The 1,058,403-nt window shown below is 41.8% G+C and overlaps 1 protein-coding gene and 1 pseudogene across 4 annotated transcripts; one reads left to right on the plus strand and one right to left on the minus strand.

The window, feature by feature from the left end:
* Positions 1-7,558: 7,558 nt before the first annotated feature.
* plcb1 (phospholipase C beta 1) lies at positions 7,559-962,403 on the minus strand. Of its 4 annotated transcripts, XM_072265526.1 has the most exons (34): positions 961,934-962,403; positions 958,885-958,962; positions 723,637-723,705; positions 330,672-330,812; positions 317,018-317,097; positions 305,844-305,897; positions 304,435-304,510; positions 258,424-258,524; positions 249,710-249,876; positions 204,093-204,239; positions 202,762-202,919; positions 193,594-193,676; positions 192,154-192,238; positions 188,256-188,433; positions 164,439-164,561; positions 161,575-161,645; positions 153,348-153,444; positions 132,937-133,021; positions 130,387-130,511; positions 120,422-120,576; positions 118,280-118,441; positions 114,358-114,457; positions 113,412-113,516; positions 113,049-113,158; positions 106,480-106,612; positions 106,322-106,375; positions 104,309-104,528; positions 86,069-86,249; positions 81,416-81,492; positions 81,233-81,322; positions 73,890-73,947; positions 63,288-63,374; positions 45,930-46,014; positions 9,905-9,993 (listed from the first exon to the last, which is right to left on the minus strand). In XM_072265526.1, exons 1-33 carry the CDS (start codon positions 962,030-962,032, stop codon positions 45,961-45,963), a joined length of 3,603 nt encoding a protein of 1,200 aa, XP_072121627.1. In that variant the 5' UTR covers positions 962,033-962,403; the 3' UTR covers positions 9,905-9,993; positions 45,930-45,960. The 4 variants fall into 4 exon arrangements, with proteins under 4 accessions (XP_072121625.1, XP_072121626.1, XP_072121628.1 ...); XM_072265524.1 differs by lacking the exon at positions 45,930-46,014 and having other exon boundaries at positions 7,559-9,993; XM_072265525.1 differs by lacking the exons at positions 45,930-46,014; positions 164,439-164,561 and having other exon boundaries at positions 7,559-9,993.
* Positions 30,106-30,588, plus strand: LOC140202222 (thioredoxin domain-containing protein 9 pseudogene; annotated as a pseudogene).
* Positions 962,404-1,058,403: the final 96,000 nt, after the last annotated feature.

A 1,058,403-nucleotide genomic window follows, 5' to 3' on the forward strand; every position in this document is an offset into this window, starting at 1 on the left:
AAGTTGGCATATCAGAATACCCAGCCTCTGTATCTGCTCCTTTTAGCCATTTATGTGGCTGATCCAGCTCTGTTTCAAGGAAACAATAAAGCCAGAGTGATAGTGATGGGGGACTTGACGGTGTTATTGCTGTTGAACATCAAGGGGAAATGGTTAAACATCTCTGCTGGAGGTGGTCGTTGACTCATACTTTTGATGTGTGAATGTTGTTCACCATCAATCACGCCATGTTTGTCATGTTGTCTTTGTTTTTCTTTGCATGTACCCATAAACTGTTAAATTTGTTTTGGAGATGAAATCATCAGCAAACATTTCACTTTACTGATCTAATTAAGATAATCAGGTAAAGCTAATGTGGTGTTATGAAGGGGAATTCTTTGAAGGACTTACTTCAGAGTTCAAAGTACATTTATTATCTAAGTATAAATTATACAGATGGAGTAATGATGGTGCTAAACGGCGACTCCTCTGCTTGCATCTTCGGAAACAGCTCTATTTCCATCTTTAATATTTTTATATTTCCCTTTCAGGGTTCTTTTGAAGACCCTGACCTGGAGTTATATGCTGACTATGGTTCTTTGTGGGAATGGGACCCACACTCGGGGTTTCATAACCGGCTGTTATTGTTTGGTACGCCAAGAACTCGACCTAAGAGTCCAGCTCAGATTTGGAAGCCAAAGATCTCGGGGCTCTGGAGACGGGCGGATTGAGGGTTGGCATCACTACAGGAGATCTGTGTGTTGTCGGGGGGAGTCGGAATACCTGTGGTTCTGGGCACAGAGCTCCATAAAAGCGACGTGGTGGACTTTTAACATCATAAACCAGCAAGTTGTTTGTTGTGTCTCCCCGCTCGCTGGGAAAACAGAGACACCTCTTTCTCCCTTATTAGGGAGAGAGAGAACCTGTGGTATGTTGAATACCGGGTGAAACATGAAGTCTTTGGGGTAACTGCAAGTCTGGGTCTTTGCTGTTGCTTTGCTCAGTGCTCAGTGGTGGGTGCCAATGCTTTTTTTTGCTGGTGGGGGGAGGGGGATTGTTGCTCGCTGCCGCTTACGCATGGGAGGGGGGAGCTGAGGGGACTTTGGGGTTCCAACATTTGACTGCCATTCATTCTTTGGGGCACTCCTCTGTTTTTGTGGATGGTTGCAAAGAGAATGCATTTCAGGATGTATATTGTATACATTTCTCTGACATTAAATTGTACTTTTGAAACCTTCGAATTATACAAGCTTGAGATTTGTCCGCTACAGGCAGACACAAAACAAGAAACCTGAAAGAACCCAATTTTAATAAAAGGCCAACACCTCATGTGCAGGGCAAGGGAAAAAAAACACACACACACACACACACCACACACATCATACACACACACACACACCACACACGCACACATCATACACACATACACATACACATCATACAAATAATTAAAGCAAGCAACAGCATTCAGAATGAAATTCAGTCTATAGACACAAAGCCATAGCCTCAGTCTCAGCTCTTAATACAGTGGAACAGATCACCATGAAGCCCGGAGCAGCCGAACAGTCCCACATACTCAGCACCACGGAGAGAGGAGTAAATGTCAAGGAAGAGCAGGCAGTATTGGCCTGACCCTTGCTTCCGGTCTGCACACCCTGCCTTTTCAGTCTATCTGGGGCGGCATTTAAACTGTCCAAACGCTGGGCCATCCCCCGCACTAGGACCCGGGCCCTGCCGCTGCAATATGCTCTGGGCCTGGACCCCGCCGTCACATTCTGTCCCGTACTCAACCTTTCCAAATTGGTTTGGTGCTTACATCGATCCAACCTCGCTCCCAGTTTAGAGAGACAAGCTCCAAAACTGCTCTGCTCCAACTCCTCTCCGATTTGCTCTATTTCGAACATACGTCAACCTCGGCTCGACTACTTCTTGATCGTGCCACACTCCAACTTTGCATTGCACCCACACGCCTTGACTCTCGAGTCAGCCTTGCTTTCGCTTGCCTCTTCATTGCTTGTGGTGATAGTTTACCACAATTTACCACAGAAGTGTTATTATGAAAGGATCAACTTTCTTCACCATATATACTTACATGTATTAAGAATTTGTTGTGCTGTGTTGGTTGGGGTGTGATATGCAAAAAAAAGCAACAACATTCAACAATTATAAAGCATTATAAATAAGCTAAGAAAGTTAGAGGTTAAAGGACAAATATGGAATAAAAATTGTGCATAAACAAATAAACACCAGCATGTATTTACATGTGTTATCAATAAAGAGAGTTGATTATACATTTATTATACATTTATTTCCGGAAGGTGTTTGTTAAGTGCTGCTTCAATGGTTATTACAGAAAATTAACACTAATGGTTTAAGTGGCAATATCCTGGTGGGGTGGAAGACTAAGTGCCCATCAGCAAATGGAAAGTAAGCTAAATGGGTCTTCTCTCTGGTTGGTAAGATATGTTGAGTGGTGTGTCTCAAAGGTCGTTGTAGGTGCCTCAACTCTTCACAATTTACATAAGTTATGTGGATGTAAGCACTGAAGATCTCATGGCTTAATTTGTTGATGAGATAGACAGGAGAACAATTGTGAAGAAGGAATAAGGAAGGTTTCAATGGATATGGTAGGTTAAGTGAATGAGTAAGTATCTGACAAGTAGAGTATATAATGGGAAATGCATTTAATTTTGGCAGTTAAAAGAGTTCGACAAGAATACAAGAAAGTAGGAACAGCAGTCTACTTCTTCTTTAAATATCCCAGTGATCTAACCTCCAGAGCCCTCTATGGCAGAGAATTCCAGAGTTTCTCTCAATCTTTAAGCACATCTGTTTTAAATTATTACCATCTGATCTTGTAAAATGTTCCCTCATTCAAGGCTCTTCCAATAATGGAAATGTTTCAACATCTACCTTGTCATTCCCTGCTTAGAATTGTCTGTGGTTCCATAAATCATTCCCTGTCTTTCTAAGTTCCAAACAGTATAGATCTAGCAGTCCTGGTGAAGTGTCGCGACCAGAAATGTCACTGTTTATTCCACTCCGTAGATACTGCCTGACTTGCTGAGTTCCTCCAGCATTTTGGGTTTGTTGCTCAAGATTTTTAGCATCTGCAGAACCTCTTGTGTTTGCAGTACAGATCTTTAGTTGGTCATGATAGAACAACACTCTAATCCAAATAGATCCATTTTGGACTGCCTCTAAAGTTGACCAAAATCATGCACAGTATGCCAGGTGTGACCCCACCAGTATCCTATTTCTGAACTCCAAACCTTTGCAACATCAATTAATATGCCATTTGCCTTCCGAACGATTTGTTGCAACTGCTTGCTAATTTCCTGTGATTTGTGCAAATGAGTACTTACCTTCGTACTTCACTCACTCATCTGTAGTCTTTCTCCATAATAGTCTGCTTTTGGATTTCTGCTGTCAAATTGCATGAATTCGCTTTTTCCTATATTAAACTCTATTTGCCAGGTTTTTGCCCACTGGAATTGGAACTGGTTTACTATTGCCACACATCCCAAGGTGAGTGAAAAGTTTGTCTTGCATTCTGTTCTTTTTGATCAATTCACTGCAGAGTGCATTGAGGTAGTACAAGGTAAAAGAGTAATAGAAGGAACACACACAAAAAGCTGGAGGAATTCAGCAGGTCATGCAGCATCTATGAAGAGGAATAAGCAGTTGACATTTTGGGCCAAGACACTTTATTGGTACTGAAAAGAAAGGAGGAAGAAGGTGGTGAAAGGGGAAATATTATAACCTAGCAGGTGACAGGAGATACCAGGTGAGGGGAAAGGTGGGAGAGGAAGGATGAAGTACGAAGCTGGGAGGCGATAGCTTGAAGAGGTAAGTAGCTGAAGAAGGAGGAATCTGATGGGAGAGGCCTGGAGATAATGGGAAAAGGAGAAGAGGAGGGGCACCAGTAGGAGGTGATGGACTGGTGAGGAAGGGGTAACAGGGGAATCAGAATGGAGATTTGAAGAAGAGGAAAGGTGAGGAATTACTGGAAATTTTAGAAATTGATGTTCACGCCATCATGTTGGAGGCTATCCAAACAGAGTATGAAGTGATGCTCTTTCAACCTGAGACTGGTCTCATTGTGACAATAAAGGAATAAAGTGTAATCAGTGCAGTGCAGTGCAAGATGTTAATGATGTAAGTTGAGGCCATGAGTCAATTTTATCGTACTAGGGAACCATTCAATAGCTTATAACAGCTGGGTCGAAGTTGTCCTTCAGATTGGTGGTAAGTGCTTTCAGGCTTTTGTACCTTCTGTCTGATGGGAGAGGGAAGAAGAGAAAATGTCCCAGGTGGGTAGGGACTTAATGTCTGCTGATTTACTGAGGCAGAGAGGAGTTCAGAGACTGTCCATGGAGGGGAGGTTAGTTCCCTTGATGTGGTAAGCTGTGTCTACAACCATCTGCAGTTTTTTTTGTGGTCACGGACAGAATAGTTGTTATACAAAGCCATTAAGCATCTGTATAGGATGTTTTCTATTGGACATTGACCAAATTTGTTTCAACTCCTGAAGAAGTTAGTGAGCTTTCTTGGTGTAGTGCCCATGTGTCTGAGGCAGGACAGACTAATAGTAATGTTCACTCCTTGGAACTTGAATTTCTCAACCACCTCTGCCGACTCATGCCCTTGGCAATCTTGAATACACTGTGCCCCCTCCTCCAGGTCAGTAATAGAAAACTAAATAATTCTGGGACACGAACTGATGCTTGAACACTTGACTAACTGAGTTAAATCATATTATCTAAATGGTGAGATGTTGGAGAACTCTGAGATTCAGTGGGATCTGACTGACATTGAGCAGGACCAAATAAGCAGGTACAAGTAATTAAGGAAGCTAACATAGCATTTTTGTTTATTGCATTTATTTGGCAGAAAAGTGGAGAATATGCTCTGTGATACAGGGCACTGAAGCATAATCAGAACGAACATTTCAGGTCAATGATACTGCATCAGAACCATCACAAAGGCTTTGAATGGAAATGCTAAGTTTGGTTCACTTTCCACAGCTGCTGCCTTACCTGCTGACTGTTTCCAGCATTTTCTGTTTTATTTTTAAAGAGGATTACAATTAGTTTCAGTGTAATTATGAGGAAGGATAGGACTGGACCTAGGATTGAGATTTTTGATTGGAGAAAGGCTAACTTTGAGGAGATGCGAAAGGATTTAGAAGGAATGAATTGGGAAAATTTGTTTTATGGTAAGGATGTAACAGAGAAATGGAGGTCATTTAAAGGTGAAATTTTGAGGGCTCAGAATCTTTATGTTCCCCTTAGGTTTAAAGGAAAGGTTAGAAGTTTGAGAGAGCCATGGTTTTCAAGAGATATTAGAAATTTGGTTCAGAAAAAGAGAGAGATTTTCAATAAATACAGGCAGCTTGGAGTTAATGAGGTACTCAAGGAATATAAAGAATGTAAAAAGAATCTTAAGAAAGAAATTAGAAAAGCTAAAAGAAGATACGAGGCTGCTTTGGCAAGTAAGGTGAAAATAAATCCAAAGGGTTTCTACTGTTATGTTAGTGGCAAAAGGATAGTGAGGGATAAAATTGGTCCCTTGGAGAATCAGAGTGGACAGCTATGTGCGGAGCCAAAAGAGATGGGGGAGATTTTGAACAATTTCTTTTCTTCGGTATTCACTAAAGAGAAGGATATTGAACTGTATAAGGTAAAGGAAACAAGAAGGGTAGTTATGGAAAGTATGACAATTAAAGAAGAGGAAGTACTGGCGCTTTTAAGGAATATAAAAGTGGATAAGTATCCAGGTCTGGACAAGATATTCCCTAGGACTTTGAGGGAAGTTAGTGTAGAAATATAACAGGGGCTCTGACAGAAATATTTCAAATGTCATTAGAAATGGAAATGGTGCCGGAGGATTGGCATATTGCTCATGTGGTTCCATTGTTTAAAAAGGGTTCTAAGAGTAAACCTGGCAATTATCGGCCTGAGTTTGACGTCAGTGGTGGGTAAATTGATGGAAAGTATTCTTAGAGATGGTATATATAATTTTCTGGATAGACAGGTTCTGATTAGGAACAGTCAACATGGATTTGTGCATGGAAGGTCATGTTTGACAAATCTTATTGAATTTTTTGATGAAGTTACTAAGAAAGTTGACGAGGGTAAGACGGTGGACGTTGTCTATATGGACTTCAGTAAGGCCTTTGACAAGGTTCCACATGGAAGGTTAGTTAGGAAGGTTCAATCATTAGGCATTAATATGGAAGTAGTAAAATAGATTCAGCAGTGGCTAGATGGGAGACGCCAGAGAGTAGTGGTGGATATCTGTGTGTCAGATTGGAGGACGGTGTGTAGCGGTGTGCCTCAAGGATCTGTACTGGGTCCAATGTTGTTTGTCATATATATTAATGATCTGGATGATGGGGTGGTAAATTGGATTTGTAAGTATGCAGATGATACTAAGATAGGTGGTGTTGTGGATGATGAGGCAGGTTTTCAAAACTTGCAGAGAGATTTAGGACAGTTAGAAGAGTGGGCTGAAAGATGGCAGATGGAGTTTAATGCTGAAAAATGTGAGGTGCTACATTTTGGTAGAACTAATCAAAATAGGACATACTTGGTAAATGGTAGGGCACTAAAGAATGCTTTAGAACAGAGGGATCGAGGAATAATGGTGCATAGTTCCCTGAAGATGGAATCTCATGTGGATAGGGTGGTGAAGAAAGCTTTTGGTTTGCTGGCCTTTATAAATCAGAGCATTGAGTATAGGAGTTGGGATGTAATGTTGAAATTGTATAAGGCATTGGTAAGGCCAAATTTGGAGTATTGTGTACAGTTCTGGTCACTGAATTATAGGAAGGATGTCAATAAAATTGAGAGAGTACAGAGGAAGTTTACTAAAATGTTGCCTGGGTTTCACCTCCTAAGTTACAGAGAAAGGTTGAACAAGTTAGGTCTTTATTCTTTGGAGCATAGAAGGTTGAGGAGAGACTTGATAGAGGTGTTTAAAATTATGAGAGGGATTGATAGAGTTGACGTGGTTAGACTTTTTCCATTGAGAGTGGGGAAGATTCAAACAAGAGGGCATGAGTTGAGAATTAGCGGACAAAAGTTTAGGGGTAACATGAGGGGGAACTTCTTTACTCAGAGAGTGGTAGCTGTGTGGAATGAGATTCCAGCAGAAGTGGTTGAGGCAGGTTCTATATTGCCGTTTAAAGTTACATTGGATAGATATATGGACAGAAAAGGAATGGAGGGTTATGGGCTGAGTGCAGGTCGGTGGGAATAGGGTAGGGTAAGAGTTCGGCACGGACTAGAAGGGCCGAAATGGCCTGTTTCTGTGCTGTAATTGTTATATGGTTTAATGGTTATATGACTCAGTATTATATTGAATGCTCTCTACCAGCCTGCAAACTCACAGCAATTATCTTAGCCATACATCAGCAGCTGCCAATTACGCTGTCAACTTCAAAAGTTGCAGTATGCAGTAATGTTTTGCTGGGTCTTTAACTGAATGGAATGTAGTTTTAATTAAGAAACTTTACAAAGCATTCTGTGATGCTAACACAGACATAATCATGATTAAAGAATTTTTATTTCTCTATTAGAACTGATGAATGCACATAAAATTACAAGTGGAAGAAACATCATGCCAGAAAATTGCATAGAATTCATACAAAATTTGAATATGCATTTCAAAACAAATTATTGTTAAAGACAAATATTATTTACATTCTTTTAATGTGAAGTATTCCCTTTAATCCATTAGTTATTTTACAGTCAACCTTAAATCAAAACAATCTACCTACAAAACACAAACAATCTACCTATTATGATTAATGAGATAAAGAGGATTCTGGTTCACTCACTACTAGGAACCATTTTGTAATCTGTCCAGATCTGACGTACCAGCTAAAGTTTGTGAAACATTAGAATGTTTAATCCAAAAATGACTGGCATTTAATGCTGAACACAAGCTATCATGTTTGGAGTTGCCACATGAAATACATGTACAATCTAGTTCAGGACAGAACAGTCAATAATAGAGTTCCACAATATTCTATTTAGACAGATACAGAACAAGGCAAACACTTGAAAGGCACAAGACTTTCACATCATATACAGAAGACCCCTTCTTAGATTTGTTAACTTCAACAAACTAATTCAAGTAACGTTAAACAACAAATAAAGCCTGTGGTTATGTATTTTGTATTATATACATTATATGTATACATATACATGTGAGTACACACATTCACACAGACAATCTTCTGTTAAAGTTGAAACAATAGGGTAATATTGAATAAACTAAACCATGAATTTCTATTTTTGCAATAATCTGTCACACTGTTAAAATCAACAAAAAGTTAAAATAAAATGAGAAATGCCCCATTGGGCATTTAATGGCTGGACCCAGCATTGATGGGTTTTCATTAAAATAGTAAGTTAAATCGTATAAAAATAAAGAGATGTTTAAAATGTTTTACTAAAACATCATATTAGACTAATACTGCAAATAACGGCAAAGAAATGTTTTCACTTAGTAATTGTATGCACTGAATGCAGTGGAAATCCAGAGCCTTTAGATTTATTCAATATATTGTTAAAACAACTACAATGAATTAAAATGGTTTTGCAGTAAAATACTTTCTGAAATCTTGGTTTATGTTTCTAGCTATATCAACTGTTGTAGTACATCCGTCCATCTTGTACTGGTTACACGGCCACAGAGTGAATAATGCCAAAGAGCTCAGGTTTCACAATCTGCTTAGCTGACTTATCATCATAAAAATGTTTGTATAGTTACCAGTGTTAATTAATCATCAGTAATACCGCATTTTCAGTGTTTAATTTTGAAATTAAAATTTCATTCACAAAGTGCATACGTACAGAACAATGACTTGCCTGTTATCCCTTCAAGTTATTTACAACCACTTGTACAAAAAAAAACTTAGATGTGTAACAAGTTACAATATTTTGATTGTGCAGTTAGATATCAGGACTTTCAGTTACATCACTTACATTAACATGTAATAGTAACATTAGAAAACTGTATCAATGTAACTGTACTTCATACACAGAAGGCAATTACACATTTTTAATCCTGCAAAGCTACCTCAAAATACAGTACATTACAGCACAAACTGCACAACAATACTGCTCCTTACAGCTATATTTTTAAAGTATCCACAGTGATAACCACATTATTTCCATCAAGCATGCATCCCTGAAACTTGTTTCCCTTTAATATACTTTGCAAAGCTATACAGAAAGTTTTAGAATCGCACAACCAAAACTTCCATTATATTAAGCAGCATTCTTAATTCAGCAATGCTGAAGTTAAAGTATGCAGCAACGTACAATTACTTGTGTAAATGTACTAGTGTGTACAGCACAGACAATGGCAAACCTGTGCTTGCAGCTTAATGCAAAGGTTCTTGCAACACAGTGCAAACATGCAATGTTAGGAATATGTGGCTGTTGAATTTTGCCAATTAAATACTATAAACCTCAAAAGTATTTTTGTTTCCAAATGAAGTGTGTAGCACTGTACAATTAGTTTTGCACTGGCACTTGAACAGAATACACACGCGCGCACACACACACGCGCGCACACACACACGCACGCACACACACGCACGCACACACACGCACGCACACACACACATACACACGATTCTGACTCTACTTTGAAGATTGTCCACGGCACAAACATGTGACCAAGTGGTTATTCTCCCGTCTACATCCTGTGTGTAGCAATTCTTAAAAAAAATGTAATAGATTAATGCAACTTAAAGATGGGATCTGCTTATTAAAGTGAAGTATCGAACACTTTATCTGACTTACTGTCTTCCACATCATCTTCATTTGGAGATTTGTGGTTAAGTTTACCATTATCTGGCGGTTGGGAGGAAGCTAGAGCACTGTGGTCTCCATCTTCGCTGAATTTTCCTTTTAATGTATCCTGTACAAATTCCTGTATTTCCAGAGGCAGCCTCTTAAACTTATCTTGGTATTCTTGGTCAAGGTCACTTTGTAGCTGCAAACAGTAGAAAAAGAAAATCTAATGTAATAAGTTCTCCAAACCAACAAATTTTGATTTAATTGCTGCAGGATAGGAACTCTGTTCTGTTTTATCTCACACAAGTACATTTAGAAATAAACAACACTCTTTGCTTTTGTAAGTCACATAAATCCTTTACCGTTTAAAATTTCACATTTTTTTAAACATTAGCCAGGTGGGAAGGAAGACCATATTGAAAATATGATTAAAGTATTTGCAAATGTTTATTTTCTTTGCCAATTACTTCCCCTTATTCTGGACCTTCGTTCCAAGGTCTCTTTCCAAACCTTGCTCATTTAATGGTCTTCGACCAAGAACATTATGCATCAAATCAGACCTCGCTGGGAAATATCATCTTTTCCAAATGGTACAGCTAATATTTAACCACTTGAACGACATTAATTCCTGGGTTTACAAATGTGAACTCTCAGCATGGAAATTTGTAATTTCCTATCAAACTCATAGCTGATTCAACCAAGGAACACATTTTCCCAGGTTCCTAATTCATTCTTGTCTAATCATCCACTATGCTTGCAAATAATTTTTTTTCATATTATCTGCAACATTTAGATGATCTATTCATTCTCCTGGGTTTGTTCTCTAGACTGCGCTGGGTTACCTGTGCAAAACAACTGAGTTTGGAACCACTAGGCTCATTCAAATTTCTGCTTCTGCTAATGATTGCCCTTGCCCTTGCTGAAAACTGGTTTGGTGGGCAGTGAAGTGTATAAGTGTGGAAAGAAGGATCAGGCTTGGTGATAACAGCTCTCAAGCCCCCCATTGTTAACAATGGAAATTGAAGTTCTTTGCCACGGCCCACCGACGTTCAGAAAGGAGTTACGGGTTAGACATCAGTCTGTGATTCAGTGCTGCGCACACAGAGCTTACCAATCCAGGGCAGATGCTTAAATCAAGCATTTGGGTTCTTAAACTTCATTACAGACCAAATGCCGATTTGCTAAAGTTAATCAGAAATTTCAGTAGGTGGCAGACACTGGAATCAGTTGGCTAGTTAGTTTAGTTTTAGAATCTTTAGATAATGTGATAAAAACCTTCCTGTGGATACAGGACAAGATTTTGCCAAATCCATATGAATAGCAATTACACCTACAAACACCTGTATACTCTGTCCCAACCCAACCCCTGGGACTTGGATGACATTGATGCCGATGTCAGCAGTTCACCTTGACTATGTTAACAAGGTCATTTTTCAACATTTATTGAATTTTCTGCCTCATGTTTAGTTGTCTTTTGCGGTTGTATTTGGGCCTGGGTGTGATTGCAGCAGCGCTTTTAGGTTAATGTGATTTAGATATTTCCACATGTCTTTATATTTTACTGAATTTCACCTGAAAAACTCAGTATTTAAACACAACATTATAGTACATTACTAATGGAAGAAAGTGGGCTTCAGGATGTGAATTATTTTTCATTGTTGACTTAAAGCTGGGAGGGAGAGAGCTAAATATGTTTTAAGTTGAGGAAGAGTATTTTTCTAAAACTGAAGTTCCCATAAAGAGGAAATGATTTGCAAATCTATGTGACTTGTATACTAGTTTTTGCAATAAATTGGATTTTTTATCTGTATATAGGATTATGAGCAGAAATGTGAAAATCTTAAATCTCAAAATAATTAAAAGGTTAATTATATTGTTAGTATCAATATTTAATGATGTTGCTTTGATTCCCATACTTTTCCCAGGAAAAATCAGGACAGCGGTGTAAACGTTTATGAATACCACATAAATCACAAAGCAACATGCCTAAATATGGTAAAACTTTCTGACAGAGAAACACACACACAAAAACTATTATCTTTCTAACTTGAGAAAGCACTGATATAACTTTACCTTTGGGAATACTAATAATTAAGAGCTGGTAATGTTACATGCAAGAATCTCTGAGGAAATGAAAAGCAAGAAATTCTGGTGATAATCAGCAGGTCAGAAAGATATGCTGGAGAGGTGCAATTAACATATGGTTTGGAACCCTTTGTCAAAACTTCAATATCTTCATTGGGGTTCTAGCAAAGAAATGTGACCTAAAATATTAATATAATCTTCCTTTTTTCTCCACAAATACATCCTGATCTACTAAGTGCATCTGCACTTTAAATTAATTCAATTTCAAAATACTGATGCTTTCAGCAAATGGCTTTATCCACAATGTCTTGTTTTTGCTGCAGCTGATATTCATGAACACGCACATATCACACCCATGTGCCTTGTAACCGAGTCAATAAATAATCACAAGGCACAAGTTGATCAAATTTCAAGGGAGTTAATTGTGTACTGTATGGAAAAATGGGAAAGTCATGTTGAGGCTGCGATTTTATTGAATGGTAGAGCAGGCTTGAGGTCGATTCCTGCTCCTGTTTCTTATGAATATTCTAACGTAATGATGCAATCCAAACATCAGTGTGAGGATGTAGGCACTGCTTAGAAATCAAGTAAGTGTCAACTGGTATATTTGCTTTCATATTCTTATTGGTAAATGCTCTAATGATTAATGACTGGTATACATGTTTGCAGCTCTCAGTATCCTATTCCTAGTAAGTGGCCAAATTTCAGATTTGATTCTGCCATCATCATCAATTGGAACTTTCCAATCAGTATTGATTAATCTCTCCCTTTGTTGCTCTGTTGAGGTGGATCAAGTTTATTTCCCTCGACTGGTAATTTACTCAGTCATCTGAGTATTATTGATGACATGATCTTAAGTCTCATTTTGATCCAACACAAATATGATTGACTGTATCAAATACAGTATTGAGGTAGTTTTTCCAAAGCAATTTTCTAGCATTGGACTACCTTGTTCTTAAACATGTTCTTAGAATCGAGGAAGACTGGTTTCCACTCCAATTATTAAGTGGCTTATGAGACAATTTAAGGGATTTCACAATCTGCTATTAACAGAGCCAAGGTGTTTGACAGGGTGAGTCATTGTGAGGTGGTGTGTTCTTTCTGCTACTCTTACAGAGCTCCTGTGTACTTTCCATTGATAGCTTCTGCTCTTGATGCCATCCTGAATGCACCCTCTCCAGTTTGAGTGGTCAGGGGCTACCGCTTTCCAGGAAATCCCTTTGTTCTGAGAAGACTTTGAGCCCAGATTTGGATAATTTTCTGTGCTTGGTAATCTCTTCCTGTGACACAGCTAGGAATGGAGTATCTGTTTCGGGAGCAACAGACAAGATGCTGGCGGAACAGAGCAGGTCAGGCCGCATTTGTGGATGGGAATGAACTGCTGATGTCTTGGGTTGAGGAGCTTCATCTGGACATAGCGTGAGGGAGTCTGGTGCATTGTGAGAATGATTTGGCTGACCCATCATATCCAGTTGGGCTCTGCTGGTGAGAATGTTAGCCTAGAAAGGACATTGATATGGATTACTTCCTGCAAAGCAAAACCCAACATCATGAATGCTTCACTACCAGATGAGTTTAATGCCCTCTATGCTCACTTTGGAAGGGAGAATAAAACCACAGCTGTGAGGATCTATGGTGATGAAATGCTTTGAGAGGTTGGTCATGGCTAGAATCAACACCTGTCTCACTAAGGACCCGAACCTACTGCAATTTGCCTTTTGCCAAAATTGGTCCACAGCAGATGTGATCTCAGTGGCTGTTCACGCAGCCTTGGATCATCTAAACAATGCAAACATCTATGCCAGGATGCTGTTTATAGACTATAGCTCAGCATTTAACACCATCATTCCTACAGTCCTGTTCAAAAAGCAACAGAACCTAGGCCTCTGTACCTCCCTCTGCAACTCTATCCTCGACTCCCTAACTGAATGACCACAATCTGTGTAGATTGGAAATAACACCTCCACCTCACCGACAATCAACACTGGCGCACGGCAGGGATATGTGCTTAGCCCACTGCTCAACTCTGTCTACATCCATCACTCTGGCTTGGTATAGTTCAAATCCCATCTATAAATTTGCTGATGATACAATGATTGTTGGCAGAATCTCAGATGGTGATGAAAAGGCGTTCAGGAGCAAGATATACCAGCTAGTTGAGTGGTTTAGCAGCAACAACCTTGCACTCAGCATCAGCAAGACCTAACAGCTGATTGTGGACTTCAGGAAGGGTAAGACGAGGGAACACAAAACAATCCTCATTGAGGATCTGAAGTGGAGAGAGTGAGCAAATTCAACTTCCTGGGTGTCAAGATCTCTGAGGATCTAACCTGGTCCCAACATATCCATGCAACTATAAAAAAAAGCAAATCAGCAGCTATATTTCATTAGGAGTTTGAGGAGATTTGGTTTGTCACCTAAGACACTTGAAAATTCTAGAAATGTACCGTGGAGAGCATTCTGACAGGCTGTATCACAGTCTGGTATGAGGGGGGGGGGGGATAATACACAGGATCGAAGTAAGCTGCAGGGAGCTGTAAAATTAGCCAGCTCCATCATGAGCACAAGCTTCGGTAGTTTGCAGGTCATCTTCAAGGAGCAGTGTCTCGGAAAGGTGGTGTCCATCATTAAGGACCTCCACCACCGAGGACATGCCCTCTTTTCATTGCTAACATCAGGAAGGAGGTACAGAAGCCTGAAGGCACACACTTAGTGATTCAGGAACAGCTTCTTCCCCTCTGCCATATGATTCCTAAATGCACATTAAATCCATGAACACTACTTCACTACTTAATATTTTTGCACTACTTAACTTTAACTCAACCATTTAATAGACATATATATACTTAATGTAATTCAGTATAATTATTCTGTTATTTTCTATTTATTTATCATGTATTTTATTGTACTGCTGCCATAAAACTAACATTACACCTGATTCTGATACTGATTTGCTTAGTCTTCCAGAAGACTTGGAGGATATTGCAGACAGTATTCATGATACCTTTCCAGTACCCTGAGGTGACCTTTGTAGGAAGTCCAGGTCTCAAAAGCACATAAGAGGGCAGGGATCACAGTTAACTGGTACATCATGGCTTTTGTGCAGGGATCTGGGGTTTTCATCTTCAGGCACCGTTTCCATTGGGCCACTGCATTGAAAGCAATGATGCATTTCATTACAGATGTCTGTCTCCACTAAATGGTGGCTTCCAGTTGGATGGCAATGTAAATTGGCACATCCAGGTTAGTAGCGGACCTTTAGTCTTCCAGATGTCGAGCTTAGGGCTGATTTTTGTGTTTGCCTCAGTCAGTAAGTCAACAGTGGCTTAGACCTCAGCTTTTGACTGGTCAAATACCAGCAACATCTGCACACTGTAGCACACGGTGTGGGTGACCTCCGTTCTAGTGTTCAGATGGAACATTGGAATTAATCTAATCTGTGAGACAATCACAAACTAAGAAGAAATCTGCAGATGCTGGAAATCCAAGCAACACATACAAAATGCTGGAGGAACCCAGCATCTACGGAAAAAGAGTACAGTTGACATTTCAGGCCAAGACCCTTCAATCTGTGGGAAATGTGTTGGAGGCGAGACACAACATTGTAGTGAGACAGACTGAGACAAGTGTTGGGGCAAGGACACAGCCTAATTTGACATTGTGATTGGCTCTGTCGTACACCCACTGCTCAGGATCATAGCTTGCGTGCCCTCATAAGACAAATATAAAATGGAGGTGGACTTCTGCAGGCAGCAGAATGTGAGATTTCTCCACAGTAACTCCTGATTGATGGGATCAAAAAGTTCAGTGAGATCAAGAAGGGCTAAAGGCCCATGCTATTCCCAACTTTATATGACCACTTTTAATATGTGCATAGACTGAGTTCATAGTATCTTTCAGTGCCGAAATAGGAGGCAAAACAACAAACACTAAACAGAAAAAAATGTTCCAGTTGCACACTGTGTATGCAGTGCTTCGGGACATTTTTGGGTGATGTGATAAAAGATTTCCACTTTTATTTTATGTTGTGAGTGAAATGGCAGAAGTATTTTAGAATGTACACTTAGTTTTTTAAGGAGAACCTGAAGAACAATAAATATTCCTGTGTTCCAGTCTTGGTGGAGCATTGCAAACTGACCGTTTCCTAACACTGAACTCTGCTATTGTAAACAAGGGAATACTTTGGGAGTGCAACCAAACCCTGCAACGGAATGACCTGATAGAACAGTTTACATCTATCTATCTATTCATCTTTATTTTACATCAATTGTTTGGTGGATAGTTGAGATTCTGTGACAGTTTATCAACTTGATCATTAACTCTAGGGTTTCCTCTCAGCAGATGCCACCAGTACTGTGTGATTCTAGCACTTTGTGCTATTTAGTTAATTAGTGTCACCATATGCAAAAAATGTGAATATCTTCCCCCATTATTGGCATTAGACTGATACAATTCCCTATGCTTTTGATTACTGGGACAAAATATAACCTATTAGTTCCCCAGGAAAGGTGTTTGTGCTGGCGAGGCTTGTCGTGAAATGTTTAAGGTTGTAGCTTGGAATGATGCATAGAACACTATAGCACAGAAACTGGCCCTTCAGCTCATTTAGTCCATTCCAAACCACTAATCTGTCCAGTCTTCCACTGCACAGGATTGGAAGAGCTGTAGGAAGTTGTAAACTCAGCCAATTCGATCATGGGCACTTGCCTCTCCAGCATCTAGGGCACCTTGAAAAGGTGACGTCTCAAAAAAGGTGGTATCCATCCTTAAGGACCCCCAACACCCAGGACATGACTTCTTCACATTGCTGTCTTCAAGGAGGAGGTACAGGACCTTGAAGACACAAACTCAACATTTCAGGAACAGCTTCTTCCCCTCCACCATCAGATTTCTGAATGGACATTGAATCCATTAATATTTCCTCTCTATATTTTCCTTCTCTCTTTTTCCACTACTTATTTAATTAAAATTTCTTTTATTAGGTATTGCAATGTCCTGCCGCCGCAAAACAACAAATTTCACAACATATGCTGGTGATATTAAACTGATTCTGATTCCCATTGACCTACACCTGGAACGTGGCCCTCCATACACCTCCCATCCATGTACCTATCCAAATTTCTCTTAAATGTTTAAATTGAATCTACATCTACCACTTCCGCTGGAAGCTCGTTCCAGACTCTCACCACCCTCTGAGTGAAGTTCCCCCTCAACATTTCACTTTTCACACTTAACCCATGACTTTTAGTTGTAGTCTTACATCACCTCAGTGAAAAAAGTCTGTGTGCATTACCCCATCTATATCCTACATAATTTTATATACCTCTATCAAATATATCTTCATTCTTCTACACTCTAGGGTATAAGATCCTACCTTCATCAACCTTGCCCTATAACTCAGGTGTTCAAGTCCTGGCAACATTCTTGTAAATTGTCTCTGCACTCTTTCAATCTTATTGACAGTTTAGGAGAATGATTGTACCTAACAGCAGCTGCTTTGCTTGCATCTTCGGAAACAGCTCTATTTCTATCTTTAATATCTCTATTTTTCGCTTTCAGGGTTCTTTTGAAGACCCTGACCTGGAATTACACGCTGACTTCGGTTCTTTGTGGGAATGGGATCCACTCTTGGAGTCTTACGACCAGCCGCTATTCGATATGCCAAGGACGCGGCCTGGAAGACTCGCGTGCTTTCAGGGTTCTGGGATTTTGTGGCTCTGGAGGTGGGAGGACTCGAGGTTGGTGCCGCTGCAGGAAACTGGTGTGTTGTAGGAGATGGAAGATTGAAAGCAGCAAGCTGGCTGCTGGCTGTGTGCCCAGAGACCTGAGTCAATTGAGCACAGAGCTCAGAAGAAGCGACACAACAGATTTTTAACATTGTAAATCAGTGAGTTGCTTGTTATGTCTCCCCTCTCGCTGTGAAACAGGGACATTTCTTTTTCTCTTATTAGAGAGAGAGAGCCTGTGGTATGTCAAATTCTTCGGTGAACGAGTAGTCTTTGGGGTACTGCAAGTCTGTGTCTTTATTGATGCTTTGCTGCACGCTTGAGTGCTCGGTGGGGGGGGGGAGCCAATGCTTTTTTTGCTGGTGGGGGAGGGGAGGTCGTTGGTTGTTGCTTTGCTGCTGCTTATACGTGGGTGGGGGGAGCTGGGGGGGCTTTGGGGTTCTAACATTTAACTGTCTTTCATTCTTTGGGGCACTCCTCTGTTTTCATGGATGTTTGTGAAGAAAAAGAATTTCAGGATGTATATTGTATACATTTCTTTGATATTAAATGTACCTATTGAAAATTTTGATCTTTCCTATAGATAGGTGACCAAAATTGTACACAATACTCCAAATTACACATCACCAATGTCTAATACAACTTCAACATAACATCCCAACTCCTGTACTCAATACTTAGATTAATGAAGGCCAATGTGCCAGAAGCTTTCTTTACGACCCTATCTTTCAAGGAATTATGGTGCTGTGTTCCCAGATCCCTCTGGTCTACAGCACTCCTCAGAGCCCTACCATTCACTGTGTAATTCCTACCCGTTTGTCCACCTGTCTGCAGTAATTTCCATCTGCTATTTTTCATCCCATTTTTCTAGCTGGTCCAGATCCCACTACAAGCTTTGAAAGTTTTCCTTGCTGTCCACTACATCCCCAATCTTGGTGTTATCTGCAAATTTGCTAATTCAGTTTATCATATTATCATCCAGATCATTGATACAGATGATAAACAACAAAAGACCCAGCAGCAAACCCTACAGCACACCACTAATCACAGGCCTCCAGCCAGAGAGGCAACCATCTACCATCACTTTCTGACTTCTCCTGCAAAGCCAATGTCTAATCCGATTTACTACATCATCTTGAATGCCAAGCCACTGAACCTTCTTAACCAACCTCCCATATATAACCTTGTTAAAGGCCTTGCCCAAGTCCATGCACACAATATCCATTGCCTTGTCTTCATCAGCTTTCCTGATAGCTTCCTCAAAAAGCTCTGTAAGATTGGTTAGACATGACTGACCACACACAAAGCCATATTGACTATCCATAATCAGTCCCTGTTTCTTTATATATCCAGTCCTTTTGAATACCTTCCAAAAACTTACATTATCCACTACTGCTGTCAGGCTTATTGGCCTCGAATTTCCTATATTATTTTTAGAGCCTTTCTTAAACAACAGAATAACATTAAATATCTTCCAGTCCTCCAGCACCTCACCAATGGTGTAGGGTGTTTTAAATATCTCTGCTCGGGCCCCTGCTATTTCTGTACTAACCTCCCCCAGGGTCCAAGGGAACACCTTATCAGGCCTTGGGTATTTATCCACAATAATTTTCCTCAAGACTGCAAACACCTCCTCCTCTGAAATCTGGATCCAGTCCACTAGTGTTTTGCTTCACTTCTATAGATTTTGTGTCTGTTGCCTGTGTAAATACTGATGCAAAAAAACCCATTTAAGATCTCCCTCATCTCATTCAGCTCTATGTATAGATGACCAGTCTGATCCTCAAGAGTAGCAATTTTGTCCCTTGCTATTCTTTTGCTCTTAATATATCTGTAAAAGCCCTTGGGATTCCCCTTCACCTTGTCTGCTCGAGCAACCTCATACCTCATGGCTCCCTTTAGCCCTCATAATTTCCTCCTCATGATCTCTTGCATTTCTCATCCTCAAGTACCTCAATTGCTCCTCCCTCCTGATACCTGCTGTGCACCTCCTTTTTCTTAACCAGGAAACCAAGGTTCCCTAAAGCTGTTAACCTTTCCTTTAATTCTGACAGGAACATGTAAACTCTCAACACTTCACTTTTAAAGGTCTCACTTTTAACACTTCACTTTTATAGTGTGTTTACAGCTCTTCCAGAAGTCAATCTGTCCCAGTTTATAATTGCCAGGTCCTTTCTGATATCATCAAAGTTGGCCTTTTTCCAAGACTTAGAATCTCAACCTGAGGACCACACATGTTCTTCCACATTCCTGCAGATATCACTGTCAGCTTTCTGATTTATTAGCTAGTACTAATGATACAGAGTTACCCTTTCTAGAAATGAAACCGCAGGTCAGGAAAGTTGCACTTTTTCCTTAATTTAGTATATTACCACATTAGACTTTTCCAGTTATTTATCCAGATTGCAGATTCATCGTGTAAAATAATAGGACTCTGCATTGTAGTGTACTGACATGGCTATTGTACAGATAGTGACCACTATAGTCATGAAATGCTAAAGTGAAAAGGCATATTTTACCTTTTGGGCAGTAGAGCAGGTGCAGGCAGCTTTTAAGGCAACAGTAACTTCCCTAAATGACTATTGTCCGGTGGCATTAACATCAACCATTATGAAATGCTTTGAGTGGCTGGTCACGGAGTGCATTAAAGCCTTTCTCCCGGCTACACTGGAACCTTTCCAGATCGCTTATCACTCAAATCAGTCCACCGATGATGCAATAGCCTCTGCCCTCCACCCTCTCCTGTCCCACCCAGAAAATGGGGTCTCAAATACCACACTGCTGTTTATAGACCTCAGTTCAGCGTGCAACACCATCATACCCCAGAAACTGGTGGGGAAACTATCCTTGCTGGGTCTCAATACCTCTCTCTGCAATCGATACTGGACTTCTCAACAGCAAACTTACAGTCTGTCCGTTTGGGCAGCAACGTCTCTAGTCCCATTAGGCCGAGCACTGGCACTCCCAAGGTCGTGTGTTCAGCCCACTGCTGACGCATGACTGTGTTGCAAAGATCCAGCTCAAACTGTGTCATCAAGTTTGCGGTTACCTCAACAGTGGTTGGCCTTATCAAGAACGAAGACAAGATGGAGCATAGTGATGAAGTGGAGTGGCTGGTGGATTTTTGTGAGAAGGAAAACCAAGCCTGAACATGGAGAAGACCAAGGAAATCATTGTGGACTTCAAGAAGATGCAGATAAACCATCCCCTCTGCGAATACATGGCTCCTCCATAGACAGTGTTTACAGGAGCGCAATTGAGAGTATCCTTAAAAGTTTCATCTCCACCTGGTATGGGAGCAGTCAAGCATTGGACCAGAAGTCCCTGCAAAGGACTGTAAAAACAGCTGAGAGGATCATAAGGGTCTTCCTACCATCCATGAGGGACATTTATCAGGAGGGTCTGAAGGATCAGAGAAAGTAGCTCTCAGATGTTTGCACTGAATCATCAGTAGATAGAAGCTCCTGTGGGAATGGAGGGTTGATGGTTAGAGGGATGGTTATGGTTAGACTCTAAGCTTGGTAGGTTGGAAAGCAGAGAGCCTGAGGGTTTAGCAAACAGGGTTGACAGCAGCCCAGCTGACCTGGGAACAAGAGCTGGCAATCGCAGAAATGATGCAATGGACTGAAGATTGTGGTTTCAGGGTTTTTGGGACATCAGCAGATTCCATGGCTGAATGAGAAGAGAGGTGAGATTAAAGGGGGCATGATTGAAATTCAGTACAATTATCAGGTTGGGGGTGAGGGGTGGTATACCTGAAGGATAGATGCTAACTTTGGGACTTGCTTCAGTGGGGTTTGAATTCAAGTACAGTTGCCCATAGGACTACAAGACATAGGAACATAATCTGGCCATTCAGCCCATCGTCCACTCCACCCAGACCAGATGAACTGCACCCTAGGGTTCTGAAAGAGGTGGCGTTAGAGATTGTGGTGGCATTAGAAATGATCTTTCAAAAATCATTGGACTCTGGTATGGTGCCAGAGGACTGGACAATTGCAAATGTCACTCCACTCTTTAAGAAAGGAGGAAGGCACCAGAAAGGAAATTATAGTTAGCCTGACCTCAGTGGTTGGAAAGATGTTAGAGTCAATTGTTAAGGATAAATGGAGTACTTGATGACACAGGACAAGATAGTACAAAGTCAGGATAGTTTCCTTCAGGGAAAATCCTGCCTGACAAACCTGTTGGAATTCTTTGAGGAGATTACAAGTAGGATAGATAAAGGGGATGCAGTGGATGTTGTACATTTGGACTTTCAGAAGGACTCTGATAAGGTTCCACACATGAGGCTGCTTACCAAGTTAAGAGCCCATGGTATTAAAGGAAAGTCACTGACATGATTAGAGCATTGACTGATTGGTAGGAGGCAGCGGGTGGGAATAAAAGGATGCTTTTCTGGTTGGCTGCCAGTGGCTGGTGGTATTCCACAGGAGTCGGTATTGGGACCACTTCTTTTTATGCTGTATATAAATGATTTAGATGATGGAATAGATGGCTTTGTTGCCAAGATTGCAGATGACATGAAGATTAGTGGAGTGGCAGGTAGTGTTGAGGAGACAGGTAGGATGCCGAAGGATTTAGACAGATTAGGAGAATGGGCAAGAGAATGGCAAATGAAATACAATGTTGGAAAATGCACTTTGGTAGTAGCAATAAATGTGCAGACTATTTTCTAAACGGGGAGAAAATCCAAATATCTGAGATGCAAAGGGACTTGTGCAGAATACCCTGAAAGTTAACTTGCAGGTAGAGTCAGTGGTGAGGAAGGCAAATGCCATGTTAGCATTCATTTCAAGAGGTCTAGAATACAAGAGCAAGGAGGTGATGCTGAGGCTTTATAAGGCACTGGTGAGGCCTCACCTTGGGTATTGTGAACAGATTTTGGCCCTTCATCTTAGAAAAGATGTGCTGGCATTGGAGAGGGTCCAGAGGAGGTTCACAAGGACGATTCCAGGAATAAAAGGGTGGAATATGAGGAATATGAGGAATGTTTGATTGCTTTGGGTCTGTACCTGCTGAAATTCAGAAGGATAAGAGGGGATCTCATTGAAGCCTTTTTTATGTTGAAAGGCCTAGACTGAGTAGATGTGGAAGGGATGTTTCCCATGGTTGGAGAGTCTAGGACAAGAGGGCACACCCTCAGGATAGAGGAGTGCCCTTTCAAAACAGAGATGCGGAGAAATTTGTTTAGCAAAAGGGTGGTGAATTTGTGGAATTTGTTGCCACATGCAGCTGTGGAGTCCAGGCCATTGGGTGTATTTAAGGCAGAGATTGATAGGTTTTTGATTGGACATGGCATCAAAGGTTATGGGGAGAACTGGGGTTGAGGAGGAGGGAAAAAAGGATCAGCCATGATTGAACGACGGAGCAGACTTGGTGGGCCAAATGGCCTAATTCTGCTCCTATATCTTATGGTCTTATCATTGTTGACTTATTATTGCTCTCAACCCTATTTTCTTGCCTTCTCCCAGAAACACTTGACACTTTGACTAATCAAGAACCTATCAACCTCTGTTTTAAATATACTCAATGATGTGGTCTCCGCAGCTGTCCGTTGCAGTGAATTCCGCCTATTCACCAACCTCTGGTTAAAGAAATACCTCTTCATCTTGCTTAGCAGCCTCATGTGTTGCACCTTGTCAAAGGCTTCTGAAAATTCAAGTAAACAACATCCATTGACTCTCTTTTCTCTATTCTGCCTGTTAATTCCTCAAAGAATTCCAACAGGTTTGTCAGGCATGATTTTCCCTTATGTTGACTTTGACTTCCTTTACCATGTGCCTCCAAATACGCTGTAAGCTCCTACATAATAATGGACTGCAGCATCTTTCCAACCACTGAAGTCAGATTAACTGGCCTATAATTTCCTTTCTTCTGCCTCCCTCCCTTCTTAAGGAGTGGAGTGACATTTGCAATTTTCCAATCCTCTGTAACTATTTCACAATACAGTTATTCTTGAAAGATCATTACTAATGTCTCCACAATCTCTTCAACTACCTCTTTCAGAACCCTGGGGTATGATGTATCTGGTCCAGGTGACTTATCTACCTTCAAACCTTTCAGCATCCTTAGTAATAGCAGCTACACTCACCTTTTCCCCCAACACACTCTGATTTCTGGCATATTGCTACAGTGAAAACTGATGCAAAATACTTACTAAGTTCGCCTGCCATTTCTTTGTACCCCAAAACTGCCTCAATAGAGACATTTACCCGTGATCCGATATTCACTCTCACCTCTCTTTTACTCTTTATATACTGTATCTGGAAAAAAACCTTTGGTATCCTCTTTGATATTATTGGCTTGCTTAATTCATATTTCATCTCTTCTCTTGAGGCTTTTTTTAAAATTGCCAACTGTTGGTTGTTAAAAGCTTCCCAATCCTCTAACTTCCCATTAATTTTTGTTATTTATATGCCCTCTCTTTTGCTTTTATGCTGTCTTTGACTTCCCTTCTCAGCTGCGGTTGCCTCATCCTCTCTTTAGAATACTACTTCTTCTTAGAGATGTATCTATCCTGCACCTTCCTAATTGCCCCAGAAATTATTCAGAAATTATTGTTCTGCTGTCATCTCTGCTAGTGTCCCCTTCCAATCAACTTCAGCCAGCTCCTCTCTCATGCCCCTGTAATTCTCTTTGTTCCACTATAATACTGATACATCTGACTTTCTCTTCTCCCTCTCAAACTGCAGGGTAAATTCTATCATATTATGATCACTGCCTCCTAAGGTTTTTTTTACCTTAATCTGCCTCATCAAATCTAATTCATTACGCAATGCCCAATGCAGAATTGCCTTTCCCTTAATGGGTTCAACCACATGCTGCTGTAAAAAGCCATTTCGTAGGCATTCTACAAAATTCCTTCTCTTGGGATCCAGCATCAACCTGATTTTCCCAATCTACCTGCATACTGAAATCCACAATGACTATCAAGACATTGCCCTTCTTATATGCCTTTTATATTTCATGTTGTAATTTATTTCCCACATCCTGTGTATTGTTTAGAAGTTTGTAAATAACTCCTATCAGTGTCTTTTTACCCTTGCGGTGTCTTAACTCTACCCAGAAGGATTCTACGTCTTCCGATCCTGTGCACCTCTTTCCAAGGATTTGATTTTTTTTAACCAACAGAGCCTCCCCACTCCCTCTACCTGCCCATACAAAACAATGTGTATCCTTGGAACACTCATCAAAGTTGCTGGTGAACGCAGCAGGTCAGGTAGCATCTTTAGGAAGAGGTACAGTCGACGTTTCAGGCCGAGACCCTTCAGGCCAGTCCTGACGAAGGGTCTCGGCCTGAAACGTCAACTGTACCTCTTCCTAGAGATGCTGCCTGGCCTGCTGCGTTCACCAGCAACTTTGATGTGTGTTGCTTGAATTTACAGCATCTGCAGAATTCTTCTTGTTTGTATCCTTGGAAGTTAAGCTCCTAATTATGATCTTATTTCAGCCACAACACAGAGATGCCCACTCCATCATACCTGCTTATCTTTAACTGTGCTACAAGGTTATCTACCTTATTCCATAAACTGCATGCATTCAAATATAACACCTTCAGTCCGGTTTTCATCACCCTTTTTGACTTTGCCCCCATATTACACTTCAACATCCCACAAATTTGCCCGATTATCTGCCTGTCCTTCCTCACAGTCTCACTACACACTGCATCTACTTTTATACCAACTGCCCCATCCTCAGCCCTATCATTCCACTTCCCACACCACCCCACTGCCAAATTAGTTTAAACCCTCCCCAACAGCTCTAGGAAACCTGCTCACAAGGAGAGCTGAGTATATAAAAATGTTCTTGTGTAATTTCCCCACACTGTAAATGTTTTGTGTATAATTGTCAGATATGAAATGCTTTACTTTCTGAAGAATAGCTTGTCCTGGGAATGGTCATTCCCCATGTTACATGGAGTAATTTGCCAATTACTACAGCTCTTATTCCTTTTTCAAATTTGTAAAATAATCAAATGATGCTTGGGTTGTTCCTTATAAAACTAGATTAACTATACCTCTTGACTTCTGGGTTACCTAGTTTTATTTCAGAATTAATATAAATATTCTGCTATAGGATCACTTGCAATTTTTAAAAACATTTCTGTTTGTTCTTCGTGTTAATTTGCCATCTTTATAAACTACCATTAAAAAGCAATTGTTGTCTTCAAATTGCTTTGGTCTAAATTCACACACACTAGTCTCTCAGCTATCCAGCATCCGTAGGGATTAATGAATGCTGGTTGCATTAGAATTACTTGGAAATTCACCACATCACAAACTGGTGTTCAACACATATAATGTTAAATAAATTGCAGAACCGTATGCTATCACCTCATCCTCATCGCAATATTTTACTTTGCAGTTCTTAATTTTAAGGTAAAACAGTGTTAATATAAAATCAGCTAAAATAAATAAATTAACTGTATTCACCATTCCATAAATCGTCAAATCTTCAAAGGACGTTGCTGCTAATTAGCTTACAATTACATTGCCCTTATGTATAAATAAACTAAAGATGTCTTTTCATACTTGTTCGCATAACACTTAAAAGAACGTTAAAACTTTTAAATAATATTCAATTTTTTGTCGTTTGCATGAAAACTCTGGATGCCAGATAAACAAAAGTTTACCATTATACCTTGAATTCATCAAAATTCTAAATGTATAAATACTCTATTTACTTCTGACTGTAACCAGTATTACATTGTTGTACTGTCTAGATTTGATGTTTCCCTTTCTAGCTGCAATTAAAAATACTGGGAAATTCATTGAAGTTTGCTTTTGAGATGTCTTTGGCTTTTGCTTTTATTCTGTCAGTGAAACTGGTGGATGCAGGTTTGATTTCAACATTTAAACAAATTTGGATGGATACGTGGATGGGTGGCGTATGGAGGGCGATGGTCTAGGTGATAGGACTGTGCAGAATAATAGGTTGGCATAGACTAGATGGCCCGAAGAGCCTGTTTCTGTGTTGTCGTGTTCTTTGACTCAGCAACTCTGTGTTGCTGTTTTCTAAATACAACTTGTCCTTAATAACAAAAAAGTCTGAAATAAAATTGATCTGCCTCAGTACCTTGTGAGAGTTCATTAAACTGACTTCAGTAAATTAATTATCATGCTTTACAGCAAAGTATATCAAAAAGTTCTTGCGTATTTTCCCCTGCACTCCTAATGTATTATGTAGAATTGTCAAATTCCTGTTGCTTTACTTTTCTGAAGAATAGCTTGTTCTAATAAAGTACTCAGGCAGCCCTTAAAATATTCTTGCAGGAGCAGAGAAACCTCTTGTGGTCTAAGCTCTCGCTGGGTGAGTGCACTTACCAAGGTCACCTTCTTTGCTATTATTTTCATACACCTGACATTGATGCATGATACCAGATGGCTAAGGACAAAGCAAAATTGCTCAACACAATGTGTGACCTACTTACAAAGCTAACAATCTGCTTGCTTAGTTCCCGGCAAAGCACATGAAGTCTTTGATTAAAATTTTAATTTTGCACATATTTGGTGCGCATGACTTGTTAAGGCTGAATATTTGACCCATCTGCTCCCAGCATGGCTCCTGAGATTAGAACAAAATGGACAGTCACAGAGGCAAACCAAAAATGACAGGTCTTTAGTACATATTGGCAAAGCACATTTAGTAATCTCAGAATTGATTAAAACTTACACTCATGTAGGTTTCATCCTTCCTGCAATGGGCCATTTCACCTGAACTCACAAATCTACACAGAGTAGATCGGAAGCTATCAGCAGCACATATCCGTACCATGCAGACCTGCTCCCCTTGACTTCCCAATTATTGGTGGGTATTTGTGGATGTTTGTAATTTGCTGATAATTGCTCTCAGCGGAGAAGGTTGAGATAGCCTATTTGTAAAGTTGGCTTTGTGAATATTTGGTTTAGGTGCAGGAACTGAATCGGGGATGTTGTGATTAAAAGATATGATAGCTATTTTGCCAAGGGTTTTGTTGATACTTTGTTCCTTTACAAAAAAGCTATTTTGAGAATGACAATATTTGATAATGTTTCATAATATTTAATAATAATTTTAAAGCAGCCAAAAAATACCAAATGACATAGCAACCTAACAAGCAATTCTATCGGCTGAATGGCTAATAAATAATGCAACACCTGCAGTTCCTTTGCGAGAACTACTGTCTATCTTAAATTAATAGAATATGCGTATTTTATGTTCAGTTTCATTTTTTTGTATCTAGTTTAATATCAGTCTCTATTATGCCCCCTCCCAGATATAAAAGCCTGATAGCCTGATATATAATGCTTTTTCTCTTGTTGTTTACTTCAATGTACTCGTGTTTATTTTGGAAAAAAATAATAAAAAGATACGAAAAGAAAGAAAGAAAAGCCTGATAGCATGCACCAGCAGGCCAAGGACAGCTTTCATCCCAGTGGTTCTCTAGTACCATAAAATGGACCATTGACTTCACAATCTACCTCAGTATGACCTTGCACCTTATTGTCCACCTGCAGTGTACTTACTCTGTTCTTGTACTACCTCAGGGCATTGTTGCAATGAATTGATCTGCATGAACAGTAGGCAAGACAGGTTTTTCGTTCTACCTCCATACATGTGATAGCAATAAACTAATTTTGGAAATAGTGACAAATGAAAGCATGAGGAAGGCTTATTTTCTGAGTACTTAATAATTGCTCTCTTCAGACACTGATGTGTAGAATGAACTACTGTATATAAGGATGTATTCAAAAATCAGTTAATCTGTAAGCTAGTCATATGGTCAACAAGCGGTACTACTGTCAATTAGATCACACATCTGATTAGATCACACAGATCTGATTGGCATGCTGAAAAAAATAGCAATATAAAAATATTGCTGCTGAAGCCCAAACAGTAATTGAAGAATAGAGATGATGGACTTCAATTGCCTCTTTAAAGTTAACAATCAATGCTAGAAATTGGTAACACTCCAAAAGCAGTGGTTATAGGCTTATTTTAATAATTGGTTGTTAGAATGCATTTTTAAGGGGTTTGCAGAGGTGACAAAGCTGAAAACAGGGGTTCTCAGCCTGGAGTTCACAGGCCCTTTGCTTTCATAGTATTGATAATGCATTAAAAGGCATAAGAAAGGTTGGAAGCCCCTGGCTTTGAGGGAGGTCATCCAGAGCTTGGAGCCGAGAAGGCAAAGCTACTATTAAGAGATGGAAAAGCAAAGATGCTGGAACGTAAGATTAGAAATGTGGAGGGTTGTTGGAGTTTATGAAGATGGAGAAAAATATGGCAAATGTTGTGGAACAATTTAAAGACATGAATTTGAAAATTACAATGAGGAGCCAACCGAGATGATGAAGGAACTGTGTTTGGTGTAAGTTAGGATGAATAAATCAGGTTTTTGGATGAACATAAGTTTCAGGGGAATTGGTGAGGAGAGCATTGGGACAGTCAAAACAAGAGATAAAAGATTGACAGCCGCTTTGCCAGGTGATTCACTGACACTGTGTTGCATTAAAATTGTATTTGTGAATGACAATTTTTTATGTTTTCCTTCACATCGTTATTGGAAATTGAATATCTTCCAACAGATGTGTTTAGATAGGAAGCAAGAAGGAAATGGAATCAGACAACCTTTATCATGGAGTGGATATGAACTTGGAAGTTTAACTTAATTTGCAAACTCAAGTCAATTTAACATTACCAGGTTTGGGTCAGAGTAAGCAATTAAGTAACACTAAAACAATGAAGACTGTTGTTTGCAAACCCTACCACGCCCCCACCCCACAATGCTGTCAGTCCTCCCAATAACTGAAGAAATTATAGTTCATGTAGCATCACAGGTTGATAATCGTATTACAGTACAGTGGCGTGAATAGAAATGGTGTAATCAAATTGGATCTAATGTCTTTGGATGCTATTCATAATGTTAACATTAAACGAATGAGGAAAACCAGAGTCAAAGGTGCAGAGTGAGAGGAAAAGATTTGACACAAAATTCCTTCTGGAAGCTGAGCCACTTCCCAGGAAGAATGAGAGAAATCTACGTACTTTGTTGAACACAGAACAGTAGAGTTCAGGAATAGACCCTTCAGCCACAATGTCTGTCCCAACCAGGATGCCAAATTAAACTCAACCTCCCTTGGGTATGGATCAGGTAGTAATCAAGGCTGTAGAAGCACAGAAAATCTGAACTAAAGAGTGACATCAACTGTAAAAAAACAAAAATACCATAGCGCATTATTTTTGAAGGCACACATCTTCTATTCATTCAAGACCACACCCAGAATATGGATTTAAGCAACACTGTCTTCAGGGGATAGATTTCTCTCAATTTCTGGCTAAATCATCTTTGTGACTTGGTTGCAGAGCATGCTGTGTGTCCAGGATGCTCTAAAGCAATTCAACTGTTTCACTAAAACACTGAATTGAAGTGGAAGGAAGGAAGACGGTTGTGCGAATGGAATAAAGCTGCCCTATTGTTTTCCTTCTGAGTTTTGTGAAGCAAATCCAAATTGGCAAAGATGGTAAGTAATCCCTCGGTGGCTATGCTTAGTAAAGTCATTGAACAGCAAATGCTGCAAACACAGAAATTGTTGAACAACATTTAGATACCGAGATTGAAAAATATGAAAAGGTGGATGGAGATGAACTGGAGAAACTCCGAGAAAGAAGACTTGAATCATTCAAGGAAGCACAACATCAGAAACAGGAATGGCTATCAAGAGGTCATGGTGAATACAGGGAGATTCCCAGTGAAAAAGATTTTTTTTTCCAAGAGGTTAAGGAGAGTAAAAATGTGGTTTGTCACTTTTATAGAGATACCACATTTAGGTAATTTCACTACAGGAACTTTGGAATAGAGACTGGGATGTGCTGCCATCATTAACTACAGTGGAAATTTGATGGACTCACCTTTCCAGATGCAAAAAAAATGTGGAAGCAACACAAAGATGGAGAAAAGGACAATTAGAGGAAAGAATAATGATTCTGATTCAGATGATTAGATTATTAAGCATATTTACTAATCCACACAATCTTTTATTCTTAGGTATTGTTAAATTTTAATTTCAGTAATTAATTTTCATAGCCTAATAAAAAATTATTGCAATGCAAAAAAAGAACAAAAAAACAAACACTGAATTTAGGAATCTGCTACCATGCAGTGAGAGGAAAATCTCAACTCTTAGATTTCTTCATGTAACCTAACATGATGATGAAATGCTTGCTATAAATCTACTGAAATTGGTGAACTTCAGACAAATATTCCACATACTTTGCAAGTTTCATTATAGTGATTGAATTTCTTCGGTTAGAATTTATAACGTCTGTGAATCTGTCAATTTAACATCACTGGAAACACTATTGATTCATTATTAATGAAGTTCCATGAGTATTAAATAAGAGTCAAAGGATTCCTATAAGGCAAATACCTGTAATGCACTCATTAGGACCCTTCAACAATATAAGAAAAGTGATGATTGTTTATAAGAAACTGATTTTAAGAAACTTCCTGTGGTCTCTTTTCAGACACACATTATCAGAATGTATGAAGATTGGAGCTATAAATTGGATAAAAGGAAATAGAAATTCATTTTTAGAAGTAATAGACATGGAGATGGTAGATTTGTTGAATATGATATTTCTGGTTCTGGGAAGTTCGAAGCAGATTGGAAACATCAAATATAATGTTATTATTCAAGAAAGGATAGAAAGAGAAACTGGGAAACACAAGGTCAATTAACTTAATATCCATTAACAGGAAAAAGATGAAGTTCACTCATAATTAGTTGTAACATGAAATTTAGCCAATCATAAGATGACTAGGCAGCGTTAACATGGTTTTATGAAAGGGAAGTTAAGTGAGACTCTTGGAGTTCCTTGTGGAATGAATAGGATGAATAAAAGGGCAACGAGTGAATTAAATAATTTGGATTTCTAAAAGTCACTTGATTAAAAAACATATGAACATGTTATTCCATAAGATGAAGGCCTTTAGTATTATTAGCATAGATGGAGAACTGATGATTGGTTAACTGGCACAAAAAGAGTAGGGATAAGGTGCCACACATGAGGCTGCTTAACAAGAAATGAGCCCATGGTATTACAGGAAAAATTCTAGCATAGATAAAACAGTGGTTGACTGTCAGGAGTTAAAGAGTTAGAATGAAGAGAGCCTTTTCCAGTTGGCTGCCGATGACTAGTGGTGTTCCACAGGGTTCTGTGTGGGACCAATTGTTTCTACATTAGATGTCAATGATTTGGATGACGGTATTGATGGCTTTTGTTGCAAAGTTTGCAGACAATATGAAGATAGGTGGAGGGGCAGTTAGCTTTAAGGAAGTAGAGAGGCTACAGAAGGAGTTGGACAGATTAGGAGAATGGCCAGACAAAATGGAAGATGGAATACAGTGCTGGGAAGTGCTTGGTCATGAACTTTGGTAGAAGAAATGAAAGTATTGACTATTTTCTAAATGGAGAGAAAATACAAAATCTCAGGCACAAAGGGATTTGGGATTCCTTGTGCAGGATTCCCTACAGGTTAATTTGCAGGTTGAGTCTGTGGTGAGGAAGGCAAAGGCAATGCTAGCATGCATTTCAAGAGGACTAGAATATAAAAGCCAGGATGTAATGTTGAGATTTTATAAAGCACAGGGTGAGGCCTCACTTGGAATATTGTGAGCAGTTTTTGGTCCCTCAGCTCGGAAAGGGTGTGCTGAAACTGGAGAGGGTTCAAAGGAGGTTCACGAAAATGATTTCAGATTGAAGAGTTTGTCATAGGAAGAGTGTTTGATGGTTCTGGGTCTGTATTCATTAGAACTCAGGACAATAAATAAGTGACCTAATTGAAACATGTTGAATGGTGAAAGGCCTTGATAGAGTGGATGTGGAGAGGATGTTTTCTATGGTGGGAGAGACTAAGACCAGAGGGCACAGCCTCAGAATAGTAGGGTGTCCTTTTAGAACAGAGATGAGGAGGAATTTCTTGAGCCAGAGAGTGGTAAATCTGTGGAATTCTTTGCTACAGGTAGCTGTGGAGGTAGAGTCTTTTAAATGTATGTTTAAAGCAGAGGTTGATAGATTCTTGATTGGTTGGGCAGGAAGGATATAGGGATGAGGCAGGAGATTGGGTCTGTGAGGAAAAATGGAGCAGCCAAAGATGAAATGGTGGAGCAGACTCAATGGGCCTAATTCTGCTCCTATATCTTCTGGTGTTATGGATAAAGTGATCATTTTTGTGTTGGCAAGCTGGAATTAGTGAGGTAAAATAATGACCTTAATCAGTGCAGATAGTAGAGCCACTGACCTCTGGTGTTGTCTACGTGGAGTTTGCATGTGACTCTGTGGGTTTCCTCCAGACACCCTGTTTTCCTCTCATATCCCAAAGATGAGCAACACACACAAAAGGCTGGAGGAACTCACCAGAGTAGGCAGCATCTATGGAAAAAAGTACAGTCGACATTTCGGGCCGAAATGTCAACTGCACTTTATTTCCATAGATGCTGCCTGGCTGCTGAGTTCCTCTAGCATTTAGTGCGTGTTGCTCAGATTTCCAGCATCTGCAGATTTTCTCATTTCCCAAGGATGAGCAGCTTGGTAGGTAAATTGCCTGAGTGCGCCGGTGATCGGTAGAGTCTGAGAGGCGTTGTTAGGAATGGGACAGAAGAGATTACACAGAATTGCTCTGTGAGCTGGCACAGACGTGATGGGCTGAAATGCCTGCTTTAAGTTGTAAGAAAACATGAATTGTGAATGATGATTGGTACAATCGATACAGGAGAATCGGTTTTTACCTTACACTAAATCTATGAAATAAAGTTATTTGATGGGCCAATTGCACCAAAGCTACCTGCACAGGCAGACTGCTTCAGACTATTCATACATCTGAACATTGCTCACACTTAACACTCACCCTTCCCAGAATCTCCAACAAAACCTGCCTTCCACTGCTGATTGTCTATAGCCAGGGCTCCTCTTCATGGATTAAAGCAGTATGCAGTGGAAGTCTCCCTGGTAGCACAGGCATCCAAATGATCCGAATCGAACAAGTTCTCATCCTCCAGGCCATGGGGCTATCCCAGTTTGAATCTGCTGTTATATTCCTCATTTCACAGTTGATTGATCAGTTACTCTAGGGAACTCAACAGTGCTTCACTTGATTGGGCTTCATCCACTTTACCATCAAACTACAGGAGCAGGCAGGATAGAACAGGACATCTTGCCTGCACACAAGCCTCCCTAGAATACAGGCATTGTTGTGTCTTTACAGATACTCCCTGGGAGCAAGTGGCTGTAGACCTGCAGGTTCTGTGTCAGGGTAGTCAATGGAAGTCCATATTTCATTGGAAAATTTCTTGTCCCTCCACGATGTATCCTGCCCATTTTAAAATTAGTGCTGCCAGCCCTGTTTGCAATTGGCCTCCTAAACAGAGGACCCTCCCACAGCTGATGTCCAAGTCAAAGCAAGTTTATTATCAAATATGCATATCTTAATATAAACTACCTTGAGATTAATTTTCTTGCAGACATTTGCAGGAAAATAAATATATGTTATGAAAACCTCTGCATGAAAACTGACAAACAAGCACTATGTAAAAGAAGACAAATTCTGAAAATACAAAAAAAACTGAGTACTTGATTTGTAAAGTCAATGAAAGTGAATCCATAGGTTGTGAAATCAGTTCAGAGTTGTGCTGAGTGAAATTATATCTTTTATCAGGAGTGATGTGATGCATCAATCTCTCAAGATACCTGTCATTAAACCAACAGCCTTGTCCCCGATATTTGAAATCAAAAGGGCAGATTTGATGAAGTGTCTAGCAAAACACCAACGACACTCTTCAGAGGGTGTATAGGTGTTGGCGGTATTGTGTGCCTCTGCCCTTAAACATTGGCGGACAAGCTCTTGGCTGTGCATCCAATTGACAGGCAGCAGTGAGAAATTTGACTATGGTTGCTGACTGTTGTTCTAACAGAAGATCATTATGTAAGGAGTCTGAAAATAATTATTTTTCAACTGGAGCGAACAGATTTTGCAGACTTTTAAGACTTCTTATAAGCAGCATTCCAGAACCTTTGTATTGACATATTTCTATTCTAGAAATATCACAGAAATATATCCAGGCCAAAGGCTCTCCAAAAGGTTAAATCATGGAGTGTAACATTATGAAATCCATTTTGTTTTGCAAGAGTGGGAAAACAGAATATTATTTAAACAGTGTATGACTAATAAATGTTGATATTCAAAGATATAAGTTTCATTATACTGGAAGCACAAATGGCTAATCTGGGAAGCAGATAAATGTTGGTCTTTGTTGCGAAAGGGAAGGAGTGCAGAGGTAGGAGAGTCTTATCTAAATTGAAGAGAGTTTTGGAAAGGACACATCTGCACCATTGTCTCCTCTTTGGTCCCCTTATTGAACCATGAGCATACTTGTACTGAAGGCAGTGCAGAGAGGGTTCATTGGATTAATCAAATCCTGAGAAATACTTAAATATTTAAGAGATTCCCAGGGAGAGATGGATAAACCTTTGTACTCTGGTAAAATCAAACATCACTGTGATAAAGCAGTAAGGAGGAGTTAAGGTCAACATTGAGATCTACTGTGGTCTTGTTGAATGGCAGAGTAGCCTCAAAGGGCTGAATGGATCAGTCAGAGCCATACTGCATACAGGCTCTTCAGCCCATTGAATCCATGCTGACTATCAAGCATCCATACATACTAATCCCATTTCATTCTCTCCATTTTGCCATTAGCTCCTCCCTCGACCCTCCTCTCCTCCTCACCTACATATGAGCAGCATCTTATACTGGTGAATCAGCCAACTAATCCTCTTGTCTTTTGGATGTGGGAACCCAGACAGTCACAGGAAGAAAGTACAAACTCCAACTGACTGTACTGGGGGGGTAAGGATTGAACTCTGGTCACTGGATTTGTGAAAGGCCTGATGCACCACCATCGCCCCAAATTTCTTGGAGTGTAGTACAGCACAAGAAGAAGCTTGTTGGCTCACAATGTTGTGTTGTACCAAATCCCTTCTACCACTTATTATATTGTGTTACTGTTAGTAACAAATAAATCTCTAATCAAGGATCTTGATCAGAGTTGTCCCTCAGAGATTAGGCCTGAAAGTGTTGTCAGTCATGTTTATGTCAGTAGTTCTACCAGCCACTGAGCATTCTACCCAAAGTACATGATGAGCAGGTGATCCCCATGTTTCCTCAGCACCCAGCGGCCTTTCACTTTCACATGCATAGCCTCAGAGTTAAATGGATCTAGGAAAAAGAATCTCTACTGACCACATTAGACTTCAATAAACCAGAGTTTGTGGAACCCTTCTCGGCCTAGTGAGGATTTGGAAAGAAAATTGTTCAAAACTAAATGAACTTCTCTACATTTATATAATTCAAGCATACAGTTAAATTAATAAGCATATCAACTTTAGTCTTTAACATCCAGTATTCTTGATTTCAACTTTTATTTTTAACTTGCAACATATCTCACCATCACCATGGTGATCCCACAGTGGAAACACTACCAAATACAGCTGAATTTGAGGCCTCAAGTATTATGTAGTCCAGGATTTGAAATTAGGTTGTTTATTAGTATGATGAACTCATTCCACTAATATGGCCAACAATTAAGGAAAAATTGTATCACCTCTGTCAGCTTCATAATTTCTGCACCCAGTACTGAAATTTGCTTCTGCAGTCTGCTAACCACAGTCTCTGACTGAGGTGCATTGCATTCACTCCCAAGACATTCTTCTAACAAGACACTGTCCTCTTGTGAAAACCCACTTTAAAAATAACATGAAAAGCTGGCAGCATTAGTTTCCAGTCCTTGTGAGTAACCTCAGCACTCTATGATCTGCATACATATTACAGGTGTGGGGGAAAAATCAGGCAGGACATCTTAGTGTGAAGGACATGGTGATTGCCCACTGAAAATATATAGAGCAAATAGATTGAGGCCAATCCAGGAGCAGTGCTGATTTAAAGGAGTGATTTATTTAAGATTTAAATGCTCCAGTTAAAACCAGTAAACAGCATTTCCTTCTCTCCCCATTGCTATTCAAGGGGATAACCCTTAACTATGGGTTAATAAATTTAGACCATAAGACATGGGAGCATTTGGCCCATTAAATTTGCTCCGACATTCCATCACGGCTGATTTATTATCCTTCTCAACCACAATCTACTGCCTCTTCCTGTAACCTCTGATGCCCTGACTAATCAAGAATCTATCAACTTCTGCTTTAGATATACCCAATGACTTGGTTACCACAGCCATCCGTGACAAGGAATTCCACAGATTCACCACCCTATGGCTAAAGAAATTCCTCTTCATCTCTGTTCTAAATGGACATTGCTCTATTTTGAGGCTGTGCCTTCTGGTCCAAGACTAACCCATGATAGAAAACATCCTCTCAACATCCACTCTATCTGGCCTTTTAATATTTGAGGTGTGAGCACGTAGCCAAGTGGTTAAGGCATTGGACTAGCTACCTGAAGGTCGTGAGTTGAACGTGTTGTGTCCTTGAGCAAGGCACTTAATCATACATTGCTCTGCGACGACACTGGTGCCAAGCTGTATGGGTCCTAATGCCCTTCCCTTGGACAACATTGGTGTCATGGAGAGGGGAGACTTGCAGCATGGGCAACTGCTGGTCTTCCATACAACCTTGCCCAGGCCTGCGTCCTGGAGAGTGAAGACTTTCCAGGTTCAGATCCATGGTCTTGCAAGACTAACGGATGCCTTTATTTACTAAAATGAGATCCCCCTCATTCTTCTAAGCTCCAGTGAGTACAGACTCAGAGCCATCATAGGTTAACCATTTCATTCCTGGGATCATTCTTGCAAACCTCTACTGGACACTCTCTAATGCCAGCACATCTTTTCTTAGATAATGGGTCCAAAACTGCTCACAATACACCAAGAGTGGTCTGTCCAATATCTTATAAAGCCTCAGCATTACATCCTTGCTTTTGTATTCTAGTCCTCTCAATATGAATTCCAACATTGAATTTACCTTCCTTACCACCGACTCAACTTGTAAGTTAACCTTTAGGGAATTCTGCACGAGGACACCAAAGTCCCTTTGCATCTCTGATTTTTGATTCTTCTCCCCATTTAGAAGCCAGTCTATACCTTTCTACCAAAATACATGACCATACACTTCCCTACATGATATTCCATCTGCTACTACTTTGTCCATTCTCCTAATCTGCCTTAGTCCTTCCACAGACTTCTTGCTTTCTCAACACTATTTGCCCCTTTGGCTATGTTCATATTGTTTGCAAAATTGGCCACAACACCATCAATTCTGTCATCCAAATCACTAACAAGTGATTTGAAAAGAGCCAGTCCCAACACTGACCCTTGCGAAACAAGGCCATCACCGGCAGCCAGCCAGAAAAATATCCTTTAGTTTCACTCTCTGCCTCCTGAGAATCAGTCAATCTTCTATCCGTGTTAGTCTCTTTCCTGTAACACCATGGTCTCTTATCTTGTTAAGCAGCCTCGTGTGTGCCACCTTGTCAAAGGCCTTCTGAAGATCCAAATAAACAACGTCCACTGATTCTCTTTTGTCTATCCCACTGTTATTTCCTTAAAGAATTCCAACCGATTTGTCAGGCAAGATTTCTCCTTAAGGAAACCATGCTGACTTGGGCCTATTTTATCATGTGCCTCCAGATATCTTGAAATTGCATCCTTAATAATGGACTCCAACATCTTCCCAACCACTGCAGTCAGGCTAACTGGCCTGTAGTTTCCTTTCTTCTGCCTCCCTCCCTTCTTAAAGAATGCAGCGACATTTGTAACTTTTCAATCTTCCAGAACCATTCTAGAATATCATTACTAGTGCCTCCACAATCTCTTCAGCTACCTCTTTCAAAACCCTGTGGTGTAGTCCATCGTGTCTAGGTGATTTACCTACCTTCAGATCTTTTAGCTTCCCCAGCACCTTCTCCTTAGTAATAGCAACTACACTCACTTCTGCCCCTTGACACTCTTGAATTTCTGGCATAGTGCTCGTGTCTTCCACAGTGAGGACTGATGAAAAATACTTTATTAAGTTTGCCTGCCATTTCTTTGTTCTCCTTTACTACCTCTCCAATGTCATTTTCCATCAGTCTAATATCCACTCTTGCTTCTGTTTTACTCTTTATATATCTGATTAAAAAAAACTTCTGGTATCCTCTTTGATATTATTGGCTAGCTTACCTTCATATTTCATCTTTTCTCTCCTTATGGATGTCTTAGTTGTCCTCTGTTGGCTTTTAAAAGCTTCCCAGTCTGTGTGTATTCAAATATAACCCTTTTAACAATGCAAATGAGATGAGGAATGAAGGTTGATGTGGACAAGGTGGGCCAGACATCCTGTTTCTGTGCTGTACCACTCTCAACTCCGTGATGATCCCAGTGCCTTCAGGGAAGGGTATATCTGCCCAGCTTGTTCAGGCAGCTGTTTCTTAACCAGCGCCACATTGAAGAATAGTTTTAAATGCCTGTGCTCCCCTAAGATGATCTCACCGAAAGCTGCTGTTTGCAGCAACCACTCAGCATGCAAGTCACTTGCCACTTATTGCTAATGGCAATTAACTTGTAAGTAACTGGCGCAAAGGAAGTCGCTGAGGCTTGATGTTCAAAGTGAGCTGAATACCTTTCATGCTTGCCACAGATCAGCAGGCTGACAGAACAAATAAAGCTCTTGTGTTGCAGCCTTTCTCTAACACAAGATGATGCTTTCTATGCACTGTATATAGAGGGATTGAAATATTCCACCTGCTCAACACCTAGCTGCTGTGCAAGAGCAAAAGCACAATAAAGACACTTAAGAAATGCTTGAAGGTAATTAATTGACTTTGGTGCAGACTGTGAGAGGTTTTATTTAGAGGTGTGTTCACAGAAAGTTTTGTTTTGTGATGGCACATACTGCAGCTGTATGGCCAAACAGACACTGTGACAAAATGGAAGGACAGATTTTGCTGGTGAGAAGGAATTTGGCCTTATATTTACAGTGTTTCTTCTCAGGATATTTAATCACCAATATCCAAAGGAGATGGGATCTCCAATGCCCCTCCTGCCATCTTATCCTGCTCCTCAAACTCCTCCTCCTTGGTTGCTTGCTAGATAGTTGGGGATCAAGAGGACATCATAAATCAAGTTACCCGCTCTACCAACTACAGCAAGACTTCTCGACATTTCGGCACGTCAGCAGTCTGCTCCAACAGGTTTGATGACTTGGCTTTTACTGTAAGCATCGGTTCCACACTTAGATCAGCAACCATGATGCCTTTGTAACCATGTATCTGCTCTCTTTAAAAGAGAGGGCTGTCAATGAGAATTGTGCCATCCATGTGGGTGATGTGGCAGTCACAGTTAAAGAGCTGCCACAGAACTACTCATGGCACTTATCAAAGGATAGACTTTGTATCAAAAGGACAGGCAGGAAGGTATAGGCGGTGGTGTGGCTCTGTTGGAATTACATCTTTAGAAAGAGGTGTCATAGGGTCAGAGAATGTTGAATCTTTGTGGGTGCAGTTAAGAAACTGCAAGGGTAATAAAAAACATTAAGGGAATCATATATAGGCCTCCAAATATGTGGGGTTGAGATTGCAAAGGGAGCTGGAAAAGGCATGTAATAAGGGTAATGCCACAATTGTAATGGGAGGCTTCAAGATGCAAGAGGATTGGGAAAAATAGATTGGTGTTGGATCACAAGAGAGGGAATGTGTTAAATGCCTGCGAGATGGCTTTTTAGAGAAACTTGTTCTTGAGCCTACTAGGAGAAAGGCTATCTTAGATTGGGTGTTATGTAATAACCCAGATCTTATTAGGGAGCTTAATGTAATGAAACCCTGAGGAGGCAGTGATCATAATATAATTGAATTCATACTGCAGTTTGAGAGGGAGAAGCATAAGTCAAATGTATCAGTATGCAATGGAATAAAGGGAATTATAGAGGAGCTTGCCCAGGTGGATTGGAGGAAGATACTGGTGAGGATGATAGCAGAGCAGAGAATGACTGAAATTTCAATCACAAGGTGCATGACAGATATGTCCTGCAGAAGAAGATCTCAAATGGCAGAGGTAGGTAACCATAGCTGACATGGAAGTTAAGGACTGCATAAAAGCCAAGGAAAAGGACGTATAATGTAGCAAAAGTGAATGGGAAGTTGGATGTTTGGAAAGCTTTTAAAATCCATCAAAAGACAATTAAAAAAAGCTATGAGAAGGGAAAGGATGAAATATGAGGGCAAACTAGCTGATGATAGAAAGCAGGATAGCAAAAGATTTTCCAGTTATATAAAGAGTAAAAGGGAGGTGAGAGTTGATATTGGACCACTGGAAAATGATCCTGGTAAGGTAGTAATGGGGGACAAAGAAATGGCAGATGGACTTAATGGGTACTTTGCATCTGTCTTCACTGTGGAAGACACTAGCAGTGTGCCAGAAGGCCGTGAGTGTCAGGAAGCAGGAGTGAGTGCCATTGCTATTACAAAGGAAAAAGTGCTAGGCAAGCTCAAAGGTCTTAGGTGGATGAGTCATCTGGATCAGATGGACTACATCCCAGAGTCCTGAGACAGGTTGCTGAAGAGATAATGGATGCATTGGTCATGATCTTTCAAGAATCACTTGATTCTGCTGTGGTACCAGAGGACTGAAAAATTGCAAATACCACTCCAAGAAGGCAAAAGAAAGGAAATTATAAGCCACTTAGCCTCTCCTCCGTGGTTGGGAAAGTGTTGGAGACTATTATTAAGGGTGAGGTTTTGGGACGCTTGGAGACTGATGATTAAAGAAAAGTCAAAGTCAGCATGGTTTCTGTAAAGGGAAATCTTGCTTGACGAATCTTTTGGAGTTCTTCAAGGAAATAACAAGTAGGGTGGACAAAGGAGAGGCAGTTGATGTCATTTACTTGGATTTTCAGAAGGCATTTGATAAGGTGCCTCACATGAGGCTGCTTAATAAGATAAAATCCTATGGCATTACAGGGAAGATGCCGGCATGGATAGAGGAATGGCTGACAGGCAGGAGGCAGCGAGTGGGAATAAAAGGGGCCTTTTCTGGTTGGCTGCCAGTGGCTAGTGGTGTTCCTCAGGTTCAGTACTTTTCACATTGTTTGTCAGTGATTTAGATAATGGAATTGATGGCTTTGTGGCAAAGTTTGCAGATGATACTAAGATAGGTGGAGGAAAGGTAGTGCTGAGGAAGCAATATGATTGCAGCAGGACTTAAGACATACTGGCAGATGGAATACAGTGTTAGGAAATATAAGTTAATGCATTTTGATAAAAGGAACAATGGTGCAGACTATTATCTAAATAGGAAGAAGACTCAAACATCAGAGGTGCAAAGGGAATTGGGAGTCGCACAAGAGTCCCAGAAGGTTAATTTACAGGTTGAGTCTGTGGTAAAGAAGGCAAATGCAATGTTAGCATTTATTTCAAGGGGAATAGAATATAAAAGCAAGGAGATAATGCTGAGCCTTTACAACACACTAGTCAGGCTGTACTTGGAGTATTGTTAACAGTTTTAGACCCCTATCTCAGGAACGATATGTTGTCATTAGAGAGTGCAGAGGAGGTTCACGAGTATGATTCCAGGATTGAAGGCGTTAACAGATGAGAAGCGTATGGCAATTTTGGGCCTGTACTCACAGGAATTTAGAAAAATCCGGGAGCAGATTTCATTGAAACCTACTAAATGTTGAAAGGACTGGATAGGGTGGATATGGAGAGGATGTTTCCTGTGGTGGGGGTATCCAGAACTAAAGTGAACAGCTTCAAAATTAAGAGGCGACCTTTTAGAACAGAGGTAAGGAGGAATTTTGTTAACCAGAGAGTAGTACATCTGTGGAATGCTCTGCTACAGACTGTGCTGGAGCCAAAACCATAGGTATATTTAAAGCAGAAGTTGCTAGTTTCCTGATTGGTCAGGGCATCAAAGGAAATGGTGAGAAGGCAGGTCTATGGGGTTGAGTAGGATCCTTGATCAGCCATGATGGAATGTTGGAGCAGACTCGATGGGCTGAATGGCCTAATTCTGCTCCCCTGTCTTATGGCACTACATCTTGGTCTGTGGAGCTCAATTATTGGCATTTATCTCTGCTCTTGTTACCTTAACTTGAGTGCAGAACATCTGGTTCTGTGTGGATAGTGACTATGCCTCATAGTTTGCATCCAATCTACGAAGGCCTCCAGTGGATTTAAAATTCTAAATGGTAGAAATGAGGTTAAATAGCACAGGCTCTGAAGATTCCCCTAGATATTTTAAAATTTTATTTTGAGTTACAGTGCGGAACAAGTCCTTCCGGTCCAACGAGCTGTGAGGAGCCGATGTTTCACGACATGCCAGTGATATGAAATCTGAGTCTGATTCTAATCCTGGAAAGCGTGGGAGCTTACAACATACACCATATGCCACGTGATGCTTTTTTGGTGTTTATCAGGTTATTGTTAAGGCTACTCATATCAATACTCCACCAGATGATTCAAAAGGTACCAACTCCCCATCAAACTCTGCAGGTTAGCTTGAACTGGAGATGGTTGCGCATGATATTGGCTCCTTACAGATGTACCCAGCCAATCTACAATATGGTTGGTGCGGCCCCTCTGCTGAAATCAACATTTGACTTGCCATTGCTCAAGTATATTTAATCACACTTTGTAATCTCCGTGCCTGTTTTCATTGGCTACTGAATTTAGTTTGGGCCTGAATGTTAGCAGGAGGCTTTCGTTATCTTAACATGAAAACCAGTGGGATTCAACTATATACACAAGAGGTTTTTCAGATACTGGGAATCTTGAGCAACACACACAAGATCCTGATGAAGGATCTCTGCTTGCAGCGTGACTTGTTTATTTTCCTCCATGGATCCTGCTTGTCTTGCTCAGTTCTCCCAGTATTTTGACCAGATTCCACTGTACTGGTAGCTGGAGTCTATTAACTGGGACACCATGGTAATGTAGCTGTTGACGTGACTCTGTTGGAGCTCGGGGCATCAGGGTTCGGCATTCAATTCCAGTGTTCTCTGTAAGCAAGTCCCTATGTTCCTCCCGTGTGCACGTGGCTTTCCTTTGGATGCTCTGGTTCTTCCCACAATCTAAAGATGTACCTGTTAGTAGGTTACTTGGTCATTGTAAATCATCCTGTGATTAGGTTGGGATTAAATAGGTGGATTGCTGGGTGGCGTGGCTTGTTGAGCCAGAAGGAAGTGCTCCACACTGTATCTAAACAAAATAAAAACTGCCTGAGGTACCTTCAGAGTCTGTGCTGTTTAACCTTGTTTCCACCATTTAGGATTTTATATATTTAGTAAGATTCTTTTGTACATGTGCACTAATTTTTGCTATTTTTCCATACAGATGAAAACGGTTTGCTTTTTGCTACATTCTTATTTGAAAGCCTTAATGACTTGCTCATCACATGAAAAGAATTTAAGACAGTTCCACAGATGTAGACATGAAGGCGCTCTGTACAAACTTGCTCACCGCCTCAGTCATCATTCTCTCCGCTACACTCTTTATACTTGTTGAATACTGTGATAATTGCCTCAGAGGTTTATCTGTCTGGATATATCCCCAAATCCAGCCCTAGCATTTCTGTTTATTCACGGCCCTTTACCATTTCCTCAGACGACCATATGTGCCCTGTTCCCCAATAAATTTCTTAGTAGATGTCACTTCTCTTGTATATACCTTATAAGTTAATTGGACCAAGAGCAAAAACAGTCATTTCACATGTGCTTTTACTAAATGAAAGGTGAGGATCTGTGCCCGACTGGATCATCTGACCATTTTAGGCCTACAACTAGGCGCAAAAGACTTTGTATTGTGCTTGTACGGGTGCAAGGCACCAGAGGCTCCATATCACGTCAGACACAACAGACACTTGATTGGATCTGCCTACACCAGAGTAAACATTTCATCACTGTGATTATAGAGTTCACCATCTACAAAACTGTCAGCTGCTCATCCAGCTTACTCTAACAGCATCTCCCGAACCAGAGCCTTTACCATCAAAAAGGACAAAGGAAGCAGGTGGTTGTGGATACCACCATATGCAGTGTACATCCAAATCAAACATTGTGACTTGTAAATATATTGCTGATCCTTCGTTATCATTAGGTCAAAACCCTGAAACTTTCTTCTTGGGTGCACCTTCACCAGGAGGTCACCAGCAATTCAACAAGGCAGCTAGCTTCCCACCACTTCCTCATCGACCTTCAGAGATGAGCAACAAGTGCAGCAACTTCCCTTAAAATGAATTTAGAAAAAAAATGTGCTCTAACATCTGTCAGATTATCAGTACAAGGAAAAGCATTATTTTAAAATCAATTATGAAAAATTACTTCCCCAATCTTTCATTAGAAATATTATACAATTTCTAAAGAATCTGTCAAGAGGATTTTAATACCTTTAGTCATGTAATAGGAGTGCTCTTTATAGTAGGCCCATAAATCATTAGGGTAATAGACATGAAGTGTTATACCCCTTCAAAATGTATGACAATAATTTAACATTCTCAATGGGTGCATGGATAAAAAGTTTGGTCAAGTTTAAGATACCATATGATCCTAGATAAGCATACAACCCTGACATAAAGTAGCAACAAACTACTTAAATTTCTGTAAACTAAAAATGCTTTATAATTTATTGCACAGCCATAACATTAAAAATATACTGCAATTTTAAGTACCTAGCTGATTATCAACTAAATTGTAACTCAAAGAAAATAAAACTCCACATTTAATTGCAGAATTAAAATAAAGGAAAATGTTGTAATAATTCCATCAGTGATACAACATTAACGTTCGCTAATATTTCCTTGTTTAGGCAGTCTGATTAATCCTTTGCCCAAGGCCAATCTCAGGCATATATCACACAAGTGCTATTTTAAAACAAGCTGCTTGTGAAACAACTAACTAGTCTTCACAATGCCAGGGGACAAGCAGTTACAGAGGGAACAAATTCATTTCTGTTGATAGCAATGCCAGATTACACTATTAGTAAGGCTGCACTTTAGCCAACAATGAATTATTACCGCTTTCTGTTGCTGGGCAGAGCCTAGGGTACTTCCTGGCTGAATGTAATGCTCTAATCAAGCTAATGGGGGTCAGTGATTGGCAATGAATTTTTTTAAATATTCCTCCGTTAAGTCATGGCAACAAATTTGGACGCATGCTAGCATATTAACATGATGATCTGACTGTTATTGTCACATGTGCTGGAGAAAACAGACACAATAATTCAGAAAAACAAACTGATGAACCAATAATTAAAATAAGGAATAACGATTGCATTTTGTGCACAATGATTGTCTTTGTCTGTACTTACAGGGAAAGTAACACAGAGTTCTGAGGGGGGATTACTCAAGAGCAACATTTTTTTCAGAGCATTCTGTCTCAATGTCTTGCAAATACTGCAGCAAAATGGGGAGAATGAAAATAATATTTATAAAGAAGCATCACAGAAATTGATCGAAAACACAACATGTATATTATTTTAAAATCTGCACAATTTTAAATACTTTTGCAAAACATAGTGATAAAATGGTCATTTCAAAGACTTACCTAAAGTCTATTACCAATTTTAATGATTTCAGAGTTCATTACTTTAAGATGCCAACTTCAAATATTTAACCACACCACCGTGAATAGCTTTGTCTGGCTCAGTAAGTAGCCCGACAGCTGCTTCATTGCCTCAGATAAAGCTCAGAGCCTATTAAACATTAACTACATGTGCGAGTGCACTTCAAGTTCAAACACAGTATGCAGACGACTTTTTTAAAAATCAAATGGAAATGAAGTTCAAGCCAATGCGAGGACCTGCTCAATTTCTGAAAAGAATGGCCCCAATATGTTTAAACGTTTGATTCTGAATCGCTCGAGTGCCATCTGTTGGCATGTCATGATTACTATGTTTCAATGGGTTCTGACAATGGAATAGGAATGGAGATATCAGAGGTTCTGCATGAGCATGTTGTACCTCTTTTAGTTTTTTAGTTATCAAAAAGCAGCTAATAAGGTAACCAATAGTTTGATTATTTATTAATGTCTCAATATTTATTTTTGAAATATTTATTTTGGGATATTTAGTCAGACATTTACTATCACGTTAGATTATTCATATAAGCTTTCCATTACAGTATAAAATAATGGACTTTCAATTATTTCTTTAAAAATCATTTGTTGGTGATATCCTCTCCTCGATTTTTCTGAATCAAGTCATCCTTTAATCATCTCCTTGATATCTTCACTGATGCATTCTACTTAATTCAGGTTGAGCACCCCTTATCCGAAATTCCAAAATCATCTGAAATCTGATTTGAGCACTGACATGAAGACACAAATGGAAAGTTTTGCAAGACGCTGTGTAAGTTCCCAGGTGACTGTTCGGGTCTCTGCGCAAGACAGACAGTTCTGAGGAGTGACCTCACATATATAATGAACAGAAGTTAATGAAAAATAGAAAACACTGTATAAAGTGAAAAATTAAGATCTCAATTGTGTTTTAGAAGTGTGGACTTGTCAGTGTTGGAGTGAACATATGCCGTTTTAACAGTATACTGATCATTAAACAATCTATCACGATGAACTGAAAATTGAAGGTAATTGTGAATATTCAGCAGGCTGGTTGCAGAAATTTAAGAAAAGGCATGGCATTAAATTTTTAAAGACTTGTGATGATAAAGTACCTGCTGATCATGAAGTAGCAGAGAAATACATTGATGAGTTTGCTAAAATCGTTGCTGACAAAATCTAACATGCTGAATGGCTGCATCAGTACAGGCGTGTGATGAATAAGAGTAAGACGAAGTTTGCTTACAGGTAACACATAAAGTCGGAGTTGAGAATCATGATGATGCCAAACAGTCACTGACTGTTCATCCGGGTGGCCAAGGTGATGACAGCTTACCTTTCTGATGGTTCAATGTCCACATTCGTGTTTCATGCACAAAGTTATTAAAAATATTATATAAAACTACCTTCATTTTGTGTTTAGACTTGGGTCCCAGTCCCAAGGTATCTCATTATGTAGATGCAAGTATTACAAAATCCCAATAATTCCAAAATCCAGAACACTTCCGGACCCAAGCATTTTGGATAAGGGGTGCTCAATCTGTATATAGATTTGCTCACAACAGATAAAAGATTTGACAATTATTCAAAAGAACAGAATTGGAAGTCAGGTCAAGTTAAATTATTGTTTATTTTGCATTTATTGATCGAATTATAAATTAGACCTTTATTTTGGTGATATTTTTTCAGTTAAAAGTACAATATTTTATGTGCATTCATAAACATTAAGTTTAAATGCTTCATGTTTTTGCCTCATGTCAAAAGCAAAGTTCAGTAAAATATAAAGTTCCTCTACCTATGTATTTTGTTTTGTCTTGGCTCTATATTAATTATGGAACTAATCTGTTTCTCCTACATTGCTCTTTTTTTAACCTCTTATCCACTATACTCTTTTGTAGTTTTGTGTCACAAAATATCCCTGAATCAATAGAACTAAAAATGCTCTATAACTATAGGGTGGGTTACACTGCCTTTGAAATCTATTTGATAACAATGTAAACACGAGGAAATCTGCAGATGCTAGAATTTCAAGCAACACACATAAAAGTTGCTGGTGAACGCAGCAGGCCAGGCAGCATCTATAGGAAGAGGTACAGTGACGTTTCAGGCCGAGACCCTTCGTCAGGACTAACTGAAAGAAGAGATAGTAAGAGATTTGAAAGTGGGAGGGGGAGGGGGAGATCCGAAATGATAGGAGAAGACAGGAGGGGGAGGGATGGAGCTAAGAGCTGGAAAATTGATTGGCAAAAGGGATATGAGAGGATCATGGGACACCCTTGGCAAAGAAGCCAAGTTGAGACAGAAGCACCAGAGAGGAATGGGTTTAAACCCTGAGGCAATTTAGGAAGAAATACAATGTGCTGATATTACCATATATTGTAAAACTCTGATAATCCCTTAACGGACTTTTCAGAATTCCTGATGGCTGGGTATCTGCCTCAATAGGTGATCCTTGCTGTGTTCCCTGTTTGCTTGCTGGGGCTCCGCTTCCTTGTCCATTCGCTGGACAATTTTCGTGCTCCACGTCCTTATTTTGTTTCTCACACTCTCTTTAAACTTACCAAGGCCTTGTTTCCCATGCTCCTTTCAAACTGGGAAATATATCACTCTATTATGTTACATTTATGGAAAAGATGAAGTAAATGTGTGCTGGAGGACAAGTAGAATCACTGATTGTCAAAAAACAAATCTGCAAGCCCATTGGAAGTCCTGAATGTGCCAGATTAATGTCCTTTCTCTGCTTAGTATCTCACACTACAGATCAGGGAATTCTAGGTATTATATCTCTGCAGATAACTTACAATATTTAAGTCGAAAGAAGATAACAAACCCCAGCAACTGTATTGAGTAGGCACCATCCTGGCACAGGATGACTCCTGCATACTCACCACAGCCATTATCTTCCCATTTCTCATAACCATACTCTCCCTTGGCAAAGAAGCCAAGTTGAAACAGAAGCACAAGAGAGGAATGGGTTTAAACCCTGAGGCTACTTAGGAAGAAAAAGTTTGGATAGTTCTTTTCCCTGTCTAGAAAGGATCAGGAAACACAAGATAAGCAAAGTGATGACATCTGATGATCCAGCTCCCATACAGCTGTGTATATGCAATTTTCTCTCTGAAATCTGCAAGATCTCATTGAGGAGCTTATCCGCTTAAACTGACTCTAACCTCTTCGATTATCCAAACCTTTAATTAAATCTCCCTTAAGTCTATGCTTCTCCAGTGTTTTAAAAGTCTCAACACTGAACCTGATTAAGATGGCATACAGGTGTGAATTTTCCTAACATTTTTTTCACAATTTTTGGCCGTGGTGGGGGAAGTAAATAGGTTTGATGTGCATTGCCAAAATTTTTAAAAAAGAAATAATGCTTTTAGATGTGCAGGGTTTGTTTTTTTTCTTTGCCGTTTGTGAATAGCTCTCATTATGCTTTTGTTCAAAACTGTGATAAAAATGGTGAAAGGTAGGGGTACCAAAACTGACACCTGTCAGACTCCACCCGAGTCTGAGTCCCACACAGAAAATTAAATATATCATTGTAATGGCATTAAAATGCTATGGCTGAATAATATTACAAGAAAATACTAGTCTACTAATGTTTGTTAATTTGTGTTTCCTACTAAATGTAAATAGAACAAGGTTTCTTTTCCAAATGTCAAAACTTGACTTACCTAAGCATATAGTGTCTCTAAAGCTGAAATATTTCTCTGATAGAATCCTTTGGAGGCTCAGGAGATTGTATTCACTAATTTTTTATTCTACACCTCTGCATATATTCGAAGGCAATTATTTTACTTTGCATAACAACTAGTTCACTCCCATATAGTGTCTGTTGATTGCAGAAAGGATTTGGGTAAATGACTAAGTTACTGCCGAAGGCTATTTTTTTCCTGAATCTTACTTCAATAATCTCTCTTAAAACCAAGCATGAAAGTGCCTCACTGCTTTGACAGAAAAGATTGTACAAACCTTCCAGCGTTTCCACGAAATGTGACATTTATTTGTATTTACTGGGTCTTATTTGAATGGTTGAGTTAGTGCTGATGCATTTATCAAAATACCAGTAAGTGTCTACTACACTTCTACATCTTTTAAGTTTTTCTAGTGGATTTTTTAGGAGTCCTGTGCAGAGATCCATGTTAAAATTTGATAAAAGCAACCAGTACTGGTGTTAACAGAAGGTTTTGCATCTTATAAATTGTAATCCATGTCTAGCTCATTCTCCTAATTGCTACATTACAGGATCAAAGAGAGCCTTGGATTCAATCCACTGAACAGAGGTCAGTAAATATTGGTGTATGATCATCCTTATAAGACATCTGCATAGTTCCTTCACTGTAGGTCAATGGATTATAGTGGGCAAGATTTTTTTTTTGCTTTTAAGTATTAATCTGTTGAAGAGGGCAGCCTCTCTCATTGAAGGAAAGTCATGTGGGTTCCGTTAAAGAAAAAGGCAACGCATGCAGATGCTTTTAGTAACTTTACAATGCTTTTAACAAACTGAAATTGCTAATGGTTATGATTTTTAAAAGTAGGCATAGCTAACTTCAGAAACTTTGCAACTACAAGATTTGATACCAAAAAAAAACTTGGGCTTGCCTCCTAATTTCCCAGTAACTTTAGTTAGATTCATCACACAGGTCCATTTTACACCCTTGTTCTATTACCCCTAAACAATGTGACAGACTTCCTTAACATATCATTCTATTAGAATGCCAGTATACTTGGGATTGATAAAGAGTTATTATCATGTGCCTGTAAAACAGTTATGAGACAATTGTTGCTGGTGTTCTATATAGTGCAAAAAATAACTTTCTAATGTTAAAAGTCTAAAAACAGAAAAGGACTCAACAGCTCAGGCTGCATCTGTGGGATGAGAAACAGAGCTTTACAGAAACATTTTAGATTCAAGACCCTTCAATAGAACAGGGAAGGAAACAAAAGAAGTGAGTTAAAGTGCAGGGGGAGTAGGGTACTGGGTAGCCTATGGACCTATTTTCAAAGACTCTACAACTGATGTTTTCAGTATTATTTTTATATTTATTTATTTTTATTTGCACACTTTGTCTTTTACACATTAGATGTTTGTCAGTCTTCATTTGTGTGTAATTTTTCATTGATTCTAATGTATTTCTTTGTTTCACTGTGAATGCCTGCAAGAAAATGAATCTCAAGGTAGTATATAGTGACATATGCACCCTTTAATAATAATTTACTTTGAACTTTGATGTTTCAAATATGGTTAAACCAGGGTGACCTTGGAAAATGACCTTGAGTCTGAAGCATGCAAATCCTGCACATTATCTTGTGTATGCAGATCATACCACCTATAGTCTTTGATTGAATGGATGCTCCTCCTTACAATGCATTTGAGATGTTTAAACAGCAACTCTATAAAATGGTTGCTCCTGCAGAGGATATTTTCTTTCAGTCTGTTCCTCGAAAGTATTGCAATCAATGCAGTTTCTCATCAACGGACTTGCCTAACAAAAAATGAAACAAAAAAAAATCCAGAAACAAAGGCTGTCACTCTTGTAGCACCCTTTCTGTTCATTCCTTCAAGTAAATTATTTGTCGATGTGTACATAGCAACGGTTTGAAGGAGATTTCATTACTGTCCAGCTAAAGACCTGCTGCAGGAAGGAAGTGGCAAAAAGATGCTAGAGAAGTGGATTTTAATGTTCCAGTTTTTCGTATGTTCACACCTGGCCGTGGTCTTGCGTCTCCATGTACCTGGAGAAACATACCAGGTACTGCTTCTTCAACCTGTTCCTTGATTACCAGAATGAGATGGAATTATCTCTGCCAGAGTAGTGTTTTTGATTATTTTCATTACCCATGTTGATTGGAGAGCATAACCCTTCACCATTCATTTCTCTAGAATTAACCTATGATATTTGGTGGTTTAACTTCTCTCCAACAAAAAGACATGGAGTTTAGGTGGTATGAAAAGTCTACATACTGGGATGCAGAAAACTTGGGGCCAAAGAATCCTTTCCTCTCAAAAGTTGTACAGTATATGATGACTGCCTCATTGTAAGAAACATGGCTGCCACTTGCAATTGCAAGTTCCTATGATTGATCGTGATCAATTAATCTCATATCAGAACATTGTCTAGGATGCTGAATGCTTATCTTTGAAATACTGCCAAGATGGTTTTATATTCACCTAGGTGTGCAACTAGGCCTTTGATTTAACATTTCATCTGAAATGTATCAGCCACAATGTTACACTCTTCCTTCAACAATAACAGTAGTTCACCATCTAGATTTTAGTGCTCAAAGCCAAAGCTTGAAATCACAACCTTCCAGAAAAGAGTATTAACAAATGAACAATAGGTGACAATATTAATTTAGTTTAATTTTTGAATACTGGTTGGAACTTGGTCAACCAAACACCAGTCAAACAACTCAGATCTAATCTGGGATGCAAATTCTATTTGAAGGAGCTCTCCTGAAATGGGTCATATTTTTACTCTGTGGTTTGGCCAAGTCAAAATGCAGAACTAGATAAACAGATATTGTAAATCTTAATGATAGATACTGTCAAATAATTCAGATTATAAAGCAGAGTCAAAGATTCCATGAAATGTTGATGTTGTGTTATCATGAACATTTTTTGGCATGATCAAAGATGTTTGGATATTCTGAGCTCAGTAGCTAAATAAGACATTGGAATGTCTGGGCCATAGCTTGTGTCACCCCTTAACTCCCGACTCATTTGTGCTCATTGCTTTCTCAAGCCTGTCTTCTTGGAAATGGTCCACAGATCTGAACTCAATATATCTGCACTGATGCTGCTGCTGAATGGAAGGTTGAGGTTGTACAATGAGTGAGTCTTACTTCAGTATTGGACAAGTTGTCAGGGAAGATCCTGCAAGGCAGGATTTATGAGCATTTGGAGAAACATAATCTGGTTAGGGATAGTCAGCATGGCTTTGTCAAGGGAAGGTCATGCATGTCTTACCAGCCTGACTAAATTCTTTGAGGATGTAACAAAATACATTGATGAAGGTAGAGCAGCGGCTGTAGTGTATATGGATTTCAGTACGGCATTTGATAAGGTTCACCATGCAAGGCTCATTCAGAAAGTAAAGAGGCATAGGATCCAAGGGGACATTTCTTTGTGGATCTAGAATTGGCTTGCCCACATAGGAGGATGAGAGGTGACTTGATAGAGGTGAATAAGATGATGAGAGGCAGTGATTGTGTGGATAGCCAAAGGCTTTATCCCCAGGGCTGAAATGGCTAACACAAAGGGGCATAGTTTTAAGGTGCTTGGAAGTAGGTACAAGGAGAAAGTCAGTGATAAGTTTTTCACACAGAGAGTGGTGGGTGTGTGGAATGCAGTGCCAGCGTTGGTGGTAGAGGCAGATACAATAGAGTCTTTTAAGAGACTCTTAGATAGGTACATGGAGCTTAGAAAAATAGAGGCTATGTGGTAGGAAAATCCTAGGCAGTTTTTAGAGTAGTTTACATGATTGGCACAACATTGTGCGCCAAAGGGCCTGTAATGTGCTGTAAATTTCTATGTTCTACGTAATTGTTCAATGGTGGGCATTTGGAAAACCAGAAGAACATGGCTGGAAACATATCTACACATGACAAAAAAGTGAGGTGTGTTGCCCTGAGGTGCAGTGTGTGAAGGAACGCATAAACAATTACTAGGAGGATATTAGAATTAAACTTGGGAACTTCTTTCCTCTCCCCCTATACCTTCACATACATTTCATTGACAGTCCTTCCCATGAATTCAAGTAGTGACTGCAAATTAAATGGAAAAAAACAAGCTAAGGGAACTGCCAGCACAGAAGTGAATGTGCAGCCTCAAGTGAACTTCCCCTGCCATGATGCTGGTGTGTGATCCATTGAATGCCTGGTAAGAAAACGATAACACAAGACCTGTGATGAAATTGTGAAAATCACACATGCTAGTGCACTCATGAAAATCTGGGTGTGGAATTGTTTTCTGCATTTCCCCTCAAGAACTGATGCACCAGAAGTGCAGAGAAGAGGATTAAAGGAGATGGTCCAGTTATCTTCAGTTGCTTCCTCAGAGAACTAACCTTCATTTCACGATTCAGAAAGGAGATGATTCCCTTTGATGTCGCTTGGCATGGGCAACAATCAGTGCCATTGCTCAGAAGCTTAACAGGAGCAGCCTCATCAAAGCTGTGACCATGAGAGCAGGTTGAAGGCTGGGTGTCGTGCTGCACAGCTCATCTCCCAATTCCCAAAGCAATTTACAAAGTGTACCAACAGCATGAAGAAGTATTTTTCACTCGCTTGGAAGAGTGCAGCGGCAAAAGGTCACCTCTGGCAGCTCTGCTCCCAAGCCATAGCCTGTATCACCCAAAAGATTAAGGCACAACCTCTATCTCCAAGATCTCATCTCAGTATGTTAGTATTCCATTATCATGACTGAAGAAAAAAAATTAAATCAGCAAGATCAAATTCATTTAGCTGAACAAACAGATGAAGATTGTATATCTTCAGAATTTGATCACAATTTAGTTTAACATTGAGGATGACAATAATCGCTAAGCAATGAAACTGAAAGCTTAAGAATAACCGAGAAGGTGAAATCAATAGATTCGGTACTGTTTGTCAGTCCTTCGATTCACAGTGTGTGATGTGCTGGGAATAGTCCAGGAATGAAAACTTCTATACCAGCAGCTCTTCGAGCGTAGTTTGTAAGGCAGCTGCCCAATTGTAGACACAAAGGCCACATACAAGAACCAGGCTTTGCAGATCATGCTTGAGGTGATGTCACAGCCAAAGGACAGTGGTTTAGGTAAGAAGCACCATCAAGTAGCATGGTAAAATGCTGGAGCAGATCGGCATAGGCACACCTTTGGATTGCTTCCAGGAACAGATGAAGCACTTGTTAGAATCTGCAAAGTCAGTGTGCATATACTTAGAACAGTTTAATAAGTAGCTGTTCGTTTGTTTGTTTGCACTGAGGATCAGCATTTATTGCCTACTTTACTAAGGAGTTGCTGGTAATGCTTTATTGAACTGCTCTAATTAGTATGAAAGTACTCCTTTAGTGCTGCTAAGTCGGAAGTTCCAAACATCACTTAACAGTTATGATCTTTAGATATGCTGAATGGTAGAAGGATTACCAACATACATTTAACAGTATGTCATAACTCTTGTATATCAGAAACAAACAGTAAATTAATTGGAGCAACACACATCAAAGTTGCTGGTGAACGCAGCAGGCCAGGCAGCATCTGTAGGAAGAGGTGCAGTCGACGTTTCAGGCCGAGACCCTTCGTCAGGACTAACTGAAGGAAGAGTGAGTAAGGGATTTGAAAGTTGGAAGGGGAGGGGGAGGGGGAGATCCAAAATGATAGGAGAAGACAGGAAGGGGAGGGATGGAGCCAAGAGCTGGACAGGTGATAGGCAAAAGGGATACGAGAGGATCATGGGACAGGAGGTCCGGGAAGAAAGACAAGGAGGGGGAGGGGGACCCAGAGGATGGGCAAGAGGTATATTCAGAGGGACAGAGGGAGAAAAAGGAGAGTGAGAGAAAGAATGTGTGCATAAAAATAAGTAACAGATGGGGTACGAGGGGGAGGTGGGACCTTAGCGGAAGTTAGAGAAGTCGATGTTCATGCTATCAGGTTGGAGGCTACCCAGACGGAATATAAGGTGTTGTTCCTCCAACCTGAGTGTGGCTTCATCTTTACAGTAGAGGAGGCCGTGGATAGACATGTCAGAATGGGAATGGGATGTGGAATTAAAATGTGTGGCCACTGGGAGATCCTCCTTTCTCTGGCGGACAGAGCGCAGATGTTCAGCAAAGCAGTCTCCCAGTCTGCGTCGGGTCTCGCCAATATATAAAAGGCCACATCGGGAGCACCGGACGCAGTATATCACCCCAGTCGACTCACAGGTGAAGTGTTGCCTGACCTGGAAGGACTGTTTGGGGCCCTGAATGGTGGTAAGGGAGGAAGTGTAAGGGCATGTGTAGCACTTGTTCCGCTTACACGGATAAGTGCCAGGAGGGAGATCAGTGGGGAGGGATGGGGGGGGGGAACGAATGGACAAGGGAGTTGTGTAGGGAGCGATCCCTGTGGAATGCAGAGAGAGGGGGGGAGGGAAAGATGTGCTTAGTGGTGGGATCCCGTTGGAGGTGGCGGAAGTTACGGAGAATAATATGTTGGACCCGGAGGCTGGTGGGGTGGTAGGTGAGGACCAGGGGAACCCTAATCCTAGTGGGGTGGCGGGAGGATGGAGTGAGAGCAGGTGTACGTGAAATGGGGGAGATGCGTTTAAGAGCAGAGTTGATAGTGGAGGAAGGGAAGCCCCTTTCTTTAAAAAATGAAGACATCTCCCTCGTCCTAGAATGAAAAGCCTCATCCTGAGAGCAGATGCAGCGGAGACGGAGGAATTGCGAGAAGGGGATGGCGTTTTTGCAAGAGACAGGGTGAGAAGAGGAATAGTCCAGATAGCTGTGAGAGTCAGTAGGCTTATAGTAGACATCAGTGGATAAGCTGTCTCCAGAGACAGAGACAGAAAGATCTAGAAAGGGGAGGGAGGTGTCGGAAATGGACCAGGTAAACTTGAGGGCAGGGTGAAAGTTGGAGGCAAAGTTAATAAAGTCAACGAGTTCTGCATGCGTGCAGGAAGCAGCACCAATGCAGTCGTCGATGTAGCGAAGGAAAAGTGGGGGACAGATACCAGAATAGGCACGGAACATAGATTGTTCCACAAAGCCAACAAAAAGGCAGGCATAGCTAGGACCCATACGGGTGCCCATAGCTACACCTTTAGTTTGGAGGAAGTGGGAGGAGCCAAAGGAGAAATTATTAAGGGTAAGGACTAATTCCGCTAGACGGAGTAGAGTGGTGGTAGAGGGGAACTGATTAGGTCTGGAATCCAAAAAGAAGCGTAGAGCTTTGAGACCTTCCTGATGGGGGATGGAAGTATATAAGGACTGGATATCCATGGTGAAAATAAAGCGGTGAGGGCCAGGGAACTTAAAATCATCGAAAAGTTTAAGAGCGTGAGAAGTGTCACGAACATAGGTCGAAAGGGATTGAACAAGGGGTGATAAAACAGTGTCGAGGTATGCAGAAATGAGTTCGGTGGGGCAGGAGCAAGCTGAGACAATAGGTTGGCCAGGACAGGCAGGTTTGTGGATCTTGGGTAGGAGGTAGAAACGGGAAGTGCGGGGTGTGGGAACTATAAGGTTGGTAGCAGTGGATGGGAGATCCCCTGAGCAGATAAAGTCGGTGATGGTGTGGGACTGAAACGTCGACTGCACCTCTTCCTACAGATGCTGCCTGGCCTGCTGCGTTCACCAGCAACTTTGATGTGTGTTGCTTGAATTTCCAGCATCTGCAGAATTCCTGTTGTTTGCGAGTAAATTAATTGGAATGGAATTGGATTTTATGAGACTGAATGTGAGCACTGTGGGCAGGTTTGGTCTCTACCAAAGGAGAAACTTTCAGCTGAGGGTGTCCCAACAAAGCCTGAGCAGACTGGTTCCTGAGATGCTGGCTGACAGACAGGGAGAGGTTTTGACAGCTAAGCTTATTTTCAATAAAACTGAGAAGAATATAATGACGTTGAAACAGAGAACATTTGGACTTTGATCCATGGACTAGCTGCAATGGGGATGTTTCCTGTAACTAGGGACGTAGAACCAGTAGCTTCTGTAACCAGGTTATGGGATGAGTCATTTAAGACTGAGAATGAGGGGAAATTTCTTCTCCCACAGAGAGGTGAAGCTGTAGAATTGTCTACCCCAGAATCCTGCGGCATCCGCGTCACTCTATACATTTAGGAAGGAGATGGAAAGGACAGACAAAAGATCTAGAAGTATAGAGAGAAAGCAGGAATGAAGTTATTGCATTAGAGGATCAGCCATGATGGTACTGAATGATAGAACAACCTTGGAATGGCCTACACTTGCTCTCAGTTTTCCATGTTTCTAAGAAACTACTAGCTTGTAAAAAGAATTTAGGATTGATTCAGGTTTTATTACTTCTTGCTTCCGCTCATGGAATGCAGACCGTTCCTGTGTTTTTGCCCGAGAACTTCACAATCATTCACACATTTTGTTGTTGTTCAATGCAGAGACCAGCCCTGTGACTGGCAAAAAAATGACAACTTCAGTAGAATCTGGCAGTTAAACCTCTTCACGTCAATTTTTAAAAAGTGGGAAACATTTCCCTATTAGATAATCTTTTCAGTGGACTATTGTAGGTTATCAAATAGGATCTAGATCATGGGTCCAAAGTACAGTACATTTACCCCTAAGTTCCACAGTCTTCCAGCTTAGTGCCCAGGAAAGTTTAAGGGGAGAACTGTCACTAACCATCTTGGAAACAGCGGGCAGAGATTGACATAAAAGAGAATGTGTTCCGTAGTTTATAAAGTAAGGTTGGATAGAATGAAGATATACTGTAAGTATTGTACACTGCGGAATGTAGGGACCATTGTGAATTGTGCCCAAAACCTGTTGTTGGAATACAATTCCCACTGTGTTATATGTTGCCAAGTAAACACACAATTTACTGTGAAACAGGAGACCACTAGGCTCATTAGCTCCATGCCTGCTCTCAAACGGAACAATCTCATTGGTTTTGTACTTCTCCTGTCCCTCTAGCCCAACAGTTTATTCTCTCACATGCCCAATGAATCCCCTACAGTTTTTTTTAATCATATACCTGCATTTTGGAGGTATTTTACAATAACAATTAGCTCACTAGCTCATCTTTCGGAGGGGTGAGGAAACTGAAGCACCCGACAGAAATCCCCAGGGAGAATGTGCGAACTCCACTAAGCAGCAGAGGTCAGAACTGAACCTGAACCCCTGGAGATGTGAGACAGCAGCACTAACTGCTGCACCACCACAGCAATTTAATAAAAGATGAAAAGCGTTCTATCAACATCCTTATGTTGAATTGTTTTAAAGGGACAAACATTGCAATTCAATACTACTTCCTAACGTTGTTGAACATTTTCTGATTTGGGATCATATCATCATATATAGAATGTTAATTCAGTGCACGTGTAATAATAGTTTCAGTCCGGTGACAAAATTAGAGGATACTGTTTTGCTTTATAGAGTGATTTGAAAGTGAATGGGTTAAACGCAATTAAAAATGAACTTTAATCTTGATTTCCTGGAACACTGGGTTGCTTTTATCTCCTGCACAACAATAACATTTCATTGTCGGACCCACTCAGCTTCAGAGAGGATCAAAAGGATCGTGTCATTTTCCACATCCCTCCCTCCGTGACTTTGATATTTTACAGCTGCATTAGTATTCGGTATTGGAAGTCTTTTCCCCTATCCTACCCACAAATGTGTCAGACTCAGTGAGTGTACGTAGGAAGCTACAGGCACAGCTCAAGTGAATTAAAAAAACAATAGTCACAATTAACATTGTGTGAAAAGTGCATGGCATTTTGTTGCTCAGTAAAATCATTTCATAATCCAGTCATTGCACTGTGTGATTGCATTTGACATTAAGTGTAGTACAGATGAGTACACAGCTTAGAGCACACAATTGCAGCTCAATTTTTTCAACTTTGAATATTGATATTAGAGCTATGGAAGGCAGCAAAGTGGTGAGTTGTTAACTTTTCATCTGTTTCCTCAACTTGTAGAACACTGGGAAATTTTTTTCTATGTTTTGTTCTATAATTTCATTTGCACAGCTTGAGAAACCAAATGACTACTGATTTATGAAATTAACTCGCTTCCATAAAAATGATTGCATTGGAGCAGGACACTGAGAGGCCTTGGAGAAAAAGATTAACATTATCATCATTACTGCATTAATCTTTAGCTGATGGGAGTTTTATTGAATTCAATTGCTGCGTGAAGTTTTCTCTGCAGCAAAACAAAGAAGGGCATTTGAACTTGAATAGGAAATTAGTTAAAGGGAAATCTGGCCAATAAAAATAGCAATTTATTAAAAGTGGTACAATCAAGCATTAAAGGCTGTGTTTTTATAGCCGCTGATATATGAAACTTTTATGGATAAATAATTTCAATTAGTGTTGTAAAAAATTACACGGCATCTTTACATGATATGCCTACTGATTAAGACAAGGTGTCATGTGATTTGAGTTAATCTGTCAGTTTATCTTTATATCTAGATGGAAATTATTGTTTCTTACCTGAAGGACTCTCACTCAAAAAAAAAGGAACTATTTTTCTTTACAAGTAACACTCGCAAAATTAAATCAGGATCTCTATTTACATCATTCTGAATAGTCATCAGCATGAAAGACCAAAATATATCTGAAGTATCTTTTAACGCAGAACCTAATCCAGGTTTAGTGAGTTACTCATGTCAGATACATGATTATCTTCTCTCCTACTTTTTTTTTGTCTCCAATTTCCTTCCTCCTAAATCCTCTCTTCAAAGAGGCAATTACTTCTTACTAATCCAATTCTGTTTCACTTCAGGGTGCACTCCTGTAGCTCATCCAAATGTCCGATGTTCATTTTGGCTTGAAAATGAGTATGAAAACTCTGCCAATCACTTAAACCTTGTCTCCCCTGATCTCCATGCCCAGTATGTGTTGCTTTATAAGCTTGAATGCAAGAACACAATCGGGGCAGGATTAGGCCACCTGGCCCTTCAAGCCTGTCCCTCAACATGAGCTCAACTCCTCCTCTCTGATATTTCCCCATAGCTCTCAACTTCCTGATCTACCTCCACTGGAAAAACTCTCATGATCGAGCTTCCACAACTGTTTAGGGGTAGACAATTCCCGAGATTAACGGCACAAATTTTCATCCCCATAGCTCAGTTTGGTAGTGTTCTACTCTACCAAACTCGGCTAACCTAGCTCATGATAAATGGCCAACCGTGGACATTTACAATCACTTAGCAATGAGGGCTCAGCTGCTACTGTGGTGTTGAAACTTGTCCACAACAGTGGATCATATTGTGCTGATGTAGTGCCGGTGTTTACCTGGAGAACCACCAACTAACATCCATGTGCAAGTCACCTTGTCTGGAACTCTACTGAAGTCAGGAACCCCCTGGTTGTCAGATGCTGTGACATCTAACCTCATGCTCTGTCACTGCAGAATTAGTCCCAGATCCTCCTAAATTAAGGAGCAGGGTACAATATATCTGGTTTATTTTTCCCATTTGTATTTGAATCAGTTTTAATTGTTTGAAAACAGTCATTAAGGACCTTGATAGCACAAGTAGTCAGCAAGCTACCACGATGATCTAAAGGTAGAGCCTTGGGTCTGGTTGTGGCTTGTGGACCACTCCACATCATTTTTGGCCTAAAGCAGTTCTCTGTCTGACCTGTGGCAGTGAGGATTGTATGGGGGGGTTACTGCTATGTACAAACTGGGTCAAGCACGTCCAGCTTGAAATATTCTGCTCCTGAAAATCAGTTCCATTGAAGTTAGTGGAATTGAATTTCAGACAGTCCACATCCAATAAAATTAAGTTATAAATCATAGATAAATTGGCATCACTATGATTATGGTCCTTGTGAACAGATTTATCAAGTTCTAAAGATTAAATATTTCAACATAAAAATGATATGTGCTGAATATTATCTTGGTTCACAGTGGAAATGTGGAAATAGCTTTCTTAACTGCTGAAGCTTGGAAGTCTGTTGCATGATGAACCTGTGGCATTACCATGGTAACATAATGCTCTTTGAAAGTGGTGGTGTCTCAGTCTTTGTAAGGTTTAACGAGGAAGTTTATTTTTAATTGACAAGGTTTGGGGATAAATAAGGAGCTTTTACTCAATGTAGTGAGCTGGTGAGAGGCTTTTTAAAAAGCAGTGGAAACATTAGCAGTAACTCTCAAAGGAAGGTTAGTTAAATACCGAAGAAAAGAAATAATTTGTAGAACTCTGGAGATATAGAAGACAGAGGGGTTATCTTGATTCCTTTACAGGATGAGTGCATGCATGATGAATTTATATAGGTGTTACAATGCCTCTATAAATTCATTGTAGGTAATGCTAAGTAAAGATGCTCCCATTTGCAGAAGGTACAAGCACAAACAGACAGAGATTTAAAGATACAGTGAGGAAGGACTACATTTGTGCAGTCAATGATAATAACTTGGAACTATCCTACTAGGAGTGCAGTAGTTGCAGAGATAATCAATGATTCCAGAAGGAATTTGAACAGTTGAGGGAAATAGTCTTGAAGGACTCCAGGGATAGAAGGGAGGAATGTGACTGAACAGATTGTTCTGCAGAGTTCACTCTAGAGTCCTCATAGACTGCATGGCTGTCCCTATGTCATAAACTGCATCGATCATCTCTGATCAAACTACAACTGGTTTGGGACTCTAATGTTATAAGGGTAGTCATGAATTGGCAGCTGTTTTTACAACTTCTCTTTTTTTATACTGAGACTTGTGGGGTGAAAAAAACTCCAACAATTTTCAATCATATCGTCATCACTGCCAAGGCTAATTTCACCTTGACTAAATTATGAATAATGTACTCAGAGAACTACTTTTCTGTAAACAGAATAATAGAAATAATTAGAGGTGTGAGGTATTTGCACTCTAATCCTTGTCATCAAACTCCTTTAAACTAGCCCTCTTCATATTCTTCCTTGATGTTATTATCTTTCAGAAAGCTATTGAACATGTAACTGAAAATGATACAACTTTCCCTTTAAGAAGACAAAATGTTCGGCAGATTACATATGACAGACATCAGAAATACACTGTGAGAGCTTGTTCAGTTATTTCCAGCAAAGTTATTAGCACACTAATTGAGCCTACATCTCTAATTCTGCACAAATATACTCACAGTTGCTATTTATAAATCCATGCAAATGCATTCAGTGTTGCAAAATGTACAAATTCTTATTCATACCAATTTATGTACAAATTTGCATAAAACAGGTTACCAGAAAGAGGAGAAAATAATAAAGATTGATTTAGTCCAAATAATTGATCGTAGTCAATCGTGAACATTCCTACTCTATTCCATGGTAAGCAAAGATATAAATAGTTAAAAAAACAAACTCCTGACACAGTATTTCCAATTTAAACTCGGTTTTGCTTTTCATTCGACACATTTTTTTCAGCCATTTCATCACTTATAAAGAAATTTATATATTTTTTTATCTTGTTTAAATGTACCTTTGGTTTCTCATCCAGAATTTGCAGACGTACTTCCTTGTGCTTATCGACCAGCTTCTCTTGCCTCTTGGATTGACCATCTTCCAACTGGAAAATTGACATCAATAAGAGCCATCAATAAAATGCAAAAATAAAGAGAAGCTCTCACTTATCCGATGCCCTTTAACAGCATCTGCATACCACTCAGAGTACCTTGCAACTAATTAAATATTTTTGAACTGTCGGCAGTGGTGTGCTGTAGTGAACACAGGCGTGCTTTATGTTTGGTAGTGGTGGATGTCATCTTGCACACGGAAATAAGCCAGGCTAGCAAGGATAAATCACTGGGAAGTGCCAGGTTGAGTCTCCCAGGACCTAAAAATCAGACTCATTTCTCCTCGCTCCAGGTGAAGTCAACTGAAAATAGCATAAAGTTAGGGACAAAAGTTGCAATCAAATTGAATTTCCATGTCGACTGCACATAACAAGTTTATTACTGAAACCACAGCCTGAAAACAAAGTGATGTGTTTTGCAAATTAATTTCTCTAAATCCTTTAATTCCCAAGGCTGACTTAAACATTAGGGACAACACTAAGGGAGTGATTCCCTCTTCAGCGATGTAGTTGAGTAAATGCAACCTTTACTGTTTTTCAGATTTCCATATTTTATTCAAAAGAATGTGAGCACTGCTTGCCCTTAGAAAGACAGTGATGAGGCGAGATGATATTCTGGGTGATGGAGATGTTCTCACAGTTTGTGGAGCATCCAGAGGATCTAAGTGGGCTGCTGAGCCAATACAGAGTCAGTCACATTGCTGTGGATTGTCAGCTGAACATTTCTTCATCAAATTGGTTTGGCACAATTCAGGAGGTTCATGGTCGCAGTTACTAATGCAGCTTCTTGCTTCACATTTACTTCATGAACAGCAATTAAGCTCCCCAGTACACTTGGTGGGAATTGAACTTGTGTTACAATTTCATTACTCCAGGCCTCTGGCCTACTAATACTGTAATTATCATTAAGATTCTGTACCTTTACAGTTGCAAATTTCTAATTAAATTCCTTTTTGAAAGGCATTCACACCATTAAGGTTAACACCTCAGGTAATGATGACTGACCAAAGTAGGCAGTGAATTTCTATGCTAGGCCATTAAGAATTAAAAGTTTTAGGCACATGGGGGAACTATAATTACAAAAAAAATTCTTCACACTGTTCTACTTTAGATGAAATGTTTCTAAGTACCATTAGCCTTACCTGGGAGCGAATAGTTTTCACTCATGGTGTTTGTTCTGTGCTCCACGTTCCATCAGCTGCCTATCTTGTGTGTCTTGTTTTCATGTAATCTCCATGTTTTTATGTTTAGTGCCTTTCTCCATTCCAACTGTCTTTGTTATTGACCAATAAGGAGATCATGCTCAGTATCTCTGTTCCCCACCCAGCCTGACAGTGATTACCAGCTGAATATGGAAATTGATAAAAAAAAGCCTTTTCATTTTCACAGAATACTTTACATTCTTATAAAAATAACAAACTGGACTCCACACTTTGTTGAAGCACAACCAAACACGCAAGAAAGCCACATCAGAAGAGTGCATCATCGCTCAGAATTAAATACGCTGCATTCTTCACTTTACCATTCATATTAGCAACAGTTGGTTTTAAATCAGTATTTGAGATGAGAAAGCGAGAGGCCCCTCTAACAGGTTTGGAGTCATGGCTAACATTCTAAGGTAAAAGATAATTACATCCATAACAGCCATCAGGTATGTTCTTATTAACACGCCCAAAACGCTGGAGGAACTCAGGAGGCCAGGCAGCTTCTATGGAAATGAGTACGCAGTTGATGTTTCGAGGTGAGACCCTTCATCAGGACTAGAAAGCAAGAGGAGAAGTCAGAGAAAGGAGGTGGGGGGAGGGAGAAAGAAGTACAAGGTGGTGGGTGACAGGTGAAACAAGGAGAGGGGAAGGGGGTGAAGTAAAGAGGTGGGAAGTTGGTTGGTGAAAGAGATAAAGGGCTGGAGAAGGGGCAATCTGACAGGAAAGGACTGAAGAGCATGAAAGAAAGGGAAGCGGGAGGGCACTAAAAGGAGGTTTTAGGCAGGTAAGGTGATAAGGTGAGAGAGGGAAACAGGAACAGGGAATAATGAAGGGGAAGGGGAGCAATTGCTGGAAGTCCGAGAAATCGATGTTCACGCCATCAGGTTGGAGGCTACCCAGACGAAATATAAGGTGTTGCTCCTCCAATCTGAGTGTGGCCTCATCCTGGCATTAGAGGAGGCCATGGACTGACATGTCAGAATGGGAAGTAGAATTGAAATGGGTGGCCACCGGGAGATCCTGTTTTTTAGATTAGATTAGATTACATTCAACTTTATTGTCATTGTGCCGAGTACAGATACAAAGCCAATGAAATGCAATTAGCATCTAACCAGAAGTGCAAAGAATAGCATTATTTACAAAATAACTGCGAATAAAAAAGTGCTACAGCACGCAAATATAAAAGTATTGAGACAGTACAATACGGATGCAATACTGCTTAGCGCTGTGATGCGAGGTTCAGCAGGGTCACAGCCTCAGGGAAGAAGCTCTTCCAGTGCCTGCTGGTGCGGAAGCGGAGGCTCCTGTAGCGCCTACCAGATGGGAGGGGAATAAAAAGTCCATGGTTAGGGTGAGATGCATCCTTGATAATGCTTTTCACCCTGCCCAGGCAGCGTTTATGGTGGATGTTCTCAATGGTGGGCAATTGGGTGCCGATAATCCGCTGGGCAGTTTTCACCACATGCTGGAGTGCTTTGCGGTCTGATACGGGACAATTGCCATACCACACTGAGATGCAGTTGGTGAGTATGCTCTCAATGGTACAGCGGTAAAAGTCCATCGGTATCCTGGGACAGAGGTGAGCTTTCTTCATACTCCGCAGGAAATAAAGGCGCTGTTGTGCCTTTTTGATCAGGATGGAGGAATTCGGGGACCAGGTGAGATCCTCGGAAACATGGACACCATGGAATTTGAAGCTTGATACACACTCCACTACAGTTCTGTTGATGTAGGTGGGGACATGTGTGGTTTCTAGCATGCCTGAAGTCCACAATGATCTCCTTGGCCTTCTGGGTGTTAAGGGCCAGGTTGTTGTCAGCACACCACGTGGCCGGGTGCTGGACCTCGTCCCTGTAGGCCGTCTTGTCATCCCCTCTGATCAGACCAACCACCGTGGTGTCGTCTGGGAACTTGATTATGGAGTTAGAACCATGTACAGGAATGCAGTCATAGGTGAAAAGGGAGTACAGAAGAGGGCTCAGCACACAGCCTTGAGGCACGCGGTGTTCAGGATGAGAGTGGAGGAGGAGAGGTTGACTAACTTAATTGATTGGGGTCTGTTAGTCAGAAAGTCCAAGGTCCAATGGCAGAAGGCTGAGCTGATACCAAGCTGGCGAAGTTTGGCGATCAGCTTGGAGGGGATCACAGTATTGAATGTCGAACTAAAGTCAATGAACAGCATTCTGACGTAAGAGTTGGGGCTGTCCAGGTGGGTCAGGGCAGAGTGAAGTGCTGTGGAGATGGCGTCCTCTGTTGACCTGTTGGTGCAATAGGCAAATTGATGGGGGTCCAGGGTAGAGGGCAGACAGGATTTCAGATGTGATAGAACCAGTCTCTCAAAGCACTTTGCAATGATGGGGGTGAGTGCAACTGGGCGGAAGTCATTCTGGCCCGTGGCAGAGGAATGCTTCAGCACTGGCACGATGGTGGCGATCTTGAAGCTTGTGGGGACAACTGCCTGGACCAGGGACTGATTAAATATGTGCATGAAGACCCCAGGCAACTGCCCTGCACAGACTCTGAGCACACGGCCAGGTATTCCATCTGGATCAGCTGCCTTCCGTACATTCACCCTGCTCAGGGTGGCGCAAACATTGGAGGTGGAATGTGAGAGAGGCAGTTCACCAGGTGGGAGATCCGCTTTGAGGGTGACCTCCTTGTTCTCGCGGTCAAAGCGAGTGTAGAAGTAATTGAGCTCATCAGGGAGGGAAGCAGTGCTGGAAGGGGGCACAGTACGTGGTGGTTTGAAGTCTGTAATGACCTGTATGCCATGCCACATGCACCGGGAGTCCGAGGAGTTGAAATGCTCCTCGATTCTCTGTTTGTATATGTGTTTAGCCTGAGAGATTCCCCTCCTCAGGTTGGCCCTGGCTGAGCTGTAAGCCTCCCAGTCTCCAGACCTGAAGGCTGAATCTCTGGCTTTGAGCAGGAGGTGAACTTCTCTGTTCATCCATGGTTTCTGATTGGGGAATACTTTTTCTGGCGACAGAGCAATGGTGTTCAGTGAAGTGGTCACCTAATCCAAGTTGGGTCTCACCGATATACAGGAGGCCATACTAGGAGCACTGGACATAGTAGATAACCCCAACAGACTCGCAAGCGAGTGGTATGAAGCTGATGGCATGAACATCGACTTCTTGAACTTCTGGTAATTGCCCCCCCTTCTCCTTCAACATTCCTTATTCTGGTTTTCCTCTTTCACATTATTTCCTTACCTGCCCATCATCTCCCTCTTGTGCTCCTTCCTCTTTCCTTTCTTCCATGGTCTTCTGTCCTCTCCTATCAGATTCCTCCTTCTCCAGCCCTTTATCTCTTTCACAAGCAAATTCCTATCTCTTTACTTAACACCCTCACCCTCTCCCAGTTTCACCCATCACCTTATACTTCTTCCTCCCCTCCCTACACCTTCTTACTCTGATTTCTCCTCTTTCTTTCCAGTCCCGATGAAGGCTCTCGGCCCAAAATGTTGACTGGTTACTCTTTTCCATAGATTCTGCCTGTTGAGTTCCTCCAGCACTTTGTGTGTGTTGCTTTGGATTTCCAGCATCTGCATATTTTCTCGTGTTTTAATTGTCTTCTTCCTTTCAAGATTATGAAGGTAGCTTCACTGTTCCAAGAGAAGGGAAGAATATGTCTTTCAAGTCATTTTGTTACATTAGAAGCATTTGTCAACTATTGCTCACTGATGTACAGGAGCAGTAAGAAGCAAAAACTGGCAAAAAACCTAAAGAGAGATTTATTAGAAAAGTGGAGAATGAAAGTTTTCAGTGGTGGTTGGTCCTGATGATTGGGGGTGAAAGATGAATTGTCAGGCTAAGGACCTAGACTGTTGAAATTAAGGCCTTAAACACTGTGAGCAAGAAAGTCCCGTGCATATATGGAATAGCCCTCAGCAAAATGTTTTATTTCTGTATTCCTGGATATGTTTTAGGTAAATCCTCTGAAATTAGTGCCAGTTATTTATTGCTATTTATTTATATTTATCTTTGCATTTGCATAGTTTGTTGTTTATTGATCCTGTTCTATAGATATGCTAAGTATACCTACAGAAAAAAACTCAGGGTTGTATGTAGTGACATTTATCTACTCTGACACTATTTTTTACTTTGAACTTTTAATCAACACTATTCACTTCAACTGGTTTTTGTAGTAATAAGCTCTTCCTTTTATATGACGATTTTACATTCAGCACATCCTGACTTCCAGTTTACAACACTTCACAGTTCTTTGTCACAGCTTAAACGCTCCCATTATCAACCTATCCCCATGGCAATCCTGATGGCAACCTTTACAGATATTGCTGTTGTACTATCTGTCCCTCTGCGCCCCCCTCCCCAACTTCATCTAATTTAAAACCAACATCTTCCCTTTTCCTGTTTTAACAAAGGTCTTTAACCCGAAAGGCTAACTCTGTTTCTTTTTCCACAGATACCACCTGATGTGCTGAATGTTTCCAGCATATTTTGTATTTGTTGCAATTAATGCTGTTGGACAGGGAGACCCAGTAGGGCAGATTACATACACCAACCCTCATCAAGAGGCCGCAGCGGAAAGGTGAGTAGTTTCATGTTCCTGAGTGTCAACATTGCTTAAGATCTACCTTGGGCTCAACACTTTGATATAATGACAAAGAAGGCATGACAGTGGCTATATTTCATTAAGAATTTGAGGAGACTTGGTGTGACACCAAGGATTTGGAAATTTCTGCAGGTGTACTGCGGAGAGCATTCTAAATGGTTGCATCAGCGTCTGGTATGGAGGGGGCCGCTGCACAAGATTGGAAAAAGCTGCAGAAAGTTGCACATTCAGCCAGTTCCATCATGGGCACTAGATGTCCCAACATGGAAGACATCTTCAAAAGGCAATGCCTCATAAAGGTGGTGTCCATCATTGAGGACTGCCATCAACCAGGACATGCCCTCTTCTCACTGTTACCATCAAGGAGGAGGAACAGGAGCCTGAAGGTACATATTCAACATTTCAGGAACAGCTTCTTCTCCTTTGCTATCAAGATATCTGAATGGACAATGAATCCATGAACACTACCACAATATTATCTTCTATTTTTTTTTGCACTACTTAGCTTTTAAAAAATATATTTCTTATTGTAATTTATCTCTTATATTTTATATTTGTCAACGTAGAGCGAAGAGCGAATTTGAAAATCTGGTGGGAGCAAAGGCTATTGGGAATGGCGAGGGTGGAGTGCCACAGATGGGAGTGGGCAGGCGGAAGAGAAGGAGTGCTGGGGCAGGGGTGGTGTGGGTGCAGACACACCCAGCCCTGAGTCACCAGGCAAGGCCATTTCATTCCAATCGATTGGCTTATTGACCACTACAGAATGTCTCTCTGGTGCTTCCTACTCCCTCAACTCTCCCTATACACTTCACACTCTCAGTCTACAACAGAGACCCATATTAGAAACAGGTTGATCATCACTCAATATATTATGGGTCTTTTTTGGGTGGCAGCAGTACAGCGCAGTGCATAAAATTACTAAAGTTCTGTGCAGAAGTCTCAGAGACACACACACACACACACACAATATATATCTGAGACTTCTGCACAGTACTGTATACTAGTGATATTAAATCTGATTCTGAGGTTGTTGGACAAGGAACTTGCATGCAATAGGATTTAGTAGGCATTGGAATCTTAATAAGAGCAAGAAGGTACTTTAAAATGCTGTGCCTGGCTGCTTAACGTACAGATTAAAGTTTCAAGGGTAGTGAACGGTACGTAAGAAGTTTTTCTTTGAAGAAGTGTATGCCTCGGAAGTTAATGGTGTTTTTCATAGCCAGAGGGTTTTGGGCACTGAGGTATATCTGCAATGGTGTGACTATTAAAACATGGCCAACCTTGCAATGTTTTTGAGGACATAATTTTGTAGAAAGGACCAAGGATTTTAATAAAAGATTAGGAAGCGGGGAAGGTAAATGATGGTGGATCTTGACTCCTAACAGAAAAGCACTACTCGGTGTATATTCAAGATTCAAGTTCATTGGACGTGACATTTTGTGCAAAGTAGAATACAAATCACAGGCAGTCACTTAACAAAAGTAGGGTATCCATTTTAATTCCAGGTGTGATGCCATTTCCGGCATCCAGGACTGTATCATGTGGAAAGAAGTCATTTCCTTCAGGACTTGCCTCCCTCTGCTGGGCAGCTGTCTAATAACAATTTTCAACTTGAGAATCAGTACATAAATGATTATTATGAGCACTGACAACTTCATTTACATTTAGGTAGAGTATTTCATTATTCATATATTCTGTGGAATTTGCATATTTGGTTTTATTTCATTTGCATTTCCATTCTGCAAAGCATCCTGCCCATGAAACTGATGCTTAATAATTGTAATTTAATTGTTATAACCAGCATTGTATGCAGTCATGCAATATTTCAGTTTAGATATTATGTACATAAACTAAACCTAAAAAAGTACAAAGTTTCGATCTTGGAAACTGTTTCTCAGATTTAAATAAGAGTAAGCAAAAAGTCCTTTCTCACATTTGAAGGGTTCATAAATTTTATAAAACATTTATATTATTTGGTCACCAGAACACCTTACAAGGTCTGATTCTTGGAATCAGATAAGTCCATGGACACAGTGCAGTTATAAAAGTCAATTTTGATTAAGTTTTATCTGCACATAAAGACTTAAAAAGACACTATAAATCAATCAACATTATGCAGAAAAGTAACTATATACAAAAGCTGTAGGATAACATATAGAGGTTGAAAGATATTTAAATACAAAAGGAAACAAGGAAATGAGGGGAAGTCACGATCATATTGAACAATTAGCACATAGGTGCGGATGGTTTATTCCTCATATCCTTGTGATCTGATGAACGAATACATGTGTATATAAGAATATGTCAGTTTACTGCCTCTTTATGCTTGGGGTTGGCCACCTACCAGTCTCATGACCTGCTTCTGTCCTCCAGTTATCAGACTCTTGAATGATCTCTTAAATGGGGAAAGATGGAATTCTTGATCTCCCTGAGGTTCAAGTCTACCTCATCACAGTCCTTGCACTTAATTTACCTTCGCTGCACTTTCTCTGCAACTGCAATGCTACATCCTGCATTCTGTTTCTCTTTTACAAGCTCAGTATAATTCTGCATGGCATGATATGCCAGAATGGCATGCAAAAATTGGTATAATAGGACAAAGATCTTTCAGCCCACAATGTTGTGCTCAACCAATCAAATTAATAATCAACACACATCAAAGTTGCTGGTGAACACAGCAGGCCAGGCAGCATCTCTAGGAAGAGGTGCAGTCGACGTTTCAGGCCGAGACCCTTCGTCAGGACTAGACGAAGGGTCTCGGCCTGAAACGTCGACTGCACCTCTTCCTAGAGATGCTGCCTGGCCTGCTGTGTTCACCAGCAACTTTGATGTGTGTTGCTTGAATTTCCAGCATCTGCAGAATTCCTGTTGTTTGCATTTTTAAAAATTAATAATCAAATGGCCATCTAAACTAGTCTCTTCTGCCTACATATCCTTCCATTTTGCTTACGTCCATGTGTCAATCTAAACATCTCTTAAAAGTCTCTGAAGTAGCTCCTTCTACCACTGATCCAAGCAGCGCATTCTAGTCACCCACCACTCTCTGTATGGAAAAATAAAACCTGCCCTTCACATCTCCTTTAGAATGATCCCGTCTTACCTTGAATGTATGCCCTCTTGTATCAAATATTTCACCCCCGGGAAAAAAATACTGTCTGTCTATCTATGCCTCTTGTAATCTTATAAAACTCTATCAGATCTCCTCTCAGCCTCTGGCTTTCCAGAGAAAACAACCCAACTTTTGTCCAATCTCTCGCTATAGCACATATTCTCTAATCCAGGCAGCATCCTGGTAAACCTTTTCTACACCCTCTCCAAAGCTTCAACATCCTCACTATAATGGAGCAACCAGAATTGTATGCAATACTCCAGATGTGACCAAAATTAAGGGTCTTGCCCTTAACAGCGTACTCCCTCCTTATATTTGACCTACCAGGGTGTACAAACCTCACATTTGGCTGGGTTAAACTCCATTTGCAATTTCTCCACCCTGATCTGCAATTGATCTCTATCCTACTGTATTCTTTACCAGACTTCTACACCCTGCACAACGCCATCAATCTTTGTATCACTGCAAGCTTACTAATGCATCCATCTACATTTTAGCTGAGGTCAATTACATACATCACAAATAGCAGAGTTCTCAGTACAGATCCCCACAGAACACCTCTCACCATAGACCTCCAGCTTGAATATGTCCCTTTGTCCACTACCCTCTGTTTTCTATGAGCAAGATGGTTCTGAATCCAAATAACTAATTCACCACGGATTCCATACATCTTAATCTTCTGGATGAGTCACCCATGAGGGACCTTGTCAAACGTTTTGTGAAGATTCATATGGACCATATCCACAGCTCTACCTTCATCAATCATCCTTGTCACCTCATCAAAAAATTCAATCAAGTTAGTAAGATGCAACTTTCCCTGCACAAAGCCATGCTGGCTCTCCCTAATTAGGCCATGATTTTCCAAATGCTCATAAATACGATCCCTAGGAATTCTCTCCAGTAACCTCCCTAATACTGATATGAGACTCACCTGTCTGTAGTTTCCTGGATTCTTCCTGATTCACTTCTTGAATAATGGAACAACACTAGCTGCTCACCAGTCCTCTGGGACCTCGCCCTTGGCTACAGAGGACACAATTTTGGTTGAAACCCCAGCAATCTCTTCTTGTGCCTCTCTTGATAACCTTGGGTACATTCCACCAGACCTTAGGGACTTTAATGCTCTTTAAGAAACCCAACACTAACTCCTCCTTTACTTTGAAAAGCCTTAACATATCAATACACTTGACACTCATCTCCCTGTCCTAACCACCATTCCCTTTGTCAAACACTGATGAAAAATACCTCACCAACATCCTCTCCAGCATTTGTTTCCCTCTTTATCCTTAAGTGGCCCTACCCTTCCCCTATTTATCTGTTGAATTAAACATGAAGAGAGAATGATTATCCCAGGACACAACTGAGGTGCATATCCTCATGGCATCACCCCTTCAACCAATAAAACTAGTCTGTGATCTTAATACATCCAGAGTGTGCAAATAGCACTTATCCTTACTTCTGACCACGGTATCTTTGACATGGATGAGTTATACAGAAATAAAAATAGATATAGGCTCTATCCCAAGCACGGGCTTCCGATAATAGCAAATATTCATTTAAAAAAAAAGGTCAATGTGACTCAGCTGGGGAAAGTGTATGAAAATACTTTGTACTTACCCTTTTGATAGACTGCACTACTTCATGGATGTAGGCTCTAATAATTTCGGTCTTTTCCCTGCAACAAGTCAGTAATTAGTCACACATTCCTAGTCAGTTACTTTGCTTTTATCAAACATCTTTTTTCACATGGTTCCATTAATCTCTAGCACAGCAATATGCAGATAAATTCAAGGATTTCCTCAAAAAACAATGAATTATTTGTGCTATCTGGATGTCCATATCCTGTAAGGAGGTCCTTCACTGATCCTATTATGGTTATTGGATGTATTGAGTATGCCTGCAAGAAAATGAATCTCAGGGTTGTATATGGTGACATATCTGTAGTTTTATAATAAAATTTACTTTGAAACTTTGAAATGATGTTAGTATAATGATCCAATCCAGGCCACTGAACTTGCAATTCAAGAAGTTTGCCATCATCCCCAAAAGAATAAAACAACATTAATCATTTATGACAAAATTACACACAAGAAACTAGCATCCTTAGAAAGAATAATTAATTCTTCCAAAATATTTCAGTTAGGAAATGGAGGGTGAGAATAGGATTAAATTTTACAGGGCAACACCCCCAAAATGCCAGAGGAACTCAGCTGGTCAGGCAGCATTTATGGAAAGGAATAAAGAGTTGACGTCCTGATGAAGGGTCTTGGCCTAAAATGTTGACTCTTTATTCCTTTACATAGTTGCTGCCTGATCTCCAGCACTTTGTGCGTGTTACTCCGGATTTCCTGCATCTACAGAATCTCTTGCGTTTTTGAATTTTACAGGGATAGGGATGGATTAAAACAATCAAAAATGGGACACGGGCAAATATCCCATGTAATAAAAGGTTTAGTTGGTCGATTCCCCCAACCTCCACCACTGAGTCCAAGCATCCCAAATGCCTCCCATTAACCATGTGGAACAATAGAGAAAACTTGAATAAAACATAAAACTGTACTCCGTGAGTTAAATAAATAGTCTTTCTTTGGTAAACTAATAAAGCCTGTATGCATATGAGCAATCTAAAATAAGAGCATCACTAGCTCCACATAGTACAGCATGGCAGCACATCTACTGTGCCTATATTGAGCTGTTATATTGCTAACTGAACAGATGTGTGTTGGGGTTAAAGTGCAATGAATGCATTCCAGAGACCGAGCAATGAAATTCACATCACAGTTCCCATAGAAACAGGCTAAGCAGAAAAAAAACTCATGCACAAATGAAAACGAAAAATCTCCCCCTTAAATGCACAGCAGTTTGTTTAGATGCTCAATATAAATTAGTTTTTCAACAATTAGCTTAAATTCAGAACTAAATTTATTGAATATGGAACAACCAATTTGAAAAGTCTTTGATTTCCATTAGCACAGTTGGAACCCAGGAAATCAAAACTTCTAAAGACTTTTATTTGTCAGTTATTTAAGTGGCTACATTCAGTTAGTTTACAGACCTGCAATCCCCAACAGAGAAAAAAATAAGTTGTTGCTATCGTTCTGCTCTGTTGGGTTGATGAATGCAGAATGTAGAACATTTCAAATTATTTTGCTTCCTTTAATTTCTGCTTCATAAAATAGCCGCAATTTTAAAATAGATTCCTGGGGGATTTTAAAAATTCTGCTTTGCGGTGGATTCTCCATTTCCTCCTTTGACCTCAGAAAGTTGCTCAGACACTTGGAAAGCACTATAAAAAGCCATTTATGGCATTTTTCCAGGGATTCTATGGTGTCATCACTTAAGTTGCGGCACACAGGAAGGAGAACCCTGCAGAAATGAAGCACAATCTAAGCAGAGTACTTTTATTAATGCAATATACGGCAATAATATGTAGAACATCGACCATCTGAAAGATGGCCAGCAAAATCTCATCCAGTAACTTAGAGGCAAAGAGTCAGGCCACATAGAAACATGCCCTCTGGCCCAACTGGTCTGAGACGACCAAAACACCGAGCCTAGCTAGTTCCAATTGCCCATTTTTGGACCATCATTTTTCTAACCCTTTCCTATGTATGAACAGTATCTATCTTTCAAAAGCTGTTATTGTACATGTTTCTACCACTTCCTTTGGCTTATTCCACAAACAAAACAAAACCAAAACTTCCTATTTAATCTTTCCCCTCCTGACATAAACCTTCTGGCTAAAGAAATTCCTTCTGATCTCTGTTCCAAAGGGACATCCTTCTATTCTGAGACTGTGCCCCCCCACCCTGTCCTCGATTCTCCCTTTATTGAAAATACCTTCCCCATGTTCACTATATCTCAGTTTTAATGATTTGTAAAATATCAGGATGTCAGAGACATTAAAGTTTTATTAAAAATCCCTCACAATCTTGGTGATGGGGCTCTACCAACTGTCAACACTTTTGGAGGCGTTTTGGGACAAGGCTTCCTCACTGTGCTGTTGAAGGCCCTGCTGCTGATCAGACCACACAGACAGAGTCTACCGGACCTCAGGCTGGAAAGGTGGGCCTCGACAAGGTTAGTTTGGGATGATGACTAAAGGAGATGTGGTTAGTGGGCCTATGCCAACAATACCTGGCAGCTCACAAATGACCTGACTTGGTCCAGCCAAGCAGAGTTCACTGCCATCAGCGCCTTTACTCCCTGAGCAAACTAAAGAAATTTGGCCTGTCCCCTAAAACCCTCACTAATTTTTATAGATACACTGTAGAAAGCATTCTTCTAGGGTGCATCACAACCTGGTAGGGAAGCTGTCCTGTCCAAGACCGAAAGAAGCTGCAGAAGATCGTGAACACGGCGCAGCACATGACACAAACCAATCCTCCATCCTTGGACTCACTTTACACCGCACACTGTCGGAGCAGTGCTGCCAGGATAATCAAGGACACGACCCACCCAGCCAACACACTTTTTGCCCCTCTTCCCTCCGGGAGAAGACTCAGGAGCTTGAAGACTTGTACGGCCAGATTTGGGAACAGCTTCTTTCCAACTGTGATAAAACTGCTGCACGGATCCTGACCCGGATCTGGGCTGTACCCTCCAAATATCCGGACCTGCATCTTGGTTTTTTTGCACTACCTTACTTTCCCTTTTCTATTTTCTATTTATGATCTATAATTTAAATTTTTAATATTTACTATCAATCTGTACTCCAGGGAACGCGAAGCGTAGAATCAAATATCGCTGTGATGATTGTACATTCTAGTATCAATTGTTTGGCGACAGTAAAGTATAAAGCTCATGTCAGTAAGGAATGGATAATGGAAAGATTGCAGATAGGACTCAATGCATAGAGTAAGGAGTTACCCTCTGATGGGTTTTGGCACCTCTTGTTGAATCTATAAAGTGTAACTTGAAAGCAAGCCATGTCCTCAGCTGTTTCGTTTCATCTTTTCTGAATTTTTTTTCATTGCTTCTCATTTGTACTTTCTCCAGACAAACCTTCACCTTCTTTCAGCCAGAAGCACCTCCATTTGTGTCTTTTTTGATTTCCACTATATCACATGTCTCTTTTCCTCTCCCCCTTTCTTGTAATATAAGATGTGTTTCCTTTTTAACTTTCTCCATTTCTGGTGAAAGGTGATTTGAGTAAACCTCCTCCCCAAGCTGCCTATAATTCTGTGTTTCTCTTCGAAGAAGCTATTATTCCTGCAGAGTGTTTTGAACATTTTGTTTTGATTTCCCATTGTTTTCTTCTCAGCATCGCCTTCTTAGCTTATTAAAAGAACGTGCTTTTATAATGTTCACTGAATTAGAACCACATCATGGTTAGATCTAAGTAATTCATCACCGTGTTTACTATTTAATCTCTCCTGTCTCCACCATCCAACCCCTCCATCACATCGACCTTCCCTTTAGTTTTGACCAACACCCCCAAGAGGCCGCAGGTGCTGGGATCTGGTGCATCACTGGAAGAACTCTGCGGGCCAGGGAGCACCTCCAGCGTCTGTTGTGTCCCCAGACACCCTTATCTGCAAGCTAAGGCTCCTTTTACCTTCAAATTTTTGCATTCAACTGAAGTCATCGATTGAAACATTAATCCTATTTCTGCCTTGCTGAATATCTCCAGCATATCCTGCTTTTTCTTTCTCAGATTTCCGACATCTACAATATACTGTTATTGGATGGCTAAAAGCAACTTGGTACACACAAAAGGGTCAATACTGTAGATCATAGCCAACAGTGACCATGCAAACATTTTCATGAAAAGGAAACATCTATGATGGTAACCTAAGGTTTTGCTCCCACCTGTTATACAGTGCCTGCATTTTTTGTGCCAGTGACTGATGAAAATAACTACATGGGAAAAAATTGGATGCTATCCTGGTGAAGTGAAAGAAAGACACTTCAAGACACTGATGAAAGGAACAGCTCACATTGCCTCAGGATCTCTTCTATGTCTACTTTCCCCCAAAATGGTGCTCCATCACAAGCGCAGGGTTCAGAATAATAAGGCTGTAAAATGGTACATGCAATTTTCATCAGGATTACGGCAAGCCCTCTGGCTCATTGTGAGAACACAATGATTAAAGAAGATAAGCTTGGGAGCTGTCAACAGGCAACCCTAAATCTATAGCTGTGCCCTGTATTGAAGAAAATGATTTCCATTTGTCTGAGGTGAATAAAGCATTAGAACTGTTCATGTCCATTTTAAATATTAGGGTCACTGATTGAGGTATTTAATTGAAGTGTGGGAGTTGCTTGCTGAGGACAATGTAGTGACTCATGGACACCAAACTAATGTGATTATTCAGAGACTGCATTAACCCCTGCATCAAAAAAACAAGTCTTTGAACATTGCTGAAGACATTCCTCTTTCTTTAAATATGACTGAAGAAGTATCAAATGTAATTTTAAAAAGTCTTCAAATTATGATTCAAATGGTAATTCTGCAAATTAAAAAGATTCATTTTGTTTTCTACTGTTTGGGATTTTGACCACCTTATCTTCATTAGCTTTGCAGCAACTGTAATTAAAAATGTTGCTTTCAAGTTGAATTAAAATCGCCTAGGAGTTTCATTCTCTGAGACAGGAAATGTTCAAACAAGATACTTAGTTCCACAGAAGTCACTCAAAAGTTGCCTTTTGCTGTCCAAAGGAATTAAACATTTGGAAAAGCAGTAGTTTTAGGTGGGGGACTTTTCTGACTTTCACAGAAATTTTGGCCATTGGGAAAAAAGAATAGTAGGCTGCTAAAAATGTTTTAACTCAAGTCCCTGGAGTGATTCAAATGGTGTATTATGAGGATGCAGGTGCTTAAGAATTCTTCCTGGCTTTATAGTATCAATACTATAAATCCAAACGAATTCATCTGTAAATTCCTAAACCTGGTACTCAACACTTCCCTTTGCAACTAGATTCTTGACTTCCCGATCAACAAACCATATTCAGTAAGGAGAGGGCAAAACCTCTGCCACAATTATTCTCAACACTAGCACCCCACAAGGCTGCATCCTCATCCCTTTACTCTACTCCCAGTACAGTTATATGTCTGCTTGGCCAGATTCTGCTCTAACTCCATCTACAAGTTTGCAGATGATATGGCTGTTGGCTGCATTTCAAATAATGATGAGTCAGAGTACAGGGATGAGATACAGTGCTTAGTGGCCTGGTGCCATGACAACAACCTTTCCTTCAATGTCAGCAAAACAAAAGAGGTGGTCATTGACTTCAGGGGTGGTGCAGATGCTTCTATTTACATCAATGGTGCTGGGGATGAATGCTTCCCTGGGTACAATAAGATGCACTCTTCACTTAATTGTGATCTTGCACCTCACTGTCTACCTGCCTTGTTCTTTCTTTGTACTGTAACAGTTTATTCTGCACTCTGCTATTGCTCTACCTTAACGCACCATTGTAATGAATAGATCTGTATGGACAGTAGGAAGGACACGTTTTTCACTGCACATGTTACGATAATCAACCAATTTACAATTACAAGTGCTACCCTTTTTTCTCAGGGCCTTCATCTCTGCTGCATTTGTTCCCAGGATGAGGTTTTACTTTCCAGGACATCAGAGATGCCCTCCTTCTTCAAAGAACGGGGTATCCCTTCCTCCACCATTGATGTTGCCCTTGCCTGCATCTTCTCTCTTTCCCAGACATCTGTGCTCATCCAGCCTGAACAGGGATAGAGTTCCACTTGTCCTAGCCTACCACCCCATGAGCTTCCACATCCAACACATCATTCTCCACAACTTTCACCATCTCTAAAGAGATCCAAGTTCCAAGGTTTAAGGTACATATATTATCAAAGTATGTATGCAGTATACAACTGTACCACTAAACACATCTTTACCTCTCCCCCATCTCTGCTTTCTGCAGGAATCCATCTCTCAGTAACACGCATCAAAGCTGCAGCAACGTTGATGTGTGTTGCTTGCATTTCCAGCATCTGCAGAATTCCTCGTGTTTGCATCCATCTCTCAGTGATTCCTTTGTTCATTTGTCCATCCCCACTAATCTTCCTGCTGGCAGATCCCTGCAAGCAGCCAAAGTGCTACACCTGCCCACTCATCTCCTCCCTCACCTCCACTTAGGGCCCCAAAATGACCTTCCAGGTGAGGCAACTCTTCACTTGCAAATCTGTTGAGGCTGTCTATTGTATCCGGTGCTCCCAATGCGGCCCCCTCTACATTAGTGAGACCTGTGATAAATTGGGGGACCGCTTTGTCAAGCACCTCTGCTCCAGCTGCCAAAAGTGGAATTTCCTGGTGGCCAACCATTTTAATTCTAATTCCCATTCCTATTCCAACATGCTGGTTTATTGCCTCCTCTCGTGCTACAGTGAGGCCGCTTTCAGGGTAGAGGAGCAACACCTGATATTCCATCTGGATAGCCTCCAACCCGATGGCATGAATAACCATTTCTCCTTCTGGCAAGTTTTTCCCCTCCCCATCCCCTCTTCTTCTATTCCCCACTCTGGCCTTTTGCTTCTTCTCACCTGCCTATCACATCTTCCTGGTGTCCCCTCCTTCTTCCCTTTCTCCTATGTTCAACTCTCCTCACCTATCAGATTCCTTCATCTCCAGCCCTTTATCTTTCCAATCCACATTGCTTCACCTATCACCTTATAGTTATCTTCCTTCCCTTCCCCCCACCTTTTTATTCTGGTGTCTTCCCCCTTACTCTCCAGTCCTGAAGAAGAATCTTGGCCCGAAACATCGACTGTGTATTCAGTTCCATAGATGCTGCCTGACCTGTTGAGTTCCTCCAGCATTTTGTGTGTGTTTATTTAGATTTCCAGCATCTTCAAAATTTCTCTGTGTTTACTATTTACAATTTCTTTTCTTTTATTAAGATATAGGTCTTTGCTGGCAATATTGCTGAGATCATAGACCTCCATGGAGTTTGCATTAATTATTACAACAATGCATATAAAAGATTGAAAGACTCACTCCTCCATTTGGTTTTTGTCTTTTGATTTCACCTCGCTGATCTTCTCCTGACGCTTTTTGTCCATTTTCTTCTTCAATTCTTTCTTTTCCCTGTAAATTAAACATGAGAAATTCTATTTACTTTGATTCTCTGGCTGAGATTTATAATAATAAAGATATCAGAGTATGGTGTAGGAGGCTCACTTTTCACAGAGTTCTTTTAACTTCTTTAACTGGTTGGTTTGGCATTCCTCAGCGACCTCTGTGAGCTTCTGTACCAGCTGTGAAAAAAACAAAATGTGCTTATCAATGGTGGGTGAACTTCACAGCTGTGTCACTTACAATGAAGAAAATTACTTCCAAAAATGTCCTTTATAACATTTTGCTTAACCTTATATTTCAGTAAAATGCAAGCACAATGGAACTGAGTTTACTGTCAAAATACTGGCAAGCGTGGTGAAATTCTTCAGCCTCAGTACACGAGCTGGTATATAAATGTCCAAACATTACAATCTGAAATATGGTACATTTCTGTTAACTTTGTGTAAACAGCATCTCACCTCCAACCTATTGAGCAGGTTTAAGAAAGTTGCTGCAGTTATTCAATAATTAATTATTAAACTTGACTGCATATAAAGTTTTGCCTGCTCATGTATGATTAACTTTATTATGTCATATTAAGTGTTAATAACTGTTTATCAGTCTCATTCACCCATAAATTGATTATTGGAAGTTTGGAATTACATTCAGCAATGTTTCAAACATACCAAATTTATTTTTCTTTTCCTTTCATTTTCTAGTTTCTCTTTATTCACTGTACCTTTATCTTTTTTTTCCAGTCATTATTTCCTTCATCTACCTGTATTGCCACTGGGTTTTCCCCATCCTCTCTGTCTTTACTTTTTTAATCCTTGAGACAGACTGGATGACTCCCTGGTTCCCTGATTTCTCTGTTACCAGCTCACATCTTCAGGGTTTCTGTGGACAAAAACTGAAGATTGGAGTTCAAGGCCACAGCAGTAATCTAACCAAGGGCAGATGCAGCTGGACTCTCTGCAACTGTAATATTTGGACTAATATTGCAGTAGTTCAAATCAAATTTCCATATTTTTATGAGGAGAAAAAGGAGAACACTCAAAATTGATCCACCAATAATGAATGGTTAATGTGAAGAGGAGGTGGGGGTGAACAACAGGCTTCGATGGAATTAAGGAGATTGAACTGAGAACAACTCATGGTGGAGATTAAGGAGTGAGGAGCAAGAGAAAGATAGATGTGATACCAGAGCCAGTATTGAAAAGATGAGGTCAATAGGATTTGAGAAGAAGCTTTTCGCTAGTAAAGAATTAATGGGAAGAAGTTATGACCAAAAGATTGGAGAAGGGACCGTGCAATTTTGGGAGCACGTAGCAACAGATGCCAAAAAGTGGTAAGGTAACTTTGTCGGTTCACAATTTCAATTGCTTTTAATTTCTCCAGAGGCCATAGAACCAAAAAATATTGTTCAGTAAAAAATATTCAGGAAACAGTGAGTTAAAGTACATTGGATGAATTGGTTTCAGTGCCATTTTCAGTTGTCCCACTGGAGAACAGACGTTGAGTTGTCATTCTGCACTGCCTTCAGAGGGAATGATTTTTGAGAAATTATCTTTGGGAAATTTGTCAGTCACAATGTGGCTCAGGCTGAAATGAAAGATACAGCTCACGAATCACATCTGTAACAATGCACAACAGTGGGAGTGGAGAGGAACTTAATGGGTGGTGGCAGTAGAAATACGTCTGGCGACAATAATGCCTATAGCTTGTATTCATCCCAGTCTAGTGGGAGTAAGTTTCCTTTCATGGACACTGCAAATTATTTAAATATCTGGGCTGGTATGATCTCAATATTATTCCTTGTGAGTATGAATATACAGCAGCTACTGTCATAATATAAAATTAACAAAAATTGAATGGAATTTCCAATCTCTTTTAAACCCTGAGGCCATATGAGAATGTGACACAACAGTCATGAGGAACATTCCTTTCAGTCTTAGCTTAAAGAGAGGTTGTTACTGCTTTGGAGAACAACCCATATAAGGACATCCATTGCAAGAGTAGGGACTGTATTGCTTGTGGTGACAAAGAGGGAATGTACTTAATATTATATAACAACTTTCATGATTACAAGATGCCCCGCAACCATGAGCCAGGATTACAAATACCTGGGGATACGAATTGACAATAAACTGGACTGGTCAAAGAACACTGAGGCTGTCTACAAGAAGGGTCAGAGCCGTCTCTATTTCCTGAGGACACTGAGGTCCTTTAACATCTGCCGGACGATGCTGGGGATGTTCTACGAGTCTGTGGTGGCCAGTGCGATCATGTTTGCTGTTGTGTGCTGGGGCAGCAAGCTGAGGGTAGCAGACACCAACAGAATCAACAAACCATTCGGAAGGCCAGTGATGTTGTGGGGATGGAACTGGACTCTCTCATGGTAGTGTCTGAAAAGAGGATGCTGTCTAAGTTGCATGCCATCTTGGTCAATGTCTCCCATCCACTACATAATGTACTGGGTGGGCACAGGAGTACATTCAGCTAGAGACTCATTCCACCGAGATGCAACACAGAGCATCATAGGAAGTCATTCCTGCCTGTGGCCATCAAACTTCACAATTCCCCCCTTGGAGGGTCAGACACCCTGTGCCAATAGGCTGGTCCTGGACTTATTTCATAATTTACCGGCATAATTTACATATTACTATTTAACTAGGTTCTATTACTATTTATTATTTATGGTGCAACTGTAACGAAAAGCAGTTTCCCCCGGGATCAATAAAGTATGACTACTACTACTACTACTAACAACAATGAACTTTCTTTTGAAGTACAGAAAAATATGCTGACTAGTTTGCACAAACTGAAATTTGATAAGGGAACAGAAAATCTGATTTAGTACTCCAAACTGATTGGTCAAGGACTGCTGTCTTCTTCAAATAATGCCATCCAACCAGGAGTATATAACATCTCACCTGAAGGGTGCCTCCTCTGAAAATGCAACATTTCTTTAGGTGTCCCTGCTATTTGAGATTGGGCCAACATTTACTTCAAGGTCTCAATACAAAGATCGCCCGGTTTAGATGTGTATTTATTTTGGTTCAGAGGGCAAAAAGGTAGTTTCTACCCTAGCTTTATTTCTTCAACACTTGCACCCATTGCAGATTTGGCATTGGGGTAAAGAGAGAAACTAACCATCTCCCGTTGGTGTTTAATTGAACTACCTACATTATATCTCCATCATCAATATTCTGGAGATCACCACTGACCAGAAACTCAACTTGACTTTCTTCATAAGCATCATGGCCACAAGATCAAGTTTTCTGTGGCAAGTGACTATCTCTCCAGCATCTACAAGGCACAAATCAGAAACACTCTCTACTTAACAGCTATCTAGAAGCTTGATACATACAGGACAAAACAGCCTGCCACTGCCCAAATAATTATTCCCTCCACCATGGCACGAGTTGGTGCTGAGAATACCAATACTAAATACACTGTAAGTACTCGTTCTCGTTAGATTGAGGGCATCCTTCAAGCTGGTAACCTCTTCCACCTTCTGTTGTGAATGTCTATGCAACAATAATTGCTCCAATTGAATATTAACTGCACATAAAGATCTTTGAGATAACTGAGAGAGCAAGGGGATAAGATACAAAGGAATGTAACTGTAATCCTTCAATTATTACCCTGGAAACCCATCACCAGTACTTCAGCTGTGCAAGGTCTAAATAATGAAGGACATGCATTTCAAGAAGGTAGCTAATCATTACTTCCTTGAAGACACTTATGGGTGGTGAGTAAATCAAAGTTCAAAGTAAATTTAACACCAAAATGCATATATGGCACAATATTCATTTTCTTGTAGGCATACTCAATCAATCTACAGAATAACAACCGTAACAAAATCAATGAAATACTGCCCAACCTGGGTGTTCAACCAGAGTGCAGAAGGCAACAAACTGTGCAAATACAAAAATGAAGAAATAATAATAATAATAACAGAAAATAAATAGACAATAAATATTGAGAACATGAGATGAAGAGTCTACGAAAGTGAGCTTGCGGGAACGTTTCAATGATGGGGCAAGTGAAGCTGAGTGAAGTTATCCCCTTTGATGGTTGAGGGGTGGTAACTGTTCCTAAACCTAGTGGTGTTCAAATGATGGACTGGTGGGCAATGTACAACAGTTAATTAAAAGAATGACTTTGATTCAGGCTAGCCTCAGGAATAGACCTAGATCTGATTTCAACATCTTATGCTCTCCTACATTGAATGAGCTTGGATACTACAAAAGTGGCAGTGTCAACTTTCTGGATGAAGCCAAACCTACACATGAACTGAATACATCTTCGTTTGTTTGGTGTCTAAACTGTTTGAACAGAAATCCAAGTCAAAGTCCAAGAACAACATGACCACTGTCCTCAAGCTATCCCTGCTCCCTGAACTACCACCCCCCCCCCCACACCACACCTTGTGCCACTGTTGAATGAAGGTCAGCTCCATGAACCCAGCCCTGTCTACAGGGCTGATTGTGGCATTAGCTGACCGAGGAGTTCGAACTTAACATTTTCAAGGATTAAAATGAGCAGCACCTGCTCATTTGTGACTGAGACTGAAGTGAATTTTAGTTCTAAGCAAACTGTAGTTTTCCATCACATTACCACCATCAGCACATCTGTTAACATGCATTACATTTATTAGTAACTGTCCACTTGAAAGATCTTCATTTGTAAAGAACAAGCAAAATGACTGCAAACAAAATCTGAACTTGCATACCTACGGGACACAAACTACTGAACAGCACTTGTCCCCACCTGCTTAACGTGTTCACGCTTCTGATATTTTTCACTGTAATACTGCTCCTGTCGTAGGTTCAGCAACTGCTGCTGTTGTTGTTCCTTGAGCTCGGCTAACTTTTGTGTCATTTCTGCATCAAGGGCAGAAAGTTCCTTCTCAATTGTTGAGCTTGCATGATCTGGACTTGCTGATTCAGGCCTGTCATGAAAGAAAAAAAATCAAGATGCACTTGTATTATTACAAAAGATAATGTTAAAAAATAAGATAAATTACTTCTCACTACAGAATCACCTGATACTGCATTACAAAAACTGATCTCACACATATATTGTATGTTCGCTTCAGAAGTGATATCTGAAAGAGGTAGAGTGGTTATGCTGTTGCTTATCAGGCATCATTAAACTAAGCTCTGATAAAGAATTCCAGCACTGTGCCTTCATTTTCTAAACGTAAAATATATTGAAGTAGGAATTTTGAGCTAATCTACAAAACATTGTGCATCATATCAAATCAAAAGAAAAATTTGAAAACCTGTTAAGAATTTTCTAAAAATTAAAAACTATAATTGTGAGACAGAAAAAGTATTCTTCCTCTTTGTAATTACTACTCCAACTTTCATTGGGTATAATACTATATATTACCTTACCAACACTCAATTTATTGATGTAGAAAATTGGAGGATCTCCTGTTTTCAATAAATTCCATAATATAAATATCACCTTTCTCTGTAAGGTCCAACATCATGGTAGATTTTCAACAAGCTAAACCAAATGAAGACAAAAGAGCATTCTAGACAAGTCTGGGAAATGGCAGTAGAGAAGTACAAATCTGGGGAACAGTACAAGACCATCTTAAAGGCACTGAATGTACCTCAGAGTTCAATGCAGTCCATCATTAAAAAGCAGGAAAAATATGAAACCACAGCCACACTGCCTGCATCAGGCTGTCTCTCTCAACTTAGTCACCAGAGAAGAATGGCACTTGTAAGAGAGGATACTGTGATGCCAACAGTCACTCTGTGTGAGCTGCAGAAGTCCGTGTCTGCAACTGGAGATGAAGTTCATGGTTCCACAATCTCTAAGGCCTTGCATGAAAAGAGTATTTATGGAAGAGTGGTAAGGAAAAAGACCCGGCTAAAAAAAAAATTATCTTTGCCCATAAAGACTTTGCAAAGTGTCATTTCGAAGATAATGTAAAGATGTGGAAGAAGGTCTTGTGGTCAGATGAGACTAAAATGGATCTTCTTGGCCTCAAAAGTAAGCAGTACGTGTGGCGTAAATGTAATATTGCTCATCAGCCAGGTAACACCATCCCTACTGTAAAGTAAGGTGGAGGTAGCATCATGCTACGTCGATGCTTTTCGGCAGCAGACTCTGGAAATCTGGTCAGGATTGATGGGAAGATGAATGCTGCTAAATACAGAGAGATTCTGGATAAAAACCTGCTAGCCTCTGCCAGAAATACACTGATTTCAAGGCACTGTACTGTTATTTGCATTTTGTAGTCCTGGTTCATTTTGACTCTCCCTAATTCTACATTCTCCTTCAGCTCTATAACATTGAAATATCTGTGTTCCTTCAATTAACCTCTATTTGCAGCCTCGATTTTAATTACTCCTCTTTTTAGTTTGTGTTTTCAGCTGCCTTGGCCCTAAGTAATACAATTCTCTCTCTGACTTTCTATGTTTCTCTTTCCTCCTCTAGTATTATTCTACAAACGTACCTTTTGGATCCTTATCCTAATATCTTCTCTGTGTGACCCCATGTCATTCTTTATTTAATTACAAAGCCCCACTGAAATGTCTTACTAAGTGAAAGTTTATTAATTAGCACAATGTCATCTTCAAAAAGATCTTACACTTTTCAATGAGGTAAATTATTTAAAAGCAGAAAAGACAAAACAGAGAGATGGAAGAAAACAAATCAAATGATGTTATTAAGAACATGTGCAACACGTGCGTACACACACACACACACACACACAATAAGACAAGTGAAATTGCTGCACATACACAGTAAGTCCATCAACATGTGGAAAGAGAGAGGAACAAATAGGAATGAAAATAGAGTAAGTGCAGAGTTATTTTACCACTGGGAAATACAAAAGAACAGGTTGTTAATTTTAATTTGCTCAGTGAAAATGAGCATCAGCGAGTTGGTAGTTCATCATAAATCTCGTCCAATTATTGTTTCATCCTGGTTTACAAAGTTAAAATTAGCTCTGGTCATTTTCTTTCGGGGAGCATTTATTTAAGCTAATTCTGGACAACTTTTGTGCGTCACAGTCCCGGGGAGACACCGGATTGCTTGGAGGTAGAGAGAGTTTAAAAGAAGCGAGTGGGGCAGTCAGCACATATTGCATGCCACGGTCCTGAGGAGACAGTGGACTGCTTGGTGGGAGAGAGAGTTTAAAAGCAGTGTGCAGGTCAGTTGGCACATTTTGCATACCACTGTCCTCAGGAGACATTGGATTGTGCATAATTAAGTGGAGTGGCCATTGTTGGAGTGGGGAGTTGAGGCTTTGGTTCATCAAGGCTTTGGAGAGGAGAGAGGCAAGGCCGCAGGTAGATTTTTTTTTGTTACATTCTTTCTTTATTTCTAATTGCACATTTCGAGCACTGAAGATGCCTGACAGGATACTGGAATGCTCCTTTTGAGGGATTTGAGAAGCTGGGGAGAACTCCAGTGTCCTTGTTGACTACACCTGCAAGAAGTGCATCCAGCCACAACTTCTAACGGACTGTGCTAAGCAGTTGGAGCTGGAACTGGATGAGCCTCAAATCACTCGGGAGGCTGAGGGTTAGATAGACAAGACACACAAGGAGGTAATTACATTCAAGGTGCAGCACACAGATTAACTGGGTGATTGACAGGAGGGGGCAGGGGATAGGCAGCCCGTGCCGAGTGCCCCTGTGACTGATCCCCTCATAATGGGCATACTGCTTTAGATACTGTTGGGGGGAATGATCCAGCAGAGGAAAGCTGCAGGGGACAATTCTCTGGCACTGAGTCTGGCTCTTTGGCTCAGAAGGGAAGCGGGGAGCTGTAATGATAGAGGATTCAGAGGTTATGGGAACGGAAAGGATGTTCTGTTGATAAAAATGAGATTCCCAGATGGTATGTTGTCTCCCAGGTGCCAGGGTCAGATTCAGTCCACAGCATTATTAAGTAGGAGGGTGAGCAGCCAGAGGTCATGGTCCAATGACATGGGTAGGAAGGGTGATGAGGTCCTGCAAAGTGACTTGAGGGAGTTGGGTGCTAAGTTAAAGGACAGGACCTCCAGTGTTGTGATCTCAGAATTGCTACCCGTGCCACAAGCTAGTGAGGCCAGAAATAGGAAGATCGTGCAGTTTAACACAGGGCTAAGGAGATGGTGCAGGAGGGAGGGCTTCAGATTTTCGGATCACTCTCTTACAGGGAAGGTGGGACCTGTACAGGAGGGATGGCTTGCATCTGAAGCGGAGGGAGAATTAACATCCCAGCAGGAACGTTTGCTAGTGCTGCACGGTGGGGTTTAAATTCGAGTTGCAGGGGGATGGGAAGAAGAATGCCAGAACAAAGAGTGGCGTGGTTGTGGAGAAGGATGTTGCTAAGCCTACATAAACGTCAGGAATTGGAAGGTTGAGCATAGTGGAACTATTGTTCTCAGTTGTGTATATTTCAATGCAAGGACATTGTAGGAAAGGTGGATGAACTTGGGACATGGATCACATGTGGAGTGTCCATTGTGTGAGTGGGCCAGTGTTGGAGTGACTTTGGCTCATCAGGCTTCCGCGAGGTAAGTATCTGGTAAATTTCTTCTTTATTCTGCATTTCTCGTCTGTTAGGGCACAGCTTGTGCAGTGAGAATGGCTCCAAGGGCTGTGTTTTATTCTGTGTATGTGGGACGTGGGAGATCTGGGAGACTTCTAGCTTCCAGGATAACTACATCTGCACCAGGTGCACCAAACTGCAGCTCCTCAGAGAACGTGTTAAGGAACTGGAGCTACAGCTGGGTGACCTTCGGCTCATATGGAAGAGTGAGGAGGTGATAGGTCGGAGCTATAGGGTGGTTGTCTCTCCTAGGTTGCAGGAGGCAGGTAACTGGGTGACTGTCAGGAGAAGGAAGGGAAGTGGATAGCCATCGCAGAGTACCCCTGTGGCCATTCCGTCAATAATAAGTATATCACCTTGGATACTGTTGGAGGGGATGACCTACTGGGGAGGAGCTGCAGTGACTGGGTCCCTGGCACTGAATCTGGTGCTGCGGCTCAGAAGAGAAGAGGGGTGAAGAGGACTGCAGTAGTGATAGGAGATACCTTCGAGGAACAGAGACAAGATTCTGTGGACACGGTAGAGATACCCAAATGGCATGTTGCCCCCCAGGTGCCAGGGTCAGGGATGTCTTAGTTCGGGTCCACGGCATTCTAAAGGGGGAGGGGGAGCAGCCAGAAGTCTTGGTACATATTGGAACCAATGACATAGGTAGGAAAAGTGATAAGGTCCTGAAGAGAGATTTTAAGGAGTTAAGTACAAAGCAGAAAAGTGGGACCTCCAGGGTAGTAATCTCTGGATTGCTGCCTGTGCCACGTGCCAGTAAGGGTAAGGACAGGATGATTTAATAATTTGACAGACTGGGCTGAGGAACTGAGGGGGCAGGGGTTCAGATTTCTGGATCATTGGAATCTCTTCTGGGGAAGGTACAACCTGCACAAGAGGTTTGGGTTATATCTGAACCCAAGGGGGACCAATATCTTTTCAGACAGGTTTGCTAGAGCTGTTGGGGAGGGTTTAAACTAATTTGACAGGGCAATGGGAACCAGAGTGATAAGGCTGAGGATGGTGTAGTTAGTTTACAAACAGAGGTGTGGTGAGATTACTAGCAAGGACAGGCAGATGATAGGACAAAATTGCAATCAATAGGATGATTTGCAATGTAAAAGGGATACAAAATCAAAAAGGGTGACGAATACAGGACAGAAGGTGTTATACTTGAATGCATGTAGTATATGGAACTTGAAGCACAGTAGCAGATTAGCAGGTATGATGTTGTGGGCATCAGTGAATTATGGCTGAAAGGAGATTTTAGCTGAGAGTTAAACATCCAAAGATGCACATTGTATTGAAAGGACAGGCAGGAAGGCAGAGGGGGCATGGAGGTTTTGTTAGTAAAAAATGAAATTAAATCATTAGAAAGAGGTGACAAGGGGTTTGAAGGTGTAGAATCATTGTGGGTAGAGCTAAGAAACTGCAAGGATAAAAAGACCCTAATGGGAGTTATATACAGACCTCAAATAGTAGAACGATGTGGTCTACAAATTACAACGGGAGATAGAAAATGCATGTCAAAAGGGTAATGTTACAAGAATCATGGGGGATTTCAATATGTAGGTAGATTGAGAAAATCAAGTTGGTGCTTGATCACAAGAGGGGGAATCAGATGGGTTTTTTTTAGAGCAGCTCGTGGTTGAGCCCACTAGGGGATCAGCTATCCTGGATTGCGTGTTGTGCAATGAACCAGAATTGATTAAAGAGCTTAAGGGAAAGGAACCAGTTGCGGCTAATGATCATAATATGATAGAATTCACCCTGCAATTTGAGAAGGAGAAGCTAAAGTCAGATGTATCAGTATTACAGTGGAGTAAAAGTAATTACAGAGGAATGAGATCGGAACTGGCCAAAATTGATTGAAAGAGAAGCAATTTGGAAGGCTTTATAAGCACTGGTGAGGCCTCAGTTAAAGTATCTTAAGTAGTTTTGGACCACTTACCTAAGAAAGGATGTGATCACATTGGAGAGGGTTGAAAGTAGGTTCACAAAAATAATTCCAGGATTGAAAAGAGTGTTTGATTGTTCTGGGCTTGTACTCACTGGAATTCAGAAGAATGGGGGAAGATCTCTTTGAAAGGCCTCAGTAGAGTGGCTGTTTCCTATGGTGAGGGAATCTAAGAATAGAGGGATGTCCATTTAGAATGGAGATGATGAGGAATTTCTTTAGCCAGTGAGTGGTGAATCTGTGGAATTTGCTGCCACAGGCAGTTGTGGAGGCTATGTCATTGGGTATATTTGAGGCAGAGGTTGACAGATTCTTGATTAGTCGGGACATGAAGGAAGACTGGGAGAAGGTAGGAAATTGGGGCTGAGCGATAATGGATCTGCTCCAATATCTTATGCTCTTATGGTTACGGTGGGGGGGGGGGGCAGGACCTACAGCTCAATGTTATGGGGTTCCATTGTTTTAGACATGATAGAACAGGAGGGATTAAAGGGGGATGGTGGCATTACTAGTCAGGAAAATTTCACGGCAATCCTCAGTCAGGAGAGACTGGAGAGCTTGTCTTGTGAGGATTTATGGATAGAACTGAGGAATAAGAAAGGCATGACCATATTAATGAGATTATATTATAGAATACCCACAGTCCGTGGGTTTCAGAGAAGCAAATTTGTGGAGAGATTACAAACTGTTGCAAGAAGCATAAGCAAACACGAGGAATTCTGCAGATGCTGGAAATTCAAGCAACACACATCAAAGTTGCTGGTGAACGCAGCAGGCCAGGCAGCATCTCTAGGAAGAGGTACAGTCAAGGTTGGGGTCTTGGCCCGAAACGTCCACTGTACCTCTTCCTAGAGATGCTGCCTGGCCTGCTGCGTTCACCAGCAACTTTGATGTGTGTTACAAGAAACATAAGGTTGTGAGAGTAGGTGATATTAACTTTCCACATATTGACAGGGACTTTCATACTGTAAAAGAGCTGGATGGGATAAAGTTTCTTAAATATGTTCAGGAAAATTTCCTTAATCAGTTCATAGAAGTCCCAACTGGACAGTGTGCGATACTAGATCTCCTATTAAGGAATGAGACAGGGCAGGTGTAGGGAAACAGTTGGCATCTGGTAATCATAATGCTATTAGTTTCAATGTAATTAAGGAAAAGGTAGGTCTGGTCCTCATGTTGAGATTATATGTTGGAGAAAGGCTAATTTTGATGATAACAGAAATGACTGGCAAGTGTGGATTGGGACAGGTTTTTTTCTGGTAAAGGTAAGTTGGTAAGTTGGAGGCCTTCAAAAGTGAAATTTTGGGAGTATAGAGTGTGTATGTTCCTATCAGAATAAAAAGCAAGGATTAAGGTTTGAGGATCTAATAAGAAAAAGAAGGAGGTGTGTAGCAGGTATAGGCAGGCAGGAACAAATGAGGTACTTGAGTATAAGAATGCAAGAAAATGCTTAAGGAGGAAACCATGAGGGATAAAAGAAGGCATGAGGTTACTTGAGCAGACAAGGTGAAGGAGAATCCTAAAGGCTTCTGCAGGTATATCAGGAGCAAAAGGATAGCAAGGGACCAAATAGATTCTCTTGAAGATCAGAGTGGTAATCTATGAATGGAGCCAAAAGAGATGAAGAGGCCTTAAATGGAATTTTTGCATCTGTATTTATTCGGGAGATGAATGCAGAGTCTGCAGACGTGAGGCAATGCAGCAGCGAGGTCATGGATTGTACAGATTCCAGAGGAGGAGGTGTTTCCTTTCTTGATGCAAATTAAGGTGGATAAATCCCCAGCTTCTGACAATATATTCCCTTGGACCCTGTGGGAGGTAAGTGCAGAAATTGCAGGGGCCTGAACAGAGATATTTATAATATCCTTAGCCATGTGTGAGCCACCAGAGGATTGGAGGACTGCTAGTGTTGTTTAAGAAAGGCCAGGAAATTATAGGCAGGAAAGCCTGGTATCAGTAGTGGGTAAGTTATTGGAAGGTACTCTAAGGGACCAGATATACAGTGTAAGTATTTGTTTAGACAGGGACTGATTATGGATAGTCACCATAGCCTTGTGCATAGTAAGTCGTGCCTAACCAATCTTACAAAGTTTGTCAATTAAGTTATCAGGAAAGGTTAGGCAAGGCTGTGCATGTTGCCTACATGAACTTTAGGAAGGCCTTTGACAAGGGCCCGCATAGGAAGTTGGTGAAGAAGGTTCAATTGCTTGGCATTCGAGATGAGGTAGTGGGTAAATTAGATTAGACATTGGCTGTGCAGTAGAAGCAGACAGTGGTAGTAGATGGTTGCCTCTCTGACTGAAGGTCTGTGACTAGTGGTGTGCCACACGCATTAGTGTTGGTCCATTGTTGTTTGTCATCTATATCAATGATTTGGATGATAATGTGGTGAATTGGATCAGCAAATTTGCAGATGGCATGGGTGTAGTAGACAGTGAAGAAGACTATCAACGTTTCCAGCAGGATATGGTCTAGCTGGTGAAATGGACTGAACAATGGCAGATGGAATTTCATGCAGAGAAGTGTGAGGTGTTGCACTTTGGGAGGACCAACCAGGGTGGGTCTTATACGGTGTGCAGCAGGGCATTGAAGAGCGTGGTAGAACAGAGGAATCTGGGACTACAGATCCATAATTCCTTGGAAGTGGCATCACAGTAGGTAGGGTTGTAAAGAAAGCTTTTGGCTCGTTGGCCTTCTTAAATCAATATTTTGAGTACAGGAGTTAGAATGTTATGTTGAAATTGTTTAAGATGTTGGTGAGGTCTAATTTGGAATATTGTGTCCAGTGGGTGACCAAAACTGGAGGGTGTATGGAAGGCTATGTTCTGGGTGTAGGCCAATGGACTAGGCAGATTAATGGTTCAGCACAGACTAGATGGGCCTAATGGCCTGTTTCAATGCTGCAGTGTTCTATGGCTCCAACATAAGTCAAGAAATACAACATCTTCCTGAACATCTTCTTGAATCAATCTGAAAAACCTCAACAATACCTCAGGGAATGTATTTTTCCTCTCTCTCAGTCTTGCACAGGTATTTTTATGTTTAGTGTGTTGTTCATTTTGCACACAAATACATTATGTTAATTTAAGATTGTTAACTTATATTCCTCCTTGTCCTGTAATGTACTGTGCTGTTGCTGCAAAAATCTGATTTTCCTGCATTTATAATCTTATGTATGACTGTGACAACAATAAACATGAAGTTGAATTTTCTTGCCATAACCAGATTTCAGTTGCAAGTAACTCCGGTGTTCCTCCAGGCTCCTCCATTATAAGGCAGAACCAATGCATTGCATTTGTGTCCGAGACTGCATGCAGCTGACAGTGACTTTGAAGAGCTGAGCAATTTGTATCAATTACCCTTCATTCTGAAAGTTCAAAAGTATGGGAAAAGTCCTGTGTGGTAAGTGGATTGTTGTTCAGCAGTGTAACCAGAGCAGATGAGTTATGCACATCAGGCTGGCATTCGAAAGACAGGGAGATGTGTTGACTGATTAATGTTTAAAGTCCACAATTACTAAAAACAGTGATATCCCTCATGACACTACAGTTGAGGTTCATTTTAAGCCAATACAATTGCAAGTTCATGATGACTTTCAATTGATGAAACTACAGAAGTGGGAACGTTGCATTTCGATCAGTTTGCAACAGCTGGATCTGATAACTCAGTGAGATGTTTTTCTGTCATCACATCACATGAGTTCTTCCTCATCCAAGTCTGACAATTTCAGTCCCTCATATAAAGTAATTTTCTGAGGTAAAGGCCAGTGTGAAGCAAATGTTTGATTTTTTTATGTGACCTCAACTTCTGTCCCTTTCATTGGGTTGTTTTGAGAGGTGTCTACAGTAACTATCGTAAGGGTCGAGTAAGCTAAGAATAATAATTGTGAGATTATTAATAATGAATTACACATATTAATAATTAGAGGCATTACACTACCATTGCCAGAAAACATTAGTTACACCACAACTCTAAATATTTCACAATTACATGGCCCAGTACAATGAGGATATACAGTAATTTTTAAGAATAAAATATCTTACGGTGACACCTCTTTCTCCCTTATTAGGGAGAGAGAGCGAGCCTGTGGTATGTCGAATACCGGGTGAACGTGTAGTCTTTGGAGTATTACAAGTCTGTGTCTTTGCTGTTGCTTTTGCTCATGCTTGAGTGCTTGGTGGTGGGTGCTGATTCTTTTTTTGCTGCTGGGGGGGATCGTTGTTCGCTGCTGCTTATGTGCGGGAGGGAGGGGAATTGGGGGGAACTTTGGGGTTCTAACATTTAACTGTCATTCATTCTTTGGGACACTCCTCTGTTTTCGTGGATGGTTGTGAAGAAAAAGCATTTCAGGATGTATATTGTATACATTTCTCGGACATTAAGTGTACCTTTGAAACCTTTGAATCTTACAATGTCTAGTCTTAATCAAGAATGGCCTTGACAACTTTTCTCAGAGAGGCATAGCATGATTCATTAGGTGACACCAGCGTGATTTATTTCTGCACTATGATGTATATCATTTGCCCAAAATGAAATTGCCTTTGAACACTGTTATGAAAAAGTAAAATAATACATAAATTGAAAACTATTACATCTTTGAGGTCTAAAAAGAATTTAAGAAACACAATGTTATTTTGTTATTTTACTATTTCCTCACAATATAAGGGCTGTCTGTTTGCGTCCAGTGGTGGACCAGCGTGTTGGTGAGATTTTTTTTAGCACTAACATTGGTGATCTGTATTCAGCTCTCTGCCAGATTGGACTTGGTACAGAAACCTCAAGCCTATTGACATGAATGACGGTTGTAGACCATGATAAAGAAATGGATAAATACTGTAAATCCCTCTTTGTAATTAATTACAATTAATTAATATATTAATTGTTTTAAAGTGCTTTGATTATTTTCAGCAATAATCTCATTTTTTGATTGTTTTAAATGCTTCTAAAACATAGCAAAGCCAGTGATTGGCAAGATTAGGGACATGGGAGGAGACAGGATATTAATAGGTGGCCCACCATTCAGCTCTAGGTAAAGGAAGACAAGCATTGGACTCCACTTAGGAATTCCCAGCTAATATCATCAAAGAGTGTTCAAACCGTGAAACCTCATGCTACAATTCCATACTTAGTCCAGATCTGTTCACTGGAGGATGCAGTGTTTAACCGAGCATATTCAAGCAAATCACAATCACTTTCGACAGTCTCTCTTCTCTAAAGTAATGCTTACTCTGTGATGTGTCCTCGGTCATACATGTAATACTGACTTAAATACACACCTTGTGTAATGGATAAACCTACAATGGCACACTAAAAAAAAAAGAGCAGATCCGATGTGATTATTTGGAATTTGTGAGCAATTAATGATGAGTTTGTCCTTTTCATTCCACGCGACAATGAGTATAGGAATAAAGTGAGGTGGAAGATAAATGCGTGGCTGAGGGATTGGAGCAGGGGGCAGGAATTTAGATTTCTGGATCATGGGGACCTCTTTTGGGACAGGCGTGACCTGTACAAAAAGGATGGGTTGCACTTGAATCCGAGGGGGACCAATATCCTGGCAGGGAGGTTTGCTAAGGCTATTGGGGACAGTTTAAACTAGAATTGCTGGGAGGTGGGAACCAAACTGAAGAGATAGAGGAAGGGGCGGTTGGCTCACAAATAGAGAAAACTTGGAGATTTTGTAAGAGGGAGGATTGGCAGGTGATAGAGAAGGGATATGCTCAGACTGATAGTTTGAGATGTGTCTATTTTAATGCAAAAAGCATCATGAACAAAGCAGATGAGCTTAGAGCGTGGATCAGTACTTGGAGCTATGATGTTGTGGCCATTACAGAGGGTTGGATGGCTTAGGGGCAGGAATGGTTACTTCGAGTGCCAGGCTTTAGATGTTTCAGAAAGTACAGGGAGGGAGACAAAAGAGGTGGGGGCATGGCACTGCTGATCAGAGATAGTGTCACGACTGCAGAAAAGGAGGAAGTCATGGAGAGATTGTCGACTGAGTCTCTGTGGGTGGAAGTTAGAAACAAGAAGGGGTCAATAACTCTTCTGGGTGTTTTTTATAGACTGCCCAACAGTAAAAGGGACATCGAGGAGCAGATAGGGAGACAGATTTTGGAAAGGTGTAATAATGACAGAAGTGTCATGGTGGAAGATTTTAATTTCCCAAATATTGATTGGCATCTCCCTAGAGTGAGGGGTTTAGATGGGGTGAAGTTTGTTAGGTGTGTTCAGGAAGGTTTCCTGACACAATATGTAGATAAGCCTACAAGCGGAGAGGCTGTACTTGATCTGGTACACCCTATCCTCGATATATGCGTCTTCAGACAGTGCGGATTCACAGTTATGCGAGGAACCTATTTCTACTAACGTCTCATTATATGCATCCAAAATTCACAGTTATGCGAGGAGCACTGCCTTCCCGCCAATACAAGTCACATACGCATTCTTCACAGACTCACTGTTGGGATGAGAAGCACCGCTTTCCCGCCAATACAAGTCAGGTGCGCGTGCCTCACAATTTCACTCCCGCCACTCTCGCATTGGTTTTGGCAAGGTGTGGATGCGCAATCTTAAACTTCTGTTGGTTTTACCTACAGTGCAGTGATTTTGCGCTTGAAATATTTAACTATGCCTCCTAAGTGTCCAATACCATGTCCTGGGCTGTCAGCCGAGCAGCAGAGAACTGCTTTAACACTTCAAAAAAAGTTGGAAATTATAAACAGCGCGGCATCAGCTGAAGGTAACATAGCTCTGGGACGCTACTGCTAGGAACAGAATCTTGCCTTTAAAGTTCTTTTGTTGCTTGACAATGCGCCAGCCCATCCTAAACATTTGGACAGCATTCATCCTAACATAACAGTGCGTTTCCTGCTGCTTAACACAACATCGCTGATCAACCACTCGACCAAGGTGTGATCCACATTCAAGGCGTACGTATTTTTTTACCGCAATCTATCTCTCAGATGCTGCAAGCAACAGACATTTTGAAAATCCCAGGAGTTTACCAACGGTGAGGGAATGGTGGAAGTCGGAACACTTGGCACAAATGGTGATGGACATGGACCCACTGTCAATCCTTCTTCCCTACAAGCATATTTATGCTGAAAAACAAAATGCTGCCAAGCAAACAACCCTCACCACTTTCTTCAGATCGGTTAAACTTTCTGCTGCCAGCAGTTCTAAGAGTTCTGTGAGTCTTCCTTCACCCCTTGCTGTGCTTGATATGATCCTGATGACCACAACCATCCACCTTATCTATGTAAAGCTGCCCGACACCACAACAACCACTTATCTCCCGGAGCGAACACACCTGCCACTGCTGGTGGGTACTGTACACCCTCGGATATTAACTTGCTATGATTTATTACATTGAATATTACCTTAAATTGATGAAATATAATACAAATGTTGTAGAAACATAGAAAATAGGTGCAGGAGTAGGTCATTTGGCCCTTCGAGCCTGCACCGCCATTCAGTATGATCATGGCTGATCATCCAACTCAGAACCCTGTACCAGCCTTCCCTCCATACCCCCGATCCCTTTAGCCACAAGGGCCATATCTAACTCCCTCTTAAATATAGCCAATGAACTGGCCTCAACTGTTTCCTGTGGCAGAGAATTCCACAGATTCACCACTCTCTGTGGGAAGAAGTTTTTCCTAATCTCGGTCCTAAAAGGCTTCCCCTTTATCCTCAAACTGTGACCCCTCATTCTGGACTTCCCCAACGTCGAGAACAATCATCCTGCATCTAGCCTGTCCAATCCCTTTAGGATTTTATATGTTTCAATAAGATCCCCCCTCAATCTTCTAAATTCCAACGAATTTGCCCACTCACCTAACCTATCCAAGTCCCCCTGCATCCTCTTAGCATCCTCCTCACAGCTAACACCGCCACCCAGCTTCGTGTCATCCGCAAACTTGGAGATGCTGCATTTAATTCCCTCATCTAAGTCATTTATATTGTGAACAACCGGGATCCCAGCACGGAGCCTTGCGGTACCCCACTAGTCACTGCCTGCCATTCTGAAAAGGTTCCGTTTATTCCCACTCTTTGCTTCCTGTCTGCCAACCAATTCTCTATCCACATCAATACCTTACCCCAATACCGTGTGCTTTAAGTTTGCACACTAATCTCCTGTGTGGGACCTTGTCAAAAGCCTTTTGAAAATCCAAATACACCACATCCACTGGTTCTCCCCTATCTACTCTACCAGTTACATCCTCAAAAAATTCTGAGATTCGTCAGACATGATTTGTAATTTTCCTTTCACAAATCCACGCTGACTTTGTCCAATGATTTCACTGCTTTCCAAATGTGCTGTTATCACATCTTTGATAACTGACCCTAGCATTTTCCCCACCACTGATGCAAGGCTAATCCGTCTATAATTCCCCAGTTTCTCTCTCCCTTCTTTTTTAAAAAGTGGGGTTACATTAGCCACCCTCCAATCCTCAGGAACTAGTCCGAATCTAAAGAGTTTTGAAAAATTATCACTGATGCATCCACTATTTCTTGGGCTACTTCCTTAAGCACTCTGGGATGCAGAGCATCTGGCCCTAGGGACTTATCTGCCTTTAATCCCTTCAATTTACCTAACACCACTTCCCTACTAAGATGTATTTCCCTCAGTTCCTCCATCTCACTGGACCCTCTGTCCTCTACTATTTCCGGAAGATTATTTATGTCCTCCTTAGTGAAGACAGAACCAAAGTAGTTATTCAATTGGTCTGCCATGTCCTTGCTCCCCATAATCAATTCACCTGTTTCTGTCTGTATGGGACCTACATTTGTCTTAACCAACCTTTTCTTTTCACATATCTATAAAAGCTTTTACAGTCAGTTTTTATGTTCCCTGCCAGTTTTTTCTCATAATCTTTTTTCCCCTTCCTAATTAAGCCCTTTGTCCTCCTCTGCTGGACTCTGAATTTCTCCCAGTCCTCAGGTGAGCCAATTTTTCTGGCTAATTTGTATGCTTCTTCTTTGGAATGGATACTATCCGTAATTTCCCTTGTTAGCCACGGGTGCACTATCTTCCTTGATTTATTCTTTTGCCAAACTGGGATGAACAATTGTTGTAGTTCATCCATGTGATCTTTAAATGCTTGCCATCGCATATCCACCGTCAACCCTTTAAGTGTCATTTGCCAGTCTATAGTACTTACCTTGTAGTACTGCTTTTGTTTCATATTGGTATGAAAATGTGAATACATTACAGATAAAACATATTTAGGAAGCCCTCTGGAATGCATCCCTATTTTCGCCATTTAAATAATTATTCACATTATGCGATTTCACATTATGCGTCAACTTCCAGGAACGTATCCCCCGCATATAACGAGGATAAAGTGTATAGGGAAATGAACCTGGTCAGGGGTCAGGTCTCTCAGTGGGAGAGCATTTTGGAGATAGTCATCACAATTCTATCTCCTTTACCATAGCATTGGAGAGGGATAAGAACAAAGAAGTTAGGAAAGTGTTTAATTGGAATAAGGGGAAATATGGAGCTATAGGACCAATCAAGTGTGACAGTGGAAAAGTGTGTATGGAACCAGAGGAGATAGCAGAGAGACTTAATGAATACATTGCTTCAGTGTTCACTATGGAAAAAGGACCTTGGTGATTGTAGGGATGACTTACAGCGGATTGAAAAGCTTGAGCATATAGACATTAAGAAAGAAGATGTGCTGAAGCTTTTGGAAAGAACAAGTTGGATAAGTCTCCGGGGCTGGATGAGATGTACCCCAGGCTACTGTGGGAGGCGAGGGAGGAGATTGCTGAGCCTCTGGCAACGATCTTTGCTTCATCAATGGGGATGGGAGAGGTCCGGAGGATTGGAGGGCTGCAGATGTTGTTTCCTGATTCAAGAAATGGAGTAGAGGTAGCCCAGGAAATTGTAGACCAGTGAGTCTTACTTCAATGGTTGGTAAGTTGATGGAAAAGATCCTGAGAGGCAGGATTTATAAACATTTGGAGAGGCATAATATGATTAGGAATAGTCAGCACGGCTTTGTCAAAGGCAGGTCGTGCCTTACAAGCCTGATTGAATTTTTTGAGGATGTGACTAAACACATTGATGAAGCTAGAGCAGTAGATGTAGTGCATATGGATTTCAGCAAGGCATTTGATAAGGTACCCCATGCAAGGCTTATTGAGAAAGTAAGGAGGCATGGGATCCAAGGAGACCTTGCTTTGTTGATCCAGAATTGGCTTGCCCACAGAAGGCAAAGAGTGGTTGTAGACAGGTCATATTCTGCATGGAGGTAAGTGACCAGTGCTGTGCCTCAGGGATCTGTTCTGGGACCTCTTCTCTTCGTGATTTTTATAAAGGAGGAAGTGGAGGGATGGGTGAATAAATTTGCTGATGATATAAAGGTTGGGGGTGTTGTGGATAATGTGGAGGGCTGTCAGAGGTTACAGTGGGACATTGATAGGATGCAAAACTGGGCTGAGAAGTGACAGATGGAGTTCAACCCATATATGTGTGAGGTGGTTCATTTTGATAGGTCAAATATGATGGCAGAATATAGTATTAATGGTAAGACTTGGCAGTGTGCAGGATTAGAGGGATCTTGGGGTCTGAGTCCATAGGACACTCAAAGCTGCTGCGCAGGTTGACTCTGTGGTTAAGAAGGCATACGATGCAATGGCCTCCATCAACCATGGAATTGAGTTTAAGGTCCGAGAGGTAATGTTACAGCTATATAGGACCCTGGTCAGACCCCACTAGGAGAACTGCGCTCAGTTCAGGTCACCTCACTACAGCAAGGATGTGGAAACTATAGAAAGGGTGCAGAGGAGATTTACAAGGATGTTGCCCGGATTTTGGGAGCATGCCTTATGAGAATAGGTTGAGTGAACTGGGCCTTTTCTCCTTGGAGTGGCGGAGGATGAGAGGTGACCTGATAGAGGTGTATAAGATGGTGAGAGGCATTGGTCGTGTGGATAGTCAGAGGCTTTTTCCCCAGGGCTAAATGACTAACATGAGAGGGCACAGTTTTAAGGTGCTCGGAATTAGGTACAAAGGAGATGTCAGGGATAAGTCTTTTTACGCAGGGAATGGTGAGTACCTGGAATGGGCTGCCAGCAACGGGCTGCCAGCAACTGTGGTGGAGGCGGATACAATAGAGTCTTTTAAGAGACTCCTGGATAGGAACATGGAGCTTAGAAAAATAGAGGGCTATGGGTAACCCTAGGTAATTTCTAAAGTAAGTACATGTTTGGCACAGCATTATGTGCTGAAGGGCGTATATTGTGCTGTAGGTTTTCTATGTTTCTACTGCATCCAAACATTCAAAATCTATTCCTTGCAGATCTTAAAGTTACAATTTGCACTGCAATTAGGCTATTTTTCTTGAAAAGAAATGTTAATGGGTTGGTTAGGAACTCATTTAATGGCACTGCAATATGGTTCTTAACAGAGTTTTATTCTTGTTGCATTTTGGCAGATGTAATACAGGATACCATATAATCTAAATGCCAATAGATTGACAGTTTGTTTCTGAGAGAATAGTTGAGTGAAATCGCTTTTAACAACGCAAGCAGTGACTCATTGGAAATGCCTGGAATTAAAGTAAATATCTTGCCATCCTTTATTATCAGAATCAGATTTAATATGACCAGCATTTGTCAACTTTACGGCAGCAGTACAATGAAATAGATGATAAATAAATACAGAGAAAAAACTGAGTTACATTAAGTATATATTTATATATGGCTATTAAATAGTTAAGTTAAAATAAGTAATGCAAAGAAATAGAAATAGAAAAGTAGTAAGGTAGTATTCATGGGGTTCGATGTCCATTTAGGAATCGGATGGCAGAGGGGAAGAAGCTGTTCCTGAATCACTGAGTGTGTGCCTTCAGGCTTCTGTACCTCCTGCCCGACAGTTAAAGTGTGAGGAGGGCATGTCCTGGTGGTGCAGATTCCTTATGACGGATGCTGCCTATGCAAGCTGTTAGAAATATAATGTTCCTGCTTCAGTAGTTTCATCACGTAAAACTCATCATGAACTTGCAATGGTGTGTTATTTTATTGGCTTATAATGAACCTCAACTGTAGTGTCATGAGGGTTATCACAGTTTTTAGAGATTGTTGACTTTAAATGTGAATCAGTCAACACATTTCCCTATATTTAGAATGCCAGCCTGACATGCATAACTCATCTGCTCTGGTTACACTGCTGATTATTGATGCTGAACAGCAATCCACTTGCCACACAGGACTTTTCCCATACTTTTATTCCTGAACTTTCCGAGTGAAGGGTAATTGATTGCAAATTGCACAGCTCTTCACCGTCACTGTAAGCTGCATGAACTCTCAGACACAAATGCAAAGCATTTGATAAACTATAATACAAGACCACAGAATTATTTTAACTTCAACTTGTAAGTGCCTCAGTGCTTGACTATTGTTGTGGAAGGAGGGGCTGGATAAGATATTTTAAAATCCCACATGGCTCCACTCCAGGAGCTCTCAAAAGCATTTCAGTATAGTTCACTTACCTTTTCTTGTTATCTCTCTTTGCAGATTTTTCCAGAACTACCCTGCGCCTTAAATAGTCATTCTGAAATTCACTGGATCTTGCAGTGTGTTCTTTAATTAAGTCAGTGGTTTTCTTGTGGTGTTTCTTCACCAACTCCTTCATTTCTTTGTAATGTTTCTTTTGAAGTTTCACAAATGCCTTCTGTTGTCTCAACTCTTCCACGGTCTGGGCTTCCACTTCTGCAGAGATTTATACAAAACCATTTTATCATGTTAAATGCTTTCCACCTCTATTAAGTGCATTAGTGCAAATTCTCAGTTTGCTGAATAAACCAATCACCACATTGCATCCCTGGAGAGAGCTTTGTAATAATGAGATTTACTTGGAGTGCGTGAACACATGAAAGTGAGATTCTTTGCAGGTCCAATTAGAAAGAGCAGGATTGTATGATTAATTGGGCAACTCTCTCAAAGCACAGTAGGCGTTAAGATGAGCTTCTTCTGTCCCAAATCATTCTTATGATGAAGAAAAAAATCATACATATTTGCATTCACTGAAGTAGCATTTTGAAGTTACTAACTTAAACATGTCCTTTGAAGTCTTGCACAGGAAGTTATTCATTGAACTGTATTCTTGCCATCACTGTGCAAAATGTCAACAGATTAAAGATATATAGTGATTGCAGTTCGCATGTGCTTTAACTTTGCCCTTATAGATTTTCTAAACCTCTATGCACGCAATATTTATTTGTGAATACTCTTCTCTCAAAACTGATTCAACATTGTGCTTACTGCTTGAGCATTTTGCAGAATGGATATGAATTAAACATGCACAATTTATACTGACAACAGAAAATTATTTTGCCTTCTAATCTCACAGTGCTTCAGTGGCACAGCTAGTCCAGCTGTACCTTCACAGCTCCGGAGATTCAGGTTCAATCCTGACATCCCCAGCCTGTCTGCATGGAGCTTGTATGATCGCCCAGTGATTGCATGAGTTTCCTCTGGGTGCTTGGGTTTCTCCCCACATCCTAAAGATGCAAAGATTTGTAGGTTAATTGGTAGGTAAATTGCTCATGGTATATGGGTGACTGGTGGAATTTTGGGGGAGAGGAAGAGAACGTAGGGAGAATAAAAAAAAAGATTAATGCAGGGTGAATATAAAATGGGTGGTTAATGGTTAGTGCATTCTTGATGGGGCAAAGGGAATGCTTTGGTGCTGTATCACTCCATGACTCCATCTGTCTTCCTATTCTTGGGTACTTAAAAAAAATCTAGAACCTTGAAAAGATATGGAGTGACAAGCGACTTTCCATTAAGATCCCTTGGAGTATTTTAACAGAGATGCCAAGTGAATTAACACATCTGTCAACACAATAAAACAGTGCCTTTGGATGCATTAAAATAGCTCTACAATTTTCTGCCTCAATATACATACACAGGTGATAATATTTTGAAGATGGATCCATAATCATTAAGTAAACTTTTTATGTATCACATTTTTTACTTGAAATGCCTATAGTTGATAGAAAAACCTTTTCTTATTCATTTTAAAATAAATAACTCAATAAAGTAAACTGGGTGAGTGGGCCACCAGCGTACAACTTCATTGTCACAGAACTGATACATAATCTGTCTCTTTTTGCCCACAACTAAAAAGATTGTATCTTTTTTTTAATCAGAGGGAAAATGTCCATTTATATAATACCATTATCATATACCATATGTAGATTTGGCAGCTTTCCACATGCATGTTTGTTAAATCGCCTTTTTATCTGCCATATGTCTGGTGCTGATTACTTTCTCATACAGCATGTAAACCTTTTTGTTGAATCTGCACTGTTCAATTTGTAAATATGTTAGTTTGAATACATACAATTCTTAATTCATTTAGAACATTTCCACCATGAATTTTAATATGCACTCAGTAAGTATTCGGTTTGTTATTCTGCCTCTAATTTCCTTTTCTTACTTTATCAGGAGGATTCTGGGATGAAACTTTTTAAATGCCACACAAAATTTTAATAACTTACCTGACAAGACACTTTGAACAAGATCTTCTGCTTTGCCAGTTGCCTTGACTGCGGCTAATACATGAAAAGAGACTTTTGATTAATAGATGCATCATAAATTGTTGGTAAAGGCTCACTTCCTTGTGGTTTTCAAATGTAAAAATCCATTAGATACTTACCCGGGGCTGGCTGAATCTGGGTGGCTTGTGGGGGGGGTTTGGATGTCAGACCAGGCGTGGGACTCACACCGTTCTCTGCTGGAGCAGGCTTCGGGTCAGCATTAGGTTCTGTAGGAATGTCACCAGGTTCGGCCTGGGGGAAAGATGCAGAAGGTTACCTATCTTTCAGAACAAAGGCATCCACCAATCACACTGAAAACATCCACTGCTTGAAAACAAGTCCATTTCACTTTGGTTTAGGAAAAACCTGCAGGATTCTGGAAAATCACCCCAAACTGGCAGAAGCTCGAAACACAAAATGATCATTACTATAATGCCAGATGACACAATGCTCAGTGGTAATGTTTTGCCCATGGGAAAAAACAAGTTGGTAAGATTCATCTCAAATAAAGCTGTCTGCATAGTTCAGGGTGATACGGCACCCCTGTCCTGCTGCAAAACCTGTAAGTGCGGGTGTGATATCCAAGTTTTTGAAACATGCTTCAATATTCTATATCCTGTAAATCTCTCCTTCACTGCTTCTTTTGGTAGCTTTACATTGGCGACAGCTGAAAGCTGGACGTGTTGCCAAATCTACAATAGCTCAACTACATCCACACATTCCACCGTCCTTGGAAAAAAAAATTTGCCGGCTCTCTATTGGCAGCACAGTTCCTGTGATGGCTAAACTCTGATGACCAGTTACCATGGCGCCTGACTGAGTGGTCCTGTGTGTTTGGACTTGTTCTTCAGGCAGCTTTCCCCTTGCTCCTCGATGGTAATTACAGGCAATGAGCAAGAAATAAAATAAAGCTCCTGCAAACTATTATCTAGTCCTTCAGTGCTGGGACTTCTGATTAAATTTCATAGACAGAAACAGCTCAGATAAATCTGTCATTTTATGATGCATGGCAGAATGATTAATTGTATATTTATCAGAGATTAACAGCAAAGCCATTTTATATACTTGCAGAAGAGAAAAGGTCAGCTCACGAACATTACATTGCTGTCCATGCTATGCTCTTCTCCCTGATACCTACCCTGATTTTTTTTAACAAACTTAATGTTCTGGAACAAAGGAGATATTGCTGAAATCTGCAACTTAACTTGGAAATGAAATAACAGTTGATGATTGAATATATAAAGTTATCTTTATTTAGGACAGCACTTAAACCCTTTAAATGCTTTCTACAGTTCAAGTAAATCAATTTCAGATTGGCATCAGCTTTTACTGCCTGAACAATTTGAAAACATTCTCCAAAATTAATGTTTTTTTTTGGGAATGGGAATTGGGAAACAGAGTTAAGATGTTGTGGCTTTACCCATGAGATGGTTTGATATTCTGCTTTTTATCTGATTTATTTTCCTCAGCGATACCAGGCCTCATACACTTTCACTGGTGGTGTTATAAAAATAAGCAGTGGCTACTTTACCCTGTGATAAAATGCCATGGAACAGTTACAGTTTCATAACGCCGCCAAAAAAAATTACAGTTTTTAACTTGAACCCAGATCTGAGATTTATATCTGAGATCCCAGTATCTTCAGATGTAAGGAGTGTGTTATGAAGAGGAATTGTATTGTACCCACCATTGAGCCAAACAGTACAGGAAGGACCTACAAACAGGCATACATGGAAAGATTGTGGTAAGGTTTTCAGAGGGTCTTCTGGCATCCTAGCAAGAGTTAGATGAGCTCAGAGAAGCATTTTAAAATTACGATATGATTTATATTAAAAAGTTGCTGTGAGTCATTATTTGGCAACACCCTGCCTGAGAGGATGAGGGAAGCCTATAAAACAGCAACTTCCATAGAAGAACTGGATACATATTTCAAAAGGGAATAATTCTAAAAGAAAGCAGTGGAAGGAGCACATGGGCACCTGTTCGCTGTTTGCAGTGGCCTGAAAGTTATGTCTGCACTGCACGGCGCTACCTCAGAACCTGTCTGGTGTGAAAAACCCTGAGACCACACCTCATCAGCCAGACCTGGACTTCAAACCAACACGTTTCAATGAGTGAAGTTTGCTATTTGGTAAAACAGCTGTGTATGTATGTAAGCTCATTGGTTGTATCACATTTGCACAGAGTACTACAAGCTTCACATTTATATAGTGGCTGGGAACAAACAAATTGCTGAAGGGATTCAGTGGGTCAGGCAGCATCGGTGGGGTGACTGAGCTGTCCGCATTTCAGGTCAAGACCTTCTATCAGGACCTGCAGATGCTGGAATCTGGAGCAACAGACAAAATGCTGGAGGGACTCAGCAGGTCGGGCAAAATCAGTGGACAAAAACAGTCAACATTTCAAGTTGAGACCCTTCATCAGAACAGTCAACCTTGGCTGTATAACATTACCAGCTCCATCTAGTCACCTATCCCCAGATTCCATTAACCTTAACCTGAATGTTCACTGTCACACTGTCTTATTCTCCCCTAACTAATTGAAATCCAGACTCTTCATTACAAAATGGGATGATTTCAGTCCATCAGTCAGACAGCCTTTTATGTTATCACTGATGTTAATGTAAAAACAGTGAGTTTTTTTTTGCTTTAAGTGCTCCATCAGTAATGTCCTGGTGACCAAGAGCAATCTTGGAGGAACTGCCAATCCAAACCGGCCTTCTGGAATTGGTGTTTGGAACACAACACTGCTTGTCACGCCACTTTGTGGCCTGCTTCATGGACAGGTGAATAAAACGTTTCACATCCAGTTTGGCATAAACGTACATAGCAAGTCACCAACCATGTCACAGTGCTTGAAAGGTCAGCAGGAAAACAGACTTCTATATGTTAAGTAGAGGATCAAAACAATTATTCAATGAATACAGATTTTCAAAAGCAACAGACTCCCCACACACCATAGAATAGGCTGGGATACTCACAATTCCAAGAGCTGATCTGCCTGCTGGTTGCTGGTTGTCACCCTGTTTCTGATCCAATTTAATGGTGGTCATTGTTTGAGGCATCTCATCATCCCCTGGCATTGCATGCATGGCCTTTATCAAAATGGGGGAATTCTGAAGTGTTTTTCCAGTCTCTTTTCAAAAGCTCTGAGTCACCAAAATTCTTCAGTTATCATTAGAGCTATTGAGTCATGTTTCCTGGCAACCACCAGAAGTAGTCCTTCTAGCCAATCACCTATCACAAATCATCTTCAAGAGGCTTTTTAACATACCTCACTGGTCTATGGAACAACTACAAAAGCAGGCGCAGCTAAACCTCCTCAAATAATAGGTAAATTTAACAAAACGAGTTGCAATGACACATTGTCTTTCACAGACTCTGAAGCCCCTAAGTGTGATACAGTGTATACAGCAATTCTGCAGCACTGTCACACTAAAGGCTACAGCAACCAATTTGCACACATCAAGCTCACCCATGCAGAATATTTGTACTATTGAGGAAGTTAAATTTTGAACAGGAAAACTCCACTACAATAATTTGAAATAGTTTCATGTGCTATTTTGCATCTGCCCCAGGAGAGGACAAGGACTCTGATTACTACCCTATCCAAATGAGGAGACTTGAGACAGTGCACTCATTGCCCATACTGCTGTACCGGAGTGCAAGTCTAGATCTTTGTGTTCAATTCTATAGAAGATGCTCAGGCCCTTCAAACTGGAATTGCACTGTACTGTAGCTCTAGCAAAAGCTACCCATTGATTAGAAACTCTGGAGGGGCTGCTGCTTATTTGCTTATTATGATTATTAATGATAATTGAGCATTGAGCTACGTTTTAAACAGTAATAAGAAATAAGGGTCCTGATTCTCCAACTGAATGGCTTGAGAACAACTGGCACACAGGCTTACTCACTTGCCCTGTGAAGGCAGTCAACGTAACACAATCAGAGGTAGCTATGCATGACATTTATATAGTATGCTTAATCTTTACTCAGCACCACACCGGCAACTAAAACATCGTGAGTGGAGTCATCATGTGATCCGTCCTACTAGTGGTAGATGTTGTGAAGGAACATAGCAAGATTATGACCTGCTGGATAGAGCTGGCTGGTGGTTGGTAGCCAGTGGTCCTTGCTTTGAGCCATGCACTGATGCTAGCAATGCAGTTTGGGCGGAGGAAAACTGACCTTGAGCGCTTTTGCAAGGTTATTAGTTCTACACTGGATCCGGGTTGGGCCTTTATTTGTGGCTTTCATTTCTTCCCAACTGATGGATTCCAGCAATCCAACTGGCAGGTGTTTCTGTTCCCCTCTAGTTCATTGACCATCTCAATATCTCAAAAACAGTTTAAACATGGACTCAGGCCATGCCACTGTTGATCTTACAGTCTGGTAACGAAGATGTGGATGACTTCCACCAACATTTTCAGCCGTCAGCCACCTCCCCTTTAAGTGTTGGCCAGGGTTCCATTTTTTTTTCTGCTTAGCTACCACTGCCAATTACACCTAAAAATAGCATCACCACTATGACCAGCAATAGCAGAGTTTCTGTAGCTCTGGCCAGCACTCCACAGTATTGAAGTTGCAGCAGGAACGTGACATCTCAGATAAATCTAGGACTTACAATGTTGGAGTCTTATTAACATCACCAGTTTTTACAAATTGTACACAAATTGCAACATCTAATAGAGTACACACGACCAGACTGCAAGACATCTTTTATCCCAGTGATATAAGCATCTTGCACGGTCTTCTTGCTTGATAAAGAGCCAGTCTAGCTTGTCATGGGCTTTGCAGTTTGTTTAACTACCTGCACTGCAATTCCACTGTAATTTTTTTTTACTATATTCTGTGATATACTAGATCAATATACTTATGTTTGTTTTGCATGCCATGTTGACAGATAATTTCAAAGTTTTTCACTGTGCCTTTTGTACATGTGATAATAACAAAACAATTGCCATCTCCTGTACACATCTTCATGTGTCCTCACACTTTGACGATTCCTTTAAGTCACGGTCACCTTCTCTTTCCAAGAATCCTCATCACACAATGTACACAGAGTCCCAACTGCACTACGGATGCATTTGGTTGGTCATGGTCCAGAACGCTGCACAAAAACTAGATTTTCTGACTGGTACTTCAGGCACTTTCCGAGGAGCAACCTTGCGCTGTAGAAATTAAACCATCTTCAGATGATTAATGGACCTTCCAGAATGACTCTGCATGAAAATGAATTGTCACCTTAGTGTTTGTGCAAGCTTGCCAACTACTGACTGCTTCAATTTATAGTCCCCTTCCAATAGAAGAGAGAGAATTTCAAAAGGCAATGAACTAAACTTGCTTCACTGGTCTTACTCATGTCAGTAAATGTCTCATGAAAATATGATCCTAAACAGCAATTATGAGTCTGAAGTGAGGATGTTGGTGCTGGCTGGCACAATGACTGGGAAGGAACATTTATGCCTCTGAGACCTGATGTTGAATTCAATTCAGGCAGTTATGAAAGCTTTCCTTTGCTTGACATGTTTCTTGTAAAATTCAAACATATTTAGAAGTACCAATCCCTTTTTTTAATGATACGTCCCTGCAGCACTCAACTTGATGCATTAATTAGCAACAGACCGGTAATCCTTCTTCCGGAGGTCTGGTGTGCAACAAATTTATTTTGTCTGTACTGCAATGAAAAAAGGAACTTGATGCAGATACTAAACCATTGATATTACAACTTGGCATATCAGGGAAAAAGCACAATTGCATTGCTCCAAAATCCCTTCATCATTTTCACAGCGGTGTTAGCCAGTTAAAATGTAGTTTAACTCCTTTGTTAAGATGTTATAGAGATAAACATGTGATGGGTGTTTGTGCTGTTACACTCTGAAATATCCCATCCTCTGCTTGTGACATCCAATTATAAACAGATCCCATCCTCCAGCAGCCCATCCACCTATTCACTTACTCAATTGCCTTCAGTTCCAAATATCAATTATATTGCACCAAAATCTACTCAGATGCAAGATTCAGCACACAACCATCTTGCCTCATTTCACAGGGGCTATGAAAATCTTGTCTCACTAAGTCTACTCAACTCACCCTGTATTCTGTCTGACCCCATAACTGTAGCCATTTCCCCAACCACTATCAATCATTTTGCAGTAACTGCTTCCTGACCACTATCCACTTCTTTGACCATCACTGGACACCCCCCAGACACTAACTCCTCCCCCCTTAACAGCATCAAATCCCCGCCCAACTGTCAAGACCCCTGACGGTTACTGGACTCTCCAATATCTGTGCAAATTGCATTCCTCCATAATCAGGTCTCTTCTGCAACGGCAATGCTCCCCTGAGCCAAAGAATGCTCTTTGATTAAGCCTGTCTCGGCCACACAATCCACCCTCCCCTCAACCTTCTCATGATCTCCTTTCCAATACGTTACTCCACTCTCACAAGCATCTGTCCTATGACGGAGGTTTCCAGTTGATGGATCTCCAAGTCTACAAGGCTGCTGGCCACACTTAAGGATTCCTGCATTAATCTTCTCTTAATATTACTGAAATCCATTGAGCTGACAACATGAGGTACCCATACAACTGCAAAGAACTCATCCCCCGGTTAAGATTCAAGTCATTGGTAGCTGCTACCCTTACCCTTTACCCTTTGTTAAACAAGATGAAAGTGTTCCTTACATCTTTCTTTTCTTCTTCCTCATCCTCTAAAGTTAGAGCCACAAGCTGCTGAGCTCTCTGTTCCATCAGATTCACATACCGAATTGGATTAGACAGGGCTTCAATCACATCTGTAACAGTAAACGAAATTGAACCATAAAAGTTTGCAGGAGTTATAGAAGCCTGGGTAAGAGGCGAGAAGTTTATTGAACTACAATTGCATAAAAAAAAACTTCTAAGTGGATGGCAACATATTCTAAAATACCTTCATATTAATTGCAATTAAAAATATAAATTAGATCTTATTTTGACCAGCAACAATGTTGTTAGGTTTATTCATCACTAGATTCAGCTGAATCAAAGAATAAAGCTGCTTGCTTTTACCTGCAAAGGTATCAGGGACATAATCTTTAACCTCAATATAGACAAAGATTGCAGGGAGCATCAGTGGCACATTCCGTTCATTCCTCAGGCAGATATAGCGGTAACCTAAAACATTTCAGACACTCAGCATCACAGAGAGGAATTGGTAAACTGGTAGCAGAAGAAACATAGAAACATAGAAAACCTACAGCACAATACAGGCCCTTCGGCCCACAATGCTGTGCTGAACATGTACTTACTTTAGAAATTACATAGGGTTACCCATAGCCCTTTATTTTTCTAAGCTCCATGTACCTATACAGGCATCTCTTAAAGACCCTCTCATATTAGCCTTCACCATCATTGCCGGCAGCCCATTCCACACACTCACCACCCTCTGCATAAAAACTTAGCCCTGACATCTCCATTGTACCTACTTCCAAGCACTTTAAAACTGTGCCCTCTCGTGTTAGCCATTTCATCCCTGGGAAAAAGCCTCTGACAATCTATATGATCAATGTCCCTCACTATCTTATACACCTCTATCAGATCACCTCTTATCCTCCGTCGCTCCAAGGAGAAAAGGCCAAGTTCACTCAACCTATTCTCATAAGGCATGCTCCCCAATTCAGGTAACACCCTTGTAAATCTCCTCTGCACCCTTTCTATGGTTTTCACATCCTTCTTGTAGTGAGGTGACCAGAACTGGGCACAGTACTCCAAGTGGGGTCTGACCAGGGTCCTATATAGCTGCAACATTACCTCTTGGCTCTTGAACTCAATCCCACTGTTGATGAAGGCCAATACACCGTATGCCTTCTTAACCACACAGTCAACCTGCACAGCAGCTTTGAGTGTCTTATGAACTCAGACCCCAAGATCCCTCTGATCCTTCACACCACCAACAGTATGGAGGATCACAGAAGTTAGCAATAAACACAGGAATGGAAACGTGCACTGTTCTTACCTGGACGAATAGCTTGTACGGGCAGTATTCTGTGCCCTATAAATTTACCTCCTTCTTCATAGACAGCAATTCTCAAGGAAGATAATGATGGCAGCACAACCTGAGGAAGTAAAAACACATGTCAGGACAGCATTGTAAATTAATAAGATATCTGAAACTATGTCAAATCAAATTTATAAAAGTTTGGTGTTTTTTGTTAAAAATATTTCCAAAAGCACGTTGGACTATATTCTAATTTATCCCTCAATATTCACACCATTACACCTCGTTTTCTAAAGAGGCCATGAATTTCCACAAGGTGAATGCCACAGCCATGGGGAGGACATACGAGCTGTTTACCTTTAAGCAGTACGCACTGCCAGGCATTTTCAGTGGGTGCCCAGCAAATGTGGAGACCTTGTCATCGTGTACTACTTGCTGCACAATCCTGTAAACTGAAGAGGAAGAGCAGGAAGGAAGCGTGGAGCCCGGGGGCAATGAGGCAGGGCTTGAAGAACAGAAGGAGCAAGAGACTAAGTGGAAGGGGACTTCCATCAAGAGAATGTGTCTGCAAACAGACAGATGAAGGAGAGAAGCTTTGCTGGAAATGTCCAAATACGATTCCCTGAGAAACAGCTACTTCTCCTAAGGAGCCTGGAAGTTCACAGTACCAATTTCAGTCAAGTGACCCTCTCACATTCTAGCTTCTACCACTGACAGTGAGGCAGTGGCGGCTCTACTCTCTGCACCACTGTGCTGCGCTGAATTAATTACACAAATTAAGACGGGGTGAGAGGGTAAAGGGCAGGAGTGGACAATGGGCAGCAGTCTTACTGCCCACTGAATAATTATCCAGCTTCCATTTTTACCAGAAGTATTAAATAACCTGTTAAAGAAATTAAACACATGCATGATAATTAGCAAACAATTCCACAGCAGCAGGTCTCTGTGGCACCAGGTGATGCAGTGAGGTTTATAAAATTGTGAGTGATATAGACAGAGTCTCTTTTTTTTTTGCCCATGCTGGGGTGTTGAGAACTAGCAGGGTCTAGTTGAAGGTGAGACCAGTGAAATTTAAAAGAAGTCTGAAGGGTAAGCTTTTCACACAGAGGGTGGTGGTGTTTACCTGGAGTGAGCTACCAGAGGAGGTGGTAAGGGCAGATACAATAACAATATTTAAAAGCCATCTGGCTGGGTATTTGGAAAGGCAGAGAGGGATGTGGGCCTAACACAGGCAAATAGGATTAGTGCACATAGCCATCATGGACAAAGTGGGAGGAAAAGGCTGTATTTTGTTTTATTTAGCAATACAGCACATTGACAGGCCCTCCCGGCTCAATGAGTTGGCACCATCCAATTACACCCAAGTGATAATCTAACCTGCTAGCCCCTTCATCTGGGGAATGTGGGAGGAAACCAGAGCAACTGGAGGAAATCCATGTAGTTACAGGAAGAAGATATAATCGCCTTGGAGACAGAGGAGGAATTGATCCTGGGTCGCTGGAGCTGTAAGCATATTATGCTAACCACTCTGCTACCCTGTTGCCTGTAGTCTTTTATCATGATCCTGTATGATCCCACAAATCTTTTATAAAAGCAAGCAAGTATCATAAGGCAATATTAAATGAAAAATTGACACTGAGACACACGGGAGATTTCTGGAGAGGCAACAAATATTTTGGATAGTTCTGAAAGAAGAAGGAAAAGGAACCAGGAACTACCAAGGGCTGGTGAAGGAATTGCTGAATTTATGGCAACATCCCCTCCAATTTTTTTTACGTCTGCGCAGACCACATTGCTCTGAGCAGGACGTTTTTACACAGCCTGAAAACTGTGGAGCACCTTAAATGTTTTTTTAATGAATACTATGAACATTTTGAATGAAAATCACATACTTTTCATTTTATTTATTAATTGGTGTATAATGAAAAGCAGTACAACAAAGAAAATCATTCGCATTCCGTAAACTTTTTTGAGCTGCACCCAATTCCAGTTGTGCAGCAACAAAGGCTATGAATGCGGGAGCGTTTCATTTACCGGAGCAGTTCAGGGACAACACAGCTGCAAGGACTGCATTTAAAATAGCAGGTGTAAGGAGGGGAGTGAAGAGATCTCGTTGGGGGTTTGGGAGATCACAGACAGAACAAAGGGGAAGAGGACATTGACTACTTTGAAATAATGATAAGAATCTTAAAATCTGGGCATTATTTAATTGACAGCTAATGGAGATGCAAAGCCATGAGAACAAGCTGATAGGGTGGATGGGATATGGTGCAAGTTCAATCTTGGACACCGAGTTTTGGATGATTTCAAGCTCATGGGGTGTGAAAGACAGTAAAACAGCCAAGACAGTTTTGGGAATAAAGAGTTACAGACATTGGCACACAAATTAATTGAAGTCGAGTCAATTGGTCAGCTATGTTCTGGCTCAACAGCCTGAAACAAATGCCTGCACAGCTCTTGTGCAATTGAACTCTCAATCAAGTCACTGAACTAACTTTGACAAAGTGCTGCATCCTTCTCTGGTCTATGGAGGACAGACAGAACTAATGTAAAACAGAAGCAGGAAGGTATGAAACTCCTCACAAGTTCCGATGAAAGGTTAATTCTGTTTTTTTTTTCCTCCATAATTATTGCCTTCACACTGTTTCTGTTTCAGATACCTGACTTCCGCCGATTAAACAATTCCAAGAAATTAGCACGGTGGATGACTGGGGCTAAAGTGCAAACCCAAAACAACCAAGCTCAAGTGATTGACCATTATGAGTATGATGTGCATTGCGAGTCTGTGTTTGGATCTTCAGTGCTTGGGCTCCTCGTATCACAAATTCCAGAAACACAAGTTTTTAGAAATCTTCCCCCAACCAGTTATGTCTGTAATATCACCAGTACATGGGAAGACGTTTATAAAAAGCTATCAGGAATTTAAATTATTTGCTTTTTGGCCTGCATCTTCTAGATTAATTTATACTTATTTTGTATAACTGGATGTTTGTTTTAGATTACAGACACTTTTTGCTTCCATTCTAAAACCTGGTACCAGTCTTTCTCAGTAGAAATTCCTTCATATTTCTTTATATTAGGGAGGAATTGGGGTTGTGAAGCTGCAGGAAAATAACTCTGATTACAACCCAGAAATGATATATACAGTACTTAGAGGCTTTCTCTCATTCAATACCATTCCCAAAACCTTCCACCTGATTTTCATGATCCAACAAGTCCTCTAACCTACTGTGTAATTCTCAGAAGGCTCTGCTGGCAATGCATTCAAATGTCTGCCTATGAGGTGCACTTACTGTACAAGCCAGACTTCAATTCCTGCCATGTCCAAACCATCAAGCTTTGTGGTTGACTAAAAGTAAAGCAGTATCGAACCCTGCAACTGGGCAGGAGAAAATAAAATGTGACCTTCCTGCCTTCATAGCGTTGGTGTTGCTCAGGAACAAAACTTTTTTCATAAAACCGAAAGAGTAAGTATTTGTCCCTGGCTGCATTTGCTAATTGTGCAGCATCAGAACGTACAGAACACCTAGTGCGCATGTATGTGTGTGTGTACATGTTCTGGAAATGGAAATGAACAATGAGAAATTACACAAGTAACATAATTCCCTCAAATGTACTCAGAAATGATGGCACCATAGCCAAGGTAAATATTAAAATAGGCCTGCAAGTTCCTGCCACTTATTACAATCATTCAGTTTATTGGCTTCATATTATTCTTGAATCCCCTCCATTTCCTAATAGCCCATATTGTAACTGTGGTATGCTACAAGGATTGCTACAATGATCCACTGATATGTAAGGGCTGAATTACTTCACACGCAATGAGTCAGATATTGAACGTGGAGGTGTATATGCTTTGGGTTGATGAATTCTGCTTTTGTCTCTGATCACAAAGAAAAAGACTGTAAAACTTACTTGCCTTGGATGCTAAAGTACAAACCTTTTTAAACACAATAGGGTCATCTTCCCAGACTGGATTCACTGCATTTTGTGAAGTTTTTGTTTTGAAAGCTTTTCGTCTTGTGTCCACAGGTAAACCAAACATATCAATCTCCACGTAAGTCCCAACTTTCTTATCAGAAAGAAACTGACCAGAGATAACCTGTAAAAAAATACATCAAACAAGTAGACTTGAGGCTTAGCTGAATGACCAAAGGGATTAACTTTAGGAGGGCTTCAAATATCTCAGTTAACATAAACACTACGACACTACAAGCCAAACAAAGAAAAAGAATGCTGCTTCTCTGCAAAAATCATCTCACTGTCAGTTACTTTAAGCAGGAAATTATTGCCACGAATAAAAAGATGAGCATTTCTAGAGTACCTTTTAGAACCCTAGGGCCTTATTCCCAATTGAAGACTTTTTTAGTCAGTTCTGTCAAAGAAACATGGCAGTAGATTTGGACAATGCTGGCTTGCACATACAGCAATGTCATAATAAGCAGTTAACAGCTTAAAACATTCCCAGTGAACCCTATAATGAGGGTGCTAATTGGAGGCAGGAGGCAAGCGCCAATGACGGTGCCACTCTTTTAAGAAGCTGAGGCTCAAGGCAATGGAATGAGCTTTGCAATTTTCCATGGTGGAAAATATGACGCATGGAATCAGATTAGAATCTGTGAAGAAAAGATGGCCTTTGGCTATCTGTTGGATTGGGTCATGAGGTCAACGTATTGAATAGATATGTGCTCTGGAAAGGGAAAAACTGTGTAAGATCTCAAAATCAGTGAAGAGTGGGTGGAAGAGGATTTCAGGTGGGCGTCAGCTTCTTTGTGTGCAGTGGTGGGGCTGGCCTTAAAGAATCATCGAGTCACAATTGTACAACAAAGTTCAGGCCCTTTGGCCCACCATAGCTAGACCGAATTTTTACCCATCTGCGTTCATCCCATTTGCCTGCATTCAGTCAGTATCTTTCTATGCTTTGCCGATTTAAGTGTCTGTCTAATGTCTCATGTACATAGCGATTGTATCTGAGTATACCACCTTATCTGGTAAAGAATTCCACATATCAACCACTCTTTGTGTAAAAAACACTTTCTCCTCAAATCTCCTTTAAAACTCCTTCCTTTCACTTTATTCTTAAGCCTTCTTATTTATGATATCCTAGCCATGGGAAGAAGACCCTTACTGTCTATCCGACCAATACTTCTTATAATTTATATACCTATATCAAGTTACCTCATCTTTTTTCATCCAGGGAAACTAAGTCCCCCTACTTCCCATAACCAGTGTCTCCAATCTTGACAACATCCTAACAAATCTCCTCTGTACTCTCTGCAGCACAATCATTTCTTCCTATAGTGTGACGACCAGACTGCACACTGTACTCCAAGTATAGTGAAACCAGTGTGTTGCTCATTTGCAACACGACTTCCAAACTCTTACATTTCAAGTTGCAGCCCATGAAGGCAAGTGTGTCATGCTCCTTATTCACCATCCTATCTATCCTCGTTGACACTTTCGGGAACTATGGACTTGAACCCTTAAGTCCTTTTGTTCATTAACCTTCCTTAGAGTTCTACCATTTATATCCTAACCTATTCAACTTCCCAAAATGCACCACCTCTACTTGGGTCAAGATTTCATCCTCTCAAGATTTGCTTCCTTCTCATGTGCAAACAGAAGGCACAAATTACAAGAGACTCGTTTAGTGATTGTTTCAAATAACTCTCCCCATGCTTTGAGGAAAAGGTACTTACAGGTGTTGAAAAACTTTAGGGTTAATTAATCAGAATGTTTGTTAGCTCACATTTATATGATTAAGCTAAACTGGAGTAAAACCCATACTAACGTAAATCTACGAACGATTTCAAGACAGATTGGTAGAATTAATGGCAGTATAATTGCAGAATGAAGTTTAGATTCATAAAATAAACAGTTGTACTCGGATACACAGAGTGTACAGATGGGCAGAGCAAGATCAAGTCTGTGATTCAGCAGTCTGTCCACCTACAGATCTTAAATGTGTAAAATGGACCAGCATTTCGCTGGCACCTATATGCCACTTGTCAAATGTTAATTACATTTACATTAACATTAAAAACACCTTTATAAATCACAGTCAGAGATTAGAGTTCCGCACCTTCACCGACAGGGTGTTGGCCACGATCCCGTCAACTGTTGTCTCAGTAAAAGGATCGAAGTGCTTGTCTGTTCGTCTCATGAATTCCGGCTTTAGGCGGAAGCCACTCTTCCCATTGTGTTCAAACATCCCCATGTTCAGTTGCATAGGCAGGTCTGCATAAATTATTCAGGATAAAAAAATCCATTGACACTTAATAACTTTATGATTTTCCCCTTCTGCATGTGCGTGGTACGCTATTCAATGCAAAAGTTAAAAAAAAAGCGAAAGAAAATTTAGCTTTGGACTTTCGTCATTGTAGGAGTTGTGACCCATTAAATTGTTGTTATGACAGAAAAAAGTATAATCAAGTTATAAGAACATAAAATAGAACCAACGATAGACCATTCAGCCCATCATGCCTGCTCTGGTATCCCATGGCTGAGCTTTTGTCTCAGTGCTACTGTCGCGCACATCCAGATCCCATTATTAATATCATATCTAAAATTATTATGACCCTATCATTTTTTCCATTCTTCTTCTGAACGTAGTGTTTCACTGGGTCAATTTCCAGAAGAAACAGCCTAAATAACCACCACGTGGTGGTCTTGATGGTTTTGATATCATCAAACAACAGTTCTCACTGCATGCATGTGTGTGTGTGCGCGCGCGCCTGTGTGTGTGTAGCACACTTCACAAAGATGGCAAATCAGTAACATTCAGAAATAGACCTGACATTATTTCAACCGTTTTGAATATAGATCTACAACCTCATCCCATTACTGATATCTTTGGATTACCAATGATTGATTAAAATCATTTAACCTCTTCAGCACGTGATGATTGCATTTCTTACTTTAGTGGCTAGAAGATCCATTTTGCTGAATTGGAAAGAGATTAACTCTCCTACTGTATTTCATTGGTTTTCACAAACTATGGTGTGTTTGAATTTGGAAAAAATTAGAAGTGCGGTTTATGACCCTTCCATTAAATTTGAAAAAACTTGGAGGCCATTCATTCAGCATTTTCATTTGATGTAATTTGACCATTTCCAAACTTATTTTACTTCTCTGTAATGTTGGTTGAGAGGAATGGAGTCGTCGACACTAAGGTTTTCTTCTTTCCCATTTTTAAGTTGTTAGAATTGCCCAAGTCTTTTAGTTTAGTTGACTAATTCTGTTTAGTTTAGTTTTTTTTTGGGATGGGGTTTGTTTTTTTTTTCTATTTTTTTTTCATGATTTTTCTTCAGTTTTTTTTTGCTTTGCATTATTCATTATTATCCTACACGATTGGGAGCTTTGTCAATTTATACTATTTGGTCTTACAATTACTTATTTTGAGTGTAACAATGTATCTCCTACTATTTGTATTATTGTTATGTTATGTTTTCATTCTATGAAATTAATAAAAAGATCGAAAAAGAAAGAAAGGAATAGACCATCCTGCTTCTAATCATCTTGCAGCACTAAGGCCTCCTCTGATGAGCTTAACTGTGGTCACCATAAAACAACACGGTTTGTGTGGAATCAATTGCCTGAAAGAATGGGGCAGCACAGTTTCAGCTTCAGTCAGCTGCGTTCAAACGTGACACACAGTGGTATTTGTACATTTCCCCCATTGTTTCCTGGGCTTCCCCTGCATGCTCCAGTTCCCTCTCACATCCCAAAAGTGTGCAGGTTGGTCGGATCACTGTTAATCACCCCTCGCGGGCAGGTGAGTGGTAGAATCAGAGGGGCATTGATGAGAAATGTGGGAAAATAAAAATAAATCAGTGTAAGAATTAGCCTAAATGGGAACGGTGTTGGCATGAACTTGAGGGGCTGAAGGATCTGCTGACACACCGTGTGAATCCAATGATGGTGAACTCCGATTCCCTAAAGAGAATATTTACAACACACAGGGAAAAATAGCAGCGTTAGAGCTAATTGGTTATATCCTTCTTTCAACCAGTACAATTATAATGAATTGCCCGTCCCCCTTTTGTGCAACTCCGTCACTGAAGCCGGCTCCACCACGGTAGCTCTGTGAAACATCAGTCTGTGTGATCAATCATCACCTGCAGAAAAATGAATAGCGAAGGCAATCCAGCAGTGATATACAAATCATGTTTAACAAATTCGACCAAATGTCTTGATGATGCTGCTGACAGTTGATGTGGTGTATACGGACTGCAGGAAGGCTCTTGGCAGGCTTATCCGCAATGTTGAAGTTCATGGCATAAGAGGGAGGGAGGGCCAGAGTGGATGCAATGGGCCAAATGACTTTCCACTGTGCTGCAGCCATTCTACAGCTTCTCTTTCACAGAGTCATGTTGCCTTCCCTGTTTTGACACTTCTCCATGAACATTTTCAAGTACTTTCCCAATACGACTGTTAAGCCAACTGGCCATTAGTTTCCTGCTTTCTGTCAGCATTTTAAAATAAAGGATTTAAATTGTCTATTTTTCAATCTAATGGAATCTACTCCAAATCTAATGATTTTTGCAAATTAAAGCCAGTACATCAATTAGCTCACCAGCCAGTTCCATTATGACCAGAGGATCAAGTCCATCAGCAACAATTTATTACTTAAGTTCCCTGTGCACAATTTATAACAATTTCTGGGATGTTACCTATTCCCTCTGTAATAGGGATGAGGACAACGTACCAGTTTAATTCATCTGTAATCTCTTTATTTACCATTTGTAATTCCCGAGACTCACTTCCTGTAGGATCATCATTCTGTCCTTATCTTAATTATCAATGGAAACTCTTACCATCTGTTTTTACCTTTTATTGATTTCCAGCCTCAGAAACAACTCCATCTCTGTTGTTTCATTTCTAAAGCACATCACTGGAGTCACTGAGTATTAGAAAAGCCTTTTGCCCATCTAGGCTGTGCCAAACCAATTAACCTGCCTACTCCAATCATCCTGCACTGGTACTTTAGCCCTCTATACCCCTACCATCCGTGTACCTACCCAGACTTCTCTTAAAAGTTGAAATCAAGCTTGTATGAACCACTTGTGCTGGCAGCTTATTCCATGCTCTCCTGATCCTCTGAATGAAGTTTCCCCTCATGTTCTCCTTAAACTTTTCACCTTTCACCCTTAACCCATGACCTCTAGTTGTCGCATCCAACTTCAGTGGAAAAACACTATTTGCATTTACCCTATCTATACCCTCATAATTTTCAATTCTTCCCTCAACCTTCTACGTTCCCAGGAATAAAATCCTAAGCTATTCAATCTTTCTGTATAACTCTGGTCTGCCAGTCCCAGCAACATACTTGTAAATTTTCTTTCAACCGTATTTACATCTTTCCTGTAGGTAGCTGACCAAAACTGCACACAATGCTTCAAATTAAGCCTAATCAATGTCTTGTACAACTTCAATGTAACATCCCATCTCCTGTACTCAATACTTTGATTTATGAAGGCCAATGAGCCAAAAGATTTCTTTATTGGTAGGATGATAGGATGCAAAACTGTGTTGAGAAGTGGCAGATGGAGTTCAACCCAGCTAAGTGTGAGGTGGGTCAAATATGATGGTAGAATATAGTATTAATGGTAAGACTCTTGGCAGAGTGGAGGATCAGAGGGATCTTGGGGTCTGAGTCCATAGGACACTCAAAGCTGCTACGCAGGTTGACTCTATGGTTAAGAAGGCATACGGTGCATTGGCCTTCATCAATCATGGGATTGAGTTTAAGAGCTGAGAGGTAATGTTACAGCTATATAGAACCCTGGTCAGACCCCACTTGGAGTACTGTGCTCAATTCTGGTCGCCTCACTACAGGAAGGATGTGGAAACCATAGAAAGGGTGTAGAGGAGATTTACAAGGACGTTGCCTGGATTGGGGAGCATGCCTTATGAGAATAGATTGAGTGAACTCTGCCTTTTCTCCTTGGAGCGATGGAGGATGAGAGGTGATCTGATAGGGATGTATACGATGATGAGAGGCATTGATTGTGTGGATAGTCAGAGGCTTTTTCCCCCTCTAGCATGAGAGAGCATAGTTTTAAGGTGCTTGGAAGTAGGTACAGAGGAGATGGCAGGGATAAGTTTTTTGTTTTACGCAGAGAGTGGTGAGTATGTGGAATGGGCTGACGGCAACAGTGGTGGAGGCAGATACGACAGGGTCTTTTAAGAGACTCCTGGATAGGTACATGGAGCTTAGAAAAATAGAGGGCTATGGGTAATCCGAGGTAATTTCTAAGGTAAGGACATGTTCAGCACAGCTTTGTGGACCGAAGGGCCTGTATTGTGTTGTTGGTTTTCTATGCTTCTATGTTTCTACGACCCTATCTATTTGTGACACCTCTTTCAATGAATTATGTACCTGTATTCCCAGATCCCTTCGTTCTACAGCATTCCTCAGTGTCCTACCATTAACCATGTAAGACCTATCCTGGTTGGTCCTATCGAAGTGCAACACCACCACTGTCTGCACTAAATCCCACCTGCCATTTTTCAGCCATTGTTCGAGTTGGTCCAGAACCCGCTGCAAGCTCTGATAGTCTTCCTTGCTGTCCACTACACTCCAATCTTGGTTTTATCCTCAAATTTGCTGATTCAGTTAAACACACCACTGATATAGATGATAAACAACAAAGGACCCAGCATCGATCCCTGCGGCACTTCACTAGTCACAGGCCTCCAGTCAGAGTGGCAACCATCTGCTACCACTCGCTGGCTTCTTCTGTGAAGCCAATGTTTAATCCTACTTACTCCCCATCCTGAATGCCAAGCAACTGAACCTTTTTGACTAACTTCCCATGCAGGACCTTGTCAAATGCCTTACTAAAGTCCATGTAGACAACCTCCACTACCTTGCTTTCATCAACTCTCCTGGTAATTTCCTCAAAAACCTCTGTAAGATTGGTTAGATGTGACCTACAACGCACAAAGTCATGCTGACTATCCCTAATCAGACCTTGTCTATCCAAAGACTCTGGTCCCTTAGAATATCTTCCAACAACCTTCCGGCAACTGATGTCAGGTTCTCCAGTCTATAATTTCCTGGTTTAATTTTAAACAGCAGAACAATATTAGCTATCATCCAGTCCTCCAGCACCTCACATATTGCAAAGGATGATTCACGTATCCCTGCTGGGGCCCAGCAATTTCTACACTTGCCTCCTGCAGGGTCTGAGGGAACACCTTGTCAGGCCCTGCGGATTTTTCCATCCTAATTTGCCTCAGGAGAGCAAACACCTCCTCCTCTGTAATCTGTACAGGGTCCATGAAGTTGATGCTGATTTGTCTGACTTGTATAGACTCTGTGTCCATCTCCTGAGTTAATACCGATGCAAGAAATCTATTTAAGATCTCCCCCATCTCTTTTGGCTCTACACATGGATTACCATTCTGATCTTCCAGAGGACCAATTTTATCCCTTGCAATCCTTTTCTTAACATTTCTGTAGGATCCCTTAGGATTCTCCTTCACCTTTTCTGCTAGGGCAACCTCTTGTCTTCTTTTAGCCCTCCTGAGCTCTTTCTTAAGTGTTCTCTTCCATAAGTACTTCTTAACTCCATAAGTACTTCATTTGCTCTTACCTGTCTCTACCTGCTATGCACCTTCTTTTTTCCTTAACCAGGACCTCAATACCTCTTGAAAACCAAGGCTCCCTAAACCTGTTATCTTTAACCTTGATTCCGACAGGCACAAACGAGTCTTGTACTCTCAAAATTTCACTTTTGAAGGTCTCCCACTTACCAAGTACACCTTGCCAGAAAACAGTCTGGCTGAGGAGATGGTGCAGGGGCCAGGGTTTCAAGTTCTTGGATCATTGGAACCTTTCCTGGGGAAGAGGTGACCTGTACAAGTGGGATGGGCTGTACCTGAACTGGAGGGGAACCAATATCGTGGGAGGAAGGTTTGCTGATGCTGTTGGGGAGGGTTTAAACTAGATTTGCAGGGTGGTGGGAACCGAAGTGAAGAGGCAGAGGATGGGGTAATTGGCGCACAAGTCGTGACAGCTTGTAGGGAGTTTATGAGGAAGGATAGGCAGATGATAGAGCAAAGAAGCACTCAGCCAGATGGTTCGAGATGTGTCTATCTTAATGCAAGGAATATCATAAGCAAGGTGGATGTAACTTAGAGCATGGATCAATACGTGAACTATGATGTTGTGACCATTACAGAGACTTGGATGACTCAGGAGCAGGAATGGCTGCTGATTGTGCTGGGCTTTAGATGTTTCAAAAGGATTGTCTACTGAGTCATTGTGGGTGGAAGTTAGAAACAGGAAGGGGACAATAACTCTACTGGGTGTTTTTAATAGACCCCCCGCCCCCCCAGTAGTAACACAGACATCCAGGAGCAGATTGGGAGGCAGATTCTGGAACGGTGCAATAATAACAGGGTTGTCGTGATGGATTGTCGTAATTTTCCTAATATTGAATGGCATCTCCTTAAGAGCAAGGGGTTTAGATGGGGTGGAGTTTGTTAGGTGTGTTCAGGAAGGCTTCCTGATGCAATTTGTAGATGAGCCAACTAGAGGAGAGGCTGTACTTGATCTAGTATTGGGAAATGAACCTGGTCAGGAGTCAGGTCTCTCGGTGGGAGAGCATTTTGGATGTAGTGATCACAACTCTATCTCCTTTACCATAGCACTGGAGAGGGATAGGAGCAGACAATTTGCGAAAACATTTAATGGGAATAGGGGGAAATATTGTGGGCCGAAGGGCCTGTACTGTGCTGTACTATTCTATGTTCTATGTTCTAAATATGATGCTATTAGTCAGGAATCAGGAACTTGGGAACATAAATTGGGAGCAGCTATTCTCATGGCAGAAATGTGGCAAATGTTCAAGGCACATTGCATGGCATTCTGCATAGGTATGTTCCATTGAGGCACGGAAAGGTGAAAGAACCATGGTGTACGAAGGATATAGAAAATCTAGTTAAGAGGAGGTAGTGGAGGTACTTAATGAATACCTTGTTTCGGTATTCACCAGTGAAAAGGAGCTTGGCAATTGTGGGGATGACTTACAACAGACTGAAATGCTTGAGTCTATAGACATTAAGAAAGAGGATGTGCTGGAGCTTTTGAAAGGTATTAAGTTAGATAAGTTGCGGGGACCGGACAAGATGTACTCCAGGCTACTGTGGAAGCGAGGCAGAAGATTGCTGAGCCTCTGGCGCTGATCTTTGCATCATCAATAGGGATGGGAGAGGTACCACGGGATAGAAAGGTTGCAAACGTTGCTTCCTTGTTCAAGAAAGGGAGTAGAGATAACCCAGGATATTACAGACCAGTGAGTCTTACTTCAGTGGTGGGCAAGATGTTGGAGAAGATCCTGAAAGGCAGGATTTATGAGCAGTTGGAGAGATATAATCTGATTAGGGATAGTCAGCATGGCTTTGTTAAGGGCAGGCCATGCCTTACGAACCTGATTTAATTACTTGAGGATGTAACAAAACACATTGATGAAGGTAGAGCACTGGATGTAGTACTGGAGGGGGGAGGAGAAGATTGCAGTGCGACGCAGCTCTCTGGTGAAATGATATCGTATTTGTAAGTAGGATGCCATGCACAATTCTGATTTGATGGAGACACGTGAGAAGGCACAGAGGAACATCTGGAGAAATTTCTGAAATGCCCAGTTCGCTGCCACTGCTACTGTGCGATTGAGAATCTCTGGAGGGAAGGCCCCAAAATCCCCGGCTTTGCCTGCTGCTGGCAACCGAGGCTGGGGTCGAAGCGTTCGGCAGAGATGGTGCTCGGTACTCGGTGTCGGAGGGCTGATCGGAGCTTGAAGTTTTCGGAGGACTTGGAGTCGGACTGTGGTCAGGCATGGCAGGGAGAGTTTTCTTCCTTCTCCTGTCTGCGTGAGATGTGTGACTTTCGAGAGACTTTGAACTCTTTTACTGTGCCCATGGCCTGTTCTTCATCAAGTTATGGTATTGTTGCACTGTTGTAACTATACGTTATAATTATGTGGTTTTTCTAAGTTTTTCAGTCTTGGCCTGTCCTGAGTTTCTGTGATATCACACCGGAGGAACATTGTATCATTTCTTAATGCATGCATTACTAAATGACAATAAAAGAGGACTGCGTATCCTCATAATCTAATCTAATATGGATTTCAATAAAGTATTTGATAAGGTTCCCCATGAGAGGCTCATTCAGAAATTAATGAGGCATGGGATCCAAGGACAGCTTGCTATGTGTATCAAGAGTTGGCTTGCCCACAGAAGGCAAAGGGTGGTTGTAGATGGTTCATATTTTGCATGTAGGACAGTGACCAGTGATGTTCCACAGGGATCTGTTCTAGGACCCCTCCTCTTTGTGATTTTTATAAATGACCTGGATGAGGAAGTAGAAGTGTGGATTAGTAAGTATGCTGATGACACAATAGTTGGGGGTGCTGTGGAGAGTCTGGAGGATTGTCAGAGGTTACAGCGGGACATTGATAGGATGCAGAACTGGGCTGAGAAGTGGCAGATGGACTTCAACCCAGATAAGTGTGAAGTGGTTCACTTAATGGTAAGACTCTTGGCAGTGTGAAGGATTAGCGAGATCTTGAGGTCTGTGTCCAAAGGACACTCAAAGCTGCTGCACAGGTTGACAGTGTTATTAGGAAGGCATGTGGTGTGTTGGCCTTCCTCAACCGTGGGATTGAGTTCAAGAGCCGTGAGGTAATGTTGCAGCTATATAAGACCTTAGTTAGACCCCACTTGGAGTACTGTGTTCAGTCCTAGTCACCTCACTACAGGAAGGATGTGGATTCTGTAGAGAGAGTGTAGAGATTTACAGGGATGTTGCCTGGATTGGAGAGCAGGCCTTATGAGACTAGGTTGAGTGAACTTGGCCTTTTCTCCTTGGAGTGACAGAAGATGAGGTATATTTTTCACACAGAGTGTGTGAAATGCACTGCCAGCAACGGTGGTAGAGGTGGATACAATAGGGTCTTTGAAGAGACTCTTAGATAGGTACATGGAGCTTAGAAAAAAAATGTTTCTGTGTCAAAAAAAAGTCTGTCCCAAACCACACTTGCCAGAACCTTTCTGATACCATCAAGAATTGGCCTTTCCCTTGACTGGTAATGTCACCCCTTCTCCTTTAATCCCTTCTGCTCTGTTACATCTAAAACAACAGAACCCTGGAACATTGAGCTGCCATTCCTGCTCCTCCTGCAATCAAGACTCATTAGTGCCTGCGATATCATAATTCCATATGTTGATCCATGCCCTGAGCTCACTTGCCTTTCCTAACAATATTTCTTGCATTGAAATATACACAGCTCAGGACATTAGGTGTACCATGCTCAACCTTTTGATTCCTAACTTTGTCTGAGATCTTAATAATATCTGTCTCAACAACCCCTCCACTATATGTCTGGCACACTGGTCCCCATCCCCCTGCAACTCTGTTTCAACTCTCCCTGCCCCCCTCCCCCCACTGTGCAGCACTAGCAAACCTTTCCACAAGGATTTTAGACCTCCTCTAATTCAGGAGCCACTGTCTACTTTGTATGATGCGACCTTCCCTGAAGCTCTCCCTCCTACACCAACTCATTAGTCACGTGTTCAACTGTATAATCTTCCTATTTCCAGTCTCACTAGTATGTGGCATGGGTCGCAATTCTGTGATCACAACCCAGGAGTTCCTGCCCTTTAGTTCTAAATGTCTTCACATTATTGTTAACACTGAACCTTCTACCTAGTACTACATGGAGCCACATGAAGTAGCAGGCCACATGGCTCCCTCAGCCTGTTCTGCAATAAGTTCATGGCTCCATTTCTTTCACATTCATAAACCTCAATTATGCTTAGACACCAACATCTGTCCAATTCAGCCGTGAATGTTCTCAGTACTTTGCACTCACAGCTTGCTGGATTTTAAAGATCCCTCTGTGATAAATCGCTGTTGGTCTGAAACAAGTAACTCACTGTCTCGAGTGTGTGACCTTCTAGTTCCCAGTGCAGGGAAACAAGCCGTGCAGGATTCCTCTTGTCGGAAGCCCTAATAGAAGTTGATACACTCATCATACTCACCGACAGTCTGGAAGTTCAGAGCCACCAAGTGACAGCCGGCATTCCAGAACACCTGAGGCATGTAGTTGGAGGAATCCACCCGGGTTCCCTTGGGATAAATGCGACTAAGCTGCCGCTTGTTGTATCTGCAGAGTATTTACTCAGGAAGAGTGAACAGAAAATGAAAGACATGTAGATGAAAGTCTAAACAATATTACAAATGTCATCACTATGTGGAGATCTAAGTGAAATCCTGACTGGTTTTTGCACAGGAGGAGGATGATAATATTCAATTGGGTTCCGGAATGATCTATGTCCCAAGTTCTTGCCACTTACTTTTTACTCCGTATGCCTTCGTATCTCCAGCGGTTTCTGCTAGTAACATGTGCTATTTTGGGAATTCTTTTGAGAAAATGTCTTAACATAAAAGGTAAAGTATCTAATTCTGATACCACCAGCACGTAGCTGATCCTGCTATTTTCCCACAGAAGCACTAAGAATGATCTTCCAAATGGAAAATCTTCTTCAAGAAGCATTCCAAGCCCTGCATACATAAAACCCTGACTGAGACCCTGTTGAAGCATCTCGGACTGAAACATTGATTGTTTATCTCCCTCCATACATGCTGTCTGACCTATTGAGTTGCTCCAGCATTTTGTGTGTGTTCCTGAAGATTTCCAGCATCTGAGGAATCTCTGTATGAACTTACTGGATTATAACTACCAATGAGTAACTAAAGTTAGCAATTTGAATCAGGTATGGTTATTGTTGTCAGTGTCAGTTGAAGCACAGCTCCACACAGTGGTCATAGTCAGGAAGTACAGTCTGATTTCAACCAATTCATCTGGGCTCGGAACAAAGTGCAGAACTGGTAAGGTGAGGCTGGCCAAGGCAGCTTTTGAAGTCTAGGCTCCCTCTGCGAAATTACATTGCAGGCAAGGTCCGAGGTGCCTTGTGTATTTATCTTGCAAGATTGCCTCATTTAGCTTGTCCTGCCATTGTGGAGCAAGTGGAGCATTGCAAGGCAGTGCTGGTTGTGTAAATCACAGCTCATTCGGGTTGGGGCTGTGAGGGGGGTGGAGGAGAAGACAGAGGTGAGAACAGTAAGTTAGGTCATTGTTCTCACCTCTGCTCATTGTGGGAGTTGGACATAGGCTGGGAGTTTGGAGCTGTGATGGTGGGGAGGACCTTGGGGACCCGATTTTTGTGAAAGCCGGCTTTCGTTTGTGTGTGCAATTTGCAATCCTTGTGCATTTTTTCTCAGATGAAATTCTATTGTACAGTGCACACAAACACCACTATACACATAAACTCTGTAACCCATTTTCTTGAAGATCAGGGTGTAAGCCACCGGTCACGGCAAAAGGCGAGATTTCAATTCAGAATAAGATTACTACATATAACCAGAAACACACTAAAATTCAATGTGAAGGTTTTGTTGGACTTTTATTTTTCCATGGGTGTCTGCTCCTTCTCTAAAATATCATTTCATGAGATGGCTTTGCTGAGAAAATTACACAGCAAAACTTATTAATGCTAGACTAAGCAACACACACAAAATGCTGGAGGAACCCAGTAAAAATATACACCTCATCTTTTTTTTCTCCAGTTCTGCCCAAGGGTCTTGGCCCGAAACGTAGATTGTACTTATACTCATAGATACTGCCTAGCCTGCTGAGTTCCTCCAGCATTTGCTGTGTGTTGCTTGTTTTTCCAGCATCTGCAGATTTTCTCGTTTGTAATATTGGACTACTTTGCAACACTCAATTAAATACCCTGAATGTGCCTGATACACATCATTTGGATTGAAATCGGGTTGTTTACTTTTGGACCATTAACATGTGTACTCAGTGTTCCTTTGTGCAATTTTAAAATCAACATCAAAGTATTTATTTTAAATGGCTTAGTATTTTTGATTCTATGATTATACACTCACTGGCCACTTTATTAGGTACATCTAGGAACCCATTGTGGTCCTCTGCTGATGCTGCAGTTCATCCACTTGAAGGTTCGTTATGTGCATTCAGAGATGCTTTTCTGCACACCACTGTTGCAACATGTGGTTATTTGAGTTACTGCCACTTTCCTGTCAGATTGAACCAGTCTGGCCATTCTTCTCTGACCTCTATCATGAACTAGGCATTTTTGAACACTTACTGGATTTTTTTTTTGTTTTTCACACCATTCTCTACAAGCTCTAGAAACTTATGCATGAAATTCCCAGAAGATCTCGTTCCTGAAATACTCCAGCCACCCCATCTGGCACCAACAATCATTCCACAGTCTAAGTCACTTAGATCACATTTCTCCCCCATTCTGATGTTTGGTCTGAACAACAACTAAATCCCTTGACCATGTACTTATACTTTGAGTTGCTGCCATATGATTGGTTGATTAAATATTTGCATAAAGGAGCAGGGGTACAGGTGTACCTAATAAAGTGGCCACTCAGTGTAACTTGAACCCCTGCAGATCGCATCCCTCTGTGGAACAGATTCCATTGAATGGTTTCCAACCAATGGTGACAGAGAAAAGATAGAGTCTGGCTGTACAATTGTTCTGAAAGGATACTCCACAAATTCCACTGGAGATTTTGTCAGCTGTTCCAGGGCCTTTGTCTCCACAAAAGATGACATTTCAAAACTCTTATTATTCTCTGCAAATAAAGCACAAAGAAAGTTATCATTGATTACAAGGCAAATGTGTTTAGTTAGGGAGGGGCAAATGGATTTTAACAAAGCAAAGTGTGAGGTGATGCCTTCTGTAAAGTCAAACCATGGTGGGACCCGAGCTATGAATGGTAGGCCAAGTGTGAGTGTGATGGAACAGAAAAGATTTAGGAGCACAAGTGCATAGTTAGTTGAAAGCAGTATCACAGTAGACAGGGTGGTGAAAAGACATTTAGTACACATCATTACCTTCATCAATCAGGCATTGAGTAAAGGTACTGGGACATTATATTGAAGTTGTACAAGTTGCCGGTGAGGTGGCACTTGGAGTACTGTGTAAGGACTTGGTTACCCTGTACATGGAAAGGACATGGTTAAACTGGAATGAGTGCAGATAAAATTCAGAAGGGTGTTGCCAGGACGAAAGGCCTGAATTATAGGAAAAGGTTGGCCAGGCTTGACTTTTTTCTTTTGTGGAATATAAGATTCTGTGGAATTTCGACCTTATAGAAATGTTTAAAATCATGAGATAAGGTGGACAGTAACAGTCTTTTCCTCAGGGTAGAGGAGTTCAAAACTAGGGTGCATAGTTTTAGGGTGTGAGGGGAAAGACTAAATAAGGACCTGAGGATTAACTTTTTCAGGCAGAGGGTGGTGAGAATATAGAATGAGCTGCCAGAGGAACTGGTTAAGACCATAAGATATAGGAGCAGAATTAGGCCATTTGGCCCATTGAGTCTGTTCTGCCATTTCATCATGGCTGATCCAATTTTCCTGTCAGCCCCAATCTCCTGTCTTCTCCCCATAACCCTTCATGCCCTGCCCATTCAAAAATCTATCAACTTCTTCCTTAAATATTCATAAAGATTTGGCCTCCAGAGCTGCCTGTGGCAAAGAATTCCACACATTCACCACCCTCTGGCTAAAGAAAATCCTCCTCATCTCCATTCTAAAGGAACACCCCTCTATTCTGAGGCTGTGTCCTCTGGTCTTAGACTCTCCCACCATAGGAAGCATTCCCTCCACATCCACTCTATCAAGGCCTTTCACCATTCATTTGGTTTCAACCAGGTCACCCCTCATTCTTCTGAATTCCAATGAATACAGGCCCAGCATCAGACGTTCTTCATTTACAGTTGTATCACTCAAGACGCACTTGGATGGACACATCGAGGAGTGGGGCTTAGGGAGACCTGACGTAGAAACTGGGGCCAGCTGGGTCAGCACTGTGGTCGATATGGACTCATTTAGCCAAAGGGCTTGTATCTAACCTGTTTTGCTCTGTGACTCTGTGACAGACACATTCAATAAACACCAGATTTTAATCACTTGCAAACAACCACAGATAGGTTTTAAGACTTGATCCAGATTGGCACCCACAGTGAAACAATTTGGGATTTATTTCAGGAATAATCCACTGCATACTTGGGAGTGATTTAATTTAGGAGAGGAATTCAAATCATATTATGAACTAAAGAAGAAAAACAAGCACAAGTATTTTAGAACTTTGAAATAGATGGGTGGTTTTACTTGCAGCCAACTATCTTCTCAGCTGCTTGCTGAGAGCATGATTCATGTGATGAGTGGGCCTGATAAAAGCATAATGCAGCATTGAGAGTCTGTGGAGAATGCAGGACCTCAAAATTTATTGCTTGGCAGAGTACCAAAGAGTAACATATTCATTCCTATACCAACAGAAACCAATGTAGAAACATGTACTACAAAAAACTAATTGCAAAACACTCTGCTGCATTGTGTCAGTATCTATGTGCAAGTATTTTTTCAAGTTTTCAAAGTAAACATGGCCCTTCGGTACACGGGGGTGCTAAGAATCTATTGGAGACTCCTGCTTCAGTGTAAATTTAATCAGCCTAAACTCCATCCAGACAAGGCAGATATTGTTTTATTCTTCATTCCCTTAAAACCTTGCAGGATTTTGAGAACCTTGGCTGAGAATGGAATGGAGAAAGTAGGTTCTCCAACTGTTGGAAAACTTTGATATGCTGGAGGCAGCACTATTCACTATTAGACTGTTCCCTGCAATAGCTAGAAACACAGAAACATAGAAAACCTACAGCACAATACAGGCCCTTCGGCCCACAATGCTGTGCTGAACATGTACTTACTTTAGAAATTACCGAGGATTACCCATACCCCTCTATTTTTCTAAGCTCCATGTACCGATCGAGGAGTCTCTTAAAAGACCCTATTGTATCTGCCTTTACCACTGCCCCAGCAGCTCATTCCACGCACTCACCACTCTCTGCGTGATAAACTTACCCCTGACATCTCCTCTGTACCTACTTCCAAGCGCCTTAAAACTGTGTCCTCTCATGTTAGTCATTTCAGCCCTGGGAAAAAGCCTCTGACTATTCACACGATCAATGCCTCTCATCACCTGATACACCTCTATCTGGTCACCTCTCATCCTCCGTTGCTCCAAGGAGAAAAGGCCAAGTTCACTTAACCTATTCTCATAAGGCATGCTCCCCAATCCAGGCAGCATCCTTTTAAATCTCCTCTGAACCCCTTCTACGGCTTCCACATCCTTCCTGTAGTGAGGTGACCAGAACTGAGCACAGTATTCCAAGTGAGGTCTGACCGGGGTCCTATATAGCTGTAACACTACCTCTCGGCTCTTGAACTCAATCCCATGGTTGATGAAGGCCAATACACCGTATGACTTCTTAACTGCACAGTCAACCTGCGCAGCAGCTTTGAGTGCCCTATGGACTCAGACCCCAAGATCCCTCTGATCCTCCACACTGTCAGGGGTCTTACCATTAATACTTGTTGAAATCCATATATGCTACATCTATTGCTCTACCTTCATCAGTGTCTAGTCACATCCTCAAAAAATTCAATTGGTCTCGTAAGACACGACTTGCCTTTGACAAAGCCATGCTGACCATTCCTAATCTTATTATGCCTCTCCGAATGATCATAAATCCTGCCTCTCAGGATGTTCTCCATCAACTTACCAGCCACTGAAGTAAGACTCACTGGTCTATAATTTCCTGGGCTATCTCTACTCCCTTTCTTGAATAAGGAAACAACATCTGCAACTCTCCAATCCTCCGGAACCTCTCCTGTCCCCACTGATGGTGCAAAGATCATTGCCAGAGGCTCAGCAATCTCCTCCCTTACTTCCCACAGTAGCCTGGGATATATCTCATCCGGTCCAGTGACTTATCCAACTTGATGTTTTCCAAAAGTTCCAGCACATCCTCTTTCTTAATGTCTATATGCTCAAGCTTTTCAGTCCACTGTAAGTCATCCCTACAATCACCAAGGTCCTTTTCCATAGTGAATACTGAAGCAAAGCATTCATTAAGTACCTCTACTACCTCCTCCGATTCCATACACACATTTCCACTGTCACACTTGATTGGTCCTTTTCTCTCATGTCTTACCCTCTTGCTCTTCACATACTTGTAGAAATTCTTGGGGTTTTCCTCAATCCTGCTCGCCAAGGCCTTCTCGTAATCCTTTCTGGCTCTCCTAACTGCATTCTTGAGCTCCTTCCTGCTAGCTTTATAATTTTCTAGACCTCTATCATTACATAGTTTTTTGAACCTTTCATAAGCTTTCCTTTTCTTCTTGACTAGATTTGGAGGAATTGTCTGCAGAGCTCTTCAGTGCAGTGGAACTACCTTCTGGTATCTTCCATCTCTTTGAAGGTCACTGGCAGACCAAGGTGTCCATGTACCATACCAGCAATGAGCTGGAAGGAAGGAGGAAGAAGATCTAAGGGCATCATTCAAGACCAAAAGGGATGTTGAGGAAAATAACTTAAGTCTTCAATGCTATAGACAAGGAACAAAAACAGAACAAGCACAGGCACAATGTTATGTGCACAGTTTCAGACCCCATAAATAATACAGGATATATCTATCCTGGAGTCAGTCCAGTGCATGGTCACCAGATTGATTCTTAGTTCAATAGACAATAGGTGCAGGAGTAGGCCATTCAGCCCTTCGAGCCAGCACTGCCATTCACTCTGATCATGGCTGATCATCCACAATCAGTACCCTGTTCCTGCCTTCTCCCCATATCCCTTGACTCTGCTATCTTTAAAAGCTCTATCTAACTCTTTCTTGAAAGAATCCAGAGAACTGGCCTCCACTGCCTTCTGAGGCAGAGCGTTCCACAGATCCACAACCCTCAAGAGTGATGTTCTGTGAAGAGGGACTGAAAACCACTGACCGAAACTCATTGGGGTTTAGAAGAATAAGAAGTGGTCAGATTGATTCTGAGAGAGTATTTTACTTGCTAAAATAATTCATTCTTAATGGTGGGGGGATTCCCAGAGTTAGTAATGAGTCATAATTCCTAGATAAAAGGTCAGCCAAATCTTTCATCCTGGAGTGAGTGAAATGGGAACCTTCTTAACACATTCATATCTCTCATGACATTTTATTTATTTGTAGATGCAGCACAGTGACAGACCCTTCCAACCCACGAAACTGTGCTGCACAAATACACTAATGTGACTAATTAACCTACTTACTCGTATATCTTTGGAATGTGGGAGGAAAGTGGAGCACCTAGAGGAAATCTATATGGTCACGGGGAGAATGTACAAATTTCTTACAGATGGTAGCAGAATTGAACCTGGTTGCTGGCTCTGTAATATCGTTATACCGATATGCTATGCAATTCAGTTACGCTATTGCGCCACCCCAAAATTAAAAAGGCCATTTGGGCCACTGACCCTATGCTGGTCTTCAGGACAATCTCAGTCTCATTCTCCCACTTACTTCTCTGTAACCTGGTCCCTCTCACATGCCCATCCACTCCAGCCCAATTCTCCTATCACCCATCTATACTAAAGGTACTACCAACCAGTTAACCTACCAACCAGTTCTCTTTTGGGATGAAGGAAAACCCAGAGCACCCCAGGAAAAATTATGCGAGCATGAGGAGAAAGTGTGCACCACAGCACTTAAGGACAGGGTTAAACCTAGTTCACTAGAGGTGTGATACAATGGTGACAACAGCCACCAGGCTGCCTGAGTGTTGTGGATCTCTGGAAGATAGTGGCTGCTCTGTTACTGAGGGCAATTGAAGTTGGTATCAACAGTGATTTGGACAAAGGGAATGAGAGGCTCTGGGGACTCAGTATGAAAGTGTGAATGAGGAACAGGGAATGTCACCGTCTTACTGAATGGCAGTGCGGGCTTAAGGTGCTTGGCAGCCAACTCCTGCTCCTACTTTGATCATTCTCAGATTATCCAAGTTATTTTTTTAGTTATTCATTATTGTTCCCATCCTCTGTCACCTTGCTCCACTATGACTTGTGTTGCTTAAACTCTCCTGGTCTCCAGTCTATCTACCCCTTTTCATCCTCTCCCCCATTTATCTACAACCTAAAGCTTATTTATCTCCAACTTTCTCAGTTTCAAGAAAAGGCCAATGCCTAAAATAATAACCCATTTCTCACCACAAAGTTGATGGCTGACCCGCTGAGTATCTCCAGCCTTTTAATACACACAAAGTGCTGGGGGAACTCAGCAGGCCAGGAAAAGGGTCCCAGCCTGAAAAGTCCACTGTTTACTCTTTTCCATAGATGCTGCCTGGCCTGCTGAGTTCCTCCAGCATTTTGTGTGTGTTACTTTGTTTTCCAGCATCTGCAGGTTTTCTGTTGTTTATAATCTAACATATTAAGTACTTTATTGATCTCGAGTGAGAAATTCTTTTGGTACAGCAGCAACATTTAAAAACAGAGCAGAGTGCAGACTTAAATAATAACAAAGTACAGAATAATAATATACACAATAATAATTTACCAATGTACACTAATGTGCAATAATAATGTATAGAGTAATAAAGCAGAGACTATTGTACTATCATGTGTGTTCTGTCGCACAGATGAACCGTTGTACATACTTATTGCATTTGGTAGAAAGTATTTTCTGTAACAATCCTTGTGACAGCGGAGCTGAATGAGTCTATTCCAAAAGGTGCTCTGCTGCTTATTCAGTAGGTCATGGAGCGGAGGTGCCAGATTGTCCATAATGGATAACAGTTTGTTTAGTGACCACTAACTCAAAAGTGTCCAGGTTGGGGCCAAGGATGGATCCTGCCATTTTGATGAGTTTATTTAGTCGTTTTGCATCACCAGCACCAATGTTGCTCCCCCAGAATAAAGTAAGAAGACTGCACTTGCTACAACAGCCTGGTAAAAGATCCCCAACATCCTGCTGCATACCTCAGTGATCTGGTTTGTCATCACCAGCCTTTTGTGTTTTAAGTTCAGATTTCGAGAATCTGTGAGCTTCAATATCTTGTGGTTTTATTAGAGTCATCAATAAATCTATGTTAACCCAAATGATGAACACAAATGCAAATTATTATGTTATTGTATTCATTGTTCATGTTCAAATCAAAAGAAACACAATTAGAAGTAATACTGTACCTGTAATGTTATTAGGTGTCTGCTTTTCAACAAAGTGGCCTCAGTGGACTTATGTATAAAAAACATTAGTGAAATTACTTTCCTCGAGGCATGCAAATATATGCATAATGAGGATATGAACTTTAAGTAGATCACATGAATCTACTTTAGCCTAAAAAGATTATGCAAAATGTTATTAGGTTAGAAACACCCGCAATCTTTGGAATTACATGATCAGGGAAACTTTGTAATAGTTGTTTAAGGAATGTGACAAATCAAACATTGAAGCTATTCAGTTAGCCAAGTTTATGGCAATAATAATAATGATACAATGTGGACTTTGTTCAAGAACAGCTGACTGAACCCACAAAAACATAATTAAACAATGGCAATGCATCCATGGGATCAGGAATAATTAGCTTAGTCCACAGATAACATGGAGACTTTTTAAACAAAGAATGATCCCGCTCAAAAATATGGGATTCGCTGTACCTCATGTAATAGCGTTATTTGCCAGTTGTGTTTAGCTAATAACATTCAGATTAGTTGAATTCTCAAATGAGATATTAACACATATATTAAGCATTCCATGAAAATAGCCAAATAATATAAAACTATGCTTTCAGCTCAATGTTATTAGATTCACTTTACGGCTGAATCATTCCTTGACCATGAACATAATCATGAGCCTGTAGCCAACTTGGGGTTTTAAGACTAACTTATCGTTTGATGAATATCCTAATGACTTCAAATCTAGATAATTGTGAGATCTGTCATAAGCTCAAGATATTCTATTCATTTTTAAAATAGTTATGACTTTGCACTTTAATGATTTTCTTAATTTTGCAAATAAACCTTCTCTTGACATAATAAGTGGCAGTAGAAAGTAAGATTTTAATTTTATAAAATAAAAACTGTTTGGTTGTCAGAAATCACTGCCTGGTGATGATATAATTTCCAAAATAACTTTTTTGCATCTTCTCTCGTAATAGACTTTTATCTGCCCATGAATCACATCTCTGTACCCTTCACAGTGAGGAATTTCAATTCTTTGTAGGTAGAGTCAGATCCTTATAATATCTGAGAATGTCACTATTCATCTAAATTTAAATAAACTAATTTAACCTGAGGAAGGTAACTGCTTGGGGTATTTACCCAACCTGAGGAAAAGGTAGATGAGACCTATAGCCTTTCGATAATGGGGATGGAAGAGCTGGAAAGGTTGGCGGGGGGGGGGGGGAGAGATAGGGATGGGAGTAGGGAGAGATAAAGAGTGGTGGAGGGAGGAACAGAGAAAATAGGGAGAGAGAGGAAAGATAAAGTGAGAGAAAGAGAGAAGGGGAAGGAAAGAAGGGGAAAAGAGGGCAAGGAAAGAAAATCCTGTCATCTCTATGTCAAAGGCTGATGTCCAAGAGGTTAAACCCTCATAAGATATTAGGCCCCGGTAGTGCCTCAGGGATTGAAAGCCTGCGCTGTCCCACCGGCCAGAACGTTCAAGGACATCTTCAGCCTCTTGCTGCTGTGGTCTGAAGTTGCCACCTGCCTCAAAAGAGCAGCAATTATACCCGTGCCTGGGAAGAGCTGCCTCAATAACCATCACATTCACATCTACCATGTTGGCCGGTGGTGTAGTGGTATTGGCACCGGACTTTAAGGCCTGTGGTTCCAGGTTCAATTCTGGCCGGCTCCTTGAACCCTTTCCACCCATGCTGGGACGAGCGTCGAGCTAGCAACTCAGCCTCGTGAAAAACAGACAAAAATGCTGAACGAACAGCAAGATTGCCGCCTGATGCGCCACAAGGCAAGGAAAGGAATAACAACAACATCTACCATAATGAAGAGCTGCCAGAGGTTGGTTATGGCTAAAAGTAACTTCAGCCTGAGCAAGGACCGGAACACACTGCAATCTGCCGACAGTGCAAGTGGATGCAATCTCGCTGGCTCTCTACTCTGCTTTGGAACACAATCGCAAGACGTATGTCAGATTCCTGTTTTATTGATTACAACTCAGCGCCCAACACCATCATCCCCTCAATAACCAAGATTCAAAACCTGGGCCTTTGAACCTCTCTCTGCTACTGGATCATCAACTTCCTATTGGGAGAACCACAGTCAGATCAGTAATAACATATCCTCTCTGATAACTGTAAGCACAGGCAATCCTCAAGGATACATGCTCAGCCCACTGCTCCACTCTCTCTACACCCAAGATTGAGTGTGCTAAGCACAGTTCAAATGTATTCTATCTACATATAAACACACTGATGACTCCAGTGTTTTTGGTAGAATCTCAAATGGTAATGAGGAAGTTTGACAGAAGTGAGATAGATCATTGGTTGAGTGGATTTGCAATAACAACCTCACCCTCAATGTCAGCAAGACCAAGGAACAGTTTGTGGATTTTAGGAAGGGGAAGCTAGGAGAACACATATCAGTCTTTGTTGAGGGGTCCGTGGTGGAAAGACTGAGCAATGTTAAGTTCCTAGGCATCAATATCTCAGAGGATCTGTCCTGGGCCTGACACACTGGTGCAATCACGAAGAAGGCACACCAGTGGCTCTACTTTGTTGGGAGTGTGAGAAGATTTAGTATGGTACCAAAGACAAATGCAAATTTCTGTAGCTGGATGGTGGAGACCATCCTGACTGGTTTCCTTACAGCCTGGCATCAATGCACAGGACAGCAAGAGGCTACGGAGGATTATAACTCAACCAGCTCCATCATGGGCACAACCTTCCCAACATCGAGGACACCTTCAGGAGGCAATGCTTCCAGAAGGTTGCGTCCATTACCATCTGGGACACATCCTCATCTTGTTACTACCATCGGGGAGGAAGTGCAGGAGCCTGAAGATCTACACCCAAAAATTTAGGAACAGTTTCTACTTTGCCACCAGACTTCTGAATGGACCACGATCCAATAAACACTACTTTATTATTCCTTTTTTTTCTTTATTTTATTTATTTTTGTAACTGAAAGATTTTTATGCCTTTGCATTGGATTACTGCTGAAAAACAACAACTTTAACATCAAATGTCAGTGATAAAAAAATCTGATTCTTTTCTATTCCAGAAGAGTGGGGCACTGAAGAACAGTGACAGTGCAGGAGGCATTGATGCTGGGTTACAGCAGTGTGAGGAGAGCAATGCATTTCTCCATTGTCCACTAAACCAGAATTGACATTCCGGCTTCAAATGATGATAGAGGCCGAGAGAATCCCTTTCGTTTTGAAGATCACAGAATTCGCTATTAAATGTATGTTATAAAAAAAACTCATTCATATCACCTGCAGTCAATGATAATATTAGCAGAGTAATTTACAGAGAGAATAATGTGTAAATTCCAAGCGGTAAAAATTATTCACCAGCATATCCTTGGAGTGAAATCACACAGTGTTGGAGGAGCTGTGAATCACTGTCAACAACTCTGGACTTCGATGCTCAGCCACATATTTATGGACTACAGGAAAATGTTGTCAGTTTTTTAATGCACTGTGAATATCAATGTTATCATAACAACCATAAAACTCTAAAGATGCCTGATTTATTGACACTGTGGGACTGAACTACCACTTGTCTCAAAACTTACTCAGTAGCTAACATGGTCCCTCTGCTGGACATGCTTGCAGTTACATCACCAAACACAATGGAACAAAGTGATAATTCCTGCAGCTTTACAGGTGTCCCCCGCTTTTCGAACGTTCGCTTTACGAAACCTCACTGTTACGAAAGACCTACATTAGTTCCCTGTTTTCGCTAACAGGTGTTTTCACTGATACGAAGAAAAGCAGTGTGAGATAAAAAAAAACTGCGCGTCCCAAGCAGCCGCTCTCCCCCGGATTCGGAACGGCATTCTAGCCAGCATTGCTTTAACACGTGCCTGTGAGCAGCCGTTAGCGAAATGAGTTCTAAGGTATCGGAAAAGCCAAAAAGAGCTCGTAAGGGTGTTACGCTTAGCGTAAAACTAGACATAATTAAGCGTTTCGATCGTGGTGAATGAAGTAAGGACAAAGTGAGTTTGGCTTGTGGAAGTTGACGAAGATGATATTGAAGAGGTTTTGGCATCCCATGACCAAGAACTGATAGATGAAGAGCTGATGCAATTGGAAGAGGAAAGGATAACAATCAAAACCGAATGAGTAATGATAAAGTATGACTTTAATTTTGAAAGGGTACATCGGTTTAGGGCATATCTGCAAGATGGTTTGAGTCCCTACAAAGAACTGTATGATAGAAAAATGCATGAGGCTCAGCAGTCAAGCAAGCCTTCCACATCAGCCACAGCAGACGACGAACCTCGATCTTCGACATCGAGGCAGGCAGAGATAACAGAAGATGACCTGCCTGCCCTGATCGACTATGAGATGACACCCCAGTGTCCCACCACCCCAGCCCCCAGGCCGTGGACAGATACCGATCTGTGAAGAATGCAGCGGTAGCTGGGAGGCACCCAGCACATCTTTAAGAAAAATGCCAAAATAAATATGCTAATTAATTAGGTGCCGCCCGGCACGTAATTGTCGGCCCAGATCAGAGGCAATGCAATCAGCAATCTCCTCTGATCTGGGTCAACATTTACGTGCCGGGCGGCACCTAATTAATTAGCTTGTTTATTTCGGCTTTTTTCTTAAAGATGTGCTATGTGCCTCCCGGCTACCGCTGCACCCCTGCATGCTTCGCGGATCGGTATCGGTTCGCTGCCCGGCGGGTGGGAGCCACTGCACCACCCCAACCTCCGACAACTCAGCCTAACACACCATCATCAGTGTGCTCGATGTCTTCGCGATTCCCGTAAGTGATACTACACTGTACATACATTATTTCTACTTTATATAGGCTGTGTATTTTTACGTGTTATTTGGTATGATTTGGCAGCTTCATAGCTTAAAGGTTACTGGAGAGCGCTTGCGCCGTGTTTTTGCTGACGGCGTTTGTGTGAGATTTCCGCTACGGAGAACAGTTCAGGCAATGATTGTGGAAAAGTATTTCTACTTTAAATAGGCTGTGTATTTATCATATCATTCCTGCTTTTACTATATGTTACTGTTATTTTAGGTTTTATGTGTTATTTGGCATGATTTGGTAGGCTATTTTTGGGTCTGCAAACGCTCACAAAATTCTCCCATATAAATAAATGGTAATTGCTTCTTCGCTTTACGCCATTCCGGCTTACGAACCGTTTCATAGGAATGCTCTACCTTCGGATGGTGGGGGAAACCTGTACTTGACGTGGGACCCCAACTTCCAGCTGTAATCTGCCTTCATTGTAGAACGATGGACATAGGTTTGGTGCCCAAACATCTCATCCTCTCCCTGGCTTCCAGTGTTGGATTAATGTTTTTAAAGAGATGCAGTATTTAGAAATACAGCCCTTCTGGCACAATGAGCCTGTGCAGGCCAATTACATCCATGTGATCAACTAACTTACTAACCTGTACACCTTTGGAATGTGGAGCACTGTAGAAATCCTCACAGTCACAAGGAGAATGTGCGAACTCCAGACAGACGGTGGTGGAATTAAACCTGGGTTGCTGGTGTTGTAGCAGCTTTGCATTAACTGTTACACTATTTTCCATAAGACCATAAGATCATAAGACATAGGGGCAGAATCAGGCCATTCGGCCCATCAAGCCTTGTCCACTATTTCATTATGGCTGAATATTTCCCCCTCAAACCCATTCTCCAACCCTCTTCCTGTAACCTTTCACATCCTGACTAACCTATCAACCTCTGCCTTAAGTACACCCAAAGGCCACAGGGGTCTTTGGTAATTTCACGGATTCACTACAACCTGGTTAAAGAAATTCCACTCTTCTCCATTCTAAATGGACGTCTCTTTATTCTGAAGCCGTGCCCCCTGGTTCTAGACTCCCCCACCATAGGAAACATCCTCTCCACATCAACTCTATTTAGGCCTTTCAACACTCGATAGGAGTAAAGGCCGAGAGTCATCAGTCACTCATCCTATGATAAGTCTTTCATCCCAGAATCATTCTCGGGACCCTCTTCTGAATCCTCTCCAACAACAGCACATCTATTCTTAAATAAAGTGCCCAAAACTGCCTCACAATACTCCAAGTGAGGGCCACACCAGTCCCTTAAAAAGCTTCGGTATTACATCCTTGCTTTTATATTCTGAACCTCTCAAAATGAATGCTAACATTACATTTGACTTTCTCACCACCAACTAGTCTGCAAATTAACTTTTAGGGAATCCTGCATGAGAACTCCTAACACCCCTTGCACCTCATATTTTTGAATTTTCTCCTTGTCTAGAAAATAGCCTGTGCCTTTATTCCTTCCACCAAAACGCATGACCATACACTTCCCGACACTGTGTTACATTTGCCACTACTTTGTCCATTGTCCTCATCTGTCTCAGTTCTTCTGCAGCCTCCGTGCTTCCTCAAAATCTACTTGCCCCTCCATTTATCTTTGTATCGTTTGCAAACTTAGCCACAAAGCCATCAATTCTGTCATCCAAATCATTGGCATACAACATAAAAAGCTATCCCAACACCAACCTTTGTGGAACACCACCAGTCACCGGCAGCCAACCTGAAAAGGCTCCCTTTATTCCCATTCTATGCCTCCTGCTAATCAGCCATTGCTTTACCAATGCTAGTATTTTTCATGTACACCATGTGCTCTTATTTTGTTAAGCAGTCTCATGTGTGGCACCTCGTCAAAGGCCTTCTGAAAATGCAATTACATAACAGCCACAGGTTCTCCTTGTCTATCCTGCTTGTTATTTCCTCAAAGAATTCCAAAAGATTCGTCAGGCAAGATTTTCCCTTTCGGAACTTGCTATCTTTGGTCTACTTTACCATGTGCTTTGAGGTACCTCAAAACCTCATCCTTAGCAATCAACTCCAACATGTTCCCAACCACAGAAGTCAGACTAACAGGCCTATAATTTCATTTCTTCTGCCTCCCTCCTTCCTTGAAGAAAGGAACAACATTTGCAATTTTCCAGTCTTCTGGAACCATTCCAGAATCCAGTGATTATTGAAAGATCATTACTAATGCCTCCACAATCTGTTCAGCTACCTCTTTCAGAACTGTGGTATGAAAGTCCATCTGGTCTAGGTGACTTATTTACCTTTAGACCTTTCAGTTTCCCAAACCGCTTTTCCCTAGTAATGGCAACTGCATTCACTTTTGCCTCCTGACACTCTCGAACTTTCGGTCCAACGTTAGTGTCTTTCACAGTGAAGACTGATGCAAAATACTTTGTCGGCCATTCCTTTGTCCCCCATTACTATCTCTCTAGTGTCATTTTCCAGCGGTTCAAAATCTACTCTCACCTCTTGTTTACTCTTTACAAAAAAAACTTCTGCTATCCTCTTTGATAATGTTGACTAGCTTACCCTAATGTTTCATCTTCCCCCCTCCCCAACCATGGCTCCTTTAGTTGCCTTCTGTTGGTTTTCAGAAACTTCCCAATCCTCCAACTTCCCACTATCAGTTGCTCTATTATGTGCCTTCTCTTTTGCTTTTATGTTGGCTTTGACTTTCTTTGTCAGCCATGGTTACATCATCCTGCCTTTATAATACTTCTCCTTTGTGGTGTGTCTAGCCTGTGCCTTCCAAATTGCTCTCAGAAACTCCAGCCATTGCAGCTCTGCCATCATCCCTGCTAGTGTTCCCTTCCAATCAACTTTGGGCAGATCCTCTCTCATGCTTTTATAATTCCCTCTACTCCACTGTAATACTGATCCATCTAACTTTAGCTTTTCCCTCGCAAATTGCACGGTAAATTCCACCATATTATGATCACTGTCTCCTAAGGGTTCCTTTATCTTAAGCTTCCTAATCAAATCCAGTTCATTACGCAAGACCCAATCCAGAATAGCTGATCCCCTGATGGGCTCAAACACAAGCTGCTCTAAAATCAGGCGAGATGCTTCACAACCTCATGGCACAATTTGGATCCACAACCCCTCAATGGTATGATGAAGCTTTGGGATCACTGACCCAGGAACACTGCCTCCTCTCCACTGACTCCGTCTACAGCAGCCAACATAACAAAAGAGCCCTCCTACCCTAGACGATCTCTTCACACCACTCCTATTGAGCAGAAGACACAAAAGCTTATAAACTCATACCACCAGGCTCAACGCCATCTTCTATCCCACTGTTATAAAACTCTGAAACAGACTGCTTGTTTAATAGAGGTGATTTCTTGATCTCATGAGTTACCTCCCAATAATCCTTGTGCCTTATCTATTTTTTTAAGAGATGCAGCATGGTGACAGCCCTTTCCAGCCTATTGAGCCAATGCTAGCCAATTACACTTGTGAGCAATTAACCAACTAATCTGTACACCTTTGGGTTGTGGGAGGAAACCAGAGCACCCGGAGGAAACCCACGTGGTCATGGGGAGAATATACAAACTCCTAACATACAGTAGTGAAATTGAACTTGGGTCAATGGCATTGTTAAGGTTGTGCTAATTACTACACTTCTGTGCTGCCCATGCAACTTTAACACTATATTCTGCATTCTGGTATCGTTTTCCTTTCAGACTGCCCTGATGTCCTTATGTGTGGGATGATCCAGCTAGATAGCATGCAGAACAAAGTTTCCCACTTTACGTGCCAATAATTAGCCCATTACTGATTGATTTCCAATTATTAAACCTCATTAATCAAAATAGAAAATGCTGGAAACACTCAGCAGGATAGACAGCATCTGTGGAGAGAGAAGCAGTGTGAATACTTCAGGTCAGACTCTTGTCATAACCTGAAAAGTGAACTCTGTTCCTCCTTCCAGAAAATTTGCCTTATCCGTTGTTTCCAGCATTTTCTGCTTCATTTCAGTTTTCTGGCACTTGCCGTATTATTTTTCATCATTAACTGGGCTGTACACCCAGTTTCTCAAACAAACCAGTGAAACTATCTGTGCAGCAGTAGTTACACAACATTACATCTAAGGTGGGCCAGATGCTGAGTATGAATTCAAGAGACAATTCTTTAAGACCATAAGCATAGGAGCAGAATTACATCATTTGGCTCATCGAATCTGCTCTGCCATTTCATCATGGCTGATCCAATTTTCCTCTCAGCCCCAATCCCTTGTCTTCTCCCTGTATCCCTTCCTGCTCTGACCAATCACAAATCTATCAACCTCTGCCTTAAATATACATAAAGACTAGACCTCCACAGCTGCCTGTGACAAAAAATTCCACAGATTCACCACTCTCTGGCTAAAGAAATTCCTCTTCATCTCCATTCTAAAAGGACGCCCCTCCATTCTGAGGCTGTGTCCTCTGGTTTTAGCAATTCCCTTATTCTGAATGAATGTACAATGAATCACAATCTTCTTTCACTTAATTACAAAAGCTGTTGGCCTCTCAATAGTCTTTATGTGAGATGCATCACTGTGCTACTCTCACAATAAGAAATGGGGAGAGAATTCTGAAATCAGAGGTGCAAAGAGACTTGGGAGTTTTAGTACAGAATTCCCTGATGGTTAACTTGTAGATTGAGTTGGTAGTAAGGAAGGCAATTGTAATGTTAGCATTCATTTCAAGAGGACTGGAATATAAAAGCAAAGGTGTAATGCTGAGGCTATATAAGCCATTGGCTTGACCACATTTGCAGGACTGTCAGCAGTTTAGGACCACATATCTAAGAAAGGATGTCCTAGTATTGGAGGGAGTCCAAAGGAGGTTTATGAGAATGATGAAAGAATTCACAAATGAGGAGAGTTTGAAGGCTCTGGGCTATACTCACTGAACAGGGGGTTGAGAAAAGTCTTATTGAAACTTACCAAATTCTGAAAGCATTGGATAGAGTGGATATGGAGAGGATGTTTCCAGTAGTGTACATGTCTTGGACCAGAAGGCATAACTTCAGAATGAATAGATTTTCCTTTAGAACAGAGATGAGGAGGAGTTTCTTTTACCAGAGAATGGCGAATCTGTGAAATTCATTGTCACAGGTAGCTGTGGAGATCAAATCATTGGATATGTTTGTTGTTGTTCGTCCATCGCTGACGTCGATGAAGACCTCGACACCATAATGATGGTGTCGAGACTAGCGCGTGATTTGGATTTAAGTGAGGGAGAGTTGCGCAGCGTCAGCCTCACTCTCTCTTCACAATTCCCATCTGGATCCAGTGGCAAGACAGAGTCTAGACGGCTGGAGATGGGACTACGCGCAGTGGATGACCAGGACGTCTTCTGTGTCTTGTCCTGCTCTACACGTTCCACGACGCTTGCAGAGACCGCCTTCTTGACCGTTGGACCTTCCATTGGTCTCATCCACTCAATCCGCCGGAGTCTGTCTTCACATGCTGGGATAGACAACTCCCTATCTCACCGAGGGTTTGAGACCCGTCGGCTACCCTCACCTGGTTTAGCCGGCTTGTCGAGCTGTTGCCCGGGGTGTGGCCGCTGTCACATGCAAACAGCTACGGGGAGCCACAGGTGAGAGCTGAGTGCCAGGTGGGGACCAAAGGTGGACAGGGAGGGGTAGCACCTCTGGTGGGGGGGTATATTTAAAGCTGAGGTCGATAGATTCTTCATTAGTAATGGTGTCAAAGGTTACGGGAAGAAGGCAGGATAATGGATTGAGAGGGTGAGAGGGAAAAATAAATCAGCCACAATCAGATGGAGGAGCAAATGTGATGGACCAAATGGCCTAATTCTGCTCCTATATCTACTGGTCTTAACAAGAAAATTAACTCAGCTCGAACATGTGAACTTTTGTTTGTCCCACAACTCATGTGTTTAAAGGGAAGATAAAATGTACTAATACCATGCTTCTGTCAACAAAGTACAACTGTCTTTTAAAATTGATTTTACTGCCTCATGCCAGAAGTCATATGTCTTTCATTTTACATACACTACAATAAGGTGAGGCTGCAAAGATTCAACATTAAAGGTATGTTTTTCTCAAACAATCAATGGATGGGGAGAAGGAGGAGAGTAAATTATTAAATTTAATTAACGGAAAAGGATTTCTACTAACAGAGCTGTTTGAAATATCCGACCATAGGCATATGCATATTCTAAATAATTGTGAAATATTGTTTTAATGATCTTGCAGCTACACTGAACATTGAATACACATGAAAATTATACTCAAAGCAACAGAAAATTACCCAGTAAGATGTATTTTCTGTGAAAGCTAGTCAGATGGGACTTACTGCAAAATGTATCTCAAAAGATAGGATAGCCCATTCATTCTAGGAAAATGCAAAAATTTCAACAAGCTAAAAATTACTAAATAATATTCAGCACTTTAACAAGAAAGCAGATTACTCGAAACTTTCCACTATCATGAGGCCATAGCAACAGCTGTCCGTGAGGTCTCTGAGGCAACTCTGCCTTGGGCACCGTATTGGCATTGCTCATTGACAGTCTCTCTCTGATACTCATAAATAATTAATATTTAAAGATTAAAAATATAGAAGTACTTTTATAAAAATGAAAGAATCAATTATGAACATAAAGCACAAATAAAAGCACCAAGCATGCAAAAAAAAGAATTTGCAGTTAAGCCCAACTCTGGAATCTATAATGGAGGCTGTACTAACATCAAGTGAGAGTGGTGTAAGATCAGATAGGTTATTTTCTCATGTTAATGATGGTGCTCACTCAAAGATGGTGCTGAGTCAGATAACTGGCAGCAGCTGAATACTGAAGTTACCCTTCTGAGCCACCAGGATCAGTAAGATACACTTCATTATCAGCTTGCCTTCAAAGCTAATATAACATGCGTCACACCCTCTCATCATATCTGCTGATGTTTTAGGGCCAGTTTAGCAGAGAATGTTCATCCAGAATGGACCTGATTGGTGCACTCAGTTATACTTTTCCACTGGAAAGGAAGGAAAGGTATGTCGCATCCGGAGTTTCTCCGGTTAGCGATTTCCCTCCATGCCTCTCTGACGTAGTGGGAACTGCGTACGAGGCAAGTTACAGCAGTGGTTTGCCATTGCCTTCTGCCGGGTGAGTTTCCAAAGAGATCACCAGCTCGTAACCCAGCATGGATGGAAAGCATGCAGGGGAGCCAGCTGACTCTTCGTCCCAAAGTCCAGCACTGATGCCACTACGCTACCAGCAAGTTGCCTAAAAGTTTGGCAAGATTTTTCCACCAAACCAAGGCTGGTATGAGGGGAGAGGCAAGCATTGCTTCTGAAGTCCTGATGTTCATTAAGGCCTAATTTTGCAGCCGCTGGACCAGAAAAGAGATGAACAAAGGGAAAGAGACTTTCTATGACTGCTGATTCAAACATCTCTGTTTCTAATCTCTCTGAAAGTGACAATCTCTTCTGCAAAGTATAAGAATTAAATTTCTCCTTTCAGTAAACATACATCTTAAACGCAAACATGATACTTGTCCAGTGTTAAATAAAATTAACTGTAAAAAACTTAAATTAATACTTTTTAAAAAAAATAACTGCATAAGTTTTGATTCAAATCGTCAAGTACCAAATAAGTCTCTCTATGGACAATACAACATCAGCTTTCAGAAGCAGTTTACCAAAGATACTTTCTTGCACTTCCTGGTGTCAATTACATGGGGGCAAAATTTGATGGAAGTACACCAGTTACATGAATCAGAGATAACCCTGAGTAGACATTAAAGGGAACTCGGACTTGTTTGGCATGATAATCAAGCATCTTATTCAATGTGTTCCAGAAGCTTACTCCACTTTTTGCCCCAAATTAGGTCGTAAATTAAAAGGAAAATTCCCATTATTCTCATATCTCCTGTGTTTTTTTATTCACGCCAGCAATTTACTTTCTCCTTCATTCAACTGACAGTCATTGCTTGCTCCCTGTTCTTCTCTCGCTATGTTGCACCTTCTCCAGATGCTCCAGTTCAACAAGAAAAGTGTTCTCTCCAGCCCATAGCAAGCTTCCTTCACCCTGACCAGTGCCATTCCTGACTGGTCCAACACCCATATAGAGCAAGCACCCTCTCCTGACACCTGACTGTGTCAAGCACAACTCTCAGCATAGCCCCTCCCTTCCATTCAAAGCACTACTGCCACCTGACCTGGTATCCATCCAATTTACCCTCAGTAACAGTGCTCTCCTTTCTCAGCAACATTGGTGCCATTTGATTGTGAGAGCCTTTTCCACCCTGCTTTCCTTTAACAAAACAGATATTAGGACCAAACAGCTGACATGTCACAAGAGAGCATAGATGGCTGACAAGCATGACAGAATGACTGATCAACTTTACTTAACTTCCAAAATATCATTTCAACAATTTCCAAAGTAAACAACCTTTCTCTCCATTAAGTAGTTAACGGCGCAATGAATTAATGCCGCTGAAGAAGAACTTCCTGGAGCAAATGCAACCAGAAGGATAGATGTTTCATTTACAACCTCTTTGAAGCTCAAATATGCGGCTTTTCACAGTGTCCTCAGTTTGGCTGTCAACAGAGCCCCATGAAAATAGTGGCTGTCACTAACCAAAACAGAACTAGCAAAGAAGATTTGATGACTCAGTAACAAATTGAAAGAGAGAAAGTTTGTGACGTGTAAGTAAATTCTAAAAGAAAAACGTGAATTTGACTTCTGTTGTCAATCTGCTGCAGAAGCTTTGAGTGCACTACAACATTCTGAATGATGCATCAGCTGGGAGCTCTACAGATGGTCACAGTCAGGAAATGTACAGACTTTTGTTGCATGGAGGATTCTGCAAGACAAGAGCAGGCTATTTATGCTCCAGGCAGGCTTAATTCCTTCCTCTGCATCAGCTGTACACACACATTCTTTCTCACTCTCATATTTATTTACCTTCCTCTTAAATTCACATCCTTTAACAGCACATTTTCCAGTGAAAGCCTTTGAATACCTACGGGCTACTTTTGGTTGCAGGATAAATCTTATAATGACAGCAAAAAGTTATCATATTCAGTACAGCGCAATGTGACAAATAAGAAGCCACTCACTCTTAGCCACTTCAAAGGATTCAAACTTTACAGGTTGAATGTAGGTAACCAGATTGGACATTTCCTCTGTGGCGTTTGCTTCACAGCCAGCAGTTCCCTACAATATAAAAGTTAGCAAAATGTTAGAACTCTGTAGCTGGAGTACGTGTGCAATAGAAATTTATTACTAATCATGACCCCAAATGCGCAATGTAGCAACAGGTGTGCATTAGACTCTGGCACAATTTTTTCTCCCTATTTAAGTCAATGCAACCATTCAAGTATCTAGGAAACTACTTGAATCGGCAAGGCATAGAACAATTGATCATGTATTTGGAATGAGAATAAATAGGTAATTCTTGGTTGGTGTAGACATGGTGGACCAAGGTCAGTGTTTACATCTCCATGATTCAAAGTTTTGAAATGGAATACAACATGCAAACATTGCAAGATTGGACAGTTTTCGCAACAAGGAACAAATTTTTACTGCACTGTGTTTTATTTCCAATGATATCAGTCTTGTGAAGGAACATTTTCTGAGGCAGCAGCAGATAAAGAAGTCATAGTCATACTTTATTGATCCCGGGGGAAATTGGAAATATTGCTAACTTCCAGTTGCTAGGTTTGACCAATCTCCACAAGTAAGGGGATGTGCAGTATAAATTTGTTCTCTATTTTCCTGCACTGAATAAGAACAGAGCAAAGGTCAAGCACATCTTCTTAAGCTGAAGGCACAGAGGAAGGAGCTTAAATTATTTTAGTACTTATCTCAGCAACAGAGTCAACATCATCCAGAATTGGTACCGTTCTGGTTTCACACTCAGAAGATTGTGTTCATGTTACACATCAGAATTAGAATAAATTCTTGGCTACACATACATGCAGTTCTGAGAAAGTTGTGCACTAATGAAAGTGCCATTTCCTGAATGAGATATTAATCCTGGGATTTGTCTGGGCTGGGTGTGCATGAGGTGGAAAATATCAAGGCAGTATTTTGAAAAAGAGCAAAAGAGGTATTACTAGTGTCTTGGCCAACATGGGGGTAGCTTGAAATGAACTTAACTATCTGTAACTAATTCTGTGGCCTCTGTCAACTGAACGTATATAGCATATTTCACAATGTCGTGGCATTCCAAAATACTTAACAGCTGATGAAGTGCATTTAAGTTGTACTCGTTGCTGTATTGTAGGAAATTTGGCAACATTCTAAAACAAGAATCTGTAGCAAAGCATGTGCTTATCTATTTCTTTATGATGTTGACTGAAGGGTAAATATCTTAAGATTGTCAAGACTCAAGATTGATCAATGTTATTCCCAGTAGAGAAGTGTAAGGGAGAACAAAATAATTATGACTGCGCGTCCAATGCAGCACATAGGAACACAATAACAATGAAAAATACAATAAATATAAATATATAAAGATAGGTTATATGCAGAGATTGATTGTGTGTCTATAAACTGATGCTAGGCACAGGAGTGCCTGCACATAAGGTGACTGACAGGAAATGATAAAGTAATGGCGGTTGGGGGTGTGGGGGAGTGGGGGGGGGGTTAGTGGGTGGAGGTGTTGATCAGCCTTACAAGTCAATGCGGATACCACTGCTGCTTTCCTAGACATAGTGCCGTGGAACCTTACATTTACCTGAGAGAATGAGATAGAGTTTGGTTTAAACATTTCACTTGATGAACAATGTGTTCAGCAATCATTCCCTTGATACAGTATTAGTCATAGTCATACTTTCTTGATCCCGGGGGAAATTGGTTTTCGTTACAGTTGCACCATAAATAATAAATAGTAATAAAACCATAAATAGTTAAATAGTAATATGTAAATTATGCCAGGAAATAAGTCCAGGACCAGCCTATTGGCTCAGGATGTCTGACCCTCCAAGGGAGGAGTTGTAAAGTTTGATGGCCACAGGCAGGAATGACTTCCTATGACGCTCTGTGCTGCATCTCGGTGGAATGAGTCTCTGGCTGAATGTACTCCTGTGCCCAACTAGTACATTATGTAGTGGATGGGAGACATTGTCCAAGATGGCATGCAACTTAGACAACATCCTCTTTTCAGACACCACCGTCAGAGAGTCCAGTTCCATCCCCACAACATCACTGGCCTTATGAATGAGTTTGTTGATTCTGTTGGTGTCTGCTACCCTCAGCCTGCTGCCCCAGCACACAGCAGCAAACATGATAGCACTGGCCACCACAGACTCGTAGAACATCCTCAGCATCGTCCGGCAGGTGTTAAAGGACCTCAGTCTCCTCAGGGAATAGGGGCGGCTCTGACCCTTCTTGTAGACAGCCTCAGTGTTCTTTGACCAGTCCAGTTTATTGTCAATTTGTATCCCCATATATCAGACAGATATTAGAGTATCTGTCCAGATTGTTCTGCTCTGGCATGGGACTAGAGCCCATTACCTCTGCCTTTTCAGAGCTGGCATGATAAGTTACTGGGATGTCAGGATCTGTGAATGTTGCTAAGAGACAAATTTCCCCTTTATTTTCTTTGCTTATCAGGAATATGTTTGCAGCAGCTGAAGAACACAAAAAGAATTCCAGTGACCCTCTTTTGGGACATAATATACCATGTTCCAGGTGAGAATAAATTTCACCATTTTTACCCTTTGGCCTCGACCTACATTGGTTGATGTTTTTTTTCCAAAATCTTGTTTAAAAATTTCTTCTGTGTTTAAGTACATTCACAATCTCTCCACGTCTCTTAATTTTGCCACTTTTAACTGGCTGCTCTTAAATGGCAAGCGTCTTGTTTGTTTTTCACCACTGGTGGTTCAGTTTCTTGAGTCCTGACCTCTTGAACTGTCTCCTCTACGTTTTCACCTGTTCATCTTCACCTTCGCTTACATGGCTCTGCATAAAATATGTTGATTTGTTTATTTTTCTTTGGTTTCAGAATTGTTCAGAAAAAAATCTATTTATAACCTGGTAGTTACAGTTATGACCAATATTTGCTTGTCTCATGTTTGCTAATTTTGCTTGCTAAACAGCAGTTGCCAATTCAAAAACAATATAAGTAAACTTCTAACAATATATTGTTAATTTCTGGTCATAAGTGGAAGTCAGTCATGAGTTGTTAAAATGTAAGTGGAAAGCAATAATCAGCCTGAAGTTAAAGCAAACAAGCTCTGTATTTTGTATATGCTCTGGCTGTGAAAGCAGATGCTAGCTCACTACACCTGCTTTATTATTGCTCAAGAGTAGAGTATACGACAATGAGTTGTTTCAAACAGACAAGCTTACTCTGAAGTTGTTTAGTTGAAGGAAGTATGCAGAAAAGATAGATAATATCAAAAACTGATATGTTTATAGTTGAGAGTTTTAAGTTAGCTTCACAGCATTATTTGTGAACTATGAACATTAAAATGTCTATGCCTCCAAAAATGCTTTTAAACTATTTGTGTTAAAAGTATATCTGATGAAATATCATATGCTTGTGAAGTCACTCAAGTGGGAGAAAAAGGCTATAAATAAAGAGAGCATTCAGGCTTATTAGGAATAGGGTAAAGAACATTAATAAACCTGAAAGAAATACAGGGTGAATGAGAATACATTTCTCCAGCTTTGGTTTCTGCGCTGGGTGATTCATTTGTCTGCATCATGGCACATCTTTTTAGCTTATAAGATTTGTGCCTGTGTTTTAGTATTCCTTTGTGTTTGAGAAATCCTTAATGCTTAAGAAACGCTTTGTGCTTTGTGTTTAAGAAATAGTTTGTAATTTGGAAATGTTTAAGATAGAACTCCTCTGTGAGTTTTAAATGTATTTTAAGAATGTTGTTTCGATTTAAATGTGTATCACTGAAAATAAATGAACTGTGTTTTGTTAGTTGGAACCATCTTCCTCTTGGTAGGGAGGGGTGACTCACCACTCAACTAGTGGGCATTGGCAGCTAACGTCATCATGGAGAATAAACAGGGAAGGTAACTAGTCTTTGAAGATTGGGTGGTTTCAGTATAATCTCCCTTTAGTGAGAGTGCTCATGGCTATTTATATCCAATAGGACTTGAGTTTAGAACTTTGTGGTCAGCAAACCCACTCACATCAAAAAGTGCAAATCCATGTAAGAAACTGAGAACAGCACCAGTCTAAACAAACAGTAAAACACATTCAATTCTCATTCACCTTATGGTGCACTATATTCTCACCAATAGTTATCAACATTCCTGTCAGTAAACTGAATATAGTATTTCTTAAAACCACTATTAATCTTTGGCACGTATTATCACATGTTGGAGGTAAAAAAAATCATCCCTGGGAGTTGTGATTTTATTTTATCAACCTATACAGAGGCATTCAGTGCATAATGTAATATATTTCTAGCATATTTTATGTTTCATATTCTGCAACAAGATGTGAAAATTCTATGCAAACTTTTATTAAAAATTACAGTTTGCATGAATTTGACTTCTTTGGACAACTTATTCCATTCTGAGTGTCTTTCCCTGTCCTGCTATCCATTCTCTGCCCAATTATATTTCTATGAAATGCTGAAATAGGTGATATAAATGGAATTTGTTTTCATTTTCATCAAACAATGCAAAGACAAAAGATCAGTTACTATATGAAAGAGTACTGTGCAGTTTTTTTATTTATAAGCTAAAGAACAGCATTATGTAAAACTTCATCAAATCTGTATCTGTATTAGACAAGCACTAAAGTTTATTCACTCTCCAAGCAAAGAAAATGAAAACCTAATACTTTTTGATAAGTGCCTTTTTTATTTAAATATTACATCTAATTTAAAAAGTATGGGACAAATGTTTGTCTCTGAATTTTGTAGCCCTATCTATTTTATTCTATGGATACTTTGCTCTCTGCACAGTTTGTGCTGTAACTACTAATGAAGGTTCATGTATATACCTCATGTCCTGCTGCAGACATAAAATATCAGACATGCCACAAATGTATTTAAATAATCCAATTAAGTCCCAATCATGATTTGGTTAAAGGTGATCTTAATTTTCTTTGATGTTTTTGTACAATCAGTATGCGATAATAAATTCCAAAGGAATAATGAATGATTTCCAGAAATACATTTATTTTAATTACTGTTAATTGCTTACACAGTAGGTGATAAATTTATAATCCATAAATTTGAGACTTAAAGTGAATTAGACTCAACATTTGCAAAACCCATTTAAGTGTTCTCAGTTTTATTTTTCAGAAAGTGCATTGTGACTCTCAAGTAATACTTACTTATTCTGAACAGTTCTGAAATTGAATATCAAATATATTACCTGCACCAGATAAAATGGAATATAAAATATGTTCAAACAGTTATGTGCCAAGGACAATTATACAGGGTGTTAGGAGAAAGCTTAGTGCGAACAGCCCCATGTTTTCCTGGAAATATATGAAGCCTTGGAAGCACTCTTCCTCTTACACTCTACCAATTCTGCACTCCCTTTTCCACAATTATTCACAAATTTTCTTTGGACGTAAAATAAAAGGGCATTTAGCCCATCAAATCTAAGCCAGCTCACCGAGGAATCACATTCTCATTGACTTCCCACAGAATCTACCACCCACCTATGCACTAGGGGCCATGTACTGGTCAATGAACCTACCTGCAGCTTTACACACATAGTGGTTGGTAGCTCAAACTCATTGCAAAAGGAGGCGGTGAAGTCAGTTACAATCACTATGTTTAAACAACAGACCTCCCAATTCCACCTGATTCTGATGTTTACACAGCCTCTTTCCAGACCCTGATCACAGTCCACTCATTAACTCCAACTTTACTGGTCTCCGTTCTGGTGTAAGTAAAGGCATCCATTAGTCTTGCGAGACCATGGATCTGCGCCTGGAAAGTCTTCGTTCTCCAGGGTGCAGGCCTGGGCAAGGTTGTATGGAAGACCAGCAGTTGCCCATACTGCAAGTCTCCCCTCTCCATGACACCAATGTTGTCCAAGGGAAGGGCATTAGGACCCATACAGCTTGGCACCAGTGTCGTCGCACAGCAATGTGTGATTAAGTGCCTTGCTCAAGGACACAACACACGTTGCCTCGGCTGGGGCTCGAACTCACGACCTTCAGGTCGCTAGTCCAATGCCTTAACCACTTGGCCACTTGTGTAAGACATCCCGGCAAAACTGACAAAAGTGAGACATTCTTATAACATTGAGCAAGCAGTTACCTGGAGAAATGAAGCAAACAAACATTGGACATACCAAGCAGATCAGCAAACATGTGTGGAGAGGGAAACAGAGTTAACATTTCAAGGTGATGATCTTTCACCAGAACTGGGGAAAAGTCATAGATAAAATAAGTCTTAGATTTCAGAGAAATAGGGAGGTGCAGAGAGAACAGAAGGTCAGTGGTTGGTTGGAGACAGGGAGAGACCATGGTGTCAGCAGACAGATGGTGGTGAAGGGCAAATGGTTTATCTGATGAACTTGTAAATAGGAGTTAAGTTTCACACGTGGCATTGTGCTTTTCTGAAGTGAGATATTCTTTGACTAAACATTATGTCTAGGTTCATCAGAATAATGTGGGAGCCCAAAGACATAGAGGTTAGAGTGGGACTGAGATGCAGAATTAAAATGGCAGGCAACTGTAAGTTAGCAAGCCCTTTCCCACATTCACCTCAGGCTTTTCCCTTCTCTTTCTCTGCTTCTTCCTCTGTTTCAGGACAAGTTGCTCACCAATATCTACTACAAATCAATGAACTCCCAGCACTATTTTGACCACATTCACACCTGCACCTTCTTCCTTTAAGGGATGATCCATTTCATTTTTCCAATTTGCCTATTTTCATTGCTCCTTTCAGATGGTGCCACCTTTCATATCAGTGCTTTTCCAAAATATCTCCCTTTTTTCCTCTGCTGAGGTTGACAGGGTATGTCAACCCTTTCTGTTCTATTTCTTGCAATACTGCATTTATTCTCTCTTGTCCCACTAAGAATCAGGAACGGGTTTACCATATCTTCACCGTTTAATTGCAACTCTCCATTTTGAAAAGATCACCCTCTGTAATATCCCACTCACCCAATACAATGATACCACCAGCCACAACTTCCCCATCCCTTTCTGCATTTAACGAGACCATTCCCTCCACAAAACTCTGGTTCACTTTCCCACTTCCACCAGGTCTTAAGCCCCTTCTTATGGCATCCTTCCATGCAACTTAGAAGATGCTAAGAGACACCTGCTCTCTTCCCATTGTCCAAAGACCCAAACATTTCTACCAGGTAAAGAAGTTGTTCATTTGCACTTCTTCCAATTCAACAAACTGCAATTGATAATCGTCATTTGGTCTCCTTTACATAGGGGAAGCCAATCAACCATGTTCCAACGAAACTCAAAGCAAGCTAGATGGACAACATTTCATGTTCCATGTAAACTAGATACATCCTTCCAAATTCCTCATTGAAATCAACAATTACAGATGACCTGCCTATTCCGTCCTGTACTTCAGATTGCATAGCATTCAGTTTTGCTTTCACATTCCTTCTCTGGAGCTTCAGATGTCTTCCCCTTATATACACCACCCCTTAACATAGCCTTGTCATTCATTATTCTACCAGCAGCATTATCTCTTATGTCATTCAATCTTTCTTCATTTCCACCCAACTACAGATCTTCCTTCTGATTTTTTTTCCATCCCTTTGCCTTTTCTATGCAAACTGTAAACTGTATTTTTTCTATATCCCAATGAATAGTAAATGACTTGAAATATTAACTCTGTTCCATTCTCACTGATGTTTCCTGTATGCATGAACTATTTCCAGCATTTCCCATTTTTATTGCAATACAAGCCCACATAAATAATAGAGACAACTAAGTGCTTTAATTCTAAATGATTTGGAATGAAAAAGAATAAAGGTCACACCAAGACTCTTACTTTTCTTCGATTGCTAAATGAAACCTTGGAAATTCACTTGGGAGATTAAACTTCTGGTTTAATGACCCATGCAAAAAGATAGTGCATTGAACACGGCTGCAGAGATCCAAAATATCAGGATAAATATATTTCTGAAGGCCTTAAGTGGTGGGCTCAGAGGTAGGGAATACACCACGGTGTTTTCAAAGTTGATTTCAAAGAACCTGTGTGGAAATGCCCCAGAGTCTTGCTTCAAGTAATATATTAAACTGGAAATGATTCCAAGCATTTGACTTGGACACCTTTCCAAAATAAGGATTCTAGAAACGATTTCATCTTTTAGCAGAATTTGCTTTACCAGAAATCAAGCACTGCACAGATACCACAAAGTAATACAGTTGCCTACCTCATCCATTGAAGATTTTTTGGAATCTTCATCATCATCATCTTCATCTTCACTCTCTGCATCTCCTTCTCCTGCAGTCATATAATAATAATCAACAGGATATTACTTCTGGTGAGGCAAAAACAAACTGAATTGTGTTAATATTTTTGGTTTGTTGATACACTAATTGAGAGTTAAGTTTAGGTTAAGCCTGCTCCATGGCTTCATCAGGTTGTGCAGTAATTACATAGATGCTTGTTTCAGGTGACAGACTGCATCAAACAGAGGTTACTTAAGCAAATATCCTTAGAAAGAACGTTAGCGAGACTTAGGAGTTCATGGGAGCGGTCAATTTCTTTTCCCTAAGATCTCCATATCCGTGCAGAAATTTTACTTTCAAGTCACCAGTTGAGCACTTCTTTCTTGGAGGAATGGCTGGTGAAGGGGTTAGGTCTACCTAAATTTTCAGGTTTGCTTTATTTTCCTTGGTGATATCCCGGCTATCTGTATCTCCCCTTAAATAAGGAAATTTAAGATAAAGGAGTCAATAGCTTGATAACTGGATATTTCAGGAGATGTGTCTCTTTGTTCTCACAAAAGCTGAGGGTTGTTTTTAGAGGGTATCTATTATTGTGCCTTGCTCAAAGAGCCAAACTTTGATACTTAGAAGTTGACTGTCCCATCTGCAGTCACCCAAAAGCCCTAATGTGTTCTATACTCCTAAGTGCTGTCCGTATTACCTAGAACTCCTTGACTGAATCCCTCCAATTTGGTTTCCATCCCTGCCACAGTTCTGAAAGAATCCTAATCAATGTCATGATGACACAACATAATAATGTGTGAGGTAATCTGGCCTCCTTGTCAAAATCAACCATATCATCCTCCTCAACACCCCACCACTGCTGCCTTGTTGGCTAGGTTTGAACCCTCCTTGTTCCATTCTCAATTATTTGAAAAAAAAGAGAATAATTTGCATGGGTTTCTCTTCTACCTCCTGCACTTTTACCTCAGGTTTCCATCAATAAATTCCATCAGTGACTCCCTGCATCATGCCTTTGATACCTTGAGGCTTGAATATTTCAAAAGATAGATGTCTTTTAAAGCTCTGCTGCCTATGTCGTAATTCAGATTGTCCTCTGGACCTATCAGCCCATGCTTGCTAACTTGTAACTATTCCAGTTGAAAATAATCAAATGTTTTCAAACCCCTATGTTTTTGTGTCCATTCCTCTAAGACCTTTGGAATTTCCTCCTGACCTTCTATCTGCGCTCCTCTAATTTGCTTACTGCCTCTCAATGTCTCCTTTATACAAGAAAGCCCTTAATTCTAGGAACTTCTTCACCGTGTTTCTTTCCACCTTAAAATTACTTCGTAAAACCTATCCAAAGCATTTGGGTAGCTGTGCTAATGCCTCTTTAAATCATGGGTTCCCAATCTGGGGTCCACGGAACCCTTGGTTATTGGTAGGGGTCTATGGCATAAAAAGGGCTGGGAATCCCTTCCTTAAGTAAAATTAAAATTGATGGAAATATTAAACAGGTAAGGCAGAACCTATGAAAAAAGAAATGTGGGTAATCTTTCAGTTTGATGATTTCTTGATCAAAAATGAACAGTACTGATTTAAGTCTTCAATTTAATATGCTGACACAGTTTCTTTCTTCACAAATGCTGCCTGACCTGCTACGTATTTACAGCATTTTTCTGCTGCTACTTCAGATTTCCAGCGTTTACAGTTGTTTTTTTTTTGCTTTTCTAACTTCTCCTTATTCAGCTAGAGGTCTTATTTTGATCAGTGTGAACTGCCTACATTTTTCTGCATTGAGGGTTCAATATAAACACATTGTTATTATTAAACATGATTGATAACAGGAAAAGGTAAGAAAACAGAGTGACTACTGGGAAGCACTAGCATGCTGCTAGGACTGTGACAGCAAACAATGTCTGAACAGACGTGTCATTTTGCTTCTCTTCAATAAATCATACTCAACCTCGAGCCCTTTCAGCCCTGGCTTCTGTGCACATCCATCTCTGCGAAGGAACTTACAGTTGATTTCAAAGATTATTGATGCCTCCTTTTTCTGATAGACCTCTTCAGTGTATCAAGGAGTGCTTATATTTCAGCCTGGAGACTGGATTGACAAATTCGTCATGGAACTCAAGTTGTTACTAATAATAAATTAATTCTTAATTAATTTCCTCAGCCTATCAGCTTGTCATGAAACAGTGGCACTTCAACCATGAGCTCTCACATAAGCCATGTTCACTTTGGTATGGAATCTTTGCATTACATTCCTCCCTCTGCTATTTTAATCAAATGGTCTATGTATTTAAAGCAAACAGATTAGTACCCATGAGATTCTAGGAAATATACCCCAGGAAGATACTCGGAGGAAAATGCAGAGCAAAACATAAAATTAGTCCAAGTTCATGATGTAGTTAATAGATCTTTGTTAGCCAACAGTGTTAAGGGCTGTGGAACCTCAGTGAATAGGTCAAAGGGCAATGTAAAGGAGGGGTGTGGGAGTTGTAAGTTTTACTGTGAGATGCCAATGTGTGCTTGGGCAGTTATGAATTGTTCTACCAAACTTCATTTTGGGCCTCAGCTGACTCCCTTCACGCTCTCACTGGTCAACTAGTGAGGCACACAGCATTAGAATACTGACCACCAAGGAACATATTCAAAGAGCTGTAAGATCTACTTCCATTCTGACAATTCCACAATGATTTCTGCGGTAATGCACTGTTACTTTCATTATAAGCCTGCTGGTAAGCAAATATGGTTTTGCATTTAACTACCTAACCTTCTCATTAGCAGCATGTTTATTCATCAAGTTCAAGATAATCTGTCCTAGGGCAAAGCTGAAAGTAAGTACATATTTTCTGACCTATTGATTTTCTGCCAACTGCCTTCTGCTCCGTCACCTCTTTCCCTAACTTTTCCACAGGTTTTTCTGCTCCATCTGCACTGGACTGTTGGGTTACGTCTGGTTCCTCGTGGTTGGATGAGGCTGTTGTACAGAGGATGGAGTAATTAAAGTTTTAAACATGCGCAAAATCAAAAAAAGAACATAACTTTTAATATTAGTTGGCCTCACAAGAAGTTAGCAAACTATAAGATACAAACTGTTACACATAGCATTTTACACAATGATACTTACTGGAGACCGAAATAGAATATGATAAACACTAAGTTGTCGAAGAAAATTCATTAGTCTGAAACTTTAGCACAGCTACTCTCTGCACAAGAGCACATGAGAAATCAAGAAACTAGCTGCCATTTAATATGATCATGGCTGATCCTCTCTGGTTTCTTCCGAACAAGCTCCCCACAGTCCTCAATTCCCCAATCTTCCAAAAATGTATCTGCGTACAGCTTGATGATCTATCCTCCAGAACTCTCTGGAGCACAGAAGTCCAAAGATTCACCATCGATTGCAAAAATGCAGTTCTAAACAACTCTATTTTAGAAGACTGGTCCCATATAGAGTCATAGAGCAGTACTGCATGAATACAAGCCCTTTAGCTCAGCAAGTACTTGCAGATCACAGAGTCCACCCGACTAGTCCCAATTTCCTGCTTTCAGCCCCTTTCACTCTTAGCCTCACCATCTACAGTTCAAGAGCAAAGACCTAAACTGGCCAACCTGTCCCTATAGTCCTAGCTACATCCTTGGAACTAAGATCAAGCATGACCTGCTCTCTGTTTCTTGATGTTTCTGTACTTTAACCACTAATAACTTGGTTTGCAGTAACAAGATCTGGAGGGTATTTCTTCGAAGTCTTGGAGGAATACAATCACAAAGGTCTCAAAGATAAGCTCCTGAAATAGTAATGTGTGAATGCGTCTATGTGCTCATTTGCTGTGTAAAAAGCCTTTAACACATTACAGATAAGACGATCAATGCTTCTTAATGAAAACCAAGTTATCAGTGATCGAAAAATAGAGAATGCTGTATTGACGACCTATTCAGATAGTGCTTGTGCCTGAGGTAACAGACACTGATCAATCATACTGTTCTGTCATGGGTATAGCATACAGAGAAGGAACAATGAATCATTCAAGGAGAGGCTGTAGTCAGATTTAATGCAGACAAATATAGTATTTTTGTGCTTATAATTAATATGACTGGATTAATTATCAATTTACTTGATAACAGAAGATGGAGGGTGATGATTTAGTGCTCTGAATGTGATCGTAAGCCTTTGACCAGTGATGTACCACAGGATTCTGTGCAGGGACCCTTGCTGTTTGTCATATAGATCAACAATTTGAATGTAAGTGTCTGAGTATGATTAATGAGTTTGAAGATGTCATGAAAGTTAGTGATACTGTTGATGACAGGGAGGATAATCTTCAGCTATCTTTCTTGCCATCAACAGTGTAACTAATTTTCAGTAATTGAACTGTGGTAAACTGGATAGAGCAATGGCAGACAAAACTTAATACCTATCAATGCAACATGATGCATTTTATGGAGGTTAAGTAAGGGTAGGACAGACACAATGAACGGCAGAATCCCAGGGAGTACTGAGGAAGTGAGAGACCTTGATGTACAAGTTTGAAGATCACTAGGGATGGCAACGCTGGTAGAAAAGGGTGGTTAAGAAAGCATATGGGATGCTTGCGTTCATTAAACAGGGCATAGAATACACAACCAATTGAAGACCATAGAGAAATACTGTTTACAGTTCTGGCCATGGCACTATAAGGAAACTGTGCAACAGTCAGTCATAACATAAATGAAGGGTAATGTTTTCCACGAAAGAGCAAATTGTTCATTGCAGAAAATTGACAGACGGAATGCTCTTATGAATATTCATTCACAATTACATTACAAATTAAGCCAGGCTGCTATTTCAGCACTTTTTTTGTGCAGTTCTGATATCCAAATATGGTGAAGCATTTTCTGGGGAATTGATCATGTGATATTTGAACAGAAAAGCCTACAAAAAGTAGCATCTATCATCAAGGACTCCCAACCATCCAGGCCATGCTCTCTTCTCACTGCTGCCATCAGGAAGGTGGTACAGGAGCCTCTGGACACAAACCACCAGCTTCAGGAACTTAGTGTTCAAGAAAGGGAGTAGAGATAGCCCAGGAAATTATAGACCAGTGAGCCTTACTTCAGTGGTTGGTAAGTTGATGAAAAAGATCCTGAGAGGCAGGACTTATGAACATTTGGAGAGGCATAATATGATTAGAAATAGTCAACTTGGCTTTGTCAAAGGCAGATCATGCCTTACGTGCCCGATTGAATTTTTTTGAGGATGTGACTAAACACATTGATGAAGGTAGAGCAGTAAATATAGCGTATATGGATTTCAGCAAGGCATATGACAAGGTATCCCATGCAAGGCTTATTGAGAAAGTAAGGAGGCATGGGATTCAAGGGGACCTTGCTTTGAAGATCCAGAATTGGCATGCTCACAGAAGGCAAAGAGTGGTTGTAGACAGGTCATGTTCTGCTTGGAGGTCGGTGACCAGTGGTGTGCCTCAGGGATCTGTTCTGGGACCCCTTCTCTTTGTGATTTTTATAAATGGATGAGGAAGTGGAGGGATGGGTTAGTAAATTTGCTGATGACACAAAGGTTGGGGATGTGTGGAGGCTGTCAGAGGTTATAGCGGGACATTGATAGGATGCAAAACTAAGCTGAGAAGTGGCAGATGAATTTCAACTCAGATAAGTGTGAGGTGGTTCATTTTGGTAGGTCAAATATGATGGCAGAATATAGTATTAATGGTAAGACTCTTGGCAGTGTGGAGGTTCAGAGGGATCTTGGGGTCTGAGTCCATAGGACACTCAAAGCTGCTGTGCAGGTTGACTCTGTGGTTAAGAACGCATACAGAGCATTGGCCTTCATCAATCATGGAATTGAGTTTAAGAGCGAGAGGTAATGTTGCAGCTATATAGGACCCTGGTCAGACCCCACTAGGAGTACTGTGCTCAGTTGGTCACCTCACTACGGGAAGCATGTGGAAACCATAGAAAGAGTGCAGAGGAGATTTACAAGGATGTTGCCTGGATTGAGGAGCATGTCTTATGAGAATAGGTTGAGTGAACTCAGCCTTTTCTCCTTGGAGTGATGCAGGATGAGAGGTGACCTGATAGGGATGTATAAGATGAGGAGAGGCATTGATCATGTAGCTAGTCAGAGGCTTTTTCCCAGGGCTGAAATGGCTAGCATGAGAGGGCACATTTTTAAGGTGTATGGAAGTAGGTACAGAGGAGATCTCAGGGGTGAGTTTTTTACGCAGAGAGTGGTGAGTACGTGGAATGGGCTGCCAGCAACATTGGTGGAGGCGGATACAATAGGGTCTTTTAAGAGACTCTTGGATAGGTATGTGGAGCTTAGAAAAATAGAGGGCTATGGGTAACCCTAGATAATTTCTAAGGTAGGGATATGTTCAGGACAGCTTTGTGGGCCGAAGGGCCTGTATTGTGCTGTAGGTTTTCTCTGTTTCTATGAACCGAAAATCCTACAAAAGGTAGTGGGAGTAAATCGCTCCCCACTGTTGAGCACACCTACATGAAGCATTGCTACAGGAAAGCAGCATCCATTATCAAAGATTCCCACCACACAGGACATGCTTTCATCTTGCTGCTGCCATCAGGAAGAAGGTGTAGGAGCCTCAGGACTCACACCACCAGGTTCAGGAACAGTTATTACCCTTCAGTCATCAGGCTCTTGAACTGAAGGGGATAACTTCACTTGCCCCATCTCTGAAATGTTCCCACAACCTATGGAGTCACTTTCAAGAACTCTTCATCTCTTGTTCTCAATATTTATTGCTTATTTATTATTACTGTACATTTGTTCTTATATTTGCACAGCTTGCTGCCCTTTACACACTCGTTGGTACCCAAGTTGGTACTGTCTTTCATTGATTCTATCATTCATTATGGATTTGTTGAGTATGCCTACAAGAAAATGAATCTTAGGACTGTACATTGTGACATAAATGTTCTTTGATAATAAATTTACTTTGAACTTTCAAACGCTTTCCTTCCTTGGTCTCCTTCTTGTTTGGAGTGTGGGGAGGGAACCATTGTGGAGATGTTACCAATTCTCCATGAGCTTCTCTGATCTGCCTTAAGTCAACTTTCTGAAATCTCTTGGATACTTCCTTTGAATTAAACATTGGCCGAGCATCATTATACAGTACTAACCTCAGTGCTATGTTCAAAGGGTTTATGAAAAGATCAGATCATGCACCCATGTGAAAGTCCAGAATACCTATCCCTCAAAATATAGAAGTGACTGAAATTAGTAACACTAGCTGATAAAATATCATATATTATCAAATACTCACAATTTTAAATAGCTGGTAAAGTAACCCGTATTGCTGCTTTGGCTGATATGACCGCTCCCTAGGCCTTGTGCAATCTCACAAGGTGCATGTGTCACTTCCAAGTCTGTGGCAAGACTAGTAATACTTGGTTCATGCCTTCGTTCTGGTAAAATAAGTCACTTTCATAGGCTTTATGCCCCGCTTCTCAGCTATTAGACTTGCAGAGTGCCAGAGGCTTGTCATAATATTGAATCGATTTCATTGGCATGTACAGAGTCCTGAACTCATTGCATCATAGATAACTGCAACTTTAGAACCTCCGATGAGAAATGCAGTCTTGGTTCTTGGCGAGACCCAGACCCTTGGTCTGGATAGTCCTGACCTGAGCTCCCTGACCTCACTTCCTGTTCGATTCCCCAATATTCTGAACTTACCCCAAATCATTGAACTGATATTACTTGAGGCCTCAAACAACGAACTGGCAGTGCAAAAGGGCTCTACCAACAAAACTCATCTGAAAACTAGTCTGGCTTTCCGTCTGTCAAAGGTTCTTATGTTTTGCCACTCTCCTGGACATACAGAATCTGTAAACTGCTGGGAATGTCATAAATCTTAAAACAATTAAAAATATTCATTTTTCAAATAAAAAAGAAAGCGATAAAACAAATTTAAATAACTTAAAACGTCAATGTAAGCACAAAAGAGTTTTAAAGAATGCAGTATTCTTTATCCCTGGACTGAATGGGCTGAATAACAAAGATCCTGCCTCTGCTCATCCAGGTTCAGTTAAGCTGCTGCTTTAGTCCTGCTAGATGTCAGTAAGTCATTCAAGCGTGTGCTTTTTACTGTTACTTCACACTGTGCTGATGTGCCAGAAAGTGGGGTCCTATGAATTCACAACATTCTGCTGATCCCAGGGCGTCTGCACAAACCCCCTTGGCTTCAGCTCCTTCCTCTATCAACTAGAGCACAGCGAGCTGAGGATGACGCACTGTGTGTCGCAAGTAAGAAGGGATGATTGGGAGGAGCACAGGAGCTCTCAGCAACAACGCCCCCGACAATATCCAGGAAACTGTATTCCAATCTGAACCTCAGCAACAACTCCTTGTCAGAATGCCATCAAAGGAGCTGAGTCTTTTCAGCAACCAACACTAAACCACACAGATTCCTCTCTGCATGGCTGTTGCAGTGGCTAACAACCTTTTATGCTTGTCTTTTTCCCAGGCTGGGATTAAGAGATATTTGCAACATCTCACCTTTTTTTACTTCCACCAATGCTCTCTCTTCAGGAACAGCCAACTAGATTTCATTCTCCCTTTCCAGAGGTAGGGAGATCACGTCTGTGCATTTAATGAGACACAGAACAGGCCTTTCCGGCTATTTGAGCCATGGCACCCAGCAACCCCCAATGTAACTCTAGCCTAATCATGGGTCAATCTGCAGTGGCCAATCAACCTCCCAATCAGTAGGTCCTTGGACTCTGGGAGGAAACCGGAGCACTCAGAGGAAACCCACGCGGTCACGGGGAGAACGTACAAACTCTTTACAGACAGTGGCGGGAACACGTGATTTTGCTATGATTGCAAATGCCACTAACTACATGGTGTGTTGGTGTGTGGCCAAGTGGTTAAGGCGTCAGCCTAGTGATCTGAAGGCCGCTAGTTCGAGCCTCAGCTGAGGCAGCGTGTTGTGTCCTTGAGCAAGGCACTTAACCACACATTGCTCTGCGACGACACCGGTGCCAAGCTGAATCAGGCCTACTGCCCTTCCCTTGGACAACATCGGTGGCGTGGAGAGGGGAGACTTGCAGCATGGGCAACTGCTGGCCTTCCATATAACCTCGCCCAGGCCTGCACCCTGGAAACCTCCCAAGGCGCAAATCCATGGTCTCACGAGACTAACGGATGCCTATTAACTACATGGTGTGCGGACAACATGTCCTCATCATGTAGTTCTCCTACTCACGTGCCACTTATCTCTCATCGTGCAATCTCCTCCCACTTAAACGCTTTAGATGCCAGGATTACATCCCTCACTTTTCCCCAAATGCCACCAAGCACAACCATAGCCATGTGATACCTTATCCTTTCAGATACTTTAGAAGTGTCACTTGGCCAGGTGAAAGTGGGAGATCGGTGATGTGGCGTCGCTGGCTGCCTTCACATTCACAGACATCTGTTCACTTGTCCACGTTGCGCCCGACTCTGAGGGAGGCCTGGAGCTCTGTGCACTGAACCAGGCAATGGCTGTACTGCAGCCAGGTGCATCTGACAAAGAACGCACAGCAGGATTGGCAAACCTTTCCACACAGACAGGAGAATATTTGAAATGAGATGCTCCAGGAGATAGTGGAGGCAATTGCAATCGCAGCATTTAAAAAGTATCTGTACAGATACGGAATACGAAAGGAAAAGAGGAAATGGGCCAAATGCAGGAAAATGGAATCAGTATTTATTGGCATCTACCACAGCATGGATGAGTTGGGCAGAAGGGCCTGTATCTATGCTATATGAGACTGTCCTCCTGGAATGCAGCATGCCCATTCCCGGAGCTTGCTTTAAGGAGCTAGAGGCAGGAGAGGGGAGAAAGCTACACTCAGCCAGAGGCTGCATACATCCAGGGGAATGATTTCCCAATCCCAAAGAATTCTCCTACCTTGTGGTCTGGAATTCACTGCGTGTAGAGATAGTGGAAATAGAATTGATCAGTAGTGTCAAGTGGGAGTTGGACAAGCACTTGGGGAAAAAATGTAGGTCTACACAGAAGGACAGGTGGAATGGTGCAGGCAAGAGTGAAATAGCAGAAGCTGGCACAAACTTGATGGGCTGAATAGCCTCCCAAACCATAACAATTCTCTAACTCTACGCGACTCGGTGACGATGAATACTCAAGTCTCCTGCTCCTCTCCAAGCACAACAGCTTTAAAATATGCCGAAAGCTTCAAGCAGAACTCTAATCTCAGAACAGGGCAGGAACTGAATTACCAGTGTCCTTCACACTGACAGCGTCTGTCAATGCATGTAACTGCCTCTTCAGTTGATGCTCCAAGTTAGATTCTTGGAGGGGCTAAAATTTTGAGGACACATTGAGTGTAAAACTTAAGGATGATCGAACCAGGGTTTTTTGAATGAGTAAAGAATTCGTCTGGTTACATTGTAGCCAAAGTTATTTCCATTATGGGAGGCTTCTGGTGCAAGTACATAACCTTACAGTTAGAATTATACTGTCCAAAGTTGGTGTCAGGAATTGGTAAATTAGCCAACTAGTTTATTTTTGCTTCATGCAGTAAGGTGCAGTGAAAATTTTGTTCTGCATGCCATCCATACAGATCACTTTAACACATCAGTGCACAGAAGTAGTACAAGGAAAACAATAATAAAGTGTTACATTTACATAGAAAGTGCAGTGGAGAGACAATAAGGTGCAAGGCTATAGTGAGAGAGATTGATAGGTCAAGCATTTGTACTAGGAGACTATTCAATGGTGTTTAACAGCAGGATAGAAGCTGTCCTTGAGGTTAGTGGGAAGCACATTCCAACACAAAGGGTAATGGGAAAATCAATCACTTGCTCTCAAAAAGCCAGGATGAATTGAAAATCTCAGAACTGAAATATTTTATTAGGCAAGAGACTATGGACCTGAGGCCGATAAGCGAGAGTGAAGTTAAACTACAGCACAACTCCAATTATGTGATATCTTACTGTTTGGCATTTGAGTCATCAGGGCCCTAGCTCCTGTGCTCCCTTTAAACTAACCAAGTCTTGCTTCTGGCACTTCCTTTAAAATCACCAGGGCCTTGAAACTTGGCAAGATCACTGGAAAAGTTATTATGCCATGGTATAATACTTAAAAAACAGCAAAATTAGATAAGTGTTGAAATATTAATAGGAATTACAAACAATGGACCGTAGTATCTGCCAGTCTAACAACACCTAAGTTGGGTTAGTTACTGGAGCCCTCTAGCCCCAAGGGTCAAACCAAACAAAAAAATATTATGAATAAAGAAAATGGCAATGTCTTAACAAATCAAAAAACTGAGACATGAAACTGATACTAAATGGAATAGATTAGGAATATGAAAAATGTCAGATATACAGTTGACAGTAACATCCTGAAGCTGGAAAGATATTCAAAGTGCTGGAGAAACACAATGGGACTGGCTGCAATGGGAAATGGACAGTCAATGCTCAGGTCGAGACACTTCAACAGGACTGGGAAAAAAGATCCAGTCCAGCTACTTCCCATTTCCACATCAATATATCTGACATTGTCTCCTCTACTGCCAAATGGAGATGAGACACAAACCACCACCACGTATTCTGCCTCAGTAACCTCCAATCTGATGGTATGAACACTGACTTCTCTGACTTCAGTAACCATTCCTCTCTATAACCCCCACTTTTGTTTTCCGTTATCTCACTGTCCCATCATCTTTTCTCTTATCCCTCCCCCACTGTCTCAGTCTGTCCATCAGCAAAGATACCTCTCTCTTTGGTACTCCATTTCCTCCCTTTCCTCCACGGTCCTCTTTCCTTTTCTGTCAGATTCTATCTCCTTTAGCTCTTTGTCACTTACACCTATCACCTTCCAACTTCTTACATCATTCCCACTCTCCCCTTCTCTCATTTGTCTATCTTCACTCTCTCATATGGATCTACTTGTTACCTGCCCATTCTTGCTCCATGCCTCCCTCCACCCTTTCAGAGAAGCCATCTCTCCACTTTCTTTCCCGTCCTGATGAAGGGTCTCTGCCCATAATGCCAACTGTCCATTTCTCTCCATAGATGCTGCCTGACCTGCTGAGTTCCTCCAGCGTTTTGTGTATTGCCCCAGATTACCAGCATCTGCAGTCTCTCTTGCGTCTCAAATGAAAATGTTGTTTTATTGTTGTTCTATTGCAGCTGACCACTTGGTGGTAGCACAGACTAAATAATGGCAATCACAATATAACAACATTCTGTAGTCTCCGACCTATTTTTATTGCACTGTTAAAGAAACCTAACAGTAGGAACACAATTAATAACCTTGCATTGATGATGCTTATTGCTGTTAATAAAAATCATCCACTGTGGTAAATGTTTTGTGAACTTGAAAAGAGCACAAGACTTGCCTTAATACAGTTTTCTAAAAAGTGTCATCCCAATGTTTTTCAGCCAATGCATTTTAATCTGACAGCTAATTTCACAACCTCCCACAAGCAACAACTAGAATTGCCTAGGGCTAAAAGGCTCAGGACCAAGTGCTAGCCAGAGTGATAGGCATGGACAGGTATATGATGGTTCGATGTACATGATGGGGTGAAAGGACTGTTTCTGCACTCTATGACTATATCACTATGGATTACTGAATGATCAGTTTTAGGGATATGGATTCAGGGATAAACGTTGGCCAAGATACTGTTCGGTGGTTTTTCTTCAGAAAAGTGCTACAAAACTGGGCCTCATGAGTTAATATACAGTAAAAGATTTGTTCTTCTTAATAGTTGATAATTTTGGTTTGGTATCACTTAAGTCAATGAAATATTGAGCACCAAGAAGCTTACAAGAGTCAATTCAGTGATCCACGAGCACACGGTGTGATCAGAGATGGGACAATGCAAGTGCAGAGATTCACAAGCTAAGCCCAGTGCAGTGATTTAGGCAAAGGCACAAGAATCATCTCAAACACTTGCCAAGAATGTACTCACGATTTTATTAAAATCGTCCAGTGGAGTCCATTCACCATGGAGTCACACAAAAGTGAAATGAGGAGCCCACTGACCCCCTCCCACAATCGCTTCCATGACAGAAACAGATCCCCATCTTTAGTAAGTAACCTGATAGTTTATAAGATACTGAGAAGGGAATCAAGAGACCAATTAAAGCCCTGTGGACCATGTAGCTGGTTGGGGTGAAGTGTGAAGGTGAAAACAGGTTCTGGCACAGAGGGATATACTGAGGGTAGATTGATATACAGAGGGATATACCAAGGGGAGATTGATATACAGAGGGATATACTGAGGGGAGATTGATATACAGAGGGAATTACTGAGGGGAGATTGATATACAGAGGGATGTACCGAGGGGAGATTGATATACAGAGGGATACACTGAGGGGAAATTGCTTTAAGAGAGAAATACAGAGGAGATTGATATACAGAAGGATCTTGGAGTCTAAATTCGTTGCTCCCTGAAAATGGCTGCATGAGGTGATAGGGTGATAAAGAAGGCTTATGACATATTTACCTTTATGGGTCGAGACACTGAGTTCAAGAGTCAGGAAGTTATACTGCAGCTTTATAAATCTCTGGTTAGACATCGTCTGGAGTATTGCGTTCAGTTCTGGTCACTCAGTTGTAGGGAGAATGTGGAGGCTTTGGAGAAGATGCAGAGGAGAAAACCACATCGTGATGCATATGCCTTCTAGAAGATGGGTTATCTCGGATTGTTTTCTCTGGAGCGCAGAGACTGAGGGGAGATCTGATAGAAATTTATAAAATTATGACAGGTATGAACAGAGCAGAAAGCCGGTATTCTTTTTTCCAGGGCTGGAAAGTCGAGTACCAGAGGGCATATATTTAAGGAAAAGCGACCAGTTCAAAAGAGATGTGCAGGGCAGGTGTAGTTTTTACACACACAGCGTGGGTACCTGTAATGGTGCGCATGAATATGCAGAGAACGGGAGGATATGGATCACGTGCAGGCAGAAGGGATTCATTAAATTAGACACACTCACTTAATTAGTTTGTCACAACGTTGTGCACCGAAGGGCCTGTTCTATATCCTACATACCGCGCAATGCAGAACATCGTTTGGGGAACAGGCGTGGATGTGCAGAAAGTACATTAAATTTTGGGAACAAGCATAAAAGTAAAGTGAAAATGAAGATGTGGAAGTGTATAACACACAAAATGCTGGAAGAACTCAGCACGTCAGGCTGCATCTATGGAGGGGAATAACCAATCCACGTTTCAGCCTGAGACCCATCACGAGGACTAGAAAGGAAGGAAGGAGGAAAGAAACCAGACTCAGAAGGTGGGAGGGGGCAGCGAAGGGGAAGGGGTACTTCTTCTCCCTTCTGTTCCAGTCCTGATGAAGGGTCTATGCCCAAAACGTCAACTGTTTATTCCCCTCCATCGATGCTGCCCGACCTGCTGGGTTCCTTCACCACTTTCTGTGCCTGGCTGAAGATCTCCAGCACCTGCAGTAACTCTTGTGTTTATGTGGAAGTGTACTGCTGAATCTGCAGCACCATGGGAAAGAGATGAGGCTGGTGATGAGAAATCACAATGACCAGCGTGTATTGTTTTGCTGTGGTTCAGAATGATTTGCTCAGCTCGTCAGAGAGGGAAATACATAAATGTAAATGTTTTGACAAGGAAACACTTCATTCATTACCACAGTATTCAAGGAGCTTTGATGACAACATTATTCATACTTCTCAGGCTGCAGTCTAAGGCTCCTTTCAGCATTATTTAACAGATGTAAAATACAAATTAAAAGCGAGGGTTAGACAACTCTGAACCTCTGATCATTTACTGCAGTCATGGCTGCTCTGGCTGTAACCAAAACACTGCAAAACATTCAATCCCCTAATTACTTTCTATTTCTGCATTAAAAATATTGGGCCTTACACAGTGAGGCGTAGGACACCATGGCGTGCGGTAGAACAAAGGAATCTGGGAATGCAAATCCAAAATTTCTTGAAATTTGTGTCACGAATAGATAGCCGCAAAGACAGCTTTTGGCACATTGGCCCTCATACATCAGATATTGAGTACAGGTGATGGGATGTTACGTCGACATTGTACGTAATGTCGTTGGTGAGGCCAAACTTGGAGTACTGTGTGCAGTTTTTTAATCACCTATCTATAAGAAATGATATCAATAAGATTGAAAGAGTACAGAGAAAATTTATAAGGATGTTGCCGGAACATGAGGACCTGAGCTATGGAGAAAGGTTGAATAGGTAAGGACTTTATTACCTAAAGCGAAGGGGATGACAGGAAATTTGATAGTATATAAAATTATGATGCGTATAGATAGGGTAAATGCAAGCAGGCTTTTTCCAGTGGTGTTGGATGAGACTAGAACTAGAAGCTATATAGGAGTTTAAGGGTGAAAGGTCAAATATTTAAGGGGAAACTGCTTCACTCAGGTGGTGGTACAAGTGTGGAACCAATTGTCAGCAGAACTTGTCGATGCAGGTTCAATTGCAACAGTTAAGGGGAGCTTGGATAAGTACATGGTTGGGAGGGGTATGGGGGGCTATGGTCCAGGTGCAGGCCAGTGGGAGTAGGCAGAGCAACAGATTGGCACTGACTTTGTGTGGGCACATGGCCAAGTGGTTAAGGCGTTCGTCTAGTGATCTCAAGATCACTAGTTCGAGCCTCGGCTGTGGCAGTGTGTTTGCGTCCTTGAGCAAGGCACTTAATCACACATTGCTCTAGTGTCTGTGTGAGGAGTGGCGCCCCACACAGACTTCCAATCTGTGCCTTGTAAAGCATGAAAATGCCTGATGCAGGCCTCTCATGGTCTGAGTCGACGTTCCCCCTCCCCACTGACTATAAATGGGCCAATTTCAGTGCTGTAGTGCTTTACGACTCTACGACTGTCCAGTTCCCCATGCAATAGACAATAACATTCTGTTAGCTTTCTTTATGACTTGCTACTTGCAGTCGGAGACTGAGACCAGGGAAACAGTAATGGGCATGAAGGAATGACAGAGGAATTAAACAGGTCTTTACAATAGGAGACCAAACGCTGAATACCACATAATAAAATGGAGGAATGAAAAACCACCACTTGAGAACATGTTGGTCCAGGCTGATAAATGTTCGTGGCCTGACTGTTAGAACTTGGGATCCTTAAAGAAGTGGCCTTCGGGATAATGCATGCAGTGTTGAAATTGCTCAAAATTCCTTTGAAAGATCACAACACTGTAAAAAGTAATGCAGGACTGAAAATGTACCCTCACTCAATTATGGTGGGAAGCAAAACTGGCCAACTATAGGTTGGCTAACCAAGCATGTTGGAAAAATGTTACAATTATTAAGATGATAAAGACAGAATATTTGGGAAGCCATAACCTTTCCTACAGAGTCTGCATGGCTTCACAAAGGAGAGTTCAAGCTCTGATAAATGCATTAGAGGTCTTTGAGAAACTATTAAGCAGAGAGAAACCAGATTTGCATTTTCAAAAGACTTTCAATACAATGCAACATAAAGGGCTGTTCTGCAAGACAGGAGCTGGAATTCACGTGTAAGCATGGTCAGAGGATTGAAGCAGCAGGAAGGGAAAGAAGAATCATTTTTAAGCCTGGTAACTTGTAGCCGGTGAAGTGCTTTGGGCATCAATGTGGGGACTGCAGTTGTGTACAATATACATCAATGAAATTAACATTCTGTATCCCAATGTGCAGTTGATACAAAGGTGGGAGGATGAGCTGCAGGAAGGATAAAGAGGTAATCATCGGTTACACGAGTGGCAATGGAATACAATGTGGGGAACACGTGAAGCAGACCACCTCACATCAAAGTAGGGTATCTTACCACAATTATGCAAAGCAGCAGTGAGAGCACATATAAAGTATTGTGTACAGTTCTGGACCCCAGACTTAATATATGTTGTCCTTGGAGCCAGTTCGAAGAAGATTCACTGGGACGACCCTGGAACAAAAGGACTGTGTTCAATGGAAGATTTGGCCTGTTACTGACAAGACTTTAGAAGATTGGGAGGTGACCTAACTGAATCAGAAAAGCAGCATGGGGGCTTGACAGCATCAATATTGAGACAGTATCTCGCCTTGCAAGGGAGTGTTAGACCAGAAGGCATGGTTGCAGAACAAGTGGGAGCCTGCTCACATGAAGATGAATGTCTTCTCTCTGTGTGTGGAATTCATTGCTCAGAAAATCGTGGAGGGTATATCCTTTCAAGGCTGAAGTCGATTTTGGATGAGTCATGAATCAAGAGTTGTGGGGGAGACAGCTGGGAAGAGGACTTAAAGAAAGCTGGATAAGTATATTCTTAATGAATGGCAGAGCAAACCCAAGCGACTATATAGACCACTTCCTTTTCTATTTCTTAGAGTCTCTAACAGTCTGTCCTGAATTCTAGCTCTTGATGAATTTCACATTTTCCGACATTAAACTCCATTTGTCAGATCTTTGCCCACACAATAATCTGCCTATAAGCCCTGGTGACTTCAAGAAAATCCTCAAGAGAAGATAATTCTTAGAATATTATCCCAAAGGATTAAATTACAAAAGATTAAGTATCCCATCAAGTGTTGCTCTGGAATTCTGGTGAAGAAGGGGGAGAGGGGATGATGCTGGGGGATTGCTTTTATCTTAAGCAAACAAATAAATTAAGCCTAGACAACCAGGAAGATAAAACATGCAGTTGCTCACGAGGCCTAAATGACAGAAAGAACAATATTTGAGATACTGCTTTGGCAATCAGAACTATTAGGATCTGAAAGAAAAAGCTCATTACTTCACAATATACAAACTCTGATGGGCAAACTATTGGGATACTGTGGCATCTCTAAGCTGCTAGTATTGTAAGTAACAGGACTAGCATATGTGACAGATGATCCATTATTGATGTGAGTAAGCCCTCCATGCCATATGGTATGGCCAGTCTGTAAAGATACAACTGCACTTAATATTTATGTAAATATCTTAAGCTTGATGGGACACCAAGTCAACATTCCCATCCAAGAATAAATGTGGAACATGGTACCTCCAAAATGAAGAGTTTTCTTGCAGACAGTCAACAGTACTATTGTAGTAAAAAGTTGCCCATAAAGTCATGGAAGAAACAAGTTCCATGAATTCCATGTTATTTATTAAATCTTTCATTAAATTGGGCATTAATCATGAGAGGTGAAGAGGACTACAGTGTTGATAGGAGATTCCTTAGTCAGAGGAACAGATACAAGATTCTGTAGTCACGCTAGAGATACCCGGATGATATGTTGCCTCCATGTCTTGGGTCACTTCCATGGCATTCTCAAGGGCGAGGGTGAGCAGTCAGAAGTCTTGGTACATACTGGCACCAATGACATAGATAGACAATGTGAGGAGGTCCTGAAGAGAATTTTTAGGGAGCTAAGTAGAAAGATGAGAAACAGAACCTCCAGGGTAGTAATCTCTGGATTGCTGCCTGTGCCATGTGCCAGTGACGGTAAGAAAAGGATAATTTGGCAACACACACAAGATGCTGGAGGAACCAGCAGACCAGGCAATATCTATGGAAAAAAGTACAGTTGACGTTTCAGGCCGATACCCTTCAGCAGGACTGGAGAGAAAAAAGGCTGAGGAGTAGATTTGAAAGGTGGGGGGAGGGGAGAGAGAAACGCCAGGTGATAGGTGAAACTTGGAGGGGGAGGGATGAAGCAAAGAGCTAGGAAGTTGATTGGTGACAGAAAGCGGACAAAGCGTAGATGCTCGGTGAAGCGGTCTCCCAATCTATGTCAGGTCTCACCAATTTCTCAAATTTCTAGTAAACGCGATTTCTCAAACTTCCAGTAATGCCTCCACACCCCCTCTTCACCATTTCCTATCCTCTTGTCCCTCTCTAATGTTATTTCCTTGCCTGCCCAACGCCTCCCTTGAAAGGTGTTCCCCCCACCTTCTTTCTTCCATGGCTCTTTCACCAATCACCTTCCTAGCTCTTTGCTTCATCCCTCCCCCTCCAAGTTTCACCTATCACCTGGCGTTTCTCTCTTCCCTCCCCCCACCTTTCAAATCTACTCCTCAGCGTTTTTTCTCCAGTCCTTCCGAAGGGTCTGGGTCCAAAACATCGACTGTACTTTTTTCCATAGATGCTGCCTGGGCTGCTGAGTTCCTCCAGCATTTTGTGTGTGTTGCTTGGATTTCCAGCATCTGCAGAAACAATTTTCTCTTGTTTCTGATTTGGCAGGTGAATACATAGTTGAGGAATGGGTGTAGGGTCAGGGTTTCAGATTTATGGATCATTGTGATCTCTTTAGGGTAAGATATGACCTGTACAAAAGGGACCGGTTACACTTAGAACCCAAGATGTCCAATATCCTCGAGGGCAGGTCAACTGGAGTTGTTCGGATGGATTTAAACTAATTTGGCAGTGGGATGGGAACTGGAGTGATAGTGCTGAAGATGAGGTTGTTGGTTTACAAACAGAGGCAATGCATAATGAGACCCCAGCAAGGAGAGGGTGATGATAGGGCAACGTAAAAGGTGGACAAAATCGAAAAGGGTGAATACGGGACCAAAGGTATCACATTAGAATGTTCACTGTATACAGAATAAGGTAGATGGATAAACAAAGAGTGGGAGGTGGAAAGTTTCTTAAATGTATCTATTTTAATGCTAGGAGCATTGTAAGAAAGGTGGATGAGCTTAGAGCATGGATTGATACCTGGAAATATGATGATGTAGCTATTAGTGAAATGTGGTTGCAGGAGGGGTGTGATTGACAACTAAATATTCCGGGATTTTGTTGCTTCAGGTGTGATAGAATAGGAGGGGCAAGCGGGAGAGGTGTTGCATTGCTTGTCAGAGAATATATAACAGCAGTGCTCTGGCAGGATAGATTAGTGGACTCGTCTAAGGAGGATACTTGGGTGGAACTGAGGAACTGAAGAATGCCGTAGAACAGAGGGATCTAGGAATAATGGTGCATAGTTCCCTGAAGGTGGAATCTCATGTGGATAGGGTGGTGAAGAGAGCTTTTGGTATGTTGGCCTTTATTAATCAGAGCATTGAGTACAGGAGTTGGGATGTAATGTTGAAATTGTACAAGGCATTGGTGAGGCCAAATTTGGAGTATTGTGTACAGTTCTGGTCACCGAATTATAGGAAAGATGTCAATAAAATTGAGAGAGTACAGAGGAGGTTTATTAAAATGTTGCTTGGGTTTCATCTCCTAAGTTACAGAGAAAGGTTGAACAAGTTAGGTCTTTATTCTTTGGAGCGTAGAAGGTTGAGGGGGGACTTGATAGAGGTGTTTAAAATTATGAGGGGGATTGATAAAGTTGACGTGGATAGGCTTTTTCCATTGAGAGTGGGGAAGATTCAAACAAGAGGACATGAGTTGAGAGTTAAAGGACAAAAGTTTAGGGGTAACATGAGGGGGAACTTCTTTACTCAGAGAGTGGTAGCTGTGTGGAAAGAGCTTCCAGCAGAAGTGGTTGAGCCAGGTACAATGTTGTCGTTTAAAGTTAAATTGGATAGATATATGGACAGGAAAGGAATGGAGGGTTATGGGCTGAGTGCAGGTTGGTGGGACTAGGTGAGATTAAGAGTTCGGCATGGACTAGAAGGGCTGAGATAGCCTGTTTCCGTGCTGTAATTGTTATATGGTTATATGCAGCACAGTTACAGATTGGCAAGTATGATGTTGTAGTCATTACTAAATCATGGCTGAAAGAAGATTATAGCTGGGAGCTTAATATCCAAGGATGCATATTGTATTGAAAGGACAGGAAGGAAGGCAGTGGGGGTGGCATGGTTTTGTTGGTAAAAAAAATAAAATTAAATCATTAGAAAGAGGTGACATAGGGTCGGAAGGTGTTGAATTGTCGTCAATAGAGCTAAGGAACAGCAAGGATAAAAATACCTTGATGGGAGTTACATACAGATCCCAAACAGTGGCAAGGATGTGGTCTTACAAGCTACAACAGGAGATAGAAAATGTATGCCAAAAGAGCAATGTTACAATATTCATGGGGGATTTCAGTATGCAGGTCGACTTGGAAAATCAAGTTGGTGCAGGATTCGAAGGGGGGGAATTTCCAGAATGTCTATGAGATGTTTTTTTTAGAGCAGCTTGTGGTTAAGCTCACTAGAGGATCAGCTATTCTAGAGTGGGTGTTGTGCAATAAACCAGAATTGATTAGAGAGCTCAAGGTAAAAGAACCCTTCAGAGCATGTGATCATAATATGATTGCATTCACTCTGAAGTCTGAGAAGGAGAAGCTAAAGTCAGATGTATCAGTATTAGTGTGGAGTAAAGAAAATTACAGCAGCATGAGAGAGGAGTTGGCCGGAATTGATTGGAAAAGAACACTATCAAGGATGATGACAGATCAGCAATGACTTGAGTTTCTGGAAGCAATTTGGAAGGCACAGGATATGTACATCCCAAAAAGGAAAAAATATTCTAAAGGCAAGATGACACAACCATGGCTAACAAGGGAAGTCAACACCAACATAAAAGCCAAAGAGTGGGCATATAATAGAGCAAAAATTAGGGGGAAGTTCGAGGATGGAGAAGATTTTAAAAACCAGCAGCAGACAACTAAAGAAGTTATTAAGGTAAAGATGGAATCCAAAAGTAAGCTAACCAATAATATTAAAGAGGATACCAAAAGTTTCTACACATATATAAAGTGTAAGAGAGGTGAGAGTGGATATCAAGCTGCTGGAACACGATGTTGGAGAGGTAGTAATGGGAGACAAGGAAATGGCAGATGAACTGAACAAGTATTTTGCATCAGTCTTCACTGTACGGTGGAATTCTAGATGTGGGTCATGGGTGTGTGAAGTTACTATTACCAGAGAGAAGGTTCTTGGGAAACTGGAAAGCCAATAGGTCACCTGGACAAGATGGTGTACACCCCAAGGTTCTGAAAGAGGTGGCTGAAGAGATTATGGAGGCATTGGTAATGATCTTTCAAGAACCACTAGATTCTGGAATGGTCCCAGAGCACTGGAAAATTGCAAATGTCACTCCACTCTTCAAGAAGCCAGAGAGGCACAAGAAAGGAAATTATAAGTCAGTTAGTCTGACCTCAGTGGTTGGGAAGATATTAGAGCCGATTGCTAAGGATGAAGTCTCAGGGTACTTAGAGGCACATGATAAAACAGGCCGGTCAGCATCGTTTCCTCAAGAAAAAAATCTTACCTGACAAATCTGTTGGAATTCTTTGAAGAACTAACAAGCAAGATTGACAAAGGAGAATTGGTTGATGTTCTGTACTTGGATTTTCAGAAGGCCTTCTGCAAGGAGCCACCCATGAGGCTGCTTAACAAGCTACAAACCCATGGTATTACAGGAAAGATTCTAGCGTGGATAAAGCAGTGGCTAATTGCTAGGCGCCAAAGAGTAGGAATAAAGGGAGCTTTTGCTGGTTGGCTGCCAGTAAGTAGTGGTGTTCCACAGGGGTCTGTGTTGGGACTGATACTTTTTACATTATATGTCAATGATTTCGATGAATGGATTGATGGCTTTGTTACAAAGTTTGCTAAGTATACAAAGATAGGCGGAGGGGCAGGTAGTTTTGAGGAAATAGGGAGGCTACAGAAGGCCTTAGACTGATTGGAAGAATGGGCAAAGAAATCTCTGATCAATCTCTGCTAAAACTTTGTAACAGCCCTCCAATATTCAAAAGTATGTTAAAAACGGGATTGATATAATAAAGAAAATAAAAATTATTGAATGCTTTAAAGAATTAAACACAATAATTCACAAAACACTAAAATAATTAAACAATATAGGTACAGAGATATCTTGGCGTCCCCATGCTTTCCTGGAAGTGTTAATGCAAGTCGATAGGATGGTAAGGAAGACATAGGGCACGCATGCCTTCTTCGCTGGGAAGATAAGAGCTGAAGAAATTGTGCGAAGCAGAGGAACTGTGGACAGCCAGAATCTTTCTCCTGGTGTAGGAATGTCAGATACTGGGAGGCAGAGCTTTAAGGTAAGGGAGGGGAAGGTGCAGGTTGAGTTTTTTTTGCACATGTACTTGGAATGTGTTGCCGGGGATGGTAGTGGAAGCAGATACAATAATTGCTTTTGGGAGGCTTTTATACAGGCACACGAATAAGCAGGTCAAGAAGGAACATGAATCACCCGCAGACGGTAGGGAGTAGTTTCATTTGGCATCATGCCCAGTACAGTCATTCTGGGCCAACGGGCCTTTTCCTGTGCTGTACTGTCTTATGGAAACTGACCAAACTTACCTACCTTTCTTCACTTTACCCACAAGGCTTGGAATTCCTATTTCGGGGGCTCTACACAAGTCCAGCACTCCTAACGGGGTGGCTCCTCGCTGTATGTCTGTTTTGGAAATGCTTACTATTGTCGGTTCATCTCAGCTACTCATTTCAATTTGCTCTCTCCCAGCGTAGCATTGGAGTCTCACTTTTTGCTCATGAAAAGCACTGCCTCAAGGAGTCCATTAGGTGAGTCAAATAAGTCCCTATCAAGGCAGCAGGTTACTGTTTCATTTACACCATCTGGTTGGAAGGCTTGGCTTCGAGAGGAACTCACCTCGATCTACGAGTGAGTGAAAATTCAACGTCAGTCTAAGTATGGGGCCATTCAGCCTCAAACATGACATTCTTAGCTAAAATACCAGGGCAGGGAGACTTGCTCCATAACTTTCTTCCAGCAATGCCTTTTTCTGTCATATTCCACAATAAAGTGACCACTCTGCCTTGCCTGCAGTTCCACAAAATACAGCATTCTGAGGATTTGAGATAATAACAAAAAAATTAAAATCTAATAAAAAGTGGAGGGAAGTTTATGAGTAAACCTTAGGGCGCAACATTAGGATGTGGTTAAATTTAAAACTATGCATATCCCAGTTGCACGTTTCAGAATCTGGATGAGCGGCTTGTTTTTCAAAGTTCTAAGTAAATTTTATTTTCGAAGTACATATCTGTCACCATATACAACCTTGAGATTCTTTTTCTTCTGGACATACTCAGCATATCTATAGCATTGTAACTATAACAGGATCAATGAAAGATCAACCGGCGAGCAGAAGGAAACAAACTGTGCAAATACAAATATAAATAAATAGCAATAAATATTGAGAACATGAGATAAAGTGTCCTTAAAATGAGATCATTGGTTGTTGGAACATTTCAATGATGGGGCCAAGTGAGTTTAGTTATCCCTGTTTATCCAAGAGCCTGATGGTTGAGGGGTAGTAGCTGTTCTTATGCTTGGTGATGCAAGTCCTGAGGCTCTTGTGCCTTCTACCCGATGGCATCTGTGAGAAAAGAGGATCTGGGTGGTGGGGATTGCTGATGATGGATTGCATCCCAAACCATGACCTAAACACTGATACTTTCCACCTCTGAGAATGCTCCCCTCTATAATGTTTGGGATGCAATGCTGGTTCACTGCTTCAATAACTTAACATGCCAAGCTACACACAGATGCAGGAGGAAAGGTAGTACCATTCTATTATTTTTTTACGTGCCTTCCAGCCCCCTTATGGTGGGCCAATGCGGCAGTTAATGGTTAACCTTACTTTTAATAGGAATGACTTGAAGGCGACCAGATGTAAAAGTAGAACGTATCTGTCATCTGTTTTATCCAATTACAAATCTGAGTGAGCCTAAGTTTTGGCTGACTCGATAAAGAGTTCTGCAGGCCAATATTTCTTGTAATGCAGCCAACCACAGAGCTGACTTGGCGTATTTGATCTCATGATATAACAGCTTGAGAAAGTGCAGCAGTCAAATCCACAAAGACAGTGTTCAATCTTACGTTGAGTAGAATGTGCGTCCAGCTGAAAGCCATCATCAATGAACATTAAGTGCTCTTGGTCTACACTCTCGATATTCATTTAAGAATACATATTTTTTGCACTGCCTCTGGCTCCTGCACTCTCCCTGTCCATATATCACCTCTAGATCAGAATTTTTCATACTTTGGCCGTGTGAAAATGAAAAAATTAGTCTCCAAATCGATCTCAAACTCAGGCAGTCTCCATTATTTTCACTTGAAATTAGAATTATTCTATTACTCAGTTGGTGCCTAACCCATCACTACATAACAGAGCTGATGTAGCTGGCATTAGTGCAGCAAATTATTTAGTTGTCACTTAATTTTCCTGTTTGGCCTGCTTGTGGCAGCTATGAATTCAGCCACCCAGAGACACAAAAATATTCCAGTGTTTTAGGCTTGCTCCTTCCTCCTTAACCCACCATCCCAACATCTTTTTCTCTCCTGCAACAAAGAATCTACTGGAGGAGCCCCGTCTGTTGAGCAGAATCTGTTGGAGGAAAGGAATTGTGGACATTTTGGTTCAAAACCCTGCATCAGACCCCTGAGCACGTCAATACAGCCTGTCTCCAAAGAACCACTCGATCCTGTGTCTTCTTAAGCTCATAAGGTGTTGCTTCATATTTTGCTTGATCTTGCATATGATTCAATCATTTGAGAGCATCTTTTCAGAATCAGAATAAAGTTTATTATCACTGACTTATATGACATATAATTCGTCGTTTTGTGGCACCGATATAATGCAATCAATCCTGAAGTTACCTATCATTAATTTTAACCAGGTCCTTTTTTTCATGCCCTGGTTTAGCAAAATGAAAGCCAAAAGTGCACTCGGAATGAGTTTCCCTTGTTATTCCCCAGTTACTCACTTTGGTTACTATGGCAATTCACTCCCAAATCCCTGACTTTGGCCAACAGGACAGTCAAGTGCAGAAGATGCATGGAAGCCCTAAGAAACGACAACTGTTGGATTCTGCTACTGATCGGATACAAATACTTGTCAAATATAAACCCTAGACAGATAGTAATTTTCTTTATTCCTATACTTTTTTTTGAGAGGTGTACAGCTTTGCTCTGGGCAGTATTCATCACCTATCTCTCTGTGCCATTGAGAAGATGGTGATGCGGTCCTTCTGCTGAAGAAGTGGCATAATGTTGTTGCAGAGGATAAAGTGGATCCAAGATTTAAATCTGATGATAATGCAGAGGATACTGAGATTTCTCAGTTAAGACGGAGTGGGGCCTGGAAGTGACAATGTTCCCATAAGTGTGCTACCCTGGTCTTTCTTGGTGACAGCAGTTGGGAATTTGGAAGGCAATTCTGGAGAAACTTTAACCAATAAATGCAGGATCACATAAGGAAACTCATTCCCAACACGAATTATATTGGAAGAATTCAACAAGTAAGGCAGCACCTGCGGAGGGAAATGTACAGTCAATATTTCAGATGGATAACTTTCACCCGCACCAGTTGAAGGGTCTCGACCTGAGACACTGGCTGCCTACCTCCCTCCAACAGCTGCCTAACATGCTGATTTCTGCATTTGACACTCTAAATTACAGCATCTGCAGTCTCCAGTGCCTTTATCCACAATACAGTTCAACTCTCAGTTGCCCATCTCATGTTAAACCAGAGCACGAGAAAAGAAATTGGGTTAAATTGGTGTACAACAAACTTTGTATTGGTGACAAGCAGACGTTTCTCAAATACTTGAATCTCAAATCACTTTTAAAAATGAAGCAACATCCATGGAGTTAAGGAAGAAACAAGAGAGAGATGGGGAAGAAAAGAACTAGCTCTCTTTAGTCAGACTTTCAAAGACAGATTGATTGGCTTCCTTGTCCAATGACCATTACAGAGACAAACCCCCATCCCGATGAGGAAATAGGAACCACACACTGCAAATATGAAGTTGGGTTTAACGTACCTGCTCCTGGAGAAGAGGGCTCAAAAACACTGGATGAGTCACTGTATGTATTTGATGCTTGCTCTGACAGCTTCTTTTTGGCACTACCATCGGAAGATTTGTGTGCTTTCTTCTTGTTTTTGATAAGAATCTTGCCCATCATCTCGTGTGGGCTTGGAAGAGGAACGCCTGACTCAAGCTAAAATATAAGAAGGAATGCTAAAACAACTTTTCATCCAAATTTGGTACAGGAGAAATGTCACAATCAAATATTTTATTAAACTCTATATTACTCAGTTATGAGTATGGATTTTTTTTCAGATGAAGTGTATAGGAGTTCCCAACCTCGGGTTCACAGACACCTTGCTTAATGGTATTGGTCCATGGCATAAAAATGGTTGGGAACCCCTGATTTAGTAATTATATAAATTCTTTTTTCACTTCACCTCACACTTTTTTTTGTTATGAACAACACAATGAAGCCTATAAAATATTAAAATGGTTGGTGAAAATGAAGCAGTAAGATTGCCAATTATTTCCTTCTCATCCAAGTCCCATCCCCCAATTTTCATTTTCACATTATTATACCTTCAAAGAGATGTTAATCACCAAAAAGGGTCACTGAGCTGAATAGTTAACTCTGATGCTGCTGTGTGTTTCCAGTGCTTTGTGTTTGTACTTTACAAAGATGAGCACATATGAGACAAATGAGAGGAAATCACATCCATAGACAGGAAAATAACTGGGCAATGAACAAAAGCTCCCTATACCCTTCACTTACTTTGTTGATAATGTCCTCCCAGAAAACAGTGTGCCCCTGCTTTGTGATGGTGTGCATTATAGAGTTTAGGATGTCAGATAGTGTTATGCAACACTGAGGAAGCACAGCTGACAGCCAGCTTCAGTACCAGCTCCTTTCAATCCTCAGACAGAAAGTTTGCTTTCTTTACACGATTGAGGAGGTGGAGCCATGTCTGAGGATTTAACTTTGATATCAGTGTTCGTTACAATGTTCTGCTGTCCATTCTTTTATCCATGAGGCAGAAAAGACACAGGGAAAATAAACTGTTACTTCGCCATCCTGCCTACATCGATTTAACAGACAGAATGGCTGTCTTTCCTTCACTAGCTTTGGTAATCGGGCGGAGGGCTATGTATCCAGAACACGCACACGGTTCATCTACTTGTGCATAGGGTGTGGATTCAAAGGGAAGCTGGATCTGTCTCCTATTGAGGCTGATATTACTTCATGGAAGGAGGTTGGGACAGAACCGAATTATTGAATGACCAGCACCTGGGTCATACCCTTCAGAGTTGGAAAGGAATTTCCTGGGTCTTCCTTCCCCATTGGAAAGGACCTTGATCAGGGTGAGGTTGAAATAGAACAGTCCTGTGTGCTGGACAATGTGGAGATTAAGGAAGAAGAAGTGTTGGATCTTCTTAAAGACATCAAGATTGATAAGCCCCCAGGGCCAGACGTGATATACTCTAGGTTGCTGTGGGAAGTGAGAGAAGGGATTGCTGGAGCAGTAGCTATGATCTCTGAATCCTCTTTGGCTGCAGGGAAGGTGCCGGAGGATTGGAGAATGGCAAATGTAGTTCCCTTGTTTAAAAAACTTAATAGGGAAAATCTTGGGAACTACAGACTGGTGAGTCTTACGTCGATGGTCTGCAAACTATTGGAAAGGATTCTTAAGAATAAGATCTACGAGCATTTGGAGAAGTACAGTCTACTCAAGGATAGTCAATATGGCTTTGTGAAGGGAGGGTCATGCCTCACTAGCCTAATTGAGTTTTTTGAAGAGGTAACAAAAGAAATTGACGAGGGTAGGGCGGTAGATGTGGTCTACATGGATTTTAGCAAGGCGTTTGACCAGGTCCCCCACAAGAGACTCAGCCAGAAAGTCATGAGGCATGGGATCAGTGGAACTTTGGCTGTTTGGATAAAAAATTGACTTCCAGGAAGAAAGCAGAGGGTAGTAGTGGAAGGAAAGTATTCTGCCTAGAGGTCAGTGACTCGTGGAGTGCCGCAAGGATCTGTCCTGGGACCCCTGCTCTTTGTGATTTTTATAAATGACCTGGATGAAGAGGTGGAAGAATAGGTAAGTTTGCGGATGACACGAAGATTGGAGGAGTTGTGGATGGAGCTGTAGGTTGTCGAAGGTTACAAGAGGATATAGACAGGATGCAGAGTTGGGCAGAAAAGTGGCAGATGGAGTTCAATCCGGATAAGTGTGAGGTGATGCATTTTGGAAGGACAAACCAGAAGGCTGAGTACAGGGCTAATGGTCGGTTACTTAAGAGTGTGGATGAACAGAGGGACCTTGGGGTTCAAATCCATACATCCCTCAAGGTCACTGCACAGGTTGATAGGATAGTTAAGAAGGCCTATGGGATGCTAGGCTTCATTAATAGGGAGATTGAGTTCAAGAGTAGAGAGGTCATGTTGCAACTCTACAAATCTCTGGTGAGACCACACTTAGAGTATTGCATTCAGTTCTGGTCACCTCATTATAGGAAGGATGTGGAAGCTATGGAGAGGGTGCAGAGGATATTTACCAGGATATTGCCTGGATTGGAAAACAAGTCTTATGAGGCAAGGTCAGCAGAGCTGGGACTTCTCCCTTTGGAGCGTACAAGGATGAGAGGGGACTACAAGATTATGAGAGCCATAGATAGGGTGGATAGCCAGTACCTGTTTCCCAGGGCACAAATAGCAAACACCAGAGGACATATGTACAAAGTTAAGGGAGGGAAGATTTAGGGGAGACATCATGGGTAAGTTTTTTTACACATTGAGGGTTGTGGGTGCCTGGAATGACTTGCCAGGGATGGTGGTGGAGGCTAAAACATGAGGGGTATTTAAGAGCCTCCTGGATGGGCACATGGATGAAAGAAAAATAGAGGGTTACAGGGTAGTGTGGATTTAGTACTTTCTTTTTTAGGAACATATGGGTTGGCACAACATCAAGGACCGAAGGGCCTGTACTATGCTGTAGTTTTCTAGTGTCTAGTGTCATCCTCCGATCACTTTGGCCTGGCCTATTACTTACTTCGCTTTGGAACTCCTAGGAAATCAGTGGCTTTTGGGTGGGTGGAAGAGTGTGGCTTTACTCATGGAATCACAATCACATGAAATAAACACGGAAAATGCTTGAAACACTCAGCATTTCAGGCAACATCTGTGGAAAGAGGAACATACTTAATGTTCAGAAGGATCTTTGACCTTACTCATTAACCCCGGTTCTCTTTCCTCAGACCTGCTAAATGTTCTCTGCATTTTCTGGTTTTGCTTCAGATTTGAAGCATCAGCAGGCAGTTTGATCTTTACAATTAGGAGGACAGGCTTGATTGCTGATAAAATTTGGTTGAAAATTCAAAGGAAAAATGGGCATGTGATGATGCAAGTGACATAAAAAGACACAAAGATGGGGACACAAAATTCAGAGTGTCCATAATATTAAGATTGGTGCAATATGTGCTTTAAAAGGTTACAGCAGATTCAATTTTTGACAGAGGCAAGCAGTTCATATTTGCGTCTAGGTTGGTTTAATGCCCTAATCCTAGATAAGGGCGTGTTCAGTAAGAGATGATGGACAGATTACTTTGGTAAATATAACATTAACAGAAGATTTTACACCACAAGTTTACCGTGTGAATCTGAGGAATCATGAGAGAAGCCTTTTCCCTTGACTTTGTAATGCAAATTGTAGTCTTTTAAGTGGTCAGCTACAAAGAAACACTTGCCTTTCATAAACTTTAATTACAGCGGAACAAAGTCATTGTCTCATATGTTGTTACGGAAAGATTAAACCTTCATTAATCCAAGAGTCAAAAAAGATGAAACAAAAAAGAATGAAAATCAATGATTTTATTAAGCACGTCATTAAAATGCAATGAAAAGGCATCATGTACCCACCGGATATTTTTCCAGGTCTTCTATTAGCAACGCATCTCCAAATATTGACCTGCAGTGCTCTGCCATTTTTCCCTGTTGTTTGGGACTAAAAGCACAGAAATACAAATTGTGATGAAGCAATACTAATCAGATCTGAAACATACATAACAAGTGCTCTCTTCTTTTTCAGTTTCTCCTCTTTTTGATGTTTTCAACGTCATCCAACTCTTGCAAACATAAGAAACCCTTAAGCCTCCTTATTGAGTTTTTTTCTCCCCATCTCAACAGTAAGGGAGGAAAGAAATTGACACAAGAAATTCTGCAGATGCTAGAATCTAGAGCAACACACACAAAGTGCTGAAGGAACTCAGCAGGTCAGGCAGCATCTATGGAAATGAATAAACAGTTGACATTTCGGGCTGAGTGACGATGTCTCAGGTTGAAACCCTATATTTGGACTGAGAATGCAGAGGTGTGAGATAGATGACCAGCATAAAGAGGGGAAGGGGGAGTGGCGAGAAAGGATTCTGAGCTGACTAGCAGACTGAAGAGGGGTGTGTCGGGCATGTGGCACCAGGTAGAGGAGGTACACAGGGGGTAGAGTTGGAAGCCTGTGGCAGGAGAATGATAGTTGGAAGCAGACAAAGAGGGGGAAAGAAAAAAACAACAGATGGAACAAAGTGGTGGAGCAGAGCGCGAAGATGGGAGAAAACTGCTGGAGGGAGATCAACAGGAACACAAAACACTACCAGAACCGGATTCCAATAAGTAAAGGTGAGAATGGGAACCATTAGAAGAGAATAACAGTTGTAACCAGATGGAGGATGGCTGGGAAAACTGTGAAGTGATGGAGCCAGCAGAGGGCGGGGTCAAAGATGGGTGACGGCGGGCTGGGGCTTGGGGACAAATGGGAGCATCAGAAGGAGAAGAAGGAGGCAAGGGGCTGGGAAAAGAGAAAATAGAAAAAGGTGTGGGAGTGTTCACCTTAAATTGGAAAACTCAATATTCATGCCAATGGGTTGCAGACTACACAGGTGGAATATAAGTTGTACTCCTCCAGTGTGGATTGGGTTTGACTCAGGCCTGTTTGCAGCTTTCTCAACCCAGCAACTGCAGTCTCCTGTGTCTCAGCAGTATATGAGCCAGTTGCTCACGGTTCAGTCTGAAAACTCAGAGGAGCGGGAAACGGTAAATACATCTTAGTACACCGTGTCTCCGCACAACAATACTCCAGCTATATATGCTTCAAGGCACTGTGAAGGTTCTATGTCACTTGCACATATGTCAAGAAATGCAAGTTGAAGATAAAATTGTATTGATTTATTTGCTTTTCTTTCATATAAATTCCATGAAAGTGAATTTTATTCCTTAGCTCAGATTTTTGGGTAGTAATTTATGAATTCTCTAAGGGAGCATTTTATTTAACCCAAACAGCATAAAGCAGGGGTTGCCTGCACTTACGAGTCAACATGGTTCTCAAAAGAAAGAATCACTGGATACGGGGATGTCTTGAAAGCACACTCAGCGATAGCTTCAATTACTTCCTACAAGACAAAGAAACAAATTTGTACATTTGCTGCAATCTGTGGAGATAATCTGATTCTCCATCCTACCTGCCAACTTTTCTCCACTCAATAGCTATAGTTGAGTGTCTGCAATATCTTACAAACTTTTTATAACCATTAATTACATCTTAAAATAAAAACAAAATCCTCTGGACTGGACACTTACAATCTGAATTCCTCACCAAATGATGCACATTGCTTTGAAAGCATGATAATTAATTGGTTTATCATTTCATATTTAGCCATAACTTCACACTAGATTTAAAAGTTTCAATATTCATGACTGAAAGTTGTGAAAGAAGAGAAGAAGCGCATTTCAAGTCAAAACTGAAGGAAAAAAACACAAAGCAGACTTTAAACTCATTCAATTAAGCCTGGCTGCATCAATATACAATGAAACATTCATCCATCTGACAGGGAAGTAGGAAAAACAAATTAAGTACATTCTGGACTTCCTCACTTGCAACTGTGAATTTGGTTCTCAAGAGAGCTGAGGTATCCTACACAAATTCTAAGGGCTTCACTGACAGGTTAATGAGATTTTTTTTTACATAATGCAGGACGTGATTTGGGTCTGGATTAGAGGAGGCAGATTCAATTGCAGAGACCTGGATAAGTACCTGAAAGGAAAAATTTACAGGAATATGGAAAGAGAGCAGCACTGGCTCAGACTGATCTGGTATACCGTGTTGGAGACAATGCAGCTGCATCTTCCATACACCCCCACCAACATCAAACTGTTTTTCAGATACTCCAATACAATAGTCTAGATCTTGTTATAATAATTGCCAGTACACTTGTAATTGTACATGGATAATCTAGTTTTCGGACTGTGAAGTCCTAGGAAACAATCCTTCAATGCTGCAATGAAATCAGCTGAAGATCAATGAGGATCAGTGCAAATGGTGCAATGAAACATGGTTTGTTCTCTGAAGGCAATAGACATATGACTGGGGTCTACTCTGTGCTTCAATGCTTGCAAGAAAATGGTTAACACTATGGTTAAAAGTGGGGAGATTAAAAATCCAAACTGATCTGAAGGTTTTATCTCACCAAAGTCCTGTAAATTACTTCCTTATACTTGTATTTCAACCTCCCCCCCCCCAAGTAATTAAAAGCCAGCACATAATTGGCCCTTTAAGAATGTTACATGTGTAAGTGAGATATTCTCTTATTTCTCTAAACATTGTGGAGCATTGATCCAGTTGGGTCAATCACATGGAACAAAATAATTTCCTCTTCCCAGATATCTTTGGTTGGGCAAGAAGAGTGAAAATGTACATAGAAATCCAAGCAATGATTCACTAAGGATCTATATGTCAATAGGAATTCTTTAAACTAATATTTAATATACCAATTTATGACTAATTAAACAAATTAGGGATAAAGATCAGGTGATGTGTTGTAGCTGCATGATATGGAAGGTGGTGGACCCCATTGTGGTTCCTGATCACCACACCTACAGCAAGTGTTAGTGGCTTGATGAACTCCAGACTCAGACGTGATGACCTCGAATCTGACGCATTAGGGAGGGGGGAGAGTTTCCCGGACACTGTTTCAGGAGGCAGTCACATCTTTTGGATTAACTATTTCAATTTCAGTCTATGGACAGGGACTGAGAGCTGCGAGTGAGGGAGGTAGAGGTTCAAAGAGCTGGAGGAGGCTCTGTCCCTGCGCTTGCACAACAGGCCTGAGATTGTTGCTCTGTGTGAGGACGAGAGGGTGGTCTATAGGAAGGGTGAGCAACCGAACCGTGGCACCATGGGGAAGCCATTCCAGAGAGGCGATGAGAAGACAAATGTATTGTAATTGAGGATCGTATAGTCAGGGGAATACACACAATTTTTTTTTGTCAGTAAGATCAAGTGTCCTGCAGGCTACACTGTCTACCTGGTGGCACTGAGGGAATTTAAGCAGCTGGGAACTAAATTAAACTGCAGAGCCAAAAAGGTAACAATGTTTAGACTGTTACCCGAGTCACGTGCAAATTAGCGCAGAGTGATTAAGATCAGAGAGTTAAACGTGTGGCTCAAAGACTGGTGTGGGAGAAGTGGGCTTGAATTTGTGGGACATTGGCACCAATATTGGGAAAGGAGACAGCTGTTCCAATGGGACATGCTCCACCTGAACCATAGTGGGACAAGGGTCCTGGCGAATCACATAACCAAGCCTGTAGATAGAGCTTCGAACTAAATAGTCTGGGGGTGGGTTCAACAGTATGGATAAAGTAAAAAGGAAGAAGAGTACAGGAGAGGTTACTGAAGGCTCCAGAAGAAAGATTAAGACATAAAGTTTATACAGAGTTAAGAATTTGATCAGTCAACATGGAGACAAAATTGAGAAGGGTAGTGAATACAGGATCGAAGGTGTTATATTTGAATGCATATTGTATTAGCTAGATGATTTTGTAATACAGTTAGAGACTGGCAGGCATGATGTTGTGGGCATCACTAAGTTATGGTTGAAAGAGGATCACAGCTGGGAGCTTAATATCCAAGAATACACATCATATCAAATGGATAGGCAGGTGGGCAGAGGGTTAGATTGGCAAAAAATTGAAATTAAAGCCTTAGAAAGAAGTGACATATGACCTGGAGTCCTTGTGGGTAGAGTTAGGAAACTGCAGGGCAGAAAAGGACCCTGATGAGAGATACATACAGGCCACCCGACAATAACCAGGGATACAAATCATAGCGGGAGATCGAAATAGCATGTAAAAAGATTAATGTTACAATGGACCTGGGGGAATCTCAATATAACAGATAGACTGGTTAAAGTCAGTTTGGTGCTGGATCCCAAGTGAATCAATGCCCACTATGGGAAAAGCAATTCTGATTAGGTTTTGTGTAATGAACCAGATTTGATTCAGGAGCTTTCGGTAAATGAACCCTTAGATGACAGTGATCATAATATGGTAGAATTCACCCTGCTGTTTGAGAAGGAGACATTAAGATCTGATGTATTAGTATTACAGTGGTGTAAGTGTAAATACACTTGAAAGATGAGCTGGCATGAAAGGTGAACTGGCTAAAGTTGACTAGAAGAGGACACTAGCAGGGATGGCAGTAGAATCAGAATCAAGTTTATTATCACCGGCATGTGCCATGAAATTTGCTAACGTAGCAGCAGCAGTTCAATGCAATACATGATAATATAGAAAGAAAAAAATAAGTAAATCAACTACAGTAAACAGATTAAAAGTAGTGCAAAAGCAGAAATAATATATCACAAAAAAGTGAGGCAGTGTTCATGGGTAATTCAGAAAATGCATGATCGGTTTATCCCAAAGAAGAAGCATTCGAGTGGGAGGATGAGTAACTGTGGCTGACAAGGAAAGAGAGGGCATACAATAGAGCAAAAATTAGTAGGAGACTAGAGGATTGGGAAGCTTTTAAACCAATAGATGGCAACTAAAAAAAAACAATAAGGCGAAAATACAAAATATGAAGCTGTTAGCTATTAAGATTAAAGAGGATACCAAAGATATTTTCAGATATATGGAATAAAAGGGAGATATGGACATTGGGCCACTGGAAAATTATGCTAGAGCGATAGTAATGGGAAATAAAGAAATGGCAGACAAACTAAATAAGTATTTTGTATCAGTCTTCAGCGTGGAAAGCAACAGCAATATGCCATAAATCCGAGAGTGTCGGGGGGCAGAAGTGAGTGCAGTTGCTATTACTAAAATTGCAAATTTCACTCCACTCTTTGAGATGGGAGGAAAACAAAAGACAGGCAATAACAGGTTGGTTAACCTGACTTCAGTGGTTGGCAAGTTGTTAAGTATTATTAAGCAATTAAGGATGAGGTTTCAGGGTACTTGGAGGCACACGTAACAAGTTAACAAAGGGAATTTCTAATCCACAGCATTTAACTTTTTTTACATTTACACTTATATTAACACTTGAGCAGTACTGGGCTCCAAGTCTAGGAAAGGATCTGCTGGCATTAGAGGGGGTCCGGAGATGGTTTACAAGAATGGTTCCAGGAATGAAAAGGTTAAAGTATGAAGAGCATCTGATACAGTAGCCCTGGGCCTGCACTCACTGGAATTTAGAAGAATGAGGGGGGGATCTCATTGAAACCTACCAAATATTGAAAGCCCAAGATAAAAAGGACAAAGAGGATGTTTCCAATAATGGGAGTGTCTAGGACCAGAGGGCATAGACTCAGAATAGAACAATATCCTTCAGAACAGAGACAAGGAGGACAGGCTGTGGTGAATCTGTGGAATTCATTGCCACATTCAGCTATGGAGGCCAAGTCATTGGTATATTTAAAGTGAAGGTTGATAGATTCTTGATTAGTAAGGGTGTCAATGGCTACGGGGAGAAGGCAGGAGAATACAGTTGGAAGGGATAATAAGTAAGCTATGATTGAATATTGGGGTAGACTTCATGGGCTGAATGGCCTCATTCTGTTTCTATGTCTTATGTTTTATAGTGTAATGTTCTACTCCAAAATTAGCTCAATTGCCAGCACTGTCAGTCAGAAGAATATCGGTTCAATCTCCACTCCAGTGACAAGGAAAAAATTCTGAGGGTGTACCACATGGACAGAGATACTGTCTTGTGCATATGACATTACAGCAACGGCCTGAGTTCTCCACTGAATGCAGAGGATCTAGCCACACTGACAAACATTTAGCTTTCAGGAGTGCACAAGCACTTTGCCTTGTTATTAAATTGTGGCTGTCAGCAGAATCTTGTGGGTTGCAATGTTGCCTATAATATTGCTCACACTTCAAAAGGAACTCCTTGCTATAATGTTTGTTGATACAAGCAGTGACAGGTGTTAATATTAACACAAATCTTCCTTTTAAAGGTTAAATGTCATGGATTAGAAATTCCCTTACATTAACTTGTTACACGAGCAGCCTACCTAGTTGTTCAGCTTCCCCCCAGCAAAGCTTGGAAGAGCCTGAGCCCCAGAATACTGTGAGCTTTGGAGTGTCTCACAAGTACATACAAAGGACTTCCCTTTGTCAGGAAAAACAAAGATGGCGAACTGTTATGGCAATAGCAGAAGAGTCAGATGTTATCAGAGGTTGGAGGTGGGGAGGGATAACAGTGTGAAGGGATGATATTGAGCGGCTTGCAACCAGGAGTTGGTTTACGGTTGCTCCAAGGTCCGATGCTGGCAGGTCCAAAGGCCAAATGCCAAAAAGGAACTGGATGCAGCAGGCAAATTGAAATCTGAATGGACATGATCCACAGTGATTTGGTCCTTTTTGCATTCAGAATTGGCTTGCCCATAGAAGATAGAGGGTAGTGGTCAGTAGGACTTATTCTGGTTGGAGGTCATGACTAGTGGTGTTCTGCAGAGATCCGTACAGGGATGGATATATATGAGTATATGACTGGGATGGAAATGTGAATGGTTGGGTTAGTAACTTTGTAGATGATACAAAGACTGGTGTCGTGGTTAGTGTAGAAGTCTGTAAAGGATACAGCTGATTTAGATCGGTTGTAAATATGGGTGGAGGAATAACAGATGGAGCTTAATGCAGTCAAGCGTGGAGTGCTGCATTTCAGGAGATCAAATGTAAAGGGACAGAACACTGTTAACGGCAAGATCCTTAACCGTGTTGATGCACGGAGGGATACTGGCATCCAAGTCCACCGCTCCATGAAAATGGCTGCACAGGTTGATAAGGCGGTAAGAACAGAGCAGGGCATGCTTGTTTTCATTTGTCGACAAATTGAGTTCGGGAGTCAGGAAGTTATACTGCAGATTTATAAAGCTTTGGTTAGGCTATATCTAAAATATTGCATTCATTTCTGGGTGCCCTATGATATGAAGGATGTGGAGGCTTTAGAAAGGGTGCAGAAATGGGGACACCTCTTTTTCCCTTATTAGGGAAAGAGAAAGCCTGTGGTACGTCGAATTACCGGGTGAACGAGTAGTCTTTGGGTTACTGCAAGTCTGTGTCTTTATTGATGCTTTGCTGCACGCATGAGTGCTCGGTGGAGGGCACTGATGCTTTTTTGCTGGTGGGGGGTGGGGGTATCATTGCCTTGCTCCTGTTGTGCGTGGAAGGGGAGGAACTGGGGGAGGGGACTTTGGGGTTCTAGCATTTAACTATCATTCATTCTTTGGGGCACTCTTCTGTTTTCATGGATGTTTGCAAAGGAAAAGAATTTCAGGAAATATATTGTATACATTTCTCTGACATTAAGTGTACCTACTGAACCTATTGAAAAAGTTTATCAGGATGTTGCCTTGATCAGAAGGCATGAGCAAAAAAGAGAGGTTGAACGAACCTGGGGTGTTTTCACTAGAGCAGCTGAGGAAACTGAGGGAAGACCTGATTAATGTTTATAAGATTATGAGATGCATAGATAGCATAGACAGCTGGTATATCCCACCCCACCCCTCCCCAGGGCTGACATGTCCAATGCTAAAAGTCAAAGATGAGAAGAGTTAAGGTCAAAGAAGATATTCAGGGCAAGTTGAGTTGCACAGGGAGCGGTGGGTGGGTGCCTGGAATGTGCCATTGGGGTGATAACGGAGGCTAATACGATAGAGGCATTTAAGCGGCTCCTAGATAGGCATGTGAACAGGCAGCGAATGAAGGGATATGGACCTTCTGTAGGCAGAAGGAATTATTTTAACTTGTCACAACATTGTGGGCTGAAGTGCCTGGCTCTGTGCTTTACGTACTGCTCCTTACCTTCAAGGAGATCAAATATCATGGTGAGACTCTAGATCAGCACTCCACCACTTTGAGCTGCTCAGAACCAGCCTCATGTTTCAGTTGCCCCACCCCAACACTATTTGTAGCAAATGCGTGTGCAACTTAATTTGGTAGAAATGCTGCCAAAGCAAGTATTACCCACAGTCTCTAGCTACTACTAATGTCCAGAAGCAATATAAAACCTCCATCAGGCTGACAGAATTAGTCTTCAGCTTTAATTTAATCACAAAGGGCCTGAAACTTTATATCCTACAGTAGAAGAATAAGGTGTAATCTAATTGAAACTTATTGAATCTAATTGAATGATGAAAGGCTTTGATAGAATGGATGTGGAGAGGATGTATCCTACGGTGGGGGAGTCTGAGACCAGAGGATACATCCTCAGAATAGAGGGGCATCCTTTTACAATGGAGATAAGGAGGTATTTCCTTAGCCAGAGAGTGGTGAATCTGTGGAATTCATTGTCACAGGCAGCTCTGGAGGCTAAGTCTTTATGTATATTTAAGGCAGAGGTTGATATATTCTTGATTAGTCAAGGCATGAAGGGATACAGGGGGAAAGCAGGAGACTGGGGCTGAGAGGAAAAGTAGATCAGCCCATGATGAAATGGCAGAGCAGGCTCGAGCCAATAGGCTGGTCCTGGACTTATTTCCTGGCATAACTTACATATTACTATTTAACTATTTATGGTTTTATTACTATTTATTATTTATGGTGCAACTGTAACGAAAACCAATTTCCCCCAGGATCAATAAATTATGACTACTACTATGGGCCAAATGGCCTAATCCTGCTCCTGTGTCTTTCTGGTGAATAATTTTGCTTCTCTTTGTATTACACTCTGGTACATTCTTGCCCAATCACTTAATGTATCCATATCCCTTTCTGCCTTCACTGGGTCCGCCTCACACTTTTCTCCCCTTTAATTTTCTGTTGATGGTAATTCATCAAATTACCACCTCACCTGTGGTAACAACACGGGCTTTTATTAGCTGTGCCCTAAGTGCTCATTGTTATATCTCAGTAGCTACATTATCAAAGTGAAAACATTTGGTATCTGTTAAGCAATCCTCAATTCAATGTAAAATAATTAACCGTGAGAGGGAAAGAGAAAACACAGACTGAAAGGAAACATAATTTAAAATGTTTGAAATAATAATCTGAATGAGTGTGATTCCATATTGTAAAAGTGAATTTCCTGGAGCAGTTGTTCTCCATTAATTCAAAATTACTTGAACTAAAAACCTAATCTTTTGTGAGTATTCAGGGGTCGTATGTTAAATCTCTCAACTAAGCCTCTGAAAGCACCTTCCACTGTCTATTTCTAACTGTAAATCTGTGGATGTTCGAACTTGCATACTGCAATGGTCAGCATTGATGACCACATTGCTATTTTTACTGTCTATTTTGGGCCACTGTGAATTTAAGTGTAGCGTCTGTGAAATCACAGGTTTAACCTACAGCCATTGTTAGTAGTCAGTCAAAATTGCAGGTCAAATCACTGGAGTGCTTGCACAAAAGTTTCCATTGACATGCATTATTAAAAACTCATTATTAATATTGTTGACATCTGCCTTTTTAATAAGACATATTGCTCTCTAATTATATTTTTAGATATTAGGAGTGTAGGCTTTGTGCATGAAACATGACAGTGAAGTAAAAGATATGTCATGATCTAAAATGAATGGCAGCTCAAGAATAAGTTGCCAAATGACCCAGCACTGCCTCATTTTCTTATCTTCTTCCCTGTTGTGCTGGGTACTTTGATTGCTATTTATATTGGGTGAATAGATATTCAGTGGTCACTTAATTCAGCCACCAAATTCTCAGTTCACAATGCCCTCAAAGTGATTACTTTTTTGCCACTTTTCCTCATGTGAGCCAGTTTGAGTAGGTACATGGATGGCAGGGCTATGGTCCCGGTGCAGGTCGATGGGAGTAGGCAGTTTAAATGGTTCAGTATGGACAAGAAGGGCTGAAGGGTCTATTTCTGTGCTGTACTTTTCTATAACTCTATATTTCTAAATTCTGAGACGAAGTTGTATCAAAGAAAATAATTAAGGTCTTCACAATTAAAATCATGCACCAAGTTTTCTCTTGACTTTTTGAATGTCCAACAACTAAAAACCAGTAACTTAGCAGCCTGTACTGGAATTGTGTATTCCAAACATGTACAACATATTTAATTAGCTGGGTTGCTGTGTGCAAGTACTGTATATCCCTATAATGAATTAAGTCCTGTCTGTAGCTCCCTTTACATCCATAGAACAAAAAGGCTCTCCTGTAATGAGCAGGTTTTTCATGCCACATGGATACATTCAACACATCAAGGGTAACTTTGCAAAATAAACGAAAGAAAATCACCTTGAATAATATTTCAGTTGTCATTGTAAATCCGTGAGTGATGACTGGCTCTTCTTCAGCTGAACGCCCCTTCCAGCAGTCCAGCTCGACGCACCGGCATCCTGCCAAGAGGACCTGGCGGTACATTTCAACGGAAGAGTTCCCAGCCAGCTGTCCGGCTGTGATAACACAACACAAAGTAAAAAGTAACTGCATTACAGTAACACATTGATGAGAAAGCCTGTATGGAGTTTGATATCACTTCCAGCCACAAACAGTGCACAGCAGACATTTAATTTATAATTTCAGAGAGAGAGAGAGAAGAAGCAATAAAAATCATTACAATTAACAACACAGCTTTTGATGCTTTGAAATTACCCTATTAAAGTTTTGCGATCATCATGGAATTCAATATTATAAAGAAGTATGACATTTCAAAAGGAAATCTGGTGGACGTATTCATGATGTTAACTTATTCCAAACCGCTGGAAGCAAAATATCATTGGTCAGGCATCTGCCACATTCCACAACGTACTAACATTATCAGAAAGTGTTTTCTCCAGCAATAAGTTCATTGGGGGTGCCTCAGTAGGGATAATTCTTAATAGCATTCCATTATTGGAGGCATCATTGTGGTCATGGTGAGCCAAGGACCTTGTAATAAGACGTGTGGAAGTCCACCTAATGTGTGATTTTGCTGAAGGCGCACCTCCCCAATCTTTTCTCCCACTAAAATTCACTTATTTTCCTCTCTTTCCCAGTCTTCGACCCTAAACGCCATCTGTTTCACCTTCCACAGATAATGCCTGACCTGTTGATTATTTTAAGGCATTTTCTGTTTTTGATGCTGAGTTTCAATCAGGAGACTGGTGATAAAAAGTTTAAAGTACTGGACCAATATTCTAGAAGTCTGAACTAAATATCTAGCAACACAAATTCAATGAATACCATAAAATTCCCACCTGTTTCATACTAGTACATACTTTTCCTATTTACAGATTTTTCTGCAAATTGCATCAAGAACAACTAGGCATCAACTGTGGGGGACCTTTTGCTGATTTTAATATTTAACAGCTGGCAGTATTTCTCGGATAAGAAGCAGTCAGCCAATGGTTGAAGATGTGCCCACAATCTCTCTGTTTTCCTCTATTCTGTGCTATTGCAATGAATGTGCAATTGTTCGGAAAGACCCCCTGATGAAATATTTACATCTGATGTGAAGAAACTTTGAGCAAAATGTGCAGTGACAATTTCTTACACAAACAACAGGAATTCTGCAGATGCTGGAAATTCAAGCAACACACATAACGGCTGCTGGTAAACGCAGCAGGCCAGGCAGCATCATTTCTTACCTGTGAGGTAGGTATTGTGTGAGGAGTTGATGAAATAGTGGGACAAAGGTTGAGTCATATCTTCACTCAGATCTAATTTCTCAAGTGGAATCACTCCATTCTCATCACCACTCAAATACTTCTTGAAGCCATCAATTGAAATCTGACCTGATAACAGACAAAGGAAAAAAATAAGTAAGTTCAATTTGCAAATAAAATCATATCAAAATGCACATTTTAATAAATGATTATGGAATTAGTCCTAGTTGGAGCAGATTAAGCCAATTACCTAGATATATTGAAATGTAGACAACATTACCCAGCTGGAAGGAAGGTAATTGGAGAAAGGGCTGAGGGTCAGGATTATTGACCACTTGGAACAACAGGGTTTAATTGGTTACAGCCAACACAGCTTTGTGAATGGCAAATCCTATTTGAACAATCTGAATGAATTTTTTTGAGTGTATTCAATGAGGGCAGAGTAGTATTTGAGGTTTACATGGATTCAGTCAGCTCTTTGACAGCGTCTCACATGGGGAACTGGTCCAAAAGGTTTGGTCCTCTGGGATCTAGAGCAAGTTAGCTAATGGGAAGACAGAGGATAATGGTATAATGGTAGAAGAAACACAAGAGACTGCAGATCCTGGAATGTGGAGCCACAAATGACCTGCTGGAGGAATTCAGCAGCGTCTGTGGGAGGTGATGGCTGAGAGTTGCTATTATTAGTGGTATTCCTCAGAACAGAGCAAGAACCTTTGCTGTTTGTGATATATATGAGAATGATTTGGATGTTGATGTAGGAGGCATGATCAGTTTGTTTGCAGGTAACACTAAGATTAGCAGAGTTCTGGATAACGTAGAGGGGAGCCTCAAGGTATTGAGCGATAGTGACATGTTGGTAAAATGGGCTGATAAGTAGCAGATCGAGATCCCTGAAGGTGGTGGCACAAGTGGATAATGTGGTTAAGAAGGTATATTGATGGACTTCTGGAAACTTATCCCAACATGGATTTAGGGAAGTGGGGAGAGATTTAAAGGGGATATGAGGGAGACCACTTCCACCTAGAGATTGATAAGCACCCAGAATCCACTGTCTGAGAGAGTGATGGAAGTAGGGTCACTGACAGTATTTAAGAAGGCTCTCGATGAGCACTTGAATCTCATAGATTTGTAGCGTATTAAATAACTGCTGGACGGTGGGATTAATGCGGGTGCCCAGTGGTGGCAGTGATATGCATGCTCTCTGTCTTTATAACTCTATGGAACAGCCTCTTCTGAAAATCTGGTTTCCATTTTTCCTGGGTTGAATTCACAGAATAAACTTTTGTTACAAAATGCTTCTCATTCAATGTGAATGTAATTGGATGTGGTCTCTTTAATTTGAGCTCCAGTTCCCTCCTAAATTCTCCTCCTCTCTATTCACAAGTTGCTCCCTAGAACTACCTTTCCAATGGACCCTTGAAGCATAGAGCTCCAAGTGTGCTCTGTCAACTTTTGTTTGGTTATACCTCTGTGAAGCTCTTTTGAGATGTTTCCCTCCAATTTAAGTAACTTTATAAATGCAGGTGGATTTGGTTTGCAGAAAAGCTGTCAACAAAGCTAAAGGACATAATCTGGGCATTGGGTTAATATTCAGTCATGGGTCAATTGTTCCATTCGATCACCAATACTGCTGGCAGAAAATCTGAGTGATTCTAATGACATATTGTGTTGCCCCTGTTACTGAATATTATCAAACTCACTGCTGGGAGTTTCTTCTTTCCTAAAGGGGAGTGTGTTTGTTTTATCAGTGGTATCCTGAGCCTTGATTTCTGGAGGAGCCGGAATCAGCCAGGGAACAGGGTCACCCTCAGTCAATGGTGTGGAGATTCATATTGAGTGAGTCAGATCTCTTCTGAGGTCTTGATCACTACAGATGGCTCAGCAGGCATGGAAAGATATTACTGAGCCATTCAGTGTCAGCAATATGAGAACATAAGAAATAGGAGCAGGAATAGGCCATCTGGCCTGTCGAGCCTGCTCCACCATTCAATAAGATCTTGGCTGACCTGGCCATTGGCTCATCTGTATTGACCTGTCTTTTCCCCATAACCCTTGATTCCCCTACTATGCAAAAATGTATCCAACCTTGTTTTAAATATATTTACTGAGGTAGCCTTCACTACTTTATTGAGCAGAGAATTCCACAGATTCACCACTTTCTGGATACAGCAGTTCCTCCTCATCTTTGTCCTAAATCTACTCCCCCAAATCTTGAGGCTATGTCCCCTAGTGGTAGTCTCACCTACCAGTGGAAACAACTTCCCTGCCTCTATCTTATCTATCCTTTTCATAATTTTGTATTAGGAAAGTCTGTGGTGGCCAGTGCTATCATGTTTGCTGTTGTGTGCTGGGCAGCAGGCTGAGGGTAGCAGACACCAATAGAATCAACAAACTCATTCGTAAGGCCAGTGACGTTGTGGGGATGGAACTGGACCCACTCACGGTGGTGTCTGAAAAGAGGATGCTGTCTAAGTTGCATGCCATCTTGGTCAATGTCTCTCATCCACTACATAATGTACTGGGTGGGCACAGGAGTACATTCAGCCAGAGACTCATTCCACCGAGATGCAGCACAGAGTGCCATAGGAAGTCATTCCTGCCTGTGGCCATCAAACTTTACAACTCCTCCCTTGGAGGTTCAGACACCCTGAGCCAATAGGCTGGTCCTGGACGTATTTCATAATTTAATTTATATATTACTGTTTAACTATTTATTACTATTTTCTATTACTATTTATTATTTCTATGACTATTACTATTTACTAATAGTAATATTACTATTACTATTTCTATTACTATTTATTATTTATGGTGCAACTGTAACAAAAACCAATTTCCCCCGGGATCAATAAAGTATGACTATGACTATGTATGTTTCTAATCATTCTATATCATTCCTAAGAGCTGGATACAGTGGTGGAGAAAAGTTTGACTGAATATCGACCACACTAGCCACTTGGGACAGCTTTCTGTCCTTCAGTCTCGCTGGAGGCTTCCAACAAATCAAAAAAACCACCACACTGCATTTATAAAGTCCACTTAATTGGAGGGAGACACCCAAAAGGGCTTCACAGAAATATAATTGAATAAAAGGTGACACAGGGCTCATTTGGAGCTCCGTCAGAAAGGTAGTTCCAGAGAGCGTTTTGAAGAGAGAGCGATAACTTTATCTAGGCCCGTCATTGGTCTCATCAGCTGAATTACCACCCTCTGACACTATCAGATTGTAACTGAAAGTGGGTTGTCAGCACTGCTCACACTAACCATTGGAAACACTGGCTGAGGCAATGCTGGACATCTGGCATTTCTAATGCCAGCTTTCAGAAGTGACAATCTTTGGAAGAGGGAGGGCAAGTTGACACAGAAGAAAGGAAACACTTCAAAGGACATGTGAGAGAAAACTTTTTTCCACAGAGAGTGATGGGTGCCTGGACTGTGCTGCCAGGTGGTGGTGGAAGCAGATACAATAGAGATGTTTAACAGGCATGTGAGTGTGCAGAGAAGGGAGGAATATGGACCTTGTGTAGGCAGAAGGGATTACTTTGGTTAGGCATTTAATTACTAGTTTAATTAGTTTGGCACAACAACGTGGGCTGAAGGCCGTGTTCCTGCGCTTTACTCCACTGAGGACTTAGATGTAAAGGTGGAATATCGGGAGGGGCATCCTCCACCAAAATTGGGAAGTCATCCAGCTATCAACAGGGGTAGATTGGAAAAGAAAGTGAATGCCTCATGTTTCATTCTTAGTCACGGCCACTAGAATAGTACAAGTTGAAAGATCTCACTGGAGTTGTCAAGGTTCCCTTAACTTCACAGCTCCAGCATCATTACGTACATCCCTCTGCAATAAGCCGATTCTATTCCAGCTGTCACTTCAGCAAAATTTGCACTCACCCCCACAGTCTGTTGTCAGACAGAGCGACCTTGGGGTAAGGTACATAGTTCCCTGAAAGTGTCAACACAGCTAGATAAGTTAATAAAGAGGACATCTGACAGACTTGTCTTCATCAGGCAGGAAAGAGTGCAGGAGTTGGGACACCATATGCAAATACAGAAGTTACTACTGGGCTGACTCTCAAAATGACTGTGTATTGCTCTGGTTGCCCAGATATACAAAGGACGTCAGTAAATTAGAAATTGTACAGAAAAGTTTCACGACAATGTTACTGGGACTGGAGGGCTTGAGGCATAAGGAGAGGCCAGACAGGCTGGAACTTCTTTCCCAGAGCTTAGCAGGCCAAGCAGGGGCATATAAAACCATGAAGAGCATAGCTTGATGGTAACAGTATTTTTCCCAGGGTAGGGAAGTCTAAAAATGGAAGTATGCAGATTTAAGATGAGAGAGGGGAAATTTAAAACAGAAACAAGGGTAAGTATTTTTTTAACAGAGGGTGATGGGTATATATAACGACCAGCCAAAGGTAGATACCATTATAATGTTTAAAATGCATTTAAACAAGTACATGATATGGGCCAAATTCAGGGAAATGGAACTAGCTTAGATGAACATCTTGGTTAGTGTGATCGAGTTGGGCTGAAAGGTTGGTTTTTATGCTGTGTAACTCTATGATTCTGTTTTACACACTGTGGTCCAAAGGATGAGCACATCCTCACAAGACAGTCACTCAACACATTCCCTCCATTATTCCAGGAGGAAATCACAGTGGTCCACCAGGACGAGCACAGTCTCTAGAGACCTCGCGAGACAGTCACCCAAAATATTCTCTCCCTTGTTCCAGGAGGAAATCACGGCGGTCCACCAGGACGAGCACATTCTTTACAGACCTTGCGAGACAGTCATCCAACTCATTGTCTTCCTTATTCCAGGAGGAAGTCGTGCCTAGTTCCGGGCTGGAAAGCTGCTCGTGGATTGGATGACGAGCAGTGACAGGAATTGTTAGTAATGGATGGAAGGGAATGACACGGAGGTGTGATGGGTCACGATAAAGGAAGACAACTTGGTAATATACAACGCAGCTGAAAAATCAGATGCTGCTGAGGGATTTTGTGTATACAGGCAGTCTGAGCTGGGGGTATCAACCACACTTCAGCTCTACAGTACCAGCTAAACTTACATGAGAACAAAGTTCCAGAAAAGAATGGTACAGAAGCTGATGCACAGTTCACTCATAAAATACAGCGTAAACTCAATTATCCATCCCGTAGGCAATTACTTAATTTCTTGTTTACTGCAAGAACACTCCTGAATTCTGCAAAACAGGTAGAAAATGGAACTTCCCACACAGATTTCCTTGCCGGAGAGCTCAGCTACTGACAGGGTTGATAAATGTTATGCTACTGATTCTAAGTGGGAGTACAGGAAAGAAAACAAAGTGCAGCACTAAGAGCTACGGCATTCTGAGGAGTGCTGGAGAGGTAGCTGGTTAAAGGGCAGTACACGTGGGGTAGAAATTAGAATGCGTGCAAGGGAGGGGAGAGCAGATACATTCCCTGACTGTTGAAACACAGGGTTGATGTCAAACAAGGAGCCCAACGGGGTTGACAAAATGGGCCACAATTACCAGCCCTGGGGTAAGTGAGGTCAACATCCTGGGATGAGAGAAGAGGAATGAAGATGAACTTGGGGAGCAGGTGATTTCAGAGGCTGCAGTAGTGACAGCGGTATCCATCGCAGACCAGGACACTAGTGACTAAACACTAAGGCCAATTTTACACTCAGCCTTTTGGTTGCAAATCAAAATTGGGTTTCACTGAGTCAACTGGTGATAGCCTCAGACCTTCTGTTGGGAAACAATTCACGCCTTCGCAGGGGCTTCAAACAAATGCACTTCTAGCACGTACGGATAACCTGGCCTGGTTTCCAAGTCCAATGGCTTTCCTTCCCAATATGGCAGGCAGCCCGTTTTGACTAGAAGTTTATAAATGCTTCCTGCTTGACATATCAAGGCAGAATAGAACTGAACATTATGACATAAGATTCTGAGCAGTGCCTCAGGAGAGACTGATCAGTTGATTACACAGTCAATTAATCGATTGGTTTAACTGCTGATGAATGCTATGGAGCAGTAAATTACATGGGACCCTAGGGTTGGTCAAATATAGTGCATGTTTGGATAACCATTTGAATTTCACAATCATACTCTGCATGGCTAGGAATCAAAATGATCTTTTAAGTCTTGTTGATGGCCATAAGATCTGTTGTTGGGTCCACAACATTGCAAACAATGCAAAAACTTAGAAGAAGTTTGCTGTGAGCACCTTTCAGATATTATCAACAGATAGTCAAATGCCTTCATAAAATGACTCCTGTGAAAAAGAAATGGCTGTCAAAACAAGTGAGAAATAGCATTACTCCGATCGAAGGATGAGTACTTACATTCAATCCTCAGGAATAAAATAGATATACAAATAATCAGCCTGTCTGATTTACTCATTAAATCTAACTGAAATTAACTTATCATTTTGAGCATCCAGGAAGATTCATTTATACAGTAACTTTCACCACCTCAATTTGTTCCAATATACTTTACAGTTGAGTATTTTTTTCAGAATAGATTTAATTGAGAAATGCACAAACTAATTTACACACAGAGACAGAAATAAAATAATGATCAGGCAATCTTTTTAAAGTGCTGGTTGAAAGATATGGCAATGGCACCAAGAAGGGGAATTTCTTTTCTCCCAAGAAGGACCGAGTAGTCCTTTATGCCCACCCGACGATGAGATGGTGCAGAAAGTTGTTCTAAGCTGGCGGCAGAATAACCAAGGAGCTGAACATCAACACAAGAAAGTCTGTAGATGCTGCAAGTCCAAAGCAACACAAACAAAATGCTGGAGGAGCTCAGCAGGTCAGGCAGAACCTATGGAAATGAATAGGTGGCTGGCATTTCGGGCCAAGACCCTTCTTCAGGACTGAGAAGGAAGGGGGAAGATGTCAGAATAAAAAGGTGGGAGGAGGGGAAAGAGGCTAGCTAGAAGGAGATAGATGATAGGTGGGTTGTAAAGGTCAAGGGCTGGAGAAGAAGGTATTTGACAGGAGGAGAGAGTGAACCATAGGAGAAGTTGAAGGAGGAGGGAACCCAGGGGGAAATAATAAGCAGGTGAGAAGATGTAAACGGTCAGAGTGGGGAACAGAGGAAAGAGGGGGAGGAGATTTGTTTACCGGAAGGAGAAATCAATATTCATGCCATCAAGTTGGAAGCAACCCAGACAGAATAGAAAGTGTTACTTCTCCGCCCTGAGGGTGGCCTCATCTTGGCGGAAGAGAAGGCCATAGACCAATAGGTCGGAATGGGAATAGGAATGGGAATTAAAATGTTTGGCTACCGGGAAATTCTGCTTGTGGCGGATGGTGTGGAGATGCTCGACAGACCCTTGAGGAGTTAAACAGACCCTTTGCCATTTCACCCTTTGTCAGTTCACTGGCTACATGACGTTATGTCAAAGAGCTATCAGATAAACAATCCAACAGACTATAAATCACCTGACAAATCTATTAACACTGAAAAGATATTTTAGCTGCCACAAAGACAAACTGCATATCAACTGTAATTACCGATGTTACTTGTCTTCTTTGGAATAAAACAGGAAGAAAAAAGAATCACAACATAGAAATAGATTCATCCAGCAAAAGTTAGAATACTGAACTATAACCTTAAAAGGATGATTTGCATTTTGATAATACCTCCAGTGGCCTCAGAAATACTTTAAAGGCACATTTGAAATACAGGGACTCTTGTAATACTGTAAACCAATCTTATCAAGTTACCACAAACAAACATAGACAGTCTGTACAGTCTGCTTTTGTAAAGCTGATAAATCCATGCCAGGACCTAATACTTTGGTCATCTGAAAACTGGTGCTATCAGATCTCTTACAGCCATGTGAGAAGGTAGATGGAGCCCGAGTTTAATGAATTATCTGAAAGACAGAATCTACCACAGGGTAACATTCATTCAGTGTCACACTCTCAAATATCTGCCTAATTTTTTGTGCAGTGGGACTTGAAGCCATAACCTTCTGATTCAGAGTTAAAATTGTTACTCTCTAAGTCATGCTGGTGCTCTAATAAGAAATTATCATAATCAATATTATTATTTCCTTTGGTTAGAATGAGGAAATGGACAAGACAAAGCCTGAACACCTACTGTATGCTTGGCATTGAATGAATAGTATTACCCTTGCCAAGACATCTTGGAACAGCACCAGCTGAATGAGGACCCTGGGCATGTCACTGGATATGTTTTAGTGAGTGCTTCATGCATCGAAACCCATTCACTGTCTATAAAGCACATGTTGATAGAGTGATGAAATACTTTCCACTTGTCTGGATTAGTGCAGCCCGCTCAGCATTATATGATGTAGTTTGAAAAAGGCTGCTTGTAAGAGGTACACACTGCAGACATCCTGTGTACAATCAGCCAAATGCTTCACACAGTTATTCACTCAGGTTGTACCAAAGGCACCTCTCAAACCCACACCTTTTTCCACCAGCAAGGAGAAAAGAGACAGGTGCAATGGAAAGGCCACCACCTGCAGGTTGCTTCCACCATCTTCCTGACCACAAAATACATCATGACATCTTTACTGCTGTTGAATCTAAATCTTAGAACGTTATTCTCAACAACATATTTGAAGCAGCTTCACAGCAGGACTATACTGCCATTGCCAATATTAAAATAAAGTAACTAAAATAATTGGGCCCAGAACACATGCACTCTTACAAGCATTCTTTTTTATTTTACTCGTGCACAAGGGGAACAGCATGGGCCCTTGTCGCCCACACTGTTCTGAAGTCTGAACAGAAAACTGCTATTTTTATACAGAATTTGCTTATCAGTTATGGTTATTGATCATTGTATTTTGTATATATTTGAATTCCTTACTTGCAAGATCAGTCGCCACTTATAATAGAGGTGTCAAAGTCAATCAAAACTTCAAGTGGACAGCCAATGATATTTCAAAGTTAGTAAAGACAACAGCGCCTTGGTTGTTGGGTATATTTCACATCCTCCCATTATTCTTATGTCGTCTGTCTCCAGCACCCCTATTGTGTAAGAGGATCCTATGTTTCAGGAAGATCCTTCTGGAAAAGTCTCACTATGAAGGCCTCGCTCATCTGGTTTGAGTGCACATTGCCACAGTGAACCCAGCCTGTCATGTCTGTAGTAAGCAGAAGTGTCTGCAGCAGTTTCACTTGACTACAACTGCCCAGGTTATCCTCACCTTACCACAACTGCCACAATATGATTGCAAAACTGACTTACCTGCACCTCTCTGGGGGCAATAATGGACGAGGAATAAATATTGTCCTCGTCAACAAAACTAATAACCCGCAAAATGAAAAAATCGGAACCAGCTCATTGTGTTTAAATGTCTCCAAGAGGAGTTGACCTGATACCATTGAAGTATTTGAGCAGGGCCCCAAGTGACCCTGACTTTGAGCATTACCATTTTGTTGGTTAAGGTTTAGGATAGGGACGAAATTAAATTAAACAAAAATACCTGGCAAAAGAATTGGTAAAAGCAAGGTTATGTAGACACCTCCAAAAATTGTAATTGGGGAAAATAGCTAAGTAAAATAGAGTGTTTCCAGTTAAATAAGACTGCATATTATCATTACACCCGTCTTAAGCTGTCAACATACAAATCCTCCCCAGGTTTTAAAGGCTTGACTTATGGTTAGCTCATATAGAAGAACGAGCAGGAGGTTTGCAGGATGGGTTTGCCAGCTGCTGAGAGGCTGCAGGCATCTTGCACTGGGTGGGACCAGAAGCGGGGAATTTCCGCCTGCCACTTGTCACTTCGCCTCATCTGAACTGCCATCACTGGGGAGGGGGAGAGATGGGCTGGGTCGAGCTGAGATCACTGAACAGACTCACTTGCTCACACACTGAGCCAGCGAGGCGGGCTGGCAGCGGCTTTACCCATGCCTGCTCACTCTGTCCCTGTTACTCTCTGCTACACACTGTTATTCGTAGGAACTGAAGCATGGTAGCCTGGGGAGAACCTGTGCAAGCTGGGGAAAGAGTAACACTGTCAGAAGCAATATCTATTTGAAAAGCACAGCAGTTATGAGTCAAGATCACTTTTGCCCCTCAGTTTGAATGAGACTACAACCAGAGGTCATAGCTTCAAAGAGAAAGGAGAAATATTTAAGGGGAATCTGAGGGGGAACGTCTTCACTCATAGGATGGTGAGAGTGTGGAACGAGCTGCCAGTGGAAGTGGCACATGTGGGTTCAATTATCATATTGAAACAAAGTACATGGATGAGAGAGGTATGGAGGACTATAGTATGGGTGCAGGTAAATGGGACTAGAGAGAAGACCAGGTCAGCACGGACTTGATGGGCCAAAGGCCTGTTTCTGTGCTGTGGCATCCTATGAATCTTGTACATATTTACTGCTAATTAAATTTATCCTTCCAAAGAGATTTAGGTTTGAAAAATTAGCCTTTCAACTACCAAAGAAACAAAAGTTCAATTTGAATTCCTTGCCTTCTTCAGAAAACCAAGGGCCGATTAACTCAGGTCAGTGAGGACTTATTTTGTCACAGAGACTTCTGAGATGATTAATAACTAAAAGTACATTCAAAAGTCACTGCAAAACAACCCACAGCTAGTTGAACAATGCAAGGAGAAAAGTGTCAAACTGGGAAAAGGATAAAAGAAAGAAACAAAAAAAAAACAAAAATCTGGAAGTTGATGCACCAAAGCACTACACTGGCCTGGAATACAGCAGAGATTAGTACAAGCAGTCATTTACCCAGTCAACTGAATAAAATCCAGAAAGAGTGGATGTGAAGAGGATGTTTCCTATTATGGAAGAGTCTAGGACCAGAGGGCACAGTCCCAGATTAGAAGAACGTCCCTTTAAAACAGAGATAATGAGGAATTCTTTAGCCAGAGGGTGGTGAATCTGTGGAATTTATTGCCACAATTATCTGTGGAGGCCATGTCCCTGGGTATATTTAAAACACAGATTGATAGGTTCTTGATTAGCAAGAGCATCAAAAGTTATGGGGAGAGCGCAAGAAATTGGGGTTGAGAAGGATAATAAATCGGCCAGGATGGAATGGCAAAGCAGTCTCGATGAGTCTAATTCTGCTTCTATGACTTATGTATAACCTGTTTAATATTGACTCGGTCGATATCAATTTTAGAGTTTCCAGTAATCATAAAATAACCTCAGATGCATAGTTAACCACGAAGAGGCATGAAATTAGTAACCTCACCATGGAATACCATGGTGGAAGATTCCTTCTTTCCAAGGGATAAATTGAACCCTTTTAAGCTAGTTCAGCTCGTGTGTCTTTCAAAGGAAACTGCAGGATCTTTATGCTGTTCATATTTGAATTCCAATGTATTTAACAGTGTTCATGCCTGTACTAGATGATAAATCTAATTTCCCCCAATGCAAATTTTCCTTTGATTGATACCTACAAAGTCTCACCAAAAATGAAAATGCTAAATAAAAACAATTTGTTCATCACCACCACTGTTAAAATTTAACTGTAGTTTCTTTTTATTAAGTGGTTTTTAAATAGAATACAAATTGGATCCATTTCCCCACAGTTTTCAAGCAATTTTACTAGACGTAGATCATGCCAGCACCCATTAAATGATACCTGTCAGGAATGTGATCTGGAGACTGATGTGCATTAGTAACCTTTGTGTGACTGAGGTCTCCCTAAGTGTTTTGTACACCAGATGATGTTGCTGGGCACACTCTGTATGAGATTCCTTGACTGCCAAATTGGGAGTTTCTTGATCTTTGTCCTCCATTAGATATCCACTCTTGCCACTCTTCTACTGAATAAACCTTTGGTATCCTCTTTTATATATTGCCCAGCTTACCTTCAGATTTCATCTTTTCTCTCCTTAGGTTTTTCAGTTACCTTCTGTTGGTTGTTAAGAACTTCCTAATCCTCTAACTTCCCACTAATTTTTTGCTATATTATAAGGCCTCTCTTTTGCTCTTGTGCTGTCTTTGCCTTTCCTTGTCAGCCATGGTTACCTTATCCTCCCTTTAGAATACATCTTCATCTTTGGGATGTATCTATCCTGCACCTTCTAAACTGCCCCCAGAAACTCCAGCCACTGCTGCTCTGTTGTCATCCCTGCTAGTGTCACCTTTATTCAACTTTGGCCAGCTCCTCTCTCCTGCTTCACTGTGATTCTGATCCAATTGACGTTAGCTTCTCCCTCTTAAATCACAGGGTGAATTCTATCATCGTATGTTACTGCCCCTAAGGGTTCGTTCAACCTAATCAAATCTAGTTCATTACATAACACCCAACTCAGAATTGCCTTTTCCCTAAAAAGCTCAAACACAAGCTGCTCTAAAAGATATCTTGTAGGCATTTGTCAAATCCCTTCTTTTGGGATTCAGCACCAACCTGATTTTCCGAATCTATGTGCATATTGAAATCCCCCCATAACTATTGTAACATTGCTCTTTTTACATGCCTTTTCTATCTCCCGTTGTAATTTGTATCCTACATCCTGGAACTGTTCAGGGGCTTGTATATAATGCCCATCTGGGTCTTCTTACCCTTGCAGTTTCTTAACTCTACGTTCAAGGATTCTACACCTTCAAACCCAATATCACCTCTTTCTAAAGATTTGATTTCACCTTTTTACCAACAGAGCCACTCCCCCCTCTTTGCCTACCTGCTTGTCCCTTTGATACAATGTATATCCTGCATACTTTTGCAAGTTCTGGCCTGTAGGTGGAAGCAAGGAATTAGATCCCTGTGGTGTGCCAGATTCAAACTCATCGTTTGTTGCTATTATGGTTGCCTTAACGGGCTACGCACTCAGGGAAGGCTTAGCTGCCAACAAAGAGCAGAAGGCATTTGTTGAACGTCCTTTCTTGCTAATAGGGGGGCTGAAAGCATTAGAGATCAGATCCTGATTGTCCATTTGCCAAGATGGGTACTTTATGAAGCATATTGGTGCTAGACGGAGAGGGGAGATGCTCTTCCTCTACTCTTCCCTTAATCTCAACATCCAACCATCCACCCCACGTTCTCACCCTCAGGACCAAATCTGCTGCCCAGCTACGTCCCAGTTCACTTTATTATACTTCCCACTGAGGCCCCTGATTGTAAGTTAACACCTGTGATTATCACAGACTATGCAGCACAGAAAGAGGTTCTTGTTCGCATTGGCCATGAAGAACCATGTCTATTAATCCTATTTTTTGTTCCGCCTCCCCATTAACAACCTTCTTTTCCTGATATCAAAAACAGCCAGTTAACCTACAAACCCGCACATCACAGGAGTGTGGGATGAAGCCAAAGTACACAGAAGAAACTCAGTGATTTTGGAAAAAAGACTAGGGTGTCAAGTGAAAGACCTGCCCTTGCCCTTCTTCTGGTGCAAGCACTAACTTCATGTAACTTGGAGTGTATGCTGATAAAGCTGTGAACTAGTAAATGCTTCACTGTGAATAACATCTTTCAAGCATGCAGCATTTCTCATTCCAAACAGCCCAAGGCAGCCACTTGGTGGGACAGTTACCTTATCTAAGAAATAGCAACGTTTCTTTTATCTTAAACAATGACAGTAACATGTTCCAATTCATCTCAAACAGAGAAAATGTGACAACACTCTTAAGTTTGGTGGTGCTGTCTGCACTGTCTAGGAAAGTTAATAACGCATTGAAATGTCTTCTCTAAAGTATGGCTTGTCTGTTCAAATTCAAAGAAATCTCCCACGGATAATGCCAGTGGGCTGATGCTTTTGGGATTGTGTGATGCATTTTCAACAAATCCAACAGTTTGCAGCCAAGACTGATTTGGCTCAAAACTTAAGTATAAAAATATTCATTTATTTTGATTTTTGATTAATGTGGCAAAGTCCTGAGAACAGCCCAATTTACTTGATAAGGCATTTAATATATTCAGAAATACAGTACACTCAGCTTAGGGGGCTGTTTGAGCCGTAACACATTAAATAATTCATGTCTCTAAAGTTATTTTGTAAGTTTTTCAAGCTGTTTTCTGAAGTATTACGAAGTAGTTTACTGAAGTACTCAACAACTTCAATGCTTCTCATTAAACTTCAACAAGATGCCAGAAAATAGGGACATACTTATCACCTGACACCAGTGCGTCTGTCATATCTCAAAGACATAGACCAATAGACACAAAGCAGGAACAGGCCTTTTGCACCATTCTACATTGATCCCATTTTTATTCTCTCCACATTCTTATCAACTTGCCCGGATACTACCATTCACCTACACAATCGGGGAAATGTGCAGTAACCAATTAAACCACCAACCTACAAACTTTTAGTATTTGAGGACAAACCGGAGCTCCAGAAGGAAATACATACAGTCATGCAACCTGCATGTGGACAGTACCAGAGATCATTTGTTTTGCCACAGTGTTTCCCTCTTTTGATGTGCTGCCACTCCTAGTTTTCATCCTCAGCCTTTCCCTATAGACCTCCACGTCTAAAACTATTGCCAATACTCTCTTCACCACTCAGATCTCCAGGTTCAAAGTTTCAAACTTTCCAATGCTCCTTCTCAAAACTCAACCTCAAAATTCCAGAACTCCTGAACTTTTCCTGTTTAATCCACAGATCCACAATAAAAGAACTGCCTGCAAGCTCAAAATGCCAATCATCTCCAATTTCCTTATGGTTGAGAAGGTCTTCCATCCTGCTACTAATGCCCCTTTTCCACCCAAAGGTGCAGGGGCCCAGTGTCCCCTTCTCTCTTTTTGGCATGTGGCTGACAAGCAGACAGACCCAGCCTTGGGAAGTTGAGGGAAAATATGCAAATACCCAATATGTTGCGAGGGCTTTAACAACAATAATGACTTATATGTTAGCTAATGCTTAATACTGTCAGTGGGGTCTTACGCTTGCAGTATTCCAGAGCATCCAGATAAAATTATGACTGTGTGCAGCAAAATTGTTGAGGCATCTGTAGTGATCTTTCAAGAATCACTGGATTCTAGAATGGTTCTGGAGGACTAGAAAATTGGAAATTTGACTCCACTCTTTAAGAAGGAAGGACACAGAAAAAAAGGAAATTATGGGCCTGTTAGGCTGAGATCAGTGGTTGACAAGATGTTAGAATCTCTTATTAAAGATTAAGCTTTGGAGATCTTGGAGGGGCATGATAAAATAGGCCGAAGTTCTTTAAGGGGAAATCTTGCCTGGCAAGTCTGTTGGAATTCTTTGAGGATAGACAAAGGTTGTCAGTGGAAGTTGTTTATCTGGACTTTCAGAAGAGCTTTGATAAGGGACCACACATGAGTCTGATTAAAAGCTCATGGTATTACAAAAAGATACTAGCATGGATAGGAGATCAGCGGACTGGCAGGAGGCAAAGATTGGGTATAAAGGGAATTTTTTCTGATTGACTGTCAGTGACTATTGGTGTTCTGCAGGGGTTGGTGTTAGGATTGCTTCTTTTCACATTATTTGTCAGTGATTTAGATGATGAAATTGATGGCTTGTGGCTAAGTTTGCGGAAGATAAGTGGAGGGGCAGATAGTGTTGAGGAAACAGGAAGTCTGCAGAAGAACTTGGGCATATTAGGAGGATGGGCAAAGAAGTGGCAGATGGAATACAGTGTGGGGCATGGTCATGCACCGTGGTGTAAGGAATAATGGTGTAGACCATTTTCTAAATCGGGAGAAAATTAAGAAATCAAAGGTACAAAGGGTCTTGGGAGTCCTTGTGCAGAATCCCCTAAAGGTTAACTTGCAGGCTGAGTTCATAGCATGGAAGGCAAATGCAATGTTAGCATTCATTTTGAGAGGACTAGAATATAAAAGTAAGGCTGAGGATTATAAGGCATTGATCAGACCACATTTGGAATATTGGGATCAATTGTGGGCACCTTATTTAAGAAAATATGTGCTGTCATTGGTGAGGGTTCAGAGGAGGTTCACGAGAATCATCCCTGGCATGGAAGGGTTAATGAGAGCATTTGATGGCTCTGAGCCTGTATTGACTGGAGATTAGAAGAATGAGGGGTGATCTCACTGACACCAATCAAATATCGAAAGGCGTTGATAGAGGAGACATAGAGAAGATGTTTCCTATATAGGGGTAGCCTATGACTAGAGAGCACAACCTCAGAATAGAGGTCCCTTTAGAACAGAGATGAGGAGGAATTTCTTTAGCTAGAAGGAAAAGATGGTGAATCTGTGGAATTCATTGCTGCAGACGACTATGGAAGCCTAGTCATTGGGTATATTTAAAGTGGAGGTTAATAGGTTCTTGATTATTAGAAGTGTTAACTATCACAGGGAGAATAGGTTTGAGAGAGATAATAAATCATCCAGGCCCAACTAGCAGAGCAGACTCAAATGGGCCAAATGGCCTAATTCTGCCCATATATCTTGTGGTCTTTGGACACTTTCCTCTAATCTGTTCTCATTGCAAAGACATGATGATCTCTATGGTGAGATTTTCCTCTTTTCCCACATCTATCCAAGAGGATATCTGGCATCCTCCAATTATGATTCAACATGCCAACCAGCCAATTTCTTGAGATGGCACAAAGAACAATTAATGTGAACCTTCTGAGCCTTTTATAGGCTGATAACTAAAGAATGAAGCACACAATATGATTGCCATATAAACTAAAATTAAAAGATAACAAACCCTGTTTTTTTAATTTTTTAATTCCTTTTCTGAAAGGAAAGTACTGACATTTCAGGGCCAAATAATTCACCAATGATCATCAGCAAATAAAGTTTTGTTTTCCCCATACAATTGAAAAGTCATGCAATATTTCATGCAATGGATCAAAAACCTTTAAGATGCTTAATAGCGCCACTGGTTTACAAGCAGTTTTAATTTCACATCAACTTAAGTGATTTCCCTTGATTGCAATAGAGAGGGCTACAGAAGTGCAATGCACAGAGGAGCCCTGAATTGCAAACAGGGCTGCATGAGCAGAAATCCTGAAGCTGCTGTTAGTTTTATTAAGGGAAGTAGTGACCCCTGAAAGCTTTGCAGTCATTACTGTTGCCAAATCTGAGCCACCTTCACTGTGCCTGTCCTATAAAACTTTTCTACAATCATAAAGACCTCTATATCAGTAATAATTCACACACTGCAAAAACAAAAAGCAAGGATGATAGGAGTAAGTGTGATGAAAATGAATAAAGCTGGGAATGGAGCTGGCAGTGCCATCTGGTCTATTTGCTATTTACTTATTGACATTATGTTACAGAAGAACACTAGCATCAGATTAAAACTGTCCACGGTAGGTTAGATTGAGGTGCTACCCGGAGCTGCATGTATAGAGACCTATTCATTCTCTGGCCATGACAAAACCATGAAGGAACATGGAAAATTGGACTGGGCCCTTTGGGACCAAACTTTCTGCTGACTTCATAAACAACTGCCTTTGGACTACAGTACTAGCACAACACTACTGGTTGCATCATGGTCTGGTATGGCAGTTCAAACATGCAGGAATGTAATAAGTGGACTCAGCTCCATACGTCATGGGCATATTCCCTCGAACACATATGTAGATAATGGTAGTATCATCCATCAATGAAGAATCCCACCATGCCATCTTCTTGCAGCTACCATTGGACAAGAACGCTGAAGTCTAACTCTACCAAGTTCAAGAACAGCCACTTCCATCCAACCACTCAGATCCTGACCCATCCAACACAACCCCAATCACCACAGCTATGGAAACACCATGATCACTTTGACGGGTTTGCAGTAAAATGGATGATTTTTGTTCTATTTATGTTCTTGTAAAAATCATGTATAATTGACATTTATGTTTTTCTTGTGAATACTGCTTATATAATGCTATGTGCCTGTGATGTTGCTGCAATTAAGTTTTTCACTGCACCAGGAATCCTGAACGAGGACTCCCAAGTTCCATTGCACCCTTGATTTTTGAATTTTTTCGCCATTTAGAAAATAGTCCATGCTTTTATTCCTTCCACCATTGTGCATGACCACACATGTTTCTACACTATATTTCATCCGCCACATTTTGCTCCCCCCCCCATTCTCCTAATCTGTCTAAATCCTTCTGCAGACTTCCTGCTTCCACAAAACTACCTGCCCCTCCACCGATCTTCATATTGTCCACAAACCTGGCCACAAAACCATTAATTCCGTCACCCAAATCATTAAGATACAACATGAAAATTTACAGCTGTATACCGAATCCTGCAGAACACCTCCTGTCACCGGCAGCCAACCAAATAAAGCCCCTTTATTCCCACTCTTTGCCTCCAAATGGTCAGCCAATCTTCTATCCATGCTAATATTTTTCTGGTAATACCATAGGCTCTTATCTTGTTAAGCAGCCTCATATGCAGCACCTTGTCAAAGGCCTTCTGATAATCCAAATAAGGATGCTGACATTGGCCTATTTTGTCATGTGCCTCCAAGTACCCTCAAACTTCATCCTTGATAGTGAACTCTAATATCTTGTCAACCAGTGACCTCAGACTAATTTCCTTTTCTTCTGTCTCCCTCTCTTCTTAAAGAATGGAGTGACATTTGTAATTTTCCAGTTCTCCGGAACCATTCCAGAACCTAGTGATTCTTGAAAGATCACTACTAATGCCTCCATAATCTCTTCGGCTATCTCTTTCAGAACACCAGGCGTAGTTCATCTGGTATTGGTGATTTGTATACCTTCAGACCTTTCAGCATTCCAAGCACCTTCTCCTTAATAATAGCAACTACAATCACTTCTGCCCCAACGCTCTCAAATTTCTGGCATATTGCTAGTGGCAAATCACTTGTTGAGTTTGTCTGCCTTTTCTTTGTCTCCAATTACAAACTCTCCAGTGTCATTCTCCAGTGGTTCAATATCCACTTTCACCTCTCTTTTCTTTGCTATGTATCTGAAAAATAATTTTGTATCCTCTTTTATATTAATGGCTAGTTGACCTTCGTATTTCACCTTCTCTATCATTTTGGCTTTTTTAGTTGCCTTCTATTGGTTTTTAAAAGCTTCCCAATCCTGTAACTTCCCACTAATTTTTGCTATATTATATGCCCTCTCTTTTGTTCTTATGCTGTCCTTCACTTCTCTTGTCAGCCACAGTTGCGTCATCCTCCCTTAAGAATACCTCTTCTTCGAGATAAATCTATCCTGCACTTTCTGAATTGCTCCCAGAAACTCCAGTTGTTGCTGTTCTCTAATACTTCCAATCAACTTTAGCCAGCTCCTCCCTCATGCCTCTGTCATTCCCTTTACTTCACTGTAATCATGATACATGACTTTAGATCCTCCCTCTCAAACTGCAGGGCGAATTCCATCATATTATGATTACTGTCTCCTAAGGGTTGCTTCACCTTAAGCTCCCTGATCAAATCTGGTTCATTACACAACATCCAATACAGAATTGTCTTTTCCCTTGTGGGTTCAACCACAAGCTGCTCCAAAAAGCATCTCGGAGGCATTCGACAAATTCCCTCTCTTGGGATCCAGCACCAACCTGATTTTCCCAATCTTTGTGCATATTGAAACCCACCGTGACTATCGATACATTACCCTTTTTACATGCCTTTCTATTTCCCTTTGTAATTTGTACTCTACATCCTGGCTACTGTTCAGGGGCCTATATTTAACCCATCAGGGTCTTTTTACCCTTCAGTTTCTTAACTTGATGCAGAACGATTCTACATCTTTCAACCCTATGTCAGCACTTTCCAAGGATTTTATTTCATTTTTTTACCAACAGAGCTAAACCACTCCTTCTGCGTATCTGCCTGTCCTTTCAATACAATGTGTGTCCTTGGATGTTAAGCTCCCAACTATCATCTTATTTCAGCCAGAACCCAGTGAGGCTCACAATATCATACTGTAAATCTCTAACTGTGCTACAAGATAATCTACCTTATTCTGTATGTATTCAAATATAACACCTTCAGTCCTGTTTTCATCACCCTTTTCAATCTTGCCCCAATGTTACACTTCAATTTTGCCATATCACCTGCTTGTGCTTCTTCATCGTCTTACTGCACTTTGCATCTACTTGTATACCATCTGCCCTATCCTCAGCCCTATCACTCCGGTTTCCATTCCCCTGCCAACTCATTTTAATTTCTCCCCAGTTACTCTAGTAAACCTGCCCACAAGGACATTGGTCCCTTTTGGGCTCAGCTGTAACGTGCCCTCTTTGTATAGATCATACTGCCCCAGAAGAGATCCCAATGAGCCAAAAATCCGAAGCCCTACAACCTGCACCAATTGCTCAGCCATGCATTAATTCGCCAAATCATCCTATTCTTATCATCACTGGTGCAAGGCACAGGCAGCAATCCAAACATTACTACCCTTGAGGTTCTGCTTTTCAGCTTTCTACCGCACTCCTTATATTCTCTCTTTAGTACCTCTTCCCCTTTCCTATCTATGTCATTCGTACCAACACGTACCACGGCGTCTGGCTGTTCACCCTCCCCCTTCAGGATCCTGTGGACGTGATCTGAGAGATCCCTGACCCTGGCAAGTGGGAGGCAACATACCATCCAGATATCTCTTTTACGTCGACAGAATCTGCTTTCTGCTCCTCTGAGCATGGAACCTACCATCACTACGGCATTCCTCTTCTTTTCTCTTCCCTCCTGAGCCACGGAGCCAGACTCAGTGCCAGAGATCCAGTCGCTGCGGCTCCCCCTTTTAAGATCGTCTCCCCCCCCAGAGGATCCAAAGCAGTATACTTATTATTGAGGGGAACAGCCACAGGGTTACTCTGTACTGGCTGCCTCTCCCTTTCCCTCTTCTGACAGTCACCCAGCTACCTGCCTCCTGCAACTTAGGGGTGACTACCTCCCTGTAGCTCCATCTATCTATTCTTATTCTCCCGTATGAGCTGAAAGTCATCCAGCTGTAGCTCCAGTTCCTTAATACGGTCTCTAAGGAGCTGCAGCTTGGCGCACTTCATGCAGATGTAGTAATCAGGAAGACTGGAGGTCTCCCCGAGTTCCCACATCTCACTTGAAAAATATACCACTAACTCTGGATTCACTCTCAATGCACTAGCTACGTAATATGAGACAAAGAAAGAGGGAAAAAAACTTACTAGAAACTTACTTAGAACCTCTGTCTGTTCATCTATCATCTCCTTGTCTCCCAGTATTATTTCTCCAGCCTCATTTTCTAGTGGTTCTATATCCACTCTCATCCCTCTTTTATTTTTTACATACTTGAAAAAGAATTTACTACCCACTTTGAGATTGTTTGCTAGCTTGCTTTCGTATATCATCTTTTCCCTTCTAATGATTCTTTTAGTTGCTCTTTATAGGCTTTTAAAAGCTTCCCAGTCCTCTATCTTCCTGCTAATTTTTGCTTTGTTGTATGGCCTCTCTTTTGCTCTTACGTTACCTTTGACTTCCCTTGTCAGCTACGGTTGTACTGTTTTGCCATTTGAGTATTTCTTCATTTTTGGAATCCTCATTCTTCCCAGAAACTCACACTATTGTTGTTCTAATGTCATCTCTGCCAGCAGCTCCTTCCAATTTACTTTGGGCAACTCCTCTCTCATACCACAGTAACTTCCTTTACTCTACAGAAATACTGCTATGTCAGACTTCACTTTCTCCCTATCATATTCCAAGTTGACCTCAATCATATTGTGATCACTGACTCCTGAGGGTTCTTTTACCTTAAGCTCCCTAATCACTTCCAATTCATTACATAACACCCAACCCAGTATAGCAGATCCCCTAGCAAGCTCAACGACAAACTGCTCTAAAAAGCCATCTCCTAAGCATTTACCAAAGTCACTCTCTTGAGATCTATTTCCAACCTGATTTTCCCAATAGACCTTCATGTTAAAATCTCCCATGGCTATCATAACATTGCCCTTTTGACATGCCTTTTCTACTTCCTGTTGTAATGTTGTAATCATCCCAGCTACTGTTGGGTGGCCTGTATATAACTGCCATCCGATACAATGTGTAACTTTGGAAGTTCAGCTCCCAACTACTGCCATCCTTCAGCCATGATGCACTGCTGGCCACAACATCATACTTGACAATACTTAACAGTACAACAAGATCATCCACCTTATTTCTTATACTCCGTCCACTGAGATATAATACCTTGAGTACTATATTTGCTACCCTCTCTGATTTTGCATCCCTAATGCACTGAAACTCACCCTGCTGGCTGCAATTTTGTCCTATCATCTGCCTGCCCTTCCTGACAGTCTGACTGCATGCCATCTTTGCTTTCTTACCATCCGTCCCATCTTGAGTCCCTTCATTCCAGTTCCCATTTCCCTGCCAAATTATTTTAAATCCTCCCCAAGAGCTCTAACAAACCTGCTTGCATGAATATTGGTCCCCCTTGGGTTCAGGTGCAACTTGTCCCTTTTGTACAGGTCATACTCCCCCAGAAGAGATCCCAATGATTGAAGAATCTGAAGTCCTGCCCACTGAACCGGCTTCTCAGCCACACATTTATCTGCCAAATCATCCTGTTTCTACCCTCACTAGCACGTGGCACAGGTAGCAATCCAGAAATTACTACCCTGGAGATCCTGCTTCTCAGCTTTCTACCTAACTCTCTAAATTCTCTCTTCAGGACCTCATTGCTTTTGCTTCCTATGTCATTGGTACCAATATGTACCAAAACATCTGGCTGCTCTCCCTCCCTCTCAAAAATGCTGTGGATGTGATCCGAGATGTCCCTGACCCGTGCACCTGGGAGGCAACATACCATCCAGGTGTCCCATTCACGTTCACAGTGTCCTGTCTTTCCCCTCACTATCGAGTCCCCTATCGCTACTGCTCCCTTCTTCTCTCCCTTTCCCTTCTGTACTACAGATCCATGCTCAATTTCAGAAACCCAGTCTCCATGGCATTCCCCTGGGAGGTCATCCAAAACTGTATACTTATTTTTTTACAACAGTATCCAAAACTGTGTGCTTATTTTTGTACAACAGTATCCAAACCTGTGTGCTTATTTTTGAGGGGAATGGCCACAGGGGTGCTCTGTGCTAACTGCCTATTCACATTTCCATTTCTCCTACTTAGTGGGTTCTGTGAAGTAAGGCGGGCAGGTTCGGTAAATGGATCTGAGGCCTTGTACTGCCAGATGCCCTGATTCAATCCTTAGCTCACATGCTTTCTATGTGGAGTTTGCATGTTCCTCCCATGATAATGTGGGCTTCTGCTGAGTGTTCCAGCTGGGATTTTGAACCTGGGGTCAGTTCTGTTATTTTGGTTTGGTGGGGTGGTGGGGGGTGGTGTTGGACGGTAAGGGTAATGGAATCCTGAGTTTGGATTTTGGGGAAGAGGGTTGGGAAGGATGGAGTTGTGAACTTGGGTAATCTGGGTGCAGAAGAAAGAACTGGCAATGTTTGAAGGATGGAGGCTGAGGATGAAAATGAGGAATGGCAACGCTTTAGGAGAGGGAGGCATGTGGTGCAGCAAGTAGAGGTGCTGCATCACAGCAGAGGTGACTGAGGTTCAATCCCAACCCCGGGAACTCTCTGTGTGGAACTTGCACATTGCTCCTGCGATGGCACAGATTTCCTCCAGGTATCGTTGTTTCGTCTCGCATCTCTAGATATGTGGTATGGTATGACAATGGCCACTGTAAGTTGTTCCTAGTGTTGAGTGAGTGTTGGAGTCTGATGAGAATATGGGGGAATAAAAATGCAAACAGTGTAGCACTGGTGTTGATGGCTCTATGCAGTATCAATGAAGTGTCGGCCAGGAGGAGAGCTGGATATCAGGGCTGCTGAGAGGTACTTTATTTAGAGATACAGCACAGATCAATGCAGGGGTCAGCAGGCTGTGAGCACTTTTAAGCAATACTATAAGAACTTAGCATTCAGAAAGCCATAAAATTTCAAGTGTGGGGATTAAGGTTAAAAAAATGAACTTAGGGAAACAAAGAAAAGTAGAAAAAGATATGAGCAAGAAAGTCAAAGTAATTCCCGATTGTTTTCTAATGATGTAAGAAGAAAACAAAGGAAAGAGGAGGAGAGCTAACGGGGTGAAAGAGTCGATTTCTAAACCGAGTCCAAGAATATGGCTAAGGTACATCATGAACAGTTCATGGTATTCTTCACTGAAGAACAGGGGGGGGGGCGGGCAGTGCCAACAGTGAAGGTGAGAAGTGGATGAGCTATTGAACTGAAGAAACAGCAAGAGACAAAGTATAAAGAGTTTGGCATCTTCGGAAGTGTATAAATCATTTAAGTTGAATGAAATATGTCAAAAAATAGTGAGGAATTTATGTATTTCAGTGACTTTGCCCCTCATTCTTCAATCCTTTAGCTGCAGGAACAATGCTAGAGGTCTGAGGGATTGTTAATGAGGGAGGAAGGAACAAACTGAGTAATTACAGACCATTAGTTTCACCTCAGTGGTGGGCAAATTATTTGAATCATGTCTCAGGAAAGGAGTAATACTGAGAACAAAAAGACAATCACTCAATGACAGTCAGCATGATTTTGTAATGTTTGAGTAACTTGTAGAGTGACACACTCTGCGGCCACTATTAAGTACCTCCTATCCCTAACAAAGTGGTCTTCTGCTGCTGTAGCCCATCCACTTCAAGGTCCCGTGCATTGTGCTTTAAGAGATGCTCCCCTGTGTGGTTTTTTGAGGTAAAATCACCTTCTTGTCAGCTTGAAGCAGTCTGGTCATTCTCCTCTGATCTCTCTTACTAACAAGGTGCTTTTGCCCACCGAACTGCCACTCACTGCTCCATTTGTTTATCACACCATTCTCTGTAAACTTTAGTGACTGTTATGTGTCTGTTTCTGAGATACTCAAACCACCCCGCCTGGCACCAAAGATCACTCCATGGTCAAAGTCACTTAGATGACATTTCTTCCCAATTCTGATGTTTGGTCTGAACAACAACTGAACCTCTGGACCATGTCTGCATACTTCTATGCATTGAGTTGCTGCCACATGATTGGTTGAATAGATATTTGCAATAACAAGCAGGTGATCAGGTAAACTTTATAAAGTGGCCAATGAGTGTAGTTATATAGCTTGAAACAGGCTCTTCAGCTCAATTTGTCCATGCTAACCAAGCTCTCTGCCTGAGCTGGTTCTATTCATTTGTCCCTATTTATCTAAAGTCTAAACCTTCCTTGTCAATTGTTGTTGTTCCTGTACGCGCCTTGTGGCGCATCAGGTGGTAATATTGCCGCTTCTTTAGCATTTGTCTGTTTTTCACATGGCTGAGTTGCTAGGTCGATGCTCACCCCAGCACGGTTGGAAAGCACGCAAACAGCAGGCTAGATTCGAACCTAGGACCACTCACCTCAGAGTCCAGTGCAGGTGCTACGATATCACCAGCTGGCCTATCCTTGTCGATGTACCTGTCCAAACGTCTTTTAAACATTATAATTGTACTCATTTCTACCACTTCCTCTGGTAGCTCATTCTACATATCCATCATCCTCCATGTGAAAATCTTGTCCCACAGATCTCTTTTAAATCTTTCCCCTCTCGTCTTAATCCTATGCCCTCTAGGCTTTGATTCTCTTTCCCTGGGGAAAAGTCTGTGACCATTCACCTTGTCCATGCCCCTCGTGACTTTATGAGCTTCTACTTGGACACTCCTCAGCCTCCTGTGCTTCAGGGAAAAGAGTCTCAGCTTATCCAGTCTCTTCTCATAGCTCTAGCCCTCTCGTTCCTGCAACATTCACATGAATCTTTTCAGCATCTTTTCCAGCTTAATGGCATCCTTCCTATAACTAGGCACTGAGAACTGCATTCTGTACTCCAAATGCAGTCTCACCAATGTATTGTACATCTGAATCACGACATCCCAACTCTTGCACTTAATACCCTGACTGATGGAAGTATGAGTGCCAATGCCTTCTTCCCTACCCTGTCTACCTATGTTTCCATTTTCACAGAACTGTGTACCTGTACCTCTGTTCTACGACACTTCCCAGGGTCCTTCCATTTCCTGTGCAAGTCTTGCCATGGTCGAACTTCCCAAAGTACAACACATCATACTTGCCCAAGTTAAATTCCATTTGCCATTCTCTGGTCCACTTCCCAAGTTGGTCTAGATCCCCTTAGGGAACTATCTTCACTCTCCATTACACAACCAATTTTGGTGTCATCTGTAATCTTAATAACTATGCTAACGACACTGTTATCCAAATAATATATCTACCAAACAACAATGGTTTCAGCAATAACCCCTGCAGCAGACCACTGATCACAAGCCTCCAGTCTGAGAAACCACCCTCCAGTCTGAGAAACCACCCTCTGCTACCAACCTTTGCCTCCTTCCACCAAGCAAACTTCAAAGGTTCAAAGGTCCAACTTAATATCAGAGAAATGTGTGGAATATACATCCTGAAATGCTTTTTCTTCACAAACATCCACGAAAACAGAACAGTGCCCAAAAGAATGAACGGCAGTTAAACATAAGAACCCCAAAGTCCTCCCTGGCTCCCCTTTCTCCTGCGCTTAAGTGGCAATGAGCAACAATCCCCCCTCCCCCCACGAGCAAAAAAAACGCATCAGCACCCACCACCGAGCACTCAAGCATGAACAAAACAAGAACAAAGACACAGACTTGCAGTTACCCCAAAGACTTTGCGTTTCACCCGGTATTTGACATGCCACAGGCTCTCTCTCTCTCCTCCTAATAAGGAGGTGTCTCTGTTTTTCTATTCAATTGGCCAGCTTACTCTGGATTACGTGTTATCCAAACTTCCAGATCAGCCTAACATGCAAGCCCTTGTCAAAGGGCTTGCTGAAGACCATATAGAATATTTGAAGGCATTTACAAGGAGTAACTATGATGGGAATGTGCTTGCTGTATTGTACATGGATTTTAGCAAGGCTGACATAACAAGCTGATTAAATAACACTGCACTTGATTCAGTCAGCCAACCTGTCCATTACTACCTTTGACTTTCTGATCTTTAAGCAATCCTCAGTTCAAGCTAGTACATTACTTACAAAGCAAGATGCCCCAGCATTGTTTGGCATCTTCTAAAAGTCCAAATACACCAGTTCCACTGATTCCCAATAGTGGTACAGGCAGAAATCTTCATTATATTCAGGATGCATGCATGAAGAGTTGGTCACTCCAAGGCAACCAATCAAATGCCAGAAGAGGAGATTGGTCTGAATATCTCTTATTTTTTTAAACCAGAATCACCACCTTCTTGTGGTAAGTTTCTACTATCTATACATGCCAGCCAACCCAGTTTGGTGCTGCAGTGTGGAAAAAAGATCACGTGAGGCTGTAAAATGAGCACTGTATAGGGAATGATATTTTCCTCTGCATCCCTGATGGAGAATTCCTGCCACAAAGGTGTTTTATTTAAAATACTTTTCCCTCAAAACTGTAAGCAATTGAACGAACCATAATTGAGGTAATTTACAGTTGAGAAAACAAAATAAAAATGATGTCAAAGTGTACTTTGTTATTGTTACTAATATGAGACTACTATCACTGAGTGATATGAAGATTGATGAATTGTGACAGGTTGCAATGAAACCATTTACTTAATATTTTAATTATAAACCTTATTCATTAGCTTTCTTTCTTCATAGCCCACGAGAAAGGATTTCAAACACAAGGAGCTCAAAATCGCCCGAATTCAATTTGTATGCAGCATGTGATGTAGTCAGTGTGTCATTTTGTCTGCAGGATACTGAATGACAGTGCAATGCCTATGAGAGCTGTCGAGGAGTATCAGAGTTGTTCGCAGCAAGTGATGACACACAGGGGATGTTGTGGGAAAGTTTGACAAGAGTCTGCTGTAAGCCCAGTCTGTGCCCTAGTTCTGTGTCCTTCCTTGACCACTGCAAACAGCGTGTTGGCATTCAAAGTGTGCTTACATTGTCAAGTTGCCAAGAGCATTGAGCAAGAATAAGTAGGGTACTCTCTGGATTTATGATTCAGTAAAAAAGTATTCAGTAAAAAAATGGCTTTATGACTCAGGTTCCTTTTCCTGTGACTATACTTGTATGTGCAAATAAACTGGATCTATTTGCACTCGTACAACAATTTAGTGCATGTCTGAATAAGACAGTGATTACTTCTGACGAAGAGTCTCAGACCTGAAACACTGGCCATTTTTCTTTCCACAGATGCTCCCTGACCTACTGAGCTTTTCCGGCATTTTCTGCATTTACTTCAGATTTGCTCCATCCACACATTGTTTCTTTTGATTTGCATTTCTGTTTGAAGCTATGCCCAACAGGATAGTGCACCAGGTGCCACTATCATCAAAACATAAGAAATAGGAGTAGAGAGGCCATCTGGCCCATCGAGCCTGCTCTGCCATGGCTGATCTGGCTGTCGACTTCTACATGTCTTTTTGGTGAGCTTGTGCTTTGCCATGATGGGAGGCTACTCACAGCACAGGAAACAATCTGCAAAGATGCAGGATAGTTAGAGGCTGGGCATTAATGTGTGGCCACGCACAAGGACCCCTCCCCCAACCTGCCCACATTCTCCAACTTCCATAGCAACCACTCGAGTTTTTTTTAGACTGTGACCTGTGATCATCTGGTCAATAGCAATACCTATGTTAGGCACTGTTTATTGATTCCAGCTCATCACTCAACACCATCATACCTTCAGTACAAACCAACAAGCTCCAGATCCTGGCCCTGCAACTGGAACTTTGACTCCCTTATCAGGAAACCACAGTCAGTGCAGACTGGAAATAACATCTCCACCTCGCTGACAGTCAGCACCGACACACCTCAAGGATGCGTGCTTAGCCCACTGCTCTACTCTCTTTACACACAACTATGTGGCTAGGCACAGCTCAAATGCCATCTATAAATTCATCGATGACACCACTACTGGTGGCAGAATTTCAGATGGTGACGAGGAGGCGTACAGGCGTGAAACAGATCTGCTGGTTGAGTGGTGTCGCAACAACAACCTTGCACTCAACGTCAGTAGGACCAAGGAATTGACTGTGCCTTTCAGGAAGGGGAAGTCAAGGGAACACACCCCAGTCTTCACTGGGAGATCAACAGTGGAAAAGGTGATCAGTTTTAAGTTCCTGGATATTAGCATCTCTGAAGATCTATCCTGGGTCCAACATACTGATTCTACCAAATCACCAAAGATAGATTCTCGCGAATTTCTACAGATATACCATGGACTGGTTGCATCACCATGACTGTACAGGATTGGAAAAAGTGGCAGAAAGATGCAAACTTAGCTCTATCGTGGGCACCAGCCTCCCCAGCCTTGAGGACTCTTCAAAAGGCAATGTCTCAAAAAGGAGTCATCTATCACTCAGGACCCACATCACTCAGGACGTGCCATCTTCTCTTTGTTACCATCAAAGAGGCAGACAGCAGCCTGAAGGCACCCACTCACCATTTTAGGAACAGCTTCTTTCCCTCTGCCATCAGATTTCTGGATGGTCAATGAACTCACTGTTTTATTCTTTCCTTTGCACCTTTTTGCCCGACTTACTTAATTTAATTTTATATATTTCTTAATGTATTTTGTAGTTTTTAAATTATGTATTACAATCTACTGTTGCTGTAAAACATATTTTACAACATATGCCAGTTAAATTAAACCTGCTTCTGATTTGCTTCCCACGACTTTTGTCCATATAGATAAAGCAACTGTGATCACTACAGTCTGCTCCTGTTGTGTATTTGCATAAATCACATTAGTCAATATGAAAACCCTTGTAAGGACTGTTTAAAGATTACATTTTCTCCATTTCATCATTTTCTGGGGGTGGGGGGGTCATCCAAAAGATAAAGTAATAAATACAGCAACCATTTAGTGCACCAAATAAGGGTAATCTCCAACTTCTATGGAAAGAGAACTGGCAATGTGACGTTCCCATGGAGCTGGTGTTTGGACTCAAAACTTCCACAGGACCTTCTACTTTACATTAGCTTTTCGTCAGTCAAATTATTAAAGTTCTGTGGGAATATGCAACTGTTTTAATTTGCCGTTGAACTTTCAATAGGCTCAAAAAATAATAAATGACACTTGGTTAAATACTAATCCTACTGAATCTACTTCAACATCTTTGATACAAATTTATTATGCATGAGGTTTTGTCTAAATGCCTTGGACCCTAAGATTTTTATCTCAAGCTCATTAAACTCAAACTATCTGAGGAAAAAAATGTTAACAGTTGCCAAACTGGATCACTATGGTAGTCTCATTAACCCCTCGCCTATATTCAACACAAATCTATACCACTTGATTCGCCTTTGTGATCCTTATTTAATTGAACTGACTAGAGAATGAAACAAGGTGAGAACAGAGGTTGCAAAAAGTCTTTGAATTAACTTGCTTATGTGCAGCCTGTTTGTAGTTGGAAGTCTTCAGAGATTCCTCTTCTGTCCCAATCCCAGAGAACAGAAAATGGAGGGCAGTCACAATCTGGAATGTATTGCCTGAGACTGTAGTGGAGGCAGATGGAACAGCACCGAAACAAACGCTTTGGCCCACTACGTCTATGCTGGCCATCAAGTACTAATCCCACTGACCAGCACTTTGTCCATAGTCTTTTATGCCCTAACAATTCAAACGTTGTAGACGCTTCTCAACCATTGCAGGAGTCTCTGTCTCTCAGAAAGTGCATTCTGGATTGTAACCACTTTCTGCGTGAAAGATTTCTGCCTCAGAGCTTCTCTAATTCTCTTATTCCTCATCATAAACCTATAAACCGCTGTAAACTGCCTCCTATGTGTGGATGAATGTGGGAGTTGATGGGCAATAAAATGGAATTGCTGTAAATGAGTGCTTGATAGTCAGTGTGGAACTGGTGGGACATGTGTGTCCTTGACTCTATGATCAAACAGCTGAGAACACGGGATACAGTAAAGGCTTACAGGACCAGACACTATCCCAGCCATAGCATGAAGCACTGCACACCAGATATGGCCATAAAGCTGTTCCAGTCTGGTTATAATTTGGCAGCCCTCAATGATGTGGAAAATTGCCAAGGTGCGACAAAAAGTTGGAAAAGCCTAATCTGGACAACCAGCCTTGTTGCAATCATTAACAAAGTGATGAAACTGTGATCAACAGTGCTGTCAAGTACTATACTGACATTCTTGTAGGCACTATTGACCATAAACTCAACTGGATATAGCCACATAAATACTATAATTACAAGAGTCTATCAAAATCTGGGTACCCAGACAACCCAAAGCCACATTTATTGAGTATGATGGAATCACTCTCCACTCGCATGGATATGTACAGATTCAACCAAATTCAAGAAGCTCCACATCACCTACAGCAATGCAGGCACCCCGTCCTCTATGCTAAACGCTCATTCCCCCAACCACTTGCGCACAGTGGTTGCAGTACATACCATCTACAAGTGCACTGCATTTACTCACCCCGGATACCCTAACAGTATCTGCAAAACCCTTAACCTCTATCAACAAGTAGAACACAGAGAGCCACATGGACAGTACCCATCCAAATGCACACAACCCTGCCTTGAACATTTATCAACACATGCATGCAAAATGCTGGAGAAACTCAGCAGGTCAGGTATCATCTCTGGAGGGGATTAAACTGTTGACATTTCCGGCTGAGACTCTTCATCAGGATGGATCACCAAAGCATCACAATTTTATCACCAATCTTTTATCGTCAAGATCCTGGAACTGTGAAACTACATACACCAGGAGGAGTGCAGTGATATGAGAAGGCAGCTCACCACCACTTTCTAGAGGGCAACTGGCAATGGGCAATAAATATTAGCTATGCCCAGATACCAGAAAAAAAAACTAAGCAATTACAGAACATTCCCTCTGCAAATGTGCATTCTTTTGACATTGGTTTCTCATTTATTCTTGCACCTCCTCAACCCTCCATGGTTAAAATGCCCTCTGGACAGACATTTAATCTCAATACACTCATAGTGGTTCCATTTTTCTTGCACCATTGTCAAACAATGGTACTCTATGACCAGACAAAGTAAACTTCGTGACTGTGGATACGCACACACGTGCAACCTGTATGCATTAAGCATGGGAATGTCTGTGAAAATGAAACCCCTTGTCCACACAACATATCCCCGTGTTTAAATTACTAGTCAAGCTCCCTAATACAGTGGAAAATTTTACTGCATTTTTTTGTGGTGCCAAGATTCAAAAACAAGAGTGGCTAAGAACTGTATATCAACTGGGGGATGGTAAAATGAAATCAATCTTTGTATGGTGTAATCAACAATACATAAAGTAGAAAACCGCCCATTTGATGGCCCATGATATAAACTGTCATTATATAAATTATACTAAAAATAATAAATGTAGAACACAAAACCAAAACCGGCGATCTCAGTCCAAGAGTACGGGAATGATTGGTGTGCAAGTAGGGGAGATTTCATTTGAAATTAGCCAGATAAAAATGGAGATCGAACTGCAGCTGATCTGAAAGTGGTGGGTGACAGAGCTGAGGAAAATATTGAGTGCTTTGGTCTGACAGTCTTGTCCAGACTGGCAATACCTTTATTGTGAAGAACTGAGAAACAGCTACAGCAAATGTAAATAGGAATGAAAAACTGACAGGAGGCACATCTAAAAAAGGGGGAGCTTGAAGGTAGCTGCAGTCATGTAGGGTGACTAACATATTTCCGCCCTCAATAAAAAAATGCACATTGCTCCTCTGTTTTTGGGCTGATGACTGTAAAGCAGCAGATGACATGGAAACCACGTTTCTCCTGATCAACCCCTCTCCACATGCCACCAAACCTCAACAGATAGAAACTGACTTTAAGTTACAGTTATTTCCTCGCACAGAGCTTCATTAAAAGTGCTGTTTGAGATATGGAGCAATGAGGAAATGGAACAGCAGCACCGATGTACATACTGCAAGTTAGACTGCATCAGAAGCAGTTAGGAAGAAAGAAAGTTTAGAGTATGGACTCAGAAAAAGAAAGATCAGCTCTTTGATGAAGGATGTCAGATATCAACTATTAACTGTTTCTATTTCCATAAGTGTTGCCTGGTTTATGGAGCATTTCCAGAAGTTTGTTGTTACTTCAGAATTTAAGCATCTGCTCTTATTTCAATTTGCATTACCACTTTACAAGCCTAACAAAATTGAAGGAGATGTGGGAGAGCAACGGTTATTCTATCATAAATGCTGCATGTCTTCCACCTTGTGAATACCTTTCCAAAAAGGACTGCAGAGATTCACAACGGTGGCTCACCACCTTCTCAATGGCAGTTAAGGAGGAGCAATAAATGCTGGTCTTGACGTGATGATCAAATCTAAAAAAAATGACTGAGTAACAACAAAACAAATACCTTAAAATGTTGATAGTTTTACATTCTATTCTGAAGAGCTGCCTGTTATGTTCAAAAAAATCTATAAAGTAATTTTCAGTTGTCAAAGAGAAAAATAAAAAGCACTCCGATTATTTTTTAGCTCTCAAGTCATGAGCCTGATTTGATGGAACCTGGAAGGTTTGTGCCCTCGTCCACATCTGGTTGTTTGTTTCAATCAAGCACAGTGCCCCCAAGACATGTGAAGAATTATTACTTGACAGGTTAAAAACTCATGGCACAAAAGACAATCTGTTTCTGGAAACTATGCGTTGTCACAAGGTTTAGCTATAGACACAAGAGATTCTGCAGACGCTGGAAATCCACAGCAACACATGCAAACGCTGGAGGATCTCAGCAGGGCAGGCAGCATCTATGGAAATGAAAAATCAGTTGCCATTTTGGGCCGAGATGTGTCATCAGGATTAGAAAGGAAGGGAGAAGATGCCAAAATGAGAAGGGGAGAGGGAAAGGAGGGTAAGCTAGAAGGTGATAGGTGAAGAGAGAGCGATGACAATCTAAGAAGCTGGGAAGTGATAGGTGAAAAGGACAAAGGGCTAGAGAAGAAGGAATCTGGTAGGACAGGAGAGGAGACCATGAGAGAAAGGAAAAGAGCCTCAGAGCAGGCCGCAGTTCCACTGACCTGGCTGTTGCTGCTGTGCCCTGATGGGTCATCACCCACTGCCCGCAGTATCCAAAGGGGTATACTTGTTGCTGGGGGAACTCTGCACTAACTGCTTACTCTCTTTATTTCTCCTGATGGTCACCCGTCTACTATCTGGAGACTGTTAGGTACCATGCAATCCCACATCTCACAGGAGGAGCATTCCACTGCCTACACTTGTCTATCTCTAACTTCTCAAGCTTAAGTTCTGGCCTGCGGCTGTGAAGAGTAAGAATTTCAGGGTGTATACTGTATACATTCTCTGATATTAAATTGAACCATTTGCCTGTTGAGCCAAAGCCTGGCTACTCCAACAATGGCAATTCCACTTACATGTAGCTTCTTTTTACTGGCCCCTGCCAAGTGCTGAAGAGTTTGTTATGACTGCAGCCAGCCAAGAAAAGTGAGGTGAGCATGGATGTCCAGCAATTTGAAGAGATGCAGGTGAGGGCAGCATCAATGGTGGAGGAAGGGAAACCCCACTTTGAAGGAGGAGGACATCTCTGATGTCTTGGAAAGGAAAGCCTCATCCTGGGAACAGATGTGACAGAGATGAAGGAACTGAGAAAAGGGAATGACATTTTTACAGGAGACAAGGTGGGAAAAGTTATAGTCAAGATAGCCACGGGAATCCGTGGGTTTATAAAAAATACCAGCAGACATTTTGTCTCCAGAGACGGAGACAAAGATTGAGAAAGTGGAGAGAGGTGTCAGAAATGAATCAAGTGAATGTAAGGACAGGGTTGAAGTTGGAGGCAAAGTTGATGAAATTGATGAGTTCAGCATGGCTGCATGAAGCAATGTAGCGCAGAAAGAGTTGGGGAGCATCACTGGGGAAGACTTAGATCACCGAGTGTTTTCATGTGGCCAATGAGAAGGTAGGCAAGGTTGAGGTATGACACCACCCATGATCACAAACCTTAGAACTCATTGTTCAGGCTTACCTAATGAGAATATTTGTGTGGATTATCAATAACCTTTTCTTTCTTAGCTGGAGTCAGTTTCTTCAAGAGAGGAAACGTGCAAGCAAAATTGAAAATGAGAGAAAATAAAATTCCTGTATTTTTTTCTTAAGTGGCTATGCAACATATTGGCATAAAAGCTGAAAATACTGAAAATGCTCAGCGGGTCGGAGAACATCAGAAGCAGAATTAAGAAGAAAGAGAAATTCAGGTAATGTCACAGTTCTAAGTAGATCTAAGACTCATAAACAGTACTTAAAGTCAGGGAATTGAATACCGAGTCGAGAAAGCTACAACACACCTGGACCTTAGGTGAGATACTTTTCCTTAAACTTGAGTTGAGCCATATTGTGACCATATTGTCTGTGATTCTCATTCTCCTTCCCTCCTTCCCTGTATACAGATTACTCATTTCTTCTTAGAAATATGAGAAACTTCTGATATTGAAATCAGGAGCAAAAAAAAACAAAGCCCTGATTCAGGGTCTTGAACCAAAACACTGTCAATCCCTTTTGTCTCCAGAGATGCTGCTTAATCTGCTGAGTTTCTCCAGTCTTTCTACCTGTCTGTATCAGATACGGCCATTTTTGCCTGTCAACCATTTGTGAGGTTGGCTGAGATTTTCTCTTTCAATTTGCATTCTCTGGCCTGCTGAAAATGTCTCATATTTCTGCTCTTAGTAACACTTATCACAAAAAAAGCATGATCAGTGCTACTTTTACTCATTTGGTTTCATCCTATCAGACACATTCCCTTTGTTGTGCCTACGTTCCTCCCTCACTGTTCTGCAATGGGAACTAACTTCTTTACTGTCTTTCCCATGTCTGACAGTCTCGGATTTGAAGCGTTAACTCAGTTTGTCCTTCTCCATATGCTGGCTGACCCAATGAGTTTTTTCCCGATAGCTTCAGTTGTTATTTCAGTTTTCCAATAAATGTTTTGATTTTCAGTCAAAAGACACTGGCACTCCAAACTACTTTTTATCCCAAAATTTTCATTTAGTCATCATGATTTAACATATTGTACTTCCTCCCTGGTTAGCTAAATTAATTCAATAACTTCACCTTTTTCTCCCCCTCAGCATATGAGACATGCAGTAGCCCTGCCAGCCTATGAGAACTTGGCAGCAGTGGCTACTCGTGACTTTGACTGAATATGCATGTCTTAACGGAATCAGGAAGAAATGGCCACACCTCAGCTATTCCTAATCTAAAATCAATTAGCTTCATACCAGACAGAGGATGAGCTATTTTATATATGTAGGAGCACCATACTGTAAAGTGCACAAAACAGAATTGTTATTAGTGCAAGTGTTCTGTTGCAGCTGATCTCCTGTACAAATCCTGTGAATCCCACTCTGGAACATGGCTTGATGGTAATGAATGACATATTTATTCTCAGCTGTGGTGCTCTGTGCTCTTTAACATGCTGAAGTATCCAAGAACTTTTCTAGTTCACTACTGTTGCAGTTGCCACATTCTAACAGTTTAATTCTCAATTCTATAGGGTTGAGAAGTTTCATGCATGCTAACTGTGCAGTTACCAGTCATTGATCTGAATATTTACATCTCTGCAGTTCATATCCTAATCTGCACAGTCACAGTCAGTTCATTTGACCTTGTGCCACATTTATGGAATGGCCCTCTCTGAGACCAACCAGAGGAACTCCAAATATCTCCTTTCCTCTGAATGTAAAACTGGATCTCCCTTTTGAAGCTGGGCCGAGCCAGAGTATGGATTTCTGGATGTTGTGATGGAACTTCTATTCATTGGTGAGCTGCCCAACCTCACCAGTCTCCTGCCCTTGGATCATAATTGGAGGAGAAGATGGTGGCGCGGTGCAGCGGCCACTCCGGTGAACGATATCTGTTATCTGTCAAGTAGGGTGCTGTGCACAATCCTGATTTGACAGAGACAGATGTGACAGCACCGAGGAACATCTGGAGAAACTTCTGAAATGCCTGCTTCGCTGCCGCTGCTACTGTGTGATCCAGAATCTCCAGAGGAGAAGGCCCCGAGTCCTCGGCTTTGCTTGTTGCTTGGCGGCCGGGGCGAGGTCAAAGTGCTTGGCAGAGGATGGTGCTTGGGACGCTGTATCAGAGGGGCTGGTCGGAGGCTCCAAGTTTCGGACGGACTCGGAGTCAGCTGTGGTCGGGTGCCTCCAATGCATCGGCAGTTGTCGGCGCCTGGAGGTTTATGGCAGGGAGAGTTTCTCCCTTTTGCCGCCTGCTATCAGGATTATCAGGAGTCGATCAGAACTTTGAGACTTTTTTTTACCGTGCCCATGGTCTGTTCTTTATCAAATTATGGTATTGCTTTGCACTGCTCTAACTATATGTTATAATTATGCGGTTTTGTCAGCGTTAGTCTTTGGTTTGTGCTTTTTTTTATGATATCACTCTGGAGGAACATTGTATCATTTCTTAATGCATGCATTTCTAAATTTCAATAAACGAGGACTGAGTGTCCTCATAATCTAATCTAATCTAATAATATTTCTTCAAGAACCTGTCTTCAGATGTTCAGAGAGTTGTAGTGCAGCTTTACAGGAATACAGGGTCCTTTCCCTATGAATGTGTCCAACAGTAATCCTTTGAAAGGCATTGACAGTGGGCAATGTCTCTCTGCTCTCAAGGTCAGTAAACTTCAAAATCTGAGAAGAAAAATGCTTCCTTTTCTTTGTTCCATTGTCCACCATCCTCTCCCATTAAATTCCTTTTTTGTCCACCTACTCACATCATTCACCGTCCCCTACCCACCTACCTTGCCGTTCACCTGTTCTCATCTATCACCTGCCAGCTTGTGCTCCAACCTCCTTCCTCCATTTTCTTATGCCGGCTTTCTTTCCAGAGCTGATGAAGGAAGAAAACTTTGCTTGCTTATTTCCCTCAACAGCTGCAGTCTAACCTGCTCAGTACATCTGGCAGTTTGTATTACTATTATTTTTTTCCCATTTTGCAGGGGTTAAGCTGTCAAAAAAACTAGGCACAATTACACATTAACTGAGATCTATTTACTGGTTTCTCATTAATTGTTTCTTCCCTTTTTCCTATTTACATCAATGGGTTGCACTGTCTGTGTTCTGTCATCTCAGTTCAGGTTTGGCAGATAGATTCCTAGCTTGAGAACAGCAGAAGTCAGCTCGAACCCACTGGACACCTTGAAGAGTGCACCAGCACATTGCAGGTATCCCATGGTCAGAGATTAATTGGTGTGAAATCCAAGTCACACACTTCGACACTGTTAAACGCCTAAGTGAAGCAAGTCCAAATGGTTCTGTCGCCTTTTAAACTGAGGGCCTGAATGATTATTAAAACAGCAACTGCTTTAGATATGCCAGATGCTTCAAAAAGTACTGACAGACTAAGTATTCATTACTGAAGAAATCACATGCGCATGGTAAATATACTAAATATACAGTCCTAGGTTAAATGAGGTGGCTGCATGGGACTAAAAAATGATCCTCAGTTGTGTCTTGGCTTGTTTATTGGTAGTTGTATGGTTGGCTGAGAGATTTATTGTAAAGCCTTTGAAGGAGCATTGTAGCAAATGGTTCATCTAAAGGTCAATGGGCAGGCACTTAGTCATTTCTGATTAGAAGCTAACATGCTCTGAGTGCTTTTGCCTGGCTCAAGGATCAAACACAAGCTCAGCAGCCATTCCAGCTGCAACATCCACTCCTGCCAAATACAATTGTAGCCTGTAGAGTAAAATACTGGAAAGAGGAAATGAGTAGCCCACGTAACCATTGACTCACCTAAACAGTTGTCCCATTAATGACACAGTACTACCAAAGTGTTTGAGAGGATCAGCACTAGTGCACCTGAGCCTCAACAACCAACCCCAAAAGTTGCAGAAAGGCATTTTACTTCTGGTTCATGCGAGCAATAAATTTGTCGGTGCATTATGGGAAGCAGTAGTTAAGAGTTAGTTGTTAACTACTGTTCAACACACACAAAATATTTGACGTTTCGTGTATGTGTTCCTCTGGATCTGCTTGAATCTTCAGTGAATTATTCAAAGTCAGTGGCCACAAATGGACAGGAATTTCTAATATTCAAAAGCATATAAAAAGATTTTGGAAATTAAATATTGAATTTCATGAAACCCTAAATACAAATAATTTTTAAAAGAACCTCTGTTCCTATCCTTTTCCATAATTGTGCGGATTAGTCTTAGATCCAGCCTGGCACAGGATATGAAAGCTGACAGCCAGCATAAACACTGGGAGTTTAACAACTTCCAGCTCTGCTGCTGAAATATATTGCAAAGAACAATGCCAGTGATGGATGAGTACCTGCGCTGCTTCCACTTAAGACCACACAAGGGCTTTGTCCTAGGCTTACTGGAATGTAATCCAGAGCAGCAAGATGATCCTGCTAAGATACCACAACTTGGCAGAAGTTAGATAGAAGAATAAATCTCACCACAAGATGAAACTCCCTCCAGCATTTCAGTGTAGAAATGCAGCGTGTGGGTCTTCCTGAACTATACAGTTTGATAACTGGGTCCACGGGTGGGAAAGTCAGGAGAATGAAGGGGAATCTGGCATTAGGGGTATGAAATCAGCTGGCAATCAACTTTACAGAGATTCATATAGAATGCTCATAATTGAAGAAGAAATCCAGCCTCTGACCCTAAATCTTCTTTTCACTCACTGAGCTTTTGCAATAGAGCTGGTGCATAGCCAGCCTGCTTTCACCTGCAGGCAGCTGTGGTCCTCCACCACCAGTGGCCAGCCACGCAGCTGAACAATGGGAACCAGCCACTGCAGTCAGTCGGCACAACTCTTCATCTCCGAGCCAAGAGGACTGGGGACTGTTCCAGGCACCTGAGCACCAGAGTCTCAACTGACACTCCAGTGTAGCGCATGCTGTGCTGGCAGAAGTACTGACTGAGGTGAGAAAAATTTAAAAAAGAGACCCTGCCTGCGCTCTCCGGTGAATGTAAAAGATCTCGTAACTCTTTTATTTGAAGAGGAACGAGAATAATGTCCTTAGGGTTCTGGCTGTTTCTCTTCCCTCCGTCAACCTCATCAACACAGATTACCCGATCATTGTCACATCACCATCTCGGGGATTCGCACCAGTCAGCAGTGACATCAGTAATATCTTTCCAGTGCCTTCAGATTAAAGTCCAAAAAGCTTACAGGAGAGGAGTCATTGCTGCTATTGTCTGCCTTCACCAAGGGGTGGTGCCTGAGGTACGGTGTGGTGTGGGTGTGTCTGTGTCTGTTTTTTAGAGAATGTGAACATGGATGAGTGGTCCTCATCAGTACGTGCTCACTAATGAGTGTGAAAGGCTCTACAGAAATAGCACATCACCACTTAATATTGCATTACTTTCATGCCACTAACAAGCTGAGAACTAAAACCAGATACTACTGCAATTCACATCAATCAATGTCAAATTTCAGTTGAGGTCAAGTTTAGATTACATTAGAGCAATTAGCAATATCAACAATATGTGTTAATAGTTATTCTCCAAAATAATTAGCTAACACACATCTGCTTTCAGAGATAGCACACTAATATCACAGCAAGGAGAGAGATTCTAAAGGCTATGCATAGGACATTCTGTGTGCCACAGCTCCCCAGGAGACATTGGATAGCGTAGCGGGAGAAAGAGTTCAGAAGAAACGAGCAAGGACAGTCTGGATTTTCTGCATGCCACAGATCCCACAGAGACATTGGATTGCATTGTGGGAGAGAAAGTTCAAAAGAAGCAAGCGGGGGCTGTCAAGATATTCTGCGTGCTGCAGTCCCAAGGAGATACTTGGTTGTGCATAATTAGGCCCTAGGCAAGGGTCAATGAAAAGAAATTAAGTTTAAGCGGAGTGGCCATTGTGGGAGTGGGCCAGTATGAGAATGGGGTGTTCAGACTTTGGCTCATAGAGGCTTCAACAAGGAGAGGTGAAGGCGATAGGTAGATATTTTTGTTTACTTCTTTCTTTCTTAGGGCACAGTAAGAACAGTGGGGATGGTAAGCAGGATAGTGGAAAGCTCCTCTTGCGGAATGTGGGAAGACAGGGAGACCTCCAGTGTTCCTGATCGCTACACCTGCAAGAAGCGCATCCAGCTGCAACTTCTATCAGTCCATGTTAAGGAACTGGAACTGGATGAACTCCTGATCATTCAGGAGGCTGAGGGGTTGATCAACAGTACATACAGAGAAGTAGTTATAGCCAAGGTGCAGGACACAGGTGACCGTCAGGAGAGGGAAAGGGGCTTGCAGCCAGTGCAGAGTAACCTGTGGCCATTTTCCTCAACAATGCGAAAACAAATTTGGATACTTTTGAGGGGGATGACTTAGCAGAGGAAAGCAAAAGTGGTCAGGTCTCTTTCACTGAGCCTGGCTCTGTCTGTTGCTCAGAAGGAAAGGGGGCAGAAGAGGCCAGATGTAATGGTAGAATTTTTGTAGCTAGAGGGAAACACAGGAAGTTCTATGGACGAGAGGGGGATACTGGATGGTATATTGCCTCCCAAATGCCAGAATTAGGGACATACTGGATCGAGTCCACAGCATTCTTCAGCTAGTGGTGATGGTCCATGTCGGTACCAATGACATGGTAGGAAATGTGACCCTAAGACCATAAGACATAGGGGCAGAATTAGGCCATTCGGCCCATTGAGTCTGCTCTGCCATTCCATTATAGTTGATTTATTATCACTCCGAACCCCATTCTCCTGCCTTCACACCATAACATTTGTCACCCTGACTAATCAAGAACCTATCAACCTTTGCTTTAAATATACTCAATGACTCGGCCTCCATAGTGATGTGTGGCAATGAATTCCAGAGTTTCAACACCTTTTGTCTAAAGAAATTCCTCCTCACCTTTGTTCTAAATGGATGTCCTTCTATTCTCAAGCTGTTCCCTCTGGTCCTGCCTTCCTCTCTTCTCAAAGAATGGGGTGAGGTTTGCAACTTTCCTTTCCTTTGGAACCATTCTGGAATCTAGCGATTCTTGAAAGATCATTACTAATGCCTCCACATTCTCTTCACTTACTTCTTTCTGAACATGAGAGGATAGACCATCAAAACCCTAGGGTGTAGTCCATCTGGGCTCGCTGACTTATCTACCTTCAGCCCTACAGCTTCCCAAGCACCCTCTCCTTAGTAATAGCAACCGCACTCACTTCTGCCCCCTGACACTCTCAAATTTCTGGCATACTACTCGTGTCTTCCACAGTGAAGGATGACACAAAATACTTATTAAGTTTGTCCACCATTTCTTTGTTCCCATTACTTCCTCTCCAGTGTCATTTTCCAGTGGCCCAATATCCACTCTCGCTTCACTTTTACTCCTCATATATCTACAAAACTTTAGGTATTCTCTTTTATATTGTTGGTTCTGTTGCTTTAATATTTAATCTTTTCGCTCCTTATGGCTTTTTTAGTTGCCTTCTGTTGGTTTTTAAAAGCTTCCCAATTCACTAATTTCCTCCTAAGTTTTGCTATTTTATATGCCTACTCTTTCCCTTTAATGATGTCTTTAACTTCCCTTGGCAGCCATGGTTGCCTCATTCTCCCTTTAGAAGACTTCTTCATCTTTGGGATGTATCTATCCTGAGGCTTCTGAATTGCCCCCAGAAACTCTAGCCATTGATGTTCTGCCATCATCCCTGCTGGTGTCTCCTTCCAATCATTTTTCCAGTTCCTGCCTCGTGTCTCTGTAATTTTCCTTACATCACTGTAATACTGAGATATTTGACTTTAGCTTCTCCCTCTCAAACTGCAGAGTGAATTCTATTACATTATAGTCACTGCCTCCTAAGGGTTCCTTTACCTTACGTTCCCTTATCAAATCTAGTTCATTATACAGCACCCAATCCAAAATTTCCTCTCACCTAGTGGGCTCAACTGCAAGCTGCTTTAAAAAGCCATCATGTAAGTATTCTACAAATTCCTTCTCTTGGGATCCAGCATAAACCTCATTTTCCAATCTACCTGCATATTGAAATCCCCAATGACTATTGTAACATTATCCTTTTTACATGTGTTTTCTTTCTCCTATTGCAATTTGTATCCCACACTCTGGCTACTGTTTAGAGGCCTATTTATAACTCCCTTCAGGGTTTTCTTTTATTCCTGCAGTTCTTAATTCAACCCACAAGGATTCTACATCTTCCGATCCTAGGTCACCCCTTTCTAAGTATTTGATTTCATTTTTTTTTTTTTTTTTTTTTTACCAACAAAGCCCCTCTGCGTACCTGTCTGTCCTTTTGATGCATTGTTTTTCCTTGGATGAAGTCCTGCAAAGTCAGGTCAGGGAACTAGGTTTGAAGGACAGGATCTCCAGGGTTGTGATCCCAGAATTGCTACCAATGCCGCGTACTTGTGAGGCCACAAATAGGAAGATTCTACAGTTTAAATTGTGCTAAGGAGGAGGAGGAGGAAGGGCTTCAGATTTTTGGATAATTGGTCTCTTTTTCCGGGAATGTGGGACCTGTAGAGCTTGCACCTGTACTGGAGGGTGACTAATGTCCTTGTGGGATATACCAGCCTATATGTTTAGAACCTTTTTTAAACAGTGGACAACATTGGCTATCCTCCAATCCTCCTGTCCCTTCCCTGTTGCTAAGGCTGATTTAAATATCTCCGCTAGGGCCCTAGTAATTTCTACACTTGCTTTCCATAGAGTTCAAGGGAACACCTTGTCAAAGTCTACCCAGTGGAAGACTAGTGCAGAAATTGCAGGGGCTCTAGTAAAGATATTTAAAACATTCCTTTGCCATGGGTGAGGCGGCAGAGGATTGGGGGATAGCTAATGTTGTTCCATTGTTTAAAAAAGGCTTTAAGAATAAGCAGGAAATTATAGACTGGTCAGCCTGACATTAGTAGTAGGTAAATAATTAGAAGTTATTTTAAGGGACTGGATACATGAGTACTTGGATACTCACATTCAAACTGATTGGGACTGATCCAGGACTAACTGGGGACACTTAACATGACTTTGTGCATGGTAGGTCATGTCTAACCAAAATTATAGGGCTTTTTAATGAAGTTACCAGTAAAGTTGATGAAGGCAAGACAGTGCATGTTGTCTACACGGACTTCGTCATGGCCTTCTTGCATGGGAGGTTGGTCAAGAATGTTCAATCACTCAGCATTCAACAAGAGGTAGTAAATTGGATTAGACATTGGCTTTGAGGGAGAAGCCAGAGAGTGGTAGTAGATGGTTGCCTCTCTGACTGGAAACCTGTGACTAGTGGTGTGCCACATGGATCAGTGCTGAGTCCATTGTTATTTGTCATCTATATCAACAATTTGGATGATATTGTAATAAACTGGATCAGCAAATTTGCAGATAACAGATTGAAGGTGTAATTGACAGCGAGGAAAACTATCAAATCTTGCAGCGAGATTTGGACCAACTGGATAAATGGGCTGAAAAAGTGCAATATGGAATTTAATATAGACAAGTGTGAGGTGTTGCACTTTGGAATGACAAATCAGGGTAGGCCTTACACGGTGAGTGTTTGGGCATTGAGGAGAGTGGTAGCATAGAGGAATCTGGGAGTACAGATCCCTATTTACTTGAAAGTGACGTCACAGGTTGATAGGATCATAAAGAAAGCTTCTTTTGCACACTGGCTTTCATAAATCAAAGTATTGAGTGCAGGAACGGATGTTCGATTGAAGTTGTATAAGACGTTGGGGAGGCCTAATTTGCAGTACTGGATGCAGTTTCGGTCACCTACCTGCAGGAAAGATGGCAATGAGGTTGAAAGACTGCAGATAAAATTTACAAGGGATTTGAGGACTTGAGGACCAGAGTTACAGGGAAAGGGTTTGGACTTTATTTTCTGGAGCATAGAAGAATGAGTGGAGATTTGATGGAGTTGTACAAAATTAGGAGGGTTATAGATAGGCTAAATGCAAGAAGGTTTTTTTTTCCATGGAGGTTCTGTGTGACTGGAACTAGAAATCACAGGTTAAGGGTGAAAGGTAAAACGTTTAAGGGGAACATGAGGGGTAACTTCTTCACTCAGAGGGTGGTGAGAGTGTAGAATGAGCTGCCAGAGGAAGTGAGGGATGTGGGTTTGATTTCAAGATTTAAGAGAAATTTAGATAGGTACATAAATGGAGGTATATGGAAGGCTATGGTCCAGGTGCAGATCGATGGGACTAGGCAGGTTAATAGTTCGGCACAGACTAGAAGGGCTGAAGGGCCTATTTCTGTGCTGTAGTGCTCGATGACTCTATGACATTGACACGACCATTTAGAAGTAATTATCTCTGATGGCACATTGTTTCTTTCCCTAAATGTGTTATCATCTTGTTTAATTAGCCTACCTGTCATTCTATTTGTAACAACACTGAAGTCAAAGCTCCGGTCCAATAAGAGTCATTACATTAGAGTCAAGTAATTCAGAATTAATTACTGCCACTTATTTGGGAAGTTATTGCAAAATGTCTACAATGTCCTTGGCAAAAAAATTATAGAATATTGCTGAAATGCATTTTTGCGTGGCAACTAATCTTGGAATAGAAAAGATATTGAAAACCCACTCAAATTTCAGTCTACAGTCAATGGCATCATTTATGTTATTCGCTGTGGTTGCCAATTGGTTTCGCAATGTTACTTATAGATTGTTACCTATTCATGCATGTGCCCATCCCAACATATGTGATTTATTAATACAGCAGAAATGCTCATTTATTCAGTGAAGGGCAATGCAATCCTGGCTGAGCCCTGGCACTTCGCAATCTCCCGAAGAATGCAAACTGAATAAAGTCCATAATGAACCAACCTCTCTTTGCGAGACTTTCATTGGGCTCATACTTCTCAATGAGCTGTTGCACTTGTTCTTGTTTCATCGGAGGATAGAGTATCTCGTTCAAACGCGGATCTCTCTGCTTAGAATTGATGAAATCTGTCATCTGGTCCACTGTTAGGTATGGCTTGCTCTTTGCACCACTGAAACAAAAGAAGGGAAGTAAAGCTCAGTATGTTTCCATTACGCTGGAAGAACTCATAACATCTTGTAATAAGTAGATATTAGATAGACTTTTTAAAATCTCCTTTCGCTCACTTCCATTCCATTCCAGCTCATCATTGTACTTCCATTGTCAGAAGCTATCAAACAGTGAATGAAAGACATTCATGCCCCATCACTGCAAGACAGTGACACAAACTAAAACAATATGGCAATCAATTTACAAATTCACAGTAGTGAGAACTTCAGTGATCAGAACACATCTAAATAACCACAACTGTTATTTTAGTTGACTCCTTTCACTCCTAGCCCTCCAAATCAATGCAAAGCCCTTTAACGAGCCTCTAAATTCTTATCAATGCAATGGTAAGGATATGGCACTCATCCCTATTTATGCACAAATCGCATTACTATTTTAACTGCGAAACCATTCGAGCCAGCACCACCATTCACTGTGATCATGACTGATCATCCACAATCAGTATCCAGTTCCTGCCTTATCCCCATAACCTTTGATTCCACTATCTTTAAAAGCTCTATCCATCCCTTTCTTGAAAGCATCCAGAGACTTGGCCTCCACTGCCTTCTGGGGCAGAGCATTCCACATATCCACCACTCTCTGGGTGAAAAAGTTTTTCCTCAACTCTGTTCTAAATGGCCTGCCCCTTATTCTTAAACAGTGGCCTCTGGTTCTGGACTCACCCATCAGCGGGAACATGCTTCCTGTCTCCAGCGTGTCCAATCCCTTAATAATCTTATATGTTTCAATCAGATCCCCTCTCATCATTCTAAATTCCAGTGTATACAAGCCCAGTCGCTCCAATCTTTCAACATATGATAGTCCCGCCATCCCAGGAATCAACCTTGTGAACCTACGCTGCACTCCCTCAATAGCAAGAATGTCCTTCCTCAAATTTGGAGACCAAAGCTGCACACAATACTCCAGGTGTGGTCTCACTAGGGCTTTGTACAGCTGCAGAAGGACCATTTTTCTCCTATACTCAATTCCCTTTGTTATGAAGGCCAGCATGCCAATAGCTTTCTTCACTGCCTGCTGTACCTGCATGCTTGCTTTCAGTGACTGATGTACAAGAACACCTAGGTCTCGTTGTACTTCCCCTTTTCCTAACTTGACTCCATTTAGATAATAATCTGCCTTCCTGTTCTTACCACCACAGTGGATAACCTCACATTTACCCACATTAAACTGCATCTGCCATGCATCCGCCCACCCACCCAGCCTGTCCAAGTCACCCTGCATTCTCATAACATCCTCCTCACATTTCACACCACCACCCAGCTTTGTGTCATCTGCAAATTTGCTAATGTTACTTTTAATCCCTTCATCTAAATCATTAATGTATATTGTAAACAGCTGCGGTCCCAGCACTGAACCCTACGGTACCCCACTGGTCACCACTTGTCATTCCGAAAGGGACCCGTTAATCGCTACTCTTTGTTTCCTGTCAGCCAGCCAATTTTCAATCCATGTCAGTACTCTGCTCCCAATATCATATGCCCTAATTTTGCCCACTAATCTCCTATGTGGGACTTTATCAAAGGCTTTCTGAAAGTCCAGGTACACTACATCCACTGGCTCTCCCTTGTCCATTTTCATAGTTACATCCTCAAAAAATTCAGGATAATTAGTCAAGCACGATTTCCCCTTCGTAAATCCATGCTGACTCGGACCGATCCTGTTACTGCTATCCAGATGTGTCATAATTTCATCTTTTATAATTGACTCCAGCATCTTTCCCACTACCGACGTCAGGCTAACCAGTCTATAATTTCCTGTTTTCTCTCTTCCTCCCTTCTTGAAAAGTGGGACAACATTAGCCACTCTCCAATCCACAGGAACTGATCCTGAATGTATAGAACGTTGGAAAATGTTTACCAATGCGTCCACGATTTCTAAAACCACCTCCTTAAGTACTCTGGGATGTAGACCATCAGGTCCCAGGGACTTATCAGCCTTCAGATGTAACAGTCCATCCAAAACCATTTCCTGCTTGATATAAATTTCCTTCAGTTCATCCATTACCCTAGGTCCTTTGGCCACGATTATATCTGGGAGATTGTTTGTGTCTTCCCCAGTGAAGACAGATCCAAAGTACCTGTTCAACTCGTCTGCCATTTCCTTGTTCCCCATAATAAATTCACCGGCTTCTGTCTTCAAGGGCCCAATTTTGGTCTTAACTATTTTTTTCCTTTTCACATACCTAAAGAAGCTTTTACTATCCTCCTTTATATTCTTCACTAGTTTACCTTCGTACCTCATTTTTTTTTCTGCGTATTGCCTTTTTAGTTATCTTCTGTTGCTCTTTAAAAGTTTCCCAGTCCTCCGGCCTCCCACTCGTCTTTGCTATGTTATACTTCTCTTTTATTTTTATACTGTCCTTTACTTCCCTTGTCAGCCACTTGTAGTCAACCTTTTTGATTTTGGCCACCTTTTACATTGCAACTCATCCTGTTGACTCAAATTTGTCCTTTCCACAGCCTCTGATTACTACACATTCCCTCTTTTTGTAAACCAGGTACCTCATCTTCAGCACTGTTACCCGCCTTTCCTACAACTTGCATTGAAATATATGCAGCTCGGAACACCAGTCACATCATGCTCAACCTTTCAATTCTTCACTTTGTCTGAGGACTTACCAACATGTGTCTGCACAATCTCTCCGCTAACTGCTCTGGCACTCTGGTTCCAATCCCCTGCAACTTTATTTAAACCCCACCAAAACAAAATTAACAAAACTTCCCACTAGGATATTGGCCACACTCCAGTTCAGGTACAAACCTTCCCTTCTGTAAAGGTCTCACCCTGCTGGAAGAGTGCCCAATGATCAAGAAAAATCATATGCCCTCCCTCCTACACCAACTCCTTAGCCACATATTAAACTGTAAAATCTTCCTAGTTCTGGCCTCACTAGCAAGGGGCACAGGTAGAAATCCTGAGATCACAACTCTGGAGGTCATGCCCTTTAACTTAGCACCTTAGCTCCCTGAACTCCCTATGCAGAACCTCGTCACTCGTCCTACACATATCATTGGTACCTACATGAACCACGACTTCTGGCTGTTCATCCTCCCACTTAAGAATGCTGAGGACTTGATCTGAGATATCCTGGACCCTAGCACCCAGGAGGCAACATACCATCCGAGAATCTCGTTCTGGCCCACTGAACCTCCTGTCTGTTCCCCTAACTAACAAATCACCTATCACCACAGCATGCCCTTTCTCTCCCCTTCCCTTCTGAGTCAGAGGTAGACTCAGTGATAGCGACCAAGCACTGTGACTTTCCTCTGTTAGGTCATTTCCCCTGACAGTATCCCAAGTGGTATACCTGTTGTTGATAGGGAGAGCCTCAAGGCTCCTTAACCCTTTTCCCCTTACTGACTGCCACCTAGTGTCCTGTGTCCTACACGTTGAGTGTATCTACTTCTCTAAATATCACCCCCTCCGTCTCCCAAATGATCCAAGGTTCACCCAGTTCCGGTCTTGCTGACGTTGAGTGCAATTTTGGTGTTTAGACCCACCATATAAAGGTGCTCAGTTCTCTTGTTCCTCTCGCTACCACCAAAACCCAGCTGATATTGTACTCAAACCATCAATTATTAGTCAAATAAAACATTATTTGCTGCATCTTGCAGTAGTTTTATTTCTTGAAGAAACACTGTATACAGTAACCTCTTCAACATGAATGGAAATAAGCTGAAAATTCCTTCGAGGCTTTTGATTTGAATCATGTGTATTTTTCAAAACACTGAATAAATCACATGAACATTCACAGATTTTTAGCAGCACATCCAACAATTTACTAAAACGTTCCGCAATGCACCATACTTACTTCCCAGGCAGCCATAACAGCAGAATTTGAGAAATATATGAATCAATTCTTCCAAATTCTAAACAACTATTTCACACTGTCCTACAATCCCATTTCCTGCTCTTGCAGATAAAGGGAATAAATATTCTTTTTCCTGTTGTTTAGGGGAGGCAGATTCTGAAAATTCCAATTACTGAAAATGTTTATTTATCAACATTTTAAAAATTCAGTTTACTGAGATATAGTGCAGAGAAGGCCCTTCCAGCCCTTTGAGCCACACCGCCCAGCAACCTCTGATTAACCCTAGCCTCACCACGCAACAATTAACAATGACCAATTAACCTACCACCCGGTACGTCTTTGGACTGTGGGAGGAAACTGGAGCACCTGCAGGAAACCCATGCAGCCATGGGGAGCAAATACAAACTCCTTACAAACAGCGGCAGGAACTGAACCCATGTCATTGGTAGTGTAAAGCCTTGTGCTAACCATTAATGCTACTGTGCCGCCATTTGACTCACAGTGAAAAATTACCAGCAACACAGAGCATAAGAATTAATATGGCAATGATGTAGGTTGAATATTTTTTTTATTTCAAAATATACTTTGTTCAAAAATAAAATTATATACAATAAACCATTCAATAACTTTCCATACATTACATATGTTTCCACTATAGTCAGTACATATCCGTACTTATGGCCACCCACGTGGCACTCCAGTTGTTCACCTTACCACATCATTGTTGAGGGGTATTCTCCCCGCCACCTGACCCCTCCCACTCCCACGGGTGGAGAAACCTATACTGTGGTCCTTCCCCACCGGGCCCTTGCGGTGGCTGCACCAAGTTTCAGTGCGTTCCTCAGCACGTACTCCTGCAGCCGAGAATGTGCCAGTCGGCAGCATTCTGCCACAGACATCTCCATGTGCTGGTAGATCATCAAGTTTTGGGCCAACCAAAGAGCGTCTTTCACCGAGTTGATGATCTGCCAGCAGCACCGGATGTTTGTCTCCGTGTGCGTCCCCGGGAACAGCCCGTAGATCAGAGAGTCCTCTGTTACGCAGCTGCTGGGGATGAAATGTGACACTAGCCAACTGAATGGCCCAAGAAGGAAGCACACTCCAGTCGCATTACCACAGGAAGCAAGACAGGAATGGGAATAAGGCAGTCACCTTCCATCCCTGCACACTTACTGCAACCATACACGTCCCACCAGTGAATCTGTTCCGTTAATTGCTCAGGTCATGGCTGATTTGTATCTTAGCTCCATCTACCCAGCTTGTCACAACAATTTATCAATTTCAAATGAAAATGCTGCTATAATGTATTCAGTTGACAAATTAGAGAACAGTTGACAGCATTGATAGTGAGTTGGGCCAATTATGTAAATAAAATGAAGTACAACTGGTGCATTTTGATGTGCAGACGAGTATTACACAGCGTGAATTTGAATATGTTTGCACTTTCTATTAGTAAAGTTGAGGTAATAACTGCTAATCACTCTGAGGAATTAATTATATTCTTTTGAACCCTGTGCAGTTTTTTGGTTAAGCCAGGCTTCAGTCACTGTGTACCATTTTGGACAATATATCTTTCCAACTGGCATTGGAAAGAGATCAAAGAAAAACTAAATATTAGAATCTTATCGGTGTTTTTTGTGGTTTCTAACCGTGGAATTTCATTCAGTTATATTTGAAGTTTAGGGGGAAATGCTTCCTTCGTAAGTCTTGTGAGATCCAGGGTGAAAGTATACCATTCAAAGTCTATGAAAAGAGTGAGTTTAATTGTTTGACCTGCTTTACATTTCAGTTCCATTTTGTTAATTTGATTGATGGCTGCAGTATTATTCAATAATGACTGCAAAATATGCAAAGGTGCATTTTTCATCGTCCCTTGCCTTACTCATGGCCCCAGATTTGTGAAATCAGACTGTCTAGAAGTTGAAGGAGGCTCCAGTGAAGAGCAAGAAAATCACACCCTGTAAAGATAGGCATTGCTCCCCCAACCTCATAACCACAGTGGCAGACTTCCTAGTTCTATTTTACTCTTCCACAAAATGTGGAGATTACTGGTGAGGCTGGCATTTATTGATGGAAAGTCTTGCAGGATATATTCAGAGAACAAATATCAATCACAGGTTTGTCGGGGGTTGCTGGGGCAGTGTGGCTCAAAGGGCCAGAAGGGCCAACTCTGCACTCGAAAACTAAATAAAATAAAATAAAATCTTGTACACCTGGCAAACACTAGCTGCCAGAGTAAGAATTGTGCTGAGCCTCCAAAAGCCTTCAAAATGGCTGACTAAAAACTACATAGCTCAAAATACTCTTTTAGAAGAGCCTACTGTATCCAGGCTCCTCTACGTTGGTGAAGGTAGGAGGGCTGCTTTATCAGCACCATCACTCCACTGATTTCCTGGTGGCCAACCATTTTAATTCTAATCCCCAATCCGATACGTCAGTCCATGGCCTCCCCTACTGCCATGTTGAGGCCACTCTCAGGTTGGAGGAGTAACAGCTGTTATTCCAACTGGGCAGCCTCCAATCTGATGGCAGGAACATTAATTTCTCCAACATCCAGCAATTTTTCCCCTCCCCCCTTGACTCCTCTTCAATTTCCCTCTCTGGTCTCTTACCTCTTCTCCTCACCTGCCTATCACCTCCCCTAGGGCCCCTCCTCATTCCCTTTCTCTCATGGTCTACTCTCCTCTCTTATCAGCTTCCTCCTTCTCCAGCCCTTTACCTTTTAAACCTAATAGCTTCTTACATTATCACCCCTTCCCAACCCACCTGGCTTCATCTATCACCTTCTCCTACCCCCACTGCGCCATCTTCTTATTTTGTATTCTTCTCCCTTCCTTTCCAGTCCTGATGAAGAGCCTCGTCCCAAAACGTTAACTGTTTATTCATTTCCATAGGTGCAGTTTGATCTGCTGAGTTCCTCCAGTATTTTCTGTATGTTGCTCTAGATTTCCAGCATCTGGAGAATCTCGTATTCAAAATATTCTTTGTTCCTTCCAGGGAACCAAGGCAACACTTTCAAAATATGTCATTTAGTCTGCCCAAAGCTAAGAAATATTTGCTGGAGAACGAGAGGTGCTTGTTCTGATTATATTTTAGAATCCAGAAATGGCTGATTAGCTGAATGACAGGTCATCATTAATTTCAGGCAGATGTGGGCTGCCTTTGGTTCAGGGCCTTTTATTGGACGGATGCAATGCTACCTAGCTCCAGGTGTCCATGCAGACCTCTGCCAATCAGACTGGCTTTCATTTTGTGCCTACAACACAGGTATGACAGAATAGTATTTATGCCCGAGCTGCTCAGGGCGTGGCTTTGCAATTTAAAATGCCCACATTATCGTTGCCACGAGGATAGAGTGCAAAAATAGTGCTTGAAGCTACTTCAACAAGGACTGACTCATAGAAGTTGCCCGTTGTATCATTTTTCACAATCCATGACCAGCAGTAATTGTGACAATGTGGAGTCTCACCAACCATGAGAGAATGGAGAGGCAGAATGAATGAAAGAGGTTACTTTGAACTTTGAAAAATTGTTGCCACCAAGAGGTCTGATCACCCTGGACAAATGAATACTGTATATTTTAATTACTTTCTCCCTGATGACAAATTGGTTTCAATCTTGCAATTCTTTGAAAATCGCATAATGAAGCAAACTGTATATGCCAGTTTTGCAATCTCATTTCCATGACAAAACAGCCAGTCTGTGTTGAGTGAAGAGGCATCACTCTGCTTTATAAGGATAACGCTGTTCCAAATGAATGTGTTTGTTCATTGGACGCGTGCAATGCCAGCGAGGACAGCATTTATATTTGTCCCTAATTGTCCTTGACCAGAATAAGTTGAGTACAATTTCTGGAGTCTGGTGACACATCTGGATCATGTCAGAGTGCTACTCTTCAAGGACATTTCTCTCCTGTGATTATTTCTGCTACAATTTTTTGTTGGGTTTAACACTGGGGCCTGCAGTAGGTTTCATTATTAAATCTTTGAAAGTACAGAATGGGGGGAATTCAGTCCATCACATTAATACCATTTCTCTCCACTTTATTCCACTGACCTGTTCTTTTCCCTAATCTGAGCAATTGCTTCCTTTTATAAATATTTATCTATTTCCTTTACTGCTGAATTTTTTTTCCAATATACACTTGGGTATTGCATTTTGCAGATGACCAAGACTTACTGTGTCAAAAACAACCCTCATGATATGTCTTATTCTTTTGCTAATCTTCTTGAACTGATGCCCTCTGGTTATAGATTCCTCTGGTAATAGAAATAGTTTCTCATTGACTTCTCATTTTGAAGACCACTGTTCATCACCCCTTAACTTTCTTGACTTCATGGTGAACAACCCAAGCTTCTCCATTTTCCTCACATCAATTGAATGCTCTTGCTCTGCTACCATTCTAGCACTGAGCTCAATTAATGCTATAGATTTGAGATACTCGCCCCTGGAGACACCCCAAACTAGGATTGACATCTTACTTTCAATCCCATTTATTTAATGATAACCCATCTAGGCTTGAGAGAACACATTTCTCCACACTTACCCAGTGCTCTGTAAGTGAAACACGTGCAAGACAGAATTATCTCGTGAGTACTACAGCCAATAAAAAAGTCTTAGATCCAAACATAAGGTAACACAGCAATACTGAATGAAATAAGAAAATGGACTTCTTACAATTCTGAAAAGACGCTGTCAATTTCAGGTCGAGGACAAATGTTATTCAAGAATGCTTGGAATACGTCGGTTGTGAAATTTTCTTGAGGAATGGAGTCATTCTGCAGATTTCAATGATAAAAAGAACATGTCATTGCTACCAGTAAATATTTCCTTTTAAGCAAGTAATTTCAGTTACGTTTTGTGCAGACAGAAACGAACAGATCTCACAAAGGTACTATTGTAACACATGAGAGACAGCAGATAGCGTAGGAAGCTTTAATACTGCCATGACTCTGCTGATATCCTGAGTAGGTTCAGTGTTAATGCTATTAAGGAATAACTGAATAACTCACTTTCAATAAAGCATTTAATTTAAATTTATAGCTCCCAGTATTTCAGACAATATTAAGAAAGATATTTAAACTTATCTTGGGGAATAAGGCTGTTGTCATTATTTGTACTAAATGTATTTTCCTTCTGCAAACATAACCGTGGTCTTCGAGGATGTGATAAAATACTAAAATCGGCAGGAAATGTCAAATAAAAAAGTGAATGAAAATGCACATTTTCATCAGGACAAGCAATCAGATCTTGGAACAATAGCCTTCTGATGAATCTGTTCTGAAAATTCTTTTATAGGGGACATTGACCAAAATAAACCTTCAATCAGTCACCTTTCATGTCATCAACTAACGTCCACAAAACCTGTCACCTCCTGCTTCTACAGACACATTTATTTTATCTTTTGCTTTTAGAGGAATATCATTGTCCCTGATCTGTTTTTCCCTCACAGGACTCACCACCCCCACAATTTGTAACTTCCTTAACAACAATCATCATCAGTCCTGCTTCTGGAACAAAGTGGTTCATTGGAACCTCTTCAAGTTAAGTTTATCATCATTATTCGGATGGTTAATTAAAAACATGGAGAAAGTAGGGAGCTCTAAGGTGCATCTTAATGAGGAGAGACAGAAAAACAGGTGACTAGGTGTAAGCAAGTGAATTCCAAAGATTGGGACCTGGATAGCTGAAGGCACAGCACTGATGGTGGAACAATTAAATTTAAGAGAGTAAAATTTGAAGAATGCTTACTTCAAGAGCTTCAGGTTCCTGGGACTGAACATCATCAACAGTCTATCTTAGTCCTGGTCAAACCATGCTGGAGCCACGGCCAGGAAAGCTTACCAACACGTCTACTTCCTCAGGAGGTTAAAGGAATTTGGTGTGTCCCCTTTGGCCCTCATCAATTTTTATTGATATTCCATAGAATGCATCCTGTCCAGGCGCATAATGGCTTGGTATGGCAACTGCCCTGCCGCGCAAGAAACCGCGGAGAATTGTGGATACCACTCAGCACATCACGGAAACCAGCCTCCCCTCCGTGACTCTGTCTACACTTCTTGATGCCTCAATAAGACAGCCAACATAATCAAAGATCCTACCCAACACAGGCGATCTCTCTTCTCCCACCTATTAGACAGAAGATGCAAAACTCTGAAAGCATATATCATCAGGCTCAAGAACAGCTTCCATCTCAATGTTATAAGACCATTGAATGGTTCCCTAACATGATAAGATGGACTCTTGAGCTCTCAGTCTACCTCGTTCCGACTTTAAACCTGACTGTCTACCCACACTGTGCTTTTTCTGTACTGCAACACTTTACCCTGCACTCTGTGTTGTTTTACCTTGTGCTTTCCCAATGCACCGGTGTAATGAATGTATCTGTATGGAGAGTATGCAAGATAAGAGTTCATTGTACGTGTGCTAATAATAAACCAATTTACTAATTTCTCACGTGGCCATAGGTTGGAGATGAGAGTCAGAGCGCTGATGCCATGAAAAGATTTGAAAGCAACACTAGAATTTTTTTAAACCGAAGCATTACTCAGCCATGCTGCAGCATAGAATAGGTCAACAAGAGGAAGGGTGAATGGAATGGTGTTACTCAAAAAACTATGCAAAAGAATCAGAAAGGCTAGTCAGAATGGCCAGGTCTATAGGGTTTAAAGACATGGAGGAGGTTTTCGGCAGCAGGTAAGTTGAGGCAGGGATGGAGGTGGAAACTGTATTTTAGATTTGGGATGTCAAGTGAAGCTCATCTCTACATCAAATATGAAACATGAGTACAAACATTCTGGTTCAGTTTAAGATAGACAGGAAAGCAACTGATAGCTACAGAATGGAGTGAAGGCCAATATTTATTTGAAGGAAGTTTCTGCTTAACCAGACCATCATTATGAAGTTTATTCTGTAATACACACAAAATGCTGGAGGAACTCAACAGGTCAGGGGCATCTATGGGTATAAACTGAGAGCATGAACAACATTGATTTCTTTAACTTTTGGTAATATCTTCCCCAACACTCCACCCTTCTTCCTCCATGCATTTACTATTCTGGCTCCCCTCTTACCCCTTCTCTGCTCCTCACCGGCCCATCACCTCTCCTTGATTCCCCTCCTCCTTCCCTTTCTCCCATGGGCCCTCCTCCTCTCCTATCAGATTTCTCCTTCTTCAATCCTTTACATTTTCCATCTATCACCTTCCAGCTTTTAACTTTATTCGCCCTCCCCCCCCCCACCCACTCGCCTTTCTCATTACCTGGCTTCACCTATCACCTGCCAGCTTGTACACCTTCCCATTTATTCCTCTCCACAGATGCTGTCTGACCTGCTGAGATCCTGCAGCATTTTGTGTGTGTTGCTCTGGATTTCCAGCATCTGCAGAATCTCTTGTGTCCATTCAACAATACGTAATAACAACATAAAAATGAATATATATCTAGGAAACACAAAGTACAATAACAATGAACAAGACAGGGTGATCAGAAAGTCAGCTCTGAAACAGCATTACTATATAACAACTAGAATGACTAACGTAAGACAGGTTATCCCTGGACATACTGTAACAACAATAGGCCGAAAGATCTGGAAGTTTCACAACAACTTGCATTTGAAAAGCATATTTCATAAAGTAAAACTTTATTAGTTGACCAAAATACTTCACAGGAGAATTATCAGACTGATTTGGCCGTATAAGGAGACTTCAAGACATTTTCATGCTAGTTTACTCAATTCCCAATTAAATCATGAAGAATATTTCTGTTCATTGTAATGCTCGATTCATTTGACATTTTTAAATGTTAATGTGGTATTTCTATTTCCCTTTTGACATGATCATTAATCATTCACATCAGAGTTCAATTAAAAAGTAAAACAAAAGCATCCAGTAAGCTGCTAAATTACAGCTTCCAATGGATATTGTATACAGACAGATATAAACGGATATCTCGAGACAGGATAACCAAGACAAGCCACGGTAAAGAAATAACAGTAATATTAATGAACAGCAGTGCAGACCCTACTCCTGCTTGTGGTTCTTAACTTTCACAATCTCCACACCTCCCCCATTCTGACAAAGAACACGGAAGAGCTTCAAAATCAACAGTAATGACCAAACTTCCAATTTCCTTAGCGATTTCCTAATATCCCCAGAGTTTAATAAATGCAATTTATCAGCAGGTATATGAGTGGGAATATTGTTGTTCCATCTTTGCGGAACAGACTTGTTGGGCCGAATGGCCTACTTCTGCTCCTATATCTTATGGTCTTTGTTCAACTTACAAAATGCTCCAACACTGCTTCAAGAAGTGCTGGTCTTTTAAACTCTAGTAAATAATTTTTATGTTTCCCTACCTGCCCTTTCCAATCTGCTTTTTTACCAAATGACATTTTTGCTTTCATAATTGCTGATACAGAGACAGCATCTTAGAAGAATCACCAAGATGATAGAGTCCAAATTGAAGCATCTTTAGATTTGCTTATCCCTAAACCAATATTGACAATACTGAGTCCTGATGAAGGCTCTCAGCCCAAAACGTTGACTGTTTACTCTTTTCCACAGATGCTGCCTGGCCTGTTGAGTTCCTCCAGTATGTTATGTGCGTTGCTCGGATTTCCAGAATCTACATATTTTCTCGTCTTTGACAATGCTCTCTGCCGGCCAGCATTGGAAACTCACTCAGGCCAATATTGCTGACAAAGGATGGGTACAATAAAGCTGACAATGGCAATTCTTTGTTGCTTTTTGAATATTTTGTGAACAAGTTGCTGCTGACTCTTGAACAAAAACACAAATGTTTTGAGGTGGGTAGCAGACACGGAACAGTAACTGTTTTTCCCTTCCACAGAAGTATGACTGACTGAGTTCTTTGAGCATTTACTTTTATTTACTTCAGATTTCAGCATCAGCAGTTACATTTGTTTTGCCATCAACTTTTTTTTCCCTTAATGACCCAAAGCCATTGTATCATAAGTCAATCAAACTTTTATTAAGATGGTGCATTGTTCAATTTCGGGTATGTACTGAGTATCTGAAGGTGAGATGTAAGACGTAGTCATTTTATTATGTCAACTTCTGAAATTAACTCAATGGATATAATTTACTGACTTGTCTAATTTTTAGTTTATTTAATCTTTTCAACAAAAATGTCAGATGACAACATCCTTGGCTCAATACAATATAACCTCAAATTAATTCCAGGTCCTGCAGTTGGGAGAGGCATATTTGTCAATCAACACTTCAGTGCAATACTTATGAAGGGCTGTTCTGTCCCAGACACGGTAGACCAAAATTCCCATTTGCTCTCATGTGATGGATCTTACAGCACTCTGAAGGAAAGCAGGGGAGGTTTTAAGCTAAGTGGAGAACAGGTCTTTGTAGGAGTTTGCTGGGCACAAACTGGATGCAAAATTGTCTACGATAGGATGCTAACTGTGTTTCAAAGATGTGCATTTGGTTAAGTGCTTTCAGACTTCCTAAAGTTCTGAAAATACAGGAGAAATGGAGGTCTGAGGTGGGATGCATAATGTTGCTTTTCCTCATTAACTTTTTCTGAAGTGGAATGAAATTTTGATTCTGTTCAGCTGGAATACTACTCTCAAAATTTGACCAGAATCTGGTCAAGAAATAAGTTCGCAGTGGTGAAATTAATCAAATGACATAAATTCCCATTCAATACTTCTATAGAGCATTATTGGGGAAATTAGCTCACATATCTCTAAAATGGTCTAACCCTCAGAGACAGCAACATTTCCTGAATTAAAGGGGTGATCCCTGAAAAGCTCTCAGACTGAAGCTGGAAATCCAAATCAAGAACATTGTTTTTAACTTACTAGTTACCTGCACTCCTTCAGACCCCATTGCTTCCAGTGCACAGGTTTGAACTAATTAATAATTCATGATTCTTGGCAAATAAATCCTCACATCTCACCTCTGATGCATTGACCTCAACTTCCAGGCCTCTCTTGCCCACAGCATTCTAGATCAGCTCAACTCCTGGACTTACCTGTGTTTTCCCTTCTAGTATTCCACAATAGCACCCCATATGATGGGTTGTGTGCAAACAGATTCATGAACACTGTTATCTTGGAAAAGGAGCACTACTGTAATCATACAGCATGCAAAATAAGTCCTTTCATATGTTAAATCTGTGCTGATTATCAGGCACCCATTCATCCTAATCTACTTTATACATTCCTGTCAACTTCATGTCTGTGCTTGGGGCTGATTACATCTTTGTAATGTTGGAGGAAATCAGCGCAACTCCACATGCTACCAATGTAGTCTTTCTCCCAGCTACTTTGAACCCTTTCCATTCACTTATCCCTCAAATCGATCTACTGATGATGCAATAGCCTTTGCCCTCCACTCTGTCCTGTCCCACCTGGAAAATAGGGTCTCATATGCGAGACGGATGGATATAGACTCCAGTTCAGCATTCAACACCATCATACTCCAGAAACTGGTGAGGAAACCTCCCTCTGCAATTGGATACTTGACTTCTTAACAGCAAGGCCACATCTTTCATCCCATTATGCTGAGCACTGGTGCTCCCAAGGCTGTGTGCTCAGCCCACTGCTGTTCACACTGCTGATGCATGACTGTGTCGCAGACTCCAGCTCAAACCGTCTCATCAAGTTCGCGGATGACACAACAGTGGTTCACCTTATCAATGATGAGACAGAGAATAGAGAATAGTGGAGCGGCTGGTGGATTGGTGTTAGAAGGAAAACCAAGCCTGAGCATGGAGAAGACCAAGGAAATCATTGTGGACTTCAGGAAGGTGCAGAAGAACCACCCCCTCTGTGAGTACATGGCTTCTCCATAGAGAAAGTAAAGCGCACCAAGTTCATGGGAATTCACATCACGGATGACCTCACCTGGTCCCTAAGTATCACCTCCCTGAACAAGAAGACACAGCAGCACCTCCACTTCCTCAGAGGATTGAGGCAAGCAAGGTTTCCGCCCCAACCCCCATCTTAACTGCGTTTTACAGGAGCATCTGAAAAGTTGCATCTCTAGTCTCCATCTGGTATGGGAGCAGTCAAGCATCAGACCAGAAGTTCCTACAAAGGACTGTAAGAACAGCTGAGAGGATCACAGGGGCCTCAATTCCTTCCATTGGGAACAGTTATCAGGAATGGTGCGTACGCAGGGCCCCACCCATCCATCCAGTATCCTCTTTGACTTTCTACCATTAGGCAGGAGATGATGATGCATAAAAACAAGAACAGTCAGGAGGAGAAATGGTTTCATCCCCCAGGCCATAGGCTTCTGATCTCCCTGTCATATCATGTTCGAAGTGTCACTGGTTAATCTGTTCCGTACCTTACAATATTTAATATTAATGCACCTTAGTTTGTTATTTATGTGTGATTCATCTGTAGATTTTATCCTTACCTTCATAAGTTATTACGTGTTACGTGTACTACTGTGCTTTACACTCTGGTTTGAAGAAACGTCTCATTTCTCTATACATTATATGGTTATATATGTTATACATATATGCATATAGTTAAATGACAATAAACTTGACCAACAGCAGAGGTCAGTATTGAAATACGGACCCTGGAGCTGGGAGGCTAACGTTGTATCTGCTGTGCCATTTTGTTACTCCATTACAGTTTTAAGCAGCTACCGAACGACCAAAATGATTGTTAGTCAATCTCCCTGTGCCTTTGCAGGTGCTGGTTAATCTTTGGGCTTGGTATTAGTCTGGAAAACTGAATTAACAGCCTTGCTTAGCTAGAGTGACCCATTACTGTATGCAGTATTCCAGATATGGCTTCACCAATCTCCTCACATGTTTTCGTATTCCGTTTCCCCGGCAGCAAACAATAATATTTTGTTAGCTTTCTTAATTACTTACTTTTTGACCTTTTATGATTCATACATTGGGACTTCTCAGAGCTCTGCAATCTCTCACCATTAAAATAATACATTCAATGGCCACTTTATTAGGTACCTCCTGTACTTAATAAAGTGGCCACTGAGGGTATGTTCATGGTCTTCTGCTGCTGTAGCCCATCCACTTCAAGGTTCGATAAGTTCTGCACTCAGAGATGCTCTTCTGCACACTGCTGTTGTAATGTGTGTTTATTTGAATTATTGTCACCTTCCTGTCAACTTGAACCAATCTGGCCATTCTCCTCTTTCATTAACAAGGTGTTTTCGCCCACAGAACTGCCACACACTGAATACTGTTTATCACACCATTCTCTGTAAACTCTAGAATCTGCCGTGGATGAAATTCCTAGGAGATCAGTAGTTTCTGAGCTACTCAAACCACCCCATCTGGCACCAACAATCATTCCACGGTCAAAGTCACTTAAATCACATTTCTTTCCTCTCCCGATGTTTGGTCTGAATAACAGCTGAACCTCTTGACCATGTGCCACATGATTGGCTAACAAGGTATACAGGTATACCTAATAAAGTGGTCACTGAGTATATGTTCTTTTTTCATTTTTCTGTCAGAGTGAGTAATTTTACATTTTTCCACAATGAACTCCATTTTGCTAGATATTTGTCCAGTCATTTAAAATGCCTCCAACAAAATGCTCAGTAACTCTGCTCTGGCATTGGTAATTTTCTTGAGTTTCTTCCTTCTGATTTACAACTATTCATGGTATGTGATCCGAATATTTGGTCGTGAAGACTGATGCAAGGGACCTGGTCAATTCGTCTGTCGTGCTTGTGTTTATCAATTTCCCAAACTTAATTTCCAAAAGCACCAGTAACAAAATCTTAATGTCTCTTATTAAATATCCAAAGAAACCCTTCCCATCTATCTGTTTAAATGCTTCTGCTTTAATTGGTATTCTAATTATTCTTTCCATATTAATTTTTTCATCATTTTAAAAAATTCTTTTGTCCTTTTGTTGGCCTTTGAATAATTACATTCTTTTTCTTTGATGTTGTCTTTAACTTCATTATTTATCCATAGATGTGGCATTGGGACACCCTGCATTTTTTTTCTTTTTTGTTCATATGTAGCTTCTCTGTACATTCCCCATAAATGTCTGTCAGTGTACTTTGCCTAATATGTCAACATACCTCTCAATTGAAGTCCTCATACTTTCCCTTATTTAAGTTTAAAATGTTTAAAACTTTGCATGACGTTCCTACAGAATGGCTACAAGGTGAAGGAAATCAACTGGGCCCTCAAAAGGGGCAATGGAAAAATCAGGAAACCTAACAATGAGGAACCTATCTCTACTGCTTACCTTCCCTATATTTCCACAGTTTCTGGAAGGATTGCTAGGATCCTGAAGAAATACCAGATTACTATCATCCACAAACCCATAAGGAAGCTCAAATCACTGGTTATGTGGGTCAAAGCTGACTTGGGACTCAGGCCGGCTGGCGTTTACAGGAATCCCTGTGAATGTGGAGCAGTGTATATTGGTCAGATGGGAAGCACAGTAGAAAGCTGCATCAAGGAGCACAAGGAGGTGTATCTTTTTTGGGTTACCCAGAAAAACCGGCAGTAGCAGAATATTGCATTTGCCATTAACATCGATGTCACAAAACTACTGTGCTGTGCCAATGGCTTTTGGGACTGCCTGGTGAAAGAAGGCATTGAAGTAAAACGAGAGGAAAATAAATTTAACAAAGATGAAGGTCTTGCTCTAAGTAAGAACTGGAATTCAATTGTAAACAAGTTGGAACAGCGGAAACCTGAGTGGTTGAGGACTAACCAGTCAGGAGGGATACACGATGAGGGTATAAATACCATTGGACTAGACATGCCTAGGCATCGTCCCTGATGAAGATGGTAGTGGTTGTCATCGAAACGTTGGTTAAAGTCGATATCCGTACCCAGCTGGAAGCCTGAGAAGAATTTATTCATCACATATACCAGAAAAGCATGAGATCCTTTTTAAAATACTCATTTGAATCCTTTTTTCACTTTATTATTTGCTATGTATGGCTGTCAAAGATATTGAAGAATTATGTTCACACAACAGTCCTATAAGAGATAAAATAAAGTTGTAAAACAATCATTTTGATACTTTTTTTTATCTTGGAATGGATGGAAGTACTTTATCTAAACTCCATTTCAGACTGGCAGTGTATGATCTTGGTTGAAGTGGTATTGTGGTGTCAGAGATTCTAGTTCAACGTTCAAAATTTCAAAGTTCAAGGTAAAATGTATTATCGGAGACATAAATATCACCACATATAACCCTGAGCTTCTTTTCTTTTTTCTGCAGGAATACTCAGAAAGTCCATAGAACAGTAACTGTAAACAGGATCAATGTACAGAAACTGTGCCAACACCAATATAAATAAATAGCAATACATAACGAGATCATGAAATAAATAAAGAGTCCTTAAAGCGAGATCATTGGTTGTGGGAACATCAGACATAGAATGAGTGTAGTTATCCTCTTTGGTTCAAGAGCCTGTTGGTTGAGGGGTAGAAGCTGTTCTTGAACCTGGTGATGTGAGTTCTGAGGCACTTGTACCTTCTACTTGGTGGCAGCAGTGAGAAAAGAGCACGGCCTGGGTTGAGAGGATCTTTGCTGATGGATACTGCTTTTCTACAGCAATGTTTCATGTAGATGTGCTCAATGGTTGGGAGGGTTTTACCCGTGATGTACTAGGCCGAATCCACTACCTTTTGTAGGATTTTCCACTCAAAGATATTGGTGTTCCCAAGTCGAATTGCAGCTAGAGTCAATACACTTTCCACCACACATCTATGGAGGTTTGTCAAGGTTTCAGATGACATGCCAAATCTCTGCAGACTCTTAAAGAAGTAAGAGGCACTGTCGTGCTTTCTTTGCAATTACATTTATATTATTGGACCGGGACAGGTCCTCTGAGATAGTGACACCCAAGGAATTTAAAGTTACTGATCCTCTCCACCTAGGCTCCTCTGATGAGCACTGGCCCTTGGGCCTCTGGTTTCCCTCTCCTGTCTATAATCAGTTCTTAGGTTTTGATGATATTGAGTGAGAGATTGTTGTCATTACACCACTCAGCCAAATTTTCAGTCTCCCTCCTGTATGCTGATTCATCATCACCTTTCATACTGCCCCCAACAGTGGTGTCATCATCAAACTTGTATATGGTGTTGGAGCTGTACTTAGCCACACAGTCATAGGTGTAACGAGAGTAGAGCAGTGGGCTATGCACACATCCTTGTGGTGCATCTGTGCTGATGGAGATTGTGGTCTTTGATTAGGTAGATGTTAACAGTCAGATTGTACATTTTGATAATGAGCAATAGACTGTCGACATTCACACCGACTCCTGAATTAAAAACAGGTCACTCAGTCCTGGATTGCACCGGCTTCGTAACAGCAGTGAAGATGGCTGTGGAGGCCAAGTCATTGGGTATATTTAAAACAGACATTGATAGGTTCTTGATTAGTTAGGGCATGAAAGGTTATGGGGAGAAAACAGGAGAATGGGTTTGAGAGGAATAATCAATCAGGCATGATGGAATGGTAGAGCAAACTCGATGGGCTACATGGCCTAAGTCTGCTCCTGTGTCTTATGTCCTTATGAATTGAAAGTTATTGCTGCCATTAAAATGCTTCCAACATTTCCTTCTATGGTGATAATTCTGTTATTTTGTTCGACAGACATATTTCACTCTGCCGGGTTATGTATTTTTGTTTTGCATGTTTTAGTATAGCTCTCATTCTGATTTAAATCCAGAAAATATTTGTTTTAAATATCTTTAGAACCAGAGGAAAGAACACCAGCCCAAAAGTCACCCTGATTAACAGGCTGGACACAAGAGTCCCTGGGATAATACAGATCTAATTCCTTTCTCAAGGGTCGAACTGATAAACATTAGAGGGTATGCACTTATGAGTGGGAAAAGTTCAAAAGAGATATGCAAGGGATGTTTTTTTATTTACACAGGGAGTTGTGGGTGCCTGGAATGCACTGTTAGGGGAGAAGGTGGAAGTAGATACGATAGAGGCATTTAAGAAGCTCTTAGGTATGATGTGAATATACAGAGAATGGAAGAATATGGACCATGTGCAGGCAGAAACCATTAACATATGTTAATCAGTTAATTAAGTTCCATTAACATATGTTAATTTGCCAAATTTGGCACAAGAATGTGGGCCGATGGGCCTGCTCCTGCGCTGTAGTGTTCTATGTTCTAAAATATTTTGAAGATGTCAGCTTACATCATGGGAGTAACCTTTAAATGGGCTTGTCAACACATTTAGAAGAGATATCCCATTCAAAGTCTCAAATTGCACCCCTCCGTCCAAATTTAAATTATCCTTAATGTCTTTATTATTGAAACAATGCATTCTACACTAAAAGTAAACCAAAACTACCGTGTTATTGTAATAAATTTGCTGTAAAATTAGTATTAAATGTGTCACAAGATGCCATTATGATTTTGTTTTAATTCTTGGGTTTCAGTCACTTGCAACAATGCAATGAACGTGTTGACAGTTCAATAGCTATTCAAAAGCCTTTGCAGTAATATATCACTGCCAGTGACCTGTCAACAGTTCAATCCTTACTCAGCGCAACTTTAATAAGATGTAGACACGCATTTACCTGCTGCTCATGCAAAGAAGGAAGCTCATTAATAGTGAGCCATTCATACCCAGTATGGTACAGAAGTTTATTTTTTTTCATTGCACACTGGGAAATAAAAACTCTTTATGATACTATGCAGACTCATCGATGAGTTTGGCAAAACACTGATTGCCTTCAGTTCTTTTCCTAAACAATTTCAGTTGGGTGTCCAGGTTAGATTCACTAGAATACAGACAACATACACTTAGTGATCTCCTGTACCTAAAAAAGTAGCCACTGAATGTATACATTCATGGTCTTCCACTGCTGTAGCCCATCCACTTCAAGGCCCGACATGTTACCTATTAACAGATGCCCTTCTGCTCATTTCACCACCGTTGTAATGCATGGTTAACTGAGTTACTGTCACCTTCCTCTCCATTCTCCTCTGACATTTTTTTCCCACAGAACTGCCGCTCACTGGATGTTTCTTGTTTTTTGCACAATTCTCAGTCAACTCTAGAGATTGTTGTGCATGAAACTCCCAGGAGATCAGCAGTTTCAGAGATACTCAAACCACCCCTTCTGGCACCAACAATCAGTCCACGATCAGTCGCTTAGATCACATTTCTTCCCCATTCTGTTGTTTGGTCTGAACCCCTTGACCATGTTGGCATGCTTTTATGCACTAAGTTGCTGCCACATGATTGGCTAATTAGATATTTGCATTAATGTAGAGGCATACAGATATACCTAATAAAGTGGTCACTCAGTGTATACAAATGAGCTAAACAAGCATGCAGGCAGCCATCTGAAAACTGGATTAGACACTCCTATCAACTTCTTTTCTGCATAGGTTGCACATAAAAATGTCTTGTGCAAATTCCTGCTGGAAGGGTTATTGGCCAAGGCAATACCAGTCATGGTTTGCCCAAACATGACTGTCATTTCCTCACTGGTTTTAACAAACATGCTGACATTATCTAGTGCATTGCTCCCATTGTTTACTTAACAGCAGAAATTGGATAAGAAGGTCAATATTTATAACAGATTTAATTAAATCATGATTCAATAATGTTTACCTTACACTGCAAGTGGTGTACGAGGGGTGATTGATAAGTTTGTGGTCTAAGGTAGAAGGAGTCAATTTTAGAAAACACAGCACATGTATTTTTCAACATCATCCCCTCCTACATTTACACACTTAGTCCAGCAGTCGCGGAGCATACGGATCCCTTCTTTGTAGAAGTTGGTGTCTTGGACCTCCAGAAAGTGGTCCACAGCAAGGGTGACTGATAAGTTCGTGGCCTAAGGTAGAAGGAGATGAGTTATGCAGCTCTTGTTACATGCATGTGCAGTTCAACTCTTTGAGTGATTATGCAGAAAGTTTGAAGCTAATAACTCATCTCTTTCTACTTTAGGCCACGAATTTATCAATCACCCCTGCTGTGGACCACTTTCTGGAGGTCCAAGACACCAACTTCTACAAAGAAGAGATCCGTATGCTCCACAACCACTGGACTAAGTGTGTACATGGAGGAGGGGACTATGTTGGAAAATAAATGTGCTAAGTTTTCTAAAATTGACTCCTTCTACCTTAGGCTACGAACTTATCAATCACCCCTCGTATTGTCTGCTTACGGGGGATCACTGGAGCATCAGTTTTATATTTTAAAGATGATCCACTGCCTCTCCTATAAAACTTACTGTATTAAAGATTTCTCTATCTGTGGCATGGGATGTATTCAGGTCCCTAGCTCAATCCCAACTCTAGTTAGTTCCTGGCCCAATCACAGTCTCCAACTCAGTCTTGGCCTGATAATAGACCATCATCCAGGCCATGCCATCTTCTCATAGCTACTATCAGGAAGAAGGCACAGAAGCCAGACGTCCCACACCTCCAGGTTCAAGAATAACTATTTCCCTTCAACCCACGCAAAATGCTGAAAGAGCTCAGCAGCTCAGGCAGCATCAATGGAAATGAATAAACAGTTGATATTTCGGGCTGAGCCTCTTCATCAGGACTGGAAAGTAAGGGCAGATTAAAAAAACAAGTGAGGGTGAGGGGAAAAAAAGCAAGCTTGAAGGTGATAAGTGAAGCCAGGTGGGAGAGAAAGGTAAAAGGCTAAAGAAGATGGTATCTGATAGATGCTGCACAATCTGCTGAATTCCTCCAGCATTTTGAGTAGAGTGGACTGTGGGAGAAAGGGAGGTAGGAGGCGGTGATAGGCAGGTGAAGAGAAGAGGTAACAGGCCAGGGAGGGTAAATAGAAGAGGGAGGGGGAGGGGAAAAGGAAAAGAAAAAAATACCGGAAGAACAGAATAGGAGGTGCAGATCCTCCACCGAGAGTGGCCTCATCATGGTAAACGAGGAGGCCGTGGGCCAACATGTCAGAGTATGAATGGGGACAGGAACTAAAATGGTTAGTCACTGGGAAATTCCACTTTTGGCAGGTGGAGCAGAGATGCTTGACAAAGTTTTCCCCTAATTTATATTGGGTCTCACCAATGTAGATGAGTCTGCATTGGGAACACCGGATACAATAGATAACCCCAACAGATGTGCAGATGAAGTGTTGCCTCAGCTGAAAGAACTCCTTGTGGCCCTGAGTGGATGTGAGGGACGAGGTGAGTGGGCAATTGTCGCATTTCTGTCCAGCTCCTCCTTCACTTCAATCATTTGGTTCTTGAACCAACCTGCACAGGTCCAATTATTTTGTCAGTACACTAATACTATGACCACTTTGCACTACAATGTACCTGTTTTATTCTAATTATGTACTCTCTTGTATCATTTTGTAAAATAATTTTTGTTCTTCTTGTAAATGTTGTGCCTCCAATGCTATGTGCCTGTGATGCTGCGACAAGTAAGTTTTTCACTGATCCTGCGCACAGAAGTACTTCTGCAAATAACATTAACTCCACATCAACTGTCCTTCCTTTGATCGTGTACAGTGGCTTACCACTAGTCCCTTTATGGCTCCTAGCTTGGCTTTGATCTACATCCTGATTGTGGACTCCAACTCATTTCTGGACCACAGGCCCTGGCTCACCACCAGCCCTATCATAGCTATACAATTTCTAGGCAAGGGGTTTTAATGTAACTGCTGAACCAGTGTGCTCAGCTTGCTGCTCCCATTATATTTTGATACAATCACCAATATAATTCAGAAAAATAAACAAAAGAAACTGATATTATTCACAAAAATACACAAAGGACCATCGAAGAGAAGCTGATCTTAAGTACATGACCAGAAACGTCCACAGCTTCTTTTATTAGAGTTAGATAAATCCTTGGCTGATACTAGGCACTAATTCTCAGCAACACTTTCAGTACGCTGAATGAACTCAGCAGGTCGGGTAGCATCAGTTAGAAACGACGAGTCGATGTTTCGGGCGCAATCCTTCGTCAGGACTGAAGAATGAAAGATGGGGGAGGATTTGAAGAATGCTTGTAGCTTCAGTTGAAAGACCAGCAATTTGAAAGACAAAGGGGTGGGGGAGGGGAAGTATTGACGTCATAGCCCTGAAAACAATGGGTAGTAGAAGAAGGAGGCAGAACCATGAGGGAGCTGGGGGAGGGGGTAGAGTGAAATAGGGATAGAGGAAGGGAGGGGTACTCAGCAGGTCGGGCAGCATCAGTTAGAAACGATGAGTCAATGTTTCGGGCCAGAACTCTTCGTCAGGACTGAAGAATGAAAGATGGGGAAGGATTTGAAGAATGCTTGTAGCTTCAGTTGAAAGACCAGTAATTTGAAAGAGTTACTGAGTTCATCCAGCGTACTGAAAGCGTTGCTTTGATCACAGCATTTGCAGATTATTTTGTGTTTACTAATTCTGAGTAATGTGCTTTGATCCTTCCCGAGACAAGCGATAACACACCAGATATTACAAAAGAAAGTAAAACCAACAAACATCAACCGACTGGCTTTCAGATCATGACAAAATAAAATTGGGAGAAAGATCTCTCACTCTGGGTGTCATGGAAATTCAAACACACAACAAAATTTATTTCAAAAGCATGCTCATTCCATTGTGACTAAGCCCATCAGAAAGAAGTTTCCATAAGTAAGTAAGAAGAAGGCTGTCAAAGACATTTCTTATCAGACAGCTGAGTCAAGGAAGTGTTATGAGGAAGAAACAATAATCTTATATCTATTTTGGGATTCTAAATACAGAAGGGGGGTATGGAAAATTATAAAATGAATTTTGTGCCCATTTACGGTAAGTTTTTTTGCAATAATCTCAATGCTTCACTCTGCACAGAAGTCCCAACGTCATGTTTGAACCTGGATTGTTGTAATTATGAAGCAGCAGTTCTGCTAGCTGTGCCACTGCGCCACACGAACAACTCCAAACCACTGTGAGAAGTTGCACTGCCTTGCATAAATGTGTTAGATTAGAAGGAACAATATTTAAGGAGAGCCTACACAAGTATTACTGTAGGAATGGTTTGTAAGACAACAGATTGATAATATTTCTTTAAATTGCATTATGATTTAACGAGGGCAAAGATAAAACAATGCTTAATAGTTTTCAGAAGATTGTCATAGATTCCATGGGGATCCATCATCAGTGACAGAATGACAGCTGAGGTCCCGAGGTTATGGTCCTGGGATCTTTCCCAAATATACCCTGAGACTCCACTTCTCAGGAGTTCTCCAGGAAGGCAAAGGAACAGGTATGACTTCAGCATAAGAGAATACTCAGAAATTTTTAGAGCATATTCCAGACTTAGTGTGTGTATAGCAAAATATTAACTTCAGCAACTAACTTCAGAAACCAACCTTTGGACCTGAACGTGGACTGTAGATTAAATTTAAAATGCAGTTCTGGACAATAGGATCCTGTGTTTTTAGTTTTGGGTAGTTAGGTTCTTATCACGCTAGGGTTTGTTGTATGATGCAATATGTCCCACTATAGCTTTTTCAGTAACCCCATCGTGGTTTTTTTCCAATGCCTTTAGTTGATTTTAGGTTGCATGATTTAATTAAATCCTAGGATCCTGATATGCCTGAGAGTCTATCAGTTCATCAATATGTTAAGGAAAATTATTGTGATATTTTTACTGATGGATCAAAAGATAATTTAACTAGAAATGTTGGTGTGGCTGTTTATGTGCCTGAATTACAGGTAACAATAAAGAAGCATCCGACTAAACATTTATCAGTATATACACCAGAATTGGTTGCCTTCATTTTGGACTGACAGTGGGTAGAAGAAATTTGCCCTTGCCAAGTTGTAATTTGTTCAGATTTTTTTTTCAGTTTTGACTAGTCTTAAAACAGGCCATTCTAGCAGCAGGTCAAATTTACTGCTGGAAGCCCTCCAAACTTTATTTCATATTCAAGGTATTGGTTTGCATGTCTTCTTCTCATGGGTCCCTGCACATAGGAGGTGTTGAGGGGAATGAGCAGGTTGAATGGCCAAAAAAGCTGGTGAGACTTCAACTGCGGATATGGACCTTCCACTTAGCAAATCAGAAGCTAAGAATCAGGGGATTATGTCAAGACTTGTGGGATAACGGGTATAAGGGGAGATCCTGTTACAGAATACTATTGGATTGATGGGAGAAGAGGGTAAAACAAGAAGGGAAGGAATTAAATTGACTCAACTTAGAATTGGGCATACTACACTTTATTACTCCTTATATCATTGGAAAACATGTCTCTGGGGTGTGTAGGTGTGGTTATCATTTTGAAACAATTGAACACCTTCTTTTACAATGTGAAGCATATAAGGTTGAAAGAAAGCAAGCACAGGCTGCACTGCTATCGTTGGGGGTTGATGGTTTTCATTTAAATCTTTACTGAGTTATGGAAGTGACTAATTTAATTCACAATATTGTCTTTCATTGTTTACAATCTATAGGGCTTTTTGAGGTAATTTAGTATTCATTTGATAAAGGACTAGTTTTATTTCCCAACTCTCTACACCACACTCCAGTCCAGTTGGTGGCGGTAAGTTGAACCGCCAACCGCCAGAAGAAAGTTCCTAGAGCTGTGAGCACCAGTTAATTGATCAAGATGACTATTTGTATTTTCAAATTGTTTTAAAATCTTTTCGTCTACATGCTTTCAACATTGTTCTCTTAAATAGGTACTTTGGCCACATGTAGTTTGCCATTTCTTGGCATAGAAGCTGGAACATTACTTGTTACATGCTCAATTCATTTTTGAGTCATAGAGTCACAAAGCACAGAAACAGTCCCTTTGGTCCAACACATCTATGCCACCTGTGTTGCCCAGATTGAGTTTGTTAATTTTGCTTCTCACAAGTTTGGTAGATAATTTTCCTTTCATTACTAATAATGGCAATTATATTAATAATCTATCACATCAATAACAATTTACGATTTTCCTTGAGTTAGCTCGAAGCTTGCTTTCATGGCTGTATGATTCCATTGGTCGGAGTCATACCTCATGCAAGGGAAGCTGGCTTTCTATTTCCATATGGCTTTTTTCCCTCATTGTCATCTTGGACTAATATTAGTAGGTGTGCTTATTTTTTCCCTGTATGTTATGTATCATTTATCTTAATTCACGTTTATGTTTGTAATGGGGTATACTTCTATTGTATAAAGCTAATTTTTATGGCATTTATGTTTATATCCTGGGTATATACCATACACTTATGGCAATAAACTTGAACTTGACATGATGAATTTGACTTGGTTGCAATTGCTGGAAGTCAACCATCCCAGCCCCAGAAGGTCACAGCAGGAATTGCTCAGAACACGGTCCAAGTGTCTTATTTACATCACTGACTCACCTTCCATCATTGGGTCAGAGGTGGTAATATTCACTGATCACTATACAATTTTCAATTTCAAGTGCAGCTCATCAGCAAATGAACTAATTGATGACTGCATGCAGCAAAACTGGGACAACGTTCAGTCATGGCCAATAAACAGCAAGAAATATTTGTACCATATAGATTCTATATAGGCTATCTGGAGAAGATGAATCTCAGAGTTGTATACAGCATGCATACTTTGTTAATAAATAAACTTTTGATTCAAGTTATGACCACCGCTCAATAGAGCGACCCTTACAACTTACTTTTTATGTTTAACTGCCTCACCAGTATTAAGCCCCTTGCTCCACAACCAATACACCAGAAACAGCCGAGAAGCTGGACGTCATCCAGGACAAAACATTCTGCTCAATTAGTAACCCATCCACCACTCTGAACATTTACAACCTCTGGCAATTTGTAGCTACAATGAGTGCAATCTATTCCTGAGACTACTCTGCCACCTCCCAAGCCCATGACAACTGACTGTCAAGAAGGACAAGGGCCATTGACTCAAATGTACACCACTATTTGATCTTTCCCCTCCAAGTCACACATCATTCTCTCTTAGAAAAGTATTGTCATTGCTGCTGTGTCTTAATCTGGAATCCCCTAGCCAAAATCTGCAGGAAGTAGCACAATGCATCACCACCACCTTCTCAAGAGCTATTGGGGATAAATAATAAATGCTCACTGTGCCAAGAATACCTACTTCACAAAATTACAAATCATAGTTGACATGCATCTCCAGACTATAAATCAAACAGATATTTATTCCCACATTCCTCCATCCACCAAAAAGCTACCCAACCAGTTGACAAATGTGAGAATTTGTAAACTTAATGGATTGATTGTTCATATCCAATGGTGCCTGAAGGATTTATTATGCTCCCCTGTTAACTGCACAGATGTAAATCTTCCCTTTCAGATCAATGCAATTCCTGTCCTAACTGTATTGTTCATTCCTTCATCGCCAATCTAAAGCTTTCCTATCCTCGACTTTTAAATGGATTTCATGGTAATGGCGAGGAAGGGGAAATGCAATAAACTATATGGGATAAAAAGAATTCTTAGAAATTCATAAATGCAGCACAGTAGTTATTCATATACAGGTATTAATTCATTAGTCACAAGCAAATGAAAATAAAAGTCTGCTGCCAATTCTCAAACCCTTCTCCCAAGAGGAGACACAAGAACTTGGAGCAACAAACAATCAGCTAGGTGAACTCAGTGGGTTGTGCAGCAACTATGGGCAAAAGGAAATGTTGACGTTTCAGATTGAAATCCTGATGCAATTCCTTTCCCTCCCACAGATGCAGGCCAACATACTGAGTCGCCCCAGCAGATATGTTGTTGCCTGTTCAAACCCAACACCACCACACTGCTCAACTATTCATGTGAGTACCATAAATTGAAATTTATGTTGCTAAAAATAAATCAAAAGCGCTCAGATTTTTTTTTTGCCCAGACTCCATTCCAAATTAACATCAACAGATAAATGTCTTTGAAAAGAACAATTTGCCTTCGCCAATTTTGAAATGTGGTATGCTGCCTTTGTTTGTCTGAATATTTAGTTATAACAGGATTCTTAATGGATGTGTCTTCTTTGCATTTTGTGTTGGTAATGTCTGATGGATGCATGTAAAAGCAGGTCAATAGCTTCAGGGCAATCCACAGAGGTCTCCGTTTCAGCGTTCTGTAGACTTGCTGTTGCGTATTAATAATATAAAAACAATTTGATGTTCCTGTATTGTATGTTCTTAGAATCTTCATTCAATGTCAACCAAGGCTTCAAAAGAATTAATGCTGTAAACTGACTGGAAATACTTTGGCTGATGCTCAAGTACAGAGGAATAAAATGTTGCAAGATGTGCCACCTTTTGGATGAGGCATTAAACTCAGGTTCCAGATGGTTTCTTAAAATAGACAAAAAGTTATTTTACATTCTGGACATTTGGTCGGTACAGTTGGGTCGAAGGACACGTTTCTGTGATGCATCATTCTATACTAAAAGGTGAATGAGATTCCAGGACATCTCAGACATCAACAGGAAACAGATTACTAAGTCATGAACAGATTAATTTTTGTGGAAGCTTGTTGTGCACAAATTGGCTGTGGAGCTTCCCATACAACACCAGTGATACCATTACCAATTTACTTCATTGGCTTTAAAGCGCACTGCGATGTGAAAAAAATCAAGAATACAGTAGCTTTCTTTTTCTAAGTCACTATTCTTGGCAAAGTGGTATTTTCACCCACTCCCCATTGTGCATGGTTTATAATGCAATTATAAGCAAATTACTTATTCCAGGTGTACAGATTACATTTTATGTTAATGAGTTCTGGGATCGTTAATGATACATACTCATTACTTGCATTGTTTCGAATATAGAACAGTACAGCACCGTAACAAACAAGCCCATGATGTTGTGCTGAACTAATTAAACTAATGATGCATAATTAAACTAATTTCTTCTGCCTGAATATGGTCCATATTGCTCCATTCTCTGCACAGTCATGTGCCTATCCAACAGCCTCTTAATTACACATTTGTTAACGAATATTGCGAGATCTTTCTTAGGATAGCGCAGCAGGCTGACTTGGTGCCAATCTGGTTATCTCAGCAATGAAGACGTGGTGTTTGGAGGAGTTATGGTAATATTCCGTTAATTAACTTTATGTAGCATTGTCACCTCATAACACTGCCACAATGTAACTAAAATCAGATGCGCACTCACTTCCTATGATATGTGAGGCTGATTTTAACATCTGATTTGCAGCCATCATTTATGTTGGATTACTGCTGAAATTCTGCTTCACACAAGTTACTGATCAAGCCCAATGATGGTAATTAGAATCAGTCAAATCTCTCAGCAGACTTGTTATTACCATAGCAAACTTTTCTGGTGGAAAGAAAGCCTTTAAAAGAATTTCATCAGTTTTGACAAGTTATTTTGAAAGGACATCAATTTCATAATTGGCAATTGAGCTTTTGTGAGCATTTTATACTAATATTTAAAAAAGGCAGTTAACTCTTCTATAGTTTTCAGTCAGTCATCCTGCACTGGGCTGTTGACAAATGAGATTTGAATCTACAAGCGTACGAAACCCAATATTTTACCAGGGAAAAGGGCCTAATGATTGCCTCCGTCTCGTTACTTTTTCATGCACAGGGAATTTTCTTTTCCCGCTTCTTGTATTGTCCTGATATTTACCAGCATCAATGCCCAATACGTTGAATTATGCAAACCATTCTGTCAGGAACAGAAATCTATTACAATTACTGACTCCAATCAGTGTGGATGACTCCTAAATGCTGTCTGAAATGGTCCAATATCACCATTCAGTTCAATTACAATTATTGATCTGTTGTAAATGACAAGAAGGAACTTAAAAAGAAACATTGGTGCAATTAATTAATACTTCAGGCCAATTCTAAGCCACTGTGCTGACTCACACTTTCAGATGTAAACCAACACCTAATCTCCCAAGAAGAATAAAGAAAAGAAAGCTTGCAACATTGCTCCCTGAGGAAATAAGCACAAGTCGAGCAAAATTTCTTTTTTTTTTTACAAGGTCTTGAAAGGCATTACACTTAATCAGGTTTTTGATGTTGGTTTTCCACCATTAATTTTGCTGCCCTATGTACCTTTTGGGAATCCTATTCAGCACTGCCAAAATAACTTTTCCCAAACAATTTTCATTCATTTGAACCTTTAAAGAGTACACCAAGTAAAATTTTCATAAATCTTCACCCATCCTATAAAATATAAGACATTCTTGCAACTTGAACATCCTAAAACAGGCTCCAGAAAGCTTGATTTTTATTTGGTTACTTCACTTTCTAGCTCCATATCCTTTGTAACTCTGTCCCAGAAATATCTGACACTTCCAATATACTTTCCAGGTGCCAGGGTCCGGGATGCTTCTGATTGCATCCACAGTATCCTGAAGAGGGAACGAGAACAGCCAGAGGTCATGGTACATATTGGTACCAACGACATAGGCAAGAAAAGGAAGGAGGTCCTGAAAGTAGACTACAGGGAGGAAGGAAGTTGAGAAGACAGATAGATAGATAGATATACTTTATTGATCCCGAGGGAAATTGGGTTTCGTTACAGCCGCACCAACCAAGAATAGAGCATAAATATAGAATACAAAAACCACAAACAATCAAACAACAAAATACAAACTATGCCAGATGGAAAATAAGTCCAGGACTAGTCTATTAGCTCAGGGTACCTGACCCTCCACGCGAGGAGCTGCAAGTTCGATGGCCACAGGCAGGAACGACCTCCCGTGCCACCCAGTTTTGTATCTCGGTGGAATATGGCTGAAGTCCAACAGTGAAAAGTTCAATATCCGGTCTAGAAACACGTTCCTCGATCGTAATATTACCCGGATTGCACCATCTGTTGTTAACCAGAACATTAAGCATCCAACTCCTTTACGCTTACCGCTCTCAGTGCACTTCTGGTCAGCCCGAATGGTCTGGAAGCCGTCCATGGAAAAGTTTTGATTGGGTATGTCCTCTTGCAGCCCCGTTCCAGTAAAACACATAACACTGTAATCCCGAAATGTTCTCTGACGCCTGGCTAGCGCCGTGAACTCATCCATTTTATTACCCACCAAACTCCTCTTCTCCACAAGTCTCTATTGTCTCGACCCGGTCCTCCTTCCTCGACCACAAAGGTAGTCATCTCAGGATTACTGCCTGTGCCATGTGACAGTGAGTATAGGAAGAGAGTGAGGTGGAGGATAAATGCGTGCCTGAGGGATTGGAGCAGGGGGCTGGATCCACTGGGACCTCTTTCGGGGCAGGAGTGACCTGTACAAAAGGGACTGGTTGCACTAGAATCCGAGGGGGACCAATATCCTGATGGGGGGGCTACTGGGGAGAGTTTAAACTAGGATTGCTGGGGGATGGGAACCAAACTGAAGAGACAAAGGAAGAGGCGGTTGGCTCACAAATAGAGAAAGCTTGGAGACAGTGCAAGAGGGAGGATAGGCAGGTGATAGAGAAGGGATATGCTCAGACCAATGGTTTGAGAAGTGTCTATCTTAGTGCAAGGAGTATTATGAACAAAGCGGATGAGCTTAGAGTGTGGATCAGTAGTTGGGGCAATGATGTTGTGGCCACTCCAGAGACTTGAATGGCTCAGGGGCAGGAATAGATACCTCGTGCCAGGCTTTAGATGTTCCAGAAAGGACAGGGAGGGAGGCAAGAGAGGTGGGGGCGTGGCACTGTTGCTCAAAGATAGTGCCATGGCTGCAGAAAAGGAGGAAGACATGGAGGGATTGTCTACAGAGTCTTTGGGTGGAAGTTAGGAACAGGAAGGGGTCAATAACTCTACTGGGTGTTTTTTGTAGACCACCCAATAGTAACAGGGACATTGAGGAGCAGATAGGGAGACAGATTCTGCAAAAGTGTAATAATTACAGAGTTGTCGTGGTGGGAGATATTAATTACCCAAATATTGATTGGCATCTCCCTGGAGCGACGGGTTTAGATGGGGTGGAGTTTGTTAGGTGTGTTCAAGAAGGTTTCTTGAAACAATATGTAGATAAGCCTACAAGAGGAGAGACTGTACTTGATCTGGTATTGGAAAATGAACCTGGTCAGGTGTCAGATGGCTCAGCCGGAGAGCATTTTGGAGATAATGATCACAATTCTATCTCCTTTACCATAGCATTGGAGGGGGATAGGAACAGACAAGTTAGGAAAGTGTTTAATTGGAGTAAGGGGAAAACTGAGGCTATCAGGCAGGAAATTGGAAGCATAAATTGGGAACAGATGTTCTCAGGAAATATATGGAAGAAATGTGGCAAATGTTCGGGGGATATTTGCATGGAGTTCTGCATAGGTACGTTCCAATGAGACAGGGAAAGGATGGTAGGGGTACAGGAACTGTAGTGTTCAAAGGCTGCTGTAAATCTAGTCAAGAAGAAAAGAGCTTACGAAAGGTTGAAAAAAACTAGGTAATAATAGAGATCTAGAAGATTATAAGGCCAGCAGGAAGGAGCTTAAGAATGAAATTAGGAGAGCCAGAAGGGGCCATGAGAAGGCCTTGGCAGTCAGAATTAAGGAAAACCCCAAGGCATTCTACAAGTATGTGAAGAGCAAGAGGATAAGATGTAAGAGAATAGGACCAATCAAGTGTGACAGTGGAAGAGTGTGTATGGAACCGGAGGAGATAGCAGAGACACACCATTTTGCTTCAGTATTCACTACGGAAAAAGATCTTGGCGGTTGTAGGGATGACTTAGAGCGCACTAAAAAGCTTGAGCATGTAGATATTAAGAAAGAGGATGTGCTGGAGCTTTAGGAAAGCATCAAGTTGGATAAGTTACCTGGACCGGACAAGATGTACCCCAGGCTACTTGTGGGACACGAGGGAAGAGATTACTGAGCCTCTGGCGATGATCTTTGCATCATCAATGGGGATGGGAGATGTTCTGGAGGATTGGAAGGTTGCTGATATTGTTCCATTATTCAAGAAAGGGAGTAGAGATAGCCCAGGAACTTATAGACCTGTGAGTCTTACTTCAGTGGTTGGTAACTTAATGGAGAAAATCCTGAGAGGCAGGATTTATGAACATTTGGAAAGGCATAATATGATTAGGAATAGTAAGCATGGGTTTGTCAAAGGCAGGTCATGCCTTACGAGCCTGATTGAATTTTTTGAGGATGTGACTAAACACGTTGATGAAGATAGAGCAGTAGGTGTAGTGTATATGGATTTTAGCAAGGCATTTGATAAGGTACCCCCATGCAAAGCTTATCGAGAAAGAAAGGAGGCATGGGATCCAAGGGGATATTGCTTTGTGGATCCAGAACTGGTTTGCCCACAGAAGGCAAAGAATGGTTGTAGACGGGTCATATTCTGCATAGAGGTCAGTGACCAGTGGTGTGTCTCAGGAATCCTGTTCTGGGACCCCTACTCTGCATGATTTTTGTAAATGACCTGGATGAAGAAGTGAAAGGATGGGTTAGTAAATCTGCTGATGACACAAATGTTGGGGGTGTTGTGGATAGTGTGGAGGGCTGTCAGAGGTTACAGCGGGACATTGATAGGATGCAAAACTGGGCTGAGAAGTGGCAGATGGAGTTCAATCCAGATAAGCATGAGTTGGTTCATTTTGGTAGGACAAATATGTGGCAGAATATAGTATTAATGGTAAGACTCTTGTCAGTGAGGAGGATCAGAGAGATCTTTTGGTCCGAGTCCATAGGACACTCAAAGCTGCTTCGCAGGTTGACTCTACACTTAAGAAAGCATACGGTGCATTGGCCTTCATCAATCATGGGATTGAGTTTAAGAGCTGAGAGGTAATGTTGCAGCTACATAGGACCCTGGTCAGGCCCCACTTGAAGTACTGTGCTCAGTTCTGGTCGCCTCACTATAGGAAGGGTGTGGAAACCATAGAAGGGGTGCAGAGGAGATTTACAAGAATGTTGCCTGGATTGGGGAGTGTGCCTTATGATAATAGGTTGAGTGAACTCTGCCTTTTCTCCTTGGAGTGATGGAGGGTGAGAGGTGACCTGATAGAGGTGTATAAGATGATGAGAGGCATTGATCGTATGGATAGTCAGAGGCTTTTTCCCAGGGCTGAAATGGCTAGTATGAGAGGGCACAGTTTTAAGGTGCTTGGAAGTAGATACAGTGGAGATGTCAGGGGCAAGTATTTTACTCAAAGAGTGGTGAGTGCATGGAATGGGCTGCTGGCGATGGTGTTGGAGGCGGATACAATAGGGTCTTTTAAGAGACTCCTGGATAGGTACATGGAGCATAGAGGGCTTTGTGTAACCGTAGGTAATTTCAAAGGTAAGGACATGTTCGGCACAGCTTTGTGGGCCACAGGGCCTGTATTGTGCTGTAGGTTTTCTATGTTTCCTAAAACTTTGCATTGTTCTATTGTTATTGTTAGATTCAACTTTTACTAGACAATGGGGTGACCCGTTGGGGCACCCCTTGAGAGAAGGGTAGTGCAGTCTGATGTGACCAGAATGAACATTAAATTTTCCTGAATGCTATTGCTATCTCTTTGATTTGGAAATTATAGAAGAAAGCCTCAGCTTATTAAAGAAGGAAGACGCATAGCAAGGCAAATATGTGACCAGAATGAACATTAAATATCCATGAAATAAATTTGAAAGAATCGGGCTTGCTGGGTCAGGTCTGGAATTAAATGTCCGATGTAATGATGGATTTGGTCTTGAATAATCACAGAAAGATTCCATCGATTCCTAATTGGAATGACTTCTTTGGCGCCAAAGGATGTCATTTGGAAGAGGCAATTGTATTGTCTGATGTTCTTCCTGAACTCGTTTGCAATAGGTTCATCATTGCTGTACAAATTGAGTTTATTAGGTAGAGGCTGCAAGTTGCCTATCCTGACCTTTCCCTTCATACAGCAGAAATGTGTGGTTTCTCCAGTGAATTGGAAGGCACGACAGTGAGGGCAAACTCCCGTCATCGAACCAACATCAGCAGAAATGTGATGGCATGCGAGTCGTGCATTTTGCCTTGCTCTTTCTCTGTTGAGGTATTGTCGTCGAAAGCAGCCATTGTCATCTTCAGCAACTCTCGCAATAATTACTCTATGCCGCATATTCTCAAGTTGATCTTTCTTTTTCTCCTCTGTCTCTTCCTCTCTCCTCCTTTTCTGCCTGTTTTTGTCATTCTGGAGACGCGCAGCCCTTTCATCCTTCGTCTCTTCATCTCTTCTACCATTTGTTCTTTCTCTCTGATCCTGTAGTCATGCAGCCATGGCCTGATCGGATTCTTGTTCTCTCCTCCGTCTGTGCCTATTGCTGTCATTTTGGAGACGTGCATGCCTGTCCTCCTCTGTCTCATCTTCTCTCATCTTTTTTGGCCTGACTCTTTGATCCTGGAGTCGTGCAACCCTGGCCTCATCCTATTGTTGTTCTCTCCCTCTCCTTGCCACTTCCTGACGACTGTTTGGCATCATCTCTTGACCATAATGTCCCCCTTCTCTTTCCACGCGGCATAATTAGGCTATCCATACATTTTTATCCTAATGCTTGGTAGAAGATAGGAGGCAGTAACACCAAAGCCTTCAAGCTGCTGAGGCTGGCCGTGCGCATGCGTCAGGCTGTGGCGTCGCGGTCTCCATGGAAGGTGAAGCGGCTCTGTGAGCATCGTGAGACGCTGCTGAGGCTGGCCGTGCGCATGCGTCGGGCTGTGGCGTCCCGATTTCTATGATGGCCGATCGGGTCTCGGGTGAAAGGAAGCCTGCTGATTTTTGGCGAATGAGCAATTTTATACAAATATATAACCCTGCACTTTGCCTGCATTCTGTAAGTTAGCGCATTTTAATTCGATTTAGCCAAAAAAAGTGCTGGCCGCCGTAATGCACTGTTTGCGCTAATTGGAAGTCACAAACAGACAAACAGACAGATAAGGCATGAGAGTTTTAGTAGTATATAGATTTTGACAACGGATCTAAGTGTTCAATAATTCAGAAAACTAAAACATCTGCAGGCCACAAAACATTTCTGGCAAATGACAAAATTAATTGAATCTGGAACGATAATTAAAATATAAAAGAATGAGATTCCAAAAATATAAAAGAGAATGTACAGCGGTGTAGAGGATACTTTGTTGGTAGATTAACTGTTCAGGGAGGGACCCATAGTTGAATGGTAAAGTCCTATTTGGCAAGTTTCTTCTGTAGCTATGAAATAAGGTCATGCCAGAATAATCAGCTGTTAATTTTAGAAAGCATGGCATTTTCAATGGTATCTTGCCAATTTCCCCATCGACTGCTTGCAAGGCATTTTTGTAAAAAAAAACCACATTGTGAAAGTAGCTTTAACCGGAATTCTAAATGAACATTTGGTTCTTTTTGCCATTTCCTGACAACGTTTCTTATGGGTGGTATTGAGGTGTTAAATGATAGGTGAGGGAGAACACAGCAAGGAAAGTTAAGGGACAAGCCAAAAGAAAAGTTCAAAATCTGGAGGGCTTTGGAATGTTCAACAAATAGGGTTCTATTTATCAGTGAACTGTTATTTTAAAAAAACACACACATCTGCTTCAGGTGATTGGCAAAAACAAAGAGGAAAATTATGGAGAATTTTAATTGTGCTAAATAGTATAATAATCTGGAATGCATTGTCTTAAACAGACATCCCACCTCTCCTGGAAGTTCTGGGAGTCTCCCACATATTAACAGCAGCTCCCTGACACCTGCAAATTATATAAAATATCCCGGAAATCGATCTTTTTGAGAGGGAGAGCAAGAGCGGGTGTGGGAGCGAGCATCCTGATTGGTCTCTCTTTGTGCTAAGTAGACCTATCAGTTTTCTCTGTGGGCAGGCTTTACAGTTGACTTCTGTCTCTCCATCAGTTCAGTTTAGTGTCCTGCACCGCCATGACAGAGTGTTTCAAAAAAAGAAAATAGAAAATGAACTTCACCTCAGACTACCCTGAAGTGTACCCCTGCCTAATAGGGGTCAAAAATAATGTCAGTGTTGCTCACTGCACTGTTTGCAACAGTGACTATTCTATTGCCCATGGTGGCTTAAATGACTGTAAAAGACATGTTGAGGTGAGTTTAACAGGTGTCATTCATTCATTAGCATAGCTAACATTATTTAAACTAGCTGGCTAGCTGCTAAGGAGCTACTCTATTGATGTCCTACGTGATGAGGCCAACTTCCCTGTAGGTGTGCTTAAAGTTGTAATAGAATAAAAAAATTGACTCCATGATAATATAAGTACATATTTTAATATCACATTTTCTGCATATACCCAGTTTACAGATTGGTTTACAGATTAGACAAAATCACTAAACAAAGTATTATGTAAGACAATATAATAAGGATACACCTTATGCTTTTATTTCTTTCAGGGACCACAACATATTAGGGAGGCTAATCGCAGGGAAGGCTGCTCAAGTATTTCGCAGTTCCTTTCAGCAGAAAACCAAAGTCTGACAGAGGAGGTCACCAGAGCTGAGGTGTACTTCACATCTTTCATCGTGAGCGTAACCTGCCATTCCAGGTGTGTAAGCACACAGGCAAGCTATTCTGGAAAATGTTTCCTGATTCAGAAATAGCAAAAAACTATGCCTGCTCATTAACCAAGACAGCAGCAATTGTGAACATGGCACTGGAACCTGAATGTTCAGAGGATCTGTACAAGTTCATCCGGACAGAAAAAAGGCCATACAGTATTTTGGTTGATGAAAGCAATGATACCATGTGTGAGAAGGAATGTGTCATTTTAGCCAGCTTCTATAATCAAACACAGGGTAAGGTAACAGTTGAATTTGTAGACATGCGATGATGCCAAAGCTGAAAACATATTCAACTGCATTGCATCATCCATGCATGACAAAGGCCCTTGAATGGTCTAGTCGTGTAGGATTTAGCAGTGACAACTGCAATGTGATGATTGGCAAAAGCAACTCTGTCTTATCAAGAGTGAAAGCACAGGCCCCTCATATTTACAGCGTTAGCTGTCCAAGTCACCTGGTCAACATTTGTGCCAAAACTGCTGCTGAGGAGCTCTCAATGTCACCTGAAGAACTGCTCAGTGACATCTACTACTACTTTGAGAACAGTTCCAAACGAAGAGAAGACCTAAAACAGTTTCAAGAGTTCTGCAATGTTGCCCAGCAGAGAGTACAAAAGCATTGTCCTACACGCTGGCTTTCTTTAGGAAAAGGTATGGACCATCTGCTCCACCAATAGCCAGCCTTTATTTCATATTTTGAGTCAAAGAGTGAGAATCAGAAGTCATCTCATATTCAGAAGAGGCTGAAAGACCCCCAAATGAAAATATACACATGCTTTCTCCATAATGTCACACAATGTTTCGACAAATTCAATTTGATTTTTCAAAACAAGGCACCTATCCTCTTCAAGTTGGATCAGAGTGTAGAAGAGCTCCTGCATGACATAGCTAGCAGATTTATTGAGCCAAAGGTATTGAGAGAGCAGAACATTCAGGAGATAGATGTGAGCAACCCTGAAATTCACCGCCCAGATGAAGAGCTTTTTACTGGGTGCCTGGCAAGGAGGCAGTTGCTAAGCGAGGAAGCACAAGAGGTCCCCCCTTACAAGACAAAGCAGTTCTTCAAAGATGCCAGAGCGTTCTATGTCAGGTGCTTTCAAAAAATCTTGGAGAAGTTCCCAATGAGAGACCAAATCTTGAAAAAACTGTCAGTGGTCAATACAGAGAGCCAAGATTAGGTGAATCCAGACCAGATTTTGACTTTGGCAGAGAGATTTCCAAATGTGATCAAGGCAGATGCAAGAGAACAGCTCCACTTGGAAGTCCTGGATTATGTCTCAACTAACCTTAAAGGACTGGTGCCAAACTACAAAAGTTTGCCAGTTGATGAGTTCTGGGGGAAGCTGTCCAAAGTAAAATCTGTGAGCACAAGGCAGTTGAGATTCAAAGAGCTCTGCTAGTTGATGAAGCTGCTTTTGGTACTGCCAAATTCTAATTGTGATGTAGAAAGGGCATTCAGCATGGTGTGTCACATTAAGACAGAATTCAGAAGTCAGCTGTCTCACAAAACACTTGCAAATTTGATGTCTTGCAAAATTAACAAATTCATTGACACAGACTGCTATGAGGTTGAGACTTCCGGCAAAATGCTCAAATCTGTCGAGCAAACCACATCACGGTACAAGGAAAGTTTGCAAAAGAAATAGAAAAGCTATTTGCATTAGCATTGAGATTGCCAACAAAATACACAACAACATATATGTAAATAGTTTCAATATGTGTCAAATAAATTGTGTTCTTTCATAATCAAACGTCCTGTATACACGCGCCCTTGGAGGTCAATTGGTGGGGGCGTATGCGGTTGGGGGGGGCGGGGGTGCTACCTCCCTGAAGTGGTCGTGCTATCTCCCTGAAATGAGTTTTTGCAGGGTGGAATGTCTGCTTAAAAGAAGTTAGATACAGAGTTTATAGCAGGATCAGAATCAGAATCAAGTTCAGTATCACTGGCATGTCAAGAAATTTGTTGTTTTGTGGCAGCAGAGCATTGCAATATATAACAAAAAACTATAAAGTGTGTGTGTATATATGTGTATAAAAATAAATAAGTAGAGCAAAACGAGCAAAAAAGAAACAGTGAGGTATTGTTCATGGGTTCGTTGTCCATTCAGAGATCCAATGATGGAGGGGAAGAAGCTGTTCCTAAAATATTGAGAGTATGTCTTCAGACTCCTGTACCTCATTCTTGATGGTAGCACAGAGAATAGCGCAGGTTCCTGATGATGGATACCACCTCTTTGAGGTATCGCCATCTGACGGTGTCCTGGATGCTAAGGAGACTAGTGCCCATGATGGCCCTGGCTGAGTTTACAACCTTCTGCGATTTTTTCTGATCTTGTACGGTGGTCCCTCCATACCAGACAGTGTTGCAACCAGTTAGAATGCTTTCCACAGTAGTCTACAGAAATTTGCAAGAGTTCTTGATGACATATCAAGTCTCCTCAAACTCGTAATGAAACATAGCCACTGTCATGTCTTCTTTGTAATTTCATCAATATGTTAGGCCCACGATAGATCTTCAGAAATGTTGGCACACAGGAATCTGAATCTGCTCACCCTTTCCACTACTGACCCCTCAATGAGGACTGGTGTGTGTTCCCTCAAATTCCCCTTCCTGAAGTCCTCAATCATTTGCTTGGTCTTACTGACTTTGAGTGCAAGGTTGATGTTGCAACGCCACTCAACCAGCTGATCTAAGTATCTTGTTTCTCTGCATCTCCTTATCACCATCTGAAATTCTGCCAACAAAAGTTGTGTCATCAGAAAATTTATAGATGGTGATTGAGCCATGCCTAGCCACACAATGTAGAGAGAATAGAGCAGTGAACTAAACACACATCCTCAAAGCACACCAGCATTGATTCTTAGTGAGGAGGAGATATATTTCTGATCTGCACTGACTGTGGTCTCCTGATGAGAAAGCCAAGGATGCAGTTGCAGGGGGAGGCACATAGGCCCAGATTCTGAAGCTTATTGATTAGAATTGAGGGTATGATGGTGTTAAATGCTGAGCTGTACTCAATAAACAGCAGCCTTACATAGGTATGACCATTGCCCAGGTGCAGCAAGGCTTTTAAAATGCAGATAGGCAAACAGAAAGAAAATTGCTGGGCTGTGGGCAAAGAACTGGGAAAAGGACTGAATGAGCAATTCTTTCAAATGAGCCAATCTAGATACAAAGGGCAAAATGGCTTATTTTTGTACTCCTTGATCCTATGCTTTCCTTGTAACCTTGTAGATAAGCAGGAGTAGCAACGTTCAATTATATCCTTACAGGAGCAAGGAAACAGACTCAAGCAATTTTCAAGAAGGAAATGGTTGCACCTGAAATTTCAAAACTGCAGACAACTGGCAAAGAGTGGGTCGAATTAGATTTCTGTCACATGCAAGATGGGCCCGTGGCCTTGATGGTATCATGATCTGAATGTCTCACAGCTATACTTGCGACCTCTAGACTTCTACTAATGATAACAGCTCCTCCCTGTCCACTTGGTACAAACACCTCATCAGATTACCAACTTCCATCAATTTTCTCCCCAGACTGTCCAATCTACCCTTGTCACTACAGTTTATTATTCCAGGAACCAGGCTCATAAATCTTCTCTCGACTTTCTCTGATGTCTTTGCTAATTGACTCATGCAATGCAAAATATTCGATTTAATTCTTTTGTTTATCGATAGCGATGCCAATTTATATTGAAGTGTGGACAATTTGGCTGCACACATGCAGCACATCAAGCAAGAGACTGTCAATTTCTTCCAACATTTACAAGCTCAGTCACTTGAATGGATTGTTTAAACACTTTCTGTTACATGTGATCCTTTCACAGAAAATGTCATAAATCCACAATCTCTTTAAAATTAAAAATATAGCAATTAAATGCATTTAAAACCCATGCCATCAATTACTTATAACTACATGAAAATGTTGCACCTGTTACTGAACTACTTTATGATTTGTGCTTTTTTTTTTGTAATGAGGTGCAAAGGTTTTGCAAACAGAGCCCTCCATCAGTTAAATTGACACAAGTGATGCATTAACTTTTCACTGCTGCAGTGCTTTAGCTGCTGTTTCCATAACTGAAACCTGTAATTGAAACGTGGGAGGAAAACGCTAGCAGTTTGATAAAGCCAGTTCAGTCTGGAGCACTAAGAGAACCCTCAGACCCAAGCCCAGTATATTTTTGGAAAAGGTAAAGTTTAATTAGAGCAAGTGTAACAGCTTTCTTCTGTTTTAGTCTAGGCTGGGAAAGATTTCATTATCTCAAAACCATTAAAATCAGCATACCTGCATGTTTTGCATCATGAAGATAAAAGTTGTCAAAAGTAATAAAGGGTTTGCTTAAAAGTTTTATACTTTTCCTGACATCAAGTACTTTAGAACCAATGCAGTACTGTTTATTCATGGTAAACTCCAACAAACACTTTCACGAAGCAGCAATAAAGTTTTTCCCTCCTGAAGTTATTAAGTGCTTCATACTGACGAAGCCAACACATTGCTGGTCACTGAACAATTTCCCGTGGGCTCAGTTACACTCAGCTTCCAGGTACAAAGCAACAAAAGGCTATTTAGCTGTTCCAACATTCAATCAGATCTTGGTAATCTGCTACAAAATTACTTACTGGTTTCACATCATCTGAAACTTAAAACTTGTTCTATATTAACTTTTCTCAGATCTATGGTCAGGTTATTGATCTGAAATGTTTAGATTCAGCTTGACCTGCTAAAGTATTTCCATTTCCATCATTTTCCATTTTTGGATAAGAAAAAGAATGCCACATTGAATACTAACAGCTTACCTGATGTAAATTGCTCTTTAAAGAGCTTGAAATGTCTACCATTCTTCCAAATCTTGCTCCTGAAAAAACTGAAGTTTTTGACACTGCCACCATTTAAAATTCCATAATAAGTAATTAAATACTTCAGTTTACCCTAATAAGTCACTCTTTCACCTTTTAAACTCCAGGTAATATATCTTCAGATGGTCTTGTGTTTCATCCCAGAGATGACACCTTGAATTTATAATTTATTTATATCTTACATCCACCCCACAACGTGAGGTAGTAAGAATCTTTGCGTTATGACTCCGTCGCAATGTACAGACATGTGAATTTAAAAGTCTTGTAGAAAGAAGCTGTCCCGTAGACGGTTGGTCCTGGATTTAATACTGCGGTAACGTTTGCCAGACGGAAGCAGCTGAAACGGTTTATGGTTGGGGTGACTGGTGTCCCCGATGATTTTCCAGGCCTTCTTTCTGCACCTGCTGCTGAAAATGTCCTCAACAGAGGGAAGTTCACATCCACAGATGCGCTGGGCTGTCCGTACCACTCTCTGCAGTGGCCAGCGATCAAGGTTGATGTAGTTCCTGTACCATAACTATTGTACTCCACTGAGTGCTTCACCTCTCCCTTCAGGCTGAATTAGCCTGTAGTTTCAAGAGTGGGACTTAAAAATCAGCCTCCTGAGTTAGAAACAGGAATACTGCCCACTAGGTAACAGCTGATAGATGAAAGACAGACACCGGTGTCACTGTTTATCCTTGACGATACTGATAGCGACATGATTCAATAGTACCAGCGTAGATGACTATGGCAGTAATCAGTCTCTATTGTTCAGTCAATATTTATCTTCTCGGATGAGTGTAGAAAGTCCCGTGCCTCACAGGGGAATTCTTCTCCAGGTTGCCCAGACAACTTACGCTGCCTGTGGCCTGGTCACTCTGAGATGACCACTCTCCTCGCTGAACAGGCTCAACGGAGGCACAAGTGCAAAGTCTGGCTGGATCCTGATCAAGACTTTAAGTAATTGATCATAAGTTAAGCACTAAATGTTTAAAGATGTAGGGGAGGGAGGGAGGGAGGGAGGGCACACAATGACAGGTTGATGATAGGGTAATAGATAGGAGAGCTTGAATGATAAAGGTTAACTGACTTCCCATCTTTGGTACAGGGACTGAGGGGTTAGTTATAAGGACAGTACATAGACCAGGGACAGCTTTATCATGTTCTGATTCAATGTCTTATTGCAGATGAGTGATCCAACTGGTATTAATCTTTATTTATTTATTTATTTATCAATTTGCGATACAGCATGAAATAGGCCCTTCCAGCCCTTCGAGCCACACCGCCCAGCAACACCCAATTTAATCCTAGCCTGATCATGGGACAATTTACAATGACCAATTAATCTACCAACTGGTACATCTTTGGATGGTGGGAGGAAACTGGAGCACCTGGAGGAAACCCACATGGTCACGGCAAGGCTGATCAAACTCCTTACAGGCAGCAGGGGAAATTAAACCTGGGTCATTAGTACTGTAAAGAATTGTGCTAACCACTACACTATCATGTGAAAAGCAGTTTGATCTATTTGGGAGCTTGCTTGGCCATTTCAAGGAGCAGATAATAAAGCTGGAATTATATACGAGCCAGAGTATGTAAGGAAGGCTGGCTTAAGACCATAAGACATATAGGAGCAGAGTTGGACCATTCAGCCCATCGACTCTGTGCTGCCATTCCATCATGGCTGATCCTGGATCCCACTCAACCCCATACACCTGCCTTCTCGCCATAGCCTTTGATGCTCTGACCAATCAAGAAATGATCAACTTCTGCCTTAAATATAACTTACGGACTTCGCAGTCTGTGGCACAGCATTCCACAAATTTACTACTCTCTGGTAAAAATATTCCTCCTTACTTCTGTTCTAAGGGATTGCCCCTCAGTTTTGAGGCTGTGCCCTCTAGTTCTGGATACCCCACCACAGGAAACATCCTCTCCACATCCACCCCATCTAGTCCTTTCAACATCCGGCAGGTTTCGATGAGATACCCCCACATTGTTCTAAATTCCAATGAGTACAGGCCCAAGGCTACCAAACACTTCTCATATGTTAACCCCTTCATTCCTGGAATCATCCTCATGAACCTCCTCCAGACTCTCTCCAATGACAACACATCCTTTCTGAGATATGATGTCCAAAACTGTTGACAATACTCTAAGTGCAACCTGACTAATGTCCTAGGAAGGCTCAACATTATCTCCTTGCTTTTATATTCTATTCCCCTTGAAATAAATACCAACATTGCATTGCCTTCTTTACCACAGACTCAACCTGCAAATTAGCCTTTTGGGAGTCTTGCATGAGGACTCCCAAGACTCTCTGCCCCTCTGATGTTTGAACCTTCTCCCCGTTTAGAATACAGTCTGCACTAATGTTCCTTTTACCAAAATGCATTATCATACATTTTCCAACTCAAGAGTTTCCTTTGCAACTCAAAGATATATATATATATATATATATATATAGATATAGATAGATAGTTACTTTATTGATCCAAAAGGAAATTACAGTGTCACAGTAGCACTACGAGTGCACAGATATACAAATATTAGAAGAGAAAGAATAAAAGGTAAGTTACCTCAAACTGTCAACCAGGAGGGGGTCGTCACTTCCCTAGCTCTAGGTTGACTCATTAGGGAGCCTAATGGCCAAGGGTAAAACTTACCTCATATAGCACTCTTTGGATTAGCGCAGTTGTCTTGGTCTATTACTAAAAGTGCTCCTCTGTTCAGCCAAGTTGGTATGCAGAGGGTGAGAAACATGGTCCAGAATTACTAGGATTTTCTGCAGGGTTCTTTGTTGTCTTTTTTAGTGTTCCACTTCTTTATTCTAATCAAATTCAATTTATCAAATGGGCAGGATGATTTAACTTCTTGGTTGTTAGGCTCACAGGCTTGATTTCTGCATTTAGTAAGGAAGTAGGGAAGGGTGGGCAAGCCCACCATCCTTCCTTACTAACTACTTCCATTTTGCATAGAAGTAATATATATGCCATCTTTCCAAATCCCTCAAAAAGGGACAAAAATTCAAGTGGTTCTGCTTTGCGGAGATCGATCCCAGGTTCGCAGGTCTATTCCCACAATGAGTAATGAGCAATCTTTAACAGCAATAGAAATGAAAAGGTTAAACCTCAACAGAAGTGGGTGTATGTGGGGACCAGTCCAGAATGAGAGCAAGTGCATTGATCGCTGAATTAAAGAGGTTATAGCTGTTACATTTACCCGTGGGCCAAGATGTATCAATACAACAACGACACCTAGACTCAGATGGAGAGGTGACCTCAACATTCAAAGTCCCAAGTAAATTTATTATCAAAGTACATATATGTCACCATAAGCAACCCCGAGATTCGTTTTTATTTAACAGGTATACTCAGTAAATCCAAGAACCATAACAGAATCAATGAAATCCCACATCCAAATCCAACCAGGGCGGACAAACAACCAATGTGCAAAAGACAACAGACTTTGCAAATACAAAAGCAAAAAATAATAATAAATAAATAAGCAGTATGTATTGAAAACATGAGATGCAGAGTCCTTGAAAGTGTGTCCATAAGTTATGGGAACATTTCAGAGATGGGGTAAGTGAAGGTGAATGAAGTTATCACCCTCTGGTTCATATGTGTTATTTCCAAGAACAAAGTGGTAGTTATTGTATGTGAATCACCAGCTTTGCCCTTGCCAATAGTGCCATCTCTTCATCAAGGGAGAGAATTGGAACTTCCTTCAATGTTCAGGTGATATGTAGCCACTGACAAAACATATTATGCAGATTGATGCTGGCCTTTCCAAGGAGAATGTGGATAAACAATCAGATTCAAGGTGATATGAGAGTTCCACAATAGTTTCAAAGAAAGAACAAAATCCAGCAAGGTACGACTGTCCTGAAAGGCTGATGAAAATTGAGTCAGTAAAGTACAGCAGTATACTGGTTAAGGGTTTGCAAGGTAAACATTTGTTGATGCTTCTGTCTCCACTGGCAGGCAGTCTTCCCTTTCTTGTTGCAGGCATCAATACTCCTGCAAATGTGATTAAATAGTTTTTATAATAGCAATTGCAATGGTCAAACCACGGTGTTTTCTCTGTCAATTACGAATGTTGATGACAAAAGGGAAACATTGGTTTGGGATATGAGCCCTGGTGTTTCTAAAAGCACTCTGTAACCAGAGGTCAAGTAAATTCCTGCTCTGAGTCTATTGAACTACTGCCAATTTCCCAAATCCTAAAATAGCCGTATGCAGTAATTTTGCAATGTGTAAATAGCCTGCATTACATGGTAGGTACAATACTCAAAGATGTGCTAAGGGTGTGACTATAAATGCAGCTGATGTTGAATACAATTTGACGGAGTTGTACAAGGCAACACTTCCTGCTTCATGCCTGCAGGGTACCGGATGGTGCAACCTCCAGCTCAGCGCAGCCCAGTCCTGTTAACTCAGGCCAGTTTTACAGTCATTCCACATGTCTTGATTCAATGAAAGCTATTTTTATTTCATTCACCACCTCTGCCTGTTATTTGGCTGGGCTGCTAAAATGTGCTAACTGGACAGCTTCCTACTGTTGAGGTAACCATCGTGGTCTAACACGACATACTTTCTCCTCTACAATTTAAAACAAAAATGGTAATCTGTTCTGTGTGGCAGAGCAGAAAATTGCCTTTGCACTTGATTACACAGTACATTTTTCCTACCTCGCTCATTTGCAATTCTTACTATGCTAATCAGGAATACTATTGCCCTTACAAGTTTTAAAGATTGTCCATACAGTATACAACTTCCAGCCTCACCATATCACTGAAGGAAGAAACAAACATGTCTGCTTTCTGAATGCCAGGACCAACACAACGCCACAAAATGGAGGCTGTGACTCTATCACCTCACTTATTCATTCTGATTGTCCAACACTGCTTTGGCAGATGGTAGGCATTTCTACTGAACATTTAACATATCAGTGCTCACTGAGCTCAATGACATACTCGGGAAGGGCAATGTAGGAAATGTTACAGCCAATTTTGTACTCAGTTCCTCGGGAATAACTATGGATATTTGGGAAAACTCCAGTGCTCGTCTTTGAAGCAGCAACATTGGATCTTTTATACCTGAGACAGCAAACAAGGTCTCAGTCTAATATGTCATCCAGAAAACAGTATCTCTTGCAGAGCTTTGTCCCCGAGTAGTGCACTGGACTGCTGGCCTTGGTTAACAGAAAACTTGCTGAAGACGTTTGATGGGTTGGGAAGCATCTGTACAAGAAAATGATTTATCTACTCTTGAGTCCTGATACAGGGTTTTGAGCCAAAATGTCAGCAATTCCATTCCTCAGTGCCTGACTCACTGAGTCCCTCCACCAGATTGTTTGTTGCTCAAGGTTCCAGTATCTGTAATCCATTGTGTATCGGCTGGCCTTGGTTATTGTGCTCATCTTCTTGGAATGGGCCTTGAACCCAATCTCAAACTGAAGAGTGAGAAGTTGTATTCATAGAGCTACAGATTCACCCCTCAGTCACCTCTGACACATCCAGTTACTAGCGCACCCCCCCTTCTGCCAAGTCAAATAAGTTTCACGTTTGTGCATAACCTGGCCAATCAGGCAAAACTAGCCCCATCACTCACTCTATTTGCTACAGGATGCCTTCTGCAAGGAGAGACTCAGGATGCATTACCTCAGCTGAGAAAAAAGCTGCAACTGCATGCTTGTGGGTAAATTATTGAATTTACTGAAATGAAATGAAGTATATTTTTTTTTCCAACTGGAGACACAAACGAATCAACAGAGCAAACTCTCCTGTGTGGTCTGTTCGGTTATACACATGGATAAACAGTTATCAGTTTTGAGCTCTTAAGAATCAGGCCTGCCTTTTTATATCTTCATTGCCTTCTCTCACAGCAATGGAGTGGATAAATATGGGCTAGCAATGTTCCCTGTTAAATTATTCAAGCGGGTATGACTGACATCACCACATCCTTCAAAATAAAATTCAACCAACACAGTGCATAAGGTAATTGGCAGCCAGACCTATAAATAGTAATGCAATCTTGTTCAATTTTACTACTTAACCTTGGGGTCAACTAATCACTTCATCATGATGTACCTTGCCTATTCTTTGTTGGTGATGTCTTCCACCACATTACTAATCCAGGAACCACGTTCTCTTGAGAAATACTGAAAGCAGCAAAAATCAAGTCACTCAAAAGCATATTAGATTTCTTTCAGATTAGGGCATTTTAAGATACAGAATGCAGATAGCTTGAGACATGTGTAGGCTGCATATGAAGGAAGTCTGATTTTTACCAATGATTCCTTGTCCTATGCTTAGAAAAATGGAGAGCTATGTGGTAGGGAGTGGCGTGTGGCCAAGTGGTTAGGGCGTTGTACTAGTGATCTGAAGGCCGTGAGTTCGAGCCTTAGCCAAGGCAGCGTGTTGTATCCTTGAGCACTTAACAACGCACTGCTCCAGTCCACCCAGCTGACAATAGGTACCGGCAAAATGCTGGGGGTTAACCTCGCGACAGACTGCTGTCCTAACCAGGGGGGAGCCTCGTACTCTCAGTCACTTCACGTCACGGAAACCGGTATAAGCACTGGCCTGATGAGCCTATAAGGCTCAGGACAGACTTTAACTTTATATGTGGTAGGGAAATTCTAGGCAGTTTCTAGAGTAGGTTACATGGTCAGCACAACAATGTGCACCGAAGGGCCAGTAATGTGCCGTAGATTTCTATGTTTCTATGTCTATGTTTCATGCAAGGCAAGTAAGAGATTGTCATTCTTTTTCCACGATCTCGGGATGTCCAGTGTGCTCCCAAGTTAATGAATTATTTTTGAAATGTAATCATTTACAACACAGGAGGTATGCCAGCCAATGGACATATTACAAGCTCCCACTAACACCATGGAGGCAGCAGCCAGATATTCTGTTTTTAATTATGTTGTTTAATTAATAGGTGAGCTCAGAACAGTCGAAAAATATTTACCTACATAGTGTAATTCAAAAAGTAAGTCAAGATTAAAACTTACATATTACATATTCAGCAAATGGAAACTGAGAACATAGATATTAATTAAACAACAATTTTAAAGGACATTTACCATTTTAGTGAAAACTTACAGCCTTTTATCTTAATGGGATGGATGAGCTATGGCTGGCTGTTCAAGCTGTGGGAACCCATACAATGGATATCAGATCCTGACATACACTGAGGAGCATACTAGGAGTCCTGGTGAAGGGTCTCATCCCAAAACGTTTACTGTTTATTTCTCTCCATAGATGCTGCCTGATCTGTTGAGTTCCTCCAGCATCTTGAGTGTGTTGATCTACATTTCCAGCATCTGCAGAATCTCTTGAGACACTATAAATAGAACTATATGATCTTTATACCAGAGTTCAGGTCTAAGCCTTACAGAGCCCACAAAAAGATGTGCATGTTGGTTGACAATACTGCAAATGCTGAAGGTTCCTTATCCTTAGTAAAGGTTGGGTCTAGTAAGTGAGAGCAAAAGATAAAGTCAAAATGTTTGTGGTTCTCTGCAGTCAGAGACAACAAGTGGACGATGTTTCCAGCCTGAACTCATTTTTGGGCTAATATGGGTGGCAGTTTCAAGCAATTCAGTTCATTCCAGCAAGTGATTGACTCTGAACAGCAGGAGTTCTGACCATGAGAATACTGTGTCCCAGCATCTGCCACAGTTTCAACTGCTCTAATGTTTGATGTGATAATGCCAACAATATTGGTAATGGCCATGCATGCTCTGCCCTCCAGAGTGAAACTGCATGAAGCATCTGCCCTGGATCTCCCTGGCTATGTCCTTATATTTTGTACCAATCAGCTGGTGGGGATATCATCAGACTTTCTTCACCTCTCTCCACTTCAATCAGATGTTCCCACCTGCTTTAAGACCACTATCATCCAGGTACCTAAGAAAAACAAGGTAACATGTCTTAATGACTACTGTTTGGTGGCTTTGACATCTATCGTCATGAAGTGCTTTGAAAGGCTGGTCATGCCGTGCATTAATTCCAGTCTCTGAAACAACCACAGCTCGCTGCAGTTCACCTACTACCAAAGCTGGTTCACAATACACATCAGCTCCATAGTTCAGTATACATCTCTGGAGCATCTAGACAAAACGACACCTACATCAGACTACTGTTTATTGACTACAGCTCCACCTTCATTACTATGATTCTCATCTCCAAACCACTGGTCCTGGGACTTAACATATCCATTTTCAACTAGATCATTGACTTTCTGACCAACAGATTGCAGTCAGTAAGGACAGGCAGCAACACCTCTGCCATGATTATTCTAAACACTGGTACCCCACAGTGTTGCGTCCTCAGCCCCCTACTCTAATCCCTGGACGTTCGTGACTGTGTGACTGGATTTTGCTCTAACTCCATCTACAAGCTTGCAGATGATATCATATAACATGGTGGTGTAACAACATCCTTTCCCTCAATGTCAGCAAAACAAAAGAGCTTGTCATTGACGGAAGGAAGGGGAGGGTGCAGTGCTCATAGTCCTCTCTAAATCAATGGTGTTGGGTTCAGAGCTTCAAGTTCCAAGAAGTGAACATCAGAATACTCTGTCCTGGTCCTACCACATTGACATCACAGCCAAAAGAAGCCGATCAATGCCTCTACATCTTCAGGATGCTGAAGAAATTTGGCATGTCCCCTTTGACCCTACCAATTTTTAAATTGATGGACTATAGAAAGCATCCTATCCAGATACATTACAGCTTGGCTTGAGGCGCAAAGGGATTTGTGAGGATTCCCTAAAGATTAATTTGCAGGTTGAGTCTGTGGTGAGGAAGGCAAATGCAATGTTAGCAATAATTTCAAGAGGACTAGAACATAAAAACAAAGATGTAATGTTGAGACTTTACAAAGCATTGGTGAGGCCTCACTTGGAGTACTGTGAGCAATTTTGGGCTTCTTATCTAAGAAAGGATGTGCTGAAACTAGAGGGAGTTAAATAGAGGTTCATGAAAGTGATTCCAGGATTGAATGGCTTGTCATATGAAGAGTGTTTGATGACTCTGGGCCTGTATTCAATGGAATTCAGAAGAATGAGGGGTGACCTCATTGAAACCTATCGAATGGTGAAATGCCTTGATAGAGTGGATTTGGAAAGGGTGTTTCCTATGGTGGGAGAGTGAGACCAGAGGACACAGCCTTAGAATACAGGGGAGAAGGAACTTCTTTAGCCAGCTGTGGAGGCCAAGTCTTTATGTACAATTAAGAGAGATTGATAGATTCTAGGTTGGTCAGGGCATGAAAGGATATGAGGAGAAGGCAGGAGATTGGAGCTGAGAGGAAAATTGGATCAGCCATGATGAAATGGCAGAGCAGACTTGATGGGCCAAATGGCCTAATTTTGCTCCTATATTTTATGGCCTTATGGTACAGCAACTGCTGTGCCTATAACCACAAGGAACTACAGACAGCTGTGGACACAGCTCAGCACATCACAGAAACCAGACACCCCTCCATTGTCCTTATTTACATTTCTCACTGCCTTGCTAAAGCATAATCAAAGACCTCACTAATAATGGATATTCCCTCTTCTCTTCCCTCTCACCAGACTGAAGATACAAAATCCCAAAAGCCTGTACACCAAGCTCTGGGACAACTTCCATTTTCTATCGCTAGAATGATTGCAAGGATTTATCTTCTAACTTCCATACCTTTATTGAACAGGTATGAGCCTGTTGACTTTTGACCTCACAATCTATCTCATTATGACCTTATGAATTTGTGTATTCCTGATTCACTTTGAAACGAGCATTAACAACAACCAAAAAAAAAGTTGATACAAGGTCTGTGCATTAGCTTGCTCAATACTGGAAGGAATATTAAATGCACGGGCACTATTTTACGTCCACTCTGTTAAATCCAACAAAATGACTACCCTTTCTTGCATATTTAGTGGCTGGATGAGGTCTGACATTCTGGAAGTTCAACTCAGCAGTGTTTCCGTGAAATCCATCATAGTAACTAAAGCCCATTAAATCAGCTTGCTCATGTGCAATGGAATAAATAATAATTCTCATCTACTCGACATCCCTCATTGCACAACAGACATGCCTAGAATAAAATGGAATCATACAACAGATAGAAAGTAATATATATTTGAACTGCTTTTAATAAGATTTCCCCTAATTGCAAAGCCTAAGTAATTATATAAATCTCCTGATAATTCAATGTAATGAAAATATTTATACCAATTGAACAATTCTTGGAGTAGTAATTGTTATGGCATTTGTACCTGAATGTGTCACAGTGAGGTGCACAGAAGTGGAAATGTCATTTTGATTCTAAAATTGACAGTGCAGTTCAAGAGACACATAAATTCCTGCCTGAGAAGCGAATTGGATCGGCTCCAATTTGCTTACCAGCACAACAGGTCAACAGCAGATGCCATTTCATTGGCAATTGCAAAGAAATCATAGCAGCGTCTCTATACTTCCTTAAAAGTTTACAAAAATCAGAATGGTATCTAAAACTTTGACACTTTTCTATAGATATGTAGTGGAGAGTATATTGACTAGTGGCATCACGGCCTGGTATGGAAACACCAATGCCTTGAACAGAAAATCCTGCAATAAGTAGTGAACATGGCCCAGTCCATCACAGGTAAAGCCCTCTCCACCATTGAGCACGTCGACACAGAGGGCTGTCACGAGACAGCAGCATCCATCATCAGGGACCCCCCACCCAACCCAGGTCATGCTCTCTTCTCGCTGCTGCCATTAGGGAGAAGGTACAGGAGCCTCAGGACCCTCACCACCAGGTTCAGGAACAGTTACTACCCCTCAACCATCAGGCTCCTGAACCAAAGGGGATAACTTCACTTGCCCTATCACTGAACAGCTTCCACAACCCATGGACTCACTTTCAAGGGCACTTCATTTTATGTTCTTGATATTTATTGCTTATTTACTTATTTATTATTTTTTTATATTTGCATGGCCTGTTGTCCTTCGCACATTGTTTTTTTTTTGTCCATCCTGTTAGGTACAGTGTTTCATTGACTCTATTATGGTTCTTGGATTTACAGAGTATGCCTCCAAGAAAACAAACCTCAGGGTTGTATATGATGATATATATGTACTTTGATAATAAATGTTCTTTGAACGCTGAACAGATCAATTCAATAATGGCAACAATGTTTTTTGATGATCATAAACAAAATTCATTTTCAATGATGTTCTTTCACAAGATATTTACTAATTTAATAGTATATTTTCAAGGGGTTATTTCCTTCAGTTCTGCAGGTGCTGAGAAAATATATCATGTAGTGAGTGCTTGACACTGCAGACAAGATTTCAAGATGAGAAAAAAAATATTGTTTCTGCTGAAAACAGGCAATAGATGTTGAAGGATTGCCAAAGTATAATTCAAGAGGCCAGATAGAGCAAACAAAAATCAGTCAATTGTTTTCAGTATTATGATCATGGTTGTGGAATTATACTGAGGCTGACATCAAAGGTACTTACCCTGCCTGAAGGAAGTCCACAAGCATCCAATGCAGTTTCTACTCTCTTTCGGTCGGCAGAAAACAAGCGAAAAATGCTGCAAACAAAGAAATTGATTCAAACAGCATGTGATTAATGTGTTAATAAAGCATTCCATATGGCTAACATTTAAAGAAAGCACAACTCCCCTGGGTGCCTATGTAAATATACAGTTCAACTGAATACAACCCACTAATTTGATCTGATAAAGTCAAGATCTGCACAAGTATTCCAAGATTACTAAGGGTTCCAAGGAAGAGCGCTTTTATTTTCATGAGATAACTTTTCTGTAGCTCTGTAGACAGAAAGGGAGCTTTGCTGTTCAACTATACTGACAAAAGATTGTTCATGCGCAGTTACATAGATTCCAATTTCCAAAAGAAAAATTCAAAGCTGAAATTGTCTTGCTGTAGTTTTATGAATAGTATTTCATTGATCCTAACTATCATCAGTTCATTTGAACTCATATGCTCAGCGAATGCTGTTTAGATACCAATTGCACAGTCTAAGCAGTTAAATGTAAACCAGCCACATCCCAGGGAAGGGGTTAGCAAAGTGCTGAAGGACAATCACGCGTGACCCAATAAAAGCTCCAAACTTTATACAATGGCAAAGGAAAGGGGATCCACATCCACAGCAGTGCTGTTAACATGTATGAATGTATGGGAAGTATTGACCATGAATGTAAAGAATGAAAAGGCATTGACGGTTTACTCTTGTAAATACTTCTTATTATGAAAAAAGTTTATTTCGTTTTTTTAAAAAAAAGCAGCAAATGGACAGCTGAAAGATACTCAACTCGCTCAGGATAGCACAGTGATACAACAGAAAGCTCTTCTATTTCACAGCTTTGGGCAATTTAGGTTCAACCTTGACTTGCGACAATGTATGAAGTTTGGATGTTCTACCTGTGGCTGTGTGGGTTTCCTTCCCCCCCGACCCTCTGGCTTTCTAAGCCATCCCTAAGTCATGCTGCTTGGAAGGTTAAAAGGCCATTACAAGGTGAGATAGAATTGGTTAAATGGAAATTACTGGGGGAATGGGATTGGGGGGATAGTCTGTTGCTGACATAGACTCAATGGGTCAAATCAATTCCTTATATTAAAATTATTTTTTGTTAAATGGCCAAAATCAACATCAGTGTTTTCTAACTAGAACTACTGAGATATGAGGCCAATTTGACCCATTACTTTTAAACAGTGCAAACAATACATTTTAACTGTGACCTTAATGGTTCCTATGGCCTATACTGTATACTCAGTGGGCAATGTACCAATTAGGTGAACTAGCCGAAGAAGGTGTGTCAAGTAAAGTCTGACCCTGATAAAATAGCTGTTCATAAGACTCTAAAATGGTCTGATCTGACCAAATTGCTAGATGAAATCACTTACTTTTTGATAGGAATCCGGGCATCCTGGTTTGTTTGAAGCTTCAGCTTGGTGTACCTGCAAATTACAGTAATATTTGTTGGAGACACCAATTCACTTTTAATTCTTCTTTGAAATTCAAATGTCACCACAATCCATAAACCATAACCCAGATTTTGAATCTTGGTCAAGTTTTGGATCTTGTATCAGTCATACCAATGAGGTCACCATAATGCTACCTCATTCTGTCCCTTTATTTCGCTTAAGTTACTACTGAATGCCTCATTTGTATCTTTGCTATCTTAAGACTCAGTTATTTAACACACTCCTGGATGAGTTCAAACTTGAGCTAACCCAAAAATCATAAACACAAGAAAGTCTGCAAAAGCTGGAAACCCAAGTTGACACACACAAAATGCTGGAGGAACTCAGCAGGTCAGACAACATCTATAGAAATTAATAAACGGTCGACATTTCTGGCCAAGACCCTTCTTCAGGACTGGAAAGGAAGAGGGAAGACGTCAGAATAAAAAGGTGGGGGAGGGGAAGGAGGGCTAGCTAGAAGGTGATGGGTGAAGCCAGGTGGGTGGGAGAGGCCAAGGGCTGGAGAAGAAAGTATCTGATAGGTGAGGAGAGTGGACCATAGAAGAAAGAGAATGAGGTGACCCATGGCAGATGAGATCAGGTAAAAGGTCAGAGTTGGGAACAGAGTAAGAAGGGAGCATTTGGAATTTTTTTAACCAGGAGGTTCAAAGATCTGCTGTCCATGTCCTCACACACACCATGATTCATTCAACTTTGAACCCTCTGCTTCCTTATCTAGAGTGGCACATTGGGCATTACCTGCTTTTCAAATTCTATTCTTTGCACACCATTCCATCATCTTACTGTTTATTCTACTAATCATCTCCAGTCTATAGACCTCCATGTCATCTGCATGCCCTCAATTCCGACCTCCTGAATACTCTGAATTTCTTTAGTGCTCTGTGTCAGTATAGGATATGCCCTTATGTCAAGGCCTAGTCCTCAGGAATTCCTTCCCTAACTCTATAACACTCATTCATTAAGACTTACCCCTTGGACCAAACTTTTAGCCATTCACCTTAGTATCACCTCCCATGTCTGAGTATCAATATTGTGTGTGCTTGAGAACATTCTTGGCAAGCACCTGGGGACGATTTAGAAATGTTGCTGCTGGAATCTCCTACTGTCTTCCATTTCAGAAATGGGTTCAAAACTATGTTTAAATTTACATCAAGACTTATGAGAAGCATTTGGCAGTACAAGCAAAAAACACATTGTATGTTGAATTCTAACCAATATAATGTCATGTGTATGTCATATTAAGAAATTCACCTCACAAACTTACATGTTTGCAACAATTGTGTGGAAATCACAAAGAGGGCAGTACATTATGTACATTGATATTTAAACTTCTTTCTCAGAATATTACCATTATGGAACATCTTTTACTGATTTGGCTGTCCAAAGAACAAACAAAAGATATTCCAACCTCTTCACCTGTCATATTTTTGTTAACAATGCTATCTCACAGGGTCAGTCACTGTTTATTCACACACTACATTGCAGCTGCCTAAATTTATGGACAGGAAGCTAATTGCACCAGGTTAGGAAAGAAATGAAAAAAAAGAGCAAACACTGCCACTCTGAAATAAAAGCAGAAAAAGCTGGAAGCATGCAGCAGGTTAGGCTACAACTGTAGAAGTGAAGTGGTATTGTTAGGACTGAGTGAATATCACAGGGTGAGATAGGATAGTGGAGATGAGCTTTAAGAGAAAGAGAAAATGTGAACATAGAGGCTACCAAGTGAGATGAGTATAGAGTGAGAAAACAGAACATCACAAAATGCAGAGGTGTGAATCCTGTCGGATGGTCAGGGTGTGTTAGAGAGAGAGAAACATTGAGCAAGTTTCACAGACGTGTAGCCAGCTCCAGTATGGATAGAGAGGGTTAGGGCCCTAATACATAACATTTGATATCAAGTTCATAAAGGTGCACTGTGTCCAGACAAAAGGTGAGGTGCTCAAGCTCATATCAAGTCTGGTTAATACTGCAGACCAACAGACAAGATGGGCTTGAATAGGAACGGAATGACCACTAGAGGGCACTCCTTCTAAACTAATTGCATCACACAGCTATCAGGAATTCTGCAGATGCTGGAAATTCAAGCAACACACATAAAAGTTGCTGGTGAACGCAGCAGGCCAGGCAGCATCTCTAGGAAGAGGTACAGTCGACGTTTCAGGCCGAGACCCTTCGTCAGGACTAACTGAAGGAAGAGTGAGTAAGGGATTTGAAAGTTGGAGGGGGAGGGGGAGGGGGAGATCCAAAATGATAGGAGAAGACAGGATGGGGAGGGATGGAGCCAAGAGCTGGACAGGTGATAGGCAAAAGGGATACGAGAGGATCACGGGACAGGAGGTCCGGGAAGAAAGACAAGGGTGGGGGGGGGGGACCCAGAGGATGGGCAAGGGGTATATTCAGAGGGACAGAGGGAGAAAAAGGAGAGTGAGAGAAAGAATGTGTGTATAAAAATAAGTAACAGATGGGGTACGAGGGGGAGGTGGGGCATTAGCGGAAGGTAGAGAAGTCGATGTTCATGCCATGTTATATTCCGTCTGGGTAGCCTCCAACATGATGGCATGAACATCGACTTCTCTAACTTCCGCTAAGGCCCCACCTCCCCCTCGTACCCCATCTGTTACTTATTTTTATACACACATTCTTTCTCTCACTCTCCTTTTTCTCCCTCTGTCCCTCTGAATATACCTCTTGCCCATCCTCTGGGTCCCCCCCCCCCTTGTCTTTCTTCCCGGACCTCCTGTCCCATGATTCGTATCCCCTTTTGCCTATCACCTGTCCAGCTCTTGGCTCCATCCCTCCCCCTCCTGTCTTCTCCTGTCATTTTGGATCTCCCCCTCCCCCTCCAACTTTCAAATCCCTTACTCACTCTTCCTTCAGTTAGTCCTGACGAAGGGTCTCGGCCTGAAACGTCGACTGCACCTCTTCCTAGAGATGCTGCCTGGCCTGCTGCGTTCACCAGCAACTTTTATGTGTGTCACACAGATATCATTGGGTTTGGGATTTATGAAAGTGTGCAGAATTTTTCAAATGATACCACCAAATTATGAAGCTTTGTCACATTTAAAAGGTTTAATAACATGAGATCTGAATACCTCTTTTTCTGATTGTATTTGCATCAAATATGACCCCTTTTATAACTTTTCCTTTTGAAAAAGTAAGGGCAGATCACTAATCTGGTAGGGACATCTGTAACACAAATAGCCTGAACACAAAATGTAGCATTATGATATTTCACAGATGATAATATTGTAATCACGAATTCTCCCACAGCCAATGAATTTGTCTTGGCAAAGCATGGGAGTTTGGTCAAGTCTTTTGGCAATCCTGGTTTACAGTATCCATGGTTACCGCCCAATGCTTATAACAGGTCATGAAGTAACATACAGTATTACTTTTGAGCACTTGACAGTCAAAATTATAATCTTTCTTATCAGATTGCAATGCTTTAGTGTTTATTGTTTGCCATATGTCTACATCATTCATTTAGGCAACACATTTATACATAGTACTATTTCAACATCAAAATTTCATTTTCAATCAAACTAACACAATTTTCAAAGTAACATCCGGATTCAAAATAACTCTCCTTTCCTATAAGATTCCTATCTTCTCCAGCCTTTTACTTTTCCCACCCACCTGGCTTCAACTATCACCTTCCAGCTTGTCCTCCTCCCCCACCCCCCACCCTCCCACCCCCACCCGCCTTTTATTCTGCATCTTCCCCCTTCTACTCCAGGGTGTCAGCCTGAAAAACCGACTGTTTATTCATTTCTATAGATGCTGCCTGACCTGCCAATTTCCTCCAGCATTTGGTGTGTGTTGCTCTGTTTTTCCAGCATCTGCAGAACCTCTCGTGTTTAAAGTAACAATATTCCCACATCTTTGAACAAAATGCACTTCAGAGATTCAATGAACCCTTTTAATATTAAAGATTTCTTGTGTTTATTCTATATATAGCTCAAGGAACTCATTAAATTTCAAATTGCCTCAGCAACATCACTTTAATGTCAGAAGAATCAATTCTTTGTCCATCATCAGCTTCCTGCGATGACAATTTAGATTGCTAGTATACACTGGGCCATACATCACAAATCAGCTTATCATATCTTTTAACATTCCTATTTTAATAGGCTTACATTAAGCAGCAATGCTGTGAACACAAGTGACACAAAATAACTCAAGCGAATAAATAAGACTAACTGGCTTCCCATTTTTATTGAAATGCACATTTGCACCTACACCACCATCAAACATTGTAGAATATAATCCCTGCACTACACCATAATTTCAATAATTCTTTGATATAGTGAAAGACAAAACTAATTTTTATTCATCTTTAGAAGGCAGAGACCCTAAGGGCAATTCTCCCTCACTCTCATGAACTGCCTATCACCTCATTCTGGTTCCCTGCCTCTTTCCCTTTATTTCACTGTCCTCTGCTATCAGATGCCTTCTTTGTCAGCCCATGTCCTCTTCCACTTCTCACTACCCACATCATGCCCCTTCCCCCATCCATGCTCCTTTCCCCTCACCTGGTCCCACCTATCACCTGCCAGCTTGTACTCCCCTCCCTTCCCCCCACCTTCTTAATCTGGCTTCTGCCCCCTTCCTTTCAGTCCTGATGAAGGGTCAAAACGGCCTGAAGTGGCGGCCATTGATCTCCCTCCACAGATGCTGCCGAGTTCCTTCACCATTTTGTGTGTGTTACTCTAAAGACAATGATTGGAGTTAGCGCAGGGGTAATGGTACACCTAAAAATACCAAGACTCCACAAACTGCAGACTGCGCAGAGCAACAAAACAATCTGCTGGAGGAACCCACGGGGTGGGGGGAAGGAGGAACGGTCGGCAATTTCTTTCATCCCACAGATGCTGCTCGACCTGGAGTTCTTCCAGCAGAGTGCTTGTAGCTCCAGATTTCAACACCTTCAGTCCTTTGAGTCTCCATTGCACGGCGACAGAACCTTGTCAACAGAGACAGCATTTAAGTTAATGCAACAGGGAGAAGCTACAGGACTTTCCTATGGGTTCCCCAGTAAGAATAGTTGTCATTGTTAAAGTTGGTGTGCTTATGAGCAAGTGATGTGATTTTTTTTTGGCAATGTGGCGTGATAATTAATGAGTCTGCATTCTTACAGATGTTCATTACAGCTGGGGATTAAGAAGCTTTTCTTCCACTAGTTTGTGTTTGGCTCTTTTACCTCTCCTGTTACATTATTTTTTGTTTTCAATACCTAGTCTAAATCTAATTGATATTTCTGCTTCAGACCCTACATGTTGCATCAATGTGCTTAGCTGTAGACCTTTGCAGTTTCCTTCCTGGCTACAGCAACACAGAAGCTCCATTTGATCAGATTAGATCAAGCCTTCACTTAAAAGTCTGCCATAACCTTTTCTGGGCAGCAAAAGGTGGGCATTATCATTGTGGCATGGATCGCAATTCCCTGCCGTTATTAAGTTAGTTCTGATTCTGTTTAACAATAGCAATAAGGTATCTTGTCCACAATCCTCCTTCTGAATGGGCACTAGATAGTTTCAATGTCTCTTGTACAAGTTTAGCAATGTGATACATGCAAAGAAGCAAATCTATAATAACTCATGAAGACCGTCATGTGAAATGTGCATTACGTCATACAGTAGTGCCAGATCATAGTCACGGCATGAAAGATTTCAACAAGATTGTTGGCGTGCTCAAGCAGCTTTATCATACAGGGACTAGGAACAGGTTGCATGGGAATACATAATGGCAGTGCAAATGTTTATTGCAGCCTTTGAGAGGTGTCACATAACCAGCTGATACAATGGTACAGAAGGCAATATATACAATTCAGAAATGCAGAACAATAACAGCGTACAAGAAAAAAAATCTGAGAACCAAAACTTCTATGACAAAAACCCCCAACAAAATTTGAGGATCTTTTAAAAAATTGAGAGCAAATCATTTGTAAAATCAGAGACATATAACCAAGTGACAACTTCGTTGTAAATCCATAATAATGAATCTATAAATCTTGTTTTCTCCAAAGGAGCCATACAAACACAGTGAGGAGATTGTGAGACGCGTATCCCAAAATATTTTGCTTCCACTTATTTTCCTTTCAAATTATAATCAAATATTACCACAGCAGTCTATAGCAGTGATAATTATACCTGTCAATGTCGATTATCGTTTATGTTTGGAAAAATAGATTTATCAGCATTTAGAACCTCTGGGGAATAGCAAAATTTAATCAGCAATTAAAATCATTGCAGGTGGGTGAACAACTGCAATGCAGATACAGTTTTAGCCACAAGGGAATGGTTAAAAATACAATCTGTATGGGGAAATCCAAGAGAATAAAAACAGAATGATGGGCAACTTCACAGAGGAGAGGCATATTTGAAACGTGTTTATCTAACTAGCACATGCCTAACCTACTTCAGGTTTTTCTACACAAAGTTAGGAAGAGGGAAATACAAACTTTCCACTTCTGAGCAAGGGCCTTGTCCTTTCAGTATTGTCAAGCTGCAAGAAATGTATTTCTAATTTTCAGACATCCCACTTCATATGAGGGACATAAGGTGGGGGGAGGGGGGAGAAGATGGCGGCACAATGGCAGCGCGCGCGGCCACTTCGGTGATGATATCTGTTACCGTCAAGTAGGGGACCGTGCACAATTCTGATTTGATGGAGATAGATGTGAGAGCACGGAGGAACATCTGGAAAATTTCTGAAATGCCCGCTTCGCTGCCGCTGCTACTGTGTGGTAACCGGAATCTCCGGAGCAGAAGGCCCCGGATCCTCGGCTTTGCGTGTTTCAGCAGCCGGGGAGAGGTTGAAGGTGCTTGGGAGGCTGTATCAGAGGGGCTGGTCGGAGGCTCGAAGTTTCTCAGATGGATGGACTCAGTATCGGCTGTGGTTGGCTGCTTCCAAGGCATCGGCAAGTTGACGGTGCCTGGAGGTTTATGGCAGGGAGTTTCTCCCTTTTGCCACCTGCTATCGGGGACTCGGGAGTTGATCAACTCGAGGACTTTGAGCCTATTTTTACCGTGCCCATGGTCTGTTCTTCATCAAATTATGGTATTGTTTTGCACTGCTGTAACTATATGTTATAATTAAGTGGTTCTGTCAGTGTTAGTCCTGTTTTCTGTGATATCACTCTGGAGAAACATTGTATCATTTCTTAATGCATGTATGCATTTCTAAATGACAATAAAAGAGGACTGAGTGTTCTCATAATCTAAAGGATTCAATTCCATTTTAACACAGTTATAACCTGGGGCATGCTGAGAGTTTTTGCTCTTGAAGACTCCTTACTGGCATGCATGCACTACATTTCTGTCAGTACCTCCAGGCTTTTTGTGTGTTTTCCCCCTAGCCGTCAGTCTGTGGTTTTGTATTGCCAAGTGCTCCTGTTTGTTTTCATGCCCCATGTGCTCCTGTCCCCACTCCTGCTCTACTCTGGCCCCTGTATTACTGAGTACTCCACCTCTCACCTGTTTCTCATTATTACCTGTTTTGCTGTCACTTCTGTCTCATTGTGCTCCACCTATCATCTGCCTCTCTGTTTATTGCTCAGTGTATTTTAGTCATGTGTTTTTACCTGTTTGATGCCAGATTGTGCCAGTGAGTTTTCCTGAGCCTGTTCAGCATTTGTATCTGTACTCTGTCTGTCTCAATATTGACTCTGCCTGTTTCCCAATTCTGGTTTTTGGATTTCTCTGGATGTTTTGATCTCTGCCTGAACTTTGATGCCGACTTTGTTGCCCCTCTGGCTTGGCTACTCAGTAAACATCACAGTGCGCACAGTACTTGGTCTGCGATTGGGTCCCTGCTTCAGCGCCCTGACAATTTCTCAAATGCATTAGGTGAACTGGAATTACATTCTGAAACAAAAGTGGCAAAACCAGTTAAATTTGACAGGACCTCCACTTCTTGGGCCCTTTTGGGTTACCCTGCAATCTTGCTAACTTCTGAGAAACATTGTCCATTATTTGCAATCTTCAATTCATTTGCCTTTTGTAAAACTGAACGAGCTGCAGTGAAGACCACTCTGATTCAAACACACACATCTTAATAATGGCTGTATGTGGTAATAACATGTTCGTTGCCTATCTTTTGTGTCTATACTTCTACTGTGACTGGAAAACAAGGGTCATTAAAGGCGCGTTTCAGCTCTTGCAGAGCTGCAATGCTTTTCATACTTGGACACAGCAGATATTTCTGATAACCCATGCATTTTGAAAACAACAACTTAAATATAATCATAATTTGTCGAGATTCGGATTGCTTCTAGTTGTTCTGCATGCACCAGTAGTTTTACATTTGTGACAGCAGTTGAACATTTCAAAATCAAAGCAGAATGATAAACACAAGAGATTCTGCAGATGCTGGAAATCCAGGGCAACACCTACAAAATGCTGGAGACACTCATCAGGTCAGGCAGCATCAGTGAAAATGAATAATCATTCAACGCTTTGGGCTGAGAAGCTTCGTCAGGGCTGGAAAGGAAGGGTGAAGACATCAGAATAAAAAGGTGGAGGGAAAGGAAGGAGGATAACCAGAAGGTGATAGGTGAAGCCAGGTGAGTGGAAATGGGAAAGGGCTGGAGACAAAGAAAACTGGTAGGAGAGGAGAGTGGACCATAGGAGAAAGGGAAGGAGGAGGGGCACCAGGGGGAGGTGATAGGTAGGTGATGAGAGGTAAGAGGCCAGAGTGGGGAATAGAAAAAGAGGGGAGGGAAAAAGGGGGGTAAAAAGGAAATAAGTGCCGGAAGGAGAAATCGATGTTCATGCCATTAGGTTGGAGTCTACCTCGGTGGAATATGAGATGTTGGTCCTCCACCCTGACAGCAGCCTCATCGTGGCAAAAGAGGAGGCCATGGACTGATATGTGGGAACAGAGATGGGAATCAGAATTGAAATGTCGCACCCAAAGGGCACATACGTATTTGCAGGGCAGGGCAGGGCAGGCTGAGAACTACCTTGCTTTGGGCAACGGCACACTTGCAGGCGAGTCTACAGAGCAGACAGATGCCGAATTCAGTTCATGAGCTATGTTAGTTTGATGGTAGTGCTGCTAGTCTGGTGCTCACTGGAAAGCTAACGCCTTCTCTTACATACTTACTGCTAAATAAGATTCAGCAGCTGAAAGGAAACCAACCACTGTCATTGAAAGGGATCGGGCGAATTTCTGACTGATTTTACTTTCTATTGTGACAATTGTATGAGTATTTTGGTGCTTTCTGGAGTTGTTTAAACTTGCTAAACTCTGCAGTGTGGCGTGACAGCTGCCACAAGGTGACTTTAAAGCTTCTGTCGAGAGAAGTGCGTTCCCCTTGGGGTACACAAACCAAGAGACTGAGCAGACAGTATGCAGAGAAGGACGTGTTTAGGCAACATCATGGTGGAGCTAGTACATTCTGGTTCTCAGCTGCAGTGAGCTGGGTTCCATCCTGACCTCGGGTGCTGTGTCTGTGGAATATTCCTGTGACCAGGGGGCTTTCTTCCGGGTGCTCAGGAATTCCTCCCAAGTTGCAAAGATCTGCCGACTGGTAGGTTAATTTTCCACTGTAAATTGATCCTAGCGTGTAGCTGAGTGGTATTAACTGAGGAGAGGTTACGGGAATGTACAGAGAATGCACTGAAGTGAGTGTAGGGTAAGTATAAATGAGTGACTGATGGCCAGCAGAGACATTGTGCACTGTAGGAACTTTTCCACACTGTACGATTCTATGACAGTGAGCAGCTGCCAGCCAGAACTGTATGTATGACTGGAAATGTTTTCGGTAGGAAGTTATGTCCAGCCCAGATGGGAATTGAATCAAATCACCTCACTGGACTTGAAGGGAACTGTGCTTCATTGTGGACGCACACAGACAAATCGCTCTCTGCCTCTTGTCTTTTTGAAAGGTTCAGTCTGGTTTTTCAAGTTGTGTCTGAGTGTGCTGCCCTCATAAGTTTGGGCTCCCTCTCGAGCTGAACAGACTGCAGCTGTCAGCTATAATCACACCAATCAGCAGACAGCACAGAGCTGCCATGCCACCTGGGACAGAAACAGAACACAAGAGAAAATCTTGGACCAATTTTTGGGGCTAAGCAACATATCCTTCAATAGGGTAACAAGAAGTGTGAACTTTGAACAAAACAAGTTCATACCGCTGGGACTTTCCGAGGAGAAGAGGGGAGAGAGCGAGAGAGAGAGAGAGAGAGAGAGAGAGAGAGAGAGAGTGTGTGTGTGTGTGTGTGTGTGTGTGTGTGTGTGTGTGGAAGCTTTGGACTGCAAGCTGCTGGCAACCTCTAAATCTGCATCTCTTATCTTAAACCCACGGCTTCTGGCTTTATATCCTTATAGTTCGGGGAATAGTTTCTAACTATCAGCACTAGCTGTGCCCTTCATGATTTTGTACCCCTCAGTCAGATATCTCTTCAGCTACATCTGCTGAAGGAAAAAAATTCCTGTTTTCATGATCTCTCATCTGAACTGAAACACAACCAGAACATCAGCATTTTCCTTTTGAAAAAAAACACACACAAAATGCTGGAGGAACTCAGCTAGTCAGGCAGCATCTATGGAGAGGAATAAAGAGTCAACGTTTTAGGCCAAGAACCTTCATCAGGACTCAGTTCCCTCAGCATTTTGTATGTTTTATTCTGGATGTCCGGCATCTTGTGTTCAGTTTTCTCTTTTTAAAATTCAGAATCAGAATCAGGTTTATTATCACCGGCATGTGACGTGAAATTTGTTAATTTAGCAGCAGCAGTTCAATGCAATACATAATACAGAAAAAGAAAAAATAATAATAAATAAAGAACTAAATCTTTTTTTGGTTCTGGTTATTTATGTTTCATCGCATTTGCTATTTGACACATTCTCACCAAATTTCTTGGAAACCTGTAATATTCCATTGCATGCTTAATTCAGGTCATAGTTTCTAGGTCATGGCACAAAATCAAAGCAAAAACTATCGAACTTACATTAGAAGCCAGATTAAGCTAAACCCCAAAGTGTTGATTCAAACAGTGGGACTAAAATCTTGAAACAAAACAGGTTTCTAGTGTTTTAGAAATGGCTGAAACAGGTCAAATAAACGCCAAAAAGAGGACCATACTTACGCTTTGTGTAATAAGGTGTCCCTTGACCTGTTCTGTGCCAGCAGGTTGGTTGCCAAGTTGAAAAGTGCATCAGTCCATTCCTGGAAAGACAAGCAATTAATTGAAGAATCAAAGAGTTATTGAAACAAATAACCTTAAGCCAATTTCAGAAGACTTGACACTCTCATGGTTTTATGCTATCTGCATGGTCATACAGATCAGAGGGATTATCTACCATCAAGGCTTGATGGTTCTGTTGTACATCATACACGTTATGTAGATAAATGCGCAAAGTTCTTCAAAATTGTAGACAAGATAAATTACAGGTACCCAGAAATGTACCCAGTTGGTAATACTAATCTCACTCTAAATTTACAGGTTATACTCTTTCAAAATTCAATCATGTTGGCTACAATATGTGAACGAATTACAATATCATATGTTTAGAATTCAGCCCAGTGATAATTTTCTCAGTAATGGTTTGATATTCATACAACATCAATAAATTAGATAACTGGATATATGGTTCATCTAATATAAGGGCTGACTATGTATCAACAGTAAACCAGTAACTTTATTCTTGTTAAAACTGGGTCTGCACACTTGACTCGCAATGCCCTAATACAGTTCACTGAATGCAGAGCTAATAGCATTGTTTTAATGCAATACTTTAATTCACTACTTCAACAGTTGAGTCCAAGCTGACATACATATAACAGTCTATGATAAATTTTGGTATCTAATTGGCTCCACTCTATTCGGAGCTCCTGCCAACTTTCACTTTACTTACAATGAATAACACATAATTCAATAGAGTGCTTCAAAACTCTATTTTTGATTCAATAAATCAAATATCAATATAATTCACTCCATTGAATTATAATTCAATAGAGCGCTTCAAAGTTTTACAGTAGCTGATTAGGAAGAATTTCACAACTGGTAAATATGGTCTCCTGGAGTATGTAAAGTTCATAATGGCTTATTGAATCCCTCACTGCGAGCAATGGACCTCATAGTCCTTCTCTCCCCCTCATTTACATCAGAGTGGTGGCGTGGGGTACCGATCTTACTTAAGCACTTCCACATCAGCATCAAATGTTAAGTCTGTAAAGTAAAGAGCCCATGACACTTCAGATATGAATTATTGTATTAGGATGTAAAAAGTGGAAGTATGAAGAGTAAAATTGTTCCTCTTAAGCAATTTTTAATAAGAAACCGGATTTATACAAGCCAAACACTAATTTATCCAATTACACCTCACTATGCTAGTAAAGAAATTGCTGGTGCTCCTACATCAGCCACCAGTCCATCTGTCTCTGGTGACTCTATACACTCAACTGGATTTAGGGTAAAGTGAAGAGATTTAGAGGGCACGTGAGGGGAACTCTTTTCAAAAAGTGTGGATTGAGTACCTGGAATACACTGCTGGTGAAGCACAGACAGAGTCTCTGACAGCAACTCAGAGACTAGATGATCACTTGAATAACCAAGGCACTGAAGGTTATTGGCCAAAGACTGAAAGATGGGATTAATTTCATCATCTAAATTGATGAAATGCTTTGCAAAGTTGGTCATGGCTAGAATGAACTCCTGCGTCAGCAACCTGGACCCACTGAAATTTGCCTATCGCCACAATAGGTCAACAGCAGATGCAAACTCAATGGCTCTTCACACAGTCTTAAGTCACCTGGACAATTCAACGACTTATGTCGAGAAGCTGTTCATTAACGATAGCTCAGTGTTTAACACCATCATTCCCACAGTCCTGATCAATAAGCTATGGAACCTGAGTCTCTGTACCTCCCTCTGCAATTGGATCCTTGACTTCCTAACCAGAAGACCACTATCTGTGTGGATTGGTGATAACATCTCCTCACTGATGATCAACACTGCTGCACCTCAGGGATATGTACCTAACCCAGTGCCCTACTCTCTCTATGTGGCTAGGCATAGCTCAAATGCCATTTATAAATTTGCTGATGATACAACCATTGTTGGTAGAATCTCAGATGGAAACTAGAGGGCGTAACGGAGTGAAATATACCAGCTAGTTTAGTGGTGTCTCGGCAACAACCTTGGTAAGACCAAAGAGCTGATTGTGGACTTCAGGAAGGGTGGGAAGAGGGATCACGAACCAGTCCTCATAGAGGGATCAGAAGTGGAGAGAGTGAGCAATTTCAAATTTCCCGTGTTGTCAAGATCTCTGATGACCTAACGTGGTCCCATCATCTTGATGCAGCTATAAAGGCGGCAAGGTAGCGGCTATATTTCATTTGGAGTTTGAGGAGATTTGATTTGTCACCTAAGACACTCAAAAACCATGTACCATGGAAAGCATTCTGACAGGTTGTATCACTGTCTAGTATGGGGGTGGGAGTGGCTACTGCACAGGACCGAAAGAAGCTGCAGAAAGTTGTCAAATTAGTTTATTATTTGTTTTTGCACTATGTTTAATCTATTTAATACACACACACATATATATTTACTGGAATTGATTTACTTATTTAATTTTTCCTATATTATCATGTACTACATTGTACTGCGGCCGCTAAATTAACAAAGTTCATGACATATGCCAAAGATATTTAAACCTGATTCTGATCCTGATTCTAATTCTAATATGGACGGGTACCTACTGATCACCATGAACTTGGAGGACTGAATGACCTATTTTCATGCCGTTTAACACTGTGACACTAATGATGAAGCAAAAAGCTTAAATTAACTTGCTCATTAGTGATTCAAAATTGAAGGCATTCATACTTGCTTTGAGAAACACGCCACTATTCACTTCTGCCCATTGCTCTGATGGGTCACTGTTTTCTAACTGTCACAGACAATGGGGAGCAAGAAACGCTACTCCCACTATTTCTGGGGTCATTGAGTCATGTAGCACAAAAAAACAGGCCCTACAGTCCATCTGGTCTGTGCCAACCACAATCCCCAACTCAGCTAACAACTGGAACATACCAAACACAATCCCCATCTAAGCCAGTCCAATTTGACTGCATTCAGCCCATATCCCTCTGAACTTCTTCGATCCACATATCTGACCAAGTAACTCTTAAATGTTTTTAAAGTGCATGCCTCAACTACACTCTCTGGCAGATCATACTCGTCACTGTGTGTGTGAAAAATTTGCTCACAAAGTTCCTATTACATCCCTCGCTTCTCACCTTTAACTTCTGCCTTTCAGTTCTAGATTCTCTTGGCAGAAAAGACAGTGCATAACCTTTCATTCTCCCACGCTCCAATGAAACCATCCTAACCCGCACAGCCTCTCTCCATGTTCTTCATGGGTCAAAGAAAAGCAACACATCAGCAGCTAAGGACTATCAGGAAGATACAGATAATGTTGAATTTAAATGCAGAACTAAATACACAATTCTCCTTTCCTCCATTTGCCAATCAGCAGTTGACCAGATTGAGAGGCTGGCCGGCCAGCCAGCCAGGGCAGATCACATAAGGCTGTAAGGCCATTAGACATAGGAATAGAATTAGGCTATTTGGCCCATCGAGTCTGCTCTGCCATTCGATCATGGTTGATCTTTTTTTCCCCCTCCTGAGCCTCACTCCTCAGCCTTCTCCCTGTAACCTTTGATGCCGTGTCCAATCAAGAACCTGTCAATCTCTGCCTTAAATACACCCAACAACCTGGCCTCCACAGCTGACTGGCAACAAATTCCACAGATACACCACCCTCTGGCTAAGGAAATTTCTCTGCATCTCTGTTTTAAATGGATGCCCCTCTATTCTGAGGCTGTGCCCCCTTGTCCTAGACTCCCCCACCATGGAAAACATGGTGGGGGAGTCTCGGACCCTACATCAACTCTGTCTAGGCCTTTCAATATTTGAAAGGCTTCACTGAGATCTCCACTCATCCTTATAAATTCCAGTAAGTACAGACCCAGAGCCATCAAACATTCCTCGTATGACAACCCTTTCATTCCTGGAATCATCCTTGTGAACCTTCTCTGAACACTCTCCAATGCTAGCATATATTTTCTTTGATGAGGAGCTCAATGCTGTTCACAACACTTAACGTGAGGCCTCACATTGCAATTGCCTTCCTCATCACCGACTCAACCTGCGAGCTAGGGTGTTCCGCACAAGGGCTCCTATGTCCCTTTGCATCTCAGATTTTTGCATTTTCTCCCCATTTAGAAAATAGCCTGCACATTTATTTCTACTACCAAAGTGCATGACCACGCATTTTCCTACATTGTATTTCATTTACCACTTTGTTGCCGATTCTCCTAATCTGTTAAGTCTTTCTGCAGCCTCCCTGTTCCCTCAACACTATCTGCCACTCAACACTAACTGCCCCTCCAGCAATTGTAGTATTATCCGTAAACTTGGCAACAAAGCCAATTATTCCATCATCTAAATCATTGACATACAGCATAAAAAGAAGTTGTCCCAACACCAACCTCTGCAGAACATCACTAGTCACTCGCAGCCAACCAGAAAAGGATCCTTTTATTCCCACTTGCTGCCTCCTACCAATTAGCCAATGCTCTAACCATGCTAGTTACTACTACTACCACCTCTACTACTACTACTACTACTACAACAACATCGACTCAGGCCTAGGGGGCCGGCGTCGCGCACGATGACGGACTCTCCACTTCTCCCTCTTCCTCATCAGTGTGTTCAGTTCATCTACATTAGCTGCGCCGCTGTCTTCTAGGAGCATGTTGACCATAGTCTTGGGAGGGCACCCAGGGTTCATCCTCCCATGCTTGGGCTCCCATATGATGACTAAGCTGGCAGGTAGCTCAAGGTGGCGAAGACAGTGCCCCGCTAGTTGTAGTCTTCTCGCCTTGATTTTAGTGGAGAGAATGGGTAGGTCGTTATAGAGCTCGATGTTTGTCATGTGCTGTTGCCAACACACATCAAGAGCCATCCGGAGCATTCGTGTATAGCAACCATCTAAAGACTTTCGCATCGTCTTGGTGAGTATCCATGTCTCACATCCGCACGTAAGAATGGACTCTATGACTGCTATGAAAATCCTCTTTTTAAGCCCTCTGGTCAGGTTTGACTTCCAGATTTCCTTCATGTCATTCATAGCCCTCCACGCCAGCGCCTTCCGTATCTTTATGTCCTTCTCTGAACTCATCATTCTTGACCCGAGGTACTTGTAGTTAACGACTTTCTTAATGGTATCATTCTTTATGGTCTTGACAGTACCTTCGTCGCAATTAAACACCGTGTCCTCTGTCTTTTTAGTGTTTAGGTGAAGTCCAACTTTATTGCCCTTAATTTCCACTTTGGTCAGTAGCTGCTGTGCTTCCTCCATCTGGTCAGAGAGCAGGACCATGTCGTGTGCAAAATCGAGATCTGTGAGTGTAACGGGTCTGACTGTTTTGGTTTGCCCTGGTTTTATGGAAAAACCAAGCTTGTCATGATCTTTGGTAGCTTGTCACAGAGCATAATCTAGGACGATTATAAAGATGTAGGGTGCCAGAGTGTGTCCTTGCAGCACACCAGCTAGGAGCTCGAACACTGCTGTTTCTCTGTCTGGTGATACAACTTTCACCATGGTTTTGGTATAGCTGGACTCTATTGCTCTCAGTAGATGGTCTGGCACTCCGTAAGCTTTCAGGATCTTCAGCATTTTACTTCGGTGAATGGAGTCAAAAGCTTTGCGAAAATCGACGTAAGTAAGCGCGGCTGGTAGGTTGTTCTTCTTGACTTCCTCGGTGATTTTACGGAGAGCAAGTATTGCATTACTGTTGCGCGCTTCTGCCAAAAACCATTCTGATTGAATCTTAGCTTAGGGTCAATGGCAGTGCGAATCCTGTTCAAGATCATCTGATTGTATAACTTTGCTAAGATGAGGTCAAGCTGATACCGCGGTAGTTATCTGTCTTTGTCAGGGATCCAGACTTGGGGACTGGGATAATGTTTGAGAGTGACCATGCCAGTTACTTTCCTGTAACACCATGGGCTCTTAATTTGGTAAGCAGCCTCATGTGTGGCACCTTGTCAAAGCCCTTCTGAAAGTCCAAATATACAACATCCACTACATCCCCTTTACCTAAATCCTATGTTTAATCTCTTCAAAAAATTCCAACGGGTTCGTCAGGCAAGATTTTCCCTTAAGGAAACCATCTTGTCCCATCTTGTCTTGTGTCACCAAGTACTCCATAACCTCATCCTTAACAATGGACTCCACCATCTTCTCAAACACTGAGATCAGGCTAAATGGTCTATAATTTCCTTTCTGCTGCCTTCCTCCTTTCTCAGTGACATTTGCAATTTTCTGGTCCTCTGGCACCATGCCAGAGTCCAATAATTTTTGAAAGATTATTACTAATGCCTCCATAATCTGTACCACTACCCCTAGGGTGCAGTTCATCTGGTCCAGGTGACTTGTATACCCTTAGGTCTTTCAGCTTTTTGAGTACCTTCTCCCTTGTAATAATAACTGCACTCACTTCTCTTCCCTTGCACCCTTCAACATCTGGCACACTGCTCATGTCTTCCACAGTGAAGACTGATGCAAAATACTCATTTAGTTCAACTACCATCTCCTTGGCCCCGTTATCATTTCTCTGGCTTCATTTTCTAGCTGTTCTATATCCACTTTCATCTCTCTTTTATTTTTTACATACTTGAAAAAGTTTTTACTATCAACTTTGATATTGTTGGCTAGCTTGCTTTCATATTTCATCTTTTTCCTCCTAATGATTCTTTTAGTTGCTCTCTGTTGGTTTTTAAAAGCTTCCCAATCCTCTGTCTTACTACTAATTTTTGCTTCATTGTGTGCCCTATGCTTTGACTCGAAGTCAGGGGCCACTAGTTAGGAATGTTGCTGTGTAGAGGGAAGGAGAAAGAGATCAGGTAGATGCAGAAGGACTGATGTTCCAGAAACCAAAGTTCAATCATGACTTCTGTGCTCTCTATATGGAGTTTCTACATTTTCCCCATGACTGCATGGGTTTCCTCCTGGTGCTCTGATTTCCTCATATATTCCAAAGACAGGCAAGTTGGTAGGTTGACTGGCAAGTCTAAACTATAAAAACAAGAGATTCTGCAGCGACCATAAATTTTGAGTCTGAATGAAGGGTCCTGGCCAAAAATATCGACTCTTTACTTCCCTCCATATGTGCTTCTTGACGTGCTGAGCTCCTCCAGCATTTTGTAAACCCTGGTAGAAGGCAGGGTGGAGATATGTCTCTACCAAAGGAAGTGCAGGGTGCTTCTTCCCTCCACTAGCCTGCAAGCCATCCTTGGGCAAGATGTAGCACATGCTTAGCCCCCCCACCCCCGATCAGGGTCATGTGAAGCCATGGGGGTGAGTGGGGAGGGGGGTCGTATGAGTAGCCAGTGCACATCACAAGTCCTGGATACGCAACCACAGATGTCAGGCAGATAATCTCTGAAGAGTACTGATAATGGCTGGGATCACCCATCTTGTAAAGACACTGCGCAGAAGAAGGCAAATGCAAAACCCTTCTGTAGAAAAGTGAGTGTAGGTGGATGAAGAAGAATTGGGGTGGACTTGATGGTCATAAATTACAGAGAGTAAAGTGAGACAATGGGTTTCCCCTGACTGCACTATTCTGAGGTGTAAATTCAAAGGGACAATTACTCTCTTTCCATGTCATGGGAAACATGAATATGAGATGGAGACAGAGAGAACAGACGTTGGGGTTTGCTGGATTGCTGGATGCAAGAGCTCCTGCTTCTAGCCTACAAGCCATATCTAGTGAAGCATCCACATGTTGGATCTGGGAACTTCTACCTCCCCACATGGCAGCTTCCCACAAACCCCAAAGTCATTAAACTAATGATAGAATCTGCAACACAGCCTCATTTCCATTATTCAAGGCTCCCTCCCTCCATGCCGCAAGACACACATACAAATCACAGTTCAACTGAAAGGTGGCACCTTCGTCATCCACATTTTTACCAACTTAACAGGTAACTCAGCAGCTACTGCTTCCCAACCTCATCATCTACTCCTTATGAATCTTTTTTTAAAAATTGCGTTCTGCATGCAAGAGGTTAAATAGTGTTAAAGGAGGCATGTCTGTAGCTAGTCTCTGCTGGGCTTTCATGGATGTAAATGCCTCAATCCCAGTGCACAGTAGATAGTCTGATGTAGACCAACACTCTCTCCATTCCTGAAAGCAATGGACGTTAGATTAAAGAAATTAAAAGAGGATTAACTTTACCTGTCACATGTACATTGAATCATCCAAACATGCAGCGAAATTCGATACTTGGCACCAACAACCAAAACAACGCAGAGGTGTGCTGTGGGCAGCCCACAAGTGTTTTCATGTATCCAACATTCACATAGCATGCCTATAACTCACCAACTCTAACATAGGGACCTTTGGAATGTGGGAGGTAACCAGAGCAACTGGAAGAAACCCACACAGTCTTGGGGTGAACATACAAACTCCTTACAGACTGTGACAGAATTGAACTCTGACCTTCCCACCGGTGGCACTATAAAGTATTACGCTACCGTGTCACCCTGGAGGTTATACCGTGAAATGCTGACACTACATAATGTACTGGTTGCGCATAAGAGTACATTCAGCCAGAAACTCATTCCACCGAGATGCAACACAGAGCGTCATAGGAAGTCATTCCTGCCTGTGGCCATCAAACTTTACAAATCCTCCCTTGGAGGGTCAGACACGCTGAGCCAATAGGCTGGTCCTGGACATATTTCTTGGCATAATTTACATATTACTATTTAATTATTTATGGTCATCACTATTTAATTATTTAAGGTGCAACTGTAATGAAAACCAATTTCCCTCGGGATCAATAAAGTATGACTATGACTACACTGATTCAATGAATGATTCAAATAGCTGTAATATCCATTAAAGGTGATCTATTGTCGAATGGTGACGCACTCAGCAAGTACAGCAAGTTGAGAAGGGGAAGGTTAAAATATCCAGCCACTTCCTGGAAGGATACTGTGAAAAAGACAAACTGCCTCCCTGTTGCAGCTGAAATCTACTCATCTCTGTGAGGACTCTGATTAAAATGTCCAATTACCTTGAAGAAACAGGATATAGCCTTGGTTAAGTTGCTCAAACTGCAGCCTCCAGGCACATAGACCAGCCTGCACTTCCATCCACTGCACAGAAACTGCCTCACAGTCAGAGGCAGTGATATTCAACTGTTGTAAATTAATGGCTCCAAATTTAAAACAATCTTTGCAACTTGAATTGAACTGAATTGTCTTTATTCCTTATATCCTTCACATACATGAGGAGTAAAAATCTTTATGTTACATCTCCGTCTGAATGTGCAACGTGCAAATTATAGTAATTTGTAATAAATAGTATGTACAGTAAGATATACAACAGAACATTGAACATAGCTTAGAAATACTATTGTGTCAGCATGAATTGATCAGTTTGATGGCCTGGTGGAAGAAGCTGTCCCAGAGCCTGTTGGTCCTGGCTTTTATGCTGCGGTACCATTTCCCAGATGGTAACAGTTGGAACAATTTGCAGAAAACGATGAGTAGGGGAGTTATTTGCAGGTGCCTTGTTCAATAGTTGTCCCTCTAGCAAATAATTGGAAACAGATGGGGAGAGTGTTAATGGCCTTAGACAGATTGGTTAAATGAGCCGGTTCTTTGCAGCTGAGGCTTAAGGTAGCCAAGTGATGCCGAAAGGGGTGGGTGGGGGAGAGAAGGGTGATGTAATGTAAAGTAGCAGAAAACATTGGAGAGGCTTGGAGGATATCATAAATCTTTGATGATGCTGGGAAAAGTTGATAAACCTGTCCAAAAATGAAATATAAACACAGAAGCATCTCAAACACTTATAGTTTGTGATATTTGAACTTTCAGAAGACGTCAATATAATGCCTCAGAGGAGATTACAAAACAAAATTGAAAGTTATATACTGACATGAACTGAGAATTGGGTGAAGAAAACAGGCAGGATTGGTTTTGAGTGGGAGTCTGTAATTTGTTGGGGGGGGGGGTGTTATGATGTTGCAGGGACTGTCCATCTACGTCAATAATTTAGATAAGGGGACCAGGCATAATAAATCGAAGTTTGCTGAGGATATAAAACTTGATGATGATGTGAGCTAAAAGATGATTCACAGCGGTTCCGGGAGACAGAAAGTGGTGATAGTTTGAAGGGTATGGACATTGCAAAAGGTACTCTTTTACTTGAAATCACTGAAGGTTAGCAATGCAGGCAAAGCAATGAATAAGGAAGGCAAATAGAGTGTTGGCCTGTATTATTGGAAGATATGAGTATGGGAGTAAAACTATCTCACTGTAATTATATATGGAACTGATGTGACCACACAGGAAAAGTGCTGCTTCATCTGTTTAATGTAGGTAACACTGCTTGATTTTATTTCAGATTTCAATGATGTATTTTGTGCTAGTTATGGAGGCTGTAAGAACAACTTTATGTTCCGGTCTTCCTACCCAGAGAAGGATACACTTACTACAGATGGAATTCAAGTTGAGTAGAGATGAAACAGACTGACCCTAGGCTCCCTTCTGTAGAGAATGATGAGTGGTGATATAATTGAAACATAAACAGTTCTCATATGGTCTAAAAGGAATGCTGGGATGATGTTTCCCCTGTTGAGGGGCCTAGAACCAGGATCTCAGTCTCAAAATAAGGGATCGTTAATTTAGGACAACTGAGGAGAATATCTTCACCCAAAAGCCAGTGAATTCTCCACCGAGGAGGGCTGTGGAGGATACGGTGCTCAGTATATTCAAGGCAAGGTCAATAAATTCTAGAAAGAATAAACAGAACTATGGGTTATAGTACAAGAAAGGTTAAAGACTGGACATGAGATGATAGAACAGCAGAGCAGATAAGAGGCCAAATGGCCTCTACCAGTTGTCGCTTTTGTGTATTAAATTCTTATGACCCTGCAACATTGACACAATATACCATAGATGCAAGATAATGCTTTGTATATTCAAAAAAATAAGGCAGACTCTGTAGTGTGAGAGAAAATAAGAACCACAAAAGTTTAGTCAGGGAGCTGACAGTATTGGCAAATGGGCTGCATAGAATGCAGCACTGTAGTGGTCATGCATTTAAATTTAGCTTAAAACCTCAGTCCTACTAATTCATACTAATTCAACTAAATAACAAATCAGACTTGCAATTCTTGCACTACTATTGCAATGTTCCTTTTGTAATTTTCATAAGCTTGAGGCCTTTTAAATCTGTACTGATTGTATCCTAATCTTGACTCCCAGTGAAGCAATGGCACATTTTTCCCATGGTCTCAAGCTCTAATTATCTCCATGAATGTCCCCAGCTCCTGCTATTCCCTGATATATTGCTCTGGGAATTCTGGCATTATTCCACTATTTAGTGGGCCAAGTGTACAACTCTAAACTAATTCTGACCACTTGCTCACTGACAAATTTTAAGCACCCTACCACTGGTCACTATAAGATCCAGAATTTCTGCTCCATTTGTACTGAAGACCTGTACTAATCAACTGGCTGGAGTGTTTACTGAACACCTTTAAGCTTGCACTCCAGCAGTCTGAGCTACTCACCTGCTTCAAGTAGACTTCAATCATACCAGTGCCCAAGAAAAACATGGTGACCTGTCTCAATGACTATCGTCCAGTCACACTTACATCGACTGCGATGAAGCATATCAGCATCTAACTGAGGAGTGACTTGGATCTGCTACAATTTGCCTACCGTTATAATAGGTGCCATTTCACTGGCTCTTCATCTCAGCTCTGGGACATCTGAAGCTGCATACACCAGAATGCTTTCCATTGACTATAGCTCAGCACTAAACACCATAGTTCCCACAAAACTAATCAATAAGATCCAAGACCAAGGCCTTAATACCTTCTTGGGCAACTGGATCCTCGATTTCCTGACTTGCAGACTCGTCAGTTTGGAATGTCAACAACATCTCCTCCACAATCACCATCCGCACAGGTGCACCACAAGGCTGTGTGCTTGACCTGCATTACTTGCTTTATTCTTAAGTACAGTTCCAATGCTATATATATATATTTATAGCGATATATTTATTTATTTATTTTTGCTGGCAATACCATTGGCGTTGTCTAAATCAAAGGCCTGGTTCATGGACCCACGGTTTCTTCCTCCTTTAGTAAATAATATTTGGTTTTGCTGATGTTGAATGAGAGGTTGTTGTGGCACCATTCAACCAAATTTTCAATCTCCCTGTGCCACAATTTGTGTGGTCTGGAAATAACACCTCCACCTTGCTGACAATCAACACTGGCACACCTCAGGGATATGTGCATAGCCCACTGCTCTACTTTCTCTACACCCATGACTCTGGCCAGGCATAGCTCAAATGCCATCTATTAATTTGCTGATGATACATCCATTGTTGGCAGAATCTCAGATGGTGACGAAAGGTCGCATAGGAGCGATATATTCCAGTTAGTTGAGTGGTGTGGCAGCAACAACCTTGCACTCAATGTCAGCAAGAGCAAAGAGCTGATTGTGAACTTCAGAAATGGTAAAACAAGGGAACAAAAACCATTCCTCACAGAGTGATCAGAACTGGAGAGAGTGAGCAATTTCAAGTTTCTGGGCGTGAATATCTCTGAGGACCTAATCTGGACACAACATATCCAAGCAGCTATAAAGGCACAACAGCGGCTATATATCATCAGGAGTTTGAGAAGATTTGGTTTGTCACCTAAGACACTCGAAAACGTCTACAGATGTACCATGGAGAGCATTCTGACTGGCTACATCACCGTCTGGTATGGCGGGGAGCGATAATTAATTTAATTTGAATTTTGATACCACTCCATCTCTCTTGCCTCCTTCTGGACGCTAATTAAAACCTGTCTTTGTAAATTTTTCTCATCTGCTCTAAAATTTTGTCTGCGAACCATGTCCTTAAGTAACTTTCAACACTCTGTTATATTAAAATCACAGTATAAATGGTAGTGTTTTTTGTCTTAATTTACATCAGTGGTCTTAAGATAAATATCCTTAGGGAAAGTAAGGCCTCCAATTCATACACCATATTAGCAAAGATGGTCTGGCTGGTGAGGTGTCCCCACTGCTGAGACTTTACTGTGCTTCTCAAGATGCTTCCCAGGAGCAGAGGACCAGTTTGATTGATTCTGACCCTGGGCGGCCATGACATGCAATGAGCCTAGGTAACCAAACTCCATTCGTTTCCAGCCTCATGGAAAAACGTAATAATCCTGTGGCCTGTATTTGTTCTTTAAGAAAGGGAACTTAGAATTTGAGAGGAAGGATGCAAGGGGGTTGGCTTTTACTTTGTTTTCAGTTGATTACTTTGGTGCCAATTGCAAGACAAAAGATGCACCCTCCCTGAAAATTCTGTAGCTGCTCTTTCAGATGTGCCTGACCACAGTGGATACCAAAGGATGGGTAAGACTGTTCAATGCACCCTTTGTATGCTAAAGATGAACTCTTGATCTCTCATCTGCTTCTTCATGGTCTTGCAGTTAAGTGTCCACCTCTGTAAATGCAACACTACGTTCAGACTTCTGTTATTTGTTTCCCTTTTGTGATACCTTGGACGTACTATGTATTGGAATGATCTGTTTGGATGCTACGTAAACAGAACTTTTACACTTAATTCCTGGTACATTTGATAATAATTATCAATGAGCGATTTTAAGCTCAAACTTTACACTGCACTTGTTTTTATACTGGTACCTTTGCTACATCTTCCTGGAAGGCCATGAAATTGAGATATGAAATGTTGACCAAGTCAGGACCATAAACCACCGTCATCATCCTGCTCTCCAGACGACTGCCCTGATTTCCAACATCCAACAGCTCGCGGAGCTTGGTGTCCTAGCAAACAAAAACGGAACATGGGTTTTCAATGCATTTCCTCTGCTCAATATATGCATGTGTGTATTATGATCAATATTATATCAATCAAAACATTTAACTCCTCATTATAAACTACATATACTTGATAAACTTTCATATGATTTTATATATTAAACATTACATCAATCAAAATTATTTATATCTTCATTATGAAGTACATAAAACAATTGATAAAATCTTCTTGGTGTATGAAATTAGTCATCGCTTAAGATTAAACAAAGCAGCCCTGAGAAATAGAATGTTATTTACTTCTACTGTGAGCACCCAGATCTAGCTTGTATCAAAATCACGCCAGCATTACGCTGAGATCGCAAACGCTCAAGGAACAATCACCAATTGTACGAATCAGAGCACAACAGAGCACATGTGGAATCCCCATTCTTTGACTGACTTATGTTGAACGACGCAACTATCCGCTGTGGACGCTTCAATGCTGAGAACATAGTTCAAAGTTTTCTAAATCTACATCAGAAGTGCAGTATGCACAGAGTGGAAAAACTTCTATGGTGTCATTGTGGCTCCAACTTAAAAGCTGGTTGAAGTGGCAAAGAAACAGGACTCTAAAAATTTCTGTGACACAACAAACACATTTGTTTCAGTTCATCGCTCTACTAAAAAGATATTACAGCCATCTGCTTTTCTCAGTGAATTCTTTGGGATGTCCTGTTTAATGTTTCTATGAAGCTCCTTAATTAACTGTGTAGGTATCATCAAAAGGAAAATTGTTGTCTAGCCAATATTTACTATTCAGATAACAGGAATAAAAATGGATTATTTGACCATTATTTCACATTGGCTGTGCAGATTCTTGCTATGAACGAATTGACTGCTGATGAGAGAGTGACCACACTTCAAAAGAATTTAATTAGCAGTAAAGTACAACTGGGCATCCCAAAGACATGACGGAAGTACATTGATACAACATCCTCATTTCCTTAGAGTAGAGGTAGGATTTTGATTATCTTATATTGGATTAGTGTCTTGCATTAAAGCAACAGATATGCTTCACAGAAATTCTTTGATGTGCCAATATCGGAAGCATTAATTTGAAGCTGGCAGTAAACCAGACAAGAAGAAAACCTTATATTTATGTAGTGCTCTTCAGAGTCAACTCAGGGTCTTCCAATGCACTTTACAGCAATTAAGAACTTTTGAAGAATATTTAATGCAGGAAATGTGGTGCAGTGATCACTTTGTTTTTTTATGATCTTGACGGAGTGTAAATCTCGTCCAGGACATGGGGAGAAGGACCATTCTCTCCTTCAAAAGATGCCACCTCCACTGAGAGATCTCATTCAGAAAAATCCACCTCTCATTGCAATGCTTGTGTAACCCTCTGGAATTCTCGCCAAGCCTTTGGACTGGGGCTTGAACTCACAACTCTCTGAGCAAGGTTTTCGTACAATTAGGCTATTGAATAGCACAAATAGATGCATAAGATTTACTATCTTTGTAACTTATTGAATCATTGAACACTCAACTGAACAAAAGTTACACACATAACACAACCAATCTTAAAGGCATGTTACACATACTGTATAAAGACATAAAACTATTGCCCCTTCAATAAAGCTAAACCCATACAATCAAAAGTAATAATTTACACATGTAAAACTACATAATCAGTTTACTGTGCTTAATTATTTACAAATTTGATCAATCATGAATTCACTCAATTTTTTGGTTTCCTCTTTCTTCACTGTGGGGTATGTCTAATTCAGACAGTAGCCATTCCAGTAGATCACTTCTCCAGAGAAGGTATCATACACATCTAGTCTTATATCCAGTCTGCTGTTAATGCTTCAACATAATTGCCTTCGTTATGCAGAATATATTTTATTTCATATCCTTCATCACCATCTTTCTTATAATCATATATCAATCTAACACGTGATGAATAATTCTCAAGTACCGTAATAAAGTAACACGTTACATAGGGGGGTGAAGATACTTCTCTATCAAAGGAGGTGAAATGTGCTCCTTCCCACCACTCGCCTGCAGGTCACCCTTGGGCAAGGTGTAGTACCTGCTTAGACCCCAGTCAGGGTCACGTGAAGCCGTGGGAGCAGGTGATGGATGGTCATATAATCTCTGAAGAGTATTGATAATGGCTGGGGTCACGCATCTTGTAAAGACACCGACCAGAAGAAGGCGATGACAAACAACTTCTGTAGATATCATACGACATGATACATAACAAACGAATGATACACTGCATTAGATATATTATTCAATTTCCCTAAGTTAATTGCAACAATCTAAGTCCTGATGCAGAGTTTCAACCCAAAACTTTGACTATCCCTCTGCCTGATTGGATGCTGCCTGACCCAGAGATCATCCAGTAGATTTCCATTTTCTCCAGATTCCAGTATCTGCATTCTCTTGTGTCTACAACAATCTCTACCTTGATTGCTTCTTAAGGTTTTTTTTTGTTACAGCCATCTTTCATCTCAACTTCCACCCAATTGTCACTGGACCATTCTTCATTTCTGTGTCACTTGTGAAGTCATAAAGTTACTCCATGTGTCTTTCACTTTCTGGACTGAAGCCAAAGTTTTAAGTGCCACATATCAGCTTTTGGTCTGTCTTTCCATGCTCTGGCTGCACCGTATTGATGTCCATATTTGTTATGATATCAGGGGTTCTGAACTGTGCCACACTCCAATGCAGTGTATTGCAATACTTTATTGCATTGAGGCACTGAATGAACGGAGGTTGTCGTTGAAGTTTCAGTGCTACTTCTGCATTTCAAAATTAAAATGTACCCTGGCACAAAATAAAATACCATACTTCACAACTCTTTCCAATTTACCTCAAGTAATTTGATTGAAACTCTGTTCTAACTCTGTCACTTGTTAGCTCTGCATATTAACCAATGAATAAAATAATCATCTGTATAATTGCGAAGACAAAATGACTAACTAGATGTGCAGGGGACAATTAAACCAAGGCTTTACCAACTTGAATGCTGGTCTTATCAAACAGTTCAAGTCATATCTCTTGCACCCTGACTCAAAGTTAAGACTGCGTTGATAAATTGTGAGAGATAAATTTGCCTCAGATATGCCATCGCAAAGCCAAACCACCCAAGGACAAAAGTCAAGGAGATTCTATAAAGTCAGCTGAGCATCCATGAGAGATGGCACAATAGACAATGAAGTCTTGCCATGTGTAAAATTCTAAATTGAAGTGTTGTGTGGAGCAGAAAGATAATGAGAAGAATGGCAATATAATCTTCCACTCCACCTCCTACTTCGTGCTTCTCTGAGTAAATAGCATCATAAATTAATATTTTTCTGCCTGACAACATCTTTTTCAGTCCCTGTGCTTCTGCAGTAGCCCAGGTGTGATATTTAATTGAATCTATACATGAAATCAGATTCTTGAAATCTTTGCATTGATCCTATAGAGAAATATATCAGCTATCAGGACTAAACGCAAGCAGAAATAATTCAACAAATTAGAGCTATATGTTATATTTCTCTCCTGAAATTAAACACAAGTTAGAGACAATTGCCAGTTTGTGGGCAGTAGCAAAGCCTGATAACGAGGCACTTTGAACAATCCCATTCTTTCTCCTCAGTTTCTGCCTGAACTAATTCAAACTTTCCTACTATTATTTGTTAAAGTTGGCATTCTATATTAATTCTATTTTGCTTTCATTAGAAACCAGCTCATGGATATCTCCAACACGTCACTTATCCGGGCTGCTGTCCCCATGTACTTCAAACCAGCGACCATCACCACCGTACTAAAGAACTCTGCACCTTCAGAATGAAACAACTATCACCCAGTGGCAAAGACAGCATTCACCATGAACAGCTTTGAACAGCTGGTAATGGCACGTATCTAAAAATCCTTTCTTGCCACACAGGACATGCAGCAATATGCTTACCAACAGAACCGCTGTACGACAGTCACCATGGCACCTGTCAAGTACCTGGCCCTGACATACCTAGAAAACGACGACACTTATGTCAGAATGCTGTTTCTGGATTTCAGTCTGATATTCAACACTACAGGGGACTCGGGAGTCGATCGGAACTTGAGACTTTTTTTTTTACCGAGTCCATGGTCTGTTCATTATCAAATTATGGTATTGTTTTGCACTGCTGTAACTATATGTTATAATTATGTGGTTCTGTCAGTGTTAGTTTTTGGTTTGTCCTGTTTTCTGTGATATCACTCTGGAGGAACATTGTATCATTTCTTAATGCATGTATGCATTTCTAAATGACAATAAAAGAGGACTGAGTGTTCTCATAATCTAATCTAATCTATTGTCCCATTGATCTCAGTGAACGAACTCCTACCCCTTGGTCTAAGTACCTCACTGTGCAGCTGGCTGTTTGACTTCCTAACCAGCAGACCTCAGATAGTCGGAATGCACAGCCGCTCCCCCTCCCCATCACCCTCAACACAGTGCCCCCTCAGGGCTGTGAGCCCATTGCTGTACACTCTGCTCACACATGACCGCACGGCGAAACACCCGAGTGATCGCTGATGGCATGACAGTGGTGGGGCTCACCACCAACAACACATATAGAGAGGGAGTGGCCCAATGCCAGACCAACAACCTCTTCCTCAGTGTCAACAAGACAAAGGAAATGGCCATTGACTTCAGGAGAACTTGCAACACCTACAGCTCTCTTTACATCAGCGGCACAGCAGTTTCAAACTGCTGGGCATGTACATCTCGCAAAACCTCTCATGGTCCCAGAACACATCCTCCACAATCAGGAAAGCTCGCCAACACCTCTAATTTCTAAGAAGGATGAAGAGACCTGGTCTGTTCATATCCATACCCACATCCTTCTGCAGATGCGCAGTGGAGGGCATCCAAGCATGCTGCATCATTTGCATGGTACAGAAGCTGCATTGCAGTGAGTAAGGTGGCTCTACAATGGGAAGTCGAAACTGCCTAACGCATCACCGCACCAGCCCACCTCCCATCAAGGACATATAAACAGAAAGGTGCCAGGAAAAGGTCAGCAACATCACGAAGGTTCCCTCCCTTCCTGCTCATTCCCATCAGGGAGAAGGTTATGTAGCATCTCTGCCAGGACAACCAGAGTCAAAAACAGTTACCTTCCCCAAGCAGTAAAGACTGATCAACACTTCCACTCACTCCACAGACCCCACCACCAGTACTCCTGTGCCTAGTGTCACTTTATGGATATACTATCAATCTACATATATGTTATCTTATGTATTTATAGTTATTGTGTTTTTATCTTATTATGTTTTTTGGTGCTATATCAGATCTAGGGTCTCAATTATTTAGTTCTCCTTTGCACTTGTGAACTGGAAATGGCATTAAATAATCTTGGTTAGTTCTTATTGTTGCTGACTAGACTTCCATGTGGAATAACAAAGTAAATGCAGGTTGAATCTCTAGTCTGGCCTGTTTTGAATTTGTAATACAGACTTATACCAATTAACTCTAGTTAAGATCAAAGTAAGACCTAAAATTAAATAAGATCTGTACTAACAATGAATGTTTGCGATTTCGGCCAACAGCATTTCCTGCTCGTGGTAACTTTGGGTTATGCACATGATGTGGGAAGTGTTTATACTTAAATAGTTCTCCTGCTTGATAATGATTGGGGGGAGTCCCTTGTGGTCCAGATTTTCTGTGCTCCTGGCACCAGTGAAGTCCTAAAAGTATCAGACTAAAGAGACTATAAGTATGTATTAGGAACAAGCATTTCTTCAATATCAAGAGCAGATGTCAGTGTATATCAGTTCCTTCCTACAAAACAATGATTCAGTGAGATTATGCATGGAATTTCCTAGCTTCATTTTTCTGATGCAAATGAACTTTGTTGGGACTTGCATAGCCCTGCTGTCACAGATATGTTGGCAACCAAAAGAATCATAATGGAAACTCAACCCATGACCTTCTGCTGAGTATTATTGAAAGAAAGAAATCTTGTATCGCCTGTACCTATGAAGTCCCTCGAGTCAGTAAAGCATTTTTTTTTGTGGGTCTGTAATCATGGCATTGTGAGAAATGTGCCAGTCAAATTGTGGGCAGAAAATTTCAACAGGTAGGCCAATAAAAAGAAAGGGGCAATTCCAACAGGACAAGGAATCACCATCAAGAATCATCCTGCTCACAAATCCTTTCTATGGGCGGATAGCTGTTAAAATGGTACTACAATGTGTACAAGGGGTGATTGATAAGTTCGTAGCCTAAGGTAGAAGGAACTGAGTTATCAACTTCAAACTTTCTGCATAATCACTCAAAGAGTTGAACTGCATGTGCATGTAACGAGAGCTGTATAACTCATCTCCTTCTACCTTAGGCCACGAACTTATCACCCCTGCTGTGGACAACTTTCTGGAGGTCCAAGACGTCGACTTCTACAAAGAAGGGATCCGTAAGCTCCACGACCGCTGGACTAAGTGTGTAAATGTAGGAGGGGACTATGTTGAAAAGTAAATATGCTAGGTTTTCTAAAATTGACTCCTTCTACCTTAGGCCATGAACTTATCAATCATCCCTCATATTTTACAACACTGCCTTGAATAGATCTAATCCAGACAATATTAACTGTGAGTTAACCGCGAGTATTAGTCCCTTTTGGTAATGAAGACTAATTACTTGGGCTACTCTAGAGTGCTGTACAGAAGTCCATATATTCCATATCCATATGGTTCAAACATATTTTATATAGCAGGTATTATAAATTGTTTCCATTAATTGACAAATTACCAATGCACATAAGGATCCTCAATGATATGTTGTTTTGACATGGGCATCCTAAGGCCAAAGCCTCTTAAATAGAAGAGCTACACACATTTTCAATCACTGCACTGGTGCAAAATCTCATCCAGTTCTTCATTTCCCACCAAAGTTGCACCGGCTGCATATTCATTACAATCACATTACAAGTTATTCAGAGCAGAGAGCCCTGGTGAAGTGCTGCTTTTCATTGTCACATCTGCAGCTGAGATTCTCAATAAGAGCAACAGATTACTGATCAAACTCAAACAAATGCCACTTTTACAATAATTAATTGAAGGTTAAACTGTAATTTATCCTCAAACTAGTTGAAATTCTATTTATTTTGAAACACGATGTAAATCAGTCACTTGTACCGAATTCTAATCCTTCCAAACTGACTGTCACTGCCGTTTTATCTTCTCCACAATGAGCACAATATTCTCTCATCACTTTTTCCATTACACCAACAAGCCAAAATCAGGCATAGCTTATCTATCTATAAATCCTCCGATTCACCATCTGAAGGCGAATTACAAATTGACCTCGTGGAATTAAAAATTACAGATAAAAAGGCCAAAGCTCTATCCACATAGACTGGTGACATACAGTATAAAAGGATTGATTAACTGTTCATCTTGTTCATATTGTGTTGAAAGGTAGTCTGCTGTGCTGATCATCAACCCAAGCCAGATCACTAGTTTGCATAAAATATTTATGAAATTGTTAGCATATGTCAGACAAGAAACACAAGAGAATTTCAGGATCAGGATGCTTGTATTGCTTAAAAAAACAAGCAACTAATGTGAACATTTTCCCTTTTTCATTGCACACATCATAAGATTTGGATTGTTGACTAAATCAATCTGAAAGACAAAGAACACTTGAAAACACAAGCCAACTCCAATAGCAGTACTTATTCATCATTCATCCAGGCGAAGACATGGTAGATACAGCCCAGTTCATCACAGGAAAAGAGCATCCCAATATTGAGCACATCTGCATGGACTGCTACCACAGGAAAGCAGCATCCATCATCAAGGATCCCCATCAGGCTATGCTCTCTACTCACTACTACCATTGAGAAGGAGGTACAGGATCTTTAGGTCCCACACTCATACCAGGTTCAGGAACAGTTATTACCCCTCAGCCAACAGGCTCCTGAACTAGTGTGGATAACTTTACTCACCTCAACTCTGAACTGAGTCCACAACCTACACTCACTTCCAAGGACTCTACAACTCATGTTCACACATATTATTTGTTTTTTTTTTAATTGCACAATTTGTCTTCTACAACATTGGTTGTTTGTGAGTCTTTGTTTATGCATAGTTTTACATCAATTTTATTGTATTTGAAAAAGGATCTGGTACAGCCCCGGCGTATATGACATTTTTTTTATGGCTTCCAGCGAGGTACAAATATCAATTATAGCCGAGGTTTCAATGACAAGCTCTGTCATCTTCTTCAGGGATGATGCATGGGTATGTGTAGTCTGATGGTATTTATACCCCCATAGTCTATCCCTCCTAATTGGTTAGTCCTCATCCAATCAGGTTTCATTTAGACTTTATTAAGCCCAAGAAGAGTTTATTCATTTATTCTTTTTTTCTGTAAATGACTGCAAGAAAATGAATGAATGGATAGTATAGGGTACTTGGATAATAAATTTACTTTGACTTTGAAAATACATTCTATGCTATTATTTCAACCATACAATGCTTTCAACATAATCCAACATAATCCAAGAGCATTAACTGACAACGAAACACTGAAGAATATATGAGGGCAAGTTATCAATATCTTGAGAGGTAGGTTTCAAGGAATTCAAAGAGGAAAGGGTATTAGCAGCAGACAGATTTTGGGAAGACATCCCAGACCAAAAGTCCACTGATTAAATGTTGTGCTTTGAGCTGGAGGCCTGTGTAATGTTTGTAACTCCAAAGATAAAACTAATTAAAATAAAACACAGAGCTGGGGATAAGGTGGAAGATCAAGTTGTACTTTAGAGAGGCGCGCACTTATGATGTGAGAGTTTCAGCAGCAAATAAGATGATTCAAGGGTGCAATCATGTAATATTATGGAAGTGAATTAAAGATAGTATCTCCTGTAGCACCAATGTAGTTTAGAATTCACCAGTGCTATACGCAATGGACAAAGTACTTACTTTGATTTCCTTTCCCTAAGTTCCAGCCTTCTGATTAGTGAGCACAGTTGCAATATAAAACCATAAGACCTTAAGATATAGGAGCAGAATTAGACCACGTGGCTCATCGAGTCTGCTCCGCCATTTCATCATGGCTGATCCAATTTTCCTCTCAGTCCCAATCTCCTGCCTTCTGTATTCCTCAATGCCCTGACCAATCAAGAATCTATCAACCTCTGCCTTAAATATGCATAAAAACTTGGTTTCCACAGCTGCCTGTGGCAAAGAATTCATCTCTCTGGTTAAAGAAATTCCTCTTAATCTCCATTCTAAAAGGATGCCCCTTTATTCTGAGGCTGTGTCCTCTGCTTTTAGATTCTCCCACCATAGGAAAGATCCTATCCACATTCACTCTATAAAGGCCTTTCACCATTTGATAGGTTTCAATGAGGTCACCCTCATTCTTCTGAATTCTAGTGAATACAGGCCCAAAGTCATCAAACACTCTTCACATGACAAGCTATTCAATCCTGGAATAATTTTCGCGAACCTCCTTTGAAGCCTCTCCAGTTTCAGCACATCCTTTCTAAGATGGGGCCCAGAACTGCTCACAATACTCCAAGTGAGGCCTCACCAGTGCTTTATAAAGTTTCAAGATTACAAGTTTCAAGAGCTGATTGTGGACTTCAGGAAGAGTAAGATGAAGGAACACATACCAATCCTCATAGATGGATCAGAAGTGTAGAGAGTGAGCAGCTTCAAGTTCCTGGATGTCAAGATCTCTGAGGACCTGACCTGGTCCCTACGTATCGATACAGTTATAAAAAAGGCAAGACAGTGACTATACTTCATTAGGAGTTTGACGAGATTTGGTACGTCAAGAAATATGCTCAAAAACTTCTATACATATACCGTGGACAGCATTCTGACAGGCTGCATCATTGTCTGGTATTTGGAAGGGGGGGGTGCTACTGCACAGGACTGAAAGAAGCTGCGGAGGGTTGTAAATTTAGTCAGCTCCATCTTGGATACTAGCCTACAAAGTACCCAAGGCATCTTCAAGGAACGGTGTCTCAGAAAGGCAGCATCCATTATTAAAGACCTCCAGCACCCTGGGTATGCCTTTTCTCACTGTTACCATCAGGTAGGAGGTACAGAAGCCTGAAGGCACACACTCGGCGATTCAGGAACAGCTTCTTCCCCTCTGCCTTCTGATTCCTAAATGGACATTGAACCACCTTTTTTAATATATATTGTTTCTGTTTTTGCACAATTTTTATTCTATTCAATATACGTATACTGTAACTGATTTACTTATTTATTTAAACGCAAACAACAGGAATTCTGCAGATGCTGGAAATTCAAGCAACACACATCAAAGTTGCTGGTGAACGCAGCAGGCCAGGCAGCATCTGTAGGAAGAGGTGCAGTCGATGTTTCAGGCCGAGACCCTTCGTCAGGACTAACTGAAGGAAGAGTGAATAGGGGATTTGAAAGTTGGAGGGGGAGGGGGAGATCCAAAATGATAGGAGAAGACAGGAGGGGGAGGGATAGAGTCAAGAGCTGGACAGGTGATAGGCAAAAGGGGATACGAGAGGATTATGGGACAGGAGGTCCGGGAAGAAAGACAAGGGTGGGGGGGACCCAGAGGATGGGCAAGAGGTATATTCAGAGGGACAGAGGGAGAAAAAGGAGAGTGAGAGAAAGAATGTGTGCATAAAAATAAGTAACAGATGGGGTACGAGGGGGAGGTGGGGCCTTAGCGGAAGTTAGACAAGTCGATGTTCATGCCATCAGGTTGGAGGCTACCCAGACGGAATATAAGGTGTTGTTCCTCCAACCTGAGTGTGGTTTCATCTTTACAGTAGAGGAGGCCGTGGATAGACATGTCAGAATGGGAATGGGATGTGGAATTAAAATGTGTGGCCACTGGGAGATCCTGCTTTCTCTGGCGGACAGAGCGTAGATGTTCAGCAAAGCGGTCTCCCAGTCTGCGTCAGGTCTCGCCAATATATAAAAGGCCACATCGGGAGCACCGGACACAGTATATCACCCCAGTCGACTCACAGGTGAAGTGTTGCCTCACCTGGAAGGACTGTTTGGGGCCTTGAATGGTGGTAAGGGAGGAAGTGTAAGGGCATGTGTAGCACTTGTTCCGCTTACACAGCTAAGTGCCAAGAGGGAGATCAGTGGGGAGGGATGGGGGGGACGAATGGACAAGGGAGTTGCGTAGGGAGCGATCCCTGCGGAATGCAGAGAGAGGGGGGGAGGGAAAGATGTGCTTAGTGGTGGGATCCCGTTGGAGGTGGCGGAAGTTACGGAGAATAATATGTTGGACCCGGAGGCTGGTGGGGTGGTAGGTGAGGACCAGGGGAACCCTATTCCTAGTGGGGTGCCGGGAGGATGGAGTGAGTGCAGATGTACGTGAAATGGGGGAGATGCGTTTAAGAGCAGAGTTGATAGTGGAGGAAGGGAAGCCCCTTTTTTTAAAAAAGGAAGACATCTCCCTCGTCCTAGAATGAAAAGCCTCATCCTGAGAGCAGATGCGGCGGAGACGGAGGAATTGCGAGAAGGGGTTGGCGTTTTTGCAAGAGACAGGGTGAGAAGAGGAATAGTCCAGATATCTGTGAGAGTCAGTAGGCTTATAGTAGATATCAGTGGATAAGCTGTCTCCAGAGACAGAGACAGAAAGATCTAGAAAGGGGAGGGAGGTGTCGGAAATGGACCAGGTAAATTTGAGGGCAGGGTGAAAGTTGGAGGCAAAGTTAATAAAGTCAACGAGTTCTGCATGCGTGCAGGAAGCAGCGCCAATGCAGTCGTCGATGTAGCGAAAGAAAAGTGGGGGACAGATACCAGAATAGGAACGGAACATAGATTGTTTCACAAACCCAACAAAAAGGCAGGCATAGCTAGGACCCATACGGGCCCCAAACAGTCCTTCCAGGTGAGGCAACACTTCACCTGTGAGTCGACTGGGGTGATATACTGCGTCCGGTGCTCCTGATGTGGCCTTTTATATATTGGCGAGACCCGACGCAGACTGGGAGACCGCTTTGCTGAACATCTACGCTCTGTCCGCCAGAGAAAGCAGGATCTCCCAGTGGCCACACATTTTAATTCCACATCCCATTCCCATTCTGACATGTCTATCCACGGCCTCCTCTACTGTAAAGATGAAGCCACACTCGGGTTGGAGGAACAACACCTTATATTCCGTCTGGGTAGCCTCCAACCTGATGGCATGAACATCGACTTCTCTAACTTCCGCTAGGCCCCACCTTCCCCCTCGTACCCCATCTGTTACTTATTCTTATGCACACATTCTTTCTCACACTCTCCTTTTTCTCCCTCTGTCCCTCTGAATATACCTCTTGCCTATCCTCTGGGTCCCCCCCCCTTGTCTTTCTTCCTGGACCTCCTGTCCCATGATCCTCTCATATCCCCTTTTGCCTATCACCTGTCCAGCTCTTAGCTCCATCCCTCCCCCTCCTGTCTTCTCCTATCATTTTGGATCTCCCCCTCCCCCTCCAACTTTCAAATCCCTTACTCACTCTTCCTTCAGTTAGTCCTGACGAAGGGTCTCGGCCTGAAACGTCCACAGCACCTCTTCCTACAGATGCTGCTTGGCCTGCTGCGTTCACCAGCAACTTTGATGTGTGTTACTTATTTATTTATTATTTTTTCTATATTATGTATTACATTGAACTGCTGCTGCTAAGTTAACAAATTTCACGACACCTGCCGGTGATAATAAATCTGATTCCAATTCTGAATCCATGTTTCTATATTTTAGTCCTCTTGAAATGAATGCTAACATTACATCTGCCTTCCTCACCACAGATTCAACCTGCAAATTAACCTTTAGGGAATCCTGCACAAAGACTCCCAAATCTCCTTGTGCCTCTGATTTTTGTATTTTCTCTCCATTTAGAAAATAGCCACCCATTTCATTTCTTCCACCAAAGTACATGACCATACACTTCACGACACTGCATTCCATGTGCCATTTCTTTGCCCATTCTTCTAGTCTGTCTAAGTCCTTCTATAGCCTATTTCCTCAGAACTACCTGCCCCGCCAACTACCTTCATATCATCTGTAAACTTTGCAACAAAGTCATCAATTCTATCACCCAAATCATTAATATATAATGTAAATAAAATCAGTTCCAACACAGACCCCTGTGGAACACCACTAGTACCGGCAGCCAGTCAGAAAAGACTCCTTTTATTCCCACTGTTTGCCTCCTGCCAATCAGACACTACTTTATCCATGCTAGAATTTCTCCTGTAATACCATGGGTTCATAGCGTGTTAAGCAGCCTCATGTGTGGCACCTTGTCAAAAGCCTTCTGAAAATCCAAGTACATAATATCAACTGATTCTCCTTTGTCTATCCTGCTTATTATTTCTTCAAAGAATTCCAATAGATCTGTCAGGAGATATTTTTCCTTGAGGAAACCATGCTGACAATGGCCTATTTATCATGTGCCTCCAAGTAACCTGAGACCACATCCTTGATAGTCAAATCCAACATCCTCCCAACCACTGAGGTCAGATTAACTGGTCTATAGTTTCCTTTCTTCTGTCTCTCTCTCCTTGAAGAGTGGAGTGACATTTGCAATTTTCCAACTTCTGGAACCATTCCAGAATTTTATGATACTTCAAAGATCATTACCAACGCCTCCACGAACTCTTCAGCCACCTCTTTCAGAACCCTGGGGGTGGGGGGGGGGGTACACCATCTGGTTTAGGTAACTTAGCTACCTTCAGACCTTTCAGTTTCCCAAGAACCTTCTCTCTAGTTATGGTAAATCCATGTAAGCCTGAGTTGTATTCCACCCACTAAATTTATTCCCAACTATTCTCTGCTGTGTACATCTTTCTGAAGAAATTATCTTTATTTTATTGAATGAACTTGCCGCAGTGTCTGTGTTAATTTCTGTTTGCTTGAGTCTTCAATAGCCTCTAAATTTCTCAGCAAACTGACTTTGTTTAACAAGAACAAAAGAACACATTCTGGTGGAGGGTCTCAACCTGAAACGTCGACACTCCCTCTCCCTCCACAGATGCTGCCTGACCTGCTGAGTTCCACCAGCTGTACACTCCCCCCCATAACAGCGCCTGCGGTCTCTGCCTGTATGTCTCCCTTTGCTTGTTTTCCAACACACTCCTTGCTGTGAGCCAAATCATATGCCTGCATACTTGCAATTCATTGGCTGACATGGCACTCTGCTTAGTCATAAATTATTAAAATATGTTTAAGTCCTTTATTGGAAAAAGCAGTTGTGCTAAATGTAATCACTTTTATTCATTAGGCAGAAATTGGTTTGACAAGATGAACCGCTTTGTTGAAGAGCTGATAAAACATAGTTGTCCAGGCACGGATTAATCAGCTATTTTGATCCAATTTTAAAGAAACTTGTTAAGGTTTCGCTATTCTGAAAGTGGGCAAAAAGGCAATACAGGAAATAGCAAGGGAGTGGTTCGTCCTGGAGTGATAAATATATCCTGTGATGACAAACCAAGTTATCAGAAGATTGATGCTGATGAGAGAGATAAGGGAGACAAATGGAGAAATGTTCAAAATGTTAATGAGAGAGGAGAGAGAGATAACGAAAAGAGACACCAGTCCGAGTATTGACAGACCGGTTGCTTTGAACCTGAACTGTTTGAAGTTTGATGGAGAGGCGATACCCCAGCAGGGGGATAAAAAGAACAGGTTCGCTAAGGCAAGACACACCATGAGATCACGAGATAACAAGACCCTGGAAAAGCGGTGTGCCCTCACAAGTTGGTGGGAGTTTGGAGGTCTGGTCGTGGGAACCGACCATAGACGCACAGGGTGAAAAGGTACGATCGGCGGGAACCTGGTGTGTGTGTCCGCCCTTGCATGGGTGCCGGGTTCACCGCGGAAGAACGGTCGTATCCAGAACGGAGGGGTCACAGTCGGTGACCACGGAAGATATAAAAGGGTTCGTCCGAAAGCTAACTGCAGAGAACATCAAGGTCTGTCTGAATCAGATTTGCATATTCCCTCTCTCTCTCTCTCTCTCTCTCTCTCTCTCTCTCTAACGGCACAACAGTGATTACTGTGAACTGTACTAAGCTGAACTGAACTCTGCGTCACTTGAGACTGATCATTTTACCCCTAGACTGCAGTAGAGCTTGATTGATTCCTATTACCCTAGTTCTGTGTACATGTGTGTTTTATCATTGCTAACCTGTTGCACTTACATCCTTACTGTTAGAGTACTGTGTCACTTACTTCTTTAATAAAACTTTCTTAGTTCCAGTAATCCAGACTCCAACTAATTGGTCCATTTCTGCTGGTTTGGCAACCCAGTTACGGGGTACGTAACAATCCCTAAGTGTCAGCCAAAAGTTTCGGTGGTTCTGTACATTCTGTCCCATTATAATGATGCTGAATATGTAGAGGTGGGTTTGATCAGGATCTCCTACTTGAACACTTCAGCAAAAAGTACAACATGTTACTGCTGAGAAATGTGGCTGCTTCTCTGTGGCTTATGTCATTAAGAGGGTAAAACCATTAAATTGCACTTCAGGAGGGGGAAGTTAGGAGAACACACACCAGTCCTCGTTGAGGGGTCTGCGGAGGAAAGGGTGAGCAGCTTCAACTTCATGGGCATCAGCAACTCAGAGGATCTATCCTGGGCCCAACATATTGATGCAATTACAAAGAAGGCATGCCAGTGGCTCTATTTTGTTGGGAATTTGAGGAGACTCTATAGCAAATTTCTACAGAAGTATGGAGAAAAATATTTTGGCTGGTTGCATCACCACCTGGTATGGAAATTCAAATGCCTGTTCCTCATAGGCACAACCATCCCACTACTGAGGGCATCTTCAAAAGGTGATGCCTCAAGAAGGCTCCATCCACCATTAAGGACTCTCATTGTCGGGGACATACCATCTTATCATTCCTACCATCTTCTCTAAGGATCATCACCTTGTCATGGTGGAGAGACTTGTGGGTTCCTGAGATCCAGGGACTGATGCCATCTGGAGCTTAGCTCCTGGTACGGCCACATATGGTGGCAAGGTCAAGAGGCTTTTTCCAGACCAAGAGCGATCCAACCAAAACCTCAAAGGTGGAACTGGCGGAAGATGACACATCACAACAGCAGTGAAGGCAGAGGAAGGCTGGAGCAGTGAAAGGTCCCAGTTGTCTTGCATTCCAGGCCAATGGACCCTGACCCCGATCTGTCAAGGAGTGCGTGGCGGCTGCCTGTGCATCAACATCCCCATGTTAAACAAAGTCACACACAGGCGTTCTCCTTTCAGGGAATAACCCCTTGGGAGAACATCATACTCAACTCCAGTAATTGCACTACAACTACTACTACTGTTACTACTATCAGGGAAGAGGTACAGGAGCCTGAAGATCACTCAACACTTTAGCAACAGCTTTCCTTTGCTATAAGGTTTCTGACTGAACTGTGCATGAACAGTACCTCACTATTCCACTTTAGCATTATTTATGTTTTGTAACTTTACTGATGTTTATGTCTTGCACCGTACTGCCGCCACAAAACAAAAACTTAAATGGCATATGTGAGTGATAGTAAACCTGACTATGATTGGTCAGCATAATATCATGATAGAGTCAGAGACAATGAATGAGAAGTCTCCTCTCAGTAAAATGGAAGGTACTTCAGGTAAATGAGTTCAGATTCTTGGTTGGCACAAGCAACTCCTGAAATTACGATTCAGGGAGGGTGTAAATAGGCAGTCGATATTATGGCTAAGTTGCATTTGCTCAGGAAATTTCCTTAAAACCTTCCCCCTTGAACTGAAAAACCCAATCTTTGTAATTGAAGCGGCTTTGTGAAAATCTGGGATTGACTGACTAGGTTCAAGAAATGGCGATCAATGACTATGGAAGAGAAATAATCAGGAAGTGGAATTCATAAGCAGGGATTTAAAATGATTGTGTATCTGTGATACCCGTGCTGGCTCCCTGTGATCCTGCTCTGTCTCTGCACTTGAAAAGGTCAAGTGAATTATTGCCAGGCTTTGCAAAGGGAACCTGCGGTTAGAGGTTGCTGGTCAGGTATGTTTCTGCCACATTATGTTTGGCCGACCAGGGAGAGAAATTGAGCCAAGAAACTAAATTGCAGTGGCTGGTCAGCAGTGAAGAGAGAAAAAGGACACATCAGAGAAAATTTCACAGCAGGTTCCAATCAACAAAGCCAAGGCATTTCAAAAATGTACAAAGTGAATCAATGCATCAAATGTCTTCTATTTATACCACCACAAACAACACAATCTCAATTCAGTTCAAGAAGAATTTCAGGTGCATCTATCAGATAATCCAGTTTCAGAATTACTTTCATTAAAGCCAGCGCTAGCTTTAAAATGTTGTTCTGCAAATAATTCTTTTGGCATTTGTCTTGGTACATTGCTCCAACTTTCTATTGATGCTATTGTTGGCTTTCAGTTCGAATAATCAACAATAAAAAATGCAAACCTGAAGTATCTATTATATAAGAGAATCAGTAGATCAGGAAATCTGTGTGATAGTGCATGATGTGAGGTTTTAAATAGGATAGGGAAGCTTTTTCCATTCTGTTCAAGATGATAGGACCTGAGACCACACGTGTGTGTTCTTTTTCTTACTTTTGCACCTCTTCTTCCCTGGCAACAACCTGAAATTGAACCAGTCATCCACAGTCAAAGTGTTAAACATCATCCCAGGAGTTTCAGATCTTATACCTGTGCCATCACTAGGATCACCCATTATGATCTCCTTAGCACTGCCTGACTCTATACCCATTGCCACATTGAATGCCCAACTTGTCTCCAATGACTTTTAAATTAATTAGTGATTTGGCCAAGACTCAAAAAGTAAAATTTTCAAAATGTAAAATTAAAAGTATGAGATAATACATGATGGAAGAAAGAACACAATTTTGACTTTTATTATCAAAAAATCTGGAAGTAATTAGTTTTAGTAGTTGCACTGTTCATTATTACCTTTCAAACATTACAACAATATGGACCACAACATTATCAACCTCTCTAACATGATAACATATTTAGGACTGTTGAGTGGTGAGGAAAATTAAACTCAATTAATTCTGTGATTATTAAAAATTGCAGGTTAATTGCATTTGTAATTACATTGTAAAACAATAATATAATAGTAATATTACTGATTAATACAAAAGGAAAAAGGTTTGGGACAAATAGGGTGGAGAGAAGGATAAGGAGAGGCAGCAGGAGATAAAGAGACAGGAATAGGGAAGAGAAGACGAGGAAGTGGGGGGTAGAGAAGAGGGGGAAGCTGGGTGTAAAGAGGTGGGACAGGAACTGTGAAAAGAGGATTGAGGGGGATAGTGAGCCAAGTAAGATACATTGTGGAGGAAACAGAGAGATCTTGGTCTCCCACCTCCTTAAATCCCTCAAAGTTGTTGCACTAGTTGATAAGGTTGTTAAGGCGGCATTTGGTGCCTTGGCGTTCATTTGTCAGGGAACTGAGTTCAACAGCCTTGAGGTAATGCTGCAGCTCCACAGTATTCTGGGGTACACCACACTTGGGATATCGTGTTTAATTCTAGTTACCACATTATTGGAAGGATGTGGAAGCTTCAGAGTGTGTAGAGGAGATTTACTGGGATGCTGCCATGATTAGAAAGTATGTATCATGAGGAAAGCAAACACGAGGAAATCTGCAGGTGCTGGAAATTCAAGCAACACACACAAAAAATGCTGGTGAATGCAGCAGGCCAGGCAGCATCTATAGGAAGAGGTAAAGGCTGAGCGAGCAAAGGTTTTTCTTTTTGGAGTGGAGGAGGATGAGAGGTAATTTGATAAAGGTGTACAAGATGATATGAAGCATGGTTTCCTGAAAGGAAAATCCTGCCTGACAAACCTGCTGCAATTCTTTGAGGAAATTACAAGCAGAGTACACAAAAGAGATGCAGTAGACATGGTGAACTTGGATTTTCAGAAGGTTTTTGACAAGGTGCTGCACATGAGGCTGCTTAGCAAGATAAGTGCCCATAGAATTACAGGGAAGTTACTAGCATGGTTGGAGCTTTGGCTGGTCAGCAGAAAACAGAGAGGAGGAATAAAGGGATCCTATTCTGGCTGGCTGCCGGTTACCAGTGGAGTTCCACAGGGGCTGGTGTTGGGACCACTGCTTCTTACGATGTATGTCAATGATTTGGACTACGGTATTAATGGATTTGTGGCTAAATTTGCCAATGATACAAAGATAAATGGAGGAGCGGGTAGTGTTGAGGAAACAGAGAGCCTGCAGAGAGACTTGGATAGTTTAGGGGAATGGACAAAGAAGTGGCAAATGAAATACAATGTTGGAAAGTGTATGGTCATGCACTTCGGTGGAAGAAATAAACGGGCAGACTATTATTTAGAAGGGGAGAGAATTCAAAATGCAGAGATGCAAAGGGACTTGAGAGTCCTTGTGCAAGATACCCTAAAGGTTAACCTCAAGATTGAGTTGCTTGTGAAGAAGGCGAATGCAATGTTGGCATTCATTTCTAGAGGCATAGAATATAACAGCAGGGATATGATGTTGAGGCTCTGTAAGGTACTCATGAGACCACACTTGGATTATTGTGTGCAGTTTTGGGCTCCTTATTTCAGAAAGGATATACTGACATTGGAGAGGGTTCAGAGAAGATTCACGAGAATGATTACAGGAATGAAAGGGTTGGGCCGGCTGGTGGCACAATGACATCGGTGCCGGACCCGGGAGCGGAGGTTCCCAGGTTCGAAACCAGTCGGGTCCGCTCCCAAGCATGCTTTCCATCCATGCTGGGTTGAGTGTCGAGATCTCAACTCGACCTCGTAAAATAAAGGGAAAAATACTGTGAAAATGTCTGTGTGAGGAGTGGTGCGCGACAGTCTCTCTCTCTCTCTCTCTCTCTCTCTCGCTCCACGCCTTGTAAAAAAGCCATGAAAAAGACATCATCACGGATGCATGCACGCACACACACAGACATGCACGCATGCACACGCAGACGCACGCACACAGACTCACACGCACGCAGGCACACGCCTAATAAAAAAAAGGAATGAAAGGGTTAGCGCATGAGGAATGTCTGGCAGCTCTTGGGCTGTATTCTCTGAAGTTCAAGAGAATGACGGGGAATCTCATAGAAACTTTCCAAATGTTAAAAGCCTGAACAGATTAGATATGGCAAAGTTATTTTCCATGGTAGGGGATTCTAGGACAAGAGGGCACAACTGCAGCATTGAAGGGTATCCTTTTAGAACTGAGATCCGGAGAAATTACTTTAGTCAGAAGATGGCAAATCTGTGGAATTTGTTGCCATGAGCAGCTGTGGAGGCCAAGTCATGGGTGTATTTAAGACAGAGATAGATAGGTTCTTGATTAGCCAGGGCATCAAAGGGTATGGGGTGACAGCAGGGGAGTGGGGATGACTGGAGGAAATGGATCAGCCGATGATTGAATGGCGGAACAGACTCGACGGGCCGAAAGCCTACTTTTGCTCCTATATCTTATGGTCGTATGGTCTTGTGAAGCATAGATTGAGCGGATAGCCAGAGACATTTTCCTTGGGCGGATATGAGGGGGCATAATTTTAAAGTGATTGGAGGAAAGTATTGGGGGAATGTCAAGAGGAAAGATGTTTATAAAGAGAGTGGTTTGTGGAGTGCCCTGTCAGGGGTGCTGCTAGAGATAGATACATTAAGGACATTTAAGAAACTTCTAGATGAGCACATGGGTGATAGAAAAATGGAGGGCTATGTAGGAGGGAGGGGTTAGATGAATCCTAGAGTACTGTAGGTTAAAAGGTCGGCATGACCTCTTGGGCCGAAGGGCCTGTACTGTGCTGTAGTGTTCTATGTCCTAGTGAGAGGTGGGGAGCGGCATCATCGAGAGCAGGAAGGCATAAAGAAGGGAAATAGAACTGAATAGACTAACAAACTCAGGAAAAGGTAAGGGACAGTGTGCGACTTGTGTAAGGAGGTGTGAGGAATGAAGAGAGAAGGAGTCAATGAGAAATGTGAGCAGGATGGTGCAGAGAGCATTAGTGGGAGAGAGAATGAGCAAATGGGTATCTATAGAGGGGGAGTGAGTGTGGCAAGGGGAGTGAGAGAAGAGGGGGAGTTGGTGATCGAGTAAGAGGATCATTGAGTGTGAAAATAGAAACATCATAGAGACAGTAGGAGTGGGAGGGGGAGTGGGGGAGGGGGAGAGGAGAGGGAGAGGGAGGGGGAGGAGGGAGAGCACAACAGGGGTGTGCAGAAAGAGTGAATGTTTTGGGATAGAGAGAGGGGCATGTGGTTTGTGTGGAGTGGGGACTGTTGAGGTAGGGAAAAGGGATAATTGTATTTGAAAGGGGAAATGGAGGTAGATTGCAGGAGCAGAGTTAGTGGGACAGGGAGAGGAAAAGGGGTACTGGAGGTTGAGGAAGGAGAAACGGGGAAGTGGTCAACAGAGCAAGTGGAGTGGAGATTAAAGAAGCAGAGAGAAATGTGCAGAGCAGAAGCAGGGCAGTGTGTGAGAGAGTGGGAGGGCAAGTGGGAGTAGGTGGGAAATGGTTAGGGAAAAGGATTGCAACAACATTCAAGTTCAAATTTATAAGTACATTTATTATCAAAGTGCATGTATGCCATCATATACTACCCTGAGATTTATTTAGAACTGTCATACAGTATTTATGGGACTGGGAAGTTGGGTAGCCATGAATAACACACACGAGAGACAGAGAGGTGAGGAGCAAATATGCAGCTGTTAATTTTGCTTGCAAGCCATCTACACAGAATGCCCTCTCACATTACGTTCAGTAGATAACACACAGGGAAGCTTCACAGCCATCCGTAAGGGATAAAATATACATGAACACACTACATATCCGTACACATGAATACAGACCATATCCTCCCCTTTATTCTAAAGGTTTCTCCCCCTTCCCACACACAGACCAGCTAACATTCATCAAATTCAACCAACAACAAAAAACATTTTTTTTTCTAAACTAGAGAAAGAGAGTAGACTGCCTCTATTCCCAGATGTAACCCTGGAGATTACTCTGCCCCATGTGCTGAGGGTCAGTCATTAAACTAAAGATTCAATCTGTTTGGAGGCCTTCTGTTCCTGTGAAGGTACCAAAAACCTGGAGATGACACCAAAGTCATTTTCTCTTGGTGGTGTATTTATAGATCTTGGCTTGGGTACTGCATTGTCATTAGAGGGCACCTCAGGAAGCACAGTTGATAGGGAAGCATTGGCTGTGTCATTTGATTTTAACAATTGTCGTCTCAGAATCCTGTCCTACAACTGGTTTGGATTGGTCAGATTGTGTTTGTTTTCAGTTGCCTCAGAGGTGGGCAACAGTTGATCAACATGCCTTCTCCATATGTTGTGGTTACTAGTTGCCACTGTGTATGACACATTACCAGTTTGTATCACCACTGTCACAAGTATCTACCTTGTTCCAGAGATGTAGTTCTGGGAAACTACTCTCTCTCTTGCTGTGAAACTTCAGTACTTTGCTTTGGCACGTCACTCTTCTTGGGTTTTCTGTTCATTTAGCACAGTCTGTTTTGCGTTTGGGGGTCTAACCAGGTCAAGCTAGGTAAGAAGCTGTCTCTTCATCAGTTCAGTGGAAGGAGCCATTTTGGTGGTGGTGTGAGCTGTGTTATGGTATGTCAGCAAGAACATATTAAGACACTGGTTAAGAGGACCATCTCTCACTGAAAGGTTGAGGGCTTGTTTCATTATTTGTACGAATTGTACAGCAAGGCCATTAGTTGCTGGATGATATGGTGCTGACTTGATGTACTGAATAACATTTGCTTCCATATATAGGTTGAACTCTTCAGACAGGAGTTGTGGGCCATTGTCAATTACAAGCTGTTGAGGAAGCCCAAAATGACTGAAGTTGGAATGTTGCTCCTCCATGCATTTGTCAGATGTAGCGCTCTTCGTAATGGCAACCTTGCACCGTCTGCTGTGTGTGCATTCATTATGACCAAGAACATGTGGCTTTCTACAGGTCCTGCAAAATCTATGTAAATCCTCTACCATGGTTCTTTAGGCAATTCCTATGGACACAAAGGAGCAAGTTGAAAAATATTTCTCATTCACTGGCCTTCACTTCAATGGTTATATACAGTCCCAGCCACTAGAAATAGCTGTGTGCAATTCTTTCATGCACACTATGCCAAAGTGCCCTGCACGTAGCTCAACAAGCACCTGTTTCCTTAATGGTAGAGGAATGACAACACAGTAAACATCCTGCTTAGACTGTGAGCTCCCTCCATTGAGCCTGGTAAGGCTACAATTTTATGGTTACAATTCAGCCAGGGAAGGAATGCCTGCCTGTGGACTAAAAATTGATGTCGTGGGGTGATGATCTGTCAGTAGTGTAAAGCATCAACCGAAGAACTGATGGAATTTCTTAACTCCAAAGATAATTGCAAGTGCTTCCCACTCAATCTGGTCATAGTGGCTTTCTGCTGCGTTTAATGTCCTTGATGCGGAAGCAAGTGGATACACTTCACCCAACGACATAATGTGTGAGATAACTGCCCCCACATCATAGGGTGATGTGGCGCAGGCCAACTGTATGACAGGTTGAAGCCTGTGAGTACTTCAGATTGTGACAAAGCTGGTTAGGCCTTTTTAAAAGCCTCTTCACAGCAATTCATCCACTGCCAGAATGTTGATTTATTTAAAACTTCATGAAGTAGTTTCAGTGTGGTAGCTAGTTTCAAAACAAACTTTGCATGCTATGTTAGTAGTTGTAAGAAAGTTCTTAATTGACTTACATTCTGGGGTTGTGGAGCGTTCAAAACTGCCTTCTTCTTTGTTGGTACCTTGTGTAGCCCTGAGTTGTCAATCACATGGCCCCAATATTCAACCAAAGGTCCAAAGAACTCACACTTAATCCGTCTAGATCCCTAGCCCATATTCCTTGAGCCTTTGCAGTTTGTAGCATCCAAGTTTTGTAGATGCTCATGCTCATTTTCCCCGTAATAAGTAAGTTATCCAAATAGCATTGCACCTGTCAACCCGCTCAGGATCTTATCCATTGCTCGCTGAAAAAGTGCGAGAGCTGAGGTGATGCCAAACAGGAGCCTTTGGTAGTTGAACATTCCTTTGTCAGTCACAATGGTCAACAGTCCCTGTGACTCTGGCTCCACATGCATCTGCAAGTACGTTTGACACAAGTCAATCTTGGTAAATGTCTGTTCTCCAACCAATCCTGCAAAAAATTCATCAATAAGGGAAAGAGGGTATTGTTCAGCTGTAAGAGCTGGGTTAATCATTACCTTGAAATCTCCACAAAACCTTGAACTCCTTTCCTTTTATAGAACAGGAACACACTGGTTCCAATACTCTGATCCAGTCCAGCCTCCATCTTTGGTTTGAGGGCATATGGAACAGATCCTGCCTTCAGGCAGTTGGGTGTTGTGTCGGGCTTAACAGTGATTCATTTCATACTGCCCAGTTCTCCATTGAATACACCTGTGTGTCCTTCAACACCTCTTGGAGACCAATGCTTCCACCAATCAAGTGCACTTCATGCCAGTTGAGTTTGAGCTGCTCCACCCATGAGCGGCACAGAAGTGCTGGATAACAACCTTTAACAATGTACAGTGGAAGTTTCTTTCTCTGTTCGTTAATCTCCACTCTAACATGTACTACTCCCCTCAGCAGTGAAAGTCCTTAAAGTCAACCTTACTCCTTCTGGACTGAGGTGCTGCAACTTGTAAGCTGTCTTTTGACACCAGTGGTAGTGCAGCACCCTTGTCCATCTGCATCCTCACTCTGGCCCCATCCAACTACAGGGTCACCCAATAGCCACTTTTATGTCTGGAAACAGATAAAGCATGCAAAGCTTCTTCAACTACAGAGTGAGAGACACTCAGTTCCTCCTCAGTATGCTGCATCTTGTTCATGTGTTTCATTTTGTTTTTCCAAAAGTCATTTTTCTATATTACAATGTTTTTGGTTGACAGTACCTTTGTACTTTTACAGATGTGTTCGATATGTCCCTTTTTGCCACAGCTTCAGCAATCTAAATCTTTCCACCAGGATTCTTTTGCTGAATGCCTAGTTTTGCCACAATGATCATTTTTTTTTGCCAAAATATGTCTTATTTTTAAAGTCACTGGAAATTTTATGAACTTGGGAAAATGCACTTTATAGCTGCACTTCTTTAGCTGCCATCCCCAAAGACGTACTGATCTCAATTGCCTTCTGTAATGTTACTCCACTTTCAGTAAGCAAACGTTTTTGAATTGTCTCACTACACAGACAACATACGTAACATGCCATTCGGCAACTGCTGAAAATCAGTGTTCAGACAATTGCTTCAGCACCGCCACAAACTGTGAAATAGACCCGCCTTCCTCTTGATTTCCTTTATGATACCTAAATCTCTCAGCAATAATCACAGGCTTAGGTGAATAGTGGTCCTTTAGGACTTTAACTAGAGTATGTCTTCAAAAGGCTTATTACCAGGATACAAGGTTGCAGTAGACAGTGTAATAAATTAAATGTTTTTGCACCCATCGCAATCAGAAAAGTTGGAACATGAAGATCATCTGAAATTGGATTTGCCAGTGCAAAATATTCAAATCTTTCAGTACATGAACTTCATTGCTCTGTCATTTCATCATACAGACCCATACTTACAAAAATTGTCACCATTTTCAAACACAATCATGTTCTAGAAAAGTTAACTAGCCTTATACATCTCTCGCTCTCTCTCTCTTCCTCTCTTACTTGTTTAATTTAACCATGCTGTTCTTGCTCTCTCCCCTCGGAATGGTCACTCACCACGCTTCGTGCAGGCATTATCTTTTCACTCTCCCACATTGCACAGCGGTACACCGCTAGCATCGCACACAGACTTTTCATGCCGAAGGAAATAAAACCATAATATTGCATGAGGATTTGACACCTCATTGCCAATTGTTATGTTTGTGATATCGGGAACCTGGGTGGCTGTGAATAACACACATGAAAGATAGAGAAACAAACATGCAACTGTTTATTTTGCTTGTAAGTCTATAAGACATAGGAGCAGAATTAGGCCATTCAGCCCATCGAGTCTGCTCTGCCATTCCATCATGGCTGATCCCGATAGCACTCAACCCCATACACCTGCCTTCTCGCCATATCCTTTGATGTCCTGACCAATTAGGAAACTTCCGCCTTAAATATATCCATGGACCTGGCCTCTACCGCAGTCTGTGGCAGAGCATTCCACAGATTCACTACTCTGGCTAAAAAAATTCCTTCTTACCTCTGTTCTAAAAGGTCACCCCTCAATACTGAGGCTTTGCCTCCATTTCTGGATATCCCCACCACAGGAAACATCTGCCCTCTCTAGTCTTTTCAACATTCGGTAGGTTTCAATGGGATCTGCATGCATTCTTCTAAATCCCAGTGAGTACAGGCCCAAATCTGTCAAGCACTCCTCATATGTTTACCCCCTTCATTCCCAGAATCATCCTCGTGAACCTATTCATCTATTTAGAATGCCTCACATTACACTTAGTACATAACACACAGGGAAACTTGACAGCAACCTGTAAAAAAATACATAAATATATAATAAGAATCAAACATGCAAATTTACGCACACAAAGACTGACAAACAAAAGAGAGGGTTGAGTCAAAGGAAGCGTAGGAGCAGAGAGAGGGTGAAAGATAGGTGCAGGGTGGGAATACTGTCCTAAATTTGCAAGTGGACAAGTGAATCTCTCTCTCTTTCCCCACCTTCCCTCAACCCCTCAGCTCTTCACTGCCACACCTTGCTCCTCACTCTCCCTTTATCCCACCCTTCTCCTTCCTCCTCTCTCTCACCTGGTCCTGCTTTGCCACTCTGGGTACTTGCAGTTCTGCACATGAGCCTCCAGAAGTTTCCTTCAGTGAGTCTCCTCAGTGACACAGCATACCCATTGAGCAGAAGCTGTGAGGAAACTGAGGGAATGGTCCCATCACAGTGGATTTAATTTCCCTTTTTTTGACACTGATCAACAGAAAAAGACTCTTTTTGTGTCAAAGTGCAAACAATTCTCTACAAAGTGATCTAAATTAATTACAAATGTAAAACACAATATAATTGATTATATCAGTATTCACCCCCTTTAATATGACACACCAAATCATCACTGGTGCAGCCAATTGGTTTTAGAAGGCACATAATTAGTTAAATAGAGATCTGGTTTTGGAGACCTGTGTGCAGTCAAGGTGTTTCAACTGATCGTAGTAAAAATACACCTGCATCTGGAAGGTCCATCTGCTGGTGAGTCAGTATCCTGCCAAAAACTACTCCATGAAGATGAAAGAACACTCCAAGCAACTCTGTGAAAAGGTTATTGAAAAGCACAAGTCAGGAGGTGGAAACAAGGAAGTTTCCAAGTCACTGAATATCCCTTGGAGTACAGTTAAGTCAATCATCAAGAAATGGAATGAATATAGCACAGCTACAAATCTGCCAAGAGCAGGTCGTCATCAAAAACTGAGTGACCTTGCAAGAAGAGGACTAGTGAGGGAGGCCACCAAGAGACCTGTGACAACTCTGGAGGAGTTATAAGCTTCAGTGGCTGAGATGGGAGAGCCTGCACATTCAACAACTGTTGTCCAGGTTCACCAGTCGCAGCTTTATGGGAAAGTGGCAAAGAGAAAACCATTGTTGAAAAAAAACCCGCATGAAACTTTGGCTAGAGTTTGCCAGGAGTCAGCTGGAAGAAGGTTCTATGGTCTGATGAAACCAAAATTGAGCATTTTGGCTATCAGACTAAACGCTATGTTCAGCGTAAGCCAAACACCGTGCATCATCAAAAACACACCATCCGTACCATGAAACATGGTGGTGGCTGCATCATGATGTAGAGGTACTTCACTGCAACAGGCCCTGGAAGGCTTGTTAAGGTAGAGGGTAAAATGAATGCAGCAAAATACAGGGAAATCCTGGGGGAAAACCTGATGCAGTCCGCAAGAGAACTGCGACTTTGGAGAAGATTTGTTTTACAGCAAGACAATGTACAAAGTTGCTGGAGACCTATCCACACACAAGCTGTAATTGCTGTTAAAGGTGCATCTACTAAATACTGACTTGAAGAGGGTGAATACTTATGCAACGAACTATTTTGTGTTTTATATTTGTGTAACACTCATTTTGCCTAGTGGCATGATCTCGGGATTGATGACCCTCTGGCCGGCCAAACCTTAGAACTCTCATTTGGGTGGATGCTGCATAATGTGTCCCCTGTGTCAGATCAGTACTCCGAAATAACAAACAATACACAATATGCGGTTAGACAAGTAAGATTTTATAACTCTTACTTTGACTATGAGACTAATAGAGAAATAAAGTACAAAATAAAAGGCGCCAATAATCTTATTAAACAGTCCAGTGCACAAATCACTGGAGCTCACAGGTTTTCCTTCAACGATCCTCCTTCGATTGTCATCGACCTCTGAGCTCCTGCCTAGAGCCCAGAGGGTCGGGCAACCCAGCAACTCAAGTCTCTTCATCCTCCTCGCGCCTTCTCCCTGAAGCCCGCGCAAACTGACAGCTTTCACACAGACAAGAAAGAATAACATCTCTTCCATTGGTTAGCACTGAATTCCAAAGTCCCGTTATCTCGACCTATAACCCAAACATGCTGCTACAGAAAATCCATTACCTCAGCAGTTAACATTACAGAGAAGCTATTTTATTATAACACTACAGAGAAGCCATTTTATTACCCTTAGCAGTTAACATAAAAGAGAAACCCTTACATTTGTAATTAATTCAGATCACTTTGGAGTAATCTGTTTTCACTTTGACACAAAAGAGTCTTTTTTTCTGTTGATCAGTGTCAAAAAGAGCCAGATTAAATCCATTGTAATTCAATGTTGTAAACATGAAAACTTCCAGGGGTGGGCGGGGGTGGGGGGTGAATACTTATTATAGGCACTGTAACTCTGCACTAGTGACACATTCTCAGTTAATCACCAAGGATAAAGTATCAACGTTATTCACCATATATATTTACATGTATTAGCAATTTGCTGTGGTTTGTTAGGCAGGTGCCACATGTAACAACATTCAGCAATCATAAAGAATAAAAAGTATGTAAAATAAAATTAGAGGTTAAATGATGGATAGGAATAAAATGTGGTTAAATACATAAATACTAGCATATATTTACAATGTAAACAGCATGATAAATAGTTTCTACAATGCAGTGCAGAGATGGGCTTTATAGATAAAGTGGGGTAGGGGGCGATTAAGAATGGTTGATCATTATAACTGCCTGTGGAGAGAAATTTGTAAGATGGTGTTTTAACAGCTATGTACGCTTTCCAGAAGGGAGATTTTGGAAAAGTCAGTTTGCAGGGTGGCACCTTGACACAAAAATATTATCATTTTTACAACCCCTGAAACCCCCTGGTTTCCTTGGCTGCATAGGTCTTGGAAAGACACCCTCCGGTCCTGCCAAACTCGTGAGACCTTGTTACAAATTAATGCCATGAAATAACAGAGTACACTGCATGTGATTAAAGGAATTATATTTATGAATCTTAACTAAGAGGTTCGTAAAGAATAACAAAACGAAAAGGGCCCATTTTAATTAAACAGTCAAATGTGCACAAGTTGGAGCTCATCTTGAACTTCTCTCACTCATACGCTGGGTCCTCGGTCAACGTGATAACACACACCACCTTCCGAACGTCGCTTACAATCCATCTCAAATAAACAGGACTCCTACCGGGTTGTACCTTACGACCAGTTCTCCCCAGCGTCTTCTCTCTTTATCTCCCGCCGAACCAAACAGAAAATCCCCAAGCCAACATTTGTGTCCCTCACCAAGAAAACCTCCCCCTAAATCTACTATCCTAATTGGATGTCACACACTCCTCATTATCTCTTATCTTCAATAATAACCCAAACAGGCTGACAGCAGAACAGACTGCTCTTACAGAACAGCTAAATGAAATACCTACAGTATAACAGTAATGAACCAGGGAATTACAGCCCTTTGGAATCTTGATCTAGCTCTATTGCTTTTCGCATTATAACTTTCACCTCCCCTACCCCACCACCCCACAAAATACCTGTAATTCTAGCTGCTTGATCATTCCCGAATCCAATAAATCATCATACAATCAGATATGACATGAGCCTGCCCTGAGAAATGTCTTCAATCACAGCTGGTAACCCTATCATTTGACAAGCAGAGGTACGGTATCAACTTTACCTTAATAACAGCAATTAAATAAGCAATCGGCAATATGTGTTAAAAATAAAGTCTTTCACGCAAAGCTACTAATTAAATATTTTGTAAAAATAGTTAAGGCCACAGCTAGTAACATTTGCACTTGCTTAAATGAACGGCATAAGACTACGCAGATGCCAATCAAATGAAAACAGAGGAGCCCCTGTTTTGCTCTCCACTTTACAAAGCAATCACATCATGATTGTTGCTACCAGCTTCCTTCAGTAGTACAGAACACCAAGTTCAAAAGAATGAGTACACTGTGTGGCAGAGCACCAACGCACTGTCGTGACAAAAACAATCAGTTTGATTATGAGAACCATGTCACTTTTGGGTAAAAGGATTGATTATCTTTCCTTTTAGTACCTTGCAAACCAAGTAAACTTCATATTTTTTATTTCCTTCTCCTTTTACCACCCTCTCTTGTCCTGACCTCCTGCTCTCCACCCTAACATAGACCATCCCATTTCAACTCAGCTTGTCCCTCTTAATGTAACTGGGTGAAACCTTTCTATCTTCATTTCTGACAGCGAGTCAATGACTTGAAATACTATCACCGTTCCTCTCCGCTAACAATGCCTGGCTGATTAATCATCTCTGTTTTCTGTTCTTGTGGTAACTACCATGCCTGTCTGGCATGCTCCATCAGTGAGGCAGCGAGCTGTAAGCTGTAGGAAGAGTTGCCTAGTCTGCAGAATTTCGCCAGTGAACTTGGAATTATTGTTTCCTGATTTCTTCTCACCAACCTGCCTCCAAACATCCAGCCAAGACAAGCTAACATCCTTCTCTTTGTCCCAAAGCAAAAGTATCTGAAGGAAATATTACAATTAAAGTGAAGGATGGCTCAGGGACATACATCGTGGTTGTTTAACCTATTGCCTGCAAGTCTTTATCTTCCTGGAGACCTGAAATCAAAGGGAAGGGGTTGGGAGTGCTACAGGAGTTATATGATGCTGGTTAATGTTCAGCTCAAACACTATTACAGTGCTTGCATCATTGAATAGTGCAGAAGATACCGCTGTTGGCATATTGCTCCACAGACATGGGTTTGATCTGGAGCATGGGTGCAGTCTATGTGGAGTTTGTGTGGGTTTCCCTGGTTTCCTCTCACATTCCAAAGACAACAAGTGGGTAAACTGAATACTGCACCCTTAGTGTAACTGGATGGCAGGAGAATCGGAAAGCGGGGGAGTTCATATGACAGCGAATAAGATTGCAAGGAGACAAGCGGGTAAGTGGGCTGATAGGAAAAAGGAAAACACAGAAGGAAGGATTTTTTATAAGCATGAAGCAGTGAAATGAAGAGACCACTCTAGCTAGAAATTCATACTGCAAATCAAATAAGGAAATACTTTAACACGAGGAAATCTGCAGATGCTGGACTTTCAGGCAACACACATAAAAGTTGCTGGTGAACGGAACGGGCCAGGCAGTATCTCTAGGAAGAGGTACAGTCGACATTTCGGGCCGAGACCCTTCGTCAGGACTAACTGAAAGAAGAGCTAGTAAGAGATTTGAAAGTGGGAGGGGGAGAGGCAGATCCGAAATGATAGGAGAAGACAGGAGGGGAAGGGATGGAGCCAAGAGCTGGACAGTTGATTGGCAAAAGGGAAACACTTTTACCAGATTTTCAGTCTGTGTGAAAAATAAAATGCTTTCTCCATTTTCTCTTTTCCTTTGCATCAGCTTAATACCAAAGGCCCGTTTGTAAAAAGCAATAGTCGGGGTGACAACATAACATTCAAAACTTTGGATTAAAGAATTCATCTCTGTGCTAGTTTCAGTAGATGAGTAATGTAGACAAGTTTAATTCAGTCCACATTATTCCAAAGCAATCTTTAGGCTATTTTAATTAGTAATCTGCACTCAAACTACAGACAGGAACTTTACACACACCCAGGTTAGCAAGTTAAATATAGTCATAGAGCCTACACCATGAAGGCAGGCCCTTCTGTCCACCCAGTCTGCACCAAATATCAACCAGTCATTTGCTCAATCCTATCTTAATCCCATTATGATTCTCCCCACATTCTCATGAATCCAGAATGCAAGTTACAAGAGCTTGTAAATAATTTTCAAAAGTTAACTATAATTGAGTACTATTCTAATTGCACTGTAAAATAATAATGGATTACCAAGTTGTTTGAATGATCCAAAAGGAAAATATTTTGCCTTTGAGAAAGAAGAAGAGTTGGGGGGGGAGGGGGTGTGGAGAATGCGCAAGAGAAACGAAAGGGTGAGAGTGGGCAAGAGTGGTATGGGGAAATAGGAGGCTTGGGGAAGGAAAGGAACTCAAACGAAGAGTAGGAGAATGTGAGAGGATAGAGGGAAATGAGGGTGAGAGAATGAGAGTGTAGAGAAGAAGCAAGTGAGGGGAGCACAGGGGGATAGGGGAGGGGGAAACTAAGGGAAAGGGGAAGAAGGGGAAGTTAGGACAGAAGAAGCAAAAGGAAAGGAAGAGGAAGGGGAATGAGAGGGTAAGGGGACAAGGGAAGAAGAATAGGATGGGAGAAGTATAGGGAGAGAAATAAGGGCGGAGAAATATGAGGTGAATGTTCCAGCATCCTTCGCAATGTGCTGTAAATGAGGGAAAACTACAGAATGTAAACTAAAGAACAGGAACAGGTCCTGCAGCCCACCATATCTACTACTGCTCTCTATCTGCTATGACCAAGTCAACTTTGTATCTAATTTACCAACTCGTTGCGGGTCCCATGCAAATTAATCTACCATATCAGACCTTGCCAAAGGCTTTAGAAAAATTTGCGTTGACAATATTTACTGCTCTACCCTCATCAACCATCTTTATCACATTCTCAAAAAGCACAATCAAATTAGTGAGACACAACCTCCCCCATATAATGCCACACTAACTATCTCAAAGAACTCCATGATTATCCAAATGCAAAAAAATCTTTCCCCTATGAATTTTCTCCAGTAATTTCTCTACTACAAATGCAAGGCTTACTGGCCGATAATTTTCTGGTTTGATCCTGTTGCCTTTCTTAAACAAAGGAGTTTTGGTTATTCGCCAGTTCTGGCACCTTGCTTTTGGTTGAAATGGATACAGAGAGCTCTATGAAGGCCCCAGCTATTTTCTTCCTTGCTTCCTTCACAATTCTGGGATAAATCAGGCCCTGGCAAATATTAGCCCATGTTTTTCAAGATATTAGACACCTCCTCATTCTTAATATTGGCACACCCGGGTATATTAATATACCCAACCCTGATCCTATTATCATCCAAGTCCTTCCCCTTGGTGAATACCAATGCAATGTACTCATTAAAGCCTTCATCCACTACCTCAGGCTCCACGGATAAATTCTCTCCTTTGAGTGGAAAGCGAAGACACAGGAGAGAAATTTCTGTATGGAGCCAGAGGAAGTGGGTGAGGTCCTCAATGAGTACTTAAAAAAAAAGACATGTGAAAAGTATTAACATACTAATTTGAAATTGTGATAACTATGCTCTTTGATGGCAATTAAATGGGAGCATAAGAAATTACTGTAATGTACTACCAATGAGATTATGGTAGGGTAAAATGTGACGTCTAATGAATAAGTTCAGGAACTGATTTCTCATTCCTTTAATTAATTGAGTTGTCAATTTTTATAGAATTTTATGTTCTTTCCATTTAAATCTGTGACTTTACACTTAACTTACAATAAATTGTCTGATGAACAGATTATATTATGTATTGATCTGTATACTGTGGAGCAGGGGGATCAGAGTACAGAAGAAAGAATTCTAAATTTCCTCTTCAAAAGGAAATACGATTTAAGGCTTAGACTTTTCAGGGGGAATGGGGTAGTATTCCTCTTGGAGGTTTCAAGGCATTAAACACAGCAGAGAATTGCAACTAGTAGAGCTGCTGCCTTTCAGATCAAGAGACTTGGGTTCAATCCTGACCTGACACAAAGTCTGTGAGGAGTTTACATTTTCTCCCTGTGACTCCATGGGCTTCTCAAAGCTGCTCTGGCATTCTCCGACATCCTAAAGCCCTGTGTTCTGGTAAGTCATTTGGCAACTGTAAATTTCCCTTCAAGTGTGGATGTGTGGTAGAAATCCAGAGAGAAGTTGTAAAAGACTGAATGGATATGCGCAAATTGGTTTTAGTGAGTGAGTGTCGCTTGCTGGCACCATCGGTGCTATCTCTCAGCATTTTGCTGATGATGGAACGTTGACAGGCAGTAAGTAGCTGTACTGGATTTATCAGCTTTCTGCAGGCAAAAGACATCTAGATATTGTTTGGCAGATACTGACTTCGTAATTGTAAAGCAGGTACAAATTCAGGTCAGAGTTAGAATCATAATCAGGTTTATTCTCCTTAATATATATAACTGGATGACTGTTGAATCTTATTCATTATCGTTAAAAGTGTACTCAGGCATCCATCTGGGTAATGCTAGCATAATAGTCTGTGCCTTTAAGTGGAGACGGAGATGCCGTTACGCACGCACGGGATAGTGGGGGAGACTATTTTTGTTTTCGGCAGAAGAAGCTGGTGGGGCTTTGGGATTAAGTTCCTCCCAGAGATACTGGGCATGGTGAGGAACGGTGAGTATTAATTGACGATATCCATGTGAATTCGTTTATGCTTGTTGGCGAATCGAGAATATCGATAATTTGACACGTTTTACATGTGGATGCTTTAGATTTTCACGAGTGAAGGCATCGGCGCTGGATAGCGTGGCTTGTGCAAAGTTCCTCACTGGCCAAGTAGTTCAGTCTTCCTGTAGTTTAACTACCAGGCAATACCTTGTAAAAGTTGTGCCAAAGTGAACCTTTTGTCTAACGTTATTGTATCATGACTGATTGTGAATGTAACAGCGTAACGTGAATGTTTAGTCTCCGTTTGGAAGTTCAGCACATGTGTACTAAAAAGTAGTAGATGTCTTAGACGAGATGTATTCGCTTATGTTTTCGCTGCCATGTATAAGGTACAGGGTTGGTGGGATTCTAAGGTTGTTTGTATTGTGTTCCTTCAGAATTGCCACTACCGTATTAGTTCTGTATTAGTTTTGTGTGGTTTTCTTTTTGTATTTTTATACTGCATACGCAATTTGTCGATACACAAGGGCGTGGATCGAAAGTTTAACTGAGATTGTAACGGCAGGAACAGGTTGTAAGTTCGTTCATTTTGTTTTGAGACCCTCTTCCGGCACTAAAACATCTAAAACAGATAGAGGAATTAAAACCCGAAAAAGTATCTGTTGTCCTGGGTATGTATTTTTCCCCAGGCTACAAAATATAAGTCATGAAATTTGGGGTTTTGTGACAGCAGTACAGTGCAAGACATACAAAAATACATTAAGTCCCAATAAGTAAATAAATAATTTTGTGAAAGAGGTAGTGTTCATAGACCAGTGGGGGGGGAAGAAGCTGTCAGTATAGCAGTGAGCAGTCAGTCCAGATCAGTGAGTTCAGCAGTAAGCTGCCATTACAGGCCCATGAGTTCAGGAGGGATGAGAGTACAGGAGTGAACTGCCAGAGAGTATGGGGGGAGGTGGGGGGGGGGACAAGAGAGAGGTCAGTATAGGTCAGTTTGTACAAGAGAGACGAGAGAGAAGTAACTACGAATCAGCGAGTACAGCAGTAAACAGTCAGATCAGGTCAGTGGGTGCAGGAGGGACAAGAGAGGAGTAACTATGAAAAAGAGAGAGTACAGCATTAAACAATTGGATCAGGTCAGTGGGTGCAGGAGGGAGGAGAGAGGAGACAGTACAGGTCAGAGAGTACAGGTACAAGTGAATACGTCAAGGTACAAGGTACAAGTTAGAGGAATTTTGGTTTACTGAGGGACTACTGTGAAAAAGTTATATACAGTATTTGTTTATTTTTAGTTGAACAGGCACGGCCATACTGTGTAACTAACCAAACATTGTTTCAGAATTACAGTGGCATGCAAAAGTTTGCGCACCCCGGTCAAAATTTCTGTTCCTGTGAATAGCTAACTGAGTAAAAGATGAACTGATTTCCAAAAGGCATGAAGTTAAAGATGACACATTTCTTTAATATTTAAAAAAAAACTTTTTTATTTCCATCTTTTACAGTTTCAAAATAACAAAAAAGGAAAAGGGCCCGAAGCAAAAGTTTGGGCACCCTGCATGGTCAGTACTTAGTATCACCCCCTTTGGCAAGTATCACAGCTTGTAAACGCCTTTTGTAGCCAGCTAAGAGTCTTTCAATTCTTATTTGGGGGATTTTTGCCCATTCTTCCTTGCAAAAGCCTTCTGTGAGATCCTTGGGCCGTCTTGCATGCACGGCTCTTTTGAGGTCTATCCACAGATTCTCGATTATGTTTAGGTCAGGGGACTGTGACGGCCATGGCAAAACCTTCAGCTTGCATCTCTTGAGGTAGTCCATTGTGGATTTTGAGGCGTGTTTAGGTTCATTATCCTGTTGTAGAAGCCATCCTCTTTTCATCTTCGGTTTTTTTACAGACAGTGTGATGTTTGCTTCGAGAATTTGCTGGTATTTAATTGAATTCATTCTTCCCTCTACCAGTAAATCGATCCACCCCCGTGCTTCTATTCAAAAGGTTCAAGGGAACATCTAAAGAAGCCTGATGCATTTTGGAAACAAGTCCTCTGGACTGATGAAGTTAAAATAGATCTTTTTGGCTGCAATGAGCAAAGGTATGTTTGGAGAAAAAAGGATGCAGAATTTCATGAAAGGAACACCTCTCCAACTGTTAAGCACGGGGGTGGATCGATCATGCTTTGGGCTTATGTTGCAGCCAGTGGCACAGGGAACATTTACTGGTAGAGGGAAGAATGAATTCAATTAAATACCAGCAAATTCTCGAAGCAAACATCACACCGTCTGTTAAAAAGCTGAAGATGAAAACAGGATGGCTTCTACAACAGGATAATGAACCTAAACGCACCTGAAAATCCACAATGGACTACCTCAAGAGGCGCAAGCTGAAGGCTTTGCCATGGCCCTCACAGTGCCCCGACCTAAACATCATCAAGAATCTGTGGATAGACCTCAAAAGAGCAGTACATGCAAGACAGCCCAAGAATCTCACAGAACGAGAAGGCTTTTGCAAGGAAGAATGGGTGAAAATCCTCCAAACAAGAACTGAAAGACTCTTAGCTGGCTACAAAAAGCACTTACAAGCTGTGATACTTGCCAAAGGGGGTGTTACTAAGTACTGCCATGCAGGGTGCCCAAACCTTTGCTCCAGGCCCTTTTCCTTTTTCGTTATTTTGAAATTGTAAAAGATGGAAATAAAAAAGTTTTCTTGCTTAAAATATTAAAGAAATGTGTCATCTTTAACTTTATGCCTTTTGGAAATCAGTTCATCTTTTACTTGCTTAGCTATTCACAGTAACAGAAATTTTGACCGGGGTGCCCAAACTTTTGCATGCCACTGTATATTCTGAATCACTATTTAACTTCACCACCAACTGAGCTATCTGCCTTATCACTAAATGAAAAGCATTATTTTCTCAAAATTGGCAATAATTTTTTATATTTTATGGTAGCCTAGCAACATACCACTGATTTACGATAAATTGCATAGAGCCTGGACTTTATTTGCAATAACTTCACTGCCTAGTTCCCTTTGCTTTCGCATCATTACTTGCAGTGATGTGACTGTGACTTGGATCTAATAACAGTGATATCCTGATTTATGTTCCCTGCAACATCTAAACACTCTGTTGCTTCCTGACTTGGAAGGATTTTTTAAAAAATAAGCTTGAGATCCTAAAACAGACACTTAAGTTATCTGAATTCATACAGTCTATTTAAAGACTAACCTAATAACAGCCAGGCCTTATGTTGTAATGTGACCAGACAGATCATATCCTCATTAAATAAAACATTTCAACTTTATAAGCCGCTTGCTTGATGCTCCCTCTACAGTAAAAGTTGCATTATGAATAATCTCCACTGATCAGACATGTCAAAAATCCTAGAAAAATGACAAACCAGATTAAATATATTTTATTTTTTGAGCTATACGCTCTTAATGTACAAGTTATCCAAGAATAAGTAGCATTTTCCCACAGATATCTGAGAGAAGACATTATCTGGGAGAAGACAGACCCTGAACAGAAAGCTGGTGTTACCAAACTTCATCAAATTCTTGCAGTAAGGTCCAATATAAAAATATTCAAGGTTTATGGGTATTATTGTGATTATGTTATTAGACTGTTAATCCAGTAAGTCAAAATTCAAATCATGCCATGGAATTTTGAGAATCCAAATCCAGTTTTTGTTTTTGAAAGGTCAAAATTTAATTCCTGCAAACAGTATCCATGGCCTTGAAGTAGAATTATTATCTGAAAAGATGACTCATTTTTCAGAGGCTAAGACGTTACCTAATCTATCAAGTACAGGGCTCCCCTGGTTATGAATCACCTGACGTACTATACAAATTTTCTCATACATTCTTAAGAATTTTTCAAGCTAGTAATACAAATAAAATATTTAATGGTAATCATTAATAACAGGATAGTATATCATTTTAATTAGGGGTAGAGCTAGAGTGACTCTACAGCGTAATGAAAGAAATACAACATGACATACACAGAGTGATACCATACAGGTAGCTATAGAAAACAGTCGTTCCTGACTTACAGAGAAATTGATTTACAGAGTCTTCTCAGGAACAAAATACATTTATTATCGAAGTACGTATACTATATACAACCTTGAGATTTATCTTCTTACAGGCAGCCACAAAACAAAGAAAGACAATAGAACCCACTAAAAAAACCCACACAATAAATACCATCAAACACCCAATGTGTGAAAAAACAAATCATGCAATCAGTAAAAAACAAATGAAGCGAATAGCTCACAGAATTTGAACCGCAGAGGCCACAGCCACAGAGCTAGTTGAGTGTTACAGCCAATCCAGAAGACTAATGGCTTCAGGCCACAGCCACAGAGCCAACTCAGTGCTGGGGCAAGTGAGGCAGTCCAGAAGCCTGATGGCTGCAAACCATAGACATGGAGCTCGTTCAGTGCTGAGGTGAGTGGTGATGGTTGCAGGTCATAGTTACAGAATCAGTTCAGCACTTAGGCGAGTAAAAATCACAGTGTAGAGAGCCGAACACCAGGTTGTCCTTTGCCCCTGGCCTTGACACCTTGATTTTTAAAACCTAGCTCAACCAAGCATCTGTTCAATTTTCGCTCTTGAACGCAGGCCTCAAGTCAGCTCCAGCGTTGGCACCGCGGTTGTAGCTGCATTTTCGGGAGTCCAGTTCGTTGAATCCTTCAGGATACCGTGAAAATGCCAGAACAGAACCCTTAAGTAACCCAGGACATGGTTTCAGTCCTTGATCAATACTCAGAAATATCCTCTGGATAGATCAAACAAAGCAGTACAGATCACTGCCACCACTTTCTCAACACAACTTGAAATATGACTAAAAGAACTAAGAGGAGGATAAGGCCATGTGCTTCCCTCAAGTCTGCGTTGCCATTCAGCAAGATCATGGCTGCACTGATCATTGGCTTCAGCAGTTCTGGAATTCTTTAGTATCTATAGATCAGTTTACCTCAGCCTCAAAGATCAAAGGATTACAGCAACCAAGAAAAGAAAGTTCCTCCTCCTGTCCTGACGAAGGGTCTCGGCCTGAAACGTCGACTACCTCTTCCTAGAGATGCTGCCTGGCCTGCTGCGTTCACCAGCAACTTTGATGTGTGTTCCTCCTCTTCATAATCTTCAATAGCCTCCTAGTTCCAAATTCCCCTCCGTGGGATGCATTGTCTCATCAACAACTCTATAAATGTCCTCAGAATCCTATGTCTCAATGTTATCACCTATCATCATTCTAAACTCCAGTGGGTGCATGCCCAATCTGCTCTATCTTTCCTTATAAGGAATTGGGTAGCTCTGTGGACCCTCATTGACATAATGGGATGAATGACTTTCTTCAATGTTGTGAGGAAATAGTTCAGTCCATCCCAGGAATCAGTTTAATGACATTTGACTGCACTGTCTCCAATGCAAGTACATGCTGTCTCCTAGTTATGGATGCCAGATTTATGGATATCGCTGCATGTGAATGAGATTCCAAAATGTCACTAAATTCAAAAGTATGATGTATGCACTTACGTTGATTCCTACAAATGGAAGAACTAGCTTCATCTTTTCTCTCTATTTCCACTTGTACTAATTGTTTCTTTTAAACAGTCTAATGTTCTTTTGAAAACGCAAACAACAGGAATTCTGCAGATGCTGGAAATTCAAGCAACACACATCAAAGTTGCTGGTGAACACAGCAGGCCAGGCAGCATCTATAGGAAGAGGTACAGTCGACGTTTCAGGCCGAGACCCTTCGTCAGGACTAACTGAAGGAAGAGTGAGTAAAGGATTTGAAAGTTGGAGGGCGAGGGAGAGATCCAAAATGATAGGAGAAGACAGGAGGGGGAGGGATGGAGCCAAGAGCTGGACAGGTGATAGGCAAAAGGGGATACGAATCATGGGACAGGAGGTCCGGGAAGAAAGACAAGGGGGGGGGACCCAGAGGATGGGCAAGAGGTATATTCAGAGGGACAGAGGGAGAAAAAGGAGAGTGAGAGAAAGAATGTGTGCATAAAAATAAGTAACAGATGGGGTACGAGGGGGAGGTGGGGCCTTAGCGGAAGTTAGAGAAGTCGATGTTCATGCCATCAGGTTGGAGGCTACCCAGACAGAATATAAGGTGTTGTTCCTCCAACCTGAGTGTGGCTTCATCTTTACAGTAGAGGAGGCCGTGGATAGACATGTCAGAATGGGAATGGGATGTGGAATTAAAATGTGTGGCCACTGGGAGATCCTGCTTTCTCTGGCGGACAGAGCGTAGATGTTCAGCAAAGCGGTCTCCCAGTCTGCGTCGGGTCTCACCAATATATAAAAGGCCACATCGGGAGCACCGGACGCAGTATATCACCCCAGTCGACTCACAGGTGAAGTATTGCCTCACCTGGAAGGATTGTTTGGGGCCCTGAATGGTGGTAAGGGAGGAAGTGTAAGGGCATGTGTAGCACTTGTTCCGCTTACACGGATAAGTGCCAGGAGGGAGATCAGTGGGGAGGGATGGGGGGAACGAATGGACAAGGGAGTTGCGTAGGGAGCGATCCCTGCAGAATGCAGGGGGGGGAGGAGGGAAAGATGTGCTTAGTGGTGGGATCCCGTTGGAGGTGGCGGAAGTTACGGAGAATAATATGTTGGACCCGGAGGCTGGTGGGGTGGTAGGTGAGGACCAGGGGAATCCTATTCCTAGTGGGGTGGCGGGAGGATGGAGTGAGAGCAGATGTACGTGAAATGGGGGAGATGCCTTTAAGAGCAGTGTTGATAGTGGAGGAAGGGAAGCCCCTTTCTTTAAAAAAGGAAGACACCTCCCTCGTCCTAGAATGAAAAGCCTCATCCTGACAGCAGTTGCGGCGGAGACGGAGGAATTGCGAGAAGGGGATGGCGTTTTTGCAAGAGACAGGGTGAGAAGAGGAATAGTCCAGATAGCTGTGAGAGTCAGTAGGCTTATAGTAGACATCAGTGGATAAGCTGTCTCCAGAGACAGAGACAGAAAGATCTAGAAAGGGGAGGGAGGTGTCGGAAATGGATCAGGTAAACTTGAGGGCAGGGTGAAAGTTGGAGGCAAAGTTAATAAAGTCAATGAGTTCTGCATGCGTGCAGGAAGCAGCGCCAATGCAGTCGTCGATGTAGCGAAGGAAAAGTGGGGGACAGATACCAGAATAGGCACGGAACATAGATTGTTCCACAAACCCAACAAAAAGGCAGGCATAGCTAGGACCCATACGGGTGCCCATAGCTACACCTTTAGTTTGGAGGAAGTGGGAGGAGCCAAAGGAGAAATTATTAAGAGTAAGGACTAATTCCGCTAGACGGAGCACAGTGGTGGTAGAGGGAAACTGATTAGGTCTGGAATCCAAAAAGAAGCGTAGAGCTTTGAGACCTTCCTGATGGGGGATGGAAGTATATAAGGACTGGACATCCATGGTGAAAATAAAGCGGTGGGGGCCAGGGAACTTAAAATCATCGAAAAGTTTAAGAGCGTGAGAAGTGTCACGAACATAGGTCGGAGGGGATTGAACAAGAGGTGATTAAACCGTGTCGAGGTATGCAGAAACGAGTTCGGTGGGGCAGGAGCAAGCTGAGACAATAGGTCGGCCAGGACAGGCAGGTTTGTGGATCTTGGGTAGGAGGTAGAAACGGGAAGTGCGGGGTGTGGGAACTATAAGGTTGGTAGCAGTGGATGGGAGATCCCCTGAGCGGATAAAGTCGGTGATGGTGTGGGAGACAATGGCCTGGTGCTCCTTAGTGGGGTCACGATCGAGGGGTAAATAAGAGGAGGTATCCGCGAGTTGTCGCTGTGCCTCGGCAAGGTAGAGGTCAGTACGCCAGACTACAACAGCACCCCCTTTATCGGCGGGTTTAATAATAAGGTTAAGATTAGTGCGGAGGGAGTGGAGAGCAGAGCGTTCCGAAAGAGTGAGGTTGAAATGGGGACAAGGTGCGGTGAAGTCGAGACAGTTGATGTCCCGTCGGCAGTTAGCGATAAAGAGATCCAGAGCAGGCAGAAGACCAGAGCGGGGTGTCCATGAAGAAGAGGAGGGTTGAAGACGGGAGAAGGGGTCATCGGTGGGGGTGGAAGAATCCTTGCCGAAGAAGTAGGCTCGGAGACGGAGACGGCGGAAGAAAAGTTCTGCATCGTGGCGAACACGGAACTCGCTGAGGTGTGGGCGAAGGGGGACAAAGGTGAGGCCCTTACTGAGGACAGAGCGTTCTGCCTCCGACAGTTGAAGGTCGGAGGGGATGGTAAAGACCCAGCATGGATGAGAGCTGGGATCAGAGGGGGGAGGGGGGAGGCTGGGGGTGTCAATGGAGAGGGGAGGGTTGGGGTGAGAGGAAGATGGAGTCTCTGAGGGCCCAGGAGTTGACGGTGGGATCTGATGAAGGCAGGGCTGCGGAGTGGTGGTGGGGGAAGGGGAGACGGGAGTCACAACAGCAGCACATAAAGACCCGGCCTGGAGTTCAAGGCTGGAGTCGCAGTTGGTTGTTGCGCAACTGGAGACCTCTAATACTTTTGACAGAGTAATTAAGTAGGAATTGATTCCAACGACAGAAGGTACGATTGACGTAGAACCAGAAGCGATCAGTTTTTAATTCATAGGTAATATATAGTACAAGTGGAAAGGACAGATTAATAGAATGGGTACAGAGTCAATGGACTGAATACCTTCTGCATAATTCAGTCAAAACTCTATGCAATAGCATAAACCAAAACTCATATAACAGACAGACATTTAGCTCCAGCAAAAATGATAGATTTCATTATTTATTGCTTGATATTTTTGCTGAATACCCCATGGCATCTGTTATGCTTCAGTGAAGAAAGTGAAGAGCTGTGTTAGGGATGTTATACTAGGGCAGCTGAGAACACTTCAGCAGAAAACCAGGGAGTTGAAAGTCAAATGCATTTGGGATTACACCTCTAGTTTAACTCAGTACAAATATAGCTCAATATATTTGATTGATTGTCTGTGGAAAAGTCACACGGCAGAAGCCAATCACTTTCAAAAATAAATATACTCTGTAATTTGTTCAGCTAGATGCATGGCCAAAATCTCGTTGTGAATTAAGCTGTTATGTATATCCTACAAGTATTGGCAGCTATTCCAAAGGCATTTGCACAGGTTTAAATCACTGAATTACTCTGAAACTCCACACTGTGCCATTTAGCTCTTGTGCTGAAAACACTGAAAGATAATAATACTCTATATAGAAAGCTTCATTAAAAATGACAACTCTCCAGCAACTACATGGAGCCAGAAATATGATTATACTCCATAACATTTTTAATCAGCATTCAATCTGCTTTTGGATCAAAAACAATTGTTTGGTGTAGTTAGGCCCTCTATGTGCATCTAGCAGCGAGAGTAGATTGCACCATACATCTGACTTGCTCCGAAGATATGACTAATTTTGCTTTTCCAGCAGACCTGGAGGTCAGTTGCAGCACAAGATAAAGGGTCTGTCCCTCCTCTGGAGTTTATCAGTAAGACAGTCTGGAATTGTCATGGATGGATTGCTTCTTTCATGGGTGTTCGGATGATCACACCCCAAGAACGTATGATCCCAAAGGCTGTATGATTACATCATACATCACTGAGTTCAAGAACAGCTACTTCCCTTTATCCATTTGGTTCTTGAACAAACTGGTGAAACTCTAATCACTATAGTTTAGAAAACCAGTGACTATTTTGCACAAAAATTGACTTTTTTGGTCTGTATTTGCCAGGAAAAATTATGTATAATTCAAGTTTTCATGTGCATGCTGCTTATCTGATGCCATGTGCCTGTGATATTGCCAGAAGTAGGTTTTTTTTATTGCACTTGTGCATAAATGTACTTGGATATACAACAGTCAAATTAACTTTGACAAGAATGGCACAATGTCCGACTGACTTTTGGAGATGTGCAATACTTACAAACATCTCCTATCCACACCTTTGCCTCAATTCAGTTCTACTTATGAATTATTGCTATGATGGGAGATCATGCTTTGAAGATTTTTGCCTCAGACAATTTTCAAAGTACTGAGACATTTCGTGTACAATTTTATAGAAGGTTGTGGACTCACAATTCCTTCACCCATCAATTGCTACACCATTGTAGGAATTTGCTTTTCCTTTGCCCCGCATAAAATTGCCCTTACCTTAGTCAATTGAACAAAGAATAACAAAATGGTCAAGCAAGCAGAGCTGCCTCAGCTACTTGTAAACTGATATGAAAACAGAAAATGCTGGAAATACTCAGCTAGCCAGGCAACAAATGTGGAGAGAAATTGAGTTCATGTTTCTGGTCTGCAATTCTTTATCAGAATTAGGTTATACTTGTCTAAGGCCTAGACAGAGTGGACACGGAGAGGATCTTTCAATAGAAGGAGTGTCTAGGACCAGGGACACAGCCTCAGAATACAAGGGTGTCCTTTGGAACGGAGATGAGGAGGAATTCCTTCAAGACAGAGGATGGTGAATTCATTGCCACAGATAGCTGTAGAGGCCAAGTTAATGGGTATATTTAAAGTGGATGTTGATTGGTTCTTGATTAGTAAGAATGTCAAAGGTTACGGGGTAAAGACAGAAGAATGGAGTTGAGAGGGATAATAAATCAGCCATGATTGAAAGGTGGAGTAGACTCAATGGGCCGAGTCTGCTCCACCATTCAATCATCTTCAATTAATTTGGTTGAGGGAAGACAATATACTCAGACATCTCCCCCTTTTTGAACTAATACTACAGGATCTTTCACATCCTCTTGAAGGAGTAGACGAAATCACATGTAAACAACATTATCCAAAAGTTGTCACCTTTAACAGGGCAGCATCACCCTAGCAACAAAACAACCTGCTCGGTGAACTCAGCAGGTCAAGCAGCAACTGTGGGATGAAAGGAATTGTTAACATTTCGGGCAAAGATGCTGCTCAACCTGGTGATTTCCTCCAGCAAATTGGTTATTGCTCCAGATTCCAGCAACTGCAGTTTCTTGTGTCACCATAGCACCATCCCAGGACTGCATCAGAGTGTCAGTCTCAACTTTGGAGTGAGACAGACACCTTCAACCTTCTAAACCAAAGAAGACATATATAATTTCAGGCAGATATTTGCATGTTCACTGATGCAATTGGTTAGTTCTCTTACCTTTTGATATTTTAAGCAATATTCTTCATCATGGTGAAGTGACACAATTAACTCTCCGAACTTTCTACAAGTTGCATGCCTTTGTCTGAATCTACAGAGCAAGACCTGTCCTACTCTGTTTGGAAAGTGAAGGCAGTGCTCAGACCAACAAAAATATCCTGTGGTCACAGGTAAGGGCGAGCAAAATTGCCACAGGCAGACTGCACTGTAGTTTCCACCACCCTTGACAAACATGCATAGAGATTGAAGGAACATGTTCTCATTCAGTGAATCAACTTAAAAATTAAATTTACATCAGGCAGTGTGGTAATCAAAGCAAAAAATCCAGATTTACCAAGAAATTAAAGCTCCTAAGGTAAGAATCGAAAGGAAACTATGAGAATCACAGTCCCAATGAATGGTCTCGGCCTGAAACATCAACTGTCTACTCTCTTCCATAGAAGCTGCCTGGCCTGCTGAATTCCTCAATTATTTTGTGTGTGTTGCTTTGGATGTTTTTTTAGATTATGAGAACACTCAGTCCTCTTTTATTGTCATTTAGAAATGCATACGTATATTAAGAAATGATACAATGTTTCTCCAGAGTGATATCACAGAAAACGGGACAAACCAAAGACTACCACTGACAGAACCACATAATTATAGTTACAGCAGTGCAAAACAATACCATAATTTGATGAAGAACAAACCATGGGCACGGTAAAAAAAAATGATTTCCAGCGTCTGCAGATTTCTTCGTGTTTGTGAGAGTCAAAGATGGGAACTGATGAAACTACCCAGTGAATGGGTTTAATTGCTTTTCCATATTCCTAATTTTCCTCAAATTTGAGCATCAGCACTTTGCCAAGAAACCCAAGCCCTTTAATTCTTGCCTTTCCACGGATGTGAGTACAATAGCAATGAATGGAAACTGCAAATTCAGAAGTGGAACAAAAACTCTGACAGCATGTCCACATTAGATTATTCCACGTCTGACACATAAATGGAATTAAATGCCATTTTACAGCCATTGTTTTTATTCACCTCTCGCTTGAAATTTACTTTAATGAGAACTCTGATGAGCTGGAGGGTACTTTTAACTATTCCCACTTGGCCAATTGAGCTGCTTCTCACCTCCACTGAACTGGCTGGTGCCATAATGAAAATCTACTAAGCAGATCTAAATACACTAGAGTCACCAGACTGCGGCAGTCTCAAAAACAGTTTGAGTCAAAAATGGGTTATAAAGCTGGCGTGAAATTTACTGGAATCACATAATAAGTCTCTGGTGTTACAGTGTAGAATACTAATGCATCATCATATCAGTCATAATGATTCGCTGGCTCGCTTTACTTGGTGAATTAACCCTTTAAAATCATATCATAACTCACATGAGGAAGCTGTTCATTCTGTTGAGTTTATGCTGGCTTCTCACAGAGCAATATATATCATCCCATTCCTTTCTAAACTTCTAAATTATTCCCTCACAGATCCCCAGCCAATTCTCTTTTGAAAACATTGATTGCCTCTGCTTCCACCAACCTTATGAGCAGTGAGTTCAAGAACAGAACCACTTGGTCTCTAAATAAAATCCTTACATTTCCCTATTTCTTTCTTTTATCACTTTAAGTTTTTGTGCCCGGCCCTCCTAGCATCATTTGCTGATGGGAACAGCTCATCTCTAATTACTTAGCTAAACCTGTCATGATATGGTATATCTAAATTAAATCTCCTCTGAACCTTTTTTGTTCCAGGCCAAGCATACCCAGTGCATCCTGTTTAACCTTGTAGCTGCAACCCCTCGTTGCTAGAAGTGTTCTGGTCAATGCCCTTCGCCGTTGAATGTTTCCTAAACCTGACGACCAGGACTGAATGTAGTTACGGCATTACTGGGGTTCTAAAAACATTCAACAGAAGTACAATATGTTTTGCCACCTTCTCAGAAGGTCAGGATCCCAGGTGCTTTGCTAACTGTTCCCTTAGTAAGTTTATCAATTTCTGAAGATTTATGCACCACCACAGCCTTTAAATGACCTCCATTTTAGCAAATAATTTCCCTATCTGATCTAATTTTACATTCAATCATGATTAATGTATTCAAAGCCCAGAAAGACCAATTTGAAAAACTCCTGGTCTATAATGAAGACCTGTTTCTGCCAGAAATAACCATTGACTATATAACTTACAAAGACTTCCATCCTAACCATCCACTTACTATATCACTCTAAGTGTTAACATGAATGGCTTGTATTTATGTTTTTCTTGTAGGTGCTGCTTATATAATGCTATGCATCTCTTAGGCTGCAATAAGTAAGTTTTCCATTGCACCTGTGATACATGTATTTGTGTGTATAACAATAAACTGGACTTTGACTTGGACTTGACTCTGACCTTGTTCTTTCTGCCAAAATGCATTGCTTCATACTTCTCTGCATTAAATTTCATCTCTTTTTCTGCCTATTCTGCTAGCCAAACTTTATTCACTACAAGTTTGTTATATTTCTTACTGTTTACTTCCAAGTGTGGCGTTATTTGCAAAGATCAAGATTTTATCTTGAACTTTCATTTTCAAGTCTTTAATACATATCAGAAAAGTCCTTATAGTGGATCTTGGGATCAGAAATTTTACAAATCCCAGTTCTGTTAAACAATCATTTGTCATGCTTGTCGGTGTCTGTTCTTATGCCAATTTTTATCTATGTGGCTGCTGACTAACTTTATTCCATACAGCTTGATTTTGCTAAACAGTCATAAGTGTGGAATTTTGAAAATCCACACACAAGACACCTACTACATTCACTGTATCAGCCTTCTAATCATCTAAAAAATGATTTAATCTTCAACAAATCCAGGCTGGCTTCTTTTCATTAGCTTCTTCCTGTGACAAGTAATTATTAGATCTGACAGTATCTCTGTCGTGCAGCCTTTAAATCCTTAATGAAGTTTGTTCCATTCTTCTCCTAAAACATCAACGTCATGCTAAAGGATCAACTTGATGGGAGCTACTAGCTCTTCTGGAATCTCACCTGAGGAGCCTTTCTTCATCTGTGACACAAGAGTGTTAAATTTACCCTTTTAGCAGAGTTTACCCTTTTAGCGAGCATTCCATAGTGTTTACCATGATTCTTTTCTTTCTTCTCAAACTTCTGCACTGCTAAATCTAATTTTACATCAAACAATGATTAAAGTAACCAAAATCGAGGAAGACCACCTCGAAAAATTCCTGCTTCATATAAAAGAGCACCATTTTTGCCAGAAATAGCTGACTTTATAACTTGGAAGGCTAACCATCATTAATATCTATTGACTATATCACTCTGAGTTGTCAGTAGCAGTGACTTGCACATGCTGTCATCTGAGGGCTCTTTGTCCTCCATTGAACCACAGATGAATGAATTTGTATTCAACACCTTATGGCTTAATGCCATCATAGTCCTTCTAATGCTAACTGAAGAGGTGTGACCATAAGTAAGTGAACACATAAACATTTATAGAAAGAGCACAATTACTACCATCTGGTTTAGTCTAAAAACAAGGAATAGATCACCACGTGATAATCTCAAACCCGTAGGATAAGCATTTATAATAAGGCACACAGCTGAGTAGTCTATTTCAAGACGGGTAGGCAGTCAATGAAGTTAGCCTCCCAATTTTTTGCCTTGAGCAATTCACATTTGAAGAGGCAGGCTAAGTTTCGATGTTTGCAAACATCACACAGAACAGAGCTATAGAAAGTGAATCTGTGATAGACAACCCTGAGCCAGTGAGGGAAATGATGGATTTCATGTATTAACTAATGACAGCATTGCTCAGTTTTACAGATTTTTCTCAGCTTCTGTGAAATGGATTTTTATCACATCACCACTGAAGAGACTATGAATATAAAATGCCTTGGCCATTCATCAATATGAATCAGTCTGCCTCTGCACATACAGCACTATTAAACTAAGATTAAAGTATACTCTTCGAGATGATTATAGCTCAAAATGCAGACTGATCAATTTTAGGAAGAGATTCCTGGAGCTAGTTGGATAAAGAATAGGAGAATCCCATTAAGACCATTTTCTGATGTTGGAGAAACTTGACAGTAAAATTACATTTTCACTTGCTAAAATATCATCAACACAAAATGATTTAAGGTCAAGATACATTTTCTTGAAATTGCAAGTGGATAGCAAAGTAACAAATTTAGGTTTAATGCAGTTTTGAGAACTTGCTTAAGTTTTGTCTGAAGTGATCTGTACAAAGTTCTCCTCTGAGTCACCTTCAACTGCATTTCAGAAATCATTGTTCAGCCCCTCGCTGGACACGTGATTAACTTTCTTATTAAGCAGAGGATGTGATTAAATTTGCTTTTAAATCACTGTAGGTGGGAGAAATCAGCTGGAAACTAACATGCCTTATATATTTGTCTTTCACACAGATTTAAAAAGGCAAATACAGACATTTTGAAATCTAGTGTAACAAGTTAATAGACTCAGCTTCAGAAAGTCTTAATGCTTTGGTACCAGACAAAGCCATTGTTTTGAACAGCAAGGCAATGAGCTAATCCTATGTTCCAGTGAATTATTTCTAATGTGATGTTCCAGATTTCACCTTCAGCAGACAATTCAAGCGAACCTCATTTATTTTTAAAATGTACTATGTGTGCACTCCATAGAGATGAGAGCAGAAGTAACATCTGAGAAAGTACATCTTATTTCAAATATTCCAAGCTCATTTTCCTATTACGGGCCATGGCTCCAAAAATAATGATCAGTCTGTCTCCTCTGCCTCTTCATATCCATCACCCAAGCTTCGCTGACCATCATTTTCCATGAGCGATCAGTGGTACAAATTGCAACACTGTGCAAGGTTTTCACTTTTCACAAAGTCTTGCTCTTAACTGTGCAACTGAACCCGATTTTTGGACAATGAGTTAAGTGCTGGGCCGAATCGAGGCGGCAGGGCAAAAACCCCAGTGCGTATGGAGGTGACTAAACCCGATGTCTGGATGATGATTTAGGTGCTGGTCAGGGTGTCGGGGCTTGAGGTGAGAGGCAGGCCGGTTTAGCTCGCAGGTCCGCAAGGTTTTGCTCAGCTCTGCACTGAATTTAAGGGTCTCTGGACAGACTCTCTTTGTGGACTCCAGTTCAGAATGCTGCTTGCTTGCGTTTATTGTTTGCGTGATTTGTTTTCTTTTCTCCCTGCACACTGGGTGTTCGATGGTCTTTTTTTTAATGGGTTCTTTTGGGTTTCTTTGTTTTGCAGCTGTATAATGTTATATAATGTATACACACTCTGATAATAAATGTACCTTCAACTTTGAAATTTGCTCCCAGCATTCCTACATTGACAATTAAATTCAGCAAGGAAATATTTCAGAATTAAATCAGACTTATCATCACTGATGTATGCCATGAAATTTGTTGTTGAGCGACAGCAATACAACACAATACATAAAAAAAATCACTATAAGTTACAATAAGAAAAAAAAATATACACACACATGTATATAAAACAGTGGATTCTGATGAAATAGGACACATCGGGACCAGTACATTTTGGCTGAATTAAGCAGCTGCCCCAATTAGTCTAAGTTTCACTGAAATAGTTAAAAGGTATAAAAAGACAAACCACTGTTTAACTGAGTAACAATTTATGTATTTAAATAAAATATAGAACAAATTAGAATACTATCAATACTACTACAATACTATAAAACTGTGTATTCGTTCCTAATAGCTATCGACAGAGCAATTCATCCAGTGTACGCTGCTATGTTCTTTTGATTGACTGTAAATGGACAAAATCAGCACAGACACCGAGTGCAGATAATAGACGTCATACAATGCTTTCAAAGAATGCATCCTCCAAATCTTGATTTTCATTGCAACATTCGTGACGATTGTCGATAACTTCGAATTCTTTGTAGTTGAAGTCATGACACTGTTTCATTTTCACTCCTGGTCGTTTTGGCATCTCCAAGCCTGAATGCTTGAAACCACAATGAGCAAAACAGTTCCAAAATGTCATACTGCTAACTTCTTGCCAACTATCAGGGACAAAATCACTGCTTTTTGAACAAAAACACATGCAACTGATGCTAATTAAAAATGAAGTGCTCTAAGCATGGTGTAGTGTTTAACAGCCATACAAGTGCACGCGAATGATGCCAGTTAGAAACTGTTCGGACCATTGTCCTGTCCCAATTAAGGAGTACGGTGTCCCAAATAAATGAAAGAAATCCCAGTTATTAGCTCAGTTTAGTTTTTGTTCTTTAAGAGTTGTCTTAATGAAAAGCTGCCCAATTAACTGGAATCCCTGCATGCACAATCACTAAGTCGTGCAAAATGAGACCAAGATAGTTCATGGGTTCACAGACTGTTCAGAAATCTGATGGCAAGGTTAAAATATGATTCAAGTGGCCAGGTGTTGCAGATGTTGAACATCTGAAACAAAAGTAGAAAATAATAGAAATGTTCAGCAGGTCAGGCATAATGTGTATACAGAGAAATTGAATTAATGTTTCAGACTGATGAAATGTCACAGAGTTGACAGCCATTGGTGGTGGTGGTGGTGGGGGGGTGGAATGGTAACTCAATTATCACAATACAGAAGGGGACCAATTAAGTAACTGAGTCCATGTTGGTTCATGGCAAAGCAATTCTGTCAATCACGATCCCCCTCTCCTTGCATCCTCTCCTGAGTAGTATTCCTATAAATTACTTTCTGCTGCACGGCCACATCTCTCTTTCATTCCTTTGCCTCTAAATTTACATTCATCCTGTGATCACATGGGCTTCCACCAGGTGTTTTGGTTTCTTTCCGCATCTCAAAGACATGCGGATTGGTCGGTTTACTGGCCACTGCAAATTGCCACAGATGCAGAGGTGAGTGGTAGAACCTGGGGGGGAGTTGATAAAACATTGGGCGAATGGGATTAACGCAGGATTAGAGTAAACGACTGGTTGATAATCAGTGTGTACTCGGTGGGCTAATGGGCCTGTTTCTGAGCTCGATCTCACTACAGCTCTATGACATTTATTAACTGATCAGAAATCAAGAATTTACATTTTAGGCACTATGGTCACCCAGTCAGGGTGCAAAGAAACAGTACTTTGAATATCAGATTAAATGTGGATTATAGTTAATGCCATTCACAATGTGTTCAGGACCACTTATTTGAAAAAAGAAGTAATTGAGAACATACATAAATACATTCATTTGTTCCTCCTCAGTTACTCCACTCTTATCAATAAATTAAGAAGTCAAGCTGTGACACTTAGCTACTTTATTATTAACTGAATCAATTATACATCAAACCATATACCTTGTCATGTTACTGAAAATGTTATTTTTTTAACAGACATTTGTAGTCTAAAAATATCACAAACACACACATAAAACTAAATATTTCATTGATTATATAAAATTACATATAATGTTTGATAAAAAATGATTGCAATGATTATAACTAATTGGTTAATCAACTCATCTATCTGCATAATTGCATTTAACTTTATGTACAGCGGGTTCCTGGGTTTCGGAAGGTCTTACTTGAGGATATCCATCTTGATGCAAATCTGCCAAACTAGACTCTTGGGAAAAGCACTCACACCTATTTGGTAGGAATCAATGCAGATTCAATGCAGAACCAATAAAAATAAGCCAATGCCTTCTCCAAACTCCCTTTTAGGTAAGATCAAACATTATGAACCCCAAGCTACCTCTCTTTACTACACATTCACTTTTACTAAAAATTACAAAAACTGTCCCCCGCCCCCAGCCCTGCCATCGTCAACCCACCTGGTTATGTTCAGACTAACATTTGTCACAATTCATTGTTGGTAACAATTCCTACCACCTATGCAGATCTTGCCCACTCTTTGCAAATCAACACCCAATGGCTGTCGAGGGTAAAGATTTCTTGTTACAATTTTGGGGGACATTGCTCATTTCCGACTTACAGAAAATTCAGTTTACTGACAGTTCTCAAGAACAGAACTCTAACATAGCCCATGGGCCCTCTGTAGGTGGAACATGTTGAAATGTTTGGCATGCACTCTCCCCCCCCAGCATTTCCTTGCATGTGAAGTTCCCGACTCTGATGGAACAGATGCAGACGAGGGAACTGAACTGCCGACCCCTTGTGCTCTATCCATCATTGCCTTCAGGTACTCCTGGTTGTCAGCCATTTTAATTTCCCTCCCCATTCCCACATTGATATGTCTGTCCTTGGTCTCCCCCAACGTCAGAGTAAGAGCAAACATAATCTAGAGCAGAGGTTTCCAACCTTTTTATGCCATGGACCCCAGTTTGGGAACCCTTGACATAGAGGAACAACATTTCATGTTCCTGCTGGGTAATCTACAACTGGATGCTATGAACACAGAATTCTCTAGTTTCGGTTAACCTGCTCTCCCTCTATCCCTTTTTTCTCTCCTCTTGGTCTATTTGTTCTTACCATACTAGCCTCCTGACGAAGGATCTCTGCCTGAAATGTCAACTGCTTACTGTTTCCCATTGATGCTGCCTGGTCTGCTGAATGCCACCAGCACTTTTCTGTGCGTTGCTTTGAATTTCAAGCATCTGCAGATTTTCCTCACATTTTCCATAATCTTCAGCCCTCCGTCACCTCCAGCTACCAGCTCCCAGCTTCAATTGCTGTTTTCACCCATCCCTCCTAACTCAACCAATCACCTGTCCTCACCTGGATCCATCTATTACTACCCAGCTCCTACACATCCCTCACACCTCACCGCTTTAAGCCCACTATCTTCTCTCTATCCTTCAGTACTGATGATGGTGATGGCTCTCAACCCAAAATGCTGGTTGCCCATTTCCCCTGCACAGGCACTGCCTGAGCTGCTGAGATCCTTGTCTTTTTTTCGCTCTAAAATGCTATAATTTTAGCTTTAAAATAATCATTTAAACGTTATGAACACAAATTAAGTCAGAAACAAAGCACACAGGATCAGAGCGCAGCATGGTCTCGGAAACGCTTTTACTGTAACCCTGTGACCACATCTCCTTTCTGACAACGAATGTTGCAGGAGCACAAAGCACTGGTGGGTGAGTGGTATAAAACAGCTGACCTGCTAGTCCTGTGTGATAATTACACAGCACTGCCTCTGAAGAGCCTGAATGATTACAGTAGATTAGGAGATAATTATCGTCTCCATAACATCTGGCAAATCTTGTCATTGCTGAAAGTCGTATCTTTGCCTTTATTATGTTTGGAGCCATCTGGAGTTTCTTCAGTGGTCTGTTCCTCGACTATTTTAAGAGACTCCTGAATAGGTACACGGAGCTTAGAAAAATAGAGGGCTATGGGTTACCTTGGGTAATTTCTAAAGTAAGGACATGTTCAGCACAGCTTTGTGGGCCGAAGGGCCTGTATTGTGCTGTAGGTTTTCAATGTTTCTAAGTTTCTATATTTCTTAAGGGCCCCTATCCCAGTACCATGGTTTTAGGGATAGTGGCAAAAGTAAGATGCCCCATGGTTTTAAAACACTTGTGAAATACTGTGTCCAATTTTGGTCAAAACCCACAATAGGAGAGATGTTAATAAACTGGAAAGAGTCTAGAAAAGGTATGCAAGAATATTGCCAGGACCCTCGGAACTAAGTAATAGGGAGAGGCTGGACAGTGTAGGTCTTAATTCCCAGAAGCACAGCAGACTGAAAGGTGACCTGATAGGGGAGCATAAATGGCAAGGATGAGGTAAGTACACTGTCTTGTTTCTTGGGTTGAGGCATCAAGAACAAGAGGGCACAGGTTTAAGGCGAGAGGGGAAACTTGATAGGAAACATTTTTTCTACATGGAGGGGCAGTATACATGTGGATGGAGCTGCCAGAGGAAGTGGTTGAAGCAGGTATGAAGATTATCCTAAATGACACTTGGACAGCTACATTGATAGAAGATTTAAAAGATTCCCATCCTGGGACTAGCCAGGATGGGAATCATGATTGGCAGGGACCAAGTGAGCCAAAGGGCCTGTTTCTCTGTTGTATAGCTCTGTGACTCTAAAAGCAGAGCAAGAGGTTGATTTCCCATGAATTTTAGAACAGTATGGGAAAGAGAAACCAGGTGTGCAGCTCAGCAGTAACTCAAATGCCCCCATGCACCTTTGTTGCCACACAGCTAACTTTCTTTTACATATAATGTTTCATTCAAGTGCCGCGCAGTTTTCAGGCCATGTAAAACTTTCCTGCTCAGAGCAATATTGGCTCTGCATGGCTGTAAAAACAATTAGAGAGATCGCTGGCTTCCACCTACCAGTTGCTGAAGTAACGCAACGTAATGACAGGGCAAAGGGTTCTTTGGAGGGGTAAAAAGTGCTGGAAGTCATGGGAAAGGACATGGAGAGTGAAAAGTGTGCAGAGTGGAGGGGAGAGGTTCAGAGAAAGGAGTGCCAGGTGCAGGGAAGGGAAAAGGGACCAGGCGTTAAGATGCAAAAGAGATGGACATGGGTGTTAGGGTTGGGGAATGAGAAGTCAACAGTAGGAATAACGTTTCAGAGCCACTGAAGATCAATAGAGTGGGGTGTCAAGAAGGTGGGTGGGGGGGGCAGGAAAGTATGGAGGAGGCAGTGTCCATAGCAAGGGAAAGTGGAGACCACCACCGTGTACGTACATATGGGTTGATGTATGTGTGTGCGTTAATCTCTATTCAGTAAAGCTTGGGCTCCAATCATCTTGGGACCCCCTGTCATTTAATCAGGAGCTTACCCAGCCACATCTGTGTGTGAGCTGGTATGCAACTCCCACTCCTTGTTAAAAGGAGTTACAGGCGGGCAAGTTCAGCTCCTCTGTATGAAGTCCAAGATCTGGAACATTGGTGTCCTCAAAGACCACTATTACAGATACTTTGACAGCAACTTTGTTACCTTGAGTGAGATATGAAGGGGTAGAGATGACCAGCTCAAAGAACGAGGCTCCTGGACACTTTTAACAATGATATTTTTGCAATGGGATACCTGCTGTGGCCAGATGGATGGTGACAGGAGGGTGGTCAGCCTAAAAGCCTTTGGGACCCGTCACAATGCTGGTGAGGTTGGCATCCTTGCTGTCATGAAGGTACATAAACCACGATCTTTACCCACAGGTGCATCACAGAGCACATTTCAATGCAGACTGGGTAACAAGAAAGGCACTTTCTCACCACATTGTTGCAAATTACCCTCAAAAATCTTCCCACTGGAGAGAAGCTAAGGTACAGGACAAATGAGAAGCTGTTCACCCCAGATTCCATCATTGAGCTACAGTACGCAATCTAGATTTCTATGTATGCACACACTTAAACCACGAGCTTCATGTCATGGTCAACCCATCCCCTGCTGCAGGCAGCAAAATGGCTTCTTCCCCCTGCCTTTCCAGTCCTAATGAAGGATCTCAGCCCGAGACGTCGATTTTTTATTCCCATCCATAGATGGTGCCTGGCCTGCTGAGCTCCTCCAGCACATTGGGTGTATTGCTCTAAATATTTACTAAACAACCTGGCCTTGTTGTAATACTGCCCCAAAAATAAATGTTCATCACAAGATCCTGGAAGATACAGATTTTTTCCCCTAACTTGTGAGTCACTCTGTAATGAAGGCAGACATTCATAATAAAATCTATCACTGCCTCAGTGCCTTTGGCTGTCTGATGATGAGATGTTTGAAGATTACAACCTCAGACCAGGCAAAAAGCTCATGGTGTACTCTGATTCTTGCCCTCCAGTACACTTCAGAGACATGGACGGCCAACGTTAAGCAGCTCAAAACATTGCTGAAATGCCACCACTACAGTCTCCAGAAAATCCCAGAATTGCACAGGATACTGTGCTCAATTCTTGTCGCCTCACTACAGGAAGGACACGGAAACTAAAGAAAGGGTGCAGAGGAGACTTACAAGGATGTCACCTGGATTGGGGAGCATGCCTTATGAGAATAGGTTGAGTGACCTGGGCCTTTTCTCCTTGGAGCAATGGAGGACAAGAGGTGACTTGATAGAGGTGTACAAGATAATGAGAGGCATTGATTGTGTAGATAGGCAGAGGCTTTTTCCCAGGGCTGAAATGGCTAGCACAAGAGGGCATAGTTTAAAGGTGCTTGGAAGTAGGTACAGAGGAGATGTCAGGGGTAAGTTTTTTTTACACAGAGAGTGGTGAGTGCGTGGAATGGGCTGCCAGCAGCGGAGGTGGAGGCAGAAACGATAGGGTCTTTTAAGAGACTCCTGGATAGGTACATGGAGCTTAGAAAAATAGAGGGCTATGGGGAAGCCTAGGTAGTTCTAAGGTAAGGACATGTCCAGCACAGCTTTGTGTGCCAAAGGGCCTGTATTGTGTTGTAGGTTTTCTACGTTTCTGTTTCTATTCTATCAGCAAACCAACCTCGGTGTCCTTTTCTAATTCAACTTTCCCAGCAATGAGACCCTCATTACACTTACTCAGACCACATAATTTGCATGTTTGACACCGGACTCACAAAATATACAATTGATACAGAGCTCCATCATGCCAGCAGAACAGCAGGTGAGCAGATTCAAGGTTACTTTCAAAGTAGCCTAGAAAAGATGTAACACCGTCACCAACTCCCGGGCACACAACTTCCTTAAGTGGAGGATAATTGAGAACCTCAAGTCCACATTGGGAGCACATGGAAGCTCTGTGTAAAAGGCAGCGACAGTGTACCATCTCAGAAGCTACCAGCCAACTGCCTTGTCAGATACTTTTGCCTCACCTGCATATCCAAATTTGGTTTCATAAGCCAACTGAGAACAACAGTGGAAGCAAATAATGCTCCAATCTGAGGGACAAAGGGAATCAAAGAGACATCTACACACCTCTATTCTAGTTGTCTTCAACGCTGCTGCTATAAGCTCGTCCCAATTCAAAACTGTACTAGGACGCCAGCTCACATTCATCAATTGTTTGTGAACTTCAATAGGTTTTTACCACCAGTAAAGTGATATTAATATTCCCACACTTGTGTTCATGGTCTTACCCTTCCATACATCATCCCTTCCAGCACCACAAAGCACTATGCCCTCTCCCTGCCTTCCTCACCTGAAGCAAGGGCACATTGTTTATACCCGTTCTCCTTGACCCAGCTTTACTGGCTACCTTCACAGCAGCTGCTGTTTAAGACCCTGCATGGAATCAAATTTGGAAAGCAATCAATTAACATCTCACCCAAATACCTCCTTAATTGACTTGGTTCTGTATAGTCACCCTGGAAAGATCTAAGAACATCTATGGTGGACATAGGATCCTGGAAATATTATATTCCTGATTCACCCCCTTATTCAGAATGGCAAAGGATACAATGAACCAGCAAGGAGAAAGTGTGTTTTCTGTGTATTTATTTTGTCCTAGATGCCCTGAATTGTTCAACTCTACAGTCTACAGCTTGAAGTGTTTGTATGCTCGGGTTCAAACCAATTGATGAGACCTTCCACCCTAAGCAATAGAAAACCACTAAAGGTAGTCAGGTATATCAGAGGTTTATTTTGCCTTAAATCTGCTTGCTCTTAGTTCTCTGGTTGTTCCAGTTATTAATAGTTCTTCATAGCCTTTTGTTTTCCAAATGGGGGAAATAGTAACAGAATTTCAGACAAGACTCTGCTGGATTTATTCCAAGACAGAAGGCAAGTGCGTGCCAAAGAATTTCTTGGCTGTGCTGTGATTGGATGCAGTTTTATTTCGTACTGTTTGATAGAAGAGGAAAACAAAACTGAATTAAATGTTTTGCACAGTGTCAAGTTACTGAAGCAGAAAATAGCCAATGAGAAGCAAATAGAGAAAAATAGAATAGTCATTCTATAGACGCCAGCTAAATCAGCAAAGTGTTTTCAAGGATGTACAGAATAATTAGTCAAAGTGGAATATTAGTGACCAGAAAGATCACAGGTTAAATATTTCATCAGTTTTGACATAGTTAAGCACAACTAGGCTGGCAATGATTGATTTGGAATTAGCAAGAGTTCTTGTTCCACATTGTTATCCAGTGGCATCAGTTTAAAACCAGACGTGTGGATTTCAGAGGAGAAAGGGCTGGACTTAGCAGTGAAGCATCCTGCACTTGAACTGGCTATCGACATTTATTGTGATTATATATTTTTCACTCCTGCACTGTGCCAATGTGCTTCAAGAACAGCATCTCCTCTTCTATCTGGGCACATTACAGCCTTCCGTGCTCAATAATGAATAAAACAATATCACTTTGTTTTCTATTTGTGTCAGAACTGTCTAGTTCTGCTCAGGTTGTCCATTGTAACAATAACTTACTTCTTCTTTCTCCATAAAATACTCAGGCATTTCCAGCATTCTCTAGTTTTAGGTTTGAGTAATAACACTGAACTACATTTCACAGCTTTTGTATTTTCTCATACTCTAACTGCTCTCATTAATCAACAAAACCTATCTGTAGACATTGGGATCATCTCATGAAACCTATCCAATCAGATTTTCCCTTAATTTTACTTACCCAGTGTACCCTCACCCCAACCCCACCTTTAACAACTTAACACATCCTTGTTTTCCCATTTTCCCAAAGGATCTTCAACCTCAAACATTAATTCTGTTTTCCTTTCCACCGAAGTTGCCCATGTTTCTCGGGTTTTCGGTTTTCAATTCATAGCTGCAGCATTTGCAGTTTTTTAAAAAATTATTCAGTTTGGGATTAGATGTTTCAGAATTCAAGCCTAGCTCTTGTACAATGGTATTCTGCATTGGCACAAAGCAGCCTCGGCACATCAGGATTATAAAGTAGTGGGAGCATGCCTATCCAAAGCTATTATTTTTAAGAACAATTTTGGTGTTTCCATGATATCTGGCCAACATTTATCACTCAGCCACCAAAATTAAAACAAAACATGCACACGATCTGATTACCTTCACACTGCTGATGTTGAGAGCTTGCTGCATGTAATTTGGTTGCCTTGTTTCCAACACACAGCACCTCACGTGGGAGGCATCGCAAGGATGACCAAGGTACAACAGAAATTCAAATCTTCATTAACAGCACTGAAACGTCACAGAATCTTGCTGGAACTCCTCCAAAATGAGAATGGAGCAGAAGAGATCCTCATTAACCCCTCAGACACCTTGTGAAGTCAAAATGCTGCTACAGGAAATGAGTCTCAATTATACTTCAAGAAAATATCAAAGCAAAGAAGCTACGGATTGCAAATCTGTGACATTAGTTTCACAAAGCAGAAGTACCCGAGTTTGTATCATGTTTTCCTCAGCGAAATGCCAGATAATTTGCAAGACTTTGCACAATGTCAATTGACAGGGCAGCTGATTGGAAGCTAATCTATTTACTGAAATGAGAATTTGTATAGGATTCCAGTTAAAGCTGAAACTGATATTTTTTATCAATCTGTGAGCTAACAGGATAAAATACCTGCAATGGTTTGGAGAGGAAGCAAAAAGGAAAATATATGAGTTGGCATTGATGACTTTGAACTCTGATCGTGGGGGGTGGGGGGGCACTGCCAGGATCTATTTACACAATCAATTAATTTGGAACACCACACAAGGGATTTGAGATGTTCAAAGCCATTTCCATCAGCTGAAAGGCTCACCATCACCAGCTGTTCAGTAACTGTTAGTTAATGGATTCACCCAAAGGCGGGGCACAGCATCTGCTCTAAGTGCAACTGGAAAACTTCAGACTATGCTTGACTGGTTCTCCTTCAGATTTCCAATAATATGTATTTCTAAATCTGCCAAGTGTAAAATCTGTGTCATGGGACTAAATAAAATCATGCAAATGTGTATTTTTTTCTATTAAAATATGGCAAGCTAGCTGTTTTATTAAATGTGGGTTTATTAACAAAATTAAGTTTTTAATAAGGTTATGTCATCAACCACTTGTATCTAGGCTGATTGAAAGTCCCTATAAATTCATTAACATTTTGGTTTTCGCAGTAATTGATGAATTACTTAGCAATTTTTGTTGGCCCTGAACACATTTCCAAGTTGTGTTTGCTAGGACTGACCAAGCCAGAACACTTGGAAGGACTGTTTATTGGTTACCTGGAGGTGTAGCCAGTTACTTGCAGTGAGGTTTGATCCAAACTAATCAGGTCCTAAACTAGACAAAACTGTGCAGAAAAACATGTTTACAAATGGTTTTAATCACCACTCATCTATATTTAAAAACCTGCCATCTTCAGGAGCATATGTTGGAGTCAATCTAATGAAACTAAGCATAAGCTCTCTTCTGCACTCTTGTTATTGTTTAAAGAACTGTTACTTTATCTACAAATTTCAAGACAATCTGGATTTTCTTCCAAACAACAGCCATAGCCTGGCTGTAAATGAAAGTGGGATGCTGAAACAAGAATTGTTCCATGAAGATCTCTTGGATTCTTAACAAAGAATCATCACAAAATGACTAAGCTGCACCGAAGCTGTGGCTTTGGTTTGCCAGTGTGGCAATTTATTTTCTTCTCCCACCTCAGATCGCACAAAACTAAAGTGAACCCTGAGACACTGCCAAAGTAGATAAAGATGAAGGCACAACTATTTACAATGAACGTGAATGGAAGACAGCCAGATCTTCCATTGCTGTCACTATTCAGGAACCTTGCTAGATTTACATTGATGCACACAGAGTGAAAACTGGCTGATCTTGTACTTCAGTGGCATATTCAACTGGACAATACTAATTACTATCTTTGTCTAAAAATGCTCACTGCAGACAAATAATAAAGTTTAAAAGATAAAAGCGGTATATAAATTAACCACAGAATCCAAACCAAATCAATCGTTGTTAATAGACAAGACTCAACTCACTAAGGCTGTGCTCTCAAGCCATGATTTCTGTCATGAGGGCTGTTGGTGCATGGGTACAATGTTACCTACGTCTTTCCCTCAAAGTTGCATATCATCATAACGTGGAGAAATTACAACTTTCCTCCAGCACAGAAGGGCAAAATCCTGGGACTTCATGTTCAATAATATTGCTGGGGTTTAGCCTCTCAGAACTGCAGTGGTGCTAGATGGCGCCTTGTACCACTTTCTCAGGCAGAGTTAGGCAGGGGCAACAAAAATATTGCCATTGCCGGTGGTAACTCATGTTCAGTGAGTAAATTGAAGAAACAGATCTAATTTGTACCAGGCTTAAGGAATGCAAATTCGTCAATTCTCAGAAGCTAATTTTATATCAGCCTTACTGTATTGCCTGTATTCATTTCAGAAGAGAGCCTTATGTTTACTTGTGCTGCTTGTCTGTCTATGCATCCTAAAGATTAACAAGAACAACTGCAATGCAATCTAACATAAGCACTGACTTCACACAATAGGTTTGTTCAAGGACAAAGATAGCACAATTGCTTTGCTTGTATCATTGAGCAGATTGCATCATTCTCAAATTAAGAACCATTCCTGATCACCTATTTCTAATGAGTTCACGAACTTAACAAATTGTGCCATTAAATTAAACAGTTGTAGTTTAAAACACGTAACACACAGAAACTGATTTCTTTTGTCGAAGCATTATGAATGTGCCTGATAACTGGGGTGGCTTTCAAATCTACAAGATAGGAAGGGCAAGTGATTCATGGAACCAGATATTGCCTACAACTGCTTAAGCTGCCATTCATAACACTTGTAGAACTTGTAGGACTTCTGAATGTAAATCTGTGTACATAGGCAATTGATCATACTAGATTTGACAAGTTTGGAATTTTATGCGATTTGCCATGAAGTGCTAAATTGCAGCATAAGTATTTCCCTTTTCCTTGCAGATGAGCCCGTAAACTGGAGATAATAGGAAAACACGGATTACTGGAAGTTTCAGCACTCACAGATCTTCACGAGTTTTAATACAAAAGCCTAAAATCCCATTTTCAAAGTTCAAAGATCAAAGTAAATTTATCAAAGTATTTATATGTCATCATATACTACCTGGAGATTCATTTTCTTGCAAACATTGACAGGAAAATAAAGGAATATTATAAAAGTTATTTTAAAAAATATAAGTAACAAAGACTGGCAAGCAACAAATGTGCAAAAGAAGAGAAATTGTGCACTAAAAATAATAAATATTAATACTGAGAACATGAGTTGTCAAGTTCTTGAAATGAAGTCCATTGGTTGTGGAAACAGTTCAGAGTTGAGGTGATTGAAGTTATCCTAGCTGGTCCAGGAGACTGCTGATGGTAGGGCAATAACTGTTCCTGAACCTGGTAGTGTGGGTCCTAAGACTCCTGTACCTCCACCCTGAAGATAGCATCAAGAAGACAGCATCGCCTGGGTGGTGGAGGCCCTTGAAAATGAATGCTGCTTTTTTCTGGTAGCACTTCAGTGATAGGGAGGGCTTTGTGCCTGATGGACTGGGCAGCGTCCATCACCTTTTGTAGTATTTTCTGATCTTCAGCATTGGTGTTTCCATACCAGGGTGTGATGCATTCAGTCAGGATACTCTCCACTGTGCGTCAATCGAAGCTTGTCAAAGCCTGCTGAAGCAAAATCAGTTCTTCTGTGATCTAACAAATTCAAAGTTCTGCGAGTACCGGAAAATCAGAAATAAAAATAGAGAAAAGGTGAAAACACTCAGCAGAATAGGTGAGTTCTGTGGAAAGATGCTGCTACAACAGGATCGAATGCAACTTTGTTTATTTTGTGCTTCTTATCCTATTTGTATAACCTGATCTGCTTGGCATAACCCGCAGCTGCACCATTTACAATGCATCACAAGAGAAAAAAATTTAACACGTTAGTGACTGTTCTATCAGATAGAATCTCCCTATCAGATACTCTTTTCATTCTAACCTTCCTCTGTCCCCACCCCTTCACATTCTCTGCTATGACACTTAACTTGTTTTCTCTCTTTCCCAGTACTGAAGAAAGGTCCCAGACCTAGAGACCTGTTAATGCTCTGGTCAAGATGGCACCAAACTGTGATGCTTGTTGATGTCACTGCTCAGACTTAGTTGCTTTTTTCAGGTTCAGAGGGATGGTTTTGAGACAGAGAGGGGAGTTAGATGCCGAGTTTGGGTTTAGGGACAACGATGAGGGGTGTGTAAGAGGACAGGGGTAGTAAATGGACGGGAGTTCAAACCCAGATTGAAGTACACCACAGATGAACATCAGCAATCCCAGAAGTCATGTTGCAGGCACTGAGGAAACCACCAATCCTCAGGTCAGAGACTTGCCCTGGTTTGGAAGTCCGAATGGGTGACAAATTCCAGGTATGGGCAGGAGTCACGAGGGCCATTGAGCCCCCAGGTCACCAGGGTTGGAGATGCATGTGTCCAGAAGTTGAGGCCTGGAAGTAACACCCAGTGAAGTCCAAAGGCCTAAGCTGAAGCCTGAAGCCTAAAGGTCGAAGCTTGAAGGTAGAGGTCTGAAGGAGTCATGAGGGCCAGGGTCACTGGGATCAGAGACCTCTGCAATTCTGGAAGTTGAGGCCCAAAAGTCAAACCCGTAACAGGTATCATGGATGAAGTCTGAAGTTGGAGGCCTGATGGCTCTGAGTCTGAGAATCTGTGGAGAAGGACTGGAGACCTGGAGCTTTCTATCTTGTGGTTTAAATCCTGTCTGCCTTGGTGTGTGAGTGGGAGAGATTGGATGGGAAAGGAGCTTGTTTTGTTGTTGTTGCTTTGTTTCATTTGGTTTTGTTGTTGCTGCTGTTTGCTGCTTGTGTTGATCTGTGGAATACTGTTGGCATGCTACGTTGGCACTGGAATGTGTGGCAAATTTGCATGCTGCTCCCAGCACATCCATAGGTGTGTTGGTTGTTCATGCAAATGATGTATTTCACTGTATGCTTCGGAGTACATGAAATAAATTAACTGTTTTTGTTTCCATAAATGTTGCCTGACTTGCTGAGTGTTTCCAGCATTTTCTGCTTTTAATTCTAAAATGATTTACTTTCATATACATCACTTCTGCATTTACAGATAAAGCTATGCTACATATCAAAGTATAGTACACTCTATATTACAGTTGTTCAGGTAATGGAAATTCACTCTTCTGGAATTCAGAAATCACCACTAAAAGTATTTGTGATATGGAATAAAAATGTACTCTTACCGAATTCATTTGAAAAAATTTTTTAAAAAAGGAACACACGTTAAAAAAAACTGAACTAGTTTACTAAGGTTAAGGATCACACATGCGAGGTCACAGCAGAAGGCTACTAAAGAGACTTGCCTTGGAAACTGGCAAGGCAATATTTTCTGCTGATACTTATCACAATTAAGGTATGCCAGTGGCTATACTTCATTAGAGTTTGAGGAGATTTAGTATGCCATTAAAAACTATAGCAAATTTTATTGATGTACCCCTCATTAAATCTGATCATTAAATTTGCTGATATGATACCACAGTGGTGGGGCTCATCAGCAAAAATGATGAAACAATGTACAGGGAGGAGGTCAAACACCGTAGAGAGCTGGTGCAGTGATAACAACGATGCTTAATGTCACCAAAACCAAGGAGATGATCGTCGATTTCAGGTGGCCTCAGCCTGAGCACACACCCCTCAACATCAGCGGCTCCACAGTGGAGAGAGTGGAAAACATCAAGTTCCTTGGGGTGCAGATCTTGGACAATCTCACCTGGTCCAGGAACACCACTGGGATTGTGAAACTTGCCCAGCAGAGATTGCACTTTCTGAGGAAGCTTAAACAAGCATCACTCCCCACTAACATCTTAACTACATTCTACAGAGGCATGGTTGAGAGTATGCTGACCTTTTGCATCACAACCTGGTACTCCAGCTGCAGTGCTGTCGACAAAAAACCTTGCAGAGAGTGGTTAGGGGAGTAAAGAAGGTTATTGGGGTCTCCATACCTTCTGTCCAAGACCTCTTTCAGATTCAATGCCTCCAGAAGACATGGTACATCATTAAAGACCCCTCACATCCTCTCCATAAACTGTTTGTCCTTCTGCCATCAGGCAAACGTTACAGGAGCATCAAAACTAAAACCACAAGGCTACTAAACAGCTTCCTCCCACAGGCAGTCAGACTGCTAAATAGCTGCTCTACCTGACTCTGCTTTGGACACTTTTAACTTGCACTGGACACTTATAACTTGATTTTAACTGATATGTGGCTGTTGTGTTTTACTATCTATTGTTATGTTTATTATTTAGTGTTGCGTTTGTTATGTTATGATTGCACTGCTCCTGGGAAACGCTGTCTCATTCTGCCCTGCAGAGCTGATGTACGGTTAGAATGACAATAAAGTTTTTTTGAATCTTTGAATCTCAACCATCAGGCTCTCGAACCAAAGGGGATAATATCTTCACTCAACTTCACTTGCCCCATCACTGAAATGTTCTGACAACCAAAGAATTTACTGCCAAGGACTCTTCACCACATGTTTTCGATATTTATTGCTTATTTATTTATTTCTTTTTGTCTTTGCACACTTTGTTGTCTTTTGCACACTAGTTGAATGCTCAAGTTGATGTGGTCTTTCATTGATTCTGTTATGATTCTTATTCTATAGATTTATTGAGTAAGCCCACATGAAAATGAATCTCAGGGTTATATGGTGACATATATGCAGTTTCAACTTTGAATATATTCTGTCTGGTTGCATCACCTTCAGGTAAGCAGATACCAATGCACAGGATCATATGACACTTTAAAGGGTTGTAGGCTTAGCCAGCACCATCACGGGTACAAGCCTCCCCATAATCGAGGACATCCTGAAGAAGGTAGTTATCATGAAGGTCCCTTACCATCTGGGACATGCCTTCTTCTCATTACTATCGTCAGGGAGGAGGTAGAGGAGTCTGAAGACCAACACTCACTTTTTTAGGGGTAGTTTCTTCTGTCATCCAAACGGTCCATCAACTCATGAATAATACCTTGCTATTCCTCTTTTGCATTATTTATTTATTTTATTTTTTATTACAACTCATATTAATTTGTTATACCTACACTGTACTGCTGCCACAAAATAACAAATCTTTCAACAGAGGTCAGTGATAATAAACCTGGTTCTGATTATCCAATCATACTTTATCAAGCAATACAACTTTCATTTCTAGTTAATTAATTTAGGCACAACATCCACAGGGGTACTACAGTTGAGAGAAAAACTTTGCACAGAAATACACCTCCACATAACGTGAGATTCAATGGGAGAAAGCGTGCATGTGTTACAGAAAATCATGGTGTGGACTGTTTTCTAGGAATGCAACCTTTGTGTCAAGTAAGGGTTCACTGAATTGTGGTCTGGAGTTCTGCAAGTAATGTTCTGTTGATCATAACTCCACCAAGAGAATATCAAAACCACAGTCACAAAATGGTTTTTGTTAACCTCCAGTTGAATTAACAGTAGGAGATTAGGAAACCATTCTCCCACACTTTCTCAAGCTCCACCAACCCTGCTTTTGTTTGAGCCATCAGAAAGGAACTTGTACTTTCTGCATCCTCAACATCAATGAAAAGATGAGATCAGCAAATGGCAATTGCCTGTGTTATATCAGCGTGCTAGCGACAGCCAGGTATACCAGCATTGTATCTGTCAGCCAGCCACCAACGTAAAAGTGTTGATCTTACATTGCCAGGCGTGGAAGAGAGGTGCACTTATAAAAATTCAGTGTATGCATTCACCAACACATTCAATGTCAACTTCTTCTTGAAAGATGACACTCCTTTGCAAAACACTGATTCAAATTGAGTTTTACTCTGGATTCAGAAGTACACTCCAACTCTCTGGACTTCTGATATGTCTGTAAAATAGGGTTATTACTAATTATCAATTGCCTAGGGGAACTGAGAGTTAAATCTACAGTTTCCATGTCATAAGTTTTTAGCTGCAAATCCTCTTCCAGAGATTAGAGCAACACTTCAGCACAGCACTGAGGGCATCTGGCACTGTCAGGTGAGATGTTAAACCTAGGCTGTTCCTGCTTGCTTAGCTGGATTTCCAAGATCTCAAATAGGAGATATTCCCAAGTCGCAGACCAACTTTCCCCTCAGTCAACATCACTCAAATGGATAATCACTTTGTTGCCGATGAAAGATTCCCCTGGGCCAAATTTCCAACATTCCAACAGTAACACACCTCAAAGCAGTATTTTGTTGGCTGTGAAAGGTTTTTGGAGATTTGGAAGTCCAAAATAACTTCATAAATAGAGGCTGTTCTTTTGCCTTAGATCTAGAGTGAAATGCACACATGATTATAGTCAGAATAAATCTTACAGTCATAGAAAATTCATTGTCTGGGGAACCAAATCAACCAACCTGTCTGATGAACACCATGCAGACTAATCCGACCTCATATCTCTTGGCCGTCAGCTAAGTGAGCTATGCCATAGTCAATGCTCAAAAAACACTTTGCAAAAGTCAAGTGTGGATCCACCTTGTCAGCTTTTCAATGAGCACCACCTTCTGGAGATACAAGAAAATAATCTGGGGTCTGGGGTGGTGGTGAAATAACACTGTGATGCAGCTGGTAGAACTACTAAAAACCCAGGTTCAGTCCTGAGCTCCAGTGCTGAGCATGTGCAGTTTGCACATTTTCACTGTGAACACTTGGGTTACCACCAGTGTGCTCTGGTGTTCTAGATTTCATGGTTATTAGCCAGTGTAAATTGCCTCTAGTGTGTAAGTGAGTGAAAGCATCCTGGAGTTAATGGAAGTGTGTGTGTCTGTGTGTATGGGTGGAGGGCAAGGGGGAAATGGGATTAGTGTAAGATTAATGTAAGTGGGGACTTGATGTTCGGCACGGACTTGGTATACTGAAGGGTCAGTTTCTCCATTGTGTGATTCCACATCTCTGCTTTAATTCTTCTGTAAATTTAGTGCCCACAGACTATTGATCCGCTGTAGACTGATCACAGTCAGAAATACTGTAAATGGATAGTTAAAGGGTGCAGTATGTACTGGATGTGTGATCTTGTGCCCCGATGTGATTAGCTCATGGTTACCACCCTGCTGCACTGCTTGTCTTATTCAAACTGCATAAACTGGTTTACGGTCACTAATCATCGGGCAAATAGGAGAGGCCGTTGGGAGGAAAGAAAGAATCAAAGCGCTGGGCTTCCAAAATGTAGAGAGGATTATCAGAACAGCAGTACTGGGCAACACACTGAAACAATAGGCTGCTCCCAGCTCTCTGTCACCCACTACACTGATCACTTCCACTCTTACCTTGGCTAGTTACATCTGGAATTTGCTCCCTTTACTAAAGGTTTCATGCCATGGTGCATGATTCAACCCTTAACAGCACAAGGTAACTAAAATTTATTTCATTGTCCCATTGTTCAATGGAACAAATTGCCAAATAAAATTAGCTTTTTTTCTCAAAATCAAGTGCACCGTTGAAACACCGAAGGGCCTGATCCATGATTTCAAAGTATCCCTTCAACATGCATGGCATCTTGTGTTCTTCATACATAGATTTTCTATAAACAGGTCCTTCGGCCCCAGCACATGCTGATTATCAATCACCTTACTTTAATCTACTTTATTCTTTTCACATTCCCATCAATCACACTCCCCCCTCCCCATCACCATCACCCCTACAACCTGCACCAAATTCAAGTCCTATTTCTTGGACTATTTGTTTCCTCCTAAGACCCAAAAAGACCTTTGTAATTCGTCCTCCCTCAGCAAATTTTACCCTTTCAAATATTTATGCAAGTCTGATTGGATAATCATTGAATGTCAAATGCTTTTCTTTAGTTAGATCATGTGTAACCAATTTTAAAAAGCTTTTTATCCAAAGAAAGTACTTGCCTCATTCAGACGTGCAAAGGGTACATTAATGTTATTGGTAAACCGAAGTTAGAAACGCGAAGTGATAAATCTGCTTTTGCGAATGCACAGTTCCTTTGTTGGTTGAGTGACTGCTTACTATGTACCTGAACACAAAACCAAATACAAAACAATGCTTTTTATATCGATTTTGATGGCATATTTACTGTGCAGAATAATAAATGGAGACATCAGCTGCCAGGAAATGACAGTGAGAACATTATTATTATGTTGCCTGTGTCAGGTACTCCCATTGTCCTTTTCACCCTTGTATGCCATCACATTGTAACCATGATACATTATCTATAATAACTAGCTGCCTGGGATTGTGATTCAGACCTTTCAGGAGTCCAGGCTGATGAACAGTACAGAGAAAGGGTGTATTTAAAGCATCACTTGGGTATACTAATGTACGTCCCATGGTACAATTCATCCTCCTCCTTCCACCCACACTCCCAGTCACTGCAACAGAATATTCCACCATTAGAGGGGGAACTTAGACTTGAAATGCGTTCTTAATCACAAGGAGTGGAAGCACCAATGTGCTACCTTAACAAAGTACGTAATAAAGAACTGCAGTTCACAGAAGGCCCAACTCTGCCAAACAAGGTGATTCAACTCTTCTCTTGGCACTTGAAAACCATATATGCCGATGTTAGTTATAACCCAGAACAACAAACAATGTGCTGGAGGACATAAATCACAGACACATAAATCAAATCATTGATCTATGGGAGAAAGGAAATAGCGATGTCTTGGGCCGAAAGAATGCATCAGGGTGTAAATCTACTTTTCTCATTGATCCTTGTAAAGCAATTGTACTCTTCATGCATCATTGACTACCTTATTATTTGTTGATGGAATATAAAATTGGTAAATTAAGATGGTAAATTGGATTATTATTACATATACCGAGGTGGAGTGAAAAACTGTTCTGCATGCCAACCATTTCACATCAGCACATTGAGGTAGTACAAGGGAAAAGCAGTAACAGAAGGCAGAATAACATGTTACAGTGACAGAGAAAGTGCTTTGCAGGGCCATGCCAAGGTAGATTATGAGGCCAGTAGTCCATCATATCGTACAAGGACACTGTTCAATAGTCTTATAACAGCAGAATAGAAGTTGCCCTCAAGCCTGGTGCATGTGCTTTCAGGCTCTTGTATCTTCTAACAAGCAATGACACGAATGAACCTCCGGACAGAGGCAGCTAAGCATAAGTGCAAGGTTGTCCAGGATACTGGGGACAACACCCCCTACTCTTTGTTCAGAAAGTGCCTGGAATCATTTAAGCTCACCTGCAAAAGCAGGTCGGACTATGGTTTGCCTTATCCCAGGTGCTGTTACTCCCAGAGTATTCCATCACAATTGCCCTGGTCTGCCAGCCGTCATAGTTATGCTCAAATCTTTGGAAGGAACTTGAACTCCCAACTGTCCAACAAAGAGTTGATCAAAGAGGAACAAAGAGCTCATTTTTTGTGGAACAAAGAGCTCCTCAACAAACCACTCGGACACTGTGAAACCAAGCATGGATAATAAGTGAAGCACTCCAACAACAGAATTTTTGTGTCTGTGCTGACATGCCTCCACAAAGCCTTTGGCACAGTGTCCAATTGATCGTGAGTGCTTTGCCTACTCTTTGAAAAATGGAACTAAACCTGATCAGTTTGATAAGATCACTGTGAAAGAGGCTTAATCTGTGAATCACCTTGTGAATGTTACAGAGAAGTATATCGCTGTAATGTGCCTCTCAGAGGCGGCAGAAATTTTTCGAGGGGTGGGTGAACAGCCTAAGGCTGTTGTACATGTTGGGACAAATGACATAGGTGGAATGAGTGATGAAGTCCTGCAGAATGGGTATAAGGAGTTCGGTAAAAGGTTAAGAAGAAGGATGTTGATTCATGGCTGAGGAGCTGGCGTAAGAGACAGGGATTCAGGTTCTTGGACCAATGGGATCACTTCTGGAGTAGTGGTGACCTTTACAAGAGGGACAGGTTGAACTTGAACCGGAGAGGCAGTAATGTCCTTGCAGGGAAATATGTTAGTGCTTTAGGAGAGGGCTAGATTGGCAGTCAAATGAGACCCTGAACAAAAGCAAGTCACGGGATAAAACTGTAGTCAACTACAGTAAGTTCAGTGATCAGGATTGCCAGGGACACAGTAAAGGCAGGTAACGGAAGACTCAGTTCAACTGCATTTTTTTTCAGTGCCTGAAGTTTAACAGATAAGGTAAAGAAATTCACAGAATGGATTAAATTTGAGAAGTGGGATGTTACAGCCATGACAAAAACATGGCTAAGAGGAGGGCAGGACTGGCAGCTCAATATTTCAGGATATAGCTGTTACAGGTGTGACAGAGGTACAGGCAAGCAAGGGAAGGGGTAGCATAGACTCTTTGGTAAAGGAGAACACAACAGCAGTTCTCAGGGATGACATTCTTCGGGGATCATCCAGCAAGGCCATACAGACCCCCACCCTAATAGTCAGCGAGAACTTGAGGAACAGGTGCACAGAGGAACTGCTCATAGCTGTAAGAATAATAGGATGGTATTCGTGGGAGATTTTAATTTGCCCAGAAAAGACTGGGCCATCCAGAGTGTTAAGAGACTAGACAGTGTAAAATTTGTGAAAAGTGTCTAGGAAATTTTCCTGAGTCAATATATAGTGAGCCATACTCAGGAGGGTGCAATACTGGAACTCCTCTAAGGGAAAGTGGCAGGGCAAGTAAGTGAAGTGGCAGTCAGGAAGTACAAATCCCTTGCTGACTACAAAAATGATGAAGAATACTCTTAAGAGGGAAATCAGGAGGGCAAAGAGAGACAACCAGATGGATCTGGCAGCTAAGATTAAGAATAATCCCACAATGTTCTATTGCTATATTAAAAGTAAGAGTTGTGCTTGATGAACCTTCCAGAGTTTTTTTTTGAAGTAACCAAAAAGGTCAATGAGGGTGTGGCAGTGGACATTGCCTACAAGAATTTAGCAAGACCTTCAACAAGACCTGACATGGTAGGCTGGTCTGGACGGTTAGGTCCCATGGAATCCAGGGAGAGCTATTTAGGTGGACTCAAAATTGGCTCAGAGGGAGGAAGCCAAAAGCGGTGGCTGAAGGTTGTTCCTTGGAATTGAGGCCACCGACCAGTGGTGGGCCAGAGGGGTCAGTATTGGAACCCTTGTTATTCATTATTTAAAGAAATAATCTGGCTGTGAATGACAAGGCTTGATCTGTAAATTTAGAAATGACAGGAAATTAGGAGATGTTGTTGAAAGTGAAAATGGTTATAAATTACTAGGGGAGCTTGAACCATTAGAGAAGTGGCTGAGGAGTAGCAAATGGATTTCAATACTGATAAGTGTGAGGTGATGCATTTTTTAAAGTCAAAGCAGCACAGGACATACTATGAATGATGGGGTATTAGGGAATGCAATGGAACAGAAGGATTTTGGAGTACAAGTCCATATTTCATTGAAAGCAGCACCACAGATAGACATGGTGAAAATGGCCTTTAGCAAACTGGCCACCATTTGTGACAGCACTGAACATAGGAGTTGGGACATTATGTTGCAGTATATAAATGATTGGTAAGGCCGCACTTGGAGTACTGTTTCCAGTTTTGGTCATCCTGTTGTAGGAAAGATGCAGTTATACTGGAAAGAGTGCATAAAATAATGTTCCCAGAACAAGAGAGCCTGAGTTTTTGGGAGAGGCTGGTCAGGCTAAGTCTTTATTCTTTGGAATGTACGGGAATGAAGGCTGACCTTATAGAAATGTTTAAAATTATGAGAGAAATTGATTAGTGACCAGTAACATTCATTTCCTCAGGGTAGTGAAGTCCACGGCGAGGGCAGAAAGAATCACAAGGGACTTGAGGGGCGAGTTTTTTTCGTGCAGAGAGTGGAGAGTATATGCAACAAACTGCTAGAGGTGTTTGAGGCAGGTACAATAACATCACTTAGAAACACTTGGAAAGGTACACGGAGGAGGCAGGGCTTGGAGGAACATGGGCCGAATGCAGGAAATTGCAACGAGCTGTGTGGACACCATGGATTCAATGGGCCAAAAAGCCTGTATCTATACTATATTGCTCTATGACTCTAAGAATCTATATATATTTTTCCTAATGCCAAGTTCTATAGCTCCTATAGAACTTGTTATTAATTAGTTTGAATTTGTGACAATAGCTGAAAGTAAATTGGGAAAAATGCACCCAGAATATATCATTCATAATGCAAAAAGGAATTTTAAACATAAAAATTTCAAAATCTTAGCACTGTGCAACCTAGGAAACAGCTCCATTTATCCCATTCCCTCTCCTTTAGTCATTAACACTTCCACACACAGCTGACATGATATCTGATGAAGGGTTGCAAACCTTAAATCTTAACTGTTTCTTCTTCCACAGATGTGGCTTGACCTACTGAGTCTTTCGAACATTGTCAGTTTTCATTTGCGATTTACAACATCCAATGTAACTTGAATTTTCATAAATGGGCTTGCACTCTTTCATATTTTTAATTCCATCCAATGCTTTGCCCCTTATTATTTCTGTGATGTTTCTCATCTCATCCCCTATTGGAATCTTGCATTGCTCCAATTAACACAAGTCAAAATAGGGCCTGATGCACAAAGTTCAATGAACTTTGGTTGATTTCAAAATGTGGGGCAGAGATGGGGAATATCTTCAATGCTCAAGGTTGTTGGCAACAAATTACATTTTTGATTTGCACAATATTATACCTGTTTCTTCGGAGAGTCATTGAAAGTCCTATGAAGCATCAGGTACAAACTAAGAAATAACTTAGCTGTGAAAATGTCCATAAAAGTATGCTTGGAGCAAACATTTGTGTCCCAATAACAATTTAAAAATAGAACAATTTCATAATTATGATACATATGCCACATTTGAACTTATTTTCAGGAGAAATTTCACTTCAAATAACATTTATTTCTCCCCAATTTATAATTCTAACTCTCACTAGTATCCAAGACCCTCCAGGAATCAGAATCAGAATCAGAATCAGGTTTATTATCACCGGCATGTGTCGTGAAATTTGTTAAATTAGCAGCAGCAGTTCCATGCAATGCATAATATAGAAGACGAAGACTAAATAAATAAATAAGTATATGTATATTGAATAGATTGAAAGTTATGCAAAAACAGTAATAATATATAGTTTTAAAGTGAGGTAGCATTCACAGGTTCAATGTCCAGTCGGACGGCAGAAGGGAAGAAGCTGCTCCTGAATCGCTGAGCGTGTGCCTTCAGGCTTCTGTACCTCCTACCTGATGATAACAGTGAGAAAAGGGCATGTCCTGGGTGCTGGAGGTCTTTAATAATGGACGCTGCCTTTCTGAGACACCGCTCCTTGAAGATGTCCTGGGTATTTTAGAGGCTAGTACCCAAGATGGACCCAACTAAATTTACAACCCTCTGCAGCTTCTTTTGGTCCTGAGCATAGCCCCTCCATACCAGACAGTGATGCAGCATGTCAGAATCTTCTTCATGTACATCTGTAGAAGGTTTTGAGTGTATTTGTTGACATACCAAATCTCTTCAAACTCCTAATGAAGTATAGTCACTGTCTTGCCTTGTTTATAGCTGCATCAATATGTTGGAACCAGGTTAGGTCCTCAGAGATCTTGAAACTGCTCATTCTTTCCACTTCTGATCCTCCTATGAGGTTTGGCATGTGTTCCTTCATCTTACCCTCCCTGAAGACCACAATCAGCTCTTTCATCTACTGATGTTGAGTGTAAAGTTGTTACTGCAACACCACTCCACTAGTTGGTATATCTCACTCCTGTACACCCTCTCATCTCCATCTGAGATCCAACAATGGTTGTATCATCAGCAAATTGATAGATGGTATTTGAGCTATACCTAGCCACACAGTCATGGGTGTAGACAGAGTAGAGCAGTAGGCTAAGCACGCATTCCTGAGGTACACCTATATTGATTGTCAGCAAGGAGGAGATATTATTACCAATCCACACAGATTGTGTTCTTTTGGTTAGGAAGTTTAGGATCCATTTGCAGAAGTAGGTACAGGGGCCCAGGTTCCGTAACTTAACAACCAGGACTGTGGAAATGATGGTGTTAAATGCTAACCAATAGTTGGTGAACAGCATCTAAGGCCGAGTGAAGAGCCTTTGAGATTGTGTCTGCCATTGACCTATTGTGGTGATAGGCAAATTGCAGTGGGTCCAGATCCTTGCTGAGACAGGAGTTCAGTCTAGCCATGACCAACCTCCCGAATTATTTCATCACTGTAGATATGAGTGCTACTCAGTGATAGTCATTAAGGCAGCTCACATTATTCTTCTTAGGCACTTGTATAATTGTTGCCTTTCTGAAGCAAGTGGGAACTTCCACCCGCAGCAGTGAGATGTTGAAAATGTCCTTGAATAGCTGTGAGAGGTTGAAAAGGTATTTGGATCTTATCAAAAAGCAGTATCCATGGTCCATTTCACCAAGGGAGTGGGATTCAGAGGCAAGCCAATCAAACCTTAATCTAATAACAGCATATGGCAGCTCCATATTCTTTAATACCTACAAAAGCTTGGTACTCCTATAAAACAACTAGGTATGTTCAGCAAATGCAAACTGCTGGAGGAACTCCGTAGATCAGTCCATATCCACAGAGGGAAATGGAGTGACTGCATTTCAGATTGAGACCTTTCAAGACCCAAAACATCAACTGTCCATTTTCCACCACAGATGCTGTTTGAGCCACTAAGTTCAGAAAGCAGTTTGTTTTTTGTTCTAGATTCCACCATCTGCAGTCTCTTGCATCTTCCGGGTAAGTTAAACTTTAGCTTTTTATGATGAAAACTTTGACATTAAAACAGACAACACAAGCAAAAAGAAATTCATATTTTGTTCCATCTTAGGATGTTAAATTATCAGAATCAATTGATGTAGAAAATCATTTCTACAGATGAATGAAATGATACCTCTTTTTAAAGTTCAAAAGCTTTCACAGTGACAGTTCTGAAGTTGAGTGGGTAAAGTTTACCAATAGTAAAATGACAATTTAATTAAAGATAAAGGTTGAATTTGTTCACACTCTTCACAATGAATAAAATTATGGCATTTTCTTTTCAAATGTTCTTTTAATTCCCTTTTTCATTCTTGAAAAGGGCAAGTTACATTGGGATGAGATTCTGAAGTCTGCTGCCTGACTCTTTCTTCTCTCAGATAATGTGTGTATGGTAATTGCTTTACAACAAAGACAATGGTAGGTTTACAGCATTGCTGCAGTTTCTATCTCTTATGTTTTGTAACTCTAGAACAATAAACTAACCCAAATAAAACACAGGAGCTCAGGAGGACTTGTCTTAGTTTCATTTTTACTTTTAGTGAGGCATGCACTTATGACATAGCTTGTAATGCTATATGCCAATTCACATACTTCTTACGTATAACCTGTAATTAATTATGCAAACAAGCAAAGGTTAATCAAAAAATATTTAAAATATTGCTCAAATATTACTGAGATATTAAATACACAACACTCCTCCCTGTTTAGCTATAAACTCCAACTCAATACAGAATTCATCTCTATTATATACATAGTATACTATATAACTAATAGATAGACATCCACAGAATAGTAAATTTTAAGTCGTCCCATTCAGGCCTAAAGATTTACTTATTCTTGTGGGATAATGTTCTTCTGGCAGGTGAGACTTGCAGCTGTGAAACAATCTCAGGTTCTGTGGCCTCCTCTGTGGTGGGTGAAGGGGTTGACTCTGGGACTGCAGAAAGAGGTTCTTGCAACTCTGGAGACCTTTCTTCTCCTTTCTTCTTTACGGTGCTTTTAGCATCTTCTGGAAGTGTTGGCATTCCATATGGTGCATGGCTAGCTGCTTGAGCTGCTGGTCTTTCCCAGGCCACCAGCCAAAGCTTTGAGCCATTGCCTTCTTTTTGACCATGCCCCAATGACCAGCATGTAGATCCTCCAACACTTTAGCCCTCAGCTTGGATGGTACAACAACTCTCATTCCCCACATAAGGCAACCCTTGTCAAAGGCATGTTCATCTTGGCACTAGTAAAAATATGGGAACTGGTATTTCTGCTGCATAGTCCAGCCAGTTTGTGTTGCCAAGTAGAGCTGAGACAGTGTGGGTTTTTTTCTGGTTTCCCTTTGGATCATCTCTGCCTTAACAGGAAGACCTTCGATTTGAATTAGGGAGAATACATCAAGATAAGTCTCCTCTTTTGTAAATTTTTCGTTATTTCCTTTTCAAATTCATTAGTATATCCATGATTAGCTGTCCTCTTGAATTCAATCTTGTAATTGTGTCATCCAAGAAGCGGAGCCCATCTCTGCATTCGTGGTGGTGCTGCTGTTAGAGGAACAGCCTTCTGTGGATTGAAGATGGACACTCGTGGTTGATGATCAGCAATGAGGGTAATCTCATTGTACTGGTTGAAACACTTTACACCACAAACCAGACTCAAGGACTCTCAGTCAATCTGTGCATAATTTTTCTCTGCAGTGGTAAGGGAACGTGATGCAAAGGCTGTAGACGAACAATTCCATCACTCATAACATTTGACTTGACTGTACCTATACTATAAGGTGAGGCATCACAGGCAAGCTTCACTGGATGATGTGGATCATAATGTGTTAGTGCAACATCTGATGTCACCATTTACTTTACCTTTTGGAAAGCTACCTCACACTGCTTTGTCCATTGTCATATCTTTCTGACCTACAGCAATGGATTCAAGAGGTGGAGCACAGTAGCCAGGTTTAACAGGAACCTGCTTCAGTAATTGACAAATCTCAAAAAGTACCACAACTACGACAGGTCTTTTTGGGCTTGGGACAACTACCACTGCTTGACATAGAATAATCTGCAGATGCTGGGGTCAAAGCAACACTCACAACACGCTGGAGGAACTCAGCAGGTCGGGCAGCATCTGTGGAAAAGATCCGTCGACATTTCGGGCCGGAACCCTTCGTCAGGACTGTAGAGGGAGGAGACAGAGGCCCTATAAAGAAGGTAGGGGGAGGGTGGGAAGGAGAAGGCTGGTAGGTTCCAGGTGAAAAACCAGTAAGGGGAAAGATAAAGGGGTGGAGGAGGGGAAGCAGGGAGGTGATAGGCAGGAAAGGTGAAGAAGGAATAGGGGAAAACACAATGGGTAGTAGAAGAAGGTGGAACCATGAGGGAGGTGATAGGCAGCTGGGGGAGGGGGCAGAATGAAATAGGGATAGAGGAAGGGAGGGGGAGGGAATTACCGGAAGTTGGAGAATTCTATGTTCATACCAAGGGGCTGGAGACTACCTAGACGGTATATGAGGTGTTGCTCCTCCAACCTGAGTTTAGCCTCATCATGGCAGTAGAGGAGGCCATGTATGGACTTATCTGAATGGGAGTGGGAAGCAGAGTTGAAGTGGGTGGCTACTGGGAGATCCTGTCTATTGTGGCGGACGGAGCGGAGGTGCTCGACGAGGTGCTCCCAGTAGCCACCCACCTCAACTCTGCTTCCAACTCCCATTCGGGTATGTCCATACATGGCCTCCTCTACTGCCATGATGAGGCTGAACTCAGGTTGGAGGAGCAACAGCTCATATACCGTCTAGGTAGTCTCCAGCCCCTTGGTATGAACATAGAATTCTCCAACTTCCAGTAATTCCCTCCTCCTCCCTTCCTCTATCCCTATGTCACTCTGCCCCCTCCCCCAGCTGCCTATCATCTCCCTCTTGGTTCCACCTCCTTCTACCACCCATTGTGTTTTCCCCTATTCCTTCTTCACCTTTCCTGCCTATCACCTCTCTGTCTCCCCTCCCCCACCCCTTTATCTTTCCCCTTACTGGTTTTTCACCTGGAACCTACCAGCCTTCTCCTTCCCACCCTTCCCCCACCTTCTTTTTAGGGCCTCTGTCTCTTCCCTCTACAGTCCTGACGAAGGGTTCTGGCCCGAACGTCGACCGATCTTTTCCACGGATGCTGCCTGGCCTGCTGAGTTCCTCCAGCATGTTGTGAGTGTGACCACCGCTTGAATTTTCCCAGCATGCTTGTGTAAATCTTGTGTGTGAATGGTGTGACTACAGTAAGGGATGCTTAGTTTAAAGAATTCATAATTGCTATGTCATGTTCTGAGCCCATAATCTTCTAATCTTTTTTTACATTGGCTTGAGATTATGGAGATGTTCCTTGTCATCCTCACTGATAACTATGATGTCATCCAGGTAAACTGAATGCCTGGACAGCCTTACAGATGCTACTTCAGAAAAAAAGCCTATTATAGTAATAAAGCCTTTTCGCCAGTATAAGTTCTTTGTTGGATATCTGCATATTTCGGTTCAGAATCTTTGAAATACCATTGTAACTCATTTTGTGGAATGATTGAAACAGACGAGCCAGTGTCCAATTCTATTTTAATTAATTTGCGGTTCACTTCTGGTGTAAACCATATTGCTTATCTCTTGTCAGCTTTCACATTGTAAATCTCAAGGTTACCCTTTGTCACTCATCGTTATCAGATTTTTCATCAACAGCATGCAGATTAGTGCTCTTTTTGAAGCTGCAACTAGACTTTTTATCTTTATCTTTTCCTTGTGTAGTCCATTTATTGAGCATGTCAGTCTGGCACGCTCATTGTATATGTCCTTCTCGTTGCGTTTTCTGCAAGTTTCTGCATTGGTCTGGTCGCAACAGTAGGGCAATTTGTTTGGCCAGGTAGGTTTCTGTTTTAACATTGCAATTTCATTCACACTTTTTCATTCCTAACTGCAACTCAATTGCATCTCTGTCTGCTGTTTCTGTTGATTCAGTTATTTCAACTGCTCTTTTAAATGTGTGTTATGCTACCGTCAGGAGCCATTTTGTATGCTTTTTTGTAAGTTTCCAAAAACTTAACGAACCCTCAGTGCATTAATGAGCCCATTACTGAACTGACAATACTCAGACAACTTCTTCAGTTCAGCTTCACACACTGAAATGAACTCCCCTTTCTTTTGCTTCTGCTTATGAAACCTAAAGCCTTCTGCAATCAACAATGGTTGCAGTTAGAAATGTTTCTGTATTTCTTTCACGATAACAGCAAAGCTCATTTCGACTTCTTTAGCTGGAGTTTTTAAACTTCTAAGCAAACTCTATGCACTTCCATCTATTACACTCAGCAAAACTGGCACTCTCTTTGCATTGGCTATTTCAGTTGCTTCAAAATACCGCTCAATTTGTTCAGTATACATCACCCAGTTATCTTATGCATCTGTCCTTCTGATGTAGCCAGCCATTTCTGTTTGCTTTTTGAAATTTATTATTATCACCTGGTACTCATTGTTTACAAACCCATGAATTACATCCATTTTCTGCCTTTATTTTAACTCAAACGTCTTACTGCAGTTTTTTTAAAATTCGAATATCTCACTGCACTTCAACAGATAGGTAGTCATCTCAGGTTCATTTTTAAACCATTTCATTGGCACTATTATCTTTTGTGACTCAAAAACAATAAACTGATCAAAAGAAAACATGGGAGCCCAGAACAATGTGCCTTAGTTATAGTTTAACTTTTAGTGAGGCACACACTTATGACATGGTAACATAATGAGGTATGCTATTCACTCCTTACATATAACCTGTAATTAATTATGTGAACAAAGAATGCTTAATCAAAAAAATATTTACAATATTTCTCAAATATTACTGCAATATTAAATAAACAATATCAATTACAAACCAAAATACTGTGTGTGCTGGAAATCTGAAATAATAACAAAATGGAATGCCAAGATGAGGGGAATGGGGGGACAGGAACAAGAAAATCAGAAAATGGATGAGACCAATAAGAATTGGAACATGGATTGGGCCACAGCTCACTGGACATGTAACATTCAGGATAGAAACATCTGCCTGAGCTCCTAGTTGCTTGTCAGTTTTATTGTATGTCTCACTCCAATTCTGACTTCCTCTTCCTCAACCTCCTGTACCCTTCCAGTAAAGTTGAACATAACCTTGAGGAACTGCATGTTGTATTTTCACAGGGCACTCTATAGTCTTCCTAGTTCAACATGGAATTTCAGATCATTAGTTTCCATATCGATTCATCCATATTGATTTCTTCAAATTATTTTGGTAATGTTGGATAATCATTCTGCATTTCTCCTACTTTTCCTGTTTTTGCCCCTATTACAGATGTCTTTTTTACTTCTTTCCCTCTTTTACAATGAATGCATTTTAAAATCTGCTTTTCCCAATTCTGAAAGATCCTTTCGACCTAAAAAGTTAATACTGCTGCATTGCTCATGGAAATAGGCAATCTTACTGGGTGGCTCTGTAATTGTAGTGCCAGCTGTTCGACAACTACACTGACACTTGGTTGAGTTAAATTAAAAGTTCAGTGTCAGAAAAAATTCATGGATTTCAAGGAAAGACATGAATGCCAAAGATCCCCAAACTGCCAAAACCAAATTCCACAGAAAAGGGGGAGATTCACTTCACTGGAAATAGCATCAAAGTGATTAACTTAGTTACTGTACAAAATGTATTGCTGATTGACAACTTCAGTCCTATTTTAGATTCATATCACTGGGATAACAACACAGAGAATAGAAACAGGCATAACCATTTATACTTTGCAGCTGTTCCACCATTCAGTTTGATCATAGCCGATCTTTTATATCACCTCCTGAACTAATATCGCATCCCTTAATATTGAAAACCCAGCAATATTTATCTTGAATAAACTGAACCTCCACAGCCTCTTTGGGTACAGAATTCCAAGGATTCCCTGTTCCCTGGGTGAAGTATCCTCTCCATATCTCCATCCCCATTAGCTGACTCCTCAAGTGAAGACAGAGAAACAGGTTTTAGACTGCTCAGTCAGAGGAAACATCATCCCTGCTTCAATTCCTTCAAGCCCATTAAGAATTCTGCATTTCAGTACGACTGACTCTCATTCTTCTAACTCAGACGAGTATAGCTCAGCCAGTATTAATGTCTCTACAGGACAAACTTCACCTTCTCAGGAATCAATGTTTTGTTATCTAGACTACAAAGCCAAAGAAAGGTAATAAAAAAATCTATGTTGAGCCTTTCCTTTAACTTTAATGACAATAATAGTATCAACTTTCACTACACAATTGCCAACAAAACATGCCAATGACATATTGACACTGCTCTGGTTTATTTCAAGATTCTGCCATCACAGAGTGTCAGATCACGAACAAACCAGCTTTAAGTGTAAATGAGGTAGATATCAGTTTATCTTGCATCCCTTGCCGCTATAATTTACTGGGAACAACCCAGATAATATAACTTAATCAAAAACACTGGGTCAACCCACCATTAAGTTGAAAGCATCATGCTTAGTACAGCACAAAATCAATGGAAAACCAATTTCCTGATTGGATAGAAGTCTTTTAAGGTCATTTGGGTCAATTCTTAGTAATTTACAAACACCTCAGCAGATTGAATATTACACTGCATTAGATTAGTTGTTCAGTGGATCTTGATATTGGAATTTATAGTGCAGTCGTTTTATGTGCTTAACAAAATCTGCAGCCCTTTACTTCCATTATGAACAAACCAAACGCAGTCATCTTATACTGACAACATTGCGTCAGACACAGCCTTTTAAAGTGAACACAACTCAATGGCGGTGTTTATGAATTATGTAGAAATTGAACAATATATTTCATCTGTCACTTATTATATTACCCAACAGAGGCCTCCCCTAAATTCACAAAAAACTGGCATTATGAGTCTGTCTGGAGCTTGTACGAGCCACTCAGGTTCTGTGTGCCTTAGTTGGAGTAACAGCAGGTGCCTCTGGCTCATCCAGGGGTGTGCTGACACGGCCATAGTCTTGTCATGATGCAGGGGAGTAAGGTCATGCAACCATCCAGGTCTTGGTGGGCCAGTTTAAGACAATCTATAGAAATACATTCAGGTTTCCCCTTCCTATCTGCAATAAAAGTCTTTTCACCCCATTCTGAAACATGGAACGAGCCATTGTAAGCGGGCTTCAGAGGGTGGTCATGTGTCTCATGGCGGACAAAAACTAATGAGGTAAAACACAAGTCACCTAGAACCCAAGACTACTGTACACCATGATGGGGGGTAGGAATAGGTGTAGAATACAGTTTACTGAAGACACAACTGGGAATGCTACTGGGACACTGGCCAGGAGATTATGGCATCACGAATATAATCAGCTGGTGCCCGCAGTGACTGCCCGTACACCAGCTCAGCTGCAGAGCCCTGCAGGTCCTCTTTTGGAGTCATTCTGAGCCATAGCAAGACCCATTGGGAGATGACCATGCCAACACTCATCCATCAGGGAGACCCTCAGAAAAACCTTTAAGAAATGGTAAAAGTGTTCGCACAGGCCATTAGACTGTGGGTGATATGCCATAGTATGTTGCAATTTAATGCCAAGGTTCTGGGCCATCGTGGCCCAGAAGTCTGATGTGAATTAGGGACAGCGGTTGGAAGAAAAATCAGATGGGGTGCCAAACCAAGCGACCCACATGCTGGTGAACGCCTAGGACATGTCCACAGCTGTAGTCGATGCTATAAAGACAACCTTTGCCACCTGGTGGTACAGAGATGCACGAAACTACGGGAGAGAAGGAGAGGGCCAACCAGATCCACATTGATGTGGTCAAACTGTTGCTCTGGGACCTCAAAAGGAGCCGATGGTGCCCAAACATGATGGTTAATTTTCACCCGCTGACACACACACACACACAGGTTGCATTCCAGTCTTGCACGTCCTTCCTAAGGCCATTCCACATAAACTTTACAACAACCAGTTTCTGTGGAGCCTTTCTACTGGGATAACAAAAAATACTTTTTCCAAGGTAAATTGTGTTAAATTATTGCAGCAAACAGTGAAGGGGTGAGAGATAGCAAGGTGAGTTTGGGGGATGAGCCAAGATGATGGGTTGCAGATGGAGATCCGATGCCCATACAGCCGGCCCGGGAGCGAGACTGGATCACGCTGGGTGCTGAAAGGAGAAGTCGGGGCCCAGGCAGAGGAGATTCGGTGTCCGTACAACTGGCCTGGGTGCAAGGTTGTATTGCACTGAATGCCAAGCTTACTTAGAGAGCTTGAAAGCGGCATCGGGCTGGGCAATGAAATCTGGGCCTGGAGCAGGTCACTGGGCAATGTGGTCTAGGCCTGCACCCTCTCGCAGCAGCAGTGCATGAGTCCTAATGCAAGGATCAATTTGTTGTTCAGACAATTTAAACACCGGCCCAGATCGGAGGTGAGGGCCGATTTCGCTCACTCTCTACAATATTCTCTCCTCCCTCCGGGACACTAGAGCCTTTTGCTGTTCTGTTATTTGGTCAACTTAAATGCCAGTCCAGATAGACTGAAAAGGCAGGATGCTGAGATCTGGGGTGAGAGCTGATTTTGTTCGTTCTCTGCGATGTACTCCTCCCTGTCTATAGCACTGCGGCTATGAAGACTGCATCGGCTGTTGTGCTCCATACCTGCGAATATGATGAACTGATAAGCAAGGCTTTGGGCCGCCGCTGGGCTGAATGGGGGTTTGGATCTGAGGACTCAACTTTTGGTTCAGATTGTTGTTGTTTACTTCAATTGGTTGTATGATTTGGTTTTTTTTCTTTCTCTTGCATATTTCTTTAATTGGCTTCTTTCGGGTTTCTTGCTTTGTCGCTACTTGTGAGAAAACAAACGTCAAGGCTGTATAATTTATATATTCTTTGATAATAAATATGCTTTGTACTTTGAATGCAAGAAGCCTTGAATGGAGTTTAAAACAGTACACCTCCAGTTTGCACGCACTATGGGGTGAGAGCGACCGGTTGAGACATCACATAAGAGAGAAACTCCTGCGTCCCCGAACTTGACATCAGCTAACCCCAGGCTCCTGACTCTACGTCAGCTGCCAAGCTATCATAGTCAGCCCCATATGTATGGTATCGACTGTGGGCCGTGAGAGGCAATCAGCCACAGCGTTATTTTCCCTTCAATGTCAGTCATGAATTCCAGGTGACGTTGCGGCCATGCAGACTAAGGGTCTGACACTTTTGCTGTCACGTGCATGAGGGGTTTGTGGTCAACAAACGATGCGAAATGCCATCCCTCCAGTAGAAAACGGAAATGGCGGACGGCCACATAGAGACTCAGAGGCTCGTGGTCAAACGTGCTGTACTGTCCCTCGAGAGGGGAAGGGCGGGAGTGAAGCTGCCAGCTGAAAAAAGACAAGTGGCTGCCACACAGCTCCAACCAACTGTTCATGCACAGCACCCACAGCATAGTCTGAGGCATTAACAGAGATGGCTATAGGTGCGCTTGGAAGTGGGGCGCCAGTAGGGTCATGAACGAAAGAGCTCTTTTGGTGTCATCAAATGCTCTGGTCATGTCCGTTGACCATTCAAGCATGTGACTGGGGCACTTCCTTACGGGCACAATATAAGGGGAGCTTAAGTTCAGCAGCTCACAGAATGAAACTGGGAAGTCCATCATAGTTGCGCCTTCTGATGGCAGGGGTGTCACATCTTCTGCAGAGATGCAGTGGCTGTGCAAGTCAATAACAGACAATCCAAACTGGAATTTAGTGAAGTTAATAATCAGCCCATGTTGGCTTAAGCACTGGAAAAGTGTGAGGAGATTTGATAAAAGTGTTCGGTTTTGGATGTGCTGGTGACAAGTATGAGATCCAGGTAAACAAAAAGAAAATCTAAGTTTTACAACACAGAGTCCATTAGTTGCTGAAAAGTCTGTCTGCATTTTTCTGCCTAAAAGGCATGCACAGAAGCTCAAATAGAACAAACAGCATTTTAACAGGAATTTTGGGAATGTCCTCAATGCACATCGGCACCTGATGGTAGCCCCTAACAAAGTCCATTGTAGAAAAATATGATCTTTCTGGCTAAACATGCCGAAAAGTCTTGAATATATGGGACTCTGTGACAATTGGGGTGGTGGCCTCGTTAAGGCAGCAGTAATTGCTGCCTGGATGGCAACCACCATTGGGCTTCGGGACCAGGTTGAGCAGTGGAGTCCAAGGGCTATTTGCCCTGCAAACAATGCCAAGTATTGTTGTCGAATTCAACTTCCACGCTGGCCAGCAATATTTAAGTCCAGCCTCTGTGCACGGGTGGGGATAAGCGAACCAGTTGTGGAAACGTGGTGCTCGACCCCGTGCTTTGTGACTGTAATGGAGATTATGGGCTCAGTAAGGTTTGGGAATTGACCTAGCAGGTGAGTGAATTCAGGTGGTGGTGCATGCACAGAGTCATCGTGGGGAAATTACTGGAGGTATAAGGTAATGACACAAAATCTTTTGCGTCCACAAACCAGCAGTTCTTAAGATCTTAAGTCCTTTGGCATACAGGAAATTTGACTGAGCAAAAGTCTAACAACTTTTGTCAAGTCAAAGTCCCATGCGTAGCGTCATCCTTTGAAACAGAGTCATGTGTCCTATCCCATAAGTACGGCTCCTGCCACCACTGGCGGCCTCCAGTGAGGGTCCGTTGCTCTCTGCTTTATGATCAATAGGCGATGCTCACAGCACACTCACTTGAGCGTCGATGTCACACAGGAAGTGTCGCCCTGAAAGGGGTCTGTATTGAAAAATGGTCTTGCATCACAGACCTCTGACGTCCTGATGTGCTGGCACGGTTGAAGCTGCTTGGCAGTGGGCACTTCTGGACATTTGTGCCAAAATGTGTGTGGTAAAATCAATGGACCCAGCGTTGTCCGGTTCAGAGCCCCAGGCACGTCTGCTGGAGGCCCTTGCTGACATGTCTTATTGAGACAGAGAAAGGAGAAGGAATGATGCACCTCTGTCTGGCTGAGTGTAGACTAAAGGGCATTTTTGCAAGCTCCCGTGGTCCTTCACGGGTGTATTAGAGAGTGCTGTGTAAACTTGTTCAGCCATTTGTTACATAAAGAGCTCTTTAAAAATGAAAAGAAGGATGGTGGCTGCTCCGGAGAGACAGCATACGGTCCATTAGTTCTAAAGGCCTAGTGTCTCCCAGGCCAAGCAAAGAGAGCAACAGTTTGGTAAGCTCAGGCCCAGAAAGACCAGAAGTCTGTAACAGGTGATCTATCAGAGGAACATATTTGTCACATGCAGGTGGGTCTTCTAGAAAACTCACCACTCTGGCTGCAGAGGAACTACATAACAATGCTACGAGGTAGTAAAGTTTGGTGTTGTCCTCGGTGATTTTTCACAGTGCAAACTGGGCTTCAGCCTGTGCAAACCATGAAGCAGCATGCTGCTCTAAAAAATCTGGCAGCTTCAAAGCGCCTGTGTTGGTCAACATGTCGTTGAGTAAATCTGGAATTGTCTGAGAGTGTCGGAGTCACCAATGTAGGATTTTTGTGAATAAAACATACGAGAGTCATTTTATGTGCTGAACAAAAGCCGCAGCCCTTTACTTCCATTGCAAACAAACCAAAAGCCATTGCTTTACACTGACATCATTACATCAGACACCAGACACCATCTCTTACGAACACAAAAACTTAATGATGCTGTATGAATTATGTAGAACAACTCCTATTATGAACAATATGTGTCATCTGTTACCCATTACATTACACTACAATAGAATGACAGCAATGTTCTTTGATAGTTGTATTCAAAGAAACACACTTTGTTTGGAGCTAAAGGTATGGGTTCACTGATATTCTCCCTTGTGCAAGGGAACACTTCTGAGAAATGCGATTGGGTCCTCCGCAGATTCAAAACTTCATAATTTAATTTTTACCTTCTTCATCCCTTCTGGAGGGCTGTCAGCCCATCCAGGTTTATGATTAAGGTGAATCTCCAAATAATGGTGTCAGTACCCCAGGAGAAAACATAATCCTGGTTTTCAAATGTGTGCGGTGTTACCAATTTATCTGAGCAATTTATTCACATACCCCAGTGGTGCAATAGTTAGCACTACGCTATTACAGCTTGGGGTGTCGGAGTTCAGAATTCAATCTCAGCATCCTTTGTAAGGGGTCTCTGTATGTCCTCCCTGCGGAATGCGTGGGCTTTCTCCGGGTCCTCCACTTTCCTCCCATGCTCAAGAGACATACTGGGTAGGTCACTGTAAATTGTCCCATGATTAGGTTATGGTTAAATCAGAGTTGTTGGGGGTTGCTGGGTGGTGTGCTCAAAGAGCCGCAAGAGGCCCTGTGCTTTATCTCTAAATAAATAGATAGATAGTTAAAATACCGGGGTGGGGGGGGGCGCATTCAGCAAGTCAGGCAACATCCCATGGAAGGGAATAATTAGTTGACATTTTAAGCCAAGACCCTTCATCAGGACGGGAAAAGAAGGGGGCAGAAGCAAAGCTAAGAAGGTAGGGGGAGGGGAAGGAGCACAAATTGATAGTTGGTAGGTGAAACCAGGTGAAGGGGAAGGAGGGTGAGCAGGAGAGGGGCATTGCAGTAAGAAGCTGGCAGGTGATAGGTGGAAGAGGTAGGTGATAAAAGGAGTCTGATAAAAGAGGAGAGTGGACCACTGAAAAAGGGGAAGAAGAAGGGAATCAGAGGAAGGAGATGGATGGGCAGGTGAGGAGAAGAAGATGGTGAGAGTGGGATCGGAACAGGGAATGGAAAAAAAGAGAAGAGGATGGGGAGGGGAAATTACAGAAAGTTTGAGAAATTGACTTTCACACTATCAGGTCGGAAGCTACTCAGATGGGATATGAGGTGTTGCTCCTCCAACCTGAATGTGGCCTCATTGTGGCAGTAGACTACAGCTCAGCATTCAACACAATCACACCCTCAGCTCTTATCAACAAGCTACTAATCCTGGACCTCGATCTGCAATTGCATCATCCTTGACTTCCTCACTAGGAGACCACATCTGTGGCGGATCTTAAATAACATTAGGAAGGGGCGGAGCTTAGGAGGCGATGGCGTCTAACAGCAAATCCTTTGCTTGCTCACAACTTTTTTCCTTCTCTCTCTTTTTGCACGACTTATTTAATTTTTAAAATATAGATATATTTCTTATTGTAATTTGTAATTTTTATTATGTATTGCAATGCACTGCTGCCTCAAAACAGCAAATTTCACGACACATGCCAGTGATATTAATCTTGATCCTGATCCTCAAGGACTGACATGTCAGAATGGGAATGGGAAGTAGAATTGAAATGGGTGGCCACCAGGAAACTTTGCCTTTTGCAGTGGCGGGGTCGCAGGTGCTCGACGAAGTGGCCCCTGCCAACCTACCTCGGGTTTCACCAATGGAGGGACGGCCACACCAGGAGCACTGAACACAATATATCAGCTCCACAGACTCACAGATGAAGTGCTGCCTCAAATGGAAGGACTGTTTGGGGTCCTGAATGGTGTTGAGGCCGTTGGTGTAGGGGCAGATGTAGCACTTGTCCTGCTTGCAGGGATCACTGACAGGAGGGGGTTCAGTGGGGAGGGAAGAGAGGACAAGGGAGTCACATAGAGAGGCTTCCCTACAGAAAGCAGAGAGTGGAGGGGAAGAAAAGGTGTGTTTAGTGGTAGGATCCCATTGCAGATGGGTGGAAGCTGCTGAGATTGATATGCTGAATATAGAGGCAGGAGCGGTGGTAGGTAAACCATGCAGTTTATTGGTTTTCAGGATTTTGCAGATAGGGAGGAAAAAAGTCTAGTTGACTGATGGTCAAACATCATTTAGTTGAGTATTGAGGAGTCTTATCACTCTTTAATCAGTAGGGGAGATGACAAGAGTATGGGATGGGACAAAGGAGGGAAATATCAAGGCTTTAGGGTAATACGGTCAGACGATGAAGCCACATCGTCTGACCACATCAAACAAGAGATGGAAACCTTGCCTCTCCCTGAATCACCGAACCTGAGTCCCTCCATTGATCAGGATGAACCATGGATGCTGCGTGACATGCAAATCAGTACGCAAGCCAGGACAGTACAATATAGAGACCAAGCTGTTGCCCATGAAGCAGGCTACACCTCCCCACGCAGCTGATGAATCCGAAGGAACAGAAGAGATCTGGTACAATTTGGAACAAGCGGCATTGCAGGAGTTGCCAGTCAGCGTTGAACTCAATGTGGGACAGCCTTAGGGACTCCAGCTCTGGATCTTTCCTCAGGGTTTACTACCCAAGCCTTCCCCATAAGTGGGTATGGCCACAAAGCAGCGGAAGTTTGAAGTCAGAGTCATCCTTCTCCGAGATGAGCTGCCAACCACAGCTGATGAGCCCTATCTGCCCAAAGTGACTGGTTTCAAGGTGCCAGCAACCTGCCCTTGCCCCTTCTCCTGTCAAAAGAAAAGGTTCTGCCAGGCTTTGTAGCTAAGCCACATGTGAAGGCCAGGAACTGGACTTCGTTATCAGAAGCTATTTGAGATACCTGCCACTGGGAGCATTCAATAGGGAGTGGGAGCTTATCCCCACTAACACCTACGGCTTTAACAACCTTAAGGAACCAAACACTGAACAATTTGCATGTTATTCCCTCATGAATTGGAGTTGTGCAGGTATTTCCCTCTCAACTCACCTTGAGGTCACTCCAAACTAAGACTTCAGACAAGTGGAGGGCAGCATCTAAATCCCAAGCCGAGGGCACTGAAGAAACCTCTTAACCTGAAGCTGTGACAGATCAGAGGCTAAAAAGATCTGTACTTTCCACTGAGCAGCGCTGAGCCCAGCCGACTGAGCTGAATGTAATTATTTCTGGCCTGTAGTCCAAGCATGGGGTGCAGGAGAATCACTGCTTGCAGGGAGTGGAAATCTTTTGCAGCTCATGATCAGATTTTGTAAAACCCTCACCACCTACCGAATGTTTGATCTCAAATGCACAGATGTATGAATTTTATTATCTTTTATGTGCAGCCAATCATCCAGAATGTGAAAAAAATTACCTAGTACATTTACATAAAAGGACAAATCAGGAAGCAAGTCTCCTTGCAAGGAGATTCGAAGGTTGAATTTCTAATGTAAAGCAAGGCAAATTAAATGCTTGGCAAATGGATTAAATATCAAGCAAATTCACACATTCTTGTTACATTTTGGCATAATTTAGATGAAAGATTCAAATACATTTTTAATAAAAGATGATAATAAAAGCAAAACCTATCCAAATTCTGGGCTTTCCTAACAGTGTTCTTGGATTTCTTTTCAATAGCTTATGTGGATATTGCATTATGTATTCTATTGCGTATTTAATATTTCAGTAATATTTGGGTAATGTTATAAATATATTGATTGATTAGGCATTCCCTGTTGGTTACATAATTCATTATGGGTTATATGTAAAAGTACATGAAAGGGATATGTCATTATGCCACCACGTCATTTGTGTGCGCCTCCCTAGAAGTAACAATGAGTAGAAACACATCCCCCGCTCTTGTGTTTTTCACTCAATTAGCTTCTGGAATTACAACGCATTAAATTTTCCATCCTGAGGTCATCTCAAAATGATGTGGGCAATGAAGTGTCTCCAAACTGCAGTCTCTTGTGCTTGGTGGACTGAAAGGTTTCACAGTTAGGAAAGTGACTGTCCCTGAGGAGGTGGTGAGGGACAACCTTCTGAAATCCCTGAAGTCCACAATGTGTAAGTGCCCGCATAGTGATATTCAGTAAGGAGCTGAGTTAGGTGATGTATTTCCAATTCTGGATGGTGTGCAGCCTGAACTTGGAGGTTATCATGTTCCTTGTCCTCTTTTGCATGGAGGATGGATGCGACTGATAAGTGTGACTTTATTATTTCAATTGCTTTTTTAATTAAATTTATACCACTTAGATGCATTATTTAATTTTTTTTCAACAAGTTTACATTATCGAAATCAAACTTAATTGACTCAACACTGTGGAATGCCCTGATCAGCACCCACAGACCTCTTTGTTTCAGGGCCAGAGTGATGAAGCGTGCAGTTCAACTCAGGTCATAGAGATTAGTACCGTGTCTGAGTATAGTCACGTGTGTGCGTGCATCATGTATTGGCTTGCATGATCCAGTCGTTATACTCAAAACAAAGTACACCACCATTTCTCCACTGACTTCAAGTTCAGGAGACCCCAAACCAGAGACCAGTATTGAAAACAACACAAACTGCTGGAGGAGCTTAGTGGGCCAAGCAGCAGCTCTGGAGCGAGAGTGCTCGTCAACATTTCGGGTTGAAACTCTACATCGGGACCCATTGAGAAATTTCCCTGGGTTGGGACATGGCAGGCAACTACCCCAGAAAATGCTCAAAAGGAAACCAGCATTCACTTTACTCCTCTCTTTCTGTTTCACAGACAAACAGCAATCCGTTTCAAACGGAAATGAAGCCAAAAAAAAATTGATGCTAATCTGAGTAACTCAATTATTTAGCAGCAAAATATGAATGGAAGGAATGAGACATTATTCCATCTGTGCAGGAGAGTGCACGGGTTAATTAAATCTCTCCATACAAAATTAAAGATCATTGAATGAGAGTGGGTGTTTTGACATAAAACTTGGATCGTATTCCAATCCACAAGGACTGCTATACTGCTTCCGCATTTCAATTGAAAACAAGTCATTCATAGCACATCTAACCACTGCTCCACAACCCTTCCTACCCAACTCCTACCATGCTCTCCACTCTTATACCATATTAGAAAGGAAAGTGAATATCATGGCAAAAAAAAGCAATTGCAGCCTGCTTTGAGGTAGGTTCAGTATGAGCACAGATTAACTGGTTTCATGTTAGAGCAGACAAAAGTAAGCTAAAGATAGGCAGTGATTTACCTAATTCTTGTCCCCTCACTCCTACTCACTTTAAATTCCAATGCAATTAAATGCTTTCGTCTAAAGTGTTTCCTCTTCAAAGCCCCTCTGCTACAGAAAGATTAAAAACATTTCAGCAAAAATGCGCATCCAGCATTAAACTGATTGCATTAAGCCTTGTGTGACAGCTGAAGGGAACCTTGTCACAAAAATCGCAGATTAGTCAGCACAGAAAAGGACTTTCAGCCTCTTGAGTCTGCACCGGCTGCCTTGAAGAATGATCCCACACTTTCCTCACGTATCCTCAATTATTTTCTCCAACTATTATCCACTTTCTTTTTAAAGTTTGCTGTTAAAGCTCTTTCCATGACTCTGTCAGGCAGCCTAACTGCTCCTAAAAAAAAATGCCTTTCCTCATTTCACCTCCTCTTTTGTCAGTCACTATAAATCTGTGTCCGCTGGGTGATCGTCCGATAACTCGATCACAATGCCACTGCAAGCATTGAAAGGAGAAATGAGAATGAGAGTTTGGGAGAGCCATGCAACTCTATTATTAATATGATGTCCAGTAATTAGACAGTAATTCAAAAGCAGTATTGCAGTCTTCAAGGTCTGTATCCTCTTGGACTACTGACCCAGAGATGGATGTTCAGATCTCACCACAGCAGTTCAAACACAAGTAAATAAATAAATCTATTATCTATCGGGCAAACTACTGGATTCTTATGAAAATCTATCTGCTTCACTAATGCCCTTTAGTGTAAGAAATCTGCAATTCCTACCAGCCCTGGCCTATATATAACTCAAAAGCAGCCAAAGCCATTAAGATCAGAATGTCATGAGAAATGGACAATAGATGATGTCTTTGCCAGATCCAATGAATTTTAAACAGGCAGAGTCTTTAATGGGATATGGGGGGGGGGAGGCAGGAGATTGGGGCTGAGAGCAAAAATGGTTCAACCATGATGAAATGGCAGAGCAAACTCGATGCACCAAATGGTCTAATGCTGCTCCTATATCTTCTGGTCTTCTTCCCAGAGACAACTTCTCATATACCTGCTGCTATTCTAAACTGCTTAATTTTCAGGCGTAGGCTAGGAAGGTGAAGGTTGACCATGTTTTAGACTGACCATGGTGCATGTCTCTCCTCATTTGTGACATAACGCAGTATGGGGTACTGAGCATAAAACTGGGAATGCTTCTTCATTTCAACACAAGTACTGCCTCAGAATACTTGTGAACTCATTAGAAATAGAAAACAAAACAGGACACCTCTCTGGTGCACAGGGCTCAGAACTACATGAAACACCAAAGATTTTTTAAGCAGTGTTTAAACAAGGTTCCAGTCCTGTTAGTTCAATTATGAAGTTGATTTTCAGTTCTTGCTAATTTACTTCTTGGAAAAGGAAAGTGCAGCAGGTGGATGTTACAGCATAGAACCACTAATATCAAGGAAGCTACAGTGTACCAGACTTCAAAATACATTGATAAAATTTTCCTTTCCTACACACACAAGCATTTTGACGCTAGCTATATACCAAATTCAGGTAAAATCTTTAGAGTTTTAAACATATTTTCTGACATGGGGAAAAATTGGATTAGTATGGTTATTAGTATAATAATATTTGTATTGGATGAATGTTCCATCCATTGCAAGGAATATGTACACCATTAAATAATCGTAGCTTGAATAATACTTCATTTTATTTCAGCATTTCACTCATGTTACCATGCACTACTGACCCGATTTTTTTTCCCACCCATCTTAGCTATCTGAACTGCAGTGAATTTTTAGTTCTTCCCAAAAAGGGGCAAATATTCTTTGAATACGGAACGAATTTGACATTGATTCCACAGTGAAGGCTGTGTAGGCTTGTATTAAAAGCAGCATCTAATTAACAAAAGAACCACTCTACTTGACCTTATCAGCTCCAATAAAAATGCTCATTACTCATTATTCAGACTGTTCCCCTTGAGCTGTTTAGGTTGCCAACGTTAATTGGATTGGTTTGGGCAGAAGTGTAGATTGTTACCTCAAAACCTTGTGAATAAAATAGAAACCCAAACTTCACTGACAAAAAAAATTATCAACTTTTGACTGTAATGAAATACAGCAAATCTCCATAATGTTAATCCTAGCAGAACAACCACTGTACCAACTGTCATGTCTGTAACAGCAGCAGATGCAAACTACCCAGGCCGAGTATCCATGAAGTGTGCACACCAGCTCACTGATATCTTCATGGACATCTTCACCACTTCACTCAACCAGGCTACTGTCCCCACCGGCTTCAAAGCGCCGTCCATCATTCCAGTATCAAAGAACTCTACACCTTCAGAACTGTACGACTATCGCCCAGTGGCACTGATGCCAATCATCATGAAGTGCTTTGAACGGCTGGTTAATGACACATATCAAAAACTCAGTTCCTGCTCATTGGACACTCACCAATATGCTTTCCAAGAGAAACGCTCTACAACAGACGCCAATGGCATCTGTCATGCACCTGGCCCTGACACACCTAGAGAGCAAGGACATTTTTGAGGCTTTATGGGTAGGTCTGAGGTATAAGAAAGCTATGACTATGTTCATTGGATAATATTATAGACCACCCAGCAGCCTGTGGGATTTGAGGAACAAACTTGTAGAGAGATCGCAGACTGTTGCAAGAAGCATAAGGTTGTGATAGTAGGTGATTTTAATTTTCCACATATTGACTGGGACTCCCATACTGTAAAAGGGCTGGATGGGAAAGAGTTTGTCAAATGTGTTCAGGAAATTTCCTTAATCAGTACATAGAAATTCCAACTAGAGAGAGTGCGATACTAGATCTCTTACTAGGGAATGAGACAGGGCAGGTGACATAAATCTGTGACAAGGAACACTTTGAATCTAATGATCATAATCCCATTAATTTCAAGATAATTATGGAAAAGGATAGGTCTGGTCCTCAAGTTGAGATTCTGAATTGGACAAAGGCCAATCTTGATTGTGTCAGAAATGATCTCACAGGTTGTTTTCTGGCAAAGGTGTACTTGGTAAGTGAGAAGCTATCAAAAGTGAAATTTTGAGAAAACGGAGTTTGCATATTCCTGTCAGAATAAAAGTCAAGGATAACAGGTTTATGGAACCATGGTTTTCCAGAGATATTGAGGGCCTGGTTAAGAAAAGTGAGGTACATAGTAGTTATAGACAGGTAGGAACAAATGAGGTACTTGAAGAATAAAAGAAAACACTTAAGAAAGAAATCAGGAGGGCCAAAGGAAGCCATGAGGTTGCTCTAGCAGACAAGGTGAAGGAGAATCCTAAGGGCTCTTACAGATATATTAAGAGTGAAAGGATAGCAAGGGGCAAAATTAGCCCTCTGGAAGATCAGAGTGGTAACCTATGCGTGGAGCAGGAGATAGGGGGTGATCTTAAGTAAATTTTTTTGCATCTCTACTTACTTGGGAGATGGGCACAATGTCAAAAAGTGAGGCAAAGCAGCAGCAAGGTCATGAACCCTATACAGATTACAAAGGTGGAAGTGTTTGCTGTCTTAAGGCAGATTAAGGTGGATAAATCTCCAGGGCATGACAAGGTGTTCCCTTGGACCCTGTGGGAGGCTAGTGCAGAAAATGCTGAGGCCCTAGCACAGACATTTAAAACATCCTTAGCCACAGGTGGGAAGTTGGTCAAGAAGGTTCAGTCACTTGATGTTCATGACAAAGTAGCAAACTGGATTGGACATTGGCTTCTCAGGAGAAGTCAGAGAGTGGTAACAGGTGGTTGCCTGCAGGGATTGGTGCTGGTTCAATTGTTGCTTATCATCTACATCAATGATCTGGATAATAATGTGGTAAACTGAATCAGCAAATTTGTGCATGACACCAAGATTGAGAGTGTAGTGGACAGCGAGGAAGACTACCAAAGCTTGCACCGGGAACTCGACCACTTGGAAAAATGAGCTGAAAAATGGCAGATGGAATTTAATATAGACAAGCATGAGGTGTTGGCGTTTGGGAGGACAAACCCCAGGATAGATCTTGCATGGTGAGCGGTACGGCACTGAGGAGTGTGGTAGAATAGAGGGATCTTGGAATACAGATCCATAATTCCTTTAAAGTGGTTCACAGGTAGATAGGGCCGTAAAGAAAGTTTTTCTCACATTGGGGCCTTCATAAATCGAAGTATTGAGTACAGGAGATGGAATGTTACGTTGAAATCATGTAAGACGTTGGAGAGGCCTACTTTGAAGTACTGTGTGCAGTTTTGGTCACCTACCTGCAGGAAAGATGTCAATAACATTGAAAGAGTACAGAGAAAATTTACAAGGATGTTGCTAGGGCTTGAGGACCTGAGTTGCAAGGAAAGGTTGAATCAGTTAGGACCTTATCACCTAGAACGTAGAAGATTGAGGGGATATTTGATAGATGTATGCAAAATTATGTGGGGTATAGATGGATGGGATAAATGCAAGCAGGTTTTTTCCACTGAGCTTGAGTGAGACTACAACTAGAGATTATGGGTTAAGTGTGAAAGGTGAAATGCTTAATGAGAATATGATGAGGAACGTCTTCACTCAGAGAGTGGAGAGAGTGTGGAATGAGCTGCCAGCTCAAGTGGTGGATATGGAATGGATTTCAACATTTCAGATAAGTTTGGATAGGTACATGAATAAGAGGGGTATGCAGGGATATGATCCGGTTACAGGTTGATGGGACTTGGAAGATTAATGGTTCAGCAGGGAGAAAATGGGCTGAAGGGCCTGTTTCTGGATCTCAATTCAGCATTTTACACTACTGTCTCACAGATCTTGCTGAACAAACTCCGATTCTTCGGTCCAAATACACCACCTTACAACTGGATATTGACCTTGCTAACCAGCACACCTCAAATAGTCTGGATGCACAAGCACTCTTCCCTCCCCATCATCCTCAATATAGATGCTCACCTGGCCTCTATGCTGAGCCCATTGCTGTACATTCTGCTCACACATGACTACACAGCCAAACGCCTGAGCCATCACATTGTCCAGTTCGCCATTGAGGCTCATCACCAACAACGTTGAGATGGGGCCTACAGATTGGAGGTAGAAAAGCTCAAGGCCTGATGCCAGGCAAATAACCTCTTCCTCAATGTCATCTAGACAGAGGAGATGGTTATCGACTTCAGAAGAACTCACACCACTCCCACCCTTCTTTACATCAGTAACACTGCTGTGGAAATGTGAGCAGTTTCAAACTCCTAGGAGTGTACATCTTGCACAACCTCTCATGGTCCCAGAACAGGTCCTACACAATCAGGAAAGCTCATCAATGCTTCTACTTTGAGGAGGCTGAAGAGAGCTGGACTATGCACATCCTCACTCACATCCTTCTACAGATGCACAGTACAGAGAATCCCAACAAGTTGCATCATTATATGGTATAGAAACTGCACTGCAGTGGACAGGAGGCTCTTCAATGGGTAGTCAAAACTGCCCCACACATCACTGCACCAGCCTACCTGCTATCAGGGACATATATACAGAAAGGTGCTGGAAAAGGGACAGTTACAGAAATAAAAAAAGTAGTGAGGTAGTGTTCATGGGTTCAATGTCCATTTAGAAATCGGATGGCAGAGGGGAAGAAGCTGTTCCTGAATCGCTGAGTGTGTGTCTTCAGGCTTCTATACCTTCTTCTTGACCATAACAGCGTGAAGTGGGCATATCCTGGGTGGTGGGGAACCTTAATGGTGGACGCCACCTTCCTAAGGCACCACTCCTTGACAACGTTTTCGATACTACGGATCTTGAATCAGATCCGCTAAGAACACAGAGAAATGTTCCAAAGATGACTTGGAACAAAAATGTTTACTGCTAATTAATGAATTAGAGGATATCGACATTGGTGATGCTTTGCACTCATCTGCAATTGCCCTTAATAAGGTGATGGCAATTGCCACCCTTCGTGAATCACTACAGTCTTTCTCGTGGTGAAGTTGTTCCAAGAGTAGTGTTGTGTTTGGAGTTTCTGGATTTAGAGGCAGCTACAATCAAAGAAATGTAATACAATAATTCCAGCTCAAGGCAGCACATGAAGATGCAGGTGGTGGTATCCCCAAGTGACCAAAGCCTTTGTCCTTCTTGATGGCAGAGATTGCAGGTTTGAGGGGTTGTCAAAAATGTATAAGTGAACAACAGCAGCACATTTTGTAGATGGTACACACCACAGCCTCTGTACAATGTGGTCCAAGAAATGAGTGTTTGATATGGTGGATTGCGTATCACTCAAGATGTTTTGCTGCAGATCAGGCCAAATTCCTTGCACTCATCCAGGAAAGTGGAATGCTTTTCACAACACACCTGAGTTCTGCCTTGTGGAAAGGCTGGGAGTGCGAGGAGATGAACTACTTTGGGTGGGGGGGGTGGGTGGGATGAACTCTATTTCTACGGTGCCTTTCCTAGGTTAGTGGGATCTTGGAATACTGTAGCAAACTCCCACAAATATGTATAATGACCTGGTTTTCCAGTTACCAGCATTGGGACCAAGCAACAGGGGAGAATTTCTCTTAAGATACAGGATGCTTTATGTCCCTCAAAGAAACCACTTTTCATGGAAACAACACCACCACTGAGATCACAGTCCCTCTGAGTAATAGACTGGAGTGTCAGCTTAAACCCACAAGCTCAAGGGATGGAAAGGAGGCGATTTAATGTATAAACAATCTGCTTAAAAGAGGATTTGAAAGGCAGGTAGTAAATAGATGGGTGCAAGGCCTGGGATTGACAGGCAATAAGGTCCTAACATTCTGCAGAACAGTCTAAAAGTGTGTAAGGTAACAACAGATTAAAGGACTGCCTATTTTAAGCACAATGCATCAGATAAGACAAGTAGTAATTGTCTTCTAAGAAAATAAGTACACTAATTGCAGCCTTCTGAATGCTAACTTTTCATTGTTAAAGCAATAAGGTATTTTAACATACAGCATATTCCTGGCAACCCACTGCTTAATAAAACAGGATGTTACCATCATTTTTATGATGTGAAACCACATAACTTTCAGGAAACACATTACAATTATCATTTTTACACTGATACATTGGCTTCCCAATGTACCCATTTATTAAAGCTGCACAGTGAGCCTGTTATAGTGTATAAATGATAAATGCATACACAGAATGGGCAGACAATAAGGTGCCTAACATTAGGATACTCCTGTGGTTCTGAAAACCGTTCAAAGCTTGCCTGTGGTTTGTGACTTCCACAAAACCCTGCAACTGGGATATTGCTCTCTCTCCCACCTCCCCACCAGGTGATATGGACATGGTGTGCGACAGGAGAAGCACACCTGAATTAAGATCGAGGAAAAAACAATGTAAATAGACGTCGTCACAGGCAAGTTTACCTCATGAAATGAATAACACGTACAGGTGATCCCCCTAGAGAACAGCAATTTGAACTCCTGTATTCCTTGCCACATCTCAAATGCTCCATCCTGTCCAAACCGAACCACAGGCCTGTTCTCAGTTTCAAGAAGCATTAGCAGACATCCTACCCTGCAAAAACTCATTTCAGGGAGGTAGCACCATCAATTTGCAGGAGACTCCCAGAACTTTCGGGAGAGGTGGGATGTCTGCAATAGAGTAGCTCCTTAATGAATGAATGACACCTGTTAAACTCACCTCAGTATGTCTTTTACATTTTAACCCACCATGGGCAACAGAAAAGTCACTGTTGAGCAACACTGTCATTATTTTTGACCCCTATTAGGCAGGTGTACACTTTAGAGGTGGGATGTCTGCATTAGCAGCAGTCCAGAGAAGGCTGGAGTAAAATGTTATTTGTGGCACAGTTCTCCCTCATTTCACAAAATTGCCACGAATGCCTGCCTTCCTTTGTGCAGAGCTCTCAGTCAACCACAATGTGCCAGGCACCCATATTCAGTCTGTGTGGCGTTTGCATATTCTCCTCATATCCGTGTGGGTTTCCTCCATGGGCTCTGGTTTTCTATCACATCGCAAAAAACAATCAGGTTGGTAGATCAATTGCCCCAAGTGTGTAAGTGAGTGATGGAATCTGAGGTGAGTTATTGAAAATGTAGAGAAAACAAAATGGGATACATTGAGGAATAGTGCTAATGGGTGGCTGGTGGATGCAGACTCGGTGGATCAAAGGAACTCTCCCCATGTTGTCTCTCTCTGGGATTCTATGACTTGCTGAAACATTCACTAATAAAGCTCCCAGTCCCAGCCACCAACAGTCTGTTACCCCATGGCTACAGAGCAAAGGGCTGACAATAACATTTGTCATGGCATAGAAGAGGTTTAACCTAGTGTTCTCACTACTTCTGCCACGAGACAGAGGTTATCTCATCTCTTACTGATACGCTGTGAGAATTTAAAACAAACACATGTGCAGCTGACTCTGAGCCATGTTTACTGTTTCAATTAACATTGTGGTGCATGCATTTCAGAACAAATAAACACAAATTTAAAGAATATTAGTCAGGAAGCAAAAAAGACAATTTCTCCATTATGGAGAGAGCTGCGGGGAAATGTTTGATTAGGTTGCGTGCATTCTCTTTTCTTTACAGTTCTGCTTCTCCTGAACCAGCTGTGGTTCAAGAGCAGCTCTCTTTTCTTGGAGGTAAGAGGGCTCCCGCATTAACCCCCTCCCATTCTAGTCAACTCTGCATAAGGTCCAAAACTGAGGGATGGCAAGTTAAACCAACACCTCAGCTACAGGTGGATGATGAGGCAGTGATCTTGGCCAATAGTAATACCCCAGCAAACATAACTAGAAAAACAAATTCTCTTACACTACACAGTGCTATGCGTAAGGTCATGCTGTACACACAATATACTTACGGTATTTTTTTTTGAGATAAGGAATAGGCCTTTCTACCCCTTCTAGCTGCAATGCCCAGCAATCCCTCTATCCTAGCCTAATGACAGAACTACTTACAATGACTAATTAACCTACCAACCGGTACGTCTTTGGACTGTGGGAGGAAACCAGAGCAACTGAAGAAAACCCACGTGGTCATGGAAAAAACATACAAACTCCTTACAGGCGGCGCCGGGAATTGAACCCAGGTCGCCTGTGCCGTAAACCATTGTACTAACTGCTACATAACGGTGCCACCCTTAAGAAGTTGTGGAGGTCACAACAGGCGCTATTCAAACACAAGTTCTTTGAGTTGCCTTCTCTAAGTGTATGTCAACGTGAGTGTTCATCAATTGTTATTTAGCTCCAAATATAACTGATACCATTCTCTACCACGGCAATAAATGAAAGCTGCTTCTGTTTCTTCTTCAAATTAGCGTCTATTTTAAGGATCTTAGAATTTAAAAAAGGAAATTACAGAGTTATATAATTTTATCCTTTTATTTTGTGAAGTTGCAGTTAAATTATATGTTGTAGAGACGCCTTCTGATGTTATAAAATGTAAATGATTGAACTCCACGATCAGCTAAAATTCACCATGTCAGTGATGCATTGCCCACACAACTCTAATCCAGTTGTTGTAAAAAATCTATTCAGAGACATTAATCTGATTAAGTCATGAACTCAAAATTTCCATGTTTGTATTGTTGTAGATTATTCATCTTCATCAATGGACAGAAAGCATTTTTAGAACAACCCTCCTTAGCAGGAAGGCATGTAGAGAGCAGAGGTGGCTACAAAGGAAAATTAGCAGTCTACAAGTCCACAAGGTCCAAAGAAGGTCAAAATCAATAGTTGGATGGTGGGTAAGAAGGAAAACAGCTGCAGGGCAGGAGCAAACATAAAGACACCACAGTGGAGTTAATCTAGACTTGCACAGAAACACGAAGTCTCCAGCTTTGCTGTGCCAGCAAACCCTCATTATGGATGCTTTCCTAGAAAAATACCCGTAGTGTGATCTTCTGTGAATCCCCCTTGTTATGAGCAGAAATGGGTTCCCATGGGGTATTTTCACGCCATTTTTGTTAAGCCAATTTATTGGCAATGACAAAGTGACCCACCGCCTTTATTTAACAGGGTCTAATATTAGGCACAAGGGATAGAGAAGTTTTGTGCAAAGGAAACAAATTTTTCATTTTTTAAAATTTTGTGGCACAATGAGATTTGGATACAATATCACTTCATCAGGTCCAAGGACATGTGAACAGACGTCTCAAGAGTGCAGTGCTGCCCTTCTTCATCTGTGAGGCATTTCCCCCAATGTACTAGGGTTCTGGAGTAGGTAAGAGGAAAGAGTGCGGGGCGTGGGGATGTCAGAGAACGAAATAGGATTTGAGGATCAGGATTCATGAGAGGAAGGTGGTGCAGGAGTTGTTCAAGGGGTTAATGAGTAAAGGCCGCGGGATTACTTGAAGGAGCTGGCCATGGCTACTCTAGCTCCCCACAATGCAGCGTATCAGGGAAAATGGCTCTTGGATGAAGAACAGGGCAGCAGAGCACTCTGAGATGAGACTTCACGTGTCTCCAGATTGAGAGGGGTGGCAAAGATGGGACTTGACTGGGACTGCCAAGCTAATTGACATGATGATACCATTTATCAATCTTCTTACTGCAAAATATTGAGTGACTAAAATAAAAACTGACATTTGTTTTCTTTTCCATTTTGTGTCTATTTAACTCCCAGGATAAATTGTTAGACTACTAGGCAAAGTTTCAGGGGTTCCAATCTAGAATTGTGTTTAAGAAGCCTCATTGTCCAGGACATGCCTATGAGTGATCACTCCCAGAACAACTTAGGACAAAATTCCCCGGAAATGTTCCAATCAGATTGGTGTTCAAGGTTGAACCACGTTGAAATACTGCAACTCACTAGCCAACAGTAACTTACAGAGAACCTTCACCACTTAGACTGTAGCTGGTCAAGGAGGCAGCCTACTCACTTCTCAGGGCCAATGATCAACATGCAGTAACTGGTGACTACGTCAACCATGTCTGTATCGCAGACACCTATGAAACACATGATGTAGAAGCCAGTGTTGCAACTGGAAACTGAAGTCATCCTGTTGTCCACTGTGGTGGATTGGTCCAGAAAGAACATCTGGATAAGTGTGTTAGATGAACCTTAAACCTTTCTTCATTCAGACCTACCTGGCATAAGGAAGGAGACAAACATGTTTCCAATAGCTATTAATATCATACCCAGGTGTAATGTGTATTTTTGTTTCTTCAAGTGTGCACTTACTGTTTGTGAAACTTCAAAAGCATTCACAAGATAGAAGTTTTGCATACATTCCTGATAAGATCATAGCATATAGGAGCAGAAGTAGGCCATTTGGCCCATTGAGTCTGCTCTGCCATTCAATCATGGTTGATCCAATTCTTCCTGTCATCACCACTCCCCTGCTTTCACCCCATACCCTTTGATACCCTGGCTAATCAAGAACCTATCTATCTCTGCCTTAAATGCACCCAGTGACTTGGCCTCCACAGGCACTCTTGGCAACAAATTCCGCAGATTTACCAGCCTCTGACTAAAGTAATTTCTCTGCATCTCTGTTCTAAATGGACATCCTTCAACCCTGAAGTCGTGCCCTCTTATCCTAGAATCCCCTATCACGGGAAATAACTTTGCCATATTTAATCTGTTCAGGCCTTTTAACATTTGAAATGCTTCTATGAGATCCCCCTCATTCTCCTAAACTCCAGGGAATACAGCCCAAGAGCTGCCAGATGTTCCTCATACAGTAACCCTTTCATTCCTGGAATCATTCTCGTTAATCTTCTCTGAGCCCTTTCCAACGTCAGCATATCTTTTCTAAAATAAGGAGCCCAAAACTGCACACAATACTCCAAGTGTGGTCTCACAAGTGCCTTATAGAGCCTCAACATCACATATTCTCTATACCTCCAGAAAAGAATGCCAACATTGCATTTGCCTTCTGCGCCACCGACTCAACCTGGAGGTTAACCTTTAGGGTATCCTGCACATGGAGCTATGCAAAAAAATATTACCCAATTTAAAAATACATCAAAGAGCACTCATGCTGCTTTTATAGCTTTCAGAGTAAAAAATTCTTGATCATGTAGTGGCTCTTATGGTACCTGAAGTCCACATACATTAAGTCAACAAGAGAAATAGAGATACAGCATGGACACAAGCCCTTTGTCTACTGAGTATTCACCGAACATCAACCACCTACTTTAATATTAATTCTACATCAATCCCATTTTCTATTCACCCCACACTCCCTCAGACATTACCAGTTATCTGCACAATACAGGCAACTTACATTTTTTTTCTTTTAGAGATAAAGCGTGGAATAGGCCCTTCCAGCCCAATGAGTCACACTCTCCAGCAATTTAATACCAGCCTATTCACAAAACAATTTCCAATAGCCAATTAATCAGTATGTCTTTGGACTATGGGAGGAAAACCAGAGCACCCAGAGAAAATCCACACGGTCACATGGAGAACATACAAACTCATTATAGACAGTACCAGAATTGAACTCAGAATGCCCTCCAACAGTGTTGCATTAACCACCATGCCCAATATAGTGGACAATCAGTCTACTAATCTGCCCATCTTTAGAATGTGGAAGGAAATCACCCAAAGGAAACCCATGAGATTACAGGGAGAACATGCGAACTCCGCGTAGAGAGCACCTGAGGTTGGGACTGAACCCCTGATGATATGTGGTAGTGGCTACGGTGCTCCCTCAGGAATTCAAAGCAGCATCACAGAGGATGACATTCATTAAGAAAGGAGAAAGGAAGAAAAAGGAAGAGGAATAAATAAGATAGCAGAGAAAGGAAAGGAGAGAAGAAAATCAGATGAGAAGCAAGTAAACAACAGGAATTCTGCAGATGCTGGAAATTCAAGCAACACACATCAAAGTTGCTGGTGAACGCAGCAGGCCAGGCAGCATCTCTAGGAAGAGGTGCAGTCGACGTTTCAGGCCGAGACCCTTCGTCAGGACTAACTGAAGGAAGAGTGAGTAAGGGATTTGAAAGTTGGAGGGGGAGGGGGAGATCCAAAATGATAGGAGAAGACAGGAGGGGGAGGGATAGAGCCAAGAGCTGGACAGGTGATAGGCAAAAGGGGATACGAGAGGATCATGGGACAGGAGGTCCGGGAAGAAAGACAAGGGGGGGGGGACCCAGAGGATGGGCAAGAGGTATATTCAGAGGGACAGAGGGAGAAAAAGGAGAGTGAGAGAAAGAATGTGTGCATAAAAATGAGTAACAGATGGGGTACGAGGGGGAGGTGGGGCCTTAGCAGAAGTTAGAGAAGTCGATGTTCATGCCATCAGGTTGGAGGCAAAGCGGTCTTTCCTCCAACCTGAGTGTGGCTTCATCTTTACAGTATTCCTCCAACCTGAGTGTGGCTTCATCTTTACAGTATTCCTCCAACCTGAGTGTGGCTTCATCTTTACAGTAGACCGCTTTGCTGAACATCTACGCTCTGTCCGCCAGAGAAAGCAGGATCTCCCAGTGGCCACACATTTTAATTCCACATCCCATTCCTATTCTGACATGTCCATCCACGGCCTCCTCTACTGTAAAGATGAAGCCACACTCAGGTTGGAGGAACAACACCTTATATTCCGTCTGGGTAGCCTCCAACCTGATGGCATGAACATCGACTTCTCTAACTTCCGCTAAGGCCCCACCTCCCCCTCGTACCCCATCTGTTACTCATTTTTATGCACACATTCTTTCTCTCACTCTCCTTTTTCTCCCTCTGAATATACCTCTTGCCCATCCTCTGGGTCCACCCCCCCACTTGTCTTTCTTCCCGGACCTCCTGTCCCATGATCCTCTCGTATCCCTTTTTGCCTATCACCTGTCCAGCTCGTGGCTCTATCCCTCCCCCTCCTGTCTTCTCCTATCATTTTGGATCTCCCCCTCCCCCTCCAACTTTCAAATCCCTTACTCACTCTTCCTTCCGTTAGTCCTGACGAAGGGTCTCGGCCTGAAACGTCGACTGCACCTCTTCCTACAGATGCTGCCTGGCCTGCTGCGTTCACCAGCAACTTTGATATGTGTTGTGAGAAGCAAGTAAAACAGCTATAATTAAAACTTCCTGGTTGAGGAGCGGAAGGAAATAAGTTTACATGCTTTCAGTATAAAACACAAATCAGCAAATAAACAGTTGAAATTCTACACTCCACAAGCTGCAAAGATCAAACACCTGGCCGTCAAAATTAAACATTGTTCTCAGACATTAAACATTGTAAACAGACAGGATCTCCCGGTACCCACTCTGCTTCCCAGTCCCATTCAGATATGTCCATACATGGCCTCCTCTACTGCCATGATGAGGCTAAACTCAGGTTGGAGCAGCAACACCTCATATACCGTCTAGGTAGTCTTCAGCCCCTTGGTATGAACACAGAATTCTCCAACTTCCGGTAATTCCCTCCCCCTCCCTCTATCCCTATGTCACTCTGCCCCCTCCATCAGCTGCCTATCACCTCCCTCATGGTTCCGCCTCCTTCTACCACTCATTGTGTTTTCCCCTATTCCTTCTTCACCTTTCCTGCCTATCACCTCCCTGCCTCCCTTCCCCCACCGCTTTACCTTTCCCCTTACTGGTTTTTCACCTGGACCCTACCAGCCTTCTCCTTCCCACCCTCCTCCCACCTTCTTTATAGGGCCTCTGCCCCTTCCCTCTACAGTCCTGACGAATGGTTCCAGCCCGAAACGTCGACTCATCGTTTCCACCGATGCTGCCCGACCTGCTGAGTTCCTCCAGCGTGTTGTGAGTGTTGCTTTGATCCCAGCATCTGCAGATTATTTTGTGCTAAACATTGTACTGAATGGATGCACTGTGTGCAAGCAAGCTTTTCAGAAATAATTTTCAAACATAAAAATGTCTATGATCATCTAGGTCCTACCCAATAAAGATACATTTCTTGCTAATTGTATAAGAGAGATGGGTAAGTGATTTACAAAGAAGCAGCACATTTTGTTATGAAATAATTCTTTGTATATGAAATCGTAAAATGATGATTGGTATTGTTCCTGAAAAGAAGTTGTGAAATACCTTGTTCATTAGATTCTATTATATTTTTTCTCAGTCACTGAGCAATCATGAGCCAAGTGTCCATGGCCACAGCCATGCTTTGCTTTAGAACAGCTCAACTCTATTATAACAAAACATCAAAAAACTATTACAGACTTCAAAGATCTAATTCAATTGCAGTGCTGTTAACAAGATGGTGACAGAATGATGACAGTTTGGCCTTTATTCTCCGCTGCTCCCCAAGCCCCGTGGTATATCTGCTGGCGCCGTCACAATGGATAGATATACAGTGCTCAATCAACAGCAATTTATTTTAATTTACATTGCTCATTGGGAATCTCGGCACAAACGCAATTCGTCTCTCTAGCCACACTAGTCCCATATCAGTCACAAAGACTGTAAATATTTATCTATGCAGTTTCACGTCAATAAGAAATTACTCTTGGTGAAATGACCTCCAGTGATGTGCATCCAATATTTTCAGCACCACTGGATACTGAAGTGCCCAGAATGAATGTCTGCAGATTCAGAATGTTCCAGCAGCAGGTGTTTCACGCTCCTTTTCACGTAGTTTTTCAATTACAAATGCAAATAAATGGACGAACGAAAGAGGCTCAAGGAGATCTTACCCTTAAGAAAAGACTAAAAGTGACCTGATAAAGATAGACATAAGCATAATAAGAAAAACAGGAGAGAAAGAACAAGCATCTAGCAATCTTGCATTTCCCGTGACTTCCAAATATCCCAAGTCACCTTACAGCCATTAAGTGACCCAAAACTGTGGGTTATGCTCCAATGTAGGAAAGGGGATGGCAAACCTAAGTACAGTACGGTCTTATCAACTGCAATGAAAATTGTTATTTAATAATATACAACCATGGCATTGAATAACAGATAAATACTGTTGAAAGCATAATGCCCACTGCTCTGTTCTTTTCCATATACTACCTTGCATCTCCTACTTCCAATTAGTAAAACCACAAGACCAGAAGGCAATAAGACATAAGAGTAGAATGAGACCATTCAGCCCATCGAGTCTGCTCCACCATTCTATTATAGCATATTTATTATATCTGTCAACCTAATGTTCCCACCTTTGCCCCATAACCTTTGATGTTCTCACTAATCAAGAAACAATCAACCTCCACTTTAAATATACCCAATGACTTGGCCTCCAGAGCAGCTTGTGGCAATGAATACCATCGATTCACTAACCTTAGGCGAAAGAAATTCCCCCTCATCTCTGTTCTAAATGGGCGTCCCTCGATTCTGAGACTGTGCCTTCTGGTCCTAGACTTCTCCAGATAGGGAACAAACTCTCAACATCCACTCTATCTTGGCCTTTCAATAGTCAGTAGCTTTCAATGTGATTCCTTTTCTTTCTTCTAAACTCCAGTGAGTATTGGTCCAGAGCCATCAAATGCTCCTCATGTTAACCCATTCATTCCCAGAATCCTTCTTGTAAACATCTTCTGAATTCTCTCTAATGCCAGCACACATTTTCTTAGATAAGGGCCCCAAAACATTCTTGCTTTTATATTCTAGTCCTTTGAAAATGAATGCTAACATTGCATTTGTCTTCCTTATCACTGACTCAAATGCAAGTTAACCTGCATAAGGACTCTTTGTACCTCTGATTTTTCGAATTTTCTACCTGTTTAGGAAATACTTTTTCTTTTATTGGTTCCACCAAAGTGCAATACTGTGTACTTTCCTGCATGATATTCCATCTGCCGCATCTTTGCCCATTCTCCCAGTCAGTCTAAGTCCTTCTGCAGACTCCCTGGTTCCTCAGCACGACCTTCCCCTCCACCTATCTTCATATCGTGTGCAAACATGGGCAAAAAACATCAATTCCATCATCCAAGTCACTGACATGTAACATGAAAAGAAGTTTTTCGCAACGCCAACCCCTGTGGAACACCACTAGTCACCAACAGCCAAGCAAAAAAGGCCTCCTTTATTCCCACTCCTTGTTTCCTGCCAGTCAGCCAATCTACTCTCCATGCTAGTACCTTTCCTGTAACACAATGGGTCTTATCTTGTTAAACAGCCTCATGTGTGGCATCTTATTAAAGGCCATCTGAATAACATTCACTGGCTTTCCTTTGTCTATCTTGCTTGTTGTCTCCTCAAATAATTCCAACAGGTTTGTCAGGCGAGATTTCCCCTTAAGGAAACCATAGTGACTGACCATTTTTGACATTCCCCCAATAGTATCCAAAGCAATATACTTATGATTGAGGGGAATGTACTCTGCTTTGGCTGCCTATTCCCCTTCCCTCTCCTGAGAGTCATCCAAGTAACTGCTCCATGCAACTTAGGGGTGACTACCTCCCTGTAACTCCTATTTATCATCTCCTCCTTCTCCCACATGAGCCGAAGGTCATCGAGCTGCAGCCCCAGTTCCTTTAACACCATCTCACCACTCTGCTACCTCCGCAATATCAATTGTACCTTCAATATAGCAACATGTCCCAGGACACCACAGAACAACATGACCAAACAAACTCTGACACCTGGACAAGTAAGGAGATATTAGTGAAAACAACTAAGTTTGTGGTCAGAGAGATGAGTTTCAAGGAGCATCTTCATTGAGCAACGAAAGAGAGGTTCAGAGAACTGGAATGACAGAGACATACAGCACAGAAACAGGCACTTCCGCTCACCAGGTCTACGCCAGTCACTAAGGATCCATTTATAAGAATCCTACAATAACCACTTCCAAAAACAAGTTGTCCCCACATGTCCTTCAACCCCACCACCAAGATCCCATATCAATTCCAGGAGCTGTGTCTTTGGCATTGAAGGCATGGCCACCAGTGATATAGAGCATTTAAAATCGGAGATATGCAAGATGTTAAAAAACAGAGGATACCTTAAGGGTTGCAATCTAAAAGAGGCTACAGGGCCAGGGTTGGGGAGGGGGCAGGGGTGTTCAAAGACCAGAGTATAAGTTTTACATTAGCCTCTTTGGCAAGGTACTTGAGAGTGGTAGTCCCTTTACCTCAGCTCTCTCATCACCAAGGTCCTGATCACACCTAATCAGTTATGCTGTGTAAACCCAACAGCAGAACACCTTCAACAGACATTTTATACTCTGTCACAGTCAGATATTGGGAAGCGGACAGAGGACATGCTTCAAAGAGGTTCTTAAAACTCCTTTGATAAAGTTCAACATGCTGAATGCATCCTGGCAATCTAATCATTGACTGCTTCAAAATAGGAGGCATAAATGCAAACAATGCAGAAGACCAAATTCAGGTAAATGGGGCTCGTAAAGAAAAGTACATTGGTCAATATTGACTTGGTGGACTGTGCAACTCTAACTCAGTGTCTAAATCATCTGAGGGGACACCAGAGAGAGGTATTTACAGAGAAACCTAGGCAATACACAAAAATGGTGGGGGAAATCAGCAGGTCTGGCAGCATCGGCAGGCCAGGAAATAAACAGTCAACGTTCTTCAGGACTGGAAAGGTAGGGGGAAGACAGCAGAATAAAAAGGTGGGATTAGGGGTAGGAGGACATCTAGAAGCGATAGATGAAGTCAGGTAGGTGGGGAAAGGTAAAGGGCAAGAGAGGAAGGAATCTGAAAAGAGAGGGAAGTGGACCATTGGAGAAAGGGAAGGAGGAGGGGCACCAGGGAAGGTGATAGGCACATGCGAAGAGGTATGTAAGAGGCTACAGTGGGAAATAGAAGGAGGAAGGGAGTAGGAGGGAATTTTATTTTACTGGAAGGAGAAATTGATATTCATGCCATCAAATTGAGACTATGCAGACAGAATATAAAGTGTTGCTCCTCCACCCTGAGGATGACCTCATTGTGGTACAAGAGGAAGCCACATACCGACATGTTGGAACAGGAATGGGAATCAGAATTAAAATGTTTGGCCATCAGGAATTTCTATTTTGGTGGATGGAGCAGAGGTACTCCGCAAAGTGATCCCCAATACCCCAATAGAAACCTGGTGATATCTTCTTAGCTTGATGTTAAGAATTTGCTTTGGCTTTTTGATGGAGGGTTCATTATTGTAATCTTAAAGCTTACTGCTGCAATTTAAAAGCAAGTGCAACCTTTCCATGATATAAGGATGTCTGTGACCAATTCCCAGCAAAATTCTTTCTGTGTAAGTCTGTTACCGGCAAGAATTACATCAACTCTTCTTGGAAATGCACAAAACAATAGTACATTCCATTGCTCAGCAGAAAAACATTGCACTGTTTCCCTTTGTCTGCTCAACAATGTTCTCAGTAGTTCTTCACTGTAGTTAATATATTGACTCGCCAAGATGTGATTATGGCTATCCACTCTGAAGTTTTTGTCTAACAGACAAAGACTTCTTCGTATTTCCAATTAGTGATCCCTCGGGCTCTGAACACTGAGTAGCAGCTGTTGCCTAAATAGAATAGAATTATGTCTCTTCAGTTCCAATTGCCTGCTCCATTAAAAGGGCACACTCCTTTGTTTTCAAAAGCAAGATGAGCTTTATTTGTCACAGGTATATTGAAACATACAGTGAAATGACTAGTTTGTGTAAACGATTAATATAGTCAAAAGGCCTGCAAGTGCGGAATCACATGGGCACAACTTACTAACCCTAACCCGTATGTCTTTGGAATGTGGGACGACACTGGAGTACCCAGAGCAAACCCACATGGTCAGGGAAAGAACGTGCAAACTCCTTACAAACAGCAGCAGGAATTAACCCCAATCGCTGATCGCTGGCACTGTAACCTGTTTTGCTAACCGCTATGATTTTCTGTTTCTTTCAGCTGTCTCATTCGTCATAGTGTCTCTTGCTTCGCTAACTTTCCTCTAGTGCTTTTCTTTCACTCTATCTCGATTCCTTTCCATGGAGCGGACAATTACGCATAACCATCTTATTTGACATTTCCTTATAACTTCTGTTGTACCACAATTCAGAGGAAACGGTACATAGAAAACAACGGTACTGCCCAGCACATCTACAACAGTGCAACAAACTTCACCACCCCCCACCTTTTGAAATGTGACAAGTGATCTTGCCCCCATACCTAACCTTCCCAAACTCAAACACGAAGAAATCTGCAGATGCTGGAAATTCAAGCAATACACACAAAATGCTGGTGAAAGCAGCAGGCCAGACAGCATCAATTGGAAGAAGCACAGTCGACGTTTCAGGCTGAGACCCTTTGTCAGGACTAACTGAAAGATAGTAAGAGATTTGAAAGTAGGAGGGGGACGGGGAAATCCGAAATGATAGGAGAAGACAGGAGGGGGAGGGGTAGAGCTAGGAGCTGGAAAGGTGATTGGCAAAAGGGATACAAGGCTGGAGAAGGGAGCAGCCTTATATATGTTGGTGAGACCCGACGCAGACTGGGAGAGCGTTTCGCCGAACACCTACACTCTGTCTGCCAGAGAAAGCAGGATCTCTCAGTTGCCCCACATTTTAATTCCACGTCCCATTCCCATTCTGATATGTCTATCCACGGCCTCCTCTACTGACAAGATGAAGCCACACTCAGGTTGGAGGAAGAACACCTTATATTCCGTCTGGGTAGCCTCCAACCTGATGGCATGAACAATGACTTCTCTAACTTCTGTTAATGCCCCTCCTCCTGTTCTCACCCCATCCCTTATTTATTTATTTGTTTGTTTATTTATTCTTTTCTTTTCCTCTCTCTTTTTTCTCTCTCTGTCCCTCTCACAGTGACTCCTTGCCTGCTCTCCATCTTCCTTTGGCGCTCCACTCCCCCTTTCTTTCTCCCTAGGCCTCCCGTCCCATGATCCTCTCCCTTCTCCAGCCTTGTATCCCTTTTGCCAATCAACTTTCTAGCTCTTAGCTTCATCCCTCCCTGTCCTGTCTTCTCCTATCATTTCGGATCTCCCTCTCCCACTTTCAAATCTCTTACTATCTCTTCTTTCAGTTAGTCCTGACAAAGGGTCTCGGCCTGAATCATCGACTGTGCTTCTTCCCAGACTCAGTACTTTTCAGATATGACAAGTCTTATTGCATCCACCAACCTCCAGATCTTCCACCAGTATGGATGCAAAGTATTCTCCTCAACTCCCCTATAATCTTCCTGCCTATTGCCATAAATTTAAGTTCTGGGTAGAGGTGCCAGGGATTGAGATGGGAATTCATACTTATAAAGCATGAACTTTACAGTTTTATCCACAGGTTAAATATAAATTCAGCAGATTATCAGACCAATTTGTTCAACTTCTCCATACCAGTATTTATGAGTGCTTATCTCTCAAGTCAGTAAAATAATTTTATATAACCCTATCAGCATATAATTTTATCCTTTTATTTTCTTTTACTGTGCCTTAACTGCAACAAACTCTCCTTGCCTCCTCGATTCCAATTTTTGGTCATATTTAAACTGAAACTTATTTGCAGGTATTTGTAATTCTGTATTTAAACCATGCAGTATACTCATCAAATCTACTGATTACCAATAGTTCTCCAATATTGCATACTGGAACACTGCTGAAAGAAAAAAAATGAAAGTTACCATCTATTAAGTTTAAAAACACAAAAGCTATTACTTGTAGTTTATATTCTCTATCAGGCAACTGCACTGACTACTGATTTCTTGCTCCCACTATAATTTGCTTTTAGGACTCTTTTAATTCACTTAGGGCTGCTTCCTCACATAGCCTGGCAAAAAATTGTATTTAGAAGTTTCCAAGAGCATGAGGATTTTCGGAAGGGAGATACCTTTTCCTGTTGGGAAGTATTACACAACACACGCCTCTGTGCCTTGTAACTCTGTCCAACATAAATCCCTCAAGTACAGCTGATCATTTACACAGCCTTTTTGCACCAAGCAATGAAAAATATTTTTTGTGCTCATGTTGCTATGTCCATTTGTTCTTCTGTGTTTTCCTTAATTTCACTTCCTTCTCGTGACAAATTCCAGGAGACTGCACTTTTATGGATTTCCCTCAGTCTGCTGTGTGCACTCCCAGAAATTCCTTCTCTTCCTGCCTCTATAGGTTATGAAGACTGTGCTATCTCCTTCATGGACTCTCAAAGTGAGCTGAATATTAAAGTTAATTCTTATTGACTTTGAGCTAACTCTTGAGATATCATCCACAGAAGCTACTCAACTTTGCCCTTTACCATTCGCCCCGGCCCCGAAACTACATTTGTACTGATAAACTATTTGGCATCAATTAAATGAGCCACAGTTTTCTCCTGCAGGAAGAATGACACAGTTGTTGTTGACTTGAGTCAGTGGTATGGTTCCCTTGGCTGTTCCCTCATCCAGCTCAGCACATGAACTCCTCAGCAAACTTGCAACTTCCAGACACATTCATTCCCATACAACCTTTCCATTCTCTAAGAGCTACATCATCCCTAAAACACTGTTTCTGCCTCTTCCACAATGAAAGAGATGACTTAACCATTGATGAAATACGGGCAGACAGTTTAAACAGCGGTGGTGTCCTCCTTCCCCACTCCAGTTACTTTCTTGTGGGTTCTAGTGACAATGATGGAAATCCAGTGGGATCTTGGTTAAATCGAGCGATCTGGCTCAGAAGACTCCAGTTTTAACCCTTTAACTGAATAAAGCTCATGCTGCAAGCTGAAACAAGACTGCTGCTCCTGGTCTGCAATAGGTCTGGGGAAAAGTCTATCTGAATAGTGTCACAAAGCACCACAGCACAGAAACAGGCACTTTGGCCCATCTAGTCTGTACTGAACAATATTCTGCCTAGTCCCATTCAGTTACACCATACACGCCCCATCGATGTACTTATCCAAACTTCTCTTAGATGCTGAAATCGAGCCTACATTCACCACTGCTGCTGCCAGCTGGGTCCACACTTGCACCAGTGAAGAAATTCCCCTTCAAGTTCCCCTTAAATATTTCACATTTAACCCTCTACTTCTAGTCTCACTGAACCTCAGTGGAAAAAGCTTTACCCTATCTATACCCCTCATAATTTTGTATACCTCTATAAAATCTCTCCTTAAAACCGTTCCCTATAACTCAGGTCCTCAAAACCTGGCAACATCCTTGTGAATTTTCTCTGCATTCTTTCAATCGTATTGACATCTTTTTTGACTTGTGGTCCAGGTGGCCCCCATATGCTCTTCAAGGAAAAAGCCTGGGGCAAGCCCATTCCATCCATTCCATCTTTCCCGTTCTAATAATGAGACACCACATGACTCACACAGAAATACTTCAGCAGGTACTGGAGCTCCATTTCTTTTGTACCTGACACAGATGATTAGGAAAACAAGATCAAGAAATTACAGGAACCAAGAGACCAGGATCCTGGTGAACAAAAGATATTTTATCAGAAGAACATTCAAAAGCAGAAGTACAGAGCATTCTGATTATCCAGATATGTTTGGAAGAAGTCAGATTTATCAGAGCTGTGAGCATCTCTTCTGTGGACAGAGTTAATCCTGCAGTTGCAGGTGGAGTTCTGTGGGACTCATGAAATGGCTAGGGAGAATGTTTGTGTCCCCTTCAAATTAAACTATCTTGCAAAATTTAACCTGCTATAAAGTGTTACTGGTGCACTGAGATTAAGTAAAATCGAAAATGTATCCCTGCTTGCAAAAAACATCACTTTATAGATTTTCTTTACTGGGTGTGGTCTAAGTCTGTGCAGGAAATGACCCACTGGGAACACAACATGGTTATGATACACCAGGGCATGGCACACTTACTCAAGCACAGGTGCGCAGTTGATGTTCCCGATAATAGGGCAATGTGGAGGGAGCAAATGGAGAAAGGGGGTGAATGAAAGGGCAGGCCATTGGTCCAAAAGAGAGGTTGGAATGGATGTTAACTGGGAAAAGAGAGAAATGGGTTTGGCATGTGATGGCTGAGGAGGGAGGGGTCAGTAATTGAAGAAGATAATAATTGATGAGGAGGGAGAGCAATTGTGAATAACTGCACTCTTTCAGAATAAGGACACTTTCAATTCCTTGTTCTGTGCTGAGGCAAAGTCAATAAAGTCCACTTGACAATTTCCAAGTAGAGCTCTGGTGTATGATAAAGAGAAAGCAGTTGAATTTTCTGAAGTGAATATGAACATAAATTATTTCATCCAACAATGAGGCAGTGTGCTTAAAACAGATCAAATCCTACAGATGTAATGTATTCTGTTTGGCATGTGCTGATAATTATATGTGGTTAAAATTTCTCAACTACTATGTGTGTTACATTTACAGTCAATTATCACATGATGGAAATACTACACTGTCACGCTGCAAGTTGAAAAAGTCTTCCTTCAAGCACAAGGTTAATGAAGCGGGAAACATAGTGTACGATAACAAACAGATCACACAACAATCACTTCATCTTGATAACCCTCCTCTTCAAGAAGAAACGTAGTGAGACAATACTTCTTCCTTTTATCCATACCAGTCCATCAAGTGTACAGCTTGGCACATTCCTCAGCATGCCACTTTTTAATTGATGTCTCAGGTAGGGCTGACAATGACTGTCAATGAAAGGCAGTATTAAGTGGTTCCAAAGGGTATCTGACTCACAATGCTCTTTGGCTGTAGCAGCATCATCAAATTGTACTTATACAGAATTCTTAATGTGTAAATGCTCAATTGCTCAAGGAACTATTTTCAAAGGAAATGTGACATCGATCTGTGTAAGAAGATACTGAGCCAAATAATTAAATACTTGATCAAATATACATTAATGTTTATGGGGGATCTGAAGAGGGAAATAGGGAGCCAGATAGGTTGAGGGAAGGTCAGAGTTTGGTCTGGAGAGCTGAAGCAACTTTGAGGATTCAGAGAGACAGGTCTACCATCACTGAGGTGTTGGGGTGGGTGGAGAGAGCATCAGAGAGGACTGGAGTGTTGAAAATGACTCTCACTCCACCTGTAATAAATTGAAATTTACAGAATGCATAGACCTAGTAATTTCAAAATGGTTGGTACTTTGATTGCTTAGAAGAAAAACAAATGAAATTTAAACACCCTCAGGAAAAGAAATCACACACATCAAACACTGGAGCTCTCCCACAAAGGCGAAAAATATTGTAAGTATTTGTCTAGAAACTTGCGCAGTACCCACCTGCAGTGCTTTGAATGCAATTAAATTGCAGTCCTTCTATATTACTCTGTCTGATTATAATTACATAGATAGATACCTTTATTGATCCCAAAGGAAATTAGTGTCACAGTAGCATTACAAGTGCGCAAGTATACAAATATTAGAAGAGAAGTAAGAAAGAATGAAAAATAAGTTACCTCAAACAGTCTAATGGGAGGGGGTCATCACTTCCCTAGCTATAGGTTAACTCATTATAGAGCCTAATGGTCAAGGTTACGAATGACATCATAGAGTACTCTTTGGAGCAGCACAGTTGCACAGACTAAAAAAGTGATTATATTCTGATGCTGGACACATCTTATTAAACATTCCTGAGAGAAAAGTTTTTAGTTGTAAACCATTGACAAGGGAAATAGGATTGTGCAGTAACACTGACAACACCTCAGCAGAGGTAGTTAAAACTAATTTCACCAGTTATTGCAATAGATCCAGTAGTGCTTAGATCAAGAGAAATACTCTCTTTTGCTTCATTTCCTCCAAATTAATGACAAAATCCTGGATATTTTGAACCAGAATTTGCAGCCAAAGTGACAGCAAGTCTATTAGCATTTACTTATTGATATAAGATGTTCTGTCTTTAAAAAAATGGTTATATTAGTGCATCAGTGATCTGGAGACCTGGAGTACTGTACCAGAGATTCCAATTCATAGCAATTCAGCAGATTTAATATGATTAATGAAACAATCTGGAAATAAAATAGCTAGAATAACTTAGTGTCCGTGAAACTACCAGAACATTATCTGGTTCATATGTGTGTTTCAAGGAATTATGTCTTCAGATCTATGGCAACATGGTTTATTCTTAACTATCCTTTGAAAAGTGATCAGCAGGTTCAATACCATCATCTTCTCAAGGAAGTCACAGACTGGCAATAATATAAACCTCACCATCCTCCATAGTCCTTCCAATGTTCACTTCCTTATCCTTCAATCGAAATGACTTGACGTCCTTTTGGTCTCCTACTTATATGGGCCCTGATCTGTCTTAACCAAACTCTATATTTTCTCAAACCTCCATCCTAACCCCCATCTGACCCCACTCTTCCCTATGGTTCGGAGGAAGGGCCCTAAATTGTTCCTCTTTCTATGAATGTTGCTGAACCAGCTGAGTTCTTCTAGCATTTTTTGTTTTTATTTCAGAATCTAGAACCTGCCACTTTAACTGTTCCACTAGCCACACTGTTAATAATTCAGTATCTTTATGGGCAAAGATATTTTGAGCTACTATTGGTTACATGTGATATTTGAGCTAATACTCTGTTGTTTTAAGATCTGCTCCCTGAAGTAGGTACAAAGGGACTAAATGGCTCTGTATTTCACTCTGCAACAGGATCATCGACTTCTAACCGGAAGACCACAACCTGTGTGGATTGGAAATAACATCTCCAATCGCTGACAATCAACACTGGTGCACAACTGGGGTATGTGCTTAGCCCACTGCTCTACTCTCTTTATACCATGACTGTGTGGCTAGGTATAGTTCAAATGCCATCTATAAATTTGCAGATGATACAACCATTGTTGGCAGAATCTCTGCTGGTGACGAAAGGGTGTACCGGAGCAAGATATAGCAGGTAGTTGACTGGTGTGGCAGTAACAACCTTGCACTGAACCTCAGCAAGACCAAAGAGCTGATTGTGGACTTCAGAAAACGTAAGAGGAAGGAACATAAACCAATCTTCATAGAGGGATCAGAAGTGGAGAGAATAACTTCAAGTTCCTGAGTGTCATTATCTCTGAGGACCTAACCTGGACACAACAAATTGATGCAGCTATAAAGAAGGCAAGACAGCAGCTATATTTCATTAGGAGTTTGAGGAAATTTGGTTTGTCAACTAAAACACTCAAAAACTTCTACAGATATACCATGGACAGCATACTGACAGGCTGTATCACTGTCTGGTATGGTGGGGATGGGCTACTGCACATGATCTAAGTAAGTTACAGAAACTTGTAAAATTAGTCAGCTCTATCATGGGTACCAGCTTCCAGAGCATCCAAGACATCTTGAAGCAGCAGTGCCTTGGGAAGGCAGCATCCGTCATTAAGGTCCCCCACATCCCAGGACACGCCCTCTTCTCATTGTTGCCGTTAGGAAGGAGGTACAGAAGCCTGAAGGCACACACTCAGCAATTCAGGAACAGCTTCCTCTCCTCTGCCATCCAATTTCTAAATGAACACGACCTCACTACTCTTTTATTTCTGTTTTTTTGCACCTACTTATTTTAACTTAACTACAGTATCTACCGTTTTTTATTTCAAATGGAACTCAAGAAAACTGGAAATCTGAAGTGAAAACAAAAAACGTTGGAAACACCTAGCAGGTCAAGCATCATCTGTGGAGAGAGAAAGCAAGTCAAGACTTCAGGTTAAAAACTTGCTAGAAGATAGGGGCAATGAACATCAGTTGTCACAGCTTAATCTGAACTTGCCCTTCCTAACATCCAATATCTGTACAAATACATTTTGCAACAGGGGTGCCTACAGAAAGGATTGCATTTATAAACAGCCCTTCACAAACAAGAAAAAGCAAAACACATTTATAAAGTTCTCCTCATTAAACTCTAAACTACAGACAATGAATACTTATGAAATGGCGTTACTATGGAAAACACAAGAGGTAATCCATAACAGGATTCCATAAACAGCAATGTGACTATCACCAGATAATCTACTTTCCTCTATTGATGCTGACTAAGGGATGAATGTTGGCTAAAACACCAGAATGATCTCCCTTATCTTTTGAACTGTGCAAAGGTTAACCTGTATCTACCATGGATAGAGTTTCAGAACCCATTAGTTTGGGCATGCTCTGGCCAGAATACCTGGTAAGAACCAATATTTATAGTGTATTTGGCTGGAGAGGAAAGCGAAGATGGAGGGCGGGAGTCATCAAGAGCTTTCTGTTACAGATATACTCATATGTCTGGAGGAGTTTAAGACCCCATCCAAAAAACAACGCAGCTTCTACAGTTTTTCACTCATTCAGCCTTGCAGGAGATCCTTCTCTTACCATATAATTACTCAGGAGACATTTGTAGCATTATCCACCTCCTGAAATCAACTTACTCATCCAAAATGGAGCTCACCCTCATGATTTGTCTCTGTACTTTAGTTTTTTGTTGTGTGATTGGCTAACCCAGAGCTGTGCTCCAACATGTTACTAAGTATGCCAGGAAAAGTTAGAAGGATTAAAGTTCAAGGTGCTGATAACCTTGAGCTATGATGTGCAGGTCTGTTGGAAATAATGGAGACACAGCCCTTGGCTTTATCACAATAATTGGATCAGAATAACAATTTGTGGATCTGATATCACAGTTGCATAAGGCACATTTCATCAAATCAAAATGATACTTATAGATGTCTGATTTTGATTGCTAATAGCCTCAGTGTTTTTGGGCACGCAAGTCAATGTTTGCATAGAAAATGTTTCTCCAATCCTCATCACAAAAATACCAAACAGCTCCTGTCTAATTAAGTGTACAGATAACAGTTTAACATGTGAATGACTGAAGAGTAAATAACAGAGATTGGCCTTATCACTCCTAAAACAACATATACTTTTGGGAAAAAAAGCTGGTGTCAAATTAAATCACTGAACTGTGAAAAGAAAAAAGAGAAAGGTAAACAAATGTTAAATTGCCATTTCACAATCTGTTACTCTTCAATAATACTTGCACCCGATGAGGTGCTGAAGATAACAAGCCGAAATGACATAGAGCCAGCAACAAGATTAGATTGCAGTACATAAGGCTGCTGAGCTGAAAAAAAACACTTACGGATCAGAGCAAATCTTGAATATCGCTGGTTTAGGTGAGGCAAACAGTCCTTGTTGACTTAATGAGTTCTGCCATTCTCCTAAGCACATCCTTTAATTAATGGAAGCAGTTAATACGTACGTACTTCCATTGAGTTGAACAGAAAATAAAGGTTCAATAAACATTGGTTTATAATCCTTGCACATATCTACTTTTGCACCAAAGCCCTAGAGGTTTACAACTTTAAGGGATATTTCAGATCTAAATTGCTCCTTTAATGGAGTTGTATCAGAATTTCTTTTTGACATTTAGTGATGGCAATGCTGCAAGCTAACACATGGCAACTCATCTCCCAGAACTTGACTAACTCCAGCCTCTAAAACAGTAAGAATTTCAAAACCCCTTCCAGGTATTTGGACATAATTGTCCAGTCCGTTTCCCTAGTGGAACACACACCAATCCTCCAAGGGATCAGCAGTGGAAAGGGTGAGTGGTTTCAAATTCCTGGGTGTCAACATCTCAGATGGTCTATCCAGGCTCAACATATTGATGCAATCATGAAGAAGGCATGACAGTTGATATAGTTCATTAGGAGTTTGAGAAGGCTCTCGCAGATTTTTGCAGATGTAAGGTGAAGAGCATTCTGACTGGTTTCATCACTGCATGACATGGAGACTCCAATGCACATGATCAAAGAAAGCTACAGAGGACTATCGACCCAGCTAGCTCCATCAATGAAGGTATCTTCAAAATGCGATGCCTCAAGAAGGCAGCATCTATCATTAAGGACCCTCACTGTGCAGGATATGCCACTTCTCAACACTACCACCAGGGCAAAGGTCACTTTCGCTTCAGCTAGCGACTTAATATAGGGGATGATAGCCTCCCGGCCCAGCCAAACTTAAGAAATTTCATTTGGGTGGATGCTGCCCGATGTGTCCCGTTACAAATCAGTACCACGAAATAAACAGTACACAATATGTGATTAAATGATTGGGCTTTATAATTCTTAATTTGACTGTATGGTGAGTAAAGAAAACAAAAAAAAAAGAAAAAGGGCCCATTCTCATAAAACAGTCTGATGCGCAATGTTGGAGCTCACTGAAAAGGCCATTTGTCCTCCATAGACCTCCTCCGATCACCACTGACCTTCGGAACCTCACTCCAAGTCCACTCCCCCCAGCGGTCTACCAACTCTCTCCATTCACGTCTTCTCTCCTCATCTATCCCCGGCAAAAGGCTGCAAATTCCCGGCTCCCAGACACACAAGAAAGAACAACATCCCGCCCATTGACTAGCATGCCTCATTATCTCTAGTCATAACCCAAACATTGCTGCTACAGAGAAACCGTCACCTCAGCAGTGAAACATTACAGAGAAGCCATTACATTAGCAGTGAAACCTTACAGCATGTTACAGGAGCAAAACTTTTTAGGAACAATTTCTTCCCCTCCACCATCAGATTTCTGAATGGCTCATGAACCCATGAATACTACCTTACTATTTTGTTCTCTTTTTGCACTATTTTTTTAAAATGTTTCTTACTGTAACTTATAGAATTTTCTATGTATTACACTGTACTGTTGCCACAAAACAACATGATTCAGATTCGGATTTATTTAGCACATGTACACTGAAACATACAGTGAAACGTGTTGTTTGCGTCAACGGCCAACACACCCAAGGATGTACTGGGGACATCCTGTAAGTGTCCCCACACATTCCAGTGGTAACACAGCATTCCCAAAATGCTCAGCAGAACAACACAGAGCACAACAACACAGATCATACCAAGAAATGAAGCAACAACTGGAAAAAAATGTTCTTTCCTCCCTCCCTATGTACTCACTCGTCCTAGCACATAACAGCCCTCTAACCCCAGGACAGGCTGTCCTTGGCATCTAGCCTCCAGCAGACTCATGGATTCGCAGGCACTGAGCCACAACTTCCCCAGCAGGCTTTTAGAGATTCGCAAACTTGGGCCTCGATTGGACTTCTTATTGATCACTGGGTTTCGATCTTAGTTATCGACCTAGGACTTGCAGATGATGATGAATGAGGCCCATGGATGAAGGCCAGAACTGCAGGCCTTGAACTTTAGACTCGCTGATGATGGGAACCTGAAAACTAGGCCTCGAACTCCTAGTTTTCTGCTGGCCTTCGAAAGCAGAAGGGACAAGACTTAGACACCATTCTGTCCTTCAAATCCCCCACATCGCTGTCCCTAAACCCTAACTTGACCCCTAACTCCCTTCTTTGTCCTCATGACCATCTCTATAAACCTAAAAAATCCTAAAAACTAAATTTGAGCCCCAACCTCAATTGAGACCGCAGCTCGTTGCCATCACATGTATCAGTGACAATAATCCTGATTCAGATTATGGTGGTCTAAGGCGATGCCATACTGCCAGAAACAGCAATCTAAAATCTCATTTATATTATCCCAAAAATAAATGGGTTGCAGAGTTAAAAATCTGGCCTAATATTGAGTGCAGCAATGTTTCAAACTTCCCGAATGTCTCGTTCCATCAGGTACTTGACAATTATTTTTCACTGTGATTTTTGTTTGTCTAGCTGCTGATTTCGGCATAAAACTTGCCCAAGTGATATCAACAGTTTTGCAACATACAAAATATGTTCGCAGTGAGCTCACTATTCTGAGAGATGACAGTCCTAACTTCTTCACAGAAACTGTGAATACTTAAAGAATGAAAGTGTTTTATTTCTCCTCGTAGAATCTGTGATTTGTAGCAGCTTCAGCAGCCTCGTGTGTGTTTAGACTGGTTTGCTAATGAAGGCTGACACAGTGGTCTTTCTGGACTCAGGATCATTCCAGTCTGTTGCTGATCTTAGCCATTTCATTGTGCTGCAGTTGCTGCACATTGGTGCATCAGGAAGCTCACCAAATGGCATACTGAAGGAGAGACTTCAGACAGTATTATCAGCAATTACCTGCATTGCAAGCTTCCCCAATGCATTAATTCAAAACTACACTCATATTGGCAACATTCCTGTCAATCTCTTGCCAGGAGCATCTGGCTGTAGCTCCTGTGGGTATCTATAGAGCTAAAAACATGTCCTCTATATAAACACCATTCTTCACCAGCTATTCAGATCCTTCTGATCATCCCCATTGCCCTACTGTGGAATATTTTACCATCACATTTCCTTCACTACACTATCCGTTCTTTCAGTTGCAACACTCACCAGTGGATAGAAGAGTGTGATTCTCAGTGTGGTATATTCCCTTTAAGAGCTGACTTAAGGCATTGTACCTGTGAGGCTAAATGCAGAGACCTGTGTAAGCTTGCAACAGCTTGATGCAGAACATCTCAATCAGCATCAGTGCAGCATTACATCAGATACTGTGAACTAACTCCATCGGTAAGCTTGCAGATGATATCACTGTAGTTGTCTATATCTCAAATAGCAAAGATCTGGAGTACAGGAAGGAGAAAGAAACCTTAGTATTATGGTGCCACGGCGGCAAGCTTTCCCTCAATGTCAGCAAAACAACTGATCATTAACTTTGTACAGGGGTGGGGGGGGAGGGGAGGGGAGTCCTGTCTACATCAATGGTTCTGAGGTTGAGAGGTTTGAGAACTTCAAGTTCCTATGAGTGAACATCAGTAATAGCCTGTCCCTTAGACATCATGGCCAAGAAAGACCTCCTCTGATTCTACCTCCTCAGGAAACTAAAGAAATCTGGCATGTCCCCATGAACCCTTACTAATTCTTATCACTAGACCACTGAAAGCATCCTACCTGGATGCCCAACAGCTTGGTATGGAAACTGCTCTGCCATGACCACAAGAAACCGCAGAGTAGTGGACCCAGCTCAGCACATGATGGAAATTGGACTCTTCTGCGTGGACTCTATCTATATTTCTCACTGCCTCAGGAAAGCAGTCAGCATAATCAAAGACCCTACTCACCAAGGACATTCTCTCTTCTCCTTCCCTTCCATCGGCCAAAAGTTACAAAAGCCTGAAAGAAAGGTCAACTTCTACCCCACTGTTAAAAGACTATTATCTAGTATGATAAGATGGACTCTTGACCTCATAGTCTACCTTATTATGATCTTGTACTTTATCATCTACCTGCACTGCACTTTATCTGCAGTTGTTATAATTTATTCTACATTCTGTTATTGTTTTACCTTGTTCTACCTCAATGCACTGTGTAATGAAATGATCTATATGTACAATATGCAAGATGAGACTTTCACTGTACCTTGGTACATGGGGCAATAATAATCTAATTCAATATCACAATTGCAGTTCTCCACGTTGATGCAACTTTTACGTACAGCAACAGGACAGCCCAGAATGCCATTACAAAGCAGGGATTGCTACTTCTAGCCCACTGTGTTTTACATGAACTATTATACTGAAGCATTTCTGCATCTCAGATGACCATAAATGATCACTTGCCATTCTTATGAAGTGGAGAAATGGATTTTTCTTCGGTGTCTTGGCCAAAACACATTTCCTAGCCAAGAGTAGAATAAGAAACAAAAAAATACTCATCATTATTACATTGTTCTTTGTGGAAGCTTTATGGGCACACACTGCATTAACATTGCACACGAATGTACCTGAATGAATGTTCTCTCAAATGCAACATCAAATGAAATGTTATAGAGATACTCCAGAACTCTTATTCATATAATAGGCCACAAATTAATTAAAAAAATCCATTCCCAGGAGCAATAAGTGTGTGGAATTGATTCTACAAATAACATTCTGCATATAGTCAAGGAACAAGAGTATGAAGACAAGAAATGGACTGAGTTATAGGAAGAGACTGGACTTACTAGGACTTTTATCCTTGCAGCATAGGAGACTGAGAGTGACCTTACAGAGGGGGACAAGATGATGAGGGGAGGTTTATATGTGGAATGAAATGCCAGTGGAAGTGGTTGAGAAAGTACGATGACAACTTATACAAGACGGTTGGATGGGTACATGGACAGGAAATATTTAGGAGGTTTTGGGCCAGATGCTGACAAATAAGACTAGGTTGAATGAGCATCTTGTTTGGCATGGACTGATTGGGCCAAAGAGTCATTTCCCTGCTGCATGATTCTTTGACTCAAGGGGTGGCTTGAGCCTCTTCCACTTTTGAATTAAATTATTATGGATCTGACAAACTCCATGCCGGCTTTAGTTTATATACCCGCATCTGGAAAACAGAGATTGATCCATCTCGGACTTAAATTTAACTGCCTCAACCACAACTGGCATCTTTGGGTGAGTTCCAAATATCGACCATCCTTTGAAATGTTTTCTGAAATGCTTGGATATAGTTTTGACTAGGAACACCCACCGAGACAGGCAAAGAAATGGTCTCCCTGTAGGGTAAACAGAAGGAAACTGTTTATTCAATGGAATCATCCTCAACCTTCCAGAGCAAGAAGTAATCTGCTGAAGGAACTCAGTGAGTCAAGCAGCATCTGTGGAGGGTGGGGAGGGAAAGGAATTATCTATGGTTGCAGTGGAAAGCCTGCATCAGGACTGCCTTAATCGTTTCATCTTATCACAGAGTCCAGGCTTCATTCTGGTTGATTTTTCCAATTTGCAGGAAACCGTTTTCCTTTTCTGTATGCTTTTCACACATGCAGAGCAAACCGTCTCTGAACTTCTTCTGATGCATTTACATTCATAATTACTTGCAGTACCTGCGCGCGAGCCTTTGGGGAAACTCTGTACCACGTTTCACAAAACCCTCCACAAATCAGAGCTTTGCAAACTCTCACTACTTAGACAATGCTTCTTTTGTTAATGCTAAGTGAGCAATTTCACATTTTCCTATCATAGGCACCACTCACTTACCCCTATTTTAGCTTCCTGATGTCCCTGTTATAACTTATTTCCCTGCCTATCATTTATGAACACCAAATACCTTTGATCAATAAAACAAAGTTCTTGAACTAAACCAATTAGAAATTGTGGCCCCTACACTGATCCTCCAGATATGCTATTCATAACACTTTCCCAACCAGAAAAGGGTCTGCTTAAGACTACTCTTATTTTCTTGCCAATCTTCTACCCAAACCAATATGTTATCTATTACATGATGAGATTTTACTGTCTGCAGGTACCTCACCAGAAACCAAAAGTTTTATCAGTTGTTCTTCCACTCTTTCTTTCTATTGAAGTAATAGTACTGGGGCAAATCCTATGGCATAATATTGATTCAATGATCTTGATTTGGAATTTAGTTAAACAATTACTCCAACAATCTTTACAAAACATGCCTCTTTAAGGCTTCCTTACCATAGCACGTAGACCTTACAATTACTCTGCTAGAGACCAGCAATGTTGGAGAATTAATGAACTTCCAGAGCATCTCACGTAAGTCTTTGAAAAGACATGATGTGAATTAAGATTTGTTATTCAAGGCAACTCTTTGGATGTGTCATAGTTTACAAATATCTGTGTGTTCTAATTCACCCATTCAAATTTAAAATTAATGCTGAAAAGGGTTTGGAAGTAGTCACCGTCTCTCTGGTAGAAAGCCAACATGAGCTCTAGGAAGTGATCAAATTGAGTAACTAGTTGTCTTTGGTTGATTCAATTCTGCACCTGTGACAGATACAAAACCTTCCCGAATTTGTCCCTGTCTGACTAATATGTTGAGGTTCTGGGAACAGTCTTTACATTTACAATAATTTGCAAGTACTTAATTTAAGACTCATTTGGTCAAGGTGTTAATGACGACTACTCCATATCCACTTTAAATATCCTTGCTCAGTGGTGAGTTCAACTTTCTACTGTGAACACACAGATGCAAAAATACATCAGAATCTGAACCAGAATCACTTTATCACCAATATGTGAAACAAACCAGGATTGATTGTGCAACATACACAAAATGCTGGAGGAAATTAGCAGGCCAGGCAGCATCTATGGAAAAAAAGTACCGTTGCATCTTGGCCTGAAACATCGACTGTACTGCTTTTCACAGATGCTACCTGGCCTGCTGAGTTCCTCCAGCATTTTGTGTGTGTTGCTCAGACTTCCAGCATCTGCAGATTTTCTCTTGTTTCAGAATTGATTGTGGTTCGGTGAAACACAATCATAAAACAAGGGACAATACCGTAACACACATCACAATCCATACCAGCAATTTACAAGACAATGGCGTAGACACCCATAAGCAACCAACAGTTAGCAGGATGGTCACATGTGCAAAATGTGAACATATGAACAGACTTAATACTAATCCACAGAACAAGGGAAGCAGGAAAGACTATTTAACAGATGCTGTGCAGGTCAGTTACTATACTTGAGTGAGTTTTGTTGAGAAGCTGAATAGTAACAGGAAAGAAGCTTCGGAGATGATGCGTCGTCCTGATGGTGATGGACTTGTAGTATCTCCCTGATGACTGTTTGGTGAAGAGATGAATGTAGGGTGTAGCAGTGTTTTTTTGAGCTCTTTTCTTCGCTCTGGCAATGAACAGGTCTTTTAATGTTGATGGTCAGCAGCCAATGATCTTGTTTACTGAGTGGACCACTCGCTGTAACCTGGACTTGGAAAGGGAGGAGGCGGCAGGAAACCAAACTATGACAGAGGTGGTCACAACACTCTCAATGATGGCTGAATGAAAATTCATCAGGATACGCCCTGAGATATTAGTTTCCTAAGCAGGCTTAAGGAGAACAATCTCTGCTGGGCTTTCCACGTGATAAGTGTAACATGCTTGTTCCACTTCACTGTACTGGTAATGGTAGTCCCCAAGAATATGGCCACAGACACACCCTGACCATTAATTTCCAAGGAGCGGAGCAGGTCAGGATTTGTCAGAGAAAGTCAACCCTCATTTCCACTGTCTTGATAGCATTAAGATCCAAGCTGTTATCAGCACACAAAGCTGCAAGACCATCTACCTCTCTTTGACAGCAGGTCTCATCGCTTTTAGAAACGAGACCGACTACAGTTGTGTCATCCACGAACTTTAGGATTTTAATGGATTTGTTTACAGAGATACAGTCATTAGTATAAAATTAGAACAGGAGGAGTGAAAGAACGCAGCTCTGGGGAGTGCCTGTGCTTATTGACATTGGATCAGACAATTTGGAGCCCAGCCTTACGTACTAATTCCTTCTTGTCAGCAGGTTTGTAATCCACTGACAGATGCTTATCTACATTTGGACCAATCTTTGACAGTATGCTCATACATTCAGCTCAGAAACATATCTTACTGTCTAAAAACAAAATACATTAGATGTTGGAAATCTGAAATAAAAGCAGAAAATGCTGGAAATGTGGACAGCGAAACAAAGTTAATGTTTCATATCCATAATTTTTCATGCAGTCCATCTTAGTCTTTTCCTCATGATTTCTGCAGTTATAACTGGAAAATCTTCATCCATGAATTATGGGGTACAGAAATCATCCAGTAATACACTGGATAAAGCATCCTCGACTGAGTTTTTTTTTGAAGATTGATAATTGTATAGTCATTTTGAAAATGGTTCCTTAAGGTTGTCATAGCTGGGGAGGTAGTGGGGATAAGCTCCCACTACCTATTAAATGCTCCCAATGGCATGCACCTCAAGCAGCCTCTGACAACCAAATCCAGTTCCTGCCCTTCACATGAAGCTTAGCTCCTAAGCCTGGTGGAATTGTTTCTACTGACAAAAGAAGGTGCAAAGGTGAGTTACTGGTGCCTTAAAACCAGTTGCTTCGGGCAGATGGGCTAGTCAGCCATGGTTGGCAGTTCACCTAGGAGAAAAACTCTGATCGCAAACCTCCACTGACCTGAAGCTATACCCACTCATGGGGAAGGCTTCGGGAGTAAACCCTGAGGAAAAAGTCTGGAGCTGGAGTCCAACATTGAGTTCAGCACTGACTGGCAACCCATGCAAACCTGTTGATATCAGACTGTACTGGTCTTGGCTGTTTGGATTCATCAGCTCTGTGGAGAGGTGGAGTCTACTGCATGGACAACAGGTTGGTCTCCATATCGTACTGCCCTGGCTTGCATTCTGACTCACGCATCATGTAGACAGCTAGGACACAATATCTATCATCAACTCTGACCAACAGAGGAGCCTCATATTGAAAATACATAATCATCCAATTAATGATTGTATTCACCTGATTTTACAAAGAATGGCTAATAGGGATTTACGTTTTTGTGGCTAAAATGAAAAACCTTTCCAAAGCATATTGATGAATCTTCTTCACCCCAAAATTGATGGTTAGTGCTTCTTCCTTCCTCTGTACATAATTAGAACATAGAACATAGCACACAGTAAAGGGCCACCCAGCTCTGTCTATTCTGAACATGATGACAAATTAAATTAGTCTAATCTCCCTGCATATGATAAATGTTCTTCCATTCCCTGCCTGTTCATGTGCCTGTCTAAATGCCATCTAAATGTCACTATCATATCTAATTCCACCATCATTCCCACCCCTCCTGACCTCCACACACATGCTGACATCAGGCACTGACCACGTTCTGTGTAAATCTACTTTAAACTCTCCTCCACCCCATCTCAAATCTGCACTGTGCCGTTGATATTTCTGTGCACAACTACACTTCAATTAGATAAAAGCACGCACGCGGGAGATGGCTTTAACTGCAGTATTCACATTGCAGCGAGAGAGAGAGAGAGAACAATGTGCATGCGTAGACGGCAGGTTGATGCACATGTGCAAACAACAGATAATACGTAGTGCTAAGGGGTGGGGGTCATTGTTCTAAAAGAAATAGATCCATACATTACACTTCTTCCCCCTTTAGATTAATGCAACATAAAACTGTATATATACAAAGTATTCAATTTCCCTTTCATAAACCCATATTTCAAATAAACATGCTGTCACAATAACAGTACATAACTAACTTCACAACTCTAAAGAATCAATCTTTTAGTGGTGCTCTGTTTCTTTCACCAAAGCACCTCTGAACCTGTGGGGTGGCATCAGAATTGGTAGGTGTCTTGTCTAAGACGACGTTCTCAGTTTCTGGAGTTACGTTGCTGTCAGTGACATGATCATCACTGAGAGGTAAGTCCAGTGACTGTAATGTATCTGTCTTGTTGGACACAATTGACTCAGGTGTGTTCTTTGGTTGAGCATCTAGTATCTGGTCCAAATGACGTCTCTATGTCTGATCTCCAACATCCACGGTGTATATCAGTGGTCCAGTTCTTGTAGCTATCCTATCAAGTGCCCACTTATCCTCTTGGTAATCAAGCGGTAGCACTTCCTGTCCAATCTCGAAGCTCCTTGCTGCTTCACTTGGCAACTGACTGAACTGTTTCTACTGCACTTCCCTCCGTAGATCTGGTTTCAGGAGGTCTATGCAAGATCTCAGATTCCTGCTCACGAACAGCTTTGCAGGTGTTTGATTTGTTGTCGCATGAACAGATTTCCGATACACAAGAAGGAAGTTGTCCACATTGTGCTGTAGAGAAATATCCTCCTTGTGCATCGCTTTAATGGACTTCTTGAAGGTTTGAATAAACCTTTCAGCAAACCCATTTGTTGCTAGGTGTTGAGGAGCTGAATTGAAACATCTGATGCTATTTTTCTTCATGAACAGTCAGAATTCTTCTGACGTGTATCGTGGTCCGTTATGACTCACAGTTTGTTCTGGTAAGCCATTTCTGGCAAAGGTAGTCCTTAGAGCAGAGACAGTCTTTGCTGAGGTAGTTGACTTCATTGCTATAACCTCGGGCCGCTTTGAATGAGCATCCACAGCAATCAAAAACATGGAGTCCATGAGTGACCCAGCAAAGTCAATATGTACTCTTTGCCATACTGACAATGGCCACTCCCACAGGTGTAATGGTACCTGTGGGGGTGCATTTTGAACTTTTTGGCATTCTGACAGCTTTTGGCCAAGTCTTCAATCTGCTTATCTACTCACAGATAGGCTGTGTCAAGTCAACCTTTGAAAACCTCTCTCTGCCTGCCAAAGATGCAAAAGTATCTTCTATTCATGGCAGGGGGTACTGCACAGTATGCAGCACCAGGTTGATGCTCACTTTGAAATCCCCACATATGCGAATGGCTCCGGTCTTGCCTTTCTTCATCACTGCGACGGCAGGCGTGGCCTAATTGCTCCACTCAATTTTGGAGGGAATTCCAGATACCTCCAAGCTCTGCAGTTCAGCATCACAATGTGTAAGGCACTGAGCACGCTTTATAGAATCTTGGTGTTACTGTTTCATCCCAATTCAATTCTGGCCTTCATACCATTGAGTTTAAAAATCCCCTTCTCATTAGCAGTAAGCAGCTGTGCCAGTCTCTGGTTAGTGCTATCATATGGGCTGCAGTTGCCTATTGATGTCACACTGCTAGCTTTGATTGAGTGCCAGTCTATTTGGATTTTTCCCAACCATTCACGTCCAAAAAGTGCTGACCTCCACTTTTCAATACATAAAACTCTAACAGTTGTGTTTGGCCTCCGTACATATTTACTTTCAGTTTGCAATTGGGAGACACTTTTTCACCTGTGTACGTCTTTAGCATCACTGAGGACTTCTGTAATGGCATCTCAGAAAACAGTCTGTTGTAGTCAGCCTCTGGAATTATGGACAAGCTGACCCTGTATCCAGCTCCATTTTCAGTTCTACAAGAGACACATCCATTGTGATCCAGATGATTTTGTGTTTGCTTCAGTTATACTATGCAGTTCTATGCAAGACAATTTCCTTTGTCAGACTCTATGTTGTTTGATTCTGTTTTACATTCAGTAACTTTCTGCATTTGCTTATTTTTGAGTTTGAGACTTTTCACTCAGTTGTGTTTTGTCTGCCTTGCACATTTTCTCTATGTGACCTTGTCTATGACACTTTCTGAAGACTTTTCCTTTGAACCAACAGTCTTATACATCATGGGAGGATTAGCCACATCAATACCATCTTTGGCTTTTTGTACCATTCAGGGACATTTTGTGTATTTCACATTCTAACCTCCTTTTCTGTAGTTCTGCTGCATTCTGTAATAATATTGCAATGATCAATGCCCATTTTAAGATTAGGTCTCTTTCAGATAATAGGCTCTTTTGAGTGCTTTGACTATGTATGCCACATACAAGCTTGTCCCTTAGTGCTTCAGAAAGTCCATCTTTACAGTCACAGTACAGGGAAGGTTTGCGCAGTTCTGCAATATACTCAGACATGTTTTCATCTTTTGACCGGTTTCCTTTTGTAAAATCTAATCTCCCAGCTATTACCGGTGATGTAATGCTCAAGTGACTTTGTAAAATTGTAACAATTTCATTGAACATCTTGCTTGTTGGCTTTGCAGGGGTTACTAAGTTACTGTACATTCTTGCACCCATTAAGCTAAGAAACATAGGGGCTTTCTTTTGCTTCTCCACGTTGTTCGTGTTACAATAAAGTTCAACCTTCTTGATATACAACTCCCTGTCTTCATTAACGCTATCAAATTCTGAACTTTTCTGACTAAAGCCATCGCCACATTATTTTCACTTTAAATTTAGCACGTCTTTCACTATTACTCACGGGCCCTTCAGCTTTCTCATGCTGTTTATCGCTCACTATTTCGTCCCGTAACTGTCGGTGCAGTTTGTGATATTATCTGACATTCAGATCCCATCCTTTTCCCTAATCTGTTGAGTCTGTGCACAACTACATATATATTAGATAAAAGCACGCACGTGGGAGATGACTTTAACTGGTGCATATTTACATTGCAGTGAGAGAGAGAGAACAATGTGCATGCGTAGACAACAGTGCATGTATTGACATCAGATCAATACATAATGCTGTGGAGTGGGGGGGGGGTCACTGCTCTAAAAAAAATAGATTCATACATTACAATTTCCACCCTGGGTAAAAGAAATAAACTATCCCCCTATTTATGCTTCTCATAATTTTATATACTTCTAAATTCTATTAACTTTTCCTTAAAATGCAAGATGCAAGTTTCTCTGAGCTGTCATCCATGTTAGGACTATTACTGACTGACCCCGTTCTACAATCACAAACATCACCACCCCAGTTTTCATGTCCCCATCTTGTGATAATGAACTCAGTATGATCTGCTGCTCATACCCTGACTGAATGAGTTTTATGCTCTCTGCAGGCCCTATTTTTTCATCTCCATTTTTTGTTGGTTGTATGCTGCTGCTTTCGTGTGCCTCGCTCAGTAGTAGGTGGCAATGAGTAGGTCCTTTAGATTCCACTGGTAATGGCCTTATTTTCCCACTTTAAAGGTACAGAAATGCAGTGAATGGCTGCAGTTACATCTGCAGCAAGAGTTTTCTCTCCTTGTACTTGAGTCATGCTGATCTTCTTTGAGAAATGCATCTTTACATTCATAAGTTACTGTTCTGATTGTGTTTGATGATGCACGAGGTTTTCCTGGCATTTTCCACTGCCAACTTCACTGAGGTTGCAATTTTACAAACCCAGATCAGGTGCATGACTCTGAATGCTTAGTATTTTAAGTTGAGTAGTTGAGTCAATTTGTTAATATAACCATGCACAAATTTAGTATTGCAGTATACAGGTTAAAAAAATTACCATCTCTGCAAACATTTAATGTAACAACCTAATGACTGGTTCCCTGTCCTAACCTCTTCAATATTTGAAGAGTCCGTGGAATGGAATATTTTTCCATTTTCTGCGATACTTCTAAGAAAGGAGGACATGCAGCTGTTGGGGGTGGGGTGGGGGTGGCAGGTGGAGCTGCCAAATCGGCAGCAAACTGACCTTCATCAACATTACAACCACTTTACATTCACATGGAGACATTTAGTGTCACAGCATTTTCAATATGCTATCTGCTTCTAGAAAATTAGCAATGAAGAATATTTAAATCCTCTTCATAAAATGTCTGCTCAACTATATGGTGCTAGGATACTTGTGTTCCTTACTGCTTGAACTGCCCATTTCCCTTTTAAAGAATGACGCTCAAGACTTCTCTCCACAATGCTCAAATCTCCTGTGTTTAATTTTCCTGTTCTCATTATGTCTTTCACCCTGCAATTGATGACCATCTTCTTTTTAACAATAGTGCAGGGTGCAAGGTCACAGACCCAATGTACAGCCAGGTTAGCTCTTTTCCCTTCCACTAGCCATGGGCTTTTGCGACTCTGTTTTCATTGTCGTCAATTAACAATGCTCAGTGAGTGCTTTTCACCTCCAGGCAGTGGGTTGCTTTGACTACCTTTGCTGCAACTGTGCTGGATTTGAAATAGTCTGACAGATAATGACTGCAGAGCTGATCATTTTTTCTCTCTTTCTTCTGCGCCTGAGGTAATCCTTGGGGTCGAGGATAATTCGCCTCCCTTCCAGTTTTATATGGCTGATGAGAGAACTGCAGACTCTTGCACAGATGGAACACTTAACAGAGAGGAGAAGGGAATATTTCACCACTGATCCATTTCCTCATTTCTTTTCTTGGTCTTGCTCTTTCATTAAAAGTTCTCTTTACCTTATTTTTCTCTCCCAACGCTTTTCCTCCAGCTTCAAACTAACTTGCTTTCACCTTTCCTATGTTCTGAGAAGGATCTTTGACTTGCAAACTTAATGTTTTCTCTTTTCCCACACAGTGCCAGATCTACTAAGTGCTTCCACCATTTCTTTATATGATTTTATTTCAGACTTTCGGCATCTGCAGTATTTTAGTTTTCCTTCACTAAGAAGGCCCATTGGAAGAGAATCAAAAACGCAGAATGAAGACATTGTAACATCTACATGGAGATGCTTGTGGCAAGTTGAGTCACGTCCAGGGGTCCAGAGAGCTCTACCAGGTTGTCAGAATCGGAATGGTTCATTGCCACTGACATATGTTGTGCAATTTGTTTTTTTTATAGCAGCAGCAAAGTTCAAGTGATAAAAGATTATAGTAAGTCATAATTAAAAGTAAACTAAGTAAAATAGTACAAAAGAGGAATCATGAGATAGTGTTCATGGGTTCAGGGATCATTCAGAAAACTGATGGCAGAGGAGAAAAAGATGTTCCTGAAACACTGTGTGTTCGGTTTCAGGGTACTATATCTCCTCTTTGATGATAGTTAATGAGAAGAGGGCATGCCCCTGGATGGTGAAAGTCCTTAATGATGGACATAGTCTTCTTGAGGCACCACCTTAGCGATATATCCTTGATAGTGGGGAGGCTGGTACCTATGATGGAGCTGGTAGAGTCTAAGCCCTCTGCAGCTTCTTTCAATGCTCTGCAGTGGAGGCTCCATACCAGACAGTGATGTAACCAGTCAGAATGCTCTCCACCATCCACATGTCAAGATTTGCTAGAGTCTTTGATAATGTACGAAATATCCTCAAACTCCAAATGAAAAAGAGCCACTGGTGTTTCTTCTTTGTAATTGCATCAATAGGCTGGCTTTGGGATAGGTCCTGTGAGTTACTCCAAAATGTTGACATCCAAGAACTTGAAGGTGCTCGCCCTTTCTACTGCTGCAGAAATACACTGATTACTTCATAACCCCTTGCACTTGAAGGAGATCCAACCATGACTGCATCCTGACACTCCCTGTTGCCTGCTGTACGGTATTCGAAAATTACATTACTGTAGAGCTGATTTTCTTCCCCTGAGCCAGTCCCTCGTGATCCCGGGTCAGTCACTTGCCAGTTTTCTAGATTCTGAAGTGGCCCATGAGAGAACTAAAAATCTACCATCAAACACATGTTCCACTTTATTTTTCTGGTCTCACCCTAGCAGAGGTGTTCCCTCCACACCCCCCCCCCCCCAACTTTCTCTCCAACTTAAAACTATCTTGGTTTCACTCCTCAGTTCTGAGAAGGATCCGCTTTTCCATGTTGCCGCTTACACCTGCCCTTTGCGTGGTTCCATCTGGTGCCTACATGATGTTGTAGAGCCAATGCGTGCCAACTCACGGCCTGCAGCCTGGCAGAACACACTGTCAGCAACAGTTCAAAGCTACGGGTTACCTTAGAATAATAGTGGAACGCTGGAACACTGGATAAAGCTTTCAATTATAAGATTATGACTATTAAATTAGAAATAAGTAATTTCTTCCGTCAGGGGAATCCAAATTGAGAAGCCTTAAATTTAAAGTTAGTCTTTCAAGGTTGGTGTTATTAAATCCTTTCTTAAACAATAAAGATACTCAAAGAACCCTCAGAGTGGTTTTGAAGCTCTGGATCAATTTAAAAATATTAGGACTGGGATTATTAGATCAGTATCAAGCACTGCAGAATCGTATCAGGTCAATGGGGATGAGTTATAAACTAGCTGAAGCCTTACAAATGACGTGTCTGTTTTATGTGCTGAAACCCATAAGACTGGAAACCTGAAAAAAATAATGCTGCGAATACTGATGAAGGGTCATTTACCTGAAACATGATTTCTCGTACCAAAGTTGCTTTCTGCTGTGTGTTTTCTCCTTTCTATATTTCCCAGATCTCTACTGGACTCTATACCTACAGCTGTCGAGCTATTTCTGAAGAAGATCACAATGGGAGCTCTTCAATATTTTGCTTAAACAATGTTAGTGCCTTGTGTAGACAGACACTTGAACAGCTTGAGTTCAAATTGAAGTCTAAATCTTGTTCCCTTTGCAGGGAGGAGTTTCATTCTTGGAATATTTTAAGCCAAACCAAAGATGCAGAATGGTGTGGTGACAGTACTAGCATCATAACACAATCAGGTTCACTGGGGAGGGTTTAAGATTAACTCCCTAGATTTTGATCCAACACCATCTAATGCTGGCAATAGATTAAAAAACTGGGGAAGAGTATTTATTTTACCCTTCAACCTCCAGTTCTGAAAAGTGTTAATAACTTTTGTGGTAGATGTGTTAGATTTTTGTGTGAGGGAGGAGTTGGGGGTTTGATGTTCTAGCAGCCTGGTGAGTGATCTATTAGTTTTTGTGTGAGGGAGGGGTTGGGGGGGTGCCTGGGGCTTGTGAGTTCTTGTTTCTTTTTCTTTTTGTGTATGGGGGGGCTGGGTTGATATCTTTTCTTTCAACAACTGTTATGTTTTTTCTGTATTTCATGGCTATCTGAAGATGAATCACAGTTGTATTCTGCATACATACTTTGATAATGAAATGAACCTCTGAACGCATTTGATTGCAGAAAGATTTAAAAAACAGACTCTGCAAAACATTGGGAATACAGTGCACAATGTCTTCAAAATAATCACTGAATTCTGCTGATAAACTCCACACAGACTGACATTGTCAAAGACAAACAAAAGATGATCATGTTGGCAAATTAACCTTTTAGCTTCTCCATTGTTTGGTTGAAGGTGAATCTCTATTTTAACTTTGTAACATTCCCCTTACTTGCTTTACCCCTTTAATAAATGTGCTGTATGTGAGATAATGCCAATTCATTTTGAAATTTCTTCATGTGGACTGAGGCCAAAACAGAGCAGCAGACTGTTGATGTTGATGTTTTTCTTAATTGTTCGTTCAAATTCATTGAGGGAGGTGGTTGGCGTAGGTGATGAAAATGGGAACAGAATGTGGAAAGAAAGTCATCTGTGCATTCTTTAACTCATTATTCAAAAACTCCTTTAATAATTCAACAATTATTTATTTAATGGCTATATAAATGCATTTATATGCTTCAGCATTCATTGAATCATTGTTTGGGAGGGGGTCACACTAGCTTAACTACATAGAACCATAGAAGCTACAGCACAGAAACAGGCCTTTTAGCCCTTCTTGGCTGTGCCGAACCATTTTCTGCCTAGTCCCACTGACCTGCACACGGACCATATCCCTCCATACACCTTCCATCCATGTATCTGTCCAATTTATTCTTAAATGTTAAAAAAGAACCGGCATTTACCACCTCGTCTGGCAGCTCATTCCACACTCCCACCACTCTCTGTGTGAAGAAGCCCTCCCCTAATGTTCCCTTTAAACTTCCGCCCCCTCACCCTTAACCCATGTCCTCTGTTTTTTTTCTCCCCTTGCCTCAGTGGAAAAAGCCTGCTTGCATTCACTCTGTCTATACCCATCATAATTTTATATACCTCTATCAAATCTCCCCTCATTCTTCTACGCTCCAGGGAATAAAGTCCTAACCTATTCAACCTTTCTCTGTAACTGAGTTTCTCAAGTCCCGGCAAAATCCTTGTAAACCTTCTCTGCACTCTTTCAACCTTATTTATATCCTTCCTGTAATTTGGTGACCAAAACTGAACACAATACTCCAGATTCGGCCTCATTGGCCTTATACAACCTCATCATAACATTCCAGTTCTTATACTCAATACTTTGATTAATAAAGGCCAATGTACCAAAAGCTCTCTTTACGACCCTATCTACCTGTGACGCCACTTTTAGGGAATTTTGCATCTGTATTCCCAGATCCCTCTGTTCCACTGCACTCCTCAGTGCCTTACCATTAACCCTGTATGTTCTACCTTGGTTTGTCCTTCCAACGTGCAATACCTCACACTTATCTGTATTAAACTCCATCTGCCATTTTTCAGCCCATTTTTCCAGCTGGTCCAAGTCCCTCTGCAGGCTCTGAAAACCTTCCTCACTGTCTACTACACCTCCAATCTTTGTATCACCAGCAAATTTACTGATCTAATTTACCACATTGTCATCCAGATCATTGATATAGATGACAAATAACAATGGACCCAGCACTGATCCCTGTGGCACACCACTAGTCACAGGCCTCCACTCGGAGAAGCAATTCTCTACTACCACTCTTTGGCTTCTTCCATTGAGCCAATGTCTGATCCAATTTACCACCTCTCCATGTATACCTAGTGACTGAATTTTCCTAACTAACCTTCCATACATGTATAGAAATAGCACTGAAGACAGCTGGAGTTCAAGATCCTAATGATACTGACAAGTCACCTGACTATTTACTTTATCATTTGGATATACCAGCAAGAGCTCTTCTTTTTAGATTGCACTATTGCTTTTTCATCATAACATCTCCATGCCAATCAAAAGAATGGAGTATCTTTAGGTATTGGATAATAGAGGAGCATGACATCTTTTTGCAATGGGTAAAAACAGTAACAGCAATCGCTTCACTTTCAACTCTTAGGCAGCTTCATAAAAGAATTATCAAACAGAAATCACCACATAATGATGTACCATGGCAGATGGCCAATGGATTGGACACCTCCACTATAAACATCTCCAATCTCTTTGCCAAGTTGAGATAAAAGGGGCAGAGAACTGGTAGGGTGGGAAAAGCTCACAGAGTTCATTCCAGACCTTACAGCTTTAGCACCTCAAGGCATGACCTTCAACGGTGGAGCAACTACCAAAAGGAACAAGCGGTCAGAATTCCAGTAGAACAGAGCTCTTGGATGGTTATAGGGATAGGGAGGAATGAATAGTTTGAAATCGCTGCATTGATTATTTTGATTATTTAATCACATCTGTGATGATTCCTCCTAGAATCCAACCATTCTCAGTCACCAAAATGAAAACTCATAAATGCTAATCTGCTCAGATGCATTGTTTCATCAAGACCACTGGCCACAGAATATCCCGTTACCACAAGTCCATCCCTCACCCTCCTACTGCTGAACACGTGTCCTAATAACTTCAGTCTTGCGGCAATGGCCTTCAGCCAGGCCTTACAAGACACCTGTCAAATTACTTGATTGCTTTAAGTCACCAGTAGCAACACTTACTTGGGAGTCAGAAAATTGCCATGATTAGGAGACTCCAGAGAATAAAGCACATAATCCAGCCTGACACCTCAAAGATCTACTTGGAAAAAGGTGTGCTGTTAAGAGTGCCAGTCTTGGTTGGGAAGTTAACTGAAGGCCAGTCCTCCCAATAATCACCTTGAAGCACAAAATGGCATTCCGTGACTCCAATGTAGGTTGTTCAACAGTATCAACGGAAATACATGTGTCATAGTCATTGCCAGTTGACCAGCATTAAATAATCAGTGCAGAGCAATAGAAATGAGAGAAAATAATTTGTCTGCAGTGAAGAGAATTGCCATATTAAAATGAAAAAAACAGCAGAGATTTCTTTATCTACCTCTGCTAACACTACCTCAAACAATATTTCTTTTTCTCTCCCTCAATTTGCACATGTCATTATGTTTGTTTATTTTGCTGTCTTAGTTATGTATAATTTATGGCAACATATGTTTGTCATTTTGCAACATACTGTGATGCTGCTGCAAAAATCTTATTTTTTTCCCACAGCATTTATACCTTGCATGCATGCCTATAACAATAAACTTGAACTTGCTTGAGCTGAGATTCATCATGTAAGAAAATATTTATTTTGAGTTTCAACGCTTTTAATTTTATTATCACTGACAAATATCTGATCATATTTCCTGTGAGTTTCACTGCAGAGATTCATTGGCAGAAATCATTATCAAACAAAGACTTTATTCACAGCTCCTCCTTTGATTAAAATTTTGCAAGATTCTCAGGGATCTTCATTTACATACACACACATGTGTAAGTACATATTGAAGAAAAAGTGACAGTAATGAGCGAGAGATAGAGACAGAAAATCCAAGGAAATGAGATAATTGACAAAAAGAACTAGGGAAAAGGTAGACTAAAGGAGAAAAGTGAGACAGAATGAAATTAACTGTAAAGATGATGGAAACAGATAAATACATGCAGGACTCTGGGAAGGGTGCAGGAGAGTGTGGCTAATCGGACAACCATTTCAAAGAGCCAGCACAAATCCAAATGGATGAATGGCCTCTTCCTGTGCTGAGCGATTCCCTGCTATTGAAGGAAATGAATCAGACATTACTTAATCTCCTGTGTTGAAAGAAAATAAGAGCACTTTTCAATTTAAATAAATGTGGTCATCTTCCTTTTCTTACTGATGGGAAATAACTCTCGCTGTTCTGACACTGCTGGCAACCATGGAAACAGGGCTGAAGTACTGAAGACACAAGATACCGTTCTGAAAGGGCACAACTAATAAAGGTTTTTTTCCAGTCACATTTCGAAAATCTTATCCAAATGTCATTTTTATTTAAGGCAGAACAACTACCTATTGCTATACTGATAGTATATTTACTTTTAATAAATAGCAAGTTAATTGTGCAGGATGAGGTCTGGGTCATAGCAGACCAATCCACTAACAAACATGTACAGTGCCAATCAAGGGCTCCTCAATGGGAGGGAGGAGGTCATGAGTGCACATAATACTTTCTTAAAAGGTCAGCTTGCCAGGAGTAGCCAGTGAAGGTACAGTGTTTGAGGATAAATTCACTCTACGTTAGAAAAAAATACTTTACATATGCTTGAAATTTGAGGGAAAAAGAGGAGATGCTGTCAGGAAAGGAAAGGAAACATTCTGATAGATGACTATCCATCAGAGTTGACAGAAGTTAGAAGTAAAACAAATATTATGTAACAAAAATTTGGGGAAAGGGACAAAGAGAATGAAAGGTGATAAAGTTTGAGACAGGATGGAGACCATGAAAAACTGAATGAGACAAGTAGGCAAGTGGGACAGATAGGTGAAAGGGAGGGGACAGAGACAGAGAAAAAGAAATGGAGTGAGAAACAGGCAGGCAGACAGACAGATAGGGAGACGGCGAGAGACAGAGAGATAGAGACAGAAAGAGAGAGAGAGAGAGAGAAACAGACAGAGATAGAGGGAGACAGGCAGAAAGAGGGAGAAACAGAGAGAGGGAGACAGAGAGAGAGAGAGACAGGGGTACAAAGACAAACAGATGTAGAGGGGAAGAGAGAGAGAGGTAGAGGTAGAGGTAGAGAGAGAGGAAGGGATGGAAAGAGAGAGACAGAGACATAGAGAGACAGAGGGAGGAAGGCACAGAGAGAGAGAGACAGACAGAGGGGAGAGAGATGGAGCGAGAGGGAATGACAGAGAGGGGGGGACAGAGAGGCAGAGACAGACAGACAGACAGAGACAGAGATAGAAAGATAGATAAAGAGAGAGAGAGATAGAGGCAGAAACAGAGAGTCAGAGAGATTATTATCAGAACAAACACAATTGAAATCAGGGGAGTTGAATGGTGTTCCTGAAGCAGCAGGATGGCATCAACCTAAAACATTAGCTCTACCAATCCACGGAGATGTTGCCTGACCTACAGAGTATTTCCAGCATTTTGTATTCTTATTTTGGATTCCCATTATCTGCTTTGATGATTGGAGTTCCACTTAGACCACGCATCACAGGCGCACCAATATTTGGATATTACCACCTCGATTCTGACAACACATTCATCACTTTATAAGGGCTGTTCGTGATTTTATGAAATGCACAGGGCCAAAAAATAAGTTTTCAGCATCATCTAATCTTTCAGGAATAAATATTGTGGAAAATCAGCCCCTGCTTGTATAACTCAACTTGTATAGTTGTCTTACTCACTTTGCGCACAAGAAGATAAAACATCCACTAAGGGATGAGATATCCTGGATTGTGTGTTGTCTAATGAACTGGATTTGATTAGGGAGCCCAAGTTAAAGGAACCCCCAGGAGACAGTGATCATAATATGATAGAACTCACCCTGCAATTTGAGATGGAGAAACTAAAGTCAAATGTATCAGTATTGCAGTGGAGTAAAGGGAATTCAAGAGGCATGAGAGAGAAGCTGGCCAGAATTGATTGGAAGGGAACATTAGCAGGGATGATGACAGAGCATGAATGGCTGGTGATTCAGAGAGCAATTCAGAAGACACAGGATAGATACATCCCAAAGGAGAATAAGTATTCTAAAGGTAGGATGATGCAGCTGTGACTGGCAAGGGAAATCCAAGCCAACATAAAAGCAAGAGTGGCCATATAATACAGCAAAAATTAATAGGAAGTCAGAGGATTGGAAAGTTTTTAAAAACCAACAGAAGGCAACTAAAGAGCGATAAGAAGGGAAGAGATGAAATATGAATGTAAGCTAGCCAATAATATCAAAGAGGATAAAAAGTTTTTTCAGCTATATTAAGAGCAAAATAGAGGCGAGAGTAGATATTGGACTGCCGTAAGTGATGCTGGAAAGGTAGTAATGGGGAACAAGGAAATGTCAGTCAAATTGAACAAGTATTTTGCATTAGTCTTCACTGTGGAAGACACTAGCAGCAAGCCAGAAGTTTGCAGTGTTGGGGCAGAAGTGAGTGCAGTCGCTATTACATCCAAGAAGGTGCTTGGGAATCTGAAATGCCTGGAGGTAGATAAGTCACCTAGACCAGATGGACTACACCCCAGAGTTCTGAAAGAGGTAGCTGAAGTGATGGCAGAGGCATTAGCAATGATCTTTCAAGAATCAATAGATTCTGGCATGGTTCTGGAGGACTGCAAAATTACAAATATCACTCCATTCTTCAAGAAGGAAGGGAAAGAGAGGCAGAATAAAGGAAATTTTAGACCAGTTAGCCTGACCTCAGTGGATGGGAAGATGTTGGAGTTGATTGTTAAAGATGTGGCTTCAGGGTACTTGGAGGTCTATGATAAAATAGGCCAAAGTCAACATGGGTTCCTAAAGAGAAAATTGTGCCTAACAAATCTGTTGGAATTCTCAGAGGAAATAACAAGCAGGATGGACAAAGGAGAATTGGCGAATATTGTGTACTTCGATTTTTAGAAAGCCCTTGACAAGGTGCTGCACATGAGGTGCTTACCAAGATAAAAGCCCATGGTATAACAAGAAAAATATTAGCATGGATAGAGCATTGACTGATTGGCAGGAGGCAAAGAATGGGAATAAATGGGGCCATTTTTGATTGGCTGCTGGTGCCTCATAGTGCTCCACAAGGGTCTGTGTTGGGACCACTTCTTTTTACATTATATGTCAATGATTTGGATAACAAAATTAATGGCTTTGTGGCTCAGTTTGCGGATGATACCAAGATAGGTGGAGGGACAGGCAGTGTTGAGGAAACAGGTGGATTGCAAACAATTTAGGCAGATTAGGAGAATGGCAAAGATGTGGCAGATGGAATACAGTGTTGGAAAGTGTACGGTCATACACTTTGTCAAAAGGAATAAAAGCGTAGATTATTTCCTAAATAAGGAGAAAATTCTAAAACTTGAGGTACATAGGTATTTAGGAGTCCTCATGCAGGATTCCCTAAAGGTTGACTTGCAGATTTAGTCAGTGGTGAAAGGCAAATGCAATGTTAGCATTCACTTAGAGAGGACTAGGATATAAACCAAGGATGTAATGCTGAGGCTTTATAAGCATTGGTGAGGCCTCACTTGGAGTATTGTGAGCTGTTTTGAGCCCTTTATCTAAGAGACAATGTGTTGACATTGGAGAGGGTTCAACGTAGGTTCATGAAAATGATTCTGGGAATTAAAGGCTTATCATATGAGGAGCATTTGCTTGCTCTGGGCCTGTACTTGCTGAAATTTGGAAGAATGGGGGTTGGGGGGGGGAGGATTTCCTTGAATCCTATTGCATAGCCAGAATGTGTTGAAAGGCATAGACAGAGTGGATGTTGAGAGGATGTTTCCTATGGTGGGGAATTCTGGACCAGAGGGCATAATCTCATAATAAAAGGAAGCCATTTAGAACTGAGATGGTTAACTTGCAGGTTGAGTCAGTGGGCAGGAAGGCAAATGCAATGTCAGGACTCATTTCAGAAGGACTAAAATATAAAAGCAAGGATGTAGTGCTGAGGCTTTTTAAAGCATTGATCAGGCCACACTTGAGTGTTGTGAGCAGTTTTGGTCCCTTTATCTAAAATAAAAGATGTGCTGGCATTACAGAGGGTCCAGAGGTGGTTCACGAAAGTTACCCTGAGAATGAATGGTTCAACACATGGCAAGTGCTTGATGGCTCTGGGCCTGCACTCAGTGGACTTTAGAAGAATGCAGAGGGATCTCATTGAAACTTATTGAATGTTGAAAAGGCTTCGACAGAGTGGACATGGAGACGATGTTTCCTACAGTGAAAGAGTCTAGGACCAGAGGGCACAGCCTCAGAATAGATGGACTTCCATTTAAAACAGACAGAAGGAGTCACTTATTTAGCCGGAGAGCGGTGAACTGGTGGAACTCATTGCTGCAGATGGCTCTGGATGCCAAGTCATTGGGTATGTTTAAAGTGGAGGTTGATAAGTTCTTGATACGTCAGGTAACGGGAAAAATCACGGAAATGGGGTTGAGAGAGTTAAAAACTTAGTCAGGATGGTATGGCAGAAAAGTCTCAATGGGCCAAATGGCCTAATTCTTCTTGTATGTCTTATGGTCATCCTTAAGCAGATTTATTTTCCCAATGCATTGACCATGGACAGCACATATGCATTTCCAGGACTTGTTTTTAAAACAATATAAAACAGTTTTATGCCCACAGAAACACCAAGGTCTATTAACTTAGTTCCTCATGTAAAGATCAGAAAGTACGTGTGTACTTCATTAAAGCCAATGAGATTATCCCAATGTATAGAGATGAAAGGTAACAACTTTCTGACAAGAACCATATTGGGACCAATAGCGCCTGTCTGCTCCTTCGATTATTTTAGTTCCAATTACTTTCTACCAGACAAAAGCCATTTACATCAAGTGGAGCCACAGCTGTCCTCTGTGCTCTCTGTCCAGGAACTGTAATTCTATCAAAATAGCTGTTGGATAATAGAGGGCTGACAGTGAGTAACAAGGCACTAATTCAGTAGAGCAGTCTGATGATGATCATAGACCACAGGAATGAAGATAGCAGAGCTCATAAGACTGAAAGACTGCTTTAGACTCAATGCTGAACTCTTATGTTTTGTGATGTGTAATCTATTATTCATTTTTTAAACTACATTTCATTTAGTTACAGATTAGGCTCTTGTGTATCGTAATGTGATAGAGAGAAGCTAACAGTATTGCATAGGTATTTGTAGCAAAGTTGGCTACCACTTAGTTCATCTCATCCCTGTTGCTTTTTTTGTTTTGCAACCCATGTTGTTTTTTGAGAAATTACGGAAAAATTCCTACACATCTTGACACCTTCATTATTTAGCAGTGACGGTTGTGGCTACAGGCAGCAAAGGTTTGTGTGTTCAACAACAGGAACAGAAAAGCTGGAAAACTCCATCAGTCAAGTAGCATCGGTGGAAGAAGAAACCAAATAATGTTTCAGGTCTGAGGAAGGGTCTCTGACATGCAACTTTAAATTGTTTCCACACATACTACTTGACTGGCTGGGTTTTTCCCACCATTTCTGTTTTAGTCTCAAATCCAGGCATCTGCAACTTTATTTGCTTTTCTGCTTGCGTGTTTAAAAAGCACTCCAGGAATGGGGACATGAAATTTCACCAGACTGCCGGAACAGTACTGGGAGGGCTTCCCATTGCAGGTGCCTTCTTTACAGCCAAGATGTCAAAGTAAGGATTGACATAGCCAAATGCAAAAGATTAGCAAGGGGCTACATTCACCTTTCAACAAGAGCAAGGAATATAGATCATCTGGTTATTATCATATTGCTTTGTTGGATCTTGATATGCATGAAGTGGCAATTGTAGGTCCCATATTATATCAGTAACAACAATTTAAAAGAAACTCAATGTGTTTAAATGTTTCTGGATGTTACTAGATGCCCAGTCTACTATGGAGACATTTCTTTCTTGAAACTATTCGTAGTTGAACAAGCAACTTCAACGGTACTTAGACTGTTGATTCTTTCCATTCATACTGAGCTTGAAAAACAGTCCTTGAAAAATATACTATTTGACCATTTTTACAGTTCACCTCAGCACCTTTGGGAAGAAATGTTGGAAGGGGTGCAAGTAAGTGAGAAAGTGTTGTGTTTGCTCGCCTATAACTGTTGATGAGATCTGAAGCCAGGAGAGAGAAGAGAGACGCAACTCGAAATAATAATTTAATCAGTAAAACCATGCAACTACAAAAACCTTACATCCCAACACTATACCGTAAAGCATGACTTCTTCAATGGTTTACCCAAGAACATTCAAGACGTTGATTGGAACAATGAGCAGTGAAAGTCAGCCTGGGATTGGCTGTCAGTTGACCAATAGGTGTTAGTTTTTTCAGCTTGCCCTAACATCTCCCTTTTGAAGATTTGAGCCAAGAGTTAATTTGGATTGGAATAACCACTTACACTTATCCTTCTTGTCATGATGTTGCTTGTGGCTTTGAAGGTGCCTGATTTGGTCGGGGTTCTCTATATTGAACCCTTCCAGGAGGAGATGAAGTTCCAGCTCTGTATCTGATGATCTGCCCGATGAACTTGTGTGCCTTTGAGAGCACTAAGCTGCAACTTGTTGATGTGGTGATGCCAGCAAGCTCTGTCTATGATAACCTTGTGGAGCACTTTCCCCATTCATCTGACAATCTGACCTGGTACCCAGGTGTCTTGACCATCGCAATACCGTCTGGCCCAGACTGCTGCCCTGGGCTTGAATGACTTCACCTGTTGACCAAGATCAGTGTGGTTGCCTTTGTGCACCTGACCATCTGCTTTCTCGGATATTGGACACCGTGGCAGCATTGCATCCGACACTGTGTGCAGCTTTCTTCTTAAATGTGCTTCAGCTGGGAGACTTCCCCTCAAGGCCTGGATACGGTGTAATTCAATATGTCAGCTGAAATGTGTTGACAGCTTCTGCCGATGCTCTTTCTTCTCTTGATTTCAAAAGCAACCATTTGAAGGTATACACAAACCTGTCTGCTTGGCTGTTGGACTGTGGATGATATGGGGGTGAGCGGATGTAGATAATTCAGCCGTTCTGGCAGAATGCAGCAAACTACTGTGAATTAACTTGAGCTTAAACCTGTTGATTGGGCCAGTGAATTCAATAGGTACTCCACTCCAAGGCCTGGTAGCCTGAGGCCATGGCTGTGTATTGGCTCTACTTTGATTCTTTTCTGCCACAGAGCACGGAGTACACTGCTTGCATATGGATGCGATACCTTTGTCTATGACCAGCCAGTACACAAAGCTTCTTTCTGGGACTTTCATTAGATTAATGCCTGGGCAATCAAGGTGGAATTGTTTCAGTACTTTTGGTCGAAGTGTTTGCGGAATCATTTTTTGTCTCCAAACATTTAGGCAGGAGTCCACAGTTGAGGGCGATGTATGATGTCGATAAAAGGATCAATAGTTCAATTTAATATCAGAGAATACGTACAGTATACAATCTGAAACTCTTACTCTCTGCAGACATCCACGAAACATAAGAAAACCCCAAAGAATGATAGAGGACCATTAGAACCCCAAAGCTCCCCTTCCCCCTGCCATGCACAAGCAGCAGAGCATCAACCCTTCCCCCCCATCTCACTTGTTGCAGTAGAAAGCGTCAGTGCCCACCACCCATCAAGTAAGCAATGGCAAAACCCCCAGAGACGCCATGATCTAGGTGCATCAGAAACTACAATTAATAACTCAGCATTTTGACATGTGTCTCTGTCTGTCTCTGTCTCTCTCTCACACTCACTCACAGGGGAGAGAGGTATCGCCCCCATCCACAGCGAGGGGGGAGACCAACAAGCAGCTCGCTGTTTCAATTTTACATTCTGCAGTGTCACTTCTATTCTGGGTTTATTTCAGTCGGTGACACCAGTGAGGAATCAAGTCCACTGAGGCCAGCCAACGCCACACCCTGAAGTCACGCATCTTCCAGGCCACTCCTGAAGATATCTGAACTGGCCAGTCAGCAAGCTCCAGCAGCAGGAACCCACTGCTGTAAAGAACCACAGTTTGAGTGCAGCTGTAGATCACGGACTCCAACAGAACCCCAGCTGCCTTGAAAAGGTAAAAGGAGACATTAAAAAAAGGGCATTAAGCTGTTTCACAGATGAGCCCGAAGAAATACGACATCTTCCTCAACCATGATCGGCCATCTGTCACAGAGTAGCTGAAGATATGCTGAAGAAGAGGATCTGCATCTGTTTCTACTCTGATCTTTTCAACTGTGACCAGAAGACCTTCAGCAGAATCCAGTACAACCTGGTGAACTTCGCATTCAACTGAAATCGCAGCCATGACTTGGTCTTTGTTTTTCTTAGCCTGCTGATTCGTAAGTCTGGAGCGGGCATCTACCTGACCAAATTCCTGGATTGATGAGTACTTGATTTCAAAACTGTAGGCTAATAACAGTTTTGCTCACCTTTGTAGACAGTTAGCTGTACAGGATGCCTTTCTTTGACGCGAAGATGGACAATAACGCCTTGTGGTCAGTAAACAGAGTGAAGCCTTTTCACTGCAAAGATGATTTTCAAGGCTTCCTTCTAATTTTGTCCATAGTTCCTTTCTGCAGCTGTCAGTGATCTGGATGTATGCATGCCTGTTTCCTTGGAACCATCAGGGAAGATATGGGATATGGCATTTTCTACCCTGTAGATGACGCATCTGTCTGATTGGCAACTTTGGTGTGAAATACGTCAAGAGAAGGTCAGAGGTCAGATGACAGCACATTCTTCACCCGATCAAAAGCCTCTTTCGCACCGTTTGGACTATTTCCACGTGACACCCTTGTTAAGCAGCGCACTGAATTGGTATCTGAGTCGGTACATTGCTGGGAGAAATGCTGATCACGTCCAAAAATGACATCTAATAATGGAAACATTTTTAAGGTAGCAGTGATATTTCGGGATCTGGTTAACGACAATGCTGATCTTCCATGAATCCTAGATACTTGATTGAAGACATCAGGAGGTTGCATTTTTCTGCCCAAAGACACAATCCAAAGTGTTATAGTTTGCTCAAAATATGGTCTAGGCAACTGCATAGTTCTGTCTGATGTGTGCCCATCGCATGATGTCACTGAGGTAAGTGGCAACACTGTCAATACCACTCAGCGTGGTGTCCATAAGCTGTTGGAAAATTGAAGGAGGCGGCTTTACTCTGAAAGGCAGATGGAGGGAGGAAAGCAACTCCTTATGGTGCGAAGCTCCTGTGAATGTTCCCCCACTTCTACCTGGAGGTAGGCTTCAGCCAAATCCAAGTTCATAAAGTAGCAACCATCATTCAATTTTGCAAAGGGGTCTTCCAGTACTAGCAATGGGTGCCGGTGTGTCTCTAAAACCACAGTTGAGAAGTCTGCATGCAACCTCACTGTGCTGTTGGCTTTCTTGATAATGACTATTGGTGCTGCCCAACATGAGGAGGTGACAGCTTTAATCACACCAGCTTGTTGCAGATGATCCAGCTCATGCTGCAAAATTGGTAAGGCTGCATATGATATGGCCTTTTGGAACAGAAGACTGGCTTTGAGTCTGAACGGAAATGGAATTCTGTTTGCAGTTTGGTACAGCAACCTAATCCTTCTTGAAAATGCTGTATAGTGTTATTGCAGTTGTAGTATGGTCTCACGTGCTGATGGTGGTATGGCGTCGACTGACGTGATTTGAATGGCCAGTGTTTCCGCACAGACCTCACCCAGAGGGATGATCCAGAGACCATCCAGTCAAAGCCAAGGACAGTCAGATCCGGCTGTTCTGTTTGGTAACACACACTGTTACCCCACCCGTTATTTATTTATTTTTATACACACATTCTTTTTCTCTCTCTCCTTTTTCTCCCTCTGTCCCTCTCACTATACCTTCTGCCCATCCTCTGGGCTTTCCCCCCTCCTCCTTTTCTTTCTCCCTAGGCCTCCTGTCCCATGATCCTCTCATATCCCTTTTGCCAATCAACTGTCCAGCTCTTGGCTCCATCCCTCCCCCTCCTGTCTTCTCCTATCATTTTGGATCTCCCCCTCCCCCTCTCAAATCTCTTACTAGCTCTTCTTTCAGTTAGTCCTGACGAAGGGTCTTGGCCCGAAACGTCATCTGTACCTCTTCCTAGAGATGCTGCCTGACCTGCTGCGTTCACCAGTGACTTTTAAGTGTGTTGCTGTTAACTTGGTTACTGTTTAGCTTCACCATGCAGTGCAGTTTTCCAATCAGCTGGAGGGTCCCATACGATGCACTCCAGGTGGAGAGATGAGTTTATCTAACTGTTTGGAACCCAAATGCCCGCCACATGCGTTTGGAGATAATGGTGATGTCTGATGCCATATTGAGTTGTAGCTTGACTAAATCATTGTTGATGAATATGTACTGACTCCTGGGGGAGAAGTCAACTTTAAACTCCTGCAGATTTTAATGGCTTTCAAAACTTCTTGTCTTTGTGTTACCCTGCCCTGGAAGACAGTGAAGGATGGCAAAAGCTCTCATTGGGACCATCGCGTTGGCATTTACTGCAACTGGCAGTTTCTTGCATAAGGCCACACACTACAGTTCAAACAAGCTATGTTTGGCAGCTTGGAGGCTTGCTGGGTGATGATGTCTGGGCTACTGGACACCGCACTGACGTGGTTCTGTTCGACTAGGTTGGAACTGTATTTCAGGTTGATCAAACACTGACATTCTTGAGTGATAGCTTGCAGAGTTAGATCGGGGTCTTGCTCTAGTCTGGCCAGGAGCCATTTGCAAATGTCTGCATCACCAGGTACTTGAAATCCGCAAGGAAAAATCAGACATTTCAACTCTGATTCAGTCATGTTAGCCAGCTTGAACTTTTCACATTTGTGATTGACAACACCGGCATACAGTATGTGAGGAAGTCATCGGCATCATACTTAATGAGCTTTAGGCAATGGTAGCAAACACCGAAGAGAGATGACTCCAAAAATCCTTGCTAGCTGTTGGACAGTTTTGTCAAATGATATCTCACATGGGTTCTTAAGCAGAATGAAGTTGAAATAGTGCTCATGTTCAGCAGTACCCAATTTTCAAAGCAAAGTGTGTGTCTTCCACAAGTTGTCTTTACTAGTGAACTTGACCCAGAATATATCCTTGTTATGTCTGAACCCTGAATCAAACACAAGTCACAACACGGCAACAAACTGGAAGTTGGTAATGGACGCAACAAAATAACCTGCTGGTCAAGATTTCGATTATCTTCAGCTGGGCTGTCTAAAATTATGCTTGCTGTTGTTTTCGAATTGTACGCAAATCTTCTGCTGAAATGATCATGTGATATAATATAGCACTTTGTTGTGTTCATTCCCCTACTGTATTAGCTACTGGTGACCCCTGAGACCAGGAGATACAACAAAGCTGAAACTCAAAATAAACCTTTATTCAATAAAACCAATGCAACAACAAAAATCTCAAAACTCAACAGCACATCCTAAAGCATGACTATTTAAACAATTTACACAAGAATGTTCAAGACATTGATAAGAACAATTACCAATAAGTGGAAGTCAGCCTGAGATTGGCTTCAGCTGACCAATTGGCATTGTTTTTTTCAGCTGACTGCAGCAGAGAAAAAAAACCTTATCCTTGATTCAATAGGGTTCAACATAAAATACCGAAATGTCTATGCATTTTACTCAACTTTCAGAATGATGCTTCTCTCACTTCAAAGTTCCAAAATCAAAGTAAATTTATTATCTAAGTATGTATATGTTGCTATATACTGCCTTGAGAGTCATTGTCTTGCAGGTATTTACAGGAAAATAGAAATACAATAGAATTTATGAAAATCTCTACATAATCAGACAGACTTATGAAAGCAAAAGACAAACTTCTTTTAGTAAATAATAGCAAGATGTAAAGAGTCCTTGAAAGTGAGTCTGTGAATTCTAGAATCAATCAGTCGGAGTAATAGTGATTGAGATTATCCATGCTGGTTCAGGAACCCAATGATTGCAGGACAACTGTTCCTGAACCTGGTTGTGTAGAACCCTAGGCCCAGTGGTGGTTATAATGGAACAAAGTTCCAGAAGCCTTGTGTCAATTGCATGTATGCACGTTGACACCAATTTGTATCCTAGCAAAGTTTGTGAGCTTCATTAACATTTGGAAACAGGAGTCAGGCTGCAGTTTATCAACTACAGCTCAGGTGTTCAACACAACCATACCCTTGGGTCTAATCAAAAGCTCGAAAACCTGGGCCTCTGTACCTCCCTCTGCAACTGGATCATTGACTTCCTCACTAGGAGATCTGTGCTGGATCGAAAATAACATCTCTTCATCTCTGACTGTCAATATTGGCACACTTCATGGACATGTGCTTTGCACACTGCTCTAATCTCTGTGGCTTGGCTCAGTTCAAACACTATCTATAAATTTGCTGACGACACAACTATTGTTGGCAGAATTTCAGTTGGTAATGAGGAGGCATACAGGAGCGAGATAGATCAGCTAGTTTCACGGTGTCGTTGAAATAACTGTGCACTCAACATCAGTAAAACCAAGGAATTGATTGTGGACATCAGGATGGAGAAGTCAAGAGAACAAACACCAATCCCCATCGAGGAGTAGGCAGTGAAAAGGATGAGCAGTTTCAAGTTCTTGGTGTCTCTGAGAATCCATCATGGGCCCGACATATCGATGCAATAACGAGGTAGGCACGACAGCAGCTATAGTTTATTTGGAGTTTGAGGAGAATTGGTATGTCACCAAAGTATCTCAGATGTATCTGTGGAGAGCATTCTAACCAGTTGCATCACCGTTTGGTATGGATCAGAAAAAGTTTCAGAAGGTTGTAAACACAGCCAACTCCATCATGGGCACTAGGCTCCACCAGCATCCAGGACACCTTCAAAAGGTGATCCCTCATTAAGGAGCACCATCACCCTCCGGACATGCCCTCTGCTACCATTAAAGAGGAGGTGCAGGAGTCTGAGGACACACATTCAACATTTCAGAAGCAGCTTCTTCCTTTCACCACCTGATTTCTGAATAGACAATGAATCCTTGAACACTACCTCACTTTTTGCACTACTTAATTTTCTTTTTTTATACCTACTTTTTATTGTAATTTATAGATTTTATTACAGGTATCCCCACTTTCCAAAAGTTTGCTTTACACCACTTCACTTTTACGAAAGACCTTAGTACCTGTTTTTGCTAACCCAAAGAAATCCGGAGGATTTTTGCTATTACAAAAAAAAGGCGAAAACTGGAAATAGCGTTCAACGTGTGTTTTGCAGTGAGCCGTTATATAGAGGCAGCGTGCACTCCGAGCAGCGAGAGTGGCAAAAAGTGAGAATAGCCTTCAGCGTTTGTTTTGCAGCGAGCTGTTATAGAGGCAGTGCGCACTCCGAGCAGCAAGAGTGGCGCCGCCAAGCTGCTTCCCCGGGAACTACACTCTGCACCTCAGCATCAAGTCGCCATAAGCTTTGAACTGCGTGAGATTTTCGCTACGATTGACAGTGCTGCAATGATTGTAGAAAAGTATGACTTTAATTTTGAAAGGGCACGTAGGTTCAGGGCAGGTTTGCAGGACGTTTTGAGTGCTTACAAAGAACTGTATGATAGAAAAATGCATGAACCTTCCAGTGTACTAGCTGTCTTCCCGATTCTGGTAAGTGAAACTACACTGTACATACATTATTTCTACTTTATATTGGCTGTGTATTTATCATATCATATTCCTGCTTTTACTATATGTTAGTGTTATTTTAGGTTTTATGTGTTATTTGGTATGATTTGGTAGGTTTTCTTTGGTCTGGGAATGTTCAAAAATGTTTCCCATATAAATTAATGGTAATTGCTTCTTCGCTTTACGCCTTTTCTGCTTACGACAGGTTTCATAGGAATGTTCTACTTTCGGATAGCGGGGGAAACCTGTATTATGCATTGCAATGTACTGCTGCCGCAAAACAACAAATTTCACGACATACGTCAGTGATAGTAAACTTGATTCTAATTCTGGCCAAATGTGGCCATAAAGCTCTGCATGTTTAAATCTGAGTAGCGGTAAAATCAGAGTATTATCACACAGAAAAATACTGGTCAATTATTCCTCTGCTGCAACAGTGATAATTATCTTTAAACTTTGTAATAGAGGAAATAAAATAATTTATTGATTTATCTCCTGTCATTACCTCATGAATTTATCAGAAGTTAATATGCGGACAAGAACAGGAGCAAGTTTGGCTGTCATGTCCATCACGCCCAAATAGACCACTGGCATTTATTAGCTGAGCTCACAGGTGAAAAATGGCCTTATGGTCTATATTCAGACATGAAAATCCGTCAGGCACTGGAGCTCAGTAGAGCATATGGAATTGTGTTCTCAGACCATTGCTGTCTCAGGAAAGGAGGGAAACATGCCAGCCAAAAATGGCAAAATTGTGCAATATGCTTTTGATTAATGTGCAAACTTCAGAAATTGGCAAGCTAATTAGGCATGAAAAATTTCATTGGTGAATTGTGCCATGGTTAAAGCGATTCCAATTTTATCAATTAGACTCAGATCACTACCACAGTATTCATCTTGTTTACACTTCCACAGCCTTACTGATTCACTCCACAGAAACAATTTGCACATTCTTTTAGCAGCGGGAACCTTTGACCACAGCACCAGTAGTCATTTTTAAAGTGAAATTTGACAGGGGCATACGGTACATGCCCTTCAGCACTGTGGCTTTGAGAGCACATCCTCGGGTCAGGTAGCCATTTGTGACCTCAGATTACTTCAGTGGTTGACACTCAATTTTGGTTTAACCACAAAAAAACAAATTTTAAGCATTATAGGATTACAGGCATCCTGGTGAATTTGTAGAGTATGTACAGTACTACTAGGAAAGCTGGTTTTTTTTGAAGAACTGTTGCAGCTGATAACAGAAGCATTTTCAGTGTATTGAAAAGTGCTTGCACATGGGTGGACCATGATGTACCTGCTACATTCTAATTCCACCAATTTCAGCTGCTGTTCTTCCTAATTCTCCTTTCTTTTCTGAATAATGAACCACCTTCCAGCTGGATTCCATGTACTCCTTCCAAGCTCTGGTGCTTCCACCACTCTTCATGTATGAAGGTGAGGAAGATGCGTTGGTCAGATATGATACGGTACAAACTTCACCATCGTGTTGACACACCTGCAGGAGTCACCTGATTTGCACTGCACTGCATTACACAACAGACTGCAGGACTTCAGCAGGCAGACAGACAAATGTAAACAGGCAAGGCAAAGAAACAAACAGTCTGGTTGCTGAAGCAAGAGCAAAAATTGCTGGGAACACTCAGCAGGCCTGGAAGTACCTGAACAGTTAAAATTTCAGCAGAACTCCTTCACTCAATCTGGTGAGTGGTCATCAGCCAGGAAGCACTGACTCTTCCTCTACCAGATGCTTCCTGATCCATTGAGTATTTTCAACATTTTCTGTGTTTAATGCCCGTATAGATCTGCTTGCAAGGTGATCTGAATACTTTTAATTCTCCAATGAAAATCTATGGGGGGTGAAAAATCTATTCAGCCAATCTGTAGCACTGCCAATTTTAAAAAGTTATTGAAGGGGAAGGGGAAGTTGGCCCACATTGTATTAGAATGTTGCTATAAAGTTGTAGTAGTAACACAGATGGTGAACTGTGAAATCTGAAAAAATGAAGAATATTGATGAGGACCATTAGTTAGGGCACCAGGCAAAGTAACTATTAATTTGAGACATGGTAAAGGGAGAGGATGTGTAGGTCATCCTGGAGGCTTTCATACCACTAATGTCTAAACTGTTTAATTTCAGAGGCACACATCAATGGATCTTAACGAAACAGACATTGCAGTTGCCATGGCTCCCACACCATGGGACCTTCTTTCTCACTTAAGATGATGCTTAATTGACAGTTCTGTCACGGAAAGGATACTTTTATTTAATTATGCCTTCCAGTAGGCCAAGTCAGACACTGGCTTGTCTCCTACCCAGTTCGGATGACAGGTCTTCAAACTGACGCATTAACCTTGCTTTTCTTTTCACAGGCCTTTTGCTATTTCCAGCAATGGCTGCTTTTATTTCATATTTCTAATACCTACAGATTTCCACAGGATTTTTCTTGCCCGAAGATTAGCACCAGCCATTTAAAATTGCTTCACGTACATATAACAAAAAAAAATCCCCTTTCCTTCAATCCAGTTTATTATCACTAACATATATTATGAAATTTGTTGTTTTGTAGCAGCATACAGTGCACGTCTTATAAAATTACTATAAGTTACAACAAGAAATATAAAGGGTGTAAAAAGAAAACAAAGTAATTAGATAGTGGTCATAGGTTGGTGGACCATTCTGAAATCCCACAGCAGAGGAGAAGGAGCTGTTCATAAAACGTTGAGTGTGTGTTTTTGGGCTCCTGTACCCTGAAGGTAGCAAGGAGATAAGGACATGTCCTGGATGGTGAGGGTCCTTAATAATAGATGGTGCCTTCTTGAGGGACCTCTTTTTGAAGACGGGGAGACTATTACACATGATGGAACTGGCAGAGTCTACAACCCTCTGTAGCTCTTACAATCTTGTGCATTGCAGCCTGCATACCAGATGGTGATGCAGCACTCAGAATGCTGTCCATGGCACATTTGAAGCAATTCAGTAGAGTCCTTGGTAACAAACCAATTGTCCTCAAACTGCTAATAAAGTATAGGCACTGGTGTGCCTTCTTCATGATGACATCAATATGTTGGGCCCAGGACAGATCCTCTGAGATGTTGATATCCACGACCTTAAAGCTGCTCACTGTTTCCACATTGACACCTCAATGAGGAATGTTCTCCGGGATTTCCCCTTCCTGAACTCTACAATCAATCCCCTGGTCTTACTGACGTTGATTATAATGTCATTGTTGCAACATCTGAACCAGACAATCTATCTCAGTCCTGTACGCCTCCTTCTAGCCACCTGAGATTCTGCCAAAAAGTTGCGTCATCAGCGAATTTTGCCTGGCCACAAAGACATGTGAGTTGAGCAGTGAGGCTAAGTGCACATCCTGGAGGTCTGCCTGCATTGATTTTCTGCGAGGAGGAGATGTTATTACTCATCTGCAGTGACTGTGATTTCCTGAAGAGGAAGTCAAGAACCCAGTTGAGAGGGAGGTACAGAAGCCCAGTTTAGAAGCTTGCTGATTAGTACTGAGGGTATGAAAGTACTGAACTGCATCAATAGTCAGCAGCCTGACGTAGGTGTTGCTCATTCACAGTTAGCTCCTTTTCAAGAATGTTTGTCATTCAGCTAATTCAATATTTCTGCAATGGCATGTCAACAACAAACAGAAAAGATTCCTTTAGTTTTGGTTCAGCTCATGCAGTAAATTACCTTGACTTTTGAGTGGGAAAGCAGTGCTTGCAAGATTTTTAGCTTGTCACTTCCTTGCTGAGTCAGAAGATTATGTGTTTGTTTCATTTCAGTAAATGGGATCAATATTTCTATTCCTTGACAGGAGTGTGTACAAGCAACCCACACTTTCTGCTCACCCTCCTGCCAGGGCTGGATTAACCTAGTAGCAAAAGTAGCATATGCTACGGGCCCCATATTTTCAAGAGCCCCGCCTGCACTAAATGCTTGCAAGCTGCAGTCTGGTGAAATCGGCATCTCACTGTATTCTCACAACCGTTAAAGTGAGTTTTGGGTAGACAATTCATTTACACTTAAATAAATGACTTCAGCCATCAGTCTTCTGTTCTTTGACAAAGTACTGTGGATTGAGTTCATAACAGTGCATTTCCTAAAAGCTGTGAACCCAGTTTCATTTGTAACAATGCATCTCTGGCGCCTCTGAGACAAAAATGCTAAGTTTACAGGTAGTTGTGAAGACACCATATCTATGCTTTTTGAATATGAATTGTCCTCTATGATAGCACGTAACATACCAAATCATGTATTATGGATTTTAACTTGCATTCCTAAAGGCCATGAATGCCAGCTTAGGCATACTGGCACCGGTAGAATGAATTCAATCAAAAGATGTGAAAACTTTAAAGAATTTAGTGACTTTGAGTTTACAGCTAGCTGTGGTTATAATGATGGAAGCATTTACTGAAAAAGTATTGGCAAGTTTTGTAGATTGTACATGCTGTAGCTACTGTATGCTGTGGAGGAGGAATCATACGCTTATAGGCTCAGCAGAAGGTGGGAAGGTTGAGGTACAAGAGGTGATTCACTTTCTGATGCATGTTTTTTTGGCTATGTGGTTGGGCTATTAAAAACTTACAGTTCTCTGCAGGCTGCAGGATGCTGATGGAGGTGAGAGGTCTGAGGAGTTGATAATGAACATCAAAGAAAGTCATTAGATTATCTCATAAGAAATAGAAAGCAGACAATCATAAACACGAGACAGTCTGTAGATGGTGGAATTCGGCGGGTCTGGCTGCATCCATGGAAAAGAATAATCATTGACATTTTGGGCCAAGATCCTTCATCGACTGTTAATTCTTTTCCATGGATGTCGTCTGACCTGTTAGGTCCCTCAAGCATGTTGTGTGTGTTGCAATAGAAAGTAGAAGTATAGGTTAGCCATAGGTTTACCTCAGCTTGTTCCATCGTACAGTTAGATTATAGTTGATCACGTACATTATGTTCTATAGCTGCCCAATCCTCTGCTTTTATTAAGTGTCAAAAATCTAGCAATGTCATCCTTACACGCACTCAATGATTGTATCCACTTTTCTCCACGACATTAATATGCATACCAGTCCTCTATGGTTCCGTGGTTGTCGTCTGGTGGGGCCGGCCTCGCGGCGTCTGCCACTTCGGCCTTTCTCAGAATATTTTACCTTCTGGAAGATAAGAGGATGGGATGTTCTGAGGGGGGCTGGGGCAGTGGGTGTTTGGGGGGGGGTGCGGTTCCACTGGATGGCGATCACTGGAGCTGTGGAGGACTGGTATGCATATATGGACAGGAAAGGAATGGAGGGTTATGGGCTGAGTGCAGGTCGGTGGCACTAGGTGAGAGTAAGAGCTCGGCACGGACTAGAAGGGCTGAGATGGCCTGTTTCCGTGCTGTAATTGTTATATGGTTAATTGTCTATACTTGTAACTATGAACTGTCCTTTGTGCTTAGCAAATAAATATCGCACCTCAATCACAAGGCAGTTAGACCTGTTCTGCCAGGGGTCTCTGCCTGCAGTAACCTTGTTTTGTCGAATAAAAAAACTGCCTTGTATCTACCGGTAATGCAATGCTCTGTGATTTCATCCACGCCACAATGACAACGATCTGGCAACACTGTTGTTTTCATGTCGGGAGAGCTGCATGCTGCATGGTACAGTATGTGTGTGCAGGCGTGAGTTGGCTCCTTGCTGTGTCGTGGTGTAAATGCTCATGCAAACCAAGGAAGGGGACATAAATCATACCTATCTAAAACAACATCTGAGATATTCATCAATCTGATTGGATCCAGCATACTGGATCACATTATTGGTGAAGTGAAGAAATACAAGTATTATTGTTTCATTGGATTCTACTCCAGATATATCTAATGTGGACCAGCTAACTTTGACTGTGCGCTATGTTTTGCCGTCTGGACCAGTTGAAAGATTTGTGAAGTCTTTGGATATGGACGGTCATAGTGCTGAACAGCTCGCTCAAAGTTTACTTGACGTTTTAAAGGAACATGACATTGATACAAAAGACTGCCGTGGTTAAAGATATGACAATGGCAGCAACATGAGTGGCAAGTATAGTGACTTACAATGTTTTGCACATTCACTAAATTTGGTTGGAAAATGTGCTGCTGAATGTTGTCAAGAAGCATTAATTTTCTTTCAATTTGTAGAAAGCCTGTACACATTTTTTTCTGCTTCTACTTATCGGTGGGATCTCCTTTCTGGTGGTGCTCGTTTGCCCATTGCGAAAAGAATGTCAGATACCAGGTGGTCAGTTCGTGCAGAAGCAACAAAAGCACTTTTACACAGCTTTTCTGCAATAAAACAAGTCTTGGATGACATTTCAAATAACAATGATCAGAAGTTAGAGTGTCGACAACAGGCTCGTGGACTACTTTCAACCATGATGAAGTTGGAAACAGGAATAATGGTCATATTGTGGAATCAAGTATTACAGTGTTTTCAAATGACCAGTGCTTCTTTGCAATCTTCTGGCCAAGACTTGAACACAGCTTGTGCACTCTATGAATCCTTGCATGGATATATTCAAGCTATGCGGTCTACTTTTTCAGACATTGAGCAAAAAGCCAAGGATCTGACTAAGTGTGAAGATTATCAACAGCAAACTTGAAGAAAACACAAGCAAAATTGCGCATATGATGATTTCAGTGGTTCCAGCACTCTTGATCCACTTGTTGAATCTCAAACGCCTTCTCAGAAGTTTAAAAGCCAAATATTTCTTGCCATTATTGACAGCTTGCTTTCTGCCCTGTCAAGAAAGCAAAAAGCTTATCTAAAGATGAATGGTGTTTTTGGATTCCTTCATCAGTTACAGTCATTTACATCTGAAGAGATTGTAAAGAGGTCATCAAATCTTATTAAATCATATCCGGAAGATCTGGAAGAAAGTTTTAATGAAGAATTTGTGCAGTTTACTGAACTGTTGAAAACTGATCTTGCTTCTCATATTGGAGCCAAACAAAACCTTGTAGAGTTACGGTTGTACTGTTTGATAACCGACAATTCTTTGGAGTCATGTTTTCCAAATGTAGAAAATGCCTTGTGCATCTCCTTGTCACTCATGGTTACCAACTGCAGTGGAGAACACTCATTTTCAAAACTGAAAAGGATTAAAAACGAACTGAGGAGCACCATGGGTCAAAACAGATTGAACAACCTCACTGTAATGAGCATTGAACATGAACTTCTGTGTGAAGTAGACATTTCCAGTATCATCAACAAATTTGCTCACGCTAAATCTAGAAAATGTAACTTTTAATTTGCAGTTTTGTTACTTTTGACATTTGAAATTGATACCTACATGTAAGTAATACTATTACTGAAGTGTCAGACATTTGTCGTATTATCTGGCTGTATAGCAAATGAAAAAATTGAATTACTTTACTATGCAGTAATTAATTTATGTTTTAATGCGTATGTGCATTTTTTAAATTTAGGGCCCCATTATAACCTATGCTACAGGCCCCGCACTAGCTTAATCCAGCCCTGCCTCCTGCATGGGTCGAATCTACTCTGAGGGGCAGCGCAGTTAGCACCAGTAACCCAGGTTTAATTTCCAGTGCTGTCTGGGAGGAGTCTGTACATTCTCCCCATGACATGGGGGATTCCTACGAATACCCTGTTTTCCATCCACATTCCAAATATGTACCAGCGGGCTAGTAGGTTAATTGGTCACATGGTGTAACTGGGGTGACACTGGCTCGTTTAGTTGGGAGGCCCTGTTACTATACTGTATCGAGCTTAAGCTCTTGCTGCTGTGGTTGTTGTGAAGACTGCGTGTCATTCCATTGCTGAGTGACAACTGGGTGGCAGATCCCAAAATCCTGCTCCCAGAGCATCCTTTTAATCATTTCGTAGCTTATGCTTTCAAAGGTCCTTTCAACTTTTCAACAAAACCGCTGAAATAAATCTAAGTTACCAAAAAAAACTGTTGTAAACAAATTTATATTATTAAAGAAAAACCCACTTCCACTATCTTTTCTACCAAGCCCTTGAACTCTTGGCAAGTAAAATACAGGGGATCCAGGAATGACCTCTGGAAAGCCATCTCACGCAAAGTGGCAATTCCAGACCAAACTAGAATCACTGACGAATGATCACCAGCTATGGCAGGGCTTGAATGCTGTCACCAAAGTGAAAGCAGCAACATATAGTAGGTGACAACAAGTTTTTGCTCCCAGACAGGTTCAATAGTTTTATGCTCGCTTTGACCATCAAAACATGGAGGCACCTTCACGAACACCCCTCACCCTCAGTCTCTGAGGCCGATGTGAGAGGAGGGTGAATCCACGGAAAGCATTCTGCCCAGACAAGGTAGCTGACTGATCAACTGGCCAGAGTGTTCAGTGATATCTCTAACCACTCGCTTCGGCAGTCTGAGGTACCCACCTGCTTCAAACTAGTTCCAATTATACTGGTGCCAAAAAAGAACATGGTAACTTGGTACCCTGCCTCAATTACTATCGTACAGTAGCATTTACATGCGCTGTAATAAAGTGCTCTGAGTGATTGGTGATGAAACATATCATCTCCTGCCTGAGGAGTGACTTGAATCTACTCCAATTTACCCACCATCACAACAGGTCAACAGCAGACGTCATTTCACTGACTGTTCACTCAACCCTGGAACATCTGGACAGCAAAGATGCACACATCAGGATGCTCTTCATTGATTACAGCTCTCAAAATTAATCATCCCCTCAAAACTAATCAATAAGCTCCAAAGACCTTGGCCTGAATCCCTCCCTGTGCAACTGGATTGTTGATTTCCTCACTTGCAGACCCCAATCCGTTTGGATTGGCAACATCTCTTCCACAATCCCCATCAGCACAAGTGCATTACAAAGCTGTGTACAGTACTCAGCCCCTGCTCTACTCGGGTGAGCTAAGCACAGCTTCTGTGCCACATTAAAGTTTGCTGCCAACACCACTATTGTTGGGCAAATCAAAGGTGGTGACAAATCAGCATATAGCAGGGAGATTAAATATCTAGCTGAGCGGTGCCATAACAATAACCTCTCACTCAATGTCAGCAAATCAAAAGAGCTGATTATTGATTTAAGGAGAAGGAAACTGGAGGTCAGTGAGTCAATCCTCTTCAGAGGATCAGATTTCGAGATGGTCAGAAACTTTAAATTCCTGGGTGGAATCATTTCAGAGGATCTGTCCTGGGCCCAGCACATCAGTACAATTACAAAAAAGCACGGCAGTGCCTCTACTTTCTTAGAAGTTATATTGACTGGTTGCATCATAGCCTGGTATAGAAACACCGATGCCTTTAAATGGAAAATTGTACAAAAAGAAGTGGAAACAGCCCGGTCTATCACAGGTAAAGCCCTCCCCTCCATTGAGCACATCTACATGGTGCGCTGTCTAGGAAAGAAGCATCTATCAGCAAGGACCCCACCATCCAGGCCATTCGCTTCTCACTGCTGCCATCAGGTAGGAGATACAGGTGCCTCAGGACCCACACCACCTGTTTCAGGGACAGTTATTACCCCTCAACCATCAGGCTTTTGAATCAGAGGGGACAACTTCACTCACTTCAACACTGATCTGTTTTCACAACCTATGGACTTACTTTCAAGGACTTTTCATCTCATGTCTTTGATATTTATTGCTTATTTACTTATTATTGTTATTTCAGATTTTTTTCTTTTTGTATTTACAGTTGGTTGTCTTTTGCACATTGCTTGTTTGTCTTGCTGTGTGCAGTATTTCATTGCTTCTATTGTGTTTCTTTGCAATTACTATGAGTGCCTGCAAGAACGTGAATCTCAAGGTGACATATATGTACTTTAATAATAAGTTTACTTTTAACTTTTCCATCCTAGTCCTCATACTGTGAAATACCTGCATCCTTACAGTTGGCTATAATTGTGCCCTTTCCCATACACAACAGAGAGTTCAGCAGTGACATGGAAATCTATGGTATCTGGCCTCCTGCAGATTCTGCATTTCCACAGTGACTTGTGAGGAGCACCTTGCCAAAAGAAAGTAGAACATTACAGCACAGGATAACCTTCGAGCCATGGTGTTATGCTGAATAAATTAAGCTGATAATGCCTAATTACACTAATTCCTTCTGCCTGCACATGATCCATATCCATCTATTGGTGGCATATTTTTGTGCCAAATAGTTGCTTTCACCCCAAAAGATCAATGTGTTTATTAATTTATCACTTTGCAGAAGCTGTGTTACAACTACTTCAGAAGATCCTCATTGGATGGAAAATACTTGGGAATGAATTGAGGTTTGAAAAGTTGCAGAATAGATCTCTTCCTCATCATTTTAGGAAGACTACCTTCTGGATGACATGAAACGCCAAAATGAAGGAAACAGCGTGAAAAGCATGCCATGTAACGCGTGGCCAGTGAACCAGAGAACTGAAAGACATCTTGGCATATGAAACGAATCTCTTCATTGGGAATTAGTAGAAGAAAGGTTGGAGATAAATTTCAGAAATACAGATCTCATGGGGGTGGGGAACTTCTTATTCTTTGAGGAGAACTGACATGAGTCAAACTAAACAGCATCCTTTATTACATATATTGAATTATGGCAGAAAGCAATGAGCTTTATGCCACCAGTATTAGTGCCCCTAAGTCGAACAGGCAAAAGCGTCAGAACAAGAGTACCAGTTGTTTATGTTACAGCAATGCTTCAGCAGACTTGGTTTCCTCTAGTGACAGTGTTGCTGTGTAATTATGGCACTGAAATTTACACTAATATAGAAATATCCATTCATGCAAAGTACTTCAAATATAATTTCAAAGCAGGCTTAGGTCTCCAAGTTAACTCACCAGAACAGTGATCATTAGCAACTGTTTACTGTTAAAAAACAGGACAGTCAAACGTAATTCTTCTTTAACAGTTGGATCTTTATGAGGTACAGATGGCACAACTATCTTTAAAACCTGTCGCATAACACTTCCAAATAGCACAGACTGTGGAATTAGCTTCTCCCCTGCATCCAAGTATGGTGGAAAGAACTTAAAAGTCAGTTTTTACACATTGTTAAATGTAATCCCTTCAAAAACAAAATCAGCTCCAGCATTTTAATGAACCAAAAAAATGGATCCTCCAGTTCCCTAATTGCATAAGCAGTTATTAAATACCTTGGATTTCAGGAAGAATCCAGGTTTGTAAAGGAGATCGAGGTATATTTGATTTTCGGAATGAGCCAATTTGACCAGTTCACTTAGTCTTAAGCAACGTTCCAAGCTGTAAATGTTTTGCTTCATACAGCAGAAGCAATTAAATACTGCCATGATTAATTAACATGATATGTTGTCTTCATGAAGGCACGCTACAACTGCAACACATACTCGTAAGGTGAAAAATACTGAATCAATTAGCTTACCAATCACACACTACCTGAAGCAGCTCTATAAAAATTCAACAGCAGAATTAATTTAAATGCTAACAAATACAACAAAGCACTCCTCTGTAGAGCATTACAATATACAGATACCTGTTGCCTAATCTGATTCCTTCACCTTTTAATCAATTTATTGACATCATGCAACATTTCAGCTGCATATTTAACTGACACCTAAATTTAGTGGCAGCAGATTTACATCCAATCTCCTTCTTCACTGATTCACCACAAAGTTTCTACATGGGTTGGATTTGTCACAGTGCAGGGGGTCTGTGCTTGAACTACTTCTGACTGGCTCATGTGGACCATTCTGTTTGTATGGGAGAGCATGGAAATTCTTGTCACAATCATGGGATGGTTCAAACGATGCTACTTATTACAGGCTGCTGTTCCAAGGTTGAGAAGAACCTGATCACTGCATCTGCTACCTCTTTGCCATGGCATCGGTGAAACAAATCTATGCATTCTTACATTCCCGATAGTTTTATTCACTGCAATGCCTTTTTTATTGGGAGGTTTACAAGGCAATTGATAATAAGCATTTGACTTTAGATGGCAGGTATTATTCAAGGCATGAATGCATAGTTGCTACTGACAATGTTAAACTTAAGATGCATGATGCTTCATGGAGAGATAACAAACCAGCCCTTCAGTCCACTGCAACCATCGACCCACCTAAGGACATTAATTCCAGTTTTTATTCTCCACACACTCTCATCGACTTCCTCCAATTTCTACCACCTACCTACACACTAGGGGCACCCAATTTACGATGGCCAATTAAACTACCAGCCCAAACATCTTTGAGCTATGGGAGGAAACCCAAGCACTGCGGTCGCAGGGAGAACATGAAAACGCCCCATAGACAGCAGCGATAGTTAGGACTGAACCCATGCTGCAAGGCAGCAGCTCTACTGTGTCACCCAAATGATTGCCAAAGGTAGAAAGTAGAGGGGGAGAACATGTTACAGCGTAGTGTTTAACTCTTAATGTTGGTGAAAAAAATATGAAAGGCATGAAAGACACCTGAAATTGTAAGACTTCTGGAATATTAGCATTGAACTGGAGAGTTACAGAAGTTTTGCAATTCCAGGTGTCTTTCATGCCTCTGTAAGTCGACTAAACTAGGTGTACCAATTCATATTTCCATGATAAATGTTCCATGCCGACTTAATTCATTGTAAAAAGTGTGTTTTGTATAGATCAGTAATGCAAAAACTGTTTGCAAATTTGGTGCATCGTATTTTTGAGCTCTACACATTCTTGGTGAGAAGACTTCTCCTTGCCTATTGTTTTAAATCTATCGCTCCCTGCCCTTGTTTTGTAACATCTATAAGAAATCTGACATAAGAAAGAAGCATCCATTATCAAGGACCCCCACCATGTACTGTTCTTACCTCAGGAAGGATGTACAGGATCCTACCAGGTTCAGTAACAGATATAACCCTTCAACCATCAGGCTCCTGAACCAGCATGGATAATTTCACCCACCTCAACTCTGAATTGAATCCACAACCGTTGGATTCTACAACTCATGTTATTTATTTCTTTGTGTTTAGTTATTATTATATTCCTGTAGTTTCACTGTTTGGCTTCTCTAGCATATTGGTGGTTTGTCAGTCTTTGTACCTTTTCATTGATTCTATTGCATTCCTTTGTTCTACTGGGAACATATGCATATATGTTATTTATATATACATAAACTTACTTTGAATTTTGAGCAGTTACTAACCTCTTGGCTGTAGGAATTTGAATAAATAAAATGGACCTGCTTAGAACTCTTAGTTTTATAAAAAAGCATTCTCATTCCACTATATATTAAAGAACATAAAAGGCACTAGGACAGGTACACAGCTAGGAGAGGTTTAGAGGGATATGGACCAAACGTAGGCAAATTGGACTAGCTTAAATAGGTATCTCGGTTAGCGTGGACTAGTTAGTTCAAAGGGCCTGTATCTGTGCTGTGTGACTCTTTAACATATTAAACTATTGGAACTGATGTCATGATCTGACAATATTTGATAATGCTTTGCAATTGACTCAGAGGAGTTCAGTCTGGTAACTAGCAAAAACTACCTGCATATGCTGTAATCTATCAGAACGGAACTAAGGATATAACAATGATCAGTGAACTCATTGAATGTGAAACCCTTGCGACTGGGAGAATGCAGCTGTGGCATTAGGTGTAGGGAAAATATGATGAGGACTGAGCTGATAAGAGCAGCTTTTTTTGTGGGAGTGGGGATCAGAGTGAATGGAGATAGGTTTTCCAGCAACATTCCTGGCCAGGTACCAGGTCTTTAGGACTACAGTTTACAGAAGCAGGCGTTTCATGTGCTCACACTTTGCAGTAGCTATGAGGAAGAACCCAAATTGCGTCATCTTCCCAAAACACAGCAGACAGTCCCCAATGGCACTAATGCACAGATACAGCTTTCCTCTATTCCAGATCCTAGTGTTGGTGGAGATGGTTTCATTGCCACGGAGAAAGAAGGGAGAAATGGAACATTTGGATTGTGGATCTTCCAACTCCTTTATGGATTAAAATAAATTCTGCCTCTCCAAACTTCAACTCGATTGGCCCTCCTGCTTGGGCCATCAAAAACATGCAGACCATTTTATCTTTACACAAAGAATTTGATCGGATCTGCAATACAAGTACTAAACTATTCCAAAGTTTTAACACTCCAGGTGCCCCCTACCTCCTTCTTTCAAATGGACTTAGATGGACGAGGCTCATGTTGAGTATAAGCACTTCAATAGTTCGGATGCAAAGTTTCTGCACTGTAAATTTTGGTTCAAGTCTTCCTCTGGCAAGTTTACCTAAGCTTGCTTGTCATCTGTCCCTGAAGTAATCCCAGGCACAATTTACCACTGAGGAACTATGTCCAGTCAACTCATTGAATGTGAAACGACTGGTGTTAGGAGAACACTGCTGCAGCATAAAGTGTAAGCAAAGTATGAGGAGGACGTGGCTGATGGTAGGGGTACGGAAGGAGCAGTGCAAATGAGAATAATGCTTCAATCAACTCTCCTGCCCAAGTATAAAATCTTGAGGTTCACATGTAACTGGAGCAATCCCTAGACCAACCCTCTGCTGGCATCTTGATCAGAGAAACTTTCCTAATCAAAATACCGAGAGTCCACTCCCCCTCCCAGAATTACTCTGAGCACCTGTTACACCCCACTGCCAGACGAACCAACTCATAATACTGTCAAGTACATGGAATGTTCTTGGACATCAGTAACACAGAAGAAATGGAAACATTCAAAACTAAAAATTATCAACACATTAAAATTATCCAAAATGTACAATACACTACTTAAAACCCAATACTTAAATAAGTTTCATTCAATTCAACAATAAAAGAGAAAATTATTATCACTACTCTTTCTAGATAACTTTTTCTCTTGAAATCAAAAGGTTTGCTGAACTTGTACCATGGTGAACAGGCAAATTGCTCAACATGTGCTGGGAAATTTGTGGAAACATGTACTTCTTCACCAGACTCCAGAGCATGGTTGCCCCATCAACACGAGCTACTGAGAGGAAGACCTCAACTCTGGTCTTGTCCAAGAGTATTGGGCTTCAGCTAAGTTACATCGTCTCATCACTTTGAAGTGGAGAATCTTGACCATCATAAAATATAACAAGTAAACAAGATTTCAGGTATATCATTCCTAATAATCAGAAAGTTTTCTTTGAAAGTCTATGTAATTTATTTTATATAGTACCACAACAGTCAAATCTTTGCCCTCTGATTAAATGTCTGCACATTTAGTTATCAGCCCCTAGCTGCCTAGAAAATTCTTCATGCTCAGATTGATACTCAGAAGGGCAATTATTTAACAACCAATCACACAAGTCACAGGATGACTACACTGTGTTCAGATCTTGAGCATTTACAAACTCACGACTTTGCTCCTAGGTGGCTTTATGGTCCCCCAAACCAGGTGCATGGATGACATTCAAACTGGAGGAGGGAATGTGATTTTAACCTGCTTTTCAGCACTCTTTCTCACTGGGGACGGATAACACAGCTGTCAAAATGGTTTATGAAAGAGAATTCCTTAATTATGTGAGAGTTAATTCAGTAACTCACAGGTCATAACCTATCCTGTATAAAATCGAGGTGATTGCTGAGCTTACAGTTTTGGGATCACTCCTAAATTTTGTTATCAATTTCTTTGTCACATTCTAAAGAAGATTTTGCCTATGCTGAACTCTCTCTTGCTGTCATACCCTAATGGAACACACTGCTTATGACGGGTTGAGTTTTCAGGTCATGCGTCCAAACCTGTCTTCGTTAAGGAAAGACATTACTTTTAGCATATGATAAAAGTTTGATGACATAATTTAGGAATGATCGCAAACCAGCTTGAACATGGACAATTAGGTCAGTTTCAACAGGCTCATGAAGAAACAGAGGTATGATTTACGAAGCACAATCCATGGTGTCCTGAAGAATCTTTGAAGTGTTATAATTGTTCTTATGGAGAAAATGTTCTAAAGAGTACATAGCAAGCTCTCGCACAATGTGGAGTGACCATTAGGCCAGAGCACAGCTAGCATATCTCCCGCTCTTTGTCAAAATGTTGCCCCCATCTGAGAGAAGACTTAGCCTTCAACTTAATGTCTCGCCTCAAAAAGTGCACAACATAGAAATGCACTGGAGGGTTGGTCTAGATTTCTGTGCTCAAGGCCTAGGAGGTACTTGAAAGCTATTTCAGCTGTTATAAGGAATTTTGTGAACACTAGAAATATTAGCATGAATAAATACAAACTAATATAAGAAGTATTTGAATGAAGGTGGAAAATCAAAGCCAACCAACAGTGAACTGCTTTTTATAAAATCTTACATTGACAATCCGAACAAAGTGTTTCCTGCAACACACACAGAATGCTGGAGGAACTAGCAGGCCAGACACCATCTATGGAAAAGAGTTTATTGTCTTTCTTGCAATTGCCCATACAGGGTTAAAAGCTAACCAAACACTGCAGAGGCAAAGGCACGTGTAAGTTGGAGTTGATAGGTCCCTATCCAAAAAGGCATTGTCTAAGTAAGCCGCTCATTCTGGTTCCAGAGCACAAATTACAATATTTAATAAACTTTATGTCATATCAAGCTTCAATTGATTTAAACATGCAAACGTTGCACTGTTAAATCAATACTGTAAAACAGGATTGAACTGGGAAAGGGATACAGGGAATGGGGAATGTGATTACCAAATAAGAGGCGGTCATAGAATGAAATAGATGAAATCTGCATTTGACATACAATTCCTTGTGTAAATCATTGCATCTAAAAATTATTCAATTTCCCTTAAATTTCAGGAGGAGGGAGGAGAAGATGGCAGCGTGACGCAGCGCGTGTGGCCGTTCCGAATGAATATCGATATGGGTAACTAGGGGTGCCATGCACAATCTGTATTTGATGGGGACAGCTGTGAGAAAGCACAGAGGAACATCTGGAGTAACTTCTGAAACGCATGCTTGACTGCCACTGCTACTGTGCGATTGAGGATCTCTGGAGATGAAGGCCCCAAATCCTCGGCTTTGCGTATCGCCTGTTGCCGGGGCCAGGATCGAAACGCTGGGCAGAGATGGTGCTCAGTGCTCGGTGTTGAATAGGTGGTCGGAGGCTCGGAATTTTGCGGACGGACTCGGAGTCAGACTGTGGTCGGATGCTTCCGGGATGCTGCATCGGCAAGTTGGTGGCACTAGAGGTTTACGGTCTGCGTGAGATGATGGGACTTTCGAGAGACTTTGAGACTTTTACTGTGCCATGGTCTGTTCTTATCAAATTACGGTATTGTAACTATATGTTATAATTATGTGGTTTTTGTTAGTTTTTAAGTCAGTTTGTCATGTGTTTTTGTGATATCATTCTGGAAAAACATTTTTATCATTTCTTAATGCATGCATTACTAAATGACAATAAAAGGGGACTGCATGTCCTCAATCATAATCATAAATCATGATAAAATACTAAAAATGAAATTGGAATAAAAGCAGTGACTTAGGATTGTTAGTGCATAAATTTATTCATGCACAGCAGGAATTATTGGGCAATATAAACTATTGGACAATATAGCCAAAAGACCAAAACATAAGTTGGATGAAGTCTTGCCCATTTATTGCATACTGATTAGAACAGCAAATGTGTCTCTGCTGTATACATTAAAAATAACACCATATCAAAAAAGAATTTTGTACTAATATTAAGATCAAGGCAAGAACAAATATATGGTGGTGAAGTTATCACTCGGTCATGGAAGCAAATTTTATTCAGCTGTTTTCTGATGAACATAACAACAAAAATCAATTTGGCCAATGTATCTCTTTGTTTTGCTCATTTAATCCCTCATTTCAACCAAATGAAACCATGTCTTTCAACAAAATAAAATTCAATGCTTAAGGTTTTGTTCAATATTCAATGGTTATAAGCACCTCCCACTTTAGGTTTATAAACTCTCCAGTCTTTTATTATGATTACTGGTTTATCATTGCCATGTACTGAGACACAGTGAAAAGCTTGTCTTGTATATTATTGATACAGATTCAATCATAACACAGCACACTGGCGTAGAACAAGATAATAAAATAACCGTAATACTATAAGACATAGGAGCAGAAATAGTTCATTCAGCACATCAAGTCTGCTCCACCATTCCATCATGGCTGATTTATTGTCCCATTCTTCTGCCTTCTCCCCGTAACCACTGACACTCTAGCTAATCAAGAACCTATCAGCCTTCACTTCAAATATACCCAATGTCTTGGCCTCTACAGCCATCTGTGGCAATGAATTCCACAGATTCACCACTATCTCTGGCAAAAGAAATTCCTCCTTATCGCTGTTATACAGGGACGTCCTTGTATTCTGAGGCTGTGCCCTCTGATCCGACACTCCACCACCAAAGAAAACATCCCCCCCACGTCCACTCTTTCAATATTTGATTGGTTTCAATGAAATCCTGCCTCATTCTTCTAAACTCCAACAGGAGTACAACAGGCCCAGCGCATCAAATGCTCCTCATGTGTTAACACTTTCATTCCCAGTATCATTCTTGTGAACCTCCCGTGGACTTTCTCCAATGCTGGCAGATTCTTTCTTAGATAGAGTGCTCAAAACTGCTCACAATACTCCAAGTGGTCTGACCAATGCCTTACAAGGCCTCAGCATTACATCCTTGTTTTTATGTTCTTGACCTCTCAAAATTAATACTAACATTGCATTCGCCTTCTCACCACTGACTCAACCTGCAAGTTATCCTTTAGGGAAGCTTTATCACATGGTGTGAGCAGAATTATCTGCAGCTTAATGTGAAAAAGGCTAAGGAGCTGGTGGTAGACCTGAAGACAGCTAAGGTACCAGTGACCCCTGTTTCCATCCAGGGGGTCAGTGTGGACATGGTGGAGGATTACAAATACCTGGGGATACGAATTGACAATAAACTGGACTGGTCAAAGAACACTGAGGCTGTCTACAAGAAGGGTCAGAGCCGTCTCTTATTTCCTGAGGAGACTGAGGTCCTTTAACATCTTCACTTCAGTTAGTCCTGACGAAGGGTCTCGGCCTGAAACGTCGACCGTACCTCTTCCTAGAGATGCTGCCTGGCCTGCTGCATTCACCAGCAACTTTGATGTGTGTTGCTTGAATTTCCAGCACCTGCAGAATTCCTGTTGTTTGCTCCTTTAATATCTGCTGGACGATGCTGAGGATGTTCTATGAGTCTGTGGTGGCCAGTGCGAACATGTTTGCTGTTGTGTACTGGGGCAGCAGGCTGAGGGTAGCAGACACCAACAGAATCAACAAACTCATTTGTAAGGCCAGTGATGTTGTGGGGATGGAACTGGACTCTCTCACAGTGGTGTCTGAAAAGAGGATGCTGTCTAAGTTGCATGCCATCTTGGACAATGTCTCCCATCCACTACATAATGTACTGGGTGGGCACAGGAGTACATTCAGCCAGAGACTCATTCCACCGAGATGCAACACAGAGCGTCATAGGAAGTCATTCCTGCCTGTGGCCATCAAACTTTACAACTCCTCCCTTGGAGGGTCAGACACCTTGAGCCAATAGGCTGGTCCTGGACTTATTTCATAATTTACTGGCATAATTTACATATTACTATTTAACTATTTATGGTTTTATTACTATTTATTATTTATGGTGCAACTGTAATGAAAACCAATTTCCCCCGGGATCAATAAAGTATGACTACTACTACTATTATGAGGAATCCGAAATCCATTTATACCATTGATTTCTGAATTTTCTCCGTTTAGAAAACAGTCTATGCCTTTCTTCCTTCTGCCAAAGTGCATGTCCGTCCGCAGACTCCCTGCTTTAAACACTATCTGCCCCTCTTTTGTATCGTCCATAAACTTGACCACAAATCCATAAGTTCTGCATTACAAATCATTGAACTATATCGTGACAAGCAGTCCCAACACTGAGTGCTGTGGAATACCAATAGTCACCAGCAGCCAGCCAGGAAAGGCCTATTTTATTACCATTCATTGCCTCCTGCCAGTCAGCCAATCTTCGACTTTTGGGCTTTCTTCATCTGGACTTTTGGCTTTTCCCTCTAGACTCCACGTATCTGCCAACCTCTGGGTATCGACCCCAGGACTTGCCAATCAGAAGTTTGACCTTTAGGCCTTGACCCCAGGGTTTGCTGATCATAGGTTTGATTTTCCAGGCCTTGACTTCTGAACTCACAGAGTCCTCGGGGGAGGGGGCATGGTGGGGGGAGGGGGAGGGACACCAGCTCTTGTGATTCCCACCCGTATGGATCTCTCACCTGGGACTCAATGACCTGGGGATCACTGATCTCCTGGGCACCTGCTGAATGAACCTCTATGATTACTGCCCTTCAACTGCAGAGTTCTCTGACTTGGATTACAAACACAGGCTCCTGCCCCTGATTCTTCATTCACCCTCATCCCTGTCCCTAAACCTTAAAATGACCCCTAACTCCCTGCTCAACCCCAAACCATCCCCACAAACCCAAAAGTAGAATTTAGCGTAACAGGCTGCAGTACATGTAAACAATAAAATGCAAGACCATAATGAGGTGGATCGTGAGGTCAGGAGTATATCTTATTGTATTAGGAAACCGCTTAATAGTCCTAAACAGCTGGGTAGAAACCGTCCTTGAGCCTGGTGGTATGCACTTTCAGGTTTTCCTATCTTCTGCCCAATGGAAGAGGGGAGAAGAGAAAATGTCTGGGGTGGATTGGGCTCTTTGATTATATTGGCTGCTTTACTGAGGCACTGAGAAGTCGGTTTTTGTGATGTGCTGAGCTGTGTCCACAACTCTCTGCAGTTTGTCCTGTCCAAGACCAAAAGAAGCTGCAGAAGATCGTGAACACGGCGCAGCACATTACACAAACCAATCTTCCGTCCGTGGACTCACTTTACACCGCACGCTGTCAGAGCAGTGCTGCCAGGATAATCAAGGACACGACCCACCCAGCCAACACACTTTTCGTCCCTCTTCCCTCCGGGAGAAGGCTCAGGAGCTTGAAGACTCGTACGGCCAGATTTGGGAACAGCTTCTTTCCAACTGTGATAAGACTGCTGACCCAGATCTGGGCCGTACCCTCCAAATATCCGGACCTGCCTCTCGGTTTTTTTGCACTACCTTACTTTCTATTTTTCTATTTTCTATTTATGATTTATAATTTAAATTTTTAATATTTACTAATTTTTACTATTTTTAATATTTAATATTTGTAATCCAGGGAGCGGGAAGCGCAGAATCAAATATCGCTGTGATGATTGTATGTTCTAGTATCAATTGTTTGGCGACAATAAAGTATAAAAGTTTCTTGCAGTCACATGCACAGCCGTTGCCATACCAAGCTGTTATGCATCCAGATAAAACGTTCTCTGTGGTAAGGGTCAGTGAGAACACAACTTTAGCCTCCTGTGAAAGTAGAGGCATTGGTAGCCTTCTTGGCAGTAGTGTCTACGTGAAGCCCAATGCCAGAACAGGGAGGATGACAAATAACTTGCCCTTTGACCACTGCTAAGCTCTTGCAAATTCCTGTGGTGACAGCTTCTCCATCACTCCTCTTTCTCTTTTCAGAGGTAGTTCTCGACTTGTTTGGACCTTTCCAAAAACTGGATCGTATCTGTGAACTCAGTCAAAAAGGAACAACAGTTGTATCTGTCTTATGCTCATCAGAAAGCAGTGTATATAGGTTGGTATCCCAGTCTTTGACAGCCTAGTAGCACCTCTTCATGTTTTCATGGATTGTAATTGGTAGTTCAGTGCAAGTGTTAACTTGAATAAAAATAAAATGTTATTGAGTGGATGAAAGTACATTATGTTTAATTGGCTGCAAAGCTTGTTGGCTATTAATAGCCTCACACACCTTCCACATCTGATTACCTTCTCCACAGTCCAAGTGCACGGTCGATCAGCTCTGTTTCAAGCTGTGTTGCACTTGTAACGAGCACCTAACCAACCTTAGCTACTAAAAATGGAAGTGTGCAAAGAGAGTTGAAGCTTGCTTGGACAAAATCAATTGTACATTTCACAGGGGTTGCATTTAAATGCACAAAGTATGAATTGTTTGCCTAGAAACAGCACTTGGCCAGCTAGCTGCCTAGCAACAAGGCACTAAGCATGATCTGTTTATAAGCGGGGTGAAATCTACAGTGGATATCCACAAGGCAAGTCGAACTGGCATTCTGATGTCACATTAAGTGGCATGATAGCAGGAAAGGGTTGCTTTATGGGAAATGTCATTAAAGATCAAATCACAGATTAAAGATCTTCAGAAGCAACATCATTTCATCACTGTTACATAATTCTTATTTCAGTTTCAGAGATCAGCAGCAAATGCAAAGCCAATTGTGATTTGTGCACATCGCCCAGCAACTTATTGAACCAAATGCATTTCAAGGTGCTGGCATGAGTGTCGGCTGAGTGTTTCAGAGCCCTATGCAGTTATAGTACATCAATATCATTTAAAAGGATGTGATGTGCTTTCAACTGTACTGCACTGATTGTAATAATTAGATATTTTTCTATTCATTCATGGGATCAGGATATCACGATGCAATACCATTACTTACTGCCTAATTTGAATAGCCTTGAGCCAGGTGACTTGCTGAGAAATTTTTGAGGCTAACTAAGATTGCAAGACAATGGCAATTAAAACATTATATACTGTAAATATATGATATAAGTGGACCCAGTTCTTTTTTGATGACAGTGCAGTGGTTTTACGTTTTCTTCTCACTCCCACATTGACCCCATTGTCCTTTGCTATTGCTAGAGAAGTCAAACAAATTGGAAGAAGAACGTCTTAAATTCATCTGTTTGAAGTAGGGAGTATTTGAAGGGAGCCATTTGAAAACGGTAAGTCTTGTCAAGAATGAGTCACTGGTTGAAGTAGCGACTGAGAGACTGACATCTTGGAGGGCAGGAGCCATTTAAAAACTGCAAGTCTTGTTGTGAGTTAAGTATTGTTTGATCCAATAAAAAGGAAGTACAAGTGGAGCAGCCATTGTGTGAGTGGAGTTGTGTTAGAGTGGTCCAACTTTGGCTCAACAGACTTGGGTGAGAACAGGCTTAGGCAAGCACAGGCAGAAGTTCCAAGCAAGTTTCTAGTAGGTTTGCAAGATGTGGGGACTTTGGCAGACCTCCAACCTCCCTGGTAACTACATCTACATGAAATGCATCAAGCCACAACTCCTTAGAGACTGTGCTAATGAACTGGAGTTGAAGCTTGATGACCTTTGGCTCATTGGAAGAATGAGGAGATGATAGATAGGAGCGGGAGGGAAGTAGTCACCCATAGGTTGCAGAAAGCAGGTATCTGGGTGACTCTCAGGAGAAAGAAAGGGAATAGGGAGCCAGAGCAGAGTACCACTGTTACCATTCCCTTCAACAATAAATGTAACATTTTGGATACTATTGAGGGTGACAACACACCAAGGGGAAGCTGTAGCAAGCAAATCTCCAGCACTGAGTCTTGCTCTGTGGCTCAAAAGGGAAGAAGAGGCAAGCGGCAGTGATAAGGGGTTTCTTAGTTAGGGGAACAGAACATCTTTGTGGATGAGAATGAGATTCCCAGATAGTTTGTTGCCTCAAGGGCAACAGGGTCAGGGACACCTTGGATCGAGTCGACAGCATTCTTAAGTGGGAGGGTGAGCAGCTAGAGATTGTGGTCCACAATGGTACCAATGACAGGGAAGATTGGGTGACAAGATGCTGCAAAGTGATTTCAGGGAGTTAGCTACTATGTTAGAGGACAGGACTTCAGGGTTGTGATCTCAGAATTGCTACCTGTGCCACATGCTAGTGAGGCCAGAAATAGGAGGATCATATAGTTTAACAGCAGGGAGGGCTTCAGATTTTTGGATCATTGCGCTCTCTTCCAGGGAAGGTGCGACCTGTAAGATGGGATGGTTTACCCTCGATCTAGAGAAAGATGTTGTTAAACTTACGTACAAGGTCAAGAATCAAAAGGGTGAGCATGATGGTAGTAATGTTCTGAGCTGTGTAGATTTTCATGCAAGGAGTATTGCAGGAAAGCTGGATCAGCTTATAGAGCATGAATCAGCACGTGGAATTATGATTATCATAGCCATTAAGGAGGCTTAGTTGCAAGAAGGGCTTGACTGGCAGGTCATTGTTCTGCATTTCCATTTTAGACATGATAGAGCAGGGAGGTTTAAAGGGGGCAGGGTGGCATTACTAGTCAGGGAAAATGTCACAGCAGTGCTCAGTCAGGACAGACTAGCAAAGTTGTCTAATGAGGCTTTATGGGTATAAGAAGAAAGATATTACCATGTTAATGGGATTATATTATAGACCACGCAACATTCGGTGGGATTTCGAGGAGCAAATCTGTAGAGAGTTCTCAAACTGTTGCAGGGTACATAAAATTGTTATCATAGGTGATTTTAACTTTCCACGTATTGACTGGGACTCCCATAATTTAAAAGGGCTGGATAGGAAAGAGTTTGTCAAACGTGTTCAGGAAAGTTTCTTTAATCAATACATAGAATCCAATCTAGAGAGAGTGCAATACTAGATCTCCTATTAGAGAATGAGACAGGGCAGGTGACAGGAGATTGCACAAGAGAACACTTTGCATCTAGTGATCATAATGTCATTCGTTTCAAGGTAATTATGGAAAAGGATAGGTCTGGTCCTTGGGTTGAGATACTAAATTGGAGAAAGGCCTATTTTGATGGTATCAGAAAGGATCTGGCAAGTGTGGATTGGGACAAGGTATTTCTGGCAAAGATATACCAGGTAAATGGGAGGGCATCAAAAGAGAAATATTGAGAGTACAGACTATGTATGTTCCTGTCAGAATAAAAGGCAAGGACAACAGTTTTATGGAACCTTGGTTTTCAAGAGATATTGAGGTCCTGGTTAAGAAAAAGAAAGAGGTGCACAGCAGGTATTAGCAGGCAGGAACAAATGAGGTGCTTGAGGAATTTAAGAAATGCAAGAGAACACTTAAGAAGAAAATCAAGATGGCTTAAAGAAGACAAGCTGAAGGAAAATCCTAATATATTAACAGCAAAAGGATAGCAAGGGGCAAAATTGGTCCTCTGGAAGTTCAGGGTGGTCATCCATGCATGGAACTGAAAGAGATGGGGGAAGATGTTAAATGGATTTTTTTTTTTGCAGCTGTATTTACTTGGAAGATGAACACAGAGTCCACTGATGTGAAGAAATAAGGCAGCGAGGTCAGGAACCCTAAACAGATTACAGAGGGAGAGGCTTTTGATGTCTTGAGGCAAATTAGACTGGAGAAATTACTAAGGTCTGACAAGGTGTTCCCTCAGACCTTGTGGGAGGCTACTGCCCTAACAGAGATATTTAAACCATCCTTAGCCACAGGTGAGGTGCCGCAGGATTGGAGGATAGCAAATGTTGTTCTGTTGTTTAATAAAGGCTCTAACAATAAGCTACGATATTATAAGCCAGTACGCCTGACAGCAGTAGTGGAAAATTATTGTGAGGTATTCTAAGGGACCAGATATATGAGTATTTTGATAGACTTGGACTGATTAAGGAAAGTCAGCATGGCTGTGGTAGGTCATGTCTAACCAATCCTGTAGAGTTGTTTGAGGAAGTTACTAGGAAAGTTGATGAAGGAAAGGCAGTGGATCTTGTCTACATGGATAAGGTCCCGCATGGGTGGTTGGCAATGAAGTTTCGGTTGCTCAGCATTCAAGATGAGGTGGTAAATTGGATCAGACATTGGCTTTGTGGGAGAAGCCAGAGAGTGGTGGTAGATGGTTGCCTCTCTGACTGGAGGCCAGTGACTAGTGGAGTGCCACAGGGATCAGTTCTGGCTCTGTTGTTGTTTGTCATCCATATCAATGATCTGGATAACAAAGTGGTTAACTGGATCAGCAAATTTGCGGATAACATCAAGATTAGGGGTGTAGTGGACAGTGAGGAAGGCCATCATGCCTTGCAGAGGCATCTGGACTAGCTGGAAAAATAGGCTGAAAAATGGCAGATGGAATTTAATGCAGGTAAGTGCGAGGTGTTGCACTTCGGTAGGACCAACCAAGGTAGATCTTACACAATGAACGGTAGGGCTCTGAGGAGTGCGATAGAACAGAGAGATCTAAGCATACAGATCTATAGTTCCTTGAAAGTGGTATCACAGGTAGATAGGGTTGTAAAGAAAGCTTTTGGCACATTGGCCTCCATAAATCGATGTATTGAATTCAGGAAATGGGATGTTATGTTGAAGTTGTATGAGACACTGGTGAGGCCTAATTTGGAATATTGTGTGCAGTTCTGTTCACCTACCTACAGGAAAGATGTAAATAAGATTGAAAGAGTGCAGAGAATATATGCAAGGATGTTGCCAAGACCTGAGCTACACGGAAAGATTGAAACGGTTAGGATATTATTCCCTAGAATACAGAAGATTGAGATTTAATAGGAGTATACAAAATTATGAGGGATATAGAGGTTGGGTTAGACCACAACTTGAGGCCATGGGTTAAGAGTGAAAGGTGAAATGTTTAAGGGCAACATGAGGGGAAACTTCTTCACTCAGAGGGTTGTGAGAGTGTGGAATGAGCTTCCAGTGGTGGATACAGGGTCGATTTCAACATTTAAGAGAAAATTAAATAGATACATGCATGAGATGGATATGAAGGGCTATGATCCAGGTGAAGGCTGATTTGATTAGGGAGATTAGTAGTTCAGCACAAACTAGGTGGGCCGAAAGCCCTTTTTCTGTGCTGTAGTGTTCTATGACTATTCCACTTGAATAGCTTACGACCCAACGGAATAAGTATTGAATTTTCCAATTTCAGGTCACAGATACTCTCTTATACACACAGTTTTCTTCTCCTTTATCCAAGAAAACAGGTGGAGTTCTGGGCAGTAAGGAAGGGTATCAAAGGATACAGACTGATACAGTTCTGCTGTAAACTTGGGCAGAGGAATGGCAGATGGCATTTAGCCTGTAAAACCGTGATGTGTAACACACATGAAATTTGCTGGTGAATGCAGCAGGCCAGGCAGCATCTCTAGGAAGAGGTACAGTCGACGTTTCGGGCCGAGACCCTTCGTCAGGACGTGTGATGCGATTTAGTTTGTAAGTTCAAATGCAAGAGCAAAGCATGCATTATGAAAGGACCCTCAGGAGAACTGAAGTAGCTTGTTGCTGGAACTGGAATGTTTTTTTTACATAAGGTTAAACTTGGATCATTTTCTCTGGAGAACAGGAGGTTGAGGTGGTAACCTGACAGAAGTGTATAAAATTACAAGAGTCACAGACGAGGTAGATAATCGGAGTCTCAGGGTGGAAACGTCCAACACAAACAGGCTTGTGTTTAAGTTGAGATGGAGGAAAGTTTAAAGGAAAATTGTGAGGCAGTTTTTAGTTTACACACAAGAGTGATTCATGCCTGGAATGCACTACCAGGGAGGTGGCAGAAGCAGATATGATAACAATTCTTACAAGATATTTTGGAGAGACATGAATTGGCAGGGAATTGAGGGTTTACCAATCATGACCAGGCAGATGGAATTAGATTGGCATCATAGTCAGTGTAGACATAGTGGCCTATTTCTACGCTGTTCTCTTCTATGTATAAACATAAAACAGTATAGCATAGGAAGATAACCATACTAACAACCTTTCTTCTGTGCTCAATCTTACTGTTGAGCCTTGTCCTGAAACATCGACTTGCACTCTTTACCTTCGTAGATGCTGAGTCCTATCAATAGTCTGTTTTCTTTCTCTCTTCAGGATCCAGCATCTGCAATCTCCTTCATGGTTTTGAATATTTCAGTCACATCTCCTCTGACTTGTCTAAACTCCAGTGGATATAAACTGAGCCTGACCAACTTTTCTTCAAAGGACAACCTGACTATTCCTGGTGCCAAAGTTCAATAAATTCCTCAGAAATGACTCCAATGTATTTACATCCTTCAAATCAAGAGACTAATACTGTACACAGCGCTCCAGATGTGGGGATGGCAAATTTAGTCCTTGCCAGCAATATATCTTTTACATCAATAAAAAAGCAGAGGACACAAGCAGAGGAAACACCAGGCCTTGAAACACTGCTCAGTCTAACAATGGGAAGAGTACGTACAAGGACATGGATGTGGTCAGACTCCCATGTTAGGGTGGCCTAACCAACACTCACTTGGCACAGTCATGGAGGAATAATGGCCCCCTCAGCAAGGTGCAAAGAATCTACACACTTAGCATCAGGGCCAGAAGGAGAAGAGGGAAAAAGGCAGGTATAAAATATTTACACGCCTACATCATGGCACTCACTCCAACTTGCTGGAAGCCTTCAAACCAATGAGGCACGTTTATTATAACGTTTGATTACCTGCCCAAATCTGGGCCTCAGCAAGAATGGTCACATTGATTGATGCACTAATTACATGTAATCTTTCGCCTTTGGAGGAGTTATCTGATTATAGCCATAGTATCATTGGGATGCCACAATTAATCTCCATCAGAGATAGATTAAATAGGCCAAGCAATGGTGTTTACTACTGAGTCAAGCCAGAAATCTCCTTCCTTGTGACTTAAGGAAGAGTCTGGGAGCTGCAAATTTATGATTATGCTCATAGTAACGTAAAATGAAAATAAGGTTTAGACACTTGTGTTGTTGCCCACACACCCTGAATGTTTTTCAGCCAGTAAGTCAGAAATAAATTGAAGCTTTAGAGACAAATCAATAATTTAGCATCTGAAACATGGTGTGGTTAATTAAGTTTGGGATGATTGCATGTTATTTAGACGCGCAATTTTTTCTGAAGCATAATATTGCCTGGATATGCATTTACATAATTTAAAAGTGATCCAAAATGTTAAATGGATTGCATAAATCATAATTTGCTCTCAAAGAGAACAATGATGTTTGAAATTTTTGAGTCAGATAATAGACATGAGTCCGGATTGTGATCCCTGATGACACGGATTAAACAGCAAAGATACATTGGAGGCATTTGCCCCAGATTGATGATCCTTTCGTACAAAATTAAGTGTACTATTCTGATGGGAAATTCAAATCCTGAAGTAATTTTAACTCTTCTTGTACCCTGTACCCTAAGTATCTGTGGCATTTTCACAGCCAGACAGAAAACAAGCAATAAGAGTGGAAATTCATCTTCGGTTGCTTGCTTGCGTAATTCCTCTTTCATATTTCTGAAGGAGGTGTACAACATGTAACTGTAGCAATATTGCAGAGTTAAGAATGAACTTCCAACCTTTGAATCTATCATGCCTTCAAATCAACTCTAAACAAATTCCAAGCACACTTCAAGTCATGCAACATAATGCCAGTCACAAGAGCTATCCCCCTCCCAAGTGAGCAGCCACTGTCTGTAACAGCAGCAGGCGTGAGAAGGACTCTGCAGGGAGTCAACCCCTCTAAGGCAATCAGGAACATGTACACCAGCTCACTGATGTCTTCATAAACAACTTCAACATGAACACTTCACTCATTCAGGTTGCAGCCCCCAAATGCTTCAAATCTGCCACCATCATCCCAGTACCAAAGAACACTAGACCTTCAGAACTAAGTGACTACCGCCTGGTGGCTTAACGCCAATCACCATGAAGTGTTTTGAATGGCTGGCAATTGTATACATCAAGAACTTCATTCTTGCTGCACTGAACACTCTACAACAGATTTCATAGCATCTGTCATGCGGCTGGCCCTGACACACCTCAAAAGTTATGTCAGAACACCGTTTCTGGATTTAATTTCCGCATTCAACACTATTGTCCCCAAACATCTTGGTGAAAAAACTCCTTTTCCTCAGCCATCACTGTGCAACTGGATGTTGGACTTCCTAACCAACAGACCTCAAATAATCAGAACGCACAACTGCACCTCCCTCCCCATCACCCTCAACATGGGTGCCTGCCAGGGCTGTGTGCTGAGCCCATTGCTGTACACTCTGCTCACACGTGACCGTCCAGCCGAACACCCGCGTAATCACACTGTCAAATTCACTGATGACAAGGCTGTGGTGGGGCTCAACACCAACAATGATGAGACAGTCTACAGAGCAGATATGAAAGAGCTTAAGGCTTGGGCAAATAACCTCTTCTTCAATCCCAACAAGACAAAGGAGATGGTTTTTGACATCAGGACATTCCAGTCCCTTGCATCATTTGATGGACATACAATCAAACTATTTAAGGTATCTTTTGTATTTATATTTGTTGTTTGTTTTATTATGGCATTCTTTTTCTTTGACGCTGCATTGGATCAAGAACAGTTATTTTATTCTCCTTTACACTTGTGTACTAGAAATAACATTAAACAATCTTGAAATGCAACCATCTCACCTGAACCACATCACCTTTGTGGGAATTATGAATGAGCAATTAGCACTATTTTGTCAACAGCAGCACACCCTCCCCAACAAAAAAAAACAAAAATACTCTAGGCTGCAACATAGTCAAAAAGTGCAATGATTGCTATTTAATATTAATTGATTCATAATGTTATACATCATTAAAACAGACTCCTCAACTCAACTGGTCCACGCCCACCAAGATACCTATTATTATCCATCTCATTTGCCTACATTTGGCACAAATCCATCCATGTACCAGCCCATTTGTCTTTTAAACAATATGGCTGTATCTATTTTTATGCCTCCTCTGGCAGCTTGTTCCACCACAGTCCACGTGGAAAAACATGCCCTTCAGATACCCTTTAAATATTTCCCATCTGATCTTAAACCAGTGCCCTCTAGTTATAGACTTCCTCATTTGTGAGAAAGACTGTGACTATCTACCCTACCTATGACCCTCAATTTTATAAACTTCTATAGAGAGACCTTTCAGTCTTCCTCGCTCCAGGGAAAACTGTCCCAGTCTACTCAATCTTCTCTTTTAACTCAAGCCCTCAGTCCAGCAATGGTCCTGTGAATATTTCCTGCACAATCTCCAGCTTAATCACATGCTTGCTATAGGGTAGTGAACAAAACTGCATACAATACACCAAGTGTGGCATAACCAATGATTTGTACAACTATAACATGAAGTCCCAGCTCCTATACTCATATTTCAGCATTCTATACACCATTTTCAACACTTTCTACCTGTGTCACTACTCTTAGGGAACTATATACTTGCATCCCAAAGTTTCATTGTTTAGCAACACTTACCAGAGCCCTGCCATTCACTGTGTAACCCTTGACTGGTTTAAACTTACAGTAGATTTCTGCAGATATGCAATGGACAGTCATCACCGCCTGGGATGGAGACAGCAGTGCTCATCACTGCCTGGATGGAGGCCCCAGTACTCATCACTGCCTGGATGGAGGCCCCAGTGCTCATCACTGCCTGGGATGGAGACTGTAGTGCTCATCACTGCCTGGATGGAGGCCCCAGTGCTCATCACTGCCTGGGATGGAGGCCCCAGTGCTCATCACTGCCTGGGATGGAGGCCCCAGTGCTCATCACTGCCTGGATGGAGGCCCCAGTGCTCATCACTGCCTGGATGGAGGCCCCAGTGCTCATCACTGCCTGGATGGAGGCCCCAGTGCTCATCACTGCCTGGGTGGAGGCCCCAGTGCTCATCACTGCCTGGATGGAGGCCCCAGTGCTCATCACTGCCTGGATGGAGACTGCAGTGCTCATCACTGCCTGGATGGAGGCCCCAGTGCTCATCACTGCCTGGGATGGAGGCCCCAGTGCTCATCACTGCCTGGGATGGAGACTGCAGTGCTCATCACTGCCTGGATGGAGGCCCCAGTGCTCATCACTGCCTGGATGGAGGCCCCAGTGCTCATCACTGCCTGGGATGGAGACTGCAGTGCTCATCACTGCCTGGATGGAGGCCCCAGTGCTCATCACTGCCTGGGATGGAGACTGCAGTGCTCATCACTGCCTGGATGGAGGCCCCAGTGCTCATCACTGCCTGGATGGAGGCCCCAGTGCTCATCACTGCCTGGATGGAGGCCCCAGTGCTCATCACTGCCTGGATGGAGGCCCCAGTGCTCATCACTGCCTGGATGGAGGCCCCAGTGCTCATCACTGCCTGGATGGAGGCCCCAGTGCTCATCACTGCCTGGATGGAGGCCCCAGTGCTCATCACTGCCTGGATGGAGGCCCCAGTGCTCATCACTGCCTGGATGGAGACTGCAGTGCTCATCACTGCCTGGATGGAGACTGCAGTGCTCATCACTGCCTGGATGGAGGCTCCAGTGCTCATCACTGCCTGGATGGAGACTGCAGTGCTCATCACTGCCTGGATGGAGACTGCAGTGCTCATCACTGCCTGGATGGAGGCTCCAGTGCTCATCACTGCCTGGATGGAGGATCGAGTGCTCATCACTGCCTGGATGGAGGCCCCAGTGCTCATCACTGCCTGGGATGGAGACTGCAGTGCTCATCACTGCCTGGATGGAGGCCCCAGTGCTCATCACTGCCTGGATGGAGGCCCCAGTGCTCATCACTGCCTGGATGGAGGATCGAGTGCTCATCACTGCCTGGATGGAAGCTCCAGTGCTCATCACTGCCTGGGATGGAGACTGCAGTGCTCATCACTGCCTGGGATGGAGGCCCCAGTGCTCATCACTGCCTGGGATGGAGGCCCCAGTGCTCATCACTGCCTGGATGGAGGCCCCAGTGCTCATCACTGCCTGGATGGAGGCTCCAGTGCTCATCACTGCCTGGATGGAGGCTCCAGTGCTCATCACTGCCTGGGATGGAGACTGCAGTGCTCATCACTGCCTGGGATGGAGGCCCCAGTGCTCATCACTGCCTGGGATGGAGGCTCCAGTGCTCATCACTGCCTGGATGGAGGCCCCAGTGCTCATCACTGCCTGGGTGGAGACTGCAGTGCTCATCACGGCCTGGATGGAGGCCCCAGTGCTCATCACTGCCTGGATGGAGGCCCCAGTGCTCATCACTGCCTGGGATGGAGACTGCAGTGCTCATCACTGCCTGGGATGGAGGCCCCAGTGCTCATCACTGCCTGGGATGGAGGCCCCAGTGCTCATCACTGCCTGGGATGGAGGCCCCAGTGCTCATCACTGCCTGGGATGGAGGCCCCAGTGCTCATCACTGCCTGGGATGGAGGCCCCAGTGCTCATCACTGCCTGGGATGGAGGCCCCAGTGCTCATCACTGCCTGGATGGAGGCCCCAGTGCTCATCACTGCCTGGATGGAGGCCCCAGTGCTCATCACTGTCTGGGATGGAGACTGCAGTGCTCATCACTGCCTGGATGGAGGCCCCAGTGCTCATCACTGCCTGGATGGAGACTGCAGTGCTCATCACTGCCTGGATGGAGGCCCCAGTGCTCATCACTGCCTGGATGGAGACTGCAGTGCTCATCACTGCCTGGATGGAGACTGCAGTGCTCATCACTGCCTGGATGGAGGATCCAGTGCTCATCACTGCCTGGATGGAGGCCCCAGTGCTCATCACTGCCTGGATGGAGGATCGAAAGAAGCCACAGAGGGTTGCAGACTCAGCCAGATCCATCATGGGCACAGGTTCACCACTAATGAGGAATCTTCAAAAGACAGTGGCATCCATTATTAAGGAACCTCACCATCCAGGATATGCACTCTTCTCATTACTACCAGTGGGAAGGAGGCACAGAGGCCTAAAGACAGACACTTAACATTTTAGGAACAGTTTCTTCCCCTCTACCATCAGATTTCTGAATGGTCCATGAACTCATGAATACTACCCTCTTATGCACTAGTTATTTATTATTCTATTAATTTTCTTGCCCACTTTCCCAGTTATTCTAGATCCAGTTGTAAGCTTAGACTTCACTGTCCATTTTCCAACAATTTTGGTGTCATCGGTAAACTTATGAATGATGCCATCTACATTCGCTTCCAAATCGTAATTTGTATGAGAAACAATAAATTACCCAACATCTGTGGCACACCACTGATTACAGGAGTCTAATCTTCAAAGCAACGTTTCACTACCACCCTCTACCACTTACTACCAAGCCAATTTTGTATCCAATTTGCTTCCTACCCTAGACCCCATGTATTCTAACCTTCTAAACCAGCCTACCTTGAAGAACCTTGTCAAGGTACTTGCCAATGTCCATGCAGATAACGTCCATCACCTTCTGTTCTCTTTAACACCTCTTCAAAAATCTCAGTCAAACTTGTGAGACATGATCTCCTGCAAACAAAGCTGCATTGACTATCTATCCCTTTTCAAACGAAAATAAACGTCCCTCAGTATCCCTTCCAGTAACTTTCCCACTATGGATGCAAGGTTCACTGGCCTGTACGCCCCTTGTTTATTCTTGCAGCTCTTCTTAATAAAAGCACAACATTAGCCACCCTCAGTATTTCAGTCGCACACCTGTGGCTAACTAAGATACAACAATCTCCGCCAGGGCCCAAGCAAGTTTCTCGCTTGCTACCCACAGGATCCTATGATTCTCCAGGTCAGGCCCCAGGTATTTATCCCCTTTAATGGGGTTCAAGGTCATCAACACCTTTTCCATCATATTATTAATTTGCTTCAGATAGTACTGCTCTCTTCCCCAAGTTCACCCAACTGCTATGTTCTTTTCCACAGTAAACAGAGATGAGAAGTACTCATTTAAAACATCATCTATATCCTGTGGCTCCACACACAGATCACCACAGTTATCCTTCAGGAGACCCACTCTCTCCCTCGTTGCCATTTTGGTCTAATAGACTTACTGAATATTTTAGAATTCTCTTTTATCTTTTCTACCACAGGGCACTATATAAGTATTGTATATATCAAATAATATCCAAAAGTTATAAGTGAACTAATCCCTATAATTAATTGCTACATTTTAATTTTCTTAATGGCAAGGTGATTAGGAGGATCATGACAAATTGTAAAGGTAGATTATAATAGAATTGGGTAGCAGAGTGCTAACATTTAGCATCAGTTATTGGATGAGCTTTCACACTAACGATGGGATTGAGGGAAAACAGCCACATGTGGGAGCATGGAATTTAGAAAGAGTTAAGGGAAATTTGTTTTTTTTCCCAAATTATCTTGGATCCTGACAGTAGAGGGGGCAAAAGTAATGTGAATAAGGAAACAAGGATCTGAAATCAGTGCACAAGGTACTAGGATGCTGTATGAATGTACAGTGGCAAGGAGCGTGAGTGCACCAGAGTTTACAGCACAAGGAGGCAGATGGATGTTCAGCAGCACTCTGGAATTGTTAGGCTTGAAAAACACTGGCTAGTGTCAATGCATAATAATGTAGAAGAGGCATTTGAAAGCACTGGTGCAAAGTTAGAATGTGAAAGGAGAGAAAGCACACACAAGCATCTGAAGCAGGAGTAGGAATAGGCCACTTGACTATTCAAATTTGATCTGATTGTAAACCAAACTCCACATTTCATTCAACCTGCAGACACCCTTAATCCATTGCTCATCAAGAAGCAATCTATCCTTGCCTTGAAAGTACTGTGGATTCTGATTAATTGGGACATGCCAGAACCAGTACATTTTGCCCCAATAAGTGGCTACCCCAACTAGCCAAAGTTTTTTGGAAATAGTTTAAAAGGTATTAAAAAAAGAATTGCCATTTAAATGAGTAACAAATTATGTAATTAATTCAAATATATAACAAATTGGAACACCATCAATACTGCTACAGTACCAAAAACTGAATTAGTTCCCAATTGTTATCAATACAGAAATTCATCTAGTGTACCTGTACACTGCTGTGTATTTTTGATTGACTGTAAATGAACAAAATCAGCACAGACACCTTGTTCAAATAATGGACTGCCTTTATACAATGCCATTGACAATTGCATCCTGTAAATCTTGACGTTTGTACCTTCAAATTCTTTATAGTTCCTAACTTGATGCAAGTTGCATAATCATTTCATTTTCACTCCTGGCATTTCTGTGGTTTCAAGCGCTCATGCTTGGAGATGCCAGTGAACAAAACAGTTTTAAATTGTCTTACTGCTTATTTCTCGCCAACTATCAGTGACAAAAATCACTGCTTTTTGAACACAGATACACGCAACTGACATTACTTAAAAACTGTTCGGTCTAAGTACGGTGTAGTGTCTAACGACCACACAAATGCACACGACTGACACTAACCAGAAACTGTTCAGCAACAGTCTCCTGTCCCAATTAAGTGGCATCGAGTCCCAGATAAACAAAGGGAATCGTGGAAGAATTGTCCCAATAACTGGCTGCCCCGATTAACCAATAGCCCAATTAACCAGAATCTATTTTATGTAAGAACCACTCTTTTGAGGAAGTGAATTCCAGAGATCTTTAAGCATCTGAGAGAACAGAAATCCACATGAACCATCAAGCACTCATTTACATTAATATTATACTGACCTACTTTACTCTTCCCACATTCCCTATATATTTTGGCTTTCACATATAGGTGAGGATCAACATATAATCTATGAGCATACATCAATCCAAATGAGATGTGTGAAGGAAGTGGAACACCAAAAGCAGGTGCGTGCTGTCATAGGGACAAAGTGCACCCTCCACACAGACTGCACCAGAAGTCCGGATTGAACCCGTGTCCCCGAAGCAAAGAGGCAGCAGCTCTACTAGGTGCACCACTGGGCCATCCAAAGTCACGGCAGTGCAGTGGTCCAAGTTTGAAGGAAAATTCCAAGCAAGAGGTGTACCGATTTCTGACTGAGGGAGGGCAAGAACAAAGCTTCACTAAAACACGCTGGAGGAACTCAGCAGGTCGGGCAGCATCCGTGGAAACGATCAGTCAACATTTCAGGCTGGAACCCTTCAGGGTTGCGTTGTGAATGTTGCTTTGACCCCAGCATCTGCGGAGTATTTTGTGTTTAAGAGCAAAGCTTGCAAGTTGGCACTTGAATATAGAAGGCACTGAGATATGATCAAAAACGCAAAGGCAATAGGTGTATCATCTTGGACTCAGTAAGTCTCAAACTTATGGTTAAGGAATAAATTGGTTAAACATGACAGGCCAATCAAGACAAATGTTTTTGTACATATAAAAAATTATCATATTATTAGTTTTGATTGCTCTAAATAGATGCCTCATGAACATGGATTAAATGAAAATGTACACCCTATTTATGACAGGATGACATCTGAACGTTCTCATTTAATCCAACAAAATACTAATTTGACTGTTGGGCAGACTCTAGCCTGGGACAGGGCTTGCAACTAAAGGAGAACACTCAGGAATTAGAGAAGCTATTTGGCTCACACTCTCCAGCATTAACATCCTGACAGATTTCTTAATATCTTTTGTAAATTTTACTTTAATATTTACCACTCTGCATTCAAATGTTGTTCTGATGTCAGTTGTAAATTTACATTCCACTAAATCACAGAACGTTCCAGTTGTGCTTTCTTGACATGCAGTGTTTCAATTATTTTAGTTGGTTCTTGGCAATGCTGGATTATATTTTACATACTTCAACGACTTGCTTCAATTCAAGATTTTTTCAGCAATACTGCTTCGTTTGTAAGTAAAGTAACACAGCCACACTGGATTTCCAAACTCTGCTCTTTGTATGGAATGTTAAACTGTGCTATCAAGTAGACATAAAGGAGAAATCCCAAAGTATCATTTTGATGATGCATACAACAATCATTACTGCCATTCTAGGTAAATAATATTCCTCAACCAAAGATTCAAAGGTTCATTTATTATCAAAATATGCAACTCTGAAATTCTTCAATTTTCCAGACAGCCACAAAACCAAGAAAGAAAAGAAAGAAAAGATCGTCAACCCCCAAATCCCACCTCCTTGCAAAATAAAGGAATAAAATCTGAACAGGCACATCAACCCACAAATCCCCTTTCCTGCACAGGAAAATAGGGAGAAAAAACAGAATACAAAAACTATGAGACTGAAAAAAGTCTATAGTCCAAAGTCCAAATCCAAAATGCAGAAAAAACCTGGACAACACTTTCCTAGTGCAGTGGCAGGCTCTCCCCTCTCTGATACAGAGCAACCAAGCAAAAGGCAAACAGCCGGTGCTTACCCTCTACACTCACTTCGATACTTCAATCACCCTCATCACTTTAATCGCCGAAATGAAGCCAAACATTGACTTGTGCCCCGTCCTACAGCCTGCCCACTATGAGGTTCGCACACACTGCCTCTGCCTCTCGGAATCCTCTCTGAGACTGCGGAGCACTGGAACACCCAAACAATCTTCGAACTTCCGCACTCACCTTGATGTTTCAATTGCCCTCGACAGCAAACAATGGAAGCTATAATCAGCGAAATGGGGTCAATCATCAGCTTGCGTGCCATCCTACAGTCTCCTCACCACGTGGTTCGTTCATGCTGCCTCTGCCTCCTGGAGTCCTCTCGGAGACTACAAGGCGCTAAAGCACCCAAACGATCTCCAAACAGCAAAACACAGGCTCCAACAATTCCAGAATCACAATCAAGATGAGAAACAAACATAAAAGACATAAAAGTGGTGAAAAAGATGGTTTAATGATCTATCCAGAAGATGATGACCAAAGAAGCATTGTATGCAGGCACCATCTTGACTGATTGCCAATGTCAAAAAGAGGTTATGTGGCTACATTCCAGTTTATGGGATGTTGACATGCTCAAATTTGGCTTCCTACATTACACAAATTGACTTTATGAAAATACCCAGCTGCAAAGCACTTGGAACTGTCTCAATGTCATGAAACACATCGATTATAAACATTTACATATTAAAAAAGGAAGATGTTCAGAGGCAATATCAGAGTGCGCCACAACTTGCATACCTGATAGATCTTCTGCTCTTAAACGGTTCCCTATGCACAGAGCATGACCTGGTTCCACACCAGTTCTGTGGGTTTTCAGCGAGCTGATGAGGCCAAAGTGGGACTTGTAAGCTCTGCCACATTTGGAGAGGGATGTGTTTGACAGGGTGAGCAGATGGGTAGTTTGGGAGGCAATGTTCTTCTTCTACTGCTACTACTGACAAATAGGCTGGAAGTTTTCCAAGCTGTCCTAAATGATCCCCGAAGGGCGCTGGGCCAGGGACTGTGTTGGTGGATAATTTGCTTTCCCAGCCTCCCACCCTGCCTCTCAAGGCTTTGAGATATCTTTGCATTGCTTTTCTTCTCTGTCTGGTAATGTTTTGCTGTGATATATCTTATAAAAGGTTTTATTTTTGTGAATCAGGAGAGGTAGAAATGATGCAGCATACAAGTGATACCTAGCAGAGCCATTCGAGCCTGAATAATGGGGGTAATTTCTTAGTAAAGGACATTGATGTTCTTTCATTTATCATCAGCAGACTTGGAGTATCTTACAGCAGGTGTGCTGCTGGTTTCTCTCCACTGTTTTGAGATACATGCTTTGGGTAGGCCACGTCTCAGAAGAGTCTAGGAGGACAGGGATCACTGCTACTTTGTAGACAATGAGCCTTGTACTAAGTCTCAGACCTCAATCATCACTCTTTTGTTCAGTGGTTAAAGGCTGAATTGGCACATCTATATCACTAGAATGGGCTCCTGATATATGGGAGATGATTCTGCTTTTCCAGGGTCTTTTGAGGACCTTTATCACCAGGAGAACTGCAGTGTTCAGAGGAGGCAGGTTGATGCAGGATCTTCATTATGATTTTATTACAAAGTCCACTCTCTCTCATGCAGCCGCATATAATTTTAGCATATGTAAAAAAAAAGTGGAATATGACCCTTAATTTCATCAAAAAAAAAAATGGCTGGAGTCACTTTGCACTTTCGTACAAGGGTGCATCAAAAAACAAACTTACAAAAATGAGTGAAAATTGGTGAAAATAGTGAAAAAATGCTAATATTTACAAAAAGGTTTCTACAAGGAACATAATAATAGCTCCGTACTTGTTCTTGACCAGTCTGAACTCCTGGCAGCCCCTGTCTCTCCCCCATACTAAGGTCTATGAGCTCCTTTTATAGACACTAGGGCATACCATTGTTTGTTACCCCACAATATACTGTAGTTACAATCATATTACAAAATAACAGAAGCATCTGCATTAAATACAGTAAACAGACAACATATACACATTTGCACATTCCCATTACTAAACAAATGGAATATTCCGCCATGCATGGAAAAATAAGCAAAGTACATATACAAAAGTTGTCTGCATTCTGTCCTAGCTAGGTATCATAGGTTCTAGAGTGCAGACAATGGAGGTCAAACAGTTTCCCACTTGTCTTTAGATTAGATCAAGTCCAGTAGGAAACTTGGAGGCAGGGTGCAACACTGTGATGAGAAAAGTGTCAGAGCTTGGAAAGAGCTACCTTCGTGGACTTTTTGCAACCATGACTTGCTTGCGGGAATATTTCTGTTGTTGACATTGGTTTGGAGATAGACTAGTAAAGGATCAAATTAAGCAGTGATCATCCCCAAAGCTATTGGTACTTGCCTTGATGTTGACATCTTTGTAGATTTTCAGTCAATTATATAATCTAACTGTGCACAAAATGGTGTGTTGTCTCAAAACAGGGCATTAATTATGGCAAAACCATGCTCTATACAATTTTACTTTTGTCCTTGTCAATCATGGCTTGCCAGAGTTTGTGTCTTTGTTGACCCAGGCATTGATGTTGCTCAGGAGGACCGGTGCATCTTCCCCTGGGACACAGGCCAGGCTTATTTAAAGGCTAGAGTAGACATCCTCTTTTTAAACTTACGCATAGCTTCTAAGCTGCTTGTGACTTAGTGAGGTAGTTCCATGTTGAGTTAAGTGGCTATGAGACACCAGCTTGTACTGAGATTGCATCCACTGTCTTCCTCTTGGAGCTGGTGTACTATGATAATGATGTGATTCTTCGGTAGATGGTCAGAATGCACATGTGATTCAGGGAGAAATTTCTCAATCACTGAGATTTTGTGGTTGAGGAGGACTCTGGTAGTGACTTTACAAATGGCAGACAGAAGGAAAACTTCTCTGTGGTTACCATAATCAGAGTAAGGTACCTTTCCTGAAAATGGTCATAATTACAACATCATTGATATACCTGGCATATGCTCCATTTCAAAGAGGAGGTAGGAAACCTGTGACTCTCCAAAGGTGCTAGCTATGGCAGACAGATGGCAGACCAGATCTGGTGGATACTTTGCTTCCTTGCTTTGCTTGGGGAGGAGGGTGTCAGCAGATTATTTAAAGTTGTTGACTCAGGAGAGCGAGCTAACCCCTCTCCCTTACTATTAACAGAAGGCAAATATCGTGGTGTTTAAGAGACAGCTAGATAGAGGAATGAATATGCAGAGAATGGAGGGATATGACTCATATGCAGAGTGAGTTCCACCAGGCATCGTGTTTATACAGATACTGTGGGACAAAGGTCCTGTTCTACATTTCATGTTATCAACATCCCAGAGGTTCACTATTAACCAAATTCTCAACATAAATGTTATGGCTACACAAACAATCAGTGGCTGTGTAGGCCAGAGTGAGTGGCTCACCTTCTGACATCCCAAAGCCTTTGTACTTTTTTCAAGACTCAAGTCAGGGTGCAATAGAATAGCATTTACTTATCTAGAAATCTCTTTGGATACCTGACATCACTCGTGGCACAGTAGTCTGTGTCTACTGACACTATATCTACCATCTGAACATTCACTCCCTCCACCACTGCTGGGTGGAACCTGCCATTGACCTGTTTTGCCAGAAGACAAATTGGAATGGATCCATCCAAGTCGTTTCTCAGGCAGGAGTTGATACGTTTCATCACCGACCTCTCAAAACACTTCATCACAGTAGATGTAAGTGCTACTGGATAGTCATGGAGGCAGGTTACCACATTCTTAGGCAGCGGCATAATTGAAGCCTGCTTGAAGCAGGTGGGTACCTCAGACTGCTGAAGCGAGAGGTTAAGGACCTCAGTGAATACTCTAACAACAAGAATTCTGCAGATGCTGGAAATTCAAGCAACACACATCAAAGTTGCTGGTGAATGCAGCAGGCCAGGCAGCATCTCTAGGAAGAGGTGCAGTCGACGTTTCAGGCCGAGACCCTTCGTCAGGACTAACTGAAGGAAGAGTGAGTAAGGGATTTGAAAGTTGGAGGGGAAGGGTTTGATCCAAAATGATAGGAGAAGACAGGAGGGGGAGGGATGGAGCCAAGAGCTGGACAGGTGATAGGCAAAAGGGATACAAGAGGATCATGGGACGGGAGGTCCGGGAAGAAAGACGGGGGTGGGGGGGGGACCCAGAGGATGGGCAAGGGGTATATTCAGAGGGACAGAGGGAGAAAAGGGAGAGTGAGAGAAAGAATGTGTGCATAAAAATAAGTAACAAATGGGGTACGAGGGGGAGGTGGGGCATTAGCGGAAGTTAGAGAAGTTGATGTTCATGCCATCAGGTTGGAGGCTACCCAGACGGAATATAAGGTGTTGTTCCTCCAACCTGAGTGTGGCTTCATCTTTACCGTAGAGGAGGCCGTGGATAGACATGTCAGAATTACAGTAGAGTATTCAGTGAATACTCTAGCCAGTTGATCAGCACAGGTCATCTGGGCCGGATGCTTTCCATGAGTTCACCATCCTGAAGGATGCTCACATGTCGGCTTCAGAGACTGAAATCACGGGATCACTGGGGGCAGTGGGGGCTTGTGATGGTTCCTCCATCTTTTGATAGTCAAAGCGAGCATAGAAGGCATGGAGCTCAGCTGGAAGCGAAGCCCTGTTTTGATCTATGTGGCTTAATTTCACTTTAGAAGAGGTGATAACATTCAAACCCTGCCATAGCTGTCAAGCATCCTTCACTGATTCAAGATTAGTCTGGAATTGTGACTTCACCCAGGAGATAGCTTTCCAGAGATCATACCTGGACCTCTCGTCAGACAGAAATAGCACTGATCAGGCCCTCAGCAAACCGCAGATCTCATGGCTCATCCAGGGTTTCTTTTGGGAGGACTATAAATAATTTTGTAGGGAAATTCTTCTCTGGACTGTGCTTATAAAGTTCATGACAACCATGATGTATTCATTCAGATCCACAGATAAGTCCCTGAACACGCCCAGAGCACCGACTTGAAGCAATCCCATAGTCACTCCTCTGCCTCCTGCGACACCTTTTCATTGTCTCAGTCTCCAGAGTCTTCCTCTTTAGCCTCTACCTGTACGCAGGTAGGAGAAGGACAGGCAAGTGATCAGATATCCTGAAGTGTGTTCTGGGCATGGTACGGTCAGCATTCCTTATCTTAGTACAGGTTATATGCTGATGGTAATTGGACAGGGATTTCTTCAATCAAGCCTGATTAACATCCCTGAATATGATTTGACATGCATCAGGGTGGACTGTTTCTTGTTTGGTGATGGCATCATGTAGTATCTCAAGTGCCTGATTACAGTCAGCCAATGGTGGTATCTAAACTGCAGCACAGAGGAGAACTCTCTTGGTAAACAGAACAGTTGACTCTTGATCTTTAGGCGTTCAAGGTCAGGGGTAAAAGAGTACGACAAAACCACTACATTGGAGCACCACCGAATGTTTATCCTGAAACACACACCTTAATCTTTTGCCTTTTCCAAATCAATAGTTCAGTGCATCCACTGTATCGAGAAGCCTTTGGGTGTGATCACCATATCTGGTGTACGTGGAGTAAGCCACTTCTCAGTAAAACACAGAACATAACAATGTCTCATTTCCCTTTGATACAACAGGCTTTCTCTTAGGTCCCAAAATTTGTTCTCCAGCAACTGCACATTTGCTAACAAAATGCTGGGTAGAAGGGGCCCCCACCTTTCTGTGTTTTAGCTTGGCTTGGGATCCACCCCCCCCCCCCCCCCACATTCCTTGTCTCTATTCCGGCCCTGGCAATGAACCTTTGTCTGCTTGAAGGCACTGTGCCTGCTTGCTTGAGATTTAAGTCCCTGAGTCCTACAGAAGATTGGGAAATCGCTAGTTCATTAAGTCAATTTAAAGGTACGATGCTTAAAGTGAAATTACATGCTGCAGGTTGCAGTGAAAGTAATTCAAAAGAGATATAATTAGAAGTATTGTATAGAGCCTACAGAACATCGCCATGGTTCACCAGCACGATATTAGCTAACTGTTTCTTACTGTAACTTATGGCATATTTTATGTATTGCACTGTACGCTACCTCAAAACAACAAATTTTAGGATATATGTCAGTGATAACAAACCCGATTTGGATTCTAATCGTAACAGGATTGCATTCAACTTAGGGATTCAAACAGCTTGTTAACACACTTCACAAATGTGAAGCATGACATTTCTTTTGAGAGATCTGGAGACAGCCAATGTTCAAGGAATTTTAACTACTTTGATGCAGAAAGTTAAATGGGAATCAAGTATTAACTCTCCAAGCTCTGAGGAATCTATTATTATGCTTAAAACTCAACAATATCACAGGAAGAAGCAAAAGTCTAGAAGGTATAATATGTACAGGACTGATGAAAGAAATGAAAAAATGATTTGAAATCATTGTGGAATGTATTAAAGCAGCAGTGATGACTTAATTACACACAGGTTCAAGAAACAATGCATGTTTATCCTGTGTGAGATAGCTAGTTTTAAAAATTCCATGAGTTTCAGTAGTAACCACCAAGGCAACATTGAAACAGCTAGGAGCAAAGAATGGAAGGAGTGCCCTGTATTGGAATTTTCCTCTATGAGGGGTGATTGATAAGTTCGTGACCTAAGATAGAAGGAGTAAATCTTAGAAAACCTAGCACATTTATTTTTCCTACATTTACACACTTAGTCCATACGGATCCTTTCTTTGTAGAAGTCGGCGTCTTGGACCTCCAGAAAGTGGTCCACAGCAGGGGTAATTTGTTTTATATTGTTCATTTGTATCCTGTATGATTGGGAGTTTTAACATTTAATTGTCAACTGGGCTTATATTCAACTATGTCAATTACAACAATGTATTCCCAATAATTTTGTATCAACACTATGCTACGTTTATTATTATGAAACTAATATAAAGATTGAAAAAGGAAGTAAGAAAAGCAGGGGTGATTGATAAGTTCATGGCCTAAGGTAGAAGGAGATGAGTTATACAGCTTAAAAACGAGGAAATCTGCTGATGCTGGAAATTCAAGCAACACACATAAAAAATGCTGGTGAATGCAGCAGGCCAGGCAGCATCTATAGGAAGAGGTACAGTCGACGTTTTGGGCCGAGACCCTTCATCAGGACTAACTGCAAGAAGAGATAGTAAGAGATTTGAAAGTGGGAGGAGAGGGGGAGATCCAAAATGATAGGAGAAGACAGGAGGGGGAGGGATGGAGCCAAGAGCTGGAAAGGGATACGAGGCTGGAGAAGGGAGAGGATTATGGGACGGGAGGTCTAGGGAGAAAGAAAGGGGGAGGGGAGCCCAGAGGATGGGCAAGGAGTATAGTGAGAGAGATAGAAGGAGAAAAAAGAGAGAGAGAGAAAAAAAAATAAATAAGGGATAGGGTACAAAGGGGAGGTGGGGGATTAACGAAAGTTAGAGAAGTCGATGTTCATGCCATCAGGTTGGAGGCTACCCAGATGGAATATAAGATGTTATTCCTCCAACCTGAGTGTGGCTTCACCTTGACAGTAGAGGAGGCTGTGGATAGACATATCAGAATGGGAATGAGACGTGGAATTAAAATGTGTGGCCACTGGGAGATCCCGCTTTCTCTGACAGACAAAGCGTAGGTGTTCAGCGAAACGGTCTCCCAGCCTGCATCGGGTCTCGCCAATAGATAGAAGGCCGCACCGGGAGCAATGAATGCAGTATATCACCCCAGCTGACTCACAGGTGAAGTGTTGCTTCACCTGGAAGGACTGTCTGGGGCCCTGATTGGTGGTGAGGGAGGAAGTGTAAGGGCATCTGTAGCATTTGTTCCACTTACAAGGATAAGGAAGGAAGGGAAGGAGATCGGTGGGAAGGGATGGGGGGAACGAATGGACAAGAGAGTCGCGTAGGGAGCGATCCTTGCGGAAAACAGAAGGGGGGGAGGGAAAGATGTGCTTAATGGTGGGATCCCGTTGGAAGTGGCGGAAGTTACGGAGAATTATATGTTGGACCCAGACGCTGGTGGGGTGGTAGGTGAGGACAAGGGGAACCCTATTCCTAGTGGGGTGGCAGGAGGATGGGGTGAGAGCAGATGGCACTTATCCAGCTCTTAGCTCCATCTCTCCCCCTCCTGTCTTCTATCATTTCGGATCTCCCCCTCCCCCTCTCAAATCTCTTACTATCTCTTCTTTCAGTTAGTCCTGATGAAGAGTCTCAGCCCAAAACGTCGACTGTACCTCTTCCTATAGATGCTGCCTGGCCTGCTGCGTTCCACCAGCACTTTTTATGTGTGTTGCTTGAGTTATATAGCTCTCGTTACATGCACGTGCAGTTCAACTCTTTGAGTGATAATGCAGAAAGTTTGAAGTTAATAACTCATCTCCTTCTACCGTAGGCCACAAACTTATCAATGACCCCTGCTGTGGACCACTTCTACAAAGAAGGGATCCGTATGCTCCATGACCGCTGGACTAAGTGTGTAAATGTAGGAGGGGCCTATGTTGAAAAATAAATGTGCTAGGTTTTTTTAAAATTGACTCCTTCTTCCCTAGGCCACAAACTTATCAATCACCCCTCGTATATCAACACTTAAAATATGCATTTGTTCTTGAGATATGAGCATCTAACAGAACAGCAGCATTTAAAGACTAAGCCTAATTGACCAGAGAACGTGACAATGGGCAATTATATTGCTGTGCAATTAGAATGGCATTGCAGCCAAATTAGAAAAGGTCAATCGAACACAAATAAATATATTGGGTGTTTATAGCAACCTAAAAGCATTATTGTCACTTCTACTGCCAGCCTTTTTTCTAACATTACAACATTTGCTCTAAACTAACTTCAAATTTATAAACTTCCAAAAGATATGAACTTGCTTTCTCTGGATCACTACTTCTACCTCCTCTTCCGAAACTTAGCATGTTATTAACTTTGATCATGTTAACTCATTTTAAAAATAGTGATCTGTCAGGTGACCATAACAAAGGAATGGGCAATATCCTGATAAATTAACAGGGAAAGCAAAAAAAAAAACCCATGAAAATGTTAAGTGCCTGACCAAACTTTTCAAAAGATAACTTAATCTTCATTTAAAGAGAAAGAGCCTGTGGCATGTCGAATTGTCGGGTGAACGTTTAGTTTTTGTTGTACGGCAGATCATGTTCTTTATTGGGGCCTTGCTATAGCTTGCTTAGCAAAGGGTGCTGATGCTTTTTTGTGGACGTGGGTGGGGGTGAGCGGGGAGGTTGTTGCTTTGCTGCTCCTTTTGCATGGGAGGTAGGAGTGGGGTGAGCTTTGGGATTCTAGTGTTTTAACTGTCACTCATTCTTTGGGGAACAGTTTTTGTGGAAGTCTGTGAAGAACAAGAATTTCAGGATGTATATTGCAAACATTACTCTGATAGTAAATGGAACTACTGACACAAAAAATGCAAAGACAGAATATAATGCAGCATAGTATATAACACATATACATAAAGACCGTAACTAAGTTAAGAGTCAGACCTACTGGTAGCCACGGATATTACCTATGCATGGAGGCAGAGGATGCAAAATCCTTTACAAATATTGTTATGTTGCTATCCACAAAAGGATGCAGATGTTGTGATTAAGGAGAATGGTTGTGAAATATTGAACCCGATGAAAGTTATTAAATCATCAGGCTCAGATGAAATAAATCTCTGAGTTTTTAAAGATGCAAGGGAAGAAATGGCAATGGCTCTGATGAACTTTTATCAATGCATGGCTGCAGGAATGGTGCCAGAAGATTTGAAGACGACTAACGTTGTACTGTTTAAAAATGGAGGAAAAAATAAACCAAGTAACTATACGACAGTGAGTATAAACATCAGTAGTGGCCAAGTTATTGCAATCAATTCCGAGGGACAGTTTAAAGCTTCATTTAGAAAGGCTCAAATCAGCACCAACAGTCAGCATGAATTTGTCAAGGCAAGCTTATTTCTGACTAACTTGATTGAGTTGCTTGAAAAACCAATAAGGAGGTGTCTTCAGGGCAGTGTTTAATACAGCTTGTATAAACTTTAGCAAGGCTTTTGAGAAAGAGATTAGATCCAAAATTAGCTCAGTGACAGGAAGCAAATAGGGTGCTTGAGTAATTGGAAGGCTGTTACTGATGAATTCTACAGAGTTAGCTTGAGTTTTATATAACATTAATGATTCTGATCGAAATGTCGCAGGTGACAAAAAAAATTTACAGATGACGCTCGGTAACTGAAGACGTGGACAACAGTTGAATCAATGTTTAAAGCATCAGGAAGGTGCAGTGTTCTGTTTGGCCGGGCAGAAAAAGGGCAGGTGGAATTCAATCCATTTGCAGTGTGTGGTAATCCAGTTGTGGAGGTACAATAAAGCAGGAAATACACAATAAATGGGAAGGCTTTGGAAGGTGTGGAGGATCAAAAGGCCCTCACAGGCTAGGTACAAAATCTATTTAGGTCATTACAAGAAAGATGTCATTGAGAATACAGTAATGATTCATAAGTTTATTCTCAGGAAGGTAAAATTTAAGCTATGAATACAGATAAAAATTAGATATATTGGGGCTTTCCTTGGAATGGAAGAGACAAACAGAAGACTTAATTGAGAAGTAAAAATTTATAAGAGGCGAATACTAAAGAATTAGAGAAAACCTATTTAACTTCTCAAGGTTATAGACTTCAAAGTATGTAATAGAATGACTGGGGGTAATTGAGAAATAATGTGAACACCTAAAGGATTGTAAAGGTCCAGAACTCGATGTCAGTTAGGAAAGTAAAAACTATAATTTTCCACAACTCTATAATAATTTGGCAATGATGCTAAATAGATTGAACATGTCATCCTGAATTTCTTTGCCCACCTATCCCTCTCAAAACCTTTGTCAAGACCTTGACAGAGTTGAAAAATAAGACATGGCATGTAACGGATAGCCAGTGCAATATTGGCTCATTTACAGCTTTGATTAACATTAAAGTGACTGCTTAATTACCAAACAAACATTAAGGAAATTTGCTTGACAGAATTACAGTATTGAATGGTGTCAGGGTTCAATCAGAGCTGAGACTAATGTTCTTCAGTCAGCAAGTAGTCACAATCCAAGGTTAATTTTGTTCCAACAAAAGATGCAAACAAAATTAAGCCAAATGGTGCTGAGTTGTTGAGACTTGTTAATGGGCATTAAGAATGATAATTAATCTTTATCCATGCTCATTATGGATGGTAATTCATTAAAATATATAAAGCAGCAAATACATTTTTCAACAGCTAACCTCAAAATCTAAAAAGTTCCAAATGTACTTCCAATGCAAGATATCCCCATAATGGTAGCAGACCAGACAAAACTGTGTGTGTGTGTGTGTGTGTGTGTGTGTGTGTGTGTGTGTATTTCAATTCTAGTTCTACAGAAGATCAAAGAGTTTGAAACATTAATCCACTGAAATCCTCAGAGGAGATAATTCCTTGCAGATGTCTTCAGCAGCAAATGAGCTAAGCTTACTCATTCTGTCAGAAGCATTAAAGTTCTCTCTCCTGCTCCACAAACAGGGCCACTGCACTTGTGTTGCAGATCCAATACTACACTGCCAGTGCATAGGCTTGATAAGACCCTGACGCGTCCCACAAAACCCAGTTGCTTGTCAGCAGTGATGGCTGCAATTAATCACACCCAGAAAATCCACTGCAAAGCAGATGAACTTTTAAGAACTAGGAGCCTGACAAAATGTATCAATGAACTCCAAGCTAAACTTCCCTCCTGTTTCCCACCTTAATTCATGTTGTGCTTATACCCAGGGACAGGGTGTCTGTGATCACTCGCATGAATGCATGAGGTGCTGGAGGAAGAAATGACAATAAGACAAGACAGATTGGATATTGGAACACCTGGGGAAACAATCTTGTAAAAGATTCATATTTACTAAATTACCAGTGTTTCAGTGCCCCTGCATTTCAAGTGAGCATGAACGAGTCATCCCTCATAATATGCATCATACATTTACAGGCAATCCAAGGAAACAGAGTGCTCAAACACACAGTTGCTGCTCAGCTTCAGCACCTTGCCTGGGTCGAGACCCATTCCAAACACCTATGAGGCACTGGCAGGCGAGTGCTCTCTCTCATTTGAGGCATTCAACTGAACTGATTTTTCAGGTGAATTGAGAAGTACTATTTTGAAAAGAAGAGGGGTTTTGCTTGGTGTGTTCATTCTGTAGTCAACATCATTACTTGGTCATTGTCATGATGTCGCTTGTGGGAATGCAATATCCATAGGTCATATTGTTTCCTAGTTTATAACCATAATTCCATTGTTAAAGAATTATCTGTCTCATTCAGCACAGCCTGTAGCATTTGGCCAAACATACATACATGCTTCAAACTGTGTTGTATGAATGGGCATTTCAAGGAGGGGATACTCTCTCACCAGGACTTACTAAGTCACCACAAAGTCCATTTTCACCAATAGCCATGCAACAAGTACTGACAAATACGCCTTGAACAACACATGGGTTGACCTGAAGATGATTTGGTGAATGAGTTTATTGGATGACAAGTAGTGAACTTCAGGGAAAAAAATTGGAATTAAATTACAACAAATACATTAAGGGATATAACCAAGAGATTTAATGTCTTGGAAAACAAGGCATGAACAGTTTTGTCTCTTTTCACTCACTTGATGTCATCACCATCTCTTTGAATAAGAGAGATAGGATTAATGGATCACCCTGTGGTTGCACCCAATTAAACTGGTGTTATGATGCTTGAATAAAGCCAACGCAACATTCATGTCCAAGATCCACCATAACCCACAGTGTAGGTCATGAAATATTCAACTCCATTGCAAGAGAAGTTAATCTTTCTTTTCTTATGCAGACTGCACAAGATTATGACTAGATGCATCACATGCTTCAATTAATTTCCAAATGAACTCAACAGATTTGTAATCTGTAAAAGAACTCCATTGTAGTAGAATCCTTGCCACCAAAGCACCTGAGACATTTATTAATGGATTCAGGCCTGACTGACAGACAAAATGGACAAAGAGGAGCAAGGATAGCAGCAAATTTAAGAGAATGATTTACAAAACAGCGGCACAGCACAGATTTACATTTTCTAGAACTTGCAATGAATAAAACTGGAGTGTGTTTACTGCTGCAGGAACTTGCGTGAAATGCTTCGGAATGAAATGCAGATTTTAGCATGAACATCAGTAATTTTCACTATATCGCTATTGAATCACATCTTTGCGTTTCAAAGCTATTTTCGTCACAATGATTAGCACTCTACTACTTGACGGGAATAATACAATATACTAAAGTTCTCATCGTGCAAGTCGCCGAGCCTTATTGATACCGTAAAAGGAATTTCACTTTATTAAGCATTTTCAACAATGCATCCTTTATGTAAATCAAAGTGTTGTGATTACTGGATCAACTATAGTACCTGTCCACTTCTAATGTATTTCCAATGTGATCTCAGCCTAGAAGTGAACTACTTGCATGTCTCCCTATCCTTATCATCCACCTGACAGGCTGCATCACTCTCTGGTATGCGGGGGTGCGTGTGGGACTACTGCACAGGACCGAAAGAAGCTGCAGAGGGTTGTAAATCTCATCAGCACCATCTTGGGTACTAGTCTACAAAGTATCCAGGATATCTTCAGGGAGTGGTGTCTCAGAAAGGCAGCATCTATTATTAAGGACCGCCAGCACCCAGGGCATGCCATTTTCTCACTGTTACCATCAGGTAGGAGGTACAGAAGCCTGAAGGCACACACTCAGTGATTCAGGAACAACTTCTTCCCCTCTGCCATCCGATTCCTAAATGGACACTGAACCCTCGGACACTACCTCACTTTTTTTAATATACAGTATTTCTGCTTTTTTGCACATTTTTTAATCTATTCAATGTACGTATACTGTAATTGATTTATTTATTATTATTTTATTTTTTTCTCTTCTATATTATGTATTGCATTGAACTGCTGCTGCTAAGTTAACAAATTTTTCACGTCACATGCTGGTGATAATAAACCCTGATTCTGATTCACCATTCCCCCCGATGTACCTCACTAACCACTTTATGGGGCACTCTGTTGGTTTACTGATTCATTGTAACAACAAATCAAGTCCTAAATCTGAGTGGTTCATTAGAAATTACATTGTATTTATTAATTCTCAGTACGTGGACAACCAGTTTGGCTTGGTCCAAGCTGCACCAATTCTGACTTAGTATATTATTGTTTCTGAATTGTCACCAGGATAAATCTGAACTCCTTCTACAACTGCTGTGGGCAAGCAGCTTCAGTCGAAGGGCTGCAGTATTCACCAACACCTCCGCAAGGACAGAGGAAATAGTGGTGAGCTGTGATCTTCAACCACTGCAGCCCTTCGGCTGAAGGTACTCGTCAACGGCTGTTCAGAGCTCTCTGTAACAAATCAGGAAAGTCAGAAAGGGGTGCAACTCGTAAGGAACCTGCAAGTGATTTTGTGATAATTCACCTGCAACATTTACCCCACTTGTTGGTAGAGGTCATGCATTTGGAAGGTACTATACTTCCAAAAAAATGTTAAACAAGTAATCATGAAGCACTTTGTCATTTAAGGTTACCAGTTCACAAGTTCTTCTCAGGTTTTCATTTGGAGTGAAGTTCAATAATCTGATGCCAACCCTACTCAATACTAATCTACCAACTCCAACATCACCCCCTCCCATGCTCCATCTATCACCATGTTTCAGTCAGCGATCTGTTCTTTATAAATTTTCTGAAAGGAGAGAACTCTGAGTGCTGCCAACTGATCATTTGACGATTTGTTGCCATGGAGATGACTGGACTATGGATACAAGAATGCAATAGGACCCAATGACAGTGCTGTTGACCTTCGACTGAAGTTTCCATCAACCTGCGAGAGTAATTTACAGCGCACCAAACTCTGCTCCAATCATGCAATCTTACGGCACAGAGGAGTCACTCAGACTGCCAAACCCTGTGTTAGTTCCTTTGAAAGAGCTCTCCAAAATACAGGTTGTCCCCAGATTATGAACACCACTACATACCAGTAAGCCCCCATCGTATTATTAAATTCCAAAATCCACAGTACATACATTCCTACGAATGGCCCTATCCCCTCCACTTATAGTAGTTGTTCTTTCTTATTAGTCTTATCTGATTTCAATGTTTACTATATCACTGTGGAGGTATGGTTACCATATCAAGTGAGTTTTGTGCATTGTCCAACTTATGGACAAAATGTGCATGTCTGTACACATCTAACCTCTTCGTTACACAGAGACAGCCTGTGGTCACAACGTTCTCGCACAGTATTTCCTCCCAATAACTTTGCATGCCTGCCTTCCTCAGAGACAGCTTATATTTTCTACCCCTACCCTAAAAAAAAAATCTTCGGTACAGTACTGTGCAAAAGTGTTAGACACACATATGTAACCGCTGTTAAAAATAACAAATTTCAAGACATATGTGAGTGAAGATAAACCTGATTCTGATATGGATCTCTATTGTAGATGAGAGTGGGAAGCGGGCAGGGAGAGGGGAATCATGGTTGGAAAGGGGGAAGGGAGAGGGGATGGAGTGGGAAGCACCACAGAGACATTCTGTAATGATCAATAAACCAATTGATTGGAATCAAATGACCCCGCTTGGTTTCTCAGGGCAGGGTGTGTCTGCACTCTCGCCATCCCGGCTCCTGGCACTCCTCCTCTGCCACTTGTTCCATACCCTTCCCGCAGCGTTCCACCCTCACCATTTTTAATCTCTCCCTCTCCCAGTGTAGAGTGCCCTCCTGCTTCAAAACATCCACCATTGTCCCTGTAACGAAAAAGATGGAGATGTAACGTAAAGATTTTTACTCATATATATGAAAGATGTAAGTAATAAAGTCAATTCAATTCAATCCCAACGTCCTTTGCTCTGCCAGATTGACAGACTTGCTCTCCACTCCACGTTGACAAATGTCTTAGGCTACAGTTTGTGCCTAAGACTTCCGCATAGTACGGTACATCAAAAGAGATAAAAATGATTTTTTGCTCTTTTCCAGCTTATTATTAAAATTAATAGTATCACAACTCTTTCTCCTCTTTTCTTTCAGTTCTCATGAAGGGTCTCGGCCTGAAATATCAATTGTTTACTCTTTCTCATAGATGCTGCCTGGCCTGCTGAGTTCCTCCAGCATTTTGTGTGTGTTGCTATTAAAATTAGTAGATTGTTAGAAGAGCTCACTATGGATTCAGCAATTTCAGCTGATCTGAAATGATCTGAAAATCTCACGGCACACACCTCTCCACACTTGCTTGCCAAGTGTTGTCGGTGTACTGTGTGCCTGGAGATGAGCAGAGGGCTGAGATCCAGTGGTGGTAGTCTCTGCTACTCATCTTTTGATTAACATCAATGTAAATAGCTGCACGTCCGTTTGCAGGCATTCAGTTGATTAACAAAACAACATCGACAGCTGCCCCTGCCTCAGTTTGCTCTTTCTCCTCTCATTTTCCACTGCCAATCCACCTTCTCTCTTCTGCAATCACCCTATCCAGTAACCTCCCTCTGGTTCTTTCCCCCCTCCTGTGTGGTTTCTTAAAAAGCTACTCATTCCAACTTTTCCCTGTTCTGATCTCAAACATCAGTTCTCTTTCACTCATCGCAGATGCTGCTATAATGCCCCGGATTTTCTATTTCAACCTCACTGAGCACAAGATGCAATGGGAAATTTGAACTTGCAGATGATCTGTTAAGGTTTGAGCAGTTTAATAGTAAAGCTCTCTGCAATGTAATATTCACTTGCCATTTATTTTCCATTTCCCTCTGTAATTGCTTTGTGTGGTCATTAACGTACCTCAGTCTTTGGCATGCGCAGAAGACAGCTACTTTGATTTTGATGGTTGCAGCATGCCATTGTAAAATATAAATAAATTGGGACGGCAAACTGGGAGATACGGCAATAAATGCATTACGTGGCAATTGTTTAAATTGCCATTATTTATTTCCAGCGAAACAGTAGAATCCAGAATTGCTGCCAAAAGCAGTAATTTTCAACTGCAATGAAAACAGGTTTCAGCTCCTTCAGACACTATGAGCAAGTGCTCAGGCTTGACTGAGTCTCCAACAGCTGTTAAATGAGCAGATTTATCAGTGGGCTTGTGGCAGCTTGTAAAAGACGAGCCTGGTCAGGCTCACCCCAAATAGAACCTTCTAGTGAGCAGAGAGCAAGCTCTCATTCCACCAGACGAGTCTTTAGTCATCCTCAAAAATCCAGAGGAGGATGACCTCATGCTGAATTTCTGTATCACTGACTCCCCCAGCTGCAGCTCGGGTCGGAGACGGGGAAGCTGGCGCTCAGGTCGGAGAAGGAGAAGTCGGCAGACGGGCCGGGAGAAGGAGAAGCCGGCGGTCGGCCGGGAGAAGGTGAAGCTGGTGGACAGGCTGAAGAAGGTTTGGAGGGGCTAACTTGGGTGCAGACTACGTTGCTGCCTGCTTCTTGAAGACTTTGAAGTTGGTGCACGAAAGCAGCGTGCTGTGTAACCGTGAGTGACTGTCTTGGACATTTCTCTTCCAATCACAAGACCACTGGATATTGATAATGTAAGATGCCACAGGCCTCTTTCCCTTGTTTGGTGGTGAGTCAGGCGATGAGGCAGCAGTGTGGCCTCGTTTGTAGCAAAGACTAGGCCTCAAGCTATGGGCTTGCCTGCTGCTGTAGTCCAGGTGAGAAGACACTGGAGGCGGTGTAGCGTGGAGTCCATGTTCAGTTGAGAACTGGCCTCTCCTGTCAATGCTGCCCCCAGTGTTTTATCAGTGAAATGACAGGCTGAATTGTCAGGAGTTGTACCATCAATTTGCATGTCGGTCAGGGACTTGGACTATACATCTGTTTTCTTACATAACAATTTTTTTCCCTCTCTCGCTATTATGAATGTATGTTATGCACCTTGGCCCCAGAGAAATACTGTCTCATTCCAACGTATCCATGTAGGGTTTGAATGATAATTAAGCTTGATTTGAGTGATTTGATTTGATAAAGCTAAAACCAATGGTAGGAAGACACTGAATTCAGTGTGATATCACTGCTCACTAGGAGACACAAGAAAATACTGGAGGAGCTCAGTAGGGCAAGCCGTATCTGTGGAGTGGATTTTGGAAAGAGACTCTTCATATGGACTTGCTTCTCCCCAGGCCATGCTATCACAGCTACATGCTCCCTCGATCTCAACACCTATGTCAACAATCTATTTCCCGCCACAGATGCTGCCTGACCCACCGAGGTACTTAAGTGGATGATCAACCATGATCATGCTGAATGGACCACTGCTGCTCTTAATTCTACTCCGCAAAAGAGACCAATTTCAGGGTACAGGTTTCCCCCGCCATCCGAAGGTAGAGTGTTCCTATGAAACGGTTCGTAAGCTGGAATATCGTAAAGCGAAGAAGCAATTACCATTAATTTATGTGGGAAAAATTTGTGAGCATTCGCAGACCCAAAAATAACCTACCAAATCATGCCAAATAACACATAAAACCTAAAATAACAGTAACATATAGTAAAAGCAGGAATGATATGATGAATACACAGCCTATATAAAGCAGAAATACTTTTCCACAATCATTGCCGCACTGTCAAGCGTAGCGAAAATCTCACACAAGCACTGTCGGCAGAAACACTCTCTTCAGTAACCTTTAAGCTATGAAGCTGCCAAATCATATCAAATAACACCTAAAAATACACAGCCTATATAAAGTAGAAATAATGTATGTACAGTGTAGTATCGCTTACGGGAATCGGCAAGACAGTGCCGAGCACACTGATGATGGTGCGTTAGGCTGAGTCGTCAGAGGTTGGGGTGGTGCAGTGGCCCCCACCCTCCGGGCAGCGAACCGATACCAATCCGCGAAGCATGCAGATGTGCTGGGTGCCTCCCGGCTACCACTGCATTCTTTGTGGATCGGTATCTGTCCGCGGCCCGGGGGTTGGGGTGGTGGGACACAGGAGTGTCTTCTCATCGTCGATCAGGGCAGGCAGGTCATCTTCTCCTATGACTGCCTGCCTCGATGTCGAAGGTCGAGGTTTGTCGTCTGCTGTGGCTGATGTGGAAGGCTTGTTTGACTGCTTAGTCTCGCACATTTTTAGATCATACAGTTCTTTGTAAGGACTCAAACCATCCTGCATATACGCCCTAAACCAACATACCCTTTCAAAATTAAAGTCGTACTTTATCACTGCAGCGAAAATCTCACGCAGTTGCTTCACATTCAGTTCCTGGACGACTTCACTTTCGGTCCGTTCGCTACTGCATTCGGTTTTGATTGTTATCCTTTCCTCTTCCAATTGCATCAGCTCTTCATCTATCAGTTCTTGGTCATGGGATGCCAAAACCTCTTCAACATCATCTTTGTCAACTTCCACAAGCCAAACTCACTTTGTCCTTACTTCATTCACCATGATCGAAACGCTTAATTATGTCTAGTTTTACACTAAGTGTAACACCCTTACGAGCTCCTTTAGGCTCTTCCGATACCGTAGAAATCATCTTGCTAACGGCTGCTCACAGACACATGTTTAAGCAATGCCAGTGAGAATGCCATTCCGAATCCGGGGGAGAGCGGCTGCTCGGAGCACGCACTGCTTTTTTTTTGCATGTTGCTTTTTCCACGTGCTGCCTTTTCTCGTAACAGTGAAAACACCTTCTGCTAGCGAAAACAGGGACCTAATGTAGGTCTTTCGCAACAGTGAGGTTTCGTAAAGCGAGCATTCGAAAAGCGGGGGACACCTGTATATCCAGCTCTATGTCAGGAGTGGACGATGCGTCAATCATTATGATAGCTTGAATGGGTTTCAGAGGACTGCAAAAATCACAAATATCACTCTTTAAGAAGGGATGGAAGCAAAATGGAAACTCTAAGCTAGTTGGCCTGATTTCAGTGGTTGGCAAGATGTTAGAATCCATTTTTAGAAACATAGAAAACCTACAGCAAAGTACAGGCCCTTCAGCCCACAATGCTGTGCCGAACATGTACTTACGTTAGAAATTACCTTGGGTTACCCATAGCACTCTATTTTTCTAAGCTCCATGTACCTATCCGGGAGTCCCTTAAAAGACTCCATTGTATCTGCCTCCACCACCACCACCGCAGCCCATTCTATGCACTCACTACTCTCTGCATAAAAAATTTACACCTGACATCTTCTCTGTACCTTCTTCCAAGCACCTTAAAACTGTGCCCTCTCGTGCTAGCCATTTCAGCCTTGGGAAAAAGCCTCTGACTATCCACACGATCAATGCCTCTCATCATCTCACACAACTATAAAGATAAGGTTTCAAGGTGTCGGAGACACACAATAAAAAAGGCCAAAGTCAGCATGGTTTCCTTTAGGTGAAACCTTGTCTGATAAATCTGATGAAATTCTTTGAAAAAATAACAGGCCAAGGAGAATCAGTGGATGTTGTTTACTTAGATTTTCAGAAGACCTCTGACAAGGTGCCGTGGATGAGACTGCTACACAAGATAAGAGCCCTTAGAGTTACAGGAAAGATGTTAGCAAGGACAGAGGATTGGCTAACTGGAAGGAGGGAAAGAGCGGGAAGAGAAGAGGTCAATGCCAGTGACTAGTGGTGTTCAGCAAGGGTCAGTGATAGATCTGCTACTTTTCATGTCATAGGTTAATGATCTGGATTACAGAATTGATATCTTTGTGGGCAAGCCTCCTGAAGATGCAAAGATAGGAGGAGGGGCATGGAGCATTGAGACGCAGGGGGTCAGCATCAGAACTTGGACAGATTAGGTGAATGGGAAAAGGAGTGGTAGATGAAGGGAAGTGTGTGGTCATGCACTTTGGTGGAAGGAAAAAAGGCATATACAATATTCTAAAAGGGGACCAAATTTAGAAATTGGAGGTGCAAAGAGACTTGGGAGTTATCATACAGGATTCCCTTAAGGCTAACTTGCAGGTTGAGGTTGGAAAGGAAAGCAAATGCAATGTTAGCATTCATTTCAAGAGGACTAAAATATAAAAGCAAGGATGCAATGCTGAGGCTTTTTCTGGTATTTGTCAGACCATATTTGGAGTATTGTGAGCAGTTCTGGGTCCCAAATCAAAGCAAGGATGTTCTGCCATTGGAAAGTGCCCAGAGGAAGACTACAAGAATGATCCCAGGAAGGAAATAATTGTTAATGTGTAAGGAGTGTTTGATGGCTCTGGACCTGTACTTGCTGGAGTTTAGAAAAATGAAGTTTGGTGGGGGGGGGGATGGATCTCATTGAAACCCATCAGATATTGAAAGGACTAGATAGAGTGGATGTTGGGAGGATTTTCTAATAGTGGGGCAATCTTGGACCAGAGGACAAAGCCTTAGAATAGAAAGATGTCCCTTTATAACAGAAATGAAGAGGAATTTCTTGAGCCAGATGGTGGTGAATGAATGGAATTCATTGCCACAGAAGGCTGTAAAGACCAAGTCACTGGGTATATTGAGAGCACAAGTTTTTGGATTCACGAATAGTAAGGACGTCAAAGGTTACTGAGAGAAGGCAGGGGAATGGGGCTAAGAGAAAATAAATCGGACATGATGGAAACAACAGGAATTCTGCAGATGCTGGAAATTCAAGCAACACACATCAAAGTTGCTGGTGAACGTTCACCAGCAACTTTGATGTGTGTTGCTCGGACATGATGGAATGGTGGGGTAGACATGATGGCCTGATTCTGCTCCATGTCTCATTGGATCACTGATCCCCAGTCAAAGATACTCAGGTAATTCCCATTCTAATTTTTAGTATTTAAGGCATCTTGTGGAAAAATATCCATTAACTTTTAAAATCTTGTCAGTTTTATTTGAACTATTAGAGACATATTTTAACCTCTTTTCTTTGACAATGGTGAGTTTCCAAAGACCATCAGGATATTCCAAGAATGGGGCCTCAAACTACGCTGCCAGGACCAAGTCACTGCCCACTATGCTGCTCTACCTTGTGGATGTCTCGAGTACAGAGCCAGCTTTCTGTAACAGGCTACCACACTAGAGTGGCTATCGCAAGTCACAAGTTACAGCATTACCAGATGTTCCAGGACATGACTTCACAGTAGAATGCTTGCAAGAATCAAATCAGTAGGAGTGAAATCAGACTAGCTGTCATCTGTATAGATCTGTACGTACATCAGCATCTCAGATGCCAAGGCTCCCATGCTAAACTGCACTTAATCCCAAGAGTGTTTATTGTGGTGTAAAATTATCAGTATTTTCTTTTAATATTACCAAGGTAAAGCCTGTGAACAAAGAAAAAAGAAGTCAAACAAATTTATTAAATGTCCATTATTCCTGAGTAGTTTCCTAGCCTACATTTACTCACTTTTCACTGCTGCTCTTTCGAAACAATTTTATACGTCTTTTTTGTCTGAGCATCAGCATTTGTAAATTGGGGCCAGTGCCTACTCAGAAAACATAAGAAAAGTTTCGAGCTATACTTACATTTTTTTTTTACTACTCATTCAATCAAGGAAGACTCAGATAATTTCTCCTGCACTTTTTCTGTTTTGTCCTGGAGCCAAGTACTCACATGAACTTAACTATTCCTCATTTAACATTTTATTTGGTCCAAAGGCAGCACAATTGCTGACAGCTGTGGTTGTTGTGAGCAAATCGCCTTTTTCACCATCATTGACTATTCAGAGCAAAGAAAATCAATAACCGGAGTGAAAAGATTTAAGTGGAAAGATTTATTACTGAAACATCAAGTTCTCAATCTTGCTGCTAAGTTTTTGCTGATGCTTGCAATACTGATTAGATAAATTTAACAACTGCAACTGGATGCAAGCCCAAACCACTGTATTTCACTCCCAGATCCTTATGCAGCAGAGTTGTTTCACTTTTTTATCTGAACTCCTAATTGTCAATTGGCTGCTTTGTTTTCTTAGCAAAGCCCTGTAGCTATATTCTTAATCCATCGCCCAACAGTAGTTCCAGGGAATAAGCACTATTTTTCAAGTTGCACTGTCAATCTCCGCACCATGATTTCATTCAGATAATCACCACGCAAGGCAGGTGTATTGCAAGGTATCCAGGCAGTTTTGCAAGCTTACATCGAGTCCTAGAACAACACAGCACAGAAACAGGTTCACTGGTACAACTCGTCTATGCCAACTGAGATGACCATCTAAATAAGTCCAAGTATATAGATACCAGAAAAGACTTGCACAGAGTCTCTGTAGAACAGAGTTGAGGAGGAGTTTCTTCCTCCTCCAGAGATTGCTGAACCTGTGGAATTTGTTGCCACTTGCAGCTCTGGAGGCCAAGTTATTGGGTATATTTAAGGCAGAGGATGATAGATTCTTGATTAGTCAGGGCATGAAGGGATATGGAGAGAAGGCAGAAGATTGGGGCTGACAGAGAAAATGCATCAGCCATGATGAAATGGTGGAGCAAACTCAATGGGCCAAATGGCCTAATTCTGCTCCTATATCTTATGGTCTTATGGTGTACTTACTAAAGCAGATTTTCAGCACCAGTCTCCAAGCCCTAATACCAGCTCAGCTAATGACAAAGAAAGCTCATGTGTCCAGTGAAGGGTTGCTTCTGTACAAAAGGCTCAGCGTACATATGCAAACAGTTCATGGTACAGGTAGTAATATCCAGATGTGCATTACAAGTATATCCACCCTGAAACCTCAGTGTGCAAGATGCACAAAGAATCTAGAGAAACTACCCCACACATACTGATTTGCATATTGCATTATGTCTCCATCGCACTGAGAATGCAATGCTTGCGTTATGTTTTAGGATTTCCCCTACTTCTAATTATTTTTATTTTATTTGGAAATACAGCATGGTAACAGGCCTCTCTGGCTCAAAGAGCTCAGGTTGCTTGTGTAACCAGTTAACCTACTAACCCGTATGACTTCGGGAAGTGGGAAGAAACCGGAGCACCCAGAGGAAACCCATGGGGAAAAGGTACAAAACACTTTACAGACTGCAGCAAAATTGAGCCTGAATTACTGACGTCGTGATAGCGTTAAGCTGTATATCAACAAAAAAAATATTGCTCAGTGAAAGGCACTGCTGCTTCTGTCAGAAGGTTTAGGAATCACTTCAGATTTCGGAGCACCAACACTGATGAGCTTGTGCGGTACTGAGGGAGTATTACAGTGTCAAAGGTGTGTATTACCCAAGACCACCAATCATTGCCCAAATTCTTCTAAAACAAAATCCACACTGTGTTTAGAAGAACAAACATTATTCTTTATGCTGGCCTGGCTTAATTTTTCCTTTAGTCAATGTCATTAAGAACCTCAGATTGCCTTCTCATCACCTCTCCTCTGTTTGTGGGACTATCATGAACATATACACCCTACCTTCTGCTGATCCTCTAACATGAGCAACAGTTTAAAAGTACTTCCTTGGGTATAAAATATTTTGGGCAATTATAAAATTGTGACAGCCAATAATTAATCGCGTTACAATTATAAATAAAGAAAGAATCTGCAGATACTGGAAATCCAAGCAACACACAGTCCTGCTGAAGGTTTTCAACCCGAAACGTCGACCGTACTTTTTTCTATCGATGCTGCCTGGCCTGCCAAGTTCCTCCAGCATTTTGTGTGTGTTACCATTATAGATGTTTCTATGCAAACAGAAATTTCTTGAAGGTATTTTTTGCTGCAATTTGATGAAGCAGCCTTGTAACACATCTGACAACAGAATTTGATTAAGTGAAAAGGTGAAGTAATAAGAAACGTTATGGCACTGTGAGACAAAATTCAGAAGCAAAGAATATGCAAAATCACAGAAAGTTAAAACAAGGACAACTGTGATAGAGTTGGGCAGTCACAACACCAGCATCAAGATCAAACAGTCAGAAAGACATAAATAACACAGCTGAGGATTTAGTGTAAAAGAGGTACAGCACGGCTTCAACCTGCCATGTCAGTCCCATCAACTACTCATTCACAGTATTCTGATCCTATCTCATCCTTCCCTTATCGTCCCCAGCTCCCCTCCAGATTCTACCACACACCTACGCAACTGCAATCATTTCCAGCAATCAAATAACCTGCACGTTCGGGGGATGGGAGAAAACCACAGGATTAAGAAGAGAAGTGCAGTCACAGAGAAGACGTGTACACTGCACATAGAAAGCAGGATTGCACCCAGTTCTGTGAGGTAACAGCCCTCCAAACTGTACTACTGTACAGCCTTATTTTCCACAAACCACTTTCTCCCTACAGTTAAAACACTGCCACTGTCCTCATTGCCACATCTCCCCCAAAGGGTTGCATAACTCTACAGCGTTGTTTAGCACACTATTATTGATCTCAAACATGGGTGTTCGTCATAAAAGAACTGCCTGTTTCTCTCCAGGAGGCACACCATCCTGACTTAGAAATATATTGATGTTCCTTCACTATTGTCAAGCCTAATTTTAATGAAGGGCCTTGGCCCAAAATATCAACTGGTCATTCCTCTCCATTGACATTCCTTCAGCACTTTGTGTGTTAATCTGGTTTTCCAGCATCTACAGAATCTCTTGTGCTTGTGCCAAGTCTGTATATTTGAACTTCCTACCCAACAGTACGATGGGTGGATGTTCATCAGGAAAGGATAGCTCACCACCACGTTATCAAGAACAATAAATAAATGCTGCTGACTTTGCTAGCCGTATCTGCAAGCAGCAACATGAAAAAAAATGCATTTTTTTTAAAAAACGGTGTGTAAGCAATGTTTTTGATGCATTTGAAAATCAATGGCAATATGCAGAAAGAGAAGATGAAGAAAAGTCTATCACTTCACTAATAAATTATGCTTATGTGAAGGAGCAGAACATTATGACAATCTTTTAAGTGTTGAGTAAATAAAATTGAAAGATTGCTTAATCAATTGTTATACAGAATATTCCAATTTAAAGTTCATATTCCAAAGCACTTTGACTTATAGACACCACCTTTAAAGGTGGTTGATTAAGACATCTGCATGCGCAGAAGTTATGTTCCTGTAGACATTTGAATTTCAAGAAATGTAAGTTCTGCTCCTGTAGAAATTAGAATTTGTGAGGAATGTCAAGTTGGAAAATCCGTTGAATAATCCAATTTTTCATATCAGTTACTGACTTGCTCAATACAGTTTAAATAAAAATCAACTGCCTTCCTAGATTCATATTTCATCAACAAAATATCATTTCTTAATGCATGCATTTCTAAATGACAATAAATGAGGACTGAGTGTCCTCGTAATCTAAAAAAAATGGATCTCAAATATATGTTTACTTTAAGGAAAAGCAACACTAATTTCTTTAGCACTGTCACCGTAAGAGAACATATTGCATGGTTGTGCAACTTCAACAGCCATCATGTACAAACCACTGCAGCTTGGCACTGCACACTGAAAGAGGAACATCTGCTTCATGTCCAAGCCATATACTGTAATGGACTGAAGCAACCAGGAAGAAATTGTGTATGGTAAGGAACAATGGATTCATAAAATATTCCTCTTAGCAAGATGGCAAATCACCGGAACTCCCCTTCCCAGTAGTATGGGAAAGCTAGAATACTGAAAAAGGAGATAGCTGAACTTATGGAAGATAGGAAAATGATGGGCTACAGGGTCTGGCACACCATAGGAATTAATGTCTTGGTTACACTGAATGATGGGGTAGTCTCCAAGGGTCCAGCTGACCTACAGCTGCTATTTTCTGTCGTGCTTTAAAAATTGGATTGGTTAAATATTTTGTCCATTCATTTACAATTATAATGCAAAATCTTTATAATAAATATTACTTCTAGTTAGAGAAACAAAATGAATAGATGCTTGTATTTATCATTGATAATGCATGATTTTAGTAATAATAAATTAGACAATAGACAATAGGTGCAGGAGTAGGCCATTCGGCCCTTTGAGCCAGCACCACCATTCACTGTGATCATGGCTGATCATCCACTATCAGTATCCAGTTCCTGCCTTATCCCCATAACCTTTGATTCCACTATCCTTAAGAGCTCTATCCATCTCTTTTTTGAAAGCATCCAGAGACTTGGCCTCCACAGCCTTCTGGGGCAGAGCATTCCATATATCCACCACTCTCTGGGTGAAAAAGTTTTTCCTCAACTCCATTCTAAATGGCCTACCACTAATTCTTAAAATGTGGCCTCTGGTTCTGGACTCGCCCATCAGCAGGAACATGCTTCCTGCCTGCAGCGTGTCCAATCCCTTAATAATCTTATATGCTTCAATAAGATCCCCTTTCAGCCTTCTAAATTCCAGAGTATACAAGCCCAGTCGCTCCAATCTTTTGGCATATGACAGTCCCGCCATCCCAGGAATTAACCTTGTGAACCTACACTGCACTCCCTCAATAGCAAGAATGTCCTTCCTCAAATTTGGAGACCAAAACTGCACACAGTACTGCAGGTGTGGTCTCACCAGGGCCCTGTAAAGCTGTAGAAGGACTTCTTTGCTCTTATACTCCATTCCTCTTGTTATGAAGGCCAGCATGCCATTAGCTTTCTTCACTGCCTGCTGTACTTGCATGCTTGCTTTCAGTGACTGATGTACAAGGACACCTAGACAAAGTGTAGTAGATATCGAAATGTATCATTTATGATTGAATCTTCTACAGCAGGGGTTCTCAACCTTTTTTATGCCATGGACCAATACCATTAAACAAAGGATCAATGGACCCCAGGTTGGGAACCCCTGTTCTATAAAGATATGCAAATGATTGATTTGATAAAGGAGAAAGGCTCTAAGGTTGACAGTCAAGGTACCAAGCAAGATACAACCTTATCAATGCATCGAGTATTTGAAAAATAATTTTAGAAAGTTCATAATAAGGTCTTGAACTGCAAATAAGAATCCAAGTATCATGTTCAAATATTGGAAATGAACCAAAAGAACAATTGTTTGGTGCTTTATTAAAAACAGTATGTCTATCATGGATTTCCACTGGAATATTTTATGTAGACAGTTCCTTACAAAATGTCAATCTCTCCCAAGCAAGATTTTGTACTCTTTCTCCTGTGGCAATTATCACATCTAATATAAATCAGCTTTAAATCTGTTCAGGGGATCGAATGCCACTGACAATAACAGCGTTTATTCTTCATTACTAATTGTTCTCTTAAATTATTAAACAAACAGCTAAGTGTCAACTTTATTGATGGATCTAGAGTCATGTACAGGAGACTGAGCAAGCACAGCAAATTTTCTTCCCCCAAGAATATTCGTGAACCAGATGGGTTTTACAACAATCTGGCAGATTTATGTGGGCTGTCACTTTTCTAATACTACTGAAACTAACATTTTTATTCCAGATTTATTTAAAATACCAAATTTATGTTCCCCACCTACTGTGGTACGAGTTCAACTCGTATCCCCAGATTAATCTGGACCACAGGATATTTTAGTCCAGTAATTTTACCAGGTTGCTCTTGAATCCTAGTGAATGTGATATTAAGATCACCTTTATTTGTCATATGTACATTGAAAAAAAATCAAAACATATAGTGAAATGCTTGCATCGGGGATGTGCTGGGACAGCCTTCAAATGTTGCCCCGCCTCCAGCGTCAATACAGCATGCTCACAACTCACTAACCCTAGTCGTACATCTTTGGAATGCGGAAGCAGGCCAGAGCACTCATGTGGTCACAGGGAGAGTGGAGAAATGCTTTACAAACAGCGTGGGGAAAAATCAAACTCTGATCTTACAACTGGCACTGTAAAGCGCTTTGTGAAAGGAGCTGTGCTGTGCTGTGCAATTTTGAATTCACAGACCCTGGCTGCTCAGAGATAATATGGAACAATTTATTTTGCCTCCATCCTCATGCCTGGACATATTGAAATTAAGTCCAAGGTGTAAAGTAAGGAAAGTGGTTTCATTTACCACTTGAAGCTGTCTGTCTACGGGTAAGTATCTCAGCATTGTGGGATAAATTCTCAGAATAGAAACGTCAACCATCAGAGGACATGTATTTAAAATAAGGTAGTGGGGGAGGTTGTTTAAAAGAGAAGTGCAAAACAAGTTTTATCATTCAAAGAGTGGTGCTTGAGCTGATCGGGGGAGTGGTGGTAAGAGATATGATAGTGCTGTTTGACACTTTTAGGTAAGCACATGAATATGCAGGAAACAGAAGGATATGGATCACGCATAAACAGGAGAGATTTAGATTGTTTTAGCATCATGTTCAGCACAGACAACATAGACTGACAGGCCTGTTACTACACTATGTTGTTCTATGTACTAAAATCACCTCTAACTGCCTTTCCTCACACGCCCTGAGCCCTGAGAAACCGCTGCCACCTTTCTTCTTCAATCCCGAATTCCTTTCCCTTTTGCCTCCTTGCAGCCACAAATAACTTCCAATCTCAAAGCTGAAACCCCTAGACACAAGCAGATAACGATGAAATAAAGCAGCAGAGATTAAAACTTCCAAGAGTGGGATAGTTTTTACAACTCAAATGAGCAATTACTATTAAAGATAATTTTTCTCTCTGAGACACAAGACAATAGACAATAGATGCAGGAGTAGGCCATTCGGCCCTTCAAGCCAGCACCATCACTCACTGTGATCATGACTGATCATCCACAATCAGTACCCCGTTCCTGCCTTCTCCCCATATCCCTTGACTCCGCTATCATTAAGAGCTCTATCTAACTCTTTCTTGAAAGAATCCAGAGAATTGGCCTCCACTGCCTTCTGAGGCAGAGCATTCCACAGATCCACAACTCTCGGGGTGAAAAAGTTTTTCCTCAACTCCGTTCTAAATGGCCTACCCCTTATTCTCAAATTGTGGCCTCTGGTTCTGGACTCCCCCAACATCAGGAATATGTTTCCTGCCTCTAGTGTGTCCAATCCCTTAATAATCTTATATGTTTCAATCAGATCCCCTCTCATCCTTCTAAATTCCAGTGTATCAAGCCTAGTCGCTCCAATCTTTCAACATATGACAGTCCCGCCATCCCGGGAATTAACCTCGTGAACCTACGCTGCACTCCCTCAACAGCAAGAATGTCCTTCCTCAAATTTGGAGACCAAAACTGTACACAATACTCCAGGTGTGGTCTCACCAGGGCCCTGTACAACTGCAGAAGGACACCTTTGCTCCTATACTCAACTCCCCTTGTTATGAAGGCCAACATGCCATTAGCTTTCTTCACCGCCTGCTGTACCTGCATACTGAGACTGCGGAGACTAGAATCTAAAGCCAAGATCAAAGGGCTGGAGTAGCTCAGTGGGTCAAGCAGCATCTGAGGGGTAAAGGAACTGATGGCATTTCAGGTCGAGGTCCTGCATCAGGACTGAGAACGGAGAGCGGAGATTGTTGGCATGATGAGGAAAGGAGGAGAGGTGGTGTTGACAGATAGAGGCAGATGTGATAGATGGAAGCAGACAAGGGAAAATAAAATAAGGCAGAAGGAGTCTGGGTAGGATCAGGGGTGGGTGAAGGTGGAGATAGAGGTTGGAGTGTGGTAAGTGGGAACACAAAAGCTTCCAGTGTTTGAATCTGGTAAGTAAGAAAAGTGACAATGGGAATTATTAGGGAAAAAGTGAAGGCAGATAGAACCAGATTGGAGGGAGATTGTGGAGAGCTAAATATTCCATGAACTCAAGAACACTACCTTTTTCTGCACTATTTATTATTGACTTAATTTCGTGTATACATTGATTTCCCTGTCTGGCACTGTACTGCTGCCGTAAAACGACAAACTTCACGACAATAAACTTGATTCTCACTGCATGAAAATGGAATGTGCGTTGTTCATATTACCGAGTTGTGTTCACCCAGGCAGAGCATGAGATGCTGTTCTTTTAACTTGCATTTGGCTTCTGCCTGGCAGTGGGGAAGGCAGAAGATGGATAGGTTGGTGCGGAAAAGCGGAAAGGAAGGGGGAGTGACTAGTAACCAAGGACTCAGGGTGGCCTTTGTGAACATAGCATAGGTGCTCTGCAAACTGACTGCCACATCCTTCTGGAAACACTGATGCAGTGGAAGCCCCCGTTGGGGCATCAAATGCAATAAACAAGGCTGGAGGATGTACACCTCTGCCCGAGCTGGAAGGGCTGTTCAGCTCCCCCGTGGTTGTGAGGGAAGAAATAATGACTTGACTGCTGCACCTTCTACGGTTGTAGAAGAAAGTGCCAGTGGTCACGGAGGGGTGGGTGGGGAGAGGGAAGCAGCACAGAGAGTCATGGGAGGGAGCAGTCTATGCAGAAGGCAGAAAGGGGTGGTGGGATCCTGTTGAAGGGTGATTCAGAGACTAGTAGAGTGAAAGGAGAAGGCCAGGAGAACACCATCTTTCTTTTTACTGCAGGTACGGAAATGAGAGCAGAAGTTTGTGAATCAGAGGAAACAAAGGCAAGGCCTCCATCAATTACAGAAGAAGAGAAGACACATATTCTGAAAAAGATTCCGCCATTCTGTGTTCTACCATTGGCAGTCTCACGTGTTCAGAACCACTTCTGCTTCATTCTTAGTTTGGTCAATCACAGGCCTCAAATTATCTTCTCCACTCCTTTTATTCCAGTATTCTCTATTCTTCTTTCACACTCTCCCACCTTCCCTGTCCATGTTGTTTTTCCACCTCTGTGTTCTGCACCTGCTTCTCCTCCACCTTCCTAACCCCCATTCCCCACACAACTCATTACTGCTAAACACACTGCAAAATGATCACAGTAAAAGTAGTCTCACTCCAGCTCAGCTTCAGTTTTACTTAGGGGATAAAATGAATCCGTCCAGGCTCCCACCAATAACTCTCCTTTAGCCTCTGCCTATGCTCATCCTTCTTCTCATTGTTCCTTTCCTGACCTGGAATTATGTTCCATCGACTTACTTTTCTATCCCATTCTGTTCCTTTGTTCTATAGTCTTCTAATCTTACTGTTTTTTCTATATCTAACCTCCAACCCCCAACCTACCTTCTCTTCCTTGTGCCCTCTTACCCTTTTCAAAACTCTTTATCCATTCCCCAGACTCCCCCCACCTCCATCTTCCTTTCCACTTTCACACCACTCTTCTCTCTTACGTTATAATTGTGACATCATCTTTTCCCCAGTTCACTGCCTCGTGAAAAATCCATTTCAGAATTATAAAATCTATTTTATGTACACATTATTCTTATGAGGATGAATCTAGCTTACAATCTGACCTTTTAATATTCCTGGATGCAAAAGAAATCAATAACCTGTTTCCTTCCATTACTGTTCAAACATGAAACAATGAAAACTGTTCTATCTCTGCCAAAAATTAAATCTATATTTAGTTGGTCTGCTATTCCTTCATTCCTCTTACACCGTATGTCTCATTTTACATCTGCTTATCAAATTAATATAAATTATTCATTCATTGGACCTACTAACCAATGCTTATGTAACAATGCATGACACTTCCTCTTAAAATTGACCGATTAAATCTTGTCTATTTCTATCCATCTCCTTGCCTCATTGTTTTAGTTATAAAATGCATCTTTCTCTGAATGTCAGCATGGCAAAGCGAGATCTAGCAGACAGCAAAGATAATTGGAAAAAAAATTGCTGTACTGTCAAAGACAAATATGAGTTAGGATTTCATAGTTGAGGTATCACAAGTGAAAACTCAAGCATATCCACATACAAACATCTTCATGGGTATAGGATTGTGCCAGATTTCACTTACTTACAAAGGTAAAAATTATTTCTTGATGTTATCAGCTTTATTCACTTATTTGAAGTGATAAGTAATTATTAATCAGTTACAAATGATTTAAAGATGTTACTTTGAAAAGGAATGTGTTGGCCTTTTGTTCTTTAGAGCTACACCTTAGGTGTTAATGGATATTTCACTTTCTAATGCTCATCATTACTTTTTCCATTTTCTATTGTACATTTTCTTCTTTTTGTCTCCACTTCAGAAACATTGGTGCTGAAATACACACAAGTGCATTGGTCTGCTACACCAGCAAACCAAAATACACATCAACTAAAACCAAAACAACAGGTTAGAAGTTATTAAGAACAAGAGGATGTACCCTTTAAGCGGGGGCGGGGGGGGGGGATTCAATTAGGTTTTATGAGAAGGCCAACAGTAAGGCTTGCAGAGATACAGTGCCTATAAAAATTGAGCTTTTTGGCCACCAGACTAAATGCTATGTTTGGTGTAAGCCAAACACCATATATCATCAAAAACACACCAATCCTACTGTGAAGAATGGTGGTGGCTGCATCATGCTGTGGGGATGTTTCACTACAGCAGCCCCTGGAAAGCTTGTGAAGGTAGAGGGCATAATGAATGCAGCAAAATACAGGGAGACCCTGGAGGAAAACCTGATGCAGTCTGCAAGAGAACTGCGACTTGGGAGAAGATTTGTCTTCCAGCAAGACAATGACTCAAAGGATCAAGCAAAAGATACACAGGAATGGCTTAAAAACAAAGTTAATGCCCTGGAGTGGGCAAGTCGAGTCCAGTCCTCAATCCAATTGAGAATTTGTGGCTGGACTTGAAAAGGACTGTTCATTCACCATCCCCATGCAATCTGACAGAGCTTGAGCAGTTTTGTAAAGCAGAATGAGGAAAAATTGCAGTGTCTAGATGTGCTAAACTGAGAGAGACCTATTCACACAGACTCAAGGGTGTAATTGCTACCAAAGGTGAATCTACTAAATACTGAATTGAAGGTGGTGAATATTTATGCAATCAATTATTTTGCCTTTTATATTTATAATTAATTTAGATCACTTTGTAGAGATCTGTTTTCACTTTGACACAAAAGAGTCTTTTTCTGTTGATCAGTCAAAATCAATTAAATCAATTAGCCAGATTAAATCCATTGTGATTTAATGTTGTAAAATAATAAAACATGAAAACTTCCGGAGGGGGTGAATATTTTTTGTAGGCACTGTAATCTGTATTAAGTTTAAAAAGTTATTTTTAAAAACAAATTCTAACATGAAATCATAATATTGTTCAAACTCAGGAGGGGACCAGAAGATTGGAGAAGAGGGAGACAAAAGTTTAACATCTAATGTTTAGATTAACATCCAGTGGTTAACACTGGAGTCAATAATCAATAGGAAATAGCAAATTATTTAAGAACGCTAACTAGATTCAAATCTAGTCAACGTGTTTTTTTTTTAAAAAGGGTAAGTCATGTTTGACAAATTTACTTGAATTCTTTGAAGATCTGACAGGGAGCTGAAAGAGAACAAGCACTCTGAATATGTAGTGTATTTAGATTTCCAAAAGGCACTTGACAAGGTGTGACATAAGAGGGTGGTGCATAAACCTATAGGTATTGCTGGATATATATCAGCACGGATTGAAAACAGGCTGTCACATAGACAACACAGTGTTGACATACATGGGTCCTCATCAGGCTAGGGGGATTACAATAGTGGACTATCCCAGGTACTGAATTTTGATCCTCAGTTGTTCAACATTTGTATTCATAACCTGGAGGAGTCAACAAAATGTAAGGTTTCCAATGTAGCCAATAATACAAAACTAGGGCAAGTGGTGATGATGACATTGTATTTCAGAATCACATTGAGTGACTGGGCCAAATCCTGGTAAATAGAGTTTAATGTGGATAAACACGACATCATAAACATTGGTAGATTAATGAAAAGATAGATTATTACCTTCATGGAAAGAGTGAAGGTTAGATGTTGTGGTAATGAATCACAAAAGGTTAGCAGGCAAGCCCATAAGGTAGATAAGAAGGCAAAAGACATTGTTGCAACATGCACAAAATGTTGGAGGAACTCAGCAGCCCAGGCAGCATCTATGGAAAAAAGCACAGTCAACGTTTCGGACCGAAACCCTTTGCATTGCATTGTTGACTTTGATTGGGAAGCTGGGAGGTATGGGGTGGGGAAGTGTAAGACAGTTTTAATATAGTTGTACAGGGTGTTTAAGAGGCCAGCTTAGAATATTGTACCCCTTAGCTTAAAAAAAGCAGCACTGAAGACAGTGCAAAGGAGATTCACCAGGCAGAAACCATCATATTTAAGCAGTAACAAGAGAAAATCTTCAGATATTGGAAATCCAGGTAACACACACAAAATGTCAGGCAGCATCTATGGAAATAAGTACAGTCGACGTTTCGGGCCGCGACTCTTCGGCACGACTGTACTAAACAGTATTAAACAGTACTAGGCCACAAAATCGAGGAGATGTGACTCGGAGCTACAGGACTAATGCTGGAAGTCAGGATTAGATTGGATAGCATTCTCAGCTGGCACAGATACCAGTGGGCTGCGTGAGCTCTGTGTCATAAACCATATAAGATTATGTTCCATTTCAGGAATAACATGTTTAACCAGAAATGCATGGGTGAACAAATGCACTCGTTATGGCTGGGCCCTACCGCACTTGTGTATTGTAATGTCTCTATAGAAGAGATTCAAGTCTGTCACAGGCCTGTGGCCTATCAGGCCAGTGCTTACAGAAGCCAGCCACATTGATATTAAAATTCAATGTTTAGTAATGGAATAACATTACTTGCTAGGAAAAGGTTATGTTGAAGGTTATATATTTTTGAATTTATATAAATGGATAGTATTTAGAAATAAGCAAAATCTATCCTGCACAAAGCTGCAAAAGCTGAAGTGGGCAAAATTCAGGCCTCGTACCAAGCTTTTGCTTCGGGTGGGGATATTGGAGGGTCTTCAGTCGATAATTCCTCATGTACTGCCACTAATTCTTACGTCTACGTAAATGTATTGTCTAGATTAGAACATTAAGGTGATAAACGTTATGCCATTAACGTTAAAATCCACTGGCTTTCTACTGCAAACAATACATTTCAAACAATATCATTTTTCAAATCCGGAATGCAAATGTTCATCAGTCACATACCACCATCAGCTTCCGCTTTATAATCTTACTTAGATTATAAATGAAGAATTCGTTCACCTTACATATCCTGAGAACTCTAAGCCAGGCACCTTTTCTAAATTCATGTCTGTATTCTGGCAAACCCAAGAAAGTGGTTTAGCTGCTCTTCAAAAAAGAGATTTTGTTGTTGTGGGAAGCACTTTGTAAAAGCTCATGGTCATGGAAAAGTGTATCTAAAGGTACATTCCTTCCTTCTTACTCTATAGCTTGAGTTGTGTTCTCTGTTTACTGTATTAGAAACAATGCTCCTGTCTGCAATACATAGGAATTAGAATCTGTGCATTGAGATCTTGGACGGGCGGAGAGAGCTGCCAAGGATTTGGACAGGGATGGGATTGGGCAACCTGTGGTGACGTGTTGATACTAAAAGGTTGGGAAAAAATTGACTAGAATAAGGAGTTTCAAGTAGAAGTGGTGAGTGGGTGGGGGGGGAGGTGAGATTGCATGAAAATAGAGAAGCAGACATGGAGCAAATAATGAAATATGAAGGAGAATGACAGAAGTAGGTGTGGGGAGAAGGGAGAAGCCTCTTGTGGAAGGAGGAAAGGGGAGTAGGAACAATCATTGAGTGCATTGAGGAAGTGGTCGTAGTGGGGATGGCTGCTGGACGAAGTGTACAATTTTACCTGATTTAGAAGAACATGATGTTCAAATGTAGAAAGAGAGAGTGGGGAGAGGGAGACCCCATTTCAACTGGAAGGGCAGAAAATAATTGGGGTTTGTTTCATAATGGTATAATGACCATGATCTGAATCAATGTCAGAGAAGAGAATTTCTGATCTGAGACAAGGTCAGTGGTTTGAATGATGGAATTTGGGCCTCTGACTGCATAACCTTTGAATGCATAGTAGCCAGATTGATTGGTGGAAGAGCTAAATGCTCATTTCTGCCTTTGAGGATTTAAATGTAAATTTTGTTCTTGTTAGAAACTGACTCACGAAATACAGCACCAATTATATGTCTTCAGCAGCTGCATTTCCTCTTCAGACTTTCGTTCAGTTTTATCGCAGAGTGATACACCAGAAGAACAGATCCTGTGACTCACCTAGTCTACACCAATCATGAAGCATCTGTTTACCTGTGTTGCAAATCCCATTATTATCCACCTAACATTCCCATCAACTTCTCCCAGATTATCCCACCCACCCAACACACACTAGGGACAATTTACAATGGCTTACTCACCTCCCCACACTCACACTTTTGGAACATGGAGGAAACTAGTGTGGTCACAGGGAGAACATGCAAATTCCACACAAATAAATCAGGTTATTGTAGCTCCAAGCTAAATGGGTACAATGGTTGGAGAGGACACATTGGGAGGAGTGCGTGGGTGATGAGCAGATAGATTAGGTGGAGGAGGAGAGAATGTCTAACTAATATGGGGGTTGAGGGGGTGAGTTGGGTGCATGCACGTGAAAATGGTTAGACCAGGAACAAAGGTGAAGGGATAGAGGGGAAACTGATCACTTTAACTCAGAGAGTTCAATCTTCATGCCATCAGGTTATAGACTACCCAGGCTGACTATGAGGTGCTTTTGCTCTAGTTCATGTTTGGTCTCACTCTTGCAGTAGAAAAGTCTGAGCATAGACAGATCCGTGTTGGAACAGGCAGTGAAATTAAGATGGCTGGCCACCAGGAGCTCCAACTGGCGGTCACCTCTGCTGTGCTTGCTCTCACCAGTATAGCACGGTGAGCCACGTCATTGACTATCACCCAGTGGTACTTACACCTACTTTGATGAAGGTTGGTCATGTTGGTCAGGGCTAGAATCAGTGCCCATCCAAGCAAAGACTGGACCAACTGCATGTTGCCTATTGCCACAATAGATCTATAGTGGTTACCATCTCACCAACTCTGCACTTTTCCCTGAATCACCCAGACAACAGCAATAGCTACAGCAGGCTGAAGTTTATTGACCATAGCTCAGCGCTCAACACAATTGGACCAAGCTAATATTAATCAACAAGCTCCAAAACCTGGATCTCTGTACCTCTGCAACTGGATCCTCGACTTCCTCACCAGGACAGCAAGTCTGCGCGGATCAGAAATAACATCTCCTCGTTGACAATCAACATTGGCGCACCTCAGGGTTGTGTGTTTAGCCCACTGCTCTGCTCTCTCTACACCCACAATTGTGTGGACAGGTACAGCTCAAACTTCATCCATAAATTTGCTGACAACACAACTACTGTTGGCAGAATTTCAGATGGTGATGAGGAGGTATACCTGAGCAAGCCAGATCAGCTGGTTGAGTGGTGTTGCTGCAACAACTCCGCACTCAACATCAGTAAGACCAAGGAGCTGATTATGGACTTCAGGAAGGAGAATTCAAGGGAGCACACACCAATCCCTATTGTGGAATCAGCAGTGTAAAGATTGAATAGTTTCAGGTTCCTGGGTGTCAACATCTCTGAGGATCTATCCTGGGCCTAACATATTGATGTAATTATAATGAAGGCACAACAGTTTCTGCATTTCTTTAGGAGTTTGAGGAGATTTCGTATGTCACCAAATACTCACAGATTTCTATATATGTACCATGAAGAGCATTCTAACTGGTTGCAACACCATCTAGTATGGAGGGTACACTGCACAGGAACGGCAAAAGCTGGAGAAAGTTCTAAGTTCAGCCAGCTCCATCATGGTCACTGGTCTCCCCAACATCCAGGACACCTTCAAAAGGTGATTCCTCAAAAAAAGCAGCATCCATCGTTAAGGACCTCCATCACCCAGGACATGCCTTCTGCCTTCTTCTCATCGCTACCATCATGGAGGCGGTACAGGAGCGTGAAGACACACACTCAATGTTTCAGCAACAGCTTCTTCCCTTCCACCAGATTCCAGATTTCTGAATGGACAATGAACTCTTGAACAGTATTTTTCCCCTCTCTTTTTGCATGACTTATTAATTTTTTCCCTTTTTTATATATACTTATTGTAATTGATAATTTTTATTATGTATTGTGATGTACTGCTGCTACAAAACAACAAATTTCGTGACATATGCCAGTAATAGTAAACCTGATTCTGATTATAGAGAAGGCCACATTGAAAGCACAAAATGCAATAATCTGCCTCACCTGGAAGGGCTGTATAGAATCCAGCATAGTGGCAAGGGGCAGCTGACTCGAATTCCATTCCATTCCATCCTGCAGAACACAGTATCTACAAAACTGGTTGAAATCACCTTGCACTGCTTCCAGGGCTGCTAATCATCAGCTTCCCGTCAGTAGAAATACAGCATCAACAACTCCATTAACACCCTTTATTATTCAAAGAACAGGAACACAATAAACTTCATCCAAAGCTATTATACACTGCCACTGATGACTAAGTCATCTAGGGTCACTGCAAATGTACAAATTCCACTACTCTGTTCTATCATTATCTCATTATTATATCATTCACTGTTTTATGCTGGCTGATAGTTTGGCAGTTTAAACTGAGTTAAAATATCCAGTGCAGTAATTTAGTGCCTTTACTGGGGCAAAACACCAAAGAACGTTCTGTTGTCAAAGGAATTTTGTTGCCAGCTGCTTTGGAATTAGCATTTTCCTCTGAAAGTTTGTATGTGTAAGGGAGCGAAGGTGAGAGATGGGAATGGAAGAGTGGGCAAGAGGTGGGGAGTGCGAAGATATCGGGTGAGAGGTGGGGAGTGCGGAGAGAGTAGGGGAGAGGTGGGAAGTTGGAGAGAGTGAGGGAGTTGGAGGGGGAGAGCAGTGCAGACAGAAGTGAGTTGGAAGGTGCGAGGGGAAAAGAAACAGAAGCAGAGAGGCAGAGGCAGCAGAGACAAACAGAGATAGTGAGAGGATGATAAATCTGTAGAGATTTGATGGGAAGATTTCAGAGCTTCAGATCTTGGCATGGCTGCCAATAGTGAAACAAAGAAAATGGTGGCGAGGCAAAACCCCGGAATTAAACAAATGCCACATTTCACGTAAAACACAAATATGAAAATACCGCCAGAATGAAAGGTAAAACAAACATACCTCAATCATTAGTAAAACAAACAACTGAATGAAAAGAAAAGCAGAGGAATTAATTCAAGGTCAGGATCTTGCATTTGTCAGATGTGAGGGGAATGATAGAGTTTAACTATAGCAGGGCAATGAGCACGTCCCGTTGATCTAACTGAACATTTTCAGTTAACAAAAAACATTCTCAATAACAGAAACAAAAAGGCAATTTATGATTGTGCTTAAATGCAGGAAGATTAATTGAAAGCAAATGCAGCTCATAGGTCTACGGAAGGTCAGGAGTGAATCTACAATAAATAAAACTACTCTGCTTTTGTAAACTATAACTAAAAATATCAGCCTGGCCACTTTTCATTAATATTTATTTGTAATTGTTTGCAGTAATCATATTGGTTCTCGGCCGGTGTATAAAATAGACTAATTTTCAAATTACCAGACTGACAAGTAAATAATTGGAGAGCGATGATGAGGCTTTAAAGAGACAGTGTTGTCCTGCTGGGGAGCATGAAGGGTTAGCAATTATGCTAACAGTTTACAACAGTGCAAGCAGTTACCAATAGCAACAGTGATATCCAACAAAATGACAGCAGTGAAAGTCAAGCCACACCATTTTCACCAAAGCCATTTTTGACACTTGCTTCCTACGTAATGGATGTTCCTAAGCATAGTTTAAGTGCTTCAGAAATATCCAATTAAAGAGATGACAGCAGATTTGCAGTACAAGAAACTATAATCCAAAACTTGGAAGCCATTCATTCCCAACAGTGATCCTTTTTTGGACAAGGCAGAAGATTTATTTGTTAATCTCAAAGATTGCTTAGTTCCTTATCTTATAAGGGCACATGGCTTATTTCAAGTTAGTTCTTTAGGCACAGAAAGGAAACTTTACTTCACTAAAGAGTTGACAATTCTGAAATTTTCTGAATGCAGCCCTAATGGTGACCTTGGGGAAATGAGACTTCGACATTTGATGGGATGGTACACCCTATCCGTGCTACACTTGCTCTGTCAGGAAGAAATAACTCTCTTTGTTTTTAAGGCAAAAATATTTCAAGTATGCTACAGTTCTACAGTAAATACAGATGATGGTGTGCATAAATTTGCTCATCAGACTTTGATCATTTATAATCTGAAGTCTAATAGCTTCACAACTCCTGTTTTACAATTTGATTTTTCATTGTTTTTATATTTACATGGTTTCAACAAACCGTGGCAAAGAGGAACAATGGTAACTATATAACAATTACAGCACGGAAACAGGTCATTTCGGCCCTTCTAGTCCGTGCCGAACTCTTACTCTCACCTAATCCCACCGACCTGCACTCAGCCCATAACCCTCCATTCCTTTCCTTTCCTGTCCATATAGCTATCCAATTTAACTTTAAATGACAACATCGAACCTGCCTCAACCACTTCTGCTGGAAGGTAAGGATGGAAAGACTTACATTAAGACAGTCTGAAGTCACATCATTCAGAGGCCCTGAGCCCATCTTGAAAGTGGAAGCTGGAGCCTGATACTCCACTGCACACAACACCAGCTGTGCCTATTTGAACCAGCAACTTCAGCCCTTACACATGCATTTAGCCTTCTACCTTGGTGGAGGGGGACAATGATGGGCAGTACATTACAGGACCGAGAGAAAATTGATGCTGGAGGGTCTGTAGGATTAGGAAAGAGAAGGGTTAGGGTTAGGGGCCATGGAAGGAGTGAGAGAGATTCTCAGGATTGCTGGGGAGAAGGTCATGAGGAGATGACCATGATTGGGACTGGGCAGGCACAGAGAGACGGTGCCAATGGTTGGGCAGGGGAAGGGGGAGGGCGTTGTGGAAGGAGTACAATGAAGAGAGGTCTGAGAAGCCATGAAGGATATATAAAGGATGACAGAAGGAATTGGGTTACAGAAGAAACTAGCATCCTATCACAGAACAGGGACTTGACTGATTGTTCAACATGTTAAGAGAAGGCAAGGGCTAGCTCTAATGATTGATACATACTCGGTGAATCTCCACCTCCAGATTCCCTTTACTTGACACAGGAGGACACCTAGACAAGACTATTCCTGCAGCTGAAATCTATGCCATTCATAAAGCATGGCAAAAATCATGGAAGTGATATCAATGGTGCTCTATTCCAGGTAACTTAGCATTAATTTAGCACACACAGCTACTTCCACGTTTGCCAATCAGTAGGGTACCCAGTTATTTACGATTCAATCACATAGCATATCATAAAATTGTACTAATGTGATTTCTTTTCTAGGCCAGACTGCCTCTACTGACAAGAAAGATTTTTTTGTAAAACAGCTCAATTTTATCACTATGTAATTTCCCCACTGAAGGGAAATGAAGCCTTTGGGACACCATCAGATCTTAACACTGCCTAATCTCCACCATCCACCTCTTTGTTATCTCTCTAGACCATTTCTCTGGAGAACTTAATGGTTTATCACTTTGTACCCTTGGAAAGCCCATTACCCCTCTCTGCCTCTCTCATTGTCAGACAACCTCTAAGACCAATCCTTAGTCATTTGTCTCAATATTTCCTTGTGATTCAGTGTAAAAATTTCCCTTACAGCATAGCTGCAATTGAGAGAGCTGAGCTTGCTACACAAGGCAAAGCTATCATGCAGGACTCATCTCATCCCAAAGGAAATGGAATCGTAGACCTTCCTTTTGTCCATTCAATGTCTTCAGCAAGCCACACATGAACTATTAAATAAACGTGAACATAACGTGAAAAAATTGCATTTCGGTTAATTGGGCCATCGGTTAATCAGGGCAGCTGCTTATTTGGGAAAACTTTTAAGTGCCAAAAGTTAATAGAGAAAATAGCTGGAATTCCCTCCATTCATTTGGGACACAAAGCCATTTAAATGATTGACAGGAGACTGCTGCCAAACAGTTTCCAACTCGTGCCAATTGTGTGCAGTTGTGTGGCTGTTATACACTACGCAGTGAAATCACCCGTCCATAACAATTAGAAACTAATAAAGACCTACAGAATCGTAATAGCACTGATAGGGTTCTCATTTGTACTATATTTCATTTAAGTATAATATTTGTTACTCAGTTAAATGGTAGTTTATATTTTTTATACCTTTTTAATTATTTACATGAAACTTTGGCTTATTGCTTAATTGAGGCAAGATGTACTGACCCCCATGCGTCCCAATTAGCCAGAATCCACGGTGTATGGAACTACCTGGATTTCAAGAAAGCATCTTTAATACAACAAGCATCCCATCTTTTCCCATAACAGTAATAACAGGAGCCACCATGGGGACACAATGAACAAACTCTATGCTCTTCTCCTGGTGCCTACTTCAATCTCTGTCATTCTACATACACGTCACTGACATTTAACTGACTAAAGAACACATAGCATTTAGCTATTCCAGGATGAGGCTTGGTTGCAGGAAGAGGAATAAGAATGCCCTTGGTTCTTGAAGAAAGTTACCACAGTTTGCTGTGGATTAGGTTTGCACAGAGAATGACTCACACAAAACCAGACTGTCATTAAGAACAGCAAAAAGAAAAGCACACAGTTGATTGGTGGGAGACTCCTTTATTCATAGTAAAGTAACTCAATTGTTGAGGAAAACGCTTCAACATTTTGATTCATCCAGTTTATACAGTCAATGGCTATTTCTGACAGCCTTTGATGTAGAATTTCATTGGAGATCTTGCTTCACAGACAGGAAGAGCATGATTATCTTCAGTATTATTGTACTATCATGAAATGGAAAAAAAAATTCTTATATTCCTAGATAGTCTTCCAAATGAATTGTATGATATTTTTTCTGGATTTTCTTCAGTCAACTGCTAGAAGTTATTTTCTCTCATCTACTTCATTCAAACCCTTTGTCTCTCATCGTCTATGCCAACCTCAGCATCCGCCCTGTTAATCATAATTTCCTGCATTCACTTCATAACCATCCAAGCCCCTCCCTCTATGTACCTATTCAAATACTGTACCCCTTAAATTCTGCAATTGTACCCACCTGGACCACTTTCCTCTGTTTTATTTTGCTATGCTGAAAATCTAATTCTAGCTACTATTTTTTTTTAAAGTATTCATTGCTCAGGATAATATAGTAACTGCAGGCCGGGAAGCATTATTTGGTCAATCAATCCTAATCTGGAAGGTACTTAAAACACAATTAAAAGAGAGACACAGTACACGTGACACACATCAAAGTTGCTGGTGAACCCAGCAGGCCAGGCAGCATCTCTAGGAAGAGGTACAGTCAACGTTTCAGGCCGAGACCCTTCGTCAGGACTAACTGAAGGAAGAGTTAGTAAGAGATTTGAAAGTGGGAGGGGGAGGGGGAGATCCAAAATGATAGGAGAAGACAGGAGGGGGAGGGATGGAGCCAAGAGCTGGACAGGTGATTGGCAAAGGGGATATGAGAGGATCATGGGACAGGAGGCCCGGGGAGAAAGACAAGGGTGGGGGGGGGGAACCCAGAGGATGGGCAAGGGGTATAGTCAGAGGGACAGAGGGAGAAAAAGGAGAGTGAGAGAAAGAATGTGTGCATAAAAATAAATAACGGATGGGGTACGAGGGGGAGGTGGGGCGTTAGCGGAAGTTGGAGAAGTCGAGGTTCATGCCATCAGGTTGGAGGCTACCCAGACGGAATACAAGGTGTTGTTCCTCCAACCTGAGTGTGGCTTCATCTTTACAGTAGAGGAGGCCGTGGATAGACATGTCAGAATGGGAATGGGATGTGGAATTAAAATGTGAGGCCACTGGGAGATCCTGCTTTCTCTGGCGGACAGAGCGCAGGTGTTCAGCAAAGCGGTCTCCCAGTCTGCGTCGGGTCTCGCCAATATGCAGAAGGCCACATTGGGAGCACCGGACACAGTATATCACCCCAGCCAACTCACAGGTGAACTGTCGCCTCACCTGGAAGGACTGACTGGGGCCCTGAATGGTGGTAAGGGAGGAAGTGTAAGGGCATGTGTAGCACTTGTTCCACTTACAAGGATAAGTGCCAGGAGGGAGATCAGTGGGGTGGGATGGGGGGGGACGAATGGACAAGGGAGTCGCGTAGGGAGCGATCCCTGCGGAAAGTGGGGGAGGGGGTTGGGAAAGATGTGCTACGTGGTTGGATCCTGTTGGAGGTGGCAGAAGTTACGGAGAATAATATGTTGGACCCGGAGGCTGGTGGGGTGGTAGGTGAGGACCAGGGGAACCCTATTCCTAGTGGGGTGGCGGGAGGATGGAGTGAGAGCAGATGTACGTGAAATGGGGGAGATGCGTTTGAGAGCATCTTTGATTATGGATGCTGCTTTTCTATGGCAACATTTCATGTAGATGTGTTCAGTGGTTGGGAATGTTTTACCTGTGACGTACTGGGCTGATTCCACTACCTTTTGTAGGATTTTCCGCTCAAAGCCATTAAATTCTGAATCCACCTTACTAGCTTCTGCTGAGTTCCATGCAATCTACTGTAACCTTGCAGTTCAGCCTATGCGGGAAAGACCTTATTAAAATCTTATTATAACCTTGCAGTTCAGCCTGCTATGCGGGAAAGACCTTGTCAAAGACCTTATTAAAGTCAATATTGACAATATCAACTACCCTACCTTTATTTATTCCGTTAGTTAATCCTTTGAGAAACTCCAAAAGATTTGTCAGACATGACGCCCCATGGACCAAACTATGCTGACTATTCCCAATCAGGCCTTGATTATCCAAGTGATGGTTAATTCCCACTAGTAACTTCCCCAAAACTGAAGTCAGGTTCAGAAGCCTGTAGTTTCCTGCCCTGTCCTGCTATCCTTCGTAAACAATCAAACAATAGTCACCCTCCAGTCTTCTGGAACTACACCAGTGGATAATGATGTTGCAAATATCTCTACATGGGCATCCATGATTTTTTCCCTGGCCTCTCATAAGTTCAGGGATGCACCTGATTAGCACGGGTGTCTTGCCCACCTTAATGAGCTTGAAGGCTGCAAATACCTCCTTCGTTGTAATTTGTTTAAGATCCTGGAGGACTGATGAGTAGCTAATATTGTTCCATTATTCAAGAAGGGAACCAGGAATAATCCTGGAAGCTACAGACCGGTGAGTCTCATGTCAATGGCAGGGAAGTCATTGGAGAGAATGCTTTAGGGTAGGATTTATCAGCATTAATATATAACAGATGAACCTCTTGGAACTGCCTTGCCAGCCAAATCCATCTCATATCCTCTTTTTGCCCTCCTGATTTCCCTCTTAAGCCTGATCTTAAACTTTTTTATATCAAGGGATTCATTCATATCTGGTTGCCAAAACATGATACACACTTCCTTCTTTATCCTTACCAGTGCTGCAATATCTCTCATCACCGGGGGTTCACTGAAGGTACTTTGTCTACCCTTCATCCTAACAGGAGCATGCTATCCCTAGACTCCTGATATGGCCTTTTAAAAGCATCTCACTTTGCCTTTAAATAGTTATCCAGTCAACCCCAGCTATACCTTGCCTAATCCCGCAAGGTTGGCCCTGCTTCAGTTTGGGACTTTAACGTGTGGACATGTTCTACCTTTATGCATAACTATTTAAAAACTATCGTCACTGGACCCAAAGAGCTCGCCAAATGTGGCATCGATTACTTATCCCATGTGGTTCACTAAGAGGTGTTCTAGTACTGCTCCTTCCTGAGGAAAGTGTCACTACACAAATTCTGCCCCATCCAGGCCCTTTATTCATTGGATGGCCCAGTCGATACCAAGAAAATCAAGTATCACGTCTGAATGTTTCCCTTACCATTGAAAAGAGAACATTGCTTTGATTGGCAAATCCTGCAATCAAATTTTGCAGTCTTGCAGCTTCCTCACAATTTCCATCAAACAAAATAACAACTTTTCAACAATTGGTGACATGTATCTTAAAATGGCAGCTCAAAATATTTGTTTCTCTTAAATAAGCTGGTTTCTCTCCCTCCTCAAAGCCCCAAAAGTAGGATGGTATGGTGAAATACCATCCTAGTCCTAGGCATGACTGAAATATAAATTCTATCAGAAGCATCAGGGAACAAGGTAGTTGGAAACACCTAACTGGATTTCCAGAATGATGCAATAACAATCTAGAAATCGTCATTATTGTGCTTTCATTCCAGAAAAAAATACTAATTTCCAACCGCACTTACCAGATTTGCACAGCTGAATTTCTGGTTTCAAATGGCCTACCAATTCTTGTATAGTCCTTATAAGTGTATGGAATTATTACAGTTGATGCAAGTTCTTTAAAAATAAAATATTGTGCAGAAGCAATCTAGCAGGCATTGAGCTTTAACAGGAACTTCTGTATCTGTTTCTGAGCTTTCCTACCACCTTAGTTAGAGTGTTGGGGGAGAAAGTCTCACACAGCTTTGGACAGGAGTCAGGAAGGTTTGGCCATTTGAATGGACAGTGTAAGGTAAGAAGAGTATGAATAAAGATGGTTGGCTCCTGAAAGTGGAGATTCTGTCCAATCAGCCCTCCTGATGTTAGTACTGGGCTTGGATCAGTAATAAAAGAAGAAAATGCTGTAAGAGGGTGAGACAGTACCTATGGAGAGTGAAACAGTTAATATTTCAGGCACTTCATCAGAACTGATGGAAGAATTGGTCTCTTCCTGACCATCAGTTCTGTACGCTTGCACCACACTAAAGTGCAAATTCAGTGGAAATTATGAAACATTGCAGGGAATGTAATCATTTAGGTGTTTATGAGGTAATGCAGATCATATCTTACTAAAATTCATAAAAGGTTTTCCCAAGACCAGTGAATATCCTCCCATGTCTTTTGTTCTATTTGTTAATTTATTCCGATCACAAAAGAAGACATAATTAGTTACTTTAAATTCAATTACAGACCTCCAAGATCTGTGCTTGAAAAGACAATTTGACTTCACAGCTTTTATGCAGTTGAATAATTAGCCAAAAGTGAGAAATATATTCCACATTTTATCACTGTTATTCTCCAAGAAAAATGATACTTTATCCAACAAACGGGATAGCTTTATGAAAGGGTAGATGAAGGTTCAATGGTACTAACCTTCTAATAAATATTTATAAACAGCACCACAAGTTTGCTGTGGAACTGCAATATTTGTTTTAATTTAATTCCCTGTTGCTCTTACATACAAACTCTTGGGAAGTACTTTTATCAATATAATTTGAGTCTTATGTTGAAAAAGAAAATTCAAAAAAAGTAATCCAATTCAGCAGGTTTGAGGCACAATTTGGGCATCCAACACAGATGGTATCACAGGCAGAAACAAAATGTTCATCTCAAATAAACAGTGTCACATATAAAAATAGTTCAGGTTGTTCTGCGGAGTTAAACAAATAATTCTACAATTGCAAATATGCAATTATCATTCCACACAGAAATGATTAAATTTTAATTTTTAACTGAATGTTACTCATTTTTCAATGTGCACTTTAGAGCTTGTATTCTCTTAGCTTCCTTAGTAGGCCACAGTAGTACTACAGACAGCATTTTTCCCACTTCTGTAAGATCTGCTTAAAGCCTTATCTTCTGCATTTCAAGTACACATAGTTCCAATTAACTTTGCATTGCCATTGGGAAATTAATATTATCTGGCAAACCTACTGGAATCATACCAGATAAATATGCATACTTCAGAAAGTCTGTTAAAGAAATCTTGAAGATCATCATGTTTGACTATCAATTCTCTGAAGAAGCATTTTCAAATGCACTACATAAGTTTAAATGTTGCGAGGGGTTCCCAATTTCTTTTATGCCATGGACACTGACCATTAAGTGAGGGGTTTGTGAATCCCAGCTTGAGAACCCCTGATCTATGGGAAGCATTAATAAATCCAAACAGGGAGGTACCTGTATTAGCAAGTGGATAGGCAATGGGATGATACTGGGTGTAGGGTTGTAAACTGTCCCGTATCAGCCAGGACATCCCGTATATTGGGCTAAATTGGTTTGTCCCATACGGGACCTCCCTTGTCCCGTATTTCCCCCGCTAAGGTGGAGCATTCCTATGAAACCGTTCGTAAGCCGAAATGGCGTAAAGCGCAGAAGCAATTACCATTAATTTATATGAGAAAAATTTTTGAGCGTTCCCAGATCCAAAAAATAACCTACCAAATCATACCAATAACACGTAAAACCTGAAATAACACTAATGTATAGTAAAAGCAGGAATGATATGATAAATACACAGCCTATAAAGTAGAAATAACGTATGTACAATGTATCAGAATCAGGAAGATTAAGCCAAAACTAATTTGTAGAAAAAAATCGGCACGTACACACATGCGCATATCACGTATGCGCACGTCACACATGCACACACAGGTGCCGCGCAAGGCTTCATGGTCATGGTAGTCTTTCTCGGGGTAAACACAAGTGTCCCATATTTGACTGCTACTTTTGTCCCGTATTTGAGAGTGAGAAAGTTGTCAACCCTAACTGAGTGTAAGGTGAGAAGTGGGGCAGGGAAACACAGTGCTTGCATATCTCATTTCATTTTGACGAGAGGAGATTCCAAACAACTTGAAGTTTGAAGACTTATTTTTTTAATGTTATCCCAGATCCTTGCAAGATCATAGAAATTTAACAGCACAGAAATAAACCAATCAATCTATTATGCCTGTGCCAGTACAAAAAAAGCACCCCATCTAAACAAACTAAGTCCATTGCCCCACAAGTCATGGATCTTTAATTTCACAACAAAACCCTTTTGAATTGCAATGAAGGTTTTTCCTTCCCTTACAGACCACTTCTATCCTCTTGGTGAAAACTGTTCCTCATTTGCTACACTAAGTCTTCTATCAGTTACATTAAAACTATTCCTCCACTTTTGATCTCTAGATCCTTTCTTTATGCTGTCTTCCCTTAGCCTTCTGTTCCAAAGAGAACAGCCCAGTTTGTCTAAACTTTCTTCAAGACTACAATTTACCTGTTCAAATGAAGGAAATTAATTTGTCTTACAATCTGCTGAAAAACATGTTTGCCATTAAGTTGACAGCAATATTTCCAATCATGATAGAATCTTCTTGTTTATAGTTATTAGCTAAAAAGTAGACTGAATGGCTTAAGCAATTTTGACGTCAATACACTGGAACCTACTTGGGTTACAAAGAACAAAAGAACAAGATGGGCTTTTCTTCTGTCTGGTTTTAGCTTGACATTTTGGTCCCAGTTTTGACCTCAACTTGCCTATATGTGTAAAGCAGAAGTTGATTAGCATTAATGTTCGAGGTGCATTAGAGACAGTATTCTCACATCTAGTCCTAAGAAAGCCCGGAGTCGTGTGGTGATACAAAGCAGGTTGATTCAGGACAGCTGAACAGCTTAGGTTCACAGACACGATATTGGGAGCCTGTGGAGAGGGTCCAGAACTTCACCTTGTACCATTAGGATGAGAGGGAAAAAGCAGGATGGTCAGAGTCTTGGGGGGGGGGGGTGTTGGTGGTCCAACCTCATTTTTTCCTCCACTTTTCTGCATGTTTGGCCATGTATCCTCCTCTCATTTATCTGCCAGGTCAAAAGGGACATAAAGGAGATGCAGAACAGAAAGCAGGTGATCAAGGTAAGCTGCCCAATGAGGTTACAATGTGCCAGTCCCAGTAAATGAGAATGCACTACAGTAACTCTACCATGAGAGGGCCGGTAAAAAGAAAGCTAAAGAAGGACAGATTTGGACAATGGGCAAGAAAGTGGCAAATGAAATACAAGGTTGAAAAATGCATGGTTATACACTTTGGTAGTAGAAGTACTACCGGGCTGGCTGCTGGTGTAGTGGCATCAGCACTGGACTTCAAGTCAGATGGTCTTGATTTCAAACCCAGCCGGGTCCCAGCCTGGGCAGCAGCAGTATCTGCGCAGAACAAAGGCCTGGCAATCCACTTCTGTATCTTGCCATGAAAACCCTATGGACCCTGTGGTCCATGAGGCTACGAAGAGTCGGATTTGATTTAACAACTGAACAACAAAGTAGAAATAAATGTGCAGACTATTTTCTAAACAGGGAGAAAATGCAAAAATCTGAGATGCAAATGGACTTGGGAATCCTTGCGCAGAACACTCCAAAGGTTAACTTGCAGATCGAGTCAGTGGCGAGGAAGGCAAATGCAGTGCTAGCATTCATTTTAAGAAGTCTGGAACACAAGAGTAGGGATGTGGTGCTGAGGCTTTATAAGGCACTGGTGAGACCTCACCTTGAGTATTCTGAACAGTTTTGGGCTCCTCATCTTAGAAAAGATGTGCTGGCATTGGTGAGGGTTCAGAGGAGGTTCACAAGGATGATTCTGGGAATGAAAAGGTTATCATATGAGGAATGTTTCATGGCTCTGGGTCTGTTCTCATTGGAATTCAGAAAGATGGGGGGGATATCATTGAAACATTTCGAATGTTGAAAGGCCTGGACACAGTAGATGTGGAAAGGATGTTTCCCATGCTGGGGGTGTCTTGCACAAGACAGATGCCCATTTAAGACAGAGATATGGAGAAATTTCTTTAGCCAGAGGGTGGTGAATTTGTGGAATTTATTACCACAAGCAACTGTGGAGAGCATGTCGTTGGGTGTATTTAAGGCAGAGATTAATAGGTTCTTGATTGGCCACGGCATCAAAGGTTACGGGGAGAAGGCCGGGGAGTGGGGCTGAGGAGGGGTAAAAATGATCAACCATAATTAAATGGCGGAGCAGACTTGATAGACCAAATGGCCTAATTTTGCTCCAATGTCTTATGGCCTTAACAGTATGCTGATCAGGAAACGAGCAAAGCTCCATCATGAAGAACTGAAAAGTGAAGGTAATTGTGAGTATTCAGCAGGCTGGTTGCAGAAATTTAAGAAAATGTACGGCATTAAATTTTTAAAGCATCTGCTGACAGGAAAATCTAGCACCAGGACAAGTCCACAATGCTGATTGTTTTTATGCCTTACGTAATGGCATTAAATTTTTAAAGCATCGCTGATGAAAATCTAACACCAGAACAAGTCTACAATGCTGATTGTTTTTGTAACTTACATAAAATCCATAAAAAAAGTAAAATACAAGTATAGTGCACAGTAACCTGTTAATCAAAATACAGCTTCGTCGGTGGAGACTGAAAGCCTGCCATTGCTTCTTGTTGTTCAGTTGATCAGGTATTCTCCCCCATGCTGCCTTTGTTACTCTGCACACATTATATTTTCATCATATTAATTGTATGTAATAGCTTTTACTGTTAAGTACATATATACGATGAACAAGTGTAAAACGAAGATGGCTCACTAGTAGCACATAAATTCAAGAGTCAGAAATTAGTCAGCGATCCCAAGCTATTTCATTATAATACAGGTGGCCCCCCGTTTTCTGAACATTCGCTTTACGACACCTCGCTGTTACGAAAGGCCTACATTAGTGACCTGTTTTCGCTAACAGAAGCTGTTTTCACTGTTACGAAAAAAGGCAGCGCGCGCCCAGAGAGCGAAGCTTCTCCCCCGGAACTGCATTCTAGCCAGCATTGCTTAAACACGCACTTTAGCGCAATTTGTTTTGTGCATCCGTTAGCAAGATGAGTTATAAGGTATCGGAAAAGCCTAAAAAAGCTTGTAAGGGTGTTACACTCAGCGTAAAGCTAGACATAATTAAGCGGTTCGACCGTGGTGAATGAAGTAAGGACATTGTCCGCGCGTTGAACTTGCCTGCGTCCACCATTCGCACTATGTATACGCAGAGAGAGAGAATTTTGAAAGCTGCCAATGTTACTGTTGGTTCTGCTCGTAGCAAAGTGGTCTCTTTTAGTCAGCACCCAATAATGGATAAAATGGAAAGTTTATTGCTTGAGTGGATTGATGGGTGTACAAAGCGTGGTGTTCCATTAAGTTTTCTTATACTTAAGGAGAAATCAGTCAGTCTTTTTAATAAGCTGAAACAGAAAGCACAGGACAATGGTGATGAAAGTGTTGCGAAAGTGGAAATTAAAGGTAGTCACGGGTGGTTTGATTGGTTTCTGAGGCGAGGACAGCTTCATAGTTTAAGCAGTGGTCCCCAACCTCCGGGCCGCGGACTGATACATTGCTGCAAAGAATGCAGGGGTGCAGCGGTAGCCGGAACACACCCAGCACGTCTTTAAAAAAGAAGCCGAAACAAACAAGCTAATTAATTAGGTGCCGCCCGGCACGTAAATGTCAGCCCAGATCAGAGGCAATTGCCGATTGCGTCAGGTGGTTATTCGTATAAGCAAGTGTTTAACTGTGAAAAAACTGCAATTTATTGGGGCCTTCTTGATTTCAGTAAGTGAAATTACACTGTACATACATTATTTCTACTTTATATAGGCTGTGTATTTTTATGCGTTATTTGGTATGATTTGGCAGCTTCATTGCTTAAAGGTTACTAGAGAGAGTGATTCTGCCGAGAGCGCTTCCGCGAGATTTTCGCTGTGCTAGACAGTGCTGCAGAAAAGTATTTCTACTTTTATATAAGCTTTGTATTTATCATATCATTCCTGCTTTTACTATATGTTACTGTTATTTTAGATTTTGTGTGTTATTTGGCATGATTTTGTAGGTTATTTTTTGGGTCTGGGAACACCCAAAAATTTTTCCCATATTAACAAGTGGTAATTGCTTATTCACTTTACGACATTTCAGCTTACGAACCATTTCATAGGAATGCTCTACCTTCGGAAAGCGAGGGAAACCTGTACCATAAGACCATGAGACGTAGGAGCAGAATTAGGCCATCTGGCCCATCGAGTCTGCTCTGCCATTCAATCATAGCTGATCCTTTTTTTTAATCTCCTCTTCAATCCCAGATCCTGGCCTTCTCCCTGTAATCTTTGATGCCATGTTCAATCAAGAACCTATCAATCTCTGCCTGAAATACACCCAATGACCTGGCCTCCACAGCTGCATGTGGCAACAAATTCCACAAATTCATCACCTTTTGGCTAAAGAAATTTCTCTGCATCTCTGTTTCGAAAGGACGCCCCCCTATCCTGAGACTGTGCCCTCTTGTTCTAGACTCTCCCACCATGGGAAACATCCTTTCCACATCTACTCTGTCTAGCAAAAGGTTTCAATGAGATCCCCCCATCATCCTTCTGAATTCCAGTGAGTACAGACACAGAGCCATCAAGTGTTCCTCATATGATAACCCTATCATTCCTGGAATCATCCTTGTAAACCTCTTCTGGATCCTCTCCAATGCCAGCACATCTTTTCTAAGATGAGGGGCCCAAAACTGTTCACAATACTCAAGGTGAGGCCTCACCAGTGCCTTATAAAGCCTCAGCATCACATCATTGCTCTTGTATTCTGGACTTCTTGAAATGAATGCTAACATGACATTTGCCTTCCTCACCACTGACTCAACCTGCAAGTTTACCGTTCTATACAAGGACTCCCAAGACCCTCTGCATCTCAGATTCCCCAATTTTCTCACCATTTAGAAAATATTCTGCATATTTATTTCTCCTACCAAAGTGCATGACCATGCATTTTCCAACATTGTATCTCATTTGCCGCTTTTCCTAATCTGTCTAAGTCCTTCTGCATCCTACCTGTTTCCTCAACACTACCTGTCCCTCCACCAATCTTTGTATCATCTGCAAACCTGCCAACAAAGCCATCTATTCCATCATCTAAATCACTTACAAACAGCATAAGATGAAGTGGCCCCAACACCAACCCCTGAGGAACACCACTAGTCATTGGCAGCCAACCTAGAAAAGGATCCTTTTACTCCCACTCGCTGCCTTCTTCCAATCAGCCAATGTTCAACCATGTTAGTAACTTTCCTGTAATACCATGGGCTCTTAACTTGGTAAGCAGACTCATGTGTGGCACCTTGTCAAAGGCCTTCTGAAAGTCCAAATATACAACATCCACTACATCCCCATTATCTATCCTACTTGCAATCTCCTCAAAGAATTCCAACAGGTTTGTCAGGCAGGATTTCCCCTGAAGGAAACCATGCTGACTTTGTACTATCTTGTCCTGTGTCACCACGTACTCCATCACCTCACCCTTAACAATTGACTCCAACGCCTTCCCAACCACAGAAGCTGGTCTATAATTTCCTTCCTGCTGCCTTCCTCCTTTCTTAAAGAGTGGAGTGACATTTGCAATTTTCCAGTCCAATGAGTCCAATGATTTTTGAAAGATCATTTCTAATGCCACCACAATCTCTAATGCTACCTCTTTGCAGTTCCTCTGGTCCGGGTGACTTATGTACCTTTAGGTCTTTCAGCTTTTTGAGCACCTTCTCTCTGGTAACAATAACTGCACCCATTTCCCTTCCTCCACACACTACAACATCAAGCAAACTGCTAATGTCTTCCACAGTGAAGACTAATGCAAAATACTCATTTAGTTCATCAGTCATCTCCTTGTCCCCCATTATTATTTATCCTGCTTCATTTTCTAGTGGTCCTACATCCACTTTCATTTCTCTTTTATTTTTAACATACAGTACTTGAAAAAACTTTTACTATCCACTTTGTTATTATTTGCAAGCTTACTTTCATATTTCATCTTTTCCCTTCTAATGACTTTTTTAGTTGCTCTGTAGGCTTTTAAAAACTTCCCAATCCTCTATCTCAAGATTCCCAAGATGGTTCCCAAGAAGCGTACAGCGACAGTGTTGCGAGCTCTGTTCCAAATCTACAGTATACTAATAATTTCTATGATTTTCTTAGCATTTTCTGTTCAGTTAGCTGACAGTCACACCAGATATGGTAGACTGGCCCTTCTGAACATCAGAAAGACGGCATTTATCCACTTTTGTGCTGCCTTTCCTGCACTGGGAACCCCTGCTTGTGCAATCCATAGGAGACTCATCTCTTACACCGCCACTACCTCGGAAGAAGCGCCGAAGGCGAAGGAGAAAGGCTGGTGTCCTGGTGAGGCTGAAACGATGTGCTAATTGCCATGCTCCTGGCTAACATATAGTCCCTGGAATACAAGGTTTGTGAACTGAGAGCCAGAATCTCCTGTCTGTGGAAAACAAAGGAATGTAACGTTTTGTGCTTCGTGCAGACCTGGCTGACGGAGGAGATACCAGATCATGTCATCGAACCCTCTGGGTTCTCCCTGTTCCAGGCAGACAGGTCAAAAAAACTCTCTGGGAAGATTAAAAGAGGAGGGGTATGCTTCATGGTTAACAATGCTTGGTGCGACCCCCAGAATGTGCATGCACTCAAATCCTTTTGTGTCACAAACCTGGAATACCTGTTGCTGCTGTGCAGATCCTACTGGCTGCCTACGAAGTTCACGGCTGTTACCATCACCTGGGTGTACATTCCACCCAGGCTGATACTGACCTGGCTCTCAAGGAACGGTACAAGACCATCAACATGCTAGGTACTTCAGACCCATAGCCTGCCTTCATTGTCACCAGTGACTTTAATCGAGCGTCACCGATGTAAGTCTCTCCGCAGTTTTGTCAGCACATCCAGGTGAGCACTCGTGGAGATAACACACTTGACCACTGCTACACTCCCTTCCACAATGCTTACAAAGCTCTCCTTCACCCAGCTTTTGGAAAATCAGATCGTTCTTCAATCCTGCTTCTGCCAATCTACAAGCAGAAGCTGAAACAAGAGGCGGCCATAGTTAAAACTGTCCACTGTTGGTCCAACCAATCGACCTCCATACTGCAGGTCTGCTTTGATGACATTAACTGGAAAGTTTCCATGATGAGGATGTCTCCAAGTTCATTGATGGAGTCACGTGCTTCATCTGGAAGGGCACTGACGATGTTGTCTCCCCAAAGTTGGTCAGGGTCTTCCCAAACCAGAAACCCTGGATCAATAGTTCTGTGCGAGTATCACTTACAGCGCGACATCATGCTTACATCGCTGGCGATCAGCTAGAGCTCAAGAAAAGCAGCTATGATCTGCGCAAAGCTATCAAGGCTACGAAACAACAATATAGGGAGAAGATTGAGTCAAGGTTCATAACAAATAGCACATGTGACCTGTGGCGAGGGCTGTATACCATCGCAGACTTCAAAGCCAAACATTGTGGTGCCACCAACATCGCAGCCTCTCTCCCAGGTGAGCTCAATCGCTTTTACACTCGGTTCGATGTCGCTAACTCTGAGCCTCTGAGGAAAGCCACCGCTACAACCTGCAACCTGGTCATCCCTGAGGCTGAGGTACGCAGATGTTTCCAACGGGTGGACAGTCGCAAGGCTGCGGGGCCGGACAGCATCCCAGGGCAAGTACTCAGGATGTGCACAGCACAACTGGCAGGTGTGTTTACAGACATCTTCAATCTCTCCCTCTCCCAGTGTAGAGTGCCCTCCTGTTTCAAATTATCCACCATTGTCCCTGTACCAAAAAAGACCGAGGTAACATGTCTGAACAACTGGCATCCTGCTGCACTCACCTCAATAATAAGCAAATGCTTTGAGAGGCTGGTTAAGGATTACATCTGCACCTTGCTACCAACCAAGCTGGATCCCCTAAAATTTGACTACCGACACAACCGATCGTCAGACGACGCAATAGCCACTGTTCTACATACCGTCCTTACACATCTGGAGAAGAAGGATGCTTATGTGAGAATGCTGTTCTTGGACTACAGTTCAGCATTCAACACCATTGTTCCATCCAGGTTCGACAAGAAGCCTCGGCCTTCACCCTGCCTTGTGCAGCTTGATCCTGGACTTCCTGTCAGATCGCCAGCAGGTTGTAAGAGTGGGCTCCCTCACCTCCAACCCTCTGACTCTCAATACAGGAGCCCCTCAGGGCTGCGTACTGAGTCCCCTCCTTTACTCCTGTATACCCACGGCAGTATTGCCACTCACAGCTCTAATTTGCTAATTAATTTTACCGATGACACTACATTGATTGGCCTTATCTCAAACAATAACGAGGTGGCCTACAGGGAAGAAGTCATCTCTCTGACACAGTAGTGTCAAGAGAACAACCTCTTCCTCAATGTCGCAAAAACAAAGGAGCTGGTTGTGGATTACAGGTGGAATGCAGACAGGCTAACCCCTATTGACATCAATGGATCTGGGTTTGAGAGGGTAAACGGCTTCAAGTTCCTCAGCATCCACATCACTGAGGATCTCACGTGGTCTTCACATACCAGCTGTGTGGTGAAAAAGGCACAGCAGCACCCCTTTCACCTCAGACAGTTGAGCAAGTTTGGTATGGGTCACCAAATCTGAAGAACTTTCTACCGGGGCACAATTGAGGGCATCACTGCCTGGTATGGGAACTGTACCTCCCTTAATCGCAGGACTCTGCAGAGAGTGGTGTGGACAGCCCAGCGCATCTGTAGTTGTGAAGTTCATTCAGGACATTTAAAAGGACAGGTGTGTAAAAAGGGCCCAAAGGGTCATTGGGGACCCAAGTCATCCCAACCACGATCTATTCCATCTGCTATCATCCCGGAATCGGTACCGCCGCATAAAAGCCAGGACCAACAGGCTCCGGGACACCTTCTTCCACCAAGCCATCAGACTGATGAACTCACGCTGATTTGAGTGTACTCTGTATTACATTGACTGTTCTATTTGTTATAAATTACTACGTTTGTACATTGCACATTTAAATGGAGATGTAACGTAAAGAATTTTACTCCTCATGTATGTGAAGAATGTAAGAAATAAAGTCAATTCAATTCTTCCCACTAATTTTTGCTTTGTTGTATGCCCTTTCTTTTGCTTTTACAATAGCTTTGACTTCCCTTGTCAGCCATGGTTGTACTATATTACCACTTGAGTATTTCATTTTTGGAATACACGTGTCCTGCACCTTCCTCATTTCCCCCAGAAATGCAAGCCATTACTGCTCTGCTGACACCCCTGCCAGCAGCTCCTTCCAATTTACTTTGGCCAACTCCCCTCTCATACCACTATAATTTCCCTTACTCCACTGAAATACTGCTACATCAGACTTTACTTCCTCTCTCTCAAATTTCAAGTTGAACACAATCATATCATGATCACTGGTTCCTAAGGGTTATTTTAGCTCAAGCTCCCTAATCACCTCCGGTTCATTACATAACACCCAATCCAGTATAGTTGATCTCCTAGTCAACTCAACAACAAACTGCTCTAAAAAGCTATCTCTTTGGCATTCAATAAACTCACTCTCGAGATCCATTACCAACCTGACATTCCCAATCGAACTGCATGTTAAAATCTCCCATGACTACCATAACATTGTCCTTCTGACTCGCTTTTTCTATTTCCTGTTGTAAACTGTGATCCACCTCCTAGCCACTGTTGGGAGGCCTGTATATAAGTGCCATCAACGTCCTTTTACCCTTGCAGTTTCTTAACTCAACCCACAAGAATTCAACTTCTTCCGATCTTATGTTACATCTTTCTACTGATTTGATGCCATTCTTTACCAGTATGAATGTTGGGCACGTGGCCAAGTGGTTAAGGCATTCGTCTAGTTATCTCAAGGTCGCTAGTTCGAGCCTCAGCTGTGACAGCGTGTTTGTGCCCTTGAGCAAGGCACTTAATCACACATTGCTCTAGTCTGTGTGAGGAGTGGCGCCCCACACAGACTTCCAATCTGCGCCTTGTAAGGCATGAAAATGCCCAACGCAGGCCTCTCATGGTCTGAGTCGACGTTTACTTTACCAGTAGAGCAGCACCACCCCCTCTGCCTACCTTCCTATCCCTCTGATACAATGTGTAACCTTGAACATTCAGCTCCCAACTACAACCATTCTTCAGCCACGATTCAGTGATGGCCACAACATCATACCTGGCAATCTGTAATATTAAAACAAGATCATCCACCTTATTTCTTGCACTATGTACATTTAGATAAAACACCCTGAGTACCGTATTTGCTATCCTTTTTGATTCTGCATTCATAATGATTTGATACTCAGCCAGTTGGCTGCAACTAAGTCCCATCACCTGCCTGCCCTTCCTGACAGTCTGACTGCACGCTATCTTTACTTTTTTACCATCCATCCTATCCTGAGTCCCTTCACTCCAGTTCCCATCCCTCTGCAAAGTTAGTTTAAAGCCTCCCCAACATTTTTAACAAACCTGCCCGTGAGAATATTGGTCCCCCTCGGGACCAGGTGCAACCGGTCACTTTTGAACAGGTCATACCTCCCCCAGAGGAGATCCCAATTATCCAAGAACCTGATGTCCTGCTCCCTGCACCAGCTTCTCAGCCACACATTTATCTGCCATTATTCAAATTATATTGATTGGAATTATACATTCCAAAATCCAAAAAAACCCAAAATCAAAAACACTCCTGGCCCCAAGCATTTCACATAACCTGAATTGGTTACTGTTTACAAAGCTGAGGTGAACTTTTTGACTTACTCTGTGTACGCTTAAAAGCCAAAAAAGTGTAATAGCCTCTTACCGCGTACTGTATTTTTGAATGTCTGATGTGTCCGAAGTGATTTTACAAAAAAGGTTATTTCAGTGCTTCCAAATCTGGTTGTCCAGGGTTATCAATGAGATAGTGGGAGTAAGAAGCAAGACAAGGCAGTTCAGTTTAAAAGTGGGCACAGGCCATCAGAAAGGCTTATAGAAGCCAGTTGAGTGTTAAATTCCGAAATGCTTAAGATGGCTGATGACTAAGAAGGGAAACAACTAACAAGATGCAATTAACCCCCCATGTATAAAATACATATGTTGTTAATTTAGGCTGTTGCCACATCTGTCAGTTTGGACCTCATATTGAATTTTCCTACTTTAGGTAACCACTTTTTCTGCCCATCATCCATCTGTGATTTTGGCTGAGCTTTTACCATAGAAACCACAGCACAGAAACAGGCCTTTTGGCCCTTCTTGGCTGTGCTGAACCATTTTCTGCCTAGTCCCACTGACCTGCACACGGACCATATCCCTCCATACACCTCCCATCCATGTATCTGTCCAATTTATTCTTAAATGTTAAAAAAGAACCCGCATTTACCACCTCGTCTGGCAGCTCATTCCACACTCCCACCACTCTCTGTGTGAAGAAGCCCTCCCCTAATGTTCCCTTTAAACTTTTCCCCCCTCACCCTTAACCCATGTCCTCTGGTTTTTTTCTCCCCTTGCCTCAGTGGAAAAAGCCTGCTTGCATTCACTCTATCTATACCCATCATAATTTTATATACCTCTATCAAATCTCCCCTCATTCTTCTACGCTCCAGGGAATAAAGTCCCAACCTATTCAACCTTTCTCTGTAACTGAGTTTCTCAAGTCCCGGCAACATCCTTGTAAACCTTCTCTGCACTCTTTCAATCTTATTTATATCCTTCCTGTAATTTGGTGACCAAAACTGAACACAATACTCCAGATTCGGCCTCACCAATGCCTTATACAACCTCATCATAACATTCCAGCTCTTATACTCAATACTTTGATTAATAAAGGCCAATGTACCAAAAGCCCTCTTTACGACCCTATCTACCTGTGACGCCACTTTTAGGGAATTTTGTATCTGTATTCCCAGATCCCTCTGTTCCACTGCACTCCTCAGTGCCTTACCATTAACCCTGTATGTTCTACGTTGGTTTGTCCTTCCAACGTGCAATACCTCACACTTGTCAGTATTAAACTCCATCTGCCATTTTCAGCCCATTTTTCCAGCTGGTCCAAGTCCCTCTGCAGGCTCTGAAAACCTTCCTCACTGTCTACTGCACCTCCAATCTTTGTATCATCAGCAAACTTGCCGATCCAATTTACCATATTATCATCCAGATCATTGATATAGATGACAAATAACAATGGACCCAGCACTGATCCCTGTGGCACACCACTAGTCACAGGCCTCCACTCGGAGAAGCAATTCTCTACTACCACTCTTTGGCTTCTTCCGTTGAGCCAATGTCTAATCCAATTTACCACTTCTCCATGTATACCTAGCGACTGAATTTTCCTAACTAACCTCCCATGCGGGACCTTTCCTGATGATCCACTTTCCTGGTAACCTCCTCGAAAAACTCCAATAGATTGGTCAAACATGACCTACTGCGCACAAAGCCATGTTGACTCTCCCTAATAAGTCCCTGTCTATCCAAATGCTTGTAGATTCTGTCTCTTAGTACTCCCTCCAATAACGTACCTACTACCGACGTTAAACTTACTGGCCTATAATTTTCCGGATTACTTTTCGATCCTTTTTTAAACAACGGAGCAACATGAGCCACTCTCCAATCCTCCGGCACCTCACCTGTAGACAGCGACATTTTAAATATTTCAGCCAGGGCCCCTGCAATTTCAACACTAGTCTCCTTCAAGGTCCGAGGGAACACCCTGTCAGGTCCCGGGGATTTATCCACTTTAATTTTCCTCAAGACAGCAAGGACCCCCTCCTTTTCAATCTGTACAGTTTCCATGATCTCACTACTTGTTTCCCTTAATTCCATAGACTTCATGCCAGTTTCCTTAGTAAATACAGACGCAAAAAACCTATTTAAGATCTCCCCCATTTCCTTTGGTTCCGCACATAGCCGACCACTCTGATCTTCAAGAGGACCAATTTTATCCCTTACAATCCTTTTGTTCTTAATATACCTGTAATTATCCTTCACTTTGACTGCCAAGGCAACCTCATGTCTTCTTTTAGCCCTCCTGATTTCTTTCTTAAGTATTTTCTTGCACTTCTTATACTCCTCAAGCACCTTATTTACTCCCTGCTTCCTATACACGTCATACAACTCCCTCTTCTTCTTTATCAGAGTTGAATATCCCTTGAGAACTAAAGTTCCTTATTCTTATTCACCTTGCCTTTAATCCTGACAGGAACATACAAATTCTGCACTCTCGAAATTTCTGCTTTGAAGGCTTCCCACCTACCGATCACATCCATGCCAGAGAACAACCTGTCCCAATCCACGCTTTTTAGATCCTTTCTCATTTCTTCAAATTTGGCCTTCTTCCAGTTAAGAACCTCAACCCTAGGACCAGATCTATCCTTGTCCATGATCAAGTTGAAACTAATGGTGTTATGATCACTGGAACCAAAGTGCTCCCCTACACAGACTTCTGTCACTTGTCTTAACTCGTTTCCTAACAGGAGATCCAATATTGCATCCCCTCCAGTTGGTCCCTCTATATATTGATCTAGAAAACTTTCCTGAACACATTTTACAAACTCTAAACCATCTAGACCCCTAACAGTATGGGAGACCCAATCAATATATGGAAAATTAAAATCCCCTACCACCACAACTTTATGTTTCCTGCAGTTGCCTGCTATCTCTCTGCAGATTTGCACTTCCAATTCTCTTTGACTATTAGGTGGTCTGTAATACAATCCCACTAACGTGGCCATACCTTTCCTGTTTCTCAGCTCCACCCACAAGGACTCAGGAGACAAGCCCTCTAATCTGTCCTGCCTGAGCACTGCTGTAATATTTTCCCTAACAAGCAATGTTACTCCCCCACCTTTCATTCCTCTGCCTCGATCGCATCTGAAACATCGGAACCCTGGAATATTAAGCTGCCAGTCCTGCCTCTCCTGTAGCCAAGTTTCACTAATTGCTACAACGTCATAATTCCACGTGTCAATCCACGCCCTCAACTCATCCGCCTTCCCCCGCAATACTCCTAGCATTGAAATATATACTCCTCAGAAGATTTTTACCACCACTCACAACCTTTCTATTAGTGGATTTGCTTGAACTTTTAACATCATTTATTTTCACCCCAGCCACACTGTCAGCTCTGGCACTTTGGTTCCCATCCCCCAGCAAATCTAGTTTAAAGCCCCCCCCCCCCCCCCAATAGCATTAACAAACCTCCCTGAAAGGATATTGGTCCCCTGTAGTTCAAGTGTAACCCGTCTCTCTTGTACAGGTCCCACCTGCCCCAGAAGAGGTCCCAATTATCCTGAAATCTGAAACCCTGCTCCCTACACCAGTTCCTCAGCCACTTGTTCATCCTCCAGAGCACCCTATTCCTACCCTCACTGGCATGTAGCACAGGTAGCAATCCTGAGATTACCACCCTTGAGGTCCTGCTTTTCAACTTCCTATCAAGCTCTCTATACTCACTCTCCAGGACCTCCTCACTCTTCCTTGCTATGTCCGGTCTCCTACTATTTGTCCGGTCTGGCTTGCTAGGCATGTCCCACAGTTCTGCTACCAACGGCAAAACACAAAGAAAACAGCTGTGCTTCTAACTGCGACATTAACCCATTCTCACCCTCTGATATTCCCTCTGCTCTGTTGCCATCCCTCCCTTGCCTTCTCTGCTACTGAAAACTTCCCCACTTTTAATGAACAGTCTTGGAGCTGAAACATTGACCCTGTTTCTCCTTCCACAGATGCTGCCTAACCCAAGGCTCTGGTATTTTTAGCTTTTATTTCAAATTTCCAGCAATGGCAGCACTGAGGTTTACAGGGCTTTCCCAACAATATTCTGGGAGTGCACGCCTCACATCCTGCCCTAGTTAGTTTTCAAAGGCGGCTGCAGGATAAGGATTTGGAGCCAGAGAGAGAGCTATTTTTAAAAATTATCTTGATTTAATTTAGCACTTTAAGTATTTCAGTCCCAAGCTTTACACAATAAACAGAAGGCAGACCCCATTATAGCAGGATTTCCACAACTAAAAGTGTTATTGCAAAAACTAAGAAGCCAAGAAAGAACCAAAGGTGTCAAAATTTCAAACATAAAACACAGTTGAAATTCAGTCAGTGGATCTACTGAGGAAAAAAAGGTCAGCTTCCTGATACTACAGCTATAATACTATGCAAACTGATCCAATATTAACAGCAGGTACAAGACACATTATAGAAATAACAGTTCAGTCAAAAGCTGGGAAATTTACCAACACACTAACATTTTCCCAAGTTTTTTTTTTGAAAGGAATGAAATCTGCACTCGGCTCACTTCTGCTGGCTAATGGCCTCCCTCACGTGAAATGAAGTGCTCACAACTGAGAGAAATGGGTAGAAATCTGCATCCAACTGTTATTAATGTGAGTTTGATGTGAGAATTTATTCAGAATTTTACTTTTAACAACTAAGCATTTGCTGTACTCTGCATGCCTCTTCGGTACTGGCTGTTTCTGTTCAAATTCCAGTCTCACATATCCCTGCCGGCAGATGGATGGTACCATTACTATGGTTACTTTCAAGCACCCCACTAATTTTTATAATCACTGCCTTTTTTCTTTAATGGTGCTTAAAAATGCATCTTGAAGCTAATTTGGATTTTTTCTTTGCATGTACAAACTCTGTGGGCAACTGTGAAGCTTGTGAAACAAACAGAGGGGAAGAAAATCTAATGCAGACCGGTGGCAGTTTTATTTGTGAATTGAACACAAGAAACAGCAGCTGACTGAAAGACAACTGAAATTTCAAGTATGAACATTGCTCCCGAGTTAGCCCTGTTTGTGTTGTTGAGTGTTGACACAGTTGACCCCAATATTCATTGGATCAGCCAGGAAAGTAAATTCAGGAAATTTTGTTCCTTCTGCAAAGGTATACATGGCAACTTTCCCTCACTGGGGCCCACAGACATCCCTGTCCATTGTTCTCTCAGCTACTGTGCTCTATTGCTTACATACATGTGTAGAGTCAGCAGGCTCATCAGGCACATGTCTCCAGACATCCCACCTCTCCTGGAAGTTCTGGGAGTCTCCCACATATTAATAGTGGCTCCCTGATGCCTGCAAATTATATACAATGTCCCGGAAATTGAATTTTTTGAGAGCGAGCGTGAGAGAACGTGCGAGAGAGAGCGAGAGAGCGAGCGCAAGAGCAAGAAAGCAAGCATGAGAGAGAGTGAGAGTGAGAAAGCGAGCACAAGTGAGAGCGACCACAAGAGAGTGAGAGAGCACGAGAGAGCGAGCGATGAGGGAGAGTGAGAAAGCAAGCGCGAGAGAGAGAGCTCGAGCAAGCAAGCACGAGCAGCGAGAGCAAGAGCGAGAAAGCAAGAGCGGAGAGAGCAAGAGTGAGAAAGCAAGCGCAAGTGAGAGCGACCATGAGCGAGAGAGCGCGCGCGATACAGAGCAAGAGAGTTCCAAAAAAAGTCAGAGTAGCAGAGTGTTCCAAAAAAAAATAAAACGTATGTCACCCCAGACTACACTAAAATGTACCCCTGCCTAATAGAGGTCAAAATAATGACAGTGTTGCTCGCTGCACTATTTGCAACAGTGACTTTTCTATTGCCCATGGTGGGTTAAGACGGTAAAAGACAGGTTGAGGTGAGTTTAACAGATGTCATTCGTTCATTAGTACAGCTAATGTTATTTAAACTAGCTGCCTAGCTGCTAAGGAGCTACTCTATTGCAGACATCCCACCTCTCCTGGAAGTCTCCCGCAAATTGATGGTGCTACCTCCCTGAAATGAGTTTTTGCACCGTGGGATGTCTGTGTCTCCCCATCATCGATCACATCTTCAAAAGGTGGGGTCTCAAGAAAGCGGCATGTGTCGTGAAGGATCTGCACCATCTGAGACATTCCCTCTTCTCACTAGTACCATCAGGGACCAGGAGGTGTTACAGGACCCTGAAGGCCCACATTCCAGGTCTTGGGAACAGTTTCTTTCTCTCTGCCATCCGATCTCCAAACAGTGCATCAACTTACGGACACTACCTCACAATTCCTCTTTTGTACCACTTCCTTATATTTTTAATGTAAATTCAGTAGTTACAATTGGTTATGCCTGCACTGTACTGCTGCCACAAAACAACAAATTTGACTACTTACATCTGTGGCAATAAACCTGATTGTGCTTTTCAGACATTCAGATACTTAAAGTGATCAAAACTGAATTCAATCTTTCAAATGACAAATAATTAAAAAGAGTAGTTAATTTAAATCCTTAAACAAATAGTTAAAATCATTAAAAATTAGTAACTATTTAAAAAATTAAAACAGTCCTTCCCTTAACTTCCTGAATCTTTGTCAGAAAATCTTTGCTGAAATCAGTACCAAGTCAGATCCCATGCCAGGTCTAACTGGGACAGGATCAAAGATGTAATTCTCCAGAGTAATGCTTCTTAACCCAACTGTGCATGGGCCACACTATTGGACAGCACAGTGACAGATGCAGCCTTTTGTCATTCAGAACAAAGGCTGGACTGATTCCATGATACTGTACTGTTTATATGATTAACACCACCTGCACCAAGTCCAAACTTGCTTGTATTCATAAAGCTCAACACCAGCAGTCCCTTAGAACCAGCTTACAAAACAAATGTGAATCAGCCCTTTGCTAAAACTGCCTCCGACAGCCGTTCAGACACTGGATCTGAGATTTTAAAAATTATTAGTTCCGAAAACGTATTCCCATCTTCAACCTGAAATGTTAGCTCCTCTTCTCTTCCCATTGTTGCAGCCTGATCTGCTCACTACCTCAAAGTTCAAAGTAAAATTTATTATCAGAGTACATAGATATCACCACATACAACCCTGTGATTCTTTTTCTGTAGGCATACTTAGCAAATCTATAGAACTGTAATTGTAGTGCGCACAGCCTCTCTGGTGATGAATATCTGTTATCTGTCAAGTTGGGGACCGTGCACAATTCTAATTTGATGGAGACGGACGTGAGAGTACGGAGGAACATCTGGAAAACATCTGAAATTCCCGCTTCGCCGCCACTGCTACTGTGTGGTAACCAGAATCTCCAGAGCAGAAGGCCCCGAATCCTTGGCTTTGCTTGTTTCAGTGGCCAGGGCTAGGTCGAAGGCGCTGGCAGAGGATGGCGCTTGGGAGGCTGTATCGGAGGCTCGGAAGCTCGAAGTTTTCAGATGGACGGACTCAGTGTTGGCTGTGGTCGGCTGCTTCCATGGCATCGGCAAGTTGACAGTGCCTGGAGGTTTATGGCAGGGATTTTCTCCCTTTTGCCGCCTGCTATCGGGGACTTGGGAGTCGATCGACTTGGGGACTTTGAGACTTTCTTTTTACCGTGCCTATGGTTTGTTCTTCATCAAATTATGGTATTGCTTTGCACTGTTGTAACTATATGTTATAATTATGTGGTTCTGTCAGTGTTAGTCTTTGGTTTGTCCTGTTTTCTGTGCTATCGCTCCGGAGAAACATTGTATCATTTCTTAATGCATGTATGCATTTCTAAATGACAATAAAAGAGGACTGAGTGTTCTCATGATCTAATCTTCAAACATTAAGACCTGTAAACTGTAAATAAACTGCGCAAAAAATAATGAGAATGAAATAACAAAATAACAGAGTTCTTAAATGAGTGTAACTATCCTCTTTTGTTCAAGGGTCTAATGGCTGAGGGGTGGTAACTGCTCTCGAACCTGGTGGTGCAACTCCTGAAGCTCTTGTACCTTCTACCTGACGGCAGCAGCAAGAAAAGAGCATGGCCTGGATGGTGAAAATCTTTGACGATGGATGCTGCTTTTCTACTGCTCCGCTTCATGTAGATGTGCTCAACGGTTGGGAGGGCTTCACCTGTGATGTACGTGGCCGAATCCACTGCCTTTTGTACAGTTTTCCACTCAAAGGCATTGGTGTTCCCATACCAGGCCATAATGCAGCCAGTCAGCACACTTCTCAACACACATCTATGGAAGTTTGTCAAGGTTTTGGATGACACGTCGAACCTCCACATATCCTGAGGAAGTAGAGGCGCTGTTGTGCTTTCTTCACAATTATATTTAAATGATGGGTCCAGGACAACTTCTCTGAGATAGTGACACCCAGGAATTTAAAGTTACTGACCCTCTCCACCTCTGATAGTTATTGGCTCATGGACCTCTGGTTTCCTCTCCTGAAGTCTACAATCCATTCCTTGGTCTGATTAACATTGAGTGAGAGGATGTTGTTACTACACCACTCAGCCAAGTTTTCAACCTCCCTCCTGTATGCTGATTCATCGCTACCTTAGTTACAATCCCCAGCAGTGTTGTCATGAGCAAACTTGTATATGGTGTTGGAGGTGCACTAAGCCACACTGTCATTGGTGTAATGTCAGTGGAGGAGGGGCTAAGCACACATCCCTGTGGTGCTCCAATATATTCTTGTTTCACTTCGGATTTCCAGCATTGATGGTTTTTGTTTTGATTTTAGGTACTCCCATCTCACTTCAGAAGCTTTTGCTAATTACATTTAACTGGTGTCCCTGGTTACCAGCTGCTCTGCCACTGTAAACAAAGTGAAGTGGAAATTCATCCTGGGCAGCAGTCATGTAGTACAAGACTATGCATCCTCCATCAGTAAGACAAAAATTTCTGTGTATTTATTTCTGTTTAGCCTCTCAAGATCCTTCAATACTTCAAACACTTATATTAAATCTTACCACATCCCTCCCTCCTCACCATCCACTCATCCCACCAAGTCTTTGCTGCGGTTATGGAAATTGTCCCAACAACTGTTCTGTCCACTTTAATTAACTGCCATATCCATGGTATTGTTTGAGGGTGGAATTTGTCTCAGCAGTCTTGCCTCTCAAAGTCCAACCCTATGATCACATTGTGAGAGATGGAAATGGGTAAAGCCGGCCAACAGGGTTCCAGTGAAGCTATAAAGGCCAATCGCCTGTACAGTGGATACAACGGATTACAGAAACATTAATGAACTACCATGGAAGACGACGGAGACTGGAGGTCATCAATGGCTGATGTTCCACTGGGAGCTATGGGCCCAAGAAGAAGACAATGACCAAGGCTTGACTTGCAATGCCTTCAGCATAATACAGAGGGAGAGTTATATTGGTGCCATGGTGCAAACATCGACATGCTCCAGTGTTCAGTTGAGCAGATTAGGTCTCAGTTTCATGATTAAAAGTTGCTTCAGTTTGGAAGTGTACGTTATGTTTTGTTTCTGAACTACATAGACAAAAATGCCAAACAATCAGTCTTCCAATACGCAATGAATTGTTGGTGATGCCAGAGAAGGCATCACTTTTGCAGTAAAATAACAGAAAAGATTGGAAACACTCAGTAGGTCGGGCAGCATCTGTGGACTGAAAAACAGTGTCAACATTTCAGGTTGGTGAATGCACGATTAGACTGTTATTCTCTGGAGATATTGGTCCTGGGGAGAAAGGGGGATACAAAGAAGACAGAAAATGAGAAAAATGAAATATTGCCCCAGTGAGCATTTGGCAGTCTTGTAGTTGAATTGTGTCTTTAAAAAGTCATTGCGCTCTGTGAAAATGCTCAGAATGCTTCACTAAAAACTACAAGGCTCATGAAAATGTGAGAGGACCTATATTGGATATGGAGAAATTGCTAATGACATGGATTTAGTCAATACAGGTACACTACAGTACTCCATGTAGGTTTGCTATGTAATATGGTGTTCGCACAACATCCAAATCACATAACGTCCTATCTCACAGAACGTATCATGGACGTTAAGCGATGCATACCTAATATAATTTTTTGGGCAATAATTCTTCAGGGCATCACTTACAATGAAACAAATTCTCTTGCTACTTCCAGTTGATTTGCACAACAGTTATACAAATGATAGGATCTACAATATTGAAATTTGCTGTTTAATAGACTACATCTTAATAATCTGCTTTTCCATGTACTCAAACTATCCAGGGCAAGTGATCAGAAGAATAGTTTTGACAACACACACATACATTGAACACCTTGACTGACTTTTCCTTTGCACATTCTGAGCATTTTCACAGAGCATTATGGCTTTTTAAAGACACAATTCAACTACAAGACTGCCAAATGCTCACTGGAGCAATATTTCATTTTTCTCATTTTCTGTCTTCTTTGTATCCCCCTTTCTCCCCAGGACCAATATTTCCCAGGCTTCATCAAACTGCCCCCAACACCGTGATCCTTCCAGAGTTCCAACCAAATCACACAGATCTGTGTGCAGGCCTGAGCAGTTTTGGCATTGGATGCGTAAGTAATGTAGTAGCCCAGTCTGAACCTGCACAGAACAGAGCAGACTGAACAGAATTCATCTGTCGCCTTCCATGTCAGGTAGTAAGTGGATGTGCTCCACACTCAAGTGAGCACTCTGGGTTTCAATTGTATTGTTATGCTGCCTCTGTTGGGAAAAGTTTGTTATCTGATTCATACACTGCAGGAATATCCCATTTTCAGTGCTCTGCCCATGGTAAGTATAATACAGTGCAAGAAAAGGGACTACTCTTGCTGATCTTGCAGGAGCACCACGTGAATTGAAAGTGGGACACGAAGGATCGCTGATCCCTGTTTTGGCCAAAGTACCAGGACAAATAACAACAAGCAAATTGTGGCCAAGGTTAAATGGCTAATTGCCCAGAACGTGGTTGTAAACAACCTGTCCAGCCTGTACCACAGTGTCAGATTAATGGTTCCATTTAATATCAGAGAATATATACAATATGCAACCTGAAATTCTTACTCTCCACGGACATCCAGGAAACAGAAGAAAAACCGAAGAATGAATGAATGACAGGAGAATGTTAGAGCCCCAAATCCCCCTCCCCCTCCCATGCACAAGCAGCAGCAAAGCGTCAACCTTCCCCATCTCCGCCTCTCCCCACCTGCCTCAGCAAAAGCATCACAGCAACCTCCCCCCCCCCACACCTGTAGCCAAGCAATAGCAAAGCCGCCAGAGAGACCATGACCTAGAGTCCATCAAACACCACTGTTACATATCTTCAGCAACAACGTCACATCAGAGCTCAGTTGCTGAAGTGTTTATCGTACTCTGCCGAGAAGGTACAGTTTCGTACAAGCTGCATAAATGTCTGGCAGACCAGCTGCAGGTCTTTCCAGATGCAGCCCTGTGGAACGTGCAGTCACATGAGCATAATTACTGAAATCAATTCAACATACTTTGTTATTATCATATTATTATAAGAAGATTGCACGATGAAATGATCCTACAAGCAGGTTTATCATTTTGCAGTTCACAGACCAGTTAATGTTAGGGATGATTCACCAAATGCTGATAGAAGCAGAATACAAATTTCATCATTCCTCGTTTATGTAAGGCGAGGGTCATAAAGGTAAGTTCATAGCAGCTGCCCCTTCAGGTAACAGATTAATAACATGCACATACATCACTGATTCACACAACCACCTGAGCAAATATTCATTCTGTGCTGCAGCTCACTGCTTTGGCCATATGCTTAATGATTCCTTACTTTGATTCATTTCTTTTGACAATTTTCCCAACTCCCACCGTTCTGATCCTTGGCTGGCGGCCAGCTCCACAGCTACAGCATCTCCCCAAATGTTTATCATGATTTTCCTTCTACCCTTTTCCTCAAAGCATCAAGCTGGCATATTGGGTCATAGTTGCTTGTTTGACTGACAGGTTACCCAAGTGCTGGAGGCAACATAGCCCAATCTGTCCCCGTTGTCACAATGAGAGTTGCAGTGAGGGCTAGTGGACAGTGATGGAGCTGTCAGCTTGTTTTATTGCGCGCAGACTGTCAATATTAATAGACGTCCACGACGGAAATTTTGCAGATTCTAGAAATCTGAAATAAAACAAAAATTATGAGAAATACTCAGCAGGAAAGGTAGCACCTCTCTCTCTGGAGAAAGACGTCTAACTGTGCATTCACTGACCTGAAATGTTGACACTGTTTTTCAGTCCACAGATGCTGCCCGACCTACTGAGTGTTTCCAATCTTTTCCATTATTTTACTGCAAAAGTGATGCCTTCTCTGGCATCACCAACAATTCACTGCGTATTGGAAGACTGATAGTGAGGCACTTCTGTCTATGTAGTTCAGAAACAAAACATAACGTACACTTCCAAACTGAAGCAACTTTTAATCATGAAACTGAGACCTAATCTGCTGAACTGAACAGCGGAGCAGGTCTACATTTGCACCGTGGCACAGAAGGCAACTCGCTGGCTGAGTTCGAGGCAAGTGGTCCTAGGTTCGAATCCAGCCACTCCTTGCATACTTTCCATCTGTGCTAAGTTGGGCTAGCAACTCGGCCTCATAAAAAAAATGACTGAAAAGTTACAGAAATGGCAGGTTGTGCCAAATGCACCACAAGGCACAGAAAGGAACAGCAAAGAAGGCAAGTGTCCTTTCTAGGTTTTTTCATGAATGTCTATTGGCAGCAACTGGGAGGTAGTAAAATATCAATCAATAGAAACAAAGAGAATATTGATGGGTACAGGTTTTGACTGGTTTGGGGGTTAGCAGGTGAGAGTGACTCAAAGCTCTCCACTAGGTGTGTAGGTTCCACAGCTGGATCTTTGAGATCAGATAGGAGTTAGTAACTTGGCGGAAGAAAGTACATCCACAATGATGGAAACATTTTTACACAAAAATGATCCGAGGGCAACCTTGTGTTTCACTCCATTCCGTCAATATATTCAGGCTGAAGGCAGTCTGGCAGAGAAAGGGCTCTACGTCCAAGTTTGCTTCTCAGTAATTCAATTACAGGTGTCCCCCGCTTTTCGAACGTTCACTTTACGAAACCTCACTGTTACGAAAGACCTACATTAGTACCCTGCTTTCGCTTTCAGAAAGTGTTTTCACTGTTACAAAGAAAGGCAGCGCGTGATAAAAAATCAGCGCGCGAGAAAATCAGTGCACGATAAAAGGCAGCGTGCACCCCAAGCAGCCGCTCTCCCCCGGATTCGGAACGGCATTCTAGCCGGCATTGCTTAAACACATGCCTGTGAGCAGCCGTTAGCAAGATGAGTTCTAAGGTATCGGAAAAGCCTGAAAAAGCTCGTAAGGGTGTTACACTTAGCGTAAAACTAGACATAATTAAGCATTTCGATCGTGGTGAACGAAGCAAGGACAAAGTGAGTTTGGCTTGTGGAAGCTGACGAAGATGATATTGAAGAGGTTTTGGCATCCCATGACCAAGAACTGATAGATGAAGAGCTGATGCAATTGTAAGAGGAAAGGGTAACAATTGAAACCGAATGCAGTAGCGAACTGAACATGAAGCAACTGCATGAGATTTTTGCTGCAATGATAAAGTACGACTTTAATTTTGAAAGGGTACGTAGGTTTAGGGGATATTTGCAGGATGGTTTGAGTGCTTACAAAGAACTGTGTGATAGAAAAATGCGCGAGGCTCAGCAGTCAAGCAAGTATTCCACATCAGACGACGAACCTCGACCTTCGACATCGAGGCAGGCAGTCATAGGAGAAGATGAGCTGCCTGCCCTGATCGACGATGAGACGACACCCCCCGTGTCCCACCACCCCAGCCTCCGGGCCCCGGACAGATACTGTACCGATTCGCGGAGAATGCAACGATAGCCGGGAGGCACACAGCACATCTTTAAGAAAAAAGTCGAAATAAGCAAGCTAATTAATTAGGTGCCGCCGACACGTAATTAATTAGCATGTTTATTTCGGCTTTTTTCTTAAAGATATGCTGTGTGCCACCCGGCTACTGCTACGTTCTTCGCGGCAACGTATCGGGTCGGCGGTCCAGAGGGTGGGGGCCACTGCATCACCCAACCTGCGACGACTCAGTCTAACACACCATCATCAGTGTGCTCGGCGCTGTTCTCCCAATTCCGGTAAGTGATACTACACTGTGCATACCTTATTTCTACTTTATATAGGCTGTGTATTTTTACGTGTTATTTGGTAGATTTGGCAGCCTCATAGCTTAAAGGTTACTGGAGAGCGCGTTTATGCCAACAGTGCTTGCGTGAGATTTTCTGCCGAGAGCGCTTGCATGAGATTTTCGCTACAGGGATCTGTGCAGGCAATCGTTGTAGGGAAGTATCTCTATATAGGTTGTGTATTTATTACATCATTCCTGCTTTTACTATATGTTACTGTTATTTTAGGTTTTATGTGTTATTTGTCATGATTTGGTAGGTTATTTTTGGGTCTGCGAATGCTCACAAAGTTTTCCCATATAAATAAATGGTAATTGCTTCTTCGCTTTACGACATTTCGGCTTACGAACAGTTTCATAGGAATGCTCTACCTTCGGATGGCAGGGGAAACCTGTACTTCAGAAATGGGAATAGAACCACCTTAAGAATGTTACATCTCGCACACTCTCCACACAGATCTTCCTTGTGCCCTCAGAAATGCTACATTATCTATAAAATACTGAGATTTTACACGGCCCAGGCAAGTGATGCATCTTTCTGTTTCCCCAATAAGCTCCAAATCTCTCCAACCACCAGACAAATGACATCCTAGAAAACCATCCATGCTGGCTGCAACAATGAATCACATTGACTGTGAAATAAAATTAAACAAAAATGTCAAATTACAGGAGAGAGATGAATCACAGTGGTTCATCTAACTTAGAAAATCTATTCCAAAACAATGAAATATCTTGTAGCAGCTCTGACGGCGCTCAGAAGTTACATGTTTAGCTCAGAATAAAGTCCATGATGAGACTTTTATTCATGAAATCAGTAATTTATGGACAAACACATCAGCCCCAACCCATTACTGTCAGGTGATGTAAGTATTCACTATAGAAATCTTGACACAAGGACACCAGTTATTCCCGATTTTTATTTCATTCCATGGTAGGTTCAAAAGGCGAGCTGTTCATAATTAAATATAGCTGCCAATCACATACAGATCTCTTGGGTACGCAGCCCACTTTGAACCAAAGTGCCAGTGGGCTGATTGTCATTGTATTCACATGATCTAGCTGACATTCTACCACGTGGCCTGTTGCAAATGTCACAACCATACCTGGCCAATTCACTAGTCAAGCAAACAAGATTACATTTTGTTTTTAATTGGGCCGACACATACCAAACATTTCCCAGCAGTATCAGACAGAAACACCAAGAGCAGCTCTGATTCTTGGGCCAGCTCAAGTATGGCTTCTGCCCGTGATTTCCAAGGCAGGAGTCGAAGACAGGCTTGAGATCAGATCCCAATGCATCGGACACCTGCCTCTTATTGGTTTCAGGGACAAAGCGTGACTGTCCTAACTAAGGAGCTAATTGTACTTGGTGCCTGGTCTTTGATGTTGCCTTAATCCATATCTTTCACGATTTTGTTGCTTTTCTTTACTTTGCACATTAATCTAAGCTATGGAGGGAAGACTTTCTTCCTTGAAGAACATTATTGAACCAAGTGGATTTTTACTAAAGTCTAGTTTCACGGGCATCTTAAATGACACTAGCTTCTTTGTTCTTGATTTACTTAATTAACTAACTACATGTGAACTTCCAGCGTAACTGTGATCAATTTGAAATGGCCCCTGCAGAACCCAAAGCTTGATCTACTAAATGACAAATCCAGTAAGATAATCATCATCCCAGTACACCAATTTTGTGATGAGAAATCAAGCGTCAATTAATTTATATTCCACGGTCAGGTCTGGGAATCAGATCAAGACAGAAGTCTCTGACTTACCATCAATAGCCATACCAATCATTATGAAACCCTCCTCTTTTTAAAGTAGTAATGTCACTACTGCAAAGAATTAAAAGATTATGAAGCATTCTCACATTTACATCACCATCATGTTATATTTTGCCAATACCATTTAATAAATGTTGTACTTTAATCAAGCTGCATAGGTTTTGCCAAATGTTGCTGCATTCAGCAGTAACCCTACAGTGGCCAATTAATTAAACAGCTGACTGTAGTTGGTACGTTTTGCTTGGAACATGAATAAAGTATAAGAGATGAATTGCAGCAGTTTTTAGGCAATAGTTCAACTGAGTATAAACATGCAAAACACTGCAGATGCTGGAAATTTTATTTTAAAAAACCCGAGTGGACAATGCACTGGAGCAGTTCACCGAAGCAACGCACTACAGCAATTCTTCAACAGGACCTTTCATATACGCAATCTCTGTCATCTCAAAGGATGTGGGCAGAAGGAACAAGAGGACCTCTTCCAAGTCTATCCTGACTTAGACACAAGGAAGATGGGGACGGCCACCACCACCACTATCTTCTCCTCCAAGTCTATCCTGACTTGAAAATAAGTCCTGCATCCTTCATCGAGGGACAAAATACAAGTATTTCTTATCTAACAGGACTTGTAGGAGCTTCTTGTAGCATAGACTGCATCAGTCTGACAAGGCAGCTTTACACCAACGTCTAAAGACTGAGTGCTGGCCTTACTAAAGATAATACACACCTCATGGAATAATAACAAAAAGCAGATAGACCCTGAGTGGCTAAAGCAGTTGCAAGAATAAAGCCCAGTCGGATGACACTGGGGGAAGTTATGGCACTGAGACAAGAGTAAACTCTAATCTTAAAGCCGATCTATGTAAAGCCATTTCTCAGCAATGCGATGTCCTATGCAGATAGGTCACTCGTTATCTCTGATAAAAAGGGGCCATACACACATCCTTTGAAACCTCCACTAGCATGAGTCTCTATTATCCGCTAAAGATGGCGCCGGTAACTGGCGATTTTGCGCATGCTTTCCCGAGCAAACTGCCCCCTCCACTATCCTATACCCGAGAAACCCTTCTAAACCTCCAATCTAGCAAGATCAAGATCAACAACACCCTGGCGAAGCTACTGACCGAGCTGGCGACCACCGTGCCAGAACTACTTCTTAAACTCCGGACCGCATCTGAACCCGACCAACAAGGCCCACTACGTTCCCAGAGACCCGCGGTCTGCTATCGTGCCGGAGCGCTTGGAGACACTGCCCATTCCGACTGGCACCTCTCTGGAGCAGACGACCACTCAGTTGGAGACCTCAAGGTGCCCCAGACACTTCCCCGGAGTGACCACCGTAAAGCCCCGTTGGTGGCCATCCACAGCCGACCTCGGAAACTGAGCCCGAGGCTCGGCTGGAGTGGAGGCCTCTGCATCCGTGACTTGGTTTACGGAGTTGTTTCAGCAAGGAGCCTGGCCATCCAGGATTAAGTGTCCGCTTCAGGGCCCGACCCAATCGACAGCCTGGGCCCCCAGCAGCTGGAAGTGGCAGCGGAGCCTCCCCCATTACTCGGCCCGACCTGGAGCACACGACGATGCAACCAGCCAATTGATTCCCGAGGGACGCGTCCACCAACCTCAAAGAGCTAACAACAACACACTGCATCGATGGAGACCTGAAAAGATGCACTACTTACTGAGGAAGTGTGGGAAAAGAGCTGGGCTGCTGGTCGGATTGAAGCTGAGGGGCTTCAGGGTCCCTATGCATACCATCCTACTAGCTAATGTGCAAGACATAGAGAACAAGGTGAATGATCTTAAAGGGAGATTCACCTACTGCAGGGAGCTGCAGAACTGCTGTGTATTCTGTTTCACCGAGACCTGGCTCTCCCCTGCCAACCACGACTGTGCCATCCGACCGGAGGGATTTTCGATCCATCGGATGGATCACACGGCGTCTGCGGGCAAGACGGGGGGAGGTGGTGTCTGCCTACTGATCAACACTGCATGGTGCTCGGACACAGTGGCACTGACAAGCTCCTGCAGCCCGGACCTGGAACACCTGTCGGTGAAGTGTCGTCCCTACTATCTGCCACGGGAATTCACCTCTGTCATACTGACAGCGGTCTACATTCCCCCTCAGGCGGACGTGGAGTGTGCTCTCAACATACTGTATGCCAACATCAGTGAACTTGAGACCAGGTATCCGGAGGCTTTGCTCATTATAGCAGGGGACTTTAACCAGGTCAACCTCAGAAAGGCGCTGCCAAAGTTATACCAACATGTCTCCTGCCCCACTAGCGGCCCAAATATACTTGACCACTGCTACACAGCAGTCAAGGATGCCTACCGTTCCATCCCACAACCTCACTTTGGAAAATCGGACCATCAGGCCGTACTCTTCCTCCCGGCTTACAAACAGAAACTGAAGCGGGAGGTCACAGTGTCAAAAGTAGTGTCACGTTGGACGGAGGAAACGGATGAGGTCCTTCGTGACTGCTTTGAATCAGTGGACTGGTTAGTATTCAAGGACTCGGCAGCTAACCTCGATGAGTATGCCTCAGCTGTCACAGACTTCATTTGGAAATGCACGGAGGACTGTATGTCTCATAAGACGATCCGGGTATTCCCTAACCAGAAACCTTGGATGAATTATGAGGTCAAGTCCCTTTTAAAGGCTAGAGCTGCGGCTTTTAGGTCCGGGGATACCAGTCATTACACGGAATCCAGGCGTGAACTCCAGAAAGCCATTAAGGGCGCCAAGAGGTAATATCGAGCCAAGTTGGAAGCCCAGGCTAACCAAAGGGATGCCAGTAGACTATGGGAGGGTCTAAATGAGATCACTGGGCGCAAAGAAAAGGCTGGAAATATCAATAACTGTGGCGCTTCTCTTCCGGACGAACTTAACATATTCTACGCAAGATTAGAACAGAAGAGGAGCGTCTCGCTCCCTCCAGATGAACCGGACCTGGTGGCATTGAGATTCATCGTCACCGAGGAGGACGTTAGAAGGGCCTTTCTGAAGATAAATCCAAGGAAGTCGACGGGCCCAGATGGCATCCCAGGATGGGTTCTCCAGGCCTGTGCAAGTGAGCTAGCTGGAGTATTTGCTGACATCTTCAGCTGCTCCTTGCTTCAGTCTAAGATCCCCTCGTGTTTTAAGAAGGCAACGATAATCCCAGTGCCGAAGAAGAGCAAGGTGGCATGCCTGAATGACTATCGACCTGTGGCTCTGACATCAATTGCTATGAAGCGCTTTGAGAGATTGGTTATGGCACACATCAACCACAGCCTACTGGTCAACCTCGACGCTCTGCAATTTACCTACCAGAGCAACAGGTCAACGGCAGATGCCATCTCTCTGGCCCTACATTCCTCCTTAGAACACCTGGAGAATAAAGACGCATACGTAAGGCTCCTTTTCATTTGACTACAGCTCTGCCTTTAATACCATCATTCCAAATAAACTGATTCCTAAGCTCCAGAACCTGGGCCTTAGCACTCAGATCTGCAGCTGGGTCTTCAACTTCCTCACAGACAGGACCAGGCTGTAAAAATAGGGGACAAGCTCTCCTCTACAATCACTCTGAGCACCGGTGCCACAGAAGGCTGTGTACTCAGCCCCCTGCTGTACTCACTGTACACCCATGATTGTGTAGCCAAGTTTCCATTGAACTCAATATACAAGTTTGCTGATGACACAACAATTGTAGGCCGTATCTTAGGTAATGATGAGTTTGAGTACAGAGAGGAAATTAAGAACCTGGTGGCATGGTGTGAAGACAATAACCTATCCCTCAACGTCAGCAAGACGAAGGAATTGGTTGTTGACTTCGGAAGGAGTAGCGGACCGCACAACCCAATTTACATCGGTGGTGCGCAAGTGGAACAGGTCAAAAGCTTTAAGTTTCTCGGGGTCAATATTACAAATGTCCTGACTTGTCCAACCAAGCAGAGTTCACTGCCAAGAAGGCCCACCAGCGCCTTTACTTCCTGAGAAAACTAAAGAAATTTGGCCTGTCCCCTAAAACCCTCACTCATTTTTATAGATGCACCGTAGAAAGCATTCTTCTAGGGTGCATCAGAACCTGGTATGGAAGTTGTCCTGTCCAAGACCGAAAGAAGCTGCAGAAGATCGTGAACACGGTGCAGCACATCACACAAACCAATCTTCAGTCTGTGGACTCACTTTACACCGCACGCTGTCGGAGCAGTGCTGCCAGGATAATCAAGGACACGACCCACCTTTTCATCCCTCTCCCCTCCGGGAGAAGGTTCAGGAGCTTGAAGTCTCGTACGGCCAGATTTGGAAACAGCTTCTTTCCAACTGTGATAAGACTGCTGAACGGATCCTGACCCGGATCTGGGCCGTACCCTCCAAATATCCGGACCTGCCTCTTGGCTTTTTTGCACTACTTTACTTGCCATTTTTCTATTTTCTATTTATGATTTATAATTTAAACTTTTAATACTTACTAATTTTAACTATTTTTAATATTTAATATTTGTAATTCAGGGAGTGTGAAAGCGCAGAATCAAATATCGCTGTGATGATTGTACGTTCGAGTACCAATTGTTTGGCGACAATAAAGTACAAAGTATGTCTCACTCTCTCTCTCTCTCTCACACACACACACACACACACACACACACACACACACACACACACACACACACACACACACACACACATATATATATATATGAATGAAAATCCCAGAAGCGGGAGTCCAGACATTCATTACAATTGCTGAAAAGCTCAGGCTCCCAATGCTTAACTAAATTATTAGGTTAGATTAGATTAGATTAGATTCAACTTCATTGTCATTGTACCAAGTACAGATACAAACCCAATGAAATGCAGTTAGCATCTGACCAGAAATGCAAAGAATAGTGTTATTTACAAAATAACTGTGAATAAAAAGTGTTACAGCACACAAATATAAAAGTACTGAGACAGTAAAATATGGGTGCAATACTGCTTAGTGCTGTGATGTGAGGTTCAGCAGGGTCACAGCCTCAGGGAAGAAGCTCTTCCTGTGCCTGCTGGTGCAGGAGCGGAGGCTCCTGTAGCGCCTACCAGATGGGAGGAGAGTAAAAAGTCTATGGTTAGGGTGAAATGCATCTTTGATAATGCTTTTCACCCTGCCCAGCGTTTATGGTAGATGTTCTCAAAGGTGGGCAATTGGGTGCCGATAATCTGCTGGGCAGTTTTCACCACACGCTGGAGTGTTTTGCGGTCCGATACGGGACAATTGCCATACCACACTGAGATGTAGTTGGTGAGTATGCTCCCAATGGTACAGCGGTAAATGTCTGTCAGTATCCTGTGACAGAGGTGAGCTTTCTTGATGCTCCGCAGGAAATAAAGGCGCTGTTGCGCCTTTTTGATCAGGATGGAGGAGTTCAGGGACCAGGTGATTTCCTTGGAAATGTGGACACTAAGTAATTTGAAGCTTCATACACGCTCCACTACAGCTCCGTTGATGTAGATGGGGACTTGAGTGTGGCTCCCAGCATGCCTGAAGTCCACAATGATCTCCTTGGTGTTCTGGGTGTTACAACCCCACAAAAGAAAACAGACAGATAACAGTGTACTTTAAAATCCATCTCTCCTTTTATATGAAGAGTTATTACTTGGAAATTCAATGGCATGATGCATATAAATGCTGTCCAATGTAATAGAATGAAGATGCTATTGTAATGTTGCTTATCAGCAAATATTAGGTGTGTTTAATGTTGTGTTAGTGGAAAAAGGTGACCCTCAGCTCAAGGGTGGGTGGTGGGGCATTGGTAGCAGCACATACATCCATGACCAAGGATGCTTGAGGATTAATTCAATTTTCATGCTTTGTTGCTGAATTGAGAAACTGCTATAAAATAGGCCATGCAGATTTTCAGACGATTCGCTAGTGCCCTGTCAGGTGGACACGGAAGATCACAAAGCAAAGTTAAAGAGAAGTATTTATCCTCACTGATAATAAAATTATCTGGTCATTGTAAAAATGATGTACGTCACTGCATGAAATTCCCTCCCATCTTCTTGCACACATGGCCAAGCATTATAGAACCACGGAAATGGACAATCAGCCCAACCGACGGGTACCTATCCTTTCAAAGGCTAATTTCTCCCGTCCCTGTCCATCATCTTTCCTGCATTATTTTGTTTTGTGTTTCCAAGTCTAAAATTTATTGCTGTGCATCATCTCAAAGTGTATTTCAAATCCTGATCATTGGTTACATTGAAAGGTTTATCCACAAGCTGTTTTTGTTTTTTTTGCCTTAAATCTCTCTGCTCTGGTTGTTAACCCTTAAGCTTCCAGGAACAATCTCCTTTCAATTATTCCACCTGAATTCTTCCAGGATTCTAAGCACATACAGTCAAATCTCTTCCCAGCCTCCTCTGATCAACCAGAGGTCAACCATGGCTTTCTCAGTCTAGCCACACAACCATAATCTTTCATCCTGTGCACACTGATTGTTGGGTTACAGCTGAAAAATTGCACATTTGGGCTGTCATCTCCTCTGAAACGTGTAACTGAAATCAATAACAATTCATCCTGCTGTCACATTGAAGAATAATGACTTGTTTAAACAAAAGCAGCTGTACTTTATAAATTGAATAAAATATTCATTGCCCCTTTGCACAGAACTTGCACGGTGTCTTTGAACCTGATGGTCTTGTAATCTTTACGGCAATTCAGGATAGGGCTGAATTCCCCAAAGATTCAGCATCTTTTTCATCCCATTTCAACACAGCCTCTATACACATGGGTGAGCTGAGGGAACTGCAGAAGAGAGGTACATGCCGAGTCTCGACTGCTATAAAATTTTGTCATGACAACTGTGTCAATGTACAGAAAGAGTTAAATTTGATTTCTCCTTGTTATATGCTAGAATAAAATGGAAATTTGTAAGACAAAATAGTGTTTGCCGAGAAGTGGGAATGTTTTGAGAAAGTAAAAGGCCTTGAGAAAAGATAATAATGAATACATGTTTGCCCAGAGAAAGGTGAGATCATTGTGCAGGTGTATGTACCAAATGGTTCCTTATCATGGTAAAGTACTAGAATGAGGGTTTGAATGGTATAAAAAGGGGTACTTTCTTTGTGAAAGAGGGGAATCTTCTCTAAGGCTGGGTCATGACTAATGCCAGAGCTAGGATTTAGAGAAGATAGGGACAAGGATGTCGAGAGGGTAAGAGAAAGAGGGAGAAAGGTTGTTGGATCTATGGTCCCTCTCCAGTATTCCACAAATCAGCTCATTTAGTGGATGGTAAGTATTAGTTTGTTTTCTGTACTGCTCAACCATGTGTTTTTATTTCTGTACTTCATATTTCATATAACTCTAATACTGTAAAGTGATATCTTGAGGTTTAACACGGATACAGTGACTGTTTTGTTTGTGAATGCCCCTTGCAGAATCAGAAAAGAACAAGGAATGAATTTTAAAATATGTTTGTTACAATCACTCAGCATCCCTGTATCCATCACCAGCTTCCAACCTATTGACAGTGCCGTGCCTTTTTGCCACCCAACTACTTAAGAGATTATGTGCTCTCATCCTTAGAGAAGATTTGCACAGAGCCATTTTGGCTCAGAATTTTCAGAAAGGATTTAATATGCCACAAATGCAAAGGCAGGCTTGCACATTGCCTTCCATGTCCATTCCACCTTCACCTCCACCATTCCCCAGAGATTTGTCAACCGATAAATGGTGAAGCATTGTTAAACAGTTTCAGTCAAAGCAACTCACTTGGCTTGTTAACATAAGGCATCAACCATGGCTCAGCTGTTCACAGACTAGTCTTTGCTCAACAGGATATGGGCTCACATCACAATCTGTTGACTTTAAGATATAATTAATGTTTATGCTCAAGTGCAGTATTGTAAGGGTTTAAGACTTAGTGGCAGTGTATTTTAAATGAGTTATTACACCAAACCTAGTCTGCTTTTGCCTGCGTCTGCAAAATATCCCATGCCATTATTTTGAAGAACAGTATGTGTGAGGCCTTAAATTTGAAACATAACCAGTGCCCAAAAAATATCTGACCATGATCACTGCTGCTCACAAGAGCTTACTGTGCACAAATCTAGGAATTTCTTTAGCCAGAGAGTGGTTAATCTATGGAATTTATTGCCACAGATAGCTGTGGAGGCCAAATCATTGGGTATATTCAAAGTGGAGGTTGATAGATTCTTGATTCATAAGGGTGTCAAAGGTTATAGGGAGAAAGCAGGGAAAAGGGCTCAAGAAGGGCAATAAATCAGCCATGATTGAATGATGGGATGGACCCTCGGGGCTGAATGGCCTAATTCTGTTTCTGTGTCTCATGGCTCCTCAATTGCACTGGGAACTACACTTCAAGTAAATTACATATTGACCACTAAGTAATCTCCTGATGCTGTTAAAACCATCACAGAAATGCAATGAATGTTTTCCTCTTTCTTTTAATATCAGTCTCACACAGACTGATAGCAAATAGAACCCTCTGGTAAGTACAGTAAATTTAAATCTTAAACTTCCACGCATGTCTGGGCTTCAAGCAATATATTTAGAGCATCATGACATTTTTTTTTTAAAAAGACTTCCTTACTTTTATTTCTCCCTCTAGACACTATTTTCCACAATTTGAATTCTTTTGGCATCAGAAAATATCAGAAAAGAGCATCTCCAGTGCAAGTTATATTCAGTGTGCACAGATGCGAGCTACAAGCCCCAGCACAGTAATCAATAAGCAAGGCAGTTGGCATTATATTCTGGACTTTTAACCAGGTAGCAATGCTTTTATGCAGGAATTTAAGTTCTAATATCTTAATGTCATGCTCTTCAGTTATTCCAGCAGAATCCCTGAGTTGGAATACTTATACAGTTGGACCCATGGTAGGACCATTATTGATGGTCCCTGTTACTAATGTAGCCCCCCTGGCCAACCTCAGGGTCGCTCGACTCGCTGTTGTCTAGGGAAACAGCCCTCGGCCCTGCCAAACTGGGTAATTAGTTTGTGTGGATGCTGTGTGATGTACCTCACCCCGCCCAAATAACAGAAAACACACCAGATACGATGAAATGATTTACAGTTTATAGATATTACTGGAACTATATAATTAATAGAAAATAAAATATAAAAGGAAAATAAAAGGCACCACACTTATCAAAGTTCAATCACTTCGTGCACAAAACAGTTGGAGCTCAGGACCCTTCTTCTTCACCCTGCGACCCCTTGGACCATCTCGATCGGCCGCCTGGGACCGACAACGAGTCTGTCTCTGTCTCCTCTCCTCACCCTGGACCTCGGACTCCTGCTCGGGGTCCGACCCTGTTAGCGGACTCACAGTACCTGGTCCATCCTCTGTCTCTCTCTCCCGCCTTCTCCCCAAAACCCCACCCATACAATATCTTACAGACACACCAAAAGCATAACAACTATCCCAATTGGTTTGTAACATCTTCTTATCAGTAACGTGATCCAAACAAACTGCTAGTGGGAGGACTTTCTCAGCAGTTAACATAACAAAGAAGCCCTTTCAATTATACCATAACAAAAAAGCCATTTTAATTAGACTACGCAGTGACATAAAAAAAAGAAACCCCTTACACTAATGTCCGAAGTGGAGCTTCCCAAACAGAGGGCAAAGATCACATTGGAGATCTGCTAAGGGTTTGGGAGAATGGTATGATGTTGGAACAAATAATCATAGAATGCAGAAATCATGATTATGAATATTAATCATTTTATCCTCACAAATAGACAACAGGGAAACGCAGGGAAAGAGAACATTTCATAGTTCACTCTCTCCACATAAGGTACTTTAATCCTATTCCTCATGAGATCTCTCCGGTTTTTTTTTCTTGGCAACTCTGAGAATTTACCCAGCCATGATAATTTACAATAAAAGTCACAAAATTAAACAAAAGAGCTCTGCTAAGTAATAATTAAGTGATCCTATTTTCACAGTAGGTCACATAATGTGATACTTTTATTCCTTGATTTTAATAACACCACAGGATGGCTAATTTTTGAATGCAATAGACTAATACTTGCAATTATGTCAACATTCTACTGCTCTCCCCATTACAATGTTCATTTTAATAGCAGTTCATAAAGCTGAAATGTGCCAAAATGTGTATGAACATAAAGGTCTCCTCTCTGCTGGGAAGATCCAACATGTGGTGTAAAACAGCGATTGATAGTGCCCCTTGTTTGGGCACCATTGGCGCTACTTTGTGGCCAAAATAATATCAATGCCAAACCACGCCTGCTTATGATGCAACATGCTCAAAGTCTGAACAAAGACAACATTGAAGGCGTTCAATATGTTGGCCTTCAATAGTCGGGTGACTGAGTTCAAGAGCCACAAGTTAATTTCACAGCTCTATAAAACCCTGGTTAGACCACAATTGGAGTATTGTGTTCAGTTCTTGTTGCGTCATTATAGGACTGATGTGGAAGCTTTAGAGAGGCTACAGAGAAGATTTGCCAGGATGCTACCTGGATTGGAGGGCATGTCTTATAAGGATAGGTTAAGCAACACAGGGTTTTTCTCTTTGGAGCAAAGGAAGACGACAGCTGTGTTGACGTAGACGTGTAAGATAACAAGAGGCATACTGTAGATTGTGTGTACAGCCAGACACTTTTTCCCAGAGCAGAATTGGTTACTAACAGGAGGCATGATTTTAAGGTGATCCGAGGAAAGTATAGGGAGATGTTGGGGGAGTTTTTTTTAAACCCGAGAGTGATGTGTTTATGCTCTGATGCATACAGAACAATGACAACATGTGGTGACTGAGCAGCATCTGCAGCTAGTGATACCATGTCCACATATGTATGGCATTTGAAGATCCGTTCACTTACTGTGACCACTTATTCAAGGCCATTGAACGGCTGACAGCACTGCTTCCAGACCTGGGTCTTGACTGTTGCTACCAAGCTCCATAGCCTCAAAAGGAGGAAAGAAGAGGGCTTCCATTTTCTCTGTGCATTAAGGGCATCTCTCCTATTTTCCATATCCACCATAATCAGAGCCACCTACCCTCCTCCAAAATCTCTATGAATCTGTATGCTCCCATGTTGTCCCATTCCTCATCGAATGCCAGGTCAACTAGTTCTACAATGTGCTGGTGAGGCCACATTTGGAATATTGTGTACATTTTTAGTCACCCTGCTATAAGTAAGGTGATGCTAAGCTGGAAAGTATACAGAAAGGATTTAAGAGGATGTTGCCAGGACTGAGGGGACTGACTTACAGGGAGAGGTTGTGCAGGTGAGGACTTCATTCCTTGGAGCATAGGAACTGAGGGGTGAGAGCAGAGTGATTTCATAGGAATGGAAAGGCAACTTTCTCCACACAGAGGCTGGTCAATATACAGAAACATTTGCCAGGGGAAGTGGTTGAGACAGGTACAATAAGACTTTAAAAGGCACTCAGACAGGGACGTGGATAAAAAAGGCTGAGAAGGATATGGGTCAAATACAGAACCAGCTTAGAAAGGCATTTTGGTTAGCATAGGCAAGTTGGTCTGAAGAGCCTGTTTCCATGCTGAGGACTCTGTTTCTATGAGATACCTCTCCTGGCCAAATGTTAATTTCTTGCTCTGATCACCGTCAACCTTCTTTAATAATTTAAAATTGACTATAAATAGGACTAGCAAGTTAAGATAAAAGGCAGCCTGCTTTTCCTTAGACATTTACCAGCATGGTAACTCAGGCTAGGTATCGAAAGTATTAAAATAAACTGACAGTATAGCTGGTGTGATTTAATGTAGGTTAATCCAGCATTACAAACCCAACACCCAGCTTTGAGAGGTATCAAACTTTAATCCCTGTGAATGTTGTCATCTTGCACTTTCTGTAAGCCATATATTGATGTAGTAAAAATGAAAATATGAAAAACCTGGCTTCCATCAGCAAAGGATAAAAGTTTCCAGACACAGTCAAGTCAGAAACTCATGCTCCAAATTGAGCTGTCAATGATGAAGACAAAGTTCTTGCCAATCTAGGAATGAGCTTTCTGAATTGTGAGCCACAGCCTGAGGCTTCAACTGCAATAATGACTCCACACATGTACTCATTCAGCAATGACCCACCACAGACCACAAAGATAAGCTCGCTCTTTCTGGCTGAACTTAATACAGAGCTGCATGCAAACATGTGCAAGGGAAAGGAAAAGTCAATGTGTTCGATTGTACACTTACGCCTGGCTGTAAGGAATAGAGCACGAGTTACAGCTGATTTCCTGAAGGTACCTCATGACCCTAGAAAGAACTCAAAGACCATTAAAGCCATTTCCAACAATGCCAGAACCGCTGTCCACTGAACAGCAACATCTACTCTGTGACAGGACCTCAATGTACGAAGCCATAGTTTGGCAATAGCATTCTGGGACTTGCTAAGGTCAAGGCAGTGGCTGATTCAGGGATCTTGACATTAAGATTCAATTATGCCTGCATAAATGCATTGAACAGCATTTATATACTTTAGGTTCACAAATTTTCCAAAGAAACATTGGATTATTTATTGGACAGCATACAAACTTCAGCTTCCTGCTGCAAACCAAATGTATGTAACTATTACAAGGTTGAGAAACAGGTATACAGTACCTGGCGATACTCCTAACCAACTGCACAGAGAGAATAGCACAATTCAGGCTTAAAGTTACATTATAAATTGACCCCCTCACCCTATTTTAGTAACTCATTTCCAAAGTCTTCCTGATCTCCTTCCTGGGTTTCACAGTGAATTGTACTGTTTGGATATCAGGATCTGGATGCTGCCATGATAGAAACACTGATTAAGACCTAACATAGCTTGCAGAGGCTTAGGATCTCTTACTTGAATAAAAGCTGGTTTAATAAAAATCTGAAAAAAAAAACAACAGGAATTCTGCAGATGCTGGAAATTCAAGCAACACACATCAAAGTTGCTGGTGAACGCAGCAGGCCAGGCAGCATCTGTAGGAAGAGGTGCGGTCAACGTTTCAGGCCGAGACCCTTCGTCAGGACTAACTGAAGGAAGAGTGAGTAAGGGATTTGAAAGTTGGAGGGGGGGGGGAGATCCAAAATGATAGGAGAAGACAGGAGGGGGAGGGATAACTTCCGCCACCTCCAACGGGATCCCACCACTAAGCATATCTTTCCCTCCCCCCCCCCTCTGCATTCCGCAGGGATCGCTCCCTACACAACTCCCTTGTCCATTCGTCCCCCCCATCCCTCCCCACTGATCTCCCTCCTGGCACTTATCCGTGTAAGCGGAACAAGTGCTACACATGCCCTTACACTTCCTCCCTTACCACCATTCAGGGTCCCAAACAGTCCTTCCAGGTGAGGCAACACTTCACCTGTGAGTCGACTGGGGTGATATACTGCGTCCGGTGCTCCCGATGTGGCCTTTTATATATTGGCGAGACCCGACGCAGACTGGGAGACCACTTTGCTGAACATCTACGCTCTGTCCGCCAGAGAAAGCAGGATCTCCCAGTGGCCACACATTTTAATTCCACATCCCATTCCCATTCTGACATGTCTATCCACGGCCTCCTCTACTCTAAAGATGAAGCCACACTCAGGTTGGAGGAACAACACCTTATATTCCGTCTGGGTAGCCTCCAACCTGATGGCATGAACATCGACTTCTCTAACTTCTGCTAAGGCCCCACCTCCCCCTCGTACCCCATCTGTTACTTATTTTTATGCACACATTCTTTCTCTCACTCTCCTTTTTCTCCCTCTGTCCCTCTGAATATACCTCTTGCCCATCCTCTGGGTCCCCCGCCCCCCCACACCCCCTTGTCTTTCTTCCCGGACCTCCTGTCCCATGATCCTCTCGTATCCCCTTTTGCCTATCACCTGTCCAGCTCTTGGCTCCATCTCTCCCCCTCCTGTCTTCTCCTATCATTTTGGATCTCCCCCTCCCCCTCCAACTTTCAAATCCCTTACTCACTCTTCCTTCAGTTAGTCCTGACGAAGGGTCTCGGCCTGAAACGTTGACTGCACCTCTTCCTACAGATGCTGCCTGGCCTGCTGCGTTCACCAGCAACTTTGATGTGTGTTGCTTTAATAAAAATCTGCCTGGCCTGCTGAGTTCCTCCAGCATTTTATGTGTGTTGCTTGAACTTCTAGCATCTGCAGATTTTCTCGTTTGTTCTTAGTAAAAATCTATGTAATTATTTGATTCAAAAATGATGTTAAGCACTTCCTTCTGAACTGATACAAAAGGATGCGTGTTCTTTGTCAGGATATGAGAAACAAAAACAATGGGGTTTCTCTTGTCCATCACAAGACTTGTTAATACACCCACCCCACATCTTGAGACATCATAAGGCATCTTCAACTGCACAAAGAATGGCAATGAACATTGAGAACTGCATTTCACAGCTTGTTTTGCATTCATTGCATGTATTTTTAACTCCTCACTTTATGTTCATTTCACAGCCTCTCATCATTTATAGTAATGATAGCATCAGTGTAGGTTCCAGAAGAAATTATGTATTATTATTGGAGAAGCCCTTTAACTGTTACTTTATTAATTCTGAGAATTTGGCAGATTTTAAGTCTACTCCTTGTTGCAAAATTGCACATTTGCTTCACTTCAACTTCATGCAGTGAGAAATCTCCTAAATTACACAAGAGAAAGAAAATCAGATGTACGCCAGCTCTGGCAGGGTATGCAGAGCCATTACTTCCTGTAAAGCAAAATCTAACGTCATGAATGACTGTGATGAATCACTCCCAGATGAGCTCAATGCCTTTTATGTCCATTTTTTAGGGAGAATAAAACTACAGCTATAAGAATCCCTGCAGCATCCGGTGATCTGTCTCGGAGGACGACATCAGAGTATTTTTCAGAAGAGTGAACACCCGCAGGATGTCAGGCCCTGATGGTGTACCTCGTAGGTTTCTGAAAACTGTGCCAACCAACTGGCAGGAGTGGTCAAGGGCATCTTCAATCTCTCTCTGCTGCAGTCGGAGGTTCCCACCTGCAACAATCATGCCAGTGCCCAAGAAGAGCAGGGTGAGCTGACTCGATATTTATCACCCATTAGCACACACATCAACTGTGAAGAAGTGCTTTGAGAGGTTGGTCATGGCTACAATCAACTCCTGCCTAAGCAATGACTTGGGCCCGCTGCAATTTGCCTGTCGCCACAATAGGTCTTCAGCAGATGCAATCTCACTGGCTCTCCACTAAGCATTGGATCACCTGGACAACAGCAATTCCTACGTCAGGCACTCACAAATTTCAACACATGTACTTTGAATAACTTCTAACTGGCTGCATCACCAATTGGTATGGAAGGGCCACTGCACAGGATTGAAAATCGCTGCAGGGAGTTGTAAACTCAGCCAGCTCCATCATGGACACTAGTCTCCCCAGCATCCAGGACACCTTCAAAAGACGATGCCTCAAAAAGATAGCATCCATCATTAAGGACCCCATCACCCAGGACAGGCCCTCTTCTCATTGTTACCGTCAAGGAGGTGGTACAGGAGGCTGAGGACACACACTCAATGTTTCAGGAACGGTTTCTTCCCCACCACCATCAGATTTCTGAATGGACAATGAACACCACCTCAGCTCTCCAACTACATGTGCCCCCCCCCCATCTTTTTGCACTATTTATTTAATTTTTTAAATATATCCTTACAGTAATTTATAGCTTTTATTATTTGTTTTGTTTGGCAATATACTGCTGCCACAAAACAACCCATTTAACCACATCAGCTCATGATATTAAACCTGATTCTGATTCTGAAACAGCAGGAGTAGGCCTCTAGGCCCCTCAAGCCTGTCCTGCCATTCAGTATAATTATGGTTGACACATGTTGGCCTCAACAGAACAGCAATTCCACAATTCTTCAAAAATTTCTGTAAATACCTTAAATATGATCTAGCCTCCATCACATTCCCTCCAAAATCAAAAACTATTAAATTGTTGAGAAACAGGCCTACTACACAGACATCCCACCCTGCAAAAACTCATTTCAGGGAGGTAGCACCATCAATTCGCGGGAGACTTCTGGGAGAGGTGGGATGTCTGCAATAGAGTAGCTCCTTAGCAGCTGGCCAGCTAGTTTAAATAACATTAGCTATGCTAATGAATGAATGACACCTGTTAAACTCACCTCAACATGTCTTTTACAGTCTTAACCCACCATGGGCAATAGAAAAGTTATTGTTGTAAACAGTGCAGCGAGCAACACTGTCATTATTCTGACCCCTATTAGGCAGGGGTACACTTTAGTGTAGTCTGGGGTGATGTACGTTTTATATTTTTTTAGAACACTCTGCCATGGCGTGCTCTCGCTCACGCGCTCTCTCTCTCTCGTGGTCGCTCGCGCGCTCACTTGCTCTCTCGCTTGCGTGCTCACTTGCCTTCGCTCTCACTCGCGCGCGCACGCACTCTCTCTCGTGGTCACTCTTGCGCTCTCTCTTGCTTTTCTCTCGCTCGCTCTCAAAAAAATTGGATTTCCATGATATTGTATATAATTTGCAGGCTTCAGGGAGCCACTATTAATATGCGTGAGGCTCCCAGAAGTTCCGGGAGAGGTGGGATGTCTGACTACGTCTCTTTAATCCAAATGGATTATGAAATACTGAGAGAACAGTGTGTTTACTACTCATAGAAACATTATTAAGTGTCAATTTTACAATGGTAGCAGGAACGAAATCTCAGAACAACTCTTATCTGATCAGAATATGAGGCAGACATCATGATTGTGATGTTTTTTCCAACTTACTTTTGATGATTTCAGGTTGGAGTCCCTATCCCAGAACAGAAGTTCAAGGTATTCTTACAAAGAGTCTTGGGCCTGAATACTCTTCACGAATGCTGCTTCACCAGTCAAGTGTTGTGAATGGGTCACATCCAGGTTGAGTTTTAATTTTACCCAAGATTACCAAAAATTGGACAATAATTCCTTTTATTTGCTTATGGTACCCTTATGAAGGTAATCATGTCTGAAATCAGGAAAAGTAAAACAGCAAAAGCTCCTTTAATAAAGAGATTTTTGATTGGATTGGTGTGCAACAAAATTCTCCATAAAAGCTGAGTTACAGTTTAGGCACAAAATGAATGACCTGCCTTCGAAAGAGCAGCTGCCTTAGCTGCCCAATTATCGCATTGCCAACAACATTATCACATTACAATTAATTGCACCGTTAGGGAAAATCTTGTAACCTCATCTTTTTCTAAATTGTGTCAAACTTCTAAACTTTTTCTCTGCAGTGCAGGTTAAATATTCTGCCTGCAGTTATGAATTCTGCTTGGCATTCAAGAAAGAATGAATCAAATCTCACCTCAATGTTTTTAATTTGCGTTTAATTTCTGTTTGACATGTAAACACACCAACATTTGCCCAACAGAGAATAGGAAATAAATTCAGGTTCCAAAAAAGAATTTTAGGATAGATGATAAAACGCTTAGTTAGAATGAGATTTTAAGTGATTAGAAGTAGAATCAAGGGTTGGGGAAGGAGTAATAGAGAAATAAAACATTGAATAAGACCTGATTACTCCGTCAGGTTAAGTCACAATAACTTTACAAGGTTTACAAGGATGTTGCCTGGATTGGGAAGCATGCCTTATGAGGATAGGTTATGTGAACTTGGCCTTTTCTCCTTGGAGCGACGGAGGATGACAGGTGACCTGATAGAGATGTATATGATGATGACAGGCATTCATCATGTGGATAATCAAGAGGCTTTTTCCCAGGGCTGAAATGACTAACACGAGAGGGCACAGTTTTAAGGTGCTTGGAAGTCGGTATGGAGATGTCAGGGGCAAGTTTTTTTAAGCAGAGGGTGGTGGGTGCGTGGAATGGGCTGCTGGCAGCAGTGATGGAGGAGGTTACAATAGGATGTTTTAAGAGACTCCTGGATAGGTATATGGAGTTTAGAAAAATAGAGGGCTATGTGTAACCCTAGGTAATTTCTAAAATAAGTAAATGCTCCGCACAGCATCATGGGCCAAGGGGCTTGTATTATGTTGTAGGTTTTCTAAGTTTCTAACTTACAGCACAAACAATAAAAACCTGTCGAGCAACATCCTGAAAACAACATTGAAGCAAATCTGTACTGCTTTCCTAAAGTTTCAACGTCCATTTTAAAATAAGCCACTAAAAATGTAAGATATTTCAAGTTATTTCAGCACTAGGCATGCCAAGTTGGAAGAAGATATTGTGAGATAGTTAAATATGACTTCCACATTCTTTGGTAATTTAAGTGAATGGCCTTTAATCCCATTGAAATCTTTTCATTTTTCCTCTGCTATTCATCACCCTGCCTGTAATAACAGTGCCAACAAACTGCTGGATAAGGAGTAGAAGAAAGCATGCATATTTTTGGATGTGCTATGAGCATTCATAATGGTTTCAACTGAATCATTCATTGCCTCACTGGATATTCTTCAAAAGTCTGAAATCCCATCACTTGTGTCAACAGATGCAAAGATTTGCTGCTTAAAGCAGAACGAATCAAGAATGAGTTATAGTATAAATTATTCCAGTAACTCCATGTCACAAGAACATTTTTGCAATTAAGAGACTTACTCCTCATGATATAAACAATCTGACAGAGTGTTTGGTGATCAACCAGTTACTGTGCAAATCATTCTACTTAAATAGCTGTTGCAGTTGTTAAACACGTTTCCTGGCAGATAGATGCAAGTCCATTTCTCAGTGGAGTATAGCAGAGCTACAAAGAGTTATGGTGGAATGCCTCTATTTAAAATACATGGCTCCAGGCTCCAGTAAACAAATCCAGAGAGACTCAAAGAACAATGGAGAATATATTATCAAATCCTGTAGTTACGTGGAAGCAACAATGGGGGAAATGTCTGAAGGAGTAGTGACAATAAAATTACGTTTTTATGAAAGGAAAATAACATCACGGAGTAAAGGCATTTTCCTCTGTTGTCCATTGGGGAAAAGGTACTATTTGCAATATTTGTGCCTGGAAATTCAATGACACAACATACTGCAGCTATTTTCAACATTCTTGGAATTGGAAATCATGTGATAATAAACAAAGAATCAATTGCACATGGTTCTAAGTTGTATTTCTCCAAGCAAGGAGGAGTCAGGCTGTTTGAGTATCTTGTGCCATTATTTTCACCTTTGGTAAATGCCATATTTGGTTTATTTGTACTAGGTTTGTGAAGATGTGCATTCATTGGGCTGGAAGGAAATAAATAAACATCTTGAAGGACAAATCCCAGTGTCCACCAAGGGTGAAACATGATAACAAACATTTCCTCATCACTTGGAAAATTTGAATTGGTAATTCCAATTATTGTTGCAACCATAATGCTCCCTTTGAAAAAGGGGAATGTGAACTACTTTGCCTGGCTTCACTGGCATTAGTCATTCCTTGAATAACAATGTCTGACTCCACTAGTGCCAGAACAGAGAACCTGCAGGAAATGAATTATTTCCATAAACCAAGAAGAGGTACAATGCTGAATGTGAAGCAGCACACAACCTGCTGAAGGAACTCAGCAAATCGACCAGCATCTCTGGGGGGAGGGGGGGGGGGCGGGGAGGAATTGTTGATATTTTGGGTCAAAACTATGGTTTTTCTGAACTCCTGATGGCGATAACTTCACGCCACAGAACCTCACATCACCATTAACACTCTACCCCTGATGTCCAGCATCTCCCTTAATCTTTGCAACCATGAAATCCTATCATTTGACTGCCAAACCCTTTACCTTACAGTAGTAGATCTTCTGGTCTCCGACCCATCTCTTAGCTGTGGATTGCTTGGCACACTCATGAAAAATTAAGTGCTTAGTTTCCTTTCTTCCCTTAGCAACAAATATATAATGTAAATCTATAACCTGAAAGACAGATTTTTTTTTTTGCCACAAGAAGTGCTGGAGGGAAATAGGTAGTCAACGTTTAGGATTGGGACATTTCATCTGGACTGCATTTGTGGACCAGTCCAGATGAAGAAATTCAAGCTGGGATGTTGACTGTCTATTTCCCTCCACAGATGCTGCCTGACCACTTGAATTCCTCCAGAATTTGGTTTGGTGCTCCAGGTTTGCAATCTCATGGCTCCCAATCAATTTTTTAAAAATCTGTTTCCAGATTCATCTGAACACTTTCAACGATTTGCTTTGAAATGGGTACTTTCTGATACAGCGTTTTCCCAGTGAGAAACAGATGGCTTCAGTCTGGATCGCCACATCAGCATAACATGCCTTCCACAAAGGCAAGTTGATCTTTCAGTGAGTACATAACAGGATTTTGACATTGAGATTGCAACCCACTGAACATGTCCTTGCATCCATCTGTTCTCACTCTGCTTCCCTGTGAAGAGGATCAGCTACAGCCTTTGAAGAAGCAAGAAAGGCAATAAAGAGTCAAGTCTTGCCAAATTACCTATGGTACAATGTTGAATTACTCATATCCTTTACACCGGTAGGTGCTAAGCAGACATCCTTCTGAACTATGTGACTCTCAGCTCAGATTAAAGCTACTTCCCAGGCTTCTCTCCAAGTGTCATGCCTCAATTCCCCTACATTTTTGAAAATCTTTGCAATGAATCTTTGAATATCTTTGCAACAAGAGCACATGGATGCTACATATGTGTTATCTGCAAATGCACAGTAGGAACATAAACAACAGGAATTCTGCAGACGCTGGAAATTCAAGCAACACACATCAAAGTTGCTGGTGAACGCAGCAGGCCAGGCAGCATCTCTAGGAAGAGGTGCAGTCGACGTTTCAGGCCGAGATCCTTCGTCAGGACTAACTGAAGGAAGAGTGAGTAAGGGATTTGAAAGTTGGAGGGGGAGGGGGAGGGGGAGATCCAAAATGATAGGAGAAGACAGGAGGGGGAGGGATAGAGCCAAGAGCTGGACAGGTGATAGGCAAAAGGGGATATGAGAGGATCATGGGACAGGAGGTCCGGGAAGAAAGACAAGGGGGGGGGACCCAGAGGATGGGCAAGAGGTATATTCAGAGGGGCAGAGGGAGAAAAAGGAGAGTGAGAGAAAGAATGTGTGCATAAAAATAAGTAACAGATGGAGTACGAGGGGGAGGTGGGGCCTAGCGGAAGTTAGAGAAGTCGATGTTCATGCCATCAGGTTGGAGGCTACCCAGACGGAATATAAGGTGTTGTTCCTGCAACCTGAGTGTGGCTTCATCTTTACAGTAGAGGAGGCCGTGGATAGACATGTCAGAATGGGAATGGGATGTGGAATTAAAATGTGTGGCCACTGGGAGATCCTGCTTTCTCTGGCGGACAGAGCATAGATGTTCAGCAAAGCGGTCTCCCAGTCTACGTCGGGTCTCGCCAATATATCAAAGGCCACATCGGGAGCACCGGACGCAGTATATCACCCCAGTCGACTCACAGGTGAAGTGTTGCCTCACCTGGAAGGACTGTTTGGGGCCCTGAATGGTGGTAAGGGAGGAAGTGTAAGGGCATGTGTAGCACTTGTTCCGCTTACACGGATAAGTGCCAGGAGGGAGATCAGTGGGGAGGGATGGGGGGGACGAATGGACAAGGGAGTTGTGTAGGGAGCGATCCCTGCAGAATGCAGAGAGAGGCGGGGAGGGAAAGATGTGCTTAGTGGTGGGATCCTGTTGGAGGTGGCGGAAGTTACGGAGAATAATATGTTGGACCCGGAGGCTGGTGGGGTGGTAGGTGAGGACCAGGGGAACCCTATTCCTAGTGGGGTGCCGGGAGGATGGAGTGAGAGCAGATGTACGTGAAATGGGGGAGATGCGTTTAAGAGCAGAGTTGATAGTGGAGGAAGGGAAGCCCCTTTCTTTAAAAAAGGAAGACATCTCCCTCGTCCTAGAATGAAAAGCCTCATCCTGAGAGCAGATGCAGCGGAGACGGAGGAATTGCGAGAAGGGGATGGCGTTTTTGCAAGAGACAGGGTGAGAAGAGGAATAGTCCAGATAGCTGTGAGAGTCAGTAGGCTTATAGTAGACATCAGTGGATAAGCTGTCTCCAGAGACAGAGACAGAAAGATCTAGAAAGGGGAGGGAGGTGTCGGAAATGGACCAGGTAAACTTGAGGGCAGGGTGAAAGTTGGAGGCAAAGTTAATAAAGTCAAAGAGTTCTGCATGCGTGCAGGAAGCAGCGCCAATGCAGTCGTCGATGTAGCGAAGGAAAAGTGGGGGACAGATACCAGAATAGGCACGGAACATAGACTGTTTCACAAACCCAACAAAAAGGCAGGCATAGCTAGGACCCATACGGGCCCCAAACAGTCCTTCCAGGTGAGGCAACACTTCACCTGTGAGTCGACTGGGGTGACATACTGCGTCTGGTGCTCCCGATGTGGCCTTTTATATATTGGCGAGACCCGACGCAGACTGGGAGACCGCTTTGCTGAACATCTACGCTCTGTCTGCCAGAGAAAGCAGGATCTCTCAGTGGCCACACATTTTAATTCCACATCCCATTCCCATTCTGACATGTCTATCCACGGCCTCCTCTACTGTAAAGATGAAGCCACACTCAGGTTGCAGGAACAACACCTTATATTCCGTCTGGGTAGCCTCCAACCTGATGGCATGAACATCGACTTCTCTAACTTCCGCTAGGCCCCACCTCCCCCTCGTACCCCATCTGTTACTTATTTTTATGCACAAATTCTTTCTCTCACTCTCCTTTTTCTCCCTCTGTCCCTCTGAATATACCTCTTGCCCATCCTCTGGGTCTCCCCCCCCCCCTTGTCTTTCTTCCCAGACCTCCTGTCCCATGATCCTCTCGTATCCCCTTTTGCCTATCACCTGTCCAGCTCTTGGCTCTATCCCTCCCCCTCCTGTCTTCTCCTATCATTTTGGATCTCCCCCTCCCCCTCCAACTTTCAAATCGCTTACTCACTCTTCCTTCAGTTAGTCCTGACGAAGGGTCTCGGCCTGAAACGTCGACTGCACCTCTTCCTACAGATGCTGCCTGGCCTGCTGCGTTCACCAGCAACTTTGACGTGTGTTGCACAGTAGGAACATATCAGGTTTTCTTTGACAACCCTTTCTAAGCCTTCTAATCAGACCACTTAGTTCAGAGTACTTTGAATTTTCAAGAAGGGCAGCGGGTTCATAGGAACACACAATTCAAAAAATCACACAATACCCCGGCATGGAATTACGGTATTTATCCCTACACAAAAGTACCACAGCAGTTTGGGAGTTGGTTCCCTTCCCCCTTCTCATGGACACGGAACTTATTTATTTATTTATTAATTGATTGATTGATTGAGATAAAGTGCAAAATCGGCCCTTCTGGCCCTTCAAGCTGTGCCATCCTGCAACCCCCGATTTAATGCTAGTTTAGTCATGGGACAATTTACAATGACCAATTAACCTACCAACCAGTACATCTTTGGACTGTGGGAGGAAACAGGAACACTGGAGGAAACCCACTTGGCCACGGGGAGAACGTACAAACTCTTTACGGGCAGCGACGGGTACTGAACCCATGTCACTAGCACTGTAAAGCATTGTGAGTAATGTCCGAACTCTGTACAGGAACAAGACTAAAACACTGCATTAAATATGACACAGTGCTCCTCAGACTTCTTACTAGCATTGAAATAATTTGTGCCTATTTCTAAGTCTGCTTAATGTGGCTGACACAAGCGTCCTGTGAAATCATTCAAAATTTATTCCGCAAAAGGAGGCAATTCAGCCAATCACTGAAAAAGAGATTACCACCTACCCTAATCAGGGTGGATACACCAAGAGCATAGATATATCCAAACAAAAAGGAACAAGCACATGGGGAATAGAGGACTACACCTTTTGTAGGAGGGGTGTCTGTGGGTAGATCCCAGTGTTGCATGAATTTGGATGGAAAAAAAATTTGCATCATAATTTTCACTAACTTCTAATTGAAATTTAGCATTTCCTTCAATTATGAATGTAGGCAACAAACAACATATCTTTGTGAATCAGGGTTTTCAACACTTGTAACCATCGAAACAAAAAGTCGAAATCGACTGGATGTCCAACATGAAATGCATTTTGCTTTGTCAAAGACAATCCCACAGTTTAATGATCTTACTCAAGCTAAGCAACAACAGCCTTCACACATCTTTAAAAAATAAAACTTAATTTCAAATTGCCATATCTTAAAAGTAGTCTTATTTAATGTGTTAATAAAGAAGCACATTTGTTACTATATCACAAATTTGTTCATTTTTAACATTTTGATAGCTGTATTTCAAAATAATTGATTTGTCTTGTAATCCAATGTATTTTAATTTACATATTTAAATACATTATTCTGAGAAGGGGTCCATAGGGTTCTCTGGACTGCCAAAGGGGTCCATGGCATAAAAAAAGTTAAGAACCGCTTCTCTACACACTACAACCTTCCAATTATTACATCCTTCCTCGGACTGCTTCACACCATCTAGCAGGTATGGATGGATTTTCCTGGAAATGGGCATTAAATGGTGACCTTTGCAACGAAGAAGGGAGTGTGTACTTTGATTGTTACCTTCAATGACCTGCTTCCTATATTCCTTCAAAGTCTACCAATTTTATTTAAGATTATCAGTCGAGTGAACATATATTGTGTTTTTTGGGAGAATTCCAGAGTTCTACCATGCCTTGTTTAAAAACGTGCTTCCAATTTTCTTTCCTGAATGCCATGATCTTATAGTAATTTGTCAAAATACTGATCGCATTCGCCATGTGATTTCACCTGTCTTAGTTTTCCAGTTGAACTTCCTGAATGTATGTGGCCAGGACAAAGATTAATGGGAAGCAGAGCCAAAGTCCAATTTGAGTACATTGTCACATTTTAGACAGGTGAGAAAAATTGGTGTTATTTGTCATATGTACTCCAAAACATACAATGAAATGCGACGATTTATGTCAATGAAGATTGCAGTCCAATGATTTGCTGGGGGAAGCCTGCAAGTGTTGCCGTGCTTCTGGCATCATCATAGCATGCCCGCAGCTTGCTAACCTGGAATTCTTTGGAATGTGGGAGGAAACCGAGGCGGTCGCAGGGAGAGCATGCAAACCCCTCCCAGTCAACGGTGGGAATTGAACTCCAATCACTGGCACTGTGAAGTGTTACTTCAGCCACTTTACCACTGTGATGCAGAAGAACATGTATGCATAGGTGCAGTGAAAATCTTACTTGTAGCCACATATTGGAGCAAATCTGCAGAGAGCAAAAGGATAGTAAGAGATAAAATTGGTCCTCTTGGAGATCAGAGTGGTCGGCTATGTATGGAACCAAAAGAAATGGGGGAGATCTTAAATGGGTTATTTGCATCTGTATTTACTAAAGAAACTGGCATGGAATCTAAGGAAATAAGGCAAACAAGTAGTGAGGTCATGGAACCTATACAGATTGAGGAGGAGGAGGTGCTTGCTATCTTGAGGCAAATCAGAGTAGATAAATCCCCAGGACCTGACAGGGTATTCCCTCAGACCATGATGGAGACTAGTGTTGAAATTTCAGGGGCCCTGGCAGATATATTTTAAATGTTGGTATCTACAGAGGAGGTGCCAGAGGATTGGAGGATAGCTCATGTTGTTCCGTTGTTTAAGAAAGGCTCTAAAAGTAATCCAGGAAATTATAGGCCTGTAAGTTTGACATCGGTAGTAGGTAAATTATTGGAAGGAGTACTAAGAGACAGGATCTACAAGTATTTGGATAGTCAGGGACTTATTAGGGAGAGTCAACATGGCTTTGTGTGTGGTAGGTCATGTTTAACCAATCTATTCTAGTTTTTCGAGGAGGTTACTAGGAAAGAGGATGAAGGGAAGGCAGTGGATGAAGGGAAGGCAGTGGATGTTATCAGTAAGGCCTTTGACAAGGTCCCGCATGGGAGGTTAGTTAGGAAGATTCAGTCGCTAGGTATACATGGAGAGGTAGTAAATTGGATTAGACATTGGCTCAATGAAAGAAGCCAGAGAGTGGTAGTGGAGGATTGCTTCTCTGAGTGGAGGCCTGTGACTAGTGGTGTGCCACAGGGATCAGTGCTGGGTCCATTGTTATTTGTTATCTATATCAATGATCTGGATGATAATATGGTAAATTGGATCAGCAAATTTGCTGATGATACAAAGATTGGAGGTGTAGTGGACAGTGAGGAAGGTTTTCAAAGCTTGCAGAGGGATTTGGAGCAGCTGGAAAAATGGGCTGAAAAATGGCAGATGGAGTTTAATACAGACAAGTGTGAGGTATTGCACGTTGGAAGGACAAACCAGGGTAGAACATACAAGGTAAATGGTAGGGCACTGAGGAGTGCAGTAGAACAGAGGGATCTGGGAATACAGATACAAAATTCCCTAAAAGTGGCATCACAGGTAGATAGGGTTGTAAGGAGAGCTTTTGATACATTGGCATTTATAAATCAAAGTATTGAGTATAAGAACTGGAATGTTATAGTGAGGTTGTATAAGGCAGTGGTGAAGCCGAATTTGGAGTATTGTGTCCAGTTTTGGTCACCAAATTACAGGAAGGATATTAATAAGGTTGAAAGGGTGCAGAGAAGGTTTACAAGAATGTTGCCAGGACTTGAGGAACTAAGTTACAGAGAAAGGTTGAATAGATTAGGACTTTATTCCCTGGAGCGTAGAAGAATGAGGGGAGATTTGATAGAGGTATATAAAATTATGATGGGTATAGATAGAGTGAATGCAAGCAGGCTTTTTCCACTGAGGCAAGGGGAGAAAAAAACCAGAGGACATGGGTTAAGGGTGAGGGGGGAAAAGTTTAAAGGGAACATTAGGGGGGGCTTCTTCACACAGAGAGTGGTGGGAGTGTGGAATGAGCTGCCAAATGAAGAGGTAAATGTGGGCTCACTTTTAACAATTAACAAAAACTTCGACAGGTACATGGATGAGAGGGGTATGGAGGGATATGGTCTAGATGCAGGTCAGTGGGACTAGGCAGAAAAATGGTTCGGCACAGCCAAGAAGGGCCAAAAGGCCTGTTTCTGTGCTGTAATATTCTATGGTTTATTCGCATGTAACGTCAGACACAGCATTGACAAGAAAACCATAAATTAAACAAAATTATACGAGACAGAACACAATTACCACAGAAACAAAAATGATGTCTGCTATTTTACAAGTGGTCATAGCGATGCTATACTGAGGTAGTGAATAGGGTGTATAGATTGGGTCAAGAAATGAATGGGTGAAGGGAAGTAGCTGTTCATGAACTTGTGTTCATTGTCAGACATCTGTACCTCCTGCCTGATGGTAGCTGTGAGATGATGGCATGGCCCAAATGATGTGGATCTTTGATGATAGATGTTGCATTCTTGATGATGGTGTTAATGCTTGCAAAACTGAGTTTCATACTCTACATCAGTACATGCAGCATTAATTTATATCCTAGGAATGTATGCCCATGACGTGAACTTGGAACCATACGCAAAGAACAGGAGAAGAAAAATGCACAGCCGGCGTTTCAGGTCCAGACCCTTCATTTGGAGTGAGAGAAAGAGGGAAAATAGTTTGCACAAAAAGGTGGTGGTAGGGGGGAAAGGGTTGAACAAGAGCTGGCAATTAACAGTTGGATCCAAGTGACGGGGAGCGGGGGAGTGCAGTTTATTTATTTTATTCCAATCCTGTTCTCCTCTTGTAAAAGGAGAGCAAAAATTGTGCACAAGAGAGCACCATGTGGATCGTGTTTTTTGATTTCACAAGTGGCTTCAACGCCATACAGCCCTCGATGCCGGGGAGAAAGCTCTATTCAAAGCAGGCTTGCACTTCAATTATATCCTGGATAATGGACTACCTGACTGGCAGACCACAGCTTGTGCGGCCTCAGAGCTGTGTGTCAGACATGGCTATAAGCAGCACTTAGTCTTTAGATACAACACTGAGTCATGTCATCTGCAGAAATTCTCTGATTACTCAGCAATAGTTGGGTGTATAAAGGGAGGATGAAGACAGGGCCCTGGTGGAGGACTTTGTTAAATGGTGTGAGCGAAATCATCTGCAGCTCATCATCAGTAAGACAAAGGAGATGTGGATAAACTTTAGGAAGACTAAGCTTGCACTGCTCCCTGTCACCATTGATGGTGAGGATGTGGATGTGATGAGGATCTACAAGTACCTGGGGGTGCACCTGGATGAGTGATTTCAGAGGAGCACCAACATAGAGGCTGTGTACAATAAGGGCCAGAGTCGCCTCTATTTCTTGAAGAGACTGAAGTCCTTTGTAGTATGCAGGCCTCTCCTTCACAAGTTCTACTAGTCTGTTATCACCTGTACAATCTTTGATGCAGTAGTGAACTGGGGCAATGGCAGCAAAACAGGTGATGCCAACAGGCTCAATAAACTGATTAGAAAGGCTGGCTCTGTTACAGGAGTCAAACTCGACACGCTGGAGGCTGTGGTAGAACAAATGACCCTATAGAAAATCCTGGCAATTCTGGACAATGTTTCTCACCCTCTGCATCCCACCTTGGCTGAACAGAGGAGCACTTTCAGTAATAGACTAAGACAGCTGCGCTGCTCTAAAGAGCGCTATATGAAGTCATTCTTACCCTCAGCCATAAGGGTCTATAATGAGTCAACCTATAGCCAGAGAAGTGATGACCCCCTCCTGTTAAGACTATTTGAGGTAACTTTTTTTATTTCTTTTTCTTACTTCTCTTCTAATAAATTGTATATCTATGAACTTGTAACGCTACGGTGATTCCTTTGGGACCAATATCTATCTAACAATCCATGTTGAATTCTCGTTTGCCAACTATTGTAATTCATGGAATTTAGACCATTGTAATTGGGGAGTGCGCAGTACCCATCTTCAAGGAACAAGGCTGAAGTTTTTGCAATCATCTCTAACCAGAAGTGCCAAAGACATAATCATTTGCTGTGTTCTTCTGAGGTCCCCACTGCTTTTAGGGCCAACTTAATTCATTTCATGCAATATCAAGAAACACTTGAGAGCGGGGCACAAAACAATTGCTTCCAGTCCTGAATAACGTCCCTGTTGCGGTATTGAAACCTGTGCAGCAGTACATGCTGGGCATCCAGCCAAGCTGCTTCAGTGCACCTTACAGCATTGGCATCTACCCAATTAAATGAGAAGTAGCCAGGCACATCCTTTCTACAAAGAGAACAAATCCACTCTGGCCAATTACCCATTCATCAGCAAACTCTCCATCCCCGGCCAAGTGCTGGAAAGAATGTCAACAAAGCTATCAAACCAATAGCTATCTCACTTATACTCAGTTTGGATTCTGTTACCGCCACTTAGCTCCAGAGCTCCAGACTTCATTCCAGCATTGATCCAATTTTGAATAAAGGAACTGAATTCCTCGAGGTGAGGTGCAATAATATTCCCATCACATCGAGGCAACTATGCCGTCAAGGACTCTGAGTAAAGCTGAGGGCAATTGAAATCAGGAGAAGCTTGTTCCATCAGTTTAATTAACAGCTAAAACTAAGGTAAATGGCTATTGGAGGCATATCAACTCACTTTCAGGAATGTCTGTGCAAGCTTTATGAGCAGTGCCCTGCTCGAACTATGTCAATCGCATAAATAAGCTTTTCTCCATTTTAAGACCAGAAATTGCATTGTTTGCTGATAACCATGTTGAATTCCATTTGCAAGTCAAACAATGATTCGTGGTCACATTCTGTACAACCTGAACAACATCCAAACAAAGGAATTCAGAATAAAGCAGGCACTTTGCTCCATGAATCTCCTCACTGTTTCATATGGTTATGGCTCATTTGATTATAACCTCAAATCTGTATTTCTGTCCATCTGTGGTAAGCTTTCAGCTCCTTGCTTATTTATTTATCTGTATTAAAATAAAAATATTCAAAGAACCTGCTTTTTAATTACTTAAAACCAGTGAAGGAGCCTGAAAGATACATAACCTTCAGTGAAAATTTGGTTCATCTCTACTAGGAATGGGCTACCGCTTATTTTTAAACAGTAATCCCTAATTTCTAATTATCCACAAGAGGAATCAGTCTCTCTGCATCCACCATTGGCATGCTATAAGATCTTACATGTTTCAGTCAAGTCCCCGCTCCTTCTTCCAAGTCCATCAAATCTTCCTTCATTGGACAAGCCACCTATTCCATGCCTTTGTTGAGTAACTCTTCTCTGAACTGCTTTCAATGGATTAACACCCTTCCTTAAATAAGGAGGCCAGTTCTGTACACAACTCTGTACTTTTGTACTCAATCCCCATGCCAATGAACAATAACATTCTATTAACTGTGATAATTACATGCTCTACCTGCAGACTGAACATTTTGGAAACCATGTGCTAGAACACCCAGTTCTCCCTGCATCTCAGAAAGCAAGGTTTTCTTTAGATAGTACATTTTCCTTTGTTCATCCCGCCAAATAAAATAACCATTTTTAATTATCCCCATTTTCCATCATTTACCAGATCTTTGCCCACTCATCTAACCAGTCTACGTTCCTTTGCGGACTCCTCATCTTTCCTACATAACTTACTCATCTACTTCTCTTTGCACCACCAGTAAATGTAGCACCAGACCTTCAATGTTTTCATCAAAGTCATGATATAAATTAATCATAGCATCATATGGCACAGAAACAGACCCTTCAATCTGCCACGCTCATGATAACCATCAAGTATCATCTATACCAGGGGTTCCCAACATGGGGTCCAAGGACCCCTTGCTTATTGATATTAGTCCATTCCATAAAAAAGGTTGAGAACCCCTGACTAATACTAATTAATTTATTAGATTGAAATAAATGAACAAGTTGATCACTGTGACATACTATTTCATTTGTCAATCAGAAAAATATTATAGGCCTGCCCTCTATTTCTTATTAGCCAAACTTCTACCCATACCAGCTTGCTAACACGCAAGGTGTCCTGGCTGAGAATAGGTCTGAGAGATGTTAGGTAAATACACAAGGCAAAATTCCAATATATAATCAAATCTCAATTGCAGAATCTAACCACATCATTACGTTCAAAGATATTGTCACTAGGCAAACCACTTTCATTGACTCAGTAACAGCAATTGTATCAATGCAGGTCAAAAGCTGGATATTCTCTATTGTGAGATTCTGAACTTCCAAAACCTTCTACACAACATGCCAGAAGTATAACATATTAGGGGAAGAAATGTTGGGGACAGAGAGGATGTTACAATTTCTACTTTAGACCATAAGACTTAGGAACAGAATTAGGCCATTCGGCTACCAAGTCTGCTCTGCCATTCCATCATAGCTGATTTATTATCCCTCTCAACCCATTCTCTTGCCTTTGTCTTTGACGCCATTACTAATCAAGAACCTATCAACCTCCATTTTAAAAATACTTAATGAAATGGCCTCCACATCTGTCCGTGCGATGAATTCCATAGGGTTCACTACCATCTGGCTAAAGAAATTTCTCCTCATCTCTACTATAAATGGACATTCCTCTATTCTGAGGCTGTACCCTTTGGTCCTAGACTCTCCCACTATAGGAAACATCTTTAGACATCCCACCTCTCCCGTAAATTCCAGGAGTCTCCCGCATATTAATAGTGGCTCCCTGATGCCCGCAAATTATATACAATATCACGGAAATCAATTTTTTTGAGAGCAAGCAAGCAAGAGAGCGCGAAAGACAAAGCAAAAGAGAAAGCGCGAGAACGACCACGAGAGCGCGCGCGAGAGAGCGAGAGAAAGCAAGCGAGAGTGCGCGAGCAACGAGAGAGCGAGAGAGAGAGAGAGCACGCGAGCGCGCGCCATGGGAGAATGTTCCAAAAAAAGAAAATATAAAACGTATGTCACCCCAGACTACACTAAAGTGTACCCCTGCCTAATAGAGGTCAAAAATAACGACAGTGTTGCTCGCTGCGCTGTTTGCAAAAGTGACTTTTCCATTGCCCATGGTGGGTTAAAATATAAAAGACATGTTGAGGTGAGTTTAACAGGTGCCATTCGTCCATTAGCATAGCGAACGTTATTTAAGCTAGCTGGCTAGCTGCTAAGGAGCTACTCTACTGCAGACATCCCACCTCTCCCGGAAGTCCCGGGACTCTCCCGCAAATTGATGGTGCTACCTCCCTGAAGTGAGTTTTTGCAGGGTGGGCATCTTCTCCACATCCACTTTACTTACGCCTTTCAATATTTGATAGGTTTCAGTGAGATCTTCCTTCATTCTTCTACACTCCAGTGAGTCTAGGCCCAGAAACATCAAATGCTCCTCATACATTAACCCTTTCATCCTTGGAATCATTCTTGTGAACCTCTTCTGGGCCCTCCTCTCCAATGCCAGCACATCTTTTCTTAGATAAGGGGGCCAAAGCTGCTCTCAATACTCCAAGTGTGGTCTGACCAATGCCTTATAAAGCCTCAGCATCACGTCCTTGCTCTTATATTCTAGATCTCTCAAAATTAATGCTAACGTTGTTACCACTGACTCAACCTGCAAGTTAGCCTTTAGGGAATCCTGCAAAGCCCTCCTAAGTCCTTTTGTACCTCTGATTTTTGTATTTTCTCCCCATTTAGAAAATAGCTTCCCTACACCATTTGCCTATTCTCCCAATCTGTCTAAGTACTTCAGGAGACTCCCTGCTTCCTCAACACTACCTGTCCCTCCACCTACCTACGTATTGTCCGAAAACTTGGCCTAATCATTGAAGCAATCACAATACTGTCCCTGTGGAACAGCACTGGTCACTGCAGCCAACCAGAATAGGCCCACTTTATTCCCACTCTTTGCCTCCTGCCAGTCAGCCAATCTTCTATCCATACTAGTATCTTTCCTGTCACACCATGGGCTCTAATCTTGTTAAGCAGCCTCATGTGTGGAATCTTATCAAAAAGCCCTCTGAAAATCCAAGTAAACACCACCCACTGACCCTTTTTTGTTTCATCTCCAATATTCTCCCTTCCTCTCTGGGGTCAGTGTGCATTATATGGCATCACTGTGCACCATATACAGAACCACAGCAGCAAAGTGTCACTGTTTCATCAGTAGCAAATTACTACCTGCAGACTTCAGCACCCGGGAAGACAGGAGTGAGTGAGTGACTGGCAGTACCACGATCTCGAAGATACCCCAGAGTCGTGACCTCCTTCGTAGAAACTTGCTAGACTGTTGCATCATCATTGGGAGTCACAGTTCAGAAGCTTGCTACATAATATATGTAGAGTAGTTTTCTTCACTATGTGAACTGCAGCTGTTTAAGGCAGCCCAAAGATGATCAGTAAGTGCTCACCTTGCCAGCAGACAGCACTTTCCAAGAATTAATACAACAAAATCAGCAAGAAACCAAACAAGGAATCACAGTGTCAGAATCACAAATAACTGCTCATGAATAATCATTATTTTTTATTCTTTTAGAATTTTAGAGTTATTTGCATGACGTCTATGATTTAAGTAATCAATTTATCAGTCAGGATCTCCTGCTTGTAACCACAGACACGGAGATACAGTAACTCCTACTCATCGAGAAATCCATGAAGTGATGTCAAAGATAGCATCAGACAGTGCGCAGCAATTTTAATCACAAACATTACTTTCGGCAGTTTTGAAAGAGGATTCTTAATGGAAGTGATTTATATGAAGATGCTATTTTTGAAGTTGTCAAAAAAAAGGGTTTAAAATATTTTTAAAATCTTTTGTGAACTTGCCCTGCCATCTGCTGCTTTTTCCATCATTAGAGACCATGATGACATCTTTCCCATCAGCCTTTCTCCCTCGTTCTCTCCAAGGCCAAGACTCAAGCTACAGTGCAGCACCAAAGGTAGCAGAGAGTTCACAAATATAGACATGGCACCTGAGCTTGCTCCATGCCTTTCACAGGAGCAGTCCGTGATCAATGATAAGAACACCTCAATGTTCTATTGTGCAGTGACAGTTAGGCCAACCATATTTTATTTTCCAGTCTCACCAGCTGGTACCACTCCTCACAACCAATCATGTCACTGCCAGCTCGTCCTCTAATTCTCCCACATCCCTGCCCCTAAATCTTAACCTGACCCCTAACTCCCTTCTCTGTCCCCAAAACTATCCATCCAGGATGGAGGACTACGGTCCGGAGATGGGTTGATGGGTCTAGGCAAAATAGCAGTTCAGCACAGACTAGATGGGCCAAAGGACCTCTGTGCTGTAGTGCTCTATCACTCAACACAGGGAACTTTCACTTAGCCGGACGCCAATACGAACTCTGCCTTATCGATAACAGAAGTGTCGTTTCCAATTCAGAATACTTGTTACACAATTCATGAGCACGGAAAACATCTTGCCAGTTGATGCCAGAATGACAGTGATGAAAGACAGGTTTAATAGCAGTACTAATGAATCCCCGGACTCAACAATGCTACCTGAAAGGGCTGCTGAGTGATAAAAATGTGCACCTGCATTGGGTGAAGAAGTGCTAAAAACTAAAGGAATATGACTCATCTCGGATAGCAGCCCCATCTAGTTTGGTATTAAGATGGGGAGCGCGGTACAGCAGCTATCTCTGCGCAGACAATCTTTGGAGAATTAGAAATTTTAAGCAGCTTGATAGATGGGAAGAGATTATAGTAGGGTGTTAAAATGATCAAATATACAAAACTTTAGTCTAAATGCATCTACTAATTCAGCAGTTAAGTGTTTTTGATAACATCTTTAATGAATAGAGCAAGTCAAAGATTCAAGGATCATTTATTACCTATCTATGTATACAGAATACAACTCTGAGATTTGTTCTCCCATGGGCAGCTACGAAACAAAGGAACACCGAGGAACCTGTTCAAGAAAACATCAGGCACCCAACGCGCAGAAAAGGACAAATTCTGCAAACGGCAGAAAGTGAGTGAACAACACACAGAATATCAAACACCAAACCAGGAGTCCAGTGCTATTCAGGTTAGTTCAGTTCAGCGGCATGCCGCTAGCCCATTGCAGGCCGCAGAGCCGTTCTTCACTGAAGTGGCCCAGTCCATGTCAATCACCTCGATCAACCCGCTCAAAAGCAGCAAAATAGGGTAATCCTGAAATATATGCAGCACAAACCTCAAAACAAGTCCAAAGCCTCACTGATCAATCCTTGCAATTTAGGTCCCAAGGCTCCTACACTTCCCTCCAACAGCAGCTAGTGAGAGGGAGAAGAAGACTGGTTAAATGCAGGCAGACACGCTGAACACCAGCCCATCCTCCGCTCTTGTCCTCATCGACTTCAACCGTGCTCAACACCTCAGATGGAGAGATGTAATGGAGTTGATCATGGGCTCACGCCCTTGTCTCCAGGCACCCAGGTTTCTAGGCCACACACTCCACTCCAAACCTCACCGAACTCCATTGGAGATAGCAAAGCGCCAGATCGCTCAATCGGCCCAAAAGCACACCATCAACATGTCAGAATCAGGTTTATTATCAGTGGCATGTGACATGAAATTTGTTAACTTAGCAATTCAATGCAATACATAATCTAGCAAAGACAGAAAAAAAACATAATAATAAATAAACAAGTAAATCAATTACATATATTGAATAGATTTTTAAAAATGCACAAAATCAGAAATACTGTATATTAAAAAAAGTGAGGTAGCGTCCAAAGCTTCAACGTCCATTTAGGAATCGGATGGCAGAGGGGAAGAAGCTGTTCCTGAATCACTGAGTGTGTGCCTTCAGGCTTCTGTGTCTTCTACCTGATGGTATCAGTGAGAAAAGGGCATGTCCTGGGTGCTGGAGGTCCTTAATAATGGACGTTACCTTTCTGAGACACCACTCCCTAAAGATGTCCTGGGTACTTTGTGGGCTAGTGCCCAAGATACAGCTGACTAGATTTACAACCTTCTGCAGCTTCTTTTGGTCCTGTGCAGTAGCCCCTCCATACCAGACAGTGATGCAGCCTGTCAGAATGCTCTCCACAGTACAACTATAGAAGTTTTTGAGTGTATTTGTTGACATGCCAAATCGCTTCAAACTCCTAATAAAGTATAGCCGCTGTCTTGCCTTCTTTATGACTACCTCGATATGTTGGGACTAGGTTAGATTCTCAGAGATCTTGAGACCGAGGAACTCGAAGCTGCTCACTCTCTCCACTTCTGATCCCTCTATGAGGACTGCAATGTGCTCCTTTGTCTTACCCTTCCTGAAGTCCACAATCAGCTCTTTTGTCTTACTGACGTTGAATCACAGGTTCCAATCACACACAACTTAGTAGTAGAATCATATTTGAAAGATGATGTACAAGCAGTAGTTCTGTGAACTGTCTTGCAGGGCGTTGCCGTTAGTCACATTGTTCCCTGGCACTATCTTGAAGTTACAATTCCCCTCATTAATTAGCTGTCAGTATGACAAATCCTTTTAGAACTCCAAACAAACATGCAGCAATTATATCTGCTAAAACAAAACTCAGGCCGCACTATGCAAAGATAATTGCTGGGAAGGGATTAGAATTTCATCCAATTCCATTGGAGGCCAAAGATAAAGGTATTAAGGGAAAACAATGATTTAAAAAGGCAGTGGATGATTGTGGACTTCAGGAAGGGTAAGTGCCCTCCATTTAGCCACACATGAAACAATTTCCACTGCTCCTTAGATTCTGATGTCACTTTCTCTGAACATGAAAAACATGCAGGTCCATCATAAAATCAAAAAAAAAAACTGTGCTACCTAAGACAAAGTGTTTTTCTAACACCAGCAAACTCAGCCTTGAGGCCAAATAACAGCATAAAAAAAGGCAAATTCTAGTGGGAGCAAATCTTATGAGGTCAAAATAGTGTGCCTGAGGTATAAATACAGAGGCTTTGATGAGGGGTGCTTTGGTGGGCAGGTGCATCAAAATAAGGTCTGTTTTTTTCTTTCCTTCTTTTAATCCAGTCATAACTCAAGGGGTAGAAACAGCAGTTTATGGATGGCTGTGAAACTTGGGAGATCTAGTTTCCCTGACAACCGCATTTGCAGGAAGTGTGTCCAGCTGAATCTTCACTCATACCACGTGGATCAATTGGAGCAGCAGTTAGACTTACAGGGGCAGAAACCACCATAGCCAGGAGCATCAGGGAGGTGACCACACTGCAGGCTCAGTTAGATCGGTGGGTGACTGCTAGGAGGGGCAAGCAGATAGTAAGGGAGTCCCCTATAGCTATTCCCCTCTTTCACAGATACACCGCCCTGGATAGTTTTGGGTGGGGATGGGTGAAGCATTGAGTATAAAAGTGGTAAGTCACCTTTTACTGTATAAAACTTTGATCAGGCCACATTTGAAGCACTGTGTGACCACATGATAGGAAGGATCTAGAAGCTTTGCATAAGGTGCAGAAAGGTTTCGTTGGGATATGCCTGAATTGGGGTGTATTTTAGGTAGTACGACAAAGGTGAATGATCTTCTCTGGAGTGCGGAGGTTGAGAAGCAACCCGATAACAGTTTATAAGATTACCAGAGGCATAGATAAGGTATATGGTCAGAGTCTTTTTCCCCAGGTTGGAAACATGGAGCAAGTTTAATTTGGCATTGCAGATACGGAGAGTCAAAGAGTCTCTTCCTGTGCTGCACTTGTTTATTTTATTATTTTACGCCCCTCTTAGAGCTGCTTTCAAGCAATAAAAAATGTGGGAAACTTGGCAGTATGGACACAGTAACCTCCCACAAACACCCAATTTCATAATGAACAGGCAGTTTTTTGGACCTTTTCTTGAGCATTCTTTCAGGTTTAACTACTGTCCAGAATACTGCCTCTGCCCTTCTTTGAAGGAATGGCAAGAGATCTTTTACATCTGACTGATAAAGCAGAGAGGGTCACAGTACAACATATGGTCACACCCAGCAGTGACACACTCCCTTAGTACTGTATAGAAGTATCAGCCAAGGTGACTTAGCCAGTGCTACTGAACTTGGGAGTGGAGTCTTCTGACCCGGTTGAAAGAGTGGTCATTTCTGATCCGTGGCTGACTCAAGTCTGCGACCTCAGCTACATCTATGTGTGTAGAGTCCTGATAAAAGCATGCAATCCAGCCCCACACGCAAGGAGTGAACAATGACCCAAGAAAGCACAGCAGAGAGCCAGCTGGCCCAGCAGTGATAAACGTCAATGCAACATCATTTCTTGAGCCATGGCCAGGCTTTCTTGGTCAGATCAAAACAATGAACCTTCCTGTTTCCTGGTTTATGTTGACCTTATTCTCACAAAAAAATAATCTGGTGGCTTTCAAATGAGTCTTTGTAGATAGGGTTGAGAATATCTAGCAAGTTTGGTGGCGGTAAGGAAATTCCACACCACAGCTATATTATTGCCATCAATCTGAGACAGGGTCGGCTTCTTGCATCTTATATTCACTTGCCAATTGAATGATGTACACATGATGGCAGGAAGAGTCCCCAGAATAAAAACCTATCAAGATTAAGCAGGCATATCGGCCTACCTAAAGGTTAATTACACAATATTGTTTCAACATAAATCATTAATAGTTATTATAAGTCCCTTTCTTTTGTTATCTACTTTTACATCATTATTAATTTAGCTTGCATTTCAGGAGATTAGCATCAGTAACTTCCACGATTTTTCTTGCTAGACCTGCCTCACTGACTTAGGTAACCCAAATCAAAACCCAGTCCTCGTCTGTTAAGATCTGCTCTCAGGCTAAGGAACACAAATTTGCTCCACGCGCTATTTATAACACATGATTATGCTTTGGCTTCATATCAGATGTTTATTGGGAAACAAGACAACAATTGTTCTATATAGAGCATCCAATAAAAAATATTGCACAACCCTTAACTAAAAATAGCACACGGCCTGAAACATTACCCTCAATTATTCTTTATAGATACTTAATCTCCAAGAAGGAAGCTCAAGGGTGGAGTTAGAGAAAGACAGTCAAAAACATAGATCCAAATGCACACTCCACAAACACTAACACAGAGAAACACGTAGACCCAAACAAACACATGCATAATACAGGCAAAGGTAGTTGAATACTACTTGCAGGCAGGCTGGCTATCTTTCTCCATTACAGGGGGTTGTCGGAGTTCATTTCCTTGTACACAGATAGTGGTGGGTGGTGGGTACATGGAACGCCTTGCCAGGGGTGGTGGTAGAGGCAGATACATTAGAGACATTTTAGAAACTCTTAGTTAGGTACGTGTGTGATAAAAATGGAGGGCTATGTTGGAAGGAAAGTTTGGATTGATCTTAGAGTAAGTTAAAAGTTCAGCACAGGATTGTGTGCTGAGGAGCCAGTACTGTGCTGTCATGATCTGTGTCCTATTCATGGAGCTGGTAATTCTGTCCCAAGAAAAGCCAGTATAAGGATAAGTTACTTTAGTCACTAAATATAGAGCCACCATAAAACTATGAATGGCTTTTCAAGCCAATCACACAAAAAAAATCACATATATCTTCTTTGGGAATATGTAAAGGTCTTTGCAATTATAATGAGAGGACATTTGGAAATTACAAAAGGCACAATACCGTTAAAAGCATTTCTTTTTTCATGATTTTGCTGGATGGATAATGCTGTTTGGTTGCCAAGAATTAGCAACTGCAAATATCAAATTGCTACTACAACATGCATCATTAATACCCTATTATTTAAAATGTTGTTTAGATTTATTTGAAATAATTGGAATTATTCATGAAGTATCAAAAATTTCTGCAGATGCTGGAAATCAAAAATAAAAGCAAAAAATGCGGGTCAGGCTGCATCTGTGGAGAAAGAAGCATATCTAAAGCTTCATTTCAGAGACCCTTTGTCAGAACTGGCAAAGTGAAATAAAAAAGGTATAATTGTAAATTGGTGGGAGGGGAGTAAGTAATGAATAGGACAAATGAAATATCTGTGATAAGGTGAAAACAGGCCAAATGGATTACTGTGGCAATTAAAATTTAAATTTAAAAATTAAAAAAAAAACTCTTGCCTGTGCTGTGCGTTGCTGCCTAGCAAAAACATCCTAGCAAGTGAGGTTGTACCAATGGAGAGAGCCAAAAACAGATGAATGACTGAGAGCAGAAGTGGCCAGCTCCAGAGCAGACAGGAAGAGAGCAACCTTAAACTGGAGAAACGTGGGTGGCTGTAACAAGCATAGATGGAAATTAAAATGCTGTTCCTGTAGCTTGCTTTTGGCCACAGATCGATAGGTCAGATAGGTAGCAATATGAAGAACTAAAGAGGAAAGCAACAGTGAGCTTCTGCGGACTGGGAGCAGATACTCTGCACAGTGATCAGTAAATCTACACTTGGTTTATGTCCTGTGCTTTTTGAACGAACTATTTACTGAGAAAGTTTACAGTGAGCATCATCTCCAACACTAGCTGACATAGTGCTAACAATAGACCATCCGTTACTTTTCGAATGGAATTCCTTGTGTCCTTATAATCTCTCGCTCTTTTCAACCTTTGAAAGCCAGTCTACTCAAACTTTCCTTGTGAAAACTCCTCTTTGTGAGGAATCAATCTACAAATGTTTCAATGCACTGCTTTCAAGGCATTCTTGTTTAAACGAGGAGTCAAAAACTGATTGTAATGTTCCAGGTGTGATCTCAAAACCCGAGAGGAATTGTAGTATGACTTCCCTTCTCTATTCCTCTTGTAATTAAGGTCAACAATCTTTTCCTTCCATAATTGCATATTCCTATGCTTAATAAGGTAGCCACTGAGTGTATGTTTGTGGTCTTCTGTTGCTGTAGCCCACTTGCTTTGAAGTTCAACATGTTGTGCCTCCAGGCATGCTTTTCTGCACACCACTGTTGTAACGTGTGGTTATTAGAGTTACTGTTACCTTCCTGTCAGCTTGAGTCAGTACCAGTCAGGCCACTTACTTCTGAACTCTCTCATTAACTAGGTGTTTTCACCCACAGGACTGCTGCTCTTCGGATTTTTTTGTTTATGGCACCATTCTCTGCAAACTTTAGAGACTGCTGTGCATGAAAATCCCAGGGGATCAGCAATTTCAGAGATACTCAAACTACCCCATCTGGCACCAAGAATCATTCCATAATCCAAGCCACTTTGATCACATTTCTTTTCTATTCTGATGTTTTGTAGTAACAATAAATGAACCTCTTGACCATACCTGCCACATGATTGTTTCATTAGATATTTGAATTAATGAGCAAGTGCACAGGTGTACCTAATTAAGCGGCCACTGAGTGCATGTTGTATCTGACCACTAACCTTCAGTGCTGACAGACACTGGCCTTGGCACATACATGCCTAATAAACTTTTTGTCTGTCAAAAGGAGGCAGCTAAATTACTAACTTTTTGAAGGCCTATTTACTGCAACGTAGGAGAATGAGGGAAAATCTCATAGAGGTATGCAAAATAGAGGAGTATGGATAGGGTTTGCAGGCTTTCCCCCAGGTTTGGTGGGTTAAAGCTGAAATATTTAAGGGGAATCTAATGGAACACTTCTTCACTGAGAGAGTGGTGCAAGTGTGGAATGAGCTGACAGCAGAAGTGATTCAAAACCAGCATTCAAAACAAGAAGGTGGCATCCATCATGAAGGACCCTCATCATCCAGGTCATGTCCTCTTCTCATTGCTACCAGCAGGGAGGAAGTACAGGAGCCTGAAGACACACACTCAGTACTTATTGTCCTCTGTCATCAGATTTCTGAATTATCCATGAACGCTATCTCATTAATTTCTGTTTTTTGTACTATTTATCTATTGGGGGTTCAATTGTAACATTAAGGGAAGTTTGAATAGGAAGGTTGATGGGGGAGGTTTGCAGGGATATGGTCCTAGGTAGATCAGGTTGGCATGGACTAGATGAGCCAAACAGCCTGTATCTGTGCCATACTACTCTCTGACTCCATGAGAAAGGGTCCAAGCAGGAACTTAATGAAGTGAAGCATTTTCTAAATGCACCTCTAGGAGTCATTATAACAGATAACTTTTCTAAACTTGAATTACAATGCAGACATCCACATTCAAAGCATGTCCAGACATTCGGTGTAAATAGCTTTCAAAAGGCAGGCTGCCTGCTGGTTAAAAAGTACTTCTGTGCCTGAAGTCACACGATTAGTTGAGTGACCTTTTCCCATGTTCTACAAGCGAACACAATTTCAGCATGAAATTTCACATACCAATCCAGGTTGCTGTGCTGTATATATTCCCTTTGCAACAAATACAGTCCGTGCTTTAAGCATTCAACAACAGTTTTGAATGCATCTCTATCAATGGTACATGCTTCTTTTGTGATCCCATTCAAAATAAGCGTCGGGTGAGATGCTTGCTTCACAAACAAGTTAACAATTCACAAATGACCACTTAACACTGCAAACTCTCAAAGAATCAACATGTAAAGGTTGTGCATGTCGCATTGCCAATACAGCTTCATCTTTTTGGGTGCACGTTTGTAGCATTTCCACTCAGCACATCATAAAAAAAAATCAGACTTCCCTCCAAGGACTCTGCCTACAATTCTCGCTGCCTTGGTAGAGATACGAACGTAACTAAGGGCCCCTCCCACCCCAGATATCTCTCTTTCCAAATCCCCATCCCATTGGGCAGCAGATACAAAAGCTTACATAGACTAGACTCAAGGACAGTTTCTATCCTGCTCTTATGACCACTAAAAGGTCCCATTGTACGATAAGATGGACTCTTGACCTTTGAACCTACCTCATCATGGCTTTGCACCTTACTGCCTGCATTGCACTTTGCACTTCTCTGCAACTGTAACACTTTATTGTGCCTTCTGTTATTGCTTATTTTCCCCTCCCCTGCACTCCCTCAATATACGTCATCAGCATAGATGGCATACAAAACAACAGTGAACAATAGTAGTGAATTCTGAAGCCCTTGCACAGTTCATGATATTTAACCTTGCTTTAAAATACACAGTGCTTGCAAGGCAACGGCTCAAGTACTGACCAGATTCACAATAAAATGTCACTATCCAAGGCTGAACTATAAAACATCATATCAACAACCACAAATAGAGCTACTTCTTCCCCTCTGCCATCAGGTTTCTGACCAGTCCAGGAGCACAACCTCACTATTCGCCTTTCGCACTATTATTTATTTATTCATTCATTTACTTGTTGTAACTTATAATAGCTTGTTATCTCTCGCACTGCTGCGCAAAACAAAAAAATTTCACGACATACGTCGGCGATAATAAACTTGATTCTGATTTGGATTCACAATCACTGCCACCAAGCTTGAAATGTCGAATATCGTACATGTGAGACCAATCTTCACCTTTCCCTGTGTCCTAACTAATATTCGATTTTCATTTCTCAGAGGTCACGGGAGACTTGGACAGACCTGTTCATGGAATTAGATCGCAGATCTGACAAGACCCCAGTGAAATGCAGGACTTACTGAAAGGGCTGAATTTCTGCTCTTGTCCCTGAGTACCTTTGTAGAAGTTAGGTAACTAGGTTCCACTGGGTATGTACTCTGTGGTCTAGGCCTGAAACTTTGACTGTTTATTAATTTCCATGGATGCTGCCTGACCTGCTGAGTTCCTCCAGCATCTTGTGTGTGTTGCTTTGAATTTCCAGCATCTGCAGACTTTCTTGTGTTTATGTTCTCAAGTTGGCTGTGAATAAAATGACACCACAACCTAGACACGTCTGGGCAAAGAAAATGTCTCATGGTCTGACAGAACCAAAACCAAGATATGGTAAATTCAACGTATCCAAGTTCCTCTGCAGGGTCCTCCATTGCAAACTCAAGCTCCATCCAAGGCATTTCTATAAAATGTGCATAATGCATAATACATAATATGTGCAAGATCAGTGGGGAAAGCGGGCAGGCGCTGACAGACCTGAATGGAAACTGGAAGCAGGTCTGCGAGCAAGTTAACAGGTAGGGAGAGATCCAAGTTTAGCATGGTTTGAAGGTTCGATTTGTAAGGAGCATCAGGAGACTTCTTAAAGACAGATTAAGTCTGAGTTTTGAGCAGACATCAAGTCTGCTGCCTGGCTTGCCATTGAAGTGGAGGCTAGGGCTTTCTTTGAGGATCACTGGGTCAGGATCTGGGCACTGAGTGAATCTTTGGTATTTGGGTGGGGGATGTGGTTAGGAACATCAGGGAATGAAGGGATTGGGGAGGCAGTGAGTTGGTCACTGCTTTCTGGCCCAAAGGGTCAAAGTTAAGCATGGGATTTGGTTTCTGGGGGCCCTGATAAAGCAGTGCATTATTAAGCCCCAGTTGTCCAGTATGTGACCAGCGATCATCACTCCAAGTACCAACTTGGTCCAGTACATTCCCTGCAATGCTCTAAAAGGCATGCGGCAAGAGGAATGATATATTATGTGACAGATGTATGAGTTTCTGAAACTGAATAAAAGCAACCTTTCCTTAAATTCAAAAGATCAAAATTGAAGGCAAGACACCTTTAAAATTCATATGTGGAAACAAGCATGCTGGCCTTAATTTGGATGCAGCCTGTTCGAGGACTGGACAAGTGTCAGAACAGGAGGTCTGACTCTACAGGTTGTTGGCATTCATTAGTGTAAACAGGGTGCCTCGTTCACTGGTGGAGTTTTGCGCACAGTAAGGGAAATGAGGTGTCAATCAAGAGCAAACAAATGCAAAGGATCAGCACCTACTGTGCCTCCCCTGAACACGGTATTGAATATTCCCAGACCAAACTTTTAATTCAGATTGCAAGAATAATTAAAAAGGGCTTAAAATACAAAATGACTGAAAAATATTGGTCATTATCATCACAACTCCCATGCCAGTAAATAAGAGGATGTGTCACTGCTGGCAATGAGGTAACATAATTACCTGCTGAGCTGTGTCACAGCCAGTTTTACAAATGGTGATTATTAAGTCTCACTGGTGGCTTAGGTTGTGCTTCAATTGTATTATGTGATTAAAACATAATCTAGAATTTGGCAGCAAGGTCTCAACTCAGCGCCACAGAGTGGCAAACAATTCAGCTTCACTCCCTGTTGAATGAGTTTAATATTAGAACCTGACTCACAACCGTGATCCAGTTAACAACACTATTTATGAAACAGCGGTGTTCTGTGACTTGAAAGTTGCATTTAAGTTACCTTGACTGCATCTTTAGGAGGTTGGTTTCTTTGTTGGGGCAATGATTGTTTGTTCACAGATGGGGCCAGGCATAGGGGAAAAGTTCAGCATGTTCTACTTGTCCACAATTATCCTAAAGAAATAGGTGGTGAATCCCTTGTTGAATTGTTTCCTTCGGGTGCTCTGGTCTCCTCCCACAGTCCAAAGACATACCGGTTGGTAGGTTAACTGGTCATTGTAAATTGTCCCGTGATTAGGCTAGGATTAAATTGGGGGACTGCTGTGCAGCATTGTTCGAAAGGCCAGAAGAGCCTGTTCTGTGCTGCATCTCAATAAATCAATAAATTGCTGATGTCCTTGAGATGAAAATACAAGCAGACTTACATGTATTTGACTGCACGAAGAGCAGAGAGAAAATAAATAGTAACAGACTTTCTCCTGTATCAGAGGCATTTAAAGCTAGAGGACATAGGTTTAAGATGCAGGACAAGAGGTTTAGAGGAAGATGCAGAAAGAATTTTTCTCATTCAGAGGGTTTTTGGATTTGGGAATGCGCTGGCTGATGGGGAACTACAGACAGGCTATCACAACTTTTATGGAAAAAAAAAGTAAAACTGCAGTCCAACTACTCAGAAACCCTACTTGTTCTGAGTGATGGTTCTGCATTACCTTTCAGCTCACTGAGGCCTTAGCTCCCATGCTCCTTTTCAACCACACACAGAAATTTTCATAACACTGTGTAATGTAATAATGTCTAAAAGTGAATTTATAGTATCTTCAGATATTAACAGGAATAATATACAATGGCCCAGAAAATCTGCCAATATGGCACCAAAGTCTTGAGTCTAGTGGAATATTGGAGCTTTACTGTCTCTCTGAGAGCAATTGAACCCCCAGGCATAGCTGGCAATGGCCCAAATGCTGGTAATCAGGACTACTACTGATCAATTCTTGCCGGTCAGTGCAGACATAGTCCTTGCTGTGTTATATTTCTCTGTGACTCTAAAGTTCTCTGAAGTCAGCTATTGGGCTTATTTTAGGATCTTGGCTGATCAGAGAAAAATGAATCCTAATATACTTCAATGTCAGATTGGCAAGTGTCTTAACAGGAAAATTCCAGGATATGTTTTCCTCTTGCACATGGTATTTTTGCCCCAGGACGAATTGTGGGTTAAGGGAAAGCTGCAGGTATGGCCAAGGGCGGGGACTCAAAATGCAAGTCTTGCTGTTGATCAAACCCTCCAGCAGTCACATTTCATGGTGAAGGTTCTGAGAACATTTTTCTTTAAGACCATAAAGGCATAGGAGCAGAATTAGGCCATTTGGCCCATCGAGTTTGCATCGCGGCCCAGTATGCTGGCTGCATTACGGGGAACACCAATGCCTTTGAATGGAAAACCCTACAAGTAGTAGTGGATTCAGCCCAGTACATCACAGATAAAGCCCTCCCAATCATTGAGCACATCTACATGCAATGATGCATCCATTATCAAAGATCCTCACCACCCAGGTCATGTTCTTTTCTTGTCGCTGCCATCAAGTAGCCTCAGGACTCACAACACTAGGTTCAAGAACAGTTACTACCCCTCAGCCATCAAGCTGTTGAACAAAAGGCGGTAACTACACTCACCCATTGAGATGTTCTCACAATCAATAATCTCACTTTAAGGACACTTTGTCTTGTTCTTTCATGCTCTCATTATTTATTGTTATGTATTTATAGTTGTACTTGCACATTTTGTTGTCTTCCAAGCTCTACTTGATCTTGCATTGATCCTGTTACACAGTAGTTACTATTCTATATATTTGTTGTGTATGCCCGCAGGAAAAAAGAATCTCAGGCTTGCATATGGTGGCATAAATGCACTCTGATGATAAAATTCACTTTGAACTTTGAGTCTGCTCTGCCATTCCATCATGGCTGATTTATTATCCCTCTCAACCCCATTCTCTTGCCTTCTCCCCATAACCTTTGACGCCCTTACTAATCAAGAATTATCAACCTCCACTTTAAAACAGACCTAATTACTTGGCCTCCACAGTCATCCGTAACAATGAGTTCCACAGATTCACCTCCCTCTGGATAAAGAAATTCCTCCTTATCTCTGTTCTAAAGGGAAATCTGAGGCTCTGCCCTCTGGTACTAGATTCCCCCACTATAGTAAATGTCCTCTCTGAGAAGGCCCTTCAATATTCGATAGGTTTCAGTGAGATTTTTCTAGCTGTCACATTGTTATTGCCCACACCCCATCATCCACTGGACTGGGTGTTCAAGGCATCTCAGAGAGAAGGTGGTAGATCTGGAGTGACAGATTAGCCAAACCACGTAAAGATGACAGACCTCCTCCTCATTCATGAGCTTTTAGTGAACCAGTCAGGATTTTACAATTTAGCTTGCACAAGGTCCATGCTTTTGATTTTATATTTACTTAATCCACGAAATTTGAATCCACAGCTGCAACAGTGGAATTTCAAATTCACATCGATTTCATGGACCCAAAAGTTGGCCAGCAATCTGACCAAGTACAGTAATGGTAGCAGGAACTTCAGTACTTTGAGAGCAAGATTCGGTAAGAATTTTATTTTGAACAAGCTGTCGGAGACAGGTCTTTCACTGGTGCCGTAGCCTTTTTGAGAGAAAGCCGGCAGACCTGTTCAGCTGAGATTCAGGAAGTAAGGCCCGAGGGAGTCTTAAGTAATTCTACAAATCACTTTGTGAAATGCTCTCAAAAATCAAATGTTAATTGAAAAAGAGATAAACTTTATTTTGCTGTAATTATATTTCATGAAATATCTTGAAATGATTCTGCATCCCCCATTTCAGTAGTAGCTGTTTAAAGTAAAAGGTCTCCATCGAAAGAAGCATATGAAGCCACTTCAAATATACAAAAGCAAAATACTGCAGACATTGGAAATCTGAAATAAAATAATGCCGGAAGCTATCAGCAACCTGTAGACCAGGACTCAGATTTAACATTTCAGTTCAATTAACTTTCTTCAAATGTAATGTATATATTATTGGTACCCTTACATCTGAAAAAAACTGTATTTCTGAATTACAAGCTCTACATAAACAATCTCGAATTCCTTTCCCAGAAATTACAAATTTAGCACCTGACATCTGTGAAGAGAGGGACACCAGAGATTGCTAGGGTGTGTGGGGTGGTGGGAGAGATGCTGTTTGTGATTACGTGAGGTTTGGTAAAATGATTTGGCCAATAAGTTCAGAAAATGAAGTAAAACTAAATAAATGTACTCACCAGTTTAGAGCTGCTTTCACCCACTGGGAATTCTTGGGACAACCCAGCTGCTTAAAGGAAAGAGTATGTGATAAAAAAAAAGAGGCACTTCTGAGTGACTGGGGAGGGAGGGAGGGAGGGATAGTTGTCAATTAGTGTGAAAACGTAGGGCTTTGAGCCAAAGACGTTGAGGTCCAAAGCCCTAAACAAATTGATCATGAAATATGTTGGTTAATGGAAATCTAAAGAAAAACAGAACAATGGAGATGCTCAACAAATCAGCCAGCCTCTATGAACAGAGGAATAGTCTTAATTCCAGCTCAGTGCTCTTTGTTGAAAGTAAACATCCATCTCCATTTCTGAATCACTCCAGCTGGACTCCCTTCCATCCAAAAGCAACAAAGGATAAATTAGACCATAAAGGGTGTTTAGCTCTCTTAGCCCATAATGTCTGCCCATTCTCAGGTGCACAGTGCCAGAACCAAATGCTCCCAGGTCAGGTACAGTGTGTACCAATATAGAAAACAAAGTGCCAGTGATCTAACTAGACTGCCTCTTTGGTCCTAAAGGGAACCCATTGTATCATAAAGCGTATCTGTTTCTCTCAGATGTAATATCTTCCCATTTCAAGCAGATAATGCTCAAACCAGTCAGTTGTAGATTGAGGAAAGCGCAGAATATCTGATTAAATAATTTTTCTGTTTCTATTCACAAGGGAATCTCTAATATACAGCAGTGTCATTTTTCATATTCCCACATCAGCTGCACTATGATCAGAACCAGAATCAAGTTTATTATTACAGATATACCACGTTGTGAAATTTGTTGTTTTGCAGCAACAGTACTGTGTAGTACATAAACAATACTATAAATTATAAAAGAAATATAAAAAATATAAAGAGTACAAAGTAGTGAAGTAGCGTTCGTAGACCTTTCAGATATCTGATGATAGAGGGGAGGAAGCTGTTCCTAAAACACTGAGTGAGTGTGTTGGCGCATGGCCAAGTGGTTAAGGCGTCGGTCCAGTGATCTGAAGGTCGCTAGTTCGAGCCTCAGCTGAGGCAGCGTGTTGTGTCCTTGAGCAAGGCACTTAACCACACATTGCTCTGCGACGACACCGGTGCCAAGCTGTATCGGCCCTAGTGCTCTTCCCTTGGACAACATCGGTGGCGTGGAGAGGGGAGACTTGCAGCATGGGCAACTGCTGGTCTTCCATACAACCTTGCCCAGGTCTGCGCCCTGGAAACCTTCCAAGGCACAAATCCATGGTCTCTTGAGACTAACGGATGCCTATTATTGAGTGAATATGCATCTTCAGGCTCCTGAAACTCCTCCTCATTGGTAGTGATGAGATGGCAAGGGTTTATAACGCTAGATGCTGCCTTCTTGAGGCACTGCAATTTCAAGATGGCCTTGATGGTAAGGAGGTTAGTGCCCATGATAGAATTGGTTGGGTTTACAACACTCCGCAACTTTTTTTAAAGTCCTGTCCATTTGCACTTCCATACTAAATTATGATGCAACTGGTCAGAATTCTGCCCACAGTATAATTAGAGAAATTTGTGAGAATCTTTGGTGATATATCAATTGTCCTCAAAATCCCAATGAAGGAGAGCTGCTAGTGTGTCTTCTTCATAATTGTATCCATATATTGAGGCCAGGAGAGATCATTTGAGATGTTGCTACCCAAGAACTTGAACCTGCTCACCATTTCCACTGGTGTGCGTTCTCCCAATTTCTCTTTCTGAAGTCTATAATCAATTTCTTGGTCTTAGTGATGTTGGCTGCAAGGCTGTTGTTGCGACACCACTCAATCATGCAATCTATTTAACTCCTTTATGTTTCCTCATCATCATCTGAGATTCTGCCAGCAGCCGCTGTGTCATTGGAAAATTTATAGATTATGTTTGAGCTGTGTGTGCCAAACCACGTAGTCAAGAGTGTACAGACAGCAGAGCAGTGGACTAAGCATACAACCTTGAGCTGTGCTTGCATTGATTGTCAATAATGAGTAGACGTTATTTCTAAACCACACTAACTGGTCTCCCGATAATGAAGTCAAGGAGCCAGTGCAGAGGGAGGTACAGAGGCCTAAGTTTTAAAGCTTGATGATTAGTACCGAGGGGAGGATGGTGTTGACTGCTGAGCTGCAATCAATAAACAGCAGTCTGATGTAGGTATTGCTATTGTCCAGGGGACCCAAGGCTGAGTGGAGAGCCAGCGAGATTGCATCCACTGTCGACCTATTGTGCTGGTTAGCAAATAACAGCAGGCCCATGTCCTTGCTCAGGCAGGAGTCAATTCTAGCCAGGACCAAAGTCGCAAAGCACTTAATTACAGTAAATTTGAGTGCTACCAGGCGAAAGCCATTGAAGCAATTCTTGGGCACCGGTATGACTGATGCCCTTTTGAAGCAGGTGGGAACTTCTGATTACAGCAGTCAAAGGTTGAAGATGTCCTTGAACACTCCAGCTAGTTGGCACAGGTTTTCAATGCCCTGCCAGGGACAGAACTGGGGCCTGACACGTTGGGAAGCTTCACCCTCTTGAAAAATGCTCTGAATGCAGCCTCAGAGATGAATATCACGGGGTTGCCAGGAGCTGCAAGGATTACAGGCTCACTTTTATATTCCAGTCCTCTCAAGATGAATTTGTCTTCCAGACCACCGATTCAAACTGCCAGTTAATATTTAGGGAATCCTGCATGAGGACTTCAAAGCCACTTTGCAGCTCTGTTGTTTGAATTTTCTCCCCACTTAGAAAATAGTCTACGTCTTTATTCCTTCTACCAAGGTGCATGACCATACATTTCCCTACACTATATCCCATCTGCCACATTTTTGCTCTTTTTCCTAATCTACATCCTTCTTCAGACTCTCTGTTTCTTCAACACTACCTACCGCTCCACCTATCTTCGTATCATCTGCAGTCTCGGTCATACCATCACCAGTTCTGCCATCCAAATCATTGACATATAATATGAAAAGACACAGTTCCAACACTGACCCCTGCAGTATACCCGCAGACACCACAAGCCAATCAGAAAGGACCCTCTTTAGAGCCTCCTTTTGCCTCCTGCCAATCAGCCAATCTTCTATCCATGTTAGTATCTTGTCTGTAACACCACAGACTCCTTTCTTGTTAAGCAGCCTCATGTGCAGCACCTTGTCAAAGGCCTTCTGAAGATCTAAGTTAGCAACATCCACTGACTCTCCCTTGTCTATCCTGCCTGTAGTTTCCTCTATTATTTCCACCAGATTTGTCAGGCGAGATTTCCCCTTAAGAAAACCATGCTGACTTTGGCCTATTTGATCATGTACCATGTACTTCCAAGAACCCTGAATCCTTAATAAACTCCAACATCTTCCCAACCATGGAAGTCAGGCTAAGTGGCCTGTGATTTCCTATCTTTTGCCTCCCTCCCTTCTTAAAGAATGGACTGACATCAGTAATTTTCCAATCCTCCAGAAACATGACGTGAGAAGCAGAGGAACATCTGGAGAAACTTCTGAAATGCCCGGTTCGCTGCCGCTGCTACTGTGCGATCGAGAATCTCCGGAGGGAAGGCCTCAAAATCCCCAGCTTTGCCTGCTGCTGGCGACCGAGGCTGGGGTCGAAGCGTTCGGCAGAGATGGTGCTCGGTACTCAGTGTCGGAGGGCTGATCAGAGCTCGAAGTTTTCGGAGAACTCAGAGTCGGACTGTGGTCGGGCATGGCAGGGAGAGTTTTCTTCCTTCTCCCGTCTGTGTGAGATGTGGGACTTTCGAGAGACTTTGAACTTTTTTACTGTGCCATGACCTGTTCTTCATCAAGTTATGGTATTGTTGCACTGTTGTAACTACATGTTATAATTATGTGGTTTTTGTTAGTTTTTCTGTCTTGGTCTGTCCTGTGTTTCTGTGATATCACACCGAAGGAATATTGTATCATTTCTTAATGCATGCATTACTAAATGACAATAAAAGAGGACTGCACGTCCTCATAATCTAATCTAACATTCCCAAATCTAGTGATTTTTGAAAGATCACAACTAATGCCTCCACAATCTCTTGAGCCACCTCTTTCAGAACCCTGAGGTGCAGTACATCTGATCCAGGTGAATTATCTACCTTTAGAACTTTCAGCTTCCCAAGCACCTTCTCCTTAGTAATAGCAGCCACACTCACTTCTGTCCCCTGATATCCTTGAATTTCTGGCATACTGGTGGTGTCTCCTACAGTGAAGACTGACACAAAATACTTAGTCATTTAATCCACCATTTCTCTGTACCCCATTACTACCTCTCCAGCGTCATTTTCCAGCGGTCCGGTATCCACTCTCAATCTCTTTTATTATTCATAAATCTGAAAAAAATTATTTTCACTGGACAGGCGGAGCAAAGTCAAGGCGACGATTCCTTTGCTTGCACTTTTGGAAACAGCTTTATTTCTTTAATATCTCTTTTTTTCCTTTTCAAAGTATTTTTGAAGACTCTGACCTGGAGTTACACTCTGACTTCGGATCTTTGCAGGAATGGGATCTGCTCTCAGGGCCTCACAACTAGCCGTTTTTTGATATCCCAAGGACACGGCCTAGAAGGCTAGCATGCCTTCAGGGTGCTGGCTTTTCGTGGCTCTGGGGACAGGCTGATTCTAGGCCGGTGCCCCTGACTGAAGCATCGCGGTAGAACACGGAACATCGGGAGCAGCGGGTTTGCAGCCGGGGGTTGTGTGTCCAGGGAGCTGCACCTTTATAGTGCTGACCCTCCGGCCTCAGAGCTCGGAAAAAGTGATGCAACAGACTTTTACCACTGTAAATCAGCGAGTTGTTTGTTATGTCTCCCTTCTCGCTGTGAAAATGGGACACCTCTTTTTCCCTTATTAGGGAGAGAGAATCTGTAGTATGTTGAATTACCAGGTGAATAAATCATTTTTGGGGTACTGCAAGTCTGTGTCTTTACTGATGCTTTGCTGTATGCTCGAGTGCTCGGTGGAGGGCGCTGATGCTATTTTGCTGGTGGGGATTGTTGCCTTGCTGCTGCCTGTGCAGGGGAGGGGGGGAGCTGGGGGGGTGCTTTAGGTTTCTAATGTTTTCATGGTCATTCATTCCTTAGGGCACTCCTCTGTTTCTGTGGACGTTTGCAAAGAAAACGAATTTCTGGAAGTATATTGTATACCTTTCTCTGATATTAAATGTCCCTATTGGTATCCTCTTTTATATTATTGGCTAGCTTACATATCTTCACCTTTTCTCTCCTTCTGGCTTTTTTAGTTGCCTTCTGATGGTCTTTAAAAGCTGCCCAATCTTCTAACTTCCTACTATTTTTTTGCTACATTATACGCCCTCTCTTTTGCTTTTATTCTGTCTTTAACTTCCCTTATCAGCAACAGTTGCCTCATGCTCCCTTTAGAAAACTACTTCTTCGGTGCTTGCATCAGACATTCCTCAACAAATCCAAGGACCAGGAAGGAAATCCACAGGATTTCCAATACTTCTCTCTCTTTGGTCAAGCTCATTTACCTCTCAGCACCCAAACTTTAGAGTCATATGTGCTGGTGGGTCTCATCGCCACTTCCTCTTCCTCCATTTCTAGCACCTTCCTTTCCATGAAACTAACAAATATCTGTTTCCCCCTTTCCTTCCTCTTTCCAATATTTTACATTTTCTGATTTTAATGATCACATTCTGGAGCTCAGCAGATTATTGGAGGCTTGTCAAAATCCAAGAGGGCTCTTCTATTCCCCAAAACCTCAGGACCATCTTCACAAAGAGCCAGCGGGAATATATATACGTGTTTCTGCAGGCAAGACTAGCCACACTCTGCTGCTTTGGTTCTTGAATGAACCAGCACAAAGCTAATCACAACCTCATTGTTGTGAACTTGTGATCCTGTGTATTGGAGCTAGCCCAATAGGCGGTGATGCGACCCATCGGAATGTGCAGTGTCATACATCTATAGAAACTTGAAAGAGTTCTGGTGACATACAAAATCCCTTAAACTCCAAATGAAGTATAGCCATTGGCATGTCTTCTTCATGACTGCATCAACATGTTGGGCCCAAGATAGATCCTCTTAGATGATGATCCCCAGGAACTTGAAGTTGCTCAACCTTTCAACTGGTGACCCCTCAATGAGCATTGGTCTGTATTCTCCTGAATTCCATAATCAATTCCTTCAGTTTTCTGAAGATGTGTGTGAGTTTGGCATTGTGACGCCACTCAACCAATCAATCCACTATATCCCACTTCTCTACGCCTCGTCGCCATCGTCTGGCGTTTTGCCAACTACAATGGTATTATTGACGAACTTATAGCCAGCACTTGAGCTGAGCCTAGCTACATGGACATGAGTAATAAGACAGTAAAGCAGTGGGCTAAGCATGCATCCTTGAGGTGTGACTGTGTTCATTGTCAGCAAGGAGGAGATACTATTGATCCGTAGTTTCACGATATGATAATACACTCAACTTTAAATATCCTAAGTGAAATTTAAACCAAATTGGAACCTGGGTACAAATGATACCTCAGACACCCAAGTCAATCTGTCACTATGATATATAAAGTGAACTTCAGTAATTGACAAAATTCATGGATGTAATAGAGGAAATGTAGGAATTATACAAGGCCACCCATTCAATCACAAAGGAGTGAGCAGAGATTTAGTTTGCATTTCTCTTGCTCTGTCTAGCCACCTGTTTTCCTAGCATGATTTTAGCCAGAGGGTGGTGAATCTATGGAGTTTGTTGCCACGGGCAGCAGTGGAGGCCAAGTCATTGGGTGTATTTAAGGCAGAGATTGATAGGTATCTGAGTAGCCAGGGCATCAAAGGTTATGCTGAGAAGGTGGGGGAGTGGGACTAAATGGGAGAATGGATCAGCTCATGATAAAATGGTGGAGCAGACTTGATGGGCCGAATGGCCAACTTCTGCTCCTTTGTCTTATGGTCTTATGATGGTAAAGGAGGTAAAAGTGGTGTGGTGGTTTGGGCATGGTGGCCTGACTCTAACCACAGAACAGGAACAGGAACTGGCTTTTGCTTCACCATCTCTGTGCCAACCACAATACCAAATTAAACTAATACCATCTGCCTGTCCATGGCCCATATCCTTCTTTACTGTCTGATCCCACACAGTATCTGTCTAAATGGCCCTTGAATGTTGCTATTATATCTGCTTCTACCACCTTTTCTGGCATCACCCATCTCACTCTGTATCAAACAGTGTTGCTTCTGATTCATTATGGGAATGCACTGGGCACTCTGACAGTGTACTTGGAGCTGGGAATATGATAGTCATCATAATAAAGCCATGAGTTAAGTCACTTGAGTGCTCATGGTGAATGATTGGAGAATGCTAATTATTTTTAGCAAATGTTGGCAGCCTCTCTCTTTTCCAGTGCTCAACTTCAACCACCTTTTTGCAATTGACAAGCAGACTGCCACTTCCCTTCAGTGTGTGTGACTGTAATACAGATTTGAGGCAATGACATTGGTTCAAAGCTGCTTCTGATTTCTTATCCAGCTGCTAACAGCAACATCATCCTCAACTAGCACTTCCAGTTAGTTATCTATATTCTGCAACATGTAATTATCAAAGGCTTATCACAGGCAGGGAAACCCAAGTGAAATGAAGCTAGGTAAGTAATAGCACTATGTTCCGGTGAAGAAACAATATATACACTGCTTTAAATGTCATTCTATGACCATCATTTCTGCATACTGGCATAGAGATGTTTGGAAAGTACAGAAAAACAGCAGGAACTGTTGAATTGGTGAATAAACTTATTTCACGTTGCTTAGCAAGCATCAAAAGATGCTTCATGGAGGGAGGAGAAACACTGAACAGTAGGATTCTGCAGAAATTCCTCAAGATGGTAAAGGCCAAAACACTAGCCTCCACCACACCCCCCAGGAGGTCAGAAGTGGGAACATTTGTGGATGATTGCACTTTTCCATCCACAGTCCTCAGAGTCAGTCTGCTGCGTAGCCGTGTAACAAGAGCTGGACAGCACTCGGACATGGACTGATAGTGGCAATAACATTTATGCATACAGCGTGAGGCAACAATTATCTCTTCCAACAGAAAATTTAACCATCTTGAATAAACTCTTCCAGCCGGGTACAGATGTTGATTATAACCTGTCGACATTGGGTTCCTGAATACCATCTTCTCTTGGCAGTACTATCTTCAACTATGCCCACAGCATTGTCCAAAGGGCACCATGGCTGATACTCAAATGGACCACTTCATGTACAGTGTGGCTACAGAACCCTAACAGAGGCTGGGTATCCTGGATATTCACCTTTTGACCCCAGAACTTTACCAAGGTCTATAAGGCACGAGACAGAAATGCAACAGAACACTCTATACTTTATGTACATGCATAATTTTAACAGCAGAAAAAAATACACCTCAAGACCATATGGGACTGCTTGATTCTGATCCTTTTCCACCATCTTAAATATTGAACCTCTCTACTGCTGGAAGTACCATGTACCACATACAGCTGCACTGTAGTAACTCACCAAGGTTTCTTCTACAGCTCACCTCCAAGACACAACCTTATTTTTTTACCCAATATGGACAAATGTGTGGGAACATCACCATTACTTCAAAGTTGCAAACCATCCAGATTCGGAAACTTGTTGTGTTTTCTTCATTATCACCCTCATGACAAAGGCGGTATTGTTTTAACAAGGCAACCCCATACCACCTCCTTAAGAGCATTTAGCACTGTGGATTAAATATTGGCTTTCCAGAAAAATCCTTACTGCTTGAATGATTAAACCCCACCCCCAGTGTAACAGTCACTCGAGTAATATATATTCATAATCATATACATAATTCACAAATCACTCAAGAATTTGAGATACACAATAAAATTCACTCTTACAGAATCTATTTGGGGAAAAAAGTAAATAAAATAACACAATCTTTATTTTTTCAACTTATCTTCACATTCCCTGACGTGCGCACAGATTATGTGGCGCTGTGTTAGAGAAAATGACGATACAGACTGTTCTCTAGGACTATAACTATCTCCATAACCCAGAGGTCACTTGTCATTTAAAAAGAAGACCCAGTCACAAAGTAGAAGCGTTCAAGGAAGAAATTCAAGAAGGGAAAAGCTGAGCTAATGGCTGAAGCTTGCTGACTGAAGGGATATGGAACTGACTCTTGGAGGGAAACCCCACATGCATCATATGCAGAAAACAAGACGCCATTGGTTTCAAATGGGGGTTCCCCTGGATTAGCATGTAAAGTGTTTTTGAAATTCATTTTAACATACCTTATTGCTTTAAATTATTTTTGTGTTGCTAATTAAGCACTTTGAGAAGGAGTAGATGTGATCAATGTCCAGGGAAGCGGGATTAGATTAATTAGGAGTCACTGGTTTAATTAGTTTGGCTATGTTCTATGTTCTAATCTTACTTTTTCAATGTTTTTAGCATATTTTATTTTCTTAATTATTTCAGCATTGATAGCTTTTAAATGTCTACAAATCTCAGACATCTGAAAGTTTCCTCCAGCTTTGCTAACTGTCATAACCCACAAGGGTATGCTCCACTCCTACCTTTCCCAAATGCACTGTACACATTTTGAGGAACAGTTTCCTTACCAGCTTTTATACCTCTGAAGTTACCCAAAAATCGTGTTCTAGTCTTCTGCTCTTCGATGGGTCACCAATCCCCTTAAATGAGCAACAAATACTTCTTCCATCACCATCTCCTCCCCCAACCACCCACACGACCCAGTTCCTTCCGCACCTCTTCTCTGCTCATTGAAGTAAACCATGCTGCAACTTCTCGCCCTCAAGGTGAACAGTTATCTTTCAATCTTAGTTCCTATCCGGCAGCAAAGCCATCGATTTCTATTGTTACCATGGCTTGCCTGTACCTCAGATCTGTAATTTAATCTCCATCCATACTTTTTCTCCTAGATTGTATTATTCCAGAAACTTCATTGCTGGTTTCCCACTCTCCACCTTCCACAAACTTTGTCCTGGCCAGATGGGATCCTGCTCATCTCTTGTAGTCATTTGCCTGCGCTGTGCGCTACGTTGACTTCTTGTTATCCAGACCATTATTCTCACTATTATTTATTCTCACTATTTTTGACTTTCTCTCCATTCTTTTCCAAAGCCTTCCCTATCTACGTCAAAATCAGAATTAATATCACCAGCAAATGTCGTGAAATTTGTTAACTTCACTGCAGTAGTACAATGAAATACGTGATAGATAAATAGAGAAAAAACTGAGTTACATTAAGTGTATATCTGTCTATTAAATAGTCAAGTTAAGATAAGTAGTGCAAAAAAACAGAAATAAAGCTGTTCCTGAATCATTGAGTGTGTGCCTTCGGGCTTCTGTACCTCCTTCCTGATGAGGGCATATCCTGGGTGGTGGGGATCCGTATGATTGACGCTGTATGCTAAGGCACCATCTCTAGAAAACATCTTGGATACTACGGAGGCTGGCACCCTTGATAGAGCTGACTAATTTTACGAATTTCTGAGGCTTATTTTGATCTCGTGCAGTGGAACCCCCACTTCCCCACTCCCATAACAGACAGTGATGCAGCCAGTCAGAATGCTCTCCACGGTACATTTGCAGAAGTTTTCGAGTTTCTTAGGTGACAAACTAAATCTCCTTAAACTCCTACTGAAATATAGCCGCTGTCTTGCTTTCTTTATAGCTGCATCAATATGTTGTATCCAGGAGGTTAGGTCCTCAAAGATATTGACACCCAGGAATTGTTTACTCTCTCCACTTCTGATCCCTCGGAGAGGATTTGTTTGTGTTCCCTCACCTTACCCTTTCTGAAGTCAAGCGTCAGCTCTTTAGTCTTACTGACGTTGAATGCAAGGTTGTTGCAGTGTTTCTCCCACCTTCCCTTTGCCTATCATTGAAGCTCAGTTCAGAATCTCTGAGCTGGCTTCAAAAACCTCAAAACTCATCATCTGAACTTAACTGCGGCCATCTCCAATTAATTCTCCCTGCTCCACTCAATGCACACCCCTGGTAGCCAGTTATGCTTGCAAAGAGACTACAAATATTTATTTTGACAGAATATTAATGCAGGTTGATGGATGATAGTCATGGCTGCAGTCAGAACTTCCCAAAAGATATGTGCAGCAGCCTGGGGATTCGGTCTGTCAGGTCAGAGCACTCTGATCCAGTGAGAAAACTATCAGAAAGTCCAAACCCACAAAACTACAAACAAATAATAAAATCAAAATACTTCAGGATATGTGAGAGAGGAGGACAGAGTCTGTATTTGGCTGCCCTTCACTATTTTATTTTGAAATTGACAGCAATCTGCAGAACCCAGTTATGCCCCAGGACTTAGCTTGCTGTTAACCTCCGAAAATTTAGCAAATCAAAAATCATCAGTCCAAACTTTCAGAGGATTGATACAGCAGATGAGTGGAGAAAGTTCACTGCTGAAATGCGCCAAAACGGCTAGAGGCCAAGTAAACCTTTTTGCAGAAGTCAATAAGATAGCAAACTTGATTTCCCACATTCAGAGCCCTGGCAAACAAACTCGAAAGCTAACCAAGTGGAAATTCATAACTTTCCCTTTGTTCCAACAATGACAGCACTTCAAAAGTACTTCATTGTTGGTAAAGTGTTTTGGGACTGCCTGCAACTGTGAAAGATACTCCAGAAATGCAAACCTCTTTTTGAAGATGACAACTACTTGCTCTTGTTAGTATCTTGCAATTCACGTCATTATTTCAATGAGGTGGATTACTTGTAACCACTACCATCTGCTTGTCATTGATTAACTGTACAATTCCACATCTTACTCCACCGTGGTGGACGGATCATATACTCCGAGAATCAGTAATGAGAATTTTTAAGAACAGAGAAAGCTTGGCAAGTTGACAAGTTTGTTTCTTTGCGATAAGTTTCCCTTCCATCAACCTTCATGTTATCTTCCTCCATTCCATCTCTACTTGATTGTTCTATATCATCTTCCCACATATTTTTTTGTTCATAAGAATCTCAAGTGAAATACACAAATAAAGAAAAAAGCAGACTCAATGTAATTGTCTAAAGGCAGTTGTTGGGCGGGGGGTGGGGGGGGGATAAAACCGAAAAGGATAAAATTGGAGGATAAGTGAGAAGAGGAGTTTGGTGGTGGTGAGGAGGGGAGTGGAGATGGCCTAATTACACTTTCAAAGAGCTGGCATAGCTACAATGAACAATTGCTACCTTTGTATTATGATCAGATCTTATCATAAGAGCTTTTTAAGATGGCGCCATGTACAGCGGCCGTGTTGCGAGCTCTGTTCCAAATCTACAGTATACAACTAATTGCTACGATTTTCTTAGCACTTTCTGTTTCAAGTAGCTGACAGTCACATCAGATACGACAGATTGACCTTTCTGAACATCAAAAAGACGGCATTTACCCACTATGTGCAGCCCTTCCTACACTGGGAACCCCTGCTTGCGCGATTCCATGGGAAACTCATCTCTTACACTGTCACTACCTCGGAAGAAGCGCCGGAAACGAGGGAGAAGGGCCGGCGTCCTGGTGAGGCTGAGACAGCTTGCAAATCCACCGTCACTCCCGAGCATACTCCTGGCTAACATTCAGTCCCTGGATAAGAAGCTTTGTGAGCTGAGAGCGAGAATCTCCTATCAGCGGGAAACAAAGAAATGTAACGCTTTGTGCTTCGTGGAGACCTGGCTGACGGAGGAGATAGCGAATCATGCCAACGAGCCCACTGGGTTCTCCCTGTTCCAGGCAGACAGGTCAAAAAACCTCTCTGGGAAGAGTAAAGGAGGAGGAGGGTTATGCTTCGTTGTCAACAGTGCTTGGTGCAACCCCAGAATGTGCATGCCCTCAAATCCTTTTGATCCCCAGACCTGGAATACCTGGTGCTGCTGTGCAGACCCTACCGGCTGCCTAGGGAGTTCACGGCTGTTATCATCACAGCGGTGTACATTCCACCCAGGCTGATACTGACCTGGCTCTCAAGGAACAGTATGAGACCATCAACACGCTGGAGACTGCACACCCAGAGGCTGACTTTAATCGATGACTTTAATCGAACGTCGCTGACAAAAGTCTCTCGGAGGTTTTGTCAGCACATCCAGGTGAGCACACGTGGAGATAACACACTTGACCACTGCTACACTCCCTTCCACAATGCTTACAAAGCTCTCCTTCACCCAGCTTTTGGAAAATCAGATCACTTCTTGATCTTGGTTTTGCCGATGTACAAGCAGAAGCTGAAACAAGAGGCAGCCATAGTTAAAACCATGCATTGTTGGTCTGACCAATCCGTCTCCATGCTGCAGGACTGCTTCGATGACGTCAACTGGAATGTTTCCCTGATGAGGATGTCTCCAAGTTCATGGATGGAGTCACGTGCTTCATCCAGAAGTGCATCAATGATGTCGCTCCCCAGAAGTCAATCAGGATCTTCCCAAACCAGAAACCCTACATCAATAGTTCCGTGCGAGCAGCACTTACCACTTGACATAGAGATTACATTGCTAGTAATCAACAAGAGCTCAAGAAAAGCAGCTACAATCTGTGCAAAGCTATCAAGGCTGCGAAACAATACAGGGACAAGATTGAGTCAAGATTCATAACAAATAGCACACGTGACCTGTGGCAAGGATTGCATACCATCGCAGGCTTCAAAGCCAAATGTAGTGGTGTCTGCCAACATTGTGGCCTCTCTCCCAGGTGAGCTCAATCGCTTTAATGCTCAGTTCGATGTTGCTAACTCTGAGCCTCTGAGGAAAACCACCGCTACAACCTGCAACCTGGTCATCTCTGAGGCTGAGGTACGCAGATGTTTCCAACGGGTGGACAGTCGCAAGGCTGCGGGGCCGGACAGCATCCCAGGGCAAGTACTCAGGATGTGCACAGCACAACTGGCAGGTGTGTTTACTGACATTTTCAATCTCTCCCTCTCCCACTGTAGAGTGCCCTCCTGTTTCAAATTATCTACCATTGTCCCTGTACCAAAAAAGACTAAGGTAACATGTCTGAACAACTGGCATCCTGCTGCACTCACCTCAATAATAAGCAAATGCTTTGAGAGGCTGGTTAAGGATTACACCTGCAGCTTGCTACCACCCAAACTGGATCCCCTACAATTCACCTACCGACACAACCGATCAACAGACAACGCAACAACCACTCCTCTACATACTGTCTTTACACATCTGGAGAAGAAGAATGGGGCTTATGTGAGAATGCTGTTCTCGGACTACAGTTCAGCATTCAACAACGTAGTTCCATCCAGGCTCAAGAAGAAGCTCAGAGACCTCAGCCTTGACCCCGCCTTGAACAGCTGGATCCTGGACTTCCTGTCAGATCGTCGGCAGGTGCTAAGAGTGGGCTCCCTCACCTCTACCCCTCTGACTCTCAACACAGGAACCCCTCAGGGCTGTGTACTAAGTCCCCTCCTTTACTCCCTGTATACCCATGACTGTGTCGTCACCCACAGCTCTAACCTGCTAATTAAATTTGCCGACGATACTACATTGATTGGCCAAATCTGAAACAATAACAAGGTGGCCTACAGGGAAGAAGTCATCCCTCTGACACAGTGGTGTCAAGAAAACATCCTCTCCCTTAATGTCATTAAAACCAAGGAGCTAGTTGTAGATTACAGGGGGAATGGAGAAGGGCTAACACCTATTGACATCAATGGATCTGGAGTTGAGAGGGTAAACAGCTTTAAGTTCCTTGGCATCCATATCACCGAGGACCTCGCATGGTCTGTACACACCAGCTGTGAGGTGAAAAAAGCACAACAGCACCTCTTTCACATCAGACAGTTGAGGAAGTTTGGTTCGGGCCCCCAAAGACTTTCTACAGGGCACAATTGAGAACACCCTGACTGGCTGCATCACCGTCTGGTATAGGAACTGTGCTTCCCTTAATCACAGAATTCTGCAGAGAGCGGTGAGGACAGGCCAGCGCATCTGTAGTTATGAACTTCCCACTATTCAGGACATTTACAAAGACAGATGTGAAAAAGGGCCTGAAGGATCATTGGGGACCCGAGTCACCCCAACCACAATCTATTCCAGCTGCTACCATCCAGGAAATGGTACTGCAGCATAAAAGCCAGGACCAACAGGCTCCGCGTCAGCTTCTTCCACCAGACCAACAGATTGATTAACTCACGCTGATTTAAGTGTATTTCTATGTTACATTGACTGTTCTATTTATTATAAATTACTATGATTGCACATTGCACATTTAGATGGAGACATAATTTTTACTCCTCATGTATGTGAAGGATGTAAGAAATAAAGTCAATTCAATTCATTTATCATGGCCAATACTGGGTTTCAGGAAGAACTAACTTTTGGACAAGATATTAAGGCAACGATTTTCTTCCTCAGGTGAATGTAAACATTTCGGATATTGTCTCAAAAAAGAGTACTGTCTAGGAGATCAGCTGGTCACTTTTGCATTACTGTCTGTGGGCACTAATGCACGTGACCGGAAGGGGCTACAGAGGTTTATGCTCATTCAGCCAGCTCCATCATGGGCACAACTTCAAAAGGTGGTTCTTCAAAAAGGTCACATCCACCATTAAGGACCCTCACCATTCAGAATATGCCCTCTTGTCACTGCTACCATCGGGATTAAGGTACAGGATCATGAAGAAACCACACTCAATGTTTTAGGAACAGCTTCTTCCCAACTGCCATCAGATTACTGAATGGTCCATGACCTCTACATCACTGCCCCTCTTTAGCACTATTTACTTTTACTGTAACTTACAGCAATCTGTTACGCCTGTGCTGTACTGCTGCTACAAAACAACACATTTCATGACTTATGTCAGTGACACTAGACTTGATCCTGTCTGCCTTGTACAAAATGGCAGCTGCATTTCATGCAAAGTGAAAACTGCAGGCTATAGACTGTCTTTGGGAGGCTGCAGTGGTGAGTATTAAATTCAAGTTTGCTTTTAAAGATTAATAGCAGCAAATCAGCAAAGTTTGCAGAGTTAGGGATCCACTCTAAGTGTAGATATATCGGGGGGAGGCAAGAAAGAATTGAGCAAGGCAAGATTTTGGCTGTCCTCCTGGTGTTCATCATCACTTTAATGGAATAAGCACTGAACCTCTGGATAAAGCTCAAGTTTAAGCTGTTGCATGGGGGAACCACTGCAGACGTTCAAGCTCTACATCTTTAGGACGCATGACTGTAATAAATGCAATCGTTCACTGCAGAATAGGATTGCACTATGGGCATTCAATTTTTTTTTCAATCCAGGTATTATTTATCACTCAACCCCCACCCTGGAAAGACCCTTTGTGAAAAAAGACCCTCAGTGCTATTTGCTTTTATTAATCCAGCTACAGTGCATGGGCATCACCAATAAGCCCAGCAGATCCCACACATCTTGATGTTTTGGATCACCCAACCATTAAGGGACCTTGTCAAACGTTTTATCAAAGTCCATAATGTCCACTGTCAATCCCTCAATCACTTTTATCTTCTCTTTTAAAAAACTGAATCATGTTTTTAAAACACAATGTGCTGCATACAGAGCCAGGCTGACTGTGTCTAATCAGGCCACATTTTCCCAAATGGACCCAGAGAACAGAAGTGCTGAGAAAGAACGAACAGAAATTAATTCATGCAAGGAGGATGAATAATTCATGGAAAGTAATGTGAGAAATGGAGGGAAATCCAGATAAAATTAACGTGCAGACTCCTGTGATTCAATGACAATAATACATCTTCAAATATATTTCATTTGGCTTGTTAAATATGTTGCACCAATTACAGGTAACAAATAATTGTAGAAGTTGCAAGCCAATCATAGCTTAAATTACTGTTCAACTGCAGCAGAGCAACAATAATTTCTTTTTCAATAAATTCAGTCTAGGTACATTTAGTTAATTTATTTTTCATTATTTAAAAATATTTTCAAAATGGTAATAGTTTGACTAACATAAAGATGTCTGAAGATTTCTGAATGGGGAGTGGGGAGCTTGCAGGCTCGGTTTGTTCTACTCCTGCACAGCTCCTGTTACAAGCAAACCACATACCTCCACACACTCCATAAATACACAAAAAGCACAGGCGTACAGTCGTTTATTTTTGTTTTGTCAGCATGTGCATTAAAATGTCTTTTTATTTTCTTTAAATTTACGTTTATTTGTTCATTGCAAGGTAACAAATTAATTAACAGTCCTAATATAAAGCTGTCTTCTTTCCCAAGATGATTTATACTGTAAATATAAACAAAGAAGTGAATGAAAAGCAAGGAACATGCAAAAAGAAAATCAAAACTGATAAATAAATGTATCACAGTTACGTAAACTCCATAGTCTCTTAGTAGTTTAAAAACCTCATGGAAAAAAAAAGAAGAAAAGCAGTAGATAATTTAGAATATACTGAACCTCTGAAATGCGTTACTGTCATCATGTGCTCATCTTCCTTAGGTACTGCAGTTTCAATAAATCTCAACAAGTGGGGAGAAAGGAGAGAAACCTGAAATACAAATCCTTTGCTCGAAATATAATTTGAGATTCAATTAATACAATAAGTCAAAGGACGAAAGGAAAAAATATTAGAATAGGTTAGTTAGTTGATATCAAAGAATGAGCTTCCTTTTTGAAATCAGCACTGAATATTTGCTTCGGCAGTTTGAAATAGACTAAGAAATTGGAATTGAACAATCCGAAGGGTTGTAAAACCTTATTTTCACTCTGTACCCAGGACAAACTTATTCTTTAACTAGATTTGATTTCCACTCAGTATATATATCAGTGTCATTTAGGGATAAAGAAACAGAGATTGGATGGTAATATCAACTCGACAACGAAACAGACCGAAAACCACAGATAAATGATTTGGTACTCCAGGTATAGAAATAGACAGACAACTATAAACACTGAAGTGCCAAAAATTCCCAGAGAGATATTCAATCACAAGTATACAGAGGGATAGACTTACACAATGTTCAGTGAGAAAACACTATGTACAGTGTTCAGGTACACAACACAGAAAAAGAAACATTCCCAGAGTATCAGTTAATAATTTGCTCCAGTTATCGTTGCCTCAAAAAAAGCTAAGCGATGTACTTCCACTCCATGTAGTCAGTAGAGCGGAAGAAACCCTGTGTTTAAGTTGTGGTAATGGAGCAGAAACTTTGAAGGTAAGTCCTCATCAGAGATGAAGATGGTCAGCAACTTCACATTCCTCAGCATTATCATTTCAGAGGACCTGTCCTGCTCATAAGTGCCTCTACTTTCCTAGAAATTTGCAAAGATTTGGTGTGTCAACCAAAACTTTGACAAATTTCTACAGAAGCATGGTGGACAGTATACTGACTGGTTGCTCCGTAAGCTGATATGGAAACACCAATGCCCTTGAACAGAAAATCCTACAAAATAGTGGAAATAGACCTCTTCATCACAGACAAAGCCTGCCCCACCATTGCGCACATCAACAAGAAGCACTGTCGCAGAAAAGCAGCATCCATCATCAAGGAACTGCATCCCCACCATCCTGGCCATGCTCTCTTCTCACTGCTGCCATCAGGAAGGAGGTACAGGAACCTCAGGACTCACACCACAGATTCAGGAACAGTTATTACCCCTCATTCATTAGGCTCCTATGCCAGAAGGGATAACTTCACATACCAACACTCTACTGATTCCACACACAATGGACCCATGTTCAAGAACATTACAATTCATGCTCTCAATATTTATTTATTATTTTAAAATTATAATTACTTAGGTTTTTTTTCACAATTTGCTGTCTTTTGCACATTGGTTGGTTGTCCATCTTTGTTGTACACTGTTTTTCTTTATTAACTGTGAATTCCTATAAGAAAATGAACCACAGGACAGGATACAGTATCATATATGTACTCAGATAATAAATTTACTTTGAACTTTGCAAAACTTTTCTAACCTTTTCTCCAATTTCTTCCCTTGATATCATCTTCTCCAACAATCTAACCTGCAATTCCCGCAACTAGCCCAGCTTTCACAGCACCAGTCACCCCCAATTCGCCTCTTTCAGATTTAATTTACATCAACATTTGTCTCTCACTTGCACTGTGCTTCATAATTTGCTTTTGAAGGAAGGGGGAAGAAACAGTAAACTTCAACCGATTGGAGCCAAATTCATCCAGAGGTTAGTGGGGAGACAGACAACTGGGAAAGCATTTTGCATATGCTCAATGTCCTGGCGTTTGTTTGGTTGTCATAGTCACTGGTCCTGTGATTGACACGCACAGGACCAAAGAGTGAAAGGTCACTGGCAAGATTAAACAAACCACTTCACTCACCCTTAACTACAGCGACAGAAATCTAAACAACTTTGGCGTGAACCGGAAATGAAGCATTATATCTCTACAGGGAAAGTTTCTATCCATGCATAAAGCTTTTAAAATATGAGGAATTGTATGCATAAAGGAATTAAGGTAGTTATTAGCTTTCAGAAAGCATTGTCAATGGCATTTATAAGCTGGCCAGTATCTCCCTGTTTGAGACCTTCAGTCAGCTCTGTTGGACAGGCCATATCATTTTCATGACCACTGGTAACAGTCATGCAGTTCTGGGCTCTGCCATGGGAAGAAGTTGCCAAAGAAACAAAGGAAGCATGAAACGGATTCTGCAGATGCCGCAAACCTTAAACAACACACACAAAGTGCTGGAGGAACTCAGCAAGCCATGCTGCAACTATGGAGGGGGAAAAATAGTCGATCTTTTAGGCTGAGATATTCATCATGACTGAGTAAAGGATTCTTTGATGTGCGCAAAGCGTACCCCAAAAATAAATGCAACTTTCCCACTGACCACCATGAATCTCTGGCCAATTGCCATTCAAGGTCGCACTGAAAGCTAAAGCTTGAAGGCACAGGTTTACGGTAAAAGGGGAAAGATTCAAATGGATCTGAGGGACAAGCTTTCCCTCACAGTGGTGGGTACATTAAACAAGCTGCTAGATGATGTTACAAAGTTGGGTTCATTTACAATGCTTAAAAGACATTTAGACAGGTACATGGATAGGAAAGGTTTAGAGCAGCATTTCTCAACCTAGGCTTCATTGACCCCTCGGTTAACAGTAAGGGTCCTAGGCATTAAAAAGGTTGGAAACCCCTGGTTTAGAGGGATATGGGTCAAGTGCAAGGAAATGGACTAGGTCAAGCAGACAAATCAGTTGGCCAAGGAGCCTCTTCTGGATAACATCTTATACGATAAAGCTAGAATTTCCATCTCTCATTGCGGCCCTTGAACATTATTTGTCTCCCTGTACTGTAGTTTTTCTGTCCCTGTAACACTACATTCTGCAGTCTGTTTTTTCCCCTCCTTCGTACTACCTCAATGTACTGATACAGAATGATCTGTCTGCATGGCATAAGCAAGCAAACGCTTTTCACCGCATCTCAACACCTGTGACAATAGTAAAACTGTTACCAACTCTATGATTCTTCGATTCTAAGGTAGGGAAGTAGCACTAAAGATGGCATCGAGAAAACTGAAACCATGCCATCAGAGAGTACAGAGGTTTTGCAAACAGTGGACAACCTCACAAACTACCGACCCACCAACCCAATTAGTCCCAACTATCCCATCCGTGGAAGAGACTATAGTTCCCACTCTGATCTTAACATCTCGGAACTCACACAAGTCATTCTCGAGCACAAGGGACTATCCTACAAGCTGAAGCTGATTTATTATGGAGTGGGTGTTCTGTTAAAATGTCAAAATTCAGAACCCTTCATAGGTTAAAATAACCCATCTTGTTCCTTGTTAACACTTTGATTTTGCTTGACAGCAGTTCTGATAATTGTTTAAACCATCCATGCAGAGGGAGGTACATTAATGACTAAACTTCCTTCATCTTAACCTTTATCATTGTCATATCAAATAACCTAACTGCTTGTCATAACACCATCCACACAGCATAAAGGGAAATAAATCACCAGCAACAAAGCAGTATGACAAGGAGCCGAGTCCAGGATGTAAACCATGTTCACACAGGAATAAGTGCCCCGCATAAGCCACTTCATGTGTCCAGATAGCAATTGTCTGCCTGAGAGATTGCTGCATTGCAAGCTCAAAAAAGGCAGTCAGCTGACTGGACATCCCAAGCTCATTCCAGAGACTGCACCAAGAGCCCCACACAGTCTACCAGGATGGAGGATGCAGACTGTTAGAAAGGACAAACATATTGCAACCACAAAAGCTGAGTGAGCAATACAACGTCAAAGTCAAAGTCCATTTATTATCAAAGAATGTATAAATCATACAACCGTGAGATTTGTCCGCTTACAGGCAGCAACAAGGCAAGAAACCCAAAAGAACCCAATTAGAAAAAAAGGACCAACCCCCAATGTGGACAGAGAAAGAGAGAGAGAAAAAAACACAAATCATGCAAACAATAGAAGCAATTGCTTCTGTGACTCTAGAAATAGTGTTACCTTTGGCGCAGCTTTTATTATGTGATACTGTCTGAAAGTTTATACCGAGGGGCGGGATTGAATACCACACTTCCTTTTTATCCTAAGGATCACAATCTCCATTAGCCAGGAATGATGAGGAACAGCTCTAATTTGCTGCAAATTCTGTGGTTTCAATTCAAATTCGGATTAGACTGAGAGTGAGATGCCTGGCTGGGAAACAAATTATAGGCTGTTATAGCAGTCCTTGGACAGATAATGGATTACATCTTAATAAGCAGAATAAACCCAACAAAAGAAGCAATATATAACAATTAAATTTTCCCAGTATGCACTCCTTCCGTGCATTCATAATTAATGCAGTTAATGTTGTGCAGATACAGTATATTCTACTGAGATAATCTTTAAATAAATAGACGGTATTCTGGAGCACATTTTTAGTTCTTTCATTTTGGATGTGAGCACAAGATCAGCAGATCTGAAGTTTGCATTTCACAGTCTAAGATTCCAGAAGGCTGCTTTTCTGCCAAGATTGTCAGTGACGTCCTGAAGAACAGTAATTAAGTAACCAGAGCCCTGTCGATTGCTAACAGGATCATGGAGCCCCTGTAGACATCCTCACTGGGCAGCAATATCACCCATCAACACAAAACAAGTGGCTCACAGTAAAAAGAGACTGACTCACAGCCAGAGAGGGTAGGGTATAATTATCTAGCATCAGCGCCAGAGGGAAAAAGAGCACAGCCGACATTTGAAAGTTTGCAGAGGCTTCTGTTCGGTAATCTGTGAAAATATATACAAATAGTATCTGGAGACTTTCTGAGAGGAAGTCAGCTGAGTCGGGTCAATAACAAACACATAAATATTCTCACCACATTTAAAGAACCCTGTTCCACACTTTGTGTTTGTCAGAGGAAACATGCACACTCTTTAGAGAACATGGGTGCAAACTGGGCAACATAAAGGCTTCCGAGTGATGAATCTCGGTCCCTGTGGTTCCTGAACAAGCTATGTAAGCCAACCAGGTAACAGTGTCCTCAAAAGTAGAGGATATGCACTGTTAAGTATTGCAGTGTAAACCTGGACTATGAAACACAAATATTACATTTGCTTTCAGATCCACAATGTTAGAATCATATGCTGTTACAGCATGGAAGCAGGAAGCAGCTGGGTCCTAAAATGACCCATGGGTGACCAGATGTGAAGGGGAGTGCACCTGGGATGCCAGGTTGCACTGTTGAGCCCACTGGGATGTAGTGGGCTTAAATTGACAAAACATCTAAGAAGGGGGTGCCCACCTGGTGACCCCTGGGAAGCATCTGCCACCCACCAAGCCCTACCTCAAGATTTCTATACCATGACCCGAGTTAAGATCTGCTTATCAAAGGGATTGGAACATCTAGACCCATGAGCTCGAGACAAAGAAGAATGGCCCCCACATCAAGCAGCCATGTACTCCAGTCTAAGCTAATCCCATTTCATTCTCCTCAAATTCCCCTCAACTCCTCCAAGATTCTACCACTCACCTCAACAAAACAACCTAAACCCCAGGTGGAAAACGGGAAGAAACTAGAGCACCTGAAGGAAATGCATGTGATCACATGGGGAAAGAGCAAACTTCCAGAGATCGCAACTGTAGTCACAACTAAACCCAGGTTGCTAGAGTTGGAAGAGAAATGGCATTGCTAGCAGTGCCACTGTACCATCTCTTACTTGCAGCACATTTCATTGAAAGAGCATTAACTTACTTCCCTGGTTCTCCATGCCAAGCTCCTCTCCTGTACATTGGAGCATTTAGACTCTCCTTTCATCCCACTTACAGAACCTGATGGTATCCTCGACAACTGAACACTTGCCTTCAAGGTTACCAATGCAGTGTATTCAGAAAGTTAAAACATTGAAACAAGCTCATACCAGGCTTCATGAAGCCAACAAAGAATTAAAAAGTACACAATCTGGATTCACAGGTATCCCTAAATATGAGTGTTGTTTGTCCTATCTCCACTCATGGCAAAGGGTAAAATTATTCAAACATATGCTTTCAGCAACCTAACCATCTGCAGAATACAAGTACAACAGTCACTCTTTTACCCATAACTGACTACAGGGCCTTGCTGTGCACAGAAGAGTTGATGTATTAACGATTGTGCTTCAGAATAATTCATTGTAGGTCTTTCTCTTTCAGGTTATTTAAGGACTGAATGCAGAGTATGAAAATGGTTCCAGACTCTTAATATAACTGAGTAAGATGCAGAGCACTGAACCAATTTAGGAGTCCATTTGTCTGGCCTTTAAACACAATCCAAGCTGAAGCTGGTGGAATTTGAGCTCATTACACTATTGATTGAGGACAAACTTTGGAAATGCAAAAGCAGTATTTGGTAAATGATTGCAATGAAATCAACACACATCTCTTTCATCCAAGTTTGAACCTGGCGGATGGAATGTAGAGGACTTCAATTGAACAAGAGATATGAGGCGAGAGACGGGGGGAGAAAAAGAGGAAGACCTGGAAATCGAGCATAAAAGCAGATGCCTATCTCGAATCCCGTTTTCTGTTACAGTCTCCAAATTTTTACCGATTCTTAGCCAAATTAGGCCACTCAGCCCATTGAGTCTCCTCAGTCATGACTAATTTTATTTTTCTCCACCCAATTCTCCCACATTCTCCCTATAACCTCCTCCATAAGTCCATTTGAGTGAAACTGCCCTTGTTCATGCTCTCTCCTCATCTCTCATTCATAATCAAAGCACCACATGCAAAGATTAACCTCAAACCCATCCTAATATTCACCAGCAGCATTGCCATTTGGTATCTAGCCTTGCTTACACCTTTTCCCTCCTCATACAAATGCCACCATTGGTGACATCTGTGGAAGTCATAGCAAGGCAAGGGTTAAGATAATGTCCGGGCAAGAATAGTTTACAAATAATATGCAGTCAGCCCAACAAGGGTGCAAACGAAGGATACTAGGATGACACTTACTATTGTTCAGTTACTTTACTAATTCTGAAGTATTATTGGTCTTTAACATGTATTTTTGTAATATGATTGCTGACTAATTATGCAAATAATTTATTTGAACATCCACAAAGTTACCAATTGGTCAATATCTGTATCAATCTAGTCAATTTTTGTATTAAAATGGCATTTTTTTCTTCAAACTTTAGAAAAGATTCGCAGCAAAGGTCAGACTGTTCTTCTTGTGCACAAGTAAGGAAAATGTGATTGAGGAACGAGTGCAAGTTTTCAGAGTCCAGCAATAACTTATCCACTTGCATATCTTCCTCAACCCCTGTCGTGGTTCACCTTATCCAACATCTGGTCATGAACAAGCCTCATTTTCTTCAAGTTAAACACTGGGAATGCAAAATTAATCATTTAACCCACACCACAAATTCTGTTTCCTTGCTTTCCAGTTGCTTTGTCTCTCTTTGTTCCACATTCCAATGTTGAACAAATCACACTCTCTAACCTCCCCAATGGTTCATTATAAGTATTGGTGCTCACCACAAACACCATTCTCCCCATTAACACAACTATCAATCTTTAAATGTCAATTGCCGTTCAAGTCCTTTCATAATCTCATATTCCAGAGACATATTGAATTCTACATTGAGCCAAGACCTTGACTCTCCTGCATCATTGGCCTCTCTTGTAATTAAACTGCATGCAGTCATTGATGGTTATGCTTTTGCAACATACTCAGCATCTACAGAGGGAAATGAACATGCTGGCGTTTCAGACCAAGACACTTCACCAGAACATTTCCCTCCATAGATGCTGCCTGACCTGCTGAATTCCTGTAATGTGCTGTGTGTTCCAGTAGAAGATTTCCAACATCTGCAGAACCTCCTGCACCTCTGGCTGTGCCTTTGCGTGTCTAAAACCTGGGATGTGGAAATCTCTCCCCAAAACATTTCACTGCCCTCAGCTCCTCTCAGCATCGACAACAGTTCAGCTGCTTGCCAACCACAAACATGAGAAAATCTGCAGATGCTGGAAATCCGAGCAATCCTCACAAAATGCTGGAGGAACCCAGCAGGCCCGGCAGCATCTAGGAAAATAGTACAGTGAAAGCTGGATCAAAGGATTTTGTGCTTAAGTGTTGCACCTAAACCCTGAACACAAAAATCCAGCTGCAGTTTCATAGGAATAATGAGGGAGTGTTCTAATATCAGGGATGCTATCTTTTGGACAGGAGGTTAAACCAAAATCCTCTCAGGACATTCCTATGCATATAAAAGACAGCATGTCATTAACTTTTGGAAAAAAGCAGTGGTGATTGAGGTGTCTTAGACAACACATATCTCTTAATCAGCAATTCTAAAATGAATCATCTTACCAATATTTGCGGGAGCTTTCAATATTTCACTTAGTTGTGGTATTGCCTGTGTTACACATTTAGCAATACATCAAAGCTATTCCATTGCTTTCAAAGTTCAGGACATTCTGAAAGAAATGTGCCATACGAGACCCAGCTTTTTGACTTAAGCTTTTTAAGCAGCCCCGTTAATAACTCCTTTCATGGCTGTGTTTTAAAATTTGCCCAGCGACAACCTAGGAATAGATTTCCCACAGTAAAAGCCTTATAGAAATGCCAGCTACTATTGTTTTTGTCGTCGGGATGCTGTAGGGATAAGCTAAAAACATGCAGAAAATAATCAGCCAAGATAGCCATTTCTGGCCATTATAAATTGAAAAGTTGCTGATAGAAAGGGCAGATATGGGTCATCACTCCCTCCAGCAGAGAAAAAAAACAGAAGGAGAAAGTATTTTCATTGGACCGAGAAAAAAAGTTGTTCTTTCCCCCCAACATTTGAACTATGACTACGGTATTTAGAGAACAGTAAAATTTACCAGATATCTTGCATCGAAAGGCAGTGGCAGTTACATAGAAATTACGTCCTTAATATTGTCATGCCAACAATCTGTCAGCTGTTAATTTTTCTGTTAAAGTACCTTTGTTTGTTGTGGCAATACCACTGCAACAGATTTTGTTCAGAAATTCATTAATTCTCAGGCTTGGTGCCAAAATGCCATGAATTAATATTTGAATTTCTTATCCCCAGTATATTTTTAGCTTTCATTGCATGATATTCCCATTAGCTACTTCCGAGCCAATGCAGTAGAACAGGATGTTAACAAAACTGTATTTCCTGTTTTGAAACTCATTCCATTAGATTCTGGTTAGCCGAATATTTTTAGCTGATTTCCACTGGCTGGCTCTAATATGTTGTACTTTGCAAACTGCCTCTGTTCAAATGCTTCACTTGGGAGGTGCTTATGAGTTGTTGTTCCATGCACACTGAGGGATGATTAAAATTCCCAGGATAATGGAACTGGAAATTGAACCTACTCGACAGAAGTGAGAATAATAGCAAAACAATAATGATTTCCTTCATCAACTTTGGAACATAGTTTATGCTTTGGAAAACAGATTAATTAATTCTAAAAGCAAAGCACTGCAGAAACTGGAAATCCAACATAAAAAGCAAATCGCCGATATACTCACTGGTCACAGAGAGTGGAGCGGGAAAAAGGGTCAATGTTTTCATCTGTATTCCTCCATTATTTTTAAAGCCCCACTTACATCTCTTTGCTCCTGGTAGTATTACGCACAGACTTAAGTTTTAACAATTATGAAGGGATCTACTTGGGTGTTAAAATGTAAGATCTTTCCACTGGTGAGGAAAAGCCAGTATGATGAAGGCTACAAATGAAAGGCCAGTCAATTTCAATTCAATTGCAAATTTGTGAAAAACTTCTTCACCCATGTAGAGGCTGGAAAGTGGATGTACTACCGCAAAGATCACTTGTGTCAAAATACAGACCCACTAAAAGGGGAGACAGATAGGTGATGAGGGGAAAAAAAGTCTGCATGTTAGGTTGATCTGGTGAGATAACAAAATGGAAAATTATAATCTGCACAACATGCTGCAATATGCTGGGCATAACGGTCTGTTTATTGCATCTTATATGCAATGTAATCTTTCCACACACTTACCTCTTCCCACGCCCAAGCCTGCTATCTGGCCGTCACCAACTATTATCCCTTGTTTGAAAACTCTTAAACAAATCTGTTTTATGACAAAATGAACTTTGATTTCTCAACTTACCTCTTTTTCACCCTTGCACGCTATTTGCCTTCCTCCACTGCCCTTTCTCTGTAACTACAACACCATATTCAGTCTGGATAGCATGTCAATAAAAGCTTTCCATTGTATCCCAGTGTATGTTACAACAATAAACCAATTACTGATCAACACGCATTGCACTGACCAACATTTCACAGGCATTTTCTGATAGGATTAGTAATCAGCAAGTGGGAGACTATTGTCCCTTCTGCTATCCTAAGTTACTGATCAATATTATTTTGACACCAATGTAAGTCCTGCCAAACAAAGGCATTTAGGGATGAGATTATGCAGTACCTGGAGGAACATGACAAAATACACCAAAGTCAGGATAATCCTGTCTGACTAACCTACTGCAATTTTTTGAGGAAATTATAAGTAGGGTAGACAAAGGAGATGCAGTAGATATGATGTACTTGAATTTCCGAAGGCCTTTGACAAGGTGCTGCACATGAAGCTGCTCAGCAAGATAAGAGCCCATGGAATTACAGGGGATTTACTAGCTTGGGTGGAGCATTGGCCGATCAGCAGAAAACAGAGAGTGGGAATAAAGGGATCCTATTCTGGCTGGCTGCTGGTTACCAGTGGAGTTCCACGGGGGTCGGTATTGGGACTGCTGCTTTTTACAATGTATGTCAATAATTTGGACTATGGGATGAATGGATTTGTGGCTAAATTTGCCAATGATACAAAGATAGATGGAGGAGCAGGTAGTGTTGAAGAAACAGACAGCCTGCAGAGAGACTTAGATGGTTTAGGGGAATGGGCAAACAGGTGGAAAATGAAATACAATGTTGGAAAGTGTATGGTCATGCACTTTAGTGGAAGAAATAAACAGGCAGACCATTATTTAGATGGGGAGAGAATTCAAAATGCAGAGATGCAAAGGGACTTGTGAGTCCTTGTGCAGGATACCCTATAGGTTAACCTCCAGGTTGAGTCAGTGGTGAAGAAGGCGAATGCAATGTTGGCATTCATTTCTAGAGGTATAGAATATAAGAGCAGGGATGTGATGTTGAGGCTCTATAAGGCACTTGTGAGACCACACTTGGAGTATTGTGTTGCAGTTTTGGGCTCCTTATTTTAGAAAGGATATACTGACGTTGGAGAAGTTTCAGAGAAGATTCATGAGAATGATCCCAGGAATGAAAGTGTTACCATATGAGGAACGTCTGGCAGCTCTTGGGCTGTATTCTCTGGAGTTCAGAAGAGGGAGAGGAGATCTCATAGAAACATTCTGAACATATTAGATATGGCAAAATTATTTCCTAAGGTAGGGGAGTCTAGGATGAGAGGACATGACTTCAGGATTGAAGGTCATCCATTTAGAGCAGAGATGCGGAGAAATTACTTTAGTCAGAGGGTGGTAAATCTGTGGAATTTGTTGCCACAAGCAGCTGTGGAGGCCAAGTCATTGGGTGCATTTAAGGCAGAGATAGATAGGTTCTTGATTAGCCAGGGCATCAAAGGGTATGGGGAGGAGTGGGGATGACTGGAAGAATTGGATTAGCCCATGATTGAACAGCAGAGAAAACCCGATGGGCCCAACAGCCTATTTCTGCTCCTGTATCTTATGGTCTTGTGGTCTTATTTAACTAATAGCATACAAAAAAAAAGGTGCCGTGTCTCTGACGGCCAAATGGAGCTCACAAACAATTCAATGGTCAGTTAGACCCCTTCTCCACTTTGTGAAAGGGGATAATAGGTTCCAGAGAAAAGTGCTACGAGAGTGCTGCACTGTCTAACAGAACATGAGATATTGAGCAAAAGGACTGTTTATTCTCTCAGGTGATCTTAAAAAACTCTCACAGCAATATTTCCAAGGGTGCAGCATGACAGCTAGTGTAACACTATGACAGCACTAACAACCAGGATTCAATTCCTGCCGTTGTCTGTAATGAGTCTGTACATTCTCCCTGTGATCGTGAAGGTTTCCTCCGGGTGCCTGTTTCTTCCCACATTCCAAAGACATATGGGTTAGTAGGTTAATTAATCACATGGGTGTAATTGGGCAGCGTGGGTTCATTGGCCAGAAGGACCTTGTACCCTGCTGTATCTCAAAATAAAGAAATTAAATAATTTTACCCCAGTATTCAGACCAAAATTAATCGCACAAGCTATTGTGTATTTAGTACTTCAATGACATTTGAATAGTCTCATATATATATATATATTGTTTGACTAAGCATTCTTGTTCATTTAAGTAATTTATTATGGGTTCTTTTATAAATACGTGAATTGCATACATCATCACACTTCCATGTGGACACTGTATTGGAAAGATTCTCCACTTGAGTTTGAACATGGTTTAGCCTGAAGTTGAATGGGAATAGGGAGAAGATGTTGGAGAATAGTTGGTATAAAATGTGAGTTCAGATCTAGGGCTACGGGTGAATCTTATCTCAGTGGACAATAAGGGGTACTGTATGCCGGTACAGTTGGTAATAAAGAAATCACAGGGATCCATTGTTGTATTTGGAGGCATAAATGGAGGAAGCAAAAGGAAAAGATCTGAGAAGAACGTTATCATGGTTAAAAGTTGCTAAAGCTTTATCTTGCTTTATTCAAACTGTGGGAGCTCTTATGCCGAGTTGGAGTCTCACTTTAACTTCTGAACCGACAGAGAGTGGAGCACCATCAGACAATGGGATGGAGACCCATTGCTCGATGCCTCAGGCCCCAGAGTACTTATTTGGCTACCTTACACTTTGGAACTCTTTGGGCTATATAAGGCAAGACGTAAATATATTTTTAAAATGAAAGCTTACAATGCTGAAACCAGTTGTTTGTCCTAATTACCTATGCAAGCAAAGCAACCACTAGCCATCAGCAGTCTTAAACCACATGCACATTTCTTTCCCCCAACTCTCTCTTTTGAAATCAAACCACTATCCCCGCTATGCTCGCTATAACTTGCTCAATGATTGTATGTGCAGTTTCTAAAATTACTGTGAGAACGGTTTTCTCTTTCACTCTGTTCTGAGTCCCTCACATTTGATATTATGCCTTTACCCACTTGTGCCAGGTCCTGCTCAATTACTCACAGAATATTACACAGCACTGAACTAAACGCATTCTCCCTTCATTTCAGTGGTACACTGGCTCGGAGATAACATCGCCTTCATTTGCAAGCAAGCTGACAATGAATCACTATCCCTCTGCAATAATAAAACCTACATAGTTTAAGTACAAGAGAAGTTCAAAGCCTGGTGCTATATTTAAACCTCAGGTGCCCTAAGCCTTACTGCCATTGACAAGCTCAAAATTCAGAGTAATTGAACATTGTTCTCAAGTCTGGATGAGTGAAGCTCATGAAGTTCAAGACTACTGCAACAGAGGAGCCTGCTTCACCAGTATTGAGGAAGGATTCTCTCCCAAAACATAAACTGCTTTCTCTTTTCATGAATGCAGTTTGAACAATTGGGTTCTTCCAGCATTTCTGTTCCTGCCCACCCCACACCCCAGGCCCAGCATCTGTGATTGCATTTATTTTCCAAAGTAGCCTGGGTGATTAGCGCCCCATCCACCCTCCACCACTGGCGTGCTGTCACTGCAGTTCATACCATTCACCCAACTCATCATAACAACTTGCTCAGGTTTATCTTCAACAGAACTTCCGGAATGCACAACTACAATTAATTTGGCTGGGTAGGTGGATTAGAAGGGTAAAGGCAGGAGGAGCATGGGAACACCAAGCCTCTACAAGTCGTGCAGGATCTTGAATGGGATATGTACCACCAGCTTTTCAATGTTACCAATGAAAATCTCTCAACTTCCAACTTGACCTAAAGTGAAGAAACCAGCAGCTATTCAGGAAAATAGGCCATAACTCTTCTTCATGAGCAGTTGGAGATAAAGAAATAAACAAGGCCAGCCCCATCCATCAATGAATGAAAAAACAGGGACAATTTTAAGCAGTCCATGCTAAAGGATTGGTGTCAGGACATTATTAAGCGCAACATTAAGGCAGCAAATATATCTCTTCCAAAGAAGTTAATTTCCAAAGTTCCCTTCATAAAAGCTCCTCACATCTCCTCTAAGTCTCTCCTAGACACAATACTACTGTCAAATTCTCTCATCACCCTTCTAACATCTGCTATTGTTTGTCAGGTTAAACCTTCACAAGGAATCTCAGGACAGAAAATCTTTCATGTTGAGAGCTCTGTAAAAAAACAAAAGCCGCTACTAGTTACAAACGCTGCAAATCTTGACAACATTTCCACAGAGAAACTCAATGTAATCACTTCCGCACCATTTTTAATCTGTAACTGTAAATTCAGATTTAAAGAGCTGAGTCACTGTCCTGGCTTTGTAATAGCTAATTTAATTGTAGGCTAATACGTCAATTAAATGCAGTCGTTAATGCATTCTTTTAGCTGGTTAGTCATGGAGCTGAAAGTGATGCTCTGAGTCTTTGTAACTCTGTTGGGCAATTGGGCACCAAGTAAAACCACTCCAGGGACCCAGATTCAGTCCTGACCGTGAGTGCTGTCTGCATGGAGTTTGAACACTCTCCTTCCTGGATGCTCCTGTTTCTTCCCACATTCCAAACACACATGGGTGGGTTGGTGAACTGGCTACTCGTGTGTGAGTGATTGAAACCGGGGGCTGGGTTGGCTGCTGTGGGAGGTGGCAGGTGACGAGAGAGTGGAAAATACAGCAGAAGATGAGGCTACTGCAAAGGGTTGGTTAATGACTGGCACAGACTCAGTGGGCTGAAGGGTCTGTTTCTGCATTATCGTACTTGGAATCTTTCATTAACTACATCTTCAAATATTCTGAGGAGCTTTCACTGAAAAGAACATCTACACAGAATACAGAACACAGAGCAGTACAGCACAGCAACAGGCCCCTTCAACCCACAATGTTGTGCCAAACCCATTAAATAAGCAATCAAAAAACCAACTGAACTAGTTTTTGCTGCCTACATATCCTTCCATTTTCCTCACATCCAAAAGACTCTTAAAAATCTCAAATGTTATCTGGCTCTACCATCACGCCAGGCAGTGCAACCCAGGCACCCTCTATTCTTTGTGTAAAAAACACGCCCCTCGCATCTCCTTTGAAATTACCCCTCTCTCCTTCAATGCATGCCCTCTGGTGTTGGACATTGAAACCCTGGGTAAATGATACCCTCTATCGATGCCTCTCATAAACTTGTCAACTTCGATCAGTTTTCCCCTCAGCCTCCACCGCTCCGGAGAAAACAACCCAAATTTGTCCAGCCTCTCATTATAGCCCCTGCCCTCTAATCCAAGCAACATCCTGAGAAACCTCTTCTGCGCCCTCCCCAAAGCCTCAACATCGTTCCTATAATGGGGCAACCGGAACTATATGCAATGCTCCAGATGTGGCCGGCCTAGAGTTTTATAAAGCTGCAACATAACTTCGACTTTTAAACTCAGTGCCTCAACTAATAAAGGCAAGCAGGACATGTGCCTTCCTCAGCACCTTAGCATCCTAAATAGCCACTTTCAGAGAGATACAAACTTGGATCACAAGATCCGTCTCCTCATCAACACTGTTGAGAGTCTTGCTGTCAACAGTGTATTTTCTCTTTACATTTGACCGACCAAGGTACAACACTTCACATTTGACCAGGTTAAACACCATCTACCAGTTGTCCACCCATATCTGCAACTGAACTCTAACCCACTGCATTCTGTGCCAGTCTTCAGTGCTATCCACAGCACCACCAATCTTTGAATCACCTCGCCTCTGCACTGTTTGCAGTGACAGCATACCACAATTTACCTCATAAAATAGCATTACTAACACTTTTTACAGGTAAGTTGTGGTATACGATCACCACAAACGATGAGGAAGCAAAGCTAACTTGAGGGATGAGCCATGTTGCTGCGTTGCAAAGTCAGGGCACAATGTGTGCTGGAGGCAGCTTAGGAGACAGAGATGGAGTTGATGCAAGCGGTCGAAGAGGAGAAGTTTTGGTGCCCATCCACCTAAACCTGATGTAAGGTTGGATCGCCAAGAGGTCCACAGTGGCTTTGGGCTGGGCAGCGAGGTCTAGAACCTGCGCTGGGGCCCAGTGGGGCACGACCCAGTGTTTAACATTTAATAAAACTTAGGTAATCCAAAACACTCTGCAGTTTTTCATGATCATTAGATATTATTCATTTCTCCAAACCCATTTTTTAAAATTAATTTTGCTTAGATGTATAGCATTATAATAAAATTACAATGCTCAGTACAGGTGACCCAGGTTCAATTCCCGTCACCGTCTGTAAGAAGTTTGTACATTCTCCCCGTGACCATGTGGGTTTCCTCCTGTAGTCCAAAATGTACCATTTAGTGGGTTAGTCGGCCATTGTAAACTGACTTGTGATTAGGCTAGGGTTAAACCGGCTGACTGCTGGGCAGTGTGGCTCGAAGGGCCAGAAGGGCCTAATCTGCGTTGTATCTCATAATAAAAAAATTCCTCGTGAACAATGCTCGTTTCAAGGAAACACGGAAAACAGGACCCTGGAAACTTGAAGGAGGGCAGGGGGAACTGGCACCCTGATGAACTGAATGGGACTGAGAGAGCCAGGGCCCTGGCGATATGAAAAAGAAACTGGCAAACACCGCCCAATGAGCCATCTGCTGAACTCCCAAGATTTCTGAACAGTTGGATAGAGTTTTCCTTTATTTCTCTTCTATTTTGATTCACAGTGAATGAATGCCAGCATCTATCTGGCGCTGAACTGAGGAGACAGTTAAGAATCAACCATACCTCGGCATCTTTAGTTGCATAAAGACCAGATTGGGCATGGATTGCAAATTTCTTTCCCTGAACGTTACTAAATTCCAGTCCATCTATGGTTACTGTCACTGAGATGAGCTGCTTTTTTATCCCCCAAAAATTCAACCTATTAATCAATCAAGAATGCTCCTGCCATTAGTGCCAAACTCTGTCTGCTGTTCCAGTAACTTGTCTAGTACACTTCTGCAGCACCATATATTAAATACTCAATGTTATGTATGAAAAAAAAATGAAAATAAATGCCAGTGCCTTTTGCACAGCTATACCATGAGAAATGTTGCACTAATATCAGATTGCCTGACACGATGCTTTACAGTCCCTGTCTCTCAAAAGCCGCTTCTCTTGGCAGATGGGTACACCGTACACCAAACGCCCAGGGATCTGAAAGAGTTTTTGAAAAATGATTTACACCAAACCAGTCAAAATGCTCAGCAGTATTGAGCTAGAAGATATGCAATTATAGCAATTAACAGACTATCAAACACAAACCAATTCCCCATGTAGGTTTCTCTGCGCTCTCCCCTCCCCACTGCTCCCTTGTCGACTGGAATTTCCAGATTTTACAGCAAGTGCTCTCAAGCAAATTCAGGGGAAGACAATTAGACCGTGTCAATGTGAACTTGCAAACATGTGGAGGAGGGAGGGATCAGGAAGAGGACAGGGAGAAGCAGAGAATAAGGAAAAGAATTGAATAAGTCAGAGAGGAAGGAAAACAGAGGAAGATGAGGAAAACAATCACAAATTCATTCCAAAACCCCATAACCAAATCACATATAGAGAATAAAAGTCTTCCAAGGCTAACCTGCTGTTGGAGTACCTCATGACTGAAGGATACGAAGCAACAGAAGACTGTTGCCTGTTATTCTGGCAGCACAACTCCAGCAAACCAAGTTTAGCCCTGACTCCAGTGCTGCCTGTGTAGTCTGCACATTTGTCTGACCGCAGGGTGGTTCAATTTCTTCCCACGTCATCCCAAAGGAGAATCGGCCATTGTCATTTGTCCCTGAGAAGTAGGTAAGTGGTAGGATTTGGGAGAAGCTGATCAGAGAATGCGGGTCAGAGGATTAGGCACTCCTCATGAAGAGTCAGCTCTCATATCATTCCCAAGTTTCCAGCTGGGTTATCCAGGAGGAAACCATTCAGTCTAGCAAGTCAAGAGCAAACCCATCAAATCACACTTCCCCACTTAATTTTTCTCGCTTGCTATCATCCACTTGCCTCCCACCACCACCAACGCCCCCCCCCCCACACACACACACAGCTGACAGACAAAATAACTCCTAAGGAAGTTAATAGGGAGAGTGGGATAGTTGGGGATATTCTGAGAACACGGAATTGATGGGTTGAATGTCCTCTTTCTCTGCCACAAGAAAACAGGAGAAATATATGGGGATTAGAGAAACTATCTGAAACGTCATCTCCTCTCTGAATTCCTCAAGTGAACAACCACACACTGATAATGGGATGTAATCCGTGGAACTGCCAAAATCACTGACAACAAATCATACTTGTCCATGCAGGCATGGAAATGGATTTTTTTTTAATGTGTTAAGGTTTTTAAAAATGTTTTGTGTTCAGAATTCTTTTAAAGTGCTAGAAATAAATTTGTGTTTTCACTCTTTAAACCCCTGAGATTTTTAAGTCTTTTCAGATACACTATGTTCCTTGTCATTTTTAAGATATTAGATGTTTGTAATTGTTTCTGAACTTCACAGGAGTCCAAGTACTTTAATACTCAGCAGTCCTTGGCAAGTCTGGCTAACCTGGGAAGCATGGCTTTGCCAATTTTCTGTGGCTCATTTCCTTATTGTGAGCAGGGCTCACGCAGACTATCACATGTGATATTGTTCAGGTGCACAAAGGTGTGATTTCTCATGGTTCATCCTGCAGAAGATTCCAAAAGGCAAGTCTCAACCTTTGCATCAGGCAGAAGTGACCAGACAGTGATTACTGCCGAAGCACAAGCCAGACCCCTAACCTGTACCACAGTCTCCAGTACCCACACACATTGGTCCTCTAGCACAAAGACTGCAAATGAAGTTTTCAAACAGTTAGTAATGCAATTTGTTCCAGGCTCTCCTTTCATCAACAATAGAATCGCCCACTTCAAATCTGCAGGGAAATATCCTGTGTGAGAGTGAAAAAAGAGAATTTTTCTCGTGGATTCAGACAAATGATTGTCAGCTACTATGGCAGTCAGCTTCAATACTACCCTGTCTTTATAGTCATTTAGCTTTCCTGCAGAAGAAACTAAGCAGACAGAGAAAAAAAACACGTGAAGCAACAGTTGGAACACTCCCAGGTCGCTGTGATTTGTAACAATTTACAAAGTGGCCATTTAAACTAAGTGCTTTCTGCTGCTGTGCAAGTGCCACTGATTCTGTGCCCATTCCGGCAGCTGAAGTGCCGGCAGTGATGAAAATAGCACAATTATGTTGATTCCTCATTGACTTTTATTTCTGCTACAGAAACAAAATAAAAGAACAACACTGAGTTGTCATCAGAGATGGATAGATACTCCAGCTACACTGCTAGACAGTGGAAGTTACAGGAACTTCCCTTCCCCTCAAGATGTGCGGGGTTGCTGCTGATATTTATCTGCTATTCCTAGTTAGCTTTGAACTGAAAGCTTGCCGTGTCACTCCAGAGACCAGAAGGAGGTTCACCTGCATTGTGTTGGGTCTGCGGTCACAATACGGGTCACACTCTGCTGCTGACAACAGGCTTCCTTGCTTAAAGAACATGTGTCAATCAGATTGAATCCAGTGGTCAATTTTAATACTTCTAGGGTTTAAGTTTGGATTTATTTAATTGGATTTGTATTTACCAAATACCGAGATAGGACTTGACTTTTTGTCTCTGAATCTTTAGTCCGTGCCTCTCAGGAGAGGAGAGAGTGAGCAGCTTCAAGTTCCTGGGTGTCAAGATCTTTGAGGATCTAACCTGGTCCCAACACATTGATGTAGTCATAAAGAAGGTAAGACAGCAGCTATACTTTATTAGGAGTTTGAAGAGATTTGGCATGTCAACAAATACACTCAAAAACTTCTATAGTGGTACCGTGGACAGCATTCTGAAAGGCTGCATCACTGTCTGGTACGGAGGGGCTACTGCACGGGACCAAAAGAAGCTGTAGAACATTGTAAATCTAGTCAACTCCATCTTGGGCACTAGCCTACAAAGTACAGTACCCAGGACATCTTATGGGAGCAGTGTCTCAGAGAGGCAGTGTCCATTATTAAAGACCTCCAGCACCCAGGGCATGCCCTTTTCTCACTGTGACCATCAGGTACGAGATACAGAAGCCTAAAGGCAAACACTCAGTGATTCAAGAACAGCGTCTTCCCCCGCTGCCATCCCATTCCTAAATGGACTTTGAAGCTTTGGACACTACCTCACTTTTTTAATATACAGCATTTCTGTTTCTGCATATTTTTTAATAATCTATTCAATATACATAATTGACTTACTTGTTTATTTATTATGTTTTATTTTATTTATTATGTTATTTTCTCTCTCTGCTAGATTGTGTATTGCATTTCACGTCACATGCCGGTGATAATAAACCAGATTCTGATTCGATTACCTATCCTGCAAACGTATCCACTGTAGAATAACAACAGAAAATGGACTTCAGCTAACTGGAATTTCTGTTGCTGAAATATAATTAATGCTTACTGCCATACTGTGCATTGTGAAAAGCTCAATGGATTTCTACTTTGACAAAAGACCCTGACGAAACTTCTGATTGCACAGACCAGTCTTCACTTCAAATCAGAATCAACTTTATTATCTCTGGCATATTTCATGAAATTTGTTGTTCTGTGCAATGCATAACATTTATGATAAATTCCAATAATAAATATGGAGCAGCTCAGAAAAGAGAGTTAAAATAGTGGGATAGTGTTCATGAACCATTCAGAAATTTAACCATGGAGTGGAAGAAGCTGTCCCTAACACCCTAATGGTCCATGAACACTTCAGGCTCCTATACCTCCCTCCTGAAGAAGAATGTCCTGGTGGTAAAGGTCTTTAATGATAGATTCTGACTTCCTGAAGCACCGCAGTTTGAAGATGTCCTCGATGCTGGGGAGGCTAGTGCCCATGTTGGAGTTGGCTGATTTTACAACGTTCCGCAGCTTTTTCCAATCCTGTGCATTGGTGCCTCTCCATAGCAGATGGCGATACAACTAGTTAGAATACTCTCCACGGTACATAACCGTCTGCTTCAGCAATAAAACTCCTGTCAATTGTGGCTCAGTGGATAACACTCCCACCTGCATGTCAGAAGTTTGTACTTCAAGTACCAATCCACAGATCTGAGCACAAGAATCTAGTTTGATACCAAGAGTGCACTGTTTTTAAATTCTGCATAGCTGAAGGTCTTTTCTTTCAAAAGTGATGCTGAACTTAATTTTTTTTTAAATTTAGAGATACAGGCCTTTCTGGCCCAACCAGCCATACTGCCCAGCAACCCACCTATTTAACTCTAGTCTCTCAAGGTCTAACTCTATGACCCCATTGTGAGAGGTGAAAACAGGTAAGGCTGGCCAACAGGGCTCTGCTGAAGCCATATAGGCCCTGTACAGTAGATACAATGGATTACAGAAACAATGATGAACTCCAACCACACCATTGGATGATGGAGACAGGAGGTTATCAATGGCTTACGTTCCACTGGGAGCTAAGGGCCCAAAAAGAAGAAGAATCACAGGACAATTTACAATGACCAACTAACCTATTAACTGGTACGTCTTGGACTGTGGCAGGAAAACTGGAGCACCCGGAGGAATTGAACTCTGAACTCCAGAATTCCCCAATCTGTAATGTCACTGTACTAACCGCTGTGCTACCATGAACTGTGGCCCTGTGCACTCTCCGTTAAATGTAAATATCTCAAGTTGCTATTCTGAAAAGCAGGGATACCATTCCACATCTGTCCTTTGCACTAAAAAAAACACTCATAAATAACTCTGGGATGCTGTACTGAGCAATTTACCTCCGGTTTACCTGCAAATTCTAATTTGAAGAGATTGGTATGAGATCTCCAATACTATAGCAAACTGTTATACCACCTTCAGAAATTCCAGAAAAATAACATTTAGCAACTATTTCTCTCACCCTTTAACACTTAACCAATGGTGCAACTTTCCCACAACTGGGTTCATATTTCATCTACCCACTGCTCTGAATGCTTCTAACCCATTATGTTTCTGATTTGTAGGTTTTGCCTTCTCTTCCACAGCATCTTGCAAGAACATTCCATGCACTATATTCAACATAAAGGAAGGTGACTAATTTGCACTGTAGGACCGAATAAACAAGCTGATCCTTCAGAACATTGAGGAATCCTGTGGCATCAATATAATTTTCTGTTATGAATTGTAACTGCTGTCCCGCAAATGCACACCGCCAAAGAACAGGTAGAGACAGTTCTGTTAGGTTAACATGGGAGGGCGCTCATAGGTCGGCATGAATGAGCTGAGTTGAAAGACCTTTTCTACTATGTGGTGCTATTTTCATAAGATACTGATGAGAATCCTGGGCTCCGCACAATTGTTGAACTTCAATTACTTGTCAAGAGCATGGGCCAAGACGAGATGACTGTATGCAGTTTTGGGCTCCTTATTTTAGAAAGGATATACTGACATTGGAGAGGGTCCAGAGAAGATTCACGAGAATGATTCCAGGAATGACAGGGTTACCGTATGAGGAACGTCAAGCAGCTCTTGGGCTGTATTCCCTGGAGTTCAGGAGAATGAGGGGGGATCTCATAGAAACATTTCAAATGTTAAAAGGCCTGAACAGATTAGATATGGCAAAGTTATTTCCCATGGTAGAGGATTCTAGGACAAGAGGGCATGACTTCAGGATTGAAGGACGTCCTTTTAGAACTGAGATGTGGAGAAATTACTTTAGTCAGAGGGTGGTAAATCTGTGGAATTTGTTGCCACGAGTGGCTGTGGAGGCCAAGTCATTGGGTGCATTTAAGCAGAGATAGATAGGTTCTTGATTAGCCAGGGCATCAAAGGGTATGGGGAGAAGGCAGGGGAGTGGTGATGACTGGAAGAATTGGATCAGCCCATGATTGAATGGCGGAGCAGAATCAATAGGCCGAATGGCCTACTTCTGCTCTTATATCTTATGACCTTATGGACTGCAATTGGGTGCCCAGTGCGTGATGTGAATGTGATGGGCCAAATTGTCTATTTTCATACTGTCTGCTTCCAGACTCCATGACATAGAGTGAACAGTGATCAGTGTCACTAACCTATACCCAGAGCTCTTTGGGTGTCTGTGTATTATGCCCATGAATCTATAATCCCTAGAAACGAATTGTCAAATTTAGAGATAGATGATTCATGAGATTGAGAGTTCTAGACATCTAACCTCAGGTTTTGCAATCAAAAAAATCAAATCAAATCAAGCTTAATTAACATTGAACCATACATGGATACAGCCGAATGAAACAGCGTTCCTCTGAGGCCAAGATGCAAAACATTCACAGCATGTTCAAAATAGCGAGCAAAAAAACATTTTCAGGCAAAGAAGCACATACATAGTCCAAGACCTTGAGTGACACGTCCTGCAAACTGACAGTACAGTCTCCTGTCAGTGTGCAGACACACGCAATCCAGCCTGTCATTCCACTGATCAAACACTGGAGGGCAGCACGATAGGAGAGGCCAGCCGCAAACAAGCACAGATGCTGCATCTTCGGCATCTCCTCACCTGAGCCCCTGGGGCCAAGCACTCACTACAACCGAGGCTATGCAGCTCCCACGCTGCCCGTTACACCACTAAACAAAGGAAGCAGATCTGCCGCATTTTACATTATCAATGTCCAAAAAGGTCTTGTGATCGCAGGCAATCATCCACAGTTACACTTATCTTCACCTTCACGCACCAAATCTGATGTCTTCAAATAGCAGGCAGCTCCTCCAAATCCACCCCAGCTCCACCGACACGCCATGAAAGCTCTCAGTTGTTACAATGGCAGTTGTTAATTGTAATCTCCTACCCCTTCTTCAAAAAAAGTAGCTCTTACACAGCAGAACTGATTTAAATGTACTAATTTGCCTGCTGCTGTTTTGTTCTTCAGGCTGCAGTTGATTCTAAAATTCCTAATACCTGTTGGAAAATCTTGCTATCAGCAGAGAAACTACTCGTTTGTTGAGCACAAAAAAGATGTAAGTTCTGTGTTTAATGATTTACTCACTGCCTGCAGGTTTGAAAGGGCAAAGGGATTAAACATTAAGACCAGTCCTGAGCATTCACAATTTTAATTGGATCAAGGTTGACACTTAGTGTGCCAGCAAACTGAAAGAGTAGTGCCTGAATGTTTTTGCAGGTGCAGCCTTTCAGTTATAAAGATAAACCTATGGCCTGTCTGCCCTCTGACATAAACGTAAAATACATCCCAGTTCTATCTGAACAGTAGAATATTTTTCCAATGAACTGGCCAATATTTATCCTTTAGATAAGCAACTAAATTTAGATTATCTGGTTGTTTCTATTTACGGGAGCTTCTTGCCCACAAATTAGCTCCAAGACACTGCGTTGGGAACTTGGTAATCGAGGTAAAGTCTTTCTCCTGTCCCATCACTTCCCAAGATAAAAACAAGTCAACTTCCATCTTTCCTTTCTAAATTGATGAAAAATTATGTGTCAGTTAATTTGTAGGTGAAAACTTGAATCCTCACAAGCAATCAGCAAATTTTCACATCAACGCCACCTCTTACCGAGAGTCCAAAACTAAACTAGCGCTTTCCTACTATTTTGAATTGCCACTGACCTACTTAGAAATTATAAAGCCCATTATTACTGTTTCTGACTTCTCAGAAGTGAAAGTTTGTTGCCAGTGTCATTCCTTTTCAACTGGCTATTTCAAAGGAGCACTGTCATTTGGAATTTGACTCTTCAAAATATTAATTTTTGCATGCTAACAAAGTACAGAAAAAGGCAAGTTGCGTCAGCACTGCCTTTGTCGTGTCTAATCATCAGTGACCTCAGTTTTCCAACTGACCTTTGCTCGCTATAAAGCAAGCCAGAAATACCACATGACAATAGTCCTTTAAGAAACCTGACATCAGTCTGCTCCAGTCCTCATTTCTCAAATCAAATAACTTTGGAACAACTTTCTTTGTGCCTCCACTGACTGCATGTGGACTTTCAATCCTTGACTTCAACCCCACACCAATTACAGTCCCATTATTTTTTGAGCTCAAGCACCTTGGCCAACCGAGCACTCCAGCTCAACCATCGGCAACAATGCAGTTTTCACCGAAGCAACTCATACAATGGCACCAGTGACAGATGTCTGGGCTTGCCTCAGTGCTTACAGCACGCACAAGATTTGACTGATTCGGGCCAGTCGCTACATTGTGGCATCACCAAAATTGTCCGACAATGGTCAGCACGACTATATTACAGCTCAGGGCATCCTGAAGTTCGGAGTTTGGAATTCCTCTGCAAGGAGTCTGTACGTCCTCCTCGTGGAAGGTGTGGGTTTTCCCCGGTGCCCTGGTTTCCTTCCACAGTCCAAAGGACATACTGGGTAGGTTAAATGGTCATTGTACATTGTCCTGAATTAGATTGGGGTTAAATGGGTTTGTCTGGGGTTGCTGGGCTGGCATGGCTTAAAGGACTGGAAAAGCCTGCTCCACATGGTATCCCTAAATAAATAAACTTCACCTTGTTCTGAACCAACACAGAACCACAGAAACATAGAAATCTACAACACAATACAGGCCGTCTGGCCCACAGTGTTGTGCCAGCCATGTAACTTACACTAGAAGCTGCCTAGAATTTCCCTACCGCATAGCCCTCTATTTTTCTAAGTTCCATGTACCTAACTAATCTGGTTCTAAACTCATTACTGATTTCAAGAAGTGCTAGTAACTGCAAGACACAAGGAAAATTTCTTAAATGATTGCTTTATAATGATGCTTCATTATGTACATAATGCACATGTAATGTATATTCTGCATTGGTATACTGACAGATCCAAAAGCCTGGAAGCCGCAGAGAGAAATAATTAGTTTCTTATTGTCACATATACTGATGTATAGTGGGAAACCTGTCATGAATATGGATCAACTCATTACAATAGTGCTTTGCAAAAATAGAAGCAAAGACAATAACAGAGTGCGGAATAAACTGTTACAGTACAGAGAAAATGGAGTGCAGGTAGGCAGTACAGTGCAAGGTCACAACGAGGTACATTGTGAAGACAAGAGTCCATCTTATCATAACAGTGAACAATTCAATACCTTGTAACAGTGGGGTAGAAATCTGCTAGTATGTGCTTTTAGGCTTTTGTATCTTCTGCCTCACGGGAGGGACAAAAGAGAAAATGTCCACTATGGGTGGAGTCTTTGATTATGCTGGTGCTTTACAAAGACAGTGAGAAGTGTAGACAGAATCCGTGGAGGGAAGACTTGTTTCTGTGAAATGCTGAGTTATGTCCACCACAGGCAGAACCGTTGCCATACATGATGCACCTGGATAGGAGCATCCATAAAAAAATTGGTAATAATCAAATCAACGGGGGCATGCTAAGTATTTTTAGCCTCCTGAGGACGCAGAGATGCTGTTTAGCCTCCTTAGAAATGTGGCTGGGCCAGGGCAGGAACTCCTTGGAAAATGAAGCTCTCAACCATCTTGATCTCAGCACCAATGATGTCAACAGGAGCATAGGTTCCTGAAGCCAATGACCAGCTCAGAGTACACTTGTTCTTTTCGTTTTGAGAACGTGGGCTCCATTTAAGTCGTGTTATTGTATTCAAGCCAGACCTATTCAACTTCAGGAAACAACAAATGATTGTTGAGAAGGTCCACAGAGAGAGGGGAACACCATTGCAGAGAGGAAGGCCTCCAGTTGATAGCAACCTTCCAGGGAGGCAGCAATCTGAAGGCACATCCTTGCTAATGAACTCTCATGGGAGGCAGGGATGGCAGGACTGATGCCAAGTACTGTACATCTGGCAATCGGAACTACATCCAGGGCATCGGAAGTGACAAAATTCTTTCGCCAGCCTGAAGGAAGATGAGTGCCATGTAACTGACAGAGAAACTCAGAGATCAGACAACTGCTACAAGAGCATAATAGGGGTTGTCCAAACTTAGCTCAGAAAGGGAAGCTCTGCACAACTAACCCTGTGAACCCTCGACCTCAATGCCTGGAGCAATTACTGTCTCACAATTATCATTTGACGAAGGTACTGGGTGTTACCATTCAAGACTGCTAAGTAAGTGACCATGCCACACAGAGCTCTCAAGATCTGCTGCCTACCAGTGACATGCACATTCCCAACACAGAGAAAACCCCATTGAACTGTTTACAAAGTGCAATGTATGACTTTTAAAGGTCAAACCAAAGCAATTCCTTTAAACCTGGTTCATTGTTTTTCCAATTAATACAAAGTGACTTCTCACAATATCCTTGGACTACTTCAATGGAAAAGAAAATCAAGTGCAGCGTACAATAGGCATCCCTTTCTATGGTTCATTGCTCCCAGCGGAAAATAATTTCACTCCTTTGACTTCCTTACTGAAACTTGCAAGACTGGCACCACAGGACAAGGGAAGAAATGCCACCAGATACAATCACTTGTATGCACTGAGAAAGAAAATAAGATCATAGGCTGTCACAGGCCGTGGCTCAGGAGTGATGGATGTAAATTTCTGGAATTTAATGGCGGCTCCTTGGGAACTTGATGTCTGAGGTGGATTGGCAAACTGCAGAGAATTTCACCTCATTTATTTTATCAGGTTCAACTTTCTTCCTGCTAGGCTGGGCTGCAATAAACACATATAAATACGTACATTCAAAGTCCATACCACAACCGAGGTGCCTTAATCAATAAACTCAACAACTAAGGTGTCTGATTTCATTCAAACAGAAAGTGATTTATTATTTAACTGATGACATTCTCAGGAATCATTAACTATTCTATCTATATATGTAAATACTGCTTTTCCAACAGAATTTACTGGAACCACTCTGGAAAATATTCATAAAATCTGGTTTAAGATGATGCCAATGAAGAAACTCAGTGATGACACACTGTGGCTTGTGCTTTATAACCAACATCAGGCTGAACCATGAACTGCTGACAAATGACCCTTCGTCTTGGTGGACATTTGCAGCGGTTTGAATGTTACCATCAGCACAAAGTTTTCTGCTCTTTCAAGTTGGGGTTCATGCACGCTCCTGAACCAGTGCACCAGCCTAACATCCTGCTGCGATTAAAATATGTTTCTGCAGGTAACATGCTCCAACGATGGACGATGTACAAAACTTCTAACCAGTATTTAACGCAAACAACAGGAATTCTGCAGATGCTGGAAATTCAAGCAACACACATCAAAGTTGCTGGTGAACGCAGCAGGCCAGGCAGCATCTCTAGGAAGAGGTGCAGTCGACGTTTCAGGCCGAGACCCTTCGTCAGGACTAACTGAAGGAAGAGTGAGTAAGGGATTTGAAAGTTGGAGGGGGAGGGGGAGATCCAAAATGACAGAAGACAGGAGGGGGAGGGATAGAGCCAAGAGGTGGACAGGTGATTGGCAAAAGGGATACGAGAGGATCATGGGACAGGAGGTCCAGGAAGAAAGACAAGGGGGGAGGACCCAGAGGGTGGGCAAGGGGTATATTCAGAGGGACAGAGGGAGAAAAAGGAGAGAAAGAGAAAGAATGTGTGCATAAAAATAAGTAACAGATGGGGTACGAGGGGGAGGTGGGGCATTAGCGGAAGTTAGAGAAGACTCCTCTACTGTAAAGATGAAACCACACTCAGGTTGGAGGAACAACACCTTATATTCCGTCTGGGTAGCCTCCAACCTGATGGCACGAACATCGACTTCTCTAACTTCCGCTAATGCCCCACCTCCCCCTCGTACCCCATCTGTTACTTATTTTTATACACACATTCTTTCTCTCACTCTCCTTTTTCTCCCTCTGTCCCTCTGAATATACCCCTTGCCCATCCTCTGGGTCCCCCCCTCCTTGTCTTTCTTCCCGGACCTCCTGTCCCATGATCCTCTCGTATCCCCTTTTGCCTATCACCTGTCCAGCTCTTGGCTCCATCCCTCCCCCTCCTGTCTTCTCCTATCATTTTGGATCTCCCCCTCCCCCTCCAACTTTCAAATCCCTTACTCACTCTTCCTTCAGTTAGTCCTGACGAAGGGTCTCGGCCTGAAACGTCGACTGCACCTCTTCCTAGAGATGCTGCCTAGCCTGCTGGGTTCACCAGCAACTTTGATGTGTGTTGCTTAACCAGTATTCAACAGCAGCTTTCAAATAAAAAAAAATCACAATACTGAATGGCGCTAGTAAGCAGGCCAGGAGACTGCATAAGCAAGGAATGGAGCCATTAATTCACACAGAGACACAAGAGCCTGCAGATGCTGGAATCACAATCAAAAAAAAATATCATTGTGCTGGGGTAACTGAGTGGGTCCGGCAGTATCCGTGGAGGGAAAGAGATAGTCAAGGTTCTGCTCCAGACCTATGATTTAAGATGTCATCAACCCGCACCTCGACCCGACCATAGCCATATACACCCCTCTAATCCACGCACTTAACAAAATTGCACTTAATGTTAAAATTGAATTTGCCTCCACCATTTCCACTGGCAGCTTGTTCCACACTTGCACCATCCTCTGAGTGAAGAAGTTTCCCCTCACATTCCCCCGAATGTTTTGTTGTCACCAATAATAAAACAAAACAATTGGGCTCAGAGCACACACACTCTTACGACTCGAGCTTGTTTTTATTCTACTTGTGCATAAGGAGAACAGCATGTCCCCTGTCACCCACACTGTTCTGAAGACAAGACAGAAAACTGCTATTTTTATACAGAATTGCCTTATCAGTTACAGATATTGACCATTTGTTAAATTGCATTTGTTTCAGTTCCTTACTTGTAAGATTTACTGCATTTCAAAACAGAGGTTAAAAGTCAATCAAAACTTCAAGCTGACAACTGATAATACTCTGAAGTTAGTAAAGCAATTGTCCCTTAGCTGGTGGGTGTGTTTCACATCCTTCCGTTAATCCTATCTCATCTCTCTCCAGCACCCCTTATTGTGTAAAGGGATGCTATTTTTTTTAGGAGGACCTTTCTAGAAAAGTCTCACGACAGAGGCCTCACTCATCTGGCTTGAGTGCACACCGCACAATCACCTCTGCCTATCTCTCTGCAATGAGCAAGGTTGGCTCCAGCTGTCTCACTTCAAAGGTTTCCCTTGTCTGGGTTTGACTACACACTACCATAGTCACCCTCACCTGGATGTTGTCTTTAACCCTTGCCTTACCACAACTCTCTCACACCCTCCTTTTTGTCCTCTAGAGGATAACACGAATCTTACCGAATTTCAGTGGCACGGAGTCTCTGAGACTCTGGGGCAGTTTCGTCCGGGGTGACTGTCTGTTGTATCATGATGGAGGCGGCTGCTCTATGGACTAACGTTCCACAGAGTAATCTCTGGCAAGAGACTAAAATGAACATGACAACTAACAAGAATACAGCTCCCATTGCTACACGACATAGCAGAGCTGCCCCAGCTCCTGTGAAGTCAGCTAAAGTGACCCCAAGGTGAAGATAAAGTCTTGCGTAGCTCTTTCCCAATTGCCCTAACACCTTATCAGCTTCTACTCGTATGGAGAGATAAATCAGTGATATTCTTGGGCAATTCACGAACGTACTTACAACATTCCAGGCCACTGATGGTACTACCCTTCTCAGCCAACGAAGAAGTCCAATACTGATCAATTTCAAAAGGCCACAGACCACATTGAAACTGTTTTGGTGGTGACGTCATTGATGGCCTGACTTGCATAACTTAGCGCTAAGGCTGTATCATTAGCTCATTTCCCCAACACTGAAGACGTACTGATACTTTCGCAAGCCAATCTGGCAGGTCCCCAGAACAGGAACACTACATCCAGAAACACTCAGTCTCTATAGTCCTTTGATGGCAACCCCACTCAGTGGAATGTAGAGAGAGAGAGTGGGCAGGCGGTTGTCATCATCATCATCAGGTGCCATGCCCAGTTTGAGCTTTGACTGCCATGGCCCACACACTCCTGTTTCGGGTCACGTGGATCAATTCATTGGTATTCATTTCCAGTTCTCTGACTGCTGTCTCCATCATCATTTGTCTTTGTCTTCCTCTTGCTTTCTTCCCTTCAATCTATCCCATAATTACCATGCATTCTAACTCCTCTTTCCTAATCACATGTCCAGTGAAGTTACGTTGCCTTTTCATGATCTCACACATGATTACTCTTTTTGTGCTTGCTCTGTTCATGACATCCTCGTTAGATATTCGTGAGCAGGTGGTACAAATAGGATAACAACAATCCCTCCATGGATTTGGTTCAGGCCAAAGGTCCTATTTTAGAAGCGGTAGCCCCAGCAACCAGAGATAGGCCTGACAGCAACATACCCAGTAAGTACTGTTAACAGGATTTGGAGGGGCACCAGCAGTATAGAAATTGCACGTACTGTTCCCAAGGCTAGTCGCATCCCTTGCTGGTTACAGTAACATACTTCACCTCTATCTCCATGATGCAGCTTCCTCATGGGGCGGGGGGAAGTGGGGAGGGGGTATACAATCCATTGTAGGTGGGGTGATACCAACCCTTAAAACATTTGCATTGGCAAGAGTAATTTCTACCTGCTGTGCAGTCTCGTGCTCCCTTACAGTTCCAGTTTTGTTATGAAAGTAAGACACAGGATCAAACACACTATGATTCAGGGGTATAAACACATTGGCAAGACAGCTGCTGAACCTATAGGCCCTCTCCAGAGCGCAGGAACCCCAAACCTAGGAATAAATTCTCATAATAAAGATTAGCAGAGAGAAATGATGCTCTGATTTGGATAAGTGTGGAGATAATAAACAAAATAACGTCCATAATCACAACCCATACATTTAGGTAACTGCGTAAAGTCCATTTGGAGATGCACAAATAACCTTCTGGGGGAGTGCCCAGGAGCAGCAGATACTGCCAGTGTCTTTCAGGATTATGTCTCCAGCAAATCATACATTTGCTGCTACATTTCTTGCTGCGGTTGAGAATCTCTTCTTTGATTACATCCATCATTCTTTTTCGTCTTACACATCATGTACTTTAGTCCATAAAGTCCTTCAGCCTTTGACGCATCACACTGTAACTATACTAGCTCATATAGAATTTGGAAAGCATGGCACTGAAGTGCTACGTGGCCATAAAGACATGTTGTTGCTGCCTTAGCAAAGGAGTCATTTTGTTAGTTCCCTCCGGTAATTTCATGCTTCCTGTTAATATGAGCTGCATGGCTTATAACAACAATTGTAGTAAGTAATTGAGATGCAGTTCATTAGTTCACCATGTTTTATCAGAGTTCTGAAGAGGTGAGAAACCCATGTAGTTTCCATAATTGACCATTGTCATGTGCTACTCCTGAGGCATAACGAGAGTCAGTGCACCGACTGCAGGGATCCAGGCTTTTGTTAACACAAAAAGCCTCAGCTGCTTGAGCAGAACAGGAGGGAGGATAGTTGTGCCTCCTCTGCTGTAATATGATGTGCACACACAGCGTTTCCACTAGAATTTTCCACTAAATACTTTCCCCCAGTATCAGACGGGGAAGAAAATCTGTCAAAAAATTACCCGTGGGCTTACATCAGGTGGCATTTTACAACGGGCAAAATTAAAATCATGCAAGCTCTTAAGTATAGTTGGGGAACAGATTGTTTAAATTGCAAAGTCTGTGGTGCTGGTGGCAGTTGAGGCAGAAACTGTTATCACAGTTGACTTGGCCTGAGGGCATCTTCGAGCCCAGTGGCCAGGTTGTCCACAAGGGATGATACACCTCTGGTGGATATCCCCATGTTTACCCCTACTGTGTCCACCAACCGATTCTCTTGTGTATTGGATCAAAGAACTGTAAAATCCATTTAGAATTGATTTCACATTCAGAATAGTAATATCTAAACAACTACGCTGTTCAAAACAAAAAATTACTAGTCACAAGCGAATCACATGAGCCTTATGTGTATAAAGCAGGTAACGTTAAACCCGAGATTTACAGTACAATTTTAAACAGAAGTTAATCTGGTAATAATTAGCTAAAATTTGGTCACTTCAATTTAGTTAACTATAAAACAATGCTGTAAATTGAAATAGCTTTCAAATTGTATTGGGCAATTATTGTGATACTTTTAAAGGAATGAACAATATTGCCCAAAGGCTATGGTGGAGCAGCCCGAGAAGTCTCACACAAGGTATTGTCCCAATTCCCCCAACAATTTTAATCCTTTGATGTTGTAATTGCTTTTGATAATATTGTAAAACATTTGCTATTTTTCTTCACTCTTCTCATCTCACACAAGTAACAGTTAATGTTTTCCTTTAATCTAGCTGAAATTTATTTACAATGACATTTATTAAGACGGGCATCCGCACTTCCTGAGTTAGTCCAGAATACTTTAAAAAACTTTTATGCACGTGTTCTACGTATTCATTAACGTCATCGTCTTTTGTCTGACACTTGTTTTTTAAAGCCAATCTACAGTGTGAGGGAAACATTTTCTTAGCACTCCTCCTAGATCAGTTCAAGGTACACTTAAATCAATATTTCATTCTTCCCCTCTGCTCCTGCCTCCCGCCTGCCAACTCCCGTCATGCTATTGGGAACCGCTGCCTGTGGCAGGTGCCAGCCTCACCGAGCACCCAAGAGGCAGCAGTTAGGAGGGCTTTGTTGAAACTGTACCTGGGGAAGATAGGGGTGCAGCATCTCGTTCATCCTCAGATTCTGGTTCTAATTGTTCCTTTCCAAACTTTGCCATTAGACTTTGCCTGTTCTTTCTTCGTCTTTTCCTTGACTTCTGCTCGCTTTCTTACACAATTCAGCTGACAGTTTTTGCATTTCATGTCTACATTAAACAATCACAGGCCACCCCTACAGCCTTCTCACATTATCCTTTCTCTAACAACACATCTGCAAACACTCACTTAGTCCATTCCACCATACAATTGTACTTCTCAATGTACTTAATGCTTTCTGATACAAACACACACACTACCGGAGTCCTTTAGAGCTTTGGGCCAGGGGACTTTCACGCTACCATTGTCACATATACAATCAGGGTGCACGCACACATGCACACATTTCAGAATTCCTCTTTTTTGCAACACACTTACCAATTTTTCCTGTGCTTAGTGCAGAACAAAACCCAAACCACGGCTGCCTTTTTTTTTAAACCCTGCAGCCTTCCTGTGTCAGTGCTAAGATGTTGGCGTACCTTGACTACTCCACAGAGCAGGACATGTGCAATCCAGCAACAGACTCACTCACTTGCTCAAATCTCGGCAGCGTAAGATTTAGGACTGACCAGCCACTGGGGCTGAATTCCTTTCTTCCGTATAACAATGTCAAGCAATAGCCATCTTGGTGAAACCTCCAAGTAACTCTCGTCACCGATAATGAAATAAGATAACTAAAATAACTGGGCCCAGAAACACATGTACTTTTACGACTTAAACGTATTTTTATTTTACATGCGCGTGAGACAGCATGGTCTCTGTCACCCACACTGTTTTGAAGACAGGACAGAAAACTGCAAGTTTTATACAGAATTGGCTGATCAGTTACAGATATTGATCATTTGGTAAATTGTATTTGTTTCAATTCCTTACTTGCAAGATCAGTCACCATTCTCAATAAAGGTGATAAAAGTCAATCAAAACTTCAAGTGTACAACTGATGATATTTTGAAGTTAGCAAAACAATTGACCCTTAGTTGTTGCGTGTGTTTCACATCCTTCCATTATTTCTCTCTCATCTGTCACTGGCATCCCCAATTGTGTGAAGTGATTCTATGTTTTGGAAAGACTTTTCTAGAGAAGTCTCACTACAGAGCCCTTACTTGTCTGGCTTGTCTACACACTGCCACAGTCACCCCTGCTTATCTGTCTGCAATGAGTAAGGTTGGCTGTGGCAGTCTCACTTCAAAGGTCTCCCTTGTCTGGGTTTGACTACACCCCACCACAGTCATCCATGCCTGGATGTTGTCTTTAACCTTTGCCTTACTGTAGCTCCCCCAATTTCACCTTTCACCCATAATCTATGACCTTTAGTTCTCATGGGTGAAGAGAGACCAGCGGCCATATACTGAGGATCAACACACTGGGATGGGAAAGTTATTGGGTAAGTGGTCTTGATTGGAGAGCTGCTGTGGGATACTGTGCGGGTCCACCACCCCATTCTGGGTGCAGGCTAACAATGTTGTTGGGAACAAACTCAGAACACGGCAGGGGTGGTAATGCTATGATGTGATACGATCAAAGTTATCTTAACTTGCAGGTCACCCAATTCTATAGCTTATGTCCCAAGAATACCCAATGGTGATCACTCCCAACAAGGTCCAATTTAAGCAACACACATCAAAGTTGCTGGTGAACGCAGCAGGCCAGGCAGCATCTGTAGGAAGAGGTTCAGTCGACGTTTCAGGCCAAGACCCTTCGTCAGGACTAACTGAAGGAAGAGTGAGTAAGGGATTTGAAAGTTGGAGGGGGAGGGGGAGATCCAAAATGATAGGAGAAGACAGGAGGGGGAGGGATAGAGCCAAGAGCTGGACAGGTGATAGGCAAAAGGGGATACGAGAGGATCATGGGGCAGGAGGTCCGGGAAGAAAGACAAGGGGGGGGGGACCCAGAGGATGGGCAAGAGGTATATTCAGAGGGACAGAGGGAGAAAAAGGAGAGTGAGAGAAAGAATGTGTGCATAAAAATAAGTAACAGATGGGGTATGAGGGGGAGGTGGGGCGTTAGCAGAAGTTAGAGAAGTCGATGTTCATACCATCAGGTTGGAGGCTACCCAGACGGAATGTAAGGTGTTGTTCCTCCAACCTGAGTGTGGCTTCATCTTTACAATAGAGGAGGCCGTGGATAGACATGTCAGAATGGGAATGGGATGTGGAATTAAAATGTGTGGCCACTGGGAGATCCTGCTTTCTCTGGCGGACAGAGCGTAGATGTTCAGCAAAGCGGTCTCCCAGTCTGCGTCGGGTCTCGCCAATATATAAAAGGCCACATTGGGAGCACCAGACGCAGTATATCACCCAATTTATTCTGTAAGTTTCTGAAAGATGCTGTACAACGGGAATGATGTCATTCCCTATGCAAATGACATTGAAATCTTATCAAGCATGAAAGGATGATCCTCAATCAGAAATTCAGTTGTCCATTTTTGAAGTGATGCAGTTTGATGTTTGGAAGAAAAATGATATTTATGTAGCCTTAAAAATTCTATGCTATTTACTGAAATTTCCAGTGTTTTAACTAGAAAACATGATGGCAGATATGATTGATTTTATAGTAGTGACTGTCAAATGAATCACTGAATCACAACACACTGGATAAATGGAACCCAAGTCAAAACTAAATGCTTGGGAAGTTGAGGTATTTTCCATTCTAGTGAAAAGCAATAAAAATCTTGCAGCTCCATTTAATAAATAGCAGACAATCAAACCAAAAAAAAAGAAACAGCCAATTTTAAGTTTCATTACTTCCCTGAGAATGCGAATATTTCCTTGCTGAGATTTGCTTTCCTCTAAAAAGATGTGCTTTGAGATGCAATTACTTCATTATTAACAACCCAGCTTAATGGCTTGAAAGGTAAATAAAACAACCAGAAAAGTAATGGACATCTTTTGGTATGTGCTCACAGTGTGATACAAATTAGCTGATCTGGGAATTTTGTTGAAAAAGTACATGGGGGAAATTATACAAAGCACTTTGGCTTGTAATAGCATTTTCCTGGCTTTCCACAGAGCACAAATTGAACTGCTGTAAATCTGTGGAGGAAGTGATTTTGTGCAGCATCTGTGGAGAAGGGAAGAGCAGTTGACATTGTGAGGTGATAACTATCCCTTACGAAAAGTTAGAAATTCAACAGGTTTTAAGTTACAGACAAGAGGGAAGGATGACCAGAGGGGGTACAAGATTGAGATATACCAGCTGGTCGGGTGGTGTCACAGTAACAACCTTGCACTGTAATTCAGTTTTGTTCTATATTTATCTTGTATTGCATTGTACTGCTGACACAAAGGTAAGGAAGTGGGTATTGGCAGACATGAAAGAGTGAAGACTATGCTAGATTTTCTTGTGTTTATTATGCTAGACTAGTAATTTCTTACTGAAATATAACACAAGTTGCAACTAGCAGGGTCTGTAGTAGAATTCTCGATACTCAGAAATAAAACTAATGCCTGTGTAGTTTGCTCAGTTCTGTTAAAGGATATAGCACAATCTTTGAGATATGTCACACCTGTACACAGTTCACACTTGTCATCATCTGACACACCAGACCTTGCTGGACTACACTGATTCTCAGCCCTCCAGTATCTCAGATCTGAAATTCTCACTCTAGTGAAATTCAATTCATCTCTACGATTTTGTCCAAGTGATCATTTTCTAAAACAATGTTTGTACAAGCTGTTTTACTCCAACTTACTTTAGACCTTTTGCTTAGAACTTTTTTTAAGATTATGAGGACACGCTGTCCTCTTTTATTATCATTTAGTAATGCATGCATTCAGAAATGATACAATGTTTTTCCAGAACGATATCACAGAAACACATGACAAACCAAGACCGAAAAACTGACAAAAACCACATAATTATAACATATAGTTACAACATATAGTTACAACAGTGCAAAGCAATACCGTAATTTGATAAGAACAGACTATGGGCACAGTACAGTCTCAAAGTCTCTCGAAAGTCCCATCATCTCACACAGACGGTAAACCTCCAGCACTGCATCCTTGCCGATGCAGCATCCCAGAAGCATCCGACCACAGTCCGACTCCGAGTCCGTCTGAAAACTCCGAGCCTCCGACCAGCTCTCCGACACCGAGCACCGAGCTCCACCTCCGCCGAGCACTTCGACCCCGGCCCCGGCCCCGCCAACAGGCAAAGCCGAGGATTTGGGGCCTTCTCTTCGGAGATCCTCGATCGCACAGTAGCAGCGGCAGCGAAGCAGGCATTTCAGAAGTTTCTCCAGATGTTCCTCCGTGCTTCTTCACGTCTGTCTCTATCAAATCAGGATTGTGCACGGCCCCTACTTCACAGATACGATATCAATTCGGAATGGCCGCGCGCGCTGCATCACGCCATCTTCTCCTCCCTCCCTCTAAAAAATTGCCCAATAAAATTATGTTCTAGCCTTCAATGTTCACAACTATCAGTGAAACTGCCCAGCAACATTTACAAGATCAAAGGTGTAACATGGTTTGTAATAGTTCAGGTTCAAGGTCACTATTCATCAAAAGGACAGCAATAATACCAGCGTCTAACAACTGCAGGATGAATTACCTCAACGACTAGCACCCAGAAATATGTCTATCATAATGATGTACTACAAGGGGCTGGTTATGGCTGGAAATTACTCCTACCTGATCAAGGACCTGAACCCACTATACAGGCAAACGCAATGTCACTAGCTCTCCAGTCTGCTTTGGAACTTCTAGACAACCATAATACTTATGTTAGGCTTCTATTTACCAAATACAGCTTAGCGTTCAGCATCAACATCTCCTCTGTACTAATCAACAATCCTCAAACTCTGGGCCTCTGAACCTCGCTCTGCAACAGTATCCTCCGCTTCCCTTTTGGGAGATCACAGTCAGTGGAGGTTGGTAAGGAATTCGCCTCCGCGCTGATAATCAACCAGGCGAACCTTAAGGAGGCATGCTTAGCCCAGTGCTCTACTCTCTGTACTTATGACCGTGCGGCTAGGCATTCAAACAGCTGATGACACCACTGTTGTTGGTAGTATCATGGACAGCAACAAGGAAGCAGACAGGACTGACACAGACTGGCTTGTTCAGTGATGTTGCAGCAACAATCTCACATTTAACGCCAGCAAGACCAACTGGTCGTGGACTTCAGGAAACAGAAGGTGGGAGGACACATACTAGTCTGCACTGAGGGGTTAAAGCAGTTGAAAACATGAGCAATTTCCAGTTCCTAGGCGTCAATATCTCAAGAGGATTTACCCTGGCTCCAGTACATTGAGGCAATCATAGTGATGGCATGCCAGCAGCTCTACTTTGTTAGGAATTTGTTGAGATTCTGTACATCACTAAAGATTCATGCAAGTTTGCAGATATGTAGAATTGCACAGATTGGTATGGAGGCTGAAATGCATAGGATCACAAGAGCCTGCAGAGGATTATGGATCACAACAGGATCACAAGAGCCTGCAGAGGATTATGGATCACAGGATCACAAGAGAACTGCAGAGGATTATAGACTCAGCCAGCTCTATCATGGGCACAACTCTCCTCACCATTGAGGATATCGTCAAGTCGATGAACCCATAAACATTACCTCATTATTCTTTTATTTTTTCTTTAAATAAATAAACTTACTTTAGTATTGTCCTTGCATGGTATTGTTGCCACCAAACAACAAATTTCACATCATATAAGTCAGTGGTAATAAATCCGACTGTATTCTAGTGGGTTCAGGAGCCTCATAACGAAGCCCAATGATACGGTAACAAAGCCCAATGATAAGGTGACAAAGCATTGAAAGTATTTTCACCACACTCTAATAGAAACCCAGAGAGATTTGTTGTCAAGTGTTTCATGTTTGCAAGGACAGACTTTGAAACAGAAGAATAATACTTACTTTTACTTTCCTTCTTTTTTAAGTTGCTGCACAGTACAATTATATAATCATTATGATGCAGCCAGAGTTCTGGACCAGATCCAGAGACACAAAGTCAAATCCCACCATAATTGCTTTTTTATCAAAAATAAATTGAATTGGAAGGAAAATATGGTCTTAGGAACAATAACCATGAAACCACTTGATTTCCATGAAAACTCAACTGGTTTATTAATGTCTTTCAGGTAAAGAAACCAGTTATCCAAGTCTTGTTACTATGGCATTCTGGACAGACAAACGTGGATGCCTCTTGGTTGACTCTCTTGGTTGAGAACAAATAGGAATGGGTAATAAATACCAGCACTGCCAATGATGCCCACATCCAGTGAACAATTAAATGAAATGTGGACAGTTTGCTCCACTTACGCCTGCACATACACCCTGGGTAAAACTTACATCAGTTGACAGAGGATTCAAAGCAGTATTGACTCCTTCTAACGTATGGGCATCCAGGTCAAATCCACATGGCTCAGTTCACCTAACGTAACAAGATTGAGGGGAAAAACCTCAGAAGGATCTCATTTAGCATCAGTCAACTACAGACAACATGAACTTACTGAGCTGCTTGCTTTGATAGAAGTCAGGCTATATGGGAGGACAAGACGGTTATCTCAACGTACTGAACTCCCGCAGCACATTGCAGCAGGTAAAAAAGAATCATCCAGGCACTCTAGTCTTATTGATTAATCAAATCTTCCAAGTCTGGATAGTTACACAGAAAACAGCTGATAAGAAAATACAAAGAAATATACGACATACGAGTCAATCGATGCATTTTATTTCACAAATTGTCTCCCTTAACACATCTACACAGCCCATTTATTCCCATGAGAAAATATTGCACAAATATGCCTTGAGCCTTATTTTGGCGACAGTTGTGGGCTGCCCCCAGCAGAATCCTTGCTCATTTGATTTGACAGAAATGACTCATTTCATTGTATCTATCCATGTTCCAATGTGCATGTGACAAATAAAACTAACCTAATCTGAAATTTTCCCCAAAGTGAAATCCAGAATATTCACTGTCCTTTATTAAACTCTTCCCCAGACAGAAGCCCCAGATGAACCATGAGATCCAAAATCTCCTGAGGCCCAGATCAGAGGCACTCAAGTCTGGTAAACAGGAAAGTTACAAGAGACCCAGGCACAGCTACTTCATGGGTGAAGTGGCAATTCCAGACCAAACTGGAATCAACAAAGGACGCTCAACAGTTGTGGCAGGGCTATGCTTTCACGTGACCTCAATGCCTTCTATGCTCGCTTTCACTGTCACAACATGGAGGAACTGTCTCGAACTCCCGCCTCTCCCGATGATCCTATGATTTCAGTCTCTGAAGCAGATGTGCAAGTAGCATTCAGAGAGGTGAGCCCACAAAAAGCATCCGGCCCAGATGGGGTACCTGGCCAAGTACTAAAGACCTGTGCTGATCAATTGACTGGTGTGTTCGCTGAGATCTTCAGCCTCCGGCTTTGGTAGTATGTGGTACCCATCTGCTTCGAGCAGGCTTCAGTTATACTGGAACCCAAGAGGAGCGTGGTGACCTGCCTTAATGACTTTCACCCAGTGGCACTTACATCCACAGTGATGAAGTGGTTTGAGAACTTGGTGATGAAAAATATCATCTCCTGCCTGAGAAGCGACTTAGATCTGTTCAAATTTGCTTAACGGAGCAACAGTCCACAGCAAATGGCATCTTATTGGCTTTTCACGCAACCCTAGAACACCTAGACAGCAAAGATGCATTCATGAGGATGGTCTTTATCAACTACAGCTCAACATTCAATACTATCATCCCTTCAAAACTAATCAATAAGCTCCAAGACCTTGGCCTCAATACCTCCTTGTGCACTTGGATCCTGGATTTCCTCATTTGCAGACCCCTGTCAGTTTGGATTGGCAACAACATCTCCGCCAAGATCTCCATCAGCACTGGTGCACCACAAGGCTGTATACTTAGTCCCCTGCTCTACCTGCTTTACACTTATGACTGTGTGGCTAAGCAAAGCTTCAGTGCTGAATTATATTCAAGTTTGCAGATGACATCTCCATTGTAGGACAAATCAAAGGTGGTGATGAATCAGCAAATAGGAGGGAATTTGAAAATCTGCCTGAGTGGTGCCATAACAACCACCTCTTACTCAATGTCAGCAAGACCAAGGAACCAATTATATATTTCAGGAGAAGGAAACCAAAGGTCCATGAGCCAGCCAGTCCTCATTGGAGAATCAGAGGTGGAGAGGGTTAACAAGTTTAAATTCCTTGGTGTTATTATTTCAGAGGGCCTATCCCAGGCTCAGCACGCAAGGAAGCATAGCAGCACCTCTACTACCTAATGGGTTTGCAGAGATCTAGCACGACATCTAAGACTTTGACAAACTTTGTAGTGTGTAGTGGAGACTATACTGAGTGGCTGCATTCCAGCCTGGTATGGAAACACCTTGAATGGAAAATCATACAAAAAGTAGTGGATACAGCCCAGTCCTTCCAACCATTGAGCACATCTGCATGAATGCAGCATCCATCATCAGGTACTCCCACCATCCAGGCCATGTTCTCTTCTCACTGCTGCCATTAAGAAGAAGATACAAGAGCCTCAGGGCTCATAGCTCCGGGTTTAGGAACAGTTACTACCCCTCAACCATGAGGCTCTTGAACCAAATGGGATAACTTCACTCAACTTCACTTGCCCAATCATTAAAATGCTTCCATAAGCAATGAACTCACTTTCAACGATTCTTCATCTAATGTTCACAATATTTATTGCTTATTTATTAATATTATTATTTCTTCTTTTTCTATTTGCAGTTGTTGTCTTCTGCAGTCTGGTTGAACATCCTATTTGGGCAGTCTTTCATTGATTCTGTTACGGTTCATTTTTCTATAGACTTATTGAGTATGCCCACAAAAAGTGAACCTCAGGGTGGCATATGGTGACAATTAAGTACTTTGATAATAAAATTTACTTTGAACTTTAAACTCAGCTTTTGTCCTGGGAGCAATGTCCCTCTTGATGTCCCTTTTGAAATGTTACAAGAACTCAGTCCAAAGATTGTCAGCATCATAGTCTCCAGGGTTGTTTGCTGCTAATTCATGGAGGCTGACATTATATACTTGTTTAGTCACTTTAATGAAAGTAGGCAGTGGATGGAGAGGATGGGGGTGTGCAGCAATGGTGGAAAGAAAATCAATATTGCAAATGAGGATTAGACTGCCCACAAGTCTACTAACACTGAGCTGGCATACTTAGACATAAAACTGGCAGACTGAGTGATGTGCGAATTATGCTTAGGATGTCAAGCTAAGGTGCTAATTAACCCAAGTTTTAATGAATTGAATTGATAATTGAAAGAATTGAAATCTGAAGCAAAATGACAGGCACCAATTGATCTGTCAGTAATGAACAACACAAACACACACACATACCCACCCCCCACCAGATGTAAAATCAACAAGAATCTACTTCATATGACCACTGAGAGACTACAATTATTTCCAAGACAACCATCCCTAACTCATTGGGAAGGAAACAGAAGTTAAATTTTAAAAAAGGCTCTTGGCAAGTTTTGAGGGCCGGAACTGCAGGTGTTATGAGGCTTGGGGAAATCAAGATGAAAGAACCAATTAAAAAAAAGAAAAATGGAAAACTAAGCTAATCTTAAACTATAATTGAAAGGAGCTAGGACATAGCACAGTCAATACTCAGTCAACAGGTCAACTTCACAATTTGCAGTCAAGAGCACTTAGGTACAATCCTCAAATGAAAACTAGTTTTTTTGTAAATTAACTCTGTGCATGTGATATGCACTTGTAATCCTAATGATGTTTCCTTCTATTACAATAAGACTAATAAGATATTTCCATCGTTCCACCTGAGTATCAAAAACAAAGCAAGCTGCTTTTTATCAAGCTAAACTTCTCATTCAGCCAGATGAGGAGATATTAGGACAGGTCCCCTCAGAAGGTGGGCTTTAAGAAACAAAAACATTAAATACTAAAACACTCCGTGTTTCCTGTACTTTTGATTTCTAGCATCTGTTTATATTTTTGGTGTATAGTATGTTTTTAAGGAATAGAAAGAGCAGATAGCTTTAAGAAGAACACTCCAAAGACTGGTGCCCTGTCTACTGGAAATACGGTTTTTAACAAAAGACCAATTAAAGCCAGGAATACTCAAGAAGCGGGAAATAAAAGGGCATAGCAATTTTAAGTGAATGGGGGAGATCACAGAGGCAGGATGTGGTGAGGCCACAGATGCATTTGAAAGCAAGGATAAGGGTTTTAAAATCAAGACCTCTTAAAAATAATGATGTTGGGTTATTAGTATTTGTTTTAAGATCTGATATAAGCAGAATATTTGATTACCTCAAATTACAAAGCATAGAATAAGACAGTTCAGCTGGGAGTGTACTGAAACACTTAAATCAAGAACCAGTGAGGTATTATCCTTAAGCAGCAGATAAGCTGAGATAGTAGCTGATTTGGGCAATGTGAGGAAGTAAAATTAGTGATATCTTGAATGTGCGGTCTGATGGTCACTTCAGCTTCAGGTCAGACACCATGATTATTTATAATTTGGTGTGCCTAAGCTGTCAGGAAGGACAGTGATTGACTGACCAACAGAAAATAGAATTTGTGGTGATTATCAAGGAAAATTGTGTTGTTAAAACGCATTAAGTTGCTGAAAATCTCTACCTGCTTACCGCTAGAATAACTAAAAAAGAATTGAAATTAATTTATAATTTAAAATGTAATGAGAAATATATTAAGATATATAACATAAAAATATTTAAAATTTAAAAAGGTATTTATAAACATAACAAGCAATTTGAATTAATTAAAACATAAAGGTACAGGACTAAAGAAAAGCAAACAAAAACTTGCTTTTAATGCAAATGAATGAGGCTGTATTAGATAGCTGGAGTAAAGCTGAGGTGCCAAATGTGAACTGTATCCTGCCTCTCCTCTAAGAAGCGGAGGGAATGTCGACTGAGACCATGAAAGGCCTGCGTCAGGCATTTTCATGCCTTACAAGGCGCAGATTGGAAGTCTATGTGAGGCACCACTCCTCGCACAGACCAGAGCAATGTGTGATTAAGTGCCTTGCTCAAGGGCACAAACACACTGCCACAGCTGAGGCTCGAACTAGCGACCTTGAGATAACTAGACGAATGCCTTAACCACTTGGCCACGTGAACAGCTCAGAAAGTTACAGTCAGTGGTGACGGCTGGGTTCAAGCAAGAGGTCAGACCTATTTGCATTTGACCCCAACACACTCCATATTTCCACACTGCATTCTGTAGGTGCGGAAAATCCAGAAAATGCGCACTGCGGCAATCTGATGATTTTCCTGTAATCGCTGGCTCCTAACAGTTAGCACAGCACTATTAAAGCCCGGTGCATTTTGGAGTTCAATTCCAGTCCCATCTGTAAGGAGTTTGTACGCTCTTCCCGTGAACCATGTGGATTTCCTCCAGGTGCTCCGGTTTCCTCTCACAGTCTAAAGGTGTACTGGTAAGTAGATTCATTGGTCTTTGTAAATTGTCCTGTGATTAGGCTAGTGCTAAATAGGTGGGTTGCTGGGCGGTGTGGCTCTTTGGGCCGGGGCAGCCTGTTCCATATTGTATCTCTAAATAAAGAAATAAGTTTCATGTTAATGGAGCAGGAAGTGCATCTTGGACCCTTAAATGCCACAAATCTGCATGGAATACAGTTCTATCGGCAGCATGAAAATGACTGATATTGCTTCACGGATAATTTTACCCACCACTGATGTCAAAACTGATATTCCTTTGTATGCAGAAGTCTCATTATCTTAAATCCATCAACTACTGCAATATAATGCCTTGGTAATGGATTAATAGCTCTGTAAATCTTGTATTCATGGTCTCCAGTTTTCTTACCCTGTGATTACAGCAGATAATACTACCTACTCTGACGCAACTACATCTCCACTTCAATGACAGGACAAATTTTCGAGGAGCTGCAGCCATGGTGCAGGAAAATAAAATCACAAGTATTAAAAGTGATTAATCCAATTTAAAGCCATTTCCAAATCAAAACTGCACATCAAGAACCTTGATGGGCAAGCTTAATGTAGTAATACAAAAAAGCAAGCTCCTTCATTATCACTGCTGAGAAATGGAACCCAATTTGTGATAGAAGCTGCAGGACAGAAGAGAAAAACAGAATAACTTTCAGTCTGAGCTGTATGTTTCAATGGCAGAGACCCAAAACCTTTCAATAGCAAACTAACTAATCTGGATCTTTATTTTTTTGATTAAATGTAATGGCAGAGAAGGAAGAATGTAGCCATGGACTAATAGTTACTCAGGATAGCTGAGGCACTGCCACAGTCTACAAATAGCTTCTAGCACAAATTCAAAATTGCCAGTTCTGCTCCGGGTTCAGAAGATCAACACATCAGCGGGGAAGGTGAAAACCAGACAAAGGATCACAGTGGGTGTACCATCTGTATTGCCAGTGTACTGAGAAGAGGTTATTTGTGCATCACCTCAGGGTATAAAGAAGGTGTAAATCGTCTGTTGGAAGGGGAGTTGAACGCAAGGTGCATGCAGTCTGGTTTTCAAAAGCAATCGCACAGTGCGACACCAATCATCACTTACAATGAAATAAAATAGAGGGAATGTTGGACATCTTCAGTAAAAAGCAGAACTGGTGTACACCCCCAGGCTCTGCAGCACTTTTAACCTTCAACAATCAGGGTCCCGAACTGGCATAAAATACCTTCACTCACAACAACTATAAACTAATTCAACGGCCTATGGGCTCATTATCTTTTTCAATATTTCTATTGATATTATATGACTTGCATGAATACAAATACAAAATTCATAAGGATTTATGGTGGAGGATTACAAATACCTGGGGATACGAATTGACAATAAACTGGACTGGTCAAAGAACACTGAGGCTGTCTACAAGAAGGGTCAGAGCTGTCTCTATTTCCTGAGGAAACTGAGGTCCGTTAACATCTGTCGGACGATGCTGAGGATGTTCTACGAGTCTGTGGTGGCCAGTGCTATCATGTTTGCTCTTGTGTGCTGGGGCAGCAGGCTGAGGGTAGCAGACACCAACAGAATCAACAAACTCATTCGTAAGGCCAGTGATGTTGTGGGGATGGAACTGGACTCTCTGATGGTGGTGTCTGAAAAGAGGATGCTGTCCAAGTTGCATGCCATCTTGGACACTGTCTCCCATCCACTGCATAATGTACTGGTTGCGCATAGCAGTACATTCAGCCAGAGACTCATTCCACCGAGATGCAACACAGAGCGTCATAGGAAGTCATTCCTGCCTGTGGCCATCAAACTTTACAACTCCTCCCTTGGAGGGTCAGACACCCTGAGCCAATAGGCTGGTCCTGGACTTATTTCCTGGCATAATTTACATATTACTATTTAATTATTTATGGTTTTATATTGCTATATTTATACTCTATTCTTGGTTGGTGCAACTGTAACGAAACCCAGTTTCCCTCGGGATCAATAAAGTATAACTATGACCAGGATACAAGTATATAATACGAATTACGTAACATTTAAATCACAGTAATATGATCACAGTATCCCATATTCCAAATCAATCATGTAGAAAAAAGATTGAATTATGAAATGAAATAAAATAATAGTTGTATTTTATTAAAAGAAAATCTACCCCCACTACCAAAATGAGCTGGTTGGTAAAAAAAAAGAAAAAGAAAAATACCTTACCAAAAATACCTATGGGCTCATTTTCAAAGATACTCTACAACTTATGATCTCAGTATATTTACTTGCAAAGTTTGTATTCTTTTGCCACTGGTATTTGTCTGTCTTTGCATATTTTTAAAAATATATTTCTGTTATATTTCTGTAAATGCCTGCAAGAAAATGAACCTCATGGTCGTATATACCGTTCGTCTCATGAGACCACGGATTTGCACCTTGGAAAGTTTCCAGGGCGCAGGCCTGGGCAAGGTTATATGGAAGATCAGCAATTGCCCATACTGCAAGACTCCCCTCTCCACACCACCGATGTTGTCCAAGGGAAGGGCATTAGGACCCATACAGCTTGGCACCGGTGTCGTCGCAGAGCAATGTGTGGTTCAGTGCCTTGCTCAAGGACACACACGCTGCCTCAGCCAAGGCTCAAACGAGCGACCATCAAGTCACTGGACAATCGCCTTAACCACTTGGCCACGCGCCAACACATGTAGTATATGGTAACATATACATGTTTGGATTGTACATTTACTTTGAACCTTGAAACCCACTGGAGGCTGATATCACTTTTCCGATAGGTGAGGGTAGAGCTTTAGCAATTTATAAGGAAATGTGAAGTCAGAAAGAGGTGGAAAGGAAGGGAGAACACAAGAGAGCTCTATGATAGGGTGAAGTGCGAGATTTAAATCACCCCAAACACACTGCAACTTCTATGTTCCTGAATATGTTGTTACCAGGACCCATACAGGAAGTCTGTCAGTTTCATCTTTTAGGATTTTACGAAATGAACAGAAATCTGAATAGTCACAGAATTTTTTTAAGGTTGGACTTCACAGTCACGAGGTAGTTAAATAAGGTGTGGAGAGATCAAATTTTATGAACAGCAATTTCATAGAAGTGGTGACATGTTAGAACTCACTTTGATACAGAACAAACATGAATGAAAAGGAAGAATCATCTGTTCCCCTCTTACACTTTTGACATGCTTCCCTTGGCATCAGTTCCTTCTACTAGGCATACTGTATGCTTATTTCCTTCTCTGGAACCAGCCTTTAATATCTATCAGCATCCAGAGATCCCAATTTTTTTTATATCCCTGGCTTTTACCTATACAGTAATGTGTTGACCTTGAACTTTTGCTATTTCTCCTGCAGCTGTTTCCCACTGTGGACTCACAGCTGTCATCTTACTTGAAAGTCAATGCTCAATCTACCATGCCCTCCAATCTGTTCATGAAATTGCCCTGATCGCCTTTTTAGTCCAGTTTAGTTACTGGTCCATCCCCAGCTTTTTCCATAATCATTTTTAAATATATAGGGTTATGATAACAATCGCCAAAATGTTTTCCTACTGACTCTTGCCCAGCTACATTCCCCAACACCCCTTCCCACAGTGGTCTAATTACATGCTGTATCAAAAATCTCTCCTGAGCACACTTCAAAAACTTCACCGAAAACCTGATATTTAAGCAGCTCCAGTTGACATCTGAGAATCTGAAGTCCTCTAATACGATAAGCGTATTTTATCTCTCTGATATCTGCCTACGTATATCAGTGGAAGACTGCTTCGCAAGTAGTGAGGAAACCAAAGCCGGGGGTTAGCAAACAATAGCAATAGCAGTCAGCAAGGGTAGATTCAGCATGTCACCTAAAACTTTGACAAACTTCCATAGAAACTATTACGTTTCATAACTAAAACGTTCAATTTAAAGGAAAACACGGGAATCTGAAATGTGCAAGTCTTAGTCTAGGTTTACTTTAAGCAAGGCATGCACATATCACATGGTAGCGTGATGATGTATGCAATTAACGTATTTATTCATGGTATATAATCCATAATGAATTACTTAAACAAACAAGAATGTTTAATCAAACAATATATATACTAGATTACATAAAGATTACTGAAATATTATTTGTAAATAATATGCATTATATACAATTAATCTTAAAAGCAACGAAACTGCCTCTGCATTAGACGATAAATCTCCCAGCAGAACAAAATAATAGGAATTTGTGACAAAGTTGAATCTCACCATTTTCAGTTTTCAATCTGCTTAATCTCCGCCCCATGCACAGAATTTAATCAAGATATAATCATTAGCATGCCACTGATCCCACCCCAAGTCAGTTCATCATATTCCACATTTAAAATGAAATTGTTAGAATAGGTTTCCCCCAGGAAGCTTGTAACTGTGACATGGGGAGTGCCTTTAACAACTGTTCATTTGTTAAAGTGATTAGGCATGATATTAATTAACAAATTCAACAGTGAAAGTCAAATCCATTCAATTTCTCCAAGGGGAATTCCCTGCAGTTCTGTGTGTAGTTTGAATTGATAGGGACTCAAGGTGCAGTAACATTTGCACACTCATAAGTGTGAACGGGCAGACCGTGCTGCAAACTGACAGCCAGGCAGATGCACCTCTGATGGATTAGTGTTTAAATACAATCCCAATTTGATAGTAATCTAGAGGGAACCAGCCTCTGCACTGAAAAGTGTCCACGGCCAAAGTGACACAGGATTATGGGTCAAATATGATACCCTGCACTGTGGTCAAACTGCCTATATTGTTCCCTTCCAAGTTTCAGTTGGGTTGAAGGCCTGTTAACGCAAAAAGCTATGTAGAGTAGAAAAAGTTTTAGTTGTACTATCATTCTTCAAAACTTAAACATCAGTTACAACTTGTTGGCATGACAAAAGTAACAAAACGATTTTTCTTTCATTTAAAAACCTCGCAGGATGGGAGGAGAGAGCAATGGATCAGGTCAACCGAGCGTCTTTAACTTACCTATCAATTTTAGCTATCGCACAAATCTCTTGCAATGCACATAAAAGTTGCTGGTGAACGCAGCAGGCCAGGCAGCATCTCTAGGAAGAGGTGCAGTCGACGTTTCAGGCCGAGACCCTTCGTCAGGATCTCTTCCTAGAGATGCTGCCTGGCCTGCTGCATTCACCAGCAACTTTTATGTGTGTTGCTTGAATTTCCAGCATCTGCAGAATTCCTGTTGTTTGCACAAATCTCTTATTATTTCTTCTTTCAGTTAGTCCTGATGAAGGGTCTCATCTCGAAACATCGATTGTACCTCTTCCTGTAGATGCTGCCTGGCCTGCTGTATTCACCAGCATTTTTTATGTGTGTTACTGTAAATAAGTGGTGTCCTTATTGTGATTAAACTAACCTTTTGAATTAAAGAGGCAATAACCTCCTGCAATTTATCGCTGGAAAAGATCTTCAAATGTTCCTCCAATTCTGTGACAATACCGATAATCCAGAAACGGCAAGAGTAGGAGCTGGGATTTCAATGTGGAAGGAATAACGGAAATGTCTAATGGCACAGATCACACATGGCTATTTTCACCTTACCCTTACAGTTTATTCAACAATAATACTTACTAATTCTTTTTTTCAGAACAATAAGGACATATATATGGAATTCTTATCACACAGTCCTAATTCAGCTCTTGAAACACGAACACATTTAACAAGAAAGAGGATAAATAGCAAACTGAACTCATGATTGACAATACATCTGAAAGAAATTTGTTGGAAGTGACCCTGTTTTTTTTGTCGAGAGTGCTGCTGGCTATCAATCCACTGATGATCTGAAATGAGCTGACAAAGTGAGGACAAAGATATTTCACAGTGTCACGAAGCTAGGCAAACAAAACAGTATTTATCAAAAGATTTTCAGCAAAGACGATGACCCATTAAAACAACGATTGAGGATAAAAAGAAACCCATTTTACTGGCAGTTTTCGGTCTGCATGTTTACGGTGCTTATTGAAAGCTCACTTGCTTTTCTACTCTGCCTGTTGGCTATTATTGCTACGCTCCACTTTCACATTTGCTCGATTAAATCCAGTCACCTTCATGTGAGATTCAGTGATTGTGAACTCAGTGTTTAGTTCTTAAAGACACCACCACAAATCCTCACCACATCCTCCAGAACAGGAAATCGGAAATCAAAGATCAAGGAAGGAATACTATGCAACACACTCCTGCTAGGAGACTCTCAGACAAACCTCTTGTACGATAAAGATGAATTCCTGATCCCTCAATTGATTTTGTTTTGGCCCTTGCATCCAATTTGTCTGCATTGCAGTTGCTCTGTAACTGGACCACTATATTATACTTTCTATCATTGATATTCCCTTAGTACTACTTTGATGTACTTACGTTTGAAATGATCGGCATGAAAATTGGAATTCTTCACTACACTTCTATATATGTGTGTCAATAAGAATCCAAATACCCTCTTCAGCCCAGGCAACCGGACTGTTTGAAGCAACTCTGTTACAGGTCTTGTTGAGATTTTCAGGGAGCGGAGATCAATTCCTGACACTTCCATGCACTCTGTCTGGATGGGATATATAGTCATTCTGTTGTTTGCATCTGACATAATTATTCCAATTTGTTCTCAACAAAACAACTTCACAGCTCCATTCACAAACAAGAGAAAATCTGCAGACGCTGGAAATCCAAGCCACACACACAAAATGCTGGAGGCTGCATCCACGGAAAAGAGTACAGTCGACGTTTCGGGCTGAGGCCCTTCAGCAGGACTTGAGAAAAAAAGAAGTGAGGAGTAGGGTTAAAAGGTGGGGGGAGGGGAGGGAGAAACGCAAGGTGATAGGTGAACCCGGGAGGGGGAGGGGTGCAGCAAACAGCTGGGCTGTTGATTGGTGAAAGAGATACAGGCTGGAGAAGGGGAAATCTAAAAGGAGAGTACTGAAGTTCCATGGTAGAAAGAAAAGGGAGGTGGAGCACCAGAGGGAGGCGATGGGCAGGTGAAGAGATAAGATGAGAGAGGGGAATAGGATGGGAAATGGTGAAGGAGTGGCAGGGGCCATTGCCGAAAGTTCAAGGAATTGATGTTCATGCTATCAGGCTGGAAGCTACCCAGGCGGAATACAAGGTGTTGTTCCTCCAACCTGAGTGTGAGATCTTCGTGACACTTTCCTCCCTTCAAGTACAAAGTGTGAAGGTTATTACTAACTTTATTTATTTGAGATACAGCGCAGAACAGGCCACACTGCCCAACAATCCTCCAATTTAATCTCAGCCTAATTACAGGACAATTTACATGACCAATTAACCTACCAAACGGTACATTTGATGGCTCATGAAATGAGTCATGAATCAAAAGGATGCTCTGTCTTGTTCTCACCCAACATCTGGTGTAGATTGAGAAGGTAATTCTGGGCTGGAGATCAACTGACATTTACCTGAAGATTAAATGAAGATACAAAATCAAAAGCAAAGCTCAGAACGTAACAGAACCAGGGATTAAACCTGGGGAAGTGTCACACACAAAATGCTGGAGGAACTCAGCAAGTCAGGCAGCATCAATGGAAATGAATAACCAGTCGACGTTTTGGGCCAAGACCCTTTTTCAGGACCGAGAAGGAAGGGGGAAAGACACCACAATAAAACATTTGGGGAAGGGGAAGGAGTCTAGCTGTAAAGTGACACACACCAAAGTTGCTGGTGAACGCAGCAGGCCAAGCAGCATCTGTAGGAAGAGGTGCAGTCGACGCCCCAGGCCGAGACCCTTCGTCAGAGACTGCACCTTTTCCTACAGAAGCTGCTTGGCCTGCTGTGTTCACCAGCAACTTTGGTGTGTGTTGCTTGAATTTCCAGCATCTGCAGAATTCCTGTTGTTAGCTGTAAAGTGAGTTGGTTTGAGCATCTCGATTGCATTAAGTGACTGAGTCAGTGGGCCATCACATGAAAACAGTGACAAACAAGTGCAAGGAAGTGCCTCTGGGGAGACGCACAGAGTGCGGTAACATCAGAGTCCAAGTTGCTCAGGTTACGATCAGGTGTGTCGTTAAGTGACATGAGAAGCTGGGGAGGTCAATATTAAACGAAGAGGGTCGTGAGGAGCAATATAAAGAGGTGCAGAGGAAAGAGAGGATTAAAAAGAATTAGGGAGGATATAAATATAATTATTTAACAAATTAAAACATATTTTGCAACCATATGCAATAAAACCCTTACTGTAATATACAGGCACCAAATACAACTGCAAGCCACTGGAACACATTTACAATGCCATTGAGGTACTTTGGTGTACAAACGATGTTACTTTGACAAGACTTTTAAGTGCAAATCCCAAATGCTGCACCATGTGTAACATCAAATGACATTTATGAAATCCATTTCCCATTGATACAGCATACATATACTAAACATAATTTTAAACAGAATGTTTGAAATTTCTAAAGATGTAAACTAAAATCAATGTCTGTGTGCCTCACATATAGTTGGTAACAATATAACCTAGAAATATCGCACACAAGTTAGATTTAATATAAGGATATGCACTACCCTCCTGGACTTTTATGCCTCCCTCTCTCTCCAAATAGGTGTATGTCCATAGCCCAAAGGGGTTCTAAATTTAATTCTGCCCAGTAAAAATGTATGAGATTTTTTTCTCCAGATCTATTTGTGAATTACTAAATATTTAAGCGAACCAGTCCTTAATACTTAGGGTGTATGTGGACCTCAAAGAGAAGAAGATAATTTGTGGACTAAATTTCCATGGGAGAGAAGTTATTATTTAAATCCGTACGATAAACATATCCAGAGAAAGAGCCAATTTTAGTGAGATATCAACACTTTATAGAGGCTGTTTGTAATGACTAAGGATTTGTTTTTGGATGCTTCTGGTGGAACTTTTATTTATTGATATACTTTCAGCTAAAGTTCAAAAGTAAAACATACTTTCCCTAACTGTTACATCATGTGGCATTTCTTCAACAATCTTGATTGGGACAGGGGCTGGGAGGATGGGAAAGGGGGGAAGAAAGGGGACTGCAATTGCACATTCAACTTTTAAATTAGCTTTACATTAGACAAATACAGAAATTCCAACATGTAAAATTGTCAGAGAACTGCAAGGGATAACAATTTAAAAGGATGCAATTTGTACTGTCTGAAATTAATGTACAATGGCTCAAAAAAGCAGGCACTGAAGCATTAGATTAAATATTGCAAGCTCTTAAATACAGTAATACATTAATGGGAGGTGGTACTGTCATGCTAGCTGGAGATTTACATCAAATGTTATCAGTAATTCCACATATTAAAAGCAGATGAATTAAAAGCTGAGGCTACAATAGTAATGCTGTTGGGGAAAATATCTCCATTCCTCAGATAATATCTGAACTACCTTTTCAATTCAAGCAACTTCAGTTCACTGCTCCACTTACTTTTGTTTTGAGCATTAAAAAAGGTGCAAGGACAATCAGAAGGGTTGCTGGCTTTAATCTCGAAACTCAATGCTTTTCCCATGGAAGCCTATATGTTCGTTGATTCAGAGCTGGAAATAAAATTAATCTCTACAATTTCACATGAGACTGGAAAAAAAGAAATAGCATATTCTGAAGCACTTCGACAATGAAATCACGTAAATTTACACATTTTTTCCCACAGGTGACAACCAACTCAGAGAGAACGACAGTAAATGTGTTTTGTATACATATTTAGTTTCAGTGTATATGCATTTATTGATAACTTTAGTTAAATCACAAAATGATAACACCCTAATTACATCATTCATGGAATAACTACATATTCAAGTTAGATATTATTTCAATTACGAAGGCTGTTATAAAATTTGATTGCAAGGAAATAAATGCAAACTCCATGAATGCCAGCATAATAATCTCAGTAATGCCAGTTATAACAGCTAGCTTACTACAGAAGTATTCGGATATAAAGTTGTTTGCTTTGATGCACAACATACTTGGTTCATATTGAAACAAACATATGTTCATATTGTTTTTGCTCTGAATCAATTTCGTTGAAAACAATGGGAAATCAATATGTTGTTGACCAAATGGCAAGAATTGTGTTGCCGGAAGTTCAGGATAAAATTGCGATCATCCTCATACTTAGTTCCATTCAGTTGGTCAATAAAAATACTTTACACCTCCAGTAGGTGTCAAATATTGCACTTGCACAAAATTCTTATGATCATGTGCAACTTGATCAAAGACCAAATATTCAGTCCAACATCACTTTATTTCTGTATCTCGGCTACATTTTTGTTGAGCTGCCATGCCACCAGCTGAAGCCCACAATCCTGTAGGAAATCACAGAGTCAACAGCACAAAGCATGCCAGCTGGAGGAGGAAGTGACATAGGAGATCCAGGAAAAAAATGCATTAAGAATTTTGTGCTGAATTGCCAATTGAGTTTTTTCTTCCAGCTGTCTGCAACAATGTTATCGGCGAGGTTCTGTACAGCATTTCCCTGATGCAAGGCATACTGGAGCTGAATGAGATGACACCCTCTGTGACAGATTGCCCCATCATAAGTCCCAGTACACAGAAAGGCATTTGGTGAATTAGAAGCCTGACACATTCTGAAACCTTGCAGGGACACAATAAGTGACATTTTCAGTGGCTATCCAATGCAACTGCACAAGGACATCCATAACTCACCTGCGTTCTTCTTGCCCTTCCAAAGGTAATAACATCTGCCTGAATTACCGGCTTTTATTGCGTGAGCTATGCTCTGGGAACATCTCATCAACTAATGAAGGTAGAGGTACTGGACAAAGACAACACTGAAACTTGTAGCCACAGCCCTCAGAAAGGCCAACACCCAGCTGCAACTGCTGTTAGATATTGCTGTATGTGTTAGCCTAGTTCTTGACATTTTACCAATTCTCTTGCACAACACCAGTGGCAGGAAAAAAATGATCAACATTTTATCGACACAAGTTGCTAAGTCATAGACACAGTGACAGCCATGGGCAAAGTCTTCAGAAACTTGGTGAATTAGGAACTTCTGCTTTCTCAGGTACTGTATTTAATTCAATATATTCTCTTGTCACCAAGAAAGAGAAAGATGGAAAGCACCTCAATTTTGACTATTTAAAAGAAGAAATGATCATTGCAAATACTAGCACAAACTGCTTAACGTCTTGATAAGAGAAACTAAAGAGGGAGCGGAACATAATATCTCTGTAAGTCAATGTACATTGCGTACCTTGGGATTTTTTGCATATTTCCCAGTCCTGGCATCCTTGACAAGACTGATTTCCAGCAGGTCTGTCTCCTATGGGCAAGAAAGCACAAAGAAAAACATAAGAGTCAGGAAGCAAAATTGATAAGTAAATTGATGTGATTGATACGTAAACTGACAATGTCTACATTCACTAATTGAATATGCTACATCTTGACAATGTAAGACAAAATTTACATTAATCACCAGAAAGTATTCTGAAGTTCGATTATTTTCAATGATACAAATTCACATACAGCAGATTGGGGAATATACGTAGGATGCAGTTGTCGGCAGCAATGCCAGTGTTTATTGCCGAACTCTTGTTGGTATCGAACTGCTCCCCTAAATTCATCCAATCACTGTGGTTCCCATATTGATATTGGGCAGGAAGACAAAGACGTAGAACCTAAACACAAAGGCAGCCTTCTCCTTCCCACCTTCTTTATAGGGCCTCTGCCCCTTCCCTCTTCAGTCCTGATGAAGGGTTCCGGCCCAAAACATTGACTGATCGTTTCCACGGATGCTGCCCGACCTGCTGAGTTCCTCCAGCATGTTGTGAGTGGACATAGAACAGTACAGGCCCTTAAGCCCATGATGTTCTGCCAATCTTTTAACCCACTCTAAGATCAGTCTAACCCTTCACTCCCTCATAGACTTCTATGTTTTTATTATCCTTGTCTTTTAATTGTTGCTAATGTACCTGCCTTTACCACTGCCCTGGCAGTGTGCTCCATGCACTGATCTCCCTCTGCTTAAAAAATAATTACCTCTTAACCACCCCCCCTATATTTTCCTTCAATCATATTAAACATATGCCCTCTCATATTATGAAGACTGTATTTTAATGCAGGATGCATTTTCAATGTGAGAGGTGTGTGGTCTGATGGGAGGCACTGATACTATGGTGTTTCCATTCATCTGCTGCTTTTGAATTTGCTAGCGGTAAATGTGTTTGGGAACTGCCAGTGCATTTTGCTGATGGTGTCCAGTGCGCTTTCAGTGTGACAGAAGAGCAGAGAATGGATGTTTAAAATGATGAAAGTGTGCCAATTAAAAGGCCTGATTTGTCCTACCTTCTCACATATTGCTAGAAAGGAACAGACACAGGCAAGTGACAAATATTCTACCACACTTGTGACTTGTACTTTGTTGTTGGTGGAAAAGCCTTTGGGCCTGAAAGGGAAACTCGTTCATCACTGTATTACCACCTCCCACTCTTATAACCACAGTATTTCTGTGGATGGTTCAGCTCAGTTTGCAGTAGACATTGATTGCAGAAGCTTGACTAAAGCTAACACTGCACACACGCACAAAGCTGGAAGAACTCAGTAGAACAGGCAGCATCAATGGAGAGGAATTAACAGTTGATGGTTCGGGTTAACATTCTTTATCAGGGCTGATCATTGAACATCAAGAGGTGGGTTGCTGCACTTCACTTGTTGGGTTTTGTGCTAAAGATGTAACTTATCAGCACAACTTTAGTATAGTCCAGATACTGCTGCATTTGATAGTTTCTTAAATGTTGAACTGGTAAATGTAACCAAACACTGAGGTGTCATAAACAACTATCCCCATTTCTAACCTTTCCATGGCCAAAATACACAATGAAATAGTTGAATGCAATGGACCATGATCTGTGGAATTGAGGAATGATGTTTGACCCTCAGCAATCTCAACCATCCTCCTTTGTGTGAGGTATGCTTCCAACCATAAGAACTTTTCATCTAATTCCCCTTGATCCCTGGATACCACACTTCGTCGAGCTCTGACTGGATATCAAGGATGGTTGCTCTCTCTTCAAAGAAATTCAGGACTTTTGGTACATCCAAACCAAAGATGTAATGAGGTATTTCTGCACCTAAATAGAGCATCAATAGCCAAATTACTGGCAAATTGGTTGACAACACTGCAAACCACTATGGTGATGTAACGACTAGAGGATAAATCAGCTGGCTTTTGGTGGCTGGGATTCACCCAGGAATTTTTCAATCATTGTAACTATACTGGATCTGCTATGCTGAAGCTACAGTTTATTCTAAAACAGTGATATTAGTTACTGCTGGTGCCACACTATGGTAAAGTCCAACTTCCCTTTCGTTATCTCCACCCTTGTATAGAAACCCAAAGAAACAGATCATGAACACTGCATTTCTCTATTTTTTGTCAAGTGATAGCAGCTATATTCATTGTCCTTTTCTCCCCCCAAATTGAGTACCCAACCACAACACTAAAATATACCTAAACCTCTGCACTATTATTGATGAACAGGTGAGTCAGACAACTATCACATTAGCAGCACAATGAATACGTTAATCCTCTCCTTAGAATGACTCTTCAATCAATCACAATGATCTGACAGCCATTGCAGAGACATATCCAGAGACTGGGGTCTGAATATTGAAGGGTGTGTGACATTTATGAAGAATGGGGAGTATGGAAAAGATGGAGAACTAGTTCTGTTGATGATTGGCATTTAAAGTTTTTTTTCAGAATACACAGAATAGACATCTTCCAATGAGAAGGAAATATCCCACAAGGAAGATCAAGCATCCATGTTTGATCTGAAATGTGAGATACAGAGTCAAAGTCAAAGTATATAATAGCATAAAGACATTTGGCAGGTCAGAAGATTGAGCAGAATATTAAAAACACCCATGAATGATTCAAAGATTAAGAAGGAAAAATCAAAGTATGCGATACAACTAGCCAAAAAGATAAATATATATAAATAGTAAAAATTTATGTAGTTAATTCAAATGAATAACAAAGTGAGCATCAGTGTTATAGAACAGGGGTCCTCAACCTTTTTTGCACTGCGGACCGGTTTAATATTGACAATATTCTTGTGGACCGGCCGACCCGGGGGGTGGGGGTGTTAATCATGACTGGAATATAGGTGATAAGTCAACTATAAGCCACTTATAAGTGGCTAATACACAATTTCATTTCTAGAAGGGTTTATCTAACAAATTTAATACTAAACACACTGCATATTTTCCTCACATGAATATAGTGATAAGTCAATTATGAGTCACTTATATAAGTCAATAGCATCATAACATTCTTGGCATCATTAACGCTTGGCTATTAAACACACAGCGCATATTTTCCCCGTATGAACATATAAAATCATTGCAACACACCAACATGGCTGAATCAGTGAGAGCCCTGGGCTTGTTCCCCTGCAACAAGACAGTCCCACCGAGGGGTGATGGGAGACAGCAATACTCGAAGGGGGTTCCTTATGTAATGACCTCGCATGCGTTAAGTTCCAACAGTGAGCGTGACAGGGAATGAGGAAAGGTGCAGCTGACTCATATTGTTTCATATTGCCAAATCATATCGTTTTCTCGCGGCCTGGTAGCACATGCTTTGTGGCCCGGTGGTTGGGAACCAATGTTGTAGAAAATAGATTTTGGGAATTCAAAATATGGAGATGGCCGGTGAACTAAACAGGTATTTTGCATCAGTCTTCACAACAGAGGATATGAGACACAGACCAGATATCAGGAGGTGGAAGATGAGAGCAGGAACTCCAGAAAATGAAGGACCAGAACAAATTGTTGGAGATACAGACTGGGAAGTAATGGGACTTGATCAACTTCATCATTGGATTTTAATACCAGTGACTCATGAGACATTCAATGCAATGGTTTTACGTTTCAAACACTCCTGAGAAATATGGATGGTTCCATCATGTTAGTAAATTTTAAATCTAACTCCTTTACTTAAATAGAGAGAGAGGTATAAAGCAGGAAGTCATGGATCAATTGGATTAAAACCAGTGTTTGGGGAAAGAGCAGAAGCTACTATCAATACAGCAGGGCATTTGGTAAAAAGCCAAGGTCATCAGGCAAAGTTAATATGGTTTTCAGGAATCAAAGCTTATGATGTAGGAAGTAACATAAAACCAGCTGGATAAAGGGAAAGGGAGAGTTGACAAGATGTGCTGCAGGAATTGGTGTAAGGACTGATTTTTCTTTAAACAATTTATATAAAACACTCGATGAAGGCACTAATTTATTGTTGCTAAATTTGCTTATGACAGAGAAATGAACAGTCATTTATGAAAAAGAAATAAGGATGAAATAAAGTGATATAGATAGGTTAAGTGAGTGGGCAAAAAATCTATCAAATGCTGCATAATGTATGAAGGTGTAAAAACTTCCATATTGGCAGGAAAATAAATTAAGAAAACAATTCATCTTAATAGTGAAATATTGCAGAGTCTGGTGGTGCAAAATGCTTACATGTAGGCCCAACAAGCAATTAGCAAAGGTAATACCGTTATTCAAAGATTCAAGATTGTTTAATGACATTTCATGTACACAAGTGTAATAAAATAATTGTTATTCTTGACATGATACAGCACAAAAAAAAATAAGGGAAGCTTAGGAGAGTCAATGGCGTCTAACAGCGAAGGTTGGTGTCATGGCAGGAGATCAGTGTGTCATGGGAGATGGGAAGTTCTATGTCTGTGTGCCCAAAGACCTGAGATTTTTGGGCACAGAGCTCGGAAAAAGCGACGCAACAGACTTTTAGCATTGTAAACCAGCGAGTTGTTTGTTATGTCTCCCCTCTCACTGTGAAACAGAGACACCCCTTTCTCCCTTATCAGGGAGAGAGAGGGAGAGCCTGTGGTATGTCGAATACTGGGTGAACGAGTAGCGCTTGGGGTACTGCAAATCTATGGCTTTGCTGTTGCTTTGCTGCACATTTGAGTGCTCGGTGGTGGGTGCTGATGCCTTTTTTGCTGGTGGGGGAGGGGGAACATTGCTTGATGCCGCTTATGCATGGGAGGGAGCGGAGCTGAGGGGGGGACTTTGTGGTTCTAACATTTAACTGTCATTCATTCTTTGGGGGCACTCCTCTGTTTTTGTGGGTGGTTGCAAAGAAAAGGCATTTCAGGATTTTTTTTTACATTTCTCTGACATTAAATGTGCCTTTGAAACCTTTGATAAAGAACACAACAATAATAAAAACACACAATAAATATAAATACATAAGATAGCTTATATAGATTGATTTATTGTACTGTACATTCATAAAGCGATGCCACACTGTACATAAGATGACCGACAGGAAAAATAAAGTAGTGGTACAGTTCGTTAATGGAGGTCTTAATCACTTTTACTACTTGGGGAAAGAAATTGTTTTTGAGTCTGGTGGTCCTAGTGTGGGTTGCCAAGCAACCTCCTCCCTGATGGGAGTGGGACAAACAGTCCATGGGTGTGTGGGATCCTTCATGATGTTACTGGCTCTTTTCCAGCATCTTTCTGTATATGTGCCCTTGATGGCAGGTAGGCTGGTGCCAATGCTGCATTGGGCACTTTTGACTACCTGCCATATAGCCTTTTTGTCCGCCACAGTACAGTTTCCATACCAAGCAGTGATACAACTTGTTAAAAAGCTCTCTATTGCCCAATCTGTAGATATGAGTGTGGATGTGCAAAGTCCAACTCTCTTCAGCCTCCTCAGAAAGTAGAAGTGTTGGTGAGCTTTCCTGACTGTGTAGGGTATGTTCCAAGACCATGAGAGATTGTACGTAATGTGCACTACCTGGAGTTTGAAACTGATTGAGTTTCCACTGTTGTGGCACTAATGTAAAGTGGGCTTCAGTGGTGCGAGCTCTCCTGAAGTCGATAACCATCTCCTTTGTCTTGTTGCCATTGAGGAATAAGTTATTTCCCTGGCACTAGGCCTCGAGCTATTCCACCTCTTCTCTGTAGGCCGTCTCATTGTCACTGGTGATGAATCCCACCACTGTCATGTCATCGGTGAACTTGACAATGTGGTTACTCGGACGTTTGGCTGTACAGTGACGTGTGAGCAGATGTACAGCAATGGGCTCCGCACACAGCCCTGGCAGGCACCTGTGTTAAAGATGACGGGAAGCGAGGGGCAGTTCTGCATCCTGACTATCTGAAGCCTTTTGATTAGGAAGTCCAACAGCCAGTTACCCAGTGGTGAACAAAGGTGGAAAAGATATGCTTCAGTTAAATGGGGCATTGACAAGACCAGATTCTACCAAATTGGCCTCTTTATTGAAGGATGTCAACACAATGAAAGCAATTCAAAGAAAGTTTTACTAAACAAATATGTGGAATGGACTAGTCTGTTAAAGAAAAAAATAGATATTCTCTGTTTGTACCAGCTGAAACTTAGAAGAGTGAGAGGGGATTTGACGGAAATACATAAGATTCTGAAGGGTCCTGAAAGTTGTACACGAAAGGATGTTTCCCCTACAGGAAAAATAAGAGGTTAAAATGGAGGTCAAACAACCTTTTGTTTTCTCTCTTTCTAAAGATCACAAGTCTTTGGAACTCTTTTTCCCAAAAGGGTGGTGGAAGCAGAATTGTTGAATATAAAGACAGAGGTGAACAGAAACTTGTAAATTGTGGGAATGTGAGGTTACCAGAGCTGGACAGGAATATGGAATTGACAAACAAGAGAAGATCTGCAGATGCTGGAAATCCAAGCAACAAAATAATGGAGGGACCCAGCAGGCCAGGCAGTATCTATGGAAGAGAGTACAGTCGACATTTCGGGCCGAGACTCTTCATCTAATGACTTTGTAATTAGATCAACCAGGATCTTACTAAATGATATACATGTTTCAAAATGATATACATGTTTCATGGGTTGAGTGACGCAGCTCTGCTCCCAAAGGATAGGCTTCTGTATTGCTAAATATTGCCTGCACTCCCCTCCCCATTATTCAGCTTCTTTTTCAGTTGGATTTCTTTCACTTAATTTGTGAGTTCCATGTGGCTGTTTCATTTAATAATGGATTTGGTGCCAGAAATGAAACTGCCAAGGTTCATTATGATAAGAACAGTCCAATGAATCTTAAAAATAACTCACCCATGGAAACTATGTTCCAAAAATCTCTTTATCCATATAGAACGTCATTTCACACGTGGACACGATTACATAAATTTGTTTTTACAGAGAACTGGAAGGTGCTGGCCTGGGATAGCACACTATTCACTTTTCATTTATCAAGTTGTTGCATCAGTAACAGAACTGAAATAAAAATCACTAGTTGGTGAGTATTCGGAAGAGGTATCATCTGAGCATCAGCCTGCATGTGTAGTGAATTAATTAAACAAACTTGGAATTAAGAGAAGCTAATCTCAGTAATGGTTGCCATGAACTGACAAAGTGAGCACTTCTGCTGTAGCGAAAGCAACAGAGGAATTGATAATGGAAACCAAGGAGGAGGCAGAAAAACAGTCATTTTGCATTAGTTTTCTCCATAGGGGATACAGGCAATAGCCAAGGATGAAACTACCTGATCGTCATTAAAAACTCATTAGGTTTACAAGATTCCTTTCAGGAAGGAAATCTGTTAAACTTACCCAATCTTGTTTATGTGTGAGTCAAGATCTACCAACAGGGTGGAAAGTCAGCTTCCTTGGCAATTACGGTAGACAATAAAGGGTGATGTTGCCAGTGGCAACCACTTTCCATCAGCAGGCGCCTCTAACACAGTAAAGCATAGCAACTTGCTTCATAAAATCAACCCATTCACATAAAATGTGACACAGAGATATTAGGGCAGGTGATCAAAACCCAAAAGGGATAGGATTTGAGGAGCTCTGCAAATGAAAAAATGGGGAAGAAACCCTGAGGTAGGCGATTCCAGAGATTTGAGTCTTGGGTGCCAAAGGGATTACCTCCACTGCCGGTATGAAGGAAATAAGGAGAAACGTAGAGTACACAGGGGTCGGAGGAGATCGAAAAAGGTGCGAACTGAGATGAGGGTATCAGATCATTGTATTAGAAGATCACGAGACAAGGTAGCAAATGAGCACTGCACTGACATTTGACAGAGGTGCATTGGTGTAGGGTATATCGCAGACATGCTGCCCAAAGCTGCCAACCTTGAGAAAATGTTAGGCACAGATCTGGAGTGGAAAATCACTCATACACCCACAACATTGCCTTGAGCTGCAACCAGAGCAGCAGATGTGTTCCCATCATTCAGGGATTACTCTGGTCAAAATTCAGGGTCTTATTGCTAAAATAGGAACTACAGAATTCACAAAATGTCAAAACACTAGAGGAAGCAGGATGTGGAGTTGCCTTATTTAACCTGTTCATTCTCAATACCTTTGAAACCTGCACAATCTTTGTCTGTCCTTCCCTCCTTCAAGACTGGAGAAAGATAAATCTGAAGTTCTGCTGTGGAAACACTGTGTCCAGTCCATCACTCTCTAATAGCATGATTAAGTGTGCATTCGGACAAGAACTGAATGAAGCCTCTTTTCAGGTCTTTCTCAAAATAATCACAGAGACCCAAGCAATTGTTTCCACCCTTCACTGTTATTCAGAAGTTCAAAGTATCACTGAGAATCTATCCCAATAGAAATCAAACACAAAAGTTTTGATCACAATCATTAATTTAAACGAATAATAGGAGAACCTGCTGTAACTTCAGAGATTCCTGAGTTCATCAAACAATTGTACATCCACTCGGCCCATCTTACCTGTGCCAGCTCTTTCATAGAGCTGCCTGAATGATTCTGTATCTTACCCTCTTCCTGATATCCTCAAATATTTTCTCATTTCTATTTTGGATGCTCATTTCTTCTGAAAGCACTCTCCAGATGATCAACACTCAGATGAACGGACTTGTTAAAAAAAATAAAGCTTTTCCCATGTCTTGGTCACATTTTAACAATCACTTAAATTTCCATCCTCAGTTCACTGAGGCTTTCATCAATGTAACTCACTTCTCATTAATTACTCAACACTATCAAGCCACCTCTCACCTATCTTTGCCTCAGCAAGAACAAGCTCAACACCTCTAGACACTAAACATTTGGTCCTTATCCAAGCACCAGCTCAGTAAATTTCTATCATGATCTAAAGGCCCTTGATATACTTCCACAAGTGCAGTCTTGAAAGTGAGCCCATCAGCTGTGGGAAGATTTCAGTGATGGGACAAGTGAAGTTATCCTCTCTGTTTCAGGAGCCTGATGGTTAAGGGGTAATAAACACTCCTGAACCAGGTGGTGTGAGTCCTGAGGCTCCTGTACTTTCTTCCTGATGGCAGCAGCGAGAAGAGTGCATGATTTGGGTGGTGCAGGTCCCTGTTGATGGATGCTGCTTTCCTGTGACATTGCTCCAAGAAGATCTGCTCAGTGCTGGGGAGGGATTTAACCATGAGGGACTGGGCCATATCCACTACTTTTTATTGGATTTTCCACTCAAGGATATTGGCGTTCCCATACCAGGCTGTGATGCAGCCACTCTGTATACTCTCTACCACACATCTAATGAAGTTTGTCAAAGTTTTAGATGTCACGTCAATTCTTCGCAAACTCCTATGACAGCAGAGGTGCTGCCATGGTTTCTTCATAATTGTGCTTATGTTCTGGGCCCAGGTCAGGTCCTCTGAAATAATAACACTGAGGAATTTAAAGTTGCTGACCCACTTCACCTCTGATTCCTCGATGAGGACTAGCTCATGCTGAAGTCAATGATCACCTCCTTGGTCTTGCTGACACTGCTGCTTCGCCTCAGCTCTATAGACTGTGCCCATCTCCCGAGTAAATATAGCTACAAAAAATCCATTTATGATCTAAGCCGGCCTATCAGTCTTTGAACATGGATCAGACTACTGAATCAAAGCAGTCGCGTAGAAGCTCGTCTATTTCATCAGACAAGCACTGCATGATTTTCTATACTGGACCCTCGTGTTTCAGCTTCTAACTTTGCCTGAGGATGCCATACAGTCCACCTGGTGAACTGAAAAAACCCTTTGGTTTCATGGCACAGTCATGTGTAGGAGACGTATACACACAGCAGTCTCTCAGTCTCACTTAGCTCATCAACTTTGTCCTTAATGGCCTCGAAATCGACTAGTAGTATGCTGGGAGGCGTGGGGGACGTGAACTCAACCTGTTTAATCACAAGTAAAATGTTTCAACTTAAGAAAAATGTCTGTCACTTTACTATGATATTCTCAGCCAGTATAGGAAGAAGTGCAAAAACTCTCCATAACATATTTGATAATTGCATGAGATGAAATCACCATTCTATGTGTCCATTTCAAAGAAGAAATTAGAACTTCTCCTTTGTCCCAAAGCACAAGTATGATTGCTCATGATTGATTGGAAGTCAAAGTCAAAATCAAGTTTATGGTCCATGCATTCACAGATGCAATGAGAAACATCACAGGCACACAGTATCAGATACACAACATCCACATGAAAAACACAAGTTAAACATAACTTAGGCATAACTCTTACATGAAAGAATACAATGAGAACAAAAAACTACTGTAAGTCCACTGAGTTAGAAAATAGTGTTATTATACTGTAGTGATTATGGTTGATTAGGAACCAAATGGTTGACAGGAAGGAGCTGTTATTAAACCTAGTAGTGTGGGATTTCAGGCTCTGTAACTCTTGCCAATTGGTAGCTGCAAGGATATAGTATAGCCGAGATGGTGGGTATCTTTGATGGTAGACATCTTGGAGATACTGTAGTGTGTTATATTTCAGGTTTCTAATATTGCTCAAATCATAGTCGTGATGGTATAGTGTGGGGAGAAGGCTTATCATCCTTTGTAAGTTGTAACATTGCTGCTATATGAAGAGTGTTCTTTAATTCAGTTATAGATATGGGTGATGCTCAGCAAGGCCAGCACTGATCATCTGTTTCAAGTTGCCCTATAATAGCGTAGATATCTCAGCCATTTCAGAGCATAGGACTGGAGTCAGTCAAGTAGATTAGTATACTGGATAGTGTACAATTTTATGCCTTAATATATTCATTATTGATAATATAGCTGCCCTGATGAAACCACTGAACTAAATTTAAATTCTCCAGCTGTTCTGGTATGATTTGAAGTCCCATTTTTGGACCAGAAGTCCTGTAATACGACCACAATTCTAATCACTTCTTTGCTCTAATGCCTGTGACCTTCCACCAGCAACGTAAGCCACTCTTCAAAGATCACATCTTTGATATTTTGATGTTTAATTTAATGAGCAAGTAGTCACAAAAGTACAATCTCTTTAACATTTTAGTTTTCAAATCAACTTACATTGAATTCTATGTGCCATCTTCTTGTCCATTTTATCACTCTATTAAGTTCTACTAATAACATCCCATGGGCTTCAGAATTATTTATAACATTCTCTCTATTTTATCTTCACTTGTAAATCGGAAATATGCCATCCCAGGCCCTGTGTTCTGTTCATCACCAAAGTGATCACTGACTGGAACTGCTTTCTGCTTCCTGCATCTCTTGGGAAATAGTCCTCAAACTCCACTCTCTATTAAGAGACTTCTAATCCTAGTTATTAACCATTTGCTCAGATCAAAGAGGTGCATGAATTGAAGACTATGGCATACTGGGTGTTGACTAACTTCAAAGAAGACAGAAATCAGTTTGCTCAGTGGTGAAAAACAGGCAGATGCTCCCAATACCACTTCACAATCAATGCAGAACTGCCTGGCACCTGCAGTGTGCATTGATCTATTCCACCAATCCAAGATATTCATTTATCATTTATTGAGATACTGCACAGAAAAGGCTCTTCCAGCCCTTCAAACTGCCCTGCCCTGCCCAGCAACACCCAATTTAATCCCAGCCTAATCATGGGACAACTTACAGTGACCGATTACCCTACCAATTGGTATGTCTTTGGACTGTGGGAGGAAACAGGAGCACCCGGAGGAAATGCACGCAGTCACAGGAAGAACGTTCGGACTCCTTACGGGCCATGGCAGGAATTGAACCTGTGTTGCGGCTACTATATGCTCCCGTTTGGATACTTGAAAAGAACATGGAGGAAGAATCTTACTCTGGTGACACAGTGATAACCTGGGTCCAGCTCAACAACAATAATTCAGAACGACCTTCAATAGTTTTCTTGAATTACTAACTTGCTGCATAATAATGCCCATGTCCCTTCTTGACAGCTCAAGGCAAGCAAGTCCATGCTATAGTCAGGCTCATTATAAAAACTTGAGGTGTCAACATCAACATTAGTTACGCACCATCATTACATGCCTATTATCAGCATTAGATCGAATTTACACGATGTGCGAGATAGTACGAGAGGACTGTTTATTCACTTACCTTGCTGACATTTCAATAAATTTGTACAACTACACAATAAACACATAGCCTGGAAAACAAAGTGCTAGTGTTTGCTCAGAGTCTGGTAGACACTAAGCTAATGGCCGGAATCTGTTTATGGTAGACTGCATTCATCTTTACCAGCTTTGTCTATTAAACAAGATGTTGGAAAGGTTCCAGAAGACATTCAAGCAACGAGGAGGCTTTTAATGGGCTTCATGTGACAAAATAAAGACAGCTCTTGCACACTGTTATTTCCATCATGTCTGCTTAATGCATAAGGTTTCCTCGCTCTTAGAACAGTGGCATTCTAAACAGATGAACCTAATAAGCAGCATCCACTTCATTGCTTCCAATGTATTGCCAGATAGCAACAGATAGTAAAATTTATTTATTTGGCGATGCTGCGCAGAACAGATCTTGCAGCTCTTTCAGCCACACCGCCAGCAACACCCGATTTAACGCTAGCCTAATTACAGAACAATTTTACAAGGACCAATTAACCATCTAACTGGTACGTCTTTGGACTGCGGGAGGAAACCAGAAAACCCACGCATTCCATGGGGGATGCATTCCACGCATCACAGAGAATGCTGGGATTCAACTCCAAACTCTGACACCCTGCTCTCTAATAACGTCGCGCTAACCGTTATACTACCGTACCGGGCTGAAATAGTGACACAAACAGAACAATGGGAAATGCAACCCATTCGGTTTCAAGACAGTGAAGAAAGAAACTGCATTTCCACGGCACTTTTCAAAAACTCAGGAGGTATTTCATTTGCTGCAAAGCATTTTAAGTAGAGCTACTGTTGGAAAAATGGCAGTCAACTTCCACACATATTTCACACGAACTTCGGTAAGATAAGTGACCAGATAATCTGCTTTGGTGGTGATGGTTAAGAGGTGAAAATTGATTTCCAAGCTTACAAAGTACATTCATTCTCAAAGTACGTACGCAGTAAACAACCCTGAGATTTGTCTTCCCGCCAGGCAGCGATGAAACAAAGAAACACCATGGAATATCAAAGAAAACATCAAATACCCAACGCATGAAGAAAGAACAAATCACGCAAATGACAAAAAAACAAGCAAGTAACACAGCAAAGCTTACACAACAAACTGCGGAGTCCTTGAAACAATCTAGGAATGTTAAGTTTAGTTCAGTTCAATTCAACTTAGTGCTGAGTCGTTCATCCAGTGCAGGCCTCAGAAGCAGTCTATGTTGAAGCGCCCTGATCAAAATCCATTAAAACAGCAATACAAAAATAAGGAATAACCAGAAACCAGAAACGTGTTTAAAATGAACCACAGAGTCCTCTAAAAATGAGTCCAATCCACAGGCCGCCCTGCTCAATCCTTGCCAAGCCCCAAGAACCTTGGACCTTCCTCTGGCAGTAGCAAGTGAGAGGAAGAGGGAGACTGGTCAAATGCAGGCAGACAGCGCTGAACACCCACTTGTCTTCCACTCCCGTCCTCATCGATTTCAGTCTTGCTCAACATTTTAATCAAGGAGTAATGCAGCCGATCATAAGTTCAAACTCCGTCATTTTCATTTTCAAAATGCAAATTACAGGCCCCAATTGCACGCAGATTAGTAGTAAAAGTATATTTGAAAGTAGTAGTAATTTTGTGAACGGTCTGCAGGATGTCACCGTTGATCACTGACGCCACCTTGCCAGAAACACTAGTAGACAGACTTTGATAGATCAGAACATTTAAGAAAATTTAAAAACTGCAGATGCTTTAAATCTAAAATCCAAACAGAAAAAGTTATAAATACTTAGCAGGTCAGGCAGCATCTGTAGTGGGAGAAATAGAGTTAATGTTTCAGGTTGAAAACCTTCTAACAGAACAGGAATTGTTAAGGTAGTGAAAGAAAGATGCACACTGTGGTACCTATTTATAAATGCTAAGTGTCCTCGAGAAATGTGTCTGACTGACCATACAGGTTGCATCAGTTCAGATCGTTAAGTCCAGGTGCTTGTCAGAGTAATGTTATCCTGTCTGTTTCTCAAGATCACTAGATGTTGGCACTGCTTCAAAAGGCCGGCTGATGGTCTCTAATGTCATTATGATGGGTCCAGTGTGAACTATCATAAGCCAATTCTGCACAAACTTTAAGATTGTCTTGGATTGGTCTACAGTAACTAACTGAGCCAACAAAATCAGATAAAATGTCACATTAAATAACAATAATATTAACTAATTATATAGCAGCTTTCATATAGTAAGATGTATGCTCAAAGCGCTTTACATAGATTGTAGAGATAAATCAATATAATCAAAATAGACACGACAAAATTAAAAATCACAAGTAAAGACAAACATTATATCAAATAAAATGTAATCAAATACATCAAATTATACAAGTATAATCAACATCAAAAGGCATTAAGTGATCCTATAAGCAGGTCAAATTCAAAAAAAGTAGGTGTTTAGAAGTGTTTTGAAACGAACCACAGCACTAGCTTGGCAATAAATAGATTATGCAATGGAAATAATGAAAACCTTGCCATCTTGCTTTGCTTGTGAAGACAATTATAGTTGACCATATATTGTAAAGCTCTGCAATTCATTAAAAATCCTGATAGGCTTCAGATTTATAATTACAGTATTATTCATATTTAAATGAAAATACAAATGTTTGTAGAGAAAAGGAATAAATGAAAATAAAACAATAGCGACAAATGTAGTATAAAGGTTGTCTATAAAATGTTCTACCAAATACAGTAGAAACCTGGACACATCAGACCAGGACATTCTGGCCCAATTAACCAGCTGCAGAAGTTTCATGGAAATAGATAAAAGGGTATAAAAAGGCAAATTGAGTCACAAATTATGTATTTAAATGAAATCAGAACAAATAAAAAAGTACTACATTATTAATAAACTATGTATTACTTCCTAATAGTTATCAATGGAGGAATTCATCCAGTCAACACAATGAACAAACACAATGAGCGCAAACATCTCGTGCAGATAATGGACTGCCTTCAAACAATGCTTTCAATGACTGTATTCTTCGAACGTTCATTTTCTTTATAGCATTCAAGATTATTGTCAATACCGTCAAAGTTTTCGTAGTTCCTAGACTTGTTGAAGGAGTGAAATAATTTCATTGTCACTCCCGTCTGTTCCTGGCACCCCCAAGCCCGAATGCTTGAAACCACAGTGAGCAAAACAGTTCAGAGTTGTCTTACTGTTTATTTCTCACCAACTACGAGTCACAACGATTGCTTTTTGAATACAAACACATGCAACCAACACTATTTAAAAACTGTTTACTACATGGTGTAGTGTCTAACAGTAACACAAGTGCGTGTGACTGATGCTAGTTAGATCTGTTCAGCAACAGTCTCCCACCCCAATTAAGAGACATAGTGTCCCAAATAAAGAAAGGGAACCCTAGCAATTTTCTTGATTAGTTTTTGTTCTTTAAGAATTGTCCCAAATAAGCATCTGCCCCAATTAATCGTTAGCCCAATTAACCGGAATCCACTGTATTTCCAATTACATTAAAACTGAATCCAATTAGCCTTGCACTCAAGCTGCACATTCTCATGAAATGCTCTACACAGCTAAAAATGGGACTGCTGAATGGTTCAAGTGTGAAGAATAATTGTGGCAGATTGCTGTTTATGACAAAATGATAGAATTAGAACACAGCTTAATTAACAGGGCACTTTTAGTGCATTATAAAGCAAGTGTTTGCTGGCTGCTTTATAGGGGTCTGCAAGAACACAACATGCATAATGAAAAAAAGATCTTTCCAAATTAATTATTGATTTGGAAAGCATTGCCCCAGTCTCTGGGAGGCATCAACCTGCTCAGCAGGATAAGACTTAATTTGGTATAAATTTCCAACCCACTGAAAAGCAGCCACAAGATGGCTGTGGTGAAAAGTCTATGAACATCATGCTAGTGAAAAAAGATGATATTCTTCAGGGATCGATAATGATATGCAAAGTTGGCATATTTTACTTTTGATTTGCAATTGTTTATTACCCACATGGAAAGCCCAAAATAGAAAATTCCAAACATTAATATTCTTAAACTTGATAAGCCCAAAATATATACAAACTAAAATGAAAAAAAAAACTGGTTAGGTATTCCAGAACACTAGCATTAATATCAAAATTACATGGGCAGGGCACGAAGGGATACAAAGAGAAGGGAGGCTTGAGGCTGAGAGGAAAGTTGGATCAGCCATGATGAAATGGTGGAACAGACTTGATGGACCAAATGGCCCAATACTGCTCCTATATTTTATAGTGTTATGACCTGAAATGAAGTATTATTTTCATGGCAAGATTTGTTCAACTATTTATGTACATTGATCACCTTCTGTATTACATTTGAAGTGGGAAGATAAGGGAAAGGGCAAGGGTTGGGCAAGGGAGTAGGAGCAGGGTAAGGTGGGTTTAGGGGACAGAGAGAGGAAGCATATTTGTGTAGCTGTCTGAGAAAGAGTCAAGGGTTTGTATATCAATGGCAGGAGGAGCTGACTAATCTCTCACTGACAAAACAGTCACTGCAGTCCGACATTTGCAGAAAACAACCATTTCAGATCAGGTGATATTACTTTGAAGGCGGTTGCAATGGAGGTAAATGAAACTTTTGTTGACAGTAGGTGATGAATGAGCTGTGGATATATAAGATGTGACGGAGCCCTAGGCTCTGACGGGAAGGAACATGGACTGAAAACTGGCTGTGTGAGTGGGAGGTCCATGGTTTTGATTTCAATGTCAGCATATGTCATTAATTTTAAATCAGTTTTACACTGATGTGTTCATGGGAGACGCACAATGAAAGGGAAGTTTTAGAAAGAAACCACAACATTCAAGACCATAACTTGGATTTAAACACACCCATATGGACACAGTTGCAAGGACAACAGGACAAACACTGGAGTTCTGCATTCTCCAGCAACAGAAGAGGAAGCCAGCACCTGATGTGACTAGAGGCTGATGCCAATGTACCAGGCAAGTTGCAGATGCCCTGGAGTACCTTCCTCCTAAAAGGTGCCACTGATGATATTTGAGTTCCCTGAGATGGTTCAGGTGGTAACCTGAAACTTAATGACAGTTAACTAAACCCAAATCTGCATCTGGGCTTCCTTCCCATCCCACCCCAGAATAATTTTGGCCGGAGGGGAGAGAATCAGAATCGGAGTCAGGTTTATTATCACCGGCATGTGTCATGAAATTTGTTAACTAAGTAGCAGCAGTTCAATGCAATACATAATATAGAAGGAAAAAAACAAATAAAATAATAATAATAAGTAAATCAATAATTAATAAATGGGACAGGAATGCGCCGCAGATGATTCAGGAGATTGGTTATGGCATAAATCAACTCTTGCCTCAATGGAAACACTAATGCTATCGAACAGAAAAGCCCGCAAAAAGTAGTGGAAACGGCCCAGTCCATCACAGATAAAACCCTCCCCTCTCCACCACTGAGCACATCTACAAGGAGTGTTGAGGCAGGAAAGAAGCATCTACCATCCAGGCCATGCTCTCTTCATGCTGCTACCATCAAGGAGCTACTGGCGCCGTAAGTCCCACACCACCAGTTTCAGGGTCAGCTATTACCCCTCAACAATCAGGCTCCTGAACCAGAATGGATAACCTCACTCACCCCAGCACTGAACTGATTCCACAACCTACAGTATGTACTCACTTTCAAGGACCCTACAACTTATGTTCTCAATATTATTTATTTATTTCTGTATTCACACATATTGTTGTCTTTTGCACATTGGTTGTTTGTCTTTGTGTGCAGATTTTCATTGATTCTATTGAGTTTCTCTGTGTTTACTGTGAATGCCCACAAGAAAATGAACCAGAGTACTATACAGTGACATATATGTACTTTGAACTTTGAACTTTAGGGGATTGGTGGTGGCGAGAGTCAGCAGCTTTAAATTTCTGGCCTTTAACATACTGTATCATCCTGGGCCCACTACATGGAAGCACTCATAAGGAAAGCATGCCAGCATTCTTTACTTCCTTAGGGTAACAAACACGCTAACAAAACTTCTGCAGGTGTACTGCTGAAGGTATCCAGACTGCTTGTATGACGATCCGGTATGGCAATTCTAATGCACAGGAATGCAGGAAACTGCAGAGAGCAGTGGATTCTGCCCTAAATCTCATGGGCACCTCCCTCTCCGCCATCACTGGAACCTGCAGGAGACGCTGCCTCAAGAAGGCAATGTCCATCAAAGATCGCTGCCATCCAGACCATGGCAGCTTGTCACAGCTACCATCAAGCAGGACGTACAGAAACCTCACTCCCACACTACCAGGTTCAAGAACTGCTATTTCCCTTCAGCCTACGGTTCTTGAAACATCGGACAAAACCATAATCACCACTAGTTTAGCAATACAATGATCTCTCTGGTCAATTTGCACTAAAATAGACTGTTTTTGTTCTAATTGTGTTTGTTTCTTATAAAAATTGCATACAATTTATGTTTATGTTTATTTTGTGTAGGCTGCTTATACGATGCCAAGGGTCTCTGATGCTGCTACAAGTTTTCCATTGCTCCCATGCATACATGTACTTGTGTACTGAACAATACACTCGACTTCAACTTTCTCTTTGTCTTACTCTGCTTAATATAGGTTGCTTCTGATCGGAACCATACACATATTACCTGATCTTCATGTGAAGGTGGATTTGTTATATGATTCTATTGTCACATTTTCCTTCCTTAAAATAAATTATTTCAAAGATTTTCTTGTACAATACAAACAAGGAACTACACAATAGAGGCGTTACGCAGAGTCAACTGCAAGTTATGTTAGGGCTTTGGGGTGTGGGGTAATTTAACAATCCATAAGGTATGCACATATTGAAAAAAACTGAAAGAATTCTCACAGGGTTGGGTTATTCCCATTTGAGAACTCTGCATACCTAATATAGGAAGAAGAGAACCTCAAGATTCCTCTTTTCAAATTGCAATATACCCACCTTACTTTCCCGGAGGGCTTGCACACACATGCTCATTGGCCACAATTCTTGGTTTAAACAAAGTGTCAAAAGAAGCTTTCTTGCATTATCAAAACCTGGAGCTGGACATGGAGAAGTCAACCCCCAAATCATCTCCCTGCACATAACCCACTTCATAATGTGCAGACTTTTCCCTGCCAACGGTTGACAGAAATTCCAACTTCTCAAATCATGAAAACATTAGTAAGCCTCCCTATACTTAACACAACAGAGTAAACTGGCAGCCCCCCCCCCCCCCGGCAGAACCTGTCTACAATGAACTCTGCATTCCCCACCCACTGCACCATCTCCTACTGAATGACAGCTGGCTGGGCTGGACAGATGAAGACTACTTTCCTTTCATTCCTCCTACTAGGGTACTACTATGTCTTTTTCCTTCACTGGACTAAACAGGAAACTATCTCTCCTTCACTTATTCTCAATAGCACAAGTTTATTTGTGCATCCCTCACACGGGAAACTGAACAAACTAAACCACAGATCAACATGCCATCATTTAAGGTGCACATTTCTGAAGGACACACTGCAACATATGAAATATGGCACTACAGTGATGTCTTCAATGCTGCAACTGAAGAAAAAATAGCTGAAGGTCATTTTTGCCCTGGTGATGTCATGCATGAGAGATGATAACATCTTGATGCAGAGCTTGACCAAAATGTTACAGTGTTTGGCAAATGGACAAATAAAAACGAGTAAAATACTTCAATTTCCCCTACATATAAATACAAACAGCACATGCCAAGGTGTCGGCTCCCGAATTACCCATTAAATGATGTAATATGGCATTTAATATAATCTGAAAGACTGACATAAAAATGCTGTACCAAGCTGTCAGATAAGTTTTGATTTAAGACAATGTGAGAGCTGAAAAATCCAGAGGATAAACGTAAGTACCTGTAACCTCCTTGCTAGACAGCTAAAATTAAGAATTTCAAGTTTTAGACCAAAGATGGAAAGACTTTTATTAACGTCTTGTATAATGTCTCTACAGACTGCAGGACATTCAACATCACCTTATCATCATGAAGTTAATGTTGAAGTGACATTACCGGCGTAATTATTTAACAAGGCAGTCACGCAGCACGATACTATATTATGAGTAAACACAAGAAATTCTGCAGATATTCGAGATCCAGAGCAAAACACACAAAATGCTGAAGGAACTCAGCAGGTTAGGTAGCATCCATGGAAGTGAATAAAGAGCCGGTGCTTTGGACTAAGACCCTTCTTCGGAACCAGAGAGGGGAAGATGCCAGAATAAAAAGGTTGGGGGAGGGGAAGGAGAATTAGCTGGAAGCTGATGGGTGAAACCAGGTGGGTGGGAAAGATAAAAGGCTGGAGAAGAAGGAATCTGATGGATGAGGAGAGTTCAGCATGGGAGAAAGAGAAGCAGGAGAAGCAGGAGGGGCGTCAGTGGGAGGTGATAGGCAGGTGAGGAGAAGAGGTAAGAGGCCAGAGTGGGGAATAGAAGGAAAGGGAAGGGTGGGTTGAGGGAAAAAAAGTACCGGAAGGAGAAATCAATGTTCATGCCATCAGGTTGGAGTCTACTTAGACAGAATGTGTTGTTCCTCCACCCCGAGAGTGACCTCATCATGGCAAAAGAGGCCATGGACCGACATGTCAGAATGGGAATGGCATTAGAGTTAAAATGATCAGTCACTTGGAAATACTGCTTTTGGCAGATGGAGTGTAGGTGCTTGAAAAGGCAGGTCTCACCAGTGTAGAGGGGGCCACATTATGACGTTCACTCAACATTACAAGTGAATGCCAGAAATTCACTGAGGGATACATATTGGCCAGGACATCGGTATAATTTGGTTCTTCTCTGAAATAATGCCACTGGATCTTTTGTGTGGCTCTCAGGGGTTAGGTCAGTCTTCATTCAAAAGACAGCACCCACTGGGCCTGTTTCCATGCTGCGTGGCTCTATGACTAACTCAGCCCATGTTCATTTGCATTTTGAGCTCAAATTGGTGGAGCAGATACAATCCTCTTGATTTTGAGCAGAGGTAAACTGCCTGGTGAACTGAGAGCCCTCCCAGCTCTTCACATCATTCCCACGTAACCATCGTGCTTCCCCTGCACCTATCTTCATCCCCTCACCTGGAACCACCTATCACCCACCAGCTCGTGCCCTACCTCCTTCACCCACCAGGGTTAAATGGGTGATTGCTGGGAGGTGTGGCTCACTGGGCCAGAAGGGCCTGTTCTGCACAGTATCTCCAAATAAATAAATACAATCATGGTGAACAGCTTCAGTCATTGAGTGAGAAACTCACTGTCTGGGATGACAGTCTGCCACAGTTATTCAGAGGTGTTGACAGTGTAATTGTGACCATATTCAAGAAAGGAGATAAGCCCCACTGTGGAGCCTTCTCCTTACTGATTGCCACAGGGAAAGTTATACCCACTGTCTTCCTCAATCACCTCACTCCAGCAGATGAAAACGGACACTGAAGGCTGCAGATTCTGGAATCTAGAGCAAAAAGCAAATTGTTGGAGGAACTCAGCAGGTCAGACAGCATCTGTGGAGGCAAAGGGAGAGTGAATATTTCTAACTGAGACAGACAGCCTCAACTATCCTCTTGCCTTATTCAATGACCTTTTGGTACAGACTCCTCGAATTTAACCATCCACGAAACTTAGTCGCCATATCCAGATGTGAGCCAAGCCATATTCCCAACTAATCTCAGCCAAGACTGCGTTAAGGCAGAGTGATAGTTATAGGAGACTCAATAATTAGGGAGATGGACAGGAGATTCTGTGGCTGTGAAAAAAGAGGAAAGGAAAATGGTGTTGATCCCAGGTGCTTGGGTCCAAGATGTCTCAGAATAGCTGCAGAAGATTCTCAAGATGGATCCAGAAGTTGTGTTGCACACTGGCATCGATGACATAGGTAGAAAGGAAGAAGAGGTCGTGTGCAGTGCACATAGGGAGTTAGGTAAGAGACTGAAGAGCAGGAGCCTCAGAGCAGTAATGTCTGGATTACTCCCAGTACCATGTGCTTGTCAGGGCAGGAATAGGATGACAGTACAGATGAATGAGTGGCTGAGAGAGTGGTGTAGGGGGCAGGGTTTCAGATTTCTGAATCATTGGGATCTCTTTTGGGAAAGGAATGACCAGTACAAAAAGGACAGGTTATACATGAACCCGTCAGGGGCCAACATCCTTGTGGACAGGTTCGCTAGAGCTAATGGGGAGGGTTTAAAATAATTTAGCAGGTGGATGGAAACTAGAGTGATAAGGCTGATGACAGGGCAGTTGGTAAACAAGTAGATGCAGTGTGTAGTGAGACTGTGAAGGCCAGGCTGATGATAGGACAAAAAGGGTGATGAATATAGGACTAAAGGTGTTATATTTGAATACACACAGTGTACGGAATAAGGTAGATGATCTTGTAGCTCAGTTAGAGATTGGCAGGCATGATGTGGGCATCACTAAACCGTGGCTGAAAGAAGATCATAGTTAGGAGCTTAACATCCAAGGATATACCTTGTATTGAAAGGACAGGCGGGTAGGCAGAGAGCGTGGGTAGCTCTGCTAATAAAAAATGAAATCAAATCCTTAGAAAGAGGTGCCATTGGATTGGAAGATGTAAAATCCTTGAGGGCATATAGTTCTGGTTTAAGATGGTGCTGGTGACGCACAGCAATGACTTGCTGGCAGCAAAAACAGCTATGAAATACTTTATTAATCACTCTTTTTCTTGAAAATGATCACTGCAATCTATAACCTATAACTACCCTTTCGGAGTCAATCTTTTGAATTGTCTGTATGACCTAGCATTATTGTGGTGTGAACTAAAGTTCTGAAGGTGCAGGATAGTTGCAGCGTGGCATGTATGGGCCTAATTAATTAAATAGTAATAATTATTTCCTGGCATAATTTACATATTACTATTTAATTATTTATGGTATTACTATTTAATTATTTATGGTGCAACTGTAACAAAAACCAATTTCCCTCAGGATCAATAAAGTATGACTATGACTAATTGAGGTGCCGGGGACTGGGCCTGAGAACAGGAAACAAGCCAATGTTTGACTGCTGGAGGCTATTCAAAGCAGTAGATCCGAGACAAGGCAGAGTTGTAGCGCCGGGGCCTGACAGCAAGGAACAAGCCGAGTACCAGGCTGAATTGGAAAGGTCAAGTGTGGGCCAAATCAAGGGGGCTGGTCTTGGGCCTGAGAGCGTATCAAAGTGGCAGAGCCCAGTTTCAAGAGCAAGGAACAACCCATGTTTGGTTGATTTAAGTACCGGGACAGATTGAAAAGGTTGGGACGGAGGCAAGAGACGGGCCAGTGTTCATCTCGTGAACTTTATTCATCTCTGCACTGAACTGAGGCTTTGGCCTGCAGCTAACAGGCTCCAAGGTCAGTTGTGACTGTGGATTCACTTAAGGTTGTATAACATTTATGTACTTTGATAATAAATGTACTTTGGTAGAGTTAAGAAAATCCAAGGGTAAAAAGATCCCGTTGGGAGTCATAGCCAGGAAGTCAGATATAAATTACAAAGGGAGATTATGGCATGATTAAAATGACAATGTTATGACAGTTATGGGGAATTTCAATATGTCGGTGATTGGGAAAATCAGGTTTGTGCTGTATCCCAAGAGAGTAAATTTGTGGAATGCCTATGAGATGGCTATTCAGAGCAGCTTGTGGTTGAAACTACTAGGGGAAAGACAATTCTGCACTGGGTGTTATTTAATGAGCCAGAATTGATTAGGGAGCTTAAGGTAAATGAACCCTTTGGAGGCACTGATCACAATATGGTAGAATCCACCCTGCAGTTTGGGGAGAAGGAGAAGATGAAGTCAGATATATCAGTATTACAGTGGAGCAGACAGCAATGGCAGGAGTTTCTGGGGGCAATTCAGAAGGTGCAGGATAGATACATCCCAAAGATTAAGAAGTACCCTGAAGGGAGAATGAGGGAGATCGAGGTGGTGTGGAGAGGATGTTTCCTATAGTGCGGGAGTCAAGGTTCAGAAGGCACAGCCTCAGAATAGAGTGACGTCCATTTAGAATAGCGATGAGGAGGAATTTCTTTAGTCAGAGGGCGGTGTATCCGCAGAATTCATCGCCATGGACGGCTATGGAGGTTGAGGCACTCAGTACATTTAAAGCAGAGGTTGATCATCTTGATTAGTGAAGGGGGGGTCAAAAGTTACAGGAAGAAGGCAAGATAATAGGGTTGAGAGGGATAATAAATCAGCCATAATGGATAGGTGGAGCAGACTAGCTTAATACTGGTCCTATGTGTTTTGGTCTTATGGTCATTACTTCAATATTTTTCTCAATCTTTCTCAGCACAATGTGGCACCTCATCTCCAACAAATCTCCTGAAGGAGTGGAGCTAACAGGGGACTGTTTACCAGCATCTACTCACAGCTGTTTGACCAACCTGCCCCCAGCACACCACCCTGTCCCCACAACTTTTGCCTGCCCTTTAACAATAAAAGTACATCACAAAACCTTAGATGACACAGACCATTTCCCACATCTTGAAAGTGCTCACATTGTAAATAAGGAGATCTACGATGAAATTCAACACTGCTTTTAATATACCAGCACAGCCTCTGATCAATTGAAAAAAATGGTATGTGAAGATCAAAACCACAGGCTTGGTATAAAGCACCTAGGCAACAGTGACTCCTGCCCTTCTGTATACCACTGAAACATAGACCGTACAGCAGACATCTTAAGGCAGTGGAAACCACCAGTTGCCAAAATCACCGGAAAGATTAGTGAATCAGCATCAGTGTGATCTCCCGGGGCAACATCACCAGTGCTGAGGATATAATTATACTCAGCCAGCCATTTTGAGCAGGCTATGCAGCTTGCTTGCTCGACACCTGACTCCCAAACTCTGTTCAGAGTTCCAGGCACACTGAGAAGAAAATTCAAGGATTTCAAAAAAGTGCTACATCCCTGTTAACCCTCGAGAACCTCTGGGCCACAACTGCTCAGCATGAAGGAGCAGCACTTGAGGTGGTGTTGAGAAGTGGGAAGTCACGCAGTGGAGTAGACAGAGAATCTCAATGAATGACGGAGGTGTACAGCCTGACAAAATACCTGGCAGCCTGCCCCATCTGTGGAGGAGTAGCCTCATTAGCTACTTCAGAACCCAGTAAACCGCTGTGGGCAAGTCTCAAGGGACTGCCGAAGGAAATGAATAATGAGATAATGAGGATGAGAATAAAAGAGAAAGGCATAAGTGAGGGGGGTGGTTCAGCTGATAGGCAGTTCAAAGAAATTCCTAGTTTTATTTCCATCATAAAGATTATTGCTTGCACAATGTGCTGAGGAGTATAGACTTGAGGGTTGATTTTAAATAGATAAAATTAGCATTGGAAGTTCGCTCTGCTGTATTCTCAACCGTACACATGAATTAATTGGAAAACACATTCTACTGAGTATCACAATACTGTAGCTGTGTTTGTTGTGTATAATTTGAAAATTCACCAGCAGACCCATAAATTCATGCCCAATAATGACTGCACGAGTAACTGCTGACTTGAAGATGAATCTATCATCTTTGACGTCCACTGGATGTAAAAAGGATGCAAAACAGACACATGGAAAAGCAAGTTCCACATTTTCCATGAAGTTTCAGTGAGAATCCTTTTCTTAGAAGGGAAACATTTTATCTGGAGGCTCACCAATTCATATTTGGCAAGATGCTGAATCAGTTGGCAGCCAGACAGCTCAAGTGCCTCATTTGACGATTTTGAACATTTTCAAAGGTTTAGTGGACCAGAGGTAAGAACAAAAACAATAGATTGAGCCAATATGGCCCTTTATTTCTGATCCTAAGGCCGGTTGCGTCTTATGAGCCTGATTGAATTTTTTGAGGATGTGACTAAACACATTGATGAAGGTAGAGTAGTAGATGTAGTGGATATGGATTTCAGCAAGGCATTTGACAAGGTACCCCATGCAAGGCTTATTGAGAAAGTAAGGAGGCATGGGATCCAAGGGATCATTGCTTTGTGGATCCAGAACTGGCTTGCCCACAGAAGGCAAAGAGTGGTTGTAGACGGGTCATATTCTGCATGGAGGTCGATGACCAATGGAGTGCCTCAGGGATCTGTTCTGGGACCCCTACTCTTCATGATTTTTATAAATGAACTGGATGAGGAAGTGGAGGGATGGGTTAGTACATTTTCCGATGACACAAAGATTGCGGGTGTTGTGGATAGTGTGGAGGGCTGTCAGAGGTTACAGTGGGACATTGATAGGATGCAAAACTGGGCTAAGAAGTGGCAGATGGAGTTCAACCCAGATAAGTGTGAGGTGGTTCATTTTGGTAGGTCAAATATGATGGCAGAATATAGTATTAATGGTAAGACTCTCGGCAGTGTGGTGGATCAGAGGGATCTTGGGGTCCAAGTCCATAGGACACTCAAACAGGTCAGCTCTGTGGTTAAGAAAGCATACGGTGCATTGGCCTTCATCAATTGTGGGATTGAGTTTAGGAGCTGAGAGGTAATGTTGCAGCTATACAGGACCCTGGTCAGACCCCACTTGGAGTACTGTGCTCAGTTCTGGTCGCTTCACTAAAGGAAGGATGTGGAAAACATAGAAAGGGTGCAGAGGAGATTTACAAGGATGTTGCCTGGATTGGGGAGCATACCTTATGAAAGTAGGTTCAGTGAACTCGGCCTTTTCTCCTTGGAGCGACGGAAGATGGGAGGTGACCCGATAGAGGTGTATAGGATGATGAGAAGCATTGATCGTGTGGATAGTCAGAGGCTTCTTCCCAGGGCTGAAATGACTAGCGCGCGAGGGCACAGTTTTGAGGTGCTTGGAAGCAGGTACAGAGGAGATGTCAGGGGTAAGTTTTTTTACACAGAGAGTGGTGAGTGCATGGAATGGGCTGCCGACAACAGTACGGAGGCGGATACGATAGGGTTTTTTAAGAGACTCCTGGATAGGTACATGGAGCTTAGAAAAATAGAGGACTATGGGTAACCCTCAGTAATTTCTAAGGTAAGGACATGTTCGGCACAGCTTTGTGGGCCAAAGGGCCTGTATTGTGCTGTAGGTTGTCTATGTTTCTATCCACCATTTAAAAAAATTATGGATGGTTTGATCTTTGCCTTTGTCCCATCTTCTTGATCTTTTCCCATAACCTTCACTTCTATGACAGTGCAAAACTTTGTCTACCCTCACCTTGAACATATTTGATAATTCATATTTGATAATAAGTCTGACGTACAGACTGAGAGATTTATTACCCCCTTAGAGAAGAAATGCCTCTTGATATTTGTTTTACTTGGCCAACTCCTTATTCTGCCCTCTCGTTTGAATTCCACCATGAGGAACATCATCTTCATATCCACCATGTCAAATTCCCTAAGAATGTTGTCCTATTAATAAAATCATCACTTGTTCTTCTTAACTCTAATGAGTCAAGGTCCTGCTTCTTCAATAACGCAGTCTCAATTTTCCCAGGAATCAACACAGTGAATATTTTCTCAACTTCTTAAATAAAGAGATTGAAATATATGCAGCAAATTTGACATTGTCTCACTAACACTTTGTCGGAAAGCTTTATTTCCGAGTAACAGTCATACAGTACTGCAGCCCATGCCAACCTATACTAAGCCCATAATTCTATGTGCATACATTAGCTGTGTATCATTCCACCAACTCCTCTGCAAGATATCCAGATTTTTTTAAAAAATCTCCTTCTAACATCCTTCTTTTCACCTTAAACACAGGATCTTGTTTTTGACACAATTACCAAAAAGACTCTGATACACACCTCACTCTGGTAAACCCTCAACTTCCTTCTGTCCAGGGAATACAACCCCAACCTGTCAAACCTTTATCCATGACTGAAGTCTCTCGATACAGACATATATTGGTGAATCGCCTCTGCATTCTCTCTCACCCAACCACATTGTTCCCACAGTGTGGCAATCAGAACTGCACATAGTTTTCTAAATGCAGTCGAATCAGTGTTTAATAAAGTTTCAACAGCACCAATCTACAAAGGCAAGCTTGCCTATTTCATCAGCCTTTCCCCTTGTGTTCAACTTTCAGAGAACTATGGACTTGAACTCCAAGATCTCTCTGTTCATCAGTATTCCTTTCCGCCCTTCAATTTTCTGTACGTGTCACACACCTACCGGACATTTCAAACTGCATCACCTTGCACTTGTCAGGATTAAATTCCATCTACCAACACTCTGTCCACTTTTCATCTGATCTATATCCTATTATATAGTCTTAGGCAAGTTCCCTCATTATCCACAACTTTCAGATCATCAACAAACTTATACTGTGGCGCTAGAAAGTTTCTGAAACCTGGTGAATTTTCTCTATTTCTGCACAAATATGACCTAAATGTAATCAGATCTTCACACAAGTCCTAAAACTAGATATAGAGAACCCAATTAAATAAATAACACAAAAAAACATTAAACTTGCTCATTTATTTATTGAGAAAAATAATCCAGTATTACAAGTACCTGTTTGAAAAAGGATGTGAACCTTTGCTTTCATTAACTGGTGTGACCCACTTGTACAGCTATCGGCTTGGTGAATTTTAGGCCATTCTTCCTTACAAAAATGCTTCGATTCTGGGATGTTGGTGCATTTCCTTGCATGAACTGCTTGCTTCAGGTCCTCCTAATACATTTCTATAGGATTAAGGTCAGGACTTTGACTCGGCCATTCCAAACATTAATTTTCTTCTTTTTAAACTATTCTGCTGTTGATTTACTTTTGTCTTTTAGATCATTATCTTGTTGCATTATCCAACTTCTATTAAGTTTCAGGTGATGGACCGCTACCCTGACATTCTCCTGTAAAATGTCTTGATACAATTTTGAATTCATTGTTTCCTCAACAATTACAAGCCATCCAGGCACTGAAACAACAACAGCCCCAAACCATGATGCCCCTTGCACCATGCTTTTCAAAACGCAAACACGAGGAAGTCTGCAGATGCTGGAAATTCAAGCAACACACACAACATGCTGGTGGAACAAAGGAGGCTGGACAGCATCCATAGGAAGAAGCAGAGTCAATGTTTCGGGCCGAGACCTTTCGTCAGGACTGGACAGGACTAACAAGAGTCCTGATGAAGAGTCTCGGCCCGAAACGTCGACTGTGCTTCCTCCTATGGATGCTGTCCAGCCTGCTATGTTCCACCAGCATTTTGTGTGTGTTACCATGCTTTTCAGTTGGGATTGGGATGAGGTTTTGGTGTTGGTGTGCAGTGTCCTTTTTCCTCCAAACATAGCAATGTGCATTTCTTCAAAAAAGCTCATCTTTTGACTCATCTGCCCGCAGAACATTATTCCAGAATATGTAGAACATCCAGGTGGTCTTTTGCAAATTTCAGACATGCAGTGATTTTTTTTTTTTTTGGAGAGCTATGTTTCCTCCGTGGTGTTTGTGGGAGGAGCGAGTACCATTACTATTGGAAAGGCAAAAGTACTAGGCAAACTCAAAGGCCTTGAGGCAAATAAGTCACCTGGACCAAATGGACAACATCCCAGAGTCCTGAGAAAGGTTGCTAAAGAGATAATGGATGCACTGGTCATGATCTTTCAGGAGTCACTTGATTCTGGCATAGTCCCAGAGGACTGGAAGATTGCAAGTGTCACACCACTCTTTTGAGGGAAGGAAAGCAAAAGAAAGGAAATTATAGGCCAGTCAGCTTAACCTCAGTGGTTGAGAAAGTGTTGAAGTGTATTATTAAGGATGAGGTTTCAGGGTACTTGGAGAATGGTGATAAAGTCAAAGTCAGCATGGTTTCTGTTAAGGGAGGTCTTGCCTGACAAGTATGTTCTTTGAGGAAGTAACAAGCAGAGTAGACTAAGGAGAGGCAGTAGATGTCACTTACATGGATTTTCAGAAGGCGTTTGATAAGGTGCCACACATAAAGCTGCTTAACAAGATAAATTCCTAAGGCATTATAGGAAATATACTGGCATGGATATCAGAATGGCTGACAGGCAGGAGGCAGCGGGTGGGCATAAAAGGGGCCTTTGCTGGTTGGCTGCCAGTGACTAATGGTGTTCCTCAGGGGTCAGTACTGGGACTGTGAATGTTCATATTGTTTGTCAGTGATTTGGATAATGGATTTGATGGCCTTGTGGCAGTTTGCAGATGGTACAAAGATAGGTACGGGGTAGGCAATTCTGAGGAAGCAATGTGATTGCACAGGGCTTAGACAAATTGGAAGAATGGGCAAAAAAGTGGCAGATGGAGTACAGTGTTGGGAAATGTATGATAATGTACTTTGGTAAATGTAACAATAATGCAGACTATTATCTAAATGGGGAGAAGGTTCAAACACCAGAGGTGCAGAGAGACTTTGGAGTTCTCATGCAAGACTCCCAGGAGGTTATGTTACAGGTTCAGTCTGTGGTAAAGAAGGCAAATACAACGTTGGCATTATTTCAAGGAGCATAGAATATAAAAGCAAAGGGATAATGCTGAGCCTTTACAAGATATTAGTCATGCTGCACTTAGACTACTGTTAAGAGTTTTGAGCCCATCTCAGAAAGGATGTGTTGTCATTGGAGAGAGTCCAGAGGATGTTCACGAGGCAGATTCCAGGAATGAAGGGGTTAACATATGAGCAGCATTTGGTAGCATTGGACCCATCCTCACTGGAATTTAGAAGAATGCGGAGGGATCTCATTGAAACCTACCAAATGTTGAAAGGACTAGATAGGGTGGATGTGGAGAGGATGTTATCTATGGTGGGGGTATCCAGAACTAGAAGGTACAGCTTCAAATTTGAGGGGCGACTTTTTAGAACAGAGGGGAAGGGGAATATTTTTAGCCAGAGTAGTGAATCTGTGGAATGCTCTGCCACACAAGATTGTGGTGGAGGCCAATTTTGTGAGTATATTTTAAGGCAAAATTTGATCATTTACTGATCAGTCAGGGCATCAAAGGATATGGTGAGAAGGCAGGTGTATGGGGTTGAGTGGGATCTGGGATCAGCCATGATGGAATGGCAGAGCAGACTCGATGGGCTGAATCGCCTAATTCTGCTTCTATTGCTTATGGTCCTTCAAAGAATATCAGTGTTTTTCTTATAGTGGACACATGAACAGAGACTCCAACAAGTTCAAAAGATTTCAGCAGGTCTTTTGCTGTTACCCTTGGGTTCTTTTTCACCTCCTTCAGCATTGCACATTGTGCTCTTGGTGTGATCTTTACAGAATGCCACTCCTAGGGAAAGCAGCAACAGTACTGAGTTTCCTCCATTTGTAGACAATTTATCTTACTGTGGATTGATAAACACACACGTCTTAATAAATGCTTCTGCAGCCTTGTCCAGTTGTATGTGTCCCTACAATACTTTTTCTAAGGTCCTCTGAAAGTTGTTTTGATAGAGGCATGGTGCACATAAGCAGATCTTTCTTGAGAACAGCAGGCTCTGTCAGTAACCTGACTTTATCTTTTCTATGGGACAGGGCACCTCTACAATCCACACCTCCAAACTCATCTCATTGATTGACACACCTGACCCCAAATAGCTTTTGTGGAAGGCATGATCCCAGAGGTTCACATGCTTTTTCCAGCAAATACATGTAATATTGGCAAACAACAGGAATTTTGCAGATGCTGGAAATTCAAGCAACACACATCAAAGTTGCTGGTGAACGCAGCAGGCCAGGCAGCATCTGTAGGAAGAGGTGCAGTCGACGTTTCAGGCCGAGACCCTTCGTCAGGACTAACTGAAGGAAGAGTGAGTAAGGGATTTGAAAGTTGGAGGGGGAGGGGGAGATCCAAAATGATAGGAGAAGACAGGAGGGGGAGGGATGGAGCCAAGAGCTGGACAGGTGATTGGCAAAAGGGGATACGAGAGGATCATGGGACAGGAGGTCCGGGAAGAAAGACGGCGGGGGGGGGGACCCAGAGGATGGGCAAGAGGTATATTCACAGGGACAGAGAGAGAAAAAGGAGAGTGAGAGAAAGAATGTGTGCATAAAAATAAATAACAGATGGGATACGAGGGGGAGGTGGGGCCTTAGCGGAAGTTAGAGAAGTCGATGTTCATGCCATCAGGTTGGAGGCTACCCAGACAGAATATAAGGCGTTGTTCCTCCAACCTGAGTGTGGCTTCATCTTTACAGTAGAGGAGGCCGTGGATAGACATGTCAGAATGGGAATGGGATGTGGAATTAAAATGTGTGGCCACTGGGGGATCCTGCTTTCTCTGGCGGACAGAGAGTAGATGTTCAGCAAAGCGGTCTCCCAGTCTCTTGCAAAAACGCCATCCCCTTCTCGCAATTCCTCCGTCTCCGCCGCATCTGCTCTCAGGATGAGACTTTTCATTCTAGGACGAGGGAGATGTCTTCCTTTTTTAAAGAAAGGGGCTTCGCTTCCTCCACTATCAACTCTGCTCTTAAACGCATCTCCCCCATTTCACGTACATCTGCTCTCACTCCATCCTCTCGCCACTCCACTAGGAATAGGGTTCCCCTGGTCCTCACCTACCACCCCACCAGCCTCCAGGTCCAACATATTATTCTCCGTAACTTCCGCCACCTCCAATGGGATCCCACCACTAAGCACATCTTTCCCTCCCCCCCCTCTCTGCATTCTGCAGGGATCGCTCCCTACACAACTCACTTGTCTATTCGTCCCCTCATCCCTCCCCACTGATCTCCCTCCTGGCACTTATCTGTGTAAGCGGAACAAGTGCTACACATGCCCTTACACTTCCTCCCTTACCGCCATTCAGGGCCCCAAACAGTCCTTCCAGGTGAGGCAACACTTCACCTGTGAGTCGACTGGGGTGATATACTGCGTCCGGTGCTCCCGATGTGGCCTTTTATATATTGGTGAGACCCGACGCAGACTGGGAGACCGCTTTGCTGAACACCTACGCTCTGTCCGCCAGAGAAAGCAGGATCTCCCAGTGGCCACACATTTTAATTCCACATCCCATTCCCATTTTGACATGTCCATCCACGGCCTCCTGTACTGTAAAGATGAAGCCACACTCAGGTTGGAGGAACAACACCTTATATTCTGTCTGGGTAGCCTCCAACCTGATGGCATGAACATCGACTTCTCTAACTTCCGCTAAGGCCCCACCTCCCCCTCGTATCCCATCTGTTACTCATTTTTATGCACACATTCTTTCTCTCACTCTCCTTTTTCTCCCTCTGTCCCTCTGAATATACCTCTTGCCCATCCTCTGGGTCCCCCCCACCCTTGTCTTTCTTCCCGGACCTCCTGTCCCATGATCCTCTCGTATCCCCTTTTGCCAATCACCTGTCCAGCTCTTGGCTCCATCCCTCCCCCTCCTGTCTTCTCCTATCATTTTGGATCTCCCCCTCCCCCTCCAACTTTCAAATCCCTTACTCACTCTTCCTTCAGTTAGTCCTGACGAAGGGTCTCGGCCTGAAACTTCGACTGTACCTCTTCCTAGAGATGCTGCCTTGCCTGCTGCGTTCACCAGCAACTTTGATGTGTGTTACATGTAATATTGGATCATTTTTCTTAATAAATAAATGAACAAGTGTAATATTTTTTGTGTTATTTATTTAATTGGGTTCTCTTTATCTAGCTTTAGGACCTGCATGAAGATCTGATCACATTTTAGGTCATATTTATGCAGAAATAGAGAAAACTCTACAGTTTTCACAAACTTTATAGCACCACTGTATACTTGCTAATTACGTTTTCCACCAACAGACTTACAACTTATCTCATAAAATGAAACCTGACCCTTATGAGGTACAGTCAAAGGCGCAGAGGAGAAAGGCAGATATTCTTTTCTAAAATTCTTTTGCTGACAGATGCTGAAATAATAGCTACTCAGCAATAATTTGTTCATCAAAATAATGAACTTTCGTGCCTTGCAATGGACACAGTGAATGGATAAGGTAATTGATCTCAATTTCATGAAACCATCTCTGTGCACCCCAACCTGAATTCCAATATCGAATCAAAAAGAAATACAGCAGGCGCATATTTATTGAGTAACAGTTTCCATACTCCATGAAGGTAATGTTACTTGTGCCTATTTTATTTCTGTTTGCTTCTTAAACAAAGCTTTCACATAGGTATAAAGCAGCAAAAGTATCCTCATGATATTCCTTTAAATTTCCTACCTTTCCTGTTATCAGTACTGACACAAGAAAGCTATTAACTGCAGGAGGTATTTCCAACCTTTACAGTTGGCACTTTGGCAAATTAAATATGAGCTGCAGAAATTTCCTTTTTCCTTAGATAACACACAATCTAAGAAATAAAGAGCTTTGTTAAAGGCTTGGTGCAGCCTGCATTTATAAGATGAACAGAAACCAGCAGTATTCATTGGAGGGATTTTTCAAACACTGCAGCATCAAATTAATTGTTTTATCACAATTGGCTGATTGCAGGATGCTCAAAGATAACGATATAACTATTTATTGAGCATTTTCTCAATGACACTATTAGCCACCACAAAGCTACAATGTACCCATTGATTGCTTCATCAGAAGGCAATTTCAACAACATTTTAATTTGTAGAAGGTCCCCAAATTATACATTATATTTTACAGCTCCAAGCTCAGGAGGTAAGCCCAATAGTGAAGAAATTAAACAATGTCCATTTCTGGCAGCCAAACACAGTTAAGTCACCTGCAGGACCATGACATCAAAGGAAGTTACTGCTTCATTGAGTTGATAATCAAACACAATTTTATCCTCAGTAATGTATTGCCTTGCTCTCCAAAAGTGAATGAAATGATAAAGAGTTCTCTCATAAGCAGCCTTGTGCTATTGGCTTCTGAAGCACAAGAATCCAGGTTTGCTGCTGACCTCTGATGTTGTCTCTGTGGAATTCTCTGTGTGACCGTGGAGGTTTTGCTTCGAGTAATCCAGTTTTGCTCCACATCTAAACGATACAAGTGCTGGTCCATTAAGTGGCCACTGACAAGTATTTCTAGTGTCCAGGTGAGAGGTACAATCTGCCGACAACGGGCATGAATGTTAGGGAAAACAAAATGGGATTAGTGTAGATGGTTTGTGAGATGGTCAACATGGTGGGATGAAAGATCTGTGCTGTATGACTCGCTGACATGTGTTGTAGCTGCACCACCCCCATGGGGCTGGTCAAGGTAGTTAGCATGATGGTGCTTGGAATTGCAGTCGGAACTTTCAAATCATTGGGCAGTGAAGCTGGGAACAGTTCCTTGTGCACTTTATAACAGCAGTTTAAAAAGTTAAGCTTATGTTCCAATGGAAAGTGGAAAGCTGGAGAATGTGGAGTACTCCAACGTAAACTGGAGTTATTTGGGGCACGAGTCTGCAGCTATGTTGCTCCAGTGGGAAAAAGGTGCATCTCCACACTGGCACGTTTCCCGAAGCAGCTTCTGGTGTAAATATGGATTTTAGAATTTTAAATGCAGTAATAAGAACAAACATTTCAGAGTTTATATAAAATGTACTGAGTTAAAATTGTAAAAGCTTAACTCGCTCTGTAAGTTGGAAAGACATGCAGAAAAAATCAATTGCTCTCCTATAGCAATATCAGTAGCCCACATCTCAAATCCATTTCAAAGTCAGGTGACTATAACCTGTCTGTCGTGCTCGCTATGGATTGCCATAGAGCATTGAGCACCTGTATTTACTAATTGTTATCTTAACTAGAGTCATTAAGCCCTTGTGTTTTCAGTTAAGCTTGTCAAGTTAATTATGGCTGACCATGTTCCCCGCAGTCTACGATCATTTAAAGAGGACTCTCAGTCGGTGCCTTAGTAGCATCATTATGTTAGAGAGGATGAATTCTCATGGTATCGCTAAGTCGCTCCTCTGAAGCTCTGATTCCGAGATTTTACCTCATTTCCGTCTCTTCCTGGGGATCCTGCCATTCCTCTGCACCTGTGTCCAGTCCTTCGTGAGCGCACCATAACACTATCATCTTAAAGGCAGCATTACTGAACACAGAATATTACAGAAAACTCTAGATCTAGATTCGAAAGACCTCCACCTAATCAGAAATCTGTACTGGGAACAAACTGTCACTGTAAGAATAGATAGAGAAGTGAGTCAGTTTACAAAAATCAAGAGAGGCTTTAGACAAGGGTGTGTTTTCTCCCGATTTATTTAATGTGTACAGTGAAACAATATTACAAAAAATAAGAGACATCTTGGGAACCGAAGTTGGCGGTGAAAACATCAATAATTTCAGATATGCAGCTGACACTGTGTTAATTGCAAGTACGGAGGAAGAACTACAAAACTTTTATTTGGATAAGGAATTCACAAGTATCATGTACTTTTTTTCACATGTATAACCTTTTCCATTTTTTAATATATGTATAAAACTATAATTATTTATACATTCCTAAGTACACATTATGATATAAAAAGAAATTAGACACTTAAATAGATAATTACATACAGTTGAAATTCTAATCTAATAGGCTAAGTAATGATATTAGTTGTTAAGGAAAATAGTAATAATAGTGGATTAATAATAATTTCCATATATCTCTTGTGGACCATTTCTTCTGGTCCAAAATGTTGTATGTAAGTTATATCCTAATTTGTTCATGCTTGCTCCTACCACCAAACATAAATATCCAATCCCTATGTACTTATTTACTTAATTTTATCATTTTTTTATCCCTTTCCCAAATCTTTTCCTTTACTTGTGTTAATTTTCTATTTTCCAAAAAAAACAAAAACAGTAAACATTTAGACCAGGGGTGCTTACGTTAGCAATATTACTGTGTTGATGAGAAGAGCAGTATAAATCATTAGGAAAGTCATCTAAAGTCTGCTCACTTTGGAGTTATATAGTCAATCCATTTATTCCAGATTTAATAAAATTTTTCTTTTTGAATTCTCAGGGAGTAAGTCATCTTTTCCATTTTAAATATTTCCAAGATAATTTTGTGCCAATCTTCTAATGTAGGTGGTATTGGATTTAGCCACTTTTTTTTTGATTGATTTCTTACTTGCCACTAAAAGGGCCTGCAGCAACTTTATATCTTTCTTCTGTTCAAGAAACAATACATGCCCCAAATACAGCATCTCAAAGTTCAGAGGTATCTGGGTCTTAAGTACCTTAACTAATGTTCTATGAATACCTTTCCAATATAAACTAATTTAGGGCAATCCCAGAAAATATGGAAATGATTTGCCTCCTTGGAGCCGCACCTTCTCCAACACGTCACGTTTGTGTCTTTATATTTTTTCCTGATATGGGGTCTTGAAGCATCTTATAACATTTTTCCAACAATGTTCTCTCCAAGTCAAAGAATTAGTCGAAGACCACTAAAAGCTGCATATTTTCCCCCAAGCTTCCTCTGAAAGTACCAATCCCATTTCTTTCTCCCACTTCTCTTTAATATACAATGTGTTTACATTTTTAGCGTGGGAGAGTGCATTATATAATCGAGAAACTGATTTACTAGGTATTGAACTGCAAGCAGAATTCAGAATCTTGAAAAATTCTAATTCTACTATTGATTGGTCTGTATAGCTACAACTCTGGTTAACATAGTGTCGTACTTGAAGGTATCTAAAAAAACATTGTGTTCTAGGCCATGTTTGTCCTGCAGGAATTGGAAACTTTGTAATACTCTTTTATGTATAAATGAGAGGTAGGTTGTAAGACCTTTCTTTATCCATAGTTCAAATCTTTTATCTCCTTTGTTGGGAAGGAATTCAGTATCTATGCACACCAACTGAAAAGTCTTAACATGTAGACCTACAAAACTTAATTGAATTATTGCCTCTCTGTTAGCTTTTCATATGGGTTACGTGGAGGTTGATGTGACTAATTCACTCCAAGATATATGGAAATGCTGGGTGACTTTTTTTAAAGTGCCTAACAGGAAATGGAACATCAGCAGTCTAAAATGGCCCCAGTCCCATGAGGTTGGAGATCAGTATGCTCAATGCCAGAACCTCACCAAAATCTATGAAGCAACATCCTAAGCCCAACCACTTTCAGCTGCTTCATCAATGATTGTCCTTCCATAGTATAGTCAGGGGATTTTTGCTTATGATGTACAACATTCAATTCCATTTACACCTCTTCAGCGAATCAGATTGCCCATGCCTGCATAGAGCAAGACCAAGTCAATATTCTGGCATGGGCTGACAGAAAGCAGCAGTCACGCCATGGAAAAGACAGGCAACAAACTGACTCCAACATAGGAGTCTAACCACATAACCAGCCACATAAGTACTGTTTTCAAAAGAGCAGATCGAGAATAAGTATCTTGCAGCAAGAGATTCACCTCTTGACATGTCAAACGCTTTCCACTATTTACAAAGCACAAACTACTTGCTCTAAACACAGAAACTTTCTTCCTGACAGAACAGTCCAGCAGAACTGCAGTAGCTCAAGAAGGTGACTTACTGCCATCTTCTCGTGTTCCTTTAGTGGCAGGCAAATAAATGCAGGCAGGCGCTGCCAGCAATGACACAATCCTGAACAACGAATAAAGTACAATGCATCATTAGGATACAGTTTTGCTTGAGATGAATGTTGATCAAATGAATTGAAGTTCATAAACAACACTTTTTTTTCTTCACTGAGCCTGTTCATTGTTAAGAACACGTGACAGAAATGCAAAAACAAGGATTCCTGCCCACAGGCTCTGGCACTGATTTTTGTAAGTGAGATACTTTGGCCCCATTCTAATTTTTTTTTAAATTAAAAAGAAAATCAACAATATCTTAAAATGTTTTTCCCTTGTAAGCAAATCAATCAATAAAAGCAGTATTAATTCTTTAGAAGCACCTGACAAACACACACCCTCCTCTTGGGAACCAAATGCAAAATTGAAAGGATTCTGCACTGTGCATTGCTACTGCGTTACCCCAATCACTTTCAATCACTGTCAAAGGCATAAACTAGGCAGCAAATGTCAGCCATCACTTAAATACCATAGAGTCAATAAATAACACCATAAACTTGCCCATTCATTTGACTCACCATCCCCCATCTCCCTGTCAATGTTAATAGCACAGCTTTGACTCTTCTGTCACAGGATGCCAGCTGTCAAGCTTTGTTAAAAATTGCATCTTAAACTAGGGCCCCACATGGAGTAACATGAATGTTCTGGTGACTAATTCACTCCAAGATATATGGAAATGCTGGGTGATTTTCTTTAAAGCACCTAACAGGAAATGGAACATCAGCAGTCTAAAATGGCCCCAGTCCCATGAGCTGTGCATTATTTGAAGATACTCAAAAACAAAGCACTCCCTGTTCTACTAAGGAGTCTCATTGAAAAGTTAAATGCTGATCCCTGGGAACAGGTAAGATACATGCAGTCAATGATAGGCTCCTGCTAAGGCAGGACAGGGAGTCTAGGACCTGGATTAAATCTGGGACAATAGGTGTTGGTCTAACAGCGATTCGATGACATAAACCTATTCGCAGAACTGCAAGAGCCAATCTCAGGTCCATCACAACATCCACTGATTGCTGGCCCTTCATCCAATCAGATTCACTCTTTCTGCAAACAAGAACTCTTTCTTCTAAATTTTAATGATATTTACCTCTATTTTTCTTAAAAATCATTTAATAACAAGCAGGATGATTTTGAAGCATAATATGCAGTGATTCTAAAGAATTGAATATCATCAGGGAAGACGATAAGGCTCCCACTTGTTTCTCAGCTGATCTTGCAGCCAATTTATTTTAATTGTAAAGGAAGTGGTGGGAAGTCTAGGGGTCATTGATAAAGGATGAGAGGAGGCTTGACAGGAACTTTAATAGATCATGGATTAGCTGGGGTGAGAGATACACTTCTGTTATAGCTAAGAGCTTAATGTCCAAGGATACACATTGTATTGAAAGGATAGGCAAGAAGGCAAGGGGTAGCATGGCTCTATTGGTAATAAATGAAATTAAAACATTAGAAAGAGGTGACATAGGGTCAGAAGGTGTTGAATCGTTGTAGGTAGAGCTAAGGAACTGCAAGGGTAAAAAGACCCAGATGGGAGTTATATCCAGACACCCCCCCCCCAAACAGTAGTAAGGATGTAGTCTACAATTTACAATGGGAGATAGAAAAAGCATGTGAAAAAGGCAAGGTTACAATAGTCATAGGGGACTTCAATATGCAGGTAGATTGGGAAAATCAGGTTGGTGCGGGATTCCAAGAGGAGGAATTTCTAGAATGCCTATGAGATGGCGTTTTAGGGCAGCTTGTGGTTGAGCCCACTAGGGCAGTGGTCCCCAACCACCGGGCTGCAAAGCATGTGCTACCGGGCCATGAGGAAACGATATGAGTCAGCTGCACCTTTCCTCATTCCCTCTCACACACTGTTGAACTTGAACATAGGGTTGCCAACTGTCCCATATTTGTCGGGATATCCCGTATATTGGGCTAAATTGGTTTGTCCCATACGGGACCGCCCTTGTCCCATATTTCCCCCGCTAAGGTAGAGTGTTCCTATGAAACCTTTTGTGCCAAAATGGCATAAAGCGAAGGAGCAATTACCATTCATTTATATGGGAAAAATTTTTTGAGCGTTCCCAGACCTAAAAAATAACCTACCACATCATTCCAAATAACACATAAAACCGAAAATAACATTAACATATAGTAAAAGGAATGATATAAATACACAGCCTATATAAAGTAGAAATAATGTATGTACAGTGTAGTCGGGAAGATCAAGTCAAAACCGATTTGTGGGGGAAAAAAATTGGCACGTACACGCACGCGCACGTTACATGCGCATGTCACACATGCGCACACAGGTGCCCGCGCAAGGCTTCATGGTCATGGTAGTCTTTCTTAGGGTAAACACTGTCCCATATTTGACTGCTACTTTTGTCCCTTATTTGGGAGTGAGAAAGTTGGCAACTCTAACTGTAAAAGACACGTTGATGTGAGTTTAACCCTACTTGAACATCCCCCAACCCCCCCCGGTCAGCCGGTCCACAAGACTTTTGTCAATATTAAACGGGTCCGCGGTGCAAAAAAGGTTGGGGACCCCTGCACTAGGGGATCAGCTATTCTGGATTGCGTGTTGTGCAATGAACCAGAATTGATTAGTGATCTTAAGGTAAAAGAACCCTTATGGGCAAGTGATCATAATATGATCAACTTCACCCTGAGTTTGGAGAAGGGAAAGCTAACGTCAGATGTATCAGCATTACAGTGGAGTAAAGGGAATTACAGAGGCAAGAGAGAGGAGTTGGCAAGAATAAATTGGAAAAGGACACTGGCAGGGATGATAACAGAGCAGCAAATCGGTTGGAATTTTTGGAGAGATAACAAGCAGGATAGACAAAGGAGAATCAGTTGAAGTTGTGTACTTGGATTTTCAGAAGGCCTTTGACAAGGTGCCACACGATGCTGTTTAACAAGTTACGAGCCCATGGTATTAATTACAGGAAAGATACTAGCATGGATAAATCAGTGGCTGATTGTCAGGAATCATAGAACGGGAATAAAGGAAGCCTTTTCTGGTTGGCTGCCAGTGACTAGTGGTGTTCCACAGGGGCCTGTGTTGGGACAGATTCTTCTTATGTTATATGGCAATGATTTGGATGATGGAATTGATATCTTTGTTGCAAAGGATATGAAAATAGGTGGAGGGGCAGAAAGTTTTGAGGAAATAGGGAGGCTACAGAAAGGCTTGGACAGATTAGGAGAACGGACAAAGGTGTGGCAGATGGAATACAGTGTTGGGAAGTGCATGTCATGCATTTTGGTAGAAGAAATGAAAGGGCCGACTATTTTCTAAATGGAGAGAAAATACAAAAAAAATCAGAGGCGCAGAAGGATTTGGGAGCCCTTGTGCAGGTTTCATTACAGGTTAACTTGCAGGTTCAGTCTGCGGTGAGGAAGACGATTGTAATGTTAGCATTCATTTCAAGAAGACCAGACTATAAAAGCAAGGATGTAATGTTGAGACATTATAAAGCACTGGTGAGGCCTCACTTTGAATATTGTGAGCAATTTTGGGCTCCTCATCTTAGAAAGGATGTGCTGGAACTGGAGAGGGTTCACAAAAATTATTCCAGGTTTGAATAGTTTGTTATATGAAGAGTGTTTGATGGCTCTGGGCCTGTATACACCGGAATTTAGGAGAATGACCTCAATGAAACCTTTCGAATGGTGAAAGGTCTTTAGGGAATCCTACACAAAGATTCCCAAGTTCCTTTGCACCTCTGATTTTTGAACGCCCTCTCCATTTAGAAAATAACATCCCTGTGATGTATTCTATCTGCCACTTCTTTGCCCAATCCCCCAATCTGACTAAGTCCTTCTGCAGACTCTCTGCTTCCTCAACACTACCTGCCCCTCCACCTATCTTTGTATTGTCTGCAAACTTGGCCATACAATCATAGAAATCTAGTGTGAAAAGGTCCCAATACTGACCCTATAGAACACAACTAGACACCGGCAGCCAACCAGAATAGGGCCCCTTTATTCCCACTCTTTGTCTCCTGCCAGTCAGCCAATCTTCTATCCATGCTAGTATCTTTCATGTAATACCACAGCTTCTTATCTTGTTAAGCAGCCTCATGTGTGGCACCTTGTCAAAGGCCTTCTGAAAATCCAAGTAAACAACATCCAAGGATTCTCCTTTCTCTATCCTGCTTGTTATTTCCTCAAAGAATTCCAACTGATTTGTCAGGCAAGATTTCCCCTTCAGGAAACCATGCTGACTTTGGCCTATTTTATCATGTGCCTCCAAGTACCCCAAAAATTCATCCTTAATAAGGAACTCCAACATCTTCCCAAACACTGAAGTTAGGCAAACTGGCCTTAATTTCTGTTCTTCTGGCTCCCAGTTCCTTCTTAAAGAGTGAAGTGACATTTGCAATTTTCCAGTGCTCCAGAAAACTTCCAGAATCTAGTGATTTTTGAAATATCACTGTTAATGCCTCCACAATCTCTTCAGCTAACTTCTTCAGAACCTTGGGATGTAGTCTATCTGGTCCAGGTGACTTATCTACCTTCAGACCTTACAGCCTCCCAAGCACCTTCTCCTTAGTAATAGCAACTATACTCACTCCTACCTCCTGACGCTCTCAAATTTCTGGCATATTGCTAGTGTCCTTCCACAGTGGAGATGGATCAAAAAAAATACTTAGTCTGTTCATCTGCCATTCTTTGTCCTCCAGTACTACCTCTCCAGCACATTTATACTCTCATCTCTCTTTTACCCTTTCTATATCTGAAAAAAACTTGCGGACTCTTATACTATTGGCTAGCTTACTTCATTTTTCATCTTTTCTCTCCTTATGACTTTTTAGTTGCCTTCTGTTGGTTTTTATAAGCTTCCCAATCCCCTAACTTCCCACTAATTTTTGCTCTACGACATGCCATCTCTTTTGCTTTTATGCTATCTTTGACATACTTATACTTACTTTATACTTTATTGTCGCCAATCAATTGGTACTAGAACGTACAATCATCACAGCGATATTTGATTCTGCGCTTCACACTCAGCGATTGCAATGTTACCATTGCAATCCCTTGTCAGCCACGGTTGCCTCATCCTCCCTTTAAAACACTTCTTCACCTTTGGGACGTTTCTATCCCGCACCTTCCAAACTGTCACCAGAAACTCCAACCATTGATCCTGCCATCATCCCTGACAGCGTCCCCTTCCAATCAACCTTAGCCAACTTCTCTCTCATGCCTTTGTAATTTCCTTTACTTCACTGTGATACTGGTAAATCTGACTTTATCTTCTCCCTCTCAAGCTGCAGGATGAATTCTATCATATCATGTTCACTCCCACTTAAGGGTTCTGTTACCTTAAGCTCCTTGCCTTTCCCCTAGTGGGCTCAACCACAAGCTGCTCTAAAAAGCCACCCCATAGGCATACAAAAAATTCCTTCTCTTGAGATTCAGCACGAACCTGATTTCCCCAAATTACCTGTACATTGAAATACCCCATGATTTTTGTAACATTGTATTTATTACATGCCTTTTCTATCTGCCATTGTAATTTGTGTCCACCATCCTGGCTACTGGGACTTTTCAACCACCTGGGTCTTTTTACATTTGTAGTTTCTGAGCTTTACCTACAAGGATTCTGCTTCTTCCAATGCTATGTCCCTTCTTTCTGAGGATTTGATTTCATTTTTTAACCAACATAGCCACCCCACCTCCTCTGCCGACCTGCCTGTCCCTTCAATACAAGGTATATCCTTGGTTGTTAAGCTCCCAATTATGATCTTCTTTCAGCTACGGCTTAATGATACCCACAATGTCATACCTGCCAATCTCTAACTGTGCTACAACATCATCTACCTTATTCTGTATACTGCGTGCATTCAAATCTAACACCTTCAGTCCTGTATTCATCACCTTTTTTGATTTTGCCCCCAAGTTACACTTCACCTCATCCCAATGACTGTAATTTTGCCCTATCATCTGTCTGTCCTTTCTCACAGTCTCACTACACACTGCATCTACTTGTATACCAACTGCCCCATCCTCTGCCCTATCACTCCAGTTCCCGTCCCAAAGTCAAATTAGTTTAAACCTTCCCAAACAACTCTAGCAAATCTGCCCTGAAAGGATATTGGTCCCCCTCGTGTTCAGGTATAATCTGTCTTTTTTGTACAGGTAATAAGTTCCCCGGAAGAGATCCCAGTGATCTGGAATTCTGAAACCCTGCCCCCTGCACCACCCCCTCAGCCACTCATTCATCTGTACTATCATCCTATTCCTGTTCTGACTAGCATGTGGTACTGGGAGTAATCTGGAGATTACTACCTCGGAGTTGCTGCTCTTCAGCCTCTTCCCTCACTCCTTATATTCACTGCGCAGGACCTCTTCTCCCTTTCTACTTATGTCATTGGTGCTAATATGTACCACGACCTCTGGCTGCTCATCCTCCCTCTCGAGAATGTTTTGCATTCACTCTGAGACACCCTCACCCTAGTACCTGGGAGGCAACACACTGTCCTGGAATCTCTTTCGTGTCCACATTCTTCTTGGGCACCTCTATGGCTGAAACTTATACCTCAGAGTGCAGAAGTGCAAGGTTATGCATTCCAGCAAGTTGATTACCACAGGTCTTCAGCAGTTGGCCAGGTACACCGTCTGAGCCAAATGCTTTCTGTGGGTTCAACCTCCAGAAAGATGCTCTCATGTTGGCCTCAGAGACTGAAATCACAGAGTCATTGGGGGCTGTGGGAGTTCGTGAAGGCACCTCCATGTTTCCTCTGTCTGAGTGAGCAGAAAAAGGCATTGAGCTCATCTGGGAGCGAGGCCTTGTTATCACATATGCTGTTTAGTTTTGCTTTTTAACAGGCCCTACCACAGCTGTTGAGCACCCTTCAAGTGACATTTGGTCCGGAATTGCCACTTTGCATATAAGGTAGCTTTTCGGAGGACAAACATGGACCTCTTGTACTTTGCTGGGTCACCAGACTTGAACACCACTGGTCTAGCCCCCAGCATAATGCAGATGTCCTGGTTCATCCAGGGCATCTGGTTATGAGGTCAGTGAGAACTGTGGCGTATTCATTCAGGTCCTCTGAATATAGCCCAGTTCTTAGCTGCCCCTCTGCCTCCCATGACCACCTCTTTGTCATCCTTACCTCTGGTGACCTGCTTTTTCACCTCTGCCTGTATGCATCAGGAGGAGGATCAGACTGCCTGAAGTACGGTCTAGGGATGAAATGGTAGGAATTCCTGATGGTAGCGTCGCAGAGGTTTGTGCAGAGGTTATTTGCCCTGGTACTGCAGCTGATGATAATTGGACGGTGATTTCCTCAAGCAGGCCTAATCAAAGTTTGTGGAAAGGATGTGGAAGGTTTGTGATTGGACAGGTTTTAGCACAGTGCTGCAGTCTCCTCCCACATCCCTAATGTTGTGTGCAAGTTGGTATATTAACTGGACACTGTAAATTGCCCCCACTGAGAGTGGCAGAATCTGGGGGGGGGGGAATGTGCGAACAAAATAAATTTGTGTGAATGGCAGAGTGATGGTTGGTACAGATTGAATGGTACGAAGACCATGCTTCTGTGAACTATGTAGCATATCATGCGATCATGAGACCTATGATGTGGTAATGATCTGCATTAAAAGCACTGCTGCACACACAATACTTAAGTCTGGGAAAAATATTTTGCATAATTAACAATCATTCATCAAAACAAAGAGTGCATCAATGAATGTTACTCTATAAAATTGATTAAGAGTTGAAAGAGGAAACATGCATTATTTTAACTTGAACTCGTACAATTAAACGAACTCGCATTCTGTATTATTTGAACAAAAGCAGAAAGGTGGATATTAGCAGCGCTTTTGCCATTGTTAAGACATCAGAGTGAACAAAAATTGCATTTGTATAGCTGCTATAATTTAGGAAATTAGTCTAACTGCTTTCAGGCATCATAATTGCACAGTGCAGAGGCTCTGCACTTAGTAAATAAAAGCTTAGTTAATGGAGTGATTTGATTCTTATATAGAGTGGTTTAAAGGCAGGAGAGAGAGGGAGGGTACTGCAGAGATTAAACCCCAGCCAGGTGAAGACATGCACCATGGGACTAAACTAAGATACCTACAGGAATCTCAGTGGATCACAGGGCTGAAGGAAGTCAGAGGGGAAAGGGCAGTGCTACGAGGGGACGTGAAAATAACAGTGCCAGGTTGCACTTCAAAACACAAAGACTCCAGATCTGCATTCAGTGAACTGAAATCAAGTGACATGATATTAAGAAGCATAGATACAAAACATGCAGTTGCCACTGAAAGAATTAGTCACTCCACCCATTAAAGCCCAATGCAATGAAATTAGTTGCTCCATATCCACCACCAAGAAGTACTATCCTGAAATGGTTTTAAAAAATGCTTAATAATCTTATTACCTTCTCACAGAGCAAACATTACCAAAGGTACAACTCAAATGCGGAAACATTTAAAGAAAAATTTTAGGAAACAATTATTAAACATTTAATTATGAACTGATAGGAATGCGCCCCAGAACAGCACCATTTCACCATGTTGTGTTTAAAAAAAAACAAGCAGCTAAGTCAAAACATAAAACAAAATGTTACTTCACTTGAAAGATTGCAAAAAAAATTGTCAGTCTTACTCTAATAAACTCTAGTTACACGTTTTACACGTAAAGAAAAATATACTATTTATTTATTGTTAGCTTTTCATTCATAATCAAAGGTTTCTCTGTTTCAGTGCACTCAGCACGATGTTTTGATGCAAAATGCACTCAGTGCAATTTGAATCGCAACACACCCTGGCTACTTTCCACTTTACCATTGAAATTGCTTTGTGCCCTTGATGATTTTGCCAATGGTCAGAAAATAAAATACCAAGAATATTTGAAATTTGCATGATCGATTTATGTAACATGATTAGTGAGTGAGCAGTGACTGATCACAATGGGTAAGATCAGAATGAATGGCTAACTCATCCGGATAGTGAAAAAGAATGGTTATTGACCATTATTGATTGTTCACTACCTTGGGCTCACTACAAAACAACCAGCTTGACTGAAACCCCCTGTCCAACCCAAAACCTCTATTGCTTCCACAAAATACAGCATGGTTATTCAATCCATCTACTCCAGCAGCATCTCCTGACCTTCATCATCACAATGATAAGAGACCATGACCCCTAGCATAGACAAGTGCAGGAGAAATATTGCAAGATAGGATCAGCTGTAGTCCGTTCTGTCATTTGAGCCAATGTGATCATCTAATTCAATGCCATGTTGCCAGAATCTCCCAAAAACATCAAGATCATCAAGATATACATTCACCCTCTTCTTCACTAGAGTAAATGACATGGCTTCCAAAAGCTTCACAAACAGGTTCTCATCCAAATCACACAGCGCACTGGCTTTGATAGGTTGACTTTTAGATGTGAAAGGTACCAAGCAACATGGAGTATATGCCCGAAAGAGGTCTTGAGATGAAAGACGTGTCATGACCTTCTGAAAGGCACAAGGGACTAAAAGGCCCACTCCTGCTTCTAGTTTTAACGCTCTCCGAGAAATTTTAGTAGATGGCCTGTAGTCATTTGTGAAGCCTTCTACAGCTTGGGTTTGGAAATTAATGTCAATAACACCATAGCCCAAAGATGAACAAAGAAGCAATACAGATTCAAAAAATTTGCCAGAACGCATGGAGCTGAAAAGACCAATTCTCTCCAGGTACCGGGACGAAATTTTAAACTTGAACTTCTTCCACTACTGAAGGAAGTGCCCATGACAGGGTCTAGATTGACAGCTGTTAACTACCTTCCATTACTATTTTCCCCAAGTGCCCGATCTGTGTGCAGCACTAAATTCCAAATGCACTTTGAAGCAGTTGTCATTGGAAAACTAAGTGGCATTGGTACTTGCACTCTGTTGCCTTTCCTCAATTCACCACAGAGCAGCGATCAGTTCCAGGATCTTCTGGGACTATATTTTACTAAAAACAATATTAAGCAACTCAATGACAGCCTTAGAGACTTATTTTTTTCCATAAAGGAAAATCATGCTGTGCCTCAGGACCTGGCCACAGAAATGGCAAAGAAATCAGTGACAGGATAAGTAAAAGGTCAATACGAAGAACCGAGGAGTACTTTTGCTTTCCCTATATACAGGCATTTCCGCTTTACATTTTAGTTAAAAAAAGTCTGCAGTTGGAAGGCTGAAGAGGAGGTGCATATTAAATCAATGAGGGCAAAGACAGGCTAAATGACCCTTGAACTCAATCTCATAGTAGATCGTCAAGTTCACAGTCACTTTCCTGACCCAGCCCCATATTTCCTGGATTATTTCACGATTATAAAAGTTTCAGTCCCTACAGTTGGATTGCAAAACTTAATCCTCGGTCTCCTCCTAAATGGCCAAACCCATTGTACTGAACTGAACAAATACCCACTATTTTGGACTCTCTTGTCAAAGGAAACTTCCTCCCTCTTTTGTTCCTGTCAAGCCTTCTTGGAAACTTGACAGCTTTCAACCAGATCATTTCCCATTCTTCCAAACTTCAGAGGCTGACAGTTCTGTTGCCCCACATTCAGAATGGAACCAGTGTAGTTAGAAACTGCACTTGTGAATAAGTATCCACAATGGGAAACCAAAATCCAGATCAATCTTCGGACTGAAGATGCATGGGAAGATCAGATGAAGCTCAGAGGTTTGCAAAGGTTCAGTATGTCACCAAAAGCTTTCTCAAGCTTCTACAGATGCAGAGTGGACAGTATCCTAATTGGTTGCATCATGGCCTGATACAGAAACATCAATCCCCAGGAATGGAAAAGGCCACATGAAGTAATGGACATAGCCTTGTCTATCACAAAGCCCTCCCCTTATAAGAATATAAGAACATAAGAAATAGGAGCAGGAATCGGCCATCCGGCCCATTGAGCCTGCCCCACCATTCAATAAAATAATGGCTGATCTGTCTGTAAACTCAGCTCCATCTACCTGCCTTTTCCCCGCAACCCTTAATTCCCTTACTATGTAAAAACCCACCTAACTGTTTCTTAAATATATTTGGTGAAGAAGCCTCAGCTGCTTCCCTGGGAAGAGAATTCCACAGATTCACCACTCTCTGGGAAAAACAGTTTCTCCTCATCTCCATCCTAAGTCTTCTCTCCTGAATGTTGAGGCAATGTCCCTTAGTTCTAGTCTCACCTACCAATGGAAACAACTTTCCTACTTCTATCTTATCTGTCCCTTTCAAAATTTTGTATGTTTCTATAAGATCCCCTCTCATTCTTCTGAACTCCAGAGAGTGTAGTCCCAGGCGACTCAATCTCTCCTTCATCCCTGGAATCAACCTGGTGAACCTCCTCTGCACTGCCTCCAAAGCCAGTATATCCTTCCTCAAGTATGGAGACCAGAACTGCACACAGTGCTCCAGGTGCAGCCCCTGTATAGTTGCAGCATGACCTCCCTGCTCTTGAATTCAATCCCTCCAGCAATGAAGGCCAACATTCCGTTTGCCTTCTTAATAACCTGTTGCACCTACAAACCAACTTTTTGCAATTCATGCACAAGCACGCCTAAGTCCCTCTGCACAACTGCATGCTGTAATCTTTCACCATTTAAATAATAATCTGCTCTTCTATTATTCCTTCCAAAGTGCATGATCTCGCATTTACCAACATTGTATTCCATCTGCCAGACCTTGGTCCACTCACTTAACCTATCTATATCCCCTGCAGACTCTCCACATCCTCTGTACTATTTGCTTTTCCACTCAGTTCAGTGTCATCAGCAAATTTTGTTACACTACACTCAGTCCCATCTTCCACATCGTCAATGTAAATGGTAAACAGCTGTGGGCCCAGCACCGACCCCTGCGGTACCCCACTGACCACTGACTGCCAACCGGAGAAACACCCATTTATACCAATTCTCTGCCTTTTATCGGTTAACCAATCCACTATCCATGCCAATACACTTCCTCTGACTCCATGCATCCGTATCTTATTTATAAGTCTCATGTGCGGCACCTTATCCAATGCCTTCTGGAAATCCAAGTAAATGACATCCACCTGTTCCCCTATATCCACTGGACTCATTATGTCCTCAAAGAACTCCAGTAAGTTTGTCAAACAGGACCAGCCCTTTCTGAAGCCATGCTGCATCTGTCTAATGGAACCACTCCTTTCTAAATGTTTCGCTATTGAATACATTTATATGGAGCATTGCCACAAGACCTCCAACATCCACATCAAGCCCTCTTCTCACTACTACAATCAGGGAGGAGGTACAAAATGCTGAGGTCCCATCCCTCCTGGCTCAGGAACAGTTGTCACCCTTCAACCGTCAAGCATGGATAACTTCATTCACCACTACAGTGTTTTCACAACCTACACACTCACTTTCACAGACTTGTTAGAACTCATGTTCTCAGCATTATTCTTTGCACAGTTTACTTTCTCTTCTACATTGGCTGTTTAGTCTTCTGTCTGTTTATGTATAGTTTTTTTAAAATATAAATTCCATTGCATTTCTTTATTTTCCTGAATCGACCTCCAAGAAAATGAATCTTAAGGTACTGTACCATACGGTAACATAAAGTATATGTACTTTGATAATAAATTTATTCCAAATTTTGAAAAGTAGAGTCCATGATGGTACAGTTAATGTCTCACTACATGATATATATATAAGAAATTTACTTCAATAAGTAGTTGAAAAATACTGAGGTAGTGCACACAGCTTCATTGTCACAGACTGTTTGTCCCACTCCTACCAGGGAGGAAGCAACGTAGCATCCACGCCAGGACCACTAAACTTAAAAGCAGTTACTTTCCCCAAGCAGTAAGGCTGATCAATACCTCCAACCACTAACCTACCCCACTGCAACTACTTCAGCATTTCCTGTCAGAATCATCTTATGTAGAGACACTCCTGTGCATGGCGTCACTTTATGGATATACAATCAATGTATATAAACTATCTTATGTATTTATAGTTAATTTTTTCTCATTATTGTGTTGCTTTTCTTATTTTGTTTTTTTGTTTGCTGCGTCGGATCTGGAGTAATAATTGTTTTGTTCTCTTTACACTTGTGTACAGGAAATTATATTAAACAGTCCTGGATCCTGCCCCTACTGGGCTGCAAAACAGCAAATCTCACACAAATGCTTTGGAAACTGGGTGAGGCTGTGCCCACAAAATGTAATGGCCACCAAAGCTGTCAGATGTTCATGTTTGCGAATATTTCTACTTTACTAACATTCAAAAAATTAATAAAATATCATGACATTTTTGAAAAATTAAACAACCACAGAAACATTTTAAATAATTAAACAATGTCAAATTAACTTAATTAAATCACCAATAATGTCAACTCCTTGAAATTTACCTCTCTCCCTTGCAGCCTTTCCTCTCCACTGAAACAGATGAAGTGACTGGACCATGCAACAGACATAAAAGTTGCTGGTGAACGCAGCAGGCCAGGCAGCATCTCTAGGAAGAGGTGCAGTCGACGTTTCAGGCTGAGACCCTTCGTCAGGACTAACTATAGGAAGAGTGAGTAAGGGATTTGAAAGTTGGAGGGGGAGGGGGAGATCCAAAATGATAGGAGAAGACAGGAGGGGGAGGGATGGAGCCAAGAGCTGGACAGGTGATAGGCAAAAGGGATACAAGAGGATCATGGGACAGGAGGTCCGGGAAGAAAGACAAGGAGGGCGGGGGGGGGGGGGGACCCAGAGGATGGGCAAGGGGTATGGGCAAAGTGACTGGACCATGCCAGGTCTTGTCTGACAGAGGCTCAGCAGGCAGCTTTCCCAGCATAGTCATTGGGAACTTGCGCTCCACTACCGAACTACAACAGTGGGAGGAGGTCACTAACCACCAAAGCAAAAATGCAGGACTTCTTTTCTGGAAACTTCAGGACAATTGAGAAATGGATTTAACAGTCAGATAGCTGATGAGTGTCCTTTACTGTTTGCTGTCACACAATCCACACACCAAAAAGATCCACAGACATACACAAACACAAGTGCCTACAGTCGTGGAGACACACACATTTACTGGCAATTTCAATCACTGACTTGTTCCTTTGTGCTGGTATCCATGCCACTTTCAAGTTGTCATTCTGCAAGTTAAATTGCTTTTCAGACCGTAGGTAATTTGCATTCGATCTGCTGTGAAGTTGAATCAGTGAAGGAGATAATAACCTGAATTATTAATACATGACCAACTTTGTCACACACACACACACACACATACACACAATGATACCCTCATAAATTCTTCCTTCATTGGGATTTTAGAGTAAATATGCTCATTATACAAGCTTCACATGCCATTTCAGAAGTAGAAAGGTAAAACACGAAAGACAGGAATGAAATGTAGACTTGGACACATTGACACTTTCAGTTTCAACACTTTCACAGTGTGGGCTCAGAGGGACATAATCTTTCCCCAAAACTGCATTAAAATCAGCTACCAAACATGCCAAATCTAAAGGCTGTGGAGTAAATAGTGTGAAATTCACATGTAGAAATTTAATGTAGAAAATGATTTATTGAATAGATGTTAAATGCTTCATTCTAGAATTCCCTTGGTGATTTTGATACCTCAGTTTTAAAAGCTGAATTGATACCAATTATTGCTCTTCTAATCAGACAGAGGACTCAGATAGTAGTTAAATGAGCCATACTTAAGCTTATCTCTTTGTGGTTCTCATCAAAGATGTCCAGGGAGTGGGTGTTGTCTGAAAAAAGTAGTGCTAAATCAAATACTTTTTGAACTTCAATTGATGGGATACCTCCCAAAACCAGTCAGCAGCCTCTCTAGAAAATCAGGGAAATTGGCAACAGAGGTCAGCCTATTACATCAAAAAGACGCAAGAGAAAATCTGTAGATGCTGGAAATCCAAGCAACACTCACAAAATGCTGGAGGAACTCAGCAGGTTAAGCAGCACCTGTGGAAAAGAGTAAACAGTCGGTCTTGGCCCGAAATGTCAACCGTTTATTCATTTCCATAGATGCCGCCTGGCCTGCTGAGTTTCTCAGCATCTTGTGTGTGTTACATCAAAAGAAGATGAAGTTATATTTAAGCAACTTCAGCTATCAAGACCTTATCTAATTTTTAATTAGGTAAATCGAAAGGTTTACCCTCCACTGTCTTTTTAGGTTATAAATTGCACGTCCAACATTTTTTGCTCCCTATCCCTTTATCAATTCAGTTAAATTTAACCCCCCCCCCCCCCCCCAAGCTTTAGCCTGATCTTACATTCTTGCAGTTCATGCTATCCAGGCCGACTACATTGACATCTTGAAGAAGAGTTGCAGACCCATTCCTCCCTTCCACAGACGTGGCCTGACCTACCAGGTGTTTCCAGCATTTTCTTTCTTTTTTGTTGTTTTCACTTGTATTTTTGTACACTTCAGCTAGATCACCCATGGGCCTCATCTAATCCAGCAAAAAGAGACAACCAAATTCCTCCAGTCCTGACATCAATCTCTGCTGAACTCAGGTTCTTGAAAAGACGTGCCCAACCCTCATCCTACCTCAGCAATGGAACACCTCGCATCACCATGGGTTTGCCTCTAATTGCGTTATTGTTGGGAACATTTTTTTCCCCCTTCACTGTCTCGAATGATTTATGTTCTGTGAGTTGTCTGAACCTATTTGCCTGTGATACAGCTGTTTTTCTTTGTGCCTATACTTTACCATATTCGCCCACATGACAATAAACTGGGTTCAGCCGGACTTGTCATGTGGGGACAATTGCTTACAGGAAGAACTACTGAAGAATGGGATTGCTCTGTGAACTTTGAGGTGAAATAGACCATTCTTCTGTCGTAAAGAGATATGAATTTATTGCCAGGCCAGCTGGCACAACAGCAACATCAGTGTGCTTAGCTAAATTTTTAAGTATTTGTTTAAAAGGAATAGTGATTAAGAAATAAATATTAGAAATCCAGTGATAACGTTCCTGCTTCACTTTGATAAAAGCACCATTCACATTCATTTTAGGGATCAGAAACTACTTACCATTAATGGTCTCAGATCCAAGGGCACACAGGTTCAGAAATAAGGGAACGTCCCTTTATAACTGAGATAAGGAGGAACTTCTTCAGCCAGAGAGCAATGGATCTGTGGAATTCATTGCCAGAGGGGCGTGGAGACAAAGTCACCGAGTGCTTTACATGCAGAGGTTGATAGGTTCTTGATTTGATAGGTGGGGGAGGGTTAACAATTACAAGGAGAAAGTGGGAGAGTGAGATGGGACTTCTCAAACAGAGAAAATGATGGGCTGAATTGCCTCATTCTTCTCCTGTATGTTATACTTTATAGTTGCCAAACAATTGGTACTAGAACGTACAATCATCACAGCGATATTTGATTCTGCACCTCACACTCCCTGGATTACAACCTGGATTACTGTTAGGGTCTTATTATTTGAAATAATGCAACTTGACCAACAAAAAGAGTCAATCCCAATTCAATGGTCCGCATCCATTTTGCTGATAAATGAAAAGAAACACTTGGGAGAATCAGTCACTGTTTTATCATGCCTTGCTTTTGTTTGAAAAATAACTAATTCTATAGTGTAGTGTGATAACAACCAATCACAGATTATTTTGCATCACTGCAAATTTGACCAGGCATTGGCTTGTGTGAGTTGTACTGTTGCATTTAACGTGATACCAAGCACATCAGAAACATATCAAATGATGTAATTCCCCTTCTTACAGAAATCAGGTTGCTCCAGGGGAGATCCTCATGATTATATACTCTTTAGACGACGTTTTTTTTAACAGCACAGCACAAGACTGGGAGTACACAACAGGCAACTCCCATATTTAGCTTGTATTGAGTCTTGTTGTCCATCGAGCACTTCAGAAGGCAAACCTGTTCCCCCCAACCAACAATCTACCTCCTCCACTGCCCGAAGCTCTGAGCTGCCTTTACATTACCAACTTCCCATTCAGCGCTCACAACCAAAATTGCTGCGACGACTATTTAGCACAGTGGTTCCCAAAATTTTTTTGGATTACTGTCCCCTTGGCTCCCAAACCTCATTCCCAGCGACCCCTCTCCCTTTCCGGCCATTATATAACTATAAGAAATTTTGACTTACAATGCATAATGAAGGAAAATAGGAACTGCAAATTCTACAACTAGAGCCTGGACTTAACAGAAGGGCCACAGTTAGTCTGTGTGGCCAGCAACATCCCTAGTCCCATTAGACTGAGCACTGGCACTCCCCAAGCCTGTGTGCTCAGCCCACTGCTAACAATGACTCTGTCACAAGATCCAGCTCAAACTGTGTCATCAAGTTTGCAGATGACATAAGAGTGGTTCGCCTCGTCAACAACAATGATGAATTGGAGCACAGAGTGGAATTGGAGTAGTTGGCAAACTGGTGAGAGAAGAACAACCTAAGCCTGAACATTAGAAGACCAAGGAAATCATTGTGGACTTCAGGAAAGTCACAGTATTTGCACCTCTGCAAATACATGGCTTCTCCATAGACAAAATTAAATGCACCCAGTTCCTGGAAGTTCACATCATGGATGACCTCATCTGGTCCCTTAATATCACCTCCCTGAACAAGGCGGCACAGCAGTGCCTCCCCTTCCTAAGGAAATTGACACAATCAAGGATTCGCCCTCCCCACCCACATCTTAACTGAAATTTATGGGAGCACCATTTAGAGCATCTCAACAAGTTACATTTCCCTCTGGTATGGGAGCAGTCAAGCACTGGACTAGAAGTCCCTACAAAGGACGGAGAGAACAGCTGAGAGGATCATTGGAGTCTCCCTACCATCCACTGGGTACACTCATCAGGAGCGCTGTGTACAAAGGGCCCTTAGTAGTATCAAGGAGCCCACCCAACCATCCAGCATCCTCTTTGATTAGCTTCCATCAAGCAGGAGACTCCGATGTATAAAAAGAAGAATGGTCAGGATGGGAAACAGTTTCTTCCCTCAGGCCATTCAGTTTCTGAACTCCTGCAGCACGGAATTTGAAGTGTCATCGGTTAATCTGTTCTGTGCCTTACAATATTTAACTTATGCACTTTCCTTGGTTTATTTATGTGTAATTCATCTGTAGATTTTATCCTTACCTTCATAAGTTATTGTTGTGCTACTGTGCATAACACCCTGGTTTGGAGAAATGTCGAATTTGACAGTATACATGTGTACAGTAAAATGACAATAAACTTGACTTGAAAGCAGTGACAAATAATCACAAAAAAAAATTCAAATCTATTTAAAGTTACAAATAAAATTCATTATTTAATTACAGTAAAAACAATTTTCACCAACAAGGTTAGTAGTCCAACTATTCACTACATCATAGCCTTTTCACCTTTCAGTGGCCTTGGTGCAGTGATATCAGCTTCTTAACATCAGGCTGAATGACATTTAGGAGTCTCAGATCTCCACTGTCAGTAATTTGCCTTCTGTTTCACTGCCTTGAAAGACGTTGGGCAACTGCACTGAAACCACGCTCCACTAAATATGATATTGGAAAGGCAATAAAGAACATCTTGAACTTTTTCCACAGTGCAGGATAGTGATCAGATTTCTTTTGAAACTAAAAGTCTTGATGAGTTTTTAAACCTTGGCTTCAGCTCAAAGTCATTTTGCAACGAGACATGTTCTTCCTCCACCCTTCCTGTTAATTCCTCAATACAAGTGTCGGGAATAGATTTATTACTGGAACTTGGATTGAGAGAATATCCTGAAATATCTCTGTTGCGTCTTTATGCAGCTTGCCCAGATGGGCAGAGTATATCTGAAGACCATCATGTGGCATTCTCACTTTCTCTTTCAACTCGAGAAGGCTCAGAAACTGGAAAAGGTTGCAACGGCCAATGTTGCACTTAAATAGGGTTAACTTGGACAGAAACGTGGATATGACTGTTTTGACTTTGGTAAGATTCACATAATTTCCTTGCAACTGAAGATTGATTTCATTAAACTTTGTGAATAATGACAAATAAGCAATGTCATGCCTCATATTCTTGAGCTGATTACTGAATGAAGCATTTGAGTCTTCCCAAAATTTTACTACTGTTTCCAAAAAAATGCATAAAATTGTCTTGGGCAGTTTCTTTTTGAGAACCGTCTGACCTCTGTGCACAACAGCACGCATTCAAAACGTTTACATTTATTCATTTAAGATATAGCACAGAATAGGCCCTTCTAAACCTTTGAGCTGCACTATCCGTTCACCTCCAATAACCACCGATTTAATCACAGGACAATTTACGACGACCAATTAACCTACTAACTGGTACATCTTTAGACTGGAGCACCCAGAGAACCACACATTCTACGGGGAGAATGTACAAACTCCTTTCACAGGATGCCGGGATTGAGCTCTGAACTCTGATGCCTCGAGCTATAATAACTTTGTGCTAACTGCCATGTTACCTTGGCACCCATTCATCATTCCCAATACAAAGCTCCTGAAATAGTAGAGTATTGAGAGCATGCAACTTGATTTTATTTACCACTGACATAACAGTATTTCATGATTTGTGCAGCCAATCACCTAGGTTTTTGTAACAAGATGTTGTATGTGAGTTACACAATAAATGATAAATATGTTAGGTACAGCTTTTTTCAAAAAAGTAATAACCCTATGCTAGCATCCTGCATTGATGGTGCCCCATCTGCTGCATAAGCCAGAATGTTGGTGAGCAGAATGTCCTTCTTTTTGAGAAATTACTGAACAATATGAAATATTGACTCTTCCTTCATACCTATAGCTAGTCCCCTTGCAAATATCAACTCTTGAACCAACCATACTTTCATTTTTTATGAAGCCAACAGAATGAAGCGGAGATTCATTACTTGTCAAAGTTGACCCATCCAAATGCAGAACAAATTCTGTTGTTTTAACTATGTTGCACGGTGTGTCTTCCACATTGTCAGACATTTCATCTATTCTTCTTTGAACAAAATTGTCACAGCAGAATTGCTTTAATTAGTTTGTCTGGTGATTTAAACAAAACCACACTCAGAACCTCCCTTACTGCTGGCAGAATCAGTGCTTCTTCAATCGTATGGGTCTTTCCAGATTTAGCAAAGAACATTGAAATTTTGAATGAAGCACACAAACTATCACTATTTGGATTTGAAGTGCTGGCAAACATGTTTTGGTTTCCATTTCTGAAAGTTTTCACAAATGCCTGAAAATATGATCTTATTTGCTTTATCACAGTGTGTTCTCTTCAGATGTTCAAGGAGCCTGGATGGTTTCATTGCCTCATTTGAAAGAAATTTTTGCACACATTGGCTGCTGTTGGATGATCAGTGCTGGTATAAATCCATATTTCAGATTCTCCATTCTATACTGTCTACACTTCTATTCCATTTGGTCTGCTTCTGCAACTTTCATTTTGGTTTAAAGACCACGATCAATCACCTATTGTCTAATCCAACCACAAATGCTGCGATCATTAAAGGGGAAATTTATGACCGCATCATAGCTTAGACAAAACCTGACTCCTTGCCTAAACCAGGGGTCCCAACCTGGGGTCCATGACCGACTTGGCTCCATGGCATAATAAAGGTTGGAAACTACTGGCCTAAACATACATAGAGTGGGTCAACAATATCTTAGTTGGGCCATGGGCCAGAGAAACATAGCCAAGACCATTCGAAAGGGGAAATTCTAAACTTTACTCCATTGAACGTCACACCTCAACTGACATGATTTGTGTCACTACATGGTTAGAGAATGGGAATCAAACTAGCTAACACTGCACTACTGTAGTGAGCAGAAATAATGCGTAGGCTAGACCTGGAAATAACGACAGCTCGTCCACTAATCCATCGCTTCCTAATAAAGCTGCAACTTGTATTAATTCTTTTTTATTAGAACACAGTCTGGTCAACATTTGGAGATTCACGTACCCTGAAAATAAGGATTTTTTTCTCCCCCCCCCCCCACATGTATACCATAAATACTCAAGAATTGATTACTTTTTGTTGGACACTTGTTTGGTGCCCTCTGTTGCTGATTGTGCATATGATGTCACTGCATTGTCGGATTATGTACCTGTGAAATTAACTCTGAAGTTTTCTGATAATATACTGAAGGTGCCTTAGTGGAGATTTAATGCTACATTGCTACAAGATTCAACCTTTGTAAGTTTTATGAACGAGCAAATTTCTCTATTTTTTTAATTAAATACAACTGAGGGAATGTCAAATTTAGTTATTTGGGACACAATGAAATCTTTTCTTAGGGGACAGATAATTTCATACTCAGTAGGTTTAAGAAGGAAAACCAAGGCGGAAATTTTAGTGATTACTAATAGGATTAAAGAAATAGACAATGTTTATTCAGTAATGCCTAGTGAAGATCCCTATAAGGAAACAGTGGAACTCCAGACACAGCATGATTTGCTTTTGACTTTTCCCATTAAGCAGCAACTTCTTAAATCTAAAAGCCAATTTTATATACATGGAGGCAGGTCAGGCAAATTATTGGCTGGTCAATTAAAAGCAAATATGGCTGGAAGACAGATCCTGAAAATTTGAAGACCTGACAGAACCAAAATGGTAGATCCTTATGAAATTAATAAGGTATTTATGATTTTCTACTCTAACCTTTATAAATCTGAATTTTCAGACAATATTACTTCTATGAATAGATTTTTGCAAAAATTGAATATACCTAAAATTTCTAAAGATATTCCAAGATATGAACACATTAGATGCACCTATTAAACAAGAGGAAATAGCAAGGGCTATATCCTCTTCCCAACCAGGCAAGGCTCTGGGACCGGAATTTTATAAGACTTTCACTGAAATACTTGCACCTTATTTATGTCAAATTTTCACTGATTCTATCTCCTCTGGGAATCTCCCGAAAACTTTTAATGAAGCATCAATCTCACTAATTCCTAAAAAAGAAAAAGATTTATCTGAATGTGTTTCCTATAGACCAATCTCTTTACTGAATGTGGATTTTAAAATTCTTTCTAAGATTTTGGCTAATAAACTTGAGAGTATCTTACCTAGTGTTATTTCGAATGATCAAACTGGATTTATTTAAAATAGGTATTCACATTTTAATATTCAAAGATTATTAAACATTATTCACTCCTCTCCATCTAAAGAACCTGAATGTGTTGTTTCTCTTGATGTGGAGAAAGCTTTTGATAGGGTGGAGTGGTTATTTGAGGTTTTGGAAAGATTTAATTTTGGTCCGGGATTTATTTCCTGGATCAAATTGACCTATTAAGCTCCTATGACTGCGGTCATAACTAATAATCAAAAATCTCCTTACTTTAGATTATACAGAGGTACTCAACAGGGATGTCCTCTTAGTCCTTTATTACTTAATTTGGCTTTAGAATCCCTTGCTATTGCTCTTAGAGATCCCAATACTGTTCAGGGTATTAAGAGAGGGGATAAAGTACATAAGGTTTCATTGTATGCAGATGAACTGTTAGTTTATATTTCAGATCCTAGGAAACCTATTCCTTCTATGCTATCTATATTTTCTGAATTCATTAGTTTTTCTGGATATAAATTAAATCTATATAAAAGTGAGTTATTTCCCATTAAGTGTGGACACGTGGCCAAGTGTTAAGGCATTGGACTAGCTATCCGAAGGTCATGAGTTCGAGCCCCAGCCGAGGAAACGTGTTGTGTCCTTGAGCAAGGAACTTAATCACACATTGCTCTGCGACGACACTGATGCCAAGCTGTATGGGTCCTAATGCCCTTCATTGGTGTCGTGAAGAGGGGAGACTTGCAGCATGGGCAACTGATGGTCTTCCATACAACCTTGCCCAGGCCTGCGCCCTGGAGAGTAAAGACTTTCCAGGCGCAGATCCATGGTCTCGCGAGACTAACAGATGCCCCTTTATTATTTATTAATTATTTGGATCAATATCATCAAGAACCTTTTAGTATTGCTAAAAATTACTTTACTTATCTTGGTACTAAAATTACTAAAAATTTTAAGGACCTATATAAATATAATTTTCTCCCACTAATTGAATATACCCAACAAATGCTTTCTAAATGGTCATCTATGATGTTATCATTTTGTCAAATTAATGTTATTAAAATGATAGTTCTACCAAAATTATACACACTTCAGGCAGTTCCTACCTTTTTTCCTAAAATGTTTTTTGATAGAATAGATTCTATAATCTTATTTTTGGAATAATAAAAATCCTAGATTGAGTAAACTTTTATTACAGAAATTTAAAAAAAAGATGGTGGTATGGCTTTGCCAAATTTTAGAATGTATTATTGGGCAATTAATATTCGGTATATTACTTTCTTGGATTCATTACTCAGACATACATGAATGTATTTGGATTTGGACATACATGGTTGGATTTGGAGGAAAATTCGGTGAAGGGGTTCTCTTTGGCCTCTTTACGGGGAGCTCCTCTTCCCTTTTTGTTTTCTAAGATTAGTAGACAAGACTTCAATCCTATTATTAAACATACTTTAAGAATTTGGTTTCAGTTTTGTAGATTTTTTGAGTGAAATAATTTTGTTCTTTCTAGTAATATCCATTTTAATTATTTTTTTTTAAACCATCAATTTTGGATAAGAACTTTTTAATTTGGAAAACCAAGGGAATAACAACTTTTTCAGATTTGTTTTTACCGGACTGTTTAATGTGTTTTTCTCAGTTAGTGGATAAATATGGTTTACCTAATGTACATTTCTTTAGATATTTACAAATTAGGAATTTTTTACATGGTTTGCTGCCAAATTACCCTTCTGCTTATCCACCTAATATGACAGATGCCCTTTTTCAGCTTAAACCACTTCAAAAAGGGTTGATAGCTATAATTTATAAACAGATATTGAATTTACAAATGATATCTAATGATAAAATTAAACGTGCTTGGGAATTGGAAGTTCAAGAGTCATTTTCAGATAATCAATGGAGTAAAATTCTTCATTTGGTTAATAACTCATCTATTTGTGCCTGTCATTCCTTGATACAGTTCAAGGTAATGCATCAGGCCCATATGTCAAAGGATAAACTAGCATGTATTTTTTCCAACATCAATCCTATTTGTGACAGATGTAATAGTGAGGTGGCCACTTTAACTCATATGTTTTGGTCTTGTACAAAGCTAGACAATTTTTGGAGAAATATTTTTAAAACATTATCAAAAGTCTTGGATCTGGACCTACAACCTAATTTACTTACAGCAATATTTGGGATTACCCCATTGAAACCAGGAAATATTCCTGTTTCTGCTCAATATATGATAGCTTTTTCAACTTTGTTGGCTAGGAGAGCCATTTTACTGAAGTGGAAGGATTCTAATCTACCTACGGTCTTTTATTGGCTTTCCTCTATTATGACCTGTTTAAGTTTAGAGAAAATAAGGAGTCAGACATTTGATACATCTTTTAAATTTGATCAAATCTGGCAACCTTTTATTCAATATTTTCATTTAATTTGATTTATCACTCTTCCAATTCTTTAAATCTTTTTTTGGAAGTTTTAGATTTGATCTGAAAGTCTTTCTTTTTTTTTTTGGTTGTATCCTCAGAATGGACTGCCCAGTCCCTTTTTTCCCTTTTTTTTGTATAGTGTAGTTTTTTTTTCTTTTTCATTATATATTATATACTAGCTTAACACTACATGATTTTGATAATGTCGATTTCAATCTCTGTTTGTATTGTTATTGATATACAGTATATATTTGAGATAATTCTCCTCTTGTTTGTATTTATAGTTCTTTTAAATCAATAAGATTAATAAAGAAAGAAAAGGAAATAACATGATTTCTTCAGTCCAGACTTCTCATGATATGCCAAACAGAGAAGTGTCATATTGCTTTTGAACAACTATAAACACATGTTGAGCAAAGTCTAAGAGAACGGTAGGCTAACAAGTGATGAAATGATAACCTCATCATTGCAATAAAAAGAAGCACTGAGGATCAAGTGCTTATAGCAAGTAATTCATTTCTTAAATTAAGCCTGTAATCCCTCGGCTGCCCCTTATTAACTGAGCATTCCACTCCCAATGCCCCCAGGGAGGCAATATTGCCCACTTTGGGAACCACTGATTTTGCACATCCATTCAGATCAGGTGCTTAAGATGCAATCTGTGCTTGCAAGTGGCCCAAAAGCACTGCCACAAGAACTTGCACATCAAACTGCTGTGAAGTATTTGAAAGCACCCTGGCATACATACACATACTGTCTATTCCATGACATGTGCTTATCTATTGCAGATTCACCATTGCAGTGTGCAAAGTGTTCCTTAAACTTAAAAATTATTTTCAAACTTTAAAACTTCCTGCTCTTAAATAAATAATTCACATTTAAGCAAGTAATATTTACAGATGTGTGCCACAGCATAGGACATAAATCAAGGAAATTACAAGAGAAGTCCTGATGAATGGTCTTGGCCCAAAACACTAACTGTTTCAGGCTGAGACCCTTTTCAGAGACGCTCGCAAATTTCTACAGACGTACTATGGAGAGCATTCTAACTGGCTGCATCACTGTCTGGTATGGGGGCGGGGGTGCACTGCACAGGATCAAAATAATCTGCAGAAAGTTGTGAACTCAGTCAGCTCCATCATGGGCACTAGCCTCCCCAGCATCCAGGATATCTTCTACAAGTGATGCCTCAAAAAGGCAGCATTCGTCATTAAGGACCCCCATCACACAGGGCATGTCCTCTTATTGGTACCATCAGGAAGGAAATACAGGAGCCTGACGATACACACTCAATGATTAAGGAACAGCTTCTTCCCCTCCGCCATCAGATTTATGAATGGACATTGAAGCCATGAACTACCTAATTTTTCTTTTCTCATGACTTAATTTAACTTTTCTATATACACACTTCATACTGTAATTTACAGTTTTCTTTTATTATGTATTCCTATATACTGCTGCCACAAATTTCCCGACATACGCCAGTGATATTAAACCTGATTCTGATTATTACTCTCCATAGATGCTGCTCAGTTCCTCCAGTATTTTGTGTGCTACTAAGATTACAGTACAAATTTGTAAAATATTGACTGAGGCACAGCTGGAATAGTGCTTGTGCACTTCCGGTGGCTACAGCACAAGAAAACCATGATGCACGAGGAGAGGGTGCAGAGGAGATTCGCCAAGATGTTGCCTGGGATGGATCATTCCAATTATGAGAAGACAATGGATCAGCTGGGTTATTTTCCTTGGAGGAGAAGAAGCTGAGGGATTTCCAAACAGAAGCCTATAAAATCATGTGGGACAAAAAGGGGACATACATTAGATACTTTTCCCTGCAGCTGAGGTGTCTAAAACTGGAGCACACAGATTTAGGGACAGGGATTAAAAGTTTAGAGGGGATCTAAGAAAAAGCTCTCAAACAGAAAACAAGTAATACCTGGAGTGCCCTTCTTGAGTGGATGATGGAGCCAGGTATCCTCAGAACTTTAAAAATAAGGCCATAGGATATTAGCAGAACTAGGCTATTCAGCCCATCGAGTCTGCTCCACATTCCATCGTGGCTGATTCATTTTCTCCCTCAACCCCATTCTCCAGCCTTCTCCCCGTAACCTTCGACGCCCTGACTAATCAAGAACCTATCAACATCGGCTTTAAATGTACTGAATGATGGCTTCCACAGCTGCTCGTGGCAATGAGTTCCACAGATTCTCTACTTTCTGGCTAAAGAAATTCCTCGTCATCTCTATTCTAAATGGACTTCCCCCTTCTCTGAGGCTGTGCCCTCCGGTCCTAGACTCTCACCCTTTGGGAAATATATCTAGACCAGGGGTTCCCGATTTTTTTATACCATGGACAATTACCGTTAACCATGGAGCACAGGTTGGAAACTCCTGATCTAGTCAAACATCTGAACCACCAACGTAGAGGCAGCTATGGATCAAATGCTGGTAAGTGGAGTTAGGAAGGTTATTTGATGCACAGCATGGAATCAGTGGGTCAAAGGTTACTGAGCTGTACGACTACAACACTGGTTTATAGACAGGCGCTTGGGGATAGTACTGCTCCAAAGAGCGCTATATGAGGTCATTCTCACCCTCAGCCATTAGACTCTGCAATGAATCAACCAATAACTGGGAAGTGATGACTCCCTCATGCTAGACTGTTTGAGGTAACTTTTTGTTCTTTCTACTTCTCTCCTAATATTTATGCCTGTGCACTTCTAATGCTACTGTGACACTGTGATCTCCTTTGGGACCAATAAAGTATCTACCTATCTATCTAGGGGAGGAGGAGAAGATGGTGGCGCGACACAGTGTACTCGGCCTCTCCGGTGATGAATATCTGTAATCTGTCAAGTAGGAGGCAGTGCACAATTCTGATTTGATGGAGGCAGATGTGAGAGCACGGAGGAACATCTGGAGTAACCTCTGAAATGCCTGCTTCGCTGCCGCTGCTACTGTGTGATCCGAAATCTCCGGAGGGGAAGGCCCCGAATCCTCAGCTTTGCCTGTTGCTTGGCAGCCATGGCCGGGGTCGAAACACTCAACAGAGATGGTGCTCGGTGTCGGAGGGCTGGTCAGAGGCTCGAAGTTTTCGGATGGACTCAGAGTCAGACTGTGGTTGAGTGCTTCCAGGATGCTGCATCGGCAAGTTTGCGGCGCTGGAAGCTCATGGCAGGGAGAGTTTCTTCCTTCTACCGTCTGCATGAGATGTTGGGGCTATCGGGACTTTGAGACTTTTTTTTTTTTAACCGTGCCCATGGTCTGCTCTTATCAAATTACGGTATTGCTTTGCACTGTTGTAACTATAGGCTATAATTATGTGGTTTTTGTCAGTTTTAGTCTTGGTCTGTCTTGTGTTTCTGTGATATCATACCAGAGGAACATTGTATCATTTTTTAATGCATGCATTTCTAAATGACAATAAGCGAGGACTGAGTGTCCTCATAATCTATCTATTTGATGCCCTACTGCAAGGATCTCAGAAGATAAAGACTTCCATGTCTACACTCTGTGAATGCAGGATATACAGAAGGGAATCAGCCAAGCCTGGAGCATCCAGGTGATCATGGTAATCACTAATTGGTTTGTTGTTGTCACATGTACCAAGATTTAGTGACAAGCCTTGTTTTGCATGACATCCATAAAGCTCATTTCATCACATCAGTACATCGAGGTAATGCAAGGGAAAGACAATAAGAGTGCAGAATATAGTGTTATGGTTACAGAAAAAGGACACTGCATTGCAGGCAGGCCATTCGGAGCAAGATCCATCATGACATTGAGTGAGAGGTTAAGATTTCATCTTATCATACAAGTCCATTCAATCGCAGGTAGGAGCTGTCCTTGAGCCCGCTAGTATGTGCTGTCAGGTTTTTGTAACCTCTGCGCAGTAGGAGGGGGAGAAAAAAGAACATCCAGGCTGGATGGGGTATTTAATTATGCTGGCTGACTTACTTCAGCAGCGAGAAGTATAGACAGGTAAGGCTGGTCTCCATGATGTGCTGAGCTGGGTCTTAAAACTCTCTGCTGCTTCTTCCTGACTTGGACAGAGCAGGTGCCGTACCAAGTCATGGTGCACCTGGATGGGGTGTTTCTAAGGTGCATCTGTAAAAATTGGAGAGGGTCGATTTTTATCGATGTACCATGCCGAATTTAATTAGCTTCCAAAGGAAGCAGAGGTGCTGGTGTGCTTTCTTGTCCATGGCATTTATGTGGTGGGCCCAAGACCAGCAGCTGGTGTCATTGGTAGCAAGGGGCTCAGTGTGGCAGCATGGGAACAGGTCACCCTGTAACCAATACACCATTAACTCTCCACCCCTGATGTCTTCTCTTCAGAAGAGGAACGGCATACCAAGGTTCCCAAAGCTGACTTCACTCGAGACTTTCAGAGGCAGCCAACATGTCCAATTAAGCAGAAGTCAGGAGGAACAGGAAACCTCCATTATAGGTGCTGAAGGACAGGTGGTGGAGAGAGAACAAGGCGGCAGCAACAGTAGGTCCAGGAAAAAGCAAATATAACCCTTACCTGTGCAATCAGTTAGTTACCACTAATAGGTTTGATGCAATGTTTGCACAGCAGATTTACAAACAATCAAAGATATTCAGTCTTACTCCTTGAGTTTAAAAAAAAATGACAACATGGAGTTAAACATTTTAGCTACGGTACACAAGAGAGAGGGGTGGGGCAGTGGGTGAAAGGCACAAGGGACGGTGTATATACAAGATTATCAGAGAATTCCTTTTATCGTTTTGAAGGCCTACAAAAAGAAAATTAAAGTTGCGGGAGTGGAGCAGAACCAACAGTTTTAGTTGGAAGAGATTTATTGCTATGTCAATAACAACTGATCCTGAACAAAGTATCACCTGAGGATCTGTCTGTTCCACAGCACAGCTTTGTACTAATACTGGCTATGTTTGCTTTTGATACTGATAGTGATTTGAGAAAAATGGAGCAGTACTGTGCAGTAGGAGGATAGACTGCTCTTCCAAATCCTTGAACCACGAGGTCATTTGTAAATGTGAAGCCTGACCTGCTGTACACTAATCTCAGCAAGCAACAGAAAACTCCTCAGATCAATTGTCCTATCATCCATGACCAGTGACTCTAAGTTTCACCTACCTTTAGATTTCTCCTTCTGTTGTGTTCTTCTGGAAGGCAAGAGCCCAGCTGTAGGCAGCCGAGCATGTCTTTCTATTCATTACAAAGAGCTGTTGTCCTTGCTCAGCAGGCCAGGAACTGAGGAATTCTGTGCTGCCCCATCTGAGCCCAGGAAGGTCCACAATGCTGTGCGGACGTCCCAAGGCTGGTGGAGGTCATAGCTTCAGCCCACAGTCAGGAGTCCAGAGCTTCCCCTAGCCCTGCTCTTAAATCCAAGTGGCCCAGACCTTCTGGGGAGAAGACCTGTCGCATTTAAATTCACAATGCAGCTCAAAGGTAAAATGTAAAGGTTGTTGGAACACTACATGAGACAGAAACCAATGAAGCATTAAGCAACAGGCAATCTGTTAGAGTACTGATGCATGGTTCTGACATGAAACGTCAATAATTCCTCTCACCCCCACAGTCACTGCTCAACCCGGCGTTTCCTCCAGCAGATTGTATGTTCCTCTACAGCTCTGGAATCTCTCTAGATGGTTGGAAGTTGGGGGTGGGTTGTTATAAGAATGCAAAAGTATTGCTGAGGGATGTAGCATAGAAATTGTGAAGTCTTTTGTTCCACAGTAGGTACTAGAGAACAGGAGGATTAAATACTTTCTCAAAAGACAGCAGAAGATTGAGTAGGGCAATCAACTTAACATTAGCTCTGTGGAGATGTCTGTTTTAAACTAACTACCATTTGGAGAAGTATGGACATAAAGGACAGTTAGCATGATTTTGTTAACTGTAAATCACATTTGACAAACACCACTGAGCTTTTACTGAAGCAATGGGGCCAAGTTCTTTGGTTGCCCACCTTGGGTCACTAGATTTCTTCAAGCTTGGTCCAGGACATAGTCCACCTCTGGGAAGCCAGATTGCATGTTGTGTAGATGGAATTCGAAAGATGTTTGATCAGAGGCCCTAATAGGATTGTGGATGTGACCTGTATTCATGGTGCTCCTTTTATGCCAAGAATTGGAAAATGAGGCAGTATGGTGACTGCCCACTGTTGGGCCAGAAAAGTTATTCCATTGTATTCTTTGGGAAATGGAATGGGAGCACTGCTGATTTGTCTTGAGGGTACAGCCAGGCACTTCAAAATTGAAGTGCAATAAGATATTGATCCACTTCCAAAGGATGTAGACCAGATGTTCAAATGAGTGGGCTCATGATAATAACATACAGAGCAGGAAATAACGTGAGGCATAAAACATGATAACACAATGTCTGGTTAAATGGTTTAACTCTAAGGCAATGAATGCTGAACCATGGCTTTTAAACATAAACATTTGAACTATACAGAACAGGTTAACAAATCAGTTAAAATAAACAATCTTGGACTTTTATAGAGTACAGAGACTAGGAGGCCATATGACCATTATATAACATAAAACATTAATTCTGACCCAAGTGGAATATTCTGAATCATATTCAGGAAGAAAATGAAAACTTTGAAGAAATTTAATGAAAGGCTCACAGATGAGATATTACAGTTACACAGAAATGGAGCAATTCCATGGAGTAGTAAAGCCTAAGAGGAGATTTGATAAAGGCATTTATTGAAATCATAACAGATTTAGATAGTAAATAAAGAAAAACAGCTTCAAACAGTTGAAGGATTGATAGCTGAAACAGACAATTGTCTTGAGAAGCAGAGGCAACATAAAAGATATTTGCTATAATACTAAGGCAGCCAAGAAACTTCACTTCACTGCTTGGAGTGATCAATACAAATTTCAATAATACCTTTCAAATTTGTATTAGCTAAATACTAATTAAATGCAGGAATATTGGGAAAGAGACGTAACATGTTGCGCGGTGGAGATACATCTCACCAGAAGAGGTTTATGGGACTCCTTCCCTCTGCTAGCTTACAGGTCACCCTTGGGCAAGGTGTAGCATTTGCTTCGCCCCCCCGATCACGGTCACGTGAAGTCATGGGAGCAGGTGGTGGATGGTCGTATGAGCAGCTAGTGCATATCACAAGTCCTGGTTATGCAACCACCGATGCCAGGCACACAGTCTCTGAAGGGTATTGATAATGGCTGGAGTCACCTGTCTTGTAAAAGACATGGCCCAGAAGAACGCAATGGCAAACCACTTCTGTAGGAGAAATTGCCAGTAACAATCTTGGGCATGAGAAGATCATGATCATCTATGTCACATAACAAACGAATGAACCCACGGATGAAATACTACCAAACTAGATCAAATGAATTTTACTTTGCTGTCACTTCTGGTATTTGCCTGTGCAATTGGTTATACATCGTGATCACTGCATTTCAATAGGGCAATACTTCTTGGCTATGGCCATCAGTTCCAGGAAATCATTAGATTCAACTATTCACAATTAAATTATTCTGGGCTTACTACTAACAGATGTCACATCTTTCACAATATTCTATTGCCAGGTGAAAGGTCTGAAGTTCCCTGGTCTGATGGTAGCTGGGCCAGATGGACTACACCGCACGGTTCTGAAGGAGGTCACTGAAGAGATTACGGAAGCATTAGTAATGATCTTTCAAGATTCACTAGATTCTGGAATGATTCTGGAGGACTGGACAATTGCAAATCTCACTTCACTTTTTAAGAAGGGAGAGAAGCAGTAGAAAAGAAATTATGGGCCATTCAGCCTGACATTAGTGGTTGGGAAGACGTTGGAGTGCATTAAGGATGAAGTTTCAAAGTACTTGGAGGCACTTGATAAAATAAGCCTAAGTCAGCATGGTTTCCTTCAAGGGAAATATTGCCTGACAAATCTGTTGGAATTCTTTAACAAAATAACAGACAGGATAGACAATAAAGAGTCAGTGGATGTAGCATACTTGGATTTTCAGAAGGTCTTTGACAAGCTGCCGCACATGAGACTGCCTAACAATCTAAGATTCCATAGTATTATAAGAAGAATACTAGCATGGATAGATTGGCTGACTGGCAGGAGAACAAAGAGTCAGAATAAAGGGGGCCTTTTCTGGTTGGCTGCCAGTGACTAGTGGTATTCCACAGGGGTCGGTTTTGGGACCATTTCTTTTAGAAAAAAAACCTACAGCATAATACAGGCCCTTCAGCCCACAAAGTTGTGCCGAACATGCCCCTACCTTAGAAATTACTAGGCTTACCCATAGCCCCCTATTTTTCTAAGCTCCATGTACCTATCCAAAAGTCTCTTAAAAGACCCTATCGTATCCGCCTCCACCACCATTGCCGGCAGCCCATTCCACGGACTCACCACTCTCTCAGAGTAAAAAACTTAGCTCTGACATCTCCTCTGTACCTACTCCCCAGCACCTTAAACCTGTGTCCTCCTGTGGCAACCATTTCAGCCCTGGGAAAAAGCCTCTGACTATCCACACAATCAATGCCTCTCATCATCTTATACACCTCTATCAGGTCACCTCTCATCCTCCATTGCTCCAAGGAGAAAAGGCCGAGTTCACGCAACCTATTCTCATAAGGCATGCTCCCCAGTCCAGGCAACATCGTTGTAAATCTCCTCTGCACCCTTTCTATGGTTTCCACATCCTTCCTGTAGTGAGGCGACCAGAACTGAGCACAGTACTCCAAGTGGGGTCTGAACAGGGTCCTATATAGCTGCAACATTATCTTTTGGCTTCTAAATTCAATTCCACGATTGATGAAGGCCAATACACCGTACACCTTCTTAACCACAGTCAACCTGCGCAGCTTGAGCATCCTATGGACTCGGACCCCAAGATCCCTCTGATCCACCACACTGCTAAGAGTCTTACCATTAATACTATATTCTGCCATCATATTTGACCTACCAAAATGAACCACTACACACTTATCTGAGTTGAACTCCATCTGCCGCTTCTCAGCCCAGCTTTGCATCCTATCAATGTCCTGCTGTAACCTCTGACAGCCCTCCACATTATCCATAACACCCCCAACCTTTGTGTCATCAGCAAACTTACTAACCCATCCCTCCACCTCCTCATCCAGGTCATTTACAAAAATCACTAAGGGGAAGGGTCCCAGAACAGATCCCTGAGGCACTCCACTGGTGACCAACCTCCATGCAGAATATGACCCGTCTGCAACCACTCTTTGCCTTCTGTGGGCAAGCCAGTTCTGGATCCACAAAGCAATGTCCCCTTGGATCCCATGCCTCCTTACTTTCTCAATAAGCCTTGCATGTGGTACCTTATCAAATGCCTTGCTGAAATCCATATACACTACATCTACTGTTCTTCCTTCATCAAGGTGTTTAGTCACATCCTCAAAAAATTCAGTCAGGCTTGTAAGGCACGGCCTGCCCTTGACAAAGCCATGCTGACTATTCCTAATCATATTATACCTCTCCAAATGTTCATAAATCCTGCCTCTCAGGATCTTCTCCATCAACTTACCAACCACTAGGGTAAGAATCACTAGTCTATAATTTCCTGGGCTATTTCTACTCCCTTTTTTGAATAAAGGAACAACATCCGCATCCTTCCAATCCTCCGGAACCTTTCCCATCCCCATTGATGATGCAAAGATCATCGCCAGAGGCTCAGCAATTTCCTCCCTTGCCTCCCACAGTAGCCTGAGGTACATCTCATCCGGTCCCAGCAACTTATCCAACTTAATGCTTTCCAAAACCTCCAGCACATCCTCTTTCTTAATATCTACATGCTCAAGCTTTTCAGTCTGCTGCAAAGCATCACTACAATCACTAAGGTCCTTTTCCGTAGTGAATACTGAAGCAAAGTATTCATTAAGTACTTCTGCCATTTCCTCTGGTTCCATACATACTTTCCCACTGTCACACTCGATAAGTCCTATTCTTTCAACGTCTTATCCTCTTGCTCTTCACATACTTGTAGAATGCCTTGGGGTTTTCCTTAATCCTGCCCGCCAAGGCTTTCTCATGGCCCCTTCTGGCTCTCCTAATTTCATTCTTAAGCTCCTTCCTATTAGCCTTATAATCTTTTAGATCTTGAACATTACCTAGCTCTCTGAACCTCTTGTAAGCTTTTCTTCTTGACTAGATTTATTACAGCCTTTGTACACCACAGTTCCTGTACCCTACCATAACTTCCCTGTCTCATTTGAACATACCTATGCAGAACTCCACACAAATATCTCCTGAACATTTGCCACATTTCTTCCGTACTTTTCCCGAGAACAATTTCTAATTTAAGCTTCCAATTTCCTGCCTGATAGCCTCATAATTCCCCTTACTCCAATTAAACACTTTTCTAACTTGTCTGTTCCTACCTCTCTCCAATGCTATTGTAAAGCGGATAGAATTATGATCACTATCCCCAAAATGCTCTCCCACTGAGAGATCTGACACCTGACCATGTTCATTTCCCAATACCAAATCAAGTACAGCCTCTCCTCTTGTGGGCTTATCTACATATTGTGTCAAGAAACCTTCCTGAACACACCTAACAAATTCCAACCCATCTAAACCCCTTGCTCTAGTGAGATGCCAATCAATATTTGGGAAATTAAAATCTCCCATCACGACAACTCTGTTATTATTACACCTTTCCAGGACCTGTTTCCCTATCTCCTCCTTGATATCGCTGTTAGTATTGGGCGGCCTATAAAAAACACCCAGTAAAGTTATTGACCCCTTCCTGTTCCTAACCTCCACTTACAGAGACTCTGTAGACAGTCCCTCCATGGCGTCCACCTTTTCTGCAGCCGTGACACTATCTCTGATCAACAGTGCCACGCCCCCACCTCTTTTGCCTCCCTTCCTGTCCTTTCTGAAACATCTAAAACCTGGCACTTGAAGTGACCATTCCTGTCTCTGAGCTATCCAAGTCTCTGTATTAGCCAACACATCATATTTCCAAGTACTGATCCACGCTCTAAGCTCATCCGTTTTGTTCACAACATTCCTTCCATTAAAATAGACGCATCTCAAACCTTCGGTCTGAACGCATCCCTTCTCTATCACCTGCCTATCCTCCCTCACCACTGTCTACAAGCTTTCTCTATTTGTGAGCCAACCTCCTCTTCCCCAGTCTCTTCAGTTCAGTTCTCACACCCCAACAATTCTAGTTTAAATTCTCCCCAGTAGCCTTAGCAAACCTCCCCGCCAGGATATTGGTCCTTCTGGGACTCAAGTGCAACCTGTCCTTTTTTGTACAGGTCACACCTGCCCCAAAAGAGATCCCAATGATCCAGAAATCTGAATCTGCCCCCTGCTCCAATCCCTAAACCACATATTTATCCTCCACCTCATTCTATTCCTATTCTCACTGTCACGTGGCACAGGCAGTAATCCTGAGATTACTACCTTTGTGGTCCTGCTTCTCAACTTCCTTCCTCACTCCTGGCACTCTTTTTTCAGGACCTCTTCCCTTTTCCTACCTATGTCATTGGTACCAATATGTAGCACAACCTCTGGCTGTTCTCCCTCCCACTGCAGGGTATCTTGGACACGATCTGAAACATCCCGGACACTGGCACCTGGGAGGCAAACTACCATCAGAGTTTCTTTCGTGCGTCCACAGAATCGCCTGTCTGACCCGCTAACTATAGAGTCCCCTATCACTACTGCCTTCCTCTTCCTTTCCCTACCCTTCTGAGCCAAAGGGCCAGACTCTGTGCTAGAGGCACAGCCACTGTCACTTCCCCCAGGTAGGCTGTCCCTCCCAACAGTACTCAAACAGGAGTACTTATTGTCAAGGGGTACAGCCACAGGGGTACTCTCTAGTACCTGACTCTTCCCTTTCTCCCTCCTGACTGTGACCCACTTGTCTGTCTCCCGTGCTCCGGTGTAACCACCTGCCTATAACTCCTTTTTATCACCTCCTCACTCTCCCTGACCAGGTGAAGGTCATCAAGCTGCATCTCCAGTTCCCTAACTCAGTCCCTTAGGAGCTGCAGCTCGACACACCTGGTGCAGATATGGCCGTCCGGGAGACTAGGAGACCCCAGGACCTCCCACAGCTGACACCCAGCACAGAAAACTGGCCTCACACACATACTTCCTCCTTTCCACAAGTAACACCGGTAACTCTACCTCGCCTCGTTCTGTTACCGCCTAAGCCAGTTGAGCCAAAGCCCTATCACTCTGCTGCCTCTCACTCCGCTGCCTGCTCCGAACATGGCCATGTTATATGTCAATGATTTGGATGATGGAATTCATGGCTTTGTGGCCAGGTTTATGGAAGGTATAAAGATAGATGGGGAAAATGGGCAAAGAAGTGGCAGATGGAATAAAGTGTAAGAAGTGTATGATCATGCACTTTGGTGGAAGGAATAAAGGCACAAACTATTTTTATACAGGGAGTAAATTCAAATTTCAGAGGGACAAGGGGACTTGTGCAGGTTTTCCTGAAGGTTAACTTGTAGATTGAGTTAGTGGTAAGGAAAGCAAATGAAATGTCAGTATAGAATTTGAGAGGACTAGAATACACGAGCAAAGATGTAATGCTGAGGCTTTATAAGGCATTAGTCAGACTGGACTTGAAGCACTGTGAGCAGTTTTGGGCTCCTTATCTAAGAAAAGATGAGCCATTGTTGGAGAGGGTCCAGAGGAAGATCATGAGAATGATTCTGGGGAATGAAATGTTTGAAGTATGAAGAGAGTTTGACAGTGCTAGCCCTGTACTTGCTGGCATATAGAAGAATGAGGGGGAATCTCATTGAGACCTATCAAATACTGAAAGGTCTAGGTAGAGGGCAAGTGGAGAGGATATTTTCTATAGTGGGTTATCTAGAACTAGAGAGCACAGCTTCAGAATCGAGGGACATTCATTTAGAACAGAGATTAGCAAGAATTTCTTTAGCCAGATGGTAGTGAATTTGTGGAATTCATTGCCACAGACAGCTGTGGAGGAGAAATCATTGAGTATAGTTAAAGTAAAAGTTAATAGGTTCCTGATTAGTCAGGGCAAAGGTTATGAGGAGAAGACACAAGAATGGGTTGAGGGAGATAATAAATCAGCCTTAATGGAATGGCAGAGCAAACATGATGGGCCAAATGGACTAATTCTGCTCCTATATCTTATGTTCTTATAATTGATTCACTGCTTTAACTTCTTTACCTTCAATTTCTCTGAATATGAACATCATATTAAGTTCACTAGCTTGCTTCGGCAGAAACCAAAGTTTTACTCCCTGTTGAGGTCCGGCATGGAGATTATGCATCACACCGCCCCACGTCCAATGCTGCTTGGACCTTGTTGCCCAGCTTCAGGGTTCAGAAAGGCAGAGAGCCCATCTAGCTACATCTTGACCCTGGGAGCTATGTGTTGTTTGCAGTGAGTCTCAATACTCGTGACTCGCCTTGGCACAGTGGAAAACTTTATGCTTTCAGGAAAATTTGTTCCTTGTACTTTTCTGCCTCAACAATTATCTTCAAGTTATTTTGCATGTAACTTCGAAGTCAACAGAAAACCTATGCCCCAAGCCCAAAGCGTTTTACATCAAGTCACCTTGCATTGTACTTGCATTAGAATAGACACCAGTGCTGTTAGTGGCTTAAAAATTTGGCTCCATGGTGCTTCTTTGATGTGCAAGTGATCTATTATAAAAATCAAAACCTTCTAGGCAAATCTTGATAATTGGATTTTGTTCAATTTTGTCTCAGCACAACTGTTACTTTAAAACAGTAAAATTCATCTATTTTCAATTTATCAACATTTGCAAAGACTTATTGGAAAATTGAGATTTATAATTTGGCCTTCACATGTTCGCGGCCCAATCAGACACCAACTGAACATTTTATCCTGAACTTGCTTTACGTTTTTAAGCGCTCTAGTTAACACAATGCCTCTGAATTTTAAATGCTCCCAACAGATAATCATAATAGATTTCCAAACATTCAGGTCATGCCTCTGGTGGTAATGAAGATCGTACTGATCATGTGCACAGTGAATAAAATGTGGTTCATTATTTATTCCTGCTCAGTCAAAATGTAAACTTTCCATCTCCAGTTTATGTGAAAAAAGATTTAATAATAAAATCATTGGTATGTCACCTAAGACCCTCACAAATTTCTACAGATGTACTGTGGAGAGCATTCTAACTGGTTGCATCACCGTCTGGTATGGAGGGGCCACTGCACAGGATCAGAAAAAACTTCAGAGAGTTGTGAACTTAGCTAGCTCCATCATGGGCACTACCCTCCAAGGCATTCAGGACACCTTCAAAAGGAATTGCCTCATTACCCTGGACGTGCCCTCTTCTCATTGCTACCATTAAGGAGGAGATACAGGGAACCTAAGGCCCAAGCCCAAAACTTTCTACGTCGTCACTTTGCATTGTACTTGCATTAGAACAGACACCAGTGGGGTCCGAGTCCATAGGACACTTAAAGCTGTTGTGCAGGTTCATTCTGTGGTTAAGAAGGCATATGGTGCATTGGCCTTCATCAATCGTGGGACTGAGTTTAAGAGCCTAGAGGTAATGTTGCAACTATACAGGACCCTGATCAGACCCCACTTGGAGTACTGTGCTCAGTTCTGGTCGCTTCACTACAGGAAGGATGTGGAAATCACAGAAAGGGTGCAGAGGAGATTTACAAGGATGTTGCCTGGATTTGGAGCATGACTTATGAGAATAGGTTGAGTGAACTCGGCCTTTTCTCCTTGGAGCGACAGAGGATGAGAGGTGACCTGATAGAAGTGTACAGGATGATGAGAGGCACTGATCGTGTGGATAGTCGGAGGCTTTTTCGCAGGGATGAAATGGCTAGCATGAGAGGGCATAGTTTTAAGGTGCTTGGAAGTAGGTACAGAGGAGATGTCAGGGGTAAGTTGTTTTTTTTTAAAAAACGCAGAGAGTGGTGAGTGCATGGAATAGGCTGCCAGCGACAGTGGTGGAGGCCGATACGATAGGGTCTTTTAAGAGACTTTAGGATAGGTACATGGAGATTAGAAAAAGAGAGGGCTATGGGTAACCCTAGGTAATTTCTAAGGCAAGGACGTGTTTGGCACAGTTTTGTGGGCCAAAGAGCCTGTATTGTGCTGTAGGTTTTCTATGTTTCTATCTATACAGGAGTCTGAAGTCACACATTCAATGTTTCGGTAACAGCTTCACTTCTTCCCTTCCACCATCAGGTTTCTGAATGAACAATGAACCCATGAACGCTACCTTTGTATTTTTCCCTCTCGTTTTGCACTACTTATTTAATTTTCTTTTTTTTTTTATATATACTTATTGCAATTCATAGTTTTTAATTATGTGTTGCTATGTACTGCTTCCGCAAAACAACACATTTCGCAACGTATGCAAGTGTTGTTAAACTTGATTCTGCAAACTGAAAATATATTTGGTGCAGTGAATCAAGTTCAGAAACAGCAATTTGAATTACCTTCAGAATTAAACATCATTATTTCTTTGAGACTCATAAGGAAAAGTAATTTTTCTTGCTTTATCCTCCGAATCATTCACACTTTGACACAGACTGCAATTTATGAGAGAACTTGGAATATCTATATTAGGGGCACCAGATGGACACAAAATTGGGAACTGAACATGGGAGATTATTTGATGTAGTAACCCAGGTCTCTGCCATCCATGTGACTGGAACTCTGACCACACTCACTGATCCACCACTAAACCCCAACCTCCGCAGTGCTTCTGAGCACAAGGATCAAAGGTTTCGTGCTGGATTTGCTCTTAGGCTCTGCGTCACCTGGCATTGTTCTAGGCAGATCTTGCCTCCTCTCTGATCAAGAACATAATTTTCACAGGGCTGTATTTAATCAAGTGACACATCTGGAAGACTATAAAGAAAAACGTCTACCCCATACAATGCTGTGGATTTTTCTCCGACATTGAACTACCATAGAATCCACACAGTCTTTTCCCCCCCAGAGAAGGGGAAAAAAAATAAAGGGCATATGCTTAAAGTGGGAGGGGAAAAATTTAAAAGGGGGCAATTTGTTCACACAGCAGGAAATGCATATATGGAATGAGCTGGGGATCAAAGTGCTTGAGGTTCGATAACAACAATTAGGAGACATTTAGTTAAGTAAATGAATAGGAAAGGCTTAGAACAGGGGCTCCCAACTTTTTTTTAATGACATGGACCAATGCCATTAAGCAACAGGTCTGTGGACCCTAGGTTGGGAACCCTTGGATTCCAGGGATATGGGGCAAACATGAGGAAATGAGATTAGCTCAGGTGGGTACCAAGACCACCATGGACAAGTTGGGCTGAAGGGCTTGTCTCCACACTGTTTTAATCCACGACACTGTAACTCTAACCTGATTACTGCGACTTGGCTTACAGGTAGGATCATTTCTCCACGAATAACAGCCTTTATAATACAAAAATAATAAATATTTAACAGTAAACTAATATCATTATAATCATTCAGATGCAGCATATGGCACACAGCGAAAGACAGACATCTAAAGCACTGCTGTTGCATTTTTGCCTTTTTTTCCCCCCCAAAAAAGAGCAATGCATCACATATATTCTACCCTTTCAATTACATCGTTGGGTTCCAAATGAGGAAATGATTTTTCTTTCTCACATGTAGGCTTTCAAGTTTAACCTTTTCGTTCACCTTGACGACGTGTACCAGAGCGTGAGAACAGTACAACTTCTGCATTCAGTGACAGGATAAACAGTCCTAAGCCAAACGTAAACGTGGTGTGACAGCCCAAATTTTCTGATCAACACCAATCTCAGAGTAAAAACTTCACTGAACACGAGGGCACTCTCCATGTAAAGTTAACACAAATATTAGTCATAAGCCTTGATCTGTAATTGTGTGCTGTGACCTACTCCCTGAGCTGATTTTACCTAGCCACACCAATACTAATACAGATAAATTATCAGCTTCTCTGGAAAACAAGATTAGGGGCCAGAATGGCACAGTTCTTCTCTTTGTTGTGACCTTTTCCGCCATCAAGAGCCAATTCCATTCCTCCCTTGTTGTCACAGAGAGCCAAGGCCTATCGCAGCGCCTCATTTCAATGACTTACAACTGGAGTGCTGGGACAGCTATTCCAAATCAATTTGTTCCCTGTCTGAAAATCTGAACAACGCATCTTCTTTCAACTGGACTGGCACAGGGAAAGAAATCTACCATATTATTTAACCTGCAAGAATTTTGCTTTAATTTATACACTATGACCAAGGATTCATTTCGATACATTGTGGCTTGGGGACACTGATCCCAGAAGCCTCATTAGCTTCCTTCCCTCCACCATCAGATTTCTAAACAGTCCAGGAACCCACGGTCACAACCTCATTATTCTTTCTTTTGTGTACTATTTAGCTATATTTGTAATTTATAGATTGTTATGCCTTTTCACTGACCTGCTGCTGCAAAACAACAAATCTCATGTCATATGTCAGAGATAATAAACCTAATTCTGAGCCTCGGGGATTTTAATCTGCACAAGAATAGATGTTAGCTCTCCCAGCGAATTATAATCACTGAAATAAGGCGGTGTGATGCGTCTTAACTCTCTGTGATAACAAGGGAGGAATAGAAAAGGTCACAGCAAACACAATGTTGATGCTTTATGTTCTATTCAAGGCTCAAGTGATCTCCTGGATTAGTTTTAATTGCTGAAGTGCAGAATGAAGGAGATAGCCAGAAGGTACCTCTTTCTTTCATGGCCGAAGACATCTGTTTTGTTTTCCTTGCCTCATCCAAGTTTGGGGCAAGAGAGACAGGTGTAGGTAGTGGATGGGGATCATGGGAGGTATTAGAACAGTGGAGTGGATGTTGTTGTAGACTGTGTCTACTCACAATGGAAGAATAACTGCTAAATTGCTGAACTTGTGGCCAGAGGCATGGATTACTGATCCAGAGTCACAAGTCTGAATCTGACCACAACGTCTGGGGAATTTAAAGTAATGAATAAATTCAGAATAAAAAAAAGTGAACATCGTTAATGCTGACCATGAAACTATCTGACGGTCGTGAAGAAAAATCCATCAAACTCACTATAATGTTTTTCAAGTAAAGAAATGTGACATCCTTACCCAGCCTGGCTCAATGATGACCTACAGCCCACGACCAAATGTCTCCCCAGTTCTGAAATAACGACAAATGCTAGTCATTGCCACCAAATATACACATATGCATGTGAACTGATGGACAATCCCAAGGTCTTTTCTGCCTAATATCATTATAGACTCCCAAGTGATATATTGAACATCAAATATTTTATCAGTGAAAAATATTTAATCCATTACTGGTCCTACAGCACTGCCGACTCAAGAGTCATACAATGGATTAACAAAAATCAATGTTATTTTCAGCAGCTCTGACCAATGTGCTTCACATTCTTGCATTGCTTATTCACATCTGCAATGAGTCTTCAGAAACTGGTCTCTGACTCCCTGGATCGTCTCCGTACCAAATGGTCAACAGGAGAGGTTTCTTGTCTGGACTGAACTTACTGTATCCCTTCCAGTGTGCCATCGCAACATGTTCCTTTACCTGGACTACAACCTTCATTGCAAGCAACCAATCTTTATATTATTTTGGAGCCCAAGAGTTCAAAAGAGTAACAAAATTTAAACATGCATTAGATCAGCTTAATGAAAACAACTAAAATAACCATCATCCAGTAAGGATGGGATCGATTCAGAAGGATGTGGGCCAAATACTGGCTGAAGGGACTAGCCTGGATGGGCAGCTGGGTTGGCATGAACCAGTTGGGCTGAAGGGCCTGTTTCTATACTGTAATGCTCTGTGATTCAACATGTCTCCTTCCATCTCTCCCTCACCGATATAACTAGTAAGGTCTCTTCCATTCCATAACATTTGGCAAATATTTCCCCAAGCATACAGATCGTTTCCCAGCACAGTAGGAGCATGCAAAGCTTGGACGAGTTTACAATCAAAAGGAGGGACAACAGTTTGACTATAGAGAATCTTGAGTCACTTATACTTCACAATAGAAAATCATACTCTGTTCTCAGACCATCTAGAGAAGAATTCAACGCTGGAATTGGATATAAAACCAGGGATAGTGATAACCATGGTAATCTGAACCACAACACGTTTCTAGTAAACTAACACAGAAATAATTAACCACATGTTGTGCATCTATTGCGTCAAAGATGTGCATTGAAAGGAAGTTATTAATGGGAAAAAAATGGTTCTTCTAATAGTGAAGTGTCTGAACGACAAGCTGGTGTAGCACTGACCCACACAGATTGTACAGCATACAATCCACCATGTTCAACTTGCTGACCAAAACTAAAGCAGAATACAAGTAAATTCTGTAAAGTTAGTTGAGGAAGTTGAAGTCGAGGAAGTCAAGTTCATACTGTAATTGCAAGGATAGGTTAGAATCAGTCAGAATTGCTGAAAGTCAGAAGCAGCAAACTGTCAAAATTTCGATTAATGTCTTTGCTTTTTGTAATGCTCTTTTTGACACTTTAAACTTCGACTCACCTTTTCGGTGGAACTCAAGATTGGTTTGGCTGGTATGATCTGACAGTACTGAAATTTGGAGCATAACCATGAATTGGAGGAACTCAGTTCAGATGAATGGTCTCTATCTGAAATGTTGACTGTCCATCTCCTTTCACAGGGCTCCTCCAGCAGCTTATATACTTTTTTGCTTTGGCTTTATCTGATCCGCAGTAATAGGTTATGAAATAAAGAGTCTCCAGATCTCCTGTTGTCTGAGTAATTCTAATGGACTGGAATTCTGCATTTGTAATGACTTCAAAATGGTCTGCATTCATCGTTGTCACACTGTGAAACTGACAGCAACTGCACATATTTGCAGTTGGATGCCATAATCCTGATGTGCTCTCAACAATTACCTCGTCTACAAAAGGGTGCAGTGATTTGCAGCTTTATCCAGGGAAAAAAAGGTGAATGGAGTGCCCCAAAATGTTAGTCTGCGACAGGAACTGCATATCAATTACAATTTCCTCTGATTAATACTTCAAAATATAAAGGGATTGTAAAGTAATAACAAGTTTTATAGTTGTTTATAAACATACTTCGGCTTAGATGTTGATTCATGGTGAATTTCTAGATGAAAGAATTGATTTATGAGGAAGAGTTGAGAAGGTCCGGCCTATACTCATTGAAATTTAGAAGCATAAAAGGTAATCTCACTGAAATCTGCAAAGTTTAGAGAGGGATTAACAGATTGGATACTGAGTGGATGTTTCTTTCCCATTGTGCAGGATCTAGAACCTGATCTAGTATCGATGCAGTTATAAGAAAGCAAGACACCGGCTATACTTCATTATGAGTTTGAAGAGATTTGGCACGTCAAACAAATACTCTCAAAAACTTCTATATATGTACCGTGGAGAGCATTCTGACAGGCTGCATCACTGTCTGCTATTGGGGGGGGGGGTGCTACTGCACAGGGCCTAAAGAAGCTGCAGAGGGTTGTAAATTTAGTTGGCTCCATCTCGGATACTAGCCTACAAAGTACCCAGGACATCTTCAAAGAGCTGTGTCTCAGAAAGGCAGCATCCATTATTAAGGACCTCCAGCACCCAGGACATGCCATTTTCTCACTGTTACCATCAGGAAGGAGGAACAGAACCCGGAAGGCACACACTCAGCCATTCAGGAACAGCTTCTTCCCCTCTGCCATCCGATTTTGTAAATGGACATTGACATTGGACATGAACCCTTGGACACTACCTCACTTTTTAAATATATATTATTTCTGATTTTTGCACAAGTTTTAATCTATTCAATTATATGTATACTGTAATTGATTTACTTACTATTTTATTTTGCTTTTTTTCTTCTATATTATGTATTGCATTGAACTGCTGCTAAGTTAACAAATTTCACAACACATGCTGGTGATAATGAACCTGATTCTGAAGGCATGGCTTCAGAACAAATGGGTGAATCCAATTCAGGTAGAGATGGGGAAAAAAAAAAAAATTCTTCTCTCAGTGTGTCATGACTTTAGAATTCTCTACCCAAGAGTGACGTAGAGGCTAAGTTGTTGAGTATATTCATGGCGGGATAAATATATTCATGGACTTTAAAGTAGAAGCTGTCAAAGGGTAGAAGGAGAAGGCAGTAAATTGACATTGAGTCCATGATCTAATCTACTGCATCCCAGTATTTAATCCATACCCAGTTAAAGTGTTCAAGTGTTAAGCATAAATTTTACCTAGGTTGCTGTCTATTTCTGTTTGATGTATGGGATCAAACAGAACTATGGGAATGCTAGGTATCTCCCCTGTGTTGGGGAAAGGTGAATTCTACATTACTGGATTTTTGTAGGCAGATAACTCTGAATTCACCAATGTCCAATTCACGTCCGTACTATTGACTGCAAAACTGTCAAACTTTGAATGCCACAGCAGTTTACAATAAGAGAAATTTCTAGCACACTCCTTCCTCCCACAGACCAGGTATCATCTATGTTACCACAGATTATATCTAACTGATATTTACCTTCATCTCTGGAGGGAAATAAACAATGAAAATCTTTCAATTCCACATGCCAAAATGGCAATCTATTTAACTACTAAGCTTAATATTATTGTCCAATTTCTGTACAGGCATTTCTGAACAGATTGTACACAAGAAAGCTCTACTACAACTTGCATTTATATAACATGCATAAAGTAACAAAATGTCCCAAAGAATTCTGCAGGAGCTTTATCAAACAAGAGTTAACTCTGAACAACATCCGCTGACATCAAGGCAATAAGCTTGGTTGAGGAGGTGGGTTTTAAGTCAGATACCTGAAATAAATGAGTATGTATGGAGAGATAATCCATAATGGCTCATTCATTTCTATCGGAAGGAAATCCTTTAATGGGAAGCAGTCATGAGCGACAAAGCAATTAAATTGAGGGATGCTGAGACAGGTTAAACTAGTCCAAATAAATGGGTTATACCGGGTATATATAACTTTCCATTAACATAACTATCCGTTGTTACACATTGTCTTTAACTGAAGAATTATATTGATCTGGAAGCAGATAAATAAACACAGGCAACCAAGTGTAATTTATCCACCTACCAATGAACAGATTGGTGAGCAGGAAGGGTTTTGTACATGTTATCTTTTTAAGCAAACAAGTCGACCAGATGGTCTGCCTGCTGGCATCTGTACTACAGGAAAGCTCCTGTTTCGCCAGAGACCTAAAAAAAATGTCACCTCTGAAGAAAGATTAGCTCGTCGGGACAGAGCAAAGTAAAAGAAGCCAAACCAAGCACATTGCCCCTTAGAATTTACAGAATCCTGCCTACATTCCACAACAATGATGCTTCCAGCCATTCAGGAGGCACAAGGACATATTCAGAAATACAGACTCTTAATTCTTAGTTGTGACCAGCTTTTGCCTTGGATAAATCACTGGTCTTCCTCCCACCTTTCCCAAGCATTTAATGGACTGTGGCCCAAATCCTACAGAGTCTGACGAACAATCACAGCTCAATGGCAATTTTAAGCATTGGTGGAACCTTCACCTCATGAAGTGGGGAGAATTATATATGTTAAGAGACGAACTCTTGATCGCCAAAATTAGCTCATCGTGGCCCTTGCACTTTACTTGTCTACCTGCACTGCACTTTCTCGGTAACACAATATTCTGCATTCTGTTTTACTCCTTGTACTACCTCAATGTACTTATGTTTGGATTGATCTGTCTGGAAGGCATGCAAGCAAAAGCTGCATTTCAGTACACAGGACAACAATGAATCAATTCCAATTTCAGCAGCAAAACGAGGAGCGAAGATTGGGCCATGCAGAGTTGAGAAGGATAAGCAGTTAACAAAATGCTTGATTAATAAAGTATATATGAAGTCCTTGAGACTTATGACATCCATGACTGTAGATTAGGTGTTGAAAAGTGGGATTAGGTACATTGTTTTCCTCAACTGGCACACAGTTGCTAAGCAACTTCCTTCTCTGTTATAAATTACCAATGATCCTACATTTCCCAATATAACGGTGAATGCTGGAATTTGACAACATGCATCTGACTGCAATGCAGTTGTGACCAGTTTGACAATAATAAAATCAAACCATCTCATGCACTGTTTAACTATCCTGCTCCATTTCTGTGTTTTCTGGTTTATAAGACAGTACACAAGAATCCAGGAAAATAGGAGCAGAAGGTCACCATATCCCATAAGCCTGTACCACTATTTAATATGATCATAGTAAATCTATGCTGACCTCACCTCCTCTTCTGTACAAGTTCCCAATAACCCTCAATTCCTTTATTTTTAGATATATATCCATGCATATTTAATAATCAGAGATTTTGAAGAAATCTCTGCCCTTTGAAGAAATCTTTTTCCAATTACCATCAGTATATAACCTGTAGCACCAGGGGTACCAACACAACAGGCCAGCACTGTACTATGGTAAGGAAACCCTACCATTCCATGCTCAGACTGAATTTCAGGAAATCTGATCAATTGTCTGTCTTTTACCTACCTGCATACAGGCAGAGGAGCAGCTCTGGGATTGCTTTGATTGAGTGGACTAGGTCATGTTCAACGATTCATCAGAAGATCTGAATGAATACACCAAAGATGTTACAGACTTCATAAAAACAGTTGTAGACGAGTGTGTTCACACAAAATCAGAGTCTTCCCCAACTAGAAGCCATGAGATCCACAATCTGCTGAGTGCCAGATCAGTGGCATTCAAGTCTAGAGACAAAGTCAGACACAACAGGTCCAGGCACAATCTCTGGAAGGCCATCTAACGGGTGAAGTAGCAATTTTGAACTAAGCTTGAATCACTGAAGGATCTTCAACAGTGGTGGCAAGACTTGAAAGCTATTACATCTTACAAAGTATAACCAAGTGACATAGGTCACAAAAAGACTTTGTTCCCAGATGAGCTCAATGCTTTCTATGCTCGATTTGACTGTCAAAACATGGAAGAACCTTCACAAACTCCCACAGCCCCTGGTGACCCTGTGATTTCAGTCTCTGGGGCCAACATGAGAACATCCTTTGGGAGGGTGAACCCACGGAAAGCATCTGGCCCAGATGAGGAGCTGGCCACATACTAAAGACCTGTGCTGATCAACTGGCTGGTGTGTTCTCTGATATTTTTTAGCTCTTGCTTCAGCAGTCTGAGGTACCCATCTGGTTCAAGCAGACTTCAACTATACCGGTGCCTAAGAAGAACATGGTAACCTGCCTCAATGACTATCATCTAGTAGTACTTACATACTTTGTGAAGAAGTGTTTTGAAAGGTTGATATTGAAACATATCAACTCCTGCCTGTGAAGCATCTAGGATTTGCTCCAATTTGCCTACCAGCACAACAGGTCCACAGCAGATGCCATTTTATTGGCTTTTCACTTAATTCTGGAACATCTAGACAGCAAAGATGCATATCTCAGGATGCTCTTCATTGACTACAGCTCAGCATTCAATACAATCATTTCCTCAAAACTAGTTAATAAGCTTCAAGGCCCGGGCCTCAGTAACTCCTTGTGCAATTGGATCCTTGATTTCCTGACTTGCAGACCCCAGTCAGTTTGAATTAGCAACAATATCTCCTCCACAACTCCATCAGCACAGATACACCACAAGGCTGTGTGCTTAGCCCCCTGCTCTACTCGCTTTATTTATACCTACGACTAGGAGGCTGAGCACAGCTCCAATGCCATATTTAAGCTTGCTGATGACACCACTGTCATTGGCCCAATCAAAGGCAGTGACGAATCACCATAAAGGAGTGAGATTGAAAACCTGAGTGGTGCCCCAACAACCTCTCACTTAATGTCAGCAAGACCAAGGAGCTGATTCTTGATTTCGGGAGGAGGAAGTGGGAGGTCCATGAGCCAACCCTCATCAAGGAAATCAGAGGAGGAGAGGGTCAGCAACTTTAAATCCCTCAGTATTATCATTTCATCGGACCTGTTCTGGGCCCTGCACGCAAGTGCAATTTTGAAGAAAGCACGGCAGCACCTCTATTTCCTCAGAAGGTATTTGCAAAGTTCAGTATGACTTCTGAAACTTTGATAAACTTCAATAGATGTGTGATGGAGAGTATATTGACTGGTTGCATCATGGCCTGGTATGGAAACACCAATGCCCTTGAACAGAAAATCCTATAAAAAGTCTTGGATATAGTCCAATCCATCATGGCTAAATCCTTCCCCACCATTTTGCACATCTACACAGAGTGCTTTCACAGGAAAGTAGCATCTATCATCAAGGACCAGGCCATGCTCTCTTCTCGCTGCTGCCATCAGGAAGATACAGGAGCCTCAGGATCCACACCACCAGCTTCAGGAACAGTTATTACCCCTCAACCATCAGGCTCCTGAACCAAAAGGGATAACTTCACTCACCCCATCACTGAACTGTTCCCACAACCTATAGACTCACATTCAAGGACTCTTCATCTCACGTTCTCAATATTTATTGCTCATTTACAATAATTATTACTATTTATTTATTTTCTTTTTATATTTGCACAGTTTGTTGTCTTTTACACATTGGTTGTTTGTCCACCAGTTGGGTGCGACCTTCAATGATTCCATTGTGTTTCTTGTATTTACTGTGAATGCCCACAAGAAAATGAATCTCAGCATTGTATATGGTGATATACATGTACTTTGACTTTTTGAACTTTAAATTACTTCACAAACATATACTCCAAACCAGATCTAAACCTGACACAGGAGGTACATGTCTAATGGAATAGTGCCCTGGGGCTGGTGTGCAAACATGGGCCCAATGAGCTCAATTGGCATCCCTTTGGGCTGTTTAACTATGAATGCACAAAGATAATTGGCCCCAGACTGAAAATACTACAAAATACTGGCTTCAAAGCAAATGTTGTCAGAAGAAATATTCAAGTATCCTATCTGTATATGAAATCTAGGTTGGCTTCTTAAAATTTATCTTTTGCTATTCTACAATAGGTTCTACCTATGAGAATGAAAATGAAATACATAACTACAGTCTGAATCCTGAATATGAAATATCAGTAAGATGACATACATGTATATTTTTTAATCAGACTTGATTTGATAAAAACACTGAGGTCTATTTTGCCACAAAAAAATGTAAATTACTCAGATTAATGAGCTTAGCTTCCAAATAGAACAGATCTTTTTCTCAATCATGCAGTTTAAATTTGTCTTAAACTTCTTGAACATGCAAACTTACCATTCTACAACTGTAAATTTAATTGACCGAGTGAAACACATATGGCTGATGTAAACCCCACCACACTGGTAAAACAGAGGCTGATACAATTTCAAAACAGTGTCTGCAGCACTGCAAGCGAAACTGGATCACATTCTTTTGGGGCACAATCACTGTCAAACACACGTGGGACAACCAGGATTTCAGTAACACAGTCCTGAATTAAAATTTAGGTAGTGCATGAGTCCTACAATTAACATTGTGTACATACCTGAGCTTCAGAACCCCAATCATCCCAACTCCCTCAGCCACAAGACCCCCTCTAAATGATTGCACCTTCTCCACTAATTTCCTTATTCCTCTGGACATCGCAACCGATGTGATGATCCTCTTCCTGACTGCAATCTCAGCCAATGTGATCCTCTTCCTGACAGCAATTTCAGCCGATAGGATGCTCTTCCTGACTGCAATCTCTTGTCCTTGACATTTCTTTGCGAGCAATCTCCCCTGCCTCGTTCCACCCCACTCACCCTTCTTCACTTCATTGTTTATTGGTTAAACTCCAAACCCTGATTCTTGTCCTAAAGCCACTGACTTTTTGTCTTCCACTCTTAGCCTGACTATGAACAGGGTAGCAAACTTTCAACCACGAAAATGTGGACTACCCTTAGAAAATGTAGATTGTCCCTTCCATAGCACCTAAAACCTTGGCCACCTTTGAAATGTACATTGGTGAACCAAAGATTCAAACAATAGTTGGCCTGTAACCTGGCATACCTGTTTGGATGCACCAGAATTTTCAGGTTAGTCTCCATAGATGTTGTCTGCACCTTTCATGTTGTCTCAGTAAAGCAGCCAGCATAATCGAAGATTCCACTCATGATGGATATTCCCTCTTCACCCCCTCCCATAGGCAGAAGATACACAAGTGTCACATCACATACCACCAGGCTCAGGGACAGCATCTACCCCACTGATAAGACTGATGAATGGTCCCCAAGTACAATAAGATACCCTCTTGGCCTCACAATCTACTTCATCATAGCCTTGCACCTTATTGCTGCACTTTCTCTGTAACTGTAACATTATTCTGTATTCTGTTATTGTTTTTGTCCCCAGTACCGACTTAATGTGCTGATGTGATGAAATGACTTGTATGGATGGAATGAAAAGCGTAGTACCCCAGTGCATGTGATAATAATAATAGACCACTTTCAAAGTTCAAAGTACATTTGTAAATTTATTATCAAAGGAAGCATGTGGCTCCAAGAGGACCACAGCCTTGTTGTAGGGTTTGAAGGCTTGCATGCCTCAATGTCCCAGAGAGCTATGTTGGCTGGAGTCAGGGCCTTATACTAGAAGGCTCTTGGTAGAGTCACCCTTGCCAAACAGGTCAAAGGGTAGAGGCCAGACAAAGAGTGGTCCACCAGTCCTCTAGGTTCAGGGGTTCAGCTCACGGCTAGCAACTTCAGTAAAACAAAAATTGTTACGGAAAAAATAAAGAATCCTTCAACCTCTGAGTGCGATGTATTCCTGAGTCTCCATCATGACTGATAGTAGTGAAAACCGAGAGGAAACTACTGACACGATGAAGGAAGCCCCGAACACTGCCAGAGATGAAGGATTTTCTTTGCTGCCCTCAACACCACTAAGCGTAATGGGCAGTACGTAAACATCACATTACACCAACCCAGGATTCATTTTCTTACTGGCACTCACAGTAGGACAGAAATCAATGAAAATCTACACAAAGGCTGACAGCAATCAATGTGCAAAAGACAAACTCTGCAAATACAAGAAAAAACACCACTATTAATAAATAATTAAATAAACAATGCCAAAAAAATGAGTTGAACAGTCCTTAAAGGCGAGTTCATTGACTGTGTATCAATTTACCAATCATCTGCACAATTACATCAATTCCCTTTTGAGTCTCACACATCTGCTGGGACAACCATAGTTTGGGCAAAGCAGCTTCATTGTTTGTAATCCAGCATGCTTGACTAAACAGCCACATGACAATATTCATACTCATTAGAATTAAGTACAATGCTTGACCATGGCCAACACTTACCCAATTAAGGCTACACTCCAAATACTCTGCAGAACTGCTTATACATCCACCAAATAAGCAATTCTGCACATCGCAATAACAAGAATTTCTGATGTGAGTGGAAAGAACAGGGCAATGTCAATATAGCTCAATTTTAAGATTCGCTATTTTATACCGAGACTTGTGCTCCTAAGGTTATATAATTGTAGCTTACAGTATGAAAGAAAAATGGCAGTTGACAATGTTCTTCATGAATAGAATTATTATAAAATCCACCTCAACCTTTCATTAAATCTGGGCATAATTCTTAATTTTGCCATCACCTTCTAAGAGAAATAATCAATTATTCAACAGGCTCTGAAGTGGAAATCAGATATATTTGTTCTTTGTTCCAGCGCTAATTAAAATAAACTAGAGATGCTGGATTCAAGAATTGCCTGCAAGAAGCACCTGCACAAACTCATGTTCTTATTGTGGGATAAACGATTGTCACGGAAACAACAGTGAATGGTGGGCACACGTGAATGAAGAACTTTTTTGTATGCATCTTCATGGCATTATCAGTCAAGCTGTTTATTCTCTCTTTATTCTCAGATTATCTCCATTGCAAAAAGAAATTACACATCATGGAAGATCTTTCTGCTGAATTTCACCATTCATTTGAAACAGGAAAATCTGAAAGATATGCCAGCTGTCTGGTAATATTTGTAAATAAAACTAATTTTACTAATGAAAGCTCTCTGCATTGCCTCTTCAGCCATCTCCAAAAACAACAGTGCAATCAAACAAAAAGCTAGAGGAACTCAGCAGGTCAGGCAGCATCTGTGGAGGGAAAAGGACAGTTGACCCTTCATGTTCAGAAACACAAAGTGTCCATTTTCCCCCCTTTGATGCTGCCTGACCTGCTGAGATCTTCCAGCAATCTGTTTGTTGCTCAGATTCCAGCTCCAGAGCACAATCAACCTGACTTCTAACATTTTGCACATGCATTTCCTTACATCTCTCACTTACTCCATTGCCTTCAGGCATTTTTGAGGGCACATTCATCCCAAGCTTTATATTTACTTATGGCTGCCTTATTTTGTCAAAATGCCCCCACATGTCTGTGGAAGGCTGGCAGGAATGGGGCAGAGAGGGTGGACATAGGAATTGTTGTAAAGGAATGAACAGCAACAAAAGTAGACGGCTTACAGGGAAGGAAAGACTAGCAGATAGCCCAGTCCAATAATATTTCAGAATCAGAATTAGGTTCAATATCACCAGCATAAGTCATGAAATTTGTTGTCTTTGAAGCAACAATACTATGTAATACATAATAGAGAGAAAAAGTGAATTACAGTAATATACACACACACACACACGGGATTGATAAGTTTGTAGCCTAAGATAGAGTCAATTTTAAGAAGGAGTCAATTTTAGAGAACCTAGCACATTTATTTTTCAACATAGTCCCCTCTTACATGTACACACATAGTCCAGCGGTCGTGGAGCATACGGATCCCTTTGTAGAAGTGCTCCACAGCATGGGTGATTGATAAGTTCGTGGCCCAAGGTAGAAGGAAATGAGTTATTAACTTTAAACCTTCTGCATTATCACTCAAAGAGTTGAACTGCACGTGCCTGTAATGAGAGCGTCTTGGACCTCCAGGTGGTCCACAGCAGGGGTGATTGATAAGTTTGTGGCCTAACATAGAAGGAGATAAGTTATACAGCTCTCGTTATATGCACATGCAGTTCAACTCTGAGTGAAACTGCAGAAAGTTTGAAGTTAATAACTCATTTCCCTCTACCTTAGGCCACAAACTTATCAATCACTCCTGCTGTGGACCACTTCTAGAGGTCCAAGATGCTGACTTCTACAAAGAAGGGATCCGTATGCTCTACGACCGCTGGACTAAGCGTGTAAATGTAGGAAAAATAAACATGCTAGGTTTTCTAAAATTGACCCCTTCTACCTTAGGCCATGAACTTATCAATCACTCTTTTTGTGTGTATATATAAAAAAAGTTAAATTAAGTAGTGCAAAAAATGAAAATAAAGTAGTGATGTGGTGTTTATGGGTTCAATGTCCATTCAGAAATCAGAGGGGAAGAAGCTGTTCCTGAATCATTGACTGTGTGCCTTCAGGCTTCTGTATCTTCTTCCTGATGTTAGGAGTGAGAACAAGGCATGATCTGGGTGATGGGAGTCCTTAAGGATGGATCTTTTGGAGGTATCGCTCCTTGAAGATGTCCTGGATACTACGGAGGCTAGTGCCCATGAGGGAGCTGTCTAAGTTTGCAACTCTCTGCAGCTTTGTTCAATCCTTTACAGTAGCCTCCCCATACCAGACAGTGATGCAGCCAGTTAGAATGCTCTCCATGGTACACCTGTAGAAATTTCTCTTGATGACACACCAAATCTCAAATTCCTAACGAAATAGAGCCACTGTCGTGTCCTCTTTGCAGCTACATTGATATGACGGGTCCAGATTAGAGATGTTGACACCCAGGAACTTGTAATTGCTCACTCTTTCCACTTCTGATGTGTTTATAAGCACATTAGCACCAGAACAGGTCAAAGGCAAGGTGGAGCCAATGGAGAAATAATTAAAACAGATCAGATCAGAAAAGATGGAAACCCGAGATGAGGACTTACTTATCCCTTCAAAGAGAGGAGCAGAAATTTGAATAAGGAGGCAGAAAGGAAGTTAACCAACTAAACTGGATAAACACTACAGAATCAGTCTGGTCTTGGAAGGGGTGGTGGCTCAGCATTAAGTGTAATGTATTACAACACCAGCTGTAAGATGGGGTTCAACTCCCACCATTGCCTGTAAGCAGTTTGTATGTTCTCCTCATGACCATGTGAGTTTTCTCCAGGTAGTCCGGTTTCCTTCCACATTCCAAAGAAATACGGTTAGAGTTAGTAAGTTGTGACATGCTATGTTGGCAGTGGAAGCATGGCGATACTTGCAGGCTGCCCAGCACGATGCTCACTGATTTAATTTGATTTGATGCAAATGATGTACTTCACTGTATGTTTCAATGTACATGTGACAAATAAAGCTAATCTTTGATCTCATTATAGAAGCTCATTCTACAAAAGATACTTGATCCTGATGTCATACAGAAAGGCAGCAAGGAGATAGTAAAACTCCCAACTATAATCTTTCAGACACCATTGCAAATGCACCAGAGGGCTGGAGAGTCGACTGTGTAATCCATGTGTGCATAAGGGGAATGTGAAGTGAACTAGGTAGCAATAGAACAGACAGCCAAACACAGGTAACAGGTATATTTCCAGAGTTCATCATCTGGGATAAAACAAATTGGAACCTGCAAAAGATTTGAAATAAAACCTTATGTTATTTTAAGAAACAAAGTGAGCACTGATCATAGAAATTGAGCAGGTGCTGTGCATACAGATTGACAGATTGCTGAAAAGCAGTATCTGGAAGCTACGTCGGTTTAATGATCAAATTAATGCAGGTAGGCTTAAACAAAGCAGAGCAGCAACTCTAGAGGAAGGTCAATAGGTCTAACATGTGAATTCTCTGAACTGCTTAGTGGAAGGCGACTGAGACTGCACATCAGACCACCCACATAAGCTCTGTACTAAATCTGGAAGTCAAATGCAATTGGAGAAATAAATCTGGAAGTCAAATGCAATTGGAGAAATTTTTTAAAAAGCCAAGTACTTCTAAGAGTAAGGTGCATGTTGGGTGTACTCCCGTATAGCTTGGACCAGCAGCAATCCCACTCCATCATCCAAAAACTTCCGGTATAGATCCCTGCAAGAGTTCCATTAAGTGGCAAAGTAAATCAGTGACCAAAGAATTCTGACGAAAAGGTCACTGAGCTGAAACATTAATTGTGTTCCTGCTGCTCCCTGGCCTACTGAGTACTGGCAGAATTATCTGATTTTGTTTCAGACTTCTGCACTGGCAGTATTTAAATTTGTAAGGAAATGGATCCCACAAGGAAATTGATCCTCAAAATGCTCCAGAGATGTGAATTGCAATATAATTAGCTGAGCTCACAAGTACTTGTAATACCAGAAGCCCATGGCAAGAACCAAAGATAGAATTTGATGCCATCAATTGCTTATTCCCACATTACAATGTATTACAGACTACATATAGCATAGATCCACCAGCTCTGCTGGATGTAAAGTTCCACACTGGCCTCAAGTACATCAGTAACACAAGAGGAAAGTGAATGATAATAAAGAGCCTTAGAGGATAGACTGGCAGACTTACTAAATTGAGCAAAAGCAACATTTCTGTTTGCACGTACCCCATTCCTCTTGTCAAAACCAATCACATTCAGAACTATAATCAACCTTGATGATGTGAAAGTTGTTGATTTGCGGCAACAGTACAAAGACATAACATTACTATAAATTACAATATTAATAATGCCAAAATAAAGAAATGAAAAGGTAGTGTTCAGAGACTACAGAAATCTGTTGGCACTGGGGGGACAGCTGTTTCAGAATCATTGAGTGTGGATCTGCAGGCTCCTGTACCTCCTCCCCGATGGTGGTAACAAGAAAAGGGCATGTCGCAGATGGTGAAGGTCCTCAGTGATGGATACCGCCTACTTTAGGCACTGCGGCTTGAAGAGGTTCGGAATGGTGGGGAGGGTTGTGCCTATGATGAAGCCAGCTGAGTCTGCAGCCGCTGGTGATCCCGTGCAGTGAAGCTTCCACACCAGGTTGTGATGCAACCAGTCAGAATGCCCCCCACCATACATCTATAGAGATGTGCAAGAGTCTTTGGTGTCGGTCCAAAGCATCGACTGTGCTTTTTTCCACAGATGCTGCCTGGCCTGCTGAGTTCCTCCATCATTTTGTGTGTGTTGTCTAAGAACCCCAGATGGCCTTTGCTGGTACCAACTGAATGACTCCAATTCACTAACCCCATGGAACAAGGTAATTCTAGTGGGCCAGAACAAACATGGCTCAAGTGAAAATAGACTAAAGGTAAATTTTAAATTGTACTAAAAAGACATGCCTTAAGAAAAATGATTGTGGAAAAGATAAGCAATCCTCTCCTGCAACGAACAATCTGCTTGAGAAAAACAGCAGGTCAAGTCATATCTGCAGATGTTTGCTGACCAGCTGAGTTCCTCCAGCAGTTTGTTTTTTGCTCCACATTTCAGCATCCTGAAGTCTCCTGCTTCCATTTCTTGCCTGTTCCATTCACTCTTTGAGACGGCATGAGCCAAATCATTATAAATGACTTCCAAAGACACAAGAGACTGCAGATGCTAGAATCTGAAACAACGCACAGGACTCTTTGGATCTAGCTACCTCTATGGGAGGAAAGGAATTGTCGATGTTTCAGATTGAAGCCCTGCATTAGTCTCCTTTGCAGGCCTTTACAGAGAGAGAGAGAGAACAGTGGAGTGGGACAAAGTGATGAACTCAATTACGGAGACACCACAGGTACAAAAGTTACGACGTCACGGCTGAAAATGAAACATCCATAAGACTAAGATATAGGAGCAGAATTAGGCCATTTGGCCCATTGAGTCTACTCCACCATTTCATCCATTAGACACAGGAGAAGAATTAGGCCATTCAGCCCATCAAGTCCGCTCTGCCATTCCATCATGGCTGATCCCAGTTCCCACTCCACCCCACATACCTGCCTCCTCACCACATCCTTTGATGTCCCCTGACTATCAACTTCTGCCCTAAATATATCCACAGACTTGGCCTCCACCATAGTCTATGGCAGAGCATCCCACAGATTCACTACTCTCCAGCTAAATAAATTTCTGCTTACCTCTGTTCTAAAAGGTCACCCCTTAATTTTAAGGCTGTTCCCTCTGGATAACCCCACAATCGGAAACAACCTCTCCCCATCCATCCTATAAGTCCTTCCAACATTTGGCAGATTTCAATGAGATCGCCATGCATTCTTCTAAATTGCAGTGAGTACAGGCTCAAAGCTGCCAAAACTCTTCGTGTGTTAACCTCTTCATTCCTGGGATCAACCTGGATTCTCTCCAATCACTACACATCCTTTCCGATAAGGGGCCAAAAACTGTTAATGATACTCCAAGTGCGGCCTGACCAGTGTCTTATAAAGGCTCAGCATTATCTCCTTGTTTTTATATTCTATTCCCCTTGAAATAAATGCCAACATTGCATTTGCCTTCTTTACCACAGACTCAACTGTAAATTCTGGGAGTCTTGCATGAGGACTCCTAAGTCCCTCTGCACCTCTGATGTTTGAACCTTCTCCCCATTTAGATAATAGTCCACACTATTGATCCTTTTACCAAAACGCATTATCATACATTTCCCAACACTATATTCCATCTGCCACTTTTTCGCCCATTCTTCCCTGCTGCAATTGCATTGCTTCCTCAGCACTGCTTGCCCCTCCACCTATCTTCGTATCATCTGCAAACTTAAGACCTCAAGACCTTTCAGTTTGCCTAGCACTTTTTCCTTTGTAATAGCAATGACACTCGCTCCTGCTCCCTGACACTCATGGACCTCTGGCACACTGCTAGAGCATTCCACAGTGGAGAGAGATGCAAAGTACCTGTTAAGTTCATCTGCCATTTCCAATTACCCTTGCTATTTGAAAACAACTTCTTCTGTGGGACATATCTATCATGTGCCTTGTGAACTTTTCCCAGAAACTTCAGTCATCTCTGCTCTGCCAGTATCCCTCTGCAATCCACCAGGGCAAGCTCCTCTCTTATGCTTCTGTAATTTCCTTTATTCCACTGCAATACTGATATGTGTGAGTTATGCTTCTCTCCCTCAAATTATGATCACTGTCTCCTAAGGGTTCCTTTACATTAAGCTCCCTAATAAGATCTGGATTATTACACAATAGCCAACCTAAGACAGCTTCCCCCCCCCCCCCCCCCGAGTAGGCTGAAGCACAAGCTGCTCTAAAAAGCTATCTCATAGCACTCAACACATTCCCGCTCTTGTGATCTGACACCAACCTGATTTTCCCAATCCCCTGGCATACCCAAGTCCCTTTTAAAATTGTGTCATTACCCTTATTACACTCCTTTTCCAGCTCCCTTTGCAATCTCAACCTCACATCTTCGCTACTATTTGGAGGCCTATATATAATTCTCATAATGGCTTTTTTACCCTTGCAGTTTCTTAACTCCACCCTATGTCACCTCTTTCTAAAGATATAATTCCATCTCTTACTAACAGAACCACACCAGTGCCTATGCGCTTCTGCCTGTCCTTTCGGTACAAAGTATATCCTTTGATCTTGAGCTCCCAACTATGGCCTTCTTTCAGCCACGACTCAGTGATGCCCACAACATCATACTGACTAATCTATAATTGTGCTACAAGTTCATCCATCTTATTCCGAATGCTACACGCGCTTAAGTACAGCACCTTCAGTCCTGCATTCTTCACCTTTTGAATTTTGCCTCTGTGGTACAATACAACTCTTTGCTCTGTCTGCATTTGTACCCAATCATTGGCTTGTCCTTCCTTACATTCATGTTACACCCATTATCTACTTGTAAACCTGCTGGCTCATCCTCAGCTCTATCATACTGGTTCCCATCCCCCTGCTATATTAGTCCCATCAGCTCTAGTAAACCTGCCTGCAAGAATATTAGACCCCCTTGGATTCAAGTCCCTTTTGTACAGGTCCCACCTCCCCCAGAAAAGGTCCCAATTATCCGGAAATCTAAATCAGTGCCCTCTGCTCCAATACTTCAGCCACGCATTTATCTGCCACCTCAATCTATCCCTATCCCTATCCTCACTGTCACGTGGCACAAGCAGCAATCCTGAGATTACTGCCCTTCAGGTCCTGCTTCTCAGCTTCCTTCCCAACTTCCTGTATTTTGTTTTCAGGATCTGCTCCCTTTTAGTACCTATGTCATTGGTACCAATATGTACAACAACTTCTGGCTGCTCACCCTCCCTTTTCAGGATATTGTAGACATATTCAGAAACAGCGCAGACCCTGGCACCTGGGAGGCAAACTACCATCCGTGTTTCCTTTTTGCGTCCACAGAATTGCCGATCTGTCTGCCTAGCTAATAGAGTCACCTTTTACTGATGCCATCCTCTTCAGTTCCCTGCCCTGCTGAGCCACAGGGTCAGACTCAAGTGCCAGAGGCTCGGCCGCTGTTGCTTCCCCTAGGTAGGTCCCCTCACCAACCGTACTCAAAATGGAGTACTTATTGTTAAGAGGGACGGCCACAGGGATGCTCTCCGTGATCTGACATTCTCCCTTTTCTCTACTGACAGCCACCCATTTATCTGTCTCCTGCAGCCTTGGGGTGACTACCTCCCTGTAGCTCCTGTCTATCACTGCCTCACTTTCCGTAACAAGCTGAAGGTCATCGAGCTGCCGCTCCAGTCCCCTAACTTGGTCTCTAAGGAGCTGCACCTCGATGCATCAGGTGCAGATGTGGCCATCGGGGAGACTGGATGTCTCCCGGAAATTCCACATCTGACACCCAGAACAGAACACTGGCCCTGCAGGCATACCCACTAAGCTCTCAGAGTTAAATAAGAAAAAAAAGAAATAAGGAATGAACTTACCTACTTACTTTGCATCTGACTTCGGACCATTTGCTACTTAGATTGGGTAACTCAAAATGAAGTCAACACACCTGCAATGCTGAGAGAGCGAGAGCGAGAATATATATATATTTATAGAGGAGTTGTCAAATTTGCAGCAGAGTTTCATCAGGGGAGGGACTGAAAGCAAAACTATGGCAATGAATCACAATTCCTTGCGTGCAAAATCTTTCTTTTTATCCATGCTAACCCTTTTCCCAATTATTTTAAACCATTACCTCTTGACCCAAAATTACTCCCTCCACACCCATTTTCAAAGTAATTTACTATCAACCATTTGTCTCCTATTTGGCTACACTCTGGATCCAGTCTAATTGTGCATCAACGTCATGTCAAAAGTTCTCAAATCCAATTTCATTATATAGAAAGGGCTCTCATCCGTAGTTTCAATCCATTGCCCACAAATTGAATTACAAAAGTATCAGCTGGATAATAAGTAGAAGAATATTTTTACATTCTGTTTCCAGATTATCATGTTTTGCAGCAACTGAATGGCACTTAAAGAAAGATTAGCTTTGTTTATCACACGTCATCAAAACATCCAGTGAAATGTGTCATTTGCATCAATGACCAACACAGTCTGAGGATTGCTCTGGAGGCAGCCCACCAGTGTCACCATGCTTCTGGCACCATCAGAGCATGCCTACAACTTACTAACCCTAACCGGTACTCCTGTGGAATACAGGAGGAAACCACAGCACCCAGAGGAAACTCCATACAGTCAGAGGAAGAACATACAAACTATTTACAGGTAGCGGCAGGAATTGAACATCTACTGGTGACCGTTGGCAGTGTAAACCACTACACTACCATGCAACATCACAAACTCTTCCAGTCAGAGGTTAAGCTGTGAATTGGAAGGAATTCTGAAAAATTCAGTGGCTAGGACTTGGAATGCAGATTATTGGAACTGAATATAGCAGAAAAAAGTTACGAATATGGAAAAGAGCAGGGAGATGTGCTCTAATGCCTCCATGTGGGCCAGTATTAACTTGACGGGCCAAGCAGCCTGCACTATTCCATGATTCTGGGTGGACACAGGAGTACATTCAGCCAGAGACTCATTCCTCCGAGATGCAGCACAGAGCGTCATAGGAAGTCATTCCTGCCTGTGGCCATCAAACTTTACAACTCCTCCCTTGGAGGGTCAGACATCCTGAGCCAATAGGCTGGTCCTGGACTTATTTCCTGGCATAATTTACATATTATTATTTATTACTATTTTTCTATTACTATTCTATTACTATTATTTCTGACTATTACTATTTATTATTTATGGTGCAACTGTAACGAAAACCAATTTCCCCCGGGATCAATAAAGTATGACTATGACTACTATGAATTCTATGGATTCTGCATTTTTTTGTACAGATAAATGCAAAGGTGCTGTGATTTACTATGTTCTGCAGCAGGTGTCTACATTCATACACCAGCTGAATTGTAGATTGGGACCAAGCTTGGTGAGCCGCACTAGCAAAACTCATTCATTTCTTTCTCCAAACGAAGGCTTTCAACCGTGAAGAGTCATGAGTCTTTAAATTTTGCTAAATAATTAAAACATAATGTCAATATCATCTCCATATGGTCCCAGTGATTTAAGATTTAGTAGGGAAATTATCACTGCCCCAGATAGTGAATATATTATGCAAAGAAGGAACCTTGAAGAAATAAGAGAGTGTGTAGGGTAGATTATAAATCAGGTCATGATTAACAGCATAGTGTCCACTTCTCTTGCTTTGGCTACTGTGATAATTATGCCACACATAAACGTATTGTGCTCTATATTCGAAAAATATAACGAACAGTAGTAAATGCATCAATCAATAACAGGACTGTTGGAGTGAAGAGAGATGTGCCAAAAGTTATCTGCATAATGCCCTTGTTAAGTATGCATGGGCTAGGCACTCAGGGTAGGATGTTCCACTGACTTGCATCCTGATGAGCAATTATGTGTTCAAAGAATCTTCATCTTTTTGTCAAGCTTGAGATGTTGATTGATAGAGCTGGGGAACATTTATAGTTTACTTCTCCCTGAGTGTGGAACTGCTTGACATTGGTTTGCTCCGTACTGTGACCATTTCAAGGTGGTTTTGGTTCTCACAATGATATTATGCCCACTGGAGCCAGCCACGCACCTTTTGCAGAAATCGGTCTGGCTTCCTTTATTCCTCGACTGTGTTGTTGGTTTAAGGTGGAAGAAGAATAGAGAATAGGGGAGGGGAGGGGAGGAATAAATATTATTAGTTGGGAAAAACATAAAGCATGATTATATCATCAAAAAGATCTTTAAGAGTTGGAACTCATAGGCAACTATTCTTATAAACTGTCTAGTCGAGCCCTGCTAAGTATGAGTCTCAGGTAGTCTTAGTGATTGAAAATGTTTGCTTGCTTTCATGCTTTTTACTCAAAGTAAACACAACTGCATTTGTTTAAGTGGGTGAGCAATCTGCCTTCCAATTTGCAATCATAAATCACGCTCTTAAAATGTTACTGGCGCTGACAGGCAGGGTGATTGTACCAGTAACCTGCTGCTACATCCAAATGGTTCCTCTTCCAGCCATTTTAATTTAAAGGTATTCCTCTGGGCCTTTACTGTATTTAACCTCTGCCAGGTCCAACGACCTTAATACTGAGGGACACCTCTCGGACAAAGAATAAATCTGCCCCAACTCCTCTGTAGAGTTTTGCAAGCACGTGCAAGCTATCTTCTTGGCCTCGGTTGGTTAGGGTCAACCATGAATGTGCGTCCTAGCTGTCCAATTTGATACTCAAGCCAGTACACAAGTTAGGGCATTACAATATGGAGAGTGAGCTGTTCCCCATACAACAGGCTCCTCCTCTTCACACAGCTGATGAATCCAAAGGAACGGCAGAGATGGATATAGTTTGGCACCAGCAACATTGAAAGAGTTGCTGGTCAACGTTGAAGTCAATGTAGGACTGACTTAAGGACTCCGAATTTTATCTTGAGGTTTACTCCTGAAGTCTTCCCCATGAGTTGGTATAGCTACAAGGCAGCAGAGAGTTCAGATCACAGTCTTCCTTCTCCTAGATGAACTGCCAACCACAACTGATGAGCCCCATCTGCCAGAATCAATGGTTTTAAGGCACCAGTCACCTGTCTTTACCCATTTTCCTGTCCATAGAAATGGGTCCACCAGGCTTAATAGTTAAGCTACATACAAAAGTCAGGAGCTGGATTTGGTTGTCAAAGGCTATTTGAGATGCACACTGTTAGGAGCATTTAAATGCAAGCTATACAAGCAAAAAGGATGCTTGCAGCTGTTCAGTTAAAAACCCATAAATTCCCTGGCCGCTCAGCAGCAGAGGCACAAGCCAAATCATTCCATGCTGCACCTCAATGTTTTGCAGGAATTCCCGATCTCTTTTATGCCATAGACCAATGCTATTAAGCAAGTGGTCCATGGATCACAGGTTGGGAACTCCTGACATGGTGTTTCCCCAGAACACTCTAGACGCCTCCCAGGGTGCCACCATCCAAAAAAATACAGCAATATTTGCAGCGGAACCTCCTAACCTGGCGGTGAAATCCAGCAAAAACAATGGGAAGGGGTCAAAGTTTCTCTGACATGTCTTTATGCAGCTCACCCAGGTGGGCACAGTATGCCTGAAGATAATCATCTGGCATTCTTCTGTTCTCAGGCTCAGAAACTGGAAAAGATCACAACAGACAATGCTGTTAGTGGACCATGTGGATCATAATGTGGGAGTACAGCGTCTGACGTTACCACCATGTTTGTCAGTTGGAAGGCCACCTCACAATGCCATTTCTTCCCAATCTGAAGTAATAAGTTTAAGGGGTGGAGCACAGTAGCCAGGTTTGACAGGAACCTGTTATAACAATTGACAAATCCTAAAAAAAAACCACAACTGTGGCATGTCCTTTGTCCTTGGGGCATCTGCCACTGTTCAAATGGTTTCATTTCAAAATGTTCCTGCATTACTTTCACAATATCATCAAAGCTCATTTTGGCAGGTTTGGTTGGAGTCGTCAAATATCTAAACAATTTGTATACCTTTCCATCCAATGCACTCAGCAAAACTGGCACTCACTTTTCATTGGCTATTTCATTTGCTTCAAAATACTGCTCAGTTTGCTCAGTATACATTAGCCAGTTATCTCTCGTGCAATCAACCGTGTCCATCTTTCCGATATAGCTGGCCATTTGTGTTTTTTTTTTAAATTTATGATCACTATCACCCAGTACTGTTCATGAACCAGTGAATTTCATCCGTTTACTGTTTTTTTAAAAATACACAACTGTCTCTGTCCCTTCCTAAAGATGTGCTGCACTTTTTTTTTTCCACTTGAACGTCTCACGGCGCTTTTATTTAAACTCAAATGTTTTGCTATGCTTTGCTTTAACTTGTACGTCTTGCTGCGCTTCAACATTTAGCTAGTTGTCTTAGGTTAGTTTCAAAACTTACTCGTCGCCACTGTTATGTATAACTCCAAAACATAAAACTAATCAAAAGAAAAACATGGAAAGAACATGTACACTTCACTTCTTTACTTTTAGCAAGGCAGCCGCAAATGATGCAGTGGCATGAGGGTGTATGCCATTCACATATTTTTATATATAATCTATAATTAATTTTGCAAAGAATCAAAGAACGCTTAACTTCTGTATGCAGTTCTAAATGAGCAAGAATCAAGAAACCGAATGATGCAGAGGTCTCTGAAGAAGGCTGGCTTCAAGGAAGTGACTGAGGTAATGAAAAGTGAGACCACAGAAGGATCCGAGAGCATGAAACAAAAATATTTCAGGTCAAAGCCCATCATCCTTGGCTGAAGCGGCTCTTGGACACTAATCCTTTCCTTCCCATCAGGAGAGGTCCTTGCAAACAGGACACTGCACAGAAAGTTGATGTAACAAGGTCTCTTAATAACATTCATCTCTACAAATGTCTGGGAACATAAGCCATCACTGAAGTCTTTGGCAGTGTCTGTTGGAGACATTATCTTCACAACCCAGTTTTGTATTTGTGTTATCAGTTGGACTGATCACAAATTAATTTGCTTATTTTTATTTATTGAATAGACATTAAGAAAGATAAAAACTAGCAGGTGAAGTTGTGTTCATGCAGAGAGAAAGGAAGCAACTGTTTTACGTTTGTGATCATGTATCAAATCTATAAAAAGAGCCAGTTATTGCTCACAGCTTGGAAGGTTGTTCCCCATTCTTGGTTTCTGCCTATTAATGATACTCTGACAGTGTTGCACCTGCCAGCAATGCCCACACAATCTAATTAAATGCAATAAAACACACATGTTAAAAAGGAAATTATTTTCTGGTTCCGGAATCCACAGTATGCATTGAGCACCTGTCTGAGGCAATGCTGCTTTCATCGGCAGGTATATGAACCACCTGTGTGAGTAATAGCTCTCTGAGCTAACGGAACACGTGCACCGTCACATCAGCTCTCTTCAGTGGCTAAAAGCAGCAGCACAGTTTTACACAGAAGAACTCCTGCCTCAGGGCTCTGGTGACACAGTTTTATCCTGACCTCCAAAGCCGCCTGTGCAAAGTTTGCATGTTCTCGCTGTCAGCACATAGGCTTCCTCTGGGTTCTCAGGTTTCTTTCCACATCCCAGAGACGTGTGGGATGAACACAGGTGAGCTGCAGAGTCAGAGCAAGGGGTGGAATTGTTGGGAATGTGGGGAGAACGACAGGTCAGAGCAGGATTAGCGTACAAGAAATAAATAGGTACTTGATGGTTGGCCAGGACTTAATGACCAACAAGGCTATCGCTGTGCAGACTCCATCAAACGCTGCTGGTGGCTACAAGGCAGGCCACTGCAGTGCTCAACTCAGGGCTGAATCATCCAATGGGCTGTCACAAGAGCTGGGATCAACCTTTGTATGTGGACATAAAGTGGGGCAGGGTGGAGCTGACAGAGTGATATCATCTAACTACCTGCTAACTAACAAAGTCCCTCCCCAGGGTCCCGGGGAGATAGATTCTTTCCAGCAAGGTATCCAACAGCTCACCAAGGTATTTTAGCACAACAGAATGGCAGGAGTACCATGGCCTCCACTCGGGATTCTCTGACACAGTCTGAGACTCCTGGGGTGGGAGTGGAGGTGGATCCAATTTGGTTTGGCAGTTCCCCTATCATAGAGCAAATGTTTGAACTCAGAGCTGTCATGGTGTTTTAAAGAAAAAAAATCTTCAAAAAAATTTTGCACAGTTCCACTTTCTAATAAATCAATGACATTGAATCCCTGGTGAAATTTTTCATCTGTATCCTTTTATGGAAAGGAAGGGCATTTTCAAAGCCACTTGCTATTCTAAATCCGCACATAATCGAGAAACATCCACAGCGTATCCACGTCAATCACCAGTGTAATGAAGGAAGAAACATCATCAGCACACATGAGACCTGTGACTGGCTGTCACGTGGCAGCCTAAGCACATGTAATGTCAGACAAGCTGCATCACTCCCTCAACTCTGCACCAGAGTCCCAGCTAACATTATGGACACTAACTAGGCAAATCATACCAGAACTTGTAAGCTTCTGATCCACATATGAAGGCACTGTACCAGTGAACCATGAGAAAAATTACCACGTGAAAGTTTTGCTGTGGGTACCTCAGGGAATAGATCATTCAAGCACTAAACTGATGCCTCTGCTCTCCCCTCCTGCTTCCCCTCTTTGGCTCACTGCTCATTCTCTCCTGCCAATTTTAACATGCAAACGTAAACAGAAGTTGCCATTGCCGCTGAACATGGACAAACGTGAATCTCACTCACCTATCAGCATTGTTTGATATTTTAATCATTCCCTCAGCTACCAAACTCAATAAAGACGAATACTTATATTTGGCTTTCCGATGACAGATCAATAAAGAAAAACAGCATGCTGTCAAGAATACGGGAACCTCAGTAAAGTAACTTTGACCTCCATATTTTACAAATAAGACAACTTGTCTCACAGGTCCTTTCAATTATACCAAGATGTATTTGAACACGTGCTGGCACTGTACCAGATGCTCTATACATTAGTGTATTTTACTTGCATAATTTATTTAGATAAGTGGATAGAAAACCATTTTGCACATCCTTCGTACCCCACACCTGTCTTGTCTGGTGCTCTGGAAATAATACACTTTAATAACTCAGCAGAGAGGCAGTTTATATTTCGACCAGTGGGTGTCAACAGCTCTAAACCTAAGTATGCTGCAAGCCTGTGGCTGTCACTAAGAGGACTGTTGGAGAAATAAGTTAACCAGTAAGATATCTACTTGGAAAATTGAAATTCCTACATTTTACAAACTTGGGAAACGTAAAACAATACCGTTCAAAGTTATTTAAATATATGCCCACTGGTGCTACAGGTAATCAGATCCTGAATGTTCTTTCCATTGTGAAGAATGCATCCTTGACTGACTCGTGGAGTGACTACTATTTAGTTCAAGTACTTCCCACATTTATTATCGTCTACATTTAAATTCAGTTGTGCCTGAAATAAATAACAAGTGTGCTTACTGTAAGATAGTGGCCCAATCAGAACCCCTAGAGTAAGCAATGGTCTTTTATCCACCCCCAGGTCATATTTGATGGCAGAACAATCCGAGGTAGGCAACCTTTAACACATTAGTTAACAGGATATGATTATTTTTACAGTTAAAAACCAGTTTAAAAAGCTTACTTTCCCCATGTAGTAAGGCTGATCAACACCTCCACCCATTCACTCCACCATTTTATTATTTCCTGTCAGTCACCTTATGTACAGTCCAGCATTACTTTATGGACATACAATCAATCTGTTTATATAAGCTATCTTCTGTATTTAATTATTGTGTGTTTTTTTTAGTATTATTGTGTTCCTCATCTTTTGTATATTTTTTTGGGCTGCTTCGGATTGGGAGTAACAATTATTTTGTTCTCCTTACAATTCTGTACAGGAAGCTACATTAAACAATCTTGAAGCTTGAATCTGGAGGAAGCAAGGGTATCCTCAAGAAAGACCAGTATTTATTTGTCTTTTGCCAACTAACTGTGAGAAGGTTATAGTGATCCAGTTTTAGAACAGCTGTAGCTTAAACAGCACAGTTTTACCAACTGAATTACAAATGCTCTGGGAGTGGAGTCAGATATAAACCAGACCAGGTAAAAAATGGCAGATTTCCCTCTCAGGGAAAAGTAGAGAAACATCTGGGGTTTTTAATAACACCCAGCTTCAAAGTTGCTGGTGAACGCAGCAGGCCAGGCAGCATCTCTAGGAAGAGGTACAGTCGACATTTCAGGCCGAGATCCTTCGTCAGGACTAACTGAAGAAAGAGCTGGTAAGAGATTCAGTTAGTCCTGACGAAGGCTCTCGGCCTGAAATGTCGACTGTACCTCTTCCTAGAGATGCTGCCTGGCCTGCTATGTTCACCAGAAACTTTGATGTGTGTTGCTTAAATTTCCAGCATCTGCAGAATTCCTCGTGTCCCCAGCTTCATGGTCATCATAATTAAGAGGAATGTTATTTCATTCACAATAGTTTAATAAACAATTGACATTCCCAGGTTGCCACAGTAGGCCTTAAACTTCCTCCTCTGGGTCATCTTTGATTATTGTACTTGAGGATATGACTGGGGAGAAGAGAGAATTTAGAAAGAACATGAACACCAAATTAGTGCCTAGAAACCAACTGCTGCTGAACCCATGTGGAACATGGAGTCTTGACACTTTGTCATCATTGGTGGTGATTTTCTGGTATTCTCTTCCCTTGATAGTTGTGAATGCCAGATCACTGGAGGTACTTAGAGGATGTGAATAAACTTTTGGAGTCATACAGCACAGAAACAGGCTCTTCAACATACCATGTAGATGCTGACCATTCTACCTATCTGTACAAATCCCATTTATCCATGCTCATTCTGTAACCTTCTATGTCTTGGTCATTGAAGTTCTTGCCTCGATGTTTCTTAAATGCCATGAGGGTATCTGCATCTACTAACTAATCAAGCAGTCTCCAACCACAGACTCAGAGAAAAAATTCTCCCTCAGATTTCCCCTCACCTTAAACCTATTTCCTCTTATCTAGCCATCTCCACCAAGTTTTTACAGTCTACCTTTTCTATCCCTCTTCTAATTTTATATCTTTATCAGGTCACTCCTTAGTTTCTTCAGTACCAGGGAAAACAAATCCAGTCCTTCCTTATACCATAATGCTCCAATTCCAGAGACATCCTTGTGAATCTCCTCCAGTGCATTCCCATCTTTACTATTGTTCGAAGGCCTAAACGGCACACAAAACTCCAAGTGTGGCCTGACCAATATTTTCGCTATCCATGATACAACCCATGTGCCTTCTTCACCACTTTATCCACCCGGGCTGCATACAGGGCCTCCTCAAAAACTGGGGAATTACGAATCAATGGGAACTGGCATGGGAGAAGAGTTGAAGGCTGGAACTGATCAGCCATGATTGTATTGAATGGCAGAACAAGCAGGGTGGCCTACTCCTGCTCCTGTTTTTATGACCAGCAGTTCTGCAGGAGGTATTTCTGTTCAAGGCCTGTAATTCACTCTTAAACTGTTGCCTCCTGATGTCGGTATCCTAATTGGCACAAACTCCATTTAACTTTCCACTCATGTGCTTTTTAGGCAGTATCAGCTCCTGGCTTGGCAAGGGCTAAAGTCCACAGCCTTACTTTCCAATTTTCTACAACTTATCCCATTGTTCCACCAGCACTTCAGCTCAGAGTCAACTCCACACATCTTTTCACCGTGGTCTCTCGTAAATCCTCCAATTTCCTGGCTCCACCAACAGTAGCCATGGTTGCCATGTTCCTAAATTGCAACATTTCTGCAGCGTTGGCTTGCTTTCTCCTCCTTTTGGAGCTTCTCTATTTGACCAAGCCAACACTTCCCCTGCCCCAGATAATCCTACAGTTGAATGCCCTGGAATGTATAATTGCATGTTTTTGCCATTCCCTCATGGGATTTTATGGGCCAAGCCCCAGGGCTGTCCAAATGCAAGCACAGCTCTACAGAACTGAAGGCCAAGCATAATTTGACCAGTCCCTGGAGAAGGCAAGTGGGAAACGTTCAGTATCTTATTGAATATTTCAGCAACTGTGCTCCAACAGGAGCCTTATGAAGCCACAATGTTACATGCAGCATCAAGTGGCAGGGATTTGAAAAGCTTTGCCCTTGAGTCAAGCAATATCAGTCGGCTGCAACCATGGTAATCCATGTGGCCGTGGCAACAAGTAGGTCTGTGCACAAGCTGAAAGGCACTCATGAGTGGGGTCTCTATCGATGATGCACCACAGCCTCAAGGGAGTTATTCCATTCTCAAAAGCTAATACATTTCCATATTCCAGAGATGGTCAGGCTCATGCAATTGCTTTATCAAAAATAAAAGCACCTGAAAAACACAAACAACAGGAATTCTGCAGATGCTGGAAATTCAAGCAACACACATAAAAGTTGCTGGTGAACGCAGCAGGCCAGGCAGCACCTCTAGGAAGAGGTGCAGTCGACGTTTCAGGCTGAGACCCTTCGTCAGGCTTCCCGACGAAGGGTCTCGGCCTGAAACGTCGACTGCACCTCTTCCTAGAGGTGCTGCCTGGCCTGCTGCGTTCACCAGCAACTTTTACTTGTAGCACCTGAAAAATTTTGCTTACTTTGCTTTGTAATGATGCACTGAACATCAATAGGCACCTAAGCACTAAGTTAAAATTTCATTCTCCCCAGCATCAATGAATTGTGTTCTCTTTCACACATGCATGGAGGCTTAGGTGGAACTACAGGCAAATTCATAAGCACTGCTGCCTCTTTCAGAAACAAAATACAAAACCACCAGGTAATCTGTAATGAAGAGTAACAAACAAAAGCCTAAAAGGTCAGCAAAGGAAAGTATTTTAATTTACATCAATGGACAAACTCCTACAAGTTATCAATTATGCTTTTAAAAGGGAATCCATAATTAGACTGCAGCTGATAGGTAAAGGGAAAAAAAAACATTAACTTGTGATGATACTGAGTATGTGCTTTTTATCAACATGGTGGCCGGCTGGTGGCATAGTAAGATCAGCACCAGACTCCGGAGCGAAGGTTCCCGAGTTCGAATCCAGGTCGGGCCACCTCCCAGCACATTTTATATCTGTGCAAGGTTGAGTATCAAGCAAGCCACTCGGCCTCGTAAAAAATATAAGGGTCGAGTCAGGAACGTTCATAACGTGACCCGGTTAATCCTGACAGCACGTGCCAGACAAGAATGGCTGCATGTCTGGTATGACATGCTTAAAAAAAATCAATATGGTCAACACTAGGCATCAAATGTACCTGTCCTAAAGACCTAAACAAGCCAAGATCTGAAGTCTTACAGATGTCTAAAAGTACCATCACCTGGGGTGATTATTCTGCATCAACCTATAATTCAAGACTGATTTGTCACTTTAGACTCTGTTGTCAAAAATGTATAGCTGTGAGCAATCCAACTTCGAATAGTGAGTTCACCGAGGCCATCCCCCCCACTCCTCCCCCACAACCCTCAACCACCAAGGAGGACATACTACCAGCAAACAAGCTCTTACTATCTCTCTTTTTTCCATTAGTCCTGACGAAGGGTCTCGACCCGAAACGTCGACTGTACTGCTTCCTATAGATGCTGCCTGGCCTGCTGCGTTCCACCAGCATTTTGCGTGTGTTACTTGAACTTCCATCATCTGCAGATTTTCTTGTGTTTGTGTTTTTAAATTATCTCTCTTTTTTCCATTAGATAGCTTTTACTATCTCTCTTTTTTCCGTTAGGTATCTTACTATCTTTCTTTTTTCCGTTAGATATCTCTTACTATCTCTCTTTTTTCCATTAGTCCTGACAAAGGTCTTGACCAGAAACGTCAACTGTACTTCTTCCTAGAGATGCTGCCTGGCCTGCTGCATTCACCAGCATTTTGTGTGTGTTGCTTGAATTTCCAGCATCTGCAGATTTTCTCGTGTTTACGTTGTTTATTCTGACTAGTTGGTGTTCTCAGCCAAGTTAACAATAGGCTTCCTGAGCTGGATGTATTGTTCTCAAGACGATGGCTAAATAACACTAGTTAAAAATTAACAATAAACATGAACGTTGAACGGTTTTTTCCTGTTGTGCTAAAAGCAGAGTTCAGCTTAAAGGTTCCTGCCCTGGATAGTGAATATCCATCACAAATTGAGTCATTAATCTTTTGAGCAACAATGCAGTCAATATCAGTGACTGAAGATGAACTATCAAGATCACTGGTCAGATGCAGGTGACCCCTCAATGGAAGACACTGGGACAACTCCCAATCTCTGTCTTAGTATAATGGGATATTCAATATGCAACAAAACAGAATGAAGGGCTTTATAAACACAGGAGATTCTGCAGGCGCTGGAGATCCAGAGCAACACGCACAAAATGATGGAGGAACTCAGCTCTGCACTGGGACACAAGTCTTCCATGGAACTCAAAGCTAACTGAACAACTAGTGCAGAGAAACTGGATATTTCTTTTTTTAACAAGAGTCAATTGTGTGTAAAATATTCTGTACCCAAAATGAAATGTTTGTAGCCTTTTCCTGGTGAAGTTCTACCCATCAGGTGATTAGACTGAGAAATACCTGACGTGGATCATCCTAAAATGCCATTTCCCTGTTGCAGTTCCTACATGTGACATGTGTCTGGCATGGCTATGTATGGGATGGCATGCAAGCAAATGCTTCTCATGTGATGGTAGTAAACCAATTGCCAATTAAATACTTGCCAACATAAATTGAATCAAATGCTTGCAACCTGCAACCTTGATAAATAACTCATAACAAAACCATGAGATAAATCATCCTGGGAGGAATGCATCATGTGTGACTCCCCTCAGACAAGCTTTTGGTTTAAACCTGTAAAACAGCATTTACCATATTTACCACACCAATACCTAAAGTCCAGTTTCCAGATTCAAAGTGTAAACTACAGCAGCAAACAGTGGTCACTACAACTGATCAATGATGTAATACTCAACGAGTCCGCACTTTAATTAATTCAGTGTCTCCTAATCTACCAACTACAAAAAAACCCTGCCTAACAATGTCACCACAAACAGTAGCGTGTGACAAAATATTACACTTATGCAAAACTAAAAATATCTCATTCTAGTTGCTATGGGTAGCAGAATGACTAGTAACAGTAAACAGCTGAATTTGGAACAACAGAATTTTTCTCCCATGGTGTGCATCTACAGTACACACTGTTACTGAGGCATCAACATTCACAAATTGCATTCTTTACTTTCAGCAATCAATGATGAATATCTCTACTAAGTCACTAATGCATTGGATAATCATTGAAAGCTTTTCCTTACTCGGAGATGATGATAACCACCAGAAAACGACGTTCTTCCTCTGTTCTGTTTATCTATTTGCAGAAGTGCAGCATTTCTATTCTGAGGGTTTATTTTGCTACTCCTCCTAAAAGCCTTTCGTCCACCTTCTGTAACGTGCCTAAAAGGATGTTTTCTGGATGTTAGTGGAGTATTTCAGTACTACCACACTGGAAACAGAAACAGATTTTCCAATTGTACAAACCCTGCCATGCCTCAGAATTTCAAGCACCTGCAGATTATCAAATAACCTGTGGAAATGCAAAATTGTCCAAGGGAATATCAGTAGAGGCAGTGATACCTCCATAGAGAAGGGACAGTTGGCAGCTCCTTGATAAACATTCTTCTGATAACTAAATAACGGTCAATTAGTCTTTCATAAGCGCAGAAAATGTTGGAAATACCAGCAAGTCCGTCGGAATTAGTGGAAAGTTAAACCAAATTAACAGCACCAGTCAATGACCCTTCAGACTCATTGACATTTAGTCTATTCTTTGTGTAATATAGCAAATAGTAGTCGTGTTTGCCTAAACGAATAGGTTCAGCCCTCCAAGTACGTCATCTTTGTCAGGTGAATTTCTTTCTGGTCCTGATGAAGGGGCTTTGCCCGAAATGTCAACTGTTCACCCTTTTCCACAGATGCAGCCTGACCAGCTGACTTCCTCCAGCATCTGTGTATATTGCTTTGGACTTCCAGCATCTGCAGATTTTCTTGTGCTTGTGACGCGGTACAAAGGTTCATCTTCCTCTTCTTATCAAAGGCCTTATCCAATACATCTTAGTCACTCTTTTTAAATCTCTGGTACACAGGTACTTAGCACAAGGCTTACCTTTTTTCTTCAATCTGCAATAAAGTTTAATATGACACAATGTATCTTAAACATTTCCAAACACTACTGACCAAGTTTAAATAGCTGACCATTGTATGGGAACATGACTGGCATTCTTCCACATTACTTGTTCAATGGCTCTGGATAAAAACATATCAGCATGGAACCAGAAGAAAAATGCCTCCTCTTTACGTAAGAGGGCATTGAACCTAGTTAGTCATAGCCCAGAACTGAACATGTATCCAGAATTAGACAAGCGATAATTGGTGTATTATTGCCGTGTACACTGAGATATAGTGAAAAGCTTTTGTTTGCATACCATCCAGGTAAATCATTCCACTCTAAGTACATCAAGGTGATACAAAAGGAGAAAAAACAACATACAGAACATAGGATTATAGTTACAGAGACAGTACAGTGCAAAAGTGGATCAAAAAAATACAAAGGCCATGACGAGGCAGATTGAGAGATCATCTTTACATAAGAGAAACCTGGACGGTCATAGCCCAGAATGGCACAGGAAATCATCTTCATTTAACAGGAACGTGGACCTGGTCAGTCATAGCTCAGAATGGAACAAAAGCACAAGAGTTCATCTTCATTGTACTATAAGTTTGTTGCGTTATATTTTCTGCCTGCCTGATTTGGGGATGGGGATGGGAGAAATCAGGGTAAGAAAGAATGACCAGGCTAAGAGATAAAGTGCCACCACTTGAAGGTCACAATTTAGGAATGGGACAGTATACTTTCTCTCGTACCATACTTGCTATCAATAATTGCATTATCCTTTGGTATGGGAGAATTAACTCATACATTCACATTCAAAAAAGGATGGTAAGAGTTTCAAATCACTATTTTTCTCTGGGAAGACGCAGCGGCCAAGGCACAGTTGGTAAAGTTGTTGACTTGGTGTTCCAGAGAACTGGGCATGATCTTGACCTTGGGTGCCACCTTGCAGGAGTTTGCATGTTCTCTCAGATTGTGCTGGTTTCTTCTGGGTACTTCAGTCCAGCAATTTCCTCTGATTTTCCAAAGGGTTTATAAGTTAACTCGCCATGATAAAATTCCCCAAGTGTAGAGTAACTAGTTGTGGTGGGGGCTGAAAAAAGTTGCTGGGAACGTGGTAAGATATAAAATGGGGCTAATAAAAATGAGCACTTGATGTTCATCATCATATCAAGGAGCTGAGAGGACCTGTTTTCATTCCTGTATCCGACCATGAAAATAAAGCATTTAGCAAAGATTTCTCTGGGTTCATTATGTTGTCTTGGGTCAGGAGTTACATGTAGACTACATCTGGTAGAGATGATAAATAGCCATTTACTTTTGGTGAGCCAGATGGCCTTTTATGACAACTCAGTAGTTTAATGCTTAGTGGTGCTAATTATTATTGACAATAAACATTTTATTGCAGATTTGATAACTGTATTTAAATTTCCTAACTGTTGTTGTGAGATTTCAACTTGTCTCCAGACCCTCTGTCCCTGTTTTACAGCAGGGTAGCCACAGTACTGAAATGCTCTTAATTGATAATGAAATGAAAAAGTCTGCATTTTTCATAAAGCTATTATTTGTTGATGGGCTCTTTTAATTAAGTCATTCTTGATAAACGTGTGATGCAGTTTACACCTCAAAATCTTGTGCAACAATGTTTATTCTACCATCTTCTAAATTCATCAGGATCACAGAGCAACCCCAATGTACTTAGTAAATTGAGAGCAGTGAGGAAATTCTGTCCACCCATATTTAGTCAGGGACATTTATTTATGGAGCTTGTTCCACTACTTTCAGAAATCCCCAAGTAATGCAACAGTATGAAATAAGAACAGAGAATGCTAGAAACATTCAGCAAATCAGGTAACATCTAGTATTTTCTGTTTTTATTTTCTATCTCCAGGATCTGTAGCGTTATTTAAAAATCTGTGGCATTGTTTCAAACTTTGACTTCAAATGGAATCCATTACCCATTTCCATTATAGACATTGAAACATAATTTATTTCCTTGCTGAATAAAGTAGCATGAAACATTTGCTTCAGAAATACCTTAAAGATTTAAAGTGTAGAGCACAGAAACAGGCCTTCTGGCCTAACTCATCCTTCACCAACCAAGCTGAATGAGGTGGTCCCATTTGGCCCACATCTCGCTAAGCTTTTCTTGTATATTTCTTAAATACGTTTGAAACGTTCTAATTGTACCTGCCTCTACAGCTTCTCTTGGCAGTATGCACCACATACACACCCAGCCTGTGTGAAAATGTTGTCCCTTATATCCCTCTCAAACTTTTCCTCTCTCACCTTAAATCTACGCCTTCTAGTCTTAGACTCTACTACTCTACTAATCATTCACCCTATATTAAGTCATATACCTCTATAAAGTTAACCCTCAGCCAAATTTCTGCACTACAGTGACAGACATCCCACCCTGCAAAAACTCATTTCAGGGAGGTATCACCACCATTTCACGGAGGTAGCACCCCCACCCCCCGCAACCCCATATCACCCCCACCCCCCCATCGACCTCCAAGGGTGTATGTAATACTTTGTTTAGTGGTTTTGTCTAATCTGTAAACCAAGTTGGGTATATGCAACAAATGTGACATTAAAATATGTACTTATATTATATTATGTTTATTCTATTACACCTTTAAGCAAATCTACAGGGAGTTTGGCCTCATCATGTAGGATATCAACAGCATAGCTCCTTAGCAGCTAGCCAGCTAGTTTAAATAATGTTAGCTATGCTAATGAACGAATGACACCTGTTAAACTCACCTCAACATGTCTTTTACATTTTAACCCACCATGGGCAATAGAAAAGTCACTGTTGCAAACAGTGCAGCGAGCTCATTATTTTTGAGTTCGACTGTAAAGCCTGCCCACAGAGAAAACTGATAGGTCTACTTAGCAGGGGTCCCCAACATTTTTTGCACCCCAGACCGGGTTAATATTGACAATATTCTTGCGGACCGGCCGTCTGGTGGGGTGTTAATCACAACCGGAATATAGGTGATAAGTCAATAGCATTGTAACATTTTAAGTAACGTTTGGATTTTAAACACACAGCACATATTTTCCTTGTATGAACATATAAAATCATTGCAACACACCAATATCGTTGAATCAGGGAGCCCTGGGCTTGTTTTCTTGCAACACGACGGTCCCATCGAGGGGTGATGGGAGACAGTGATACTCGAAGGGGGATCGTGATGTCCAGTCTATTCCGCAGTTTAGTTTTCATTGCATTCATTGCAGAAAACTCCGCTTCGCAGCGATATGATGTTGGAAATGGAAGCAACGTTTTCAGTGCTTTCATGGCTACCTCAGGATATTCAGCCCTGACTTTGATCCAGAATGCCGGCAGAGATGTTATGTCAAACATACTTTTCAGCCCACCATCATTTGCAAGCTCGAGGGGTTGATCTTCCCACCCTGACATGGATGACGCGCGGGCAATGACCTCGCGTGCGTTCAAGTTCCAACAGTGGACATGACAGGGAATGAGGAAAGGTGCCGCTGACTCATATCGCCAAATCATATCGTTCTCTCGTGGCCCGGTGGTTGGAGACCAATCTTAGCACGAAGAGAGACCAATCAGGATGCTTGCTCTCCCTCTCAAAAAAATCTATTTTCAGGATATTGTATATAATTTCCAGGCATCAGGGAGCCACTATCGATATCCGGGAGCGGTGGGATGTCTACAGTGACAAAAGCTCCAGTGTATTCAGTCTCTCCTTACAACTCAATCTCTCTAGTTCCAGTAACATGCTTAAAGGCCTTTTCTGCACCCTTTCCTAATCATATCCTTCCTATAGTCTGGAGACAAAGACTACACATAGCAATCCAAGTGTAGTCTCATCAACATCTTGTAACCGTTGAAACATGATATCCCAACTCCTGTATTCAATGTCCCCAATGATGAATACCTTCATCGCTGTTCTGTCTGCCTATGTGGACACCTTCATAGACTACATACCTGCACCCCTAGATCTGTTTCTTCTCGAATTATGACGCATGCAAAAGGTGTATTAGTTATTATGGGTTTTCTCAAGAGTGTGCTGCAACTCAAAAAACATTCAAGTGTATTAGAAAACCTCATTTTAATGCAGCTACCACCTGCAGATACTTTACGACTGCCAGTCTTCACATGTTAATACAGCAGATAAGGGACAGAATGAATCTCAAGGTGGTATATGGTGAGATATACATAGTTTGATAATAAATTTACTTTGACTTGGCCGACGAGGCTGGTTTCAAAGAGAATTTTAATAAAAAGAGGTTGAAAGATTTAGGAAGAGTAATCCAGTGCTTAGATTTGGGTAAGAGCATGGATAGAGAAGGTTTGGAGGGATATGGGCAAATACAGGCAAATGGGACTAGCTTGATCAGCATGGGCGATTGGGCTAAATGGCTTATTTCCATGTTGTGTGCTCCTATGATTTGGTGGAATTACATCTGGAATATTCAAGAAGCCAAGATTTAAGAAGAACAATATTTAAGAGGGCTTATGGTGCTGGGAAAGGTAAGAAAAATATAGATGGGTAATGAGGGATCTGGTAACATGGTTGGGAAAATAAAATCGAAACCTTGCTTACTTGGGTTTCATTAAAGGGAAGGCGGAACGACAAGGCTTGGAATTGGCTGCCGAGCTTTGGATCACTTTGGTGCTAGGAGATTGGGGAAGGCCAATCAAGTATATATTAGAATGGTCAACTCCAGAGAAAAGAAAGGGTAGAGCCAGGCAATGTTGAGGAAGTGGAGATAGGCATGAATTGATGTTCTAAGCTAACCTCAGGATCATATATAAAGCCAAGGCTGGAAATAATCTGGCCCATTTCAGACATATGCCAGGGAGGAGGATGGAGCTGAGGTATAGGGAACAGGTTTTCTAAATATGGGATTACCAGGAATCAAAGTTATTCTGTAACATAATTACGCCTCAAACTTAAGTGTGGATCTTTTCCTGCATACATGTTTCCCCTCAAATTTAAAAAAGGGAAAAACACAACCTGTTCCATAGTCTCAGTTATGTTTCCTTTAAGAGGTGACAAAAAATGGGGAAAAATAATCAGGTCTTGGTACTTAACATTTATTCTTTTTTAACAGATTAGATATAATTACCTTTAACACAAGACTGAATAAAATAATGTTTCTTTCTCTGAAAAATGTTATGAATCGCTGGTAAAAAGCAGCACCATTTCCTGAACAGATCAACAAAGAAATTTATGGTTAGGAAGAAATATTTCCAGTTGAGATCCCTGAAGCAGATCTGTTAATATAATTTGGGACACTCAGAATAAGCCTTTCATGTCAGAATGCAAAGTTGCAGAAAGAACATTCCTCAGCTCCATTGTCTGCAAGTCTTCAACATTCCCAGTAACATCAGTCATCTTGGAGAGAGCTAATGTGGTACATCACAAGTATCTATACAAGCAACATAATTGATTATTACCGAAACTTGTTCAATTGAGAAAGTAATCACAACTCAGTTTTATCATCTAAAGTGAGACAAGAAAAATCATCTTTAAAGCTATTTTATTAGAACGAACATGGTATGCTGTTGATCATACAATACTGCCCCTTTACCTTAACACAGTCTAAACAAATTAAGTACAGTTTGGTAATGATTAATAACATCATTTAAAAGACATTTGGACAGCACATGAATGGAAAAGGTTTAGAAAAATCTAGGCCAAACATGGGCAAACCTAGATAGGCATCTTGGTTGGTCTGGGAGAGCTGAGCTGAAAGGCCCATTTTCACGCTACGTTACTCTGAACTATCGCCTATCCCAGTCAAGCTCAAGTTAAATTACCAACCATACATGAAAATAGCCAAATGAAACAGCACTCCTTGGGGGCCAAGTTGCAAAAACAGACTACCATCAGCACACAGCAAACTACACATAGCACAAATAACACATATAGTTATGTTTTCAGAAAAGCATATGGTCACAAAGAGAAAAATAAATAGCCCAAGTCCCTGAGTTGTCCTGGTCCAGCTTGGTCTTCTGCCAAGCAAACATTAAGAGCAGCAACAAGCAAACACTAAGCTTATAATGTAGGAAATGGAGTACTTCCTTCTAGTGGTGGGAGGGAAGGGGAAATTGGAGTCCTGATCCCCTTGGAAATTCACAGCTGTCACATATATTTATCCATAATTCTCTATTCAAACTGCTCCAGTACGTTTTTCAGGAATCACAACATCCTGGAATGGTTCCCAAAAACTGGAAAAATGCAAATGTTACTCCACTCTTTAAGAAGGGAGGGGTGTAGATGAAAGGAAATTACAGGCCAATTAGCCTGAATTCAGTGGTTGGAAAGATGACAAAGTATATTATTAATGATGAGGTTTTGGGGTACTTGCAGGCGTATGATGAAACAGAATAATATTAGCATGGTTTTCTAAAGGAGAAATGTTGCCAGACAAATCTGTTGGAAGTCCTTGAGGAAATAACAAGCAAGCTAGACATTAAAAAAAAAGAATGAGTGGATGTTGTTTATTTGGATTTTCAGAAGGTTTTTGACAAGGTGCCACGCATGACACTGCTTAACAAAGTAAGAGGTCATGGTATTTACAGGAAAGGGACGAGCATGGATAGAAGATCGGCTTACAGGTAGGAGGCAATGAGTGAGAATAAATTGGGGTTTTTATGCTTGGCTGCCAATGCCTGCTGGTCTGCTGCAGGGATTGATGTAAGGATTGCATCTTTTCACGTTGTATGAAAAATGATTTAGATGAAGTAATTGATGGCTTTGTGGCTAAATTTGCGGACTACACGAAGATGGACGGGGAAGGCAGTGTTAAGGAAGCAGGGAGTGTGCAGAAGGACTTAGACAGAGTGGGGAAATGAGCAAAGAAGTGACAGCTGGAACACAACGTAGGGAAGTGCATGGTTATGCACTTCAACACAAGGAATAAAGGCGTGGGCTATTTTCTAAATGGGGAGAAAACTCAAAACAAATCAGAGGTGCAGAATGGCTTGGGAATCCTCATAGAGGATTCTCTAATGGTTAACTTGCTGGTTGAGCTGGTGGTGAGGAAAGCAAATGCAATATTAGCATTCGTTTCCAGAGGACTAGAGCACAAAAGCAAGAATGTATGTTGAGAATTTACAAGATTTTGGTCACGCCACTCTTGGCATATTGTGAGAAGTGTTGGGCCCCTTATTTTTGAAACCATGTGCTGACATTGGACAGGGTCCAAAGGAGGTTGATGAGGATAATCCCAGGAATGAAAGGGTTAACATATGTGGAACATTTGATGGTACTGGGCCTGTACTCCCTGGAGTTTAGAAGAATGAGGGAAAATCTCATTAAATCCTATTGGATATTGAACAGTCTGATAGAGGGTATGTTTCCTATAGTGGGGGATTGTAGGAACAGAGGACACAGCCACAGAATTGAGAGACATCCATTTATAACAGAAATTAGGAAAATTTTCTTTAGCCAGAGGGTGGTGAATCTGTGGAGTTCATTGCCACAGATGGCTGCGCAGGCCAAGCTATTGCGTACGTATATTTAAAACGGAGATTGATAGGTTCTTGATTAATCAGGGTGTCAAAGGTTATGGTGAGAAGGCAGGAGAATGGGGTTGAGAGCAATGATGGATCAGCCATGGTAGAATGACAGAGCAGACTCGAGGAGCTGAATGGCCTAATTCTACTCCTGTGTCCTATGATCAAAGTTTCTAGCTGGTCCCCATCACAAAGCTCAAGTTGTAAACAGCCCTCTGAGTGCCTGTTAGTGCAGTCTATTAATATTTCTCATCTTCCTCCTCCTCTTCATACCCTTCACCCTGGGTGATCACATCTCCCTAGAGGGGTGTGACTCCTTTTACTCGAGAAGAACTTTTGAACATAGAGATGAAGAACTGGCCCTATCACTAGTTGGTAGCAATACTGGGCTATAGCAAACATTCTGTAGCAGATGAATCCCAGTTCTGGAATTCAGGTTGTACAGTCCTGCTGCTGACAATCAAAGAAGCGACATAATCAGAATCAGGTTTATTATCACTGGCATGTGTCGTGAAATTTGTTGACTTAGCAGCAGCAGTTCAGTGCAATATATAACACAGAAGAACAAAATAATAAATCAATTACAGTATATGTATACTGAATAGATTAAAAATCATGCAAAAACAGAAATAATATATTAAAAAAGTGAGGTAGTGTTCAAGGGTTCAATGTCCATTTAGGAATCAGATGGCAGAGGGGAAGAATCTGTTCCTGAATCACTGAGTGTGTGCCTTCAGGCTTATGTACCTCCCACCTGAAGGTAACAGTGAGAAAAAGGCATGCCCTGGGCACTGGAGATCCTTAATAATGGACGCTACCTTTCTGAGACACCACTCCTTGAAGATGTCCTGGGTACTTTGTAGGCGCGTACCCAAGATGGAGCTGACTAAATTTAAAACCCTCTGCATAGTACAGATTCTAGTTGGCATCTCCTTTTTGTAGGTTAACTGTTAGCAAAGAACACTATTACTGAAGAACAGGTCTAAAGTGAGAATTGTACTACTCAGCTGGAAGTGGAAGTATTAATTAGATACTTACCGTGGATAAATATTTACAGTAAAACTAGCCCACTTCCTCCCTTAAAAATTATTAGCTTCTATTCTATTAAGGCAAAGGTATATTTTAACACAAGGTTAGGGTGAGTTAAATTTAACACTGATTGATTTGTCTTCATGCTTTATCTTATAAACAATTTTATTTAAACACTGGTTAGCATTGACTGAAGCAGAGCTAGCATTAAGAGATTTACAAGACCCAGCTTTGGAAAGTGTACAAACCTGGCACCTGTGAGAATTCACGAAAACTTATCATGTATTCCAAGAGAGCTGTGATTGATTGGCCAGCTTCAAGTTCAATTCTGAAAGGTGCCAGTGGGAATCAGGTTAATGACACTCACTAAATCATTTTCTGCCAGAATATTGTAGGTTCAAGTCAGCTCAGTTCCTTGGCCTGAAAATTACACTGAACTTCTTGATCTTAAGAGTTTATCAATAGATATGCATCCTTGTCTATAAAACAGGATATACAACACTTATTATCGAGGAAATCAAAAGTGCTTCTCTTAGGATAGTTACATACCAGTTAAAGCAACTGAGGAAGCTAAGGAAGTCACTTTAAATGAAAACAACTGGCTGCTTTCCATTGGCGTTAACCAACTTGGAATGAACCCAGACTTGTGAAGCAAACTGAGGTACACACTAATTTTCCACACAAAGAGCAAGTAAGTAAATTGCTGAAGGAAACCAAATCTCCTCCACGTTTGTAACAGAACTTCTAAAAACCCAACAAAGAATGAATTCAAATACTGACAGTAAATTTGGAAAAATCAGTGTTTATGGATTTTTAGCTGAATATTTTTAAATTCTATTGGCAACTGTTTTTTTATATATATATAACAGCCATGTAAAGATAGTTTCTGAAAAGGTGGTTTCACTTGTAATACATCTTCATTGTTACAGACTCACATTTAATAAAGTTTGAAAACACCAACAACAGCCAATACAAAACATAAACGTGAACCTGGAGACAGAAAGACTGTAGATGCAGATGCTAATAATTCCCTTTCTCTTATATATGCTGCTCAACCTGCTGAGCTCTTCTAGATTGCTTGATAATCCAGATAAACATGAACTTTGTGTTGACAGTTCGAGTTGTGGGACAAAACTCATGCTTTATGAGAACATATAAAAGTACAATTATTTGAAGGACAAATATTTGTGGCTTGTTTCCCTTTAATACAAATTGCAATTGCTCAGTAATCATCCAGTCTTTGAAACTAGTCAGACAGGAGCTCCTTTTCTGGTACTTAAGCCCTTGTCTTCTACACACTTACTCCCAACAATCCCTGGAAACATACTCAGAAACAAACTCTTTTTGGAATCAACTGTCCTCAGGGGTCAGCATTAACAATGCAGGATAACTAGATATTTACCTCAGAATCTGGAGCAATAAAGAAACTGCTGGAAGAACTCTGCAGGTCAAGCAGCATCTATGGAGGCAAAGGGATGGGCCAATTTCTGCTCAAGTCCTGGTGCAGGGTATCAGACTGAAACTACTTCACCAGTAGCTGTTTCTCAGCCTTCAGGGGTTGGACAGTGCACATCTCATCCCCAGCACTACAAACTTTAACAGCCCTATCAAAAACCAGAAAGAGCTCAACTTCTATCCTTGGGCCTGACAAATGCAGAATTCTAATCCTTAATTCCATTTTTCTCCCTGGCCACTACAACATTAACAAATTCAAACCAGCTTACCTCCAAACTGAACCTCACAAACTTCCATCATTTCCACCTGCCTTATCTCAGAACATCACAGCAGGTGCAGCCTTCAACCCACAATGTGGTGCTGATTTAATGAAGCTAACTATGCCTAATTACACCAATTTCTCCTCCTGCACATGGTCCATGTCTCTCATTCTCTGCTTCGGGTTTTTCCCAAATTTCTTAACTTCTTCACAATACTAAAAGCCAACTGTTAACTTTCCAAGAAAGACGAGTCTTTTATGGACGGTTTCCCTGGCAATAGATGAAAATTCAAGAAGAACTTTGAGTGTTTTGTTTCTTCTCTGTGCTATTTTCAACAAGCGAGTTAATGGATCTCCATTAAATGGATTAACAGGTAGGAAAAAATGGCACATAAAGAAATATATCCATCTTTTAAATCAATCCAGTAAATATAACACACTGAGCAAATTAAAACCTTAACAGCCCAAGATTAAAATACATGAACTATTCAATCCTGATCATCATGTTCCACAGTTCCAGCCAGAATGAATCTTTATAAAATCCCTTCACCATGCTTCCATAGAAGATAACAAGGTCATAGAACACTACAGCACAGAAACAAGGCCTCTGGCCCATTTAGTCCATGCCTAGTCTCATCAAATAGCGCCAGACCATACTGCTCCCATTCATGTACCTTTCTTTAAATGTTGAAATTGAATCTGCATCCACCACTTCCGCTGGCATTTCATTCCACACTCTCACCACCTTCAGGGCCAAGTTCTCCCTCATATTCCCCTTAAACATTTCACCTTTCACCCTTAACTTCCATTTTGTCACCCATAGTTCAGTCCCTCCCCACCTACATCCAGGATACATCCCATGCCCTCCACCTCTTCAATAACTTCCAGTTCCCTGGTCCCAACAGCTTCATTTTCACTATGGATGTCCAATCCCCATACACCTCCATTCCCCATCAAGAAAGCCTCAAAGCCCTCCGCTACTTTCTGGGCAATAGACCTCACCAGTTCCCCACCACCACTACCCTCCTCCGGTTGGCGGAACTGGTTCTCACACTCAACAACTTCTCTTTTGGCTCTTCCCACTTTCTTCAGACTAAGGGTGTAGCCATGGGAACTCGCATGGGCCCTAGCTATGCCTGCCTCTTCGTTGGTTATGTGGAACAGTCTGTGCTCCAAACCTATTCTGGTACTGCTCCCCAACTTTTCCTTCACTACATTGACGACTACATTGGTGTTGCTTCCTGCACCCATGCTGAGCTCGTCAATTTCATCGACTTTACTTCTAACTTCATCCCAGCCCTCAAATTCACTTGGTCTATCTTGGACACTTCTCTCCCCTTTCTTGATCTCTCGGTCTCCACATTGGCATCTTCTACAAGCCCACTGACTCTCATAACTACCTCAACTATACCTCTTCCCACCCCGCCACATGCAAAAATGCCATTTCCTATTCCCAGTTCCTCTGTCTCCGCCACATCTGCTCTGAGGATGAGGTTTTCTGTTCCAGAACATCTCAAATGTCCTCTTTCTTTAAGGATCGTGGTTTCCCTTCTGCTGTCATCGATGATGCCCTCACCCACATCTCCTCCATTTCCCGCACTTCGGCTCTCACCCCATCCTCCCGCCACAACAGGGACAGAATTCCCCTTGTCCTCACTTACCACCCCACCAGCCTCCGGATCCAGCACATTATCCTCAGCAACTTCCGCCACCCTCAACAGGACCCCACCACTAAGCACATCTTTCCCTCCCCACCCCTCTCCGCTTTCCGCGGGGATTGGTCCCTCCATGACTCCCTGGTCCACACATCCCTCCCCACAGATCTCCCACCCGGCACTTATCCCTGTAAGCGCAAGTGCTACACCTGTCCCTACACCTCCTCTCTTGTCACCATTCAGGGCCCCAAACAGTCCTTCCAGGTGAGGCTACACTTCACTTGTGAATCTGTTGGGGTCATCTATTGCATCTGGTGCTCCCGGTGCGGCCTCCTCTACATCGGTGAAACCCAACACAGATTGGGGGACTGCTTCGTCGAGCACCCCCGCTCTGTCCGCCAAAACAGACAGGATCTCCCAGTAGCCACCCACTTCAACTCTGCTTCCCACTCCCATTCAGATATGTCCGTACATGGCCTCCTCTACTGCCATGATGAGGCTAAACTCAGGTTGGAGGAGCAACACCTCATACACCATCTAGGTAGTCTCCAGCCCCTTGGTATGAACATAGAATTCTCCAACTTCCGGTAATTCCCTCCCCCTCCCTTCCCCTATCCCTATGTCACTCTGCCCCCTCCCCCAGCTGCCTATCACCTCCCTCATGGTTCCGCCTCCTTCTACCACCCATTGTGTTTTCCCCTATTCTTTCTTCACCTTTCCTGCCTATCACCTCCCTGCTTCCCCTCCCCCACCCCTTTATCTTTCCCCTTACTGGATTTTCACCTGGAACCTACCAGCCTTCTCCTTCCTACCCTCCCCCCCACCTTCTTTATAGGGCCTCTGCCCCTTCCCTCTACAGTCCTGACGAAGGGTTCCGGCCTGAAACGTTGACTGATCGTTTCCACGGATGCTGCCCGACCTGCTGAGTTCCTCCAGCGTGTTGTGAGTGTTGCTTTGACCCCAGCATCTGCAGATTATTTTGTGTTTACCCTTAACCTCTAGTTTTAGTTTCAACCCAACCTCAGAATCAGAGTCACTTTATTGGAACATAACAGAATTGATCATGGCTCGGTGCCAAGCATAAATCACAGGACAATACCATAACAGACAACACAATAGCAACCCATAATTTACATGACAATAGTGCAAACAGCCATGAGCAAACAACAACTAGCAGAACGGTCACCTGCACCAATGTCAACAATCAAATTTAAATAAACATGGACATATGAACAGACTCAATAATTATTAACGTAACAAGGAAAGACCATTTAACAGATGCTGTGCAGGGACAGTGAGGGTATCACACCTCAGTGAGTTTTGTTGAGAAGCTGGATAGCTACAGGAAAGAAACTTCGGAGATGACGTGTAGTCCTGATGGTGATGGACTTGCACCATCTCCCTGATGCCAACTTGGTGAAGAGGTGTCTGGTAGAGTGGGTGGAGTCAGCAGTGATTTTTTTCCCCCAGCTCTTTACTTTACTCTGGCGACGAACAAGTCTTTTAATGTTGGTAGCTGGCAGCCAACTCAGCTAGTAGTCTCCGCTGAGCGGACCACTCAATGTAAACTGGACTTGGAGAGGGAGGAGGCGACAGGAAACTGAACGGTTATAGAGATGGTCACAACACTCTCATTGGTGGCTGAATTAAAATTCATCAGGTTACACTCTGAGATTTCAAGTTTCCTAAGATGGTGTAGGAAGAACAATCTCATCTGGGCTTTCCTAGTGATGAGCGTAACATGCTTGTCCCACTTCACTGCATTGGTAATGGTAGTTCCCAGGAATCTGAAAGGCTCAACCACAGACACAGCCTGACCTTTAATTTCTAAAGGGGGGCAGATATGGGGAAAAGCCTGCTTGCATTTATCCTATATAAACCCCTCATATCTCTATCAAATCTCTCCTCATTCTCATACACTCACCTATTTAACCTTCCCCTGTAACTCAAGTCTTCAAGTCCTGGCAACATCCCTGTAAATTTTCTATGCTCTCTTTCCATTTTATTGACATCTTTTATGTAGGTTGGTGACCAGTACTGCACACAATACTCCAAATTAGACCTCACCAATGCCTTATACAACTTCAACTTAACACCCCGACTCCTGTACTTTGATTTATGAAGGCTAATGTGCCAAAAGCCGTTTTTACAACCCGATCTATCTGTGATGACACTTTCAAGGAATTATGGATCCTTATTCACAAATCCCTCTGTCCTATCACACTGCTCAGTGCCCATTCCACAGCTGGTTGAGATCTTGCTGTAAACTTTGATAGTCTTCCTAGCTGTTCACTGCACCACTAATCTTGGTGTTATCCGCAGATATGCAGATCCAGTTTACCACATTATCATCCAGATCGTTGATATAGATGACAAATGACAACAGACCCAGCACCAATCCTTGTGGCACACCACTAGTCACAGTCTTCCAGTCAGAATGGTAACCATCTACAATCACTCTTTGGCTTCTCCAGTTTACTACCCCATCTTGAATGTCAAGCGACTGAACCTTCTTGACCAACCTCCCACATGGGATCTTATCAAGGTCCTTGCTAAAATCCTTGTAGACAACATCCACTACCTTGCCTTTATCAATTTTCCTGCAGCTTCCTGGAAAAACTCTGTAAGTTTGGTTAGACACGATCTGCCATGCATAAATCCAAGTTGCCTACTCTGAATCAGTCCCTGTCTATCCAAATACTTATACATCCAATCCCTTGGAATACCTTCCAATAACTTACTCACTGTTGACGTCAGGCTCACTGGCCTATAATTTCCTGGCTTATTCTTAGAGCCTATCCTAAACAAAGGAACAATACTAGCTATCCTCCAATCCTCTGGTGCCATATCCATAGGTATGGACGTTTTAAATATCCCTAGTAGAGCCCCTGCAGTTTTGCACTTCTCTCCCACAAGGTCCAAGGGAACATCTTGTCAGGCCCTGGGGATTTACTTATCCATCCCAATTTGCCTCAAGCCAGCAAATACCTCCTCCTCTCTAATCGGCATATGGTCCTGACCTCATTGCTACTTTGCCTCACTTTTATAGACTTTGTGTCTGTCTCCTGAGTGAATACAGACGCAAAAAATTAATTTAAGATCTCTCCCATCTCTTTTGGCTCCATGTATGGGTGACTCCTAGGAACTTCCAGAGGACCAATTTTGCCTTTGCTATCCTTTTGCACTTAATATACCTGAGGCCTCCTGCACCTGTCTGCTACAGCAACCTCATGCCTTCTTTTAGCCCTCCTAATTTCCTTGACTTACTTTTTCTTAACCAGGGCCTCACTATCTCTCGAAAGCTAAGGTTCCCCAAAACTGTTTTTCTTGCCTTTTATCCTGACAGGAACATAAAAACTCTGTACTTTCAAAATTTCACTTTTGAAGGCCTCTGACATACCAAGCACACCTTTACCAGAAAACAACCTGTCCCAATCCACACTTGCCAGATCCTTTCTGATAGCATCAAAATTAGCCTTTCTCCAAATTAGAATCTCAACCCAAAGATCAGACCTATCCTCCTGCATAACTGTTGTGAAACTGATGCCATTATGATCACTAGTTGCAAAGTGTTCCCCTACACATGCATTTGCCACCTGCCCCGTCTCATTCCCCAATAGGAGATACACTTTCCTGAACACTTCTGATAAGCTCTATCCATCCATTATGGGAGTCCCAGTAAGTATGTGGAAAGTTAAAAATCATCTACTATCACAACTTTAAAAATTAAAAAATTTAAAATTAACTCCTTAATCATGTAGACTTTTGGGTGATCTACAACGTAATCCCATTAACGTGGTCATCCCTTTCTTATTCCTCAGTTCCACCCATATAGCCACAGTCAGCGAGCTCTCCAGTCTGTCCTATCCGAGCACTCCCTAAGATTTTTCCAAACTAGTAATGCCAGCCCTCTCCCTTAAATCCTTCCTGCTTTATCACGTAAAGTTAATGGAAACCTGGAATATTAAACTACCAGTCCTGCCCGTCCTACAACCAAGACTCACTGATGGCTACACTATCATAATTGCACATGCTCATCCATGCCCTAAGCTCATCCACCATTCTTATAATGCTCTTTGCATTGAAATATACACAGTTCAGAATATTATTCCCATCGTGCTTGACCTTTGGATTCCTGACTTTGTATTTAGGCTTAACAACATCTTTCCCCCACAAACTCTCCACTATTTATTCTGGTGCTCTGGTTCCCATCCCCCTGCAACTCACTCCCTCCCCCTAGCAAACCTTCCTGAAAGGATATTAGCCCCCCTCCAGTTCAGGTGCAAACCGTCCCTCCTGCCTTTAAATTTTCACCTAACTCCCTGAACCCATTTTGCAGGACCTCACCACCCTATGTACCCACACTATTGGTACTGATGTGGACCACAACCTCCGGCTACTTGCTATCTCACTTCAGAATCCCATGGACCCAATCCAAGATGTCCCTGATCCTGGCGTCTGGTAGGCAACATACCATCTGGGAATCTCATTTTCGTCCGCAGAACCTCCTGTCTGTTCACCTAACCAATTAGATTAGATTACATTCAAATTTATTGTCATTGTGCCGAGTACAGATACAAAGCCAATGAAATGCATTTAGCATCTGACCAGAAATGCAAAGAATAGTGTTCTTGACAAAATAACTGCGAATAAAAAGTGCTACGGCACACAAATACAAAAGTACTGAGACAGTACAATACGGACGCAATACTGCTTAGTGCTGTGATGTGAGGTTCAGCAGTGTCACAGCCTCAGGGAAGAAGCTCGTCCTGTGCCTGCTGGTGCAGGAGCGGAGAATCCTCCATCACTATCACTCACCTCTTCTCCCCTCAGGGTCAGATTCAATGCCAGAGGCCTGATCGCTTTGGCTTTCCTGCTGGGTTAATCCCCTCCCACCCAACAGAATCCAAAGCAGTATACCTGTTATTGAGGAGATCAGCCACAGGAGTACTCTGCACGGGCTGCCTACCCCCCCATATCCCCTCCTGACCGTCACCCAGTTAACCTGCGTCCTATACTTTGGGTGTAACTACCTCCCCATACGTCCTGCAAGCCAAACCCTCAGCCTCCCGCATAAACTGGCATTCACCCATTTTCAGCTCCAATTCCTTCACACGGTCTGTTCAAAAGAAGTGAGCAGAGGCAGTCAAGGCATCCTGGGGAGATATCGGATTGCGTAGTGCGAGAGAGTTCAAAAGAAGCGAACAGTGGCTGTTGGGACACGCTGCAACATCTGAGATCAGGGATGAACCCTGGTCAGTAGTGTTCTAAGGCAGTGGCTCCCTCGCTGCACAACTGTGCTACCGCAAAACTACCTGAATTTAATTCTCCGGGGAAGGATCACAGCTCATGTCTCTGGATCAACAATCCAGAATTCCAGGCGTGTGACTAGTAACTTCGGTGCTATTGTATCCTGGTGGTTAAACTTGATGCTAATATCTTGGACATTAAATCAAGTGGCCATTTGGACTTGCAGTTGACAATGCAATAAGATCCCACAGTGCTGTTTGGGAAACTGAGGGAAAATGCTGACCAGAGCAATTAATATCCCAGCAATTTACCTCATCACTATCACTTGGCTGTTCATGGAAACTTGCTGTGGCAAACAAGCCATCATGTTGCCCACGAATAGAGAGTGGTTACATTCTAGATATTCTGAGACTTGAATGTTAATTAATAATTTTCATTATATGGGCAAATCAGCACTTAAATCTGAGCTGTACTCTATTTCCAACATGTTCTATTTTCCAAGCCTCTCTTTGTTGCCTTTGCTGAATATACCAAGGTTATGAAGTCCAAAATTGCACATGTCAATCCAAACACTAGCTCATGAGATACAGTGATCAAATGCCCTGAGTAGATGCCTCAATAGGGTATTAGCCTTGTTGATTAACACCTTCACTAATTCAACATCTGCAGATAAGAGAAAGTACTTCACACAAAAAGCTTTGATCTTGAGAAGTACCCTTTCAAAACAGAATAATGTCAAGATTAGTTTAGAAAGGTGGATCGAGAATAAAGGATTGATGAGGTAAAGGTATGAACATGTGACTTGGACTTTTTGTTTATGTATGCAAACTTTGACAGACTGAACACATCCTGTTTGCTTCGAAACTTCCATATGCTTTTATAGTAAATAAATAGGTCTTTATTTATTCATCACATGTACATCAAAACATACAGTGAAATGCAAAATTTCTGTTAACAACCAACGCATCCAAGGATGTACTAGGGCAGCCTGCAAGTGTCACCATGCCACCATAACGTGCCCACAATGCTCAGCAGAACAGCACAGAACTCAACAAAACAGAATATGCCAAGTGACAAAGCAACAACAGCAAAACATGCCAGATTCTTCCCTCCCCCCACCCACCCGTCACTTCCAGATATCACAAGCCTTCAATAGTGATCAACTGAAAGTATACATTTCACATTTTATGTTCCAATAAACGTTTGCTTTTGTTATCCATTTGATATTTTCCTTAAATTTTACTGCTCTGTATTTAATTTGTCTTGGAGTCCAATTCAACCCAATCTCCCCACATACAGGTTTCCCCCGCTATCTGAAGGTGGAGCGTTTCTATGAAACAGTTCATAAGCCGGAATGTCATAAAGTGAAGAAGCAATTACCATTTATTAATATGGGAAAAATTTTTGAGCATTCCCAGACCCAAAAAAACCTACAAAATCATGCCAAATAACACATGAAACCTAAAATAACAGTAACATATAGAAAAAGCAGGAATGATATGATAAATACACAGCCTATATAGAGTAGAAATACTTTTCTGCAGCACTGTCTAGTGCAGCAAAAATCTCGCGCAAGCACTCTCGGCAGAAACACTCTCTCCAGTAACCTTTAAGCTATGAAGCTGCCAAATCATACCAAATAACGCATAAAAATACACGGCCTATATAAAGTAGAAATAATGTATGTACAGTGTACTTCAACTTACCAGAATCAGGAAGACTCCAATAAATTGCAGTTCCGTCATAGTTAAACACTTGCTTATATAAATTACCACCTGATGCAATCAGCAATTGCCTCTGATCTGGGCTGACATTTACGTGCCGGGCGGCACCTAATTAATTAGCTTGTTTATTTCGGCTTCTTTTTTAAAGACGTGCTGGGTGCGTTCCGGCTACCGCTGCACCACTGCATTCTTCGCGGCAATGTATCAGTCCGCGGCCCGGAGGTTGGGGCCACTGCTTAAACTATGAAGCTGCCCTCGCCGATCAAACCACCCATGACTACCTTTAAATTCCACTTTCGCAACACTTTCATCACCATTGTCCTGTGCTTTCTGTTTCAGCTTATTAAAAAGACTGACTGATTTCTCCTTAAGTATAAGAAAACTTTCTTTCTTTTTAAATCTTTTTATTGAATAAGTATACAAAAAGGTAAGCCATATAGCACTAATACACTGTTAGAATATAATAAAATTACAGGAGATACTAATACAAAAAAAAAATACAAACAATGTAATTTAAACATAACGTACCAAGGTAACATAATAGTATACTAATTTTTATATATATCAATAGAGAAAAGGAAAAAAAAACCCAAAAAAAAACCCACCGTGCAACTAACTAAAAGCAAAGCAAAGCAATGGGCTAACTTGAAACCAAACAGAGTTAAAAAACTTAAAATCACGTCCTCAATCCTGACCGCCATTAAAAACAGTAAAAAAAAACAAGAAGGGTATATATTACATTAAATGAAAATATTGAATAAAAGATCTCCAGGTCTGTTCAAATTTAAATGAAGAGCCATAAAGATTGCTTCTAATTTTCTCCAAATTCAAGCATAATATCGTCTGAGAAAACCAAAAAAAGGTAGTTGGACATTAAAGTATAAGAAAACTTAACGGAACACCATGCTTTGTACACCCATCAATCCACTCAAGCAATAGACTTTCCATTTTATCCATTACTGGATGCCAACTAAGAGAGACCACTTTGCTAAGAGGAAAACCAACAGTAACATCGGCAGCTTTCAAAATTCTTTCTCCCTGCGTATAAATAGTGCGAATGGTGGACACAGGCAAGTTCAATTCACGGACGATGTCCTTACTTCGTTCACCACGATCGAAACGCTTAATTATGTCTAGTTTTACGCTAATTCTAACACCATTACAAAGCTCTTTTAGGCTTTTCCGATACCTTAGAACTCATCTTGCTAACAGATGCACAAAATAAATTGAGATAAAGCACGTGTTTAAGCAATGCCGGCTAGAATGCAGTTCTGGGAGAGGAGCTTGGCTGTTCGGGCACGCGCGGCCTTTTTTCATAACAGTGAAAACACCTTCTGTTAGCGAAAACAGGTAATTAATGTAGGTCTTTCGTAACAGCGAGGTGTCGTAAAGGGAACATTCGGAAAACGGGGGCCACCTGTACTTGGAAACATAAGGGATCAATATGTTACTCAGAACTGCAGTCCTCTAGCCCAGGGGTTCCCAAACTGGGGTCCATGGATCTCTCGCTTAATGATATTGGTTCATGGCATAAAAAAGGTTGGGAACACCTTCTCTATAGTGTATGCCATGTAAATACCAGGAGTCACAGAGTTAATGACTGACAACAGATATCTTCACTCTCGATAAAGTAAGTTTTATTTGTCACATGTACATTAAATATACAATGAAATGCATTGCTTGTGTCAAATCATGCAACCAAGCATATAAAATATTGTGCCAATGTGTTCCTGCGGCACTCCACTAAATGGATTTCTGTGACAGAAGGTTATACCTGAGGGTGGCCTCTCACACACTAGGAAGAATAGCCTTGCTCAGGCACCCAAATCCTTCTGCATTCAAAGCCACTGTGCCATTGACATCTTAACTGCCTCCCTTCCATGACAAATCTGCAAGGACACTCTTCACTTTGTTCATCAACCCATTCTGACCGTCACCACTTCAGTAACATAGTGCCTTTTCTGTTTCTACCACCAAATTTATCCATGCTATATTGCAAAATCATTTTCCAGTAACCACCCAACTTAGATCATATATGTGTGTGGTTGAGCATCAAAACAAAGTGATCTTTGAGTTTAGCTGGTAATGGTATGGAATGTTTACAGCTAGGATCACCATGGAAAGCATTATATACACAGCATGCAATTTTATTCTTCTAAGTTTGCTCCCCCTCCAATAATGAGAAGGAAAGTGCTGAATTCTCAAATCACCTAATAAAGAAGACATGCAAGTGCAAGGCTCAACTTGTCATTCAGAGCCAAGCGGCTCCAGCACGTAACCACTGCACTCAGCGTGTTGAAAAGGGTGCACAGTACCAACTCCAACTACGGCACAAGCAGCTCTGTTGGGATTGACGGCATACGTGGCTCAGTCAGTTCCTCAGTGTCAGTACAACAGAAACATGATCCTTAGTCCTCCCCAACGTACAACACTGGAGAAGTCATGCTGCTGCCCCTCTTGTCATCTCTGATTAAAAGAAGATCAACCAACACTAAATGTTTATAATTATCTTAATTTCTTCTCAAAAAATAATCTGTGGTTCATGTCCCATTAAGCTTTCCTCCCTCAGGGCCACTGTGCTGATTTAACACTCGGGACCAGTGGTTTGTCATGCTGCCTCAGGGCTCCAGTGACCCAGCTTGAACCTGCCCTCTGATGCTACGTGTGTGGAGTTTGTGCATCTGCCTCGTGGTCCTGAGGGTTTCCTTCCGTGGCCCAAAAACAAGCAGATAGGTTAAATGTAAAGCACCACTAGGTGGAGGTGGATGGCAGGAAAATGGGGGAGAATTGATGGACATATGGAGGCAGAGGTAGTTAGAGGGAAATAAATGTGGGAATTGGACTGATGGGAATGACAGCCACACTGTCTCAATGGGCTGAATGGCATCCTACATTATTTGGCAATATGTAATATGATAAGATCAGCGAGACAATAATTCTGATAGTAATTTGAGCCTCATATTATACAATTGTGAAGGAAAGAAAAGATAAAAATGAAACAGATACTCACCTCATACTAAAGAATTTTAATGTAATAACATTATATAACTAAAGAACTTGGTACAGATTCAGTGGCTAAGGGGCACATTTCCATGCTGTAGCATTCTATGGCCCGACTTTCTGTCAGCGGTAAGTATTTGCACCTTGTTCCTTGGTTGGAATGATTGTGTCAGCAGGCTTTGGATTCCAGGCTCAGCATGGAACTGCAGTGAGACTTCACCCTCTTGCAGTCCTTTGTCATTTTGTCATTTAATTTAGAATTAGTTTGGGACTTTGCACTTGGTTGGCGTTCAAGCTTGTTACCAGTACAAAGCAGCTTTGATATACGCCAAGGTTAAAACTTGAGAAAATATCTTCTGATCATTCAGCTGCCCTGAATAGCTGCTTCCCCTAACAACCAGCAAACTAGCCATATCCTGCATAACTTTCAGTGAATGAATGCCATGAAGGGGTGAACAAAACACTTGCTTTAAACAGTAACCAACAGATGGGAACTCTACAGAGAATCACATTTGTGAGCCATGGGACACAGTGGTAGAGCCAGTATAAGGTGACCAAAATATCATGATACTATCCACTTTCCCTTGTACAGAGCCAAGCATACCATAGGTCAGATATTTGCTCACTCAACTTCCTTTCAGGAAATTTTGGCTGACCTATAAACAAAAGCCTTCTCCCATGCCCTTCAATGGCTTCGCTAAAATAAAGGTTGCCCATTTCCAATTTGAAATTACAGTCCCCCTTTGTGTTTGGCAATAGAGATGGGTGAGGGGCTGAACACATGTCTGGGCTCACAGCAATGGGTTAAATGCACAACTAACAAAAAGCAATTTACTTAGCAAATGGACTATTTAAAGAGGAAGTGGGAATTATGAAAGAAACTGCAGCAATTTCAACCAAAATACAGAGTCTCTTCATCAGAAATGCAGTATGTGGAAGATAGCTGCACACAGATGATGTGCTTCAATTCAATTTGAGCCATTTCCAGCAACATGATCACCAAAATTGAATCACCCAATCATGTCCACTTCATCCCAAAATAGCACAATCACTATACACAGTCCTGACATTACAAACTGATTCAGTATCAGCTGTCAATTGTAAAAGGGTGCTCTAAACAGCCTTTCTTATGCAGAAGTGTTTCCTGACTCCTTAAGTGACTGTTTCCCAACAGATAACATACTCCTGTAGTGATATTGGTTTAGACCAAGGTACAAATGCATATGTTCAAGTCACGATGATGAGCCTGAAGCACTTGTCCAGCTTTGAGGCAGAGATCACAGGTTTAGGAGTAGTTCAGGCTAACAGCCTCAGTGCATTTTGTAGGAAAATCACACTATGCATCGTAGTGGGAGGAAATTAGCTTTTAGGATGATGGATAGGCTACCAAGCAAGTGTATTTCTTTGACCTAGATGATGCTTCCTTAAGTAATTTCAGTGAAGAACCCAAAGTGTGATTTAAGCATTATAAAACTCTTGAGCAAGCCCTAATGTGAAGTCTTCTCTGGTTAGACTATAACTATACTCTGTAATAACTTTAAGTACCTGAAGGTCATTCCAATATTATATTACTGTGTATAATGGATTTTCATGAGCTAGTTGTTTACATCTCTCCTGATTTTCAATTCCAAGAATACACAGAATCAAAACCCTGGAGTGTATTTAAAGGGAAACTGCATGAGATGAAGAAATTCATAAGGAGCTTTGGACAATCAGTTTTTTTTAAATTCTTGTTAAACTAAATTAAAATATTGTTAAGCTATATTTAACTTTGGTTACAGACCTCTGTTGGAAAATTTTGGGACAGTTTTTTTTAAAGTTTTTTCCAACTATAGCTCATAGCTCATACTAACACAACCAATTCAATAATAAAGTGTGGGAAAAAATGGATAAAGAGAAACTCTTAGCAGTCCATTGGCTGTGAGGATGACTTGCTTTCACTATGATTTTCTGGGTTCCAGGCTGACAGGTGGGTCCTTCCACAGATGGGGCGAATGCTGCTCATTCTCAACACAGATGAGCTGACAGGGCTGGTAGGTGTAAAGCTTGTGAGGTGATGTGCTCCTTCTGCTATTAGTACAGGGCTTCTGATACTGGCACTAAACAGTTTCAAAATCACCACAATGCTTTTTCTCCACTTTGAGTGGTCATGTTCCAGAGGTTCTCAAGAATTGGTGGAGATGTTACAAGGAAGCTTTGAGTATATGTTTAAAACGTATTGCTCTGTCTGTCCAGTACATTACAGAAGGTGGTCATTGTGTCAGTTTCTGAACAGATTATTTGGATGGAGTTATTCCATTGTCCCTTTCTCTGGAAACATCTCTCCTCTGGGCATCTACGTAATTACTTTCTCAAAATGAGTACTGAATTTACCTCCTCCAACAGACATGTTAAGTGAAACAAAATAATTCAACATCTTGCATCTGCTTCTTTTGCCAATTGCCTTATTATGTGACTTTTTATCAAATTTCCCCCTGCCACTGAAAAAATACTTCTCTTTTACCAGTCATGAAATTGAACACTTTTATTAAATGCACCCTGCTCCAGAAGAGTAAATGCCAAACCTCTCCAATACTTGAAGTTCTATATCCAAGAACTTTTCTCTTGCACTATCACTTGAATCTTCACACAATCCCTTCAGAATGGTGCCCAAAATGGGGCCACAAAATGAGGCCATTAAATGGAATTTTATATTTAAAAAACTCAGGAAATGTAAGACATGAAAATGTACAGCCTTTCTGGCACATGGCTCTGAAGTACAATATATCAAATGCAATACAACAGCAATTGGTATTCACATAACATCCTTACATAACACCTGCTAAAGGACATTTACATCTGTCCTAATCTATGAGACTGGATGCAGTAAACTACATGCTGTTTAAAATGAGATCTTTGAAGGTTAGGGTACCTTCCTTTCTATCATGAAATCCAAGATATAATTTGCATTATTAATTTTTCACTTATCAGTTTCAAACATCTATGCACCAGTCCGAAACTTTAACAAATGTGCGCAGTTTGGAGCTTCCAGTTGTCTAATTTGCCTCTTCTCATTCTTTCTGCCAAAAGGCATCACCCTGCACTTCCCTGTATTAAATGCAATTTGCCTACCCATTCTGCTGACTTCCCTTTGTCCTTCTGCAATCAATTAGTATTATGCTCTGTTTTAGTTTCTCCTCAAATTTATCTTCAACAAATTTGGAATTTTATTTGACACTCCAACAGCCAAGCCATCTATGTATACAGTATTATCAAAAAAGGTCAAAGCACAGACCCCTTAGAGAATACCACCATCCCCCCTCTTTTTGATGGACGACTTGCTGTTTTGTGCCCTTAAGTCAATTCTGTCTCGAAGCTGACACTGACCTTTCCGTTCCACAAGGCTCAATTTTGTTAAACAAGCTCCTGTGATAAATAATTAACAGTATTGGCACTGAGAACAGTTCAGAGAAGAATCACATCTTCCTGTCATGGAACTTGTGTACTTTGGATTGTTGAGCACAGTGTGTAAGGAAATCAGCTGGTGTAGGGTGTAGGGAACACGCTGACAACCTCCTTTTAAACAAGGAAATAGAAAACTTGACATACAGCGTTCCTCCCTCTCTGACCACCACCAACTCTAATTCGTCCCTTTTGTTGAGATGGCTTTGTGAAATGCAAATGAGGCATCATCTCCTACATTCCTTTGATCAACCTTCTCTGATACCTTAACCAAAAAAATTAAGTTAGTCGAACATGATTTGCCTTTGACAAATTCAGCATCAATGTCAAGTTTATTATTGCTGTATTAAGTGACATGAAATTTGTTGTTTTGCAGCCGCAATACAGTGCAAAAGAATTTAAATTACTATAAGTTACAAGGCAATAGTTGCTGGCGCAGTTCACCCTGTAATTTTTGGGCAGTGGTATGATCGCTGCCCTTTTGAAGCAGGTGGAAAACTCAGATCACAGGAATGAGAGGTTGAAGATGCCCTTGAACATTCCAGCTATGTGGACAGCACAGGTTTTCAGCGAGGGTTAGCCAGGGTTCACCAGCCCTACAAGATGCTCTGATATCAGCCTCCAAAAAAGACACCGCAGTGCCGCCGGATGCTGTGGGGTAGGACATCACAAAGGTGTTGCCTTGGCTCTCTTCTTCCTGAACTCGGCTAACTCAAATCTGACCCAGTGCCTGTTACTTTTGTTCCCCTGTTTACTTTTCCTAGATCCTGATCCACTTCTGATGTTAAACTGATCTTTCTGGAATAAGAGGACACTCTTTCTTGAACAAGGGTATCACATTTGCCATTCTCTTATCTTCTGGCACATCCCCATAGAAAGGGAATATTGGAAGATTTGAGTAATTCCTTCCATTATCTGCACTACAACTTCCCTGAACAACCCAGATTACAAGCCACCTGGACCTAGTGATTTATCTAAAAACACCCAGCTTTCCAGTACATAGTGCTTTCCAAATTTTCAAGCCAACCATTAATTACCTCTACTATCTCTACCTCAACTGATAAATTATCACTCTATATTTGCATAAATGTCACTCTAGTGACATGACATATAAACAAAATACACGGCTGAATTTTGATAAATATTTTTAAAATTGAAGATAAGGCTAAGATTAGATATTAATGCTTGTTTACCTTAGATTTAAGTACCATGACAACCTTTGATTTATAAAAACTCTAGGCAGTGCTATGATCAACTCTCGGAATTGAAGGAAGTGGTGGGAGGGTGTGATAGAAGAGGAATTATAAAACTAATTTTGCTCTCCTTAATATAAATGAATATTACTAATGTGTAGGCTGCTTCACCCAATTTCCTTTTATGTTCTCATGTTAGACAATTTAGTGCAGCAACCTCATGGCGAGTCATATCTGGACTATTCTCAATACTAATACAGATGACTAAAGAGGTAAGTATTGAATAATCAAACCCTTTGGGGGCTCAGACCCAACAAGTTGGTGGTCCCCCCTTCATTGGCTCCCATACACTGATCCTGCTGTAGAGAAAGCTGCATCCTCTGATTTTAACTAGCCTTCGGATTATAAGGGGAGAGACCCGGTTCTGTGGCCCTCTTACCTCAGAACCAGGGTGATGAAATTCAAAATGAACAAGAGGGCTGATAAACATGAGGAAGGATTGGCAAAGTTAACAATCTACAATCCACCACGCCTCACTGACCAGAGCCTTGGTCCTTTGGTCTCTGTTGGGTGATTACTGAATCCAGATTTTGAGTCATCCTTGAAACTATGGCCAGAGTTCTAAAGCAGTAAAATCACTTGTACCTGATAGATATTCTATTTCTATGGCTGAGTTTCTCTGGAACAGGTATAAATAAGAAAAGAATTACAACAAAATGTACCTGCCTCACAAGTGAAACCACAATTAGCAGCAGCAGGCAAGTGTAGACACCGAACTTAGAACCCTGCATTATGGGAGCTCACGACATAGCACTTGTGTTGACACTGGGAAAATATATCTTAGTCATCCTTTGCTTGGGTTAGTGGCCAAATATGTGTGGAAAAGAAACTAAGTGTTGAATGCATTCCAATGGATGTCATTGTTGAGGGACTGGCAATGTTATTCTGTGCGTCAATAGGTATTTTCACCTGTGCTTTAACACCAGCACAAATGCATGGATTTGTCAGAAGCAAATGGTTGTGCATGAATAGTGACAACTTGTGGGTGAAAAAAAAAACAAGGGCAAAGTCCTAAGCCAGGGGAAGCAGTTACACTGCTCGAGTGATCAGCCCCGGAGACGATGAAGAATTCCAACCAGAATAACTCAGCCTTAGTTCACACACAATCTTCCCTTGGACTTCCCATATCAAATATCACAGACTTAGTATGGCAAAAAAAGCTCAAAGGCCATCCGACCTTTAGGTCACTGCATTAAACCTCAGGTCAGTGCTAACATTTCTTCAGTTCTCCGTGGCTCTCATCATGAAAAGCAACAAACAAGAGCAGGAGGCAGCCATATAGCCTTCAGTGCCTGTGGGAGAACTGGCACCCTCGCATGTAACCATACTGTTCTAAAAGCTTTTATAAAATTTCTTGCAAGCGTAACAACCAATACAAATAAGGAAAATGGTGGTCAGGCAATATCTATAAAGAAAGAAGCAGTTAGCATTTCATCACTGGTAAATTCATCAGCTAAGACACTTCTTTTTTCTCTCCATAGATGCCAACTACCCCTTTCAAAATTTCCAGCATCTCAACCTTTTTTTTGTCTTGCTCTCTCTCTCTCTCCCACCATCTAATTTATCTCTAGCTGCCTATCTGCAGCACCAGTGCAATGGACTGCTTCAACCAATTGCATATCATAGAGCACACTGGAAGGATTAAGCCAAGTTCCAATGGCGATCAGCAGCCAAGTCTGGGGTTTGCATGTTCTCCTGCAAAACTCACAAGCTAATCAGGAAATCTGGCAATCACAGGAAGAAAGCACCACTTTGTCCTTAGTAACTGCAACAATATTTCTGAATGTGTGTCATTTTGAGATATTCTCCAACACCAAAGGCACCATTGGAACAATAGCTGGATCCAGATTGGAAGCAGGAAAGACCACGGCAGAATCCGTTGGTTGACAGGAGACACTATAAGATGTCCCATACATTAATAAAGTTTAGAATCGTAGAGTCATACAATACAGAAACACCAACTCATCCATGCCAACTATGTTGCTCAGTGAGCTCGTCCCACCTACCCACGTTTGGACTGTAGCCCTCTAAGCTGATTCTGTCCACGTGCTTACCTCAATGGCTTTTTCAGTATTGTTAATGTACCAGCCTCAATTATTATTTCCAGCAGCTCATTCTAAATACATAACATGCTTTGCATAAAGAAGCTGCCCCTAGTGTCCCTCCTAACTTTGTCGCCTCTGATTTTAAACCTATGCCCTCTTGTTTTTAGCACCTCATCCATGGGAAATAGACTGGGTGCTTTCATGCTATGCCATTCATGATCTTGTAAACCTCCATAAGGTCACCCCTCAATTTCCTTTGTTGAGGGAATTAAGTCCTAGTTTATTCAATCTCTTCTTGTAATTCAAGATACCAAGTCTAGGCATCATCCTAGTGAATCTTTTCTGCATTCTTTCTAGTTTAATAACATCTTTCCTGCAACAGGGTGAACAAACCTGTACGTAATAATTCAAAAATGACCTCATCAACATCTTGCATAACTGCAATCTAACTTCCCAGCTCCTATACTCATTATAACTTCCCAGCTCCTATACTCATTATAACTTCCCAGCTCCTATATTCAATGTAACTTCCCAACTCCTGTACTCAATGTAACTTCCCAACTCCTATACTCAATGTAACTTCCCAACTCCTATACTCAATGTAACTTCCCAACTCCTGTACTCAATGTAACTTCCCAACTCCTATACTCAATGTAACTTCCCAACTTCTATACTCAATGTAACTTCCCAGCTCCTATACTCAATGTAACTTCCCAACTTCTATACTCAATGTAACTTCCCAACTCCTATACTCAATGTAACTTCCCAACTCCTATACTCAATGTAACTTCCCAACTCCTATACTCAATGTAACTTCCCAACTCCTATATTCAATGTAACTTCCCAACTCCTATACTCAATGTAACTTCCCAGTTCCTATACTCAATGCCCTGACTGACGAAGGCCAGTGTGTTAAATGCTTTCTTCACTCCCCCATCTACCTGTGATGCTGCCTTCAGCAAACTGCATTTGCATTCCGAGGTACCTCTCTCGATAATACTCCCCTGGGCCCTACCATTCACTGTACAAGTTCTACATTTTATGTTAGACTTTATCTAAACCCCTAAATCAATTGAAAACAAGAGTTCTATCCTGGCCCCTTGAGTATTAAACAATAAGTCATAGATGCTTGTCACTGTATCTTTCCTAGAGACGACTGTTACCATTTATAGGAATAGAAAACTTTCACCACTGGTCATGACAATGCTTAAATCACAGTTCAAGTTACTGAATATTTGAAAAAAATGAAAGGACTTTACAAGATCCACTCAGCTGCCAGTTACCCTTCACTACATAGAGCCCTGTTCATTTTCCAGGACCTGGATCCCAGTCCAACAACTAACTCCTAAAATTCCAACTACTGCATGACCGAAGTAAATAGGAGCCAGAGATGGTCATATGGATTCTTGAGTTTGTTCCTCCTTTCAATGAGGTCTGATCTTTCCCCTACTCCATGTTTCTGTCAATTGCTCATAATTCTCAAACACCCTATCCAAAGATCTGAAGATATTCAAGCCCAGTAAAGACAATGTTTCAACCTCTACAGTGTTTCCTGAGAGGGAAAAAAAAAGATCCTCTCACCTTGGTAGAAACATAGAACATAGAGATCTACAGCGCGTGACAGGCCCTTTGGCCCACAATGTTGTGGCAACCATGTAATCTGCTCTAGAAACTACCTAGAATTTCCTTACCACATAGCCTTCTATTTTTATAAGCTCCAAGCACCTATCTAAGCATCTCTTAAAAGACCCTATTTTATCCATCTCTACCACTATCGCTGACAGTGCATTCCACACACCCACCACTATCTGGAAAACTTAGCTCTGACATCCCCCTTGTACCTATTTCCAAGCACCTTAATACTATGCCCCGTCATGTTAGCCATTTCAGCCCTGGGAAAAAGCCTCTGAGTATCCACTCAATCAATGCCTCTCATCATTTTATACACCTCTATCAGGTCACTTCTCATCCTCCGTCGCTCCAGGCAGAAAAGGCCAAGTTCACTCAACCTATTCTCATAAGGCCTGCTCTCCAATCCAGGCCATGTCCTTGTAAATCTCCTCTGCACTCTCTCTATAGAATCCACATCCTTCCTGCAATGAGGTGACTAGAACTGAACACAGTACTCCAATTGGGGTCTAACTCAGATCTTATATAGCTGTAACATTACCTCACGGTTCTTGAAATCAATCCCACGGTTGATGAATTCCAACACACCATACGCCTTCTTAATAACACTGTCAACCTGCGCAGCAGCTTTGAGTGTCCCATGGACACGAACTCCAAGATCTCACTGATCTTCCACACTGCCAAGAGTCTCCATGTTTATTAAATAATTCCTGATTCTGAAACAATGCGCCTCCTTGTCCCAGACGCCCTCACACTTAACTTTATCCTTCAGAGCTTGTGTATTTTTTCTCTTTCTTAGTCATGGAGTTGTACAACACAGGAAGATGCCTTCAGCTCGCCATGCCTTTGCCACCCATTGTGCTGATCTACAATAATTACATTCACCCACCTTAGGTCTGCAGTCTTCTGTTCATTAGTAATTCAAGTACTGTACCACCAATTTTTTTTAAACACCTGAAGTCCAATGAGTCAAATCCCTATCTACCCAAACTCTGCTCTCCCCTTCTCCTCCAACAATACAACCTCTTTCCCTATCCCATCACTCCCCCTCCACCAAAAGCACCACAGTTCTCAGAGTCTTACTACTTATGTGTCCTTTATCTCACCATAGGCGGCCATCATCCCAACACCGCTAACTTGCACTCAGTGTTTAGCAGGCACTTAATTAAGAATACCTTTGTCCACGTTTCTGCCTACCCATGCTATTACTTTCAGCTTTTGCCTGCCTCATACTCCTCTGGAAAGTACCTTGGGACTGTCTATTTTTATACTGAATGTGCAGTAAAGATATAAACCACAGTGGTTATGTGACCTTTGAACTGATGGTGCCCACTAAGCTAGAAGACAGTACAAGAGTGATCTGTAAATGATACTGGCATACGACACCTATGTAGAGACTCTGAGCTGAGTTATCAACTAAATTAAAATCTGCAAAATGAATCTGCCATTCACATGCACTCATAAAATCTTAATGATTCCAGATCAATTTACAAACAAAATTAATACCCACTTTATCAGAAGGTAAATATGCATAAAACTAATGAATGTCTTCTCCAGTTATACATTAAAATGCACAAAAGGTCAGTTGAATTAAACAAAATTAATTTATTTTTTCCATTAAGGTATTCTGGCAATACTAACGAAAGCCCAGTACACTGTGGCACATAATCAGAGACTGATTAAAACACAAAGCTTCCCCCAACAGTAAACTAGGAATGCTAATTTTTCCACTATTAAATAACCACCAACTAAGTAATAATCTCAAAGATGGACTGTGCAAAGCTGCAGGATTGCTGCAAACTGTATTAACAGCTGGTACTCATGGAGAACACTTTAGAGGAGGGAAATTCTCGCCTATAGTTGATTAATGCCTCCACCCTGTCCTCAGCAGAAATGACCGTGTTGCATCCTCATCGACTCAGCAGGGACAGGTGTAGAGGTATATGCAGTATTCAGGTCAAAACTAGGTTCATTACATTACTGAGATCATGGTGATATTCCGCAAGTTACGAAATATTACTGGTGAAACAAAAACAGGAATTATTAACCCCTTCATACAACACCAACAAAGTAATGGGGACATACCCTATTCATTCACACCCAAGTTAATGGTAAGCAATCTTACATTACCTGAAGCTGAAATTCTTTTTCATACTTACCGATTAGGATCTGATGATATCAAATGGGCCATCTGCTGCATCAATACGAACACAGCTGCTAGGAAGCTGGATCCAGGCTGGGTAAGGTTATACCCCTTTGAAAGAATGTTTATTCAAGGGTCAAGAGTTCAAATGTAAAACTATGGACATCTTCCAATACCGCTGCTGAAAACTGAACCAACATTGCCTTATGAAGTTGGTTAATTTGAGGATCAGAGAGAGCAAGCTTCTCCTGTTGCCATTCAGAGGAAGAATCTGGAACTGCAGCAAGTGGTGGTGGAAGAGAGAGAATAGAGAACAGCACTAATGTTTGCCTATGCACAAATGGACATTACTCAGTAAAACTATCTCACACCAGTACTGTAACAAATAAAACTCAAGGTTGTGAGGAAATTAAAGGGAGTCTGAGTAGATATTTCCAAACTGATGCTGGTAGGTATATGGAATAAGCTGCCGGAGGATTTGGTAGAAGCAGGTACAATTATAATGTTTCATAGATATTTGGATAGGTACATGAATACTGTTGTGCATTTAGTACTTAGGTAATATTTGAGTAATCTTGTTTGTTTAAATAATTAAATGCGGGTTATATGTAAAAATACATTAACTGCATACATCATGCTACCACGTGAAAGGTGCATGCCTCGCTAAAAGTAGAGGTAAGCTATACTTGTATTTTGGACTCCCCATGTCTCCCTTTGAACTAATTTAATGTTTTGAAGTTACAAAACATAACATTGGTGACAAAGTATTTTTAAAAAGAAGCGAAACATTCAAACTAAAAAAAACGCTGTGAGGATATTTGAATATAAACGAAACAGCCCAGCACGTGCAGAGTTGTCACTTTTTTTTTAAAAAAGGCCATAAATGTAAGAAATCAGGGTTCATAAAGAGTGATAATAATTTAAAAAATCAGAAATGGCTGGCTACATTGTAAAGACTGACGAATTTCACTACACAATGGATAATTGGCTCATGTATACCGAGCTACTGGAACAGTATTTTGAAGGAAATGAAATAGTCCATGAGAATCTAGTGCCAATTTTGCTAAGGGCATTGGGGTTAAATGCAAACAGTTTGCTTTGAAGTTTGACTGCTCCAACCAATCCATCAGAAATTATCTTTGCTGCTATTGTAAAAGTGATGCAGGAACACTCAGAACCAAAGCCACTGTTGATAATAGAACGCTTTAGGTTTCATAAGCAGAATTAAAAAGAAGGGGAGTCCATTTCAACATATCTGGCTGAATTAGAGAGATTGTTTGAGCATTGTCAGTTTGGTAAAGAGCTTCATGATACACTAAGAGATTGTTTAGCTTGTGGAATCTTAAACAAAGCATTCAAAAACGGCTCCTAGCGGAAGCACAACTCACATTTAAAAGACCAGTTGAAAGCACTGTATCAATGGAAACTGCAGATAGAGACGCAATTGAGTTACAGTCAGGAATGAAAGTGAACATGAACAAAATTGCAGTATCTAAACAGAAACTGGCCTAGCTGAACAAAATGTGAATGACTGTTGTGTCAGGGGCTCACGTACACCAAATAAATGCAGATTTAAGGGTGAAACTTGCAGAAAAATGCAAAAAAGTAGGACATATACAAAGACATTGAATTGAATTGACTTTATTACTAATATCCTTAATATACATGAGTAAAACTCTTTATGTCACGTCTCCGTCTAAATGTACAAAGTGCAATTTACAGTAATTTTTAATAAGTAGTATGTACAACAATATAACATAGAAATACAATTGTGTCAGCATGAATTAATTAGACTGATGGACTGGTGGAAGAAGTTGTCCCGGAACCTGTTGGTCCTGGCTTTTATGCTGTGTGACTGCTTCCTGGATGGTAGCAGCTGGAACAGTTTGTGGTTGGAGTGGCTCGGGTCCCCAATGATCCTTCATATCTTTTTTGCACACCTGTCTTTGTAAATGTCCTGAATAGTGGGAAGTTCACATCTACAGATGCGCTGGGCTGTCTGCACCATTCTCTGCAGAGTCCTGTGATTGAGGGAAGTTCCCAGGCAGTAATGTAGCCGGTCAGGATGCTCTCAATTGTGTCCCTGTAGAAAGTTCTTAGGATTTGGGGACCCATACCAAATTTCTTCAACCATCTGAGGTGAAAGAGGCGCTGTTGTGCCTTTTTCACCACACAGCTGGTGTGTACAGACTACATGTTGAAGACACAAGAAGGGATGGACAGGGGAAGAGAAAAAGATAAAAAGATAAAAATTTGCAGTTTCAAAATGAACCAGTCTGCATGCTGTTGATGAAAACTCTAACATGATGAGAGTGTCACAGGACTGGGTAGCTTTGAGATTCATAATGCGAAAAGTAGCAAGACACAACAATAAGGCTTACACCAGAAACGCACACCAAATCAATTAAAATGGAATTGAACACAGCTATATCACTCCTTTCACAAAATGAGTTTGAACAGGATTTAAAGCATTCCAAACTGAAGCCTGCAGATTTCTGGAAAAAAGATCATTCCTGTGGCAATGACCATCTGTAACTATGAAATACAGCAACCAACAAGCTACTTTAAGCTTATATGTGGTAAAAACAGAAGGACCAGCATTGTGGAGTTGTGAATGGGTGAGACAAATACAACCTGATTGGAGATCCAGCTAACATTTGTATGCCACATCCCCTGCATTTGCCAACTGAAAGCGAATTAAGAAAGGTACTGGATGATGCAGCAACTGCCTCCATGACAAACACTGTGAACCATTGCCCATCAGAGGACAAATGGAGGTTGGTGCCTGATTCTGATTCTGGTTCTGTTGTGCCTCTGGTTGGGAAGCATATTGGATCAAAGAAGTACAGGTGTCCCCCGCTTTTCGAACGTTCGTTTTACGAAACCTCACTGTTACGAAAGACCTACATTAATTAGTACCCTGTTTCCGTTTTCAGAAGGTGTTTTCACTGTTACGAAGAAGGGCAGCGCATGCCCCCGGATTCAGAACGGCATTGCTTTAACACGTTACATTGAGCAGCCGTTAGCAAGATGAGTTCTAAGGCGTCAGAAAACCTGAAAGAGTAAGGGTGTTACACTTAGCATAAAACTAGACATAATTAAGCGTTTCGATCATGGTGAATGAAGCAAGGACAAAATGAGTTTGGCTTGTGGAAGTTGACGAAGATGATGTTGAAAAGGTTTTGGCATCCCATGACCAGGAACTGATAGATGAAGAGCTGATACAATTGGAAGAGGAAAGGATAACAATTGAAACCAAATGCAACCGAATGCAGAACTGCGTGAGATTTTCGCTGCAATGATAAAGTACGACTTTAATTTTGAAAGGGTATGTAGGTTTAGGGGATATTTGCAGGATAGTTTGAGTGCTTGCAAACAACTGTATGATAGAAAAGTGCGCGAGGCTCAGCAGTCAAGCAAGTATTCCACATCAGACGACGAACCTCGACCTTCGACATCGAGGTGGGCATTCATAGGAGAAGATGAGCTGCCTGCCCTGATCGACGATGAGATGACACCCCCGTGTCCCACCACCCCAACCCCCGGGCCCCGGACAGATACTGTACCGATTCGCAAAGAACGCAGCAGTAGCTGGGAGGCACCCAGCACATCTTTAAGAAAAAATAAACATGCTAATTAATTAGGTGCTGCCTAGCACGTGATTGTCGGCCCGGATCAGAGGCGATGCAATCGGCAATCGCCTCTGATCTGCGCCAACATTTACGTGCCGGGCAGCACCTAATTAATTAGCATGTTTATTTCAGCTTTTTTCTTAAAGATGTGCTGGGTGCCTCCCGGCTACCGCCGCGTTCTTCGTGGCAATGTATCGGGTCGGTGGCCCGGAGGGTGAGAGCCAGTGCACCACCCAGCCTGCGACGACTCAGTCTAACACACCATCATCACTGTGCTCGGCGCTGTTTTCCCAATTCCGGTAAATGATACTACACTGTACATACATTATTTCTACTTTATATAGGTTGTGTATTTCTCATATCATTCTTGCTTTTACTATATGTTACTGTTATTTTAGGTTTTATGTGTTATTTGGCATGATTTGGTAGGTTATTTTTGGGTCTGCAGATGTTTACAAAATTTTCCCATATAAATAAATGGTAATTGCTTCTTCGCTTTATGCCATTTCGGCTTACAAACCGTTTCATAGGAATGCTCTACGTACGGATGGCGGGGGAAACCTGTACCATACTGCTCAGAGGAAGTGTGAAAGTGATGGAAGCAGTGATCTGAATACAACAGTTTTTTTGGCAACCTATCTGTTGTATTTCTTCTTTGCAAAACCATAAATTAACAATCATGAATTAACAACCATGAAAATGACTGAGTGACCACGAAGCCCCAATTCGAAGTCCTCAGAGCAGTGTAGTGAACAACAAATGAAAATCCAAATAAGAACGGCAAATGATGGAAATCAGAAATAAAAGTGAAACAAAACTGCTGGATTCTGTCTGAAGATAAAACACAAACTATGGAAAGAAGAACAAAGTCAATATTTCAGGTTCAGACCCTTCAGAATGTTTTTCCAGTTCTGAGAAAGAGCCCTGCACTTGAAGCATTGAATGGTTCTCCTTCAACAGATGCCACCCTACCTAGTATTTCTAGTATTTTATGATACTGAGCAATGTGGCGACTCTCAACACCTCTGTGTTAATTTAGCAAGCTACTCGGTCATTAAAACCAACAGAAAGCCCAATACACTTAGTGAGAGTTGGACAATACAAGAGAAAATGAGAAGGGAGCAGGACTTCATTATTTGGCCTCAGGAGCCTGCTATAACATTCTGTCATTAATCCTAGGCCTCAAGTTCACTTTCTCATCCAATCCCCATACTCCCTTCCACAATGGGGTTATAAAGATCTTTCTCTGATCCCTGGAGGAGAAAATGGTGGCGCGCCTGCATGTGCGCAGCCCTCTGGTGAAAAATGATATTGTATCTGTTAAATAGGGGCCATGGACAATACTGATTTGATGGAGAATGGACGTGAAAGCACAGAGGAACATCTGGAGAAATTTCTGAAACGCCCGTTCGCTGCTGTCTTTACTGTGTGGTCGGGAATCTTCCGGAGGGTAGGCCTCAAAATCCCCGGCCTTGCCTGCTTTTGGCAACCGAGAAGAAGGTCGAATCGTTCGGACAGAGATGGCGCTCAGTACTCGGTGTCGGAGAGCTGATCAGAGCTTGAAGTTTTTGGATGACTCAGAGTCGGATTGTGGTCGGCATGGCAGGGAGAGTTTTTCTTCCTTCTCCCGTCTGTGTGAGATGTGGGACATTTGAGAAACTTTGAACTTTACTGTGCTCATGGACTTCTTCATCAAGCTATGGTATTGTGCACTGTTGTAACTATATGTTATAATTATGTGGTTTTGTCAGTTTTTTCAGTCTTGGTCTGTCTTGTGTTTTGTGATATCACACCGGAGGAAATAATGTATCATTTCTTAATGCATGCATTGCTAAATGACAATAAAAGTGGACTACGTGTCTTCATAATCTAATTACAGTCTTGTAAGTTTTGCCAACTGTCTTGAAGAAGCTAATTCAATCAACCTCTAGAAGAGATAATCCTTTACGTAAAGGAGATCCAAGGGTGTTTGCAATGATTCTCTCCCTCTGCTTTGAACACTCAATTAATTTAAAAGGAGCTGGCATATTACAATATAGCATCTCAAAGCTAAAAGCAGAAACAGTGATGTTAGTCATTCACGTCAAATCTTGGGTTGTTTCTGTAGAAGGCAAGGATAGCCATCAGCCAATTGGATGACAAAACAGTTCATTGTACACAAACATCATTTGAAAATAAAGTCCTTTTTTTTCATAAAATGAGGCTAAGAACCTGGTTTCTTCAAGCAACTCAGTCATGATCAAGTTTTGCAACCAGAACAAATTATTATATCCTCAAAACCCACTCCCCTAGGCTGGAAGGAATGTTATTGAGAAAAGCCACCAAACTATTTGACAGTTTTACGTTGTAGAAAGGACAATTCAGAGGCAGGTTACCTCTCCCGCACTCAAGTGCCTTTGAGTGACTAATTGGAGAATAAAGCATGCTACTTGCTCATTCTCTGTGCGTGATATACAGAAATCCAGTGGGTGGTGAAAAGATTGTGGGAAGGGGGTGGAAGTTTATTTAGAACTTTCAGTTTCATTTCCTCTAGCAAAATTATGAAAGTAGATTTTCTTTACCCTTCCTCCAAAATGATTTACCAAGTTCCATTTCCAAATTAATTCCTTGGCTAAATGACAAAGAGGCAAGACACACCAGAACATTTAAAATTTTGACTTCAAAGCTTTAAGGATTTCAGAGATATTCCATTGAATTCCTTCTTCTCCAGCCCTTTAATCTTTTCTCCCTATCAGCTCTCAGCTTCTTACTACAACCATGCCCCCCCACCACCCACTTGGCTTCACCTATCACCTTCCAGCATGTCCTGTTTCCCTAATATTCCCCCCCCCCGCCCAACATTCTTATTCTGCCATCTTCCCCCTTCCTTTCCATTTGTGATGAAGGGTCTCAGCCGGAAATGTTGATTGTCTATTCACTTCCACAGATGCTGCCTGACCTGCTAAGTTTATTTCCTTCAAACACTTGGTTGCAAACCAGTAGTCATATTAGGTACAGGAGTGGAAGCTGGTGTGGCTTTTTGCTGCTGTAGCCCATCCACTTCAAGGTTCAACATGTTGTGCATTCAGAGATGCTGTTCTGCACACCACTGTTGTAACGTATGGTTATTTGAGCTACTGTCGCCTTCCCGTCAGCTTGAACCTGTATGGCCATTCTCCTCTGAACTCTTTCACAAACAAGACATGATCTGCCCACTCACTGGAGGTGGTTTTGTTTTCGCACCATTCTCTGTAAACTCTAGAGCAGGGGTTCCCGATCTAGGGTCCACGGACCCCTTGCTTAATCGTATTTGTCCATGGCATATGAAAAGTTGGGAACCCTTGCTCTAGAGACTGTTGTGTGTGAAAATCTCAAGAGATCAGCAGTTTCTGAGATATTCAAACCACCCCATCTGGGACCAACAAAACATTTCACGGTCAAAGTCACTTAGATCATATTTATTCCCCATTCTGATGTTTGGTCTGACCAATAACTGAACCTCTTGACCATGTCTGCATGGTTTTATGCATTGAGTTGTTGCCACATGATTTGCTAATTAGATATTTGAATTAATGAACAGTTGTACTGGTGTACCTAATAAAGTGGCCACTGAGTGTGTCAATACCAATGAGAAAAAAAAAACAAGAATGAACAGCTGAAACAGTAACCGTACAGATGATTGTTTGATACAAGCTCCAATGCAGACAAATCTAACTCCACGGCTTCAAGATCACCAAATACTGATCCCAAACAAAGATCACCTGCTTCACTTACATCCCTGTTTCATATGCTGCGATCAACATTGGCTTGAAATTTATGCCCGGTATCTTTGCTTTGCTGGCAGTTGATCAGTGTCCCCATCACAAGATGGGTCCTAAGGCTGGCAGTGAACCTCCACACGGTAGGCTCCCACAGACACAGATCTTGAGCTACTGGTAAATCCGTAGCACAGGTGCCTGAAACTACAGGGCAGGTTTAGGTTAAAGAGAGGGTGGTTGAGAGGAGATCTGAGGAAAAACTGTTTTAAAGAGAGTATCGCTGTAGTCTGGATTAAACTGCCTGAGCACTGGATGGAGGCAGGGACTCTCACAATAAACAATAAATTTCTAGACAAGCATTTGAATCACTAAGACACTGAAAGCAGCAAATGGAAAATACTTCAGATGTCATGGGGTGGGAAGTACATTGTTGACTTTGACAATGAATATTGCATTGAGACAATTAGATTCAACAAGTCACAGTAAAGTGAAAGGTTTCGTGGAAACGCAGTTGTGCAACGAATTCCCTCTCGTTTGTGCTGGTAGTTGTCCGATAAAGTTGTATTGCATAACATGTCATTTTCTGACTGTGCTATTATGTGTGTACAAAATAAAGAACTTCAGTTCCCAGTGTGCAATGCAGGCGGTTCACCTAGAACCCAGAAGTGATGTTGGGGTGAACTGGGAGCATGTGCTAAAGTGTGTAGCTAGAAGCCATCATATCTAGACTGTCCAAATAAAGATGTATTAGCTTTGCACATGCAAAGTTTGCCTTTTATCAAGAACAAACATAACGTGGTATCAGAAGTCGGCGTGAGGCCTAAATATGCGAGTGACTAAGAAAGAGACACTAGGTTCCGATGGAGAGAAGTCGCTGGCAAGAGAGCACATTGTCTCGAAGTTCACCAAGAAATTCAGGTGAGAGAAGCCTGAAAAAAGTTGTTATGGATAATCTCAGTCCAACCACACCTACGCACTTTACCAGCTGATAAATGGAAACACTTCAAACAGCAATTCAATATATATTTAACAGCAAGTAGAGCCGGAGGCCTGGAGGAAAAATTGAAAGTGCTTATCTTTCTAAACTTAATTGGCAAAGCTGTTCTGGCCATGTACAACAACTTTCAAATTGATGAGACAGCCTTGACATTGGACACTCTGATGACAAAATTTGAGGGGTATTTTGTCCTAAGTAAAAACAGCACATTTAAAAGATATACATTCTTTTCCTGTGAACAGAAACAAGGTGTTAGCTTTGACGAATACTTAGCTGAGCTTCACACACTAAGTAAGTTCCGTGAGTATGGAGACTTGAGAGACTCACTAGTCAGAGGCAAAATAGCTTGTGGTATCCCAGATAATGGACTCACAGAAAGCTTGCTCCAAGAAAAAGTTTTAACGTGAGAAAAGGCTGTGAATACATTTAGGGCAGTGGAGAGCACATGAGCACAAGCTAAGGAGCTGCACAGAACAGAAACAACAATGCATGTTGTGAAAACAGAGGAGCAGAGCCCAAGGTGTTTCCCAAAGCAACAGCATAGCAAAGAGAAAGGCTCAAACAGTAAACGCAGCCAATGTGGAGACAGGCACATTCCAAAGGTATGTCCTGCAATAATTATGGGAAGGGGAATCATTTTGCAAAGTGCTGTAAAGCTGGGACTAACAAGAGAAAGATCCACATGGTTGCTGAGGAAATGGAGGAAGTCTTTGTGGATTGTCTATAGACTGCTGATGCTGGTAAGTCAGAATGGATTGTTCCAGTCACTGTGAATGAGACAGTAATTCCACTCAAGCCTGACAGCGGAGTACAGGTAAATCTGTTGTCTGTGGATAATTATGAGAGTCTCAAAGTAAAGAGTAAGATTTACCAGTGAAGTTAAAAGTGACAGCCTATGCTGGAGAGAACGTTCCAGTAAAAGGGGGCTGTATAATGACCTTCAAGTGCAAGGGGCAGCACCTTCTGATGTTGAAAAGCGAGTGCAGCCAACATTAGGTCTGACTGCATGAGAAAAGATCAACCTGGTGGAAAAAGTGTTCGTAGTGGCTTCACAAACAAAAGACGGATATGCAACACTAATGGAAGAGTATGCAGGTGTCTTTGAGGGCCTCGGATGCTGACCTGTTGTAACTCCAGAAACTCGCAACAGCATCCATGAGCGCTCCAGAGGGGTTATGAAAGAGAAGCACAAGAACTCCACCTTCCATAGACATCCATACCAGCTACACCAGCATGACCGTCAGGATGCCAGTGATGAACAGAGTGATCATGATGAAGAACTTGCCAGTCTTGCTTCCACAATATGCAGCTTTGGTTCAAAATCTATGTCTCTCATCAACTTCCAGTTTAAGACTGGACATCAAAAATATCTCCATGATCCTCACCAAAGCTGAAGAGGAAAAATAAAAAGGAAGATGGGGAGACCATGCAAGACCAAAGGTCAGAACAACAGCAACAATTCAACACAAACCAAGAGGAGGAGTCAACAGAGGGAGATCTATTACACACAGTCAACAGAGGGAGATGTGTGAATTGAGATGGAATCAGTTGGAACTTGTGTAGAGACTCACTGATCACATGGATGTAGTCCAGGGCTCCATAAGGAGGCACGTGGATTGAATAAAGGCCACACAGCAAGAACAAGAACAGAGACTGAGCACAGCAAACGAAATGTGGAAACAAATACCAAACCAAAAGGGATCTTACAGTTGTTTACAGATTAGATATGGCAAAGTTATTTTCCATGGTAGGGGATTCTAGGACAAGAGGGCACAACTTCAGGATTGAAGGATGTCCTTTTAGAACCGAGATGCAGAGAAATTACTTTAGTCAGAGAGCGGTAAATCTGTGGAATTTGTTGCCACAAGCGGCTGTGGAGGCCAAGTCACTGGGTGTACTTAAGGCAGAGATAGATAGGTTCTTGATTAGCCAGGGCATCAAAGGGTATGGGGTGAAGGCAGAATGGGGACGACTGGAAGAACTGGATCAGCCCACGGTTGAATGGCAGAGCAGACCCCGTGAGCCGAATGGCCTACTTCTTCTCCTACATCTTATGGATTACTAAACCACCATAGAGGCAGATTGAAAGTAGACAAGTGAATAAGGGACTGTATTTGCTCATTGGCATAAGATATAAGAGCAGAAATAGGCCATATGGCCCAATCTGTTCCACAACTGAAGTTAATGTAAATATCTGTGTTGGAAAGCTCACTACAATTGACATTAATATAAATATCTTTGCTGAAAAGCATCCTGTTTCCTGCAGGTTTATGAGGACAGAGTATATTTTTTTTGTTTGCTTTACAGGGGAAGATGTGTTATTATGTGTGTACATAATAAAGAACTTCAGTCCCTCATGTACAATGCACTGTTCACCCGGAACCCAGAAGTGATGTTGGGGTGAACCAGGAGCACGGACTAAAGTATGGAGCTAGAAGTCATCATGTCTAGAGTGTCCAAATAAAGATGTGTTAGTTTTGCCCACGCAAAGTTTGTCTTTTATCAAGATCAAACATAACACTGATCACTCAGTCTATATCTATTCAAGATGCTAATTTTCAAAGTTAGTCAAACTGAAAAACTATATGTTGTTGCAACTGGTAACACGCCATTCCCTCCAACACTTCCTCTCATGTACAGTTTACACAGAAGGAATCTAAGTCTTCTCTGCTGAATGCAAGTCAAAAGTAAAACATGCAGTTATAAGTGGATAATGATCTGCAGTAGCAAACCTCACAGAACCACCAGAACTGAGTGTTCTGATAGTAACTTGTCAAATGCAGTGCAAACAGACTCTTTGGAAGGTGCACTAGCTTTAGTCTGCCATCAGTCTTCTAGGAATATTAAGTGAAGACTCTTTGGTGGGAGGGGGTGGTAATATCTTTCATCTACATCAACACATAAAACACGAGTGAAAAGCAACAGCTTAAAATGTTAAAACTGGCAACAATAACTTTGATGTGCACATGCACATGTATAGAAATCAGCTGGGAATGTGGGCCAGGGAGCCCATAAAAAATATGCAAAAAAAAGTACATTGGCCTCCAATCTTTCAAGGTTATCGCACTCACTGAAAAATGTTTCAAAAGCAACAACCCACTTGTGCCAAAGAAAAGAGAAAAGAACAGGTCTTCAGAAACTGGAAAACAATAGCAAAGAGCCTGCCCCTGGGATTCAATTGCAGTAATTCTATTCACGCAGATTACAGAGTGGAAGTTGGAGCATGTGAACTGCCAAGCTAGTGAGGTTAATTGGAGCAACGGGGAAATAATGTGGCTGAAGATGGAAAAGGAGCAGGCGTTGATGCACCAGGCATCAGAGAGTTTGCTAATATATACGCCAAGATCACTGGTTTAATGCGTCTCTGGTTGAAGGCCAACAATGGTCGAGGAACGGAATGCAATTAGAAAACTGCAGCAGTTTTCAGTTTTGGCAGAGCTTTAACCATGTTTTAAAGTAATTGCATTGAACTAAAATGATTTCTTGTCAGAGGTAATTAAAGGAAAAGCGCTTAGGGTATGATAAGACAAAAATAAAAAACCATGTCATTCACCGAATTTAAATCTTGTCATTGAAGTAATTTACACTTGCGTGGATTGACAAACAGTAGCAGAGGACCTCTTTCCAGGTTACAGCTAACCACGCAGCCAGTATAACATCACTCCATCAATCAGGTGAGGTCCCTGGTGTTTACCGAAAACCTTAATTGCTTTTGACTTGCCTTGTCATGAAAATAAATAATTAGTGAAACCCCTCATTGGAACATCAAAACATTTTTGATGCCAGTCCAAAGGTTGGGTATCGATGTCGAAGTCTGGGTGCTCCAGTGTAGTAATGAGGGAGTGGTATCATTCCTGCTCTTGCTGGGGGACATAAACAATCCCATAATGCTATTCAATAAATGAGGAGGGGAGTTCTCATGATGTCTCATTGTCAAACAAACTGCACTAAAATGAATTTTCTGATTACTACTTCATTACCTTTTGTGGGACCTCTTTCAACGTATAATTACAGTTTCCTAACCGCAACAGTAAATGAGTTTTGAAGGCTCTTCACTGGCTAGGATGTCCTTTGAAAAGCCTTAAATATTTTTTTTATTGAAACAGATTATTTAATTTAAGTGTCATTTGTTTGAGCCTGGAACGGAACCTGCCTAACTGCTTGGCAGCTTATCGATTTGGTCAGGGTATCTTATGAGAATACTTCAAGGAAATGTCATAAATGTGCCTTCCCCAGCTACAGCAATCATTTAAACTGAATAGCAAAATATGTGTGGCAAATGACCAAGTTTCCCATGGCAATCTACCAGACTACTGCAGCCTGGGAAAAAGAACACATTGGAACCACCTCAGAGAAATATGCCTTAAATATGTAATGTTTCAGAATCAAGTAATCAGATTAGTTCAGTTCAGTTCAAAAAGGTAAGCATTTTGATCTCAAAGATGTTCAAGCAACATCATTTTGGAAAAGATATAAGGCAGCCAATTGCCATTTAGAATATTTCATTGTGAATTTGAATGCAGTACGTATATTTGGATATACACGAGGATATTCCTGCATTAGCTGGTAATGGATACAGAACAGGGTAAGCAGAAAAAAAATTGTTTCCACTGACTGGAAAGCCTAGGAAAGGAAAAGGACTTAAAATCAGAGCCAAGAGCTCTAAGAAAGAATCTCACTTGCAAAGTGCTGCTAACATTTGCAATTCTACACCACCAAAGGCATCTGAATATACAATAATTATTATTTTAAATCTGACACTGATAAACTTGAGTTAAACCATAACTACTTAGAAATGTGGAGGAACGAGGGGCCCTGGTCTTGCAAAACCATGGGGATGCCGTACACAGAGCTACGTTCTATTGAACCGTGTCAGGTCTCACAGAATAAGGAGGTAATCAAGAGTCAGGTTTCCTGGAATGTGGGCTGCATGGAGTATACAGCAACAGTGATCAAAACCTTCTCTTTGCACCTGAAATTGTGCCAACCAGTCCCGAATTCCCGAGAATCAGCCTTGATTGCATCCATGCCAAGAAGGGGTTGGGGGGGGGGGGAAGATGTCAGTGGGGTCTTTGGGCTTTGAAATTTACCTTCAGGAATCAGCAGCACAAGGTTAAGCAGGGATTATATCTGAGAGGTCAGAGAGGGCCATCAACAAGATGGGAAGAAACCAGAGCAGTTTCTTGTGTGTTGGGAGACAGGTGAGGGGAGTGGGGACAGCGAGTGAAAATGTTGATAAAAATTGAGTATTTGGTGTGAGGGGAGATCAGCTATACACTGAGGAGGAGAAGCAGCAAGATAGGCGGTCATCAGCCTTATGATTTGGACAAGCATTTCACTTCATGCTGACACCCCAGGTTTTGCTGCTGTGAAATGATAAGTGCCTTGTCTTCAGCGTCTGAAGCCAGGCCATTCCAGCACTTACTTCCTTGAGATACTTCAATTGCCATAATTTGACCCAGAAACAATTGAAAATGTCATTTATAGCATCTTATGTTGATTTTTAATCATGTAGCAGAGAAGGAAACTAATACTATGCTCCTGAACTTCGCTGCAGGAACAAATTAAATGTGTGTACAGACACAAATGTGTGCGCATGCGACACACACACACACACACACACACATACACACACACTGATTAAAAGTTTGATTGCCTCATCGTGAAAATGAATAATAGACCTTATTTATTTTAATACTTTGATATTCATCACTTTGCAAATTCATAGGCATTCAGACAAACAACAAATCTTGGCATAAGACATTGTTGTATCACAGGCACCAACCTACCCGCAGTCAAGGGGAGAAAGGTACCGGAAAAAGGCCAGCAATATCATGAATATTACCCAACTTGTTCATGGGACTGTTTATCCCACTCCCATCAGGGAAGAGGCTACATAACAACCACCTCCCAAGAAAAGACCTCCACACACAGAAAAAATTACTTCCCCCGAGCCATTGGACTGATCAGTGACTCCACCTATTAACTCACCCCTCCACCCTGGCTTTATCATTTCCTGTCAGTCACCTTATGACCAGACACCTATGTACCTAGCATCACGTTATGTACATAGTCTACTGTATGTATATAATCTAATCTTATGTACATGTATTTATATTCATTGAGTTTTTTTTTAGCTGCATCAGATCTGGAGTGACAATCATTTCCCTTTATGCTGAAAACTGACAATAAGCAATCTTGAATTAGAAAATCACATGGAATATTTTTGCATCAAGTTTGTCTGCTTTGATCTATAAAATCAAAATGAGATCTAGAGCGACCTTGTACTAAATAAGACCACTGATCACCAAACATTAAATTGTACAGCCATGTTCCCTCATTCTGCACCATGATGGAGCTTACAAGTGATCTACTGACAAATGAAGATGACACTGTTGGCTGATTTTGCAAATCTATTTCCCGCTTGCTGCTGAACATATTGTCAGTGTGAACTTAAATGTCGCACTCACAGGTCTGCAGAGATAATCGCACATGATTGTGAACATCTTGGATCTTTGCCACGACAGGCACTATTATTCTGACTACAATGCACTGTGAAAGTCTTCCTGAATAGATTTACGTCATTGCACACAGCAACTTCAATAGTTTGGTTTTAACTGTGTCTCTGGCGGAAATTATTTTGCTGTGAAATACTATTTTATGCCCCACCTTAAGCAGCATAGTTTTATTTTTTTTCCCCCTGCAGCGTTTCCCAAACCTTTGATTCATGCTAATGTCTGTGTCTACCACCACCAGCAGACTGCTGGAGCCTTGCCCAGGCGACCATGTTCCGGTCCATCCTGCCAGAGCAGATGCTCGCTAAGTATTCTGATCCTGAAGAACATCACAGGCAATCCTTGGTGAATTCATGGAAACAAACATGTTGTAGCCAAGGAGGGCGGGAGGGGGAAAAGGGGGAACTTCAGCGTCCATCACCAAGAATAAATTGATTACACCATCAGAGGAGGGTCTAGCTGAAAGAAAAAGAATGCAGCAGATGATAAGAAAACACATGTGAATAATCCATAATAGTTAACTTGGTCATCACCAACCTACCCACTGTAGATACATCTGCCCACCCTGGTACTGGTGGAGGAGCAATGACTGCTTCGTCCTTCTGGAGAATGCCCTGATTTCACATGCTCTATTCTGCCATGAGGTACCAGAAGAAGAAGAAAGCCCTTAACTCCGAGTGGAGTCATCGGGACGCCATCATTACGGCGTTTTTTTCTAGCAGGCTTTCTTATTTTTACGAGGCCGAGTTGCTAGCTCAACACTCAACCCAACACAGATGGATAGCGTGCAAGGGAGCTGGCTGGATTCGAACTTGGGACCCTTCGCTCCGAAGTCCGGCGATGATGCCACTACGCCACCAGCCAGCCAATGAGGTACCACTCCTTTGCTAAATGGGCTGCATTCAGACCAGGTCTGACAAGACAGAATTAGCACCCATGACGTGTTGAGATTCTTCGGCAGACTCTTGTTTCCTCTGGGGAGGAACTTATAAGAGCCAATGATTGACATACATAAAATTAAACGGTATAGATAATGTAAATGGCAGGAAACTTTTCTCCTTATGAGAGGTGAATGATATTTAGGATAAGGGTTAAGATGAGATTTGATAAGACTTCGAGGTGAATCAGAGGAGAGACATTTTACACACAAATAGTGGTATGTCACATAATGCTGGAGAGAGCCAAATGATTGACATACATAAAATCAAACGGTATAGATAGCATAAATGGCATGAAACTTTTCTCCTTATGAAAAGGTGAATAAATCTAAGGATAAGGGTTAAGATAAGATTAGGTAAGACCGAGGTGAATTAGAGGAGGGGCATTTTGCACACAAATAGTGGTGTGTCACATAAAGCCAGAGAGAGCAGTGGAAACAGAGTCACTGACAGCAATTTTGAACTATTTGAATGAACGGTTAATTTATCAAGGCACAAATGTCACGTGTCTAGTGCTGGAAGATGGAATTAGTACAAATGGGTGTCCACTGCTCAACATGTTCGAGATAGACCAAATTGTCTGATTCCATATGAAATATACAAACCTTCATCAGTACAGGGTTGAAATACTGGAAATCCCAATAACGTCAGAGCAGCTTCAACACACAAGATAGCTGCTGCTGATGATGATGACGACCACCATCTAGCCAAAGGCTAGGTGGAGATATTGGCTTGTCAGTGTCATCTTATCCCATGAATAAAACTTCAAGTTCAAAGTACGTTTATTATCAAAGTATGTATACATTATACAACCTTGAGATTCGTCTCCTTACAGGCAGCCACAAAACAAGAAACCCAAAAGAGTCCATTAAAAAAAAGACCAACAAACACCCAATGTGCAGAGAGAGAAAAAGAAAACAAATTGTGCAAACAATAAAAGCAAGCAAACAGCATTCTGAACAAAAGTGAGTCCATAGGCACGAGCCCCAGAGCAGGCCCACAGCCTCAGCCTCAGCTCATCACACAGTGGAGTAAAACTTTGCTGAGCTTGCAGACATGAAGCCTTATGCAGCTGGAGCAGGCCCACAGCCTCAGGCTCAGTGCAACTGAAGAGCGGAACCAACATCACAGAGCAACAAGCAGAACCTACGCGGACCCTCGCCTCCGATCCTGACTCCCTGCCTTTTCAATCCATAAAGCCCGGCGTTTAAATCAACCAAACATCAGGTCGCTCCTTGCTGTAAGACCCGGCCCTGTCACATCAATAGGCTCCGGGCCTGGACCCTGCTGCCATGTTTCGGCCCACACCCGACCTTTCCAAATCAACCCGGTGCTTAGATTGATCAGAACTCGCTACCGGTTTAGGTGGACGGACTCCGAAACTGACTTTAATAAATTAAAGGAACAAAGCATATTCCATATCTCTGAATTCATGAGTGATCAGGATTGTACTGCAGAAGTGATAGCTTTCTTCAATGTGACTTCTGGTGAATTGCAGTTCCTCCACTGTAAACATAGGTGGGTTCATCCTTCTCCATTAGTTTCAAGTACATGGTGTACAAGCAGGAAAAGATGTTATTGCTACACTTTTCCTCTGTATAATATTTTGTCTGTTTGTTTACTTTGACATTTTTAATGGCTTTCTCGCACATTTCTCTAATCTACTGCCAGGTTGCCTTAGTTTTGTTTGGATTTTCATCCCCCTCGAGATTAATTACTCATCCAAGCTGATGTACAAGCTACAGAAACAGATGAAACAAAATCCTTTATTCAGCTCCACAGTGCTTGTGCATTAAGTTCCAAATTTATGGTCAAAGCACTGATTGAATTTCAAGGCTATCCATAAAGGATTAAAGAAGTACTTGCGCAAATTTGGTGTCTTTCACAGACTCAGGATATCCCAAACGCTCTTCACAGCTGATGAATTGCTCGTGAGCTGCACTCGGTTCTGCAATGCAACTAACAGCCAATTGTGATCTTTGAGCTCCCACACAAAACAATAACATCACAGCTGGATAATCTGTACATAATTTTTTTTAAAAAAAAGTTCTTACTTGGGGACCTGAAATTAATTCCCTCTACATTGATCCAAAATATTGCCTCTAGATCTTTGAAACCATCAGAAGATCAGTGTTTATCCTCATCCAAAATACAGCAAACTCCATCATACCAGCTCAGGTTTTCAGACTCAACTCTCCGGAAAGAGACTAGGACTCCAAACCTTCTGGTGCAGAGACATGAGGGTTACCATCTGAGCCATGGCCTACACTGTGATGTCATAACAGCTGTAAAGAGACTCAAGAGTGGTGGAAAGGTGTGCTACCATATCGGAACATTTGAAATTCAATCCTCCACAAGCAGCCGTCAACCTTGCTTGGTAGAAATCCTGATGAACTTGACTGTTGAAACACAGCTCAGTTGAGCTACAGTCTTTCACAGAGCCTGATTGGGTACAAATCTCTGAGAGAGGGCTAACAGGTACTTGTGCCCCTTCCAGGCACGACGACGCAAAGCAGGGAAGTTAATTTATCCAAGGACACATGTGGGCAGCATTTTAAAATCTAACTGGTTTTGTACGAATACAAATTATCGAACCAATATTGTTCAGGTACTTACATCTGCAGCACCTATTGGCACCCTGGAAGAATTCAATGTTTGAGCAAACCAGTAAATCCTTGGGGAGGAACGGCAACATTTTGCTCTGGCAGGAAGCTGGAGCGGACACAACGGATCAAATCCTACTGTGCTGAAACCAAACTCTGAATCCATACTTAGAAAACAAGTCTCTAAGATGCAAACCAGCATTTCGATAACTGAAAACAACAGTAAAAGGTACTCCATATAAATAAAACTTGGCCAGTGAATGTTCAGTTCAGACTTGAGGCAGTATGGTTGGGGGAAAGGGGTTGGAAGGGACAGTGTAACAACTGGCATTATGCAACAGCTTAAAACCTAAATCCTGAAACAGAGGGAATAAACAATTTGGAAAAGGCACCGATGATGAGAATGTAATCCTTTATCTCTGGTGCTGCCATAGGTCATTAGGTAGTTTGTACTTATGTAAGTGGACACTTTGTTTAGACTCAGACATAGACAGTTCCAGCTGAAATAACGAAGCTGTACCTAAGAAAAGGGATTGCTTTCCTCTGAGTGGAGGTAAGGTTGTTTACTACAAAGAATGCTATGAACTGGGCTTAGAGAGAGCCCCACCTGTTTGGTAGGGAACATTTAACAATTGTACTGACCTTTTCAGAACTCTACTTTTTTAAAATTTTTTCCCTGCTGCTTGAGCAATTCAATTAGGGAGATGGATAATTCAAATAATACTGATAATAGACCAGCAACTTAAAATGAGGTCCAAAATTCTGAAGTGGAGCTTAGAAAGTCATTTACTGGATGTTACTGCAGCAAGAAAATCAGAAAACTTCTAACAAAAAAAAATCAAAACAAAAGACCTGACAAAGCAAGCTAAATGAGATAAAGGGGCAAGAGATAGCAACACACAAGGAAGGGAAAGGCCACATTGCTGGTCATTCATCAAAAGATGGCATTTTGGTTAATGAATCACCAAGATGAGATGAAGGAGAAATAAATCTGCTTAGAAAACGACAATGGTTAATGGATGAAGTAAAGGGTGATGACACAAAGTTGACACCAAATTGCATAAATCAAATCAATTTTGCTTAAAGCACACAAGGAAATCTATTCTAAAAGTGCAAGTCTAATAATTTACTGTGTTTAGACCTAATCTACCATAAAGCTATGCACAGGACATTTACTATAAATGGCAGCTCTGTTGATTCATCTGGGTCTTTCGATCACCTTGCACTAACTTGCAATCATCCATTATCGGATGCATTGTTCACCCACTGCCAAGTGCAATTTACAATCGGCCCTTGGCGCATATAGCAATAAAGGGTTTCACACTTGCAAGGAGTCCAACATCAAATACCTGCATGTTGCATATAAACACCCAATCGCCCTGCCTGAATGGATGGCGGAGGCAAGTACTCTCTCAACCATTAAGTACCCAGATAAATATGCGAATTGTAAAGGCATAGAAGGCTATGGACCAAGTACAGGTCGACCACTTTGAATCTGGCAATCAGTAATCGAGTTCCACTGTGGGTTTGGACATACTTTTCACAGAGATATTGCGTCAAGGCTGGATGTAGGTAATATTAACGAGTGGATGGGTATTGATGACAATGAATCTACTATTCATGATTATACTGGCTCTGAAACTGGGCAGATGGTTGTAAGACCAGAGACAAAAAACAGTGGGGGAGAAAGTAGTGATGAAAACGAAGAAGAGGTAGCCATTGATAGGTTAATTCAGCTGACAGGTGAACGGAACGTGCACATGCTGCAAGATTAGCTAACCAAAGACAGACCAAAGTAAAGGATATGTTCGGAAAGATAGCTAAGAGTAGTGCAAGACAGGAGTCAACAGTCAAAAATTCAGTGGCATCAACTTCCGCCCACCCAGATGTGCTGCCACCACCATCACCAGTTCTTGAAGATGCTGTGCCAACTTCATCACCACCACCAGGTCATGAAGATTCAAACATCTTTCAAGGAGAAAATCAAACCATCCTGATGATCACCGCTTTCAGATGTGCAACTCTGCTTCGCTGTACAATCCAACTCTTGGGAAGTGGCAATAACCAACCTTCTGACATAGATAAATACAGATACCTTGTAAGCTAGTTTGCCTGTACTTCACTTCAATAAATTTCACTTGCTTTTCATTTGTCATTTCTCTTTTTATTACACAACTTGTACTATTTAGGGGTACTTTAAAGGTAGGATAAGGTGATCATCGAGCGGGTTAGAGGTACTTATTTATTTAATCCTAACCTAACCACCTGTGATTTGGCAAAATCGCGAATCTGGCACTGCACGGACAGGTAGCTGATGGATGGAATGGATCGCTTTCAACTGTTCCTGCAGGGAAAAGGCATTTAAAATCTCATTAAATGTCTAACAGCTTTCACAGCCAACAAATTCCACCCTCTAGGTGTCAGTAACATTTTGGAGGTGAAACCTCTCCACTGTACTACCTAGCGTATTGCCAATTGACCAAAGGACACAGGGGTCCAAGATCAGTCCTCCACGTCTGAACCAGGCTTACAGGAATACGCAGTGTCTGCAGGCAACTCACCCGGGCACTGAGCTCAATCTCACAAAATCTGGCTGTATACTTGACTATTCAAGGTTTCATTTTAGCAGTTACGGCCTGCAAACAGAAAGGATAAAATATCACCAAAAATAAGTATTGCCTACCACACAGCCAGTAAAGCTGCCGCCTCACAGCTCGGTGGACGTGGGTGAAGTTGTCAACTCCAGTGCTGTCAATGTGAAATTCGCTCGTTCTGGTTTTCTCCCACATGACTGGTAGGTTCATCGGCCACTGTAGATTGCCTTGAGTGTAGGTGAGTGGTTGAATCATGGGCAGGTGGGGGTGGTGGTCACTGGGAATGCAGAGAGAATAAAATGGGTTGGGGATGGTGCTTGATAGCCAGTGCAGATTTGATGGGGACAACAGGTCTTCTTCCATGTTGTATGATTCTATAAAACCATAAAATAGGAAAGAAGAAAACAATGGAAAGGCTGGTCCTTTCAAGTGTTCTGGTTCCCATGTAGCTCGGCTATGCTCCCGCCAGATGGGAGAAGATAGAAAGATTAGGTTTGGTTTCATTTCAAAGTTACAAGTACAGTGGTGCTGAAAATGAAACTCTGGCTGCTTTTCAACTGGACCACTTTAGACTGTCACAAGTGTGTGTGTGTGTGTGTGTGTGTGTGTGTGTGTGTGAGAGAGAGAGAGAGAGAGAGAGAGAGAGAAGTAAATAAATCATGCTCGACTCTAAAACAGGAACCAACCTGGAGAATGTGCCAGATCACGCTGAGCCCAATTTCAGCTGTTTCCTTGCCATCCATTGAAGCAGTCAGTGCAAGTTCTTGCTGGAGGAGAAAAGGACCTCAGGGATGTTACATCATTCTGCACACACCACACAGCAGACGATGGAAGGGAAAGACTGGTTATTCTCATCAACTGGATGATGAGAAATATAGGTGAAAATTTACCCAGGATTTATAAATCACAGCCAGTGGTGTAGTGCCATTTACACCCTACTTCGAGGCGAATGGCTAGGTTCGAACCCAGCCGGCTCCTAGCACACTTTCCATCATGCTGGGTTGAATGTCGAGCTAGCAACTCGGCCTCATAAAAAGCAGACAAATTGCTAAAGAAACAGCAAGATTGCTGTCCGATGGGCCACAAGGCGCGGAAAGGAACAATAATTATAAATCACAGGAGAGAGCAATGGTATTTCAGAATACAACATGGTCTTCGATGTTTTCCACAGACCCACAGAGCTTGTACACCAATATCCCACTTACCTCATCTGTGGGCAAGACCACGGATAACACATCAGCTTCATTAAACTTATAAAGCTGGAGGGGAGGCAACTCTTCCCAAATAATTGCCTTAGAAGATTATCCCCAAAAGAATGTCAGACCATGGAACTTAAGAATTCAAGCTGTGGGCATTACAAGATTTGGAAGAGTCAGAAAAAGGAAACAAATAGAAAATGTGATAAAAAAAATGAAATCAGCATTAATAGACAGCTCGTAACAAATGGACAAATGTGTCCCAAAAGCCCCTTTCTGTGTCCTAATTCTATTTCTTTCACCTTTCACATGCAAACTATTTCAAGTGTAACTACTTTGGTGACAAGTTAAACTATTCAAAGAATTTTTCACTGCTTATTAGGTTTCGTAGATTCACACGGAGCTAATGATTCAGGATTCCTCTTGTAGTAGACGAAAGCTTCTTGCTTTGGAGCCAGTAACAATTCCACTATTCCCATTTGCACAGTCAGTCTTCCTGGCTTGTATCATCATTCTTATTGCCACCTCCCGATCTCTCACAAAGGATATTTGGTTTTGTTCTCTTTTCCATAGCAGCTGTACTTGCAAACCATTACATCACCATCATTTTCAATTTCTGATCCTTAACCCAAAGACACTGGGCAGGGCTATACGGGTGGGCAGTCAGCTGTCCATGAAGAAATTTTCATCAATACACACACACACCAGCCTGTTCATTCCTGTTGTACCTGTAGACTGCAGTGCAGAGGTATGGAACTCACAGGTCTTACTCTGCATATGGACATACTCCTGGGCCTAGAGGTGTTATATAAAGGTGCATATGGCTCTTCAAGCTTGAAAGCAGCAGTTACTGCAAATCAGCCATGATTCCATTCATTGAAATGCGCTATCAAGCCGGCAGGTGAAAGCTGGCGAAGCAGAGGTTTCTCTGGCTTTCTTTCAATCAACCAGCAAATGCTAAACTGTGTTTATTTTATTTTTTTAAAACCTTATTACCCCCTCCCCCACCAAATACTTCAACAGTTTCTAAATGTCTCTGAACATCAGAGGTACTTCTAAAAAGCAAGCAAGACCTTAAACAGCACAAGCTCTGGAGTGTCTGGTGATGGAGCCTCATTTACCACCACCTGTGGTCTAGTTACCACTCATGGACCCAGCTATCTCCTACAATGGCCATGCCAGCAAGGCCTCCAGGGTTCAAGATCCACACAGACACGAACAGCAGAGATCCAGTGGAAGGCAGGATCAAGAGCGTCTAGTCCGTTCATTTTGTTTTTTCCTCCATAAATGCTGCCTAAACCTGATGAGTTTTTCCCGTGTTTCCTGTCGTTATTTTGAAATTGCACATTTGCCAGCAATACACATCAATGGGAGGGTTATGATGTTCATGATGTTCAGAATTCAGGAGTCGTCCACACTATTACAGAAGCTTTGACAAGTTTAGAACATTGGTTTTAGAACAGAATAGTATAGAACACAGAACAACACAGGGCCTACGAAGTTTTGCCTACCATTTAACCTTCCCCAAGATCAAGCTAACCCTTCCCTCCCATATCACCTTCTACTCTTCTTTCATCCATGTCCTGATTGTTCTTTCCCCTCAAGGTCAGAAATGCAGACATTCACTGATGATTTCACAATATTCAATCCCGTTTGCAATCCCTTAGGAAACGAACCAAGCACATGGCTGCATGCAACAAGACCAAGAAAAATTCAGACATGGCTAGTAATACTTACCTCAGAAATGTACCGGGCACTGATTGTTGATAAGAAAAACCTACCAGCACTTTGGCCTATCAATGGCTCTTTCTGATTTGAAAGTCCTTCTGCTAAAATGCTTAATGTGATACAAAGAAACTGAATTTTCTTACAATTCCCAAACAGTGTAAGACCATGCCACTTTCTGATACTGCAAATTATCATGACCAAATGAGAGAGGCTTTTGAGCCAGTACAAGTTTCTCTGGAACAACCCAGTCAGTCCCACCAAACACTAAAATAAACGGCTGGACAAAGCACATTGAGTGCATTTGGGGTTTCAGCTTTGCCCTCTTCCAGTCAGGATGCAGCGGTCACTCAGTCAGTTTCACTGAGACTATGCACAGTCTGTGGAGTACTATTGACAGCTTGGCAATCACAGAAGCATTCCCAAGGTGAAACATTCTTCTCCGAACATCACTTTTCTGGAGCCGCCACTCATCACAAGGGGGTTTGTATTTTTTTTAAGAAGAAGAAACATGATAGATGTTCAATTCTTTCCCCGCATCGGCAGTCAGCAAGCTGGCTTGACTCGGAGGACTGCAGGAATGACACTGAGCAGATGCAGCTAATTATTAAACAACTTATCTTGCATAGGTTGCTCAATTAGCTTCATCACTACAGATCACCACACAGACTGCTTGACACACAACAGCGCCACAGACAAAGTCCTGTGGAGTATCAAGGTTTAATTTACGTCAGCCACCGTTGGTAAGAAAGTCGATTTCAACAGCTTCATTATTATCACATGTGTTTCCCATTAAGGTTAAACATGCACCACATGCTCCCTTATGTGCAGCAGCTTTGCCCTTCTGCAAATCTCTACAGCTTTTGTTTCAAGGCAGAATGGGGTAATAACAAAATTCTGTAGAACACTCTTGCTACAACATACATATCATTGAATGAGTCAAGGATGCAATGACTGCATCTTAGGGACCTCCTCTTGAGAGTTTCTGGCAGCAGTAGTAGTCTGCTTGCCATCCTTAAATTTAAACCAACAACAGAGATGATTGGGAGAGATTAACCAATGATAGGCAAAGGAGACACCCTAATCCAACACTGCCCAGAAATGGAGTCATGTCCCATCTATCAATGGCTGTAGTGCCAAAGAGATCAACTAAAGATTGGAAGCTGTGGATTTTTCGAATATCAGTAGGTGCTGGAGGGGAGGGTCCTTTTGCCAATTTAAATAGACTTTGTCAACTTTCAATCCTACGGAATTTCCAGCTTCAACATCCCTGGGTGTCAACATCTCACAGGATCTATTCTGACCCAACACTGATGCGATCACAAACAAGGTATGCTTGCTGCTCTACTTTGTTAGGAGCTGGAGAAAATTTGGTATGTCACCAAAATTCTTACAAGTTTCTACACATGTATGATGGAGAGCATTCTGACTGTTTGCATCACAGCCTCGTATAGAAATTCCAAAGTACAGGATTGCAAGAGGCTACAAATAGATATAGAATCAATGAGCTCCATCATGGGCACAACCCAACACATCATTGAGGTCATCTTCAACAGGTTGTGCTTTTAGAAGGTAGCATCTATCATTAAGGACCTTTGCAATTCAAGACATGTCCTCTTCTTTTTATTACCATCAGAGAGGAGGTACAGGAGCCTGAAGGCCTATACTCAATGATTCAAAATAACTTCTTCCTTTCTGCCATCAGATTCTAAATAGTCCATGAACCCATAAATGCAACCTACTCACTGTAATAAAACACTACAGCACAGAAACAGGCTCTCCAGCTGTGATGGTACTAGATTTGCTGACCACAAAGTTCAAAACTCAAATAAAGACCTTAAGGCCTATTGAGTATACTGTAAATAGCCACGAGTACTCTCCCTAAAATGGAGATTATACTGTAACTACCGAATCTTCAAATACTAGCTCACTTCCCTGTTTATTTTCCATGGTGAGTTTAGCTACCAATACCCATTATTCAAGCAGTGTGTTCCTCTCCCTACTAAGGAGAAGATACTTCCAGCTAACAAAGTAGTTTACAACACAGTTCATTTATTTGCAGTGATATACATTTATTTCCAAACAACATTCTTAAAACATATTTAAACTCAGAGAATTTCTATCTTAAACATTTCCAAATTACCAACCATTTCTAAAACACAAGACATTTCTAAAGCACAAAGGATTGATACACTAAGGACAAAGGACTTCCAAAACACAGGTACAATTCCATCCATCTACCTGCTGAACCGTGTCTAAGCCCACCTGGACAAGCCAGCGAGCACTGTGAGGGTCATGTTTTTTGACTTCTCCAGTGCGTTCAACACCATCTGCCCTGCTCTGCTGGGGGAGAAGCTGACAGCGATGCAGGTGGATGCTTCCCTGGTATCATGGATTCTTGATTACCTGACTGGCAGACCACAGTACGTGTGCCTGCAACACTGTGTGTCTGACAGAGTGATCAGCAGCACCGGGGCTCCACAGGGGACTGTCTTGTCTCACTTTCTCTTCACCACTTACACCTTGGACTTCAACTACTGCACAGAGTCTTGTCATCTTCAGAAGTTTTCTGATGACTCTGCCATAGTTGGATGCATCAGCAAGGGAGATGAGGCTGAGTACAGGGCTACGGTAGGAAACTCTGTCATATGGTGTGAGCAGAATTATCTGCAGCTTAATGTGAAAAAGACTAAGGAGCTGGTGGTAGACCTGAGGAGGGCTAAGGCACCGGTGACCCCTGTTTCCATCCAGGGGGTCAGTGTGGACATGGTGGAGAATTACAAATACCTGGGGATACGAATTGACAATAAACTGGACTGGTCAAAGAACACTGAGACTGTCAACAAAAAGGGTCAGAGCCGTCTCTATTTCCTGAGGAGAATGAGGTCCTTTAACATCTGCCGGACCATGCTGAGGATGTTCTACGAGTCTGTGGTGGCCAGTGCTATCATGTTTGCTGTTGTGTGTTGCGGCAGAGGGCTGAGGGTAGCAGACACCAACAGAATCAACAAACTCATTCGTAAGGCCAGTGATGTTGTGGGGATGGAACTGGACTCTCTGACGGTGGTGTCTGAAAAGAGGATGCTGTCCAAGTTGCATGCCATCTTGGACAATGTCTCCTATCCACTACATAATGTACTGGGTGAGCACAGGAGTACATTCAGCCAGAGACTCATTCCACCGAGATGCAACACTGAGCGTCATAGGAAGTCATTCCTGCCTGTGGCCATCAAACTTTACAACTCCTCCACTGGAGGATCAGACATCTTGAGCCAATAGGTTGGTCCTGGACTTATTTCCTGGCATAATTTACATATTACTATTTAATTATTTATGGTTTTATTACTATTTAATTATTTATGGTGCAACTGTAACGAAAACCAATTTCCCCCGGGATCAATAATACTTAGAACATAGAATAGTACAGCACAGTACAGGCCCTTCGGCCCACAATGTTGTGCCGACCCTCAAACCCTGCCTCCCATATAAGCCCCCACCTTAGATTCCTCCATATACCTGTCTAGTAGTCTCTTAAACTTCACCAGTGTATCTGCCTCCACCACTGACTCAGGCAGTATATTCCACGCACCAACCACTCTCTGAGTAAAAAACCTTCCTCCAATATCCCCCTTGAACTTCCCACCCCTTACCTTAAAGCCATGTCCTCTTGTATTGAGCAGTGGTGCCCTGGGGAAGAGGCGCTGGCTATCCACTCTATCTATTCCTCTTATTATCTTGCACACCTCTATCATGTCTCCTCTTATCCTCCTTCTCTCCAAAGAGTAAAGCCCTAGCTCCCTTAATCTCTGATCATAATGCATACACTCTAAACCAGGCAGCATCCTGGTAAATCTCCTCTGTACCCTTTCCAATGCTTCCACATCCTTCCTATAGTGAGGTGACCAGAACTGGACACAATACTCCAAGTGTGGCCTAACCAGAGTTTTATAGAGCTGCATCATTACATCGTGACTCTTAAACTCTATCCCTCGACTTATGAAAGCTAACACCCCATAAGCTTTCTTAACTACCCTATCCACCTGTGAGGCAACTTTCAGGGATCTGTGGACATGTACCCCGAGATCCCTCTGCTCCTCCACACTACCAAGTATCCTGCCATTTACTTTGTACTCTGCCTTGGAGTTTGTCCTTCCAAAGTGTACCACCTCACACTTCTCCGGGTTGAACTCCATCTGCCACTTCTCAGCCCACTTCTGCATCCTATCAATGTCTCTCTGCAATCTTTGACAATCTTCTACACTATCTACACCACCACCAACCTTTGTGTCGTCTGCAAACTTGCCAACCCACCCTTCTACCCCCACATCCAGGTCGTTAATAAAAATCACGAAAAGTAGAGGTCCCAGAACAGATTCTTGTGGGACACCACTAGTCACAATCCTCCAATCTGAATGTACTCCCTCCACCACCACCCTCTGCCTTCTGCAGGCAAGCCAATTCTGAATCCACCTGGCCAAACTTCCCTGGATCCCATGCCTTCTAACTTTCTGAATAAGCCTACTGTGTGGAACCTTGTCAAATGCCTTACTAAAATCCATATAGATCACATCCACTGCACTACCCTCATCTATATGCCTGGTCACTTCCTCAAAGAACTCTATCAGGCTTGTTAGACACGATCTGCCCTTCACAAAGCGATGCTGACTGTCCCTGATCAGACCATAATTCTCTAAATGCCTATAGATCCTGTCTCTAAGAATCTTTTCCAACAGCTTTCCCACCACAGACGTAAGGCTCACTGGTCTATAATTACCCGGACTATCCCTGCTACCTTTCTGAACAAGGGAACAACATTCGCCTCCCTCCAATCCTCCGGTACCATTCCCATGGACAACAAGGACATAAAGATCCTAGCCAGAGGCTCAGCAATCTCTTCTCTCCCCTCATGGAGCAGCCTGGGGAATATTCCGTCAGGCCCCGGGGACTTATCTGTCCTAATGTATTTAACAACTCCAACACCTCCTCTCCCTTAATATCAGCATGCTCCAGAACATCAACCTCACTCATATTGTCCTCACCATCATCAAGTTCCCTCTCATTGGTGAATACCGAAGAGAAGTATTCATTGAGGACCTCGCTCACTTACACAGCCTCCAGGCACATCTTCCCACCTTTATCTCTAATGGGTCCTACCTTCACTCCTGTCATCCTTTTTTGCTTCACATAATTGAAGAATGCCTTGGGGTTTTCCTTTACCCTACTCGCCAAGGCCTTCTCATGCCCCCTTCTTGCTCTTCTCAGCCCCTTCTTCAGCTCCTTTCTTGCTTCCCTATATTCCTCAATAGACCCATCTGATCCTTGCTTCCTAAACCTCATGTATGCTGCCTTCTTCCTCTTGACTAGATTTTCCACCTCACTTGTCACCCATGGTTCCTTTACCCTACCATTCTTTATCTTCCTCACCGGGACAAATTTATCCCTTACATCCCGCAAGAGATCTCTAAACATCGACCACATGTCCATAGTACATTTCCCTGCAAAAACATCATCCCAATTCACACCCGCAAGTTCTAGCCTTATAGCCTCATAATTTGCCTCTCCCCAATTAAAAATTTTCCTATCCTCTTTGATTCTATCCTTTTCCATGATAATTATAAAGGTCAGGGAGCGGTGGTCACTGTCCCCCAGATGCTCACCCACTGAGAGATCTGTGACCTAACCCGGTTCATTACCTAGTACTAGATCTAGTATGGCATTCCCCCTGGTCGGCCTGTCCACATACTGTGACAGGGATCCATCCTGGACACACTTAACAAATTCTGCCCCATCTAAAACCTTGGAACTAATCAGGTGCCAATCAATATTAGGGAAGTTGAAGTCACCCATGATAACAACCCTGTTATTTTTGCACCTTTCCAAAATCTGCCTCCCAATCTGCTCCTCTGTATCTCTGCTGCCACCAGGGGGCCTATAGAATACCCCCAGTAGAGTAACTGCTCCCTTCCTGTTCCTGACTTCCACCCATATTGACTCAAAAGAGGATCCTGCTACATTACCAACCCTTTCTGTAGCTGTAATAGTATCCCTGACCAGTAATGCCACCCCTCCTCCCCTTTTTCCGCCCTCCCTATCCCTTTTAAAGCACTGAGATCCAGGAATATTGAGAATCCATTCCTGCCCTGGTGCCAGCCAAGTCTCTGTAATGGCCACTACATCATAATTCCATGTATGTATCCAAGCTCTCAGTTCATCACCTTTGTTCCTGATGCTTCTTGCATTGAGGTACATACATTTCAGCCCTTCTACCTTACTGTATGACTATGACTAACTAAAAAAAAACCTATGATGCAGATGAACAAATCGTCCACTGCAGCAAATGAAACTAAAGGAATGGATTCCAGTTCACCCTGTGTTTTATCTATGTTTCTTGGTGTTCCTTACTCCATTCCTCCTCAGCCTGAACTGCTCTCTACATTTATATCTTTTCCTTGCCACTTTGGTGATTTCACACCTATATATTTCCTCGACTATCCTTTTCACACGAAAGGTCTAGAAGCATCTTGGAAGCATGGATCTCAGCTACCTCAGCAATAAGTGCTACAAAGCTAACTTTTCTATGTACATAAAACTCCCAGCATTAATAGATCTGTTATTTGACATGCTAAATTATATTATCCATCTGGACTGCAAGCTTTATTGAACTTAGTTTGGCTGTTTGAAAGCCAAATTAAATAACCCATTGTCTTATACTGTAACTCTGTGCAGAACTAAAGCAGGTGCAGGGAGCTATATTTTACTTCTCACAGAATGCCAGCAAAGCTGAGTTTTTAACTTCAAGCTGATTATTGCTTTCCATTTACATTTAAGAAATGAAGACTGACTCTCTTTTACAACCAGAAACTAAACAAAGCTTATTATTTAGAAGTTTACATACAATTGTTTGATCTTATGTGGCAGCTTCGGTGTTTAGAGAGCTTTGTCGAAAAACAAGGAGTGGATATGCATCACACAGCCCATCTAGTACATGCCCAACTATTATTCTGCCTAGTCCCATCAACCTGCACCTGAACCACAGCCCTCCATACCCCACACATCCATGTACTTATCCAAACTTCTCTTAAAAGTTAAAATTGAACCCACATCCACCACTTCCACTGGTGTCTAATTCCATACTTGCACAATCCTCTGAGTGAAGTCGTTCCCCCTCAGGTTCCCTTAAATATTTCGACTTCCACCTTTAACCTTTGTCCTTTAATTTTAGTCTCACCAAACCTCATTGAAACTGCCTGCTTACATTTACCCTATCTATACCCTTCATAACTTTGTACACCTTTGTCAAATCTCCTCTCCTTCTCCTACAGTCCATGGAATACTGTCCTAATCTATTCAACCTCTCCCTGTAACACAGGTCCTCATATCCCAACACCATCCTTACTAATTTTCTCTGCTCTCTTTCAATCTTAGTGATATCGTTTCTGTAGGTAGGCTACCAGAACTGTATACGATACTCCAAATTAGGCCTCAACAACATCTTATACAACTTCAACACAAAATCCCAACTCCTGTAATCAATACATTGATTTATGAAGGCCAATGTGCCAAAAGCTCTTTATAACTCTATCTACCTTTGACGACACTTTCAAGAAATTATGGATCTATCTGTCATCCCAGATCCCTCTGTTCTACCACACTCTTCGTGCCCTACCACTCACTGTGTAAGCCCTACCCTCGCTCGTCCTCCCAAAGTGCAACACCTCGCACTTGTCTGCATTAAATTTCATCTGCCATTTTTCCAGCTGGTCCAGATCCTGCTGGACACTTTGATAACCTCCTCACCATTCCAATAGCGCAGTAATGTCATCGTTGATATAGATGACATTACTGCACTATTTATTTTTGTGATCTATATATTTTTATGTCTTTGCACTGTGCCGCTGCCACAAACAACAAACTGCATATGTCATATGTCAGTGAGAATAAATTTGATTTTGTAATGCCTCACCATAACACTTCATTGATAGTGGATGATGTTTAGTGCAGTATCTCTCAGTGTGGTACGATATCACCTGAAGATACACTAGGAATAAAAAGTGACAAGAAAATCTATGCAAATTGGCATTACCAGATTTCTCTGAATTATATTGCAGGAGCTGGGATTTTTTATGAAGAAAATTAGCAACTTCAAGAAACCCGGTAGCCATCAGAGCTGCCAAGTTTCCAGTTATTGTAAGCAACACAGCTGCTCATACAGTTATGCATTAAATACAGAAGCACAATTATATGATTTAAATAGAATGTTAGTTGAACTTTCTGGACAGCTATTTAAATCACCAATTAATTTAGGTTTAACTGATTTGATGCAAGCAGTTTTATATATAAGGCAACATGCACACACTTTCGTTCAGCCCCCAAATGAATACGTTAATTACCTTGGTCTACAGTGAGGTGTCACCTCTCCTATTCAAGGTTGATGCTCATTTGTTTACCAAATGGCTGTCATCTTACAACCGCATTATCCCTTTTCAAACTTCGGAGTTCAAGTTGGAAGCACACCAACCTCATGATTCAAATAGAAAGTGATGAAAGATTTTTGCTGAAGCAGCAGGACAGGCAATACTTCCTTTAACAATATAACTTCCACCCTCGGGTCCAGTTCCAACCTCCACAATGGTGAAGTAGTCATATGTGCATACACTTTCAACCTTCCAATATTACACATCGCAAAGCAGAAACTCGAATTAATAATCTATGTATCAGCTCAAGTTTTTCAGACGGCTAGACAGTGACTCTAAGGTTGAAGCAAAAATATACAAAAGAATATACATAATTTTCATCACTATTGGATTTCATAACTATGATTTGTTCGTATTAAGGTGAGGCAGTGGTAATCTATAGAAAGTTTTCAAATTTAACATCTGACATAATCTGAAGTAACTATCAACAAATGTAACATGAAAAGTAAAAAGCTACAATTTTACAAAGAAAGAATTACCTCAAGTCCATTCTCTGATGACGTCCTACTCAAAATTGCATGACAAATTCGCACACCAGCAGCTTTACCTTTGGTCACCTCTCTCTTGTGGCTCAGAATGAGGGAACCATACACAGCAAATGCATTAATACACAGCATTAGTGGTTCAGACATTGGGATGAGGTAAGAAAAAAAGGGCCAGAGTATAAATAAAAACATAGGGTTAAAGACCTCCACAGTTTAAAATGACAAAGTAGCAGATCTATGTAGGAGTTAGATACAGAGGTATAATAAATGAGTCATGGTGGCAACAAAGCCTTCTGCCCTTAAGGACAGGTAAAAAAAAACTTGCAGCAACAGAATGCAGTGCCATATCTTTATGTGAGCCACAGTATGGGTTAGACTAACAGGAGTTCTACCCCTGCCAAATGCTTTAAAGCAGTCAGCCAGACTGGGCTAGAAGAAATGGACAAGCCACCCATCCATTGAGGCAAAATGTGAGGTATTTCGGGAAGAGGGAGAGAAAAAAAGAACAAGTTAAAATGAAGCACACTTTAGTCGAACAAGTAATGGAGAACTTGTCTAGCTTGCACAATGCAACCACTTTCAGGTTATAATTACACTGAAAGTCAGTTTCAGCTAATTCGATTCCTAATTTGGTGGCACGGCTTAAAGGGGAAGGACACCATAAGTATCACTGTCGAGATCGACATTAAGTAAAATAAAACAGTATTTTCTTACTTTCGACAAGTAATAACAGATCACACCACTTAAGAATGTCATGTTTAACATCCCACTCATGAAGTAACCATGTTATCATTAGAAGACAGTTAATGTAATGCGTCAGCTTGATCAACGTCTTTTCCTGTCTTTGCAAACATGTTAAGTTAGCTCCCTATCTCCTTCAGGAATTAGTCGGCTAGATTGCACTGTCAATTCACCAGTGGTTCCAGATAAAAATGCCAGTCCACTTGTGACAACTTTCTGACTCTCCTTTCCCGCGCTGCAGCATAGAAGTCCAGAGTGAACTCTTACTCCAGGCCTGGATTCAGCCTGGGAGCAACTGAGCAAGGGGCCAACATTTGACAGAAAATGCTGGAAATGTTCAGCAGGTTAGGCAGCAACCGTGCCGAGACAGAGTTACTGCAAGTGCTTGAGGTTGAAACCATTTTGGCAGTCCGGTGCTACCCAACTTGATGAATGTTTCCAGTATTTTCTTCTATTTCAGGTTCCCCATATCTGTGCCTTTTGCTTGACTTCCATCAGCAGACATTTGAGTGGGCTTGCTGACTTTCATAAGAGTGTTTGTGCTTTCAACTTTACTTTAATTAGTATTAAAACTTTTAGTGAATCGATAATATTTTTAAATGGTACTTCTTTGTGGAAATTTTAGGCATACTCTCACGCGATGACATAGCATGTTGTTTCAAATTCCACGATAGCTCTATAGGAATTTCAAATTCTGTTCATTAAATAAATTTAAAAATTAAGATCAGCTAGAAGACTGGTAATCCTGAAGCTCTAAGTGACAGTAAAAAGTAAACTGGTTGATCATTATTCTCAGAAGTAGGTAACTGCCATTCTTACCTACTCAGGTACAAAATTTGACTCCAGGCTTCTGTGGTTAAATTACCAGAAGTTCATGTCACAACCATGTAAACAAATCAGTTCAAGTGCAGCTCAACATTGGGAAATTCGAATCAAAGCTTAGAGTTTCAGCAAAGGCATCTTCATCCTCTCAATATTAAAGTGCTTGATTTAAGTGAATGAAATTATGAAAAAAAATTGTAGGAATCAGTAATGTCAGGTGAAAACCCTATCCTCCCATCCCTTGTTGTGTATTTAACATTTCATTAATATTTGAATACTGTAAATATATTGTTTGATCAAGCATTCTTTGTTGCTTACCTAGTTCATATTGGGTTATATATAAAAGTCATGAACGGTATACATCATCACACCACGTTACATGGGTGCGCCTCACCAAAAGTAAAAAAAGTAGACATGAATCTTCCAGCTCAGCACTTCTTCTTTCAATTAGTTTTATGTTTTGGAAGTACAAAACAACAGTGATGACAAGGTATTTTTATAATGAACCTGAGACGACTCCTGCTTGTCCATCGCCGTCGTCGATGAAGACCTCAACACCATTAGTCACTTTGAGACTGGATGCAGTGTGTCTGAAGATGACTGGTCAGGCCAATTCCGGCATGGAATGTCCTGGCACATGTTGGGCAGACATGTGTAGGCACTGCAGTTGTTGCGCTGGTGGCTCTGGACTTGCACAGTTCACACTTATGTTGTGTTTCAGCAATGCGCCTTGCTCCGTAAGCTTGACAGCCCTCGTGGATGAGGCAGCGCCAGGCGGGGCGGTTTTGTGCCAGCATTTCCCAAGAGGTCGTGTCTCTGTCAGATGACTTCAGGGAGGCCTTTAGTGTGTCTTTGTAACGTTTCTTCTGCCCTCCATACAAGCGTCTTCCAGCAGAGAGTTCCCCAAAAAGGAGCTGCTTGGGTATACACTCGTCCGGCATGCGGATGACATGACCTGCCCACCAGGTCTGTGCTCTCATCAGCAGTGTGTGGACTGATGGTAGACTTGCTCTAGAGAGAACTTCAGTGTCTGGTACTTTATCTCGCCATCTGATGCCTAATATTCTGCGAAGACACGTCATGTGGAAATGGTTGAGCTGTCTTGCATGCCTTCAATACACAGTCCACGTTTCACAGGCATACAGGAGGGTAGTAGAACATAGAAAACCTACAACACAATACAGGCCCTTCGACCAACAAAGGTGTGTCGAACATGTCCCTACCTTAGAAATTACTAGGCTTACCCACAGCCCTCTATTTTTCTAAGCTCCATGTACTTATCCAAAAGTCTCTTAAAAGACCCTATCGTATCCGCCTCCTCCACCGTTGCCGGCAGCTCATTCCACGCACTCACCACTGAATATAAAAACTTATCCCTGACATATCCTCTGTACCTACTCCCCAGCACCTTAAACCCATGTCCTCTTGTGGCAACCATTTCAGCCCTGGGAAAAAGCCTCTAACCATTCACACAATCAATGTCTCTCATCATCTTACACACCTCTATCAGGTCACCTCTCATCCTCCATCACTCCAAGGAGAAAAGACCGAGTTCACTCAACCTATTCTCCTAAGGCATGCTCCCCAATCCAGACAACTTCTTGTAAATTTCCTCTGCACCACATCCTTCCTATAGTGAGGCGACCAGAACTAAGCACAGTACTCCAAGTGGGGTCTGACCAGGGTCAATATATAGCTGCAACATTACCTCTTGGCTCCTAAATTCAATTCCACGATTGATGAAGGCCAATACACCGTACATCTTCTTAACCACAGAGTCAACCTGTGCAGCTGCTTTGAGCGTTCTACAGACTCGGGCCCCAAGATCCCTCTGATCCTCCACACTGCCAAGAGTCTTACCATTAATACTGTATTCTGCCATCATATTTGACCTACCAAAATGAACCACTTCACACTTATCTGGGTTGAACTCCATCTGCCACTTCTCAGCCCAATTTTGCATCCTATCAATGTCCCGCTGTAACCTCTGACAGCGCTCCACACTATCCACAACTCCAAACTTTGTGTCATCAGCAAACTTACTAACCCATTCCTCCATTTCCTCATCCAGGTCATTTATAAAAATCACAAAGAGTAAGGGTCCCAGAACAGATCCCTGAGGCACTCCACTGGTGACCAACCTCCATGCAGAATATGACCCGTCTGCAACCACTCTTGGCCTTCCTTGGGCAAGCCAATCCTGGATCCAGATAACAAAGTCCACTTGGATCCCATGCCTCCCTACTTTCTCAGTAAGCCTTGCATGGGGTACCTTAACAAATGCCTTGCTGAAATCCATATATAATACATCTACTGCTCTACCTTCATCAATGTGTTTAGTCACATCCTCAAAAAATTCAATCAAGCTCGTAAGGCACAACCATGCTGATTATTCCTAATCATATTATACCTCTCCAAATGTTCATAAATCCTGCCTCTCAGGATCTTCTCCATCAACATACCAACTACTGAGGTAAGACTCACTGGCCTATAATTTCCTGGGCTATCTCTACTCCCTTTCTTGAATAAAGCAACAACATCCGCAACTCTCCAGTCCTTCGGAACCTCTCCTGTCCCCATTGATGATGCAAAGATCATCGCCAGAGGCTCAGTGATCTCCTCCCTCACCTCCCACAGTAGCCTGGGGTACATCTCATCTGGTCCTGGCGACTTATCCAACTCGATGCTTTCCAAAAGCTCCAGCACATCCTCTTTCTTAATATCTACATGCTCAAGCTTTTCAGTCTGCTGCAAGTCATCACTACAATCACCAGGAAATCTGCAGATGCTGGAAATTCAAGCAACACACAGCAAAGTTGCTGATGAACGCAGCAGGCCAGGCAGCATCCCTAGGAAGAGGTACAGTCGATGTTTCAGGCCGAAACCCTTCGTCAGGACTACTTCACCAGCAACTTTGATGTGTGTTACTAAAATCACCAAGATCCTTTTCCATAGTGAATACTGAAGTAAAGTATTCATTAGGTACCTCTGCTACTTCCTCCAGTTCCATAAACACTTTCCCACTTTCACACTTGATAGATCGTATTCTTTCACGTTTTATCCTCTTGCTCTTCACATACTTGCAGAATGCCTTGGGGTTTTCCTTAATCCTGCCCGCCAAGGCCTTCGCATGGCCCCTTCTGGCTCACCTAATTTCCTTCTTAAGCTCCTTCCTATTAGCCTTATAATCTTCTAGATCTCTAACATTACCTAGCTCTCTAAACCTCTTGTAAGCTTTTCCTCTTGACTAGATTTATTACAGCCTTTGTACACCACGGTTCCTGTACCCTACCATAACTTCCCTGTCTCATAGGAACGTACCTATGCAGTACTCCACACAAATATCTCTGGAACATTTGCCACATTTCTTCCGTACTTTTCCCTGAGAACATCTGTTTCTAATTTAAGCTTCCAATTTCCTGCCTGATAGCCTCATAATTCCCCTTACTCCAAGTAAATGCTTTTCTAACTTGTCTGTTCCTATCTCTCTTCAATGCTGTTGTAAAGGAGATAGAATTATGATCACTATCTCTAAAACGCTCTCCCACTGAGAGATCTGACACCTGACCAGGTTCATTTCCCAATACCAAATCAAGTACAGCCTCTCCTCTTGTAGGCGTATCTACATATCGTGTCAAAAACCTTCTTGAACACACCTAACAAATTCCACTCTATCTAAACCCGTTGCTCTAGGAAGATGCCAATCAATATTTGGGAAATTAAAATCTCCTATCACGACAACTCTGTTATTATTACACCTTTCCAGGACCTGTTTCCCTATCTGCTCCTTGATATCCCTGTTCCTAGTGGGCGGCCTGTAAAAAACACCCAGTAAAGTTATTGACCCTTCCTGTTCCTAACCTCCACCCAGAGACTCCATAGACAATCCCTCCATGGCGTCCACCTTTTCTGCAGCTGTGACACTATCTCTGATCAACAGTGCCATGCCCCCACCTCTTCTGCCTCCCTTCCTGTCCTTTCTGAAACATCTAAAACTTGGCACTTGAAGAAATCATTCTTGTCCCTGAGCCATCCAAGTCTCTGTAATGGCCACCACATCATAGCTCCAAGTACTGATCCACACTCTAAGCTCATCCGCTTTGTTCACAACACTCCTTGCGTTAAAATAGAGACATCTCAAACCTTTGGCCTGAGCGCATCCTTTCTCTATCACCTGCCTATCCTCCCTCTCGCACTGTCTAAAAGCTTTCTCTATTTGTGAGCCAACCTCCTCTTCCCTAGCCTCTTTAGTTCGGTTCCCACCCCCCAACAATTCTAGTTTAAACTCACCCCAGTAACCTTAGCAAACCTCCCTGCCAGGATATTGGTCCCCCTGGGATTCAACTGCAACCCGTCCTTTTTGTACAGGTCACACCTGCCCCAAAAGAGGTCCCAATGATCCAGAAATCTGAATCCCTGCCCCCTGCTCCAATCCTTCAGTCACACATTTATCCTCCACCTCATTCTATTCCTATACTCACTATCACGTGGCACAGGCAGTAATCCCAAGATTACTACCTTTGTAGTCCTGCTTCTCAACTTCCTTCCTAACTCCTCGTAGTCTTTTTTCAAGACCCCTTCCCTTTTGTACCAATATGTAACACGACCTCTGGCTGTTCTCCCTCCCACTGCAGGATATCTTGGACACGATCTGAAACATCCCACACCCTGGCACCTGGGAGTACCACGGCTCTGTAGACCTTCAGTTTCCTTGCTGGACTGATTCCTCGATGTTCCCATACAGATGAGCGCAGTCTATCGAAAGCAGAACTTGCCTTTGTTATTCTACAGTCTGTACCAATAGTCACTGCTCGGGAGAGAGTGCTGCCAAGGTAAGTAAACTGGTCGACTGCCTGTAGTTTCTGTCCTCTGACTGTGATTTTCGGTTCTGTGCACGGTGCATGAGGGGCAGGCTGGTGCATGACTTTGGTCTTTTTGATGTTGATGGTGAGTCCAAAGTTGTCACAAGCCGTGGAGAATTTGTCCATATTGACTTGCATCTCTAGCTCCGAGCCAGCATACAGGGCGCAGTCATCGGCAAAGAGGAAGTCTCTCAGAACAGTCTCCTTCACTTTGGTAATAGCTTGAAGTCTCCCATCCACTCTGTACTTGAGGCTGATTCCAGCATCACTGTCCTGGAAGACATCATTCAGCATGGCAGAAAACATCATGCTGAACACTGTGGGTGTGAGCACACAGCCCTGTTTGACACCATTGGTGACTGGGAATGCCTTACAGGATCCTCGGCCGTCCAGCACTCTGGCCATAATGCCATAATGAACCTGAGACGACTACCTACCTGTTAAAGCACAGCAAGACTTCTGAGTTTAAAAGAAAAGCACACAGAATGCTTTCTTTCCAAGAGAAGAGGGTAGAGTTAAAAAAAAGGCAGTAAACAGTGAGTATTGGGTGATAAAAATCATTATTTTTTAAAAAGTGAAAGCAGAAATGGCTGGCTACATTGGAAAGATAGATACATTCAAATGCACAAGAGATAACTGGAATATGTATACTGAGCAAATTGAGCAGTATTTTGAAATAGCCAAAGCAAAGCAAGTGCTAGTTCTACAGAGTGTAATAGGTAGAATAGCATTCAGTTTGCTTAGAAGTTTAACTGCTCCAAACAAATGGGCTGAAGCCAGCTTTGATGACATCATGAAAATAATATAGGAACATTTAAGACTGAAGCCATTGTTGATTACAGCACGTTTTAGGTTTCACAAGCAGAATCAAAAGGAAGGAGAGTCTATTTCAGCATACGTGGTTGAATTTAAGATACTGTCTGAGCATTGAGAGTTCAGAGATCAGCTTAATGATACATTGAGAGATCATTTACTTTGTGGAATCTTCCAAGAAAGCATTCAAATATGACTCCTAACTGAAGCACAACTCATATTTAAAAGAACTGTTGAAATTGCTGTAACTATGGAAACAGCAGCCAGAGATGCAAGTGAGTTGTAGTCAGGAATGAAAGTGAACATGAAACAAAAACTGCAGCGTCTGAGCAGAAACCTGCCTGGCTGAACAGACTGTGATACTGTTGTGCAACGGGCTCACATACACCAGACCAAAGCAGGTTTAAAGGCAAAACCTGCAGAAAAAGCAACAAAGTAGGACACATACAAAAAAGCATGTCGGGCAGACAACAATAAATGGACTGCTCAGGGAAATGAAAAAGATTTTAAAAAGTCAAGTTGCCTTGAGAATTCTGTGAAAACTAACAAGAGACAACCAATAAGACTTACCACAGAAGTGAACAGCAAATTAATTAAAATGCAACTGTACACTGGTATGGCTCTTTCAGTCATTTCACAAAATGAGTTTGAACAGCATTTCAAAGATATCAAACTGAAACCTGCAGATATCCAATGAAGAACTTATAGTGGACGAAAGATAACTTCTGGTGGGAAATCACATTCGCAACAGTGAAGTACAACAACTAACAAGCCACATTGAGCTAACATTGGCAGAGACAACTACAACTTGATTGGAGAACCATCCTTCATTTGCATGGCACATCCCCGACAATGGAGTCAACTGAAAGCGAATTAAGCAAGATACCGGATAATGCCATGCAGTGTTCAAGGATGTCACTGGAAAACTCAACATAGCCAGGGTAAAAACAGCGTTAAATGAAAATTCCACACCCAAGTTTTGCAAAACCTATATGGTTCTTCTTACCAACCGTTATAAAGTAGCCAGGGGGCTTAATCACATGGAGGCTGAAGGAATTCTTTCCAAGGTTGAATCAAGCTGATGGACAATGCCAGTAATCCTAGTAGCCAGGAAGAATGGGTCTGTCAGGATCTTGGTGATTTTAAGCTCACCATCAACCCAGTACTGAAAGTAGATCAAAACCCTCAGCCCAGGATAGGGGATAACTTTGCAAGACCTTCTGGAGGCAATGGACAAAGCAGTGTGAGGTGGCTTTCCAAAAAGTAAAGGAAATGGTGACGTCAGACCCTGTACTCACACATTGTGGTCCACAGCGTTCAGTGAAGCTTGCCTGTGACACCTCACCTTATGGTATAGGTGCAGTCATGTCACACATTATGATTATTGGTAGTGAACACCCCAAACCTTTGTATCATGTTCCTTAAACAACAGGAATTCTAAAGATGCTGGAAATTCAAGCAACACACATAAAAGTTGCTGGTGAACGCAGCAGGCCAGGCAGCATCTCTAGGAAGAGGTACAGTCGACATTTCAGGCCGAGACCCTTCGTCAGGACTAACTGAAGCAAGAGTTAGTAAGAGATTTGAAAGTGGGAGGGGGAGGGGGAGATCCAAAATGAGAGGAGCAGACAGGAGGGGGAGGGATGGAGCCAAGAGCTGGACAGGTGATTGGCAAAGGGGATATGAGAGGATCATGGGACAGGAGGTCCGGGGAGAAAGACAAGGGGGGGGAACCCAGAGGATGGGCAAGGGGTATAGTCAGAGGGACAGAGGGAGAAAAAAGAGAGTGAGAGAAAGAATGTGTGTATAAAAATAAATAACGGATGGGGTACGAGGGGGAGGTGGGGCATTAGCGGAAGTTAGAGAAGTCGATGTTCATGCCATCAGGTTGGAGGCTACCCAGACGGAATATAAGGTGTTGTTCCTCCAACCTCAGTGTGGCTTCATCTTTACAGTACAGGAGGCCGTGGATAGACATGTCAGAATGGGAATGGGATGTGGAATTAAGATGTGTGGCCACTGGGAGATCCTGCTTTCTCTGGCAGACAGAGCATAGGTGTTCAGCAAAGCGGTTTCCCAGTCTGCGTCGGGTCTCGCCAATATATAGAAGGCCACATCGGGAGCACCGGATGTAGTATATCACCCCAGCCGACTCACAGGTGAAGTGTCGCCTCACCTGGAAGGACTGTCTGGGGCCCTGAATGGTGGTAAGTGAGGAAGTGTACGGGCATGTGTAGCACTTGTTCCGCTTACAAGGATAAGTGCCAGGAGGGAGATCAGTGGGGAGGGATGGGGGGGGGACGAATGGACAAGGGAGTAGGGAGTAAGGAGTAGGGTTCCCCTGGTCCTCACCTACCACCCCACCTGCCTGCGGGTCCAACATATTATTCTCCGTAACTTCCGCCACCTCCAACGGGATCCCACCACTAAGCACATCTTTCCCTCCCCCACTCTCTCTGCTTTCCGCAGGGATCGCTCCCTACGCGACTCCCTTGTCCATTCGTCAACTCCTACAACCACCATGGAGGAGGCCTGAGAACATGAGACACGGCTACAGGTCTCACCAGCCAGGCAGTGTGAGCAATCCCCCCTACCACGGAGTGTAGTTTTTAGTATTTGAGTAATCTTATATATTGTTTGGTTCAGCATTCTTTGGTGCTAATGTAATTCATTACCGGTTATACATAAAAGTACATGAATGTACTTTTATTACATGAATGTCAAACGTCATCAAGCCATGTCATAAGGGCGCACCTCACTTACGTAAAAAACAATGTAGACACACATCTCAAAGTTGCTGGTGAACGCAGCAGGCCAGGCAGCATCTCTAAGAAGAGGTACAGTCGACGTTTCAGACCGAGACCCTTCGTCAGGACTAACTGAAGGAAGAGTGAGTAGGAGATCTCTTACTCACTCTTCCTTCAGTTAGTCCTGACGAAGGGTCTCGGCCTGAAACATCAACTGTACCTCTTCCTAGAGATGCTGCCTGGCCTGCTGCGTTCACCAGCAACTTTGATGTGTGTTGCTTGAATTTCCAGCATCTGCAGAATTCCTGTTGTAGACACACATCTCCCAGCTCTGTGTTTTCTCTTCCAATTAGTTTTGTGTTTTGGATTTTACAAAACTTAACACCTCTCTGGCACTGTACAAGCCAATGAAGTGTAGATGGAGAGAATGTCAAAAGGGACCTCCAGCTGCCATGTTGAGAGGTGATGACATAAGTGCTTGGAAATTGGAGAAAATGCTTCATCTGGTTTCAGTTTGCAGGAAATTGCACGAGAGAAATGTCATGTGCAAATAAATGAAAACTTCCATTTTTATACAAACCTAATAACACTTAGATGCATCTTCTAGTGCTTTACGAAGATCAGCAAGATGTACTGAGTTAGATACTCTTTGAGGAAGTTGCTGCATTGGGGAGAGGCAGGTCAGCAGTTCTGCCTGTTGCTGTCAATAAGTTCGGGCAGGGTGGGGGAGACAGATCAGTGTTGCATTTGGAAAGGGCCAGAAAGAGTCGGGTTTTTCAAAGGTGTTGAAAAATGGTTTTGGGAGTACTCACTGGCGGGTTGTAATGGAAATTATTGTGTATGGAGTAGGTGAACAACAGCAAGAATACTACATGATGTAGCTGTTGACCCGAACACAGAAAGTGTTAACTGGCGTGGTAGGCATCTCAGTCTGGCACTCTGCTGGGGAGGCCAATGATGGTCACTCCTAGCTGGTGGCTATAGCTCATCTGCCTTGTTCCAAAAGGAACACTTTATGGAGCACATCAGCACAACAGCATCCCATATACCCAAAGAGATGATAGAAGGACACTGTGCTCAGAGGTGGCCATTTGGATTTCCAAATAATGCAAAGTGACCCAGGTTCTGACTGTTATCACATTCTACTCCAAAAAGGAGACAATCGATTTTCAGTTGCATGCAAATTAATTTCTAGATATGCAATCACAATAAAAAAAATTGCTCCCAAATTTATTATACCATCAAGATATGAAGTTCAATGTTGGCTTGGTCCCATTAAAAAAAGCTGGTCCAATCCAACTTAAACCCCATATACCACATGAGACATCTAGCTACAGGAACCTCCATTTTAGGAAAACATATTGCACACTAAAGAGATAGAAATACTGCCTGGGAAAGAAATGCATATTTCAGCAGTGGAGGATGGCTTTTATTTCAGCAGCGCCCAAGATATTTCACTAAACCTCTGATCTTACAAATGTAATTCCACCCAAAGCCCCTCAATAGAGATCATTGTGACTATTGCACATATAGTGGGAGACAGGCTGTCTCCTTCCTCCAATTAATTACAAAAGCCAAGTAAGGATCTGTGTAAACCACTCTACTTGAATTTTGTCCCCAGGGTAAATTGAAACAGCACAAACAGGTAGCTGCACACTTCCAGAAAGAACTATATCATTGCACTGACACTGATTGCTACTGATTATAGTAGGCATAAAATTTAAAGATCGAAGTTGCATGATATATTTCTCCCTTCGCTACACAAGACATACAGAGAAGCCTAAGTGGTAGAGGAAAGTGCTTGATTTAAAAACCATTCGAATGTTGCTGATGTGCTCTCAGTATACAGTGGTTTCCAGTTAATTGGGCCATCGGTTAATTGGGACAGCCACTTACTTAGGACCACTCTTAAAGGAAAAAATCTAATAGAGAAAATACAAACAACAGGAATTCTGCAGATGCTAGAAATTCAAGCAACACACATCAAAGTTGCTGCTGAACGCAGCAGGCCAGGCAGCATCTCTAGGAAGAGGTGCAGTCGACGTTTCAGGCCGAGACCCTTCGTCAGGACTAACTGAAGGAAGAGTGAGTAAGGGATTTGAAAGTTGGAGGGGGAGGGGGAGATCCAAAATGATAGGAGAAGACAGGAGGGGGAAGGATGGAGCCAAGAGCTGGACAGGTGATTGGCAAAAGGGGATACGAGAGGATCATGGGACAGGAGGTCCGGGAAGAAAGACAAGTGGGGGGGGGGGGATCCCAGAGGACGGGCAAGGGGTATATTCAGAGGGACAGAGGGAGAAAAAGGAGAGTGAGAGAAAGAATTTGTGCATAAAAATAAGTAACAGATGGGGTACGAGGGGGAGGTGGGGCCTAGCGGAAGTTAGAGAAGTCAATGCTCATGCCATCAGGTTGGAGGCTACCCAGATGGAATATAAGGTGTTGTTCCTCCAACCTGAGTGTGGCTTCATCTTTACAGTAGAGGAGGCCGTGGATAGGCATGTCAGAATGGGAATGGGATGTGGAATTAAAATGTGTGGCCACTGGGAGATCCTGCTTTCTCTAGCGGACAGAGCATAGATGTTCAGCAAAGCGGTCTCCCAGTCTGCGTCGGGTCTCGCCAATATATAAAAGGCCACATCGGGAGCACCGGACGCAGTATATCACCCCAGTCGACTCACAGGTGAAGTGTTGCCTCACCTGGAAGCACTGTTTGGGGCCCTGAATGGTGGTAAAGGAGGAAGTGTAAGGGCATGTGTAGCACTTGTTCCGCTTACACGGATAAGTGCCAGGAGGGAGATCAGTGGGGAGGGATGGGGGGGACGAATGGACAAGGGAGTTGTGTAGGGAGCGATCCCTGCGGAATGCAGAGAGAGGCGGGGAGGGAAAGATGTGCTTAGTGGTGGGATCCCGTTGGAGGTGGCGGAAGTTACGGAGAATAATATGTTGGACCCGGAGGCTGGTGGGGTGGTAGGTGAGGACCAGGGGAACCCTATTCCTAGTGGGGTGGCGGGAGGATGGAGTGAGAGCAGATGTACGTGAAATGGGGGAGATGCCTTTAAGAGCAGAGTTGATAATGGAGGAAGGGAAGCCCCTTTCTTTAAAAAAGGAAGACATCTCCCTCGTCCTAGAATGAAAAGCCTCATCCTGAGAGCAGATGCGGCGGAGACGGAGGAATTGCGAGAAGGGGATGGTGTTTTTGCAAGAGACAGGGTGAGAAGAGGAATAGTCCAGATAGCTGTGAGAGTCAGTAGGCTTATAGTAGACGTCAGTGGATAAGCTGTCTCCAGAGACAGAGACAGAAAGATCTAGAAAGGGGAGGGAGGTGTCGGAAATGGAGCAGGTAAATTTGAGGGCAGGGTGAAAGTTGGAGGCAAAGTTAATAAAGTCAACGAGATCTGCATGCGTGCAGGAAGCAGCGCCAATGCAGTCGTCGATGTAGCGAAGGAAAAGTGGGGGACAGATACCAGAATAGGCACGGAACATAGATTGTTCCACAAACCCAACAAAAAGGCAGGCATAGCTAGGACCCATACGGGTGCCCATAGCTACACCTTTAGTTTGGAGGAAGTGGGAGGAGCCAAAGGAGAAATTATTAAGAGTAAGGATTAATTCCGCCAGACGGAGCAGAGTGGTGGTAGAGGGGAACTGATTAGGTCTGGAATCCAAAAAGAAGCGTAGAGCTTTGAGACCTTCCTGATGGGGGATGGAAGTATATAAGGACTGGACATCCATGGTGAAAATAAAGCGGTGAGGGCCAGGGAACTTAAAATCATCGAAAAGTTTAAGAGCGTGAGAAGTGTCACGAACATAGGTCGGAAGGGATTGAACAAGGGGTGATAAAACAGTGTCGAGGTATGCAGAAATGAGTTCGGTGGGGCAGGAGCAAGCTGAGACAATAGGTCGGCCAGGACAGGCAGGTTTGTGGATCTTGGGTAGGAGGTAGAAACGGGAAGTGCGGGGTGTGGGAACTATAAGGTTGGTAGCAGTGGATGGGAGATCCCCTGAGCAGATAAAGTCAGTGATGGTGTGGGAGACAATGGCCTGGTGCTCCTTAGTGGGGTCACGATCGAGGGGTAAATAAGAGGAGGTATCCGCGAGTTGTGCCTCGGCAAGGTAGAGGTCAGTACGCCAGACTACAACAGCACCCCCCTTATCGGCGGGTTTAATAATAAGGTTAGGATTAGTGCGGAGGGAGTGGAGAGCAGAGCGTTCCGAAGGAGTGAGGTTGGGCTGGGGACAAGGTGCGGTGAAGTCGAGACGGTTGATGTCCCGTCGGCAATTAGCGATAAAGAGATCCAGAACAGGCAATAGAGAAAATAGCTGGGATTCCCTTCATTTATTTGGGCATTATACCACTTAATTGGAACAGGACACTGTTGCCGAACAGTTTCAACTCGTATCACTTTAGACACTACACCATGCTTAAACAGTTTTTAAATAACATCAGTTGTGTGTGTTTATGTTTTAAAGGCACTAATTTTTGTCACTGATAAGCAGTCAGACAATTCAGAACAGTTTTAATCGCTGTTGTTTCAAGCAATAAGGCTTGGAGATGCCAGAAACGGCAGGAGTGAAAATGAAATGATTTCACTACTTAAACAAGTTAGGGACTATGAAGAATTTGAAGGTATCGACAATCATCTTGAATGTAACAATGAAAATGAAGATTTGGAAGATGCAACAGCAAAAAACATTGTATCAAGGCAGTCCACTGTCTGCATTTGGTGTCTTCAATGATTTTGTTCATTTACAGTCAATCAAAAGAACATGGCAGTGCAAATGGAATGCATTCCTCCACTGATAGCTATTAGGAACTAATACTCAGTTTTAAAGCATTGCAGTAGTATTGGTAGTATTTTAATCTTATTATGTATTTCATTTAAATATATTATTTGTTATTCAGTTAAATGATAGTTTGAAATTATTATACCCTTTTAACTGATTTTATGAAACTACAGCTACTTGATGCAGCTGCTTAACTGGGCCAAAACGTACTGGTCCAAACATGACCCTATTAACCGGAATCCACTATGTAAGTTACCGAAGATGCCCTCTGCTCTTGGATAGCCAGGTGTTTATTCCAGTCCTTTTAACATAAAAAAATCAGTTAATTATTTCAAGTGTGCACTGTAACTTTGTCAGCCTTGCTCACTGAAGCAGAACAGGTACTGTATTTTACAACTTCTAAGGACATTAATCTACATTTAGAAACTTCACTACTTTAGAAGCTCCGAACATTTCACCTCTTCAAACTTCCATTGCTCTTCAGTTTTGTATCAAAACCAATGTGTGGGGTTTTTTAATCTTTTTGGTATACTTGAACAAGTAAACTAGAAGATCTTTAAGTTCCCACAAGAATGAAATATATATGACTGGAGATTTCATGATGCTCTTCATGAGTTTAAATCAAAATGTGTTTGAAATGCAGAGAATGCACTTCAATTGCATAGCAGAATAGAGGTGAGGGGCAGAATGGCTGACACCACCATTTCAAGCCACTAAGGGCAAAAAAAATAGGACAATTAAAAATCTCAGTGATGTTTGGTAGGAAGTTCTTGTATTCACCTTATCCTTCAAGGAAGCCAACCAACTTCACTACACCATTGATGAAACTGAGCTGGATGGTAAAACAATTTGGTAAACACTAAGGTGGAAAGTAAATCTGTCAGACATTAACCGGTCCATTAACTGAACTTTTAGTGTGTAAACTTGTTTCCATCTGAACATTTCAATTCTGTACATAAGAGATGACAACCCATCAAAATCATTTTAGACAGGAGTAAGAGGCCATTCAGTTCCTGCCCCCGATTTACCAAAAGACTGACCAAGGCAACAATTCTTTGGAGAAATGAAGTTCTCCATTTCATATGAAAAGATGTCGTCTTGATTCCACTTTTAATATCTTTAATAGCTTATGTTCTCTTTTGAGATTTCTCCAATCTATCCTTGCCTGCAGAGTAGGAGATTGTGGAGTGAGTTGGAGACAGTTCTCATGGATTTTACATGCTAGGCTTAAAAAGTAAGTTGGGTCTGTTGGAACTTGTCTGTGGAGCAAGAGATTGCTTGGGTTATTAGGAACTTAGCAAGGGCTAATAAAAAGACGCGAGGTTTAAGTGTAGTGGCCATTGTCGGAGCAGCCATTGTTGGAGTGTGCTAGTGTTAGAGTGGTCAGGCATTGGCTCAACAGGCCTCAGCAAGCACAGGCAGGGGCTACAACTTAAGCTTGAGACATTGGAGCCAAAGATGTAACAAGTGTCGGCAGGATGGTAGTTAAGGCAGTGGAATGCTCCTCCTGTAAAATGTGGGTTTGCAGGGTCCCCAACGGTCTCCCTGATGACTACATCTGTGGGAAGTGCATCCAACTTCAGTTCCTGACTGACAAGGTCAGAGAACTAGAGTTGGAGCTGGATGTACTCTGGACCATCTGGGAGGCTGAAAACCTTGTCAATGAAGCTTTTACTAAGGTGGTCACACCCACAACGCAGGCTTCAGATAGTAGATGGGTGACCACTGGAGAATGACCAACTGTGGCCATTCCCCTCAATAACAAGCGTAATCATTTCAATACTTCTAGTGAGGATGACGTATCAGGACAGAGCAGCAGCAGGCGAGCCAGGGGCACTCTGAGCCACTCTGAGGGTCAGCAGGAAAGGGTAAAGTCAGGCCGTGTGATCGTTACCGGGAAGTACAGAAGATTAAATGGCTGCAACAGCAAAGCCAGGATGGCATGCTGCCTTCCAAGTGCTAGGGTCCAGGATACCTCAGAGCATCTGCAGAACATCCTCAAGAGGGAAGGTGAACAGTCAGAGATCATGGTGCACATTAACACCAATGACACAGGTAGAAAGGGGGAAGAGGTCCTGCTCAGTGAGACCAGGGAATTAGGAAAAAGGCTGAAGAGCAGGACCTCTGTATTACTCCCAATGCCATGTGCTGGTCAGGGCTAGAACAGAATGATAGTACAGATGAATGAGTGGCTAAGGAACTGGTGCAGGGGGCAGGGTTTCAGGTTCTTGGATAATTGGAACCTTTTCTGAGACTGTCATGGTCCGGATCAGGGTCCCTTTCAATTTACCTTGTTTATGTTTCAATCCGGACCGTTGATTCCCTGTTTTCCCATGTCCCTGGGCTTTGGTGATTAGAGGCAATCAACGCTTGGCTGAACCGGTAGTTTATAGTCTCCGGTTTTCAGCTGTTCGGCGCGGGAGTGTTTGCAAAGTCACCAAGATATGGCGTGCCAATGTCATCTGGCCGGAGCAAGCCTAGTCTCCGCCCGAAGCAAGTGCCGGTAATTTACCTTTCCTCACCGGAGCAACCCTGTCAAGTTACCTCGCCAAAGCGAGCCTGTAAAGTTTCCTCACCGAGGTGGGTCCGTCAGTTAACCCGCCGGAGGGAATCAAGAACTGCTGTCTACTGTTCCCGGGCTGAGTCGAGAGCTCACCACTACCCGGAGGCTCCAAGTCAAGTCCTGGCTCCAGGGGCATTCAAGTACCAAGTCAAGTCCTGACTCTGGGGGCATTCAAGTACCATGTCAAGTCCTGGTCCTGGCGGCATTCAAGTGCCAAGTCAAGTCCTGACCCTGGCGGCATTCAAGTGCCAAGTCATGTCCTGGTCCTGGCAGCATTCAAGTACCAAGTCAAGTCCTGGCCCTGGCGGCTTCCCAGTTCCGAGTCAAGTCCTGGCCCTGGCGATCTGTGATTCCTGTCCTAGCCCCCTGTCTGTATCCCTTCTCTGCCCCTCTCGCCTCTAGCCCTCGTCTGCAGCCCTCGCCTGCACTTCGGTCTGGTTCTATCGCCGGAGATAGATAGGTGTGCTTTCGTGTTGGTCTTGCCTTGTCCTCGCCTCCGTGGGGTAAGTCAGGCAGTCTTGCCGTTGCCCCGCGGGGGGAAGGGTCATGTCTTGCCTTGTCTTGTCTTGTCTTGTCCTCGCCTCCGTGGGGTAAGTCTGGCTGTCTTGCCGTTGCCCCGCGGGAAGTCATGTCATGTCTTGTCTTGTCTTGTCCTCGCCTCCGTGGGGTAGGTCTGGCCGTCTTGCCGTTGCCCCGCGGAGGTTCATGAGTCCCGGCCCTATGTCCTGTACCCAAGGAGGGGTCCCGGCTCCCTGTTCTGTGTGTGAGTCCCGGCCCTATGTCCTGTACCCAAGGAGGGGTCCCGGCTCTCTGTTCTGTGTGTGGGTCCCGGCCCTATGTCCTGCACCCAAGGGGGGGTCCCGACTCTGTGTTCTGTGTATGTGTCCATGGTTCCGTGTACCTGCTCTCCCGAGACCGAGGCTCTGTTTTCCATGTTCCTCCTCTCCCTAGCCCATGTCATGTCCATGCCCGGTTCTGGGGTCCGAGCCCGAGGCAAGACCCAGGTACTGGGTCCTTGCCAAGTCTCTGGCTCGGAGTCCATACCCTAGCCTCTTCATGTCTCCTCTAGTTCTGGGAGCCGATTCCAAGTCCAAGCCCAGACCCTTGGTCCCAGCCTAGTCATAGTCCTGAGTCCTTATCCTGTTCGCTATTCCTGCTTCTGCTTTGCTCTCCTGGTATCCAACAATAAACTAAAGTTTAATTAACCTCACAAGATGTGTCTTGCATTTGGGTCCACCCTTGCTCCCAATGTCCCCGCCATTGTGACAGGGACAGGCGTGACCAGTACAAGAGGGACAGGTTGCACCTAAACTGGAGGGGAACCAATATACTGGCTGGGAGGTTCACTAGTGCTATTCGGGAGGGTTTAAATTAGTTTAGCATGGGGATGGGAACCAAAGCACCAAGTCAGAAAATGGAAAGATGGAAATAAAGGTAGATGTCTTGGCCAGTGAAAACAGGCAGAAGCAAAGTAGTGGATATGATAGGACAGATAGTTTTAATTGGTGTACTTTAATGTTAGGAGAATTATGGGTGAAGGTGATGAACTTAGAGCATGGATCAGTACATGGAACTATGATGTTGTGGCCATTTCAGTAAGCAAAATATGTCAACTGTCTCTTCTCTTCCAGGCAATAAATTTTAATCTTTAAAAAAAGACAAGCTTGTCCTGCTGGACGCTGCCATACTATAAAGCACATATTAGAAGTTCAGCTCTCACTTATTTTAATACACAAACAATTTGCCTATTCTACAGCTTTGTACAGATTCTTTAAACTATGTACCATCAGCATCATAACCCTCCAAATCTATTAATGTGGAGATCTCTTATTCGAAGAGGGAACTATTCAGAAATATATTTCAACAACAACAGCTGAGCCTCTGTGAAGAGCATTAGACATTAACAACATCTACTGGTATCTTCTGGTCCCCAGTGCACCTATCAAAGGCTATTCAGATTGACAGCTGTTAATTTGTCCCATGCCTGGACAATACTTGAAAAGCTTCTCCTATTCCAAACACAGTTATAATTAAATTTTAATCTTAAAATGACAACCCACACATGAAAATATATTGTTTGGGCCAAACAGGTCACTAAACACTAATAGTGGATTCGTGCACAGTTTAAAACTAAGTCGTATCCAATTCAAAAGTCATAAAAAATTCAGGCTTTGCTTGAATAGTTCTTCAGTGGAAATTCTGAAATTCAGTTATTTCACATTAACTGACTCTGAAAAGATTTCGCCAATGTTCCCTGTGAAACAGCAATAAAGCATCAAAAAATTCCTGTATTTGAATTATCAGTACGTGAATTCTCCAGGAACTGCTGAGGTTTCTTCTGGTACAAAGGGTAAGCAGCAACAGGTGCATAGTCATACTTTTGTAAATGTTGCCACAAGATATAGAAAATTATCGACAGTGTGACCACGAACGTCTTTAATCTTCTTGCTAGCTCATGCTGATTTAGATTAGGGGTCGCCAACCCATCGATCGCGATCGACTGGTCCATCTTTGAGACTTTCCCAGTAGATCCCGAAGAAAAATCAAAAATAAATACACAAATACTGTTGTAATGTGAGCATTATAAATGTAAGTAATACTAATTAGGATAATGGTAATATAGCAATATTTTCGCTAAAAAGCTGTTTGTGAAGAGAGATTGTTTCTGGGTTGTGGGGGTTAGTTTTGTTCTTTCTGCCAGTGCGCATGTGTGTAGTTCCCCCACCATGCACCACGTTTTCAACGTAGCCTGTGCTGCATCAAAGTGACCAATCAGACTAGGTAAGAGTACAGGCTGTCGCAAACATCAATATATAGCAGTGGTCCCCAACCTCCGGGCCGCGAAGCATGCAGGGGTGCGGCGGTAGTTGGGATAGTCCTAGTCATACTCTATCGATCCCGGGGGAAGTTAGTTTTCATTACAGTTGCACCATAAATAATTAAATAGTAATAAAACCATAAATAGTTAAATAGTAATATGTAAATTATGCCAGGAAATAAGTCCAGGACCAGCCTATTGGCTCAGGGTGTCTGACCCTCCAAGGGAGGAGTTGAAAGTTTGATAGCCACAGGCAGGAATGACTTCCTATGATGCTCTGTGCTGCATCTCAGTGGAATGAGTCTCTGGCTGAATGTACTCCTGTGCCCAACCAGTACATTATGTAGTGGATGGGAGACATTGTCCAAGATGGCATGCAACTTGGACAGCGTCCTCTTTTCAGACACCACCGTCAGAGAGTCCAGTTCCATCCCCACAACATCACTGGCCTTACGAATGAGTTTGTTGATTCTGTTGGTGTCTACTACCCTCAGCCTGCTGCCCCAGCACACAACAGCAAACATGATAGACTCGTAGAACATCCTCAGCATCGTCCGGCAGATGTTAAAGGACCTCAGTCTCCTCAGGAAATAGAGACGGCTCTGACGCTTCTTGTAGACAGCCTCAGTGTTCTTTGACCAGTCCAGTTTATTTGTCAATTCGTATCCCCAGGTATTTGTAATCCTCCACTATGTCCACACTGTCCCCCTGGATGGAAACAGGGGTCACCAGTACCTTAGCTCTCCTCAGGTCTACCACCAGCTCCCTAGTCTTCTTCACATTAAGCTGCAGATAAATCTGCTCACACCATGTGACAAAGTTGCACACAGCACATCTTTAAGAAAAAAAGCCGAAATAAACCAGCTAATTAATTAGGTGCCACCCGGCATGTGAATGTCAGAACGCCCAGATCAGAGGCGATGCAATCGGTAATCGCTCGTGGTATCCTGATAGCATAGTGGAGGCTCCACGAAAGAAGGCGAAAACATACAAATTCCATCCAGAATGGGAAGAGGAATTTCTATTTACCTTGGTGAAAGACAAGTGTGTATGTATGTTGTGCCACCAAACACAAGCACTGACTAAAAGGGGGAATCTGGAGCGGCACCGCAACACCAACCACCAGAAATTTAAAGACACCTACCCCCCAAAGAGCGCAATTCGTGCCTGGAAAGTTGAGCTGAAATCAGGGTTGAAGGCCCAGCAATAGTTTTCCACAAAACATGCTGCTCAAAATAAGGCTGCTATTGAAGCATCATTTCGTGTAAGTCACCTTTTGGCTGAACACAAGAAGCCTTTTACAGATGGCGATTTATTCAAGGAAGCAATGGTCATTACCGCAGAGACTGTTTTTAATGACTTTAAAAACAAAAACGGCATCTCAACCGCAATACATAATATACCGCTTGGCCCTGCAACAGTGACAAGGAGGGTAGAGTCACTGTCAGAGACGTGAATATTTATCACTACAGTTCGATTAATCCCTGGTTGTAATGCAAACAGCTCAGTTTGTTGTATTTGTCAGAATGGCTTTCCAGGATTTTACAACAAAGGAGAACTTCCTCACTCTTTTGCAATTAAAGGAAAGAACGAGAGGTGAGGATATTTACAATGAGTTTTAAAAAATATGTCCGTGAAAATGACATCCCCATTCATAAACTGGTGGCAATTACTACTGATGGGGCAGAGCAATGCGCGGTGTGCACTTTGGTTTTATAGCACTAAAAGTCAGTGCCTACTTTGGGTCAACTTATCTATGTGAAATTGCATTTTCACAGATGAAAATTATTAAATCTAAGTACAGGAGCTGACTTACTGACAGACACCTCACTAGGGTTGCCAACTTTCTCACTCCCAAATAATGGACAAAAGTAGCAGGCAAATCCCAGGACATTTGTGTTTACCCTGAGAAAGACTACCATGACCATGAAGTCTTGCGCGGGCACCTGTGTGCGCATGCCTGTACGTGCCAATTTTTTTTTACCCCACGAATTGGTTTTGGCTTAATTTTCATTATTTCTACTTTATATAGGCTGCGTATTTATCATATCATTCCTGCTTTTACTATATGTTAGTGTTATTTTAGGTTTTATGTGTTATTTGGTATGATGTGGTAGGTTTTGGGTCTGGGAACGCTCAAAATTTTTTTCCATAGCAATTGCTTCTTCGGCGTAAAGCATTTCGGCACGAACGGTTTCATAAGAACGTTCTACCTTAGCAGGGGGAATACGGGACAGTTGGCAACCCTACACCTCACAGACTGTCTCAGACTGGCTGTCTGTAGTTATGAGCCAAATTTCAGGGAACTAGCAGAAAGTATTCAGCCCCAGTGAGTGCAATGGTCAATATTTATTCATTTATTTTTCATATTGAAATAAAATTAAATAATGAAACTTAGAATTAAAGGTGTGAAGTATTGTAATATTCTTAAAGAAAGACAGCTATGGCCTGTTTGATATGCTAGTTACAGTGTTTTCTTGTTTGAATTAATTTGAAGGTTTGACAAAAGTGTTTTGTGTAATTCAAATACAATTCACCCAAATAAAAGGCCTCAAATTGGCAGTACAATCTGAGCTGTTTTTTCTCTAAATGATTTAGTAGGTCGATCTTGCCTTTCACTGAGGTCGAGGTAGGGGATCTTGGGCTTAAAAAGGTTGGTGACCACTAATTTAGATCATGCCATTTTTTTTGGCATGGAGTCCAGAAAACATGTTAACTTTATATTATCACAGTTCAAACCAGTACTAATATAAGAAACAACCTGGCCAAAATTACCAGTAAATATTTTTCGATGCGGAAATGCACGATGAACCAAATTTTGATCCAATCCAGCCCAATAATTTCCAGAAAAGTACTACAAATGTTCATGGCAAACTTCTCCCCAAACGTTTTCACTAATATATTTTGCTTTTCTCTGATCCCTAAAAGCAATATTTTCCATGTCAGCACATTCACCCAAGTCCTTTTTAACCTGCTAAGCCTTTAGATGATATAATTGGAGTTTGGCTATTCCAGGTTTTATTCAAAAGGAAAGTGAAAACTATAATTCCAATCAGGAAACGTTATTTTTGTTATGCTTTCTGATTCAGAATTTATGTAATGCAGCAAAAATCACATTTGCAAACTATTTCTGGAACAAACCACACAATTACGCAGTTTGAATGGGCACTTCTTCATGAGTCAGCCTTGTGTTCCCAAGATGATTCCCCTGTCAGGACTGCATACAATGACGACAGTGCCTGCACAACACCCCTTTTCGAGCAATGCTAGAGAACTTGGATCATATTATATTTCTTGTGCTATTTTGAGCCATTCCTGAACCAACATGGTCTTATCATTGGTCATAGTTGTTTCGAGACTTCATCCCCGACTCAGTGACTAACAACATAAGCTAGAATTTAATAGGACCAATGTTCCATGACTTTGATATTAAAAAGACATTCCTACTCTCTGGCCCAACAATTATCAACAGCCGTTATCACCCTTCTCCAGTTGGCTTGTGTCTGGAAGTATCAGCAGATGCTCACCTGACAGCTATGCACTTTGGGGGTGAAATTTCTGCCTCAGCCTCTGCAAAGAAGTCCTTTTAATAAAGATTTCTTCATAAAGGTCCATAACTTTTTGGCATTGATTAAAGACCATTTCAGGGGAATTGAACAAAATACTTCACACTCAACATATTTAGAGCCATGGAGCCATACAGCAATAAAGCATAGATACAGGCCCTTCAGCCCAACAAATCCATGCCAACCACTGTGCTCACCCAGCCACTACACTCCCTAGTGCCCTATCATTCATAGTACAAGTCCTACTCTAGTTTGATTTTCCAAAACGCATCACCCCACACTTTTCTGTATGGAAATCCAACTGACTCCCCTTGGCCTGCTTCCCAAAATGATCAAAAACTCATTGTAATCTACAATAACCTTCTTCACTATCTACAACACCTTCTACTTTCTGGCCATCTGCAAACTTATTGATCAAACTTGCACATTTGTATCCTAAAAATCATTTATTTAACAGCAAATAAAAAAGGGTCCCAACACTCACCCTTGCGGCACATAACTAGTCACCAGTCTCCATTCTGAGAAAAAATCTTCAACCGCACCCTCTGAGCAAAATCCGAATCCATCTATCCGGTTCTACCAGACTCCATGAGACCTATTCTTCAAGATCAACCAGCTATGTGGGACCTTGGCAAAGTATCTGCTAAAGTCCAAAGAAACAACATCCACTATCCTACCTTCATCTATCATTTTGGTTACCTCTTCAAACAAAATCTCTAAAAGGCTAATCAAGTACAATTTCCCACAAGCAAAGCTATGCTGACTTCTCATAATCAGACTCTATCTGTCCAAATGTTAGCAGATCCTATTCCTCAGAATTTCCTCCAATAAGCTCCTCACCACTGATGTCAGGATACTGATATCATTAGCCACCTTCCTGTCTTCAGGAACTTCCCCTGTGGCTAACGATTAAGCAAAAATCTCCACAAGGGCCTGTTTAACCTGCTACAAAGTCTGAAGATGCACTTGGTCAGGCTTTAAAATTTAAAAACTCCAATAAAAGAAGAATATCACGCTGATAAGCCTAGCTTTCGAATATTGAACTTGAAATCTAACGTCCCATAAGTCGTTTGCCAACAACATTGACATCTGAATTGAACTGACTGCTAGTTGGCCCTTCAGGTGAGAATGGACAGCTAAAAGCGTTCATGTCCCTAGGGTCAAGCAACGCACATAAAAATTGCTGGTGAACACAGCAGGCCAGGCAGCATCTATAGGAAGAGGTACAGTTGACGTTTCAGGCTGAGGGTCTCAGTCGGCCAGAAATGTCGACTGTACCTCTTCCTATAGATGCTGCCTGGCCTTCTGCGTTCACCAGCATTTTTTATGTGTGTTGCTTGAAATTCCAGCATCTGCAGATTTCCTCATGCTTGTCCCAAGGGTTCTTGAACTCCAGCTCTTTCACATGCAACTGCACACCAGCCAAAGTCCAGGTATCAGGGCATCCAACTCCATCACTTGGAGTCCCCGTTGACCCAATTGGCTGTGCCGAGCAGGAGGGTCCCGTAACATCACATCCTCAGCTTTATACCAGGGAGGGCTGGCGTACCAACTACAACCCTATTCATTTGAACGAGTAACTAGCACTGTGGATACAGGCAATCATTTATTTACTGTATTTTACTCTAGTGTTCTATTATTCATTCATTAACTATCTGAAGCTGTTTTACTTGTTATATTTTTATTACTCATATGATTTCAAATCTATCTCAATAGACTTTTAATGTCTCTACCACAGTCGTTAAAGAGACGTTAAAAAGCCTCTGGCGGCGTTTGATAGCTACACAGCAGGAAACTCCAGGGTCAGTATTCATGATGACCTGCCCAAAGACTGCCCATCTCTCAGAGCCCATTCTGCCCACTTGGTTTGGAGAACCAGCTCATCGCATCTGGACAAAACACTTGTGGGCAGCTGAGGCCTGTAATGTGTAATGGGTCAGCTGGGCTGCAGACTGGATCTAGAACAATCCAGTCCAATTTATTCAGAAGAACTGTTCCTGTAGATTGCAGAATAGCAGAAAGAAAGGGAGAAAGAAAGCAGGGAGTCATGGAGACAAATAGCATGGTAACAGGCCCTCTGGATTAACACTTCTAAGCCAACCAAGATGTCCGGCTGTATTTGGACCATATGCTACAAAACCTTTCCTATCCATGTACTTGCTTAAATGCCTTTTAAATTTTGTAATTGCACCTACCTCTAGCACTTCCTCTGAGAAGCCCATTCCACAAACCCAACACCCTCTGTCTGAAGAAGCTGCGATTCAGGTCTCTTAAATGTTGTTCCCTCCCCTTAAACTTATCCCTCTAGTTCTAGACACCATGGCCCCACTCTGTTTATGGTCCTCAAGGTTTTCTATACCTCTTTAATGTCACTTAACATCAGCTAAAAATGCTGGGTTTACTGATGTAATAACAGGAACATACAGAAAGGAGTAATAGGATTGAGCAGACCGGTATGGATTTATGAAACGGAGGTATGTTTCGCTGATATACCAAGTTTTTTTTGAGTATTTAGCTACTATGATAGCTAAGAAGAATAACTGGACGTGGTATATTTCGATAATGTCCCACACCAGAGCAACAGAATTACTATTGGAGGTAATACAGTATAATAGTGTGAATTGCTGATGAATTCATGGATGGAAAGAAATGAGTGGAAATAAGTAGGCCTTTGTCAGACTGGCGGGCTGCAGCTCTTGGGATAGCACAGGAATTGGTACTTGGGCCCGAGTTATTCACAATCGATCTGGCTGAGAGGAGCAAATATAATTTTTCTGAAGTTTCTGAAGATATGAAATAGGGTGGGTTAAGATTAGGAAGGAGACCCAAAAGTAATAATAATAATAATAATAATAATACAGGTCGAGTACCCCTTATCTAAAATGCATGGGGCCAAAAGTGTTTCGGATTTCAGAACTTTTTCAGATTTTGGAATATATAATGAGACAGCTTGGGATCGCCATCATTTCTGACTCTTGAATTTATGTGCCACTGGTGAGCTGTCTTGGTTTTACACTTGTTCATCACACATATGTCTCTAACAGTAAAAATTATTACGTACCATTAATATAATGTGTGCAGGGTAACAAAAGCAGCACAGCAGCATGGGAAGAATACCTGAATCAGCTGCTGAACAATAAAAAACAATGGCAGGCTTTCAGTCTCCACCTACGATGCCATGTTTGCTTAAAAGGTTACAGTACATGGTATTCAGATTTTACTTATTTTTGGTTTTATGTAAGGTATAAAAATAATCAGCACTGTAGGTTTGTTCTGGTGTTAGATTTTCATCAGCAATGATCATCAATGAATTCCTCTGCTGCTTCATGATTAGCAGATACTTTATCTTTAAAATTTTTTAAACCTTCAAAAATTTAATCCTGTGCCTTTTCTTAAATTCCTGCAACCAGGTTGCTGAATATTCACAATTAGCTTCAATTTCAGCTTGTCGTGATAAATCTTTGCTTGTTTCATGATCAGCATACCTTCAAGCAGTATATGTTCCCTCCGACCCTGACAATCCAATCTTTCAATACACGATCAAGATCTTCATTTTTGGAATTATGCAGTGCTTTTCAATTTTTCACTAACTTCTGTTCATTACAAATGTGAGCTCACTATTCAGCAATGTCTGTGATGCACAGAGATCTGCGTATTACCTGGGAACCTTCCCAGCGCCTTGTGGAATTTTCCATTTGTGTCGTCATTACAGCACATAAAAAAATTTCAGATTTTGGATAAGGGACTACTCAACCTGTAATAACTATTTATTTGGCAATTTTCAGAAAGACGATGTAGTTCAAAATGCTTTACAATGGGATAAAAGTACAAACATGAAAATAAAATACAAATTAAAATTAATATTAAAAATAAACCTAAAACTAAAAGACAAAATGATGTCAGTTAAAAGCAAGGTTTAAATAAATGGGCTTTGAGCTGGTATCTTTTATAGTTTTAGGTATTGAATCCTATATTTTAGGACCGTAATTTGAGGGAGATTGTTTAAATTTAAGAGACTGGCAGAAGAAGACCTGAGAGCTCGAGCAGAATTATACAACAAAAACAATTCTCTTATGCACTCCGGTCCCAGACCATTAAGAACTTGAAAAATAAGCAATAGAGCTTTAAAATCAATTCTAAAGTTTACAGGAAGCCAATGCAGAGCTACAAGCATGGGAGTGCCACGCTCCCTCACCCTGGTTTCAGTTAAAAATCTAGCAGCAGTGTTCTGAATGAGTCAAAGTTTGTCAATAGATTGCTTTGGAAGGCCAGTAAAGAGTGCATTGCAGCAATCTAGTCTGTTCCATATAGAGTCGTGATTTAGTTTTTCAGCATCATTATGTGACAGAAATGGATGTACCTTTACAATATTTCTTAGGTAAAGAAATGCTTCTCTTTATGTAGGGTTCAGAATTCAAATCTGAATTAAGGATAAGAACCGGGTTAGTACCTTTTGATCAACCCAAAAATAATTCAGTTTTATCTTTGTTTAGATTTAGGAAAGTATTGCTCATCCATTTGTTTATTGTAGCCATACTAGAAGTTAAAGAAGATAAGGTATTATCAACATCATGCTCAAGTGAGATACACAATTGTGTGTCACCTGCATAACACCAAAAGGTACACTGTACCTCTTAGAAAACTTATTTCTCTCCGAAATGTACGAACAAAATCAATTAAGGGCACTATGAGAGAGGCCAATCCAGTTCTCAAGGTGCTTTAGGATAATGCTGTGGTCAATTGTGTTGAAGGCAGCACTTAGATCTAAAAGGATTAAAACTGAGATTCTGTTGGCATTAGTTCTCAGCCTAAGATCACTGCTGATTTTGGTTACGGCCATCTCCATGCTGTGGTTTGCTCTAAAACCAGACTTCTAGACAAGATAACGCCCGCGTACAATGCTCTCATGGTCGACAGCTTCTGGATAGCAGGAAACCATATATTTCACTTCTTTTATGTCTTGAGCATTTGTTTTTTATCTTGCTTGTTATTCTGGAACTGCTGTAGCCTGTGATTTGCAGTTTGGTGATCATTTGAGTGTTTCAGCACTCTGCAGCCTCTGAGAGGATTCCGGAAGGCAGAGGCAAGGTGAGCTTCTCATGGCAAGCATGCTGTGGGACAGGGCATGAGCTGATGTTCAACTCCATTTCACCGATTAAAGTGATGAGGGAGATTGAAACATCGAGGCCAGTGCAGAAGGTGACAGCTGGTTGCTACTTTTTGATCGTTGGTGGGATCACTCTGCTGCCAGAGAGGGAAGCTGCCACTGTGCCAGGAGAATGTTGCCAAGGTTCTCTGCGTTTTGGATATGGACTTGGATTACGGACTTTTTTTTCAGTCTTATAGTTTATGTATTTTGTTCTTTTTTCCTCGTTTTTTGCATGCGGGGGAAGGGGATTTGGGGTGGGGGGGGGTCGATGTGCCTGTTCCATTTTTGTTCTTTTTGTTCAGGGAGGGGGGATTTGGGGGTTGAAGATTGTGCTGCTTTTCTTTTCTTTCTTGGTTTTGTGGCTATCTGGAGAAGAAGAATTTCAGAGTTGTATACTTTGATAATAAATGAACCTTTGAACTATAAGGGACTCTGTGAAAAGAGATCTAGATATTTTAGCTGCCTTTGTACTTGCTGAAAAGGAGCACAGCAATCATTCACTAGACAAATACCTAGGAAGGCAGGTTTGCCATATGAAGAAAGATCGAGTGGACTATGCATGTATTCATCAGTTTAAAAATGAGACAAAATTCTTACAGGTCTTGACAGGATGTTTCCCCTGACAAAGGAGCATAGAATCAGGGGTCAAAGTCAAACAATTGGCTGTTTAGGACTGAAGTGAGAATGATGAAGTTTTAGAGTTTTCTGTTCTGGAAAGCTATAGAGGCTCAGTTGCTAATTCATTCAATTTTTCAGCAGTAACAAAATCAAGGTATTTGTAGGCTGAGCTGGAGAATGACATTATGGTAGAAGATCAGTCATGATATTGCTGAATGGCAGAGCAGGCTCGACGCTCCAGATGACTTGCCCCTGCTCCTCATTCTTATGTTGCTGTGTTGTGTTCTGAAATCAGTCCAATGAATATTAAAGCTAATAAAAAGATTAATGAAGTCAGGTGTGAAGTATTAATTGCCAAGGCCTTGTTGTGAGGTTAAAAGACTCAAGATACCTTTAAGTGGTATTAAGTTATCTATACACCAAAGCCATATCATCTTTTCACTACCACTGTGTAAAATTAATTAGGTGATCATCAGGAGACTGAAAAGGTGTTTCTTCAGAATTATTTACCAGAAGCTTCCCAGTGGTATTTCTGGCAACATGCTTCACGGGGTGGATAACAAAGCTGGAAAGAATTGTATGGTGCAACTGAAGATGTGAGCATTTATTATTGGTCACACAGCATATCAATTTTAAAGAGATCACCTTTGTTAAATAATTTAATCAAGCAATGTTTGCTACACTGAGAGCATAAAAACCAAGTGGTCAGTTAAAGATATGATCGAACCCATCATTATCTCTAACTCTGAGAACAATATTTAATGATGTACTAATTGATTTTTAATTCAAATTGCTCATGTTAATTTGTACAGTACCAGGTGCCAGAAAGTATTTGGGATTATTCCTTCATAATCATGACCGTAAGGAGTATTGTGCTCTGCAGTGAGACTACTGCTGTGAATACAACCACAGCCTTCATTCTCCGTTGTGTGTCCCTGCGGTCAGTTTGTAAGTGCAAGATACACTCCAGAGACTCGAGAGCCAGCGCCTTGACTGACTCCAAGCAGTACAAAGCAGGTGATGCACTGCTGAAGATGCCACTCTTGGGAGAGATCCTGGGGTATTATTGCAAATAACAGGTGTCCTGGCCCAATATTTATCCCTCAACAGACTTGTTGGCCAATATTACATTATCGCTGATGAAACTTTTCTTCAAGTCAACCAGTTGTCATTTTTCCTAGGAAAATTGACAATATATTTCAAGACTCATACTTGGCCTGCCAAGCCCTCCACAAAAGCTACTCTCTGTGCAGCAAAATTGTCCTTGATTGCTTGAAAACAGAGCGGCAATGTGATTTTTTTGATACATTTGTAACGATATCATAGAGTCATACAGCCAGACAGCGCAAAAAAAAAGTGCTTAAGCCCACCGAATTCCTGCCAATAATCAAACATCAGTTTTGAACTTCCTCATCAACTGCCCACAGGTTCTACCACTCACCAGGACACTGGAGACGACTTGCAGTGTCCACGGGATGTAGGAGGAGACCCATACAGTCATAGGAAGAACATATAAACTGCACACAGACAGCACCAATGGGTTGGGATCGAGACCAGGTCACCAGAGTTCGCGGTTTAGCACTTCTACCAGCTCCTCAGCCACACTATTTTTGCCTTTAAGTTATGTTTGCCCATTTCAGCTCCATACTGTATGAAGGCACTTGCTGCCTGTGAAAATACAGCAGTCCCCTGCAGCTTGGGCACAAAATGTAAAAAAGATCATAAGACCACGAGCAGGTCCTCCACTGGTTATAGCAGGTTTCCATTCCTGTAAACTGTTCACAGTCTGAACAGCTCTCAAGGGGAAAATATGGACCGCAGACCAAGTTCCCAGGCAACAGAAGATGCCCACAGTAACCAGGCAAATCCATCCCACCGGAACCCCAAACACCCAATTGTACGCATGTTGCTTGTAAGGTGGGTGTTCCTCAGCTGTGGAGGACAGGTACTTGTTGAAGATTGGGAGACCAGAGCCCACTCTGCTTAACTCTCAAAAAAATATTTTATGCATTGTACTGTACTGCTGCTGCAAAGCAACAAGAATCATGGCATATGTCAGTGAAGGCAGCGTCCAGCGTTAAGGATCCCCACCACCCAGGACATGCTCTCTTCACGTTGTTACCATTGGGAAGGAGGCACAGAAGTCTGAAAGCACGCACTCAGTGATTTAGAAACAGCTTTTTCCTGAAAAAAGAATAGCTTTTCTAAATGAACATTGAACCCATGAACACTACCTTTTTTATTTCTGTTTTTTTTGCACTACTTATTTTAACTATTTTATAAACATATACGCTTAATGTAACTCAGTTTCTTTCTCTATTTATTATGTATTTCATTGTACTGCTGCTGTAAAGTTAACAAATTTCACGACATATGCCAGTGATATTAAATCTGATTTTGATAATAAACTTGATTCCAATTCTGAAATAATTACTGAATCAGAGTTGAGACCTCAGTGCTGTAGTAAAGGTGCCCCGTTCAGAGGCAGCGAGGATTCAACTGGAAGTATACCTGGAAACACGTTCATCGCCTGCAACCAAAGACCATTTTGTCTCTCACCAATTTGAAAAAGTGCCTTCATCCCTCTCATTCTCTCATGAAAGGTCCCATGCTTCTCTTTGAATTATCCTGCTAATATTCCTGTCAATCGTCACCATACGGTGGACACGAGTTAGTTATTACCTTACAACTGTCTGTAGCATTTTACTATGTGAAAATCAGATGCTATCTTGTATTAATAGAGACCAGCTCTGGGAACTCCAGTGTTTGAAATGAGGTTCCATAGCTTGTCAAGCTGCTGAAGCTCTGAATGGAACATAGAACACTAGAGTACGGCATTAAAATAGGCCATTTGTCCTATGATATCTGTACTGAGTGTGATGCTAAATTAAATTAATTTTTTCTGCCTGCATATTCAAAGGCATCTTGAACATCACTATTGTATGGTTCCTCTGCCACCCCTGACAGAGCATTCCAGACACATAAAATAAATGCTCCACATATCTCATTTAAACTTTCCCTCTTTATGCCCTCCAGTATTGAGGTTTCTACCCTGGGAGAAAAATTCTGTCTGTCTACCCAATCTCTGAATACTGCAAGACCATAATATATTGGAGCAGAATTAGACCATACAGCTCATCAAGTCTAGTTTAGTTATATACCTGATTTATTATCCCTCTCAACCCCATCCTTCTACCTTCTCCCTGTAACCTTTGACACCCTTACTAACCAAGAAGCTATCTACCTCCATTGTAAATTTATCCATTGACTTGGCCTCCATAGCCATTTGTGAAATGCGTTGCCACAGTATCACCAGTTGTCCAGGGACAAGAAAGTGCAACTGCGAATGAGGCAGGAAGGGAGATTCTTTGTCCTTTGAGAAGGTAGCCATAGGGGAGTTGCTTGCTGGGCCACTTCAGGGAGCATTTTTAGGGGTGAACTATATGGGGTAGGAATGGCGTCAAACGTAGTCCAGACCAAGGAAGAGCAGTTCTCTTCCCCTGTCGGGCATCAGTGAATCACATGGGTTATTACAAGAATCCAGCTGGTTTTAATGACTACTGAGACGTTATTATCTCACATTGCAGATTATTAACTGAATTTCACAGCTGCAATGGCGAGAATTGAACTGTAGTCTCTGGATTATTACTCCGCTAGATTACTAGACCCAGAGGAGTAGCATTTAATTACAATCTAATTCAGCCAGGGCCACCAGCCCTTGTCTGAGTAGAAATTAATCAATTCATTTTGCAATTATTTAGCAATTCCAGAAACAAAAGCAGCTGCAGCGACACCGCCATAATAAATACAAAGAGTGTTCCTTGGTTCACTGTCTAGGGGACCACTACTGAAGCTTCTTCAACAGCAACAATACACGAGCATTGGATCACGTCAAAGGAACATGACTGCGTGCAACTTGCTTTCTTCCAGGGTGGACTGCAGTCGCCACAATTTTCAGCTCAAGTCACCTCAGTCTGAGTATTCGATGAATCACTGTTTTGAAACACTAGCTGAGAATCTCGGTCAAAACTCTTCCAGAGCAACTGTCAGTGGCTGTGGCCATAACCGTAATGCATTCCGTACCTTTGTGGTAAAGTTGTTTAAGAAGGGACATTTCTGGAACATGTCTGTTCAACACTAGAAACCCATCAATTCTATCTCCTTTAAATTTTCCTTTAGACAAACATTCCTACTTTCGTCAGATCTCAACCCTCTTCACCAGGTCCCTACCTATATTCCATCCTGTATACAGACAAAAGGCCGCAATCTCAATTCCTGACACCCCCACTATGCTGCCTGCCGAATTTTCTGATCACTGGACACCACACCCATTCCCTCCAACAATGAAGGCCGTAAAATTTGGGTAGTCTCCACCCAGCACCTCAAACTGTTGACCCACTTTCTGCCCTACCTATCCGTTGCCAGACTCGCAGTTGTGACCTTAGCTTCATGGAAGTGAGAAAACACATAAATGGAACCCCTGTCACCTTGGGACACGGGTACCTGCAGAAGGCCCACAAATGACAAGGGCCTTGGCAGAAGTTACAGAAGGCCTTTCAGTACACTTCAAGGTACAGATAAACGTCCAAGTTTTTCCCCTATTACCACCAAGAAAAATGCACATGTACAATAATTGATTTATTCAATAAAATCCCCAATGACCCAACTTGTCACCATAGTAACTGAAGTTGAGTTAAACTGCTTTGACAAAATTTAATGCTGTGCCCTTTTTGTCACATTGGTTATACAGATATTTTAGCAAATACAATAAAGTAGAAGATGTATAAAAGTCAGTGACAAGAATTGATGCCAACAATTCCAGGGGGTATAATGCAGCTCCTCACATTTGACTGGAGGGCATCAGGAATTTTTGTGTTTATAAAGATACTAAAAATAAAACATTTGAAAAGCTGCAGTGATTCAATGTACTTATATCAACAGCTAACTAACTCAAACAATACTAATTGAGTGAAATGCCTCTCTTCCTTGCAGGTGATATTCTCTGCTGAAATGAATGGAGGTGGATTCTTCCAAATAGCTGCTGTGTGACAGGAAAAGGTTCTCCCTCAGACCCTGCTTCCAGGTCTCTGGATCTGTGATCCCAACTCCAGCAGTTGAGCGGTCTGGGATTCCCGAGCAGGTTTTGCCGTATGTCTACAGAGCTCCGGAGGTGAACAGCCATTCTTCGGCACAGCCTTCTTTTGAGAGAGGATTTTAATCCATTGTTGCATTCATGTCATAAGTATTTTGATAGTTATCGACTTGAACAAGCTTGCTACATCACATTTCCCCCACTCCTCACCCAAGGAACAGATCTTATACGATTAAATGGTAAAAACACACATACACACACAGACTATGAATTCACAACTATATACAAAGAGCAAAAACATTAAAATACTCTCCCCATCTGTTTTATATGAGCTCTATAATTACAGCAGCAGCATACACATGCCCAACGGAGCATTGCTTCCCTTATCCTAATTATGCTCTCAGGCTCCCTCAGGACAGCATCAGGTGCAACATAAAGTTCGCTGTGATCACATCTTAAATTCCAAATCAGTTACTCCCTAATGGACTTCACTACATTTTCTCCTAAATTAATGACTCACTTGATGCTTGGATTCACTCCTTGAACTGTTTCAGATTAAGGTGTGTGAATTATTTTCATCATGCAAACATGATCAACAAGTCTGCCTAATTTCATTTTGCAAATCCACAAGTCAGTATTTCCCAATTGCTATTCTAGCCAGTTCCCCAACTGCTTCTTGAATGATTTCTTCTTGTACTCCTTTTGAGATTAACTCTCTTTCCTAGTTGTCAAATAATTAGCTTGTGTGCATGCAGTTATGTTCCCTAGGTGTAGTTTCGTGTTTCTGCACACATACACACACCCCCAAAAGTGTATAAAATCTGAAAAAGGATCTAGTGTTTTTCAGGCATTTATGACAAGTAAACTCTTCTCAGGCTTCAAGTGGGTACAGGTCTCAATTATAACTGACGTTTCGATGACAAACTCTCCCATCGTCTTCAGGGATGATGCCTGGGCAAGTCGAAATACCACCAGACTAGACTTGCCCAGGCATCATTCCTGAAGACGATGGCAGAACTTGTCATCAGAACGTCAGTTAGAGTCAATACATGTACCCAGCTTGAAGCCTAAGAAGAGTTTATTTGTTAGATAAATTTTCATCATTAAGTTGACCTTAATATAATGTTTTTTGAAACTTTATACTTCACTGATCTATCTAAAATCACTATCAGTCATCAAAGGTGCAGCAGAGAGACAAACAGCCACAAAACATTGTTCTCCAATACTGAACATGGTTGTTCCTGAAGAATTAGTCCTGGAAGTACTAGACAAGACCAATCAACATCAAGTCTAAGCACATCCTTTGCCATTCAACAACATTACTTTCATATATCCCGTATTGTTAGCATTCTGTAGTTTACCGTAAACCAAAAGTCAACTGGACCAGCCATGTCAGTTGTACAGGTTTTTATTTTGAAACATAGCTCGGCAACTTTTATTTTGATAGCGATGTAGCCTTTAATTTTGAAATTCAGGAGGGCAGCCATATGGTATTTTATTAGTTTTTCGGTCAGACTAAAGCACATACACACAATCCTGTGTTGGCTTTCTTTTTGTTTGTGCCATTGAAATTACAGTCTGTAAGTGTTGTTTTAGTTCATAAAGGAGAAAGCTATCTGAGCAATATTTTGGATTAATAATACGTAAAAGTTTATCTCTGATTATCGGTATAGTGTTTGGCTAGCCTCGACAATTTAATGGATGTTTACATATTAATCTTCTCACAATTTTTCAAACTTTGTTTACTCATGTTGTGCATAGTTTGTGGATATTTTACACACATGTCTAGATTTATATATTCCTAATTCGTTATGAATGTGTGACACAATCATTATAAATTTTCTGCATTTACTTATAGTATTTTCTGGTTCTTTCTCAGTTTTACTCTTACTCAATTGCAGGCGTGTGTGCTGCCCAAATAAAGCACCCAGAGCTTCGACACTATATCCTGAGTATTCAATTGAGTGGAGTCTGGCTTACTGCTGAATTGTGTACTTCCTACCTCACACAAAAGGAGAGCAGTACAGTAAAAAGACGCAAACGCAGCTGGTCAAACAGCATAAGGACAGTCAATGGCCGTGAATAACAAGCATTATGGATGAGAGGTACTCAAAACACACAGCACCACAGGGAAGACAATGCTCACAAGACAGAGCGTCTGACGACAGTTCTCATCGCAGTTCACTGTGATCATCAGTTGGTACTACAGCGACACGAGCCAGAGCGAAGGCAGAGGCAGCACGAGCACGTGCTACATTTGCCATTAGAACAGATAAAGTTCGGCTAGAGACTCATTTGCAAGCACTGCACCTTGGAAAAAAGGCTGCAGCTGCTATCGCCTAGGCAGAGATATTGGAGACAGCTGTAGAGCATCACATCACATCTTGCACATAACTGCAAGGCCTGATTAAAGTGTGATGAATGCAAGGACAATAGTCATGTTACAGCCCTAAATCCTGTTCCTTCTCCATGGGCATCCAAGGTTTCGACTGCACTGCAGAGCACAGGGACGAGGAAGTGGAAGAACTTTGCTAACTGTGCACTCTTTATCCATAGAGGTTTGTAGCAGCAGTCTCGTCACTAAATCATGTTCCAAGATAAGCTTAGCTAAAGTGTATCCTAAAGGGCAGGGAAAGATGCTTTCAAGATGTCCCCTATGCTCAGAGACCAGAGCAACAGATCCTTAGCCCATGGCAATTCACCATCTTACATTCTGAAGACCTGTACTCGCGTAATGGAGAAATCTGGTAGAAGAGCAACAGGTAATCAGATTGAATCATGTAATGGTGACATTACTCTTACACTTCCAACAATAATTGAGTGTAATTCCACACAATCATGAATAAACAAAACAATTCCTGAGGCTGCTCTCTATCAGACCCACCTCAAGTGTCTTGCTGAACAGATCCCACCTCTGGGCGACAAAGCTCAAACCCTACCTCTGTTTGGGAAGAATCTCCTCACAGCACATAAGGTCAGGAAGCATACCAACAGTCCTGGTAATGCACCCTTCATACAGAAGCTGGACCTCGGATGGGTCCTTGTTGATGATGTATGCTCAGGCAACATTCTCAGACCTGTTATTCACAACTTTAAGATAAATATACTACAAAATGGGAGGTCTTCACTGTTTAGTCTTTGCACACGCCATATTAATCTTAAAGAAAGTATAAACTCCAGTTCACAGCCACAACATGGTCTCCTGCAAAACGTCAGTATCAGAAGAACAGATGATTAGGAAATGGCTTCCCCTGCTGCTGGAAATAAATCACTAGATCTATCCAATCAAATTCTTCAGACCAAGTAAATGAGGAGTGAGAAATGGCTTCTGAAAATAGTGACTTTACTGGGAGTTGAGATAGAGAGAACAGAACATCCCAGAGTAGTGTGCCTCCTGAGGTAAATGGAGCAGACACTGGACTTAGGCAGAGAAAAGAAGCATCTAAACATGGATTTTCTAGCCAATACCCAATTGCTAGGCAAAACCACAGAGCAAATCCAGGGTATGGTGGAAAATATCCAAAGCTGAATGGAACTGATCCCAGGGTTAAGCATGAAGAAATCACAATATGGAAGAAAACATTGACTCGAACAAGCCAAGGACAGTGGAAGTAGACAAACCAAATGTGTTTGTTCCTGCCGTATGGTGGAAGGAATGGAGGCTGCCATTTTATGAAGCTGCTCTGTAACCTTCATTTCATGAGCTGTCTTGTGACCTGGTTTTACTCAGGAATAGTTTTAAGAAAGTGCTTTAAAGTGGACATAATGATGCTCCTGATAATCTGCCTAATTAGAGATAATTCCCAAATGAGAAGTTATTGGTGAGGTGTTCTTTGGTAAGATAGAACATTCAGGTTTATGAATGGGGTGTCTGTGTCTGACCTGAGTAAACATCTGGTCTGATTCAGAACAAAGAGGCATTAATTACAAGTTATTAGTTGTGAGTAGTGCAATAAAATGCTGCTGGCTTGGATTAAAGGCAATGGGAAGCTAACACACTTCAGCCAGCTAGGCCAGAGCCAACGAGGTCAAAACACAGCATTTGAACTGATCAGGAGAGTGTAAGAATGAGGGGCTTTTAATGCAAAGTAGCAAGAACTTTGGAGACAATCACAAGAAAAACACCCATAGCAGGGGCTGGGAGAAGAAAGATCAATCACTGAAATCCCTCATTTTAGTGCTATAAATTGGAGAAGTGGTCTGAGTGAGGATTGGCACAGAAGGAGCCGTAGAATTCATGATTTAAGTTGTTGACCCAGGGCCAACATAGTTATGATGATATTTGTGCACAGGCAATAATGCGCAAGCTTTGTTTAATTGTGTCATGAATTGCCTGACCTAGATTAGTTGATGATAGTCAACACCAGAAACAAATAAGATATCTCGACAGCCATCAGGCACAAAAACAATGTAGAAGAACAACTGTGTGATCAGATAGTAGTGAACGGGGGAGCGTCAACAAAGTGTATTGTGTAGAGCAGTGGTCCCCAACCACTGGGCCGTGGACCGGTACCACGCCGCAAAGCATGTGCTACCGGGCCGCGAGGAAACGATATGATTTGGCAATGTGAGTCAGCTTCACCTTTCCCCATTCCCTGTCACGCACTGTTGAACTTGAAATAAGTTACCAAATCATACCAAGTAACACATAAAACCTAAAATAACAGTAACATATAGTAAAAGCAGGAATGATATGATAAATACACAGCCTAAATAAAGTAGAAATAATGTATGTACAGTGTAGTTTCACTTAACAGAATCAGGAAGATTAAGTGAAAACCGATTTGTAGAAAAAAAATCGGCACATACACACATGTGCACACAAGTGCCCGCGCAAGGCTTCATGGTCATGGTAGTCTTTCTTGGGGTAAACACAAGTGTCCCGTATTTGACTGCTACTTTTGTCCCTTATTTGGGAGTGGGAAAGTTGGCAACCCTAACTGTAAAAGACATGTTGAGGTGAGTTTCACTCTACTTGAACAATTCCCCCCCTCACCCAGTCGGCCAGTCCGCAAGAATATTGTCAATATTAAACCGGTCCGCGGTGCAAGAAGGGTTGGGGGTCCCTGGTGTAGAGCGTAAAGCTCCCAATGGCCCAGCAGCTGTACACAAAGCAGTGAAGGATGAATCAATTTTTTAAATCCTGCTGCAAAAAAAAAGGTAAAAGAGAGGGCTGATGCTTTGGCCCAGTTTTATTTAAATAATTATGCAAGCGTTGTCGTTATTGATTATCACCAAGCTATAGATGTGGAGGAGCAAAAGTCTTTGTTGATTGTGAATGATAGTTTTACTGAAGTTATCTCAAAAAGCAGCATGGCCTGCTTGAAGAGCAAAGCAAGAAAGAGCAAACTTTGCAGGTACCTTGAAAAGCCTGGAATGAGAAGAATTAGACAGTTTCACACAAGATTCCTCCTTGTTAAAAAGCACACAGGTTTGAGCAGCTCAGAGACAAACCCCACTATTTTGCCCGGCAACCATTAAGTCTCCATGTTGCTCATATGCCACTATCATGAACAGGTGGAGCATCAAGGAAGGAGCCATTAGAGCTGCTGATTGGTGGCAAGTGATGCATAAGTAGCATTATTCATGACCGTGTCACTTGTCGCAAGCTGCAGGGTAAAATGGAAAAGCAAATGATATCAGACTTGCCAGAGGAGCAACTAGGCATCTTTCTGCCCTTCACATCACTGGTCTGGATGTCTTTAGTCCTTGGACTTGGTTAGTAGACATACAAGAGGAGGTCAAGCTTTCAGCAAGTGATGGGCAGTGTTCTTTACTTGCCTGAGCACTGGAGCTGTTCACATAGAAGTGATTGAATGTATAGTTGCATTCATACTCTGAGACAGTTCTCTGCCAGGTCTGGTCCCTCTAAATGACTGTGCTATAAATTCTGTTAGTCCTTACCATGAACCTGAGTTCCAGAAAGTGATGAAGGACCCTAAAGTGCAGAGATATATCAACAGCCAAGGCTGCACTTGGGATTTAATCCACCAAACTCCTCACATATGGGAGTGCATGATTGGAATGATAGGAGAACCTGAGACTCTACACTGATGCATACAGGGTCTTCCAGCTTGAGTCATGAGATTCTGTGCACTCTCACGGCAATTATGAACTAGAACTAGAAACTTTACAGAAAAGGACCTCTAAAAATAGCAATGGCTTCATGTGCAGAATTTAGCAAATCAATTTTGGAAGCATGAATATCTGCAGACACTGCAAGTTCACCACAAATGGCAAGAGTAATTGACGAAGGTGATGTTGTGCTTCTGAAAGACAACATAGTAGCCCAAGATGACCAGCAGTCGGTCAGACTAAAGTACGTATACACAATCTTGTGTTGTCTTTCTTTCATTTGCACTATCAAAATCATCTGTAAGTGTTGTCTGAGTTCATAAAGGAGAAGGCTAGCTGTGCAATATTTTGCATTAATAATACATGATATCCCTGATTATTGATATAGTATTTGACTATCCTTGGCAATTTAATGGATGTTTACAAGATCTTAGTCTTCTCACAATCTTTGAAACTTTGTTTAGTTATGTTGTGCATAATTTTTGGATATTTTACATGCAAGCCCAGCTTCATATATTCCTAATTCCTTAAGAATGTGTGACTTAATTGTCATAAGTTTTGCTGCATTAAGTACTTATGGTATTTTTCTGGTACTTTCTCAGTTTTACGCTCACTCAATTGTATGTGTGTGTGCTGACCAAATAAAGCACCTGGAGCTTGGCCATTATATCCTGACTCCTGTGTTCAGTTGAGTGGATTTTGGCTTTTTGAGGAGAGGAATATATCAATAATGTGTTGTGAAGTAGGTCAGAGGTTGGAGATCCAGTGCAGAATATCTGACATCTATCTCAACTTCCAAAGGCCTTCTACTACCAACGGGGCCCAGGTCAGGAGTTGATTGGAAGATTCTCCATTTTCTTGGACGAGTGCAGCTCTAACATTACAGGAGCTCAACATTATCCATGGCATAACAGCTCAAATGACACCTTAAGCATTTGGATCTCCATTAGCCATCCTCTCTACCTGTGCACTGCACCAACTTACCAGGACTTCGTTGGAAACCTTTCCTAAACTATGGTATCCATCACCTACAGGAACAACAGCAGAGGTGCTCCACAATGATAATGCCTGCCATAAATCACTCCAGCTTGCAAATGTTCTTCATAATTTCATCTATTATTAAATTACTGGAATACCCTCAGTAGCAGCACTGTGGAAGCCCCTAAAATGTACGGACTGCTGCATTCCAAAAGAGCAGGGTCTCATCACTTCATCAAAAGCAATTTGTATTGGTAATAAACATCAACCTTACCAATAACTCACATGTACTATGTAAGACTCTGTTGCCTCACCAATACTCCCCGTTAATCCCGTGTTCAGAATTATATAGTCATAGACACACTGTAATTGCATAATACGCAACTTAAATCACTTGTGTATTCCTACCAATGTGAATATTTACGATCACTGCTTCTATCGTTTGAAGTGTTTCATATAGCAAGTTAAATCTAAAATTTTATAGCTGCCAACAAAAATCCAAGATTGTTGACTTTGATTTTTGGTGGGTCTCTAATACATTGCCTATAAAATTTTAAGAGCTAAATTTCAATATTTATAAAAGGTACTATGGTAGTCATGCAATCTGTGACATAAACTTGTCAGACAATAATATTAATGCAACAAAGCTGATGAGTACATTTTGGACTGGAGTGGTCCTTGTTCAATACCAAGGATAAGTCAGCACTATATGAGTAAGGGGAACAGTGACGAGAAATTGTATGTATACGCAATTGTAGCAGGCAGTAAAACAAACTGGAAGAGAAGCTTTCAAATAAAAATCAAGGTATCAGAAAAGATTATGGAAGCTGACATTTAGGTTTGAATGTGCTCAAATTCAGTGATTCTACCATCTGCAGCACTCAGGACAACTGAGCAGTAATATTTTTTGAATTGAATTGACTTTCTTACATACATGAAGAGTAAAAATCTTTATGTTACATCTCCATCCGAATGTGCAATGTGCAAATTACAGTAATTTGTAATAAATAGTATGTACAATAAGATTTTCAACAGAACAGTTAATATAGATTAGAAATACAATTGTTTTCAGTGTGAATTAATCAGTCTGATGGCCTGGTGGAAGAAGCTGTCCCGGAGCCTGTTGGTCCTGGTTTTAATGCTGAGGTACCATTTCCTGGATGGTAGCAGCTGGAACAGTTTGTGGTTGGGGTGACTTGGGTCCCAAATGATCCTTTGGGCCCTTTTCACACACCTGTCACTGTAAATGTCCTGAATAGTGAAAAGTTCACATCCACAGATGCGCCGCGCTGTCCACACCACACTCTGCAGAGTCCTGTGATTGAGGGAAGTACAGTTCCCATACCAGCAGTGATGCAGTCAGTCAGGATGCTCTCAATTGTGCCCCTGTAGAAATCCTTAGGATTTGAGGATTCAAGCCAAACTTCTTCAACTGTCTGAGGTGAAAGAGGGGCTGTTGTGCTTTTTTCGCTACACAGCTGGTATGTACAGACCAAGTGAGGTCCTTGGTGATATGTATACTGAGGAACTTAAAGCTGTTCATCCTCTCAACCCCAGATCCACTGATGTCAATAGGGGTGAGCCAGCCTCCATTCCTCCTACAGTCCACAACCAGCTCCTTTGTTTTTGCGACAAGTTGTTTGAAAGTACCATTATACAATGTTGTCCTTGTGTCAGCTAAACTTCTCCACATCTAGGCAACATGCAAGATCAAGCACTGGTTTTCGTTCAGCGAGTTGTGCTCATGGGTTACAGACTCACTCCATTGAATTCAACAGAGTCTCGTCTGATGCTCCAGTACAAGACTGAAGGGGCACAGAAATTTAAAAGAGAATTGAAACTACACACATACACACACACACAAAGTGCTGGAGGAACTCAGCAGGCCAGGCAGCATCCATGGAAAAGAGTAAACTGTTGAGGGTGGAGCTTAGGAGACAATGGCGCCTAATGGCTACTCTTTTGCTTGTATCTTCTGAAACAGCTCTATTTCTATCTTTAATATCTCTATTTTTCCCTTTCAGGGTTCCTTTGAAGACCCTGACCTGGAGTTACATGCTGACTTCGGTTCTTTGCGGGAATAGGACCTGCTCTCAGGGTTTCTCAACTGGCCGTTATTCGATATACCAAGGACGTGGCCTGGAAGATTAGATCGCCTTCAGAGTTTCGGGATTTTGTGGCTCTGAAGGCGGGTGGTCTTGAGGTCGGTGCCTCTGCAGGAAATGAGTGTGTCATGGGAGATGGAATATCGAAAACAGCAAGCTGGCTGCTGGCTGTGCGCCCAGAGACCTGAGTTCTTTGGGCACAGAGCTCAGAAAAAGCGACGCAATGGACTTTTAACATCGTAAATCAGCGAGTTGTTTGTTATGTCTCCCCTTTCACTGTGAAACAGATACCTGTTATTATTCTCTTATTAGTGAGAGAGAGAAAACCTGTGGTATGTTAAATTACTAGGTGAAAGAGTAGTCTTTGGGGTACTGCAAGTCTGTATCTTTATTGGTGCTTTGATGCACACTTGAGTGTTCAGTGGGGCAGGGGGGGTGTCGATGCTTTTTTTTGCTGGTGGGGGAGGAGGTATTGTTGCTTTGCTGCTGCTTGTGTGTGGGTGGGAGGGAACTGGGGGGGGGCTTTGGGGTCCTAACATTTAACTGTCATTCATTCTTTGGGGCACTCCTCTGTTTTCTTGGATGGTTGTGAAGAAAAAGAATTTCAGGATGTATATTGCATGCATTTCTCTGACATTAAATGTACCTTTGAGTTGACGTTTCAGGCCAAGACCGTTCATCAAGACTGGAAAGGAAGGGGAGAAATCAGAGTAAGGTGGTGAGAGGAAGGGAAGAAGAAGTACAAGGTGGCAGGCCATAGGTGAAATTGGAAAAGTGGCAGGGGTGAAATAAAGAGCTGGGAAGTCTATTGGTGAAGGAGATAAAGGGCTGGAGAAGAGAGAACCTGATGGGCAAGAACAGAAGACCATGGAAGAAAGGGGAGGGAGAGGAGCACCAGAGGGAGGTGATAGGCAGGTAAGGAGATAACGTGAGAGAGGGAAACAGGAATTGGGAACAGTGAAGGGGGGGGGGGGGAGAACAATTACCAGAAGCTCGAGAAATTGATGTTCATGTTATCATCAGGTTGGAGGCTACCCAGACAGAATATAAGGTGTTGCTCCTCCAAGCTGAGTGTGGCTTCATCAGGGCAGTAGAGGAGGCCATGGACTGATATGCTGGAATGGAAATGGGAATCAAGCATTTTGTGTGAGTGTTGCTTTGGATTTCCAGCACCTGCAGATTCTCTCATGTTTGTGAGACTTTAAACTAAGCCTCCATCTAATTACTCAGACGGACACATAAGATCCCATTGCGCTAATCAAGATTAAAGGAGTAGGGGACCCCCTGTAGAGTCAGAGTAAGTAGTTATCCCTCTCGTAGTTTTGCTAAATTAGAGTATGGCCACTGTCGTACTGCTGTCCGTGAGACTTACATTCATTTGTAAAGTAGCTGCTACTTTACTTACATTTCAATGGTGATCACATTCAGTTGTCTAAGCCTTTCATGTTCTCCTACCTGCCCTAAGGTAGTGAAATACAAACCTTCTTTCAAACACCTTAATGACAGAGCTGCCCTCAATGGTAACTTCATGCCTTCAAATCAATTTCAATTGATTGAGGATTATATAAGTGGATTATCAAAAACTTCTCAGTGGCTTATTGATGGTACAGATGAGTGCTAGTATAAACTAAGACTTACGTTGTGCCAAAACAGCAAGCAAGCAATGGAACACAGTGCTTCGGGTGTTCAGTGCCATTAATCAACTCTTCTGTGTTTCACCCAAGCTAATTAAATTATTAACAATAATAGCATTTAAATCACTTGGATTATCCTTAAATTCAAGCCTATTGCCATTCAATCCCTCCAAACAAAACAATGTTCCTCCAGACCAAGGTGCAAAACACAGTACATATAACTCACACACAACACATAAATTAATAGTACCACAAATAAATGAAGAGATAGTAAAATATATTCCAGAAGACTGACATTTGGCATAAGGTGCCTTTACAACATAAGCTACACTACAGTGGGTGCCATGGCAACACAGCAGCTATGGGACACTATTACAACTCAATCGTGTTCAATCCTGCCATACTGTTCGGAGACTCTGTACATCCTCCGCGTGGAATCCGTGCGTTTCCTCCAGGTGCTCCAGTTTCCTTCCACAGTCCGTCATTCCCAGTAGGTTACCTGGTCACTGTCAATTCTCCCGTGATTAGGTAAGGGTTAAAACCAGGGTCGTCAGGGTTACTGGGTGGTGCATCTTGCAGGGCCAGAAGAGCCTATTCTGTGCTGTTTCTCTGAACAGAATAAAAAGTAAACGGCATAACACTACTGGTACGACTATGAGCTACATCATGCATTTATTAGTTTTCAATAGGTACTTGCAAGTAGAATGTAATAGCCACTAACAGCCACTAAGGTATATGAACAAATAATAAACAACTTTTGTGTTTACCTGTCACCTCTGTTCACGAGCCACAAGCAGCTGACAACTAAACTTGGTTAGCTATAAGCAAGTGATAGAAGACCACGTTTACAATGGTTGACTAGAAACAACTGTTTAATAGGTGGAGTAAATCATCTAACGTGTTCTCAGGTAATGCATCCTGAGAAGTTTTACAATGCCAAAGGTGTTATTTCTCAAACAAGTTGCTGTTTTTGTACATTCGATCAACAAAAACAGATTACTTTGCTTGCAATTATCAAAGGAAAGTTAATTTACTGTTCTTGCAATGGATTTCAACAGCAAAATGTAACAAGCCAATGTACATGCTCTGCAGCTCATTCAGATTTTTGCACATCGAATCTGCAGTTCAAATCCTTTCCATGTTAGTTCTAACCAAGCAAACCTTCCTTCAATAAAGTGGCAACATTGCCAACATGTCACCAGACCATCGACAGCCTACTCAGCAGAAGATCCCTTTCTCATCTGTTATCAATAGCCCTCTAAAAACTGCGAGTAACTTGAAACCACTTTTTTGTTATTGTTGGGAGTGGAAGGGTGCAGATGCATTTGCAACTGAATAAAGCACACGTAACACAAAATAGGTGATTTGGCAAAGTGAGTCAAGATCGCCTCTTACCCCACCCCACCTTTCCTCACCCAAAACATAACTTTATGCTCTCTTTTCCTCTCACATACCTCCCCAATCTCCCATAAAATGCACCTGCATATTTTCCTCAGTCACTCCCTGCAGCTTCAAGATAAAAGAAATGCAGCTATTTTTCCTTTCCTCATATCCTTGCCCTACTTGTTCCGTCCTTATAAATATTTTTGGATCCTCTCCAGTGTCTATTTACTGCTAATATGACAATCAGAATTGTCCTTGATCCGCTAAGCACAGTCTCTCAGAAGTTCGATATGGGTCCTATGTGGTTTCTCTACTTTTTAAATTCGATCTCTCAAAGAAAAGCCCAATACTGCACTTACTTTCATGTATGGTCTCAACATTCCTCTTTTCAAACTGATTTATGAATCTTTATATATATTACTTAGTGCTGCATCTCTAAATAAAATAAATACGTATTTGTAAGTCGAGACTACCTGGTTCCTCACTTTCATCAGTTCCAAGGAACATTCTTGCCTATTTTCTTATGTGTAACACCCAGCTCTTAGTGATGTTGCAAGTTATGGACTTTAGCGTAAGTGTTGATGTTACCAGCACCAGAATAGTGTTGGAGGAGTTACTGAGCCTGATATTGCAAGAACCCTCCTTTAACAGATGCAGCTTAAGTGACAGGAGCACTTTCCATTAACAGCTATATCTCAATTCAGCTGTTACGCTTGCCAAAATCCTGCAAAGCAGTGTCCTAATGACTGTGTTTGAAAAAAGCAAGAAAAGATAACAATAACAAAAAGGATCACGATTAATAGTAAATATGATATTTGAACATTGAGCTGCAGATGGCAATACTTTGAGCATTGCATTTTTTTTCCTTCTTTTAAAAGAGCCACAGATGGTAATGTTCCTTCTTTAACAAGCTGTACTCATGCCAGGCCATAACGTGGCATGATAATAAACTGATGATATCATGATACTTCATTCCCTGGTGACCCAGCTAATTATTTCATAAGGATGTTTTTTTTAATATTTTTTGCTGTTGTGAAAAGTAAATTATATACTAGGAATCTCCTATGGCTCAGGGAATAGAGCATCTTTCATCTCGCTTCTTATTCGCCTTCCTTGCCTTCTCCTGCATCATTTCCCTTCTGCTTTTCTGTCCCTGGGTCTCGCTGGTTTCCTCCCACCCGCCATCTCCTGCTTCTCCCACTCGCGTTTCAATTCTTTCCTCTTCTCATTCAGCTGGTACGCGCCTACAGGGGAGAACAAATCCCAATGACCACATGCCGTTTCCACCTGCAACGCCACACAAGATGCTGGAGGATCTCAGCCGGCCAGACAGCATCTATGGAAGGAAAAGGGGCAGGCGACATTGGGCCGAGTCCCTTCACCTGACTTCCACCGAGAACTGCAAACCCAATTTGCCCCACAGCCCACCTCATAAATTCCTAATCCTTTCAATTATCTATTTACTCACCTTCTTAGTAATTCCCCCTTCCCTTTTACTCCGTATCACTTATTACCCACACATTCACCTTCCCTCCTGTCTATTCTTACTTGCCGCATTTATTTTCCTTGTCAACAAGGTCAATATTTTTCCTACCACAACAGTCCCCTCATTTCCCTCAAAACTGTGTTGATTGTATTACGTTATCAGTCATCAGTTTAAGAAAAATAATCTGGCCTTCAAAAATACAGTGCCTCATGTGGATTTTGGTATGGCCAGCTGGGCAGGGATATAGTTGTCGGGGCAGAGTTCTCAAGTTAAAGATTCATAGAGTGACACAGCAAGGAAAGAGGACGATTAACCACATGCATGACTACCAAGCAATGATCTAATTTCAACCTGCCTGCATTTCCACGAACTCCCTGTACATTTTGTCACTCACCCACACACTTGAGTCAACTTTACAGTGACCAATTACCGAGCACTTCTTTGGGAGGTGGGAGGAGCCTGGAGCAAGTGCAAGCTCCACGCAGCCAGCGCCAAACATTAAACCGAGGCTGCTGGAGCTGAGAAGCAGCATCTCTACAGGCTGCACAATGTGCTGGACAGCACTGTGCAAAAGTCTGAGGTACGTTTATACAGCTAGGATGCCCAAGACTTTTGTATAGTACTGTGTTCATCAACATGGAGCGAAAAGGGTGGTTGTAAATCTGGTGGGAGAAAGGGATGTTGGGAATGGCTAGGGTGGAGCGCCACCGGAGGGGTGTGGGACAGGTGGCAGAGAAGGAGTGGGAGATGGCACGGGTGCAGACACACCCAGTCCTGAGACACCAGGCAAGCTCATTTGATTCCAAACAATTGGTCTATTGATCATTACAGATTGTCTCTCTGGTGCTTCCCACTCCATCCCCTCTCCCTTCCCCTTTTCCCAACCATGATCCCCCTCTCCCTTTCCCCTTCCCACTCTCAGTCCACAATAGAGACCCATATCAGAATCAGATTTATCAACACTCACATACGTCATGGAATTTGTTATTTTTGTGGCAGCAGTACAGTGCAATACATAAAACAACTCCAGGACTGAGCAAAAGTCTTAGGCACCCTAGCTACGTATATGTGCCTAAAACTTTTGCACAGTACTGCACGTCTCCACTTTATATGGACTTCACTGCTGTTTTACAGGAGCAAGAGCTAAGCCATTCTACTATTTACTCACTACAAACAAAACATCAAAACGACCAGAAATGAGACAACCCCGTGACCCACCACAACCACCTCCTCTTATCCTTTCCTTGTAAATCTCCTCTTAGTATTTCACCCTGACATCAAGCTTCTGGCCAAAAGCCCAAATATTTCCTCTGGTATTTTGGCAGCTGTATGTTCACTGCTATGAAGTGCCTGACTGGTAATTCTTTTGTTATTCATTCAAGGGTTGTGTGTTTCGCAGACGGAGCCAGCACTTAGTTACCTATCCCCAAAGGTGGTGGTGAGCCACCTCCCCCTCCTGAACCACTGCAGTCCACGACAACCCAGCGACAGTGCAGGAAGGGCAATAAAGTTCAAAGTCAGGATGGTGTTGTGAGCTAAAGTCAGGTAGCAGAGTTCCCCACGTTTTTGCTGTGCATGTCGTTTTAGCTGTTAGCAATCATGGGTTTGGAAGTTGCTACTCAAGGAATTTTGGAGAGTTGCTGCAGTGCCTCCTGAAGGTGGTACTTACAACTGCTGCAGCAAATCAGCGGTAGAGAGAGTGGAAATGAAAGGGCTGCCCTACCATTGGGCTGCTATGTCCTGTACGATAACAAGCATGTTGAGTGCTGTTAAAGCTGCAGTCACCTAGACAAGTTACATCTGCAATGTTACACAAGTGTAATTTTGCTGGGCTGATAGGTTCATAACATTGAGGGCCAGTGGTCACAGACTTCTCTTGTGCAAGCTCCAGGTTTAGCTATCAGCAGACCTCTCGAAAAAGATACCATCACCTCATGGGCACTAATGTGCAAAATTCATTCAAGGAGAGGTATTTTTGGGTAACATTCCTGTTGCACACCACAGAAAGGATCTGATTGCATGGCAGGGAGTGCAAGGAAATTCACCCAGGCAATGCCTGAATTGGAGGATTTTAGGTTTAGGGAGAGGCTGGGCTAGTTTTGACCTGACAAAAGTAGACATGATTATGAGAAGCATGATAGGGTGTATGGTCAGAATCATTTTCTGGTGTTTGCGGCAGCAAAGCAAAGAATGTTTGAGTTTGAGTTAAATGGAAAGAGTTTTTATACGGGATTGTACAGGTTATGGCTTACGCACAAGAATACTTGATATCTACAATACAATGTGGTGGCGAGATCAGAAAGAATTACCACATTTTAGAGGCATTTAGAGAGACATAGACAAGACATAGAAGGAAATGGCCCTATTGTGGGCGAATGGAACTAGTGCAGTTTATACAGCAGTCTACATGGTTTATGACTGTTACCAAGATGGCGCTGGCAATACACAGCAGCTCACGGAACTTCTAGATATACTTCTTCTGAGCTACTATTACTGCCATCTGCAGCCTGTATCAACCCTGTGCTTTGAGTCTCTCAGGCTGACATGACAGCATCCTTCAGGAGGGTGAGACCACAGAAAGCATTTGACCCAGATGGCATATTTGGCCGAGTACTGAAGACCTATGCTAATCAACTGGCTGGTGTGCTTACTGACAGCTTTAACCTCTCTGCTCGGCAGTCTGAGGTGCCCAACTGCTTCAAGCAGGCTTCAAATATACCGATAGCCAAGAACATGGTAACCTACCTCAAAGACTATGCTCCTGTAGCACTTACATCCACTGTGGTGAAGCGCTTTGAGAGGTTGGCCATGAAACACATCAACTCCTACCTGAGGAGTGACCTGCACCCGCTCCAATTTGTTTACCATCACAACAGGTCCACAGCAGATGCCATTTCATTGGTCTTCACTCAGCTCGGAACAAAATGACAGTGAAGATGCATTCATCAGGATGCTCTCCACTGACTAAAGCTCTGCATCCAACACTATCATCCCTTCAAAAATAAATAAGCTCCAAGACCTAGGCCTCATTGCCTCTTTATGCAATTGGATCCTCAATTTCCTCACTTGCACACCCCAGTCCGTTTTGATCAGCAACAACTTCTCCTCCACATTCACCACCAGCATAGGTGCACCGCAAGGCTGTGTACTTTGCCCTGCAGTCATAAATATAATGCAAATACAGCAGAGGTCTGAACATAGCAGCACCTCTACTTCTTTAGAAGTTTGCCAGGTTTGGCACGTCATCAAAAACTTTGACAAACTTCTATAGACGCACAGAGGAGAGTATCCTGACTGGTTGCATCACAGCCTGGTATAGAAATACCAATTTCCATGAACAAAAAAGCCTGCATAAAGTAGTGGACTCAGCCCAGTCCATCACACGAAAAGCCCTGCCCACCAGTGAACACATCTACAAGGAATATCCGTCATCAAGGACCTTCGTTATCCAGGCCATACGCTCTTCTTACTGCTGCCATCAGGAAGGAGGTGCGGAAGCCTTTGGACCCACACCACCAGGTTCAGGAGCATTTACTACTCTTCAACCATCAAGCCCCTGAACCAGTGTGGATAACTTAACTCACCTCGACACTGAACTGATTCCACAACCTGTGGACTCGCTTTCAAGAACTCCCCAACTCATATTCTCTGTATTATTTATTACTATTATTTGATTTTTTGTATTTGCACAGTTTGTCTACTTTTGTCAATTGGTTATTTGAACGTCTTTGAGTGTAATTTTTCAATGATTCCATTGTATTTCCTTATATCTACTGTGAATGCCGCAAGAAGATTAATCTCAGAGTAGTATATGGTGACATATACACACTTCGATAATAAATCTATGTGGAACTTCAAATAGTGGGCTAAGGGCCTGTATATGTGTTGTACAATTCTACGACACCAGAGATTCCAGGATTGGAGTGACTCATTTGAGGATTATCTTGGGTTGGACCAGAAAGAAATTTCTATCATTTTTCTCTGAAAATATCTGGGAGTTTTAAACCCTGTTTTGTTTAATTTCTTTTCCAAGATGGTCTTGAATGGGATGCAGGCATCATGAAACTAAGTAGATTTGAGATGGATAATTTAAGGATCATTTTGCATGAATTATTGTTATGTTCTGAATGTAAGCAGCAGGCAGTATGGTCAGGTAGCTAACATGTTCAGGGCTTTGGAATTTATCACAGAATCCTGGATGTGAATTGAACAACTTCAACACTTCTTCCACATTCTTTCTGCTCATGCAAGTTTTCCACTTACTTGATTTTACAGTTATAATACTTACCATAGAAATAGTAGTTTTTCAGAAAGTAGTTTTTAAAACTTTTCTTAACCAATCTTTTTGATCAATTCCCAGCACATTACACAAAGGCGTACTCTTAACTTACAAATGTGAACTTTGGCATGCCTTCGCAAAAACTAACCTAATACAGCTCCACCTACAGGAGTAATGTATACTGCAGGTATTTTAGACTTTGCAACAACTCCAAGTGCACACATTGATTTTTATATATGACAGACAGACAGGCAAGTAAAACCTTCAACAAGTTCTAAAATCAAAAGCTGACAAATTGGAACTGCTGAAAATCGGGCTATTGTTTTACTACATTTTCACCTTTGTATATTTGTTTCCTTCAGTTCCAATGAAAAGATATTTATCAGGTAGTCTTTTATGAAACCAGACTTTGAGCTTTTCTGCATGATCTAGTGGAACTGACATAATCACATGTAATGTAGGAGCTGTGGTCTGGTGAAACCTATTCATTAACGTTTGTGATTTGATCAGAAATATACCCCATATAGAAAAACTAGCTCCATATTTTAACCAACTTGTTTTTAAAATCTATTATTTCTGGAGTGTGATTTTAATTTTGTTTTAACATTTCAAAATATATGATATTTGTTTAAAATTTCCATGCATATAATGCAAAAAAATTTCAGTCAACATTTTCATCACAAGTCACATGAGATCAGTTATCATTTATATACAAGTAGGTAGCTCATGTGTTTTATTTCTGGAATCCTTTCAAGCAATTAAGTTGTGACTATCATGATTCTGGAGTGGAGGAATATAGCGAGGAATGAAGAAGCTGGAGATGAGCAACATCTCTTCACCGTCCAGACGGCTCCAAACTGTCATGTCTGGTGATGGAACTTTGGAACAAGGACAAGTTCAGAGTCAGACCTGCAACCCAAGGCAGGCAAGGCTCGCATTAAATTTGACAACTGACCAGCTATAACTACTCACTGCTGGACACTAGAGCAAGAGAGCTGCCTCAGCAGCTGAGCCCAGATTTAGTAACTTTGATCAAAATCTTACTCGAATAGAATAAACATGGCAGCTTGGAAAGAAATGAATTCTGTATTTAAGCGTGGGAAAATTGCAAAACAGAATTATCCATAGCTGAAGTTTCAAGGTTTGTCCTCACACATTAATGGAAATGTGAATTATACTTGCTGCCTATTACTCTTTATTGTACATCTAAACAGAAGTCCACAATAATGAAACTCTAGATGTTACTCAGCACATAAATAGGGCGAGGTAATTTATGCAGACTATCACCAGTTAAGAGTAGAACTTCAAATGGACTACAAATTCAGAGGCAAAGTGAGCAAAAAACTACACTTAGATAAAGAGGAATATAAATTCAGGTGATTATATAGAGAATGAAATCACAGGACTGATATCAAGACACACCTAGTTCACTAACATCCTTAGGGAAAATAAAGCACCTTCCTTACACAGTATGGCTAGTAGAGGTTGGTTTTTAGCTACCCTCTGAAATAGTCCAGCAACCACTCAATTCGAGGTCAATTAGGGATAAGCATTAAATATGGAGCTATGCATTAACACCCACATTCCTTAAATGAATTTTAAAGAGCAAGTGACAACAATTGATGATCTATGCTGGTACACTGCATGCTTTTGCTGGATAAATTCCAGAGCTAAACCTTTCTGTGGCATCCATCACTATGCATCAGAAATGCAGAAACTATGGTCACTCTAGGAGACTCTAGAATGGCATCTTGTATGTATTTTCTCCTCTTTTCCTTTTCAAGCTTCTAATTCTTAAGGGTTTCCACATGGTAAATAAAACTCAGTTTACTTTGAGGAAAACTTTACCAAGAATCCATGATTGATTATTGACCAGATGTGACAGATTATTGATCAGTTTCTGATACGAAGCTGGGGAGAGCATTCACAATCTGCTTGGCTCCTCTCCTACTCTCCAAGGATTTATCTAACAGTTTCCAAGATTTTCTTCAGATGCAATTGCTGCACTCCCCAGCAATACATAAATTAAAAACTGGAACATTCTCCAGAACTAGTGGGCCTGTGATGAAATCAGATCTGTTGCACTGCTGAAATTCACAACACAAACATTCTGCAGAAGGGCTGATGTAGTATAATTTACTAAATTAAGAAAATCCCACCAATTGATCACAGGCTAATTGCCAGTGTAGGTTATATCACATCTCTACATTCCCCACAATCATCCACAAACAAAATGAGCATCTTGCAAGCCTGCACTTCTGACAATCATTGTTTTATGATCAAATAACAATCTACTGATCAGCTTTAATTCTGATTCAATTTTACTTCAGGGTTTCATCATTCTTGTCTTTACCTTATTTTTATTATTTACTTTGTTTAGTCCATCTAAAACAACATAGTGGGAGTAAGCTGGTTGAAAACTCAAGTCGTTCCTTAATCAATTTCTTTAACAAGCAAATTTGGCCAGGCAGCCCTCTGACAGAATACAACACACAAAATACTTTTCAAAGTTTTGGAAGTTCTTCAGCTAAATGGCTGCTTTCATCCGGATCCCGAGGATATCCCTATAACTTGTCGGAGCCTCCCTAAGGACAAAATATCTTTGACTGCTACAGCAGGAATTTTGTAGCATAAAAATAGAAACAGCAAAACACAATTTGCATTTCAGAGTGGTCTGAAAATAGTATAAAGCTTTGTGTTCAAAATTAATTGCATGACATTGCTGTTTTCAGCAGTTGAATTATTCTTGTTCTTAAAAACATTTTTGCAAAGCTGCCAGAGAAAAAGAATTAGTGCAAAAAAAATAGACACGTGCTAAACTTATAAATAAAACACATTGCTAATCAAGAACTACACAGAAAAAAATGTGTCAAAATTCAAAGTGTAACCCTTGGTTAGATTTGAGCTAACGCATTGTTATGGAACCATTAATCTCTACTCTTTCAGGGAAGGAGTGAACAGTCGGCGTCATACTTCCAACACGTTTCTTTGTGAATACAAAACACAAAGTACCTTTCTGCATGCCAATTACAACATGGCTCAGAGCAATCAAAATGGTTGAAAAGTGCCCATTTATAGCTCTTGTCTTTTCAGCTGTTTTTTGTTGTGTCTCCACATTATCCAAGTGGAGGTCACATCTATTTTAGTGTTTCAAATTTCACAGACCACAAGACTTCTCAAATTGATTCACTGGCAAATCATAACTGTATCAGCACCTTTAAACCGACCACCAAGTAGGAAGAAAATGTAAATGCCCTTCATCTTAATCACTCGTTGTGAAAAAGTGTGCTTAATATTGTTACCATGTAACATCTAAGATAACTGGTAAATAAAGCTTCAAATCCTGTGCACATTGCAGTGCAAGCAATCTAATTCCATTACAATAATGACATTGGAAATCAATTGTTAGTATCACATGCCAGAAGTCGATGAGTTAATAAGGCACTGCTTACCTGTGAAAACTTTTCTGGGCAATAAAATGGGTTTATGTTCCTACCTTATTTTGATCTGTCCAGTACAGGAACAATCCCAGTGGATCCACTTTCAAGGTAATGGGAGTTACAGTTGTGGAGTCCTAGCAACAGGAAAAAGAGTGAACATAAAGTTCCTTTTTCACATGTTGTGATTACTTAATTGTTAAAAGGTGTTAATGAATAACACTAATTACTTCTGGATGGAAATTTCTGAGGGCATGTCACATGTACATCCAATACTTATGCACAGTGTACTTGTAACACTCTGGCATAATAACTTGGAACACTTCACTAATGATAAAACCCAGTATAAATTCAAGCTACAGGATATTTAGATGCACAATATTGAGTAACGTTTACGCCATCATACATTATTTATTGAGATACAGCGTGCAATAGGTGCTTCTGGCCCTTCGAGCCCTGCCGTCCAGCCACCTCCCGGTTTAACCCTCGCCTAATCATGGGACAATTTACAATGACCATCGAACCTACTAACTGGTACATCCTTGCACTGTGGGAGGAAACCAGAGCACCCAGAGGAAACCCCCAGCAGTCACAGGGGAGAACGTACAAACTCCTTACAGACAGCAGCAGGAATTGACCCCGAGTCGTCTGTACTATAAAATGTTGTGCTAACCACTACGCTACCTTTTGATACAATAACTCTTAAACCACTTCAAAAGTCTTGAAAGTAATGATGGCAAGTGGCACGAGATAACTGCAAATAATAACTATTGATTATTTTGCTTCTGCTTTAATTAAGCAACAAGAATATCGGAGGATATGCACTTTACAGACTGCCTGTGTGTCTTGGACAAATTTAAACCCTTCTGGGTTTGGTCTTTAGAGTATTACAACTCAAAGATTCCACACGTCTTGGTACATCTATATTTGAATGACCACAAGGAACAGCAAATAGTGTGAAAGTGAGAAACGATGAACTGAGACAGTTCAGTTGGGAAGGGAAAATCTGTGCCGAAGAAGCAAAAAACAAAAGTTTTAACACTGTGACAGCAGTTTAAGATGATCTGCATCAGTTCTTGCAAGTTTCTCTTAAGTCTGCGCATTAAGCCAAATACATTCCTTCTGTTATCAAACTAATAATAGCCCAAATTGGTCAGAAGAAAATCACTAGTGAGAAACCCCTCACTAATGCATTCCTGACTTCTGCTCCTGCACAATACAGCACGGGAACAGGGAATGTGCAAGTGATCAGTACTTCTGACCCTTGCTCTGCCCCTGGAATCCCGGACTCTCCACTGAGCCCTGGGGGCAGTTTGGGATCATCCTGAGCGAAGGGGGCCGGATGCAACTTTTCCGTTGCCTCAGCTTTGTGTGGTGGGGTCAGCAGTCCGAAAGAAAAAAAAGTGAAGATTTTATTTTTTTAAATCATTCATGATTGTAATCAATTGATAGTATTTAAAATTCAATTAACTTTAAGTTACAACTAAAAATTATTTGTGTATTTGAACTGTTTTAGGATATCTGATTATCTCAGGCGTCCAGAAACTATTTTATCGGATTTTGACACCAGGAGCTGCCAAAAGGAACTAAGAGCAATCTGGGGACGGGGCTCCAGGGTCTGCGTTTATCTCCTGGAGCTCGTTCTACCTACGCGGCTTGCAGCAACTGCCAGTCTCTGGGCACAAGAGATGGGCAGCAGCAAAAAGGTTAGTGCAGACATGGGAATTAGTGTGAAGTGACAATGGGAAATCAAGTTGCAGTCCAGGCTGGGCACCAGCCAGCCCATTCAATCAGCACAGCTATGAATGGATTTGAAAAGGTGTTACTGCATACCAGTTGACAGAGACTGAGAGACAGAGAAGCAATGACTGCACAGACTGAGGTGCGCCTTTTGCCAACTGCCTTTCACTCCCCAGCTCAACACACCATCAGCTTGCAGCTCTGCCAACCCAACAGTGACTAATAGATTCACTCACACCAAATAACAGCTGGCTGAAGTATAAACATACAGACATTGGGCACCCATAGCCTCATACACATTGACATTAAAGACACACAGGCTCAAATACACGCTAATTACTAGAAAAGACACTTTCTAATGGATTCCAGACATTGGACAGAGAGTTTGGTACAAACACACGGCAATTGTTGGACTTACACACCCCAATACACACTGACAATTAACATGGGATCAAATGGAAACATTGCATCAAACACACACTGTCGAACATAAACACCAACCATTGTATGTATTGATTATATAGTATGCACCCAGACTCAATAGTCTGCTGAAGGATTAAGTACATACCACTAAATGCAGATTCACATATGCACTGACCAAAACTGACATTCACACACAGGCTCAAAACACACACCTGCAGAGTTGCACAATGTCATGTGTTGTTAGGTTCCTTTACAGAAAGACCAACTCTCTCACACACACGCACACTATATATATTTATACACACACGCAGGTTTCTAACAGATTATTATCAGCTATAAATCTGATCACGACATTTTACTGGAAACAAAACACAAAAATGACGCGTCCCAAGTCTGCCTCTTGCACACACAAATTTATATAAATGACACGAGTTGCATCTCGGCGAATCGATGCGAAAGGAGCTCGGAGCACCACGCAAGTGCAATTCAACACATCAAAAAGGGTGGGGGCGGGAGAGACGACAGGCGATCTGGTGGAAGGGCGGAGAGAAATGGAGACACTGAGCAGTCGGAGGGGTTGGGGCCAATGCATTCTGGTTCTCGCTGACATGGGACCAGTGATCTATTTTTAAAGCACGTCTCTCCTCCTCCTCCTCCTGTCCTCTCACAGCGGCCAGTAAGAGATTGCGGAGAGACCGCTCTCCGCTCGCACGCTTTGGGCTGGAGCCGAGCCCAGCGCTGCAACGGCACCCAAGGCATGGGCAGTGGATGGTGGGAGATACCCACCGAACACAGGACCACACTAGAATATGTGCTAGGATTGCACGCCGAGGCTAAACACTGATCACGCGTCGGTTCCACCCGCCGCCCTCCCCTCGTTACGAATTATGTTTCACCTCCGCTGCTGCAAAGCTACTTGAAGCTCGCCTCGCTGTCAATACTCACATCATCCCATTTCATAAATTTGTTCCCTTTCTTTAAGTTCTCAGGCACGCAGATGGGTTTGAGCTGTAGAGCATGGACCCCAGGCTGTGCTCCTGCCATTGAGATACATTGAAAGTTCCTCAAGGTGCAGGTGAGGGAGGGAGGAGTGGGTGGGGGCAAATAAATGGAAACAAGGAGCGCTGAAAACAGTGGGGACGATGACTCCAAGTGTCAGTTCCTTCTTCCTTCCTTCTTTTCGCACTCCGCGAAACTGGCTAGGTAGCTCACACACGCACACGGGATCACTCCAACGTCCCACGTTGTCTCCTCAATGATCCTGAGAAACACCAAGCTTTGAAGGCTGCACTGAAATCCCGGAGACTGCACAGGCAAAAGACAGCAACATTACTTGGGGGGGATAAAGAACCAGAGTGACCGCCTCTCCGTTGAATACAGCTCTCTCCGTCTCTCTCTCGCTCAGTCGCACACACACATACAGACACAAACTGTGCACCTATGTATACAGTGCACAGCGACTCCAAGCGAACAGCTACAATCACAACCAATAGCAATCCAGACACAGCACAGAAGAACGGATGTTTCCAAACATCCTTTTTAATTTGTTGGGATTTTGTACAGAAACGCGCGCGCACATATTCAGGGACTCATCCTGTAACATATACGGTATCTCTCAATGTGTGCTGAACCAAGTATAAGACGAGTTTTAAAAACAAAGTGTGAATTATATGAAGAACTATCACCAGAAGTTGCACTTGCTTTGATTTCCTCTTCAAAGCACCGTGCGTCTCGTATTGACAAACGCAGCGATTGGACAAAGATTAACGATCAGCAATCTGATGTTCATTTCTTTCCTCTTTTATGGCGCTCCTTATCACTGTCTTCTTAGAGCAAGTTTTCGGCCTTTGGCCTTATATGGTTTGCCAATTTGTCGAGTGCCTTAGGAACATTTCGCTCCTAAATACAAAGGCAAGTTAAGTTTTGCGGTTGCTTTTAAACGATTATCTTGCATTGTAAAAAGATTTTCTTTTAATGATATTGTGGCGTGATGTCTTCTTCGGCTATCCATCGATTTCGATGCTGACTGTGCTGAGATTTTAGTCTCTGCAAGCACGTTTATGGGCCACAAGACCAGCATTGGATCAGCACTGTCTCCCACATGGGTTGCATTTGTGATTTTACTGGTCTAGCACCGAATGTCTGCGTTCATGACCTGCTTCATATTTCTTCTGCCCTTTCTCCTCTATAGCTGGGATTGACTTCTTGACAATGCAGTGCCAACTTCTTCTGTCTACAGCATCTCTCTCCCAGCTGTTGACATTCATGTCAGTGTTCTTCATATGGCGCTTGAGCACATCTTTGTAGGGCAGCTTCTGACCACCGTGCTTCCTCGTTCCTTCATGTAGCTCGCCATTGAAAACAGCTTTGGGTAAATGATCATCGCTCATTCTTGTGACATGACCAATCCAAAGCAGCTGAGAAGCTGTGATGTGCGATTCTACGCTGACTGTCCCAGCACGTTTGAGCACCTCCACATCTGGTACCCTCTCTTGCCACTTGATGTGCAATATTTGGCCACTTTGATCTCGCCACGACATTAAAATGGCAACCAAGGTCAAAGTGTATAACACAGCTGTTTTACCATCTCTGCTTTATTCAACTGAAACGATGACATTGTATCCGAAGCACATCAAGAAATTGACCAAAGCAACACAGGTGTGATGCGAGGCCTAATTTAACAGTGAAATGCTCGGGCGCTGTGCAATATCATAAAAGTGTTGATGGAGCTCGGCGCACCAGGAGGCAGAGGTGGAAAAGAAACAGTGTTACATATTACGATCAACGGACTTTCAACGCTGAGGAACTAATTTTAAGGTGGAATTGTTTATCACATTTCCCTTAGTTTAATTTTCCTCTCTCCACGAAGAGACCCCAACCATGAGCTTGAAGGCAAAATGTATGAACACTCAAAAGGGAATCTGAGATGGCGGCTTTAGATGGGATGTTCGGCAGGTGGGGGGGGGGTTGCTTGCAGTCTCTGAGGATGTAGTCATTTGTTTAGCTTGGTGCATCATTCCTCACAGGTATAGGATGAGAACTCAGGTGCAGTTAGAGGTCGGTTTATTTCTACAGAGAAACAGTGAAATGATTTTGTTTGCCCAGACAGGTCTTACATATGCAGGAAAAAAATGCAGTGCAGGTAGAGTGGCAGGCAAATATGCAAGGGTCATTAAAGTACAAATTTTTGCTATAGGTTGGGCCCATCACCCATTGCCTCTCTCCAGTTTAGCAAATCCTAGCCTTGCATTGACTGGGCCCAGGTACAAATGCATTGTGGATTTTCCAGCAGAGACTTTCCTGCCAATACATACAAATCCACGAGGCTGCCTTCACTCTTCTTCAGTGAAGGGTTTGACTCTTTTCCCTTCTCTGCAGCCTTGTTTCTATCCTCCCATGTTCTGTCCATCACCTTTCCCCAATCCACCCCAATTCCTGGAAGCTCCGTGGCATCTCCAGCGTCATCTTCCTGTCAAGTTCCAGCAATGGCAAGGAAAAACAAGCAAAGTAGCAAAAGCAGGCTTTAGATTCACAATTTCCAATGTGGCACAGATGCTCAAAGGGCAGTGGATAAAGAAGCTGTTGAATCTGCATCAGTATTATTTGTCAAAGCAGATTTGATGATAGAATCATCTCCTCCTCACGATCATCAGCACAGGGGCACCTCAAGGCTGTATACTTGGGCCCTTGCTCTACTCTCTCTGCACATGACTGTGTGGCTAAGCACAGATCTAATACAATATACAAGTTTGTACCGACGACACCACTGTTGTTGGGTGCATCACAGGTGGTCAGCTTACCAGAGCAAGATGGGACACCTGGTTGAATGGTGCCACAACAACAAACTTCCTCAGCCTCAATAAAACCAAAGGGCTGGTTTCAAGACTGTTGACTTCAGGAAGGGGACGAAGGACAAACATGCACCAATCCACATTAGGGGGGAAAAAACTCAACTGTGGAGAGAGTCAGCAGCTGTAAATTCCTGGGTGTTAACCTTATCAGATGACCTGGCCAAGGCCCAGCACGTAGATGCAATAAGGAAGGTGCACCAGTATCTTAGTTTTCTTCAGAAGACAAGGAGGTTTGGCTCATCATGGAAACGCTCTGACAATCTTCTACAGCTGTACTGTTGGAAGTATATTTACCGACCATGGTCTGGTATGTCAATTTAAATGCACAGGAACACAAGAAACTGCAGAGAGGAGTGGGCGCCACCCAATACATCAGAAGCACATCCCTCCCCACCATTGGTAGTAGCTCCTGGAGGTGCTGCCTCAGGAAAGCAACATCCATCTTCAAACATGCCCACCATCTGGATCATGCCATCTTCAAACATGCCCACCATCTGGATCATGCCATCTTCAAACATGCCCACCATCTGGATCATGCCATCTTCAAACATGCCCGCCATCTGGATCATGCCATCTTCAAACATGCCCACCATCTGGATCATGCCATCTTTTTTGCAGCTACTATTGGACAGGAGGTACAGAAGCCTGAAGTCCCACACCACCAGGTTCAATGACAGCTACTTCACTCCAACCATTCAGCTCTTGAACCAAGCAGAATCACTATAGTTTAGCAAAACTGATTATGAACACGAAGGAGATCTTTGCTTTTGTTCCAACTGTATTTTTCTTGTAAAAATTGTCTTATCTATGTTGAATGTGTTTTCCTTGTAAATGCTACTTATACCATGCCATGTGTCCACTTTTCATTGTACCTGCGCATACAGGTATGACAAAAGACTTGACTTTTAGAAGTGGTCTTTAGGATCAACCACCTGGTGAACAGCAGGACAACTTGGCTATAGATGCAGGTGGTTCTGGAGAACAACAGTTTTGCGAACTCTTGGAGGGGGTAACTTGCATCAAATCCTCTAACACCATAGCTGCTTATCTCCAAAATAACACTTGAGTAGGTGGTTCTTGTGTGAAAATGTTTTACCAATTACACCCAAATCATTTGTGCGGATTTAGGCTAAGTGTGGGTATAGATAAAATAATTCAGCGTAGTGGGAGATGAGAGAAACTGATCGGAGGAAAGACATTGGATTAGGGAGAGGTGATGGTGCTGGGACTGGGAACAGGTAGAGTGGAGAACCTCAGGGGTCAGTTTTGGTACAACTACTGTGTCAAACTTACATCAATAAATAAATTTAGAAACAAATATAAATGAGTTGAATTGAAGGAGACACGTTACGAATTATGCAATGCATCTCCAAAACTGTGAGTGGGCTGAACACTGGCAGATGATAGTTAATGCAGGAGGTGAACAAGTGAATATACTGTATATTTTGAAATATATAAACGTAATATAACATGTCATGAATACTGTTGAATTAACTCTGATGGTGTTGAAGATGAAAGAGACCCAGATGCCCAAGCATATTCAAATGCCAATGCAGAGTATCAGTCAAGAAAATCAATAGAGTATTTCAGCCATATTGATTAAAGAGAATAAGACAAAGGGATTTGTGAGAAAGCTGTATATTGCTTCTCCAAGCCACATTTTTAGCACTTGTCCATTCTGGTTTGCAAGAAACAAGAACTCCATTTAAATATAAAAGGCAGTTTGAAGGATGGAAAGGTGAATCCCATCTCCAAGGATGTGGGTGAAGTGCAGAGACCCAAGGCTCTTTAATTTGGAAACAACCAGAATAATTTTGTGCAAATTAGATCACAAGCAGTATAGAAATAAAAGTTAATGTAACGTACACTTAAAATTAAGGACAAGGGCTGAAATGTCTAAAATTAACTTTACAACTTGCAAATACCAAATGCTGAGGGTGAGCAATGGACCTCCAAGGGGAGTAATAGAGGTAAGAAGTATATTTTAGAACAACTTAGCACAGAAATGGATGAATTAAGTCAGCCACAGACAAAGGCAATCCAGTTTGTCTTCCACAGAGCAAACGCTGGAGAGCAGCACCCATGGGAGAGCCAGCCTCACAGGAGCTAAGTCATCACGGATTCTAGGATGCCAGCAGCACCTCTCTTCTCTCACACACTACTGGAACCTTGTCCTTGTAGTAGGTGATGCTGTGACAGGAAAGTCTGGTCTGTGTAACAACCGAGGCCATGCAGCTACCCCACCATTGGTTTCACCAATAAAACAGACTTGCATTATTTTACGTTAACAATGTCCAACAGGGTCTTGCAATCACAAGAAAAACACATTTTCACTATTTGTTAGACCTTTAAAGACTGCTGCAACCAAGCACTGCCATCTAACCAGACATCAGATTCCCTTCCACTACATTAATAAGGAGCACAATGAAAAATCATGGTGGCAGAAGTGTTCCCGTATGTATTGTATTGTTGTGGAAATTATTTTCATCTTCTGTACTTGGGTAATAAAATGGCAGCTTGAAATAAACTGCCGATTACAGAGTCTCTCCAGGTTAACAACTACATTCAACAATAGGTTGCCCATCTGATTCATTAGTGTATTGTCTGATTAGTGAAGTTGAAAATTCTCTCATCTGTGTCAATTTACACTATGAACAGGGAGATATTCCATGGTTTGATACTAAAAGTAATTCTCATCTAGAAGAAAGAAGAAAGCCCTTAACTCCGAGTGGAGTCATCGGGACACCGCCATAACAGCACTTTTTAAAGCAGGCTTTCTTATTTTTACGAGGCCGAGTTGCTAGCTCGACGCTCAACCCAGCACGGATGGAAAGCGTGCAAGGGAGCTGGCTGGATTCAAACTTGGAAGCCTTCGCTCTGAAGTCTGGCGCTGATGCCACTACGCCACCAGCTGGCAATTCTCATCAAGAGGCGGATATAAATTTTGGAGCAGGGAACACTTACTGGGCCCTTTATGGTCCTGAAATAGTGCAGCAGTCCCTGCATTAGCTCATCTTGGAGTCAACTGGGAGAATGGATGAACTTGAAATGGGAGAATGCTTATACCATTTCTCTTCAAGTTACTTACACTGCCACCCTGGGGATTTTGATGATCACTCATTGAGTTAACACTAGCAGATCGATAGGAAACCTGATGCATTTCAGGATCTGTATGCACAAGAGCTTAAATTGGTCATAATTTCCAAGTTACCTTTTACATTGTCTCCATTACCTGTGGTCAACAGCACCACAAATTGTGATCTCAGTTAGCTTTTACACTACATGCTCTGCAGTCCAGAAGGATCGCAGCCCAAAATGTTGACTGTTTATTCCCAACCTCAGATGCTGCCTGAGCTCCACCAACACTTCGTGTGTATTGCTTTAGTTTTCCAGCATCTGCAGGACCTCTTCTGTCAATGCTCTGCATGATATAGCCTTCACTATTATCCTTCCAGAATCCGGACAACCAACATCTCAATCTTCATACAGTAGCAACCAATCCCCACATCACCTCAACAGTTTGTTTTTATGAAACCAGTCCTCTCCTTGAACACCAATAGCTCATCAGATAATCAAGTTGCTATGATGCAAGCCCCTGTTCAACAGTGATGTTTTTTCCAGTTTCTGAATGATTCAGTCTTGAATCTTTTCCTTTGGCATCTAAAATCATAATTGCTGTTCTAACAGAACAAGATGGGCATATTGCAAAAGGCCAGATGACTGTACTAGATTTGTGAGTCCCCACTTAACATTGCTCACAGGTTATCTCAAAAGGTAGGGTACAGGTGCTTTCTCTCATTACCCTCAAGTTTGTTAATATTGTACCGACATGTTGCAATTTTCATCAATTGTTCTAGATTGGTGGACTTAATATTTACTATGAAAGATCAACTATATTATAATAATTTGTCGAGGAATAATTAGTGCCTCTAATGATAGATTCTTTAATGATGACATTCAGAACACTACTGCAACATATAGTCTAAAAACATCAGTCCCAGTGTTGGTAGTGCAGTACAGACGGTCTCCAATATAGATTCAGTTGTGCAACTGTATATGTAAATCAACACCACACTTGTAATTGCATGTTTCTAACAAAAAATTTACAGATATTTCATTAATCAATCGATCACCACACAAAGATACAACTGAGAGACACTGTTAAATTGTTAGGTTCTAGTGGGTGCTCGTGAAAGACTGGGCATTATAGAGTAGACTCAGTGGGCAAGATTCACATAGACCAAAATGTTGTTTTAAAACAAAATGCCTCAAACAGGATTTTTAAATTAGCTTAAACAGAGTTAATATTTAAATTAATTGAATATAGGCAGATATGTATAGCTTATGGAATCAAATCATTAGAATTCAAAAGAGAGAAAGTCCTGGCAACACTCACAACACACTGGAGGAACTCAGCAGGTCGGGCAGCATCCCTGGAAATGATCAGTCAATGTTTCGGGCCGGAACCTTTCCTCAGGACTGAAGAGGGAAGAGGCAAAATCCCTATAAAGAAGGTGGGGGGAGGGTGGGAAGGAGAAGGCTGGTAGGTTCCAGGTGAAAAACAGAAAAGAGAAAGTCCTGGACTTCTGTGCATGTGCTGTGAAACAAGGAATTTCAGAAACCACTGAGAGATTCAGGGAGTCAAGTTCTTCAGGTCCATGGACTGTATATGGTGACAATGGTGTAATCATCTCTTGGATCTCATGCCAGAGCTGACTAATAACAGGATCACAAATCAGATTGGGGTTTCTCAGGCTCAGATTTAGCTGGTTACTTTTAAAAAAGAAATTTACTGCAATATTTTTCATTTTTTAAATTTTTACTTCAATTTTATTAGTTTTCAAATACTTCTAAATATCAGAAACATCTAAAAACTTAAAATTCACTTACAGCTGTGACAATCTACTTCCAGCATTCAAAATCTCATTTCTGGTCATAACATTTCTTAGTCACTTTTCCCCTAGTGCAATATATTTTTGCACATTTTTTGCCATTTTATTTGCTGAGTCAATCATCATTTGTTCTAATTTCTTACCAAGTATGCCCATAAGGTGGCAATACACAATCACTTCAACATAATTCACAAAATAATTTTATAATAAATTCTTCATCCACCATTTTTGTTCTGTATCCAAAATATAACACCCTAAACCAGTGATTAAACAAAGTTTGTCAATGATTATGTTTATTGATAAGGCAATTAGATTTCCCCATGCATTGACTTGTAATTGAAAATTTTGCTTTTAATTTACAGAACTTACCGTAATACTGTGTCTGGATAATATTTATCTGTCAGAGCCAATTCTGTTAACTAAGTACACATTAGGACTCTAAACATGTGCGTCTGTTCAATTTAAAGGAATACAGAGCCAACTGTACAACCGCTGGTGACAGTCAGAAGCATGAGAGAATAAAACACAAGGCAGGTCTGCTATTAATGCTCATGTTCACTTTGGAATGATCTTCAGAAGTTTGATTGTAATCAATAACCTTTATTTGAAAGAGATATTAATAATATTCCTCTTTAATCGTTGCCTCTGCAAGTGAAAATCTCACACTTGAGCAATACGAAAAGATTTTTCTGCGAAGGATATGCTCAGTTTGAAAAGAAAAACATTTAAGATTTCTGTGGAGACCCTCAAAACTTTTGGATATCATAAAATATTTCATAGCCATTAAAATGTAGCCTATTCATGCACCTACCACTGTAATAACCATATAACCATATCACAATTACAGCACGGAAACAGGCCATCTCAGCCCTTCTAGTCCGTGCCAAACCGAAACAGAGTTCACCAAGGAATATTTATTGGCATTGTCACCAGAGATACCTTAAATAAAAAACAGAAAATGCTGGAATCTCTTGGGTCAGGCAGTATCTGTGGGGAAAAAGAAAATTCAAATTGAAACCCATTCATTAGAACCAAGAGAGAAAAAATGATAATTTCAAATTAGAGGAGGAACGGATTGGATAAAACAATCTTTTCTGAGATCGCAATATTAAGGTTGTTCCATTGTCAGTAAAGAATCTGGTTGGCAAAGTAAGGAGGGAAATTAAAGAAAGAAAACAAGAGGAACATGTAAAAGCAGGGCAACACATGTACACTATCCGTAGATTCAAATCATCCTTCCAGGTAATGTAGCAATTCACTTGTATTTCTTCCAGTTTGGTGTATTACATTCGGTGTTCGAGAACTGGTTTCCACTATATTGAAACACACCACATGCAGATAGTGTTAACTGGTAGCAAAACAATATAAATATTTGAAACCATCGGGAATTGTTAGGAATGACAAAGATGGGTGACAGAAAGAAGAATCAGAATGAATTCTGCAACCTTCACTTTCTGTGGTGGATGACTCATTCATCTGATTTGGGCATTGTACCGGATGACTGGAAAATTGCAAATGTTACTCCGCTATTTAAGAAGGGTGGGAGGCAGCAGAAAGGAAACTATAGACCTGTTAGCCTGACATCAGTGGTTGGGAGGTTGTTGGAATCGATTGTTAGGGATGAGATTACAGAGTATCTAGAGGCAAATGACAAGTAGGCCAAAGCCAGCATGGTTTCCTGAAAGGAAAATCCTGCCTGACTAACCTACTGCAATTCTTTGAGGAAATTACAAGCAGGGTAGACAAAAGATATGCAGTAGGCGTGGTGTACTTGGATTTTCAGAAGGCCTTTGACAAGGTGTCACATATGAGGCTGCCTAGCAAGATAAGAGCCCATGGAATTACAGGGAAGTTACTAGCATGGGTGGAGCATTGGCTGGTCAGCAGAAAACAGAGGAGGAATAAAGGGATCCTATTCTCACCGGCTGGCGGTTACCAGTGGAGTTCCACAGGGTTCAGTGTTGGGACCGCAGCTTTTTACGATGTATGTCAATATTTGGACTACGGTATTAATAGATTTGTGGCTAAATTTGCTGATGATAGGTGGAGGAGCAGGTTGTGTTGAAGAAAGGGAAAGTCTGCAGAGAGACTTTGATAGTCTAGGGGAATGAGTAAAGATGTGGCAAATGAGATACAATGTTGGAAAGTGTATGGTCATACACTTTGGTGGAAGAAATAAATGGGCAGACTATTATCTATATGGGGAGAGAATTCAAAATTCAGAGATCAAAAGGGACTTGGGAGTCCTTGTGCAAAATACTCTAAAGGTTAACCTCCAGGTTGAGTCGGTTGTGAAGAAGGCGAATGCAATGTTGGCATTCATTTCTGGAGGTATAGAATATAAGAGCAGGGATGTGATGTTGAGGTGCTATAAGGCACTCGTGAGACCGCACTTGGAGTTTTGGGCTCCTTAATTTAGAAAGGATATACTGACATTGGAGAGGGTTCAGAGAAGATTCACAAGAATGATTCCAGGAATGAAAGAGTTACCGTATGAGAAATGTCTGGCAGCTCTTGGGCTGTATTCTCTGGAGTTCAGGAGAATGAGTGGGGGATCCCATAGAAACATTCCAAATGTTAAAAGGCCTGAACAGATTAGATATGGCAGTTATTTCCCATGGTAGGGGAGTCTAGGACAAGAGGGCACGACTTCAGGATTGAAGGACGTCCATTTAGAACAGAAATGTGGAGAAATTACTTTAGTCAGACGGTGGTAAATCTGTGGAAGTTGTTGCCACGAGGAGTTGTGGAGGCCAAGTCATTGGATGCATTTAAAGCAGGGATAGAGAAGTTCTTGATTAGCCAGGGCATCAAAGGGTACGGGGAGAAGGCAGGGGCGTGGGGATGACTGGAAAAATTAGATCAGCCCATGATTGAATGGCGGAGCAGACCTGATGGGCAAAATGGCCTACTTCTGCTCCTATATCTTATGGTCTAACTTATTGGTATGTTCTTTTACTTCATAAGAATTGTACCTGTGTTTGGAAATCCTTTGTAGTTTATAAATCTTTTGGAATTTGGAAATCTTTTATAAATCAGAAATCCTTGGAGTTTTAAATGTATGTTAAGAGCCATTTGTCTAAATTTAAATGCATATCATTAAAAATGAAATAAACTACTTTGTTAACTGGAAGTAGCTCCTCCTTGGTAGGGAGGGAGAACCCACCACTCAACGAGATCTTGCCACTGGGACTAGAAAGGGAAGGAATATGAATAATATATATGATAGGGTTTAAAATTTCTTTTTGAGTTTATGATTTTGAGAACAGTGAACACAATATCATCATCACATCCCTCCCTCTACTACTCTAACTTGCTCCCCTACTTTCTCAATTCTGATGAAAGGACTCCAGCCCAAATTGTTTAACTGAATTGCTTTCTAAAGTTTCGGGCTGATCTGCTTGGTACATTTAGCTTTTTTTAAAAAATGACATATCATTGTATTTTAAGAGTCATTTAAATGGCTAAGGTATAGAAGGAGACACCCCTTAATGTGGCAAATCAGATTTTCTCGATGGACATGACGTTGGCATGGAAATGGTGAGCTGAAAGGTACTCTATTTCAGATTTCCAGCATCCACACTTTGATTTTCAACAAGGGAATTTTTTTCCCTGGTTGTCATAGGATTAGTTATGTCTACTCAAGAGAACAGTTTGAAGTCTCTTTCAGTGGGACTATTTAGGAAAAGCAGCATTGTGTCGCTGGTACATCAGAAAACCATCCATGATTTTTGTGCTCAAGTCTCTGAAACAGGACATCAACTCTCAATGAACTAAGTTAGAGCCAAAAGGACTATTTCTAAATACTAAAATTTCTCCCTGACACCCAACTCTCCCCAACCTGCCCATTTTCAATGACATTTTCAATGACATTTTCAAATTCCTTTCATATCGGATTCCATCAGCCCTTTAAGTAGGACATTCCAGAGCTTTATTCACAGTACATATAAGGCTTATCAATTACAGGCTCTTACTAATGTTTTCTTTTAAATAATAGGCAGCTCTCATGCCCTGCCAAATGTTAGGAGATTTTTCCATGTCATTTTCAAAATACAAGTTCAGTTTAAACAATGACTATTATAATGCAAACACCAATGCATTCAAAATAAAAATATACAACAGCAGGAGCAGCATGCCCTTAAAACTGTGCGTTAACCGAGGCTGAAGTTTCCAAAAGCATTAAAATTAAGAATGTGGTATAAAGGTCCGTACCCCCCAACCCAATAAAGAGAAATAATGGAGAGATGGAAAAGTATTGCTCCACATTGGTTGTGCAGATAAGAAAAAATTCTGCTGGGCTATACAATATCCTTTGTCAGTATACTGTGTTATAAGTTAACTTTGAATCCCACCACGTCAACCTCTGACTACAAGAACTTGTTGCAACTTTGCATCCAAACCATGTGACCCATTAATTGTGACAATAACTTTGTCCAGTTTTGGATCCTACACGTTAAGACAGACACATTGGGTCTGGAAACTATTCAATTATACAGTAGTTCCAATACTTCATTGAATGGTTTTCAGATGTTAAAGCTATGCCAATAAACTGTGGAGATATTGGAAAAAGTTTAGACTTTCAATCATCTTTCAAATGATGAAACGTTTCAGTGGACTGGCCATTTGGACCAGAATAAGTTAGTGAAGGTCAGAAAACAAATTCATTAAGGCACAGAATAAAAGCAGATCGCTTATTCCTCCCTACCCATGACGAATGCCCCCCCCCAAAATATTGATTAAATATTAGAGGAAACTGGTCAAATGTTTGCTAAAGGTAAACATATCTATCCCAGAAAGGTCAGCTGGTTATTGAAGATTAAATAACCAGATCAACATAGCCCACTTGAGAGATTTTCTATTGTTCAGAGAGAAATTTCTCAATCTTTTTAAAAAAGATCGAGAAATCTTTTTTACTTCTTGAAGCAAATTAAGTACATTTGCAATGTTTACATGTATGCAGGAAAGGGATGGAAGTGAAAGAACAAGGTAACACACAAATAATGCTGGAGGAACTCAGCAAGTTTTACCAAGAGTTAAACCAAGCCATGCCAGAAAAAACATGAAGGATTATCAGAATCATGTTTAATATAACTGGCATATGTCTTGAGATTTGTTAACTCTACAGCAGCAGTACAATGAAATACATGATAACTAAATATAGAGGAAAAAACTGATTTACATTAAGTATATATATATATATATATATATATATATCTATTAAATAGATAAGTTAAAATAAGTAGTACCAAGTAACAGAAATAATAAAAAGTAGTGAGGTAGTGTTCATGGGTTCAATGTCCATTTAGAAATTGGATGGCAGGGGGGAAGGAGCAGTTCCTGAATCGCAAAGATTGTGCCTTCAGGCTTCTGTACCTCCTTCCTGATGGCAACAGTGAAAAGAGGGCGTGTCCTACCTGGTGGGGTCCTTAATGATGGACTCTGCCTTACAAAGGCACCACTCCTTGAAGATGCCTTGGATACTGTGAAGGCTAGTACCCATGATAGAGCTGACTAACTTTACAAGTTTCTGCAACTTGTTTCGATATTCTGCAGTAGCACCCCCATACCAGACAGTGATGCAGCAAGTCAGAATGTTCTTCTCAGTATATTTGTAGACGTTTTCAAGTGTTTTGGTTGATAAACCAAATTTCTTCAAACTCCTAATGAAATATAGCTGCTTATTTGCCTTCTTTATAGCTGCATCAATATCTTTGTCTTTGCTAACTTCATACCAGGAATCAGCAAGTTTCAGAAACCAGTATGTTTATAAACGCGCAAGTGATTGGTGTCTAGGTGCAAGCTTTTTCTACATATTCCTTGATCTAATATATCCCTCTTTCACATTTGCTTGACAGCTATAGGTCACATACACAAAGCCAATCTGTAGACAGGAACAATGGGTGAGTGTTTTATGCTGCTCTTGATGAGTAGTAAGATTATCAAAATTCTGGTCAGAATCAGTGGTCTTCTCCAACCATTTGCAGATAAACTGTTTTTGTTTCTTTTTCACATTCATTCACTCTCTCATCCCTTGACACACACAGAACCTAGCGGTCATCCTCTGCTCCCCGATTATCTGCACTCAATGACCTGAATGGCCCCCATTTAAGCACACGTTGATCTTTGGCCCTCATTTACAACTTCCATTGCCCTGCTGCTACTGATCAGGTATTGCCTCCAGCTCTACAACCTGCACAATACCACCAGACTCCAACGATGGCTCATGAGTATCCATGACTTCAGTTGCTACAATCGAGCTCTGGAATTCCTTCCCCAGATTCCCTTTTACCATTATTTTCTCTTGCAAGACACTCCCTTTTAAACTACCCAGCTTAACCCAACACTTGATAATCCGTCTCCTTTCTTGTGTGGCTCAGTGTCAGCAATATTCTTGTGAAGCACTTTGGGATACTTCACCAGATTAAAACAAATTCTTGTTATGATTGTTGTAAAGTGATGAACCACCTTCTAAAATGCTCTCTTCTGGAGCTTCCAATTCATGATAATTTTCATTTCACACTTGTTATTATATGTGTCCAGCTGTCATAAATCTCATCACATTTGATCATAGGGATATTTTTACATCTAAGTGACAGTCTTATGCCCATCAATTACTGGCTAGTCTCACTGGAGAAACTTCAACTAATGTAATTTTCTTTCTTTTTACGCAAGGACTTCTAATTTCAGAGGACAGGATACCATTATGGACATTGGTCTCCTTGGCCATCTCAACTCTTTGTGACTTCCTTTCCTCATCTGCAGTGCTCTCTGGATTCCTTCACCACCCAAACTCAACCAGCATGCAGCAACTCTCTCCATGTATCGCCATCAGAAGCACAGTGGCAGAATCTAAGTCTGCCTAGACCATCAGATGAGGTATGCTTTAATGTCAAAAGCAGCAGGCTGATATGACTTTAATACTTTGCTCATCTCAAAGGGATACAAGTCAAACTCAGGCAAGTGGGTGCCTTGGTCAGCATGGATGTATTGGGCTGAAGGGCCTGTTTCCATCCTTTATGACTATGACATGCAGGGCATGTGCAAACTCCTGACGTACCTGAACCTCGGGCAAGTCACCAGTCGCCTGCACATTGCATCTTGGTATGTCCTGATTTCCAAGAAGTATTTCAAAATAACAAGGAGTCACTTATCAAGGTCTGGTAGGTCAGTCTATATAGATAAAGTCTGAAATCTCACACTACATATCAAAAGGGAAATCAGGTCTGTGACTCAATTTACTATGATATAATTGTGTGGGGTTGTTAATTCTCCCGTGTTACGCCCAGACAACATGAAGTGTTCAGATCAATCATATGATTCAGAACCAATGCAAATTGAATGAACTGGTTAATAATGCTACCGAAATAGCAACAGCTTCTATGCACTTGGCAGTCAAAGTGGACTTATGTAATCATGATTTTATTTTTGACAAGGCAATCAAAAGACTTTCTCTCCCACACTCTCCTTCATTCTAACAATTTCTCTTTCAAATAATTCTTGTTAAACTGGAGACAGTTAAGAGAGATGTGCACTTTATCTTTCCAAACGGGACAAAGTTCTCCACTAAAGTAATAAGAAAGAAACATCTTTATTTGAACCATTTGAGGTATGGTGTGGCAATAAGTGTGTTCTGGGTTTGTGATGGTATTTGCTTCACTATCCAAAAAGCCCTAAACTCATAAAGAGATTTTAAACCCAATCTGATATATACAGTATATCTATGAGTACCCGCGCTATAGGGAGATGATACTGTGTCAGCCTTCTCTTCAAGGACTAGCTTATTGCCCTGTCTAGCTACAGATACCCATATCCAGTTAACATAGTAGTTTAAACAGTTTATTTGGTTTTCAATGATACACATGTACATTTAGACAAAGAGTTCCTAACATACATTTAAAATTCAGAGGAATTTGGATTTAGAAAAGATTGCCAAATTCTAAAAGATTTATAAACTACAAAGGATTTCTAAACATAGGTACCGCTCTTACGAACTAAAAGAACCTATCAAGGTGTTGCAGATGAACAAGTCATCTGTCACAGAAACTAAAGGTTGAAGAGTTAATTTTCATTCTTTTTTTTCTGTCACTGTCTCTCTGTCATTCTTTTTGTCAATTTTAACAACCCCCAATGCTTTCTAACATTTGTATTGCTTTGTTACTATCTGCATGTTATGTTTTTTTCAGATCCTTTACTCGGACAAAGTAATTCACACAGATGGTCTAAAAGGTTCTGAAGACAGAGATTCAAGGTACCAAAAATTAATGCTGTAACAACTGACTCATGGAGTACACAAATATCCCAACTATTAATTGATCAGTCATGACCATGTTTGATGTGCTAAGTGACAAAAAACAGTCTGGTCTGCAGACTTCACTGAACTCAGTCACAGTGGTGGAAATAACTGAGCCAGCATCGTCTGGTTTGATGCAGGTGTGTTAACATAACCCTGTTTTACATTGATTAAATATGGGCCTACAAGACCTCACTGTTTACTTATTTAGCTGAGTGAGGAATATTGATTAGAAGTTTAACTTTGTCAAACACTCAAACTTTGGAAAGGCCATGCTGTTATGCCAGAAAACTAAGGTTAGCAATGAGCCTCTTGGGCCCTGGAAAGTAAATATTCATCACAGGTTCAGCTAACAATCTCGAGCCCAAAATTCTGGGTCACCTGCTCTGCTAGACCAGACGGAAAAGTACAGTCCTTGGTCGCAGCTGTACGTACACACACTACCCAGCTTGTGATCCCTCTTATCATTTCTACTAGCTAAATTGGTCTTACTCGAAAAATGGTTCAGCAGTTTGCTCATTGGCTAGGGCTCACTGCCAAAGCTCTGTGTGGATACAAGACAAAAACCTGCTTCAAGTCCAACCAAATGATGGCCAATCTGAACCTGAGTTTATGGTTGTTTTTTCCATAAACAACCTGACCATTTGAACCGTACGAGTGATTGGCGATTATGTAATATAGCATCAGCCTAGACTCTATGGGCCAAAAGGCCCGTTTTCATGCTGTGTGATTGTATGTCACATGACCAAACATTCATCAGGAACAGAAAAACAAGCCATGAGAGTCATACAAAACAGAAGCACATCTTTGTCTGTGCTGCCCATCATACTCACCTACAGTTATCCCATTTACGCCCAGATGATTTATCGGACCATAAACCCATTACACATCCGAGCAGAATTAAGTCATTTGGCCCATTTGCTCTGCCATTCCATCATTGCTGATTTATTACCCTCTGTCTTCTCCCTGTAACTTCTGACACTCTTACTAACCAAAAACCTATCAACCTCTGCTTTAATTATACCCAATGACTTGGCCTCCACATCCATCTGTGGCAGAGAATTAAAAAAAAATGCGCCATCCTCTGGCTAATAAAAAAAATCATCATCTCTGTTCTAAAACGATGCCCTTCTGCTCTGAGGCAGTGCCCTCAGTGCATCCACTCTGACTAATGCCTTATAAAACATGCACCCATTCCAAATCAAACCTGACATCTATGGTCATCTCCTATCTGGCTAAAATAACCAGAGTCCACCCATTGCATTGAGCTATCCTTAATTTGGCTCTATTTGTAATCTCATCTAGCAAAGTCAGAGAGAGCAATTTTGGAGCTGTAACACATGAGCAGATGAAAACCTGTAATCTACAGATGGCCCAGAAAGAACAGACACTGGATGACTGAAATATCCACCCACATTATTTCAGCTGCTTACTTATTTCACCTTCGCAAAAATTCTATGGAAATAAAATGTATAGAAGCAAATTGTATCATACATCATAATACACTGTTCAAGTTAATGACATGCTTTAATAAAAATCTTGAACATTATACATGTCAGTATTTTCCCTAGTTTACTTGAGTATGTATGTGACATTTTCCAACAGATTTTGAGAGAATGAAAACTACTTCAATGATATGAATTAAGGTATGTCTGGCATTTCCAATTACATTTCGTGAACCAGCTGCTCATCTCCAATTACATGAATTCCAAAGTTCAAGCAATTCTGCAGGTACACCATTGGTTTCAAGGTGAGCTTCCTTTTGTGAGTAATCATTGCCTGCAAATTTGGAATGCTGCATCAACTTCTCCCAATGATCTTCACTCATTGTTACAACATTTCACTGAAATGGGTTCTCCTGCCATTCAATTGATCAGCAAATAAGCCATGTGATTTTCTGGAATATACCTGACCCTACCAAATGCCTCACTGTCAGGTGAATTTTTTTTTTGATGAGAAGCCCTAATTAGCTACTCAGGAAACTACTGGATTTGCAGCCTCCCTGATATTACTCCATAAATTCAGCATTATTATCCAATTGCTTTGGATCCCCACTCACTTAAAATTGTACCCACCCACAATGAAGATTCCCAGATGATATGTTGCCTCCTTGGTGCCAGGGTCACTGACATCACAGATTGAGCCCATAGCATTCTTCAGTGGGAGGCTGAGCAGCCAGAGGTCGTGGTCCACGTTGCTACCAATGACATTGGTAGGAAGGGTAACGAGTTCTTACAAAGTGAGTTTGGAGAGTTAGGAGCTAAGTTAAAGGACAGGACCACCGGGGTTGTGAACACAGGCTTGCTACCCATGCCAAGTGCTAGTGAGACCCAAGACAGAAGATAATATAGTTTAACATGTGGTTAAGGAGATGATGCAGGAGGGAAGGCTTCAGATTCTTGGATCATTGGGGTCTCTTGCAGGACAGGTGGGACCTCTACAGACAGGACAGCCAAAATGGAGGAGGTCTAATATCATTGCAGGAAGGGTTGCTAATGCTGCACCTGGTGTTTAACCTAGAGTTGTGAGGGGATAGAAACCAGAGTGCCAAAGCAGATAGTGGAGTGGTTATGGGTGAAAGATGTTGTTAAGCCTACATACAAAGTTGGTAAATGGAAGGTTGAGCTTGGAGGGAGGGACTAATGTTCTGAGGTGCGTATATTTCAATGCAAGGAATGTTGTAGGAAAGGTAGATGAGCTCAGGGCATGCATCCACATGTGGAGTTATGAAGTTATAGTCATTAATGAGACTTGGTTGCAGGAGGGGCAGAACTGACAGCTCAATGTTCTGGGTTTCTGTTGTTTTACTTGTGATAGAGCAGGAGGGATTATGGGGGAGCGGTGGCATTACTAGTCAAGGAAATTGTCATGTTACTGCTCAGACAGGACAGACTGGAGAGCATGTCTCCTGCAGCTTTATGGGTGGAACTGTGGAATATGAAAGGGGTGGCCACTTTAATGGGATTAAATTATAGACCATCCAATCGTCAGCAGGATTTGGAGAAGCAAATTTGCAGAGAGATTTCAGAGTGTTGCAGAAAAAAAGTAAGTTTGTTATAGTAGGTGATTTTAACTTTCCACGTATTGATTGGGACTCCCATAGTGTGAAAGGGCTGGATGGAATAGAGTTTGTCAAATGCATTCAGGAAAGCTTCCTTAATCAGTGCATAAAGGTCCCAACTAAAGGGAGTCTGATGCTAGATCTCCTATTAGGGAATGAGACAGGGCAAGTGACAAATGTTTACACAGGGCAACACTTTACATCTAGTGATCATAATGATTTCAATTATTGTAGTTATGAAGAAGGATAGGTCTAGTTCTTGGGTTGAGATTCTAAATTGGAGAAAGGCCAATATTGATGGTATCAGAAAGGATCTGGCAAATGTGGACTGGGACATGTTGTGCTTAGTAAATGGGAGGCCTTCAAAAGTGAAATTTTGAGAGAACAGAGTTTTTACGTTCCTGTCAAAATAAAAGGCAAGGATAACAGTTTTGAGAAACCTTTGTTTTCAAGAAATATTGAGGCCTTGGTTAAGATGCTGAAGGAGATACAAAGGAATTATAGAAAGGAAGGAACAAATGGGGTACTTAAGTATAAGAAATATAAGAGAACACCTAAAGAAATCAGAAAGGTTAAAAGAAGGCGAGAGGTTGCTCTAACAGACAAGGTGAAGGAGAATCCTAGGGGATTCTACAGGTATGTTAAGAGTGAAAGGATTGCAAGGGACAAAATTGGTCCTCTGGAATACCAGAAATGATATTTATGTGTGGAGCCAAAACAGATGAGGGAGATCTCAAATGAATTCTTTGCATCTGTATTTACTCTGGAGATGGACACAAAGTCTATAGAGGTGAGCAAAGCAGCATCAACTTTATGGACCCTGTACAGATTACAGAGGAGGTGGAGTTTGCTGCCCTGAAGCAAATCAGGGTGGATAAATCCCCAGGGCATGACAAGGTGTTCCCTTGGATCATACAGGAGGCAAGTGCAGAAATTGCTGGGGCCCTAGCAGAGACATTTAAATCATCCTCAGCAACAGGGGAGGTACCAGAGGATTGGAAGATAGCTAATGTTGTTCCACTATTTAATTAAGGCTCTAAACATAAACATCAGTTTTGGGAAAGGTATTGGAAGGTATTCTAAAGAACCGGATATATAAGTATTTGGAAAAACTCGGACCAATTAGGGATAGTCACCGTGGCTTTGTGTATAGTAGGTCATGTCTAACTAATCTTACAGAGCTTTTCAAGGAAAGTGGATGAAGGCAAGGTAGTGGATGTTGTCCACATGGACTTTGGTAAGGTATTTGACAAGGCTGGTCAAGAAGGTTCAATCGCTCGGCATTAAGGATGAGTTAGTAAATTGGATTAAACATTGGCTTTGTGGAAGATACCAGGGTGCTAGTAGATGGTTGACTCTCTGACTGGAGGCCTCTAATAAGTGGTAGGCTGCAGGGATCAGTGCTGGGTCCTTTGTTGTTTGTCATCTATATCAATGATCTGAACGATAATGTGGTTAACTGGATCAGCAAATTTGCGGATGGCACCAAGACTGGGGGTGAAGTGGACAGTGAGGATGACTATCATGGCTTTTAGAGGGATCTGCATCAGCTGGAAAAATAGGCTGAAAATGGCAGATGGAACTTAATGTAGACAAGTGTGAGGTTTTACACTTCCATAGGACCATCCAGGGTAGGTCTTATACAGTGAACAGTAGGACACTGTGGAGTGTGGTTGAGCAAAGGAATCCGGGAATACAAGTCCATAATTTTTTTCTCTAAAAAGTGGTGTCACAAGTATATAGGATCATAAAGAAAACTTTTAGCACATTGGCCTTCATAAATCAATCTTCTGAGTATAGGAGATGGGATGTTATGTTGAAGTTGTGTAAGATGTTGGGGACGTCAAATTTGGAGTATTGTGTGCAGCTTTGGTCACCTACCGACAGCAAAGATGTAAGCAAGGTTGGAGGAGTACAGGGAAAGTTTACAAGGATGTTGTCAAGTCTGGAGGACCTAAGTTATAAGGAAAGATTGAATAGTTTAGGCCTATATTCTATAGACGCTGGACGCTCAGAGAGATTTGGTGGGGGGCGGGCGCCTGGCGCTTGGTCGGGGGCCGTGGTCGAGTGCCGGCTCCCCCACCGGACTTAATCTGATGAGGAGGGTGTGAGGACACCCAGCAGGACTAAAAAAAAAAGACCTGACAAAGGGCGGATGAGCTTCTTGTGAGCCAACGGCCATCTTCTGTGGAAGAGATTAAAGCCTCACCACGTATCTACGAATCGTATGCTATGCACTTAGTTAGAAGAGACATGATGAACTTGGGCGCTGCAGCGTGTGCCTGGACCTGCCCAAGGCCTCCGCCTAAGGAAGGGTTGAGTTTGAAGAAGCGGCCGCGAGGCCGACATGGTCTCGGGCTCGAGTTTGGCGGGGGTGGCAGTGGGCGGTGCCAAGGCGGCCAGCGAGAGCAAACTGGAGGAGAGGCTGTACTCGGTGCTGTCGCAAGATCGAAGAAGATGGAGGTGCATAGCCGCCAACCCCAGATTTGGGACAGCACCCACTGACTGACTGATATTCTTTAGAACATGGAAGATTGAAAGGAGATTTGACAGAGGTATACAACATTATGAGGGTATAGATAGGGTAAGTGCAAGCAGACTATTGCCACTGAGGTTGGGTGGAACTATAACCAGAGGTCATGGGTTAACAGTGAAAGGTGAGAAGTTTAAGGGGAAAATGAGGGGAACATTTCTTCACTCAGAAGTTTGAGAGTGTGTGGAATGAGTTGCCAGCACAAGTGGTGCATGCAAGCTCGATTTCATTGTTTAAGAGAAGTTTGGATAGGTACATGGATAGTTGGGGTATGGAGGGCTATGGTCCTGGTGCAGGTCGATGGGATTAGGCAGCTTAAATTGTTTCGGCATGGATTAGATGGGCGAAAGGCCTGTACCTACGCTGTTCTTCTCTATGATTCTATAATATTGAAGAAGGAAATCAGGAGGATTAAAAGAAGGCATGAGGATGCTCTAGCAGACAAGGTGAAGGAGAATCCAAAGAGCTTCTACAGATATATTAAGAGCAAAAGTATTGCAAAGGACAAAATTTGCCCTCTTGAAGATCAGAGTTGTTATCTATGCATGAAGCTGAAAGAAATGGGGCAGATCTTAAATAGATTTTTTGCATCACTGTTTACTTGAGAGATGGACACAGAGTCTATAGATGTGAAGCAAAACAACAGAGAGGTCATGGTGCCTTGAGGAAAAGTAGGGTGGATACATTCAGGGCCTGACAAAGTGTTCCCTTGGACCTTGTGGGAGGCTAGTGTACAAATTGCTGGGGTCATGACAGAGATATTTAAAACAACCTTAGAAATAGGTGAGAATTGGAAGATAACTGGTGTTGTTCTGTTGTTTAAGAAAGGCTCTTAGAATAAGCCTGGAAGTTATAGGCTGGTGATCTGACATCAGTAGTGGGTAAGTTATTGGATGGTAGTCTAACGAACCAGATATACTGTATAAGTATTTGAATAGATGTGGACTGATTAGGGAGAGTCAACATGGCTTTGTGCATGGTAGGTCACATTTATCCAATCTTAAGAGCTTCGAGGAAGTTACCAAAAAGTTGAAGGCAAGGCAGTGGATATTGTCTACATGCACTTTACCAAGGCCTTTGACAAGGTCCCAAATCAGAGGTTGGTCAAATGGTTCAGTGGCTTGGCATTCAGGATGAGGTAGTAAATTGGATTAGACATTTGCTTTGTGGGAGAAGCCAGAGAGTGGTGGTAGATGGTTGCCTCTCTAACTGAAAGCTTGTGACTAGTGTTGTTCCACAGGAATCTGTGCTGAGTCTGTTGTTGTTTGTCATCAACATCAACAATCTGGATGATAATGTAGTAAACTGAATCAGCAAATTTGCAGATGACACCAAGACTGAGGGTGCAGTAGACAGTGAGGAAGGCTATAAAAATTTGCAGCAGGATCTGGACTAGCTGGAATGCAGACAAGTGTAAGTTGTGTACTTTGGAAGGAGAAACTGGTGTGGAACTTACAGGTGGAGCAGTAGAGCACTGATGAGTGTGGTAGAACAGAGATCTGGGAATGCAGATTCATAATTCCTTGACAGTGGTGTGGCAAGTAGATAGGGTTGTTAAGAGAACTTCTGGCACATAGACCTTCATAAGTCAAAGTGTTGAATGTAGGAGGTGGGATGTTGAATACGTGTAAGACATTGGTGAGACCTAATTTTGAGCATTATATGCATTTCTGGTCACTTACCTATGAGAAAGATATCAGTAAGATTGAAAGAGTGCAGAGAAAATTTACAAGTATGTTGCCAGAACTTGAGGACCTGAGTTATGGGGAAAGGTTGAAGAGATAAGGACTTTATTCCCTAGAGCATAGGAGAGTGAGGAGAGATTTCAACATTTAAGAGAAATTTGGATTCTGTTAAAGAGTCCATTTGTTAGCTAGGAACTGATGTACTACACTATTCCTCTCCCTCTTAATCCTCTCCTCATTGAACAAGATTTTGATCATGTACCTTAATAATTCCCAGGAGGTTCAACATAATTTTTTGTTTGATAACCCTGTTGTGGATCACTTTTGGATGTTTTGCTTCATTTAACAATGGTAATAAGAATAATTGGTATCATTGAACAAGCATAACAGTTGAACATAGAATAGTACAGCAGAGCATTGCCCTTTCACCCACAATGGTCTGCTGACCTACTGTACATAAGTATCCTCCATGATCAGTCTAACACTTCCCTCCTACACATACCATAGCCCTCCATTTTTCCCTCCCATCCTTAGAGGTCTTTTAAATGTTGCTATTGTATCAGCTTCTACCACCACCACCACTGGAAATGCTTTCCATGCACCCATAGCTTAGTAAACACAAGAAAAACCTGCCTCTGACATTTGCCTAAACTTCTCTCCACTCACCTTAAAAGATTGTCCCGATATTGGCCACTGCCACTCCGGGGAAAATTTACTGGCTGTCCACTCTATCCATGCCTCTCATAATTAAACACTTATCAAGTTGCCTCTCTTCAGGCCTCTGTACCTCCTTCCCGATGGTAGCAATGAGACAAGGCATAACCTGGGTAATAGGGGTCCTTAATGATGGGGTGCCGCCTTTTTGAGGCATCACTCCTTAAAGATGTCCTGGATGCTACGGAGGCTAGTGCCTATGATGGAGCCGACTATATTTACAACTCTGCAGCTTATTTCAGTCCTGTGCATTAGCCACCCTAACACCTCCCCCCCATATCAGACAGTGATGCAGCCAGTTAGAACGCTCTCCACAGAAAATCTGTAGAAATTTGTGAGTGACTTTGTTGACATACCAAACCACCTCAAGCTCCTTATGAAATATCGCCGCTGTCATGCCTTCTTTGTAGCTGCATCAATATGTTGGGTCCAGGTTAGATCCTCAGAAATATTGATACACAGGAATTTGAAATTGCTCACCCTCTGACCCCTCTATGAGGACTGGTGTGTGTTCCCCTTGTCTTACCCTTTCTCAAAGTCCCCAATCAGTTCCTTGGTCCTACTGACGTTGAGTGCAAGGTTGCTGCTCCTATACACCTTCTTTCTCATCACCATCTGAAATTCTGCCAACAATAGTTGTATCATCAGCAAGTCAAAATAAGGCATTTGAGCTGTGAATTCTCCTTTCCAAGTTTTCTCCAGATAAAGACGTTTTATGGAATTCCTTGGATTTGTTAGTCATCACTGTGTACTTAAAGCTTCTCATCCTCCAGGGAACAATAATAAAACCATAAGACATTGGAGCAGAATTAGGCCATTTGGCCCATCGAGTCTACACTGCCATTCAATCATGGCTAATCCTTTTTCCCACCTCAGCCCCGCTCCCTGGCCTTCTCACCAGAACCTTTGATGCCGTGCCCAGTCAAGAACCTATCAACCTCTGCCTTAAATACACCCAACAACCTGGTCTCTACAACTGCTTTCGTTAACAAATTCCGCAAATTCACCACTGTCAGGCTAAAGAATTTTTTCCGCATCTCTGTTTTAAATGGATGTTGCTCTATCCTGAGGTAGTGTCCTCTTGTCCTAGACTCCCTCATCATGGGAAACATCCTTTCCACATCCATCACGTCTATGCCTTTCAAAATTCAAAAGGTTTCAATGAGATCTCCTCTCATCCTAAATTCAGTGAGTACAGGCCCAGAGCCATCAAACTTTCCCCATATGATAACCATTTCATTCTTGGAATCATCCTTGTGAACCTCCTCTGAATCCTCTCCAATATCATCCTTTCTTAGATGAGGAAGCCAAATCTGTTCATAATACTCGTGAGGCCTCAGCAGTGCCTTATAGAGCCTCAGCACCAGACCCCTGCTCTTATATTCCAGACCCCTTGACTACTACTACTATGTCAACTCAGGCCTAGGGGGCCGGCATCAGGCAAGACCTCTTGAAATGAATACTAACATTGCATTTGCCTTCCTCACCATTGACTCTACCTGCAAGTTAACCTTTAGGATGTTCTGCACAAGGACTCCCAAGTCCCTTTGCATCTCAGATTTTTGAATTTTCTCCCCATTTAGAAAATAGTCTGCACATTTATTTCTTCTACCAATGTGCATGACCATGCATTTTCCAACATTGTATTTCATTTGCCACTCTCTTGCCCATTCTCCTAATCTGTGTATGTCCTTTTGCAGCCTACCTGTTTCCTCAACACTACCTGTCCCTCCTCCAGTCTTCGTATCATCTGCAAACTTGGCAACAAAGCCATCTATTCCGTCATCTAAATCATAGACATGCAGCTTAAAAAGAAGCGGTCAACACTAACCCCTGCAGAACACCACTACTCACTGGCAGTCAAACAGAAAAGGATCCTTTTATTCCCATTCGTTACTTTCTACCAATCAGTCAATTCTCTAAGCAACTTTCCTGTAATACATTGGGCTCTTAACTTGGTAAGCAGCCTCATGTATGGCACCTTGTGAAAGGCCATCTGAAAGTCCAAATATACAACATACATTGTATCCCCTTTATCTATCCTATCCTACTTGTAATCTCCTTAAAGAATTCCAACAGTTTCATCAGGCAATATTTTCCCCTAAGGAAACCATGCTGACTTTGTCCTATCTTGTCCTGTGTCACCAAGTAGTCCATAACAATTGACTCCAATATCTTCCCAATCATTAGGGTCAAGCTACCTGGTCTATAATTTCCTTTCTGCTGCCTTACAATTGCCCAGTCCTCTGACACCATGCCAGAGTCCCATGATTTTTGAAAGATAATTACTAATTCCTCCACAATCTCTACTGCTACCTTTTTCAGAACCCTAGGGTACAGTTCATCTGGTCCAAGTGACTTATATACCCTTATGTCTTTCAGCTTTTTGATCACCTTTTCCCTTGGGGAGCATGCCTTATGAGAATCGAATAGGTTCAGTGAGCTCGACCATTTTTCCTTGGAGTGATGGAGGATGAGAGGTGACTTGATAGAGGTGTATAAGATGATGAGAGGCATTGATTGTGTGGATAGTCAGAGGCTTTATTCCCCCAGGACTGAAATGGCTAACACAAGAGGGCACAGTTTTAAGGTGCTTGGAAGTAGGTACAGAGGAGATATCCGGGATAAGTTTTTTTTTTGCAGAGACTGGTGAGTGCATGGAATGGGCTGCCGGCAACAGTAGTGGAGGCAGAAACGATAGGGCCTTTTAAGAGACCCCTGGACAGGTACATGGAGCTCAGAAAAATAGAGGGCTATGGGTAACCCTAGGTATTTTCTCAGGTAAGGACATGTTCGGCACAGCTTTGTGGGCCAAAGGGCCTGTATTGTGCTGTAGTTTTTCTGTGTTTCTATGTTTCATCTTCCTTCACTCCAAAGAGAAAATCCCTTTTCCTCATAAAAGATGTTCTCCAATCTAATTTGACTTTACAGACCCATAATATCTGGGGAGGACAATTTTACAATGTAGAAATGACAGAGATCTTCAAATTCTCAGTTATATTTCAGCTGAAGAACTGAAATGGCTTGGACCTAGTGGAAACATGTGATTTTTGAGGCAATTCTACAGAAAATTGATCTTTTATCTAAGGTGTTGCAGCAAAGTGTGGAAAGAGTCAAGCAGTGCTGGTGGTGAAGTTAATGTTCCAATTTCTTCAATTTGATGCATAGATATTTTGTTGTAAAATTATTAAGGGAAAATTAGCAAGGGGAAAATAAGCTTGTTTTAACTAGACAGATTTCAAAATCAATTTTAATTTCATTTTTGGATTGTAGCCAAATGTAAAATATTCTTCCAAAGTATTACGAGTTGAATAATAAAAAAAGTTAAATTTACCCTCCTCCAATTAAAACAATGGCTACCCTCATAAGGTGTTAATGCTGAGTGCTGAGAAGTGGAAGTATCACCCAGAACATTTTCTTGCTCCAACAAAAGAACCATTAACCAGAGTAAATCCATCGGTGGCTCAGTTAATGGGCATTATACACTGACACCACTGCAATGAAATACACCTCTTGTTCACAAATGGACAGGTCTAGAAGTTAGGGGAGTTTGTCGTTCAGCCTACTAGGGGATCAGCTATACAGGATTGGGTATTATGTAACGAAACAGAGATGACAGTGACCACAATATGATTGAGTTCAACTTGAAATATGGCAGGGAGAAAGTAAGGTCTGACATAGCAGTATTTCAGTGGGGTAAAGGAAATTAAAGTGGTATGAGAGAGGAGTTAGCCAAAGTAAACTGGGAGGAGATGCTGGCAGGGATGACAGCAGAACAGCAATGGTGTGAGTTTCTGGGAAAAAATGAGGAAGGTGCAGGATAGATGTATTCCAAAAACAAAGAAATACTCAAATGGCGAAATAGTACAACTGTGGCTGACAAGGGAAGTCAAAGCTAATGTAAAAGCAAAAAAGAGGACATACAACAAAGCAAAAACTAGCAGGAAGACAGAGGATTGGGAAGCTTTTAAAAACCTACAGGGAGCAACTAGAAGAATCATTAGGAGGGAAAAGATTAAATATGAAAGCAAGCTAGCAAATTATATCAAAATGGATAGTAAAAGCTTTTTCAAGTATGTAAAAAATAAAAGAGAGATGTAAGTGGATATAGAACCTTTAGGAAATGAGGCCGGAGAAATAATAATGGGGGCCAAGGAGATGGCAAATGAACTAAGTGAGTATTTTGCATCAGTCTTCACTTTGGAAGACACTAGCAGTGTACCAGATATTGAAGAATATGAGGGAAGAGAAGTGAGTGCAGTTACTATTACAAGGGAGAAGGTGCTCAAAAAGCTGCAAGACCTAAGGGAACATAAATCACCCAAACCACATGACCTGTACCCTAGGGCTCTGAAAGTGGTAGGGGTAGAGATTGTGGAGGCATTAGTAATGATCTTTCAAAAATCATTGGACTCTGGCATGGTGCCAGAGGACTGGAAAATTGCAAATATCACTCCACTCTTTAAGAAAGGAGGAAGGCAGCAGAAAGGGAATTATAGACCATTTAGTCTGACCTTACTGGTTGGGAAGAAGTTGAAGTCAATTGTTAAGGATGAGGTTATGGAGTACCTGGTGACATAGGACAAGATAAGACAAAGTCATCATGATTTCCTTAAGGGAAAATCTTGCCTGATGAATCTGTTGGAATTATTTAAACTTGCCTAATGAACCTGTTGGAATTATTTGAGATTACCAGTAAGATAAATAAAGTGGATATAGTGGATGTTGTATATTTGGACTTTCAGAAGGCCTTTGACAAGGTGCCACACATGAGGCTGCTTTCCAAATTAAGCAACCATGGTATTATAGGAAAGTTACTGGCATGGTTAGAGCACTGGCTGATTGGTAGCAGGCAGAGGGTGGAAATAAAAGGATCCTTTTCTGGTTAGCTGTCAGTGACTAGTGGTGTTCCACAGGGGTCGGTGTTGGGATCGCATCTTTTTATGCTATATATAAATGATTTAGACGATGGAATAGACGGCTTTGTTGCCGCGTTTGCAGATGATAGAAAGATTGGTGGAGGGAGAGTTAGTGCTGAGGAAATAGGCTGCATAAGGACTTAGTCAAGTTAGGATAACAGGCAAGAGAGTGGCAAATGAAATACAATGTTGGAAAATGCATGGTCATGCTCTGCGGCAGAAGAAATAAATGTGCAGAATATTTTCTAAACTGGGAGAAAATCCAAAAATCTGAGGTGCAAAGGGACTTGGGAGTCCTTATGCTGAACACCCTAAAGGTTAACTTGCAAGTAGAGTCACTGGTGAGGAAGGCAAATGCAATGTTAGCATTCATTTCAAGAGGTTTAGAATAAAAGAGCAGGGATGCGATGCTGAGGCTTTATAAGGCACTGGTGAAGCCTCACCTTGAGTATTGTGAACAGTTCTGGGCTCCTCACCTAGGAAAATATGTGCTGGCGTTAGAAAGGGTTCAGAGGAGGTTCACAAGGATGATTCCAGGAATGAAAGGGTTATCATACAAGGAACGTTTGATAGCTCTGGGTCTGTACATGCTGGAATTTAGAATGATGAAAGGAGACCTAATTGAAACCTATTGAATGTTGAAAGGCCTAGACAGTGTAGATATGGAAGGGATGTTTCCCATGGTGGGAGAGTCTAGGACAAGAGGGCACAGCCTCAGAATAGAGGGGCATTCATTTAAAACAGAGATGCAGAGGAATTTCTATAGCCAGAGGGTGGTGAATTTGTGGAAATTATTACCACAGGCAGCTGTGAAAGCCATGTTGTTGGGTGTATTCAAGGCAGAACTTGATAGGTTCTTGACTGGCCATAGGATCAAAGGTTACGGGGAGAAAGCCAGGAGTGGACCTGTGGAGGGGGACAAAAAGGATCAGCCATGATTGAATGGCAGAGCAGAATCGAAGGGCCAAATGGCCAAATTCTACTCCTTTGTCTTATAGTCTTATCAAGTACAGAACCAACCATGGACTGCTATCTTGTTATGTTGATTCTTGCAATGACCTTAAATTAATTATCAGATTTTTATGATTGTTAAAGGAAGCTTGGTGCGTGAAAATCAGATAGTATCCACCCCCCCCCCTTCCAAATACAATGGGGCGGCACAGTAGTATAGTGGCTAGCACATTACTTTACAGTACCAGCGACCTAGGTTCAATTCCCTCAACAGCCTGTAAGGAATTTGTACACTCTCTCAGTGACAACATGGGTTTCCTCCCATGTTCCAAAGAGGTACCAGTTGGTAGATTAATTGGTCATTGTAAATTGTCCCATGATCAGTCTAGGATTAAATTGGGATTTGCTTGCGGTGCGACTGGAAGGGCCAGTACAGGCTGTTCCACTTTGTGTGTAATAAATAAGTCAATGCATTTCCATTTCAAAGCTTAACAAATGGAAAAAGGAAACAAGTTATATTTTCTACTTTCAAGCAAAATTCATTTTTATGAAGTCATAACTGATAAAAGTGAATGGGGGGGAAGCTTTAAGTCTACTATTGACAACCTTTCCAGCTCTTTTCAAGATTGCTTCATTTTAAATTGTCATTTCTTGTAATGGGTTATTTTCTGCTCAATATCTAACCTTGACATACTGTTATACACCCAAAGAAAATTGCAAATCTTCCTCTGTTTCATAACTACCACTAGAAAATAAAGATTTACTCAAAATGCAATACATTCCAAACTTCACCCCATGCTCTCAGGTGCTTTAATTTACAGAAGATAATAGAAACATTTGCAAGAAACCTGTAATCACAGCTTCCTGAGATTTGTGAGTAGCTTCAATAACAAAGTCTCTATGCTATATAGTGAATCTGAAGAGAACAGTGCATCAAGCGAGGAGAATATATGCCACGGGCAATAACAGATTGGATTACATTAGCTGAAGGTGGCATCCATCAGTGCTTTGCTTGTGCATCATTTAAGCACATGTTAAAGCATTAGCAGAATGCAACATCCCCTATAAGAAGTTGTACCATTTCACCATAAGGCATGAGGATTTACATTAAACATTCTTTCAACTTATGCTGGTATGTGTTTGTTTAGTGATGTCATTGTTCCAAAGCACTGAAAGTAATCAGTCAGAAAGGAGAATAAAACGAGCTTGGAAACTATCAATTATTTCTGAACTAGAATACAATTTGAACACCTGGAATACAGGTAATCATTTCCCCATTGATCATGCCATTCTTGAAATTCAGGCACACACTTCTTGTCATAAGTAAAGTCAAGGAAGGGAAACACAGTCAAATTTCTTGGGAACTCCCAGGACAATGTTTTCATTGCAGTGTCAGACTGGGAAACCATTTAGCCATACATTTGCATCATTTACCTCCCCCCATTACCTAACAATCCTACCCACCAATTATACTTAGCTCAAGTTTTACTTGTTTTTTTAGCGCTGGAATTAGTTACATTCGGACACGTCTCGTTAGCGTGGCAGCAGGATGGCCGCATTGTTTATTCCAGGGACCAGCTGATTGCGCTCATGCCTGCCGATTTAGCGAACAGAGCAGCAGACATCCCGGCTGAAATCTGGAGGAAAACACACAGAGGATGCAGAGGGGGATCAAAAAGGCGAGGGAAGAAGACCAGGTTGAGACAACGGAGGCTTATGGGGAAGAGAAGTTATAAGCTGTGTCTCCCCTCTCTCATCATGGAAAATGTGAGATCGCTGGGGAATAAAATGGACGAACTGACTGCGCTTGTCAGGAGTCAGAGAACATTTCGGGAGAGCAGTGTCATGTGCCTTACTGAGACGTGGCTGCACGAGGACATACCCGATCAAAGTGTTTCCATAGAGGGCTTCCAGACTGTTCGAGCTGACCGGAATTGCACTGAGAGCGGTAAGCGTAAAGGAGGGGGGCTGGCGGTTCTGGTGAATAACAGATGGTGCAATCCTAGGCATATTACGATCAAGGAACGGGTCTGTAGCCCGGATATTGAACTTTTTGCTGTTGGACTCCGGCCATATTATTTGCCAAGGGAAATCTCGCATGCAATTGTGTACATCCCTCCCTCTGCCAACCCGACGTCGGCGTGTAACTTACACTGTCATAGCCAGATTACAAACCCAGCACCTGACTGCCCTCATTACCATCTCGGGTGACTGCAACCAGGTTACCATGGCTAGAACACTGCCCAGCTTCACGCAGTATGTGAGCTGTACAACCAGAGGGGAGAGGACTCTGGATTTGATGTACGCTAACGTTAAGGATGCATACAGCTCCTCTCCCCTCCCCCCACTGGGAAGGTCAGATCACAACCTGGTGCATCTAAAACCCTGCTATGTGCCTCTGGTGAAGAGTAAACCTGCAACCTCGAGGACAGTGAGGAAATGGTCGGAGGAGGCTTATGAGGCGCTCCAGAGTTGTTTTGAGGTGACAGACTGGCAGGCACTCTGTGAGCCACATGGAGAGGATATTGATGGGCTCACAGAATGCATCACTGATTACATCAACTTCTGTGTGGACTGCAATGTTCGGACAAGAACTGTTCTTTGTTATTCAAATAACAAGCCATGGGTGACAAAGGACATTAAGGACATCCTGAACTCTAAAAAGAGGGCGTTTAGAGATGGAAATAGGGAGAAGCTGAGGGCAATACAGAGGGACCTGAAAGCCAGGATCAGGGAGACTAAAGACAGGTACAGGAGGAAGCTTGAGTGGAAAATCCAGCAGAACAACATGAGAGAGGTCTGGAGGGGGATGAGGACCATCACTGGGTTCCGGCAAACTAGCAACAGAGGAACTGAGGGCAGTGTGGACAGGGCCAACGAACTTAACCTGTTCTTTAACAGATTTGACATTGTGACCCCTGCCCATCCCCCACGTGAGCCATCCGTTGTCAGTCCCCAATCAACACATGTTCCACTCTCCCCTCCTACCCCTCTTCACAGTCCCCCACCCTGCTCTCATGACTATACCCCTCCCCCACACAAAACTACCACGGTGGGCTTCACGGCTGAACAGGTGAGAAGACAGCTGAAACGTCTCAACCCAAGCAAGGCTGCAGGACCAGATGGTGTTAGTACCAGGGTGCTCAAAGCCTGTGCCCCTCAGCTATGTGGAGTACTTCACCATGTATTCAACCTGATCCTGAGGCTCCGAAGGGTTCCTGTACTGTGGAAAACATCCTGCCTCGTCCCTGTGCCGAAGACGCCACACCCCAGCGGCCTCAATGACTACAGACTGGTGGCATTGACCTCCCACATCGTGAAGACCCTGGAGAGACTTGTTCTGGAGCTGCTCCGGCCTATGGTCAGGCCACACTTAGATCCCCTCCAGTTCTCCTACCAGCCCCGACTAGGAGTTGAGGATGCCATCGTCTACCTGCTGAACCGTGTCTACGCCCACCTGGACAAGCCAGTGAGCACTGTGAGGGTCATGTTTTTTGACTTTTCCAGTGCGTTCAACACCATCCGCCCTGTTCTGCTGGGGGAGAAGCTGACAGCGATGCAGGTGGATGCTTCCCTGGTGTCATGGATTCTTGATTACCTGACTGGCAGACCACAGTATGTGTGCTTGCAACACTGTGTGTCCGACAGAGTGATCAGCAGCACTGGGCTCCACAGGGGACTGTCTTGTCTCCCTTTCTCTTCACCATTTACACTTCGGACTTCAACTACTGCACAGAGCCTTGTCATCTTCAGAAGTTTTCGGATGAATCTGCCATAGTTGGATGCATCAGCAAGGGAGATGAGGTTGAGTACAGGGCTACGGTAGGAAACTTTGTCACATGGTGTGAGCAGAATTATCTGCAGCTTAATGTGAAAAAGACTAAGGAGCTGGTGGTAGACCTGAGGAGAGCTAAGGTACCGGTGACCCCTGTTTCCATCCAGGGGGTCAGTGTGGACATGGTGGAGGATTACATATACCTGGAGACACGAATTGACAATAAACTGGACTGGTCAAAGAACACTGAGGCTGTCTACAAGAAGGGTCAGAGCTGTCTCTATTTCCTGAGGACACTGAGGTCCTTTAACATCTGCCGGACGATGCTGAGGATGTTCTACGAGTCTACGGTGGCCAGTGCTATCATGTTTGCTGTTGTGTGCTGGGGCAGCAGGCTGAGGGTAGCAGGCACCAACAGAATCAACAAACTTATTCGTAAGGCCAGTGATGTGGTGGAGATGGAACTGGCCTCTCTCACGGTGGTGTCTGAAAAGAGGATGCTGTCTAAGTTACATGCCATCTTGGTCAATGTCTCCCATCCACTACATAATGTACTGGGTGGGCACAGGAGTACATTCAGCCAGAGATTTATTCCTCCAAGATGCAGCACAGAGCGTCATAGGAAGTCATTCCTGCCGGTGGCCATCAAACTTTACAGCTCCTCCCTTGGAGGGTCAGACACCCTGTGCCGATAGGCTGGTCCTGGACTTATTTCATAATTTACTGGCATAATTTACATATTATTATTTAACTATTTATGGTTCTATTACTATTTATTATTTATGGTGCAACTGTAACGAAAACCAACTTCCCCCTGGGATCAATAAAGTATGACTATGACTATGACTATGACTATGACTAAGACAGTCAATGGTCAAGGCCATTTGACTGAAAGATTCCCTGATTCAAATGTCTCAACTCCCATTCAAGATTCCAGTGGAGGCTCAAATTCCATTCTATTTACTCAATCAGGTGATGGACAACAGCAGCACTCTCCCATCTGACAACCCCTCACCTCCCACCCTCAACATGATGACCAACATTCCAATATCTCTCATCTCCTCCAATTATGGAGACAACAGCCACACCCCCATCATTATTTGGCCAGTTACCTTCCCAGCTTTGATCCTTCATTAGCAGAGCCACCACCTCCAGAGGCTAACTTGACCCACCTTTGCTGATACCTTACAACATTGCCCCAACTAATAACCTCCCGGCTGTGATCCCTATTTCCATTTCCAAAGGTGCATCATACTTTGTGTGGTCTACAGGACAAGGGAGAACATGCAACACTAGATCGATCGGTCTCAGGTGCCACACTGTGCACCATCAATAACTGTAAACACCCAAACGCCTGCTTCCAGGTCAATGTCTAAGAGCGAAGGTGCCAGCTTTATTAATATTTTGTAAGGCAAGTGAATCTCATCATACAACTGAGGGGATATAACATTTACAAATTGCCTCCAGCTGCAACCCAATCATGGAAATACTGTTCTCTCTTCCTTCCTCCACATATCTTGCCTCCAAACTGTATCGATGGACTTGAAAATATAAATGCTCAAAGTACCATCTTTACCAGTAAGTAAAAAGTTTCAGCATATTGTCAAAATGCACTACAGAGGCCATCAAACAGATCAGACATTAGCTTTCAGGCAGCCTGTCAAATTTGGTTTGCATGGAATGAATCTAACAAAATCACAGCGGTCAATTCAATTACTGGCAGATATTAAGGAAATGGATGATTTATTTTCATAAATGAATGCTGCAACACACACAATGGGAAGGAATAAATAGGACAGAGGTTAGAGGGCTCAGATGTCTTTCAATACTATGGCTTGCTGAAAGAAAAAAAAGGATGAGAAAGAAGTCAGCTGGTAGCAAAACTAGTGCAAGACCTATCCATTACATACATACAAAACTTGGAGAAAATATACTATGTGAAAAGTTCAAACAGTTGGTATAGCATGGAAAGACTGTTCAAATGGAATGACGAGGACAACTAATTTCACTTTAACATCCACAGTCAATGATACAAGGAATATTATCTAGAAAAAGCAAATTAAATTTGCATTAATGTTGAGCACCTTGTAGTTCATCATCTAGATAATTTGTTGCGATATGGTGACCCAGTACAGGCACAGTATGTTCTCAACCGGCTAGTGTTGAAACTGATGCAAAAGATCAGCAAAACATGAGATACAAAACTCAGTCGGCCTTTGCTTCTCGGGCTATTATCCATGATGGAGACCATAACACATTATTGCTCCCCATACATCTCAAATTTTGTGGCCCCTTGACGTGGTTGACAATAATATCCTTTGTGAACACCTCTGCTCAGCATAGTGCTATTGCCCTCACCCGATTCCCCAATGGCACTCTGCTACTAATTAAATATTTCTATGAAACAAGGGGCTCAAGGTGAAAATGTGGATGCTACTTCATACTTTATGATTACTTAACATTGGTTATATGGTTATTGCCTAGGCTGAAGCTACAGAAGGTTCAGGGGAATATGGGCCAAATTCAGGCAAATGTGACTTACTCTAACAGGCAACCTGATCAGCATGGACAAATTGGGCCAAGGAGGCTGTTTCTGTGTTGTGTAACTCTAGCTCTAATTCACTGTCTACTCCCACTCTTGACCTCAATGTTTTGAACTTTAAATGCACCTCTGTTGTAGGCTGAATGCTTTAGACCAACCATTCTAGGTTTAAACCGGCATTCAATTTTAACCTTTCCAAATCTTTTTTTTAAAAATAGGTCTATTGTTGCTGCTTAGTCATCCTTTTATCCATTCACCTCTGCTTGATATAGGAGACTTCTCTTTTTCATTCATACTTCCTTTCCTCCCTAACCCCAACTATTACCCTCTCCCCATGTTTTTACAGTTTGCACTTAAGAGTTGCCCAACTTTTTTTCTCCAATTCTATGAGAAGGTTAGCGGTGAGAAGCGTTGCCTTTATTTCTCCTCCTTCTCTCCCCCTATGCTACATAAACTGTTGTTTATTATCAGCATTTTCTCAATTTTGTTATATTCTTTGAGGAGGGACGAAGACCAACTTTCTGTCCCATATGGCTTCCTTTTAGTGACCAACAAACAAGCTTTAAAACCAACATGTCAGAGTTCCAGCCAATGGCATTAGAGATGATGAATCTAATGCAGGCAAAAGAAAATATGCAAGAAAGGTAAAAGTCAAAATATTTAGAAACATAGGAACATAGAAAATAGGTGCAAGAGTAGGCCATTCTGCCCTTCAAGCCTGCACCACCATTCAGTATGATCATGGCTGATCATCCAACTCAGATTAGAGATTGCTTTTTCATATAATTTGATGACAATCGAATCCACTTCAGTAACTAATTGATGAGGTAATACGTACGATAAATAAAAAACACCAAAGTGTTTTCTTTCCACTTAACCACTGAATGGACGATTTGTTTGCTTAAATAAATATGCATTATATTAAATCAAAAACTGCAAAAGTCATTTATTGCTAGATTTATTTAATATTTTGCACCCACAATATTCCAACATGATAACAGCCTGCATACTGCTCGAAATTACTGCATGCATTACTAAATGACAATAAAAGGGGACTGCGTGTCCTCCTAATCATAATAATAAATTTCAACAATGTTAGCAATGTTGTTAATAATTTCCATTAAAAGTGATAAGTATCTCTTCAAGGACAGGACAAGTAACTAGAAGGATAAGCAGCAACAGGTAGGCTCATGATGGATCTGATCCACCAGTCATTCTGTCTTTTCACCATGTACCTTTACCACCCAACTGGTGAAGCAAGCTGAAGAGGCGTTAGAACACCAAGGACCAAATCCCAGGTTGTTGCAGTGGTCTCAGATACACCATCAAATTTTTTGGAATTATTTTTACATGTCCTGGATAGGAAAGAATTAAAAATATGCAATTAGAATTTCAGAAATAATTTGAAGTTGAGAACAAAATTGAAGCTCCACTCTGCCACATCAGGAGTCTAATGTCAAGTTCAGCGAATGTCAAGCAGAGGACCATAAGGTTGGGCAAGCCAGTCCGTGACCTCTAGGTCACTTAAGGTTTCTTGTCTGGCTGACCATAACCACGAGCTCAACTAGTTAGCCCATGAATGGTGAACATCTGCCAAAGACAGAGAATCCGCTCTAGCTCTTGCCCAATAATCTCAAAACGTCCTTGAAGAGGAATCTGTCTATGGAAGTCAACGCTATAATTAAAACACATTATTTTATTTATTTTTTTAAAGAGCCAGAGTGCAGAGCATACAACATTAAAATTGCAGGGAATCAAATAGAACAAAATCTGGCAATGTAAATCTTGTGATAGGAGGCCACAAGAATGAGGAAGAAATCAAGAGCTATAGAGCAACAGGGATGAGAGCTATGTCTATAACTCAATGGGTGACAAATCTGCCCCAGTAGAATATACAGTATGCCTTTTAGTATGGCTAAATTTCTACCACCAAGGACTCTATGCTCTTTGGAACACCTGTGTGTATCTCTCCAAGTTGCACACTACCCTTAAGTGGTAACGTATCACCAGCCTTTTCATAGCTTGGTCTAAATTCTGGAAAACTTTACAAAGGAGCACTGTGGGCATTCTGTCACTGGAAGTACTCCACTGATATAAGACAGTGACTCACCCTCAGCTCCCCAAGATCAATAAAAACTGGCATTGAATTCTAGAGTCAGAAAGTTATGTTGCAGCTTTATGAAACTCCAGCTAGCCACCTCTAGAGTATTGCATTCAATTCTGGTTGCCCCATTACAGGAAGGATTTGGAGAAGGCGCAAAAGTGTTCTACCAGGATGCAGCCTGGATAAGAAAATATGAGCTATAAGGCAAGGATGAACAAACTTGGGCTGTTTTATCTGGAGCAATACAGGCTGAGGAAATATGGACATTTATAAAAATATGAGATCCATAGGTATCTTTTCCCCAGGACTAAAATATTGAATACTGGAGCGTGTGAATTTCAGGCGAGAGGAGATGTGAGTGAAGGACAAGTTGAAAGTAAAATTCTGTGATGGGATGGGTGCACGTGTTGCACTGCCAGGGGCGGAGGTGGAGGAAAATATGACAAGAGCATTTAAGAGATTCTTGGAATGTGCAGAGAATGGAGAAATATGAAAGGATTAGAATATTTAGGAACTCAATTACAAGTTTTATTATTTCAGCACAAAATTGTGGTCTGAAGGGCCTGTTCCTGGGCTGCACTTGTATTTTTCTAGTTCTGTTTTTGCACAGATTGGGACAGCTTTGCAATGCTGCTCAGACTTTAAACTATTTTTCTCCTCTGAATAGAGCATTTGTTATTAAAAGTAGATGCTTGCACCATTAGTATAGCTTTCAAAATTTATTAATTTCTGGCTATTGTGCCTGTGGACAGCCAAAGACCATTGCTAGTTTTCCATCTGGAGACTTTTGGAGAATGTGATCTGAATTGCTTTCAGTAATGGAGGGCAGATAGTAAAAGATACTCATCAGAAAGATGTTGAACAGTTGATGATCTGATTATTGTATTCATTTCTTTATCTTAGAGGCTTCTGATAACACATCTGGAGACATTATAAGGCAGAAGCTGAGACACAGATCAACTTGGAACATCCTTAAAGTTTATTGCTGTGCCACACAAAATTTGAGAATTAGAATAAGCCTATTTTCTCACACCGCTACAATTTGACAAGCAAAGGATAGGTGGATGTTAAAGCAATTTCAGAATACTCACAATCTCAGCCCATTGTCAAGGGAGGCAAATATGGGCATTCTAGCAATCTAACGGAACACAGCAGCCAGACGAAGTGGTAGACATGGGTACAAACACAAAAGTTTAAAAGATACGCATTTGGACTAGCTCATGGATAGAAAAGTTTTTGAGGGATATGGGGGCTTTTTGAGGGCTAAACACAGGCAAATAGAATTAATATGGACAGGTCAGCATGGATGTTTGTCCAAATGGCCCATTTCTGTTTGTAGATGCCTGAAACACTGCCAGGGTTGGTAGTGGAAGCAGATACAATAGTACCATTTGTGAGGCTTTTAGATAGGCACAGGAAAACACAATGACTGGAGGGATATGTATCATGTACAGGCCGAATGGATTAGTTTGATGTGCTCAATACAGATATTGCAAGGTGAAGTGCATGTTCTATGTCCCAGCTCATTTACTAAAATAGCATCTGTGAGGCCAAAGAATGGTCAACATTTCAGGTCAAAATCCTGCACTAGGAGCTCAGTCAAAAAGGCTGACCATCTCTTTCCCTCCACAGGTGCTGTTTGATCAATTGAAATCATTCAGAAGTTTGGTTTTTATTTGGGGGGGGGTGGAGATAAGATTTATTCTGACAAATGCCATGCAATTTGTTGTTTTGCGACAGCAGTGGTGTGCAAGACATTAAAGCTACTACAAGCTACAAAAATATATAGTACAAGAGGAACAGCAAAGTTATGAACATACGTTTATGGATCTTTCAGAAATCTGATGGTGGAGGGGAAGAAGATATTCTTAAAACATTGACTGTGGGTCTTCAGGCTTCTCCCGGACAGAGGCAACATGAAGGGGGCATGTTCCAGATGGGGAGGGTCTTCAGTGATGAATGGCACCTTCTTGATGCACCACCTCTTGAAGCAATCCTCCATCGCAGGAAAGGTTCTCCCTGCAATGGAACAGGACCATACAACATCAACAGCCTCACGTCATCAATCCAGTAAACAGTCATTGCATTCCCTCTATCATAATTATTTTATTTCTTATGAAAGATGACCGAATCTATACAGAATATTCACATGCAGTCAGACTTCTTTACACTTGTACACAAATCCTCTGACAATAAAAAGCCAGAATATAATTTACCTTCATGTTGATCTTCCATATATAATGTAAAATCTCCCCCTGCAAAAAATACTTGTTGCTCTAACCACGTGGACATTATCACATTTATCTTCATTATATTCAACCTGCTACATCTTGCTCAATCAGTTTATCTAGATTCCATTAAGTCTTTCCATCCACTTCACAACTTGCTCTGAAGCCCAGCTTTGAAACCTCAGTAGACACTGATATATTACACTTGATGGACAGCTGGGGCCCCGGTATTGATACACACTAGACAAAGCCTTCTAAACTTAATTAACCATTTATACCTGTTTGTTAACCAATGCAGAATCCACACTTGCATGTTAGCACCAATCCAACGTGCTCTATTTTGTTCAAATGTATTTTTTTTGCAGCATCTTATTTTGAAGTCAAAACAAGTTATATTACTAGCACCCCTTTATCCAATTACAGCAAATCCATACAAAACCTATCCTATTATTACTACTTGCCCCACTACCACTTAATGATGGACTTGAAAATTATTCCTGCACCTGCTGTCAAAATTATTGCTTGTAAATGCAGTTTTCTCTCCCCTTTCTGTCTTCAATAATGGGGTTATATTTGCTTCTTTCCAATTTGTGGGAATTCTTCTGAAATCTTTGCAGTACATGAAGTTGACAATTAGTGCAATCCATTGCATTCTAAGCCAAATTTATTAACATTCAGTCCCATCAACTTTTCCAATATTTTTATTAATGGCAGTTTCTTAAGCTGCTCACTCACTTTAGAGCAGGGGTTTCTAACCTGGGCTCCATGGACCCCTTGCTTAATGGTATAGGTCCATGGCATTAAAAAGGTTGAGAACCCCTGCTCTAGAGCAGGGGTCCCCAACCTTTTGTATATTGCGGACCAGTTTAATATTGACAATATTCTTGCGGACTGGCCGACCCGGGTGTGGGGCAGGGTGGGGTTGCCAACAGACAAGAGTAGCAGACAAATACGTTGTGTTTACCCTGAGAAAGACTACAAAGACCATGAAGCCTTGCATGGGCACCAGTGTGCATGTGTGTACATGCTGGTTTCTGTTCCCACAAATTGTTTTTGGCAATTCTGTTCGGGGGCGTGGGATGTTAATCACGACCAGAATATAGGTGATAAGCAGCTAATACACTCAATTTCCTTTCTAAAAGTGCTTATCTAACAAATTTAATATTAAACACACAGCGCATATTTTCCTCGCATGAATATAGTGATAAGTCAATTATTAGGGGAGGACAGGGGAGCTTGAAGTAAGTATCGAACGAACTTCCCATAGAAGTGGTAGAGGCAGGTTCAATATTATCATTTAAAGAAAAATTGGATAGGTATATGGACAGGAAATGAATGGAGGGTTATGGGCTGAGTGCACATCAGTGTGACTAGGTGAGAGTAGCGTTCGGCATGGACAAGAAGGGCAGAGATGGCCTGTTTCCGTGCTGCAATTGTTATATGGTTATATAAGTCACTTATAAGTCAATAGCATCATTACATTTTAAGTAACGTTTGGATATTAAATACGCAGCGCATATTTTCCCCGTATGAGCATATAAAATCATTGCAACGCACCGATATCGCTGAATCAGTGGGAGCCCTGTGCTGAATACTTGTTTTCCTGCAACAAGACAGCGCCATCGAGGGGTGATGGGAGACAGCGATACTCGAAGGTGGTTCCTTATGTCCAGTCTATTCCGCAATTTTGTTTTCGTTGCATTCATTGCAGAGATATGTTGGAAATGGAAGCAACGTTTTCAGTGCTTTCATGGCTATCTCAGGATATTTAGCCTTGACTTTGATCCAGAATGCCGGCAGAGATGTTATGTTTTCAGCCCGCCGTCATTTGCAAGCTTGAGTAGTTGATCTCCTTCCCGCGCTGACATGGATGACACACGAGTAATAACCTCGCGTGCGTTCAAGCTCAACAGTGTGTGACAGGGAACGAGGAGAGGTGCAGCTGACTCATATCACCAAATCATATCGTTTCCTCGCGGCCCGGTAGCACATGCTTTGCGGCCTGGTGGTTGGGGACCGCTGCTCTAGAGTCTAGACATACTGTTCTCAATTATTCCATGGATATTTTTGTTAAACTTTCTTCCATAAAGTCAAGCACATAATTTGTCGAATTCCTTTGCAATTTCCTTATTGTTATTCTACATAATAACTTACTTTCAAAGCAATTCTAGGGATTGAGCCTCATTATTACAATTTGAAAGACATTCCTTTGCTAAACCTTGCTATTATGCAAAAGGACTTGGACAGGTTAGGAGCATGAGCAAAGTAATGCCAGATGGAATACAGTGTAGGGAAGTGTATGGTGTTATGTACCCCGTAACTGGGTTGCCAAACCAGCAGAAATGGATCACTCAGTTGGAGTCTGGATTACTAGAACTAAGAAAGTTTTATTAAAGAAACAAGTAACACAGTACTCTAATCAAAAGGATAATAAATGCAACAGTTCAGCAATGATAAACACACATGTACACAGAATTAAGATAACAGGATCAATCAAGCTCTATCGTTGTCTAGGGGTAAATGACCAGTTTCAAAGTGACGCAAAGTTCAGTTCAATTTAGTTCAGTTCAGTTCGCAGTAATCGCTGCCGTGGGAGATGGACAGTGGGGGGAAGGAGAGAGAGAGCAAAATGAATGAATATTCAAACGGCTTCCACACACAGACCTTCGATATTCTTCGCAGTCAGCTTTCGTGCGAGCTCTTTGTGATGTCATCTGAGGTTACCGACCGTGACCCCTCTTTTTCCAGATACGATCGTTTCTCTGCGGTGAACCTGGCACCCAGGCAAGGGTGGACACACACCAGGTTCCCGCCGATCGTGCCTTTCCACCCTGTACATCTATGGCTTGATCCCGCGACCAGCCATCCAAAACTTCCCACTGACTTGTGGGAGACGCACTGCTTCCAGGGTCTCGTTACCTCGGGGTGTCATGTGTGTCCTGCCTTAGCGAACCTGTCCCTTTTTATCCCCCTGCTGGGGTATCGCCTGTCCATCACTTCAAACAGTTCAAGGTTCAAAGGGGGAGCCTCTTGACAGCTCTCTCCTTCTGTTACTCTCTCCCCCGTCCCTTCATTACACATCTCCAAATGCTGCTCCACTGTTTTCCTTATCTCTCTTTCTCCTGAATACAGGTGGCAGACCAACTGCTGATCCTACTGGTGCCAGCACAGGACAGCTAACATCTTAATCTATGTGTATTCTCGTCACAGTACCCACCTTTAAGGATTTTTACCGGGGTAAAAATTACAAACATGAATACATTATTTGATACACACAAATACACATCTTTATCAGCTATTTGGCTAATACAGCGAATTTGAAGTTGTCAACACCTGACAGTCAGCCATCACATTTTCTGTTCCTTTTATATGCGTTATTAATAATCCCTTAGACCAGGCTCCAACTTAGCAAACTTCATAGTGGCAAAAAAACACTGATGAATTGCGATCAATGTAACCTCTCATTGGGTTTCGTCCCGGACCACAATAACAAGGGTCGTCCCATTCCGACTTAGTTTTCTCTCGCAAGGGCTTAGTAGGAGGGGGAGGGGTAGTAACCGCAGAGTTACTGCAAAACTTCCTACAGTACCCCACCATCTCCAAGAGCCTTCTGAGGGCCCTCTTGTCTGTCGGGGTTGGGATGTCAGAGATAGCTCGCACTTTAGCTTGCATTGCTGCCAGCTGCCCCTGTGTCACCACAATTCCCAGGTAAGTGACCTTCGTGTGGCCGAACTCATTTTTTTCAAGGTTCACTATCAAGCTGGCTTCAGACAGCCGTATTACATCGCCAATACACACCTCTGTGTTCGGCAGCCCTTTCGTCACTGAATTACTCATTTCTAGGGTTGTTGCTCGCTAGGCTGACCTAGCTTAACAAACACCACCCAACGTCCCAGTTCTTTGCATCGCCTCGGGACAATCAAACACACATGTGCGAGTCGTTTAATTACTTCTCCTAAAGAGTCGCTTTGTTCGGGGATTAAGGGAGAGACTTTATCAGCAGAGCTGGCCAAAACAATAGCCTTCTCCCATCTGGTCGATACCATACTCATCTTTTCAAAATGGTTTTTTTCTCTTATCAGGGGGACCCTAGCTTCATTGATTTCCGCGCTAACACCGACTAGGTTTGTTAGCATATCAAAAGCCTGTGACTGTCTCAGTTCGTTCAGCCATAATCAATAACATCCTTCCTCCGGTGCAGCCGGTAAACCTCTTTCATGATTCCACCAACTGTTTCCTCCAGCACCGCAAAATGTCCACCAGGGGGTACCTTGTGGGCCAGGTTAAAAATCTCATCCCCATAACTCTTTTGCACCACCCCCCATTCCTCATCTGCAGGTACGGTACTTGGTCTCCCTTTCTTCCTTAGCACTTCCTCCTCCACACAATAGCCTACTGGTTCCCTTGTTAATTCTGCATCAGCGAGAGCTGTCTCTGCCAAAACCATCAGCCCCTCATCTCGCTCCTGCGCCTGCACAAATTCTTTCCTGGCTAATGCTAAGTCTGTCTCAGCTCCCTCACTACCTCTTGTTTCACTACACTTCTTTTCACTTTCTACCCCCTTCTCGTACAAGGCTGGCAGAAACGTCTCAGCTAAATTTACTACCGCAGTCCCGTGATGAACCTGTGAGTCCATGGGCGGGCCCACAATGCTGGCAGGCTGACCTGTCAATCTCACGGCTGGGAACACGATTCTCCCGACGAGGTCATTACCGAGCAAGACTTCCACGCCTTTCATCGGTAATTCGGGCCTCACCCCGATCGTCACTAGTCCAGAGACCAGGTTGCTTTGTAAGTGTATCTGGTGCAAAGGGACTGCCTCTGTCCCTTCCCCAATACCTTTGACCTTGACCTCCCCAGTCTGGGTCTCTGAGCTAAACTCTAATACGCTCTTCAGTATCAGTGACTGACATGCTCCCGTGTCTCTCCAGATCCGCACTGGAACTGGTTTTAACCCCTCCTTCACTGACACGAATCCGGTCGAGATAAGTCTCTCGCGCCCTTCCTGAACATTGGCAGACCTGTCCTCTCCTAGCGGTTCGTTTACCAGCTCGATACAGCCAGTCAAAATCGCCGTTTTTCCTTTTCCCATCTCCTTCTTTGGGGCAAAGCACCTGGACGCAAAGTGTCCGACTTTCCCGCAATTATAACAGACGACCCAAGGAGACTTCCTACCAGACTGCTCCCGGTCTACCTTATCCTTCTCACTAGTCCCCGGCTTACTTTCTGACTTTTCTAGCGGACTCTCCCCGCTGTCCTGACTACCCCTCTGGTAGCCTTTAATCAGGGCAAACTTCATTTTATGCGTCAGCGCATACTCATCCGCTAACTTAGCAGTTGCGGCTAACGTGGCTGCCTCTTTCTCATCTAGGTAGGGTCTCATACCCTCAGGGACACAACCTTTAAACTGCTCAATCAGGATCAGCTGTAGCAGTCTGTCATAATCCCCCTCTACCCCCTTTGAGGCGCACCAACGCTCACAATATGTCTGCATCTCACAGGCAAACTCTAAATACGTGTGGTCCCACTGCTTCCTCGCATTCAGGAACCTCTGCCGGTATGCCTCCAGGGCCAACTCATAAATCCTGAGGATGGCCTCTTTCACCACCTCATACCTCTGGGCATCTTCCGCGGACAAAGCTGAGTAAGCTTGTTGGGCTTTCCCTTTCAGTACACTCTGAAGCAAAACAGCCCACTTATCCCTCGGCCAGTCCTGACTGGTAGCAACTTTTTCGAAATAGAGAAAGTACCGATCCACGTCGGTATCATCAAATGGGGGAACCAGCCTAACCTCCTGGGTCGCCCGGAACCCTCCACCTTGGTTCGGCACGGGCCCCTGCTCTGCCCTTATCTTTAACTTCTCCAGCTCGAATTCCCTTTCCCTCTGTTTCTCCTCTCGCTCCAACTGTCTCTCTCTCTCTCTCTCTCCTGCCTTTCCAACTCTTTCTCTCTCTCCTGCCTTTCCAACTCTTTCTCTCTCTCCTGCCTTTCTAACTCTCTCTCTTTCTCCCGCCTTTCTAACTGCTTCTCTTTGTGTTCTAACTGCCGTACCCAGAACTCGTGCTCGAGTCTCAGTTTTTCAAGCTGCACCTCCTGTACCGCGTCTCCAGCAGGTTTTTCAATAGACACCACCTCCAGCTCCCCTTGGGGAAACACACCTTTAGATACATAGTGCTCTACGATAGCTCTGTGTATCTCCTCTCTCCTCATTTTCGACTTCCCCTTAGCAAGATTCAACCGTTTGGCCACAGCTACCAATTCCGCTTTCCTGGCATCCTCTAATGCCTCCAAGGTCGGCGCCTTTATAAATCCCTCAACCTCCATTTCTGCTGTTTGTCTTTTCTTTCTTTCGGGAATTTTAACCCAATCAATTTACTCCGTCCCAAATTTAGCGTTCAAAATCCCGGACGAGAACCCCACTTATGTTACGTACCCCGTAACTGGGTTGCCAAACCAGCAGAAATGGATCACTCAGTTGGAGTCTGGATTACTAGAACTAAGAAAGTTTTATTAAAGAAACAAGCAACACAGTACTCTAATCAAAAGGATAATAAATGCAACAGTTCAGCAATGATAAACACACATGTGCACAGAATTAAGATAACAGGATCAATCAAGCTCTATCGTTGTCTAGGGGTAAATGACCAGTTTCAAAGTGACACAAAGTTCAGTTCAATTTAGTTCAGTTCAGTTCGCAGTAATCGCTGCCGTGGGAGATGGACAGTGGGGGGAAGGAGAGAGAGAGCAAAACGAATGAATATTCAAACGGCTTCCACACACAGACCTTCGATATTCTTCGCAGTCAGCTTTCGTGCGAGCCCTTTGTGATGTCATCTGAGGTCACCGACCGTGACCCCTCCGTTTCCAGATACGATCGTTTCTCTGCGGTGAACCTGGCATCCAGGCAAGGGTGGACACACACCAGGTTCCCGCCGATCGTGCCTTTCCACCCTGTACGTCTATGGCTTGATCCCGTGACCAGCCGTCCAAAACTTCCCACCGACTTGTGGGAGACGCACCGCTTTCAGGGTCTCGTTACCTCGGGGTGTCGTGTGTGTCCTGCCTTAGCGAACCTGTCCCTTTTTATCCCCTTGCTGGGGTATCGCCTGTCCATCACTTCAAACAGTTCAAGGTTCAAAGGGGGAGCCAATCTTGACAGCTCTCTCCTTCCGTTAAACTCTCCCGTCCCTTCATTAACATCTCCAAATGCTGCTCCATTGTTTTCCTTATCTCTCTTTCTCCTGAAGACGGGTGGCAGACCAACTGCTGATCCCACTGGTGCCAGCACAGGACAGCTAACATCTTAATCTATGTGTATTCTCGTCACAATGGTCATGCACTTCAGTAGAAGGAATAATGGCACAGACTATATTCTAAACGGGGAACAAATTCGGATATCAGAGGTGCAAGAGGACTTGGGAGTCCTTGTGCAGGATTCTCCAAAGGTTAACTTACAGGTTGAGATAGTGGTAAGGAAGTCAAATGCAACGTTAGCATTCATTTTGAGGGTTTGAGAACATAAATGCGAGGATGCACTGCTGATGCTTATAATGCATTGGTCAGACTGCACTTGGAGTATTGTCAGCAGTTTTGGGCCCCTTATCTAAGAAAAGATGTACAGGCATTGAAGAGGTCCATAAGAGGTTGATAAGAATGGCCTGATTCTTCTTGTGTGTCTTATGGTCTTAAAAGTAGCCCGCCTTTACTATACATGCTTATCTAATTTTCTGCATTTATCCATTCTGCCACCTCAAAACTAGGAAGAGGAAAGGGGATTGTTCCTTTTCACACCATTTCTTCAAATACATGGTCACCTCTCGAATTTCCTTATTGCTTCAGTAATTAACATGCTAGTTAGATAATCTAGATGTTGTGCACTCTGTTGCCCAAAAGTAATTCCTAAACATTAACACTGGAACCTGTAACTTTCCTTTACAAGATGCAGCTAGAGTCACCAACAATAATGGATGTGAAAAGACAAATATAAAAATCTAAACTTTCTGCAATAATCTACAAGCAAGTGGTTGGGAGAGGAGCCACAGTGGACTGAAGCACTCATTATTAGTGATATTCTGTTAACATTACCATATGCTCAAAAATTGCAGTTTCAATCTCACAGATGGGGTGATTCACATTAAAGGCTGTCTTAATGTGAAAAGTGTCTAAAAAATCAATGAAGGATCAAGTGCTTTCGAGCAGAGCTGACCAAAATGTTCAAAGGCTGAAAAATAAATTAAAGAAATGATTGCTCTGTGACAAGTAAACTGCAATTTTTAAGTGATTCAGTTTACTCCTCAGACAAAGATACAAAATAAGGCATTTTCTGAGATTTTACGAAAATTGTTGCAACTTAAGTGGTTTGGCACAAACACTGGAGTGCTGGATTGCTTGTGGTCTGACCTTTCACCCTTGCTTATTGGCCTCAGCTACGAACATTAAGTGCAATGAGCTAAAAAAGAGAAATGGTCCACCGTTTGTGTGAAAATAAGGAATGGCACATGAAGTAATTTCTCTTCCCTACTCTTTCCACTTATTGATTATAGGTTCCTGGCTTTGCAGCATGGTCAAGCACATCAAGGGCTGATTTCTTATTTAGATTCAGATGAATGTCCCTTAAGTGACCATTTAATAAACATATCTCTCAGCTAAATTCGCAGAGCCAAAAGAAAACATCCGAAGCCATTTTCTAAATGAATAACTTTATTGTTTTCTTTTGAATACTACGATAACCAGAATACATATTTAGCTATCTGGCTTGCTGCCCAAATTCCACAAACTTACTCTTAACAACTGTTCTATTCACACAGTATAATGTGCAAAGAGATTACACTAAGTGTCTATTCCTTTTTAATATGGATACATTAGCAAACACTTGTGGGTACTACAGAAGCACAACCTGTCAGTGTAGCAACTCACATGAATTAGATGGCTCAGATTTGCATTGCTACTCTATTATTAAATTCATCCTTGGCTCTTTACAATGGCAAAGTATTAGCTATTCCTCTCTGAAAAGGGAGCATCCAATGCCATGTCTTCACAAACCCTCACTGTGTGAGTAAAAGGACAGCAGAGATAACATATTACTAATGATGGAGGAACAGCCTACCCATTAAAGCTACTCAGACACAGAAGGGATGAGCTGTCTTGCGGGAAACAAATGCTGGATTAGAGTAAGGAAAACATAGTCTTGTATAGGCACCAAGAGGTCTTTCTTAAAAAAAAGGAAGAAGAACTTGTTTCAGCTTTCAATTGCTGTGGTTCCCTCTGATATCCCAGGGCTGTGGGTTTATAGTTTAAATTGCCATGATAAACTTCTTCTAGTGTGAGTGAATGTCAACCTGGAAGGGCGTGATGAGGTAGTGGGGATATCAAAATGGAATTATTGCAGGATTAGGGCAAACAGATGCTTGATGGTTGGTGCAGACTCAGTAGGCTGAAGGGTTTGTTTCTATTTCCTATGAAAAATTAATTGCTTTTGCTTTATAACACCACCTACTGGATCTAGTCCCTTGATATGTCTGCCAAGCTAAAATTCTATCAATATCATCTTTGAATTTAGAAGGAGCTTGAGGAGCTGGCAAGTGCATCTTCCACCACCTAGTAACTACAGAGATCCTTCATGATATCAGTTGAATTGTCTGGCTCTTACATATCCTCACTCATACAAACAGCACTTAAATGAGTTTTAAAAAATGATTACATACAATTGCAACAAACTGTAGAATGGAAGACAAAAATAGGATTTTGAGAATTTAGGCTTTCATGGTCTCCATATAAAACCCCACTTTGCGATGTGTCACTTAGCTCTGCCGCATCTGCTCTCAGGATGAGGCTTTTCATTCCAGGACCAGGGAGATGTCCTCCTTTTTTAAAGAAAGGGGCTTCCCTTCCTCCACCATCAACTCTGCTCTCAAACGCATCTCCCCCATTTCACGCACATCGGCTCTCACTCCATCCTCCCGCCACCCCACTAGGAATAGGGTTCCCCTGGTCCTCACCTACCATCCCACCTACTTAGCCTCCGGGTCCGACATATTATTCTCTGTAACTTCCGCCACCTCCAATGGGATCCCACCACTAAGCACATCTTTCCCTCCCCCCCCTCTGCTTACCGCAGGGATCGCTCCCTACGCCACTCCCTTGTCCATTCGTTCCCCCCATCCCTCCCAACTGATCTCCCTCCTGGCACTTATCCTTGTAAGCGGAACAAGTGCTACACATGCCCTTACACTTCCTCCCTTACCACCATTCAGGGCCCCAGACGGTCCTTCCAGGTGAGGCAACACTTCACCTGTGAGTCGGCTGGGGTGATATACTGCGTCCGGTGCTCCCGATGTGGCCTTCTATATATTGGCGAAACCCGACGCAGACTGGGAGACCGCTTTGCTGAACACCTACGCTCTGTCCGCCAGAGAAAGCAGGATCTCCCAGTGGCCACACATTTTACTTCCACATCCCATTCCCATTCTGACATGTCTATCCACGGCCTCCTCTACTGTAAAGATGAAGCCACACTCAGGTTGGAGGAACAACACCTTATATTCCGTCTGGGTGGCCTCCAACCTGATGGCATGACATTGACTTCTCTAACTTCCGCTAATGCCCCACCTCCCCCTCGTACCCCAACTGTTATTTATTTTTATACACACATTCTTTCTCTCACTCTCCTTTTTCTCCCTCTGTCCCTCTGACTATACCCCTTGCCCATCCTCTGTCTCCCCCCCCCCCCGTCTTTCTCCCTGGGCCTCCTGTCCCATGATCCTCTCATATCCCCTTTGCCAATCACCTGTCCAGCTCTTGGCTCCATCCCTCCCCCTCCTGTCTGCTCCTATCATTTTGGATCTCCCCCTCCCCCTCCCACTTTCAGATCTCTTACTAACTTTTCCTTCAGTTAGTCCTGACGAAGGGTCTCGGCCTGAAACGTCAACTGTACCTCTTCCTAGAGATGCTACCTGACCTGCTGTGTTCACCAGCAACTTTGATGTGTGTTGCTTGAATTTCCAGCATCTGCAGAATTCCTGTTGTTTTCGATTTTGCCTGGTCGGATTATGGCAAAGATAGTTGCAGCCTTTTAGGTTACAGTTATATAAACCATTGGTGAGGCCACATTTGTGTTTAATTTTGGTCACCAATTATAGGAAAAATGCCCTCAAGTTGGAAAGAGTGCAGAGGAGACTTATGAAGCTGCTGTTGGAACGTGAAGAAATGAATTATGGAATGAGGTTGAACAGTTTGGGACTTGGCTCATTGGAGCATAGGAGAATGAGACGTGATCTTTTAGAGACACGAGGGTCATAGAACAATCTTTTCCCCAGAGTAGGCGAATCAAGAACTTGAGGGCAAAGGTTTCAGGAGAGAAGGGAGAGATGTTATAACTTATGGGCAACTTATTCACCCTGAGAATGGTCAGTGTATGGAATGAGCAGCCAGAGGAAGTGCTTGAGACAATACGTAAGCAATGGTTAGAGGCACTTGGACAGGTACGGTTTAGGGATATGGGCCAAATGTGAGCAAATAGGACTAATTTAAATGGAAATCTTGGTTAGCATAGACCAGCTGGACAAAAGAATCAATTGCCATGCTGTATACATCTAAGAGATAGGACAACAAATTATAAATAGTGGGTTTATTGCAATATTCCAGTACTGTACCAAAATGCATTGAAAATCTCTATGGCAAGCAGAAGTCAGAGGCAATTACAAAAATATTTATTGGCAATATACTTCACACCAATAAACTTAAATGCTCAAATTAAAATTTTTTTTGTCTTTACCACAACTTCATAAAACATGAAAAAAATGGAACTAAGTGTAGTTTTGACAGTGAAAGAAGCCAAGTCACTGGGTATATTTAAAGTGGAGGTTGATACAGTGCCTATAATAAGTATTCACCCCCCCCACTGGAAGCTTTCATGCTTTATAACATTGAATCATGGTGGATTTAATTTGACTTTTTTGACATTAACACTGAAGAGTCTTTTCTGGTGCTCAAAGTGAAAACAATCTCTACAAATTGGTCTAAATTTATTACAATTATTAGACAAAATAATTGATTGCATAATTATTCATCCCCTTCAAGTCAGTGTAGATAGGTTTCTCAGCTTTGCACATCTGGACACTGCCACTTTCTCCCCCATTCTTCTTTACAAAACTGCTCAAGCTCTGTCAGATTGTATGGGGATCATGAGTGAACAGCCCTTTTCAAGTCCACCCACTAATTCTCAACTGGATTGAGGTCTGGACTTTACTTGGCCACGAGGATGTTAATAGTTGTTTTTTAGCCATTCCTATGTAGCTTAGACTTTATGCTTGGGGTTATTGTCTTGCTAGAAAAGAAATCTTCTCCCAAGGCACAGTTCTCTTGCAGACTGCATCAGGTTTTCCTCCAGGCTTTCCCTGCATTAATTTTATTCTCTACAACAGTGGCTTTCTCTTTGCCACTCTCCCATAATACTGCAACTGATAAAACACCTAGATTCTAGGCAGATTTACAACTATGCCATATTCTTTCCATTTTTTGGTGATTGAATTAACTGTACTCCAAGGGATATTCAGCAACTTGGAAATTTTCTTGTATCCATCTCCTGACTTTTCAATAACTATTTCACAGAGTTGCTTGACACGAAAGAGTCTTTTTCTGCTGATCAGTGTCAAAAAAAGCCAAACTAAATCCACTGTGATTCAATGTTGTAAAACAAAACATGAAAACTTCTAAAGGGGGGGGGGGTGAATACCTTCCATAGGCACTGTAGGTACTTAATTTGTAAGGATGTCAAAGGTTAAGGGGAGAAAGCAGGAGAATGGGGCTGAGAGGGAAAATAAATCAGCTATGTGGAGCAAACTCAATGGGCCAAATGGCCTAATTCTGCTTCTATATCATATGGCTTTTATTAATCTATTTTTTTTTCTAAAATTTGTTACCATTTAAAATTAATAACAAATGTTGTAAATAATTTGTGAGATGTGTAGTTCAGGTGGCTGATGGTTGGGTTGAGTTGATCGCCGATCTTGCTAATTTACTTGCAAATACTTCATCACCATGCGAGGAGACATTATCAGTGCACCGTCGAATGTGGTGTGTTCTTCTTCTTCTTGTTTTATGATGGTTGGCACCCAGCTTATTGTGGTGTGTTCTCCAAATGCTTGGCCTTTATATACTTTTCAATTAGCTGATTGGTTGTCATTCTGTAAACTCAATTGTGATGTGAGGAGGAAATCTCATCATTGCTTGGCTCTGTTGTGAACATTGTGTGATGTAGGCAAAATTCCAAATAAATAAGTTCGAGATCGAAGTGTTTGTTGACAGAACTGTCCGCAGAAAACCATGCTTCTAAGAATTCTCTTGCATTTCAGTGTTCATTTGCACCAAGACTTAAACTGAAGTCCAATTGAACTTGTCACCCTCTCGATCTTCATGGGTAGAAACTAGGGAGACAACAATGCACAAAGTTTTCCACGTAGCCATCAGTGGCAAGATTTCTTCGCCACATCACAACTGTGTCTAAGGCAGCTAATTGAAAAGTATATAAAGGCCAAGCATTCGGAGACACACCACAGTCAACAGTCCACTGACAATGTCTCCTCATGCCTATTTTTTTGTTTTTATCCCTCTCAACCCTAATCTCCTGCCTTCTCCGTGTAACTTTTGATGCCCAGACTAGCTAAGGACCTATCAGCCTCTGCTTTAAATATACTCAATGACTTGGCTTCCACAGCCATCCATGGCAATGAATTCCACAGATTACACAAATTCACCACCTTCTGGCTAAAGAAAGTCCTCCTCATCTCATTTCTAAATGGATATCCCTCTATTCTGAGGCTGTGCCCTCTGATCCTAGACTCACCCACTATCGTAAACATCCTCTCTACATTCACTCTATCTAGGCCTTTCAATATTCGATAGGCTTCAATGAGATCCCTCCTCATTCTTCTAAACTCCAGAAAGTACAGGCCCAATGCCGGTAGATCTTTTCTTAAATAAGGAGCCCAAAGCTGCTCACAATACTCCAAGTTTAGTCTGACCAATGCCTTATAAAGCATTAGTATCATATCCCTGTTTTTATATTCTAGACCCCGTGAAATGAATGCTAACATTCCTTACCGATGACTCAGCCTGCAAGTTAACCTGTAGCAATCCTGGACAAAGACTCCCAAGTCCCTTTGCACCTCAGACTTTTGAATTTTCTGCCTTGAACCTGGAAGTCCTATATATTAAGATCAGGGAACCTTTCTAGACCCCTTCTATCCTGTTACATATCCTTGTCTTTCCCTTGCCTCCTCCTTTTTTGATGGCATCAAAACTCAATTAATCATTTAGTCTCTGACCAGAGGAGCTGAATCAGGTCATGTTTCAGGCTTCGGTTTCCCCAAAACTTTTCCAACAGTTTACAGGAAAGTACCAATGCTGTAGCCTCAACTATGCATAGCTGGTATAAATTGGGTTTTGGTTGGCCTACATCTCCAAATAATTTGCCCAGGCATCCACAATGCTTTTCTCACAGAAAATTTGAAAGGGTCCCAAGTGACAGTAGAGCTTTCCATGGAGGCTTGCTGTGGGATACCGGAATAGTGAATGGAAATCCAGTAAGACAACAGCCACCAAAGATTTTGACTTTCTTTAAGCACAAAGAACTGCTTGTTAATGAATTGATCACTGTTGATCATGCACTGTTTTGAAGTTGAAGGGTGCAAGGTCCATCTGCAAGGAGTGAAGTAGAGGAAGCCACCCTATCTGGGACTGAGGGCCAGTGTCACATAACAGCACAGGTGCAGAACACACAAAATAATGCAGATGATGTTATGTATTTAACATATCGGAACAGGGTGGATGATGTGTCTTTTATATCTCAGTAACCACCATAGTAACATAACAGTTAGCGCTATGCTATTACAACTCATGGGGGTTCTGGACTCGGAGTTCAATTCCAGCATCATTCTGTAAGGTATTTGCATTTCCCGTGGAATGCGTGGGTTTTCTCCGGGTGTTCCAGTTTCCTCCCGCTGTCCTAAGACATACTGGATAGGTTAACTGGTCGTTGCAACTTTACCTGTGATTAGGTTAGCGATAGTAATCGGTTTGTTGGGGATTGCTGGGTGACGCAGCTCTAAGGGCCGAAGTGCCTACTCCTTGCTGTATCGCTAAATAAATATCTGAGTAATATTGTAAAAGTTTTGTTTCATAAGGCATTCTTTGTCATTTTACATATAACCCATGATTTATGTAAAGTAAGTGAATGGCATATGCCATTACACCACATCATATGCATGTGCCTTGCTTCAAGTAAAAACGAAACTAAGACACATTCTCCTGGGCTTCCATGTTTACTTTTCAATTAGCTTTGTGTCTTAGAGTTACAAAACATAACAGTGGCAATGAGGAAGTTTTAGAAGAACCTGAGACGACTACCATGCTGCAATGCGTTCAAGTCTTAAACAAGAAGCGCAGCACGTGTCTCTTCGTGAAGGAACCTACTTGATCAAATTAAAAAATGCCAGAAAATGGATGAATTCATGGGTTCATAAAGAGTACCAGGTGATAATTATCATAAGTAATCAGAAAGGAAATGGCTGGCTACATCAGAAAGATAGACACATTCAATTCTACAAGAGATAACTGGCTGATGTATACTGAGTGAACTGAGCAGTATTTTGAAGCAAATGAAACAGTCAATGAAAAGCAAGTGCCAGTTTTGCTGAGTGCATTAAGTGGAAAGGCATACAAATTGTTTAGATATTTGACTACTCCAACCAAACCTGCCAAAATGAGCTTTGGTGATATTGTGAAAGTAATGCAGGAACACTTAGACCATAGGACTATAAGATATAGGAGCAGAATTCGGCAACTTGGCCCATCGTGTCTACTCCGCCATTTCATCATGGTTGATCCAATTTTTCTTTCAGCCCCAATCTCCCGCCTTTTCCTGTATCCCTTCATGCCCTGACCAAACAAAAATCTTCCTTAAATATACATAAGGACTTAGCCTCCACAGTTGCCTGTGTCAAAGAATTCCACAGATTCACCATATTCTGGCTAAAGAAACTCCTCCTCGTCTCCATTCTAAAAGAACACCCCTCTATACTGAGGCTGTGCACTCTAGCCTTAGACTCTCCCACTATCCTCTCCACATCCATTCTGTCAAGGCCTTTCACCATTCAAGAGGTTTCCATGAGGTCACCCCTTATTCTTCTGAATTGTAGTGAATACAAGCCCAAAGTCATCAGACGCTCTTCATATGACAAGCTATTCAATCCTGGAATCATTTTCGCAAACCTCTATTGAACCCTCTCCAGTTTCAGCACATCCTTTCTTCAATAACGGGGCCAAAACTGCATACAATACTCCAAGTGAGGCCTCACCAGTGCTTTAGAACAGTGGTCCCCAACCTCTGGGCCGCAAACCAATACGGGACTGCGAAGTATGCAGAGGAGCAGCGGTAGCTGGGACACACCCAGCACATTTTTAAGAAAAAAGCCGAAATAAACAAGCTAATTAATTAGGTGCCACCCGGCATGTAAATGTCAGCTGAGATCAGAGGCGATTGTCGATTTCACTTGCTCTACGCAATTGGCAATCGCCTCTGATCTGGGCCGACATTTACATGCTGGGCGACACTTAATTAACACCGAATGTGAAATACACTTAACATGCCAGTGAGGTAGATGGTGACAACATTTTGAGCACAGTTTGAATTCCTTTGTGCGCCAGTAGCAAAAGATGTGTGCACGCGCACATACACAAACCTTAGAGGAAACATTGCTGTCCAGGTACTCAGTGTTACCTGGACGACATCATTGTTACCAGTAATGCTTACAAGGGACACCTCGAAAATCTCCAGAGTTAAAAAGGTTAGAAGATTATGGGCTCAAAGTATGGCATGATAAGTGTGAATTCTTTAAACCAAGCATCATTTACTGTGGTTAACAATTGACATACAAGAATTACACAAATGTGCTGAGAAAATCCAAGCAGTGGTGGATGCCCCAAGGCATGTCACAATTGTGGTTCTTTTTAGAATTTGTCAATTACTATAATAGGTTCATGTCAAACCCGGCAATTGTGCTCAACCCCTTGAACTCATTACTACAGATAAGGAAGAAATGGCAAGGAACAATGAGGTGGCTTTCCAATAGGTAAAGGAAATGGTGATGTCAGACACTGTACACACACATTATGATCCACATCATCCAGTGAAGCTTGCCTGTGATGCCTCAACTTATGGGAGATGCAGTCATGTCACATATTATCAGTGATGGTAGTGAATGTATCATAGCCTTTGCATCACTTTCCCTTACCACTGCAGAGAAAAATTATGCACAGATTGACAGAGAGACCTTGAGCCTGGTTTGAAATGTAATATGTTTCAACCAGTACTTGTGTGGGAGAGAGTTTACTCTCATTACTGATCATTAACCACAAGTGTCCATCTTCAGTCCACAGAAATGTGTTCTACTAGCAGCAGCACAAATGCAGAGATGGGCTCTGTTTCTTGGAGGACACAATTGCAAGCCAGAATTCAAAAGAACAACTAATCATGGAAATATGAATTGTCCCGTATATCCTTGGAAAAAGAAATACCTGAAACATTCACGAAAAAGGACACTCTTGACATATCAAAAATCCCCATATTACAGCAGAGATGATTCAAAGGGAAACCAGAAGAGATCCCACACTGTCTAAGGTCTACAAAGACACCCTAAAATTGCTGGAATGTGCAGCACATACTCCAGTTCCTCCATTTTTCCCAGTGCTGGGATGAACTTGCAATTGAAGAGGGTTGCCTTATCTGGGAATTGAGAGTCGTTGTACCATTAATGCTGCGAGCTGAAGTGTTGGAGGAGTTACATGGCAGTCACTTGGGTGTGGTCAAGATGAAAGCATTGACTTGAAGCTTTGTTTGGTGGCCTGGGATCTATCAGTAGATTGAGCCAATTGCCATGCACTGCATGAAATGCCAACACGTCCAGAAGACGCCAAGAGCATATGGGAAACGAAAGGTGTCCAGAGCTGTCAGAACCACTTCCTACAGTCCCAGAGCCAACTCCTACAACCACCACCGAGGAAGCCCCAGAACCTGAAGTCAGAGTTCTCCTCATCCTTTCCAGTCCTGATGAAGGGTCTCAGCCCGAAATATCGACTGTTTACTCCTTCCCATAAATGCTGCCTGGCCTGTTGAGTTCCTCCAGAATTTTATGTGTGTTGCTTTGGGTTTCCAGCATTTGCAGATTTTCTCATGTCCGGGGACTACTTGGCCAATTTCTGGATTCCTTTGTTGTATTGTTGCCGACAATTCTAAGAATTGATGGGTTTAGTTTATCCCAGAATCAGTGAAGTAAAAAGACAAAAAGCAAGATCATCCATGTGTCAGGCAGCATCCATGAAGGGAAATGGATAATTGACAAATAAGTGCCTTTTTCAGCTGTGTTTAAAAAAAAGTAATTTAGCTGCTTTACTACAGGATAGTAGTACAACTGAAGTTTATGCAAATCAAATAGGATGAGGATATTTGCATAAATAAAAGGGCAATGGGGAATGTTGAAGAACAGAAACATCTTAAGGTTCAAGCCCATAGTTACCTGGAAATGGCTACACAGGTTGAGAGGGTGCTGAATTACCCTCTCATAAAACAAAAGGGATTGGGTTTAAGGTGAGAAGAGGGATCTTTTAAAGGGATCCAAGGGATATTTTTACTGAATACCCACAAAGGGTTTGATATCTGAAGTGCACCACCAGAGGAGATGGTGGAATCAGACACAATAACTATACTTGAGATATTTAGACAGACACTTCAGTAGGCAAGGCATAGAAAGATACCTACCTAACGAGGACAAATGGGGTTTGTGTAGTGGGCAAAATGGTTGTCATGGATGCAGTGGGTAGAAAGACCTATTTCTATGCTATATTGATAATGACTACAAATGAAATAGAAATAGTCTCAAAGTTTTGCAGCATGAACTAATCAACTAGTAGCTCACTGGCTGTCAGCTAAGTGAAAAGCTCAGTCTCAGTGACAGGTGTTGGTGCAGATAGTAGAAGGGAAGAGACCAATGCCACTGTACACTGGTGGAATGGAATGGGAAACCACTCAACAGGAAATAATACAAACTTGACCATAAGCTCCCACTGCAAACTTGCTTTGATTTTAAATTAAACAAAGAGTGTGATATCTGCATGAGAGAAAGATCAAGAGTCACCAGATCTATATTTTTTCTGTATGTATCCCATCCTTAGACAAACCTTGAGCCATTAACCTTCATCGCAGCTGACTATCCAAATTCTTCTGTGCCTTCATAGTATTTCAATCCCCATCTCCTATAGTCCCGAAGCACCTTCCAGACCTCAGGCTTAAATCTTCCCTTGCTTCTAACAAATCTGTGATGGCATTTGGGATGCAAGCAAGTTTGAAGGGTGAAGTTTTACCCTTCCAATATATCAATGACAGAACATGAACTTACCTTTGGATGCGTTGACTCATCAAGAAATTGAGATACATGTTGGGGACAGGGCCTGCTTTGAGTTTTGCATTCAATTTGTTACCCACCTCAACAGTTTTGCAACTTTGAGGAAAGGCAGAAGCAGACTAACACATACAAAATGCTAGGGGATCTCAGCTAATTAGCCAGCAACTATGGAGAGGGGAAAAAAGAGCTAACCTTTCGGGCCAAGACCCTTCACCAGGACACATTTTGTGTATGTTATTCTGCATTTCCATCATCTGCAGAGCCTCTTGTGTTCAAAAACACAGGCTAACTCGAGTCATTTCACATGGACAAAAAAAAAAGAGGAAGACCCACATTGTAAGTGACTGTCAGGCATTGTAGCATCTTTATTGACAAAATAGAATTTAGTACAGCTCCAAAGTTTGCAATTTTTGATGCCTATTGTTTTGGACAACCTTGTAGCTTTGATTAAGCCATACCCATTTTCAAAATATTCCTTGGTTGATGCTAAATAGGACAAAAGTTTTGTATTCTTTTTCAGGCAATAAAATCCACTGCTTATGATGATGAGATTATTCTGATGAATATTTATTTTATTCCTGAAATTAAGTTAAGAGACATTATGAATCCTAAGATCTGCAGACTTCAACCTAACCTGTCTGTAGAGCATCATCAGACATGTACATATGTTTTAAGTAAATAGATTAGTTTTCTGTGGGCAGACTTAGTAAATCTATAGAGCAGTAACTGTAAACAGGATCAATGGAGAACAAGCTGTGCAAATGCAGATGCAGCTTGAAACCCTTCAGTATCCTGCACACGTGCACAGGTATTACAAATGCGATGGCACATTTCCATGTGGAATCCAGCTCACCATCCTTTGAAACCTTAGGAATGTCGCTTGAACTTGTGCCCTGATCACATGGCTGTGAGGGTGCTACCATTTGTCTCAAAACCAACAACTGATCTGCCAGCATTGGCATGTAATGATGGGCTATTTACAATGTTTGCCCCCATGGAAGGCCTCAGACTTCAGAGCAATACCTTGCAGGGTATTCTTATGTCAGCAAACCAAGCTGCCGATTGTATAACCTAACACACAATTCACATCATTCGAAGTAAAGCCAAAATTACAAATGTTCTTCCCAGTCAAAGCTCAGGTGGCATTGATGTCAGTTGTATCACAAAGATTTTTTGCTGAATTCGGCATTTAATTTTTATTGGAATGCGGCTAGGATGTTTTACATACTATGGTGACAAAACAAAATAACCACTTGAGGTTACCCAATGAAGAAAATAGAGCTGATAAATTCAATAACTATGACATATGCAGTGATTAGGACAATAAGACATATACAGGCTCCTCATATAACATGGACTTAATCCAAGCACAAATGTACTGGCAGTCCTGAGAGTGCTATTTTTAGACTTCTGTCATCATCGTTCCATTGTCAATCAAAAACAGAGAGAGAGAGAGACAGTGAGACCAATGTGAACAGATATTTCAGGAAATCTGACTACAAAGATAAAAGTAGGAAAAATCTATTCCATTTGACATTTTTCCGCTTTGAACTTGAAATATCATAAAGTTCACTGCTGTTTGCTGGCGATCGATACTAACTGGTACAGTGATATTTAATCATTCACAGTTAATGTCAAGCATATCTTCACCACTCTGACAGTAGCCATTCTTGCTGTTGCATAGGGCTAAAGCTCTCAAATTTCCACCTTTAGTTCCTCCACTACAGTTACTTTAAAAGCTACCTTGTCAACCGTGCTCTAGTTCAGCAGATCTAATCATTGTAGGCTGGGTTGTACTTCCAATTTGGATAACATAGGGACCACAAAGGAAGATTAGATCATTTATAGTTTGTTGAGAAGGTCAAAGAAAGAGGAGGTGCTTCTCAATGCAAAGTGAACTGGGAGTGGACAGGAAGGATAGTGGAAGAAAAACGAGGAAGAAATACAAGTTCACAGCTACGGTTTAAGAAACCTCACGGAGCTTAGTCTGATCAGAAAGCAGGAGATAAAAAGGAGGTCTCAGTCTTAGCAATAAATACCTGTTGGTCTATTCTATCTGTGGTTGGGGTGGGGTGACTTTAAAGGATTTATAGTAAAGAAATGAATTCAGAGTCATCTTTATCTTGCAATATTATCTTGGAAAAACAAGGTCCAAGCAGACCTGGTAGCAAACAGCTTGATATAAGCCTTATCTCAGTAAGGAGTAATATCAGGAGCAGGAAGCCCAGCAAGAACATAGAATATACTGAATGAAAGGGCACCGGAGCTGGAAGGTGATCAGACAGAGATGCTGTGGTGACTGAAAGCCAAAGGCTCTATCTCTTAAAAGATCAGTTGCAATTGATGGAGAACCGATAGATTTTTATTGCAGCTACTTTGGTGTTCAAGCGATAGTGTCTGAGATATATACAAGAATTTTAAATATGCCTTTTTGGAGGAGCACATTCACAACGTTCACATTGGACTGGATCACAATGAGGTGCGGAACACCCTTCAAAGGGTAATGGTATTGAGAGACTCAGCAGGTCCCTGATTTCCACCCTACAGGGAATACAATGTACAAGGACTGAGATGGAGGGCAGCTGCTGAGTCTTGCAAGTTATGGATCACATGCTCTCCACCCAGCCTCTCAGTCTCACATAGCATCACCTGTCCCAACACAACCAAACAAAACAATGTTCCTCTGGACCAAGGTGCACCCACAAAACGCCTATCACACACCACAATGTTACCATAAATAAGTGTTTAAGATAATTCAAAATGCATGTAGTTTGCAGCACAGATGAACAGCTCGCTGTCCTAGTGAGGAGACCTCAGTGGTGGCAGGGTATTCATTAGTCTCACAGCCTGAAGGAAGAAGCTGTTACTCACTCTGGCAGTCCTAGTCCTGATGGTCCTGTACTTGCTTTCTGATGGTAGTGGGTCAAAGAAATTATGGGATGGCTGGTTGGTATCCTCAACAATGCTTCCCGGTAAATGTCACAAATGGGGAGAAGGCAGACCCTGGTGATCCTCTCAGCGGTTTTCACTATCCTGTGTAGGGTCTTGTGATCTGATGCCTTGCAGTTCTGTACCACACAATGATGCAGGCAGACAGAACACTCTGAATGGTGCTCCTCTAGAAAGTTGTTAGAATATACTTTATACTTCATTGTCACCAAACAATTGATACAAGAACTAGAATGGGGGTGGAGAGACTTCTACACCTCAATATCCTCAGAAAATGTAGATGCTGCTGTGCCTTCTTGACTCATGAGGGGGTGTTGTGCATCCTGGTTAGACTGTCCATTATGCGCACACCAAGAAACTTTGTGCTCTTCACTCTCTCCATGGCAGAACCATTGATGTGCAATGGAGAATGATTGTCCTGTGCCTTCCTGAAGTCCACAATCATCTCTTGTCTTGTCCAAATTTAATCTCAGGTTGTTGTTCTCATGCCACTTGACAAACCTCTATATCTCCTCTCTGTATGCTGACTCATCATTGTTGCTGATGAAGCCAACCACTGTTGTATCCTCAGTGAACTTGATGATGCAGTTCGAACTGAATCTGGTAGTGAAGTCATGAGTCAGCAGTGTGAACAGCAGAGAGCTGAGCACACAGCCCTGGGGGGCATCAGTGTCAGCGTAATGGAGCTTGAGATATTGCTGCCAACCTTGAGTAACTGGAGTCTTTCCGTCAAGAAGCTCAAGATCCAGTTACAGAGGGGAGTTGAATCCCAGTGAAGACAGCTTACCCACCAGTCCCTTAGGGATGATTGTATTAAATGCCGAGCCGAAGTCTATGAACAACATCCTGGTGTATCATCGTGTAACAACATTGCTTTCTAGGTGGGATAGGATGGAGTATAGGGCTGAGGCTACAGTATCATCAGTGGATCGGTTTGAGTGGTAGGCAAACTGGAAAGAGTCAATGTTGCTGGAAGGAGGAATTTTATATGATTCATTACTAGCTTCTCAAAACACCTCATGATTGTTGAAATCAATGCCACTGGGCAGTAATCGTTTAGGCCAATTACCATCTCTCTCTTGTGCACTGGAATGATGGTGGCTGCCTTGAAGGCTGCAGGGACAGTGGACAGTTTCAAAAGAGATATTAAAGATGTCTGGTGAGACCTCTGATAGCTGGGCCACACAGTCCCTCAATACCTGACCAGGTATGTTGTGCAGCCCCACAGCTTTGTGTGGCCTTACCCTGCCTTGGATCCTCCTCGCCTCAGCTGAAACCAGAGATGGTGCTGTTCCTCAAGGGGGAGAAGGGGCTTTCCTTGATGTCACATCATTCAATGCATCAAAGGTTCAAAGGTCCAAGAAGGCATCATAGAAGGCGCCCCTATCAGGAAGAGAGGTGTCCAGGGTGGACTTGTACTCAGTTATGGTTTGTATACCTTGCCATATGTGGCTCATGTCCCTGGTGTCACAAAGGTGTCTTTGAATTTACATGAGTACTCATGCTTTGCCTTCTTGATGGCATGCAAGGGCAGGCTCATTGACCTTAGAGTCGCCCTGTTCCCTGATCTGAAGGCAGCATCCTGGTCCCTTAGCAGTGCACAAATTTCTAGTAAGCCATGATTTCTGGTTTGCCCTGGCAATGTAGTATCCAATCATGTCAACATCCTCATTGCATTTTCCTGTGCAGCTAGTCACTGACCCTGCATATTTATTAATGTTGACTGATGTTTCTTGGTATCTGCCTCCCCAAATATGCTCCAGTCTGTGCTTTTGAAGAAGTCCTGCAGTGCTGAGGTGGCAACTTCTGGTCAGGTCCTCATTTCCTGTAAACTCATTTGACTCATTTAACCAGTGATCTATATGCAGGGATTAGCAAAATGGTTATGTGGCCTGAGTATCGGAGTTGAGCATGGGGGGGTGGGGGCATCTTTGTATGTTCCACGAACATTGATATAAACTTGGTCTAACATACTGTATCATTTCCTCTGGTTGCAAAGTTGACATGCTGGTAGAACTTTGGCAGGACTTTTTGTAAGTTGAGATGATCGAAGTCATGTGTAACAATGAAGACACCATCATGGTGAGTGGCCTCGAGTTCTCAAATGGCACCATAGAGTTCCTGTAGCACATGCCCATTCTAGCAAGGGTGTGCGTGTGTGTGGGGGGGTGGAATGTAAACAGCAATAATCACAATGGCCAGCACATCACCATTAAAAATGATTTGCAGCAAGAAGTGGCCATTCTTACTGAGGTGTTCACACACCAGTTCTTGTTGACGTAGACACACAGACATCCTCCATGGGTCTTGCCGGAGTTGCAGCACTTCTGTCTGCTCAAAATGAGATGAGGCCTTCCAGCTGAATGGCTGAGACTGGAAGAGCGTCCTGGAGACACGTTTTGGTCAGGGTCAATGTGCAGCAGTCCCTCATCTCCCACTGGATCAGACACAGACACAGGCAACCCAACTTATTTTCTAGCGATTGGGCGTTAGTGAGTAGAATCGCGAGGAGTGCAGCCTTGCAGGGATCCGCTTTAATTCTTGCTGAAGAATTTGTGCTTACTGTGTCTCTGTGCTTCCGAGCACCGCTTCTGATGTCTGTTTCCAAGGTCTGCTTCCCTGCACAGCTACAGTAGACCATGGCACGGAGCATGGGACCGCTCCCTGCATTAGTCCACAATGGCACAGCACCTTCATTATTCCGCTTGCTGGAGAGGTAGACTTACAGATTTTAGTGCTCTTTATGAACAGCAGTGTTTCTCATCACAGAAAAGACAAACAACAAGAACCTTCACTGTTGATCGGGGACTGAGTGACCGCTGCAACCATGTGTGCCACCATCTAGAGGCGTAAATACATAAAAATATATAGCTGTAAAATGGATTTAATTGTGAATGTGTTCAATTATTTTAATCCGCTCAGAATATTTTTAATTACATCTCATCTACAAACATTTAAAACAAGTACAACAGCCTTTGACAGCAAGGAGCTGGCAAGCAGTTTGGGGATGGAATCTTTGGACCTTGTCACTCTTCAACCTCCTGTAATGGCCTTGGAAGTGAACTTGGAGACTTGGAGCTCAATATGGAGAGGAGTTGCAGAGGGTTCACATGACCATGACTATAGCATAAAGGTGTGACCTAGGTCAAGTGTGGTCTGGCCAATCAAATCTGTACTTACTCTCCTTACTGCTATCTGTACCCATGCTGATACTTGTGCATGCCCATGATAGGATCCTAATAAATTAGCGACAAAGGCCGTGATTAACGAGGCAGCATAGGTAACGATTACGTTGTCAGAACTTTCCTGATCCCTTTGAAGTGACACAGATCACATGTTGCTATGTTGTTGAGCATTAGCATTTGGGATCTTCCTTCTGTTCCATTTGTCCCCTCTCCTTCCGTATTCCATTCTCACTTCTTGCATTTTTAGTATGATCCTCCATTTCTCCCCATCTATCTTCTGCACAATCTAAAATATGGCTACCATCTGTTTCATTGGTTTCAAATCCAGACTGTCTTCGTAAACAATTCTGTAACAGATGGTTTATTGTAATAATTCAAGGTCTAAAATAATTAAAGGTTGAAACAAAATAGTAAGATTGAAGCCCTCATCACCTTTGGGGTAATTGCCAGAGCCTTTGGATGGAGATTGGAAGGCAGGAGTCCTGAAATAAAATATATATTTAGCCTTTTTATGTGGGCAGAAAATGCTTTGATTTTCTTTTAACCTTGCAAGATGCACAGTTCACACAATGAATCAAATGGAACAACGGTTTAATTTACTGTGATGACGCAGAGACATTTTAAAATGGACCTCTTTTCACCACAAATCCAAAAATACAAAATTACTCTTTTCTAATGAATTAATTATTACTCTGCTCATTAATCACTTGACAAAGGGCACAAACAAGAGGCAGTCAGTTTCCACAGATCATTTAGGCTATGTTCATCAATGTATAACAGACTGTAGATTGGATGAAAATGGACACTGGGAACCATGAATAAGATTTACCCGTTCGGACAAAGTGAAGGTGGAGCCACAATGGAACACCTGTCTAAACCAGAGCCCTGAAGGGGAATCCAGTACAGATAATTGAGCTATACCAGGGTGGAAGCTCATCCACAGTCACTTGCATGAAAGGACAAGCTGCTCCTTCCACATTTTGGTTCCATTGTTATCAAGAAACTGAAGTTTAGCAATGGAGCATTACACATAGTTGTTCCATACAGGTGATCAACACCCACAAGTACTGGAAGGAGACCATAAGATCATAAGACATAGGTGCAGAATTAGGCCATCTGGCCCATTGAGTCTGCTCTGCCATTCAATCATGGCCTTCTTTTTATCTTCTCCTCAACACCAGTTCCTGGCCTTCTCCTTTGATGCCATGATCAATCAAGAACCTATCAATTTCTGCCTTAAATACACCCAATGACCTGGCCTCCACAGCTGCATGTGGCAACAAATTCACCACTCTTTGGCTAAAGAAATTTCTCTGCATCTCTGTTTTAAAAGGGTGCCCCTCTATCCTGAGGCTGTGCCACCGTGGGAAACATCCTTTCCACATCTACTCTGTCTAGGCCTTTCAATATTCGAAAGGTTTCAATGAAAACCTCCCTCATCCTTCTGAATTCTCCTGAGTACAGACCCAGAGCCATCAAACGTACCTCGTATGATAAGCCTTTCATTCCTGGAATCACCCTTGTGAACCTCCTCTGGACCAATGCCAGCACATCTTTTCTAAGATGAGGGGACCAAAACTCTTCACAATACTCAAGGTGAGGCCTCACAGTGCCTTATAAAGCCTCACCTCCTTGCTCTTGTATTCTAGACCTCTTGAAATGAATGCTAACATGGCATTTGCCTTCCTCACCACTGTCTCAACCTGCAAGTTAACCTTCAGGGTGTTCGCACAAGGACTCCCAAGTCCCTCTGCATCTCAGATTCCTGGATTTTTTCCCCGTTTAGAAAATAGTCTGCACTTTTATTTCTACACATGCATTTTCCAACATTGTATTTCATTTGCCACTTTCTTGCCCATTCTCCTAATCTGTCTGTCCTTCTGCATCCCACCTATATCTGTTTCCTCAAAACTACCTGCCCCTCCACCAATCTTCATATCATCTGCAAACTTGGCAACAAAGCCATCTATTCCATCATCTAAATCATTTATATGCAGCATAAAAAGAAGTGGTCCCAACACTGACCCCTGCGGAACACCACTAGTCATTGGCAGCCAACAAGAAAAGGATCCTTTTATTCCCACTCAATGCCACCTACCAATCAGCCAATGCTCTAATCACATTAGTAACTTTCTTGTAATACCATGGGCTCTTAGCTTGGTAAGCAGCCTCATGTGTGGCACCTTGTCAATTCAGCAGGTCAGGCAGCATCTATGGAAATTAATAGACAGTTGACGTTTCTAGCTGAGATCCTTCATCAGGACTGGAAAGGGAAGGGAAAGAAGCCAGATTAAGAAAGTGGAGGGAGGGAAAGGAGCACAAGCTAGAAGGTGATAGGTGAAGCCAGGTAGCTGGGGGCGGGGGAATGCAGTAAAAGTTGGGAGGTGATTGGTGGAAAATATCAAAAGCTGGAGAAGGAATTTGACAGAAGACAAGAAAGACATGGAAGGGGAACCAGGAGGAGGCGATAGGCAGGTGAGAAGCGAAGAGGCAAGGGAATGCAAAGTGAGGAATTGAAGAGGGAAGGGGGAAGGGAAAAATTGTCAGAAGTTGAAAAATTCTTTTGTATGTTCATGCCATCGTGTTGGAGGCTACCCAGTCAGAATATGAGGTGTTATCCAACCTGAAAGTGGCCTCATTGTGGCAGTAAAGAGGTAATGGACTGACAGTTTGGAATGTAAATAGAAACTGGAATTAAAATGGTTGGCCTCTGGGAAATCCTGCTTTTTGTTGGTGGAGAAAAGGTGCTCAACAAAGCAGTCCCTAAAACTACAGTAAAATAACTGCTTTGGGAGCATCATCCTGTTCATCATGTTAGAAATAGTAAAAAGAAACAGTCAGTTTTAAACATGTACCACCTGTAATGTATGGATCTATTTCTTTTAGAGCAATGACACCCCCTACTTAGCACTAAGTATTGATCTGTTGTCTGCACACGCGTTGTCGTCTACGCATGTGCATTGTTCTGTTTCTCTCTCACTGCAATGTTCTCCAATCTCCCGCGTGCATGCTTTTATTTTATCGAGATACAGTTGTACACAGACACAACAACTTGGCGATGAATACAAACCTGAATGTCAGAAAATTTCATGAACTGCTTCGACAGTTACTGTCATGGTCCAGTCCATGAAGTCTGCATTCCGGTTCACGGTCCAGTCCATCGACCCTTATTCCAGGTTTTCTGGTTTTCCCTTGTCCTGTTGTGTGCCTTAATTGAGGCACATGATTTCTCATTTTGGGCTGGCTACATAAATAGCTCCTGGGTTCAGCTTCAGTTGCTGGCTGTTCCCTTCCCTTCCCTTTGGAAGCCTTGCCTGAAGCCTTTGCCTGCAACCTTGCCTGTATTGCTGTCAAGTTCTACTGCTGGAGCAAGACCGGAGCCTCGCTGTGTCTAGATAAGGAACTGTCTATTGTTGTTTGGAACTGTCTCTGTGTCCATGCCTTTGCTAGGTAGGTCTGGCCGTTTGCCACTACTTTGTGTCGGGAACTGTCTATGTGTCCATGCCTTCGTTAGGTAGGTTTGGACGTTTGCTGCTACCTTGTATTGGGAACCATTTCTGTGTTCACGCCTTTGCTAGGTAGGTCCGGCTGTTATGCTGCTACCTTGTGTTGGGAACTGTCTTATCGTGTTCAGCATTCTGTGTATGAGTCCTGGCCCCAAGTTCTGTTCCCAAGGAAGGGTCCCAGCTCTGTGTTCCATGTTCCTGTTGCCCCTCGACCAAGGCTCTGCGTTCCTGTTGCCCCTCAACCAAGGCTCTGCATTCCTGTTGCCCCTCGACCAAAGCTCTGTGTTCCTGTTGCCCCTCGACCAAGGCTCTGTTTCGTGTTCTCATCCTGTCCATGTGCCTCGCCCAGCCCAGGATTACCTTGCCCAGCCCGGTGCTGGGGTTCCTTCATCCTCTCCAGGAGTCTCACATCCAGTCCTGCTGCCACTCCTCGTCCTGTAGCCATGTCTTGGCCTCACCTAGATCTGGAGTCCGAGCCCGAGTCAAGACCCAGGTTCCGGGTCCCTGTCCAGTCTCTGGCTCGGAGTCCTTGCCCAGGTTCCAAGTTCTTAGTTTCTCTTCCAGGTCCCGCTTTCCTAGTCTAGTCCTAGCCCAGGCCCTGTATCCTAGCCTCGTCCAGGGCCTGTGTCTTGTCCAGCATCGTTTCTTCCCCACTTCTCTTGCTTGCTTGACACACTTAGTCCTGTTCCTAGTACTTCAGTGTCTGTGTCTTGCATTAGGGTCTGCCACCAACACCCCCTTTATGACAGTTATGGGATGAAACAGTGAGAGTTAAGCAGTGACAACGGACCACAATACACATCAGAAGAATTCTAACTGTTCATGAAGAAAAATAGCATCTGATATTTCAAGTCAGCTCCTCACCACCCAGCAGTGAATGAATTAGCTGAAAGGTTTGTTCAAACCTTCAAGAAGTCCATTAATGTGATGGACAAGGAGGATATTTCTCTGCAGCTCAAGGTAGGTGACTTTCTTTTTGTGTACTGGAATGCTGTTCATATGATGACAAATCAAACACCTGCCATGCTGTTCATGAACAGGTATCAGAGATCTTGCATAGCCTCCTGAAACCAGACCTCCGGAGGGAAGTGCAGAATAAACAGTTCAGCCAGTTGCCAAGTGAAGCAGCAAGGAGCTTCGAGATTGGACAGGAAGTGCTAGCAGGTGATTACTGAGAAGATGAGTGGATACCTAGTAGGATAGCTACAAGAACTGGACCACTGATTTATACAGTGGATGTTGGAGATCAGACATGGAGCCATCATGTGGACCAGCTACTAGAACCTCAACTGAAGAACACACCTAACTCGATTGCATCCAACAAGACAGATACAGTACAGTCACTGGACTTGCCTCTCAGTGATGATGATGTCACTGACAGCAATGTAACACCGGAAACTCAGAATCTGATGCTACTCCACAGGTCCAGAGGCGTGACGAAAACGCTATTGTTGACAAGACACCTGCCGAAACTGATGCCACTCCACAGGTACAGAGGCACTTTCCTGAAAGAAACAGAGCACCACCCAAAAGACTGAACCTTTAAAACTGTGAAGTTGTTATGGACTATCACTGCGAAAACATGTTTATTTGGAATAAGGGTTTATGAAAGGGAAATTGAATGTTTTGTACATATAGTTTTATGGTGCATTAATGTAAAAGAGGAGGCAGTGTAACGTATGGATCTATTTCTCTTGGAGCAATGAACTCTTCCCCCCTTAGCACTACATATTGATCAGTTGTCTGCGCATCCACCGTTGTCTACGCATGTGCGTTATTCTCCCTCCCTCTTGCTGCAATGTGAATAAACTAGTTAAAGCCTTCTCCCGCGTGAGTGCTTTCATTTTATCGAGATGTAGTTGTGCACAGACACAACAGCACCTGATTTAAAAACTTCACCAATTTCCTTAATGCTTCTGCACAGCGGCACACATTATGACCTACCATGAGAAGTGAGAAAACAAGTTTTGCTACGGAAAGGGAAGAACTGTGGGGGGGGGGGGGGGGAATCCCAAAGAATAGCTGTGATAGGCTAGAGTCCAAAGTAGTCCAGGTAGCAACTGCTTTCAGATCTGTTCAGTTAATAGGTGAATCGGGGCAATTAGCGAGGAAAAAAAACATACTCTGTATGCACAGTACCATACAGTACATGGATGGATTGAGCTGAAGGGCCTGTTTCAATGCAGTATGACTCTATATACTATACATGGTACCATGTTGCTGCTTACTCTAGAACCTTGCTGAATCTGTATCTTTCCACAATAATGTATTCTCAGTGTCTTATGCTAGTTTCAAGATTTGCCCATGCAACATCATAGTCCTCTTGAAATCATTCATCTTCCTCCCATGACCATGCTTCACATAAATGCTACTTTAAATTAATTCTTCAGGAGCCCTGTTGAATTTATTCACATGCAGCATACTTACTCTGGTTGCTTTTTAGATTGTAACCATATCCCATCACTATGCTTTATCTGACTTTGCAGGCTGACACTCTGCAACCCCCATCTTTCTGTAGTTATCCCACCAAAGCTGCCTTATCAGGCCACCTGACTTAAGCCTGATGAAGGAGATGCGGCTTTTACTGCAAACTTACATACTGCATCCACAATTACATCCTGCACTAGCTGAAATACTTTTGCATTTCCTGACACCATTTCCATGGCAACAGTAATATACGCGGTTTGCCAAAGATGAGATCCTATGCGTTGAAGAGCTTTGTCTGAATGTACTTGTCAGTGAACCCTCATGCAAGTCAATATCTCAGTATCTAATATTGAAATACCATGAAATGACAGTGTCTTACAGAATATTTTTACATAACGTTAACAATTTTATATTATTTATTAGGAGGTATGGTAACAGGCCTTCCCGGCCCAACAAGCCTGTGCTGCACAATTGCACCCATGTGACCATTTAACCAATCTACACATACACCTTCAGGATGTGGAAGGAAACTGGAGCACCTGGAGGAAATCCATGTAGTCACAAGGTGAATGTTCACACCCCCTGTAGATAGCGTTATGCTAAAGACTAAACTACTGTGCCACCCCTAGATAGTGAGAACTTCTTTAGGCTTTTGGCTACAAGTTCCGTATTTATTGCTCTCAAAATTTCTTAACGGCACAGCATTAAAATGATTCTGCAGCGTTTCGACAACCTCACTTGATGAGATGGTCCTGAAAATGCTTCTAAGTTCACCACTATTGACTGTATATCCAACCCTTCTGCATTAGTAGAGCCGTTTATTTTGTTTCAAAATTGCCTTGTTAGGTGTACCGATGTTTTCACCTGCTTCTATGTTAACATGGAAACATTTGCTTTGATTGGTGATAAATTATAAAAATGTCATGCCAGTTACCTAATTTCCCTTGGTATCAAACAGGTTCTATTTTTTGTTTACAGATTTCCTTCAGTCAATGTTGACTTTAAGTCACAAAAATCACTCAGTATCATAACTGTAGCTCCACAGTGGTTCCTAAGGTTGTCATAGCCGGGGTGATGGTAGCTCCCACTACCTATAAAGTACTCCAAATGGTGTGCCTCTTTAACAGCCTCTGACAACCAAGTCCAACTCTTGGCCTTCATGTGTGGCATTAGTTACTAGGCCTGGCGGAACTGTTTCTACTGACAAGAGAAGGGGCAAAGGCGGACCACTGGTGCCTCAAAACCAGCTGCACTGGTCAGGTGGGGCTTGTCAGCCTTGACGAAGGAAAACTCTGATTTTAAACCTCCGCCGCCTTGCGGCCATACCTAGTCATGGAAAAAGCTTCGGGAGTAAATCCTGAGGAAGAAATCTGGGAGCCAGGGTCCCTAATGCAGTCTGATGTTGTTTATAACTTCACTCTGGCAACCTCTTTGACAACGTTGGTGCCAAGCTGTACCACCGCGTGGACCACATCAGTGACGTGAAGAGGGGGAACCCACTACATGGGCAACAGCTGGTTCTTCAAATCCTCCCCCCCCCCACCCCAGGCTTGCACCCTGAAGAGGACATAGTCCACCAGAGGCACAAAGCCATGATTCCCTGGGATCGACGGCTGCCTACTACTAACCTCCACAGTATTGTAATGAATGGTATCAAAAGCACAAGACTGACAAGAAAGAGCAATTACCCAAGGTGGAGAGAGATAGGAAATCAGTTCTGCCTTTCATAAGAACAAATATATATGTATGTCAGACTTCTGATAAATATATTATGGGAGCTTTTTTTCATACATAAGATGGTCCCTAACCGGAGAGACCCACTTGGAGTCTGGTCTGCTATTTCTCTCAAGTTCTATTTCACATGCATTCATTTAAAGCAGTCAACCTTCCAGGAGATTTCCAACTCTTCCAATTAGCATCATAAAGCATGTTATTGTGGCGACCCACTTTCTAGCGCACACGAACCAGCTCACAACAGTGCGCGTAGGCAGAGGGCTGGCACCAGAAAGGGCGCCAGGCCATCTTCACCAACAGGGGGAAAATCCCGCGCACGGAAAGGGTCTGGGAATATGCATTCCCCACAGCAATCCCGCCCCAGGGAGGGTGGGAATGGGAAGGCTTTAAAAGCAGGCTGCGAAGTTTGAATAAATCTCTTTATCGCAACTCCAACTCACCAACTCCATGTGGTTATTCTAGCGCTGTGTGTGTAGCACACTGCTACATTTGGTGACCCTGACAGCCCAAACGATATTTAGGCCAGAGATGACCGACGCCGCATCTGTTCATGCAGTTTCGTTACAACTGCCAGGCTTTTGGCTGCGGAAACCCCGTCTGTGGTTGGAACAGGCAGAAGCACAATTCCGCATTCGGCAGATAACCTCGGAGTCCACTCATTACTACTACGTGCTGAGCTCTCTCGACCAAGAGACTGCTGCACAAGTTGAGGAGCTTATACAGTCGCCTCCGGAGAACGGCAAATACACAGCATTCAAAGCCCTGCTCATAAGGACTTTTGGACTCTCACGGCGCGAACGAGCTGCCCGCTTAATGCACCTGGAAGGTTTGGGAGACAGGCCGCCATCGGCATTAATGAACGAAATGCTGGCCCTGGCTGAAGGACACAAACCCTGCCTCATGTTTGAGCAGGCGTTCCTAGAGCAACTGCCCGAGGACATACGCCTGCTGCTGTCCGACGCAGATTTCAGCGACCCCCGGGAGGTGGCAGCCCGAGCAGATGTGCTGTGGAATGCCAGGAAAGAGAGAGGGCGTCGTCGCACAGATCACCAAGCCGCGTGCCCAATGACAGACCAGACCAGGCCCGGCAGCAGAGCCCAATGAACAATGGTGCTTCTACCACCAGCGGTGGGGCACAGAGGCCCGCCGCTGTAGACCACCCTGCAAATTCCCGGGAAATGCCAAGGCCCAGCCGCCGCTGATTGCTACGGCGGCTGGCCATCAGGACAGCCTCCTGTACGTCTGGGACAAGCAGTCAGGACGCCGATTTTTGGTCGACACCGGAGCGGAGATCAGCGTTTTACCACCAACAAGTTACGACACCCGCAACAGAGAACCGGGACCCACCCTGAGGGCCGCAAATGGCAGCACAATACGAACCTACAGCACCCGCACGGTGCGGCTATGGTTCAGCTCCAGCCGGTTCACGTGCGACTTCACACTGGCCGCCGTGGCCCAATCACTCCAGGGGGTGGATTTTCTGCGAGCCCACAACCTGCTGGTCGACCTGCAAGGGAAGCGACTCGTCCACGCCAAGACTTTTCAAACGTTCTCCCTGGGTGAAGCAAAGTTGCCAGCCCCACACCTGGACTCCATCACACTGTCCAACGATGAATTCACCAGGGTCCTGGCAGATTTCCCATCAGTACTGACACCGCAGTTCACGGCAGCCATGCCCAGACACGGAGTACAGCACCACATCCCGACCCAGGGACCACCCCTCCACGCCCGTGCTCGAAGGCTTCCCCCGGACAAGCTCCGACTGGCGAAGGAGGAGTTCAAGAAGATGGAGGAATTGGGGATCATACGATGGTCCGACAGCCCATGGGCCTCCCCCCTGCACATGGTGCCCAAGGCAACAGGGGGGCTGGAGACCATGCGGTGACTACCGTAGACTGAACGAGGCAACAACGCCAGACCGCTACCCTGTGCCACACATTCAAGACTTCCCAGCAAACCTACACGGCGCAAGGATCTTTTCCAAGGTAGACCTCGTCCGGGGATACCATCAAATCCCTGTACATCCAGACGACATCCCCAAAACAGCACTTACCACCCCGTTCGGACTTTTCGAATTCCTCCAAATGCCGTTTGGTCTAAAGAATGCTGCACAGACTTTCCAGCGGTTAATGGACGCGGTGGGACGCGACCTGGACTTTGCATTCATCTATTTGGATGACATCCTCATAGCCAGCAGTAGTCGGCAGGAGCATCTGTCCCACCTCCGCCAGCTCTACTCCCGACTGAGTGAATTCGGCCTTACAATCAACGCGGCCAAATGCCAGTTCGGACTCGATACCATCGACTTCCTGGGCCACAGGATTACTAAAGACGGGGCAACCCCACTGCCCACCAAAGTAGACGCAGTCTGCAACTTCCCCCGACCCAACACAATCAAAGGCTTGCAGGAATTCATGGGTATGGTGAATTTTTACCACCATTTCCTCCCCTCAGCAGCCCGAACCATGCGCCCCCTGTTCACTCTAATGTCGGGTAAGGGCAAGGACATTATCTGGAACGAAGAGGCCGCAGCCGCTTTCGTTAAAACCAAAGAAGCCTTGGCAAACGCTGCGATGCTAGTGCACCCCAGAACGGACATTCCTACTGCCCTCACGGTGGACGCATCCAACACAGCAGCTGGAGGAGTGCTGGAACAACTCATCGAGGGTCGCTGGCAACCCCTGGCGTTCTTCAGCAAACACCTACAACCACCCGAACTCAAATACAGTGCTTTCGACCGGGAGCTATTGGCACTATACCTGGCAATCCGGCATTCCAGGTACTTCTTAGAAGGTAGGCCCTTCACCGCGTTCACAGACCACAAACCGCTCACCTTTGCGTTCACGAAGGTGTCCGACCCCTGGTCGTCCCGCCAGCAGCAACGTCTGTCCTACATCTCCGAATACACAACGGACATCCGGCACGTCTCTGGAAAGGACAACGTTGTGGCAGACGCACTATCCAGACCTACCATACAGGCCTTATCCCAGGGGGTGGACTATGCAGCGCTGGCAGAGGCACAGCAGGGAGACACTGAGATCCCCAGTTACAGGACTGCAGTCTCCGGTTTACAGCTCCAAGACCTCCCCGTAGGCCCAGGTGAGAGGACCCTACTATGTGACGTAGCTACTGGCCAACTCCGCCCCGTCGTCCCAGCAGCCTGGTGCCAGCAGGTTTTCAAATCCATTCACAATTTAGCGCACCCCTCCATCAGGACAACCGTCTGGCTGGTCTCCAACAGGTTCGTGTGGCATGGGCTTCATAAACAGGTCAGGGAATGGGCCAAAACGTGCATGCAGTGCCAAACGGCCAAGGTGCAGCGGCACACCAAGGCTCCGCCGCAGCAGTTCGAACCCACCCGCCGGAGGTTCGACCACATTCATGTGGATATCGTGGGGCCCCTGCCAGTGTCGCGAGGAGTGCGGTACCTCCTAACTATGATAGACCGGTTCACCAGATGGCCAGCGGCAGTCCCGCTCACCGACACCGCCTCTGAATCCTGCGCCCGAGCACCGATCGCAACCTGGGTAGCACGCTTCGGGATACCGGCCCACATTACCTCCGACAGGGGCGCCCAGTTCACCTCCAGCCTGTGGTCGGCTATGGCCAGCCTTTTAGGATCGCAGCTACACCACACAACTGCCTACCACCCACAGTCGAACGGACTAGTGGAGCGTTTCCACCGTCACCTGAAGTCGGCTCTCATGGGCTGCCTGGAGGGGCCTAACTGGGTGGACGAGCTTCCCTGGGTCCTGCTCGGAATCCGCACGGCGCCCAAAGAGGATCTGCACACCTCATCGGCTGAGTTGGTGTACGGCGCGCCCCTGGTCGTCCCAGGAGAGTTCATACCAGCCCCAAGGGGGCAAGAGGAAGAACCCGCAGCAGTCCTGGACAGACTACGTGAGACGCTCGGTAACCTGGTCCCCATCCCCACTTCACAGCACAGACAGAGCCTGATCTGCGTACCCAAAGACCTGCAGAACTGTAAGTTTCTTTTTGTACGACGGGGCGGACACTGGGCACCGCTACAGCAGCCCTACGAGGGGCCGTTTAAGGTGATCAGGAACAACGGGTCCATGTTCATGCTAGATATTGGGGGGAGAGAGGAGGTTTTCACAGTGGATCGACTCAAACCGGCCCATGTGGACTTGGCACAGCCGGTCCAGGCTCAGGCACCGCGGCGCAGGGGCAGACCTCCCAAACAGAGGCTGATCCAGACGGTGGACATTGGGGGAGGTATCGCCGGTTCTGGGGGGGTTATGTGGCGACCCACTTTCAGGCACCCACGAACCGGCTCACAACAGCGTGCGCAGGCAAGGGCCGGCCCCAAAAAGGGCGCCAGGCCATCTTCACCAGCAGGGGGAAAATCCCGCGCGCGGAAAGGGTCTGGGAATATGCATTCCCCACAGCAATCCCGCCCCAGGGAGGGCGGGAATGGGAAGGCTTTAAAAGCAGGCTGCAAAGTTTGAATAAATTTCTTTCATCACAACTCAATATTTGACGATCAATATTTGCACACTCTGCATCCAGTTATACATGATCCTCATTTCCATGGATAATACTTGCTTATGCTTCAATAAAGCAAGAGGTGACATGTCATGAAATATGTATATAGTCCAAATTTTTCTTTAAGTATCCACTGTTTGCTTCCTTTCACCAGAATCTTTTGTGTTTTAATTTTGGTGTATATTCCAGAACTTTTATTGCCAGGCTTCTAGAAAGATATAGAAAGAGACAATACAGTTTGAACTCAACTTATATCTGTCCCTGTTTCACATGACTGACCCTGAATTTCAGGTTATTTTAATTCTATGTCCCACTCCCTTTCTGATCTTGGTGTTTGTCACTTTTCCAAGTAGCTCAAGGCAAGCTGAGGGAATGCAACACCTGACCAAGTTTTTTAGAATTTCCACAAGGTCTCCATGTTTGTGCACAAGGCAGGATTTGCATGCATATCGCAGATTTTTGCCTTCCAGGCTTAACTTCTGCACTAAGAATTACAGGGTAGGAGGAGGGAACTTCAAATCTTCTTCCCTTTAATTTTTAATTAATCTAACACTAGAAGCACTGAAGTTAAATGCCATCTGTTAGAGATTTGTATTCCAGCTCATTAATTCTGTTGTTCCCATTTAGATATCCCATAATATATATATGCAATTATTTTACTTGTACCAATATCACCTTGCACCAGATTTCTATTGTGGGAGTTAAACAGCATAGAAACAGGCACTTGAGCCCACTGGGTCTTTGCTGACCATCATACTTAGCAATATTCTTCCCACTTCTCTGCATTAATTCCATATCTCTCTGTGCCCTGCACATTGGACCACCTGTCAAGATGCCTCTTAAGTGTTGTTGCTATACCTGCCTCCACCACCTCCTCTGGTATTTTAGTCTAGATGCCAATTACAAATACGTTCCAGCTCTTAGGCTCAGTAGCACAACTGATGAAGGCAAGCATGCTATATACCTTCCTCAATAACTTGTCTACCTGTGTTGCCATTTTCAGAGATCCATGTACTCCAAGATCTTTCTGTTCAACAATACTTCCCAAGGAGATGACTTTCACTATTTATGTCCTGCCTTGGTTTAACTTCCCAAGATGCATTACTTCACACTCAGAGTTAAATTCCACTCGCCAGTCTCTTGTACATTTTCTTAGTTGATAAGAGCAGGGGTTCCTAACCTTTCTTATGTCATAGACTAATACCATTAAGCAAGGGGTTTGTAGACCCCAAGTTGGGAACCCCTGATCTACAGCTTTTGACAAGCTTTCTCATTGTCCACAATATAATGAGTTTTGGTGTCTTTTACAACCTTGTAAATCATGTCATTAACAATCTTAACCAAATCATTAATATGTGACAAACAACAAAGGACCCAGCATTAATTTCTGTGGCACAGGACTTGTCACAGACCTTCAATCTGAAAAATGAACTTTCACTTCCAACATCTCCCCTCTATCACCAACCCAGTTTTCTGGCTTACATGGATCCTATGTATTCTCACAATCAGCCAACTATGGGTGACTTTGTCAAAAGAGCCAAAAGAGATGCTAATCTTTGTCTGGAGCCAAAAGATAGGAGGGAGATCCTAAATAGATTTTTTGCATTTGTATTTATTCAGAAGAAGGACATAGAGTCTATAGAAGGGAGGCTAAGCAGCAGTGAAATCATGCATCCTATACAGATTACAGAGGAGGAGGTATCTGCTGTTGAGGCATATAAGGGTGGATAAATCCCCAGGACCTGACAAAGTGTTTCCTTGGACCCTGTGAGAGGCAAGTGCAGAAATTGCTGGAGCCATGTCAGAAATATTTAAATCATCCTTTGTGACAGCTGAGGTACTGGGGGACTGGAGGATAGCTAATGTTGTTCCTCTGTTTAAGAAAGGCTCTAAAAATAAACCAGTCAGCCAGACATCAGTAGTAAGAAAGTTCTTGGAAGATATTCTAAGGGACTGGATATATGAGTATGTTGGGTGGCATCTACATCAATGATCTGGATGATAATGTGGTTAACTGGATCAGCAAATTTGTGAATGACACCAAGGAAAACTATCAGCTGGAAAAATGACAGATGGAATTTAATGCAGACAAATGTGAGGTGTTGCTCTTCAGTAGGACCAAGTAAGGTAGGTCTTTCACAGTGAACAGTGAACAATAGGGCATTGAGGAGTGCAGCAAAACAAAGGGATCTGGGAATACAGGTTCATAATTCATCGAAAGCAGTGACACAGGTTGATAGGGTCATAAAGAAAGCTTTTGGCACATTGGCCTTCAAAAATCAAAGTACTGAGTACAGGAGATGGGATGTTATGTTGAAGTTGTATTAGTCATTGGTGAGGCCTAATTTGGAGTACTGTGTGCTATTTTGGTTACCTACCTACAGGAAAGATGTAAATAAGATTGAAAGGATATGGAAAAATTTACAAAGATGCTGCCGGGTCTGGGGGACCTGAGTTATAAGGAAAGATTGAATAGGTAAGGGCTGTATTCTTTGGAATGTAGAAGATTGATAGGAGATTTGATAAAGGTATACAAAGTTATAAGGGATATCAATAGGGTAAATGCAAGCAGGCTTTCTCCACTGAGATTGGGTGGGACTACAACTGGAGGCCATGGGTTAAGGGTGAAAGGTGAAAAGCTTAAGGGGAACATGAGGGGAAACTTCTTCATTCAGAGGGTCATGAGTATGTGGAACGAACTCTGAATGTAAGTGGTACATGTGGGGTTAATTTCAACATTTAAGTTAAGTTTGGATGGCAGTGGAATCGAGGCCTATGGGACTAAGCAGTTTTAATGGTTTAGCACAGATTAGATGGGCCAAAGGGCCTGATTCAATTCTGTTCTTTTCTATGACTCTAAAATCTTTGCACAACTCATGTAGAAAACGTCTATAACCCTGCCCTCATTAGTCTTCTTGCTCACTTCAAAAACTGAATTAATCAGTCCTTGCCTTTCCAAATGCAAATAAAATCAACCACTCGAATCCTTTTTCCAATAATTTTCCAACCACTGCTGCAAGGCTCACAGGCATGTACTTCCCTAACTTATTGCTACAGCCCTTCTTAGATAAAAGGCACAACACAAGCCACCCTCCAGTTTTGTTGGATCTCACCCATAGGGAACAAAGATACAAAATCTCTGCTCAAGCCACAACAGTCTCCTCCCTTGGTTCTCACAACATCCTAGGATACACCTGCTCATGCTCTGGAGACTTGTACATTTCGAGACCTCCAAATCCTCCGCCTTGTAATGTTTACATGCTCCAGGACATCACTTTCTTTCTCCTGAACTTACTAGCTTCTATGGTAAATAAAGACAAGTAGTATTCATTTAAGACCTGACTCATTTCCCATAGATCACAGTACTATTGTTTAAGGGGACCTACTCTCTCCTTAGTTACCCTTATTATACTTGGCAAGTCTTTTATCTTATCAGTCTGCGATATCTAAAGGATGTCTTTCACCCCTTCAACCCTACCTAAAAGCTGTACAGTCTATTGCAATCCATCATTTGGAACAGGGGTGGGGTGGGGAAAGAAAGAGGAGCAATGGTATAATTAGTCCATAAAATATTCAAAGAAATTCAGTTAGTTGCAATAGGGAATTGGAAAATTTTACAGTTCTTCAAGGTCAAGGAATTTATCCTCACTTCAAATCCAATTGTCTGGCACGTCCTGACAAAACTGTGATTCCCCTTGTTCTCGATGGTGATGATGAGAAGGCAATTGTTTGAAGTAATCACAACTCATTAACTTATTTTGTCCTGTATCAATTTATGCACACAATCTGTTAACTGATGTGTATGAAGCTTTTGTGCAGGAAGATTCAGAACTGATTCTTTTGTTTTAAACTCAGTCCTGTTGCCATTTTGAAAGAGTAGCAGCTCAATGCCCATAGCTTAGAAATTCAACCCGAGAACTATCTGATTCAACTGATTAAATATACATGATCATATGTAATTTTCCTGATGATTTAGCAGTTAATCTTATGCAAGTGTTATCATTTAAATTAGCACGATATTTTATAATGAATTTTCAGGGGGAAATAGAAAGAACAATTTACTTGATCCCTTAAACAAAACTATTTTGGGAACAGCTACAGTTTGTAAGGTCATCATGCACGGTGCTTGCCTAATTTCCCTCACAATGAGCCACTACATCTTGTGGGACGATGTTATTCTCACAATGTAAAGTGTTACAGGAAATGTAGTCAGCAATCATGATAAAGTGGTATCTCATGATTAGAGATGGAATCTGGAGATTGAACTGAAAAGTTATATTGCACTACTTGGTTATTCAAGTGATGAGGCTTCAAGCGGTTTGCTCAGACACACAGCCCTGGGTAAAATTTTCTTCAGCTCCCTTCTAATCTTTCTACTTTTAGTTTTTGCTCTCTAGTGATTAGTTCCTGGATACATTATCTATCATATTCACCCTATTTGGGCCTGCAATTTTATAAACCTCCACTGAAAATTTCCCTCAACTTTTCTGAAAAAAAAACCCCTGTAACAAAATCTCTCTATCCTAGGCAATATGCCTATGTAGCAACTCATTTGCGTATTGTACAATCACATGCAAGGACTTGACTGAAGAACATATCCAGAGCTCAATCATACATTTCCTTACAATAGTTTATTCAGAAAACCCAACAATTTGGCGGCAGAATAGGTGTGTTTTCATTACATTTACAGTCATTTGGCATCATTAATTTAGCTTTTTATTTCAAAGTCAGCATTGCATATGCAAATATGTCAACCAACTCAAAGCCAAATTCATCTAGAATCCTTTGTCATTTTCATGACATTTTAGGTATACTCATATAACTGTCTCAAGAGAATTATATCATCCATTTCAGCAATCTTCAGGAATAAGTGTTTTGTTAGCCTTTATAACATGCATAAAACTAAGTAAAGTCAGAGTACTGAAATGGACACCAAATATTACTCCATGAAATTCAACAAGGATTAAGCAAATTAGATTTTGTTGATAGAAGTGAAAATGACAACTGTTTTAGGTGTAGAATTTGTGTCAAATAGAAAATACTACAAAGGTAGAGTTTAAGCACTTTTAAAAGAAAATTTAGAACAGGGCACAGCAGTAGTTCATATGAAGTCTTACTGATCTCTTATGGCTACAAAAGCGGGTTTGATGTTTAGCTAATAAAAAGGTGTTGTCTTTAACCTGTGCTTTATTTTTAACGACACTGGATGGAAGCCACCTGTGGTAAATTGGAATAATTAACCACAACCTTGAAGTAATTAGTGGTTAAAGAGTGAAAACATGTCTGTGTTTAGCAGCTGTTTGTAAATCCTCAGCACCACAGAGCTATGGGGAAATTATCTGATATTAATATGACTGAAAGATATATATATATATATATATGTAAATCTAAACCCATACATATAAGAAACTCAGTTATGTCTGGCAATTAGAAATATCTGTCCACAAATATAGTGCTTAGTAACTAAACTTGCAGAAAGTAACCTGTAAAATTTGCAGCTGGTGCATTGTTATTGCCATCTTGTGTAGACTATTTTTGACAGCTGTTCCATTGCCCAGTGACATCAAAGTTCTCCAATCACAAACAAGTGAAAATCTGCAGTTGCTGGAAAGCCAAGCTGCACACACAAAATGCTGGAGGAACTCAGCAGGCCAGACAGCATCTATGGAAAAGAGTACAATTGATGCCTGACGAAGGGTTTTGGCCCGAAACATCAACTGTACTCTTTCCCATAGATGCTGTCTGGCCTGCTGAGTTCCTCTAGCATTTTGGGCGATGTTGAAGTTCTGCTATTTTGAATGAATTTAGGGGTAGGACTCGGGGAAGAGAAAACATATTTTCGGTGAATTAAATTACAATAATAATATGAGGACCTGAAAATAAGCAAACTAATGTAGCCTCGAGGGCTGATATTTTTTTCCTCCTACTGTTGTGCCGAGGGATTGTGAAAGAGTCACTAATGCAATTCCAACAAGAGTTGACTCTCCTTAGCATTCATAACATCTGTGAAAGTCTGATTAGACTTCCTATTCTGTCTCCTGTAAGAATATCATTCCCTTTTCTTTGTTTCTTTGTCTTCACCTCATCTGTTCCCAGGATGAGGCTTTCCTCTCCAGGACATCAAAGATGTCCTCCTTCTTCAAAGAATGCGATTTCCATTTTTCTGCCATTGATGCTGGTCTCACCTGCATCTCCTCCATTTCCTGGACACCCACATTCAGCCCATCTTCCCATTGCCTTAACAGGGATAGAGTTCCTCTTGCCCTCACCTACCACCTCATGCCTTCACATCTAATATATCATTCTCCACAACTTACGCTATCTTCAATGGGACCCCACCACCAAACACATCTTTACCTCTCCCCTACTCTCCACTTTCCGCAGGAATCGCTCCCTGTGATTCCGTCGTCCATTCATCCCTCCCCCGCTAATCTCCCTCCTGGCACTCATCAACTGTTATTTATTTCCACAGATGCTGCCTGACCTCCAGCATTTCGTGAGTACAAGTCTTGAATAGCAGCCTTATCAAAGCTACAGTAGAGAACTTTATTTAAAGGTAGAATTGTGTACAGTTTAAGCTCATTATCTAAATATAGTACTGCAAAACTTTTTACTGATACTAAGATTTTCAACTGCAGTGACAGTCCATGTTAACTGCAAAAAACTATCCAGATAACTTTGATTAATTTCTCTTTATTTTTGGGATGTTTTGTTAATTATTTCTTTCAATATGTTTGCAACAGTATTTCTATATTTATGTAAATAGCATTTCCATTGTTTATGGTTAATTGCTTACCATTGTGCTGCATGATTTTCTCTCCAGATGCATTGAAGAGTGAATTTAGAAGTGCATGTTGCCATATGTCTGTTCATACAGAGGTGCCCCAAGGCTCCCCTATATAATTCGAGAAAACCTGCAACAAACCATTGCCATTTTGTGGAGATGGGAGGAGTCATTTCTAGCTTCCTGCCTTTTTAGCCTCACCTGCTGGACAGCCCGCTGATGTCTTCCACACTATTTCAATGGATTATCAGTAGAGCAGGCTAATGATTAAGTAATCCAATCATGTCATTAAATGTGGGCCTCTGCCTGTTTATCTGAACTCTGTTCCCCCCAATGGCGATTAGGTAGGCTTCTTCACTGACAAGTACTGATGGTCCTAGATTGCTTGTGCAGTTTCCCTCCCATGATCATGATCCAGGGAAGGAAAATTGCATCCTAGTATGAAAAGATTTGTTGCCATTTGATGAATGTGAACATTGTAACTATGTGAATATGAAGAGTGGCCAAAGAGGTACCCACCAGAAGCTGACTGAGGTTTCATGGTGGTCTTTATTTATAATCCATGTTCAGTTGCAGCCACCACAATGTTTCAAGGCCATAACTTATACTAGAGGCTGCTATTCCTTAAATGCTGGTGATGTTAACCTATTGACTAAGAGTATCACATCTAGATCCAGGTTCCATGCTTGAGGAGAGATGTGAAGATTTTTGGGAGGGAGCAGATGAGATCCCAAAATGATCCTAGGAAAGAGAGACTTTAGTTGTGAGGACAGACTGGAGAAGCTAAGGTTGCTCTTGGAAGAGAGGAAGATACAGGGGCTCTAATGGAAGCATTTAACATCACAAAGGCTTTAGTCAGAGTACATAGATAGAAATTCAATAGGTTCAATTGGTGCATTTAATGTCAGAGAAATGTGTACAGTATACATCCTGAAGTTATTTTTCTTTGCAAACATCCACAAAATCAGAGGAGTGCCCCAAAGAATGAATGACAGTTAAATGTTAGAACCCCAAAGCCCCCTACAGCTCTCCCCTCCCACGCACAAGCGTGCAGCAAAGCATCAATAAAGACACAGACTTGCAGTATCCCAAGACTACTTGTTCACCTGGTAATTCAAGATGCCACAGGCTCTCCCTCTCTCACCCTAATAACGGAAAAATGGGTGCCCCTGTTACACAGCGAGAGGGGGGACATAACAAACAACTCGCTGATTTATGGTGTTAAAAGTCTGTTGCATCGCTTTTTCAGAGCTCTGCCCCGGAAATTGATCCTCTTGGCAAAATAGCCGAGAACTAGAAGACAAAGAATAAAAATTAGGAACAGAACATTCAATGAAATAAGCAATCTTTTCTAAAGGAGTTGTGTTCTGGAATGGGAATGTAGGGGACAGTGCAGATAGAAGCAGATTCTATTGTAAATAACTATCTGTAAGAAACACATTTGCAGGACTATGGGGTGTGGGTGAGGGAGTGGAACTGTCTGACTTGCTCTTGCATAGAAAAGCAGCACAGAACTGAGGGGCTGAATAGACCCCAACCTCTGTAGAAAGCATTCTATAATTTTGTGAAATGAGGTAACTCAATGTGGCTATTTTAAGCAACTGCTTCCTGCGGTTAAAGTCACATGATCAACTCATAAAGGAAACGGGAAAGTATTTGATGCTAATTTTTGGTTTAAAAATACAAATGGTAAAAGTGGTTGCTATGATATCCCTACTTGCAGTTCCCTTCTCGCGTGAGCAGAAAAATATAGTTATTCACAGATCTTTGCCCTTATCTCCTTGAGATTGTTAAACAGTAATGTCATTTCTAGGGCACCTGCTGCCCTCTGCCACTGTGCCTGTGGATGTTCATTATTAGTGAGGCTAGACAGAGATTCACTGTGTTGGCACCTGGACGTTTGCAGTCCGAACTAGTTCAATCAACTGTATCTGCACCAACAGTAGGGGTAGTGGATCGTAGTCAACAAAATGACTTTAATCCTTCTATAATTTTAAAGATAGTCTCTGATTGTAGTCTTCAAGAAAAATCACACATAAAAACCACATGTATAAATAGACTCAGGATGTTTGTAGATTCCAAATTTTTAAAAAATGTCTTTTGGCTTCATTTTCAGTTCTTCAGTTACACATGAGAAACAACAGTTTCCCAGGCATCTGTCACTTAACTTGTGGAATTGCAATCTGGGTTTTTGTGTTCACTTGCCAAAAATACAACTCACAAAAGCATTCATGTTTGACCAGGATTCCCAGTCAGTGGGGATGTTTGCATTATTTTCAAGGAAGCTTTGCATACATTCTTGAGTACTTTGCTCAGTCCACTTGGTAATCTCTTTCTGAAGCACGGCTCGGAATAGGGTGTTTGTTTTGGGAGAATGTGATCAAGCAGATTAAGTACGTGGCCTGCCTGATGGAACTGACTGAGTATAATTAAGGCCTGGGGATATTGACCTGGGGGAAGACACTAATATTGCTTTGGTTTCCATCCAGTGGGTTTGGAGGATTTTGTGAAGGCACTAATGGCAGTATCTCTTAAGTGCTTTGAGCTGCTGACTGTAGCTAATCCAAATCTCATAAAATATACAGAAGGACCAGGATCATTGTGATTTGTAGACCTATGATGTCTGACCTTCATACATCCTTTTCTTCAGATGGCCCAAAGTATAGTCTGGTGCACTAAAAATGATAGTGAATATCATCATCTATTCCCGTCTTTGCTGAATTAGTACTGGAGATATGGGAAGTAGTTCACATTTTGCCAGAGTCTTCTATCATCGAAGTATGTTGTTCTACGGTGGGGGAAAGTTGGTACAGGTTAGTTCTTCTTCAGATGTTGAATAAAAGGCTGTCCTTTTGTCTGCTTCCGTGAACAAACTGTAAGTGACTTGGGGGGGAGGGGGCAACTTTTGAATGCCTGCAAAGGCAAGTGTCTGCACATTGCAGATCAACTCCCTGTGAGGTCAGGGTGACTCTTGGGAATCCCAGGCCTCCGAAAGTAGAGAGGGAGATTTTGGGATTGCACTGGGCATTTCAATCCATTTGTTGGGAGAACATGGATGCCCATGATAACTTGTGGAAGGAATGTATCACCTCACAAACAACTCATTCCACAAGTCGAACAGCATCTATGAAACCATTACAGGGTTTTCCACCTAAAGTGCTAACTTTGCTTCACTTTCCACAGATGCTGCCTGAAATGCTGAATATTTCCTTTCCAATATTTTTATTATTAATTTTACATATAAGAATACAGAGTACAAGAAAAAATATATATCAATACATTATACTAAATCGCATATAGACTCCTTACCCTATATTCATACAAATTAATTAATTCGTAACATTGAAATATAGTGATTCTATTACATAAGAAAAAACCTAACCCACTACCAAGACGGAAGCTGATTAGTAAAGAAAAAAAATTATTAGTCATCATCTGTGCTTTAACAGCAAATCAAAGGTTTTGAAAATAATTCAAAAAAGATCCCCACAACGTTTGAAAGTCTTGGCTAGATTCAGAGATTGAACATCGGATCTTCTCTAAATTTAAACATGACATCACATCACGTAACGATTCAGCATGAATAGGAGGGGGCCGCATCTTTCCATTTAAGCAAGAGTGTCCTTCTGGCCATAAGAGAAATAACAGCCAAAATGTGCAAGTCAGATGACTCCAAAATAATATCCTTTCCTCCAACAATACCAAGTAAAGCGGTCAAAGGATTAGGCTTAAAGTTTACTCTGAAAAGTATTGAGAAAGTTTGAAATACTTCTTTCCAATATTTTCCAAGACTTGGGCATGTCCAAAACATAAAACAGTGAAGCTTCTCCATTATTATATTATTCACAATATGGAGATATATCTAAATAAAAATGAGACAACTTATCCTTGGTCATATGGGCCCTATGGACCACTTTAAATTGTCGGAGAGAGTGGCGGGCACATAACGATGAAGTGTTAACCAATTAAAAAATTTGATTCCAAGATTTCTCAGAAATTGAAGTCCGTAAATCTTGTTCCCAAAGATTTTTAATTTTATCTAAAGGAACACTTCTCATTCCCAACAGCATATTAAAAATATTAGATATAGATCCATTATACAAAGGTTTCAAATTAAAAATTACATCTAGTAGATTCTTATCAGGACTTTTAAGAAATGTACTTATTTGACACAGTTAAAAAATCTCTTATTTGTAGGTATCAAAAAAAATGAGTTTTGGGTAAACTATTTTTAGTTGACAGTTGTTCAAATGAAAAGTGACTTCCCTCTGCAAACAAGTCCTGAAAACATTTGATACCTAATCTATCCCATTCTTTAAAAGCTGCATCAATCATAGAGGGTTTAAAAAAAAATTAGAAAAAATGGGACTCGAAAGAGAAAATCGCAATAAGCCAAAGTATTTTCGGAATTGTATCCAAATTCTCATAGTGTGTTTAACTACTAGATTATCAGTTAACTTACTCAAAGACAAAGGAAGTGAGGATCCAAGAAGAGAAATAATAGAAAATTTATGAACGGAGTTAGCATCTAAAAAAACCCTGATCGGGCAATCCTCACGATTAATGTAACATAACCAAAATGTAAAATTTCTTATATTAACTGCTCAATAATAAAACCTAAAGTTTGGTAAGGCTAATCCTCCATTCGTTTTATCTTTCTGAAGATGAATTTTATTTAATCTAGAACGCTTATTCTTCCATATATAATAAGATATAAGAGTCAAGAGAATGAAAAAAAGATTTAGGAATAAAAACAGGCAATGCCTGAAAAAGATATATAAATTTAGGTAATATATTCATTTCGATAGAATTCGGCCAATCAGTGATAATGAAAGAGACGACCAATTTGATAGTATCCTTTTTACGTGATTCAATAGGGTAAGAAAATTCTCTTTAAATACACACTTATAGTTTTTAGTTATTGTTACACCTAAGTAGGTAAAATGGTTTCTTACAATTTTAAAAGGAAGGTTAGAATTTGTTGGTATCAAATTATTCAAAAGGGAAAAGTTCACTTTTATGTAGGTTTAATTTATAACCTGAGAACTGGCTAAAACAGGAGAGTAAAGAAAGCGCATGGGGTAACGAAGTCTCAACATTAGAAATAAATATCAGCAGATCATCAGCGTACAGCGAGACTTTGTGAATACTGTCTCTCCTTAAAATACCGATGGTATCATTAGATTCTCAAAAGGCGATGGCTGAAGATTCTAAGGCCAGATCAAAAAGCAGAGGGCTCAACGGCAGCCTGCCTAGTGCCACACTGAAGCTTAAGTGGTTTGGAATTATGAAAATTAGTGATAACCCTAGCGGAAGGAGCTAAATAAAGTAATTTAATCCATTGAATGAAAACGGGTCAAAAATTGAATTTTTCTAAAGTTTTAAATAAATAATTCCATTCAACTCTGTCGAAAGCTTTCTCAGCATCTAGGGATACCACACATTCTGATATCATGTTAGAAGGAGAATAAATAACATTTAATAACTGACGAATATTAAAGTGAGAATACCGATTTTTGATAAATCCAGTTTGGTGATCGGAAATGACAGATGGTAAAATATTTTCAATCCTATGGGCCAAAACTTTAGATAGGATCTTAGTATCAACATTAAGTAAAGAAATTGGTCTATAAAAAGAGCACTCAGTCGGATCCTTATTCTTTTTAAGGATAAGCGAAATGGAAGCCTCATAAAAAGATTGAGGGAGTCTGCCCAACTTGAATGAATCCGAAAAAACTGAACATGAAGGAGGAATAAGCAGTGAGGAAAAGATCTTGTAAAACTCTCCAGAAAATCCATCTGGACCTGGAGCTTTCCTTAAATGTAATGAGCGCACAGCCTCAACAATTTCCTCAGAAAAACTAGGTTGTTCCAACAACTGTCTATCTCAGCCGGCGGAAATTGTAGGAATGTTTAGTTGGTCTAAAAAATTGTTCATTACAGTGTTATCCTTAGAACATTCAGAGCTATAGAGTTTAGAATAAAATTCTCTAAAAGTATCATTTATTTCTAAATAATCAGTTGTCCTATCACCATTAGCTTTGCATATTTCTTCAATCTGCTGTTTAGCTATAAAGGTTTTAATATGATCAGCCAATAATTTACCAGTTTTATCTCCATGAGTATAAAATTGCCGTTTATCTTTTAGGAGTTGGGTTTCAATTGGATAGTTAAAACAGCGGTCTCCAACCACCGGGCCGCAAAGCATGTGCTACTGGGCCATGAGGAAACGATATGATTTGGCGACATGAGTCAGCTGCACCTTTCCTCATTCCGTCACGCCCACTGTTGAGCCATTACGCATGCGAGGTCATTACCTGCGCGTCATCCATGTCAGCGCGGGAAGAAGATCAACTCCTCGAGCTTGCAAATGACAGTGGGCTGAAAAGTATGTTTGACATAACATCTCTGCCGGCATTCCAGATCAAAGTCAAGGCTAAATATCCTGAGATAGCCATGAAAGCACTGAAAACGTTGCTTCTATTTACAACATTTTTCTGCGAAGTGGAGTTTTCTGCAATGAATGCAACAAAAACTAAATTGCGGAACAGACTGGACATAAGGAACCCCCTTCGAGTATCGCTGTCTCCCATCACCCCTCAATAGGACCGTCTTGTTGCAGGAAAACAAGCCCAGGGTTCCCACTGATTTCTGCGATATTGGTGTGTTGCAATGATTTTATATGTTCATACGGGGAAAATATGTGCTGTGTGTTTAATATCCAAACGTTACTTAAAATGTTATGATGCTACTGACTTACTTATATAACCATATAACAATTACAGCACGGAAACAGGCCATCTCTGCCCTTCTAGTCCGTGCCGAACGCTACTCTCACCTAGTCCCACCGACCTGCACTCAGCCCATAACCCTCCATTCCTTTTCTGTCCATACACCTATCCAATTTTTCTTTAAATGATAATATTGAACCTGCTTCTGCCACTTCTATTGGAAGTTCATTCAACACTTACTTCAAGCTCCCCTGTCCTCCCCTGATAATTGACTTATCACTATATTCATGCGAGGAAAATATGCCCTGTGTGTTTATTATTAAATTCATTAGATAAACCCTTCTAGAAACGAAATTGAGTGTACTAGCCACTTATCACCTATATTCTGGTCGGGATTAACACCCCCCCCCGAACAGAAACGCCAAAAACGATTTGCAGGAAAAGAAAATCGGCAGGTACACGCATGCGCAGGTCACGCATGCGCAAGGCTTCATGGTCGTTGTAGTCTTTCTCGGGGTAAACACAACGTATTTGACTGCTATTCTTGTCCGTTGGCAACCCTACCCGCCCCCCCCCCCCGGGTCAGCCAATCCACAAGAGTATTGTCAATATTAAACCAGTCCACAGTGCAAAAAAGGTTGGGGACCCCTGGGTTAAAAGGAGATCATATTTAGTTTTAGTTTCAACGCGTCTTTTATATAAGGCAAGTTCTGGAGCCAAGGCATACTCTTGGTCTAATTGTTTCAGCTGATTGGCTAAATCACTTCTCTCTTTATTAGCTTTTTTCTTAATACTTGCAGTATAAGAAATAATTTGTCCTCTAATATACGCCTTAAAAGCATCCCATCTGATAAGACTAGAAGTCTCCTCTAATGTATTCTCTTCAAAAAAAAAGAGTAATTTGTCTCTTCATAAACTTTAAAAAATCTTTATCAGATAACAAAGTTAAATTAAATTGCTAAAACCTGTTTGTTTGAAGAAGACCAGGGAGATTTAAAGATAGGAGCACAGAGCGTGATCTGAGACAGCAATCCCTTTATATTCATAGGATCGAACTGATGGAATCATTTGGCTATCAATAAAAAAAAATCAATCCTGGAATATGTATGATGGACATGAGAGAAAAATAAATATTCCTTGTCTACTAGATGAAAAAAAACGCTAAGCATCAACAATACCACATTTCATTAAAAAAGATTTAATAAACACAGCTGAATTATTTGGTATCATTATTTTAGAAGATGAACGATCTAAAGCTGTTTCTAAGCAACAATTAAAATCTCCACCCTTCACCAATGAGTACAGGCTTAGATCTGGCAAAAATGGAAAAAAAAACGCTCAAAGGAACCTGGGTCATCTATATTTGGAGTATACACATTGGCAAATACCATTACATAAGAAATTCTGCAGATGCTGGAAATTCAAGCAACACACATCAAAGTTGCTTTGATGTGTGTTGGCAAATACCATTAGTTTGTTATTTAGTTTCCCTGATACTATAACAAAACGCCCATTAGTATCAGAAATTACTTTATGTTGAAAAAAGGGAACTTTATTATCTATAAGGATCGAAACGCCTCTGGTTTTGGCCTGAAACGAGGAATGAAAATGAGATTCTCTCCATCGATTATAAAGGCGTGCATTATCACACTTATGTACATGGGTTTCTTGAAGAAAAACAATTGGTACCTTAAGTTTTTTAATATAGGCAAAAATCTTATTTCTTTTCACGGGGTGTTTTAGCTCTTTCACATTAAAACTAAGTAAATTAATACTTTGATCCATTTTAAAACTATTTATAAGAAAGGCTAAAGTAGCAATCAAAGAAATGTATATTAAACCCAAATAATAAACCTTGAGATATATTAGCTAAGCAACAGATTTGACTAGATTCCCAAATCAGTTTCAAGAAAAAAAAACTCCCTTTCCCCCTCCCTCCTCTCAAAGAGAGAAAATCAGTCAGAGAACAATCACTACCTACCCCCACTGAAAACATCCCCTTAGAAAGCCTGTTGGAACCGCTTCAAAGACTTCAAGGTTATTTACTGTTCCAACCAAGACTAAATAATACAGTGAAAAAGCAAGCTTAGACAGGTTTATCAAACAGAAAGAGCAATTATTCATACTGAAAAATATTAAACCGTCATTTTTTATAATATATAGTATTTCTATTTTTGCAAGATTTTTAATCTATTCAATATACGTATAGTCATTTTTTTGAGTCTAAAAATTCTTGCGCCTGCTTCTTTGTACAAAACCACTTAAATGGTCCACCTTCCATTGTGATTCTCAGTCAAGCCGGGAAACGAAGAGAAGGCTTAAAATTTTGGCTGTATAGCTCCGCCATAACTTTTTTAAACTTAACATGTTCTGCCATAACTTCTGATGAAAAATCTTTAACAATACCAATCTTCTGACCTTGATAGTCAATCATACCTTTTCCACTGGCATCACGAATCAGACGGTCCTTTATTTGAAATTCATGGAAACATATAATGACTGATTTTGGTTTTGATTTTGAAGTTGATCCGTAGATAGGTGACCTGTGAGGACGATCAATCAAAGGTAGAGATGTCATAATAGCAGGGAATAATTCCATCAAAAAGTTTGCAAAGAATTCTTTAGGAATATCTCCTTCCATTTGCTCTTTAAGTCCCAAGATTCGCAAGTTGTTCCTCCTACTTCTGTTTTCCAAATCAATAATCTTCTGTCTCAGTATTTCATTGGACTTGGATTGTATTTCATACAGCTTTTGCAAATCATTCATTTTCTCATCCAGTATATTAATAACCTCTTCATGTTCCTTTATCTTCTTATCATGCTCGGTTAGAGTTGCTTGAATATCGTCTAATTTCGTACCTATTCGTTTAATTTCAGCACTGATTTGTTGTGAATCAGCCGATGCTTCTTTTCTGAACTGTTGAAACTCCTCAGTAAGTTTCTGAATTGAGCCCGTAATAGCTTCCAAAGCTGCTTTGGTAGTCAGAGTAATATAATAACCCGTCTAACAGTAGTATTTCAAAATGCTGGAAACAAAAGAAAGTAAGTTAGGAGCACCAGCAGAGAGCTGTTACTCCATCAGCAACCATCAGGCAAGATGTTTGTAGATTCTAAATTTTAAAAAAATGTCTTTTGGCTTCATTTTCAGTGCTTCAGTTACACATGAGAAACCACAGTTTCCCAGGCATCTGTCACTTAACTTGTGGAATTGCAATCTGGGTTTTTGTGTTCATTTGCCAAAAATACAACTTGCAAAAGCATTCATGTTTGACCAGGATTCCCAGTCAGTGGGGATGTTTGCATTATTTTCAAGGAAGCTTTGCATACATTCTTGAGTACTTTGCTCAGTCCACTTGGTAGTCTCTTTCTGAGGCACGGCTTGGAATGGGGTGTTTGTTTTGGGAGAATGTCATCAGGCAGATGAAGTACCTGGCCCACCCAATGGAACTGACTGAGTATAATTAAGGCCTGGGGATATTGACCTGGGGGAAGACATCTAAAATGTTAACTTTGCTTCACTTTCCACAGATGCTACATGAAATGCTGAATATTTCCAACATTTTCTCTCTTTTTTCAAATGTCCAGCAGCTGCAGATTGTTGGACTTTCGACTCTTGAGTTTCACGTTGACCTCATCACAAACATGGAATGGAAGCAAGGGACTGCCTAAGAAGAGGTTAGAAGGCTGCCTGCTTCTACATTATTGTCCATTACTACATATAGATGACAAGCACCAACAGACCCAGCACCAATCCACTACTAGCCACAAGCCTCCAGTCAGAGAGGTAACTTTCTCACTATTGATGTCAGGCTCACCGGCCTATAATTTTCCAGCTTATTTTTAGAGTCTTTCTTATACAACAGAAAAACTTTTGCTATCCTCCAGTCATCCGGAACCTCACCTGATGCTAAGGAAGTTTTAAATAATGCTGCTAGGGCCCCTGAAATTTCTGCACTTGCCTCCCACAAAATCCCAGTCAACACCTTGTCAGGCTCTGGGGATTTATCCACCCTAGTTTGCTCATTGTAACAAATACCTCCTCCTCTGCAATCTGCATAAGGTCCATGACCTCACTGGTGTTTTGCCTCACTTCTATAGACTCTGTGTCCATCTCCAGAGTAAATACAGATGTAAAAAATCTATTTAAGATATCCCCACCTCTTTTGGCCCATGCATAGCTTATCACTCTGATCTTCAAGAGGACCAATTACTCTCTTGCTATCCTTTTGACCTTAATATATCTGTAGAAGCTCTTGGGATTCACCTTTATCTTGTCTGCTAGAGCAACTTCTTGCTTTCTTTTGCCCCCTCTACCTGATTTTCTTCTTAAGTGTTCTCTTGGATTTATTATACTCCTCAAGTGCCTCATTTGTTATTTGCTGCCTAAACCTGCTATGCACCTCCTCCTTCTTCTTCTTAACGAGGGCCTCGATATCTCTCGAAAAGTTATCCCTGCCTTTTATTCTGACATGCACATACGAACACAGTACTCAGTCGAATGACATCCATGACAGTGAAATACAACAACCAACAAGCCACAATGAGCTTGTATGTGGTAAAAACAGAAGGACCAACAATTGTCGGGGGGTGT

This window comes from Mobula birostris, chromosome 8 (genome assembly GCF_030028105.1).
Source record: "Mobula birostris isolate sMobBir1 chromosome 8, sMobBir1.hap1, whole genome shotgun sequence".
NCBI classification, from domain to species: domain Eukaryota; kingdom Metazoa; phylum Chordata; class Chondrichthyes; order Myliobatiformes; family Myliobatidae; genus Mobula; species Mobula birostris.

Excerpts from the sequence above, each read along its gene's own strand:
- plcb1 (XM_072265524.1), bottom strand. The coding sequence starts at position 962,032 with ATGGCAGGAGCACAGCCTGGGGTCCATGCTCTACAGCTCAAACCCATC. Across the intron at positions 202,920-204,092 it reads ACACAATACCTACCTCACAG|CCGGACAGCTGGCTGGGAAC; the intron begins GTAAGAAATGAT and ends GTGTTATCACAG. Across the intron at positions 118,442-120,421 it reads CCAACACCCTGTCGGTGAAG|GTTATCTCTGGTCAGTTTCT; the intron begins GTGCGGAACTCT and ends ATTTTTTTACAG.